Here is a 1153433-nt window from a genome sequence, read left to right as displayed (position 1 = left end):
AAGCCAAATGTCCCAAACATTATGGTGCCCTGAAATGAAGGGACTGTGTATAAAAAGTGCTGTCATTTCTACATGGTCAATCCAAAATATATGTGTGGTGATACACCACTAGCCTACTGCAGGGGACAACCTGTGTACCTGCAGGAAGAGCACTGGAGGACAAGGCAACACCTGGCCGGCTGTCAATCACCCTCCGGGATATAAGCTACATCTGGCCTATCGATGTCAGTCTCAGAGCCAGCACAGCTACTCTCACAGCCAGCTCTGTGGAAGTTTGTGGGGAATAAAGCCTATTGAACAGATTTTATGTTTTGTGTCTGCTTTTCTGCTTGATAGCGCATCACAGTATGAAAATAATCTTGAATAAAATCTGGAATGTACACTTTAATTATATATGAATTTTTGGATTATATATTTAAAACTGTGGAGCACAGGGGCAAATTAAAGAAAAAAGTGTCTCTGTCCGAAACATTATGGAGGGCGCTGTAGATTGAAATATAGGAGTGGGGTTCTGAGTGACATCAAATGACTTTCAACTCAATGGTGTCCACCAAGAGACAAACTATTATCCTACACAATGGAAGGAAGCTGCTACAGATAGATCTTTGGTTTCATTGCTCGCTGTAATATAGAGGTAGGTATATACAACTAAACATTTTGAAAAAATGGAATATTGCTTACTTCTAGAACTTGATTATGGATCAAGACATGAACAATGATATCTACAGAGTTGTCTTGTATTATAAGTAGATATGGGGCACTTGGCACAAGTATTCACACATTTTATATGCAGGCTGAGCAGAATGATGTTGAATCCAGAGTCAATGTACACATCTTGTATTTAGATTACCGTCTTCTAAATCAGTGGTTTTCACACTTCCCCGCAAACTTACATTCCACTTTAAGCAATCCCTATGCCATAAATGCTCTGTGATTAGTAAGGGATTGCTCGAGTGGAAAGGGAAGGTTGATCACTGCTCTCGACCTAATTGTTACTGAAATATTTTACTTGAGAAAAATTGTCATTGGCCCATTTTGTTTAGAGTTATGAAACCGTTCACATAACGAGTCAATTAGGTACGATTAAAATAGTGGTTTTAAACTTTTTCTTTCCACTCACGTACCACCTTAAGCAATCCTTTACTAATCACAGAGCACCTATGGCATAGGGATTGCTTAAGGTGGAATGTGAGTTTGGGGGGCAGTTTGAAAACCACTGATCTAAATGATTTTTTACTTCAAAATAATTTGAGATAATTATGGCAAGAACCAAGTTAGCTGTTCTGGACAAATGTGAATGTATAGTCACAGTGTGGAGACAAAATTGATAAAGTTTCACTTTAATTAAGATTATGCTTGGAAATGTGAATTGTTCAGAAGTGACATCATCTGCTACGGCAGTGCTACTGAGTCAAGAGACATCCACATGGTACGAGGGTGAACTAGTAACTGACTTTATTGTCTGAATTCCTCGTGCTGCACACAGGGAAACACCCACTTACAGTGACGTGTGCGCTGGCTTTTGGAAGTGGCGTCAGCACTCCCTAACCAGTGGTGCACCACCCAGAAGCGGTGAAATTTCCTGGGCAACACCTGTCATTTACCATGGACTTCTCCTCTGGAGTGAATTGGGACCTGTGCCATTTTGAGTCGGACGACTGGGATGGCAATTCGGCCCATCTAACTATGTGGTCGCTTGGACTGCTGCACCCACCACCAACCCCCCCCCCACCCAGAATTGCTGCCGCCCTCTGAGTAGGTTATCATACAGTTTTTGGGCGGGAGGCTTCTATGTCTGACCTGGGGGTCTGGGACAGGCTGGCCTGAGTCCAGATGCACTGCCTTGAGGCGATCGATCGTGAACCTGTCCTGTTGCCCGCCAATGTCCAGTGTAAAAACGCCACCATCCCACTGCAACACCTTGAATGGGCATTCGTAGGGATACTGTAGGGGCATTCCTTGCTGTCCTCTCTGCACGAAAACAGTCGGTGGACTGTAGGCCCGTGGGAATATGGCAGGGTGGAGAGCCGTGTCGGAAAGGTGGCAGGGCTTCTGTTTACCCGTTTGCAGAGTGCATAGGTGAATGGTTTGTGGTCTGTGTAGGTGACGAAAACCCTTCCTTCTAACATGCACCAGAAGTGTTGTATTGCCAGGTACAGGGCCAACAGATCGCAGTCGAATGCCCGATATTTGAGCTCTGTTGTCTGGAGATGTTTGCTGAAGAAGGCCAGGGGGCGCCATTGCTCATTGACCCATTGCTCCAACACTGCACCCACTACTCTGTCTGACGCATCAGTTGGAAGGGTCAGGGAGGAGGTTGAGTCTGGGTGGGTCAGGGATGTGGTTTGGCAGTGGTTTGGATCCCTCTCAGGTGATACAGTGTCCCAGGAAATCGATTGTCTCTAGGCCGAACTGGCACTTGGCTAGGATCACCTTGAATCTGAACTGCTGCAACCTGTCAAAAGGGCGAGTCAGGTGCATCCTGTGTGTGTTGGTATCGGGACTGGCGATAAGGATGTCTTCCAGGTAGACGAAGATGAAGTCGAGGTCACTTCCGACCTCATCCTTAAGCCGCTGAAACGTTTGGGTTGCATTTATTAGTCTGAACAGCATCCAAAGGAACTTGAAAAGGCCGTAGGGTGTGATGAAGGCTGTTTCCAGGATCTCATAGGAACATAGGAAGTAGGAACAGGGGTAGGCCAAAAATGGCCCATCGAGCCTGCTCCGCCATTCAATAAGATCATGGCTGATCTAATTTATGACCTAACTCCACCCACCTGCCTTCTCCCCATATCCCCTAATTCCTCTATCATGTAAAAATTTATCTAACCGAATTTTAAATGTGTTTAATGAAGCAGCCTCAACCACTTCCTTGGTTAGAGAATTCCAAACATTCATTACTCTCTGGGAAAATCTATTTTTCCTCATTTCTGTCCTAACTCTACTCCCCCGAATCTTGAGACTGTGTCCTCTCGTTTTAGTTTCCCCGGCCAGCTCAAAAAACCTTCCTACATCTATCCTATCCATACCCTTCATAATCCTATATGTTTCTATAAGATCTCCTCTCATTCTTCTGAACTCGAGCAAGTACAATCCTAGACGATTTAATCTTTCATCATAAATCAACCCCTTCATCCCAGGGATCAACCTAGTAAACCTCCTCTGGACCATCTCCAAAGCCAGTATATCCTTCCTCAAATATGGAGACCAGAACTGGACACAGTACTCCAGGTGTGGTCTCACCAGTACTTTATACAGTTGCAACATTACCTCCCTACTCTTGAATTCAATTCCTCTAGTGATGAAAGCCAACATTCCATTTGCCTTCTTAATAACCTGCTTCACCTGCAACCTAACCTTTTGCGATTCATGCACAAGCACTCCCAAGTCCCTCTGCACAACAGCATGCTGTAGTTTTTCACCCTTTAAATAATATTCAGCTCTTTTATTTTTCTTGCCAAAGTGGATAACCTCACACTTACTAACATTGTATTCCATCTGCCACAACTTTGCCCACTCATCCAGCTTAACTATATCCCTCTGCAGACTCTCCACATCCTCATTTCAATTTGGTGTCATCCGCAAACTTGGCTACACCACATTTTGTACCCTCCTCCAAGTCATCAATGTAAATGATGAACAGTTGTGGGCCTAGCACCGACCCCTGTGGCACCCCACTTACCACTCTCTGCCAACCTGAAAAACTCCCACTTATTCCGACTCTCTGCCTCCTGTCAGACAACCAATTTTCAATCCAGGCCGATATACTTCCCCGAACTCCACTTTCCTGTAACTTACTGATAAGTCTCTTGTGCGGCACCTTATCAAACGCTTTCTGGAAATTCAAATATACAACATCAACCTGTTCCCCTCTATCCACTGCACCCATTATATCCTCAAAGAATCCTAACAAGTTTATCAAACAAGATCTTCCCTTTCTAAAACCATGCTGCGTCTGCCTGATTTAACCCTTACGTTCCAAAGGTTTCACTATTTCATCTTTAATGACGGCTTCAAGCATTTTTCCAACTACAGACGTCAAGCTAATTGGCCGATAATTTCCAGTCTTCTGCCTACATCCCTTCTTAAAAAGTGGCGTGACATTTGCTGTCTTCCAGTCTGCCGGGACCTGCCCAGAATCCAAGGAATTTTGGTATATGACCACCAAAGCATCAACTATAACTTCTGCCATTTCCTTCAGAACCCTTAGATGCATATCATCAGGACCAGGTGATTTGTCTGGCTTTAGTCCCATTAGTTTCTCCATCACTACTTCCTTTGTAACAACTATTTTATCAAGGCTCTCCCCAACATTCACATCCTTAATTCCGCACTTGGGTATGCAGGACGTGTCTTTCACTGTGAAGACTGACACAAAATAGTTGTTCAATGCCTCGGCCATTTCCTCATTTTTTGCTACCAGTTTTCCTTTCTCATCCTCCAAGGGTCCTCTGGACACCCTCTTTTGTTTTATATATTTATAAAATTGTTTGCTTTTTGTTGTTATATTTTGTGCCAATTTACTTTCATAATCCTTTCTCCCATTTCTTATTACCCACTTTGTAACCTCTTGTTGTCTCTTAAAGTTTTCCCAATCTTCCAGCTTCCCACTGCTTTTTGCAGCTTTGTACACCTGCGCCTTCAATTTTATACTCTCCTTTATTTCCTTTGTTAACCACGGTTGATTTTTCCTTCCCTTGCTGCCCTTTTTCCTGACCGGAATATATTTTTGTTGAGCAGTACAAAATATTTCTTTGAAAATCTTCCACTGTTCCTCAACTGTTTCATCAATTAGCCTGTGCAGCCAGTCCACTCTGCCCAATTCCTCCCTCATCCTATGGTAGTCACCCCTGTTTAAGCATAATATATTAGTTTTAAATCTAACTATTTCCTCTTCCATCTGAATGAGAAATTCAATCATACTATGATCGCTATTTCCCAGATGGTCTCTGACTATTACATCATTTACTTGCTGGGATGCACCGGAATCTGGTGGTACCCCTTGACGAGGTCCACCTTGGAAAAGATCCGGCAACCCTGGAGCCTCATGGTGAAGTCATGGATGTGTGGGATAGGGTACCTATCTGGGACTGTAGCTTCATTTACTCGCCTGTAGTCGCCGCACGGGTGCCAGTCACTGGAGCTCTTCTGTACCATATACAGTGGGGAGGCCCAGGGGCTGTTTGAACTGCAGATGATCCCCAGCTCCTCCATGGCTGCAAACTCTGTCTTGGCTTGGTGGAGTTTGTCTTGTGGTAGGCGCCATGCCCGTGTGTACACTGGAGGCCTGGTGGTCTCGATGTAGTGCTCCATGCCATGTGGTGGTCTGGCATCGTGGAAATTGGGCGCCAGTAGGGCCGGGTACATGGCCAGTATGCAGACATACTCATTTCGGTCCAAAGCGTGGATTCCTAATGGCAGAATAGAGCTTTTCCACAGAGTAAGTGGGTATGAATGGAATGTGGTAGTGACCACCAAATGGCATCTGGTCACATCATGTACCTGAAGGAAATCTGCTCTGAATAAGGCCTGTCCCAAAGCCACGATTGTGCACTTCCACTGGAAAACTGTGTCCACAGCGTGGATTGTGACCAGACAGGTGCTGTGATTCAGAATGGAAGAGCTATTGGCTGCTTGTAGAGCGAGGCCCTTTGAGTTGTGTTTGGTCTCGAAATACATCGGTGGCCAAGGCTTATCTCTGCACCTGTGTTGACGAGGAAGTCCCTCTTTGTCCACTTGTCCCTGAGGTAGAGTAGCGAGTAGGCCTCTATGAGCACCAACTGCCAAAGCCACTATTGATGGCTGGCCTGCCCGTTTCTCATCACTGTGTTTGGTTTGACATTGGGGTAGGAGCATACGGGGTGGGGGAGTTGTTGTGCACCGCTGGGCGTTTTGGCCCCATCTGCAGTGGTAGAAGCAGTATTTGCTCTGTTTGTCTGGGCGCTCGTTGCGCTGTGGTTGGGCCGCAGCTGAGTTCCATGGAATCGAGGAGGAAAGACTGGAATTGCTCGTATTTATGGTCCGTGGGAGGATTTTCCCCTAAGGAGCTTACTTTGGCTGTAGTGGCGGCATCTAGGTTGCTGACGACGTGCCAGAATTTGGTCTTTTCTGAGACAATACCTCTACTGTGAAACTGTGACTTAGCCAATTTCAGCCAATTCCTGGGCTGGTTTGCCCAGAAGGGTGGCAAATACATGCCCACCACATTGGTCTCTGCTGTTGTGACTGTAGCAGTCTTAATAATGCATCCTGCATTCTGTCATGTTCAGAGTCACACTGTAGCATCTGTTACGGCAGCGCTACGGAATCAAGAGATGGTCACATGGTGCTAGGGTGACTAGTAACTGGCTTTATTGTTTGAATTCCTTGTGCTGTGTGCAGGGAAGCACCCGCTTCCGGTGATGTTTACGCTGGCTTCCGGAAGTGATGTCAGCACATCGCGGCGTCACTCCCTGACTGGTGGTGTGCCACCTGTAAGCGGTGATGTCCCTTAGGCAACATGTGCCGTTAACTGTGTGCGGTGATTCAGCCCATCTAACTGCGCAGTCACTTGGCCCGCTACAATCATATTATTATGGTGTATATTGCATATTTGATTCAAAATTATTCTTTGTTTTCTTTCTAATTCTCTGTCTGTCAGAATCCAATTCTTCAACTCACACATATGAAATTTGATGACATAAATCATACAAGATTATTCTGTGAGGGTAAATTATATTTATGTTGCCCTATGGAGTGATAATTCACACAAGTGACAAAAAAATGATCACACATGAGTGAACGATTACTTGACAGTTGTCAGCAATACACACACCACTCTTAAATGCCTTTAGAGGTTTCACTGAATTTATCTATAGAACAAATACAAAATCTAACTGGAGGTAGTCTGTTTGGGCTGTTTGTTCTCTTCAAACCAACGACCATTGTATAATTCATTCATGCCTGGAGATCTAATGGGCATTTTTTTTTCCATGGTAGGAAACAGATACTAGAAATTCAACCATTTAGGATCTGTTCTTTGTGCTCCAGGTAATCATCTAGTGTTAAAGATTAAAATAGAAAACTATATGATTCCTGGAAATCCATTATAAGCTGTCAGTCTGAGTCTTAACATTATGAAGGTTGCTTGTTTATTTTCTCTATCAAAAGCTGATATTTTCCATTTCTATTTCATGTTATAAAATGAAGCTGAACAATATTCAATGCAGAAATATATATTATTTAATTTTTATAGGCAATGACAGATTTGCCCTAAAATCTTTTGATGTATTTTTATAATTATTTATATGACATTCGATTTTTGTTAATATTGGGTATGAGTTACAAGCCCAGAGGACCCCAAAACCCAGCAGAAATAGATATTCACCAAGACAAATGGTTACTTAAACAAAAGTTGCTTTTAATTATCTTTAAACATGAAAACAGGATCAAACTTTCTTATTACTATTAACTTAAATAACCTAACTTAACCCCCTTCTAATTCTAAGCACATATATATGTAATGTATATGTAAGTTCTGAAAACTTCTTTGATTCACAGTCCAATCTCACTTCTCATTCCTCCAAGTTTACTGGTCGCAGGCAATTCTTATACTGTGCACAGAATTTAAAGTTCACCAGGCTTTGGTGCTTGAAAGGTAAATGGTTACCGCTCCGGAAGGTTCTTCTCGGTTTTTAGAGAGAGATTTGTTGTACGCTGGACACCCACAACTGATTCCTTGTAACCAGCCACTTCAGTGTTTTGCCGAAGACACTTTCTCCATCAGGGTTTTCCAGATGATAACCTCTTTCTTTCAGGTCACCACTGAGTTCCTTTTTTTTCTCTTATTTCAAGTGAAACATTTTGCAGCCAGTCCTCTCCTCTTGTATGAACCACAAGGGGTTTGACCAGGCTGAACTAAGCAGTCACAACCCATCTTCCAAATGGGGTTTCCACAACCTTTCCAGCTTGTCCTGTTCCAGTACCATCTGCTGCTGCTGACTGTAAAACTGCAGAACTGAATTCCCCCCCTCTCTCCCCCCCTCTCTCTCTCTCTCTCTCACAGAGAGAAAGCCTGTTTTTATTTCTCTGCTTGCAAAACTACATGACCCTCTTAGAACAGCAAGTTTCCCTCCATACAGCCTGCAACTCCAACGTTCATCTGTTGCCTTTTTGTAAGCAACAATCCATTAGTGAAGTCTCTTAGGCATTCTCCAAAACTTTTGCAAAGGATCTTGGAGCCAGCCGGTCTAACATGAGCAGAGCTCCAGTATTTTAAATAAGATCTGTTTTAATGTGTTTGTATGTGACCTACACTAAAAAAAACCTGCCCCAATTTATCTCCCAAAAACATATCTATAATCTGTCACAGTATGTAATGCAGATACTAATAAAGAAGCTTGCTGAGATTTCCTTCATTAAGTTTAATCAAATAAATATTTTTCAGGTTTCTTAATAAGCATAGAACTTGACCCAGTTGTTACACCTGCATACTTACAGAAATTTCTTTTATTTAGTCTTGTTTCTTAATTAGACCAAGCTTTTAAATTTTTAAACACAAGTTCCTTGCTCAGGGACTGAAACAGGTTCACAATGCTAAATAACAAGATCCTGATCTGACGTGCTGAAAGAGTAGGTCTATAGACAGAGATAGGGTAGAGTCCAAATCCCACTCTGAAGGTTGTGAAATTAATAGTCCTGAAAATCTGATGTTTTGTGTACTGGTATCAGGTGGAAAAACAAACTAACTTGGAAATGCCTTTCAGAAGTGGCTGTGAATGAAGAGTGGATGTGGGTATGGGTGGGGGTGAGTCATTTCCTTGGTATGGCCTATTGCTGACCTTTGCCCCATAATGTGTAGCTGAACAAATGACAGGAAATCTAAGAATTCTTGATCAACATTCGCACTGATTTACCAAGAACAATATAAAATTATTTTTTGAGGTACTGCAGAGTGAATATAGGGACTTTGGCAGAAGGTTAAAGAACAATGACCTCGAGCATCACAGTCTCAGGATAAATGTGTATGATAAATGTGGGAGGATGGGTCAGGTGCATGTGTGGTGCAGGAGGGAGGGGTCCAAATTCTTGGATTATTGGGATTGATTCTGGGGCAGTTGTAACAAAGTCCAGTTACATCTAATCTGGAATGAGATCAATATCCTTGCAGGGAGGTTTGCTCACATTGATTTAAAAGTATTTACATTAAATGGATTATTAAGTATGATTTAAATTAATCTGCAGTGGGGGGAGCAGGTGTGGAAATTGACCTGAATGTAGAGGATAAATTGAGCAAATTCCAGCAGGTAGACTGGACAGAGGCAAGTTAGGGAGCATGGTGGAGCTGATGGGCTCAAATTGGATATTTTGTGATGCAAGAAGCCTCATGGGGAAGTCAGATGAGCATGGATTGGCATTTTGGAATTATGATGCTATTGCAAATATGAAAACATGGTTGAGTGAAAGGCAGGTTTCTCAGGCATTGCAGAGGGGATGCAAAAGAGGAGGTTTAGTTTCCTTCTGATTAGGGAGAGCCTCACAGCAGGCCAGGAGGATATCCTGGAGGAATTGTCCACTGACCCCTTATGGATAGAATTCAGGATTAAGAGGAGGGTGATCACTTAGCTGGGGTTATACTATACATATCCATTAGTAGGGTGGATTGAAAGGAACATATCCAAGCAAATTGCAGAAAGCACATAAAGGAATTAGTTGGGAATCCTAAACAAGGGAAACTATAAGCGGATGAAGGAGGAGATGGCTAGGGTAGACTGGGAACGCAAGCTATATGGAGGGACGGTTGATGAACAGTGGAAGACTTTCAAAGTGATTTTCATGGTGCTCAACAAAAGTATATTCCAGTTAAAAGCAAGTACAGGAAGGCTGGGGACAGCCAGCCTTGAAGGAAATAAAGGAAGGCATCAGGCTAAAAGCTTGTGCATGGAAGGTTGCCAAGAGCAGTGGGAAACTAGAAGATTGTGAAAACTTTAAAAGCAACATCTGCAGCTGGGAAAATGCTTGGAACTATTATGAAAAAATAAATAGTGAGCCATCTGGAGCAAAATGGATTCATCAGGCAGACCCAGCATGGATTCAGCAAAGGTAGGACCTGTTTGACAAATTTACTGAAGTTCTTTGAGGATATTATGAGCATGGTAGATTATGAGGGTGCTGAAGGATTTCCAGAGGGCATTCAATAGTGTGCTGTATAAAAGACTTATACGTGAGATAAGGATGCAGAGAGTTGGGAGTGATGCATTAACATTGGTTAACTAATAGAAAGCAGAGAAGTGGGATACAGGGGTGTTTTTCTGGTTGGCAATCAGTGGTGAGCAGAGTGCCGCAGGGGTTGGTAATATGCCTGCAATTGTCCACAATATACATAAATGATCTGAAAAGGGGTGGGTGGGGGGGGGGGGGGGAAGAGTCACTAAATTGAGTTGAAAAGCAAATTGTGCAGAGGATACAGAGAGTTTGCAGAGAGATATAGATAGGTTAAGGTATTGCAGATGGAAATCAATTTTGGTAAATGTAATGTTATCTATTTGTAAGGAAAATGGAAGATCAGATTAGTATTTCAATGGCAAGCGATTGCAATGTACTGCCATGCAGAAGGACTTGGAAGTGCTTGTGCATGAATTGCAAAAGGTTAGTTTGCAGGTGCTGCAGGCTATCAAGAGGGCAAATGGAATGTTGGCTTTCTTTGGGAGAGGGATTGAATTTGGGAGCAAGGATGTCATGCTGCAACTGTACAAAATTCTGGTGAGGCTGCATCTGGAGTACTGCATGCAGTTCTGGTCTCCTTACTTGAGGAAGGATGTACTGGCTCTGGAGGCAATCCAGAGGTGGTTCACCAAGTGGATTCCAGAGATGAGGGCATTAGCCTCTGAGGAAAGATTGAGTCATCTGGGATCGTACTCACTGGAAATAGAATGAGAGGGGATCTGAGAAAAATGTATAAAATTATGAAAGGCATAGATAAGATTGAGGTTGGTAAGTTCTTTCCATTAGTGGGGGAGACTAGAACTAGGGGACCTAGTGTCAGGATTCAGGGTAGTAGGATAGGGATAGAGATGAGGAGGAACTGCTTTTTCCAGAAGGTGGTGAATCTATGAAATTTGGTGCCTATTGAAGCAGTGGCGGCTACCTCAGTAAATATATTTAAGATGAGGTTGGATAGATAGTAGGGGAATTAAAGGATATGGAGGAAAGGCAGGTAAGTGGAGATGAGCCTATCATCAGATTAACCATGATAACATTGAATGCCAGAGCAGGCTCAACTAACATATTTCTTATGTTCTTATGGTATTTTAACTTTCCAAATATTAACTGAGATCGCCTTAGTGCCAGGGGCTTAGATGGGGTGGAAATGTAGAGTCAAAGATATATTTTTTTAGATAATATTTACATAGTATTAGCAGAGATGGGACCAGACTGGACTTTATCTTATTAAGTGAAACTGCAGGTGGTGAAAGTACCAATATGGTAACCCTTTAGAAACCGTGACCATAGTTCTGTAACTTTCAAGGTAGCACTGAATGCAGTAAACAACGTTGGAGGAAGTGCATGTGAAATTCTGTGTCACCTGGAAGGGCTGTTGAGGATGGAGGTGATGGGCAATTGTAAGGGCAAGTGTCACACTTCCTTGTTACAGCAGGAAGTACTGGGGTTTGGAGCAGGGTGTGGTGTTGAAGGTACAGATAGATGGGGTAGAGTGAACAGGAGAGAGAGATCCCCATGAAAAACAGGAAGGGGTGGGAAGGGGAAGTTGTGGCTAATGGTGGGATGAAGTTAAAGCTGGTGGAAGTGTTGAAGAATGATGTGCTGGTTATGGTGGGGTTAAAGGTAAGGATCAAGATGGGATGAGAGCAGAAGTGTGGGAAATGGAAGAGATTCAGGCGAGGGCTTCATCAACTGTTGGGGGAGGGCTTTGTTTTCTGAAGAAGGAGTATGTCTTAGATTTCTTGAGCTTCTTCTCAAGAAAATATGAAGTGGAGAAGCTGAGAGAAAGGGATGTGAGCTGTGGGAGCCAATGGGTGTGTAATAAATATTTTGTCTCCTATGATAGTGATAGAGAGATTCAGATAGGGGAGAGTGGTGTTGGAAATGGTCCAAGTAAATTTGAGGATAGGGTGTAAGTTAGTGGGCAAAGTTGATAAAATTGGCGAGTTATACACAGGTATAGGAGGCAGCATCAATGCATTTGTCAATGTGGTGGACTGCGCTGGGTAGGTCACATCTCCAGAATGGAGGACCATCGCCTTCCCAAGATCGTGTTATATGGCGAGCTCTCCACTGGCCACCGTGACAGAGGTGCACCAAAGAAGAGGTAACAAGGACTACCTAAAGAAATCTCTTGGTGCCTGCCCCATTGACCACCGCCAGTGGGCTGATCTCGCCTCCAACCGTGCATCTTGGCGCCTCACAGTTCGGCGGGCAGCAACCTCCTTTGAAGAAGACCGCAGAGCCCACCTCACTGACAAAAGGCAAAGGAGGAAAAACCCAACACCCAACCCCAACCAACCAATTTTCCCCTGCAACCGCTGCAACCGTGTCTGCCTGTCCCGCATCGGACTTGTCAGCCACAAACGAGCCTGCAGCTGACGTGGACTTTTACCCCCTCCATAAATCTTCGTCCGCGAAGCCAAGCCAAAGAAAGAAAAGAAAAGAATGAGAAAGAGTTGGGAAGTGGAGCCACAGCATGTTTGGAATAGGAACTGCCTGGTACTGGTACCCATGGCTATACTTTTGATTTTATACAAGAAAAAAAAGAGAAGTTGTTAAGTGAAAGAACAAGTTCTGTAAGGCGAGAATATAAGAGATGGAATGATATCGCAACTTCATAAAACACGAATGAGGCTGCACTTGAGTATTGTGTGTAGTTTTGGTCTGAAGGATATAATTGCACTGGAGGGAATGCAAAAATGATTCACCAGGTTGTTGATGGAGACATTGAATAAGCTGGGCTTGTACCCCCTGGAGTAAAGGAGATTGAGGAGTAACCCAATAGGGTAGATCACACATGTCAAACTCAGGCCTGCGGGCCAAATTTGGCCCGTGATATAATTATATTTGGCCCGCAAGATTATATCAAATATGTATTAAAGCTGGCCCGCTGGCCGCCGCGCCAGTATAGTGTATGCACAGCTAATACTACAAATCCCAGAATGCTTTGCAAATGCATTGGTGCCGGATTGTTGTTCCTCAAACTCAGGTTGAACTTCGTTCAAACAGTATGGGAAATCAAGACACTGAGTGGATTGGAGAATGAAGGTGACAGAGAACAGGAAAGCTCAGGATCAGTCTGAAGACTGAACAGTAACATGCAGAGTATCATGGAATCTGTGTTGTGTTTTATAATAATAAATGAGATTAAACTGTAAATACAAAATATATTGTACAAAATTGGAACAATTGGAACAAAATTGTTAGTTCACTTGGAAGGAGTCCCAGGTTGATGAAAAGGGAAGAGATGAGAGGGCAGGAGGGGCATCTTCTATAATTGCACGGGAAGGAGACGTGTAAATGGGAATGAATATTGGCAGAGAGGAGGAGTGGATTACAGCATTGTTGAGGTAACTGTCCCTTCAAAACACTAAAAGGGGAGAGCCTGAAGTGTCTGCTGGTGGAAATGTCTGGAGTTGGTGGATGACCTGCTGAATGTGGAATTTGGTGAGGTAGCAGGTGAAGGCAAAGGGAAACCTATGCTTATAAGCAGAGGAAGGATGGTGGGGATGGGGGAGAGAGGAAAACGTGGGAAATGAATTCAAGTTCCCTGACATATATGACAGAGTTGAAACCATAATTAAGGAAAAGAAAATAACAGAAGCAATGTTGTGGAAGACTGTGCTGTCATTACGGGTTTGGTTGTATTTGGATTTGGTTGAAGAATAGAATGAACTCCTTTGAAGGGAAGCAGGCTAGGAGGAAGTGCAGTGAAACACAAAAGTCTGCAGGCACTGTAATTATTGTAAAAACAGACAGAAATGCTGGAGGAACTTGGTTGATCTCACAAGGTCCATCAGAGGTAAAGATGTACCAATGTTTCAGGGTTGAGCCCTTCTGAGGTAACTGTTGGAGTCTGCGAGCTTATTGGTCACCAGTATATCCCTTGGAGGTAACAAAGTCTTGAAATGGATGGGAGGAATAGTCCATGTGAAAATGATGGGCATGGTGAGGAAACCTGTGAATTCTGAATGAGAGCAGCATCTCCCAAACCTTTACCAAGAAGAACAATGGGCAGCAGGTGCAGAAGTTCCCATCCAAACTGACATGGAAAACACATGTAGCCCATTCATTAAGCTGTCTCTAAATCCAGGATATCTCTCCACATTCAGGACGGTGGGAATACCTTCACCAGAAGAAAGGTAGTGATTCAAGAAGATGACTCATTCACACTTTCTCAAGGCCAATTAGGGATGAACAATAAAGAGAATTTGCTGTGGAATGTCGATCCTGAATATATATATATATATATATATATATATACATACATTTTTTCTTTGGTTTGGCTTCGCGGACGAAGATTTATGGAGGGGTAAATGTCCACGTCAGCTGTAGGCTTGTTTGTGGCTGACAAGTCCGATGCGGGACAGGCAGACACGGTTGCAGTGGTTGCAGGGGAAAATTGGTTGGTTGGGGTTGGGTGTTGGGTTTTTCCTCCTTTGTCTTTTGTCAGTGAGGTGGGCTCTGCAGTCTTCTTCAAAGATGGTTGCTGCCCGCCGAACTGTGAGGCGCCAAGATGCACGGTTTGAGGCGATATCGGCCCACTAGCGGTAGTCAATGTGGCAGGCACCAAGAGATTTCTTTAGGTAGTCCTTCTACCTCTTCTTTGGTGCACCTCTGTCACAGTGTCCAGTGGAGAGCTCGCCATATAACATGATCTTGGGAAGGCGATGGTCCTCCATTCTGGAGACGTGACCTACCCAGCGCAGTGGGATCTTCAGCAGCGTGGATTCGATGCTGTCGGCCTCTGCCATCTCGAGTACTTCAATGTTAGGGATGAAGTCGCTCCAATGAATGTTGAGGATGGAGCGGAGACAACGCTGGTGGAAGCGTTCTAGGAGCCATAGGTGATGCCGGTAGAGAAGCCATGATTCGGAGCCGAACAGGAGTGTGGGTATGACAACGGCTCTGTATACGCTAATCTTTGTGAGGTTTTTCAGTTGGTTATTTTTCCAGACTCTTTTGTGTAGTCTTCCAAAGGTGCTATTTGCCTTGGCGAGTCTGTTGTCTATCTCGTTGTCGATCCTTGCATCTGATGAAATGGTGCAGCCGAGATAGGTAAACTGGTTGACCGTTTTGAGTTTTGTGTGCCTGATGGAGATGTGGGGGGCTGGTAGTCATGGTGGGGAGCTGGCTGATGGAGGACATCAGTTTTCTTCAGGCTGACTTCCAGGCCAAACATTTTGGCAGTTTCCGCAAAACAGGATGTCAAGCGCTGAATGGGCAACTAAAGCGGCATCGACTGCAAAATGTAGTTCATACATACATACACACATATATACATACATACATATAAGAGAAAGTGCACGAATTTTCACAATTTTGAATATGTGGAAAATACAAACTCAACTTTTGTTTAATGAGTGAGAATTCTCTATAGCTAAGTCGTCTTTAGAGAGAAAAACAGGTTTAATTTTGCAATTAGAATTTTTAATTTCAGATTTTCAACATCTGTGTGCTTTTATTTTTTGATTACTATTTAACTCATTGCCATTTCTATTCAAGGTTTGCCCATCTTGAATAAGATCTCCCTTCTCCAACATATTTCCCTCTGTCTCTTTTACATTGCTGGAAGAATTAATGTCCTGAAATGTCAATACCGTTTTTCTCTCTCAGTAGATGCTGCTGAGTAACCGCAACAGTTCCTTTTTTGTTGGTGTAATGTGCCGAGAACTACCTGTCATCTTTAAATCATAAGTTTTTCCAATTACAATTGGATAATTTTGGATGTTGGAGTTAAACGTTTACAAAATAATTAATTAGAGGAATGAAAAGGAACAAAACAAATTTCTGAATTGAATTTGAAATGTTATGATATGTATGGTATATTGTTAGTTTTAAAACATACTTGTCAGCTAAATTACACATTATTATTAAATGGTACAGGTGATAAAAGATAGTAATTATGAATAATGTATGAAAATATTTTACAACGGCAGAAAAATGCAATTTAATAATAGAACCAAATAACCTTTGACTCAAAGTAATCTCACTAATGCATGACAAAATCTATCAATCCTTGGACAATGCAACTCATTTGGAAAATCATTTAACAAATAAATGCTTTACTGACAGCTAAAAGAGATGACCTTCAGTGAATTTGACATGTGTTCTGTAACTATTGATTGTATCGCCATAAAACTTCCACTTAAATTCCATTTGCTTAAGTGAGTGAAAAAGTGAAGCCGATCATTTTAGACATCGGGTGTATGAAAATATCTTGTGGAAAATAATTCAATAATGACTCAATTAATGGAAGTTCCAAAATTGCTCATTTAAAATATCTTAAGTTAATAATGCTGGATGCAACTTTAAAGCCAGGAACAGAAGCTGTTCTCTCTGTAATAAAAACAATAAATGTAGCATAAAGAGGGCCCTAAACTGCTTGAGAGAAACAGAGAAATACAATGCCAGTGTAAGAGAGAGAATGGCATTTGCAGAAAAACTCACAATCTGGTGTTCTCAGGAAATATAGCATAAGGTGGTTTTGATGTCATCCTGAATTTCAAGAAGGAAGTTCTATAAATTTAGCTGTATTATCCAAACTTGAAATATGTTTCTGGTTTAATAAAAAAAGTCTTAAATATATGATTTTTATCTCATACCATTTATTTTTTTTCTAGTAGAGGTCCTATGAATTTGCAGAAAGATTTCACAGAATCATAGAGGCTCCACTTAAATGTCATGGTTAGCAGTAACTGTTAGCACAGTGGTTCTCAACCTTTTTCTTTCTGCTCACATTCACTTTAAGTACTCCATATGCATCAGTGCCATAAGGCAGGGATTGCTTAAGCAATTAAGTAAGGAATTGCTTAAGGTGGGATGTGAGTGGGAAGGGAAGGTTGAGAATTACTGCTCTAGATTCAATTGTTACTGAAATATTTTGCTTGAGAAAAATTGTCATTGACTCATTTTCTTTGGAGTTATGAAACTGTGCACATAACGAGTCAATTAGGTACAATTAAAACAGAGGGTTTTTTTCAAACTTTTTCTTTCCACCCAGATACCATCTTAAGCAATCCCTTACTAATCACAGAGCACCTATGCCCTAAGGAATACTTAAAGTGGTATGTGAGTGGAAAGAAAAAGATTGAGAGTTAGCACAATGATATTACAGCACTCATGAGCCGGATGAGAATCCGGCGCTGTCTGTAAGGAGTTTGTTCTTCCCATGCCTAGGTGGGTTTCCTCTGGGTGCTTCAGTTTCCTTCCAACCTTCAAATCATGTGGGGGTTGTAGGTTAAATGGGTGTATTTGAGTGGCCCGGGATCATAGGACTGAAGGGCCTTTTTACCATGCAGTGTGTCTAAATTTAACAAGGTAAATCAACAAGTTCACTCCACTATTCTACAAATGATTTCTTTTCAAATAACTACCCAGCTTGATTCTGAGTACTAACATTGAAACTATCACCACTGCTACCCCTCACAATGCATTCCAGTTCGAAACCACTGTTGTGTGTCTAAAAAAAAGTTTTACCCTCTGGTTATTTTGTCAATCACTTTCATTTCCCACTTCTCGATCTCCCTGCCAATGGGAACAGTTTCTCTCTACCTTCCCTATGCCCTTCATGATTTTCAATACCTCTGTCAGATCTACTTTCATTGTCTTCTCTTCCAAGGAGAATAAACACAGTCTATCAATTTAGTGAAAGTCCCTCTTTCTTGGAATCCTATGAATGAACATTTGTGTACCCTCACTAAAGCATTTATATCTGGCAGCTCAAACTGGATACAGCAGTCGAGACTGAAACAGTGTTTAAAGAAGGATCGTAGCAGGTTGTGTGCGAGCTCAGTGAAGAGACTGAGACCACAGACTGTGAGCTCGAGTATCACAACTGCTTTAGTTGAATTCTGCGCTGCAGCCTTTAACATGAGGTGGATGATATTTGTGATGTGCTGAGCAGTGTTGTGCTGGGACCGAAAAACCTGTACTGTCTGCCTGGTCATCAACAGGCGGCTTTTTTATGCAGGTGTCACAGAATCTTCCATCATGGGGGTGGCTGGCTACCCCCTGGATCACGAGAACTTGCCATGGGGGAGTAAATGGTTGTCCCGCCAGATCACGGGCTTCTTCTCTCAAGGAAGGGTTGCTGGTCATTCCTGGGTTGAGTGGTCTTTCTGGGGAGAGGTGGGTGAAACATGGGGAATGTTCCCTCCGGTCAGAGCTGCTGAGATGAAAACCTCCCAAAGTTTGAACAGGCAGGCTTTAAATATCTGTGCTGCCGGCTGCAGACAACTTGCTGATAAGTGACCACTTCCGCTTAATGGAGTGCGGGGTGCTGTAGCATTCTGAAAAACTGAGGCGAAAATGCTATGCTGTGTCGAGCAAAAATACGCAGCCTTTTAATGTCTGTAGACAGTTTAAAATGTTGCTGATAAGAGTTCCCCTGACCTTTCAACTCATTGGCCAGACTTGTTGCGCAGTTCATGAGGCACACAAGACAGCAGCTTGGCCTACTCTGAGTCACCGAAATTAGTGAGTCGGTTGTAAAACAGTCTTTCAAACTTCCAAACAGTTATCTTCTACGACGCCCCTTACTGTTCGTTCAGTCGACCATGGAGGGAGAAGCGACTGGCTTCCTGATAATTTATTTGCTGATCTGTGATGAGACTGATTGATTTACAGTCATTCATAGCTACGGTTGACTGGAGCAGTGTGAAAGTAGGTTCAGCTGGGTTAGGTGGTCCGTCATTTGTTCCTGGCTCATTGGAGCGTTACTGCAAGCAAGCTGCCTGTTTCTGCAAGTGATTTGAGCTTGGGCTTGCAGAGTGTCCATTGAGTGTGTCCGTTATTTATTGCTGGCTCGTTGGTGCATTGCTGGAGCAAATTAATTTGAGCTTGGCCGTTGAGCATGTCCATTATTTATGGCTGCCTCATTGGCACATTGCCATTGAGTGTGTTTATTGTAGTGTCTAGCTACTGGCTAGACCCGTCGGGGTCACCAATGTGGCAGATGATATTTATGCTCATATGCTATCATGTTGAAATAACGAGACCACACCTGAAGTTGTCAGCCAACAAAGAAAAAAGCATTTATTACAGTGTTATCAGGCTTAATATAGACACACAATATGTCATCTGGCGTCATGACATCTGAAGTGCTAATGACCTCATGATGTAGCTATGTTGAGTAGGCCAGGGCTTCTCAGTAGACCTAAGGGTGTTGTTGAGTCACTATGCCTCATGGCTATAGTGGCTAGTTGCCAGTAGATAGGTGGCTGTTGTGTTTAGCTGTCACAAGATGGGAGCTGTTAGCACTGGTCTGTCCACTGCCTCCAAGTGTACCACTACAAGCATACAACGTAAAAAGAAGTGGCCCCTGTGGAAAACCACCAGTAACTGGTAGCCACAGACCCATTCTCTGTTTCCTGCCAATCAGCCAAGGCTCTACCCATGCAAGTAACTTTCCTGTAATTGCACGGACTCTCATTTTGTGAAGCAGCCTCATGTGTAGCTCCTTGTCAAAGGCCTTTTGAAAGCCCAAATATCCTTTATTTTGTCTAGCCTGTCTGTGATTTCCTAAAAAATTGCAGTCAATTTGTCTTTGGCTAATTTTGTTATGCACCTCCAGGTACTCCACAACCTCCACTTTGACACTTGACTCTAACAACATTTCAAACCTCAATGTTAGGCTAACAGATCTAATTTTTCAATTAACAATGAACAAATCTAAATTTCCTTTCTGCTGCCTCCCCCCTTTTTAAATAGTGGAGTGACTATACAATTTTCTAATCCCCTGGAATCATGCCAGAATCTATTGATTATTACTAGTGCCTCCACAATCTCTTTAGCTATTTCTTTCAGAACCCGAGGGTGTATTCCATCTGGTTCGGGAGACTTATCTACCCATAGACCTTTCAGCTTCCCAAGCACTTTCTCTCTGGTGATCATGACTGGACTCACCTCTTTTCCTTGACACCCTTGGAAGTTTGGAATACTGCCTATGTCTTCCACGGCGAAGACTCATTTCGTTCCTCTACATTTCCTTGTCTCCATTATAATTTCTCCAGCATCATTTTCTATCAGTACTATATCTAATCTTGCCTCTTTTTTACACCTAATATACCTAAAAAAGCTTTTAATTAAAAAAAAAATTATACATACAGCACAGTAACAGACCATTTCGGACCATGAGTCCATGCCACCCAATTTACACCTAATTAACCTACAACCCTTCCAGTACATTTTGAATGTTTTAATATCTTTTTTATTTTATTTGCTAGCCTTCTTTCAAAGTTCTTCTTTTCCTTCATAGTGACCTTCTTAGTTGCCTTTTGTATGCTTTTAAATGCTTCCCATTATTTTTGATTCCATGTATGCCCTTTATTTAGTCTTTACTTTGGCCTTGACAGCCACGGTTGTGTCATTTTTTTCATTCAAATATATTTTTTCTTTTTTGGAATCTTCCTGTCTTGCACTTTCCTTATTTCCCACAGAAACTCCATCCATTGCTACTCTGCCATCCTCCCTGCTAGTGTGCCTTTCCAATCAACTGATTCCTGTTCCTCTCTCATACCTCTGCAGCCCCTTCATTCCATTGGCACCTCTGATTTTGTTTTCTCCCTTCTCAAACTGCAGGGTGAATTCATCATATTATGATCACTCCCTCCAAAGGGTTCCCTTACCTTCAGCTCCTTTATTGACTCTTACTCAATCCACAATTGCCATTTCCCTGGTAGGCTCAGTCACAAGCTGTTCTAAGAAGCCATCTTGTGGGCCTTCTTCAAATTCTTGCCCTTGAGATCAAGTCCCAAGCTGGTCTTTCCCAATCTACCTGCATGTTAAAAACTCCCTTTTCTGCTACAACACCACCCTTCTGACACACCTTTTCCATTTGCTGTTGTAATTTGTTATCCACATCCTGGCTAGTGTTTGGAGGTCTCTTTACTCCTGCCATTTCTTAACTCAACCCACCATGATTCTGTATCTTGTGATCCTATGTCACCTCTCTCTATTTATTTAATGTTGCTCCTTATCAACAGAACCATTCCCTCTGTATATCCTTTCGAAACTCTGTGTATCCTTGGACATTCAACTCCCAATGACATCCATCCTTCAGCCATGACTTGGTGAAAGCTGTAAAATCATACTTGCCAATCTGTAGCTGCACGACAAAGTCGTTGACTTTATTTCTTAAGCTGCGTGCATTTAAATACAAAACCTTAAGCCCTGCATTTGTCATTTCTTTTGACTCTGTGTCCCTGTTCCATTGCAACTCCTCCCATTGGCTGCAATTTCCTCCTTTCTGCCTGTCCTTCCACACAACCTCCCAGCTGTCTCTACTTGTGCACCAATCACCTCTTCCTCTGTGTGGGTCCCTTAGCCAATGAGACCCTCACTGGTCTGCTGCAGTAGTCAGTGTCCTATAGACCCATCTCCTATGCTTCTCCTTCTCAACAGAGGGGCGTGCTCCTTGTTTCTGGTGCCCTACACCGGTCTGTCGCTTTCCTGGACTCTGCCACCCTTTGTGGCCACTGCCGAGCACATGTGCCACCATCTTGACCACAGACTTCTGTGTTTGCAGGATTTTTCTTAAAAATGCCGTCAGCTCCTTTATCAGGCTGTTTAAAGCCTCTGTGGAACCGTTAACATCGCTGAACCCTTCAGTGCAGAATTATGTCCCTACTCTCCTGGGTGTGGACCAGTGGCAGCACTGCCATTACACCAGTTTATATTCAAACTTCAATTTATCTGCCTCAGTTTCTGCTGTTGAAAACCATGCCACTTGCTTAATGTATCAGTATCATTTTTCCACTTCATACTTCTTTCTATTCTGACGACAAGGCCACCTGTCCTTGGATGAATAACAGACTTTGAACTGAGGGAAAAAAAACAAGTTGGCAGATGCTGGATTCCTGATGAAGGAGTTTTGTCCTGAAAATCAGATTGCCTAATGCTTTCCATGGATGCTGCCTGACCCACTGAGTTCCTCCGGCACTTTGTGTGTTACTCCAGAAACTGAATTGCAGTCTCTATTCCATTAATGAACCCAGAGAATAGTTGGGACATCAATACTGATCCCTGTGGCCCATTGAAGAAACTGAAAATCCTAATGGTTTATTTTTCTGTCACTGTCATTATGTATAACATGTTTGCATATATATTTCAATGATGAGGAAGTCGTAAATTCACACTTGTGTTCCATTCAAAACCTTTGGGTGTTGAGGATACTTGATCACTGTATGTTGTAAGGGTTCGTGTGGGTCCCACAGGTTAAGAACCAGACGAAAGTCAAGATACAAAGTGCAAGTTTATTTTGGGGACGCAAATGGGGCAACAGGGTTGAAATGCTAAATGAAGCTAAATCCACACGCAATAGGCAAGGGGTAAATATACACTTCGGATAATGAGGGAGAGCCCAACAAACTGGGGAAATTACTTAAGTAAGCATACAGTCAACAGTCAGGATCAAAGTGATACTATGTGCCCCCACCCCTTGACCAGTACGGACATGGCTTTAGCTACCTAACCTCGAGACTCACCCCAACCAAATGTGAAAGGTGCTACTTGCATGCCACGAGGGGTCAAAAGAGGCACAACAAAGGGCACATGGTCTTTTATAGTTCCACAGCAGGTACTGGGAGGCCAATTGCTCGAGGCAGGCTGGGCCTCATTGGCTGCTGTGGCCAATGGCTCGAAGGCAAGTGCAGGGGCTCAGCAGGGGTCAGCTTAGGTGATTCATCTGGGTGATTAATAAGGTGAAGATCAGGTCTGGGTCTGGGTGGGCTGCCTGGACTCCAGCACCTGGTGATTTAGATGGGCCAATCGCGAGGGTTACCTTGATGGCTGGGGGTGAGTTTGACCTTGATTGGCATGTGATGCCAAAGAGAGAACAGGAAAGACAGAAATGAAATAAGTAAGATCCTGGCTCTGTCCCAAAGTAATGGGGATATCAGTCAGAAGCAAGATCGAGAGGGGATTGAGAAGGTACCTGTGACTTCAACCAGAGCACGATGCATCTCTGGACTGTGCTGAAAAATTGCTATAATAATGCAAATATTATTGAATAAACTGTAATAATCTCCAGAGGAGATTATTTTGATCAAGTGCCACAAATCTGACAGATTCATTGACATCTGTCATTTTCAACATATGGTCATAACTTTGCTCTGTTCTCCAACTTCTAAGCTTCCCAAAATGAAGTGTTCTTTATTTCAACTCTATGAACTGCAACTTTAGCTCCTAAATTACTGTTCAATGAGTATTTTCAAATTTATTTAACTTTGTCTTTTATCATAAAAACTTCAACATCATTATTCCCCAGATGCTCTCCCACTGGAAAGAACACCATGTTCTGCTTGTTCTTCTTCATTCCCTGGATACAAAACTACAAGTATCCTCATGAGATGTTGAACATGCTGGGACAGAACTTCCATTTTGGGTGGAGCTTCTTGGGGAGAATGTGGCATTCCCTGGTGTAGAGCGGTGAGAATGTGGTGCCTTACCCCGTGCTTCATTTCAGTGAAGGAAAACTCTGGCACCAAGATCGAAGAGAACTCCGCCAGGATACGCGTGAATGCATTGTCGGACAAAGTAATGGAGTCAAGGTGGGGGGCAGGTAACGTGCCTTCCCCCGGGAGTGTGGTTTGAAAAGTCTTGGTGTGCACCAATCGCTGCCCTTTAAGGTCCTCCAGCAGGCAGTGGGCTTGCAGGAAGTCTGTTCCCAGGAGCAGTTGCGCCCCTGCTGCATTCACGAATATTCACGTGTACTGGTTGCTGCTGAAGTGGAGAGAGATGGTGATGGTGCCGAACGTTGATATGGTGGTGCTGTTAGTTGTCCTCCATGCCAGACCCGGCTTGCTGTTCCGAGTGTCATAGGCCGAGGGGGAAAGGACATTTATTTCAGCACCAGTGTCAATGAAGAAGTGGCTTCTGGACAGAGAGTCCCACATATGGAGGAGGCTGTCACGTTGGCCAACCACCACCGCCATTAACGACAGTTGGCCATGGCATTTCCCTGAAACATGCAGGGTGGGCGACATCGACAGACCCCTGCACCTCATCGTTGGTGATAATAACAGTACTGTTGGGTAGGAGATCCACTTGTCTCTCCCCTTGCTTTGGCCTTGCTGCCAGTTGTGTGTGGGGTCTAGCGATCTGCTCCACCGAGGCGCAATTTTCCATCTTTCCTCTCCAGAGCATGTCCGCCCGGGCTGTGACTTTCCTGGGGTCACTGAAGTCCTCATCGGCAAGCGAGAGTCGGATATTCTTGGGCAGCTGCTCCAAAAAAATCTGCTCGAGGAGCAGGCAATGCCTGCATCCCTCAGCAAGGGCAAGCATCTCGTTCATGAGGTCAGATGCGGCCCTGTCCGTAAGAGCCCGAAGGTGCAGGTTAATAGTTCCTTGAGAGCATCGTATTTGCTTTGCTCCGGAGGCTGCCACAGAAAGATGATGACCCTCGCTATGGTGTCCTGGTCAAGCGGGCTCACCATATAGTAGTAACGTGTGTCATCAGAGGCGATCTCTTGGAGGTGGAATTGGGCCTCAGCCTGTTTGAACCACACGTGTGGCTGAGACATCCAGAACTTTGGCAGCTTCAACGAAACACCAAGAAGTCAAAGACTGGTTTATTGAACTGGCAGCTCTGCTTATATTCTCTCTCCACTGCTGATGACAGGAGTGACGACACGGCAGCCCCGGCCTCAGATTGGTTGGTGTTCCTGTCGTTGCTCAGTCTCCTGCCATGCAGGTTGTCATCTGAGATGACTACGAAGGGTCTGCGCGGTTGCCGCGTTAGTCAGCCATCTTGTGTAGTGGGTCGCGTCCTAGTTAGCAGACCGCTACAACTATATATGTTGGAAGAATATAGAGCTCATATTTACAAAGGGTGGGTGTGAATATTTAAATGAATTCCCTTTCTCCTTAAGGTCTCAGTTTATTAAAAGAAATCTTAAAGTAACTGGCTGTAATGCGCGTCGAAAGAACCAAAGACTTGTTGATCCAAACCAAGGCTTTTATTAACTTAAAGACTGGAGCATATCACAAGTAGGTCGACCAGTCCAGAATGACCTGGTCTGGCTAGGAGCAATCCTTTAAGACCTGCCAGTAGGTGTGGCTACACTCTCAGCCAATCACAGTCATCCTACACTACAATCTGTACATATACACATTGGTGATAGAATCTGTACTATCACATTCACCCCTTCTTTGAGAACCAACCCCAGGGTGAATGGAGGTTAGGGGCTGTACCGGTCAGGGGGTCTGACCATCCGGCGTGACTGCTGTGGCGACGGGATTGGGGTCACTGGAGTCGTGTCACCGTAGGCCTGTAGGGTGCGGCCACTGCTTCGCTAAATACCCCAATGCCGTTGTCGACAATCTGGCCTGAGCTGGTGGGGTGTTGCTGGTCCCTCTGTTCAAGCACATGACCTGGGGGAGATGGAATAGGGGGAGGTTGGGTTAAAGGCACTGCTGCACCTGATCCGGCTTGGGCTAGGTCCCTTACCGAGACTGTGTCCTCCCGTCCGTCTGGATACTCAATGTAGGCATAATGCAGGTTTGCATGGAGCAGAGTCGGACAACCAAGGGGTCGTTCTTAGAGTACCAGACGTGGCATCGTAAAAGGACTGGACCGGGAACCGTGAGCCATGCCAGTATGGTTGTACCCGACTCAGATCTCCTTGGGAAAGAGAACATCCTTTCATGGGTGGTGGCATTGGTCGCGGTGCATAGGAGGGAGCAGATGGAGTGTACTGACAAAAGGGAAAGGAGGAAAAACCCAACACCCAACCCCAACCAACCAATTTTCCCCTGCAACCGCTGCAACCGTGTCTGCCTGTCCCGCATCGGACTTGTCAGCCACAAACGAGCCTGCAGCTGACGTGGACATTTACCCCCTCCATAAATCTTCGTCCGCGAAGCCAAGCCAAAGAATAGCTAGTGGTCCTGCTTGAAGCAATACCATGCTCCAGAAGGTACTGCCGCAGCTCTGCGCTCATAAACGAGGACCCCCTGTCACTGTGGATGTAACTGGGGTACCCGAAGATGGCGAAGATGCTGTGCAGGGCCTCTATAACTGAGGAGGCAGTCATGTCAAAGTAGGGCAAAGCGAACGGGAAGCGGGAGTACTCGTCGATGGCCGTAAGGATGTACGTGTTATGGTTGGTCGACGGTAGGGGCCCCTTGAAGTCTACGTTGAGACGCTCAAAGAGGCGGGTGGCTTTGATGATGTGGGTGTTCTCTGGATGGAAGAAGTGGGGCTTGCACTCAGTGCACACTGGGCAGGCCCAGGTCATGGAGTGAATCTCCTCGACTGTGTAGGGCAGGTTGCGAGATTTGACAAAGTGCGCGAACCTAGTGACCCCTGGATGACAAAGCTCCTCGTGGAGTTTCTGTAGCCTGTCCAGTTGCATGTTGGCGCAAGTCCCCCTGGAGAGCGCATCTGGCGGGTCGTTCAGTTTACCTGGCCGATACAGTATGTCATAATTAAAGCTGGAGAGCTCGATTCTCCACCTGGCGATTTTGTCATTCTTGATCTTACCTCGCTGGGAATTGCTAAACATGAAGGAGACCACGCATTGGTCGGTCAGCAGGGTAAAGCGCCTGCCAGTGAGGTAGAGTCTCCAATGACGTACTGCCTCGACTATGGCCTGGGCCTCCTTCTCGACAGAGGAGTGTCAGCTCTCGGGACCCTGGAGGGTTCTGAAGAAGGCTACCAGCTGGCTGGCCTGGTTCAAAGTGTCTGGGTTGAAAGTGTCTGATTTGATGCGGTCGAAGGCCACTTTGGCTTCGGTTGACAGGGGGAAGGAGGTGGTCTTGATGAGTGGCTGTGCCTTGTCAGCATAGTGTGGAACACATTGGGCATAGTAAGAGAAAAAATACAGGCAGCGTTTGAGTGCCTTCTGGGTGTTGGGGGGGGCGGGGGCAAGTCCATGAGGGGACGCATGCGGTCAGGGTCCGGCATGACCACCCCGTTCTCCACCACACAGCCCAGAGTTGCAAGCCGAGTGTTCCGGAAGACACACTTGTCAAAATTGTAGGTCAAGTGCAGCCAAGTTGCAGTCTGAAAACATTTCTCAAGGTTGGTATCATGATCCTCTGTGTCATGGCCGCAGATGGTGACATTGTCCAGATACGGGAAAGTAGCAGTCAACCCATTCTGGTCCACCACCCGGTTCATTTCCCGTTGGAAGACCGCGACACCATATGTGACCCCAAAGGGTACCCTGAGGAATTGATACGGCCACCCATTTGCCTCGAGGGCCGTGAAAGGTCGGTCTTCTCGGCGGATCGGGAGCTGATGATAGGCCGAACATAAGTCAATGGTGGAAAATACATGGTATTGGGCGATCTGATTCACCACATCCGTGATCCGTGGAAGGGGGTACACATCCAGGACCATGAAGCGGTTGATTGTCTGGCTGTAGTCAACCACCATCCGCGGCTTCTATCCATTTGTAACAACTACTATCTGGGCCCTCCATGGACTCGAGCTAGGTTCGATAATGCCCTCATCCAGCAGTCTGCGCACCTCATTTGTGATAAATTTCCTGTGTTCAGAACTATATTGCTGGCTTTTGGTGGCCACAGGCTTCCAGCCAGGGGTGAGATTTGCGAAAAGTGCTGGAAGAGCAACTCGGAGGGTAGAGATACTACAGGTGAGGCCCCGGGGTGCATGGGCGTGTGGCTCGGGCTGCCGCTGGCAGGAGGTTTCCGGGGTGGAGTGGTTATAGACAGAGAGCGGACCGTGAGGGCCCCCAAAGTGCAGGGAAACGGTTTGAAATTGGCACCGAAAATCCAGTCCCAGCAGAGCAGGGGCGCACAATTGGGGAAGGACTAATAGTTTGAAGTCTGTGAACGTGATGCCCTGGACTTTCAGGGTCGCCACGCAGTACCCCTTTACCCCAGTAGAGAGCGATCTGGTCGCCAATGAAATTCTCTGTGTAGTGGGGAGAATAGCTAGTCTGCAACGGTGGGCCAGGTCTGGGCGAATAAAACTGTCAGTTGACCCAGAGTCAAATAAGCAATTGGTATAGTGTCCATGCACTTTAATCAGTTCCATTGCTTTTGTGAGAGGTTGGGGGAAGTCCTGGTCGAGGGTTATTGATGCAGAGACTTGTAATGTAGACAGTGGATTCCTGCGTGATGACGTCATGCAAAGAGTGGGGGCTGAAAACAGTGTCGGGGAGATGGTGTTGCTGCCTGAAGCCAAAGTTAAGTGTTGGGGGTCGCTGCTTGTTGTCGGTGGTGGGGCGGTCAGCGGTGGCGGGTCCCCAGACGTCATCGTCGGCGGGTACCTGGTCATCAGCGTCGGCGTGTCCCTGGTCGTCAGCGGTGGGTCTCTAGTCAGCAGCGATGTGTCGCTGGTCGGCGGTGGCGGCAGGTCCCCAGTCAGCGGTGGCGGGTCTCTGGTCAGTGGCAGCAGATCCCTGGTCGGCGGCAGCTGCAGGCGTTGAGGTCAGGGCTGGGGCCTGGTCAGACGTTAGGATGAACGTCATTGCGGCGAGGGTGGGTTGTATCTCGGTGTCTGCCCCGTGACATCAGGTGCTGCCGCATGGTGGAGTCCTCGCTCTCATTGGATGAGGGCTCTGAGGAAGAAGTGTTTGAAATGGAGAGTGGCCATTTGGCTTCACACGAGGCATTGTGACGGTGGCCATTTTGGAGCGACAGACTGCAGCAAAGTGGTAGTTTTTAAGGCACTTCTGGCACCTGGCTTTTCTCGCCGGGCACTGGGACTCATACCGAGCACAGACCCTGTTCACTGGTCGTTTGTAGAGCCCTTTCAGCACCTTCATAGCTGCGGCATAAGTGGTCGCGTCCTGGACACTCTGGTAGACTTTCGAGGACACCATAGTCATCAATATTAGTAGTCGATGGCTGTCCTCTATCACGGCAGGAACAGAGAGCTGTAAGTATGTTTCAAAGCACCTCACTCAATGCTTAAAGTCATTCAAGGCTGTAGCTGACTGTGGGTCGATGTCGAGGTGTTCTAGTCGTAGCATACGCTCTATCCCTTCAAAATTTATTTTTAATTAATAAAATTGTGATGCGCGTCGAAAGAACCAAAGACTTGTTGATCCAAACCAAGGCTTTTATTAACTTAAAGACTGGAGCATATCACAAGTAGGTTGACCAGTCCAGAATGACCTGGTCTGGCTAGGAGCAATCCTTTAAGACATGCCAGTAGGTGTGGCCACACTCTCAGCCAATCACAGTCATCCTACACTCTTTTTTCTTCTTTGGCTTGGCTTCGCGGACGAAGATTTATGGAGGGGGTAAAAAGTCCACGTCAGCTGCAGGCTCGTTTGTGGCTGACAAGTCCGATGCGGGACAGGCAGACACGATTGCAGCGGTTGCAGGGGAAAATTGGTTGGTTGGGGTTGGGTGTTGGGTTTTTCCTCCTTTGCCTTTTGTCAGTGAGGTAGGCTCTGCGGTCTTCTTCAAAGGAGGTTGCTGCCCGCCAAACTGTGAGGCGCCAAGATGCACGGTTTGAGGCGTTATCAGCCCACTGGCGGTGGTCAATGTGGCAGGCACCAAGAGATTTCTTTAGGCAGTCCTTGTACCTTTTCTTTGGTGCACCTCTGTCACGGTGGCCAGTGGAGAGCTCGCCATATAACACGATCTTGGGAAGGCGATGGTCCTCCATTCTGGAGACGTGACCCATCCAGCGCAGCTGGATCTTCAGCAGCGTGGACTCGATGCTGTCGACCTCTGCCATCTCGAGTACTTCGACGTTAGGGATGTAAGCGCTCCAATGGATGTTGAGGATGGAGCGGAGACAACGCTGGTGGAAGCGTTCTAGGAGCCGTAGGTGGTGCCGGTAGAGGACCCATGATTCGGAGCCGAACAGGAGTGTGGGTATGACAACGGCTCTGTATACGCTTATCTTTGTGAGGTTTTTCAGTTGGTTGTTTTTCCAGACTCTTTTGTGTAGTCTTCCAAAGGCGCTATTTGCCTTGGCGAGTCTGTTGTCTATCTCATTGTCGATCCTTGCATCTGATGAAATGGTGCAGCCGAGATAGGTAAACTGGTTGACCGTTTTGAATTTTGTGTGCCCGATGGAGATGTGGGGGGGGCTGGTAATCATGGTGGGGAGCTGGATGATGGAGGACCTCAGTTTTCTTCAGGCTGACTTCCAGGCCAAACATTTTGGCAGTTTCTGCAAAGCAGGACGTCAAGCGCTGAAGAGCTGGCTCTGAATGGGCAACTAAAGCGGCATCGTCTGCAAAGAGTAGTTCACGGACAAGTTTCTCTTGTGTCTTGGTGTGAGCTTGCAGGCGCCTCAGATTGAAGAGACTGCCATCCGTGCGGTACCGGATGTAAACAGCGTCTTCATTGTTGGGGTCTTTCATGGCTTGGTTCAGCATCATGCTGAAGAAGATTGAAAAGAGGGTTGGTGCGAGAACACAGCCTTGCACACATTGGTGATAGAATCTGTACTATCACACAGGTGCTCCTGTTGAGGGTCTCCTCCTCATTTTCTTCTTATTTTAGCAAGAGGATAGAAGGGGAGGGGGTGGTATGTGGGGACGGGGGGGGGGTTCTTTATTCTTTTTATATATGCCACATGTATTTGATTTGTATTATTATTAATTGTGAGATTTCTTTGTGGTTTTAAGTTTATAAATAATTTTTTAAAACAATCGGTGGTCAATCCTCAGGACCACAAGTGGCAGAATGGATCACTGGGGACTCCCTCCTCCCACCCGCCCCAAATATCGATGTGATCTACCGGATCATTGTCAAAAACGTCGAGGCCCCCTTCCACCTGCCATCAGCATCTTCCAGCTATTCCTGTCAGGAAAGAGGTCCAGGAATATCGAGCCGGTACCACCAGGCTCAGAAACAGCTTCTTCCTGTGAGCAGTGAGAATGTTGAATGATTGGTGAATGACTCATACAAATACTCCATGACTCTACTATTTATTCAACAGTGTTTATTTATTTTTCTGTAGGTTCTGCACATGTATCATTTGTCTGTCTATGGGCAGGTCTGGTTGTGTGTTTGCATGTGTTTGCCCCAAGAAAGCAGTTTTATCGTGTCGTACTTGTGCAATCAAATGAGAATAAATTTGAACTTGTACTTTGGAGCGGGTGCAGAGGGGATTTTTTGCATTGGAGAATGAAGCAAAGTTGACTGAGTCAAGGCTTTTCTCTTTTCCCCTCAAAATTAACTTTATTCACTAATTATTTATAAAGAGGAAAACCGTTCCAAGTCTTTTCACATCCTCGTGTTGCATCCATATATTCCCTTCACTGCACATTGCTGCATACAGTCTCTGCTTAGCATCATGACCACCACTTTGACACCTTGGGGTTACTCCCCACCCCCCCATGGTTGGAGGTGTTCCCCTTGGTCTCAGCCCCTCAATGCCCGCTAATGGGAGGATTATGGTCCTTCCCCACAGCGCCCTTGTGTAGGCTGCGCCAAGCCTCAGTGCATCCCTCAGCATGTACTCCTGCAGCCTGGAATGTGCCATTTGGCAGCGTTCCCTCACCGACATCTCTGCATGCTGAAAGACTAGCAGGTTTAACGTAGAACACTACAGCACAGTACAAGCCCTTCAGCCCTCGATGTTGTGCCGACCTAGGTATTCCTACCAAAATTTTAAAAAACCTAAACCCTTCCTCCCTCATAACTCTCCATTCTTCTTTCATCCATGTGACCAAGAGCCCTTTAAATGCCCCTAATTTTTAGCCTTCACCACCACCCCTGGCATGGCATTCCTAGCATCTACAACTCTGTGTGTAAAAAAACCCCCAAAAAACCCTGATATCGTCCCTAAATGTTCTTCCCTTCACTTTGGACAGATGTCTTCTAGTGTTTGCTACTCCCATCTGGGTTTCAGGCAGACCGAAGGTCATCTTTAACCGAGTTGCTGGATGCTCTGCTCAGGGGACCAACACGCAGTATCCCACCAAGTCTTAGACTCTCTGTGTCAGCGGGAATTCCGTGCTCAGCACTGCCTGATGGCCTTGTGCTCAAAAGTGTTCATCTATGAAAACGTTTCCACAAAGGTGATCTGGCCAAATCCAGCTGAGGAACATTGCACGGCACCAGGGCCAGGCCAATCCTTAACAACACCTGAGACAGGTAGAACCTCAGCACATAGTGGCACTTGGTGCCCTTGTACTTTGGTTGCATGCATGGCCATACACGATGAGGGCCATTCTGGTTACATCCTTGCCCCCATTGTATGGTGACGTACATGGGCCTCCTCCAGACTTTATCCATTCTGGACCCCCACATGAATAGGAATACTGCTCTGGGAACTGCCAGGGTGGAGGTGTTGGGTATGCGTCACACCTGTGTCACATGTAGCAGTACCGAGAGCACCTTGTACCTGGTGACCAAGTTCTCCTCCGTTACTGAGAGGGAGAGCCATTCCCACAGACCCAATTTCTGGTGGACCTTCGCAATCCGCTCTGACCAATTCTTGTTGCACACCCCGGCCCAACCAAGACAGTTCCCCCAACACCTTCAGGTGGTAGAGCTAACTGTGAAGAGGACAGCAGACTGATTTACCAAAGTGCATTGCCCTGCTTTTGTTGCGGTTTACCCTGGTGCCCGATGCAGACTCAAATTAGTCGCAGAAGCTGATCAGCCTGTGGACTGATCGTGCGTCTGAACAGACGGTGACCATGTACAGGGAGGCCTTGACCTGAGTGCCTCCGCTGCCTGGCAATGTCTCTCCTCTTCTGCCCTCGTCTTTCCTGATGGATTCAACATAGGACTCCATGCAAACACACAAATAAGGCTGGAGAGATCAGGCAACCCAGCCTAACTCTAGACTTGAAGGGGAAGCTACTCGTTTCCCACCCATTGATTTGGACTGTGCTACGGATGTCCGTATAGGGCAGTTTAATCCAATTCTGGGTTCCCTCCCCAAAATCCATTTAGGAGAGCATGTCCATCACGTACGTGTGCGAAATCCAGTCAAAAGTCTTCTCCCTGGACAAATCTGACCAGGCAGGTGTTCACCCTCCTGTCCTGCACAAAGGAGATGGTATCCCTGAGCAGCAAGAGGATGTCAGAGACTTTCCTGCTCAAACCGTGTAGGTTTGGTCTGGGTGGATCATCTGCCCCAAAGTAGACTTGACCCGATTGGCAAATAGCTTGGACAGGATTTTGTACTTAGCTTTTAATAATGATATGGGTCTCCAATTCCTGATACCCTCCTTATCCCCTGTTTAAAGACAAGGGTGATGATGCCCCTTCTCATGGTCTGACATGCTTCCTGCCAGGAGCATAGCATTGTATACTTCCTGGCCCATTCACTTCCAGAGTTGTGTACAATTCAGCCAGTCTCCCAGAGCTGGGGGTCTCTGTGCTGCTCTGCCTCACAGAGCTGGAGGCCTCTGTGCTGCTCCCTGTCTCCAGGAGCTGGGGGTCTCTCTACTGTTCTCCATCTCCCAGAGCTGGGGGTCTCTGCACTGTTCCCTATCTCCTGGAGCTGGGAATCTCTACTGCTCCCGGTCTGCTGGAGCTGGGGCTTTGTTCTCCACCAGCCCCCCACAAGAAAACTAAGATCCTTAGATGAAGGGCAGAGGCACAGAGAGATCAGGGAGAACATGGGTAATTACAACAGAGTGGGGTCCATCCATGAGCTTAATAACAGTAAGGAACCCCCAAGAGGAAGGAGGATGCAGGGCATTTGATGTGCACCAGCAGGATGTTGTTGAGAGAGCAGATTTCCCTCTGACTCAAGGGAGAAGGCACTGGTCAATCCATCGGTTTAGGTGGGGCAGGGGCCAAAATTAGAGTGGGTGCAGGTCATTGAGGATAGACATGGCAGCTGTCTGGATCTGGCATGGGGATACTGAGACCTGGTAGAGGAGGGTAAGGAGGAGGCAGTTGTGTTCTGACGAAGGAGTACTGAGGGCTACATGGGTGGGACTTTGAGGCAAGGGACCCCTAATTGTCTGCAGGGATGGGATGGGTAAAAAGACCCGCAGATATCCAGCACAGAGCATCATTGTCCCACTGCCATCAAGAAGGAGATATGGAGGAACAAAATCAAAATGACAGACAGGGAAATAGCTTCTTCCCACAGGGCGTGAGATTGACAAGGCAAAGTGAGTTGGATGGACCATAAGAATGAAAAGGTTGAGATAGATATGGACTGATTGCAATAAGTTCATCCAGCAGAAGGGCCTGTTTCTGTGTTGCCTATCTGGACCAGTCTTTGAGTTTGAGCTTTAAAATACAAAATCACTTTTTATTTACAGACAACAGTACAGAATGAAACGAGAAAAGATGTCTGTCCAGCAGTGACCATCGAAGACACTTCCTGAAACGGAAGCAATAAACCAGATGGAGGTTCTGGCCGGAATGAGGCCCGGCTTCATCTGGAAGAAGGAGAGGTGAGGCAGGAGAACTACAGGGTAAGGGGTGGGGAGGTGAGGGGAAAGGGATGCCTTCCTCCATTCCTCTCCCTTTCCCCTCCCTGAATTCCCCTCCCCCTTCCCAACCCCCTTCCCCTCCCCAACCCCAAACACAAACCCAAACCCCAATCCCTAACCCTATCACCTACCCATACCCACTACCACGACCCCCTTCCCCAAACCCTAACCCTACTCACATTCCCCTAACCCTCACCCTAACCCTGACCCCTACCCATACTCCCTAACACTACCCCCTTCCCCTAACCCTACCCCCTACTCCTAACCTCCTTCCCCTAACCCTAACCCTATCCCCTACTCCTACTTCCTTCCCCTAAACCTAACACTAATCCTAACTCTAACCCTATCCACTTTCCCCTAACACTAACCATAACCCTACCTCCAACCCCTACCCCCATTCCCCTAACCTGAACCCTAACTCTAACCCGAACCTGGGGAAAAAATTCAAAAGAACCACTTTTCAACGTAATGGTAAAAGGAATAAGAGTGTTGTAAAAGCCAGCCTGAAGGCTTTGTATCTCAACGTAAGGAGCATTCATAATAAGGTGGATGTATTGAATGAGCAGAGAGCTATGAATGAATATGGTCTAGTTGGGATCACAGAGACATGAGTCTGGGACCTCAACATCCAGGGATATTCGATATTCAAGAGGGATAGACAAAAAAGAAAAAGAAGTGGGGTAGCATTGTTGGTTAGAGAGGAGGTAAATGCAATAAAGAGGAAGGACATTAGCTTGGAGGGTGGGGAATCGATATGGGTAAAGTTGCAAAACACGAAGGGGCAGAAGATGCTCATGGGTGTTGTGTACAGGCCACCTAACAGTAGCAGTGAGGTTAGGGATGGCATTAAACAGGAAATTGGAAATGCATAAAGCAAATGGGCAGCAGTTAGAATAGGTGTCTTTATCAACATGTACATTGGGTGAACCAAATTGGTAAGGGTGATAAGGAAGAGGTTTTCTTCAAATGTATGCAGGATTGTTTTCTAAACCAGCATGTCGAGGAACCAACGAGGGAACAGGCCACTCTAGATTGGGGATTAAGTAATGGGGAAGGGTTAGTTAGAAACTTTGTGTGAAGCTGCTTGGGCAAGAGTGACCACAATATGGTGGAATTCTTTATTAAGATGGAGAGTGACAGAGTTAATTCAAATACAAAGGTTCTGAACTTAAAGAAGGGTAACTTTGATGATAGGAAACATGAATTGGCTAAGATAGATTGGCAAATGGTACTTAAAGGACTAATGGTGGAAATGCAATGGCAATCATTTAAAGATAGATTGGATGAAATAAACAATTGTACATTCCTGTTCGGAAAAAAAGAATAAATCAAGGAAGGTTGTGCATCTGTGGCTAACAAGGCAGATCTGGGAGAGGATAAAATCAAAAGAAGCAGCATATAAACTAGCTGGAAAAAACAGTATTCCTGAGGACTGGGAGAAATTCATGGTTCAGCAGAGGAGGGCAAAAGATTAATTAGGAAAGGGAAAAGTGGTTATGAGTGAAAGCTGGCAGGGAACATAAAAAATTACTGTAAAAGCTTTTATAGATATGTAAAGAGGAAGAGGTTTTGGTCCAATACATGGCAGATGCAATATAATGTGGAGAAATGGGAGGTTATCCATTTTGGAGGCAAGAACAGAAGAGAATGGTGCCCGATTAGGAAAAGGAGATTCAACAAGACCTGGGTGCCGCTGTGCACCAGTCATTGAAAATTGGGCATTCAGGTAGAGCAGGTAGTGAGGAAATGGAATGGTATGTGGGGATTCATAGCAAGAGGATTCGAATACAGGAGCAGAGAGGTTCTACTGCAGCCGTACAGGGCCTTGGTGAGGCCACATCTGGAGTATTTTGTACAGTTTTGGTCTCCGTATCTGAGGAAAGACATCCTTGCCATAGAGAGAGTGGAAAGAAGGTTCACTAGATTGATACCAGGGATGGCATGACTTGCATATGAATTGACTAGGCTTATACTCGCTAGAATTGAGAAGATTGGAGGGGAGGGGGAAATCTATAGAAACATATAAAATTCTTAAGGGTTTGGACAGGCTGGATGCAGGAAGGTTGTTCCTTTTTTTTAAATTTTTTATTTTTCACACCATAAATCACATTAGCCATGATACACACTTTTTCCTTTTCACACATATACAGTGACATTTTCTACCCCCACCTCCCTCCTCCCAACCCACCCCCCCCCACCCCCCCCTCCCATCCATTTAAGGTATACAATCTAGGATACATTAAACCAGTCAGACAATGTTGTCACTCAACAAAAATACACCAGAAATTCTACTGAGTCCATTCTTTTCTTTCCTTCTCCTTCCATCAACTTAGGTAATGATTGTCCCCGGTAGGTTTTCGCTATTGTATTTAATGTAAGGCTCCCATATTTGTTTGAATATTTCAATATTATTTCTTAAACTATATGTTATTTTTTCTAATGGAATACATTTATTCATTTCTATATACCATTGTTGTATTTTCAAATTATCTTCCAATTTCCAGGTTGACATAATACATTTTTTTGCTACGGCTAGAGCTATCTTAACAAATCTTTTTTGTGCATCCTCCAAATCAATTCCAAATTCTTTGTTTTTTATGTTACTTAGGAGAAAGATCTCTGGATTCTTTGGTATATTGTTTTCTGTTATTTTATTTAATATCTGATTGAGATCTTCCCAAAATTTTTCTACTTTCTCACATGTCCAGATTGCATGAATTGTTGTTCCCATTTCTTTTTTCATAGAAAACATCTATCAGATACTGTTGGGTCCCATTTATTTAACTTTTGAGGTGTAATGTATAGTCTGTGTATCCAGTTATATTGTATCATACGTAGCCTCGTATTTATTGTATTTCTCATCGTTCCAGAACATAATTTCTCCCATGTTTCCTTTTTTATCTTTATATTTAAATCTTGTTCCCATTTTTGTTTAGTTTTACCATTTGTTTCCTCAATCTCCTTTTCTTGCAGTTTAATATACATATTTGTTATAAATCTTTTGATTATCATTGTATCTGTAATCACATATTCAAGGTTACTTGCCTCTGGCAAACTCAAACTGCTTCCTAATTTATCCTTCAAGTAGGATCTCAATTGGTAATATGCCAGCGCTGTATCTTGAGTTATATTGTACTTATCTTTCATTTGTTCAAAGGATAAGAATCTATTTCCTGAAAAACAATTTTTTTATTCTTTTAATCCCTTTTTTTTCCCATTCTCTAAGGGAAAGGTTATCTATTGTAAAAGGGAGTAACTTGTTTTGCGTCAATATTAGTTTTGGTAATTGATAATTTGTTTTATTTCTTTCTACATGAATCTTCTTCCAAATATTGAGGAGATGATGTAATACTGGAGAACTTCTATGTTGTACCAATTTTTCATCCCATTTATATAATATGTGTTCAGGTATCTTTTCCCCTATTTTATCTAATTCTAATCTCGTCCAGTCTGGTTTTTCCCTTGTTTGATAAAAATCTGATAGGTATCTTAATTGTGCGGCTCTATAATAATTTTTAAAGTTTGGCAGTTGTAAGCCTCCTTGTTTATACCATTCTGTTAATTTATCTAGTGCTATCCTCGGTTTCCCCCCTCTCCATAAAAATTTCCTTATTATTTTCTTCAACTCCTTGAAGAATTTTTCTGTCAGTTGTATTGGTAATGCCTGGAATAAGTATAATATCCTTGGAAAAATGTTCATTTTAATACAGTTTATCCTTCCTATTAGTGTTAGTGGCAAATCTTTCCAATGCTCTAAACCGTCCTGTAATTTTTTCATTAGTGGATAATAATTGAGTTTATATAGTTGGCCGAGATTTTTGTTTATTTGTACACCTAGGTATCTTATTGCCTGCATTTGCCATCTAAATGGAGATTCCTTCTTAAATTTTGAGAAATCCGCATTATTCATAGGCATTGCTTCACTTTTATTTACGTTTATCTTGTAACCCGACACTTCTCCATATTCCTTCAATTTCTTATATAATTCTTTTATTGATAGTTCTGGTTCTGTTAAATACACTATAACATCATGCGCAAATAGACTGATTTTATATTCCTTGTCTTTTATTTTTATTCCTTTTATATTATTATCTATTCTTATCAATTCTGCTAGTGGTTCTATAGCTAACGCAAACAATAAAGGTGATAGTGGGCATCCCTGCCGCGTTGACCTGCTTAAGTTAAATTGCTTTGATACATGTCCATTTACTGAAACTTTCGCTAACGGTCCCTTATATAATGCTTTAATCCAATTAATATACTTCTCCGATAAATTGAATTTTTGCAATACTTTGAACAAATAATTCCATTCTACTCTGTCAAAGGCCTTCTCTGCGTCTAAAGCAACTGCTACTGTAGGTGCTTTATTTCCTTCTACTGCATGAATTAAGTTAATAAATTTACAAATATTCTCTGTTGTGCGTCTTTTTTTGATAAATCCAGTTTGGTCTAAATTTACCATTTTCGGTACATGCTCTGCTAATATGTTTGCTAATAGTTTAGCTAATATCTTATAATCTGTGTTTAGTAAAGATATTGGTCTATATGACGCTGGTGAGAGTGGATCTTTCCCTTGCTTTAGTATTACTGTAATTATTGCTGTTTTACATGAATCTGGTAAGCTTTGTGTTTCATCAATCTGGTTGATTACATCCAGGAGGGGCGGAATTAATAAGTCTTTAAATGTTTTGTAGAATTCTATTGGGAATCCATCCTCTCCTGGTGTCTTATTATTTGGTAATTTTTTTATTATCTCTTGTATTTCTACTATTCCAAATGGTTCTGTTAATTTATTTTGTTCCTCTATTTGTAGTTTTGGTAGTTCAATTTTAGTCAGAAATTCATCTATTTTCCCTTCTTTCCCTTCGTTTTCAGTTCGGTATAATTGTTCATAGAATTCTCTAAAGTTTTCCTTAATTTCTTTTGGATTATATGTAATTTGTTTGTCTTTTTTCCTTGATGCCAATACCATTTTCTTAGCTTGTTCTGTCTTAAGCTGCCATGCTAGGATTTTGTGCGTTTTTTCACCCAGTTCATAATATTTCTGTTTTGTCTTCATTATATTCTTCTCCACCTTATATGTTTGTAGTGTTTCATATTTTATTTTTTTATCCACCAATTCTCTTCTTTTAGTTATATCTTCCTTCATTGCTAATTTTTTTTCTATATTTACTATTTCCCTTTCCAACTGCTCTGTTTCCTGATTATAGTCCTTCTTCATCTTGGTTACATAACTTATTATTTGCCCTCTAATGAATGCTTTCATTGCATCCCATAGTATAAACTTATCTTCCGCTGATTCCGTATTTATTTCAAAATACATTTTTATTTGTTTTTCAATAAATTCTCTAAAATCCTGCCTTTTAAGTAACATGGGGTTTAATCTCCATCTATACATTCTTGGAGGGATGTCCTCTTCCTCTAGCTTTACTGTCAATATTAAGGGTGAATGGTCCGATAGTATTCTAGCTTTATATTCTGTTTTTCTTACTCTAGCTGATACTAGCTCATACTAGCTGATAACAAAAATAGGTCTATTCTTGAATATGTTTTATGTCTAGCTGAGTAATATGAATATTCCTTTTCTTTTGGGTGTTGTTTCCTCCATATATCCAAAAGTTTCATTTCTTCCATTGATTTAATTATAAATTTGGTTACTTTGTTCTTTCTGTTAATTTTTTTCCCAGTTTTATCCATATTTGAATCCAAATTCAGGTTGAAATCCCCTCCTATTAATATGTTCCCTTGCGTATTTGCTACCTTCAAAAAGATATCTTGCATAAACTTTTGATCTTCTTCGTTAGGTGAATATACATTGAGTAGATTCCAAAACTCCGAATATATCTGACATTTTATCATTACATATCTCCCTGCTGGATCTATTATTTCCTCTTCTATTTTAAATGGCACATTTTTACTAATTAATATAGCCACTCCTCTTGCTTTTGAATTATACGATGCTGCTGTTACATGTCCTACCCAATCTCTCTTTAATTTCTTGTGCTCCAATTCAGTTAAGTGTGTTTCTTGCACAATGCTATATCAATTTTTTTTTCAGTAAATTTAGCAGTTTCTTCCTTTTAATTTGGTTATGTATTCCATTAATATTTAAAGTCATATAGTTCAACGTAGCCATTTTATACTTTGTTTATCTTCCCTTTCCGTTTTTCCATCATTACCTTTCCTCCTTTTCCATTTCTGTTTTCTTATTTTAAACCCTTTATAAGACAACATTCCTAAAACATCAAACATTTTCCTTATTCTCCTATTTAAAACTTCTTTAGCCCCAATCTCCCCTTCCCCTCCTGAGTTGTCCTTTATCCCTTGTCGGACAACCACATCTCCCCTCTCCATTTGGGTTTGCGAATTCACTCGCATGCGTCATTTCCTTCCCTTATTAATTCTTGTCTATACTATCTATATTTTCCTCTAAATACGGATACATTCACGTATGCACATTATACATCTACACACTTATACCTCTTTACCCACATACATATAAATTGTGGTCATTTTTACTCTCATTACACGTCTTCATCCCTCAGTCTATTTTGTAATTGTTCTGCAAATTTTCGTGCTTCTTCTGGATCCGAGAATAGTCTGTTTTGTTGTCCTGGAATAAATATTTTCAATACCGCTGGATGCTTTAGTATAAATTTATACCCTTTCTTCCATAAAATCGCCTTTGCTGTATTGAACTCCTTTCTCTTCCATAGGAGTTCAAAACTTATATCTGGATAAATGAAGATTTTTTGCCCTTTGTACTCCAGTGGCTTGTTGCCCTCTCTTACTTTTTCCATTGTCTTCTCCACTACCTTTTCTCTTGTAGTATATCTTAAGAATTTTACTAAAATAGATCTTGGTTTTTGTTGTGGTTGTGGTTTAAAGGCCAATGCTCTTTGTGCCCTTTCTATTTCCATTTCTTGCTGTAGTTCTGGACATCCTAGGATCCTAGGGATCCAATCTTTTATATACTCTCTCATATTCTTGCCTTCTTCATCTTCCTTAAGGCCCACTATCTTTATGTTATTTCTTCTGTTATAATTTTCCATTATATCTATTTTCTGAGCTAACAGTTCATGTGTCTCTATAACTTTTTTATTAGATTCCTCTAATTTCTTTTTTAAGTCCTCTACCTCCATTTCTACTGCTACTTCCCGCTCTTCCATCTTGTCCATTTTCTTTCCCATTTCTGTTAAGGTCATATCTATTTTATTCATTTTCTCTTCTGTGTTGTTTATTCTTCTTCTTAAATCATTAAATTCCTGTGTTTGCCATTCTTTAAATGACTCCATGTATTCTTTAATAAGAGAAAGTATATCCTTTATCTTGCCTTTCCCTTCTTCTTCTATTTCACTGTACTCTTCCTCTTCCTCTTCTTCTTCCTCTGGGTTGGCCATCTGTTGTTTCTTTGTTGCCCTTTTCTTCTCTTCTTTCTTGTTTTCATTGTCTTCTGTGTTCTCTTCTTGCTGCAGGTGTTCTGCAGCTGTCGTTGCCGGCTGTGGAGATTGACTCCCCAGCTGGTCACCCCTCCCGTCGGTGTGTTTTTTTCATGTGCATCGTGCATGCGCGACTCCTCGCGCATGCGCGGTTGCGCACTTTTACTTGGCTCAACGAGCCATTTTTGTAGTCCACTTTCTACCGACCTGAGGGAGCGGGTTTCTCTCTCCACCGCGGGCCTCTTCGAACAGGTAAGGCCTTCTCCTTCTTCCTCCGTTGTCTTCTCTTCCTCTCTTCTTACCGTTGCTTTCGATTTTTCTTTTTTTGTCGCCATCTTCTTTCCACCTTTATACTCACTTTTCTTTAACTTTTATTTCTGTGCCTTTGTGTTTTTCTTTGTTTTTTTTAACTTTTCTGGAGAGGGCTGGAGTTCACCGTCCGGCCACTACTCCATCACGTGGCTCCCCAGGAAGGTTGTTCCTGATGTTGGGTAAAACTAGAAGCAGGGGTCACAGTTTAAGGATAAGGGTGAAATCGTTTAGGACTGAGATGAGAAAAAGAATGTTCTCTCAGAGAGGGGTGAATCTGTGAAATTCTTTGCCACAGTAGGTAGTTGAAGCTGGTTCCTTATCTATATTTAAGAGGGATTTAGATTTGGCCCTTGTGGTTAAGGAGATCAAGGGGTTTGGGCAGAAGGCAGATACTGAGTAGATGATCAACCATGATCAAAATTAATGGTGTCAGATTGAAGGGCCAAATTATCTATTCCTGCAACTATTTTCTATGTTTCTAACCCTAAGCCTAACCGAATCCCTAACCTTACCCCTACCCCCTAACATTCCCCTACCCCTACCCTCTTTTACTTACCCCCTTCCCCTATCCCCTTCCTCTACCCCACCTTCCCCTAGGTTGGGGGAGGGAAGGGAAAGGGGAGGGGGAAGGGGAGGGGTGGGGGAAGGGGAGGGGTGGGGGAGGGTAAGGGGGAGAGGTTGGGGAGCAAGGGAAGGGGAGGGGAAGGGAAGGGGAGGGGAAGGAAAGGGGTTCAGGCCATCACAAAGGTTGTCCTTCCCATGTTCAGCTGGAATGCAAGGTGCTTGTGGACACCCGGCTCATCTCCGAGGTGGCTCCTTCGGGAAGAGAATCATGAGTGATGGAGGAGCCGTCTCCAGGGCTGATCACGGTGACTTTGGAGCATCCCAACTCTTTCCCCCATCACCCCTCACTCCCTACCCCCACACTCTGGCCTTTCCCGTTCCACTGCTTTACATCAGGGAGTGCATTTGTGAGGCACCCACGATCTAACTCTGCAGGGGACAGAGCACCCTGTCCCCATCAGGCAACACCCTGGCTCACCACTTCATGGCAGCAAGATGCTGGACAAATCACGGACCAGTCAAGTCCCTTTAGCTGACCCATATTTGAGGTGTAGTCTGTAGCTCTAAAGATGAGCTCTGGCGTTCGATAATTCTGGGAACAGATAAATGCTGCATTAGGTTCACCTTTGATGAGCTGCATACACTCACATTAAGGTATCTTCACCTGCAACACTGCCTCAAACATCTTGGTAATTTTAAACCCTCATTGTGCTTCACACCTGAACTGGCCTTGTTGTTTGGGCCCAAGGTAAAAGGAGGGATCAGGCTTCCTTGCTCTAGATTTTATTTTTGGGGTGCAGATCAGACCCCATCACATCTACCCAAACCGGAGCTACTTGCTTTAGGGCTCAGAACACAACAACACAGGGATAGGTCCTTCTTTGCACACGTTTAAACAGGAGAAGACTTTGTTGTCTGGAGCATCAGCGAAGGAGAGGAGAGGACGAGGTTGATGAAACAGTTGAGTAACAGTGGAAGATTTTCAAAGAAATATTTTGTAATGCTCAACAAAAATATATTCCGGTCAGGAAAAAGGGCAGTAAGGGAGAAAAAAATCAACCGTGGTTAACAAAGGAAATAAAGGAGAGTATAAAATTGAAGGCGCAGGTGTACAAAGCTGCAAAGAGCAGTGGGAAACTGGAAGATTGGGAAAACTTTAAGAGACCACAAGGGGTTACAAAGTGGGTAATAAGAAATGGGAAAAAGGATTATGAAAGTAAATTGGCACAAAATATAAAACCAGAAAGCAAAAAATTTTATAAATTTATAAAACGGAAGAGGGTGGCCAGAGTTAACATAGGACCCTTGGAGGATGAGAAAGGAAAATTGGTAGCAAAAAATGAGGAAATGGCCAACGCATTAAACAAATATTTTGTGTCAGTCTTCACGGTGGAAGACACGTCCAGCGTGCCCAAGTGCGGAGTTAAGGATGCGATGTTGGGGAGGGCCTTGATAAAATAGTTGTTACAAAGGAAGTAGTAATGGAGAAACTAATGGGACTAAAGCCAGACAAATCACCTGGTCCTGATGATATGCATCCAAGGGTTCTGAAGGAAATGGCAGAAATTATAGTTGATGCATTGGTGGTCATATACCAAAATTCCTTGGATTCTGGGCAGGTCCCAGCAGACTGGAAGACAGCAAATATCACACCACTTTTTAAGAAGGGATGTAGGCGGAAGACTGGAAATTATCGGCCAATTAGCTTGACGTCTGTAGTTGGAAAAATGCTTGAAGCCGTCATTAAAGATGAAATAGTGAAACTTTTGGAACGTAAGGGTTCAATCAGGCAGACGCAGCATGGTTTTAGAAAAGGAAGATCTTGTTTTACAAACTTGTTAGGATTCTTTGAAGATATAATGGGTGCGGTGGATAGAGGGGAACAGGTTGATGTTGTATATTTGGATTTCCAGAAAGCGTTTGATAAGGTGCCGCACAAGAGACTTATCAGTAAGTTACAGGAAAGTGGAGTTCGGGGGAAGTATATTGGCCTGGATTGAAAATTGGTTGTCTGACAGGAGGCAGAGAGTCAGGATAAATGGGAGTTTTTCAGGTTGGCAGAGAGTGGTAAGTGGGGTGCTGCAGGGGTCAGTGTTAGGCCCACAACTGTTCATCATTTACATTGATGACTTGGAGGAGGGGACTAAATGTGGTGCAGCCAAGTTTGCGGATGACACCAAATTGAGTGGAAGAGCAAATTGTAATGAAGATGTGGAGAGTCTGCAGAGGGATATAGTTAAGCTGGATGAGTGGGCAAAGGTCTGGCAGATGGAGTACAATGTTAGTAAGTGTGAGGTTATCCACTTTGGCAAGAAAAATAAAAGAGCTGAATATTATTTAAAGGGTGAAAAACTACAGCATGCTGTTGTGCCGAGGGACTTGGGAGTGCTTGTGCATGAATCGCAAAAAGTTAGGTTGCAGGTGCAGCAGGTTATTAAGAAGGCAAATGGAATGTTGGCCTTCATTGCTAGAGGAATTGAATTCAGGAGTAGGGAGGTAATGTTGCAACTGTATAAGGTACTGATGAGACCGCACCTGGAGTGTTGTGTGCAGTTCTGGTCTCCATATTTGAGGAAGGTGGAGACAGTCCAGAGGAGGTTTACTAGGTTGATCCCTGGGATGAAGGGGTTGACTTATGATGAAAGATTAAATCGTCTAGGATTGTATTCGCTCGAGTTCAGAAGAAGTAGAGGAGATCTTATAGAAACATATAGGATTATGAAGGGTATGGATAGGATAGATGTAGGAAGGTTTTTTTGAGCTGGCCGGGGAAACTAAAACGAGAGGACACAGTCTCAAGATTCGGGGGAGTAGATTTAGGACAGAGATGAGGCAAAATAGTTTTTCCCAGAGAGTAGTGAATGTTTGGAATTCTCTAACCAGGGAAGTGGTTGAGGCTGCTTCATTAAACATATTTAAAATTCGGTTAGATAAATTTTTACATGATAGAGGAATGAGGGGATATGTGAGAAGGAAGGTAGGTGGAGTTGGGTCATAAGAGGTATTACTGAACTATGCTCACTACCAGCTTAGTAACTTTCCAAGCTGTATACTTCAAGTTATTCAGGGAGTAAGTACGAGTAGAGAGAATAATATAAGGAGCAAGATGAATTGTTGCTTTTTAAATTGTAGTTGTACTTACTTTCTACTTGCATCAAAGAAATTGATTTGCCATTAGGCATCTCTGCATTTTGTAAATTATTTAAATCATAGTAATATTACTGCCATATAAAATCATGTTTCTTGTTGGAAATAAATCATTTTTTATGTTATGATGTGAGCACATCATTTCTGTCACTCATCTCAAGCAAGTGAACAGCTTGTAATTGCTACAGCCTATTGCAATTTAAACATTGAACTACTTTGTTAACATTCCAAACAGATTTCAAAGTTATTCTTTAGAAATTCAATAAAGTTTTACCATGATCTTAAAAGATTATAACAAATATTCTGCAAGTGTGAAGTAAAACAAACCATCTCTGTAGTTATAAATATTGCAATCAGTTGGCTTATGTGGTAAATAAGTGCTTATTTTTTGTGCAAATAAAATTTGTTATGTATGCATTTCTTCAAAGATGCAGCATATATCCAAATTGAAGGTTAATCTTTCTTTTCTTTTCCATACAATAGCCAGTGAGTGAGTGGCTCAGTGTAGGGGCGGAACTTTGAGGCTTTGGCTCAAGAGACTTCAGAGAGCAGAGGCTGAGGAAGAGCTTACTTCCAGTGAGGTAAGACAAGGTGAGGTAGTTTAATCCTTTAATTAAATTAAGAGTAAGTAATGGAGTCAGCTAGGGCAGTGGATTGCTCCATTTATGGGATGTGGGAAATCTGGGAGAGCATAATTGTCCCTGATGACTACATATAAGGTGCATCCAGCTGCAATTCCTGACAAACCGAGTTAGGGAACTGGAGCTGGAGCTGGATAACTCCAGATCATTTGGGAGGCAGAGGTAGAGATAAAGAGGAATTTCAGGGAGACAGTCACCCCCAAAAGTCAAGAGGCAGGTAGCTGGCAGGTAGCTGGGTGACTGTCAGGAGAGAGCAGAGCACCCTGTGGCTGTTCCCATCATTTTGGATACTGTTGGTGGGGATGACCTACCAGGGACAAGTTGTAGTGGTCATGTCTCTGGCACCAAGACTGGTCCCTCAACCCAGAAGGGAAGGAGGGAGAAGAAAAGAGTAGTAGTGATAGGGATTCAGTAGTTATGGGGACAAATAAAAGGTTCTGTGGGAGAGATCGAAGATTCTGGATGGTCTGTTGCCTCCCTGGTGCCAAGGTCTGTGATATCTCGGATCGAGTTCTCAGTATTCTCAGGAGGGAGGATGTGCAGCCAGATGAGGAGGTCCTGCAAAGAGAGTTTAGGGAGTTAGGTGCAAAGTTGAAGGACAGGAGTGCTACCTGTGCCACATGCTAGTGACGCTAGAAAGAGGAAGTTAATGCAGCTAAGTACGTGGCTAATGAGATGGTGCAGGAGTGAAGGGTTCATGTTTCTGGACAATTGGGCTCAGTTCCAGGGAAGGTGGGATCTGTTCCAACAGGACAATTTACACCTGAACTGGAGGAGGAGTAACATCCTTGCGGGTAGATTTGCTAGTGCTGCTCAGGGGATTTAAACTAGATTGGCAGGGGGGTGGAACCAGAGTGTTAGAGCAGATAGTGAGGTGGAGGAGGATAAAGGTCATGCCAGGACTCCATATATAGACAGAAATCAAAGATTTGTATGTGATAGAAATGTTCTCAGGTATATTTATTTCAACTCAAGGAGTATTATCGGAAAGGCAGACAAGCTTAGGGCATGAGTGGGCACATGGGGGTACAACATTATTAAAGTAAAGGTTTTGCTATTGCATTATTGCTATTAATGAGACTTGGTTGCAGGAGGGGCAGGACTGGCAGCTTAATGTTCTGGGTTCTGTTGTTTCAAATGTGATAGAAGTGGAGGGTTGAAAGGGGGAAGAATGGAATTGCTAGTCAGGGAAAATATCACAGTTGTGCTTAGACAAGACAGCCCAGAGGGCTCATCTACAGAGGTCATATGGGTGGAGCTGAGGAATGGGAAAGGTGTGACCACATCGATAGGTTTATATTATAGACTGCCCAATAGTCAGAGATTGGTGGAGCAAATCTGTAGAGAGATAGCAGCCTGATGTAAGAAACAGAAAATTGTGATAGTAGGAGATTTTAACTTTCCACATATTGACTGGGACTCCCATACTGTAAAAATGCCTTGGAGTTTGTCAAATGTGTTGAAGAAGGTTTTCTAAATTAACATATAGAGGTACCAACGAGAGAGGATGCAATACTTGATCTCCTTTTAGGGAACCAGACAGGCCAGGTGACAGAATTATATACAGGTGAGCATTTTGGGTCCAGTGATCATAATGTCATTAGTTTCAAGTTAATTATGGATAAAGATAGTTCTGGTCCTCGAGTTGAGATTCTAAATTGGAAAAAGGACAATTTTGTCCAAATGAGCAAGGATCGAGGAAGGATGGAATTGGAATCAGTTGTTTTCTGAGGATGTGTTCAAAGGCGAAATTTTGAGAGTGCAGAGTTTTCATGTTCCTGTCGGGATTAAAGGCAAAGTTAACCTTAGTTTTCAAGGGATATTGGCGATCTGGTTAAGAAGAAGAGAGAGGTGTATAGCAGGTATAGGCAATAGGGAGCAAATGAGGCACTAGAAGTGTATAGAAAATATAAGAAAATACTTATGAAGGAAATCAGGAAGGCAAAAAGAAGACATGAGGTTGTTTTGGCAGATAATGCAAAGGTAAACCCAAAGAGTTTCTACAAGAATGTTAAGAGTAAAAGGATAGTAAGGGACAAAATTGATCCCCTAGAAGATCAGAACGATCATCTATGTGACATGGGGGTGATCTTATATAACCATATAACCATATAACCACTTACAGCACAGAACAGGCCAGTTCGGCCCTACTAGTCCATGCCGTAGCAAATCCCCACCCTCCTAGTCCCACTGACCAGCACCCGGTCCATACCCCTCTAGTCCTCTCCTATCCATGTAACGATGCAGACTTTCCTTAAATGTAACCAATGATCCCGCCTCGACCACGTCTGCTGGAAGCTCATTCCACATCCCCACCACCCTCTGCGTAAAGAAATTTCCCCTCATGTTCCCCTTGTAATTTTCCCCCTTCAATCTTAAACCATGTCCTCTAGTTTGAATCTCCCCCTTTCTTAATTGAAAAAGCCTATCCACATTTACTCTGTCTGTCCCTTTTAAAATCTTAAACACCTCTATCAAGTCCCCTCTCAATCTTCTATGCTCCAGAGAAAAAAGCCCCAGTCTGCACAACCTTTCCCTGTAACTCAGACCCTGAAGTCCTGTCAACATTCTCGTGAACCTTCTCTGCACTCTCTCTCTTTTGTTTATATCTTTCCTATAATTTGGTGACCAAAACTGTACACACTACTCCAAATTTGGCCTCACCAATGCCTTGTACAATTTCATCATAACCTCCCTACTCTTGAATTCAATACTCCGATTTATGAAGGCTAACATTCCAAATGCCTTCTTCACCACACCATCTACCTGAGTATCAGCCTTGAGGGTACTATTTACCATAACTCCTAAATCCCTTTGTTGCTCTGCACTCCTCAATTGTCTACCATTCAATGTATATGACCTATTTAAATTTGCCTTTCCAAAATGTAGCACCTCACATTTATCTGTATTAAATTCCATCAGCCATTTCTCAGCCCACACCTCCAGCCTTCCTAAATCACCTTTTAATCTACGGTAATCTACCTCACTGTCCACAACACCACCAATCTTTGTGTCATCCGCAAACTTGTTTATCCAATTCTCCACCCCTACATCCAGATCGTTAATATATATAACAAATAATAGTGGACCCAGGACCGAACCCTGAGGAACTCCACTAGTCACCGGCCTCCAATTGGACAAACAATTTTCTACCACTACTCTCTGACACCTCCCATCCAACCACTGCTGAATCCATTTCACTACCTCTTTATTTATACCTAATGCCTCCACCTTTTTTCCTAACCTCCTGTGGGGAACTTTGTCAAAAGCTTCACTAAAGTCCAAATAGACAACATCCACAGCTTTCCCTTCATCAACCTTTTTTGTAACCCCCTTGAAGAACTCAATCAGGTTTGTCAAGCATGATCTACCCCTGACAAAACCATGCTGATTACTCCCTATCAATCCCTGTACCTCCAAAAATTTGTAAATAGCATCCCTCAGAACACTTTCCATCAACTTGCCCACCACAGACGTCAGATTTACAGGCCTATAATTCCCAGGTTTGCATTTGGACCCTTTCTTAAACAGAGGAACCACATGCGCCACCCTCCAATCCTTTGGCACCACCCCCATGGCCAATGACATCCTAAATATCTCTGTTAATGGCCCCACTAACTGTCCACTAGCCTCCCTGAGTGTCCTAGGGAATATTTTGTCTGGTCCGGGAGATTTATCCACCTTTATCTTTTTTAATACAGCCATCACTACCTCCTCGGTTATCCTTATATGCTTCATGACCTCCCCACTATTTTTCTTTACTTCAACTGGTTCAACATTTTTTTCCCTAGTGAATACCGAGGCAAAGAAATCATTCAAAATTTCCCCCATTTCTTCAGACTTCTCACTCAGCCTACCCTCGCTATCTACAAGGGGTCCAATTTTATCTCTCACTAATCTTTTACTTTTAATGTACTTATAGAAACCCTTTGGATTTATTTTTACTTTGTCAGCCAAAGCCTCTTCATGCCTTTTTTTGGCCTAATTTCTTTCTTAAGATTCCTTCTACACTCCTTGTAGTCCTTCTTCAACTTCTCAGCTCCCTGCTCTTTATACCTTTATATCTTAAACAGTTTTATTTTGCATCAGCAGTTACTCAAGAAACTGGCATAGTGTACAGGTGCCTAACCTTTTATCTGGAAATACTGTTATTCGGATTTCGGAATCATTTTAAAATGGCGGTCCCTTTAAGCAAATGTTAAATGAATTTAGATAAATAAAGGCTATAATATCATTAGCATAGTTTTTTTTAATTTTAAAGTAAAATTTCAAAATAAAACTAGCCCAGTCATTGGAGACAAATGCAGTAAACACATGTTACAGCTCAAACATTGCATCAGAATGAACTCTTTTTAAAGACTTCTTCCAGTTTCGTCTGTTTAATTAAAAGAGGTTTCTGTCTAGGCCAGGGGTGTCAAACTCAAATTCACAGAGGGCCAAAATTAAAAACTTGGACTAAGTCATGGGCAAAACTAAATATTTATTGAAAATTTTCAACAACATCTGCATGTTTTCTCTTATTTCAACATATGTACTTTTAAACTTTTTCTGATTAAAATAAATGTTTAATAATAGTTTTGGTTAAACTCTTTCCAGAAGAAGCATTAACAAATGAGAAATAAAATATTCAAAAAATAATATTTTTCTATAGCCTTTAAGCTCCTTTTAAATGTATTTTTTTTCACAAGCCAACAATTCAAAAAAATAATAACTTGCTTCAATGAAAATCCAATCTTTCAACTATGAACAGTCCAAAGTTAACCAAAGAAAATATTAATCCAAGCTTAGCTTGCTACACTGTGATTTACTCTGATGCACCTGGGTCTAAAGCAGATACTTGGCATCTCTTCTTAGATGCAAATTCATCAAACACTGGGGTCAGAGTTTGCCTCCCACCTGTCTTGAAAGGTCCTGTTTTCTGTCTTTCGTTTGGCCATTTTTCGTAAGGGGTTTATGACATGTGAGTTGGGCGACAGGTCGCAGGTGCTAATGAAAGTAAAGAGAGGAGGTGGGGGCGATTAGCGGGCTGACGGGCCGGCGCCAACACATTTGCAAAGCATTCTGGGATTTGTAGTATTAGCTGTGCATGCGCTACACTGGCGCGGCGGCCAGCGGGCCAGCTCTAATACATATTTGATATGATCTTGCGGGCCAAATATAATTATATCACGGGCCAAATTTGGCCCGCGGGCCTGAGTTTGACATGTGTGGTCTAGGCAGTCTTTCTTTAGTTGAATAAACAGCCATAATCTCATGCTCATTGATAAATGAACATTGTTCCATCCCACAAATAAATGATCACATATTTTAACTATATCATCAAAGGGCATTTTTCACCTGTGCTTACAATGTCTTCGTCCTCATCACTACTCTCCTCATGCTTATCGGTATGTAACGCCATTTCAGCAATTACCCCATTTTTTTTCATCTGTGGTGCTTAATGTCTTTTTAGGAAGGTAACGCCAGTAGAGAGCTGTCTCATCTGCATTGTTAATTTGCTCTGGGCTAAGGTTTTAATCTTGCATCATTTCAGCAAATGATGTTCAGCTGCATCATTATCTACAGAAGCTTTTTCATCACAGATTTTAAGATATTTAATACCATGAGGCTTCTTAACATTTTGGAGTCAACTATGTGAATATTCATACTCACCCTCAAGGTTTAGTTCTTTGTGGAATTTTTGAGCTTGTTGCAAGCAGACCAGCCAGTGGCGTGCGTTCACTTCTTTGTTGTTGCACCAGCTACGTTTTTTGCCCTATGCAAAGTTTTCCTTTTATTCATCGGTCTGTGGTCATCACTCTCTTTGTAAAACTTCAACAACTGTTCTTTCTGTTTCCTCAAATCATAGATGGTGGACGATCCCACACCATAATCTTCTATTAGACAACGCACAAAAATGCCACTATCAAGCTTCTGCAATAACTCCACCTTCTGCTTGATTGATAATGAAAGACGTTTCCTTTTCCGCATCTTACTGCTACCCATAGGGGACTCTGCGGCTCGCTTTGCCATGTTCATAACCTTCACAGAGGTTTCCAACAGGTAGTGTCGACTGGGAGGGCATGAGGCGATGACGCTCAACAGACAGGGGCTCTTATAAAGTAACGATTGCATTAATCAGTGATGATGCCAAACAGGGAGTTGCTCTTATAAAGTGATAATCTCACTAATTAGTGCCAAATTCTATCTTTAATGAGCAGATGTTATCTACCGAAAAAAGTTCCTTTTTTTGAAGGATACCAGTTTTCGGAATTCCATATAAAAGGTTACTTACCTGTATAGGAAAGCGGTGTCATGGAACATATAGAAATTAAAGAGGAGGAGGTGCTTCCTGCCTTACAGTAAATAAAGGTAGATAAATCCCCCAAGACTGACATGATATTGCCTTGGGCCTTGAGAGTCCTTGGAGGGTCTTATAAGTAAGAATGACGAGTCAGCATACAGAGATGAGGTGCAGTCACTAACAGACTGGTGCAGAGCTAACAACCTGTATCTGAACATTAAAAAAACAAAAGAGATGGTTGTCGACTTCAAGAGGGCCTGGGAGATAATGCTCCGCTGACCATTGTCGGTTCAGCCATTGAGCTTGTCAAGAGTATCAAGTTCCTTGGAGAGCACTTGGTGGAGAATCTCACCTGGTCCCTTAACACAGCTCCATAGCCAGGAAAGCCTAGCAATGCCTCTACTTCCTGCAAAAGCTGAGGAAAGTTCATCTCCCACCCTCCATCCTCATTACATTCTACAGAGGATGTATTGAAAGCATCCTGTGCAACTGCATCACCACCTGGTTTGGAAGCTGGACTGCAAGATGTGCAGAGGACAGTGAAGTCAGCGGAAATGATTATTGGAGGCTCTCTTCCTACCATGAAGGACATCTACAACTCTTGATGTAGATGAAAGGCAATAAATGTTGTGAAGGACTCCACACACCCCTCATGTAAACTGTTCTCCCTTTGCCATCTGGTAAGAAGTACTGTAGCACTCAGGATCTAATGTCCAGATTGGGCACCAGCTTTTTTCCCCCAAAGCCATCAGGCTCCTGGATTCCTAGAACATATGGGGAAAGTGTACCATGGACCTTTATTGTATTTGTCTTAATATTTTATTATTTTATTCTGTTTAACTTCTATTCTAACATATTTATATGAATATGCTCCATGGTCCTTGAGATGCACTATCTCATCTTTACTGTGCAAACATGGTATGTGCTATAAATAAAGGTGATGACTTCACTTGACTTGAGAGACTAGTGTAGAAATTGTAGGGGCCCTAGCAGATATATTTAAAATGTCCTTAGCCATGGGTGAGGTGCCAAAGGATTGGAAGATAGCTCATGTTGTTCTGTTGTTTAAAAAAGGCTCCAAAAGTAAACCAGGAAATTACAGGCCAGTGAGCCTGATGTCAGTAGTGGGTAAATAATTGGAGGGCATTCTGAGAGATCATATATACAAGTATTTGACAGCCAAGGGCTGATAAAGGATAGTCAGCATGGATTTGTGCATGGCAGGTCGTGTTTAACGAATCTTATAGAGCTTTTCAAGGAGGTAACCAAGAAGGTAGATGAAGGAAGGACTGTGGATGTTGTCTACATGGACTTTAGTAAGCCCTTTGACAAGGTCCCACATGGGAGGTTAGTTCAGAAGGTTCAGACACTTAGTTAACCAATTCCTACCGTCAGCCTGGTGTCTGGCAAGACCAAGGAAATCACCTGGGACACGGAGTCAGTAATGATTTTCAAGCATGCTAAGGATGGCCTTGTAAATGCCAACCTCCTGGTACACCAGCAGGTGGATGTGCCCACAGCCCTCATGGCTGATGCCTCCAACTCAGTAGTTGGCAGTGTGCTGGAATAACTAATTGAGGGCCAGTGGAAACCATTCACGTTCTTCAGCCGGCACCTGAGACCCCTGGAGCTGAAATACAGTGGCTTCTACAGGGAGCTGCTAGCTCTCTACCTCATCATCCAGCACTTTCAGTATTTCTTGGAAGGTTGGGAGTTCACGGACTTCTCAGACCACAAACCCCACTTTTGCATTCCTCAAGGTGTTAGATCTGTGGTTGGCATGGCAGCAACGCACATCTTGGAGTATACCACCACCATCAAACACTTTTCCGGGAAAAACAACATCGTGGCTGATGCACTGTCTCACACCTCCATTCACTCGATGCATTCCCTGTCCCCAGGGTTGGACTATGCGTCACCCACTGAGGCACAGCAGCTGGATGAAGAAATGCTGGCCTACTGCACTGCAGTCTCGGGCCTGAAAATTGAGGACATCCCATTGGCCCAACAGGCAGCAAGCTCCTCTGTGACATGTCAACCAAGGCTCAAACTATAATTGTGGGCCACAATACCCAGACGCTGGAGCTCACGAACAGATTTTGAAACATGTTGAACAATATCAGATACATTAGTGGATACATCGGGTACATATGAACAACATTCAGAACCGACAATAGCACACGTGCCACCCTGTTTTGCTAAAAGAAAATCCAGGGCCATATGATTCTGTAAAGCCACTGTCCTGACAGCAGAGAGCTCGTGATTTAGGTCATTAAGGCCCTGACTGACAGACGAAAGGGCGAAGGATGTCTCATTGGAATAGAACTCATCAGATCACATAATTTGTGAACCTCTTGGGAAATACGAATAATGCCATAACCTGGGATCAAGGCGCCAAAGAAAATCTCGGCATCTGAGAGGGCACGTCTATGCCGAAGAACAGGGGACATACGCATAAGCGAGGGATGATCCTGTAGACGGGAAATACGATGCAGGTAGGGGACGGTGTATGCCAAATAACAGCAACCACCCCAGGTAAGGGGTAACCATGCAAAGCCACGAGACCCACAAACCCAATAGGTCCCGTTCATAGGGTGCTTGGAAATAAAAGGGGAATATGCCAGACAGTCACTGTATCCCAATGTATCAGCAGGCTTATCAATAAAATAGGGGGGTGTGATATTATAATGTGGGGTAGAAATATGCCATTCTTGAAAAATACCCAAAATTTCAGACTAAAGAACCGGGCCTCCTCAGGCACAGGTTTATTAACATCAATGTGAACCCTGCCTTTGGAGGGATCAAAATATTTCCAGGAAGCAACCTCCTTTCAGGTGAAAGGAATGGGGATCATGAGAATGCCTGTACCGGTATGCAAAGGGCCTATTGCACAAATCCAACAATCAGATATATTCAATTGGTGAGCATACGCATAGGAAACATGGAGAAAGGAATTGTCGGACAAATCTGAAGGAATATTAGATGGTGAACTAGACAACCAACCCTCCACAGAACCGGAATCCTCCCACCACTTAGCGACAGGCGGTGCAGAGTTATTACAAGACAAAAAGCGGGTACAAAAATGACCATCACAGAAGTAGGGATCGACTCCTTCAGTTGGTCCATCCACAAACAGAATAAAGGAACCATGACCAGGAATAACATATTTATATAAGCTGCACTTGAGGCGAGTGACCGAGGACCTCATTGGTGTAATGCATCGGGCCGTGTCCCTCACGGGCAACTCCCTTGGAATGTCCTCGACATTACAAATCCAATTGCTGGCACCAAAGCAGCTGTTAAGCCAGATCAGCAGGAGCACAAGACAGAGGATCTGGAACAAAGAAGCCTGACATATGTCACTCACGATGCCGTAAGCGTTCGCTATTTAAACAAACTAAATCATCCTGTCCCTCAATAGCAACCCACCCAGTGTTACCCTGGGCAGGTGTCACTATTTCCCCTTTTACAGGAGGGCCACTACCTGATGGTGCCACCCATACCTTTTGTCCGCCATTCTCTGGCTCGGGAATGGGGGGCAATGACTGTTTTTCCTCTGGAATAGGCTGTAGTTCAGAAGCGTAAAGAAGTCGGTGGAAAGGTGTATGTTCCTTCAAAGGGTGACGATTCAAATTGTCAACTGCCTGATGCCTTCAGGGTCCCCAGTGGTGTTTCATAACATTTAATGATAATGACAATGTGGTTCTTGTGGATTTGCAATTATTTTTGTTTTTACTTTATATTAACCATGCAACTTAATAATTTAAAAAGGAGCCCCAAAGATCCAAACATTTTAAATTTAAAACACTTGTTGAATATCTAATTTTCTCCGAAGTTAAATGTGACATCAAATTATATAACCATTGACAATGAGTGAGTGGGCAGCATCTTTCCATCTGATCAAAACAACACGCCTTGCAATGAGGGGAAAAGTCTAATATATGACGTTGAAGTGCAAACAATTTTACTACCTTCTGATCAACCATGCCAAACAAGGCTATTAAAGGATCTGATGTTAGGTTTACATTAATCATTATTGATAATCTTCCCAGTATTTAACAAGGGTCAAAAAAGACCAGAGAATATGAATTAATGAACCGTCCTCATTCTTGCAGCTGTCATAATAAGACCTAATGTTAGGATAAATATGAGCTAATTTAACTTTTAACATGTAAGCTCTATGCACAGCTTTAAATTGTAGTAATGAGTGATGGACACATAGAAATGATGTATTAACCAATTTAAAAATAGAATTACAAGAATCTTCAGAAATTGAAATATGGATATCATGTTTTCATCTTTTTAATTTTATCCAATGAAACTTGCCTTGATTTCAGCAAAGGATCGTATACAAAAGATATTAACCTTTTCTGAGATGGTTGTAGATTGTAAATGGTCTCGATCAAATTCATAACAGCAACTTGAAAATGGCTTAATAGTTGAGAATGGAGAAAGTCCCTAATCTCTAAATACCTAAAAAAAATGAGAATTTGGTACATTAAATTTAGCAGAGAGTTACTCAAATGTAGCAAGATTATTATTGATAAATCATAAAAACATCTAATACCTAATCTGGACCATTCCTGAAAAGCAAAGTCCATCAAAGGTTGAAAAAAGTAATTTGATATAATAGGACTAAAAAGAAGACACCTTTGGAGTCCAAAATGTTTTCTAAACTGTAAACAAATCCTAATCATGTGTTTGACCACCAGATTATCAATCTTTTTACCAATAGGAAAAGGCAAAAAAAACTCCAAGTATTGAAACAATAGAAAATTTCTGAGTAGAATTCAACTCCAAATTAACCCAAGCTGAGCCTCCTGCTTTATTATCATAATATAACCAAAGTATAATGTAACAAATATTAACAGCCTAATAATAGAATCTAGGGTTAGGTAGAGCCAAACCTCCATTCTTTTTGAGATATTGGAGATAAATTTTATTTAAATGAGGACATTTATTTTTCAACTATATGATGATATAATAGAATCAAGTGAGTAAAAAAAATTTAGGCCAAAGGGTGGTAGTGGGAGAGGCCAAAGGGTGGTAGTTGGGAGAGGCCAAAGGGTGGTAGTGGATAATTGTCTGTCAGGTTGGAGGCCGGTGACCAGTGGTGTGCCTCAAGGATCTGTATTGGGCCCATTGTTGTTCGTTATATACATTAATGATCTAGATGATGGGGTGGTGAATTGGATTAGTAAATATGCAGACGATACTAAGATAGGTGGAATAGTGGATAATGAAGAAGGTTTTCAAGGATTGCAGAGGGATTTGGGCTGCTTAGAAAAGTGGGCTGAAAAATGGCAGATGGAATTTAATGCTGATAAGTGTGAGGTGCTTCATTTTGGTAAGAAGAATCAGAATAGGACATACGTGGTAAATGGGAGAGCATTGAGGAATACAGAAGAGCAGAAAGATTTAGGAGTAACGGTACATCGTTCCCTGAAGGTAGAAACTCACGTGAATAGGGTGGTGAAGAAGGCTTTTAGTATGCTGGCCTTTATCAATCATTGCATGGAATATAGGAGTTGGGAGGTAATGTTGAGATTGTATAACTCTAAATTGGCCTAATTTGGAGTTCTGTGTGCAGTTCTGGTCACCTAATTATAGGAAGGATATAAACAGAGTGGAGAGAGTGCAGAGAGGTTTACCAGAATGTTGCCTGGGTTTAAGCATCTGGAGTATGGGGAGAGATTGGACAGATTGGGTCTTTATTCTTTGGAGCGTAGAAGGTTGAGAGGGGATTTGATAGAAGTATTTAAGATTATGAAAGGGATAGACAGAATGGATGTGGATAGACTATTTCCGTTAAGAGGAGGAAAGATTAAAACAAGAGGACATGAGTTAAGAATTAAGGGGCAGAGGTTTAGAGGTAACATGAGGGGGAACTTCTTTACTCAGAGAGTGGTAGCCGTGTGGAATGATCTTCCGGGAGAAATAGTGGCGGCGGAGTCAATTGTATTATTTAAGAAAAGGTTGGACAGGTATATGGATGAGAAGAAGATGGAGGGTTATGGGCATTGTGCAGGGAGGTGGGACTAGAAAGGGGTGTTTGGTTCGGTGCGGACTAGAAGGGCCTAATGGCCTGTTTCCGTGCTGTAATAATTGTTAAATTGGAATAGCTTGAAAAATATATAAAAATATTCATCTTAATAACATTAATTTGTCAAATTAAGGACTTTGAAAGAGGAGACCACTGAGATAAAGATTTATTCACCTGATTTAACTAAGCTAAACAATTTTCCTCAAACAAATGTTTGTGATCCTTTGTAAGTGTTACACCAAGGTATGTAAATTGGCTTTTAGCAATCTTAAAAGGAAAAACACTGTGTAGAGTCAACAAGAGATATCACTCTTTTGTAAATTTAATTTTTATACTGAAAATTGACCAAATTAATATAGCAGGAATTGAAGAGGTCGGATCAGATACAAAATGCAAAAGTTCATCAGCATAGAGAGAAACTTTATGGATTGATCCTCCCCTAAAATTAAAAAAAAATCCTGAGATTTTCTAAGGGAAATAGATAAAGGTTCTAAAGACAAATTAAACAAGGGACTGAGAATAACTATAGTAACTGGAGATAACTATAGTAACTTAATCCATGAAATAAATTTGGGACTAAAATGAAACCTTTCTGATAATTTGTTGCCTATATCAGTGATCTGAAATAACGTGGGAAATTGGATTAGCAAGTTTGCTGATTACATTAAGATTGAGGACATTGTGGACAGTAAAGCTTTCATAGTTTGCAAAGGGATCTGGACCAACTGGAAAAATGGGCCAGAAAATAGTAGATGGAATTTAATGCAGACAAGTGTGAGGTGTTGCATTTTGGAAGGACAAACCAAAGTAGGACATGGTTAGGCACTGAGGAGTGTGGAGGAACAAAGGGATCTGGGAATACAGATACATAATTCCCTGAAAGTGGTGTCACAGGTAAAGAAAGCATTTGGCATCTTGGCCTTCAGAAATCAAAGTAATGAGTTATGGTGAGGTTGTATAAACATTGATGAGGACAAATTTGGAGTATTGTGTGCATTTCTGGTTGCCAAACTACAGGAAGGGTATCAGTAAGATTGAGAGAGTGCAGAGAAGATTTGCTAGGATGTTGCTGGGTCTTCAGGATTTGAGTTATAGGGAAAGATTAAACAGGTTAGGACTTTATTCCTTGGAGCGTAGAAGAATGAGGGGAGATTTAATTGAGGTTTATAAAATTATAAGGGGTATAGAGTAAATCCAAATAGGCTATTTCCACTTAAATTAGGAGAGATAAATACAAGAGGACATGGCTTTAGGGTGAAAGGGGAAAGGTTTAGGGGGAACGTCTTCACTCAGAGAGTGATCATAATGCCATCAGCTTCAATGTCATTATGGAAAGAGAGAAGTCAGGGCCAAGGGTTGAGGTTTTTGATTGGGGAAAAGCTAGATTTGAGGAGATGCGAAAGGACTTGCAGGGTGTGCATTGGGACAATTTGTTTTATGGGCAGGAGGTAGTAGAGAGATGGAAGTCTTTTAAAGATCAGATTTTGAGAGTGCAAAAGCTTTATGTTCCTGTTAGGTTAAAAGGAGGGGCAAAAGGTTTGAGAGAGCTGTGGTTTTCAAGGAATATTGGAAACTTGGTTCGAAGAAAAAGGGAGGTGTACATTAGATATAAGAAGCATGGAGTTAAGGAGATGTTTGAAAGATACATTGAATGTAAGAGGAATCTTAAGAGAGGAATTAGGAAAGCTAAAAGAAGGTACGAGGAAACTATGGCAAGCAGGGTGAAAACTAATCCAAAAGAGTTCTACAAATATGTTAATGGTAAAAGGAAAGCTAGAGACAAAATTGGTCCCTTAGAAAATCAGAGTGGAAAACTGTGTGTGGAGCCTAGAGAAATGGGGGAGATATTGAACAGTTTCTTTTCTTCGGTATTCACTAAGGAGAAGGATATTGGGAGATGTGAGATAAAAAAAGCAAATTGGGTAAATATGGGGAATATAGAGATTACAAAAGATGTAGTTTTAGGGATTTTGAAGAATATAAAGGTGGATAAGTCTCCGGGACCAGACGGGATCTTCCCCAGGACATTGAGAGAAGTGAAGGAGGAAATAGCAGAGGCTCTGGCGGTAATTTTCCAAATGTCATTAGATATGGGGATAGTGCCGGAGGATTGGCGCATAGCGCATGTGGTTCCGTTATTTAAAAAGGGTTCAAGGAGGAAGCCTGGCAACTATCGGCCTATAAGTTTGACGTCTGTGGTAGGTAAATTAATGGAGAAAATTCTTAGAGATAGTACTTATAAACATCTGGATAGACAGGGTCTGATCAGGAGCACTCAACATGGATTTGTGGTAGGAAGGTCATGTTTGATCAATCTGATTGAAATTTTTGAAGAGGTGACTGGGAATGTGGATGAGGGTAGCGCAGTGGATGTTGTCTATATGGACTTCAGTAAGGACTTCGATAAGGTACCACATGGAAGGTTAGTTAGGAAGGTGCAGTCTTTAGGTATAAATTTTGAGATAGTCAAATGGATTGAACATTGGCTGAAAGGGAGAGGCCAGAGTGTGGTAGTGGATAATTGTCTGTCAGGTTGGAGGCCGGTGACCAGTGGTGTGCCTCAAGGATCTGTATTGGGCCCATTGTTGTTCGTTATATACATTAATGATCTAGATGATGGGGTGGCGAATTGGATTAGTAAATATGCAGACGATACTAAGATAGGTGGAATAGTGTGGATAATGAAGAAGGTTTTCAAGGATTGCAGAGGGATTTGGGCTGCTTAGAAAAGTGGGCTGAAAAATGGCAGATGGAATTTAATGCTGATAAGTGTGAGGTGCTTCATTTTGGTAAGAAGAATCAGAACAGGACATACGTGGTAAATGGGAGAGCATTGATGAATACAGAAGAGCAGAAAGATTTAGGAGTAACGGTACATCGTTCCCTGAAGGTAGAAACTCATGTGAATAGGGTGGTGAAGAAGGCTTTTAGTGTGCTGGCCTTTATCAATCATTGCATGGAATATAAGAGTTGGGAGGTGATGTTGAGATTGTATAAGACGTTGGTGCGGCCTAATTTGGAGTTCTGTGTGCAGTTCTGGTCGCCTAATTATAGGAAGGATATAAACAGAGTGGAGAGAGTGCAGAGAAGGTTTACCAGAATGTTACCTGGGTTTAAGCATCTAGAGTATGGGGAGAGATTGGACAGATTAGGTCTTTATTCTTTGGAGCGTAGAAGGTTGAGAGGGGATTTGATAGAAGTATTTAAGATTATGAAAGGGATAGACAGAGTGGATGTGGATAGACTATTTCCGTTAAGAGGAGGAAAGATTAAAACAAGAGGACACGAGTTAAGAATTAAGGGGCAGAGGTTTAGAGGTAACATGGGTTTAGAGGTAACATGAGGGGGAACTTCTTTACTCAGAGAGTGGTAGCCATGTGGAATGAGCTTCAGGGAGAAATAGTGGCGGCGGAGTCAATTGTATTATTTAAGAAAAGGTTGGACAGGTATATGGATGAGAAGAAGATGGAGGGTTATGGGCATTGTGCAGGGAGGTGGGACTAGAGAGGGGTGTTTGGTTCGGTGCAGACTAGAAGGGCCTAATAGCCTGTTTCCCTGCTGTAATTGTTATATGTTATGTGGTGGGAGTCTGGAACGAGCTGCCATCTGATGTGGTAAATGTGGGATAATGTTAGGTCTTAGTTTTTAAAACTCTTAGGTTTTAAGAATAAATTGAATAGATACTTGGATGGGAAAGGGAGAAAGGTTATGGAATGGGTGCAGGTCAGTGGGACAAGTGGAATGATGTTTCAGCACAGACTAGAAGGGCCAAAATAGCTTGTTTTCTGTGCTGTAGTGTTCTATGGTTCTATCTACTTTATATCTTTTTTTTTAACAAAGTACCTGTTTGGCTGCAGCAAGTAAGAATTTTAGAATGGTGCCTGGAATGTCATGCCAAGGATAGTGTTGAAAGCAGACATAGTACTGTGTTCGGACAGTCATCGGGGTCCTTTGGACCCATTCCTATGTTCCATGTCTGTAATTGGATGATTTGAATCTATGATGTTGATGATCAGATGATTTTGCTTTCTCCAGGCCTCTGCGTTCGTGTTTCTCTTTTCAATTCTCAAAGAATCATAGAGTTATACAACACAGGAACAAGCCCTTCATTCCAGCTTGTCCATACCAACTAAATTCAAGTTCAAATTTATCATTACAGGTACAATTGAATTGTATAAGTACAAATAGATAAAACGGCATTCTTTGGTCCTCAGTGTAAAAACATGCAAACACATATAGACAGAGCACACATATTTACAAGTGATTTAAATGCAGTACATACATAATAATAAATAAATTTTGTTAAATAATAGTAATCTCAGAGGGATTTTATGAACAGTATGAGCAGTTCATCATTCATTCAGCAGTCTCACTGCCCATGGGAAGAAGCTGTTACTGAGCCTGGTGGTTCTGGGTTTGATACTTCTGTATCTCTTTCCCAGTGTGAGCAGCTGGAAGATGCTATGTGCAGTCCTTAATGATTTGGAAAGCCCTCTTCAGACAACGATCTCAGTAGATAATGTCGATGTGATGGCGGGGGGGTGGGGGGGGTGGGGGAGGAGGGTGTGGGAGACCCCAGTGATCCTCTTTGCTGCTCCTATGGCTCTGTGGATTGACCTCCAAGCTAATGCTTTACAGCAACTCTACCACACTGCGATGCAGTGTTCCTGTAGAATATTGTCACGATGATGGCTGGTAGCCTTGCCCACTTCAGTCTTCTCAAGAAGCATAGTTGCTGTTGTGCCTTCTTGACAAGTGAGGAGATGTTGTGTGTCCAGGATAGGTCATTACTTAAGTGGATTGCAAGGAAATTGGTGCTCTCAACTCTTTCCAATACAGAGTTATTGATGTGTCATGGAGGGTGGTCATCCCAATTCCTCCTGAAATCTATAATCATCTCTTTTGTTTTATCTACACTGAGACTCAAGATGTTATTCTCTCACATAATAAGATTTTACATCTCTTTTCATTGTTGCTGATGAGGCAAACTATTGTCTTGTCATCTGCAAAAATGATGACTCCATTGAAGCTGGATCTGGGTTGCAGTCGTGGGTCAGTAGCAGGAACAATAGCGGGCTGAGTACACAGCTTTGAGGTGCGCCAGTGCTCAACATGATGGTGTTCGACGTTCTGCTTCTGACCCGTCGGACTTTGGACTTTCTGTTAGGAGGTCCAGAATCCAGTTACACAGCGGTGTGTTGAGTCCTAGTGAGGGCAGCTTCTCCACCAGTCTCTGGGAAATGATTGTATTAAATGCCTTGTTGAAGTCAATGAACAGCAGCCTGGCGTATGAGGCAGGTGGATCAGGACAGAGTGGAGGGACAAGGCTATAGCATCATCAATGGAACAGATCCATCTGTAGGCAAATTGAAAGGGTTTCAGTGACTCTCGGAGGTGTGCTTTGATGCGTTCCACCACCAGATCACCAGATGCTCAAAGCATTTCAAAACAATAAATTTTTATTAATAACTATTAATAATATAAAATCTTAACTTTAAACTTAACCCCACTATGCTTGTGTGTATGTGTGTGTGTGTGTGTGTGAGGGGGGGGGGGGGTGGTGGGAGCAGGTCCCAAACCATTACAGTTTAGGCACAATTGTGAAAAGTCAGTCTTTAAATTTCAGTCTCAGAAATCTTTTGTGTTGAATCTTGGAATCTTCACTGTTGTTTTCAAAACTCATGAATTCTTGTAGAGTTGTTTTCAGAAAATTGTTTCTTCATACAAATGATTTCCTTCTCTTGCATAGAAATTAAAGAACTTGTTTTACACGTTGATTTTACACCCAGGTAAGGGTTACATGAAGTGGCCATTTAAAAATGTATATGATAGAACTGCCCTCTTTTGACAAAAAGACAGTGAAATGGCTCTTTCTCTTTGAAACCACTGATTATGTGTACCTCCCATGACAAGAAGAATATAGGATAACATTACCTCTCTCCCTGAAGGCTACTGCATTTCTGACTTCAATTGATGACTGGCACAATATTAAAGATGCCTTCTTGGAGCAGTAATCACATGACATGACATCACTCCTGGTTCTGCTTGAAGTCTCATTTCTTCTAAAAGTATGAGTTGATGGTTCTGATTTATCTGCTCATGTCACAAGCAGATGGCTTTGTGTGTACATAGATCATTGAAGCAAAAGCCAGCTTGTTTGAACAGATGCCATCTCTCAGCAAACTCCATTGTCTTGAGTTTCTATGAAAAATCACTTCTGACTTTATTGCTCTGTTTACCAGATGCTTCGCCTCCAAAAGACCTGCCACCTACCATCTCAAAGTGTTATGTGTGTCTTTTCCTGTATCCAGTCCACAAAGTCCCTTTAATAAAAATATATATTATTTTAATTAAAGATTAATAATAGCACAATTCAGTCACAGTTTCCCTCATGATGGCTAAAAACGCATGGAGATGATGGTCTGCTGCAGTGACATGTTGAAGATGCCTATAAGAACCTCTGTCAGATGGTCTGTGCAGTACTTCAGTACCTGACCAGATACAATATTTAGTCCCTCTGCCTTGTGTGGGTTCACCATGGATAGGGTTCTCCTCACCTTGGCTGCAGTTATATGGGGGCTTGTTCATCAGGTATACACGGAGCTTTCTTTGGCGTCAGCCTGTTCTTCTCATCAAATCGAATTGAAGATGTTCTATCTGAACAAGTCCTATCTGCCTTCATTTGGCCCATATCACTCCCAACTTTTCTTATCTATCCATCCTATTTAATCTGCCAATCCTCAGTTAATTTCTCTTTATTCATCTTCCATTTTTATTTTTACTTCCATTGCACATGATTTAGAACTTGATATTTTTATTTTAGCTTCACAATCAACACCTGACACCAGAATAAGCAATAGTTATTAAATCGAGACATCAACTACATAAATTCTCACGTTGATATTTTTCACATTGCAGACTCAACAATGAAAGTCACCTGGAAGACTATAAATTAGACCTTCAGCCATCTCCACTTATACAGATATACTTTCCAATATTTCAGGGAACTTACTTAAAGAGTACAGCACCATTACAGTAACTTAAAAGGTATAGCAAATGCTGAAGTGTGATCAGAGCACTTTGGACACTCAAGAGAGAAAGTGGGAAGAGTGGCAGAGAGAAGATGAGGTTTATGAAGTGTGGAGCTAAAGGTATGTTTGAGGAGAATGGTTGCTGCAGATATATCGAATCTACAAAATGGATAATCATAGGCTCTAACATCTGTGATCTCGGAACTGCAGATATAAGTGAATTGGAAGAGAAGTTTTCTTCCCCCCCAACCACCCTTCCCCCAAGGAAAGAATGAAATGAAGTTGGAATGGGGGAAGGCAATGGGCCAGGATGTGGAAGACTAATAATGCAAGGAAATAATTTGGGTGATATGGAATGTATCAGTCACTTAAAAATAAAAATTTAAGATGAATGGAGAGAGACTAATTGAGGACTGGTAGTCACCCTCATGGTGACTGACACATGATAGGTCAAGGGAGCACCAGTGAACATTGTTGGGGGTCATTAAGGGAGGACAGTTAAATGAGAGTGAAATATCAAGATGGAGATTGAAATAACTAAGACTGAGAAGCTACTCAGTGCAGAGGAGAGAGGAAGAAACCTGTGAAAATATTTGAGAGTGAATTTTGGACCAAACCTCTCCAAGCTTAATATGCTGTTGATAATCATCACCCATGGTCCCTGCATGGCCACATTTCACCTGGATCAGAAGTACTATATGAAATTATTTTTCTTATGCCTTTTTATAATTTGTTCATGCATTTTCTTGTTTTTTCCTTTTCATTTGTATTCTGCAGGATTTGCATTGGCATTCCTTTTCATTCATTTGCTATTGACTTCAGAGATACATTTACTGAGCTTGAAATCATTGGATTTAGGAAGATAATTATCCTGTGGGCCCACTGTGCACGATATCCTTTTAAAAGAACATTCTCACCAGGTTGTTCTTTTTTTCCCAATTGCTCCCTTATATCACTGAAATGTCACCCATATTATGTCTATGCATTGGGATCTTGTTTATTTTTTGTTATATATGATGTAATTGTACCTTTAAGGACTGTGCATACCATGTGCACAGTGGCCCAGCTAATAGGACTGCTGTCTCACAGGCTACAATAACCTAGGTTCAATGCTAATCTCCGGTGCTATCTGTGTGGAGTTTGCACATTCACTCTGTGATCACATGTAGTCTAGATTTCTCCCACACCCAAAACCATACAGGTGTGAGGTTAATTGGCTACTGCAGCCTTCAAAACTGCACAGACATCAGTCCAAACCATTATCAACCTGGGCTCCAGATCCAAACCGCTGACAGGATCGGGAAGTGTTTGGCGCCCTCAGCACCATCTACCACCCTGGTTCCAATACCTGGTACCCCTTCAGCCTGTCTCAAGCCAGCAGTTCACTGCCTAGGGTGATTCTGTTGACTGCAATCACAGACCTGTGTGTGTTCTCACCTTGAGTCATCATCAGCCTGCCACCTGTGTGCTCTTTAGCCGCAGAGCCCCTCACTATCCCTCCGCTGTGGTCACTGGCTCCTTCCTCTGCTTCTCCTTTTCAAACAGGTGTCCTCCTTATTTTCTGATGCCCTATGCCTAGACTATGGGCCTCCAAAGTGGTTGATATCAACCCCCAGGAGTTGATAGGACCATCCAGAGGGTTGTTAAATGTCAGGGGGTCGATAACACCGGGGAGATCGATAACACGCAGGGACAAAATAGTGCCTCCACCACCTTCCCCTTGGCTTACCTGCCATGAACCTTTGTGCATCACTGACATGCTTTCCCCTCATCACGCATGCACCAGTCAGCTGCGCATAGCCTGCAGACCCTGGGACACTGCATTTAAAAGGTAAGTGTCCTTTCTGCCTCTTAATTTGTCCTCCATTTGGGGGTGTAGGCCTTAAAGCCAGACATCTGGCTACCCTACCCACTGCCCCCCACTTCCAGCCCTCCCATCCAACCCCCACCCCCACCTGTCCAGCCCTGCACCCACACACCAGGATTCCATGACTAGGAGTCAATGAAGGACTGAAGGGGTCAACGGCCTAAAAGGTTTGGAGAAATTTGGCCTAGACTTTTTAAGACCATTAAGACATAGGAGCCAAAATAGGGTTGAATCTGACCTGCCATTCAGTCTATTTTCCTACTCAGCCCCACTGCCCAGCCTTGTCCCCATAACCTTTAATGCCATGGCTAAACATATCAATCTCTGCCTTAAATACACCCAATGACCTGACCTCCACAACCACCTGTGGCAACAAATTCCACAGATTTATCACGTTCTGGCTGAAGAAATTCCTAAGCCTCTCTGTTCTAAGCGGACGCTTTTAATCTTGAAGATGTGCCCTCTTGTTCTAGACTCTTCCACCATGGGAAACAATCTTTCCACATCTACTTTGCCATGCCTTTCAACATTTGAAATGTTGAAAATGAGATCCTCTCATTCTCTTAAATTCCAACGAATATAGGCCAAGAGCTGTCAAACACTCCTTGTATTACAATGGTTTATGTTAATCTTTAATTTAATGCTAAATTACATTTCTTTTATAAAAATGTCTTAGTAAAGTAAATTATAGAATTAAAATATTATATCTGTATTCTTAGTAAGTTAGCTGTGGGTTGGTACAGGGTCACACACAGGTCACAACACATTTATAGAAAACCATTGTTTTCAGAGAAGAGTGTTCATTCTTGGAGTCAACGTGTCTTGGATAGACAGAGCTAATGGATTTCAAGTAGGTCTTAAATATTCAAGAACTGCTGAGGAAGCCATCTGTTTTTAATAAAAGACACTTAAGCCTCTTGAACAGAGATGAGGTCAGATACAGAATGGTTTTGAAAAAAGAACAGAAGTCTGGTGGAAATAATTCCAAGAATTGGGACTCACCTCGGTGATGATGTAGTGTCACATGATTTGGAGAAATATATTATTGAATTCAGACATTTTGAGTCCATCTTGGAGTTTACCGAAGTCAAAATCCTGTGATTTACAGGGGTTTAAACCTTGTGAAAGACAGGGTTGAGCCACAGTAACCAGAATTGGTGCTGTTTGTTGTGTGTTACTCCTAGAAGAAGGGGAACACAGAATCCGTGGTTTTTGAATTAATGAAGACCACTTTGCTGTCTCTTTGGAAAAGGGAACAGAATTCTACTGGGTCTATTTTTGGACACTTTGTCTGGGTTGTGACTTCATCATGGAAGAAGATAACCACATTTGTTTAACCCTTGTCTAGGTCTGTGAATTCATTGTGGAATAAAATTGCCACATTTGCTGTCTTTGAGAAGAGAGCAGATTTTTCGTGTAGAAAACATAACTGTGAGTTCAAAGAGGCCTAAAGATATAATGTTTAAAAGTACTTTATAATTATTTCTGAACTGAGATTTTAAGACCTTCAATCAAGACTAAAATAATCCTGAACTTTTAAAGACTGACTTTTCAGAATGGGATTTTAAATTATCACACACACAAACATTTGCATTTTACATTTGTGTATAGTGCAGTTAAGTAAGAAATGTTATGTTATTAATAGTTCTGCTTCCCTGGAGTCTGCAACCCCTCAAGGCCACTGCTGATCACTGGTGCTGCCATTCCTTGGGCCCTGCCCCTGTAGGGGCAGGATTTTAAAATAAACTACCGCCATCTTCTTTAACAGGCTGTTTAAAGCCTGTACAGAGCCGTCAGCAGTTGGACTGGGTGAGAGGACCCTGTGGGGGAGCGCAGTCTCCAGCAGCATCGCCTTTTTTTTCTAAATTTGTATTCTTGTCCTTGTTTCAATATTAGGAGTTCTACAATTGGTCTCACCATCTCTGGCAATAACAAAATAATAATTATAGGAAAATCTTTCTCCAAATCTCTATCACAATATTGCCTGTTGAAGGTGAGGATCAACTTTTGTTTTATAAAGACCTAATTTTAAAGTGGCCAACTATTCTGCCATTATTCGTGTACTCTGTCTTTGGGTTCAATCCTCCAAAGTATATCACTTCATATTCTTCAGGATTGACCTCCATCTGCCACTTCTCTGCATCCTCTCTACGTCCTGTTGAAGTCCAGGAAAACCCCCTACACTCTCCACAACAACTCCAGTCATTAGACTTAGGACCAGCCTCAGGCCATTTGGCCCATTGAGTCTGCTCCACCATTCAAATCACAGCTAATATATTTTTCCTCTCAACCCCATTCTGCTGCCTTCTCCTCATACACATTTGATGCCCTTACTAATCAGGAACCTATTGACTTCTGCTATAATATGCCTAAGGACTTAGCCTCTGCAGTGGCCTCTGGTCCTAGACTTTTCCACTTTATGTCATCTGAAAACTTACTAATTTACTCCTCCACTTCCTTATCCAAGGCATTTATAAAGAACACAAGGAGCAGTAGTCCCAGAACAGATCCTGTAAAACAAGACGAGGTACCAGCCTCCAGGCACAATATTCTCCATCCTCTGCCTTCTGTGGGCCAGACAATGCCTAATCCACACAGTCAAGTTTCCTTGGTCCTATGCCTTATGATTTTCTAATTGAACCTACCATGGGTACTTTGTCAAACACCTTACTAAAATCCATATTCACCACATCATCTGCTCTTCCTTCGTTAATCTGTTTTGTTGCCCCCTCAAAAAGATCATTTAGGTTTGTGAGGCCCCTCATAAAGCCATGCTGACTACCTCTAATAAGACTGTGTGTCTCCATTGCTTGTGAATCCTATTCCGAAGAATCCTCTCCAATAATTTGCCTACCACTGTTGTAAGACTCAATTGCCAGGATTCTCCCTATGAACTTTCTTGAACAATGGTATATTTGGGGAGTCACGTGATGGAGTAGTGGCCAGTCAGGGAATTCCAGCTCTCTCCCGAAAAGTTAAAAAATAACACACAAAGCACATTAGGTACAAGATTAAAATTTATAATCTAGTAAAATTAAAGGTGTTAGGAATTAAAGTACCTTTAAAGAAATTGCTCGAGACAAAAATTGAGAACAAAGAACATTTATTACTACAACAATGCAAAGTTGGGTGCTTCCCCTTACCCTGGGAATACACACACATACTGGGGCTCACCCAACTTTTATACAGTCAATTTCAGTATCAGAATGCCCTCCCCCTTACATTCTTCTGCCCCCTGGATGGGTTTGGCATAGGTAATTCTTCCTGCCTACGTGCAGTTTCAGTACACTTGGAGGACCAGGGGGTATCCTGTGGGTGTCCCATCATGTCATTGTCCTTATTCACACCTTCCTGATTCTCTGGGCTACAGTCTCTTGATATGCAGAGTTGACTCATTCTATCTAGGGTTGGCTAATTTCATATGTATAAATCTGTGTATGGTTAGCTAATTAGAAATGTATGACTTGGTACTTCTGTCCAGGGCTAGGAGACCCTTATCTGATCCAGACTACCTCAACTTCCTACATTCTATTGTACCTTACCATTCCTTATCTTAGTCCTATGGTCTTGTCACAAAGGATAGAAGATTCTTATGTTAATCGTGCTGACTCTGCTTTCCTGCATCCTAAGCCCCAAACTTATCCTGTTTGAACTGGTTTCAGCCATTTTACTGATGAACTTTAGTTTCTTCCATGTTCATAATTTTAGGTCAATTTTCCCATCTCTCACAATCCTCACTTTTCTTTTAGATCAGTAATACTGATCTTTCACCATGATCAGTGTTACTGATCTTTGGTTACTAGTGTCAGTGTGACTGATCCCCCCCCCCCCCCTCCTCACTTTTCTTTTAGATCAGTAACACTGATCTTTCAAGTGTAAGGTGTAGTTTTACCCAGCTGGTCAATAACCGAATTGTAATGTCTGTGTAAAGTCTTTAGGTAGGGGAGCACCATGAAGGTCAGGGGAGTGAGTCCAGCTGCTTATTAGGGTTTGGAGTATCAGGCTCCAGTTCTCAGTAAAAAGTCTAGTCCATCCCATACGTTGAAATATTGAAGCAGTGTCTTTGAAGCACACGACCTTTGTAAGTGTTGTCCCGACGAAGTCTGTGAGAAGCGCTGCCTTCAGCAGCGAACGAGTAGCAGTCTATGAGAAGCGCTGCCTTCAGCAGCGAACGAGTCGCAGTCTATGAGAAGCGCTGCCTTCAGCAGCGAACGAGTCGCAGTCTATGAGAAGCGCTGCCTTCAGCAGCGAACGAGTAGCAGTAGTCAGGCGGTTCCGTTTGATTGTGGCTAGTATCTGATGTCCTCTTCAGCCCCGAACCCTAGGGCCACCGATCTCCGAAGGCTGTTTGGAGCCTGATATTAAAGTGTCAAGCAGCTCACGTTGTTGGAAACTGGTGCTCCCTTTCATGGGGTGATGAAAAGAGACCAAGCTGGGGGGGGATTGTTTCTTGTGATTTAACTGTGTGTTGCAGCTTGTCTGCTAACATTAGCATATGTGTCAACTCTCTCTCTCTCTGCTACATGTACAATCCTGACTACCATTCTGTCTGTCTTTGTCCCACCATGTCCTTTGTGAGGATTTTGACACCCTGCACTCTACTTCGCTCCTTTCCACGTTATATAACCACCAGATGAGCAGCAGCTCCCTGAAAACAGGTGTTCCCCTTCAGGGATGATCAGAGAGAGAGAGCCAGGTGGGGGATTATGTGTCTCGTGGTTGTGTGAAGTGTCTGTTTGTTTTGCGGTTAGCTTGTTAGTTTCCCCCTTTGTGTGAAATGTACATTGTTTGTTTTGCGGTTAGTCTGTGTACACAGGTGCCTCACTGTGTGACTGCCTATCCCCACTGTGTTTCCCTGATCCGTATTCTAAATACCTTGCCTCTATGCCCTCTCTAGCCTGTAAAACAGTACAATCTGTAACCTCTGCTACCCCTTCTCCAGAAGTACTTAAAACATCGAGAGTACTCCACTAAAGCTGTTTAATTCCCCTGGTCCGTATTGGGATCCCTTATATCCCATTATGACTATACATTAAATCTATGCCATGTCTACATTCTAAAGGAGCTGAATTGTAACCTCTGCTGCCCCTATTCCAGGGGGCTTAAAACATTAACGAACAATATTCCAAAGAAATTAGTAAGCTCATTAAAATACAATAAGAACTGAATAAAACACAAAAAATGTAAAGCTCATTGAAAACAGCAATAAAATACACAAAACTGAATAAACCACGATAAATGTAAAGCTCATTGAAAACAGCAATAAAATACACAAAACTGAATAAACCACAAAAAATGTAAAGCTCATTGAAAACTGCAATAAAATGCAAGAAGAACTGAATAAAACCACAATAAATGTCAAACTCATTGGAAACTGCAATAAAATACAATAAGAGCTGAATAAAACACAATAAATGTAAAGCTCATTGAAAACTGCAATAAAATGCAAGAAGAACTGAATAAAACCACAATAAATGTAAAGCTCATTGAAAACTGCAATAAAATGCAAGAAGAACTGAATAAAACCACAATAAATGTAAAGCTCATTGAAAACTGCAATAAAATGCAAGAAGAACTGAATAAAACCACAATAAATGTAAAGCTTATTGAAAACAGCAATAAAATACACAAAACTGAATAAACCATTAAAAAAAACGAATAAAATTGTAACATTATGGCACTTTGTCATTAATTCTTTGAATGTGGGTCCAGCCTTTCTCTCTTGTTCTTACTGCGGTGTCTGTAATTAAAAGTACACAGAAGGGACCATCCCAGGCAGGTTTTAGTTGATCCTCTTGCCATGCTTTTACATAGAACCAATCACTAGATTTTAATAAAATGAATAACAATCTGACTTTCCTTTGTGTTAGTGTAAAAATTGTAAAATGAAACACAAACCATATTTGCATGGGTTTTGAATATGTTAGACCTTATTAAAATGCAGTTGGAGCTGCTTGTCTGTATGGGGCACAACCCTCCAATTTGTTAGAGTGAGTACATAACAGACATTGCAGCACAAGAGCCCCTGCAAGAGAACTTGAAACATATTCAACCTTTAGTTCTGCCTTAAGTAAAATGCCTTGTGCCACAGCTCACAGGAGCTGGCCTTATTTAAAACAGTCTGTAAAACAGGCACCAAAAAAAAGTTAAAAGATGTTCTTCTGAGGATTGCACACACAATAATTTAAGTACAGGCTAGTTTCTATTATATTCCACTTAAAAGTTCTGCTGCATGAATCCTGGAGCTTGTGGAGTCATTATTGAATCAAGAAATATTGGTACCATGCCAATCTCATTCTAACATGCCAATTTCTCCAGTCCTTAAGTCAAGATGTACTGAATAGCATCTGGTACAAGATCTGTGAGTTCTTAATGATATTATTATTCTTATGCACCCAATTGTTCTGAACTATGCCACCAATTTAAATCATATTCCACCTATTGCAGTACTCACACAGCACCATAGACCAGTTCGCAGGTTTATTTCTCCATTAAGCTGAATCCAGTTGCGCAGGGTTTACCTCCGTGATTATTTACAATGTAACTTCCGCACTACCGGATTTAAATATAAACCTGATGAATGGGGGAAAGTTATCATGAATTAAATAACAGCGGCAATACAGAGAAATTGTGCTGAGGCATTAATTTCACTCCAGAGGAAAATGCACCAGAGAAATGAATGATTAAACTTATAGGAATCCCCATAGGAATCCCCAGAGGTATCTTTATTCTCCAGAGGTGGGTGATCTTTAAACTCACGGACCTTGACTGCTGAATGTGTAGAAGAAATGTATTAAATGTGTTGATAGGGCTCCATACCTCTAACTGCAAGACAAGAGCCTGAAGCCTCAATTTCAAGTGCCACAGTGTACTTAAAGGGACATGCACACTCCCCCTTCAACTGGCTGATCCAGCCACTTTACACATCAGATCCTTTCTTTATCTCACATACACTTAAAGTTAAGATGTATAGAACTCACCCTATTTGCGCAAACATTTCTCCCTGCAAATGTTATAACATCACTATTCTCAGGTAGTCCCTGTGCAAAATCACTTTTAAATACAATTTATTTCATAAATTGGAATTAACTGGTAGTTAAATTTGCTAATTCTACAGTATTGAAAAACGATCATTTATGACATTTAATTTTTAGCATGAATTTTAATCAATATTGGTCAGTGACTGAAGTGGGAAGTCGTGATTTATGAAATTATCTCTGGTCTCTACTCTCCCACTCCCTGCACTTCTCCCAACATTCAGGAGCTGGCACACAGTCCCTGCCTTTTTTTTTTTTCATGTTACTCATCTACTATTCCTTTAACTGCTTGCATCAAAATGTTAGCCTTTGCTTTCTGCTTATCCTCAGATGTCTGGACAAATGCTTTTTGTGTGATCTGTAGAAGCTGGGTTATTCCCTGCTCATGCCAATTTTCTGTCTTTTGTAATTTTCTCTTAATGTCTGGGGCTGAGTTGGTAACAAAACCTGTTAGTACCAATTGTTCCCCTGCTGGGGATTCTATGTCGAGACCCCCATATTGTATATATATTTGGTCCCAAAAATTGGTCTAACTGTTCGGCACATCCCTGGGGATCTTCTATCAGGGAGGTCAGCTCTTTCTTAAAGTTACACACTTCAGTACTGGTCAGGGGCACATTTACGAAACCGAGACCCTCTCTCATGGGAACTTCCCGCAGTGGTCTCATCCAATTGGTTTCTGGCTTATTAGGTCTGGGTTCCTGCTCCCTGGGAAATGAATCAAAGGGTTCTGCCCTTTCTTCCTGAAGAGTCTCACGCTGTTCTGAATTAAAGTTACCTCTCTCTCCTGCCAACAGAGGTGGTAATCGAGTGCTTTGTGAGCAAGTTATCATACCACTCCTGCTCTCTTCTCTCTTCTCTAGTGGTGGGGGAGGTGGGGAAGGTGCAGAAGGGTAGGCAATAGGAGGGGAAGGAAAGATAGGAGCCGGCATAGGAGGAACATAGGGTGGAGGGAGGGAATGTAACACATCCCAACCCTGTGATTCAGGGACAAGAGGTTCCTCCTCTCTCTTATCCCTGGATTCTTTCTCATTCAAAACCAGCTGTTCAATGGATCCCTTGAGCCAGCAGGCTGCATATTCCCTGCTCTCAACATTGTCTGGCTGGTTTTGATAGAGCCATAAGTTCAAACTTCACACATCCATTCATTCTCGGATCCGAATTTTGGCCAGTACACGGAGCTCCCTTTAACCGGGTATCCCACCCATTCATTACAACAATACCTGACCGTCGTCAGTTTGTCTTTACCGCGGGTCTTTCCTGTGCCCCACTCAGATAACATCATCCCAAGCGGGCTGTACGTAGCTATCTGGTGGTCACGTCCTGTGTCAGGACTCTCATCTCTACTGCCCGCTATTCCCATACTTAGGAACAAGTAAAATACTCTTACCGAGTTCTGGCAGTACTGCTCTAGCGCGCGTCCTTCCGCCGTTTGTTCTCAATGCCTCTTCTCGGATATCACTCGCTTCTTCCACTGACCAGCCACCCGTCGCCCGTGAGTCCAGCTGAATCAGCCGGGGTGCACCTACTCTCGTCGTCGGGGTACTCTGTCAGTGGAGGGAGTGTGATCCCGGACGAGCCCCCATTTGTTAGGAATTAAAGTACCTTTAAAGAAATTGCTCGAGACAAAAATTGAGAACAAAGAACATTTATTACTACAACAATGCAAAGTTGGGTGCTTCCCCTTACCCTGGGAATACACACACATACTGGGGCTCACCCAACTTTTATACAGTCAATTTCAGTATCAGAATGCCCTCCCCCTTACATTCTTCTGCCCCCTGGATGGGTTTGGCATAGGTAATTCTTCCTGCCTACGTGCAGTTTCAGTACACTTGGAGGACCAGGGGGTATCCTGTGGGTGTCCCATCATGTCATTGTCCTTATTCACACCTTCCTGATTCTCTGGGCTACAGTCTCTTGATATGCAGAGTTGACTCATTCTATCTAGGGTTGGCTAATTTCATATGTATAAATCTGTGTATGGTTAGCTAATTAGAAATGTATGACTTGGTACTTCTGTCCAGGGCTAGGAGACCCTTATCTGATCCAGACTACCTCAACTTCCTACATTCTATTGTACCTTACCATTCCTTATCTTAGTCCTATGGTCTTGTCACAAAGGATAGAAGATTCTTATGTTAATCGTGCTGACTCTGCTTTCCTGCATCCTAAGCCCCAAACTTATCCTGTTTGAACTGGTTTCAGCCATTTTACTGATGAACTTTAGTTTCTTCCATGTTCATAATTTTAGGTCAATTTTCCCATCTCTCACAAAGGTGAGAAGAAAATGGCAGCGAAGAGAGAAAAGTCGATAACAACGGGAAGAAAAGAGGAAGAAAGAATGTCGGAAGAAGAAGGTGAAGGCCTTACCTGACCGAAGAGGCCTGCCGCAGAGAGAGAAGCCCACTCCCGCAGGTCAGTGGAAGTCCCGGGCTCGGGACTACATAAATGGTTCGCAGAGCAGAGTAAAAGTGCACAACTGAGCATGAAAAAAAACCCACTGACGGGAGGGGGGAACAGCTGCGGAGTCGATCCTCACAGCTGAGAGAGACACCTGCAGCACAGCAGCAGGTGCAGAACACATACAATAACGACAACAAGAAAGAAGAGGGTATAAAGAAAACAAGGAAACAACAGATGGCCAATCCAGAGGAAGAAGAAGAAGAAGAACAGAAAGAAGTGGAAGAAGAAGAGAAAGGCAAGACAATGGATGTATCTTTTTTTAAAGAATATATGGAATCAGTGAAAGAATGGCAATTACAAGAATTTAATGAGATAAAAAGAATTAAGAATGCAGAAGAAAAAATGAATAAAATGGAAATGGCCATGTCAGAGATAGGAAAAAGAGTGGAAAATATGGAAGAACAAGAAACAATTGTAGAAATGGAAGTAGAGGAATTAAAAGAGAAATTAGAAGAATCTAATAAAAAAGTTAAAGAGGCACATGAGCTGTTAGCTCAGAAGATAGATATAATAGAAAACTATAATAGAAGAAATAATATAAAGATAGTGGGCCTTAAGGAAGATGAAGAAGGCAAGAATATGAGAGAATTTATAGAAGATTGGATCCCCAGGGTCCTAGGAAGACCAGAATTACAGGAAGAAATGGAAATAGAGAGGGCACATAGAACTTTAGCCCCAAAACCACAACCGCAGCAAAAACCAAGATCCATTTTAGTAAAATTCTTAAGATATACAACAAGAGAAAATATATTGGAGAAAGCAATGAAGAAAGTAAGAGAAGACAAAAAGCCACTGGAATATAAAGGTCAAAAAATTTTTTTCTATCCAGACATAAGTTTTGAACTCCTGAAGAAGAGGAAGGAGTTCAATACAGCAAAAACGATCTTATGGAAAAAAGGATATAAATTTATGTTAAAGTACCCAGCGGTACTTAAAATAGTTATTCCAGGGCAACAAAACAGACTATTCTCGGATCCAGAGGAAGCAAGGAAATTTGCAGAACAACTACAAAACAAGCAGAGAGATGAAGACATGTAATGAGAGTAAAAATGACCACGAACTATATGTATGTGTGTAAAGGGGCATATGTGTGTATGCCTATAGTGTGTATACATGAATGTATCCATATTTAGAGGAAAATATATAGAGTATAGACAAGAATTAATAAGGGAGGGAAAGGGAATAGAGGGAATAAGGAGGGAATTAAAAGAGTGACCTTTGTTACATATGAAAATTGAAATCTTTTCTGGGGGGGGCTGGGTGGGGAGGAGTTACGGTCACTACAAAATCAGTTGACGTTTGCGAGTGAATTCGCAAATCCAAATGGAGAGGGGAGATGTGGTTGCCTGACAAGGGATAAAGGGCAACTCAGGAGTGGGAGGGGAGAATGGGGTTAAAGAAGTTTTAAATAGGAGAAAAAGGAAAATGTTTGATGTTTTATAAATGTTGTCTTATAAAGTGTTCAAAACAAGAAAGCAGAAATGGATAAGAAGGAAAGGTGATGATGGAGAAACGGAAAGGGAAGATAAACAAAGTATGAAATGGCTACGCTGAATTATATGACTTTAATATTAACGGAATACATAACCAAATTAAAAGGAAGAAACTGCTAAATTTAGGGAAAAAAGAAAAAATTGATATAGCATTTGTGCAAGAAACACATTTAACTGAATTGGAGCAAAAGAAATTAAAGAGAGATTGGGTAGGACACGTAACAGCAGCGTCGTATAATTCAAAAGCAAGAGGAGTGGCTATATTAATTAGTAAAAATGTCCCAATTAAAATAGAAGAGGAAATAACAGATCCAGCAGGGAGATATGTAATGATAAAATGTCAGATATATTCGGAGTTTTGGAATCTACTCAATGTATATTCACCTAACGAAGAAGATCAAAAGTTTATGCAAGATTTTTTTTTGAAGATAGCAGATACGCAAGGGAACATATTAATAGGAGGGGATTTCAACCTGAATTTGGATTCAAATATAGACAAAACTGGGAAAAAAATTAACAGAAAGAACAAAGTAACCAAATTTATAATTAAATCGATGGAAGAAATGCAACTTTTGGATATATGGAGGAAACAACACCCAAATGAAAAGGAATATTCATATTACTCGGGTAGACATAAAACATACTCAAGAATAGACCTATTTTTGTTATCAGCTTGTATGCAAGATAGAGTAAGAAAAACAGAATATAAAGCTAGAATATTATCGGACCATTCACCCTTGATATTGACAAAAGAGTTAGAGGACATCCCTCCAAGAATGTATAGATGGAGATTAAACTCCATGCTACTTAAAAGGCAGGATTTTAGAGAATTCATTGAAAGACAAATTAAAATGTACTTTGAAATAAATACGGAATCAGTGAAAGATAAGTTTATACTATGGGATGCAATGAAAGCGTTCATTAGAGGGCAAATAATAAATTATGTAACCAAGATGAAGAAGGACTATAATCAGGAAACAGAGCAGTTGGAAAGGGAAATAGTAAATATAGAAAAAGAATTAGCAATGAAGGAAGATACAACTAAAAGAAGAGAATTGGCAGATAAAAAAATAAAATATGAAACACTACAAACATATAAGGTGGAGAAGAACATAATGAAGACAAAACAGAAATATTATGAATTAGGGGGAAAAAACGCACAAAATTCTAGCATGGCAGCTTAAGACAGAACAAGCTAAGAAAATGGTATTGGCATCAAGGAAAAAAGACAAACAAATCACATATAATCCAACGGAGATCAAGGAAAACTTTAGAGAATTCTATGAACAATTATACCAAACTGAAAACGAAGGGAAAGAAGGGAAAATAGATGAATTTTTAACTAAAATTGAACTACCAAAATTACAAATAGAGGAACAAAATAAATTAACAGAACCATTTGAAATAGTAGAAATACAAGAGATAATAAAAAAATTACCAAATAATAAAACACCAGGAGAGGATGGATCCCCAATAGAATTCTATAAAACATTTAAAGATTTATTAATTCCTCCCCTCCTGGAAGTAATCAACCAGATTGATAAAACACAAAGCTTACCAGATTCATGTAAAACAGCAATAATTACAGTAATACTAAAGCAAGGGAAAGATCCATTCGCACCAGCGTCATATAGACCAATATCATTACTTAACACAGATTATAAGGTAATAGCTAAACTATTAGCAAACAGATTAGGAGAGTATGTACCTAAAATGGTAAATCTAGATCAAACTGGATTTATTAAAAAAAGACGCACAACAGACAATATTTGTAAATTTATTAACTTAATTCATGCAGTAGAAGGGAGTAAAGCGCCAACAGTAGCAGTTGCTTGAGACGCAGAGAAGGCCTTTGACAGAGTAGAATGGAATTATTTGTTCAAAGTATTGCAAAAATTCAGTTTATCAGAGGAGTATATTAATTGGATTAAAGCATTATATAAGGGGCCATTGGCGAAAGTGACAGTAAATGGATATATATCAAAGCAATTTAACTTAAGCAGGTCAACACGGCAGGGATGCCCACTATCACCCTTATTGTTCGCGTTAGCTATAGAACCACTAGCAGAATTGATAAGAACAGAAAATAATATAAAAGGGATAAAAATAAAAGACAAGGAATATAAAATCAGTTTATTTGCGGATGATGTTAACAGAACCAGAACTATCAATAAAAGAATTATATAAGAAATTGAAGGAATATGGAGAAGTGTCAGGTTACAAGATTAACGTAAATAAAAGTGAAGCAATGCCAATGAATAATGCGGATTTCTCAAAATTTAAGAAGGAATCACCATTCAGATGGCAAATGCAAGCAATAAGATACCTAGGCATACAAATAAATAAAAATCTCGGCCATCTATATAAACTCAATTATTATCCACTAATGAAAAAATTACAGGACGATTTAGAGCATTGGAAAGATTTACCATTAACACTAATAGGAAGGATAAACTGTATTAAAATGAACATTTTCCCAAGGATATTATACCTATTTCAGGCATTGCCAATACACTTGACAGAGAAATTCTTCAAGGAGTTAAAGAAAATAATAAGGAAATTTTTATGGAAAGGGGGGAAACCGAGGATAGCACTAGATAAATTAACAGAATGGTATAAACAAGGAGGCTTACAACTGCCAAACTTTAAAAATTATTATAGAGCCGCACAATTAAGATACCTATCATATTTTTATCAAACAAGGGAAAAGCCAGATTGGACGAGATTAGAATTAGATAAAATAGGGGAAAAGATACCTGAACACATATTATATAAATGGGATGAAAAATTGGTACAATGTAAGAGTTCTCCAGTATTACATCATCTACTCAATATTTGGAAAAAGATTCATGTAGAAAGGAATAAAACAAATTACCAATTACCAAAACTAATATTGACGCAAAATAAGTTACTCCCTTTTACAATAGATAACCTTTCCTTTAGAGAATGGGAGAAAAAAGGGATCAAAAGAATAGAAAATTGTTTTTCAGGAAATAGATTATTATCCTTTGAACAAATGAAAGATAAATACAATATAACTCAAGATACAGTGCTGGCATATTACCAATTGAGATCCTACTTGAAGGACAAATTAGGAAGCAGTCTGAGGTTACCAGAGGGAAGTAACTTTGAATATGTGATTACAGATACAATGATAATCAAAAGATTTATAACAAATATATATATTAAACTGCAAGAAAAGGAGAATGAGGAAACAAATGGTAAAACTAAACAAAAATGGGAACAAGATTTAAATATAAAGATAAAAAAGGAAACATGGGAGAAATTATGTTCTGGAACGATGAGAAATACAATAAATACGAGGTTACATATGATACAATATAACTGGATACACAGGCTATACATTATACCTCAAAAGTTAAATAAATGGGTCCCAATAGTATCTGATAGATGTTTTCGATGTAAAAAAGAAATAGGAACAACAATTCATGCAATCTGGACATGTGAGAAAGTAGAAAAATTTTGGGAAGATCTAAACCAAATATTAAATAAAATTACAGAAAACAATATACCAAAAAATCCAGAGATCTTCCTTCTAAGTAACATAAAAAACAAAGAATTTGGAATTGATTTGGATGGTGCACAAAAAAGATTTGTTAAGATAGCTCTAGCCGTAGCAAAAAAATGTATTATGTTAACCTGGAAATTGGAAGATAATTTGAAAATACAACAATGGTATATAGAAATGAATAAATGTATTCCATTAGAAAAAATAACATATAGTTTAAGAAATAATATTGAAATATTTGAACAAATATGGGAGCCTTACATGAAACACAATAGAGAAAACCTACCGGGGACATTCACTACCTAAATTAACGAAAGGAGAAGGAAATGAAAAGAATTGACTCAATGGAATTTCTTGTTTATTTTTATTGAATGACAACATTGTTTGACTGGTTTAATGTATCTTAGATTTTGTACTTTAAATGGATGGGGGGGGGGGAGGTAGGGAGGGTGGGATGGGAGGAAGGAGATGGGGGGAGAAAATGACACTGTATATATTTGAAAAGGAAAATGTATGTATCATGGTCAATGTGGTTTATGGTGTGAAAAATAAAAAATTTAAAAAAAACAATGGTATATTTCCCATCCTCCAATCCTCTGGTACTAACCCTGTGGGCAGGAATGAAACAAAGACTATCACAACACCCCAGCAGTTGGGGGCAGCATAATTAGTGTAGTGGTTAGCGCAATGCTGTTACAGCGCCAGCGATCAAGATCTGTGTTCAAATCCCGCACTGTCTGTAAGGTGTGTGTATGGTCTCTCCAATTCTGCATGGGTATTTTTTTACGGGGGCTCTGGTTTCCTCTCACCCTTCAAAACATAACAGAGATTTTAGGTTAATTGGGTATTATTGGGTGGCACGGGCCAAAAGGGCCTGTTGCTGTGCTGTATGTCTAAATTTAATTTTTTTAAAACTTAGGAGGACGGCAGAATAAAGGGATCTGAAAATACAGATACATAATTCCCTGAAAGTTACATCACAGGTAGATAGGGTTGTAAAGAGAGCTTTTGGCATATTGACCTTTATAAATTGAAGAAATTAGTATAGGAATTGGGATGTATAATAAAGTTGTATAAGACATTAGTGAGCCAAATTTGGACTATTGTGTGCAGTTTTGGTCTCTGAACTACAGGAAAGATTTCAATAAGATAGCAAGAGTGCAGAAAACTTTTACGAGGATTTTGCTGGGAATTCAGGAACTATGTTGCAGGGAAAGGTTAAACAGGTTAGGACTTTATTCCCTCAAACGTTTGAATGGAAATTTGATGGAGATATATAAAATTATGACGGGTATAGATAGAGGAAATGCAAGTAGGCTTTTTCCACTGAGGTTAGGTGAGTTATAAACCACAGGACATGGTTAGGGGCAATGTTTACCAGAAAAGTAAGGCAGAATATCCTCATACAGAGAGTTGGGGGATTGTGAAACAAGCTACCAAATTAAGTGGTGAATACATGTTCAATTTTCACAAGAAACATTTGGACAGGTACATAGATGAGGGGGTATGAAGGGCTTTGGACTGGGTACAGGTCAATGGGACAAGGCAGAAAAATAGTTTGGCACAGACGAGAAGGCCCAATTAGCCTTTTTCTGTGCTGTAATATTGTATGGTTTTATTAGTCTATGCCATATTACTAAAAATTAATCATCAAAGACCAAGAACAGCTGTGCATCAGACTGTATAATTTAGCTGTGGTGCTTAATTTCCTATGGTTTCCCAACCTCTCAAATTGAATTGATGTCATGGACTATTACTTGACCAGTTAAGTGACTGTTAAACCACTTGATAAGTACCAAAGGATCATTATTATAGATAACTCTAATTGGTCATCTTTTTGATGACAAGCCTATTGATCAAACTCACCCAATGGAAAATGGTAGTAATTAGCATTAAAATGCTGTTAAAAGTAAAAGAAAATTACTAAATTAACATCATAGTTTCAAAAAGCAAAAATCAACCCTCTTGATCCTTTTCAACCTTTCTGCAAATGAAACATACCTTTTATGTTATGGATAATGGTCCTATCCAAAAGGATGAACAAGCATGACACAGAAAATGCCTTCAATATGTCATCTTTGGGCATGAAATAGTTTCACAATTTATGTTTCAATAGTGAACAGAATGTAAGAAGAAAAGGAGATAGGAGTAATGAATGAAGACAACTGCTTCTATTTGCTTTTGTAATAGGGAGGATTGTTAAAGATGATAAGAGCTTCCCATTCTTCTGTAAACAATTAATTTTATTTTTTATTCAATTGTTAATTTAGAGATACATCACAGATACAGACCTTTCCGGCCCATAAGCCCGCATTGCCCAAATACACCTATGTGATCTATTAACCTTCTTACCCTGTGTGCCTTTGGGATTAATGAGAACGCATTTAATATTTCAATAATATCTGAAGAAAATTTTTGTTCAACAACTTTTGAATTGGCTTTGGTCTTTTTCCCATTTGAAACCATCAAAGTAAAATTAAGTAACTGAAGTAGCCAGACCAAATGGTACCTTAAAGGCTCAGGTTCGAAATGCCAGTTATGTATCTTTAACTCCTATGGATGCTGTGAGACCTACTGAGATCCTCCAGCATTTCTGCATTTTGACTAAAATCACAGCTTCTGTAGTTTTTTGTGTTTCAGAACAAATGGCTAACTGAACAAAATCACTACTGCCAAACTAAATTTGGTTTGATAGTTACTTAAGATACAACACAATATATCTGATTTCGAAACTCTGTTATGTCATGAACATGAATCCCTAAAAGCAAGCTTCAATGACTTACAGCTTATAGAATAGGTGACCCAGGAAACACGAACATCTGTGAACTAAGGCTAATTTTATCTGGCTGCCCAGTTAACAAGGATGAGATCATCATAGCTGCCAAAGATTTTGCCTTTTATAATTCCTGACCTAGGTGCATAAATACTCAATTTATGATTGCAAGGGTCAAACATAAATTTATAGAAGGTAAAATAAATGAACCTACATATATTCTCAGTAACTTGTTTAATGAGTCTGCCAATAAGTACAAGTAGCTTCTATCTCGCAATGAGGCCCCTCTCTCTCCTCCAGAGGTACTTCTGTTCTTCCTCTTCCCTCATTTTCTGACCCCATTCCCACCAACTTCACCTCTCTCCATTATACCACTATTGTCACCTTCTCTATTAGATTCCACTACTGGTAGCCTTTATCTCTACATCTGTCCCTCCAGCTATCTCCTGATCCATATTGCTCGACTCATCTTCCTCCACCTGACTTCACCCTCCCTTTTCTCCTTTATCTGGTACCTGACAATCGACTACCTCTGCCTTCTCATCTATTTGTCATCCTTCACCCCTTCCTGGTTCACCAGTTGTCTACTGCCACTTCCCACCCTCATTATTCTGACTCTTTGACTTGTTCAACCTGAAACATTAACAATTCATTTTTTCATACAGGTCTGCTCAACCTGCTCAGTTCATCCAGCTAATTGTTTTTTTTTGCTCCAGATTCCAGCATCTGGTATCTGTCATGTGCCACAGTTTTAACAAATTGGCTCGAAATGTCAGGTTTTTAAAAAGCTGTTAAATGTCTCAACAGCTTTGATATAAGTCTACTCACAACCATGAGGTGTCCCAGGATCAAGGCTGCTGTACTGAACTAGGCTACTGTAATGCGTGTCGAAAGAACCAAAGACTTGTTGATCCAAACTAAGTCTTTTATTAACTAAAAGACTGGAGCATATCACAAGTAGGTTGACCAGTCCAGAATGACCTGGTCTGGCTAGGAACAATCCTTTAAGACCTGCCAGTAGGTGTGGCTACACTCTCAGTCAATCACAGTCATCCTACACTACCCTCTGTACATATGTACATAGACACATTGGTGATAGAAACTGTACTATCACAGCTACGTAACTGTTGATAGCTCAACAACTATTGTGGGTCCATCTAATCCAAATGAAAGTCACCCAAAGAGTCCTTCTAAGTGAAGCAACACTTTACTTGTGAATCTGCAGGAATCATCTACTGCATCCGGTGCTCCCATTTGGCCTTCTCTAGATTGGAAAGACTGGACACAGACTGAGCACCTTCGCTTTGTCCTTAACAAGGACAGGAAACTCCCAATGGCCAACCATTTCAATTCTGTGCCCCACTCCTGCGCTGACATGTCTGACGTGGCCTCATATTGTCAAACTAAGGCCACCCTTAAATTGGAGGAACAACACCTAATATTCCGTCTGGGCACTCTCCAACCAGATGGCATTAACATCAACTTCTCCGAATTTTGATTGCCTACTCACCATTCTCCCTCTCTTCTCTGTCCCTCTGTCTTCTTTTCTCCACTCCTTTCCCTCTCCTTTCACAGAGCTAACCCACCTTCCCCTGCTTGCTGGTGTGCCTTCCCTCCCTTATCCACCTCTTACCTCCCTACCTGCGGAACTGTTCTCTTCCCCCTCCCCCTCCCCTCCACTATTTTGTTCAGGCCCTGGCTGCATTTTGTTCTTAGCTTGATAAAGGGCTCAAACCCAAACTGTTAGTTATATATCATTATCTTTGCTTTATAAAGTACACTGTTTGACCTGCTGAGTTTGTCCAGCATTGTCTGTAGACTTTTGTGTTTTATTGTAAAAGGTAGAGATTGAAGTGAAGTATACCAAACTTCTGCATTTTTCTTTGTCTTTGGCTTGGCTTCGCGGACGAAGATTTATGGAGGGGGTAAAAAGTCCACGTCAGCTGCAGGCTCGTTTGTGGCTGACCAGTCCGATGCGGGACAGGCAGACACGATTGCAGCGGTTGCAAGGGAAAATTGGTTGGTTGGGGTTGGGTGTTGGGTTTTTCCTCCTTTGCCTTTTGTCAGTGAGGTGGGCTCTGCGGTCTTCTTCAAAGGAGGCTGCTGCCCGCCAAACTGTGAGGCGCCAAGATGCACGGTTTGAGGCGTTATCAGCCCACTGGCGGTGGTCAATGTGGCAGGCACCAAGAGATTTCTTTAGGCAGTCCTTGTACCTTTTCTTTGGTGCACCTCTGTCACGGTGGCCAGTGGAGAGCTCGCCATATAATACGATCTTGGGAAGGCGATGGTCCTCCATTCTGGAGACGTGACCCATCCAGCGCAGCTGGATCTTCAGCAGCGTGGACTCGATGCTGTCGACCTCTGCCATCTCGAGTACCTCGACGTTAGGGGTGTGAGCGCTCCAATGGATGTTGAGGATGGAGCGGAGACAACGCTGGTGGAAGCGTTCTAGGAGCCGTAGGTGGTACTGGTAGAGGACCCATGATTCGGAGCCGAACAGGAGTGTGGGTATGACAACGGCTCTGTATACGCTTATCTTTGTGAGGTTTTTCAGTTGGTTGTTTTTCCAGACTCTTTTGTGTAGTCTTCCAAAGGCGCTATTTGCCTTGGCGAGTCTGTTGTCTATCTCATTGTCGATCCTTGCATCTGATGAAATGGTGCAGCCGAGATAGGTAAACTGGTTGACCGTTTTGAGTTTTGTGTGCCCGATGGAGATGTGGGGGGGCTGGTAGTCATGGTGGGGAGCTGGCTGATGGAGGACCTCAGTTTTCTTCAGGCTAACTTCCAGGCCAAACATTTTGGCAGTTTCCGCAAAGCAGGACGTCAAGCGCTGAAGAGCTGGCTCTGAATGGGCAACTAAAGCGGCATCATCTGCAAAGAGTAGTTCACGGACAAGTTTCTCTTGTGTCTTGGTGTGAGCTTGCAGGCGCCTCAGATTGAAGAGACTGCCATCCGTGCGGTACCGGATGTAAACAGCGTCTTCATTGTTGGGGTCTTTCATGGCTTGGTTCAGCATCATGCTGAAGAAGATTGAAAAGAGGGTTGGTGCGAGAACACAGCCTTGCTTCACGCCATTGTTAATGGAGAAGGGTTCAGAGAGCTCATTGCTGTATCTGACCCGACCTTGTTGGTTTTCGTGCAGTTGGATAATCATGTTGAGGAACTTTGGGGGACATCCGATGCGCTCTAGTATTTGCCAAAGCCCTTTCCTGCTCACGGTGTCGAAGGCTTTGGTGAGGTCAACAAAGGTGATGTAGAGTCCTTTGTTTTGTTCTCTGCACTTTTCTTGGAGCTGTCTGAGGGCAAAGACCATGTCAGTGGTTCCTCTGTTTGCGCGAAAGCCGCACTGTGATTCTGGGAGAATATTCTCAGCGACACTAGGTATTATTTTATTTAGTAGAATCCTAGCGAAGATTTTGCCTGCAATGGAGAGCAACGTGATTCCCCTGTAGTTTGAGCAGTCTGATTTCTCGCCTTTGTTTTTGTACAGGGTGATGATGGTGGCATCACGAAGATCCTGAGGCAGTTTACCTTGGTCCCAACAAAGCTTGAAAAACTCATGCAGTTTGGCATGCAGAGTTTTGCCGCCAGCCTTCTTAGCCATATGGAATAGGTGATGGGTAATTGTGATGCGCACATCTTAAACTGAGTCAATCATTTATGGTGTCAAGATGGGCCCTTGAGTATTTAGAAGATTTTACACTATTTTGAAAGAAGAATTTAAAGACTAAAGTTCTTGATTTTTAAAAAAAATCACAGTTAAAAAATTTAGAAGCAAAAGATACTTGGCAAGCGAACATTTAACCTCAAGTAAAATATGTAGATGGAATTTTAATATGGAAAATTGAGGTTTGCTTGCAGGAAAGAGGAATAAAAGAATCTGCACTTTGCATATAAATGTCCAATCTAAAATAAAGTACTAGAGTATGTACGTATACACAGGTGGAGTGATGATTGGCTGGAGAAGTTTTCACCAACCTAAAAGACAAAACCAGTGGATATGTCTAAATTATTTATATTTTATTTATTTTCATATTTTAAGCCCTCTAGCTCTTGGAGAAGTAATGCATACTTCATCAATGCTCATTTTGGAAATAATAACCAAATCTAATATTCCTTGGAGGGTGAGTTTTAGATCATTATTTCTGTTGACATGTTGCAGCTGTTAGAGAGTTTCTTCTCGGTGCAGCTTCAATTTTTTTTCTACTGGAGAAGTCTTGAGCGGGAATGGGAAAGCATGCCCTGTTTGAGTTGTGATCTAACTCCAGTTGACAGGCAGGTTTCAGGCAAATCTCTGGGGCTGTAGCCTCTTGAGTGGCTTTACCACTCCAGAACTCAATTAAGGCAGAGTTTTACGCTCCACAGCCAAGCTACAGACTTTTTTTTAATGCAAAACCCTATCACATGGAAAAGTAAATAAGTCATGGCGATGGATATGGTTCATCATCTAGTATTCATTACAATACATATGTTAGGAAAATGGAAGCCAAAATGAACCTTTGCTCTTCATTTGTACCTTTCCATTGCTGTAAATGCAAAACAAAAGACAGAAAAGTTTGCCCATTTGCTCTTCATATTCATAGCCATTCAGTTCTATAAGTAACCATGCATTTTTGAAGGAGGAAATGTTAATTAGCTAATATAAATGGCATCTAATTAACATCTGCTGTACATTAGCATGTGCTTTGTGATATAAAGTCTTGGCTGGTGACATCTGCTTTAATAATGCAATGCACAGCTTCCTAAGGGGGATAGGGCTTGATTTGACACTGAATATGGTGCACTTGAAATTCTCTCCCCTTAGGAACACTGACTAACTGATAAGTGCCATGAGCCAGAGTGGGGACTGATTCTGTCACATCAGGCTCAGACAAAAGGCATAATGGGGAATCTTCTCAACTCTCTATGAAGTAATGTGAGCTGACATTCTTGACATTAGACAGTGCATCAGTTGCGGAATGCTGCAAAGTTCACCCTTTTACCAGAAGGATGATTTTGAAGGACTGAATAAACACAAAAGGAATTTATGAATTTTTTTTATTTTGCAACTTTAAGTATCATCAGAATGTTGATTCAAAAATAAGCTAATTTCCTGGTAAACTATGTTAAGTAGCCTGGAAAATAGGGTCTTTTCAACAAAGCCTGTACAATTGAGTTTATCACCTCAGTTGGATGAATTCGAGTCCATCTGAAAACCATTGAGAAAAGTATGCAGCAGGCTCCAGCTTGGTAGAATGAGGTATGACTGGCATCCGTGCCATTGAGTTTGCAAAAAAATATGGTGATCCAGGTCAAGCCTCAATAATTTTTGTGTTGGAAAATTAAGGTAATAATGAAAAAGATAATGAGTTTATTGTCATACGATGCACATATGCACCCATAATTTTTACTTGCCACAGCCAAACAAGTATTTTATAAATGAAAACTATTCCAATAGTAAATACTAAATTACAGAATGGAAGTAGATAATAAATATAAAAGATAGATAGATAATAAATATTCACAACTTAGTTTGCATGGACAAGTTGGGCTGAAGGGCTATTTTTGTGCTGTAAAACTTTCTGACTCAAAGTTCTTTTAAAATGAGTACAGCAAAGGGCTTTGATCAAGTTTGATCAATTCTAAGAGAAAATCAATTTTGCTGAAATGTATTGAACCAATGTGTGGCCAAACACTGCTCTAACTCCATGTTTACAGATGACATCACTGTCATTGGGTGGATCTCAATGATGATGTGACAGTGTACAAGAAAAGGTAGAGAGTCTAGTGGCATGGCATCAAGGTAACAACCTCTTCCTCAATGTCAGCAAAATTAATGAGCCAGTCATTTACTTCAGGAAATGGAGAGGAACACATACCACAGCATGGATCAACAATTGCTGAGGTGGAGATGGTGAAGAACTTCAAATTTTTTAGAATACATTTCACCAACAACCTGTTCCGGTGTAACCATGTTGATGTAACGACCAAGAAAGTGCATTGATGAGTCTAATTTCTCAGAGGTCTGAAGAAATTCAGCATTTCCCTAAGGTTTCTTACCAGCTTTTACAGAAAGCATCCTGTCCAGATGCATTACACCTTGGTATGGGAACTGCTCTTTCCAAGACCATAAGAAACTGCAGAAGAAACCTGAAGCTCAGGCATCACGCAAACCAATTTCCCCTCCATCAACTCCATCTATGCTTCCTGCTATTGTGGGAAAGTCGCCAACTTATTAAAGGACCCATCAACCCTAGTCATACTCTCTTCTCCTCCTTTCTGTTGGACAGAAGATACATGTACTTGAAAACACGAACTTCCAGATTCAAAGACAGATTCTTCCCTGCTTTATCGGCAATCCTTAAATGGATTGCACACAGGCAAAAGATACCATTCAGTATATTTTTGTTATTTTTCTAAACCCTGCACTATATGACTGACTGGAATTACTTCCTATACTGTTGTCTTATATATTTGTTTGTTTATTATTTTTGTACTACCTGTTTTGTACTGCTGGTGGGTTGATTTGCCCAATCAGCACACAAAACAATTTTTTTTACTGTATCTTGGCACACATGACAATATAATTCAATTCAAATTCAAGTTCAATCATATTAGTTCAGTTTTCTTGCAATATACACAACTGGGAAGGAGGCAGAAGATTTATATATTTTTTTAAAAATTTAGACTTACAGCATGGTAACAGACCCTTCTGGCCACAGGCCTGTGCCCCCAAATAACCCAATCAACCTACAACCCCAGTAAATTTTGAAGGGTGGAAGGAAACCAGAGCGCTCGGAGGAGACCCACACACATACTGGGAGAACATACAAACTCCTTACAGACAGTGTTGGATTTGAACCCGGGTCACTGGTGCTGTAATAGTGTTGCTACGCTAACTGTGCCGCCCTACTATAAGATACTAATCTGGTGAAAAAAAATATTTTGAAGGGATGATATTTGAAATTTGGAGAGTAAATCCTACGGTTTTCCTTGAATTCTTCTTGGCCATTACTTCCCCAAAGCAACATGCATGAGATCAAGAGCTGAACATGCAGGAGGTATTGGGGCACAATTTGTTAGTATTACAATTACCACTTCACCTCAAATTGCTCATCAGATGATCTAACAAGATATACATGGACTATTGTGGAACTATTCTTTCCATCTTTAATTGAATAAACACTTCTGTTTTATTTGCATGTTAGAGACCCCATAATCATTTCTGGCTATTGGCATATGTGGCAGTAACTGAACAGAAAGTGAAAAATTGGTTACAGAAAGCCCCCTGGTTATGACAGGATACCTTTGCTGGGGATTGTTTTGTAAGTTGTACATGGACAAAAACAGCGAATGGGAGAAGATCACAGAAACAGTTATAATAGGCATCGAAAGAGTGGTTGCCAGCAGGCCTCACTGACTCTAAATGAGGGTATCTGCTTGCACCCCCATTGTTACAGCTCAGCGGAGAGAGGGGAGGGCAGGTGGTGTGGTGGATGGGGAGAGAAGGCAATCATTCCCGGCCATCAAACCAGCTTTCCAAATTTAATTTGTATGTACAGGGTGTCCATAACTTGCATTGCACAAGGAAAACAAATGTCTATCTGTGAGACATTTTTAGGTGGATTTATGAAAACTTTTAGAACAGATTATTGGAATCCCATTTCCTCAAAACCCAGAATTGTTTTTACTGGGATAAGACCAAAATTGAAATGATCTAAATATCGTTGAATTTGTTAAAATTGCATTGGCTGTGACCAGAAAGTGTATTGCAGATATTTCGAAGTCTGATTCCCATCTAGGTAGGGGATACTGGAATGCAGAAATGCATAGCTGTGTTCCCCTTGAGAAAATTACTTACAATCTAAGAAATAAGTATGACACATTTCTGAAAAAATGGAGAACACATTTGCAGATCTTAGGTATAAATCTTTAGTTGAGTTTCTTCCAGTCCTCAGGTCCACCTTAACATTCTCCAAAAAAGACTAGTTAAATAACGAATTGAAATCCATGAAGTGAACGGCGCTTTCCAGCAACCTTTCTTATTTTCTTTCTTTTTTTCTTCTCACACACTTTTTTTGGCATCTTTTAGGTGGGGGAGGGGGGGTTGGAGGGGTTGAGTTACAACCATCATGCAGCAGAAATTTGTCTATTTATGCATTCATATTTTAATGATCTATTTGACTACATGTATGGTCTAAAATTTGTTAAATAAAATAATTTTAAAAATATCTGTCTGAGACAAACCTCTTTTACCCAAAACATGTATAGAATGCAAGTTGAAAAAGAAGAGACCACAGAACCAATCGATTCACTTAACAAAAAACAAAAATCAGATCATTGCTGAATCAATACCAATGCTCTGATTTTACCCTTCTGACCTTATAAAGTCCTGGTGCACACATCCAGAACATTGATTTTAGAACCTTTTATTACATTCTCCCAGCCCTTCTGCCTACAAATTCAATCTCCCGCTGCTACAGTTATCACTAAATCCAAACTCTGCTTAAAAGGCATTTAGATCTGTATTCATGGTACAGCAACTACTGGGAATATAAACCACTCCATTATCTTTGACTGAAATTTGACTGTTTTTACATAATTGACATAACTCATAATACCATTTTTTCAATTTCTTCCCCGTATGATGATGTTCTTCAAAGCATTTTTATCTTTTGAGGTTCATCGAACATAGATCATTACAGCACAGTACTCCATAATGTTGTGCTGACCTATAAATACCTACCGCCAAAAATACTAAACCCTCCCTACCTCATAACCCTCTGTTTTCCTTTCATCCATGTGTCTGTTTAAAAGTCTCTTAAATGCCTCTAGTGTTCCAACCTCCATCATTACCCCTGGCAGCCACTGTGTAAAAAAACTTACCTCTGATGTCTCCTCTAAACTTTCCTCCCTTCACTTTGAACAGATGTCCTGTGTTGTTTGCTTCTCCCACACTGGGAAAAAGGTCCTGGCTGTCTACCTTATCTATGCCTCTTATAATCTTGCAGACCTCTATTATGTCACCTCTCATCCTATTTTGTTCCAGAGAAAAGCCCTAGCTCTGCTAACCTTGCCTCTTAAGACATATTTTCCAATCCAGGCAACATTCTGTAAATCTGCAATGAGGTGCCCAGAACTGAAAACAATATTCCAAGTGTAGCCTCACCATGACCTGATGACTCCTGAACTCAATCCTCTGACTAATGAAGCCCAATACATCATAGGCCTTCTTAACTATCCTGTCAACCTGTGCGGCAACCTTAAGAGATGTGTAGATTTGGACCCAAAGGTCCCTCTGTTCCTCCACAATGTCATCCGACCATTAACCACGTTCTATGTCTTCAAGTTTGATCTTCCAAAATGCATCGCCTCACACTTTCAGACTGAACTCCGTCTGCCAATTTTCCATCCAATTCTGCATTCTGTCTGTATCCTGTAACCTACAACAACCTTCAACACTCTCCACAACACCTCCAATCTTTGTATCTTCTAGAAACTTACTGACTCATCCCTTCACTTCTTCATTCAGGTCATTTAAAAAATAACAAAGAGCAGGGGTCCCAGAACAGAGCTCTGCAGAACTCCACTAGTTATTGACCTCCAGACAGAGTACTTCCTGTCCACGATTACTCTCTACTTTCTATAGGCAAGCAAATTCTGAATCCACACAGCCATGGATCCCCAGTCTCGTGATTTTCTGAATGAGTTCCCCATGGGGGACCTTGTCAAATGTCTTACTAAAATCCATATTGACCAAATCAACCACCCTACCTTCATCAATTTCTTTTGTTACCTACTCAAAAAAATCAATTAGGCTTGTGAGACATGACTATCCCCTGAGAAGACTATTCCTGAGAAGACTGTACTTCTCTAAATGCTTGTAAATTCTGTTCTTAAAAATAATTTCCAATGGTTTGCCCATTGCTGATTTAAGACACACTGGTCTATAATTCCCAGGATTCTCCCTGTTACGTTTTTTTTAAAACATGGGGACCACATTTGCCATTCTCAATCCTCCGATACCTCTTCTGTGGTCAGGAGGATGCAAAGATCATTGCCAATGCCCAGCATCTGTTCCCTCCCTTTCCATAGCAACCTGGGGTATATCACATCTGGTCCAGGGGATTTATCAACCTTAATGTTTCAACATAAGCTTGTTCCATTCTGACCTCACTTCAACCTAGGTTCTTTTTTTCTGGTGACTACTGAAGCAAAGTATTAATTTAGAACCTTCCCAATTTCCGCCACCTCCAGGCACACATTGCCTTCTTTATCCTTAAGTGACCCTATCTTCGCTCTCATCATCTTTCTTTTCTTCATGTATGCATTGAGACCCTTTGGGTTTTCCTTGACCTTACTTGCCAAGGCCTTTTCTAGCTCTCCCACAGTCCTTTCTTACATCCCTACCTGGCTACCAGATAATTCTCATGAGCCTTTCTTCACCACTTCTATGTTCATTTTTTGTGAAGCATTGTACTTTTTTGTTCCTTCCTCCTTGGATCTTTCTTTCTCTTGGTCTCTGTTTGTATGCCTGCAATTGGATTTCTTTTACAGACCATGGCAGCCCAACGTTAAAAGAAATGGCTGTACCTTCTGTGGTGCGCTGTCAATCAGAAGCAAACACACAAAACCAAAAGACTGGACAACAAACTTTATTCGACATGAACTTCCACAGAGTCAGTTGTGAGGAGAGCTGCTGTAAACTCTGAGAGTGTCTTCAAAGGGCTGGCTCAGGTTTATATCCCAGAGGGCGATTGACACCCGACCGGGTGGGGCTTGGTCTATTCAGGTCGGCTGATTGACAGCTGGCCAGGTGTTGTCTTGTCCCCGTGCTCTTCTGCAGGTACAGAGGTTTCCCCCTGCAGTAGGCCAGTGGTGTACCACCACATTCACCCCCTTCTCTAAAATTGTCCCGGGGGGAGTTGCAGTTAAGAGCCCCAAAACATATATACAGTATTTACAGATTGAGATAGTCCGGCGGCCGTCGGAGTCTCTGAGACCATCACAGGACAGGCTCCTCGTCACTGGTCGGTGAGGGTGTGCAGGGGCTGGGGGCAGGGGCTGGAGTGGCTAGCATAGTGCAGCACAGAGGAGTGGCCAGGGGGGCTGGGGTTAAGGTGTGTGTGTCACATTGGATGGGCAGGGGGATGGGTTCGTCCCCCATGGTTATAGTATGTCCTTGGTGCCCAAGGAGGTCTTGAGTGCCCCATAGCTGTACAGGGTCGGGGATGTGTGTCAGGTTGGAGGGGTCCTGGGCTGGAGGATGCTGTGGTGGGTGCTCCTGCTAGTGCCAGGTTCCTGGTTGAGATGGTGTCCTCCCTCCCGCTACCAAATCTAATATAGGCATAGTTGTGGTTTGTGTGTAGGAGGAATACCTGCTCGACCAGGGGTTCGGCCTTGTGTGCCCGCACATGTCTACGCAGGAGCACTAGTCCCAGGGATGCGAGCTATGCTGGGAGAGACGTTCCCGTCGCCAATCTCCTGAGGAATGAAAACAGGTGTTCGTGAGGGGTCTCGATGGTAGCCGTGCACAGGAGTGACCGAATGGCATGGAGCGCCTTGGGAAGGGTGTCCTGCCAGTATTCCACGGACCACCCTTTTGACTTAAGGGCCAGGAGAACTGCCTTCCAGATCTCCCCGTTTTCACGTTCCACTTGCCCATTACCTCTTGGGTTGTAATTAGTCGTGCGACTAGTTGTAATGCCCCTTGCTGTCAGGTACTAGCGTAGTTCCTCAGTCATGAAGCTAGAACCCCCAGTTGCTGTGGATAAATGCGGGGTAGCCAAACATGGTGAAGATCTGTGTCAGTGCCCTGATGACGGTGGACGTGGAGGTGTCTGGGCAAAGGATAGCAAAAGGGAAGCGGGAGTACTCGTCTATGACTGTGAGGAAATAGATGTTCCAATTTGTGGAAGGCAAGGGCCCCTTGAAGTCCATGCTGAGGCCCACGAAGGGTGAGTGGCCTTCATGACATGAGCCTGGAGTGGGTGGATAAAGCGAGGTTTTCATTCTGTGCAGACCTGGCATTGCCTTGGTCATGGTCCTGACGCCCCTGATGGTGTACAGGAGATTCCGGGACTTGATAAAATGGTATAAGCAGGTGACGCCCTGCAGGTGGCATTGGAAATCTAAGCCCAGGAGGACTGGGGCGCAGAGTTTGGGCATGACCAGGAGCCTGCAGTGCCCAAGGATATTGATAGTCTGGTCCTTGGCTGCGAAGGCAATAGAGAAGGTGATGGGGTGGATTTTTAACTTTAGTGAGTGGGCCACACTCGGGTGAATGAAACTCTCGGTGCTGCCACTGTCGATTAGGCACTTTTTTACCTGCCCATTGATTTTTACATCCATCATGGAGCGTCCAAGGTACCTGGTGAAAACCAGATTTGTTGGGGGTTTATACATGGTTTCCAGGGTGTTCATCACCTCCAAGTACTCAGTGCAGTCCTTGAGGGCCTGGAAGGCTCAGGGACTCAACTTCGAGTGGAGCAAGGTGAGCTTTTTCCTGTCAGAGTCTAGGAAGTTGGCATGTGCCTCGATGATTGCTTCAATCGTGTGCCTCCAGATTTCTAAGTGTGCTTGCGCTTCCGGGTGGCGTGGGTCAACTTCGAGGCTCCCGGTGCTTAGGAGCTTCTCCATAGCAGCTTAAAATTTTAAGTGGAATAAATTGTGGTGCTCTGTCATAGAGAAAGCAGACACAAGACTTCAAGACTGATCAACAGGTTTTAATTCCATTTAAAGTCTCTGCTGCAGTTAGCTCTGCTGGCTCCATGTGACTGACCTTGAGGGGCCGGATGTGGCTTATATCCTGGTGGATGAATGGCAGCCACTCGGGTAGGGTTTGATCCATTCAGGTTGGCTGATTGACAGCTGGCTAGGTGTTGTCTTGTCCTTCAGTGCTCTTCCTGCAGGTACACAGGTCACCCCCTGCAGTAGGCTAGTGGTGCATCACCACAGATACTGAGGCAAAAATGATGGTATGTCTGCATCTAAGATTTAAAGAAAGGAAAAGTTTTGCATTGGATAATACTGTTGAAATAGCTTATCAGAAAACTGTACAATACATATATGAAGATGCAATGTGTACTTGATGAGAAAATGAATTGTAAGATAAGTGTGAGATGATTTCTGATGCTTTTAAAAACAGTAAGTGCAAGTGGCCTTTTACTTGCTCTAAAGAATAATTTTGTAGCCATTTGCTCTCCCTTAATTTAATGAGGAATGGCTACTTAAAGAAGTAAACATCAAGAAGAGGAAAGGTTTGTTCAAGGAGTCTTTACCTGGATTAGCATTATTTTTCAACAAAGCTAAATGGATTACGAGGCAACCATTTCTGGACAGAAGAAAACTGTTGTGATGCTGTCATACTAACTCTGCAGAACCGCCAGTGAAGCTGATGTTAATTTTAGTTCCTAAGAAAGTTGGCTTGTAACTGAGGCGACATATTTTCCTTTGGTTATAATGAGCTTTGTGTGGTGTTAATGCAGGAGTAGGAATTTGAATTGCTTAGAACACATCCTACTATTGGAATAAAATATGAGCAGCTGAAAGAATTCAACAGGTCAGCCAGAGGTAAAGGCCCAGTCAACCTTTTGGTTGGAGATCCTGGTGACAGTATCTGCAGATATCCTCCAACAGAGTGATTTTTGCTTTCGATTTCAGAATCTACTTCACCAATGAACTTATAAACCCCATGCGTCTTTGGAGGTGGGAGGAAATTGGAACACCTGGAGGAAACCCACAGACAGTACCAGGTTTTAACCCTCGTCCTGCCATTGTAATTGCATTGCACACACTGCTGTTAACCATGCTTGTGTCTACAGTTAGAATAATTTCCTGCAAAGTTTCCATCAATTCTTCTCAGTTTCTCTGTCCTAATCTATACTTTCCTGCTGTTGCTCCATGCCTAACACCCGTTTTTATCAGGTATTTCATCCTATTGTTGCTTTTAGCTTCCTGTTTATATGAACCAAGACACTTTCTTCAGACCGCCACAGCTTATATTTCATGAGGGTGACACGGTTAGCATGCCAGCTAGCGTGATGCTGTAACACCGGCAGCGTCCGGAGTTCAAATGACAGCGCTGTTTATAAGGAGTTGTTCGTTCTCCCCGTGCCTGTGTGGGTTTCTTCTGGGTGCTCCGGTTTCCTCCCACTGTTCAAAATGAACTGCGGTTGTCAATTGGGAAGCATGGGCTCATAGGCTGAAAGGGCCTGTTACAGTGATGCATGCCTAAATTTAAATATAAAATCTGGCCCCAGGTATGAAGACAATCTGTCAAATCGCCAATTGCATGTTTTGTGACAATGATCCTTCTGAGCACCTCAACTTCCTCAGCCTCTCTGTCTCTCATTATGATTGACCTCTGTAACATCCTCCACCATCTCTTCTCCCAGGGAAATGTCTGTTCCAGGTTCCACACCAGCCATGAAACTCAGCATATCTAAAGCAAATGGTTCTTCTGCCTGTATGTACAAGGTTAACTTTAGACTATACATAAAAGGCTCAAACTGTATGATCCTGTATGCGGCAGGGCTTCTGGTTATCAAATACCAATCCAAAAGAATCCCCTCCCAAAGTTTTTTTTATGTTGCTATTTCCTACCTTGTGAATAACAATTTAAACATATTATCTTATAATGCATTCAGTAAACTCTCTTAATTCTTGTACTGCTTGGATGGTTATTCAATACATTCTTTTTTTCTTTGGCTTGGCTTCGTGGACGAAGATTTATGGAGGGGTAATGTCCACGTCAGCTGCAGGCTCGTTTGTGGCTGACAAGTCCGATGCGGGACAGGCAGACACGGTTGCAGCGGTTGCAAGGGAAAATTGGTTGGTTGGGGTTGGGTGTTGGGTTTTTCCTCCTTTGTCTTTTGTCAGTGAGGTATGCTCTGCGGTCTTCTTCAAAGGAGGTTGCTGCCTGCCGAACTGTGAGGCACCAAGATGCACGGTTTGAGGCGATATCAGCCTATTGGCGGTGGTCAATGTGGCAGGCACCAAGAGATTTCTTTAGGCAGTCCTTGTACTTTTTCTTTGGTGCACCTCTGTCTCGGTGGCCAGTGGAGAGCTTGCCATATAACACGATCTTGGGAAGGCGATGGTCCTCCATTCTGGAGACGTGACCTACCCAGCGCAGTTGGATCTTCAGCAGCGTGGATTCGATGCTGTCGGCCTCTGCCATCTCGAGTACTTCGATGTTGGAGATGAAGTCGCTCCAATGAATGTTGAGGATGGAGCGGAGACAACGCTGGTGGAAGCGTTCTAGGAGCTGTAGGTGATGCCGGTAGAGGACCCATGATTCGGAGCCGAACAGGAGTGTGGGTATGACAACGGCTCTGTATACGCTAATCTTTGTGAGGTTTTTCAGTTGGTTGTTTTTCCAGACTCTTTTATGTAGTCAATATCTTATTTCACGAATGGTGCTAAAGAACACATTGATGGTTTCAGAGCTTCTCTTGGTTTATTGAAATTTGCTCCAATTGATAAAATATTTAATCAAATTAACTCAAGTTCTCTACTCTCAATTCTGATAATGTCCTTTTTCTTCAAAATTAAGTTCCAAGTTCAAATATATTGCCAGAGCACATATATGACATCACATACAACTCTGAGACTCTTTTTCCTGCAGGCCAGCCAGAATTTCTACTTATTGATAACTATAAATTGTACTCAAGAAAGGAGATAAGTATAAAAAAAAGAGAAATGCAAACAGTGAAAGAAATATAATAGTCTGGCTACGTAATACAGAAAAAAATACTCAGTAATAAATAATGTGCAACGTATGTCCTCAAAAGAGTCTCTGATTGAGTGTTGTTTAGGAGTCTGATAATGGAGGGGTAGCAACTGTGGCTGGATCTGGTGGTACAAGTCCTGTGGCACCTCTACCTCTTTTCTGATGGCAGCACAGAAAACAGAGCATATCCTGGGTGGTGTGGATCCTCGCTTTTTGCTGTTCTCCGATGGTAGTGTTCCAAATAGATTTTCTTGATGGTGGGGAGAGTTTTGCCTGTGATGTACTGCACTGTTTCCATTACATTTTGCAGGGCTTTCTGCTCAGAAGTATCGGTGCCTCCATATCAGGCTATGATGCAGCCAGTCAGCACACTTTCCACTATATATCCATAGAAGTTTGCCAGGGTTTCCAATATCATAGCAAACCTCCTGAGTTAATTATATTGCAATTTAAAGCCACAATCCCATAATTTACAAAATACTCTATATATGACTGCAATATTAAATACAATGTAAAATTCAACCTCCTATTTTGGCCAAAATATCTAGCATTTTCCATATATTGTGTGTATTTCCGCCGCCCTCCCATCTGAGTTCCTGATTCCCTGGCCGCCCTCCCATCCGAGCTCCCGAAGCCTCAAACAATGCAGGTACTTACCTCAGTCAAAAGTAGTATTCATGTAATAGTTAACCCCCCTAAATTTTACCCTAAAAACTGGTCCACAAAATCTATATGGTAGCCAAAGCATCAAAGCTCTAGTGAACCAAGTAAGTTCTCAACTAATTTATATCAATGCTGAGGATGAATACATTACACAAATGTATTATTGCTTTGTGTTTTAGGCAAGGTGTGATAGTGCAGAATCTGCAATATTTCCCCACGGGTTCTATCATATTTTGATTCCTGAAGGCTCTGCAATATCTTGACAGATGAAAGAAGGCATGACAAATTCAGCCAGTAATGTACTTAGAAGTGGTGTGGAGAAGTGCACAAGTAGCAAACAATGGTGGGCAGAGATCCAGAAGTTGGACCACATTTTGGTTCTTGGGTCACCATCATCAAAGCCCTGGGCTCTCCGAAAGCTTTCTGCTGTGACTGTACTGATTTTCCAGACTTATTTTGACCAGGGATTCCTTAATCATCTAAAGGAATGTTTAATGATCTCAAGATTTTTTCAAAAAACTTTGAAATAGAATCTGTTCAATGTCTGCAACTATGTGGAGAATAGGATCCACCTTCAGTCATAAAGAAGTGCACTCAGAACACCTGTCAGAAATACGCATTCACCAAAGGTGAAAGTGGATTTGCTATTTTTAATATTAAGTTGTCATATTAAGGCTAAGTGCAATGGTAAAAGTTTAACTGCTGCAGAGATCCATCTTCCCCATTCTTTAAATTATGACGTGGATTTTAAATGGAATATTAGATAGAAAGCTTGCCTGAAAAACCTTCTGTGATCTTTTGATGAAACCAGGTTATACAAAGGAGATGCAGTGGATGTTGTATATTTGGATTTTCAAAAGGTCTTCGACAAGATTACACACTTGAGACTGTTTAACACAACACATTGATGTGACTTACTGGAGTCATTGTTTTTTTTAAATTTTTTTATTTTTCACACTATAAACCACATTGATCAAGATACATACATTTTCCTTTTCAAATATATAGTGTCGTTTTCTACCCCCCCCTTCTTCCCCTCCCACCCTCCCTACCTCCCCTCCCATTCATTTAAAGTTCAGAATCTAAGATACATTAAACCCGTCAAACAATGTTGTCACTCAATAAAAATAAACAAGAAATTCCACTGAGTCAGTTCTTTTCATTATCTTCTCCTTCTATCATTTTAGGTGGTAGATGTCCACGGTAGGTTTTCTCTATTATGTTTCATGTATGGCTCCCATATTTGTTCAAATATTGTAATGTTATTTCTTAAATTTTATGTTATTTTTTCTAATGGAATACAATGGAGTCATTGTTTGAAGAGGGCTTGCAAAACCATGGAGGTCCCCCATCACCCTGCATGCAGCATCTTCCAGCTACTTCCGTTTGGAGGGGGGGAGGAAAGATGCAGAAGAATCAGAGCCAGAACCAACAAGCTGAGAAAGAGCTTCTTCCCACTGGCAGTGAAACTGCCGAATGATTGTTAAAACAACTCTCCGTGACTCTACTATTTATTAATAATATTTAAACCAGTGCGGACTCGAAAGGCCAACATGCCCTGTTTCCACTCCGTAAATGGTTATATGGTTATAAGATGAGAACACATAGAATTACAGGAAAAATACTAATGCAGGTAGAGCATTGGGTGATAGGCAGAAAACGGAGTGGGAGAGTATTCTGGTTACCAGAGGTGTTCCGCAAAGGTCAGAGTTGGGACCACTTCTTTTTACATTGCATATTAATGATTTGGACGGCAGAATCAATGGTGCTGTGGCTAGCGGGGCAGGTCATAAGTGGGAATCAGAGAGGCTGCAGATAGACTTAGATAGATTAGTAGAATGGGCAAAGAAGTGGTGAATGAAATTCAGTGTTGGAAAGTGTCCAGTTATGCACTTTGGTAGAAAGAATAAAAGGGCTGACTATTATTTGGATAGGGAGAAAATTCAAAATTTGGAGGTGCAAAGAGGCTTGGGAGTTCTTATGCGGGATACCCTAAAGGTTAACCTCCAGGTTGAGTTGGTGTTGAAGAAGGCGAATGCAAATCCTCCACATTCATATCTGGAGGAATCAGATGTAAGAGCAAGGATATGATGTTGAAGCTTTATAAGACACTGGTGAGGAGTGCAGGGTACAGTTTTAGGCTTATTATTTAAGAAAATATGTGCTTCATTGGAGAGGGTTCAGAGAAGATTCACAAGAATCATTCCTGGAATTAAGGGTTTAGCATATGATGAATGTTTGTTGGCTCTTGGACAGTATTGGAGTTCTGAAGAACAAATTTGGTGGGGGGGAGGGGGGGGTGGTTCTTCATAAGGGCATTTTGATGTTGAAAGGCCTGAACAGAGTAGATGTGGTAAAGTTGTTCCTCATGGTAGGAGAGTCCAGGACAAGAGGGCAGAACTTCAGGATTGAAGGACACCCTTGTAAAACAGATATGCGCAGGAATTTCTTTAGCAGAGGGTAGTGAATCTGTGGAATTTGTTGCCACAGGCGGTTGAAGGCACCAGGTCATTGGGTGTATTTAAGGCAGAGATTGATAGTTATCTGAATAGTCATGGTATCAGAGGTTATAAGGAGAAGTCAAGAGAGCGGGAATGTGGGAGAATTGATCTGCTCGGCAGAGTGGTCTCGATGGGCCAAATGGCCTACATATCCTCCTATATCTTATGGACTAATCATGTCATATGATAATCTGTGTATTAAATCTCTTGGTAATTCATCAGGTCATCTGGGTTTTTTTGTATTCAATTTTGTCCTCTGGTTTGAAATAAATCCTTGTACCACTGAGACCCTTGGATATGTGGTGTGAGGGTTCTTAGAGAGGTGCTTGGATTTCACTTGCAAAGCTCCTTCCCTTTTCTCAGTGACAAAACATCTCATCATGACCTGCATCTGTCCCAAGTACAATGTTTTTGGCAAACTGTTTCCTCATCTTTGCGAGTAAGTGTTTGTTTAGTTTATGACTTATTAAAAGGTGAGAAATGACAGCAAAGGCAGTACTAAAGAGTAGATTTCTTTGTGATGTTCAGTTCATCAGATGGGAATTCTGTGTATCGGTCACAGTCAGTTCCCTTGAAGTTTGCAGCCTTTTCACAAGTTGGAACGAGAACCTCTTTGACCTTGTTGTGGGCACTATAGAAGACCTCGCTTTCAATTGTGAATATTTTTGCAGAGCCACTGTAATTGTTTATTCTTTGTTGTTCAACTATGTCCAGGGCAGTAGCCAATGTTTATGTAAAGGACTAGAATTTGACAACTCAGTTTAATTTTCCAAAGCCATCAAATGGAATTGACATTTCAAATTGGATCCAGAGTCCTTTATGTTCATGATGTTGTAAAGGTTGAATTTCAATTTGGCATGATGAATTTTTTTTAAACTCTCAATTGGACTTTTGTACTGCAAGGGTAGGGTCAGTTTTGCAATCAGAACAAATTTTAAGCCTAAGGCAATGTAAACTGTAGTTCACAAAAGTGTTGGAGGAAGTCAGCAAGTCACACAGCATCCATAGGAAGTCAAAGGTAGCAAAGTTCCAGCGTAATGTTTTAATCATTGGAGCCCAATGGCCAACGGCCGATATTTTACAAAGTATTGACCAAGAATGTACAAATAATTTAACGTGTGTAATACATCAAATAAAATCTATTTATTTATATTAATATTTGTCTCATTTGTGTATTGTTGACTGTTATGAATTGTTTTGTGCCTGTGTGTTTTGCTCTGAGGGCTGGAGAACACTGTTTATTTGGGTTGCACTTGTGCATCAGATGATAATAAACTTGAACTTGAAAGTAGTTAATTTTTCCTGGGATTTGTTTAATGAGTTTCTTCCTTCTGTGATAGTACAGGATACTATCACCAATGTATATATTTACATATAGTACTTGTGATTGGCTGAGAGCTGTAGCCACGCCTACTGGCAGGTCATAAAGGGCTGCTCCTAACCAGACCCAGGTCAGTCTGGACTGGTCGACCTCGATGTACTACGCTCCAGTCTTTTGTTAATAAAAGCCTTGGTTTGAATCAACAAGTTTTTGAGTCATTCGACACGCTACACCTACATTCTGAGTTATGAAAATTGGAACTCAGAAGTTGATGCAAGTAAAGCCCACCATGAGGTTATAAACAGCTCAAGCTTTGCCTTTGTGCTTTGAAGCACCTTGGTCTTCTTATTTTATTCATTGTTATTGACCATATTATTTTTTGACCAAACCATGCTTTATAGGCTTAACAACCAAACACCTTTTTTTTTCCCTTACAGTTAATATATTGTTTACCTGTAATATTTATCAATTTTCCTTTCTGTGCATGAAAACATGCATGTTTTTCAATGTAGATTATGTATTAAAATATGTTGTTTACACATTAAAGAATGGAATAGCTTATTATCGGAGCAAGGAGCTTCAGGCTGCACACACCCAAACAGGCAGAGAGAGCTGTGAATTTACTGACAATTACACTGTTGAAGAGTCTTTCCACAAATGCTGCCTGGCCTGTATTAGAGAGGTCAGTCAAACGTCAGTTGTAGGCATACCCAGAATTTGATAGTTCAACACTTTTTAAACTCTTGGCTCCAGGAGAGGAATTTTGTTAGAAGTGTTGAAAGTGGTAAATGACAATATAGTCCATCAATGTGCTAGAGGCATTGGATTATATTATTTCTGCTGCCATTAACTGCTCTCTCCTTCACCTGTCCCATCTCTGACTCTTGCCTTTCTGTATCTCTCCATCCCTATCTCAGAAGATTGGCCAGTAACAATCACCCATTATAAACCTACTGATACAGCTATCTCTACCATGTCTATTTCCTCCGTCTTGGGCTTGATTCCATTCTCTAACTTCCTTGTTAGTCATTACATTTGTTTTGATGATGAGACTTCCCACACATGGCTTTTTTGGTTTCTGCACCATGGTTCTCATTCAACTATAGTTCACAGAGATGTGATCACATCTCATCTATTTCCCGTATCTCTATTTTCATACAATTTTTCCTAGAAAGAGATGTTCCTGCTACCTTACAAGATTATGCATTCAATCCTCATAATTTTCATGACCTCTGTGATTCCACACCAGACATAATTTCCCTTCATAACTCCTTGGTCCACTCTTCCATCACCACCACCAACAATTCCCAAGCAACTGCAGGAGATACAATATCTGTCCTTTCATTTCCACCAGACAGAAACCCAAGCTCCTCCATTTGTATTTTTACCATGATAGTGTAGTGCATTTTGTGTTCACTCTGTGGTCTTCTTTGCATTGGAAATTTTATGACTACTTTGCAGAGAACCTGTGTTCAGTTAACCTTAATTTTCCATCTCATTCCTGCTTCCACCTGTTCATGGGTTATTGCACTGCTGTAATAATGCTCAATGTAAACTTGAGGAACAGCATCTGATCTTTCACCCAGGCACATTCCAACCTTCTCAGTTCATTTTTAAATTCTCCAACCAAGATATCAGACATGACCTTTGGGTTAACATTTATTCCAGAAATTGGTTCAGTTTTTCTCTCCCCACTAGTACAGTCTGACCATTTGGGCCAGAATTATGCAACTTTTAGATTTAGTTTGTATTCTCCCTTGCCCATTGTCCTCATTTCATAGCTTTTGTTTATTTTCTTTCATTTTTCTGTCTAACTCTTCCCCCCACCACCCCACCCCCAACCATTAATTAATTTTGTAAATCTGTGGAATTGCTCCCCATTGAAGCAGTGGCAACTACTTCAGTAAATATATTTCAGACAAAGTTGGTTAGATTTCTATATAGTAAAGTAATTAAGGTATATGGGTAGGTGGAGGTGAGCCTATCATCAGATCAGCCATGATCTCATTGAATGGCGAAGCAGGCTTGATGGGCAGATAGCCTACTCCTGGTTCATATTTCTTATGTTCTTATTATTCCTATAACTTATCCCCATTGGTAACCCTGGCCTCACTCTATCACAAATATATATTCCTTCTGTTATTTGTTCCTCCACACCTCCCATGCAACTTAAAAATAACTTATTTTCTCTATTTTCTAATTCTGGTGGAGAGTCTTTCCCCAAATACTGCCTGACCTGCATTTTCTGTTTTTATTCAAGATTATAAAGGTATAGGTTTTGCTGATTTTAGTGAGATCTGATCTTCTTGAGTTGTTTGAGCTGCAGGCAAGTGTAAAGTATTCCATCACACTCCTGACTTGACCTAGTCAATGAGGTAAAGAGCCTGGAATGTTAGGAGGTGAGTCATTTACTAAAAAGGAAAAGGACAATGGATTGAAATGCTAAATTATGTGGTATAAATTTCAGTGTTGCTAATTATTTTTTTAATGCACTTCTACACCACAAAACAAAAACTTTTAAAGCTCCTGATAGCATGCAGAAAAGCAAGCTAATTAGGTCAGCCATTTAAATCTCATTGCTATAAATGTATATGACCCAGGGTGTACAATAATTAGTCACTATGACTGCTGGTACCTTCAAAATAAAGTGAAAATATGGCTCCTAGATACAAACTGAGTTCATAATTAATTGTTTCTCAAGTGGAAACAGCTCTGCAATAAATTGTAAAAGCTGGTATTCCAAATTCTATTTAACTTGTTTATGTTGCAGGGCATATTTGGAGCACCATCAATAATAATGAAACAACTCTTCCATCACTTATCTATACCATGAGCAAATCTAGAAATATGGAATAAAAACATATTTTTAGAGTCACGTGTTCATGCTCCATAAAACTGCTTCCAAAGAGTGAGATGGGCTATTTTATTTGTTAATATACAAAAATGTTAAGAGCAATGCAGATTGACAAACTTTAGGTTGGGAGATCAGACTTTTGATCAATATTCAAGATGTAGACCATATAATTTGATAAAAATGTCATTGCTCTTATATTCAAATCCTCTTGCAATATAAAAACATACCATTCTTGCTTAATTGCATATTGTGGCGACTCCACCACACAACAGTCTACGGCAGATCTGACTGTAAGAGCTCCGGGTGCAAGGCAAGTCCCCAGCTTGGCAGCTGACATCATAAAGGTCCCGGGAGACACAAGTGTCATTGGGTTCTGAGGGATTTAAGCGCACAAAAAAGTTCTATTAAAGTCAGTTGGTTCAACTCACTTTCGACTCTGCATGTTCTTTCGCTCACCGCATGCGTTGTGCAACTACACTGGTGACCCCGATGGTCCAAATGCCATTTAGATTCAACGATAACCAACCCGTCCATGCAGAATGCAGTTTCACTGAAAATGCCAACTTTCTGGACCTTGCAACTGCAGATCTGGTCTGAACAGGCTGAAGCCCAATTCCAGGTCAGTCAAATCATCTCAGATGCCACAAAGTACTACTATGTGGATGGTTCACTCAACCAGGAAACAGCAGGCCACATCATCAACTTCCTACACCAGCCACCAGTTGTGGACAGGTATGAAACAATCAAGGTGCTCTTGATCCGTACATTTGGCCTCTCCTGATGTGAGTGTCCAGCACGATTGCTCCACGTGGATAGCTCAGGTGACCACACGCCATTGGCCTTAATGAACGAGAGGCTAGCACGAGCAGATGGCCATTAGCCTTGTTTACTGTTTGAACAAGTCTTTCTCGAGCAGATGCCAGAAGATATCTGTTGATGCTAATTTCAGAGACCCATGCAAAGTAGCGGCCTGTGCAGATATCCTGTGTCACACCAAGCAGCATAGCAGGGCCTCCATTGACCAAGTTGCTGCATCATGCCCTAAAGCCCAGGCCTTCCCCCATGCCACCAACAAAACCAGTGACGACCGCAGCAAGGAGTGACCTCAGTTCAGACCGTTTTAACCATCAAAAATGGGGTTCAGGAGCCCAATATTGCCACTCACACTGTTCTTTTCCGGGAAATGCCAGGGCCGGACGTCACTAATGGCTACACTGCCTGGCCACCATGATAGCCTCCTTTACTTATGGGACTGACACTGTGGACGAAAGTTCCTCATAGACTAGGGGCAGAGATTAGTGTCTTTTGCCACCACCGCACCACCCCCAAGCCACGACACCAGTGCAGAGAATTCAGGAACGGTGCTCACTGCTACCAACCACAGTAACATTTGCATATAAGGCTCGCAAACCATCCTACTACAGTTGGTTCCAGCCATTTCACCTGGTCATTTACGCTGGCAGCAGTGTCACAGCTTTCATTGGGTGTCTCCTAGTGGAACTCAAGGAACGGTGCTTAGTGAATGCCAAGACCTTTCAGACATTCTTGCTTGGCAAAGCCAAGTTACTGGCCCCACACCTGGACTCTATGGACTCAGGCAATGAATTTGCTAGAGTACTAGTGAAGTTCCTGATCATGCTGCAGTTCTCCACAGACACACCCAAACATGGTGTACAGCACCACATTCCCACTCAAGGACCATCACTACACTCCCGGGCATGTAGGCTCCATCCTGACAAACTCCACATCGTCAAGAAGTTGAGAAGAATGGAAGGGATGGGGATCATCTGGCGCTCTCCACTGCATATGCTGCCCAAGTCAGCTGGAGGATGGAGGCCATGCAGTGACTACAGCAGGCTCAATGATGCCACCACAGCCAACCGCTTCCTAGTGCCCCACATTCAGGACTTTATGACCAATTTGCATAGGGCACGCATCTTTTTCAAAGTTGACCTGGTTTGCTGATGTTCCCAAGATGGCCTCATCATCCCATTAGGTCCATTCAAGTTCCTGCGGATGGCTCTCGGACTCAAGAACGTGGCACAAACATTCCAGCGGCTCATGGACTTGGTGGGGCGCGGTTTGGATTTTGTCTTCATCTACTTAGATGATATTCTGATCGCCAGCCACTCACACCAAGAGAATTTGACACACCTGCACCAATTCTGCTGCCGCCTCAGTGAATGCGGCCTGGCCATCAACCCTGTGAAGTGCCAGTTGGGGCTGTCAGCCATTGTTTCCTTGGGCACCGCATCAACCGGCATTGAGCAGTTCCCTTGTCAGTGAAAGTTGAGTGCATACGCCAGTTTGCCAGGCCCGGTACAGTCAAAAGCCTACAGGGGTTCATGGGCACGATCAACTTTTACCATCAATTCCTATTGTCAAAGGCCTGACCCTTGTTCGGCCTGGTGTCCAGCAAGGCCAAGGAAATCACCTTCCACCTTGAGTCAGCAGCGGCTTTCGAGCAGGCCAAGGACATCCTTGCAATCCTTGCCACCCTCCTGGTACACCCGTGAATGGATGTGAACACACCCTTCACAGTTGACGCTTCCAACTCAGTAGACGGTGGCGTGCTGCAACAACTAATTGAAGGGCAGTGGAGACCACTCGCATTCTTCAGCTGACACCTGTAACCCCCGAAGCTGAAATACAGTGCCTTCTACAGGGAGCTGCTAACCATTTATCTTGCTAACCTGCACTTATGGTATTTCTTGGAAAGTTGGGAGTTCACAGTCTTTACGGACCACAAACCCCTCACCTTTGCATTCGCCGAAGTGTTGGATCCATGGTCTGCACGGCAGCAATGTCACCTGTCATACAACACGGAGTATAACACCACCATTAAACACATCTCTGGGGAAAACAATGTCATGGCTGACACACTGTTTCGCACCTCCATCCACTCGATGCACTCCCTGTTCCCAGGGTTGGACTACATGGTGCTAACCGAGGCACAGCAGCTCTGGCCTACCACACCGCAGTCTTGGGCCTGCAACTTGAGGACATCCCCATTAGCCCAACAGGGAGCAAGCTCCACTGTGGTGTGTCCACGGCCAACCCCGGCCCATCGTTACAGCTGCTTGGAGGTGTTGCATTTTCAAGGCACTACATGGTTTGGACCACATGTCCACTTGGGCAACCATCCAACTGGTGGTGGATAGGTTTGCTTGGCACGGCCTACACAAGCAGGTCAAGCACTGGGCAAGAATATGAATACACTGACAGACCTCCAAAGTCCAAACGCACTTGAAGATCCCCCTTCAACCCTTCAAGCCAACACACAGGAAGTTTGAGCATGTCCATGTAGTTGTCATTGGTCCGCTGCGAGTCTCCGGGGGGGGGGGAGAGAGGGGAGGTGCAAGGTACCTGTTCACCATGGTCGACAGGTTTACCAGGTGGCCAGAAGGTTTTCTGCTCACTGACACGTTCATGGAGTCCTGTGCCAGAGTCCTCACTGCAAGATGATTTGCATGTTTTGGCCTATCTGCCAACATCACCTCAGATGAGGGGTGGGGGAGGTGGGGGTCACAGTTCACGTCCAATCTATGGTCGGTGCTGGCACAACCACTTGGGACCCAAGTGCACAACCACTTGGGACCCAGGTGCACCACACCATGGCCTACCATCCACAGTCCAATAGCCTGGTAGAGTGTTTCCACCTGCACTTGAAGTCGGCCTTGATGGCCCACCTCCGAGGCCTGGATTGGGTAGACGAGCTCCTGTGGGTGCTTCTTGGAATCTGCATAGCTCCCAAAAAAGACTTAACTTTGTCTTCGGTATAAGGCACCTCACTGAAAATTCCAGGAGAGTTTGTGCCAGCAGCCCAAGACACAGAGGAGACACCCGCGGCAGTGCTCCCAAGACTCTGAGAAAAGGTAGGAACTCTGGCTTTATTAAACACAGAAGATTTGCGGATCATATAGTTAAATTTATGTTTATTAAATGTAGCTAAGAAAGAAAAAAATTCCAGCAGTAGTGGTGGCTTTAGATGCAGAAAAAGCATTTGATAGATGAGAATGGGACTTTTTATTTAAAGTATTGAAGTGGAACGAATTCCAAATTATTTTATAAATTGGATAAGACTTTGTATAATCATCCAAAAGCTAAGGTAGTCACGAATAGGCAAATATCTAAACCTTTTCCATTAGAAAGGTCATCTAGGGGGCGTGGCAAGATGGCGTAGGGAACAGACGTGCCTTCCAGACCTCTCCTGACTCTGATTTATTGTTTTGTCTTTAAGTGCCCATTAAAGTTCTTTTAAAAGTTTATAAATAATAAGAGGTGCTGGATGAGTGCCTAATGGTTTATATGCAAAAAAAAAGGTAAAAGAAAACATCAACAGACTGTTAAAAAACTACATTTTCCGAAATTATCTGAGCCTACTTGTTTACAAGAAGCCAGGACTTAACCTAGAATGGATCCAGAAGAAGATGTACAGAATTCGGCATTGAAACTCCGTTTTAAACCGGTAAGGCTCTCTGAAGGTCGCACTCAGCAGTTTTCAGAACAAAGAGCTGGCTGGGTGCCAGTATTTCACACAATGGCCACTGTGAGTGCTGTTACTGAGACTTTGACAGTTGAATCAGCTGGGGCGCCACCAGCTGGAGTGTTAAAGAGCTGTCATTCGACTGCTACAGTGGTGGCGCTGCAAAATGCATCTTCAATTACAACGGTTTTTCCAGACATCGATTCAGTGAAGATGATTAAAGAGATTTGGCTTAAAGATAACCCTGATCTTCAGTCTCCTGGCATTGCTGGGGGGACTTTGAGAGGGATTTTTATACAAAGTCAAACTGCTAGAAAAGATACTAAATTAAGGGAAGAGACAGAAGATCCCGTGGTCTCTAAGGAACAGCAAGACCCCATTATGCCTGAATCTACTTCTGTTGAAATGTTTGTTAAGGATCTTGAAGATAAGATATATTCTGTATTGAGTCACTTAGCTAATTTTGTGAACCCATTTATTTCCAAGATTAATGCGATGGCGGAAGCCATTAATGGAGCTTTTAAGCTTGAAACCATTGAAAGATTTGAAATGTGTGATCAAGGTTTAGTCGATGTACAGGATCAACTGCAAGATGAAAATAGAATAATTGAAACATTGCAGATCCAAAATAAAAATTTAGCAAAAAGAATCAATCTAGACGGAACAACGTGAAAATTGTTGGTTTGCCAGAAGGCATAGAAGGACCAGATCCAAGAAAATTTTTTACAGAATGGATTCCACGAGTGTTAGGACAGGATAAATTCCCTGAAGGTTTAATACTGGAACGTGCTCATAGAGTTTTAAGAAGAAAATCTTTTTCAGGACAGAATCCAAGATCTGTTTTGATCCGTTGTTTAAACTATTGTGACAGAGAGGCAATTTTACATATGGCTATTAGAAATGCCCAGCAAAATAGATCTCCTTTGATGGTTCAGAATAATACTGTTTTCTTCTATTAAGATTTGAGTCAAGAAATTATGTTTCAACGACGCGAATTTAATTCTGTGAAAGAACAGTTGTGGAAAAAAAGACATAAGGCAATATTCAGGTATTCTGCGGTACTGAAGATTTTTCAGGATGGAAATCAGCCAAAGTTCTTTGACAATCCTAAAGAGGTTATGGACTTTGCTCAGTCTCTACCAATCATGAAGTTTCAGGAACGATGTAGTCCTTTAAGGTCTCCAAAGAGAGTAGAGATGTAAGGTGGGATCCAGATGTTTAAAAGAAATGGAAGCAATGGTGACCGAAGTGGTAACGTTGATTTAAAAAAATTAATCTTTTATCTTTTTTTTAAGAAGAGTTTAAATAGTTTAAATAATAATGATAGTTTAATGAAATGGGAGTTGGGAGAGGGAACTGGGTGGGCACTAGTTTCCAGAAGTCATCAGCTACCTGTGAGTTACCTCACACCCAATATTTTGGGGGAGTTACCGCTTTGGGCGGTTTAAACAGGAGGAGGTAGTCATGACCTCCGACCTGTTTTTTTTTCTTTTTAATTTTTGGGTTAAGAAGTGAAGGTTTTTTTAAAATTATTTTTTTTAAATAAATAATTTTTTTAACTCTTTTTGTTTTCTGATTGTAATTGAGAGGGAATTAGGAGGGTCTTTTTTCTCTCCTTTTTTTTTCTCTTTTTTTTGGGGGGGGTTTTTCTCTTTTTTCTCTCTTTTTTTAAGAGGATGATGTCACAGAAGATAATAAGTCAAAAATTGAGGATGTTGAATTAGATGAAGAGGAAGATGAGGGGAAAGGTGATAAGAAGAAAAAGAAGAAAATTAAGTACAAATACATTGAGGGAGAAGAGTTTAATAAAATTAAGTTAATTTCGATAGAGAATATTGAAGATGATATAAATGAAGAATATGGAGAATTTTATAAGAGTTTGAACTTTTTTTTCTTTTTTTATATAAGGGGAGGGGAAGGGAATAAAAAGTTTATCTGATTGTTTTTCTAAGGGATGTTTTTGTTCTCTCAATGAATTATAAAGGAAACTTGGTATTAATGGAAATTCTGTATTTATGTATTATTAATTATGATTTTTTGTATAACAGATATGTGGTTGATATATGATTTTAATATTTAAACTTAGTTTTAAAGTTGATTTCATTTGTTAAATACGTGTATTATGTCTGATTTAAATATATGTTTAAGGGTATTATTTTAGTATTGATTTTTTTTGTTGTTAGTAATTTTTTTTGTTGTTAAATTTTATCCTTTTTTTTGTAAGTGGGGTTTTTTCTATTTTATTTACCACATTGTTAATTAATTCTTCACTATTTTGGGGAGGGGAGGGTTGGACTAATTTTAAATTAGACGATTAATGTTGTTATAATTATTGGGGGGGGGTAATTTGTGTAGTTTAATGATGTAGTATTCTAATTTTTATTATCTTATTTTTTATTATTTCTTTAAATGTAATTTTTATTTTATTCATGTCATAAAATTTTAAATAAAGTTTAAAAAAAAAAGAAAGGTCATCTAGACAAGGATGTCCATTATCACCATTTTTATTTGCATTGGCTATAGAACCATTGGCAGAAGTGTAAGAAGAGATAATGAAATTAAGGGTTTTATGATAGAAGATAGAGAACATAAAATTAGCTTGTTTGCAGATGATGTTATACTATATCTTACAGAAACAGAAATATCATTGAAGAAAATAAATGTACAATTGGCACAATATGGTTTGATATCAGGTTATAAAATTAATGTAGGAAAGAGTAAAATGATGCCTATGAATGATGGAGACTATACATTAAGTAAGCAGATGTTGAATTTTAAGTGGCAAAAGGAAGAAATTCAATATTTAGGAATTAATATTGATAGAATTTTAAATAATTTATTTAAATTGAATTATCTACCATTACAAAAAAAGAATGAAGATTTAATGAGATGGAAAGATTTACCAAAAACTTAAATAGGAAGGGTAAATTGTATAAAGATGAATATTTTTCTGAGATTGCAATATTTATTTCAATCATTACCCATTCCTATACCAACAAAGGTTTTTTCAAGAATTAAATAAAGGTGTAAGAAAATTTATTTGGCGTGATAAAATGCCAAGGATAGTTTTATTCAACATATGGAATGGAATGTATATACAAAGAGGAATTAAGAATTACCAAATAGCTAAGCAAAACCCACTTATTCTTTTTATTTTAAATAATCTTTGATATCTGGCTCAATAATGGGATAAAGAGGATAAAAGATTGTTTCTTAGGTTCTTTTTTCTGGACTTTTGAACAAATGAAAGAGAAATACAATATCCCAAATAAAATTATTTTTTCATACCATCAGCTCAAATCATATTTAAAAAAGAAATCAGGTGCGTAGTTTAGACTTCCAGAACAGACCCCATGTGAGTACTTAATAAATCATACATTTATTGAGAAATTTATTACTAATATGTATGTACAATTACAAGACACAATGTAGAAAAAGGAACTATTTAAGTCAAAAAAAATGGGAAAAAGATTTAAATTTACAAATTCATGATGAGGCCTGGTCAAGATTGTGCCAGGAGAATATAACTAATACAATTACTGTTATGCTTGAGGCCCCCCATTATAAATAAATGACAGCCACACTGTCAGGGCAGACTAACTCAATTCTTTATTAATTATATACTACAAGCATTACTATGAAGCGTTCAGCACAATTCAGTTCCCCACGTCATCATGTTCACGTAAAGGTTATTACGTAATACACGTAATGTTCACTTAATGTTAGATATAAAATGGTATAATATAATTTTTTGCACCAATTATTTTTTTTCTTTGGCTTGGCTTCGCGGACGAAGATTTATGAAGGGGTGAATGTCCACGTCAGCTGCAGGCTCGTTTGTGGCTGACAAGTCCAATGCGGGACAGGCAGACACGGTTGCAGCGGTTGCAGGGGAAAATTTGTTGGTTGGGGTTGGGTGTTGGGTTTTTCCTCCTTTGTCTTTTGTCAGTGAGATGGGCTCTGCGGTCTTCTTCAAAGGAGGTTGCTGCCCGCCGAACTGTGAGGCGCCAAGATGCACGGTTTGAGGCGATATCAGCCCACTGGCGGTGGTCAATGTGGCAGACACCAAGAGATTTCTTTAGGCAGTCCTTGTACCTCTTCTTTGGTGCGCTCTGACATGCTGGCCAGTGGAGAGCTCGCCATATAACACGATCTTGGGAAGGCGATGGTCCTCCATTCTGGAGACGTGACCTACCCAGCGCAGTTGGATCTTCAACAGCGTGGATTCGATGCTGTCGGCCTCTGCCATCTCGAGTACTTCGATGTTAGGGATGAAGTCGCTCCAATGAATGTTGAGGATGGAGCGGAGACAACGCTGGTGGAAGCATTCTAGGAGCCGTAGGTGATGCCAGTAGAGGACCCATGATTTGGAGCCGAACAGGAGTGTGGGTATGACAACGGCTCTGTATACGCTTATCTTTGTGAGGTTTTTCAGTTGGTTGTTTTTCCAGACTCTTTTGTGTAGTCTTCCAAAGGCGCTATTTGCCTTGGCGAGTCTGTTGTCTATCTCGTTGTCGATCCTTGCATCTGATGAAATGGTGCAGCCGAGATAGGTAAACTGGTTGACCGTTTTGAGTTTTGTGTGCCCGATGGAGATGTGGGGGGCTGGTAGTCATGATGAGGAGCTGGCTGATGGAGGACCTCAGTTTTCTTCAGGCTGACTTCCAGGCCAAACATTTTGGCAGTTTCCGCAAAACAGGACGTCAAGCAATGAAGAGCTGGCTCTCAATGGGCAACTAAAGCGGCATCGTCTGCAAAGAGTAGTTCATGGACGAGTTTCTCTTGTGTCTTGGTGTGAGCTTGCAGGCGCCTCAGATTGAAGAGACTGCCATCCGTGCGGTACCGGATGTAAACAGTGTCTTCATTGTTGAGGTCTTTCATGGCTTGGTTCAGCATCATGCTGAAGAAGATTGAAAAGAGGGTTGGTGCGAGAACGCAGCCTTGCTTCACGCCATTGTTAATGGAGAAGGGTTCAGAGAGCTCATTGCTGTATCTGACCCGACCTTGTTGGTTTTCGTGCAGTTGGATAACCACGTTGAGGAACTTTGGGGGGCATCCGAGGCGCTCTAGTATTTTCCAAAGCCCTTTCCTGCTCACAGTGTCGAAGGTTTTGGTGAGGTCAACAAAGGTGATGTAGAGTCCTTTGTTTTGTTCTCTGCACTTTTCTTGGAGCTGTCTGAGGGCAAAGACCATGTCAGTAGTTCCTCCGTTTGCGCGAAAGCCGCACTGTGACTCTGGGAGAACATTCTCGGTGACACTAGGTATTATTCTATTTAGGAGAATCCTAGCGAAGATATTATACTATTATATTATATAGACTTAATTCAACTTGTTCTGACAAATGTTTTAGATGTAACAAAGAAACAGGAACTTTATTACATGCAGTTTCGTCTTGTGAAAAAGTGGGCAAATTTGGGAAAAATGAGAATATATTATTGGGACAAATTATGAAGATACAGATACCAAAATATCCCAGAATATATTTGCTTGGTGATTTATATGACATTGATACTAAATTGAAGTTAGACAAATATCAATGAAAATATTTGAGTATAGCAAAAGTGGTGGCATGGAAATCAGATAATTTTATAAGGTTGGATAAATGGTGTACGGAAATTCAAAATTGTATACCATTGGAAAAGATTACTTATAATTTAAGGAATCAACCTGAGAATTTTTATATGATTTGGAAACCATAAGTGGATTTCATCAGTAAGAGTCCATCCACATCATCCATAACATCCATTCCTTCCAATTAATATGTACAGGATAGAATAATATGTTAGGAATATATGAATAGTGAATGACAATAAATTCAGGTGTTTTCTCTTTTTTCTCTCTTTTTTTTTTCTTTGGGAAGGGGAGGGAGGGGATAAAAAGAAAAAAATATATATATCATTTTGTATCATTTTTATTATATTATTTTGTTAAATGATGAAGAATTTATATATATGTATTGATGCAAATAAAAAATAAAATTAAAAAACCAGTGGCTGGAAGAGAGATGGCAGAGAGTCATAATGTTTGTCAGGCTGGAGGCCAATAACAATGGTGGCCTCAGGGATCTGTATTGGGTCCCTTACTGTTTGTCATTTGCATTAATGATCTGGATGATGGGGTGGTAAATTAGATTAGTAAATATGCGGATAATACTAAAATAGGTGGAATTGTGGATAATAAAGTAGGCTTTCAAAGATTGCAAAAAGATTTGGACTGCTTGGAAGAGTGGGCTGAAAGATGGCAGATGGAGTTTAATGCTGAGAAATGTGAAATGCTTCATTTTGGAAAGAATAATCAACTGGTTGGTTGCCAGTTGTTAGTGGTGTTCGTTGTGCATGTCAATGATTTAATTTATGGAATGAATGGTTTTGTGGCCAGCTTTGGAGATAATATGAAGATAGGTGGAGGAGCAGGTAGTATTGAGGAAACAAGGAGGCTGCAGAACGACAGACAGCTTAGGAGAATGGGCAGAGAACTAGCAAATGAAATACAATGTTGGAAAGTGTATCGTCTTGCACTTTGGTGGGAGAAATAAATGGGCAGACTATCCAATCACCACATTGTTGTCCAGATTGTGGATCTAGATGACAAACTACGCTGGTCCCAGCACCGATCCCTGCAGCACACCACTAATCACAGGCCTCCAGTCTGAGAAGTAATTGTCCACAGCCACTCCCTGGCTTCTCCCACACAGCCAATGTCTTTGAATATTTTAATATGAGATTTCACATCCAAAGTACAGAGTACCTATAGATAGATGTTAAAATTCTCAAAGATACACTACACTTAAAATCACCAATGCCTAAAGAGGGCGCACAAAATCAGTGAACCGGTGTGGACTCGAAAGGCCAACATGGCCTGTTTCCGCTCCATAAATGGTTATATGGTTAAAACAGGACATACATAGCAAATTGGAGGGCATTGAAGAATGCAATGGAGCAGAAAGATCTAGGAATAATGGTTCATCGTTCCCTGAAGGTAGAATCTCATGTGGATAGGGTGGTGATGAAGGCTTTTAGTATGCAGGCCTTTATAAATCAAAACATAGAATACAGGTGTTGGGAGGTGCTGTTGTGACTGTTCAAAGCATTGGTGAGGTCAAATTTGGAATACTGTGTACAGTTCTGGTCACTGAATTATAGGAAGGATACAACAAGGTATAGAGAGAGTGCAGAGAAGATTTATGAAAATGTTACCTGGATTTCAGAATCTAGATTACAAAGAATGATTGAGCAGATTGGGTCTTTATTCTTCAGGGCGTAGAAGGTTGAGGAGGGATTTGATAGAGTTATTTAAGATTATGAGGGGGATAGATAGATTTGATGTGGATAGGCTTTTTCCTTTGAGGGTAGGAGAGATTGAAACAAGAGGTCATGAGTTAAGAGTTAAGGGGCAAACATTTAGAAGTAACATGAGTGGGAACTTCTTCACTCAGAGAGTGGTGGCTGTATGGAATAAGCTTACGGGAGAAGTAGTGGCAGCAGGGTCCATTTTGTCATTTAAAGGAAAAATTGGATAGGTATATGGATGGGAGTGTAATGGAGGGTTATGGGCAAGGTTTAGATAGTTGGGACTAGAGGAGAGTACTTGGTTCAGTACAGACTGGAAGGGCCAAGATAGCCTGTTTCTTTGCTATAATTGTTATATGGTTAATACAGTTTTTAATCTGGGCTCCCAAGTCCTCCACAATCGCCTCCACCAAGGCCCGGATACTCTCACCCGAGAGTCTCTCTTCTCTCTCTGACACCTTCACCCATCCCGACAAGAGACCTATCCTCCCACCATTCTCCTCCTCTGCCTTGCCATTGCTTCCCTATTGCTGCTCACCAACTTCTCAATTGCCTCCTCCTCAACATCTCCCACCATCTTCTTCTGTCACCACCACCTCTTCTCTTCCACTGTCCACAGGCATCTGCCTGGGCTGCAGGTCAGGCCGCTCTCCTGACCCCGCCTGCGAACCAGCTCCTGCCTGCTACCACCAGCTCTTGTTCTCCCACATCTTTACTGGCTTGCCTGACCCCACCCCCTCCGCTACTGCTGCCTCCTCCCGACTTTGCTCTCCACTGTTACTTTCCACCCAACTCAATACAGGACGGCCCTCCTTAGAAGTTGAGTTGCCCCGCTGACCTCCTCGCCACGTGGACCCAACATCTTGGGGCTGCTTCAGGACTACACCTTTCATTGAGGCCTTCCTGTCCTTCTTCCCCATCCTTCTTTCTTTGCTGGATTCCCTCTGAGCTTGTTTCTATGTTTTTCTTTAGACTTCTGCGGAGCTCTGGAATTTTACTCCTGCTCGCTGTCCATCATGAAGTGACCTCCCCAATTTAGGAAGATTTTGGGAAAACATTTTTCAATCTTTATCAATGATTTTTAAGATCAAAATAGAACTATGCCCTTTAAATGCCTTGTTTGTTTTTTTCTCATGAACTGGATATATTTGTGTCTGCGTCTCAAGAGAAAGTTTGAGCTTTTAGCACATTGGGTTGAAGCAGGGACGTTATTTACATTTAAGGAAAGACTGGATAATTACATGGAGGGGAGAGGATTGGAGGGTGGGTATTTGTTCCAGCATGGACTAGTAGGGCCAAACTGGCCTGTTCTGTGCTGTATATGGTAGTGATAGCCAAACGAGCAATTTTAATGAAATGGAAAGATGAATCTTCACCAACTCATGCACAGTGGTTACATGATGTAATGTCCTATTAAAGCTTGGATAAAATTAGATACAATACTTCAAAATATGTGGGACCCAGTCATGGAATACTATTATGATTGGCAGATTTAAGTCATTGGATGCTCTGGTGATTCTCTGTCTAGTTTCTGAAGACTGCTATTCGATTCATATCTTCAAGTATCTCCAAAGTTTAAGCAATCTTTGCATGGTTTGAGCAGATGTGTGGTCATGATGAACAAGGGTCTGATTGGAAGGGTGGCCATGTCATTTCTAATTTGACCTTTATAAGGAACGTGGATTTTGCAGGCTGAGCTAATATTTAATTGCCCATCCCTAATTGCCCTTGGGAACCTGCAGAAGAGAACTAACCGATCATGTACCACCTCCCTGCTTCTGCAGGAGAGCAATCTGCTCACTCTCTGCTCAAGAACAAAATGTTCCTGACCTGCGACATCCCTTTGATCTTGGAGGACTGCCATCGAAGGCAGCAACGCACTCATGAATGACATCACATTGCCCAATGCGATCAGTGAGCTCATCCGGAATAAGCATGATTGATTTAATTTCTTGGCCACTTTGTTTGGTAGAAAGGTACAAGTTGAAAAAGATATTAAATGTTAAAAAAATCATGACATTTACAATTTCTAAACACTGCAAAAGCTAAACTCACTGGTTAAGTCCAAACTTTCTTTAAAACCTCTTTCATCAGCAAGATTTCATGTATATTTATGTGAAATAAAACAATGTGACCTAAATGTGATTTATTTTATTTGGCAGCTCAACGAAGTGCCTGCGCACAGCAGCAACCCATTAAACTGGTGAATAGATTGAAAGTGCTTGTTTTCTGGGAGGAAAAAAGTCTCAGGTTAAAATGCATTAAGACTTGGTGCCAGTTCATAGGAATGAAAATGCCTCAGATACTTCGTAATATTTAAATTATTGGCAGAATGGGTATGGCGAGGATAGAGTGTACCAAGGATCAGAATCTCAAGGGTCTTTAATTCAATTACCTATTCATAGAAAGAGTAGAAGCAAATAATGCTACAAGCAAAACCCAATTTTTCAGTTAACTTGGAATATATATTTAGATGATAATCTAGGTAGAAGTTTTGGACACGTTCTTGAACGAGTCTTCTGTATGAATGTCTCCTGATATCTTCAGTAGCAATCAGACTTGTTTGCTGGAAGACTGGGAAAGAAAAGTTGAGATACAGCAAAGGGCTTTGAGAACTGAAACAATGGGAAGAATTAAAGGGAGGGGGTGGGTTGTATGGGGAAGGGGGGGTAGAGGTGAAATATGAGGCAGAGCTCATGTTTTCCCTCTGTTGCCTGACCTCATTATGTTGCATTTTACATTACACTATTCCATGGGAAATTGTTCCCTTGTTATCCTTTGAACTTGATTATTCTGAATGTATAAATTAAGATAAATGAATGTTAATAGGCTTTATAATTTAATAGCAGAGATGCTCTCAGTGACGTCAGATGTTAGTCCGTGAGCAGTCCTATGACATCTCATGCTACGTTGCTTATGACTTGATGTCCTCAAACACTTTTACAACAAACTAGATTGCTAACCAAATTATTTGACATGAAATCTTTGGATTTCAAGAAAGAAAACAATCACCCTAAAAATTCAGTTTAGACGCAAAAGAAATTTTTCAGATTAAAACTAATTAGATTTCGACAGAGACAAAGCACATAGCACAGAAACAGGACTATCCAAGTGTGTACCCTACTGAATCTATATTATCACAAATTCTCCCCACATTCCCATCAACTTCTGTCAGTTCTGGCGGGGGGGGGGGGGGGGATTTATTGTGGCCAACAAAACTACCAACCCACACATCTTTGGAATGTGGGTGGAATTGGGCGGCATGGACTCGTGGCGCAAAATGGCCTGTAACCGTGCTGTATGTCTAAATTTAAAATTTGAAACTGGAATACTTTGGGCTAATCCACGGGATCACAAGGAGAACATGCAAACTTCATACAGACAGCGCCAGAGGTAAAGGCTGAACCTAGACCATTAAAGCTGTCAGGCATAAGGTCCACTATCTGTGTAACTGTGCCACCCGATTTCTCCGATATCCAACTCTTTTAACATTTAAATTTCAGAAGGAAATTAATTTCTCTTTTGTGCTGTGAATTTACTGATGCTGTGTTTCTACCTTAAATGTTGGACATTCCTTTGCCATTGTAGATACTGCCTGACTTGCTCCAGCAGGTAATTTTTTGCTCAAGATTCCAGCAGCTGCAGTCTCTTGTTTCTCAGTGGCACAGACTATTACAGTTTCCTCATCTACAAAATAATCAAAAATCCTGCTGAGTTATCACAGCCAAGTGGTCATATTTCAGATGCAAGGTCAATGCATAATTTAACTGCAAATCTTTTTAAAACATTCAACACAACCGCTCTGAGCAAAAGTCATGAAATATATGTATTGTGGAAAAGTTATGCTGTCATTTTTCCATCCATAGAATGAGAACAATTGTAGCCAGATCCCTCACCCTTAGTGAGGTAGACCACTTTGTAAAGCCCAATGATTGAACTGCCGTCCCCTAATCCATACCCAAGCCATAGGATCTGACTGAAAGTTCAAAGTTATCAGCCCAATGACATCACAGGACCACTGTCCGTCTGACACCAATGTAAAAAAATGTTGGGAAATATACTTTAAAATTAAAAATATTAATTTGATGAGGAATTATTTAGATGAAGATGTGACCACAAACAATGTTTTAGAATATTTCATAAATTATTTCCTTAAAAATAGCATTACCTTTATATCAGAGAAAATTTGCTAGAAATCAAAGATCAGCTAACGTTCAATTACCAGAAGATTAATATTTACCTCCAAAAGTACTTATCTAGTTTCTCATGGTTTCTCTGCTCTAATAAATCCCTATTTCTTTACAAACATTGTTCAAACAGCTGCTAAGATTCAGTTACATGGCTAAATACCCCAAGAAAAAGGATAAACTGTCTGCATTGCCCTGGCATCCAATCTATTTTTGAGCTGGTGAGAAGGCACAGTGGGGTCCTCAAAAGTAAAATGCTTCAGTGTCCCCATTGGTGCACATGAATAATGTTATCCTTCACTTTAATGGACATTAGAAGTAATTTTCCCAATTATTTTTTTTCTCCTCTTCAATTCTAACTGCAGCGGGATCAACAGTGATGCTTTGTGTTCAGTTAAATGTGCCTAATTAAATGAACCTATTAGTTCTATCAAGTACACACACAAAAAAAAAACTCAGACAGGACCAGCCTGAAGAATGAGCTGTCATTTAGCTCACTTCACACTTTGGACATGACCTAGGTTTTTAAAAGGTTGGAATCTTCTCATTCCAGTTTTATTTCTAAATATATAAAAATCCCAGCTGGAATGTTTGTTGCCAAACAATTTTTTTTCCATTCAATTAAAAATTGAATTATATTCCAAAAGGCAGTATGAAAAGTGGTAAGAGATTTATGAGAACAGGACTGAGAGTAACTATCACTGCTTGTATGTGAAGACCATAATGAACCTTGATGGCACTGCAAAGCGGTTCCCTTTATCCAAGAAGCATTTGAGATGCACTTACATGACAGAGATTATTGCGGCAGGAGCAACTGCAGAGTGTCCAGAGACTGAACCCTCCAGTATTAACACCATCCCTGTGGATCCTACTGAGTTGATCTTCAAAATGTCAGCATCTCATTAGTTCTATCTAAAATAGGTAAAGAATACAATATGTACACAGAGCTTCCATATCTTTGGTCTCTGAAGGCTTCAGATCTTTCAAAACTTTCAAGCCAACTCACACATAATTCATTTTTCATGTACAGCAGAGGAATTCACAGGAGCCACCAAAGGAATCATTGCCTGAATCTGCTGTAGGCAGTGCAGTCAAATAAAATAGCACTTGAAAACCATAGGAGATTAAATTGGTAATGATACATTCTCAAAAGGAATGTGATAAAAGACTAACAATTTTAAGAGAATATGTCTAACCTTTGTACATAACCGAGAGTAATATTTGCAATCCTGCCTTTATAAAGCACAATGTGCAACTGCTTTAAGGCGGCATATTTAAACATTGCACCATGTTCCTTAAGAGGCTTGAGAGGGAAAGCTTTGACACAAAAGAGCTGAGCTTTGCTTGTCAGTTTTCCAAATTATAAAGAATAGCCAAATTTAAAAAAATCTCTGGAATGGTTTCTTTTTCAACATCAAGGCTCCTTTATTGTCATGTATACAAATGTACAAAATTATTGGGTTTTGTTTGCCCAAAAAGGTGCTGAGACCAAGAAGAAAGAGAAGTAAAAGAGAGTCCCTTCAGAAACATTGAATGTTCATGGATCCTGCCACCTTTTCCTATGTCATCACATTCCCAAAAACTCTGTGGCCTCTCCTTTGTTGCAGCAGTGAAGACGAGCTCCAGCATCCAGGTCACTCTCCTTGGCAGCTGGTTCTGAACCAAAGCTATTTATGTTCATGCCCCTTCAGGAGTCTTGCTCTCTATTGGCCCCCTCACAAATCTTAGTCCCAATACCCTGGTTCCCATGGCCATTCTCTGGCAGCCCACAGACTGGTGTAAGGCCTTTGGCCAGCGAGCCCTGCAACACTGCACTTGCTGTGTTCTCCTTCTCTGCAGTGGGGGTGGTTGATATCCCGCTCTGGTGTCCTGCACCGCTCTGCTGCTTCCACCAACCCTTGTGAACTGGGCTGTGATACATATCTTGATAAACGGGTCAGGCCTGAAACATTGGTTATATTATCTTTGTTTTCTATGGACACTGCATCACCTGCTGAATATCTCCAGCACTTTTGTATATTAAACTAAAATCACAGCCACTGCAGACCTCCTTGTTTAACTGCCAAACATGGATGCCACCAGTATGGACGTGAACCTCCGCAGTTCTCAGATGTACAGAAAATTACCATCATCCATGTTCTTCAGGAGGTTTAAATGTGTTTGGAGCTGTAGGGGGCAAGAATGGGCGGTAAGGGCCTGCAGAGGAGCACAGGAAGATGCGTCTCCACTCCTTCTGGGCTCGGATCAGCAGAAGTGTTGCTGTTACCCCAGCCGTAGCAGTGCTGCTATTTCTAGTTTTGTTCTTCTATGAGCCACAGGTTTCTAATTGGGACATTGACTTCAACAATCAAACGCATTCATTGTCTATCTGATGTTCTGATTTTGTTTTAATTTAAATTCCACTGCTATTCCTTTCAAACTGGAACAGTAGTGATCCAAAATAGGTCTTAATTGAGATGGTACTTACAATGGCTATTACATTGTTCCTTCACCAAGACACAAGAGAAACTTGTCCGTGAACTACTCTTTGCAGATGATGCCGCTTTAGTTGCCCATTCAGAGCCAGCTCTTCAGCGCTTGACGTCCTGCTTTGCGGAAACTGCCAAAATGTTTGGCCTGGAAGTCAGCCTGAAGAAAACTGAGGTCCTCCATCAGCCAGCTCCCCACCATGACTACCAGCCCCCCCACATCTCCATCGGGCACACAAAACTCAAAACGGTCAACCAGTTTACCTATCTCGGCTGCACCATTTCATCAGATGCAAGGATCGACAATGAGATAGACAACAGACTCGCCAAGGCAAATAGCGCCTTTGGAAGACTACACAAAAGAGTCTGGAAAAACAACCAACTGAAAAACCTCACAAAGATAAGCGTATACAGAGCCGTTGTCATACCCACACTCCTGTTCGGCTCCGAATCATGGGTCCTCTACCGGCACCACCTACGGCTCCTAGAACGCTTCCACCAGCGTTGTCTCCGCTCCATCCTCAACATCCATTGGAGCGCTCACACCCCTAACGTCGAGGTACTCGAGATGGCAGAGGTCGACAGCATCGAGTCCACGCTGCTGAAGATCCAGCTGCGCTGGATGGGTCACGTCTCCAGAATGGAGGACCATCGCCTTCCCAAGATCGTATTATATGGCGAGCTCTCCACTGGCCACCGTGACAGAGGTGCACCAAAGAAAAGGTACAAGGACTGCCTAAAGAAATCTCTTGGTGCCTGCCACATTGACCACCGCCAGTGGGCTGATAACGCCTCAAACCGTGCATCTTGGCGCCTCACAGTTTGGCGGGCAGCAGCCTCCTTTGAAGAAGACCGCAGAGCCCACCTCACTGACAAAAGGCAAAGGAGGAAAAACCCAACACCCAACCCCAACCAACCAATTTTCCCTTGCAACCGCTGCAATCGTGTCTGCCTGTCCCGCATCGGACTGGTCAGCCACAAACGAGCCTGCAGCTGACGTGGACTTTTTACCCCCTCCATAAATCTTCGTCCGCGAAGCCAAGCCAAAGAAAAAAAAAAAAAGAAGACTTACAATGGCTATTACATTGTTCCTTTCTCCAACTGGTTGGTATAACTGAAATCATGATATCTTTCTCTTCAAATTCCCTCCCTTTTTTTTAAGCACCAACATCTTTATAGGAAACACTATATCTGCAGAAAAGACTTCTCAAGTACCATAGAATTCCCCAGCATAGAAACAGGCTCTTTGCCCAACTTATGCTTGTTGAACAAGGAGTGTTCCAGAGTTTGCCTACATTTGGCCCATTTCCCTCTATATCTTTCCTGTCCAAATGATTTTTAAATATTATAATTGTACCCAGCTCCACAATTTCTTCTGATAGCTCATTCCAAATAGCAACTACTCTCTGGAAAACTTGCCCATCAGGCCAACTTTAAATCATTCCCCTCTCATCTTAATCCCATGACCTCCAGTTTTAGACTCTACTACACTTAGAAAAAGAACATCCACCTGATCTATATCATGTCTTTCATTTAAAATGTTGATTCAGATGTTCAATGGTGGTATTTTTCATAATTTTGATGCAAGTATAACAAATCACAAGTAGAAAATCACATTTTTTTCTTCTTGTAACTGAGTCTCTTGTAGAAAGTGAGGGCATTGGTCCTGTGAACCTCTGGGTGGGTGGATCTGCATACCCCACAGGAGTTTGCTGATGACCCCATTGAACTTCATAGGTCTGAATTCCACAGGCCTCAGGCAAAGAGCTTACAACTGACAGAATTAACAGGAGTAAAACAAGAAAAACTGCAGACTCCATGATTGAAGTAAAAACACAATGCTGAAGAAACTCAGCGGGTTAAACAGTGTTCTTTATGTAGCAAAGAGAAAGCCTTTCAACAAGGTATGAAAAAATGTTGGGAGGCGCCCAAACAAAATGTTAGGTGGGTGGGGCAGGGGGAGGAGTATAGTCCCAAAGGCAGGAGGTAATAGACGGATGAGAGAGGGAGGGCACAGCAGCAAGCAGGGGGAGGAGGGATGGCTTTGTGAATGGAGAGGAAAGGAAATGGAGAGCTGGATGAAAGCGAACAAAGGGAAAGGGAAGGGAGGGAGAATGGAGAGAAGGCCAGCAGAAATGAGAGAAGTTGATATTAATGCCATACGGGTTGGAGAGTGCCCAGATGGAAAATCAAGTGTTGTTCCTCCAATTTATGGGTGGTCTTGGTAGGATAGTGCACGAGGCCATGGACAGACGTGAGCATGGGAGTGGGGCTCGGAAATGAAGTGGTAGGCCACTGGGAGATCCATCCCTAACACTGATGGGGAGAGAGCAAAGGTGCTCAGCGAAGTATGAACAGTTTAAATGAGGTGAAGAGTGAGCAGGCACATAATTGAAAGCTGCATCAACAGTATCATTTTAAAACCTCAATTGTCCACGCTGCTGAAGATCCAGCTGCGCTGGGTGGGTCACGTCTCCAGAATGGAGGACCATCGCCTTCCCAAGATCGTGTTATATGGCGAGCTCTCCACTGGCCACCGTGACAGAGGTGCACCAAAGAAGAGGTACAAGGACTGCCTAAAGAAATCTCTTGGTGCCTGCCACATTGACCACCGCCAGTGGGCTGATATCGCCTCAAACCGTGCATCTTGGTGCCTCACAGTTCGGCGGGCAGCAACCTCCTTTGAAGAAGACCGCGGCGCCCACCTCACTGACAAAAGACAAAGGAGGAAAAACCCAACACCCAACCCCAACCAACCAATTTTCCCCTGCAACCGCTGCAACCTTGTCTGCCTGTCCCGCATCGACTTGTCAGCCACAATCGAGCCTGCAGCTAACGTGGACTTTTACCCCCTCCGTAAATCTTTGTCCGCGAAGCCAAGCCAAAGTAAGTAAGTAAATGAATGCAAACAAAGTAAATGCAAAATCAATAGTGTATGGGCAAGAGGTAGAATTATTAAGTCTAATAAAGAACTGAAAAAGAGATATTCAACAATATTTCTCACAAATATTTACAAAAGGAGGTCAACAATTTTAGCAATTTTCAGTGCAGGTTCATGGCTGGGCATTTCAGGGCAAAAAAAGACAACAGTGAATTCGTAGCTATCTCCAGGTCAACTGATACCACCACAAGTGTACTAAAAGCAACAGAACTACCTTATTTTTCAGGTGGCAGTGACTCAGTGAAGGAAGCAAAGATGAATTATGTTACCTCTTGGAATTATACCTGAAAGCAAAGATAACACCACATTGCTAGTGGCAGCAAAAGCAAGACACAGGCTTTTCTGGACTGTGATTGAAGACTTAGCAAGGATTAGTCAGTACCAAGTTCAGACTGTGTTAGCCAGATCTCTAATGTCTTGTTCAATATTCTGGCAGGCCTTTTAGGACCAATGTTAGCTTACAGTAACAACAATAGGGAAGTGTGATGTGGATATTTATAAGATTACCATTAGTTTATAACAAACTAATGCCAATAAGAATTTGTAAAAGTTGCATTACCCATTGCAAGAAATTGTACAGCAGTGACATGGAAGTCGGGTTCTCATTTAAGTTTGGAAAGATGACATGTGGAAATTCTTAGGAGTATACCTCTTGAGAAGATTGCATATAACTTAATAAATAAATATAATACATTTTTGAAAATTTGGTGCCCATATTTACATATTGTAGGTCTAAATTTATCAATAGATTTCCCTCAACCTCGAGAAATCTCATTAACTCCTTAGAATAAATGAACAAGTAAAATTGAAATAGATTAGAATTGAGTGAAAGGCCACCAGGTCTGCTTTTTTACTAAATGTACTCTTTTTCTTTCTTTTTTTTCTATCCTTATTGGGGTTATTATTTGGGGGAGGGGGAGGGGGTTGATGGGGTTTTTATTCTGTTTTGGAGGGTTTATAAAACCATCATATATAATGGATTTGATATGATTAAATGATGATTATATTTTGTATTGTGACATGAATACATGCATGTATGGAAAATGTAATTTAAAAAAAAATTAATGCCAAATGTTTGGAAAGTAATGTATTCTTGTTAGTACAGTTCCTTCTGTTGGCTCTTCTGCCAGCTGCAGTTGTTCGATTTTTCAATTCCACAAGGGCATTTTGAATGTCATCCCTCTGCAAAAAAGATTGCAAATTCTAAGAGCTCCTCAATTAGCCAGAATCTGCAACTAGCTAAAACCCCTTCAAGGTAAACAAAAATTCAATGATCACAACAGCATCATGTGTTCTTATTTGAAATCAAGCAATGATTCACATAAAAAAGCATTTTAAAAGCTTCCCTGGGATAAGGATTAGAAGCAGAAAGTGGTGTTAGTCAGGGAAAAAGGGCACTAAATAGAGTCAGGGTGGCAATAACATCACTTAAACCTGATTTTAGTTTGTTCACAGAGCTCAAAGAATGTCAAATGAGGAAGATGACACTGAGAATGACTGACAATACACTCAACTTTAGGATTTTAAACCATTGCTATTAAAAGATCTCAGCAAAATATGCATGATAACATCTCTGAGCATATTTCCTTTTTTTTTAAGCACCCTGGGCACCATCAAAGCCTTCATCTTCTTTACCTAATACTCATACAGATAGATCTTCACAAAATACTACAGTGAATAAGGCTCTGGGGTGGCATTTTCCATTGTGTTTGCTGTGTCCCCTCACATACATAACTGTTGCTCACCACTTTGCACTCTCCTCAATTGTTAATCTTCATCTTGCTTACACTGGAATACACGAAAGTGCTGGAGAAAATCAGCAGGTCACTCAGCATCTATAGGAAATAATGAGCAACCATCATTTCAGGCCTGAACATTTGTCAAGGTATGAGCAAAACGCAGGCAGGTGTCTGAATAAAAAGATTGGGGGAGGAGTTGAGGAGAGTTCTTCTCTTCCTATCGATAATGTATGGCCTGTTGAGTTTTTCCAGCACTTTTGTGTATTCCACTACAAGTGTCTGCAGATTTTCCTTGTTAAAATCTTACACTACTGTCTTGTGGATGAAAATCATGCATAATTTGAAGCTACCTTGCTATGCTTGAAAAATATACTGTATCTATTCTCATCTATAAATTGAAGGTTACAGAAAATCAAACCTTACCCAGATCATTATCTGAAAAGGAAATCTTCATTCTCATTGTTATATAAATTAAAAATGGACCCATTATTGAGACATGCCTGGAATAATGACTAATTTATTAACATGAGATTACCATATACTTTTCTGTATTTATTTTCTCTATGTGGTGTAGATTTATACATTTACCCCTGCTTTCCCTTTTAATCACATCTCAATTAGACACACCAGGCCTCATAATATCTCTTTACATGAGATTGTCCAAAATTAGCTCAAATGTTAAAAAAGTCAGATTATTCATCGGTTCTACCTGTATGAATTACTTCGTCTCAGTGGTACTAATAGCCTGGCCCAGAAACCTTCTGAGGTTCCATTTGCTAATGGGTTTCTATTCATAGTCTTTTCTGACTCTGGCATTTTGAGTAAGCAAGGGTTTAATAGAGTTGTTTTTACTGGGAAACTATATCAGAGAAATGCATTTAGGATGAAAGGTTACTCCAAATTTGATTTAAAAAATGAATATATAATTATTTGTCATGTTTTCTTCCTCTTTTTCTATGTAAAAGTACTTTGTCTTCACTGAGCAATTGCTAATTCAAGCAGGAATAAATTGAGGATTAACATAAGCAACTGGAGCAGAATGGCCATACAGATTTCAGATTTGTTGTCAAGAGTACATCCATGACATCACATACAACCCTGAGATTCTTTTTTTTACTGTGGGTGAGGCAGAATTACCACTTATTGGTAGTGCAAAAAGACTGTACACTGCATATATATGTTCTTCTTTGGCTTGGCTTCGCGGACGAAGATTTATGGAGGGGGTAAATGTCCACGTCAGCTGCAGGCTCGTTTGTGGCTGACAAGTCCGATGTGGGACAGGCAGACACAGTTGCAGCGGTTGCAAGGGAAAATTGGTTGGTTGGGGTTGGGTGTTGGGTTTTCCCTCCTTTGCCTTTTGTCAGTGAGGTGGGCTCTGCGGTCTTCTTCAAAGGAGGTTGCTGCCCGCCAAACTGTGAGGTGCCAAGATGCACGGTTTGAGGCGATATAAGCCCACTGGCGGTGGTCAATGTGGCAGGCACCAAGAGATTTTCTTTGGTGCACCTCTGTCACAGTGGCCAGTGGAGAGCTCGCCATATAACACGATCTTGGGAAGGCGATGGTCCTCCATTCTGGAGACGTGACCACCCAGCGCAGCTGGATCTTCAGCAGCGTGGACTCGATGCTGTTGACCTCTGCCATCTCGAGTACTTCGACGTTAGGGATGAAAGCGCTCCAATGAATGTTGAGGATGGAGCGGAGACAACGCTGGTGGAAGCGTTCTAGGAGCCGTAGGTGATGCCGGTAGAGGACCCATGATTCGGAGCCGAACAGGAGTGTGGGTATGACAACGGCTCTGTATACGCTTATCTTTGTGAGGTTTTTCAGTTGGTTGTTTTTCCAGACTCTTTTGTGTAGTCTTCCAAAGGCGCTATTTGCCTTGGCGAGTCTGTTGTCTATCTCGTTGTCGATCCTTGCATCTGATGAAATGGTGCAGCCGAGATAGGTAAACTGGTTGACCGTTTTGAGTTTTGGGTGCCCGATGGAGTTGTGGGGGGGCTGGTAGTCATGGTGGGGAGCTGGCTGATAGAGGACCTCAGTTTTCTTCAGGCTGACTTCCAGGCCAAACATTTTGGCAGTTTCCGCAAAACAGGACGTCAAGCGCAGAAGAGCTGGCTCTGAATGGGCAACTAAAGCGGCATCGTCTGCAAAGAGTAGTTCACGGACAAGTTTCTCTTGTGTCTTGGTGTGAGCTTGCAGGCGCCTCAGATTGAAGAGACTGCCATCCGTGCGGTACCGGGTGTAAACAGCGTCTTCATTGTTGAGGTCTTCCATGGCTTGTTTCAGCATCATGCTGAAGAAGATTGAAAAGAGGGTTGGTGCGAGAACACAGCCTTGCTTCACGCCATTGTTAATGGAGAAGGGTTCAGAGAGCTCATTGCTGTATCTGACCCGACCTTGTTGGTTTTCGTGCAGTTGGATAATCATGTTGAGGAACTTTGGGGGGCATCCGATGCGCTCTAGTATTTGCCAAAGCCCTTTCCTGCTCACGGTGTCGAAGGCTTTGGTGAGGTCAACAAAGGTGATATAGAGTCCTTTGTTTTGTTATCTGCACTTTTCTTGGAGCTGTCTGAGGGCAAAGACCATGTCAGTAGTTCCTCTGTTTGCGCGAAAGCCGCACTGTGATTCTGGGAGAATATTCTCGGCGACACTAGGTATTATTCTATTTAGTAGAATCCTAGCGAAGATTTTGCCTGCAATGGAGAGCAGCGTGATTCCCCTGTAGTTTGAGCAGTCTGATTTCTCGCCTTTGTTTTTGTACAGGGTGATGATGGTGGCATCACGAAGGTCCTGAGGCAGTTTTCCTTGGTCCCAACAAAGCTTGAAAAACTCATGCAGTTTGACATGCAGAGTTTTGCCGCCAGCCTTCCAGACCTCTTGGGGGGATATTCCCCCAGCATATATCTGTATATATACATATAATATGTAAACAAATAAAGAACAGTAAACAGATAAAGAATGTAAACAAACTGATTGTGCAATACAGAGAGAATACAAAAAATCAATGAAGTGCACAAGAATCCTTAAATGAGTCCCTGACTGAGTTTGTTGCTGAGGAGTCTGATGGTGGAGGGGTAGCAGCTGTTCCTGAACCTGGTGGGGCAAGTCTTGTGCCACATATACCTCTTCCCTGAAGGCAGCAGCGAGAACAGTGCCTGTGCTGGGTGGTGTGGATCCTTGATGATTGTTGCTGCTCTCTGACAGAATAGTCCCCTGAAGTTGTTCTCAATGGTGCGAAGGTTTTTGCCCGTGATGTTCTGGGGTGTGTCCATACCTTTTGGAGAATTTTATGCTCAGGGACATTGGTGTCCCCATACCAGACTGTGATGCAGTCAGTCAGCACATTTTCCATCACACATCTGTAGAAATTTCCCAGGATTTCTGGTGTCATACCAAACCTCCACAAACTCCTGAGGAAGTAGAGGCACTGACGTGCTTTCTTCATGATGCCATTAGTGTGCTGAGTCCAGGAAAGATCCTCTGAGATAGTGACTCCCAACAACTTAAAATTTGCTCACCCTCTCCACCTCTGATCCCCTAATTATCACTCCCTCTGGCTTTCCTTTCCTGAAGTCAACAATCAGCTCCTTAGTTTTTGGCGACATTGAGTGTGAGATTGTTGTTGGTGCAGCATTCAGCCAAGTTTTCAATTTCCCTCCTGTATACTGAATCACCACCTTGCTTTATACAGCCCACTACCATGGTATTGTCGGCAAATTCGTAGATTATGTTATTGTTGTACCGAGCCACACATTCATAGGTGTAAAGTGAGAAGAGCAGGGGGTTAAGAATACAGCCCTGTGGTGCTCTGGTACTGATGGAGTCAAGTCAAGTTTATTGTCATCTGATTGTACTAGTACAACCCGAAGAAACAACATTCAGTGCAAAAACATCCAAACATACAACCAGACATAACATACATATAGACAAATAATATGTGTCCAGGACAAGTATTATATCTATAAAAATAAATAATAAATATTACTTGATACAAATGAGAGTGAGTCTCAGATGGTCAGTGTGAGCAGTTCCTTTGGTCATTCAGCTTTCTCACTGCCCGTGGGAAGAAGATGTTCCTCAGCCTGGTGATGCTGGCTCTGATCCTCCTGTATCTCTTCCCCAACAGGAGCAGCTGAAATATGCTGTGTGCAGGGTAGAAATTGTTCTTAAATAATTTTACATGCCCTCTTGAGACAACAATCCTGGTAGATCACATCTATGGGGGGGGGGGGGGGGTAGATTCCAGTGATCCTCTCTGCCACTCTTATGGTCCTGTGGATTGACCTCCAATCCATTTCTCTGCAGCAAACATACCACACTGTGATCTAGCTGACCAGGACGCTCTTGATAGAGCTCCTATAGAAGGATGACATAATTGTGGCCAATAGCCTTGCCCGCTTCAGGAAGTTCAGTCGCTGTTGTGCCTTCCTGACAAGTGAGGAGACGTTGAGTATACACGACAGGTCACTAGTTAAGTGAACTCTAAGGAACTTGGTACTCTCCACTCTCTCTCCTACAGAGTTCTTGATGTGTAGTGGAGGGTGGGGATTGGAGAGGAAATATTCTTACCAATCCTCACTGATTGTGGTCTGGAGGTGAGGAAATCCATGATCCAATTACACAGTAGGCTGTTGAGTCCTAGTACTTGGAGTTTGCTCATTGGTTTTGAGGGGATGGTGAAGTTAATGCTGGACTGTGTCGATAAAGAGCATCCTGATGAATGCATCTTTACTGTCCAAGTGTTCCAAGGCTTTGTGAGATGGCATCCACTGTACTACCTGTTGCTACAATAGATGAACTGGAATGCATCTATGTCACTGCTCAGAAGGAACTGGTCTGCTTCTACACCAGCCTTCAAAACACTTCATCACTGTTGATGCAAGTGCTACTGGTCGATAGTCATTAAGGCAGGTAACTACACTGCCTTGATGATTGATGCCTGTTTGAAACAGGTGGGTAACATGCCCTGCTGGAGTGAGATATTGAAGATATCTGTCAATGCATTGGTAAGTTGGTCAGCACAGATTCTTATTACTTGGTCAGGTATTCCATCTGGCCCAGATACTTTCCTCAGATTCACTCTCCAGAAGACAGCAGCCCATCATCCTCAGATATGGACAGGTTGGGATCATCAGGGGGCGTGGGGGTGCAGAGGGGTGGTTCTTTGCTGTTACTGTCATCAAGTCACGAGTAGAAGACACTGAGTTCATATGGGAATGAAGCTTTGCCATTTGCTACTTCACCGGATTTGGTTTTGTAGCAGGTTAAGACATTTAGGCCCTGCCACTGCGGTTGCGTGTCCTTTGTTGTTTCCATTTTCATCCGGAATCTCCACTATCTCCAGGAGATAAATTTTCGTAGATCACCCCCGCTCCTGCTGTACTGATTTGGATCTCCAGACTTAAATGATCTGGCTCTGAGCAGTTTACAGGGCTTCTGGTTGGGGAAAACCCTGAATGATTTGGTGGGGACACACTCATCCACAGCTGTTTTCATAACCTCTGTGACAGCCCCTTGAGCTAACTTCATTATTAATTAAGATCAGGGATGATCTGAATTTTGGCCTCATTTTTGAAAGTAAATTATTATGGCCGGTAAAATGTCCTGGTAAGAAAGTTGTAAGATAATCAGTACCTATAGGTTAAATCAGCAATGCTAGTGAGGTGACTGTACTGGTATGAAATTCAAGGTCATTTCACCCTTCAACATTTCTACATTACCTCCATCCTCCGCCATTTCTGCCACCTACTATATAACCCCACCACTAAACACATCTTCCTTCTCCTCTCCTGTCTGCCTTCTTCAAGGATCACTCCCTCTATGACTCCCTCATCCACTCCTCCTTTCCTACCAATCATCCTCAGCACCTACCCCTGTGCGCACCACTATTCAGGGCCCCAAACAGTTCTTCCAAGTGAAGCAATATTTTATTTGTGAATCTGCATGGGTCATCTACTGCATCTGGTTCTCCCAATGTGGCCTCCACATTAACATTGCCTTCTCCGATTTCCATTAGCTCCCCCCCCCCACCCCCCCCACCACCCCACTCCATCTATCCCTAGGTCTCTTTTCTTCTGTGTCAGTCTCCCTCTCTCTTCTTCTTCCCTCTGCCTTTCCCCAGTTCTGCATTCTCAGACCCAACCCCCCCCCTCCTCTGATCAATTCTCACTTTTCCTCTCACCTGTCCCCTTCTCTATATCCAATTAACACCTTTTGACTGTGGGTCTTTACTTCTTTCCTTCTCCCCAGCCTTTTAATTCATTCAGCTGCCTGCTTTTTACTCATACCTTGAGGAAGGCCTCAGGCCTAAACATTGGTTATATGGTTGCTGTGAAACCTGCTGAGTTTCTCCAACATTTTTGTGTTTTTACTCTACATTTTTGCTCTGTTTTCTTGACTCTTGTTCTTAATTCTATCTCATCCAGCTAACTGAGATAGGAAATTCCAAAGATTTATAATTCTGAGTGGAAATTCTTCTTCTCATCCAAGTCTTGGCAGCTGACAACTTATCCGAAGAGACAATTCCTTTCTTCTAAATTTTACCACCAGGAGAAATATTCCCAGAGCACCTGGCCTGTCTATTACCTTCAGAATCTGATGTTTTTCATGTTTCCTTATATCCTTATAACATAGAAGGATCTTTTGGATTTTCTGTGCCAGAGAGTTGTGTGTGTGTGTGGGGGGGGGGGGGGGGGGGGGTGGTTAGATATGTTCAAGGTAGATATGAAATTTTTTTTGACAAATCAATGTATTGAGGTGATAGGGAATGAGCACGGAAGAAGAGTTGAGGAAACATTGATTATCCATGATCATATTGAATGATGAGGTAGGCTACCAAGTCCATGGCCCTCTCTTGTTCCTATTTTCTTGTTTTTGTGTATTCATAACACAGTGAAGACTTAATTTGCATGTTCCAAGGTTATGAACATCATCATATAAAATGCAAATTATTTAAAATGCTAATTTTTATTATAAAGCTAATACAATGATAATATTATTATGCTATATAATTCTATTTTATATCTGGTGTCATGCAAATCTCCTTATACTCATGTACAAATTAACTAGTGTCACGTTATTATCTTTATATCCATGTACAAAATAACAAATTATTTTAAAATAATGGTTTAGAACAATGGTTAAATTGATCTGCAAGTCATCTCTCAGTGGTAATTGCAAGACACAGTTCCCATGACAGGATGGTTAAGGCAAAGTTGAAGTCACAGCACCACCCTCAGCATGCTGGAAGATGGTGCAGTTTTCTATCAAAGGAGAGGGCAGCAGTTACAACAGTATTGTTCCTGCCACTGAAAAGGTAAGGTAAACATATCTATTCTATGGTGAAACAGGACCTCAAGGGTAGTAATTTCTTAATTACTCCAGGTGACATGCTATTAAGGGTAGGATTAGGAGGACAGGGTAAATGAATGCTGAGGAGATGCAGGTGGAAGGGTTACAGATTTCTGGGCAGAGGTGATCTGTATAAGAGGGAGAATTTGCATTTGAACTGGTGGGGGACTGGTGGAGAGATTTACTAGTGGGTAGGGTTTAAAAATTAGTCTGGAATGAGTTGGGATCTAAAGCAGTGGTTTAACACATGAAAAGGTTGAGGAAAAATCAGAGTTAACATGAGAAAGTTCAGTGGTCAGGACTGGTATGAGTATAAAAGGGAACTGATGGACTAAACTGTGTTTATTTAATTGCAAGAGGCCTGATAGGTAAGACAGATGAACTCAGGGCATGGATAGGTATGTGTGACTGGCATATCATAGATATTACAGAAACATATCTGAAGGATAGGCAAGTCAGACAGCTCAATGTACCAGGATACTGATGCTTCAGGTACAATAGAGTTGGGGGTAGGAGAGGAGGGGAGGTTGTATTTTTGATAAGGGAAAACATCATGGGTTACTTAGATATGATATACCAATGAGAATACATGCATGAAATTGAAGATTTAAAAGGTGCTTCATATTGTTGAAATTTTACTTTCAACTCTCCTCCCCACCGCTTCCAACAAACATTGGGATTTAAGAGCAAATATGCATGAAGATTGCAGATAGCTGAAAGAATAATAGGGATTTCAACTTCCCTCAAATCAATGGGGTTTGCTGTAGTGTTAAGGGCTTAGAGTGAATTTGTTATATGTATCTAATAAAGTTTTCTTAAACACTATATGGAATTCCATGCGAGAGAGGGGCAACATGACTTCCTATTGAGAAATAGGACTGGACATATTGTATGCCTGACCTGTTAGCAAGTGAGCATTCTGGGACTAGTGACTATAATTCTATTAGCTCTAAAATATCATGGATAGGTGTGGGTCTGGTCCAGAAGTTAAAGTCCTAAATTGGTGCAAAACTAATTTTGATGGCTTTAGAAAGAAATTGCAAAAGTTGATTGGGAGAAGCTGTTTGCAGGTAATGGGGCATCTGGCTAGTGGGTGGCTTTTAAATGTGAGATAAAAGTTCAAGACACCATATTCCTTTAGGGAGTGAAGTATAAGGCTGGAAGGAGTAGGGAACCATGAATGAGTCAAGGTATGTCAAGTTTATTGTCATTGGATTGCACAAGTGCAACCCGACAAAACAGCATTCTCCTGTCCTCAGTGCAAAACACACACACGACCAGACATAAATCACATACAGACAAACAAGACATATGCACAATTATTCAAATATATAAATTAATAAATAAATTTTGTTTCATGAATATGAGTCTCAGATGCTTAGTGTGAGCAGTTCATCCTTCTCACTGCTTGTGGGAAGAAACTGTTCCTCAGCCTAGTGATATTCCTGTATATCTTTCCCAATGAGATGGAGAGCAGCTCAAAGATGCTGTGTGCAGGATGGAAGGGGTCCTCAATGATTTTGCAATGAAAAGGGATATTGAGGCTCTGGACAAGAAAAAGAGAACAGATATCAGGTTGGGTAGCTTGGATCGAGAATCCCTTGAGGAGTTTAGGGGATGTAGGAGTACACTCAAAGGAGAAATCAAATAAGGGAGAATCCAAAGAAATTCTGCAAGGGCAAAATGGCAGAGACAATAATGGACTTTAACGTGATTGTCAATGTGTGGAGACACAGGATATAGGCGAGGTCCTAAATGAATATTTCTCATCTGTATTTACTGTAGAGAAAGTCTTTGTTGACTAGTGAATTTGGCAAATGATGATGCCTTGAAAAGAGACCATATAACAAAAGAAGAGGTAGTGGAGGTTTTAAAATGCATAAAGGTAGATAAACCCCTGGGGCCAAACCAAGTGTGGCCTTGAACATTGTGGAAAACCATGGAAGAAATTTCAGGGGTCTTTGGAGGAATATTTGTATCATCATTAGCCATGGATTTGGTGCTGGGAGATTTGGTGGGTAGCTAACTTGCATTTATTTGAGAAAGACTACCTGGGAACTACAGACTGGTGAGTTACTATCAGATGAAGGTTAGTTAAAATGGGCAGAATTCTGAGGGACAGGATCTACATATATTTCTAATGGCAAGGACTGATTAGGAATAATCAGCAAGGTTTTGTGAATAGAGACCAAGAACAAAGATAAGGGTAGTGGACTTCACATTTACTTAAGCAAGGCCTTTGACAAGGTACTGTACTGTTGGCAGGTCTGGAAGGTTAGATCATTTGAGATCCAGAGTGAGCTTGATTATAGGAGTTTGAGGGCGGTAGCAAAGTGTTGTTTGATTGGAGGCCTGTGACCAATAGTATGGTGCAGGGATTGATGATGGGTCCACTGTTGATCATCACTCATACTAACAATTTGGATGGATATGTAGGTAGCATGTTTAATGAGTTTGTGGAGGACACTACAATTGGTGGTATCATGGTCAGTAAATGTTACTAAGACTGCAACAGGTTCTTGATCAACTGGACAAGTGGGCTGAGTAATGGCAGAGATTAATTCAGATATCTCAGGAAGTGTTGTAGAACAGATGTACAAGTTCTTAGTTCTCTGAAAGTGACAACTCAGGTTGACAGGTGAAGAAGATGTTTATTACATTTGCCTTCATCATTCAGAGAACAGGAGTTAGGATCTAATGCTAGAGCTGCACAAGACATTATAAGACTACATTTGAAAGTAGAGTCTGGACAACTGTTATAGGAAGGACATCACCAAGGTGGAAAGAGTACAAGAAAGAACCAGAACTATAGGGTTTGAGTTACAAGGAGCAGCTTGATAGAACCATAAAGTCGAATGATATTAGGATTTTTTAGATCCATAAAACACTACAGAAAAGAAACAGACTCTTCAGCCCTTCTAGACTGTGTCAAACTATTATTCTGCCTAGTCCCACTGATCTGCACCTGGATCATATACTTCCATATCTCTCCTATCCATAAACCTGTTCAAAATTTTCTTAAATGTCAAAATTGAGCCTGCATTCACCAAATCAGCTGGCAACTCATTCCACACACCCATCACTCTCTGTGTGAAGAAGTTCCCCTTCAAGTTCCTTTTGAATTTGAATTATGTTTCTATATTTCCAGATCTCTCCAGTCTATCAAATTCCTCAGTGTCCTACTGTTTATTGTGTATGTCCTGTCTTGGTTTGTCTTCCAAAATGCAACACCTTACACTTGTCTGCATTAAATTCCATCTGCCATTTTGCAGCCCATTTTTCCAGCTGGTTCAGATTCCTCTGCAAGCATTGAAATCCTTCTTTGCTGTCCACTACACCTCCAATCTATGGCAAGGACATTTTTTTCCCTGGAGTGGATGACACTGAAGGGTGACCTTAGATAGGTGTACAAAATCATGCATGACATTAATAGTTATGGTATTTTTCCCAGAGTAGGGGAATCTAAAACAAAAAGGCATGGGCTTAAAGGGGAAAGATTGAAAATGGATCTGAGGGGTGACCTTTTCCACACAGAGGGTGATGTATCATGGAACTAACCACCAGAAGAATGATAAAGGCAAGTATAATTATCACATTTAAAAGACATTTGGACAAGAAAGCTGATAGTATAGTCGCGTTAGTCGTGCAACGAGCAAAACACCATGTAGAGTTGAAGATGAGTGAAACCAACTGCTTTACTGATTCGAAAGCCACATGCCTAAGTGCCCTCTCCCTGAGACCTGCAGGGCAAAACTGATGTCAGCACTCGGAGCTCTTACAGATGGATCTGCCGTGCTTGCGTCCACGATTCCATGAGCCGGTTCACCTGTTGCATGGGGAGCCACCACATGATCCTCCCCCAGAACCGGTGTTAGGAGGCATGGAACCCATGGCCCACACCTACTTAGTCCGTTTGGGTGGCTGACCTTGTCGACGTGGGGGTGGCACAGTCTCAGGGTATTCCAGGTCGAAGTGCACTGGCTTGAGGTGATCAATGGTGAAGGGTTTCTCATGGCCACTCATGTCAAGGACGCATCTGATACCATTCCAATGCACCACCTTGTAAGAGCCCTTGTACTGTCACTGCAGTGGAGTCCGATGCATTTCCCTGCAAACAAAAGGAGGCGTTGGGCCATGGCACGAGGTTGGGACAGGGTCTAGTGTTCCTACCATCTCTCAGAGACTTGTGAACACTGCCACAGGTTTCTCCTCTGTGTCATGAGGGGAACTGTATATCAACTCTGCAGAAGACGTGGCTAAATCTTCTTTGGGAGCTGTGCGGATGCCAAGAAGCACCCACGGGAACTCATTCACCCAATCCAGGTCTTGGAGGCACGCCATCAGTGCCGACCAGGTGCCAGTGGAAATGTTCTATCAGGCCATTGGACTGCAGATGGTAGGTCATGGTGTGTAGCACCTGGGTCCGAAGTAGCTGTGCCAGCGCCGACTATAGGCTGGACATAAACTGTGACCACACCCCACCCCCCCATCTGACGTGATGTTGGCAGGCATTTCCCAGAAAAGAACAGGTGGGCGGCAATATTGGGTTCCTGAACCCCACTTTTGGTGGTAGCAGCACCAACGATCTGAACTGGGGTTACTCCCTGCTGTGGGCATCGTCGGCTTCATTGGTGTGTGGGAAAGGCCTGGGCCTTAGGGCATGATGCAGCAACTTGGTCGATGGAGGCCCCGCTATGCTGCTTGGTATGCCACAGGATATCCACACAGGCCGCTACTTTGCGTGGGTCACTGAAATCGTTGTTAGCGATGAGGAGGCAGATATCTTCTGGCATCTGCTCAAGAAATACTTGTTCGAACAGTAAACATGGCTAATGGCCATCTGCTAGCGCCAGCATCTTGTTCACTAAGGCCGATGGCACGCAGTCGTCAAGGCCGTCCATGTGCAGCAACCGAGCTGCGCATTCGCAGCAAGAGATGCCAAAAGTACGGATCAGGAATGCCTTGGCTGTCTTGTCCCTGTCCGCAAATAGTGGCTGGTGTAGGAAGTGAACCGACCATATAGAAGTACTTTGTGGCATCCGAGATGATTTGCCTGACCTAGAATTGGACTTCGGCCTGTTCTAACCAGACTTGTGGCTGCGAGGTCCAGAATGTCGAAAGTTTCAATGAAATTGTACTCTGCATGCTTGGGTCGGTCATCATTGGGTCCATGCCATTTGGACCGTCGGGGTCACGCTAGTCGTTCAACGAGCAAAAGACCACGCAGAGTCAAAGGTGAGTTGAACCAACTGCTTTAATGATTCAAAAGCCGTGCGCTTAAGTACCCTCTTCCAGCAATCCCTGCAACTTGCAGGGTGGTACTGACGTCAGCCAGCAGGCTATGAGCTTGCCCTGCACTCGGAGCTCTTACAGTCAGATCTGCCGCGGACTTGCCCGCGACTCCATGAGCTGGTTTGCCTGTTGCGTGAGCAAGCCGCCACAATCGTGAAGGCTCGGAGGGATATATGGGCAAATGTGTTAGCTAAGATGGGAAACTTGGTCAGCTTGGAAGAATCATGCTGAAAAGTCTGTTTCAGTGCTGTATAACCTTATGGCCCTAACAGATAAAAGACTCATAATCTGTCAAATATCAAGCTAAAAGACCATGGGAAAAAGTCAGACAGTTTTGCATTTGGACTTGCAGAATTTCATCTACTTTTGAGAGAAAAAAGTCTCAAGGTATTTTAGCTGTGCAGATCTAAATTTATTTCCAAGTTTTGGTTCATGAATTCATACCTCCTCAAAATAAACATGGAAAGTAAATGACCATGATCATCGATAACAGGAAAGGAAGAGTCTGCAGATGCTGGAATCTGTAGTGATAAACCATCTGTGGAGGAGTTCAGTAGGCCAAGGAGCATCAGTAGTTGGGGAAAAAGTAATTGTTGATGCTTTGAGTCAAAAGCTTTCAGGACAGCATTGCACTATTACAGCGCCAGCAACCCAGCTTTTAATCTGCCACTGTTAAGAATTTGTCTTTCTTTGGCTTGGCTTCGCGGACGAAGATTTATGGAGGGGGTAAAAGTCCACGTCAGCTGCAGGCTCATTTGTGGCTGACAAGTCCGATGCGGGACAGGCAGACATGGATGCAGGGGAAAATTGGTTGGTTGGGGTTGGGTGTTGGGTTTTTCCTCCTTTGCCTTTTGTCAGTGAGGTGGGCTCTGCGGTCTACTTCAAAGGAGGTTGCTGCCCGCCAAACTGTGAGGCGCCAAGATGCACGGTTTGAGGCGATATCAGCCCACTGGCGGTGGTCAATGTGGCAGGCACCAAGAGATTTCTTTAGGCAGTCCTTGTACCTTTTCTTTGGTTCACCTCTGTCACGGTGGCCAGTGGAGAGCTCGCCATATAACACGATCTTGTACATTCCCCCTAAGTCCATGTGGATTTCTTCTGGGTGCTCTGATTTCCTCCTATGTTACAAAGACATACATCTTTGGTTAATTGGTCTCATGGTTGTATTATTTAGGTGGCATGGTGCCGTGGGCCAAAGGGCCTGTTACTGTGCTGCATTTCTAAATTCAATTAAAATTAAATTTACCAGGTTCAGACCTGAGTGCCTCATTTCACAGTTAAAACAATGACCCCCTGGTTTTGGACACCTCAGCAAAGGAAAACATTATCGCTGCATCTACCCTGTATGGATTTGTGAAAATTTTGGATGTTTCTACATGAACATCTTTCATTGTTTTAAATTCAAGATGGTACCTCTTCCCATAAATTATATTCCTGCCAACCTGGTCAAGCTTCATGCATTCCCTTTTGTGGTGCATGGGAACCAAGGAGCCTTGGCTGCTTTAAAATTGGCTTGCCTACAGAAGGCAGAGGCTGTTAGAACATGAAATGTATTCTGCCTGGAGGTCGGTGACTAGTGGTATTCTGCAGGGATCTATTTTGGGGGCCTGGCTCTGTGGTTTTTATGAATGATTTGGATGAAGGAGTAGAGAGGTGGGTAAGTTTGAAGATGACAAGAAATTTGGAGGTGTTATGGATAGTGGAGAAGATTGTTGTAGGTTACAACAGGATATAGATAGGATACAGAGTTGGGCAGAGAAGTGACAGATGGAGTTCAATATGATTAAATGTGAAGTGATGCACTTTGGAAGGTCGAACTTGAAGGCAGAGTATGTGGTTAGTGGCAGGATTCTTAACAGTGTGGAGGAACAGAGGGATCTTGGCGTCCAAGTCCACAGATCCTTCAAAGTTGCTGCATAAGTTGATAGAGTGGTTAAGAAGGCATATCCTGGCCTTCAATAGTAACAGGATTTAGTTTGAGCTACAGCTCTATAAAACTCTGGTTAGACCACACTTGGTGTATTGCATTCAGTTCTGGTTGCCTCATTACAGGAATGATGTTGATACTTGCAAGAGGGTAATTTACCAGGATGTTGCCTGGATTGGAGAATATGTCTTATGAAGCAAGGTTGACCAAGCTAGGGCTTTTTTCTCTTTGGAGCTATTGTGACAGAGTATACAGCTATGTTTTTGGGAGATAAATTGGGAAAGGTTTGTTAGAATAGGTGACATACAAACACTTTAAAACAGATCTTATTTGAAATACCGGAGCTCTGCTAATGCTAGGCATATCGGCGCCTCACAGCTTTTCCGAGAGCTTTGAAGAGTGCTCAAGAGACTTCACTAATGGATTGTTGTTTACAAAAGGCAACAGATGAAAGAGCTTGTTGGAGGCACATATTGTCTGGAGGAGAGTCTGCTGTTGTAAGACGGTTATGTGGTTTTGCAAGCAGAGAGGGTCAAACAGGCTTTCTCTCAGGGAGCGAGACACACACACACACATACACACACACATACATATACACACACACACACACACACACACACACACACACACACACACACACAGAGATCACTTGCACAGTGTTACAGCCAGCAGAAGTAGAAGGAACTCTGTGGTGACCTGAAAGAAAGAGGTTATCATCTGGAGAACCCTGACGAGGCAAGTTTCTGCGACAAGACAGAGAAGTAAGCGGCTGATGGAAGTAAAAGGAGCAACAAATCTCTCTTTGAAAACTGACAAGAACCTTCTTGAGTGGTAACCATTTACCTTTCAAGCCCCACAGCCTGGTGAACGTTATCAATGATCGATTCTGTGCCCCGTATAAGAATTACCTGCAACCAGTGAACTTGGAGGAATGAGAAGTGAGATCGGACCGTGAGTCAAAGAACTTTTCTGCGCACTTGCACACATATTACATACCTGCGCTTTTAGAATTAGTAAGTTAAAAGTGATAAGTTGAAGTGTGATCCTGTTTCCATGTTTAAAGATAATTAAAAGCAACTTTTGTTGAAGTAACCACTTGTCTTGGTGAGTATCTACTGGGGTCAAACTGCTGAGTTTCTCCAGTATTGTGTTTTTACTTCAGCCAAGGTACCTGCGGACTTTCACGTATTAATTCCTAATAGTGAGAGTGCAACAGGCCTAATTTCCCATGACTATTGCCAGCCAGACACCATTTAACGAGCAGCCTGGCACGTCCCGCTTCTTCCCCCCCACCCCCTCCTCCTCCTCCTATTTTAAATCAGGCGTCTACCTGTAGGGGGGATTTCCCCCCCCCCCTGACGAAGGGCTCAGGCCTGAAACGTTGGCTTTGCTTTATTTCCTCCGGATGCTTGGTGACCTGCTGAGTTTCTCCAGCACCGGCGGCTGCTTCACTCGAGGGGAACTGCCAGACTCCACCAGATCCCAGGAGGACATCTTTCGACACCAAAGAACCATATTACAATTAGCCGCAATGGACGGGCAAATGTTTAAATCATTCACTAAAATTATGATTTTTTATTTGCATTGGAAAATAGTTTTTCAACGTCTTTAAAGAAAATCATCGCACATACTCGCCCCGCCCACCCGGCCGGCCGCATTTCGTTTGGCGCCGTGACCTTTGGCCATCACGTGACCGTCCTTGGCCCTATCCAACATGGCAGCGCTCGTCCGTTCAGCGCGCTCCGTGAAGCGGTTGCCGCTTTCACGCCTCTTTCGCCCCGCTCCTTCGCCGGGTGTCCGGCAGGAGGGCTGCGGCACCGCGGCTCGCCGTGCCGGCTGCGCGGGGGCCAGGTGAGTCGGGGTCCGGGCGAGCGAGGAGTTTGGGTGGCCGAGGCCGGCTGCGGCACCAGCTTCGGTCGGTGGGGTCTGTCCACGCGTTTGCCGTTTTATCGTTTACTTGACGCGAAATCCGAGTTGGATGTTCGGACTCTTTCATGGATTTAAACCTTTTTCATTTTTATTTCGTTACGTAACTTGGCCCTGGAGCCCGATTCAGTTCTGCTCCGTGATGCCTCATCTGACAACTGTGACCTTGAGGACCAGGGAACTCTATCCATGTTCTGTTCAAGTGAAGGAGGGTGTGGAAAACAGATGAAAAATGTGGTTATGGGCTCTGTCAGCCGTGGACCAGCAAGAGGAGAAACATGGTTTTAATGGATGCTTTTTTAAAAAAAAGGGCGTTGGGCCACTTTTAATGTTGTATGTTAATGATTTGGATTGTGGAAGACAGGCAGTCCCTGGGTTACAAATGCCCTGTGAGCTCTGACCACAATAAAGTGGCTAATGCAACAAGTGCAAATGGATTCAACAGGCCATGTGAGCATTTCACCCATATGCACTCAAGGACTTGCTTCCCTTTGACCTGATGGAGCACAAGGGTCCAGACTGAGCCGGCTCCTTTCCCTGCCTGCTGTTTATTTTAGTGCAAAAGAGCAAGTAGGAGCACTCTCACGTGCGCTGGCTTCACGGTCCTCAATCGTGAATGAAATCCCTGCAACTGGCTGGAAAGAGTGCTGACAGACAAAAGGGAAACAACCTGTTGCATCCAATCATTTGAAAGTCACTCCAGAAGAGCCCAACAGCCGCACACACAAGTCCCGCCCAAGCCTCGCTGGTCCTTCACATGCAGTGCACCCCAGCATGCCCTTCAAGCTGCCCCCATGCTAGATGTGGAGGCACCTGAGCTTGTGTCAGAGGCTGTGGGTTCATTCAGCTTTCAAGATCAAAGCACAGAAAGCAGAACTGTCATTTCCATGCTCAGGTAGAGAGTGCGTTGTTTCTTTTCCCTGAAATGCCTTTCCTCTGGGATGGCTCTCTGAGTCCTTGGTAAGTGCTAAACAACAACTGGAGGCTTGTGTGCAGCTCCAGTCAATTCCCTCTAGGCAGAACATGTGGCACTGGAGACAGTCAGAGCAGATTCACCTTGCGTTGCCTCGGCTGCAGAATTGTCATTTTGTGAGAAGACTGAGTTTGTTTGCCTTGAAGGCTGGGGTGGGGAATGTATTGGAGGTGGAGTGTCTGGATAGAAGTCTACAACATAATGAGGAGAATGAATAGGATAGTTAGTACATTTACTAACACAATAATTTGACTAACTGACACTAAATAAGAACTGTATGTATCTGTTTTGAATTGCCTACAAATATGACTTAATGACCGACTTAGGAACAGGTCTTATTTGTAACCCGTGGACTGCCTGTAAATGGCTATGTGGCTAAGTTTGCAGATGATACAAAGGTAGTAATGAGAAAACAGAGTGTCTACGGAGAGAGATTAGGTGAATGGGCAAAAAATGGCAAATGTTGGAAATTGTATTGTCATGCACTTTTGTAGGAGGAATAAAAGGGCAGCCTATTATTTGAATGTGGAAAAAAATTCAAAATTCAGAGGTGCAAAGGGACTTGGGAGTCCTCCTGTAGGATACCCTAAAAGTTAACCTACAGGTTGAGTTGTGGAAGAAGCCGAATGCAATGTTGGCATTCATATCTGGAGGAATAGGATGTAACAGCAGGGATGTGATGTTAAGGTGCTAGTGGGGCCTCTCTTGGGAGTATGGGGTACAGTTTTGGGCTCATTTAAGGGAAGATGTGCCAGTCTTGGAGAGGGTTCAGAGAAGAGTCACAAGAATGATTCCTGGAATGAAGAGGTCAGCATTAGAGGAAAGTTTCTCAGCTCTTCTGTACTCCTTGGAGTTCAGAATGAGTGGGGGTAACCTCAGAAGCATTTTGAATGTTGAAAGATCGGGATAGAGTACATGTGGGAAAGTTGTTTCCCATGGTAGAGGAGGCAAGGACAAAAGGGCACAACTTTAGGATTGAAAGGTGCCCATTTAAAACAGATGCCATAAATTTTTTGGCCAAAGAGTGGTGAACTTCAGAAATTTGCTACCACAGGTGACTGTGTGGAGGCCAAGTTGTAGGGTGTATTTAAGGCAGAGATGATTGTCAGGATATCAGAGATTATGGCGAGAAGGCAGTGGGGTGGGGATGAGTGGGAGAATGCATCAGCTCATGATGGAAGGGTGGCATGGACTTGATGAGTTGAATGGCTTACTTCTGCACTGATAGGTTATGGTCTTGTTTGTCAATATGTTCGTCTTTATTTTATTTTTTTATGTAGACATTCAGCACGGTAACACCTCCTTCAGACCCACAAGCCCTGTGCTGCCTTAAACACCCCAATTAACCTATAATCTCTTTACATTTTGAAGGGTAGGAAAAAACCAGAGCACATGGAGGAAACCCACGTAGACATGAAGAGAACATTAAGATTCTTTAAAGACAATACCCGAGTTAAACCCAGGTCACTGGTGCTGTAATAGCTATGCACTAACTGCTACGTCACCTGTTATTTTCGACAAATCGATCCGTAAAGGGATGTGAGAGTTCTGGAGGGAGCGGTTTCCCTCGGAATTGACGAAGGGAAGGAAAGAAGATGTGTTTGATTGGGGGATGCTGTTTTAGGTGCTGAAAATTGTGGAGGATAAATAATATGTTGAATGTGGAGGGTGGTAGGTCAGGACAAGGTGAATCCTGTCCTTGTTGTGTCTTTGGGAGTAGGAAATAGAGATGTGGTGAGGGATACCCTCATCCAATCATCCCTTCACTGGAATTGTTCGATACCGAGCACTGTGACTGGAAGGAATGCTACACCTGTGCCTGCACCTCCTCCCTCAGCACTATTGGAGGCCCCAAACAGTCCTTCCTTGTGAAGCAACACTTGTGAATCTGCAGGGGACATTTTACTGCATCAGATACATCTGATGTGGCCTCTTGTACATCCAGGAGAATGGATGATCATTTTGTTACCACCTCCACTCTATCCACTGAAACAGCAAGGACGTGCCAGTGGCTAACCATTTCAATTCTATGTACCTTGTATTCCATCTTGCAGTCTACAACCTGATGGCATTAACATCGGATTCTTTATTTTTGTGTCTCTCCTTTCCTCCAGTTCCCCACTCACTTTCCTGCTCCCTTAGCCCTCTCCCTCTATTACTTCTGATTTTTTTCTCTTCCCTCTTGTCTGCATCCACCTGTGATCTCTTATCTGTTAGCCAGTGCACCACCCCAGCCCCTTTCAACGCCTCCCATTGATGTGTCTGCTGTGTTTTTTCTTAAACATTGCAATAATACCTGCCTAAACCATCACCTCTAGCAGCTTGTTTCAGACACTCTCCGCCTCTTTGCAAAAAAAAAGTTACCCCTCTGATTCCTACTCTCCACTCTCACCTAAACTCCATGTCCTCTGGTTAATGATTCCTACTCCAGGCAAAAGACTGATCTATTCCTCTCATGATTACTGAAAATATCTGTTCTCAGGCAGCACAGAAGATTGAGTGAGTGCATCATTAGTGTGAGAAAACTTGGTACTTGCTAGTCGAATCTCTTGTGATATTTCCCAATCAATGCCCAACACAGGAGCTTATTGGCTCAAGATTTTACACCAGCCATTCTCAATGGGGGCCTAACTTGCAGTGCCCTCCATAATGTTTGGGGCAAAGACACATTTTTCCTTTGTGCCCCTGTACTCCAAATTTTAAATTTATAATCAAACAATTCACAAGCAATTACAGAGCTTATTCCAGATTTTATTCAAGGTTATTTGTATACAATCTGGTTTGACCATGAGAAATTACAACTCTTTTTATACATGGTTCCCCCATTTCAGGACACTATACTGTTTGGGATATTTGGCTTCACGTGTTTGTGATTACTCAGGTTTGTTTAATTGCTTCATTGGTGCAGGTATAAGAGAGCAGGGCTTGCTTCTAAGCTTTGATTATCTTTGGAGTATGTAGTTGCCATTTTTAAACATGTGGACCAAAGTTGTTCCAATGAAAGTCAAAGAACCTATTGAGGCTGAAAAATTAGAATAAAACAGTAAGAGAAAATGCCCCAAAATCAGCTGTTTGGAACATCTTTAAGAAGAATGAGTGTACTGGTAAGTTCAGTACTTGCAAAGGGACTGGTAGGCCAAGGAAAACCTCCACTGTTGATGACAGAAGACTTCTCATCATAATGAGGAAAAATCCCCAAAAGCCTGGCAATCAGATCAGAAAAACTCTTCAGATGTTTTGGATGTGCCACAGGTACTGGGGCACTTATTTTCATTGATATAACTGCTGATAACAGTAGCAAAACAATTGTTTTATTATTAGAGAGAGAATGAGAGAGATAGGTATAAGAACAAGAAAAATATACTGTACAGGTACAAAGTAATTACAATGCATCTTAGAATAAAAATGAACATCACAACTAATGATAAAAAGAAAGAAATCAATATTATATCTCTTGTTCCTGCAGAAAAAAAATCAAGAAAAAAAGACTCTAACTTTCTTACACTAAATCTATAACCCCTAAACTAAAAAGAAAAAGCAGCTGGGGTGCCTTAAACCACCAAAAGGGTAACAATACATTGATGAATTGGCTTATATGTAAATAAATAAGTTCAGGAAGAGATTATAAAAAAATTTGTATGTTATACCAAAATAGTTAACCACTGTATCATTCATTAAATATTAAAAGTGTGCCACATTTTATTAAACTTCAGTTTTCAAAATATTACATCTAATCTTCTCGAGGTTCAAGCATGATAAGGTTTGGGTCATCCATTGTGCATAACTGGGAGGGATAGAGATCTTCTAGCCATTAATCTGGCAAACCGACTCTGTTAATCGACTGTTCTCTATCATCACACTGAATAAAGCTGTAATGGGATGATGTTGAATAATAACCAGGAAAATAGTGGTCTAATGCTGGACAGGACCAAGACATATGAAATAAGGAAGAAACCCCCATTACAACATCTGACATTAGAAAAAGTCTTATCTAATTTATCTTTGGATAAATGTGCCTTCTGTACTCTCTTGAAATGATGTGCACAAATGGCAGGGGAATGGACCAATTTTAAATACTTGGTCCATATATCCTTGGAAAGATTAGATTGTAAGTCGCTCTCCAAGGGGGGCCCATGAATTTTGAGCAGAGTTCTAAGGGGAGCATTGCCAAAAAAAAAGGTTCAGAACGGTTGGTTTACACTTGCACTGGATGGATTTATTGTCATGAACAAGTCATGAAATTCGGTTTTTTGTGGCAGCGTCATAGTCCAAACATTCATATTATAACCATCTTGCAACATAACTATAAAAAAAAATGAAATATTAATAACAATAAGAGTGCATGAAAAGTAAGGCAGTGTCTTTGGTCCATTGATTATTCAGGAATCTGATGGCAGCGGGGAAGAAGCTATCCTTGTGCCGCTGAGTGCTCGTCTTTAGTACCTTTTCCCCGATGGTAGCAGAGTGAGGAGGGCGTGGCCCGGGTGGTGGGGGTCTTTGAGGATGGCAGCTGGTTTTTTTTTTAAGACATTGCCTCATGTAGATGTCCTTGATGGATTGGTCTGGTGCCTGTGATGTACCAGGGCAAGTTAACAATCCTCTGGAGTTTATTCTGGTCCTGAGAGTTGGCGCCCCTATACCAGGCAGTGATGCATCCAGCCAGAATGCTCTCCACGGTACACCCGAGTCTTTGGTAACATACTGAACCTCTTCAGACACCTCACTAAGTATCATTATTGTGTAGTTTTTGAGCTTAATCTAAGGCCACACTGATTAACTCTTGGAAATGACTGCTATTACTTGCCTTTGATTTTGTTCCATTTACCTGTGAATTTAGTCAAAACAGCAGGGTTTTTAAAAAATGTTTTATTTTTGATTTTCAAAAACTTATAAATCCAAATAAACAATAAATAGATGGGATTAGAATAAGTTGTAATCGACACAGATTTGTAAAAACTGTTGGTGAGTTCAATTTTGAAAACTATAAATAAAATATTCAACAAAAAACATTTTTTCTCCAACAGTAGTGTATATCATAATAAGTCTATTTTATCCCCTACCCCTCTCCCCTCCCTCCCATACCCTAATAAAAAAAAATTATATATATTAAACAAATACCAAGAACAAAATATCATTAAACTCAAAAACATTTAAGGGAACTTAAAAAGAACCCCAAGAAACCTAAAATAAAAGGATAAGGAACAAAATACAAGACCATGTTGCCCGTGCCACGGTGCACTTCATTGATCTCAAGCATTCCACTACTGGCATGGTTGTTGTCTTCATTTTATCTAAAAGGGGTATAATTACATCTAGAAGACGCATGGGTTTCCCATAAACGATTCCAATATTTAGTTAGGTTGTGGCTAATCTAATCTTGATCTCACCTTAACTTTCCTCCCTGTTCCTTGACTTTATGTCGTCACCTTTATTTATCGTTCATACCATGCTCGCGCGGTAAAGACGAGATAGCATTTCTCCAGGACCATGGAGCATATTTACGTAAATATAAGTTAGAATAGAAGTTAAACACATTGAAATATTAAGATGTATATAGTAAAAGTCCATGGTACACTATCCACATGTATTCTGGGAATTCAGGAACCTGACAGTTTGGAGGGAAAAAATTAGCCCGATCTGGACGTAAGGGCCAGAGTGCTACGGTACCTCCTACCAGATAGCAGAAGGGAGAACAATTTACACGAGGGGTGTGTGGAGTCCTTTACGATGTTTATTGCCTTTCGCTTGCATCGAGTGTTGTAGATGTCCTTCATGGTAGGAAGAGAGCTGCCAGTGATCTTTTCTGCTGACTTTACTATCCTCTGCAGAGTCTTGCGGTCCAAGGTGGTGCTGCTTCCAAACCAAGCAGTGATGCAGTTGCAAGGATGCTGTCAATGCATCCTCTGTAGAATGTAGTGAGGATGGAGGGTGAGAGATGAACTTTCTTCAGTCCTTCTAAGTGAAACGACAGTTGTGTCTCCACAGGAGTCATCTATTGTATCCAGTGCTCCTGTTGTGACCATCTTACATCAGAGAGACTGGACCCAGACTGGGAAATCATTTCGCTCTGTCCGCATCAGTGACAGGGATCTCTCAATGGCTAGCCATTTCAATTCTGCGCCCTACTCTTGTGCTGACATTCCTGTCCATGATCTCATGTTCTGTCAAACCAAGACCACCCATAAATTGGAGGAGCAACACCTAATTTTCTGTCTTGGCACTCTCCAGCCAGGTGGCATGAATGCTGACTTCTCCGGTTTCTGCTAGCATACTCCCCATTCTTCCTTTCTTCTCCATCCCTCTGTCTTCTTTACTCCAGCTCTCACCACCTTCACACTCCATTCACAGAGCCATTCCCCCTCCTCTTGTTTGCTGGTGTGCCCTCCCTCCCTTATCCACTGATGACCTTCTGCCTGTGGAACTGTGCTCCTCTGCCTCCCCTCCCAATTTAATCAATATTCTGCTTTTTATCTCCCTTCTAAATGGATTCTTTATAGCTGAGAATATATCATTTTCAATCGTGGTTATATATTTGAATGCAACCAATTAAAACTTTTTTTTAAAAACATTTCTAGAGCTCTTTTCACAAATGTTCGTTTGTGTGGAGTTGTCACGGAACAAAGGACGCTTGCCAAAGATGAAGGAAATATTGCTGTTCGAGCTAAGCAGGCCACACAATTTGACTGGGCCTTGAACAGGCTTGATTCTTCCGTTCGGAGAACAGGTCGCATCACGAAAACCTTGCTGTTTAAAATTTTTCATGACATCTGTCGAACAGGTCTGGCTTTTTTCAGAACGCATTTGTGATATTTTAAAAACTGGAAATTAATTCCTAAAAATGTATGCTGAGTTTCACAGTCTTCTCTGGTTATTACTGATACACAATTCAAAATAATTTAAATTGATAAAAACTTTTGTTTCACTTTCTTTCTTGCATTTGGTAAGATTAACAGAGTTATCCAACAGATCATGATTTACTGTTTCTTTCCTTTGAGCTTAAGCTGACAAGGGGATCTTCATATTTTGATCTGTTCCACATGGCTAAAGCAGCTTCAGAGTTGTTTTTATTTAAGCCATTCATTGATTTGTTTTTTAGTTTAATTTTGATTGCAGCCTTTTGATGACACTGCAAGTGTGATTTAAAAAAAAAAAAAAAAAAAAAAATTAAGACCAGTTTGGGGTTGGGAGTGGGGTGGGGGAGAGGGGGGAAGGGCTGAAATATTATGTTCTTGATATGTAAAAAAAAAGAAATAAACATTAGAATGGCTGTGGGATGGCAGCCTAATTATGCAGTTTAATTAACATAACATATAACAACAATTACAGCATGAAAACAGGCCATTAGGCCCTTCTAGTCCGCACCGAACCAAACACCCCTTTCTAGTCCCACCTCCCTGCACATCTTCCATCTTCTTCATCTCCCTCCATCTTCTTCTCATCCATATACCTGTCCAACCTTTTCTTAAATAATACAATTGACTCCGCCGCCACTATTTCTCCCGGAAGCTCATTCCACACGGCTACCACTCTCTGAGTAAAGAAGTTCCCCCTCATGTTACCTCTAAACCTCTGCCCCTTAATTCTTAACTCATGTCCTCTTGTTTTAATCTTTCCTCCTCTTAACGGAAATAGTCTATCCACATCCACTCTGTCTATCCCTTTCATAATCTTAAATACTTCTATCAAATCCCCTCTCAACCTTCTACGCTCCAAAGAATAAAGACCTAATCTGTCCAATCTCTCCCTATACTCTAGATGCTTAAACCCAGGTAACATTCTGGTAAACCTTCTCTGCACTCTCTCCACTCTGTTTATATCCTTCCTATAATTAGGCGACCAGAACTGAACATAGAACTCCAAATTAGGTTGCACCAACATCTTATACAATCTCAACATCACCTCCCAACTCCTATATTCCATGCAATGATTGATAAAGGCCAGCATACTAAAAGCCTTCTTCACCACCCTATTCACGTGAGTTTCTACCTTCAGGGAACAATGTACCGTTACTCCTAAATCTTTCTGCTCTTCTGTATTCATCAATGCTCTCCCATTTACCACGTATGTCCTATTCTGATTCTTCTTACCAAAATGAAGCACCTCACACTTATCAGCATTAAATTCCATCTGCCATTTTTCAGCCCACTTTTCTAAGCAGCCCAAGTCCCTCTGCAATCCTTGAAAACCTTCTTCATTATCCACTATTCCACCTATCTTAGTATCGTCTGCATATTTACTAATCCAATTCACCACCCCATCATCTAGATCATTAATGTAAATAACGAACAACAATGGGCCCAATACAAATCCTTGAGGCACACCACTGGTCACTGGCCTCCAACCTGACAGACAATTATACACTACCACTCTCTGGCCTCTCCCTTTCAGCCAATGTTCAATCCATTTGACTATCTCAAAATTTATACCTAAAGACTGCACCTTCCTAATTAATCTTCCATGTGGTACCTTATCGAAGGCCTTACTGAAGTCCATATAGACAACATCTACTGCGCTACCCTCATCCACATTCCTAGTCACCTCTTCAAAAAATTCAATTAGATTGGTCAAACATGACTTTCCTCCCACAAATCCATGTTGAGTGCTCCTGATCAGACCCTGTCTATCCAGATGTTTATAAGTACTATCTCTATGAATTTTCTCCATTAATTTACCTACCACAGACGTCAAACTTACAGGCCGATAGTTGCCAGGCTTCCTCCTTGAACCCTTTTTAAATAACGGAACCACATGCGCAATGTGCCAATCCTCCGGCACTATCCCCATATCTAATGACATTTGGAAAATTACCGCCAGAGCCTCTGCTATTTCCTCCTTCACTTCTCTCGATGTCCTGGGGAAGATCCCGTCTGGTCCCGGAGACTTATCCACCTTTATATTCTTCAAAAGCCCTAAAACTACACCTTTTGTAATCTCTATATTCCCCATATTTACCCAATTTGCTTTTTTTATCTCACATCTCCCAATATCCTTCTCCTTAGTGAATACAGAAGAAAAGAAACTGTTCAATATCTCCCCCATTTCTCTAGGCTCTACACACAGTTTTCCGCTCTGATTTTCTAAGGGACCAATTTTGTCTCTAGCTTTCCTTTTACCATTAACATATTTGTAGAACTCTTTTGGATTAGTTTTCACCCTGCTTGCCATAGTTTCCTCGTACCTTCTTTTAGCTTTCCTAATTCCTCTCAAGATTCCTCTTACATTCAATGTATCTTTCAAACATCTCCTTAACTCCATGCTTCTTATATCTAATGTACGCCTCCCTTTTTCTTCGAACCAAGTTTCCAATATTCCTTGAAAACCACGGCTCTCTCAAACCTTTTGCCCCTCCTTTTAAGCTAGCAGGAACATAAAGCTTTTGCACTCTCAAAATCTGATCTTTAAAAGACTTCCATCTCTCTACTACATCCTGCCCATAAAACAAATTGTCCCAATGCACACCCTGCAAGTCCTTTCGCATCTCCTCAAATCTAGCTTTTCCCCAATCAAAAACCTCAACCCTTGGCCCTGACTTCTCTCTTTCCATAATGACATTGAAGCTGATGGCATTATGATCACTGGACCCGAAGTGCTCGCCAACACTAACCTCCGTCACTTGACCCATCCCATTTGCCAACAGTAGATCTAACACTGCTCCTTCTCTGGTCGGCACCTCTACATATTGTTGTAAAAAACTATCTTGCACACAATTCACAAACTCTAACCCATCCAGTCCTTTCACAGAATGTGTTTCCCAATCTATATGTGGAAAATTAAAATCTCCCATAATTACAACCCTGTGCTTATCACAAATATCTACTATCTCCCTACAGATTTGCTTGCCATTTGATCTCAAGTCTTCATTAAAACTTTGCTGAATACAATTTTATTCCAGTGTACATTGCCATCTGAAATGGAATATTAAATTAGTTATTAATCAATGTGAATTTGTGATGTTGTACTTTAAAAATAAACTTCCATTTTCTAACTGGAGTTGCTTTATTTCACCATATTGAGTTGAATGCAGTTAATAAAATTTCTTTCTCATATCTTGTACAAAAATATATATCAAATTTTCTTTGAAATAGCCATGTAACAAAAAGATAAATTTCTGAATTTATTCTTGAATAAATGATAAGAAATATATCAGGAATCTTCCAAGTGACCTAACGTGCAACTTAATTAAAATCGGACACCTGTGAAAGGAGTAACTGAAAAAATGTGACTGATCTCAATTTTGAGGACTTTTTTTTAGAAATATGATCTTGGGTTATTTTTCCAGATGAAAAGAATATTATTCTTTTACATGTTGTTCCATGCTTGACTTTTCTACTTGTTTCTTGCCCTATAATATGTTTTTCTAATCATTTTGTTCAATTTTTTTTTGAAAATAAAAACAGGCTTTCCTAGTGGCAACCAAGCCTTGCTCCTGCTGCGTAGCTGTGGCTCCTTGCTTCCAGAAGTGCCCTTGCTAGAAAGGACAGAATTGGCTCACAGAATCTGGGACAAGCTAAAAGAGCTAGGTATGGACATGCATAATCTTTCTATACTACATGGAAGAGTCAGTGATGTTAATTCTTCTTGTCTGCTTACTGCAGCAATGTCAATTTCTGCAAATGAGAGCAATGTAAAAATGTATCATCATATTTTCCTTTTTGAATTGAAAGATATACATTGCACATGACTTTAGCTGTTCATAAACTGTATGGACTGAAGAATTAGTAGCTGGAATCTATTGAGCTTGCTCTATCATTTCGCAAGATCATGTTCATATCTCTACCTTGTCCTCCTAGCTTTTCAGTTACTTGTACCTTCATTCTGGTGCTATTCATAAATCTGTTAGTTTGATTATACTTGATGTCTGAGTATCCTTAGCACTCGGAAGTTGTGAATTTTAATGATTTAGAATCCATCCTCTGGTGTGAAACAATGGATAGTTTGCTCTGAGTTGTGATTCTGATAGTTAACCCACAGGAGGAAGATTGATGCACAAATTGCTGAAATCTTATATGACTATTTCCACTAAGGATAGAACAAAACCAAGAAAGAGAATAATAACCATATAACAGTTTATGGCACGGAATCAGGCCATCTCAGCCCTACAAGTCCACGCTGGTTCACTCAAACAACTCCGCTAGCCCCCCCCCCTGCCTATTCTCCACCCATAACCCTCTAACCCCCTCTTATTCATATATATATCCAGCCTCCTCTTAAATAAAAGAATGGACTCTGGCTCAACTATTTCCTCCGGAAGATTATTCCATTTAGTCACCACTCTCTGAGTGAAGAAGCATTCTCCAATGTTTCTCCTAAAATTTCCCCCCCTTTACCCTCAACTTGTGCCCTCTTGTTTCAACTTCCCCTGCTCTCAGGGGAAAGAGTCTACTTGCATCAAGTCTATCTATTCCCTTCATAATTTTAACCACCTCTATCAAATCCCCTCTCAACTGTCTACGTTCCAATTAATAAAATCCTAACCTCTTCACTCTTTCTCTGTGCTCTAGGTATTTTAAGCCAGGCAACGACCTTGTAAATCTTCTCTGCACCCTCTCCACCTTAACTATATCCTTCCTATAATTTGGAAGACCAGAACTGAACACAATACTCCAAACCTGGCTTCACCAACGCCTTAAACAGTCGCAGAATCACTTACCAGCTCCTATACTCTATGCTATGATTTATGAAGGCTAACATACCAAATGCCTTCTTAACCACCATGTCAACATGGGAATCCACCTTCAAGGAACCCTGCACCATAACTCCAAGATCTCTTTGTTCTTGTGTATTCCCCAATGTCCTCCCGTTTACTACATATGTCTTATTTTGATTATTTTTACCGAAATGAAGCACCTCACACTTCTCTACATTAAATTCCATCTGCCATCTTTCAGCCCAACTCTCCAGACAAACCAAATCCTTCTGTAATCCCTGAAAACTTTCCGCACTATTCACCACTCCCCCTATTTTCATATCGTCTGTGTATATACTTACCCATTTAACCACTCCATCATCCAAATCATTAATATAAATTATGAACAACAGGGGACCTAGCACTGATCCTTGAGGTACTCTGCTCATCACAGGCTTCCGTCCTGACAGACATTTGTCCACCATGACCCTCTACTGTTTCTCTATTAATCCCTAGTGACTGAACTTTCCTTACTAACCTTTCATGTGGAACCTTATCAAAAGCTTTGCTAAAATCCAGTTAGACTACATCAACTACCCTACCTTCATCCACCTTTCTTGTCACTTCTTCAAAAAACTCAACAAGGTTCGTCACAAACCCATGCTGGGTGCTGCTGATCAATCCTTGCTTATCTAGATATTTATACACACTATCTCTAAGAATACCCTCCATAAATTTCCCGACCACCGAAGTCAAGCTTGTAGGCCTATAATTACTTGGCCAACACCTCGTGCCTTTTTTAAACGGAACTACATTAGCAATCTTCCAATCCTGCGGCACCACCCTCTCCTCCAGTGATCGTTGAAAAATCACTGTCAGTGCTTCTGCTATTTGCTCCTTGACCTCCCTTGACGTCCTGGGGAAAATCCCATCAGGACCAGGAGGCTTATCCATTTTTACTGACCCTAGAAGCTCCAAAATCCTCTTTGCTAATCCCTATCTTTTCCATAACTAAGGCATTCGCCTCACTTATCTAACATAGTCCAATGTCCTTTTCCCTCGTGAACAGAGGAGAAAAAAAATCGTTTAATATCTCTCTCATCTGATACGGTTCCTTGCACAGTTCACCGCTCTCATTTTCCAGCAGTCCTATTCTATCCTTAACCCTCCTTTTAGTATTCATATATCTGTAAAAACCCTTAGGATTCACTTTTACCTTATCAGCTATTGACACCTCATACCTTCTTTTTGCCTTTCTAATTTCCTTCTTCAGGTTTTTTCTGCAATCTATGTAATAATCATACATCTTATCCATTTTTTGCTTCTTAAATTTAGTAAATGTGCCCCTCTTATCCTGAACCAACTTCCTTATTTTTCCAGAAAACCACAGTTCCCTTAGGCTTTTGGCCTTGCCTTTTGATCTGACTGGCACGTAAAGATCCTGTACTCTCAATATCTCTTCTTTAAATACCCTCCAAATCTCCTCTACATCCTTTCCAGAAAAAAAATCAGCCCATATAATTTTCTGGAAATCACTTCTTATTTCTTCAAATCTAGCCTTCCCCCACTCAAAGACCTTCAACCTCGGACCTGACCTATCCCTTTCCATATTTAAGTTAAAGCTAATGGACCCATGATCACTGGATCCAAAGTTCTCACCAACGCACACCCGTCAACTGCCCTATTCCGTTCCCTAACAATTGTGCCTCTAGTAGGCACTTTAACATACTACTGTAAAAAGCAATCCTGAACATATTGCACAAAGACTAAGCCATCCTGTCCTCTCACTGTTTGAGCTTTCCAATCAATGTTAGGAAAATTGAAATCCCCAACTCTCACAACCCTATTTCTACTACACATCTCAGCTATTTCCCTGCACATTTGCTCTTCCAGTTCCCTATTCTCTTTTGGCAGCCTATAATATACCCCTATATTTGTAGTCTCACCTTTCTTATTTTTTAGTTCAACCCATAGAGCCTCACGCAATGAGTCCTCCAGTCTATCTTGCCTCAGCACTGCTGTAATATCTTCCCTGACAAGCAATGCCACACCTCCCCCTCGTGCAGTGCATTTGGTGCAGACAAAATATTGAAGCCTTGGTGCTTGGCATTTCTATTTTTAAAACATGATACATAGTTAAGAATTCAGCAAAAGAATGGCATTGATTTTGTAAAGCTATGTTTGCTGTTTTCACACCGATTCCTGCAACATTTGAGACTGCTCCTGTTGTGGATATACCTTTCATGGCATCTTTGTCATGTGTATGTTGGTGAAGTAATATCTTGCTCTTTAATCAGAGTGAAGAATTCTCATTATCAGCAAATATAATTGTCTTTTTAATTCATTATAATTGCTTCTTTAATATATGTATAAGGAGAGGAAAAGAATAATGATTTTGAGAGAGAACAGGACATTTTTATTCAAAGTATTAAGGAATCCACTTCTGAAGGACTGGAACCAACAAACTAGCAATGGAAATGAAGATTAGTTTGGTCTAACAAGACGTTTGTGCCAAAAATAATTTGCCTGTGAATGCATTGTCCCTACTTTTCGATGGCACGGTCAAAGATGTGGCCTCTTCGTGCAATTAAATGGATTTTCTAAGAGAAGCAAGATCAGGTAATTGAGCCTGCTTTGTCATATCTGATCTTGCTTTTCAGTACCACCTGAACTGCATCAACCTCAATTCAAAAGATCTATCAATACCTGTCGTGAACATATTGAGGGTCTAACTCCCTAGAACACTGTTGGGTAGAGAAAAGCAAACTCACTATTTTCTGAGAAAATTATTTTCAGCTGTTTTCAAAGGGAATACCTTATTTTGAGATTTCCATCTCTGCTTCAGGACATGCAGGCTGTGAGAAAACATCAAATGATTTTACTTTGTCAAACCCCAAATATGCACTTTGTACATTTCAATGAAATTTTGAATATTTTATTTTTTTCATTTTCATGAATACATTCATATAATCTTTAAACTTTTATGCTCATCAAATATATTAAATATCTGCAAAATTCCCCCCTCTTCCTCTCCCCACCATGAATACAAAAATATAGCTTCACGTATGCTATCATTTTTTCATTATTTTTCAAGGATATAACATTGTTACATACTCGAAGGGTCAAAGCTATATCTACGTTCAACTTTTTCATACAGCTTAATACTTTTGTTTTATTGGATTATGAATTCCATTAATATTAATTTTAATAAAATACTATTTTCCTGCCATTTAGGTACCAATATTAAATCCTCTGTCCATCCTATGTGCCTCTCCCATTCCTCTCACTCCCACTATATTAATAACATATGTTACATTATCCTTAATTGATTCAGGTTTAAAAAAAGAAAAAGAAAAGATAGAAGGAAAATCTAAGAAAAAAAGAACCCCCTCGAGGCGAGTGATGTTATTCCCCACTAACTCACTCAATATACCATACTCTGTTGTATTCTTATCATCAATTCTGATTCTTTAATAGATCTCTTAAAAATTCATATCAATCACCTCTAGGTTAAACCCTCCACCCCATTTGAACTCTCTCAAAACTTATTTGTTTTTTTTTCCAGTTACAGCAAAACATCTTCTGTAATACAAATCATTCAAGTATCAACAACTGCCTGTCTTTCTCTCTCAGGCAATGAATTGGCATACACCTTTGCCTTATTAGGCTCAGTAAAGAATCTATTTCTCCCATCTGGGACAAAGGCCTTTAATACAGCTGGATACCTCAAGACAAAGGCATAGCCTTTCTTCCACAAACATTTTTAACTAGATTAAACTCTTTCCTCTTTCTATCTTTCCAAGTATAGGGAGATAGTTAAGTCTGTATAAATTTTGTAAGTTACTATTGTGACAGATTATGTTGTGTTTGTATGGTATATAGAAATGTTTTGGGGAGATAAATTGGGGTAGATTTTTTAATTTAGGCCACATACAAACTCTTTAAACCAGTTCTTATTTAAAATACTGGAACTCTGCTTATGCTAGACAGGCTGGCGCCAAGAGCCTTTGCAAAAGCTTTGGAGTGTGCCCAAGAGACTTCACTAATGGATTGTTGTTTACAAAAAGACAACAGATGAAAGAACCTGTAGGAGCTGCAGGCTTTCTGGAGTGGAACTTGCTGTTCTAAGAGGGTCATGTGCTTTTGCAAGCAGAGAGAGTAAAACAGGCTTTCTGTGTGTGTGTGTGTGTGTGTGTGTGTGTGTGTGTGTGAGAGAGAGAGAGTAAGGGAATTCAGTTCTGCAGTTTTACAGTTCAGCAGCAGCTGGGACTGGGACAGGACAAGCTGGCAAGCTTGTGAAAAAAACCCCATGTGGAAGATAGATTGAGAGTGCTTAGTTCAGCCTGGTCAAAGCCCTTGTGGCTCATGCAAGAGGAGAGGACTGGCTGTCTAATGTTTCACTTGAAATAAGAGAAACAAAAAGGAACTCTGTAATGACCTGAAAGAAAGGTTATCATTTGGAGAATCCTGATGGGTCATTTCTTCGGCAAGATATTGAAGTGGATGATTATAAAGAATCAGTTGTGGGTGTCCAGCGAACAACAAATCTCTCTCTGAAAACTGACAAGAACCTTCATGAGCGGTAACCATTTACCTTTCAAGCACCAAAACCTGATGAACTTCATAAATGTTAAATTCTGTGCACAGCATAAGAATTGCCTGCAACCAGTGAACTTGGAGGAATGAGAAGTGAGACTGGACTGTGAATCAAAGAACTTTTCTAAACTAACACACACATTACTTGCTCGTGCGCTTAGAATTAGAATGGGGTTAAGTTAGGTTAGTTAAGATAATAGTGATAAGTTGAAGTGTGATTCTGTTTTACATGTTTAAAGATAATTAAAAGCAACTTTTGTTTAACCATTTATCTTGGTGAATATCTATCGCTGCTGGGTTTTGGGGGTCTTTGGGCTCGTAACACTATTTAACATTATTCCTTTAATTTGTTTCAATTTCCATTTGAACCGACTTACTTTTTTTGTATTTTTCATAATCAAAATTTGTTAATGGCATAATTTTACTTTTTTTTTTCAAATTAATTTTGTAACCAGAGACTCTAGTGTGGTCTGTAGTTTGGTCAAAGACTCATCAGGGTCTGATAAATAAAACAGCACATCTTCTGCAAACAAATTGATTTTATGCTCTTCTTGGCCAGCCATTTATGTCCAGATCCTTCCTTATAGTCTCATCTAATGGTTCAATCGCCAAAACGAAGAAACCTGGTGACGATGATCACCCCTGTCTACTGGATCTTCTCAAAGGAAACATCATCAACATCTGACCATTAGTTATAATTTTTAGTTCTAAAAGGCATCTGAACAAATGCCTTCTCTGCATTCAAAGATACAGTTATACTCAGATTCACTTTAGACTTGTACAGATTATTCAGTATAATTCATCTGGCTAAGTTGTTTGCAGAGTGTATTTTTTTGACGAAGCCTACCTGATCTGGATAGATAAATATTGACCTACTCTATTAGGTTAGGCATAGATTATCAAGGTGGTGTGTGCGTCCCACCAGTACCACGTGGGAATATTTTGGTGGGGCTTGACGAATATTTCAGTGGGGCATAGGAACATTTTGTGAAATAATTAAAAAGTTGGTTTGAAAAAATAAACTCATTATATTGGTGTGAAGGATGTGACTTGGTAACACAATCAGTACAACATAATTGTGGTAACTTCCAAGTAAAATCACTTTGTTCTTTTTATTTTCATACGTTTTTGCTCTTCCAATGTTTCCGTTAGCCCCTTTCACACTTGCAAGTGATCCCAGGAATTAATTGCCAATCAGCCTTTAACGTGTCTCGAGTGAAAGCAAAATCAGCTCAATGCCAGTATCAGATGATGTCATCTCACACTGGGGATTGACGGCCTTGACCCCAGTACAATCCTTGGCTTCTGCAGATGACAGCGTTGCAATCAGGCATGTGTGAAATGGGCAATTGCATTGTGGGATTGAAATGACCCAAGTTTTTGCATGAGTGCAGGAGCATGAAGTAAGAAAATATTAAAATGAAGGTATAAACTTTGCCGTGGGAAAGTTGCAGCGGGGGTAGAGAAGCAATAGCAAACAATGTTTAAAAAGTGGTAGCACTAAAGCGTACAATTTATAAAGACCATGGGGGGGAAAGCAATGGCGGACCTGATTTCCCACTGTGCATGCAACCATGCATGCAGCCCTTTCTCTGCCGCAGGGAATTCTCGGAGGGCAGATCCGCCATGGCTTTTTCCCATGGTATTTATAAATGGTACGTGATAGTGCTACCAACTTTCCCACGCTGTTTAAAAATTGTCCACTATTGCTATTTATTGCTAGCACTTTCCCACGATCTCTTATAAAGGTTTATTCAGGTCGGCACAACAATGGGCTGAAGGGCTCATACTGTGCTGTACATAAAGCTTAATTATGTTATAATTAGGCATGATTAATTTTGTTCAAATATAAGATCATAATGTATCGATCAGGATTTAGGGCAGGTCCATCATTGCTCGATTCGTCATGACGTCACCAGTAGAAGGTAGAAACCCCGGGGATGGCTCCTTGCAAGTGTGAAAGTGTTCAGTCCCAGTTAGGAATGGTCAAGGGTGAAAAGCCAAACCTTGCAAGTGTGAAAGCATTCAGTCCCAGTTAGGAGTGGTCAAGGGTAAAAAGCCAAACCTTGCAAGTGTGAAAGCATTCAGTCCCAGTTAGGAGTGGTCAAGGGTGAAAAGCCAAAACTTGCAAGTGTGAAAGCATTCAGTCCCAGTTAGGAGTGGTCAAGGGTAAAAAGCCAATTCTTGCAAGTGTGAAAGCATTCAGTCCCAGTTAGGAATGGTCAAGGGTGAAAAGCCAAAACTTGCAAGTGTGAAAGCGTTCAGTCCCAGTTAGGAGTGGTCAAGGGTAAAAAGCCAAACCTTGCAAGCGTGAAAGCGTTCAATGTCAGTTAGGAATGGTCAAGGTTGAAAAGCCAAAGCTCCATTCCTACCCAGAACACTGAACAGCCAAATTAGTGGGATGTAAGTGTGAAAGAGGTTTGTTGTTTCTCCTATTTTAACTGTTGTTATCCTTGGTTAACATTATAATTATATTTTTTCTGACTGGTCTTATTATCATCAATTCTGAATTATCTCATTGGCGATGAGGATTCCAAATTATCTCAACAATCTTGTCTCCGTCCATACCCCTTTACATTTTCAGTTCAGTAGTGAGTGAGAACTGTATCTATCTTTGTGCACTAGCATATTGATGGGTGGGGGGGGGGGGGCTCAGGAGCTAGCCTGAGGGGGATGCCAAAAGCCAAAAAAAAATAGGGACCCCAGAAAGTAAAGCACAAGGCTAGTGCAGTTTTGATGCACACTCTGCAAGAAAAATTATCAGAAACCGTGCTAGTATTTTTTAAATGTTTTTTTTTTAGGGTTTGTATTCTTCCTTTGATTTGATCATTACTTTTATTACATTTTTCAATTTGAAGGCATCATAAAATATTGATTAATCTGCTCCAGGGAGCTCGCACTGTTGTATTAATCTGTTTCAGAGACCTTGCACTGTTGTATTAATCTGTTTCAGGGACCTTGCACTGTTGTATTAATCTGTTTCAGGGACCTTGCACTGTTGTATTAATCTGTTTCAGGGAGCTCGCACTGTGGTATTAATCTGTTTCAGGGAGCTCGCAATGTGGTATTAATCTGTTTCAGGGAGCTCGCAATGTGGTATTAATCTGTTTCAGGGAGCTTGCACTGTGGTATTGATCTGTTTCAGGGAGCTCGCACTGTTGTATTAATCTGTTTCAGGGACCTCGCACTGTGGTATTAATCTGTTTCAGGGACCTCGCACTGTGGTATTAATCTGTTTCAGGGAGCTTGCACTGTGGTATTAATCTGTTTCAGGGAGCTTGCACTGTGGTATTAATCTGTTTCAGGGAGCTTGCACTGTGGTATTAATCTGTTTCAGGGAGCTTGCACTGTGGTATTAATCTGTTTCAGGGAGCTTGCACTGTGGTATTAATCTGTTTCAGGGAGCTTGCACTGTGGTATTAATCTGTTTCAGGGACAGATTGAAAGGAAGGACATTGAAACAGGTGAGGTAGAGTCTGTTTGGATTGAATTAAGAAATTGCAAGGGCAAGAGGAATATAATGGGGGTCATTTACAGGCCTCCGAAAAGTAGCTCAGATATCGGTAGTAGTATAAATCAGGAATTAAGAGTGGCATGTCAAAGTGGTAGCAATACGGTAGTTATGGGGGACTTCAACATGAAGGTGGACTGGGATAATCAGACGGGGGCAGGAACACAAGAGAGCGAGTTTATAGAATGTCTACGAGATACTTTCTTGGAACAGCTAGTGGAGGAACCTACCAGGGGGAAGTCGATTCTGGACTGAGTGCTGTGCAGCGACGCAGACTTAATAAGTGACCTTGATGTAGGGGAGCCATTAGGGAATAGTGACCATGGTATGGTTACTTTTAAGCTGCAATTAGAAAGGGAAATGGAAAGGAAGTCGGAAGCATCTGTACTTCAGTTAAATAAAGGGAATTTTACAGCTATGAGGGAGGAGCTATCCAAAATAAAATGGGAAGATACACTAGCTGGGAGGACAACTAGGGAAAAATGGCAGGTTTTTATGGACATTTTTTCACAGGATTCAGGACAAATTTATTCCAAAGTGGAGGAAAGGCTCTAGGAGATGCAAATGGCAGCCCTGGCTAACTAAGGAAATCAAGTGCATTATCAAGTCCAAAGGGAGTAATTAATTATAAGATAGCGAAGCGGAGTGGGAAATTAGAGGATTGGGAAACCTTCAAAGAACATCAGAGGATAACTAAGAAAGCCATAAGAGACGGGAAAATGAAGTATGAGAGGAAATTAGCAGATAATATTGCGGAGGATAGAAAAAGCTTTTTTAAGTATGTGAAGAGGAAGAAATTGGTTCGGTCTAAAATTGGCCCTTTGAAAATGGGCAAGGGTGAAATTATTACCGGAAACAAGGAGATGGCAGAGGAATTTAACAAATACTTTGCAACTGTCTTCACCAAGGAGGATATAGGTTATAGTCAGTTAGGGGGTAGTGGTCATGCGGTACCAAGAGACTTGGGGAACTTTACTGGGGAGGTAGGGGATCTAATGGATATCCGGATCCAGAAGCAGGAGGTTATGAGTAAATTGTTGGGACTGAGGGCTGATAAATCCCCAGGGCCTGATGGGCTGCATCCTAGGGTGCTTAAAGAGGTGGCTATGGAAATTGTGGAGGCACTGGTCGACATTTTCCAAAGTTCCATAGATTCCGGGGAGGTCCCTGAGGATTGGAGAGTGGCTGATGTGGTGCCGCTTTTTAAGAAAGGAGGGAGGGAGAAAACGGGAAATTATAGATCGGTTAGCCTGACATCAGTGGTGGGGAAGATATTGGAGTCCATCATAAAAGGAGAAATAGCAGAACACTTAGTCAGTAATAATAGTATAAGGGCTAGTCAGCATGGATTCCTTAAGGGTAAGTCATGCTTGACTAACCTTCTGGAATTTTTTGAGGATGTGACAAAGAGGGTGGACTCGGGAGAGCCAGTGGATGTGGTGTATTTGGACTTCCAGAAGGCCTTTGATAAGGTACCGCACGGGAGCCTAGTGGGCAAGATCAGGGAGCATGGTATTGGAGGTAAGGTGCTGACATGGATAGGAAATTGGTTAAGAGATAGGAAACAAAGGGTTGGAGTGAATGGGTCTTTTTCAGAATGGCAGGATGTGATGAGTGGAGTGCCTCAGGGATCGGTGTTGGATCCTCAGTTGTTTGTAGTTTATGTTGATGATTTGGATGAGGGGATTGTGAATAACATGAGCAAATTTGCAGATGACACTAAACTGGGTGGCGGTGTGGGGTGTGAGGAGGATGTAAGGAAAATGCAGAGGGACTTGGACAGGCTGGAGGAGTGGGCGGCTAAATGGAAGATGAATTTCAATGTGAACAAATGTGAGGTTATTCATTTTGGGGGAAGTAATAGGAAAGCTGAGTATTATTTAAATGGAGACAAGCTAGGGAGTGGGGAAGTGCAAATGGATCTGGGTGTACTTGTTCACCGGTCACTGAAGGCTAGCATGCAGGTTCAGAAAGCTGTGAAGAAGGCAAATGGAATGTTGGCTTTCATAAAGAGGGGATTGGAGTATAGGAACAGAGACGCCCTTCTGCAGTTATACAGGGCCCTGGTGAGACCCCACCTGGAGTATTGCGTCCAGTTCTGGTCTCCAAACTTGAGGAAGGATATACTAGCTATAGAGGGTGTGCAGCGCAGATTTACAAGGTTAGTTCCAGGGATGGCAGGGTTGTCGTATGCAGCAAGGCTAGAAAAACTGGACTTGTATCCATTGGAGTTTAGAAGGATGAGGGGGGACATGATTGAGGTATATAAAATCATCAGGGGGATAGACAAGGTGAAGTCTGATTACTTGTTCCCAATGATGGGGGAGACGAGGACTAGAGGGCATAGTTTAAGAATACAGGGTAGGCCCTTTAGGACGGAGATGAGAAAGCATTTTTTTTACCCAGAGAAGTGTGAATCTGTGGAATGCTCTGCCACAGAGGGTGGTAGAGGCGGATTCGCTGACTATGTTCAAAAGAGAGTTAGATAAGACTCTTGTGGGTAACGGAGTTAAGGGTTATGGGGATAAGGCTGGAAAGGGGTACTGATGGTAATGATCAGCCATGATCTAAAATGGCGGTGCTGGCCTGACGGGCCAAATAGCCTACTCCAGCTCCTATTGTCTATTGTCTATTGCACTGTGGTATTAATCTGTTTCAGGGAGCTCGCACTGTGGTATTAATCTGTTTCAGGGAGCTTGCACTGTGGTATTAATCTGTTTCAGGGAGCTCGCACTGTTGTATATTCAAAATGAGCAGACCAAGCAAGCAAAATGTTTTTCAATATTCAGTGGAGTTCTTGGTTTATACCTGTTGTACACGATGAACGTGCACCTTTTTGCCTATTTTGCCAACAGATTTTGACAAATTAATCAATGAAAACAGGCCATATTGAACCACATTTAAAGATAAAGCATCCTAACCATGTGAATTCGAGATTGGAATATTTTAAATCACTGAAAGAGAAGTTTGAAAATAGATTAAAAATCACTTTGTTATTTGCTGTGCAAACTGCAGCTCTAAATCATACTCTTGAAGCTAGCTATGAAATTTCTCTGCTGATACCAAAACATGGGAAGAATCTTACAATTGGGGAGGAATTGTTGGCAATACGTCCAAATATCAGCCTCAGACTGCAACAGACAGGTTCTGCTAAAAGAGACCCAAGATCGATTCAAGTGGTGGAACCAGTGTTACTACTGCATCCACAAAGCTCCATGGGTGCAGGGAGTAGTCCTGGAAAAAAACTCAACCCATACTCATATCACATCCTAGTGGGGGACATGATATGGAAAAGACACATCAACATCTAAGACCAGTGGACGACACTATGACACCTGAAGCCAGAAAGGACAGTGTGCTCCGTGAGGGACCGACCCGCCTACCAGTAGAAGCATCTCCTCTACATGTCAATGGGCACAGAGAAGGGCCGAGACCACTGATTGAGGAGATGCCATCAAGAAGGGCACCTGAAACCAGAGACCAGGTGAGCAGCCCGCTGGACCTTCGTACCCCAACTCCAAAAAAACTGCCAAGATCATCATCTCCACCACCCAGTTATATCCTGACCGATGAACTGGAACAGATCATGCCTATACAACAACAAAGTGCCCTGACCAATAATATTCCTCTCTGTAGATCCAAACGAACGACACACTCACCTGAACATTTCAAAGATCATGTATGCTGGGTGGGGGAGGGGGAGGAGTGTTGGATATGACACCATTATGTGAATATGATTATGTGGGGAACTGATTTATATTGAACGTTTTGTAGTAATTGTTGTAGTATGTAATTAGTAAAGCACTGAGTTAGTCTGCACTGATGTTGTGGCTGTCTCAGAGTCGGGGGGGGGGGGGCCTCAAACATAACAATCCCCTTTATATTCCTTGTATATCTCTCCAACTCCTTTTGAGATTTACAGAATTTTCAAGGTCCCTTTGACACGTCGATCCTCAACACCTCTGGGTATAGCATAATGCATTTTATGTTCCATATTTGCAGTTTTCGCTTGACACCATCAAATTCCTTTCTTTGCTGAACCAAGTTTGCACTTTTCCACTTTCCAACTCGACTGGGCCATTATTTTCCCCGGCATATTCAATTGCTGCTCTTAGTGTCGCCTCCCAATCCTGATAACTCAAAAATCCTGCCAGGACCGCTTGTGGTCTTTGATCATTTGGTTTTCTGGGGTCAAGGGTCCAGTGGGCTCTCTCAATAATCAAGTTTTCTTTGAATCTTCCTGTTTCTAACACTCAAACAACCCCACCAGTTGATTCCCTTCAGTTCCTTCTTTTAGCCTGATGATACGGACATTATTCCTTCTGGTGAAATTCCCCATATGATCGATTTTATCCAGCAGCATTTGTTCATCCAGTTGCATTTCCATACCGTTGCATTTTCTTTCATGGCCTTCAGTTTTTCCTGAGCTATTGTCAGTTCATTTTTGACCTGGTCCACTTGAGTCGTCAGGTTTCAAGCGCCATCACCACCTCTTTCAGCACATTTTCTACCTTAAAAAATCGTCCACTTAAATTCTCCATTGTTTCCAGGAACTTTTACAGATTGGATGTTGACCCCCTGTTTGTCTGATTCTGCTCCGACATCATGGCAGCACTTTCTTCACTCCTCCCTTGTGGATTTTCTGGGTCTTATTTTTCTTACTTGTAATTTCTGTTTTCAGCACATAAAATCTTTAATCTGATAACTTTGAATCATCTTTTTAATCAATCTTCCCTGAGATCGCTTCTAACCCACAGCTGGCCAAATCCTTCACACGGCTATGCCCCTTTTTCTTAGCTCTTCAAAGTATAGGACCACTCTGTTTAATCTCTTTCAGAGGATAATTCTGCCATGACATCCCAGGTAATGCCAAATTTCTCCGGAAAGTCCAGAGGTCTGTTTGTGGAGGAGCAGGGCAACCTGGGGCTAACTGCTTGCAGATTTAAACATTTAACTGTGCCAATTTAGACTCAGGAAGTTGCTGTCCTTTTTTAATCCATGATGAGCGGTTAGCCTCGCTATTAATCTGCACAAAATATAGGCTGTGCAAATGTTAGACATAGTGCATTTTTGTTTGAGTTTGGCCAGTCAAAATTACAGTCTTCCAGATTTAATCTATTTTGCAATAGCTAAACATCGTTGTGACAAATTCTATTTTCTATTGTCACAAGTCTGTTCATTATCTCACAAATGTGAAATATTGATGTTGTGAATTTATCCTGTTTTACGGTGTATGGGCATGTAAGCTAAAAGATTCCTTCCCTTTCTTTTGTGTGACTCTATCTAAAATGGCAGTTGCTCCAGGCAAGTTACTATATTCATAAACAGTTCTGAAAAAATATAAAAAATCTAGATGGCAGATAGATTATATAATTCGTTTCTATTGCTGTATAGCCATAGAAATGTACTTTATAACCATCCATGTTGTTTCCTTGATTTAAATTGAATGAATAGTGGGTAATTTATTGAGTTATTTTATCTTTTATTGAGCTCTGCTGCCAATTCTGAAATATAAAATTCTGAAACTAAATCATGTATTACAGTTACTTTTATTACAGAATTTCTGAACCTGTTAATGTCATTACTGTTTAACACTGGCTTAATTTGCATACGATCTCATGGCTAGCAATGTGAATATATTTAAATTGGGAGTTGAAAGTCTAAAGTAGGAGGGTGGGGAGCTTTAAAAACATTATTTTGTTGTCAATAGAAGTTTGCCAACAATATCTAAATATGCATCATTGATTTTCTAACATTTGTTTGGGGAATGCTTGCAGTGTGATACCTTTTAACCTTCAGGTTTATAGGATCTTAGCAGACATTACTTTCCAGAGAACCTATGCATGTTGGGAACTTATAAATAAAGGTTAAATTTAACCACCTTTATTGCCAGATTTAAGGTTGAGAATTGGAATTCTTTGAGGATAATTTGTGAATTGATTTACAGTTCTCTCTCAGAGTATAACCAGTTGAACTTAAAAACTAATAATCTTTGAAGCAGAGAGAAAATAATGAACTCAATTAATCATCAATTTTTATTGTAATTCATGGTCATTGAGGTGACTAAATGTTCGTGCAGAAAATCAGAAAATTAAATGTTTTATTTTAATTATACTAGTCAAGTGAAAAAAATATTGCATTCTTGGTATATCACCCTCTATTCTAAAAGAGCATTAACTTTTTTTTCCCATCAAGTAATTTTAGTGAAGAAACTTTGAATTAATAGATGGAAGGAAGCCCATTTGGAACTGAGTTAATTTAGTACGTGTATATTGTGGAAAACCTTTTCAGCTGAAAGGTGATGGATTGTCAGTAAACCATTTTGGGCTAAATTTGGTCCTGTGTTCCAAAGATGAAAGTTTTACATGGTAAATGGTGGAGGTATGATTATCTTCAGTAATTAAGGATCTAAGTATGCTATTTTCTTATCAATTGTCTCTGATACCCAGGTGCTGTTTATGATGTGAGTCATTACAATGCACTGTTGAAAGTCTACCTTCAAAATGAACACAAATTTTCACCAACTGATTTTCTGGCAAAAATGGAATCTGCAAATGTGCAACCTAACAGAGTAAGTTAAGAGTACCATTTACTATGGCTTCAAAATCAATGTCTCTCATTTGCAATTTCTGGTTTGATTAAAATTGTAATATTTTCTGATTTTTCAAAGTATGTGAGATGTGCATTTTATTTGGTTTCTGGAGCCTAGAAGGGGTTACACCTCCCAGTACTCCAATGCAACCCCAACTTTCCCAAAATATCATATGCACATATAATAATAAACTTATTGCTGTTATTTAATGGGTATATTTTAGTTTTTGGAATGAAATTATATTTACTTCTTAAATGCAATATCGGATTTAGTGATCAAAGTGTGTGTGTGTGTTATATACCAGAATTTTAAAGTTAATGAAGGAGAAAGGTGGTAAAAGTAGATGATAGTCGAAGAAGTTTACATGGGGGACACTCTCAAGTGTATATATTTCAACGCAAGGAGCGTTGTAGAAAGGTGGATGAGTTTAGAACATGGATTGACACATGGGAATATGATTTTGTAGCCATCAGTGAAACTTGGTTGCAGGAGGGGCATGATTGGCAGCTAAATATTCCAGGATTCCATTGTTTTAAGTGTGATAGAACGGGGGGATAAAAGGTGCGGGAGTCACATTGCTTGTTTAGAGAAAACATTATAGCAATGCAATGACAGGATAGATTGGATGGCTCATCCAGTGAGGCTATTGGGTGAAACTGAGGAATGGGAAAGGCATGAAAACACTAATGGGAGTGTACTATAGACCACCTAATGGGCTGACAGAATTAGAGGACCAAATTTGTAAGGAGATAGATATATATGTGTAATAAACATAAGGTGGTGGTTATGGGAGATTTTAACTTTTTCACACATTGACTGGGACGCCCATACTATAAAAGGGCTGGATGGGTTAGAGTTTGCAAATGTGTTCAGGAAAGTCTTCTAAATCAATACAGAGAAGAACCAATGGGAGAGGGGGCAGTTTTGGATCTCCTCTTAAGGAACGAGATAGGTCAGGTGACAGGGAAACACTTTGGGTCTAGTGATCATAATACTATCAGAGCCTAAGGTTGAGATTCTTGATTGGAATAAGGCAAATTTCAAGGAGATGCAAAAGGATTTAGAGGGTGTGGATTGGGATAATTTATTTTCAGGGAAGGATGTAACAGATAAATGGACATTTTGGGAGTTCAGAGTTGGTATGTCCCCATGAGGATTAAAGGAAAGGTTAAAAAATATAGAAAGCCTTGGTTTTCAAAGGATATTGGGAATTTGGTTCAGAGGAAGAGGAATGTGTACAACAGATAAAGACAGGGAATAGATGAGGTGCTTGAGGAATATAAGGAGAGTAAAAAAAAAAACAAGAAAGAAATTAGAAAGGCTAAAAGGAGATATGTGGATCCTTTGGCAGGCAAGGTAAAAATAAATCCAAAGGGTTTCTACAGATGCATTAAAAGTAGAATAGTGAGGAATAAAATTGGGCCCCTTGAGGATCAGAAGGGTAGGCTATGTGAGAAGTCAGATGGGGGAAATTTTAAATGATTTTTTTTCTATTCAGTATTCATTAAGGAAAGGTATATTGAGCCAAGTGAAGTAAGGAAATCTGGTCGTGAGATCATCTTTAATATACAGATTAATGAGAAGGTAGTATTGGCTATTTTAAAGAGAATAAAGGTGGATAAATCTCCAGGTCCTGACAAGATATTCTCAAGGACCCTGAGGGAGGTTAGTGTGAAAATAGTGGTGATTCCGACAGAAATATTTAAAATGTCACTGGCCACGGAGATTGGAGAATAGCTCATGTTGTTCCACTGTTTAAAAAAGGCTCCAAAAGTAAGCCAGGTAATTATAGGCCTGTGAGTCTAACGTCGGTGATGGGTAAATTAATGGAAAGTGTTCTTAGAGATGGTATGTACAATTATTTGGAAAGATAGGGATTGATTAGGAGTAGTTAACACTGATTTGTACATGGTAGATCATGTTTAACAAATCTTGTAGATTTTTCGAGGAGGTTACTAAGAAGGTTGACAAGGGGATGGCTGTGGATGTTGTCTATATGGACTTTTGTAAGGTGTTTGACAAGGTTCTGCATAAGAGGTTAATTAAGAAGGTTCCAGCATTAGGTATTAATGCTGAAGATAGTGAAATAGATTCGACAATGGTTGGATGGGAGATGCCAGAGTGTAGTGGTGGAAAATTGTTTGTCAAATTGGAGGCCGGTAACTAGTGGAGTGCCTCAGGGATTGGTACTGGGTCCATTGTTGTTTGTCATGTATATTAATGATATATGCAGATGATATGAAGATTTCTGGTGTTGTGGACAGTGAAGGTTATCAAAGCATGCAGTGGAATATAGGACAGTTAGAAGAATGGGTTGAAAGATGGCAGATGGAGTTTAATACTGATAAATGTGAGGTGCTACATTTTGATAGGACTAATCAGCAAAGGTCATAAATGTTAAATGGTAGATAATTGAGGAGTCCACGAGAACAAAGGGATTTAGGAATTTTGATACATAATTGCCTGAAAGTTGAGTCATATGTAGTGAAGGAAGCTTTTGTTATGTTGGCCTTCATAAATCAGAGTATTGAATACAGGAGTTGGGATGTCATGCTGAAGTTGTACAAATCATTGGTGAGACCAAATTTGGAATATTGTGTTCAGTTTTTCAGAAATGATATAGAGAGAGTGCAGAGGAGATTTACAAGAAGGTTGCCTGGGTTTCAGGATTTGAGTTACAGGGAAAGGTTGAGCAGGCTGGGTCATTGTTCCCTGGAGCATAGAAGATTGATGTATTTGATAGAGGTATTTAAAATTATGAGAGGAACAGATAGAGAGAGTCAATGTGGTCTGGCTTTTTCTATTGAGAGTGAGGGAGATTCAAACAAGAGGACATAGATTGAGATTGAAGGGGGAAAAGTTTAGAGGAAACATGAGGGGAATTTTTTCCACTCAGAGTGTGGTGAGAGTGTGGAATGGGCTTCCAGCCGCAGTGGTAGATGTGGGTTCGATTTTAATACTTAAGGAAAAGTTAGATAGGTATATGGACGAGAGAGATGTGGAGGGTTATGGGCCAGGTGCGAGTCAATGGGACTAGGTCGGAGAAGGTGTTTGGCATGAACTTGAAGGGCTGAACTGGCCTTTTTCTGTGCTGTAATTGTTACCCTTCTCCCTTCCTTATGTAGGTTACCTTCCAAAGATTGATAACAGCATATTGTAATGATGGAGATATTGAGGGTGCAAGGTAAGGTTTTTAAAATTGTTCTTAATTTGCAACCTAACAGAGTAAGTTAATTTGTGTGGTTGAAGAATGCTAAGAATATTTTCTCTTATTTCCATAATGAACCAAAGTTTTAGGTGTAAGTTCAATATTTTCATTATGAGAAGGCAAGCCACCAAACAAACTTTTTTTTGCCTATTAATAAGTTCTCAGATGTTGACAAGCCTATTTATTGCAGAATACGAGATACATTAGTACTTGGAGAATATCTATACATTGCTTCATCTGATAATAGTACTGTGGATATTTTGATGGGAATTTGTGCCACGTGGTTTCAAAGTAAATTTTCTCCTCACAAATGATACCTCCAAATTTGCTATGTATTCTTGGTTTTTTAAGCCCACTTTAATGTTGTGAAATAAAAATATGCTGCTTTTCATGCAAAGTTGTCTGGAATTCAGGTTGAAATGGTTGCAAATGTTGAGGAAATCTTAAATATACAGTGTTTTAACTCTTCTTAAACTTTAAATGCTAAACTTTAAATGCTAACTGAAATTTTGATTGTAAAATTCTAAGACTTTACACTTTTGATAATTCTGTCCAAAATCAAAGAATTCCAAATATAGTTTTGGCTTTGAGGTTTCATGTTCAAGTTAGATATGTCAGAATAGATTTGAAGTTTGTTTATTTGAAGTAAATTATCAATGTTCAACAAAACAATCTTGCTAACTATAGGCATATGGTTAGAAATTCTGGGATTCAACAACTTTAAAATAAAATAGGTAATATACTTTAGGATGTTAAATACTATACATTTAGCATTAGTAAATGGCAGGAATCTTGGAAGTGTGGACAGGCAGAGGGACCTTGGGGTATAATTTAATAGATCTCAGAAAGTGGTTTCATGGGTGTACAGAGTAATGAAAAGATATTTGAAATGCTGTTTCATTGGCCAAGATGATGAGTATAAGAGTTAAGATGTCATTTGCAGCTGTACAAAATATTTGTCAGAATGCACATAGAGGTTTGTGTACAATTCTGGTCTCCACACTAGAAGAAAGATGTGGTAGTATGAGAAGAGTCCAGAGATTCACCAGGATATTATTTGGAATGGAGGGCTTTCCTTATAAGGAGAGATTGGATGGGCTGCATTTATACTCACCAGAATGTTAGAGGTTGAGAGATATTCTTGTTATAAAAATTTAAGGTTTGTAGATAGGGGCTTCTTGCTAGGGTGTAGGTGTCTCAAATTAAAGTGTTTAGGTTTAAGATGAGGGGGAGAAAATTAAAAGAAGTCAGAGGCCAACTTTTTCCCACAGAGGGTGATGGTTATCTGGAATGACACAATGACAAAAATGACACAATTTAAAGGGCATTTGGCAAATACAGATAGGAAAGGAGTAGAGGAATATAGGCAGTGTGGCCAAATGGGATTAACATGGATGGGCATCATGGTTTGTATGGGGAAGATGGGGCAGAGGGTCTGGTTCTGTGCTGCTCCATAACTTAGTAAAAATATAGTTGCCTTTATATGAACATTCAAATTAGTATATAAATTTGCACTTACTCTGACCATTAAGAGGAAACAAAAAAATTAATTTACTGCCTTTGAAGTTCTATGGTTGACACAAAGCTCTTCACATTCAGAAATTTGAGTTGGTTGTGAGGGAAAGGTAACTAAAGACAGCAATAATGGACGTAATGATAAGTTAATACTTTTACATATTCATTTAGGTATTTATGTAATGTGCCTGGCAAAGGGGAGAAATCACAAGTTCTTATTTGAATAGCACTGTGGGCCCTTAATGTCCCATGAATGAACCATCAGGGTTGCAGTTTAATCTTTTACCAATGCAAACAATACTTGGGGTTTTTTTAAAAATAATGGATTTTGTCGTCACCCCGGTGCTGGAACTTTCAAGGTTAAATGTTTCATATTTAAGTTCCAACCATTCTGAAAACTCAATGGAAATATATTGGTTCATGGTGTATTACAACATTGAGTCTATAAAACAAACATTGTATTTCGTCAGGCATGTTGAAGAGCATGAGAAAAGAGAACTGTTCTCATGTCAGGGCACGTGGTCCAGTATTTATTGTTAATAGGTAATTGTAGAATTGTGTTAAGTGTGGCTGCTCAAGAAGTCATCCACTTAATGACTCCACCGTTCAATTAGGAAGGTAAAGACTGCAGGGAAGCTATTTTGAAAATTTAGAATGAATGGGGAAGTATTTTGGATGTGTTTTCAAGTTTAAATATAATGGTGCAACAGAAGTATCTTTGAAAGCATTAGACCATATCAACTGATTTTCTCACCAGTAGTTACTGGTGTTATTTTCAGGACTCTATCTGAATTGTTTTGGATTGGTGGAGGAGATTGTTGACAGCTGAGTCAATGCTTTTTGGACTGCCAGTCAATGAAGCCAATGCTTTGCCACTGAGGTGAAGTCTCCGAGCCTTTAAGTTGATGGGTAAACGCCACCATCTTATGAATTGCTCACCTGAGATTTTTTGATGTGATTGAATGGGTAGAGGCCTGATCCTGAATGAGAATCTGCCCTACTCAGGGTCTCTGGCTCAGTTTGGGACCCTTAAAGGGTGAGAAAGCAATGAAATTAATTTGTTTAATGTAACTAATAAAATTTTTGTTCATTGAGGCAGAGCAATTTTGGGCAATCTTTTAAATGAAGGTAGAGTTGGCACAAATATTTTGAAACATTTTTTAAACTTAGTTTTATTTTTTTATGCATTCATCCAGATGATTGATTTAAAAACCCTGTAGATATTTCTGAGCCAAGTCCTCATTTGGAATGGGGGGGGGGGGGGGGGTCACTTCATATCTGAAAAAAAATTAGAGCTGAGAAATTACTCCAAGGGTTTCTACATCAATCAGCTGTGAAATAAAAGGGCAAAATAAAAATGCAAAAGGGCTTGTCCTGTTAGCCCCATCCATGTATCAATGAATGATGAGAAGTGTGGAGTTTGCTGCACATCTCCAATCAGGTCTTCAGGATGGATGTCACATGGCACACTTTGTGGCCACACTTTTGGTAAGTGACAGGTGAACATGAAGTTGGATGACTCACCCCTTTGTTTTCAACAATGTTATTTTGAAATGAGTACTAGTAATCTTACTATATTTGTCGAATGGCTTATTTTTTTTATTTTAATTTTCGGGATATTTAGGGGACTAGAAAGAGCAGTAATTGTGACTCATAGTTGATTGATAGGAAGAAATTTAAGATGCTTGACTCATGTTGCATCTATCTTCCTTATAATCGCCTGGATAGATTAGAATGTCATTGTTTATGACTTGTTCAAAAAGGGTCTGTACCAAAGTTGATTTGAGTGTTTCAAGGTTTATTAAATCTTATATAGGTTACTACATTATTACAACATTGTTATACGATTAAATGATGCTTAAAACAATACTTAAAACGGTCCATAAAAGTTTTTGGTCTATTTCGAGTACCTCCATCTTCACAGAACAAAGGAAAATCAAAACTGACTCTTTTATCTCAAAAGCGGAGAGAGATACAGACAGACAGACCCTGGCTAAGAATATGTTTCTATGGAGACACTCAAAGAATGTAAACAATGTTTACACAGACTTCTTGCAGAAGCTGCATTTTAACTCTTGCAGCTCAAATGTTCTCTGTATACAAATATGGAGATGTAATTAATTATTAATTCATTCTTTTTTTAGTAAGGTTCTCGGTTTCATGAAGGATAAGGATCTCCCGATTACAGAGGCAGTGTTCAATTCCTTGGTGACGGGGCATGCACGGGCTGGGTAGGTAAAATGGAGTAATTAAGACTTGCGAGTTATATCGCTTTAAAAAGTATTCTTGTATCAATATTAATGTTCTAAAATGTTGGAACTGTGTGTAGATCTTGTCAATGTTTTCCTGTCCAAAACTGATAGTTATGAGACTAATAATCCATAAGCTTTATTTCAGAGTTTACCATGGTTCTTTAAAAAGTTTGTATAAGAAACCATGGAATCGTAATGGAGCATCAAAGGTTTTACTTTTTGTTGACAGTCAAATATTGATCCACTGTTTTTCTTGGGAAAGGTAGCTGTCTTTACTCGGCCTATATTTGACTCCAGTCAGATTGCTACTTTGCTGAACTGCCATCGTGAGTGGTCCAGAAGGCCATTTAGTTGGACAACCGTGCCTGCCTGTCCCGCGTCGGACTTGTCAGTCACCAACGAGCCTGCAGCAGACGTGGACATACCCCTCCATAAATCTTCGTCTGCCAAGCCAAAGGGAAAGAGAAAAGAGAGGGTGTTCAATATAACTCAGAGTTGCCTCCTATGGGAAATCAGGATGAGCTTGATTTTGTGGCTTTACCCACTTCTAAGAATGGGAAAAAAATCCTTTATTATTCCATGTAAATTGATACTTGTCATGTTACAGTTCCATCCTCCTTCAACTGGACATTTCCATTAAGGATGCAGACACTTCTGCTGTTCTTCCGATCATTAACTGATTTCTTTTATTTAATGAACATCAATTGTGCTGTGACCATCTTTAGCAAAAAAAATATTTGAAGCAAAAATGTTGAATTACTGTGGCTGTGAATACAATGGTTATCCTTGGTCTTGTTGAAGCTTTTTGCTGCGCCATTATCCCAAATTTCTTTTTTCATTTTGCTCTATCAGGTTGCCCTTGTGAATTTTTCCTTTGAAGTTGCCAGATGTATAGAGTATATCTCTACAAAGGCTTCTTTTCTTTGACGCATTATCATCTTTGAATGCTGTTTAAGAAATTAAACCAAGTTAGCATGGGACAAATTGGAGAATGATGTGTGAAAGATGGAATTAACAGAGAAAATGTAGAATAGGGATAAATGGGTAATTTTTTAATTGATTTGCAGAGTGAATGATTTGGACAGGAGGATCAAGTATAACACACACAAATTTGCTGTTGATACAAAACTTAGTGGCAGTGTGGATTCTGAGGAGGATAGAAGTTTTGGGGTGGGCAGAGGGGGAAAATCTGGTTAAATGACTGGACAAGAACATATATGGAATAAAATTAATCATAAAAAGGTTTTTTTATAAGTAGCAAAAGGTTAAAAGGTGTTGGAATTCTGAGGGAACTGTATGTTCTTATAATTTGCTCAAAGCTAACTTGCAGTATCTGAAAGTAGTGAGATCGCTAATGGTATGTTGGCATCATTGCAGAGTATTTGAGTACAAGAGTAATAATGATTCATAGAGCAGTGCAGCACAGGAACATACACTTTGGCCCATGTTGACTGTATTGACCGTGATGGAATATAATTTAAACTACATATCTACCTGCACGTAGTCCCTCCATTTTATTTCTCCCCATTGTAGTGCTCCAGTGTTTATGTGGTTGGAGTGAATATTTAAAATTATTTGAAGGACTGTAAATGGAACTGAATGCTGTGCAGACGGGAAATGTCCATTTCCTGCCCTCTCCTATCAGAGAGCTACTATCTCCACCCCCCCCCCCCCCCACCACTCTCCACAATCATCTCAGCTTTTTTCTCTTCTACCCTCCCACCTGTTGGCTTCAGTTCCTAATTTTTATCTAATATTTTATTCTTTATTTATTTTAATTATTTTTTATATATTTTCCTCTTTTTTTGTTTTGTTCCTGGTTGCTTGAGGATGCCAGTTGCTTGAATTCTGGATACCTGGGTTTTACTATAGTGAGTGCAGTCCTTTAAATTGTCTGGATTGGATTTCTGCTTGTACAGATATTTGAACGTGTTTTCACTTATTGGATAGAAGATGATGTAGCTGTACTGGAACATCTTATCTGGAAGCACACCTATTCTGAAGCATTCATAAAAACATAGAACATTACAGCACAGAAATGGCCTTCAGCCCTTTTAGTCTGTGCCAAACAATTTTTTTTGCCTAGTCCCACTGACCTGCACCCAGTCCATCACCCTCCATACCTCTCCCATCAATGTACCTGTTCAAATTTCTTTTAAATATTAAAATTGAGCCCACATTCACCACTTCAGCTGGAAGCTTGTTCCACACCCCCACCACTCTCTGTGTGAAGAAGATCCACCTCGTGTTCCGTCTAAACTTTTCCCCTTCTTTTGGATTAACCTTTCCCTGTAACTCAGTCCCTGAAGTCCTGGCAACATCCTAGTAAATCTTTTCTGCACTCTTTCTATCTTATTGATATCTTTCCTGTTGTTAGGTGACCAAAACTACACAATACTCTAAATTTGGCCTCACCAATACAACTATATCCCAACTCCTATACTCAGTACTTTGATTTATTAAGGCCAATATGTCAAAAGCTCTTTTTACAACCCTATCCACCTGTGACACCACTTTCAGGGAATTATGTATCTGTATTCCCAGATCCTTCTGTTCTACTGTACTCTTCAGTGCTCTACCATTTACTGTGTATGTCCTTACTTGGTTTGACTTCCAAAATGCAACACCTCACACTTGGCTGAAAAATGGCAGATGAAACTTAATGCAGACATTTTCCAGATTGTCCAGATGCCTCTGCAAACTTTGAAAACCTTTTTCGCTTTCCACAACACCCCAATCTTAGTGCCATCTGCAAACTTGCTGATCCAATTTACAACATTATCATCCAGATCATTGATACAGATGACAAACAACAATGTCCCCAGCATTAATCCCTGAGGCACCCCACTAGTCATAGGCCTCCAGTCTGAGAAGCAGTCATCCATCTGGCTTCTCCCATCCAGCAATTGTCAAATCCAGTTCACTACTTCACCATGAATACCTAGCGACTGAACCTTCCTGACTAACCTCCCATGCAGGACCTTATCAAAGGGTTTACTAAAATCTAGACAGACAACATCCATAGCCTTTCCTTCGTCAACTTTCTTGGTAACTGCCTCAAAACTCTACAAAGCCATGTTGACTATTCCTAATCAGATTCAAATAATTGTATATTTGATCTCTTAGAACACCTTTCAATAATTTACCTACCTCTGAAGTCAGGCTCACTGGCCTATAATTTTCAGGGTTACTTTTGGAACAATCCTCTGGCACCTCATCCGTGGCTAAGGACATTTAAAATATTTATGCCAAAGCCCTTGCAGTTTCTACACTAGACTCCCTCAAGATTTGAGGGAATATCTTGTCAGGCCCTGGGGAATTTATCCATCCTTATTTGCTTTAAGATAGCAAGCACCTCCTCTTTAATCTGTATAGATTCACTGCTTATTTTCCTTACTTCCCTTGACTCTGTGCCCTCTTTTCTGAGTGAAATACTGATGATTTTAAAAAAACATTTCAGACCTCTCCCAGCTTTTCTGGCTCCATACAAAGCCGAACAGTCTGATCTTCAAAGGGACCAATTTTGCTCTTAATATTCCTGTAGAAACACTTGGGATTTTCCTTCATATTGTCTGCCAAAGCAATGACTTGTCTTTTTTTGCCTTCCTGATTTCTTCCCGCATCGGACTTGTCAGCCACAATCGAGCCTGCAGCTGACGTGGACTTTTACCCCCTCCATAAATCTTCGTCCGCGAAGCCAAGCCAAAAGAAAGAAGAAAGAAAGAAAAGAGTTCTTCCTTGAGATTTTTGAATTTTTTATACTCCTCAAGTACTTCATTTTCTCCATGTTGCCTATACCTGTTATACACCTCTGTCTTCTTCCAAACCAGATCCCTAATATCACTTGGAAACCAAGATTCCCTATATAAACTCTGTACTCTCAAAATTTCACCTTTGAAGGTCCTCCACAATCTCACACATCCTTGCCTGAAACAAAATAACCCGAATCCACTCATTCTAAATCCTTTCTCATTTTCTCAAATTAGTCTTTTTCCAATTTAGAATCTTGACCGAGGCCCAGACCCATCCTTCTCCATAATTAACTTGAAACTAATGGCATTGTGATTATTTGTTCAGGTGCCTTGCTGTTTGTCATTGGCGATCATGTCTCTCCATCTGTCATGATCTTTGACCCTCCAAATTGTAGTTGTTGCCTCCCCTGTTCTCCTTCAGTGAAGGCTCCATCTTTGAACTGAGACCATAGTTGATGTTGAGTTCTTGATTGAGTTCATGAAGTGGTTTCCCGTAGCCGCCTTCAGTTGCAGTATCCATACTGGATGGGTAATCCTGGCCATTGATCAGCAGAATCATTTGCCCAGCATTTTTTAGTTTTACAGCCATAAATTCCAATTTGTCAAACCTGCTTGTAAAAACCATCGACCATCTGCAATCCTTGGCTTCGCATGTCCCTGATTGGGAAGCTAAATAAGTGCTACACTTTGCCCAAGGGGAACCTGTAGGCAATTGTGCAGCACCGACATCAAAATTATGATCACTGGACAAAATATTCCCCAACACATACTTCTATCACCTGTCCTGTCTCATTCCCTAATAGATCCAATATTGCATTCTCTCTAATTGGTACCTTTATACAGGTATACCTCATTTTACAAATACTCGCCTTTTGAAAATTTGCTTTTATTAATAAACTTGTGTTGGTTTTTACGAAAGGATTTGAATGGTTTTTTTTCTTTTTTAAAAATTGCCTTCAATAGTAGTGAATAGTGGTTTAAACAACCAGCGATCGGGCCATTTAAACTTTGCGGGTTTCACAAACAGCAGACGCTCAGTACACTTAAACATTGCGGGTGATTTAAAGGGACAGCGCATGGACCATATAAACACCATGGGAACTACCAGCAGCAGAAATGAGGGCCAGGTAAAGAAGGTCCAACCACGTGGACGCAGAGCTACAGATCAAACTGAGACACCAGGCCCTGAGGCTTCAGCTCCCTACCATCCTCCTAGCCAATATACAATCCTTGGAGAACAAACTTTTTTTAAAATTTTTTTTTTCACACCATAAATCACATTAGCCATGATATACACTATTTCTTTTTCACACATATACAGTGTCTTTTTCTCCCCCCCCCCTCCTCCCAAGCCACCCCCCCACCCCCCCCTCTCATCCATTTTAGGTATACAATCTAGGTTGCATTAAGCCAGTCAGACAATGTTGTCATTCAACAAAAATACACCAGAAATTCTACTGAGTCCATTCTTTTCTTTCCTTCTCCTTCCATCAACTTAGGTAATGTTTGTCCCCGGTAGGTTTTCGCTATTGTATTTAATGTAAGGCTCCTATACTTGTTCGAATATTTCAATATTATTTCTTAACCTATATGTTATTTTTTCTAATGGAATACATTTATTCATTTAAATTTAGTAGTTTCTTCCTTTTAATTTGGTTATGTATTCCATTAATATTTAAAGTCATATAGTTCAGCGTAGCCCTTTTATATTTTGTTTATCTTCTCGTTCCGTTTTTCCATCATTACCTTTCCTCCTTTTCCATTTCTGTTTTCTTATTTTCAACTCTTTATAAGACAACATTCCTACAACATCCAACATTTTCCTTATTCTCCTATTTCTATCTTATTTATCCCCAATCTCCCCTTCCCCTCCTGAGTTGTCCTTTATCCCTTGTCGGACAACCACATCTCCCCTCTCCATTTGGATTTGCGAATCCACTCGCAAGCGTCAACTGATTTTGCAGTGACCGCTATTTCCCCTCACCCCGCCCCCCCCCAGAAAAGATTTCACTTTTCATATGTCACAAAGGTCACTCTTTTAGTTCCCTCCTTATTCTCTCTATTCCATTACCTTCCCTTATTAATTCTTGTCTATACTATCTATATTTTCCTCTAAGTACAGATACATTCACGTATGCACATTGTCTCTATTCACTCTTATACCTCTTTACCCGCATACATATCAATCGTGATCATTTTTACTCTCATTACCCGTCTTCATCCCTCAGTCTATTTTTGTCTTTACCCACATACATATCAATCGTGATCATTTTAACTCTCATTACCCGTCTTCCTCCCTCAGTCTATTTTTGTAATTGTTCTGCAAATTTTCGTGCTTCTTCTGGATCCGAGAATAGTCTGTTTTGTTGTCCTGGAATAACTATTTTCAATACCGCTGGATGCTTTAGTATAAATTTATACCCTTTCTTCCATAAAATCGCCTTTGCTGTATTGAACTCTTTTCTCTTCTTTAGGAGTTCAAAACTTATATCTGGATAAATGAAGATTTTTTGCCCTTTATACTCCAGTGGTTTGTTGCCCTCTCTTACTTTTTCCATTGTCTTCTCCAGTACCTTTTCTCTTGTAGTATATCTTAGGAATTTTACTACAATAGATCTTGGTTTTTGTTGTGGTTGTGGTTTAGAGGCCAATACTCTATGTGCCCTTTCTATTTCCATTTCTTGCTGTAGTTCTGGACATCCTAGGGTCTTAGGGATCCACTCTTTTATAAACTCCCTCATATTCTTGCCTTCTTCATCTTCCTTAAGGCCCACTATCTTTATGTTATTTCTTCTGTTATAATTTTCCATTGTATCTATTTTTTGAGCTAGTAGTTCTTGTGTCTCTTTAGTTTTTTTATTAGATTCCTCCAATTTCTTTTTTAAGTCTTCTACCTCCATTTCTGCTGCTACTGCCCGCTCTTCCATCTTGTCCATTTTCTTTCCCATTTCTGTTAAGGTCATCTCTATTTTATTCATTTTCTCTTCTGTGTTGTTTATTCTTTTTCTTAAATCCTTAAATTCCTGTGTTTGCCATTCTTTAAATGACTCCATGTATCCTTTAATAGGAGAAAGTATATCCTTTATCTTGCCTTTCTTTTCTTCTATTTCACTGTACTCTTCCTCTTCTTCTTCCTCTGGGTTGGCCATCTGTTGTTTCTTTGGTGCCCTTTCCTTCTCTTCTTTCTTGTTTCTATTGTCTTCTGTGGTCTCTTCTTGCTGCAGGTGTTCTGCAGCTGTCGTTGCCGGCTGTGGAGATCGACTCCCCAGCTGGTCCCCCCTCCCGTCGGTGTGTTTTTTTCATTCGCATCGCGCATGCGCGATTCCTCGCGCATGCGCGGTTGCGCACTTTTACTCGGCTCAGCGAGCCATTTTTGTAGTCCATTATTTACCGACCTGAGGGAGCGGGTTTCTCTCTCCGCAGCGGGCCTCTTCGGACAGGTAAGGCCTTCACCTTTTTCCTCCTTTGTCTTCTCTTCCTCTCTTCTTACCGTTGCTTCCGATTTTTCTTTTTTTGTCGCCATCTTCTTTCCACCTATATACTCACTTTTCTGTAACTTTTATTTCTGTGCCTTTGTGTTTTCCTTTGTTTTTCCCGACTTTTCTGGAGAGGGCTGGAGTTCACCGTCCGGCCACTACTCCATCACGTGACTCCTCCCCTTGGAGAACAAACTTGATGAACTCCAAGCCAAACTTTAACATCAGAGAGTGCTGTGTGATGTGCTTTACAGAAGCATGGCTAAACACGGACATTCCAGACATGGCACTACACCCTCCATCTCACTGACTGTACACCAATGTCTGCAAAACTAGGAGAGGTGGCATTTGTTTCATATTGTGGTGCACAGACATGAGAGTTGTCCCAGTCCTGCTCCCTGACTTCTACCTGCCAAGAGAGTTCACCACCATCATTTTGATTACAGTGTACTTTCTGCCCCAGGCTAATGTCAGGCTGGCACCGGAGGGACTGAGCTCTGTTATTAACAGCCATGAAACAGCACATCCTGATGCCTTCCCATTCATTGTACGGGACTTCAATCAGGCCATCGTGAGGAAGTCGCTGACAAATTACCACCAACACATCACATGCAAGACCAGGGGAACTAACACACTCGACCACTGCTACACCACCATGAAAAACGCATACCAAGCCATACAGTGACCGCACTTTGGCAAGTCTGATCATCTGGCTGTACTTCTACTCCTGGCGTACAAGCAGAGACTGAGAACCACAGCAACTGTGGCGAAGACGGCAAAAGGGAGGCAGAGCAGCATCTTCAAGACTGTTTTGCACTGAACATATTTAATGACTCATCCATAGATGATGAATATGACCCTTTGTCTGGATTTTCTCTGGGGACTTGATTTCCTCCCTCCATTCAAAAATGTACTGGGGGTGTAGGTTAACGGGATGTAAATTGGGCAGCACAGACTCATGGGCTGAAATGGCCTGTAACCATGTATGAATCAAATTAGCATTGGATTATCTTAAATATTAACTCTAGTCACAAATACAAGAGCAATAGGAGTGATAGTGGAGATTTAAGGAGGTCAAAATGGCAAGTACTTTTTCCAGGATTTAGTTGCAAAAGCTTTATTTGCAGGAGAACGAAGTAGTTGAGGAAAGGCCCATTCATGGAGTTTCTACCTTGAGTTTACTTGTTAAATTATCCACAACTACTTAACACTGATTCATTGGCATAACTTTGTCTTTGTATTCAATCATGGTTTTTATTCTGTATCAATATAGCTGGTGGCCCTCTTGCTTTTGAAAAGGAAAGTTAAAAGTTCAAACTGCATAAGCTGAAAATTTTGGCTATTGTCCCAACATAGTGTTGAAGGCCTTGTGTTTTTGAATTAAGGTAATTGAGCTGTTGCAGTAATGTAATTAGATGTTGAAATTCCAATGTTATAATTTTTGTTTTGTTCACTACTTCCTCTCACATTCAGAGTAAAGCAATTAAAATGAATTCAATTCTGAATAGTGGAGTCGGTGTGCCCATTAGGTAACATTAAGTTGCACAAAAGCATTCAGAATAATTTTTCTATTTGGAGCACAATCAGGTTTTGAGAGATGAGATGGAGAAAGTCGACATGAAACAAACTTTCTTTTGCTTGGTTTTATGGTTGATGCCCTGATTCTTCATCAAATACTTCGAGAGTATTTCTGATTTAATGTACTTTTGGAACTTCAGCCATTTGATATTGTCATTGCTAAATCTAAACCTAAACCGAATAGGTAAATAACCATGGTGAATCAAATGATTCAGTGGGTGGAGTTGTATAGAACAATACAGCACAGTACAGGCCCTTTGGCCCTTGATGTTGTGCCAACCATATATTGCCTGCCAAAAAAAAGTTCTAAACCCTCCCTGCCCCATAACCCTCTATTTTTCTTTCATCCATGTGTCTGTCTCAGAGTCTCTTAAATGCCCCCAATGTTTCAGCTTTCACCACCATCCTTGGCAAGGCATTCCAGGCACCCACAACTCTTTTATATATATTAAAAAAAATCTTTACCCCTGATGTTTCCCCTAACTTCCCTCCCTTAACTTGGCTTATCTATCCCTCCACTCTATGCTTATCCATCCCTTATCTATGCCTCTCATAATCTTGTTTCCCAATCCAGGCAACTTCCTGGACTCCATAGCTTCCACATCCTTCCTATAATGAGGTGACCAGAACTGAAGACAATATTTTAAGTGTGGTCTTACCAAAGATTTGTAGAGTTGTAACATGATCTCTTTTACTCCTGAATTCAATCCCCCATTAATGAATCCCAGCTTCCCATAGGCCTTCTTAATTATCCTATCATCCTGTGCAGAGACCTTGAGGAATTCATGGATTTGCACCCCAAGGTTCAATCACACTCTTGAGTAACCAATGATTACACCCCTGTACTTAGACCTGGTTTGTCCTTCCAAAATGCATCACCTCTCACTTATCCGGATTGAAATCCATCTGCCACTTTTTTGTCCAATTCTGCATCCTGTCTATATTAACTTGTAACCTTCAACAATCTTAAGCTCCATCCACAACTCCTCCAACCTTCATGTCATCCACAAACATACTAACCCATCCTTCCACCTCTTCATCCAGGTCATTTATAAAAATCACAAGCAGGGGTTGCCGACCTCCAGGCAAAATACTTTTCTTCCACTACTACTCTCTGCTTTCTTCCCACAAGCCAAATTTTTATCCATACACCCAGTTTTACACTAATCCCGTGATTCATGACTTTCTGGATGAGTCTCTCATCCAGAATGCTTTGCTAAAATCCATGTAGACCACATCTATCCCCTACCCTCGTTAATTTCTTTACATGCCTCAAAAAAATCAATTAGATACGTGAGACATGACCTTCCCTTAACAAAGCCATGCTGACTATCTCTGTACTTCTCCAAATGCTCATTGATCCTATCCTTAAGAATCCTCTCCATTAGTTTAGTCACCACTGATGCAAAACTCAGTGGTCTATTTTCTACCTATATGGCTTTGTGGTTTAATTGACAAACTTCTATTTCAGTGACATGGAAAGTGCAGAGGGAATTCTAAATGTGATGAGAGGAGCAGGGATTGAGCCTGGCCCAGATACTTCTGTTGCCCTACTGAACGCATATGCTGAAAAGGGAGATATTGAAAATCTGAAGCAGGTACAAATATCAGCAGCTATTGTTTAGAGTCAAACATAATTTCATTTATACAGAATGAGATGTATAGTTTTTAATGAAGAGGAGCAGTCAGGTGAAAAAAACAGAATGTCAGTTAATGCATATTTCAAGAAAATCATGACTGAAGCATCAAATTAGAACCAGAAAGCATATTCCATACTCATTAATAATTTGCCTTAATTTCAGACATTGTGATGTTGAAACCTTTTTTTTGCTTTTCAATAAATAATGTGACAAAAAAGTTGGGCATTGGATTTTGGGAGATCTGACATGATCGGCCTACACAGTGAATGGTTGGGATCTGGGGAGGGTTGTAGAGCAGAGAGTTGGAGAAGTAGAGGTACATAGTAAAAAGCCTTTTGGCACATTGGCCTTCAGTTGGAGTATTGTATAGAAGATGGGAAGACATGCTGCCGTAATATAAGACATTGTTGAAGCCCCATTTGTGTTGAGTTTTGGTCACCATGCTTCAGGAAAGATATCAAACTGGAGAGGATGCAGAGAAGATTACGAGGACTTGGAACCCTTTGAGCTGTAGCGAGAGATTGAGCAGGCTAGGACTTTATTCCATGGAGTGCAGGAGGATGACGGGTGATTTAACAGGGGTATCCAAAATCATGAGAGGAATTAGATTGGGTGAGCAATTGTTTGCCCAGAGTAGGCAAATGGTAACTAGAGGACATGGGTTTAAAGTGATGGGGGAAAGGTTTAACACAAACCTTAGGGTTAATTTGCACAGAAGATAGTAAGTGTAGCCTGCTCCAGGAGGTGGTTGAGGCAGGTGTACTGCAAAATTTAAGAAAAAAAATTAGATGGATGCATGGATAGGATAGGTTTAGAGGAGTATGAGTCAAACAGGCATGTGGCCTAGTGTGGGCAGGATATTTTGGTTGGCATGGCAAGATGGCCTAAAGGGCCTTTTTCCATACTGTATGACTCTCTGACTTTATAATTATAAGGAAACTAGAATTGGGAGGCTTACAACTTCCTCATTCTCAGGATTACTATAAAGCGGCACAACTGAAATTTATTAATGCAATGTTTGATGCGACGAAATCCCATGCTTGGGCTAAAATAGAACTGGATAAGATTGGTGAAAAGTCTATGATGGAATTTATTTATAAATGGAATTCAAAATTATTAACTGGAATAGACCCACCAATTCTAAAACATCTAATTGAATTATGGAATAAAATTGATTATCAGATAGGAAGAAAGGTTAAGATTTCAATGAGTTGGACATCCTTGAATCAATGATTAAGTCAGTTCAGAGTCTGAAATATTAACACGTTTGAATTAAACGTGATTTTTGCCAGTTGGCTTGAGAATTGGTGCAGATTTTTATTGTATGGCACTTACAATTGTACAACCATCAGCCAAAACATATTGCACTAAGTTTATTCTTTAGTCTTGATTATGTTGCCTTGTATTGTAAAGAACAGAAAAAAAGAAATTAGTTCAAATTTACAAATGCAAATCTTCTGTCTTTATTTCCAAAAGCTTCCTTAAATTCATGGCATAATGTGTACAAGCTGCAGATAATGACTTTGTTTTTCTCCAAGATTAGCTTTTGTCTGATTTTAACCTCTCAGATGTTGTACCTTGTAGCTACCCGATGAGAAATTGGCAGGTCTTCATAAAAAATCTGATTATGGAAAATTGTGAAAAAAGAAATCAAAAGGTGTTGAAGGGGCACACATCTCTTTTAGCACCGCCTTAAGATATTTGCGTGATTTGAATCTAAAGCCTATTTGTATGTGTTTAATAAATCCTTTGTTGATAGACACTGGAGAAAGCTGAAAAGACAGATGCCAGCCTGATGGACAGAGACTTGATGCAAATTATCTTCAGCCTGGCCAAGTCTGGCTATCCACAATATGTTCAGGATATCGTGGAACGGATGAGACATGACAGGGGATATGTACCAGGCAAGTTTCATACTAAGTTGCATATTTGTGATGTTCAGTTTTAAAACCTCAATTTTTTTCTTAGTTTAATGTATTAAATTGGTAGTTAATGTTAATACTCAAATTTAAGAGCCAAAACACATTTTCTTTCCATTTTCTTGCTATTTTTCGTGCATGAATCCTGGAGAGTCATGTAAAATTTATCTGGATTTGGTCTAAATGTAGATATTGAACTAAACAGTCTTGCTTTTAAGACTTCATTGGTAAATCTACAGCTTTTTGCAGTTTTAAGTACTCAAAGGAATCATATTTTGCCAAGTTATTCAAAATGTTTGTAGAGAAATGCCAAGGAAAAGTGCAGAAGGCCAAAATTCACAAAATATTGGTCAGCATCCAAAAGAAGAGTTATGTGACTGTATTTATGTTTTTTTTTTAATGAAAGGGAAAACTTTTTTGGCATCTTAGTATTATAATCTTAAAAGCGCTTGAACAATTTATAACAATGTAAATACTAGATTGATGTATAGATTTTGAAAAGCTTAATTTACTGATAATGCAAATTCTTCAAAAATGTCTGATTCTAACTTCATCAGCTATTCTGAAGCTGAAAAATGATAAATTATCGATGTAATCTTTCTAGTCTCCGGCATGGTTCTGGGGAATTGGAAGGTTGTGAATCTGGTTCCGCTGTACAAGAAAGGTGGGAAGGAGAAAAAAGGAAACTATAGACCTACAAGTCTGACGTTGGGAAGATATTAGAGTCTATCCTCAAGGATGAAGTTATGTAATACCTGGATATGCTTGACAGGATAGGTCCTAGTCAGCATGGTTTTTTGTTAAAGGGTAGATCATGTTTGACTAACCTATTAGAGTTTTTTGAAGAAATCTCAGGTAGGATAGACAAAAGGGAGGTTGTGGATGTTATTTACTTGGATTTTCAAAAGGCTTTCGATAAAGTGCCGCATGCTAGGCTGATAAATAAAATGAAGGCCCATGGATTTACAGGGATGCTATTGGATTGGATAGAAAATTGCCTGAGAGGCAGAAAGGTTGAAATTAAGAGATCCCGTTCAGAATGGCTGCCTGTAACAAGTGGTGTTCAGCAGGGGTCGGTCTTGGGACCGCTGCTGTTTACAATTTATATTAATGATTTGAATTGCGGTCTAAATAGGTTTGTGGCCAAATTTGCAGATTACACCAAGACAGGTGGTGGAGCAGGAACTGTTGAAGATACCGTAAAATTGCAGAGGGATCTAGACAGATTGGGAGACTGGGCAACTATACGGCAGATGAAGTACAATGTTGAGAAGTATTTGGTTCTACATTTTGGCAGTGGAAATAAACAGGCGGAGTACTATCCAAATGGGGAACAAATTCAATCCTCGGAGGTGCAAAGAGACCTGGGCATCCTTGTGCTGAGTAATCTAAAAGTAAATGCCTAGGTAGGATCAGTAGTGAAGAAGGCAAATGCTATGCTAGCATTCATTTTGAGAGATATAGTATTTAAGAGTAGAGAGGTGTTAATGAGACTCTATGGGGCACTGGTGAGACCCCATCTAGAGTACTGTGTACAGTTTTAGGCCCCCTATCTTAAAAAAGATGGGATGTTGTTGGAAAGGATGCAGAGGAGATTTACCAGGATGATTCCTGGAATGCAGGGGCTGGAGTATGGGGAACGTTTGGCAGCTCTTGGGTTGTTGGAGTATAGTAGAGTGATGGGGATCTCATAGAGATATTTCAAATATTGAAAGGTTTTGACAGAGTGAATGTGGATGTTTCACGATGGGCAAGTCGAGGACAAGGTGGGGGGGGGGGGTCATAGTCTTAAAATTAGAAGTTATTTAATCAAAACAGAAAGAAGGAAAAACTTCCGTAGTCAGAGGGTTGTGGATTTGTGGAACTCACTGCTGCACAAAACAGTGGAGGCCAGATCACTGGGAGTATTTAAACAGGAAATGGATAGGTATCTCATTAGTAGAGGTATCAAGGGATATGGTGAAAAGGCTGGTTATCAAGGGATATGGGGAAAAGGCTGGTTATCAAGGGATATGGGGAAAAGGCTGGTTATCAAGGGATATGGTGAAAAGGCTGGTTATCAAGGGATATGGGGAAAAGGCTGGTTATCAAGGGATATGGGGAAAAGGCTGGTTATCAAGGGATATGGGGAAAAGGCTGGTTATCAAGGGATATGGGGAAAAGGCTGGTTATCAAGGGATATGGGGAAAAGGCTGGTTATCAAGGGATATGGGGAAAAGGCTGGTTATCAAGGGATATGGGGAAAAGGCTGGTTATCAAGGGATATGGGGAAAAGGCTGGTTATCAAGGGATATGGGGAAGAGGCTGGTTATCAAGGGATATGGGGAAGAGGCTGGTTATCAAGGGATATGGGGAAGAGGCTGGTTATCAAGGGATATGGGGAAGAGGCTGGTTATCAAGGGATATGGGGAAGAGGCTGGTTATCAAGGGATATGGGGAAGAGGCTGGTTATCAAGGGATATGGGGAAGAGGCTGGTTATCAAGGGATATGGGGAAGAGGCTGGTTATCAAGGGATATGGGGAAGAGGCTGGTTATCAAGGGATATGGGGAAGAGGCTGGTTATCAAGGGATATGGGGAAGAGGCTGGTTATCAAGGGATATGGGGAAGAGGCTGGTTATCAAGGGATATGGGGAAGAGGCTGGTTATCAAGGGATATGGGGAAGAGGCTGGTTATCAAGGGATATGGGGAAGAGGCTGGTTATCAAGGGATATGGGGAAGAGGCTGGTTATCAAGGGATATGGGGAAGAGGCTGGTTATCAAGGGATATGGGGAAGAGGCTGGTTATCAAGGGATATGGGGAAGAGGCTGGTTATCAAGGGATATGGGGAAGAGGCTGGTTATCAAGGGATATGGGGAAGAGGCTGGTTATCAAGGGATATGGGGAAGAGGCTGGTTATCAAGGGATATGGGGAAGAGGCTGGTTATCAAGGGATATGGGGAAGAGGCTGGTTATCAAGGGATATGGGGAAGAGGCTGGTTATCAAGGGATATGGGGAAGAGGCTGGTTATCAAGGGATATGGGGAAGAGGCTGGTTATCAAGGGATATGGGGAAGAGGCTGGTTATCAAGGGATATGGGGAAGAGGCTGGTTATCAAGGGATATGGGGAAGAGGCTGGTTATCAAGGGATATGGGGAAGAGGCTGGTTATCAAGGGATATGGGGAAGAGGCTGGTTATCAAGGGATATGGGGAAGAGGCTGGTTATCAAGGGATATGGGGAAGAGGCTGGTTATCAAGGGATATGGGGAAGAGGCTGGTTATCAAGGGATATGGGGAAAAGGCGGCTGGTTATCAAGAGAAATGGCGGCTGGTTATCAAGGGAAAAGGCGGGTTATCAAGGGAAAAGGCGGGTTATCAAGGGAAAAGGCGGGTTATCAAGGGAAAAGGCGGGTTATCAAGGGAAAAGGCGGGTTATCAAGGGAAAAGGCGGGTTATCAAGGGAAAAGGCGGGTTATCAAGGGAAAAGGCGGGTTATCAAGGGAAAAGGCGGGTTATCAAGGGAAAAGGCGGGTTATCAAGGGAAAAGGCGGGTTATCAAGGGAAAAGGCGGGTTATCAAGGAAAAAGGCGGGTTATCAAGGGAAAAGGCGGGTTATCAAGGGAAAAGGCGGGTTATCAAGGGAAAAGGCGGGTTATCAAGGGAAAAGGCGGGTTATCAAGGGAAAAGGCGGGTTATCAAGGGAAAAGGCGGGTTATCAACGGAAAAGGCGGGTTATCAAGGCGGGTTATCAAGGCGGGTTATCAAGGCGGGTTATCAAGGCGGGTTATCAAGGCGGGTTATCAAGGCGGGTTATCAAGGCGGGTTATCAAGGCGGGTTATCAAGGCGGGTTATCAAGGCGGGTTATCAAGGCGGGTTATCAAGGCGGGTTATCAAGGCGGGTTATCAAGGCGGGTTATCAAGGCGGGTTATCAAGGCGGGTTATCAAGGCGGGTTATCAAGGCGGGTTATCAAGGCGGGTTATCAAGGCGGGTTATCAAGGCGGGTTATCAAGGCGGGTTATCAAGGCGGGTTATCAAGGCGGGTTATCAAGGCGGGTTATCAAGGCGGGTTATCAAGGCGGGTTATCAAGGCGGGTTATCAAGGCTGGTTATCAAGGGACATGGGGAAAAGGTTGGTAATTGGAACTAGGAGTAAGTTTAGTTTAGCTTAGTGCATAGTCACAGAACAGATCCGATGGGCAGTGGCCTGCTTCTGTTCCTTTATCTTGTGATCTTTTATCATAACATTTAGAATTAAGAGACAATTCAGCAGGAACTTTCTTTTTCAATAAACAATGAAGCCTGATGAAAGACTCCAGGTCAGTCAGCATGAACAGAAATAGTCAGTAAATATTTTGGATTGGGACCCTTTCTTGACCCTAGTTTGCTCCATATTCCAGCATTTGCAGTTCTTGGGTTTCTCTGATGTTTTTGTCCCGTAGCTTATGCCCATATGAAAATGGAAAAAATGCAATCCATGTGAAATTTTTGAAAAAACTGAAATTTTAACAAAATATTTTGGATATTTGTTATACATTTTTGTTTTTTAATAATAATTTGAGGGGACCCAAAATTCTTTTTTTTTTCAGGGCTGGTTTCAATTCAAAAGCTAATAATAAGTAGAAGTAATCTTCCTTTTGAAAAGACATATGGTTGACATCACCAGCAGCTTGGAAAATTTTGGGCATTGACGTAGTCAGTGATTACTAAGATGAATCTTAGCGGTCAAATGGAGAAAAAAAGTTCTAAAGTTGAAATTTATTGTCATTACATGGCAACACATAAAACCCAGAGATTCTTATTCCCTGGAGCCAGATAGAACCAGTAACTGCACTCAAGAAGAAATAAATATACACAAAAGAAAGACATTTAAACAAACTGCAAATACAGAAAATAAATATTCAGTATTCAATAGTGAGCAAAGTAAGAGTCCTTAAATGAGTCTCTAAGTGAGTCTGTTCAGGAGTCTGATTGTTGAGGGGTAGCAGCTATTCCGGAACCTGGAGGTATGTATCTTGTGGCACCCACACTTCTATGACAGCAGCGAGAAGAGAGCATGTCTTGGATGGTGTGAATCCTTTATGATTAATGGTGGGGAGAGTTTTTCCTGTGATATACTGGGTTGTATCTACTACCTTTTGCAGGGTTTTCTGCTCCGAAGTATTGGTGCCCCCATACTAGGCCATGATTCAGCCAGTCAGTACGCTTTCCACTACAAGGTTTCGGATGACAAACCAAACCTCAGCAAACTCCTGAGGAAGTGGAGGCGCTGACGTGCTTTTTTTCTGTGACGGCATTATATGATGGGTCCAGGAAAGATGCTCCGAGAGAGTAAATCACAGGAATTTAAATTTACTGCCCCTCTCCAACTCTGATTTTCCCAATGATCACTGGATCATACATCTTTTGAAACATCACAAGAGAAAGTAAAATGTACAACTGAATTTTATGATAGAATGGGGATACAGTGAAACTTGTGATATATGATGTACTCAGGTCATATTGGTTCTGGATTCTGCATATCAATCCCACAGCATTTTCTAAGATGTTACCCAGTATGATTCATTTTCTGCTATAAAGGGAGTTTAGGAGCTGGGGTGTGTAAGGTAAAACATCATGAGATGGGAATGTGTAAGGAGTTACCCTGTACAGGGCTGTAACAAGATGTGAATGCATCCTTGTACTTACAAGATAAGAGAGACATTGATGGATTGAGAGGCAGGAAGCTAGCAGGGAAAGGATAGCAACAGTTTTAGTCATTGGACAAGTAATGATATGATGATGTTCTAAGCATGTATCCAAGGGTATAAAAAATCACCATTTTGCTGATAACGGCAGAATGCATTCTCCGACTAACATTGTTAGTCGCAAGTGTTACAATCCGGTAATAAAGAACAAAGAACCCTGATTTCGACTCAGTCTGGTGTTTGTCTCACTCATTCATGAACAAAGCAGACCTAACAGGTGTCAATGAATTGAAAGTGAGTTCACTGAATATTATTTGGTGAGGGAGATGCCCAAACATCAAAATTTCAGAATATTTGGACAGTCAATTCTCAGAGTTTTACTGAGTAAATTAAAGGTTGCGTGTTTTGGGTAAGATAATTTACTCACAAGGTTGTCATTTTTGAGTAGGTTTGCTAGATGTCAATACTTTCCACAAGCAATTATTAATAGGTCTTGCACAATAAATAACAGTAAAATTTTCATCTTTAAGCTAATGGTTAAATATTCACTGAGGGACTTGTGTTATAGGGTAGTTGGACAAGTAGGAAGCACAAGAAATGGGGAAACATAATATTTCATCTTGACAACCTTGGTCAGAACTGGGAGAGGAGGAAAACCAACCTGCCAGGAATTTCCTATAATTCTCTTTTTTATTATGCTTTTTTTGTGTTCTTTTTAAATGCCTAATTAACTTATCAACCAGTGGTTTATTATCATAATATCTCTGGTCTCATCCTGTGGGGTATATTCCCTTCATCCCATTTATCCTTGTCCTGACCCCTCTTCATCTAAAAGCTAATTTATTTTCCCTTTTTTGCAATTCTTATCAAGGACAATTGGACTGGAAAGTTTATTCTGTTTCGTTTTCCACAGATGCTGCCTGATCTGCTGAGTATTTCCAATATTTTCTATTTTTGGAACAGATTTCCAATTTGAGAAGTTTGTTAATTTTGACAGGAGTCTGAAGTTCATACAAATCCATGAGCCTGCTTTTCCTTTCAGTAAGATTATGGTTGATGTCTTTGGTTTAACATTAATTTTCTTCCCTAATGCCCAGAAAGTTGAATTCCCTGCAGACAGTTCCCTCTCTGTCTTCTTAAACTTATTTTTGTACGTGCTCATTGTTACAGATGCAATGAACCTGTGCTTGAGCCTGATTACACAAGGTTTGGAAGAAACAGCTTTCCAAGTGTTGAAAAACTTTCCCAATTTTCAGTCTGAAAATCAAAATGGGGACATATTAGATTTTGGCAACTTCTTCATTCGGCACTGTGTAAACCTAGAAAAGGTAAAAGACTAATTTAGTGATATTCCTGTATTTATTGTCTCGTATGTATTTTGAATATTGGTACAGGTACACGATCTTTTATCTGGACTACTAAAATCTGGAAAGCTCCAAAATCTGGTAAGTGGGGAGAGAGGAGCCCAGCACTTGGGGGAGGCCGCCGAGGGACTGGTGCTTGGGGGAAGCGGCTGGGCAGCCGATGCTTGGGGGAGACGGCCGGGCAGCCGGTGCTTGGGGGAGACGGCCGGGCAGCCGGTGCTTGGGGGAGACGGCCGGGCAGCCGGTGCTTGGGGGAGACGGCCGGGCAGCCGGTGCTTGGGGGAGACGGCCGGGCAGCCGGTGCTTGGGGGAGACGGCCGGGCAGCCGGTGCTTGGGGGAGACGGCCGGGCAGCCGGTGCTTGGGGGAGACGGCCGGGCAGCCGGTGCTTGGGGGAGACGGCCGGGCAGCCGGTGCTTGGGGGAGACGGCCGGGCAGCCGGTGCTTGGGGGAGACGGCCGGGCAGCCGGTGCTTGGGGGAGACGGCCGGGCAGCCGGTGCTTGGGGGAGACGGCCGGGCAGCCGGTGCTTGGGGGAGACGGCCGGGCAGCCGGTGCTTGGGGGAGACGGCCGGGCAGCCGGTGCTTGGGGGAGACGGCCGGGCAGCCGGTGCTTGGGGGAGACGGCCGGGCAGCCGGTGCTTGGGGGAGACGGCCGGGCAAGCGGTGCTTGGGAGAGACGGCCGGGCAGCCGGTGCTTGGGGGAGGCATCAGAGGGGCTGGCGCTTGGGGCAGACGGCCGGGCAGCCGGTGCTTGGGGGAGACGGCCGGGCAGCCGGTGCTTGGGGGAGACGGCCGGGCAGCCGGTGCTTGGGGGAGACGGCCGGGCAGCCGGTGCTTGGGGGAGACGGCCGGGCAGCCGGTGCTTGGGGGAGACGGCCGGGCAGCCGGTGCTTGGGGGAGACGGCCGGGCAGCCGGAGCTTGGGGGAGGCGTCCGAGGGGCTGGCGCTTGGGGGATGCGTCCGAGGGGCCGGCGCTTGGGGGAGGCATCCTAGGGCCCGGCGCTTGGGGGAGGCGTCCTAGGGCCCGGCGCTTGGGGGAGGCGTCCTAGGGGCCCGGCGCTTGGGGGAGGCGTCCTAGGGGCCCGGCGCTTGGGGGGGCGTCCGAGGGACCGGCGCTTGGGTGAGGCGTCCGAGGGGCCGGCGCTGGGGGGAGGCGTCCGAGGGGCCGGCGCTCGGGGGAGGCGTCCGAGGGGCCGGCGCTCGGGGGAGGCGTCCGAGGGGCCGGCGCTCGGGGGAGGCGTCCGAGGGGCCGGCGCTCGGGGGAGGCTTCCGAGGGGCCGGCGCTCGGGGGAGGCGTCCGAGGGGCCGGCGCTCGGGGGAGGCGTCCGAGGGGCCGGCGCTCGGGGGAGGCGTCCGAGGGGGAGGCGTCCGAGGGGCCGGCGCTCGGGGGAGGCGTCCGAGGGGCCGGCGCTCGGGGGAGGCGTCCGAGGGGCCGGCGCTCGGGGGAGGCGTCCGAGGGGCCGGCGCTCGGGGGGGGCGTCCGAGGGGCCGGCGCTCGGGGGGGCGTCCGAGGGACCGGCGCTTGGGTGAGGCGTCCGAGGGGCCGGCGCTGGGGGGAGGCGTCCGAGCGGCCGGCGCTCGGGGGAGGCGTCCGAGGGGCCGGCGCTTGGGGGGGACGTCCGAGGGGCCGGCGCTTGGGTGAGGCGGCCAGGCGACTGGAAGGGGGTCGGGGTGGATACAGCAGCACAATTCAGGTGGGCTTTCCAAAATCCAAAAATCGAAACACACTTTCCCCCAAGGGTTCCAGATAAAGGATCGTGTACCTGTAATAGTAAACAAGACATAAACATTTACTTGAGTCAATGGGTGTTGTCAGACTACAGTATATTTTAATTAATTATCTTCAAATTTTCGCATTGTGATAATTTTTGTCATTATTTCAATGAAAAGGATTCTATTCGATTCTAGGATTGCTCTGCTGTTTTCTTTACTTGTAACAGTACAGCACTGGAAATGGTGTTTTGGCTCCTATTATATCATAGAGTACCTGAGGATCAATTTTTCATTGCTTATCCTTGTTTATACAGGTAGTCCTCAACTTCGACCTAAGCAAGTTACATCCACCAGCACATACGACCAAAATTATTTTTTAAAATCTTTGTTAAAACAATTGTATAAGTACATATTTTGTATTAAAAGTACTGTACACAGTGGTCCCCATTACCTGTGGCAGCCTGAGGTCCTGTTCCCCAACTTACGACCCACCCCCGGTTTACAACCAATCCTTCAGTCCCCAAGCAGTCGTAAGCCGTGGACTACCTATGACATTATTCCCTGAGTGCAGATTTGTGGGTCTAGGAAAAAAAATTGTTCAGCACATATGAAAAGGGACACAAGAGCCTGTTTCTGTTCTGTAATATTTTATAGTTCAATAATGTTTTGTGACTTTCCAATTGTATGCTGATAATGTGGAATTTAATTTATCCATCGCACATTGGATTCCATTTGTCTTGAATTAGGCATGCAGTCTCATGATCTCTTCATTTTTGAGTACTGGATAATTCAAAGGCAACTAAGCTTACCCTAAACTTGGCCATTGAGATTTTGTCCCTCAAATCCTTGCTTGGTTGCCTGTTCTAGCTAACTTGAACAAGAGGAACACTTTGGAGTTCTGGAACTCAACCATATCTTTTGAATGAAGGACATTGGTCTGAAAAAGTTGATCATTGTTTTCCTTCCACTGATGCTGCTCAACCCACTGCATTTCTCTTGAATATTGCATTTGGCTTCCAGTTCCAGCAATTGGGGCACTGTGTCTCTCCATACCTTTGGAATATGTGCATGAAATACGTTCACTTGGTATCTCTGTCACTATCTTTAAAAGCATCCACAAAATATTGCTTTACAGACCATATAACCATATAACCACTTACAGCACAGAACAGGCCAGTTCGGCCCTACTAGTCCAGGCCGTAGCAAATCCCCACCCTCCTAGTCCCACTGACCAGCACCCGGTGCATAACCCTCTAGTCCCCTCCTATCCATGTAACGATCCAGTCTTTCCTTAAATGTAACCAATGATACCGCCTCGACCACGTCTGCCGGAAGCTCATTCCACATCCCCACCACCCTCTGCGGAAAGAAATTTCCCCTCATGTTCCCCTTATAATTTTCCCTCTTCAATCTTAAACCATGTCCTCTAGTTTGAATCTCCCCCTTTCTTAATTGAAAAAGCCTATCCACATTTAATCTGTCTGTCCTTTTTAAAATCTTAAACACCTCTATCAAGTCCCCTCTCAATCTTCTACGCTCCAGAGAAAAAAGCTCCAGTCTGCACAACCTTTCCCTGTAACTCAGACCCTGAAATCCTGTCAACATTCTCGTGAACCTTCTCTGCACTCTTCTCTATTTTGTTTATATCTTTCCTATAATTTGGTGACCAAAACTGTACACAGTACTCCAAATTTGGCTTCACCTATGCCTTGTACAATTTCATCATAATCTCCCTACTCTTGAATTCAATACTCCGTTTTATGAAGGCCAACATTCCAAATGCCTTCTTCACCACACCATCTACCTGAGTATCAACCTTGAGGGTACTATTTACCATAACTCCTAAATCCCTTTGTTGCTCTGCACTCCTCAATTGTCTACCATTCAATGTCTATGACCTATTTAAATTTGCCTTTCCAAAATGTAGCACCTCATATTTATCTGTATTAAATTCCATCAGCAAATTATTAAATATTACAAACCATTGGAAAGTTTGGTTATTTGTCCTGTAAGAAGAGTTTTTGTACATTTTCTTTCATTTAAAAACTAAATCAATTTAAATGATTAGAAATTGAAAATGTAAAACATGAAATAATTTACCTCTTTATTGATGCACCTGCTGTGTTTCTTGTAACAAAACCATTCTGTTTCTTGTATGGATAATTTCCTTTGTGAAGGTAGTGATTTTTACTTTTTCCCTTTATATTCCAGCCCTTGGACAAGCTACAATATTTCTGCGAGGGACTAAAGGAGGCCAACCTGCATTCATCTCCTATTCAGTTTGCTCTTTATTGTGCTTTGGATGCCAAAAAAGCTGGTAATCTAACATATATTTATGTATGTATGTCTATTCTTCATGCAAATCAATATGGAGCATTCTAGAATTGTCCAAGGAAGTTCAGTAGGGGTAACGTTTGATGCTGAATGTCATGACCACATTGAATTTAACCTTTAAGGTCATATGAAGTTCAAAAAAAAATTTGGGGGAGGAGTCACGTGATGGAGTATTGGTCGGTTGGGAAAACCAGCCCTCTCCTGGAAAACAGGAAAAAAGTTAGAAAAAGACAAAGCACAACAATAATAAAATATAAGAAATAGAAGATAAAGTTACAGAGAAGAGAAAGAGGATGGCATCCAAGAAGGAGAAAATAAAAACAACTGGAATAAAAGAAGTAGAAAAATCACCAAAGAACAGGGCCTTACCTGCACGAAGGAACAGGACACTGTGGTGGCAAAGAACGCCCGATCCCTGAGGTCAGTGCCTGCTGGTGGACTTCAAAAATGGCTCTTGGAGGCAAACAAAAGTGTGCAACCAATGGAAATAAGGGAAAAAGAGGACACCGGTGGGAAGGGTGTTCAGCAGAGGAGTGGGCAGCCGCAGCGCGAACAGCTGAGGGATGTCCGACACCAGGGCACTCAGCTGGAGGACGAGAAAGGCAGCAGAGGAGGGAGCGACGTGGGAGAGAGACGGAAAGATGACTGGCAAGAAGAGCAACGGCAGGAGGCACAACAGAGGAGTAGCCCAAGAGGGGAAGCCCCGCAACGAGAGGCCCCGCAACGAGAGGCCCCGCAACGAGAGGCCCCGCAACGAGAGGCCCCGCAACGAGAGGCCCCGCAACGAGAGGCCCCGCAACGAGAGGCCCCGCAACGAGAGGCCCCGCAACGAGAGGCCCCGCAACGAGAGGCCCCGCAACGAGAGGCCCCGCAACGAGAGGCCCCGCAACGAGAGGCCCCGCAACGAGAGGCCCCGCAACGAGAGGCCCCGCAACGAGAGGCCCCGCAACGAGAGGCCCCGCAACGAGAGGCCCCGCAACGAGAGGCCCCGCAACGAGAGGCCCCGCAACGAGAGGCCCCGCAACGAGAGGCCCCGCAACGAGAGGCCCCGCAACGAGAGGCCCCGCAACGAGAGGCCCCGCAACGAGAGGCCCCGCAACGAGAGGCCCCGCAACGAGAGGCCCCGCAACGAGAGGCCCCGCAACGAGAGGCCCCGCAACGAGAGGCCCCGCAACGAGAGGCCCCGCAACGAGAGGCCCCGCAACGAGAGGCCCCGCAACGAGAGGCCCCGCAACGAGAGGCCCCGCAACGAGAGGCCCCGCAACGAGAGGCCCCGCAACGAGAGGCCCCGCAACGAGAGGCCCCGCAACGAGAGGCCCCGCAACGAGAGGCCCCGCAACGAGAGGCCCCGCAACGAGAGGCCCCGCAACGAGAGGCCCCGCAACGAGAGGCCCCGCAACGAGAGGCCCCGCAACGAGAGGCCCCGCAACGAGAGGCCCCGCAACGAGAGGCCCCGCAACGAGAGGCCCCGCAACGAGAGGCCCCGCAACGAGAGGCCCCGCAACGAGAGGCCCCGCAACGAGAGGCCCCGCAACGAGAGGCCCCGCAACGAGAGGCCCCGCAACGAGAGGCCCCGCAACGAGAGGCCCCGCAACGAGAGGCCCCGCAACGAGAGGCCCCGCAACGAGAGGCCCCGCAACGAGAGGCCCCGCAACGAGAGGCCCCGCAACGAGAGGCCCCGCAACGAGAGGCCCCGCAACGAGAGGCCCCGCAACGAGAGGCCCCGCAACGAGAGGCCCCGCAACGAGAGGCCCCGCAACGAGAGGCCCCGCAACGAGAGGCCCCGCAACGAGAGGCCCCGCAACGAGAGGCCCCGCAACGAGAGGCCCCGCAACGAGAGGCCCCGCAACGAGAGGCCCCGCAACGAGAGGCCCCGCAACGAGAGGCCCCGCAACGAGAGGCCCCGCAACGAGAGGCCCCGCAACGAGAGGCCCCGCAACGAGAGGCCCCGCAACGAGAGGCCCCGCAACGAGAGGCCCCGCAACGAGAGGCCCCGCAACGAGAGGCCCCGCAACGAGAGGCCCCGCAACGAGAGGCCCCGCAACGAGAGGCCCCGCAACGAGAGGCCCCGCAACGAGAGGCCCCGCAACGAGAGGCCCCGCAACGAGAGGCCCCGCAACGAGAGGCCCCGCAACGAGAGGCCCCGCAACGAGAGGCCCCGCAACGAGAGGCCCCGCAACGAGAGGCCCCGCAACGAGAGGCCCCGCAACGAGAGGCCCCGCAACGAGAGGCCCCGCAACGAGAGGCCCCGCAACGAGAGGCCCCGCAACGAGAGGCCCCGCAACGAGAGGCCCCGCAACGAGAGGCCCCGCAACGAGAGGCCCCGCAACGAGAGGCCCCGCAACGAGAGGCCCCGCAACGAGAGGCCCCGCAACGAGAGGCCCCGCAACGAGAGGCCCCGCAACGAGAGGCCCCGCAACGAGAGGCCCCGCAACGAGAGGCCCCGCAACGAGAGGCCCCGCAACGAGAGGCCCCGCAACGAGAGGCCCCGCAACGAGAGGCCCCGCAACGAGAGGCCCCGCAACGAGAGGCCCCGCAACGAGAGGCCCCGCAACGAGAGGCCCCGCAACGAGAGGCCCCGCAACGAGAGGCCCCGCAACGAGAGGCCCCGCAACGAGAGGCCCCGCAACGAGAGGCCCCGCAACGAGAGGCCCCGCAACGAGAGGCCCCGCAACGAGAGGCCCCGCAACGAGAGGCCCCGCAACGAGAGGCCCCGCAACGAGAGGCCCCGCAACGAGAGGCCCCGCAACGAGAGGCCCCGCAACGAGAGGCCCCGCAACGAGAGGCCCCGCAACGAGAGGCCCCGCAACGAGAGGCCCCGCAACGAGAGGCCCCGCAACGAGAGGCCCCGCAACGAGAGGCCCCGCAACGAGAGGCCCCGCAACGAGAGGCCCCGCAACGAGAGGCCCCGCAACGAGAGGCCCCGCAACGAGAGGCCCCGCAACGAGAGGCCCCGCAACGAGAGGCCCCGCAACGAGAGGCCCCGCAACGAGAGGCCCCGCAACGAGAGGCCCCGCAACGAGAGGCCCCGCAACGAGAGGCCCCGCAACGAGAGGCCCCGCAACGAGAGGCCCCGCAACGAGAGGCCCCGCAACGAGAGGCCCCGCAACGAGAGGCCCCGCAACGAGAGGCCCCGCAACGAGAGGCCCCGCAACGAGAGGCCCCGCAACGAGAGGCCCCGCAACGAGAGGCCCCGCAACGAGAGGCCCCGCAACGAGAGGCCCCGCAACGAGAGGCCCCGCAACGAGAGGCCCCGCAACGAGAGGCCCCGCAACGAGAGGCCCCGCAACGAGAGGCCCCGCAACGAGAGGCCCCGCAACGAGAGGCCCCGCAACGAGAGGCCCCGCAACGAGAGGCCCCGCAACGAGAGGCCCCGCAACGAGAGGCCCCGCAACGAGAGGCCCCGCAACGAGAGGCCCCGCAACGAGAGGCCCCGCAACGAGAGGCCCCGCAACGAGAGGCCCCGCAACGAGAGGCCCCGCAACGAGAGGCCCCGCAACGAGAGGCCCCGCAACGAGAGGCCCCGCAACGAGAGGCCCCGCAACGAGAGGCCCCGCAACGAGAGGCCCCGCAACGAGAGGCCCCGCAACGAGAGGCCCCGCAACGAGAGGCCCCGCAACGAGAGGCCCCGCAACGAGAGGCCCCGCAACGAGAGGCCCCGCAACGAGAGGCCCCGCAACGAGAGGCCCCGCAACGAGAGGCCCCGCAACGAGAGGCCCCGCAACGAGAGGCCCCGCAACGAGAGGCCCCGCAACGAGAGGCCCCGCAACGAGAGGCCCCGCAACGAGAGGCCCCGCAACGAGAGGCCCCGCAACGAGAGGCCCCGCAACGAGAGGCCCCGCAACGAGAGGCCCCGCAACGAGAGGCCCCGCAACGAGAGGCCCCGCAACGAGAGGCCCCGCAACGAGAGGCCCCGCAACGAGAGGCAAGCAGATCCACAGGAAAAACAAAAGTGACACAGATACAAAGAGAAGAAGAAGACACAAACACAGGTACAGACACAGAAGAGGAAGAAGAAGACTAAGATCTTCACAGAGAAATAGAAGGTAAAACTGATGGACAAAGAGAAACAAGGAAAAACTGATGGATAGAATATAGATAGTTTTTGTTAGAAGAACAAATTAGTTCATTAAAATAATGGTTATCATTAGAATTTAGTGCAATTAAAAGGAAAATGAAAAGAACAGAAGATAAAATGCGAATGTTAGAACTGGTAATGAGAGAAATAGGGAAAAGAGTAGAGAATGTGGAAGAGCGGGAAACAGCTGTAGAAATGGAAGTAAATGACGAGAAAAATTGGAAGAAAGTAACAAAAAATGTAAAGAGACGCAAGAGTTGTTATCTCAGAAAAATAATATGTTTGAAAATTTTAGTAGATGAAACAACATTAAAAATAGTGGGCCTGAAGGAGGGTGAAGAAAGCACAGACATGAAGGAATTTATAAAAGGATGGATCCCGAAGATCTTAGGAATGACAGAAATACAGGAAGAAATGGAAATAGAAAGGGCACACAGAGCACTAGCTCCAAAACCACAGGTACATAAAAAACCAAGATCCATCTTAGTAAAATTTTTGAGATATATGACAAGAGAAAACATACTGGAACGGGCAAGGAATAAAGTTAAAACATAGAAACATAGAAGATAGGAGCAGGAGAAGGTCATTCGACCCTTCGAGCCTGCTCCGCCATTCAACGAGATCATGGCTGATCTTAAAGTTCAGTACCCCATTAGAGAAGATAATAAATCATTGGAATACAAGGGTCAAAAAATATTTTTTTACCCAGACATAAGTTTTGAAATCTTAAAGAGGAGAATCGATTTTATGGGGAAAAAGGTTACAAATTCATGTTAAGTCATTCAGCCGTGCTTAAAATATTTATACCCGGGGAGCAAAACAGGCTGTTCTTGGATCCAGAGGAAGCGCTAGAATTTGCAAAACGTTTGCAGGACAGAAGAAGAGATGAAGAGGTAATAAGAATGAAGAACGCTGATAAAGTATATATATATAAAGATGTAAAAACAATGTATATGTAAAGAACTAAAGAGGGAAAATAGAAGGGAAGGAAGTAAGGGTGGAAAAAAAAGACAAATATATGTGTTTTTTAAAAAAAGTGTTTTCTGGGGGGAAAGGGAAGAACCGTCACTGCAAAATCACTTGACACTGCAAGTAAGAACGCAATCCAAATGAAAAGGGGAGTTGTGGTTGCCCGACAAGGGATAAGGGGCAACTCAGAGAGGGAAGGAACTTTTGCGGTTAAGATATTAGTGGGTGTGGGAACCGCGGGGGTACTTTGTCTTAAATATGTTGTCGTACATTAAGTTTAATAAGAGAAAACTAAGAGATGGAGGTGGTAAAGAGGTGGAAAAGAAATATAAGCAAGATTTAAGATGGCCATGTTGAACTATATGACTATAAACATTAATGGAATACATAACCAAATCAAAAGGAAGAGGCTACTAAATTTATTGATGAAGGAAGAAATAGATATAGCATTTGTGCAGGAAACACATCTAACTGAAGCGGAACATAACAAATTAAAGAGAGACTGGGTAGGACATGCAGCGGCAGCATCTTATAATTCACAAGCTAGAGTTGTAGCCATACTATTTAACAAAAATGTACCAATTAAAATAGAGGAGGAAATATTAGATCCGGCAGGGAGGTATGTAATGATAAAATGTCAGATATACTCAGAATTTTGGAATTTGCTCAATATATATGTGCCTAACGAGGAGGATCAAAAGTTTTATGCAGGATATTTTTTTGAAGATTGCAGACACACAAGGAAATGTATTGATAGGAGGAGATTTTAACTTTAATTTGGACCCAATGTTGGATAAAACTGGACAAAAGACAAGTAATAAGAATAAAGTAGCCAAATTTATGGTTAAATCAATGCAGGAAATGAAACTTATGGAGGATGCAACATCCAAGAGAGAAGGAATATTCATATTATTCGAGTAGACATAAAACTTACTCAAGAATTGATATGTTTTTATTATCAGCCCATATGCAAGGTTAAGTTAGGAAAACTGAGTATAAAGCTAGACTACTATCAGATCATTCACCCCTATTAGCAATAGAACTGGAGGACATCCCACCAAGAACATATAGATGGAGGTTAAACTCCATGCTACTTAAACGGCAGGAATTTATGGAGTTTATTGAACACCAAATTAAAACATATTTTGAAATAAACACAGGATCAGTGAAAGATAAATTTATATTATGGAACGCAATGAAAGCCTTAATTAGAGGGCAGATAATAAGTTATGTGACTAAGATGAAAAAGGAATACAATCGGGAAACAGGGCAGTTGGAAAGGGAGATAGTAAGTACAGAAAAAGAATTAGTAAAAAGATATAACGAAAAGGAAAGAATTGGCAGACAAAAAAAAATACGAAACGTTACAAACGTATAACCATATAACCACTTACAGCACAGAACAGGCCAGTTCGGCCCTACTAGTCCAGGCCATAGCAAATCCCCACCCTCCTAGTCCCACTGACCAGCACCCGGTGCATACCCCTCTAGTCCCCTCCTATCCATGTAACGATCCAGTCTTTCCTTAAATGTAACCAATGATCCCGCCTCGACCACGTCTGCCGGAAGCTCATTCCACATCCCCACCACCCTCTACGTAAAGAAATTTCGCCTCATGTTCCCCTTATAATTTTCCCCCTTCAATCTTAAACCATGTCCTCTAGTTTGAATCTCCCCCTTTCTTAATTGAAAAAACCTATCCATATTTACTCTGTCTGTTCCTTTTAAAATCTTAAACACCTCTATCAAGTCCCCTCTCAATCTTCTACACTCCAGAGAAAAAAGCCCCAGTCTGCACAACCTTTCCCTGTAACTCAGACCCTGAAATCCTGTCAACATTCTCATGAACCTTCTCTGCACTCTCTCTATTTTGTTTATATCTTTCCTATAATTTGGTGACCAAAACTGTACACAGTACTCCAAATTTGGCATCACCAATGCCTTGTACAATTTCATCATAATCTCCCTACTCTTGAATTCAATACTCCGATTTATGAAGGCCGACATCCAAATGCCTTCTTCACCACACCATCTACCTGAGTATCAGCCTTGAGGGTACTATTTACCATAACTCCTAAATCCCTTTGTTGCTCTGCACTCCTCAATTGTCTACCATTCAATGTATATTACCTATTTAAATTTGCCTTTCCAAAATGTAGCACCTCACATTTATCTGTATTAAATTCCATCAGCCATTTCTCAGCCCACACCTCCAGCCTTCCTAAATCACCTTTTAATCTACGGTAATCTACCTCACTGTCCACAACACCACCAATCTTTGTGTCATCCGCAAACTTGCTTATCCAATTCTCCACTCCTACATCCAGATCGTTAATATATATAACAAATAAAAGTGGTCCCAGGACCGAACCCTGGGGAACTCCACTATTCACCGGCCTCCAATTGGACAAACAATTTTCTACCACTACTCTCTGACACCTCCCATTCAACCACTGCTGAATCCATTTCACTACCTCTTTATTTATACCTAATGCCGCCACCTTTTTTCCTAACCTCCTGTGGGGAACTTTGTCAAAAGCTTTACTAAAGTCCAAATAGACAACATCCACAGCTTTCCCTTCATCAACCTTTTTTGTAACCCCCTCGAAGAACTCAATCAGGTTTGTCAAGCATGATCTACCCCTGACAAAACCATGCTGATTACTCCCTATCAATCCTTGTACCTCCAAAAATTTGTAAATAGCATCCCTCAGAACACTTTCCATCAACTTGCCCACCACAGACGTCAGACTTACAGGCCTATAATTCCCAGGATTGCATTTGGACACTTTCTTAAACAGAGGAACCACATGCGCCACCCTCCAATCCTTTGGCACCAGCCCCGTGGCCAGTGACATCCTAAATATCTCTGTTAATGGACCCACTAACTGTCCACTAGCATCCCTGAGTGTCCTAGGGAATATTTTGTCCGGTCCGGGAGATTTATCCACCTTTATCTTTTTTAACACAGCCATCACTACCTCCTCAGTTATCCTTATATGCTTCATGACCTCCCCACTATTTTTCTTTACTTCAACTGGTTCAACATTTTTTTCCCTAGTGAATACCGAGGCAAAGAAATCATTCAAAATTTCCCCCATTTCCTCAGACTTCTCACTCAGCCTACCCTCGCTATCTACAAGGGGTCCAATTTTATCTCTCACTAATCTTTTACTTTTAATGTACTTATAGAAACTTATATAAGGTGGAGAAGAACATAATGAAAACAAAGCAAAAGTATTACGAACTGGGAGAAAAAAGCACAAAATATTAGCCTGGCAACTTGAAACAGAAGCTAAAAGAACGGTATTGGCATCAAGGAAAAAGGACAAACAAATTACATGTAACCCAACAGAGATTAATGAAAACATCAAGGAATTTTATGAACAATTATACCAAACTAAGAACGAGGGAAAAGATGACAAAATAGAGGAATTTTTAGCTAAAATTGAATTGCCGAAATTGCAAGAGGAACAAAACAAACTAATAAAACCATTTGAAATAGAGGAAGTACAAGATATATTAAAAAAGGTGCCGAACAATAAAACACTAGGAGGGGATGGATTTCCAATAGAATTTTATAAAATATTTAGAGTTTAATTCCTCCTCTCCTGGAAGTAATGAACCAGGTAGAAGAAACACAAAACTTGCCAAATTCATGTAAGTCAGCAATAATTACAGTAATACCAAAGATGGGGAAGGATCCATTAACAGCAGCATGATATAGACCAATATCTCTACTTAACATAGATTATAAGATAATAGTGAAATTATTAGCAAACAGATTGGCCGATTGTGTACCAAAAATAGTAAAACAAGATCAAACTGGATTTATTAAGAAAAGACGAACAGCGGACAATGTCTGTAAACTTATTAATCTAATCTACGCAGTTCAAGGAAATAAGAAACCAACAGTGGCTGTTGATCCAGGTGCAGAAAAAGCCTTTGACAGAGTAGAGTGGAACTACTTATTTAAAGTATTACAGAAGTTCAGTCTACCGAAAAATATATTAATTGGATTAAAGCATTGTATAATGGACCGTTGGCGAAAGAAGCAGTAAATGGATATGTATCAAATCAATTTGTTAAATAGGTCAACTAGACGGATGTCCACTATCCTCCTCATTGTTCGCCTTAGCAATAGAACCTTTGGTAGAACTGATAAGAATAGAAAATAAAAGGGTTAAAAATAAAGGATGGGTATAAAATTAGCTTATTTGCAGGCTACATTATAGTATACTTGACAGAACCAGAGATATCATTAAAAGAACTACATAAGAAATTGAAGGAATATCGAGAAATATCGGGGTACAAGATCAACGCAAATAAAAGGGAAATGATGCCAACGAGTAACGCAGATTATACAGAATTTGAAAAAGAATCACCATTTAAATGGCAAGCACAAGCAATCTGATACTTAGGGATCAGGTTAGATAATAATTTAAGCCACTTGTACAAACTAAATTATTAGCCGCTGATAAATAAATTGCAGGAAGACAGAACATTGGAAAGAACTGCCGTTAATGTTGATGGGGAGGGTGAACTGCATTAAAATGAACGTGTTCCCAAGGATAGAATACTTATTTCAAACGTTACCAATTCCCTTAACAGAATTTTTTTTAATGAACTAAAGAGAGCAATAAAGAAATTCTTGTGGAAAGGGAAGAAATCAAGGGTAGGGGTAGATAAATTAACAGAGAGGTATAATCAAGGTGGTTTGCAGTTACCAAATTTTAGAAATAATTATAGATCTGCCCAATTAAGATATTTATCAGATTTTTACCAGACAAGGGAAAAACCAGACTGGACTAAGATAGAACTAGATAAAATAGGTGAGAAGGTACCGGAACATATACTTTATAAGTGGGAGGATAAATTGGTGCAATATAACCAGTATTGCATCATTTACTTAATACATGGAAGAAGATCCACTTAGAAAGAAAAAAAACGAATTACCAAATACCAAAATTATTATTGTTGCAAAATCTGCTAATTCCTTTTACAATAGATAACCTTTCCTTTAGAGAATGGGAGAGAAAAGGAATCAAAAGAATAGAAAATTGTTTTTTGGGAAGTAATTTATTAACATTTGAACAGTTGAAGTACAAATATGGAATAACTCATGGTACAATGTTTGCATATCATCAGTTGAAAGCTTACTTAAAGGATAAATTGGGAAACAACTTGAGATTACCTGAAGGAAGCATCTTTGAATATGTGATTTCAGACAAAATGATAATTAAAAGATTTATGACCAACATGTACATTAAGCTGCAAGATAAGGAGAATGATGAAATAAACTATAAACCTAAGCTGAAGTGGGAAAAGGATTTAAACATAAAGATTAAAAATGAAGTATGGGAAATGTTATGTTCTGGAACTATGAAGAATACAATAAATACCAGGTTACGTATGATGCAGTGTAATTGGTTACGTAGGGTATATATTACTCTTCAAAAATTAAAAAAAATGGGACTCAACATTATCAGATGTTTTCTCTGTGGGAAGGAAATGGGAACAACATTACATGCAACTTGGACATGTGTGAAGGTGAATATGTTTTGGGAAGAACTAAATCAGATACTAAATAAAATAAAAAATAGCATACCAAAAAAAACAGTGTTATTTCTTTTAAATAACATAAGAAGTAAAGAATTAGGCCTTAAATTGGACAAAGCACAAAAAAAATTCATTATGATAGCCTTAGCAGTAGCAAAAAAATGTATAATGTCAACTTGGAAAATGGAAGAGAGCATGAGTATACAGCAATGGTACATGGAAATGAATAAATGTATTCCATTGGAAAAAATAACAATTTAAAAATAAAGACACAATGTTAGAACAAATTTGGGAACCATACTTGGAACATATCAGAGAGAGCATGCCTAGGACCTCCATCCCCTAAAATGAGAATGATAAGAAGACAAACCGAAGAGATTCAGTGTATAATAAATAGATGACACATTTTCCTTGTTTATTTTCCTTTGTGTGAAGATGTTGTTTTCTGGTTTTATTGTATATGTTGATTGGTTTTGGGGGGGGGGTGGGAAGAGGGGAGGGAGGGAAAGGGGGAAAAAAAGGGAGAAAAGGTCACTAAATTTAATGAGAAATGTTTACATATTTTGGTTGACATGATTCAGTGTGAAAAATTTTTAAAAAATTAAAATTTTTAAAAAAATTTGAATTTGCACAGTGTCACCTCAATTAGTTACAGTTCTGTGCATCAATATACATTCAGAATAAAAACAAGTGGCCAAACCCAGTTCAATATGTGCCCAAAAAAACTGGTAATAATGCATAAAGCTTTAAATTTTGGTGTCTTTTAGCATTGAAATTCTAACATAGCCTTTTCTCATAATATTGAATAGTTTAAAATGATGTACACCTCCTAGGATGAGTTTTTATTTTTGACCTGTAAATTAAGAACATGCTTACCTTGAGCCTGCAGGGGGAAGTTTTTCCTGCATAATTTATGAATGACCGGAACTACTTTTGTGTTGCCTGAGTAAGGAAATACGTTACATAGCGTGGTGTTATTTAAGGTTTTCCCATGATCATAATCGTTACAACCAATTGTAATTTCACATTGGAATAATAATCATTCCAGTTATGCACTTAGAGGTTTGGATCAACCAACAAAAATTTAAGCATCTTCTGTTAAGAGATTGTCATTTAATAAATTATAGTAGGTCCTGAAATGCTGATATTTATGCACAGCATTGCGTTTAACCTATCTAAGGAATAATCATCTGCAACAGATTATTTGTCTTCTGAATATGTTAATTGTCAGTTGATCCATTTTAAACCCAGATTTAGAGATTCACTGTAATGTAAACTTGGAAATTCATATTGAAACAATTCACTTCTCATGATTCAAAATTCAGGGGATGGCAAAAGGGAAATGTTTAGTTTTGCAGTCATCCAATATGTTGAATGATTTTTTTTTTTCTGTATTTTTTCTTTGAAAAAATACACAACATTCAACACAGTTAAATCGATCATAAACTAGCTTCACTTATTTTCTTGAAAGTAAAATTGGAATTAATAAATAGCAAGTCATCCACAGGTTTCAATTGACACAAATAATAGTGGGTGCAACATCATGGTCCTAAATGTCTTGAAAAGATGGCATTATTTCATTCTGGTATACGGTCATAGTTATGACTAAAGTGTTTCCTTTTTTACATTCTAGCAATGTCTGTTGAGCTCATGAAGATCATGCAGAAGGAAGGACTACCTGTTAGACCCCATTACTTTTGGCCTCTTCTGGCATACCATCAGAAAGAAAAGAACATGCACGGTTTGTGTTGTTGAAACCCTTTTAATTTGTTGAATATTTACAATAAGGTTAGAAAGTCTTGATGTATGCTTCTTGAATGGTAATTGGCTTAGGCAGGTCAGATAAAGAGTCAGCAGGAATGGAGGTAAATGGGACTGAGGCTGTGAAAATTACATGGGTTTGCAGCAATAATTGACGAGGTTACCAGCAGTGTCTTAAAATCCAATTTAAGATTCTAAACCCATTCCATACACTAAATATCTAATTTATATATACGTTTTAAATGAACATTAATTATACAAGGAACATAAATATTATTAATTTTCTGAATGCTTTTGTGTATTGCATGTTTTTGTACAGAAAGTCGACTTTTGCCTCCTTCACAAGGTAGACTAAATTGTGCACTATGCTTATGGGAATGAATCTTGTATTTTACGCAATGCTTTCCCCTTAAGTGTATCATATAAATACATTTTACAGCTTTTCTTCAATGCATATTGACATTATACCATTGTGCACCAATTCAAGGGTGTGCTCTTTTGATTGGTATTTATTAAATAACTAATTAGGCATGAGCAAACAAAGAGAATCTGGTGAGTCTCAGCAAGTCAGGGAGCATCCATGGAGAGAAACGAACGGTCAATTTATCAGGTTAGGACGCTTTATTGAGACTAAGGTTGGAAGGCAAGATGGTAAGCATAAAAGGGGGAGTAGAGAGATGCTGAGGAGAGGTTTTTGAGAGATAACAAGTACTGGAATTGGCTATGAAGATGGAAATGGGTAAAGTACAGATTGAAGAAGTAGAACTGATTTGGTGAGAGTGTTTAAATGCCTCAAACTTGAGTCAACTTGTGGAGCAGGAAGGAGGCCATGTGTACATGAGTGCAGGAAGTGACAGTAAGATTCATGGACACTCACTGTCTCTGAAGGGACTTTCTTCTGCTTCTCATTCTTATTCTAATCGTGGTGCTGGCTTGGTGGCCTTTACAGGCAAAAAAAAGGAAAATAAGTTAACCTTTAGAGTATAACCATATAGCAGTTAATGGCATGGAAACAGGCCATCTTGGCCCTTCAAGTCCCTTTGCACTTATGAATTTTGAATTTTTTCCCATCAAATAATATGCCCTTTTTTTTCCTATCACCAAAATGCATGACCATACATTTTCCAACATTGTATTTAATTTGCTACTACTTTGCACATTCTCCTAATCTAAATCTCTCTTCAGCCTCTGTTTCGTCCTCTATGCCTGACCCTCTACCTCTCTCTGTATCATCTGCAAATGTAGCCACAAAGCCATTTGTTCCACAATTCAAATCATTAACATCTTCTGGCTATCCATTCCTAAGGATGATGATTGTTTCTTTCAGTCAGTTTGTGGGATTTAATACGAGGATACCCCACTCCTCAGAAAGGAACAACGTGTGCATGAATGGTTTTAAATGAGACGGTGTTGCACAGGTCCAGACCCACCCTCTCGACATCCCCTCCCAGATCCAGTAGCATGGTGAGTCCCAAGATGGCTGGGGGAAGTTCTTTTGCAGTGAGTGGCCAGACCAAGCTGCGATGCAAGAGATGCCCTTTCTGTGCTTCACGGCATGTGTTTGCTAGATGGCCGTTGACCCCACCAGAGGGTTCGTCCATCCTTTGACAGGACTGTTTTTCATTCTGCAGGATGTTTGGGCATCCTTCACACCAGGCAAGACTGGTGGGGTACTGGTTTAGTTGCCGACCATGTAACAGGGTTACATGGTACCAGAAGCACTCCCAACGAGTGACATTAACATGCAAGGTAAAAAGAAGTGACCCCAACACGGACCCTTGCAGAACACCACTGGTAATCAGTGGCCAAGCAGAATAGGATCCCTTTATTCTCACTCTGTTTCCTGCTGATCAGCCAAACCTCTACACATGCTAGTATCTTTCCTGTAATTCCATGGACTTTTCATTTTGTGAAGCAGCCTCATGTGCGGCACCTTGTCAAAGACCTTTTGGAAATTCAAATATATAACATTCATTGCATCTCCTTTGTCTCGCCTGGTTGTGTTTTGCCCAAAAAATTGCACTACATTTGTCAGGAAAGATCTTCCCTAAAGGAAAGCATGCTGACTCCAAAACGTCATCCTTGACAATAGACTCCCACAACTTCCCAACCTCTGATGTTAGGCTAACAGGTTTAGATTTAAATTTCGGGTGCCTCCCTCTTTAAATAGCAGAGTGACCTTTGCAATTTTCCAGTCCTCTGGAACCATGCCAGAATCTATTGATTCTTGGCAGATCATTACCATTGCTTGGACAATTTCTATAGCTTTTCTTTCAAAACCCCAGAGTGCATCATATCTAGTCTGGGAGACTTGTCTACCCTTAGAATAACCCGAGAGTGCATCACATCTAGTCTGGGAGACTTGTCTACCCTTAGAATATTCAGCTTCCCCAGCTCCTCCTCTCTGGTGATCATGACTACAGTCGCATCTCTTCCTTGAAAGTCTGGTAAATGGCTAATGATGAAAAAAAAAATGTTGATGGGATTATCCAAGGACTCAAAAAAAGTCAGGGGGTTGATAAACTCCTGGGAGGGGGGGGTGTCAATTAAACTTTTGGAGTCGAAAGAATTGTGGAGCCCGAGGTCCCTGCTCCTGCCCAGAAGCCCAAGGTGAATTTTTCAATGCGATGGCACTACACCCAATTTTGAGAATGAAGTTACTGATCCTGAAGACTTGGACCCAGCTCCATTTGGCATCTTCCTGGCCAGAAGCTAAAGGTTTTTTTTTACTGTTATTGTAATCACTTGCTTGCTTAATTTACAGATTTTTTACTTGCCAATTTGGGTGTTGTAACAAAGTTTGGGTTGTTGCTGGGAGGGCTAGACACCATATATATGGTATGCAGTTTCCTTCACTAATGCATACTTAATTATTATTATTTTGTTGTACATACCTGGGAGTCTGAGGGATCAAGTATTCTCTCGATGGTCTCAAACGTTTGGGGACCCCAGCCTTAGGTTAAATTAATGTAATTTCAACAGCTGCCAGCTTGAGACTTGATTTCAAAGCTTCTGAATCATTAGTCCAGGTGTTTTGATGACTTATGCAATTAATAATCTCACTTTATGAGTAGTTTTATTTATTTGTTTTTTTAGCAATTAAAGTAGACCCATTTTTTGAGGTGTATTTTTGGAAACATTTCAAGGATTTTGCTTATTGGTGTAAAGATTAGAGTTGTCTCTGGTCAACTGGAGTTCACTGCCTGAAAGATTAGTGGATATGCAAATCTTTATTAGTTGGCTACAAATCAAGAACTGGGAAATGGGAATAACCCAAATGAATATTTTTGTCTGCTATTGTAATAGCCGGGCATGTGAATTTTCCACATTTCCACAGATTTCCGTGTTTTTAAAATCCACCTCCGCATTTTATCAGTGCCCTCCCAGCCCATTCTGACCCCATCTGTTTGTTCTGAGTCTTTAATGGCAGGATCTTTCTCTGCCAACTTTGGTTCCCATGTTTCCTGCCATATAGCAGCGGTGGTGCATCCCCGTGCCCTCCCCCTTGTTTCTGATGTTATGCGATGCCATGCATTTATGCCACTGGCACACCCTTGTGTTTTTACCTATATCTCAAAAACCACGTGTGAAGAAACGATTGGGAAAAACTGCTTTTAAGGTTAGCTGAAGAAAAACCCCGAGTAATAGATGAACATCGTGGAAAGAAATGGTTACGGATTGGGTAGGGCTCTGTCTGGTGATTGAGGACAGGTTGGGCAGGGGCAATGCCTGAAGATTTGGTGCAGGGTAGTAGTTATTACTTGGGATTGGATGCAAGTTGGGCAATGGCACTGCTTGGCATGCTAGGTGCTGGTTATGGGCAAGTACTGCTTGTGGTCAGGAGAACCAGACACTCTGGTTTGAGCATAGGTCAAGCAGGTACTGCCTGGTGATCTGGAAGGGTCTTGGAGTCTAAGTACAGATGGTAATGTCTGTCTGATATACTGTGCTCACTGAGAAAACAATGATTTTGTTTAAAATGACTAGTTTTTTTAATGGCTTGAAACTGGTAATTTTGTGTGTACATTTACAAAACTTTCCAAATGGGGGGTGCACTGCTCCCCAAACCTTCCGCAAGGGCCACTGTGCCTCCTTGACACCCACTGTATGCCTCACGAAAGCGCTCAGTTCTTTTCCTTTTCGTTGACTTTACTCACATCCCTGAATGGCTGAATGACACATTTTGTGTCAAGAGTTATGGGGAATAATCCTAATGTTTTCACTGATGTAAACAAGTAAAAAATGTTGCCATAGATGGTTAATAATTTCTATTGGCGGGAAGATCAAGAGTTTCAAAAGAATTTTAGTACATCCAGAGGCTGTGAAGAACATTGATGGAAATAGTCTCTATTGAAATGAAGTGCTACATTTCCAAAATGAAAGTACGTGTAATATTGCAGTTGATCACCTAAAAATTTAATATTAACCATGTGCACAAGAAAACTAATTTATTTTGTAAGTCGGAGTTTCTTGTGAAACTAACATTTTTTGTCAAAAGCAGAGTTGTTTTTAAATGTCACGTTTGTCTCTCAAATTTTGTCTCAAGTTTAATGAAATTTGACTTTATTTTTGTTTCCCAAAATTTCAGGTTTATTCTGAGTCTTTAAAGCTCTTAGGTAAATATTATGAAGTGTATGGCATGTCTCAGCGTATACCCTATGCATCAGGCAAAGAAAACATGAAAGCTTGTTGCTTCCAGCTCTTTGTTATTTAATTTATCTGTCATTTCTTTCCAATAACTGCTTTTCATTACAGTTAGTTGAAGGCACATCTAGTCCAATGCTTGTCAAAATTATAAAGTGTAAAAAAGAGAAGCAGCACTTTGCCTCAAACATTTGCGATATCTTTAAAACACACACAAAAGATTAAATGGAGGATAAATTACTAAATGTCAAAAAATTGTTGGTATTTGGTACTTTTTATTTATCAAACGTTCAACCAGAATTCTTTCATAAGTTTAATTTTTTGGGATGAGCAAGATTGGAATTGCCTATAATTGCTGGAAATTTGTCAGTCAAATTAAACAGCTAGAGATATGAATGTTGAATGTTTTCTTCAGCCTGACATGTAGAATCCGTATTTAGCAATAAAAAGTACTTACAGCATTTAAATGTCAAATATTGTAGCTTTCTGTGACTTGTTGCTTTGAATGGACGTGTCACTGATTTTATCACATTGTGACGATGTTCTGACTTAATTGTTAAGGTTGCAAATTAAGTTTGATTTATTGTAATCCTAATCAGCTGTGTTTTGATAAGATGGGATTAGTATCATATGAATTAATGAATTGCTTGTCTCTCTGTATTTATTCCGAGAGGATATATTTGAGCTTTAGGCTAACTACACAGGAAATGTGAAGCAGTTGGTCATAGGATTGTTCGTTGAAAATTGGCAGTTTGTTTTAAATATGCCCTTGATAGTTTTGTGGGATCTTAGTAAAGATTGAATTGATTAACAGTTAATTTTGAAATGCATGAGTTGCAGTTTTTGAATGCCTAATTTCGGAAGTGTTGAACTTTGTTTCATCTGTTGGCAGGTTATCTGCCAACTACTCAATTTGAGAAACTTGGGAAGAATAAAAAATAGGAATAATAATTTTATTTCAAGTCTAAACCATTGCACATTTCTAAAAACAAAATTTTAAGTTGACAGAGTAGTCCATGTAAGCACATTTCATTATTTAGAGCTAGTGACACAAATATATTTTGAGTTAACTGGATGTTGTACCAATACAGTATTTTGTTTAGATGAGGAATCATCTTTTGTTGCCACAATAAGACTTTTCCCTGCTTGTAAGTTTCCAGATTCAGAAGTCCAATGTTTGCACATGCATTTGTTCCAATGAGAAGCAAAACTGATTTCCTCTCTTCCAACTTTTATTAATTGTTTTCATTAGTCCTGTGTGCTTTTGATGTCATTCATTACAATACTGTGGTGACCCACTTACCAGTAAGCGAATTGGCTCCCAAAATGGCGGACGTGCTGTGGGAAACATGGGAAATTGACCTGCGTCTAATGCAGGTTTTTATCTGTGCTCATGACATCACTTCCTGTCCATGTGACAGAAGCATACAAGCCTGGAGGTGTCAGTCTTGCACTAGACTCCACAGCGTGTACATTGATTTTCCCCATGTATATATCAACTCGACAATGTGTACAGCAATTCCACAATGTATACATTGACGTCTATAGTAGCTCAGTATAGAATACTTCGAGACAGAATAATAGTTACTCAATTTAGTGATTTTTTTTGTGTGTGTGTGTGTGTGTGTGTGTGTGTGTGTGTGTGTGTGTATATTTTCTGTCTTGGCAAAATCAAGTGGTTGATGTTTGTGAAAATAGAAGCTGGTCATTACCCAGGTATAGATAGTATTGCATACACTTTGTATCTACTCTATGTATGCATTGCAGAAATTTCAGTGGCAGTGCTAGATTAGTTGTATATTTTGAATCGGAGTCAGATAACTAGTTGAGGTTGCATTAACATGGGTATTAAATTGGCTGATTAATTGCCACAGAGTGGGCTATTTGATCCAGGGATAAGAGATAAAATCCTATAAATCTGGAATAAAATCACAATTGTTGTCCTTGAAACTGTCTGATTGTATTGTACAGGTATCCTCAGGAAGGAAGTGTTCTAACCTTACCCTTTCTGTGACACCAGATCCATCAATGTGATTGACTCTTAACAGCCTCAGAAAATAAACTAGCTAGAGATAAATCCTGTGAAAGAATTTTTAATAATTAAATCCTGGATATTGACTGAATAAATGGCAGTTTGAGAACTCTCAGTAATAAGGAGCCTAAATTCTAAATACTGGCAAAGAAACAATTAGTTTATAATATTTTTGGTTGTAGTTTCAATAATAGGTTGGCTTGCAAGGTTGTAACTCAAATTAAAATTCTTTATACTGAAATGAGGCTGCGATATAAATAAAGCAATCACTAGAATAATAACTAACAGTGGTACAGAATGTTCAGTTCCCATACCCTCTCCCTAATTTTATGTTTAGTATAGTTAGAGTTTTTATAATCCATGTCCATTTACATAAATTCATCCAAATTGACATGTTTTTTATAGCTGTAAAATGATTAAAAGAAGTGTGTGATATTATTAAGAAATGTTGATTGGCATGGTAAAAACACATGATCAGCTCATTGTTATTGTACCCAGATACCAAGTCATACTCTTGGAAATTAGAGAAAATGAATGTCAGTGAAATTATAGCCCTGGAAAATTGCTGTGAAATTATTAATATTGGCTTCTCAAGTTGTATCTCAGAATGCATGAAATAGTATTAATGCATTTATCCCGAAAGGTAAGAGTTGATGCTTGGGTTTGAATGAAGGGTTTTCAGTTGCAAGACATTTGTCTACAAGCCTTGCCAGTGATCTTTTCCATCATACTGATTTGTTCATGTTTGTCATTCTGCTGTAGTAATAATTTGTATGCATTATGGAGCTGTCTGATTTTATTTTTTTTTCCCACTATTCAGGTTGCATTTAAATTGATTTTTTTAACTGGCATTTGTTTTGAAGAATCTTTGGGTTTGTGGAAAAGTCACCTTTAAAAGAAATTTACTCATTTATTTATTGCTTATTGTGCAATGTCTTTATTGTTCTAAGGGTTATTACAAAAAAGGGTTGCTGAATTTTTGTTTTGCTAATGAGCAGTAATTTTTCATTGAAAAGCTCTTGACATTTGATAAATCACTGAGACTGGAGAATCCGAGTAGCGTTGAGTGAAAGATAAGCCTAGCTATCAAAAGATTCTTTGCATTATTGAAACATCGTTCTTCAGAAATGGTTTGTCTTGAAATCAAAAGATGCTGCCTCATTTTCTAAAGTTATGATTGAGCTTAATGTAAAACACCTATGATAGACCAGAGAGTCAATGAAAGAATATCTGTCCACTTATCTTTGGCCATAGAGCTTTTCTAGTAACAACATGAATTTATTTTATTTGCACTAGTTGGTAAAATTTCCCTTTTTTTTTAACAAAAAGCCACTTGGCATAGTAGAGTATTTTTGAAAATTTTAATGTGAAGGATATGCGAGGATTGAATCCAAGTCCTTTTCAACTAAAAGTTTTTCAAAAACACTCAAGTAAAACCTAGAATCTTAAAAGTCATGTTTCTACTATCTTTTATAAGTGTCTGATTGAAGTCTTTGTTTTCATTTTAAGGCCAGTTTGACAAATATGTACCCCACCTCACTGACAAAAGGCAAAGGAGGAAAAACCCAACACCCAACCCCAACCAACCAATTTTCCCCTGCAACCGCTGCAACCGTGTCTGCCTGTCCCGCATCGGACTTGTCAGCCACAAACGAGCCTGCAGCTGACGTGGACATTTACCCCCTCCATAAATCTTCGTCCGCGAAGCCAAGCCAAAGAACCTCTATGGTGCAAAGATGTTCTCAACAAAATGTTTGCTCAACTTATTTTTTTCTCTTCCAGTTCATTTCTGCCACCCCTTACATGCTCATACACCCCATTGAATTAAAAAAAAATCAAAATGTGTACATGTAAAAGGAATATGAAGTTGTTCCAGGGCAAAAAATAAAGAAAAAAGTGGTGTGACTCTAATTTGGAGTGACTTAGTCCCACATATAAATTTGTGCTCAAAGGGAAATCACTTTGGATTATCAACACTGTAGCACACCGCATAAAATATTGAAGACTACTTTACTTTCTAAAGGTGTCACTCCGGGCTAGAAGAGCTTTGAGCAAATTTTAAATTTACAAACAACTGACTGTGGTAGCTGATGAGCTGTGAACAGCATATGCTGTCTTACTTTGAAGATGTTGCATCGGCTGACAAGTCATTTCTTAATAACCATATTGTTGCATTTGCTGCTGATGTGATTGAAGAGGAAGGAGAACATTATTGCAATGCTCTGAGTGAGCTGCAAAGTTCTGTTTGTTGAGTTCATCTTTCAAGTTAAATTGAAAGTAGCATGTGAATCCAAAAGACTGTTTTAATTGTTCTGTTTTTATTTTTCCCATTGAAACTATTTTCCTTTTATTGTCATGAATAATGGACTGTTAGAGGCGAGGTATGCATGGGTGGTGGTGGGGTTCATAGTCTAAGCCAGAGATGGAGCTTGTAATTTTAATAATATACAGTATATGTCAGATTATCCGAAGTGGTCAGGACCGGAAGTGTATCAGTTAACTGCATTTTCCGGATATCTAAGAAATGCTGAGTTCCTCCAGTTTAAGCAGCAAAATACTTGTATTGGCAGTCGCCGATTCCCAACATCTCCCCAATGCCGTCGCTGAACCTGCCTGAGCGCCCCGCTGCGATCCCTGACACCTCCCCACTGCCATCGCCGAACCTGCCCAGGAACCCGAGGTCCCCGCTCTGATTCCAGCCCAGTAGCATCAGCATAATACTTGTATCAGTGGTTAAAACAACATCAAAGAATAAGGGAAGGTTTTTCAAGCATGAAATAAAGTTTAATTCTTAGCATAAAACAATGTGATCCCTGATTACAAAAATAAGATAAATACAGCAACATTAAAAATGGTACTAATTGCACATCAGAGTCCCACTTGAGCACAGCAGGTTTTCAAATAAAGGATTCTACTTATTTTCAACTTGGTGATGTCTTGCCAGCAGCAAAAAATTTTTTTGTGGATAACGGATTTGGTAAATGTTTTTCGGATAATCGTAAACATACTATATTAATAAACATAAAGGCTTTTGCCAGGCAGGGATAGGGAGACACTTTGGGACAATCAACCCAGCTGAGAGCAGCATCGACTGGCTCTTCATCCTGAGCGCTGCCATTTTATTCAAAAACAACTTTATTGAAACTATATTCAAACAGGTGCTGTGGTTGGGCCACAACTAGGGCACTCCACTGGCTGAACATTTGGTCCCAAAGTGTTGTGTGTTGCTTCTGAGAACATTTACTTTTGCAATTTTAAACATTTATTTAAAATGTTATTTATTCTTATTCTATTTATTTACTTCCTCTTTTTTTGCCGATTGAGTTTTTGGTTGATTGTGCCAGATAAAGGGGAATTGACAGAAATAGCATTTCCAGAATGGATCTTCTCAAGATCAGAATTAGAGGGCTTTTGCTGTATGTAGCATCTAAATCTCCCAGGGTTATAATCTGTAATAAATGTCGAGAAGCATGCTATGAAGAAACCGGTCATTCTGGATTTACTTTCCCTCATCTTTTCAGTGGTGTCTTTGCAGCTGTGGTCTTGATTTGATATTTGTACACTATTTGCTACTTGCATGTCCTGAAAGAATACTTGTTTACTTTCTCAAGATCAGAATTAGAGGGCTTTTGCTGTATGTAGCATCTAAATCTCCCAGGGTTATAATCTGTAATAAATGTCGAGAAGCATGCTATGAAGAAACCGGTCATTCTGGATTTACTTTCCCTCATCTTTTCAGTGGTGTCTTTGCAGCTGTGGTCTTGATTTGATATTTGTACACTATTTGCTACTTGCATGTCCTGAAAGAATACTTGTTTACTTCCTTTCAAAGTAAAAACCAAATCCTCTAAATTATCCCCAAAATTAAGAGATTATTGTTCTGCGTGTCAGTTTCTGACTTTGTGATTCTCTGACAAGATTGTGCATTTGAAATAGGTCCTGGAAATAAATTTAGATTCATTAATTTTGTCACATGCAGCGAGATTTCTTTTGTTTCCCATTCAGAGGCTCGCGAAGTGTTGCCAAGTTTCAATAAGGAGGGAGGAAACTAAAAGAATGGAGAGAAAGTACTTACAAAAAAGCAAGTGGTTGAGAATCACACCATATCCATATTTGCGTTGTTCCCTAATGTCCAGTGGTGTTGGGCTTGCAGACGCTGAACTCAACCATCCTTGTTCAACTGCCTGCTCTCCAACAAGCCTTGATGCCTGGTCCCAATTCCTCAAAGCCTTCAGTGCCTGCAAGGAGGCCTTCTCTCACATCTCAAATGTAATAAATAAAAATAGCACTTCAAAGCTTGTAAATAGTTCACTTCAATTTGTTCTCTTGATCTATCATATTAACTTGTTATTTTGAATGCTGATCCATGATCATTGACTTAAAGTGCCAGACAAAAACAAAATACTAGAAACTCGGGAGGTTAAGCAGCGTCAATTTGAACTCAAGACCTTTCTGAAAAAACATTAACACTGAATCTCTTTCTGCCTAAGTTCTTTTAGTATTTGTTTTTATTTCAGATTTTTTGACATGCAATTAATAACAGGCCCTTCTGGCCCATGAGCTCGTACCGGTTAAATACCCCAATTGACTTAGAACCCTTGTATGTTTTGAAATGTGGGAGGAAATGGGAGCATCCAGAGGAATATATTGCATCTCATTTCTGAGTCAAACATGAAAGTCTATTGATGCTGTGTTTATAGTTAAAAACACACAGAAATGCTGGAGGAACTCAGCTGATCTTTCGTCTCCTATGGACGCTGAAAGATCAGATGAGTTCCTCCAGTATTTCTGTGTGTGTTTTACTCATCTCATTTCTGAGAAGAGTTGTGACATCTACCAAGTACCTTGGTTATATCTTACTACTTTTAAATTTAATTTTAATTTAAAGATTCAGCCTTCACAACAGGCGCTTCCATCCCACAAGCCTGTGCCACCTAAATACAGCCATGTGACCAATTAACCTACAAACCCCTTGTGTCTTTGGATTGTGGGAGGTCACTGGAGTACTCGGAGAAAAACCTACATGATGGGAACGTAAAAGCTCCTTGCAGACAGCAATGGATCCATACCAGGGTCGCTAGTGCAGTAATTACGTGGTGCTTACCACTACGCTGACCATGTCGCCCTCAGACATTATCACCAATAGTAACCTATTGTGTATTGCAAAAATTCTACTGTGATTTTTGCTTGTATTACATAAGTGCTTATTTCTAAAGTTATAATGCCCTGTGGTTGAAATAAGTGCTATATAATCTGAAACCTCAGATTTATAGGTCCTCTCCAGTTGGTTACAGCCTTTGAACCTAATTAGTTTACATTGGCACGTTAATCCAAGTGCTAACACGGTTTTCATGAGGCATTTCAAGGTGGGCAAATCACAAAAATTTTCCACTTTATAAATATTTCCACCATTACTTAAAGATTGTTGTAAATCTTTTTTTTTCTTTTTTTTCTTTGGCTTGGCTTCGCGGACGAAGATTTATGGAGGGGGTAAAAGTCCACGTCAGCTGCAGGCTCGTTTGTGGCTGACAAGTCCGATGCGGGACAGGCAGACACGGTTGCAGCGGCTGCAGGGGAAAATTGGTTGTTTGGGGTTGGGTGTTGGGTTTTTCCTCCTTTGCCTTTTGTCAGTGAGGTGGGCTCTGCGGTCTTCTTCAAAGGAGGTTGCTGCCCGCCAAACTGTGAGGCGCCAAGATGCACGGTTTGAGGCGATATCAGCCCACTGGCGGTGGTCAATGGGGCAGGCACCAAGAGATTTCTTTAGGCAGTCCTTGTACCTTTTCTTTGGTGCACCTCTGTCACGATGGCCAGTGGAGAGCTCGCCATATAAATATAGTACTAAAAAAACACAAGTCTCAGTGTTGCTGATGCAAATTAAAATATTAAATGAATAACTATATTTAAACTCCACTGGTGTATTGGACACAAGTCTTTCTAAGTTTCATCATCATTGAGAGATCAAAGGAAGAAGTGTATTTAATGGGAGGTTAGCAATGACATACAGTGCAGGCATTTAATTAACTGTGTGTTTTAATTTACAGGGACAATAGAAGTACTGAAAGCCATGCAGAATCTTGGCATCGAGCCTGATGTGGAGACCTATGCAAATTATGTCCAATCAGCATTTGACAACACGCAACAAGCTCGTGTCCAGCTTGAGGTTTGCATCAGTCATCCCTCTGTATCGATAACTTTTGTTTATGTGGAACGTTTGCAGGACTAAAAATCCATATTGTATTCTGTATATGTCAGTCTTTGCATGTTAAAAATGTCACCTCAAAATCAGAGGTCATCTACATTCCAAGTATAAAATAGAAATTGTAACAGCGAAGTCTCAGCACTCACCTGTGGGGTCCATCTGCCCAGTCCGACTGCCATCGCCTCTGTACAGGGTTTAAACGACCTGTTAAAGGAGCCATGGTTGTTTATTTCAAAATATGCTTTTAAAATTTAAATCTTTACTGGGTCATTTGCTTTTAAAATGTTGTGAATTAGTATATTAAATGTGCCAAGCAATATCACTCCACTGGTCAGCATTAAGTGCCAGACATGGGGTAGTCTTACACAAGCTCAAAACCTACATTTTAGATGGAAATTTGTGGGATTATCTTATACATGAATCGGCATATATGGTACGACGCCATTGATGATATTCTGTAGGTCGTGTTCAATTTCCAATATTTAAAGAGATCAGCAGAATCGTTGCAGGAATAGAAGATTAGTGAAATAAGTAGAGGACCTACTTACCTTCATGAAATTAAAGTTAAATCTATGGGTGTAGAACTGTATACATGTAATGAGGTTACCCTGGTGTTGCTTTGTTCATTGCTTTTAATTGCAATAATGAAGGCATGTACTTTCCAGACAGTACCTCAGTTTTAAATGAATCAACCCTTTTTCTATATATTTCTTTCTGTGATCAGTTATTAATTAGTACATTGCTTTGAATGATGCATCACCCTCTTCTGGTTTGAGCTACCTTCAGCTTTAGCTTGTTCTAAATGGTCATCAACCTACTAAATTAATTACTGCTGAGGGTTAAATGCCCCAGCTTTCCTATTAATTTTGTGTTTTAACTTCATTCCCAGTTTCTAGCTAATTTATTTTAGCACTTTATCACTAATTTTTTTAAAATCTGTTCACATTGTAATTATTACATTTAAGAGACATTTAGATAGACTTCTATATAGGCAAGCATAGCAGCATACAAACATAATGTGAGCAAATAGAATTAGTGTAGATGGGCAAAATCACCATGGATATAGTAGCTCGAATAGTCTGTCGCTGTAACACTCTGACTCTATTAACTGTTATTAGGTTTCAAATTTTAGTTTACAAAAAAAAACTCTTCTTAATGATACAGAAAGTATAAAAAATTCTTTATTTAATTTAATAGCAAATTGGTATGTTAAATCCTATGAAATGAACCTTTTAATTATGCGGTATAAATTGAATTAACCGACTAAGTCTATTAATATTATAAATATATAGTTACACTGTATTGTTTGGACTTTTTAGGAAAATGGATGTCTGGTCAACACAGTTGGATACTGCACCTCTGAACTCAGAACAGAAGCTCTTAATGGACAGATGGAGAACGTTTATTCCATGTGTAAGTGTTGTAATGTCTGGTAGACAGATTTTTTTATTTCTCCAAATACTATTTGGGAATGGTAAATAATGTGTTATACAAGATGGCCTTTTTTAATTAAAAAAAAAATTCAGGAAGACAGAAATTTTCCTGGAATTATTCCTTTTTTAAAAATATTTCTGTACTTCTGATATGAGTGTTTCAGGAGTGCAGGAGCAGGTTTGAGGAAGCTCTAACTGAGAATTTTGAAACTTGATGTCAAATGTAGTAGTACTGCAGTAGTAGTTTTTTTTATATAGCACATTTAACACGACGCACATTGATCCAAAGCACTGAACGTACAATTAGGAATAAGTTGGTTACTATCTAAACGATGGCGGGCAGCCAAAATACAGCCATCTTTTTATATACTCTCCAACTTAGAACATAAATTATTTAAACCCTAACCTGTTCCTCCCGATCACAGCAATGAACAACTTCCCAATTTCAGATGAACAACAGTGCTATAAACACCACACTTCAAAAAACAAGCAGTGAATACAAATAAGCCCGGTTGCAATTTCGTTTGGATGTTACAAAAAGTCCAACCGCAGCCATCTTAAGGTTGATTTACTGGCGTTGGCAGGACTCAAATGTTACCGTCTGCCAGCTTCAAAGTGGAATACCAACCAAGTCATAGTTTCTCGAAGCGGCAGAGCAACAGTTTACCTCCAAACCCCCCTCTTCCCCCCCCCCCCGAAACTCAAATGAATATTTAATCTGAATCTATAATTAAACTCGTAGAAATATCTGGAAAAAAAGTATAACAAAATAGAATAGGAGCAAGCAGAGGCGCTGGTATTCATCAAGATCATGGCTAATTTTTTACCTCCACTCCATTTTCCAGCTATGTTTTGTTTTAATTCCCTTCAAATATCGATTCTGTTATGAATGAACATTGCTGCCCTGGTTCACCGCTAGAACAAATACATATTCCTCATCCATCAGTTCACCTCCTGAACAAATATATATTCCTCATCCAACAGTTCACCTGAGCGAATACATGTTCCTCTCCCAGCAGGTCACCATCTGAACAAATACATGTTCCTCTCCCAGCAGGTCACCACCTGAACGAATACATGTTCCTCATCCATCAGTTCACCGCTAGAACAAATACATATTCCTCATCCATCAGTTCACCTCCTGAACAAATATATATTCCTCATCCAACAGTTCACCTGAGCGAATACATGTTCCTCTCCCAGCAGGTCACCATCTGAACAAATACATGTTCCTCTCCCAGCAGGTCACCACCTGAACGAATACATGTTCCTCATCCATCAGTTCACCTCCTGAACAAATATATATTCCTCATCCAACAGTTCACCTGAGCGAATACATGTTCCTCTCCCAGCAGGTCACCATCTGAACAAATACATGTTCCTCTCCCAGCAGGTCACCATCTGAACGAATACATGTTCCTCACCCAGCGTCCATAGGAGAATAAGATATATTGCCTACGTTTCAGGCCTGAGCCATTCTTCGAGGAATAAGTTCACTTTGCCCTTTATTGTAAAACTGTGCCCCAGTCCCTTGACTCGTCAGCTGGGGAAACATTTTCCTGCATCCAGATTATCTAGCCCTTCTAGAGTTTTGTTAATAGATTGCAGTTATATCACAGGTATGTAGAACATGTATGAGGAAACTGTTGTGTTATTGCAAAATTTATTTAAAATAATCTATAAGGCTGAAGATTGTGGAAATTGACACATGACACAAAGATTGGAAGCGTAGTGGACAGCAGAAAAGGCTTTCAAAGCTTGCAGATAAATCTGGACCAGCTAGAAACATGACCTGCAAATTGAGAGATGAAATTTAATGAAGATAAGTATGAGGTGTATTTTGGAAGGGCAAACCAAGAAAGGACAGGGTAAATGGTATGGCACTGAGGAGTGGGGTAAAACAAAGCGACCTGGGAGTACAGAAACATAATTTCTGAAAATGATGTCACAAGTAAATAGGGTTGTGAAGAGAGCTTTTGGCACATTGGCCTTCATAAATTACAGTATTGAGTTTGGGAGTTGGGATGTTACAGTGAAATTGCTGAAGACATTGGTGAGGCCAAATTTGGAGTATTGTGTGCAGTTTTGGTCATCTAGCTTCAGAGAAGCTATCAATAAAATTGAAAGAGTGCAGAGAATATTTACGAAGGTGTTGCCAGAGTTGAGGAACTGAGTTACATGCAATGGTTAAGCAAGTTGGGACTTTTTCCCTGGAGTGTAGAAGAATGAGGGGAAATTTAATTGAGGTATACAAAATTATGATGGGTGTAGATTGAGTAAAGCCAAATATACTTTTTCCACTGAGGTTAGGTGAGATAAAAACCAGAGGACATGGGTTAATGGTGAAAGGGAAGAATTTGGGGGGAAAAATGGGGAAATTTCTTAACATAGAGTGGCGGGAGTATGAAACCTGTTGCCAGCTGAAGAGGTGAATGTGAGCTCAATTTTAATGTTTAAGAAAAATTTGTACAGGTACGTGGGTGCATAATGGAGTGATGTGATCCGGAAGCAGGTCAGTGGGACTAGATAGAATAATAGTTTGGCCAGACTACAAAGGCTGAAGGGGCTGTTTTCTGTGCTGTAATGTTCTGAGGTTCCATTTATATTGTACCAGAAGATATTAAAATGCTGTTCAATTTTTGCTAAGTCTTGCAATGACATGTTAAAAAGTGGTCATTGGCAGGAATATGAAGTTAGTACCATAGTAAAAAAAAAAAAGCCAACAAATATTTTTCTGGAATATCTCTTGCTCCTACTATGGTATAAAAATAATTTGGGTTCAACATCGGATCTTTCTCAACTTACTATTTGTATTTCTCTCTTGACAGTGTCCTCACCGCAAAACCCTGCAGTGGATTTGAGTGATTTCAGGGGAAGTCTTATTTTTGGCTTTAAGAGGCAAGTTGATTGTGTGTTGAAAAAGAAAAAAAATAATAGTTCAGTTCATTCTGTGTTGGAATTTATTTGATTGAATAGGTTACATACAAGTTGACTGGCTCCTCACATTAGTAATGAAATATTTTACCAATTACTGCATAATTTGTTCTTTTAGCAGAAAAATAGTTTTGTTTTTATTGAAGTTCCATCTGTGGCTAAATCAACACTGACTGGTGAAATTGTGTTTTAACATATTTACTCAGCAATTACAGGGCCATGCTCCAATGAAGCACAAATGTTATTCTTACATTTAATATTGTTTGGTCAATCATTCAAATATTTGAAATGAATGCAAATGTTTGTAACTTGCAGCATAGCCATGTACCAACTCATTTAGTTTGATTTTCTTTATTTGAAATGTGTCTATTACCAATTATAAATTTGGGATTACGGCCGCATTTTTGTGTTTGATGGAATTGTTGCAGTATTGCTATGCTGCGAAACTGGTATCTAAACCATGTTAGATGACTGTGACAAAGTTTAGTTCTAGTTTAATTGAATGACAAATTGATTTGTTGATAATCTACTTAAAGATTCCAACATCTGGGCCAATATTACTGGTAAAGGAGGTTTGGTGGACTGGATGATGTCACCAAGAAGAGATGCAAGAGGGACTTTGGGCCCTTCCAAGATATTATCTTCCAAGATAATAATTGTAGTTGATCAGAGAAATGGACAGCTGGGCCCACTAAGTTTGACAGCGATATTGGGCAAAAAACAAAGTACTTGGACATGTTAAAGACTGCAGTGAGGTCAAAGAACAATGATGCAATATAGCTCAGTTAGCAGAGCGTTTAGCATCAGCAGCCTGGATTCTAATCTGGCACTATCTGTAAGGAGATTGCACTTTCTTCCTTGAGTTCCTACTGGATGCTCCAGTTTACTCCCACACTCCAAAGATGAACAGCACTTGTAGGTTAATTAGTCACATGGATTTATTTGGGCTCAAGGGCCGAATGGGCCTATTATTCTAGATCTCCAAAAGGAAAATAATTTGCAAAGAAAATAATTGTGGCCTTCAGTGTGGGTATGATTTTTGATTAACTAAAACTGTTTTCTGATAGATGGGCAACCAAGCATATTTTATTGTTTCATACTAGTTATGAGACGAATGAAAATAGTAAAGTGCGTCATTTTGAGGAAATGTATGTTTCATGGGATTACAGAGGAAGGCGGTCCTCCTTGCTCATTCAGACTATATTTTTCACCTAATATAACACTTTGATCATACTTTCTCGTCATTACCCACTTGAACTATTATCCATGTGATAGTCCTCATCTACTCTCATCCCAGCTCACAGTGTAAAGTCCCCATTCAACGGTAGGATCCGAAAAGGATTTTATTTATGATTCAGTGATAACACCCATCTAGAATCGTAGCTTGAAATCATGGTGTTTTGAAGAAACTGTTTGCTTTTTTAAACTTTTAAATAAATCTGTATCTTTTTTGTAAAAACTGTTTTTCAAAGGGACATTCATAGATTCTTTATGTTCTACTGCCCTCTGCAGGACAAAAGATGTTGATATTCTTGCCAAGGTAAGTGGTGATTTAATAATTAAACCAGAGGTATAAGTCTAAACATTATTTTAATTATGTAAGAATATTGAGAGGCATCTTGTGTGTGTGTGTGCAATTTTTTTGCTTTCTAATAGTAAAGCAGAGAAATTCACTGCTTTGCAAAATTGTGCTATTTTTAACCCCCTGGCAAAATTGTTTATTATGTTAAACCTAATATATTGAAGATTACATCAAGTATTACATCATTTTGAAATTTATGATTGTCAGTGTTAGGACGGTTGTGTTTTGTAACAGCATGACACCTCTGAACTTGGAAGAAGTCGTTTTATAATCATGTATTTTTCCTAAAGCAAGATGCAATTGCGCAGACCTCTTTCTGTCCATAATTTTACAGATGAAGTGCTACAATGTGTTGTTTATTGATACCTTTATAAAAATATACCTTGTTATTTAAAGAATACAATTTCAAATACTGTCTGCTTTTGCATTCCACTATCACCTACAATATATGATTATTTTGTTGTTCCAGATAACAGAATTGTTGTACAAAGATGAGCGTTACAGCCAGAATTCTTCAGGACATAGTGGTAGTGTTCCAATTTATTTGATTGTAACTTACCCAAAAATCTGTACTATCTAATGAAGGGTTTGAAAGATTGCAGGAGTAACACTGATTGCTTTTGCTTTTTTGTTGGAAGTGAAAATTTTGGCATGTTTTTGAAAAACCTTTTGCAATATCTTTATTCTTTGAGGGCATTTTTAATTCATAGTAAGTCTCAATGTGTATATATGTAGCCTCATCATTTAAAAAAAATTACATGAGAAATATTGCAGAGAGAAAAAAATGTTTATGCCAGATATTGACATTACACATAGGATCATGAGGGTTTATGTATTCCTACCCCTGCCCCCCATCCCCACCAAGCTTCTAAGTGATGATTTTTGGACTGAGTTGACTGTATCATGTGCCCCCGAGTAATGAGGTCCACAAGCCTCATTGCCCATTTCAGACATTTAAATCTGAGTTCCTGCTTAAGCAATGATTTGTAATGAGTTCATCTGGAATTTCAATTTTTCTTGCAGAAACCATTGGTTATTTTCTTTATAACTTGATTGACAGCATGAGTGACACTGAGGTTCAGGCCAAGGAGGAGGATTTAAGACAATACTTCCATCAGCTGAACAAGAGGGTACACTCTTTTATTCCAGCTGCATGCTCTGTCTGACATGTATCTATTTTACTTAAGAAAATACTATTTTGAGCACCTCAGATCCTTAATGACATAGCTAAAGTTGAAGTAAATTAAATATACTTCCAATTATACAAGTTATAGACACTACTTTAAGTAGTACTTTTTTTCCTTTTAGGATGTTGTAATCCCTGCAAGTATCTACAGAGGAATTCGAAATTTGCTGGATAGCTACCGTGTTCCTGAGTTAATTAAGGTAGTTTTTTTTCTTGTTTAAGCAAATTTTTCTTTCCAGTAATTATTTATCAAATGGTTTTAAGTACTGCCTTGAATGTAATGTATGTCAGTGTGAAGGAGATAGTACCTCCATGGGAAAATGTACCAGAGGACTGAAAACATCACTGACCATACAGGTTAGGTTGACCATTCCTTTTTTTTTGGTCAATTTTATTTTCAATTTGCATCAAACTTAAACATATATTTCTTCATTTTGAACACTACATTACAATAGAAGTGATGCAAAATGATACATAATTTTGTTTTTATCCCCCTCCCCAAAAAGAAAGAAAGCACCAAAGAAAAAGTGTATTTTTTTAAAGATTACTTAAACCAATACATTATAACATATCCAAATACGTAAATCTTACATTTTAAATCAATTCTAAATGTTATATTTTCAATATATCTAATATTAATCATATATCTATTAAGAATCTCATCTCTCTTTCATCATCCAATTTAAATTCTGTATTAAATCAGATTTTTAAGTAAAATAAAACATATTGATTAAATTGATAACATATATTTAATAATAATAGAACTCCCTCGATGCCACAAAGAAATATAGCACCACCCCCCTCCATAATACAAGATGTGACTCACTTCCATAAACGAGCCCTTAAACAGCAGCTGACGGACTCCAGCACCTTTCACCTCCCAAATATTACATCAGAACAAAGTCGCTAATTTACTAGTCCATTGCCCCATTCCAAATAGTTTCTTTTCATTTACTCAGCCTATTAAAAGGCAAAGTTTCCACCAAATCTGATGCCTGTTTATAATCCATAAAAAAAATATTTTTGCCATCTGGTAATACAATCTTCATCGTTGCTGGATAACATAATAAAAACTTACATCCCTTTTCCCAAAAACTTCTCTTGATTTAATTAAACTGTTTCCTCTTAACCAACAGCTGTGTAGTAATATCGGGATAAAAGAACATTTTTGAACCATGATATTCAAGTGGACTTTTCTTTTATTCTTACTTTTTTTTTGCTGCTAAGGTTAGAATCTTTTCCTTGTCTCAGTATTTTGAACACTTAATTACTTTAGAGCGAGGTTTCTCATTTGATTACAGTCGCTGTCTGAGGGCTCTAAGTGCTTTTTCAGTTTCAGTTGGACCTTCAAATTGATTCACCCCCAGAACCTTAGGTATCCATCCTTGGAGAAATTGAATCATGTCATGCTTTTCTTCTCCTTCCTCCAAGCCACAATCTTAATGTTGTTTCTCCTACTAAAATGTTCCATCTTATCAACTTTTTCCAAATTTATCTTCATCTCAACAATTTCTTCCTTAACTTTAGACTTCAAATTTTTCAGTTTCTTCTTTATACGTTTACTCTTTTCATAAACATTCATAATGTTCTGATATTCCTCATTCTGTTGTACTTTCATCCTATTTGTTGATAACTGCTCGTATTTTTATTCATATCATTAACCTCAGATCTTAAATAATCTATTTCTTTCCACATCATTTTGATGTAATCCCACATTTCTCATACCATCTGTTGGAATTTACCATCAGAGTTCTCTATCCTTTTTTATAGCCTTAGTTTATATTTAACTTGTTTAACATCTTCATAGACTGAAGTAGCCTCTCCAAATCTTGTCTGTCCTTGTTCCACAACACTTGCTAATTCACCACTGAAATCATTCATCTCACTCGAACTCGACATTCTGACCTCGCTTAAAGAATCTGTTTTCCTTGGCCCAACGCCATCTTCGACAGCCGGAAGGCTGGTCACACTCGCTGCTACTCCCTGTAACTCAACTCTCTGATGGGCCTTAGTTGTCACTCCAGATCCAGGATTTCTCTGCATCAGAGGCCTCTCTTCATGTCCAGGAACCGCACCTTTATCCGCTCCAGCAACAACAACTCCTTTCTTCAAAGGCATTTTAAAAAGCAAATGGACTATCCTTATCTTCCTTCGTATTTTAATCTCTGTTTACTTTAGCTAAATAATCATTTTTCTTCTATTTTCCAGGAATTTTAGCATCCCACATCCTATGTCCTTCGCATCACATGGACCCCCCCCCCTCCCCCCACCTGCCCAGGTTGACCATTCCTTGATCATTTGCTTAGGTACCTGTTAAAATGTTGGAGTCCATACAATTTGTCTTGACATCTTTGGCCCAAGGAAAATAAAAGTTATTAGAGATTCCTGACTACCATTTGCTGAACTGTAAATGCAGATTATTTGCATGGAGTAATCAGGTTTCTGATACCTCCTGTGCTGAATAATAACTTGTGTACAATTGCTTTTTAAACTCTCCTTTAAAGAAAGTGCAGCCAAAAAGCGACGCCATCTTCGAAAGGAAGCAGGAAATTGATAATAGAAGGGATAATGGGAAGGAATATTCACTTTCTACATCTTGTTCACTTTGTCATTGCCTGTGCTATCAGGCAGAGTTGGTTTCTGCAATTTTTAGTCCTGTTGAGAAAATTGAGGTTTATGTACTTGACGTGGGTCTATCCCTGAAAAGCACTTTGCTGATATAAATAATGTAAAAGTGTCCTTTTGTACACAGAACAAATCTGGCCTAGTACACTGACACTTACATTTCAGTTCAACCCAACCTGACAGCCGAAAGTTATTAACCCATCTGAACTAATGCCTATGTCTCCATACATTTATAAAATGTTTGTGTGGAAGATCAGCCTTGTAATTAGGGCTGACAAAGTCACATCTCTATTCTTTGATGAGGGATAAAAGAATCTTCCAACTCCCCCCCCCCCCCCCACTCACGATAATGCGCTTACTTTGCATTAAATAGCATTTTGACCAGGTCTGAGTATGCCAATATCACATAAGCAAGTAGTCCACTCACTTTGACTATGGTTGGTGATTCATGGTGGTCGTTTGGTTCTTCACCAGAATGCATTCAGATTTGACTTTCCAGATTAGCGAACAGACGCCTTGTTCGTGTTTTCTACTGTGTCCTTAGAAAGGAAGGGCTCAGAAAATGAAATAAGACTGAAAAGTTTGTTAATTTAATTAAGAGGTGACTTGCATCAATCTTGATTAGTACAGCTTTTGGGAGTAGGGCCAAGTGGAGTTGAGGTTGAACAAAAAAATGAGCAATTAGAATAATTCAGTGGGTAAGGCAGCATCCATGGATAGAAATGGTCAGTCAACATTTGATCTAGATTAAAAAGAATTCTGTTGATATTGTGATTCCATTAGCATTCTATTGGAGATAATATATTTGCACATTTCAGAAAAAAAATGTCTGATAATTTGAAACTAAATTTTGGGATGTATTTATAAAAATGTTGCACTGCTTTCTATTCTCACAACAGAAACTGAATTAAAGTAACAACTACACATTTTATAAATCTCAAAATTGTTCTATTTCAGGATGTTATTATATTGGTGGATGAGCAGGATAAGCTGACCAATGCTGACCTCCCAAAAGTGAGTTGTAACTTTAGCATGTATTAATTATAGTGATGAATTGTATTGAGATTGGAAATGGTGAAAAAGAATTCAATAGTTACCTATTAATGATCAGTTTTATTCATTTTATCAAAAATTATATACTTCTGAGGGAAAACAGGACACTGGTTCTTTCAAATCTTATTTATCTAAATTAAACTTACCTGTTTTAGGGGAGGATGAGGTTAAAGAATTGGAAGCTTCATTTACGGATTTTGAGATTAAAGAGGCTATACAAGAGATGCCAAATGGAAAGTCGCCAGGAGATGATGGATTTTCTGTTGAATTTTATAAAGTATTCTATGAAGATTTATCCTCTGTATTTGGAGATGTGTTGCAGCAAGTAAAAGAGGAGCAGTTGTTACCGGAATCTTGTTCAAGTGCTATAATTACTGCGATTCCTAAGAAAGATAGGGATCCATTGAAAGTATCTTTGTATAGACCTATTTCTTTATTAAATGTAGATTATAAAATTATAGCTAAGGTGTTAGCGAATAGATTTGCCAAATATTTACCTCAGTTGATACATTTTGATTAAGCAGGTTTTATTAAAAATAGAAATGCATCTGATAATATTCTTAGATTGATAACATTAGTCAATGCATTTAGACAGCAACCAACCATCCAATGGTGGTTGCGCTGGATGCAGAAAAAGTCTTTGATAGGGTCAAATGGAATTTTTTGTTTAAGGTGTTAGAGAAGTTTAATTTTGGCCCTTATTTTATAGGCTGGGTTAAGGCCTTATATACAAACCCAACTGCTCGGGTGGTGACACATGGTCAAATTTCTTTACTATTTAACTTAACGCATTCGACTCGACAAGGTTGTCCATTGTCACCAGCCTTATTTGCATTGGCTATTGAACCTTTAGCTCAGACAATAAGACAGAATGTTAAGATTAAAGGAATGAAAATTGTGGAGGATGAATACAAGATTAATTTATTTGCGGACGATGTTCTGGTATATTTGACAGAACCGGAACAGTCTTTGAAATATTTACAAGATTGTTTGTTAAAATTTGGAGAGTTATCTGGATATAAAGTAAATTGGGATAAGAGTGAAATATTGCCAGTTGGGGATGGAGATTATTCAGAATATAAAAGTATTGAAAAGAGATTGGAAATTGAACTTTAAAAAGATGCTCTGTTGAAGATCAGTCAGCTCTAATTAGCTCATACCTGACTGTCCAAGTACGCTACCTTGGAAAGCCACTGAGTGACTTATTCATGCCCGGACTTTGATGCAGTATTTTTTGGTTTGTATTCAGTTAAATTTTAATTTCTATTTTTGAATGCAATTTCATAATCCTTCACCTCTTCCTGCCAACTTGGCTGAAACTTGTCAAATTGATTGCCCAGGTGAAAGTTAATCACATTTAACATTTCATTTCTTGGCTAGAAAATTGAAAATACACTGATGTTTTTAGAGAGTGCAGGTTATCACTTTGGATGCTTTCTGTAAATAGTTTCAAATGTTTTTTTTCTTGTAAGCTAGCTGATGGATGCCTTTACTTTGTGAAAATGTGAATAAATTGCATAAAGACAAAGAGCAAAGTACAAATGTGAGAGTAGTACAGGGGTGATGCATTTTCTCTTAAAAATTGTATAAATTCATAATTCAGATAATTTAATCTGTAATGTTTCAAAGGGCTCTATTTTTCCATTCTTGGAGAATCTAATGTGCATGATTTTGGTTTGTCAGGGGGCTGAAGCTAAAATTGTTGCCTTGGAAACAAAATTGGCAGAGCTAAAAATGGAGAACCAATCTATTGGAGACACATTGAAACAATTGATCCTATTGCTTTGTGGGATGGAGGTAATGTAAGCAATTTTTAATCTAATGCAAAATGAAAACAATATGCAAAAATCTATCTTTAATGAATAGTCAGATCTCAGAAAATAATTAAAACAAAATTTTGAATGTCAAAAACTTGCAAACAATGAAAGCTACATAGGATTTTAGAAACCAATTATCAGACAATATTTTGTAGCTTTCAATAATTGCAGCATTTTGTCAAATGTTTATGGTTTGTTGGATATTCACAGTGCAAAAGAGCAATTTCAGTTTTTGGTTGATCTGAGAAATACTCTTGTGTTTTACTTTAGGCTCTTTGGATGATTTCATTTTCTCTTCCAACCCTTCCCAAATCAGGATGAAATTGTGTGTGAGAGAAAATAAGTTACAAGAAAATGGGCTTATTTGGGATTGCTCTGAGAACCAGCATTAACTTTGTGATCGAGAGTGGTTTTTGATCGTTCTCTCCAAACTTTTTATTAAATTTACATGCTTGATTTTGGGTATGTTGATTTCTTGAATGCTGCTGTCCTCCACTCTCCTCCCTTGTGCTAAAATTTCATATCAGTATATTTAATTGTTAGTCTTGATTCACTCATATACATAATTTATTCATTCTATTTGAATCAATAAATTTGTTTCTTATTACAATAAAACCTCTGGTATCTTAATACCTATCAGGATTGATAAATGTATTTCTGGTTGCTTGAGACTTACTCTTACAATTCCTAACTAATATCTGCATTAAGATTTTTTTCTTTGGCTTGGCTTCGCGGATGAAGATTTATGGAGGGGGTAAATGTCCACGTCAGCTGCAGGCTCGTTTGTGGCTGACAAGTCCGATGCGGGTCAGGCAGACACGGTTGCAGCGGTTGCAGGGGAAAATTGGTGGGTTGGGGTTGGGTGTTGGGTTTTTCCTCCTTTGTCTTTTGTCAGTGAGGTGGGCTCTGCGGTCTTCTTCAAAGGAGGTTGCTGCCCGCCGAACTGTGAGGCACCAAGATGCACGGTTTGAGGCGATATCAGCCCACTGGCGGTGGTCAATGTGGCAGGCACCAAGAGATTTCTTTAGGCATTAAGATAAAAATCGTTTAAATGATAAAAATACTATACCGAACATAACACTGAATGTACTTCAGTCACATGAATATATGAAGCTTAAAAGATTTTACTTTATTTAACCGTTACTAGATCTGCAGGTCGCTCCCTCCCCCTCCACCTCCACGGAGCCTCCTGAAAGATGAACAATAACATTATAGATAATTAATTCACCACCCCCCCCCCCTCAAAGTTTACAGATAAAGCCTCTGACCAGGTGACTCTTACTAAGCAGAGACAGGGAGACACTTTAAGAGGGTCACCCCCCTACAGCGAGCAGCATCAACCAACTTTTCATCTGAGGCAGCGCCATTGCTGCTTCACACAACTTTATTCAAACAGCTGCTATGAACAAATTACGACCAAGGCTCTCTGCTGGCTGAATATTTGCTCTCACCTGCACCAAAGGTTTACGTTACTTAGAGAACATTTACTTTTACAATTTTAAATGCATACTTTTATCCTTATTTTAATTTTTTAAATATATTTTCCTTTTTTTTTTGCCAGTGCTTGAATTCCAAATACCAGGGAGTTTTACTGGACATCAACCCAAGCACTCTCATTCGGATTCCTTTGGTTTTGCAACTTGTCCTTTATTTTTATCATTTTTGACAACATTATTTAATCCACAGGTTTAACAGATTAGAAACTTATAAATAGGACTTTTTGCTCATTGACGAGGCAAATGGCTTTGACCAGTCAACACTAATTTTAAGTAACTATGTAAAATCTAATTTGTGCATGTATCCTTGAAGACCTGAAATGATCTTAAGCCTCTTTTACAAATCTGGTGAACAGTTAAATGTGCAGCGATAATCTTTCAAATGACTTTGTGTTGTGATAAATTTAGCTGCTCTCTACTTTCTGATTAATTAATGGTTTTGTTCAATATCCAGCACCTCTGTCATTTATCCTAGCTTTTCTATGAGTGTCCATTGTAGTTTTTCAAGAATTTTCAATTTTTTAGCATGTTTAATTTACAAAATATTTTTATTCAGACACAATGCATTTGGCTTTTTTCTGCTTGTGAATAATTTTAAACATTCATTTATTATTCAAAGTATGAACAAGTGCTCTCTCAAATCCTATTTAGAAAGACAAATTAAATTCTTGTTCTAAATGAATCAAAAAAAATTTCTATCTTAAAATGTCAAACACACAAGTCTGCAGATGCTATGATTGTAGTGAAAACACAGAAATGCTGGAGGAACTCGGCAGGTCTCGTAGCGTCCTTAGGAGGTAAAGAGATAGAAGTGATGTTTTTAGCCTGAGCTGCTCTTCAAGGGGTGAGTAGGCAGCTGAATTAAAAGACTGGGGAGAAGCTCAGATGAAAGGACTAAAGGTGATAATTGGACATGGATAAGATAAGATGGAATGATGAGAATTGATGGCAGAAGGGGTAGATCTCTGAATGTAATAAAATAGAAATGTAATATTACATGAAATTTCCTTTAGTCTACCATAACACGCACAACAATTTGTGATTAGCATTTACTGGTGGCTCTTACCATCAGAGAAAGAGAAGCAAAAGAGAGTACCTTTCCTTTCACACCCCCCCCACCACCAAGTCGCCGAGTGTCCATGGATTCACCTCTGCTGCTGCACAGGACTCCAATTCAATTCTCTGACATGATGAGGAAGACTTCAGTGCCCAGACCCCTTAAGGAGTCCTTCTTGCCCTTTGTATCCTCTCAAATCCCGGATACAAATCCTGGTTCTCGCGAGCCAGTTGCCTGCGTGCGTTTCTTGCCTGCAAGTCACCAACAGCTTGCTGCCAGTGTGTGTCTGTAAGCCGCAGAGCCCTTCGCTGGTCAGCCATTGGGGTAACATTCCCTGGGCCAATCTCCACTGCTCATCCTTCTCAAGAGGGATGTTCTCCTCATTACTCATGCCCTGCTCCAGTCCATTGCCATGTGCCGCCATCTTGGGTCCAGACCCAGTGGTTGTAGGATTTTAAATCTAACACCGTCTGCTCCTTTAACAGGCCGTTTAAAAACCTGCATGGAACTGTCAGCATTAGAGCTGAGCAGTAAGACCACATGAAGAAATGTTGTGTCTCCTCACCCCACTCTCCCCAGATCTGCAGCAATGCTACAATAACAGAAGCTCTGCCTTTTGGAGGGTACCCACCAATCGGATGGCACTTCAGTTTCAACCCTGCTTCCTGTCAATCAACCAATGCTCTGCCCATGTTAGTATGTTTCCTTTTGTTTCCCTGTCCTCCGACCTCAACTTAATTGACAGCTTTCTTTTCATGCACTATCCCATTACAGCCTAATTATTTTGTAAGCACTCAGTATCTGATTAATCAATGGTTCTGGTGGCTCAAAATTTTTTTTAATGTTACCAGGCAGTGATTTTCATAGAACAATGCAAGCATGGTAACCTCACAAATTCTAGAACATGAAACCTCACATTATTCACAGGTGATCCTATAATTTGAGTATAATTACCGTCAATTACCTATTGATCTTAGTTGACTGTAATATCTTTCAAAATGTGTTTACTGAGCATCAAAAATAACTTCTACACATCATACTGATGTACATCGTGCTCCTATTTTCATTTTTCTAACAGAAAAACCAACACCAATATTCACATACACCCTCAGTTAATTTCCTGTAATCTCTTTTAAGATTCAAACATCTATCATAGAAATTGCTGATAATTTCAAGAGGGAAAGCTTGTGACTAGCTGGGGTTTCTCCAAACTTCAATTTTAATTTATTTTACATTTTTCCTATCTGTGTTTCATTTTAACTTCATATTTTAAAATTTAGACGTATAGCACGGTAAAAAGGCCCTTTCAACCCACAAGCTCATGCCTCCCAATTACTCTGGATTGACCTACACCCCCAGTAAGTTTTGAAGAATGGGAGGAAACAGGAGCCCGTGCAGATGTGGGGGGAACGTACAAATTCCTTACAGACAGCACAGCATTCCTGTCCCGATCTCTGACGCTGTAATACCATTGCGCTAATCACTACTCTACCCATACCACCCTATCTACCTACAAGTTCAAAACATTTCTCTAGAAAGTGGCTTCATCTAACCAAGGTTTTAGTGTTCTTTAACCCCACCCATGACATCTCTGGCCATGAGTGAGCTAGCATTAATTCTGTTCTTGTGCTGTTGAGAGTTGGATGTCACCACAGTTGACAGTTGATTTTTAAGATTCATGTCCTAATACAGATGCTGAAACTGTAGATGCTTGTGTGCAGGCTTGTGGTATAATGTTGAGAATTTTCCAGAGATGTTCGTGGAAACTGTTCCAGACTTTTAATATGATGTTCTTAAGCACCCCAAATTCTACATCCACATACAAGGATAAGAATGGCAACTGGTGTTAGAGCAAATTTAAACTCATTGTCATTGATTTACCACAGCAAAGCAATTTAATTTTTATAACCCCGTTGCTGGTTTTGCATTTTTCAAATTTTTTTGATGACAGTTGAAGAGGGGTAACATCTTTTTGTTCCATAATCTGTAACTGAAATAGTTGTATTAGTGGAAATGAAGGTGGATAGAAGTCAAATGCAGTCCGAAAATGTATTCTATTATGGACTTCATGGAAATAAATTAAATGTTGTTATTTCTTGCATTACTTTTGAGCCGCACAATTGTTGAAATATTTTGACTTTTTTAATTACAAGATATTTTACAGCATTAATCCAAATCTGACTTATCTTTAGCCTGTATCCAATTAAAGCAATAGACCTGCTTGTGAATCAGCAGATGATTGCTGCCTGAAAAACTAACACCTGCTGGAGGATGAACGGTGCAGAAACAAACTGTTCTGCCTGAGTAACTTGGCATCATGTTGATAGAAATGTGTAGTCATTGTATTACCCTTTTGTTGAAAAGTGTAAGTGTCTGTTTTCAAGGAGTTTTAACTGCTGCTTTTTGGCATTTTTTTACATCAGATGCACTCTGTATCGGGTGGTTCTCATTTTAAATACTTCAGATCGCTCACAGAGCTCAAAATTATTTTCAAACACTTTTGTTTGGAATAAATCCTGCTTTTGTTCGGCATATTAATTTCTCAGAATTAAAATCTTAATACGTGCCCTCCAAATACTCGTTTTTAAAAAAAAAAAGCAGAATAAATGTATTTCAGGAGAATTTCAGTCTTCATGAGGAAAGTATAGCTGAAGATGATGTAATCACAGTTGAAAAATAAACCATTTCCAGACCTTCGTCTTTTTATGATCTTTTGGTCTTATTTCCATCTTCACAATTCTCATCTCATTTGGACACTGTTGCTTGTGCTCACACATTGTTGATTTGTATTTTGTAACCTGCTTGGACGTGCTAGAACGCTGGGAAAGACCGTGAGGGAGGAATGTGGAGTAATTAGCAGCAAATCATTGCGAGCATATTACTTTTGCAGGTTGAACCCTCTGTCCTCCTTGCCCACATCGTATCATTCATGGTTATCAGTGATTGTTGCCAGGATGCTCCAAAGGACTAAGTGTGGAGGACTTAATCAAGATCATATTTTGTTCCTATTAAACAAGACTTTCACATTCAGGTTATGAAGCAGTTTCAGCTCCAGGATCCCCAATTCCAAACCCAAGAATCTTGAAAGCGGTTATAGTTTCCCATTGCTGCTCTGGCTAAAATATATTTCAATGCAGAAATGCTCCCCTGCTATATTTAAATAATACATATGAATGGGTGTATTCTGGTTCTTTGGTTCAGGGTAGATTTTTTCTTCACCTTCCTTTTCTCTGAAGTCACCATCTTGTACTTTGCTGAGTAACGTCTGATGATGATTGCTTGGAGTTGTGTGGATGACTGTCTGCATTTAATTTTTCTTTAAACCCCGCTCCCTCTCTGTGAAAGATCTATGAATTTTGATGGCGAGTATTGCCTGGATTATCATAAATTGCATCTCTGAGATTTGTATATATTTGTTATGGTCACATCTCTCAATATACAGTGAACATCTATCTCCCTTCTGCACGCTACTTAAAGGCAAGCAAAGAGTTGATCTGTTTGCCACCATTTTGGGGGGGGGAAAAGGAGAAAATGAAAGGAAAAAAAAAGTCACTCCAGAGTTGAATTAAATTTTCCCATGATTGTGTTTATAACTGAATGAAGGCATCGATAATAGAAATTAATCTCTGTCCAAAATTAATTTGGAATGATATTTTCTTTTTCTCTCTCCGTACTACACATAAGCTGAAGTGGGAAGAAGTGATGAAAATATAATCAACTTAGAATTGCTTTCAATCTTAAAAAATGTGTTGATGCAAGTTATCAATAGTTGTTTCATTGTTGTACTTTACATTCTCTGGCTCTCCATTTCTTCTCAATAATAATTATTATCATTTGTTTTGCCAGCAACATTTTAGTTGTAAAGATGTGCAAGCACACCTTTTGTAATCATTGAATGTACTGAATAGAAAGTAAAACTGCAGCAACAACTGCATGGGAAAAAGTCTCAGCTTTGTATTTATATAGATCTCTTCAGCAGAGTTTTTTTCCCCCTTCTCTCTTTAGAATATGCAGAAAGCTCTTGAAGTCAAAGCTCAGTATGAATCGGACATGGCTATCGGTGGCTATGCTGCACTAATAAATGTTTGCTGTCGGCACGATAATGCAGAAGAGGCACTGAACCTGAAACAAGAAGTGTAAGTACATTTAGTGCTGAAATATGTCAAATTAATTTCTGCTGATATTCAGACCTTCTTACATTAAACAAGTAGTAATATTTCAACCACCTTCATAAAATCTTAATCAGATCAGAGGCTGTAGTTAAATTAAAAGTGAGAGGTGCTATACATTGATTCTTATATATTGTGAAGTTAGACATTTCATTACTAGAATATATAGAATTACTAAATATAATTGCTTGCATAAAAACTAATTTGTTTTATTTCTGAAATTTAAGGGACCGTAAAGATTCCTCAGCTAGTCTTGATACAAATAAGTACTTGGCACTTGTGAGAGTTCTAGCCAAGCATGGTAAAATAGAAGGTAAGCTATCTGCTTCTGGTGAAGGAGGAAGTCTGAGTAAGAATTTACTTCTTAAAAATAGTCACACTGATTCATTTAGCATTTCTGAAAAATAATGAGAGTTTAATTTTAGTACTGTATGTCATGTCTTTGGTGGATATATGAAAACACCATATTATTTCCACATAACAGCATCCACAATTGCTGAACATATTGGCCATTACAGTAGGTACACTGATTTGGCAAATTTGGATTTACATTTTGCCCACCATTACATTTTTTTTCTTAACATAGCCATGCTGTTTAAGTTTGAACAATATGACGTGGTCATCTACTCCAGTTACGCTAATGGGTTTTATTTTTGACTTTGGCAAAGTGTATTGAACTGAAAACAGCGTTACGCAACAATTGAAAGCTGGTTTAATCTGTTCTTTGCTAATGTTCTTGTGGCTTTGAAAATTATATTGCAGCATATTGAGAGATTTACTCTGTTGGAATAACTGTCTAAAACCATGATGCTCGGTTTCATGGAAATAAGTGTTCTAAGAGGAGTCCTAATTTGCAAAGATTATCAAACCTTGGTTTTTAAATGTAGTCTTTTAGAAAGCTTTCCTTCACTAAGACTGGATAATTAGTATCGGCTCTGCAAACAGACTGTATCGGTATCAAGCCATTAGTCTAGATGTAAATACAGTGTAAACACATCTTAATTATTTGGCCTCGTGACAAACCATCTGCTAGAGAAACAATAGTGTGATTTAGCAGATGTTATCATTGAAGGGATAAAAGCATCCATTTAGTGAGATTGTGCAGCTACAGGGCAGGCTGTGCAGGGTTATACAGTACAGAGTGGGCACACAGATACTGCCTGTAATTTGTAGTCATAGTGGTGGAGAAATGATAAAATCATGCCATTGTGGTGCATAATTGTAGTCTCAGATAGATACACAAGTAATAATTAAATTGAAATCTGAATTATACTTCAGATTTGCATTCTCGTTCGTTAAAATGCCTTATTTTGAAGAAGAGGCCTTGTTTTCTCTTGAATAAATTTTAACTGGAGATTGTTTTACTATTTTGCTTGTAGATGCTATTTTAATCTTAAAAGAGATGAAAGAGAAAAAAATTGTTCTACGAGACACAACTAGCACTTCATTCTTCCACATCCTGAATGTTGCAGCCTTGAGGGGAGAAGCAGATACTGTGAAACGGTTGCATGAATCCATTGTAAATTTGGGGTTAGCCAAACCCATTGCTAATCTCTGTTCACCACTGATTACAGTCCACCTTGATCAGTAAGTTGAAGATATCAACATTACTTAGTAGTTTAAAAAAAATGAAATGTTCTGCTGATCAAAGGACTACCCTTGACACTTTCATTTTAGTCTCGTATTTTATAAGAAGGGTTTAATTGTCATTATGAAATAAAGTATTTTTTTCTTAGCTGTGAATTAAGAATTGAAATATCTGAGAAAAAATTGTGTCCAATAAAATCATTTGGTATATTTCTTCCAAGATGTTTTGAGAGAAACTATAAGCCTTGCTTCACAATTGCAGTGTTTCAAGAATTAACATGAACTATGCATCACTGCAAATACTGGTTAGACTCAAGTTTGAGAAAACCCTTTTTAAATGCCTTCATATTTTTGGTAAAAATGCAAAGATAATTAATTCAATGTTAGACTCAATGTTAGACTCAATGTTAGACTCAATGTTAGACTCAATGTTAGACTCAATGTTAGACTCAATGTTAGACTCAATGTTAGACTCAATGTTAGACTCAATGTTAGACTCAATGTTAGACTCAATGTTAGACTCAATGTTAGACTCAATGTTAGACTCAATGTTAGACTCAATGTTTGACTCAATGTTTGACTCAATGTTTGACTCAATGTTTGACTCAATGTTTGACTCAATGTTTGACTCAATGTTTGACTCAATGTTTGACTCAATGTTTGACTCAATGTTTGACTCAATGTTTGACTCAATGTTTGACTCAATGTTTGACTCAATGTTTGACTCAATGTTTGACTCAATGTTTGACTCAATGTTTGACTCAATGTTTGACTCAATGTTTGACTCAATGTTTGACTCAATGTTTGACTCAATGTTTGACTCAATGTTTGACTCAATGTTTGACTCAATGTTTGACTCAATGTTTGACTCAATGTTTGACTCAATGTTTGACTCAAGTTTGAGAAAACCCTTTTTAAATGCCTTCATATTTATGGTAAAAATGCAAAGATAATTAATTCAATGTTGGTGCTATTGCACTCTGAATTTTTAATGCTTATCTGCAGCATGACACGAAACCAAAGCCATCCAATTACTTTGCATGCTTACCAATGATACACAATTCTCCCCTTTGCCTCTTCTATTCTTTCTGCATCAGCCTTGTTGAAAAATATTACAGAAACATTGAAAATTAGGAGCAGGTGTAGGTTATACGGCCCTTTGAGCGGGTTATGTTGTTTTCTCGGAGCTAATCCTTTGTCTCAATACCATTTGATTACTCTCTCCTCAGATCACTTGATTGCTTTATGTCCAGGTATCTAATTATCCGTTCCTGAAATGTGTTCAGATATTTGGCTTCTGCTGCCTTGTAAAGTACACAATTCTCCAGCTTCACCGCCCTCTAAGTGAAGAGATTTCTCATCTGTGTGAAATGTCTTGCCCCATATATTGAGAGTGACGCCTGCTTCTAATTCCCCACCCCACCCCCACACCCACCTCCAAACAGGAAAACATTCTCACCCCCAACATCAAACTGTCAGAATGATGTATTTCTCAGTTTGATCTCCCTTCTTCTAAACTTGGTGAATAGAAGTTGATCATCATCTGATAGCCCTGCCATTCTCTGAATTGGCTTGATGAGCTTTTGTTGCACTTCCTCCTTTGCAAGCACATTCCTTCCTGGATAAGGAAAACAAAATTGCATGTAGTATTGAAGGTGCAGTCTCATCAAGGCTCAATTTAAATGTGTTAAGACATATTTGCTCCTGTACCATGACATTTGTCTTAACTGCTTGCTGCATCTTTGCATTTGCTGTGGTGATTGTTGGGCAGTGACATTCAGATCCCTTTGTATGTCAATATGTTTTTCACAAATACTATTCTGCATTTGTCTTTTTTTCCAACAATTTATTATTCCCAATCCCATGTACCTTAATTTTGTACATTTTCCGCTTCAATGGGACTTTATCAAATACCTTGTGAAAATCCAAATCTATGACATCCACTTTTCCCTAACTCGACAACTGAGATTCTCAAATAACTCCAATAGATGAAAGATTATTCCCTTTTTGTCAATCTATTGAAACTGCTCAATTATATTTGTAGCTATTTTCTAGGTGTTCTGATATTACATCATTGTAGATTGCAGCATTTCCAAAAAGTGCGATCAGCCTGTTGTGCTCTTTTTTAAAGATTGGGGTGGCATTTTCCACATAAATCAGCAGAAACTATTTCTATAATCCATAGACTTTTGGAAGATTTGGGAAACCCAAATCACATCTTTGCGTTTTTACTTCTAGGATGAGTTGTAATGTCTTCAATCTGAGTAGTGGAAAGACTAAAGCCATAATTTTCAGACCAACATAAACTCCATCACTGCCTTGGATTCAGTCAGGCTATCTTCTTTGCTAGCTCGAATCCTAAATCTTCCTTCCTCTGTTTCTTGTGCCCTTTTTTCCATTGTGAGCTCTCATACCCTGTCCTCATCCTTGAATTTGTGGAACTGCATTGGTTTCTGGTTGCCAAATCTTGAATGTTTAGGATAAATAAATATTCTCGTAACTTCCTTCAGTCTGCCTGAATTCAACATTCCACTGACACTGCAATCCTCTCATTGGGCAGCTTCCAATATTTAGGCTTCCCTTGTCAAACTTATTTCCTGATGAATTTTCTTTGACCAAGATTCTCGCTGCCTTCATTTGATTAAGCAATTACGTTTATCTGAGTTTCAGTTTGGCAAGTAAACTTCTGAAATGTGTAATGAAGGGCTCCTGTGGTCGTCCAATTATTTTTTTAAAATTTGTAGATTGCTATTAAATATTTTTTAATTTCAGTTGGTTTGTTCAAAATTTTTATACTGGAGCAGTGAATGCAAACCAAAAGAACTGCAGAACCCAGAAATTTGAAGGGAAATTAAAAAATGACAGAAACTCAGCAAGTCAGGTGACATCAATGGCTGGAGAAAATGTTAGCGTTTCAGCTGGAGGACAAAATTCCGATGAAGATGCTGAACGCTTCCAACTGTTAACTTGTATGTTAATGAACGGTCTTTTAACCACAAACTATGTGAATGTGTTCAAATAGCACGCAGCATTCCTGTAAGAAGGATACAATTTCATTGTAATTTTAATGTTACAGATTTGGTTATGTAAATTTTTAATGATTTGGTGTAATAATTATGTATCATTACACCAAGTAGTTCTAAAAAATTTTTGGATTTTGTCGTGATTAATCATAAAATTGTGGCATCAGTAATTGTAGAAATTATTATTTTAGATTTCCCTTCATTTTATTTTTACTTGTCTGAGGATTCACAACTTTACAGTTTTAGAGCAAACTAACTTGTATGTTGCTTAGTCTAGCAGGACGGAGCAGGAAAATTTGCATATACAATTGAAATGACATGGTTGTTGAACCATTCTGCATTAATGACAGTATCCACTGACACTAATTCTGTTTCTTTGCATGGGCTAGATTTGATAACTCCTTAAAGATGGCTTCTTTCATGTGGTCGTCAACCTTTTGACTTTTATCTAACTTGCACAGATATGTTCTCTTAATTTTTGGAGGGCTCTAGAGATTAAGTTTCTGTGGTTAAGTGGACTCTGTGATAGCATATGAAACAATTACTTGGACAGTGCATTTTCACATGACAGCATTCTAATTCACTGATTGTTGCCAAAGGCAGCAGGATGTGGCAATGCATACTGATGCCATAAAGACAGATCCAATATGCGCATTTTTCCAAAATTCTAAAATAAAACAACTCCTTTAATCAATAGAACAAGTGTTCCAAATCTCAAGTTTTTTAGTTTTATTTCATTTCTGCCTTTCCTTTAAGGTAATGACTCATGGGGATGCATTAATTTCTTTTCATTCTACATAACTCAGGATTCTTATGCAGGGCAACATGAGGCGCAATTCCCACAAAGCCTGCTCAGTTGTGTATTGGAATTCATTGGATAGCAATCAGTCATGGAACACCAAATTATTTATATTCTGAATTATGGTCCCATCCAAGATGAGTGCTAACTTGGAATGTACCAAGCACATTTCTGGACGTTTTGTCCAATTCTACAACAGGCAACACGTGACAACATTTTTATCAGGAAATTAAATTGCATTTTGGAGTGAATAGAGCATGCATTTTGAGAGTCCTGGCTTGGAGTAGCTGGGAACAATTGTGGGATTTGGTCAAAAGCAGGTGTTACCTAAATTGGAGATTTGAGATGCATTGCTGGGTAGTATAGAGGAAATGCTCAGGATTACTTCTCACCTCTCTGTTCTAGGAGTGCCTCATAGATACAAAGTGCAGAGGTGTTCCATTCTTTAGCTCAGGCATTCTTTTCCTTAATTAGCTCTTCAGATTGTCAAGCTTGTCAGCTCAGTACTTCAGGAGCATGATTGAAGTGTCAATTCAGAATGTAAACAATTGAGCTTGCTCTGTCTGTTCTATGAGGTATACGGAGTAAAATTATCATGCCATTCAAAGTATTGTTTTGAGAATGGGGCTTTATATTTAAGTAGTTGCTTAATGAAATATTTTGATGGGGGAGGGGAGGGGAACAAGAAAATGCATAGGTAAGAGTAAAAGGACACCAGCTTCTCCCAAATGAACACAACTAATTAAGAACGAAGCATTATTGTAAACAGCTTCTGATATTTTTTGACTGACAGATAGACAATGGATTAATAGCACAGTCATCGTCTTCACTATCCACTGCATATTTTGACCAGAGCTACTCATTTGTAAGAACCAAGTATTTGAAACTAAAAATACTTGATCCTTTAAGGTTTTATTTATCCTATTGAAACAACACAGAAATGAAAGTTTGTTATTGGAAATGTGTTCATTCCCTTCCCCCTATATCAAACTGTGTTTTAATGATAGTGAGGACTTCAGGGTAGCTTGCTTTATTTTTTAAACTCATTTTATTTTGCAATTAGGATTTTAGCATCATCAGCGATGAAGGACAAAAGTCGTTCATTTGCTTTGCGGAGACAGGACACTGATAAGGTGATTTTTCGTCAAGGATCATTGGGTTGTAATTAAGTTGCATTCATGGCTATTGCATTTTGAAGGATGATTGGTAAATGACAGGCTTCATGTCGTGCTTGGCATGGACAGCGCTAGCAATTTTTTTTTCTGTCCCTGTCAGAAAATCCTGTTGAGGCTGATAATGTAAATGCAGCATATTATTCCGAACAAAAGAGCAGGGAAATGAGCTATCTTGTCTAGTCATTCAGTTGTTTAACAGTGACTTCCAGTTAGACTTAATTGGTTGGAAAGCACTTGACATGTGAAGTTACAGCTATTTCGAAAGCGTGTTTGAGTAAATTTTAAAGTAAGTGACAGCTAAATTGTACCTAGGGAAATTATAAAGCCTTCAACACAGTTAATTTTTTGAGGATTAGTTGTAATTGCAACTCCAGTCTCCTTGAAGATTCCTCATTATGTCTAATGAACAGAGAAACATTTAGCTCAGTAAAGAGCCAGTCCTTTAAAATGTATGATTGTGCAAAGCTGATTGTACCATGTAGAATTGATTTCCCTGTACACTAACATCTGATTTAGATTTGTAGATTGGAATTTGTTACACAAGTATTTCTTTTTGCTTCTAATTTCTTCCTCTTCCACCATCCCCCATTATATTTTGCTCCTTTCACTGGGGTTTTCGGCTTCAAAAGACAAGCTTTTCAATCAGTAAAACTGTCATGAATTGCCACTTAACTGAAGCTTTTAACGTAACATTACTACATGGCAATTAAAATCAACAGTCGACAGTGTTTCCTTACATTATATAAAAATGAACTGTCTCTTGCTCTTCCATTGTAAAGTTCTTCATCGCTGAATAAGTGGGGCTAAGCAGTTGAATAGCAGCTGTATGCTTTTCATGGCAGTGCTGTATTGTTTGTCTCGTTTGTTGCTTTTATTTAGTTGCACCATCTATTCACAGATAAAAATTAACCTGTAATTTTGTCTTCATAAAAAATGACAAAAATTTGAATGTCTCAGTACGGTTCCACTCATTGTACTGTAAACATGGCTTGAGAAGGGTATAAGGTACATATCTATCATGTGAAGTCCCAATTACACAGAAGAAAAACAGTGTTCGATTGTAATGATCCCAATTTAGTTCATTTTTGTACTTGAGACATATTTTTTGCCATTTTTAGTGTGTTGCTTTAACAAGCATTTAATGACAGCAAAAGCTGTCACTAGCAGGATACCTAGTGTTGCATGGGAAATAAAACACAGTTGTTGACTAATGGAAGAATACTCAATGCCATCTGAGTAAACTGAATGCAGCATTTAGCAAGTTGGCTGTAGTAAATGGTTTTGCCCTTCGACTGGTGGCTATTGTTTGGAGTCTTGCTTGTTCTTCCTCAGCAGACTTGTCTGCACATGGAATGCCTGGTAGCATCAGCACTGAGGTGGGCTTGGCATTGTTTCTCATTTTCCTGCTGCCTGCTCCTTGTTTGTCTGGAAGTATCAACTGATGTTCCTCTGCTGTCTCCTGCTTTCTCCTTTGTCAAACTCTACGGGCTTTGCCAATGTTGCTTGGCATTTTTGGGCCCATATTGGACTGGGTTTGGCCACTTGATTTTTTTTTCCTGAATATACATTGATGCAAAGCACTGTAACTAATTGAGGTGTCCCTGGTGCAAATTCAAAACTTTTTTTTGAACTTTTGAACTTCATCTGACCTTCAATGTGGTCATGACATTCAGCATCCAATGTTACTCCTACTGAACCTCCTTGGACATTTCTAGAGTGTTCCATATTGATTTGCATGGTGAAGAGACAAACAGACATCCATGCACAAATATATATTAGATGATTATTCATTTCTCAAAAGCCAAGTGGGTAGGATGTTGAACCCTTAAATTATTATTTTTTTTTTGCACAAATTTATGATTTGTTAGAAATATTCAGCAGTGGAATTCTTCCCCCAGAATGCTTTATGGTCAATATAAACTGCCTTTGAGTACTGGCTGACAGGGTTGTTGAACATAACAGCTGCGTAAGTAATTGCTTCACTCTTTTCAACATTCAATTTGAGAGATTAGACCAAAAGTATAATAAATAAGCTATTTACAAATAAATATCAAACTGGCAGTGTGATACTTGTTAGAAAAAGCAAACTACAAATGGCACAGTTAGGAACTTCAGCTGAGGAGGATAATATGGAATCAGGGTCTGTAAAAGCTTGATTGGAAGTTGTCCTGAAGTAATTTGCTTTAAAAAAAAAAAGATGAGCACTGTGGCTTAAAGCCTTCTGAACAAGTGCTTATCGTGAGTGGATAAAGCATATATTTCAATGTATGCAGTTTAAAACATTTAATCAAATGGAATTGGTGACACGATTAGGACAAGTATTTTAAGATGCTACTTTTACTGGTTGTGCAATATAATTTTGTTAAAAGGCAATGAACCAGAAAGTGATGATGGAACTGATTATGCTCATCTGATAAGTAATAAAACAATTCTAGGTTGACCTGAAAATTTGGATCTGGGCTGCATGTAAAATATTTTGCATATTTATTAAAATGCAGAAAGAATGCATTTATTTCTCTAAAACATTTTGACGCCCTTTTATCTGATTATTAGTTATTAAAATAGTTTGTACCTTGTAAAAGCACCACTAAATTAATTTTGACAACCACCTTCAAGTTGACACCTTCAGTTCAACATTATTCATCTCAGCATTGGGAATAACCTAACTTTTGTTCAAAACTGTGTAAATTTCATTGTTTTGTTGCTGATTTCCTTTTACTTGTCCTCAGTTTATTGTTAAGGTGACTGAAATATCACACAACTTTGCTGATAGGCATATTCCTGTTCTAAAATGTAAAACCTGCATCCTTTCTCATGCAAAGACCATCTTGTTCTGTTTGGGTAATAATGGCATACAACTCTTTTAAAGGATGCTTTTGGTTCATTCATTCCAAATCCCTACTTTTGGTATTGGATCCTCAATCAAAACATAGACATCTTTGAATTTTCTAGACCTACCTGCTCATTTCTATCTTTTTTCCTGGCTTTATCTCCCAGTTTGCCAATTGTAACTCTTGCTCCCATGTTTACCCTGGCCCTACACCATTTAGCAATATAACCTCCTGCAGATTCATTTACAGCTGACGTCCACAGGAATTTCTTCTCTTGGAATGTGTAAACTGAAATTCTGCACGTTGCAGAGTTGTGGAGTCAAGACTAGTCATAGATGTGATATAGAGGAACTGGATAAGTTTTTGAAAGTGGGGAATTGAAGACAACATTGAATTGATTCAGAAGAAGAATTGAGGGGTAGCAACCATGATGGCGGGACAGGCTTAAGGTACCAGATGGCCTACTCATGCTCCTAATGTTCTCATCTCCTCGCACCTTTTGATTCTAGTCTTTTGCACATGCTTTGATGGCAGAGGTCATGTCAGGAGGAAGGTGGGGGAAAACACCTCCCTGCCTTTGACCTACTGTGACATTTACAATGACCATGGCTGATTTACATTCTGCCTCAACTCCTCTGTGCCAGATTCTTCTTGCCTCAGTCCCCCAGTCTTTCAAAAATGCATCTACCTCCACTTTAGATACTTTTAATGAAATAGCTTCTATTGCTGTCTGAGTCTGTTAAAAGACCATTTTTCTAAATGACCCTCAATGTTGAAACTATTCCTTCATTCAACATTAGTCTACTGCTAAAAGCAAGTTGATGTCTACCCTGTTGTGCTCCCATGGGCTCATGTGTTTCAATAACATTACTCTTCACTTTTCACTGATGATGTATTTTGCTAGAACATTCAATATCCACTGATAATCAAGAGATTTTGCAGTCATATGATAAAGTTCACAAAGCCATTTACAGAGTGCAGCTTTACATTTAAATTAAATTGTGATCTGTGTGGAAGAAAAAAAATCACAATTTGTGTTGCACTTACTTAGGATCTTATTGCAAATGTAAGAATTGCACTTGCCGATTCACTTATTGATTTTGCTTCACTGAGGATGATTTTAGCATAGAGAATGGCAGTGAGAGATGAGAGTAAATTTTGAAGTAATACATTGTAATTTGAAGTTTGAAAGGAGTTTGGAAAAGCTTGCATATTTAAATCTCTTTAATCTCTTTAGGAGTTTACTTTTTAAAAATTCTAAATGTTTATGTAAATTTCCTGTTTGTCTCAGGACAAGATTTACCTGATGATCAGTTTTGTTCTGATTTTATGCATCCACCTAGTCTGGTCTGCCATCATGACTTTATTTTAAACACTTGCAATGTTTTTGGAGGTTATGCCCAGCAAAATTTCCTTGTATATTGTCTCTTGATCCAGACAGGTTCATTGATGTAAAGCGGCTACTTCGGTCAAAATCAGTGTAATGAGATATTGCTAACTACAAAATCATATTGGTTATACCATGGGAGGAGACTATTCAATTCATTGTGTATCAGCTGTACTGTGCTCCTGCATGTGATAATCCAGCTATTCTTGTTGCCCTTTCTGCTCTTTCTATCCCTGCAACTTGCTTCCTTTCAGATACAATCCATGTAATTGATTTATATTGCTCAGTTCCTAAATGTTCCTGCAATCATGTTGGGTTTCTTCTTTAAAGAAAAGGTTCAGGATAAATAGATGTGCTGATTTAATAATACTTTCTAATGCTAAAATGAGACAACACAGTTGGCGTAGAGGTTAGCTCAATGCCTTTACAGCACCAGCGATTGGGACTGGACATGGACTCGAAACCCACGCGGTCTGCAGGGAGTTTGTACGTTCTCCCTGTGTCGGCATGGGTTTTCTCTGGGGGCTCTGGTTTCCTCCCACTGTTTAAAACGTAAGGTTAAATGAGGATAAATTGGGCAGCGCGGACTCGTGTGCCAAAATGGCCCGATACTGTGCTGTATGTCTAAATTTTAAAAAAAAGAAACAGGAGAATTACCCTTTAAGTTTATTGTTGTTTTCTCTTGGTATTAAAAGTGAGATTATGTTTGTAAATGGGCAGTGTAATATTTGTGAATGCACAACAGAGGACCAGTTTCTTGAGGAACAATTTGCTTCTTAGCAAGCTATCTTAGTCGGCTCATTAAGATAAAGTTCTGTAACCATTTTGATTATTTCCTTCTGTCTGAGGCTTTCTTGATTCTGTTTCAGGGGGAATATACCTGCAGCACTCGATGCAATTATCGATTGTCAAAAGAGATTCAACCAGATGCCGAGGCTCCATGATGTTTTGTGCAAGTTGGTTGAGCAGGGAGACACGGACCTTTTGCAAAAAGGTGACAATGACAATGTTAAAGCACACCTGCAAATGATTTTCTGTTTCCACCAGATCCTCTTCCTTGATTTAGAATTTTTATTAAAAACAAGTCTGTAAAATATTCACTGAGGTAAACTAGACATTGATGGGTCAGATGATTTGATTTTCTATCAATGGATTATATTTGGAATATACTTTAAATGACAGAGAATAATATTCTGAAACATGTAATTACCATAAGTATGTTTATCCCATTGGTAGGCAGTTTCTATATAGTCTAACTTGGATGCTGTGGAATTGTGTTTAATTTTTTAAGGAATGAAACAATACAGGAACTTGGATAAATGCATTTTAGAAGTTTGGGTAATACAAGTGCTTCAAGTGTACATTTATAGTAATTTTATTGGAAAATGGTACAATTGCATATAGCTGGTAAATTATCAGAAGATTTGCTTTCTCTAATATTTTGCAGTATTTTGAAATACAGTGACTGTTAAGCTGGGAAAAGAGTTTAATATTTCAGGTGAAGACTAATGTCATTTATGTTTGCAATTATACCATTAACTAATTATGCTAGGATTTCAGTGAGAGATTCAATCTACATTTAAGTGTCTAAGATTCATTTGAGGGACACCTAAGCAGGTTGGGAAAGGAGTATATAAAACAATAGAAGTTGAGAATTAATCCATACATTGTTCACTCCAATATAAAGCTTTAAAGCTGGGAGTAAATTAGACTTTTTTCCTGAAAAATGCAGCTGAGAGTGGTATTTGTATTTCTGGACAAGTAGATGAATTGTCGTGCTTTTCCATTTCTATGCCACCTTGTGTTTTGATTGCAAGCATTTAATCTCAGGAAATTCTCATAAAATTGTATTGAGGGATGAAGTGGTAACTGGACCTGATAAGGAAGTAAGGATGATGAATCAAAAATAATTAGGCTTGTGAACACAAATGCTATTGCTCAATTCCTGAAATTTACCTTCAAGCCGCTTTTACCCCTATCCAAATACATGCATTATTGTTTCCTATATATATGTAAATTATTTATTTACACTATCCTCAAAAATAAGTAGAATCATGAATTTTTATGGAAAGAAATCTAATCTTGGTGATATTTTTGAAGCGCAAAATGTAGTTTTAATTTTCAGAATGATTACATTGTTCAAATTTTCATGTTCAATGCAGCTATGGATTTTGTGAACCAAGAGCGAGGTGAAATGACAATGCTGTATGACCTCTTTTTCGCTTTTCTTCATACTGGGAAATACAAAGAGGCCAGAAAAATTATCGAGGTGGGAATTCATCCTATTATGCTGTTCACACAGCCATTTAAGTTGGAACAATGAGTGTCAATTAATATGCTGCATCTAAAATGAGTATTAGTCTAATTCTGACTGATGCAATTTAGTCCACAAATTGAATAATGTTAACCTTATTAGTGGTGATAAGTAGAATTTTTTTTTGATGTCTACATGGTGTTGTAAGAAGAATTATATCCATTGTTTCTGTTAGATGCTATTCAAATTTAAATATTTCTTTTCTAGCTCTGCTTGATTGAGTTGGTTTTTAACCAAATATATTATGTTTGCATATTAAACCTGCAATTGTGGAAAAATTAATTTAAACTACCAGTCCTGGGTGTATAAAGTTCTTAATCCCCTTTACTGATCAATTCTTTTGTTGTGCTCAAAAGCAGTGGAATTTAATTTACCACAGACAGAGGGTGAATCTGGTCAGATTTACTGCAGGGCATGTCTGGCAGCAAATAATCAGCCAGTCTGCTGCAGCATCATATTAAATTCAACTTTACTCTTCTGTAATTCCTTAAGCAGCTTATGATCATCCAAAGGTGACTGATCACTCAACTAAATTTTGCATACTGTTTCTGGTCTTGATTAAAATCTTTCATAACAATATAAAGGGATATGTTGAAGAAAATTTGTCTGCTTGTCCATCTTTTACATTTGCTTTTCTTGGGAGTGATGACATTTAATAGGCTTTATGATTTAATTGGGCATTTTAGGAACCTATTTTCTGAGTATTTTCATGTTTAATTTGTATCACGGAAGAAATCGATGAGATGTGGAGGTGTTGTCTTTTTTTTATAAAGACAGCGCTGGTAAGATTTTTCTGCCAAGAGAGGAACAGGTGTAGGTCATTTGGCCCCTTGAGAAGCTTGTTCCATTCAATTTGAATTCTGTTCTGTACCTCTGTTCTGTTTTTTTCCACCTTCATTCTATCTTTCTTGTTACCCTTACCTGGTAAAATTTAATCAATCTTTGTCTGGAAAATTAATTCAGAATTCATGGAGTTTGAAGGATAATTGTGGATTTGAACTGTTTCTTGTTTGGGAAATGGTAGTTTAACTTTGCAATAGGGCACATTAATTTCAAAACTGTGCCTCTTGTTTCAGAATTCCCTCAACAGAGAAAATTGTTTCTTTCTGTATCCTATTTGAATCCTTAATCTTTTTTAAATACCCGTATGGGAACTCTTACCATCCAGCATATATTTTGATTTCCCAAATCAAAGTTGCAGCTGCAGAGAACAGATTAAACTACATAAATGAAGCAGCAGCTACTGGTGACGGGAGAACCCTAAGGGAGGGTACAATTTAACTTTGGGTATTATTTTCATATTTTTTGCATCTTTGGCACTGATTTGCCAAATGCATGATACTAGTATCTATTTCCAAATCTGCAGATGTAATGTGTATTTGATAGTTTTCTAGAATGTATTTTTAAAAATTTACAATATAGGTTCTTAAATGAGCAAAATTAATTGGGTTTGAAGAAATGCTCAATTAAAAGGAAAATGGTGGAAAAACAGCAGCCAGGCCGCATCTGAGGAAAGAGAAAGTTAACATCGACTCTGCCACAACTGAAAAGAGATAAATTCGTTTACAGATAGTGCAGGGTAAGTGGGACATGGAATGTCTCTGATTGGTCATCCACTTGTTGGGATTTGGGAGGGGGGGGGTAGTTAGAGGAGAAATGTTGAGAAAAACACAAAAGAATAAAAAGTTGCAAAGTGCAGAGTTATAAAACATACAGAACAGGCCATGAAGTGGAAATGCTGGACCTATATCACAAAATGGAGGGCTTATTAGCAGAAATGGCCATTACTTAATAGACAGGGGGGAAAAAAGTCTGAAGTTGTATAACTTAAGATAAATCTGGAAAACTGCATTATATCCAGACTGAAGATACTTCCTCAAACATGAGCTGGGGGAGATTCATTATAACAGAGCTGGAGGCCACAGGCGTTTGATTTTTAGAAGTGATATGAATTTAAGTGACAGAAAGCAGGATCTGAGTTGTCTCAAAAGATTTGATGTGCTTGTTTTGTGTAGTGTAGAGGAGACTTTCAACACCAAATGCAGTGTAGCAGCTTTGATGGACCATAAAAATGGAACACCACAGCCTCCCATGGCAGATCTTTTATGAATAACTGAGGTAGATTAGAGAAGGCTCTTTCATATTGTGGTTATCACAGATGACTGTTCAAAAATATCCTAAAGTTAGCAAGCCACCTTATCATTCAAGTGGCTCAAGAAAAGACCATCTGGGCAACCCTGGACAAAATCAGCTTAAATTAGATTCTTGTATGATCTCCTGATTTAATGTGAAAGGTGCCAAGGAGTATCAAGCAGTGTGGTGATGGGCATTCCTGGTGCAAGGTTCAACCAATTCTGTGTGTCAGTGTTTTCACATCAAAACCAAACCTGTTATCTGTATCAGTCTCCATCACGATCACCAAGAAAAGACTTACCTATTTAAAAGTTAAGGTAATGTTATGGGCCCAGAGGACCCCAAAACCCAGCAGCAATAGAAATTCACCAAGGCAAATGGTTACTTAAACAAAAGTTGCTTTTAATTATCTTTAAACATGACAACTGGATCAAATTTTAACTTAACCTAACTTAACACCCTTCTAATTCGAAGCACAAGTGTATGTAATGTGTGTGTAAATTCAGAAAAGTTATTTGATTCACTGTCCATTCTCACTTCTCACTCCCCCAAGTTCACCGGTATCAGGCAATTCTTATACTGTGCTCAGAATTTAACATTTATGAAGTTAACCAGGCTTTGGTGCTTGAAAAGTAAATGGTTGCCGCTCAGGAAGGTTCTTGACAGTTTTCAGAGAGAGAGAGAGAGAGAGATGGGTTGCTCGTTGGACACAAACTGATTCCTTCCGATCAGTGTTAGGTCTGCTTTGTTCATGAATGAGTGAGACAAACACCAGACTGAGTCGAAATCAGGGTTCTTTGTTCTTTATTACCGGATTGTAACACTTGCGACTAACAAAGTTAGTCGGAGAATGCATTCTGCCGTTATCAGCAAAATGGTGATTTTTTATACCCTTGGATATGTGCTTAGAACATCATCATATCATTACTTGTCCAATGACTAAAACTGTTGCTATCCTTTCCCTGCTAGCTTCCTGCCTCTCAATCCATCAATGTCTCTCTTATCTTGTAAGTACAAGGATGCATTCACATCTTGTTACAGCCCTGTACATTCCCATCTCATGATGTTTTACCTAACAGGAGTACAAGGACACCTCCCCTTCTTGTTACTGCCCTGTACAGGGTAACTCCCTACACATTCCCATCTCATGATGTTTTACCTTACATCAGCCACATCAGTGTCTTGCCGAATAAACTTGCCCCAACAGGATTTTTCCAGATGATAACCTCTTTCTTTCATGTCACCACAGAGTTCCTTTTCTGTTTCCCTTATTTCAAGTGAAACATTAGGCATCCAGTCCACTCGTCTTGTATGGACCACAAGGGCTTTGATCAGGTTGAACTAAGAACTCACAACCCGTCTTCAAAATGAGGTTTTTCCACAAGATGAATAAAAAAAAATGAATATTCGGTCAATTGTACTTCTCAGAGAGTTGTTGAAATTATTCAAAACTATTATATAAAAAATCTCTAAAATTCTCAATACCTTTTCTGTGCCAAATCTTGCAAAGTTGGTTGGAAAAAAAAAAGTAATGAAATCCAAAATGCTTCCTGAACTGAACCCATACTCCTACAGTATCTGACAACTTGATTGTCAATTGACTTATCCAAAGAAAAAGGGAGTGAGGATGCAGAAACACTGGAATGGGAAATGTTTTAGCAAAGTTAAGCTCCATTGTAACCCATGATAGACAATTGACTCAGATATGAAAATATAACCAAAACATGAGATTAGGTATATTGACTGCCCAAGAATAAAACCTAAAGTAAGGTAGCACCATGCCTGGATTCTGTTTTGATTTTTAATGAGCTTTATTTAGACAAGGATACTTACCCTTCCTTCCAAATGTAGGATGATATAGCTGAATCAAGTGAGTCAAAAAACAATTTTGGAATAAAAATTGGTATAGATTGAAAGAGATTAAAAAAATTTAGGCAGAATGTTCATTTTAATAGTGTTAATACAGACATCCAAAGTTATAGATGGGAGATCAATGCGTGCAAGATTGTTTCACATGCTTAAGTTAAAAAAATTTTCTTTGAAAAGATATTTATGATTTGTAGTAACTATGATACCAAGATAAATTAATTGATTTCTCACAGTCTTAAAAGGAGAACGAGTATACACTGAAGCAGACGCATTCAAAGGAAGAAGTTCACTTTTATATAAATTTAAGATATAACTTGAAAACTGACTAAATGAAGAAAGTAGCGACATCATATGGGGAAAGGAGGTATCAGGGTCTGATATGTAAAGTAAAAGATCTGCATAGAGAGTTTATGGTCAATCCCCTTCCTCCAAATCCCAGAAATATCTTGACACTCCTGATATGCAATCGCTAATGTCTCTATAACCAAATTAAATAGTAGTGGACTTGAAAGGCATACTTGGCGGGTACCCCTTTGCAAATTGAAAGGCTGAAATAATTGAGAGTAATAATTGAAGTGGTATGGCACAAATACAGTAATTTTATCCATGTAATAAAACGTGGTCCAAAATGTAATTTTTCTAAGATCGTAAATAAATTCCCCCACTCCACCATATCAAGTTTTTCTCAGCATCTAGAGAAAGAACACATTCAGGGACTGCGCTAGAAAGTAAATATTAAAATATCTATTAAACGATTAATATTAAAATAAAAGTAATGGGTTTTTTATAAAATAGGACTGATCTTCTGAAACAATTGAAGGCAAAATGTTCTCCCATCTACAGGCCAGAACCTTGGCCAGAATTTCAGTATCTATGTTTAATAAAGAAATCAAGCACTCCACTGAATCTTTACCTTTCATTGGTATCATTGATACCGGTAATTTATCATGTTTAAATGAGTCAGATAATACAGAACCTAATGAGGAGCAAGCAATTAAGAGAATGATATATTTTTAAAAAAACCCACAAATCCTGGAGATTTTGCTGCTGGAATATAGGATTATCTAAACTCATTCTATCGACCAAGGATAATGCTGGAATATTTAAATGATCCAGAAAAAAATTCCATCGTATTATTATAATTTGTAAATTCAGAAGTATAGTGTCCAAAGTAGAATTTCCTAAAAGTATGATTTATCTAAGAACAATCTGTAGTTATACTGCCATTTTCCATTTGAATATTTGTAATTTGAAGCTTTACCTGGTTTATATCTCCATGAATATAAAACTAATATTTATTCATCAAAAGTTGATGTTAAATTGGATGTGTTTGTTGGTAGATGCTGGATAAGTGAATTTTCCTGTTGTTTGCAATTGCATGTTGTTGGCTGAAGTAACTGCAGGGGAGTTGAGAGGGGGTGGGGGTGCCAATTTTAAACTTTAATATTTTTTACTTATTTATTAGCCGTTACTTTTTTTATTTGCCAGTTGCTTTAATTCCGGATAACAGGGATTTTAATCTACAGTACTCAAGATTTAACAGCAGTTGCCATTAATGGATAAAGAAATAGTGGTTGAATGCGAGTTTATTGGAAGGAGGGATTGTTGTATCAATTAAAGTTATAATACTGGAACCATTTTTTTAATTCCAGTTATTCATGTTTTTATGACTTTTCTCTTCATAAGCCCCTCCTACGCTAGTGAAATGTGCAGATTATCTATTTAACTAATGGTACAGGCTAACATATAAACATTGATGATAAATATCTCTAGACATTTATTAAAGAAGAGCTAGAAACAGCACGGGCTCATTTTGGATGCAAATCATTTCAAGGTATGCTTTGGATAGTTTGGGAATTTCAAGCCTCTTTCACACTTGCAAGTGATCCCAGGAATTAACTGCCAATGAGCCTTTAAAGTGCCTAGTGTGAAAGCAAAATCAGCTTAACGCCGACTCAGATGACATCATCTTAGGCCAGGGATTGACGGCCTCGACCCCTAGTACGATCCCCGGAGTCTGCAGACGCGTTGCCATCAGGCAAATGTGAAATGGGCGATTGTATTGTGGGATTGAAATGACCCAAGTTTTTGTGTGAGTGCAAGAACGTAAAGGATAAAAAGATTAAAATGAAGGTATAAACTTTTCCGTGGGAAAGTTGCAAAGAGAGAGAGAAAGAGAGAGAAAATAGCAATAGCGGACAATTTTTAAACAGTGTGGAAAAAGTGGTAGTGCTATAAGTGCACAATTTATAAAGTCCGTGGGGAAAAAGCAATAGAGGACCTGACTTCCCAGAATGCCACGTGGCAGAGAAACCCTCTCCATGAATGCTCTGTGCATGCAACCCTTTCTCTGCCGCATGGCATTCTGGGAGGGAAGGTCCACCATCATTTTTTCACATGGTATTTATAAATTGCTACCAACTTTCCCACACTATATAAATTGTGTGCTCTAGCACTACAATCTTTCCCATAAATTGTATAAATTGTGTGCTAAAGTGTTACTACCTTTCCCACACAGTTTAAAATTTGTCCGCTATTGGTATTTATTGCTAGCACTTTCCCTTATAAAAGTTTATATAGGTTGGCACAAAAACATAAAGCTTAATTATGTTATAATTAGGCATGATTAATTATGTTGAAATATAAGATAGGATTTAGGGCAGGTCCACCATCGCTCGATGTATCATGACGTTCCCGGTAGAAGGTAGAATAGTCCTAACCCTGGGGATTTTCCCCTTGCAAGTGTGAAACCATTCAGTGTCTCAGGCATGTGAAAAGCCAAACCCCCATTCCTATCCCAGGACACTGAACACCCAATTTAGTGGGATGCAAGTGTAAAAGGGGCTCAAGACACTGGGTACCCCTACCATCTTTGGAAGAAATAGTTCATAGAGCTCCAGCTCTGTAGATTTCCTTGCCTCCTAACTCTGTTTTAGAAAATATTGAGAAGACCATTATCATCTTTGGTTTCCATCGTAAATTATCTTCCCACAACAGATGGAATATGAACTTTAAATGTCATATTTGATCTTGAGAGAAGTTTCTGACTACAAATTTCTATCATAATTAAAGCCACTGGCATCCACATCTGCTAAAATCTTCAACCATTTTCTTCCTCCCATACCTGGTTATTCATCTTTAATTCCCAGCTGGACTTCCATTCTCTACCATACAAAAATCAATCATACCATTTTCCAATGTCTGACTCTTCCCAATTCTCTTTCACCCTTTTCCCTGTGCTCCAGTCTGCTCCAGCCTTCCAACTCGTATCACAGCTTCTGCCATTCTGGATAGTACTTTTAATGGACAAGGTTTTAACTCTTGAATTCCTTTCAAATGTTAAAAGTCTTTGCCATTCCACATTTTATCTTGAAGATGCTCATTAACATCTCCTGTTTTGACTAAGCCTTTAGCCGCCTTTTCTGAATACTCATGTAGCTCAATGTCACCAAGTTGAGAATAATGTATCAAGGCAAAGGAGCAAGTCCGATCATTGGAAGTGGTTTTAAAACAAAAAAAAATCTTTCATAATGGAGTATGAAGGTCTATTATCTGGTATCTGTAATGTAAGAACTGTTAATGTCTTTCCTCAAGAAAGAAGTAAAACATAAATGTCTGCAGACATTGGTTAAGTTAAAACACAATGCTGAAGAAATTCAGCAGGTCAAACAGTGTAGTTTGTATCTTTATCTTTGCTATATATAACCAGTCTTTCAGGCTGGAGCCCTTCATCGAGGTATGATTGATGAATTGCTCAAATCGAAACATTGCTTATGTATCTATCTTTGCTATACTGTGACAGATTATAGATATGTTTTTGGGAGATCAATTGGGGAAGATTTTTTTTAGTGTAGGTTACATACAAACACTTTAAAACAGATCTCATTTAAAATACTGGAGCTCTGCTCAAGCCAGACAGGGTGGCTCCTGGCGATCCTTTGCAAAAACTTCGGGGAGTGCCCAAGAGACTTCACTAATGGATCTCTGTGCAACAGGTGAAAGAGATCAGAAAAGTAGTGTGGAGCCGCAGGCTGTCTAGAAGTGCAGCTTGCTGTTCTAAGAGGATCATGTGGTTTTTGCAAGCAGAGAGAGTTGAACAGCTTTTTCTCTGTGAGAGAGAGTGAGTTCAGTTCTGCAGTTTTACAGTCCGCAGCAGCAGCTGGGACTGGAACAGGACAAGCTGGAAAGCTTTTGGAAAAAACCTCATTTAGAAGATGGGATGTGAGTGCTTAGTTCAGCCTGGTCAAAGCCCTTGTGGTTCATGCAAAAGGAGAGGACTGGCTGCCTGGTGACCTGAAAGAAAGGTTATCATCTGGAGCAAGTTTCTTTGGCAAGACACTGAAGTGGCTGATTAAAAGTGATCAGGTTTTACCAGAAGTGTGTATTCAGACAGTTGAATTTAAAGAGCAGATGTTCCAAACCCGGTAAGGGTGTCATGGGTGTTTTCAAACCTTTTGTGTCAGAGGGCTTGGTTTCAGTAAAAGAGGGAGAATCACAGGTTCCAGTTAAAATTCTTAGAGATACTGGAGCTGCTCAGTCACTGTTGTTGGAAATTGTTTTAACTCTTGATCAAAAGACAGACACAGGGGAGATGACTTTGATTAAAGGTGTTGGAGGTGAGGTAGAGTCAATTTTTCGTCACAACATAAGTGCTGAATTCAGAATTAGTTAAAGGATCTGTTGTAGTAGGAGTAATTTCAAAGTTACCCATGCAGGGTGTCTCATATTTATTAGGGAATGATTTGGCAGTGGATAAAGTTGAGTCAGTTTTGAGATTAACAAATCAGCCAAGTAAGGATGATTTTAAGGAGGATTGTGAGATTAATCCAGCATGTGCTGCAACAAGGTCTTTATCTAAGAAAATGATGAGAACAGAGGAAGTTCCAGTTGATAGAGACTTGCCTGGTGCTTCTGAAATAGTTTTGAAAGAACTATTTGGGGAAGTTATGGATCATAAGATTATGAAAACAGAATCTTGTGATGGTAACCTAAAAGAAACCATAGTTCCTGTACACCTGTCTAACTCAGCAATTTTGGAAAATTTGGATGAAAATTTAGGCCATATTAAGTTACGAGAACAGATGTAGTTTTGAAATATACAAATTTGTTTCCTGATGTGCCAAAAAGGACATCAGTGATTTACCATGATGTGTGAGAGGCAAGTCCCATTAAACAACACCCATATAGAATAAACATTCAGAAGAGTTAAATCATGGATCTGGAGGTGGATTACATGTTGAAAAATGATATTATTAGACCTTCGAACTCAGATTGGAGTTCTCCTTGTGTTCTGGTACCTAAACCAGTTAGGTTCTGTACAGATTACAGGAAGGTTAATTCAGTAACTAAAACAGATGCTTATCCTATTTTGAGAATAGATGACTATATTGATAAAATTGGAAAGCTAAATTCCTTACTAAGTTGGATTTGTTGAAGGGTTACTGGTGTAATCCTCTTATTGAGAGAGGAAAGAATTATTTCAGCTTTTGTTACTCCATCCGGTTTATACGAGTATAAGGTGAAAAACACCCCTGCAATATTCCAAAAGATAATTAATTCGATAATCCAAGGGTTAACACATACAGATGCTTATATTGATGGCTTACTCACAAAAAGTGACACATGGGAAGAATAACTATGGGAATTGGACAAATTGTTTGCAAGATAATCCACAGCAAATTTAACTGAGCATTTCCCAATTGACTTTTTGCTAAATTCAACTGTAACGTACTTAGGTCATATAGTTATTCATGGAAAAGTTGCACCTATTCAAGCTCAAGGTGAATGCAATTTCTGAGTTTCCTATTTCCAATGGCAAGAAAGCAGTGAGAAGATTTTTAGGAATGGCAGGATATTATAAGAAATTTTGCTGAGGTTGCTCTTCCTTTAACCAATCTTTTGAAGAAAGGAGAGTAATTTCTGTGGACTATAATTTATCAGACAGCTTTGGAAAATTTAAAGGAGATGCTATGCTATTACCCTGTTTTAAAATCTCCTGATTTTTGACAGACTATTTTCTTTAGCAGTGGATGCCAGTGAGAGGCCAGCAGGTGCAGTTCTATTACAAAAACATAATGAAATTGATATCCAATTGCCTACTTTTTGAAAAAAATCAATGTTCATCAAAGGAACTTTTCCACTATTGAGAAGGAACTGTTGTCTATAATATTTGCTCCACAAAATTGCCATATATCTTGGTACCTCTCATGAACCAATTGTGATATTTACTGACCACAATCCTCTGGTGTTTTTGAATAAAATGTAGAATAAAAACAGAAGATTGTTAAACTGGAGTTTAATATTGCAAGAATATAATCTGCAAATTAATCATATCAAGGGGTACAAATAATGTTATGGCAGATTGTCAAGATGTTAAAATTGATCATGGATAGAAATATAGACTCTCAACATTTAGTTATATTGTTATAACATTGTTTTGTGTATTGTTATCACTTTAGTGATTTTTAAAATCAGTTTAGTTATAACTGAATTTTAACAAGAGTTAAAATCCCTTTGTAGGGGGAAAGTGTGACAGATTATAGATATGTTTTTGGGAGATATATTGGGGCAGGTTTTTTAGTGTAGGTCATATACAAATCCTTCAAAACAGATTTCATTTAAAATTCTGTCAAGCCGGACAGGAAACCCTTAGCAAAAACTTTGGGGAGTGCCCAAGAGACTCCACTAATGGATTGTTGTTTTGAAAAGCAACAAATGAAAGAGATCAGAGGTGAGTGTTTAGTTCAGCCTGGTCAAAGCCCTGGTGGTTTATTCAAGAGGAGTAGACTGGCTGCCTAATGTTTCTCTTGAAATAAGAGAAACAAAAAGGAACTCTGGTGACCTGAAAGAAAGAGTTTATTATCTGGAAAACCCTGATAGGGCAAGTTTCTTCAGCAAGACACTGAAGTGGCTGATTAAAAGGGGTCAGTTTATGTCTAGAAACAACATCTCTCTCTGAAAACCGTCAAGAACCATCCTGAGCAGTAACCATATACCTTTCAAGCACCAAAGCCTGGTGAATTTCATAAATGTTAAATTCTGTGCACAGTATAAGAATTGTCTGCAACCAGAGAACTTGGAGAAGTGAGATTGGACTGTGAAACAAATAACTTTTCTGAACTTACACACACGTGCGCTTAGAATTAGAAGGGGGTTAAGTTTGGTTAGTTAAGTCAATAGTGATAAGTGAAAGTGTGATTCTGTTTTCATGTTTAAAGATAATTAAAAGCAACTTTTGTTTAGGTAACTCTTTGTCTTGGTGTATATCTATTGCTGCTGGGTTTTGCGGTCCTCTGGGCTCGTAACAATACAAATTACACTGTTTAACCTGCTGAATTTCTCCAGCATTGTTTCCTCAAGTAACCCAGGTTTGTAGCCTATTTATTGTATCCTATTTATTGTAGTTAAACTGATACTGAATTGGCTATCAATACCATTGAAGGTGTATTGTTAGATGTTCCAAACAGAAAAGTTCAAAACCCATTCTGTCATCTGGAGAGTTTAAATTGAAATAATCATTTTTTTCACTTTGGGTGTGGAAAATAGGTGAATGCAATGATTGTCTTCTTCTTTGGCTTGGCTTCGCGGACGAAGATTTATGGAGGGGGTAAAAAGTCCACGTCAGCTGCAGGCTCGTTTGTGGCTGACCAGTCCGATGCGGGACAGGCAGACACGATTGCAGCGGTTGCAAGGGAAAATTGGTTGGTTGGGGTTGGGTGTTGGGTTTTTCCTCCTTTGCCTTTTGTCAGTGAGGTGGGCTCTGCGGTCTTCTTCAAAGGAGGCTGCTGCCCGCCAAACTGTGAGGCGCCAAGATGCACGGTTTGAGGCGTTATCAGCCCACTGGCGGTGGTCAATGTGGCAGGCACCAAGAGATTTCTTTAGGCAGTCCTTGTACCTTTTCTTTGGTGCACCTCTGTCACGGTGGCCAGTGGAGAGCTCGCCATATAATACGATCTTGGGAAGGCGATGGTCCTCCATTCTGGAGACGTGACCCATCCAGCGCAGCTGGATCTTCAGCAGCGTGGACTCGATGCTGTCGACCTCTGCCATCTCGAGTACCTCGACGTTAGGGGTGTGAGCGCTCCAATGGATGTTGAGGATGGAGCGGAGACAACGCTGGTGGAAGCGTTCTAGGAGCCGTAGGTGGTGCCGGTAGAGGACCCATGATTCGGAGCCGAACAGGAGTGTGGGTATGACAACGGCTCTGTATACGCTTATCTTTGTGAGGTTTTTCAGTTGGTTGTTTTTCCAGACTCTTTTGTGTAGTCTTCCAAAGGCGCTATTTGCCTTGGCGAGTCTGTTGTCTATCTCATTGTCGATCCTTGCATCTGATGAAATGGTGCAGCCGAGATAGGTAAACTGGTTGACCGTTTTGAGTTTTGTGTGCCCGATGGAGATGTGGGGGGGCTGGTAGTCATGGTGGGGAGCTGGCTGATGGAGGACCTCAGTTTTCTTCAGGCTGACTTCCAGGCCAAACATTTTGGCAGTTTCCGCAAAGCAGGACGTCAAGCGCTGAAGAGCTGGCTCTGAATGGGCAACTAAAGCGGCATCATCTGCAAAGAGTAGTTCACGGACAAGTTTCTCTTGTGTCTTGGTGTGAGCTTGCAGGCGCCTCAGATTGAAGAGACTGCAATGATTGTACAGTTTACTCAAATTGTAGATAGGATGAGCAAGGAGACGGATTTGAGTCCAGCAACACAACAGTCACAGAATGACTAAAACAAAAAGATGTTTCTGAGAAACGCAAGTTCAATTCTGCACTTAAATGCACAGAAGGGGCTTGTGCAATTCCAACAAATATCCATGCATGGATGTATCGTAAAATTACAGTTGATATTTAGGTGTATTTGTTTTTTTTTTTCAGCACTTACTTGCTTTTGAAAATTCCTAATCTTCACTATATCAATGTATATCTGAAACTTTGCAATATAACTGCACTTGAGCAAAAAAAATTGAACTTCACTTTAATAGATAAGAAAATAGATGTGAAAGACCTCAAGGAAAATAATCCAATTTAATGCAAATGACTACCATATTTGACGGCGTATAGGACCCCCCCTTTTTTCCCCTCAAAAAAAATTTGCCTGAAAAACTACCCCAGGTCCTAAACACAAAGGTGATATTTTGTTGCCACCAATTTGGACACCAAAATACAAAGCACTCAAACTACTCATCCAGCTTCAAGAAGCCCACAGAGATGCTGTGGCTGTCCAGGAAGTGGGTCCGCAGCTTTGCGGACCACCTTCACTTGAGTGTCCCATACTTCCTGGAACCACCGCTGCTGCTTACTTCCCCCGAGAGAAGGCTGACCATAGTGGCACCCACTAGCAGCGCATTGGCTGTGTTTGTAGTACATGCCAATGGTACAATCGATCACTTGCTTTGAAGGGTGCACTGGGCCTTGATGATCAGGCTCCGTGTTGAGTCTTTGTTCAATAAGCACAGCCCCTCAAGCAAATTGAATGAGGTGGGAAGCTGCTCATTCACTCCCCCCTCCCCCCCCCCTTCATTCAATTAATTTGCTCGGGGGACTATGCTCGATGAGCAGAGGCTCAGCATGGAGCCTGATTGAGGCCCAGTATTCCCCTCAAAGTAAGCAATCGATTGTCAGCTCCCCATGATGGTGGGCCCTGCCCATTGCCCTGGTGACTGGCTTCTCCCCCTCCCACCCTCACATGCTCGCAAGTCCCAGCATGCCTGTCAATCGGTATTTACATGTTGGGGGGTGGAGTGGCCTGAGCCTCAGCATGCAGCATGTTGCTGTTGTTACTTGTGTGCGACGTGGCTTCGACGCCTTGGCCATGCAAGGATGGAGGATTTTCATTGAGGTGAGTGAAGGCACACATATTATCTACAAGTGGCCTTGCAGGAGGAATTCGTTCACCAATTTACCAGGTTCCCGTGAATACACTAAAACAAATTTTTCCTAAAATTTCACACTAAAAATGGGAGGGTCTTATATGCCATTGGGTCCTATATGCTGTCAAATACGCTCATTTTATTTCAACAAGCTTTATGAAACTTTTTCTCTACAAGTTTCAGTTATGAATCTAATGGATTTTGAAATGGAAGATGGGAATAGATTGAGCGTGGCAATATGAAATGGAAGTGATTTGATCAAATTTAGGATGCGCTATTTCAATCCTGCATATGCAAGCTTGTGTAGAATGTCATACAACTTCCTCCTGTAAGTGGAATTTAAACAAGATTGTGAAATGGATGTTTTCAGTGGCCTTGGCTCTGCCACTGTTCTGTAGTTCATAAGATAACTTGTTAGTAAAGCACTTCTTAGTATTTGAGCAATAAGCTGTAAATGTGGAACATCCACTGAGGTTAGGAGATTTGGTTAAGCTGACCTAGATGTTCTTTTGAGGATTGAGACTTAGGGTAAGTGAAAACTGTTCTCGGTATCAGATGAAACTGAAGGATATCTGCATTTATTGCTTAGCTGACCTTGAAATGACAAGCACATCAATCAAGTCTAAACACAGGAGATTTAATGTATTACTACATGTTGTGGATTTGTGTATTGCTGAAGATCAGTGTCATTTGGATAGACAAAAATATTGGAAGCTGTAATCAAATGTACTAGGTGTATTTGTTCTTTACCTAAAGTCCAATTCTATTGAATATTTGGAAGTTTTTGATTAAATATTTACTTTCACGCTATGAATTTTTATGTAAACCAACTTTAAATGCTGCATTAAAATTGATAATTTCATCACCTCAAATTCTAAAGGGATTTCAACTTGTTAACAACTTTTGGATTATAACCAAATTGATTGAATTTAGACTCTTGAATGGTGTGTTTGTAAAAAATTTAAACAACTTTGGAAGCTTGGCACTATAATCTGATTGTGAATGTAGCATTTAAATTAATTTGAAGAACCACCTTAATCAACTTTGCTAAATATAATTTGTAAACCACAACTTGTCAAACAAAGTGACTTTCTAACATTTCAATTAAACAATATGCTAATAATATTCTTCAATTAAATACCTTGGCTCTGCGTAGGATAAATTCAACAGTAAAATGTTGGATTTTTATAACTCCTTGGGCAGCCAAACTTCAGCTCATATGTGTGTGCTTTTAAAGTAGCAATGATTCCATAGAACATTATTTTTCAAGAAGAAAAAGAAGAAGATTCCATAGAACATTATTCAACAGAAACAGGCCCCTTCGGTCCTTCCAGTCTGTGCCAAACCATTATTTTTTTGCCCAGTCCCTAGCCCTCCATACCTTTCCCATCCATGTACCTATCCAAATTTCTCTTAAATTTTGAAATTGAGCCCTCATTCACCACTTCAGATGGCAGCTTGTTTCACACTCCCAATGCTCCCCATGTGAAGAAGTTTCCCCTGATGTTCCCCTTAACTTTTCCCCTTTCACTCTTAATCCACATCCTCTTATTTGTATCTCACCTACCCTCAGTGGAAAAGCCATTCTACATTTACTCTGTCTATTCCCCTTATAATCTTAAATACCTCTATCAAATCTCCCCTCATTCTATGCTCCAGGGAATAAAGTCCTAACCTGTTCAATCTTTCTCTGTAACTCAGTTCCTGAAGTCCGGGCAACATCCTAGTAAATCTTACTTGCATTCTTTCTATCTTATTGATATCTTTCCTGTAGTTAGGTGACCAAAACTGCACACAATATTCCAAATTTGGCCTCCCCAATGTCTTATACAACTTTACCATAGCTTCCCAATTCCTATACTCAGTACTTCGATGCATGAAGGCCAATATGCTAAAACCTCTTTACAACCCTATTGACATGTGACACTACTTTCAGGGAATTATGTATCTGTATTCCCAACTTATCAGTGCTATACCATTTACTGTGTATGTCCTTCTTTGGTTTGTCCTTCCAAAATGCAACACCTCACACTCGTTTGCATTACATTCCACCTGTGCTATTTTTCAGCCCAAGTTTCCAGCTGGTGCAGATCCCTCTGCAAGCTTTGAAAACCTCCTTCGCTGTCCACAATGCCTCCAATCTTAGTGTCTTCTGCAAACTTGGTAATCCAATTTACCATATTATCATCCAGATCATTGATATAGATGACAATAGTCCATTACCGATCCCTGAGGCACACCACTAGTCACAGGCCTTGATTCATCCACCATGACTCTCTGGCTTCTCCTATCCAGCCATTGTTGAATCTAGTTCACTATTTCACCATGAATACTTAGCGTCTGAACCTTCTTGACTAACCTCACATGTGGGACATTGTCAAAGGCCTTATTAAAGTCCATTCAGACAAAATCCACAGTCTTTGTCAACTTTCCTCAAAACGACCTACCATGCTCACTAGTCTATAATTTTCATGATTACTTTTGGAGCCTTTTTTAAACTAATTGTTTACCTTGTCATCAGTTTCCCTTGGTAATTCTTTGCTTAAGAATGTGATAATTTCATACAAAGAAATATATTTCATAATAATATAGAAGTACCCCATTTTCTTCCCTTTTAAAATAATTCTCTTTCCTGCAGACACCTGGCCTGAGATCCCGCCCAGGGAGACTTCAGTGGTTTGCAGATAAGTGTATAGCCTCAAATCAGGTAGGTCAGCTGTGTGATTTCCTTTCATCAAATTTCAGACAAAAGTTATAGCATGGAAACTTGGGGGCATTGAAATGTGCATTTTAATGCATATGTAACCATCCAAATTGTAAAGGTATATTATGATCCCTTTCAAAAAGACCCTTTTTTTCTATGTGAGAACATTTACAAAATATCATTTATTATGAAATATACTGGCTAGTATAATTTGCAAAATATTTTAATTTTTGTATTTAGGTTGAAACACTTGAAAACATGGTGGAAATGACCCAGAAACTATTTGAATGTGACAGAGATCAAATGTACTACTATCTTATGAAGCTTTTCAGTAAGTAGACATCTTCTACATTGTCACTAATCCTGAATCTTTTTTCCACAAATCTTAAAGATCGGCAGAGTATCATTTCTGATTATGGTTGACCTAATTCCTTAGAGTAGATGGGGCTGGCTGCGGCATTAGAGCGCTCCGTTAGAATAGCCAAAAAATAATTAGAATGTACTTTTTGACAACTGACACTTGGATCATTCCACTATAACATTTATTTTATCCCTCCTTAAATGAAGGGGGTTAGCTAGAAGAAGAGAATTGGCAGATGATTGTTTCTGAGCTTTAACTGACCTTGTTATCATCAATTTAATGAATACTGAAATCAGAATGGCTTGTTTCCTCTTAAAAATAAATGCAATCATAATCTGGAAAATATTTTACTTAAGGGCCATTTGATTTTGCATGCAATCTTATTCTTGCAGAGCCCTAGTTAATTCTGTGTATTTTTCAGAGAAGATAGGTTGGTGCTGGTAAACAATTTAGCAATTTCTGGGGCTGATTTATCGTTCTGTCCAATTTCAACCTAGATTGTAATTTGATGTTGGTGCTCAAAATTGGTGAAAGAATCATCTGTTCCCTGGATATATAATGTGATCGCAAGATCCAAAGTGCAACTGAAAAGCGTGTCACGGATTGAACAGAACCTCCAAGATTACATTTCATAAGCACATCTTTATACCGATTACATTGTGCATACTTAGAGGATGGTGGGCTCTTCCACTTCATTGAATTGTTTTGCCATTCGGTTCATGCTTTCACTTATCAGCATATCCAGCTAGCCCTCTATTGTCTATGGAAAATAGAAAAATACCTAGGTAGATTCTGGAATAGATCCTGCAGATTGGAGCATATATATGATCCCACTGTTTAAGAAAGAAGGAATATAGGCAGTCCCTGGGTTAAAAACATCCAATTTGTGAACAACTCATACTTATGAACCCTCAAGCCGGATGAAAGTAGAATGCTGTCAACTTCCGGTTTGAGCGTGGTTAAGTCAGCTTCGTGAGAGAATACGCTGTACGATATTCTCACGTAATGCTGCCATTGTCCAGCATCGCAAGAGAGTAGCATACTGCATATTGCACAGATTGAAAATTGAAAAGTATGGTTTCAAACATTGCACCTATGTACTCTTACTTCACCTGGTTTACAAGTGACTTGTGAACCAACAGTTTGGTAACTCTTTACTGACTCCTTGGGTTAAAGGCAGCTAGAAATGAACAGATGCTTCTTTGCAGCTGATTCCACCTCCTCCAAGTTTCATATGGCAAAAATCCTAATACACCTGTACTGTATATTTGTACTGTACCAAATCTTCCAGGGGATTTAAGGCCATTTATTATGAGAAAATTAAAAGCTCTGTACAAACCTGCCTTAATGTCTACTTCAAGAAATCGACTCCAGTATTAAATTCTTCCTCCCGCCCCCGCCCCCCCCCCCCCCCCCACCACCCCTTCAGCGGCAGAATCAAACACTGTCTCTTTACACCAGGTCCATCCTCTTCAACAGTAGTCATCTCTCCATCATTGACAAACTGACGCTAAATAAGGATCGTATGACGTATGTACTTGTTCTGACTTAAATACTAATTCGAGTTAAAGACAGACCTAGGTAACGGAACTTGTTATTTAACCTGGGGCTGCCAGTACAGAAAGACAGGAACTGCTGACATGTTCATCTAATCTTAGTGAAATTAAGCTCCATTCATTTAATATATGCTTTCTGTGGCCCAACTAACAGCATGTGAAAGTACGTTACCTCGTATGTGTTCTATAAAACCAAGATCTCATTTGCTTACTATCCAGGCATTCATTCTCAGAATCGCCTTTAAAAACTTTTTTTTACATTAATTTAAACTGAATAATTTAACATTCCTCCAATTTGGGCATCAGTAGCATATTTCTCAGTCACTTGCTGTAGCGAGTATTGTGAGAAGATTTCAACTTTGTTCCTTTTGTTAAGTGAACTGGATAAGGAATCAAAAATACTTGAAGCCCCATATGGAACACAAGTTAACCCATCTTTTTGATCCAAGAAAGTACTTGGTCATAACCTTTTGTTCAGTTGTATTTCTTAATTGCTCATGTTCTGTATTGCTTAACCAATGCAGTCCCACTAATTATAACATTTTGCTTTCAAGTTGAGATGCCGCATAAAGATGACATGATGAAAACTTAGAAACAAAATGTACTCCACAGCCTCCTTATTTTAAATTTGAAAGGAAATAATTTTGTGATCTTTGACTGTAAGGACAATTATGCTTTAATTTATATTTCCTGAAAAATCATTTATTCTGCTTTTAATCTATTTTTCAATTAATTTTTTGAGTGTTTTTAAACTGACGATTAAACTTTGTGATAGTTGGGAGACTCCCAAACTAATATAGTCCTACCCTGTCATTCCTAAAGGAAGACTCCAAATGTAATCCTTGGTGCTTGGCATCAGTTCATTGCTGAGCAAAAATGGTGAATTATGGATTAAATCATAGCTTCAAAAGCAGATGTACTTATTTCTTTAAGTTCCTTTGAGAATATGCCAAAGTGCTTTACGGTTAGTGAAGTGCTTTTGAAGAGTAATCACTGTTGTGATGTCGGATAATTCACGATCACTTAACTTGGATCAAACAGCAGTGCAATAATGAACAGGCAGGAGGCACAAATTCTTGAACGTTTTGCCGTTTTGTTTTTGTTGTTTGCTGTTAAAGGAAGTTTATCAGAAATCCGATGGCTGAGTATGCAATCAGGTACTTGCTGCAGAGTTCTTGTAGGATGCCAGTTTGATCCCACCCTCTGTGTTCATGCCACTCTGAAGAACCGAAAAAAAAACAGGAGATGCACGTGTTTTAGTTTCAAGATTTAGAGCAGCAGTCATCCAAAACTGCCCCTTAAGAAAACACTTTTACCCTTAGTTTGATCCAATTAATTACTATAGAAGCAGAAATATAATGTATCATTAGGAGTGTGGCACAGTTGCCCATAGCGGTTAGTGCAATACCTTTACAGCACCAGCGATCAGGACTGGGGTTCGAATCCCGCTCTGTCTGTAAGGACTTTGTATATTCTCCCGTGTCTGTGTGGATTTTGCCCAAAGACTTGGGTTTCCTTCCAATGTTCTTAAATGTACTGGGGGGGTGTAGGTTAATTGGGTGTAAATTGAGCAGGCACAGGCTTGTGGGCCGAAATGCACTGTTACCATGCTATATGTCTAAATTTAATTTTTTTTAAATATTGAATTTAGTGGTTCTTGCAAAGTATGAAATTTTTTTCATCGTGTTTGCCTATAAGCTGCTTTTTAATACATGATGTCATCCTGGACTGATTTGAGGTTGGCGAAATAAATTATTTCTCTCAAACATTTAGAAATGCATCTCATGGGAAGAGCTTTCCTTTTTGCTTTTCCCACATGACCACTTACTCAGCAGAGATCTGAAATGATCTTTTATTGCTACTTTAAACAGAGGAAAATAATGACTGGAAGAAAGCTGATGCAACATGGACCAAAATGCAGGAGGAAAACATCATCCCCCGAGAGCGAACACTCCGAATACTTGCTGAAATTCTCAGGGGCAATGGTCAAGAAATTCCATTTGAAGTTCCTGAGGTAACCATTTTAAACTCATAATTTTATTTTTAAATGTTAATGAAAGTTTTTTTTAAAAACCATTATTGCTGATATCAGTTGAAGCAACAATGATTTCAAACCGTCATCTTGAACTACAATTGGAATTTAACTGTAGATCGATCAGAGATAGATGAATCAGAGAATTTGCAACCCGCTTAGGGCTAGAACAAGGGCATTTAAGGCCAGGGATCAAGAAGTCCAGGTACGACCTGCAGAGGGCCATCTTCGAAGCCAAATGGCAATTCTGTAGGAAACTAGAGACCGATACAAGCCAGCTATGGCAGGGAGTGCAGGCCAGTACAGCCTACAAAGCGAAGGCAAACACTATAAATGACTGCAGTGCTTCACTACCCAACGAGCTGAACACTGCCTTTGCCCCCTTTGAGAAGAAGAACTAAACAATGCCTATTAGAATCCCTGAAGAGACTGAGGACCCTGTGATATCTGTCTCTGAGTGCGAAATCAGAATATCATTCAAGAGGGTGAACCCTCGCAAGTCATCAGGCTCTGATGGTATACCTGGCAGGGTACTGAAAATTTGTGCCAACCAACGAGCTGAGTGACATTTTCAACCTCTCATTGTGACAGTTAGAGATTTCCACCAGCTTCAAAAGGGCATCAATCATTCCGGTACCCAAGAAGAGTAGCATGGGCTGCCTCAACGACTACTGCCCAGTAGCAACTTCTACTGTGATGAAATGCTGTGAGAGGCTGATCATGGCCAAAATTAACACATACCTAAGTAAAGATCTGGACCCTTTGCAATTTGTCTATCATGACAATCTCTCCACAGCTCTGGATCACCTCGAAAACACCAATTCATACATATGGCTGATCTTCATCGACTACAGCTTGGCCTTCAATATCATTATTCCCTCAGTGCTAGTCAAAAAGCTATAAATTCTAGACCTCTGTACGCCACTCTGCAACTGGATCCTTGACTTTCTCTTTGGAAGACCACAGTCAGTACGAATTGGAAACAATGTCTCCTCCTCACAAATCATCAACACAGGTACACCCCAAGAAGGCGTGCTTAGCATGCTCCACTCATTATACACCCATGACTGTGTGGCCAGGCACAATTCCAATGCCCTCTACAAGTTTGCCAATGACACCACAGTTATTGGCAGAATCACAAACGGCAATGAGGAAGTGTACAGGAGGGAGATAGATCAGCTCATTGGATGGTGTAACGACAGCAACCTTGTACTCAATGTCAGCAAATCCAAGGAGATTGTGGATTTCAGGTGGAATTCAAAACTTTAGCTACAATTTTATAATCAAAATTTAGTAACGATAGGTAGAAGCCAGGGGAACATGGCCCAGTTCCCATCAAGGGCTCAGTAGTGGAGTGGGTCAAGAACTTCAAATTCCTGGATGTCAGCATCTCTGAGGATCTGTCCTGGAGCCTCCACGTTGATCCAATCACAAAGAAGGCTCACCAGCAGCTCTACTTTGTGAGGTGTTTGAGGCAGTTCGTTATGTCACTGAAGACTCTTGTAAACTTCTACAGATGTACCGTGGAGAGCATTCTGGCTGGTTGCATCACTGCCTGGTATGGAGGTGTCAACTCTCAGGATAAGAATTAACTCAGCTTGTGACATCACAGACACCAGACTTCACTCCTTCGAGGACATCTACATGAGGCGGTGTCTTAAAAAAGCAGCCTCTATCTTCAAAGACCCCCCACCACCAACCAAGCCTTCTTCACTCTTGATACCATTGGGGAAAGGTACAGGAACCTAAAGACGAGCACTCAATGGCACAAGGTCAAGCTTCTTCCCCGCTGCCATCAGCTTCCTGAATAATCAATGAACCAAAGACACTGCCTTACTTTTCATGCAGTATTATTGTTATTATTTTATTTTTTATAGTAATGTTGTAAAATGGTTATAATATGAATGTTTGCACCGTGATGCTGCCACAAAACACTGAATTTTAATCAAAAATAAAATATTATTTTGAGTAGCCGTTTGCTTTTACTTCATGACAATAAATTCTGATTCTGAACTCATAGTTCCATTCCCTACTATACTAATAGTTTTAGAATTTATATTTTATGATAACTGACCAATCAAATCCTTTTACCTATATTTTGCTTCCTATTTCCCCACCAGTTACTTAGTCAATATGACATTACACTTTTCCATCAATACTCTACATATTAGCAGACAATATTGATAGGTGAATGTTGGAAAACCCAGGATCTGAAGCCAAAGAAACCTTCAAAATAAAACTAAAATCCAACCAACTTGATAACTAGTAGAATGATATTGTGTATCTACAAATACTATAGACCTCAAGTTACGATGACTGGGAGGCGAATAGCTCAGTATTAGAAATACAGGTACTCCCCGACTTGCGACCTTTGCAACTTGGTCTATCTGCTCATACAACTGAAATTTTTTAAAAAACTATAAAATTTACACGGATGATGTTGTATTTGACAAACTATAACAGTGATACAGCGGACTTGCATTGTTAGTCGGCGTCCCAAAGTCTGTAGGCTGAGTGCGGCCATGTTGGTTCCTGTCTGGGTGCGCAAGTCTTTGGCACGTGTGCGAGTTTTCGGTTGGCACATGCACATGGGGTTTGTGTATTGGAGTTCGGTTGGTGCATGTGCAAGAGTTAAGGATGCGAATGCAATATCGCTAAGGCTCTTGGCCCATGATGTCTCTTGCCAAACATGATGCCAAATAAAACTAAATTTCTTCCTCCAGTACATGATCCATGTCCTTCCAGTGAATGGGTGAAGGGCTCAATTTATTTAATGCATTCTCTTTTTCTATCATTATCTTAGTTTAAGATTTTGTACATTTTAATCAAAAATAAAATATTATTTTGAGTAGCCGTTTGCTTTTACTTTTTAACAACATGAGTCTGAAAGCTTTTTTCATAAGAAATATTTGTGGTGTGACACTTGTATTTTTAATTTCTGTTTATTCTTGTCATTCTGTTGCTCTTTAGTTCGGCTTGGTTATTTTAACTTCTGTAAAATTATGTTTTCTATTAGCATTCTTTGCATTCAGTCTTGGTTAATTAAATGCTTGTTTGAGCTTGTTTCCTGCATTTTCACAACATCCTTTCTGTGTAAGACAGGTAATAAAGTAATCTGTTGCCTGTTTATTGTGTTCCCAATCTTTTAAAGTAAATGGACAATTTTAATATGTCAGTTTTAAATAATCCTTGCTGATGTTAATGGAAAGAATCTATAAGGTTTCATAATGAATGAGAAATCAACTACCTTGAAGGATGAGTTAATTTTGCAAACTTAGAAATTATCGACCTATTTGTTTACTGATTATGACACTGTTTGCCTCATGTCGAGAGAATTGGTGGAAGGAAAATGGAATTGTTAATTAGACATTGATTTCTGACAGCTGTTGCAGTAACGGTTAGGATTTAACTGTTAGGCAGTGCAGCTTGGACAGCTCTACTGCAGTGCCAGAGATCCGGGTTGAATTCAGCATTGTCTGTAAGGAGTTTGTATGTTCTCCCCATGACCTGCGTGGATTTCCTCCAGGTGCTTCGGTTCCTTCCCACACTCCAAAAATGTTCGGGGCTTGTAGGTTAATTGGTGTATTAGGGTTGCACGGGCCCATAGGCCAGAAAGACTTATTACTGCACAGTAACTCTTTTATAAAAAAAAAATACTAACTCATTTGGTTAATACTGCATTACCATCGGACATTTATTCATTTGTACTTGGTTTGAGCTGTTTCACTCTGAAGCCTTGGGCTCCAGTCATTTCCCCAGGTGGAAGGGAAGCTACGGTGAAAGTCATTCTTATCTGGTTCACAAACACTGTAACGGCACTGATTTACCACAGCTTAAAAAAAAGAATACATTCACTCATTTCCTTCAGCACTCCATGAAGTTGACTTTCATTTATTATTCACTAGACACAACTCTCCAAACACTACCTAGCTAAACTCCTCAAACCTTCTCTTTGGCTTACTGCCACATGGGTGATCCTGACATTCTCTTCCTCTTGCATCTGAGATTTATCACCCGTATACTGACGCTTAACACCCCCCCGCATGTGCGTTACTACTTTTGTGTGTTGCGTTGCTTGTGTCACCTCTGGGTGGCTGGCACTCCTCCGACAAAGGTAAGTACATGACCGCAACACCAACCAGTCTCTGAACATTAGAGTTGACTTACCTATAGATTAAAAATGTATGTGCTAAGATATTTAAGAGGTCACCTACCAAATAAAAGGAACAAAAATGAATGACTCATGTTTATCTTGATCATGACTGATGGTTTTTTGTATTTAATAAAACAATTTGTTGTTCCACAGACTTGGTATGAGGATGCTGTAGCATCTAGTTCATCTTCTAGTCAAAATACACCTGCTTTGCCTGGCGATTCTGCCAGTGACTATCAACGCAGACTGCTCATACTTTGCAAGAAATATAATATTCAAGGTACTTTTTGTCATGTTTTTAATATCCACTTTAAAATTGTTAAAATATGCACTGAAGCAGTGATTTAAAAAAAATTAAGGCTGTAACTCATGATATAAAAACATACGAAATTGCAGTTGTAATGAAGACATGGTGATTCTGTAATGTGATGTTAATTGAGTGATTGGGTGAAAACATGGCAAATTAAGTTTAGTGTGGGGAAATGTGAGGTGATCCATTTTAGTACAAGTAGTCAAAAGGTGGATTATTATCCAAATGATTCTGATTCCAAGCGATCAAGGTGATGTAGTTCATGGATAACAAAATCTTGACCCAACATGTAAGCTGCAATTCCAGTCACCCCCATTGCAGGAAGGATGAAAAGATTCTGAAAATAGATGGGTTTGCTTGGATAGAGGCTATAAGGTATAAGAAAAACTTGGATTGTTTTTATCTGCGACATTATAGGCTGAGGGGAGACCTGATAGAAGTTTTTAAAATTATGAGAGTCATAGATCGAGTAGACAGTCAGAATCTTTTCTCCAAGATAAATTTGCCAAATAATAGAGTGAAGGGAGTTTGAGGGAGATCTGTGAGACATAGGGCAGATGTTTTGCATAGAGAGTGGTAGGTGGGAACAGTTGTGCTCGAGAAGCTCTAGATAGGCACACGAATGTGCAAGGAATGGAGGGATGTGGATCATGTGCAGGCAGAAGAGATTTGTTTTAATCTGACCTCATGTTCAACACAGGCATCATGAGCCCAAGGGGCTATCCCTGTACTGTAATATTCTACGGTCTGATCAATTAAGAAGGCAAACGATGTTTTGTCCTTTATTGCAAAAGGATTATAATTTCAGAAAAGGAATGATGTTACAGTTGTACAGGATGTTGGTGAGTCCACAACTGGCATACTTACCTAAAAAAGATTCAATAACATTGGAGGAGTCCAAAAGAGATTCACCAGGCTAACTTAAGGGATAGTGCCTTTCCGAAGGCTACAAAATAGTTGAGTCTGTTTTTCTTGGAGTTGGGAATAGGCTTGATCTTATTCAAACATTTGAGGATTTGAAGGTGGTTTGACATGGTAGATATTGAGATGTTTTTAGTTATTCAATAGTCAAGGAGCATAGCTACAAAATAGCCAACATTTGAAACTGAGGTACATTGAAATTTCTTCTTTCAAGAAGTAATGAATGTCTAGAATTCACTGCCCCTAAAGGTTTTGGAGGCAGAACAATATTTAAGGTGGAGCGAGATAAATACTTGAAAGAGCTAGGAATTTAATATTATGGCAAACTGATGCAAAAGAGGAGTTGAGGTCTACATATGCCATGACAGGTGTGAGGGGCCTGGCAACCTTTTGTGATCCCTGACTATAAGTGGGAATACTAAAACATTTAAAATTAGCTGAATTGTTTGAACATAGCACAGTACAGGCCCTTCATCCCACAATGCTGTGCTGACCTTTAGACCCTGCCTCCCACATCACCCTTCACTTTAAATTCCTCTTGAATTTCACCAATGTACCTGCCTCCACTGACCCAGGTCATGCATTCCACACACCAAGCTCTCTCTGGGTAAAAAACCTCCCTTTAATATCTCCCTTGAACTTCCCACCCATTACCTTAAAGCCATGCCCTCTTGTATTGAGCAGTGGTGCCCTCAGAAGGAAGGTGCTGCTATAAGGAATAAGAATAAAGGGTATAAAAGTAGTAAGGTAGAAGGGCTAAAGTGCATGTATTTGAATGCAAGAAGCATCAGAAATATGGTGAGACTCTCAAAGTCTCTCTGTTCCTCAATATCTTATATACCTCTATCATGTCTCATCCTTTTTTATCTCCCAAGAATAAAACCCTAGCTCCTTTAATTTCTTCTCATAATACATACAATCTAAACCATGTAGCATCCTGGTGAATCTCCTCTGCACCTTTTCCAATGCTTTCATGTCTTTCCTATAATGAGGTGACCAGAATTGGACACAGTACTCCAAGAGTGGTCTAACCAGAGTTTTGTAGAGCTGCCTCATTACCTCACGGCTCTTCAACTCAAACCTTTAATTTATGAAAGCTAACACCCCATAAGCTTCCTTAACTATCCTGTCTACCTGTGAGGCAACTTTCAGGGATATGTGGACGTAGACCCCCAGATCCTCTACTCTCCAACGCTACCAAGAATCCTGCCATTAACTTTGTACTCTATCTTGGGATTTGTCCTTCCAAAATGTACCACCTCACACTTCTCTGTATTGAATTCCATCTGTCACTTCTCAGCCCAGCTCTACATCCTATCAATGTCTCTCTGCAATCTTCTGCAATCCTCTACACTATCCACAACACCACCGACCTTTGTGCTGTCTGCAAACTTGCCAACCCACCCTCTACCCCCTCATCCAAGTCGTTAATAAATATCAAGAAAAGCAGAGGTCCCAGAACCAATCCTTGAGGGTCTCCACTAGATACAACCCTCCAATCCGAATGTACTCACTCCATCACAACCCTCTGCTTTCTACAGGGAAACCAATTCTGAATCCACATGGCCATCTACTGTCCCCTTCTTGCTCTCCTCAACCTCCTCTTAAACTCCTTTCTTGCTATGTGATATTCCTCAAGTGACCTATCTGATCCTTGCGGCCTAAACCTCATGTATGCAGCCTTTTTCCACCTGACTAGATTTTACACCTCTGTTATTAACCTTGGTTCCTTCACCTAGGTCAGAGAGTGGTGGTCACTGTTCCCCAAATGCTCATCAACTGAGAGATCTGTGACCCTGACCCAGTCCATTACCTAATACTAGATCTAATATGGCATTCCCCTTCGTCAGCCTGTCAACGAACTGTGACAGGAATCCGTCCTGGACACACTTAACAAACTCTGCCCCTTTGGAACTAAGCAGATGCCAGTCAATGTTAGGGAAGTTGAAGTCACCCATGATAACAACCCTGTTATTTTTGCATCTTTCTGAAATGTGCCTCCCAATTTGCTCCTTATTATCCATACTGCTACCTTGGGGCCTGTAGAATACTTCCAGTGGAGTAACTTTTCCCTTCCTGATCTTAACTTCCACCCACACTGACTCAATAGAGGATCTTCCTACATTACCCATCCTTTCTGCACCTGTAATAGCATCCCTGACCAGTAATGCCTCCCCTTCACCACTGCCCTTCACCACTGCCCCCTTCCCCCCATCCCTTAAAAAAAAACTGAAATCCAAGAATATTCAGCATTCATTCATGCTCTGGTGACAGTAAAATCTCTGTGATGGCCACTACATCATAGTTCCATGTTTGTATTGAAGCTCTCAGTCCATATTCCTGATGCTTCTTGCATTCAAATACATGCACTTTAGCCCTTCTACCTTACTACTTTTATAACCTTTATTCTGCTTCTCCTTCCTCAAAGTCTCGCTATATGATAGATCTGGCTTTACTCCATGCACTTCTTCCACTGACCTATCGCTCCAGGTCCCATCCCCTCTTGACTTGATACTAAGCTTTTTAGATCCAGCAAAGTACTGACTTGAAGGTTTGTAGTGATTAGGAGAACAAACTGGTTGAGCCTTCAGAAAGGAAATAGCAGTGAAGGCAAGTTGTAGATTATCCTGAACATTTGACAGTTGGATCATTTACTTGCATCACTCGATGCTGGCACCTGGGAAGACTATTTTTGAGACAGAAATAATTTTTATATTCTGTAAGTGCGAAATAAAAATGCTGGGGAAAAGCTCAGCTTGGCTAGGTTCTGCAAAGTGGGAAGTCCTATTTCAGTTCAACTTTCTGAACAGATATTAATATTTTAGGTCAGCCTCTGACATGTTGACACTTTCTTTCTCTTCGGATGCCCCTGAGTTTCTAGCATTTAACATCTTTTATTCTTTTCTGGTGGTCAGGATTCCTCTATTTAAAAAAAATAAATGAACTTAACTACGAATGAGGCCATAACTGCAATGCTATTATGGTTTTATAATTGAGCTTGGTCATTTAGACTATTTAACTGGTTGATCAAATAACAATTCACATGCCACTTGTCACTGTTGTAAAATTCAAACATTAATTAAAAGTTGTTGGAATCGTATTTCATTGCAACTTTCAAAAGTAGTCTGCATTAAATGTGATCTGCTGGGATGTGGGATTGAATTAGACAATACAATAAACACTGATTAATTTTTAAAAGTAATAAATTTTTCTGATCTTCGTAGTATTTATATATTAGTCACCTTCGATGTAGACTCTTTATTTCTAATGACTGAAGAAGCCCAAGAGATTTCTCTTGTTGTTGGAAAGTTATTTTTTTTTAATGGGGGGTTTGTTAGCAAAAACCTATTTTTGTTTCATTTCAATTTTAAGAGAATTGTTTTCATTTTGTTAGAAGCCCGTCAAGTATTTCAGGAAGCTGAAAATAAGGGTCTACTATTTAGCTCGGCTGCTTATTCAAGCTTCATAAAGACTCTTCTAAGTCACGGGTTACTGGAGGAAGCCATGGATGTCAAAAGCAAGTAAGTTTAAAATTGAGTTTGGTCAGGATTGGGAAGAAGGCAAGTTGAAAAAAAATTGTTTGTGTGACTCCTGGTGATTAGTGATCTAATAGCTCAACTTTTTAATTGTGGCAAAAGATTTAATATAGTGAAACGTAAATCCTTTATTGTCTGCATTATACTGTCTAATGTACAAATTGTTGATTTAAGACTGACAGATGGAAAAGGAGAAATCACAACTGAGCAATCGGGGCTTAGGCAGGAATTAAGAGGATTGGCCTCAAGCGTAAGAAAATCCAGAGACTGGTGCTGTATTATTTGAACCGTGGAGGCTGAAATTGACTAAAGGATAGTTTAACCTTGTACTGTGTAAAATATTTTCTTGGGATTATACACTGTAATTCTCACATGACCCTGATTCCGAACAGATCTCAAAATTCTTGAGGCCAGGAAATGTGCTTGTAGTGAAGGAGTACCTTTAGGTTCAGAGCACCAACATAATTGTTCAACCTCAGCTCAAATGAGTCTCTGAAAAATGGTGTAATCTCATCCACTGAGAGGTTGTAGAGTATGGATTATGCAGGTTTTTGTACATGGATTGATGCTTTCTGGCTTGTAAAGATAATGTCTTTTTGTCATTAAAAGTTTTTAATTTCTCTCGGTTTGACAGAAAGCTTGTGGCATATTTAATGTAGGTAAGCTTTGGTCCTGAAAGAGTTTTTATATTAGAGTTATATTTCCAGAAAATTACCTCTTCACCAATTACCTTCCGGAAGATAAGCTGAGGATCAATGAAAGGGGGGGCGGGGAAGAGCTGGAAATGCACAGTTCTCTATATGCAAATTTAAAGGGCACTATAATGTAAGGTTTTTAATTTACTTTAATTTTATTTAAGGACGGTAGAGGCCGATTCTGGCCGTTGAACCCTGTGCTATCCATTTACACCAAATTAACCCACAACCTCATATGTTTTGGAGGGTGGGAGGAAGCCACCACATCCGCAGATCATAGGGAGAACGTACAAACTCCTTACAGACAGCATTGGATTTGAACCCATGTAGCTGGCACTCCAATAGCATTATGCTAACAATGCCTACTTTGAAAGAGAAGTCAGAGAAGAAGAGAAGGTGAATGTATTCGAAACGTGGATAACGTGGCAGTTGAAGTATGACGTACATTTGAGTGTGTAAGGGATACTGGAATGTGAGGAGTCAAGCAAGTGCTCATTAGAAATGAAGTATTATGGGTTAAATCAGGAAGGGTTATAAAAGTATAATAAAATAAGGATCTTCAAAACAGGATAGCAAGTAGATAGCTTTAGCAAGTCTTGGGGATTGATTAATGAGTAAAGAACAAAGACATGATATTTCCTGGCTAACAAGTTTGCAGGAAGGCACATAAACTGATAAGAAGTTAGAATCCACGTGGGCAGAATTACCTAATGCTAAACCAATCCAGGAGGCAGAAGAATGTTAGGGGGAAGGTATCTCTGTACTGAAATGAAATGTATAAAAGTTGGGTCAGCCCCAGTATCTGTGTGTATTCCCAGGGTAAGGGGAAGCACCCAACTTTGCATTGTTGTAATAGTATAATAAAAGTTCTTTGTTCTCAATTTTTGTCTTGAGCAAATTCTGTGAAGGTACTTCTGTTTCTCACAAGTGTATTACTTAAGAGTGCACGTAAATTTGAACAATGTGAGAAAATACAAAACAATGGATTTGAAAGGTTTAAAACAAATGAAATATTTTATCTGTGCCTAGAGAAAGACCAACTCCTCTACATGCAGAGCCATAAAATGTAAAGTTATCACTCAAACTGAGAGTTAAGAAGAAATAACTTTGCATGAGTTTATTTGAGCTTGGGATGTTATGCTATGCATTGGCTAGAAACTATTGTCTCTTTTAAAATAAAGTTGCTTGAATGTTGAAGCCAGTAATACAGGCTTTATAGATCAGAGTTACTGCATGGAAACAGGCTCTCTGGCTGAGTCTGCATCATCTATCAGCTATCCATGATTTTCCTCTCGTTCTTATCAATTCCCCCAGATTCGACAACTCACATACTTGGGAAACTCACACTTGGGAAATTTATAGAGGCCAGTTAATCTGCCAATTTGCATGTCTTAGGGAGAAAACCAGAGTGCCAGAGGATACCTACAGAATCATAGGGAGACCATGCAGACAGCTCCTGAGGTCAGAATTGAAACTGGGTCTCTGGCACTGCAAAGCAGCACATCCTAAATTAAAAGCTGATTGATTTAAAGCGGATGTAATAGATTTGTTTGGCTGAATTTGCCATGTCTTTTATTATGAATTTTGATTATTTTAAGGCTGTAATTTTTTTTAGCCAATAACCAAATTTCAATTCATTGGAAATATCAATTTGGAATGATGGGAATTGTTGCTTTTAAGTGATTACTCAGACATATAAAAGAAATGGTGGCACTGCCAGAGCTACTCTAATGGCAGCTCTAACACTGATATGGATCTGGGAGAGCAGGCAGCAGAGACAGTGCTGCTCTGCAGGGTCCAGCTGCCCGGTCCTAATGCCAACAGATCCATACAGGCTTTAAATGGCCTATTAAAGAAGCTGATGGTGTTTGTGCCCAAGATGGCAGCGTCTGCTGGCAGTGACCACAAGGGGTTGCAGACTCCAGGGGATCAGCGCAGGGCACCAGAAATGGGGAGAGCATTCTCTGTTGAGAAGGAGAAGCAGAGGAGACCACTCTACAGAGCAATGATCATGGTAGTGGACCAACAAGGGGCTCAGAATCTGAAGGACCCATACAGGCTGCAGACAGGCAGTCAGTGTCTTGCAGTCAAGGGACTTAAAGAATTGGGATTTGTGAGTGTGCTGAGGGCACTGAAGGCTTCCTGATCATGTCGGAGGTTTGGATCTGGAGCTCGTATTGCCAATAAATTGATTGGGTCTGTGCAGTTACAGAGGCTGCGTGACTACTGGAGGCAAATCCACGGACACTGTGTTTCTGAAAAGACCTTTTTTTGCCATCAATACTGATGACAACTCTGTTATTTACGGCAGGCAGAAATAAATTTTGTGTAATATTACAATTTCTATGTTGTATGATAATAAAAGAATCTTGAATTATATTTGTAGTTTGAGCATGTACATTAATTGTCTGAGGAACAAAATCTTGAGTGTTTTGAAATGGGCTAGCAAGCCTTTTAGTTGTACTAAAGTGCTGGGACAAATTACAGTCATAAAATTAGATGAGCTATTCAGTATTCAGACGTTGCAAGGATACACGCGGTGAGGTTGACCCATAAAGTCCTTCTAACTTGACTTTCAGTAATTGCTCTTAGTTTGTGGGACATCTCTCCCAATTTAATCTTTTTGCCAAACTTAAATGAAACTTGATCTTTCATCAGTTGGTTTGTCATGGTTGTGTATGTCCATCGCAACACTAGTAAAAGTGAGTCACAAAAGAATGTAAATGGATGAATGGGTCATTTAGGTGCCTCACACCTGCTCCACTATCTGACACTACCACATCTCATCTTTTATCTCAGTGGTACTTTCCGGCATTGTGTCTATAGCCCTCGATTCCTGTTATAAGTAAAAATCCATCAATCTCATACATGATGATGTTCAGTCACAGTTTCACTATATTTCTTTGGAGTAGAGAATTTCACTGATCCCCTCACCTCCCCCGTCCCCACTTAAATGAAGTAATTTCTTCTCATCTTCTTGCCTTTGTGGAAGTGAAGTTCCTTTGCATTTTCCATCATGTGGAAAAGGATTGGTTCACAATAGATTAAATAAATTCCAACAAAAGCAAAACATGGGAATGATTGGGCATCTGTGGAGCCAAAAAGTTACAGGTTTGGACCCTCCATCAGGACAGAGGGATCAGGACAAATTTGAGCAGATCGAAGGAAGATGCGATAGGGGTTGGTAGATGATAGGCGAAACCACTACCCCAGTAGGTTCAGTCGAGAGCTGGTGAAAGTCTCATGGGAGTTAAGCCCACTGGCTCGGAAGGTGTTCTCCAGAGTCCTAGTTTTTTTAGAGGGGCATTTTCGGTTGATTGACCATCAGTCCATCAGTTTTTGTCTGTATGAATGAGCCTGTGATCAGAGAAATTAACCAGTCACGTTTTTTCTAATCTTATCTGAAGATTGTTTTACATTTTCCTTAATTATGATTTAATATTTCATTGATCTGAATTGGAGGAGTTACTTCGATATGGAGTATTTTATGTTTGCATGTTTCTAATTGTATTTGTAGATAGAATACAGCATGGAAAAAGATGTTTCTGTTCATGATTTGAAAGTACATTGAAAGCATAACAATCTTTTTTCCAAGTTATTTTTAAACATATTTTAACCTTTCTATCTTAAATAATGACCTCATATTATAAGCAATGTGAACTATTTAATCATATGTAGACATGTCACAAAATGCTTCAGCTAATTTGCTTTCAGACAATACCAACCGCTACATGAGAAAGCAGAGAAGTTGCACAAACAAACTGGTGGGGGGGGGGGGGGAAATGTCCAGTTGATTGTTTTTGGTGAATTGATTCCAGAGGGCATGGTGGTTAGTATGGAACACATTGTTGAACTCTTCAGTGTACACTTGTTCGTATGGACAAGTAGATCAGGTCTTGGTTAAGCACCTTACCTAAAAGATCATCTCTTTCATCTTTGTTAGTTCCCTTTTGTATTGCATTAACTTTTAATGCTGAGCCTGCAACTTTTTGCCTAAAGTACTATCCAATAGGCAAAGCTTCCTGTGTTGTGTTTCAGGGGGACTTGGATATTTTGTTAACTTTTTCAGCTGTGAAATATAAAGCGATTTTTTTTTTTGGTGATATTCTAGTGGTTGGAAGATTTTAAATGTATGTTAGTGTATTAAGGTGCTAAATTTTATGGCAAGAGAGCTGATACAATAACTCGAATAATTATTTAATGTCAGATGCCACTTATGCAGCACATTGTGTTGCCTGGTTTTAAAGCATTGTTTGTGGTCTTGTGATATGTCAGCTCTGGAATGAAGTACATTATTGACAGTGTTTTAGATGCAATTTATTACTTATTGCCAGTAGTAGATGTTGTATGTGGATAGATTTCACAGCAAGGCATGATTCTGTCGCAGCAGCCATCCATGGATGCCTGTCAATCCATCTTTCTACTCCGCCCTCCCAATAAAAAAAATTACCTGCATTCTGAAACTCTGATCTGTGACTTTTTCATTGTCTAATATCTCTCTGTTTGAAAGATAATATTCTGGCATCTAGACCACTTGCCTAAGCATTACTCTCTCCCTGCTGCCTAGGATACCACTTATGGCAGCTGTCAGAACCAAAAAAAAGCAAGGGGAAGAAAAATCACTTTTTCAGTATTTGACATTCTAACATAAAAGCTGTCTACAGGTCGACATTTGTGGCAACATTTCTAACATTGGAATGGTAGTTTTTGTAATTTCACCTCCGTCTCAACCATTTATTATCATATCAGAAGCATGTCAGTAATTCCTTTCTAAATGTCTGCTTCTTTAGAGTTGAGACCCACATCAAGGGCTTTACACTGAACGACGCTGCCAACAGCCTACTCATCATAACGCAAGTTAGGCGGGATAATCTGAAAGGTATGTCACACATTATGACCTTTACATCATGTTAATGCCTCTGCAGATTTTCATGTAACGCCTTTCGTATGCTGTGATAAAGGAGTCCATTTAGCAAATTACCTGCTTATCAAGAGTCTTTTGTAATAGCTGAGAGACATAAATTACTATATATGCATCTATAATACAACTGAAGCTGAATATGAATGTACTTGTCATTTGGCCACTTAGTCCAGTTTCCATTCCATTTAACAGAGAATGGTTTTGTCTTAGCTAAACCAGTAGGCTGCAGGCAATAGACTTACGGAGGTGGGGTGGTGGGGGAGAAATCAAAATATAAGCTTTCAAGAATGTTATTGCTGGATGAATGAACAAATTCACCTTTAAATAATTACAAAATCTAAGGCAACCTTGCGGCAAAGCAATATTAATAAAATGTTGAAAACATTTGAGTTTTAATATAATTATAGCAGATAGAAAGCATGATGTTTAATTGCTCTCAAATGCATTTATTTCCAATTAAATTCCCCTGGTGTCTATGTGTGTACAATGCTACATTCGGTAATAGTTGAACATATAAAGCATGCAAGCAAATGTTTGTTCAAGTTTAACTTCATGCCAATGGTTTCATTTTTATTTATAATTGTGCATTTTAAACATTATGCAGGAATGATTTTTCAATAGTTTTATATTTTATTAATCCATTAAATATTATTTAACTCTAAATCTGCAAAGCCACTTTCAAACTTTCTTTCTGAAAGAAAAGGTGAATCCAAAGGTATAAAAATGGGAGGGAGAGATACACAGATCTACCTATATATTGGATTAATTGAGAAACCATTTTTATGTGTTCATCGCAAATAAAGTATATTTACAATATTTGGTTATGTTTCTATTACCTTAGTCCTATGAATCCTTTTCATTGATTTTATTTAAATATTACCTTCTAGATGGTGTGGCAGCTCTGAAGGAGATGTTGCAAGCTAATCAGCTGCCCAGCCAGATTTCTGTTGCAAGACTAATTCAAGCTTTGGGTTTGAAGGGAGATGTGGAACAAATTCAATCTGTGGAGCAGTTGCTGGGAGATCTACCAGAATCGATTAATTTATCCAGGATGTTATTTATCAATAATTACATCCTGGCTCACATAAAGAAGTAAGTAAACATTTGTCAAAAATTGCATTGAGATATATTATGAATATAAAATATTAATTCCATTAATTTCAAAATTGACTTTCAGTCAATTCCAATGATATAATTTGTTAAAAACAAAGTTTGTTCTGCTCATTTTAGATGTTTGCTTCTCTTTTGATAAACAAAAATTTATCTACACAATCAAGAACTTGGAATCCAGAAAAAAATACTTGTACACAATTTTTCATTAATATGAATTACTTTGGATAATACAACACCTCATGCTTTATTTTGTTATTTTTCGTCATTCTATCTTTCTTTCTCCTATCTTTACTGGTTTCCTGGAAATAATAAAAATCATTATCTTCTGTACGTTCAGAGTTGTAACGGTTGTATGATGACTGATCATGGTTACATTTGTGTTTAATTTGAAATATAAAGTGTTTTAAAAAAAGTGGTTATGCACATATTCATCTAAAGTCATTTCTTTTGAGCTCCCATTTTATTTTATCAGTCTTCTCAACCATATTAAAAATGTTTGATATAAACCAGTAAATAGTGTTTTTTTTTAATTAGCAATGATTTTAATTCATGAGATACTGAACAGTGCCAAACAATTTGAACCATTTATTTCCTCTCACAGAGAAGGGCTCTGAACCTTTGCAAAATGGTTTTCCAGGACAGTTCCAAACAAATTTGCAAGCTATTTATAAATGAAGTTCAAGTGGAATATAAATTGTATTCTATGGCTTTTTGCCACATAAATCATACTAATAAATGATGCAAAAAAATAGTGTGTATCTGCATACATTTTAAATGCATATTTTGTAGCTAAATCTTTCCCAATACAGTAGCACATTGAGTATGGTTTACATTTCCCTGATGCAAGACAGTTTGTAAATTAGGAAGTTACAGGTATGATCTTGCATGTGCTATGTTGCTGCAATGGGGTTCAGAGAAATGGGGAAACAGTACAAGGGTTTTGATTTTTTTTGAATTTGGAAAAGATGTCAATGTGCCATGAGCTATTTTTTCTGCATTTTGATTCAGGTGTTTGAGAATAACAAGTATTTATGCCCAGCTGCCCTTCCGACAAGCCCAGATTACCTCCATTTCTTTTACATTTTTAGTTCTGGCATGGACTGGATCGAGGATATTGTAACAATATAGATGAGGCTATTTGTCACTAATTTCAGAATGGATCTTTTGGAAAAAATATCGACTTTTGCATTCATTTGGGAAAATAAGTGGTGTCTGGGAAAATGTGTTATAAATATTTCATTGAATGATCAAGAATATTGGACATTTTCAGTTTGCATTATTTAGAATCTGTTCCTTTGGTGCAAAAAATTCAGTTCACTTTGTAAATTGCCTGAACAGATAGCCATGACGATAGTCTTTGTCATTTAATAGAATTTTTTTTAAAGTGCACATCATGGTGATTTAGACTTTTCAAGGTCATAAGTTCGTTACCGTAATGCATCTGATTACTGTTGATTGTGTCCATTCATCTGTGAATTCTTTTCTACTTTCATAATTTCTGCTTCATTGCAGTAACAGCTGCATAGAAAGAACTCATTTTGTAATATTTATGGGGAAAAAATGAAACTATTTTTTCTGCTTTGTTTCGTGTCCTGATGCTTTTAAAATTCAGCTAGGATATAATGACAATGTTTGCTATTCTTTCAGTGGGAATGTTGATGCAGCCGTGCAATATATTGAGCCCATGTACATTCCAGAAGAAAATTCTCAACAGCAACCGACAAGCATCTCCTACGTGTTCCGTAAGGTTTTGGAAGAAAAATGTGAAGAGGCAATAGATAAATGTAAGGTTACCTGGCTATACTTGCTGCCTGATGTGTGTCAGCTAAAGCATGAGCATGTTTTATGTACAAGCATGAGCGATACCAATATTGAACCAAATGCCTTTTGGCATTTGATATTTCCCTTTACCTTTTGTGAGTTGTCAGGCACCAATTAATTCTTAATTCACAATCTGATTTTGGGATGGCTGTTGCCTGGCCTGCCTGAGAGAGTTGCAATATTGCAGACTGAGGTATATGCTCACTGGTAATGCTCATGCCAGAGCGACTTTGGAATGTAAAGCATTGGCAAAACAGCATCTGATGCGATGAAAACATCTTCAATAGTCAACTCTCTATTGTGCAACTTTTATGCAAATTAAGCATATTTCAGCAACTTAACTGATCTGTTCGACCAAACCCTTGCCTTTATATTTGACGTCGATTAAAATCATTGCTCTTTTTCACCATGGCCATTCCCCAGAGCTGCCCTCAACTCTTGTTTTGAGAAGGCATGTAAAGATTTTAATAGCCGAGTTAGAGTATTGGTTTATCCCTTCAAGGTTCGATCAGAGTGAATCGCTCCACAATTATTCTCCACTGCAGACATATCTAAACCACTGTCTCCACTACTCAATAAGAATTACTTTGTTTGTAACCATCTGGTTTGTTGCCTCTCCTATTTTCCCTCCTTTTCCTCATACCAGGTAAACCTGATGTTTCAGCCAGCCTAGAGGCTTGCTTTTTTTTCCCCAATTGTTCCCCCTCCAAGCTACATCTCATCTCATCTGTCAGCTTGCTTTCCTCCCCCCCCCCCCCCACCCCTTTATTTAGGCTCTACCCTTGCTGTTCATGATGAAGGTTAATGAATTGCCTTCTGTGAATGCTGCCTGAACTGTTGAGTTCCTCCAGGATTTTGTGTGTTCCACAAATATTTTTAATTTGCTTCTCTATATCGGCTTTTATGGTTTAAACTTGGATGGTCACAAAAGTATGTAGTATCTTTGGAAAAATAGCCCTGCTCCAGTGAAAATGATCATCAACAGAATTTTTGAGAGTTTTTTTTAGGCATTATGTACGTATCTAATAAAAATAGAGCAGTCTGGTTGGTTAGCAGTTGGAACCCAAACAAATAATAACATGAACCCTTTTAATAAATAATTAGTTTGGCCAATGAGAAAGAACTTTGGATTTTTTTTAGTTAACTAACATGTGTTACATTTTAGGGAAAAAAAATAAATATCAACTTTAAAATTGAAAGCTTCATTCTGTCCTTGTTCTGTTGCACTCCCACCATAAATTGTACATTTCAGCAGACTTGAATAGAGCAGCATTTCACCAAGCAGATTCATGTGGGTCTTTCACCTATGCACTTTTCCCTTCTACCATCCAGTAACCTTTGCATTGCTGAAAACCCAATTAAATGCAACAAGAAGTTACAATAGACTGTAAAGTGAATTCTTGTGTTACATTTTTCAAATATAATTGGAAAAATACATCACATTTTCTTTTGTCTTCTAGTGAGTGCCATGGCTGAACGATTAGCTAACCAGTTTGCAGTGTACACACCAGTGACAGACCTCTTTCTACAGTATATAAATAATGACAGAACAGAGGATGCCAAATTTCTTTTACAGGTATGCATCAAGAATTGTGTATTGGTATTGCTTTCATGTTTCATATTTTTAAAAGAATTTAAAAGGCATTTGTCATCTTGTATTTTTAATACAGTATCTATTTAAACAGTTGGAGTTGCTCTCCAGCCCTGAGAAGTTGCACATTTAACTTGATTCCAATTTGAGCAGCATTTTCAACTATGGTTCCTTAGTGTCCTGTTCAGCATCTTATCACTTAATGAAGCACATTTATTCCTCAGAGTATCAAGAGAGATAAAATGGGTGAATATTATAAAACTTAAACATTTTTATGTCATAAAGAATTAATTTATTTTTCCTTTAAAGAAAAATTAAAGCAGTCCCATCAACTATGATCATCGCTGTCAACTGTAATCCACAGGAATTTGATGAATATTCTTAACTACATGAAAATAGCTCTAAAACACTTGAAGCTCAAGCTATATTGGGCAAAGCAGCTGGTTGAATGACATGTAAGAAATGGGTGTTGGTCACATGATGCCTCAAACTGCTGTGCCATTTGACGTGATCAACTTCAAACCCACCTTCCACCCTGATTTGTAATTCTCTTTGGTCCCCAAAATCTTATCTTTTTTTTCCCCCACTCTAAATCTTAATTCCCTTTACACCAATGCACCATGGTGTATTGTGCTCTATTTACAAAATGCACTGCCGCAACTCAATGAACCCTTCTGGAAAGCATCATGCAACCCTTTTCCCCTTAGCACCCGTAAGGACAGAGTAGGAAAACAAACACAAGGAACTTCATTAGCCTCTCCAAGTTTCCTTTCAGATGTAAAATATCTTGCCTGTATATGTATCAATCAACCATCATGGTTGCCCAGCAGATAAGGTACATCCTACCTGACCTCACTGCTGGTATTGTCAACCATTTCTCTGTCAGCTAAAATTGATAACCTATTACCACCTTCTTCTGTTAGATAATGAGCAAAGACATTAAATGTTGACCTTACCAGCAGTGTTTGCATGTTGAGAATTAATTTTTTTTAAAAAGGTGTGTTCTGTTATTATAGAACAGAACAAATTTTAAATATTGTGAAGGAATATTAATACTTTGATTGCATGGAAAATAGTTATTTATATTCTTTAAGTGCCATCCAGTTGGATAAAAGCAACTACCATAAGTAACGAGATGTGTTCCTCCTCGTGAAATGAAGATCAGATTTTTGTTTTATGCTTTCACTTTCCTTACAGCTTTATTGTTCTTGAAATAAGTATCATGGAACTTGTATTTTTATTTTAAAAGATGCAAAATTTATAATATTTTTTGCAATGCTTGCCCCTAGAAGTGAAGCCTGTGTTTGAGGCAGGTGCATTCTTCCAATTTTTCTGACATAATCTGACATAAACTTGATTGGGTGGGTAGCCGTCACTGCTCATATTCCACTTATTCTGTGAAGATTTAGTGTTGCATTTTATTTTTATCAGTCATGTTCTGTCTGTAATTTTCCAACAACTCACAAATGCATAAATTCATAGGTTGCTGTTACTACATGTTCTGAGTTTGCTGTAAATGACAGGGTGATAATCTTCAGAGAATGAGACAACAGCGTTGAGGCTTTCTGATGGTTTATGATGTAAAACAGCAAATGTTGAGCAGTCTAAGGGGAATAAAAGCTGCCATTGACAGTGTATACACATGCACTGACAACAAGTCTATTCCCAGCAGGTGGCAGCCAAACAATCAGTGATCTTGCAGATTGCTGGGTTCATGGGAACTCACGCTGTCAGCCTGTGCACACTCTTCTCTCTGACAATAAACAAGGCAGCTTTTACTGGAGTGCAATTAGGTTAATAAATGCAAAAAAAAAAGCCAACTAAACAGTACTTTGCATAGCCCACCATCAATTCAGAAAATATAGTTGAACATTTAGACTATTTAACTTGGTTATCTCTTCTATAAATTCTAAAATAAAACACAATAGCAGAGGATAAATTTTAACCAGATTATTTGTTAGAGGAAAAAAATTTGACCTATGTAGAATATAACAACTTTTCATGGTAGAGTTTGACACAACTGTCATTTCCATCAATCAACTTTCCCATCTACCCATGCCCATGACAATACAGTAGAAGTACTAAAACCTGCATTGGTCGGGGATTGGGTCGGTCTGGATTTTCCAGATTCTTAAGCAGTACTTTTGAAATTCATATTTAAGGAGGAATAAAGAAGAGATGAAGAGGTAAATTTTGATAGTTTATTAACAAAGCATTTTTCATATAAATAAAAGTACCCGAAAAAACTTATTTGTTCGTTTCCGCATCTGTAGCATTTACGTATGCACGCACTCAAAATCCCGCAAAATTTAAAAAGTGTGAGCGTTTTCAAAAAGTCCAGATTTTAGGACTTTGACTCTACTTAGATGCTATTGCCTTGTAAAGGTAAAAATTCTAAGAAAGCTCTTTTTGAGTTTTATGACAAATTCAAGCAGCTGTGCATAATGTTAAATTGTATATTTTCTCCATTGATAGTGGTTAGTATTTGTCAAGTTGTGTCCTGTGGATAGTAACACTACACCTTTACGAAACAATGTTGGGCTCAAACGTCTATTAACTGAACAAAGATCATAAGGGACAAAATCCCAACCAAATTCTTATGAACTGGGATGTCATTGTAAGTCTCTTGTCTCTTTGGGAGTCGAGAAGTCCAGATGTGAGGAGTTTTTTGGAACCTCCTTGAATTATTAGACTGATAGCTTCGATCCAGGAGTCTGTTTTCAGAGCCTGATTTTGAGCAAGCAACAACAAAGTGGATGTAATTGGTGCTTTGGTGCAGGAGATACAAGCCTGACAGAGGGTTCACGTGCCCAGCCAGTGTATTTTGCTGAGACGCCGTAGCTGGTATCTCATCAGTACTTCCAGGTATCTGCTTTCCCCAGTGAACAGGAGGGTAAGGGAAAAATCAATGGAATTCAATTTTTTTTTTGTCAGGTTTGATGTCTTGCCTGACTTTCAAACATACTTTTCCTCAATTGGACTGGCACACTGAAGGCACTGGCAAATCTTTTCCTGCATTCTTTGAGAGATGCCTGCTGGGATATGGAAGGTGATCTTCTATTTCCAAGTCTCATTGAAGACCTTTGTTGTCATGGGGCAGTTTTTCATCAGAGAGCCAGGTGGCTATGGGATCTTAGTGCAAGATTCATGAATGCTTCATTGACGGAGTCGATGATAACTTGATGCTCAGCATTCCAGAATGAAGCATGCACGTGGTTTACTTACCACACTTCAATGGGTGAAGTTGGTGTACCTTGTTACTGACATGGGCTGACAATTTGTGCTGTTTCTCCACTTAAGTGAAAACTAATTGTGATCTAATCTGGTCACAAACATAAATGGACTAGAATACAGCAAGTTTTTTTTTCCAGAAGTATTTTAGCAGAATAGGGGAATTTTACTCTGCATTGACCTTGAAATATTTAGCTTTATATTGAAATTAAATAAATGTATTAAATTGTTATATAATATTCTCCCCCGTAATTCTCAATGCATCTACAGAGTGAATAAAGCAATCTCATGTAACATGTAATGTTACATGTTCTATATCATTACATGGCAATAAAGGAATTTTGCAATGTATTTAAATAATAAATATTTTGGTTATTTTGTATGAACAGTCAAACTCTTGCTCTCAATAAATTTGAATTAGTGGTAAATAATATCTTTGGTTGGGGGGGGGGTTGATATTTTTTTCAGAGATGCCCTGCAATTACAGAACAGAGAAGGAGTTTGGTTTCATTCATAACTAGGACTGCACAGCAAGCTGGGCAGGTATGTGCACTGAAGATTCAAACTGCTGATTTGTTTTGTGTACTGTGTCCGGGGGCTGGGGGGGGTAAGCACTTGTTCCTTTTAATAAGAATCTTCCTATTCACTTTGAATCTTGTGATGTTTATTAGCAAAGACCTTGAGTCTGCCTGAAGTCTGCTATTAGTAAAACAAGCGACATGCATTATTATCTGTTCAAAGATGAATGTGTGGTCATCTTTTTTTTAACCTCAATAAGAAAGCTGCTCCTTGTCAACAGCAGCCCCACTCCTGCCCTAACCATGCTCCTCTGAATGTAAGGTTGTAAACATCATCCATGTGGAGGGAGGGATGGGGAAAACCCACTATTCCTCCCCAGGACATTATTTTTAAAGTTATTTGAAGCATGATCAATTTTGATCCATTTGAAATTTTCAGCTGAATGAACTGGTGTCTAAAATATCTCTGCTAACAGAGAGGATGATAGAGCAAATAATGGCAACAAGTACACTGCTGCATAGCAGCTCTTGAGATTCGGTTTTGATCCTGACTTTGGTAGCTGCTTGTGTGGAGTTTGCCCTGTGCCCTATGCGCAATTGGGTTTCCTCCAACATTTCAAAGACATTGGTCTCTGTAAAATGTCCTCCATGCAGGTGGGTGGCAGGTGAATTGGGTGGAATGAATAGAGTACGAGAGCAAATAGGTTGGAGGGAGATATGTAGATGTATTGAACCAGAGGGTGTTCTGGGAACTGACCTAATTCTTAATGGCTTAAATGTCCTTCTGATGTGGAAGGAATCACAGCAAAAACCGTATTCAAATTATTTCCTTTCAGGAGTCCCCTCTGTTTCTGTTCAGTCTGTTTGAATGGCTTCATTCTGAAAAATGTTGGGATTCATGCCATACTTTTGACAGCTTCAGGATGTCTGAAAATGTGTTCCATTGTAAATTGTGTGGGTTTTTACTTCCTCAGGCTCACAAAATCCTTGGGCTCCTTGATCTGATCCAAGATTTTCCAGAAAAAGAACTTGCATATGCGTACCTAATGAAATGTCACGGTAAACTATGTAACATCAAGCTTATCCTAAAGCAACCTAGTTTATTGGGGCAATAATTGCATGGGTTTGGCTACAGTTGTAAGGCTATTCAAATGTCTGTTTTTCTTTAGCATTAGATAATAATGTGGATTCTGCAAAGGCTTTGTATGAAAAGGTAAAAGAAGAGAGAATAGAACCAGATGACCTGTTTCTGAAGCGGCTTGCCATGCTTTTGAAAAGTGCAGGGGAACCTGTCACCTTCACTGAGCCGCCTGTGAGTATTGCTTTGTCTAATTGTTTCAGCCACTGATGTGTTACCCGGCAGGGTATATCTAGGATAAAGTGATCACTATGAATGGAAAGCACTCTACAAGGTAACTCGTGTTGGGAACTGTTTTTGATTTAGGACATCAGTCAAGAGTAGGATTCAGCTACTTTGTATAGGTTCTACCAACATCTGATGTTTAATTTTCAGTATTACTACAGGTGAATGAAAAATCTAAACAATGTGGCTACACAGCCTGGCTTACCATAGATGAATGAGTAGAATATAGGTCCCATACAATGAATTTCATTTTTAATGTTGGAGGAATGTGCTCCATGGAAACTTCATGACAGCCCTTAGAAAGCAACATTTTTATGCTGCTCCTTGTTTCCCCACCCCCACCCCCAGGGAAAGTGAAAGTTAAAAATGGAGAAACTAAATTCAAAGAGCGACAGATGAACGTGCAAGTCTCTTTATATCCCAACCATAGAAAATTATACTAACCTATTATCACTTAATACTGCATTATTGAATCCCTACTCATCCCAATAGAGTTGAAACTTTTAATATTACCTCTGGAGCTTGAGTTTTAATCCAGTCATAAATAAGGCAACACAGACAAGTAAAAACATGGGTATGAAAATTATAAAAACCTCAATTTTTCTAAACTAAGGTCAACACAGTTAGCATAGTTGTAAGCGGAGCACGTGCAGCACCAGTGAGTGACCTGGGCTCGAAATCAGTACTGCCTCTAAGGAGTTTTGATTTACCTCTGGATGCCCCGGTTTCCTCTCGGCCTTGGGGTTTGTAGGTTAATTGGTGTATTTGGGTGGCACAGGCTCGTGGGCCAGAATGGCCTGTTACCCTGCTGTATCTCTAAATTGAAAATGAAAATTGTGAAGGCTGCGCCTACTTTTCTCGGCCGGCTGGTCCTTTGGGAAGTCCGCGCCTGTTTCCCTGGACTGATCTTTCTCCGCTGAAAGTGACAATTCACTGCCTGAGCTTCGGTGACAATTCTTCACTTCCTTGCTCCTTTAGCAAGCTCACTCCTGCCTCAAAGGTACTCTAGAGCAAACTAATTCTGTTGTTCTACAGCCTCTTGTTTTGACTCCAAGCCACTGAATGTTGCTGCAGGTACCATATATACAGTTGAGATGCAAGTCAGTCATTATCTAATTAATTTCCTTGGTCAGTGTAAGGTGATGAACGGTCTGCCCTGATCCTAATGTGTGCATGCTGTTTTGGTCCGATATTTTGATTGCCCACCAGCAATAGTCTGGTTTGATGTACAAGAATAAACAATGAAACCTTCACTGCTATAAGATGCCCAACATGAGAAGATAGAATTGTGAGATTTCCCTTGATTGAGCTGCAGGCATTTGAGAGATTTCTCATTACTGTATGGAAGGAATTTGTTGACAGGAGAGTCACCCCATTAGACTGCAGCAAAATCTGAATCCGAATTTCAAAAGAGAAAGTTTCAAATGCAAGAAGTGAACATGGAAAGCAAGTGTTTATTTCCTCTGTTTTCACCATTTACCTCAGTCATTTTCAAAGGGAGCTGCAAAACTGTATTCATTCAGCTGGCACTGAATTATAGTCAGGCTTAATTCCATCACTGTTGAAAGGGTCAGCAAGAACTCCAGACATGTTGGAGTTGAGTCATATTTTGCCTTTCGGAACATAATGTTATTCAGGGAATTGTCCGCTGAACTGAAAGTTATCTGCTCAGACCATGCATTAAACGGTGTCAGTGATGGCTGGCCTATTAAAGATTCTTGCCTCTAAGAGGGTGTGAGTTTAAGTCCACTCCACAGGCTCTAACCTGACACCCTCGTGCAGGGGCAATGCTGACATTGTTTGTCAGAGGAGGTTTAAAACAAAATTTGCTCTGCCCCATCAGATGGCCTCAAAAGATTTAATGGAGCTCTCTCAGAACAGAGAGTTATCCTTGTCTTCTGATCAGTCTATTTATCCCTTAATTAAGATCATCATACTGTGGGATCTTGCTGTATGTTGTGTCTCCTACAGCATAATGATTGCACTTCAGAAGTACAACATTTTGTGTAAGCACAGCGCAAAGGGATGTGGGCCTAATGTAATTAAATGGGATTAATGTTGATAGGTATTATGGCTGACTTAGTCCACACCAGAAGGACATAGTAGACTTCATATAATTTTCTTTTCTTTGTTGAAATAGGAGAGTTTTAAATTTTATGCAGAAAAGCTGAAACGAGAAAAAGCAGCGGAATCGTCTGATGAAAGCTGAGATGAAGATGGAAATTATCAGACACTTTTATACTGTTGAGGAACCAAAATGATTATGTGTATTTCTGAAATGTGGTGACTTTAACTATATGTTTCACTGTACAGGATATTTAATGTGACAAATAAAAATTTGGATGAGCCAAGCCTATCTCTTATGCAATCCATTCTTTTTCTTTCTCGGTGTTTATAATTGCTGCCATTTTATTCATTAGGTTATAATTTCTGCTTCAGCAATTTATGAAAACATTGAAATGACTGTAATTCCCATGTTGGCTATGGTTCAGTAATAGAACTTGAGACATTTCATCCAGGCTAGCGTCAGTGCAGTACTGAGGGTATGCTGTATTGTCACAAAGCAGGTGCTTGTGAGTCTCGTTGTGCATTGAAAAGAGCTCAGTCGTTCTGGAGTCTTGCTGCTTGTGGTTTTCTTCCTCCTGCTTGACTGAGTTCATCATTTCCATAAATGACAAGGTGGCACATCTACAGTGATCTAGGTTCAATCCTGATCTCGAATGGAGTTTGTATGTCCTCCCTGTGACCATCTGGGCTTCCAGTATATGCCCACTGAGTGCAAAAGCTTCCTCCTTCAGAAGTGAAGGATCAAACTAAAAATGAGGTTTTTTTTTCCTAAATGTTCTCTATTACAATGTTGTTACCTCATTATGTCATGCACTGGGTAATTGGTGAAAGTTTCAAGTTTAAAAAAAAAATATATATATAGACTGATTCCAGTGATGATTCTGCTTCACTCTTGTGGGTAACCATGGTAACATTGTGAAACTCTGGCAATCGCCAGTTGGCATGTTGGCAACAGCTACATCACCCTCGTTTGTGTGGCCAAGGCAGGGAAATTCTAATCGAAGCTCGGCTATCCTGTTTTTGTTTCTTCCGGCTTACAAAATTGAGGCTCTGAGAACTTTGCTCAATTATGTTCAGATAGAAGAATCTAGAAAATGAGAATAGAACCAAAAGAGATGGGTTTAAAGAGGGGGAAAAGAAGGAGATCTGAGGGGCAGGTTTTTCTACTTACAGATGTCTTGCTTTCATCATTTGGGGGATTTAATTGTTGAAATTATACAAGACATTGGTGAGTTCACACTTGGAATATTGTGTGCAGGTTTGGCTCCCTAATTTTAGGAAGGGTTTTATAAAGTTGAAAAGGTTCATAATCTGGTCGGGATTGGAGAAGTTGAAAAAGTAGGCCTGGATTCCTAAGAGTGTAGGAGGGGTTCTTATTGATGTCTATGAAGTTATGAAGGGGATAGATAAGGTGAAAAGTGAGTTTCCCAGATTAGAAGAATCTAACATAGGGCATAAATTTGGTGAGGAAGTGGGATTAGAAGAGACACCAGTCGACAGTTCATCACTCATGGTAATTGGCATGTGTAATGAGCTGCCAAACAAAGGGGTAGAGGCAGTTATGTTCCTTTAAGAAACACTTGGATAAGTTCATCGATGGGAGAGGTATGGGCCTAATGCGGCCAAGTGTGACTTAAGCAGGAAGGCAAATTGTTTGACTTGGACAAGTTGGGTTTTTCTGTGCTGAATTGCCCTGACTCTAATATCTGGAATGAGCTGCAAGAGGAAATACTGTATTTTCATTCAAATAACGTGCACATAACGCGCAGAACATCATAAATTGTGTGAAAATATTTTCGTATAATGTGCACATACATATACCGCCCAGTTATAGTATTCTAAATTCCGACTGACCAAAGCAATTTGTATTTAAATGGAACATGAGATAAAACGCATACCAGTATCTGTCACATTTCATCTTCTGTAATTGACACCCAATCAACTTCTCCCAGAGTTGTCAATTTCCCATTATATAGATGATATCCTGCTGCAACACATTAGGTGCTTTCAAGCTGCCTTGCAAAATGGGTTTAACTAGGCACTTTGCCTGGTTAGCACCCCACTCATGAGGCAGCTTGAAAGGATCCGACCCGGTCAGCATGCTCCGAAATCAAGCGGGTCCTTGTCCTACCTCGGAGGTAGTCAAGGAACCCAGTTAAACTTACCTAGGTCTCGTCCACCAGCGGCTTGAAAATGCAAATGGCTGACCTGATTTTTCCGGTGATGTCAGCACTTGCATGCGTGCACCACCAGGCAGCTTGTTGGCACCATGTTCAAATTTAGAGAAGGAACTCAGCAGTGCAGGCCAGGAAAGGGGATATTACAGTGTGGTTTAAACGTGCTTCCCAGGAAGAGTAAGGTTAAAATCTTTTACTTCATTTTATCCAGTGATGCGTCACTCACTGTGTCATTGCTGGAGCGGGATCCTCCACGGTGGCGATTTAATAGGGCGATTTCCCCCTGCAGGTTAAAAGGTGCTGGGAGCACCTTCAACCCATTAAACGCACCTGAGTCCCAAGAGGGCGACCCAGGTGCGGCAGTTTAAAAACACCTACTAATAAGCTTTGGAGAGGATTTAATTAAATAGATTGAAGACCGACTTCAGAGTTAAGCAGGATTTTAATTCTCATATTGTCTCAAATCAGTGGCGCTTGATGTAAATCTCACTCCTCTGGGATGGATCTGGGCAATTAACATTGATAAGGTGCAATGCCCTATCCAGATGTCCTGTTTATAGGAATAGAATGGCATTCAGTACAAAGAGATATTACCAATATCAAAATTTCCCATGCATGCTATAAATTGTGCACGTTCTTTCATTGCCGCTATTACATTCCCACACTCACTATAAATTACCGGCACATCTTTCCCATGGCTACTACAAATTGTGTGCGTTCTTTCAATGCAGGTATAAATTTCCCACGCTCGCTCTAACTTCTCATGCCTGCTATATATTGTGCGTGTTCTTTCAACGTGTAAAAAATATTCTTGTATAGCACACAAATACATAATGCATAGGGGGTGCCTCATTTATAAAATATGGACATAACATGCACATTTAATATGACAGTAGAGACAGATTTTGACAGTTGCTGCAAAGAGGGATGTAGGCTGAATGCAGGCAAATGGGTCAGCGTAGCTGGCCATCACAGTCAGCATAGCTGAGATGTTAAACCAGTTTCTCTGCCTCAATAGCCAATCTCTTGAGATATTTCTTATGGTTTTAGAGACACCAGTGAGAGGAAACAAACCTGATATCTAAAGTGATCTTCCTTGTATCAAGACCCTTAAGAATGTCATCGTTTTAATGAGATCAGCTCCCTTTCTAAAAACTCTGGACTTTTTTCCTGACCCTGTGCATTTGCCCTTCCGTACCAGACAGTGCTACAACCAGTAAGAATGCTCTCCCCGGTACACCTGTAGAAATCTTTTAGTCTGGTGACATACAAAATCTCAAATTCCTCACCAAGTATATCCTGCTGTTGAGAAGTTCATCCAATATTCTTCAGAAAATGTTTTTAAAAATGAACCAAGTTTCATAGAAATAATTAAAAAAAACAACAGTTCCACTCAATTTGCATAATTTTATCCCTCCTCTGAAAAGTATTATCAGGATACTACAAGGTGACAGAGCTACATAGTCCAATGCTGATTAGCTATTCTTTTTGAATTTTTAAAATGTAATTTCTCCACAATACCTTTTGTACTTGATTGTTTAATCTTTTATTTCATTTTTAATGTATGAACTGAATTTAGAAGCTGACATTTTTCATTTGGACATGTAGCAATTAAATTATGAAACTTCAAACTGTTAAAGAGCACCTTATTCATCATCAGAATTATAACTGAAAACAAATGTATTGTGCTGGGAGGGACAGGGAAGAGAACAGTTCTTAACATGTTTTCATTGAACAAAAAAGATCTTGTAGCGGCAGCTACACTGCTACTGAAAGAACGCACAACCAGATGGGTTGAGCTCAGTGAGCAGAACTGATTGATTGCTGGCTGCTGGGCTGGACTTATACTCCCAGCCCGGACCTGGCTGAGAACTGCGCTGGGGGGTGCTGACGTCACCTGGGTGTCACATGGTCCCCCAGCGCGGGCTTCTGAGCCCTGTGCTGTGAAGAAGGGGAAACCCCCCCTGACGGCGCCATTTTGGCCGGCTGCCCCGCCGCGTGGATTACTAGTGGGGCCAATTCGCCTGCCTAGTGATGTGCCACCACACAGCCCCCCCCACCCCAAAACCGGCACAGTAAACTTCCCGCCTGCCGCTGATGTGCAGCGTCAACGTAGACCCTGAACGCTGGACAACCTTGTACAACCTTGGAGGATTTAAACCATGCTTTTTGCTTCAGCTTTAAACCATGTTTTTTTACTTTTGCAGCCTCTGCTTCTGCAAGGCTGAGAACCTGCTTGTTAGACATAAGCTAAATTCCTCCATGGGGCCCAGAGATGCAGTTATCTGACAAAAGGACATCTATGTACCAAGAACATTTAATCTTCCTGCTTGTTTTGGTCACAGACTGTCAGAGGCCTAGCCTTGACGCAATGTTTTGGTCACGGACTGTCAGAGGCCTAGCCTTAATGCAAAATAAACCATTGTATTCAAAGTGATAAGCTGAAAGTTGTGTTATTCGATAGAAGCTTAGGCATGCTAGCTTGCTAGCTTATCTTTCTTGCTGTGCTGGGAATAGGTGCTTGGGTAAGCAGTTTTTGGGTAATATAAGCCATGGTCCCGCTGCTGAAGTTTGAGACTCTCCGAGAGGTGGCAACATCTCTTAGCAAGAAGAACTTCTAGAGTCCAGCCAACATCCCGGTCGGGGGAGGTGGAGAAGCTGCTACCGGCGCCCCGACAACCTACTACAAGTGTGCAGTCGTTGCCCCGCTTCGGCAGTTGGGACCAGTCCAGGCATTGATAAGTATAATTGGGAAGGACTTGCATATTGTAGTTTGATATCAGCTTTAGAATTTGTAATAAAGATTTGTATAAACTGAACTGCTCAAGGTGTGTGTGTCTATTTTCTTTCGGTAGCTCTGTGACCAATCTAAAACGAACAAAGTGAGAGGTACAAGTTTACCCAGGACAGGCCCCTCTTAAGGTCTCTGCAGAGGTGCCGCAGGTGGGCCCTGCCAAATAAAAATGTACTCCGCAGAAAGCAGCTCACTTGGGACGTAAGATGGCCATGTGCCATGACTGGACAGCGGTGGGTTGCGAAGGTGTCCAAACGGACACGGAGTTGGGGAAGCAGCTCATGCGGTGACCTCTGGGGATTGTGAGGCATGATGATGAACTCACCAGGAAGTGCTAGCAGTGCGCCAAGGACCAGCTCAGTTGATGACGCCTGCAGATCCTCCTTGGGCGTGGAGCGGATGCCCAGGAGCACCCAAGGCAGTTCGTCCACCCAGTCGGGACCAGTGAGGCGGGCCATAAGTGCCAACCTAAGGGGACAGTGCAGCCTGCGGGTGATAGGCCGTGGTGCGGTGTAGCTTGATCCCCAACCTGTTGGCGAGCTGTGCCCAGAGCGCAGAGGTGAACTGGGCACCCCGATTGCTGGTGAGGTGATTCAGAACGCCGAACCGGGTAACCCAACTGTGCAACAGCGCTCGGAAGCAGGAGTCCGTGGAGGCATCCGGCATTGGGATTGCCTCGGGCCAATGAGTGGTGTGGTCCACCACCGTGAATAGGTAATGGTTGTCCCGGGAAACAGGTAAAGGCCAGACTATGTCCACGTGAATGTGGCTGAACTATTCCCAGACGTGCTCGAACTCTTGCACAGATGCCCTGGTGTGCATGTGTATCTTGGACATTTGGCAATGGGTGCATGTTCTGGCCCAGCCCACGATCTGCTTCCACAGCCCATGCCGGATGAACCGCTCTACCACCATTGGACCATGGACCCGATGGACGTGTGCGAAAGGTTGTGAATGTGATGGAAGACTTGCCTATGCCACTGTTGGGGAATCCCTGGCTGCGGGGTGCCCATGGAGATATCACACAGGACGGTACTTCCGCCACTCGGAGTCAGGAGGTCTCGGAATTGCAGGCCCGTGATGGCAGTCCTGAAGGCCTGCGTCTCATCGGACTTCTGGTCCCGGGTGAGCTGGTCAAAGTCTAGGCTGGGCGTCAGTGTGCAGATGGCCGGTCGCAAGAGTGCATCAGCGACCACATTGTCCTTCCCTGCCTTGTGCCGAATGTCGGTGGTAAACTCCAACACAATGGAGAGGTGACGGTGCTGGCGAGCCGATCAGGGGTCCTTCACCATCGCGAGTGCCTGGGTGAGGGCTTTGTGGTCAGTGAAGATGGTAAAAGTCCTCCCCACCAAGAAATAGCGGAAATGTTGCACCGCCACTGGAGCAGCCCAATAACTCACGGTCAAAAGCGTTATACTTGCACTCTGGTGGGCAGCGAAGCCGGCTGAAGAATGCCAGCGGCTTCCATTGTCCGCTCACCTGCTGCTCCAGGACGGCACCGATGGCTGTGGCAGAGGCATCGATGGAGAGCGCCATATGCAGGTCGGAGTGCAGGTGGGCGAGCATGGTAGCCTTCGCGGGGGTGTCCTTGGTGTCCTCGAATGCACTGCAGGCTTCTGGGGTCCAGGTGAGCATTTTGTGCTTGGATACAATGAAGGCGAATAGCAGCTGCATGATGTACGCAGCTCCTGGGATGAAACAGTTGTAGAAGTTGACCATACCTGTGAACTCCTGCAGCCCCTTGACATTGTCGGGATGTGGGAACTCCTTGATAGCGGCGACCTTCGTAGCAGTGGGCGTGGCTACCTCGGCCGTGATGGTATGGCCCAGGAACTGCATGGACTCTTTCCCAAACTGGCACTTGGCTGGGTTGATGGTGAGGCTGAAGTTGGTCAGCCGGGAGAAGAGTGTACGCAGGTGGGCCTTGTGTTGCACCCAATCCCTGCTGGCAACGAGGATATCGTCTAAGTAAATAAAGATGAAATCCAGGTCCCTGCCCATTGAATCCATGAGGCGCTGGAAAGTCTGAGCGGCATTCTTGAGCCGAACAGCATGCAAAGGAATTTGAACAGGCCGAAGGTGTGCACCGGGATTTGGTGATAGCTGCGCATCAGGTCAACCTTGGAGAAAACCCTCACACCATGCAGGTTGGCTGTAAAGTCCAGGATGTGAGGGATGGGGTAATGGTCAGGAACTGTCGCCTCGTTGAGCTGTCGATAGTCTCCACAGGCATGCCAGCCACGGGAGTCTTTTGGGATCAGGTGGAGCAGCAAGGCCCATAGGCTGTCGGACTGCCGAATGATCCCTAGTTCCAACAGATGTGAAAACTCCTCCTTCGCCACCTGGAGCTTGTCAGACAGGAGCCGGCGTGCCTTGGCGTGAACCAGTGGGCCCTGGGTGGGGATGTGGTGGAACACCCCATGCCACAGTGAGGCAGTGGAGAACTGTGGCTTGAGGAGGGTCGGAAACTCATCCAGGATTCACTGGAGCTCGTCTCTGGGCATGCTGATTGTGGCCATCTGCGACTGTTCTGTGTGGGAGGCATTGAGGCGAATGGCCTGGAAAGTACGGGCGTCCATCAGGCACCTACCCCGAATGTCCACCAGAAACCCGTGGGCGAGGAGGAAGTCGGCATCCAGGATGGTGGTCGGAAGGGACGAGACAGTGAACCTCCATGAGAACTTTTGTCAGCCGATCTGGAAGTGGACTGTCTTGTCTCCATATGTCCGGATCTCTGTTACGTTGCCAGACGGAGGGGAGGTCCTCGAGGTTAGTTCCTGAACTCGCTGGCCATGGCCGGGATGACGCTGATCTGGGCCCCAGTGTCGACAAGGGACCGCCAGCCACTGACTGAGTCCCACAGATAGAGGAGGCTAGCCGCTGCAGCCATTAACACTGGCCGGCCTGCTCATTTCCTTGGAACGAGCAGAGCTGACGACACTTCCAAGCCTTGGCTCCCCAGCATGGTGGTAGAAGCAGAGGCTTGGAGCAGATGCCGTGCCCCTGGTTATGCTCTTGGTGGCCCCTGCAGGACTGTTGGACTGCCGAGCCCTCTGGGAATCGCTCAAGCTATAGCTCTTCGGCCTTCTGAGCAACCTTCCTCAGGTTGGTAAAGCTCTCTTGGGCCAGTAACGGCCAGATGTCCTCAGGCAGATGGTCGAGGAAAATGCGCTCAAAGAGTGGGCAGTTATTGTGATCACCCATGAGCGTGAGTATCTCGTCCATCATCTCCATCGGGGACCTGTCCCCAGGGCGTCATGCTGACGCCTGGACAGTCCGAGGGATCCGGTAAGCACTCGCTTAATGGTCTTGTATTTGTCTTCAGCGGGTGGGTGCTGAACGAGGTGCAGCATGCGTTTGGTGGTGGCCTGGTCCAGGGTGGTGATCACATGGTAGAATTTAGTCGTGTCAGATAAAATCTGGCGGAAGTGAAACTGAGCCTCCGCATGGCCAAACCAGGTCTCAGGTCTCCGGCTCCTGAACCCAGAATTCAGGCAGCTTGACGGCTATAGTACTGATCCCAGGTTCGCTCTTGATGGATTCAAAGACGTTTGAACCAGTCGGGGTCACCGATTGTAGCGACAGCTACCCTGCTCCTGAAAGAACACACGACCAGACGGGTTGAGCTCAGTGAGCAGAACTGATTTATTGCAGGCTGCTGGGCTGGACCTGGCTGAGAACTGCGCTGGGGGGGTGCTGACGTCACCCGGGTGTCACATGGTCCCACAGCGCGGGCTTCTGAGCCCTGTGCTGAGAAGAAGGGGAAACCACTGATGGTGCCATTTTGGCCGGCTGCCCCACCACGTTGATTATAAGTGGAGCCGGTTCATCTGCCTAGTGGTGTGCCGCCACAATTTCTTGATTTTCATCAAATATAATGAAATTCCTAAAGAAATCAGAGGAGCAAAAGTTACAATGCTTATAAATTTGATTTTGCCTTCATTATTTATTGTGCCATGAAATGATGTGGCTGATCCAGTCAAGCTACCTGGACATTTACAGGATGAATATAAAATAGTCCAGCAAGCCTCTGTCTGGGAAAGAAACTCACTTGAAGGAAAGGATCATATTTTCCAAATATGCGTTGATATCTTTGTCCAGGGCATAATTTACTCAGATTGGAACATCTTTAGGATTTTTGATCACCAGAATTTATAGTTAATCAATTTACAATTGATCAATTATGGGGCGGTTGGTGTAGCAGTTAGTGCAACGCCTTTACAGCCCCAGCGATCGGGACTTGAATCCCACAATGTCTGCAAGGAGTTTGTACGTTTTCCCCATGTCTGCATGGGCTTTCCCCGGGGGCTCCAGTTTCTTCCCACCATTCGAAACATATCGGGAGTGTGGTTAATTGGGGGTAAATTGGGTGGCAAGGCCTGTTACTGTGGGATCTTAAGTCAAGACAGCAGTTCTGGCACAAAAGCTGTGGTCTACCGGGCAGGAGGCATGCCTGCTCTCTGCTTCTCTAACTTGGACTACCTAAAAAGATTCCAATGACGTTGTCTCTGCAAAATCCCTTAAAAGCCACTAAAAGGATAAGTTGATGTTAGTGACCTGTTCCAGCCCAGCAATGAGCTCCATATTCTCTAGTTATACTGGCCATATATGCTTGACACCAGGCACCCAACGCAGAAGTGCCTGAGTTTTGTCTTGGGAGAAGATGAGCAACAGATAAAATTCAAAATGTGCTCAAGGTTTCCTTCAAAATATGCAAAATCTTCATTGACCTCTTCCTCATGACTGTTCAAAGTAAATTTGTCCTCAACTGATTTTGAAGGTTTCTGGTTTCATTCAGCTGAACAGCTTTGGTGCAGGATGACAAAGCCTTCTCCAATTCATTTGTCATTTCTGACCTACATCTTCAATTTCACTGCTGTCTGCAAATCTGTGTAAATTAGAAACAATTATGGGCCCAGTATAACTCTTGAACTATCAATTAATATTCCTCTCAAAGCAAAAGTTGTATGAAATACCAAGCTCTCTGGCAGCAGACAGAGAAGTCACGTTAACCTTTCATCAGAATCTGAAATGTTAACTGTTTCGCTTCCCACAGATGATGCCTGATATGGTGGGCATTTCCAACATTTTTTGTTTTTACTTCAATGTTCCTCCCAATACCTTTCCAAACAAACACATCGATAATGAAAGTTTGGCTTGTGGCCTCAATTTCCAGTCAAATCAGTAACATGTATAGAGGGCTCACGAGTCACATTAAAGTCAAGAAAGATTGGCTGAAGAAATCCAGATTTCCCACATTGATCTTGCAGAATTCCTGAACAAAAAATGAAAAATGGGTGTTCTTGCTTCCAATGTTTTAGAACTTTGTATAGCACTACAAGTTGATACTATTTTGTATGCCTCGTTCTTAGACTAATCAGGATATAGAGAACCTTTGGAATAAAAGGAAAATCTTAAAAGCCACACACCATCCTGACGTGGAAAAGTGTCCTTTAACATTACTCAATCAAAATCCTGGTGTTAAAAACGCACAAAGCTGGAGAAACTCAACGGTAAAAATACATAACCGACCTTTCGATCCTGGGATTCCCTTGCTCACAGCCTTGTGGGCATAACCACACCTCAAGAACTGCGACAGGGCAAGAAGGGAGCTCAACTCCTACTTTCTCAAGGATAATTTGGGTTGGTCAATTAAATGTCTGCCTCAGTCACAAAATCCACACCACTAAAATAGAGCTGAGACTCACCCAGTGGTATACAAATTGCCCTCCTAAGTCTTCTGTGATTCGTAAGGGATTGCTTAAGGTCGTATGTGAGTGGAGAGGAAAGGTTGAGAATCACTGCTCCAGATCCGATTGTTACTGAAATATTTTGCTTGAGAAAAGTTGTCATTGGCCCATTTCCTTTGGAGTTATGAAACCGTGCACATAATGAGTCAATTAGGTACATATCTTTCATTGGACAAATATATAAACTTTAATCCTGGCATATCCTGAAGGGTTACTGAGTACAAAATATAAAGGTACAGTATACCTTGGTAAATGAAATTTGTAGTTCAATTTAAGTGGTATCCCAAAACAGTAGACTGGGTCGAAAATATCAAATCTATTTTGATTTTGTTGAATTTCAGGTTTAAAGTTTCATGTGGTGACATACACCAATTCATGTATGTTTTCCAATGTGTTTGTGCAAATCTGGGTACATTAAGATTTCCTTGAAGAAAGACTCAGGCCTGAAACATTGGCACTATATGGATGCTGAAAAGTTTCTTCAGCATTTAGTGTGTTTTTACTACAATCACAGCATCTGTAGACTTTCATGTTTCATGCACTGAGATTTTTAGACAATCCTGTTCTGCCATCTACTGATGATTTAGTAGATGGCAGCTGAACTTTCTTTTCACCAGCCAGATTCTTGGGAAAGAGTTAACATGCATTGAGTTTAAGTAATCTTCAATTCAAATATCAACTTGCTGGGATTAATTTGTGATTTTACAAGGGATTTATACAAGGGGTTAGTGTGGAATGTGGAAGAAGGCAGGGTCAATTGCAATGCTCCACACATTAAATCATTGGGTAGATTACAGGGAACATGAAGCTTGGAATGTCTGATATGGAAATGATTTGATAAAATCCTGAGCCCTAACCTTCACTTTTGTTGCTTTTTTTTAGAAAAGAATAAATGAAGTGATAAACATCTTACTGTAAGATAAAAAACTGTGAAATAGTGAAAATCAAATAACATTTTGAGACATTTATTCTGCAATACACAGAATGACATGCAAACTATCTTTAATTCAACAGAGAATGTGTACATCCGATGCTAAAGTGTTCCACTGCAGTTGAGAACTTAAAAATAAAAAGTAATGAAATCGTGCAATCTAATATTATCCTTATTGGATCCAAATTTGTTGTCAGAAAGTTCACGTTCAAGTTTATTACATTCCGATTGTGCAAGTACAACCCAATGAAATAGCATTCTCTGGTCCTCGGTGCAAAGCACACAACCAGACATAACACACTTACAGACAAATAGTCCATACACAAGACAAATGTACATATATAAAATAAATAAATACTGTTTAGTAAATATTTGAGTCTCGGATGGTTAGCGTGAGCAGTTCCTTTTGTTGTTTAGCATTCTCATTACCTTTGAGAAGAAATTGTTTCTCAGCCTGGTGGTGCTGGTACTGATTGCCATTAGTCTCTTTCCCGATGGGAACAGCTGGAAGATGGTGTGTGCAGGGTGGAAGGGATCCTCAACGGTTTTGCATACCCTCTTCAAACAATTCCATTAGATCACATCAATTGGAGGAAAGGGAGACACCAGTGATCCTTTCTGGCACACTTGTGGTCCTGTGGATTGACCTCCAATCCAATTCTCCACAGCCATCAAACCTAAATACCAAAATATTTCAGTAACAATCGGATCTGGAGCAGTGATTCTCAACCTTCCCTCTCCACTCACATATGACCTTAAGTAATCCCTTACTAATCACAGAGGACTTAGGAGGGCAGTTTGAAAACCACTGGGGGAGTCTCAGCTCTATTTTATGGGGTTTCAAGTAAGTTTGTGAAGTGGTGTGGATTTTGCAACTGAGGCAGACATTTAATTGCCCAACCCAAATTATCCTTGTGATGCAATCGGCCAAGAAGCTCTCAACAGAGAGGTTGGTAGTCTTTTCAGGAAGTGCAGTCACTGTTGTACCCTTCTAACAAATGAGAAGATGTTGTGTGTCTACTTGTTAAGTGGACTCCAATCCACGGTGCTCTATACTCTCTCCAGTACAGAGTTAATGTTGTGTAGTGGAGGGTGGTCGTTCCAGGTCCTCCTGAAGTCCACAATTGTTTCATTTGTCTTGTCCATGTTGAAACTCAGCTTGTTATTCTCACACCATATCACAAAATTTCTCACCCTTTCTCTGTGGTGCAACTCATCGTTGTTGCTGATGAGGCCGACGACTGTTGTGTCACCTGCAAATTTGATGACACTGTTGGAGCTGGATCTGGTGATGCAGTCATGGGTCAGAGAGTGAACAGGAGTGGGCTGAGAACACAGCCCTGAGATGAGTCATTGCTCAGTGTGATGGTGCTCGACATTCTGCTATCAACCCTGACAAACTATGGTCTCCCATATTAAAATAGAAAGATCATAATAGATGGGGGACAAATTCAATTAGTTTTCAGAGAACGTACAACTATAGAAAAGTACCCCACATCCCCCTGGCATGTCACAAAGCGATAGCCGGTTATCACTATGAGCTCAGGTCTTATGCAAAGTAGTCCTCATTGAAACTTATAGGAAGAGAAGCTTTAATTCACATCAGAATGTCATGATTCCATTGCAGAATTTCTTCAAGTTGGCAAACTTTATGGATCAAAAGGGAATCATGATTTAATTGATTTTGTCTGTGTGTATTCAGGAAGTGGCCAGGACCCCTACTCTCCTTGCCTGTCACCCATCCCTTTGACACTACCTGCATTGAGAATACATAGCAAGTCAGATGCTGGGTGGGTGGTGCATCTTGTGACCCATCAAAACATGTCCACCATCTCCAAGGAACAAGTTAGGAGAACACTAATCAGGAACAGCTTTGACACCATAAAGGGATTGTCTGTCCTATTGCAAAGTTACTATTTTGCATGAGGATAACTGAATATAATCCTGTACTTACTGTTTTTTTTATTCAATTCGTATACTACTTGTAGTTTTTTGTTTTACAAAGTTACAAAGCAAGGCTTTTGCTGCACATGATATTGTACAATATATATGACAATTAACTCATTAGGAGTATGATAGAGACTCATTCACTTTCATAGCTGAGTTCAGCTCCAACAATACTCAAGATGCTTGAATGGCAACTACTTATTTCTCCTAAACCAGTGGTTCTCAACCTTTTTTTTCCCACTCACATACTATTTTAAGTAATTCCTATGCTCTGTGATTAGTAAGGGATTTCTTAAGATGATATCCGGGTAGAAAGAAAAAGGTTGAGAACCACTGTTTTAATCGTACCTAATTGACTTGTTATGTGCATGGTTTCTTAACTCCAAAGGAAATGGACCAATGACAATTTTCCTCAAGCAAAGTATTTCAGTAACAATTGGGTCAAGAGCAGTGATTCTCAACCTTCGCATACCACCTAAGCAATCCCACAGAGCACCAATGGCACGAGGATTACTTAAAGTGGTATGTGAGTGGAAAGAAAAATGTTGAGAACTACTGATCTAAACATTTGTAACCTCCACCAATAGTATATTAAATATATTGAATTCACTTTTATAAACTATTCATAAAACACCCAACATCATTTTATCTGATTTTAAGAATATGCTTTATTTAATTCCTGGCACAACATAATAAATCATATCAAAATCACTTCACAGAGTTATTAATTGGCTTCCCATTGATAGTGGTGTTCCACAGGGGTTGGTGTTGGGGTTGTTTCATTTTATGTTGTATATTAATGATTTGGATTATGGAATGAATGTCTTCATGTAATGGATATGTGTTAACATTAATATTTAGGTTAATGTTACACTATATTTCTTATAAATATTACTGGTCTAATTTAAGAAAGGATGTTAAGATATTTTGTAAGACATGTCACACTTGTCAAGTTATGGGAAAACCTAATCAAGGTCCCACAGTGGCACCTTTAAAACCTATTCTTGTTTTTGGAGAAATTTTTTTTAAAGTAATTGTGGATTGTGTTGGTTCAATGCCCAAAACAAAAGCTGGAAATGAATATCTGTTGACTATGATATGTGCAGTTTTGAAGTTTCCTGAAGCAATCCCACTCAGAAACATTAAAGCAAAAACTGGGGCTCTAGTAAAACTTTTCACTTCATTTGGTTTGCCTAAAGAAATACAGTCAGATCAGGGAAGGAATTTTATGTCAGGTGTATTTCAACAGTTAGTTTATAAATTGGGAGCTAAACAAATTACATCACCTGCATATCACCCAGAATCTCAGGGAGCTCTGGAGAGGTTCCATTCAACTTTAAAAACTATGAGGAAGATTTATTGTCAAGAACATGATAAGAATTGGGATGAAGGTGTTTGTTTACTTTTGTTTGCAGTAAGGGAATTGGTACAAGAATCATTAGGATATCAGTCCTTTTGAATTAATATCTGGACATGAGGCTGGGGACCTTTAATGTTGCTAAAAGAACAGTGGGTTTATGAGGATGCACGTTTGAATTTGTTAGATTATGTTTCAAAGTTCAAAGATCATTTACAAAAGGTCTGTAAGGTAGCTAAGGAGAATTTTTAAATGGCTCAAGGTGATGTGAAGGTTTGGTACCACAGGAAATCTCGTGAGAGAAACTTTAAACCAGGGGATAAAGTGTTAATTCTGTTCTCAACAATCTCTTATCATCTTATAGCAAGTTTTTGAGGGTCTTATGAGATAGAATCGAAGGTAAATGAAGTCAGTTACGAGGTCAAAACATCTGATGGGTGTGAACATGCTGAAACTTTATTTTAAGAATTTGGATGTTAGCCAGAAGAAACCTATACAAGAGGTATTAGTTATTGACAAAGATGTCGGTGAAAAGTAACAACCAACTCGGGATGTCTCCGACAACCACACAGGGACCAACAGGACACCGACCTAACAAGGTAAGTATAATCTTTACACATTTCTGGCCCTTTTGGCCCCGACACATTGGTTACAGGGTTACACATACAGGTCACAGTACATTTACAGAGAACCATTGTAATCAGAGAGAAGAGAGTTCATTCTCGGAGTCGGCAAGTCTGGAAACTGGAGCCATAATGGAACAGAAGTCTTCTTAATTGAAACTCAAGTGCCAGGTGTGGTTCTTAAAAGTGTTACAGAGTTCTGTGTTGTGCATTGGCCTATGTGTTGTGTGGTTTTGTGTTGGAAAGTAGGAGTTTGTCTTTAAGAGCCAAGGTGAAGGTGGACTGCTGAGAGAGTGGGAAATGGACTGGGTATGTGCAGAAGATGATCTAGAAATTTCTGGACTTGAAAGACAAACCACCACTGGGTGTGGCTGTGGAGTGGAAGGAGGCCCAAAACATGAGTCATTGTCTGGGAGGCAGTTTAGAAGGTTGGGTATTTTAAAAGGGAGGAATATTCCAAAGGCAGCCAGAAGGATTTGGACCAAGCCATTGTTCATCTCTCTGCAAGCAACACAAGAAGACCACTTCAAATTTTGTGCTCTCTCTCTCTCAAAGATCTTTTGGCTTCAGATGACCGAACAAACTGAATTTTGTTTACGATCTTTACTTCGATTGAAATCGAAATTTTGTGAAGTCTTATGTGTTTTGTGTCTAAGTTTTTTTTCTGTGGGCTGGTTGGAAATATAACTTAGACTTTGATTACATATGTTATATTTAGGCTGGGGAATTTATTAGTTTTACACTGTTATAGAAATTTGTATATTAACTAGAGGGCATTATTATAAAAGGGGGGATTTTGAATGAAAGTTGAAGGTGAATTTTTGTAAATAAAGTAATTGTTCATCTTTACCCCTGTGTGATATGCCTTCTTTGTGGTTGCTGGTTTGATCTTGTAACAAAAACAATTAAGCCTCTTGAACAGAGATGAGACTAAAAGTTCTGCAGAAATGGGACTGACTTCGATGATGATGTTATGTCACATGATTTTAGAAATATATTATCAAATTCAGGTATTTTTGGATCAGTTTACACACAGGAGTTGGAACCTTATGAAAGATAGGGTTGAATTACAGTAACTAGAATAGGTGCTGTTATGTGTATAAGTAGATTTCAAAAGCAAAGCCTACTTCTGACAGTCTCTTTAGGATAAAGAGGGCAGTTTCATCATTTGGGAACACAGATTCCAAAATCTTCATTCAAAAGAAGAAGGTTTGACCTCCAGGAAAGACAGGACTTGCATTATCCTATTCACAGGAGACACATTTGTGGCTCAGGAGATGGTCATCAGTTTGAAGAATTTCTGACAAGCAATTCTTTGAAAGAATTTGAGTTTAAAAAGGACTGAAGATATGATGTTTAAAAGAGGTTTATAATTATTTATGAACTAAAAATTTGAGACCTTTAGGCAAGTCTAAAATGATGCTGAAGTTTGGTTTTTCAGACACATATATTTACATTTGCGCATAGTGGGATTAAATTTAGAGTTAAGTATAGCAATAAATAAGAAATGTTATTAATAGTTTAATAAAAAACTATTATTTTGAATTTACCATTGGTTAATTTTCCATTACTGTTCCTTTGTTAGTACTAACAAAGTCCCTTTAGTCCTTAACAAAATAAAAAGGGTTGTTAGATCATAATACTTTGTGGCTAAGTTTGCAGATAATACAAATGTAGGTCGAGGAGCAGGTAGTTTAGAGGAAACATGGAGGCTTCAGAGGACTTAGACAGATTAGGAGAATTTCCAGAGAAGTGGCAAATAAAATATAATGTCAGAAACTACGTCTTGCACTTAGGTAGAAAAACTAAATGAGAAGACTATTTTTTTAAATACTCACCTAGGCAAAGGGACCTGGGAGTCCTCGTGCAGGAAATCCTGAAAGTAAACTTGCATGTTGAGACAGGGGTGAAAAAGGCAAATCCAATGCTGGCATCAATTCCAGGAGGAATAGAATGTAAGAGCAGGGATGTGATGTTGAGGCTTTATAAGACACTGGAGTATGGTGAATAGTTTTGGGCTCCTCATTTAATTAAGGATATGCTGACATTGGAGAGGGTACCAAGCAGGTTCTCCAGGATGATTCCAGGAATGAAAGGGTTATTATACAAAGAGCATTTGACAGCTCATAGAAGATACAACAATATAGCACAGTACAGACCCTCCAGCCCTTGATGTTGTGCCGATCCGTACATTCCCTGTCAAAAAATTGTACTAAACCCTTCCTACCCCATAACCCTCTATTTTTCTTTCATCCATGTCCCTTAAATATCCCCAATGTTTCAGCTTCCACCATCATCCCTGGCAAGGTATTCCAGGCACCCACAAATTTCAGTGCATATAAAAAATACTTACCCCTGATGTCTCCCCTAAACTTTCTTCCCTTAACTTTGTACATATATGTCCTCTGGTGTTTGCTGGTCATGCCCTGGGAAACAGATGCTGGCTGTCCACCCTACCTATGCCTCTCATAACCTTGTAGACTTCATCCTTCTACGCTCCAAAGTGAAAAGTCCCAGCTCTGCTAACCTTGCCTCATAAGATTTGTTTCCCAATCGAGGCAACATCCTAGTAAATCACCTCTGCACCCTCTCCATAGCTTCCACATCCTTCCTATAGTGAAGTGACCAGAACTGAACGCAATACTCTAAGTGTTGTCTTACCAAAGATTTGTGGAGTTGTAACGTGACCCCTCTACTCTGGGCCTATATTCGTTGGAATTTAAGGAAATAAGGAGGGATCTCATTAAAACATTTTGCATGTTAAAAAAAGTGTGGACAGTGTAGATGTTGAAAGGTTGTTTCCCATGGTGGGAGAGTCATGGAAAATTGGGCACAAGTTCAGAATTAAAGGGCTCCCGCTTAGATCAGAGATGCGGACGAATTTCTTCAGCCAGGCGTAAATCTGTGGAATTTGTTGCAACAGCTGGTTGTGGAGGACAGGTCATTGGGTGTATTTAAGGCAGAAATTGATAGGTTTTTGATAAGCCAGGACATCAAAGGATGGGCAGTGGGGTTGTGTGGGAAAATGGATCAACTCATGATTGAATGGCAGGGCAATCTTGATGGGGGCTGAATAGCCTATTTCTGCTCCCATATAGTCATTAACAGACATGACATTAGGCCACAAGGTTTATTCAAGGGCAGCTGATCAAATGTGTGGACATGAATGTCAGGGAGTTGGAGATGTTTAAGAGGGATTCCTTTTCTTGAAAAAAAAAACGTAATCATGCAATTCAGGGCAAGTTTCTAATTTGACCCTAAAGATAACTGATAAGTTTGGAAATAATTTTTCCAAGAATGTTTTAAACTTGGGAAAGTCCAAAACATATACATCAATAAAGCCTCAAAAATTTTACATTTATCACATAATGAATCAATATCAGAATAAAAGTGAGATGGTTTAAGTTTTGAAATGTGTGCTCTGTGCACCACTTTGAGCTACAATATACTTCGTCGTGCACCGAAGGAGGATTAATTAATCAAATGTAAAACTGTATCTCGGAGGGAATAGTATCGACTTCATCTCAGAAGTGAAATTTTAGCTTTTACCTCATCTATAGCCAGACAGGCAATTTAGATGTAATGGGAAGACAGTATTCCACCTACCCATACCCAATGGTTACAGGAGTTCATGTCTTTTCTACGTTTAGAAAAAAAATTAGACCTAATGTAAGGATTTAAAAGTTCTCCTTTACAGGACATGGGGCCCGTTCATGGAGTATTACCATAATTTAAAGAATGGGGGTGTTTACATGCTCCTGAACATCGTCATTCATTTCCTATGTATATTAGATATGCGAGTTAACCTTGTTTGGGGGTGGGGTCTTTTTTATTTTTTGTTTACTTTTTAATATTTTCATACAATAGGTTTGATTGGGAAGTGTGGACATCATTTGTATTATGTATGATCACGTTTTTATTTGCAAGGTACAATCTGTCTATTATTATAATCCATATTATGTTTTGGATTTATATGTGTATTTTTTTATTAAACTCAAAAATATTTTAAAAAGGAAGAAGAGGGCCTTGGTGGGGGAAGACAGGGCTATCAAAAAAAGAGAGAATTCTTTCTGCAAGGATCAAACACAACATTTGAGGCAGGAAAATGACTGTGGGATTGGTGGCTACATGTGATGAGAGGGACAGAGAGGAGAACTCAGAGGAATTTGAAAATAAAGGTGGAGGTTTTAAGACTGAGTTGTTGATTAAATAGAGTCACATGAGGCCATTGAATGCCGGAATGATGGGTGGATCTGAGGTCACAGACAGTCGAGACTTTTGATCACATTTATGCAGTAAAGGGAGATAAATCAAATGAGGAGTGCATAGATAAGGGCTTAGCACCAGAAATAGAGGAGTTGAGCAGTTACGTTAATGGAAAATCCAGTCTGAATAGAGAATAATCATGCTTGTCCATGTAAAGACCATAAGACACAGAAGCAGAAATAGGCTATTCAGCCCATCAAGTCTGCCCTGCCATTTTATCATGAGCCGATCCATTTTCCCACTCAGCCCCATTGCCCAACCTTCTCCCCATAACCACTGATTCCCTGGCTAATCAAGAACATAGAACACTACTGCATACTACTGCCCTTCTCCCCTTGATGTTGTGCTGACTTGTATTTTGGTTAAACCCTCCTACCCTTTATCCTTCTTTTTCTTCCATCTCTTAAATGCCCCTAATGTTTCAGCCTCCACCACCATCCCTGGCAAGGCATTCCAGGGACCCACAACTCTCTGCATTTTAAAAAAAAAAATACCCCTGATATCTCCCCTAAACTTTCCTCCCTTCACTTTGTACATATATCCTCTGGTGTTTGATATTCCTGCCCTGGGAAACAGGTGCTGGCTGCCCACCCTTTCTAAGCCTATCATGATCTCTACTAAGTCTCCTCTTGTCTTCTACGCTCCAAAGAGAAAAGTCCCAGCTCAGCTAACCTTGCCTCATAAAACTTATTTTTCAATCCAGGTAACATCCTGATACATTTCCTTTACAGTCTCTCCATAGCTTCCACATCCTTCCTATAATGAGGTGACCAGAACTGAAAGCAATACTCAAGCGTGGTCTCACCAGAAATTTGTAGAGTTGCAACATGGCCTCTCTACTCCTGAACTCAATCCTTCTATTAATGAAGCCCAGCATTCCATAGAACATTCTTAACTATCAACTTGTGTGGCATCCTTGAGGGATGTATGGATTTGGATCCCAGGTCCCTCTGTTCATTCACACTCTTAAGTAACCAACCATTAACCCTGTACTCAGCCTTCAGGTTTGATCTTCTAAAATGCATCACCTCATACTTATCTGGATTGAACTCCATCTGCCACTTTTCTGCCCAACTCTGCATCCTGTCTATATAGTGTTGTAACCTTGAACAACTTTCAGCTCTATTCACAACACCTCCAACCATCATATTATCTGCAAACTTATTGACCCATCCTTCTGCCTCTTCATCCAGATCATTTATAAAAATCATGGGGGGTGAAGGAAGAAGAAGTGTAATTCCATCTTCCCCCAGTTGGACTAACAAATACCCAAATTAGAGAATTTTAAAATTTTCTGAAAATCTATTCTGAGGTTGTCTGAATGTTACAAGACTACAATGGCTGCCAATACAAAGAAGTCGAAAGCACAGATTCAGAAGAAACTTCCTTTCAAGAATACTGAAGAATTGAGGCCTACTTACCAAGTGGAATCCATGGAATCGACTGGTCAGTTACCCAAGCACCAACGCACTCCAGCCCGCCAGATGGTGCCGGGCTTCTGATTTTTTTCATCCTATCTTGATCAGCGTGCTCGCAATGTTAGGCCTGGTGTTCAACACCGCTGCGGAACTTGGTGGCGCGGCGGCCCAAGGCAGCATGTCGGAAGACACGCATGCGCGGGCCCCGGCGCTGCCAGGCATGCACAGTGTGTCCGGGTCCGCGATCTTCTCAAGAGGGTTTGGGCCGTCAGTGAAGATGGTCAGCAACGGGTTGAACATGTCGGAACTGGGTCTGTAGACATACAAGCCAGGAGTAAAGTGAGTAAATCATCAGTGGAATTGAAAGAACAGCAAGGGAAAGCCTCTCTGCAAACTGAAGGTATTGAAGAAGAATCATCGACGACTGTTGAAGTGAGAGAAGGTCGGCCTCAAGGAGAGACAAGTGAAACTACTTTTGATTCACAATTCTTGAATCTATAGCTCATCAAATGGGTAATCTGTCAACACAAATGTCTATTCAGATTGACCAAGGTTTTATGAACATGACTGAAAAAATGAATAATATTTGTGAGGATGTTTCTTCTGTTAAGAAAGATATTTCTGTTGTTAAAGCTGATGTCAATAGATGTTTGAATATGGTGGATACAGTTCAAGATAATTTTAAGAAAATGGAAGGTGCCTTTCAAGACTGTAGGGAACAAGTGGATCGGAATAAAGAAAAAATAGAAAAAGTGGAAGATTCTTGTGTTGGATGGGAAATTCAGAAGAAAGATTTACCGAAGAAGATAGACTCTTTGGAAAATCAAAGTCGTCGGAATAATGTCAAAATAGTGGGAATTCTGGAAGGAATCGAGAGTTTGGGTCCAATAAAAAATTTAAAAAGTGGATCGCTGAAGCATTGGGACTGGAATTTTTTTCCGGAAGGTTTGGAGGGCACATAGAGCTTTGAGAAGTATACCATATCGGGGCCAACTTCCATGAGCTGTTTTGATTCATTGTTTACGGTTAAGACAGGGAAACCATCTTGTGAGTTGCGGTTCAAAATGCACGTAGGTATCAGTCTCCATTGATGGTGCAAGGTAATATGGTTTTCTTCTACCTGGACTTAAGTCAAGAAATTATTAAAAGGCGTAAAGAATTTAATTCTGCTAAAGAGGTGCTTTGGAGGAAGGGTTACAAATTTTCTTTTAGATACCCTGCAGTTTTGAAGATCTTTTATGGCAATTTCCAATCTCAGTTTTTTGAGAGTGATCACGATGCTTTAATTTTAGCTAATTCTTTGCCAGACAGGGCTCCTGAAAGGCACTCTTCACCTAAGAGGAAGACATCCGATAAGAAGAATGGAAATGGGAATGGAAAGGCAAATATGTCAAAGAGTTTGATTGATATTGATGATCCGGACAGAACAAGCTTTGGGACTGAATTGGGGTTGTGAACTGATTTAGACTCATAATTTTGTAAGTCCGGTTGTGGGAGATGGATGACGCTGAAGCTTTTGGAAATGGTGGTGAGGGGGGGGGGATTTTATTTCTTTCCACACCCAGTTAAGCAGGGCGTTACTACCTTTGTAGTTTTTAGTTGTATCTAAAAACCCCTTTTTTTTAATTTGTGTAATCTTTATTTTGTTTATTAAGGGGGGGGGGTTAGTGTTGATTAATTTAGGGGTTATTTGGCAAGGGGAGCTTCATTTTATTTTATTGAGGAGAGGGGTTTTTATGGACTGAGTGAATAGAGGGTTTTTTTTAATTGTTAAAATAATATCTAGTTTGAATTTTGCAACATTTAATGTTCAAGGCTTAAACAACCCGATTAAGCGTAAATGTGTTTTAGTTTATATAAAAAAAGATGAAAGTGGATATTGCTTCTTTTTCAGGAAACTTATTTAACCAAAAAAAAACATTTAAAACTGAAGAGAGACTGGGTTGGTCGGTTGTGTAATTTCATCTTTTAATTCGAAAGCACGAGGGGTGGCGATTTTGATTCATAAGAAAATACCATTTGAACTTGAATCCTCGGTGGAAACATCTGGTCGAATCTTAATGATTAATTGTAAATTGTTTGCCAAGTCATGGTCTTTGTTAAATGTGTATGTGCCTAATGTTGACGATGAACAATTTATGTCTGAGGGTTTTTAACTCTGAATTATTGGATAAATCTCTGAAAACTTTGAAAAAATCAAAAGCAGCAGTCCAATTGGTTTCTTTGATGAAAGATTTAAATTTAATTGAGGTTTGGAGAAAGTTAAATCCTACTGAGAAAGATTTTTCATTTTATTCTTCGCATCATGATTCATTTTCAAGGATTGATTTATTTTTGCCATCAGCACATTTGCAACCTCGTTTTACTCATGCTGAATATAAGAATAGAATAGTTTCTGACCATTCATTGTTATTTATTTCTTGTGTTAGGCTGGAAGTTACTCAATCAACTTTTCGGTGGTGGTTTAATGCAGTGTGAAGTTGGTCGGCAATGGGTTGAATATGTCGGAACTGGGTCTGTAGGCATACAGACCAGGAGTAAAGTGAGTAAATCATCGGTGGAACTGAAAGAACAGCAAGGGAAAGCCTCTATGCAAACTGAAGGTATTGAAGAAGAATCATCGACTACCATTGAAGTAAGAGAAGGTAGGCCTCAAGGAGAGACAAGTGAAACTACTTTTAATGCTGTTTTCACAATTCTTGAATCTATAGCTCATCAAATGGGTAATCTGTTGAGAGAATTGGTTGACAGATAGGTAGCAAAGAGTGGGAATAAACGGATACTTTTCGGAATGGCAGTCAGTTGCTAGTGGGGTACCACAAGGCTCAGTGCTGGGACCCCAGTTATTTACGATATATATTAATGATTTAGATGAGGAAATAGAAAACAGCACTTCCAAGTTTGCAGACGACATGAAGCTGGGTGGGATTGTGAGCTGTGTAGAGGCTGTTAAGAGTGTACAGGGTGACTTGGACAGATTGGGTGAGTGGGCAAATGCATGGCAGATGCAATACAATGTGGATAAGTGTGTGGTTATCCACTTTGGAGGAAAGAATGGGAGGGCTGAGTACTATCTTAATGATATCCAATTAGGAAAAGGGGAGATGCAAAGAGACCTGGGTGTCGCTGTGCATCAGTCATTAAAAGTGGGCAGGCAGGTGCAGCAAGCAGTAAAAAAGGTGAATGGTATGTTGGTGTTCATCTGAAGAGGATTCGAGTACAGGAGCAGAGAGGTATTGATGCAGTTGTATAGGGCCTTGGTGAGACATCATTGCCATGGAGAGAATGCAGAAAAGGTTTGCCAGATTGATACCAGGGATGGCAGGACTTGCATATGAAGAAAGGCTAGAACAACTGGCCTTGTAGCGCTGGAGTTTAGACGATTAAGAGGAGATTTAATAGAAACATTCAAAATTCTTAAGGGATTTGATGGCTAGATGCAGGAAGATTGTTCCCAATGTTGAGCAAGTCTAGAACCAGGGGTCACAGTTTAAGGATAAAGGGAAAGTCCTTTAGGACTGAGATGGGGAAGAATTTTTTCACTCGGAGGGTGGTGAATTTATGGAATTCTCTGAGCCAGTTCCAGACCTATATTTAAGAGAGAGTTAGATTTAGTACTTGTGACTACGGGGAATCAGGAGATATGGAGAGAGAGCTGGAACAGGATATTGAGTGGATGATCAGCCATGATCATAATGAATGGCGGTGTAGGCTTGAAGGGCCAAATGGCCTACTCCTACACCTATTTTCTATGCTTCTATGTTTCCATTAAAAAAAACAGAATTTGTAAAATTTAGTAAGGATCAAATTGTTTCTTTTCTTAATTTGAATAGGAACACAATTCAGAGTAATGTTACTATATGGGATGCTTTGAAGGCATTTTTATGTGGTCAAATTATTAGTTATGCATCAAAAGAAAAGAAGAAATTTTTGGCGGAGAGTCAGTTGTTGGAAAAACAGATAGCTGATTTGAAAAAAGAATTTCAGAGAAATTGTATGGAGGATAATAAAGCAGTTTTAACTAAATTGAAGTTACAATATAATACATTACAAACATATCAGTATGAACATTTGATTCAAAGATCTAAGCAACGTTATTATGAGTTAGGGGATAGAGCTCATAAAGTTTTAGCGTGGCAATTGAAAATAAAACAAGCATCAAGAACTCTTAACACTGTGAGGAAAGATAACTCAGTCTCAGGAAGATGGCCACGGGCATCAGGTCAATGGCAATAAGCCTGGCAGAGTGGTGGAAAAGAAAAAGAAAAGGAGAAATGCAGTAGTTATTGGGGATTCCATTGTCAGGGGTACAGACAGGAGGTTCTGTGAGCCGGATAAGTATACCTGCTGCCTCCCTGGTGAAAGGGTATGAGATATCACAAATCGGGTCCAAAATATTCCTAGAGGAGAGGGAGTGCAGCCTGATGGGTACAAACAACATTGACAAGAAAAGGAAGGAGGTAATGAAAAGGGATTACAGTGAGCTGGGACGAAAGCTGAAAGACAGGAACGCTAGGGTGGTGATCGCGGGATTACTACCTGTTCCAACTGCAAGTGATAAAAAGAATGTAAGGATAAGAAAAATGAATGTGTGGCTGAGGTGCTGGTGCTTCTTGCATCATTGGGATCTCTTCTGGGGAAGGCATGATCTTTACAAGAGGGACGGGTTGCACCTAAATCCAAAAGGTGTCAACATTTTGGCAAGTATGTTTGGTACAGCAGTGGGGCAAGGTTTAAACTAATTTGGCAGGGGTATGGGAACCAGAGTGATAGGGAATAGGGTAGGGAAGATAAAGTAATGGCCAGGAAAAGTAAAATAGGAAAAGTAATGTTGGGAGGAGAAAGTAAAAAATCAGATGGTGCAGTGAGTTTTCGGGTCAATGATAGTCTTAAGAAAATTACAAAGAAAAATAGTGGGCAGAAAAATCAAAAGAAAAGGTTACAGAAGTCACTAGATATTAAAAGGACAAAGAGCATAAGGGCATGTTAAGGAACCCACAAGAGAAAATGTTCTCCTGGATCTAGTGTTGTGCAATGAGATAGGTAGAGTAAATGATGTAATAGTCAGAGACCATCTGGGAAATAGCGATCATAGTATGATTGAATTTCTCATTCAGATGGAAGGGGAAATAGTTAGATCTGAAACTAATATATTATGCTTAAACAGGGGTGACTACCATAGGATGAGGGAGGAATTGGGCAGAGTGGACTGGGAGCACAGGCTAATTAATGAAGCACTTGAGGAACAGTGGAAGATTTTCAAAGAAATATTTTGTAATGCTCAACAAAAATATATTCCGGTCAGGTAAAAGGGCAGCAAGGGAGGAAAAAATCAACCGTGGTTAACAAAGGAAATAAAGGAGAGTATAAAATTGAAGGTGCAGGTGTACAAAGCTGCGAAGAGCAGTGGGAAACTGGAAGATTGGGATAACTTTAAGAGACAACAAGGGGTTACAAAGCGGGTAATAAGAAACGGGAGAAAGGATTATGAAAGTAAATTGGCACAAAATATAAAAACAGAAAGCAAAAAATTTTATAAATATATAAAATGGAAGAGGGTGGCCAGGGTTAACATAGGTCCCTTGGAGGATGAAAACGAAAAACTGGAGGCAAAAAATGAGGAAATGGCCGAGGCATTGAACAACTATTTTGTGTCAGTCTTCATGGTGGAAGACACGTCCAGCATGCCCAAGTGCGGAGTTAAGGATGCGAATGTTGGGGAGGGTCTTGATAAAATAGTTGTTACAAAGGAAATAGTGATGGAGAAACTAATGGGACTAAAGCCAGACAAATCACCTGGTCCTGATGATATGCATCCAAGGGTTCTGAAGGAAATGGCAGAAGTTATAGTTGATGCATTGGTGGTCATATACCAAAATTCCTTGGATTCTGGGCAGGTCCCGGCAGACTGGAAGACAGCAAATGTCACGCCACTTTTTAAGAAGGGATGTAGGCAGAAGACTGGAAATTATCGGCCAATTAGCTTGATGTCTGTAGTTGAAAAAATGCTTGAAGCCGTCATTAAAGATGAAATAGTGAAACTTTTGGAACTTAAGGGTTAAATCAGGCAGACGCAGCATGGTTTTAGAAAGGGAAGATCTTGTTTGACAAACTTGTTAGGATTCTTTGAGGATATAATGGGTGCGGTGGATAGAGGGGAACAGGTTGATGTTGTATATTTGGATTTCCAGAAAGCATTTGATAAGGTGCCGCACAAGAGACTTCTCAGTAAGTTACAGGAAAGTGGAGTCCAGGGAAGTATATTGGCCTGGATTGAAAATTGGTTGTCTGACAGGAGGGAGAGAATCGGGATAAATGGGAGTTTTTCAGGTTGACAGAGAGTGGTAAGTGGGGTGCCACAGGGGTCGGTGTTAGGCCCATAACTGTTCATCATTTACAATGATGACTTGGAGGAGGGGACAAAATGTGGTGCAGCCAAGTTTGTGAATGACACCAAATTGAGTGGAAGAGCAAATTGTAATGAGGATGTGGAGAGTCTGCAGAGGGATATAGTTAAGCTGGATGAATGGGCAAAGGTCTGGCATTTGGAGTGCAATGTTAGTAAGTGTGAGGTTATCCACTTTGGCAAGAAAAATAAAAGAGCTGAATATTATTTAAAGGGTGACTTGGGAGTGCTTGTGCATGAATCACAAAAAGTTAGGTTGCAGGTGCTGCAGGTTATTAAGAAGGCAAATGGAATGTTGGCCATCGTTAGAGGAATTTAATTCAGGAGTAGGGAGGTAATGTTGCAACTGTATAAGGTACTGGTGAGACCACACCTGGAGTACTGTGTCCAGTTCTGGTCTCCATATTTGAGGAAGGATATACTGGCTTTGGAGACGGTCCAGAGGAGGTTTACTAGGTTGATCCCTGGGATGAAGGGGTTGACTTATGATGAAAGATTAAATCATCTAGGATTGTATTCGCTCGAGTTCAGAAGAATGAGAGGAGATCTTATAGAAACATATAGGATTATGAAAGGTATGGATAGGATAGATGTAGGAAGGTTTTTTGAGCTGGCCGGGGAAACGAAAATGAGAGGTCACAGTCTCAAGTTTCGGGGGAGTAGATTTAGGACAGAGATGAGGAAAAATAGTTTTTCCCAGAGAGTAGTGAATATTTGGAATTCTCTAACCAGGGAAGTGGTTGAGGCTGCTTCATTAAACATATTTATAATTCAGTTAGATAAATTTTTACATGATAGAGGAATTCGGGGATATGGGGAGAAGGCAGGTAGGTGGAGTTGGGTCAGAAATTAGATCAGCCATGATCTTATTGAATGGCGGAGCAGGCTCGATGGGCCATTTTTGGCCTACTCCTGTTCCTACTTCCTATGTTCCTATGTTCCTAATGACCAATTTTTATCATTTTACCAGAAATTATATACTTCTGAGGGAGTTTGAGATGATGGTTCTATTGACTCTTTTTTGTCAGATTTAAATTTGCCAATATTAGGGGAAGATAACGTGAGGAAATTGGATTCTCCTTTTACTGATTTAGAGATGAAGAATGTTATTTAACAATTGCCGAATGGGAAGTTTCCAGGAGATGATGGGTTTACTGTTGAATTTTATAAAGTTTTTTATGATGATTTGTCTTCTCTATTTATGTTCTTCAGCAGGTGACATAGGAACAAGCTTTACCAGATTTGTATTTGAGTGCAATAATAATGGTTATACCCAAAACAAAACAGAGACCCTTTGAATGTAGCTTCATATCAATCAATTTCTTTATTGAATGTTGTCTATAAAAAGCAAAATTATTGGCAAATAGACTTGCTTAGTATTTACCTCAATTGGTACATGTCGATCAGGCTGGTTTTATTAAAAATAGATATGCCTCTGATAAGATTCTTCGAGTGATTTCACTGATCAGTGCATCATGTCAGCAACTACCAATGGTAGTTGCTCTTGATGCTGAAAAAGCTTTTGATCAGGTCGAATGGAATTTTTTTTTTAAAGTCTTGGAGAAATACAAGTTTGGACCCTTTTTTATTGGTTGGGTAAAGGCACTATATAATAATCCAGTTGCTAGGGTGGCGACAAATGGTCAAACCTCTTCGTTATTTAAATTATCATGTTCAACTCGTCAAGGTTGTCCCTTGTCGCCAGCTCTATTTGCGTTGGTTATCGAACTGTTAGCTCAAGCCATAAGGCAGAATGAGAATATTAGAGGTATAAGAATAGCAGATGATGAATATAAGATTAATTTATTTGCTGGTGATGTTTTGATATATTTAACTAATCCGGAACAATCTTTAATTTATTTGCAAGAATGTTTAGAACAATATGGTATACTGTCAGGATATAAGGTGAATTGGGATAAAAATGAATTATTACCAATTTCTGATGCAAATTATGATCAGTGTAGACAAATAACTAAATTTAGTAGGACTAACAAAGTCAAGTATTTGGGTATAATGACTGATGTAAATATTCAATCATTGTATAATTTAAATTATGTACCGTTAATGAGAAAGATTAAGGCTGATTTAATTAAGTGGAAGGATTTACCTTTGTCATTAATAGGTTGAGTAAATTGTATTAAGATGAACTTTTTTCTGCAAATTCAATTTCTTTTTCAGTCGATTCCTTGTTTACTTTCGAAATCTTTTTTCCAGTATTTAAATAAAATAGTACAAGAATTTTTATGGAAGGGAAAACTAGCTAGAGTAGCGATACATAAATTGATTTGGAAATATGTCTTGGGAGGTTTACAATTACCTAATTTTCAAAATTATTATGAAGCAGCTCAATTAAGATTTATTAATCATATGTTGAGATCCTGTATTTATATAGAGAAAATAACATACAACTTGCATGATAATTATGACTTTTTTATTAAGATGTGGTCGCCTTATTTGAAATGTATGAGTTTAGTAATATCTTAAATTGTTGTATGTGTTTCTTTTATGATGTTTTTTGTATGCTTCCCTTGTGGAGTTTGCTGAGGGTGGGTGGAGGGGGGTGGGTTAGTTGTAGTTTTTCATTTTTATATTATGGCTTTGTATTTTTCTTGAAAATTTTAAATAAAGTTTTTTTTAAATTATAAAAATCACCAAGAGCATGGGTCCCAGAACAGATCTTTGGGGTACTCCACTAGTCACCTACCTCCAGGCAGGATACTTCCTTCCAATACTTCTCTCTGCTTTGTTCCTGCAAGCCATTTTTTTATCCACACAGCCAAGATTCCAATTATCCCATGCCTCATGACTTTCTGAACGAGTCTCTCAAGGGAGACCTTGTCAAATGCCTTGCTAAAATCCATATAGACCACATCTAATGCCTACATTCATTATTTTTTTTGTTACCCCTCAAAAAACTCAATTACGCTCTGTAGAGCTCATCGAAAGAATCAAAGACTTGTTGATCCAAACCAAAAGACAGGAGCTCTTCACAGGTGGCCGACCAGTCCGGAATGATCTGACCTGGCTAGGGACACAACCCTTTAAGGCCCAGACAGTAGGCGTGGCTAAGCTCTCAGCCAATCGCTGTAAGCACAGTCTAGATACTGTAACTATATACACTATATACATTGGTGATAGATCTGTACTATCACATTCATCCCTTCTTGGAGAACTGACCCTGGAAAAAAAAATGAGGGAGAGAATGAAAGGAAGGGGTAGGTTAAGGACTGTAGCGGTCAGGGGGTCTGACCATCTGGCATGACCGCTGTGGTGCCGGGATTGGGGTCGCTGGAGTGGTGTCGCCAGCGGGCTCGTTGGGTGCGACCGCTACTTTGCTCAATTCCCCAGTCGTGTTGTTGGCAGGGTGGCCCGGGTCGTTGGGGTGATGTTGGTCATTTTGTTGCAGCACGGGGCCTGGGGAATAAAGAGTTGGGGAAGGTTGGGTTGGGGGGTTTGCTGGGTCTACCGCGTCCTGAGCTAGGTCCTGCACCGAAACAGTGTCCTCCCGCCCGTCTGGGAACTCAACGTAGGCGTAATGCGGGTTCGCGTGGAGTAGAGTCACTCGGTCGACCAAGGGGTCGTTCTTTGAGTGCCGGACGTGGCGTCGCAAAAGGATGGGGCCAGGGACGGTGAGCCATGCCAGTACAGTGGTTCCTGATTCGGATTTCCTCGGGGAAAGGAACATCCTTTCGTGGTGGTGGCATTTGTTGCGGTACATAGGAGGGAGCGGATGGAGTGTAAGGCATTGTGAGAACCTCCTGCCAGTGAGAGGTGGGGAGACCTTTAGACCGGAGAGCCAATGTAACCGCTCTCCATATGGTGGCATTCTCCCTCTCGACCTGGCCGTTACCGTGTGGGTTATAGCTCTTGGTCCTGCTTGAAGCGATACCACACTCCAGAAGGTACTGTTGCAGCTCTGCGCTCATGAATGAGGACCCCCTATCACTGTGGATGGAATTGGGGTACCCGAAAATGGCAAAAATACTGTGAAGGGCCCGTATCACTGAGGTGGCAGTGGTGTCTGGGCAGGGCACAGCGAAGGGGAAGCGGGAGTACTCGTCGATGGCCGTAAAGATGTAATTATTACGGTTGGTCGACGGTAGGGGCCCCTTAAAGTCTACGCTAAGATGCTCAAAGGGGCGGGTGGCTTTGATAACGTGGGAGTTATCCAGACGTAAGAAGTGGGGCTTGTAGTTGCTCCCGGTTGGCAGTGGGTAGGTTGTCGGTCGCGGTGGTCAGGCCCCGGCGGTCGTCAGCGATGGACGCTAGGGTGAGTACCTGGTTGGCCGCAGCAGGTCCCCAGTCGGTAGTGGTGGCCGCATCGGCGGCAGTGTAGGCAGCGGCAGATGGAGAGCGGGCAGCAGCAGCAGTAGCGTTGGCTGCGGGGGTGGCTGTGGTGGTGGCAGCAGCAACGGTTGCCACAGTCGGGTCCGAGGCCGGGTCAGTGTTCCGCACGGGGGCGAGAAGCGGGCCAACACCATGGTTGTGAGGGTGGGCTGCCCCTTCCAGGTTCGACGACTCCGTGATGTCAGGCATTGCCGTGCAGGGGAGCCCTCGCTCTCATTGGACGAGAGCTCTGGGGAAGAAGAGTTTGAATAGGATAGTGGCGATTGGGCTTCACACGAGGCACTGTGTTTGCCGGCGGCCATTTTAGACCTACAGACTGCAGCAAAGTGGCCGTTTTTAAGGCACTTCTGGCACCTGGCTTTTCTTGCTGGGCACTGGGACCTGCTGTGCTTGTCCCTCCCGCAGAAATAACATCTTTGGTTCGCAGGGGGCAGTGTAGCAGCAGCCGACAGGCTGTCAGTATCTTGGGGGGTGGTAGGGTAGAAGGACACTCTACTCACATCAGAACGTGGGGTCCAGTCCCTAGAGAACTTGTTGGATTTTAAGGCTGCATCCTCCATTGTGATTGCAATCCGGGCCACGTCCTCTAGTTTTTCTACCCCTTGCTCGAGCAAGCGCAGCCTCACTTCATTCGATCAGAGCCTGGTCACATAGGCATCCTGGACGAGATCGTTTGTGATCTCGGCAGCAGTTTTGTCAACACAGTTACACTTGCCCAACGCCTTTAATACTTGTAAATATGCCCTGCTGGACTCGCCGGGCTGTTGTTTCCTCAACGCAAGCACGAGCCGGGCATGAACTCTGTTCACCGGTTGATCATATACTTCTTTCAGTACCTTTATGGCTGCGGTGTAAGTGGTCTCATCCTGGATGTTCTCGTAGACTCTCAAGGACACCATAGACAGCAATGCTGTTAGACGCTGGTTATCCTCCTCTACCTGAATGAATCTCAGGAAGTTTTCAAAGTTCAGCAGCCAGAACTTAAAGGCTTTGAAAGCTGTAGCTGACTGTGGGTCGATATCAAGTTTTTCTGGCCGAGTTAAACGCTCCATCCCTTTCAAAAAAAATTCTTTTTTCTTTTTGCTAATAAAATTGTAGAGCTCGTCGAAAGAATCAAAGACTTGTTGATCCAAACCAAGGCTTTTATTAGCAAAAGACAGGAGCTCTTCACAGGTGGCCGACCATATACACTATATACACTATATACATTGGTGATAGATCTGTACTATCACAGGCTCATGAAGTACAACCTTCTCTTCATTAAGCAATGCTGACTATCCTTGCGTAGACTGTACTTCTCCAAATGCTCATAAATCCTAACCTTCAGAGACCTCTCCAATATTTTGCACATCACTGACGTTACACTCACTGGTCCATAATTCCCAGAATTTTCCCTGTTACCTTTTTTTAAACAAGAGGATTACATTTGCCATTTTCCAATCCTCTGGCAGCTCCTGTCGCCAAATAGGGCTCAAAGCTCATCACTACTGCCCCAGCTATCTCTTCCCTCACTTTCCACAGCAATCTGGGCTATATCGCGTCCAGCCCCGGGGACTTATCAATCTTGATGTTTTTAAAAAGATCCAAACTTCCTCTTCCTTAATCTCCACAAAAGCCTGTTCTATTCTGACCTCACCCTGATCAAGGTCCTTTTCTCTTGTGAATACTTATTCCAGGCACATGTTGCCTCATTTATCCTTTAGCATATGCATAGAACACCTTGGGCTTCTCCTTAATCCTACATGCCAAGGTCTTCTCATGCCCCCTTCGAGCTCTTCTGTCTTTTCTTAAGATCCTTCCTGGCAACCATATACTTCTCATGACCCCTTTCTATTTCCTGCTTTCTTCTTCCAGTGGGATAAACCTATCCTGAATCTAGCACGTGGTTCCTAAACTTCCTCCATATTAGATCTGTGCTTTCACCTTTAAACATCTGTTTCGAATTTACTCTCACAAGTTGCTGCCTCATCCCTTTATAATTAGCCCTTCCCCCATTTAAACATTTTCCAATTTTGTCTGCTATTATTCTTATCCATCGCTATACTGAAGGTCAGGGAGATGTGATCACTCTCACAAAAATGCTCCCATACTGAGAGGTCCACTACCTGGCCAGGTTCATTACCCAGAATTAGGTCCAGTGTGGCCTCTCCTCTCATCAGCTGGTCCACACACTGGGTCAGGAATCTTTCTTGAACACACTTGACAAATTCAGTTGCATCTATCCCTCTTGCAGTAAAGAGCTTCCAGTCAATATTAGGGAAGTTGAAATCACCCATAACTACATCCCTGCATTTTCTGGTCCATCCCAAAATCTGCCTGTTTATTTTCTCCTCAGTGTCCCAAGGGTGATTTGGGGGCCTATAAACCACTCCCAGCACAGTGATTGCTCCCGTCCTATTTCTGACTTCTACCCACACCGTCTCAATAGACACTCCCTCTGCAGCGATCTCCCTTTCTATAGCCATGATAGTATCCCTGACCAGTAATGCTTCTTCTCCCTCTGTCCATGCCTTTCAACATTTGAAATGTTTCAATGAAATTCCCCCCTCGTTCTCCTATATTCCAACAAGTACAGGTCAAGAGCTGTCAAACAGTCCTCATTTGACAACCCTTTCATTCCTGGAATCATCCTTGTAAACCTCCTTTGAACCCTCTCTGAAGTCAGGACATTCTTTCTTTAATGAGGACCCCAGAACTGCTCATTATACTCCAAGTGAGGTCTCACCACTGTCTTATAAAGCCTCAATATTACATCGCTGCTCTTGTATTCTATTTCTCTTAAAAATGAATGCTAGCTTTGTATTTACCTTCTTCACTGTTGACTCACCCTACAAGTTTACCTTCAGGTTACCCTGCATGAGGACTCTCAGATCTCCATGTATTTTCAATTTTCTCCTCAGATAGAAAATAGTCAGCTCGTTCATTTTTTTCTATCAAGGTGCATGACTGTACATTTTCCAACATTGTATTTCATTTTCCACTTCTCTGTCCATTCTCCTAATTCAGGGATGGGCAACCTTTTTTTTTTAAAACTCACATTCCCTATGCCATCAGTGCTCTGTGATTTGTAAGGGATTGCTTAATTAAGGTGGTATGTGAGTGGGAAGGGAAGGTTGAGAATTGCTGCTCTAGACCCAATTGTTACTGAAATATTTTGCTTGAGAAAAATTATTGGCCCATTTCCTTTGGAGTTATGAAACCATCCACATAACGAGTCAATTAGGGACGATTAAAACGTGGTTTCAAACTTTTTCTTTCTACTCACATACCTTTTGAAATAATCCTTTAATCACAGAGCACTACTGGCTTAGGGAATACTTAAAGTGGAATCTGAGTTATAAAAAAAGGTTGCCCACCCCTGTCCTAATCTGTCTAACTTCTTCTGCACCCTCCCTGTATCCTCAACACTACCTGCTCCTTCACCTACCTTTGCATCATCTACAAACTTGGCCACAAACCCATTCATTCCATAATCTAAATCATTAATATACAAAATAAAAAGAAGTGGTCCAAACACTGGCCCCTGTGGAATACCACTAGCAAATGGTAGCCAATCAGAATATGATCCCTGTATTCTGACTCTCTGCTTCCTGCCAATCAGCCAATAATCTACTCACACTAGTATGTTTCCTGCTATGCCATGGGCATAGCCTCATGTCTAACACCTTGTCAAAGGCCATCTGAAAATCCAAACACATAACATCTACTGCATCTCCTTTATCAAGCTGGCTTGTCCCTTCTTCAAAGAATTCCAATAGGTTTTTCGAGCAAGATTTTCCCTTAAGGAACCCATGCTGGCTTTGACCAATCAGGTCACGTGCCTCCATGAACTCCATAATTTAATTCTTGACAATCAACTCCAACATCTTTCCAACCACTCACGTCAGACTAACCAGACTACAAATTCCCCTCTTCTTCCTTCCAGTGGGGTGATATCTGAAATTTTCAAGTCCTCTGGGACCACACCAGAATTTATTGATTCCTGAAAGATCATTACCAATTCCTTTTCATTCTCTATAGCTACTTCTTTCAGAACCCTTTCCTGATACTTTTTGATATCTGGTACATTGCTGATGTCTTCCACTGTGAAAACTGATGCAAAAGACGTATTTAATTGCTCTGCCATTTCATTGTCTCCCATTATTATTTCTCCAGTGTCATTTTCTAATGGTCCTATATCTACTCTTAATTGTCTTTTACTCTTTATATACTTGAAGATGCTTTTGTATCCTCTTTGATATTATTTGCTAGCCTACTTTCATACTTTATCTTTTCTATTTTTATGGGTTTATTTAAGTTTCTTTCTGCAAATTTTTAAAAACTTCCCAATCCTCAACCTTCCCACTAACTTTTGCTTCCTTGTATGCTTCTCTTTTTGGTTTTACGTTCTCGTCAGCTACAGTTGTGACATTTTCCCATTTGAATATTTCCTCCTTTTTGGTACGTATCTATCCAGCACTTTCCTCATTTCTGGCAGAGACTCCAGCCATTGCTGCTCTGCTGTCTTTCCTACTAGTGCCCCCTTCCAATCAACTTTGGCGAGTTCCTCTCTCATGCCAGTGTAATCCTCTTTATTCCACTGAAGTACTGACTCATCTGACTTGTTTCTCCTTGTTAAATCTCAAATTGAACTCAGTCGTATTGTGATCACTGCCCCCTATCAGTTCCTTTACTCAAAACTTTCTTATCATTTCTGGTGCATTATTCAATACCCAATCCAGTGCAGTCGATCTCTCAGAGGGCTCATCAACAAGCTGCTCTAAAAAACCATCTTGTAGGCTTTCTATAAATTCTGTCTTGAGATCCAGTCCCAACCTGGTTTTCCCAATCTACATGCATTTTAAAATCCCCCATGACTACCATAACATTTGCCTTCTGACACCTCTTTTCTATTTGCTGTTGTAATTTGTTGTCCACATCCCAGCTACTGTTTGAAGGTCTATCTTTAACTGCCAACAGTGTCTTTTTACCCTTGTCATTTCTTAACTCAACCCTCAAATTCTTTTGATCCCTTCACTTCTTTTTCATGATTCAATATTGTTCCTTTTTTTAATATTTTATTTTTGATTTTCAGACTCATATAAATCCAATTAAACAACACATTTTTTTTCAACAATAGTGTATATCATACAGTCTATTTTATCCCCTACCCCCCTCCTCTCCCTCCCGTACCCTAATACAGTGAAACCTCATTAGAACACAATTCATTAATCCGTAGAATCTCTTATACTGTAGGTGTCTGTGGACCCCAAACTTTACAAAAAGGTTGATTAAAATTCAGAATACCAATTTTAAAGGATGTGCTTGCTTTCATTTGAAATTGTTAGTTCTAGACAGTAGATCCTTTGAAAACTGGTAAATTTGGGTTTGATTATCCGTGGGCACTCTGACATACATGCATCTGTTCCACGACTTAGCTGTAATGCGGTATGAAATCTTGGACCCCAACTACCGTGTTCTAACGAGGTTTTACTGTATAATAGAAAAAAATGTTATATAAACTGAACAAACAGAAGGAACAAAATATTGTTAAAGCTAAAAACCCTTAAGGGAACAAGAAAACCCCAAAAGTAACCTAAAAGTAAAAGGAACAAAATGCAAGAGCACGTCGCCTGCACCACAATCCACTTCACTGATCTCAAGCATTCCACTAGTGGCACAGTTGTTGTATTCACTTTATCTAAAATGGGTCTAATTACATCTGCAGATAGGGTTGCCCCACCCTAATGAATGTGCTATATTTTTTCCTCAAATTGTACGTGATTCTCTCCAGTGGAATACAACTCTGCATTTCCTTATTCCATCGTGTAATATTTAGTTGGGAATCAGACTTCCACATGACCACTATACATTTGCTGGCTACCAACAAGGCAACCTTCCCAAACTGAATTTGGTATCTGGCAGTTTAAAACTCATGTCCATAATGTTTACTAGAAGGTACAATTCTGGATCCTGTGGATAATCCACCTTTTTAATTTTTGTCAGAATGTTCCCCCCAGAAGGATCTCACCTTTGTGCACAGCCAGGTTGAATGGATAAAGATTCCAGTCTCGACACCACACCTAAAGCACATTTTCAAGATTTCTGATTTAGATTCATGTAATTTTTGTGGTGTGAGGTACAATTGATGCAGGAAATTGAATTGCACCAACCTGTACCTGGCATTAATAACTGCTGTCATGCTGTCCAGACACAGGTCTGACCAGCACCGCTCATGGATTGTTGTGCCCGAGTCCGACTCCCACCTTTCCCTCGACCTGTGTAAGTCCAACTTCGGGCCCTCACTTTGGAATAGGAGATACATTGTAGAGATAGATTCAGTATTATTCCTTACCAACAGAGCCATGCCACCCTCTCTGCATTCCTGCCTATCCTTTTGATACACTGTGTATCCTTGGACATACAAGGTTATCCACTTTATTTCTTACGCTGCATGGATATAAATACAAAACCTATGGCCCTTTATTTGTTACTTTTGACTCTGTGTCCCTGTTGCATTACAACTCATCCTACTAGATGCAAATTTGTCCTATCTGTCCATCCTTCCACACACACTCCCTACCAGCTGTCCCTATTTCTGAGCCAACTGCCTTTTCTCTTTGGTTCACATACCACCTGTAAATTTTGTTTAAACCCCACCCACCAACAGCATTAGCGAAGCTCCCTGCCAGGATAATGGTTCCTTGTGAGTTCAACTGCAACCTGTCCCACTTGTACAGGTCAGCCCTTCCCCAGAAAAGGTAACAATGATCCAAAAAATTGAAACTCTGTCTCCTACACCATCTCTTCAGCTACACATTTATCTGCACTAACTTTCTGTTTTGACCTTCCCTTGCTCGTGACATCGGAAGTAATCAACCTCGGATTACTCTTTCCTAACTCTTTCCTAACTCCCTTAACTTACTTTGCAGGACCTCTACCCCGCTCCTGCCTCCATCTTTGGTACCAATATGTATCACGACCACTGGCTGATCACCCTTCCTCTTAAGAATATTCTGTACCTGCTCAGAGGTATCCTGGACTTCAACACTATCCTGGAGTCTTTTCTGTGGCCTCAAAATCTCCTATTGAATCCCCTATCGAGTCCCCTATGATTATCGCTCAACCTGACTTCTCCCTACCCTTCTGAGGCTCAGAACCAACCACAGTGCTATTGGTCTTGCTGCTGCCTGGCCCAGATAGGCCATCACCTTCAGCTGTATCCAAAGGGGTATGGCCACAGGGGTGCCCCGCACTGCCTGGCTGTTCTCTTTCCTTCTCCTGACTGTCATCCATCTACCTTTCTCCTGCATCCTAGAAGTAATTACATCACTGTAACTCCTGTCTATCACCACCTCAGCCTCCCAAATGATCTTGAGTTCATCCAACTCTAATTCCTTAACATGGTCTTTAAGGAGCTGCAGTTGGATGCACCTCCCAGATGAAGTCATCAGGGATGCTGCTGGCTTCCCTGACTATCCATATACTGCAAGAGGACCATATCCCTACCCTGGCTGCCATTCTCCCTGTCTATGAAAGAGGAAAGAGTACGGAAAACCTGTTTTTTTTTTTGTTGCCTCAACTCTTACAGCTTCACCTCACTCTCTGTTCACCAAAGCCTCAAATTCCTGCTCCTACACTAGGCCACACACACACAAACACACTGGCCACTCTGCGTGACCTTAGTTAAAACACAGAAATGCTGGAGGAACTCAGCAAGTCTCACAGAGTCCATAGGAGTTTAAGATATATTATCGAAGTTTCAGGCCTTGAAGAAAGGCTCAGGCTCCAAATGTCAGTAATATATATTTACCTCCTGTGGATGCTGCGAAGTCTACTGAGTTCGTCCAGCATTTCAGTGTTTTTGCTAGTCACAGCTTCTGCAGACTTCAGTGTTTCGCTCTGCTTGACCTTTAACTGGCTACAACTTATTATCCAATGGAGAAATTTAAACAGGCACCTCTCTCTCCTACTGCTTTTTAAACTCTTCTCCTCTTGTTCACAGTCCTGCTCTCACAGTCCCCAACAAGGCCCATGGATCGCTTCTTTTTAAACTCTTCTCCCTGTCCTGAGTTTAGCTCTCTGTGAATCGATTGGTTGGCTGTTAATGTTGTCAGCAATGTTCCTCGACAGGATTTACAAGCTAAGTATGGTTCTTCGACATAGACATTTGACAGTCGGCAAATCCATGAAAATCTATTTTACATATTTTTTTCTCTCTGATTGTGTACATGACAAAGTCATTTCTAAAAAGAGAGCGTGCTCCAGCTTCCTCCCACAACTGAAGATTTTCACGTTGGTAGGTTTATTGTCATTATCAGTTACCACTAGAAAATAAGGGAATTGGTAGAAAATGAGGGTGAATAAAGTGGAGTTCGAGTAGGCTCAGTGTAAATACCATAGGTGCTTGATAGTGTCTTGATAGTGTGTGTATATATATATATATATAGATATATATATATCTATATATATATATATATACTCTATACATTTAAAAGAATCTAATTCTTCAAGAGAGGATGGAAGACACTTAAAATATGTTGTCCATGTCTAAGTATTTATTGCTTTAAAGAAATTAATATCTTCCATTTTTTTAATCAACTTCTGTATGTACATGTTTCCCAACAGTTCGGAAATCTGTAATACACATGTATTCCAATATATACAATCTTTAATTAATCATGTAAAAATTATTCTTTTTCAAATACCGATATTATTTATTTTCACTTCTGAGATCCAATAAAAAAGTTTTACTGATATTTGCAAGCTTTCAGCATACAAGGGACATAAAAATGATGAGAGATGAATGAAGAGTGATGATGGAGTTCAGTAAGCAATCTTGGTACAAATAGCAATGTGGCCTGAACCATCATTTAGGTTTAGATTTGATGGATGTAATTTATAAAGATTTTTTTCTCAGTCTCTTGGAAACCACTTCCAAGAGGAGTATTTTTCTAATAATCAAAAGAAAGGGTATGACTGAAGGTTAAGCTATGTCATAAAGGAAACTATGCAAGTTCTCTTTGGATATGACATTTATTGTTGTTTCATCTTTAATAATTTAAGAGTTGTTGGTGGATTGTGCTGTGGGGCGATGATGGACTGTGGGGCAATGATGGGCTGTGGGGTGATGGTTTGTGCTGTGGGGTGATGATGGACTGTGGGGTAATGGGTTGTGGGGCAATGATGGAGTGTGGGGTGATGGTTTGTGCTGTGGGGCGATGATGGGCTGTGGGGTGATGATGGGCTGTGGGGTGATGGGCTGAGGGGCAATGATGGGCTGTGGGGTGATGATGGACAGTGGGGCGATGATGGGCTGTGGGGCAATGATGGGCTGTGGGGCAATGATGGGCTGTGGGGTGATGGTTTGTGCTGTGGGGCAATGACGGACTGTGGGGTGATGATGGACTGTGGGGTAATGGGCTGTGGGGCGATGATGGACTGTGGGGTGATGGTTTGTGCTGTGGGGCGAAGATGGACTGTGGGGCAATGATGGGCTGTGGGGTAATGATGGGCTGTGGGGTAATGAGCTGAGGGGCGATGATGGACTGTGGGGCGATGATGGACTGTGGGGTGATGGTTTGTGCTGTGGGGTGATGATGGACTGTGGGGTAATGGGCTGAGGGGCGATGATGGGCTGTGGGGTAATGAGCTGAGGGGCGATGATGGGCTGTGGGGCGATGATGGACTGTGGGGTGATGGTTTGTGCTGTGGGGTGATGATGGACTGTGGGGCAATGATGGGCTGTGGGGTAATGGGCTGAAGAACGATGATGGGCTGTGGGGCGATGATGGACTGTGGGGTGATGGTTTGTGCTGTGAGGTGATGATAGACTGTGGGGCAATGATGGACTGTGGGGTGATGGTTTGTGCTGTGGGGCGATGATGGACTGTGGGGCAATGATGGGCTTTGGGGTGATGGGCTGTGGGGCGATGATAGACTGTGGGGCGATGATGGACTGTGGGGTAATGATGGACTGTGGGGTGATGATGGACTGTGGGGCAATGATGGACTGTGGGGTGATGATGGACTGTGGGGCAATGATGGACTGTGGGGCGATGATGGACTGTGGGGTAATGAGCTGAGGGGCGATGATGGGCTGCGGGGCGATGATGGACTGTAGGGTGATGATGGACTGTGGGGTGATGATGGACTGTGGGGTGATGGTTTGTGCTGTGGGGCGATGATGGACTGTGGGGCGATGATGGACTGTGGGGCAATGATGGACTGTGGGGTGATGATGGACTGTGGTGTGATGGTTAGTGCTGTGGGGTGATGATGGGCTGTGGGCGATGATGGACTGTGGGGTGCTGTGGGGCGATGATGGGCTGTGGGGCAATGATGGACTGTGGGGCGATGGTTTGTGCTGTGGGGCGATGATGGGCTGTGGGCCGATGATGGACTGTGGGGCGATGATGGACTGTGGGGCGATGATGGACTGTGGGGCGATGATGGCCTGTGGGGAAATGATGGGCCGTGGGGTGATGATGGGCCATGGGGTGATGGTTTGTGCTGTCGGGCGATGATGGACTGTGGAGCGATGATGGACTGTGGGGCGATGATGGACTGTGGGGCAATGATGGACTGTGGGGTGATGATGGACTGTGGTGTGATGGTTTGTGCTGTGGGGCGATGATGGGCTGTGGGGCGATGATGGGCTGTGGGGCAATGATGGACTGTGGGGTGATGATGGACTGTGGTGTGATGGTTTGTGCTGTGGGGCGATGATGGGCTGTGGGGCGATGATGGACTGTGGGGCGATGATGGGTTGTGGGTTGATGGTTTGTGCTGTAGGGTGATGATGGGCTGTGGGGCGATGATGGACTGTGGGGCGATGATGGGCTGTGGCGCGATGATGGACTGTGGGGCGATGATGGACTGTGGGGCGATGATGGCCTGCGGGGCGATGATGGGCCGTGGGGTGATGATGGGCCGTGGGGTGATGGTTTGTGCTGTGGGTCAATGATGGGCTGTGGGGCGATGATGGACTGTGGGGCGATGATGGACTGTGGGGCGATGATGGACTGTGGGGCGATGATGGACTGTGGGGCGATGATGGGCTGTGGGGCGATGATGGGCTGTGGGGCGATGATGGACTGTGGTGCGATGATGGGTTGTGGGTTGATGGTTTGTGCTGTGGGGTGATGATGGGCTGTGGGGCGATGATGGACTGTTGGGCGATGATGGCCTGTGGGGCGATGATGGGCCGTGGGGTGATGATGGTCCGTGGGGTGATGGTTTGTGCTGTGGGGCGATGATGGACTGTGGGGCGATGATGGACTGTGGGCCGATGATGGACTGTGGGGCGATGATGGACTGTGGGGTGATGGTTTGTGGTGTGGGGCGATGATGGGCTGTGGGGCAATGATGGACTGTGGGGCGATGATGGCCTGTGGGGCGATGATAGGCCGTGGGGTGATGATGGGCCGTGGGGTGATGGTTTGTGTTGTCGGGCGATGATGGACTGTGGGGCGATGGTTTGTGCTGTGGGGCGATGATGGGCTGTGGGCCGATGATGGACTGTGGGGCGATGATGGACTGTGGGGCGATGATGGACTGTGGGGCGATGATGGCCTGTGGGGAAATGATGGGCCGTGGGGTGATGATGGGCCATGGGGTGATGGTTTGTGCTGTCGGGCGATGATGGACTGTGGGGCGATGATGGACTGTGGGGCGATGATGGACTGTGGTATGATGATGGGCTGTGGGGCGATGATGGACTGTGGGGCGATGATGGACTGTGGGGCAATGATGGGCTGTGGGGTGATGGTTTGTGCTGTGGGGCGATGATGGACTGTGGGGTAATGGGTTGTGGGGCGATGATGGAGTGTGGGGTGATGGTTTGTGCTGTGGGGCGATGATGGGCTGTGGGGTGATGATGGGCTGTGGGGTGATGGGCTGATGGGCGTTGATGGGCTGTGGGGTGATGATGGACTGTGGGGCGATGATGGACTGTTGGGCGATGATGGCCTGTGGGGCGATGATGGGCCGTGGGGTGATGATGGTCCGTGGGGTGATGGTTTGTGCTGTTGGGCGATGATGGACTGTGGGGCGATGATGGGGTGTGGGGCGATGATGGGCTGTGGGGCAATGATGGGCTGTGGGGTGATGGTTTGTGCTGTGGGGCGATGATGGACTGTGGGGTGTTGATGGACTGTGGGGTAATGGGCTGTGGGGCATTGATGGACTATGGGGTGATGGTTTGTGCTGTGGGGCGAAGATGGGCTGTGGGGGCGATGATGGACTGTGGGGCAATGATGGACTGTGGGGTGATGATGGACTGTGGTGTGATGGTTTGTGCTGTGGGGTGATGATGGGCTGTGGGGCGATGATGGACTGTGGGGCGATGATGGACTGTGGGGCGATGATGGGCCATGGGGTGATGATGGGCTGTGGGGTGATGGTTTGTGCTGTGGGGTGATGATGGACTGTGGGGCGATGATGGACTGTGGGGCAATGATGGACTGTGGGGCAATGATGGACTGTGGGGCAATGATGGACTGTGGGGTGATGGTTTGTGCTGTCGGGCGATGATGGACTGTGGGGTGATGATTTGTTCTGTGGGGCAATGATGGGCTGTGGGGCGATGATGGACAGTGGGGCGATGATGGGCTGTGGGGCGATGATGGACTGTGGGGTGATGATGGCCTGTGGGGCGATGATAGGCCGTGGGGTGATGATGGGCCATGGGGTGATGGTTTGTGTTGTCGGGCGATGATGGACTGTGGGGCAATGATGGACTGTGGGGCGATGATGGACTGTGGGGTAATGAGCTGAGGGGCGATGATGGGCTGTGGGGCGATGATGGACTGTAGGGTGATGATGGACTGTGGGGTGATGATGGACTGTGGGGTGATGGTTTGTGCTGTGGGGCGATGATGGACTGTGGGACGATGATGGACTGTGGGGCAATGATGGACTGTGGGGTGATGATGGACTGTGGTGTGATGGTTAGTGCTGTGGGGTGATGATGGGCTGTGGGGCGATGATGGACTGTGGGGTGCTGTGGGGCGATGATGGGCTGTGGGCAATGATGGACTGTGGGGCGATGATGGGCTGTGGCGCGATGATGGACTGTGGGGCGATGATGGCCTGTGGGGCGATGATGGGCCGTGGGGTGATGATGGGCCGTGGGGTGATGGTTTGTGCTGTCGGGCGATGATGGACTGTGGGGTGATGGTTTGTGCTGTGGGGCGATGATGGGCTGTGGGGCGATGATGGACTGTGGGGCGATGATGGACTGTGGGGCGATGATGGCCTGTGGGGCAATGATGGGTCGTGGGGTGAATGGGCCATGGGGTGATGGTTTGTGCTGTCGGGCGATGATGGACTGTGGGGCGATGATGGACTGTGGGGCGATGATGGACTGTAGGGCGATCATGGACTGTGCGGCAATGACGGACTGTGGGGTGATGATGGACTGTGGTGTGATGGTTTGTGCTGTGGGGTGATGATGGGCTGTGGGGCGATGATGGACTGTGGGGCGATGATGGCCTGTGGGGCGATGATGGACTGTGGGGCGATGATGGACTGTGGTATGATGATGGGCTGTGGGGCGATGATGGACTGTGGGGCGATGATGGACTGTGGGGCAATGATGGGCTGTGGGGTGATGGTTTGTGCTGTGGGGCGATGATGGACTGTGGGGTAATGGGTTGTGGGGCGATGATGGAGTGTGGGGTGATGGTTTGTGCTGTGGGGCGATGATGGGCTGTGGGGTGATGATGGGCTGTGGGGTGATGGGCTGATGGGCGATGATGGCCTGTGGGGCGATGATGGGCCGTGGGGTGATGATGGTCCGTGGGGTGATGGTTTGTGCTGTTGGGCGATGATGGACTGTGGGGCGATGATGGGGTGTGGGGCGATGATGGGCTGTGGGGCAATGATGGGCTGTGGGGTGATGGTTTGTGCTGTGGGGCGATGATGGACTGTGGGGTGTTGATGGACTGTGGGGTAATGGGCTGTGGGGCATTGATGGACTATGGGGTGATGGTTTGTGCTGTGGGGCGAAGATGGGCTGTGGGGGCGATGATGGACTGTGGGGCAATGATGGACTGTGGGGTGATGATGGACTGTGGTGTGATGGTTTGTGCTGTGGGGTGATGATGGGCTGTGGGGCGATGATGGACTGTGGGGCGATGATGGACTGTGGGGCGATGATGGGCCATGGGGTGATGATGGGCTGTGGGGTGATGGTTTGTGCTGTGGGGTGATGATGGACTGTGGGGCGATGATGGACTGTGGGGCAATGATGGACTGTGGGGCAATGATGGACTGTGGGGCAATGATGGACTGTGGGGTGATGGTTTGTGCTGTCGGGCGATGATGGACTGTGGGGTGATGATTTGTTCTGTGGGGCAATGATGGGCTGTGGGGCGATGATGGACAGTGGGGCGATGATGGGCTGTGGGGCGATGATGGACTGTGGGGTGATGATGGCCTGTGGGGCGATGATAGGCCGTGGGGTGATGATGGGCCATGGGGTGATGGTTTGTGTTGTCGGGCGATGATGGACTGTGGGGCAATGATGGACTGTGGGGCGATGATGGACTGTGGGGTAATGAGCTGAGGGGCGATGATGGGCTGTGGGGCGATGATGGACTGTAGGGTGATGATGGACTGTGGGGTGATGATGGACTGTGGGGTGATGGTTTGTGCTGTGGGGCGATGATGGACTGTGGGACGATGATGGACTGTGGGGCAATGATGGACTGTGGGGTGATGATGGACTGTGGTGTGATGGTTAGTGCTGTGGGGTGATGATGGGCTGTGGGGCGATGATGGACTGTGGGGTGCTGTGGGGCGATGATGGGCTGTGGGCAATGATGGACTGTGGGGCGATGATGGGCTGTGGCGCGATGATGGACTGTGGGGCGATGATGGCCTGTGGGGCGATGATGGGCCGTGGGGTGATGATGGGCCGTGGGGTGATGGTTTGTGCTGTCGGGCGATGATGGACTGTGGGGTGATGGTTTGTGCTGTGGGGCGATGATGGGCTGTGGGGCGATGATGGACTGTGGGGCGATGATGGACTGTGGGGCGATGATGGCCTGTGGGGCAATGATGGGCCGTGGGGTGAATGGGCCATGGGGTGATGGTTTGTGCTGTCGGGCGATGATGGACTGTGGGGCGATGATGGACTGTGGGGCGATGATGGACTGTAGGGCGATCATGGACTGTGCGGCAATGACGGACTGTGGGGTGATGATGGACTGAGGTGTGATGGTTTGTGCTGTGGGGTGATGATGGGCTGTGGGGCGATGATGGACTGTGGGGCGATGATGGCCTGTGGGGCGATGATGGCCTGTGGGGTGATGATGGGCCGTGGGGTGATGGTTTGTGCTGTCGGGCGATGATGGACTGTGGGGTGATGGTTTGTGCTGTGGGGCGATGATGGGCTGTGGGGCGATGATGGACTGTGGGGCGATGATGGGTTGTGGGTTGATGGTTTGTGCTGTGGGGTGATGATGGGCTGTGGGGCGATGATGGACTGTGGGGCGATGATGGGCTGTGGCGCGATGATGGACAGTGGGGCGATGATTGCCTGTGGTGCGATGATGGGCCGTGGGGTGATGTGGGCCGTCGGGTGATGGTTTGTGCTGTCGGGCGATGATGGACTGTGGGGTGATGGTTTGTGCTGTGGGTCAATGATGGGCTGTGGGGCGATGATGGACTGTGGGGCGATGATGGACTGTGGGGCGATGATGGACTGTGGGGCTATGATGGACTGTGGGGTGATGATGAGCTGTGGGGCGATGATGGACTGTGGGGCGATGATGGCCTGTGGGGCGATGATGGGCCGTGGGGTGATGATGGTCCGTAGGGTGATGGTTTGTGCTGTGGGGCGATGATGGACTGTGGGGCGATGATGGACTGTGGGGCGATGATGGGCTGTGGGGCGATGATGGACTGTGGTGCGCTGATGGGTTGTGGGGTGATGATGGGCTGTGGGGCGATGATGGGCTGTGGGGAGATGATGGGCTGTGGGGTGATGATGGGCTGTGGCGCGATGATGGACTGTGGGGCGATGATGGACTGTGGGGCGATGATGGCCTGCGGGGCGATGATGGGCCGTGGGGTGATGATGGGCCGTGGGGTGATGGTTTGTGCTGTGGGTCAATGATGGGCTGTGGGGCGATGATGGACTGTGGGGCGATGATGGACTGTGGGGCGATGATGGACTGTGGGGCGATGATGGACTGTGGGGCGATGATGGGCTGTGGGGCGATGATGGGCTGTGGGGCGATGATGGACTGTGGTGCGATGATGGGTTGTGGGTTGATGGTTTGTGCTGTGGGGTGATGATGGGCTGTGGGGCGATGATGGACTGTTGGGCGATGATGGCCTGTGGGGCGATGATGGGCCGTGGGGTGATGATGGTCCGTGGGGTGATGGTTTGTGCTGTGGGGCGATGATGGACTGTGGGGCGATGATGGACTGTGGGCCGATGATGGACTGTGGGGCGATGATGGACTGTGGGGTGATGGTTTGTGGTGTGGGGCGATGATGGGCTGTGGGGCAATGATGGACTGTGGGGCGATGATGGCCTGTGGGGCGATGATAGGCCGTGGGGTGATGATGGGCCGTGGGGTGATGGTTTGTGTTGTCGGGCGATGATGGACTGTGGGGCGATGGTTTGTGCTGTGGGGCGATGATGGGCTGTGGGCCGATGATGGACTGTGGGGCGATGATGGACTGTGGGGCGATGATGGACTGTGGGGCGATGATGGCCTGTGGGGAAATGATGGGCCGTGGGGTGATGATGGGCCATGGGGTGATGGTTTGTGCTGTCGGGCGATGATGGACTGTGGGGCGATGATGGACTGTGGGGCGATGATGGACTGTGGTATGATGATGGGCTGTGGGGCGATGATGGACTGTGGGGCGATGATGGACTGTGGGGCAATGATGGGCTGTGGGGTGATGGTTTGTGCTGTGGGGCGATGATGGACTGTGGGGTAATGGGTTGTGGGGCGATGATGGAGTGTGGGGTGATGGTTTGTGCTGTGGGGCGATGATGGGCTGTGGGGTGATGATGGGCTGTGGGGTGATGGGCTGATGGGCGTTGATGGGCTGTGGGGTGATGATGGACTGTGGGGCGATGATGGACTGTTGGGCGATGATGGCCTGTGGGGCGATGATGGGCCGTGGGGTGATGATGGTCCGTGGGGTGATGGTTTGTGCTGTTGGGCGATGATGGACTGTGGGGCGATGATGGGGTGTGGGGCGATGATGGGCTGTGGGGCAATGATGGGCTGTGGGGTGATGGTTTGTGCTGTGGGGCGATGATGGACTGTGGGGTGTTGATGGACTGTGGGGTAATGGGCTGTGGGGCATTGATGGACTATGGGGTGATGGTTTGTGCTGTGGGGCGAAGATGGGCTGTGGGGGCGATGATGGACTGTGGGGCAATGATGGACTGTGGGGTGATGATGGACTGTGGTGTGATGGTTTGTGCTGTGGGGTGATGATGGGCTGTGGGGCGATGATGGACTGTGGGGCGATGATGGACTGTGGGGCGATGATGGGCCATGGGGTGATGATGGGCTGTGGGGTGATGGTTTGTGCTGTGGGGTGATGATGGACTGTGGGGCGATGATGGACTGTGGGGCAATGATGGACTGTGGGGCAATGATGGACTGTGGGGCAATGATGGACTGTGGGGTGATGGTTTGTGCTGTCGGGCGATGATGGACTGTGGGGTGATGATTTGTTCTGTGGGGCAATGATGGGCTGTGGGGCGATGATGGACAGTGGGGCGATGATGGGCTGTGGGGCGATGATGGACTGTGGGGTGATGATGGCCTGTGGGGCGATGATAGGCCGTGGGGTGATGATGGGCCATGGGGTGATGGTTTGTGTTGTCGGGCGATGATGGACTGTGGGGCAATGATGGACTGTGGGGCGATGATGGACTGTGGGGTAATGAGCTGAGGGGCGATGATGGGCTGTGGGGCGATGATGGACTGTAGGGTGATGATGGACTGTGGGGTGATGATGGACTGTGGGGTGATGGTTTGTGCTGTGGGGCGATGATGGACTGTGGGACGATGATGGACTGTGGGGCAATGATGGACTGTGGGGTGATGATGGACTGTGGTGTGATGGTTAGTGCTGTGGGGTGATGATGGGCTGTGGGGCGATGATGGACTGTGGGGTGCTGTGGGGCGATGATGGGCTGTGGGCAATGATGGACTGTGGGGCGATGATGGGCTGTGGCGCGATGATGGACTGTGGGGCGATGATGGCCTGTGGGGCGATGATGGGCCGTGGGGTGATGATGGGCCGTGGGGTGATGGTTTGTGCTGTCGGGCGATGATGGACTGTGGGGTGATGGTTTGTGCTGTGGGGCGATGATGGGCTGTGGGGCGATGATGGACTGTGGGGCGATGATGGACTGTGGGGCGATGATGGCCTGTGGGGCAATGATGGGCCGTGGGGTGAATGGGCCATGGGGTGATGGTTTGTGCTGTCGGGCGATGATGGACTGTGGGGCGATGATGGACTGTGGGGCGATGATGGACTGTAGGGCGATCATGGACTGTGCGGCAATGACGGACTGTGGGGTGATGATGGACTGTGGTGTGATGGTTTGTGCTGTGGGGTGATGATGGGCTGTGGGGCGATGATGGACTGTGGGGCGATGATGGCCTGTGGGGCGATGATGGCCTGTGGGGTGATGATGGGCCGTGGGGTGATGGTTTGTGCTGTCGGGCGATGATGGACTGTGGGGTGATGGTTTGTGCTGTGGGGCGATGATGGGCTGTGGGGCGATGATGGACTGTGGGGCGATGATGGGTTGTGGGTTGATGGTTTGTGCTGTGGGGTGATGATGGGCTGTGGGGCGATGATGGACTGTGGGGCGATGATGGGCTGTGGCGCGATGATGGACAGTGGGGCGATGATTGCCTGTGGTGCGATGATGGGCCGTGGGGTGATGTGGGCCGTCGGGTGATGGTTTGTGCTGTCGGGCGATGATGGACTGTGGGGTGATGGTTTGTGCTGTGGGTCAATGATGGGCTGTGGGGCGATGATGGACTGTGGGGCGATGATGGACTGTGGGGCGATGATGGACTGTGGGGCTATGATGGACTGTGGGGTGATGATGAGCTGTGGGGCGATGATGGACTGTGGGGCGATGATGGCCTGTGGGGCGATGATGGGCCGTGGGGTGATGATGGTCCGTAGGGTGATGGTTTGTGCTGTGGGGCGATGATGGACTGTGGGGCGATGATGGACTGTGGGGCGATGATGGACTGTGGGGCGATGTAGGACTGTGGGGTGATGGTTTGTGCTGTGGGCGATGATGGGCTGTGGGGCAATGATGGACTGTGGGGCGATGATGGCCTGTGGGGCGATGATGGGCCGTGGGGTGATGATGGGCCATGAGGTGATGGTTTGTGTTGTCGGGCGATGATGGACTGTGGGGTGATGGTTTGTGCTGTGGGTCGATGATGGACTGTGGGGTGATGATGGGCTGTGGGGCGATGATGGACTGTGGCGCGATGATGGCCTGTGGGGCGATGATGGGCCGTGGGGTGATGATGGGCCGTGGGGTGATGGTTTGTGCTGTCGGGCGATGATGGACTGTGGGGCGATAATGGACTGTGGGGCGATGATGGACTGTGGGGCGATGATGGACTGTGGTATGATGATGGGCTGTGGGGCGATGATGGACTGTGGTGCGCTGATGGGTTGTGGGGTGATGATGGGCTGTGGGGCGATGATGGGCTGTGGGGAGATGATGGGCTGTGGGGTGATGGTTTGTGCTGTGGGGTGATGATGGACTGTGGGGTAATGGGCTGAGGGGCGATGATGGGCTGTGGGGTAATGAGCTGACTGGCGATGATGGGCTGTGGGGCGATGATGGACTGTGGGGTGATGGTTTGTGCTCTGTGGTGATGATAGACTGTGGGGCCATGATGGGCTGTGGGGTAATGGGCTGAGGAGCGATGATGGGCTGTGGGGCGATGATGGACTGTGGGGTGTTGGTTTGTGCTGTGAGGTGATGATGGACTGTGGTGCAATGATGGACTGTGGGGTGATGGTTTGTGCTGTGGGGCGATGATGGACTGTGGGGCAATGATGGGCTGTGGGGTAATGGGTTGTGTGGCGATGATGGACTATGGGTTGATGGTTTGTGCTGTGGGGCAATGATGGGCTGTGGGACGATGATGGGCTGTGGGGTGATGGGCTGTGGGCCGATGATGGACTGTGGGGCAATGATGGGCTGTGGGGTGATGGGCTGAGGGGCGATGATGGGCTGTGGGGTGATGGGCTGTTGGGCGATGATGGACTGTGGGGCGATGATGGACTGTGGGGTAATGAGCTGAATGGCGATGATGGGCTGTGGGGTGATGATGGACTGTAGGGTGATGATGGACTGTAGGGTGATGATGGACTGTGGGGTGATGATGGACTGTGGGGTGATGGCTTGTGCTGTGGGGCGATGATGGACTGTGGGGCGATGATGGACTGTGGTGCAATGATGGACTGTGGGGTGATGATGGACTGTGGTGTGATGGTTTGTGCTGTGGGGTGATGATGGGCTGTGGGGCGATGATGGACTGTGGGACGATGATGGCCTGTGGGGCGATGATGGCCTGTGGGGCGATGATGGGCCGTGGGGTGATGATAGGCCGTGGGGTGATGGTTTGTGCTGTGGGGCAATGATGGACTGTGGGGTGTTGATGGACTGTGGGGTAATGGGCTGTGGGGCGTTGATGGACTATGGGGTGATGGTTTGTGCTGTGGGGCGAAGATGGACTGTGGGGTGATGATGGACTGTGGAGCGATGATGGACTGTGGGGAAATGATGGACTGTGGGGTAATGGTTTGTGCTGTGGGGCGATGATGGGCTGTGGGGCAAGGATGGACTGTGGGGCGATGATGGGCTGTGGGGTGATGATGGACTGTGGGGCGATGATGGACTGTGGGGCGATGATGGGGTGTGGGGCGATGATGGGCTGTGGGGCAATGATGGGCTGTGGGGTGATGGTTTGTGCTGTGGGGCGATGATGGACTGTGGGGTGTTGATGGACTGTGGGGTAATGGGCTGTGGGGCATTGATGGACTATGGGGTGATGGTTTGTGCTGTGGGGCGAAGATGGGCTGTGGGGGCGATGATGGACTGTGGGGCAATGATGGACTGTGGGGTGATGATGGACTGTGGTGTGATGGTTTGTGCTGTGGGGTGATGATGGGCTGTGGGGCGATGATGGACTGTGGGGCGATGATGGCCTGTGGGGCGATGATGGGCCATGGGGTGATGATGGGCTGTGGGGTGATGGTTTGTGCTGTGGGGTGATGATGGACTGTGGGGCGATGATGGACTGTGGGGCAATGATGGACTGTGGGGCAATGATGGACTGTGGGGCAATGATGGACTGTGGGGTGATGGTTTGTGCTGTCGGGCGATGATGGACTGTGGGGTGATGATTTGTTCTGTGGGGCAATGATGGGCAGTGGGGCGATGATGGACAGTGGGGCGATGATGGGCTGTGGGGCAATGATGGACTGTGGGGTGATGATGGCCTGTGGGGCGATGATAGGCCGTGGGGTGATGATGGGCCATGGGGTGATGGTTTGTGTTGTCGGGCGATGATGGACTGTGGGGTGATGATGGACTGTGGGGTGATGATGGACTGTGGGGTGATGGTTTGTGCTGTGGGGCGTTGATGGACTGTGGGGCGATGATGGACTGTGGTTCAATGATGGACTGTGGTGCAATGATGGACTGTGGGGTGATGATGGACTGTGGTGTGATGGTTTGTGCTGTGGGGTGATGATGGGCTGTGGGGCGATGATGGACTGTGGGACGATGATGGCCTGTGAGGCGATGATGGCCTGTGGGGCGATGATGGGCCGTGGGGTGATGATAGGCCGTGGGGTGATGGTTTGTGCTGTGGGGCGATGATGGACTGTGCTGCGATGATGGACTGTGGGGCAATGATGGACTGTGGGGTAATGGTTTGTGCTGTGGGGCGATGATGGGCTGTGGGGCAAGGATGGACTGTGGGGCGATGATGGGCGATGATGGACTGTGGGGCGATGATGGGCTGCGGGGCGATGATGGGCTGTGGGGCAATGATGGGCTGTGGGGTGATGGTTTGTGCTGTGGGGCGATGATGGACTGTGGGGTGTTGATGGACTGTGGGGTAATGGGCTGTGGGGCGTTTATGGACTATGGGGTGATGATTTGTGCTGTGGGGCGAAGATGGGCTGTGGGGGCGATGATGGACTGTGGGGCAATGATGGACTGTGGGGTGATGATGGACTGTGGTGTGATGGTTTGTGCTGTGGGGTGATGGTTTGTGCTGTGGGGTGATGATGGACTGTGGGGCGATGATGGACTGTGGGGCAATGATGGGCCATGGGGTGATGATGGACTGTGGGGTGATGGTTTGTGCTGTCGAGCGATGATGGACTGTGGGGTGATGATTTGTTCTGTGGGGCGATGATGGGCTGTGGGGCGAAGATGGACTGTGGGGCGATGATGGGCTGTGGGGCGATGATGGACTGTGGGGTGATGATGGCCTGTGGGGCGATGATGGGCCGTGGGGTGATGATGGGCAATGGGGTGATGGTTTGTGTTGTCGGGCGATGATGGACTGTGTGGTGATGATGGACTGTGGGGTGATGATGGGCTGTGGGGCGATGATGGACTGTGGGGCGATGATGGCCTGTGGGGCGATGATGGACTGTGGGGTGATGATGGACTGTGGTGTGATGGTTTGTGCTGTGGGGTGATGGTTTGTGCTGTGGGGTGATGATGGACTGTGGGGCGATGATGGACTGTGGGGCAATGATGGACTGTGGGGCAATGATGGACTGTGGGGTGATGGTTTGTGCTGTCGGGCGATGATGGACTGTGGGGTGATGATTTGTTCTGTGGGGCGATGATGGGCTGTGGGGCGAAGATGGACTGTGGGGCGATGATGGGCTGTGGGGCGATGATGGACTGTGGGGTGATGATGGCCTGTGGGGCGATGATGGGCCGTGGGGTGATGATGGGCCATGGGGTGATGATGGGCTGTGGGGCAATGGTGGACTGTGGGGCGATGATGGCCTGTGGGGCGATGATGGGCCGTGGGGTGATGATGGGCCGTGGGGTGATGGCTTGTGCTGTCGGGCGATGATGGACTGTGGGGCGATGATGGACTGTGGGGCGATGATGGACTGTGGGGCGATGAATGACTGTGGTATGATGATGGGCTGTGGGGCGATGATGGACTGTGGTGCGATGATGGGTTGTGGGGCGATGATGGGCTGTAGGGCGATGATGGGCTGTGGGGCGATGATGGGCTGTGGGGTAATGGGCTGAGGGGTAATAGGCTGAGGGGCGATGATGGGCTGTGGGGTAATGAGCTGAGGGGCGATGATGGGCTGTGGGGCGATGATGGACTGTGGGGTGATGGTTTGTGCTGTGGGGCGATGATGGACTGTGGGGCAATGATGGGCTGTGGGGTAATGGGCTGAGGAGCGATGATGGGCTGTGGGGCGATGATGGACTGTGGGGTGATGGTTTGTGCTGTGAGGTGATGATGGACTGTGGTGCAATGATGGACTGTGGGGTGATGGTTTGTGCTGTGGGGCGATGATGGACTGTGGGGCAATGATGGGCTGTGGGCCGATGATGGACTGTGGGGCAATGATGGGCTGTGGGGTGATGGGCTGAGGGGCGATGATGGACTGTGGGGTGATGGTTTGTGTTGTGGGGCAATGATGGGCTGTGGGCCGATGATGGACTGTGGGGCAATGATGGGCTGTGGGGTGATGGGCTGAGGGGCGATGATGGGCTGTGGGGTGATGGGCTGTTGGGCGATGATGGACTGTGGGGCGATGATGGACTGTGGGGTAATGATGGACTGTGGGGTGATGATGGACTGTGGGGCAATGATGGACTGTGGGGTGATGATGGACTGTGGGGCAATGATGGACTGTGGGGCGACGATGGGCTGTGGGGCGATGATGGACTGTGGGGTAATGAGCTGAGGGGCGATGATGGGCTGTGGGGCGATGATGGACTGTTGGGTGATGATGGACTGTGGGGTGATGATGGACTATGGGGTGATGGTTTGTGCTGTGGGGCGATGATGGACTGTGGGACGTTGATGGACTGTGGGGCAATGATGGACTGTGGTGTGATGGTTTGTGCTGTGGGGTGATGATGGGCTGTGGGGCGATGATGGACTGTGGGGCGATGATGGCCTGTGGGGCGATGATGGGCCGTGGGGTGATGATAGGCCGTGGGGTGTTGGTTTGTGCTGTGGGGCGATGATGGACTGCGGAGCGATGATGGACTGTGGGGCAATGATGGACTGTGGGGTAATGGTTTGTGCTGTGGGGCGATGATGGGCTGTGGGGCAATGATGGACTGTGGGGCGATGATGGGCTGTGGGGCGATGATGGACTGTGGGGCGATGATGGGCTGTGGGGCGATGATGGGCTGTGGGGCGAAGATGGGCTGTGGGGTGATGATGGGCTGTGGGGCGATGATGAACTGTGGGGCGATGATGGCCTGTGGGGCGATGATGGGCCATGGGGTGATGATGGGCTGTGGGGTGATGGTTTGTGCTGTGGGGTGATGATGGACTGTGGGGCGATGATGGACTGTGGGGCAATGATGGACTGTGGGGCGATGATGGGCCGTGGGGTGATGATGGGCCATGGGGTGATGATGGGCTGTGGGGCAATGATGGACTGTGGGGCGATGATGGCCTGTGGGGCGATGATGGGCCGTGGGGTGATGATGGGCCGTGGGGTGATGGCTTGTGCTGTCGGGCGATGATGGACTGTGGGGCGATTATGGACTGTGGGGCGATGATGGACTGTGGGGTGATGAATGACTGTGGTATGATGATGGGCTGTGGGGCGATGATGGACTGTGGTGTGATGATGGGTTGTGGGGCGATGATGGGCTGTAGGGCGATGATGGGCTGTGGGGCGATGATGGGCTGTGGGGTAATGGGCTGAGGGGTAATAGGCTGAGGGGCGATGATGGGCTGTGGGGTAATGAGCTGAGGGGCGATGATGGGCTGTGGGGCGATGATGGACTGTGGGGTGATGGTTTGTGCTGTGGGGCGATGATGGACTGTGGGGCAATGATGGGCTGTGGGGTAATGGGCTGAGGAGCGATGATGGGCTGTGGGGCGATGATGGACTGTGGGGTGATGGTTTGTGCTGTGAGGTGATGATGGACTGTGGTGCAATGATGGACTGTGGGGTGATGGTTTGTGCTGTGGGGCGATGATGGACTGTGGGGCAATGATGGGCTGTGGGGTAATGGGCTGTGTGGCGATGATGGACTGTGGGGTGATGGTTTGTGTTGTGGGGCAATGATGGGCTGTGGGCCGATGATGGACTGTGGGGCAATGATGGGCTGTGGGGTGATGGGCTGAGGGGCGATGATGGACTGTGGGGTGATGGTTTGTGTTGTGGGGCAATGATGGGCTGTGGGCCGATGATGGACTGTGGGGCAATGATGGGCTGTGGGGTGATGGGCTGAGGGGCGATGATGGGCTGTGGGGTGATGGGCTGCTGGGCGATGATGGACTGTGGGGCGATGATGGACTGTGGGGTAATGATGGACTGTGGGGTGATGATGGACTGTGGGGCAATGATGGACTGTGGGGTGATGATGGACTGTGGGGCAATGATGGACTGTGGGGCGACGATGGGCTGTGGGGCGACGATGGACTGTGGGGTAATGAGCTGAGGGGCGATGATGGGCTGTGGGGCGATGATGGACTGTTGGGTGATGATGGACTGTGGGGTGATGATGGACTGTGGGGCGATGATGGACTGTGGGGCGACGATGGCCTGTGGGGCGATGATGGGCCGTGGGGCGATGATGGCCTGTGGGGCGATGATGGGCCATGGGGTGATGATGGGCTGTGGGGTGATGGTTTGTGCTGTGGGGTGATGATGGACTGTGGGGCGATGATGGACTGTGGGGCAATGATGGACTGTGGGGTAATGGTTTGTGCTGTGGGGCGATGATGGGCTGTGAGGCAATGATGGACTGTGGGGCGATGATGGGCTGTGGGGCGATGATGGACTGTGGGGCGATCATGGGCTGTGGTGCGATGATGGGCTGTGGGGCGAAGATGGGCTGTGGGGTGATGATGGGCTGTGGGGCGATGATGAACTGTGGGGCGATGATGGCCTGTGGGGCGATGATGGGCCATGGGGTGATGATGGGCTGTGGGGTGATGGTTTGTGCTGTGGGGTGATGATGGACTGTGGGGCGATGATGGACTGTGGGGCAATGATGGACTGTGGGGTGATGGTTTGTGATGTCGGGCGATGATGGACTGTGGGGTGATGATTTGTTCTGTGGGGCGATGATGGGCTGTGGGGCGATGATGGACTGTGGGGCGATGATGGGCTGTGGGGCGATGATGGCCTGTGGGGCGATGATGGCCTGTGGGGCGATGATGGGCCGTGGGGTGATGATGGGCCATGGGTTGATGGTTTGTGCTGTCGGGCGATGATGGACTGTGGGGCGATGATGGACTGTGTGGTGATAATGGACTGTGTGGTGATGATGGGCTGTGGGGCGATGATGGACTGTGGGGCTATGATGGGCTGTGGGGCGATGATGACTGTGGTGCGATGATGGGTTGTGGGGCGATGAAGGGCTGTGGGGCGATGATGGGCTGTGGGGCGATGATGGGCTGTGGGGCGATGATGGGCTGTGGGGCGATGATGGATTGTGGGGCAATGATGGACTGTGGGGCGATGATGGGCTGTGGGGTGATGATGGGATGTGGGGCGCTGATGGACTGTGGTGCGATGATGGGTTGTGGGGTGATGGTTTGTGCTGTGGGGTGATGATGGGCTGTGGGGCAATGATGGACTGTGGGGCGATGATCGACTGTGGGGCAATGATGGACTGTGGGGCGACGATGGGCTGTGGGGCGATGATGGACTGTGGGGTAATGAGCTGAGGGGCGATGATGGGCTGTGGGGCGATGATGGACTGTAGGGTGATGATGGACTGTGGGGTGATGATGGACTGTGGGGTGATGGTTTGTGCTGTGGGGCGATGATGGACTGTGGGGTGATGATGGACTGTGGGGCAATGATGGACTGTGGGGTGATGATGGACTGTGGTGTGATGGTTTGTGCTGTGGGGTGATGATGGGCTGTGGGGCGATGATGGACTGTGGGGTGATGATGGACTGTGGGGTGATGGTTTGTGCTGTGGGGCGATGATGGACTGTGGAGTGATGATAGACTGTGGGGAAATGATGGACTGTGGGGTGATGATGGACTGTGGTGTGATGGTTTGTGCTGTGGGGTGATGATGGGCTGTGGGGCGATGATGGACTGTGGGGCGATGATGGCCTGTGGGGCGATGATGGGCTGTGGGGCGATGATGGGCTGTGGGGCAATGATGGACTGTGGGGTAATGAGCTGAGGGGCGATGATGGACTGTGGGGTGATGATGGACTGTGGGGCAATGATGGGCTGTGGGGTAATGGGCTGTGGGTCAATGATGGGCTGTGGGGTGATGGGCTGTGGGGTGATGATGGGCGATGGAATGCCCAGCTGTGACTGCAGTTCCTCACATCAGTTTTTGGAATTTACCTGCAGCCAACAGAGCAGTTTTATGTCATACAAATGAGTTGTTCATCAATTAAAATCACATTTTCCCCTGAGTATAATAAATATGGTACATGCACGAGATGATTGTGACATTTCACCTTCCCATTTCATACAGTTGTTGAATGGTTACTTTCTGGAAATGTGCAAAGATAGGAAGGTATAAGCTGCCCTCCAGGTAACTGGCTTGTAAACAGGTGCTCTTCCTATGTTAGACATGGAAAAAAAAAATTTAAAAACCAAATATGTTTATACCATAGAGTTAAACAGTTATATCAAAATTCTGCTGTGACATTATATTACAAATATCACATACATTAAAGTATTGTGTATCACTGTTTAATTGAGACACACAATCCAATGTATCCTCTGTCCTCTCTTTCCGTCTTCCCCAAGGTTTCTAGTAGGGCATCATTATTTAATTAAAGGTATGATTTTAATCTGCTCTTCATTTCCCAGCTTGCAGCCACCTAGCTTTTATGGCCAGAGATTTGAATCTAGGCTTTGGTACCGGTGGAAAGTAACTCCTGTTCACCAGTAAAACTGGAAGGATGTTTATCGACACTTGCAGAATGAGGTTCAATAACATCATGATGAATTTGTTGGGCTTTTAACAGTGACCTAAGCAAGGAAGCAGTTCAAATTTCATGCCAAGTAAAAGACTCAAATGCAGTTCATGATACTCTCCTTCCAGGGCTAAGATAAAGGGAAGATACTTCTTGAAGCTGCAGAGGTTTAGCCCACCCTCCACCTCTTCCTTTTCACTCACTTCAAGCCACTTGGAGGTTGGTGGCTGATCAGGTGTTGCTCAATGTCCTGCAGGCTGGCACTTGGCTCTGCCCAATCCCATGCACTGAACAAAGGGATGCAAAGAAAGCTGGGAGTTGAGATAGCCGAATGCAGCTTTCTTCTGCAACAGGGAAGCATCTAATTCAGCTAGTCAGTCACCATTCTTGCGTTTCTAATTAAATGCAGCTTGTTGGTTGACAACAGTGTCAGTTACTGCATCTGAGTCTGTATAAATGTACTGAAAGGGTCACTGGATTTCAATGTAGAGCAGGGCAATTCAAAATAATTACTGTAACATTCCAGATGATCGTCAGATACTTATTGCACAATTTGAAGCAATGGTGAAAGCTAGTACAGCACCTTCATTTATGCCATCTTCAACTCTCCACAGAACTGTGGCTGGAGATAGGGAATCGCCATATTTTGAGTGTACAGAGTGTGAAAGAACTGCGCTATCTGTATTTTACCAATCCTGATTTGATTTCTGCTTGACAAACCTCAATGAAACATAGTAGAGTGCCAGGAATCCAATACATATGGCTATTAGGATGATGTAGCACATATACAGTGGTTGTGAATCCATATCCATAGATTCAATTATCTATAAAATGAAATCAAATAGGGAGAACAAGCTGTTAGCTATCAGCCAGTCATCTTATTGGCTTTCTTTGGTTACACTGTCATACCTGTCTAACGCAAAATCATACATATATCTTTCTCAGTCATTGGTCATATCTGTGGAAATCTTGAATCCCTCATAGTAAAGTCAGGTTAACATTTACATCGTACTTTTATGGAACTTAAGCCATCCTTTATTTAAAAATTGTATACGTTTCCCCTTACATTGATCTTTTTTAACTCCATATAATGGGAAGCAATCTTCACAAGTTTTAAAAAGCAAAACATTATTTAAAATATGCATTAATTTGTAAAAACTTCTTTTTGTGAAAATGGAGTAAGGACATTCACATTCTAACATCTTCTTTAATTCTTTGAGGGATTTTCTCACTATCTTACTGACTAACCTGGATTTTATCAAATCTATAATTGTAACTCAATTAATATTTGTTAAAATTTTACATTTTTTTCACTGTATGCATTTATATGAAAAACATAAGCATTCTTAAGGTACTGTAGTGTGCATTGGCAGTGTCAAGTACCACAGCTTTTATATTTCCTTACTGGTCTGAGTGCATTTCCTTCAGATGCTTCTGTGTTTTAGTTGCAGCTATTGTCCATCTATTTACTCTGTTGCCTTTCACAATTTGGCATACCTTTCCCTATTGGTGTGATTTAAAAATGTTAATGTTGCTGCTTCAGTCCCAAAGTCAGAATGATTTCTGAAGATCAGCATTCATTAAATGCTGAGGATTCCGGATTATGAAACGTTGATTTCCTTTTACTTCCTATGGATGTTGCACTAAAGCATATGCAGATTTTCTTGTTTAACTGCATTAAACATATCACCAATTCTATTCAGTGCAAGTTCTTTACATCCTTATTCAATATTTGATGTAACCAACTGTCATTTCACGAGGCCCTTTAATTCAATGTCCTTCTCATCAAATATTGAGAAATTTACAATATTACATTCCACATTATAATTGGCAAAATTTTGCTAATCTTAGAGAAACTTCAGCGTAACCCATACTTACGGTTGTGCCTTTGATTGGAATGGTAAGATTTCCGAAGGTAATAGGGTAAATTTGTTCTGTGAATTGAACCCAGATAAGACCTTGAAAGCCCCATCGAAGGAAGGATACTTTGGAACACAAAGAAGCAACTGTGATCAAGTACAAAGGGAAAAGGTTAGTTTACAGATTTAGTCACTTTCTTCATTTCCGCAGCACACACACCCAATCTCTGCCTCCAACACTCTGCACCCACAAAATATAATGATTCCACCCCCCCTCCCCACAGGATTTAATTCAATTTTGATTTTATGTCTCTTTGAGACACACAACAGATAAAAGATCAAGACAAATTTTATTCAAATGTTGTCCTTGAAATATATTTGAACTTGTGGGAGTTTGGATTCAATTCAGATTTAGTATCAGGTATTTAAGAGCAAATGGTCAGATTGATATTTCTGATAACTGGTGTCTCACAAGCAACCACGGAATAAAAGTCATGCAATACAAAAACATACGCATTAGCCTGTTAGCCTGTCATCAAGTACCATCCATACTAGTCCCATTTATCAATACTTGGGCTTTAGCCTTACCAATTCAAATGCTCCACTAGATATGTCCAGACCATAATATTCCCTAGGGCTCTACATTCATTATGTACATTCTACTTGTATTAGTTCTATATTTATCACGATTAAATTCCATCTGTTTTAACAAGTGATTCATATCATTGTTGCCTAAAACTGTCCTCCTCATATCAACACCAGCAACAATTTTTTGCACCATCTGGGAATTTACTAATTACTTATTGTTCGATTCCTATTCAAACCATTATCACAAAACAGCGAGGGTCCTGGCACTGATCTCTGTCATACACCATTGCTCACAGCTTTCAATTAGAACCTACCCTGTACCATTACTCTCTTCCTCCTATTGCCAAGCCAATTTTGGATCCACTTTTCCATCTCTAACATTTGTGTACCAATTTTCTGTGTTGAATCTTGTCAATGCACATCCATCATTGCCTTAATTAATAAAAGTTACTTTTTTAAAAAAAATCACTCATACTCATCAAGTTTCAATATTCTGCTACCAGGTTGAAGTAAGAGGCGAGAGACCATCCAGGTAACATAGACTTGGAACAAAGAAAACAACTCAATAAAATATATGCTTCATGTTTGCTGATGTAATCATCTTACTTTGTACAAAAATGATCCTGATATAATGATGCTTTTTTATATATTCCTCCCATTCCATCTGCTTTCATCCTTTCAGCACATTTTTCCTTTGACTGATAATGTGTTTGTAGCCTGTTTCTGGTGCTTGACTTCCACATGATAGACACACTCTAAATAATTTAAATGCTGGATTTGTTAGAACCAATTTAATTTTGATTATTCGACATTTGGGCATATTGTCTATGCACATTGAATCCATTCAGAATTTTTGAAGGCCTACATCAGCTCTTCCAACAATCTTTTCTCTTTTTAAGAAAAATTCCCTAACTGTTCCATATATTCCCATTACTTAGAATCTTTTTGTTCTGACACTGTGAAGACAAAAGAGACTGCAGATGTTGGATATAGAACAAAAACAACATTGAAAGGACTCAATGGGTGAAGCGACATCTGTGTATGCTATTATGAAGGCAAGAATGTCATTGTGCCTTCATGGATGCCATTTGACTGCTGAGTTTTTCAGTCTTCTATTTTTGTTCCACATGCCAGCATCTCCATTCTCTTTTGTCCCCAATTTTAGCTCTTTCTCTTTGGCTCCCAACACTCTTCAAGTGATGTTGTGTAAGCTGAAAGGAACAAGTCTAGAAGTTTATATGATAATAAATACATTTATTATCATGTCTACTGAAGTACAGTGAAAAAGACTTGTTTGTGTCTTTGGCTTGGCTTCGCGGACGAATATTTATGGAGGGGGTAAAAAGTCCACGTCAGCTGCATGCTCGTTTGTGGCTGACAAGTCCGATGCGGGACAGGCAGACACGATTGCAGCGGTAAATTGGTTGGTTGGGGTTGGGTGTTGGGTTTTTCCTCCTTTGCCTTTTGTCAGTGAGGTGGGCTCTGCGGTCTTCTTCAAAGGAGGTTGCTGCCCGCCAAACTGTGAGGCGCCAAGATGCACGGTTTGAGGCGTTATCAGCCCACTGGCGGTGGTCAATGTGGCAGGCACCAAGAGATTTCTTTAGGCAGTCCTTGTACCTTTTCTTTGGTGCACCTCTGTCACGGTGGCCAGTGGAGAGCTCGCCATATAACACGATCTTGGGAAGGCGATGGTCCTCCATTCTGGAGACGTGACCCATCCAGCGCAGCTGGATCTTCAGCAGCGTGGACTCGATGCTGTCGACCTCTGCCATCTCGAGTACTTCGACGTTAGGGATGTAAGCGCTCCAATGGATGTTGAGGATGGAGCGGAGACAACGCTGGTGGAAGCGTTCTAGGAGCCGTAGGTGGTGCCGGTAGAGGACCCATGATTCGGAGCCGAACAGGAGTGTGGGTATGACAACGGCTCTGTATACGCTTATCTTTGTGAGGTTTTTCAGTTGGTTGTTTTTCCAGACTCTTTTGTGTAGTCTTCCAAAGGCGCTATTTGCCTTGGCGAGTCTGTTGTCTATCTCATTGTCGATCCTTGCATCTGATGAAATGGTGCAGCTGAGATAGGTAAACTGGTTGACCGTTTTGAGTTTTGTGTGCCCGATGGAGATGTGGGGGGGCTGGTAGTCATGGTGGGGAGCTGGCTGATGGAGGACCTCAGTTTTCTTCAGGCTGACTTCCAGGCCAAACATTTTGGCAGTTTCCGCAAAGCAGGACGTCAAGCGCTGAAGAGCTGGCTCTGAATGGGCAACTAAAGCGGCATCGTCTGCAAAGAGTAGTTCACGGACACACGGACAAGGCTGTGTACGGCCCCTCACCCCAAGTCCAAAGCCCGCTGCGCAGCTCAGACGGCAAAGTCCTCCTCAGCGACAAGATCTCCATCCTCAACCGATGGTCAGAACACTTCCAATCTCTTTTCAGTGCCAACCGCTCAGTCCAAGATTCCGCCCTGCTCCAGCTCCCTCAACAGCCCCTAAGGCTAGAGCTGGATAAGGTTCCCACCCTGGATGAGACATATAAGGCAATCGAACAACTGAAAAGTGGCAAAGCAGCAGGTATGGATGGAATCCCCCCAGAAGTCTGGAAGGCTGGCGGCAAAACTCTGCATGCCAAACTGCATGAATTTTTCAAGCTTTGTTGGGACCAAGGTAAACTGCCTCAGGATCTTCGTGATGCCACCATCATCACCCTGTACAAAAACAAAGGCGAGAAATCAGACTGCTCAAACTACAGGGGAATCACGTTGCTCTCCATTGCAGGCAAAATCTTCGCTAGGATTCTACTAAATAGAATAATACCTAGTGTCGCCGAGAATATTCTCCCAGAATCACAGTGCGGCTTTTGCGCAAACAGAGGAACTACTGACATGGTCTTTGCCCTCAGACAGCTCCAAGAAAAGTGCAGAGAACAAAACAAAGGACTCTACATCACCTTTGTTGACCTCACCAAAGCCTTCGACACCGTGAGCAGGAAAGGGCTTTGGCAAATACTAGAGCGCATCGGATGTCCCCCAAAGTTCCTCAACATGATTATCCAACTGCACGAAAACCAACAAGGTCGGGTCAGATACAGCAATGAGCTCTCTGAACCCTTCTCCATTAACAATGGCGTGAAGCAAGGCTGTATTCTCGCACCAACCCTCTTTTCAATCTTCTTCAGCATGATGCTGAACCAAGCCATGAAAGACCCCAACAATGAAGACGCTGTTTACATCCGGTACCGCACGGATGGCAGTCTCTTCAATCTGAGGCGCCTGCAAGCTCACACCAAGACACAAGAGAAACTTGTCCGTGAACTACTCTTTGCAGACTTTTTTGTGTACAGCAGAATAAAACACAGTCCAGGGAGCAGAGGGTCAGTTTGAATGGAGTGAGGGTAACACGATTTAATTACATCTCACCTTCTAACTACTGCCCTTGAATCCCAATTCTGAATTCAACAATTTCTGATGAAGTCTTTCCAAATTAGCTTGTTCTTTTGAAATGTAATTTACCTATAATGCTAATTCAGATTCCACTGTCCTCACAGATGCTTCCTGCTGGGTATTTCCTGCATTTAAAAAAATTTCAGATTGGGCAGCACGGTTGGCATAGCCTTTACAGCGCCAGCAATTGGGAACGGGGTTCAAATCCTGCATTGTCTGTAAGGAGTTTGTACATTCTCTGTGTGTCTGAGTGAGTTTTCCCTGGGGAAAACCAGGGGTGTAGGTTAATTGGGTGTAAATTAGGTGGCCCAGACTCATGGGCTGAAATGACCTGTTAAGATGTGGTATGTCTAAATTTTTTTTAAAAATTTCTAGCATCTGATGTGTTCTATATCTCACAGTTCATTAAATGTTGCTCTTTCTCATGTTCTATATATGCATTTTCTTCAGATATATCAGCCACACCTAAAAAGCCTTAAGCTAATTCTAATTCTGACCATTGAGATGAAGCATAATCTGTTTCTTTCTTCACAGATGTTCCGTGACCTGCTTAGTAATTCCAGTATTTTCTCCATTTATTTCCTAGTTCTGGCATCTGCAGTTTTCCATTTAATACAACGTTAGTGCTTTTGATTTGTTCACCTGTTGTCCCAGATTCAATAGTTCTTCTACCTCATTTAATTTTTTACTTGCTAAGACAGGTGACTTTTATTATAATTTGCTACTTAAATTGATTGCAAGTTTTTAAATGCCTTCTTGCATTAGGATAAGCTCTACCTCAGTACTGTTATCATCTTTCAATTGGATCTCAAGTTATTTGTTTCCAAAATCCATATCATTAATGTAGGTTTAGAATCCATTCAAAGTATTTGTCATATCTTCTATCTTTAAATACTGTTACATCTCTTTTACTATAGACTCTTGTATTTTCCTTTCACTGACAAAAGATAACTAATTTATGGTCCCCAGGATTAGTTCCACCACTACAAAGGTGGCAAGTCTGCCCCCGTCCTCCTACATTCTTCCAGTCACACCCAACATAAATTTGAAGAATTGTACCCCATCTTCCATCTAGCAGGTTGCAGATTTTGGGATTCAATACTGAATTCAGCAATTTCTAGGGACCAACTTCTCTTGTATGCCCAAGAAGCAGCCAAATCTGATGCAGGATCTTCTACGGGCAAACATCAACTTAATTATTTTCTTAATGGTTGCTGAGTACTTTTGTTTCAGATTTCCAGCAACTTCTATGTTCTGTACTGCATTACAGCATTAATGTTATTGATTTTCTTTCTAACTGTATGGTGTTTTTGATCAACCTTGGTCTTCATCCTGTTCTGCCTTATCTTCCAGCATCTTCTCATTTTGTTATCTCCCTTATTTTTTAAAAAAAAGGGAAAAAGTGTCTCCGACATTAACTTTTCCTTCTGTGGAATGTCTGAATATAAATCTAACTTGCATCATTTTTGAGTGACTACCAGTTGTCAGTTCAAAACCAACCAATCTTCACGTATCCATTTCTGTTTATAATAAATCAAATTGTTGAATTCTGTATTTCTGAGTTATCTCTCATTTTATTGCAATTCCCGACAGTATCACCCTGAACTTCAAATGGAAAATGCTCTTTATGTAGCTGATATCTGATGGCATAGTGAATGTAAGATTGACAGGTTTATCAAATGATAAATTATGTTGATTTTGGGAAATAACATTTTATATTACATATCTAAAATATGATTGAAGTTTTCTTCTCTTTGTGAAAAGAAATCTACGGCACAAAATGAATTTTATCTTCGTAAATGTCATCTTGCAGCTTCCTGAAATTGTGAGAAATGAGAAAAGATGTTTGGTTCAGTGCAAAGTAGTCATTACAGACAAGCGTTCAATCATTTTCAAGATTAGGACTGATAGGATATAGTTTTATTGCAACTCTGCACCAAATCTGATCTGTTGACCTCCTCATCATTCTAAATAAAAGGATAAAAATATTTCCAGAATTTTCTCCTGAAAAAAGTTACAAAGCTTGTATAAAAAATTTATTTTAACAAAATGAAACAATGAAATCATTTGTCATATTTTTGTGTTAAATAAATTTGAAATAAAAATACAAAATGTACAACTACCCAATCAGTTGCGGAACAGAAAATAATATTAATACAGATAAGCAAAATAGAAACATGCACGAAGGCCAACTTAACCAACTAAGATGACTATCTACTGTATGCTAATCCCATTTTCCTGTGTTCGGCACATATAACTTTTCCAATTCATGTAGCTTTCAAGTACTTTTTTTAATGGTACCTCCCTCTATCATTTTCTCTGGTACATCATTCTACATATCCATTACCCTCTGTGTCAAAATTTCTCCCTTTATTCTCTTCCCTCTCAATTTAAATCTATACCATTTAGTTTTAGACTTCCCTATCTGAGGAAAAAGACTGTGATTATCTACCCTACCGATGCCATTCATAATTTTCTAAACCTCTATTATGTTACTCCTCAGCCTCCTTTGCTCTGAGCCAAGCAGTTTCAGGTTATCTAAACTGAAAGCTTCCAATGCAAGCAACATCATTTCAGCAATCTCTCTAAATTGTAACAGGCCATGCCGCCCAATTACATCCAATTGACCTACAAACCCCAGTTCATTTTGAAGGGTGGGATTCCCTGGGGAAACCCATGCAGACTTGGGGAGAATGTACAAACTCCTTACAGACAACGTGGGATTTGAATTTTGGTCCCGATCACTGGCGCTGTAGCCACAACGCTGACCATGCTGCCACTTACAAGAACGCCAGGCAATATTCCAAGTGTGATGTAACAAACATTTTGTGCAGCTGTAACACAAAGTCCTAACTTTCGTACTCAGTGCCTTGTCCAACGAATGCAAGCATGGCATACATCGCCTTCTGTCATGTTACTAATTTCAGGGAAATATCTACTTATACCCCTAGATCTCAGTTCATTAACACTACACAGGACCTTGCTATTGGCCTGGTTTACCTTGCCAAAAAGCATTACTTTGCACTTGTTCATTAAATTCCATCTGCTGTTCCTTTATCTACTTTCCCCAGTTGAACTAGATTCTGTTGCAACCTTAGATAACTTCCTTCATTGCTCACTACGCCATTATTTTTTGTTATCTGCAAACTACATTCTCATAAAAATAGTTCATATATATGACAAACAACAGTACAGCTAGCACCAATCCCTGTGGCACACTCTGGTCACAAGATTCCAATCTGAAAAATAACTCTCAACTATAACCCTCTGACTCCTACCAACAAGCCAATTCTGTATCCATTGGTTAGCACTCCCTGAATCCCATATGTTCTAACCTATCAGAAGACCAGCCGACCATGAAGGACCTTGTCAAAGGCCTACCTCAAGCCCATGTGTACAAAGTCTATCACCTTGCCCTCATCAGTCGTCTTGGTCACCTCCTCGTAAATTCTCAATCCAATTGTGAGACACAAAGCCATGCTGACTATCCCTACTTAGTCTTTGCTTGTTCCAATGCAGGTAGATCCTGTCTCCAGTAATTTTCCCACTATTGATGTTAGGCTCACTGGCCTGTAGCTCCCTGGTTTGCCCTTGCAGAAGTCACAACATCAGCTACCTCCAGGCTTTTGGTGCCACACCTGTGGTGACTGACGATACAAATATGCCTGCCAGGGCTGGAGCAATTTCTTCCTGAACTTTGCACGATATATTAGAATACAGACCCTGGGAATTTAGCCTTATTCATGCACTTAAGGCTGCCAGGATCTTGTCTTTTATAACATAGATCTGTTTCAAGATATCACTATTTTCTTCTCTGAATTCCATCTTCATGGAATACTCATTGAAGACTTTGCATATGGCTCCACAGATAGATGACCACATTGATATTTAAGAGGACCTATTCTCTCCCGAGTTATCATTTACTCTTAATATACAAATAGAATCTCTTAGAAGTGCCAATAAAATTAAATAAAATGTAATTTTGACAGCTACCTATGACAGAGACAAGGAGCTGTAAATTCCAAAGCCAAACTCTTACCAAAGAGGTAAAACAAACCTTGTTTATAAAAACTGACCAATGAAATACAATTGATATATGTGGTAGAAAGGGATTATTCAAAGTCAAAAATGTATCTTACAGGTAATTATATATTAACATTTTTTAATTTAGGCATGCTGAATTTCCACAACTCCGTGCCACCCAATTTACAACCAATTAACCAACACCACCAGAACACTTTGAATGGTGGGAGGAAACCAGAGCCCCCCCCCCAGGGAAATCCCATGCAGACACAGGGAGAACATGCAAACTCCTTACAGACAGCGTGGGATTGAAACCCCTGTCCCGATCGCTGGCGCTGTAAAGACATTACGCTAACTGCTAAGCCCACCATGCCGCCCAGATTAGTCATCCAGGATACTGCCTCCTATTAGGGTTAGATAGTTCTAATGGTTAACAGGTCCATCAGAAATCTGACTGGATTTAAAAAGCTCACCTGTCCACATATTTTTTATACTGATGACAAAACCTCCTGTTAAGTAGAAAATTGTGAAGAAAATGTTTCCGACTAAAAAAGATAACTGCAGGGTGGGTAGTAGTGCTGAGACCCACAAGGCCATTACTCTGCTACAATAAACCCCCAGCCACACCAGCAGAAAGTTCAGCACAAAAGGGCTGGCCTCAGGTCTGAGAGCTGCTATCCAGTAGATAGGCACACCATAGATGACCACAAAAGCACAGTGTTCTGGCAGTTCTCCCAGAAGCTGCAGAATAAAAGAAAACAAGAATTGGTTACAAACTGAAACTAAAAATTCAATAATAAAAGCAGAAAATCATAGAAACGCTCAGAATGTCAGACCCTTTCTCAGGGAAAAAGCATTCTGCAGAGGACTCCCCAATTCTCTTTTCTGCTGATACTGCCTGATCTTTGTGTTTCTAATATTTTCTGGGGTTTTTTTAAATTACAGTATTTCAGATGTACAGCAGTTTTACAACTTCCATTTACAAATTAAACAGTCCCAGACTGTTATGGCTTGCTGCAGCCATAAAGAAGGATGACTGTTTGAGGTTGCAGAACTCGACTTCCCTCTGTAAAAGTACAAAAAAAACTGAGTTTACTATGTAAATGTTAAAGGGAGCACCAGAAACGTCCTTGCGGCTTTGTGGAGTAGTGTGTGGCATAATGGTAAATTTGGTGCAGAGGGAATAGATCCTCCAAACAGAAAACCAGGATAATTATTCATGACTCCCTTACCCTTTAGAACCCATCTGGTAGATTTAATATACTGCACGTGATTCCACCCTGCCGTCACCACCACCACATGTAAAACCATTCATATTGTTTTCTTTTCTTTTCACAATTTCCATAATTAGGCATTTATATTCAATTCTCTTGTACTTCTGATTCAGTTAGAAAGTGAGGATTAAATTACCTTTGCAAAAAAATAGGAAGTGACAGAATACATCCCATCCTCCAACTCGTGGTAAAGCATTGCCCTTTCTGAATGACCTAGAAAAAGGGAATATCAGTTATGTCCAGTTCAGAAGTAATGAACAATGCAAGTGGTCTCACAGTCCAGTATTTATAGTTTTTGTTAGTGTCTATTGACCTAATACCTAATGAAAGATCAAAGAATTGCATTATAATAGGATCTTTCATAACCACGGTTCATGTACTTTTGAAGTGTAGACGCTCTGTAACGTTTGCCAATAAAAGAGGAAATTTACACACAGAAAGATCCTCTGAATTACCAATGGATAATAACCAAAGAATCTGTTTTAGAGACATTAAATATTGAGCAAGGCGAAGATCCTTAAATTATGACAGTGTCCACATTTCAAAGTAAGTGTTCTTTTTTCCCTGTTGCTAATATATTAGTTGTTAATATATTCCAAATTTATATGAACTATCTGCTTCTTTCAGCTAGCTAATAGGAGTTCAATGTGAGTAATTCTCTCTCTTTCTGCCTCTCCCCCCACCTCTCTCTCGGAAAGTATCGGGCAAGGTTATTTTGAATATTTCTCAAGGAGCTCCAGTTATTCCATAATAATATCTTGTTGTTTCACACTATGAGAGCGTGGAGAATGACACACTCCAAAGCCTTGGAAAACGAGACCGGTTTATTGCTCTGGCCATCGGTTTTATATAGGTCCCAGGGGCTGGTGTCAGGGCCCTACATCATCGGAGCGCCGGCCTGGGTTTGCCCAACATTCCTGCCAGAGTTCCCCATCTTCCTGCTGTACGGAGATCACCTGGGACAACAGCAAGTGTCAACCCTAAGTCCGTGCGATCACCATGTACGTCGCCCATTTTGTGGGCTGGTCCACGTCTCTGAGCGTGGGCTGTACAATCTCATCATCTGCTCATTAATTTTATTTTCAGTTAGACTTTTTCAGGTGTTGCTAAATCCCAGAGTAGTTCCTACAACAGTATAAAGAATGACAGCAATGTACTGTTTCTCATTCTTTAGAAAGTGATGGATTCTTTTATAGGATATTAAAATTTTTTTAATAGTCTCTGAGGATCCAAATGTAACAGGAGGCTGGCTAACCCTGTTTTGAAGGCCTACACAATGCTGCTCTGAATTGGCCCTTGTGCCAGAACAGACTGTTGCTGCACTCCACAAACTCACGAGGACACTTCTAGTGCTCTTTTTTAACATTTTCCCAGAATTACTCCCTTGAAAGTAGGAAATCAGTGATGTAGAAGATTGTAGAACATGCATATAATCTCTGTGGAAACTTTGATTCTTTATATCCTTGCCTAGTGTCACAGAAGCAACCTGCATACATTTCCTTTTGAAGGAATTCAGTTCAGCAAACAAAATCAAAAAACTCTGGACAATGAAGATTTTTGGCTGCTGTAGAGCTTGTCGAAAGAACCAAAGACTTGTTGATCCAAACCAAGGCTTTTATTAGCAAAAGACCGGAGCTCTTCACAGGTGGCCGACCAGTCCGGAATGATCCGACCTGGCTAGGGACACAACCCTTTAAGGCCCAGGTAATAGGTGTGGCTTAGCTCTCAGCCAATCGCTGTAAGCACAGTCTAGATACAGTAACTATATACACTATATACATTGGTGATAGATCTGTACTATCACAACTGCTGATTACAAAAATCACCTTAAAGTTTTCCTATGTTTAGAAACTTTAGATATAACATATTTTGTGATTTTTCTGTTATAGTTTGTCTACTAGTATATTGCCTACAAAGCAAGCTGTTTTGGTCAGTCCAAGTAAGCCTGGGCCTGCACTCAGTGCAGGTACTATGCAAATGTTGTCTCAGGCCTGGGGATGCTTAGTCAGGATAGCTCATAGATAAAGATTGATTAGTTTGAACACATGTTGATGCATGTTATTCAGGAAATAGCATAGTGAGTGTACTTAATAGCAGCATTTATTGTCTTCAGTACAGCAGAAATGTCTCAACAACATCACAACCGCTGCGATATAGTTGAGGCCCGTATACATTTAAGAAAAAGTGGTATCAGGGCAATTGGAATCCATCAATGCTGGCCACTGTGAGAAGCAGAGGTGCACCTCTGCTTCTCACACCACTGTCCTGAGAGCTATCACATACTGAGTACAAATGAAAATCAGCAATAAAACATTTTTAAGTCAGTGGAAATAACACGATACGTTAGCCTCATTATGTGATCAAACATGATAAAGTCAATAAAAAGATCATTTAATGTTTCTCCAACTACCGAGGTGATACAGCAAATCTGAAGTTATCTTTGTGTTCAGCTTGAGGTTGACTATCATAATCCCCAAAAAATTTTTCAGAAAGCAAACCTTTTGAAAAGAAAATTGTTGTCCAGTGAAATCAATGCTTATGTTCTTTCCTGTGGGATTGCTATGAGTAAATTACAAAATACAGGTATCCCCCACTTTTCGTAAGTTCACTTTACACCACTTCACTTTTATGAAAGAAATCTGGAGGATTTTTGCTTTTACAAAAAAAGGTACCCCGAGCAGTAGAAGTGGCGCCGCTAAGCTCCTTCCTCAGCACCAAGCTGCCATAGCTTTGAACAGTAAATGACCCTCTTCCACCTTCTCCTACACCCCAATCTCCAGTACTTCCCATCACCCCAACTTCCAACGACTCAGTCCAAGATACCATCATCACCGCGACCACCTCTCAGCCTTCCAGTGTGCTAGATTCTGGTAAGTGAAACTGCACTGTACATACATTATTTCTACTTTATATAGGCTGTGTATTTGTATCATTCCTGCTTTTACTATATGTTAGTATTATTTTAGGTTTTATGTGTTATTTGGTATGATTTGGCAGGTTAATTTTTCTGGATCTGGGTACACGCTAAAAATTTTCCCATATAAATTAATGGTTATTGCTTCTTTGTGGCTCTAATAGTTCAGTGATTAGAGCACTGGTCCTTTAAACCAGGGGTTGTAAGTTTGTTCCTAGATTGGGCATAATTTCAGTGAGGGGCGCTGGACAAAGTGGTGATTCTGTCTTCCTTACGGTAGACAAAGTTAAAGGATTTCTTGTATGTTCCATTTTAAATGTAATATTACATGACAAAATGAAACCTTTGCTTTATGCCATTTTAGCTTACGAGAGGTTTAATAGGAATGCTCTACTTTTGGATAGCAGGAGATACTTCTATGCCATTTCACAATGGCAAAAATGTTACTTCTCACTGTTCACAATTTGACTTCTGTCTCATATGTATGATCTGACTGCTTCAGATTTTGCTCTGTTGGGAAACGGCAGTCAGTTTACAGCACCCTTACAGGGGAGGAAGCAAAAATGTAGTCAGATGGAGGGTCTGAAATTTGTATATTTCAATGCAAGGAGTATTAGGAGCAAAGAAGATTAACTTGGATCATGGATCAATACATGGAATTATGATATTGTGGCCATTATAGATACATGGCTAATGCAAGGACAGGATCAACTGATAAAGATACTGGGGTTTAGATGTTTTAAAAGGGATAGGATAGGAGGTAAGAGGGTGGGGGGCAGTAGCTTTACTGGTCAGGGATAATATCACAGCTGCAGAAAGGGAGAACGCTGTAGAGGGAATGTCTACTAAATCGGCATGTGTGGGTCAGAAATAGGAAGGAAGCAATCGCTGTATTGGAGTAGTCTGTCGCCCCCAAATAGCCCTTGTTACACTGAGGAATAGATAAGTAGGCAGACTCCGGAATAGTGGAGAAATAACAGGGTTGTCCTAACACTGACTGGCACCTCCTTACTCCAAGAGGGATAGATGGGGCAGAATTTATTAAGTGTGTCCAAAAAGCATTCCTGACACAATATGTGGATGAGCAGACTAGATGAGAGGCCAGAATGGACAGTGACCACAACTCCCTGAGCTTTAGCATGGCTATGAACAAGGATAAAAGCAGACAAAGTGATAAAGTGTTTAATTGGGGAAGGGCCAATTAGGAATGGCTGAGGCAGGTATTAGGGAGAGTAGAATTAATATGGAGCGTGTTTAGGGACAACTTGTACGGGGTTCTGGATAGGTTTGTCCCACTGAGACAGGGAAAAGATGGTAGGAAAGGGGAACCATGGTTGACAAAACAGGTGAGGCAGCTGGTTAAGAGGAAGAAGGAAGCATATAATAGATTTAAGAAGCAAAATACAGGAAGGGACCATGAGTATTTGATGGCAGGCAGGAATTAACTTAAGAAAGGACAGAAATCTTGAAGGGGGCATGAGAAGACCTTGACAAGGAGGATTAAGAAAACCCTAAGCCATTTTCTGCATACATTATAAACAGAAGGATAATGAAAGTGAAGGTGGGACAGCTTAAGGATAAAGGAGGGAACGTGTGAAACCCAAACCCCGGCCTCCCAGTGCCAGTGTCGTACGCCAGGTCCTTCCTGTGGGGCCACGCAGCAAGAGCAGTGACGTGGGAAAGCCCGGTGGCCATCCTGCCACGTTTCCAAACCAGTGCCATCTTCAACCGACGAGGAGGGAGTGCGGCCATCTTCCTGGACCACGTGGTCTCCTCCATCTTGCCAGCATTCAAATTCCGTGCCATCTACAATGGTGGAAGAAGGAAGAGGGCAGCCATCTTGCCACACCTTGTGGCCCCGCCATCTTGCCTGCACGAGGATCCGAACAGGGGGAGCAACTCCAGCAAGGGGAACGACGGCATCTCCAGAGTCTTGGCAGCGATGGTGTTGGACCAGGAGATATCACAACAACTGAACAATTCCACAACAAAGGTGTGGGTTAACGGGCATAAACTGAAATTCTTAATGGACTCTGGTTCGACTGAGAGCTTCATAGTCACAGAGACAAAATCTCAATCTCAAAGTGTATCCCGCTAATTATGTATTTATTTAGCATTCCATATGCAGTTTGTAAATATTCCAGAACATTGTATGGTTCATTTATCTTTATAGGAGGGGGAATTCTGTAAGTTCAAACTGTACATACTTAAGTATTTACGTGCTCCAGTTTTGCTGGTCCCCTCCCTCCCATTTCGGTTCGGAATGGAAGTTTAAAAAATTCTGATGCCATTTGCTGTCTCTCCACACTGAATATAGATCCACCACCTTTGTTCCCGAATCTGAGCGCCAACTCCACACCAATTGCTACAAAAAGCAGATGCTACAGCGCAGAGGAACGGGCATTCATCAAGGCTGAGACACAACGACTACTTGATGAGAACATTATCGAGCACAGTACCAGCCCACGGAGAGCGCAGGTTGTTGTTATAAAAGGGGAAGAAAAGTCCAAGATAGTAATTGACTAGAGCCAAACTATTAATCGCATCACACTCCTGGGTGCATATCCCCTTCCTCGCATTTCAGACATGATGAACGAAATTGTGCAGTACAAGGTCTATTCGAACATCGACCTTAAAGCTGCTTACCACCAGTTGCTAATTTGTTCTGAGGACCATCCCTACACCACTTTTGAGGCTAATGGGAGACAATCAGTTCAGGAGGGTCCCATTTGGTATCATGAATGGGGTCTCAATCTTCCAGAGACAGATGGATTTAAGTTGAAGCCCTCCTTCCTATTCCTAGACAACGTTACCATTTGTGGCCACACTCTGGAGGACCATGACTCCAACCTCCAGAACTTTCTCCACACAGCTAAAGCCCGGAACATCACTTACAGCACCAGTAATTGCATGTTCAAGGCTAGATGCCTAGCCATCTTGGGCTACGTGGTGGAGAATTACATCATTGGCCGTGACCTCGACAGGATGCGCCCCCTGTTGGAATTCCTGGTCCCGAAGACCATGACGGCTTTGTGGAGGTGCCTGGGTTTCTTCTCATATTATGCCCAATGGGTCTCTCAATATGCTGACAAGGTCCATTCCCTCCTTAAAACCACTTCTTTTCCACTGAGAGCCAAAGCACAAAAGGCACATTGTAAAGGCCACCATGCATGTGGTGGATGAAAATGTACCTTTCCAGGTGAAAAGCAACACTTCAGACATAGCCCTGGCTGCGACCCTTAATCAGGCGGGTAGGCCGGTTGCATTTTCTTTTCAGGACCCTACAATGCCACAAGCTTCGGTATCCATCAATGGAGAAAGAGGCACAAGCCATTGTAGAGGCCATCAGCCACTGTAGGCACTATCTGGTGGGTAGGAAATTCACCCTCCTCATGGACTAGCAATTGGTGGCTTTCATGTTCAACAACACAAAACAAGGCAAAATTAAAAATGACAAAATTGCTAGGTGGAGGATCAAACTCTCCACCTACAACTACGACATAGTCATTCCCTCAATGAGGCTCCAGATGTCCTGTCCAGAGGAAGCTTTGCCTCTGCACACACGGATCAGTTGTGGTCACTGCACAATGAACTCTGCCACCCAGGCATCACTCGCATGGCTCATTTTGTAAAGGCATGTAATTTACCCTATTCAATTGAGGATGTCAGGGAAATGACCAGGTCATGCCAGGTCTATCCAGAGTGCAAGCTTCACTTCTACCATCCCAGAAAGGCACACCTGAAAAAGGCATCCAGGCCCTTCGAATGGCTCAGTGTCAATTTCAAGGGTCATCTCCCCTCCACGAACAGAAATGTGTACTTTCTCACTGTCATTGATGACTACTCTCATTTCCCATTCACCATTCCCTGCCTAGGCCATCCATCACTAGGGCCCTAGACTCTATTTTTGCTCTGTTCGGGTATCCCGGCTACATCAATAGCGACTGGGGCTCATCATTTATGAGCAAAGAGCTACGTCAGTTTCTGCTGGTGAGAGGCAGTGCATCCAGGTTGAGAAAGAGAGTGCTATGGTTTGGAAGGCTGTAAAATTGGCCCTCTGGTCCAAAGGGCTTCCAGACTCATGCTGGCAGGATGTCCTACCAATGGCACTCCATTAAGTCACTACTTTGCACTGCAACTCCTCACAAGCTGATGTTTTCTTTCAAGAGAGAGTCAACATCAGGGACAACCCTCCCGGCTTAGCTTACAGCACCAAGACCAGTGTTGCTCCGAAAGCACATGAGGAGGAGCAAATCCATCTCTGTGGTCGAGAAGGTGCACCTACTCCATGCCAACCTCACTTATGCCTACAAGGCATACCTGGATGGTGGGGAGGACACTGATTCGATCAGGAACCTGGTACCCTCCGGAACTGAGAGTCCACCACCTCAAGGGGGCCAGGCCTCTGATCTACTCAGGATTTCCGGAGAAATGCCAAGGGACTCAAGTGAGCTGTCGCAGGAACTGGCTCCAGTCATCGCTCAACCAGAGCCAGATCACCCACATCCCGAGACCCCGAACCACAGGAGAGTCAGAAAGCCCAGGGCTAGCCAACACTGCGGTGCTCTGCCCACATTTCTAGGCCTCCTGACACGTTGAACTTGTAAATATTGTAAAAAAAAATTTTTGACTATCTGATGAGGGGTGAATGTAGCGAACTGGGAATTCACTACTGATGCGATGCTCGAAGGATTGACTCCTCCCCTCGCATATCCCCATATCAACCCTAGACCCCCGTCAAAACCTCAGTTCAGTCCACAGACCATGTGTTCCATTCTTATTGAATACTCTCTTTGGTCTTGAGTGCCACAGGGTTGATGATGATCTTGGCCATGGGAGATGCTGAAGGATTGGAGAATGGCAAATATGGTCCCTTGTTTAAAAAAAGTTAACAGGGAGAATCTTGGAAATTATAAACCAGCGAATCTTATGTCTATTGGACAGGATTTATGAGTATTTGGAGAAGTCGTCTTCTCAAGGCTAGTCAGCTTGGCTTTGTGAAAGGAAGATCCTAATTGCGTTTTTTTGAGGAAGTAACAAAAGAAATCGATGAAGGCAGATGTGGTCTATGTGGATTTTAATAAGACATAATGACAGGGGGCAAAGGAGGAAAAACCCAACACCCAACCCCAACCCACCAATTTTCCCCTGCAACCGTGTCTGCCTGTCCCGCATCGGACTTGTCAGCCACCAACGAGCCCGCAGCTGACGTGGACATTTACCCCCTCCATAAATCTTCGTCCGCGAAGCCAAGCCAAAGAAGAAGAAGAAGAAGAATGATGAGGTCCTGCATGGGAAACCCATTCACAAAGTCATGAGGCATGGGATCCAAGGAACCTTTTCTGTGTTGATTCAGAATGGGCTTGCCTGTAGAAAGTAGAGAGCAGAAAGTATTGTGCCCAGAGGACAGTGACTAGTTGAGTTCAGCAGGCATCTGTTCTGGAACCCCTGCTCTTTGTGATTTTTATTAATGACCTGGATGAACAAGTAGAGGGATGGATCTGTAAATCTGCAGATGATATGAAGGTTGAAGGTGTTGTGGATAGTGCTCTAAGCTTGTTGTAGATTATATAGACAGGATGCAGGGTCGGGTGAAAAGTAGCAGATGGAGTTCAATCCAGATAAGTGTGAGGTGATGCATTTTGGAAGTTCAAACTTGAAGGCAGAGTACATTGTTAATGGTAGTATACTTAACAGTGTAGAAAAATAGAGGGATCTTGTGGTCCAAAAACATAGATCTCTAAATGTTGCTGCGCAGATTGATAGGATAACTAAAAAGGCCTGTGGTATACTGGGCTTCATTAGTCAAGGGATTGTTCAGAAGTCATGAAGTAAAGTTGCAGTTCTATAAAACCCTGGGGAGACCCACTTAGAATATTGGGTTCAGTTCTGGTCACCTCCTTGCAGAAAGGATGTGGAAGCTATGGAGAGGGTGCAGGGGAGATTTACCAGGATGTTGCCTGGATTGGAAAGTATGTCTTATGAGGCAAGGTTTGTAGACCTAGGGCTTTTCTCTTTGGAGTGAAGAAGGAGGAGAGGTGATTTAATAGAAGTCTACAAGATTTTGAAAGACATAGATAAGACATACAGCCAGCACCTTTTCCCCCCAAGAAAGGAATAGCAAATACCAGAGGACATGTGTACAAACTACACAGAGAGTTGTTGGTGCCTAGAATGCATTGACGTGGGTGGTGATGGAGGCTGGAACAATAGAGGGATTTAAGAGAGTCTTAGACAAGCAGATGGATGAAAGGAAAATAGAGGGTTACGAGGCAGGGATAGCTTCCTTTTTTTTGGTAGGTACACATACACACACACATCAGCACAACATTGTGGGCTGAAGGGCCTACATTATGGTATGCTGTAATGTTTTATGCTCTATTATGTGATCTGTCTGTTTGAGTCAAATTTTTACATATTTAGCCTGGGTTCAGAGTTTAATTATTTCTTGGTAGAAAGTATGAAAAAGGAAAGGTATTTGTAAATTTTCAACTTGAGAACTTTTTTTTAAAAAGATTGAAATATCAACAGATAATTTCACTTGCTTGTTATGTGGGATTGACTGTAGACAAGTCCAAATGATCTTTTCAAAATTCTATGTTCAATAGCAATGAAAATAAAATCTTTTATTAAAACAGGAACTTACATTTAGCAATAACATCCAAAACAACTGCAAATGGTGTCAGAGCTCCAATCATGTACAACAACGCCACTGTGTCCTGGATGGATAACTTTTTGCCACCTTCATTGTAGTATAAATACCCAATCAGTAAAGACATCAAAAGTGCCTCAAGTCCATGAACTGATAAAGTAGGCAAATCTCTGAAGTCATTAGAAATCTGTCGACTACCACAAAACAAAAATTAGTTTAAAAAGCAGAAAGCTTGCATTTTTGCGATAATTAATTAAAATAAACAGTTTTAAATTGCAATTGAACTCTTACTTCAATAAGACAGAAAACTGTCTGAAGCTCCCAGCGAGCCTGTCCATTGTTTCTGATTTCATGTGAATAATTTCCTCTGGAATCTGGGAGTCTCTGGAAGAATTTTAAAATGGGGGTTGATAAATGAACATAAACAATATTTTTGAAGCACCTGGTTTCTGAAGTTGCATTTAATATTTCCGAGTTTTATAAATATGAAATTATGAGCGTTTACAAACTGGGGTTGACATGAATTAATTTCATTTGCCCAATAGGAAATTATTATACATATTAATAAATATTTTATGAACCAGATAGCAGTAAAAATAAGAAATAACATTTTCAGAAGATAAGCTATATTTAGTTTTTTTTTATTAGAAAGATTAAAGCTTGGAATTTGACAAACTCTAAAAATAAATCAATAGATTTAGCAGTCACATACAAAATGTATTTACTATTTCAGTTACACAACCCAAAAAAAAGCAAACTAATTTTTCTTTCCCATTTCTCTTTCCTTCAATTCATTACACTGTTGTCATTTTAAAGACTTTTCTCATGGAAATTTTCCTCCTTAATCTCCATCTTTACCCTCCATAACCTCTACCTTCACTCTCCTTCAGACTCTATGCAGTTTATCATTGTTCTCCTACTTGTGCCCTGTGCCTGTCATTCTTTCATTTGCTTTTTTAGATAGACTTTTGTCTTTTTTTTTAAGGTAGACCTTGTGTGACTTTACTGGTCTGAAGAATACCCGATATCTCGGCATTGGTCGTTAGCACACAAATGACCAAAACGCCAAATCTCCATTTATTTACGGGAGTTTAGACAGCATACTAGAAGTGCGGTAAGTAAAGGGGCGGGACTTGCAATGCCACTGCGGCGATGTCCTATTCAGTTGCCCATCGTTCACAGAATGCCTGCAGTTCACTTTAGAAAGGGTCTATCAGAATGGGAATGACACCCTCATTCCTGTTCCGAGCTTTTTACACAGCATGCATTCCGGGAAAATAGAAATAATTTCCTGGAATGCAGCGGCTGTGTAAAAATACATAATTGTAAGTTGGCATCTTCCAAATGGGCTTTCACACTGTGGTGGTACACCACCGGCCTACTGCAGGGGGCAACCTCTGTACCTGCAAGAGAGTATGGGGGACAGGACAACACCTGGCTGGCTGTCAATCAGCCGACCTGAATGGATCAAGCCCCACCTGGTCGGGTGTCAATCACCCTCCAGGATATAATCCTGAGCCGGCCCTCCGAAGACTCAGAGTTTACAGCAGAACAGCTCTGCGGACGTCTTTGCCGATTAAAGCCTGTTGTACAGTCTTTACCTTGTGTTTGTCTGATTCTGTCTAACAGCGCACCACAAACACCTTATTGTTTTCACTACTGCACATATTCATGACCTTTCCAAGAGTGCTTATTTCTGCAGGATATGAGAATCTCTGGTCTCTCTCTCTCTCTCTCTCTCTATCTGAAACACAAAAGTCTGCAGAAGCTGTGATTGTAGTAAAAACACACGAAACTGCTGGAGGAACGCAGTTGGTTTTTTCAGCATCCATAAAAAGCGGAGATAAATTGCTTTGGTTTCTGTCCTGAGCCTTTCTTCAAGGAATAAGCAGAATGAGCCTGAAGCAGGAAATCTCAGAATTCAAATAATGCTGGAGAGACACAACAATTTATCATGTCTGCATGAAATGAGACAGAGCTGGGGGAAGGCAACGGGAGAAGAAATAGTGGGGGAGGGGATTTAACGAAAGCCAGAGAAGTCAACATTATTGCCATCCAGTTGGAGGCCGCCCAGTTGGAAGATGAGGTTTTGTTCTGTCAATTTGCAGGTGGTCTCAGTCTGGCAGTGCATGAGACCATGGACAGATATGTCGGCAATGGAATGGGATGGTGAATTGAAATGGATGACCACCAGGAGATCCAGGCTATTGCGGGAACAGAGCCAGTGCTCAACAAAGCAACTTCTCTCTAGTTGCTGTTCATCTAATGCAATGAAAAAAAAGCAACAGTGCAGATTGTACAATTGAAATGTGAAAGATTAAAGAAGATTAATTTCAGAACAAATTGTATTAAAAGGGAAGAGCAGGTCGAGAGTTAAATATTAGTGAAGTTAGCGAATAAATTAAGAATAAAAAGAATGTGAAAATTCAAGAAAGGATGATAAAAAAATGGAAAGCAAAATAAGAAAAACAAATACATGAAAAGTTGAGATAGAAGCAAAAAGATAAGTAGAATTAATTGGGGGTAATTAGAAAGATTATTTTGTGAAAGGCTAATTCATGCCATCTTAAATTCACAGCTGGACATTTTAGTCACATTCTCAAGAGATCCAATTTTGCTACATCTGGAGAAGAATGTACGGAAAAGAGGGACATTCAGATCATCCTTTCTGTGTTGGTTAAAGGGTGGAACAGTGGTGTAACGGATAGTTCTGTTACTGCACACTTTCAATGATCTGCATTTGATATTGCCCTCTATCCTTCAGCATTCAAAGACTTACTGACTGGTAGGTTTCGTGACCTGCTGAAATTGCACTGAGTGTAGATCAGTTGTAGAAAAACCGCAAAATGGAGGATTTGATGGACATTTTGGAGAGAACAAATTAAAGGGAAATAAGTGAGGGGATGTGATTGTTTTGACAGCTTGCAAAGATTTGATGGACTAAATGTCTTCTTTCCAGGTCATTAAAAAAAATCTGGTAAAAGAAGACACCCAACCTAATCCCACCTTCAGATTCTCAGGTCATAGCTTTGCAGGCCGTGACATTTGAAGTGCTCTACAAGGATTATTTTCTTTTTAATATTTCAGACAATTAAAAACCATTTGGTTTTGAATTTTATTTTATATAAGGAGACAAAATTCTATTGTTGGCAGTAGATTGTGGCACAGTGCTAAAGCTTCATCTCACCACATTACCTTTTAGTGCTGTTCGTACTTGGAGAAGTATTCCACATGTAATCATCTGTGTCTTTGACTTTTTCCCGAAATATGGCAGCAAATCTGTTGGCTTTATCCTGTGTCAGCTGCTCCTGTTCCTTGGAGCGCCAGTCAATGCTGGTGAGGTCAACTGCAGGAGGCAGCATAATAAATTTGAGAGTACCTCCTGACAGTTCATAACAATATCAGCAGATAAGAGCACAATTTAAAAAGTAGCAAAACAAATTACTTTTGATTACATTGGCCCAAATTTTGAGACAAAAGTAATGGTCAGCCTATCAGCATTAACTGTTATTAAGAGATCATTCAAACAAGAGCTCCTGGCAACTGTACAGATTTAAGTGCAGAATCAAGGTGTTTCTCAGGGCTGTCCAGCTCTTCAGGAATTAAAATAGTGCATTTTCTTTCTATCTCTTTCTTTCAAATAATTCCACTTCCTTTCCCACTGCCTCTTACTAGGAGCATGTGATTGAACATTAACATTCCAATTTATGAAGAAAGGGGAACAGTAAATGCTCAACAGATTACATAGTACTTGAGGAGAGTAAATGTCTCAGGTTGATGACTTCTAATTGAAGCACGAAAAGTTCGAAAGCAGAGTGGCCATGCAAAGGACTTAGTCAGGTGTGTTAGTCAGACTGGCCAGTTCAACACACAGACTGATTAAAATTATTGAATTCAATGTCGATTACTAATGATTGTAATGTGCCTGATAGGAAAATGAGATTTTATTCCTGGAATTTGTGCTTCATTGGAACAGTGCAAGAGGCCAAAGACAAAGAAATCAGAAAGGAAGTGGGGTGGACAATTACAATGGCAAATTGGAAGTTGAGGTTTATCCTGATGCACTGCACAGACAAGTCTTGTAAAGACGCCCGGTTTTCGGTTTCACCAGTGCAGAGCAGGACATGTCGTTAGCATTGAAAGTAAAATACATGTGCAGAGGTACAACTTAACCAATATTTCACCTGGATGGAGTGTTTGAATCCCTGGATGGTGGACAGGGAAGAGGTTAAATGGGAGATGTTGCATTTTCTATGGTTGCATGGGAAGATGACATGAGAAAAGTTGGTCTTGGTATAGACAGAGTGAATAATCCTTTGGAATGCTGAAGAGGAAGTGTAAGATGTGTCTGATGGTGCAATCACTTTAAAGTTAGAGGAAATTAGGAAGGATAATTTATAGAAAGTGAAGGTTGATGGGTGGTGTGGGGGGGGGGGGGTGAAAGAAGTCTAAGAAATAGACATACAATTGTGAATGGTCAAAATCTGTAGAGTATTTCCAGCACTTGCAGGATTTTGTTCTCCATCTTAAATTCTCTGGTTCAGTCTCGAACCCAGGCAGGATTTTTAAATCTGAGTCATTAAGACCGAGGACTAGAACTTAAATTCAGGAAACCTGAGGTTTAATAAGATATATTGCTGCTTTCTATGTCCCAGTAGATCCCAAATCATGCACTCCATTGAATTTCCATTTAATGTCATTTCCAGGGTAAAACCCAATTTTAAGTTTCTGAAGAAGTCAGGTTTACATGTATTGTCAGAGTACATACATGATATCAGATACAACCCAAGATTTTTTTTCTTGTGGGCGAGGCAGAATTATCACTCATTGGTAATGCAAAAACAAAAACTGTACACAACATGCACACTTAAACAAATAAAGAAATGTAAATAGATAAAGAAATGTAAATAAACTGACCATGCAATACAGAGAGAATTTTAAAAAATCAATAAAGAGTAAAAGTACGAATCCTTAAATGAGTCCCTGATTGAGTTTATTGCTGCCATGTCTGATCGTGGAGGGATTGCCGCTGATCCTGAACCTGATGGTGCAAGTCTTTGGCACCTATACCTCTTACCTGAAGGTAGGAGCTAGAACAGAGCGTGTGCTGAGTGATGTGGATATTTGATGATTGCTTCTGCTCTCCGATGACAGCGTTCTTTGTAGATGTTCTCAATGGTTTTGCCTGTGATGTCAAGGACTGTATCCACTACCTTTTGGAGGGCTTTACAGTCAGGGGTATTGGTGTCCCCATACCAGTCTGTGACAGAGCCGGTCAGCACATTTTCCATCACATATCTGTAGAAAATTTCCAGGTTTTCTGTTGTCATCCCAAACCTTTGCAAACTCCGGAGGAAGGAGGTGCTGACATGCTTTCTTCAGTATGCCATTAGTGTGTTTAGTCCAGGAAAGATCCTCTGAGATCTCACCTTCTCCACCTCTGAAATCATATCAATGGATTGAACACCTCTGGTTTTCCTTTCCTAAAGTCAACAATCATCTCCTTGGTTTTGGTGATATTGAGTGCAAAGTTGTTGGTGCACCAGCCAAGTTTTCATTCTCTATGCTGTGTGTTGACTCAACGCCTTTCTTTATACAACCCTCTACTGTGGTATCTCATTGGCAAATTTGTAGATGGTGTCGTTGTCGTCCCGAGCAACACAGACAGAGGTGTAAAGCGAGTAGAACCGGGGGCTAAGTGTGCAGCCCTGTGGTGCTCTGGTACTGAAGGAGATTGTGGAGGAGATGTTCTTACCAATCCTCACTGTTTGTGGTCTAGTCGTGAGGAAATCAAGGGTCCAATTGCACAGTGGGGTGTTAACTCCCAGGTCTTGGAGATTGCTGATCGGTTTTGAGGGGATGATGGTGTTAAATGTCGAACTGTAGTCGATAGAGAGCAACCTGATGAATGCATCTTTCCTGTCCAGTTGTTCCAGGGCTGCCGTAGACCTTTTGCTACAATAGGCGATTTGGAATGGATCCATGTTACCGCTCAGACAGAAGCTGATCTTCTTCAACATCTGAAATCGCTATAATTACATTTCCATAAATATATTAAAAATAAATTGGTGCAATTGCGGAGGAGCTAGTGGAGTTGTTCAAGTGAACCGGTATGGATTTGAAGGGCCGATGTAGCCTGTTTCCGTGCTGTAAATGGTTATATGGTTATAAAATCAGCCTTTCAAAACACTTCATCACTGTTGATGCAAGTGCTACTAGTCAATTGTCATTAAGGCAGGTTACCACGCCTGAAACAGGTGGCTTTCACGCCTTGCCTGAGTGAGATGTTGAAGATATTTGTGAATACATTGGTAAGTTGGTCAGCACAGATTCAAACTGTGACCAAGCTGTTATTTATCTCTCAACCAGCATCACCAAAACAGATTACTGCTCGTTATAATTTTGTTCTTGTGGGTGGGTGGGTGGGAGGGGGCCACTGTGACATTTGGTTTCTACATTTCCTCCATTGGACAAGTGGTTACATTTCAAAAATTACTTAATTAACTACACTGCATTTAATGCTGGAAGTGATGTGAAAAGTACGAGAAAAATCAATCCATCAAGTCTCAAGAACAATGAGATAACAAGGATCATGGTGGAAAGTTTTGAATAAAGACTGACAGATTGAAAAATGAATATCTTTGAGAATTAACAACTGACTCTTGTTGTGTGGTGCTACCCCTATGTATATTGTATGTATGGCTGGCCTGCCCCAAACCTGTGACTCCTCCATCCCAGATATCCCCATAAAAGCTGTTACACCCAAACCCCTCCCTCAGTACCTGCCTTGGAACCGGGCCAGCAACGTGTAAGATGTGCTGAAATCTAAAATTGATTAAAGCCTACTAATCACAGATCCTTGTCTAATGTGGTTCATTGGTAGCACAATTTAATCACCTTTAAGTTTTGGGCCATGGACAAGGTAATGCGGGTGGATAAACTCGACACCAACCATAAGGATCAGGAGGTCTCGGTCAAATTTGACCTGTGGGTGCACTGCCTCAATATATTTATGCAGCGCAACAATGTGCGAAGCAAAGAAAACAAACGGGATCTATTCTTCGCTCAGGTCGGCCACCGGGTCTTCAAACAATAAGAGACTGTTCTACTTACACTCCTGCAATGGACTTCCTGCAGAAACAGTACCAGGCCACGATGAACATCACTAAGTTGGGTAGCGGGGCAGGCTGTGTTGGGGATGCTAGGAGGGCACAGAGCGATTTGGGCAAGTTAGGCGAGTGAGCCAAGACGTCGCAGATGCAATATAATGTGGATAAATGCGAGGTTATCCATTTTGGAGGGAAGAACAGGAAAGAGGACTATTATCTAAATGGTATCTGTTTAGGAAAAGGAGAGATGCAGAGAAACTTGGGTGTGGCTGTGCATCAGTCATTGAAAGTGGGCATGCAGGTGCAACAGGTGGTGAGGAAGGCAAATGGTATGTTGGCATTCATAGCGAGAGGATTTGAGTACAGGAGTAGGGAGATCCTGCTGCAGCTGTACCGGGCCTTGGTGAGACCACACCTGGAGTACTGAGGGCAGTTTTGGTCACCTTATCTGAGGAAGGACATCCTCGCCATGGAGGGGGTGCAGAGAAGATTTACTAGTCTGATACCAGGGATGGAAGGACTTGCATATGAAGAAAAGTTGGATAGACTAGGCTATTCTCTGAAATTTAGAAGATTGAGGGGTGGGAGGATCTTATAGAAACATATAAAATTCTTAATGGTTTAGACAGACAAGATGCAGGAAGGTTGTTTCCAATGCTGGGAAAAGCCAGAACCAGGGGTCACAGTTTAAGGATAAGGGGGAAGTTTTTTAGGACTGAGATGAGGAAAAATTTCTTCTCTCAGAGTGGTGGATCTGTGGAATGCTTTGCCACAGGAAGTAGTTGAGGCCTGTTCCTTGTCAATATTTAAGAGTATGTTAGATTTGACCCTTGTGGCTAAGGTGATCAAGGGGTATGGGGAGAAGGCAGGAACCGGCTACTGATCAGCCATGATCATATTGAATGGCAGTATAGGCTTCAAGGGCCTAATGGCCTTCTCCTGCACCTACTTTTCTATCTTTCTAACTATGCCCAATTTCTCTTGGGTAGTCATAAACAAGCACCCAGTGAGCCCGTTGATGAATACATATGGGCGCAGTGGGAGCTGGGGCGAGCCTGCAACTGCCGAGAAGTCTTGGCAACTGTCCACCTCAAAGGCCTGATACCCGACGCATTTGTGGCTGGATTCAGGTCTGATTACATCAGACAGAGACTGCTTGAAAAGGGAGATTGGAGCTTGAGGAGGTCGTGGAATTGGGAAATCGCTCGAGACAGTGCAATGAAATGCCAAAGCGCTCTCCTCGGGCAATGTGTTTGCCATGTGTGGAACGCGGGCACTGCCATCTTGGGATGTAGGGTCCCATGTCACCACCGCCGCCATCGAGCACACAAAGTGCTAGTAGGTAAAGAATCCCATACACCTTTTAAGGGCTTTTGCTGAGTTTTGGGGTGGTAACTTTTTAAAGGGGTCATTCTTTCCGGGTCGGGGCAGATTTCGTCCTTGCGGACAATGTAGCCCAGAATGGGTAGCTATGTCGCGTTGAACACATATTTGCCCTTATTAAATGTAAGGTTGAGTTCTTTAGCTATTGCTAAAAATTTCTTTAAGTTGTTGTCGTGCTCAGCCTGTGTTTTCCCACAGATAGTGGCATTATCCAGATAGGGAAACGTACCCTGTAACTCGTATGTCCTAACAATCTCATCCATTTCCCTCTGAAACACAGACACACCATTAGTGACCCAAAAGGTACCCTTTTAAACTGGTATAACCACCCCCATCAGCCTCAAAAGCCATATAGGGCCGTTCTCTCTTCTTAATGGGGATTTGGTCATAAGCTGCATCGATAGTGGAGTACACTTTGTATTATGCTATCTGATTAATCATTGATGCGTGGCAGGGGGTAGGCATCCAGGTCTGTGTACCGTTGATTGTCTGGCTGTAGTCAATAGCCAGTTGTCTCTTAGTGTGATTTTTCACAACTACCACTTGGGCCACCACGGACTCTTACTAGGTTCAATTACTCCCTCTTTAAGCAGTCTCTGGGTCTCAGCCTTGATAAGCTCACGATCCTCTTTGCCGTAAGAATGGCAATCAGCTGATACTCAGGGGATAAATCACTGAAAAGGGAAGGAGCTTTGATCTTTAATGCGGACAGACCACAGTAACTAGCACGGGGAATGGTAAGTGTGGGTAGTGGCCCACCGAAATTTAACACTACACTGTTCATCTGAGATTGAATATCTAACCCCAGTAACACAGGGGTGCAGAGCTCTGCCATTACATAAAGCCACACATCAGCAAGGCAATGTCCCTGCAAATTTAAAGCAACTTTATACTTGTCCTGTACAGTTTTTGAAGTTCACTACAAGCCATCGATATCTTTCGGTTCGCTGGATATCTCTGCAAATTTAAGACTTTGGCAACTCTCTCATGGATGTAGCTGTCAGTACTCCCCGAGTCTATTAGACAATCAAGAGACTCACCATTCACCTCCCCCTTCATAGTCGACTGTTCCAGTCCGTAACATCCCCCAAGCTTTGGGGACAATTGATCTATCACAGGGTTCTCACCTCGCCATCACTTGAAGTCTATTCAGCCTGCTCGTCTGAAGATTCCCCCTTTTCACCATTGTCTTCCATTCCTGCAGCTCCAGGATGAATTTTCTTGGTGCTTCTCTTCTTCCTATCAGTGGGAGTACTTTTCGCCTTACACGCTTTAGCAAAGTGGCCGAGTTTCCCACAATAGCTGCAGGTAGCAAATCGAGCCAGGCACTTCTGTCTGGGGTGCCAGCTCTTATCACGGAAGTAGCATTTTTCAGGAGTTCACCCTTTTCTTTCCTTTGGGGTTCCAGCACTCCTGGATGTTTCCTTTTCGGTTTCTAGCATTTCACTGGACCGCATGGCTAGAGTGACTGCCCAGTCGTAGGTCAAAGGCTCAGTCTCCAGCAGCCTCTGTTAGATGTAACTGGAGTCAATCCCGTTAACAAAAGCATCCAGTTTCAAGGCATTGCGGTGTTGTTGCACATTGACTGCCCTGACATCACATTCGTTTGCCAGCGAGTCAAGGGCTAGTGCATAGGCAGCATCACTTTCCCCGGGTTTCTGGTATCTAGTCAGCAACTGGTGTCGATCAAGCACCACATTCCGTGGCGCTGCCTAGTAAGCAGACAAACGTTCCCGGGCTATAGCCAGAGTGGTAGCTCCTTGCGTTACGGCAAAAGGAACCTCACCCAGCAGAGAGTTCAGGAGGCCCCACGTTGTTTCAAGCCATGTAGTAATTGAAACAAGCAATCCAGTGGTTGAAAATTTCTCTGGCCCTCGGGGCAGACTGGTCGATTATCAGCCGCTCTGGCTTGAGTGCTGCATCCATCTCTGCTAATAAAATTGAAGTGCCAGTTGATGAAGTAGACAAAGACGATGTGGTCAAACAATAATCATGGCTTTTATTAGCAGAAACTCATGGTACAATAATGAAAGACAATAGGTGCATACACAGTTATATCCAAGAGGAGTGTCCTTAACAGTACAGATAATGCACAGCCAATGTTGGTATAGCAAGGCTCGCCAGAGGGGAGACAGGCAGCTTGGCAGACATTCACCACAGCCCGATTTCTCTTGGGCAGTCGTAAACAAGCATCCAGTGATGAATACATATGGGCGCGGTGGGAGCTGGGGTGAGCCTGCAACTGCCGAGAATTCTCGGCAACTGTCCACCTCAAAGACCTGATACCCATCACGTTTGTGGCTGGATTCAGGTCTGATTACATCAGACAGAGACTGCTTCAAAAGGGCGATCGGAGCCTGAGGAGATCACGGAATTGGGAAATCGCTCGAGACAATGCAATGGAATGCCAAAGCGCTCTCCTCGGGCAATGTGGTCACCACGTGTGGAATGCAGGCGCTGCCATCTTGGGATGCAGGGTCCCATGTCACCCCCGCCGCCAGTGAGCACACAAAGTGCTACTTTTGCAGACACGGGAAACATCCCCAGATGAGTTGCCCGGCCTAAAATGTGATGTGCTCTACCTGCAGGAAGAAGGGTCACTATATGAAGGTATGTAGGTCCAAACCTTCCACCAGCAGCACCGCATGTGGCCGCCAGCCCCCACCATCTTGGACCACACCACTTCCAGCTCCATCGTCAGCGTCACTTCCAGTCACAGAAAGCAGCAAGCCAGGGCAGTACCACTTCCGGCAGTGAAGGACAGCAATGCGTGCATGACATGAGGGCTGCCATCTTAGTGGGAACCCCCAAACCAATACAGCAGCGACTGGGACAGCAACCAGATGCTGGCCTCCATCATCCTTGATCTAGACAGCCCATATCAACTGGCCAAGGCCATGATGACTATCAAGGTAAATGGCCACACAATGATCTGCTTTATCGATACAGGAAGCACAGAGCTTCATCCACCCAGGTACTGTACAACGCTACAGGGTAACTGTGGCACAATGCAAAATCTCCTTGGCCTCTAAATCTCATTTGGCCGAGATCAGCGGCTCCTGCAGCGTGATGTTGACTGTGCAGGGCATGGAGTAAAAGAACTTTAAACTCCTGATCATGCCCAACCTCTGCACACCAATCATAATGGTACTGGACTTCCAGTGCCAGCTGCAGTGTGTCCAGATGCAGTTCGGCAGCCCACACCCTCCCCTCGTGGCCTGCAACACCAAACTCTTAAGCCACCCACCTCCTCTGAACATGACCTACAAGCCTCTCTGTGGTCCCACCACAGCCCCTGTTGGAGAACCTCACCCCCGATTACAAACCTGTCGCCCCCAAGAGCAAGTGATACAGCCATGGGGACAGGGCCTTCATCAAAGCGAAAATGGCTTCTGGCAGAGGAGATCATAGAGCCTAGCACCATTCACTGGAGAACCCAAGTGGTGGTTGTAAAGGGCAGTGAGAAATGCCACATGGTCATCAATTATAGTTAGACCATGAATTGCCTCACCCAGCTGGATGCCTACCCATTTTCCCGCATCGCCAACATGGTAAATGAGATCGCCCAGAACCAGATCTTCTCAACCATTGATCTCACCAGCCTACCATCAACTGTCCATCCATCCAGAGGACAACCCATGCGCTGCCTTCGAGGTGGACGTCTTCCTCCGCGTCCCTTTTGGAGGCACCAGTGGGGTCTCTGTCTTCCAGAGGAAAATGGAATGCAAAGTCAACAACTATGGACTCAAGGCCACATTTCTCTACCTGGACAATGTGATTATAGTTCTGTGGCCATGACCAGCAGGATCATGACGCCAACCTCCACAAGTTTCTCCAGGAGACCAAAAGCCTCAATGTGACCTATAATCAAAAGAAGTGCATCTTTAGCACTTCATGGCTGGCCATCTTGGGCTGTGTGGTGGAGAAAGGCGTCACTGGGCCAGACTCAGACTGCATGCGCCCCCTGTTGGAACTCCCATTGCTTCGAGGCCCTGAACAAGTGCTTGGGCTTCTTTCCTTATTATGCCCAATGGGTCCCGAATTGCGTGGACAAAGCCTATCCCCTGGTGAAATCAGCCACATTTCCTCTGCTGGCTGAAGCGCAAATGATGTTCACACCTTTCAAGGGTGATGTCGCCAAGGCGGCAATGCATGCTGTGGATGAATACATCCCCTTCAAGGTGGGGAGTGATGCATCTGACTTTGCCCTGGCTGCCACGCTCATCCAGGCAGGTAGGCCCATGGCATTCTTTTCCAGAACCCTCCAGGGCCATGAACCTCAACTCTCAGCTGTTAAAAAAGAGGCCCTACCTGGCCGGAAAATAATCAAGAACGACACAAATCCTGAAGTGGGGAATTGAGCTATCCACCTGCAACTACGAGATCTTGTATCAGCTTGGGAAGCTCAACGAGCCTCCTGATGCCCTATCCTGGGGGTCATGCACCAATGCACAGTTGGCCTGCCTCCAAGCACTTCACATCAACCTCTGCCACCCTGGCATCACCAGGCTCTACCACTTTGTCAGAGCCCATAACCTCCCCTACTCTGTTGAAGAGATCAGGAAGTTGACTTGGAACTGCCCGGTCTGTGCCGAATATAAACCCCAGATCTACTGGCTGGACAAAACACACCTCATCAAAGCCACCTGCCCCTTCAAGCAGCTGAGTATGGACTTTAAAGGGACCCCTCCCATCCACAATCAGCAATGTGTATTTCCTCAACATCATAGATGAGTACTCCCATTTCCAATTTTCCACCCCGTGCTCAGACATGACCATGGCCACCATCATAAAGGCACTGCATGGCATCTGCACTCTGTTTGGATACCCCTGCTACATTCATAATGACCAGGGATTCTCATTCATGAGCAAGGAGCTGCACCAGTACCTGTTGGCCAAGGGCATAGCCATGAGCAGGACCACGGGCTATAACCCCCCCCACAGGGAAATGGACAGGTAAAAAGGGAGAACACCACCGTCTGGAGGGCAGTCCTCCTAGCCCTAAAATTGAAGGGCTTGCTCACCTCCCAGTGGCAAGATGTCCTCCCTGAGGCAATGCACACTACAAGGTCCATCCTCTGCACTGCTATGAATGCCACACCACACGAAAGGCTCTTTTCCTTCCCCAGGAAGTCTGCATTGGGAACAACATTGCCATCCTGGCTGACAAGCCCTGGGCCTATACTGCTCCGGAGGCATGTCAGGCACTACAAGACTGACCCTCTGGCCAAGAAGGTCCACCTCCTCCAGGCCAACCCCCAATATCCCTATATGGTGTAGCAGGATGGGTGACAGGACACAGTCTCCATCCGGGACCTGGCGCATGCAGGGGACCCTGCGACCAACCAGCCCACACCACCTCTTGGTAACCCTGACCAGCCAGTTCCACCATTGGTGCCTGATTCTGACCAACTGGCCCCGTCATTGGCACCTGACCCTGCACCATAAACTGACCCCAACAATCCCACTGTACCAATTCCCCACCCACCAGAGGCATCGCCTGTCACACAAGACACCACCTGGGAACCAGCAGCTGTGCCACAGCAGACCCTGCAATGGTCACAGCAACAGACGAGACCACCAAACAGGTTAAATTTGTAATGAACATTGTACCATATCACCCTCGCTTGACTTAGTTTTAAAAGGTGTGAATGTGATGCTATCACAATGTATATTGTATTTATGTGCTTATGTGCTCGCCCGCCCATAAACCTATGACTCCTCCCTCCCGGATATCCCCATAAAGGCTGTTATGCCTAAACCCCTCCCTCAGTATCTGCCTTGGAACATGCAAGATGTGCTGACATCTAAAGGTGATTAAAGCCTATTAATCACAGATCCTTGTCTGATGTGGTTGGTTGGTAGCACATATTGGTTCAAAGTTTAAGGGAAAATTAAAAAGGAGAAGATATACTGTACATGCACGATGGGCAAAAGCTAGTTAAAGTTAGTCAGCATGGTTTTCTAAATGAGAAGTCTCAGAAAGACTTTTTTTATTAAGATGCGTCCAAGAAAGTTGATGAAGGCAGAGCTGCAAATGCTGTATATGGAATTTCAACAAGGCATTCAATGAGGTTCTGCACATTTGGCTGCTCTGGGAGGTTAGGTCACATGAGATTCAAGGTGAGATAGCAGATTGGATATAAAACAGAGTGTGATGGAGGAATGTTGTTCCTCAGATTTCAATGCTGAGCCCACTGTTGTTTGTCATCTATAATCAATGATTAAGCATGCTTCCAGATGACACTAATGTGTCTGGTATTGTCAATAGTGTGAAGACAGTCGTCAAAGACTGCAGCAGGATCTTGATTGGTTGTGTAGGTAGGCAGAGGAACGTTGATGGATTTTAATGCAGAGAAATGTGAGATTTTGCATTTTGGGAGTTCCAACTTGGGTAGGACATACACAGTGAAATGAAAGGGATCTGGGGAGTATTGTAGAAAGGAGGGATCTAGGAGTACAGGCACATAAATCCTTGAAAGTGGCATCACAGGTAGACAGGGTGGTCATAAGACACGGCTCTCAGCCCATTGAGTCTGTCCTATCATTCAATCACAATCTGATCCATTTTCCCACAGCCCCAGTGCCCGATCTTCTCCCCTTAACCTTTGAACCCCTGGCTAATCAAGAACCTATCAATCTCTGCCTTAAATACACCCAATGACCTGGCCTCTGCAACTGCCTGTGCCAACAAATTTCACAAATTCACAACCCTCTGGCTGAAGAAATTCCAATACATCTCTACACTAAGAGGACACCCTTTAATCCTGAAGTTGTGCCCTCTTCTCCTAGACTCTCCCACCATGGGAAACAATCTTTCTCTCTGTCGACGACTTTCAACATTCAAAATGTTTCAATGAAATCCCCTGTCATTCTCATAAATTCCAATGAATACAGGCCACAAGAACTGTCAAAACACTGCCCACATGATGAGCCTTTCATTTCCTGAATAATCTTGGTGAATCTCCTTTGCACTTTCACCAACGATAAGCACATTCCTTTCTTAAATGAGGAGCTCAAACCTACTCACAATACTCCAAGTGAGGTCTCACCAGTGCTTTAAAGATTCTCAACATCTCTGCTCCTGTATTCTATTCCTCTTGAAATTTGCCTTCTTCAAATGACAGCATGCATGATCACCTTCAGGCTATCCTGCATGAGGACTGCCAGGTCCCCTTTGCATCTGGGTATTTTCAATTTTCTCTCAATTAAAAAAAAAAGTCTGCTCGTTTATATTTTCTACCAAAGTACATGACCTTACGCTTTCCAACATATTTCATTTGGCAATTCTCTGATCTTTCTCCCAATCTGTCCAAGTCCTTCTGAAGCCTCTGGCTTCCTCTACACTACCTGTTCCTCCACCTACATTTGTATCATCTGCAAACTTGGCCACAAAGCCATTCATTTCACAATCCAAATCATTAATATAAAACATAAACAGTTGCAGCCCCAACACTGACCCCCGTGGAATACTACTAGCAATTGTCAGCCAATCAGAATGTGATCCTCGTATTTCCAACTCTCTGCTTCCTGCTAATCAGCTAATTATCTACCTATGTTAGTATGTTTCCAGACATACCATGGACTTTTAACTTGTTCTTGAGGCACCTTGTCAAATACCTTCTGAAAATGCAAATACAAACATCCACTGCATCTCCCTTATCCAGCCTGGTCCTCAACTCTTCAAAAATTCCAATAGGTTTGTCAGGCAAGATTTTCCCTTTAGGAAACCATGGCCTATTCTGTCATGTGTCTCCAAGTACTCCCTAACCTCATCTTTACTATCGACTCCAAACTCTTCCCACCCACTCACATCAGGCTAACTTGTCTACAATTTCCTTTCTGCAGTCTCCTCCCCTTCTTGAATAGTGGGGTGATATTTGTGATTTTCCAATATTTGGGGACCACACGAGAATCTATCGATTCCTGAAAGATCATTACCAGTGACTCAACAATCTCTACTGCTACTTCTCCCAGGACCAGAGGTTGCAATATGGTTTGGGAGGCTTATCCACCCTTGGACCATTCAGCTTTCTAAGCACCTTCTCCATTGAAATAGGAACTGTACTCACTTCCTTCCCTAAACCCTTCAACATCTGGTATGCTGCTAGTGTCTTTCAGAGTGAAGACTGATGCAAAATACTAATTAGTTCCTCTGCCATCTCCTTGTCTCCCATTATTATTTCTCCAGTGTCAAAAAGGCTTTCAGAACACTGGCCTTCATCAGTCAGAGTGTGGAAGTTGGGAGGTCATGTTGCATTTGGAGAAGAAATTGGGAAGGCCCTATTTGGAGTATTGTGATCAGTTTTGATCATCACATTGTAGAAAAGATGTTGTCAAGCTGGAGAAGGTGCATAGATTATTTATAAGAGTGTTGCCAGGACTTGGGAGGGCTGAGCAGGCTAGGGTTTTATTAATTGGAGCGTAGGGGGATGAGGCTAAAACAAAATACTGAAGAAACTCAACAGGGCAAACAGTGAACTTTATACAGCAAAGATAAAGATATGTATCTGATGTTTTTGGGTTGAGCCCTTCATCAAGGTATGGAAAAATGTCGACAGGCAGGAAGTTGAGGGGTCATATAAAATCATGAAAGGATTAACATAACATTTACAGCACGGAAACAGGCCATTAGGCCCTTCTAGTCCGCACCGAACCAAACACCCCTCTCTAGTCCCACCTCCCTGCACAATGTCCATAACCCTCCATCTTCTTCTCATCCATATACCTGTCCAACCTTTTCTTAAATAATACAATTGACTCCGCCGCCACTATTTCTCCCGGAAGCTCATTCCACACGGCTACCACTCTCTGAATAAAGAAGTTCCCCCTCATGTTACCTCTAAACCTCTGCCCCTTAATTCTTAACTCATGTCCTCTTGTTTTAATCTTTCCTCCTCTTAACGGAAATAGTCTATCCACATCCACTCTGTCTATCCCTTTCATAATCTTAAATACTTCTATCAAATCCCCTCTCAACCTTCTACGCTCCAAAGAATAAAGACCTAATCTGTCCAATCTCTCCCTATACTCTAGATGCTTAAACCCAGGTAACATTCTGGTAAACCTTCTCTGCACTCTCTCCACTCTGTTTATATCCTTCCTATAATTAGGCGACCAGAACTGCACACAGAACTCCAAATTAGGCCGCACCAACGTCTTATACAATCTCAACATCACCTCCCAACTCCTATATTCCATGCAATGATTGATAAAGGCCAGCATACTAAAAGCCTTCTTCACCACCCTATTCACGTGAGTTTCTACCTTCAGGGAACGATGTACCGTTACTCCTAAATCTTTCTGCTCTTCTGTATTCATCAATGCTCTCCCATTTACCATGTATGTCCTGTTCTGATTCTTCTTACCAAAATGAAGCACCTCACACTTATCAGCATTAAATTCCATCTGCCATTTTTCAGCCCACTTTTCTAAGCAGCCCAAATCCCTCTGCAATCCTTGAAAACCTTCTTCATTATCCACTATTCCACCTATCTTAGTATCGTCTGCATATTTACTAATCCAATTCACCACCCCATCATCTAGATCATTAATGTATATAACGAACAACAATGGGCCCAATACAGATCCTTGAGGCACACCACTGGTCACCGGCCTCCAACCTGACAGACAATTATCCACTACCACTCTCTGGCCTCTCCCTTTCAGCCAATGTTCAATCCATTTGACTATCTCAAAATTTATACCTAAAGACTGCACCTTCTTAACTAACCTTCCATGTGGTACCTTATCGAAGGCCTTACTGAAGTCCATATAGACAACATCCACTGCGCTACCCTCATCCACATTCCTAGATCAGGTAATCACAGAGTCTTTTTCATAGAGCAGGTGAATCAGTAACCAGTGGACATAGGTTTAAGGTGGGGAGGGCAGATTTAACAGGAATGTGAGGGGTAACTTTTAAAAAAAAAAAAAGATAGTAAGAATATGGAAGGAACTGCTGGAGGAGGTGGTTGAAGCAGATTCTATTGCCACATTTAAGAAAAAAATTTGGATGGATGCATGGATAGTCTAGGCCGAGAGGAATATGGGCCAAATACAGACAGGTGGGACATGTGGGTGGGATATTTTGCTCAGGGTAAGTTGTGCTGAAGAGCCTGGCTTCACGTTATACGACTTGGTGACTACAGTAATTTCAATCTAAAGCCTGGTAATTACATGGAGCCACTCCCAATATACTATTTTACTTACCGTAAAAATCACAAGGATTGCAGTACTTTGGACATGGATATCCCATGGAGGTAAAATAGGGAATCATATCCCTAGCTGGTCCACAGTATGTTGTTAATCCTGAAGAAAGGAGAACGACCAGATCGAATAAATGGAATATGTCCGACCGCGGCTGGTGGATTGACATTAGGATCAATCGATTTCCTCTGGCAAGTCTTGAGAGAGTCATCACCAAATTGTGAGCTGTAAAACTGTCTAGTCCAGATGTGGGCTCATCTAATATTAAAATACCTAGAACAAAAAATATTAAGCTTATAAAACCAAGTAAGAATATCAAATAGTGAGTTTCTGTTCAGCTATTAATTTCACTGGAGTTTGTATGCTTTTACGTACAATTCATCCCATTTAAATGATGCAAAAGTTAAATAGTGTAGATGCTGAACTTTTAAAATTTGAACATTAAAGTATAGAAATACACGGCACATCAGGTAGCCTCTCTGGGGAGAGCAACAACATTAGCATTTCGAATTATGTAATATGAAATGGAGTAAAGGGAAGAAGTTTTGAGCAGTAGATTGTCAGGAAATAAGGAGAAAACTAATGGGAAATAAGAACAGAAAATGATGGGGTTCCATCTGTGGAGAGAAACAGAGCTCACTTATAGTTTTCTTTTTTTATTTTAGATTTCCAGCATCTGCAGCTTTGTTTTTCATTTTCAAGGACAAAAATTAGGAAATTTTGATCGAAGAATTTAAAAACAAAAGTGTCAAAGAGGGTAAATGTTGGTCTCATGGAGATGTAAATGGGCAAAGCAGAATCATTACCAACAACTTTTGTCAAAAATAACGTAGGCCACAATTATGATGTGACTCCTTTTGAATATTTTATTTATTAATTTTAAACCACAATATGAGTTACATTACAAATTCAAAAATTGTATAGAAAAAAAATTATGTGACATATATATAAAAAGAAAAAAAGAAAACACCCTCTAACTAACCCCTCCAGACCCCTCCCACCTCCCTCCCCTCCCCTACCAAAACTCTTGTGGAAAAAAAAAGAAATAGAGAAAAAAAAAGAATTGGGAAAAAAATAAAGAAAAGAAACAGAGAATACCAAAAGGATTGCAGCGGCAGCCGGGGGGGGGGGGGGGGGGGGTGGCTTCACATTTGAATCATCCCTGTAATGCTGGCCGACCATGACTCCTGCGGGCCCGCAATGAGATGGCGCTGGACTCACTCCACCTCAGGGACAAAGTCCGTGGGCTGAGAAATGTGTCGGGAATGTTATGATGTCACTTCCGGGTTCGAAATGGCCGAGCCAGAAGTGACTTAAAAAGTGGTCTAAAGAGATATTAAAATGATTACAACATGCTTCAGTGTTTTCCTTTGCAGCTCTGCCTTAAAAAGCACCACATTGTTGACCCCAACAGTTCAGACGTCTCTGAACCCAATACAATAGCCGACGAACCAACGCTAAGCGTGGTTACCATTAAGCTGCCAGCGTTCTGGCCACACAGACCATGTGTGTGGTTCATTCAGGTGGAGGCACAATTCAACCTCCACAATATCACCAGCGAAGCTACAAAATTTTGGCACGTTGGCCACTAAAGTTGAACTTTTCCTAACCAATCCTCTGGCAGAAGGTCAGTATGAGGCTTTCAAGGCCCACCTCCTACAAAATTTCACCATGACCGAGTTAGAAGGAGGCACGTGTCTCCTACATCTAGATGAACTTGAGGACAGGTCCCCCTCCGAGCTAATGGCCAAAATGCTCGCGCTAGCCGAAGGACACTTCAACTGCCTAATGTTCAAGGCCACATTCTTAGAATGCTTCCCCCGTGATGTCACATTTTTCCTGTCCAACACAGACTTTTCTGACCCCTCAGGCTGTGACAAACAAAGTGGACAGACTATTCAGAGTTCACAAAAATTATGTCGCAACAGTTCATTTCAACAACCACCACAACCCCGAGTTAGGCAGGAGGGTCCGAAGGTAAGCAGCAGGATGGGTAGTGCTTTTACCACAGGAGGTGGGGTTGGAATGCCCGCAGATGTGTCCCACCAATAACTTACTTAAACGACACCCAGGGAAACGGCACCGCCAGCCACCAGTCTCTGGACTAAGGTTTTTTAATCTGATACAGGAGCCGAACAAGTTCAGATTAAGCAGTCCAACCTACTCGCAGCAAATGGAACACCTCTACCCAGCTATGGCACCAGGTCAGTCCATTTGCAACTAATAGGGATTTCGCTATCGAGACCGTAAGCCAACCAAACCTGGGAGTGTATTTCCTGAGGGCCAGTAACCTACTCTTTGATGTGAAGGGTGACAGTTAGTCCATTCATCCACTTTCCACATACCCACTCTGACCTGGTACATGGCTAGCCCTGCGTGTACAGACCCTATCGACGGACAAGTTTGCAAAGGTCCTGAGTTTCCCCGAGACCCTTACATCGGATTTTCATTTGAAAACCCCGCCGCACAATGTCCAACATTATGTGATGACTGAAGGACCGCCCATTCACACCTGACCGTTTACAACAAGCCTAAGATTAATTTAAAACGATGGAAGAACTGGGCAATGTCAGGCACTCTGACAGCCTCTGGTTGTCTTCCCTACATATGGCCCCAAAAGCAAGCGGGAGTTGGCGACCATGTGGAGACTACCGAAGACTGAACAGTGCAATGGTACCAAATCACTACCCAATACCATACATTCAGGATTTCACCGCAAATCTGCACGGGAAACAGTTCTTTTCCAAAGTGGACCTTGTGAAAAGTTACTACCATCAAATCCCTGTACACCCAGATGATGTGCCCAAGATAGCCATTATAACCTCATTCGGGCTGTTTGAATTTCTGAGAATGTGGTTTGGGTTGCAAAACTTGGCACAAACTTTTCAACGTTTAATGGATGCAGTTTCCAGAGACCTCCTTTTCATTTTTGTCTACTTGGATGATATCCTGGTATCACGAGAGGATGAGCATGTCCAGTACACAACTACATTTCACCACGTCCTATCACCCGCAAGCCAACGGGCTAGTAGCGCGTTTTCATCAGAACCTGAAGCAGGCTCTGTGAGCTTATCTCATGGCCTGCAGTGGTTGGATGCACTTCCCTGGGTGATGCTGGGAATACGGACCGCTCCAAAAGAGGACTTGCAGGCTTTGTCAGCTGAGTTGGTTTATGGCATGCCCCTGTTAGTTCCAGCTGACATTCCAACCCCACCCGATGGTGACGATTCCACAGCACTGGAAGAACTCCAAGACTTGCGCCACCGTCTGGGGGCACTGGCCCCAGACCCAGCCACAAGACATAGCTCACCACCCATGCACGTCCCGGCAGATCTTGAGTCGGTGCATTTTGTATTTGTCTGCCGCCCTATACGGGACACAACTACAGCATCCCTACATTGGACCATACAAAATGCTAAAAAACGGGTCCACCCTGCTGTTGGACATTGGGGACAAACATGAGCTGTGTACAAGGGACTGGCCCAAACCCACCCATGCAGAGACTGCTAAGCCACCAGTGCCATTTCCATCGCCGAGTTGCCATGGTCGCACCCCAAAACAGCTGAAGACTCAGACTGTCCTATCAGGACACAATTCTGGGGGGGGCAGGGTGGGGGTGAGGATTCACATCTAAATTATCCCTGTAATGTCAGCTGACCACGAGTCCTGTGGACCTGTGCTGAGATGGCACTGGATCCCCTCCACCTCGGGGATAAAGCATTTATGTCTTATAACCTTAATATTATCCAAAAAAAAATAACATTGGATGTAACTTTAGGGAATTTCCAAGTAGAATACAAATAAGTTCTAATCTCAGATCTAAATCTGAAATAGCTGAATGTAATTTATTTAATTTTTGTGGAGTCAAATATAATTGATATATAAAATTATATTGGACTAACCTCTATCTTAAATTTACAATTTTAGTCATACTATTCCTACACAATTCCATCCATTCTTTTTCATTTATTGGTGTACTTAAATCTACTTCCCATCTTAATCTCGATTTATGTAACCCAATTTTAGGGACTTTCCTTTGAAGTAAATTATACATTACAGAAATAAATTTAGTTACATTTCTATTACAAATCAGTACTTCCAATTCACTTTGACTAGGTAATATCAAGCTCTGACCTATTTTACAAAACAAGAAAAGTTTAACCTGATAATAACAAAATAAAGTATTATTAGGTACGTTAAATTTATCTTTCATTCAAACTTTATAAATTTCTCATTCTCAAAAGAATCCTCAATCTTCTTAATATTTCTCTGTCTGCAAATCTTCAAAAATTAATTATCAATTGAAAATGGAATGTTTATTTTGACAAAGAGGCATTTTTTGAAATATTAAACCTTTCATACCAATTTTATTAGTATCAGTACTATTCCACAATTCAACCAGATGTTTCAAAATAGGTGATTCCCTATTTCCCACTAACAATTTAGAATTCCACTTATAGATAAAATCCTTTAAATCCATTTCTCTTATCTTACTGAGATCTATACCAACCCAGGCAGGAATTTTATCTAAACTAAACAATACATTTATAAATCTTGATTGAGCTCCTTTAAAATAATTCTTAAAGTAAGGGAGTTGCAAAACCCCCAATTCAAATTCCCAAGTCAATTTTTCCATAGAAACCCTCGACATTTTATCTTTCCACAAAAACTTCCTAACAGCCACATTTAAATCCTAAAATTTTTTTAGAGGAATTGGAATAGGCATTGACTGAAATAAATATTGAATTCTAGCAAAAATATTCATTTTAACTCAATTTACCCTGCCAACTAACATAATAGGTAGGGTATTCCACTTCTTTAAATCTTCAACAATTTTATTAAAAAGCAAATAATTTAATTTAAATACATTGTTTAAATTATTATCAATTTGAATACCTAAATATTTAATGCCAGCATCGGTCCACCTAAATTTAGTAATCGTTTTACAATTAGTATAATCACCCTTATCTAAAGGCATAATTTCACTTTTCTCTCAATTAATTTTATATCCAGAGATTTCCAAATATTATTCCAACCTACCATGTACATGGGACAAAGAATTTATAGGATCAGTCAAATAAACCAAAACATCAGCACCAAATAAATTAATTTCAAATTCTTGATTATCCTTTATTCATTTAATCTTAGAATCTTGTCCAATAAGCTCAGCTAAAGGTTCAATAGCTAAAATAAACAAAGCTGGTGATAAGGGAAATCTTGACGACTCAACCTAGATTATTGATTAGTAATTATTTTGCTAAAGGATTTTTTATATAAGGTTTTAACCCAATTTATAAATTTGAAACAAAACCAAATTTCTCCAACACTTTAAACAAAAAAATTCCATTCTAATCTATCAAAAGGTTTTTCTGCATCTAAAGATACCGCTACACTCAAAATACCTCTTTTTTGAACTAAATGAATTAAGCTAATTAACCTCGCAATATTATCAAATTTTTAACAAATCCTGTTTGATCCATATGAAATAAATTAGATAAGTACATAGTTAATCTATTTGCTAAATGTTTGCAACAATTTTATAATTCACATTTAATAAAGACATTGGGCAATAAGAAGCCGGGTTCAACAAAGCTTTATCTTTTTTTGGTATAACTGGATATATTGCAGTTGAAAATGATTCCAGTAATGAATGTGATTCCACCACTTGTTTTAATATCTCCCTATAAGGAGGAATTAGGAGATCCTTAAACTTCTTATAAAACTCTGATGGAAAACCATCTCCCAGCAACTTACCATTTGATAATGAACTAAACACTTCACTAACTTCTCTTGCAGTAAAAGGAGCATCAAAATGTATTTGATCATGATATGTCAAACTAGACAAATTTATCTGAAATAAAAAATTATCAATCTTAACTTCATCTCTAGTAGACTCCAATTTATATAAATCAGAATAAAATTCCTAACATCATTAATTATTCTAGATGCTTGCTCTGTTTTTAACTACCAAGCTAAAACTTTGAGCTCTCTCTCCTAATTCATATCTTTGCTTTGTTCTCTCCACTAATTTTTCTGTTCTATAGGTCTGAATTGTATTCTAATAGTTTTTTTCTTTAATAATTCCTTTCTTTTCTGATTTGAAACCTTTTTCTGTAATTCCTTTTCCTACTCTTCTATTTCCCTTTCTAATTGATCCACCTTTCATATAATCTTTTAAAATTTTTGATGTAAAACTTATTATCTGCCCTCTCAAATATACTTTTAAATGCATCCCAAACCACAAATTTATTAACAATGGAATTAGAATTTATTTCTAAAAATTCCTGTATTTGCTTCCTAATAAAAATCACAAAATTCTGTCTTTTTTTTAAACATTGTAGAATTAAATTGCCGACTATAAACCACATCCTCCTTTTTCATCAACAAATATGTCATAAAAAGTGGCAAATGGTCAGATAAAATTCTAGCCTTATAATTCACTTTCATAAATGTTTCTTGCAATTGTGCCAAAATTAAAAATAAATCTATCCTCGAATAAGAATCACGACTATATGAATAAAAAAAGTCCCTTTCTTTAGGATTTCATCTACGTCAAATATCTATCAAATTCAAGTCTCTCGTTATATTTAAAGTTCCTTTTGCTGCTTCAGCTCAAATTACCAATTTGGTCATTTTATCCAAAACTGGATCTAGACAACAATTAAAATCCCCTCCTACCAATACTTTTTCATGTGCCTCAGCTAAAAACATACAAGTATATTTAATAAATCCTTCATCTATATTTGGAGCATAAAATACTCAAAAGTTTAAATTCTCAGAATACATTTGGCAATGTACTAAAACAAATCTTCCCCCAGGATCAATAGTCACTATTTGATTTTGAACAGGTAATTTTTTTTTTTAAAACAAAATTGCCACACCTCTTGCTTTAGAGTTAAAAGTTGAAGCTACCACTTTTGATATTCCTTATCTGTCAGATCAGTGTCTTGTAGAAAAAAAAGCATTTTTTTTTTCAAGTAAGCCAATACCATCTTCCTCTTAATCAAATTATTAAGCCCATTAATATTAAAACTTACAAAATTTTATGTTTTACTATTTACCATCACACTAAATTCGAAGTTCCAAACCCGCCCCCCCCCCCCCACCTCGCTTCCTGGATGTCCCACATCTCAAAGCTATTAACCACATTTGGCATCTCCGTCAAAAGAAACCAGAAGAAAGTGAAATAAGAAGAAAAGTTAAAAAAGAATCCCCCAAAAAAAGCTCTGTCAAAAAAGACAAGTACTAGGTCCCTCTATCGTTTGGGTAGTGGCTCTCACCACTAAGTAGCACATAGCTAGGGAAGGAGAATGAAACATCCCCTGCACCCCCCCCCCCACCACCACCGAGAGAAATTTCATATTAATTCCAAAGATCCACATTTCACCTTCAGGCTGCTGCTTCAAGATCTCAATGAACTTTATCATAATCATTAAGTTCAATGACTTCCTGCTGTATTAACTCCTCCTCTCTTGACTGCATCTTCTCAATTTGTTGAATATCTGCAGTTAACAAATCAATCTGTTGGGCCCATTTATAATTTGGAAGAGAATTAGCAAATTCTAAAGCTTGCATATCATCAGTGAAAATTTTTGCCTGATTATTTTCTAAAAACCCTTTGAGTACCGCAGGGTGAGGAAAAGAAAATTTATATCCCTTTTTTCCAAAGCACTGGTTTTATAGGATTAATTTCCTTTCTTCTTTTCACAACTTCCATACTCAGATCTGTGTAGAAAAATACCTGATCAGCCACTATCAAAGGACTTTGAAATTGACGGGCCTTCTGAACTCCCCCCCCCCGGCCCCTCCAAACACAACTTGTGGTTGCTCTACCCTTCGGGACCCACCGATGCCCCTGTTTGAGAACATCACCCCTGACTGCAAGCCACCAAGAGCAGGTGATACAGCCTCAGGGAAAGAGACTTCATCAAAGCAGAAGGCAAAGGAGATCATAGAATCCAGCACCAGTCCCTGGAGGGCACAGGTGGTGGCTGTTAAGAGTGGAGCCATCGACTACAGCTAGACCATAAACCGTTTCACCCAGCTGGACATCTGCCCACTCCTCCACATTGTCAACATGGTAAAAAAGATCACCCAGTACTGGATCTTCTCAACCAATGACCTCAAGTCACCCTACCACCAACTACTGATTTGTCTGGAGGACAGCCCGTACACTGCCTTTGAGGCAGACGGCTGCCTCTACCACTTCCCCCGAGTCTCTTTCGGGGTCACCTACAAGGTCTCGGTCTTACAGAGGGAGATGGACTGAAAAATGGATGTCTACTCAATGCCACATTTCCTTACCTGGACAATGTGATCATCTGCAGCCATGATCAGCAGGAATCATGATGTTAATCTGGAGAAATTTCTCCAGATGACCAAATGCTTCAACCTCATTTATAACCAAAAGAAGTGCATCTTTAGCACTTCAGAGCTGGCCATCCTGGACTGTGAGGTGGACAATGGCAACATTGGGCCAGACCCTGACTGCATGCACCCATGTTGGAACTCCCATTGCCCCATACTCTCAATAAGTGCTTGGGCTTCTTTTCGTATTATGCCCATAGGGTCCCGAATTACACAGGCAAAACCTGCCTCCTGGTAAAATCAACCACCTTTCCCATCGGCAGAAGCCCAAGCAGCGTTAACATACATCAAGGGTGACATCGCTAAGGTGGCGATGCACGCTGTGGATGAATCCATCCCTTTCCATGTGGAGAGTAAATCGTCTGCCTTCATCCTGGCTGCCATGTTCCACCAGGCAAGCAGGCCCATGGCATTCTTTTCCAGAACCCTCCAGGGCCCCAAGCTCCAGCACTCAGCCATCGAAAAGAAGGCCCAAGCCACAGTGGAATCTGTGCGCCACTGGAGGCACTACCTGGCTGGAAAACTGTTCAACCTGCTGATTGACCAACAAGCAGTCTCATTCATGTTCAATAACAAACAGTGGTGAAAAATTAAGAATGACATGATCCTGAGGTGGAGAATTGAGCTATTCACCTACAACTACGAGATCTTGCATCAGCCCAGGAAGCTCAACGAGCCTCCTGATGCCCTGTCCCAGGGGACATACATCAACCTGCAGTTGAACATTATTGAACAAATTGAACATTAACATCCCGTTCAATAGACCCATACTGTAAATCCATTTTCTCACTCATAGCTTGCAATTGATTCATCAATTGCCTACCTATACCATGCCCCTTAGGTTCCAGTGGCTTTACCTTCACAGTTTCCACCTCCTGTATTAATTGAGCCTGTTGCTATTCATTTTCTCCCTCCACTTCCACTTGCTTCACTTGGTCCTCTTCTTCCTTTTCAATATCACTCGTTGAGAAAAAAAAAAAATCGCTTCCAATTGTCTCCGACTCAAGAGGAGGCAGGTCCTGTGCTTCAAAACTAGCAAGACCTGATTTATTAGTTTCCCATTGAAGTTCTGGCCTATCTGTTCTGAGCAGGCGCAAACTTAGGTGCATGCGCATTTGTTCTTGTAACTTTTCTAATTCAATAGTCTTCTTCTGGATACTGGTGCCATCTTCTTCGGCTCCCCAGAGGAGTAGTGCCAGTGGCGCCGGGGTTATTTGCACTCGCGCAGCCATCCCTCTTGACACACGCAGAGGGAGAGATAATCCAGCTTGAGGTTCTGACAACAAGGTAGGCTCAATGTTTTCAAATCTTGCAACTTCTTTGAACACAACTTTTCTTGTTGCTTAAGGTTTTCCTTTCCTTGCAGCAATAATCAAAACTGTGCAGGCAGGTTTCCCGCCCTATTTGGCTATCAGAAATTTTTTAAGAAAACTTTTTTGTCCAGTTATTAATTAATTCTCCCAGGAAAGGTGTATTCTCACACTCTTCACTCACACCATCACGCCAAGCCCCAATTACAATGCGACATTGTTCAATTTAGCTCTGAGTCCAAAAGTCCGAAGTGCTTGTCCAAAAATGCCGAATGTTTGTCAAGTTCAGCTTAGATCAAACAAATTTGTAGCTCTATGAGAGAGGTAAAGAGGAGCAGAGAATTAAAGGGTTGCACAATCAGAACGTAGTCATGTCTGCAGACAGAACAAATATTCCACAAAACTGACATAAAATCCAGAGAAAAATGCATCTTGAGCAGCAAGTACATAGAATTATCGAGTGACACACCTAGGAAACAGACTCTTCAGCCCATCGATTCCATCTTGACCATTAACCACCTGTTTACTCCTATATTAATTCCACTTTTTATTTTCCCCACTTTCTTATGAACTTTTCCCATATTTTACTGTTCACTTACACACTAAAGGAAACTTGATTTTTGGATGTGAAAGAAACAAGAGCATCTGATGAAAAACAACGCAGTCACTGGGAGAAGGCAGAGGCTCTTTAAGTGGTCCCATTCTGCTTCCCTAAATGCAGAAACGTACTTAGCAAGTACAAGCAAGTTCCTGTTTGATTGCCCCCTCCCACTATGCCCCCCCCGCCCCCACCCATAGCACTTTGATGCAAGCACAGACGACACAGCATCTGCATTCTTAATTTTTTTCTTTCCATCATCCAGGGCCCTAGATGAATCAACAATTTTCTTGTCATTTCTTAAATTACCTCTAGTTGTGGGGGGTAGGTGGTTGGAAACAATGTGGCTTTTAACAAAGATTTATCCTCTGGTGTTTGACTAGATTGAGTGGATACTACAATCTCTGGTAAAAACTTGATGGAATGAATAGTTCTTATTATCTTATGGCTCCTTATACACAAACTCAAAAAAATTGTGCAAGCTTTCAGGAACATACAAAAGCTTGTTAACATCACAAAAACTGATAGATAAAATACACCTACTATTTTCTTTATTAATTTTCTTTTCAGATACCTGTCTAAGTTCAAGAATTGGTTTCCCCCCCCCCCCCCCCCCCCCAACCCAGCTTATCAGGCTCTTGAACCTCCTTGTGCTATCCTGACCCTAATTTAAACTGCTCCAAGACCATCAAAAGTTCTGTTTACACTTTTAACTGCAATTGAAAATATTTATTTCTCTGCCCTTTTATATTTACTAACTCTTTTCTGTCACACAGTAATTTTAATTTATACTATTGTTGTTGATGCATCTTACCTACTCGTGTTACTGCAGTAAGAAAGAATTTCACTGCATCTCTCCATTGTACTTGTGTTTTCTTTCTTTGGCTTGGCTTCGCGGACGAAGATTTATGGAGGGGGTAAAAAGTCCACGTCAGCTGCAGGCTCGTTTGTGGCTGACAAGTCCGATGCGGGACAGGCAGACACGATTGCAGCGGTTGCAGGGGAAAATTGGTTGGTTGGGGTTGGGTGTTGGGTTTTTCCTCCTTTGCCTTTTGTCAGTGAGGTGGGCTCTGCGGTCTTCTTCAAAGGAGGTTGCTGCCCGCCAAACTGTGAGGCGCCAAGATGCACGGTTTGAGGCGTTATCAGCCCACTGGCGGTGGTCAATGTGGCAGGCACCAAGAGATTTCTTTAGGCAGTCCTTGTACCTTTTCTTTGGTGCACCTCTGTCACGGTGGCCAGTGGAGAGCTCGCCATATAACACGATCTTGGGAAGGCGATGGTCCTCCATTCTGGAGACGTGACCCATCCAGCGCAGCTGGATCTTCAGCAGCGTGGACTCGATGCTGTCGACCTCTGCCATCTCGAGTACTTCGACGTTAGGGATGTAAGCGCTCCAATGGATGTTGAGGATGGAGCGGAGACAACGCTGGTGGAAGCGTTCTAGGAGCCGTAGGTGGTGCCGGTAGAGGACTCATGATTCGGAGCCGAACAGGAGTGTGGGTATGACAACGGCTCTGTATACGCTTATCTTTGTGAGGTTTTTCAGTTGGTTGTTTTTTCAGACTCTTTTGTGTAGTCTTCCAAAGGCACTATTTGCCTTGGCGAGTCTGTTGTCTATCTCATTGTCGATCCTTGCAACTGATGAAATGGTGCAGCCAAGATAGGTAAACTGGTTGACCGTTTTGAGTATACTTGTGTATATGACAATAAACACACATAAATGCTTTTAGCACAATTTTAACTTAATTACTATCCCTGGCAATGATTTTCTATCCATTTTTCCCATTTAGATGCAAAGCATCCACTAAATCTTCTTACTAAATGTTTTCATTTCTTAATTCTGTTTCTACTTTTCAAAATGCTTTTGATTTTTCACGGCTTAGTTTCTCAGTTAATCCAATCTGCAGTATTATAGAAATTGATTGATTTAGTTTAGATGGTTGATAAAGAGCATTCTTAAAGAATAGCTGTGGAATGTAGATGACCAATGACACCACAGGTGTTGGCAGAATCACAAATGGCAATGAGGAAGCGTACAGGAGGGAGATAGATCAGCTCGTTGAATGGTTTAACGACAACAACCTTGCCCTCAATGTCAGCAAAACTAAGATTATTGTGGATTTAAGGAGGAAGTCAGGGGAATATGATCCAGTCCTCATCAAGCGCTCAGTAGTGGAGAGGGTCAAGAACTTCAAATTCCTGAGAGTCATCATCTCCGAGGATCTGTCCTGGAGCCTCCACGTTGATGCAATCACAAAGAAGACTTGCCAGCAGCTATACTTGAAGAGTTTGAAGAGATTCGGAATGTCACTGAAGACTCTCGTAAACTTCTACAGGTCTCGTGGAGAGCATTCTGGCTGGCTGCATCTCTGCCTGGTATGGAAGCGCCAACTCTCAGGACAAGTATAAATACCACTGGGTTGTTAACTCGGCCTGCGACGTCACAGGCGCCACACATCACTCCATTCAGGACATCTACCTGAAGCAGTGTCTTAAAAAAGCAGCCTCTATCCTCAAAGACTCCCACCACCCAGGCCATCCCCTCTTCATTCTGCTACCATCAGGAAAAAGGTTCAGGAGCCTATAGACGAGCACTAATCAAACACAAGGACAACTTCTTTCCTGCTGCCATCAGATTCCTGAATCAACCAAAGACACTGCCTTACTTTTCATGCACTATTTTTTTTTTAATGGTAATGTTGTAAGATGGTTCTAATATGAATGTTTACACTGTGACGCTGCCGCAAAACACTGAATTTCATGACTTGTTCATGACAATAAATTCTGATCCTGATTCTTCTGAAATTTCAGGAGACCCTGACCTAATAAGACACAGGGGTAAAATTATAATCATAATCCAAAGTTTGTTACAGTGCATCACCATCTATGTAGCAGGCAATTAAAAGAAAGAAAATAACTGAAAGTGAATATATATATTTTGGTTAGGTGCTGAAGAAAGCAGAAGTGTTATGAGGAATTTGGGTAGTGTGATAGTACAGATTCTATCACCAATGTGTATATGTATAGATTATACCTAAAAGGGGAGGCAGGCCTCTTCAGCCCGGCTAAGCAACCTGCATAGGAGAAGGTGACTCCGATATAAAACCTACGACCCAAGGACCTCGCTGCCACGTCCCACGAACCATGGGTGTAAAGGGTGGGACCAGTACTGCACACACTGCGCACCACCTAAAAGCTCCTTTGTGCAGGCCCGAGGACAGGTCCATGTCCTCCCCCTCAAAAGATGCACACAAACTCAAGCTAGCATGTTGGAACATCAGAACCATGCTAGACAAGGCTGACAGCCACCGACCTGAATGTCGGTCTGCCCTCATCGCACATGAACTCCTCAGACTCGACATAGACATAGCCGCTCTCAGCGAAGTCCGCCTTGCAGATGTAGGCAGCCTCCAAGAACACGGCGCAGGATACACACTCTACTGGTCTGGCAAGCCTCAGGCTTAACGATGCCTATCTGGTGTTGGCTTCATGGTTAAGAACTCCATTGCCTCCAAACTTGAAAACCTCCCGACAGGCCACTCTGACCGGATCATGTCCATGCGACTCCCCCTTCAAAACAAGTGACGCATCACCCTCATCAGTGTCTATGCTCCAACCCTTCATGCGGAACCAGCAGAAAAGGACAAGTTCTACACTGATCTGCGCAACCTCATCTAACGCACCCCTACAGCCGACAAGGTTGTCATCCTTGGCGACTTCAATGCTCGCGTCGGCAAAGACTCAGAAACCTGGCCAGGAATCCTTGGCAAGCATGGTGTCGGCAAGTGCAATGACAACGGGCGCCTCCTGTTGGAACTCTGCGCAGAACAGCAGCTTGTCATTACTAACACCCTTTTCCAGCAGAGAGACAGCCTGAAGACTACCTGGATGCATCCCCGATCCAAACACTGGCACCTCCTGGACGATGTTCTGGTGTGAGGAAGAGACAAATGAGTTGTGCTCCACACCAGGGTCATCCCCAGCGCGGAATGCCACACTGACCACCGGCCTGTTTGCTGCAAGCTCAGCCTTCACTTCAAGCCAAAGTTCAAGAACAGTGGAGCCCACAGAAAGAGGTTCAATGTTGGAAACTTGCAGTAATCATAGTGAGAGGAAACTTCCAGGCAAACCTCCAAGCAAAGCTCGAGGATGCAAACTGCCTCATGGACACGTCTCCTGAAACCCTCTGGGATCAGCTGAAAACGCCCATACTGCAATCCACTGAAGAGGTACTGAGCTTCTCCTCCAGGAAAAACAAGGACTGGTTTGACGAAAACAACCAGGAAATCCAGGAGCTGCTGGCAAAGAAGCGATCTGTCCACCAGACTCACCTTGCAAAGCCTTCAGGGGTTTTTATGAGACACTAAAGGCTGTGTACGGCCCCTCACCCCAAGTCCAAAGCCCTCTGCGCAGCTCAGATGGCAAAGTCCTCCTCAGAGACAAGATCTCCATCCTCAATCGATGGTCAGAACACTTCCAATCCCTTTTCAGTGCCAACCGCTCAGTCCAAGAATCCGCCCTGCTCCAGCTCCCTCAACAACCCCTGAGTCTGGAGCTGGATGAGGTCCTTACCCGGGAAGAGACATATAAGGCAAATGAACAACTGAAAAGTGGCAAAGCAGCAGGTATGAATGGAATTCCCCCAGAGGTCTGGAAGGCTGGCGGCAAAGTTCTGCATACCAAACTGCATGAGTTTTTCATGCTCTGCTGGGACCAAGGAAAGCTGCCTCAGGACCTTCGTGTTGCCATCATCATCACCCTGTACAAAAACAAAGGCGAGAAATCAGACTGCTCAAACTACAGGGGAATCACGCTGCTCTCCATTGCAGGCAAAATCTTCGCTAGGATTCTCCTAAATAGATTAATACATAGTGTCGCCAAAAATGTCCTCCCAGAATCACAGTGTGGCTTTCGCGCAAACAGAGGAACTACTGACATGGTCTTTGCCCTCAGACAGCTCCAAGAAAAGTGCAGAGAACAAAACAAAGGACTCTACATCACCTTTGTTGACCTCACCAAAGCCTTCGACACTATGAGCAGGAAAGGGCTTTGGAAAATACTAGAGCGCCTCGGATGCCACCCCCACCCCCCCCAAGTTCCTCAACATGGTTATCCAACTGCACGAAAACCAACAAGGTCGGGTCAGATACAGCAATGAGCTCTCCGAATCCTTCTCCATTGACAACGGCGTGAAGCAAGGCTGTGTCCTCGCACCAACCCTCTTTACTATCTTCTTCAGCATGATGCTGAAACAAGCCATGAAAGACCTCTCCATTGGGCACACAGAACTCAAAATGGTCAACCAGTTTACCTACTTCGGCTGCACCATTTCATCTGATGCAAGGATCGACAAAGAGATAGACAACAGACTCGTCAAGGCAAATAGCACCTTTGGAAGACTACACAAAAGAGTCTGGAAAAACAACCACCTGAAGAAACACACAAAGATCAGCGTTGTCATACCCACGCTCCTCTTTGGCTCCGAATCATGGGTCCTCTACCGGCATCACCTACGGCTCCTAGAACGCTTCCATCAGCGCTGTCTCCATTCCATCCTCACCATTCATTGGAGTGACTTCATCACCAACATCGAAGTACTCGAGCTGGTAGAGTCCGCAAGCATCGAATCCATGCTGCTGAATTTCCAACTGCGTTGGGTGGGTCACGTCTCCAGAATGGAGGACTATCGCCTTCCCAAGATCGTGTTCTATGGCGAGCTCTCCACTGGCCACCGAGATGGAAGTGCAGCAAAGAAGAGGTACAAGAACTGCTTAAAGAAATCTCTTGGTGCCTGCCACATTGACCACCGCCAGTGGGCTGATATCGCCTCCAACTGTGCATCTTGGCGCCTCACAGTTCGGCGGGCAGCAACCTCCTTTGAAGAAGACCGCAGAGCCCACCTCACTGACAAAAGACAAAGGAGGAAAAACCCAACACCAACCAACCAATTTTCCCTTGCAACCACGCCTGCCTGTCCCGCATCGGACTTGTCAGTCACCAACGAGCCTGCAGCAGATGTGGACATACCCCTCCATAAATCTTCGTCCGCGAAGCCAAGCCAAAGAAAAAAAAGATAGTGTAGGATGACTGTGATTGGCTGAGAGTGTAGTCATGCCTACTGGCAGGTCTTAAAGGATCGCTCCTAGCCAGACCAGGTCATCCTGGACTGGTCAACCTACATGTGATACGCTCCAGTCTTCTAGTTAATAAAAGCCTTGGTTTGGATCAACAAGCCTTTGATTCTTTTGACGTGCTCCATAGGTAGAAAATAGTTTATACTAAAATTACTGCCACTGTACTGAGCCAAATTGAATAAAGCAGCAAAGGAAGTGGATGTGAAGCATGACTATTATACTTCTGTAGCTGGTGAGAAGTAGAAATGGGGAAAAATCGAGAGGCCTTAAAAGTTAAAAATTACACTACAAGACCAAGGTGTTAAATGCGCATGGAGTGCATCTCTGAAGGCAAACAATGTGGAATCTCTTTTTTTGAAGTCAGTGATGGGTAAGGAAACAGAAAAAGCATCCACAGGAATACGTTTTGGAGAAGGGAAATCACTGATAGAATGAAGGTCAGGCCAGAACCTCCAATCTTCAATTAGGCTTGATTTACATGAGCAGATGCTTTAACTCTCTAGAGAACAATGAGAAAAGGGAGAAATGCAAACTAACAAATGAAAAATAACTTTGAAGCCCAGGGAATTGTCAACTGATGTCACCGACACAAATTGTAACTGCTGCTTTAACAGGAATCCTGGAAGAAAATAACCAAAGACAAGATTAAAGATGGGCATTATAATGGAGGGAGATCATTCATAAAATTTATCGGAGTTCTTGGTGAAAATGGTGCACCCTGTTTTCAAAGGATGTAACCTCATGCATATCAGTGACCGGTCTATAGCACATCAAATCATGGAATAGAAGACAAGCTTTTATATGTCAGAATTTGGCTAAACCTGAATGAATACGAGGTATTACGGATGAGAAAATGAAAAGATTTAGTCACATAACTGCTTCTATTAATGAGCATTTCCAACATTCAAAATTTAAGCTAGTTGGCAGCAATACCTTCAGGTACCAATCCTAACACTTTCAGAGTAAATGGTCATTAATGAGGAGATAAAGAGGTGATTAATACAAAAATAAGTGCTTGAGAAACTGAGTAGGTCCTGCAGTGATTACAAGAAGCAAAAATATAGAACCAACATTTTGGACAAGAGCCCTTTGTCAAGGTATGAGCAAAAAAGCAGACAGAGGTGTGAATAAAAAGGCAAAGGGAGGAAGGAAAAAGGGGCAGGGAGAGAAGCACAGGCCAACACCAGCAGGAGAGCAAAGGTCAGGCGACTGCAGAGCTGGTGGAAAAGTGGTTACCAGGATTCCACAGAAGCTGTACTCCAATGCTTACTCGACGTCGCTCTCCTCCAGAGACTCCTCGAGTTAAGTAATTCCCAACTTTTGTGTTTGCACATTGTCTCAGTCGGAGTTCTGCTATAACATCCTCTATCTGAAAAATGCAAGACACAAGCTTACACGTTATCTGTTGCTCTATTGTTATTTTGCTTTATTTCTGTCTGATGTTAATTTAATCACAAAGTAAAAATGATTATACATAAAACTCTGACAAAATTTTTTCAGAAATCCTAATGGTTCAGTATTTAGCTCGGGTACAGACTTGCTGCTTCTTTTTTACTGGCACCTAAACCTCTCTTAAGTCACTGATGTCCACATTCCTAAATTCCCTCTAAACTCAGGGGTGCCTCAGTCCTCATGCTCCTTTAAACTCACAGATGACTTGGTTCCTCAGCTCCCTTTAAGTTCATGGGCACTCCAATTCTTTATATTCACCAGGTTCTCGGTTTCCTACTTCGCCTTTAAACCTGCTGGGTTTTTTTGAAATTTATTATACTTCTGTTAATATCTACATGAAAATGAATTAAACATTTGTTTGAGTACTAATTGAAATAATGTCTGGATTAACAGTTTTATGTGTCAGAAAACATCAGTTTTCTACATTTAATTTTTTTTTAAAATTGCTTAATGTTCTTCATTTTCATATTCACAGAATGCGCTCCCCTTTGGGGAATGTGGTAAGAAATCATGTCTAGCAAGACAAAATGCAGAACAGAGGAGACAGAACAGAGAATTACATTTTGCAGTGCACTCTGCCAAAGTGCCATTAATCCAGTTCAATGAACCTTACCCTTTTGTTCCTCTGTTCTTCTGAGAAGTCTCTTGGAAGACGCAATTTTGCCACAAATGCCAATGTTTCCCTTACAGTGAGAAAGGGGAGCAATCGGTCATCCTGTCGCACATGTGCAATACACTTTTTTACCAGCTGCCTGTTGACTGGTGCTCCGTTGATCAATATTTTTCCGGATTTTATTCTCCCTCCTTCATCTCTACAGGTGATTATGTCCAGTAAAGATGTCTTCCCACATCCTGTTGATTCATAAAGAGGCATAGACACATAGATCCATATTCCAGATTCTTTTATTGTCATGTAATAATACAGAAAATGTAATATTACATGAAATTTTCTCTTGCCTGCAAAAAGTCGCCATTAGTATTGTCTGGCACCCTTTAAAGTAAAAGAATATCCATCCACCAATTACAAAAAAAAACTACTGCCATCTAATTTATTTTAAAGATCCATTTAATTACATTTCCAAATCTTACACCATACTAGTACAAGTTTTCTGCAACGATAACAATGGATGTTAATAACAATGGAAGTCTGAGATTACTGCTTTAAAGTTTCACAAATTGGGAGGTGGTCTCATTAACAAGAGAGCTGTCGCATTATTCCCTCTTACAGAGATCCCACTAAATTTGCGTGTCAACAACCAGTGTTTAAAGTCAGGTCGGGTCGGATTAGAGTGTTCACACTGAACCAAGAAAAGCCATTTCAAGGTGACCTTTTACAATAGGGATCCGACATCCTGGTGCAAAAGGAGGTGGGACCTGAAACATTATAGTGTCGGCATCCTGGGAAGGCAGGGAAGCATTTTACACTGGAGGTGATGTGAAATGCATCAGCTCTGATACTACCTACCTTGGAGGGCAAGTACTGGCATGAAAATGACCCCCATCCTAGTTTTGTCACATTTACACAGGAAAGCGAAGTGGTTAAAAGCCAGTTAATTACTGTCTTTCAAGGGCAGTGTAAAATTTTAATGCCTATTATTTTCATTTTCCATCAGTGGCTGCACTATTTCTAAATTACTGTCCAATATTATGCCAAAGGTTTTCTAGAGCTTGAGCTGAAGTTACTAAATTTCTTAACCAAGTTAACTCGGTTGATAATTTGGATAAACATCAGCAGAGTATTCGAGTGATTAGCCAAACCAACTGTGCCCCATTAAACACACTCCATGGTTGCATCAGTGTACTGTGCTCCATATCCAAAATCCATTCCATTCCAGAATGAGTTTCCAACCAGCAGCTTCTTTCACTGGAGCAAAAATGCAGATTTCCAAAAGCAAACAAAAGTAATAAACGCTAGAAGTACCTCACAGGTCAACCAATGTTTGTGGGTCAAGAAATATAATCGATGTTTTCAGTTACTAACACTGCATTAACATTGGGAAAAATGAGGAGTCAACTTGCAGAGAGGGGGAAGATACCGAGAATAGATTGTGATAGAATGCAGACCAAAGGTGACAAAGTAAGTATTACATTGAAAATTAGCAATTGGAATCAGAGGGAAAAAGTAACTACAAATTGAAACAGAAAGCTGGAGGCTTTAAATAAAAGAGTAGGGAAGGCAGGAGCAAATTTCAAGTTCTTGGTGCCACATTAATGGATACAGAAAAAATATTATTTGCTGTTTACCTGCACAAAGGGGGTAAACAATGATTTGGATTTTTGTCAGGTTGCTTTAGTGCTGTAGAAAATGTATACAGTAAAACACAGATAATTTGGCATTGCCAGGACTTGTGTGGCATCAGATTGGCAGGTTTTCCAGATCACTGGATATTACTTCTGTTGATACCTGAACACTTATTTTAACTCATTTGAAAAAAAAATGTTTTGCAATATGATAATGTTTTCCAATGAATCAGGTAAATTGAAAAGGGAGTTCAGGAACCAGAGAGCAAGAATGTTACAAGGAGCACAGGAACCAGGAAAGTCTGGTGAATGGAAAGGGAGTGCAGGAATCAGGTGTGTTTGAGGAAGTGTGGGAACAGGGACTCCCTGATTTTTACTGGAAAGGGAAAGTGGGACACCAGGACCCAGTATGTGAAAGGATTTGTGGAAACTGGGATGCGGTGATTTGAAAGAGATTGTAACAAAAACCAAAAAGCATCAGGGTTTCTGAATGGCTGGATAGTGGATTATTGAAAATTTTCTGCATACATGGATACTAGATGACAAAAAAAAATGCTTCATTGGATAAATTATGACTGCACATTAGATAGCACTGCAGTGCAGTTGATTAGAGTTGACCTGGATCCAATCTAGAACTCTGCTGCTCTCTGTGCACATTCTCTTTATCACTGCTCAAGTTTCCTCTGGGTACTCCAGCTTCGCTTGCACCCCAAAGACGTGGATTGATAGGTTAACTGGTCACTGTAAGCTGCTCTGTGTATGTGGGCAAGTGATAGAATCTGGGGCTGCTAATGGGAATGTTTGAAGAATTAAGTGGGGGGAAATGGGATTGTTTTGTGAACTGTCTCCGTGCTCTTCCTCATCCAAAATTCAACACGTCCAAAACACGAATGAATAAGCACATTGATAATCACACAATCAGAAAACATGCAACAACAAAAAATCTTAATTTGCATGACTCTTACCAGAACTCCCTATAATTGCCAACATCTGTCCGCTTCTGACCACAAGATTTAGATTTTTTATTGCTATTATTTGTCCATCTGAACTTGAGTTCCATTCCCATGGCATTTGTAATTCTGACAATTTTTCAAACCAGTGGATCTGTGCTGCAGAATTAACCTGCATTTGGTAGCCAAAATAGCATTATTAAATTACTCCTTTAAAATCATGATTTCCATATAGCACGTGTATTTAAAAGCACATCACTTTCCAGACAATGATCATACAGTGTAAAACTTGAGTCAGGCTGATAAGGAATGTCCTAGATATTTTTTTCCCCCAATTTAGCAGATTTTGGGTATAAAAATGGTGGGTTATTACCTTTTCCTTCTCTGTGCCTTGATAAAGAAGGAGAAAAGAGACACGACATTTTCTTCTGATGTCATTTTTGTTGCAAAATTTACATATTTGATATTGGATCAGACAGGATTAGATTTGACTAAACATCCTTTTATTCAAAAAAGGATTCATTGGCTAGTTTCATGCATTATTTTTAAAGAAAATATTTTATTTGATTTTCCATTATTAAACCAGAACACATGATTGACTGTTCAGAGCATATCTATGTTTTCAAACAATCTACTTATATATGATGTTTCTTCCTCCCCCATTCCCACGCCTCCCACTCCGAGAGAGAAGGAAAAGTAGAGAAACCAAGAGAAAGAAAAAGAGAAGAGGGTTCATGAATCATTAATAGGGGACCTATTGGAGGCATCCAATATTCCCCTTGCTGTTTCAGAGAAATATCCTCTGGAGCTTGTCAAAAATTAAAGAAAGAAATGGTGGCGCTGCTGGAGTGGCTGTAATGGCAGTGCTGTCGTTGGAGCAGACCCGGGACGCAGGGAGCGGAGTAAATTCTTGAAGGGTACCACCACTCATTCCTACTGCGGCTTTATTTAAAATCCTGTGTCCGAGGGGTCTGGGCCCAAGTTGGAGGCGCCCCTGTTCAGTAGTGGCCACGAGGGGTTGCAGACTCCAGGGGAGCAGCAGTCTGGCCCTGGGCACCAGTAACAGGGAGAACACCCCCAATTGATAAGGAGAAGCAAAGGAGATGACCAGATGATGGCAGACTATTGAGGAGCTCTGTGGCTGAAGGGCATATAGGCAGCAAGCGGTTGGTGATTTGTGGGTGATGAGCCCACACAGGTTGCGGGTTGCTGGCTACGAGGTCAAAGGACTCATACCAGGCAATGGCTGCTGGAGACTGACTCGTGAGAACCAGGAATCGGAAGAGGGATTCATTCGAGACAGTGCTGAGGGCAAGAATAGCTCCCAAAGGGCATTGGGTGCTTCCTCATAGTGTTGGAGGTTTGGATCTAGAACTCAGGTTGCCAATGGATTAAACTGAACTGAACTTCCAGAGGCCATGGAAGCGTTGGAGGCGAATGCCGGTGGATGCACGGACACTCAGTGACTCTAAAGGGGTCTCTCTTTTGCTTCTCTTTGACTGCAAGGGACACCGTGGAATGCTAACGGTGAATCTTTGTTTGCTTATGGCAAACAACAAGGAATTTTGTGTAATATTGCATTTTTGTCTTACATGGCAATAAATAGTATCTGATCTGATCCATGAAGAACAGGCACCTGTGCTAGGTAATGACAATGTGGTTTCTTCAGAAGAGAAAAAAGGTCTTGTGTTTCAATTTTACATATATTTACAAGCAAAAAAATACAAGTTTTTTGTAACGATTTTAGAGATTGTGATTTAGGATGTATCTTGAATATTGATATGACATGGGTCATGAAATTCTATATCAAAATAGACTAAAGCTAACACCACCCCCACCCTCACCCCACCATGGCAAAATCTGAATAAAAACATGCAGTTATAGCTCTGATTTGTTTTCATGTTCTAATAATTATGGTGTTAATCCAAAGTGATATCAAATAACAAAACTTCTTACAAAATACTTAAGAGATCATCAAGATGGAAAGTGCAAAATTATTGGTAGGCTTGAAAAATTGTTCCTGTACTGTAAAATTCTGTTCTCCTGAAATCCTTCAGGTCTTGAGGACTCTGTATGCAGTTTTACAATTGATGGCAGGGAAAATATCACAGATCAATGCAAGATAGAGTGCTTTCATGTTCTGTAATGTTGCCAAATTCCTTGAAATTAATCCAATGTCACTACTCAATAATAGTCTTATTATATAGCCTTTTATTTTTAGGCTTCAAAATACTGGACACTTCCTTGTGCATTTTACCATAAGAGAGACCCCTGTGGAGGGGTTGAATGTCATCACTGTATCCAAGATGCTAATCCTCACAGATGGAAATAGTTTCCGTAATACTACCTCCTTCCTTGCTTATCTGAAAATGTGAGCGTCTACTTTTCCCTATTTAAGAGGGCCTCTACATTTTTGATTTGACAAAAACAAAATGCTGGGTTACAATTACAAAGGAAAACCATTAAAAAAATCAATCTGTTAATTTATGTCATGCTAATCTATGAAAAACCTTTAAATAAAGCAATACAAATATACATTGAATAGGTGAAGACGGGTGGACAGGCAGATGGAACCAGATGGAGGGGTCCGAAATCAGAATTAATCCAGTTGTAAAATGCTAACAGGCAACTAAATTAGTTTAATGGAAAAAGCAAAGCAGCACTGGTGTCTACAGAACAAAGCTTGACAAATCAATGCCTATTTATGAAGAGGTATTCCCCAATTATTGTGAAGCCAAGAGGAAGTAAAATAAATTTGAAGTGAACACTTGAATTTATAGAATGCCTTTTAATGACAAAATCTCCCAACTTCTTTAGTACCAATGAAATATTTTTGAGGTTTTAATGGCTATGCTAATTTAGCAAGAAGTTTACAGGAACGCACTGTTGCCGAAAGAATCCGAGGGATGATTCAACAGACAGGTTCAGGCTTACTTTTTTTCCCTTGGTCTTTCAAATCTCTCACTCAAGATTCCCTTGTCACTCTATTCCAACATAACATAATAACACTTCTTCCCATGTAAATCCAGAGTTCCTGAATGCTGAACCTCTTCTCCATTTTCATTAATAACATACAACAAAGCCTTTAAAAACAAGTCAACTTTTCCCATTTTTTTCTCTCTCTCTGTGAGATGAACCCATCGGTGGGATCTGAAAAGAAAAATGCTGTCCAGGCTCAGCAGATGAGGCAGCAACAAGATAGAGCAAGGAGTGGGGGGGGGGGGGGGGTGCAGAGGGAGACAACTGCCTGGAATCTGAGGGATCAGGAAAGCGGCCAGCAGATTAAAGGCACATTCAGACAGAAACCTCCAGATTCAAGGGCAGTTGTCTTTCTTCGCGTTATCCCCTTTCAGTCGAGTTGGGGAGCACTTCCAACACACACTCTGCAAGTGAAAGGTCAGTGGCCCGACATTTTACATCCATTCCTCTCGCCACAGACCCCGGTTGACCAAGCCTCTTTTTAAACCCATGTCCCAGCCGTGTTTAATTTGAGCATATTCCACATACAGCACCTTCCAATAAACGAGGAAGAGGACTGAGAAAGGGGGGAGGGGGCGGGGGAGGGGGCGGGGGAGGGGGGGCGGGGGCGGGGGGGGGGGCGGGGGGGGGGGGCGGGGGGGGGGGGGCGGGCGGGCGGGGGGGGGGGGCGGGGGGGGGGGGGCGGGCGGGCGGGGGGAGGGGGCGGGCGGGGGGAGGGGGCGGGCGGGGGGAGGGGGCGGGCGGGGGGAGGGGGCGGGCGGGGGGAGGGAGGGGGCGGGCGGGGGGAGGGGGCGGGCGGAGGCAGGAGGGGAGGGGGCTTCTGAACACTGGTTTAGAACTCGGCAGCGATCTCTTGCCACATTCAGTTCATCCCCCATGAACCACGACCATTCAAGTCCCGGGGGGGGGGGGGGGGCTTGGTGGTCTCGCAACACCATCACGACGCAGACAGAAAACTCTGTCCAGTGGCTCTTTCACCAGAGTCTTGGCACAGAAATACTTTGAAGACCAAGACCGCGCCGCTGCACTTGTTGCAAGGAACCCGCCTGCTCCAAGCAAGAGCTGCCACTCGCCTCATAACTCAGGTCCCGGATTTGGATGATGTTGGGCCGGCCGCTGTAGGTGAAATACAGGCTGCTTTCTTCCTCGAGCGCGCAGAACATCCGATCGTGGAGGTGACCCGTCTAATTAAAAAAAATACAACCAAACGCAGGACAGAGATTAAGAGGCGCCCAAGTTGGTTCCGTCAGCGTGAGATGTGCACATCAGAGCGGGGGTGCGGGGAGATGGGAGCTCACTCACTCCGGACTGCCTTGTCTCCATGCTGTCGTCTCGGCGGCGTCGGGGACGCTTGGATTAAAAACCCAGCGAACTTTACCCCCACGGACAGGCAAATGAATCATTAATCCGAGGCGATGCGCTGACGGGACGGGACGGGCGGGCAACGAGTGCGTCCGAACGGGCGGAGCCCGAGCCTCACCTGAACCGGGGCGAGGGCGGCGGAATCACTTGTCCGCATGGGCGAGGTTGACACGTTTTGCTCGTCATTCACCTCTCTATTTTGTTTCGGATATGAGTTGCCTGGGAGGAAGGTTCCGTCCCGGGGACGGGACGAGCGGCTCCCTCCCGACGGCCTGTCCGGGCGCGAATGACACGGTCTGTGCAAGTCATCTCAGCTACACGGTCAGGTAAACCCTCTCCTCAACTCCGCTCCTAATGTCAAGACACCACTTCAAGGGGCAAGGGCATTTTCAAAGAAAACACCCCGCGGATTAAAATGATGGCGCGCACGGTTCATTCAGGCGGCCCCTGCGTTCTCCAAGCGCGACAAATTCCCAGCAGGGTGGATGAAGTGAGGAAGGTCCGGTCTATTTTCTGTTCAACCGAGCGAACGGCGTGGATAACATTTGCATTAACTCTTTCTCTGCAGGCGCTGTCCGACCTGTTGAAAATCCAGTTGAGAAACTTGCAAACTCAATTGACTTGTTTTGAGATTGAGAAATATTAAAATGGACCAGTGTCGAAGCCTGGTATCAAATATAGTCAACACTCTTCAGGTTGAGTTCAAATATGCTCGGTCTTGATTTGACTTCACATATGTTTGGTCTTGATTTGACTTCACATCTGCTCGGTCTTGATTTGACTTCACATATGCTCGGTCTTGATTTGACTTCACATATGCTCGGTCTTGATTTGACTTAACATATGCTCGGTGTTGATTTGACTTCACATATGCTCGGTCTTCATTTGACTTCACATATGCTCGGACTTTATTTGACTTCACATCTGCTCGGTCTTGATTTGACTTCACATATGCTCGGTCTTGATTTGACTTCACATATGCTCGGTCTTGATTTGACTTCACATATGCTCGGTCTTGATTTGACTTCACATCTGCTCGGTCTTGATTTGACTTCACATATGCTCGGACTTCATTTGACTTCACATATGCTCGGTCTTGATTTGACTTCACATATGCTCGGTCTTGATTTGACTTCACATCTGCTCGGTCTTGATTTGACTTCACATCTGCTCGGTCTTCATTTGACTTCACATATGCTCGGACTTTATTTGACTTCACATCTGCTCGGTCTTGATTTGACTTCACATCTGCTCGGTCTTGATTTGACTTCACATATGCTCGGTCTTGATTTGACTTCACATCTGCTCGGTCTTGATTTGACTTCACATATGCTCGGTCTTGATTTGACTTCACATCTGCTCGGTCTTGATTTGACTTCACATCTGCTCGGTCTTGATTTGACTTCACATCTGCTCGGTCTTGATTTGACTTCACATATGCTCGGTCTTGATTTGACTTCACATATGCTCGGTCTTGATTTGACCAGGACTGGGTTTTTTCCCCCCCTCCCTCTTGGTCCTGTGCCAGCCATTACAAGTGATAACCTATTTATATTATCCTGCAGGGCATTAGAGTCGATAACCGAATGATATTTATCAGGACCACATGCAGTACTGTACATTTCCTCTATTTCGGAAGTCCTGGTGGTTCGGAATCGAGCTCGCTCATGCGCTCCCTCTCCAACTCACCAGGGCCTCCGTTCCCCTGATCACTTTGTCTCCCTGAGGCTCCGGATTTTTTTTTTCACTAGTTTCTGATTTGCAGCACTCCCTTCTAACTCACTTCATCCCCAGCTCCCAGTCTCCATTTCATTCGGGTACCAATGGACACTCCGCGATCCTGGTTCCTGAGCTCTCTTTTAATTCACCTGCAATTCGCTGTGCTCCCTGTTTTACTCCCCGTCCTCCTTCAAAATATTCCTCATTGATGCATTGGAGGATGTTGATTATTGTTCAAAGGTGAAGATTTACTTGTAGGTAAATACACAGGCTTGATCAAAGAGTTAAAAGTAAACTGTCTTCCATAAACTATAACAAAACCCCTGTGATCTGGAATTCAAGCAAATAGACACCTCAAGCAACTGACAAAAAAAAAGAGGATAATAAATAGGTTAAAAAAAATCCAGAATTTCAAATTGGCACACCTCACCATTAGTTCACCAATCACACAACATGCAATCTTGAAGCCGTCATTAAAGATGAAATAGTGAAACTTTTGGAATGTAAGAGTTCAATCAGGCAGACGCAGCATGGTTTTAGAAAGGGAAGATCTTGTTTGACAAACTTGTTAGGATTCTGTGAGGATATAATGGGTGCATTGGATAGAGGGGAACAGGTTGATGTTGTATATTTGGGTTTCCAGAAAGCGTTTGATAAGGTGCCACACAAGAGACCTATCAGTAGGTTACAGCAAAGTGGAGTCCGGGGAAGTATATTGGCCTGGTTTGAAAATTGGTCATCTGACAGGAGGCAGAGAGTCGGGATAAATGAGAGTTTTTCAGGTTGGCGGAGAGTGGTAAGTGGGGTGCCGCAGGGGTCGGTGTTAGGCCCACAACTGTTCATCATTTACATTGATGACTTGGAGGAGGGGACAAAATGTGGTGTAGCCAAGTTTGCGGATGACACCAAATTGAGTGGAAGAGCAAATTGTAATGAAGATGTGGAGAGTCTGCAGAGGGATGAGTGGGCAAAGGTCTACCAGATGGAGTACAATGTTAGTAAGTGTGAGGTTATCCACCTTGGCTAGAAAAATAAAAGAGCTGAATATTATTTAAAGGGTGAAAAACTACAGCATGCTGTTGTGCAGAGGGACTTGGGAATGCTTGTGCATGAATCGCAAAAAGTTAGGTTGCAGGTGCAGCAGGTTATTAAGAAGGCAACTGGAATGTTGGCCTTCATCGCTAGAGGAATTGAATTCAGGAGTAGGGAGGTAAGGTTGCAACTGTATAAGGTACTGGTGAGACCACACCTGGAGTACTGTGTCCAGTTCTGGTCTCCATATTTGAGGAAGGATATACTGGCTTTGGAGACGGTCCAGAGGAGGTTTACTAGGTTGATCCCTGGGATGAAGGGGTTGACTTATGGTGAAAGATTAAATCGTCTAGGATTGTATTCGCTCGAGTTCAGAAGAATGAGAGGAGATCTTATAGAAACATATAGGATTATGAAGGGTATGGATAGGATAGATGTAGGAAGGTTTTTTGAGCTGGCCGGGGAAACTAAAACCAGAGGACACGGTCTCAAGATTCAGGGGAGTAGATTTAGGACAGAGATGAGGAAAAATAGTTTTTCCCAGAGAGTAGTGAATGTTTAGAATTCTCTAACCAGGGAAGTGGTTGAGGCTGCTTCATTAAACACATTTAAAATTCGATTAGATACATTTTTACATGATAGAGGAATTAGGGGGTATAGGGAGAAGGCAGGTCATAAATTAGATCAGCCATGATCATATTGAATGGCGGAGCAGGCTCGATGGGCCATTTTTGGCCTACTCCTGTTCCTACTTCCTATGTTTCTATGTTCCTAATCTCAAGCAACCGGAAAATTCACTTACACGGCATCTACCATTCCCCATGGGTGCCAGATGCTAGGTGTTTTATCGTATTAAGTTGGCACAAACAGGTTATCAATCTGTAAGCAATCAGACTACTGTCCAAAAGCCACTTAGTTTGGAAGTTGCACCACTATTAACATTAACAACCCTACTTGATGGATGTAAAGTGTCATAAGATTCAAATACAGACTCTTTGGACCCAACAAGCCCACACCAACATCAAGCACTTATTTATACTCATACTATTTTATTCTCCCCACACTTCCGTCCATCAACTTTTCCCCAGATTCTATGACTCATTAGTACTCTTAGGGCAATTTACAGTGGTCAATTAACCTATGAACCAGTACAATTTTGGGAGGATGGGGAAACACCAGGAGGAACCCCAAGTGGTAAATGGAAGATCGTGCAAATTTCACGCAAACTTCCACAGAGGTCAGGATTAAACTTGGATTTTTGACCCTGTGCAAGTGTGGAGTAGAAAATTGTGCATTTAGAAACTCATGATTTAGTGTTTGTTTGACTGCTTTTGAGCCTTTTCTTTAATGTATTCTTGCAGCGAGAGAATTGGGCCTTGGTGGGACATACAGTTGTACCTTAAAAAATGGACAAGGCATATCCTCAAAGATGTCTCATTTTATGTGGAAAGTGGACAACTTATGGGAATTTTAGGAAATTCTGGTAATTAATCTATCTTGATTTTTTAAAGTTGTAATTTTGTAACTCTTGTTCTAAAATATTTGCATTTTATTTCAGCTTGCCTCATATTTTACCCATTCTCTTTAGTCTATTAATTCAAATCAAGCCTGGTTAATGTCAGTGCCATTCTATTAGTCGATTTATTTATTTTTTTTGCAAATGGAAAGTACTTCAGTGATCAACCTCATTACATGGTTTAACCTATCTCTAAGGAATTCCTTGGTTCTGTTGCCAGAACTGGTGACAGAATCATGAATGCAAACAATACTTCATGACATAAACATGTTACACTGCACAATCGCAATGCTACATAAAAATGTTATAATTGGCAATAGGCAAATAAATTAAACTAAATTGTCTGCACTTCTGAAAATTATCACAATTTTGAATGCAGTTTGGCATATTTTTATTTCTGTTTTGTTGAGCCTAGAGCATGCTACTCTTGATGGAAAATTAACATAAAATTCATAAAGGATTTAATTATTTTATTTTGGTATATAAATGGGTTTTTTTTTTGTCAAACACATTTTGACTGTACTGTATTTTAGGGTCTGGAAAGACTACTTTGTTAGATGCAATTGCCGGAAGATTGCATGGGAGAGGAAACCTAGTTGGTGATGTATATATGAATGGTTGCAAAGTTAAAAAGGAAGATTTTCACACCTGCTTTTCGTATGTCTTACAGGTAATGATAGTGGAATAAATATTTTAAACCTTTTCCTGCAACTGTGTGCATTTAGCTGTAATATTTTCATGTACAAGATTATCTCTTTGTGTGAGGAAGGAATAAAGTGCTTGTTTTGAAAGGAGGAATTGGAAGTTGGTTCCTGGAGCCAGAAACAAGCCTGTGAGGAATATACAATGTACTTGTATTCTTTCCAGAAAAAAATGAGGTGCTTTCTTTGAAACCTAGCACACATTGCATTTTTAGAAGAGGTGTTGAGAGACCATCAGAGAATTTAGAATTTAAACTAGTAGTTTTAGGATAAGTGACCAGCCATTTTGGAGAGAGGGATGTGAACCTTTGAAATTGCCTATTCAAGAGAGTGACGGGCAATCAGTTTCTGAATAAATCAATATATATTTTGGGCAATAGGAAAATTAAGGAATATAGTAACATAAAGGGAAAGTAAAACTTCAGCCAGAATCGACTGGATTGGTGGAGTAGCATCGTGCCATTTCTTCTCTCTCTCTCCCCCAGTGCAGAAAGATAAAAACCAAGTCCACTGGTAATTAATTTAACTCTCTGTTCTTGGTTAAGATTGGCATACAGTGTAGGGAAACTTAATTTTAGGATTTTATTTGTGTTTTGTTTTTGTGCTCAACATCTCAAACCACTGTTGTTACCTGCTCCAAGCCCAAATAGATCATGACCGCAAACAGTTTGATAAACTGTGGCCAAGATTAAACATATTAAATGATAAATGTTAAGAAAGTTCGAATTACTTTGTAGTAATGCAAGCTTATTTTTTCTTGGAATGATAGAGATGGCAGATACTTGTTCTGATATGTTAAAGTGAATGGGACGTGGCTTCAATTTCTCTGATTACTCTTTAATTGTTTAATTTTCCCAAGAACCCATTTGTTTCATCAACATTGTTCTGATAGACTAATTTATCACTGGATATTTTTTTACTTCTGAACAGTCAGTTCAGAGGTAGTGATATTAAGGTATTGAAAGGTTGGTCCAATAATCTGAAGTCCTAGTTAACAACACATTTGAAAAGTATTCATGAATGAGACTCTGCATAGTTTGATAATCAATCATAGAATCTGGCTGTCTGTAGAGAATTCAGGAAAAAGATGGGATGTTTCATCTGGCATTTGTGACCGTGTTGAAGATAACATCAATTGTTGTCATTGCAACATGTTATCTGATGGCACATAATTGAATATCTGATGAGGATTGGCCATAATGAGATTTTGTAGTTGTAGAGTCCACTGATCACCATAGTCCAGCCCTATTAATATTGTCCAAACTCATGTAGCACCATTGCAATTGGCAAGTTGCTGCAAAAAGGGGCCTCATTTCAGTGAGGGGAACTTCATGTATGTTACATTCTAAATGTCGATAATGGAACCTTCACCTTTATTTTAAACCGATGAACTCTACCTTGATCTTCTTCCTTGCTCTCTCTCTCTCTCTCAAACTGCCTCACGCACCAACTCCAAGAGTTACTGTCTTCAAGGAAATGTGGAACAATTTATGACAAACAGTTGATCAAATTCACTAAAAAAAAAAGTATATTTTTGTAGTTTAGTCACTTTGTGATGAGATTCCAAGGTGAACTCACTCCATGTGTTTGTTTGTTTTTTAGAGCAATAATTTACTCAGCTACCTTACAGTGGAGGAAACACTGACCTACACAGCTTTACTCACACTTTGTGGAAATACTAATACCATTAAAGAAAAGGTACAATTATTTTCAAATTAGAGTTAACTTAATAACTTATGAAATGATGCTGTCAGATAAGCAGATGTTAAATGAGTCTCATGAAGACCTTATGAGTGCAGTGCTCCAGTGTTTTTCAGATCCTACCAAGCATGCATACACAACAAAAACTGGTGTCGCCATTGACATATTTGAGTATCTCATAAAAAGTTTTCAGAGCAAAATTATTGAAGGAAATGGATATGTCATTCTGATAGAAAACCATTGAAGATAAGGGTTGAAAACATAGGAGAGCAAAGTTAATGTACAAGGTACTGATGAGGCCTCACCTGGAGTAGTGTGTGCAGTTCTGGTCTCCATACTTGAGGAGGGATATTACTGGCCTTGGAGGCAGTCCAGAGAAGGTTCACCAGGTTGATCCCAGAGATGAGGGGTTTGACCTATAAGGAGAGACTAAATCGCTTGGGATTATACTCACCTGAATTCAGAAGAATGAGAGGAGATCTTATAGAAACATAAAATTATGAAAGGGATCGATAAGATGGAGGTAGGAAAATTGTTTTCACTGGTAGGTGAGACCAGAACTAGGGGTCACAGTCTCAAGATCTAGAGGAGTAGATTTAAGATGGAGATGAGAAAAAACTTTTTTTCCCCAGAGAGTAATCAATCTGTGGAATTCACTGCCCAGGGAAGCAGTTGAGGCTACTTATTTAAGGTTCAGTTAGATAGATTCTTACATAAAAAAGGAATTGAGGGATATGTGGAAAAGGCAGGTAGGTGGAGTTGAGTCAATTATCATATCAGCCATGATCTTATTGAATGACGGAGCAGGCTCGATGGGCTGGATGGCCTACACTTGCTTCTTGTTCTTGTGTTCAAATAAGTTTAATTTTTATTCCATTTTTCTTAGCCTCCAGTTATTCTGAGAGGGACTTGAACCACACCTTCTGAATAAAAGACAAGAGCACTAACATTTGACATCAACTTTACAAACTAAATAACCATCTTTGCACATTTGCTCTCTGACAGTCTGTAGGAACTGCTGCAGATTTTAATCCTATCTTGCAATGCTTTTTTTTTTTAAGTATTGTATTCATTTTTGCAAGATCACTTGGCTTAGTTCTCTCAGGTTTTGTGCTTTTCACACATTGCTGTAATGCACAGCAAAGATGTTGGAGTGGCAAGGTTCATAGGTTAGAGAAACACTGAAAATTTCATTGCAAATCCAGTGAACGATCTCAACTGGAGATATTCACTGTCTTCCATAGACAGTGTATTTCTAGAATTTTCTGTTATTTTATGAAGAAAAATGTAATTAATTATTTTTGTGCTGTTATGAGTTATTATTATGGTTATGGATAAATATGTCTTTAAAAGAGATAGATTGTGGGGGGGGGGTTTAGTTCACTTCACAAACAGAGTAACACTTCATAAAAGACATACCATTTAAAATGCAAGAGCTTGCTGAAGCTAGACGTTGAGGCTCCGAGTGTCTTTGCAGAGGCAATGGAACTGCTTTGGAAAGAACTTCAAAAGGAGGTGCAAATGGGCAATAAAGTCCAGGCTGAAATATACTGATAAGATATTTCAAAGATTGGGCTTGGAAAAAGGAGAGAGAGAGGAAAAAACAAACAGGATTCTTCTCTCAGAGAAAGAAAAGTGAGTTTTGCAGTAGCAGTTGAGGCTGCAAAATAGCAAGCTAGTGGACTTGTTGAAAAACCACATTTTGAAGACAGGTTGTGAGTTCTGAGTTCACCCTGTTCAAAACCCTTGTAGACCTTTACAAGAGGAAATGGCTGGCTAGAGTGTTTCTCCTGAAATAAAGGAAACAAGAGGAACTCTGTGGTGACCTGGAAGAAGAGGTTATCATTTGGAAAAATCCATGATGGGACAAGTTTCTTCAGCAAGACACTGAAGTGACTGATTGGAGGAAATCAGTTTGTGTATGTCCAATGAGCAACTAATTTCTCTTTGAAACTAGCAAAAACCTTCTTGAGCATAACTTTAAGCACCAGAGCCTGGTGAAGATTCATAAATATTAAATTCTGTGTACAGTATAAGAATTGCCTGATATAGGTGAACTTGGAGAAGAGAGAAGTGTATGATTGGACAGTGAAGCAAAGAACTTTCCTGAACAAATACACGTTACATACACGTGCACTTAGAATTAGAAGGGTTTAAGTTAGATTAATTAAGTTAATAGTCATAAGTTAAAGTTTGATCCTGTTTTTATATTTAAAGAAAATAAAAAGCAACTTTTGTTTAAGTGACCATTGTCTTGGTGAATTTCTGTTGCTGCTAGGTGTTGGGGTCCTCTGGGCTTGTAACAGTATATTGTTGTCTACAGGTGCAGTCTGTAATGCTAGAACTTGGTCTAAGTCATGTGGCTGGTCATGTGATTGGAGGCCGTGTGTTTCAAGGAATTTCAGGTGGTGAAAGACGCCGGGTCTCAATAGCAGCACAACTTCTCCAAGATCCCAGTAAGACTGGTTATAAATAACATTTCAATTCACTTTTACCTAGGTGCAGTTTCTTTTTTATCAGCATAGATATTTTTTAAAACCATCTATGTTCAGAAGTGCATAACAATTTGCATTTGTATGTCTTATTGAAAAGTGGTGACAAGTTGCAGAGGAATTAATGAATGGAAAAAATATAAGAAAATTTTTGTGGGGCAGATAGGCAAAAGCTATCAGAGTGCTGTTTTCAAGATATAGTGTTTTAATCAGTGTTTTAAATTCAAATTCAATGGAAGGAAGGATAAAATTGTCAAAGCATACAATAGCTGGCCACAAATGTTTAAGAATTTAATTTTATGTTTAAGTATGATTAATATTTGTTTATTTGACTAACACTTTATTTGATGTTTAATTATACAGTTGGAACTTAAATATGCATCATTTGGATATTTTGCATAATATACAAGTTTCTTTGAAGGTTGGAATGCAATTATTTAAAGTTCATGTATCTTGGCGGGTGGGGGGGGGGGTGGGCGGGGAAGCCAATCATCCTGCACTATAACTATTGAAAAGACTATTACAGGATGCTAGGAAATTTAGGTTTTCCTCACAAAATATATGTCTTACGATCTATGTCCATCTGTTTTTAATCAGAAGTCGTTTTACTTGATGAACCAACTACAGGTCTGGATAGTATGACGTCCACCCACATTATTAGTTTACTTTCAGAACTGGCTCACAAAAATCGAATAATCATCCTGACAATTCATCAGCCTAGATCAGAGCTCTTCAAGGTGAGCATGCTGGCAATACAGTTGATTGGAGTTTGCTTAATTTGAAAGGTGAATGGATTAATATGATTTCAGTGAAAATATGATAATTAGCCCAATTAACTTGGCTAAGGCTCTGAAATAATTGAATTGGCATCTGCTTGAGAAACAATGTGCTTTTTGGAGAAAAATCCTAAACCTTCTGCTAAAAAGAAAAGATTAATCTGAATGGAAAATGGACATAAGAAATCAAAAGGAAAATACATAACTGTTGCAAGTTGTAAGAAGGCATACGCAATGCACAACTCCTTTATTGGGATCCAATAAATAATGATGAACTATTGCTGTGGAAGGATTCTTCCATTGTCTGAACTTGTATCTATTTAATGGGATTTGGTTTAGTTACAGTATGTGTAGACTGTTGACCTGTTTCATTTTTGCATATTTCTTAAGATGTTTGACACAATTGGCATAATGAGCTGTGGTGAGATGGTATTTTGTGGTGGAACTGAAGAAATTGTAGAATTTTTCAGCATTTGTGGCTACCAGTGTCCTGAATACTGCAACCCATTTGACTTGTATGGTATGTACTATTTCTTGTATGTCTTATGCAGTAAAGGGGAATAAAAATATGAACACTGTGAAATGCAAGTCAAAAGTGCAACAGGCTAGACCTAATAGTAGGTATAATAGCATCCAGAAATGATATGCAAAAATTAATTTTCCACAAGAAATCTAGCTTTCTCCACTTTTACATTTTTTTTGTTTCAAATATTGTTTAGAAAGTGTGGAAAGACTCAAAATTTTTGTTTTGTTTCACACTTAAGAAAGGAAACTATTGCAAGGTGCATCAGAGCTTTGTATTTGGACATTGAACCTAATGAAATAATAAGAGAGAGTATAAAGGAAGGTTAAAGGGATGATTGAAGATGAGCTTTAAAAAAAGTTGTGGGTAGCAAGGAGACAGAGGGGTTTAAGGAAAGAATTTCAGAATGTTTATTTGTAAAACTGAGATAGGAAAGGCATAGAGAGACACATGGTTAATAGTTGGCTTCAATGAGTTGGATCAAAGGGCTGTTTCTGGGAGATACAATTCTGATGCTATAACAGGACTCTGTATATATGAAGACACAACTGCAAATCATAAAAGGAGGGAGCACCTTTGATGGAAGCTAATAGAAAGTGCTTCAACTTTGTTTTTAGCACTCACGTGCTTTTTTAAAAAAAAAATTGTTTGCATCATTACAGGAAAAAAATAGTAAAACATTAATCAAATATCCAAAGGCAATGATACAAAAAAAACTTTTCTGTATTTTCTCCCCATCTCCCCCCACCAAAAAGTAAGAAAAGGAAAGAAAAGAAAGAAACACCTATGATTTAATTAACAATAATATTAGCATAGACAATCATTAATTGTTATTAAAAAGTAATACAGTGTAATAAAGAGTAGATAAGATAGAAGAGGTGAACATAAAATTATCCATAAAATCCATATATGGTTTCCAAATACAATAAAAATTTTCAACTCAAATCCTTAAACTATACATAATTTTTTCCAAAGGAATACAATTTCACATCTCATTATACCATCTGGTTAATAACACTTCTCCATCATCTTTCTGTGATATCGCTATACATTTTTTTGCAATACTTTAAAAAAATTTTCTTGGTATTTGTCCAATTTCAATTTTGTATCCTTTTCATAAAAATCTCCAAGTAAAAATATTTTTTGATCCTTTGGTATCTTTACCTTAATAATTTGCCCTAATAATTAACTCAGTTCATTCCAAAACCTTTCCACTTTTTCACTAAACCACACCGAAAGCAAAAAAGTCCCTATTTCTTTCGCACATTGAAAACACTTATTTGAATAATCAGGATTAAGTCCATTTAACTTATGTGGAGTATAAAACAATTGATGAAGTAAATTATATTGAACCATTTGATATCTAACATTTACTGTATTCATAACATAATTTTGACCAAATCTCCTCCTGAATTTGTATAAACTTTTCTCCCATCGGATTTTTGATTTATATAAATCTTTTTTCTTTACAGTCTCTTGTAATTTTATTTGCATATTAGTAATAAATTTCTTAACAACAAATGTATCTTCAAATTGACTTTGTTTAGGGAGTCTCAAATCTGCTCCCAGTCTCTTTTTCAATTACATTTTTAATTGAAAATATGCAAAAATTGTATTATTATGTATATTGCATTTATCTTTTAATTGATCAAAAGTTAAGAAAAAAGATCCCAAAAAACAATCTTTTATTCTCGATATACCTTTGCTATACCTTTGCTACACCAATGATCAAATAAAAAAATCATTCAAAGTAAAAGGAAGAAGTGCATTTTGTTTTAACAAAATTTTTGGTAATTGATAATTTTTAATTCCTCTCTCAATATGAATTCTATTCCATATGTTTAAAATATGTTTCAATACAGAATTTTTTTTTAGTTCCTTTAAACAAGTCACTATTCCAGTTATACAAAATTAACTCTGGAATAGTTTCACCAATATTATTCATTTCTATTTGTATCCAAGCTGGTTTTTCACCCCATTGATAATGGGAGTGCAAAAACCTCAATTGAGATGCTTTAAAATAATTCTTAAGATTTGGTAAGCTTAGTTAAATTTCCACATTAATTTTTCTAAACCAATTCTTGACATCTTACCTTTCCAAAGAAATTCATGTATTATTTAATTCAAGTTTTGAAAGAAAAGTTCTGGTACCTGAATGGGCAATGATTGAAACAAATATTGTATTCTTGGAAAATATTCACTTTAATACAATTCACTTGTCCTATTAACTTTATTGGTAAATCTTTCCATCTTTTTAAATCCTCTTCCAATTTTTATAACAATGGCAAATAATTTAGTTTAAACAAATTATTTATTTCTACTAATTTTAATTCCTAAGTATTTAATTGCTTCATTTTTCCATTTAAATTTTGTCAATCTTTTACATTGAGAGTAATCCATATCCACCAAAGGCATGACTTCACTTTTATCAATGTTCACTTTATAACCCGATACCAACTCATACTTTTTAAATCTCTCGTTCAACTTATTTAAAGATATTTCTGATCTCGTTAAATATACTATAACATCATCAGCAAATAAACTAATTTTATGTTCTTTATTATCTACTTCAAATCCTTTAATTTCATTATCAATTCTAATTACTTCTGCTAATGGTTCAATCACTAATGCAAACAAAAATGGACAACCTTGTCAAGAAGACCTTCAAGCATAAAGGGATGTGAGATTTGCTTATTCATAATCATTTTTGCTTTTGGTTGATCATACAGTGCCTTTATCCAGTTTATAAAAGTATTTGGAATTCCAAAACCATTAAGTGTCTCAAATAAAAAAATCCATTTCAATCGATCAAATGCTTTCTCTCCAAGCTACCACAGGAATCTTCCTATTTTGTGCTATTTTCACCAAACTTAAAAATTTAACTATGTTGTCTGCTGCATTTCTATTTTTAATAAAACCAGTTTGATCTAAATTTATTAATTTTGGCAAAAATACAGCTAGCTAACAATTTTGATACAATTTTATAGTCTGTATTCAATAATGATATAGGTCTATGAAGGCTGTAAACAATCTTTCCTTTTTTTGGAATTACAGTTATTAATGCTGTTTTAAAAGATTCAGGTAAATCATAAACCTCTTACATTTGACCTAATATCTCCATCAATACTGGTATTAATAGCTCCTTAAACTGTTTATAAAATTCTGGTGGGAAACTGTCTTCACCTGGCACCATATTATTCTGTAGAGACATTAAAGTCTCATAAACTTCTTTTTCTGAAAAATCCTCAGACAATCTTATCTTTTCATCCTCCTTTAACACTGGTAATTTAATTTGTCTCAAATAATCTCTTATTTTATTATCATCTCTCTTAGACTCTGAAAGATAAAGTTAAAGCCTAAAAGTCTTTAAAATTATCACTTATTTCCTGCATTTTATAAGTTATCTGTCCTGATAATTTCTTAGTTGCAATTATTGTTCTAAAAATCTGTTCTGTGTTTAATTGCCATGCTAAACCTTAATGGGCCCTTTCACCCAATTCATAATATTTTTGTCATGTTCTCATTATATCTCTCTGCACTCTAGAAGTTTGCATAGCATTAAGTCTTAACTTCTACAACTCTAACAATTTTCTCTTCTCATTTTTATGCGCTTGAATTTCCTTCTCCAATTTCATTATTTCTTTATCTAATTGAGTTACCTCTTTCATACATTCTTTATTTTTGAAGTATAACTTATTATTTGATCTCTCAAATATGCCTTCATTGAATCCCATAATACAAACTTATCCGCAACTGAATCCTTATTAGCATCTAGAAATTACAAAATTCCCTTTTCTTCCACAAAATAATATTTAACCTACCTTTTGTTTTTCCATTAAAGGTGAATGATCTGACAGAACCTGCGCTTGATATTCCACTCTTTGTACTCTATAATGAAGTTGTGCAGAAATTAAAAACGTATCTATGCGCGAATATTTTTTCTCCATAGATCCACTAAATCCATCTTTCATCAAATCTGTTTCTGTATTTGCTATCTTATTTTTCATCATTCTATCTCCCGATCTATCTAATTTAAGGTCTAAAGCAAAATTAAAAACCCCCTCCCAATATAACTTTTCCCTTGGCATTTGATAAATTCATAAAGACATCTTGCATAAATTTGCCATCGTCTACATTTGGTAGAGCTATTGAAGTAATACAAAAAGCACACACTAGAGTAGTCAACTGAAGACTGATTTATTCAGGGTTTGCAGGCTTCTTTTATATACTGCATGTCCCGGGCTCCATGGGACAAGGTGGGACATCACAATGAGATTGCTCCCAATCCCAGGACCAGCAGGTTTAAATTTAGCCTTGTAAGTGTCCCGCGCCTTCCGGCGGGTGACTCAATAGTTCAACGTGACATTCCTCGGCACTCAGTATCTCTCTTGTGCAGTCCATTAGGTGAGTATGCAGCGTCTGTAAAATGGTTCTGCACACCTGCGCTGTGTGCCCATTCAGCCCGCTACATGGCCACTACATCATCCCTCCCCCCCATAGAATTGTCACTGGAAATTAAAACACCAGTTGTGTGTGCCTTTGGAAGATGCCCACGCCATCTGGGCTTGGGTCATTGAATGAGTGCAGTGGGATCCACATGGGCAGGCTTAAGTTTGTCTACACTGAACAGCTGCAAATGTCCCCCAGTGTCCAAAATAAACACAAATCCATCCCTCTTAATCACGTGAAAAAGACCCTCATGTGGTCCTTGTAACGACACTCCTGGGAGCTGTCTGCGACAAAAAGAAAATCAGTGTCCATGAGCTGTGGGGCACATGTTGTTTAGGGATTCCATGCCAGCTTGTAGGAGCAGGTTTCCTGCTAATGATACCGCGTCGAAGTTGGTGAAGGACGTCCAGGTCAGAGTTGGTTGCAAAATGAATGTCCCCTAGAACTGTAAACCATAAACCATCTCTGCGCCAATGTAGACAAATCTTCGTTTGGGGCTGTGCGAACTCCCAGTAGAACCCATGGCAGCTCATCGACCCAATTGGGACTGGTGAGTCAGTTCTTAAGCGCTGACTTTAGTTGCCGGTGGAAACGTTCCACAAGGACATTGCACTGTGGATGGTATGTCGTAGTGTGGTGCAGGTGTGTCCCACAAAAGCATGCAAAGGCAGACCATAATGTAGAGGTGAATTGTGCTCCACGGTCTGAAGTTATGTGCGTTGGGATACCAAATCTAGCGATCCAATTGATGATTAATGCCCTAGCACATCTTTCAGTGTCACTGGATGGCAATGGTATGGCCTCCGGCCAGTGCATTGAACGGTCCACCACTGTTAAAATATATCTCATGTTTTGAGATACTGGCAAAGGCTCGACCAGGTCCACATGCACATGTTTGAGCCTCCTGTGTACCACTAAAGAGGTGCCTTGGTGTGCCGCTGAATGTTGACAGACTAGCAGGAGGTGCATGTATGTGCCCAGTGAGCGACGACTTTTCTTAGTCTATGCCATATGTATTTATTTGACATGAGCTTGACTGACATTCTGATGGATGGATGAGACAAGTCATGTATCTGGTCGAAAAGGCGCCGCCTCCATGATGCCGGAATCAATGGTCTAGGGTAGCCCAAAGACACATCACAAAGAAGGGTTGGGCTGACCTGTTGTATGTCCTGGTTAGAAATGGCCGTACTGTATGCCTGGACATCGGGGTCTATGGCCTGTGCACTGGCCAATTCAGGAATGTTGATTCCACACTGAATAGGATATACAGTAGATCTGAACAGCATATCTGTGACGAGATTGTCTTTCCCTGAAACATGGTGCTCATCCATTGTGAATTCTGAAACGTACGATAAATGACGCTGCTGTTTTGCCGACCATGGATCCATTGTTTTGCTGATGGCAAAAATGAGTGGCTTTTGATCCGTCTAGTGCCGAAGCTTGGAATGGTAGTTCCATTTGCCGCTCGAAGAACCAGGTGTTGTTGTTTATGCGTTCTTTCAAAATAAGTAGGCAGGAGTAGACTGCCCTCAGCACCTGTGTTTATAAGAAACTTGCGCTTACCCACGTCATCTTGAAGATATAATAGGCCAGTATTTGCGCCAGCTGTTTCCTGCCTTTTTCCTGTAATAGGTACACGGCTGGACACATTTATGGGGCATTGTTTCCCCAACGGTGATGGTAAAAGCACCAATCTCGACGCACATCAGCACGTTCCTCCTTCTTTGATTGAACTACAGATGCAGGAGGCTCATAGGATGTGGGAGATGTATCTGCTGTCAAAACAAGCTGTATTTGAGCAGACTTTTGTGTAGGAGTATGATAGAGCCTGTCAGCCTCCCGTGCTATGTCATGGGGATGGCGGAAATCCATGCTAGCAATGTGTATGACGACACGAGCTGGGAGCTTTGATAGGAATAGGGTTTCAAAGAGCAGGCAATGAAAATGACCATCCGCCAATGCAACCATTTCATTCATTAGGTCCAATAGATTCCTTTCACTCAGGCTTTCCATATTCAAAAGCCGCATGGTACGCTCATGTCTTGTCATTTCCAGCATATCAAGGAGAAACTGGTGGAACCTGGTTTTCCGCCGGGGGATTGGCAATAAATTTGCTTACTCCAAGGCACCTACAACATGCCAGAACCTTGAGTCCTCCACCATTATGCCCCGAAGACGAAACTGGATTTCAGCCTGAATAAGCCAAACCCGAAGTTGATGGGTCCAGAAAGGAGGCAAGTGAAGACCAACTGCATTAACTGCCTCCGTGGTGGCAGCTGTAGCTGCAACCATTATGACTATAGACTTGGATTTCTGCTGAATCTTGCAGTCAGGGTCACCAATTGTGGCAGCGGCTACAGATATAATACAAAAAACACACGCCAGACTAGTCAACTGAATACTGATTTATTCAGGGTTTACATGCTTCTTTTATTTGCTCCACGGGACAAGGTGGGACGTCACTATGAGATTGCTGCCGATCCACGGGACCGGCAGGTTTAAATTTAGCTTTAAATGTCTCACGCCTTCCGGTGGGAGACTCAATAGCTCAACATGCCGTTCTTTGGCACTCGGTGTCTCTCACGTGCGGTCCACTAGGTGAGTATGCAGCGTCTGTATAATGGTTCTGCATGCCCATAGAACCACGCCGGCAACAGTTCGCGTTGCCGTGCTGTGTGCCCGCTTGGCCCACTACATGGCTGCTACAGCATATACATTCATTAAGGTTCAATGTTCCAAATAAATCTGGCAATTCATCATAGCATATCTCTCTGCTACATTTATATTAATATCCAATTTTTGAACTGATAAATTTTTATTAATTAATATTGCTGTACCTCTTGCCTTAGATTATTAAAAGATTATTCTATTACTGTTCCTACCCAATCTTTTTTTAATTTTTGATGTTCTTTTCCCATCAAATGTCTTTCCTGTTTAAAAAAAAAAGCAATGTCTGTTTTAATTTTTTTCATATAAACTAATAATTTTTTCCACTTTATTTTATTCTGAATCCCATTAATATAAAATTCAATTTATCAGCCATCTAAACTCTCATAAAATCCAGTAATTGTCCAATTTTCCATCTCCTGCTTTCAAAATACTATCCAAATATTTCATAATATAATTATTAAATTTAGGTGTATTAAAGAGAAACAAAAAGGAAACAAAGAAAAGAACAGAAAACCTACCCCCACCCCCCCACAAAGGTGTATGTCTTTATACCCCTGATCTATAGGAGTTGTGATCGAAAACCTCATCTGGCCGCTAGATTCCATGGAGGCCAGACTCATACTCTCATCTAACTCCCCCAAAATTATACTATCTCTTATGCCTCAAATCTACTTAAATTTACAATGATCAATTCATTTTTTTTACACAGATCTATCGGGTAAAAACTGTCTTCTCTAATATTCTCTCTCCTCCTAAAACTTATATAATTTAATTACACATCTCCAACTGCAATCTTTCCACTTCCTCTCTCTCCCTTCATATATCTCCTAGTTCTTGACTCATTTTATTAGGCAACGAATCTGCAAACACTTTCGCTTCATTGGGTTCCATTAAAAAATCTATTTTTACCCTCAGGAACAAAATCTTTTAACACTGCTGGTGTTAAAACATAAGTGTAACCTTTTTTTGATAGCACATTTTTAACAGCATTAAATTCTTTTCTTTTTTTCAACAAATCAAAACTTATATCAGGGTAAAAAAAAATGTTATTATCATTATAAATCAATGGCGATTGTCTCTCCTTCGCTGGCTTCACAGCCAGCTCCAAGATCTTCTCCATATCGAAGCAACTTGACCAGAATCGAACGTGGCTTCTGATCTGACTGTGGTTTAGGTCGTAATGCTCAATGAGCTCTTTCAATCTCAATATCTCCTTAAAATTCAGTTTCCCCCAAAGTTTGCGGAATCCAACGTTGTAAAAATCTCTTCATATCTTTTCCTTCATCGCTTTCCTTAAGTTCAACAATTTTTATATTATTTCTTTTACTAAAATTTTCTAACCTATCAATTTTTTTGTGTTAATTGTTCTTTAGTTGCAGCCACCTCAGCTTGAATCTTCTTCATTTACTCTTTAACATGCTGAATTTCAATTTCATTACCTTTAATTTTAGCATCCATCACTTTTGTTCGATTTGAGACAACATTCTCTCCACCTTCTTTGTTGAACCCTTATTTTCAATTATACCCTCATTACACTTTTTAACTTCCACTGTTGACTGTAACAAAGTTTGCTGGAAATAATCCATATACATCTTCATTTCAGTTGTAGATATATGACTCCTTTATTTACTCTTGTTTTTTGGCCAAAACTCTCTGTTCAATGTACATTCCTCCTTCTTCCTGCTCCTCTTCTTTATCATCACTGGAGCTGGAGGCTTCTTGAGCCTTTTTTAAAAATTGCCTCCGCTTTTTTGTGCTCTGCGTATACGCGATGTCACTTCTTCACCCGTGGCAGTCGGCCATTGTCGGGGGAGACCCTGTACAGCAATGTCCAAGGTCTCCCCAGCTCCAGGTCTGTCAGCATGGGCACTTGCCTTCTGGTGAGCTCCAGGATCCTTCTTCGAGGTAGTTCTTGAAAAGTAACAGTCAGTTTATCTTTCTTAGGATGCATTATTTATTATTCTGAAGGTCTTCCGATAGCTTCCTCTTCTATTTTCTTCAGTTCAGGCTTCTTAACTCTTTTTTAGCTCTTTTAAAAACTTTTTCAGAGAGAGCAGAGAATTCAAGTCTAGCCCCATGTCATCATGTGGCCCGCCCCCAGCACTCACGTCCTTGACCCCACCATTTTTCAGAATGGAAATATCCTTGGTACTACTTTCTCCTTTTGGCTGTTTAATTGTACACCACTGCCATTATTCATGATTAAGCGTGATAAGACTGCAAGACCTCATTGTGATCTGCAGGTTGTGAGATCAGTTAGCTCTGAATGTTGCATGTTTTTGCCGTTTAGATTGCACATCATCTTTCGTTGCAACTGGTCTAGGATGGCACCTCCTCATCGTATTGGTTTATCTGGTGCTGTACCTGACATGTCCAGTTTTCTGCTGCCAGATCTGTTCTGGATCAAGCCCAATGAGCAAAATTGTAGTGATGCATATGGTGGAGAGTGTTTGCATTTTAAAGACTTTGTCTCCGTCATTGCTGTGTGGTACTCACTTTTACCAGTGCTATCATGTATTTGCCACATGTAGATTTGTGAGGATAAGACCATAAGACATAGGAGCAGAAATAGCCTATTCAGCCCATTGTGTTTGCTCTACTAATCCATCATGACCTGATCCATTTTCCCACTCAGCCCCACTGTCTGACCTTCTCCCCATAATCTTTCATGGCCTGGCTAATGAAGAACCTATTAATCTCTGTCTTAAATGCACCCAATGACTTGGCCTCCACAACCACCTATGGCAAAAAAATTCCACAGATTTGCCATCCTCTGTTCTAAGCAGAAACCTTCAATCATGAAGTTGACCCTTCTTGTCCTAGACTCTCTCCCACCATGGAAAGTAACCTTTCTACATCTACTCTGTCCATGCATTTCAACATTCAAAATGTTTCAATGAGATCCCCCCCACCCCCCATTCTCTTAAATTCCAACAAGTACAGGCCTAGAGCTTTCCTCAGATTCCCAGAATCGTCCCTGGTTTGAATCCTGCTCCCAATCGCTGACACTGTTACAGTATTGTGCTAACCGCTACACTAACTGTGCAGTCCCTTGTGTGGCAAGACCTCTCACAACATACAAGAAATGTCCGTCCAAGCACTTGATTAGCCAAGGCAAATGGGATTAATACAGTCAATGCGGAAGGCTTGTTTCTGTACTGTACTCAATGACCATGCGAACATACTTAAGATTAGTTTGACAAAACTGAACTGTCCATTTCCACAATTGCTAACTTGTTGCTGTTAAATCTTCCAGTGGACCTGACATCTGTTGACACCAGAAACAAGGAGCGAGAAATTGAGACATACAGCAGAGTCCAAGAAATTTCATTATCCTATCGAAATTCAAGAATATTTAACAATGCTCTGGCAAATATTAATGCAGCAAAGACAACAAAACAGTCAACATCCATTCCTTTCAAGAACACAGCTTCTCCAAGCACAATTTTTAAACTTTGGATACTGATCAGGTAAAACAACTACAAAAGCCTTGTGCACTAAATATTGATTATGACAACGTTTACAATTTATTTTAAAATGGATAAGATAATGAGATTGATTTCTCGAGATTTCAGTGCGATTCAGAAAGGTTGCTGGTATCCCAATCCTTAGCAATTCTAGTGTATGGCTGATGAGTGCTATGGACTAGAAAGAAGGATGTACAGCCATCTTCAGCTGAAAGTGTAGAGTGTATAATCCATCTTAACTTCTTGCAGAGGTCCCCCATCACAGAAATCGGTCTCCTCCAGTTCAAGTCATTGTACCTGATACCAAGAAATGGCTGGGAGTATTAAATATTGCAAAGGCTAAGAATCAAGACTACATCCAACTTGTAACATTCTAGTCTTCCACTTCAGGATGATCCATATGTGATGATCCAGTATAGTTATAAGACTGACGCATTCCTCATAATTACCTTGTTATATCAGAAGAATTTGGACTGCTGAGAAGAGTGGGCTGAAGGGTGGCAGATGGAGTTTAATGTAGATAAGTGTGAAGTGCTTCATTTGGGAAGAATAATCAAAACAGGATGTATGTGGTGAAGGGGAGGGCACTGAGGAATGCAGAGGAGCAGAGAGATCTTAGTGTATCTGTTCATCATTCTTTGAAAGTGGATGCTCATGTAGATAGGGTGGTAAAGAAGGCTTTTGGTATGCTGGCCTTTATAAATCAAAGCATAGAATATAGGAGCTGGGAGGTGATGTTGAGACTGTTCGAGGTATTGCTGAGACCAAATTTGGAATACTATGTGCAGTTCTGGTCCCAAAATTATAGGAAGGATATCAATAAGGTAGAGAAGATTTACTAAAATGTTGTCTGGATTGCAGTATCTAGAATACAAAGAAAGATTGAGTAGACTGGGTCTTTATTCATTGGAGCGTAGAAGGTTGAGGGGGGATTTGATAGAGGCATTTAAAATTATGAGGGGGATAGATAGAGTAGATGTGAATAGGCTCTTCCCCTTGAGGGTAGATGAGATTTGAACAAGGGGTCACAAGTTAAGTATTAGGGGGCAAAAGTTTAGAGGTAGCATGAGAGGAAGCTTCTTCACTCAGAAAGTAGTGGCTGAGTGGAATGACCTTCCAGAAGAGGTGGCTGCAGCAGGGTCAGTTTTGTCATTTAAGAGAAGCTTTGATAAGTGCATAGATGTGAGGGGATTGGAGGGTTATGGTCAGGGAGCGGGTAGTTTGGACTAGAGGAGATCACTTAGATCAGTGTGGACTAAAGGGGCTGAGATGGCCTGTTTCTGTACTCTAATTGTTATATGGCTATATATGTCCACAAAAAGCAAGAAAAATCCAATCTGGAAAATTATCATCCAATGAGTCCACTCTCGATCTTTGGCATAGAAATGGAATGTGTTGCAGATACAGTTGTCAAGTGGCACTTTCCAAAACCCTGCTCAATGATGTCCAGTTTGGCTTTTGCCACGACCATTTTACTCAACACATTCTCACAAACTTGGAATAAACATGGACAAAATGGGGTGAGAGTAACTCCTCTCCATTTTGACATCAAAGAATGTAGCACAATGCTTAATGAGGTTTGAATTTTGTTTTAAGATGGTGGTTTATGTGACTAATATGATGATAGATGTGAAGTTAGTTGATATTTGGTGAAGGTTTATCTCTATAGAGAAAGTTTTTTTTTCATCTTTTTTTTCATGCTACAATTTTTTTTCTAAGAATTGATTATTGTTTAAGAATTTTTGATAGATAATGTTACTAACTTTACTAATTTTTTATATTAAGTTTGAGTTAAATCTATCTTAACTCCGTTTGTTAAATATATGCATTTAAGTTTGATTTAAATATGTTTTTTAAGTCTGATATCTTAGTATTAACTACTTTTTTTTGTTAGTATTTTAATCGGTTATGTTTTTGTCTTTTTTTTGTAAGTGGGTTTTTTTTTCTCACATATTATTAATTTTATTAATTCTTCACTCTTTATTTTGGGAGGGAAAGGGGGGGTTGGACTAATTTGAGTTGGGTTATTGATGTGTAATAATTATTGGGGAGCGTATAGTTTATTTAGATTACCGATATTGTATTGTAATTTTATTATTTTATTCTTAATTTTTTTTAATGTAATCCTATATGTTATTCATGTTATAAAATCTTAAATAAAGTTTAAAAAAAAGAATAGCGCTGATATGCCTAATGAAAGTGATCTAGGGGAAATCACTCCATTGGTTGGAGCCATACCTCGCACAGACGAAAATAGTTGATGTTGAAGGTCAGTCAACTCTGGATCAGGACATTATTGCAGGAGGTCATTTCAGTTACTTCATCAATGGTCTTTCTTTTATCAGAAGATCAGATTAGAGGATGTTTGCTCTTGATTGCACAATGTTTAATTCCATTAACGAATTAACCACAAACATAATGCATACAGAAAATCTCAGCAGCCCAGGCAGAACGTTTGTGCTGTTAACTGCCAGTCAGTGAGAATATTCAGCAAGAATGAGTCAAATCTTCTGACATTCAATGACTTAACCTCAGCTGGGTTCTTTAACATCAAGATATGGGTCACTATTAACTTAAAAAATCAGCTAGACCATGGACCAGCTAGTGTGGCTACCACACTAGGTCAAAAGTTGAATACCCAGCAGTTTGTGATTCAGCGCATCATCTACAATCCACAGATTGGGAGATTGGTCCCCGATTAACCACTCTAAACATTCACCTGCTCCATTAGCTGCAGAAGGTACAATATGCACTGAAGGTACTTGCCTGAGATACTCCCACAGTACCTACCAAGCCCAGAAGAATAAGGGACATGGAAACATCACCTCATGCATGTTCTTTTTCATGTTGCACACCATGCTGATTTGGAAATGTATCACTGTTCTTTCTTCAGCACTGGCTCCCAATGCTGAAACACTCTAGGGTTTGTAATAGGGATATCTTCACCAAAAGGATTGCAGCTTCACCACCACCTTTCTGAGGGCAATTACGGTTTGCAACAAATGCCGGTCTTACTAGCTATTCCCAGATTCCAAAAAGTGAATAAATAAGAAAAAAATGAATAAAAATAACATTTCTGGTTCATGCCTTTTTCATCAATACTGTCCCAGAGGAGAAATATATGCTGTTAAAGCAATGCAGGTGTATAAATTAAAAGAGGCAAATAGAAATATATCATTAGGAATAGCAGAACTTTTTCAAAGTGGGGATTCTTAGTGAAAATTCAAAATTTGTAGGAAATGAAGTAGTTCCTTTTAAAGTAGCAGATACAGTCAAACCCCTGGTATCAGGTACCTATGCCAGATAAGTGAATTTTCCATATTTTTAAATCTTATTTATTTTTCACAATTTTTTTGCTGGTGCCTTGAGGCTGCCAGTCACTTGAATTCAGGATAATGGGAGTTTTACTGTATTTGACTTGGTGGGGGGGGGGGGGGGGGAAATAAAAGTACAGCTCAGATAGAAAGTAACAATTAAAGGTGCAATTTCCCCTCTTGATTTTACATACCCGTCTATCACCAGCTTCCTGCGTGATAGATATGTGAGCTCCGGGCATAGTTTACAGCATAGTGCGTAAGCGCACACGTTTCTGAGACCAGCTCGTGAACACTTCATGGCTCCTCCAGAAAGAGCCATGCTAAGGTAATATCACCTCATCTTGCGAATGGTCTGCCTAACACATTTGTGGTGGAAGTGTGCCTTGCATCGTCTGCATGCTACACAAGTGTGCGCGGGTTGTGAATCCGAGAAATTAGAGCCACTAGGTAGGTTGACAGTGGCCAGTCCTTTTTACTTAGAGCCACTGATTGATTTGCAGTTGGCTGCTGAAACACTGCGGGCACTGCAATACGGTGATTAATGAAAATAATGTGGCTGGCGTGGGCCATTCTGTGGTCAACAGCTGGGTGTTGAGGTAACAGCAGTTTTGCTGAATGGTAGTGCATGCAGTTAATGGGACCTTGCACCATGAGGAAATTAACAAACCTGTGTGCTCTGTCAATGCTGCAGACACATTTGGAATCTCTCAATGCAATCTATACCAGCCACTGAGGTTGGAATTGTGGCTGCATCTGCTTTTAGATTTCAGTCTGAGCCATTATGGTGAGGAAAAGTCATTTATTAATTCAAGAAGGGGAATATATTCCTGAGGTAATACACATGGTGATTCTGGGGTGGGGGGTGGGGGGTGGGGGGGATTCTCTTATGCTTCTCTTTCTCTGATTGTAAGAGGCACCCATAAATTTTTGCTGACGGCGAATTTGTTTGCCTTATGGGGGACTAAAGGCAATTTCATGTAATATTACACTATTTTATTACATGACAATAAAGGAATCTTGTAATGCAGATGCCTTTGGAAATCATTGCTTCACTCTTCTGGCAGCAAGCACATTTTTTTTGCATTTTTGTTTTTGATAAACTTAAAAAAAGGGAAAGAAAAGATTTATTTCCTCTCACTTTCAATTACAGGCGAGTTGTAAGGAATTTATCGAGAAACAAGATTGGGATATTAATGCGACTCTTTCAAAATTTGCTTTATGGAATCTTTGTTGTGTTCTTCTTGATGAAGCTGAAGAGTGATGCTTCAAAAGGTGCAGTACAAGACCGAATTGGAATCATCTACCAAAGCATGGGTGCCTCACCCTACACTGGAATGCTGAACGCCGTTGCTTTATGTACGTCATTGATCATGGTTTGGTTCGTAGCTTTTGTAAGATGTCCATTTGGGTGAAGTGAGTATACGCGTGATAAATATAAGTTTTGCCTTCAAAATATTTACCACCATGAACTCCAGGTTGAACATCAACTTTTCAATACTTAATAAACAAATTGAGGCAAAGAAAGCTAAATACTCTTGTTGAGGAAAATCTGAAAAAAAGACAGGAGATGCTTAAAATACTTTGATCAATAATCTTTCACCAAATCCAGCAGCCCAATCCGAAATGTGCACTCTTCTTCAGCCAACTTAATTTGAATGTAACATTTTGAAGTAGAAATGTCCCCCTCTGCCTTTCACACCTTGTCTTCAAAATATTGCTCTGAGTATTGGGCTGAGTAGATTTCAGAAAGCTCATGACAGAATTTTAAAAAAACATGTATTATCAGGTTGTGTTTATTACCACAATATTCCAGCATGTTTCAAGAGTTAAAATTCTGTAATTTAGCATTTATAGGTATCACTGTTGTGCTTCTTTTCATGATGTGTTTTTTTTCTAAAGACCCTTCATTGCGTTCAATCAGTGACCAGGAGAGCACAGATGGTATTTATCAGAAGTGGTTGATGTTGCTGGCCTACATCATTCACATTCTTCCATTCAGTGTCATCAGTGTGGCTATTTACAGCTTTTTTGTTTACTGGTAAGAATGGTTTCACCTTTCAGAGATTTTAGCAATGTGTGTGTCTGGAAGAAATATAAATTATGTTTTTAAGCTGATTAAATAATTCTAAGAGAGAGTTTTTAAATTCCCAAATTTCTTCTGTGTAATTTATTGAGAATGGAGTTGTAGAAAACAATGTTTGAACAGGCAGTTAATGAGACCATCTTAGATTTATAGAATTGATTCTTAATGTTATTTTACCCATCTGCTTTCTTTCCTTTTAAAATATTTTTATTTTGATATTTTACAATAGAAACAATTGAACAATACAATTATACAATGCGCTACAAGATTCGAGAAAGGAAAAAAATGTAAACATACAATATTCTCATAATAAGGAAATCCAGTACACATTCATAATGATAAAATAAGATTTCACCACCAAAAAAAAGCCCAAAAAGAAAAATTTCAAAACGCCTCCCTCTAAGCAAGGTTGAAAGTTGTCATGTATGAATCAAGAGACATGATCTTGGAGAGGGACAACTCAGCGCCAAAATTCCAGAACAACCTTAAATCCTATGATTATGATAATAGTCTATAAATGGGCCTCAGGTCTTTTGGAATTTAACATTTGAATCCTTTGTAGCATATCTAATTTTTTTCTAGAGTTAAACAAGCCATAATATCTCTTGTGCGTGTGTAGGTGAAGTATTATCATTCCATTTCATCAAAATTACACGTCTGACTAATGATGCAAGAGATAAAATTTGGCTGTTAACTGAAGTCAATAATACATCAATATCTTGAGGCAATCCAAAGAGAGCAATTAAAGGGCAAGGTTCCAATTTAAACTTAAGAATTGCCGATAGTGTTTGAAAAACATCTTTCCAAAATTCTAAATAGGGTCAGGTTCAGAACATGTGAACTAAAGAAGCATCACCTATTTTACATTTGTCACATAGAGGATTTATGTCTGAATAGAAGTGAGACAATTTAACTTTAGACATACCACTTTAAATTACAGTAAACAACGCCATGAACAAAAGGAAGTAGTGTTAGTCAAATTATTTAAAATGGAGTCCCAAACCTCATCAGACAATGAAAAATTTCATCTGCTTTCTTGACACACAAGACAATTGATAGAGGATAATCCTTTTAAGATGGCAAGGCATTTGGTCGAAGGATGGCACAGTTATTGCAGTGCCTGTGACCTAGGTTTGAATCCGGTGTTGTCTGTAAGGTATTTATACGTTCTTGTGTCTGCATGGGTTTCCTCTAGGACCTGTGGCTTCCTCCCAACATCCAAAACGTATGGGGTGGCAGGTTAATTTGGATGTAATTGGGTGATATGTTTAAATGGCCAGAATCTGCTTCTACTGTGCTGTAAGCACAACAACAAAAAAATATATTACAAAACTACAAATGTAAAGAATTTTGATCATTCTGACGGTATTAGCTGGCCACTGGTCAAGAAGTAAAACGGTCTTGTAAAAGGATTCCAACTTGAAATATTGACCTTTCTTTTTTTCTCCCATTGATGCTGTTTGACCCAACTGAGTTCCTGCGGCTCATTGGTTTTTTTTTGCCTTGTTGTCTGAGCTACCGAGTACATTAAACACAGTAGACAAAAAAATTGTAATTAAACTGTGAATTGTGAGAGAAAATCAGGATCCAAGAGCCTGCAGATGCTGCTGAATTTGAAACAAAAAACAAACAAACTGCTGAACGAACTCAGCAGGTCAGGCAGCATCTGGGGCGGGGGGGAGAGAGGAATTGTTGATATTTCTGGTTGAAACCCTGCATTAGGGGTGAGAGTGAAGAGGGGAGGTAGCTAGTTAAAAAAAGAGAGGAAGGGGTGAGTTGGGGGCCGGAAGGGGAGAGGTAGAATGAGAAGAGATTGAGGGATGACGGGTGGAATTGGGAGACAGTGGATGATGGGGGTGGGGGAGTGCACATAGAGAAACAAGGCAAATGGGGCATGATGAGGGAAGGTGAAGGTGAAGACAGCTGGTGGAGGCTGGTAAGTGGGAACAAAAGGCTACCAATTATGGAATCTCATAAAGGTGAAAAAGGGATTAATTAGGGGAGAGGCAAAAATGCAGATGGAACAAGGCGGCAGAGGGGACCCAGAGAGTCATAAGTAGATGGGTTGAGGAGGAGGGGAAAGTAGATGATGGGAGTTTGGAGGGTGGAGAGGGGAAAGGAATATAAATGGGAGGAGTAATGGATCAGAAAGTGGCAAGGTGATGGACGAATACAGGTTAACAGAAATTGGAAAGTTCAATGGTGATACCATTCTATCAAGTAGAATACGAGCTCCTCCAATTTGTTCTTGACCTCACCTTAGCAATGGACTGGTCATTGTGGGAATGGAAAGGGGAATTGAAATGACATACAACTTATTTCACCTCCTCCAACCTCATCTACTGCATTCAGTGCTTCTTGTGAGGCCTCCTCTACATTAGTGAGACGAACTAGTGCAAACTGGACTTTTCTCTGTTCTAATTGCTTTCCCAAAGTCCCAGTTGCATACCATTTTAACTCCCATTTCCATTTCTCACACCAACCCCTGCCCATCTTCTACTTTCCCCATGGTGCCAGGTGAAGCTCATACCAATTAGGGTAACAACACCTCGTGTTCTGCCTGGGTAGCCTACAACATCAAGTAACCTATAACCCCTGTGTTTTCTCCATCCCTTCTCTCATTTCGATCCATCTCTTTCTCTCACTTTTTAACCCCTTTCCTATTCCTCCAACCCCCATCACCAATTTTTATTTCCTGTCCTCTCCTGGTTGTCCACCCATTGAATCTCTTCTCCCATCTAGTTCCAACTTGCCCTTCATGTCTTTCTTCACAGTTCCCTTTACCACCTTCCTTTCATATCAGATTCCAGCATTGCTCACTGGTAGCCTTGTGTTCTTGCTCATAGCTGTCTCCATCTTTACCTCCCCTACCTGGCTCCACCTGACTTTTATTTTTTAATTTGCCTGCTTTTCCCTATCACCACTCTCTCACCAGGCTCCATGTGCCTGTCACCTTTTATTTCCTCGGTTCACCAATCACTCTTTGTTTGGCCTGTCTCGCCCCTCCCTTCTCCCTTATATATCTTCTTTACTTATTTTACCATTTTGTTAAAAAAAAAAATCTCCTGAAAGTAGAGATTCCATTTCCATCAAATTTTAGATTGGAAGAAATTTCTGCAAAATATTCATAGAGTCACAGTCATACATGATGCAGAGGAACTCTATTAGATCCTTGATAGTGGCCATGCAAGAGATTTGGGTGGTAAAGAAGGTGCATGGTATGCTTGTCTTCATTGGGCAGAGCATTGAATATAAAAGTAAGGAAGTCATTAAACAGCTATATAAAACTTCGGTTAAGTCACACTTGGAATATTGTGCACAATTTTGGTCGTCCCAATACAAAAAGGATATGGATGCTTTGGAAAGGGTTCAGAAGAGATTTACCAAGGTGTTGCCTGAATTTGAGGGTATAAGCTATGGGCCGAGGTTGAAGTGTGATCTAATGGATATTTATGAAATTCTGCAAGACATTGACAGGGCTGATGGTCAGAATCTATTTCACAAGTTAAACATGTCACATACTGGAAGACTTGATTTAAGATTAGGTGAGACGTTTCTTACAAAGAGAACAGTTGGGGTCTGGAATGATTTGTCAGGAGTAGAGCAGTGAAAATAGAAACAATAATGACATGAACATAGAACATTACAGCGCAGCCCTTTGGCTGTTGTGCCGACCCATATAAACTTACTCACAAACTAAACCTTCCCTCCCTCACACCTATAAGCCTCTAATTTTTTTAATCCATGTGCCTGGCTAAGAATCCTTTAAGTTTCCCAATGAAATCCAAAACCTGCTGAGAGCCAGATCACAGGATTTGAGTCCAGAGATCCAGATCACTACAGAAGGAGCAGGTATGACCTACGAAAAGGCATCCCCCAGGTGAAGTGGAGCTTACAGATGAAAATGGAATTAACGAAGGATACCCGAAAAGTATGGCATGGCCTAAATGACAAAACGTGCTACAAAACCAAACCAAATCTAGTGCAGGAGACAGCAAACTTCAATCCCAGATGAACTCAATGCTTTCTAAGCCCAATGCGACTTTAAGAACAAGGAAGAACCACCACTGTGCACTCCTATGTCCCCTGATGATCCTCTCTGTATCTGAGGACAATGTCTGGACTTCCTTCAGGAGAGTGAATCCATGGAAAACATCCGGTCTGGACAGAGTACTCGTCCGAGTACAGTATTAAAAATCTGTGCTGACCAACTTGCCAATGTATTCACGGATATCTTCAACATCTCATTCCGACAAGGTGTGGCACCCACGTGTTTCAAACAGGCCTCAATCATACTGGTACCCAAGAAGAGTGTGGCTACCTGCCTAAAGGACCATCAACCACTGGCACTCACATCTTCAATAATGAAGGGTTTTGAAAGGCTGGTGATGAAGTAGATCAACTCCTGTCTGAGCAGCAACATGGATCTGTTCCAATTTGCTTATCATAGTTACAGGTCTATGGCAGATGCAATCTCTCTGGCTCTACACAAAACTCTGGAACCCCTGGACAGCATCGATGCTTACATGAGGATGCTTTTTCTCAACTATAGCTCGGCTTTCAACATCATGATTCCCCTTAAAATTGATTACCAAACTTCAAGTCCTGGGCCTCAATACCCAACTGTGCAATTGGATCTTGGATTTCCTCACTTCCAGACCACAATCAGGGAGAAATGGTAAGACCATCTTTCTCTGAAACCTTCATCAGTTCTGGAGCACCGCAGGGGTGTGTGCTTAGCCCCCTGTTTTATGGCTATATGACTCGGTACAGCAACAACACCATTTACAAATTTAAAAAGGGATGATGAATCAGAATACAGGAGGGAGACTGAAAACAGCTGAATGGTGCACCAACAACAATCTTGTACTCAATGTCACCAAAACCAAGGAGCTAATTGTTTAATTCAGGAAGGCAAAACCAGAAGCATACATCTAGTGATCATTGGGGTATCAGAGGTGGAGAGGGTGAACAAATTTAAGTTCTTGTGAGTCACTATCTCAGAGGATCTTTCCTGGACCCAACACACTAATGGCATTGTGAAGAAAGCACGTTCGGCACTTTAATCTCCTCAGGAGTTTGTGAAGGTATGCTATGACATTGGAATCCCAGGCAAATTTCTACAGATGTGTGGTGGAAAATTAGCTGACCGGCTGCATTATGGTCTAGTATGGGGACACCCATACCCCTGAGTGTAAAGCCCTGCAAAAGATAATGGACACAGCCCAGGAACATCACAGCCAAAACCCTGCCCACCTTCAAGAACATCTACAGGGATCACTGCCATCTGAGAGCAGCAGCAATCATCAAGGATCCACACCACCCAGCACACACACTGTTCTCACTGTTACCATCAGGAAAGAGACATAGGTGCCACGAGGCATAGGTGCCACAAGGCAAACATCACCAGGTTCATGAACAGCTGCCACCCACTACCATCAGAATCCTTAACTCAATTGGAGACTCATTTAAGGACTCTTACTTTTGTACTTCATTTATTATTTTCTCTCTGTATTGCACAGTTTGTTTGCATTTCTTTGTTTGCATATGTACCTATCTTCTGGAGTACAGTTTTTTGCTCTTCCAATAAGTGGTAATTCTTCATGGCCTGCAGGAAAAAGAATCTTAGGGCTGCAAATGATGTCATGAAAGTATTCTGACAGTAAATCTTAAATTTGCACCAGTCACCACCACCACCACCACCTCTGGAAATGAATTCCAGTCACCCACTGCTCTCTGTGTGTTTAAAAAAAAAAACCCTGATGTCTCCCCTAAACTTTCCTCCCTTCGCCGTGTATAAATGTCCTCTGGTAGTTGCTGGTCTTGTCTCAGGCAAAAGGTTCTGGCTGTCCACCCTTTCTATGGCTTGCATTATCTTGTAGACCTCTATTAAGTCACCTCTCATCTACTTCATCCCAAAGAGAAAATCCCTAGCTCTGTTAACCTTATCTCTTAAGACATGTTCTCCAATCCAGGCATCATCCTGGTAAATCTCTTCTGTCCCCTCTCCATAGCTTCCACATTCTTTCTGTAATGAGGCTATCAGAGATTTATAGAGCTGCAACATTACCTCATGACTCCTGAACTCAATCCCCCAATCAATCAAGGCCAGTATACCACAAGCCTTCTTAACTATCCCATCAACCTCCATGGAAAATTTTAGAGATCTATGGATTTGGACCCCAAGTACTTCTTCCACATTGTTAAGAAGCCTGCCATTAACTGCATGCTGGATCTTCAAGTTTGACCCTCCAAAATGCATCACTTCACGCTTATCTGGTAAGAGGTTTCTTAATAGATGTAACTATGCAGGGAATGGAGGGATATGCATCAAGCACAAACAATGGAAATTTTAAAACAAAATTAAATCTTCAATTTTCCGAGGACCTGTTAAGAGACAGCTCAGTGCATGCTGTGCTGTAATGTGGGAAGTGCTGTAATGTGGGAAATGCAGCGGCCAATTTACTTGCTGCAAATTGCCACAAAGAGCAATTAACGATGACCAGAATTTGTTTGGTGATTTTTGCTTGAAAAGTATTGGCCAGGACACTGGGAATAAGTTCAGAGCTCTTCTTCAATATAGTATCAGAAGAATTTTTACTTTGACCTAAGAAAATGGAGCCCTGGTTCAATATCCCTTCTGAAAGATGGCTTCTGCAAATGAGTTTCCTCAGTATTTCACCAAAATTGGCAACAAAAACCTTTCTGATCTAGTTCTCGGAGAAGGAGTCTTACCTATAAATTTTAGACTCAAAAGCAAAATTGCTACTAACGGAGGCATTGCTGACAAACTGGCCAAAATGGAAATCAGAATGGATTCGCAGACAAAATTATTGTGAAATGGAATTCCTTCCTCTATATTCATTTTTTTAAGCAATAATTAAGTCATAATTTAAACACTTTGCTTGGGAGTCTTCAGGAATATCAGAAGCATCAGGTATACCTAGCGTGAAGATGGGTACCAGCAGTTCACTCTGTTCTCGAATCACTTCTGATGCCCCTTGGAACAGACATTGATTTTGAAATAGGACCCCAGTGTATGATGCACTCTGTGGGCACTGCATGTGATTCCGATGCAGTACGAGTTAAAAATTATGTTGCTTTTTTAGGAGATACTTTCTAATGGATCTACTGAAACTGATTTTCATGTACAGTACTTTTCTAATTATCCAAAAACCATTCTACCGAAATTCAGATACCCAAAATATATTTTGGCTGAGACAAGTTGAAAAAAGTTGATTTTCTTTTATGCCCATCATGGTCAAGTGGGGCTACAGGGAAACAGTTTTACAAGGGAGACATTTGCCCACAGGTTACACATTGAAGGGAAGGATAGCACTGATTATTTATTTATAAATTGCCATGTGATGCCATGCAACTTTGTGATAAATTGCATTGTGTCATTCTCTGAATTTGAATTCGATACTCTCTTCCCACCACCTAAACCACTGTCTCTCCCCGCTTGCCCGCCCGAGCCGCGCTCTATCCCAACACCCCTGAGCTACTCCCTCTGCTGGAGGAATTTGCGTGTACATGCAATCTCTTACCATTTCCAGGTGAGGTGGGACCTCAGACTCCTGGGCAGGTTTGGCGACAGTGGTGGCGAGGTGTCGGGGATTTGGCAACACAAGTATTCCGCTGATGACACTCAGCTGCTTAAAGAAATTTCTCGATTATCAAAAAAAAATCCATATAACCGATATAGGTCAGGTCTCAAGCATTTCAGATAATCAAAAACTTTCTGTACTCAAAAGCAATATTTTCCTTGAATCAATGGATTTATTTTTAAAATATTCCTTATTTTAAGAATAAATACAACTTAATTAGCACAGTTGAAACTAATTTAAAAATTAGTGTGTTTGCCTTATTCAGAGCACTGTTGAAACTATGGGAATTAACTTTGATTTTCAGAATTGTCTGTTCTTACCCATAACTTCTCCTAAACTTAATTTCCTTATACAAATACTTTGGCAAAATGATGGAGGTTTTGGTTATTTTATTTGCGTAAATGTTTGCAGTAAAAGAAGTAAGTTGCGCTTGAATTATTTTAATTGGCTTGCTTTGTTTTTCAGGACCTTGGGGATGTTTCCATTGTGGGAACGGTTTGGATGTTTCTTTGCGGTACTGATAGTACCACATGTAGTTGGTGAACTTCTGACGCTGATCTTACTTGGTGTGGTTCAGAATCCAAATATAGTTAATAGTGCAGTGGCATTAATTAATGTAGCAGGAGTTCTTGTAGGATCAGGTTTCCTAAGGTGAGAAGCTTAGAAGCATTGAGACTTACATTAAAATAATACTGTACATATTGTTCCATTATGATTTGGAGTTTTAGTCAAGATCATTCCCATCCAATGGGATCCTATGTGTGTCCTACCTGATTACAAAATTGAATTGTTATCCTTGAGATAATTAATTGGGAGTATAAGGAAGGTAAATGTAATAAATAGTTTCTAACCTGTGCGAATGGAATAGTAGTGCATTGATCACAGACTGACTATTGGCATGTTATCAGAGAGAGGAGCACAAGCATTTTCCTACTTCAGGTTTTCAGTGCAGGTGACCCCCCCCCCCCCCACCCCACCATTATTCCTTGAAAAATGTCCATGTAACTATGTTCCATAATGCAAACTGCATCTATACGTGTGACAAGAAACACAAGTTTTGTGTTGTGTTACTTTTTCCCACATAAAATCCTTGAGAGCAAATTTTATTGCATATCTCATTTATTTATGGATTCTGTAACAGTGAATTTCAGTTATGGGAACTGCTGCAACGTGACCATCACCTTAAGGCAGTGTGCAAGCTGTAGCACACATTATGAGATTTCAATGGCCATTCATGAGAAAAGGCCTAGGTTGTTATCATTTGAATTTCTGAATTTTAGAGGTACTGCCTTGTGAATGGACGTGTACCTGATGCCTCATTTACCTTCTGAGGTAAAAGGAACCTGCAGTCCAATTCTAAGAAATATATGAGCTTTCTTCTGTGCACTAACCAATTCTGATCACCTAATCAGCATTACCAAACTCAGGTTTTCTGATTTATCTTATTACTTGTTTTGAGCAGTAGTTACAAACTCCAATATATCTCACTGGGATGTACCATTTAGTGGTAAATAAATACAAATCTATATGACATATTGTTAAATGAATTATATACTGTACAGTTGATGGGAATTAAATACGCTGATGGAAAATTAAATAAATGTCATGTCCATCACATGATGCCCATGCTTTCAGACTCCTACTAATATGTCGTCTGTGATTAAACTGCTGTATAACTTGCATGCAATGCAATGAATAAACTAAGATTTCTGGTTATTGTCTTGTTCTTGCTCTTAACTGGAGTAGAAATTAAAATATTTCAAGGATGCTTAGTGATAACCAGGAGGAAATCCCTCAACTATTTTTTTTAAATTTCCTCAGACTTGTGAATATTCTTCAGTACTTGATTTGTTGTGGGGTGCTTTTAAATGAGGACCTGGTATTATTTCATAGAAAATTTGTTCAATCTTTCTCATTGAGTGCCCTTGTTAGAAAATGTAGTGGTAGAATTTGGGTAAGATAAATAAACAATTTGCATACAAATAAATTTGATCTTCATACATGAATGATGGGAACTTGATGAATAGCTAAATGATTTGAGAAATGTTTTATGTACAACAGGAGAGGATGGATCAAATTGAAAGTGGAGAGCTAAATTCCCATACCGCATGTCTATCATGCACTGCCAAACTGAGGCTGCCTGTAAGTTGGAGGAACGGCACCTGATATTCTGTCTGGGCACTCACCAACCAGACTGCATTAACATCAACTTCTCCAATTTCCATTAGACCCAACATTGAGTCTCTCTTTCCCTATCTCCCTCCAGCTCCCCACTCACTCCCTTCCTTTTCCATTCAGAGCTCCCCCCTCCTCCTATCACTTCTCAACACTTTTTTTCTCTTCCAACCTTCCACCTATGACCTCTTACCTGTTGGCCTGTACTCCTCCGCCTGCCACTTCCTCCCTCCTCCTCTTCCAACTTTTTATTCAGACACCTGCCTGCTTTTTGCTCATATCTTGGCAAAGGGCTCAGGCCTGAAACGTTGGTTATCCTTTACATCCTATAGATCCTGTGTGACCTGCTGAGATTCTCCAGCACTTTTGTGTATTGTGCCATAACCGCAGCATCTGCAGGCTTTCCTGGTAAAACTGTTGCTCATTTTGTGCTGTGTAAGACAATACAGAATAGCACAGTTAGGGCAATGGTTATCACAATTCTATAGAAGTGTCAGTGGCCTGGGTTTGAATCTGGTGCTATCCTGTAAGGAGTCTGTTCGTTCTCCCCATGACCTGTGTGGGGTTTCTCAGGATGCTCCTTTTTCTTCCTCACCTCCAAAATGAGGATTGGATGTAATTGAACTGCATTGATTTCATGGGCTGGAACAGTTTCAGATCTAATACTGACTTGCTTTGATTCCATAATCTTAGGAGCGCAGAAGAAATGCCGAAACTATTTAACTGGCTGAGTTACCTGACATTTCAGAAATATGGAGTGGAAATCCTGATGGTTAATGAATTTTATGGTTTAAACTTTACATGTGAGAATGGTGAGTGTTTACTTTGAAATGCTATGAAATTAAGCTCTTTGTTTGATTAGCAAATTTACTTGAACATTCAAGATCAACATAAGGAGCTTCATAAATTTTGCAATTATTGCATAATCACAGGCATATTTCATGACAGCTTTAAGTCCTTATGATTTAATAATACATTATATTATCAGGCAAGCATGGAATTTATCAGGTCTTACAAGTAATAAAATGACTTTAAAAAGTGATAGGTAAAATCAAAACAAATCCATTTTAAAAATTATTTTTACCCCAAAAAGTGCAGTTTTGTTTGATTCAAAATTATTCCAGTTGGTTATAGGTGCATATTAAATTTTCATCAGCTGCGTCCAAATGATTTGTACTTGAATAGAAATTCAATACAAGACTTGAGTGACAACAAATATTCTGTGCAGCAAAATCTGCAGGTGATATGAGCTAGCTGAGTCGGGGTAGCAGGGATCTGAGGCACTTTGATGATCTGAGGATGTGCTGATGGAAGAATTTATTGAGGTTTCATCTTCTGGTCTTTGCATTGAATTCCAGACTAAATCAGTATTTTTAAATCCAAACTCCTCCGCCATTGCTTAATTTAAAAAAATTTCTGTGTATCTCATTGTCTCATGTAAAGGATTACCGCAGTCTTGTAGCAACCTTTCACTTCTTGCTTCTTATCGGTTTGGAGTTGATTTCTCTGACACGTAGTACAGTGAACGCACTTTGCCCTTTGCTTTTTAAATCTTGAACCTTGTCATTTGCCTTTTATTCTAGTTTATTAATTAGGGCCCAGCCTAAAGCAACAAGTTGTCTTTAATCTTTATAGATGCTTGCTAATCTGATTTGTACTTCGCTGTGTTTTGTAAACTTGCTTTCAAATGTGTTTTTGCAGAAGTGAAAGTGACCGTCCAGCCTATTAACTTGGAATGCTTTGGTTTTGAATCTATATGAGCACATTATTGGCCCTTATTATCTGCTCTCTGATCACTGTCAGCTTTTATTCAAGTGAATAATGTTCTGAAATGGAAGGTTGAAAAGTCCAGAAATGTGCTTCTCATGTATTGGAGATTTTCCATCCATTTCCCAGAGATCTTCCAATAACATTTTCCACATCCATACATCCTTATAGTTCTTGTAGTAACAGCTTTTGATCTTTCTCCTGGAATATGAATTGTATTTTATTTGTAATTGTGCTTTTAGAGTGTTTTGTATTTTTAAGCACAGCTGTACAAGCATAAAAATCTAAAGAATGGTTAGAAAAAATCTTCAATCATAAATCTAACTATAACAAGGGTAATTTCTAATGCCCATTCATTCATATTAAGTATGACTATTTCATGATCTTGGCCTTTACTAACATAATTCCACTCAAATGAAATAATCTAAGGTCATTAAACCCTGGGTTTTGTATCATCAAATTTGAGCAATTCGTGTCTTATCAGACCAAAGATATGATCTACTATTTATAGTTGCAAGCAGAGCAATAGAATGTATAAATTACAATTCTAATGAATAGCATTATGTAAGTGACTTACAAGGATGTGACTAATTGTTTGATATTTGTACCCTGCAGGTGCACTGTCATCTAACACCACAAGTGCCACTTGCTGGGTCTCCCAAGGGATTCAGTACCTCGATGCTATATATCCAGGGGCACCTTCCAGATTTGTATTTGACTTTCTGATGCTATACGCTTTCTTGCCTGCTCTCGTTATCCTCGGCATTATTAGTTTTAAGATTCGAGATGTAGTATTGCAGCGGTAATGCGAACAATGCGCAGGAATTTCTAATGCCTGCCCTTCTTAAAGGAAGTGAGGAAACAATGTTCAAATTTGAACTAGTCTTTCCATGTGATCAATTTCCTCCTTCTTTACACCCTACCTGGTGGATAGTTCTGTAGATTTGTTGCCCTTTTATGCTTCTTCCATATTAAGAGCGAGAGCTTTTACATCACTAGCGCCAGAATCTAGCCAAGTCCAATCCACTTCTCAATTGTACACTGGATGGGAGGCAAAGATAAAGCAAGAATCCTGACTGATCAATAAATGCTCTCAGGAGAAGTCAAGGTACATTTTTGCAACCAGGTAAAATCTAGTAACTCAGATATTGGATTACCTGACATGGATGAATTGTCCTTATTCTGAGGAGAACGAAAGCTATTTTACATTCATCTGATCCTCATCTGCAGACATAAATGAAAAGAAAGTCAGGGTGAACTTCAAGAGTGTAGAATAAATATTTGGCTGAATGCTTATTCATGGAGAAATTGTGAGGTCCAAATAGATTGCCTGGAGAGACATTTACTCATGCAGAATCACATTTACATTGATTGTAGTTGATCTACATCCTACCTCTACATTTCAACATGTGCTTGATTTAATAAAAAGATTGTTCCATATTGCTTAGTGTTTCAGTTAATCTATATTCAAACAAGAAAATCAAAAATAGACCATGCCTGACCTTCTGACTGCATTTTGATATTACAAACTATTTTTGACATTTAAAAAAAATTGAAAAAATATTTCCTTATGATTAAATAATGAAATAAAGGTACAATTTGGCCATTCTTTTTAACAAAGATTTATCATTTTCAAATCCAAATGGAAATTTGAGTTGTAGAATAATATTGTACATATGTGCCAAAATTCTTATTTGCTGTAGCCAGATAGACACTTGTAAAGAAAAACTACAATAGTAAGCTCACTGGAGTAAATAAAGAATTAAATACACAGAATAGATATTAATAATCACATAAATGTGACTTGCAATAGTGAAAACAGCTCTTTTGTGATGTCTGAGCAGTCTATGGTTACTGAATCAAGGAGAGGTTCAGAAGTTGGATACTGTTAGAAATAAACTGTCCTTGAACCTCACTGGTTTTCAGGCTTCTGTATTTTCTGCCTGAAGGTAGCAGTAAGAAGAGGTTGTGACTGGGGTGTTGGGAGTCCCTTGTGTGGTTGGCTGCCTTCTTGACATAGATGTCTGTAATGGATAAGAGGTCAGAGTCTCTACTTTACTACCTTGTGTTCCTGGGCAGTTGAATTCCCTAACCAGGTTGTGATGCATCCATCCAGCAATGTTTCCTCTAATTTTTAGTAGTCAATGTGTGCAAAAATCTTATGTTGTGCAATTTTTTTTCCTGTGACTAAAGTATGTGCACACTGATTGCTTGATCAAATGTAAACTCAAAATTATTTCAAGATAATTTTGGCACTGCCTATCTCTCATGGCTAATAAAACTGTTGGCATGTTTTAATATAATACAAGTATAATTGCATTCTTCGAAGTAAAGTATTTAGTTAGATTTTATTCTATATTTTGAACTACTCTGTTCAGTTTGTTGTTCCATTAAATAAAACATCAATGAGTGTTTCTTATTTTTATGTGATGCAGTATCTAAATTAATAACAATAATACCCATCAATTCACAGGTTATTATTATTAAAGTTGTTGGAAATGGTTAAATCAAAATTCCTTCAATTACAAAGCTAGTTGAAAAACTACCCAGATACTTTATTTGAAAATGTTCACACATAGTACTGTGATGGAATATTTGGAAATGTTTTTGGGAGATAAATTGGTAAAATTAGAGTAGGTTACATACAAACATACTTTAAAACAGATCTCATTTGAAATACTGAAGAATTCATATTCAGTGTCTTTACAGAAACTATGAAGAATGCTTTGCATATTTCACAAGTAGGTGCTAATTGAAATGATGTCATGAAATTGTGAAAAATGGTTGAAAGTGATTAAACTCGCACCATTCTGTGAAAAGTGATGGAATGTGAAGTATGTAGATAAAAGCTTGAGAGTAGACAGTACTGGCTAGTGGGCCCCTTCTTATCAGGAGCACCAAGGATGCAAGGATCTGGTTCAGGCTGGTACAATGACCCAAGTTAGTTTATAGCTAGTACTGCACTTGCTTAATAGAGACATGAATATTAACATAGACTAATGAACTAATTAACATAACATGCGATGTATGAAGAAGGAGGAACTGAGTGATACTTGGATTGATGGAAGGGAGAAGAAGAATATTGTAATGTGCTAAGATGCTGATTGGAAGAAGGTAAATGAAGGTGGGGTGATATTGAGCCTGGGACTGTACAAAAGAGTGATGATTCTGAACCTCCGGTGTGTCTCCAGACCAGGGACATCTGACTCTGCAGACTCGAAATAAAGCTGAACTAGTTCTCCAAGACTTTGTTTCCAGAGTAGTGATTGTGAACACTTTATATTTCACAAAATGAATGGACTGGAGTCTTTTTTGCAAGGCTTCTGACCTCTCTGCAAAGTGCTCACTCAGAGGTCATTGAGAGGTTTGTTTACCTAAAACAACAGATGGGAGCTGAAGACTAACTCCTATTGTTTGCTGGAGAAGGAGAGGGTTTTGCAAGTGAGAGAAAGAAGGACATCTGGCTGGCAGTTGGAATCTCAGATGGAGAGAGAGACACAGCTGAAAAAAGCAGGAGAAGCTTGTTGGAATTGAAACAGAAGCTCCAGAGTGGTGGATGGCTGGAAGTGCTATCTGTCTGATATTTCTCTTGGAATAAGGATCAGAAAGGAACTCTGTGATAGCCTGAAAGAAAGAGGTTATCATCTGGAGAACCCTGCAGGGGCAAGTTTCATCAGCAAGACATTGAGGTGACTAATGGTGGTACCTCAGTTGTGGAAATCCTGGAACAACACATCTCTCTCTGCAAACCTACAAGAACCTTCCTGAGTGGTAAACATATACCTTTTGAGCACCAAAGCCTGGTGAACTTTATACATGCTAAATTCTGTGCACAGTATAAGAATTGCCTGAAACCAAAGAACTTGGAAGAATGAGAAGTGAGATTGAACTGTGAACCAAAGAACTTTCCTAAATTTACACACACATTACATACACGTGCGCTTAGAATTAGAAGGGGGTTTCGTTAGGTTAGTTAAGTCAATAGAGTTAAGTTAAAGTTTCCTTCTGTTTCGTGTTTAAAGATAATTAAAAACAACTTTGTTTAAGTAACCATTTGTGGTGAATGTCTTGCTGCTAGGTTTTGGGTCCTTTGGGCTCATAACAGTAGTTTATGTATTATATATGATGGATTATATCATATTTTATAATGTATATAGTTATGTTTTTGAAGGAGATAGATTGTGGGGGTTAGAGTGTAGGTCACAAACAAACACAAACACTTCACAAAACATATATAATTTAAAATGTAAGAGCTCTGCTCAAACCAGACACTCTGGGCCCAGGGCCTTTGTAAAGAGAATAGAAACTGCTTTGCTGAAGGTTTTCACTAGGAGGTATAAACAGAAGAACCCGAGCTCAAGAATCTTCAAGGCAAGTCAAATAGATTGTTGTTTTGGGAGCAACAGATTAATGGGTTCAAGTTTGGGTCCGGTGCCACAATCTGAATGCAGTTTGCTGTTCTAAGAAGGCCATGAGGTTTTTGCAAGAAGAGAGAGTGAGAGGAGACCAAACAGGTTTTCTCTAAGAGAGAGAGATCTGGTTTTGGCACCATAGCAAACCGGCAGCTTGTTTAAAACCCCATTTTGAAGATGGGTTGTGAGTTCTGAGTTCAGCCTATTGAAATAACCCATGAGGTCCATGCAAGAGGAAATGGCTGGCTAGAGTGTTTCACCTGAAATAAGGAAAACTAAAAGGAACTCTGTTGTAACCTGCAGAAGAAGAGATTATCATTTGGAAAACCCTGATGGGGCAAATTTCTTTGGCAAGGCACTGAAGTAGCTGATTGAAAGGAATCAGTTTGTGTGTGTCCAACAAGCAACAAATCTTTCTCTGAAACTGACAAGAACCTTCCTGAGCAGTAACCAGAGCTTGGTGAAAATTCATGAATGTTAAGTTCTGTGCACAGTATAAAAATTGCCTGATACCAGTGAACTTGGAGGAGTGAGAAGTGATATTGGACTGTAAATCAAAGAACTTTTCTGAACTTATACACATTACCTACAAGTGTGGTTAGAATGAGAAGCGTGTTAAATTGGATTAAAAACAAAGTACAGGTTTTAAATTGGAGCACCTCGCCATTAGTTTGCCATTCATGCCACACGCAATCAAGCAACCTGAAATTTACATATCTGGCATCTACCAATCCCCATAGGTGCCAGATACCAGGGTTTTACTGTATCAATTTCCTTTAGTTATTCCATCTGTTTTTAGATATTATAGAATACACAATTAAGACTACAACATAGAGGATCAGTATCATTTACATTCAAAATTTTCTGACCGATCTTCATTAATACAGAGTTAATTGGAGGTTACTGGACAGTCTGTGCATCCCTAAGCCCCATTTCATCAGGGCCTCATGTAGTGAACTACAGGTATATCTATTTACAAACTATACCTGATGTTAATGCAGCACAGAAACTAGCCCTTGATCCAACCTCTCCTCGCTAATCGAGTTGTCTACCCAAGCTTGCTCTATTTGCTGGTGTTCCATCTTCTTGCAATACTTTTATAATACAATGATTTTACAACCCATCTTGGAGCTTTATCTAGAATGATCTTTGTTGCTCATTTCTAACCCTCTTTGGTGTATTAATATCACTTTGCTGGGCATGTACAAAATATGCACAGAACCATGCCTCATCCAATCTCACCAGTTTGTGACAGAAGATTGAATGACCTTATTATGATGCAATAGAGCTTAAAAAAAGCAAATGGCACCATTTGCCTCACTTTTTTTCCAAAATATATTTATTGAGCATCAAAACTACTTTGTTTACATTACACAGATGTATGTTGTGCCTTTTTTTTTATATACTGAAAAACCAACACACATAGACATGAATATTCACATACAGACCCCCACTCTCCGACCATCTTGGCACCTTTGCTGACAGTATCATTGGTATTATTGATTATACTAGTGCATACATTGCATAGTGAGACATTTACTCCATTAAGGGCTTGTGATTCAGAGAAATGCACAAATGGTTGCCATTTATGAAAAAGAATTCTAGCAGACCCTCTTAAATGTGTATTTGATTTTCTCTAGTTTAATAAAGAAGCTGATGTCCTTAATCCATTGTGTAATAGAGGAACCCCCTATCAGACTTCCTGTGCAATAAGATTAGACGCTTGGCTAATAGAGACATAAACACTCCAGAACCTCTTGTCTTTTGGGGCATTGATCAACACAAGACTTGTGTGGCATGGGGAGATATTCCACCTCTTGCATTTGTCCTTTTTCTGGATGAATGGCTGACAATTTGGATTAAGAAAACTGAACCCTATGCAGTACCTTAAACTGAGCAAGTCCCAACTGAGTGCAGGAGGTGGTAGAGCAAATTCTTTCAATAGCCTCTTCCCACAGTTTCTCCACAATTTCCATTTCTAATTCTTGCTCCCATTCAATCTTTATTTTGGAAAGTGAATGTCTTTTGATTGGCAGAATAGAGCTCTAATTTTTTTTGAAATTGCCCCTCTCGCTCCTGGATTATCTGATACTAGAACTTCTCAGGATTGTTTGACAGATAACTTAGGGAAGTTTTGGAAAGACATTGAAATAAAATGTTGAATCCGAAAGTAGCAAGTGTGTTGCAGGTAACACTCTGATTCACAAACTCTCCTGGCCAGGTTAACGTAATGCTATACACGAGCTCTGCCACTAAACATCCAAGATCTGCCTTAAGAGCAGTACACAGTCCATGGAGAACCATGCACCAACATTCACACCTCGTAGATGCATCACCATCTGCTGTTAATGCTGCCCTCAATTGTTGAAGGAAATGCTCACAAGGCCATTGGCCTGCGGATGGTAGGCCTTAATGTGAATATGGGTAGTGCCCAGAAGATCAGTGAAAGGTCAGAACAACATCGACTTGAACTGAGACCTTCGATCCATTGTAATAGTGACCGGAAAATTGAAAGATGGAATCCAACAATCCACGAAAGCCCTAGCAACCATCTCTGTAGAGATGTCAGTGATAGGAATGGCCTCCTGCCAGCTGGTAGGCTGGTTTTTACACGTGAGCAGGTAAGTATATCCCTGCGATAGCAGAAGTGGGCCTACCAAGTCCAGGTGCAAGTGCTGGAAACAGGAATTCGGAACAACAAAATCTTCCAGTTTGGATTTCATGTGTCTGGAGACTAGAGCAGTGGTTTGCAAACTTTTTTTCCCACTCTTATACCACCTTAAGTATTCCCTATGCCATAGATGCTCTGTGATTAGTAAGGGATTACTTAAGGTGGTATGTGCATGGAAAGAAAAAGTTTGAAAACTACCATTTTAATTGTACCTAATTGTCTCATTATGTGGATGGTTTCATAACTCCAAAGGAAATGGGCTAACGTCAATTTTTCTCAAGTAAAACATTTCAGTAAAAATTGCGTTTGGAGCAGTGATTCTTAACATTTTTGCCCCACTCACATGCCACCTTAAGTAATCTCTTACTAATCATAGAGCACCTACAGCATAGGGATTACTTAAGGTGGTATGTGAGTGGAAAGATAATGTTTGAAAATCTCTGCTTTAGAGCATTGACATGGCAAGGAGGTCCTTGCCCATAATCCAACATTTCATTTAACGTGAGGCCAGGTAAAATATTCTGTAACTAGTTTGATTGATGCTCTTCTACCAGGATGTGATAGATTGTGAGGAGACTCAAAAATCTCCCACCTCATAGCCACCAGCACAAAAGGACTTAGCCTTCCTGTGGAAAAATCACAGACTAACTTTTCACCTGATTCATCAAGGTTCACATCTTGAAAATGGAGACCAGAATTGATCCGGTGATACCGGATTGATCGGTGTGCTGTGCACAAGCCATGGTGGTGAAATTGATGACAGTAGTTGCTAAATACTCCATCCACATCGAGGTCTTGACCACATTTGATACCTTTTGTTTGCCATACAATAAAAAAGGAGTACTAACTGATGGTGAGAATAAGTGATTATTATTTAAGGAATCCTGAACTGATGCAGTTTTCCACTTAAAATGATGTCTCCTCTGGTACCAAATTTTTTTTTATCACATTGAGCACCACTGGATTGTCAGTGTTGTAAAAGGTTTTATGGGAAATGAATACATCATGGCAGCTAAAGATGACGATTTCCAAAACAACTCCTCCAGTTTACTCCAGGAGAGCTTAGGGAGTGAACCCAGTAACAAAGCTGATGCATGTGTAGTAAATATTTATGTGTACTGATGCTCAGTTGTAAAATTGGAAATGGGGAAGAGCGAGTTCTCCACTAACCTTATCGTTTTTCAATAATATTTTATGTTCCAAATAAAGAAGGAAATTATTTTATCCAGAGAAGTGAATAAATATTTTGAAAAAAAAAGGAATAGTTTGAAACAAATAAAGAAATGTTTGCAATATATTCATTTTAACTACATTTATTCAGCTCATTAGTGTCAAGGTCAAATTGGTCTATCTCTGAAAATCTGATTTCACCTGGTCAATGAGAAAAGTAAAGTTTTTTGAAAATATGCATGTGATATTTACACCTAGCTATTTAAAACCTGATTGACTGAACTGAAAAGGCAAGTCAACTTGATTAAGTTGCAGAGCTGCTGCACTGATTCACTCTTTTGAATTCAAATTATAGCCTGAAAAGGAGCTGAACTCCTCCAAAATGGATAAAATAGAAGGAATACCTCTCTTTAGATCTGTTACAAACAGAGCAAGTCTTCTGCGTATAGTGAAACTCTCTTTTCCAGTCTATTTCGAACAATCCTTTTAAAGGTATGGGAAGACTGTTAATTTATAATGGTTCAATTGCAATGGCAAAAATAAGAGGAGATAGGGGACCTTCTATTGGGTACCACTCTCCAATGCAAAATTATGGGAGTGAATATTATTTATGTGAACAGACGATTGAGGTGCAGTGTGTAAAAGACAAATCCAAGAGACAAACTCGTAAACAAATCCAAATTTATTTAATACTGCAAAAATATACTTCTAATCTACCTCATTAAAGGTTTTTTTGGCATCTTGCAAAATTACAACTACTGGAGATTTTGTTGAGTGTTTAGAACAGATAATGCTGAATAGTGTATGGATGTTAAAGGAGAAGTGACGCTGTTTTATAGAACAGTTCTGCTCTTTGGTTATGATCTTTGGTAATATTTTCTAATCAAGACCCTCACTTTTAAAAAAAAAATCTTATTCCTCCACTTCCTTGCGTCATAGTGGAGGAACTATAGAAAACTATCTGCTCACAGTCATCTGTTGCCCCAAAGAAACTGATAAGATTTCTTCTAACCTCTGCTCATTTCCTGAGTTTGTACATATTCTTCATTTGCTTTCTGACAGAACTACAGCTAAACAAAAAACTTTTAAGTCCTGATGCAGGCGTATGACATGAAACATTGACTATCCTTTTGCTTCCACAGAAGTGATACAACCCACTTTGTTCCTCCAGCAGTTTGTTTTCTGCATATGACATAAAATGTTATTTGAAATAACTAAAGCAATAAATATTAAAAAATGACATTCTACTTAATCTAATAACTTCTGTATTCTGTACCTTACACAACCTAAACATTTAAACATTACTTCTGATCTCTCTCTCTCTCTCTCTCAGGTGTACAAATAACATTCATCCATTAACTCTTGATGACAGAACTCACCTTGCAATCACTCAGAAATCTGTACTGATGACTTGTGGAGAATGGTCTCCCCAATAGCAGATTAACTACCACCCGGCCCCTTGAGATGAGCTTTAGTAAGGCCCCCCTGACCTTGGCCCCCTGCCCCATGGCCTCCAACCTACATTGAACAGAATAAAGTGAAATTGTTCGATGCTCTCACACATTCTAAATGTATCCACCAGGTATATGGACCATTGTTGTATTTTTAAGCTTGCTTCCGTTTTCCAAGTTATTATTATGCACCTTTTTGCTGCTGTGAGTGCCATCATAATGAATCTTTTTTGAACCCTGTCTAATTTTAGACCTAATTTTTTATATTTTATGTTGTTTAACAGGAAGATTTTTTGGGTCTTTTGGTGTTCTATTTTTTGTAATTCTATTTAATATTAGGTTTAAATCCTCCCAAAAAGTTTTCACTTTTGTACATGTCCAAATTGAGTGTATTGTTGTTCCAATTTCTTGTTTACAATGGAAGCATCTGTCTGATATTGTTGGATTCCATTCTTTTAACTTTTACATTTAGTCTATGTAGCCAATTGTATTGTATCATACGAAACTGAGTATTTATTGTATTACTCACAGTCCCTGAACATAGTTCCTTCCATGTTTCATTCTTTATTCGTATATTTAAATCTTTTTCCCAACCTTGTTTGGGTTTATTTATTGCTTCATCATTTTCCTTGTATTGCAATTTGCTCGACATGTTTGTAATAATTTTTTTCACTATCCCAGTGTTCTGTAATTAAGTTTCATAGCAGCTCCTCTCAGGTCATCTTAGACTAGTTCCCAACTTTTCTTTTAAATAACTTTTCAACTGATAGTGAAAATATTGTACCATGTGATATTCCATATTTATTTTTTAACTGTTCAAATGTCAATAAATCATTTCCCAAAAAGTAATCTTTTATTCTTTTAATTCCTTTTCTTGCTCATTCCTTTAAAAAATAAATTGTCTATTGTAAAAGGAATGGGTTTTGCGTTAGTAACATTTTTGGTATTTGATAATTTATTTATAATTTATTATCTTCCGCTCCAGATGTATTCTCTTCCCTATTTTTAGCATATGATGTAGTATTGGTAGATTGTTATGTTGCTTCAGTTTCTCATCCCATTTATAAAGTAAATGTTCAGGGACCTTTTCTCCTGATTTATATAATTCTACCTTGGACCAAGCCGATTTTTATCCTGTCTGATAAAAATCTGATAGATATCTTAACTATGCTGCCTGTAATAGTTTTTGAAATTTGGTAGCTGCAATCCTCCCTGTTTATACACCCATGCTAATATTACCAAAGCCACTCTTGATTTTTTTACCCTTCCATAAAAACTTTCTTATTGATTTATTTAATTTCATAAAAAATCCCCTGTCAAGGGAATCGGTAGCGTTTGGAACAGATATTGTAGCCGTGGAAATACATTCACCTTGATGCAGTTTACTCTCCGTATTAGAGTTAGTGAGAAATCTTTCCATTTCTCTAAGTCTTCCTGTATTTTATTAGCAGTTGGTAATTTAATTTATACAAATGATTTAAATTACCATCTATCCTGATACCTAGGTAACATATGGCCTGTGGGTGCCATTTAAAAGGGGATTCCCTTTTACATTTTGTATAATTGACTTTGTTCATTGGCATCTCTTCACTTTTATCCATATTAACCTTGTATCCTGATCTCTTTTAATTATGTATATAACCTTTTTATTGATTTATCTGGGTCCATTAAACATACTATAAGATCATCTGCAAATAAGCTAATTTTAAATTCTTCCTTTTTTACTTTTATTCCCTTTATTGTAGGTTATATTCTTATCAGCTCTGCCAATAGTTCTATAGCAAAAGCAAACAGGTAAGATGATAATGGGCATCCCTGTCATGTTGACCTACTCAATTTAAAGTGGTCTGAAACATATCCATTTATCACCATTTTTGCCGAAGAACCATTATACAGTGCTCTGTGGCGTGCTGTTAGAAAGAATCAGACACACACAAGGTAAAGACTGAACAACAGGCTTATAGCCTGGAGAGTGATTGACACCCGACTGGGTGGGGCTTGATCCTGTCAGGCTGACTGATTGGCAGCCGGCCAGGTGTCCTGTCCCCTTACACTCCTGTAGGTACAGAGGTTGCCCCCTTCAGTAGGCTGGTGGTGTACCACCACATTCACCCCTTCTTTAAAATTGTGTCGGGGGCGGGGGGGGGGCAGCAACAAGAAATTGCACCCACTATGTACATACAATATTTACAGGTTGAGATAATTCGGTGGCCGCTGGGGTCTCTGTGACCGTCGTAGGGCTGGCTCCTGGTCACTGGTCAGAGGGGAAGTGGGGGAGCTGGTGGCAGGGGTGTGTGTGGCTGGTGTGGTGCTGTGCGGAGGGGAGGCCAGGGGGGCCGGGGTCGACATATGCAGTCGTATTGGATGGGTGGGGGGGGGGCGGGTTCATCTCCTAAGGCTGAAGTGGGCCCCTGGTGATCAAGGAGGCCCTGCGTGCCCCATAGTTGCCTGGGGATGGGGATGTATGCCCAGTCAGTGTCGTCCTGGGTTGGAGGGTGGCATAGTGTGGTGGTTGCTCCTGCTGGTGCCAGGTCCCTGGATGAGACAGTGTCCTCCCTGCCACTGCTGAACCTAACGTAGGCGTAGTTGTGGTTTACATGAAGGAGGAAAACCTGTTCCACCAGGGCTTTGGCCTTGTGTGTCCTTACATGCTTACGCAGAAGCACCGGTCCTGGGACGTGAGCCATGCTGGAAGTGACATTCCAGTCGCTGACCTTCTGGGGAATGAGAACAGGCATTCGTGGAGGGGTCTCGTTGATAGGCGTGCACAGCAGTGACTGAATCGCATGGAGCACCTCGAGCAGGGCATCCTGCCAGAATTTAATGGCCCACCCTTTTGACCTGAGTGCCAGGAGGACTGCCTTCCAGACCACCCCATTCTCACATTCCACTTGCCCTTTGCCTCTTGGGTTATAGCTTGTCATGCGACTGGTCGTGATGCCCCTCGCCGCCAGGTACTGGCGCAGCTCGTCGCTCACGAAACTAGACCCCCGGTCGCTGTGGATGAAGGCGGGGTAGCTAAATATGATAAAAGTCTGCCCCAAGGCCCTGATGATGGTGGCCGTGGAGGTGTCCGGATAAGGGATGGCGAAAGGGAAGCGTGAGTACTCGTCCACTACCGTGAGGAAGTAGACGTTTCGCTTCATGGAAGGCAGGGGCCCTTTGATGTCCACGCCGAGACGCTCGAAAGGCTGAGTAGCCTTTACAACATGGGCCTGGGGGGGGGGGGGCTGTTTACACTCCGCACAGACCCAACAGGCCTCGGTCATGTCCCTGACGTCCTTGATGGTGTACGGCAGATTTCGGGACTTAACAAAATGGTACAACCGGGTGACACCCGAATGGCAGAGGGACTCAAGCAATGCCTGCAACCTGTCGTCATGCATAGATGCGCAAGTGCGAGACAGTACATCAGGGGAGTCGTTAAACTTCCCGGGCGGTACTGGAAGTCGTAGCTGTAGGTTGCCAGCTTGACTCTCCAGCGCAGGATCTTGTTGTTCTTTATCTTGCTCTTGTGGGTAGTGTTAGACATGAATGCCACGGTCCGCTGGTCCATGAGGAGCATGAATCTCCTGCCAGCCAGATAGTGACGCCAGTGGTGGACCGCTTCTACAATCGCCTGGGCCTCCTTTTCAATGGCGGAGTGCCCTAGCTTGGAGCTTTGGAGGGTCCTGGAGAAGAAGGCGATGGGGCGCTCCCCTTTGGTTGAGGGTAGCAGCGAAGGCCACCTCGGAGGCATCGCTCTCCACCTGGAAGGAGGTGTCCTCATCCACAGCCTGCATCGTGGCATCCACGATGTCTTGCCTGACGCGGGTGAAGGCTGCCTGTGCCTCAGGTGGGAGGAAAAAAGTTGTGGCTTGGGTCAGTGGGTGGATTTGTCCAAGAAGTGAGAGACCCACTGCGAGTAATACAAGAACAGGCCCAGGCACCTGCAGAGGGGCTTTAGCGAAGGGGCGAGGGGTAACTCCATTAATAGGTGCATCCTTTCCGGATCTGGGCCGACGATTCCATGGGCCATGATGTACCCAGGATGGCGAGGCGGGTGGTGCTGAACACACATTTCTCCTTGTTGTAAGTGAGGTTCAGCTCCGCGGCCGTCTGGAGGAATTTTTCTAGGTTAGCTTCGTGGTCCTGCTGGTCACGGCTGCAGATAGTGACGTTATCCAGATATGGGAGCGTTGACTTCAGCTTGTGTCAGTCTACCATGTGATCCATCTCCTGTTGGAAGACGGAAATCCCGTTTGTGACCCCAAAAGGAACCCGGTGGAACTGGTACAGGCGCCCATCCGCCTCAAAGGTGGTGTAGGGCTTGTCCTTCGGGTGGATAGGGATTTGATGATACGCCAACTTCAGGTAAATCGTGGAGAAAACCCGGTAATAGGGAATCTCATTGACCATGTCGGCGATCTTCAGCATGGGTTAGGCATCTAGCTGGGTGTACCGATTTAATGGTCTGGCTGTAATCCACGACCATCCTCAGCTTACTTGCCCCTTTGACCACCAGGACATGGGCTCTCCAAGGGCTGTTACTGGGCTCTATAACGCCTTCCGCCAGGAGTCGCCGCACCTCCGCCTTGATGAAGTCCCTGTCTGCAGCACAATAGCACCTACTTCTGGTGATGATCGGCTTGCAGCCTAGCGCAAGATGTGGAAAGAGCGCTGGTGGGGTGATGTGCGGTGTGGAGAGGCCGCAGGTTGGCCGGGGCTGGTAGGTTAGCCGGGGCTGGTAGGTTAGCGTGCTGTGTAATGTGAGTGGAGGTTGGGGCCCCCTGAAGGCAAGGGTGACACTCTGCAGGTGGCACTGGAAATCTAGGCCCAGGAGGGGTGGTGTGCAGAGTTTGGGCATGACTAGGAGCCTGAATCCTGTGTAAGTCTCCCCTCCCACCGTTATATCGATCGAGCAGCGCCCGAGGGTACCAACAGTCTTATCTTTGGTGGCGAAGACGATCTAGCAGATGGTGGGGTGTACCTTTAACCTTAGGGAGAGGGTCATGCTTGGGTGAATGAAGCTCTTGGTGCTGCCACTGTCCAACAGGCAATTTGTTACCTGCCCGTTGACTCGCACATCCATCATCAAGTGCTCCAGATCGTGGGGAATGTCCGTGGTCAGCGTGGTGGCAACCAGGGAGATGTCACTCTCCGGAGGGAGAGTGGGGGGGGCTTGTACAAGCGTAGATAGGGTGGCCTGGTCATCGCCCATGTTGAGCACATTGCCGTCGGTTGCTGGGTGTGGCAGCTGATGACACCCGGAGGTGTGGGGAGCATCGGTAGAGCGGCCTGGTCATCTCTCGTGTTGGGCGCTGCCTGGCCCAAGATGGCGGCGACACATGGGGAGCCGCTGCATGGCTGGCATCCTTCCCCAGCCGTGTCCACTACGCTGAGGGAAGTGACATCATCACGGCTGGCTGCAGTGCTATCATTATGTCAGCCGGAAGTGACGCCACACCGTGAGCCAGAAGTGACGTCACTGTAGTTTTCAGCGAGGGCTGGTGCAGATGCTCGGGGCACATGCATCTTGGCAGGGCTGGATATTATGTGGTTGAAGTCGGGGAAAGCAGCAGTCGTCGCGGGGACAATGGCGCCACCCAGCACATGCACATGGGGTGGGGGGTCCATGGGGGTAGGTAGGGAGGTCATAGAGGGCCGCTGAGCTGCTGGTAGGTATAGAGAGGCACACTTTTGCAAAGTCGCCTTTCTTGCCGCATCGGGAACAATACTGGTTCCTAGCTGGGCAGTTTTGGCGCGATCATTGATCTGACCCACACCAGGACCCACAGTACTTACAGGGGCGCTGAGCGCCTGCCACAGCAATGTTCTCCTCCCCAGCTCAGCCTGGGGCTGCAGCTGCAGTGTGAGAGGGCCATGAGGGAGCCTGGGGGAACCCAGAATCAAAGGCTTTGATGTGCAGGGCTGCTGCTTCCAGGATTTGGACCACTTCCACAGTCCTGGTTAGGACATAGATGTTGTCTTCCAGCAGCTTCTGCAGGATTGCCCTCGTGCATAACCCTCGGACGAAGGCATCCCAGATCAGCCTCTTAACCTCCTCTACACCTACCCTGGGTTCAGCCAGACATGTTCGGGCCAACTCTCACAAATGTCCCAGGTAAGACTCAGCTGTCTCCCTGGGTTGCTGGGCTTGGGTGTTGAAGAGGTACTTTGCACAGACCACATTCATGGGGGGCTTGTACAAGTTCTCAAGAGTGTCCATTGCACTCTTATACGAGGAGCAGCCTTTGGTTACCTGGAAGGCGCGGGGACCCAGCTTTGACCGGAGTAGGACCAACCTCTTCCGATTGGAGTCCAGGATGTCGCCCTCATGTGCCTTGATGATTGCCTCGACAGCGTGCTGCCAGATCTCGAAGCGTGTCTGTGCTTCCGGGTGGCGTGGGTTGACCTTGAGGCTCCCTGCACTCAGGAGGTTTTCTATGGCAGCCGTGGGAAAATTTTGTGGATTAAATTGTGATGCGCCGATAGACAGAATCAGACACACACAAGGTAAAGACTGAACAACAGGCTTATATCCCGGAGGATGATTGACACCTGACTGGGTGAGGCTTGATCCATTCAGGCTGACTGATTGGCAGCCGGCCAGGTGTTGTCCTGTCCCCTTACACTCCTGCAGGTACAGAGGTTCCCCCTGCAGTAGGCCAGTGGTGTACCACCATATGCTCTAATCGAATTAATTTTTTCCGGTAATTTGAATATCTGTAGTACTTTAAACACGTAATTCCATTCCACCCTATCAAAAGCTTTCTCTGCATCAAGAGCTACTGCCACAGTTGGTGTTTTATTTATTTGTGCTGTATGGATTAAATTAATAAATTTAGACATTATCTGCTGCTCTTCTATTTTTAACAAATCCTGTCTTATCGGGTGCCACTAATTTCGGTACACAGTCTGTTAATCTATTCACTAGTAATTTTTCTATTAATTTATAATCTGTATTTAGTAAAGATATTGGTCTATATGAAGCCAGGGACAACAGGTCTTTTTCTGTTTATTGAATTACTGTAATTATTGCCATTTTACTCAAGTCAGGTAAATTCTGGGTCTCTTCCACTTGTTTTATTACCTCTTCTTTTTTAAACTTTATTAAAAATTTTATGACATGAATAAAATAAAAATTACATTTAAAGAAATAATAAAAAATAAGATAATAAAAATTAGAATACTACATCATTAAACTACACAAATTAACCCCCCCAATAATTATAACACAACATTAATCATCTAATTTAAAATTAGTCCAACCCTCCCCCCACAAAATAAAGAGTGAAGAATTAATTAACAATGTTGTAAATAAATATAAAAAACCCCACTTACAAAAAAAGGATAAAACTTAACAACAACAAAAATTACTAACAACAAAAAAAATCAATACTAAAATAATACCCTGAAACAGATATTTAAATAAAACATAATACATGTATTTAACAAATGAAATCCACTTTAAAACTAAGTTCAAATATTAAAATCATATATCAACCACATATCTGTTATACAAAAAATCATAATTAATAATACATAAATACAGAATTTCCATTAATACCAAGTTTCCTTTATAATTCATCGAGAGAACAAAAACATCCCCTTATATAAAAAAAGAAAAAAAAAGAAAAAAAAAGTTCAAACTCTTATAAAATTCTCCATATTCTTCATTTATAACATCTTCAAAATTCTCTTTCGAAATTAACTTAATTTTATTAAACTCTTTTCCCTCAATGTATTTGTACTTAATTTTCTTCTTTTTCTTCTTATCACCTTTCCCCTCATCTTCCTCTTCATCTAATTCAACATCCTCAATTTTTGACTTATTATCTTCTGTGACATCATCCTCTTAAAAAAGAAAGAAAAAAGAGAACCCCCCCAAAAAAAGAGAAAAAAAGGAGAGAAAAAAACCTCCTAATTCCCTCTCAATTACAATCAGAAAACAAAAAGAGTTAAAAAAAATTATTTATTAAAAAAAAATAATTTAAAAAAACCCTTCACTTCTTTATCCAAAAATTAAAAAGAAAAAAAAACCAAGTCGGAGGTCACAACTACCTCCTCCTGTTTAAACCACCCAAAGCGGTAACTCCCCCAAAATATTGGGTGTGAGATAACTCACAGGTAGCTGATGACTTCTGGAAACTAGTGCCCACCCAGTTCCCTCTCCCAACTCCCATTTCATTAAACTATCATCATTATTTAAACTATTTAAGCTCTTCTCAAAAAAAAAGATAAAAGATTTATTTTTTTAAATCAACGTTACCACTTCGGTCACCATTGCTTCCATTCCTTTTAAAAATCTGGATCCCACCTTACATCTCTACTCTCTTTGGAGACCTTGAAGGACTACATCATTCCTGAAACTGCATGATTGGTAGAGACTGAGGAAAGTCCATAACTTCTTTAGGATTGTCAAAGAACTTTGGCTAATTTCCATCCTAAAAAATCTTCAGTACTGCAGAATACCTGAATGTTGCCTTATGTCTTTTTTTCTACAACCGTTCTTTCACAGAATTAAATTCGCGTCATTGAAACATAATTTCTTGACTCAAATCTTGATAGAAGAAAACAGGATTATTCTGAACCATCAAAGGAGATCTATTTTGCTGGGCATTTCTAATAGTCATATGTAAAATTGCCTCTCTGTCACAATAGTTTAAACAACGGATCAAAACAGATCTTGGATTCTGTCCTGAAAAAGATTTTCTTCTTAAAACTCTATAAGCACGTTCCAGTATTAAACCTTCAGGGAATTTATCCTGTCCTAACACTCGTGGAATCCATTCAGTAAAAAATTTTCTTGGATCTGGTCCTTCTATACCTTCTGACAAACCAACAATTTTCACGTTGTTCCGTCTAGATTGATTCTCCAAATAATCAAACTTTTTTGCTAAATTTTTATTTTGGATCTGCAATGTTTCAATTATTCTATTTTCATCTTGCAGTTGATCTGTGCATCGACTAAACCTTGATCACACATTTCAAATCTTTCAATGGTTTCAAGCTTAAAAGCTCCATTAATGACTTCCGCCATCGCATTAATCTTGGAAATAAACAGGTTCACAAAATTAGCTAAGTGACTCGATACAGAATATATCTTATCTTCAATATCTTAACAGACATTTCAACAGAAGTAGATTCAGGCATAATGGGGTCTTGCTGTTCCTTAGAGACCATGGGATCTTCTGTTCCTTCCCTTAATTTAGTATCTTTTCTAGCAGTTTGACTTCGTATAAAAATCCCTCTCAAAGTCCCCCCAGCAATGCCAGGAGACTGAAGATCAGAGTTATCTTTAAGCCAAATCTCTTTAATCATCTTCACTGAATCGTTGTCTGGAAAAACCGTTGTAATTCAAGATGCATTTTGTAGCGCCACCACTGTAGCAGTCGAATGACAGCTCTTTAACTCTCCAGCTGGTGGCGCCCCAGCTGATTCAACTGTCAAAGTCTGAGTAACAGCACTCACAGTGGCCGTTGTGTGAAATACTGGCACCTGTCCAGCTCTTTGGTCTGAAAGCTGTTGAATGCGACCTTCAAAGAGCCTCACTGGCTTAAAACGGAGTTTCAATGCCGAACTCTGTACGTCTTCCTCTGGATCCATTCTACGCTGAGTCCTGGCTTCTTGTAAACAAGTAGGCTCAGACAATTTCGGAAAATGTAGTTTTTTTAACAGTCTGTTGATATTTTCTTTTACCTTTTGTTTTGCATATAAACCATTAGGCACTAATCCAACACCTCTTATTATTTATAAACTTTTAAAGGAACTTTAATGGGCACTTAAAGACAAAACAATAAATCAGAGTCAGGAGAGGTCTGGAGGGCACATCTGTTCCCTACGCCATCTTGCCACGCCCCCCGTTTTATTACCTCTAAGAGGGGAAGAATACCTCATAAAACTCTGCAGGAAATCCATCTTAACCTAGCGCTTTATTATTTGGTAATGTCATTAGTGTATTATGCATTTCTGTACTTGTCAGGGGCTTTAGTATTTTATTTTGATCTTCCAATTGTAATTGGGGTAATTCAATGTTTGACAAAAACTCATCTAATTTATCATTCTTCTCTAGTTTTTCAGTTTGTTACAATTGCTTATAAATTTTTTTAAAATTTCCATTAATCTCTGATGAGTTTATATGAGATCTGTTTATCTTCCTTCCTTGTTGCTATGATAGTTCTTGTTTGTTGTTTTTAGTTGCCAAACCAATATTTTGTGGGTTTTCTCTCCTAATTCATATCTTTGCTTTGTTTTCATAATGCTTTTCTCCATTAATTTTTCTCTGTCAATTCTCTTTTTCTTACATCTTCCCTTCTCATTAGATCTTTCTCTATAGTTAACTATCTCTTTTTCCAACTGTTCTATTTCCTGATCCTGTTCTTTTTTAATCTTGGTTATATAACTAATTATTTGTCCCCTAATAAAGGCCTTCATTGCATCCCATAATATAAATTTGTCTGTTACAGAATTTACATTTGTCTCAAAATATATTTCAGTTTGTTGTTCTATGTATGGGGTTTAGGCTCCTTCCATATATTTTCCATGGAATATCCTCTAAAGAAGTTGTCAATAACAAGGATAAATGGTCTGATAAAAGGCTTGCCTTATATTTGGTCTTTCGAACTCTCCCTTGAATCTGTGCTGACAACAAGAACTTACCAGTATGTTTTATGTCTGCTTGAATAATATGGATCACCACTTTCTTTTGGATGTTGTTTTCTCAAAATATCAATTATCTTCATATCATGCATGGAGTTCAATGTAAATTTAACAGCTTTATATTTTATAGTAGTCTTCCTGGTTTTATCTATTGATGGGTCAAGGTTAAAATTAAAGTCTCGCCCGAGTAAAATGTGTCCCTGTGTGTCTGCTATCTTAAAAAAAATGTCCTGCATAAATTCCTGGTGCATAGATGTTCAACAAGTTCCAGATTCTGAATACATCTTGCACATCATCATTACGTATCTACCCGCTGAGTCTGTGATTACTTTCTTTATCTTAATTGGCAGATTCTTATTAACTAATATAGCAACTCCCCTGGCTTTTGAGTTGTATAATGATGCCACTACGTGACCTACCCAGTCACTCTTCAGTTTGCGATGTGTTTCTTATATAAATGCTGTCTATTTTCTCCTTTTTAAGTTGTGTCAGTAACTTTTTTCTCTTAATTTGATTGTGAATCCCATTAACATTAATAGATATATATTTCAATGTATTCATCTTAACCATCCATTTTCACCTTTCTCCCACCTCTTCAATCCCTTCATCTCCCTTCTTCTAAAATCACTCTTTAGATTCTTCTTACTCTTTACTATATGTGACAATACAACTAGTAGGAAAATAACAAAAACTACAAGAAAATGAAAGAATAATATTAAAGAAAACATATTACATCCCCCTTTACTGAGTTGCCCTTGCCACCTTGCAAGACAACCACAACATGGATTGCGGTGCATACCACAAATGTCAACAGATTTCGCAATGGGCAGATCCTTCCCACTCCCCAGCCCTCCCCCAGAGAAATCATTATATATTATTCTTAAAAATATAACAAAGCCTTTTTTTAAACCTCTTTTTACTTCAATGTCTGCAATCAAACTATTAACATTCTAACTTATTTATACACATTATCTTATCAGTCCTTTTATTATTTTTTTTACTCCTCTTCTTGTTGCTTATTTGGTAATCGGTCTGAAAAACAACAAGCTTCTGGATCTGAAAACAGTCTATTTTGTTCACTAAGGATGTATATTTTCAAGACTGCTGGATGCCGTAACACAAAGTTATAAACTTTTTTCTATAGTATGGTTTTTGTTAAATTAAACTCCTTTCGCTTCTTCAAACGTTCGAAGCTCATATCTGGATTAAAAAAATTTTTTCCCATTGTACTCCAATGGTTCCTTATTTTCTTTCACTCTTTTCAATGCCAGTTCCAATATTTTCTCTCTTGTTGTATATCGTAGTAGTTTTATTAGTATGGAACACAGTTTCTGCTCTGGTTGCAGCTTTGGCGCCAATGCTCTGTGGGATCTTTCAATTTTTACTTGGAGTTCTTCTACTCCCAAGATCTGTGGGATCCATTTTTTAATAAATCCTTTTATATCTGCCCCTTCTTCAACTTCTTTCAGGCCTAATATTTCTCTAAAATGTCAATTCTTTGGGCCAATAAGTCATGTGTCTTCTTAATCTCCTTATTTCTATTTTCCAATTTTTCTCTTATCTCATTCACCTCCATTTCCACAGCTATCACTCTGTCTTCCACTTCATCACTTTGCTTTCTCATTTCTGCCATAGCATCCTCCATTCTTTGTATTTTTACATCTGTCGCTTGTATGGTTTTTTTAATAGAACTGAATTCAGCCATTATGGTTTCCATTAGAATCTTTATTTGACTGTCAAAGTATTCATTATCTACCATCTGCATCTATTTTTTTACCTTGTATTTTTTATTGTATGTCTCTCTTCCTTTTTACATTTTATTCCCCCTCCCACCCAAAAGTAAGAAACACCTACTATTTAATATACAATATTAACATAGACCATCATTAATTGTTATTAAAAATTACTAATTAAAAGGAGAGGATAAGATTGAAGAGGTGGATGGAAAATTATTGTTTCCAAATACTATAAATTTTTCAACTCAATTCCTTAAACTATATGTAATTTTTTTCCCCAAAGGAATACAATTTCACATCTCATTAAACCATCTACTTAATAACACTTCTCTACTATTGCATTACTTAAAAAAAATTTCTTGTTATTTGTCCAATTTGAATTTTATATCCTTTTCATAAATATCTCCAAGTAAAAATATCATTGAATCCTTTGGTATCTTTATCTTCATAATTTGCTCTAATAATAAACTCAGTTAATTCCAAAACCTTTCCACTTTTTCACAAAACCACACTGAATGCAAAAAAGTCCCTATTTCTTTTGCACATCGAAAACACTTATTTGAATAATTAGGATCAAGTCCATTTAACTTATGTGGAGTATAATGCTATTGATGAATAAAATTATATTGAACCATTTGATATCTAACATTTACTGTATTTGTAACACTTTCATAACATAATTTTGACCAAATCTCCTCCTGAATCTTTCTCCCATCAGATTTTTGATTTATATAAAACTTTTTTCTTTACAGTCTCTTGTAATTTTATATGCATATTAGTAATAAATTTCTTAACAACAAATGTATCTTATTATATCTTCAAATTGACTTTGTTTAGGGAGTCTCAAATCTGCTCCCTGTCTCTTTTTCAAATACATTTTTAATTGATAATATGCAAAAATTGTATTATTAATTGATAAAAAGTTAAGAAAAAAGATGCTACGAAACAATCTTTTATTCTCTGTATATCTTTACTATACCAATGATCAAATAAAGAATTATTCAAAGTAAATGGAAGAAGTGGATTTTGTTTTAACAACATTTTTGGTAATTGATAAATTTTAATTCCTCTCTCAATATGAATTCTATTCCATATGTTTCAATGCGGAAAAATCTTTAGTTCCTTTAAACGACTCATGATTCCATTTATAGAAAATTAATTCTGGAATAGTTTCACCAATATTATTCATTTCTATTTGAATCCAAGTTGGATAACAGGAGTGCAAAAACTTCAATTGAGATGCTTTGAAATAATTCTTAAAATTTGGTATTCTTAGTCCACCCTGATCAAATATCCACATTAATTTTTCTAAACTAATTCTTGACACCTTAACTTTCCAAAGCAATTCACATATTATTTTATTCAAGTTTTGAATGAAAGAAAAAATCTGGTACTTGAATGGGCAATTATTGAAACAAATATTGTATTCTTAGAAAAATATTCATTTTAATACAATTCACTTGTACTATTAATGTTATTGGTAAATCTTTCCATCTTTCCAAATCCTCTTCCAGTTTTTTTTAAAACAATGATAAATAATTTAGTTTAAACAAATTACTTATATTTCTACTAATTTTAATTCCTAAGTATTTAATTGCTTCATTTTGCCATTTAAATTTTGTCAATCTTTTACATTGAGAGTAATCCATATTAAAGGCATTAATTAACTTTGATCAACATTCACTTTATAACCCGATATTAACCCATACTTTTTTAATCTCTCATTCAACTTATTTTAAAAAAAATTTCTGGTCTTGTTAAATATACTATAACATCATCAGCAAATAAACTAATTTTATATTCTTTATTATCTACTTCAAATACTTTAATATCATTATCAGTTCTAATTACTTCTGCCAATGGTTCAATCACTAATGCAAACAAAAAGGGTGATAATGGACAACCTTGTCTCGAAGACCTTTCAAGCAAAAAGGGTTGTGAGATTTGTTTATTCGTAATCACTTTTGCTTTTGGTTGATCATACAATGCTTTTGGAATTCCAAAACAAAACTTTAATTGTTACCTGCTGCTTTTCTATTTTTAATAAAACCAATTTGATCAAAATTTATTAATTTTGGCAAAAATTAAACCAGCCTATTAGCTAACAATTTTGATACAATTTTATAGTCTGTATTCAATAATGATATAGGTCTATATGAAGAAGGTTGTAAACATAAACAACCTTTCATTTTTTTGGAATTACAGTTATTAATGATGTTTTAAAAGATTCAGGTAGATCACAAACCTCTTTCATTTGACCTAATGCCTCCATCAATACAGGTATTAATAGCTCCTTAAACCCTTCATAAAATTCTAGTGGGAAACTGTCTTCATCTGGTGCCATACTATTCTCTAGAGACATTAGAATCTCATAAATTTCTTTTTCTGAAAAATTCTCAGACAGTCTTACCTTTTTGTCCTCCTTTAACACCGGTAATTTGTCTACAATAATCTCTTACTTTATTATCATCTCATTTAGACTCTGAATGTTAAAGTTTAGCATAAGACTTTAAAATGATTATTTATTTCCTGCATTTGTAAGTTATCTGTCCTGATAATTTCTTAGTTGCAATTATTGTTCTAGAAATCTATTCAGCTTTTAATTGCCATGCTAAAACTTTATGGGCTCTTTCACCCAATTTGTAATATTTTTGTTGTCTTCTCATTATATCTCTCTCTACTCTAGAAGTCTGTACGGCATTAAGTCTAAATTTCTTCAACTCTAACAATTTTCTCTTCTCATTTTTATGTACTTGAATTTCCTTCAATTTCATTATTTATTTATCTACTTGAGTTCATTCTTTCATATATTCTTTCTTTATTTTTGGTATAACTTATTATTTGACCTCTCACATAAACCTTTATTGAATCCCAGAATACAAACTTACTCGCAACTGAATCCTTATTAGTATCTAAAAAAAGTTATCTGTTGCCTCATAAAAACACAAAATTCCCTTTTCTTCGAGAAAATAGTATTTAACCTCCATCTATAACCTACCTTTTGTTCTTCTTCCAATGAAATAGACAAAATTAAAGGTGAATGATCTGATAAAACCGGACTTGATATTTCATTCTTTGTACTCTATTTTGAAGTTGTGCAGAAATTAAAAACTTATCTATCTGTGAAAATGGGTGGATTTTTCTCCATAGATCCACTAAATCCATATCTTTCATCAAATCTGTTACCATTTTTGCTACCTTATTTTTCATCATTCTATCTCCCGATCTATCTAATTTAGGGTCTAAAGCAAAATTAAAATCCCCTCCCAATATAACTTTTCCCTTGGCATTTGATAAATTCATAAAGACATCTTGCTTAAATTTGCCATCATCTACATTTGGTGCATATACATTCATTAAGATCCATTGTTCTGAATAAATCTGACAATTCACATAACATATCTCCCTGCTACATCTATATTAATATCCAATATTTTAACTGGTAAATTTTTATTAATTAATATTGCTGTACCTCTATCCTTGGAATTAAAAGATGATGCGATTACTGTTCATACCCAATCTCTTTTTAATTTTTGATGTTCTTTTTCCTTTGAATGTCTTTCCTGTAAAAAAAGCTATGTTTTAATATTTTTCATATAAACTAATAATATTTTCAGCTTTATTTGATTCTGAATCCCATTAATATTAATACTAATTAAATTCAATTTATCAACCATCTAAACTTTCATAAAATTCAATAACCATCCATCTTTCCATCTCCACTCCTCCTACATACAATTATTAAATTTAGGTGTATTAAAGAGAAAAAAAGGAAACAAAGAAAAGAACAGAAACCCTAACCGCCCCCCCCCCCCACAAATTGCATCTGTATACCCCTGATCTATAGGAGATGTGATCAAAAACAACACCTGCCCACTAGATTCTGTGGAGGCCAGGCACATACTCTCACCTAACTCATATTCTCACCTAATTCCCCTGAAATTTTACTCTCTCTTATGTCTGAAATCTACTCAAATTTACAATGATCAATTCATTTTTTACACAGATCAATTCTCTCTCCTCCTAAAAGTTTTATCATTTTATTATACTTCCCCAACTGCAATCTTTCCACTTCCTCTCTCTCTTCAAATATCTCCCAGTTCTCATCTCATTTTCTCAGGCAACGAATCTGCAAACATTTTTGTTTCATTGGATTCAGTAAAAAAATCTATTTTTACCCTCAGGAACAAAAACTTTTAACACTGCTTCTAAAGTGTTAAATTCTTAAGACAAAAGTGTAACCTTTTTTCGATAGTACATTTTTAACAGCATTAAATTCTTTTCTTTTTTTAAACAAATCAAAACTTATATCAGGGTAAAAGAAAATCTTGTTATCATTATAAATCAATGGCGATTGTTTCTCCTTCACTGGCTTCGCAGCCAGTTCCAAAATCTTCTTCCTCACTTCATATTGAAGCAACTTGACCAGAATTGAACATGTCTTCTTATCTGGCTGTGACTTAGAGCTCAATGAGCTCGTTCCATCACAATATTGGATAGAAAGCGTTCTTAGACATAGTATATGGAGGGACAGGGTCTGATCAGGGACACTCAACACGGATTGGTGCGTGGAAGGTCGTGTTTGACCAATCTTGTTGAATTTTTTGAAGAGGTGACTAGGAATGTTGATGAGGGTGGAGCAGTGGATGTTGTCTATATGGACTTCAGAAAGGCCTTCGATAAGGTTCCACATGGGAGGTTAGTTAGAAAGGCTAAGTCCTTGGGTATTAATTTGGAGATAGTCAAATGGATTCAACAGTGGCTGGAAGGAGGGTGCCAGAGAGTAGTAGTAGATAATTGTTTGTCAGGATGGAGGCCAGTGACAAGCGGTGTACCTCAGGGTTCGGTATTGGGACCATTGCTGTTTGTCATATATATTAATGATCTGGAGGATGGGGCGGTAAATTGGATTAGTAAATATGCAGATGATACAAAAATAGGGGGAATTGTGGATGATGAAGAGGATTTTCAAAGATTGCAGAGGGATTTAAACTGCTTAGAGGAGTGGGCAGAAAGATGGTAGACAGAGTTTAATGCTGATAAGTGTGAGGTGCTTCATTTTGGAAAGAATAATCAAAGCAAGACATATGTGGTAAATGGGAGGGCATTGAAGAATGCAGTGGAGCAGAAAAATCTAGGAATAACGGTGCATTGTTCCATGAAGTTAGGAGCGCATGTGGATAGGGTGGTGAAGAAGGCCTTTAGTATGCTTGTCTATATAAATCAGTGCATAGAATATAGGAGTTGGGAAGTAATGATGAAACTGTACAAGGCATTGGTGAGGCCAAATTTAGAGTACTGTGTGGAGTTTTGGTCACCGATTTATAGGAAGGATATTAACAAGATAGAGAGAGATAGCAGAGAAGATTTACATAAATGTGGCTTGGGTTTCAGCATCTGGAATACAAGGAAAGATTGAGCAAATTAGGGCTTTATTCCTTGGAACATAGAAGGCTGGGAGGGGATTTGATAGAGGTGTTTAAGATAATGAGCGGGATAGAGTTGATGTGGAAAGGCTTTTCCCATTGAGAGTAGGAGAAATGGATACAAGAGGTCATAGGTTGAGAGTTGACGGGCAAAGGTTTAGGAGTAACATGAGGGGGAACTTCTTTACTCAGAGAGTGGTTACTGTGTGGAATGGGCTTCCGGGAAAGGTGGTGGAGGCAGGGTCAATTTTGTCATTTAAGAAAGAGTTGGATAAGAGGGGATGGAGGGATATGGGCAGAGTGCTGGAAAGTGGGATTAACATAACATAACATAACAATTTACAGCACGGAAACAGGCCATTAGGCCCTTCTAGTCCGCACCGAACCAAACACCCCTCTCTAGTCCCACCTCCCTGCACAATGCCCATAACCCTCCATCTTCTTCTCATCCATATAACTGTCCAACCTTTTCTTAAATAATACAATTGACTCCGCCGCCACTATTTCTCCCGGAAGCTCATTCCACACGTCTACCACTCTCTGAGTAAAGAAGTTTCCCCTCATGTTACCTCTAAACCTCTGCCCCTTAATTCTTAACTCATGTCCTCTTGTTTTAATCTTTCCTCCTCTTAACGGAAATAGTCTATCCACATCCACTCTGTCTATCCCTTTCATAATCTTAAATACTTCTATCAAATCCCCTCTCAACCTTCTACGCTCCAAAGAATAAAGACCTAATCTGTCCAATCTCTCCCTATACTCTAGATGCTTAAACCCAGGTAACATTCTGGTAAACCTTCTCTGCACTCTCTCCACTCTGTTTATATCCTTCCTATAATTAGGCGACCAGAACTGCACATAGAACTCCAAATTAGGCCGCACCAACGTCGTATATAGTCTCAAAATCACCTCCCAACTCCTATATTCCATGCAATGATTGATAAAGGCCAGCATACTAAAAGCCTTCTTCACCACCCTATTCACGTGAGTTTCTACCTTCAGGGAACGATGTACCGTTACTCCTAAATCTTTCTGCTCTTCTGTATTCATCAATGCTCTCCCATTTACCACGTATGTCCTGTTCTGATTCTTCTTACCAAAATGAAGCACCTCACACTTATCAGCATTAAATTCCATCTGCCATTTTTCAGCCCACTTTTCTAAGCAGCCCAAATCCCTCTTCAATCCTTGAAAACCTTCTTCATTATCCACTATTCCACCTATCTTAGTATCGTCTGCATATTTACTAATCCAATTTACCACCCCATCATCTAGATCATTAATGTATATAACGAACAACAATGGGCCCAATACAGATACTTGAGGCACACCACTGGTCACCGGCCTCCAACCTGACAGACAATTATCCACTACCACTCTCTGGCCTCTCCCTTTCAGCCAATGTTCAATCCATTTGACTATCTCAAAATTTATACCTAAAGACTGCACCTTCCTAACTAACCTTCCATGTGGTACCTTATCGAAGGCCTTACTGAAGTCCATATAGACAACATCCACTGCGCTACCCTCATCCACATTCCTAGTCACCTCTTCAAAAAATTCAATCAGATTGGTCAAACATGACCTTCCTCCCACAAATCCATGTTGAGTGCTCTTGATCAGACCCTGTCTATCCAGATGTTTATAAGTACTATCTCTAAGAATTTTCTCCATTAATTTACCTACCACAGACGTCAAACTTACAGGCCGATAGTTGCCAGGCTTCCTCCTTGAACCCTTTTTAAATAACGGAACCACATGCGCAATGCGCCAATCCTCCGGCACTATCCCCATATCTAATGACATTTGGAAAATTACTGCCAGAGCCTCTGCTATTTCCCTTCTTAGAGGAGGGTAATTGGATCAGTGTGGACTAGAAGGGCCAAATTGGCCTATTTCTGTGCTGTAATTGTTATATGGTTTTATCTCCTTGAAATTCAGTTACCCCCAAAATTTGCGGAATCCAACGTTGTAAAAATCTCTTTGTCGCCTTCCTTAAGTCCAACAATTTTTATATTATTTCTTTTACTAAAATTTTCTAACCTATCAATTTTTTTGTGTTAATTGTTCTTTAGTTGCGGCCGCCTCAGCTTGAATCTTCTTCATTTGCTCTTTAACATGCCGAATTTTGATTTCATTACCTTTAATTTTTGCATCCATCATTTTTGTTTGATTTGAGACAACATTCTCTCCACCTTCTTTGTCGAACCCTTATTTTCAATTATTCCCTCATTACACTTTTTAACTTCCACTGTTAACTGTAACAAAGTTTGCTGGAAATAATCCATATACGTCTTCATTTCAGTTGTAGATATATAAGACTCCTTTTTCTCCTGTTTTTTGGCCCAAACTCTCTGTTCAATGTACATTCCTCCTTCTTCCTGCTCCTCTTCTTCATCACTGGAGCTGGAGGTTTCTTGAGTCTTTTTTTAAAAATTGGCTCCTTTTTTTTGTGCTCTGCGTATGCGCGACTCCTAATGATGTTGACATTTCCACATTTATATGCGCAGTGTCATTTCTTCACCCGTGGCAGTTGGCCATTGTCAGGGGAGACCCTGTACACCAATCCCCAGCCTTCCTGAGAGCTCCAGGTTCCTTCTTCGAGATAGGCCTCTCTTCTTTATCAGCTTGTTTTTCTTGTTTAAACTCTTCGGTTTATCTTTCTTAGGAGGCATTGTTAATTGTTCTGAAGGTCTTCCGATAGCTTCCTCTTCTATTTTCTTGCAATCAATTCAGGCTTCTTAACTCTTATTAAAAACTTTATCGGAGAGAGCAGAGAATTCAAGTCTAGCCCCCGTTTTCCTCTTGCTCCATTTCTTGGCTCCACGTTGATCTCATTCTATCGTTATCTTTTCCGCAGCTTCTCCCTATTACAAAGTCAGCGTCTTGCTGTCAGCATCCATTCCCTTCAATGTCCTCTTTAGTATACGTACTGCGCAATCGTGACTCCTCATGCGCGCTGGCATTTCTTTTTCAGGCTCCGCAAACCAACTTTCCAGACCGCCCTAGGGAAATTCACCACCAAGCTACCTGATCACCGGCTTCACAGCTTGGGCCATCCTCTTTGTGAGAGCTCCCTGTTCACGGATTCCGGTAAGGCCTTCCTCTTTTTTTTCTGGTGATTTCTTCACCTCTGCTTGCCACTGTAGTCTTTCCCTTCTTTGGTGCCATCCTCAGGTTCTTCTTACACTTTTTAGCTTCAACTTTTTTATGTTTTACTTTTCTGCCTTGTTTTTCTACCTTTTTTTTCAACTTTCTCTGTGGAGGCCCGGTGTTCCCTAACTAGCCACTATTCCATCACACGACCACTTCCTCCGTGCAGCCTGAAGCACTGCTTCATATAATAAATGAATAAATTGTTTTTTTGCATATTTTATTATATTTCCGTATATGAATTAATATCCAAATTCAGAAAATAACAATTATATATTTCAAATCAATTGTAAATGCTACATACTATGCCCCAATGAATTCCACAAACCTCCTTCCCCCATATAATAACCCCCAAGGAAGAAAAAGCAAAAGGAAGAAAAAAAAAGACAGAAATAAAAATGCAGAAAAGTTAAGAAAAAAGAAAAACAAACTTGGTTACAAAAATATCATCAGAATTCACACAACTTTGCCTTCTCAATGTCATCATTTATTTATCCCAAGGAGTTAGCAAGGTTTCATGAGGTTCTGGGAAAGTCCTTTATAAATTAATACCTACAATTTGGGCATATTAATTCCTTAGATTGTATATAATTTTCTCAACAGGTATACAACTATGTATTTCCACATGCCATCTTTTCTTTCCTTAATGGGAATCTGATTTCCATGTCACTGCTATACATTTTTATTGCAACTACTAACACAATTTTTACAAATTCCTTTTGGAAAATATTCACCAAAATATTACCTAATAAGAAAAAAATATTTGATCTTGTGGAAATTTAACTCCCGTAACTTGTTCTAGAAATTTTTCTATTTCTATCTAAGTGAATGAATTGTTGTAGCCTGTTAGCACCAAAATGACTAGCACCAAACTTCATTAAATTAAACAAAACTTTACTGTATAGAAGCCGTCTGCTAACCCCGAATAATTTGAAAAGTCTGTTAGTTACAAAAGGATAAATAAAATCAATTCTAAAAAAAAGTCTTGATACAAAATAACACAGAAGGGAGTGTGATGGGTTATATCATACATTACATATAAATATGTTTTTAAAAGGGATAGATTGTGGGGGTTTAGACAGTAGGTCGCTTCACAAACAGACATTAAATGAGATCTCTTTTGTGAAGTGTTAAAATGCAAAAGCTTTGCTCAAGCTGGACATTCAGGCACCTGTACCTTTGCCAAGATAATGAAATTGCTTTGCTAAGGAATTTCAAAAGCAGGTGCAAATGGGAGAGTCTGGGTTCGAGGCTGATAAGATCTTTCAAAGATAGGGTCTGGAGCCTTGGGGGTCATGCGGCTTTGCAAGCAGAGAGAGAGAGAGAGAGAGAGAGAGAGAGAGAGAGAGAAACGTGAAATTCTTTGGCGAGAAAGAGAGAGAGAGAATTCAGTTCTGCAGTGGCTTTTGAGTCTGCAATATGACAAGCTTGGTTGAAAACCCCATTTTGAAGATGGGTTGTGAGTTCTGAGTTCATCCTGTTGAAAAACCTTTGAGGTCCTTACAAAATAAAATGGCTGGCTAGAGTGTTTCACCTGAAATAAGGGAAACATGAGGAACTCTGTGGTGATTTGCCCCATGATGGGGAAAGTTTCTTCAGCAAGACACTGAAGTGACTGTGGAAGTAAATCAGCTTGTGTGTGTCCAATGAGCAATGAATTTCTCTCTCTGAAATCAACAAGAACCTTCCTGAGCGGTAACCATTTAACTTTAAGCACCAGAGTCTGGTGGAGATTCATAAAATATTGAATTTTGTGCACAGTATAAGAATTGCCTGATACCAGTGAACTTGGAGAAGTGAGATTGGACTGTGAATCAAATAACTTTCCTGAACATATACACATTACATACACATGCGTTTAGAATTAGAAGGGGGCTAAGTTAATAATAATATGTTAAAGTTTTATCTTATTTTTATGTTTCTTTCTCTTTGGCTTGGCTTCACGGACGAAGATATATGTCCATGTCAGCTGCAGGCTCGTTTGTGGCTGACGAGTCCGATGCGGGACAGGCAGACACGGTTGCATCGGTTGCAAGGGAAAATTGGTTTGTTGGGGTTGGTTGTTGGGTTTTTCCTCCTTTGCCTTTTGACAGTGAGCTGGGCTCTGCGGTCTTCTTCAAAGGTGGTTGCTGCCCGCCGAACTGTGAAGCGCCAAGATGCACGGTTTGAGGCGATATCAGCCCACTGGTGGTGGTCAATGTGGCAGGCACCAAGAGATTTCTTTAGGCAGTCCTTGTACCTCTTCTTTAGTGCACCTCTGTCTCGGTGACCAGTGGAGAGCTCGCCATATAGCACGATCTTGGGAAGGCGATGGTCCTCCATTCTGGAGACGTGACGTACCCAGCACAGTTTGATCTTCAGCAGCGTGGATTTGATGCTGTCGGCCTCTGCCATCTTGAGCACTTCGATGTTGGAGATGAAGTCGCTCCAATAAATGTTGAGGATGGAGAGGAGACAATGCTGGTGGAAGCGTTCTAGGAACCGTAGGTGATACCGGTAAAGGACCCATGATTCGGAGCCGAACAGGAGTGTGGGTATGTTTAAAGATAATTAAAACAACTTTTGTGTAAGTAACCATTTGTCTTGGTGAATTTTTATTGCTGCTGGGTTTTGGGGTCCTCTGGGCCCGTAACAGGAAAGCCTTTTTTAAAAAAAGTAAACCTCAGCTCCACAGATATATAATAACAGTTACAAGTTTTTACCTCCTGTGGATGCTGCGAGACATGCTGAGTTCCTCCAGCATTTCTACATTTTTACTTTGCAAAAGAAGCGCGGTGCCCCTCCATCTCCCCCTCAGGGTGCCCAGCGTGCTGGTGCGAGGGAGCATGATTGGCAGTTTTCGATGCCGAATCTTAAGGGGAGATGGGACACCTGCTGGCAATTGGCCTGGAGGCAAGTAGAAGTCGAGCATTGGTGGAACATGGGGAGCGGGGATGAGTGAGTGGGTGCTGTGCGTGATGATGTCATCATGGGAGATCGCATGATTTAGTTGCAGTTCGTGTATTCGTTTTAAGGCGGGTAAGATGGAACAGTTTCTGCACTGTTTTGCATTGTGGGTAAAAAAAAACTGACCTCTCTTGCTGTGCCCCATGTTAAGAATTCTGCTTATCAGCACTGAACCCCTGTGACGGTTATGATGGGCCCCCTTACCTTCTGGGCCCCTAGACTTCAGCCTACTCAGTCTAATGGTTAATCTGCCACTGGCTCACCCGTCTTTTTTCCACCCAGCCTTGAAATTACCCCTGTGATAATATGATGGACACATTCTTCCCTTTTGTTTGTGCCATCTCTACATTGTATAGTGAATAGGAATGTTTGATGTCAAACCATTTGGATTTTTTTCCTGATGTTCACATTTGTAAATGCTAGCTGAGGATAGAATGGAATAACAGGATAGCTCAAAAATTCTGCATCATCTCCAATAAATTTCAAAACTTAACAGGATTTATTTGGTTGTGAAACAGACAAGTAGGTACGTTACATCTTGTTCTAGTACAAATTTAGTTTTCATCCTTTCTACTGAGTTGAGTTAAAAAATATAACAAATATATACTATGTACAGAATTCATTATTTCATACAAAATTCTTTATTAGACACTATATATTGAATGGGAAAGCAAAAGTTAACTCACTGAAATAGAACTGAAATGTGCAATACATTAATATGAAAAAAAATCATAATGCAACTTTGATGCCTTTTGTAGATAAATGCTAAAAGGTTAATTTTGAATTACAAGTTATTAACTTTTGAAATTAAAAACACACTACTTATGTTCCAATCATCTCCCATATGTGTCGAATTCCATTTCTTTCCATAATTTGGAAGAATTTCTTTTATATTGCTGAAGTTCCTGAAAGGATAAAGAGATAAAACAAAAATAGAAAATTTTAGTTGCAGGCTCATCAAAGACCAATGTTTATACAGGTTGAGTACCCCTTATCCAAAATGCTTGGGACCAGATGTTTTTTGGTTTTTGTTTTTTTTTCCAGATTTTGGAGCAATGTAACTAGCAGCACTATAGCCTCAGTAGAATACCCGTACTAGTGGTTAAACAGCAATAACAAACAGCAGCAGGCTTTTTGAGCACCGACATGATGCTACAAGTGGAAAAGTTACAGAAAATAATGTTTAGTACTTACCAAAAAAGAAACACTTGATCTCTGCTTACAAAATAAGACCACTTCCCCAATGCGGCCACCGGAACCCAACTCCTCCCCACCGCTACCGCTGGTCCCCAACTAGGATCCCTGTTCCTGCCCAGGAGCCTGAGGTCCACTCCTGCCCAGGAGCCCAAGGCAATGGCACCACACCCGATGTTGAGAATGGAGTCGCTGTTGCCACCTTGGGCTGCAGTCAATGCTGAAGACTTGGACCCAACTTTGTTTAGCATTCTCCCATCCAGAAGCAAAGATTTTAGTTTTTTAAAACTGTTATTGCAATCAAACTGATGCTAACAAGTCAGGTGTTGAATTTTTTTCCCACTTGTGACATCACGATGGCATTAAAAAAAAATTGATTTTTGCATCTTTGGATAAGGGGTACTTGACCTGTTCTTTGGCTTGGCTTCACGGACGAAGATATATGTCCATGTCAGCTGCAGGCTCGTTTGTGGCTGACGAGTCCGATGCGGGACAGGCAGACACGGTTGCATCGGTTGCAAGGGAAAATTGGTTTGTTGGGGTTGGTTGTTGGGTTTTTCCTCCTTTGCCTTTTGACAGTGAGCTGGGCTCTGCGGTCTTCTTCAAAGGTGGTTGCTGCCCGCCGAACTGTGAAGCGCCAAGATGCACGGTTTGAGGCGATATCAGCCCACTGGTGGTGGTCAATGTGGCAGGCACCAAGAGATTTCTTTAGGCAGTCCTTGTACCTCTTCTTTAGTGCACCTCTGTCTCGGTGACCAGTGGAGAGCTCGCCATATAGCACGATCTTGGGAAGGCGATGGTCCTCCATTCTGGAGACGTGACGTACCCAGCACAGTTTGATCTTCAGCAGCGTGGATTTGATGCTGTCGGCCTCTGCCATCTTGAGCACTTCGATGTTGGAGATGAAGTCGCTCCAATAAATGTTGAGGATGGAGAGGAGACAATGCTGGTGGAAGCGTTCTAGGAACCGTAGGTGATACCGGTAAAGGACCCATGATTCGGAGCCGAACAGGAGTGTGGGTATGTTTAAAGATAATTAAAACAACTTTTGTGTAAGTAACCATTTGTCTTGGTGAATTTTTATTGCTGCTGGGTTTTGGGGTCCTCTGGGCCCGTAACAGGAAAGCCTTTTTTAAAAAAAGTAAACCTCAGCTCCACAGATATATAATAACAGTTACAAGTTTTTACCTCCTGTGGATGCTGCGAGACATGCTGAGTTCCTCCAGCATTTCTACATTTTTACTTTGCAAAAGAAGCGCGGTGCCCCTCCATCTCCCCCTCAGGGTGCCCAGCGTGCTGGTGCGAGGGAGCATGATTGGCAGTTTTCGATGCCGAATCTTAAGGGGAGATGGGACACCTGCTGGCAATTGGCCTGGAGGCAAGTAGAAGTCGAGCATTGGTGGAACATGGGGAGCGGGGATGAGTGAGTGGGTGCTGTGCGTGATGATGTCATCATGGGAGATCGCATGATTTAGTTGCAGTTCGTGTATTCGTTTTAAGGCGGGTAAGATGGAACAGTTTCTGCACTGTTTTGCATTGTGGGTAAAAAAAAACTGACCTCTCTTGCTGTGCCCCATGTTAAGAATTCTGCTTATCAGCACTGAACCCCTGTGACGGTTATGATGGGCCCCCTTACCTTCTGGGCCCCTAGGCTTCAGCCTACTCAGTCTAATGGTTAATCTGCCACTGGCTCACCCGTCTTTTTTCCACCCAGCCTTGAAATTACCCCTGTGATAATATGATGGACACATTCTTCCCTTTTGTTTGTGCCATCTCTACATTGTATAGTGAATAGGAATGTTTGATGTCAAACCATTTGGATTTTTTTCCTGATGTTCACATTTGTAAATGCTAGCTGAGGATAGAATGGAATAACAGGATAGCTCAAAAATTCTGCATCATCTCCAATAAATTTCAAAACTTAACAGGATTTATTTGGTTGTGAAACAGACAAGTAGGTACGTTACATCTTGTTCTAGTACAAATTTAGTTTTCATCCTTTCTACTGAGTTGAGTTAAAAAATATAACAAATATATACTATGTACAGAATTCATTATTTCATACAAAATTCTTTATTAGACACTATATATTGAATGGGAAAGCAAAAGTTAACTCACTGAAATAGAACTGAAATGTGCAATACATTAATATGAAAAAAAATCATAATGCAACTTTGATGCCTTTTGTAGATAAATGCTAAAAGGTTAATTTTGAATTACAAGTTATTAACTTTTGAAATTAAAAACACACTACTTATGTTCCAATCATCTCCCATATGTGTCGAATTCCATTTCTTTCCATAATTTGGAAGAATTTCTTTTATATTGCTGAAGTTCCTGAAAGGATAAAGAGAAAAAACAAAAATAGAAAATTTTAGTTGCAGGCTCATCAAAGACCAATGTTTATACAGGTTGAGTACCCCTTATCCAAAATGCTTGGGACCAGATGTTTTTTGGTTTTTGTTTTTTTTTCCAGATTTTGGAGCAATGTAACTAGCAGCACTATAGCCTCAGTAGAATACCCGTACTAGTGGTTAAACAGCAATAACAAACAGCAGCAGGCTTTTTGAGCACCGACATGATGCTACAAGTGGAAAAGTTACAGAAAATAATGTTTAGTACTTACCAAAAAAGAAACACTTGATCTCTGCTTACAAAATAAGACCACTTCCCCAATGCGGCCACCGGAACCCAACTCCTCCCCACCGCTACCGCTGGTCCCCAACTAGGATCCCTGTTCCTGCCCAGGAGCCTGAGGTCCACTCCTGCCCAGGAGCCCAAGGCAATGGCACCACACCCGATGTTGAGAATGGAGTCGCTGTTGCCACCTTGGGCTGCAGTCAATGCTGAAGACTTGGACCCAACTTTGTTTAGCATTCTCCCATCCAGAAGCAAAGATTTTAGTTTTTTAAAACTGTTATTGCAATCAAACTGATGCTAACAAGTCAGGTGTTGAATTTTTTTCCCACTTGTGACATCACGATGGCATTAAAAAAAAATTGATTTTTGCATCTTTGGATAAGGGGTACTTGACCTGTTCTTTGGCTTGGCTTCGCGGACGAAGATTTATGGAGGGGTAATGTCCACGTCAGCTGCAGGCTCGTTTGCGGCTGTCAAGTCCGATGTGGGACAGGCAGACACGGTTGCAGCGGTTGCAAGGGAATTTAAATAATCCAGTAATTCTCAAAAAATATAGTTATTACTTATAAACCATAAGCAAGTATACAGTAAATTAATGTTTTAATCAACCAGGCAGATGGTTGAATTACTTGGCCAAGAAACCTAACTTTTAAAATTTACAGTTTTAATTTAATTAACTTTTAAGGGGTTTGAGGCAGCACTTGACACATTCTACTCACTAGTGTAAAGAATGAGGGTTTTCCAATAATTCTGGGACTCAGTATTATTTACCCAGATATCAAGCAGAAATAGATACTCTTCAGGTCAATTAAGACATAAGGTTTGCTTAAAAAATGGTCTGGTAACTCCAAGAAAATATTTTATATCATAAACTTAAATCAATGCTTATAAAATATTTAAATGTTTTGAAAACATGACTTCCCAAGGTCTCGTCTTCACCTTTGGACTCTGCACTTATAATGCTCGAGCTTATCTATTAATAACTGACAATCTGAAATTGGCATTTAGTATAGTTGCATTTCGACCTGTCAGACTTAAAATCACAATTGCATGATTATAGATTTTACAGGTAAGAATGAAGAAACAGTTTCTATATGCTACATTGGTAAAGAGCTTCGCTCTGAAGAAATTCTTAAAAATTGATCTTCCATCAAGGCTAAATCTTGTTTTACCAGCATACCTTAAACTACCCAAAAATCAAATGCTTTGATATGGAAGGCTCCAAGGAGTTAATTTACTTACTAATGTCTGCTATGGAAACAGAAAATTGCAATTTCTGCTCGCTACTTTTTAAGATTTATATCTTGGATTGGAATTTTGGTGAATCTGGTTTTAAAATGTGATTCTTGTAGATTTAAGGTATATTTAAATGTACAAAAATGTCATGAGTACAAGGAAAAGATTTCTTAGCAATAATTTGAAAGGTTACTAATGGTTATGAGGAAGATTTATTATACCTATTTATAACACCCAATTAAGATAATTATTTTCCTTATCTTATAAGTTAAACGTCACAGGTAAGCAGAGGAGAAACAAATATATTCATGTAGAGGGCAAGAATAGTTTGGATAAAATAAAAAGAGTTTAAAAATAATTATTTTTCCATAAAATTGTACAACTGAATTGCTAACCTGGAAACAGCACAAGATGAACATTTGCCCAAATACATCTATAGATACTTGTTGTTTATTTTGTGTGAGTGTCTTAGATTAGCATTGGCAGAGATCACAAAATGTACCATTAAGAATATTATGGAAAACATTTATTAAATACTAACTACAACAAATATACCAAATATTAACCAATTTAATATTTTCATGTAAAGCTTCAATATATTCACAAGGAGAAACCAAATAAAACTGAAATGAACTGAAGTAACCAAGGACAATTATAGATAGTAATCTCTAAGGAAAGTCATAAATTCTGGGTCAAGGTTATCTTACAAAATATGACTCAGCTGTTGAGTTTCCAGTAATAACCTGGTTAGCTGGCTCCAAAGTTAATTTGATTATTGATCTTTAGTATTGAATGACCCCTGATTTGGAACAATGTACCACATGAACAGCTGTACAAAATTTTGAAACCTTAAAAAAATTATGTAAGTAGTTTTTGTGATTTAACAAACACATTCTGATGTGATAAATAGAGAAACTATGGAAGGAATCACCATTTCAACGTCTTCAGGGTTTTTAGTAATAACTGTTACAGGATAAGTTAGAATAGTTATGGATAATATGTCTTTAAAAGAGATAGATTGTGGGGGGGGGGTGTTAGTGTAGGTAATACTTCACAAACAGAATAACACTTCACAAAAGACATCTCATTTAAAATGCAAGAGCTTTGCTTAAGTGAGACATTGTGTCACCAGTGACTTTGCAGAGACAATGGAACTGCTTTGGAAAGGACTTCAAAAGGAGGTGCAAATGGAACATAATGTTGATCATATCTAAGATCTTTCGACTATTGGGTTTGGAGCCCTGGAAGAAGTCATGTGGTTTCTACAGTAGAAGGAGAATAAACAAACAGGTGATTTCTCTTTTGGAGAGAGAGAAGTCAATTCTACAGTAGCAGTTGAGGCTGCAAAATGGCAAGCTGACAGGCTTGTTGAAAACCCCTTTTTGAAGATGGGTTGTGAGTTCTGAATTCAGCCTGTTCAAAACCCCTGTAGTCCTTACAAAAGGAAATGGCTGGCTAGAGTGTTTCTCCTGAAAAAAGGGAAACAAGAGGAACTCTGTGGTGACCTGGAAGAAAAGGATATTATTTGGAAAACCCATGATGGGGCAATTTTCTTCGGCAAGACAAAGAAATAACTGATTGGAGAAAATTAGTTTCTATGTGTCCAATGAGCAACAAATCTCTCTTTGAAAGACAATAACCTTCCTGAGCAGTAACCACTTAACTTTAAGCACCAGAGCCTGGTGAAGATTCATAAATGTTAAATTTTGCGCACAGAATAAGAATTGCCTGATACAGGTGAACTTGGAGAAGTGAAAAGTGAAATGAAACAGAGAACTTTCCTGAACATATACATATTACATACACGTGCACTTAGAATTAGAAGGGGGTTAAGTTAGGTTAAGTTAATAACAATAATAAGATTGATCCTGTTATTATATTTATAAAAAATTAAAAGCAACTTTTGTTTAAGTAACCATTGTCTTGGTGAATTTCTATTGCTGCTGGGTTTTGGAGTTCTCTGGGCTTGTAACATAACTGATATAAAGTTCAAAATCTTGGCTAATATAATTGAAATTTAACTTAGGCAAATTTCAAAGTATGAAGAATAAATTATCCAATGTAAACTGTGGCAACTGTTAGGTAAACATTGACAAACAGTGAGTTGAATTCAAAGCACAAAATCAATTTACAACCCTAAAAAGATCCAGTCTGAAACAGTGCATTGTCAATAAAACAAGGTAAATATCAAACAAAAAGGTAAGAAAGACTAGAAACCCAATGGAATGGAATAAATAAGAGAATGTTATCATGACTGATAGGCTTGAATTAAAAGGACAGACTGGGACTTTTCTCCCTCAAGCACAGAAGGCAAAGGGGTGATTTTATAAAGGTTTATAAAATCATGAATGTCACAGATAAGTTTTTTGTCCAGGCGAGGGGAAGCTTAAACTAGAGGGCATAGATTTAAGGTGAACAGGGAAAGGTTTTAAAATGAACCTGAGGGGCACCTTCTTCACAAAAGAGTAGTGGGTATAGAGACCAAACTGCCAGAGGAGGTGGTAGAAGCAAAGACAATGGTGACAATTTAGACAGTCAAGGTTTAGAGGGATATGGGCTGAATGTTGGCAAATGGAACAAGCTTGGTCTGCTTGGACAAATTGTTTCTGTGCTGTAAAATTCTATGACTATTGCACCTGCAACAAAGGAACACTTTCTCAGTACTGCTCACTGTGGATAGAAAGCCTTGATTTTTGTGCACAATTCTATGGTGTGGTATTTAAACCTACCACAGTGCTATTAACTGAGCCATCACTGACACAATTTTGACACAGAAATGGATTAAAAATATGAATGATAAACAAATGAAATTTGTCTAATTGAAACTCCATGTGTTACCTGGTCCTTTTGTGACCTCATAACATCCACTTCAAGTTCAGCATACTGTGGGCATTTGGCTGGATCCAAAATATCTTTGAATTCTTTAGTATCCTGTAAATGGAAAATGATCATGTCAAAACGGAATAGCCACAAATCCATGAAAATTCAGTGTTTAAAACCTTGCTTGTTAAATTCATTATCTACAAGCAAATTCCATGCTTCGAATTATCCCTAATATTTCAAGCTGGAATCAATGTGGTTTATGCAAATGATGCATGATCAATTACGCAAAGACTGAAGTTACTGGAGGACCTCAGTTTTCTTCAGGCTGACTTCCAGGCCAAACACTTTGGCCTGGAAGTCAGCCTGAAGAAAACTGAGGTCCTCCATCAGCCAGCTCCCCACCATGACTACCAGCCCCCCCACATCTCCATCGGGCACACAAAACTCAGAACGGTCAACCAGTTTACCTATCTCGGCTGCACCATATCATCAGATTCAAGGATCGACAATGAGATAGACCACAGACTCGCCAAGGCAAATAGCGCCTTTGGAAGACTACACAAAAGAGTCTGGAAAAACAACCAACTGAAAAACCTCACAAAGATAAGCGTATACAGAGCCGTTGTCATACCCACACTCCTGTTCGGCTCTGAATCATGGGTCCTCTACCGGCATCACCTACGGCTCCTAGAACGCTTCCACCAGCGTTGTCTCCGCTCCATCCTCAACATCCATTGGAGCGCTTTCATCCCTAACGTCGAAGTACTCGAGATGGCAGAGGTCGACAGTATCGAGTCCACGCTGCTGAAGATCCAGCTGCGCTGGGTGGGTCACGTCTCCAGAATGGAGGACCATCGCCTTCCCAAGATCGTGTTATATGGCGAGATCTCCACTGGCCACCGTGACAGAGGTGCACCAAAGAAAAGGTACAAGGACTGCCTAAAGAAATCTCTTGGTGCCTGCCACATTGACCACCGCCAGTGGGCTGATATCGCCTCAAACCGTGCATCTTGGCGCCTCACAGTTTGGCGGGCAGCAACCTCCTTTGAAGAAGACCGCAGAGCCCACCTCACTGACAAAAGGCAAAGGAGGAAAAACCCAACACCCAACCCCAACCAACCATTTTTCCCCTGCAGCCGCTGCAATCGTGTCTGCCTGTCCCGCATCGGACTTGTCAGCCACAAACGAGCCTGCAGCTGACGTGGACTTTTACCCCCTCCATAAATCTTCGTCCGCGAAGCCAAGCCAAAGAAAAAGAAGTTACTGGAACTGAAAGCTTTTATTAGCAAGAGATGGACAGCATTCCTTGTGTTGCTGGCTCACCCTGACCCTGACTCGAACTGGGGGCAGGCTTGTGGCAGGACAGTCTTTATGGGGGATAAAGGGAAGGAGTCACGAGCCAGCCAATGAGAGCAGGGTCAAACATAAAAGGTCATGTCATTTACATATACTATAGTGGTTTCACCACATTCACCCCTCTTTTTAAAAAGAAATCCTGGGGAGGGATGTGTTGTGATTAGGTGACCTCATAAGTTTAGTCTGTCTGGCGGCCTCCTTTGGCGTTGTGACCAGTATGTCCCTGTATGGGGGTCTGTTGTGGTTTCCGTCGGTTCTGGCTGCTCCATCTCGGTTAGCCCAGCTGGGATTCTTGGTTAAGCCGTAGGGGTGGGAGCTTGTGTGTAGGCTGCTGGATTGTCCAGGGCGGTGGGGGTAGGGAACTGAGGCCCTGGAGAGCTGGGTGGAGGGCATACCTGCCAGCTGGTTGGGGGGGTCCAGATGCTCCTGCATGTGCCAGGTCCCGGATGGATACTGTGTCCTTGTGTCCTTCCGGGAATGCCATGTAGGCGTACTGTGGGTTAGCGTGGAGCAGCTGGACCCTCTCAACCAGCTGGCAGGTATGCCCTCCACCCAGCTCTCCAGGGCCTCAGTTCCCTACCCCCACCGCCCTGGACAATCCAGAGGGTCGGACTTATGGGTCCTCACGTGTTTGAGAAGTAGGACTGGCCCAGGGAATGTCAGCCAAGTGCGTAAGGTAGTTCCTGATGCCGATCTCCTGGGGAATGTAAAGAGTCTCTTGTGAGGTGTCTGGTTGCTGACTGTACAAAGAAGTGACTGGTTAGCGAGGAGGGCTTCTTGGAGGACTTCTTGCCAGTGGGGAATAGGGAGGCCTTTGGACTTTAGGGCTAGTAGTATTGCCTCCCGCTCCACCTGGACATTCCCTTTGGGGTTATAGCTGGTGGTCCCGCATGAGGCAATGCCCTTGGACAGCAAATATTGATGCAGCGCATCACTCATGAAGAATTAAACCCTATCACCGTGGACGTATCTGAAAATGGTGAACATGTTGTTCAGAGCTGCGGTCATGTCCGGGCAGGGGAAGGCAAAGGGGAAGCACGAATACTCATCGATGATTTTGATGACATCAAGGAGGAAAAATATTCTATTAAGTTGGATGTGGCAAAGTTTTTTATGGAGACTTTCAATCCCAGTTTTTTAGTGATGATGCTGAAGTTCTTACATTTGCTAATTCTCTACCCGATAATAAACAGGTGGAAAGTCAAGAAAGGTTTCTTCAACAGACTGTCCTAGTTCCGAAAAGGAAGACTGGAAGGAGAGAGAAGGAATCTCAGCAATTGATTAATATTGATGATGATTAAGTTAATAGAGATTTGGAGGAAGCATATCATAGTAATAGTGGTAGAAAATTGTTTGTCCAATTGGAGGCTGGTGACTAGTGGAGTTCCTCAGGGATCGGTCCTGGGTCCACTATTGTTTGTTATATATATTAATGATCTGGAAGTAGGGGTGGAGAATTGGATAAGCAAGTTTGCAGATGAGACAAAGATTGGTGGTGTTGTGGGCTGAGAAATGGCTGATGGAATTTAATACAGATAAGTGTGAGGTGTTACATTTTGGAAAGGCAAATCTAAAGAGGTCATATGCATTAAATGGTAGGCTATTGAGATGTGCAGAGCAACAAAGAGATTTAGGAGTGATGGTAAATAGTACCCTCAAGGCTGATACTCAGGTAGATGGTGTGGTGAAGAAGGCATTTGGAATGTTGGCCTTCATAAATCGGAGTATTGAATTCAAGAGTAGGGAGGTTATGATGAAATTGTACAAGGCATTGGTGAGGCCAAATTTGGAGTACTGTGTACAGTTTCGGTCACCAAATTATAGGAAAGATATAAACAAAATAGAGAGAGTGCAGAGAAGGTTCACGAGAATGTTGACAGGATTTCAAGGTTTGAATTACAGGGAAAGGTTGTGCAGACTAGGGCTTTTTTCTCTGGAGCGTAGAAGATTGAGGGGGGACTTGAAAGGGACAGATAGAGTAAATGTGGATAGGCTTTTTCAATTAAGAGTGGAGGAGATTCAAACTAGAGGGCATGGTTTAAGATTGAAGGGGGAAAATTATAAGGGGAACATAAGGGGAAATTTCTTTATGCAAAGGGTGGTAGGGATGTGGAATGAGCTTCCAGCAGATGTAGTTAAGGCGGGATCATAGCTTACATTTAAGGAAAGACTGGATAGTTACATGGAGAGGAGAGGAAATGTTTTGTAATGATGGCTAATTTAAATTTTGCTACTTTTAATGTTAAAGGGCTTAATAATCCGATTAAGAGAAAAAGAGTGTTGGCGTACATTAAAAAATTGAAAGTGATGTTGCTTTTTTCAAGAGACACATTTGACTGAGAAGGAACATCAGAAAGTAAGAAGAGATTGGGTTGGACAAGTTATAGCGTATTCATTTAATTTGAAAGAAAGAGGAGTAGCTATTTTGATTAATAAAAAGTTACCTTTTAAATTGGAATCAGTTATTGAGTCAGTTGGTAGACTTTTAATTATTAATTGTAAACATTTTTCTGAGTGTTGGACTTTAATGAATACTTATGCTCCTAATATAGATGATGAGGAATTTATGTTGGATTCTTTTCTTAATTTAAATCAAGCATATGAAAAAATTATGGTAGGAGGCTATTTCAATTACTCTTTGGGTCCATTATTAGATAAATCTCCAAAATCTGTACTTAGGACTAAAATGGCTAATGAAAGATATGAATTTAGTAGATATATGGAGAAGGTTAAATCCTAAAGAGAAAGATTTTTTATTTTATTCATTTTGACATGATTCTTATTCTAGAATAGATTTATTTTTAGTATCAGCACAATTACAAGGCTGGGTATTGAAGGCTGAATGAGTAGGATTTGGTCCGATCATTCTTTGTTATTAATAATCTGTACTGGTTCAGAGAGAATTGATAATGTTTATTATTGGAGATTTAATTCTTTGTTGTTGAAAAATGTTGAATTTTATAATTTTATAAGGGATCAAATACAGCTTTTTAAAAAAAATAAATATGGATTCAGTTGATATTAAATTTGTTTTAGGGATGCTTTAAAAGCTTATTTGAGGGGACAAATTATTAGTTATACTGCTAAAATTAAGAAACAACATGTATCTAAAGAAAGTAGATTGGAGGAGGAGATAAGAGATTTTAGAAAAGGATTTACAGTGAAATTCTACGGAAATTAAGAAAGTACGTTTAGTTAATATGAAGTTATGATATAACTCATAACAAACTTATAAATTTGAGAAATTATTACAGAGAACCAGATAAAGGTATTATGGATTAGGGGAAAGAACTCATAAAGTATTAGCTTGGCAGTTAAAAATGGAACAAGTTTCTAGAACAATAAATGCTGTTAGATATGATTCAATGATTACATATAAATCTGAGGAAATTAATGATGTTTTGAAAATTTTATTAAAACTTGTATACATAACATAACATAACATAACATAACAATTTACAGCATGGAAACAGGCCATTAGGCCCTTCTAGTCCGCACCGAACCAAACACCCCTCTCTAGTCCCACCTCCCTGCACAATGCCAATAACCCTCCATCTTCTTCTCATCCAATACTTCTGAAGTATTGGAAGATGAGGCTAAAATTAATAATTTAAAAAAATCTGATTTTAGATACACCTTTTTTGAGGAATAAGGATATTAGGGATTTGGATGCTTCTTTTACTGCTAAAGAAGTAATAGATGCACTTCAATCTATGCCTAGTGGGAAGTCCCCAGGGGATGATGGTCTTACTTATGAATTTTATAAAGTATTTCAGAATTTATTAATCCCTTTATTGATGGATATATTGAAGCCAGCGACAGAGGTTAATTCTTTTCCAGATTCTTTTTCTAAAGCAATTATCATAGTTATTCTTAAGAAATATAGGGACCCATTGAAAGCAGTGTCTTATAGACCTATTTCTTTATTATAAAATTGTGGCAAAGATTCTGGCTAATAGGTTAGCTAAATATTTACCAGATTTAATTAATTTGGATCAGGCATGTTTTATTAAAAAGTTATTCGGCAGATAATATTGTGAAGTTGATTTCTTTAATTAATGTTTCTTGGCATGAATCTAACCTACTAATGGTTATTTTGTTGGATGCAGAAAAGGCCTAGAGTGGATTTTCTTTTAATTTAAAGTTTTGGAGAAATTTAAATTTGGCCCCTTTTTTTATTGGTTGGATTAAGGCTTTATATAGAAGCCCTACTGCTAGAGTCATGACAAATGGACAGTTATCTTCACCTTTTATGTTGACAAGATTGACGAGGCAAGGCTGCCCTTTGTCACCAGCTCTATTTGCATTACTTATTGAACCTTTGGCTCAGGTGATTAGACAAGATAGGTATTAAGGTGAAATCTGATTAATTTAAAATTAATTTGTTTGCAGGTGATGTTTTGATATATTTAACAGAACCTCAGAATTCTTTGAGGAACTTGCATGATATTGAAACAGAATGGTGAGGTATCAGGTTATAAAATTAATTCGAAAAAGAGTGAGATTATGCCTTTATCTGATATGGATTATTATTTGTGTAGGCATATTGTGAAATTTAAATGATCAGATCAGATAAAGTATTTTGGTATTAAGGTAGATTGCAATTATAGTCAGTTATATGAATTGAATTATTTGCCTTTATTGACTAAAATTAAACATGATTTGAATTGATGGAAAGATTTACAAATTACATTAATAGGATGAGTTAATTGTATTAAAATGAATATTTTTCCTCAAATTCAATATTTTTTTCTGTCTATTCCTTGTAAGATTCCTCAAAGATTTTTAAGGATTTAAATGCTTTGGTGAGGAAATTTCTATGGAAAGTTAAAATGGTAAGGGTATCATTACAAAAATTAACTTGGAAATGTGAATTAGGAGGCTTGCAACTTCCTAATTTAAAAAAATTATTATGAATCATCATAATTGAAATGTATTAATAGGATGTTTGAAGTAGATAAACCTTTGATATGGACTAATATTGAACTATCTCAGATTGGCGAGAAGAAGATGGATCAATTTATTTATAGATGGAATCTTAAATAATTTAGAAATTAAAATGTACCTGTTTTGAAACACAATGGATTTATGGTATTAAAAAATGAAGTCATAGGTACTCAAGGCAAGATTTCAGGTACACTTAATAATCAACTTCTTTACACTTAATAATCAACTATAGAAGTTATGGGATCAAAAGGATATTAAACTGGTGCAAGATTGTTATGAAGCAGGATATTTTATTTCTTTTCAAAGAATGAAAGAGAAATATGATACATCTTCAAATACTCTTTTTCTTACCATCAAATCATCGCCTTATTAATTTTAGACAAACTCTATGGTTACCTTGACTAAGTTTGAAATTTTACTTACTGAGGGTGGTAAGTAGGGATTTATATCTGAATAAAATGCTTAAGTCGAATATTCATAAATCTAGATTGAAATGAAAGAAAGATTTAGGTATATGTATTTCTCAGGATGATTGGATGAATTTATGTAAGGATAGTATGACTAAAATTGTAAATGTAAGTTATCAATTGGTTCATTATGATTTTATTCATCAATTATATTTAACTCTGGAAAAATTAAGAAAATATAATTTTATTTCTTCAGATTTATGTTTTAAATGTCATACACTCTTTTCTACACTCTACTTGGTCATGTGAGACAGTGAAACCTTTTTGGAATAAACCTAAGGAATTTCTAGAAGTTATTTTGAAAGTGAAATTTTCATTAGATCCTTTAGTATTTTTGTTGGGTAATATTAAGTGGATTAGTTTAGAATTAAAATTAAATAATTTCAAATCATTTTTTAGAGATTGGCTTTAGCTGTGGCCAGAAAAGGTCTTAGATTTCATTGGAAAAGGTAACATATAATTTATGTGATAATTATTTCTTTTATCATAAAACTCGGAGCCCGTATTTGGATTATGTGGGGTTGAATTATTAAATCCCCTTTCCGCATGTTAGTGGTGTTGCTCCAAACCATGGTAATTAATTGATGAATTTTGATGTTATATGATCTCCTCTTTCTTTTTTAGGGGTAGATTAGAGGGGGATGGGTTGGGGTTGGATTAGGGAAGGGGGTGGGGGGCTGTAGGGGATTAGCTTTTTAAAAAAAGTATGTATTTTGTGCCTTTTCTAAGTTTTATTCATTAATTGTATGTTTAACATATGCATTATGATTTAATAATTTTTTTTTAAAAAGATGATGTTGATGAAGTTCGTGGAGGGTAAGGGTCCTTTGAAGTCCATACTCAGACGTTCAAAGGGGTGAGTGGCCTTGATCAGGTGTGACTGGTCAGGCTGGTGGAAGCGCGGTGTGCACTCCGCGCAGACCCGACAATTTTTAGTCAATGTCCTGAAGTCCTTGATGGAGTAAGGGAGATTATGGGCCTTGATGAAGTGAAAATAAAACGCGTGATCCAGGGGTAGCAGAGCCTGCAAACGGTCCATCTGTGCACTGCACACGTCCCCCAAGACAGGGAGTCAGGGGGCTCGTTGAGCTTTCCGGGTTGGTACAGTATGTCATAATTGTAAATGAAGAGCTCAATTCTCCACCTCAGGATTTTGTAGTTTTTTTATTTTACCCTGCTGCTGGTTGTTGACGTGAAGGCGACTGCCATACTGCTTTGACAATAGTCTGGGCCTCTTTCTTGATGGAGAATGCTGGATGTCGGGGCTCTGGAGGGTGCGTGAAAAATATGCCACAGGACTGCTTGTCTGGTTAAGTGTGGCAGCCAGGGCAAAGTCCGATGCATCACTCTCCATCTGGAATGGAAAGGACTCTTCCATTGCGTGCATCGTGGCCTTTGCAATGACGGCTTTGATCTGGTTGAATGCCTCGCTAGCTTCTGCCGACGGGAAAAGCCGTGGTCCTGATGAGGGGGATGGGCCTTTTCAACATAGCTGGGGACCCACTAGACGTAATAGGAGAAAGACCCCATGCACCTTTTCAGCGCCTTGAAGCAGTGGGGGGGGGGGGATGGGGGAGGGGGGAAGTTCTAACAGTGGGTGTATGCAGTCAGGCTCGGGGCTGGTGACTCCATTCTTGGCAATGCAACCTAGTATACCCAGATGACTTGTACTAAAGACACACATTCCTATGTTATATGTCATGTTGAGGTGCTTTGTGGTGTGGGAGGAATTTTTGGAGGTTCTCATCATTGTCACAGATTGTAATATTGTTGAGGTATGGGAAAGTGGCTCATAGCCCATGCTCATCCACCATCCAATCCATCTCCCTTTGAAAGACAGACATCCCAATCGTGACCCCAAAAGGGACTCTCAGCAAGTGGTACAGTCAATCGTCTGCCTTGAAGGCAGCATTCTGCCAATCCTCAGGGCGGAAGGAGGGCTGGTGATAAGCAGACTTAGGTCTATGGTTGAGAATACCCTGTATTGAGAGATCTGGTTCACCGTGACGGATATGCAGGGGAGGGGGTATGTGTCTAGCTGGGTAAACCTGTTGATGGTCTGGGAGTAGTCTATGACCATCTGGTGTTTCTCCCCACTCTTCACTACCATGACCTGGGCTCTCCAGAGGCTCGTACTCTATCACCCCCTTGGCAAGGAGGAATTTCACCTTGGACTGTTTCCGGCACTATACTGCCAACTTTTAGTGGCGACAGGCTTACAGTCTGGGGTGAGGTTAGCAAACTGGGTGGGGGGGGGGGGGGGCGATCCAAAACGTGGAGAGGCCGCATATTGGCTGCTGTGATTGAGTTTGCGGCTGTTCGGTGGTCCCGTGGGATTGGGGCTGCTGGTTGGCCACGTGGTGAGGGAGGGGCTGGTGGTTCATAAACTGTTACAGAGTGAGGGGAGAGTGGGGCCTATCATACCCCATGGTGACGCTCTTTAAGTTGCACTGAAAGTCTAACCCCAGTAGGACGGGTGCGCAGAGCTGTGGCAGTACTAGGAGATTAACGTCATGGTATACCGTGCCTTGGATAGTCAATGTCACAGTACAACTGCTGGAACTTTTGCAGATTTGGATTTGGAAGCTAGAGAGATGATGTGTCTCTCGGGCTGCACCCCAAGGGAATAGTGCTATGCAGTATTCAGGTGAATGAAGCTCACCGTGCTTCCACTGTTGAATAGGCAAGCAGCAGAGCAGCCGTTTACCTGGATGTCCATCATGGCCCTGGAGAGTTGGTGTGGTCTCCGTTAATCCAGGGTTACCGATGCCAGCATCAGCTCGTCATCTGAGGAGTTCAGTTGGCTGCAGCTGCTGACGGTCTGGTAAGATGGCGGCTCCCATGACACGCACATAGCCCTGTAATCGTTCACCAGAAGGGAAGAGGGAGAAGACGGAAGTGACATCATCGCAACTGTTGAGCTCGGTGGCGTGCGGGCATTCCAGGTCCCCAGAAGTGAAGGCAGAAATGACTGCATCAAAGATGGCGGTCCCTGTTTGCATGCAGTGCTGCTGGGTTTGGGGGTTTGCTTCGACTTACAGACTTTCGCTGTCCCTTTTTCCTGCAGTTGGCACAGACGGCATCCTTGGCAGAGCAGTGTTTCCTTGGATGCTTGCCCTGCCCGCAGAAATAGCACTTTGGGTAGACGCTGACGACTACGGAGGTCAGTTCAGGACGGAAAGGGGTTTGCGATTCCACCTCCCAAGATGGCAGCACCTGTGTCCCCCACGAGGTGGTCATATGTTCGCTGGAGAACGATTCTGCATTGTAGATGGCCACTTCCAGAGTGTTTACCAGTTCGATTGTTTGAGGTAGGCTCAGTCTTTCCTGCTCGAGTAGCCTCTGCCTCACATAATAGGAGTGGATGCCTGGTACACAGGCGTCTCTGATCAGCAGCAGGGTGTGTTGTTGTGCACTCACAGCCTGGCAGTTGCAATCCCTTGCAAGCTCCTGCAGGGCCCTGACAAAGTCATTGAAAGTTTCTCCAGGTCGCGGCCTGCACGAGTGGAGTATGTGCCATGCGTACACTCATTCACCTGCACCTTGTACTGGTCTTTCAGGGTGTCCATGGTGTCTCTGTATGTCTGGCAATCCTGGACCATCCAGTGGACTCGGTGCCCTATGTACGAAAATACCAGATGGAGCTTGCCTTTGTCATCCTGGATCGCAGCTGCAGAGGCTGCAAGGAATCTTTCGAGGTAGTGGCACCAGTGTGCAAATTTGACACTGCTTCGGGTTTTCTCGGGTCAATTTCTAGGCGGTCCAGCTTCAAATATTTGTCCATGTTCCGAAGGAAACAAAATCTTGCTAATAAAATTGATGCACGATTAATTACACAAAGACTGAAGTTATTGGAACCGACGGCTTTTATTAGCAAGAGATGGACAGCATTCCTTGTGTTGCTGGCTCACCCTGACCCGGACTCAAACTGGGAACGGGCTTGCAGCAATGACAGCCTTTATGGGGGATAAAGGGGAGGAGTCACAAGCCGGTCAGTGAGAGCAGGGTCAAACATAAAAGGTCAAGTAATTTACATATACAATAGTGGTTTCACCACGGTAGAAATTTACAGGTTTGAATTTAAATAACAGAAAAATATCAGAGGTTCATTATGGCATGGGAGGGAGCAATCACCTCAACACATCCTTGCTATCTATAGAACGATCCAGTCAGAAATGTCCTTACTTAATCCCTATAGCTCTTGAAATGCATTTCTGTTTGAAATTATTTATCATCTCTGCTTTCACCATTCATGAGCAGCAAGTTAATTATCACTTCCTGAATAGAAACCCTATTTTGCACACTCCCTTATCCAACTCCTGAATACTTGCGTAAAATTTCTGATTAATGATGATTCAGATAAGATGGAAGGGGACTTATTCAAAGCCAATACCTTCACTTTTGTAGTATGTTTGTAACTGTGAATGCAAGTTCTAAAGTAGCAACTAAAATAATTTCATAGAGAACATTCCATGGTATGTTATGATACTTCAGCAAGGTTGAAGGACAACAATTTGGGTGGCATGGTTGGCATAGCAGTTAGCGCAACACCTTTGCAGGTCCAGTGATTGGGACTGGACTTGGGTTCGAATCCCATGTAGTCTGTAAGGAGTCTGCATGTTCTTCCCCCTATCTGCTTGGGCTTCCCCCAGAAGCTCCAGTTTCCTCCCACTGTTTGAAATGTACCAGGGATGTAGGTTAATTCAGTATAAATTGGATTGCATGGACTCGTGGGCTGAAATGGCCTGTTACCGTGCTGTATGTCTAAATTTAAAAAAATCCTCCTTAATTATTGGGTAATTGGTCCTCAGGCTTTGCAAAGTAATTAAAAATCTGTACAGCTGTATTCATGTTTGTAACCAAAGGTCCACTTTAACATTACTTGACATTTAAAATAAAAACAGAAAATGCAAAAAAAACACACAGCAGATCAGGTAGCATCCAGGGACAGAGAAACAAAGTTTATATTTTCAGGATTACAAATTTGCCAGAGTGTGGAAAGGAGAAAAAAACAAGTTAGAATTTACATATCAGAGGAGATTGGGAGGGATAGATAAAAAAAAGGGTCCAATAGAGTGAAACCAAATGGCTTAACACAGAGTTCTAACTACCATATTTTGTGCTGCTCAAAGCAGATCAGGATATGTCTATGGAGAAAATCTTATCCAGCATTACGACAGGCAGAAATGTCTGGTTCTTAAAATTGGACAATTTAACATTGGCTGCAGTGTGCATAGATGAGAGTTGCTCAAACTTGTAATGGGGTTCTTGGAACAGTGAGGAGATCACAGTCAGGGTAGGAATGGAGAATCAAAGCAGCAAAGATCAGGATTACTCCAGTCACTTGAAATGCAGGAGCTTTGCAAAAAGATTATCCAATTAGCATTTGGTTTCCCTAATGTAGAGAAGATCCTTTAGTGAACATTGAACTAAATTAGAAGCATCATCCTTCACCTCAAAATTGATTGGGTCCCTGAATGGTCTGAAGAGTTGAAAAGAGCTGCAACTCTAGTGGTTGTTTGTGAAAGTGCTACAAGATGAGAAATGGCTGTTGTAGACTGAGAAATGGATCAAGGAAGATCTGACATGGATATTATGTTGAATGTAGAGTCAGGTGAGAAGGCAAACTCTGATTTTGCTCTTTGGAGGAAGAGGAATGAGAACAGATGTGCAGGAAAGAGCTGAGTGGTCATGACCTCTGTCTATTATGAATATAGAACATTACAGCACAATACAGGGCATTCAACCCATAATGTTGTGCTGACCCACATATACCTATCAAATAAAAGATTAAACCCTCTCTACCTCAAAACTCTATTTTTCTTTCATCCATGTGAGTGTCTAAGAGTCTCTTAAATGCCCCTATTGTTCCAGCCTCAACCACCATCCTTGGCATTGCATAATGGGCAATTCTTTGTGTAAAAAGGTTACCTCTGATATTCCCCTAAACCTTCCTCCCTTCACTTTCTCTGGTGTTTGCTACTCCCACCCTGGAAAAAAGGTGTTGACTGTCTATCTTATCTATGCCTCTCAAAATCTTGTAGACCTTTATTAGGTCACCTCTCAGCCATTTTTGCTCCAAAGAAAAAAGTCTTAGCTCTGCTAACCTTGCCTCATAAGACATATTTTCCAATCCAGGCAACATCCTAGTAAATCTCCTCTGCAACTATTCCATAGTTTCCACATCTTTCCTGCAATGAAGTGACCAGTACAGAACACAATAGTCTAAGTGTGGTCTCACCAGAGATTTATTGAACTGAAGATCACGCAAAGAATATCAGAATCACTCCAAAGTTTAGCAAAAAGATTACTCAAGCTGCATTTGGTTTCTTCAATGTAGAGAAGATCCTATTGTGAACATTGAATGCAGTATACTACATTGGAAGAATCACTTCTTCACCTCGATTGTTTTGTTTAGGCCCTGAATGGCCCGAAGAAATGAAAGAACAGATGCTGCAGATCCTGTGATTGCTTGTGAAAGTGCTATAAGACAAGAAATGGCTGATGGAGCAGAAGAATCGATCAAGGGAGATCTGACTTGTGGACTTTATGTTGAATGCAGAATTTGGTGAGAAGGCAAACTTGCTCTATATAAGAATGGAAATGAGAGCAGAGGTGCAGGAAAGAGATGAGTGGTCATGGGCTCTGTCTTCCATGGTAGAGGGGAAATAATGATTCAGGAAAAAGGCATTTCTGAGACAGCTATGTGGAAGGCCACATTATTGGAGGAAATGTGACAGAGATTGATTAATTTATCAATGAATTGGAGTCCTTACAGAAAACAAGGTAGGAGGTAATCAGGATAGATGAGGGAGTTGTTTATGACCAGCCTATCCCCTGAAATGGAGGCAGAAAATTCCAGAAAAGGGAAAGAAAGGTCAGAGATGGACAGTGTGATGCCAGGAGCAGGATAGAAATTGTCATAAAAATATTGAAACAAGATCACAAAATATAGGAGCAGAAGTAGGCCCATTGAGTCAGCTCTGCCATTCTAAACCTACTCCTCCCTGCTTTCTCCCCATAATGCCCTGACTAATCTCTGTCAATCTCTGTCTTAAACATACCCAACGACCTTTCTTCCACAGCCTCCTGTGGCAACAAGTTCCACAAACTCACGACCCTCTGACAAAATAATTTTTTTTCACATCTCTGTTTAAAATTGACACCCGTTTATCTGAAATTATGCCCTCTTGTCCTATAATCCTCTAAGATAGGAAACATCCTTGCCACATCTACTCTGTCCAGGCCTTTCAGCATTTGAAATGGCTCAATGCAGTCGCCATGCATCCTTCTGTACTCCGGTGAGTACCGTCCAAGAGCTGAAAATCATTCCTCATAAACAGTACTAACCCTTTCATTGCTGGTATTATTCTAGAAAATCTCTGAATCCTCTCCAATGCCAGAACATCTTTTCTCAAATACGGCACCCAAATCTATACCCAGTACTCCAAGTGAGATCTCACCAGTGCTTTATGAGTCTTAACATTACATCCCTGCTCTTGTATGCTATCCCTCTAGAAATGAATTTCTAGCCATGTATGACATTACACTCGCCTTCTTCACCACCAACTCAGCTCGGTTCTGTACATACACAGCAGTCATCAATGAAAAATATGAGGGTGTGGGCTGAGTAGGAGAGAAACACAGACTGTTTGACAAATCCAATAAAAAGATAAGTTTAGCTTAGGTTCATGCAAGTGCCCATAGCTACAACATTGATCTGTAGAAAGTGAGTGGAGTTGAAGGAGAAGTTGATCAACAAGAGGACAAGATGAACAAGGATGAATTAGCATTTTGTTCAGGTCTAATCATGAAACAGAATGACTGGCAGTATTTTGAAGACAGTTAATTAATATTAACTAGTTTCACTGAATCTCATCCACATTAGTTATTGGAGCAGACTTAAGACCAGAGTGGCTTTACTGCTGACTCATCAGTAGGCCTGGACCTGTCACGTCTTTCAATGCCCCCCTCCCTCCAATACCCTGTATCCCAATGACCTGCACTCTAACCTCTGCCTGGTTTTTACTATCTTCTCTGATCTTCCCCTCTTGGAATGCTCTGTCCTCAATAGAGGCCTCACATTTGTACCCCTTCACTCATACTTCAATGAGTTGGACACATGCCACAATACCAAACATTTTTCTTCTCAGTTTTTATGCCTACTTCTTCCACCAGGATTCTCTACCTACAGCTGAAGAGCCTTTCTCCTGCCTTAAGCCTTTTTCCTCCACTTGGTCACTGTTCTGATCTTCTGTCTGCTCTGGATCATTATATTTCCAACTGCTGCCAAGACATCAACCATCTCAACTTCACCAGTTGCATAGAACATTACAGCACAGAAATGGGCCCCTTTGACCCTTCTAATCTGTGCTGAACCATTTTTTTGCCTAGTCCTACTGATCTGCACCCAGTCATAGCTCTCTATACTTTCCCATCTATGTACCTGTACTTTCCCATCCATGTACCTGTCCAAATTCTTGTTAAAATGTTAAAATTGAGCCTGCATTCACCACCCCAGATGTCAGTTCATTCCACACTCCCACCACTCTTTGTGTGAATAAGTTTCCCCTCACATCCCCCCTAAACCTTTCCCCTTTCACTCTTAACCTATATTCTTTGGTTTGTATCTCACCTACCCTCAGTGAAAAAAGCCTATCTACAATTTATTCTGTCTATCCCCTTCATAATTTTAAATACCTCTATCAAATCTCCGCTCATTCTTCTACACTCCAGGGAATAAAGTCCTATCCTGTTTAACCTTACCCCGTAACTCAGTTCCTGAAGTATGGGCAACAGCCAAGTAAATCTTTTCTGCACTCTTTATATCTTATTGATATCTTTCCTGTAACTAGGTGACCAAAACTGCACACAATACTCCAAATTTGGCCTCATCATAACATGCCAGCTCTTTTACTCAATACTTTGATTTATGAAGGCCAATATGCCAAAATCTCTTTACAACCCTGTCCACCTGTGAGAGGAAGATAAATTCAGAAATTGATAAGATGGAAAATTTTAGTCGGAGACAGATTAAGATTGTTGGCTTGAAGGAAGGAGAAGAAAAGCATGACATGAGTTAGTTTCTCCAAAGATGGATACCTAAGGTTCTGGGGGGGTTAAATCAATTTGAAGGTCCAATTGAAATTGAAAAAGCACATAGAACCCTCAGACCACGATTACAACCAAATGAGAAATCTCACTTTATAGTAATTAAGTGCTCAAAATATTGAGACGAGAACGATTTTAACTTTAGCAACAGAAAAAGTAAGAATAAAGAAAAGTCCACATGAATATCATGGTTCAAAGGTTTTCTTTTATCTGGATATTACTACACAGCTGTTAGCTAAGAGGTGACAAATTAACAAAGTCAAGAGAAGTCTTTGGGAAATGGAATACAAGTTTACATTATGTTATCCAGCAACAATGAAGTTTGTATTTCCGGATGGCAAAACATTTCTTTTTATGGATCACAAACATGCATTAGATTTTGTGCAAACTGCCTTTTAATAGGCCGAATAAATTTGAAGGAATTATTTAGAATGAGACAATGGACTAGTAAATCAGAGACTCTGTTCTGATGTAATGCCTGGGAGCTGAAGGGTGCCGGAATCCATCGGCTGCTGATCATTGGCTCGTTTGTGGCAATGAGCCACATCCTGCATGACAGAGAAGGATGGTGCTATATTCTTTAGTGCTAATGGGGGGCGGTGGCGGGGGGGGGAAGAGTCCTACTATATCTATGAATGGAGTTATATTGATTCTAATGATGCTATATTTTACTTTAGAGAATTGATTCAACATGGGATTTAAATTGGATGATGGAAAAGATATGATATTCTTAATGGATATATGATTAATTAGGATTAATATTAGATATATTGGAATTTAATATTTAGAATTGATTTAAAAGATAAGATTTACGTGTTTGGATATGCTATATTGTGTTGATTTATGTAATCTTCTAATTTAAAAAAAAATACATTCCTTTTTATCTTTCTTTTCATTTGGGGGGGGGGGGGGTTTAGGTCTTTTATTTTTTCCTGAAGGTTTTTTTTGGGGGGAAGCTTATTTTCTTTTTTTTTTCTTTCTATTTACTTTTTCAATTTGTAAAAGCTATGTATAACAAATTGTGAATGAAGTACATGTTATGTAATTGATTGTATGGCCTCTTAACAGTTTTTTTGCATCAGTATTTACTCAGGAAACTGGCATCATGTATAAAGAAGGAAGGGAAACAAGTAGCGTTGTCATGGAACATATAGAGATTAAATAGGAGGAGGTGCTTGCTGCCTTACAGCGAATAAAGAGAGATAAATCCCCTGGACCTGACATGATATTCCCTCAGACATTAAGGGAGACTAGTGTAAAAATTTCAAGGGCCCTGGAAGAAATATTTAAAATGTCTTTAGACACAGGTGAGGTGCTGGAAGATTGGAAGGTAGCTCATGTTGTTCCATTGTTTAAAAAAGGCTCCAAAACTAAACCAGGAAATTACATGCTGGTGAGCTTGATATCAGTAGTAGGTAAATTATTGGAGGGTGTTCTGAGAGATTGGATATACAGGTATTTGGACAGCCAAGGGCTGATTAAGGATAGTCAGCATGGGTTGTTGGATGGTAGGATGTATTTATCGAATCTTGTGGAGCTTTTCGAGGAGGTTAGCAAGATAGAAGATGAATGAAAGGCTGTGAATGTTGTCTACATAAACTTTAGTAAGGCCTTTGACAAGGTCTCACAAGGGAGGATGGTTCAGATACTAGGTATCCATGGAGAAGTTGTAAACTAGATTCGAAATTGGCTGAATGGAGAAGACAGAGAGTGGTAGTAGATGATTGCTTCTCAGACTGGAAACCTGTGTTGAGTGGTGTACCTCAGGGTTGGTTCTGGAACCATTGCTTTTTGTTGTTAATATCAATGATCTGGATGATAATGTGGTAAATTGGATCAGCAAGTTTGCTGATGACACTAAGATTGGAGGCATTGTGGACAGGGAGGAAGGCTTTTAAAGCTTGCAGAGGAATCTGGACCAACTGGAAAAATGGGACAGAAAATGGCAGATGTAATTTAATGCAGACAAGCATAAGGAGCAGTATTTTGGAAGAACAAACCAAAGAAGGACATACACTGTAAATGGTAGGGCACTGAGGAGTGTGGAAGAACAAAGCGATCTGGGAATACAGATACATAATTCCCTGAAAGTGGCATCACAGGTAGACAGGTTGTAAAGAAAGCTTTTGGCATCTTGGCCTTCATAAATGAAAGTATTGAGTACAGGAGTTGGGATGTTATGGAGAGGTTGTATAAGTCATTGGAGGAGGCCAAATTTAGAATATTGTGTGCAGTTCTGGTTGCCTAACTAGAGGAAAGAGTCCAGAGAAGAATTATTAGAATGTTGCCAGGTTGTCAGGAGTTGAGTTATAGGGAAATAATAAACAGGTTAGGACTTTATTCCTTGGAGCGTAGAAGAATGAGGAGCACTTGAAAGAGGTTTACAACATTATGAGGAGGATCGGCAGAGTAAATACAAATAAGCTCTTTCCACTTAGATTAGAAGAGATAAATATGAGAGGATTTGGCTTGAGGGTGAAAGGGGAAAGGTTTAGGGGGAACTTCATCACTAAAGTGTGGAACGAACTGCCATCTGACATGGTAAATACGGGCTCACTCTTAAGTTTTAAGAATAAATTGGATAGATATATGGATGGGATTGGTCCAGAAGAATTGGGTACAGGTCAGTGGGACTAATTAAATGATATTTCGGCACAGACTAGAAGGGTTGAATGGCCTTTTTTCTGTGCTGTAGTGTTCTATGGTTTGATCTTTTTCCTCCTCCACTCTGCTATCTGCTCTGGTACACTGGTTTAAACCCACTGGAGCAGCACTAGCAAACCTTCCCACAAGGATATTACCCAGTTCAGATGCAAAGTGTCTCATCAGAACAGGTCCCACCTTCCCTGGAAAAGAGCTCAATGATCCAGAAACCCTCCCTCCTGCACCATGTCTTTAGCCATGTGCTAAGCTGCATTATCCTTCTATTTATAACCTTACTAGCATGTGGCATGGATAGCAATCTTGAGATCACAACCCGAGAGGTCCTGACCTTCAACATAGCACCTAACCTTGAAGTTTTCTTGTATGACCTCCTCACATTTCCTGCCCACGTCACTGGTCCATATATGGACTACGACATCTACTGCTCACCTTCTCTCCTGAGAATACCGTGAACTTTATCTGAGATATCTTGGTCCCTGAATCAGGGAGACAATATGCCATCTGAGATATTCTCTCTCTTCCATAGAACCTCTTAGCTGCTGCCCTAACTATGGAATCCCCTATTATTCCAGCTCGCCTCTTCTACTCCCTTCACTTCTTAGCCACAGGACCAGACTCCATGCCAGAGACCTAATTGCCCTGGTTTGTGCCTAATAGGTCGTAACCCCAACAATATCCAGAATGGTATTCTTGTTATTGAGTGAAAGGCCACATGGCATCATTTATTCTAATTTCACCCCCTTCGAATGATTTGCCTTCCATACTCTCCCTCCAAACCCAACCTCACTATCAAACCTGCAGACAAGGGTAGTGCAGTTGTGGTCAGACGCACTAACCTTTACATTGCCGTGGCCAGACGACAGTTCTCAGACACTTCTTACTTACTCCTTGATCAGGACCCAGCCAAAATTCATCAAGCCAACATCTCATGCACCACCACAGTCTTCATCACTTCCAGTCCTCTCCTTCCCACAACCTCTAATCTCATTGTTTCCTAACCCCATACTGCCAGGTTCTACTTCCTACGCAGATCCACAAATGTAATTGTTCTGGTAGTCTCAGTATTTCTACATGCTCCTGCCCCACCTTTATGGTATCAACTTACCTGAATGCCATTTTGTCCCCCTGGTCCAGTCCCGCCTCACCTACATTCACGATACTTCACATGCCCTCCATTTCTTCAACAACTTCAAGTTCCTTGAACTCTCAAAATACCTCCATCCCCCATACTGAAGGCCTCAAAGCCCTTTGATTCTTTCTGAACAACAGACCCAAGCAGTCCCACTCCACCACCACCCTCCTCTGCCTGACAGAAATTGTTCTCACCCTCAAGAACATCCTTTAACTCTTCCCACTTTCTCCAATTAAAAGGAGTAGCTCTGGATACTTGTATGGTGCCTGCCTTTTTGTTGGCTTGTAAAATAATCTATGCTACAAGCCTAAACTAGCAAGGCTGTTCAATCTTCCTCCACGACATTGACGATTTCATTAGTACTGTCTCATCAACTTTATCCACTTTGCTGTTAATTTTCACCCCAACCTCATACTCACTAGATGAATCTCTGGCAACACTCTCCCCTTTCTTGATCTCTCTGTCTCTATCTCAAAGACAAACTTACTATAGTATTATGAGATTCCGTTTTAGTAAAAATCGGATTATCAAGGTAAGGGATAGTATAGACAGGAGGGACTGATTGGTCACAGTTAATATTTCACACAAGCATCATCATGAGTCATAGCCAAGTGACAATTCGATACATTGCAAGAACTGAGGGAAGGCTTGCCACAGTCTGTTCCAGATTCGATACCTTTGCAAAGACATTGTGATTTTGCAAAGTGAGAACCATTCTGACTGTTAAAAAGAAGACAGCTTTTTGAAGCAACTCTTGTGGCCAGCCAAATCGGGTCCAAAATATTCTGAGAGGAGAGGGAGAGCAGCCTGATGTCTTGGTACATGTGGGTACAAACGACATTGACAAGAAAAGGGAGGAGGTAATGAAAAGGGATTACAGTGAGATGGGACGAAAGCTAGGGTGGTGATCTCGGGATTACTACCTGTTCCAAATGCAAGTGATGAAAAGAATGTAAGGATAAGGAAAATGAACGTGTGGCTGAGGTGCTGGTGTACAAGGCAAAGGTTTGGCTTCTTGCATCATTGGGATCTCTTTTGGGGAAGGCATGATCTTTACAAGAGGGATGGGTTGCACCTAAATCCAAAAGATGTCAACATTTTGGCAAGTATGTTTGGTACAGCACTGGGGTTTAAACTAATTTGGCAGGGGTATGGGAACCAGAGTGATAGGGAAAAGGGTAGGGAAGATAAAGTAATGGCCAGGAAAAGTAAAATAGGAAAAGTAATGTTGGGAGGAGAAAGTAAAAAATCAGATGGTGCAGTGAGTTTTCGGGTCAATGATAGTCTTAAGAAAATTACAAAGAAAAATAGTGGGCAGAAAAATCAAAAGAAAAGGTTACAGAAGTCACTAGATATTAAAAGGACATAAAGCATAAGGGTACTTTATCTGAATTCCCCCAGTGTTAGAAATAAGGTTAATGAACTTGAGGCGCAAATCGGTAGCCATGCCTATGATTTGGTAGCCATCACGGAAACATGGCTACAAGGTGACCCTAAATGGGAATTAAACTTTCAAGGGTATGAGGTGGTGCAAAGAGATAGACAGGATGGTAAGGGAGGTGGAGTTGCACTCTTAATCAAAGATGAGCTCCAGGCAGTAGTGAGGAATGATATAAGATCTAAAGAACATAATGTTGAGTCCATTTGGGTAGAGATAAAGAATAATAAAGGGAAAAAATTATTGGTGGGTGATATCTATCGCCCACCAAATAACAATAGTTTAGTGGCACAGGAAATAAATAGAGAGATAAGTGAGGCATGTAATAATGATACGGCAGTAGTCATGGGGAATTTTAACTTCCACATAGATTGGGAAAATCAAGTTGGTCGTGGGAGTCTAGAAGAGGACTTCCTTCATAGAATGCATCCGCAATAGCCTTCTTGAGCAGCATGTTAAGGAACCCATAAGAGAAAATGCTCTCCTGGATCTAGTGTTGTGCAATGAGATAAGTAGAGTAAATGATGTAATAGTCAGAGACCATCTGGGAAATAGCGATCATAGTATGATTGAATTTCTCATTCAGATGGAAGGGGAAATAGTTAGATCTGAAACTAATATATTATGCTTAAACAGGGGTGACTACCATAGGATGAGGGAGGAATTGGGCAGAGTGGACTGAGAGCACAGCCTAATTGATGAAACAGTTGAGGAACAGTGGAAGATTTTCAAAGAAATATTTTGTAATGCTCAACAAAAATATATTCCGGTCAGGTAAAAGGGCAGCAAGAGAGGGAAAAATCAACCGTGGTTAACAAAGGAAATAAAGGAGAGTATAAAATTGAAGGCGCAGGTGTACTAAGCTGCAAAGAGCAGTAGGAAACTGGAAGATTGGGAAAACTTTAAGAGACAACAAGGGGTTCCAAAGCAGGTAATAAGAAATGGGAAAAAGGATTATGAAAGTAAATTGGCACAAAATATAAAAACAGAAAGCAAAAAATTTTATAAATATATAAAACAGAAGAGGGTGGCCAGAGTTAACATAGGACCCTTGGAGGATGAGAAAGGAAAACTGGTAGCATAAAATGAGGAAATGGCCGAGGCATTGAACAAATATTTTGTGTCAGTCTTCACGGTGGAAGACACGTCCAGCATGCCCAAGAGTGGAGTTAAGGATTGATAAAATAGTTGTTACAAAGGAAGTAGTGATGGAGAAACGAATGGGACTAAAGCCAGACAAATCACCTGGTCCTGATGATTATGCATCCAAGGGTTCTGAAGGAAATGGCAGAAGTTATAGTTGATGCATTGGTGGTCATATACCAAAATTCCTTGGATTCTGGGCAGGTCCCGGCAGACTGGAAGACAGCAAATGTCACGCCACTTTTTAAGAAGGGATGTAGGCAGAAGACTGGAAATTATCGGCCAATTAGCTTGACGTCTGTAGTTGGAAAAATGCTTGAAGCCGTCATTAAAGATGAAATAGTGAAACTTTTGGAACGTAAGGGTTCAATCAGGCAGACGCAGCATGGTTTTAGAAAGGGAAGATATTGTTTGACAAACTTGTTAGGATTCTTTGAGGATATAATGGGTGCGGTGGATAGAGGGGAACAGGTTGATGTTGTATATTTGGATTTCCAGAAAGCATTTGATAAGGTGCCGCACAAGAGACTTATCAGTAAGTTACAGGAAAGTGGAGTCCGAGGAAGTCTATTGGCCTGGATTGAAAATTGGTTGTCTGACAGGAGGCAGAGAGTCAGGATAAATGGGAGTTTTTCAGGTTGGCAGAGAGTGGTAAGTGGGGTGCCGCAGGGGTCGGTGTTAGGCCCACAACTGTTCATCATTTACATTGATGACTTGGAGAAGGGGACAAAATGTGGTGTAGCCCAGTTTGCGGATGACACCAAATTGAGTGGAAGAGCAAATTGTAATGAGGATGTGGAGAGTCTGCAGAGGGATATAGTTAAGCTGGATGAGAGGGCAAAGGTCTGGCAGATGGAGTACAATGTTAGTAAGTGTGAGGTTATCCACTTTGGCAAGAAAAATAAAAGAGCTGAATATTATTTAAAGGGTGAAAAACTACAGCATGCTGTTGTGCAGAGGGACTTGGGAGTGCTTGTGCATGAATCGCAAAAAGTTAGGTTGCAGGTGCAGCAGGTTATTAAGAAGGCAAATGGAATGTTGGCCTTCATCACTAGAGGAATTGAATTCAGGAGTAGGGAGGTAATGTTGCAACTGTATAAGGTACTGGTGAGACCGCACCTTGAGTACTGCGTCCAGTTCTGGTCTCCATATTTGAGGAAGGATATACTGGCTTTGGAGACGGTCCAGAGGAGGTTTACTAGGTTGATCCCTGGGATGAAGGGGTTGACTTATGATGAAAGATTAAATCGTCTAGGATTGTATTCGCTCGAGTTCAGAAGAATGAGAGGAGATCTTATAGAAACATATATGATTATGAAGGGTATGGATAGGATAGATGTAGGAAGGTTTTTTGAGCTGGCCGGGGAAACTAAAATGAGAGGACTCAGTCTCAAGATTCGGGGAAGTAGATTTAGGACAGAGATGAGGAAAATTAGTTTTTCCCAGAGAGTAGTGAATGTTTGGAATTCTCTAACCAGGGAAGTGCTTGAGGCTGCCTCATTAAACATATTTTGAATTTGGTTAGATAAATTTTTACATGATAGAGGAATTAGGGGATATGGGGAGAAGGCAGGTAGGTGGAGTTAGGTCATAAATTAGATCAGCCATGATCGTATTGAACGGCGGAGCAGGCTCGATGGGCCATTTTTGGCCTACTCCTGTTCCTACTTCCTATGTTCCTATGTTCCTATTTTTGTGGAATTCAGAGCAAAGCAAGCTCTGTGAATGACTGGGTCTTTTTGGTGGATTGACCTGTACCAGGAGGGTCTTTTTGCGAAGCAAAGTGCTTCATTTTGATTGTGATTAACAGTGAAGGTCACTTGGAGAGACTAGCAGTGGATGGACATTTCTTCAAAAGCAATGCAAGGAGAATTCATGAGTCTGTAACAGCCACAACTCCAGTCTTCCCATCACTTCAACATTAATTCTAGGCATCAATTTCAAAGGCCTATGCTTCAACATTGAATTTAAGACTGAACTTTGAAGAAACTTTCTAGAATTTGGCCTGGACTATAATGGTTTGGGTATATCACACGCACACACATGTACTAGACACCTGCACTAGATTTAATGTTAAGGATAGTTTAAGAGTTAGAAATAAAATGAATGTTTTAAAACACTGTCTGGTTCATTGTCTATTGCTGCTCGTTACGCGTGGTTCGTAACAAAATTGTGGGTTTGTCCGGGATTTTACCACATTTGGAATTAATTGAAACTTAACCATATTGGAAGCTTATATTGTACATGTTACAGAAGGCAGAACAGAATTTGGAGCTTTGTAATCAATAAAAATTTGTTTGGGTGGTTAAATTCTTTTTTGCAAGCTAATTCAGAGGCTAGGTGTGTGTGTAAAAGCAGCAATGGATATTTAATGATTTTTGGAGTCACCATCTACTGCAGAATTGCAGAAGGCAAAGAAAAAGGATGATTTGGTGAATATTGCTCAACAGTTGGGACTTGCTGATTGAAAATGATCCCTGAGAAAGGAGGAGATAAAGGAAATTATAGTAAAGAAATATTTAGAAGAGGAAATGTTTGAAGTGGCGGAGTTAGAGAAATTTCTTGAGAGTAAATCCATTAAGCAGCAGCTGGTGTTGGAAAGGATTGTGTTTAAAAAATGGAGTTCAAGGAAAAAGAAAGGCAAAGACAGTTTGAGTTAAAAAATGGAGTTAGAGGATGCAGAGGGGCAAAGGTGATAATGAGGCAAAGGAAAGAAGAATGCAAATGGAGTTGGAGGAAAAATAGGGACAAAGGATGTTTGAGGCAGAGCAGAGACAAAGCAGAGTTCTACCTTCTAGTCCAATTGAGAAGTTTATAGCCAATAGAGAGGTGGTTAGTTCCTTCATTTGTTGAAAGTAAATTGGTAAATACTTTAAACATTTTGAAAAGGTAGCTGAAAGTTTAAAATGGCCACAAGATCAATGGTCCCTCATGTGACAAAGTGTAATTAAAGGGAAAGCACAGCCCTTAGTACAGAATAAGTTGTTAGTTATGAGATAGTAAAGAAAGTCATGTTTAAAGCTTACAAATTGGTTCTTGAAGCTTACAGACAAAAATTCAGGACTTTGAGGAGATCAATTAATCAATCTTATATGGATTTAGCCCAGGGAAAAGCTGTATGCTTTGACCGATGGTGCATATCAAAAGAAATAAAGAGTGATTACAACAGATTAAGAGAACTAATGTTAGTTGAAGAAATCAAAAAATGTATTCATAATGATATAAAAATCATACTTAGATGAAAGAGAAGTAGGAACTTGGCAAGAATCTGCTAAATTAGCCAATGAGTATGCACTGACCAAAAAGGTTAATTTTATACTCAATAAAGCCTTTCAAAAGGTTAATGTGGTTCATCCAAGTAAATTTGAAAATAACTCAGGAAATAAAGTGAGAACTAAAGACAAAGGGAAACAGGAAAAGGGAAAAACCTTCAGGTCCTCTTTGTCATTATTGTAGAAAACATGGTCATGTGATGGCAAATTGTTATAAGGTGAAGAAAATCAAAGAGGCAGCACCAGATGCCCGTATTCAAAAAGGTGGAAACAAAGAAAGTTTCAGATCTCCTGACATTAGGGATGAGTTTAAATATTTTGTGTCAAAGGGTTTAGTTTTGGTAAAGGAAGGGGCACCACAATGCCAGTGAACATACTTTGAGATACTGAGGAGCCCAGTCACTTGTGTTGAGCAGTGTCTTGGAGTTTGTGGTGATAAGACTTCCACAGGCAAAATAAATTTTATCCAAGATTTGAGAGGTGAAACAGAGCTGGAATCTTTGCATAGGATATTATTGAAGTCAGAAATAATTAATGGCATTGTTATTATCAGGATTCAAGAGAGTTTACCGATAGATAGAGTTACATTGACTTTGGGGAATGAATTGGGAGAAGGTCGAGTAGGTCCTGTGGTGAAATTGACAGAAGCCAGTTATTGATGAGGTAAAGACAGATTTTGAAATGACTTAGGCAAAAACTTGATAAGAAAGATAAAATTAGTGATAAGGCAGAACAGTATTTAGATTGTGTGGATTTGTCAGAAACTTTTCTTGTACACTGGGATATTGATGTTGAACCTGAAAGTAAGGATTTTCTTCATCACAAAAGGAATTGCTAGGAAATCAGAAAATAGATATGGATCTTGCAGAGGTGAGAAATAAGGTTTTTATCTGAGGAGGGATTATCTTAAAGATGTAATGCTTATGAGAAAGTGGAGACCAAGGAATACATCTGATAATGAAGAAATGAGTGGTGGACTAGCCTCGCCAAACGAACCCAGCTCAGCGCGGACATTGGCGACTTCAGGGGTTTCTACGAGGCTCTAAAGGCTGTGTACGGCCCCTCACCCCAAGTCCAAAGCCCGCTGCGCAGCTCAGATGGCAAAGTCCTCCTCAGCGACAAGATCTCCATCCTCAACCGATGGTCAGAACACTTCCAATCTCTTTTCAGTGCCAACCGCTCAGTCCAAGATTCCACCCTGCTCCAGCTCCCTCAACAGCCCCTAAGGCTAGAGCTGGATGAGGCCCTCACCCAGGATGAGACATATAAGGCAATCGAACAACTGAAAAGTGGCAAAGCAGCAGGTATGGATGGAATCCCCCCAGAGGTCTGGAAGGCTGGCGGCAAAACTCTGCATGCCAAACTGCATGAGTTTTTCAAGCTTTGTTGGGACCAAGGAAAACTACCTCAGGACCTTTGTGATGCCACCATCATCACCCTGTACAAAAACAAAGGTGAGAAATCAGATTGCTCAAACTACAGGGGAATCACGCTGCTCTCCATTGCAGGCAAAATCTTCGCTAGGATTCTACTAAATAGAATAATACCTAGTGTCGCCAAGAATATTCTCCCAGAATCACAGTGCGGCTTTCGCGCAAACAGAGGAACCACTGACATGGTCTTTGCCCTCAGACAGCTCCAAGAAAAGTGCAGAGAACAAAACAAAGGACTCTACATCACCTTTGTTGACCTCACAAAAGCCTTCGACACCGTGAGCAGGAAAGGGCTTTGGCAAATACTAGAGCGCATCGGATGTCCCCCAAAGTTCCTCAACATGATTATCCAACTGCACGAAAACCAACAAGGTCGGGTCAGACACAGCAATGAGCTCTCTGAACCCTTCTCCATTAACAATGGCGTGAAGCAAGGCTGTGTTCTCGCACCAACCCTCTTTTCAATCTTCTTCAGCATGATGCTGAACCAAGCCATGAAAGACCCCAACAATGAAGACGCTGTTTACATCCGGTACCGCACGGATGGCAGTCTCTTCAATCTGAGGCGCCTGCAAGCTCACACCAAGACACAAGAGAAACTTGTCCGTGAACTACTCTTTGCAGACGATGCTGCTTTAGTTGCCCATTCAGAGCCAGCTCTTCAGCGCTTGACGTCCTGCTTTGCGGACACTGCCAAAATGTTTGGCCTGGAAGTCAGCCTGAAGAAAACTGAGGTCCTCCATCAGCCAGCTCCCCACCATGACTACCAGCCCCCCCACATCTCCATCGGGCACACAAAACTCAAAACGGTCAACCAGTTTACCTATCTCGGCTGCACCATATCATCAGATGCAAGGATCGACAATGAGATAGACAACAGACTCGCCAAGGCAAATAGCGCCTTTGGAAGACTACACAAAAGAGTCTGGAAAAACAACCAACTGAAAAACCTCACAAAGATAAGCGTATACAGAGCCGTTGTCATACCCACACTCCTGTTCGGCTCCGAATCATGGGTCCTCTACCGGCACCACCTACGGCTCCTAGAACGCTTCCACCAGCGTTGTCTTCGCTCCATCCTCAACATCCATTGGAGCGCTTTCATCCCTAACGTCGAAGTACTCGAGATGGCAGAGGTCGACAGCATCGAGTCCACGCTGCTGAAGCTGCGCTGGGTGGGTCACGTCTCCAGAATGGAGGACCATCGTCTTCCCAAGATCGTGTTATATGGCGAGCTCTCCACTGGCCACCGTGACAAAGGTGCACCAAAGAAAAGGTACAAGGACTGCCTAAAGAAATCTCTTGGTGCCTGCCACATTGACTACCGCCAGTGGGCTGATATCGCCTCAAACCGTGCATCTTGGCGCCTCACAGTTTGGCGGGCAGCAACCTCCTTTGAAGAAGACCGCAGAGCCCACCTCACTGACAAAAGGCAAAGGAGGGAAAACCCAACACCCAACCCCTACCAACCATTTTTCCCCTGCAGGTGCTGCAACCGTGTCTGCCTGTCCCGCATCGGACTTGTCAGCCACAAACGAGCCTGCAGCTGACGTGGACTTTTAACCCCTCCATAAATCTTCGTCTGCGAAGCCAAGCCAAAGAAAGAAGAAAGCATATAGGAATTGAATTTTGAACTTGGCCCATAGCACATCCATGGGTGGTCTTTTTGGAGTAAAGACTGTAGATAAACTGTGGCCTAGTTTAAGGAATGATGTTGTGACTTTTTGCAGGATGTGTCACATTTGTCAGGTTGTGGGTAAACCTAATCAGGGACCGCCAAAGGCACCATTATAACCGATACCTGTTTGTGGATAACCCTTTTCTCGAGTTATTGTGGATTGTGTTGGTCCGTTTCCTAAGACAAAAGCTGGTAATTAGTACTTGTTAACTGTTATGTGTGCAGCTTCCAGGTTTTCAGAAGCTATTCCACTTAGGAACATAAAAGCTAAATCCATAACAAAAGTTTTGGTTAAATGTTTTACATTAGCGGGATTGCCTAAGGAAATTCAATTGGATCAAGGAAGTCATTTTATGTCAGGACTTTTCCAACAAATTATTTATAAATTGGGAGTTAAACTAATTACATCATCTGAATATCATCCTGAAACTCAAGGAGCCTTGGAGCGATTTCATTCGACACTCAAGAGTATGATGAGGACCTATTGCTGTGATAATGAGAAGGATCAGGATGAGGGTGTCCATTTGCTTCTGTTTGCAGTAATAGAGTCTGTACAGGAATCATTAAGCTTCTGTCCTTTTGAGCTGGTATTTGGACATCAAATTAGAGGACCTTCAATGTTGTTGAAGAACAATGGGTTAACGAGAATGTGCAGTAAAATTTATGTTTGTAAGTTCAAAGACTAGTTGCAGAAAGTTTGGGAATTGGCTCGAGAATTTGTAGATGGCTCCAAGAAAGATGTAAACCTGTTATGATAGGAAAGTTAGAGTGAAGAATTTTAAGAAGTGAGATAAAATGTTAATTCTTTTCAGAACAAACTCTGATCCACTTAAGGCTAGATTTTCAGGACCTGTATGAAATAAAACCAAAGATTAATGAAGTCGATTAACTGGTTAAAACACCTGATAGGAGACGCAAAACACAAAATTGTCATGCAAATACGTTGAAGCCGAATTTTGAGAATTCAGGTGTTAGTAAAGAACAACCAAGATTAAGGAATCTATGGATCATGACACAGTACAAACTGACTCTTGTGAGAGTCACTTTAAACAAAACATTGCTCCAGTTCGGCTGTCTAATTCAACCATTTTGCAGAATGCGGATGATAAGTTAGATAATCTCTAGCCCCTGGAAAAAGAGCAATTGAAGCGACTACTTTTAAAATTTATTTCCAGATGTGCCTCAAAGAATGTCAGTGATTTGTCACAATGTGGATGTAGGAGAAGCAAGTCCCATAAAACAACACCCCTATCGAATAAACATTGAAAAGAGTAAAATAATGGATCAGGAGGTGGAATACATATTGGAAAATGACATTATTGGGCCTTGGAACTCAAATTGTACTTCTCCTTGTGCTCTGGTTCCTAAAACAGATGGAACTGTAAGATTCTGTACTGATTACAGAAAGGTTAATGCAGTAACCAAAACAGATGCCAAAATTGGTGATTGATTTGACAAAATTGGAAAGCAAAATTTATTTCTAAGGTGGATCTGCTGGAAAGTTACTGGTGCATGCCACTAACCGAAAGAGGAAGGGATATTTCCACATTTGTTACACCATAAGGCTTGTACAAATATAATGTGCTACATTTTGGCATGAAAAATGCCCCAGCGACATTCCAAAGGATGATAAATTCTGTAATTGTTTAAAACATACATATGCTTATATTGATAACTTGGTCACAAAAAGTGACACATGGGAAGAACATCTGATGAAATTGGAGAAATTGTTTGCAAGATTATCCAAAGCAAATTTAACTGTCAATTTAGCTAAAAGTGAATTTGGACATGCTACTGTGACATACTTAGGACATGTAATTGGTCAGGGCAAAGTTGCACCTCTTCAAGTGAAAGTGTAAGCGATTTCTGAAGTCCCTATTCCCAATGGCAAGAAGGCAGTGAGAAGGTTTTTAGGAATGGCTGGATATTATAGGATGTTTTGCAAGATTTTGCAGAAATTGCCCTTCCTTTAACCAATCTTTCGAAGAAGGGGGAGAAATTTGTGTGAACAAAATCTTGTAAGGGAGTTTTAGAAAATTTAACGGAGATATTGTGGCAGAACCTTGTCTTATAATCTCCTGATTTGGACAAACCATTTTCTTTAGCTGTTGATGTGAGTGAAAAGGCTGAGGAAGCAGTGTTATTCCAAAATGATGATTGTGATGGTGTTGATCATTCAATGTCTTATTTTTCCAAGAAATTCAATGAGTGTCAAAAAAATTATTCTTCCATAGAGAAAGAACTATTGTCCCTTGTACTGGCTTTGCAGAACTTGATGTTTATATCTGGACTACTCATGGACCAATTATTGTGTCTACTGACCATAATCTTTGGTGTTCTTAAGTAAGATGAAAGGCAAAAATCAAAGATTGTTAAACTGGAGTTAAAGGCAAAGATAATGTAATTGCTGATTGCCTTTCCAGATATTTCGTTGGCAATGTTTCACAGCAAAATGAAATGTATTAGTTGTATACGCTTCTAAAAGAATGTTATTTGTTTGTATTATATGATTTAGAAATAATGAAGGTATTATTCTCCCAGAATCACAGTGCGGCTTTCGCGCAAACAGAGGAACCACTGACATGGTCTTTGCCGTCAGACAGCTCCAAGAAAAGTGCAGAGAACAAAACAAAGGACTCTATATCACCTTTGTTGACCTCACCAAAGCCTTCGACACCGTGAGCAGAAAAGGGCTTTGGCAAATACTAGAGCGCATCGGATGCCCCCCAAAGTTCCTCAACATGATTATCCAACTGCACGAAAACCAACAAGGTCGGGTCAGATACAGCAATGAGCTCTCTGAACCCTTCTCCATTAACAATGGCGTGAAGCAAGGCTGTGTTCTCGCACCAACCCTCTTTTCAATCTTCTTCAGCATGATGCTGAACCAAGCCATGAAAGACCCCAACAATGAAGACGCTGTTTACATCCGGTACCGCACGGATGGCAGTCTCTTCAATCTGAGGCGCCTGCAAGCTCACACCAAGACACAAGAGAAACTTGTCCGTGAACTACTCTTTGCAGACGATGCCGCTTTAGTTGCCCATTCAGAGCCAGCTCTTCAGCGCTTGACGTCCTGCTTTGCGGACACTGCCAAAATGTTTGGCCTGGAAGTCAGCCTGAAGAAAACTGAGGTCCTCCATCAGCCAGCTCCCCACCATGACTACCAGCCCCCCCACATCTCCATCGGGCACACAAAACTCAAAACGGTCAACCAGTTTACCTATCTCGGCTGCACCATTTCATCAGATGCAAGGATCGACAATGAGTTAGACAACAGACTCGCCAAGGCAAATAGCGCCTTTGGAAGACTACACAAAAGAGTCTGGAAAAACAACCAACTGAAAAACCTCACAAAGATAAGCGTATACAGAGCCATTGTCATACCCACACTCCTGTTCAGATCCGAATCATGGGTCCTCTACCGGCACCACCTACGGCTCCTAGAACGCTTCCACCAGCGTTGTCTCCGCTCCATCCTCAACATCCATTGGAGCGCTTTCATCCCTAACGTCGAAGTACTCGAGATGGCAGAGGTCGACAGCATCGAGTCCATGCTGCTGAAGATCCAGCTGCGCTGGATGGGTCACGTCTCCAGAATGGAGGACCATTGCCTTCCCAAGATCGTGTTATATGGCGAGCTCTCCACTGACCACCGTGACAGAGGTGCACCAAAGAAAAGGTACAAGGACTGCCTAAAGAAATCTCTTGGTGCCTGCCACATTGACCACCGCCAGTGGGCTGATAACGCCTCAAACCGTGCATCTTGGCGCCTCACAGTTTGGCGGGCAGCAACCTCCTTTGAAGAAGACCGCAGAGCCCACCTCACTGACAAAAGGCAAAGGAGGAAAAACCCAACACCCAACCCCAACCAACCAATTTTCCCTTGCAACCGCTGCAATCGTGTCTGCCTGTCCCGCATCGGACTTGTCAGCCACAAACGAGCCTGCAGCTGACGTGGACTTTTTACCCCCTCCATAAATCTTCGTCCGCGAAGCCAAGCCAAAGAAGAAGAGATCATAGTTAAAAATTTTCTTTGTTGAGGGGAGGTATTACGAGCTCCTGTTTTAGTAAAATAACTATAGTTAAGACTATATTTTAAGAGTTAGAAATAAAATTAATATTTTAAAATTTAAATACTGTCTGGTTCATCATCTATTGCTGCTCGTTACACATGGTTCGTAACAACAGACATTTTCAACAAACCCACCAACTCCAACAGCTACCTCGACTACAACTCTTCACTCTGTGCCTGTTAGGGTTCCAATCCTTTCTCTCAATTTCACAGTCTCCATCTCATCTGTTCCGAGGATTAAGTCTTCCAATTCAGATCATTTGAAGTGACCTCCTTCTTCAAAAAAATGTGGCTTACCCTTGACAACCTTCAATTCATCTCATCTATTTCCTGTACATCTGTCCTGATCCCTCCTGCCCTAGAAGCAACAAGGTCAGGATTCCCCTCGTCTTCACCTATCACCTCACCAGCCTCTGCATGGAACACATTTCCAAAATTTCCACAACCTATACCATGATCCCACTACTAGACACTCTTGCCTTCCTCAGGAACCACTCCCTCCATAACTCTCTCATCCGTTCATCCATTCGTACTAATTGCCCCCCTTAGTACCTACTTCTATGATTGCAGGAAATGTTACACCTGTCCTCACCACCATTCATGGTCCCAAAAAGTGCTTCCAAGTGAAGCAACTCTTCAGTTGTGAATTTGCAGGGGTTATCTACTGCATCTGGTGCTCCCATTGTGGCCTCCCCTACATTTGAGAGCTTGGATGCACACTGGGTGATCGGTTCATTAAGTACCTACACTCTGTCTGGTGTAATACCAGGGACCTCCCAGTACCCAACCATTTAAATTCCTTGCCCATTCCCATAATGACAGGTCATGCATGGTTCCAAACTGAGGCCACACGCAAATTGGAGGAACAGCACATAATATTCCATCTTCGCACTCTCCAACCAGAGGGCATTATCATAAACTTCTCCAGTTTCTATTAAGCCCGTCCCCCGCTTCTCTCTCTCTCCAACCCTATCCCTTTCCTCCAACTCCCAACTCCCTTCCCTCTCCATTCAGAGAGCTATCCCCTCAGCTTATCATTTCTCAGCTCTTTTCTCTCTGCTTGTGCACCTCCCCTTATTCCTTTTTCCCTCCTTCCACCTTTTTATTTTGGGCTCAGGGCTGAAACGTTGGTTATATATGTCTGCTTCCAATGGATGCTTCATGACCTGCTGAGACTCTCCAGGACTTTTGTATATTAAACTACAATCAGTGTCTGCAGACTTTCTTATTAACTCCTTTGTTGGGAGCTCAGCAGGTTCTCCAATGACAGCTGAATGGAGCAACTAATTTGTGAGGAGTGGACTGGATAATCTGGCCGTTAAGTATCATACCCTTCGTGCTTTAACTCTATCCAAGAAGATTGCCCTTCCACCATCATATTCTCTTTCCAAATCTGCAATGTCTTCACTACCTGTACTGCAAATCTACTTCCTTTTTTTTTAAACTCACCATATTTTCTGAACATTTTGTATGTAATTCCCAATCCTCACCAGTTTTGAGTCGTGTTTTGATAATGCCACAATGTCATCCACTCAAAGTAACTGATCTTATTCACATTGATTTGTGTTTAAATACATGAAACATTATGTTACAAAGATATGGCAATGTTACCTCACATGGGAATAACCTCTCATATACTTTCTTCCACAAATCAATTGGATTTCGTGCATTTATTTTGCCCAAGTCAACTTCACCAGCAGGTGGAGATCCTGTGTATATACAAAAAAAAACAGTAGATTTTGAAGGCTCCTAAGAATTTGCTGTGGTACCCAAATGCAAATTTACCAACTTAAGATGATAATATAACCTTCTTACACTTGATGGACCTAAAACTCACCCAAGACTAAATGACAAAAAATGTACTGCAAACAGTGTTACAAAGGAAACTGGTCCACCTTTTAAAAGGTGCACATGTAGCTTCCTTTTCATATATTCAAGAGTTAAATCCCATGATATATTTTAGGAAATACCATGCAAGTGTTTGCAAGTTTTATATTCAGGGGCCTTAATAACCGTCACACAAACATTCTTTTGCTGATTTACTCCAGAAAAACAGGATTGATTGTAAAATTGCTTTCTGATTCTGGAGCACTATAGAATTGAATTAGGAGGAAGGCTATCAATTTTAATAAGCACTTAATGAATCTATCAAATTATAAAAATGCTTTTCTGAGAGGAAACTCATTCTCTAGTGCAGTTCATGTTATTAGAATAAGCAATCGAATAGGTAAATTGTTCCTGACAACTTGAAAGACAGGACAACTTTTTACATCTGATTTCCTCCTCTTGTGACAAGATGGACTGCAGGTAAAAGTCAAGAGAAGAAAACAGCCTGAGCACTGGTCGCCGTGTCGTGACAAACCCATAAAATCCTGATATATGTCTTATACTTTTGTTGTGAGTGTTTTGAATGTTGTGTGTAACTGGTTAGTTAAATATGGGGGTTGGGGAGGGAGGGAGATGAAGAGCTTGAAATCTGCATAAGATGGATAATTGTAAATTGTAGTCAATGCTGATACTGTTAACATTGACACTGATAATGTGGACAACTGAGTTTAAGTTTGGAAAATGATAAATAAAATATTAAAAGATAAAGATGGACTGCAGGAAGTTAACTCTGAATCGCAATCATCCTATAATTACTGACATCACCAAATGGAATTTGTTGCTTATACTACTGCAAGTTACTCTGTAGTAGAACAGATTTCTATTGTTTACTTACCAATCTGACTTAATGAATCCATCCCAGCTGGGACAAACAGTGGTTTGTTGTACTCTGTAGATACTGTTTTGCTATCAAATAAAAAACAAATATGAGATTTTGAGATATAGCATTTTTATTTTAAAACTTCCATGTGTATTCCATTGCTTTATGAAAATAACAACTCTTGTTGGAGGTTACCTCTTTTGGATCTTTGTTCTTCTTAGGATGAAAGATTAAGAGCAGTTACAATGGAAGGTCCAGGCTGAACCAAGTCAAAGTCAGTGTTTTGCGTGAATTTTCAAGAAATGTATGGCATCTTATTTTACTGCACAATGTAGACTTGGCTACTGGAAGTAAAATACAAAATGTTGCTCACCTCCTATCAGAGCCAAATGCCAAACTGTTCAGGACAGAGCGCAACTTAGATGCCGTAGTTTCTGATTTATTGCTGAAAAACTAATCAGAAATGGTACAATATTTATGGGATTTTGCCTAAAAATTCCTCTTTGAATTTATTATTGAAACATTTACTGTAAACACCATGAGGAAAATAAGATTATAATACAAAGGAGGAGAAATTTACTATTTAGCCCATCGAGTCAGCCCTGCCATTTAATCATGAGCTGATCCACTTTGCCACTCACCCCACCATCTGGCCTTCTCCCTATAGCCTTTGATGCCCTGGCTAATCACGGAACTATCAATCTCAGCCTTAAATGCACCCAATGATTTGGCTTCCACAACCATCTGTGGCCACAAATTCCACAGATTTACCACTCTCTGGCTAAATAAAATTCCTCCACATCTCTGTTCTAAGTGGACACCCTTGTGCCCTCTTTAACTATCCCACCATGGGAAATAACCTTTCTACATTTACTTTTTTCATGCTTTTCAACATTCAAAATGTTTCAATGAGATCCCCCTCATTCTCCTAAATTCCAATGAGTACAGGCCAAGAGCTTAAACAAGGAGCCCAAACTGCTCATAATTGTCCAAGTGATTTCTCAACAGTGCCTGCTAATATCTTCCACAGTGAAGACTGATGCAAAATATTCATTTAATTCCTCTGCCATTTCCTTGTCTTCCATGATTATTTCTCCAGTGTCATTTTCTAATGGACCTATATTTTACTCTCACCTTTCTTTTACTCTTTATATACTTGAAGAAGCTTTTTTTTAAACCTTCTTTCATACTGAAAAATTTAAAAAAACTTTACAATCCTCTATCTGACCACTAACTTTTGTTTTCTTGTAGGCCTCTCTTAATTTTTCATTGGCTTTGACTTCCCTCGTCAGCCACAGTTTAACAACAACAAGGGAAGGCTTTTTAACCATTAAAATAATGCTTAATTCACCAAACAAAAGCTGGCCACTGCTGATCACTGATACCTCCCCATTGAGGACCCCGCTGCTGCTGGCAGCCCAAGGTCCCTGATCTGTTAAGCTCTGAAAAATTTTTGGATAAATGAGGATTTCAGAGAATCTGATTTTGGATAATCAGAGCTGTACTGTATTTTCTCTTTTTTGGTACATATTTATCCTGCACCTTCCTCATTTCTTCCAGAAACTCCATCCATTTCTGCTCTGCCATCTTCCTTACTAGTGATCCTTTGTAATTTACTTTGGCCAGTTGCTTTCTCATTCCATGGAAATTCCCATTTCTCCACTGAAATACTGACACATCTCACTTTAATTTCTCTTGGTTAAATCTCAAACTGAAGACAATCATATTGTGATAACTGGCCCCTCATGGTTCCTTTACTCTAAACTCTCTCATCACTTCTGGTGCATTACACAATACCCAATCCAGTGCAAGCAATCCCCAAGTGGGTTCATCAACAAGCTGCTCTAAAAGGCATTCTTGTAGACTTTCTATGAATTCTTTCTCTTGATATCCAGTCCAAACCTAGTTTTCCCAATCTACTTGCATGTAAAAATCCCCCGTGACTACCATAACATTGCCCTTCTGATACGTCTGTCAAAAGTGTCTTTTACCCTTGCCATTTCTTAACTCAACCCACAATAATCCTATATCTTCTGATCCTATGTCACTTTCTAATGATTTAATGTTGTTCCTTTCCAATAGAGCCAAACCACCCCCTCTGCTTACCTGTCTATCCTTTCGATACACTGTATTTGAAATTAAGCTCCCAATGACATCCATCCTTTGGCCATGACTCCACGATGGCCACAACATCATACCTGACAACCTGTCGCTGTACTACAAGGTCAACCACTATTTCTTATGATCCGTGCATTTAAATACAAAACCTTTAGTCTTTTTACATATGATTCTGTGTCCCTGTTGCATGGCATTGCATCCCCATGGTCAGCAGATCTTTGAAAAATGCAATTTATTTTCAAATTTAGACATATGGCATGGTAACAGGCCATTTCGCTCACGAGCCCATGCTGCCCAATTTCCATTCAATTAACCCCCTACTCCTATGTTTTGAATGGTGGGAGACATGACAAGAATGTACAAACTCCTTAGTCCAGGATTCAAAACACGGTTGCAATCGCTGGCACTGTAAAGGCATTGCACTAACCACTACGCCAACTGTGCGGCCAAGCTAACTTCTGAATTCAAGACCTGTTATTCAAATCTGTTATTAGAAGAGTGCAGAGATTACATTTAACTCTAACCTCCACAAATAATCATAAACAGTTCAAATTACTGGTAAAACTGACAAAATGCATCACATGCTGACAACTGGCTGGTTGATTATTGATTGATGATAATGAACTTATTGTCATATATACTGAATAAAGTACATATGCACTAAGAGTATTACCTGTTGAAGTCAAACAAGTACAGGCATGCACTCCTTAATGTCCATTATATGTTCTGTGAAATCGGCAATATTTGACGTGAACACTATTATATACTCGGCTAAGCTATATAGGATACTGTAGTGTACTGTACAGTATCCTATTTAAGTATTTGTAAGTAAGGATCAGTGTGGGGACTGACATGAGGCTGTGGGGAGAGAGCGGGACAGTGGGATCAGTGTGGGGACTGACATGGGGCTGTGAGGAGAGAGCAGAGCAGTGGGATCAGTGTGGGGAATGATACAGGGCTGTGGGGGGAGAGAGAGGGGCAGTCGGATCACTTTGGGTATTGTGACAGAGTATTTAGAGGTGGTTTGGGAGGAATTGCTAGAGCAGCTTGCACATACACATTTTAAAACAGAATACTTGCAGGACTTTTGCAGAATGCTAATTTGCAGAAGGCAACAAAGTATCGACAGCAGCTTGGCCGGGAAAGCATGTGATCTTTGCAGGCGGGGAGAAGAGTTTTGTTCTCAAAGAGGGAGGGTGTGAAACACAGAGGAGAGGCACAGAAATCAGTTTCTGAAGGACAAGCTGGCAAACTTTGGAAGGCTACCTGGTCAACAGAGAAGACTGGTGGTCTGAAAGGTGACCTGAAAGAAAGAGGATCATCTGGAGAACCCTGAAGGGGGTTCTGTGCACAGAACAAAAATTACCTGAAACCCGTGAGATTGGACTGTAATTCAAAGAACTTTTCTAATATTAAATATACTTTACACACACCTGCGCTTAGCATTAAAGGGGGGAATAAGTAGTTAGTAGGTTAAGTAATAAGTTAAAGTTTAATTCTGTTTTCTTGTTCAAATATAATTAAAAACTACTTTTGTTTAAGTAACCCTGTGTTGTAGTGCATATCTATTGCTGCTGGGTTTTGGGGTCCTCTGGACTCCGTAACAGTATACAGTATACAAATTCCAATAGCTAGTAATCGCTTTTTGTAAACTGCTGTGCACTTGCTCATGGTTACTGAATAATTATGGGACCACAGTCAGATGTTTCCTGAATGGACGTTAAGCAGTACACACCTGTACTTATAAAGAAAAAACTATAATTGTAAACTAATTGAATTAAATTTAAAAAGACAGTAAATACATAGGGTAGAAATATAACAAAGGGTTTCTGACTGATTTGCGTTACTTATGAAAGTGGAAATGAAAGCATAGGACAATATCTATGATGGTCTTGTTCTTTAATTATGAAGTTATCCTAGGCATAAATAATTCAGGATTTACTATGATCTCCTATTTTTCTATCTACCAGTCATATCAGACAATAACTTTCTTTAACTCTGTCAATATTCATATGCAAGATTGATGATAGCCAGCTCTCTCTCATGACTGTCTTGTCTTGGTCCCCATTAGCAATCATTTTTCCTACTCACCAATTTCAGTATGCTCCTGGATTGTCTGAAATTGAACCAGATAATTCTCAACCAGAGCAACATTTTAACCCCACATTTAAATTTGGACCTCATATCAATGCTACTAAGATCTTTTTCCACATCCATAATACAAGCAGACTTCACCCTTGGTGCATTCCATTTCCTGCAGAAACATCAATCCATGTCTCAATTACATTTAGATGGGTGATCTATTCTAATGAACTCCCTTGTTATACCCTTCAAATACGAACTGCACAGATTTTAATTTGTATGGACCCACCCCCCCTGAATTTTACAATGCCTTCGGTCTTGATTTTCAAATTCTCATCCTTCCTTTCAAACATTCAAACTTTTGTGCCTTGCCCTTCTCTTTTCCTTTTTGTTATTTCCTCTAGACCACCATTTGGAATCTTGCTCATCCCTGTTTTTATTGGATACCCATTTAAATCTACCCATCTAATCCAGCTTCTGATCACCCAACCTAATAGATTCAGTTATATTGAAAAGCCTATCATACTCATACTGACCATCACTTGTTGGCATCAATTTGATCTTGTCTCCTCTCACATCCCATTCAACTCCTGTGTCCCCAATTCTTCTGCTCCACTCACCACTCAAACCAGGAACAAATTACAATAGCTGATTAGGTTCCCACCAGTGAATCTTTGGCATGTGAGAGAAAGCACACATGGTCATGGAAAATCATGCAAATTCCACACAGATAAATCCCAAGGGTAGGATTGAATCTGGGTCTCCTGAACGGCATTGCAGCAGCATTATTCTTCTATACCACTTGGCCACTAATATGTCCTCATACAAGTTGCTATATTTTATTTTAAGTAATGGTCCTGTAAAGCATTTTCTTTGTTATGATAAGTTCTAGACAAATTGTTGTACTAAAAGTGAAACTGCATACATTAATATTAAAAACATACCAATAATGAAGCTCCATAGTAATGAGCAACAAAACGCAGTGTCTTGCAAATTACTTTTCTTTTTTCAGATTCAAAATTCTATGGAAAGATTAACAAGTTATCAAATCACCAGAGCAAATGCTTTCACAATTGAAACATTTTAAATTGAAATGACAATGTAATCAGCCTAGTTGAGGTTTATCACCTTGCTCTTTGAGGGAGATGGTATAACCTCCAGGCCACAAACTGGTCTACTCACAATATATACACACACATACATACATAAATGGGACACAAAATTAGTATCAGGGAAAATGGATAGCCCCATATTAAAACACATAATTCAAATATGGCAAAAGATAAACCAGATCATTAGGCTTAAAGTGGGATTGTCCCCTCAAATGCTCCTAACCCAGAATAAATTACTTGCTATGACCATAGGTATCAAGATCCTGGACACCTGGTCCTAAAACGGAATAAGGTATATCGAGGACGGTTATGAGAGAAGGGGCAGCCCATGTCATTCGAGCAATTAAAAAATAAATTTGATTTCTTCTATCTTCAATTAAGATTTTTTTGAGGGATAATTTAGGCCCGTTTATGGTCCTGCCAGTATGTAGTGACATGGAGGCTAATTTGAAAGAGGATCACACATAAATTCATCTCTGCTATGTATCTCGTGTTCCAAAATGAGGGCCTGAAACTGAGCTTTCATAAATCGAGGCAAAGATGGGAGTCAGACTTAGGAACAACAATTCATGAACAGTACTGGTCCTACTTATGTCGGGACAGCATGACAGTCGTCATTAATGCCAGATATAGGCTGGTGCAGTACAATTTCCGGCATCAGCTGTATTTTACACCGCAAAAATTACACAAAGTAAAATTAGAAATCTCAGAATTGTGTTTTAGATGCAGCATAGAGACAGGAACCTTTGTAGATTCAACCTGGCTATCCACCAAGATGAGACCCTTTTGGGTAGATCTAGGGGATATTTTGGGGAAGAAAAATCACAGGGGTAGACTTTCCGGAGGACTCAGAGCTGATCCTGCTGGGGAATATTGTGGACAAGAGTTTGAGATTGTCCATATATCAAATTCAGTTTGTAAAAGTTGCCTTGGCTGTGGCCAGGAAATGAATAGCAGTTACCTGGAAGTCTGACTCCTAGATGAACACCACACGTTGGGGAAAGGAGATGCAGAGGTGTGTCCTCCTGGAGAAAATCACCTACAATCTGAGGAGGAGGTATGATACATATGTTGAAGTGTGGCAACCATACTTGCAGAACATTGGAACGCAGGTATGATTGCACCACCCCCCCCCCCCCCACTTCTTTTCTTTAAAAGGAACGATGGATGGTAAGTTCACACCAGTCCCGGAATGCCAGAAGTGAAGAAAAACTCTGAGACCCGGTTTTTGTAGGGTCTCTTTTTGTTTTGCTTTTTTTTCTATGTACTTTAGGTTGCTTAGGAATCTTCTTGGCTTATGCTATCTTTGGATTATTTCTGTGATCTGTTTATAACCATCGTTATTCTGTTGTTTTATTTTTCTTTTGTAACTAGTATGTGTTTGTTGATTTCTTGTTTTGGGGTGGGGGTGGGAAAAAAAACTTGATATAATATACTCTGTAAAAGGGGACTAAAGTTTTCTGGTGTTGTTTGAAATGCAAAATCTTTAAAATCAAAAATAAAATATTCAAAAATAAGTCACAATATAATCTTCACTGTACCTGAAAAATATCATACTTGCTTCCAATTATAACTAGAGGAAGAGGAAAAGGATCAACAAGTTCCCAATCCTGTTGGAATATCGAAGAAGAATACTTTTGAATTTATGGAATACTCACATTGTTTTAAAAATAAGCAAAAAATTTCCATGCATGTCCAACAGTCTGAATTCCAAATTTAATTTGCCAAAACCAAGTTAATTAAAGCTGAGCAAATGATACCTTCCAAAATAGGTTAATTGGGTATTAATTGGGCGGCAAGGACTCGTGGGGCAAAATGGCCTGTTACTGTGCTGTATGTCTAAATTTTTTAAAATTTAAAATAAAATGACAACAAAAGAACATTTTGTAACTTTTTGAACGAATAGCTTAGAGAAAGACAGATAGATATAGAGATTAAATTGATTCTCGTTTATTTCATTGTAACAAAATCTAAACCAAAACATTACAAATTAACACAGAGATTTTTAAGACAGACGGAATAAAAGTAATGTTTATACCAGTGGTTCTCAACCTTTTTCTTTCCAGTCACATATCACTTTAAGTATTCCCTACGCCATAGGTGCTCTGTGATTAGTAAGGGATTGCTTAATGTGATATGTGGGGGAAAGAAAAAGTTTGAAAACCACTGTTTTAATCGTACCTAATTGACCCATTATGTGCACAGTTTCATAACTCCAAAGAAATGGGCCAATGACAATTTTTCTCAAGCAAAATATTTCAATAACAATTGGGTCGAGAGCAAGGATTCTCAATCTTCCATTTCCACCCACATACAACCTTAAGCAATCCCTTACTAATCACAGAGCACCAATGGCATAGGGATTACTTAAAGTGGTATGTGAGTGGTTAAAAAAAAGGTTGAGAACCACTGATCTAAATATTTTTAACCTCCACCAACAGTATATTAAATATATTGAATTAACTTTTATAAACTATTCATAAAACACTACTCAACATAATTGTATCTGATTTTAAGAATATGCTTTACTTAATTCCTGGCACAACATAATAAATCATCCCAAAATCACAGGGTCATTAATTGCCTGCTGGTGGTGTTCCAGAAATATGCTTTAGGTGTGGGGTGAAGGTTGGGACCTTTGTCTACTCCACCTGGCTGTGTACAAGGGGGAGATTCTTCTGGGAAGACCTGCGGGGCACTCTGAAAAAAATTACGAAGGTGAATTTTCCACAGGATCTGGAGTTCTACCTTTTAGGGGAAATTGGGGAAGTACAGTTCAGACTGTCCAAACACCAAATTCCTTTTGTGAAGATCGCCCTGGAGCCAGGAAGTGTATAGTAGTTATGTGGAAGTTTAGCCCAGCTAAATATTGCACAATGGAATAGGGAAATAGTATTGTATTCCCCTGGAGAAAATCACCTACAATTTACGGAAGAGATATGACACATTTGTTGAAGTGTGGCAACCGTATCTGAGGCACATAGGTGCACAGATATTATTTACATCCCCTCCCTCTCCGAATAAGAGAAAATAAACAATCTGTCCCAAACGTTGAAGGATTAAAAGTATGAAACAGGGAATGTGGTGCAGATGATGTGTTTTTGCCTCTACCTGTTTTTATTTAACACCCGAGGTCCACTAGCCTTAAGGAGGATCAAGGTCTTTGTCAGTATTTAGGTGGTTTTTGTATTTTTATATTTTGGTATTTGAATAATTTAAAGGATAGGGAGGGGAAGGTGTAAGGAGGGGAAAATAAAGACTCTGCAAAGCATATTACGTGGAAAGAGAATGTAATATTTTGTTTATTAGATTTACACGAGTCTTTGGAAAATCAAAAGTTCAAAAAAAAAAATGGTTGCTGCAGGCAACATAATATCATGTTAATAAACACAAAGCAAATCTTGAAGACTCTGAGTTAATTTCCACAACACCCTCCATAACAAATATACCAAATTTGGATACTGTTGGGGATGACCTACCAGACAAAGCTCACATTGAGACTGGCCCTAGACAGGAAGGAGGAAGAAAAGGAGAGCAGCAGTGATAGAGGAGCAAACAATAGATTCTATGGACACAAAAGAGACACATGAATAGTTTGTGGCTTCCCAGGCACTGGGCCAGGACGTCTTGGATTGGGTCCAATGAATCTCCTGAAAAGGGAGGGCGAGCAGCCAGAAAGTGTGGTACAGGAGTAAAAAAACAAAAGTCTGCAGACACTGTGATTGAAGTAAAAATACAACGCTGGAAAAACTCAGCAGGTCAGACAGTGCAATTTATAGAGCAAAGATAAAGATACATAACAAAGTTGTGGTGCATATTGGTCTCAATCACATAGGTAGGATAAAGGATGAGATTTTGAGGAGAGAATACAGAGAGCCAGGTAGGAAGCTGAAAGACATGAACTCAAGGGTAGTAATCTCAGGATTGCTGCCCATGCCATGCACTATTGAAGGTAAGAATAGATTGATATGAAAAATGAAGGCATGGTGCAGGGGGCAGGATTTCAGGTTTCTGGATTATTGGGTTCTCTTCTGGGGAATGTATAATCTGTAGCAAAAGGACAGGTTACACTTGAACTGGAAAAGAACTAATATCCTGGCAGAGGGTATAAGCTAGTTTGGCAAGGGAGTGGGAACCAGAATGATATGGCAGAGTATATAATATATGGCGAAAAAATTGAAGCAATGTAAAGTGAGATTGTGTGGAAGGACAGGAAGTGGAGAGAGCATAAATGTAGTCGGTTTTAAGGACTGAAATATGTGGGGGGGTGTGGCAAGATGGCGTAGGGAGCGGACATGCCTTCCCGGTCTCCCCCAGGCAGTTATATAAATACCCATTTTAAGAATATTTCTTTTTTGTTAAAAGTCTTTGTTTTGTTTATCAATTGTTTTTAGTTTAAAATGGCAACAAAGATTAAGGAAAATAGAGTTCAAATACAGAACAAAACTACACTCTCCGACTTTGGAAGAAACACGGCCTACTTGTCCAGACAGAACCACGGAGTCAAGGCTGGAATCTTCTTAAGAACGGAGCTCATTAATTGGACTGTCAGATAAGCTGGCCTTGGACACCCCTCTGAAAGATGGTGATGAATATTGATTTGAAATGTTTTATGAAGATAAATTGCAGTAATTGGCATTGGTTGCCCGTGAGTTTTAAAAATCCAGATAACATTAAAGTTTATTAGTGATTTTTTTTGGATGGAATATCGGAAGGATGAACTTATTATCTATAAATACAGAACAAAATTACATTCTTTGACTTTGGAAGAAACTTGACCTATTTTGCCCAGACAGAGCCGGAGTTGGTGCTGGAATTTTCTCAAGAACAGAACTTATTAAAGTTGATTTCGGACTCCTTTTTGAAAGATGGCGGCGAATGTTGATTTGAAATATTTGAAATATTTTCTGAAGATAAACATATATATGGAACTCCTTGACCTGCAATAAGGTTTATCAGTGATTTTTTTTGGATGGAATATTGGAAGAGTGAATTTATTATCTGTGAGTATGCATACATTGCAAACAGATTTTAATAGTTTTGAAAAGGATTGTTTTTAAACTAAACAACAAGATCAGTTTAATATTGAGAAAATTGGAAAAAACGGAAACTTTATTAAATTTGGAAACTCAGTAGAAAGAAACTATGAATAAGATTGATGATTTATAAAATTAAAGTCGAAGGAGCAATGTCCAAGAAGAGTTAAAAAAATTTTCTTGAAAATAAACAATAATTTCAACTTAACATTGAGAAGATTGACAAAGTGGAAAATTTGATATTAAATTGGGAAACATAGAAGAAAGAACTTATGAATAACATTGATGCTTTAGAAGATCAAGACCGAAGGAATTATGTTCAAGAAAATTTTAAAAGATTTGAAAAAACTTTTTTTGAAAGTAAGCTACAAATTCAACTTGAGACTGAGAAGAATGGAAGATTCGGTCTTGAACTGGGATGTTCAGAGGTGTTTTAATTCAGTGGATGAAATTCAGGAAGACTTGAAAAAAATTTTTAAAAAAAGCTTTTATTGATTGTAAACAATGTTTAACTCAGTGTTGGGAGGGTGGAAAGGGTGCAAAATTTAATATCAAGTTTGGATTTTCAAAAAAAAGAGTTTTTGAATAAGATTGGTTAAATTGATGGACCGGGGTTTTATGGATATAAGAAATGATGATTTTTCGGTTTATACGTGTATTTTCTCTGCCTGGGGGGGGGGGGAGGGGGTGGTACTTCTGCTCCCGAAAGTCATATGCCACTTGTGGTTTATACCACACCCATTTGGGCTTTTGGGTATTAACCACCACAAGGTGGTTTCCTAAGGGGTTAGGGGAGGTGGGGGGGGGGGTGAAAATTTGAAAATTATTTAGTATCTATTATGTAATATTATACTAAGTCAATTTGAAATGAATGTATGGAGATACTATAAATAAATTTTAAAAAAAAGGATTGAAATATGTTTACTTCAATGTAAGAAACATTAGGAATAAGGGTGAAGAACTTAAGAGTACGGATCAGTATGTGGAATTATGATGTTGCCATTACAGAGACTGGAAGAGTAGCATTACTAATCAGGGATAGTATCGATATGTAGAAAGAGAGGACAATTTTACTTACACACGGTAACAGCCCTTTTGGCCCATGAGCCTGTGCCGCCCAAATACACCAGTTAACCAATGAGGAGGGACTATCTATTGAGACATGGTAGGAGGATGTCAGAAACAGGAAGGAAGCAATCACTCTATTGGGAGAGGTCTATAGGCCCCCAAATAGCCTTTGGGACACTGAGGAGCAGATAAGTAGGCAGATTTTGAATGGGCTGTTGTTATGGGAGACTTCAACTTCCCAGATATTAACTGGCACTTCCTTATTGCAAGAGGGATAGTTGGGGAAGAATTTGTCAAGTGTGTCCAAGAAGAATTGCTAACACAGCATATGACAAGCCAACTAGAGGAAAGGACATACTGGGTCTAGTATTGGGTATAGAATCTGGTCAGGTAATAGACCTCTTGGTGAGGAAGCATTTTGGTGACAGCAATCACAAATCTCTGACCTTTAGCATAGCTATGGACAAGGATAGGAATAGACAAAACAGTAACTGGGGAAGAGATAATTATGATGGGAATAGGCAGAGATTGGGAGAGATAATTGGTAACAGATGTTCGGGGGGGGGGAAGAAATACTGAAGTAAATGTGGAGGATGTTTAGGAAACAATTGTGCGGGTTTCTGGATAGGTTTGTCCCACTGAGACAGGGAAAAGATGGTAAAATAAGGGAAATGTCAAAAGAAATTGATGAAAGTAGGGCAGAAGATGCAGTGCATATGTAGATTTTAGTGAGGTGTTTGACAAGGTCTCGCTTGGTTGACTAATTCAGAAAGCATTTGGCATGGGATTCATTGTTCCTTGGCTGTGTGGATTCTGAATCAACTTGCCTGCAGAAAGCAGAGGGTAGTAGTAGGTGGAATGCATTCTACCTGGAGGACACTGACTAGTGGAGTTCTGCAGCAGTCCGTTCTGGGACCCCTGTTCTTTTGTGATTTTTATAAATGATCTGGACAATGAAGTGGAAGGTCAGTATGCTTGCAGATGACACAGAGGTTAGAGATGTTGTGGATAGTGTTGAAGGCTGTTTTAGGTTACAACAGAATATAGACAGGATGCAGAGTTGGGCAGAAGTGGCAGATGGTGTTCAATCCAGATAAGTGTAAAGTGATACACTTTTGAAGGTCAAACGGTGTGGAAGAACATGGGGACCTTCGGATCCAAATCCATTGATCTCTCAAGGTCGCTGTGCAGGTTGATAGGGTAGTTCAGAAGTTTTAGAACATGAGGTAATGTTGCAGCTATATAAAACTCTGGTTAGACCACATTTGGAATATTGTGTTTAGTTCTGGTTAACATTATAACAGAGGATAAGGAAGCTTTGGAGAGGGTGCAGATGAGATATATGAGGATGCTGTCTGGATTGGAGAGTGTGTCCTATGAGGAAAGGTTACCATAGCTAAGAATAAGGATGAGAGGTGACTTAATAGTCTGCAATATTATGAGGCATAAATAGAGTGGAGTAAAACATGAAAGTCTGCAGTGTGATTGTAGTAAAAACACAGAAATGCTGGAGGAACTCAACAGGTCTCGCAACATTCTCTTGCCATCATGTCTGTCCATGATTTCATGCTCTGCTAAAATGAGACCACTCGCAAATTGGAGGATCAATAATGGACATCCAATCATTATACACCTTCATCCCCCTTACCAAATGTCTCAGACATCAGACATCAGACCCATCAGTCTCCTTCCACCATCACCCTCCTCTGCCTGACAGAACTTATCCTTACCCTCAATAATTTCTACTTTGATTCATTCTATTTTCTCCATCAAAGGGAAAGCCATGGGTACCCACACAGACATCAGCTATGTTTTTGTTGGTTATGAGGAGCAGTCCATGCATAAACCTAAACAGGCAAGGATCCTCAACTCTTCCTCCACTACATTGACAACTATTTTGGTACTGTCTCATGCCCCCATGATGAGCTCATCGACTTTATTCACTTTGCTGTCAACTTCCATCCAGTCTTCAAATTCACTTGGTCCATCTCTAGCAACTCTTTCTCTTTCCTATATCTCTCAGTCTCCATCTCACGAGACAAACACTCAACAGACATCTTCTACAAAACCACCAACTTCCACAACAACCTTGACTACACCTCTTCACCTGTCCCCTGTAACGATTCCATTCCTTTCTCGCAATTCCTCCATCTCCATCGCAACTGCTCCCAGGACGAGGTTTTCCATGCCAGATCATCAGAGACATCTCCTTCTTCAAACAACATGGCTTCTCCTCTACCACCATCATCCTCAATTACTCTCTTTCTGCCGTGGCCCCCTCCTCCCCCCACCCCCACAACCAGGACAGGATTTCCCTCATTCTCAGCTACTACCCCACCAGTCTCCACATCCAACATAACATCCTGCAGTGTTTCCGACACTACTACATCCCAACACCAGACACATCTTCCCTTCTCCTTCTTTCATTGATTTCTGCATGAACTACTCGTTCTGTGATTCCCTCATCCCTTCCCACCAATCGCCCCCTTGGCAACTACTTCTGTGAACGCAGGTGGTGCTCTACTTTCCCCCACACATTCTCCCTCACCACCATTTAGGGCCCTAAAAAATTATTCTAAGTGAAGCAACACTTCACATGTCAATCAACAGGGGTAATCTACTGCATCCAGTGCTCCCATTGTGGTCTTCTCTACATTGGAGAGACTGGACAGGCTTGAAGATCACTATGTTGAGCACTTTGGCTCTGTCTGCCACAATAGCATGGATCTCCCAGTTGGCAACTTATTTCAATTCCCCATCTCATTCTCTTGCTGACATATCTGTCCAGGGTCTCATGCATTGGCAGACTGAGACCACTCATAAATTGGAGGAATACCACCTCATATTCCGTCTGGGTACCCTCCAACTGGATGGCAGTAACATTAACTTATCCCGTTTCCCCCCATCTTTTCTTTGTTTCCTTTCTTCTAGCTCTGTTTCTCTTTCTCTCTCTTCCCTTTTCCCCTTTCACAGAGCAAAAAACTACCCTCCTCCCCTATTCATTCTCACCTTTCCTCTTATCATATCTAATTAACGCCTTTTGACAGTTGGTCTGTACTCGTTCCCCTCCCATTTTTCCCCTTTCACAAGCTTTTTAATATTGGTCCCTTGTCTGTGTTTTGCTTATACTTTGAGGAAGGGCTTAGGCCCAAAATTTCAGTTATTTATCTTGACCTCCTATGGACTCTGCAAGACCTGCTGAGTTCCTCAGGCATTTCTGTCTTTTTAATAAACAGGGTGGAGAGCTAGCAGCTTTTTCCCAGGGTGACAGTAGTAAACACCAAAGGATATCTGAATAAGGTGAGGAGAAGAAAGGGACAGGGGTATGGTTTTTCCACCCCCCCCCCCCCCCACACACACATAGAGGTAAGTGGGTGCCTGGTCTGCATTGTCAGGTAGTGGAGGCTGGTTTAATAAAGCCATTTAAAAGAATCAGACAGACACATGGATGCAAGAAAAATAGAGAGTTATGGGTGTGAGGTTGGGAAGGTTTAGTTTGTTGAGTAGATTAGCACAACATCGTGGGCCAAAGAGCCTGAAGACAAAAATATAGGAAAAAAAGGGTAAACTGAAAAAAAAAAGATATACCATATATTTTGCTCTTGAAACACGCAAAAAGCACTAAAAAAAAGGGTTGTCTTATATGCCAGATATAAAAACGAGACCTTAAATTCTCAAAAGAACTGCTTGACATATATTCGGCGAATAAGACGACCCTGAAGTACCTCCTTCCTGAGTTGCCCACTCCTGCCCAGGAACCGGTGCCCCCCAAACAGACATGTAGCTGTGGTTCCTGCACCGAGCACACTTGGGCAGCAAGGCGACTTCTTTGATGCAGAGGGCACCACACCCAATGTTGAAAATGAGTCGCCGTTGCCAACTCCGGCTGTAGCCGATACTGAAGACTTGGACTTCAGCACCGTTTGGCCTTCCTGGCCAGAAGCAAAGGTTTTTTTTAAACTGGCATTGTAATCTCTTGCTTGCTTAATTTACAGATTTGTCACTTGGCAATTGGGGTCTGGTAACAAAGTTTGGGTTGTTGCTGGGAGGCCCAGACACCAGTCCCTGGCAGAAAACTGACGGGTCGTTTTATACACCCGATATATGATAAAACCATGAAATTCAGGCTGAAAATTGGGACCCATCTTATCTGAAGGTCGACTTATATGCCGAAATTTATGGTAGTTACAGTCATATTTGAAATTATATAATCTTAATATTATCCTTTTTAAATTTAATTTCAAAATATAATTCCCACGCTGAGGTTATTCAATAATAGAACGTAGTGTTTTAAGAGTAGGGCTTCATTAATTACACCATTCACAATAATTTAAGTTGACTGTAAGATTGGGGATAAGCAAAAAAAGTACATTTATATTCTAAAAATAAAAATGCCAGAATATCAGCAGCGAATTTTGAGTATTCCTACATCCACATACAGTATATTTTGTAATGGATTATCTATAATTAACGTCATTTTTGAATCGGGCACAATTGTTGACAGAGAGGGACAGAGAGAGAATAGGAAGCATATTTAAACAGAAGTAACTCCAAATTTTGACAGCATAGTGATTTTATTAAAATTTAAGAAAAAACTATGTTTTTTGGAATTCAACTTTTAAATTATTGAATTTTTAGTTTAAGATTAAGGATCATCAGAGCAGGTCAGATTTTTATAGGAAATACTATACATCAGGAGTTTCTTCACCAGAGAAAGCAAATAATGTGGACATTTCTCCATGGGAGGACTGGTGCTAAGAGATATGAAAGAGGCATTTATTAAAAAAATTAAGATTTTCAAAGCAGTGCCCCTGAAATACAATCACCCAAAGTACAGCGTGTTGGGAGATTACTGTCATTTATACAAGAACAATTTAAAGATGTACCAAAATTCTTACTTACTGGAGTCACACAGGTATGCAAGATACACCAGCTACACAAGTCATAGACTATGGAACAGACCCTTGGCTCAACTTGCCCATGCTGACCAAAATATCCCAATCCACCTGTCTGTATTTGGCCAATATCCCTCTAAACCCATACTATCCATGTATTCATCAAATTTTTAAAATAAATGTTGCATTAATACCTGCCTTAACCACCTCCTTTGACAGCCCATTTCATACCCTAACCACCCTTTGGGTAAAAAAGGTACCCCCTTCAAGTTACAGATTATACTACCATGGATAAAAGACTCTCTGTGTTCATCTGATCTATTCCTCTCGTGATTTTGTATACCTCATTAGGGGGAGAGTTGAGCAGGCTAGGCCTTTATTCCTTGGAGCATAGGAGGATGAGGGACAATATAATCATCCTTCATCCTTCTGCACTTCAAGGAATAAAGCCCAGGCCTGCCAAATCTCTCCCAAAAGCTCAGAAACCCAAGTCCCAGCAACATCCTTGTAAATCTTCACTGCATTGTCCTCAGATCAACATCTTTCTCATAACATAATGACCAAAACTGAAATAATACTCGAAATGGAGCCTCAGCAATGTCTTGTAAAACTGCAATATGACTTCACAACTTCTATACTCAAAATTCTGACTGTTGAAGGACAATGTGCAAAAAGCCTTTTTGACCATCCTATCTACCTGTGACACATCTTTCAAGGTACTGTTACAAGCCCAGAAGACCCATAAACCCAGCAGCAAACCAAAAAAATTGGTTACTTAAACAAAAGTTGCCTTTAATTATCTTTAAACATGAAAACAGAATCACACTTTAAATGATCACTATTGACTTAACTAACCTAACTTAATCCCCTTCTAATTCTAAGGGCACGTGTACGTAATGTGTGTGTAAGTTCAGAAAAGTTATTTGGTTCACTGTCCAATCTCACTTCGCATTCCTCCAAGTTCACTGGTTGCAGGCAATTCTTATACTCTGCATAGAATTTAACATTTATAAAGTTCACCAGGCGTTGGTGCTTGAAAGGTAAATGGTTACTGCTCAGGAAGGTTCTTGTCAGTTTAGAGAGAGAGAGAGATTTGTTGTTCCAGGACCTCTACAACTAATTCCTTTTTAATCAGCCACTTCAGTGTCTTGCTAACGAAACTTGCCTCATCAGGGTTTTCCAGTTGATAACCTCTTTCTTTCAGGTTACCACAGAGTGCCTTTTTGTTTCTCTTATTCCAAGTGAAACATTAGACAGCTAGTCCTCTATTCTTGCATGAACCACAAAGGCTTTGACCAGGGTGAATTAAGAACTCACAAACTGTCTTCCAAATGGGGCTTTCCACAAGCTTGCCCGCTTGTCCTGTTCCAGTCCCAGCTGCTGTTGCTGGCTGTAACATTGTAGAACTGATGTGTGTGTGTGTGTGTGTGTGTGTGTGTGTGTGTGTGTGTGTGTGTGTGTGTGTGTGTGTGTGTGTGTGTGTGTGTGTGTGTGTGTGTGTCTGTCTGTCTCTCTCTCTCTCTCACACACACAGAAAGCCTGTTTGATTCTTTGACTCTCTCTGCTTGCCAAACCACATACCCTCTTAGAACAGCTCCAGACAATCTGCAGCTCCAACAAGCTCTTTCATCTGTTGCCTTTTTGTAAACAACAATCCATTAGTGAAGTCTCTTGGGCACTCTCCAAAGCTCTTGCAAAGACTGTTGGCCATGACATGTCTAGCTTGGGGCAGAGCCCCAGTATTTTAAATAAGATCTGTTTTAAAGTGTTTGTATGTAACCTACTCTTACAAATCTTTCCCAATTTATCTCCCAAACACACATCTATATACTCTGTCACAGTACTATGTACCTGCACTCCTAGATCCCACTACTCTACAACATACCCCAGATCTCTATCATTTACTGTGTAGATTCTACCCTTGTTAAACCCAAAATGGAACATTTTCTCCATATTAAATTCCCTCAACCATTCCTCTGCCCACCTGTCCAAATAGTATTGTTACCACAATATGCCACAGCAGAAATAGATGATAAACACAAAAGGAAGATAAATAAATATTCACAATTGCTGTTCAGGTAAGAAAAAAAGTGTGCTGTTTCAACAGTGCAGATCTTTTGGTTGTAAATAGAGCAGATCCTTTAGTAGTCCTGGAGGAGTTTATACTTAGGGTAGTATGGGAAGTTTCATGAGGCTGACAGCTGTTAGATTAAAACTGTTCTTGAATCTGGAGGTGCTGAACTTCTGTAACTTCTGCCTAAAGGTAGCAGAAGAGATTTTGACCAGGGTGATGGAGATCTTGAAGATGTTTTCCACTTTCTTGAGGCAGCACCTCTTATATATGTTTTCAATGGATGGGACAACATTTAATATATTAGCAAAAATTTGTGTAGGTGACAGAATGCAACATGGTAATTAATAAACAGGCTATTTTCAAATTGACAGACTCTAATGAACTCTAACCTCAGGAATTCTTTGCAAATTTTTAGACTTGCATAGAAAGATGTGAAATGAAATTTAATTGGATTGATTCATGCACTTAAGATACTATGAGGATAAAGTTGGTAATTAGTTGATGAAAGGACAAGGCATTTATTTCAGAAAGTTTAGGAAATTAGCATTTCTTTATATGAACAATCAGGAGCCATGGGCCCAAAGCAGAAATTAATCCTTAGTCATTAGGAATTGAAATTACTTTTGTTTTTGAAAACTCTACTTAAAGGCAGTAGATTCTCAGTCTTGAAGTACATTCAAATCACAGGCAGAAGTTGATTGATTCTGGTATACAGGTTTTATTTTTACATATATTTCCAAGTCAATTTTATCTTCAAGATGGAAAATGCACACACAAGAAAAAGCACATGTACAGGGGGAGGAGTCCAGATCAACAAAAGGTGTTAATTCAATATGATAAGGGGAGAGGTAGAATTGATTATGTGAAAGGAGACAGAAAAATGGGAGTGACGGAAGGTGACGGGGGGAAGAAGTGTGGTGGTGACGGGTTTAAACGAAAGCCAGAGAAGACTATATTGATGCCATCTGGTTGGAGGGTGTCAAGTCAGAATATGAGGTGTTTTATTCTAGTTTTTTCAGCCTCATAATGACTCATTCGACTTTCCTTGGCACAACTCTAGTCCTTATATTGAAAAATGGCAACTGCAGACTCCAAAGGTGATCAAAAGCTAAGAAGCAAGCCTAGCTCTCTTATACCTGCACCAAATAAGCAATTAAACATGTCTGAGTTCTCACAAACACCTGTGAAACCAAATGTCCCAAACATTGTGATGTCCTGAAATGAGAGGATTGTGTATTAAAAGTGCTGTAATTTCTACAAGGTTCATCTAAAATATGTACAAATAACCTTGAATACAATCTGGAATGTGCACTTTTATTAAATGTGATTTGTTTGATTACAAATTTAAAATTGTGCAGCACAGGGGCAAATAAATGGAAAGAAAAGATACTTTATCCCAATCATTATGGAGGGCACTGCACCTCCACAGTAATGTATAGCATCAAAAGCACAAGGCAGAAAAGAAAGAACAATTACTGAAAGTGTAGAGATAGGGGAACTCATTCTGCCCATGAGTGAAACATGAAAATGTGCAGACACACTGAAATGCTGGAGGAACTTAGCCAGTCTTTCAGCATCCATAGGAAACAAAGATGTAATGCTGATGTTTCAGGCCTGAGACCTTCTTCAAGGAATAAGAAGAATGAACAAAAAACAGGAAATCTCAGAATACACACAGTGCTGGCTATGGGAGGAGTCCAGACCAACAAAAGGTGTTAATTCAATATGATAAGGGGAGAGGTGAGAATTGATTATGTGAAAGGAGACAGAAAAAAGGGAGTGAAACAGCTGGGGGAAGGTGACGGGGGAAGAACTGTGGTGGTGGCGGGTTTATAACGAAAGCCAGAGAAGACTATATTGATGCCATCTGGTTGGAGGGTGTCAAGTCAGAATATGAGGTGTTGCTCTTCCAATTTGTGAATGGTCTCAGTCTGGCAGTGCACAAGACTATGGATAGACACGTCAACAAGGGAATGGGTTAGAGAACTGAAATGGGAGATCCATGCTATGGCGATGGACAGAGCCAAAGTGCTCAACAAAGCAGATTCACAAGTGAAATGTTGCTTCACTTGGATAGATTGTTTGGGGCCCTGAATGATGGTGAGGGAGGAAGTGGAGCATCTCCTGTGGTCACAGGAGTATCAAGGGGATGATTGGAGAGGATGGAGATGTGGACAAGCGATTCACGGAGGGAGCAGTCCCTGCAGAAGGCAAAGAGGGGAATATGTGTCTAGTGGTGGGATCACGAAGAAGGTAGCAGAAATGGTGGAAGAGGATGCATTGGATGCGGAGGCTGGTGGGAATGATAAGTGAGGACATGAGAAATCCTGTCGATGCATATGGAGACGGAAGGGGGCAGGGCAGATATGTAGGTAATGAAGGATATGTGGGTGAGGGCCGAGTTGATGGTGGTGGAGGGAAAGTCATGTTGTTTGAAGAAGGGGGACAACATCTCTGATGATCTGGCATGGAAGCCCTTTACAGGGGAAAGAGTGTGAAGAGGTGTAGTCTAGGTAGCTGTGGGTGTGTAAAAAAAATGTCTGTCAAGAGTTTGTCTCCCAAAATGGAGATAGAGAGATCGAAGAAAGGGAGAGTGTTGCTAGAGATAGACCAAATACGCTTGAGGTCAGGGTGGAAGTTTGCAGCAAATTGGATGAAGTCAATAAACTCATAATGGGTGCATGAGGCCACAACAAAGTAGTTGTCGATGTAGCAGAGGACGACGCGTTGAGGGGGCTTGCCTGTGAGGGCTTCTAGCATGAACTGCTCCACATAGCTAACGAAAAGGCAGGCACAGCTGGGGTTCATGCCGGTACCCATGGCTATTCCTTTGACCTGGAGAAAATGGGATGAGTCAAAGCAGAAATTATTGAGAGTGAGGACAGGTTCTGCCAGTTGGATGAGTGTGGTGGTGGAGGACTGATTGGGTCTATTGTCCAGAAATAAATGAAGGGCTTTGAGGCCTTCGGTTTGGGGGATGGAGGTATATAGGGATTTGAGGCAGTCAAGTTCAGGGAACTGACTAGAAGTAGTTGAAATGATGGAGGGCATGTGAAGTGTCCCAGATGTAGGTGGGGAGGGACTGGACTGGGGGGTGGACAAAAAGAGTTGAGGTAAGCGGAGACCAATTCGATGAGACAGGAGAATATGGACACGATGGGTCTGCCAAGACAATTGGGTTTGTGGATCTTTGGAGGTAGAAACAGGTGGTGCGGGGTTGGGAAACAATCAGGTTAGAGTCCATGCCAGGGAGGTAACCAGAAATGAGGAGATCAGAAATGGTGCATGATACAGTGATTTGATGAGGTCCTATTGGAAGGGTAAGTAAGAAGAGGTGTCTGAGAGTTTTTGTCTGGCTTCAGCCAGATAGAGGTCAGTTTGGTGGGGTCCTGTTGGAGGGGAAAGAAAGGGGAGGTGTATGAAAGTTGTCAACTGGCTTCAGCCAGTTCTGCCATACACAGGATTAAATGTATGTAATACACTAGATTGTTTGTAGAGGTGTTCATGACCCAGGAAGACCTGTTTTAGGAGGAATGCTGGGACACAAGGATTATTCCGGTAGAAAGAACTTATGCATTACCAAGTTGTCTGAATGGGCTGCAACTGTTCACTGATCACAGAACAGTATTGCAGAGGAAAAGGACCTTTGACCCACAATATCTGCACCAACATGATGCCAATCTAAATTAATTCCATTTACCTACACATGATTTACATCCCTCTATTCCCTGCCTGGTTATTCGCCTGCATAAATGCCTCTTAAAGATTGGCATTTTGTCTGTGTCTACCATTTCCCTGTTAGGTACTAGGTACCTATCACACCCTGTGTAAAATAAAAGTTTCTGTCATCTTAAATCTATGCCCTTTAGTATTTGAAATTTCCACCATGGGAAAAAGACTCCATCTCAAAATGTCCAAGACCTCTCACAATGTTATACACTTTTATCAGGTTTTCCATCAGGTTCTGATATTCTGGATATGTCCAATCTCCCCTTGTTCTCCAATCAAGACAACATCATAGTGAACCTCTACTGTGCTCTCAAAGACTTCACACCCTTTCTAAGTATGGTGAGTAGAATTACACACAATGTTGTAAATGTGGCCTCCCTAAAATTTTATATGGCTGCTGCAACACTACTTGTCAACTTTTATAGTTAGTGTTCAGACTTGTGAAGACAAGGATGCCATATGCCTTCTTTACCTTTAAGTTTAGACATAGAGCATGGTAACAGGCGTTTTCAGCCCACAAGTCCATGCTGCCCAATCTACACCCCATTAACCTCCCCTTTTGAACGGTGGGAGGAAACCGGAGCCCTCGGAGAAAAACCCACGCAGACACGTGGAGAATGTACAAACTCCTTACAGACAGCATGGGATTTGAACCCAGTCCAGTCTCGATCGCTGGTGCCGTAAAGGAGTTGTGCTAACCGTCAACCGTGTCTCTCTTTTCACTTGGACTGCCACTTTCACAGACCAATGGACTTGCACCCCAAGATTCCTCAATACATCAATGTTCCCAAGGGTCTTTCCCTTTTCCCTCTTGCATTTGACTTCATCTTACATGTCTCCAGATAAAACTCCATCTGCCATTTCTTCTCAAATTTGCAACTGATTAATATCCTACTGTATCCTTTTACAATCTTTCTCATTATCCATAACTTTATTATTTTTGAATCACTTGCAAATGTATTAATCAGACCATGTGTATTTTCATCCAAATCACTAATACACTATCCAAATAACAGAGGTCCTGGAATGGATCCTTGTAGAACACCACTGGTCACAGACTTCCAATCAAAAACATACCTGCTATGGTCTTTGTCCAAGCCAATTTTGGACTGAGTTTATTCACATGTGAATTAATGTTCAGGAGCAGGCTGGCATTAAACAAAATCGAGAGAGCGCAATTTCTAATCATTTAAATTGATATAGTTTTTAAATGAAAGAAAATGTACAAAAACTCTTCTTACAGGACAAATAACCAAACTTTCCAATGGTTTGTAATATTTAATAATTTGCTGATGAAAAGTGAGGTGCTACATTTTGGAAAGGCAAATCTAAAGAGGTCCATATACATTGAATGGTAGACAATTGAGGAGTGCAGAGCAACAAAGAGATTTAGGAGTTACGGTAAATAGTACCTTCAAGGCTGATACTCAGGTAGATGGTGTGGTGAAGAAGGCATTTGGAATGTTGGCCTTCATAAATCGGAGTATTGAATCCAAGAGTAGGGAGGTTATGATGAAATTGTTCAAAGCATTGGTGAGGCCAAATTTGGAGTACTGTGTACAGTTTTGGTCACCAAATTATAGGAAAAATATAAACAAAATAGAGAGAGTGCAGAGAAGGTTCATGAGAATGTTGACAGGATTTCAGGGTCTGAGTTACAGGGAAAGGTTGTGCAGACTGGGGCTTTTTTCTCTGGAGCGTAGAAGACTGAGAGGGGACTTGATAGAGGTGTTTAAGATTTTAAAAGGGACAGACAGAGTAAGTGTGGATAGGCTTTTTCAATTAAGAGTGGGGGAGATTCAAACTAGAGGTTTAAGATTGAAGGGGGAAAATTATAAGGGGAATATGAGTGGAAATTTCTTTACGCAGAGGGTGGTGGGGATGTGGAATGAGCTGCCGGCAGACGTGGTAGAGGCGGGATCATGGGTTACATTTAAGGAAAGACTGGATCGTTACATGGAGAGGAGGGTCTAGAGGGGTATGGACCGGGTGCTGGTCAGTGGGACTAGGAGGGTGGGGATTTTCTACAGCATGGACTAGTAGGGCCGAACTGGCCTGTTCTGTGCTGTAAGTGGTTATATGGTTAAATGCTTTACTAAAGTCCATGTAGACAACATCCACTGCCTTGTCAATATTAATCACCATCATCACTTCCTCAAAAGACAAAATCAAATTTGTGAAACAGCATCTTCCTTGCATACAACATGCTGATTATAAACAGGATCTCTCTTGCACGAAGCTTTGTGAACTATAATATATATACTATATATAGTTTACTATATATAGTAAACTACTGTTTACTATCCGAGCCCACTTCTGTTCACTTCATTTTTTTTTTAAAAACGTGTCCACATTGACAATTTCAACTGCACGAACATTAAGCATAATATATTTTTGCTCTCCAACCAGCTGTGATGCAGTAGCACTCTGCATCCACTTTTCCAGTCTATCAACTTATACTATAGACAAACTCTACTTTTTATTAATAACTTTCCAAAACATTATTTTAAATAAAATCATTTGTATTTTATAAAAATTGGGAACGAGGTGAAGAGGATAGAAACTAATCTTAAAATGACGACTGACTTGCATTTCTGCAACATTTATTCTATATTTGCTAAAGCTGAGACCATATCTTCTTTAACTTTACTTCTTGACATTGCAATACAGGAGGTTTTCTGAAGTTATACTCACCGGGTGATTTTTTTGCAACGTTTTCCAAGTCCTTTGCTTGATCTCATTTACATTAATGGAATCATTTTTACCTAGTTCATTTATGGTTTTGTTTATATGGTCCTTTGTCACACTCAGTAGCTTCTCCATGCTTGGCCACAAGTCATTGGGTAAGGAAAGATCCAAAACCAAAACAACAGAAAGGGTCCTAGTAAGAATGAAACAATGTATGTCGTCATTTGCTTTCAATGGAGTTTAATCAGATCAGGCATGATAATGTAAAATGGCCTGAACTTCAATTTCTTTCATGCATAAGCGGAGGGTGATCAGCCAGTGGTCATGGTACATCTTGGTACCAAAGACATTGGCAGGAATGGAGTAGAGGCCCTGCAAAGTAAGCTTAGGAGTTAGGGAAGAGGCTGAAGAGTAGGACTTCCAAGGTGGCAATCTTTTGATTACCGCTACTCCTGGAGCCACAAGCTGGGGAAGGTCAGAACAGGAAGATAGTGAGGCTGAAGAGGTGCAGGGGGCATGGTTTCAAGTTCTTGATCATTGGAACCTTCTCTGGGGGAGGAGTCACATGTACTAGTGGGATGGATTGCACCTGAACTCCAGGGGAAAATCAATATCTTGGCAGGGATATTTGCTAATGCTCTTAGTGGGAGATTTCAAGAGGGATCAGAAGCAGATTGGAAGGAGTGATTATTAGGGAGGATGGCAGAGCAGCAATGGATAGAGATTCAGCAAGAAATGGGGAAGGTGCAGGATAAATACATACCAAAAGGAAATAAATATTCAAATGAAAAAAGGTCACCACTGTGGGTGACAAGGGAAGTCAATGTGAAAGTAAAAGAGGAAGCAAGGAAGCAAAAATTAGTGGAAAAATAGAGGATTATGGTTTTTAAAAAACTTACCAAAGGTAACTAAAACATTCATGAGGAAAAAGATGAATTATTAAAGAATGCTAGCAAATAATATTTAAAAAGATACAAAAAGCTTCTTCAAATATATAAAGAATAAAAGAGAGGTAAGAGTAGATATAGGACCACTGGAAAATGATGCTGGAAGAATAACAATAGGAGACAGGAAGATGGCAGAGGAACTAAATGAGTATTTTGCATCAATCTTCACTGTGGAAGACACTTGCAGCATGCCAGATGTCAAAGGGTATCTGGGAAGATAAGTGAGGGCAGTTACTATTTCAAGGGAGATGGTGCTTAAAAAGTTGAATGGATTGCACCATTGGGTCCTGAAAGAAATAGCAATAGAGATTGTGGAGGCTTTGGTAATAATCTTTCAGGAATCAATAGATTCTGGCATGGTTCAGGACTGTAAAATCACAAATATCGCCCATTAATTAAGAAGGGGCAACAGAAAGGAAATTATAGACCAGTTGCCTGATGTCAATGGTTGGGGAAATGTTGGAGCCACTTGTAAAAGATGAGGTTATTGAGTACTTGGAGACATATGACAAGAAAAGCCATTTGGATTCTGGAATGAATGGCTTTGTGGCCAAGTTTTCAGACTATAAGGAGGTAGGTGGAGGAGCAGGTAGTGCAGAGAAAACACAAAGGCTGTAGAAACACTTAGATAGATTATGAGAATGAGCAGAGAAGTGGCAAATAAAATTTTAGTCCCTTTTACATAGAACCCTCAAGCCAGCTTTCCTCTGGGTTTTATACACTTTACTTACCTGCATGAACGCAGAAAAGGTAGATTGACAGGTCCATTTCGCTCCTTGTTTCTTCCGCTAAGGGACCTAGTGTCAGAAGTGGAGCGAAGTCGCACCGCCTCCTGCATAAACTGACGAGCACTGAAACCAGTTTGAAAGGGAGATGGCTGATGACGTCGCAATGACGTCCTCAGCCTGCAACGGAAGCACGCGTATTTTAAAATTAACCATCTGCGAATTTCCCAGTACGTATGTTCTACATCACAGCAGAGGGTGGTGCTGCTGTGCATCACGTCCCATCCCTCTTGCCCTGGGAAGCCAGCTCATCTCGTAAAAGGACTCAGCGATCTACTTTCAGTGTGAACAGTGAATCCATCTTTCCAATTCCCCTTTTACATAGATCTTGAGTTGGGAATAAGGTGGCTTCTCTATGTAAAAACCCCTATATAATGTCATAAAGTTCATGCACTTAGGTAGAAAAAGTAAACAAGCTGAATATTTTTTAAATCTGAAGAAAATTTAAAATGCCCAGATGTAAAGGGACCTAGGAGTGCTCGTAATAGCCTGAAGGTAAACGTGGAGGTTGAGACTGTGGTGAAGAAGGCAAATGCAATGCTTAATTTAAAGAGGAATATGATGTGATTCTGAGGATCAATGAGGCACTGGTGAGACCTCACTGGGAGTATTGTGAACAGTTTTGGGCTCTTCATTTAAGAATAGATCTGCTGACATTGGAGAGGGTTCAAAGGAGTTTCACTAAGTTGATTCCAGGAATGAAAGGGTTATAATACAAGGAATGTTTGACATCTCTTGGCCTGTATTTGACGGAATTTTGGAAAATGATGGGGGAATCTCACTGAAGCATTTTGATTGCTGAAAGGCATGGACAGAGTAGATGTTGAAAGGTTGTTTCTCATGGCAGGAGAGTCTAGGATGAGGGCACAAATTCTGGATTAAAGGCCGTCTGCTTAAAACAGAGACGCTTAGGTATTTCTTTAGCCAGAGGGTGGAAAATCTGTGGGATTTGTTGCCATAGGCAGGTCTGGAGGCTAGGTCATTGGGTATATTTAAGGCAGAGATTGATAGGTTCTTGTTTCACCAGGGCATCAATGGTTAAGGGGTGAAGGCTGGACAGTGGGGGGTGAGTGGGAAAATGAATCAGCTCATGATTGAATAGTGGGGCAGACTCCAAGGGCTGAATAGCCTACTTCTGTTTCTATGTCTTAATGTCTAAAATGAAATGCTCAGCATCCATTTCAGCAATTACACTATCAAATTCTCGAGACAATTAACAAATTGCACAATTTCTTTAATCAACATATCTACTCGTAAATCACAGATAAATTGTGAAAGACACTTGTATAGATCAGATGTTTCTTCAAAAAAAAAAGATAACTAGTATGCCCAAGATCTGTAGGATCTTGTCAATATTTTGAGGAATTCTGGTTTGCCAGTATTTGTAGTTCTGTAAATGTTACAAATCAATCATCAGTGCACATTTATTCATTCATGCAATTCTTTCTTCTTTCTTTGGCTTGGCTTCGCAGATGAAGATTTATGGAGGGGTATGTCCACGTCTGCTGCAGGCTCGTTGGTGACTGACAAGTCCGATGCGGGACAGGCAGGCACGGTTGCAGCGGTTGCAAAGGAAAATTGGTTGGTTGGGGTAGAGTGTTGGGTTTTTCCTCCTTTGTCTTTTGTCAGTGAGGTGGCCTCTGCGGTCTTCTTCAAAGGAGGTTGCAGCCCGCCGAACTGTGAGGCGCCAAGATGCACGGTTGGAGGCGAGATCAACCCACTGGCGGTGGTCAATGTGGCAGGCACCAAGAGATTTCTTTAGGCAGTCCTTGTACCTCTTCTTTGGTGCACCTCTGTCTCAGTGGCCAGTGGAGAGCTTGCCATAGAATACGATCTTGGGAAGGCGATGGTCCTCCATTCTGGAGACGTGACCCACCCAGTGCAGTTGGGTCTTCAGCAGTGTTAATAGCTATGTAACTATGCATAATGCAGCATTTAATTTAAAATTCTGTTTATAATAATAAAATTACAACAAATACTGTAAATTGTGCAACAAACACAAATAATAATAAAACAAAAAAATTCAGTGGACAACCAGGGGGACATAATAACCATAGTTCAAACTTCTTCATTGTGGACTGTTCTCAGCATGGGTCTCTAGAATTTGTGTGTGGTATGAAGCAGTTGTCAGGTATTTCACCATGATTCAATAAAACAAAAGACAAACACAAAAGCATGCAACAGATAGTAATACAAACCTTATGTTGTCGACTGTAATTGGAATCTGGGCAAGGTCAGACAATGAGGTTCCACCACCTAGTTCCCAAAAGTGGGCAATGTCCTTTGGCTGCAAAACAGAGTTCAGCACATAAATCATTGAAATACATATAAACAAACTTGCATTGCAGCAGTTACATACAGGAAAGAATTTAAATTTAGACATGGGTGTTGAATTTTAGCAACTCAAATAAGGACAGAACATGGTAGGGTCGTGAGGAGTGCCGAGGAATTGGGAGATATAAGGTATGAGCATTCAGGTAGTCAGGCAGCATTTAGCATGTACTTCATTGAGTACAGGAGTAGGAGCATCATATTATGGGTGTCCCAGACATTTGGAATATTGTGTGCAGCTCTAGTTGCCTTTCAATGGAAATGATGTAATGAGACTGGAGAGTGCAAAAATAAAGGATATTACTGGTAATGCAGGGTTTGAGTTATAAGGAGAGGGTAGATAAGTTGAACTTTTTTCCCTTGTCCATAAGCGGAGGAGGGGTGATCTCGTATGCTAAATTGTGAGGGGCATAATTGAGGTAAATAGTCACATTCTCTTCACTCTCCCTTAATCTAGGTGAGAGTGGGTAAGATTTAAAAAGGATCAATCTTTTCACACAGAGGATGGTGTACATATAGAGCAAGCAACCAGATGAAGTTCTAAAGGTAAATCAATTATGATATTCAAAAGATATTTGGACAAGTATGTGATTAGAAAGGGGTTAGAGGGATATAGGCCAGGTGCAGGCAAAGTAACTCAGATAAGTAACAGGGTGGCAGGTGTTGATATGTTAATGACTATTGACTGCAGAAGATTCTTTAACAGAAACACAGAGGCTACATTGCAATGCAAACCACTAGTTAGCTATCAAAAGGATGGCCAGATTACAGTTTGCCAAGAAATTATTTAAAAGAGCCTGTAGAACTCTGGAAAAAGGTCTTGTGGACAAATGAGGCCAAGAGTGATAGCAAGAGCAAAGTGTAGAGGTGTAAAGGAACTGCCCAAGATCCCAAGCACACCACCTTTGCCATGGTTTGCATTTAGGAGTGTAGCCTCTATATTTCTATTCATGAGGTTTTCTGTGGACAGTCATCATTGACATATCCACAACTACTTCGGAAGAGGGTTTCTGATCTGTCGGACATACATGTGGGGATTTTTCTTCATTATGATGAGAATTCTTCTGTCATCAACAGTGGAGATCTTCCTTGGAAAACCAGTTCCTTTACAATATGAGCTTGCTAGTATACTCTTTCTTCTTAATGATGTACCAAACAATTAATTTTGGTAATCCTAAAGTTTGGGTGATGTCTCTTCCTGATTTATTCACGTTTTTCAGCCACACAATGGCTTATTTGACTTTCATTGGCACAACTCTGGTCCTCAAGTTGAAAAATGTACTGTTCAATTTTGCATAATATAAATATCATTAAAAATATTTTAAAAATAAAAAAAAGACTACTACAGATTCGAAAGGTGATCAAAAGCTTAGAAGCAGGCCTGGCTCTCTTATTCCTACACCAATGAAGTAATTAAACAAACACCTGTGAAGCCAAATGTCCAATCATTATGGTGCCCTGAAATTAGCGAACAATGTATAAAAAGTGCTGTAATTTCTACATGGTCAAACTAAAATGTATACAAATAACCTTGAATAAAATCTGGAATGTGCACTTTAATTACCAGTACATGTGAATTGTTTGATAACCAATTTAAAACTGTGGAGCTCAGGGACAAATAAAGGAAAAAAGTGTCTGTTCCAAACATTATGGAGGGCACTGTATAAACATATCATTTAATTCATTCTACATAACTTTATATTTTGTCTTGGACCAGTTAAGAACATTTCATATGTGTAGAATTTTAATACAATCTCATTAAGTTTTGTCATATTGATCTTATTTCAGAGAAGATTGGTGGTATCCCCAAGAATGTGCTCACAATCAAAACATACACATTAATTTGTTACCTGCCCATACTGTTATGAGGTATATTATATATTAATAAATCTTTAAAAGAGATAGATTGTGGGGATTTAGTGTGTAGGTCACCACAGAATAACACTTCACATCTCATTTAAAATGCAAGAGCTTGTCTGAAGCCAGTCATACAGGCACCAGTGGCTTTGGAAAAGACAATGAGACTGTTTAGGAAGAAATTCTTAAAAAATAGATGCAAATAAACAGTCCAGGATTAGAGTGCTGATAAAGATCTTTCAAGGATTGGGTTAAGTCTTGCAAGAGGTTCTGGTTTTTCCAAGCAGAGAGAGAGGAAAAGACCAAACAGGATTTCTCCTTGGGAGAGAGAGGGAGAGTTCAGCAGCAGTAGGTGGGACTGGAACATGACAAGCCTGTTGAGACTCCATTTTGAAGATGAGTTCTGAGTTCAGCCTGTTGAAAACCCTTGTAGTCCTTACAAGAGGAAATAGCTGGCTAGAGTGTTACTCCTGAAATAGGGGAAAAAAGAGGAACTCTGTGGTGACCTGGAAGAAGAGGCTATCATTTGGAAAACCTATCATGGGGCAAGTTTCTTTGGCAAGACACTGAAGTATTGACTGTGGGAAATCAGTTTGTGTGTGTCCAATGAGCAACAAATCTCTCTCTGAAACCAACTAGAACCTTCCTGAGCGGTAACCATTTATCTTTTCACTAGAGCCTTATAAAAATTTATAAATATTAAATTCTGTGCAAAGTATAAGAATTGCCTGATACCAGTGAACTTGGAGAAGTGAGAAGTGAGATTGGACTGTGAATCAAAGAACTTCCCTGGTTATGAGCTCAGAGGATCCCAAAACCCAGTAGCAATAGATATTCAACAAGACAAATGGTTACTTAAACAGAAATTGCTTTTAATTACCTTTAAACATGAAAACAGGATCAAACTTTATCTTATCATTATTAATTAACCTAACTTAACCCCCTTCTAATTCTAAGCACACATGTATGTAATGTGTGTGTAAGTTCAGAAGAGTTCTTTAATTCACAGTCCAATCTTGGGGGGATCTTGGGCAGTTCCTTTACACCTCTACACTTTGCACTTGCTATCACTCTTGGTCTCATTTATCCACAAGACCTTTTTCCAGAATTCTACAGGCTCTTTTAAATAATTTCTTGGCAAACTGTAATCTGGCCATTCCTCCAAGTTCACTGGTTGCAGGCAATTCTTATACTGTGCACAGAATTTTAACATTTATGAAGTTCACCAGGCTTTGGTGCTTGAAAGGTAAATGGTTGCTGCTCAGAAAGATTCTTGTTGGTTTTCAGAGAGAGATTTGTTGTTCCTGTACACAAACTGATCCCTTTTAATCAGCCACATCAATGTCTTGCTGAAGAAACTTGCCACATCAGGGTTTTCCAGATGATAACCTCTTTCTTTCAGGTCATCACAGAGTTCCTTTTTTTTCTCATTTCATTTTTTTTTATTTCAAGAGAAACATTATGCAGCCAGCCTCTCCTCTTGTATGAACCACAAGGGCTTTGACCAGGCTGAACTAAGCACTCACAACCCGTCTTCCAAACGGGGTTTTTCCACAAGCTTTCCAACTTGTCCTGTTCCAGTCCCATCTGTGGCTGCTGACTGTAAAACTGCAGAACTGATCTCTCTCTCTCTCTCACACACAGAGAAAAACCTGTATGATTCACTCTCTGCTTGCAAAATAACATGACCCTCTTAGAGCAGCAAGCAGCACTCCCAGTCAGGCTGTGGCTCCGAGCCTACTCCTCTTTCATCTGTTGGTTTTCAAAACAACAATCCATTAGTGAAGTCTCTTGGGCACTCTCCAAAGTTTTTGCAAAGGCTCTTGGAGCTGGTCTGTCCAGCTTGAGCAGAGCTCCAATATTCAAATATTGCTCTAAAATTTATTTCATCAATATATTATTGCACAACAGGAAATTTAGTATTCCATTACAATCTCTACTCTGATTTATACAATCCTAATTTTACCTCTAGTTTATTCTTCATTAGCTAACTAATTAGGAGGTTTCTACATAGCATAATTTCTGCCCAAAATTTCTTCCTGGAATGTTTTCTCGCTTTGGATTAATTTGATTTGAACCAATCTTATCAGTGCTTACAGTATTGTGTCCTCGTGCTCTTCTTCCAAAAGTATACTCCAAAGCTAATGTGGGCTTTGAAACTTCATCCCTGCCAAAAAAAAAGTTAATTACATATATAAATTCATACTTACTAAGTAATTGCAAATTTCCATTTATTTAAATGGACTTGAATTTGGCAACAAAAATATAGATGAAGTAATCCCAGGTGTAATATATTAAACCATTGAGTTAATATAGGTCATTTAAATTCACTCAGCTTTCTAGATTCTAGTAAGACCACTTGCCAACACATACCTGTCAAGAAATCGGAGTATAATTGTAGTTTTCCCCTATAAAACAAGATACAAGTGACAATTATATTACTTTGTATATGTAAGCATATACTTCTGCAATAAATTAATAATACCCATGAACAATTTGGTTATATTAAGAGCAATTTATTTCTCAAAATTAGCACATAGAGCAAGAGTGCAATTATTTGGAAAAACAAATTTTGAAAATTGACACTTTTGACTCATCCTCCAGTTCCAAGGAAGGATTCTTTACCTAAAGTGGTAATGTATTTGTTTTACTTTCCACAAATTAGCTGAGTTCTTCCAGCATTTCTATTTTTGTTTCTTAATTATTATTTGGTAAGTATAAATCTTTAATAAATCCAATTCCTTGCATTAACTCAGCAATCTTCACTGACGCTGCTCTAAACTGAGCACCAGGAGATTCAATGAAATTCCATGACAATTAACTTGAACTTAACTTCGTATCACTGTAATATTTAAGCTGTTAAATAATTCACTATTTTAATAAATTACTTCAATTAATTAAAACAATATTTGTATTTATTTGACCCTTTTCCAAAAGTCTCCAATCATCATTGCTCACAGCTCATTGTGCCTCATGCAGAAACAGAGGGAGTGATTCTGGTATGAATCTGAGATCTGCACAGCTAGTAAAGGATAACACATTCACAAGACTAGCCCAAGGGAAAATAGAGAGATAAAGGGCCTCATTGCGCATATTTCAGCTCACTAATTCAGGTTGTTTTTTTTTCTCTCCCTCTCTATTGATGCTGCCTGATTTAATAAGTAATTTTAGCAACAGGGTTTTCTTGAATTCAGATTTCTAGCATCCATTATAATATCCAATGTTATTATTTTAAGCAATTTTTCATTTTTATTGTTCTGAACTAGCATTTGGATGATTGTAAACATAGGTGCTACTCATTTTAATCCATTGATTTTTCACTATATTCTTGTACAAGTGGAGGGAAAGTTTTCATGGTGCAGAAGAAGCATGTGGCAAACATCATTCTTTAGGTTTTAAAGTATTTCCAAGCAACTTACCCCACTTTTACTTCCCAAGAAAAATACAGATCTTTCCTTGATTTCCAAATCTTCACTTTCTTTGTCCTCATTCATTTTAGAAACTTGAGCCACAGCTATGTCCCATAGAGTGTCACTGTCAGTGAGAAGCAATGCCCACACACAAATATAACCAAGTAAATATAACAAAATCTTATTTTATTTTTAAATTATAAATGATTTAAAAATGTCACTTCAATCAATAAGACAATCTGCTCAAGCTTATAATTGCCAGCAATGATATTTTGTTTGGTTTTCGTGCTGAAAAACTATTATGCAACTCATTTGTATTTTTCAGCTTTTTTTTATATATATCTACAGCAAAACAAGGAACCTTTTGTTTAAAGTATTTAATTCTATATTTGATTCCGTCTAAGGAATATTGGCTCATTGGGTTAATATCACAGTGCTATTGCTGATAGGAACTATCCACAAATCCATTGACACACGTTCAAATCTGTCCCCCAGTGACACTTTTGTGTAGTTTACACATTCTATCTATAAACGCATGGATTTCCCCAAGGTGCTCCCATTTCCTCCCCATTCAGAAACTACTGCAAGATGAGGTGATTGGTAAGAGTTAATGAATATGAGTGAAATAGTTGATTATAATAGTTAATGGGGCAATGGAATAGACAGGTCTAATGAGTGTTGACAGAGTTGTTAGGCTGATCAGTCTCTCCCCATGTCATAATAACACAAGAAAACAGATGCAAAAGTGGGCCATAAAGCCCTTCAAACCTGCCTGCAATCTAAGATGATCATGTCTGATCTATGCTCGCCTCAACGACTCTTCTGTGTCATTTTTTTCATTCCTTGATCTATCAAATATTAATTCACCGCCACTTCAAATAATTCTAAAGATCCAGCTTCCAACACCCTCATTTTTAAATCTTAGGATTTTATATGTTAAAACTCCAAGGAGTACAGTGCTAAATTACTTTGTAAGGCACCCTCTCATCTCAAGAAGTTGCCTGATGAATCTCTTTAGTACTGCCTCCATGTTACTATAATGCTTCATTGAAGGTAAGGGCACCAAAACTACACAATATTCCCAGTGATGCCTCTCCAACTCCTTGTATAACTTCAATTAAACTTCCCTTTTTAAAAAAAACCTTCAACCCTTCTGCAATGAATGCCAAAATTCCTTTTGCCTTCTTAACAACTTGCTAGATCTGCCTGATGGCTTTTTGTATTCCTGCAGCAAAAACACCGAGATTCCTCTGTACTTCATTCAATCGTAGTCTCTCTCCATTTACATAATAACCTGCTTTTCATTTCTCTTGCTGAAGAGCATAACTTCACACTTGCCCACATTAAAAACTCCATTTACCTGTATCTTTCCAACTCAATCTATCTAGATTTGGTTAAATAATTATAGTAACCTTATTGAGACATGCTCTTCCTCCAATTCTCATAAATTTGGAAACTTTACTCCAGGTCATTAATGTAAATAATAAACAATTGCAGGCCAAGAACTGACCCCTGTCATACTCAGTTACCTCCTTCCAGTCTGAACAAGTCCCATTTATTCCAATCCAGTTTTTAATTAGACAATTTTTGATCCACACTAACACAATTCCTCCAATATCATGGCCTTTTAATTAATACAATAGCCTCCTGCCTATGTGGTGTTTTGTAAGTTTAAATACAACACATTCACAAGCTCCCTGCCTATCAATTCTTGCTGTTACATCCACAAAAAAATTGAGTAATTTGTTAACGATTATAAAAACATATTGACCAGGTTTAATTATATTCAACTTTGCTCAATAAGCAGCCATTCCCTCTTTGTTAACTTCAGACATAGTACCATTAAAAGTCATTAAACTAAGTGGTCTGTAGTTCCTTATCTTTCTACTCTTTTGAATAAGTGGATTACATTGGCTGTTTTTCAACCTTCTGGTACTTTTTTTAAAGAGTCAGTGGGTTATGAAAATTTTCAATTGTGAGTCCACTATCTCTGTAGCCACTTGCTTAAAAATCCTGGTATGCAATTCATTGGTTTCTTGCAATTTGTCCACCTTCTGCCCAGAGTTTCTCCAACACTTAATCCCTTGTAAAAGGGATATTTGTAAGTTCTACCATGTTATTTGATGGGCTGATACCTCAAGGATATCAACGGATGCAAAAATAAGCACAGCATATCTGCTATTACTTTGCTTGCTGTTATTAACTCAGCAGTCTCATTCTCTTGTGGCCCCACATTTACCTTGGCTACCCACTTCCTACTTGTTTATCAACAGAAATATTTACTGTTTGTATGATACTGTGGCGGCTCACCACGAGGCAGGCGAACCGGCCCCGCTTGTAAGCCATGCGGCGGGGCAGCCGGCCAAAATGGCGCCGTCGGGGGTTTCCCTTCCTTCCAGCACGGGGCTCAGAAACCTGCGCTGGGGGACCACATGACGCCCAGGTGATATCAGTGCCCTCCAGTGCGGTTCTCAGCCAGGTCCGGGCTGGGAGTATAAGTGCAGCCCAGCAACCTATAATAAACCAGTCTGCTCACTGAGCTCAACCAGTCTGGTTGTGTGTGTGTTATTGCAGGAGCAGTGTAGCTGCTGCTACAATTGGTGACCCCGACTGGTTCAAACATCTTTGAATCCATCATGAGCGAGTCTAGGATTAGTGCTATAGCTGTAAAACTGCCTGAATTCTGGGTTCAGGATCCAGAGATCTGGTTCGGCCACGCCAGACACGTGCTGCACCTTGTTCAGCATCCACCCACCGAGGACAAGTACGAGACCATCAAGCGAGTGCTTACCGGGTCCCTCGGACTATCCAGACACAAGTGTGCCGCTCGGGTGCTGCACCTCGACGCCCTGGGGGACAGGTCTCCGATGGAACTGATGGACGAGATGCTCGCGCTCATGGGTGAGCACACCAACTGCCCACTTTTCGAGTGCATCTTCCTCGAACATATGCCTGGGGACATCTGCCTCCTGCTGGTTCAGGAAAGCTTCATTGACCTGAGGAAAGTCGCCCAGAAGGTCCAAGAGCTATGGCTCGCACGATTCTCGGAAGGCTGTGGTCCACAGGTCACGAGCACAACCACGCCAAGCCCGCCCCTAGCGCTGCGGTAGAGCACCCAGCCCCTGCAGGGCCCCCCAAGAGTATAACCAAGGCCACAGGATCTGCTTCAGGCCTCTGCTTCTACCACCAGCGCTGGGGAGCCAAGGCTCGGAAGTGTCGTCAGCCCTGCTTGTTCCAGGGAAACAACCAGGCTGGCCAAGGACACAGCCTTCTCTACCTGCGGGACTCAGTCAGCGGCCGGCGGTTCCTCATTTACACTGGAGCCCAGATCAGCGTCATCCTGGCCATGGCCATCGAATCCAGGAACCGACCTCGTGGACCTCCACTCTGTGCTGCCAACGCAACGGCAATCTGGAGACAAGACAGTCCACTTCCAGATCCGCCAACGGAATTTTGCGTGGACGTTCACCGTCTCGTCCCTCCCGACTGCCATCCTGGGTGCAGACTTCCTCCTCGCACACGGGTGGACATTCGAGGTAGGGGCCTGGGGGCGCCCGTACCTTCCAGGCCATTCGCCTCGACGCCTCCTGCTCAGAGCATCCGCAGATGGCCACGTTCAGCAAGCCCAGAGACGAGTTCCAGCAGATCCTGGATGAGTTCCCGACACTCCTCAAGCCACAGTTCTCTGCTGCCTTGCCGTGCCACGGGGTGTTCCACCATATCCCCACCCAGGGCCCCCCGGTTCACGCCAAGGCATGCTAGCTCCCGCCTGACAAGCTCCAGGTAGTGAAGGAGGAGTTTTCACACCTGTTGGAGCTGAGGATCATTTGGCGGTCTGACAGCCTGTGGGCCTCGGCGCTCCACCTGGTTCCCGAAAGCCTTCAGCAGCTGGTGTTCCTGAGGAGACCATCGAGGCAACCATTCCTGACCGTTACCCCGTCCCTCACATCCAGGACTTTATGGCCAACCTGCATGGTCCAAGGTTCTTCTCCAAGGTTGACCTGGTGTGCAGATATCACCAGATCCCGGAGCACCCTGAGGATGTACCCAAGATGGCCATCATCACCCACTTTGGCTTGTTCGAATTCCTGCACATGCCGTTCAGGCTCAAGAACGCTACTCAGACCTTCCAACGCCTCATGGACTCTGTGGGCAGGGATTTGGATTTCGTCTTTATTTATTTGGATGACATCCTCATCGCCAGCAAGGACCGGGCGCAACACAAGGCCCACCTACGTGCCCTTTACTCTTGGCTGACCGACTTCAGCCTGACCATCAACCCGGCCAAGTGCAAGTTTGAGAAAGAGTCCATGCAGTTCCTGGGCCATACCATCACGGCGAAAGGAGTCACACCCGCCACTGCGAAGGTCGCCGCTATCAGGGAGTTCCCACACCCAGACAGCCTCAAGGGGTTGCAGGAGTTCGTGGGTATGGTCAACTTTTACATCTGCTTCATCCCGGGAGCTGCGCGCATCATGCACCCGCTGTTCACCCTTATCGCACCCAAGCACAAGACGCTCGCTTGGAACCCAGAAGCCTGCACCACATTCGATGCCACCAAGAACGCCCTGACGAAGGCCGCCATGCTCACCCACCCGCACACAAACCTGCCTATGGCACTCTCTGTCGATGCCTCTGCCACAGCCATCGGTGCCGTCCTGGAACAGCAGGTGAATGGACAATGGAAGCCGCTGGCATTCTTCAGCTGCCTGCTTCGCCCGCCGGAACGCAAGTATAGTGCATTCGACCGCGAGTTACTGGGCATGTACCTGGCAATGCGGCATTTCTGCTATTTTTTGGAGGGGAGGACTTCTACCATTTTTACAGACCACAAACCCCTCACCCAGGCGCTTGCAATGGCAAAGAATCCCTGGTCAGCCCGCCAGCAGCATCACCTCCCTTTTAATCAGCCATTTCAGTGTCTTGCTGAAGAAACTTGCCCCATCAGTGTTTTCCAAATGATAACCTCTTTCTTTCAGGTCACCAGAGTTCCTTTCTGTTTCTCTTATTTCAAGAGAAACATTAGGTAGTCAGTCCTCTCCTCTTGTATGAACCACAGGGGCTTTGAACAGGCTGAGCTAAGCACTCACAACCTGTCTTCCAAATGGGGTTTTTTTCCACAAGCTTGCCAAATTGTCCTGTTCCAATCCGAGCTGCTGCTACTGACTGGAAAACTGCAGAACTGAATTCTCTATCTCTGAGAAAAAGCCTGTTTTACTCTCTCTGCTTCCAAAACCACACAAGCCTCTTTGAACAGCAAGTTCCACTCAAGACAGCCTGCAGCTCCAATGAGTTCTTTCATCTGTTGCCTTTTTGTAAAATATTTGGTTTGGACTTACAGACTTTTGCAAGTTGTCCCTTTTCCCCCGCAGTTGGAGCAAATGACATCCCTGGCAGGGCAGCGTTTCCTCGGGTATTTAGCCTGCCCACAGAAATAGCACTTCGGGTGGTAAGTTCAGAGTGGGAGGAGGCTTGCGATCCCTCCTCGTAAGTTGGCAGCCACCTTGTTCCCCATGAGGCAGCCACGTGTTCAATGGAGAACGATTTGATGCTTTGGAAGCTACCTCGAGAGTGCTCACTAGTTCGATGGTTTGAGGTAGGCTCAATTGTCTCTGTTTGAGTAGACTCTGCCTCAGTTAGTCAGAGCAGACGCCTGTTACACAGGCATCTCTGATCGGCAGCTGTGAGTACTGTTCTGCACTCACAGCTTGGGGGCTGCAGTTGTTTGCGAGCTTCTGCAGAGCTCTGACAAAGTCGTTGAAGGTTTCCCCTGTTGCTGTCTGCATGAGTGGAGTACATGCCACGCATAGACTTCGTTCACCTGAACTTTATACCATTGTGGCTCTTTACGTCTATTAGTCCCGGACAATCTGGTAGACCTGGTGCCCTATGTAAGAGTATAGCAGATGGAGCTTGTCCTCGTTGTCCCAGATAGCTGCAGAGGCTGTGAGGAACTTTTGGAAGCAGCGGCGCCACAAAATGAACCTGTCGGTTGCCTCGGGTCGATTTCTAGGTGATCCAACCTCATGTACTTGTCCATATTCTCAAAAAATTCATGTAAATAAAATTGATGCACAATCAATTACACAAAGACTGAAGTTGCTGAAACTGAAGGCTTTCATTTACAAGAGTTGGACAGCATCCCCGTATTGATCGCTCACATTGACCCTCACTCGAACTGGGAGCAGGCTTGTGACATGTCACTCTTTATGGGGAAGAAAGGGAGAGGAATCATGAGCTGGCCAGTGAGAGCAGGGTCAACCAGGCAAGATTATGACATTTACATATGGCATGCAAATATATATAATAGTGGCTTCACCACATACACAAACCATTGCACCCTTGTACTGTTAAGACAACTTCTCCCTCAAGCCATTATATTTGTCCTTATTTAAGTTAAAAACACTGGTTATGACCCATAGTGCTCATTCTCAAGCTGCATTTTGGAATTGTATGATTACTACCCCTTTATCTACAAGAGCCTTGATCCACTTTTCCTCATTACACACCAAATTTAAAATAGTCTGTTCCTGGTAGGCTCAGAAACATAATGGTCTAAAAGCAATCCTTGATCTATTATACAAATTCTTCTTCTAGGGAGGGGAAAGGAACAATAATATTTTTTTAGTGAGTCCACATTTATGGATACAAACCATGCCTTTGCATAAAGTGTAGACTCCTGTTCGGCTCCGAATCATGGGTCCTCTACCGGCACCACCTACGGCTCCTAGAACGCTTCCACCAGCGTTGTCTCCGCTCCATCCTCAACATCCATTGGAGCGCTTTCATCCCTAACGTCGAAGTACTCGAGATGGCAGAGGTCGACAGCATCGAGTCCACGCTGCTGAAGATCCAGCTGCGCTGGATGGGTCACGTCTCCAGAATGGAGGACCATCGCCTTCCCAAGATCGTGTTATATGGCGAGCTCTCCACTGGCCACCGTGACAGAGGTGCACCAAAGAAAAGGTACAAGGACTGCCTAAAGAAATCTCTTGGTGCCTGCCACATTGACCACCGCCAGTGGGCTGATAACGCCTCAAACCGTGCATCTTGGCGCCTCACAGTTTGGCGGGCAGCAACCTCCTTTGAAGAAGACCGCAGAGCCCACCTCACTGACAAAAGGCAAAGGAGGAAAAACCCAACACCCAACCCCAACCAACCAATTTTCCCCTGCAACCGCTGCAATCGTGTCTGCCTGTCCCGCATCGGACTTGTCAGCCACAAACGAGCCTGCAGCTGACGTGGACTTTTTACCCCCTCCATAAATTTTCATCCGCGAAGCCAAGCCAAAGAAGAAAGACTACTCAGCTTTACAAACAATATTCAATACAAGCAAAATCACTAACATGGTCTAATTTGCAGATGTTTAATGGGATGTTTGCAAATGAACATTACCTGCACTACAAATTAACTCAATTGTTGTGTCATGACTTAACAGTTAATAAACACAAGTGAGGAAGCCTAATAGCGTGAATGTGGCTGAGATTATCTGATCTCGGAATTTAAGCAGGCTCAGGCTTGGTTAGTACTTGGAAGGGACATTGCCAAGGAACACCAGGTACTGTACGTTTTACAAAGTGACGACTCTGTCCATCTTACAGTGGACAAAAGTTCAAGAATTTCATACATGTTACATTCTAAATGTAGTATTATGAAACAGTAATGGAATCTTTACCCCTTTAGTTTTCTTTTACTTCTCATGCAACTAAGTCATTTGGCCTATGCTGTCTCTCAGACCTCAACTTCAGTAATTTCTCTAACCCCTGATTCACCTACTGCAAAGATGATTAACAGTCAACATATTTTTGGGGGATTTGAAGGAAACATGTGCATCTGGCAGAACCCATGCGATCACAGGGAGACCATGACCATGGTTGGAGCTGTGCAGCTACCGAACATTATGCGACAAACAGAAGAATACTTGTACTGGTTATTAGGCATTAAAATATGATTGAGAGAAACAAAGAGGGAGGTGAGCTGGAAGCATTTTCACACGATTTCTCTCCCCACCAGTCCCAAAAGGATTCCTGAACATGAGTTTCCCGACAACCAACAGGGTTATGTGTTTCAGGCAGGACCTGAGATTACACTTTAAAGTGACTTTATTGCCTGTGAAAGAATTTAGAAAGTGTATGAGCATAGAAAGGCGCCATATGAATGCAGGTCAAACAAAGGCTTGCTGGAGGAGTCAGGCAGCATCCATGGGTCGGAGTGTTGCGGGCCCAGAGAGTTCCTCCAGCAATTCTCTGTTTGTTCATGATCTGCAGTTTCTCTATACAAATGCGGGCCTTTATTCCGTTGGTCCGTTCACGGCCAAGGTCATGCACGACAGGCTCTAACTGGGGCGGTGTGAAGCCCCCTCCCCTGGGCCTGACTCCTCGCCGTGACCGTACGACCTCGTGCCCCGAGCTGCTTGACAACAACGTTAAGCAATCACCTCGACCGAGGCATCCTGCCCGCTGAAACAGTCGCTCGCTCCACTCCCGATCTCCGGCGCCTCGACCTGCCTAGGCCCGCTGCCATGGAAACTGCCAATGGAGTGGCGTCGACACGTCACATGCAACCTTCGCGAGGGCCTCTGGGAAGTGTAGTACATTCCAGCCAATAGTGGGAAGGGTCAGTGATTGTTTTGACACACCAGAACAAAACATGAAAATACAAAAATGTGCATGTAATATTGAAATGAAAACAAACACAAAATACTGGAAACACTGAGATGGTCTGTGGAAAGAGAAAAACAATTAATGTTTCAAGTGAAAGACCATTGGACAGGTTCAGGTTCTTCCATCTGAAATACAATTTCCATCAACTTCCGACACCAGGCATATCTTCCTTTTCAACTTTCAAAAATCCCTGGTCTGCTTTTCCAATTCCACCATTGCTTGAGTTCCCTCCCCCCACCCAGCTTTATCCCAAACAGCTGCTCTTTGAGCTAGCCATCCATTTCTTTCAATTAATTCCATTCAGTGCATTTGCAAAACCAAACGTAGACTGAGCGACCACTTCACAAACCACCTTTATTCTGTCCACAGGGGTGACTGAGCTTCCTGTTGTATCTGTCAGTTTAATTCTCTATCTCACTTCCCCTCTGTTACAGTATGTGTGGTCACATGGATTATTGGAATGAGGTTGAAAGCCAGCTTGAAGAACAGCAACTCATCATCCACGGGTTTGGTGAAACAAAATAGAATTCAACAATTTCAAACAATTTTCTGTTTGCATCAGATCTGGCCAATGTTCACCTATCATAGTAACTCCATTTTATTCTCTCTCCATAGACGTTGCCAGATACTTCCCGTATTTTCTTTCAGTTTCACATGTCAACAACAGCTCTCAACTGCATTCCACAGCTTTAACATTTAAACTTTTTGTATTTTGCTCTTTCCCTCATCCCCTTTCTCCTACATTAATCTTTAAACAGTTGGTTCATCTCATCTACCCTGGTATTACTCAGTCCTATCCATTCCTCCCCAGCCCTCCAGCACTTAAAACATATATTTTCAGTATTTCTATATTCTGATGTAGAATATTCAGCCCGAAATATTAACTGTCCCCTTTCCATCGAGATTGTCTTACTTGCTGAGTGTCTCCCACATTTTCTGTTTTTATTTAAGATAGCCAGACTCTATATATTTTGATTGCCTGACATCACTCTATCCTGGAAATGTATCCTGTCAAAAACTATATCTTTATTATCAAGATTTTAAAACTAATAAATTAAAAGTTTAAAAATCTTGAAAATTAAGAACTTTCTGGACAACACTTGAGAATTTCTAACTCATAACAGATGAGTGATGACCATATTCTCAAGATGAATTTTCAAAACTCAGATGAAGAACATCTGGCAATTTCATGCAATATTCTATGCATTAGAAGAATAAAAAGCTGCAATATCTTCAGCACACTCTTCCTGGATTGTCCTGAAATCTCCAAGGGTTAATGATTATTCTGCTGGATACAACAGTAAGCAATACAATAGAAATTTAATGAAGGTATTATTTTAGAACAGAGAACAATACAGCACAGTACAGGCCCTTAGGCTCTTGATGTTGTGCTGACCCATGTATTCCTTAAAAAAAACATACTAAACCCTCCCTACCCCATAGCACTCTATTTTACTTTCATCTAGGTGTCTAAGAGCCTCTTAAATACTCCCAATGTTACAGCCTCCACGGCCATCCCTGACAAGGCATTCCAGGCACCCACAAGTCTCTGCAAAAAACTTTTCCCCTGAAGTCTCCCCGAAACTTTTTTCCCTTAATTTTGTACATATGTCATCTGGTGTTTTCTGATCCAGCCCTGGGAAATAGCTGCTGGCTGCCCACCCTATCTATGCCTCTCATAATATTGTAGATCTCTATCAAGTCTCCACTTATCCTTCTGTGCTCCAAAGGCAAATCTTGCCTCATAAGACTTGTTTCCCAATGCAGGCGATGTCCTGGTAAATCTTCTCTGCACCCTCTCCACAGTTTCCACATTCTTCCTATAATGAGATGAACTGAACACAATACACTTAGTGTGGTCTTACTAGAGATTTATAGATTTGCCACTTGTCCTCTCTACTCCTGAACTTAATCTCCCTACTAATGAAGGCAAGCATCCTATAAGCCTTCTTGATTATCCTATCAATGTGTGTGGCGACCTTGAGGGATGTATAGATTTGAAACCCAAGGTCCCTCTGTTCAACCATACTCTTAAGTAACCGACCATTAACCTTGTACTCAGCCTTCTGGTTTATCCTTCTAAATGGCAAAATGATTAATACAAATAGCTTTGTATTAATCATAAAAAAAATTGGATATGGGAATATAGAATGTTTCATTGAATACACAGCTAAGAGTTTCCACTCCTTACTCCATGCAGGTATGTGCATAGGTATTTAAATTTTGCCATTTATAAGGGGAAACTTTAAAGAAATATCTATAATTTAGAAATTACATGACACATACCCTCAACATGCCAGATACTATTAGTGGGATACTGATAGGGAGCTGTTCCCCTAACAAGGGTATAGAGCTGAAGTAGTTACAAAGGTAAGGTGGGATAAGACAATGTGAGGTTTAAAACAAAAATTTTAAAAGCAATGTGTTATCTGAAAGCACATATTGATGTGTGAATGGAATTTGATGTGAGTTACAACACAAATATTAGAGACAAATGGGAGATTGCAGATGCTGGAATCTGAAATCTGATGGAGGAACTGAGCAGTATTAGTGGGAGGAAAAGAATAATTGATGTTTTGAGCTGAAACTTCATTGAATCCTTTATAGAGCATTAGTACCTTGAATGACCTCAAATGCTAAGAGGGGTTTAAGAGTAGCCAGAATTATTTGAGAAAATCTGAATCTAGTGGTACCAAGAGCACTGAGAAGATTTCTTTGCTAAACATAAACCGAGGGAGTGGTGGAGTCTGGGGGATGGAGAGAAAGGAAAATGGAAATGTACAAATATGAGGCCAGAAAGAGAAATCAAATGCTGAAAGAATGGGGCAAAATGTAGTTCTGATGCTGATAATTTCACCATATGGCCATTTCATACATTCAGATTTGGCATGCTTGATATTTAACCCAAATACTAGAATGAGTTGCTAATTAATTTAGTGCAGCTTTACAGAATAAAAGGCTCGATTAAACTTTTATTTACTTTCACACAACTTTTTAAATGAACATAATTGGAACATTTGGTTAAGATGGTTGGTGATGAGACCAGTCATGGAGTGCGAAACTACAACTCCCATCATCCTCCGAGGGAACTTGTGACGTAGGCGTGTTTTACATGCTTGGTTGCAGTTCCTTCTTTGGTGGTTGAGATTGCAATGGCTTCCAGGGTATCATTTTCACAGTACAAATTGGAGGCGGAAATAGAAAAATGTAGGGGAGAATGTCAGTGGGACAAAATCCAAAATCTTGTGAAGCAACGTTCTCCAAAAGCTTCAGAGAATGGTCTGTCCTGCTTAATTTTCATACCTTCACTCGGTGTAACTGTGCGTTTTGTGTTTGGAGCAGTTTATTGACCTTTGGCCTTTAAATGCCATTTATCATTCCTGAATGTACGTTTCGCGAATGAAAGTTCGCAGTAGTGCAAAAATGCTTTTAGATAATGTGTGGTGGGAATGGTGTTTGGCACAGAGTTTGCCTGTTGGTCTGCAGAAACTTCAAGGTGTTCTGATCCCATATTTGAGCTTTCCCATTTAACTTTACTGTGTTTCTGTCCACTGAAGAGCTCCAATGTGGCACCTCTTTTGAATATTTTTCAATTATTTGCTCCTCCTCACGTTACTCTTGTCCTTTCAGGAAGCAAAACTTTATTGTTGAGTTATGATGTATGGACATTTGTGGATGGTCCATGGTGCAACAAGTGGCAAAGAAAATGAGAGGGTGGAGGATGGTGTACGAGTCACAGAGTCTGCTTTGTCCTTGATGTGTTGGCATGTAGTCATTCAGGTGAACAGAGATTTAAATTTAGATAGGTCCTTTCGGTCCTCGAGCTTGTGCTGCCTTAAGTACACCCAATAGACCTACAACTCCTGGTATGTTTTGAAGGGTGGGGGGGAACCCAGGCAGACACGGGGAGAACGTACAAACTCCTTACAGACTACCGCGGGATTCAAACCCCAGTCCTGATTGTTGGTGCTGTTGGTGCTAACTGTGCCGCCCTTTTGAGACTCAAGTTTGAGATACTCAGACTTGATCTTATACCCAATATATTAATGTAGTTGGCAGTTCTTTGTTGACCATCTTTAAAGGAAAACAAATTTTGTATACATAACAAGGTTCAAGATTTCTTTATTCTAAATCTAGATGATAAGATTTTCTTTTGGAGACACAAAAGACTGCAGATGCATAGAACAAAATTCTGGAGGAATTCAAGGGGTCAGGCTGCATCCATGGAGGAAAACGGACTGTCGACATTTTGGATCGAAACCCTGCTTCATAACTGAGGATTTAATCCGGTTGGATTTGGTGACTTCTGTGGGGAAAATGTTATTTCCCGATTTATGTTCTGTGCTTGAATATTATTTAGGCCTTGCCACTTGAAGATGTGGGCTGGTTTATTTTCTGTTCTCTAATGCTTGCGTGCAAAATCTTCATATGATTATCAGTGAACACCTCTGGTTCTGAATTTATGACTGAATAAAGGACTTTGAAGCCATTGATGATAGTGCCTAGGGATTGGAGTGCTGTCCTGAGGTGATTTAATTGATTTCCAATACATATTAATAATATGAAAGTAGTTACATAAATTTCATCGAGATGTTGGAGGTTATTCAGCTATCAAGCATGTACTAGTCCCCTGAGCATTCCCATTCTATTATTTCCCTGTAAACCCATTCTGTTTCATACACCCAATAATTGACTCTTTTACGACCCATGGTCAACTGGGAGTAATTAGTCTACCAACCAGCACCTCTTTGGGATTTCAAAGGAAAGTAGGGGAACCCATTTGGACAAAGGGAGCATGCAAACTCAACACAGAGAGTGCCTGAGGTCGGGTTAGGACCCGAGTTGCTGAATCCGTCATGCAGCAGCACTAATTGCTGCGCCGTTGTGCTTTTGTGCCTGTGGAAGTTTTTCTCCTTAATTCTTACTGATTTCAGCTTTATTAAGATGTCACTTTAGTTTACTGCAACCATGAAGTCAATGATGTTTACTCTCACTGCGACTGGAAACCTCTTTTGTACATGTTTGCAATAAGTTGATTGAAATGGTTAGGTTTGCGGATGTCATGCATGCACTTTCCTGCTATAGTGCTTTAACTTCACCGTGATTGTAATGTGAGGGATGCTGGAATTGACTGTGAAACCATTTAATGGATAATCTAAAGTAAAACATGAAAATCTGTTGAAGTAAAAACATAATGCTGGAGAAATTCAGCAGGTCAAGCAGTGCCCTTTATATTAGCAAAGGTAAAAATGCATAACTGATGTTTCAGGCTTGAGCCCTTCATCAAAGAATGAAAAAATGTTGGCAGGTGCCCAAACAAAAGAGTGTGGGGGGGAGTGGTTGGTGTGGTTGCAAAGGCAGGAGGTGACCCTTACTAGTTAGAATGAGGAGTCAGCATACAGAAATGATGTGCAGTCGCTAACGGACTGTTCCAGCAACTTGTATCTGAACATTAATAAAACAAAAGAGATGGTTGTTGACTTCAGGAGGCCCTGGGAGGACTACATTCCGCTGACCATTCTCGGCTCGACCATTGAGGTCATCAAGAGTATCAAATTCCTTGGAGTGCACTGGAGGAGAATCTCACCTGGTCCCTTAACAGCAACTCTATAGTCAAGAAAACCCAACAGTGCCTCTACTTCCTGCCAAGGATGAGGAAAGTTCATCTCCCACCCTCCATCCTTACTACATTCTACAGAGGATATATTGAGAGTATCCTGTGCAACTGCATCGCCACCTGGTTTGGAAGCTTTACCATCTCAGACTGCAAGACCCTGCAGAGGATAGTGAAGTCAGTGGAAAATATCATTGGGGGCTCGCTTTCTTTCATGAAGGACATCTACAACATTCGATGCAGGCAAAAGACCATAAACATCGTGAAGGACTCCACACATCCCTCTGCCATCTGGTAGGAGATACTGTAGAATTCAGGCCCTAATGTCCGGATTGGGCAACAGTTTTTCCACCACAAGCCATCAGGCTCCTGAATTCCCAGAACATATGTGGACAGTGTACTATGGACTTTTACTGTATACTGTTACGGAGTCCAGAGGACCCCAAAACCAGCAGCAATAGATATTCATCACAACACAAAGGGGTACTTAAACAAAAGTAGTTCTTAATTATATTTGAACAAGAAAACAGAATTAAACTTTAACTTATTACTATCAACTTACTTAATCCCCCCCCCAATACTAAGCGCAGGTATGTGTAATGTGTATATAAGCTTAGAAAAGTTCTTTGGATCACAGTTCTCTCTCTCTCTCTCTCTCTCTCTCTCTCTCTCTCTCTCTCTCTCTCGATCACGTGCTCTCCCATGCAAGCCGTATGCTGCAACTTTGTTGCTCTTTTTACAAAAAGCACTCTGCAAATATTCTGTGTTTTAAAATGTTTGTGTGCAATCTGCTCTAACAATTCCTCCCAAACCAACTCTAAATGCTCTGTCACAATATATTTTAACTTAAAAATATATGTAAATATGTTTTGTGGTCCTGGAGAAATGCTATTTCATCTTTACCGTACGAGCATGGTATGAATGATAAATAAAGGTGACAACTGAGGTGATAGGTGGAGAAGGGAGGGAGGGGACATCAGCGATCAAGGGGAGGACTGATGGCTAAGTGAATAGTGGGGGGAGGGAGAAGAACTGGAAAGGACTGATGCTGTGCATCTAGTGCTCCTTTTGTGGCCTTCTCTACATCGGAGCGATTGTGCGCAGATTGGGAGATCGCTTTGCTGAACATATTCGCTTCATCCACACCAGTGACCTCGCAGTAGCCAACCATTTCAGTTCTGTGTCAAACTCCCATACTCACATGTCTATGCATGGCCTTATGTACTGTCTCAGCAAGACCACCTTCAAACTGGAGGAACAACACCATATTTTTTTTTCCATCTTGGCACTCTCCAGCCAGATGGCATTAACATCTACTTTTCCAGTTTCTGCTAACCTGCTTTCCTCTTCCCTCTTCCCCTTTCCAGTTCTCCTCCCTCCCTTCACCCATGCAGACACGGGGAGAAAGTATTAACTTCTTACAGACACCATGGAATTTGAGCCCCGGTCTGGTCCTAATCGCTGGCACTATAAAGGCTTTGTACCAACTGCCATGCTAATGGTGCTGTTCTAAATATTTTTGCACTACAAATTAGTGGTAATTCTGCTGCGCGCACAGGGTAAAAAAGAATCTTGGTTGTATCTGATGTCATTTTATGCACTCTGAAATGCACTTGCCTGGCCTTAATTTTTAATCTTATCTCGAAGAAGAAAGAAAAACAGTGGCTGGAGCTGCTGGTAAGGACTTTGGAGAGGGGAGACCCAGTGCTACTCCGACGGTCCTAATGCTGTCAGCTCTGTACAGGAGCCGATGGTGTTTGAAAGTAAACTGCGAGGTTTGAGCCCAAGATGGCCAAGAGAGGTTGCAGTCTCCAGAAAGGAGTGGACTGACACAGGGCACCAGAAAAGGGGAGAATGCCCCCTGTTAAGAAAGAGAGAGAGAGAGACACCCTACAGGATGGTGACCACTGTAGAGGATAGGTGATGGGCTCAGTGGCTGTGGGTCCCACATAAACTGAAGGTGACATGTGGTTGGTGGACCCACATGGGGTGTGAACTATTGGCAACTTGCAGTTAGGGGACATGCACAGGTTTCTGGCTGCTGGGAACCAGATATTGGAGCTGAGATTCGAGAGGATGATGAGCCAAAGATGGGCTCCTGAAGGACCTCGGGTGCTGAAGGCTTCCTTATCATGTTGAAGGTTTGGATCTGGAGTTTGGGTTTTTGATGAAACGAACAGGAGTCTGTGTGGCTGCAGAAGTGGGAGAGCTGGAGGCAAATCCATGGGCACTCAGTGACTTTGATGGGACTCCCTTGATCTTCTTGTGCTGTAAGGGGCACTGGGCAATACTAATGGCAACTCTTTCTCTGCCTTACAGCAGGCAAAAGTTAAGGTATATCATTTATGTTATGATAAATGTAGCCTTGAACATTGGTTATGTATCTTGACCTCTTAATGGATGCTGTGTGACCTACTGAGTTCTTGGAGCATTTTTGTGTATTTTTTTTAGTGTAATCACAGTGTCTGCATACTGTCATGTTTCGCTGGCCTTAATCCTGGCATTTTTAAAAATTAAATATTAAGTGTACAGTATAATTGGCAAGATCAAAAATTTTTTTCCATTCTGCTTTGCTCTTCAACAGATTAACTGGCAAAGCTATTGCAGGGCATTTTTTTGTAGGAGTCAAAAACATTATTATTACCATGTGCAAACATTGTGCAGCTGGAGGAACTCAGAGGGTCAGGCAGCGTCCCTGGGTTACAATGGCTAGTCAACATTTTGGGTTGGGACACTTTATCAAGATACACCTCATTTAAGGGGTGGAAAAAGCTTTTAACTTTCCTGAAGGTGCTGCAATTTAAATGGATAAATAAGCATACTAACTAGACAGCAACTCAGCTCTGTTTATATAGCTCTTTTTAAATTTAGCAATTTTTTTGGATGCAATTTGCATAGGATGCTTTTCAACCAGTTGAGTTTTTACACTTAAATAATTTGTAATCAAGAATTTTTTTGATTTAATGAAATAGTTCCTTCTTCTTAATTCATATGATTTATCCTTCTGTTTCCATACTAGTGTTGCTTCATCAAAATTATTGGACAATTCACATTTGATTTCCAGTAATAATATTATGAGGATTAGATCCTGAGTCGAACAAAATACAGCTATATTTGGGACTAACAAGTATTTGTGAAGAAGGAACATAGTCCAAAACAAAATAATTAATAACTTGGACCAGTAGGCACTGGTATTCTGGTGCAACTGTTGTCCTGTCAATGTGGTTTTTGCAGTCCACAACAGAAGAGATGCTGTTACAGAAGGAAAATTAGTTAACTCGTTTCTTTTTTTTGATGGCACAAACTTTAGCTTTCATGTGTTAGTGTTGGAGATATGGGGGCACATGAGTGATAGTCAAGGTGTCTGTATGATATTAAGTTTTGTGCATATTTTTGGAGTTGCACACATCTAGGGAAACAGAGTATTCTATTCTGGAATACTCTCCTTTTATGCCCCATAGGTACAAAGAAGATTTTCTGGTATCAGGTTGTGAGGCACTTTTGCAGGATGTTTGGTTTCTGTTCTGCTCTAAAATTACTCCAGGTCTACTTGAGGTAAAAATTTTTAAGATTTCCATCCCTCCACTCCACACCCCCCCCCACCCTTGTACCAATGCACAAATGGATATAACAAAAAAATTGATATGAGATTGTTTTTAAACTTTGTCTCAATTTATCATATTTAACTTATATGCACACGAAATGATTGATACCATATAGAAGTTAACCCCCTATTTTTGGCCCAAAAATCTATTATTTTCCAAATATTGAGTGTAAAATTGACCCCCCCCCCCCCCATTTTTGGCCTAGGCTGCTTGCTCCCTGGAGCTCATGACACCCCAACTGCCGTCTCTCGGCTCGGCCGCTGGAGTTCCTGAAGCCTTGACCGCACTCTCTTGCCTAGGCTACGGCCGCCTGCCTATCCAAGCTCTTGACATCTTAAATCTGGACTTAGCACTCGGTCCCGGCCACCCACCTACCCATCCGAGCTTCTAATGCCGCTAATGACACAGGTATGAACTGCGGTCAAAAGTAGCGTGCGTGTAATAATTGACCCTCTAAATTTTACCCTAAAAATTGGGCCACTGAATTTGACTATTACACACACACACACATATATATGGTATGTCCAAATTGTATCAGTTTTACTTTTACCTATTTTAATAGCTTCCTTGAGGTCTATGTCCTACTTTGGCTTCCATCTGCTCCCCTTATCCTTCCCATCACCCACATTTAATAAATTTGCACTTAACTACCAAGTACTTGCTCTTAAATTGACTCCAAGCTTTTTCAAAAAACTTTTGATATCATTATCGCTGAGGCTCAGTGCCACTTTTTAATTCATCCACACTTCTATGGAATATCATGGGATATTTTTCCCATATCAAAAGCATTTATAATTATTTGTTGTAGAGAAAGAATAAATGGATTGGAAGTAATTCTTGGCTCTGAAATGTAATTTAACCTCTGTGAATGCTTGTTCCAGTGTTCTAATGGTAAACTATTTTGTTAATTTATTTACAAATGGTGAATTGAAGATGATTTTGGGAATCTGCTGCTTGCTGAAGTTCTCTTGGAAAAGTGCCTCAAGGAAAATACAGTCAAGCTGAAAAATTGCACTCCATTAGTGGAAAAGGATGAATCCAAACTGAGAGCAGCCAAAGACCACTTGAGCAGTATTTTAAACAGAGGCACACTGCAAGTGAGTACAAAGTATGAATTTGCTACAAGTTGTCAGTTTAAGGGTTGCTTTCCTACTGTGTTAAGAGATGAGTTGAAATCACATCAAGGGAGTTTGTGGTGCTTCAGTATATTGCTAAATGCCAAAAACTGGAAGTAATGTTACAGTGAAACTGATAATCCAGTATCCTTTTGGTGGCTAATAGCTATAGTTTTGATTCTGACTTGTTCATTATTTTGCAATGTGAGTAAATTTGGCAGCCAGATCTGGGGTTGATGATGGGATCACTGATAGTTAGGAACATGGATAGGTTTGAGACCAGTTGAAGCAAACAGTCTGAAACCTACAAACTGAATTGGTTTTAGAATAAAGGAAGTGCTTTGAGGCTGGTCTGTTATGCACTGTGAACTTGATCTGAACTTAATCCACATTGTTGCCTGATTCCCCAATTCCCCTATAGAGCAAAAGTAACACCAGGTGTGAAAAGTGCCTTGCTGGAGGACATCAATGTTATCTGATATAGGGATGAGTAAGGGAGGGAAGACGTGAGAGTTGTGTTACAGATGTCTAAACAGAGCTTTATACAGCTTCTTGAGCTTTTCGTTATTTCAGGGCATTGTACCTCACAATATGTTGATACTGGACAGGATGGGGTACACTTTCACCAAATTGAAAGAAGTAAAATGTGAACGCAAGTTGCATGGATTTAGTTTTTATTAGAGAAACTAGGCCAATGGAAAAATTGAAATTAGAGCAATGCTTTACAGGGCCACCATCAGAAAGTATTTCTTCAACATATGTTTTGGAAATTTAGAGCTCTTTCCAATCCACATGGGTAAGTATACAAAAAAAATTATACAAATGAAAGTAACAGATTATTGTTCAGCAAGTGATTTAAGAGTAAAATCCAGGTCTAAAGTGATCTAATTAATTGACAAAATTAGCATAAGGGACTCATCTCTGCCTCTTCCATTTTTTGAAATGTTGATGATGGTGTATTATTTGCTTCCAAGGTTTGTTGATATTTTTGCATCATTTGTAACCGAGGAGTCTGGTTGCACAGTGGCAGAATTCTACTCTGGATTCCTAGATAATTATTTTAATGTAGTTGGAAAATTGTAACAGTTTAAGATCAATAATGCCATGTATGCTTGTATAATAGTCGATTCCATGTAAAAGTTGACCACTCCCCCATTTTGGCCCTGATTTTTCTGCCCATCAGAGCCTCGGCTAACCACCCACTGGAGCTCCCGATGCCTCGCTTTGGCCCCCCATCTATCCAAGTTCCAAAAGTTCTGAACGCGGTCCTACCACCCAGTTTTAGCCATCCAAGCTCCCAATGCCTTGACGCAGGTACTTACTGTGGTCAATTGTAGTATCCATGTAATAGTTGAACCCTCCCCAATTTGACCTGAAAAATTGGACCCAAAACTCATCTATTACTATACAAGTATCAGCTTGTATTTTATTCTGCTCCTGACTTTCTTTTGGTTGGATGCAGAGAGGTATTATTGTTAAAATGCTATTTATACATAAAACTATCCCTGTTGAAAATGCACTGCCAGTAAAAAGTTACTGTACAATACATTATAATCTTATAGAACAGAAAAAAATGATTGAGAACTAAACAGATATTATGAACTAGGGAACGAGCACATAAACTCAGTGTGGCAACTGAAAACAGAACAAGAATCAAAAGTTATTATTGCAGCTAGCAATGAGACAGATCATATAGCCTATAAACCTCAGGATATAAATAATCATTTTAAGCAATTTTATATGAAACTATATAAATCAGAGTTTACGCAAAATGACAATAAAATTGATCAATTTTTAACTTAAATAAATTTGCCTAAATTAGGTATAGGAGAACAGAAAATATTAGGAACATCTTTTACAGTTGAAGAGGTTGGAAGAGTTATAGCTTCTTTACAAAATAATAAATCTCCTGGTGAAGATGTATTTACATCCGAATTTTATAAAGAATTTTAATATGTGCTGATTCCTGTATTTATGAAAGTTTTAATACAACTGGAATAAACTGGAAATCTACTTGATTCTTTTAAGATAGCAATATAATGGTAATTTTAAAAAAAAGGTAAAGATTCATTTATGCCATCGTCTTATAGACTGATTATATTTATTGAATGTGGATTACAAGATAGTGGCTAAATTATTGGCAAATAGGTTGGAAATTTTTTTAACCAAAATTAATTAACAAGGACCAATCAGGATTTATTTAAAAAATGAAAATCGGTGGACAATGTAACTAAGTTGATTAATTTAATTCACCTAGCTCAAAAGAAAGAAAATCTAGATGTAGAAAAGGCATTTGACAGTGTAGAATGGGATTTTCTTTTTAAGACACTTGCTAAATTTGGTTTAGGACAAACATTTATAAATTGGATAAAAGCATTATATATTGAACCAAGAGCAAGAGATTATGTTAAATCAACAAGACTAGGTTGGCCATTATCACCAGCTCTTTTTGTATTAGTAATTGAACCATTAGCTGAACTAATTAGAACAGATTTAGATATTGAGGGTATTAAAATAGGGGCTAAGGAACATAAAATTAGTTTATTTGCAGATGATTTAATTATTTATTTGATAGATCCAGAAAATTCATTAGAAAAATTTCATATGATAATTGTGAAATAAGTGTGAGGTGTTACATTTTGGAAAGGCAAATCTAAATAGGTCATATGCATTAAATGGTAGGCTATTGAGATGTGCAGAGCAACAAAGGGATTGAGGAGTGATGGTAAATAGTACCCTCAAGGCTGATACTCAGGTAGATGGTGTGGTGAAGAAGGCATTTGGAATGTTGGCCTTCATAAATCGGAGTATTGAATTCAAGAGTAGGGAGGTTATGATGAAATTGTACAAGGCATTGGTGAGGCCAAATTTGGAGTACTGTGTACAGTTTTGGTTACCAAATTGTAGGAAAAATATAAACAAAATAGAAAAAGTGCAGAGAAGGTTCACGAGAATGTTGACAGGATTTCAAGGTTTGAGTTCCAGGGAAAGGTTGTGCAGACTAGGGCTTTTTTCTCTGGAGCGTAGAAGATTGAGGGGGGACTTGATAGAGGTGTTTAAGATTTTAAAAGGGACAGACAGAGTAAATGTGGATTGAAGGGGGAAAATTATAAGGGGAACAAGAGGGGAAATTTCTTTACGCAAAGGGTGGTAGGGATGTGGAATGAGCTTCCGGCAGATGTGGTTGAGGCGAGATCATTGGTTACATTTAAGGATAGACTGGATAGTTACATGAAGAGGAGAGAACTGGAGGGGTATGGACCGGGTGCTGGTCAGTGGACGAGGAGAGTGGGGATTTGTTATGGCATGGACTAGTAGGGCGGAACTGGCCTGTTCTGTGCTGTAAGTGGTTATATGGTTATATCGTTATATGCAATTAGAACAATATGGAGCAGTCTCAGGATATAAAGTTAATTGGGACAAAAGTTAAATTATGCTACTCACTTTTGGTGACTATACCCAATGTGGGCAAAATACAAGAATTAAATGGCCTGAACATAGAATAAAATATTTTGGAATTAGAATTGACAACCAGTTGAAGAATCTTTTTAAAATGAATTATGAGCCATTGTTTAAGAAAATTGAAGAAGGTTTTTTTAAAAAAATGGGTTGATATACCAATTACATTAATTGGATGAGTAAATTGTATTAAAATGAAGATTTTCCCATGGTTGCAATATTTATTTCAATCTTTGCCCATTGATATTCCTGAAAAGTTTAAAGATCTAAATAAAATTATAATGAATTTTTTGTAGAAAGGCAAGGTGTTGAGGATTTCTATGGAAAAATTAACTTGGAGATTTGAATTGGGAAGTCGACAACTTCCAAATTTTGAGTATTATTATAAAGCAGCCCAACTACTATTTCTTTCTTTTTTTGAGGAAGGAGAAAAAGTGACTTGGGTTAATATAGAAATGAATAAAATAGGTGAAAAAGAATTTGAAGAATTCCTATATAAATGGAATAAGTTATTATTAACTGGAGAAACAGACACACCTATATTAAAAACATTTGATTAGAATGTGGCATAAAGTACATTTATTGATGGGAGTTAAAGTGTATGGATTAATGAGAATACCTCTGGTGCAAAATAAATTGATCCCATTTTCGTTGAATAATATAAATTTTATTAACTGGTCAAAAAAAAGGAATAAAATTTATTAAAGAGTTATCAAGGCAGATATTTTATGACATTTGATCAATTGAAAACTAAATATTGAATACAAAATAATACAATATTCAGATATTATCAATTAAAGGCTTATCTACGAGAAAAATTAACTACATCCTATTTATTATTAGAAAACTATGAAATACGAACTTTTTTTATTTGGATTTTATATTGTTCCTATCAGATGTGAGGGGAGTAAAGAAGAAGGATTTTCATAAATCTAAACAATTTTTATCTTTTGCTTTTCCCTTTCTCTTAATGTATCTGTGGAAGTCCATGGGATCTTCCCTACATTGTCTGCTAGAGTCACTTCATGGCTACTTTTTGCACTCCTGATTACTTTTTTTTAATGTTTTCTTGCCTTTCTTGTATTCTTCAAGGACCTCATTTGTTCCTTGGTGCTTATACCTGCTTTGCAACTCCTTCTTCTTAACCAGGGCCTCAATATCTCTCAAAAGCCACGGTTCTGTGTACCTGTTAGCCCTGCTTTTAATGCTGACAGAAACATACAAACTCTGTACTCTCAAAATTTCACTTTTTGAAGCCTCCCATTTACCAAGCACATCTTTGCCAGAAAAGTTAGAATATATTGTTGACCTCAGCCAACCAGATATAGATGGACTGGATATTGTGTAAATGAGAACATAGAGGAATTTGGTTTGCAGATGGTCTTGAGGATGAAGAGAAAGCAGATTTAAGTTGTAACAATTTACTTCTTTCATAACTTAGAGTCTTTGTTTTACAAAATGTTCTTGAGATGAGCGCCAACAGATTCGTTTTCCATTTTCAGCATGACCTAATGGCTGAAGCTATTCTTGCCTTAGCAAAGTTGCATTTTGTGGAGGGATCATATCGTGATGCACTCAGCATGTATGCCCGTGTAGGCATCGACGATCTTTGCATCGATGATGAACCACTTTACAAGAAAAGGCTTTTGGCAGAGGCCTATGTTATTAAAGGTAACTACAATTAAACATTTATCTTGCTGTCTAATTCATTTTAATGACAACTTTATTACATTAAAAAAAATAAAAACAGGAATCTGCAATTACAAATTTTTAAAGATGTAAGCAGATTTGAGAAATCTATGGAAATATGTTTATGCTGTCAAGTTGTTGATGGGTATTATAATGTGCAAGCATAACTAGAAAGATGATACTTGATTTCAAGACATTTTTCCTGATGAGTTTGCATTATAAATGATGACTTTGCATGAATTTGTTCACTAAAATTATTTCTTATTTTCTCCTCTCTTCTTCATATTGGAATTGAATTCCAAATCTGCAATGTATAGTAATGATAGAGGAATATTAACCTAAAACCATTCCAAATTGCATTTTCCAGTAACAATAGGCATTTGGGATAAGAACCTTGGGCATCTTCTCCTGATCCTTGTGCTTGTCTAAGAATGTAAAACAAAGTGCAGAAATCTTATTGATGTGTTAACTGGGATTAACCCACTCAATAAAGTTCAGACTGCTGGGTCAGTAGGGCTGAGGTATGGGGAAGGCACCATTTAACCAGCACCAACATACCATCACTAGATATTCTCTATGGATACAGCAATAGTAATCAACTAATGGAATAGATGCAAAGATGAGTGATTTTTTAAAATAGAATTTTGGGTTATTTTAAGATAACAAATTAGATGCATTGTCCTTGTAAAGATTACCTGTATCATGGTTCAATGGATGCGTGTACTTTGGAGTCTCTACAGTATATTCTTCGATGGAAATTTAGCTTTGCACAGATTATAGTTTGCAGTTAATTATGATCTTTTCTCAATTTAATATTAATATAATTCATAATTCTAGTAATTATTTAAGATGTTTATTATTTAGCAATCACTCATTTAAGCAAAACAGTTTATGAAAAGAATATAGATGAAATGTCTCGCTTTATAATATGGATATATTATGCTAAGAAATTGTAATTTGGCATGAAAGAAATAATGTTGAACAGTACATGTACTAAAATGTTCATACTGGTGTATAAATTGTGTAATTGTTGCAATCATGATACCATATTAAATCAAAATGAATATCTTTCACTTCTTGAAGTTATCTTTGACTGTTGGTGCAGTTCTGTTGAATTTTCTGTAGTCCACATTGGAGAAATTTTCATTTTACTCTATTGCAAACTGCTCTGAAACAAGGCAGTTGGCTTTATTTTAGGTTTTCATTTTGTATTTGGATCCATGCTGATCACTGTTCTTTCTCAGCCAGTATAAAGTAGGATTCAATTTTTAAAGTTTAAGATTCTGTAAATTGAAGTTTTAGGATATTTGTTCCAGTTTCCTCCACTATTCAAAATGTAAAGGATTGTAGGTAAATTGGGTATTTGCTTGGCAAGGGCTTGTGGACTGGAAGGGCCTGTTACCATGCTGTATGTTTGTCTAAATCCTTCCATGATCTCAAAGGAGTATGGAAATGAGAATTCTATTTTGTTCTTAGATTGGAAGGAAAAATAGAGCATTACAGTGTTAAACCCCACTGTGAAATGAATGATATGATTAATTTGTTTATAGATCACAGCTAAAAGATATCAACTATTTTTGAGAAAACTCTGACAATAGTGTATTGCTTCACAATCTTGATGTCACATTTAAGAATACATTTTATTGGTGTTATCACTGTTCTTCTGGGAGTCATGGAATAAAAATGCAAGAAGCTTTTCACATTGATCTTGAGTTTAGTGTAATTTTGCCTAGATTGATTAATATTGTATAAAGGTGGTTGTTTTATTGAAAGCTCTGTGTGAATGACAATTTATTCATTCATAAGCACAAGATCCACATCTCTGTTGAAAAAGACATCCTGTTTTATTTATGTTACAATAGAAGTTTCATTTATCAACTTTTTATTGAAAGCCAGTTCTCAAGAAGCATTCATCAAGAACCTATGTGGAAATCTATTGCCAAATAATATAAATAATAGGATGCTATGTCCATGGTGGTATTCTTTCAAAGGTAACTTTATGAACAGCTGTAATTCTCACACTGTGCAAGAGAGTGAAGGTTGTTGAAATAGTGGCAGGAAATGAAGGAAGATACTGAAATTTGCTTGTGAAGATATTTTACTGGTGATCAGATCACAAGCAGAAATGCATCAAGCGGGAAAATTGCCAAAGCTGATGGCTGCCATGTTATTGTGTTGTATAAAAGCATGCAATTGTATGGGTTCATTGTATATGGGTTCATCTAGCTTGTGATCCATTTTCTATAGTGGAAACATACAAAAGTCTGCAGATGCTGGAATCTGAAGCTAAACACAATCTGATGGAGGAACTCAACTTTATTCCATATCAATGGAATTTTAAAAAAATTCAGGCCCCCTCTCATCTGTACCTCTTCTGTTCTCCCACCCTTTCCCCCTTTCTACCTCCCCACACTGGTTCCATTTGGTCTCTCTTTAAACTATTACTGTCACCTTCTCTTCTTATCAGATTTCAGCAGTGGTAGCATTTGCCTTCCAATCACCCACTCCACCTTCTAGGACTCATCTTGCTCCATCTGACCCCTTTTGTGTTTCTTGCCTCTCTCTCTCTCTCTCTCTCTCTCTCTCTCTCTCTCTCTTTACCCTTCTCCACATTTTCAATCCCGATAAAGGTTTCCAGATGGAAATGTTGATCATTCTTTCTCTCTCATTGATGTTGCTCCACCCACTAAGTTTCTCCAGTATATCATGCTTATTTTCTGCAGTGGGATTTGTACTGCAGGTTAGAGTGATGTCAGGCATTGGAGAAACATGTAGGTTATTTGTAGGGTTAATATCTTAAAAGTGATATTATCAAGAAATAATTCAAACTTTTCTACTGAAATGAGAAAGCTGAGCTGTTTTAATTGGCAATGGGTGATGTTACTTGTGGAAATAGTCCTGATAAAAATAATTAGATTAACCAAGAAATCCTTTATAAAGAAGTTCTAAATAAACTTCATTATCCAGAATCCTAAGCATAGATAATTGTTGTGGCAATAATACAATGAAAACCCCATATTCACCACCAATGAAGATTGTGGTTTCTGGATATATGAATTTTCTAGTTGCCTGAGACTCACTCTTGGAGTGCCTATCTAATACACCTTCATTAAGAATAAACAGTTTAAAATTTAAAAAAAAATACAGTGCAAAATGTAAAGTAATTTGAAAGCAATCAGTATTGTAGTCCTTAATTATTTAAAGTTCACTTGTATTTCGGCATACAAGTCAAGTCATTAAACCCAAAAAAACTCAAAATATGGGGATTGACATATATGCCAGATACACTTTTGAGACCTTAAATTTAGCTGAAAATCCAATCTGTGCTGATCTACCTTATAAGTCGACCCCTGAAAAACCGATTCGGCATATAAGTTGACCCTTGAAAAACCAAATAAAAAAACTACAACTTTGACAGATTTTCATTGAGATTTTTATTGAAAACAACAACAATTAGCACCCTTCAAAATTGCTATCATTGTCTGAAAGTAATACATTTAGAACCCTTCAAAATCACTCTCGTTATCATCGTCTGAAGCAAAGATGGCGGCAAACACATCCATCGTCTCACTGTTTAAACAGTCATCATATGGATCCCAGTCCGTCTCTTATGAGGCGGTTTCAGATTCATCATCGGTGTCCCTCAATATATCCTCTTCCGTGCCATCAATTGCACAAGAGAATCCGCACTATTTAAATGATTTTATCACAGTCTGTACTTTAACTTTGACCCATGTCTTGAGCACAAAGTTACACAGCATATCAAATAATACAGCATGCATTTCCCCGCCTTTTGTAAATGACCTTTCTACACTTGACGTCCATGTATTCCATTCCTCATGAGGCCTTTGAATGGCTTGTTCTAGTAGACATTAAGAGGTTGCAATATAGAGGTCAAACCAACCGGGAGAACCGCCATGTAAGTATTATGTCGTGCTAATCTACTTTTAGTGTTCTCAGTTAAGTGGCTACAAAACATATCCCAGACCAGAAAACTCCGTTCTTTGCGTAAGCTGCCTGTTCCACACATTATCTATCCATAGTTTTACACTATTTTCATCCATCCATCCTTTTTCATGAAAATGTACAAAAATACCTACAGGGATCATTTTTGGTTTTTGATTTGAAGGTTACTATGGGTCTTAACTTTGTCCCATTGTCCATGCACAGTAACACCACGGTAAATCTGGTTCTTTCGTGGCCTGTACTTCTGGACTGCACAGTTTTAACACCTTTCCATTCCACTGGTCTATTGCCTATCATGTCGAAATTCATGGGGGTTTCATCCATACTTCTGATATTTGCCAATGCAAACTGATGTTTCTGCCGGCTATGTATAATAAACTGGTGAACATGTAACTTTATGATCATAATCCTTTGGTAATTTTTATGGAATTTTTGTTTTTTGGCTTAATACCAGATTTTTCCTTTTCATCAAACGATTGCACGAGCCGACTGTAGCCTGAAAATCATCACTGAGGCCTGGGTGCGACTTGGCCCACTGCAGTGCAAATGTTCTTATTTTCTTTCTGGTGACGATGTAGCAATCTTACCTCTGTTCACGTACCCATTCTGCAATGTGATTTTCCAACTCTGGCCAACAAGGGATTGCTTTTCTCAAAGAACATTGCATTTTTGGTATTTTTCTTAAAGTCTCTTCTTTCTTCCTTCAATCTCTTACCAACTTCTTATGCACATCAAATGTTCTTGCAGCAGTACAGTTGTTTTTCTTGGCCTTTTCTATCACTTTCAACTTAAAGCTCACTTCATATTTTCGACGCGTGCTGCGTTGTGCCAGATGGATCATCCATGATAGCAATCCCAGCAGATCAATCTGCACTATCTTTGGGGGCTGACCTGTGTGCAGGTCAATGGGGCACCTTAAGCAGCCAGAAAAATGGGTCAACTTATTTGCCGGATATACCATAAAACACTTAAAATGAGGCAGAAAAAGGGGACATGGACCAAAATATACAGTAATTGGTGTTACGTACACAATTTAAATTTAAATTAGATTTCCAGTCACTGGTGCTGTAACAGCATTGCGCTAACTGTGCCACCATCATAATTAACCCCCCTCCCCCAAGTTTACAGATAATGTCTTACTAACATATGTAATATTATACTGTAATATACTGTGCTAATAAAGATAAAGGCTTACAAGGCAGGGATAGGGACACCTTGAGAGAGTCGCCCTAGCAGCGAGTGGTATCAGTGGCTCTTTGTCCTGGATGACACCATTTTATTCAAAAACAACTTTATTGAAACTTTATTCAAGCATCTGCTGCGGGTGGGGCACGAACGGGGCGCTCTGCTGGCTGAATCTTTGCTCCCATCTTCATCAAAGGGTTGTACGTTGCTTCAGAGAACTTTTACAATTTTAAACATATTTAAATTCTTATTTATTTAAATTTTTAAAATTTGTTTATTTCATTTTTGTTTCTTTGCTGGTTGCTTGAATGTGGATACTGGAGAATTTACTGTATATCTATTAAGTGGTTGTTATAAAAGATTTGCTGCTAATTTGTTGAGCAAGAACCAAAACAGCTTGAGTTAAATCTGAGTACAGGCATGGTCTGGGTTGGTTGAATGTTCTCTTTCTCAGCTGTACATTTCACATCGGATTGGTTAGATGGAAGGGTGGAAGTGTTTGGTGTAGACTTCATCGGGATCCATTTCTGTGTTTATTACTTTCTATTTTTATGACCCAAATAGGAAATTTGTTTTTCCAGGTCAGTTGATAACTAAAGGATGACAACTTTACTCTAATAACCCAAAAGAACATAGTTTACACAGCAGCATTATTAGTAACAAAAAGTGGAGTTTTTAATAGAGAATTGAATAAAAAATTTGAAAAGAACTTTTTTTTTCAAGATTCATGACTTGAGATTCTTTTATTGTCATGAAATAACACAGAAGGTAGACAAAAGTTCACCATCAGCAGAAATTGCCTGGCGGCATGGACAGTCAGAGAAAGAGAAGCGAAAGAGTTCTCCAGAGTCACTGAGTGTCCATGGATTTTCCTTCAGTGCTCCCGCAGCTTCTGCAGCCGCACAGCCTTCAATTCAAATTATTGGCCACTTGAACTCCAGATCCAAACCTCTGACATGATCAGGAAGCCCTCAGCATCCTTGGTACCCTCTTGCATCCCGGTTCTGATACCTGGTACCCCTTTCAATATTTGTGGGCAAGAGTCTTGTATAATGGGTCAAATGAAGTCCCTCTGTGGTCTAAAACTAGAATCCACATCAAGCAACACCAGTCTTGGGGGCGTGACAAGATGGCTTAAGGATCAGACGTGCCTTCCAGTCCTCTCCTGACTCTATCTTATTGTTTTGTCTAGAAATGCCTGTTAAAATTCTTTAAAAGTTTAGATAATTTCAGTGCTGTTAATTTAACTTATGATGGTACAATTGGTGGAAAAGAGCAAAAAAAAACGACAACAGATCATCAAAAAACTACATTTTCCCAAAGTTCAAGTTTTGGAGCCTACCTACAGGAAAGACACCGGGACTCAGCGTGAAATGGATCCCAGGAGAGAGGTACAGTGTTCGGATGTAGAGCTCTATGTTACATCGGTAGAGCCCCCTAAAGAGGGCGCCAAACAGCCTTTAGAACAAAGAGTTACTCAAAGGCATTTGTCAACTGTAGAGGTGGAGCTGCAAACTGCATCTCTTGAGATAGAAGAACCTATACAACTTGATGTACTGGGAGAACTTAATACATTATGGACTGGGGAAAACCCCGGCCAGTGTCCTCCAGTCATTGCTGGAGAGGCTGTGGCTGGGGTTTCCACACGCAGTCATACTACAAGGAAGGCAACCAGAATGAAGGAAGGAGCAGAAGATCCTTTGGTTATACAGAAGAAGCAGGAATCTGTTGAGCCAAAATCTCTTCCAATTGAAAAGATTTTTGTGAATCTTGAATCTAAATTATCTTATACAATGCAGGGATTATCCAAGATTATGACTGAACTTGGTACTAGGTTTAATACTCTGGTGAAAATACATTCTCAACAGATGGCTGAGTTTGGAGCTTTTAAGCTTGAAGTGAGAGATAAATTTAATTCGTGTGAAGAAGATATAGACGAAATACGGGATCAAGTTTTTGATGTGACCAAAATGGTCGAAGACTTACAAACTCAAAATAAAAATTTGGTGAAAAAGATTGATTATTTGGAAAACCAATCCAGACGGAACAATATAAAGATTATTGGTTTGCCGGAAGGTATGGAGGGACCAGACCCAAGAAAATTTTTTACTGAATGGATTCTGCAGGTGCTGGGTCAAGAACATTTCCCGGAAGGTATAATACTGGAACGTGCTCACAGAGCAGACCTATTTCAGGTCAAAGTCCAAGACCTGTTTTGGTTCGTTGCTTGAATTATTGCGACAGAGAAATAATTTTACAAGTGGCTATTAGAAATGCACAACAGAGAAAATCACCCTTGATGATTCAAAATAATCGAGTTTTCTTCTATGCGGATTTGAGTCAAGAAGTTATGTTCCAGCGACGGGAATTCAATCCTGCTAAAGAGTTGTTGTGGAAGAAAGGTTACAAGGCAACCTTTAGATATCTAGCTGTTTTGAAGGTTTTTCAAGATGGTTGCCAACCAAAGTTCTTTGAGTAATTGGCAGCTCTTGAGCAAATGCTATAGCTTCCTTTGGAGAATCAGTTTCAACAGAGACATAGTCCGCCGCGATCTCTAGGGAGACGAGAGATGGAAGAAAAGAGCCGTGCTCCAAGAAGGAATGGTTGTAATGGTGACTCGGCAGTTGGAGCTGATTAAAAGAAGAGTTGTCCTTTTTTTTTTCTAATGTTTCTTTTTTAAAAAAAGGGATATTAAATAATGATGATGTTAATTTAAGATGAAGTGAGAGCTGGGGGAGAGAACTGGATAGGCACTATTTCCTGAAAGTCATCTGCTATGTGTGAGTTATCTCACACGCATTTTTTTTTGGGAGTTACCGCATTGCATGGTTTAGACGGGAGGGGGTATTTTTAACCTCCTACCCGTTTTTTTTCCTTTTTTTTTGTATTATTAGATTAAAGAGTGAAGGGGTTTTTTTTGTTTAAATATATTAAAAAAAAAGCATAATAAAGTATTTGATTGTTTAAAAAAAACTAAAAATTGATGTGGTTTTTTTTGTAAAATTTATTCAGTAGATAAAGAATATCTGAAATTTAAATGTGAATGGGATGGATAAGTTTTTAATATTTTTTTAACTTTAAGGTGAAAGGAGTGGTAATTCTGGTGTATATTATTTTGCTATTTTAGTTATAGAACAAAGGGAATAATGGTGAAAGTTATAAATTGAATTGTACAATTCTTAATGAGGCTTGAATTTTGTTTGTGGTTTATGCTCCATTTGTTGAAGATATAGATTTCGTTGTAGATGTGTTTTTATTATTTGGATATCTGAATTTTAACGTAATGATTGGGGATATTTAAATGTGGTATTGGAGCTTTTATTGGATAACTATTCAAGATTAAAAGGGAAAAATGGTGGAAGAGTACTAAAATTGAATTGTACAATGCTTAATGAGGTTTGAATTTTGTTTTAAGATGGTGGTTTATGTGACTAATATGATGATAGATGTGAAGTTGGTTGATATTTGGTGAAGGTTTATCTCTATAGAGAAAGTTTTTTTTCATCTTTTTTTTCATGCTACAATTTTTTTTTAAGAATTGATTATTGTTTAAGAATTTTTGATAGATAATGTTACTAACTTTACTAATTCTTTATATTAAGTTTGAGTTAAATATATGTTTAATCTTAACTCCATTTTTTAAATATATGCATTTAAGTTTGATTTAAATATGTTTTTTAAAGTCTTATATAGTATTAATTACTTTTCTTTTTGTTAGTATTTTAATCGGTTATGTTTTTTTTCTCACATATTATTAACTTTATTAATTCTTCACTCTTTATTTTGGGGGGAAAGGGGGGGGTTAGACTAATTTGAGTTGGGTTATTAATGTGTAATAATTATTGGGGAGGGTATAGTTTATTTAGATTACTGATACTGTATTGTAATTTTATTATTTTATTCTTATTTTTTTTAATGTATTCCTATATGTTATTCATGTTATAAAATCTTAAATAAAGTTTAAAAAAAAAAGCAACACCAGTCTTTTGAAGAACATACCATAAAGACAAAGTCTTTTGCATTACACATACTATTGCTTTTAAGTTCCCATTTCATTGGTTGATATATGTATCCATTGTTATATTTTAAGCTCTTTAATATCTAGTTAATTAAAATGATTTTAAATTTAATCCCAAATCCCAAAATATAATTATCTTAAATTGTACCAAATTTTATTCAGATGTATGTAGTACTTTTCTATTGAACTTATGACCGTTTTACAAGTTACGTTTGGGTCTGTGCTCCTTGACCCTCCTCCATCTGACCCCAAGTGCCTTTGATTTACATTCTCTACTTGAAGAGCTAAAATGCAGCTTTGAATGCATTCAAACGTTAATAAACCAGGTTAATGTTATGTTGAAGTGGGCAAATGTTACGAGAAACAAAGTTAAATATGTTCATTCATTCAATTCAGATGAAAGAGGCTTTTGATCTATTTATATAATGCAAAGCTTAAAAATATAGCAAAAGTTACCCTTTCCTCTGATTCAGATGATCATGAAGTTTTAAAATTTGGTTTGAGAGGTGGAAGGGGAGGGGTGGAGATAAGGAAAGGTGTTGATCACATTTAATGCTGAGGGATTTTTGAGGGGCCAGTGGCTCACTCCTATTCTCTTCTGTTAGTGTATTTTTATGTTCTTGGATACTTTTACATGAAATCTATTACAGATCTGACATGTGTAAAGAAGAATGGTTATAACATCTTGGCTTGTACACTTAATCAGATGTACATTGCTGTAATGCGAGTTATAATTTATTCCCAGTTGATAATGAAGGATATTTTGATGCGTAACTGTAGTATTGGTTGATTTTTGTATTGTGAAGAATTACAATTAATTGAAAATTTATTTTATTTATAAGTTCGTAAATTGAAATTTTTTATTCTTTATCTTAAACTATCTAAACTCAATCCTTGAATAAGGAAAGATAAAATATTATTTTTGTCATATCTAACAGCGTTTTGCCCCTTCCACTGATTTGTATTATTAAGAATGTAAAAGTCTCATTCCTTAGTCTTGCTCTGTGTCTAAACGAAATTTAAGAGCTTTCAAATGATTGGAGAACACATGCTGTCTTAAAGTTCTATTTCTGGCACCTTGGGTTGTTTCTTTGTTGTTTAATTCTGCATGTAATCCCTATCAACCATTGCTTTTAAACAGCAGGCTTGCACTATTGATTTATGGAAGAGAATTTTACATTTTTTTTTTTTGCTGAAACAATCTACATTATTCTTGGAAACAAGAGTATTCTTTGCATTCCTGTTGCAAATGTTGCTTAATCTTGCTGTCTGTCCACTGCTCTCTCCCCTTTTTACAGCATGAACAACCTGTTTCGCCATTGAAAGCACAGCGATGAGGCAGTCGTTAAACGGTATGTACACTTCACACTTCAGTGCCTGTGCTGAGAACACACTGCGTAAATTGCTTGCTTTGCTAAGAATGTTCATTAATTGGCACTTTGGTTGAATATAATGGAATATGTTCACATTCCCTGAAATTAAATTTCTCATCTTCTGGAAGTATGTGCTGAAAATTTCAGACCTGCCTCTTGGGTTTTAACGACTCTAGTTTCTTACCTCTTTATATTTGGTGTTCAGTTAACATTCTAAAGTTCAGATGGCTCAATCAAAAACTATCTTGTTCTATCCCAAAATTCTGAGCATTAGCAATTATCAATAACAGGTAATTTATTAACTGTCATTTGTTAATAAACAACATTAAGAGGCTAATGATTTGCAAAAAGAAAGTAAATGTTTGAATGACAAAGTAGGCCAGATAGCATTTGTAATGAGATTAAAACAGACCGATCCTTTTTAAAATTCTTTGCCATGAGGGGGTGCTATAGCTCTTTGCTGAAACAGCCAGCAATATACAATGAAGTCCATGTCAGAGATGAATAAAATCAAAATCTTATCCTTCAATTGTGATATTTGTGCATTATTGCCTAATGTTACTTATTTGGATGATTTTTTTTCCCACCAAAGTTTTACTTCAACCTGGTTTAAAATGTATTGTTACCATCTAGAATTTTTCTTAGAAGCCAATACTCAAATATGTGCGTGGATTTTTCAATAGTCATAATACAGCACTTGTAGGAGCTGGGTTACCCAACTGAAATTCAGTGAAACTGAAATTTTGTCTGGACTCCTAATGAGTCGACATGAAAGGACTTTGTTCGACACTCTAATTTGCAGAGAGTGATTTGAACATGAGTCAACAAATGAGTCATCTGTGTTTCATAAATGGACCACTTTGCAGAGGAAACTTTTTTAGCTACTGAGGAAATGTAGTTGGTAGAATGGATAAACGAGGTCCCCACTGTCTCCTTCTACTATGTAGCGAAATCACAGTGAAGGGAATGGGTATGGCAGAATCATTAGGGAAAGAAGACTCTATTTTGGCACTGTGAAAAGGTCTGGAATAAGTGGGAGACCCTTTAGGGTTGCAGATGGAAAGTCATTTTCTGTATTTTCTAGTGCTGGGGTTATTGGAAATAATCAACAAGAAAATAAGGAAAATAATTAGTCGGTTAGGCATCAGTTTTGAAATTAGTTCAGCAGCAGAGCAGGCAATTGCTGACAAGTTCACGTGGATTGGTAGCCCAAGATTTGGACCAATGTAATGAAAGTTTGAGTTATCAAATGGGCCACCAGGGGGAGATGCAAGATTAAATTTGAGTCTTGAAGGATGTAATATTATAAAACAGGAAGCATTAGTTTTAATTTTAATAGTCTTATTATTTCGTGAGGAACTATCCTCCATAAACACTGTGCTTCCTTGTGAAATTAAAGAAATGATATTGATTTCCAGCTTTAGATGGGCAATAGCATTACCACAGGATGTCAATACATAGTAAAAATTTTGCAAGTTATAACCCATAAAATACCACAATAAAAATGGATAACAAAGGCAACAAAAAGCTTTGCTGGCACTCTGAAGTCAAGATAAACACTCTATAGATGCACAAAAAGGTCTGAATTTTTTTAAAATTAGGTGTCCACGTAAAGGGTAGATTAATAGCCCTTGAGCAATGGATTTTGCATTGAAATCCAGCGAGAGGCAAATTGTTGTAGCATTTAATACATTAAGGGTCCTATAAACGGTGGGGTACATTTCTGAAGAATAATTATTACTCCAAGGCAACTTTCCAGGCATAGAAAACTTAATTTTACAAGGTTGCAGTTACCTTCTTTCAGAAATTAATTTACATGGCATATTTGAAAAGCAATATTTTTTTAATCACCCACTCACTGCTTTCTCTTCCTGTGTTGCCTTGTGTATTCATCTTAGTACTGCTTTGTGTGTGTGTGTGTGTGTGTGTGTGTGTGTGTGTGTGTGTGTGTGTGTGTGTGTGTGTGTGTGTGTGTGTGTGTGTGTGTGTGTGTGTGTGCTTCCTTCTCCTCCCCATCCAGTGTGGGTGTGCTCCCTTCTCCTCCCCATCCAGTGTGGGTGTGCTCCCTTCTCCTCCCCATCCAGTGTGGGTGTGCTCCCTTCTCCTCCCCATCCAGTGTGGGTGTGCTCCCTTCTCCTCCCCATCCAGTGTGGGTGTGCTCCCTTCTCCCTCCCCCATCCAGTGTGTGTGTGCTCCCTTCTCCCCATCCAGTGTGTGTGTGCTCCTTTCTCCCCATCCAGTATGGGTGCGCTCCCTTCTCCCCATCCAATGTGGGTGCGCTCCCTTCTCCCCCCCCATCCAGTGTGTGTGCGCTCCCTTCTCCCTTCCCATCCAGTGTGGGTGCGCTCCCTTCTCCTTCCCCATCCAGTGTGGGTGTGCTCCCTTCTCCCCCCCATCCACTGTGTGTGTGTGTGCTCCCTTCTCCTCCCCGTGTGTGTGTGTGGGTGTGTGTGTGCATCCTTCTCCCTCCCCCCCCATGTGTGTGTTTGCGCACATCTCAACCTCAACTTCCTGTTGATGATTTAAACCTTCATTGTACTTTGTGCTATGTGGGTCCTGGGTCACCCTTTATGTATCACTTCCTCAAAAGGATTAATAGATTCTCACTCTCCCGTTGGGGGTTGGTTAGTTCACATAGACTACCGTTTTCCTGCAGAGAGTAGTGCTCCAGATTGGATAACAATAAGTCTCTGTTCAAAAGCTGGCAAAACCCTCTGAGCTGATGTCAATTAAGTCAATGGTGAACATTTTTCCTTTATTACTCACTACAGTCTCTGGGCCAACAAAACCCATGCGACCTACTTTAGTGACAAGGTGTATTCAGCAGATTATCATGTTGGTTATTTTCTCCCTGGATCTGTAGTGAGCAGGATGTGATTTATGAGACCTATGTGGTTCACGTTTGGCTCCCAGAAATTTATGATAAAGTTGCTTTAGATCCCAACTTTGGCAAGCATATACTGGAGGCTATGATGTTACTTACCATAAATCTCAGGAGGTACATATTGGAGGAATATGCTAACCAACTTAGTATATGCAAATTTGAGGGGCATGTCTTCCAGCACATGTGGTGCTCTTGCCGCAGCAGATTTATCATAAAATGCACACTGTGTCCATGATTCAATGACATTAAACCTGTATTCAGCGATTATCATGAATATACTGTACATTGTATTTGTGGTCTCTTTGCAGAATATTTCTATGGAATGTAGGAACTGTGTATTACAGGCTATGCTTATTAATTAATAGATTTGAGTGTTAGCAATCCTGCATTAATTTTGTGGGTGACAGTGATACATGAAGAAATGTTAAGATACATGAAGAAATGTTGAGCAGAGTGGGAAGCAGATTTTGCATCCACTATTCTAGTGGAAAACTGCTGTTCCTAACCTGCAAGACTTTACTCACACACGAGAGTGCACAACTTGAATTTTGCCATGAAATAAATCAGTTATCCTTTTGGATCAGAAGTCATTCTTCTGCATAAGAATTACCATGTATACTCATGTAATTGTCAATACTGTGTAATAACATCCACCTCTTTATTTTGGCTGAAAAATTGGATGTTTTAGTATGACCCATGCAAAAGTTGACCCCCCTCCCCTCTATTTTTGGCCCTGACTGCCTGCCCATCAGAGCTCCTGATGCCCTGACAGTGGATCCTTGCCCTGGTCATCCACCCATTGGAGCTCCCAATGCTTTGGCTGCCCGCCTACCAGTGAGCCCAATGCCCCAGCCTCCTGCCCATCCAAGTTCCTGACTGCGGATCCTTGCTCCAGCCACCTGCAAATCTAAAATCCTGACATCCTGGCTGCCCGCCCATCCAAGCTCCCAAAGCCCTGACTGCATCCTGGCCGTCTGAACACCCGATGCCTCGCACAACACGTACCACCTGAGGTCAAAACTTTGGCCCGTGTAAACGTTGACCTCTTTTTTTTGGCCCAAAAAAGTGGTCCAAAAATTTGATGATTACATGAGTATTTACAGTAAAGGAGAAATGGCTAAACTCAATAAGATTATGACCGATTAGCCAACAGACATAAATTTCTGGGTGCTATGAAGGAAGTGACAAGACAACTAAATATTGTTTCATGGATTATTCCTCATGTTGAACATCCATAATCTGATTAACAATTTGTTAAGTAGAATAATACGGAAGTGGTGAAATTTTAGGAACATATAATACAAACTAATTACTGGTAATCATTTTCCAATTTTCAACAGATGTTTCAATTAGTTGGAGATTAGCACGTGATTTGACTCTAGCAACAGTTGGCTATGATTTAAAATATATATTCAATGTTTTTCTAAAAAATTTAATGCAATGAAATGTGAGGCTGAAAGCTAGTAAATTTGTTGACCTCTGCTCTAAAGCTTCTTTGTAGCCTCTTTGTTATGTAGGCCAGAGCTGGACATAATAATGCTGCTAAGTATGTGTTCAGTGTTTCACTTGATATTGTTCAAATAGTATAGCATAAGGCCACATTTATCATCTTTCTTGAACACAACTAATGACTAAACTTCGATGATTATAATCTCTATTTTCAATCTCACAACTTGAATATATAACATTGCACCAAAATAGATAGGCATAAATCATCCCTGAACCATTGCTCAACCCACTCCTTTTTTTTTTTTTGAAACTTTATTTAAAGATTTTATTACATGAATAAAACAAAGAAATTACATTTAAAGAAAAATTTAAAAAAAGTAAAAAAAAGTAATTATTGCAACACAATATTAATAACCTAACTTAAGTCAATCTAACCCCCCCCCCATATATACGGCCACTAAAAAAAACTATATATATAAAAAAAAACCCACCCTTCCCTCCCAAAATAGTGAAGAATTAATAAAGTTAGTAATATTGTATATAAAAAAACTCACAAACAAAAGAAAATAACAAGTAAAAATATTAATAAAAAAAGTTATCAAATCTAAAATATCACTCATAAAACGTATTTAAATCAAACTTAATTGCAAGTACTTAACAAATGGAGTCCACTTCAGCTTATAAAAAGACATCTTATCTTGAATTGAAAAAGATATCTTTTCCATAATTAAACAAGACTTCATCTCTAAATACCACCTATCTAAGGTTAATATATTTCTATCGTTCCAAGTAAGCGCTATACATTTCTTAGCCACTACTAAGGCTAAATAGATAAAAGAAATCTGATAATCATTTAAGCCTAAATCAATTAATGATTGCATATTCCCTAATAAAAATATATCAGGATCTAATACAACATAGATATTATATAAACTATTAAATATAGATTGAATACCTTTCCAAAACTGTTGCAATCGATCACAAAACCAAACTGTATGTAAAAAAAAGTATTAGCCGTCTGATCACAACGAAAACAACAATCTACCTTACTAAGACCAAACTTTTTAAATTTCTCTGGTGTTAAATATAATTGATGTATGAAATTATAATTAATCATCGCTAATCTAGCATTAATCAATTTCCGAATACTATTCTGACAAATTTCCATCCAAGCTTCTTCAGCTATTGTAGAACCTAAATCTTTTTCCCATTTCAACTTATCTTTATCCCAATCTGTCTTGTTTTTATTTTCTTGTAAAATACAATACAAATCAGATATATACCCCTTTTTTGGTATGGAAAGTACATATTTCTCAAAACTAGTTTCAGGCAATAAAATCATATGTCGGCCACATACCTGTTTTACAAATGATCTTAACTGATAATATACAAATACAGAATTTCCACTAATACCAAATTTCCTTTGTAATTCCTCAAAAGAACAAAAACATCCTTCAAAAAAACAAACCCACTCCTGTAAACACTACTGAACTAGCTCCAACAGTGTCATCAAGTTTGCAGACAACATAACAGTAGTTGGCCTCATCAGCAACACAAATGGATTGCACTAAGGAGAAGAGGTGGAAAATCTTGTGACATTGTGTGAGAGTAACAAGCTAAGTCTCATTGTGGACAAGATGAAGGAGATGATCATGGATTCAGAAACACCAGGAACAACCACCCTCCATCATCATCTCTGTAGTAGAGAAAGTGGAGAGCACCACGTTCCCTGCAGTTCACTATTGTGGACACTCAACATCTCACTTGTCAGGAAGACCCAGCAGTGACTGAACTTCCTGAGAAGACTAAAGCAGGCAAGGCTACCGGCCACCATTATGTCAACCTTCTACAGGAGCTCTATTGTGAGTGTTCTGGCCAGTTGCAACACACAGTGTGACATAGTTGCTGCAGAGAAATGGATTGGCGGTCAATCCACAGGACCATATGAGTGGCAGAGAGGATCACAGGAGTCTTCCTCTCCCCCACAGACGTGATCTACTGGGATTGTTTCCTGAAGAGGGTGTGCAAAATCATTGAGGACCCTTTCTACCCTGCTCACAGTATCTTTCAGCTGCTCCCATCAGGAAAGAAATACAGGAATATCACAGCCAGCACCACCAGGCTGAGAAGCAGCTTCTTCCCTCTGGCAGTGAGAATGCTTAATAACTAAAGGAACTGCTCACATTGACAATCTGAGACTCTCATATGTACAAAACAATATTTATTTATTTGTATAGCTGAAATACTCATCCTGCGTACTGTATGTATTATTTGTCTGTGCGTTATGTCTTGTGTGTCTGCATGTTTTTCACTGAGGACTGGAGACAGCTGTTTCGTTGGGTTGTAACTTGTGCAATCAGATGACAATAAACTTGATTTAGACGAGACCTTGGATGTGTTTCAGGTTTTTTTTTGGTGCTAGCATACAGAATACAAAATGTAATTTTACTATTTGGTGTGGTGGAATTGGATTCAAGTCTTTTGCCTCCCTGGTATCCGATACCTACAGGGATCACAGATGCAGTAACTGCGAATTTTCTGGTTGACTGAAACACACTCTTTTAATGCAAATGTATTAGTTAGGCAATATGAATAAACAGTTTAAAAGACAAAATACAGTGCAAAATATAAAATTTAAATTCAAACCTGGTCACTGGCACTGTAACAGCATTTTGCTAACTTTTCTCTTTTTCAATATTTTTATAAAGTTTTTATATAATAATACATATACAAAAAAGTTATGCATAACACTGATATAGCTATAACAAAGTAACCAAACAATTTTTTTAAACCTCATGCAACTTTATTGATTCAGGGATATATTGAAAAAAAAATGAAGAGTGGGAGAAAAATTAAAAATAAGATTAAATTTAATCCAAACCGTTGTATTGTGACAGAGTATATAGAGGTGTTTGGGAGATAAATTGGGAGGTTTGCTAGAGCGGGTCGCACACAAATACTTTAAAACACAGAATTTTTGCAGGAGCTTTTGCAAGAGACTTATGTATGATGGAGTGCTATTTGCAAAAGGCAACAATGTAGCAACATACAGCAGCAGCTTTGTCTGAAAAGCAGTTTGCTCTCTGGAAGAACATGTGATCTTTGCAAACAGGGGCAGAACAGCTTTGCTCTCAAAGTGGGAAGGAGTGAGAGAGAGGAGAGACAGACTTTGGTTCCAGAGGGACAAGCTGGCAAGCTTTGGAAAACTGCCTGGTCAAAGGAGAGGACTGGCTGTCTGGTGTTTTCTTTGGAATAGGAGAAACAGAAAGGAGCTATGTGGTGACCTGAAAGAAAGAGGTTATCACCTAGAGAACCCTGAAGGGGGCAAGTTTTGTCAGTAAGACACTGATCAACAAGGAATCAGTTGTGGGTGTCCTGGAACAAGGAAAACTCTCTGAAAGCCAACAAGAACCTTCCTGAGTGGTAACCATCTACCGATTAAGCACCAAAGCTTGGTGAACTGTATTAATGTTAACTTCTGTGCACAGTACAAGAATTGCCTGTAACCAGTAAGATTGGACTGTGAACCAAAAAACTTTTCTAAACTTGTATAGATATTACACACACGTGCGCTTAGAATTAGAGGGGAGTTAAATAGATTAAGAAAGTCAATAGAGATAAGTTAAAGTTTGATTCTGTTTTCATGTTCAAAGATAATCAAAAGCAACTTTTGTTTAAGTAACTGTTTGTGTTTGTATCTATTGCTGCTGGGTTTTGGGTCCTCTGGACTTGAAACAGTATGGCAATATAAAGAAAAATTACTCTACTATTAAAAATAAGAAATGCAAATCCACTGGAAAGACAAATTACATAATTATTATTCTCATTAAAGATTATGAAAATAATTCAAAAAGGAGCCCCAAAGATTAGAAAAATATAAATTTAAATCACTTGTCGAACATCTTATTTTCTCCAAAGTTAAGTATGACATCATATCAAGAAACCATTGATTATAAATGGACAGGATAGCATTTTTCCATCTTATTAAAATTACTCATCTTACAATAAGAGAAGCAAAGGCTAATTGACATGAAGACAATTTCGCTGCCTTCTGTTTACCGTCCCAAACAAGGCTATTAATGGATCTGGTGTTAAGTTTGCATTAATGATTATTAATAAAGGACGGAAAACCTCTTCCCAATATTTGACTAGGGTCAGACAAGACAGAACATATGAATTAGTGAACCATCCTCATTCGTACATCTGTCACAGAGAGAGCTGATATTAGGATAAATATGAGCTAATTTAACTTTTGACATTAAAGCTCTATGCACAAATTTAAATTGTAGCAGTGAGTGATGGGCACATAGAGATGATGCATTAATCAATTTAAAATGGAATTCCAAAAATCTTCAGAAATTGAAATATGGAGAACTTGTTCCCATGTTTTTTTAATTTTGTCTAATGGGGTTTGCCTTGATTTCAACAAAGCATCATATACAACAGATATTAACCTTTTCTGAGATGGTTGTAGATTGTAAATTGTTTCTAACAATTTCACATCAGGAGCCTGGGAAAGGTTTGATAGCAATCACCCCTCCTTTTTAAACAAAGTCCAGTGGGGTAGTCTGTTTAGTGTTTATTGCAGTTTCAAAGTCCCTTACAGATTCAGCCTGTTCAGTGGTCTTGTCTGTCGCTAAGACCCTTGCAGGGTCTGGTGTGGTTCCTGGGCAGTGTCTTGTGCAACAGGCAGTTCTTCTGGTGGCTGAGGGGGGTTGGTACTGTGGTGTTGTTTGGGTCAGTTGGAGTTTGGGGTGTGAATTCAGGTGGTGATAGTGGGGTTGGTTGGTTGGGGTCACCGGGGAAAGGGGTGGCCAGTTGGTCGAGGGGGTTTCCTGCGTGTGTCAGGTCCCGGATGGAGACAGTGTCCGGTCCCGGATGGAGACAGTGTCCTGTCGATCATCCTAACACTTCACACAGGTGTATTGGGGGTTGGTGTAGAGGAGGTGGACCTTCTCGACCAGGGGGTCAGTTTTGTAGTGTCTGATGTGCCTTTGAAGCGGCACAGGCCCAGGGTTCGTCAACCAGGGCGGTAATGTGGTTCCGGATGCTGATTTCCTGGGGAAGTAACCTGGTGGGCGTCTTGCAATTGGAAGGTGGGAAGTCCTTTCCATTTAAGGGCTAAGAGAATCGCCCTCCAAACGGTGGCATTTTCCCTCTCTTCCTGCCCATTCCTCCGAGGGTTATAGCCTGTTGTCCTGCTTGTGGCTATGCCCTTGGCCAACAGGTACTGGCGCAGTTCCTCACTCATAAAGGAGGACTCCCGGTTGCTATGAATATAGCAGGGGTACCTGAACAGAGCAAAGATGCTGCGTAGTACTTTTATGACCGTGGCTGCAGTACTATCCAGGCAGGGATGGAGAAGTGGGAGTATTAGTCCATGATGTTTAGAAGGTATACATTCCTGTTGGTGGACAGGAGAGTTCCCTTAAAGTCCATGCTTAGCGGCTCAAAGGGGCAGGTGGATTTGACAAGGTGGGTTTTGTCTGGCCAATAGAATTGGGGTTTGTACTTGGCGCAGACTGGGCAGTTGCATGTCAACTCCCTGATGTCTTCAACTGAGTAGGGGAGGTTGTGGGCTCTAACAAAGTGGTAGAGGCTGGTAACTCTGGGTTGGCAGAGGTTATCGTGGACAACTTGGAGATGATCCAGCTGTGCATTGCCACATGTTCCCCGTGACAGTGCATCGGGAGAGTTGTTGAGCTTCCCGTGCTGGTTCAAGATCTCATAGTTGTAGGTGGATATCTCCATTCTCCACCTCAGGATTGTGCCATTCTTAATTTTTCCCCGCATAAAAGCGACTGCACGTTGGTCAGTCAGCAGGGTGAATAGTTTTCTGGCTAGGTTGTACCTCCAGTGGCGCACAGCTTCCACTGTGGCTTGGGCCTTTTTCTTGTGGGTCAGCCAAACTCAAGTGACTCACTCTGGTCGCTATCCAAGCGCAATATTTCTTCTGCAAGTAAAAGGAACATGATTTCAAAGCCTGCTGCTAGTTCACAGTCACTTCAAATCCTGCAGGCAGTTTCACAGAAACTCCAAATCCTGCAGGGCCCTATCAAATCTGTTCCCTTAAAGGGATAGCCCCACACAAATAAAATCAACCAAAAAATGGGAGCATGTAACACCTGGGAATTAATGGACTCTTGTGTATATTTTTTTGAATATTTTATTTATGATTTTCCAGGCTTGAACTCAAACAGTTGTCAACATTGTCATTGCCAGTCATTACAAATCAGTACTGGCTACAGCTTATGCATATCTATTCTATATACATTCCTCTGCTGAGTCCAAGTTTATCTCCTCCCATCCCACCAATTCCCTTGACACATAAAATTTAACGCTAAACAAACCTTAGGACTTTAGAAGCACTTACAACAAAGGAGTAAATCATATCAGGGAGTTGTGGGTCTGACAGCATGGCAGCCCGGGTTCAGGCCAGTTTGTTTTCCTGGCTGGAATGGGACGGACCCTCACACCTCCCCCCTCTTCTTCCCCCCCAAGGTTGAAGAGGAAGCAGGGAAGACAGGGTAATGAGGTGCAGCAGTCTTCTTTACAACTGCGCTCTTAAGGAGTTTAAGTATGGTTGCCAAACTTTTTGGAATGTAACATACCTTCCCCTTAAATTATGTCATTTTCTCCAGGAGAACATAGGCGTGCATTTCCTTGCTCCACTGCACAATACTCAGATAAGAGTCGGACTTCCAGGAAACTGCTATGCACTTCCTGGCCTCTGCCAATGTGATCATTACAAATTGGATGTGGCATTTGGCCAGCTTCTTTTAAGTCTTATGTCCATTATATTACCCAACAGGAACAGCTATGAGTCCTGTGGGAATTCCTGCCTACTTGATCTTGTCAGTGGGAAAGCTGAAATTTGCCCGTTAATCACCACTTTTGCCTCGGTGCATGTTATAGCAATCTTATCCAATTTATAAAAGTCAGCTTACCTTTTCCAGTACTTTAAATAAAAAATTCCACTCTAATCTATTGAATTGCTATTCTGTATTGAGGGCCACAGCAAAACCTCTCTCATTTCTAGTTTGCCAAATGTAATATACTTAATAGTCTACCAAAGTCATCCACTGCCTGTCTTTTTTGCATGCAGCCCACCTGATCTTTGAGCTTCCCGTGCTGTTTCAAGATCTCATAGTTGTAGGTGGATATCTCCATTCTCCACCTCAGGATTGTGCCATTCTTAATTTTTCCCCGCATAAAAACGACTGCACGTTGGTCAGTCAGCAGGGTGAATAGTTTTCTGGCTAGGTTGTACCTCCAGTGGCGCACAGCTTCCACTATGGCTTGGGCCTTTTTCTTGTGGGTCAGCCAAACTCAAGTGACTCACTCTGGTGCTATCCAAGCGCAATATTTCTTCTGCAAGTAAAAGGAACATGACTTCAAAGCCTGCTGCTAGTTCACAGTCACTTCAAATCCTGCGGGCAGTTTCACAGAAACTCCAAATCCTGCAGTGCCCTATCAAATCTGTTCCCTTAAACGGATATCCCTTTTTTCCCCAATCTATTTGCCAGGGCTTTGGCTATTATAGTCTGTAGCGGGCAGAGTGACCACGTAACACAGTGGGCCAAACTGCCGCGTGCGCCACTGGCTGAATGGCCGTGCATGCTGTGGGCTTAATCACTGCTCACGCAGCTGGCCGAATCACAGTGCACTAGGGAGCTAGGTACTCGCCTACGAGATGGCGTGGAGCTCCTGTCATCTTCACTTTAAGCCATGCGCCCTTTGGGAATGTCATAGGCATGTGATGTAAAAGAAGAGGCAAGTTTGAATAAACAGTCTTTATTGACTAACCACTGTCTGGTGAATTGATTAAGTAGCACTAATGGAGTTGATGCTACATTTGGTGATCCCGACTGCAAGATTCAGCTGAAGCTTGAATCCACAGTAAACATGATGCAACAACAGCAGCTGCTGCTGCCATAGCTGCAGTTAATGGAGTGAGCATTCACCTGTCCCCTTTCTGGGCTCACCTGTCCCCTTTCTGGGCTCACCAGCCTCAAGTGTGGCTCAACCAGGTTGAGACCCAGTTCTGCATGACTCGCTCTTCATGCTGTGAATGGAAATTCCATCGCCAGCTTTGGCATGTGACATGTCATGATTAAGATTGGGGAGGTAGCATTCCATTAGGATTTCATTTTGGCTTCCGATGCACAGCCAATCTTGGGTGCAGATTTCCTCTGGGCTCACAACCTGCTAGTTGAAGTTAACTGAAAGAAGCTGTCAACGTCACTTCTTTCAAAACGTACCCTCTAACAAGCAGCAAACGACGAGTCTCCCAATTTGGGGTGTATGTTTCACGCACTGACACCTATGCCATCCTGCTCAATGAATTTCCTGGTGTGCTCTCTCCTAAATTCAATTCCTTGACAGCGGCCCATAGTGTGGCCCATTACATTGACACCTCCTTCATACCACTTTTGTTTTCGCTATTTTCTTTGTGACTTATCTAAAACAGGATCCATACAGAAATTAAAATCTTCCCCCAATTAGAATGTTCTCCCTCCCCTCTGCCAATGTCAGGAAAATATCCTGCATAAATTTTTCATCATCTATATTGGGGGCGTATACATTTAATAAGGTCCAGGATTCCGAGTATATTTGACAGTGCAGTATTATAAATTTACCTGTTTTGTCTGCGGTCACACCCTGCTCTATCAACGGAACCCTTTTACCTAACAGAATTGCTACCCCCCCCTCCCCTTTTGCCTTTGTATCAAATGAGGAGGGTAATACTTAGCCCATCCATCCACTTTTTAACTTTTGATGCTCTAGTTCTTTTAGGTGAGTTTCTTGAAGTGTGCTCCCATTTTCTTAACATGTGCCAAGACACCTTTTCTGCTGACTCACCCATTTAAACCATTAAGACGAACAAACTTTATGCTCTTAACCATTGCCTCAGGGATTGTTAGAGCTGTATTTCCTCTGTACATCTACCGCTCTAGGTCCCCCCAACCAACCCTTTGCCTTCGGCCGTCTACTCCTGACTGCCATACCTTTGGGGGTGGGGGTGGGGGGGGGGAAGACGAGGACTCAAATAATTAACCAAGGAGAAATAAAAATACAAACAAAAACTATGATAAAACAGTTAATCAACCCCAAACAGATCCCCCATCCAAATTCTCATCCCACCTTACACCCCCTCCCCCCCCCCCCCCGCTGATTATGTCCTCTAACTCATCACCGTCCCCCTCATTATAACTATCTGTGCATTTGGCACTCCTTTTACCCTTCACCCATTTCTCTTGGACTCCCAGAATGTTTTCTCTTATCACTTCATTTCTATTTACCATAAGCTCAATAAGTATACTTATTCATGCCAAAATACTTTACAGTTCACAGCAGGTATTTACATTGTCATGGGTCAACCCCATTTTGGCTTTTACTTTTCTTTATTTCCCCCCCCCCCCCCCCCACCAAGGATAGGCAAATCCTTGGCATATTGCCATGCCTTTCCTGGGTCTATTAAAAACTTTCTCCCCCCCACCCTCCCCGGCAGTACAATTTTCAGAGTGTCCGGGTATCTCAGCATGCACTCTTATCCTTTCTGCTTTATCTGCCTTTTGGCTGGCTCAGGCTCCTTCCTGGACTTCAGGAGGGCTGCACTGATGTCAGGGTAGAAGAAAACCTTGTACCCCTCTATTTCCATCGGGAATCCCCTCCTTGTGTTCAGCTGCAGTTGCTCCCAATATTTTCTCTTTGTCCTGGTAGCACAATAGCTTCACCAGATCAGAACATGGCTTCTGCCTGGGACCTGGCTTCAGGGGGAGGGACCCATGTGCCCTCTCTATTTCCACCTCTTCCTCTAGTATATCTTTACCCAATACTTTGGGGGTCCAACTTTTAAAAAAGCTCACAGGGTTCTCCCCCCCCCCCCCCACCCACCGTGTCCTCTTTTAACCCCACTATTTTTATTATTTCTCCTACTCAAATTTTCAAGAGCATCTCATTTTCCCCATGTACGCTCTCTTTCCTTCATCAATGTGTCCAGTTTATCTTCCGTACTGTGTATCTTGTCTTCACTTGCCCCCATTCTTTCCTCTACCTCTGATATTTTCCCCATTAGGCCTGAGAGGGCACCCTGCATTCTATCTAGTTTCCCCCCATGTCCAGGGCTCTTATGTCCACTGTCTGGAACATTTAGTCCTCCATGAGGCCCAATGCATTCATCACGCCCCACAGGGAGGACTCTGAACCCTCCTGCTTGTTTTGCCTCACTAGTGGTTTTTTCCTGGGTCTTGTGGCCTTGTGAAGTTTTCTTCCACTGCCCTAGTTGCTGCCTGTATCACCATTGCTACCCTCGCCCTTGTTGCTCTCGCTGGTAGGGCTTGCCGACTCACCCGACCCGACACTGGATCCACCGCTGGGATGTTGCATTATCCAACCTGATGCCAGCTACGCCCGAACCATCGCCGGTCCTTCCTGACTTCTTTACCACCCGGCTTGGCTCCTTTCCTGCGCTCCCTGGCCTCTCCGCCCTGTGATCACCCCACATTCATTGTCATCAACGTGAAGGCGCCCAATCTGGGGCTCTCGTTGTGTGAGGGGGGGCTCCTGAAACACTCCCTCTCCCCAAGGCACTCCACAGGGCTCTCAGCTGCCGTCTGCCGGTCTGGGGGTGGCGTCTCCTCCTAGGTCCCGTTTCTCTTGCTGGGTGGGCTGTTCAATTTGAGTGTCGACTTCTTTGGCAGGCTTTGAGATAGCCCCACCAATTTCCCCACCATGAGGCACCTCGAGCTGAGCCACCAGCTTCACTGCTGTTTCCTTGGTGTTCTTATTTGTGAGTTGATTATTTTTTGACATTATTCTGCTCCAAACGTCTTCTCACGCCACTTGCAGGTATTTTTGGCTATTCTTCAGAACTTTTTTCACAGTTTATTTTATAATTCTGGGAGTTCCAGGATTCTACCTCCTCCTACTCTCCCCACATCACGTGACCTTTGACGCTTGTGTATTCCATTAAATCCAACACCACCACCTTCTTAATGCTGATCTGGTCCAGATTATCCACATACCCCTCCTTGAATTCACTTCTCTGTGGAGAATACAAATGAGAAATGTTTATTAAGGACCTCTCCTGGTTCCACACGAAGATCACCCAAAATACTGGTGCAGAGTTCAGGAGTAACATCGTGATTTGGGTGCAATAGAACTTCTGGGTTATGGACCCAGGCAGTACAGAATGGGCCCTTCATCCCAACTTGTCCATGCTGAACAATTTGACATTCTGGAATTTGATCCATATCATCTAGACTCTTCCTATTCATACACCTGTACAATTTTCTTGAATGCTGTTACATTACCCACTTCTACATTTTCCGCTGGCAACTCATTTCGATATTATCCATCCTCTGAGTTTACTCTCGGGTCCCTCTTAAATCTTTCCCCTCTCACCTTAATTACAGAATCATCAACCCTAGTAAAAAGACTGAGCATTCATTTTATCCAAGCCCCCTCATGATTTTATCTGCCTCCCACTAGGATACTCAGCCTCTCTGCTTCATTAGAATGAAGAGCCAACCTATCAATTCACTTCAACTCCAAGCTTTCAAGTCCTGTTGACATCCAAGTGAATCTCTTTTGCACCCATTCCAAAGTAACATCTTTCCTGGTGGCTGGATGACCAGAACTGCACACAGTGCTCCAAATGTGGCTGCACCAATGGCTTGTGGGGCACTGTCATGATGTCCTAACTTCTGTATTAAATACCCTGCCCAAAGAAAGGAAGTGCCACCAAGCACAGTCTTTATCACCCTGCCCGCCTCAGCCAGCACTCTTGGGAACTAGGCATCCACAATCTTCAATCTCTTTCTTTAATAGCACTCTCCAGAGCTCTACCATTACTGTCCAAGTCTCATCCTGATTTGACTGACCAATGTTTAATGCTTTACACTTGTCAGACTTGAATTCTCTTTATCATTCATTGGTGCACCTCCCCAAGTGAGCCTGATCCTGTTGTAAACCTTGATTTCCTGCCTCGCTGTCTCTTACATCACCAAATTTTACATCATATGTAAATGCACTAATCGTGAAAACTATATTATCATGCACATTTTTAATGTAGATAATTATCTTGTGTAAAATGTCAAAGCAGAAACCATGCAACATGCAGCTGCTTATGAGAAAGCAGGTCATGTTATTCCTGTGATAAAATGTGCATCAGCCAACATTATGGTTTCGATTACATTTAGACATACAGCACGATACAAGGCCATTTCAGCCCACAAGTCCAAGCTGCCCGATTTACATCCATTGACCTACACTCTGGTACGTTTTGAACAGTGGGAGGAAACCAGACCCCCTGGAGAAAACCCAGGCAGTTATGGGGAGAACATGCAAACTCCTTATGTCAGTGTGGGATTAGAACTCTGGTCCCAATTGCTTGTGCTGTAAAGGCATTGTGCTGATCGCTACCCCAACCATGCCGCTTGCTTTATCATCATTTGAGAAACTGCAGAGTTCATGGGAACTTTTCACTTTCTTTGTGTGTTGAGCAGTTTTCTTTTTGTTAATTAATTTCTCATTCTTTTGATGGCTTTTTTCCCTCTTGACGTAATTAGGATAAACTTCACTTAAATATTAGTTTTACTGGAACTCCATAATATGATAAATTATTTGAATAGCATTCCAGGTCAGCGATGTAATTTTCCACTGGAGCGCAAAAATCCATGTAGATTTCTGTGAGCTTGTGCAAAGTGCCACTAATTGCAGAATGCAAGCACTTGAAGGGTTTTGTCCTGAAATGTCAAAAGTTCCTTTCCCTGCCCACCCCACCCCCCGGCCCCCACTGATGCTGCACGGCCCACTGAGTATCTCCAAGCAGTTTGATTTTGCTTCTGGTTGCAGCATCTGCTGTCTTTTTTGTCTCTATTGGTTAATGCACCTGCCACTGTTCATTTATATTCAAACCTTTGATTATAAATGAACAGTGGCAGGTTCCTGTGCTTTAATCAAATGATTGACAAACCTGTTGTGATAGGTATAAAGCTCTACAGCACAGAGGTAGACCATTCAGCCCATATGTCCATGTTGACCAAGCTCGTCTAATTTGTCTGCAATTGACCGATATCCCTCAAAACTTTTCTGTCTCATGACTTGAATGTAACAATTGTTTATACTTGCACCACTTCCTCTGGGAACTTGTTCTATATACCTATCTCCCTCTTTGTGAAGAAGATTTCACTCACCTAAACTCAGATAAAGGCTCTATTTTCCTTATCTATTGTTTTCTTGGTTGTATGAAGCATTATTAGCTCCCCCCCCAAACAAAGCCTCATGTAATCCTGGAAAAAAAGTCTCAGCTGTCTAGTGTACCAGTCCTTTTATGCATTTCTTCCAGCTTAATATCTTTCCTAGCTGGATGACCAAATCTGCACAATACTCCAGTTGTTTTCTCAGAAATATCTTGTACAATTCCAACATTACCTCCCTGCTCCTGTGATGAAGGCAAGCAGACTGAAGTTGAAAAATCACATTTTGAAATGAAGGGCAATTGTTGTTTATACCTGGAAGCATTTCCCATAATCAATGTGCTATGTTTGCAGCCAAATTTAATGTTCCAGTTTGAAAATGTTATCAGAGTCATCTGATCATTCCAGTTGATGGTTTCTAAAGAGAGATGGGGATTGTCAACAGTTCTGTTTTTAAACTGTGCCATCTATGGCTTTGAAGAATAGTTCTCCATTTCTGGTAGCTCTTTCAGAGAGCTTCTCTTAAAACTGAACTGTGATTGCTCTCCATTCAATAAATAAGTGGTCTGATATCCCTCTTCTTCAATGAATCCCATTGAACGTAATGTTCTGCATTTTCTAGAGTAAGCCAAGTTTATGTGATTGTAAAGTAAGTTTTCCCATGATTTTTGCAAGATTAATTGCATTCTGTTTAAAGAGTGAATGCTTCACAACATGGACAGTCAGAACTCTTAGACACAACAGATATTGATCCAGTGCACTGAAAATCTGAAACCTAGATTTTAAAATACCAAGTGAAATTTGCCATTTTAAAAAAAAAACTTGCTGTTTCACACAGGCTGAATTTATTTAAGAAAATCAATGCAATTTTCATTGTTTGTTGTTAAGTTCATTGAAGTAGCAAAAACAATCTTTGTTGAAGCTGATCCTTTTATCACAACTTGGGAAAAAACAAACCTGCTGAAACATGATTCTGAAATTATTTGATTCATAAAGTATGTTATTGCAATAGTGATTAATAAAAGTCAGATTCCAATGTCTGTCGACCAGTGCATGGATATATTCAATTACATTGGAATCAGATGTGTCTTTGCTGTTGATGTTTAAGTGCCTACTAAGAATGAAGCTGAATTAGGCGTCTTTGTGGAGGTGAGAAGTATGAAGAAGTAATTTAATGAAGCAGTATTGTACTTGTGTTTGGAAATGAAGTTCATTTTTTTAATTATCATGTTATACAATGGCATTTCTTGGGAAGATGTACAGATTAATCATGAATAAAAAGTTATTTTTGCATTATTGGGTACTTTTTCTATATTGGGAATTGTGCTTGTCACGAAACCCTCTTGAAATACAATAGCTCTTAAGAGCATCTGTCCCATCAAGCCTGCTTTGCCAGTTAATAAGATCATAGTTGATCTGGCCCTAAATCCATTGGCCTGCCTTGACTCCATAACCCTTACAATACAAACATCTATTAAAAAAGAGATAATTGAATCAAGTGAATTTAAAAAAAAAAGGGTTTTGGGAACAAATACAGGTACAGCTTGAAATATATGTGGGAAATTAGGTAGGATATTCATCTTAATGATATTAATGCATTCAATTAAGGACATTGAGAGAGGAGAACTTTGAGCAAAGGACTTCTTGACATGGTTCATTAAGGTGAGAAGGTTCTCCTTAAACAAATTATTGAACTTCTTAGTAACAGTAACACCTAAATAATTAAACTGATTTTTAGTAATTTTAAAAGGAACACTAAGGTCTGGTGAGTTGGAAGAGTTCAAAACAAACATCTCTCTTTTCTTGAGATTTGATTTATATCCAAAGAATTGACCAAATTGACAAAGGAGGAATAAAATAGCTGGAATGAACAATCAGAGTCAGATATGTATAATAAAATGTTATCCGCATAAAGCAAGAGCTTATGAGCATTTTCACCTTCTATAATTCCAAAGATATAATTGGATTGCTGAAAGGCCACTGCTAATATTTTAATGCCAGATTAAATAATAATGGTCTTAAAGGGCAGACTTGTCTAGTTCTATGGTGAAAGTTAAATGATTTGGATTGGTAAAAATAGAAGCAAAGGAGATAAATATATTAATTGAATCCAATTAATAAATTTAGAACCAAAGTTAAATTTCTCTATTATATTAAATAAATAATTCCATTCCACTCTATCAAAGGCTTTCTCAGCATCCAATTAAATAATACATTTAGAAGAGAAGATCTTTTCTCAAGTAAGGAGACCAAGTCTGACCTCACCACTACCCTGGGTACAGTTGCAGCAGAACCTCCCTGGTTTTAAATTCAATCCCTCTTGCCTTTCTGATTACCTGGAAGACAAATCAACATTTTGAAATTCATGCTCAAGCATTCCCAAGCCCCTCTATGCAATAGCATGCTGCAATCTTTCACCATTTAAATAATCATCTGATCTATTACTTTCCTTCCACAGTAGACGATCTCACATTTACAAGTATTTACAAATACTCCATCTGGCAGGTCTTTTGCTACTCACTTAAACTACAGGTACAATAACCCATATCCAAAACTCTTGGGACCAAACATTTTTTTTTTGATTTTTGGAACAATGAACCAAGCAGAATAGAACCATCAGTAGAATATTTGTATCAGGGGTTAAACAACAACAACAAACATCGGCAGGCTTTTTGAGCACCGACATGATGCCACAAGTAGAGAATTCACATGAGATAATGTTTAGTACTTACCAACAAAAAACTTGATCTCTGCTTACAAAAGAAGATAAATGCAGCACCATACACTATAAATTCTCCCTGATGGTTTTTTTCAAATGTTTCCTCCAGTGTCATTTGCCTCATTAACAATGGTTTTTGTCTTTTGCTTCTGGCTACAGTGCCCATCTACAATCCCCACTCCAGCCGGGAACCCAAGGTGACTTATTTGATGCGGATGGCACCGCACCCAATATTGAGAATGGAGTCGCCATCGCCGATTCCAGTTGCAGCCAATGCTGTAGACTTGGACCCACCTCTGTTTGGCATCTTCCCAGCCAGAAGCAAAGATTTTTATTTTTTTTTTAACTGTTATTTTTGAGTCAAACTGTTGGCTACAGAGCGCCAATAAATGGGCAAGTCAGGTGTTGGATTTTTTCCACTTCAAAAAAAAGAGTTCGGATTTTGGATTTTTTTGGTTATTGGAATTTTGGATATGGGGTACTCGACCTGTATTTGTATATCTCTCTGGAGGCTCTGTCATGAATATCTATTGTAATCATTTAAAGGCTTAGCACTAACCCCTGTGGCATTCTTCTCATCATTGATTGCCAACCAGAGAAACACCTATTTATCCTAAAATTAAAAGTGGCAACACTAGTATAAATATAGTTTTTCATTTATAGTCAGCTTTCTTCAATCTTTTCTCTGGGTCTTTGCTCCGACTGAGATAGGATTCCAGACACGCCAGCTTTCCTCCTGTATCTTGTACAAAAACATTTCATGTGTGAGACTGGGAAATGTATGTTGGCTGTTCAGACATTGTATTCTCTTATCATATCCTTGCTCTGAATCATTTTCCACTGAAGTTACTGAACTCTTAGGAGCGGCAACAATTTTGAACCAAAAGGAAACAGTTTAGACTTATAGAGTTCTTATTAATGTATAAGTTATTTAAAACCTTCAGTTGACTAGCTGAATATGAAATCCAATTTTGCTGACTAAGATATGTCATTAACATAGCTGAAGTAAAACTGAGACATAGTAATTGGAAAATGCTGGAAAAAAACAACCAACTTTTGGTAAGAGAAACAGAGTAAATGTTTCTGGTCAAAAGCACTCCATCAACCTGTAAAATTAACTCTGATTTTCTTCTCATAGGTTTTTTTTGAGTGTTTCCAGCATTTTCTCTTTATTTTTCAGATTTCCAAGTACTTTTTTACTGCTATTGGTGATTACTTTTCCTTAACATTACTCTCTGATGTATAGTTTTTAAACTATATAGTGCAACCACTGGATAATGGACTCCACATTTTATGTAATTGAACTTACACTTTATTTAATTTTTAAAAATGTGATTTTTAAAATAGACATACAGCATGGTAACAGGCCCTTTCGGCCCATGAGCCCATGCTGCCCAATTACACCTGATTGGCCTACAACCCTGGTACATATTTGAAGGGTCGGAGGAAACCAGGGCACCTGAAGGAAACCCACGTAGAAACAAGGAGAACATACAAACTCCTTACGGACAGCGTGGGATTCCAACCCCTGTCCCGGTCACTGGCGCTGTAACAGCATTGCGCAAACCACTACGCTAACCTTGCTTCAATGTTGATCTCAATATTTAAGCATTTTGTACTCCCACCTAATTTTTGTCATCCATGGGTCACACATTAAAAAAATGTGAAATCTTCAGCCAGAGAAATCTATTAATAGACTATTTAATTCCTCAGGATTGTCTCTTGAATATCAGGCTTCATCTGTTACCTCAAGGGTTCGTTTGTTTGAACGAGAGGAGGAAACAATGTCCTGCTTTGAGAAAGCTGGTGATATTGCTCTGGTCTATTTACAAGAAGGCGAGCGGGTAAGGAAAATATTTTTTGATTTTCTTTTTGGTGCTAGTGAAATGTGTAAGTAAGTGAGGACAAGAAAAAAAAACAAGAGACTAAGCGACTGGGGAGTCAACAGCTTGCAATTTTTCATCCATTTGGATTTGGGTTTGAATTCAGCTTAAGGCTGGTGATCTGCATGTTTCAGTAAGTCACACATCATCCATGGAAAGGAAAAGATAGTAGTGCTTTAGGGTCTGAGCACTTCACAAGACTCTCACCCCAGGTTCAAGAAAGCTATTACCCCTCCACCATGGGACTCCTCAACAACAAACACAGACTCATTTAAGGACTCTTGTTTTTGCACTTCATTGATTTTTTTTCCCCCTCTTTCTGTATGGCAGTTTGTTTACATTTATTTTCTTTGTTTACAGGTATATGTATCTTCTTGAGTACAGTTTTTTTGCACTACCAATAAGTGGCCCATAGGAAAAAGATTCCCAGGGTTGTATGTGATATCATGCATATAGTCTGACAATGAACCTGACCATTGAACTTTGAAAATTGGGCAGATGGGGGAAGAGACTGGGAAGCGGACTATCGGAAATTGGAGAAATCATTGTTGATGTCATTTGATAGGAGAATGCCAAGGTGAAATGTAATGTGTTATTCCTCCAATTTATTAGTGGCCATAACCTGGCAATGCACGAGGCCACAGACAGACATCTCCAATTGGCAGTGAATTTTGGAATTGAAGTGGTTTGTCACTGGGTGGTCGTTGCTGTTGCAGTGGACCAACACCTTGTATTGTTTTGCAAAAGAAAATAGGAATCGGTAGACAAGTTAACCTCACTGGTATGGGATGTGCTGGAACCTATTATTAAGGAAGCAAAAAGAAAGGTGTTGAGTTAAATAATAAGGCTAGCTATTTGAAATTGTAGCTAGTAATTAAGGACAAACCAGTTGATTTTTTTTTTGGACTTTCAGAAGGCCTTTGACATGGTGCCAGATGAGATTTGTAAGCAAAATTAAATTGCAAGGATTGACTCAGCTAGTTGAGTGGTGTCACTCCAACAACCTTGCACTCAATGTTAGCAAAATCAAGGAGATGATTATAGGTTACAAATGTATTGGTCTGACGTCGATAGTTGGAAAGTTATTGGAGTCGATCCTCAAGGTGCATGACAGCATGTTTTCATGAAGGGACAAAACTGCCTGATTAACCTATTGGAATATTTTGAAGTAAGGGAGAGGCTGTAGATGTTGTGCATTTGGATTTTCAAAGGGCTTTTGATAAGGTTCCACATAAGAGGCTGCTTAATAAGACGAGAACCCATGGAATTGCAGGAAAGATATTAGATTGGGTGAAGCATTAACTGTTAGGCAGGAAGTAAAGGATGGGAATAAAGGAATCCTGTTCTGGTTGGTTGCTGGCTACTAGTAGTGTTCTGCAGGGGTCGATGTTGGGGCTGCTTCATTTTACAATGTATATGATTTAGATTATGGATTAAATGGTTTTGTGGCTAAGTTTACAGATGGCACCAAGATAGGTGGAGGAGCAGGAAGTGTTGAAGAAACCGAAAGGTTGCGGGGAGACTTGGACAGTTTAGAAGAATGGGAAAAGAAATGGCACATATATCCATATAACCTTTAACAATTACAGTACGGAAACAGACCATCTCGACCCCTCTAGACTGCACCGATTTAAGAGATCTCCACTAGTTCCACCTACCCGCTCCCTGTCCATAACCCTCCAATCCTCTCCTATTCTGCACTCATCCAACCTTCCCTTAAATTACAAAATTGACTCTGTGGCAACCACCTCTTCTGGAATCATTCCACTCAGCCACCACTTTCTGAGTGAAGAAGTTTCCCCTCATATTACTTCTAAACTTTTGCTGCCTAATCCTTAACTTATGACCCCTTGTTCGAATCTTACCTACCCTCAAGAGGAAGAGCCTATTCACATCTTCTCTGTCTATCTCCTTCATAATTTTAAATGCCTCTATCAAATCCCCCCTCAACCTTCTACGCTCCAATGGATAAAGACCCAGTCTACTCAATCTTTCTTTGTATTCTAGATACTGCAATCCAGGTAACATTTTAGTAAATCTCCTCTGCACCTTCTCCACCTTATTGATATCCTTCCTATAATTTGGAGACCAGAACTGCACACAATATTCCAAACTTTGCCTCACCAATGCCTTCAACAGTTTCAATATCACCTCCCAGCTCCTATATTCTGTGCTTTGATTTATAAAGGCCAGCATACCAAAAGCCTTCTTTACTACCCTATCTCCATGAGAATCCATTTTCAAACAATGATGAACCATTATTCCAAGATCCTTCTGTTCCTCTGCATTCCTCAATGCCCTCCCCTTCACTGCATATGTTCTGTTTTGATTATTTTCCCCAAAATGAAGCACCTCACACTTATTGATATTAAACTTCATCTGCCATCTTTCAGCCCACTCATTTAAGCAGTCCAAATTCTTCTGCAGTCCCCGAAAACCATCTCCTGGGTGTCAACATTCCCGAGGATATGTCCTTGTGCCTCCACGTCAATGCAATCACAAGGAAAGCTCGCTAGCAACTATACTTTGTGAGGAATTTGAGGAGATTTGGTATGTCACCTAAGTCTCTCGAAAACTACAGGTGAACTATGGAGAACCTTCTGGCTGGTTGCATCACTATTTGGTACAGAGGTTCCAATGCTCAGGTCAAGAAAAAACTTCAGTCAAAGGGTTGTTAACTCGGCCTGCGACATGACAGGCCCCAGTATTCACCCCATCGAGGACATCTATAAGAGGCAGTGTCTTAAGAAAGCAGCTTCTATCCTCAAGGACACCACCATCCATGTCATGCCCTCTTCACTCTGCTACTTTCAGGGAAAATGGTACAGAAGCCTGAAGATGAGCACTCAGCAATACCTACTTTTAATTTGACATTTTCTTGCACTATTTTTATTTATTTTTTAAAGTGGTTTATATGAATGTTTACACTGAAATGCTGCCACAAAACAGCAAATTTCGTGACATGTTCAGGAGAATAAATTCTGATTCTGATATTTCTTAGCCAGGAGGCCTTGTGAGCATAGCAATAGGTGAATAGGAATGATATACTTGGGACTTCGTATTAGCTTGTTAGTAGTGTAGATTTTCACCATCCCCCTTACCTCGATTCTATGCCCTCCCCCCAAAGTCTTGCTCAAGAAAAATGCTAGGATGCCATAAACAGAGTAACCCCACAGTTGCCAGGTGTGGGTGTTACTGTTTCTTGGAACTTGAGCCGTCAATCAACTAATCTAATCTCGTGTGTGAGATGGCTCACGAGAGTTCCCTCGAGACCAAGGCCATTGTAAATACTATAAATAGTTTTCTAATTGCAAATAAAAGGGTTTGTTCTTTGGATTTGGGAAAACACTGGTATCTGTCATTTCTGGGTCTAACAAGGTGGAAGCTTGTATTCCATATAAAGCGTGCACAGCACAAATATTTGGCACATTTACAGCATTTTGGCAACAAGGTAACAATGTCAGTCACAATGGAACAGCTACAGGCTGTGCTCAAGCAGTGGCAGAAGAAATTTGAAGAAGTACAAATGAGGCTAATTGACCAGTTGGTATACAAAATGTCCTTTGGGACTCCAGCCATTGTAGAAGATGAGCCTGAAATTAATTCAAATTTGGCAGATGAACTTTATCACTAAGTTCTCATTTGACCCAGAGTCAAGCACATTTGAAACTTGGTTTAAAAAGTATGGCTAAAATTACATGGAGTTTAATGAAGGAATTGAATGAAATAAATATTTGGCGTAGGTTAAATCCTAAAGAGAGAGATTATTTTTTATTCCCATAGACATGATTTTTATTTAAGAATAGATTTTTTTCTAATTTCTTCAGTTACAGGGAAGAATATAAATCAAGAATTTTATCAGAACTTTCTCCACTTTTAATGGTTTGTACAATGCCTGATAAAGAACCTTCACCATATAGATACTATGTTGTTAAAAAGAATGAACTTTTGTGTTTTATAAGAAAATAATTTCAATATTTTTTGGATATAAATTCTAATTCAGTAGAGAATAAATTTGTTATATGGGAAGCACTTAAAGCTTATTTAAAGGAACAGATTATTAGTTATTCAGCTGCAATTAAGAAAGATTTAAGAGATTAATCAGTTAGTACAAGATATAGGAGAATTGGAAAAAGAGTTGCAAAAGAACTTTTCTGAAGAAAAGACAATTAATAAACAAAAAACTTTCATTTAATACTATTCAGACATATAGAACTGAAAGATTAATTCAAAAAACAAAACTGAAATATTATGAATTGGGAGAGAGGGCCCACAAAGTTTTGGCCTGGCAATTAAAAGCAGAACAGACATCCAGAACAATTAATGCAGTTAAAAAATATTCTGAAACGATTATATATAAACCACAAGAAATAAATGATTCTTTTAAAGAATTTAATTCTCAATTATATCAGAATCTCAATTATATCAAGTTGAAAATAAGATAAAGAAATTTTTATTTCAAATAGATTTATCTAGCTTGAATGCTCAAAAGCAAAAAGATATGAATTCTCCTTTTACAGCGAAGGAGGTAATTGTAGTAATGAGTTCATTACAAAATAGTAAGTCACCGGGGGAATATGGGTTTCCTATAGAGTTTTATAAAAAAATTAAGGATTTTTTGAAACCTCCATTCTTTCCCGGTTTCTTTTTTAACAGCAATTATTACAGTAATACTCAAGAAATACAGAGATTTATTGAAACCAGCTTCATATAGACCAATTTTATTATTAAATGATGATTATAAAATGTTAGCTAGAGTATTAGCAAATAGATTGATAAAATATCTGCTGAAGTTAATACATATGGATCAAACTGAATTTATTAAAAATAGAAAATCTGTAGATAATGTGGCAGAGTTGATTAGCTGAATACATTTAGTTCAAAAAGGGGTGATTTGAGTGTTGCTGTGCCTTGAGATGCAGAAAAAGCATTTGATAGATTAGAATGGGATTTTCTTTTTAAAGTCTTAGAGAAATTTGGATTAGGGTCAACATTTATTGATTGGATTAAAATAAGGTACAAGAACCCTACTGGGAAAGTAGTGAATAATGATCAAATTTCAACAACTTTTCAATTGACTAGATCAAGTAGACAACGGTCACCTGCTTTATTTTTACCCACTGTCACCTGCTTTATTTCTTTTAGCAATTGAACCCTTTGCTGAATTAATAAGTTAGAATTTTAAAATAAAGTTTACAGGTACACAATCCTTTATCTGGACATCTAAAATCCGGAAAGCTCCAAAAAACAGCATTTATTTTCTGTTGCTGGTACAGCAGAGAGAGAGAGAGAGAGAGAGATGGCAGCGCAATTCGGATGGGTGGGGGGGAGGAGAAAGAGAGATGACAGTGCGACGGGTGGGCGGGGGAAGAGACGGCAGCATGACTCGGGTAGGCAGGGGAGGAGAGAGAGAGACGGCAGTGCAACTCAGGTGGGCGAGGGGGGAGAGAGACGGCAGCGCAACTCGGGTAGGCAAGGGGGGTGGGAGAAATGGCATCATGACTCAGATGGGCGAAGGGGAGGGAGATGCCAGCACGACTGGAAGGGGGTGGATAAGGCAGGACAATTTGGGTGGGTTTAAATCTGGGGCAGCTGGCTTTTATTTTGAAATCCGGAAAAATCCGAAATTCGGACACACTGTCCCCCAAGGGTTCTGGATAAAGGGTCGTGTATCTGTATTAAATTGAATCATGATGAACATAAAGTAAATTTGTTTGTGGATGATATTTTGATTTATTTAACAGATCTGTTTAATTCGTTGCACCAAATTAAATTTAGATTAAAAGAATATGGAGAAGTATCTGGTTATAAAATTAACTGGGGAGAAAAGTGAAATTATACCTTTAGTAAAATGGGATTATACAAATTGTAAGAAGGTAATTGATTTTAAGTGACCAGATATGGAAATTAAATATTTAGGTATTTGGATGAAATCTAAATTAGAAAGTTATATTAAATTAATTCTTATTAACAAAAATAATAAAGGAAGATGGCATATGTTACCTATTACTTTAATAGGATAAATTGTGTAAAGATGAATATTTTTCCTAGAATACCTTTTTCAATAGATTGCTATTCCAATTCCTCAAAATTAAAAAAAAATAATTAAATGCTTGTGTCAGGAGTTTCTTTGGATAAATTAACTTGGAATTATGTTTCAGGAGGTTTGCAGCTCCCTAATTTTATGAATTATTATAAAGCTGTCCAGTTGCATTTTGTTAATGTAATGTATGATTTAAATAAAATTCCAGCTTGTGTATGTATAGAATTTTGTAAAATAGGGGAACCAAACCTACCAGATTTTATTTATAAATGGAATATAAAGTTGTTAACAATGAATAGAGAGATTTCTATATTGAAGCATTTAATTGAGCTTTGGAATAAAATGTATTTGAAAATTTATTTAATTTCACATATGCTTTAAAAAGTTATACATACATTTCTTATTAAAAAGTAATAAGGTTGATAAAGAAATTGGGGGAGGAAGATTATTGTCTGGAAAACACCATTATTTCAGAATAGATTGATTCTGTTCTGTGGGAAATAAATTTTTTAAGATTTGGCAGTGTCATGAAATTATGAAGATAGAAGGTGTTTTTGAAGCAGATAAATTTATTTCTTTTAATAGAATGAAGAAGTTCAAAATACCTGAAAATACTAGATTTTTGTTATTATCATGAATTTTTAGGTGAAAGTTATGGCCAAGAGCTGTTATTACAAGTAGAGACAGAATTAGAAATATAAAGAAATTTATTTCAATGATCTATAGGTTAATGCAAAAGAAAGCCCAAAAAATAGGGCTTCATAATTCAAGACAAAGATGGGAAGTAGATTTGAATAAACAAATGGATGAACAAGATTCATTTGGGATATGTAGAGAAAATATGAAAAGTACAATAAATGTGAGATTATAAAATGGTGCAATATAATGCTATTCATCAGTTATATTTAATACCACATAAAAAAAATTTTTAATTGAATCAAATTTTCGGATTTATATTTTAGATGGGGACAGGAAATTGGTACATTTTTGCATTCTATTTGGCAGTGTCCCAAAGTTGAACCTTTTTGGTTAGAAATAGGTAAATTATTGGAATTAATAATGGGGATTAAATTCCCACAAGATCCAATGTTATTTTTATTGAGCGATATTAAGAATAGTGAACCAAAGTTAAAACTGAATATGTATCAGAAGAAGTTTGTTCAAATTGCTTCAGCAATAGCAAGAAACTTGGAAGTCTGATTATGGATTTGAGTATAAAAAGATGGCATGCAGAAGTTCAGAGTTGTATACCACTTGAGAAAAATTACTTAGGTAGAGGGGGGGAAAGGGATGGTATATGGGAGGGCTTTCATATTTTTCTTTTTTAATATACCACGTGTATTTGTATTGTTTGAAATAATCTTTAATTATTGTTTTATTGTGTGGTTTTAAAATAATAAATAAAATTATTGAAAAAAGTAGTAAGATTTATTTGCAGTTGACTCTGCCAAGTTCAATGATACATGGAAAATTAGGCTGCTGTTCTGGAAATTAGGCACTCGAGAACATGAGTGCCACACAAATCTCATTCTGCCAAACTTCCCCGTGAACTCAGCTTCAGGAAAACACTTAATATGTTGGTCGAGATATTTGGTGAGCAAATATCACTGTTCAACATTCGGTATCAGTGCCTCAAAATGTCTGAGAGAAACGGAAGATTTTGTGACATACACAAGCATGGTGAATCAACAGTGTGAGGGTTTTAAATTCCCTGTGCTGTCTGAAGACCAGTCTAGTCTTTGAGGCAGGAATGCACTTGCACCAAGATGCCAACTTCAGAACGCATTTGCTAACAAAGATTGAGCAGGAGTCCGATATGACTCTTGAAATATTAACAGCCAAATGCCAACGTTTAACTAATCTGAAACACGACAGCAGAATGGTGGAAGTGGCACATCCATCTTCAAGTGTTTGTGTCCAGACAGTTGTCAGCAGACCCCACTAGATAAAACAAAAGTGTGACCAGCCCAGCCAAACTGCCCAACGCCTGTTGGAATTGCAGTGAATGTTCGTACAGATGTCAATGCTGCAGTAAATACAAGCACCTTGGGCATAAAGCAGAATGTTATAGAGCTGCAAGGTGGAAAACACCTGATAAGTTTGCTTCAGCCTCAAAAATAAAACCTATCTCAAAGATTTTCAAGGTGCTGGTGCCAAATGCAGGAACTATGTGAAAGTGCACATTAACGGCACCATAGTGAGGCTTCAAATTGATACAGGGTCTGACATTACCCAAATATCAAACAAAACATGGAAACTGATTGGTCAGCCAGAGGTGACTTTAACCAGAAACATGGCACAGAACACTACTGGGGGAATATGGAGTTGTTGGGTTCAGTTCACTGTTCCATCAGCTTAAACGGCACAGAAGAAATTTGAGATTGTTATTTGGTAAAATGTCCTAACCTCAATCTCATGGGTCTCGACTGGATCAAAAGGTTGAACCTTCTGGACTGGCCACTCAACAATATTTGCCACAAGGTGCAAGTGGCACATATTGGAAAATACCCCACAAACGTTGCTGGTATAGCTAAAGCAACAACCTGCAATGTCTTCTGCTAAATGTGAAACTGATATTCAAGCCAAAACAACCTGTCCCATACGCAGCATTCCAAGAAGTGGAGCAAAAATTGGAATGGCTGCTACATGAAGGAGTAATTGAACAGGTCAACTACTCATCATGGGATGCACCTATCATGGTGGTGAAAAAATTGATTGGCTCCATACGTCTGTGTCCTGATTTCTCAACTGGTCTGAATACACCAACCCATCAATACCCACTGCCATTGCCTAATGACCTCTTTGCTAAGCTGAATGCTGGCATAAGCTTTGTGAAGATCGATCTAGCAGAAGCTTAACTACAGGTGGAGGTTGATGACGAATCCAAGGAATTGCTAACTATCAACACACATAGTGGACTGTTCAGATACACAAGTCTACCATTTGGAGAAAAGACTGTTCCAGGTATCTTTCAACAGATCATAGACACAATGTTGAACGATATTCCGGGAGTTGCAGTGTACCTAGATGACATCCTGTTAATGAGAGAGCATGCTCAAGAATTGTTTTATCGTCTTGATTGCATTTTGTCCTGCGCCAAAGACTACAGTTTTCGGGTATGTCCAGAAAAATGCACTTTTCATGAAGTCAGTGAAATATCTTGGTTTTGTCGTTGATGAACATGGTCGATGGCCAGATCCTCAAAACCCTGACTCTATCAAGTGCATGCCTGCACCCACAGATGTGGGCATGTTCATTCCTGTCACTACAGTTCACTTCTGCTGAGATGCATAAACTCTGTGGTCCACTCAACAAGCTCCTTACCATGGAAATGAAAATGGACGTCAAAATCTCAAGAGTTGTTCAATTGAATTAAGTCAATGCTAAACTTGAACTTTCTTTTGGCGCACTATGATCCAACCTTGGAGATTGGCACAGCTTCAGATGTACCACAGTCTGGGGTGGGTGCAGTCATTTCTCACATATTCCCAAATGGGGATCAAAAGGCATGCTCTTTTGCAGCAGAATGCACTATGGACAAATTGAAAAGGAAGCTCATGCAATCATTTTTGTGGTGAAGAAATTCCATAAAATGCTCTATGGATGGCAATTCACTCTTCTGACAGATCACAATCCTCTCCTTGCAGTATTTGCTTCAAAGAAGGGAATTCCAATTTGCACAGCAAACCGTTTGCAACCATGCTACTTGGTTATGACTTTAAAATTAAATACCTTCCAACTACAAACATCAGGCAAACTGATGCATTGTCACAACTCATTAACAAGCAGGAAAAAGAGCTGGAGGATGTTCTTGTCTCAGAACTCTCTGTAGAGGCTGAAGTCAAAGATGTTATTAATTTACTGCAGAAAGAGACAGACAAGCAATGAGCAAAGATGACTTCCTACAAGAGATAATGCGTTATCATCATTCAGGATGGCCAAAAACTTACCCATGAATGGAAATCCAGCCATTTTTCAAAAGATGAGAATCAATGGCAGTCACTAATGGCTGTCCTTTGTTTGCAGAAAGGATCGTGATACCCAAAGCTCTGTAATTTATAATCCTCAAACAGTTTCACATTGGACTCCCCGGAACGAATCGAAGTAAAGCACTTGTAAGAAGCTATGTTTATTGGCTTCTGATGGATGACTAGATTGAACAAGTAAATGGTCATGTATCTGATGTGCCTTCACTGTGAAATTCCCTGTTAAGACGAATCTACATTCCTGGCCTCAACTAAGCGATCCATGGAATAGTCTTCACATTGACAATGCAGGACCAATTAATGGGGAGTACTATCTAATTGTAGTGGACGCATACTCCAAATGGCCTGAGATCGTCACAGTAGCCCGACCAACTGCATCAGCTACAATCATGGAACTCGTTCATATTCAATTGCTTTGGTGCTCCTGTAATATTAGTTTCAGACAATGGGACACAATTCACTGCAGCCCGCTTCAATTTTTTTTTTAACAAGCAATACGGCATCACACATATTCGTTCACCTCCAAATCATCCTCAGTCCAATGGTCTACAGAACGTTTGTGGATAAGTTCAAAGGAGCTCTAAACAAAGACAAGGGGGACAGACCAGTGTAGGAGATCCTGCAGACATTTTTGTTAAATTACAGGATCACTCCAAACCCACGAACTCAAGGTACCACTTCACCTGCTGAAAACCTCTTTGGTAGGAAAATACGAGTGCCATATGATGTCATCTTTCCACAAAGACCAGAATCTGAACCAAAGGATTATGATATGTAACAAGAATAAAATCTCCGACATGGATCCAAAGAAAGCACTTTTCACGTTGGTCAACGTGTGTTGGTGCAGAAATGCAGAGATAATTCAGTTGTAAGGCAGCTGGGGAGAATCCTAAGAAAAACTGGAGATATTCACTACCATATACAAGTTGGACCAGACGTGCCAACCAGTTGCGACCAACAGAATGCAACCTCATTGAAACAACACCTGCGCAACTCAGCCTGGATGCCCTGTTGGACACATTTGAACTTTAGAAACCATTGAATCACCAATCACGCCCATCACACAGATATAAACCTATACCCTTCTACATCACTGGAACCTGTAAGGAAGCCTCAAAGTGTTCGGAGACCAGTGAAGCTCTTCCAAGTGGATCTCAGACTCCATTCATATGAGTATCCAGCTCAAAGGGGGAGGTGCTAGGATGCCAGAAGTGAGTGTTACTGGTTCTTGGGACTTGAGCCATCGATCAGCTAATCCGGTCATGTGTGTGAGATGGCTTGCAAGAGTTCCCTTGGGACCAAGGGCATTGTAAATAGTATAAAAAGTTCTCTAATTGTAAATAAAAAGATTCGTTCTTTGAATTTTTGGAAAACACTGGTGTCTGTCATTTCTCTCTGGGTCTAATGAGTTGGAAGCTTGTATTACACACAATGCATGGACAGCGCAAACATTCGGCTCCTTTACAACAAAATATTATGTTAATTTGCTGAAGATGAAACTGCAATCCACCACTGCTGAAAAATATTATGTAGTTTTACAATTCTTTTTATGTTAATTGCATGTTTTATACTTGTTTACTGAAGGCCATGATCAGCAGTCAGTCTCGAGCCATCAAGGGGATTGTTCCAATTCAAGAGATGGAGCTTACCTACTTTCTTGAAGCTGCGTTACAATGTGCTTATCTGGCCTATTTCAAAAAAAGGTAAGCAACGTAGAAAATTATTGATGGTCTCCCACCTTCTTTTAACAAGTCGTATCTATTGTTCAGTCTATTCCTGTGGAGCCATTCTTACAACTTTTTCAGAAAAATAAAACTGAACAAATGCACTTTCAAACATTCGGCCTGCTTTGAGCAAGAACACATGAATAACACTATGAAATATGAAAGCATAAGTCATTGCCTCATAATTTCCTGCCAAAATATGGAAGTGGCTCATGAAACAGCAATTTAATTTGTGGGCAGATGCAGGCTTCAGTGCAGAAAATGATATGACTATCTAGAACTGAATATTAACTACTGTGTGTAATAATAAATACTGTATACGATATCATTCTTTCAATTTTTAATTGCTCTAGGTTTTTTCATGCCTGTTCTTAATCTTTCAACACTACCTGATTTAACATTATATGAATTAATTTATGTCATCCATAATTAATACATTTTTCAACATAATTATGTAATTGAATTTACAATTTATATAATTATTCTTTTGGATTAATCAATATAATTGTTGATTGGTCACGTAGTTCCTCATGGCAAAGTTATCCGTTGCTTGGCCGTATACCTTTGTAGGTGGTAGGGAAAGTTATGGAGGGCATTCTTAGCAATGGTGTGTTTGACCATCTAGATAAGCAGGGATTGATCAGGAGCACCCAGCATGGGTTTGTGAAGGGGAACCTTGTTTAGTTTTTCGAAGGAGTGACAAGAAAAGTGGATGAAGATAGGGCAGTTGATGTAGTCTATCTGGATTTTAGCAAAGCTTTTGATAAGGTTCCACATGAAAGGTTAGTAAGGAAGGTTCAGTTACTAGCGATTAATAGAGAAATAGTAAGATGGTTGGAGGAGAAGACAGCAGAGGGTCATGGTGGACAACTGTCTGTCAGGATGGAAGCCTGTGATGAGCGGAAAGGATCGGTGCTAGGTCCCCCGTTGTTCATAATTTATATTAATGATTTGGATGTTGAGGTGGTTAACTGAGTAAGTAAATACGCAGACGATACGAAAATAGGGGGAGTGGTGGATAGCAAGAAAGGTTTTCAGGGATTATAGAGGGATTTGGTTTGTCTGGAGAGTTGGGTTGAAAGATGGCAGATGGAATTTAATGTAGAGAAGTGTGAGGTGCTTCATTTCGGTAAAAGTAATCAAAATAAAACATATGTAATAAAGGGGAGGACATTGGGGAATGCACAAGTACAAAGAAATCTTGGAGTTATTGTGCAGGGTTCCTTGAAGGTGAATTCTCATGTTGACAGAGTGGTTAAGAAGGCATTTGGTATGCTGGCCTTCATAAATCATAGCATAGAGTATAGGAGCTGGGAAGTGATGTTGAGACTGTTTAAAGCATTGGTGAGGCCAAGTTTGGAGTATTGTGTTCAGTTCTGGTCTCCAAATTATAGGAAGGATATAGATAAGGTGGAGAGGGTTTAGAGAAGATTTGCAAGAATGTTGCCTGGCTTAAAATACCTAGAGTACAGAGAAAGATTGAAGAGCTTAGAACTTTATTCCTTGGAACATAGAAGGTTGAGATGGGATTTGATAGAGGTGTTTAAAATTATGAAGGGAATAGATAGACTAGATGCAAGTAGACTCTTCCCCCTGAGAGCAGGGGAGGTTGAAACAAGAGGATACAAGTTGAGGGTAAAGGGGCAAAATTTTAAGAGAAACATTGGAAGATGCTTCTTCACTCAGAGAGTGGTGGCTGAATGGAATAAACGTCCGGAGGAAATAATTGAGGCAGAGTCATTTCTTTCATTTAAGAGGAGGCTGGATATATACATGGATAGGAGGGGTTTGGAGGGTTATGGGCGGAGAATAGGCGGGGGATCTAGCGGAGTTGTTTGAGTAAACTGGCGTGGACTTGTAGGGCCGAGATGGCCTGTTTCCATGCCATAAACTGTTATATGGTTATATAAAAGTAAGTCTGATCAGTCTGCATAGGCTTTCTCAGGAGATGATGGTCCAGTATGTTATCCCTTTGCAGTCCATACAGGATTCAAAGATACAAACAATAAAATCTGTGAAGGCATATTCATAATTTCCTCCAACAAAGGAGAGTGGAAGGTAACAATTGTAAAATGTAAAATCAGTAGAAGTAGATTTAATGTCGATGCTCTAAACAATATAGGAACAAAAGATTACAGGGTTAAACAGGGAGAATGGGGGGGGGGGGTGGTGTAAGGCACTTGTTAGACATCTTTTTAAGAGGGTTTGAATTGTTCTATAATTCTATTTCTCATTTTTGAAATAAGACTTTAATGTACAGGGGCTTTATTGCTGGAGATGCTTTCATTTCAAGTATTACATCCATCCTGTGAGTAATAACTGCAATGAAGCTTTTGAAATAGTCAGCTAATTAGTACATTTCAGGGACATTTCATTTTGGTGTCAAAGATTTTGCAGATAACTCTGGAAGCACAAGGTAGCATTGATGTGCATATCCGTACATTTTGGATTTATTGCATTGCTCAGAAGTGGTGGTTGATCAAACTGAGGTGAGGGGTTGGATTTACTTTGTACATAGCCCCTCAGCGGAGGGTATACTGTAGGACTATTTATTTGAATGGGTTTGTCTATTCTGATCGGTCCTTGTGTTTTAATAAAGTTACACAAATGTTTCTGTAGCCTTTCATGTGTTGCTCCAGTTTAACAGTACCTGCAATCATTCTTGTTTGCCTTAAATGTTTCTAATTGCATTTTAACTTTTAACATAATGCATTTAACTGCTTGTAAAACATTTCATCATCAGAGATTTGGAAACATTGAAGACCTTGGTACCTGCTGCCTAAGGGATGGTCATTTCTTGCAGACCATTTTGATTTTGTTGCGATAGTGATGTTGGACCCAAAATATGAGTGCAGTCACTGAATGGGTATAGAAAGTATGCACGTTTGGTCACCTCTTACGTAATATCAGTAACTGGTCAATTGTCAATACTGACCATTTCAAAGTGATTGGTTTCTACAGATAGTCATGGTATATGGTGGCCAAAGCATTCTTGGATCTAATTGTTGTTTCCTGTTCCTGAAATATTAATATAATATGGGTGTCTATAAAAGTTGATCAGGGAACTTGAATTCATTTTGAATGGGTCAGTATTCTAGTGCAATAAGAGTTTTATGTGAATGTATTCAGAGGTAAAACTGAAAGTTATATGAAGGTATATGTAGTGAAGGAATTCTTACATTCCACCTCCAAGATACCAAAGTGTTTGCTCTCCCAAACTTATTGAAAGACATGAAAGGAATAATCTTCCGGAGGAAATAGTTGAGGCAGAGTCATTTCTTTCATTTAAGAGGAGGCTTTCATTTAGGCATTGTCTAAAAAAAATTCAGTGTCCCAATGTCCCAAAGTTATTCTGACCAAATAAATTGCTTCTGAAGTATATGTGCTGTTGTAATGTAAGCAAACAATGCTAATGTCAGAAACATAAGAGACTTCAGATGCTGGAATCTGGAGCAAAAAACAGACCTTCTGGAGGATCTCAGCAGGTCGAGCAGCATCAGTGGGAGAAAAGGAACTCTTGTCCTTTTATCAAGACAATGCCTTAAATCATTTTAGTGACTTTATTTTTGGTTTTTCTCTTAGAGACATAGTCAAGGGGGTAAAACGAATTCGAGAAATGTTAAGAGCGGTGGAGACAAGAGCCACGCAGAATTTGAGAATGGTATGGTTACAAGACTTTTCATAAGTTTTTTAAAAATTGTCAATTCAAGTTATAAACAATGTTGAGTAGATAGTGTAATAAAAAAGAAAAATAAGTCTCATGCATAAAGCAGTGACACTGAATTAATTTAGAACTTGCATTTTATTCTTAAAGAAATTGCCAGGAAAAAGAATTGTCATTAAGTATAAGACTTGCTGAAGAAATATTTCTTATTTGAAGAAATTTCTTTCTTAATTGGCTGGTATTAATAAGATGTTTGACCAGTTTTGTCATAACGATTAAACTAACATAATGTTTTTGTTCATTATCAGTCAAGCCAGGTTGGGAACCATCAACTGCATTCAGAAAGAAACAACAGTTTTTCTAAAAGCCTCAGCATTTGTAGTTCATTTAAAGAAGATTAATTAAAAGGGAAGGAATGGAAAAAACATGCTTCTCAGTCAATAAACCTGGGAAATAAACCTGATGTAGGTGACAATATAGTTGAGATGAGTGGGCTATCCAGTATACATATGTGCGCTAGGCAGAAAAAGTTGCTGGAAATGAATGTTATAGCTTTGCAGCTTTCAGAAAACTGAAGAGATTAAATTCCTAGTATTCTGGGTATCTCATCACGACATTAGACAACGTGGCACAGCTGAATTATTATATTTGGGAGAAAATATATCACTTTGTAGCTTTCAACCATTCTTCACTGCAGTTCCCTTTAGTTTTATTAGGTTATATTAGATTCTGACCATTGTATTTATCAGGTGGGATTCCTCACGAAAATAGAATTTCATAGAACATTACTGGATAATACAGGCTCTTTGGTCCTCAAAAATGTTGTGATATTTCTACCAAAAACGTACTAAACCCTTCCTACCTCATAACCCTCTATTTTTCTTTCATCCATGTGCTTGTCTAAGAGTCTCTTAACTGCCCCTTGTATTTCAGCCTCCACTCCCATCCCTGGCAAGGCATTCCAGGCACCCTCAGCTCTCTGTTGTCTCCCTTAAACTTTCCTCCCTTCATTTTGTACAGAAGTCTCCTGGTGTTTGTTATTCCTGCCCTGGGGAAAAGGCACTGGTTGACCACCTTATCTATGCCTCTCAGAATCTTGTACACCCCCTGCTATTAAGTTTCCTCTCATCCTTCTGTGCTCCAAAGATAGAAATCCCAGCTCTGCTAACCTTGTCTCATTTTCCAATCTAGGCAAAATCCTGCAAAATCTCCTCTGCACCCTTAACATCACTTCCACATCCTTCCTATAATGAGGGGTTCAGAACTGAACACAATACTCTAAATGTGGTCTCACCAGAGATTTGTTGAGTTGCAACATGACCTCTCGTCTCTTGAACTCAATCACCTTAGTAATTGATCCCAGCATCCCATAGGCCTTCTTAACTATACTATCAACCTGCAAGGCAACTTTAAGAGATGCATGGATTAGAACCCAAGGTACCTCTGTTCCTTCACACTGTTTTACCCACTTGACCCAACTCTGCATGTTATTTATATCCTTTTGAAACTTATGATAACCTTCAACACTATTCACCTCTATCCAACCTTAGTAACATCTGCAAACTTACTGACCCATCCTTCCTCTTCTTCATCTAGCTCATTTATAAAAATCACAAAGAGCAGGGGTCCCAGAATAGATCTTTGTGGAACTCCACTAGTCACTGAAATCCAGACAGATTACTTTCTGTCCATTACTACTCTCTGCTTGAAACATGCAAGCCAATTTTTAATCCACACAGCTAAAGCTCCATGGATCCTATGCCTCATGTCTTTCTGAATGAGTCTCTCATGGGAGACCTTGACAAATACCTTACAAAAATCCATACAGACCACATCAACCACCCGACCTTCATCACTTTCTTTTGTTATCTCTTCAAAAAATTCAATTGAGCTCATGAGACATGACCTTCCCTTCAGAAATCCATGCTGATTATCTTTGAGTAGAATAATCATGGATCCTCTCCTTTGGAATCCTTTCCCATAATGGAGCTAGTACTGGGTAATAAACCTGGTCAGGTGGTGGACCACTCTGTGGGGAGCATTTTGGTGAGAGTGACCACAACTCCCTGAACTTTAGCACAGCTATGGACAAAGATAAAATCACACAAAATGGGAAAGTGTTTAATTAGAGAAAGGGCTAATGAGGCAGCAACTAGCAAGAGTAAACTAAAAACAGATGTTCAAGAGAGAAAGCACAGAACTAATGGGGAAGAAGTTTAGGGACTACTTGAGCTGGGTTCAGGATAGGTTCCATTGGGACATGGAAAGGAAGGACATGGAGAGGAGACTTAATAGCAGGGGCTGTACAAGATTCTGAGAGGCATAGATAAGGTGGTCAACCAGTGCCTTTTCCCCAGGGCAGGAATAACAAACACCAGGAGACTTCTGTACAAAGTGAAGGGAGGAAAGTTTAAGGGAGACATCAGAGATAAGTGTTTTACACAGAGAGCTGAGGGTGCCTGGAATGCCTTGCCAGGGATGGGAGTGGAGGCTGAAATACAAGGGGCAGTTAAGAGACTCTTAGACAATCCTTTGCACACCACTGACGTAAGATTCACAGGTCTATAATTCCCAGGATCCTCCCTATTACCTCTTTTAAACAAGGGCACCACATTTGCCATTCATCAATCCTCTGGCACCTCCCCTGTGGCCCAGGAGAACTCAAAGATCATAGCAATCCCCCAAATGTCTCTTCACTCCTTTCCCACAGCAACCTGGGGAATATCACATCTGGCCCCGGGGACTTGTCAATCTTCATGTTTATAAGAATATCCAACACTTACTCTTCCTTAATCTCAACATCGTCCAGCACACAAGCCTGTTCTATTCAGATCTCACCCTGATCAAGGTCCTTTTCTCTTATGAATACTGAAACAAAGTATTAATTTAGGACCTCGTTATCTTCCTCTGTCTCCGGGCACATGATGTCTCCTTTACCCTTAAGCAACCCAAACTTCATTCTAGTCATCCTTCTGTTGTCACTTATGGAGAGTGTGCCTTGGGGTTCTACTTAATCCTACTTTCCAAGGCCTTCTCATGCCTATTTTGAACTCTCTTAATTTCCTCCCTGGCTACCATGTAACTCGCATGATCCCTTCCTATTTCCTAATCTAATATATGCTTAATTCTTCCTTTTAAAAGGCAGCCTCACTTATTTTGTCAACCACAGTTCCCTTTTCCTTCCTTCCTTTCCATGTCCCAATGGAACCTATCCTGAACCCTGCTCAAGTAGTCCCTAAACTTCTTCCCCATTAGTTCTGTGCTTTCTCTCTTGAACATCTGTTTTTAGTTTACTCTTGCTAGTTGCTGCCTCATTAGCCCTTTCTCTAATTAAACACTTTCCCATTTTGTGTGATTTTATCTTTGTCCATAGCTGTGCCAAAGTTCAGGGAGTTGTGGTCACTCTCACCAAAATGCTCCCCCACAGAGTGGTCTACCACCTGACCAGGTTTATTACCCAGTACTAGCTCCATTATGGGCCCTACTCTCATCAGCTAGTCCCCATTAATGTCAAGAATCCTTCTTGGACACACCTGACAAGTTCAGCCCCATCTATCCCTCTTGCAGTCAGGAGTTGCCAGCCAACATTATGGAAGTTTAAGTCTCCCTTGACAACAATCCTGTCATTTCTGCATCATTCCAAAATATGCTGACTTATCTGTTCCTTAGTGTCCTGGGAGCTATTTGGGGACCTATCGACTACTAGAACAGAAATTGCTCCCTCCTATATCTAACTTATGCACACAGATTTAGTAGACACATCCTCTATAGTGTCCTCCCTTTCCAAACCCATGATAGTTATATAACTCCCCCCTCTCCCTTGCTTACCTCCCATCCTATTCTTTTTAAAACACCTAAACCCTGGTCCCTGCATCAGCCAATCCTGCCCTTCCACCAGCCACATCTCTGAAAAGGCCACAACATCGTAATTCCACATACTGATCCATGCTCTAAGTTTATTTCCTTTATTCCTAATATGCCTAGTATTGCAATAGACATATTTCAAACCTTTTAATTGACTACATTTATGTTTCCTCCCCTGCCTGTCCTTCCTCACAAACTCGAAACATATTGCATCATGCTTTTGACCTTCTGCCCTATTCTCTGCACTCACTTTCTGGTTCCCATCCCCCTGCCAAATTAGTTTAAACCCTCCCCAACTGCTCTAGCAAACCTACCCACCAGGATATTGGTACCTTTCCAGTTCAGGTGCAGCTCATCCTTTTGGTACAGGTCAGACCTTCCTCAGAAGAGATTCCAATGATCCACAAATCTGACTCCCTGCCCCCTGCACCAACTCTTCAGCCATGCATTCATCTGCTACAACTTCCTATTCCTACCCTCACTGGCGCGTGGCACAGGCAGCGATCCCAAGATTACCACCCTTGAGGTCCTGCTTTTCAACTTCTTTCCTAGCTCCCTATATTCTCTCTTCCGGACCTGATCACTACTCCTATCTATGTCATTGATCCCCATGTGGACCATGACATCTGGCTGCTCACCCTCCTGCCTGGGAATGCTGTGGGCTCAATCCGAGTTGTGCTGATCCTGACCTCCTGGAGGCCATATACCATCTGGGAGCCTTGATCATATTCACAGAACCTCCTATCTGTTCACTCAACTAATGAATCACCAATGCTCTCCTCTTTTACCCACTTCCCTTCTGAGCCAAAGGGCCAGAGATGTGACCACCTCGACGTCCCTGATAGATTGTTTTCCCCCAGCAGTATTCAAAATGTGTATTTATTCTTGATGGGAATGGCCACAGAGGTGTATCCTATAGCATCCATTCTGTACTGTAATCTGAGTATCATAGAGCTATTTTGCTTTGAAGGGTGGGTCAACCATTATTTGTGTTCAGAGATACTATCCAGGATATATACACTTCTGAACTAACTTCTGTGGGGTTGTTCCCTGAGAAACAAAATAATTGAATGAATTATTATTGATCTTTTATTTGATTCTAGAATTATTTTTGTGATTCATATTTTGCGAGTCAAAAAGGATGAGAAAACAAAGAATAATGGATTATTTGTTTGATGCATTAATATAATTCTTTACTCCTATTCTTATGGCAATAAGACCATAAGATATAGGAGCAGAAGGAGGCCATTTGGGGCATCAAATAAGCTCCACCATTCCATCGTGAGATGATCTATTCTCCCTCTCGCCGGCCTTCTCCCTATAACCTTTGATACCTTGACTATTCAGATACCCCTCACTCTGTACCTTAAATGCACCTAACGACATGGTCTCCACGGACATCCGTGGTCGGCTTTGTTAATGATCTTCCAGGATCCAATAGATTCCGATATGGTCATGGAGGACTGGAAAACCCCACTATTCAAGAAGGGAGGGAGGAAATTATAAACTGGTTAACCTGACGTCAGTGGCTGGGAAGTTTGTCAAGGATGAGGTACTTGGAGGCACATGGCAAGATAGGCCAAAGTCAGCATGGTTTCCTGAAGGCAAACCTATTGGAATTCTTTGAAGAAGTGACAGCAGGCTGGATAAAGGAGAAGCAGTGGATGTTGTGAATTTGGATTTTCAGAAGACCTTTGATAAGGTGCCACACATGAGGTACTTAAGAGTCCATGCTAACAGGAAAAAAACTAGCATGAGTAGAACATTGGCTGATTGGCAGGAAGCAGAGAGTCAGAACAGGGATCATATTCTGGTTGGCTGCCATTTCCTAGTGGTGATCCACAGAGGTGGTTGTTGGGCCCACTTCTTTTTGTGTTGTATATTAATGATTAGGATTATGGAATGAATGGCTTTGTGGCCGAATTTGCAGATGATATGAAGGGAGGTGGAGGAGCAGGTAGTGTTGAGGAAATGGAGAAGCTGCAGAAGGATTAGGAGAATGGGCAGAGAAGTGGCAAGTGAAATGCAATGTTGCACATTGATATAAAAAATAAATGAGCAGACTATTTTTTTAAATGGGCAGAAAATTGAAAATACCCAGATGCAAAGGGACTTGGGAGTCCTTGTGCAAGATGGCCTGAAGGTAAGCTTGCATATTGAGTTGGTGGTGAGGAATTCAAATGCAATGCTGGCATTCATTACAAAGGGAATAGAATTTAAGAGCAGGGATGTGATATTGAGGCTTTGTGAGGCACTTGTGAAACCTCTCTTGGAGTATTATGAGCAGTTTTGGATCCTAATTTTAAAAATTCTCATTGAAACATTTTGAATATTGAAAGCTATGGACAGAGTAGATGTAGAAAGGTTATTTCCCATGGTGGAACTGTCTAAGACAAGAGGGGACAACTTCAGGATCGAAAGTTGTCCGTTTAAAACACATGTGGAGGAATTTATTCAGCCAGAGGATGGTAAATCTGTGAAATTTGTTGTAACAGGTGGTTGTGAAGGCCAGGTCATTGAGTGGATTTACGGCAGAGACTGATATGTTCTTGATTAGCCAGGACATCAAAGGTTATGGGGAGAAGGCTGGGCAGTGGGCCTAAGTAGGAAAATAGATCAACTCATGATTAAATGGTGGGGCAGATGTCCTTGTTGCTAAATAAATTTTTATGCATCTCTGTTTTAAAAGGGCACTCTTCAATTCTGAAGTTGTGCCCTCTTGTCCTAGACTTCCCTACCATGGGAAACAACTTTGTCACATCTACTCTGTCCATGACTTTCAACATTTGAAATGCTTAGTCCTCCTCATTCTTCAGAACTCCAAGGAGTAAAGTTGAAGACGTTCATTCAACCATTCTTTAGAGCAATTGTAATTGATGCATTCATTTTATATTGAGTTTTTTTGAATGACTTAGTTTTTCAAGCACTTGTTTTTTTTTAAAACTGGTTTATTACCTTCTCTCATAGACAATAGCTAAGCAACTGGCAGAGGTGCTGTTACGCAGCCTTTGTGAAGGCAGCTACTGGAATCCATTTTGTGACCCACCTCCTGATTTCAGTAATGAGGAAAGTGGAGCTTCTTTCTGTGTAGACTATACACTAACTACTGGTCCTCAGCTCTACCAAGGAGACAGGTGTGTGATAAGCACTTTATTCATTTTTTTATAAAACAGTACTCTAGACAAAATGTTTCAGATTAAGGTTTTTTTTTCATTAACAATAGGTTGGATCAAACTGAAGTAAATTTCCCTTGAACACTCTCATAAATTACCCCTACATTAAAAAAAGCTGCAACATTATCACAAAATCTAGACTTTGTACACACTGTATAGATAGGAATGAGTAGAGCATCTAATTTCTGTTTGGAAGTTGTGAAATAAATGGCAAGCAATTAACATTAATGCTTCCAATGTTTTGCTGTTTCTATATTTATTTCCACTTCTTGCTATAATTTAGTGGATTTCCTGCTGGAATGGAGAGGATAATTGTGTTGCAATGAATACTGTACCTGCAATGGAATGGAAGATGTGTTGTTGAGCAAAGGATAAGATTTTCAATGTAATTAAGAAGCTGTACAAGAAAGCTACAACCTAAGATGCTGGTCTTTACTGATTGAACTGATTCCAATCAGGATAGAACTACTGTAATTTCAATAAAATCACCACTCACTCTGTAAACTTCTACTCTTAGCAAGTTCTAAAGATAATCAATGAATGTTAATTGTAACGGAGCCAAACCTTCAAAGTGCATGCTGAAGTTTCCTTCAAATCAATTATTCACTTTTGATTTTCTATGTGATACCATAAAGGAAAATTGTGACAAAAATAGAACAGCAGACTGAGCTGTATTTGAAAATGTAAAGATCAGTTGATTGGTTGTCATCCAAAAAGTTTTAACAATCCTCTTATCAAACCAGCCTCAAAGTAGCTAATATATTTCCATGCATCATTTTGTCAATGCAAATTTTCAGCAAGTGCAATCTGCAGAAAAAATCTTATTTATACTTTTTATATTGGAATTGTACTGAAGTCAGTAATTTTGAAGGTTATTTTGAAGGTCTATACAGGTGTTGTATTCTGATTATTATGTAAAAAACCCCAAAAATCTTCTTATCTGATATATAAATATCTCCAGTTTTCAGAATTACTCACAAAAGCAGCAGATATTTCATTTAATTTTGGTTCAGTCTCAGACACTGGGCAGGGTACAGTAACCTCTGTCTCCTTGTAAGTGAGATCAGCAATCACTGCAATGATCAAAACTGGACCCATTCTCTCTACATAGCAGTTCTGCACGACACATTTCATTTATGCACTCAGTCTGTGAGTGCTTGCATCATTTAATCATCACCAATTGTGTGGCAAACAAATAAGAGCCCAAGTGTAAAGGTGATTCATAGCATTATCATTGAAAGGTACAGAATAATGATGTGTAATGCATATCTTGAGACACTAGCCTTGTTTCAACAATAAAAGGACGTAATCAAGCAAAGTGAACTTGAACTCATTTAGTGTAGTTTTCTTCTCAGCCTGTTCTGCCCGGGAGATATTATTGAAGAAGCACTCCTACTCCTCCTAATCAGCGAATCAATGGTAAGCATGTCGATAACGGGACCAGAAATTCCAACCTTTTGTTGTGAAGCACTATTTTTTTATACATTTGGTCTGGAGCTTATCAACAAAATTATGAAGAGAAGCTCAGCTGCATTATAAAAGAGGAGTCTTTTTTTAAAACAAATATAAATGCCTGCAGCTACAAAATCAGTTTCTCTTGGAATAAATTGTACAAGGTCTTTACAAACTCATTGTTACTTTCTCTCAAATTAGTTTCATTGTTGTTTTCAATGTATTCAACACAATTACTTGCTTCACTAAAAAGCTTCTACTTGGATGGTAATTGGGACAAGGGAAAAGATTTGACCTTTACTAGTGAAGCTTGAAACCTCATGATTTGACCAGTCAATGGGTTTGCATCGAAAGAATAGACACTCTTTAGATATTGGAACATATTGGGCAGAATAATATTCTAGAAACTGAATTCTGTAGCAAGCAGTTTTTTTTAAAGGTTCTCCATTAAAATTGTAGTTTGGATTCTCTGTTGATGTTTTATTTTTTTTTTTTTTTTTTTTTTTTTTTAATTTTTTATTTTTCACACCATAAATCACAATAGCCATGATATACACTTTTTCTTTTCCACACATTTACAGTGACTTTTTCTCCCTCCCCCCTCCCTCCTCCCAAGCCACCCCCCCATCCCTCCCCCCTCTCATCCATTTTAGTTATACAATCTAGGTTGCATTAATTCAGTTAGACAATGTTGTCATTCAACAAAAATACACCAGAAATTCTACTGAGTCCATTTTTTTCTTCTCTTCTCCTTCCATCAACTTAGGTAATGTTTGTTCCCGGTAGGTTTTCGCTATTGTATTTAATGTAAGGCTCCCATACTTGTTCGAATATTTCAATATTATTTCTTAAACTATATGTTATTTTTTCTAATGGAATACATTTATTCATTTCTATATACCATTGTTGTATTTTCAAATTATCTTCCAATTTCCAGGTTGACATAATACATTTTTTTGCTACAGCTAGGGCTATCTTAACAAATCTTTTTTGTGCATCCTCCAAGTCAATTCCAAATTCTTTATTTTTTATGTTACTTAGGAGAAAGATCTCTGGATTCTTTGGTATATTGTTTTCTGTTATTTTATTTAATATCTGATTGAGATCATCCCAAAATTTTTCTACTCTCTCACATGTCCAGATTGCATGAATTGTTGTTCCCCTTTCTTTTTTACATCGAAAACATCTATCAGATACTGTTGGGTCCCATTTATTTAACTTTTGCGGTGTAATGTATAGTCTGTGTAACCAATTATATTGTATCATACGCAGCCTCGTATTTATTGTATTTCTCATCGTTCCAGAGCATAACTTCTCCCATGTTTCCTTTTTTATCTTTATATTTAAATCTTGTTCCCATTTTTGTTTAGTTTTACCATTTGTTTCCTCATTTTCCTTTTCTTGCAGTTTAATATACATATTTTTTATAAATCTTTTGATTAACATTGTATCTGTAATCACATATTCAAGGTTACTTCCCTCTGGTAAACTCAAGTTGCTTCCTAATTTATCTTTCAAGTAGGATCTCAGTTGGTAATATGCCAGCGCTGTATCTCCCGTTATATTGTACTTATCTCTCATTTGTTCAAAGGATAAGAATCTACTTCCTGAAAAACAATTTTCTATTCTTTTAATCCCTTTTTTTTCCCATTTTCTAAAGGCAAGGTTGTCTATTGTAAAAGGGAGTAGCTTATTTTGCGTCAATATTAGTTTTGGTATTTGGTAATTTATTTTATTTCTTTCTACATGTATCTTCTTCCATATATTGAGGAGATGGTGTAATACTGGAGAAGTTCTATGTTGTACCAATTTTTCGTCCCATTTATATAATATGTGTTCAGGTATCTTTTCCCCTATTTTATCTAATTCTAGTCTCGTCCAGTCTGGTTTTTCCCTTGTTTGATAAAAATCTGATAGGTACCTTAATTGTGCGGCTCTATAATAATTTTTGAAGTTTGGCAATTGTAAGCCTCCTTGTTTATACCATTCTGTTAATTTGTCTAGTGCTATCCTCGGTTTCCCCCCTCTCCATAAAAATCTCCTTATTATTTTCTTTAACTCTTTGAAGAATTTTTCTGTCAGTTGTATTGGCAATGCCTGAAATAAGTATAGTATCCTTGGAAAAATGTTCATTTTAATACAGTTTATCCTTCCTATCAGTGTTAGTGGTAGCTCTTTCCAATGCTCTAAATCGTCCTGTAGTTTTTTCATTAGTGGATTGTAATTGAGTTTATATAATTGGCCTAGATTTTTGTTTATTTGCACACCTAGGTATCTTATTGCCTGCGTTTGCCATCTGAATGGGGATTCCTCCTTAAATTTTGAGAAATCCGCGTTATTCATAGGCATTGCTTCACTTTTATTTACGTTTATCTTGTATCCCGACACTTCTCCATATTCCTTCAATTTCTTATATAGTTCTTTTATTGATAGTTCTGGTTCTGTTAAGTACACTATCACATCATCCGCAAACAGACTGATTTTATATTCCCTGTCTTTTATTTTTATTCCTTTTATATTATTATCTCTTCTTATCGATTCTGCTAGTGGTTCTATAGCTAGCGCAAACAATAATGGTGATAGTGGGCATCCCTGCCGCGTTGACCTGCTTAAGTTAAATTGCTTTGATACATGTCCATTTACTGTCACTTTCGCTAACGGTCCCTTATATAATGCTTTAATCCAATTAATATACTTCTCCGGTAAACTGAATTTTTGCAATACTTTGAACAAGTAATTCCATTCTACTCTGTCGAAGGCCTTCTCTGCGTCTAAAGCAACTGCTACTGCCGGTGCTTTATTTCCTTCTACTGCATGAATTAAGTTAATAAATTTACAAATATTGTCTGTTGTGCGTCTTTTTTTGATAAATCCAGTTTGGTCTAAATTTACCATTTTCGGTACCTGTTCTGCTAATCTGTTCGCTAATAGTTTAGCTATTATCTTATAATCTGTGTTTAGCAAAGATATTGGTCTATATGACGCTGGTGAGAGTGGATCTTTCCCTTGTTTTAGTATCACTGTAATTATTGCTGTTTTACATGAATCTGGTAAGTTTTGTGTCTCATCAATCTGGTTGATTACATCCAGGAGGGGCGGTATTATTAGGTCTTTAAATGTTTTGTAGAATTCTATTGGGAGTCCATCCTCTCCTGGTGTCTTATTATTTGGTAAATTTTTTATTATCTCTTGTATTTCTACTGTTCCAAATGGTTCTGTTAATTTATTTTGTTCCTCTATTTGTAGTTTTGGTAGTTCAATTTTAGTCAAAAATTCATCTATTTTCCCTTCTTTCCCTTCGTTTTCGGTTCGGTATAATTGTTCATAGAATTCTCTGAAGTTTTCCTTAATTTCTTTTGGATTATATGTAATTTGTTTGTCTTTTTTCCTTGTTGCCAATACCGTTTTCTTAGTTTGCTCTGTCTTAAGCTGCCATGCTAGGATTTTGTGTGTTTTTTCCCCTAGTTCATAATATTTCTGTTTTGTCTTCATTATATTCTTCTCCACCTTATATGTTTGTAATGTTTCATATTTTATTTTTTTATCCGCCAATTCTCTTCTTTTGGTTGTATCTTCCTTTATTGCTAATTTTTTTTCTATGTTTATTATTTCCCTTTCCAACTGCTCTGTTTCCTGATTATAGTCCTTCTTCATCTTGGTTGCATAACTTATTATTTGCCCTCTAATGAATGCTTTCATTGCGTCCCATAGTATAAACTTATCTTCCACTGATTCCGTATTTACTTCAAAGTACATTTTTAATTGTTTTTCAATAAATTCTCTAAAATCCTGTCTTTTAAGTAGCATGGGGTTTAATCTCCATCTATACATTCTTGGAGGGATGTCTTCTAGCTCTATTGCCAATAACAGGGGTGAGTGGTCCGATAATAGTCTAGCTTTATATTCCGTTTTCCTAACTCTCCCTTGTATGTGGGCTGATAACAGGAATAGGTCTATCCTTGAGTATGTTTTATGTCTAGTCGAGTAGTATGAGTATTCCTTTTCTTTTGGGTTTTGTTTCCTCCATATGTCCACAAGTTTCATTTCTTGCATTGATTTAATTATAAATTTGGTTACTTTGTTCTTCCTGTTAATTTTTTTCCCCGTTTTATCCATATTTGGATCCAAATTCAGATTGAAATCCCCTCCTATTAGTATGTTCCCTTGCGTATTAGCTACCTTCAAAAAGATATCTTGCATAAACTTTTGATCTTCTTCGTTAGGTGAATATATATTAAGTAGATTCCAAAGCTCTGAATATATCTGACATTTTATCATAACATATCTCCCTGCTGGATCTATTATTTCCTCTTCTATTTTAAATGGCACATTTTTGCTAATTAATATAGCCACTCCTCTTGCTTTTGAATTATACGATGCTGCTGTTACATGTCCTACCCAATCTCTCTTTAATTTCTTGTGCTCCAATTCAGTTAAATGTGTTTCTTGGACTAATGCTATATCTATTTTTTCCTTTTTCAGTAAATTTAGTAGTTTCTTCCTTTTAATTTGGTTATGTATTCCATTAATATTTAGAGTCATATAGTTCAGCGTAGCCATTTTATATTTTGTTTATCTTCTCTTTCCGTTTTTCCATCATTACCTTTCCTCCTTTTCCATTTCTGTTTTCTTATTTTCAACTCTTTACCAGACAACATTCCTACAACATCCAACATTTTCCTTATTCTCCTATTTCTATCTTCTTTATCCCCAATCTCCCCTTCCCCTCCTGAGTTGCCCTTTATCCCTTGTCGGACAACCACATCTCCCCTCTCCATTTGGATTTGCGAATCCACTCGCAAGCGTCAACTGATTTTGCAGTGACCGCTCTTTTCCCCCCACCCAGCCCCCCCCAGAAAAGATTTCGTTTTTTATATGTCACAAAGGTCACTCTTTTAGTTCCCTCCTTATTCTCTCTATTCCATTACCTTCCCTTATTAATTCTTGTCTATACTTTCTATGTTTTCCTCTAATTACAGATACTTTCACATATGCCCGTTGTCTCTATTCACTCTTATACCTCTTTACCCGCATACATATCAATCGTGGTCATTTTTACCCTCCTTACCCGTCTTCATCCCTCAGTCTATTTTTGTCTTTACCCACATACATATCAATCGTGATAATTTTTGCTCTCATTACCCGTCTTCATCCCTCAGTCTATTTTTGTAATTGTTCTGCAAATTTTCGTGCTTCTTCTGGATCCGAGAATAGTCTGTTTTGTTGTCCTGGAATAAATATTTTCAATACCGCAGGATGCTTCAGTGTAAATTTATATCCTTTCTTCCATAAAATCGCTTTTGCTGCATTGAACTCTTTTCTCTTCTTTAGGAGTTCAAAGCTTATATCTGGATAAATGAAGATTTTTTGCCCTTTATACTCCAGTGGTTTGTTGCCCTCTCTTACTTTTTCCATTGTCTTCTCCAGCACCTTTTCTCTTGTAGTATATCTTAGGAATTTTACTACAATAGATCTTGGTTTTTGTTGTGGTTGTGGTTTAGGGGCCAATGCTCTATGTGCCCTTTCTATTTCCATTTCTTGCTGTAGTTCTGGACATCCTAGGGCCTTAGGGATCCATTCTTTTATAAACTCCCTCATATTCTTGCCTTCTACATCTTCCTTAAGGCCCACTATCTTTATGTTATTTCTTCTGTTATAATTTTCCATTATATCTATTTTTTGGGCTAGTAATTCTTGTGTCTCTTTAGTTTTTTTATTAGATTCCTCCAATTTCTTTTTTAAGTCTTCTACCTCCATTTCTGCTGCTATTGCCCGTTCTTCCATCTTGTCCATTTTTTTCCCCATTTCTGTTAAGGTCATATCCATTTTATTTATTTTCTTTTCTGTGTTGTTTATTCTTCTTCTTAAATCATTGAATTCCTGTGTTTGCCATTCTTTAAATGACTCCATGTATCCTCTAACAAGAGCAAGTACCTCCTTTACCTTGCCTATCTTTTCTTCTTCTATTTCCCTGTACTCTTCCTCTTCCTCTTCTTCTTCCTCTAGGTTGACCATCTGTTGTTTCTTTGCTGCCCTTTCCTCCTCTTCTTTCTTGTTTCCATTGTCTTCTGTGGTGTCTTCTTGCTGCAGGTGTTCTGCAGCTGTCGTTGCCGGCTGTGGAGATCGACTCCCCAGCTGGTCCCCCCTCCCGTCGGTGTGTTTTTTTGTATGCGCATCGCGCATGCGCGAGGAGTCGCGCATGCGCGGTTGCGCACTTTTACTCGGCTCTGTGAGCCATTGTTGTAGTTCTCTTTCTACCGACCTGAGGTAGTGGGGTCTTCTCTCCGCAGCGGGCCTCTTCGGACAGGTAAGGCCTTCACCTTTTTCCTCCGTTGTCTTCTCTTCCTCTCTTCTTTCCGTTGATTTTGATTTTTCTCCTTTTGTCTCCATCTTCTTTCCACCTTTATATTCACTTTTCTTTAACTTGTATTTCTGTGCCTTTGTATTTTCTCTCGTTTTTCCCGACTTTTCTGGAGAGGGCTGGAGTTCACCGTCCGGCCACTACTCCATCACGTGACTCCCCCTGTTGATGTTTTATTGATGAGTGCACAGACTTCTGTTGTGAAGACAAGAAATACAGCATGTAAAAAAAATGGACATGGAAATTGTAGTCAGATGTAATAAGTATACTGAGATGTAAAATATGGAAAGTCTAGACATGTTGAAATCATGTGCAGTAGAAATGTACACAAGGAGTCAGGAGAGAGCTTCAGAAGTGCACATTCGGCAAGAGAAAATAAACAATAATTATTAAAAGATTGAATTTTTGGTTTTACAATCAGAATAGTAAAGTTCAAATTCATATATGCTAAGGCATATATGGCCAAATATTAAAAGGATACTGAAAAATGGCTTTACCATGGAGGCTATTGAACAGGAGCTCTGAGAATGCTGTGCGAGCTTCCTTCAGGAGAGTGAATCCAAGGAAACTATCCTGTCCAATTGGAGTGCCTGGCCAAGTACTTTAAATCTATTCTAACCAACTTGCCATATATTCACGGATATCTTCTACATCTCACTCTGGCAGGGCATGGTACCCACCTGTTTCAAACAGGCCTCAATCATACTTGTGCCCAAGAAGAGTGAAGTAGCTTGCCGAAATGACCAATGATAAAGTGTTTTACTTTGTGTATTGCATTATTTGTTTACATTTCTTTATTTATTTACATTTGTCTTTTTTATATATGTATCTTTTCTTGAGTTCAGTTTTTGCACTAATAAAAAGAAGTTCTGTTTGGCCCACAGGAGAAAAGAATCTCAGGATTGTATGTGATGTTAAGAATGTACTCTGACAATAATTCTGAACTTTGATATCATTTGATTGTAATTTTCTTCCTCTCACATGGCAAAGAGAAGGATTAGCAGCCAAAAGAATATGGAGTAAAGTTATAGAATACATTATCACATTAAATGGGAGGCATGCAGTCTTCCTAGTTTGCTGATGATATGACTGTGGTGGGCCTTGTTAGTAAGAATGAGGAGTCAGCATACGGAGATGAGGTGCAGTCACTATCGGACTGGTGCAGAGGCAACAACCTGTATCTGAACGTTAATAAAACAAAAGAGATGGATGTCAACTTCAGGAGGCCCTGGGAGGACCACGCTCCGCTGATCATTGACGGCTCGACCACTGAGGTCATCAAGAGTATCAAGTTCCTTGGAGTACACTTGGCAGAAAATCTCACCTGGTCCCTTAACACCAGCTCCGTAGCCTAGAAAGCCCAGCTAACCCTAACCTTAACCCTCTACTTCCTGCCAAGGCTGAGGAAAGTTCATCTCCCACCCTCCATCCTCACTACATTCTACAGAGGATGTATTGAGAACATCAACACATGATTGCCTGTTTTGGAAGCTGTAGCACCTCGGACCGCAGGTCCTGCAGAGGATAGTGAAGTCAGTGGAAAAGATAATGGGAGCTCTTTTCCTACCATGAAGGACATCTATAACACTCGATGCAGGTGAAAGGCAATAAACATTGTGAAGGAATCCACACTCCCCTCATGTAAACTGTTCTCCCTTCTGCCATCTGGTAGGAGGTACTGTAGCACTCAGGCCCTTATGTCCAGATTGGGCAATGGTTTTTTTTTTCTCCAAACCATCAGGCTCCTGAATTCCCAGAAAATATGTAGATAGTGTACCGTGGACATTTACTGTATATGTCTTACTATTTTAATATTTAAATGTATTTAACTTCTAAATTATATTTATGTAAATATGCTCCATCATCCTGGAGAAACGCTATCTTGTCTTTACTGTGCGAGCATGTTATGAACGATAAAGGTGACTTGAATTGAAATACCTTACTTTTATTTCTATCTTATTCCTATGCTTATCATTTAAGAATAAATTAATTTTGAGGAACAGGCCAAGTTGATCAAGTATTCCTCTTTCAAATAAACTTTTACCACTATTTTCTTTAATCAGCATCTGGGGGAAAACCAGTATTTATTGTCCTTAAGAAGGTGATAAGCTATCATCTTGTAACATTGATGAAGGTTCTTCATACTGTGCAGGTTTGGAATCAAATTATGATGTAGGGCTACAATTAAATATTTCCAAATCAGGATCCATGATTTGCTGTATTTCACATTTCCTAATAACATAAAAGGGGTATTTTTGGCCAGTAAGTCCATGCTGGCCCTCAGAACAATTGAATTTCCCCCAAATTTTCCTGCAATTTATTCCTTCTCGGAGGGGAATTTGCCAGAGATGGTGTTCATGTGTGGCATGGTTAGCGTAGCGGTTACAATGCTGTTACAGTGCTAGCAACATGGGTTCGAATCTGGCACTCTCTATAAGGAGTTTGTACATTCTCCCCATGTCTGCCTGGCTTTCCACTGGATGCTCCAGTTTCCTCCCACCCTTCAAAACGTATGGGGATTGTAGGTTAATTGGGTGGAATTGGGCGACATGGGCTCATGGGCAGAAATGGCCTGTAACCTTGCAGTATGCCTGTATGTATGTAATTTTCCTTGGTCCTCCTTGGTGAGAGGTTGTAGGTTTGGGAGCCACTGTCAGTATTGCCTTGAATGATTATTGTGTATTTTATAGATGGTTCATGTTGTGTCAGCTGTGCATTGATGGTGGAGGCTATGAATGTTTAGGGTGGTTCATGAGTACCAATCAAATGGGTTGCTTTGCTTTGGATGGTGTTGAGATCTTTAAGAGCTATTGGAGCTGGATGAGTACAGGCAAATAAAGATGATTTCATGTAGATGGAATGACTTTGATATGTCTGGAGACTATCTGGTTTATCAACATTTCAGGGTTACAGGTGTGTCAGGAAAGATGGCAGCTGAACATCCCAGGGTACAGGTGCACCAGAAAAGACAGAGGTGGGTATAAAAGGAGGATGTTCTGGAGAATGTCACAGCAATGGTCAGAGATGACATTACAGATGGGTGGGTTAGTGGAGCTGAGGAACAAGAAAGACATGATCATCTTGTTGGGAGTGTACTACAAGCCCCCAAATAGTCCTTGGGAATTAGAGGAGAAAATAGGCCAGGAGATTTCTCCAAGTCAAATAGAGTTGTCCTTGCAGGAAATTTTAATTTTACAAATATTGATTCGAAAAATCTTGGTGTGAAAGGATTAAATGGAGTAGATTGTGTCAAATATATTCAGGAAAGGTTCCTCTGAAATTGTGTAAAGGAGAGGGCCACACTTGATCTAGTCTTGGGAAATTGAGAAGGACAAGTTGATGTAGTATTCATGGATGAGCCTTTGGGGAACATTGCTCAGTTAGGTTTAAGATATTTATGGAGAGAGACCGGGCAGGACCTCAAGTTAATATTCAGAATTGGGGCAAGGCTGACTTTGATGGTATAAGACGAAAAACAGGTCAAGTTAATTAGAACAGGTTGTTTGAAGGAAGAGGGACATTTGGAAAAATTGATGTTTTTAAAAATGCGTCAATGAGAATCCAGGACCTGCATGTTCCTTTGGAGTGAGGAGTTGGACATGTCAGCATAGGAATCTTGGATGACAAGGAACATTCAGGCTCTGATCTAGAGCAAGAAGGGGGCATGGGGCAAGTATAAACAGCTGGGGCAAGTGTACACCTGGATGAGTTTTGGGAACTGAGGAGCAAGCCAATAAAGGAAATCAGGAGGGCAAGAGAGGACAGGATCTCGCTCTGGCAGATAAATTAATAACTCCAAGACTGGGGAACTTGGGACAGTCAATGGTAGTGTTTTGAGAACAGTCAATATTACAGTTGAGGAGGTACTGATGGGTCTGATGTGTTTGAAGGTAGACAAATCTCCTGTGCCTATCAGATGTACAGATGTATCCAAGGACACTGGGATGTGAGAGAGGAAATATCAGGTACCCTTGCTGAGATTTGTGAGTCATCATTCAATACAGGTGAGATTGGAAGGTGGCAAGTGTTGTACCTTTATTCAAGAAGGGATTCAGGGAAAAGCCTGGGAACTACAGACTAGTGAGACTAACATCAGTGATTGGTAAGTTACAAGAAAGTATTCTGAGGGAGGTGTACATGCAGATGGTTGGATTATAGATTGTTAACTTGGTTTTGGAAGTGGGAGGTCATGTCTCACAAATCTGATGGAGATTTTTGAAGATGTGACCAAGAAGGTTGATGAGAACAAGCTGTGAACGTTGTATGTTTGGATTTCAGCAAGGAATTTAATAAGGATCTGCACTCTAGCCTGCTCTTGAAGTTCATATTGCATGGGATTCAAGACATGAACAGAGATTTGATAGAAAATTAGCTTCATGGAAGAAAGCAGAGGTAGATGGTACAGGTTGTTTTTTCAGAATGAAGGTCGATGACTAGAGGTGTTGCACAGAATTTGGGGCTGGGCCCATTACTGTTTGCCATCTCTCAATGATTTTGATGTAAATGCATATGGCACGATTAGCAAATTTGTGGATGACTTTAAGGTGTCTGGCATTGTAGATATTGAAGACAGTTCCTGAAGATTGAAGCAGGATCTTGATCAGGTGGATAGGTGGGGAGAGGAATGGTTGATAGAATTTAGTCCAGAGAAATTTGAGGTGTTGCTTTTTATATGGATAGAGCCTACAAAATGAATATGAGTGTTATTCATTATGTAAGTTGAGAGGTCATATTTCAGTTGTATATCACTTTGATGAAGCCCAGTTATGGAGTATTGTGTTCAGTTTTGGTTATTGTGCTGCAGGAGAAGTGTTGTCAAGCTGGAGATGATGCAGAGGAGATTTACGAGGATGCTGGATGGACTTGGGGGTCTGGGCTATTGAGAGAGGTTGAGCAGGCTCGGGCTTTATTCCTTGGAGAGCAGGAGGATCACTGGTGATCTCATAGAGGTATACAAAATCATGAGGGATAGAGTGGATGAACGCAGCATCTTTTGCCCAAAGTATGGAAATCGGTAACCAGAAGACATTGATTTACAGTGAGGGGAGAGCTTTAACAAGAACCTGACTTTTCAGCTTTTCCACAGAAGGTGGTGAGTGTATGGAACAGGCTGCCAGAGAAGGTCAGAAACATGGATAGGATAGGTTTGGACAAATATGGGGCAAATGTCGGCAGTGTGTATAGGACTTTTGTTTTTGCCATGGGCAAGTTGGTCCAGATGACTTATTTCCAATTTGTCAGTCTCTATGATTCTGATTTGCTGTTATTGTATCTGTGGATTTGGACAGGTGTATCTGTGGCTGGTCCAGGTGAATTTTGGTAAATGGTAATGCCAAATTGTTAGAACCATAGCACAACAGAACAGCACAGAAACAGGCCCTAGTCTATGCCAAATTATTATGCTGCCTAGGCCCATGGGCCTGCACTCATCCAAAGCCCTCCATACCCCTCTCATCAATGTATGTGTCCAAATTCTTCTTAAATGTTAATATTAACCCCACATTTAGCACTTCAATTGGCAGCTTGTAGCACACTCTGTTAGAAGAGGTTCACAAGATCACAAGAAAAAGAAACAGAAGCAGGCCATTTGGCCCATCGAGTCTGCTCAGTGAAACCTCCATGAGCTAAATTGTTCTCACATCTAGTTTCAAGTTCCAGCCTTGTCCCTATATCTCTTGATACCCTGACTAATTAGATACCTTTCAATTTTCTCTTTAAATTACCGCAAAGATCCTGCCTTAACAGCTGCATGTGGCAATGAACTCCACATATCTACTACCCCTTGGTTAAAGAAATTTCTCCTCATCTCTGTTGTAAATTGGTACTTTTTAATTCTAAGACTGTGCCCTCTAGTCCTGGACTCACTCATCCTGGGAAACATCTTATTTACATCCACTCTGTCCAATCCATTCTTTATTCAAAATGTTTCTACGAGATCCCCTCTCATTCTTCTGTATTCAAATGAATAGAGTTGAAGAACTGCTTAGTGCTCCTCATATGTTATCATTCTTATTCCTGGAATCACTCTGGTAAACCTCCTCTGTACCTTCTCCAACCTTGCTATATCTTTTCTAAGATGTAGGGCCCAAAACTGCACACAATACTCCAAATTTGGCCTCACCATTGTCTAATACAACATTACTATAACATCCCAACTCTTATATGCAATACTTTGATTTTTGAAGGTCAATATCCCAAAAGCTCTTTACATCCCCATCTAACTGTGACACCACTTTGAGGGAATTATGTATCTGCATTCCCAGATCCATCTGTTCTACCAAACTCGTCAGTCCCCCAACATTTACCATGTATGTCCTTTCTTGGTTCATCCTTCCAAAATGTAACACCTCACATTTGTCTGCATTAAATTCCATCTGCCATTTTTCAGCACATTTTCCAGCTGGTTCAGATCCCTCTGCAAACTTTGAAAGCAGCTGTCCACCACGCCTCCAATCTTGTGCCATTTGCAAACTTGCTGATCAAGTTTACCACATTATCATCCAAATCATTGATATAGATGACAAGCAACAATGGTCCCAGCACTGATCCCTGAGGCACACCACTAGTCACAGGTCTCCAATCTAAGAAGCAATCATCCACTACCACTTTCTGGGTTTTCTCATGTAGCCAAATGCCAAATCTAATTTACTACCTCACTGTGAATACTGAGCGTCTCAACTTTCCTGACTGACCTCCTTCAGCCTTTTCTTCATCAACTTTCCTGGTGATATCCTTGAAAAACTCTTATAAGATTGGTTAAACACGACCTAACGTGCGCAAAGCTATGTTGACTATCTCTAATCAGTCCTTGGCTAACCAAATAATTATAAAACTGATATTGTAGAATACCTTCCAATAATTTACTTACTACTGACATCAGGCTCACCATCCTCTAATTTCCAGGGTTACTTTTGGAGCCTTTTTTAAACAATCAAACAAGATGAGCTAGCCTCCAAACACCACACCCGTGCCTGTTATTTTAAATATTTCTGCTAGAGCCCCTGCAATTTCTACACTAGCCTCCCTCAAGGTTGGAGGGAAATCTGTCAGGCCCTGGGATTTATCCACTCTTATTTGCTTTAAGACAACAAGCACCTCCTCCTCTTTAATCTGTATATGTGTGGCAGCCCGCCATGTGGTGATCGAGCTGGCACTTTGGGCGATGAGAGCAACCAAAGACCAGCAGCCTGCACTGGGCCCAACAAGCGAACTGGTGGGTGAATGGCAAGGGCAGCTTAAAGGCCAGCGACCCCAAAATGGCGCTGGCCTTGCTGGACAGCCAACAGACAGGGACAGCGCGCGGGGAAGAAGGGCATTGTTGTGCAGAGAAGTACCCGCGTGTGGGAAACGCACTTTTGTTATGCATGGTGTTATGTCAGCTCAGGGGGGCCATGGCGGGAACAATGCAAGTCGGGCCTGAGCTCTAATAAAACACAGAACTTAACCTGACTACAATATGTGTGTCTTTTGAGTAGTGTGCAGCTACAATTGGTGACGCCGACGATTTAGACAGCATCTAAACCCAGCAATGAGCGAACAGGCAGCAGACAACATGGTTGATCTCAAGCTGCCGACCTTCTGGACGAATCAACCACGCGTGTAGTTTGACCAGGCTGAGGCACAGTTCCAGGTCTGGCAGATAACAACAGATTCCACCTGGTACTACCACGGGGTGAGCTTTCTGGACCAGGACACAGCAGGCTGGGTGGACAACTTCATTCAGGAGCCACCATCGGAAGGTGCATAACTGCCTTCAAGGACTTGCTGATCGAGACCTTCGGGCTCTCACGGTGTGAGAGAGGGGCACGTCTGCTCCACCTGTCAGCCCTCATGAACGAGATGCTGGCCCTCCTGGGAAAACACAAGCCTTGCATCATGTTGCAGCAGGTATTCCTTGAGGAACTGCCCAAGGACATCTAACTGCTCCTGGCTGACATGGATTTCAGTGAGCCCCCGGAAAGTCACAGCATGAGCAGACATTCTGTGGAAACGGAAGAGAGAGTGCTCAGTGTTTGTGGGGCTCATCACTAAACGCTGCAGCCAGACCCGTGGAGAGCTGCCGAGAGAACAGCAGCACCCCAGAGGAAGTGATCCAGACGACCTGTTGCGTTTCTACCTCAAGAGATGGGGCTCTGGAGCCCACTGGTGCAGGCTGACATGCACATTTCAGGGAAACACCGGGGCCATTCGTCGCTAATGAGCACAACGGCTGGCCACCAAGACAGCCTCCTGTACATTTGGGACTGGCAGGCCAGATGACACTTCGTTGACACAGGAGAAGAGGTCAGCGTCCTGCCCCATCAGGACAAGATAATAAGAACAGGCAGTCGGCCCTGACGCTGAGGGCTGCCAACAACAGCACAATTCAGATCTATGGTACCCGCCAGGCCCAACTGCAGTTGGGAGGCAGTCTCTTTTCTTGGGCGTTCACGCTGGCAGCAGTGGAATAGCTGCACTTCAAGTGAGACTTCCTGTGTGCCCAGAGCCTGCTAGGGAAGGAGATTAGTCCACGCCAAGACTTTTCAAACCTTCCCCCTCAAAGACACCAGGCTTCCAGCACTCCACCTGGACTCTGTACTGAAATTGGACTGGCCGAGTTCTCTGCAATGCTCACCCCACAATTCACCATGCTGATGACCCAACGCGGAGTACAGCACCACATTCTGACCCAGGGCCCTCCACTCCATGCAAGGGCAAGACACTTTCCTTCAGAGAAGCTCCCCTGCATATGGTACCCAAAGCAACTGGGGGCTGCAGACCATGCGGCAACTACCACTGGCTCAATGAGGCCACAACACCGGATTTGTACCCCGTGCTGCATATCCAGGATTTTGCGGCTTACCCGGACGGGGCAACAATCTTCTCCAAGATGATATCCCTAAGACCACCATCATCACCCCGTTTGGCTTCTTCGAATTGCTTTGGATGCTGTTTGGGCTAAAGAATGCTGTACAGACATTCCAGCAACTCATGGACGCAGTGGGTCGAGATCTGCACCTTAGTGTACCTGGATGACATCCTGGTGGTGAGCATGAACCAACAGGACCATATTGCGCACCTCTGCAACCTCTGAACCTGACTGAGCGAGTTCGGCCTGACAGTCAAGCGAGCCAAATGCCAGGAGGCCATCGACTTCCTGGGCAACAGGATAACCAGGGAAGGAGCCAGACTGTTACCCAGTAAAGCGGAGGCCATCCAGATGTCCCCCAAACCCAACATGACCAAGGGAGTACAGGAGTTCGTGGGGTGATCAATTTTTATCACAAGTTCATTTCCTCAGCTGTCTGGATCAAGTGGCAACTTGTTCGCCCAGATGACAGGCAAGGCAAAGGACATCACCTAAGATGAGGAGTCAGCGGAAGCCTTCGCAAAGGACAAGGAAGCCCTGGTGGACGCCGCTCTCCTGGCACATCCCAGGTCAGACGCTCAAACGGCCCTGATGGTGGATGCATCAGGAACGGCGATTGGCGGAGTTCTGGAGCAGCAGATCAAATGAAGTTGGCAGCTGCTGGCTTTCTTCAGCAAACATCTGCCGCCTCCAGAACTGAAGTACAGTGTTTTTGACAGAGAGCCACTGGCATTGTACTTGGCCATCTGCCACTTCATGTACTTCCTAGAGGGCAGGTCCTTCATGGCTTTCACAGACCACAAGCCCCTGACTTTTGCCTTGACTAAGATCTCGGACCACTGATCAGCCCGCGAGCAACAACACCTGTCTTATATCTCGGATGAGGCCACAACTCCGGATTGGCACCTTTCCGGCAAGGACAACGTAGTGGCCGACACACTATCCAGGCAAAGTATCAATGTGCTATCAAGGCGAATGGACTTTGTGGCACTGGTGAAGGCGCAGCAGAAAGATGAGGAGATGCCCCAATACAGGACTGCCACTTTGGGACTACAGCTCCAGGCATCCCAGTCGGCACAGGTAAAACCACCCTCCTGTGTTATGTGCCCACCGATCAGGTCAGACCCATCATCCCAGTGGCTTGGAGATGACAGGTTTTTGACTCCATCCACACACTGGCTTACCCATCCATCAGGACTACTGTTCGGCTGGTGGCCAACCAACACACGTGACATGGATTGTGGAAACAGATCAGTGGGTGAGCGAAGGCGTGCACACAGTGCCAAACAACCAAGGTAGAGCAGCACACCAAGACCTCACCTCAGCACTTTGAGCTTGCAGAACGAAGGTTCAACCACGTCCATTTGGACATAGTAGGACACTTGCCAGGATCCCAGTATTTCCATTATCTGTTCATGATGGTCGACTGCTTCACCAGGTGGCCAGAAGGAGTCCCGCTTGCAGACACGTCCACAACTTCGTGCGCCAGGGCCCTCATCTCTACCTGGGTGGCATTTTGAGTTACCATTCCACATCACATCCAACAGCAGGACCCAGTTCACCTCCAGTCTGTGGTCTGACCTCGCCAGTCTGTGGCGTGCCCAGCTGCAACATGCAACAGCGTACCACTCACATTCCATTGGGTTGGTGGAGTGCTTCCACAGACACCTCAAAACCGCATTATGACCAGACTCTAAGGACCCACCTGGGTAGATGAGCTACCATGGGTGCTGTTGGGTATCCGCACAGCAGCCAAGGAGGACCTCAACACCTCTTCGGAGCTCCACTGGTGGTCCCAGGCTGACAGTAGGATGACTCTGTAGCATTTGTGACAGAGTATATAGATATGTTTTTGGGAGATAAATTGGGAAAAGTTTGTTAAAGTGGGTTACATACAAATACTTTCAAACAGATCTTATTTGAAATACTGGAGCTCTGTCCAATGCTAGACATATCAGGGCGTCAAAGCTTTTGCAAGAGTTTTGAAGAGTGTTCAAGAGAATTCACTAATGGATTGTTGTTTACAAAAGGTAACAGATGAAAGATCTTGCTGGAGCCATAGATTGTCTGGAAGAGAATTTGTTGTTCCAGGAGGGTCATGTGGTTTTGCAAGCAGAGAGAGTCAAATAGGCTTTCTCTCACAGAGAAAGATAGATAGATAGAGAGAGAGAGAGAGAGAGAGAGAGAGAGAGAGAGAGAGAGAGAGACAGAGAGAGAAATCACTTGTACAGTGTTACAGCCAGCAGACAGCAGCTGAGACTGGAACAGACAAGCTGGCAAGCTTATGGAAGACGGCCTGGTCAAAGCCTTTGTGGTTCATGCAAGAGGAGAGGATTGGCGGTCTAATGTTTCACTTGGAATAAGCGAAACAGAAAAGAACTCTGTAATGACTTGAAAAAAGATGATAACCCTGAAGGGGCAAGTTTTATCAGCAAGACACTGAAGTGGCTGATTAAAAAAAGAACAACAAATCTCTATCTGAAAACGGCAAGAACCTTCCTGAGCGGTAACCATTTACCTTTTAAGCACCAAAGCCTGGTGAACTTTATAAATGTTAAATTCTGTACACAGTATAAGAATTTCCTCCAACCGGTGAACTTGGAGGAATGAGAAGTGAGATTGGACTGTGAACCAAAGAACTTTTCTGAACTTATACACACATTACCTATATGTGCGCTGAGAATTAGAAGTGGTTAAGTAAGTCAATAGAGGTAAGTTAAAGTTTGATTCTGCTTTCATGTTTAAAGATAATTAAAAGCAACTTTTGTTCAAGTAACCATTTGTCTCAGTGAATAGCTATTGCTGCTGGGCTTTGGGGTCCTCTGGGCTCGTAACATGTTCTTCAGCAGGCTAAGGGAAAGAGTCAACAACCTGGCCCCGATTCCACTTTCCAGGGATGGACACACGAGGACCCAAAGACCTACAGGACTGTGAGTATGTTTTCATTCGCAGTGGTCCACATCATCCACTGATTCAGAAGCCAAACGAGGGTCCATTCCGGGTCACCTTCAACAACAGGGCCACGTTTGAGCTGGAGGTCAGAGGCATGACAGAGGTCTTCACCACAGATAGGCTGAAGCCAGCACACCTGGACCCGGTGCGCATGGTCAAAACACTAGTACCATGCCAAAGAGGCAGGCCATCGAAAGCTGCAGAGACTCTGCTCCAGAGGGCAATATCAAGGGCAATACCACCGGTTCTTGGGGGGGGGAGGGGGGTTCATGTGGTGGCCTGCCGCCATGATGATTGAGCCAGCGTTCCGGGTGGCAAGCTCAACCAAAGGCCAGCAGCTTACAGGCCAGCATCCCCAAAATGACACTGGCCTTGCTGTACAGCCAACAGACGGACAGCATGCGGGGAAGAAGGACATTATTATGCAGAAGAGTACCCGCATGCAAGTAACTGCTTTTGTTATGCATGTTGTGATGTCAGCCAAGAGGGGCCACGGCAGGAACAGTGCAAGTATAAATGTTGGGCCTGAGCCCTAATAAAACTCAGAGCTTAACCTGACTACACTACATGTTTTGTCTTCTTTCAAGTAGCATGTGGCTACGTATCTTCCATCACTTCACTGCTTGTTTTCCTTACTTCCGTAGACTCTGTGCCAGTTTTCTGAGTGAATATTGATGCAAAAAAACCATTTAAGATCTCCCCATCTCTTTTGGCTCTATACATAGCCAACCATCTGATCTTAAGGAGGACTAATTTTGTACCTTGCTGTCCTTTTGCTCCTAATCTAGCTGCAGAAACCCTTAGGAATTTTCTTCACATTGTCTGCCAAAGCAGCCTCATGTCATCTTTTAGCCTTCTTGATTTATTTCTTGAATTTTTTCTTGCATTTTTTTATTCTCCTCAAGTACTTCATTTGCTTCGTGTTGCCTATTACCTGGTGTATGCTTCTCTCTCCTTCTGAATCAGATCCCCAATATCCCTCGGATACCATGTTTCCCTATGCATGTTAACTTTGCCTTTGATCCTGACAGGAACATATAAACTCTCTATTCTTAAAATTTTGAAGGTCTTCTATTTACCTAGCACATCCTTGCCAGAAAACAACTTATCCCAATCCACATTTTCTAGATCCTTTCTCATTTTCTCAAAATTGGCCTTTCTCCAATTTAGAATCTCAACCCGAGAGCCATAATTTACTTGAAACTACTGGCATTATAATCACTGGACCCAAAATGTTCCCCTACACATATTCTTGTGGACTTTAGGAGGACCAGGAATGATCGCCCTCCACTACACATCAACAACTCTGTAGCAGAAAGCATAGAGAACACCGAGTTCCTTGGACTTCACGTAACTAGTGACCTATCATGGACACTTAACATCTCCTCACTTGTCAAGAAGGCATAACAGCGACTGCACTTACTGAGAAAACTGAAATGGGCAAGGCGACTGGCCACCATTATTGTCAACCTGCTATAGAAGCTCTTTCAAGAGCATTCTGCCAGCTGCATGACAGTGGGGTACAGTTGCTACAGAGAAATGGATCAGAGATCAATCCACAGGACCAGAAGAGTGGCAGAGAGGATCACTGGAGTTTCCCTCCCCCATTGACATGATTTACTGGAATCGTTATCTGAAGACGGCGCACAAAGTCATTGAGGACCCATTCCACCCTTCACACACATCTTTATCTACTCCCGTCAGCACCACCAGGCTGAGGAACAGCTTCTTCCCACAGGCAGTGAGAATGCTGAATGACCAAAGGAACTGTTCACACTAACCATCTGAGACTCTCATCAGTACCAAACAATATTTATCTATTTATTTTTATAGATATAATACTTGTCCTGCAGACTTATTTGTCTGTATGTGTGTTATATCTGGTTGTCTACGTTTTTGCACTGAAGATCAGAGAACACTGTTTCGTCGGGTTGTACGTGTGCAATCAGATGACAATAAACTTGACTTTACCACCTGTCCAGTGCAAAGTTTAAAATGTCCAACTATGACAGCTTCGTGTTTCCTGCAGCTGTCTGCTATTTCTCTATAGATTTGCTCCTCCAGTTCTCACTGACTATTGGACAGTATATATATTATACAATCCCATGAGCGTGGTCATACCTTTTTCATTCCTCAGCTCCACCCATATAACCTCAGTAGATGAGCACTCTGGTCTGTCCTGTCTGAGCACAGCTATGATATTTTCCCTGACAAGTAATGCCACTCCTCCCCCTTTCATTTCCCACACCCCTGCTCTAATGCATCTGAAACAATAAAAGCCCAGAACATTGAGCACCTCCTGCAACCAAGTTTCACTAATGGCCACAATGTGCTAATCCATGGTCTAAGCTTGTCTGCCTTTCCTACAATACTTCTTGCATTGTTGATCGACTTAGCAATCGTATGCCATTGAATGTCACGGTTAGGTGGTTAGATTTTCTCTTGGCGAAGCTAGTCGCTGTGTGGATCCTTTGTGGGACATGCTTAGACTTTAATGCTGCAGAAAGTGAAAGTGAAATGTAACAGAAATTTCAGAAAATAAATCATATATTTAAAAAGGCGGGCAATTAATATGAAAGAAAATCCATTAGAACAAAAGAACAAAAAAAAGAAATTAATTCGGCCTCTAGGATGCTTTTGGTTCCTGATGAGAATTTTGCAGCTGTCTTCATGAAATATAAGATTCATGATACAGATGTTTGCAGATGAAATGCAGTCTGTGTAATTGGCAATGAGGAAGAATATGTTAAATTCCATAAAGATAAAGATGGCCTGGTTAACTGGACAAAAAAGTGGCAAGTGGAATTTTTTTTCTAAGTAATGGGTGACATAACTGGCTCAGTGAATGACAATAAATATTGGGGATCTAGAGGAGGAGTGTTATCAAATATATGCTAGTTGAAAGTTGCTTTCCTTTATCAACTGAGACACATTATGAGAGATACAATTTCATAAATTTACAGTTGGAATGCAGTGTGAATATTCTGTGTACTTCTGTCAGCAATTTATAGGAAATGTTATATGTGACTGTACTGGTGAGGGTACAGAAGATGCTTGTAAGATATTAACTGTGATGAAATCCTCAGTGATATAGGTTTTCTTTTGTGGAACATAAGTCAGCTGAAGGAGACCTAAATGATATAATAAATAGTAAGTATTTATTCACTCAGCAGATGAGTTTAAAAATAGGGTCTAGGGTTAAAGTAATTGGTTAGAGTACTGCACTAAGAAGATCCATGGTAGTAAGGGGGGGAGGGTGGTTGAGCACTGCCACTGATAGAAATTTAAAAGATCAAGAAGTTTATTGCAATCAAGGACAAAACACAGTCCTTGATTTGTACTTCCCTAAACTGTCATTCTCTTCACCATCACTGCATTGGGTCTCAACCAAATTCACTTCCAGCAGGTGCATGACATTTGCAGGTTAGCCTACAGGCCGCATATCATTCCAACTTGAAAATATTATTGCAAAGTTCAGGACCTTTAATGCAGAAGTCGTGTAGATGGTGGGACGGCTTTTGTCTGGTGAGTCAATTCCACAGAATTGCAGTAAGAGTTTGGACCATAGTTAAAACAATTTGAGTTTTAATCTCTCCATGGTTGCTGAGGAATTTAAATTTAGGTCTTGGAATAACCATTGGTATTAACAGGAAAAATATAGTATCCATAATAATAATTGTGTAACTCTGGTTCTCAACCTTTTTCTTTCCACTCACATACCACTTTAAGTAATCCCTATGCCATCGATGGTCTGTGATTAGTAAGGGATTGCTTAAGGTGGTATACGAGTAGGAATCATTGCTCTAGACCCAATTGTTATTGAAATATTTTGCTTCAGGAAAATTGTCACTGGCCCATTTCCTTTGGAGTTATGAAACTGTGCACATTACGAGTTAATTAGGTACAATTAAAACAGTGGTTTTCAACCTTTTTCTTTCCACCCACATACCACCTTAAGCAATCCCTCACTAATCACAGAGCACCTATGGCATAGGGAACTTCTAAATGGGTACAAAAAATGTTTAGTGTCCTTTAAGGAAGGGAATCTGGCTTACCCAACCTCTCTTGCTTTTGTGTAACTCCAAAACAATTTGGCTCTCCAATTCAGGGACAATTAATAATAAACATTTGGAGAAAAAACACCTAATATTCCATCTGGGCAGCTCCAACCCTTTGAAATTAACATTGACTTCTCTGTTTTTTGTTAGAAATCCATCCCACCATCTTCCCCATGACTTCTTTCCTCTCTCTCTCTCTCCCTCTTCCCTTTTCCCTCTGTTTTCTTTCACTGAGCAAAAATCAATTCTCACTTTTCCTCTCTTCTATTCTTTTATCATACTAATAACCATCTTTTATCTGTTGGTCTGTACTCCTCCCTCTCCCATTCTCCCCCCCACCCCCGCCACCGCCCCCCAGCCTTTAATTCAGATGCCTGTCTCTTTTTTTGCTCATACTTTGAGGAAGAGCTCAGGCCCGAAACATCAGTTATGCATATTTACCTCCTATGGATGCTGTAAGACTTTGAGATCTTCCAGCAACTTTGTTTTGACTTAATTAGCAAATGCTGGCCGCTTCCATCAGTGACTTTATTTTAAACCTGATCGGTGCTAGTTTATTTAGAATTGCTGATGCTCTGGTCAGGATTTCTTATCTGGAAAAAATCAATTATAATTGATCTAAACAGAAGAAAGGATCTTTTCAATCTTGGTGACTGTCTCTAAGTATTAGCTGTTGATGTCTTTTGGGTAATATATTGATTAAATAAAATTGCAGCTGATGCAAAATGTCATGGTTGTTTACAAAATTTCTGCCAATAAACACAATGTTGTCAGTCACTGAATTAATACAGATAATTTAATGACGTAATGATGTGGATCAGTGAGAATTGTAGAATCATAATTGAATAATATTGAATAATAATTGTAGAATTATTCTTTCTATCCATGCTGCACAAAAATTGGACTATTTCTGCTTTTCTCTTTTCTCTGTCAGTAATCTTGTAAATACAGCTGTTTAAATGTTTATCTCTTTAAATTTAATGAGGATCTTTTGCCTCAACCAGTGAGTTCCAGGATCCAATTAATTCTGATTGAAAATGTTTTTTTCTGGAATATAGAACATTACAGCACAGTACAGGCCCTTTGGCCCATTATGTTGTGCTGATCTATACAAACTTACTTGACAATTTAATCCTTACCTACCTCACACCCATAATCCTCTATTTTTCTAACATCCATGTACCTATGTACATGTATAAGTCCCTATTGTGCCAGACTCGACCATCACCCCTGGCAATGCATTCCAGGCACCCACCACTTTGTGTTTTTTTTTAAAAACTTTGTTGTTTCCCATAAACTTTCTTCCACACTTGTTAAACCGATGTTCTCTGGCATTTGCTATTGTCACCCTGGGGAAATGGTGCTGTCTTTCCATCCTATCTATACTATCTATGCCTCTCATCATCTTGTATTTCTGTCAGGTCATCCCTTAGCCTCTGTCAATCCAAAGAGAAAACTTCTAGCTCTGTCAACCTTGCTTCATTGGATATGTTCATTAATTCCATGCTGTAAAACTCAATCTTTCTAGGTAGTGGTAATCGCCTGAATATTATTGGGGTTTGATTCGAGAGGGATAATATTCCTGAAAGTAGTTTGACTTTGTCAGATTCAAAATGGTCATTCTCCTCATTATGCGGTGTAATTTCTTAGTCCATGATACAGTTTGGAAGCAGGCCCTTTTAGAATGATACTAACAGACGACTTGGCAATTATGAGTTAGAATTTAGGAGAGATATCAAAGTAACTGAACAAAAATGCTCGAGGAACTCAGCAGGTCTTGCATCCATAGGATGTAAAGATATTTAACCAATGTTTCAGGCCTGAGCCCTTCTTCAAGGTACAGTCAGTTTACCTGTTGTGATGAAAGAAGAATTACTCATTTGGATTTGTACCCAAGTTGCAGGTAAAGAGATGACATTGCATTCCTCTGCCAGACACAGGAGTACTTCTGGGTGAGGCTGACCATTATACACAGCAAAGATGATCCCATGTTGTCAATACGTTTATCACTGGAAAGAAATGGGCAGCATAATACTGTAACTGACAGAGACACTGCCTCATAGCATCAGAAACCCTGGTTTGATTCTGATCTCTTGTCTCTGTGAACTTGTAATGTTCTCCTTGTGAATATGAAGGATTTATCAAAGTGCTCCGGTTTGTAAATGGAAACTTTTTAAATGGCTACTGTAAATTATCCCTAATGTGGGAAGAAGAGTGATTTAATCTTGTGGGGGGAGGGGGTTGTGGGGCTTATTAGAATTGAGAATATGGTTTCTGATTCCTTATAGAACTAGGATTGATCTTGGTCTTCTGGATAGATAATACATTTTGAAAGAGATTTTGCTGTGCTGTGATATTACAAAATATGGTGTTTGTTATGCTGTTGTAGTATCTGAAATGACCTCTTCTGTGCTGCTGGTCTGAATCTGCCACACAACAGAAGAATGATCCTTGTCTCTTGTCTCACTTTCCCTTTAGCACCTGCCAATCAACTGCTTCTCCCTCCTCATCTGCCCATCATCCTTCACCCCTCCCTTCCTGGTTCACCAATCACAACTGGTCCCTGTTAGGATATCTCCCCTCAGCACACTCAGCCTTAATGAAGGGTTCTAATATTAATTCTTCTTTTCCCCCAGCAGATTTTTATTTTCCCAACCGATTCCAACATCTGCAGTCTCTTGTCTCACAAGAACTATCCTTGTGATGGCCACTCCTAACAATTTAATTGTGGTTACATGCATTTGCGATATATAAAATCGTAACATTTCTCAGCTAGTTTCAGCAATCTTGTGGCCACTCCTTTTTGACTACATCATTGTATTACCACTACTTGGGTGTCTGCCCTGCTTATGGTCAGTGATAGCAATGGAGGAATGATATTTTTAAATACGATTCTCATGATGTAACTCAGTTGATCTATGAGGCATTAAAGTTCAAAGTTCAAACATTGTCAGAGTACGTCATTGGCATCACATGCAACCCCAAAATTCTACTTTTCCTGTGGGCCAGGCAGAATTTCTACTTGTTGGTAGCTGTAAACTGTACTCAAGAAAAAGAGATATGTATACAAAAGAGAAATGTAAACAAACTGTGGAGTACATTAAAAAAAATTCAATAATAAATAATGTGCAAAGTAAGAATTCTTCAATGAGTCTCTGATTGAGACTGTTGTTTTGGAGTCTGATGGTGGAGGGGTTGCAACTGTTCATAAACCTGGAGGTACAAGTCGTGTGACACCTATACCTATTGCCTGATAACAGCAACAAAAACAGAGCATGTCCTGGGTAATATAGATCCATGTTGATTGCGGTTGCTCTCTCTCGGTAATGTTCTATGTGGATTTTCTTGATGGTGGCGAGAGTTTTGCCTGTGATGTACTGGGCTGTATCAGCTATCTTTTTCAGGCTTTTTGCTCAGAGGTAGTGGTACCCCTATACCAAGCTGTGATGCTGCTGGTCATCATGCTTTCCACTACACCTCTGTTAAGGTTTAAGATATCATACCAAACTTCCACAAGCTCCTTGGGAAGTAGAGGCACTGAAGTTCATTCTTCTTGATGTCATTAGTATGTCAAGTCCAGGAAAGGTCCTTAGAGATAATGACTCCAAAGAATTTAAATTTGTTAACCCGCTCCACTTCTGATTCCCCATTGATCACTGGAATCTACATCTCTGGCTTTACTTTCCTAAAGTCTACAATCAGCTTCTTCATCACTTCTAATTTAGAGAAAACTCCCTGGGATTGTATGAGGAGGACTTTCCTTCATGAGTAAGTGTGCCCTTGTTGTGTTTGGGTCAGGTGCAAGGCTTGCTATTGTGATGAAATATTTGGGAATGTTTTGGGGAGATAAATTGTTAAAATTAGAGTCGGTTGCAAACATACACTTTAAAACAGATCTTATTTGAAATACTGAAGAATTCATATTCAGTGACTTTACAGAAACTATGGAGAATGCTATGCACATTTCACAAGTAGATGCTAATTGAAATGATGTCATGAAATGAATGGACTATTGTTTTGGTAGAACAACCAGAGCCAGGTTGTCTGTTTTGGACCTTTTTGCAAGGCTTTTGACCTCTCTGCAAAGTGCTCACTCAGAGGTAATTGAGAGGTTATTGTTTACCTAAAACAACAGATGGAGCAGAAGACTAACTCCTATTGTTTGGTGGAGAAGGTCAGGGGTTTTGCAAGTGAGAGAGAGAAGGACATGCTGCTGGCAGTTTGAATCTCAGATAGAGAGAGAGAGACAGATAGAGAGACAAATGGAAGTCTTTGACTGTGTGTGACACAGAAAACTGTAACAAGCCAGAAGAAGCTTGTTGGAACTGAAACAGAAGCTCTAGAGTGGCGGATGCCTGTAAGTGCTATCTGTCTGATGTTTCTCTTGGAATAAGCGAATCAGAAAGTAACTCTGATGGCCTGAAAGAAAGAGGTTATCATTTGGAGAACCCTGATGGGCCAAGTTTCATCAGCAAGACATTGAGGTACAATTGTGGTACCTCAATTGTGGAAATCCTGGAGCAACACATATCTCTCTCTGCAAACCTACAAGAACCTTCCTGAGCGGTAAACATTTATACTTGTTAAATTCTGTGCACAGTATAAGAATTGCCTGCAACCAGTGAACTTGGAGAAATGAGAAGTGAGATTGAACAGTGAACCAAAGAACTTTTCTTAAATTTACACACACATTACATACATGTGCGCTTAGAATTAGAAGAGGGTTAAGTTAGGTTAGTTAAGTTAATAGTGATAAGTTAAAGTTTGATTCTGTTTTCATGTTTAAAGATAATTAAAAACAATTTTTGTTTAAGTAACTATTTGACATGTTGAATATCTATTGCTGCTGGGTTTTGGGGTCCTTTTGGCTTGTAACACTATAAAGTAATGTTGAATTTATTATGTTTTATCATAGAGCTTTGGCAGAATAGAGTGATTTGCAAAACAATTTTAGAAGGCAGTTGAGAGTCAACCACATTGCTGAATATCTTTCATCACTTGTTGGCCCGACAGGCAGATTTCCTTCCATAAAAGACATCATTGATATCAGCTGGGTTCTTATATAGCAATCCAATATTTTCATTGGAACATTTACTGATTTGTTTTTAATTTCTGCTTATTGGCAAACTGCATCTAATTGTCTCAGCTGCCATGGTAAGATTTCAACAATTATCTTTCTACTTTTAGTTTAACCCTTTAGAAGAGGGTTGCATGGTTGGCATAGCAGTTAGCTCAACGTCTTTACAGCATTAATGATTGGGTCAGGGGTTCGAATCCTGCGCTGTCTTAAGGAGTTTGTACATTCTCCCCATGTCTATGTGGGTTTTCCCCGGGGTTCCGGTTTCCTCCCACTTTTCAAAACATACCCAAGGTGTAGGTTAATTGGGTGTAAATTGGGCAGCACGGACTCATGGCCCAAAATGGCCTGTTATCGTGCTGTATGTTTAAGTTTAAAATTACGAGAATTAAACTCACTGTTCCTAATGTCTTCAATACACATCAACAAAACTAGTCCAAAAAAAGGCTGAATTTACGTTTGCTTTTATTTTCCCTACTCGCTGATTAGATTGAAAAATCTCAATATAGGTTCATGATACCAATTGTTTCATTAAACAAGATCATTTGGACTGAATCAAGTTGCTGAACCAGCCTCAAAAATTGGTTTCAGCCAATTCATAATTTAACATTTAAACAAGAAAATCTGCACATACCATGGTCAAATGCAATGCACAAAAGTGCTGGGGAATCATGATTCTTGTTCCAGTTTTAATAATACCCTTCAGTTTAGGTCTTGATCTTTTTCAAAGAAAAAATACCACAGGCAACTTTTATTTTAAGAAAATGTAGATATTTCTTTTTAAACATTTTTGCAAACAGGCAAACAGAGATGCTGTAATAAGCCGGGCATCTGACCAGAAGAAAGATCGCTGCATCAGCTTCCAGATTGCTTCTACGCTATACGACCTATTGAGCATTACTTTGAGTAGAAGGGGACAGTATGAAATGCTCTCAGAAGTAAGTATTTAAATTTTTTTAATATATGCGCGATGATGCAGCAGCAGGCTCAGATCAACTTTTTAATCACATTGGGTATGAAGTAAATCACAAAATTCTGTAGACACCGTGATTGAAGTAAAAACACAAAATGTTGAAGTTCAGCAGGTCAAACAGTCCTTTATGAAGCAAAGGGAAAGATATATAACCAACGTCTTGGGCTTGAGTCCTTCATTGAAGTATAAGAAAATGCCGGCAAGCAACCAAAAAAAAAGTAGGAGGGGTGGTGGGAAAGGCAGGAGATGATAGGTGGAGAGAGGAGACAGCAGCAATGAGTGGAGTGGAGGATGGTAGAGCTGTGTGGGGGAAAGAACTGGAAAGACAGTAAAGAGGAGAGGGGAAAGAAAAGGCAAGCAGATTTAATGGAAAGTAGTAAAGTCAGTGTTCATGCCATGTGGCTGGAGGGTGTACAGCCAGAAAATAAGGAGGTGTTCTTCCTATCTGCATGTGGTCAGGGTGGGACAGTACATGAGGCCATGGACAGATGTGAGTGCGGGAGTGTGGCCTGAAATTGAAATAGTTGGCTTGTGGGAGGTCGCTGAGGTTGCGAATGGAGTGGAGTTGCTGAGCGAAGCGATCTCCCAATCTGCAAATTGTCTTCGATGTAGAGAATGACTGGTGTGAGGTTTTTATTGAAAATGTATTTTCAGTAATAATGATTAAGGATAGGGTAAGGGATTTGGACAGAATACAATGTTTGTGAGTAGAACAAAATTAAAAGTTTAGATTGGAGAAGTAACTCTATTTGGTATCTTTAGGTTCTCTTTCTCCCATACACACACACACACACACACACACACACACACACACACACACACACACACACACACACACACACACACACACTCACTCTCTTAGTCCATTGTTAACTGCTGTTTCACAAAACAGGGTGCTTCTAGCTTGAATATAAACGTCACCTGTTTTGAATGATATTCTTCCATACAGAGCCTTGTCATAATTTCTGGTAAGGCATGTTGGCTTTGTGGTAATATTATTGGACTAGCAGTCAAAGTTGTCGATCACTGATCTCCAGAGAGTGCATTTCATCAGTGCTTTGTAAACATGATGTCATGACTCAATATTCTATGCCCTTACCTATGAAGACAAGCATGCCATATGCTTTTTTTTTTTCCCCCACTGCATTACTCTTTCAGGGAACTATAGATTTGAACCCCAAGTTTCTTCTGTTCATTAACTTTCCTGAGCTCACTAACATCCCTGAGCTCTATGCCTATTTCACTTTCTAAAATGAATAAAAAGGTTGGGGGGGGGGTGTTTCCATGGCCTCATCTACTGTTAAATCAAGACCACCCACAAATTTGAGCAACAACAGTGGCATCTGGCCTCACCAATATTGAAGTCAGTACACCAGACCACAACTGCGTCTTGTCTGTGAGTTTGACAGTGAAGTTGAAGTTATTGTGGAGTGAATGGAGAACAGTGAGTATGGGAGGGCCAAGGATGAGTGAGGTGGAGAAGTTCATGCACTTAATGTTTCATTGGCATTTGGAGATGAAAAGGTTGAGAGTAGGAAACTTGGTGGAGATGTTGTCAAGGAGGAGAAAGGATGTGGAGATGCGAAGCTGCAAAAAGATACTTATTCAGTGAGAATAGGGTGAAGAACAAATGTCTGCAGATTCTGTGATTGTTGTTAAAAGCATAAAAATGCTGGAGGATCTCAACAGGTCTCACAGCGCCAAAGAGGTAAAGAGGTGGCATAGTTAGCGTACCAGTTAGTGCAATTCCTTTACAGTGCGCTGTCTGTAAGGAATTTGTATGTTCTCCCCGTGTCTTCATGGGCTTTCCCCGGGAGCTCTGGTTTCCTCCCATTTTTTGAAACGTACTGGGAGTGTAGGTTAATTGGGCATAAATTGGGGAGCACAGACTCATGGACTGAAATGGCTTGTTACGTGCTCCATGTCTAAATTTTGTTATGTAATAGACCAGTAGCAATAGAAATTTACCAGACAATGGTATCCAAAAACAATAATTGTTATTAATAACATAATAACGTAACACTTCTCACTTAACTCTAAAGTTAAATCTAACTAAACCCCATTATGAGCAAATATACGTGCGTGTGTCAAAATCCAAAACCATTACAATTTAGGCCTAATTCTGAAGAGATTATTTTAAACTTCAGCAGTTTATTTTGAAACTCATATTCTTTAAATTCTTGCTCAAAAGTAATTATGGAGTAGCTGCGAGATATCAAACTCTTGTAGAGTTGTTTTCAGAGAATTGTTCCTTCATATGAATGATTTACCTCTCTTGCATGGAGGTTTCAGAACTTGTGTTTTCTTCCTGATGATTTCACATCATGAGTCCGATGAAGTAACCATTATAATGGCTATGATCCAGAAACAAGAATGATCTTGGTTTCTTTACCTCGAATTGGGTCATTCACAAGTGGCTATTTAAAATGCCACTGCAGCACTGCTCTCTCTCTTGACCAAGAGAAGCAGCAAAGTGGCCATCCTTTCTGGAGCCACTATCAGTCTGTATTACACCATTTCTGACTGTAGATGTTTTTGGTTCAGTAGTATTAACAATGCCTCTTGAAGTGGCGTAATCACCTGACGTGACTGGCTTCTGTTTGAAATTTATCTTTTCCAAAAGTCTGAGTTAATATGGTTCCAAGTTGTCTGCTGACCACAAGCAAAAGCCTGCTTTGTTTAAACAGATGCCATCTGAGTTTCCATTCTAACAACATAGGTAAGCAACAAAAGAGTCTTTTAGTTAATTAGATATCCTCCTTCAGCAACCCCATTGTCCGAGATATTTTAATGAACAAACACTTCTAGTTGTTTACCAGACTTTGCAACTCTAAAAATGGCTTCTCTCTGAGTGTAATTGTGTGTCTGTAAATGTGATCCTGTCCACTCATGAAGCCTTTACTAAGAAATATATAAGTAAAGATTAATAATAAATTCCATCACAATTTAAACATTTAAATTGAAATGTATAAGCAATGTTTTGAGCCTCAGCCCTTCATTAAGATATCAAGTTCAGCAACAGATTTATGAAACAACATAAAGGCTTTGTGTGACTGTTGGGCATTTTTTTAATAAATTAGTGGAACTACAATAATAATCATGAAATAAGCCAAGTGCCATAGTTATATTGCCATTCCATAAATTATTCCACATGTGGAAGTGTGCATTTCAATGGTAGTGTTGTGTAGTCAAGAACGAATTGAATCTTCTTCAGCTTACTATAAATATTCTTACAGCTGATATAATATTCAGGACTCATAGACATTATGAAAAATGTGTTCCTGTGTAGACGAAGTATTAATAGTAAATTTTGCTAGATTTGATTAATAGTTTGTGAATGTTCTTCTCAGTCATCTACAATATTAGATCATAAGACATCAGAGCAACCTATTCAGCCTATCGAGTCTGCCCTGCCATTTAGTCAGGACCTGATCCATTTTCCTACTCAGCCCCATTGTCTGGCCTTCTCCCCATAACCTTTGATGCCCTGGCTAATCAAGAACCTATCAATCTCTGCCTTAAATATACCCAAAAACTTGGCCTCCACAACTGTCTGTGGCAAGAAATTCCACAGATTTATCACTCTGGCAAAATAAATTCCTCCTCATCTCTGTTCTAAGTGGACTCCTTTCAATCCTGAACTTGTGCTTTCTTGTCTTATACTCTCCCACCATAGGAAACAACTTTTCTACATCTACTCTGTCCATGCTTTTGAATGCTAATATTATTATTAGTATAATTTCCATTACCATCCAAATGATTATCCTTTGGAATAGATTTACTTTGATTAGAGAAAATATGTAACTTAATATCTCAACTTGTTATGTGTGTAGAATATTTACAGTGACAAATGCAACTCCATAAGCCTTGGCCATGAAGTTAAACAGATCCCCAATAAACTTACGAAATCTTAGAATTATTGTGTCCAGAGTTGAAAAAAGAATCTTAATTCGATTACCCAATAACTGTTCTGCATTTCCTGGCCACTGCTAAAGCGAGCTTAATGAATTTTAATTGATATTTTAACAACCTCATTTTAGGTCTTTCGCCTCTAAATTCCCCAGTAAAAATAATTCTGGTGCCTGAGGGTATTGAATTATAGAAACTTTTTTCCAGGAAATTACCCAAATCTTCTTAGAAAGGCCTCACTTCAGGGCATGGCCAGATTGAAAGCAAGAAAGTACCTATTTCTTGACCACATCAAAAACATTAGTCTGGTATTTCTGATTTCAATTTATGTAATTTTTGTGGAGTAATGTATAGCTGATGCAAGAAGTTTATTGCACAAGCTGATAACTTGCATTAATCGTGTTAATCATGCTTTCCGCACCAGCAAAATGGATCAATTTCTATGTCCAAATCTGATTCCCACCTTTGACTTGTTTAGGGGTTCCTGCCTTTGTAAGGAATATATTTTTGAAATAAATTTTTCTGTGCTCCCCTTTTGAACCAGTCTCTATTTCGCTCCACTAGTGCTGGACCCAATTTGTCCCTTAAATAAGATATTACCATATTACCTGAAGATAGCAGAAAAAAGATGTTTTTAAAACTCCACATTTATTCCTAATTTTCTCCAATGTCATAAATTCTCGCTGCTCATAACAATCCTTAATACACTTGACCCCTCTCTGGGACCAGGATTTTATTATCATTCATTAATGGACTTAACATATTTTGAGCCAGGGTTATTTTAGGTGAAAGAACCCACCACCCCCCCACCCCCACGCACACACTGTACCCAATTTGACTATTAAAATACTTTAATAGTAGGGCTTCTTTATGGCTAGATGATAATTTAGAATTCCATTTATATATATCAGGTTTTCTGCTATCCTCTCACCAACCTTATACAACTCCAATTTTTACCCATGGAGACTTATCTCCTCCTTCAAAGAGGGAGGTGAAAAACTTCAATTGGGTTGCCCAAAAATATTTTTTGAAATCATCCCAATTCTGAATTCCAAGTTAATTTATCTACAGAGACACAGAAATTTCCTGATGCATTTATTAAAGGTTTGAAAGAATCTCTGAGGTATAGGCACAGGCAAATTTAAGAAAAAATATTGTATTCTAGGCAGCACATTCATTTTAATACAGTTGACCCTTCCAACCAAAGTTATTGGAAGGGTCACCCATTTATTAACTTCATTCTCAATTTTCCAAAGCAAGGGAAGATAATTCAACTTGTATAAATTATGCAGGTTGTTATCTACCTTAATACCTAAATATTTAATCCCATTAAGCATCCACTTAAATTGAGAATTTCTCTTAATTTGTTCATAATTCCCACCCATAAGTGGCATAGCTTCACTCTTGTCCCAATTGACTTCATAACCTGATATATTCCCAAGATCTTCCAATTTGGATTGCAATTTTAGTAATGAGTTAACTGGTTCTGTCAGATATATTAGAACTCATCAGCAAATAAATTGATTTTATGTTCTTCCTGATTGATCCTGAAGCATTTCTGTCTAAATCTAGATGGATGGATTCTGCTAATGGTTCAATAGCCAGGAGGAAATGAGCTGGAGATAGTGGCCAACCTTGTCTCTACTAGATCTGGACAGTGGGAATGGTGATGAAAATTTGACTATTAGTTATTGCTTTAGCTTTAGGCTCAGAGCTCTAACCCAGTTAATAAATGTTTGTCCCCGTCCAAATTTTTCCATCTCTTTGAATAAAAAGTCCCATTCCAGTCATCAAAGGCTTTCTCCGCATCTAGAGCCATGGCAACATTCAAGTCATCTCTTGTTTGCGCCAGATGTATAATACTGAGCAATCTGCATACATTGTCTGCCGATTATCTCCCCTGCACAAAGCCAGTTTGATTAATTTAGGCAAATAAGTTGCCAATCTATTTGCCAAGGTTTTGGCAATAATCTTATCGTCTGTGTTCAAAAGCGATATAGGCCTGTAAAATGACAAATTTCAATAGATATCTATCTTTTTTGGGAATCACTCAGCTCCAAAGACAGTGTTAAATTTAAAATAATATATTTTTATTATTAATTACCAATAATATAACACCTTATCTAACAACCCCCAACTATGTGCAAATATATATATGTGTGTGAGTGAGAGAGAGAGAGAGAGAGAGTGTGTGTGTGTATATATATGTATGTGTATGTATATATATATATATATATATATATAAATACCCCAAGCCATTACAGCTTAGGCTCAATTCTGGAACATCAGTTCGAAATTCAGTCTCATAAATCAAGTGTTGACATGAAGACTCTTAAATTGATCAAACAAGTAATCATGGAGTAAGTGGGAGAGATCGGGGTGATAGACTGATAGACTTTTGTAAAGTCACAAAATCCTTGTCAAGATACTTCCAAAGAAATGTCTTTTTCAAACGAGTGGCAATCAAAACTCCCCTTTTCTTTGTGTAGGGAACATGAAGCGAATGATTTGTGGGTCAGCTGAAATTACCCTTACAATGGTCATTCCTCTGCTTCTAGAACCCCTTCGTGGGTCATCCAAAATGGCTGTCACAATGGTCACGATCCAAATGCAGTATTTCTCTGCTTCCTTTAATGGGTCAGTTGTTCAAAGTAACCTTCCCTTTTGGTCACTAATCCCCCTTCCAAAGTAACTATTTCTTTGGCCACAGTGGGGTATATTCATTCTCCTTACAGAGAGAAATCAGATGAGGCCACTTCAGCACAGTATCCCTTCAAAAGTACTGCTTCCTTAAAATGTTCCCTGATCAAACTGTATATTGTTTCCTTAACATGCTGGTCACATGGTCTCTGCACCTGTGTTCCTGGCACACTTCCTCTCTCTTCAGAATAGTGAATTTGAGTACACCCTGTCCCCAGCCTGTCAGTGCACAATCAATCTCCAAAGCTTGCAGTTGATTTGTTCTCTTAAAGTGACAGTCCCACTGAAATGAAAATGAACTGGGAGGCACTTTATGCCTCTACAAATAAAATCCAAAATTTTCCTTATTGATGCTTCAAACTATACTTGCATTTGAGAGAGAAAGATAAATCCACACAACTGATGCCTCAGTTGTCAAAGTCAAGATAGTATCCAAGATTTTTAAAAATGTGTTCATGGGATATAGATGTTGTTGGAAGTGGCAGCATTCATTATATTTCTAAATTCAGCAGTACTACCATTTTTGTGGGTTGAGTTTCATATAGGGCCAGGGATAAAGAAGGATGAACCAGGTGAGATTTTAACTACAATATAATAGCTTCATTGTTACCATTACTGAGCTAGCATTTCTAAATTCAGATTCATTTGATTGAATTAATGTTAAACAGGGGTCTATTCTTACTGCTAATTAAGTTTTAAAAAAAAAACTATGCCCACCTCTTAACTCTACATTGAGCCAATAATGAGCTCCTGGAAGAATTTGACAGTCCGAGCAGCATCCAAGGATAGAAATGGTCAGTCAACATTTTTGGATCAGGATAAAGGGTCATGACCCTTAGCACTGAGTGACCATTGCTCTCCATTGATGCTACCTGACTCGCTGAGTTTCTCCAGCAGTTAATTGTTTGCTCAAGATTTGGTGTTTCCTTTTTTTTGTATTTGCCATTGACAACTGAATAGGAGATTATTTGAGACAGTCCAAGTTACATTTCAAACATAGAACTCTGTTTCTTGTAACTTCATCGCTAGACTACTACACTTGATATTAGCATGCTTGGGCTAACCAATGGAAAATCAGCATAAACTTGCTCTCCAAATCACTGTATGGTGATACCTTCAAGAAAGGGTGACAACAGGTTTTTGTTGCCCTATAGATGAAAAGGCTAACAACTGAACAGTCGGTGAGGTATAGAATGTTGCAGCACCCTTCAGCCTTGTGCAAGGAAAGCCAACAGAATTGATGACTTTATTGGAAAATTGAGGAAGATTGCTTTGGCGAGGAATACATTGTTTAAAATACATTTAAATATATGTATATCATTGCTGGGCTTCATGCTAGTATATAACAACATAGTAAGTAATGCTCAGCAGTCTCATTTCTTAATTGTACATTCTCGCCATGTCTGCTTGGGTTTCCATTGGACACTACGGTTTCCTCCCACCGTTCAAAATGTACTGGGAGTAGTAGGTCCATTGGGTGTAATTGGGTGGCATGGGCTCATGGGCCGAAATGGCTGTTATTGTGTGTAGTGAACTGGAATTCACTGTCTATGTGTAGAGTAGACGGCCGACCCCTCCTCTTGGCTCTGCCCCCAGTCAGTCCTGATGTAAACCCTGTTTTCCTGCCTTACCCCAGATTCACCTGAGGACCTCTGTAAATACTGGCTGTTAGTTATAAGTTAATAAAAGTGTATTTGTGCACGTTACAAGACTCCAAGTACTATTGATCACGTTACAATTTTATTAACTTACTTTTGAAGACAGGATGGAAGCCCTGTTGAAAGCAGGCATGTTCCAGGTCGACCCTCTGTCCCCAGAGGAATTCACCTACTGGTTGGAGTGCTTCCAGTCCTATACAACGGCACCCAAGAAGTCTTCCACTCCGATGGCCTCCAGAGATCGTCCCTCCTCTCTCGAGTCGGCCCCAAGAGATACACGGTCATCAGGAACTGTGCGACATACGAGACAGCCATCGAAGTCCTTAAGGCCCACTACATGAGGCTCCAGAATTATGTACTGGTGAGACACCGACTCTAACAATGACCGTATGAATTGCTGGACGACTATGTTCTGGAACTATGGATCCTGACAAGAAAGTGCCACTACGAGGTGGTCTCAGCCCACTTGAGGGAGGAAGAACAAGTTTGAGATACTCTTGTGGCTGGAGTGAGTTTGAGGTACATGAGGTAGTGACTGTTGGAGTTGGGGAAGAAAGACCTTGCCAGTACCCTCGACCTTGTGAAATCCCTCCAACAGGCCCAACTGGGAATGGCCACCTCACTAACAAAAGCAACATCTTCTCGGAAAGCCAACCCTATGGAGCACAGCTGTACCATGAACCGACTACCATGGCCACACGTGACTGAGAGTGCAACTTCTGTGGACAAGCCAAAAACCTCCACGCCAGATGCCCTACGAGAGACTGTGTGTTCTGGGTGCGGTAAGAGGAGACACTGGCGAAGGTCTGTCGGACAAAGGGGAACCCCAGAGAGGCTACCGGGTATGCGGCCCCCGAACAGTTGTACACACTGTGCCCAAACCCAGAGACGTAGACCGCCGCACCTCAATGCTGCTCGTCACTGCCATCTTGCTGAGCCTCGTGGTGAGAACCGCTACCAGAAATGGTGGGCATCTTGCCACTCCTCATGGTTGATGCCACCTCTCCGGCCTTCGGATCAAGACGATAGCAGCAGAGGGAGCAATGCAGCCTCTGAACCGCTGGCACCAATCATACTCAACAAAGCAAATCCCCACCAGCTGAGTAACTCGACGATGGAGATGAGGGTAAATGGACATCTGATGAACTGTTTAATAGACACTGGCTCAATGGAGTGCTTTATAAACTCTACGACCACTTGGCAGCACAAATTAAAGGTCTACTTCATGGACTACCATATCTATCTAGTGTCTCAATTGTTTTCGGTGACTATTCAGGGGGTAAAAGGGGGTAATTTTGTCAGTTCCGACTGTATGTATTGTTGGGCCTTGACTTCCTGTGTCACCTTAAAAGCATTACCAGGGAGTAGTCAGGCCCACTTCCCCCAGTCACACTGAGGAACAGAAGGTCCCAAAACCCAGACACTACACGAGGTCCACCGCCTCTTAAAATTCATCAAGCATTGCTGGCTAAAGCCCAGGTGGCTTTTAACTACATCAGGGCGACATCGCAAAAGCTACCATGTATTAGGTGGACAAAACTGTATCATTCCAGGTGGAGAGCGATGCCTCTGATCTAGCTCTGGCCACGATCCTTAACCAGGTTGGCAGGCCGATAGCTTTCTTTTCCTGCACTCTATAAAGCCATGAACCTTGAAACCCGTCTGTGGAAAAAGAGATTCAGGCCATTGTGGAGGCCATCAGGCACGAGAGGCATTGGCAGGAAATTCACTCCGCTCACTGATCAGCAACCTGTAGCATTCATGTTTAATAATACGAATAGGGGTAAAATAAAGAATGATAAGATTGGGAGGTGGAGGATCGAACCAAAGAAAGCAAGTGAAGGAGGAGGCAGAAGAACAATATCAACAGGCTCATTTACAGGACGAAACTGTGCAGCTAAAGGTACCTGAAGTTAAGGAGCAAGGTATAAGCAGGAAAATGATGAACCAGTTTCAAACAATGAGCCAGAAAATGAATTTACAATATGCGTCTTTTAGGCGTGATGTTCATACTCAAAGGAAAAATGAAAATAATTGAGGAAATGAAGAGATATTTCAGTGGTCGATGAAGTTAAAACGCAAGTCAAAAAGTTGTGGAAAATTGACCAGAATATCATGATGAAGTGGATCAATGTAAAGATGTGGTCATTAAGTTGGAAGATTCATTTATGGCCTGGAGAGTCAAGAAGAAAGAACTTTTACAAAAATTGAAACGTTAGAGAATCATAGTTGAAATAACATGAAGATTATTTAAAGGGTGAAAAACTATAGCATGCTGTTGTGCAGAGGGACTTGGGAGTGCTTGTGCATGAATCGCAAAAAGTTAGCTTGTAGGTGCAGCAGGTTATTAAGAAGGCAAATGAAATGTTGGCCTTCATCGCTAGAGGAATTGAATTCAGGAGTAGGGAGATAATGTTGCAACTGTATAAGGTACTGGTGAGACCGCACCGGGAGTACTGTGTCCAGTTCTGGTCTCCATATTTGAGGAAGGATATACTGGCTTTGGAGATGGTCCAGAGGAGGTTTTCTAGGTTGATCCCTGGGATGAAGGGGTTGATTTATGATGAAAGATTAAATCATCTAGGATTGTATTCGCTTGAGTTCAGAAGAATGAGAGGAGATCTTATAGAAACATATAGGATTATGAAGGGTATGGATAGGATAGATGTAGGAAGGTTTTTTGAGCTGGCTGAGGAAACTAAAACGAGAGAACACAGTCTCAAGATTCATGGAACTAGATTTAGGACAGAGATTATGAAAAATAGTTTTTCCCAGAGAGTAGTGAATGTTTGGAATTCTCTAACCAGGGAAGTGGTTGAGGCTGCTTCATTAAACATATTTAAAATTCGGTTAGATAAATTTTTACATGATAGAGGAATTAGGGGATATGGGGAGAAGGCAGGTGGGTGGAGTTAGGTCATAAATTAGATCAGCCATGATCGTATTGAATGGCGGAGCAGGCTCGATGGGCCATTTTTGGCCTACTCCTGTTCCTACTTCCTATGTTCCTATTTTGAAGATCCCAATTCAGTGCAATTTTTTTTGAAAATGGATCCCGGAGATTTTGTGACCTGAGAATTTCCTGAATAGACTTGAATTAGAGCACATAAGATGCTTAGAAAGAAACCATTGCTGGGTCAATCACTGCGCTCAGTTTTGATTAGATGTCTTCCTTACCAAGATAAGGAGACTATTTTGAGAGTAGCAGTTCGGAAAAGCTTGTCAATTTCTAGGTGCTTTGATAGTGGCTGATAAAGAAGTATTTTTTTATGCAGACCTCCATGTGAATGTGGTGAAAAGAGGAAAATAATTTAATTCTGCAATATCTGTGCTTTTGAAAAAGGGATACAAGTTTTTGTCACTGCAATACTTTGTGTTGTTTGGAAATAATCAGGCAAAATTCTTTCATGATGAAATGGAAGCTTTAGAATTTGAAAATTCTCTTCCATATAATAAAATGGATCAACAAGTTGATTTATTAACAGCAGATATTCCACAAATAGAGAAGATGCAAATATCAGATAAGAAGTTACAGCAAGAAATTGCTTGCTTTGATAATGATAACCAAGTTAAAAGAGTGCTCGAAGCATCTGCCTTTACTTGAAGATGATAATGGCTATTTGGAAATTGTATGGTTTTTTTTCTCTCTAGGAGAGGCGGGTTTTTTTCCTTCTCCTTCCCTAGCTGTGTGCCACCTAGTGGCGAGAGTCACTTCCCGCATGATTGAGGGTGGTAGTACTGGTCTTTTTTTTAAAGTACTTTTTTCTATTTCTTAACTTTCCTTCCTTTTTCTTGATGGAGATGCGCCAGGTGCAGCTAATGATTTTGCAATGTGGGAGGCAGAGGGGAGTTATGAATTATTTGAATTTAGTATAACTTTGAATTTTTTTTAACTTATAATGTTAATGGGCTTAATACTTTTTTTTTACTTTGGCTTGGCTTCGCGGACGAAGATTTATGGAGGGGGTAAAAGTCCACGTCAGCTGCAGGCTCGTTTGTGGCTGACAAGTCCGTTGCGGGACAGGGAGACACGGTTGCAGCGGCTGCAGGGGAAAATTGGTTGGTTGGGGTTGGGTGTTGGGTTTTTCCTCCTTTGCCTTTTGTCAGTGAGGTGGGCTCTGCGGTCTTCTTCAAAGGAGGTTGCTGCCCGCCAAACTGTGAGGCGCCAAGATGCACGGTTTGAGGCGTTATCAGCCCACTGGCGGTGGTCAATGTGGCAGGCACCAAGAGATTTCTTTAGGCAGTCCTTGTACCTTTTCTTTGGTGCACCTCTGTCACGGTGGCCAGTGGAGAGCTTGCCATATAACACGATCTTGGGAAGGCGAAGGTCCTCCATTCTGGAGACGCGACCCACCCAGCGCAGCTGGATCTTCAGCAGCGTGGACTCGATGCTGTTGACCTCTGCCATCTCGAGTAGTTCGACGTTAGGGATGAAAGCGCTCCAATGGATGTTGAGGATGGAGCGTAGACAACGCTGGTGGAAGCGTTCTAGGAGCCGTAGGTGATGCCGGTAGAGGACCCATGATTCGGAGCCGAACAGGAGTGTGGGTATGACAACGGCTCTGTTTACGCTTATCTTTGTGAGGTTTTTCAGTTGGTTGTTTTTCCAGACTCTTTTGTGTATTCTTCCAAAGGCGCTATTTGCCTTGGCGAGTCTGTTGTCTATCTCATTGTCGATCCTTGCATCTGATGAAATGGTGCAGCCGAGATAGGTAAACTGGTTGACTGTTTTGAGTTTTGTGTGCCCGATGGAGATATGGGGGGGCTGGTAGTCATGGTGGGGAGCTGGCTGATGGAGGACCTCAGTTTTCTTCAGGCTGACTTCCAGGCCAAACATTTTGGCAGTTTCCGCAAAGCAGGACGTCAAGCGCTGAAGAGCTGGCTCTGAATGGGCAACTAAAGCGGCATCGTCTGCAAAGAGTAGTTCACGGACAAGTTTCTCTTGTGTCTTGGTGTGAGCTTGCAGGCGCCTCAGATTGAAGAGACTGCCATCCGTGCGGTACCGGATGTAAACACCGTCTTCATTGTTGAGGTCTTTCATGGCTTGTTTCAGCATCATGCTGAAGAAGATAGTAAAGAGGGTTGGTGCGAGAACACAGCCTTGCTTCACGCCATTGTTAATGGAGAAGGGTTCAGAGAGCTCATTGCTGTATCTGACCCGACCTTGTTGGTTTTCGTGCAGTTGAATAATCATGTTGAGGAACTTTGGGGGACATCCGATGTGCTCTAGTATTTGCCAAAGCCCTTTCCTGCTCACGTTGTCGAAGGCTTTGGTGAGGTCAACAAAGGTGATGTAGAGTTCTTTGTTTTGTTCTCTGCACTTTTCTTGGAGCTGTCTGAGGGCAAAGACCATGTCAGTAGTTCCTCTGTTTGCGCGAAAGCCGCACTGTGATTCTGGGAGAATATTCTCGGCGACACTAGGTATTATTCTATTTAGTAGAATCCTAGCGAAGATTTTGCCTGCAATGGAGAGCAACGTGATTCCCCTGTAGTTTGAGCAGTCTGATTTCTCGCCTTTGTTTTTGTACAGGGTGATGATGGTGGCATCACGAAGATCCTGAGGCAGTTTTCCTTGGTCCCAACAAAGCTTGAAAAACTCATGCAGTTTGGCATGCAGGGTTTTTGCCGCCAGCCTTCCAGACCTCTGGGGGGATTCCATCCATACCTGCTGCTTTGCCACTTTTCAGTTGTTCGATTGCCTTATATGTCTCATCCAGGGTGAGAACCTCATCCAGCTCTAGCCTTAGGGGCTGTTGAGGGAGCTGGAGCAGGGCGGAATCTTGGACTGAGCGGTTGGCACAATTAAAAGAAAGAGGGTGCTATTTTATTTGAAAAAAAATTGGAGTTAATATTGCTTTTCTACAGGAAACTCATTTATCTGAGAAGGAACATCAAAATTGAAAAGAGATTGGGTTGGATAAGTGGTAATTCAACTTTTAACTCTAGAGCGAGAGGTGTGCAAATTATTTTAAGAAAACGTTACCAGTTAAAATTCCTAACATGATTATTGATTCTGTGGGAAGATTTGTTTTAGTATATTGTCAAATTTATTCTGAGAATTGGACTTCGATGAATATTTATGCAACAAATATAGATTATAAAGGATTCATTAGAGATACTTTTATGTATTTACCTGAGGCATATGAAAAAATAATGGTAGGAGGGGATTTTAATTGTTGTCTCGATCCAATTTTGGATAAAATGATGAAATCAGTTACTCAAGCTAAAGCAGCAAAGGCAATTTTGAATGTAATGAAAGATTTGAATTTAATAGATATTTAGAGGAGATTAAATCCTAAAGAAAGGGACTATTCTTTTTATTTTCATGGGCATGATTCTTATTCTAGGATAGATTTATTTTTAGTTTTGCAAGGAAATGTTATGGAAGTGGATTATAAGGCTAGAATTTTATCTGATCATTCTCTTTTAATGACATTTGTTTTTTGAAAAGGAACAAAAGGTTAATAAATGGTGATTAAATGGACATTGTTGAAATGGACATTTTTCTGTGATTTTATAAGAAAATATTCAGGAATATTTAGAATTAAACTTTAATTCCGTTGTTGACAGATTTATTGTGTGGGACGCATTAAAGGCATATTTTAGAAGACATAAGTTTTACATCGAAAATTTAAAAAGACTATATGAAAGATGTTGATCAGTTAGAAAGGGAAATATTAGATTTTGAAAAGGAACTACAGAAGAAGGCTACAGATGAGAAAAGAAAGGAATTAATAAAGAAAAAGTTTCATTTTAATATGATTCAGACATATAGAACTGAAAAATTAAAAGAAAGAACAAAGCAAAGATATTACGAATTAGGAGAAAGAGCTCATAAAGTTTTAGCTTGGCAGTTAAAAACAGAGAAAAAGTCTAGAATAATTAATGCTGTTAGGAAAAGTTCAAAGACAATTACTTATAATTTTAGAGAAATTAATGATTTATCTGAAGTTTTTATTCTGACTTGTATAAATCAGAATTTATCCGATATGAAGCTAAGATTGATAAATTTTTATCTCAAATAAATTTGTCTAGTTTGAGATATCAAGATCGGAGAAATTCAGATGCTCCTTTTACAATAAGAGAAGTTAATGAAGTGCTTAGATCATTACCAAATGGTAAATCACCATTTATGGAGGTGTTAATACAAGTGATAGAATTCCATTCTTTATCGGAATCTTTTTCAACTGCGATAATTACTGTTATACCAAAGAAAGAATCCTGCATCTTATCAACCAATATTTTTATTAACTGTGGATTTAGCAAATAGATTAAATATTTACTTAACTTAATTCATATGGATCAAACAGGATTTTTAAAAAAAATATATTTTGCTGATAACATTTCAAGATCTTGGACGGAGCAGTTCTTGTACCACACAGTAATGCACCCCAATAAAATACTTTCAGCAGTTTCCTTGTAGAATTTGTTGCTGGTTGCTGGGAGATATGCCCAATTTTCTTAGGCTTCTGAAAAAATGGAGATATTGATGCACTCTCTAAGCCGTGATATCGACTTGAGTGGACCAGGACAAGTCAGTTTTTTTTGTGAATAAAATAAGCATCTTGCGTTCTTATTTTAACTGGTTTCGATACACAGCCTAGCTGTCAGTATCTTGGCTTGGGGGAAATCTGCACACAATAGAAAATCATGTGTTGGAAAACCATGTTGAGATGTGTCATCTGTTCTTGATTTGCCTCATCTGGCAGCGACATCTGCAGATTTAGGTGAGGACTAATGATGATCATGGGCATAAATCTTGACAATTTGTTTCATGTTCTGAAAAAAAAAGATGCTGAGGATATTTTTATGGTTTAGACTTGTTAATACTGTTTTAGCCTAGCTCCAATTCTGCAGTTGTCATGTCCTCATCTAGCTTTTAAAATGAAAGTTCAAGAAAGTGGCCAGCAGATGGCATAATTATAAAATGAAACAATGAGCGAGTCTTGTGCTGTTGAAGTACCCAAATCTTTATCTGAGTAGCACATACTGTGTGAACAGTGTTCTGAGGTGTGATAGGCAATAGAAGTGGAATTCCTGATGTTTTATCTGATTTGTTTCATCTATCAAGCATAAATATCATGCTGAAATATTTCTTTCCTCAGTGTTTAGAACGAGCAATGAAGTTTGCGTTTGATGAATTCCACCTGTGGTATCAGTTGGCACTTTCACTGGTAGCTAGTGGGAAGGTAAGATCTCTGTAGTTGCATAATAGCTGCCATGCATTCTTGTCTTCATATTGATGATACTTTAAATTGTATAAATGTAAATTTTTTTCAATGTTGTTTCAGAAGGATTTTTGTTATCTTGGTGTCTACCCTGCATGTACATCTAAAGTTGAAGAATTTTTAAATTAACCTTTACAATACTTTTTTCCCGTTCACTGTCTCTCATTCTCATGTTAACACACGCAGTTTGCACATTGGCAGTGAATTGGAAATATTCAGGATTACCATAAAAAAACTCTTGAGGAATCACTTTCTTCAGACCTATTTAATTCTCCAAAACTGACTTTAAATGCCAAAGGCTTTAACTTCCAATGCTGTACTCTATATCAAAGTGATTTATGTATCCAAGTATCATTGTACATTTGGTGTCTGATTTAATAAATAAAACAATTGAGAGTTACCTATTGTCTGTAGTGAGTATTATACCTTCTGCATGTTTATTGGTGTACATTCATATCAACACAACTTTTCTTCTTTTAACCATAGCATGCTTTGAAATGACTCAAGGTTGTATTAATAAATGAAGTTTTCTTTTTGTGTTTACAGCATGTATTACCAGTATATTTTGTTGTATGTTTACTGTTATTATAGTACAAGCCTCCATAATGTGGTGTCAGTTATCGTTATATATGATAATTTTTTTTGTTTGGTATACTGTAGTTCTAAATATATATTAACTGCAGCACCACTTGGATGAGAATGTGTGACTTAGTGATCAACTGCCAAACAAAACTAATGATGAAATGCCATATATTACAGTCTTGTGTTTCTCTAATCATGAATTAAAATAGGTTAAAGATGACCAAGTACCCCATCCTAGGCAATAAATTGAATCAGACCATCAAAATAAGCAGATCAGCCAACATCTGATTTGTTGATGACAGTTTGAAGTTGATCTTTCATCAGAATTAGGAAATGTTAGGAAACAAACATGTTTGCAGAGAAAGAGAAAAGGGAAGAAAACAGAAAGAATGTCTGTAATAGGTAGGGAGTGAATTACACAAATACTGATGCTGACTGAGAGGACAGTGATGGCTTGTTGATTACTGCTGAATTGTCTTGATACAAATAGAAGGAAACTGAAAGAGGGAATATGAATGGAACCTTGAGCCAAAGACTATTTTTGCTGAAAAAATGAAAGGAATGCAGGTCAGAAATTATGTGTAAAGAGAGAAAAATGTCACAAACTGGAAAGGCAGGATATCTGAAATTATTGAATTCAATATGAAGTTTTGAGGTTTGATATGCATATATAGGAAAATGAGATATTGTTCCTTTAATTTTCATTAAGCTTTATTTAAACAGTGTAGGTTGTCAAATATTAAGAGTAGGATGGAAAATTAAACTAAAATGTAACTGGAAGCAGAAGAACACCCTTGAGAGGAGAATGGTGGTGTTCAGTGAGGCAGTCACTGATTCACCATGAAGGAATCTCTGGATCCCTGAATGGAAGAAAAGGAAGACAGTAATAGGGTGAGCTTGCATGTCCTGTGAAAGGTTGCGTGAGATGGCAGTGAGAATTAGTGTAAATGGAAAAATGAATCTAGGGTGTTAATGAGGGTCGAGGAGATTTTGGCGCCCACAGTTTGGCGCTGGAAGTTTTGTCTTGCCGCCCCACTTAATGTCTGCTGGCCGACTCTGACCCACAATTCTGCCTGAAACATTGGCGTTACAGCACTGCCTGAACCCCTGGCATTGCAAATATTCCCTCCTTCCCTCACCCCAGGAAACCGGTCTGCCGTGTCATTCATACAGCTCTTCATAGGAAATTGCGATTAAAATTATCAAAAGTAAAACTCACAGTTAACTGAACAGATCAGTCTATTGTCACAGCCTTCAGTACAAGTGATAGGGTGCAGCCTTCAGAACAAGTGATAGGGTGTTTATTAATAAGAAAGTTGCATACACATACATATAATAAATATCCTGCAATATATTATTGATGACAATTACCGTTAGATCTGCCGCTGCCATTGCCACCAAGGGAGCAGTTTCCTCAGGTGAGGGAGTTTCTGAAATGCCATGGGTTAGGAAATACTGCAACTCCTGGGCTTGCTGGGCCAATGCCAAACTGCAGGTGTCAAAATGTCCAAAGGGCTACAAAAGTCTTCTTTTTGCCAAAATGTCCAGCGCCAAACTGCAGGCGCCAACGTCCAATTCCGGTTAATAATGTAACAGTACCTTTTGAGTATTGAAAGGAGAGGGGAAGATGAGTTTTCTGGTGGTAGAACTTAGAGAGGATAAATATGTTACTGGTGGGATGGATGCTGAGGAGAAGCCTATCTTTGATCTGTGTGGGAGGAGAGTAAAAAAATCAGGACATACAAGAGTCATGGTTGAAGACAAAAGAAACTGTAAGTGCTCGAATCTGGACCAAAAAACAGAATGCTGGAAAAACTGAGCTTATTGAGTGTCACCTGTGGAAGCAAAAGATGTTCTTCAACATTTTGGGTCGAGACTCTGCATCAGGATTGAGAGAGAAGAGGAATGATTGCCAGTAAATTACAATGAAAGGGAGGTGGGGGAGAGTCGAGTTGGTGATGAGAGAAAACCGGAAGTGGAGAGGATGATTGGCAGATAGAAGCAGGTGGGGGTAGGAATGAACAAAGAGAGAGAAGAACTTGGGAACAGGTGTGTTATTTTCCTGAAAGTAGAAAATTCAATGTTAGTAGTACTGGGTTGCAAGCTACTCAAGCAGAACATGAGATGTTATTGGGAAGGCTGAGGACAAGCAGGTCATTGTGGGAGTGAAAAGTGAGAATGCAATGGGAGGCTCAATGTCCTTTGCAGACAGAGCACAGGCCCTGCACAAAATGATCACCTAGAATAGAGGAGGCCACCATATCATAACCACTAAATATTACTCGGGGTGGAGGTGTTAGCTGAACCTCAGTTTAGGTCCCTGGATGATGGTGAAGAAAGAGAGGAGTTGCATTTTTTTCGGTTGCAGGAAAAAATTCCAGGGGGAAGTAAGGGGTGGGTGGCAGCTGACCAGGGAGTCACAAAGGGAGTGCGGGGTGAAAGGAAGGATGTGACTGGGGTTTACATTGAAGCACGTGGAAATGGTGATAGATAATGAGTTGGATGCGGGTGGAGGCTGGAGGGATGAAAGATGAGGACCAATGGAACGCTCTCACTATTTTGTATGGGGAGAGGAGGGACGGGGTTGACATTGAGGCTGATCAACTGTTCACTCCATCTCTTCAATTCCTTAGATTCTTCAGCATTGAGAAATATAGTCTTAGAATTAGAAGGTACCCATTTAAAATAGAGATGAAGAGAAATTTCTTTGACCAGAGGGTCGTGGATTTGTGGAATTTGTTGCCACATACAGCTGTAGAGACCTGATCATTGGGGGAATTTAAGGAGGAGATTGATAGGTATCTAATTAGTCTGGCTATCAAGGAATATGGGGAAAAGGTCGGAATTTGGAACTAGATGGAGAACAGTTTAGCTCAGGGTTGAGTAGTGGAGCAGACTCAATGGGCTGAATGGCCTAATTCTGTTTCTTTATCTTGTGATCTACATCCTCCCTGATTATATTTAATGCTTTGATCATCACTGCCTTCTGGAACATATAATGCCACAGGTTTAAGGTTCAAAGTTCCTTTTATTAACATAATATATTAAAAATACAACATGCGTGATATACTTCAACTTTTGCATGCCAGACACAGAGTTGCCATTAGTGTCATCCGACATCCCTAACAGTGAGAGAGAATGAGAAGCAAACGAGAGTCCCTTAACAGGCAATGAGTGTACATGGATTCACCTACCTCCATGGCTCATTGCGGCCTCTGCAGGCACACAGTCTGCTGCCGGATTCATTGGCAAGCTGAGCTCCACATCCAAACTTCCGACACAATTGGATAGCCTTCAGTGCCCGAGGGCCTTTGGGAGCCTGAGGCTATTAGAAGCTGTAAAAATAGGGGAAGAAATGCTTCCTACTCTTGCTTCCAAATAACATATCCTGCATCTTGTGGCAGAGACCCTGGTTCTGGCATTTCTGGGTATTGAGGATATCCTTTCTGAATTTGGAGTATCTATTAGAATTTTATGGCTTTCTATGAGATCACCTTATTTCTGAACTTCAGGATATGTATGTCTTATCATTCCAAACTTCCTTCATCTATCCATCCAAGGTCTGTTGGCCTTGATCTTAAATTAATGAAAGCTCATCTAGCTTTTCTGCAATTAATTGCAAAATAACATGTATGATTTTTAAAAATGTCCTTTTACTTGCTGAACAATTTGAAAAATATCTCTCTCTCTTTCTTTAAATGTAAAGATGGGTAATTTTCCTTCAAGTTCTATTTTAAATATAATTTAATGCCACACACTTACTTTGTTGAGCCAAACATTTTACTTGATTTACTATAATTATTAAACCAAATGAACATTTTACAAATGTGGTTTGGAAAAATTTGTTGCTGTTTTTAATGAATCAAATTATAAATTAACAAAACGTAAATACTATGATTACAACAATAATACTGTCTGCATTGTTATTTGATCTGTAAATGTAAACATTAAAATCTTTCAATGGCTTTCCTATGATATTAAATGACTGCTAAGCCTACTATAATATAGGAAGGAGAAGTGCTGAGCTCTAGGATAGCAGTTTATCTGCAATCTTTTTCAATATTTTTATTCACATTGAAATTTCACTTCCCAAAATACAGAGTACATATGGATATGTTAAAATTCAAAAGGATACATTACATTTAAATCATATCATTTCATCCAAGGTACTCTATATTTTAATCAAACAGATTATATTGTATTGATATTATATTTTTTATATAATTTTTTTTATTTAATACTTCACCATGAACCACGATATATTATTTAATGAAAAAGGAAAATCTAAACCCGCTACCAAGAAAGAAGTTGTTTGGCCAAAAAAAGAATAAAAGAAAGGCAGAATTCCGATTTGAATGTAAATTTTCAAACACTGTGGGGACCCTTTTTGAATTACTTTTATAATCTTTGATTTGAGATGAAAATAGAAATGTTGACTAATGAGATAATTTATCACACTGTGAAGAATGCAATCTGCAATCTTAAAGCAATGAAAATAAATAAGAGAGATTAGTTATTGATTGTCGGACATCTTTTGTGATATGAATTAATGTGTCACAGAAGTCATGTCAGTCATTTTTAAAGATGTCACAGGTTTTTTTTGCTTTAGCTTTTTAGTTTTGGATTGAATTATGGAATCGTTTTGGTGTCATTCAAAATCATTTCCTCATGATTTAAGACTGACAATGTCAAATGGTAGGAATACAAGAATGCTAAGGGGACGTACAGAATTTATAATGATGATTCGGGGAATAGAAAAGGCAAGAGAAAGTAAAGGAAAAGAGAAGGAGCATGTTATTCTGAAAAATTGAGGAAGGGAGAGGAAAGGGAGAGTTGGTGAGTACGATAGAAGGAGGGATTGCTTAAAAGAGAGAGAAACAGTAAGAATTAGAAAAGTGGCTGGATAACTCACCAGTACACTGTCCAGCCTCAATTACAAGCAACATGTATGTGAGCGAGCAAATGGAAAAAGTATATTAAATACCTCTTTCTTTGGCTTGGCTTCGCGGACGAAGATTTATGGAGGGGGTAAAAAAGTCCACGTCAGCTGCAGGCTCGTTTGTGGCTGACAAGTCCGATGCGGGACAGGCAGACACGATTGCAGCGGTTGCAGGGGAAAATTGGTTGGTTGGGGTTGGGTGTTGGGTTTTTCCTCCTTTGCCTTTTGTCAGTGAGGTGAGCTCTGCGGTCTTCTTCAAAGGAGGTTGCTGCCCGCCAAACTGTGAGGCGCCAAGATGCACGGTTTGAGGCATTATCAGCCCACTGGCGGTGGTCAATGTGGAAGGCACCAAGAGATTTCTTTAGGCAGTCCTTGTACCTTTTCTTTGGTGCACCTCTGTCACGGTGGCCATTGGAGAGCTCGCCATATAACACGATCTTGGGAAGGCGATGGTCCTCCATTCTGGAGACGTGACCCATCCAGCGCAGCTGGATCTTCAGCACCGTGGACTCGATGCTGTCGACCTCTGCCATCTCGAGTACTTCGACGTTAGGGATGTAAGCGCTCCAATGGATGTTGAGGATGGAGCGGAGACAACGCTGGTGGAAGCGTTCTAGGAGCCGTAGGTGGTGCCGGTAGAGGACCCATGATTCGGAGCCGAACAGGAGTGTGGGTATGACAACGGCTCTGTATACGCTTATCTTTGTGAGGTTTTTCAGTTGGTTGTTTTTCCAGACTCTTTTGTGTAGTCTTCCAAAGGCGCTATTTGCCTTGGCGAGTCTGTTGTCTATCTCATTGTCGATCCTTGCATCTGATGAAATGGTGCAGCCGAGATAGGTAAACTGGTTGACCGTTTTGAGTTTTGTGTGCCCGATGGAGATGTGGGGGGGCTGGTAGTCATGGTGGGGAGCTGGCTGATGGAGGACCTCAGTTTTCTTCAGGCTGACTTCCAGGCCAAACATTTTGGCAGTTTCCGCAAAGCAGGACGTCAAGCGCTGAAGAGCTGGCTCTGAATGGGCAACTAAAGCGGCATCGTCTGCAAAGAGTAGTTCACGGACAAGTTTCTCTTGTGTCTTGGTGTGAGCTTGCAGGCGCCTCAGTGCCAACCGCTCAGTCCAAGATTCCGCCCTGCTCCAGCTCCCTCAACAGCCCCTAAGGCTAGAGCTGGATGAGGTTCCCACCCTGGATGAGACATATAAGGCAATCGAACAACTGAAAAGTGGCAAAGCAGCAGGTATGGATGGAATCCCCCCAGAAGTCTGGAAGGCTGGCGGCAAAACTCTGCATGCCAAACTGCATGAGTTTTTCAAGCTTTGTTGGGACCAAGGAAAACTGCCTCAGGATCTTCGTGATGCCACCATCATCACCCTGTACAAAAACAAAGGCGAGAAATCAGACTGCTCAAACTACAGGAGAATCACGTTGCTCTCCATTGCAGGCAAAATCTAAATAGAATAATACCTAGTGTCGCCGAGAATATTCTCCCAGAATCACAGTGCGGCTTTCGCGCAAACAGAGGAACCACTGACATGGTCTTTGCCCTCAGACAGCTCCAAGAAAAGTGCAGAGAACAAAACAAAGGACTCTACATCACCTTTGTTGACCTCACCAAAGCCTTCGACACCGTGAGTAGGAAAGGGCTTTGGCAAATACTAGAGCGCATCGGATGTCCCCCAAAGTTCCTCAACATGATTATCCAACTGCACGAAAACCAACAAGGTCGGGTCAGATACAGCAATGAGCTCTCTGAACCCTTCTCCATTAACAATGGCTGTGTTCTCGCACCAACCCTCTTTTCAATCTTATTCAGCATGATGCTGAACCAAGCCATGAAAGACCCCAACAATGAAGACGCTGTTTACATCCGGTACCGCACGGATGGCAGTCTCTTCAATTAAATACCTATTATCCTGGTAAAAGCGAGTACAGTTGAGGAGAAAGCTAGATGTAATAGATGACCCAGATGCAGAAGCATTGTACTATAATTACTTATTCCAAAGATGTATCAACAATGTTGAACCATGTGCTTCATCTATTGCGTGCTGAAATGCAACTAAAACATCAGAAAGTTCTTGCTCAGTTCTGCTGCAGGGTATCAATTTGCACCTTTTGGTTCTACAGGTGCTGGTTGACTGAATTCAACCAGAATTCTGGGTTTTTTTTTGCTCCAGATTTCAGCACCCACATGCGGTCTCTTTTGTTTTCAAAGTTGATATTGTCTGGTTAATGTTAATGACAGGATCCACTCTGACAGGATCAGAGTGATCTGGGGTCTAGGTCTTGCTCCTTGAAAATGGCCATGCAGGTAAATAGGATGGTAAAAAAAGGCATATGGTATGTTTGCATTCACTAATAGGGGCAAGTAATGCTGCAGCTATATAAATCTTTGACTAGGTCACAATTGGAGTATTGTGAGCAATCCAGGTTTGCATTACAAGAAAGATGTGGAGGTGTACAGAAGAGATTTAACAGAATGCTGCCTGGATTAGAGGGTATGAGCTGTGAGGAGAAGATAGACAAACTTGGGATATTATTCTTTGGAGCATTGGAGGCTGAGGGAAGATCTGATGGAAGTTCATAAAATTGCTAGAGGGATAAATGGGATAGGCCAGGATTGGCCAGACCGTGCTTTGTGAGCCAAAAGTGGTTCTTTGTCATATAGTGTGTGTCATATATGTTGCCTGGATCAGGAATTGTATGAGCTGCTGCTCAAAATGATAGTTTTAGCGGGTGTAGCTTGCGATCGTGAATGTTGTGGCTCTCAAACACCTGGCTCTCAAACCTGTTAAGCAGGTTTGGCTACCCCTGGGATAGGGTTGGACATTTAAAGGAAGATAAAAATTTCACATTGAAGAGGGCATCCATTTAAAATGAGGTTGGGCAATTTTAAAATATGTGTGTGGAGCAAACTTTTTTTACACAGAGTTATAGGTTTTTTTTAATGGGCTGCCAGGTGCAATGATGGACACAAATATGACAGTAGCATTAAAGAGATTTCTACATGTACATAAATATTTAAAGAATAGAGGCATATTTATCATGTGCAAGCCGCAGGGTTTTAGTTGAATTTGGGCAGACATCTTGGTCCCAAAGGCTTATTCCTATGTTGTATGTTCCTATGTTCAAGTGAACATGAGTCCTAAAATAACTTTATCCAACATTAGCAATCAGCCAAGGGAATGAATTAAAATGTTTCCTGAATTGTGACCTAATATTTTCTTGACTTAGAACCATAGAATATTACAGTTGAGAAACAGGTCCCGCTGTCCTTCTTGTCTGTACTGATCCATTTTTATGCCTAGTCCCACTGTCCTGCACCCTGTCCATAGCCCTCTATACCTCTCCCATCCATGTACCTGTCCAAATTCTTCTCAAATATTAATATCAAGCCTGCATTCATCACTTCAGCTGGCAGCTTGTTCCATAGTCCCACCATTCTCTGTCTGAAGAAGTTTGCCCTTATGTTCCCCAGTTACGGGCCCAGAGGACCCCAAAACCTAGCAGCAATAGAAATTCACTGAGACAAATAGTTACTTAAATAAAAGTCATTTTTAATTTTCTTTAAACATAAAAACAGGATCAAACTTTAACATTACTATTAATTTGATTTAACCTAACTTAACCCCCTTCTAATTCAAAGCACACTTGTTTGTAATGTGTATATAAGTTCAGAAAAGTTCTTTGATTCACAGTCCAATCTCACTCTCCAAATTTACCAGTATCAGGCAATTCTTATACTGTGCACAGAATTTATGAATTTTCACCACGTTCTGGAGCTTAAAGGTAATTGGTTACCACTTAGGAAGGTTCTTGTTGGTTTCAGAGAGAGATTTTTTGCTCGTTGGATACACACAAACTGATTCCCTCCGATCAGCCACTTCAGTGTCTTGCTGAATAAACTTGCCCCATCAGGGTTTTCCAAATGATAACCTCTTCTTTTGCAGGTCACCACAGAGTTCCTTTGGTTTCCCTTATTTCAGGTGAAACATTATAGCTAGCTATTTCCTCTTGTATAGACCACATGGGTTGTTCCAATGGGCTGAACTTAGAACTCACAACCCGTCTTCAAAATGGGGTTTTAAACAAGCTGCCAGCTTGCCATGCTGCAGAAACTAGTTTTCTCTCTCTCTCTTCAAGAAATCCTGTTTGGCCTCCCCTCTCTCTCTGCTTGCGAAACCCAGAACCTCTTGCAGGGTTCCCAATCTTTGAAAAGATCTTTATCAGCACTTGAGCCCTTTTAAGTTCTCTCCCAAAGCTGTTTTTATTGTCTTTGCAAAGGCACTCAGAGCCTGGACTGTCTGACTTGAGCAAAGCTCTGGCATTTTAAATAAGATCTGTTTTGTGAAGTGTTTGTGACCTACACTACTCCCACAATGTCTCCTTCAAAAACATATCTATATACATTATAAAATATAATATAATCCGTCATACCCCTAAAATTTCCCCTTTCATCCTTAACTTATGTCCACTGGTTTGTATCTCAGCTATTTTCAGTGGAAAAAGCCTACCTGCATTTACTCCATCTTTCCCCCTCATAATTTTAAATGCCTCAATCAAATGTCCCTTCATTCATCTCCACTCCAGAAAATAAAGTCCTAACTTGTTTAGCCTTTCCATGTAACTCATTTCCTGAAGTCCGGGCAACATCCTAATAAATCTTTTCTGCCCTCTTTCAACCTTACTGATATCTTACCTTTAGTCAGGTGACCAAAACTGCAAACAATACTCCAAATTTGGTCTTGTGCATCTTTACCATAACATTCCAACTCCTTTACTCAATACTTTGATTTATGAAGGCCAATATGCCAGAAGCTCTTTTTACAACCTTCTCTACATGTGACACCACTTTGAGGGAATTCTGTATCTGCAATCGCAGATACCTCTGTTCTACTGCATTCCTCAATACCCTTCTTCTTAAGGTGTATGTCCTTTCTTGGTTTGTCCTTCAAAAATGCAACACCTCACACTTGTCTGCAATAAATTCCATATGCCACTTTTCAGCCCATTTTTCCAGCTTTTCCAGATCCCACTGCAAGCTTTGAAAACCTTCTTCGCTGTCAACAACTCCACCAATCTTAGTGACATCTACAAATTTCCTGATCCCATTTGCCACATCATCATGAAGATCATTGATATCTGGTAGATGAAAAATAACAATGGCCCCAGCATTGATCCCTGAGGCACACCACTAGTTACAGGCCTCCTGTCTGAGAAACAATCATCCACCACCCTCTCTGGCTTCTCCCATCCAGCCATTGTTGAATCCAGTTTACAACCTTCCCACGAATATTGACTACTTGAACCTTCCTGACAAACCTCCCATGTGGGACTTTATTAAGGTCTCACTAGAGTCCATGTAAACAACATTCATAGCCTTTTCTTCATCAACTTTCCTGGTAACCTCCTCGAAAAACTTACCAGATTGGTTAAATACGGCCTACCATGCATAAAGCCATGTTGGCTATCCTTAATCAGTCTCTGGCTATCCAATAATTGTATGTCCGATCTCTTAGAACACCTTCCAATAATTTACCTAATACTGATGTCAGGCTCACCAGCCTATAATTTGCAGAGTTACTTTTGGACCTTTTTTTAAACAATGGAACAACATTCCAATCCTCTGGCATCACACCCGTGGCAAAGCACATTTTAAATATTTCTTCTGTCATATTCTTCTGTCACCTGTTCTGTCTTGTTCCTTAATAGGAGATCCAGTATTGCACTCTCTATTTGGTGCCTCTATATATTGATTGAGAAAACTTTCCTCTACACATTTGACAAATTAGTCCTTTTATAGTATGGAGTCCCAGTCAATGTGTGGAAAATTTATATCTCCGACTATCACAACCTTGTGTTTCCTGCAGCTGTCTGCTATCTCTCTACAGCTTTGCTCCTCCAATTCTCATTGACTATTTGGAGGTCTATAAAACAACCCCTTGAGCGTGGTCATACCTTTCCTATTCCTCAGGTCCACCCATATAGCTTCAGTAGACAAGCCCTCGGATCTGCCTTGACTGAATATAGCTGTGATATTTTCCCTGATGAGGAATGCCACTCCTTTCCCTTTCATTGCCTCCGGCCTATCATGTCTGAAACAATGGAAGCCCAGAACATTGAGCTGTCAGTCCAGCCCCTCCTGGAACCAAGTTTCACTAATGACCACAGTGTCATAATTCCACGTGGCAATCTATGCTCTAAGACAGCTCACCTGCCTTACCTACATTTCCACCACCTACAACCCTTTGACTTCTAGGTTTACAAGCAATTTTCTTGCCACCAAATTATTGATATTAGCTGCAATGCAAGTTAGGGTTCATGTTGAGTCTTTTCAGTAATTGTGGAATATTTGTTGTTGCACAAAAATGATCAATAGGTAAAAAAATAAGGATCAGAAATCTTGCATCATTTTGAACAATGATCAATGCTGATTGTAGAATTTGAAGATAATAAATATATTGTTTTGGTGCCTGCAGTTTGAAAGAACTATCTGCTTAACATTGTTCAAATGTTTGATACCCAAACTTGCATCAGTTTTACTTTTTCAAATATTTATCTACTCTTTTAAAATCTTATAAATATTGTTCTCACTCAGTAGGTTTACTGGTTTGTGAATTATGATTTCAATCAACATATAATTTTACTGCTACTTAAAGATACTGGTTGTAGGAGTTAGGTAAGGATGCATAGAGCAGTCCTGTGACACCCCTTCCACTGTGACTTTCAACACTCATTTATATTTTCTCTATAAATTATGTATATATATTCTCTTTTTAATTCATTTAAGTATACCAGTATACTATTGATTTTGTAGTTTTTTTTACACAAAATACCTGTTCAGCTTCAGAAATTAAGTACAGAGAACATGAAAATAAATGCATCATTACTTGAACTGGAATTGCCTCACTTATGAAGAGATACGACCACAGAGAGTCTTTGAGCAAAAATAGAGAAAAAACAGCAGAGAACCTTTGTGGAAAAGGTTAAATTTGTATTGGTCTTGATGAAGGATTCCAATCAAAAATGTTGACCATTCTTTATCTATGACTATTGACCTCCAAAAACATACAGGGTTTGCAGGTTAATTGGTGTATTTGGGTGGCCATGGGCTCTTTAACTGATGCTGCTCAAGCCACTGAATTCCTCCAGCTAATTGGTTTTTGCCCCAGATTCAAACATCCACAATCTTTCACGTGACTCAACTTTGCAGCTCTGTTGTACAGGAATATATTCCAACTCACTGCTCTAAAGAGAACTACAGAGGTAAAAGGACCACTGCACCTCGTCAAGTTGCCATCAGTTATTCAAGCTGAACTGGATAAGGAATATTTCTTTCTTTTCTCTTTTTGGCCATAAAGAATTATTTTGAAGGCTAATATTTATGCATTAATTCCATGTCAATCAAACGTTCTAGGAATAGAAAGAACATCTTTACTCGAAATGAGTATTTTCATTTTGGATGTCCTCATTACCTCTTTTTAAAAGGAGTCAGCTTTATAACAAATTATAATTAAATGTTAACAGCTGCTCATTTCTATCTGTCACTGCTCCTTAACTCTTTTTTGGAATATTTAACGAGAGAGTGCTGCTGTGTTGACTTTGTGAACCTGGCTTAAAGCAATCTGTTCTATTTCCTCACCAAACCAGTAACACCTACAATTCAAATAAGTCACTGCAGGAGGATAAGTCATAGTAATTTAGTGTGGAGTTCAACTGATCAGATGATGCCATTAGGAATAATTATGCAATTCCCACATTTCCATGGGGTTAATGCGAATCTCAAAACAATTTTGCTAAGTAATTGGTACATCCCTGCAGAATTACAGTGTAATATACTGATTATTTTATTTCAAGTTGTCACCTTTATTTGTCATTCATACCATAACTGCTAATGCAAAAATGCACACTAAGGATGAGATAGCATTTCTCCAGGACCACGGAGCAAATTTACATAAATAAGACTTCATTATTAAAACACAATACAATAAAAATCCATGATATACTAGTGCACGTATGTTTTAGGAATTGAGGAGCCAAATAGCTTGAGGAGAAAAAACTTTTGCACAATATGGACATGTGGACCCAAACGCTATGGTACCACCTTCCAGATGGCAGAAAGGAGAAAATTTACAAGAGGGGTGTGAAAAGTCCTTCACAATGTTATTTGCCTTCCAAGTGCATCATGTGTTGTAGATGTCCATCATGGTAGGAAGAGAAGGTTCTGTAAATTTCCTACTGAGCTTACAGGCAAAGTTTAGAAAATTGAACAGCAGAATGTCAACCATCATTTTAATTTCTTACATTCCATTAGAGACACTAACTCATTGTTCTGGTTGAATATAATGCTGAACAGAGTAAGGAAGAGCACTAGTCTCTAGCTCACCTGTTTTGTCTTCATCAACTACAATTTGGCATTTAACACCATCATCCCTTTAAAATTGATCAGCAAACTGCAAGACTTGGGATTCAACATTCCACTGTGCAATTGGATCCTGGATTTACTCACCTCCAGACAAAAATCAGTGAGGATTGGAAGGAGTATCTCATCCACAATCTCCATCAGTGCCGGAGGACCACAGGGCTGCTGTTCTTAGCTCCCTGCTCTACTCAATTTACATCTATGACTGTGTGGCTCGGTATGATAGCAACACCATCTGCAAATTCACTGATGATACCATGCTAGAAGGTTGTATAAAAAAGAGGTGGTGAGACAGCATACAGGAGGGAGATTGAAAACTTCACTGAATGGTGCACTCGATATCACCAAAACTAAGGAACTGATTGTTGACTTCAGGAAGGGAAAACCAGGGGTATACAGTCCAGTGATCATTGAGGGGGATCAGAGGTGGAGAGGGTGAGCAAATTTAAGTTCTTGGGAGTCACCATCTCGGAGGATCTTTCCTGGACCCAACACACTAATGGCATCGTGAAGAAAGCACGCCAGTGCCTCTACTTCCTTAGGAGTTTGCAGAGGTTTGGTGTGACACAGAAACCCTGGCAAATTTTTACATATGTGTGGTAGAAAGTGTGCTGATCGGCTGCATCATGGTCTGGTGTAGAAACACCAATACCCCTGAGCGTAAAGCTCTACAAAAGGTAGTAGACACAGCCCAGGACATCACAGGCAAAATCCTTCTCACCATCGAGAACAGCTACAGGCCATGCTGCCATCAGAAAGCAGCAGCAATCATCAAGGATCCACACCACCCAGCATATGCTCTGTTCTCGCTCCTATCAGGAAAGAGGTGTAGGTGCCACAGACTCACACCACCAGGTTTAGGAACAGCAACATCCCTCCACTATCAGACTCCTCAACAATAAACTCAATCAGGGACTCGTTTAAGGACTCGTGGTTTTGAATTTTATTGTTTTTTTTCTCTGTATTGCAACTTTTATTTATTTGTTTGTGTGCATTGTGTACAGTATTTTTTTGCATTACCAAGAAGTGGTAATTCTGCCTCTCATACCGGAAAAGTATTCTCAGGGTTGTGTGTGATGTCGTGTATATACTCTGACAATAAATCCGAAATCAGTACTGGCCCATAAAATGAGGAAGATAACTTATTTGATTAAGGAAATTAAAACAGTCCAGGGATCTTATGCATCATTGTATAATCAGTTGAGGATAGGATTAGACTTGGCTGTGACATGTCTATTCACACTTCCCCTTCCTACCTCTGACGCATAATGTACAATTATGTGTAGTCATTTACTACAGCTCAGCATTCAGCACCATCATATTAGCAAGACTTGTGATCAAACTAAGGGATCCTGAACTCTGTTCAGCCCTCTGCAACTGGATCCTCGACGACTTCTTCAGCAGGCCCCAATCCATGTGGATCAGCAATATAGTATCCTTCTCACTAACCATCAACTTGGTTACTTCAAGGCTGCAGGCTTGGTCCTCTGCTGTATTGAGGATGCTGCTGAGGATGAGACTGATGCCATTTAAGATCGGTGATGCGTATCTCTACAGGAAGTCTAGGTATCACCTATGGAAGACCATCTCAGCTGAAAGAGGCAATTCCGAGGGAAGCTAGGAACAGAGTTGGATACTCAACAGCTATGGCAGGGATTGCAGACCATTTCATCCAAAGAGATGAGACTGAACATCATAAATGGCTGAGATGCTACACTACCCAATGAGGTAAAAACCTTTTTATGCTTACTTTGAAAAGGAGAACACAACAGTACTGATGAATATTCCTGCAGAAGCTGATCACCATGTGATATCTGTCCCAGAGGACAACATCAGAACTTTATTCAAGATGGCATACCTGGCAGGGTACCAAAAATTTTGCCATCCAACTAGCCAGAGTATTCACGGAAATTTTAAATCTCTCACTGCTGCAGTCACAAGTTCCCACCTGCTTCAAAAGGGCATCAATCATATCGGTGCCTAAGAAGAGCAGAGTGAGGTACCTTGATGGCTGTTGCCAAGAAGTCCTCATACCTACTGCTATGAAAGGCTTTGAAAGGTTGGTCATGGCTGGAATTAACTCGTATCTAAGTAAAGATCTGGACCCATACTGTCACAATCGCTCCACAGCAGATGCCACATCACTGGGTCTCCACTCAGCCCTAGATCACATGGACATCAGCAATACTTCGTGAGGAGTTTAAGGAGGTTTGGTATGTCATCAAAGACATGAAACTTTCTACAGGTGTACTGTGGACAGCATTCTGTCTGGTTGTTTCACTACCTGGAATGGAAGTGCCAAAGCACAAGGCAGGAAAAGATTGCAGAAAGTTATGAACTGGCCTAGCGCCATCATAGGTATCACTCTTTACTCCATTGAGGACATTTAAAAGAGACATGTTTTAATAAAGCAGCCTCTATCCTCACCAGCCAATCATGCCCTCTTCACACTTTTAACATCACAAAGGAGGTACAGGTGCCTGAAGTGGCATCCAGTGGCACAAGGACAGCTTCTTCTTTTCTGCCATCATATTTCTGAATGGACAATGAAGCTCAGACACAATAGAACCATAGAACAGTACAGCACAGAAACAGGCCCCTTTGACCCTTCTAGTCTATGCCAAACCATTTTATTTTGCCCAGACCCATTGACCTGCACCCAACCCATAGTGCTCCATTCCTTTCCCATCCATGTACCTGTCCAAATTCTTCTGAAATGTTAAAAATTGAGCCTTCGTCCACCAGCTCAACTGGCGGCTCATTCCATACTCCCACCACTCTCTGTGTGAAGAAGTTCCCCCTCATGTTCCCTCAAAACTTTTCCTCTTTCTCTCTTAACCCATGTCCTCTGGTTTGTATCTCACCTACCCTCAGTGGAGAAAGAAAGGTAAAGAAAAGAGAACTAAGGAAATGGTCTCTACCTTGCTGAGGCTAGATGACAGCTCTCAGACACCTAATGGTTTCCCCTTGAACAGGACCCTACCAAAAATCAAGTCACCATCTCACGCATCCTTTAACCTCATCACTTCCAGTCATCTCCCTCCCACAATATCTCACGTCATTATTTCTCAACCCTGCGCTACCTGGGTCTATCTCCTACACAAGATCCACAAACCCAATTGTCCTGGTAGACCCATTGTTTCCACAGTCTCCTGTCCTATTGTATTGGTATCATCCTTCTTGACTCTATTTTGTTCCCTGGTCCCTCCCTACCTACATCCACAATATCATCTGCTGTCCATCCCATTGCTAAGATCAGGAGGAATGGGTTAGGATTTAAATAATTAATGTTCTAAGTTGGATAGTCTATGTAAAAAGATGCCACACCAGTGTATTTTGACTGTCTGTCATTGTTTAGATAGTAACCAATTCCTAATTGTATGTTCAGAGCTTTGGATCAACGTGTCTTGTGTTAAATGTGCTAGATATATAAAGTACTGCTATTACTTCAACAACTTCCAGTTTCCTGATCTCGGCCACCTCATTTTCACCATGGACATCCAATCTCAATACATCTCCATCTCCACACCGAAAGTCTGTTACGAGCCCAAAGGACCCCAAAACCCAGTATCCCTAAGAATTTTAACTGGAACCTGTGATTCTCCCTCTTTTATTGAAACAAAACCATCTGAAACAAAAGGTTTGAAAACATCCATGGCACCCTTATCAGATTTATAACATCTACTCTGCCTTAATTCAACTGTTTGAATACATTCTTCTGGTAAAACCTTCTTTTCTCTTTTGTTTTTCAATATTAGACAATTTGCAATAACATGACCAGGTTTTTTACAAAAATGACATGGAAATCCAGAAGTTCTGTCCTTTCCATCCTTCTCTCCAGACTTCATTTCAGGCTTGCTATCCTGCTCCATATTAATCCTCTGAACAGGGTTATTACTCTTCTCCACATTAATTTTCTGAAAATGCCTACCACTTTGAGATGTACTTTTATGCATTAATGTAAATTGGTCTTTCAATTTAGCTGCATGTTGCCACGTAGCCACATCTCTCTCATCCAGGTATAATTTAATCTCCTTTGGGACACACCTTTTAATTTCCTCAATTAACATCAATTCTCTCAATCCGTCAAAATCATTATTTATTCCTCTTGAGGCGCACCAATGGTCAAACCATATAGATTTCTTCAAAGCAAAATCCATATAAGATTGATTCCATGTTCTTATCAAACTCCTAAATTTTTGTCTATACGCTTCTGTAACCAACTCATAAGCTTTCAATACAGCTTGCTTAACGATATCATAATTTGCCACTTGCTGTGCAGTCAAGCAAGAAGATGCAATTTGTGCTTTTCCCTTCAATACACTTTGGATCATTAAAGTCCACTTCTCTTTTTGCCATTTTGAGCTCTCAAAAAGCTGAAAATAGGTATCTATATCTCCCTCATCAAAAGGAGGTACTAGATTTACCTCTCTTCTTGGCAAAAACCTCTCCCCAGGCGTTACAGCTTCAGCTTTCTTACTTTCCTCCCTATCAATTTTCATCCTTTCTAACTCTAACTCATGCATCCTCTGTTTTTCAGCTTCCTCTCTTTGATTTTTAGCTTCCTCTCTTTGCCTCTTCTCTTTGCCTTTCAGATTCTCCTCTTTGTCTTTCAGCTTGGTTTGCCTCATACTGTCTGTTTCTCAGCCTCTTCTATCCTCAATTTCTCCAATTCCAATTGCAATTCACCAGATCTATCCTCTGGAAAATCTTCTAAGTCTTTCTGAACAAATTCCTCTCACCTATATAATATTCCACTATAATCCTCTGAATTTGCACTTTCCTCATCCAAAGTTTAACTTCAGTCAGTTCCATCAGTTCCTCTTTTTTCTTGCTCTTCAGCTCTGCCAGTGATGGTTCTGACAAAAACTTATCAACATCCATTGCTGCTGTTTTTCACACTCAAGTTTTAAATTAGCTTCGAAGAAAAACAATTGACTAATCACCCACAAAACTCGTGTTCAATCGACTGGACATTCCCCCATAAAATGTTATGAGCCCAAAGGACGCCAAAACCCAGCAGCAATAGATATTCACCAAGACAAATAGTTACTTAAACAAAAGTTGTTTTTAATTATTTTTAAACATGAAAACAGAATCAAACTTTAACTCATCTCTATACTTAACTAACCCAAATTAACCCCCTTCTAATTCTAAGCACACGTGTATGATGTATAATTTAAGAAAAGTTCTTTGGTTCACATTTCAATCTCACTTCTCCTTCTTTCAAGTTCTCTGGATGCAGGCAATTCTTATACTGTACACAGAATTTAACATGTATAAAGTTCACCAGGCTTTGGTGCTCGAAGATTCTTGTCGGGTTTGCAGAGAGAGATTTGTTCTTCCAGGATTTCCACAACTGAGGTACCACCATTAGTCACCTCAAAGACTCGCTGATGAAATTTGTCCCATCAAGGTTTTCCAGATGGTAACCTCTTTCTTCAGGCTACACCACAGAGTTACTTTCTGTTCCACTTATTCCAAGAGAAACATCAGACGGATAGCACTTCCAGCCATTCACTGCTCTGGAACTTTCTGTTTCCAACCAGCTCTTCCTGGCTTTCTGTTCATCTCCTTTCAGTGTCAGACACACAGCTAAGAGGGCTTGTCTTCTCTCCCTCTCTCTCTCTCTCTCTCTCTCTCCATCTGAGACTGCCAGAAAACCCATGTGACTCTCTCACTTGCAAAAAAAACCCACCTTCTTCAGCAAACTACAGGAGTTCTCCCCCTTGGTCAAGCTATTGTCTTAGATAAACAAAACCCAGGAGTGACCTTTCTGTGGGCACACTGTAAGTACTTTTTAACAGCCAGTTTGTAGCCTCCAAGAAATGGTCTATTCATTTCATGATGTCATTTCAATTAGCACCTACTTGTGAAATGTGCATAGTCTTTCAAATAAGATCTGTTTTAAAATGTGTGTATGTATGTCACCTACTCTAAATCTTACAAATTTTCCCAAATATTTATTCTCTTTACAGGTCTCAAAGCCATTTTTTTCTTTCTCAACAACAGATCCAACCAGTTCCCCTGAACCATCACCCTCCTCTGCCTGGAAGAACTTGTTTTTCCCTTAGTAACTTCTCCTTTAACTTTTCCCACATTCACACGGGTAACCTTGGGTCCCATTTATGCCGCCTTTTTGATGGCTATTTGGGGCAATCCATGCTACAAGATAGCTGAACTCTTCCTCTACTTCTTTGACGACTACATTGGTGCTGTCTCATGCGCCCATGAAGAGCAGGTCAACTTTATCCATTTTGCTGCTAACTTGCGCCCCAATCTTAAATTCACTTGGTCTATCTCTAGCAACACTCTCTCCTCTCTCAATCTCTTTGTCTCTACAAACTCTCTATAGATATTTCCTACAAACCCACTAACTCTCACAGTTACCTTGACTGCACCTTTTCATACCCTGCCTACTGTAAGGATTCAAATCCTTTCTCTCAATTCTTCCATTTCCATCACATCTGCTCCCAGGATAAGGTCTCCCATTCCAGAACATACGTGATGTCATCCTCCTCCAAAAAAGTGGCTTTATCTCTACTGCCGTCAATCAGCCCCTTACCCATATTTCTGTTTTTCACACATCTGCCCTGCCCCTCTGTCCCCAGATGCATTTCCCATCGTCCTACCGGCTCTGCATCTAACATGTTTACCTCTGCAATTTCAGCCACCTGCAATGTGACGTCATCATCACCACCAGACACATCTTCCCATCTCCGCTTTGTGCAAGGACACAAATTGTCCCCTTGATACCTACCCCTGTAACCTCAGGAAGTGCTGCACTTGCAACCACACCACACCCTTCATATTATTTGGGCCTGTGGCGGCTCAGTCTCTCGTGGCAAACCGGCCCCATTTGTACCGCCGCGTGGCAGGGCAACCATGAGAAGAGGGCGCCGTCAGGGATCCTCCTTACCCCGTGGTTCCATCCCAGCACGCGCCTCAGGCAGCCATTGTGACATCACCGCTCACATGGTGGCCGAGCTCACGCTGTCCTTAAAGGGGCGCGCGCGGGATTTGAATAAAACAGTTGTTGAGAGCATCCAAGGTGGTGGGTGTGAGTTTCTTTGCTGTAGCTCCCGCTACAGGCCCCCAAAAAGTCCTTCCATGTTAAACGACACTTCACTTGTAAGTATCCAGGATTCATCTACTTCATCTGGTACTCCTGTTGTGGCCTCCTCTTCTTTGGAGAAATGATACAGACTGGGAGATTGCTTCATTGAGCATCTTCACTCTGTTTGCTGGAATAACGGAGACCTCCTAATGGTCAATCATTTCAATTCCACACCCCATTCCCATGTCGATGTGTCTGTCCATTGTTCATTGCCAAACCGAGACCACCCACAAATTGGAGGAACAGCATCTAAAATTCCATCAGGGAATCGTCCAATAAGAATAGACAGTGAATATGTTAGTATCGACTTCTCCAGTTTCTGTTGGACCCCTCCCATCAATCTCTTTCTCCCTATCCCTCTGTCTCCTTTCTTCAACTCCCCACCCCTTCCCTTTCCAGTTGGGGAGCTGCTCCTTTCTAATGTCATCTCTGGTTTTTTTTTAAATCTCTTCTGCTCACCCAACCACATCCACCTATGTTGGCCTATGCTCCTTCCCCTGCTCTTCCTTCCCTCCGCCCCCCATCTTTTTAGTTAAGTGCCTGCCTGCCTGCTTTTTGAGGATGAGATTACAGAATACCTGGAGGTCCCCGAAAAGATAGGCCCAAGGCAGCATTGTTTCCTTAAACAAAATTCAGGACTGACAAACCTACTGCAATTTTTTGGAGAGATCACGAGTAGGATAGACAGGGGAGATGCAGTGGATGTTGTGTATTTGGACTTTCAAAGGCCTTCCACAAGGTGCCGCACACAAGGCTGGTAAACAAGATGAGAGGCCATGGGATTACAGAAAGGATACTAGCATGGGTAGAGCAATGGCTGATCGGCAGGAGAGCAGGAATAAAGGGATGCAATTCTGGTTGGCTATTGGTTACCAGAAGTGTTTGCAGGGGTCAGTGTTTGAGCTACTTGTTATGTTGTATATAAATTATTTGGATTACGGAATAGATAGCTTTGTGTCTAAATTTGCAGATGATACCCAAATAGGTGATATGGAAGGTGGTGCAAACTGCAGAGAGACTTGAATAGATGTGGAGAATGGGCAAAGAGGTGGCAGATGAAATACAGTGTTAGAAAGTGTATGGTCATTCACTTGGTAGAAGAAATAGGTGGGAAGACTATTATTTAGATGTGGAGATCATTCAAAATTTGGAGGTGCAAAGGGACTTGGGAGTGTTCGTGTAGGATATCCTAAAGGTTAACCTCCAGGTTGAGTTGGTGGTGAAGAAGGCGAATGCATTGTTGGATTTAATTTGTAGAGGGATAGGGATGCAAGAAGCAGGGATGTAATATTGAGACTTTATAAAGCACTGGTGAGATCTCACATGGAGTACTGTGTACAGTTTTGGGTGCCATATTTGAGAAAAGATATGCTGGCATTGGAGAGGGTTCAGAGGAGGTTTACTAGAATGATACCAGCAAGGAAAGGGTTAGAGTTATACAGTCAAGATAATGTGAACTATTTTGTAAATGTGTAAGAATACACCCTTCTCACTCTGGTAACTGTAGTCCACCACTGTGGGGGGTATGTATATGTATATGGGAGTGTGTGAACAGTTTCCTGAGATGGTGGAAGGCATCAGTAAGCAAAGTCTCTTTTGTTATTTGAATCTTGCTTCTCTATGTTATTCAATAAGCCTCCCAAGTAACATGGTGGCAGTGGTATAAGAGAACAAGAATAAAGCCACACAGTTGATTGTAAGTCCCTGAAAGAAGGGGAAGAAGAGAAAAAACATTACTGATAAAGAACGGCTGGATCAACAGCAGTTCACCCAGTGATGGACTGGGAGGCAGAAGACATTGTTGAATCCTTAAAAAGTTTTAGCAGATGTTCAATTTAGCATTTAAAAACTATTTTAAAAATGCAACAGCTGAGGAAAAGGTCAGTTATACATTTCTCTGGACAGGAGAACGAGGCCTTGACTTATTTAATAGCTGGGAGCTTACAGAAATGGAGAAAATGATCTAGAGTAGATATTAACAGTTTGCTTCTCACCTTGAACCTAGGTCTAATCATAGAATTAAATGCTATGAATTTGAAGACTTAATGCAAGAGACTGATGAAACTGTTGATAACTTCCTCACTAGACTAAAAATTGATGCTGCAAAATTCAGATTTAAGGACATAGATTAGGTTGATCAACTAATAGGGGGGAGTGCCCATCCCGAAGTGCAAAAGTCTCTTATAGGGAAGGATAGCTTAAAGCTGGCTGAAGTGATGGACACAGTCAGAGCCTTCGAAGCCACGAGGATGCAAATGAAATCTTTATCTATGCAGACACTCCCACAGCAAAGAGAAGGAAAGGTTGATGCTATAAAGAACACAATCAGAGAAAAGCAAGCCCCCAAGGCCTTCAGGAAGTGCGGCAGGCAACACCCCTTTGATGACCGAAACAAATGCCCCCCATATGGTTCAGAATATCGTGCTTGTGGTAAAGCAAACCACTGGGCAAAGATGTGGAAGTCTGGTATGAAGAAAACAGTAATACCAGTGAAGAAAAAAAGACAAGAAGAAGATCTACCACATAAAAGGAAACAACAATGAGGACTCCAACACCTGGATACAGGACATAGAATCCATGCACCTTCATGAGATGTCAGGTGAGTTGAAAGAAGGAAACAAGTTGCACACAAGAATCCAAATACAGAGGACAATCCAGAAAAAGCCTGCGATATTTAACCTAAAGGTGAAGCTGGATACTGGATCGCAAACCAACGTCCTTCTACTCAGACTCTACTGCCAGATGTTCCCAGAGAACATAATAACATATCCAATAGATGGTGCATTGGAAAAAGCAGATGTCACATTAAAGGCCTGTGGTGGACCCATGATCAAGCAGCTAGGTCAATGGCTGCCATAAGGGAAAGAATATCCTCTGTACATTCTACATGGAAGATGCGGATGGACCAGCAATTCTAGGTCTGGATAGCTGTTGGGTGTTGCTGTTGATCTCTGTCAATTATGAGATCCAGATGAAGAAGATATCCAAAATGATTAACAGAAACACACAATAAAAAGAGGAAATGATTTCCACAGAAGTACCTGCCAGGCCATGGCACACAGTGGAAGCAGACTTGTTCACCGAGAATCAAGAGTGTTACTACTCTTAAGTTTCCATTCGTCAAAAGGGTGAAAGACCTGAGAGCTTCAACTATCACCTCAGAAATGAGAGTGCTCTTTGCTGAACAATGAATATCTGATCAAGTAATATGTGACGATGCAATGCAGTTCACATCATAAGAATTCAGAAAGCTGGCTGCAGAGTATGGGTTTGTTATCACGACATCATCCCCATGCTACCCCAAAGGTCATGGGTTCATTGAAAGACAAGTGCAAACTGTGAAACACACACTAGTTAAGTGTCACGAACCTAGCTCTTCTATCATTATGAGGAACACCTTTAAGAGCTGACATGAAGTCCCCGGCAGAACTTCTAAATAGCAGGGAATATAAAACAACTCTGCCAAGCAAAACACACTCTCCAGAAGACCAGGAGGAAGCTAGAAGACTGGCTGACATGAAAGAAGGAGGATGCCAGCATTATAATAAACATGCACAAACATTGCCAGAGCTCTTCAGAGGGCAGCATGTGCATATTCAAGAGACCAATGTTGAAAACATGGACCCCAGGAAAGGTCATCAGAGAAGCTGAGACACCAAGATCATACATTGTTGAGACAGACTCTGGCAATCAGCTGAGGAGGAACGGAATTCACATCCGGCTGATAAAAGATGCGATGAAGCAGAATGCTTTAATACCAGCAAAGCCTGCAATACCAATATCAAGTGAGGTATCAAGTGCAGAGACCACAACCACTAATACCGAAACATCAACGCAGCAGTTGTCAGGTTAAGCACATCAAGCTACATCACCTACACGTGGACCAGCTACACCGAGCCCAACGGTCACAGCAAATCCACGAGATGGCGAAGCAACATCTGCCGCCAGTGCAATATTGATAAGAACTATTTTAAAATAGTTGCGTAAATAAACTAGTGTACAAGTTCAGTTACTTAAAGAATTTTTCTTTATCTTGAGAAGGAGGGATGTTATATAGTCAGGATAATGTGAATTATTTTATAACCACATACAAATACACCCTTCTCACTTTGTAATTGTAGTGCACCACTGTGGAGCGTATATATAAATATATGTATATAGGAATGTGTGAAGTTTCCTGGGATGGTGGAAAGCATCAGTAAGTAAAGTCTCTTTTGTTATTTGAATCTTGAATCTCTAAGTTATTCAAGAAGACTCCCAAGTAACACAGAGACATAACAATTAGTATATGAGGAATGATGGCTGGCTCTTGGACTGTACTTGTTGGAGTACAGAAGGATAAGGGGGGAATTCATAAAGGGATTTTGAATGCTGAAAGGCCTGGATAGAGTTGATGTGATGAGGATGCTTTCCATTGTGGAGATTTCTAGGACAAGAGGGCATAATTTCAGGATAAAAGGGTGTCAATTTAATACAGAGATGCAGAAAAATTTCTTTAGTCAGAGGGTCATGAGTTTGTGGAACTTGGTGTCATAGTCAGCTGTGGTGGTAAGGTCATTGGGTGTATTTAAGGCAGAGATTGGCATGTATTTGATTAGTCAGGGCATCAAGGGTTATGGGGAGAAAACAGGGGAGTGGAGATGAGTGGGTGGAAGGATCAGCTCATGATAACAATGGCAGAGCAGACTTGATGGGCCAATGGGTCTACTTTTGCTCCTATATCTCATGATCTTTTGACCTTGACAATGACCCGAGAAGTTGCTTATGTATCTTTCCTTTCTCTGGACGTTGCGTGACCTGCTGAGTTTCTTCAGCAATTTTGTGTATAGAACAAGAAAAAGGATGCTTCTAATCTTAGAACAACTAACGTGTTACTTTTATTTTCTTTCCAGATTCAGTATTATTAGATTATTACTAATGTGCATTTTGAAAAATGTTGCTCTCATGGTGATTAATGATATTGAGATTTAGAATTTGGGTTAATTTGAACAGATTTGTTAATGTTCCTTATTGAATAATGTCAGACTAAATTCTGGAAGTTATCAAATTATAATTTTTAGTTGATTATTTTGTTTAATTTTCAGTTTACGTGGGCTGTGCCTGCTCTCCGAGAGTGTGTAAAACTGCGTCCTGAAGATCCAAGCATACCACTGATGGCTGCCAAAGTCTGCATTGGATCTCTACAGTGGGTAGGTGTATCCTTCCTCTAATCCTTTTATATTCTGCAGATCAATAGTTAGAGATGGGAAACTAATTTGTGTTCCAGTGAAGGAACCATTTCCAGTATTTTTCTTCATACAAAATTCTATAATGTGTACAGGAATGATTATTAAACCATTAGACCAGAATTTATAGGAGCAGAATAGACCATTTGGCCCATCAATACTGCTCCACCATCCCCCACACAGCCCCACTCCCCTGCCTTCTCCCCATAGCCTTTGATATCCTGACTATTCAGATGCCTATCAATCTCTGCCTTAAATACACCCAATGACCTGGCCTCCCCAGATGTCTGTGGTAGCAAATTCCAGAAGTTTACCACTCTCTGGCTAAAGAAATTCCTCCACATGTCTGTTTTAAATGGGCGCCCTTCACTTCTGAATTTGCCTTGTCCTTGACTACCATGGGAAACAACTTCACTACATCTACTCTGTCCAGGCCTTTCAATATTCATATTGGCATGAATGAGGTCCGCCGCATTCATTAGTAAATCAACGTCTTCCAGTATTTATTGTCAGAGTTTAACTATGTGTGTTCATCAATTATTCAATGTCAATTCTTCCAACTTTCAGCTCCACCCAATCTCACTGAACTCAACCCAAAGTCTTTTTATATGTTAGACATTCACCATGGTAACAGGCCCCTCTGGTCGACGAACCTATATCACCCAATTAACCTACAACCCCATAGGGTAGGAGGAAACTAGAGAACCCAGAGGAAACCTTTGCAGACATGGGGAGAACATACAAATTCCTTACTGATCCCGGGTTGCTGGCACTGTAATAGCGTTGCATGAACCTTTCTGTATTAATTGTTTTCAAATCTGACAGTAAACACAATTTGTATGTTCATCCAACACTTGCCTCATCCTGACCCTGGCCATCCAGTGGTGTCTTAACCTGTCAACCCCATGGCACTGTGGCAGGACTTTGACTTAAAGTCAAGACTGTGCTGGATTCAGTCTCAATTCTGTCCTGGATTATCTGGTTTCAACCATACATAACAAAACATAACAATTACAGCATGGAAACAGGCCATTAGGCCCTTCTAGTCCGCACCGAACCAAACACCCCTTTCTAGTCCCACCTCCCTGCACAATGCCCATAACCCTCCATCTTCTTCTCATCCATATACCTGTCCAACCTTTTCTTAAATAATACAATTGACTCTGCCGCCACTATTTCTCCCGGAAGATCATTCCACACGGCTACCACTCTCTGAGTAAAGAAGTTCCCCCTCATGTTACCTCTAAACCTCTGCCCCTTAATTCTTAACTCATGTCCTCTTGTTTTAATCTTTCCTCCTCTTAACGGAAATAGTCTATCCACATCCACTCTGTCTATCCCTTTCATAATCTTAAATACTTCTATCAAATCCCCTCTCAACCTTCTACGCTCCAAAGAATAAAGACCTAATCTGTCCAATCTCTCCCTATACTCTAGATGCTTAAACCCAGGTAACATTCTGGTAAACCTTCTCTGCACTCTCTCCACTCTGTTTATATCCTTCCTATAATTAGGCGACCAGAACTGCACACAGAACTCCAAATTAGGCTGCACCAACGTCTTATACAATCTTAACATCACCTCCCAACTCCTATATTCCATGCAATGATTGATAAAGGCCAGCATACTAAAAGCCTTCTTCACCACCCTATTCACGTGAGTTTCTACCTTCAGGGAACGATGTACCGTCACTCCTAAATCTTTCTGCTCTTCTGTATTCCTCAATGCTCTCCCATTTACCACGTATGTCCTATTCTGATTCTTCTTACCAAAATGAAGCACCTCACACTTATCAGCATTAAATTCCATCTGCCATTTTTCAGCCCACTTTTCTAAGCAGCCCAAATCCCTCTGCAATCCTTGAAAACCTTCTTCATTATCCACTATTCCACCTATCTTAGTATCGTCTGCATATTTACTAATCCAATTCACCACCCCATCATCTAGATCATTAATGTATATAACGAACAACAATGGGCCCAATACAGATACTTGAGGCACACCACTGGTCACCGACCTCCAACCTGACAGACAATTATCCACTACCACTCTCTGGCCTCTCCCTTTCAGCCAATGTTCAATCCATTTGACTATCTTAAAATTTATACCTAAAGACTGCACCTTCCTAACTAACCTTCCATGTGGTACCTTATCGAAGGCCTTACTGAAGTCCATATAGACAACATCCACTGCGCTACCCTCATCCACATTCCTAGTCACCTCTTCAAAAAATTCAATCAGATTGGTCAAACATGACCTTCCTCCCACAAATCCATGTTGAGTGCTCCTGATCAGACCCTGTCTATCCAGATGTTTATAAGTACTATCTCTAAGAATTTTCTCCATTAATTTACCTACCACAGACGTCAAACTTACAGGCTGATAGTTGCCAGGCTTCCTCCTTGAACCCTTTTTAAATAACGGAACCACATGCGCAATGCACCAATCCTCCGGCACTATCCCCATATCTAATGACATTTGGAAAACACCATAAGATTAATTTATATTCTTCTCCTAGTTCATGTTCGTCATCATCCTGCATCACCGGATCTGCCCCTTACGTCAGTCAGTCCTTGATGCAGGGTTTTGACCCAAAATGTTGACTTGCTTCTGTGGCCTCCATAGATGCTGCTTGACCTGCTAAGTTCTTCCAGTATTCTGTTTGTTGTTGCCAATTAGACTCTGTCTGGATCTTCCCTCTACCTGTTGTATTCATTATCTGACACATTTCTCATCCCTGAAACATTCACTGGGCCTCCAGGCAATTAGGTGGCCTACATTAATACTTTTTTAGGCGCTTGGTGTTAAGTTGTCATTTTGATAAAGAAATTTTCAGGAGAGCCGATTATGCTAAATTCCTAAAACTCCTCACAGCTAATTTAGTCTACTTACTTCAGTATTGATAAAATGCTGAAGAGGTGTGGTAACTGTGTTGTGTGCAGGCTGCCTTGAACTCTTTATTTTAATTGGAACATTTAAATTTGGCAACTTAAATACGGTGGATATCATGAAACTAAACTAGCTCTTTATGTTTGTGATGTGTTATAATTACACTGAAATATTAGTGAGTGAGTCATTGGTTTCAGTTTCTTGTGCCTCAACAATTGCCTTTGAGGCCCTCAAAGTGGTTCTGTGACTTGCGTGAACATTTGCAGAAAATGAAACAGTTGGCAAGGCAATTTTGTTTGTCAGAAGTAGGCGCAACATCTTTGTCATCAACATGAATCACTGATGAAATCTGAGGTAATTTCCTCTGGGTGATTGTGCGATTCTGCATGTTTGATTTTTTTTTCCTTTTTCAAGTTGTCAAAATCTAATTTAGCAGGTGGCAAGTGATTGTTGTCTCACTTCACTATCTTTGCCCAGTCCATTTTCTCCCAGTTGGTGAGTGATGAGAGTTTCTATTTCCTTCAGAAGACAGCATGACTGGGAGAATGAGCAGGAATATGAAGAAGTAGACAAGCTGCTAGAAGAGAGAGAAGGATCCAATGCAGGAAGCCTGGGGTGTTGAGGGATAGTTCCCCCACCAGAATTTCATTGATGGATAATGTGCCATCAGTAAAGATGTATTCTCTAAAATATGCCCCCTGTTACAACCACAACCATGCCTGTAGCTTTATAATAGGCCCAGGTCATGACCTGTGGTTGTCAGGGTGACAGCATTGATACAATTTTATGCATCTCTTTCTCAAGGCTGAAAATAGAGATGTCTGTGACATCTTACTGTTTTTCATTCACTTTTGCTAAAAGGTGTCTGTCCACTATGTTTTGTCAACACGTGATAGAGCGCCAGGGAGAGATGATACCTAGTTTTGTAGGTTGAAGCTTCTTGTGTAACATGCCTTGTATATCCCTTTGCAGATGGCATGGTTTGCCTGAATGGTAGCGCATCCACCAACCGAAAGGTCTCACTGACAAAATATCTATTTGTGCTGATAAATAGGTGTGTAATATTTGCATGTTCTGTGAATCTCATTCTCAATTTTGGTCACACTTCCCTCATCATACTTGGCTGAAAAAGCAAAGTGCATATTGGCTCTTTAAGGGATGCCTCGAGGATATCTGTTGTTTTGAAATTGAATAGTTTTTTGGGGTTGAAGATAAATTTCAGAGACCATTTCCAAATATAAAGTTAATGTTATGGAGGTTCCTCAAACCTGCACTCTTTCAAAAGGCTGTGCCTGTCAGTGATAGACAATGCATGCTATGCCAAGCATTTGATGTTTGAAGGTTTGCAGATCAAGAGAAGTTTAAAATGATTACTGCATTGATGTTCTGTAGAAGGAGGAGAAATTGGGAAGACATCAAGGCAAAGAACAGAATGGAGATTCTTTGAATGTTGGAGAGATAGGAAGATAATGAATTAATAAACAGAAATTCTAGAATTAGATCAAGGGTCCTTTCATTTAGAGAATACAACTTCTATGAAGTCTGTTTAAAAATTGCACAAACTTGAGAGATTGTGAAATATCTGTCAAAACTATCATAAATTTGACTTGTTCATTTTGTTTATTGCAACTTTATTACTAATGTTGGCAATTCTATGGTCTCCAGCCAGCAAACAGATTAGCTACAAGCACTAAAGAGAGAAATGGACCACAGACAGTTAAAAATTTGGCAAATTCTCTTTATTTCCCTGCCGGCAGGCAATGCGAGGGGTTCAGCTGAATGTACAGTCAGCATTTCATCTATTTTAATCACATAGTGTTCAGAGAGACTAAAATGAGTATATCAGCAATGCTGCAGAGGGGGCAGTCCATGTCAGGAAGGTTAATTATTACTGACAGGATCTGCATTGGCTTCTGCATACACGAATGAAGTTTCTGTGGAATAATCAAGCAATGCCTGCAATATCGTGTCTTTTCCTGATACCTTCAAGGGGAAATACCACTTTCATATCCTTTGTCAGCACTTCCAAATATGAAAGGTGTTAAAATCTTTTAGTGGGTCAAGAAAAGTGGTAGTAGAAGTGGATAATGACTCTATGATCAATTATCCTTATTCCAAAGGGTAGCAGGGAACAAAACAGATATTTTGTAAATGTGATTAGTTGTCTGATATCACGCTTGATAAATAGTTGCAAAGATGTCATAGTTTAGTTTCTGCTTCTTCAAGCCCCTATCCTTCATTTAATCCTTACCTTGTGTTAATTTAGAACATTTGGAATCTAGAAGGACATTAATAATATGTCCACTCAGTCCCACAATTCAGGTGGAAAGTTGATGCTCAATGGTCTCCACTGATTTTCAGTTAAGTTGGAGTGCAGTGAATATGAGTATGTGTGCATTGCAAAGCTGAGAATTTGGCTTCAGGGCAATCTTTGCATAACAGTTAAAATATACATTTGCTATTCACTGGAAGTAATCTTTTTGGTCTGGGTATCAGTGTTAATGTTTGCAGTGCTTGAATTTTTTTTAAAAATCAGCATTTCTCCTCACAGTACTGAATAATGCTAGAGTGGGGCTCCATGGGCAAATCTCACAGAGACACACTTTGTACATCAGTCTCTGTCAATAACCTGTCAGGATGATTACTGTGCTAGTGTGCACCCGAAACTGATCCTGACTTTGCCTGCCATCTACTTGTGCACTTTCCACTAGCCACTTGACAACATTCAGAAACTGATTGACATGCTTTTCTTTCTGTTCTACTTCTCCCTTCTCCATTAACAATGGCGTGAAGCAAGGCTGCGTTCTCGCACCAACCCTCTTTTCAATCTTCTTCAGCATGATGCTGAAACAAGCCACGAAAGACCTCAAAAATGAAGACGCTGTTTACATCCGGTACCGCACGGATGGCAGTCTCTTCATTCTGAGGCGCCTGCAAGCTCACACCCAAGACACAAGAGCAACTTGTCCGTGAACTACTCTTTGCAGACGATGCCGCTTTAGTTGCCCATTCAGAGCCAGCTCTTCATTGCTTGACGTCCTGTTTTGCAGAAACTGCCAAAATGTTTGGCCTGGAAGTCAGCCTGAAGAAAACTGAGGTCCTCCATCAGCCAGCTCCCCACCATGACTACCAGCCCCCCCACATCTCCATCGGGCACACAAAACTCAAAACGGTCAACCAGTTTACCTATCTCGGCTGCACCATTTCATCGGATGCAAGGGTCGACAACGAGACAGACAACAGATTCGCCAAGGCAAATAGCGCCTTTGGAAGACTACACAAAAGAGTCTGGAAAAACCACCAACTGAAAAACCTCACAAGGATTAGCGTATACAGAGCCGTTGTCATACCCAGACTCCTGTTCGGCTCTGAATCATGGGTCCTCTACTGGCATCGCCTGCGGCTCCTAGAACGCTTCCACCAGCGTTGTCTCCGCTCCATCCTCAAAATTCATTGGAGCGACTTCATCCCTAACATCGAAGTACTCGAGATGGCAGAGGCCGACAGCATCGAATTCACACTGCTGAAGATCCAACTGCGCTGGGTAGGTCACGTCTCCAGAACGGAGGACCATCGCCTTCCCAAGATTGTGTTACATGGCAAGCTCTCCACTGGCCACCGTGACAGAGGTGCATCAAAGAAGAGGTACAAGGACTGCCTAAAGAAATCTCTTGGTGCCTGCCACATTGACCACTGCCAGTGGGCTGATATTGCCTCAAACCGTGCATCTTGGCGCCTCACAGTTCGGCGGGCAGCAACCTCCTTTGACAAAGACCGCAGAGCCCACCTCACTGACAAAAGACAAAGGAGGAAAAACGCAACACCCAACTCCAACCAACCAATTTTCCCTTGCAACCGCTGCAACCGTGTCTGCCTGTCCCGCATCGGACTTGTCAGCCACAAACAAGCCTGCAGCTGACGTGGAAATTACCCCTCCATAAATCTTCGTCCGCGAAGCCAAGCCAAAGAAGAAGGAAAAGACTATTTGTGACATGTAGTCCTTCCATCATGTAGAATACCAGTGTCAACCATGGCTATGTTGACTATAGAGCTCTTGTCAGGGTTAAACCTGAGGATAAATATTAGGTAGAGAGGACAATGCAGTACTGAAGAAAGCACCATCTTTTGGATGAGATCAATATCAGATGAACATGGGAGAGGGGAAGCATTTCTCAGTGTTCAATAAGATTACAGTATGTGATTCTCCCATTACTAATCTGATTGCAATGTCAGTTCTGCATTCCCAACTTTCATCACCTTCTTACAAAGAATTAGGCAGTAAGGATCTTTTTCACACGGTAAAAATGTCACATGTGAGAGGATAAATGTCTAAAGTGGGGAAAGTGGAGGAATTTAAAGGAGATGTGCAGGGAAAGTTTTTTTTAAACACTAAGAGTGGTAGGTATTCGAAATGGCTGCCATGGGTGGTGAGGGAAGCAAATACGATAGCAGCATTTCTTCTTTTCTTTTTCTTTTCTTTGGCTTGGCTTCGCGGACGAAGATTTATTTAAGAGGCTTCCAAATACACACATGGGTATGCAGTGAATTGAGGGATACAGGGCCCTCTATAATGTTTGGGACAAAAACACTTTTTTTCCTTTATTTGCCCCTGTGCTCCACAGTTTTAAATTTGTCATCAAACAATTCATATGTAATTAAAGTGCACATTCCAGATTTTATTCAAGGTTATTTGTATACATTTTGATTTTACCATGTAGAAATGACAGCACTTCTTATATATAATCTCTTCATTTCTGGGCACCATAACGATGGAGACATTTGACTTCACAGGTGTTTGTGAGTACTCAGGTATGCTTAATTGCTTCATTGTTGCAGCTAAGAGAGCTAGGCTTGCTTCTAAGCTTTGGATCACCTTTGACGTCGGTGGTTGCCATTTTTCAACCTGAGGACCAGAGTTATCCCAGTGCAAGCCAAAGAAGCCATTATGAGGCTACAAAATAAGAATAAAACAGTAAGAGATGTTGCCCACACCTTATGATTACCAACTGTTTGGAACATCATTAAGAAGAAAGAGTGTTCTGGTGAGCTGAATAATCGCAAAAGGATTGGTATTCCAAGGAAGACTCCACTGCTGATGACAGAAACATTTTTATCAAATGAAGGAAAAACCCCGAACGTATGTCTGACAGATCACAAACATACTTCAGAAAGCAGGTGCAGATATGCAAATGACTACTGTCTGCAGAAGACTTCGTGAACAGAAACACAGAGCCTACACTGTAAGATGCAAACCACAGAAAGGATGGCCAGATTACCATTTGCCAAGTATTTAAAAGAGCCTGCAGAATTCTGAGAAAGGGTCTTGTGGACAGATGAGACCTGTATCAGAGTGATGGCAAGAGCAAAGTGTGGAGGTGTAAAGGAACTGCCAAAGATCCAAAGTATACCACCTTTGCCATGGTTTGCATCTTGCATTGTAGCCTCTGTATTTCAGTTCATGAAGCCTTCTGCGGACAGTCGTCATTGACATATCCACACCTGCCTCCTGTTAGGTCTGCTTTGTTCGAGAATGAGTGAGTCAGACACCAGACTGAGTCGAAATCAAGGTTCTTTATTACCGGATTGTAACACTTGCAACTAACAGTGTTAGTTGGAGAAGGCGCATTCTCCCGATATCAGCAAGTGGTGTTTTTTTTTATACCTCAGGACACGCACTTAGTAAATTATCATACCATTACATTGCCCAATGAATAAGCTGTTGCTACCCTTCTCTGTTAGTCTGCTGCACATCATCTTGTTATTGCCACACTTATCTTGAGCATACAAGGTCACACCTGCATCCTGTTACTCCTTAGTACTGGGTGACTCCTTCTCCGGTCCCAAGTCATGATGTTTTTACCTTACACTCCCGAATAGTGTCTCTCATCTGTTGGTAATACATTTGGGGAATTTTCTTCATTATGTTGAGATTTCTTTTGTCATCAGCGGTGGAGGTCTTCCTTGGAATACCAGTCCCTCTGTGATTACTGAGCTCACCAGTACGCTCTTTCTTCATAATGCTGTTCCAAACGGTAGATTCTAGTAATCCTACGGTTTGGGTGATGTTGGGTACTGTTTTATTCTTGTTTTTCAGCCTAATAATGGCTTCTTTGACTTTCATTGGCACAACTTCGGTCTTCACATTGAAAAATGGCAACTAAAGAGACCAAAGGTGAACAAAAGTTTAGAAGCAAGCCTATCAATTAAACAAACCTGAGTAATCACAAACAACTGTGAAGCCAAATATCTCAAACATGATGGTGCCCTGATATGAGTGGACTATGCATAAAAAGTGCTGGCATTTCTACATGATCAAACCAAAATGTATTCAAAAATCTTGAATAAAATCTAGAATGCGCACTTTAATTGCATGTGAATTGTTTGATGACAAATTTAAAGCTGTGGAGCACGGGGCAAATAAAGGAAAAAAGTGTCTTTGTCCCAAACATTATGGAGAGCCCTGTATGACTCAGCCGAGCTTTAATTCAATTTGGACATCATGTTCGGCATAGACATCATGAGTCAAAGGGCTTATTTCTGTGCAGTATTATTCTATGTATTTATCTACTTATGTCTTTAAAAACATCCAATGACTCTGCATAGAGGAAGAGAATTCAAAAGACATTCAATCCACTGAGAGAATATTTTGCCTCTTTTCTGTCTTTAATGGACAATCCAAATCCTACTATTCTTATTCTTGGATGTCAAAGATCTTGTGGAAATAATTCAAAGATGAGCAGTGTCCTGGTTAGTATTTATCCTTCAGTCAACGATATTTTTTAGAAGATAGGTATGTTAGAACCACAGTTGGCGTAGCAATTAGTGCAAAGCTGTAACCGCGCCAGGGATTGAGACTGGGGTTTGAATCCCACGCTGTCTGTAAGAACTTTGTATGTTCTCCCCATGTCTGCGTGGGTTTTCTCTGGGTACTCTGGTTTTCTCCCACTGTTCGAAATGTACCAGGGTTTGTTGGTCAATTGAGTGTAATTAGATGGCAGGAGCTTGTGGGCTAAAAGGACTGTTATGGTGGTGTATGTTTAAACTTTTAAAAAAAATTAAATTTAAAATTTAGCATAGAACATTGCAGTGCAGAAAAAAGGCTCTTCAGCTCATCTAGTCCGTTATTCTGCCTCGTTCCCATGGTCCTGCATCCAGATCATCCCCCTCCCATTCATATATCTATCAAAATTTCTCTTAGATGTCAAAAATGAGCCTGCATTCACCACTTCATCTGGCAGCCTGTTCCACACCCTTCACCCCTCTCTGAGTGAGGAAGTACTTCCTAATGTTCCCTTTAAACATTTTACCATTCACCCTTCTTTCGTGACCTGTAGTTCAGATTTATAGTCAGATTACAAACATGACACCACATACAACTCTGAAATTCTTTTGCCTGTAGGCCAGGCAGAAATTTTACTGAACGGTTGTACTCAAGAAAATATATGTATGCAAAAGAGAGATATGTAAACAAAGAATCTGTCATGCAGAAAATAAATATTCAACAATACATAATGTTCAAAATAAGTGTCCTTAAACTAATCTTTCATTGAGTTTGTTGTTAGGAGTCTGATAGTGGAGGGGTAAAAACTGTTCCTGAACCTGGTGGTATGAGTCTTGTAGCTCCTATTACCTTTCTCCTGAGGGTAGAAGTGAGAATAGAGCACGTCCTGGGTGGTGTGGATCCTTGTTGATTGGTGCTGTTCACTAACGGCATTGTTCCATGTATATTTTCTTGATGGTGGGGAGAGTTTTGCCTGTAATGTACTGTGCTGAGTCCACTACCTTTTGCAAGGCTTTTCACTCTGAGGTATTAGTGCCCCCATACTGTGATGCAGATGGTCAGCACACTTTCCACTATACATCTATAGAAGTTTGCCATGGTTTCGATGTCATACCAAGCCTCTGCAAACTTGTGAGAAAGTAGAGGCACTGACGTGCTTTCTTCATGATGATATTTATGTTCTTGTCTCACTTAAACTCCAATAGAAAAACCCTGGTTGCATTTACCATCATAATTTTGTATACCTTCATCAAGTCTCCCCTCATTCTTTGAAGCTCCAGAGAATAAAGTCCTTACCTGTTTAACTTTCTCCTGTAATATATTTCTCAAGTCCTGGCAACTCCCTAGTAAACCTTTTCTTCCTTACAGTTATCTTTCCAATAATTAAGTTACCAAAACTGCATACAATACTCCAAATCTGGCCTCACCAATGTCTTGTACAACTTCATCTAGCATCCCAACTACTATTCTGAATACTTTAATTTATAAATGCCAATCCTATCTACCTGTTATGCCAATTTCAGGGAACTGTGTCTCTGTATTCTCAGATCCCTCTGTTCTTCAGTACCCTATCATTTATCATGTATGTCATACCTTGGTTCGTCCTTCTGAAGTGCAACACCTCACACTTGCCTGGAATAACTTCCCTCTGCCGTTTTGGAGCCCATTTTTCCAGCTGCTTCAGACCCTGCTGCAAGCTTTGAAAGCTTTCCTCGTTCTCCACGACACCTCCAGTTTTTTTGTCACCTGCAAACTTGCTGATACAATTTACTATATTATCATCCAGATCATTGGGCAGAAATGACAAACACTGATCCCTGAGGCACAGCATTAGTCACAACACTCCTGTTAGATAGGCAATCATCTACTACCACTATCTTGAAGGTGGATTCTCATGTTGACCGAATGTTTAAGAAGGCATTTGGTATGCTGGCCTTCATAAATCATAGCATAGAGTATAGGAGCTGGGAAGTGATGTTGCGACTGTTTAAGGCATTGGTGAGGCCAAGTTTGGAGTATTGTGTTCAGTTCTGGTCTCCAAATTATAGGAAGGATATAGATAAGGTGGAAAGGGTGCAGAGAAGATTTACCAGTATGTTGCCTGGCTTAAAATACCTAGAGTACAGAGAAAGATTGAAAAGGTTAGAACTTTATTCATTGGAACGTAGAAGGTTGAGAGGGGATTTGATAGAGGTGTTTAAAATTATGAAAGGAGTAGATAGACTAGATGCAAGTAGACTCTTCCCCCTGAGAGCAGGGGAGGTTGAAACAAGTTGAGGGTAAAGGGGCAAAATTTTAGGAGAAACATTGGAGGAGGCTTCTTCACTCAGAGAGTGGTGGCTGAATGGAATAATCTTCTGGAGGAAATAGTTGAGGCAGAGTCAATTCTTTCATTTAAGAGGAGGTTGGATATATACATGGATAAGAGGGGGTTAGAGGGTTATGGGCGGAGAATAGGCAGGGGGAGCTAGCAGAGTTGTTTGAATAAACAGGCTTGGACTTGTAGGGCCGAGATGGCCTGTTTCCATGCCATAAACTGTTGTATGGTTATATAACAGACATGTTAGGCAGTACAGTCAGGCAGTAGGACTCCGAGAAGGAGCAGATGCTACCTCCACTCCCTACTCTCCAAGGTCCATGCGAGAGGCAGCACTGTTCTTAAAGCAACTCCACCATTTGTTTTCTGCCATTTGCGACCTTATCAAAGGACTTACTAAAGACCATGTAGACAATATCCACACTTGCCTACATCAACTTTTAACATGGAAAAACTATAAGATTAGTTAAACCCAACCTACCAAGCAGAAAGCCATGTTGCCTCTTTAATCATTCCCTGTCTATACAAATATTTGTATATCCGATCTCTTAGAATACCTTCAAATAACTTACCCGCTACTGACAGCAGGCTCACTAACCCATAATTTTTCAGTTGGTACTTTATTGCACAACAATTGGGTGCTTATTCATAGGGATGAAACTTCAAAGATAATGGGTTATAAAGTTCTTAAGGGCCTTCAGTCAGTGGAAGGTACTAGATACAAGTCTCTTTCTATTAATCCTAGTCTTCATCATCTTTGCCCATATTGGTGAAATGAGGTAGTTTGTGATGTCAATTAATTCAGCAAAGTCAAGGAATTGAACATGCAGTCTCCTGCTTTCAGCATATAAATTGTCTACGACAAAAAATCAAGTTTTGATTTAGGGGCCAAATTCTCATCTTGATTGAGCTATCAACTTCCACACTATTGCCAGAAGGAGTTAATTTTCCTTGCTGTGGAACATTCCAGATCTGTGACATTGGAGAGCATCTGTCTTTAAAAATGATCAGTGCTGACACCGCATGTGATCTGACTGAAGCAGCAAGTTTTACATAGATGAGTTTGTTTTGTTTGAGTTAAGTGAGCCAATTAAGATTCTAAATTCGTAGCTGTGGTTTAAGGCCAAGAAATATCCAGAGGAGTTTGTTTATCACTGAAATCATGGAGTTTCCTTTCCTTCTAATTTGCAGTCATAAGATAATATCTGGATCTATCGAATAGAATTTGTTCCTCTAGTTCATAACAGACCCAGAAGCGCAATTATTTTCAGATATAAAAGATTAGAATCTCAATTTGTGCCTCTGTGATGAACGGGAAAGTGGCTGAGGAATGTATCAGTTATTGAAATGAATTATAATGATGTTACACAGGGTACCTGAACATTGTGGGCTTTCCAATTGGCAGCGTTGAAATGATAGTAGTTAGTGTTGAGATGAAATAAAAACAAAAAGTGCTAGAAAGACTCGGGATGTCAGGCAGCATCTGTGCAAAACAGTGAACCTTTTCAGATTGATGATCTTTCATCATAATTGGGGTCAATTGGAAATCAAACCTATTTGATGCAGGGGAGTGGGGTAATTAGAGAAGACAAAGGGTTTGCTGGTTATTGGGGGGGGGGTGCGGTGGGAGAGACTAAAAAGAACTGAATGTTGCAAGTGGTGGTAGTGCTGGCTGAGAGAGGGTGGTGAAAGGAGGAAGGATTAAATGAGGAAAAATAATATGGAATGTGCTTTTAGTAATTTTAAAACAGGCAATGAGCGAAGAAGTGCCTGGTTATGCTATATCATTATGATGTTAGAAAACATGTTGGGTGGTGGGGACAAGGGGAGTCCTTTCTAGATCTGGTTGGGCATTGAGGAGATGCAAGCAGAGTTATTGGAAACAGCAATTGTGGCTGCAAGCTCTGTCACCAATGTGGAGTGGAAAACAGTTCATCTAAGAACCACAGTGTCAACATTAGTACAGACAGAGCCAGAGTAAATAGGAGAAAGGAATGAAGTCCTCACAGAAAAGCAAAGTAGGAGTAGATGTGGTTAAAATAGCTGTGGGAGTCTGGCAATGTGATTTCTGAGTGTTAAAATGAAGAGTGTTGATAGAAAGTGTACATTAAATAGATTTTCAAACTCATCTGGTTCATTTTTTTTTCATGTGGGTTGTGTTTTAGCCACTTTTATCCTGAATAGAAGCAGTTTCCCCTTAAACTTTTCTGCTTTGTTCCCAACGGGTAACTAACTGGTCCATCTTGTTGAATTATAAATAAACACCTTATTTGAGAACTTTTGATGGAATAGATGCAGTAAATTACCCGAAGTACATTTTTAATAAAGCCAGAGATGGTAATAAAGGCTGAAAGAATGATTGCTAAACTGCAGCACTGACTTCACAGATAGAATTTCTCATGATATTGTCAATGAGCTCAACCTGTCCTGAATTTTGCTCAGAGCAATGCAAATGTGCAGAATAATTGTTGGTTTTCTTTCCCACTGTTTTTAATGCTTAGAAATATTGATTTCCTTACGATAAAAAATCTGCCAGGTATTTATCAATAGGACATGTTCCAATGAAGATCAGGGAGTAAAGCTGAATATCTGGAACTCAAATAAATTGATCGAATGCAGCAAGTGCATAGCAAATTGTTAACATGTAAAAAGAAAAAAAAAAGATTGGTTAATCTTTCAGGCAAGACTTATCATCAACAAAGTCAAGAAATCTTTCTACTAGAATTAATAGTAAATCAAAAGAAGTGGGTTGGATTTGGGGAAAGAGGAAATGTAATAGCAATAATTAGTATTTTAACCCTACTTCACCATCCTTTGGTTTGAATTTCAAGTCATTCAACATGTTTGTTATTCCTCCAAGTTAACACCCATCAAGCCACTCAATGTACCTGAAATTTAACCTATCTTGTACTTTTAACACCTGATGTGCATTTCTAGGGTTTACTTTGTATATTTGCAGCATCTGCTTTTCACAATTTAAGATGCTGTTCTTGAGACACAATGCAATAACATTCACACTGGAGTAGGTTCACGCTCGGAGTGAATGTATTGAAGAGCACCCTCATCAATGCAATGCTGCATTGTGCATTATCCTCCCATGAGTATTTGCTTTGACTGCATTGTAAGTGAAACAAAATACATGAAGAAAAATACTTGAAATATACTAGTGATATACTACTATATATCACATTAGTCTAGTTTCATCTCATGCCATAATGTGATTTGAGACATTCCACACAGACTATTCTATTTTATCTGGAAATTATTTTTTTGGCCATTTAATTTGAGGGAGGTGGGGGAAGGAATGTTTCGATTGGGGGCAAATCACTCTGTGGTTGAATACCCCACCATTTTGGTGAGGATTAACTTCCATGGTAAGGGATTAAAATGGAGCAATCACAATCGGAAAAAGAAGTTGAGTATTCTGATAAATTCATTATGTTGCACAATTTGTATGCTCATCACAAGAAGATTCTTAAATACAATTTTAAAATATATTAAGAATGTCAATGTTTCAATCCTTCTTTAGATATAGGGAAATTCATTTTTAAATATCTTTGGCATCCGCTTTGAAACTAAAGGTTGCTATAGAAACGAGGTCTGTAGCTTCCCTGATTAACATGTAACCAGGGATAAGATGTTAACGTTCGTCCCTATGTTATGCAAGCAAAAGGGACTATTAAGATTTAAAGAAAAAAGGATTTTTGACTTTAAACCTGGTCCTGTTTTAAATATTAAGCTGATTGATGTACAATTTAACAAGATGGGAGCAGTCAATCAAAACTGTTTTGTCATGTCATAGTTGACCCATGACATCATTCTCACCAGGTGTAATCTGGGATTGAAAAAGAGTGCTATTTGAATTAGTAATGATAACAAATGAAACTATTCATTTTGTGTTCAGATTTCCAATCATTTTCTGTTGATTCACTGTCCTGTAAATGTTGCTGTTGCAGAACTGCTACTAATTGCAACTGGGAATTTTAATCTTTTATCCAAATAGAATTATATTTGAGTTTTTTTTCACTTTGAATTCATTAGATTTTAATCTGGTTGTATTTGTATAGTATCTTTAACATTGTAAAATATTCCAAGGCTGCCAAGATTTGACACTAACATGAGGCGTCTGTGGACATGTTGACCAAAAAGCCATTCAAAGTAATAGATCGTAAGGAGAGTTTTAAAGAAAAAAGGCAGCAATATTAAAGAAAATAATTTTGGCCCTGAGGCTCTTGGCACTTGGAAGTGCAGCCATAAATGAAGCTGGTAACAATGAGAATGTAGGATAAGTTTGATAGCAGAGAGATAGCAGGAGTGGAAAAGATAGGGAGGTGCAAAACCGTAGAGCTATTTGCATTGATATGTTTTGGTTAATTTCTGTTATTATTCATGCAAACTGGAACATTTTTATCTGCCCGTTATAAAAGTTAGCCCTCAGAAATGAACAGACTCCTTGATGATGATGAAAAGTTAGGCATATAATAACAAAGAATTATTTTGGTTCTTTGGTAGATCCATTTATTGTTTTTTATTTTCTAGCAATTTTTTTTACCATTTTAGCCTTGAAAACTCAGTGCCATCAGCCTTGTCAGTGTTTGGCCTAAGACGAGCGAACAGGCTTGCGATCAGTTGTCGGGGGGGTGTGGCAAAATGGTGTAGAGGGCAGGCGTGCGATCTCACTCCTCTTCAGCCAGTTTTTTAAGCACCCATCTTTAAAGTTTATCGAAGTGAATAAAAGTTGTATCTTTATTTTTGGGAACATTAGTGGGTCACAATGGCAATTAATGTTTAAAAAAATGAAAGCTCAATTACAGAAGAAATTATCTTTTAAAAGTGCTGAAGAATTGAGGCCTACCTGTTCAGATGAAGCCATGGAATTGTCGTTTGGAACCTCCAAGGCACAGAAAACTCCAGCCAGGGTGAGTATTACACCGGCGCCGACCTTGTCTCCACAAGATGGCGCTGGCATGTTGACAAGCTTGGCTGGAGTTGATTCGCGCGTTCGCCCTGGCTGAGAGAAGGGCCCTTGAGCCCGGGCTGCCATTGGGTGAGCCAGGGATGCGCAGAATGGCATTGGAAGCTGCCTCTGCGTGGGTCCTGGCCTTGCCGGGCATGCGAGGTGCCTCAAGGGTCCATGAATTACTGGACAGCGTGTGGGCTGTGGGGGGGCCCGAGCAGCGGTGTCCCGACCATGTGCAGACCCACAGCCGCACTGGGAAGGGCCCGTCAATGTTGGAAGAAGAAGAAGACTTACCTTTAACGAGCAGTTCACAGGAACAATTGGAGGTGGAATCTAGAGAAGGTAGGCCTCAAGATGTGGAACTGGAACCTGGAATGGAGTCTGTTTGTACAGTTTTGGAAGGGATTACCTATCATATGGACAATATGTCTAAACAAATGACTCAAGGATTTTTGGATGTGACAACTAAAATATCTAATATGTCTGAAGATATATCTACACTTAAGAGGGATGTCAGTAAATGTATTAAATCAGTGGATACAGTGCAAGAAATTTTTTAATTGAAACAGCTTTTTCTGAATGTAAAATTCAAGTTGTACGTAATAAGGAAAAAATAGAGAAAGTGGAAGATTCGTTTGTGGATTGGGGAATCCAGAAGAAAGACTTACTGAAAAAAATTGATTCATTGGAAAATCAAAGTCAGAGAAACAATGTGAAAATTGTGGGTTTTCCAGAAGACATTGAAGGATCTCATCCAATAAAATTTTTCAAGAGTTGTATTCCCGAGATGTTGGGCAAAGAGTTTTTTTTGGGAGGTTTAGTATTGGAGAGGGCACATAGAGCACTATGAAAGAAACCATTACCGGGACAATCGGTGCCTGAACTATCAAGACAGAGAAATGATATTATGGTTGGCAGTACAGAAGGCAAGACAAAGTCTTTTTTTACGTAGATTTGAGTCAAGAAATTATTAGGCAACGACGGGAATTTAATTCGGCTAAAGAAGTACTGTGGCAGAAGGGTTATTAATTTGCTTTTCGATATCCTGCTGGGTTAAAAGTCTTTTATGGTAACTTTCAATCTCAATTTTTTGAGAATGATCATGATGCATTATTTTTTGCTAATTCATTACCGGATTTACGAGGACATGGAAGAGTTTTGCCATCGTCGCCCAAAAAGAGGGCAAATGGAAATGGGCAGAATGGGAAGAATGTGAAAAATGGAAAGAAAGAGGTTTTAATACAAAGTCTTATTGACATTGAAGATCTGGAACAATCATTGGGAATGGAGTCATTGGGTTGAATATATTTACAGTATTGAATTGTATTAATGTGAATGATGTATTTCTGGCTAGGAGTGGTGGATAGCATTGAAATCTTTGATAGTCATCTGCCACTAGTGGGGTTTACCACACCCATTTTTTTAGGGCGTTACTAGCTCTGGGTAGTGCATTTTTCTATATATATTTTCTTTTTAAAAAAATATTTAGGGGAGAGAGAATGGTTTTAATTTACTAGAAGGGGAGTGATATTTTGTAGTAAGTGATTATATTGTTAGTTGTAAGGATGTCTAATTTGAGATTTGCAACTTTTAATGTTCAGGGGTTAAATAATACGATTAAGCGAAAGCGAGTTTTGGCTTATATCAAGAAAATGAAAATTGATATTGCCTTTTTACAAGAAACATATTTGACTGAAAAAGAACATTTGAAATTGAAGAGAGATTGGGTTGGGCATGTGTTTTTTTTCATTTAATTCTAAAGCAAGGGGTGTAGCAAATCTAATTCATAAGAATTTGTCTTTTGAGTTGCAAACTGTGGAAGGGAATGCTGGAAGGGTTTTAAAGGTGAATTGTAAAGGTTTTACTGAATCTTGGATTTGCTTAATGTTTATGCACCTAACGTGGGCGATGAGTGTTTTATTTCGGATGCTTTTTTGTTATTAAATCAAGCTAATGAAAATATTTTAGTTGGGGGAGATTTTAATTGTGTCTTGGATCCTTTGTTGGATAGATCCCCAAAAAGTATAAAGAAATCAAAGATGATGGTACAAATTGGGCCTTGATGAAGGATTTAAATTTGGTGGATATTTGGAGAAGGGTTAATCCTATAGAGAAGGATTTTTCTTTTTATTCGTCTCGACATGATTCATTTTCTAGAATAGATTTTTTTTTAGTATCGGCACATTTACAAGGAAGGGTATCACAGGCAGGATATAAAAGCAGGGTTATATCAGATCATTCTTTATTATTTTTTCTTATGTAAGTTCAGAAGTGGTATGTTCATCTTATAGATAGAGATTTAACACAATGTTGTTGAAAAAAACCAGAGTTTGTTATTTTTGTTAAAGAACAGATTACTTTTTTTGTCTGAAAATGTTAATTCAGTAAAAAGTCATTTTGTGTTATGGGATGCATTAAAAGCTTATTTAAGAGGACAGATTATTAGTTGTACCACTAAAGTTAATAAGCAGCATATGGCAGAAAGTTTTGAATTAGAAAAGCAAATTGATGAATTGGAGAAGGAATTTCAGAAGGAAATGACAGAAGATAAAAGAGTGGCTTTGACTAAATTGAAATTGCAGACTTATCAATTTGAATGTTTAATTAATTGATTTAAGCAGCGTTATTATGAGTTGGGTGAGAAGGAACATGGCAGTTAAAGAAGGAACAGGTTTCACGGATTATTAATGATGTAAAAAAGAATTCAACAGTTACCTATAAACCTCATTCATTTATAAAAAATTACATACTTCTGAGGGGAAACAGGATATTGGTTCTATTGATTCTTATTTATCTAAGTTAACATTATCAGCATTAGAAGAGGAGAATTTTATGGATCTGGAAGCTCCATTTACAGAATTAGAGATTAAGGCGGCTATGTTGGAAATGCCCAATGGGAAGTCACCAGGCGATGATGGGTTTTTGGTGGAATTTTATAAAACTTTTTATGAAGATTTATCTTCGGTGTTTGGGGAGGTATCACAACAAGTAATTGAAAAGTATGAGTTACCAAAATCTTGCTCTAGTGCTTTAATTACTGTAATCCCAAAAAAAGATAGAGACCCGTTGAAAATATCTTCGTATAGACCTATTTCTTTATTGAATGTTGATTATAAAATAATAGCAAAAAAAAACATGCTGCTTGGTCTTGTGTGCATGTACAACCATTCTGGGATGAAATTAAGTTAATTTTTGAAAAATTATATAATTTTATCATTAGATCCATCTTTTTTTTAATGGGTTATATGATTCCTTTAAGGGGATTAGGGTTGGATAAATTTCAAATTGCATTTATATATTTAGCATTGTCTGTAGCTTGAAAATGTGTAGCAAGTAAATGGAAAGATAATATAGTGATTAATATAATGCGATGGCATAATGAATTGAAAGCTTGTATTGTTATGGAACAAAATTACATATAATCTACATGACAATTATTCTTTTTTTTGTTAATAAGTGTTTTTCCATATTTGGAATATATGTATTTAGATATATTTTGATTTATTATATACTTTTAGTTTCTGTTTATATATTTTTAGCTCTCCTTAAGAGAGTTGGCTGATGGGGTGGGAGGGGGGGTGGGGACTTGATTCCCCCCCACCCCCCCATCATCTATTTATTTTAAAATATATACTCATATCAAATTTTCTTTATGGAATGTATTTTGTATTACTATTAATGATTCTTCAAATTATAAATAAAGTTTTTTAAAAAAGGCAGTTAGTTGTCCACAAAAGCAGCGGTTACAGATAGCTGCCAAAGGGAATTCAAATAAACTGGCTTTGAACTAGTCATGGGTTCTTATAAACAGCACACAGCAGTTGCCAGCTGAAGGCCATCTGTTTCTATTGTATGTTACTTAATAGCTTGGTGACACATGTCATTTGATTCTACCATTTAGCTGATTGTTTTCTCATTTACTTTAGCATTTAGGTAATCAACTCTATTGCCTTCTTTGACTTTTTGCTGATATATTTCAGTTAGTGCCAGAAGTATTGTAGCTAACTTCCCAGTGACAAACCCATTTTTTGCCATCTCTTTGAAAGGAATCTTTTTAAGTTAGGTAACCAATACAAGAGAAGTTGTAAGCTGTGGATGGAAAAGTATTTTTTTTTTATTCACTTGCAGGATGTGGGTATAGCTGACAATATCTTGAGAAGAACACACTGAAAAAGAGCGGTGATTTGCCACATGCAGGCTGTCTACTGATGGTTTTTCCACAATTCTCAGAGGTAGAGAGTTGCAGCAGTTATTAAATAAACAACAATTACAATTTTAATTAAGTTTAGTGTGCATATTGAAGATGGTGGGGGTCCCAGTGACCCTTTTTTGTGAATTTGGAAGGTACTGTCAAATAGACCTGGTATTGATGCCTCTTTTAAATGATGCATATAACAACCTGCAGGCAATATAAAGGGTGCCAAATAAGCACGCTGGTTTGGTTTGGTTGGTGTGGAGCTGCGGAAATATTGTTGGACGAGTGCAGGAGTGGCCAACCTTTTAATTTGTAATTTAGACATACAGGATGATAACAGGGCATTTCGTTCCATGCGTCTGTGCCACCCAATTAACCTACATCCCCAGTTTGTACTTGTGGGCCAAAATGGCCTGTTACCATGCTGTGTGTCTAAATTAAAAAAAAATAAAATTAAAAGGATGGTCATCCCTGGACAGCTGAAAGTATTCAATCAGACCCTTGACATGTGCCTTTTTAATGGTGGAAAGACATTTTAGATGTAAGAGGCGAATGATTTGTGACAGGACACCCATTTTTTAATCTGACTTTATGCCTTGTTTGAGATGATTATTGTTTGGTCTGATGGCTACTTGTCATATTCCAACCCAAGCCTGTATCTTTTTGACATGCAAATACAGAATAATTGAGGATGTAAGGAACTGTGAATTAAAAATTGTGCAACCTTTAAATATCCCACATATGACCTTAAATCATTCACGAAGCATATAAAAATAGGTTGTCCTGAATCTCTGAACTCCAGTAATGACATCCTGAGGTTAAGATCATTAACTTCCATTAACCACAACACATACTTTTACATCTGTTTCTTGTCATTGGAGAGATTTTTGTCATAGCACTTAAATTAACCAACTTTACTACAAGATGAAGACTTTGGTTTTTATAAACTTTTACCCACTTAAGTAAAATTTGTTCACGTCCACATTGTGCCTCAATACAGGTAAAACATCCTGAAAGAGTGTTAACTTCTTAGCATTGGTTAAAATGAGTAAAATATCACTTGTTTTTGTCCTGTGATAAGTATTTTCTGTTACAGCTAGAAGAAGGAGAACAGTTTTGCATCATTGTAACTACCATGGGGGAAAAAGCTGGAGAATTTCTTGCCAAAGGCTATCTGGGCTTAGGCCTGGTTTACAGTCTCCAAGCAACAGATGGTAGGTTGGGTGTTTATCTTTGACTATTCTGTAATATTGAATATTTATGTTCACTAACACACTTTTCCAAGTTCACTATGGTTTTTTGCTTTATGAATGGTTTTGTGGAAAGGTTATCAATCTGAAATAGAATCATATGGCACATGACTGTGTGGGCAGGCTCAATTCCAATGCTATTTACAAATGACACAACAGTTTTTTTTTAAATATTTTATTTTTGATTTTCTAGGACATACAAATCCAAAGCAACTTTCTCAACAATGATCTATTACATTACATTCAGAGTTCATTCCCCCGCCCACCCCTTTCCATTCCCTCTTATAACCTAATACTACAAGAAAGTATTACACCAAAGCCTTCGACACCGTGAGCTGGAAAGGGCTTTGGCAAATACTAGAGCGCATCGGATGCCCCCCAAAGTTCCTCAACATGATTATCCAACTGCACGAAAACCAACAAGGTCGGGTCAGATACAGCAATGAGCTCTCTGAACCCTTCTCCATTAACAATGGCGTGAAGCAAGGCTGTGTTCTCGCACCAACCCTCTTTTCAATCTTCTTCAGCATGATGCTGAACCAAGCCATGAAAGACTTCAACAATGAAGACGGTGTTTACATCCGGTACCACACGGATGGCAGTCTCTTCAATCTGAGGCGCCTGCAAGCTCACACCAAGACACAAGAGAAACCTGTCCATGAACTACTCTTTGCAGATGATGCCGCTTTAGTTGCCCATTCAGAGCCAGCTCTTCAGCGCTTGACGTCCTGTTTTGAGGAAACTGCCAAAATGTTTGGCCTGGAAGTCAGCCTGAAGAAAACTGAGGTCCTCCATCAGCCAGCTCCCCACCATGACTACCAGCCCCCCCACACCTCCATCGGGCACACAAAACTCAAAACGGTCAACCAGTTTACCTATCTCGGCTGCACCATTTCATCAGGTGCAAGGATCGACAATGAGATAGACAACAGACTCGCCAAGGCAAATAGCGCCTTTGGAAGACTACACAAAAGAGTCTGGAAAAACAACCAACTGAAAAACCTCACAAAGATAAGCGTATACAGAGCCGTTGTCATACCCACACTCCTGTTCGGCTCCGAATCATGGGTCCTCTACCGGCATCACCTACGGCTCCTAGAACGCTTCCACCAGCGTTGTCTCTGCTCCATCCTCAACATCCATTGGAGCACTTTCATCCCTAACGTCGAAGTACTCGAGATGTCAGAGGTCGACAGCATCGAGTCCACGGTGCTGAAGATCCAGCTGCGCTGGGTGGGTCACGTCTCCAGAATGGAGGACCATCGCCTTCCCAAGATCGTGTTATATGGCGAGCTCTCCACTGGCCACCATGACAGAGGTGCACCAAAGAAAAGGTACAATGACTGCCTAAAGAAATCTCTTGGTGCCTGCCACATTGACCACCGCCAGTGGGCTGATAATGCCTCAAACCGTGCATCTTGGCGCCTCACAGTTTGGCGGGCAGCAACCTCCTTTGAAGAAGACTGCAGAGCCCACCTCACTGACAAAAGGCAAAGGAGGAAAAACCCAACACCCAACCCCAACCAACCAATTTTCCCCTGCAACCGCTGCAACCGTGTCTGCCTGTCCCGCATCGGACTTGTCAGCCACAAACGAGCCTGCAGCTGATGTGGACTTTTACCCCCTCCATAAATCTTCGTCAGCAAAGCCAAGCCAAAGAGATATTTGAGTTGACTATTCATTAAGTTCCTATATTTTTCTTCTGACCCTATATTTGATAATCTTTTTCCAATTGGGCTAATTTGTTAATCCCTTTTCCTATGGTCCTTTTTAATACCTTTAATATATCCAATTATCTGGCCCCTTAAATAAGCCTTTAATGTGTTCCATAATAGGAAACTATTGGAAGTAGAGTGACAGTTCGTCTCACAGATCAAATCTATCTGAGTTCTAATAAAGTTACAAAATTCCAGTTTACCCTATAGCACCGAGTTAAAGCATCATCTATATGCTGTGGCCTGCTTATCTGGCATTTTAATAGATAGAGTTAAAGGAGAATGGTCAGGCAGTAACCGAGCTGTGTATTCGGTCTCCACTATCCTGCCCTCCAACTGCCAAAATACCAAAAATAAATCAATTTTGGTGTAGGAATCATGTTGTCTCAAGTAAAAGGTGTAATCCCTCTTCTCTTGGATTCTGCCTTCTCTAGTCGTCTATGAAATTTAGCTCTTTCATAAAGGCTGACTTGTCCATGACCATATCCAGACAAAAGTTAAAATCCCCACTGATCAAAACATTTTCACACCCCTCTGCTACCTTTAGAAATACATCTCGTATGAATTTTTCATCATTGAAATTCAGGGGATATATATTCAGGGCATGAGCATCCATGGTTCAGAGAATATTTGACAGTGGATCATCACAAATCTTCCAGCTGGGTCAGCGACCACACCCCGGACCACCACTGGAACAATTTTCCCTTTGAGGATAGTTACTCTCCTCACTCTGGAATTGAAGGAGGATGTCAACACCTGACCCACACACCCCCTTTTTAACTTTCCATCTTCTTGATTTGTGAGGTTGGCTTCCTGTAGAAAAGCTATATCTACCTGCAATTATTTTAGGTCTGCCAAGACTCTTTTTCTCTTTATCGTTCCATTTATCCCATTTACATTAAACTTATGAATTTAATTGTCTTATTCATTACCACAGGACCTCTACATTAATTTAATCCCCTTCCTTCTTTTCTCCTGATACTTATCTTCCATCCATCTTATCATTCATGGGCCTCTGACGCAAATGATTACGCTCCAAATAAAACCTAAACCAACTTTAAAAAAACCAGCAAATTAGATCAAGAGAAAAACCAGAACCACCCCCTAGTACTCCTCCCCTTCTCGTCTTCCTCCTCATCCTCATTTTTCCTTCCCTGCACCAATCCTACACATCTAGCGCCAACTCCCCCATTAATATGGAGTGTGGCTACTGCACCTATCTACCTCTTACTCTGTTTCTTCCCCTTCTCAGAGCTCCCCATATTCTTCCATATACTTGACATTTATGTTTCTAACAATACAACAATAAAACATTCCCCTCTATGTTCTTATCATTTGCAAAATATACAACCCATCAACTTGATTTCTTTCCCATTAATATTTACATTTAATCCCAAGAGGGTGGCAAGTTTTTAACATAATTCATTGCCTCTCTAGCATCCATGAAGAATTTTCTCTCCCCTCCTGGTCTTATTATAATCAAAATTCTCCCTTCGTAAGTGGTATGCTTTTACTTTTATCCCAATTAATCTTATACCTGGAGATCTCCCCATAGTCCTTCAGAATAGAGCACTGCTTGGGCAACAAGTTTGCAGATATATCAGAACATCATCGGCAAATAAATTAATTTTGTGCTCTTCCAAGCCTATCCTGAAGCCTTTAGTGTCTGGATTCCGGTGAATAACCTCAGCTAATGGCTCCATGGCTGGTACAAACAGAGCTGGTGAAAGCAGGCACCCTTGTCTATTTGATCTTGACATTGGGAGAGATTTGTCCATTGGTCACAACTTTAGCCTTTGGCGCATGGAAGAGCGCCCTTATCAAATTTATAAAAGTTGGCCCTAGCCCAAATTTTACCAGCACTTTGAATAAAAAGTTCCACTCCAATCTGTCAAATGCCTTTTCTGCATCCAGGGCCACAGCTAAGCCCTTCTCATTTTTGTTTTGTGCCAGGACAGTTTGCCATTGTTATCCATCACTTGACTTTTCTGTAGAAAATGTACTTGGTCCTTATTTATTAGGTTTGGCAAATGTTTCACCAATCTTTTTGCCAGGGCTTTGACCATTATCTTATACTCCGTGTGTAACAAAGAAATAGGTCTATAAGAAGATGGCATTAGTGGATACTTGTCTTCTTTAAGTATCGTCGTAATGATTGCTGTAGAAAAAGATTCTGGGAGGGTTTGAGTCTCCATTGCCTGGTCAATAAAGGTTTAAACTCTCTAAAGAACTCAGGTGGAAACCCATCCTCCCCTGGAGATGTGTGAGTTTTCAGTGACCTCTATGCTTTACCTATCTCTTTCTCTGTGAAGGGAAGATCTAACCATTCTTTTTCTTTCGGTTCTAAACTTGGCAATTCTAACTTAGAGAGGAACTCGCTGGTTTTATCAGAACTGCCCCCCCCCACCCCGTCAGTTCTGATTTATATAGATTTCTTGAATAATCTCTTTTGGTTTATATGAGATCCTACCATTCCCAGTTTGTACCGAATTGATCATCCTTGAGGCTTGTTCTGACCTCAGCTGCCAAGAAAGGACTTTGTGGGCTCTCTCTTCAAAATCATAGTATTTTTTTGTTTTGACCACTTAATGGCCTTTTCCATACTATACGCTTGTAACCCATTATACTTCAATTTCTTATTTGTCAGAGCCTTGCATTGATCCTCTCAACCTGATTTTTGGAAGACCTTTTCTAGGCAAGGAATGTCCTGTTCTAATTCATCTACCTCCCTCATGTATTCTTTTTTAACTGTTTTGTTGTATCCAATTATCTGACCTCTCAAATATGCCTTGAGAGCATCCCATACAAGAAATTTATCCTGAGTAGAGGCACATTTGGTCTTGCAGAACATGTCTATCTGCGCTCTTATAAAACTACTAAATTCCGGCTTCTTTAACAGCAATATATTAAGATGCAACCTGTATACCATATCCTGCTTGTCTTGCATTTCTATTATTAGTATTAGGGGTGAATGGTCTGAGGGGAGCACTCTGTGTACTCAGCCTCCATGATAATACCTCCTAAATGGGCTGAAGCCATGAGAAAAAACTATTCTAGTATAGGAGTCATGTTGTTTTGAATAGAAGGAGTAGTCTCCTCCCTGAGGTGCTTCCGCCTCCATGCATCTATCAGGTTCAGCTCCTTAATACAACCAATGGTAGCCCTTGCTGCTTTTTTTTTAGTTATTTTCTTAGTTGATTATTCTAAGACAGGGTCCAGTCAAAAGTTAAAGTCCCCCCCCTCAACCAAGATGTTATCTTTTCCCTCTGCCAATTTGAGGCAAGTATCTTGTATAAATTTATCATCGTCAAAATTGGGGGAATTAACATTTACTAAGTTCCAGGATTTTTAATATATCTGACAGTGTGCCATTACAAATTTTCCTCTTTTATCTATCGTCACATTCTGCACTCTTACCTATCAGAATTCCAACCCCCCTTGCTTTTGAGCCAAACACGGAGGCCCACCCATCCCCATTTTAGTTTTGGTATTCCTGCTCCTTTAAGCGTGTTTCTTGGAGAAAAGCCAGATCTTCCCCTATTTTTTAAATGTATGCTAAGACTTTTTTCCTCTTCACTGACCCGTTCAAACCATTAACACTAAAGCAAACATATTTTATGCTCTTAGCTATTGCCCCAGGGACTCCCAAACCGGTGCTAGTCCCATACCTTCACTGCCCCATGTTCGCCATCCATCCAACCTTCTTCTTTCAGCCATCTGCTCCCACCCGCCAGGGTCTGTGACAAACCCTGGAAATGTTAAACAAGAACAAAGACAACTGAATCAAAAAAGACGTCAAGAAAAATAAACAAGAAAAGAAAAAGGGGAATATCAACAATAACCCAACAGCGTTATCACAATCCCTGATCCCTTGCTGTATTCCCTTATGCTATCCCTCTTCTTCCTTCTCGGCTTCTCTCCTGCTGTTGCCATTTCTCTCCATTACTTGGCCCCTGTGATCCGCACCTCTCCTTTTTACCTTCCTCCCCAACCACCACCCCAGAGTTCTCCCAGATCCCTTTTCCATTCCCGTTTCACATCATCATTATTTTTTTCCTCTTGTTCAAAAGAAAAAAAAACAGTATTTACATATATTTGCGCTGATATTTAACACTTTACAGCAACTATTTACAATATCATGGATTAGTCGCCATGTTTACTCTTGCTTTTCTTTTTCTTTCCCCCCCGTGAAACTTTCAGGGTGCTGGGTACCTCAAGATGCATTCATACACTTTTTGCTTTACCAATCTTTTGACTGGCTCAAACTCTTTTCTTTGCTCTAAAAGTTCCACACTAATGTCAGGGTGGAAGAATGTCTTGTCCCCTTCTATTTCTATTTTCCTCCCCCTTTTTTCTTGTTCTGGTTGCCATTGCCCCCAAGACTTTCTTCCTATTCTGGTAGGGTATCAGCTTTACTAGGACTGAGCAAGGTTTCTGCCCAGGGCCTGGCTTTGGAAGGATTGATCAACTCGCCCTCTCCAACTGTACCTTTTCCTCCAATATATCTTTCCCCAGGACTTCAGGGATCCAGTTCTGGAAGAAGTCCTCTCAGCGTCTTGCCTCAGCCCCACAGCTTTGATATTATTCCTGCTGCTGTAATTCTCCAGGGCATCTAGCTTCCCCCTGACAGTCTCTCTTTCCCTTATCAGGGCATCTAACTCATCCTTCACCCTGCTTAACCTGTCTGCACTTGCCCGCCACTTTATCTTACACCTCTGTAACTCTCCTCGTTAAGCCTGTGAGGCTCCCTTGCATTTCATTTACTTTCTGAGCCATGTCCTGGGCTCTCTTTTCCACAGCTTGAAATACTCTGCTCTCCGTATGTCCCAGAGCCTCCAGCACGTCCCTCAGGGAGGGCTCCTCTCCTCCTCCTCCTTTTGTCTTGCCAACAGTTCTTTACTAGGTCTCATAGCATCCACCATTACTCCTTGCTGTCATCACTGATGCTCGTCATTTCCCTGGACCTGACTCTGGATCGCCCTGGGCTGATCACCTCACGATTTGGGTCCTCACCCTCACTTCGCAGCCTCTCGCTAGTTATAATGTAGGTGTCAAGTTCACCGCAAAAGCACCTGACCTGGTGCTCTCACTGCTGGAGGGGGGGGGTGGATCCCGGTCTCCCCCTTCCCCATGCCATTTCCCGGGGCTCATACAGCCTGTTCACTGGTCCAGGGTGGTATTGCCTCCTTGGTCTCTGCTGGACTGGGCAATGCTTTCATTCACAGGCCTCTAAGCAGGCCCACCCTTTTCTTCTCCATACGGCACCTCAATTTAGTCCCCTGACTTTGAGACTGAATCTTTGCCATTTTTCACTGTCATTTTGTTCTTTGTCATTTTCTTATTCCTGGTGTCTTCCCACACCACTAAGAATCGTTTTGGCTATTGTTGTTTTTCCTAGCTTTTTTGCTGGTTGATCTGCGTGCTCTGGGGTTCTGCCTCCTCTCACTCTTCTTGCATCACATGACCTCCCCTTTTTATGTGTCTTTTATTCTCTTTTCCTTGGATTGCCTTACAAGCCCCTCACCACCATTTTTTCCTCCCAATAGAACAATTTTTGACACAATCACAAACAGCAATGAGAAAATGTACAGGAAGGAGATAGATCAACTCGTTGAGTGTTGTCACACCAACAACCTTGCACTCAACATTAGCAAAACCAAGGAGATGATTGTGGACTCAGGAGGCAGACAGGGGAACACAATCCAGTCCTCATCAAGGGCTCATTAGTGGAGAGGGTCAAGAACTTCAAATTCCTACATGTCAACATCTCTGAGGATCTGTCTTGGAGCCTCCATGTCGATGCAATCATGAAGTAGGCTCGCGCGGCTATACTTTGTGAGGTGCTTGAGGAGATTTGGTATGTCACCGAAGACTCTCAAAAAGTTCTATAGGTGTACCATGGAGAGCATTCTGGCTGGTTGCATCATGGTCTGATATGGAGGTGCCAATGCTCAGGACAAGAATAAACTCCTGAGGCATCACGGACACCAGACTTCACTCAATTTATGACATCTACAAGAGGCAGTGTCTAAAGAAAGCAGCCTCTAACCTCAAGTACCCTCCACCACTCAGGCCATGCCCTCTTCACTCTGCTAATGTCGGGAAAAAGGTACAGGAGCCTAAAAATGAACACTCAACAGCACGAGTACAGTTTTTTTCCCTGCTGCCATCAGATTCCTGAATGATCAATTAACTGAAGACAGTGCCTTACTTTGACTTTTCGTGCACAGCTTTTATTTAGTGTTGTAAGGTGGTTTATATGAAGGTTTGCACTATGATGCTGTCACAAACAACGAATTTCATGACTTCATAACAATAAATTCTGATTCTGGGAAATTATCTTTGCAGCCTACCACATGCAAACCCACCTTTTTGCCCACATTAGGGCTGAATACATCTATGCTTTGCATAGTTAATTTTCTGTCTGTCTTAAATAATATAATTGCATTTGAATCCATCGCCATCTCTGGCAGCTCATTCCAGATATCAGCCACCATCAATGTAAAATGAAATAACTATTTATTCCTATCTCTGCCTCACATAATCTTGTATTCTTCTATTAGATTAATGGTTTTCAAACTTTTTCTTTCCACTCATATACCACCTTAAGTAATCCTTATGCCATATGTGCTCTGTGATTAGTAAGGGATTTCTTAAGGTGGTATGTGAGTAAAAAGAAAAGTTTGAGAACCACTGTTTTAATCATACCTAATTGACTCGTTATGTGCATGGTTTCTTAACTCCAAAGGAAATGGGGTTATTTTTCTCAAGCAAAATATTTCATTAGCAATTGGGTCTAGAGCAGTGGTCCTCATCCATCTTATCCCCCAATCACATACCACTTTAGAGCACCTATGTTATAGGGGTTACTTGAAGTGGTGTGTGAGTGGAAGGAAAAAGTTTGGAAACCACTGTATTAGATCACCCCTTAATCTCCTTTCCTCCAGAGAAAAATGCCTAGCATTATCCAATCTCAAAAAAACAGAATTAGAACTGATTTTTCTCAGAATTGATTCAGGTACCTTGCCATTCAGCGTGGACCATCATCTCTCCATCTGTCACGATCTCTGACCTGCCGAATTGTAGTTGTTGCCTTCCCTGTTCTCCTTCAGTGAAGGCTCCATCTTTGAGCTGAGACCCTAGTTGAAGTTGAGTTCATGATTATAGATGGGAAAAATACTGAAGTGGTTTCCTGTTGCCTCCTTCAGTTGCCACATCTATACTGGACAGGTAACCTTGGCCATTGATCAACAGATTCATCTGCCCAGCGTTTTTAGTTTTACAGCCATAAATTCCAATTTGTAGAATCTGTTTGTAAAAAAAAAAACCATCCACCATCTGCAATTCATGGCTTCACATGACCCTGATTGGGAGGTTAAACAGATTCTACACTTTGCCCAAGGCTGACCTGTAGGCTATTAGACAGAAGGAGTACCTTACACCTCTTTTTGCTGATCAGTTGCGCAGTACCGACATCAATTCTCATGATAGGTGAACCTAAAGCTCGAGGGTAAAAATTCAAGGTGAGTGTGGATAGATTTAATCCTTTGTCTTTCTATTTTCATATGCAGATCTGCAGTCTTCCTTTCCAATGATGTTACATTCCTCTCAGGAGATGATCTACATGTAACACAAGGGGAGAAATTTCATGTTTAATACTGCAGCTAAAAAAATTTTACTTGCTTCTGTATTTGAACAATGGTCTATGAATTTGGAACTTCCAGTTCAAATCGTAAATTGCTGCAAATTTATTGATTAAAATCTATTTTGCGCCAAGACTACACACTAGAAGTTCATCATGTGTTAAACTGTAACTTTGGATTTAATACAACATTGTCTGTAATCAATCAGGTGGTGCAGCAGTTACCATTGTTGTCTCACATTTCCTGAGACCCAGGTTCCATCCTGACTTTGAGTTCTGCTTCTGCGCTATTTGCACATACTCCCTGTAACCAGAAGGGTTTCCCCTAGGTGAGGCAAATCAGAAAATAGTGAGTTGATGGGCAAAAAAGTTGATGGGAAAATGGGATTAATGGGCTCCTTGGACTGAGGACTCCTGTCTCAACTACATAACTCTAAAGGAAACTTGCGCAAATTAGCTTCCAATTTCATGCAAAAATTCTACAATGAGAAAAATGCTCAGTGTCTAGCCAGTTTGTTTCCAATATCAAAACAAAGTTGCATGAAACACCCATTAGAAGAATATAAAAGAGATTGAAGATGTTGAAATCTGGAACTAATACTAACCACTTACCCTCCCTCTTATACTAGCAATCTGTCGTTTTCACTCAAGATTTAACATTCCTTTTATTTATTGTAATAATACAAAAAATTTAATATAATAAGAAACTGTCATAAGGCAAGCAAAGGGTCATCACTGGAGCCCTTACAGTAAGAGAAAGCAACAACAGAGAGTTCCTTTGGAGACACTGAGTGTCTGGATTTTCCTCCAGCACTCCTGCAGTCTTTTGCACAAACCCCTGCTCAGCTGGGCACCCGAGCACCAGATCCAAACCTCCTATATGATCAGGAGGCTTCCAGTGCCTGAATTCTTCAGAAGCCCTTCTTGATGTCAGCATCCTCTTGAATCCCAGTTCCAATAACTGGTTCCCATGAGGCAGTGTCCTGCAGCCTGAGTGGGTCCTTCGACCATGTCACTTGCAGCCTGTGTTGGGCACAGAATCCACTGTTGCAGGATTTTATTTAAAAACATCATCAGGTCCTTTAACAGGTCATTTAAAGCCTGTGTGGAGCCGTTGGCATAAGGACCAGGCGGTAAAGCCTTGTGGAGCAGCGCTATGTTCCTGTTTCCTTCTCTTCAGACCACATAGTTCTCTGTCCTGATGCATGGTTTAACTCAAAATGTTGATGTACACCTTTTGATTCCACAGATGCTGCTGGATGCATTCCAGCAGTCTCTTTTTCTTTGGTCTTCAGAAGAGCATGTAAAAGAACAGAAGAGCTAAGTTGTCAAATAATCAACCTGTTTTCGGTTTTCACATAGAAAATACAATTATTTACTACACTGCTTCTTTTATTTTACAGCAAAATAATAAATTTGTCTTTACAGTCATATATTTAGTTGGAATATGATATCATAAAAGAATAGGACATTGCCATATTAGAGTTTTTAAATTTTTTGAGTAATGTTGATTGACCTTTTGTAGTATCACTCCACAGCTACATTAAGGAGCACCCAAGATAACCTCCACATGAAAGCTTTGAAAGCTCTGAGAAGGTAAGACTGTACATTTGATTTTGCATTAGTTTAAACTAGGATTGAGAGATCAACTAATACATTATTGGTGTTTCATCGAACAAAGTGTACATTAATACTCAATATTAACAATTTATTCATATTATAACACTGCTAGAGACAACAGTGGGTGAACTGCAGGTGTAAAGCCAAGATATTTTGTTTTTGATCTTAAACTTTTGTTAAACTGTCTTAATCAAGATAAAAGTAGCTGGTTGGACTACATGAGCAAATAAAACACAGCAAAACTTATTTCCTAATGATTTATAGTTCCTACAAGAACCGCTGTGAAATTAGTTTATTATGGATATAATGCAACAACATGGCATTTGTTTCAGCATGAAGTATTATAGCTTTTCCATAAGTGCATGCTTGCATAGAATTTTGTCAACTCTTAGGTATTCTGAAAATAATAAATTGTGAGTGAAATATTTTTTGACATAATGCACATTAAATACTTATAAATGAATGTGGAGGACTTGAAAAGTTTGCAGATGATACAAAACTTGGCTGTATGGTTGATGGTGGGAAGGATGGGTTTAGGAGATCTAGATATTTGGGTAGAAAAATGAAAGCTGGAAATAATCCTAAGTCTGAGATTATGCATTTAGGAAAGGTTATCAGAGGGAAGGTTGAGTGGGAGGTTTATGTAGAGCAACAATGAAATCTTATCAACAGTTCCTTAAAAACACAGAAATGCTGGAAAAACTCAACAGGTCTCACAGCACCCACAAGAGGTAAAGATATATTCACGTTTTGAGTCTGAGCCCTTCTTCAAGGTATGCGAAGAAGCAGACAGTGCCTGAAAACTGAATGAAAGAAAGGGGAGGGGGAGGAGTACAGACCATCAGACAAAAGGTGTCCAGTCTCTCCAATGTAGAGGAAACCACAAGAGGAGCACCAGATGCAGTAGATGACCCCTACAGATTCACCCGTGAAGGGCTGCTTCACTGGGAAAGACTGTTTGGGGCACCTTTTGTTTGTTGGTCTGTACTGCACTTCCTGCCATTTCTTTTATTCCAGTACTGCCATAACTTGAAGAAGGGCTCAGGCCCATAACGTTGGTAATATATCTTTACCTCCTATGAATGCTACGAAACCTGCTGACTTCCTCCAGCAAGCCTGTGATTTTATTTCAATCACAGCGTCCGCAGATTTTTCTGTTTCACTCCCCTCATAGATCCTTAAACCTAGCAAGGGGAGGATGAGAAGTGATTAAGAAGGAATAACAGGCCTTTCCTTTTATCTGTAAAAGAGTAGAATGTAAGATCAAAGAGGTCATATTGGAAGTGCATTCATGATTTGTCAAAGAACATCTTGAACATACAGGAAACTTGTGACTGCACTGAAGAGGGTGCACAGGAGACTGAACTGGATAATTATAACTCCTGGAATGGCAGGAAGCTGCTTGAATGAATTTGATATGTGTGTTTTGTTAAAATGCTAGAAGTCCATGAATAATCTTGTTACCTGTTACTTGTTCTGATATTTACTTTAAGTTTGAGCTTTTGATTTTGTTTTTACCATCTGGTTATCTGCGAATTTTTAAATCCTAAGGAGCTTGGTGACTTTTTGAGAGCTGTCTGGATAGCATGCAAAAGCAAGCTTTTCACTTTTTACATGTGACAATAATCAAATAACAATTCAAGAGAGGACAATCTAGACACATTTCCTTGGAACAAAAATGTAGTGTTTCCTTGGCTAAAAAAAGTATAGGGCCTTCCATAATGTTTGAGACAAAGATAATTTTATCCTTTATTTGCCTCTGTGCTCCACAGTTTTAAATTTATAATCAAACAATTCACTTGCAATTAAAGTACACATTCTAGATTTTCAACACGAAGATCAAAGTTGTGCCAGTGAGTTAAAAGAAGTCTGAGAAAGAAAAGACATTGCCCAAACCTAAAGATTACCAAAATCAACTGTGTGGAACATCAATAAGAAAAAAAATGTACTGGTGAATTCAGTAATCACAAAGGGACTGGTATTCCAAGGAAGACGTCCACCGCTGATGACAGATAAATTCTGATCATATTGAAGGAAAATCTCCAAACGTATGTCAGACAGGTCAGAAATAATCTTCAGGAGGCAGGTTGGTTATGTCAATAACTGTTGGCAGCAGAAGAGTTCATGAAAATAACTGCAACATGTAAACCAGTAGTTAGCCACAGAAAGGATGGCCAGATTACCATTTGCCAAAATGTATTTAAAAAAAGCTGCAGAATTCTGGAAAAAGGTCTTTTGGGCAGATGAGACCAAGATTAAACTGAATCAGAGTGATGGCAAGAGCAAAGAGTGGAGGCGTAAAAGGAATCTTTTCCATGATTTGCATCTTGAACTGTATTTCTGTTTATGTAGTCTTCTGCGGACAGTAGTTATTGGCATATCCACACTTGCTTCCTGGTTTGTTTCTGATCTGTTGAACATACATTTGGGGATTTTTCTTCATTATGATGAGAATTCTTCTGTCATAAACAGTGGAGGTCTTCTTTGGAATACCAGCCCCTTTGCGATTATGGAGCTCACCAGTTCTCTCTTTCTTCTTAATGATATTCCAAACTGTTGTTTTTGGTAATCCTAAGGTTTGGGCAATGATCCTTACTGTTGTATTTTTGTTTTTCTTTGACTTTCATTGGCACAACTTCGGTCTTCATGCTGAAAAATGGTAACTACAGAGACCAAAGGTGAACAAAAGTTCAGAACCAAGCCTAGCACTCCTATACCTGCACCAATGAAGCAATTAAACCACACAGACACAAGGAGAATGTTCATATTCCTTACAGACTGCCCCAAATTCAAACAAAGGTCACTGGCATTGTAATAGCGTTGTGGACGGATGAGATGAAATGATTTTCACCCAAAGGTTGATGGTAGAGGTCTGGAACTCTCTTCATGAAGGATGGTAGAAGCAGTAATCATCAACATATAAATATGTTAGGATGTTCCCCAGATGAACAATGACCTGGAGGCCTCAAGATCAGTACTAGAAGTAAGGAAATAGACTAGAGGTAAAGACAGAAAATGCTGGAAAACTCAGCAGATATAATGCCATCTGTGAAAAGAAAAACCATTAATGCTTCATGTCTGGGATGCTTAGTTATAAGATGAACTTGAAACATTTTCTGTTTCCACAAATATTCTTTGACAAGACAAAAAACACCATTTTAAAATTTTATTTCAGATTTATAGTATCTGTGGTATTATTTTAAATTTTCTGAGTTGTTTTCAAATTGATGCAGACAACATGTTTGTAATGTTTCTATGTGAGTGGAGAATGAAATCGGAGGAAAACAACTCAGTCATTTTACAATTAATCAATATCGATACAGGTTTCTGTTAACATTTACCACATGCATTCTGCAGGTTTGCCTGATTTTGGAAACAGCGATCTCTAGTTTGACATAAAAAGAATCTTTTAAACTTCAATATTTATTTTACTATCCAAGTCCTTACCTGCTAGCATCCAATTATGTAAAGTTCATGGATAAGAACATTTTATCAGTAATTAGGGTGAAACACAAAAGTCTGCAGATACTGTGATTTTGGTGAAAACACAGAAATGCTGGAGAAACTCAGCAGGTCGTGCAACATCCATAGAAGGTAAAGATAAGTTACTGATGTTTCAGGCCTGAGCCCTTCTTCAAGACCTGCTGAGTCCCTCCAGCAAATCTGTTTATCAGTATCAGGAAAGTTTGAGTTTTTGCAAGCTGTTTATCATGATTAAAAGCCTGTGAGCAGAGAGACTGTGTAAGAGAATTTTGGGTTGATTTGTTTCTGCATAGATGGTTTGCCTGGAAATGATTCATGGCCCAACTGATTTTGGATGATGAAATTGAGTGCATAATGATTGTTTGGCAAATGATGCAATAACATGAAATGCTCTTGTTATTAGCAATCGTTTCACATTGTTGGTTGCTTTGTTTCCCTCAGTTTAGTATTCTTTTGTTGACATCAGTGGACTTCATAATTTTGACTGCATTTTCAAAGATAATGGGAAGATGACCATTCAAGGTGTGACAGATTATGCAGTGTTTGTATATATAGATATGTTTTTGGGAGATAAATTGGGGCAAGTTTTAGTGTAGGTCACATACAAACACTTTAAAACAGATCTTATTTAAAATACGGGAGCTCTGCTAATGCTAGACATATCGGCCCCAGATCCTTTGCAAAAGCTTTGGAAAGTGCCCAAGAGACTTCACTAATGGATTGTTGTTTACAAAAGGGCAAAAGATGAAAGAACTTGTCAGAGCTGCAGACTGTCTGGAGGGGAACTTACTGTTTTAGGAGGGACATGTGGTTTTGCAAGCAGAGAGAGTAAAATAGGCTTTCTTTCTCAGAGAGAGAGAGAGAGATTTGTTCTGCAGTTTTACAGTCAGCAGCAGCAACTGGGACTGGAACAGAACAAGCTGGCAAGCTTGTGGAAAACAAAAACCCATTTGGAAGATGGGTTGTGAGTGTGTAGTTCATTCTGGTCAAAGCCCTTGTGGTTCATTCACTTGAAATAAGAGAAACAAAACAAGAACTCTGTGGTGATCTGAAAGAAAGAGGTTATCATCTGGAGAACCCTGAGGGGGCAAGTTTCTTCAAAAAGACACTGGAATGGCTGATGGAAGTATATTAGTTGTGGATGTCCTGGAATAACAAATCTCTCTCTCTGAAAACTGACAAGAATCTTCCTGAACAGTAACTATTTACCTTTGAAGCACCAAAGCCTGGTGAACTTTATAAATGTTAAATTCTGTGCACAGTATAAAAATTGCCTGCAACCAGTGAACTTGGAGGAATGAGAAGTGAGATTGGACTGTGAATCAAAGAATTTTTCTGAACTTACACACACATTACATACACGTGCACTTAGAATTAGAAGGGGGTTAAGTTAGGTTAGTTAAGTCCATCGTGATAAGTTAAAGTGTGACTCTGTTTTCATGTTTAAAGATAATAAAAACAACCTTTGTTTAAGTAACCATTTGTCTTGGTGAATTTCTATTGCTGCTGGGTTTTGAGGGTCCTCTGGGCTCCTAACAAAGATCTTTACAGCAAAATTTTAATTTCCAGCAGTATCACTTGTATTTTTTTTAAAGTTGGTGTGTTGGCTGTGAATTCTTTTTTACTGTGTAGAGAGTTAGGTGTTTGTGGTCACTCCAAAGTGACATCCTTGAGATCAGGTTTTTTTTCTCTCTTTAATGAATGGTTTCAGCAGTATTGTTTTAAAGAAAGAAAGGCAGTTGAAAGAGAGTGAAAAACGAACAAAATGAGTGGAGGTAAAAGCTGGCTTCAGGAAACACAATTAGTACAACAAAACCTTTTTTTGAGATTCTGTTATTTTCAGGAAGTAGTATATATCCAGTTCTTCATCAGCATGTATTTGGGGATGGAGGGAGGGGCATGGCATTATTTTTTGTTGATGCTATTTTTGGTTTGTCTATATTTACATTTATGTGCCTTTGTTAAATGGAAATGAGTCAGACACACCATACTGACATTAACTCTAATATTTAGTTTTGGAGTTCTAAGGATGACCAATTTAAATTTAACATTAAGTACAAAATATAGGCAGCTAGGCTATACTTAAACAAAAGTTAAACATGTCACTGGGGTCATGTAAAAATATTATTAATGTAATTAAATAATCTTAAAATTGTTGCTATGTTACTGAGGTTTTTCAAATTCCAGGTTTTATTACATCATTAAATTAAACCAGAAGAAGTGAACATTTCATGTTGATTAATTGTTTTCCTCTTTGTATTTTTTTTATCGTATGGTTTTATTTATCATCATAATTTATCAAGGTTCTGTGTACCATCATTTCAGAGCCCACAGTTTGGATTCTGATGATCATCGGATTGCCCTATACCTTTCTTTACAGATGGCGATCAACAGGCAGGTTGGTACTCCAGTTATTATGGTACATGTTTGTGCAATTGTATACAATTCTTTGCTGCTAAGACAAAGTTTTAGTTCAAGCAATATTTTAAGCACTGAATCCTTGACCCAGAAAGCCCTTGGCATTCCTGTGTTTATGGAACTCCATATTAAATTATGTTGTTGTCTTTCAAGCAACTGATTGTTGCTGTTACTGGTCTTGCAACAGCAGCTGTAATATTTTCTGTTTTATATGCACAGAAGGATAGTGTTGGTCTCTCATGCTAGAACAGCCCTCTGCCAGTGAGGCCCACTCTGGCATATGTTAAGTTGCTTATCCTTGCCTGAGACACTTTCAGGGAACCAAGCCATGGAATCTTCATCAGTGGTTCTGATGCTTTGGGTGTCCCAGATAATCCACTGCCTTTCTCTGATTTGAGGAGAGGGGAATAGCCACATTGATCTTTGCCCAAAATAGCTACATCCAAAAACAGAAAATGCTGGGAGAGCTCAGCAGGTCAGGTAGCAACTGAGGAAAGAGAAAAAGGAAATGTTCATGTTTCAGGACTCGGTCCCTTTATCAGAACAAATCTCTTTTGTATGTGTTCCCTTTTTTTTACTGAAATTGGCTCTATTATTTGAAGTGGCAATTCCCACCACTTTGAGACTTTAAGAACTCCAGCTGTGATTGGGGGTGGAGAGTTGTGGTTTAAACCTGGTGCTCATTGCATGACTTAATAGATAATTTGCAGTTTCTGTGTAATTATGCATAAGAATATGAGAAATGGGAGCAAGAGTTGGCCAATGGACCTGCTGCACCATTCACCAAGATTCATCTGGGCATTGACTCAGTTCCTCCTATTTGCCTTTTCCCCTTAGCCCTCAATTCCCCTACTGTCTTAAATGTATGTAATGAGGCAACCTCTAGTAGAACACGCAAGTCTGCAGACACCATAAAAACACAATGCTGGATGTACTCAGCAGGTCAAGCAGTGTACTTTATAGAGGAAAGATAAAGATACATTACTAATATTTCGGGCTTGAGCCCTTCATCGTTATCTATGCTGATGGCCCAAAATTCCTGAAACTTTATGAACACAATGTATCATAGGTCATGCTATAAGAACATTGATTCCTGGATCGCCTGTAAAAAAAAAAACTTGCTTGTTTCCTGTTCAGCACCATTTTCTTTTCTTTGGCTTGGCTTCGCGGACGAAGATTTATGGAGGGGGTAAAAAGTCCACGTCAGCTGCAGGCTCGTTTGTGGCTGACAAGTCCGATGCGGGACAGGCAGACACGATTGCAGCGGTTGCAAGGGAAAATTGGTTGGTTGGGGTTGGGTGTTGGGTTTTTCCTCCTTTGCCTTTTGTCAGTGAGGTGGGCTCTGCGGTCTTCTTCAAAGGAGGTTGCTGCCCGCCAAACTGTGAGGCGCCAAGATGCACGGTTTGAGGCGTTATCAGCCCACTGGCGGTGGTCAATGTGGCAGGCACCAAGAGATTTCTTTAGGCAGTCCTTGTACCTTTTCTTTGGTGCACCTCTGTCACGGTGGCCAGTGGAGAGCTCGCCATAGAACACGATCTTGGGAAGGCGATGGTCCTCCATTCTGGAGACGTGACCCATCCAGCGCAGCTGGATCTTCAGCAGCGTGGACTCGATGCTGTCGACCTCTGCCATCTCGAGTACTTCGACGTTAGGGGTGTAAGCGCTCCAATGGATGTTGAGGATGGAGCGGAGACAACGCTGGTGGAAGCGTTCTAGGAGCCGTAGGTGGTGCCGGTAGAGGACCCATGATTCGGAGCCGAACAGGAGTGTGGGTATGACAACGGCTCTGTATACGCTTATCTTTGTGAGGTTTTTCAGTTGGTTGTTTTTCCAGACTCTTTTGTGTAGTCTTCCAAAGGCGCTATTTGCCTTGGCGAGTCTGTTGTCTATCTCATTGTCGATCATACACACATAAATTCCTAGACTCTATAATTTAAGCTGCATTTTTCTCAGGTCAAGTGAAATTGACAATCAAAGTACTTGGAAACAAAATTGTTTTCAATTAAATAAACCTGTTTGACAATATTAGAAATAAGCAGCCTCTATCCTCAAAGTCCCCCACCACCGAGGCCTTCACTTTATTACCATCGGGGAAAAGGTACAGGAGCCTAAAGATGAGCATTTAATGGCACAGGGACAGCTTCTTCCCCGCTGCCATCAGATTCCTGAATGATCAATGAACCAAAGGTATTGCATTACTTTTTGTGGAATGCTAGTGATATTATTTTGTAAGATGATTATAATATGAACGTTTTCTCTGTGACGCTGCTGCAAAACATTGAAGTTCATGGCTTGTTCATGACAATAAATCCTAATTCTGATTCTGAAATATCATTTGTAATGTATGGTCAGTGTTTTTTTTAATCGCGATTAAATTGAGTCTGGTGAATTTTGTCATCAGGATCACTAAAATAGGAGAGTTAAAACTGATTGGTGTGGAGTTCCATTGAAACATCATATTTAAGATTAAGTCTGATAGGAAGAAATAATTTATTTACTAAACTATCTGGTTATGAAAGAGAGTATGAAACTTGTCATTTCTATCTGGCCTGAAAATTATAGATACTGCCAGCTAGAAATTATTTAGTTCAATCTATCAGCAATGGTTAGAGAAAACACTTTATCATCCAAAATATCAGACCATGCGTTTTTGCACATGAACTTCAGTGGCAGCATATAATAGTGGAGTGTGTGGAAAAAAAAAAACCCAATTAAAATGTTCACTGTAAAATAATCTTGGGCCAAGATGCATGTTTCCAAAAGGAAGCTGGTATAACATTAACTGCAGCTTCTGGCAGATGCCGTAAATGGTAGTTGTTTGACAGTTTGTTCTGTTTTTGTAAGCTTCCAAAATTGTTAACTGAAAGAAGATACTGGGATGGAAATGTATAAACACATCTCTAACAAGGGTACAGTGCAATTGAAGATTTGGATAGCTAGGATTAAAGTCATTGTGCATATATTTGAGGATGCTTTAGCACATCACTATAATTTTTGGCACGTTTTTTATTCTGCCTAGCATGTTATTCCAAGAAAAATCCACCAAATTAATTTAGAGATACTGCACGATAACAGGCCCTTCTAGCCCAAATACTCCCATGAGACCAATTCACTTACAAACCCTGAGTGTCTCTGGAACATAAAAGGAAACCTGGAGGAAACCCATGGCGGGCATGGGTAGAATGTACAAATTCCTTATAGACAGCAGCAGATTTGAACCCGGGTCACAACACAAAAATAGACTTGTGCTAACCGCTACACTAAAGGTGCTTCCCTTAAATTATATCGACTGCTGTGGCAACATACAAAATATATCTGCAGTGAGATTTTCAGCTTCACAGGTGTCAAGTGTTCTTACTTGCTCAGAGAGCGGTCAGTTTTCCTAATTTCATTTCCCCATAAACCTATTTAAAGGATTAGCACTTGAATTGCTTTCCATGTCATAAATCAAAATCTCTGACCTATTGGCTTCTTTCACACTGGCACCTTATCCTAGTCATTAACAGCCAATATTCCAGTTAAAGGGTAATATGAACGCTGGCAAATTGGCACACAGGCGTCAAATCACCCCAGGGATGGGCTGTCCTGGTAGGGTGTATCATCCCCAGGATCATCTGATGACTCTGTGCCAATTTGCCCAGTATGAAAGGGACATAAGCTATCCAGGAAAAAAAGTAGAGACGCATTGATGATGTTTTTGCATGAGTGCATAAATGTGAAGGAAACAAATGATTACAAAGGTATAAACTTTATATTCAATTTACTAAATCCTGATCAATGTATTATGAGCATGTATTTAAACAAAGTTAATTATGCCTAATTATAACACAATTATAAAGGACCGTGGGGAAAAAGGTAGCAGCAATAAAACACATAAGTGCACAATTTATAAAGACCATGGGAAAGTCACAGCAGGGATGAAATACATGTGTGTACACACACACACACACACACACACACACACACACACACACACACACCACTGTCCCAAGCAATGAAATGGATATTTACAACAATCAAGGATAGATAGATATGTCTGTGAAAGAGAGAGAGATGGTGGACCTGCCCTTCCAGAATTCTGCGCAGCAGAGAAAGGGCTGTATTCACAGAGCACTCATGTAGGGGTTTCTCTGCTGCACAGAATTGTGGGAAGGCAGGTCCAGTGGAGGATATGTGACTGATGGTGAGTGTGAAAGGATGCAAAGAACCAGTTAACAGTGGTCCAATGTGAACAGCAAAAATTGCTTATTTAATCAGTTCATTGAACAGCCAATTTACTGGTTAGCCAGTGTGAAAAGGATATTGTAACTTCAAGAAAACCTCACATGTGCTTTGTTCATTTTACCAATTATGTCGGGTTTTTTGACATTGTAGCCTCAGCACCATTCTTGTCTAGTGGTGTTCACCACTGCAATAGATGGGTCACCAGAATTCCATAGTCAAGGAGAGAGACTGCCTCTTTTCCTTCAGACCAAAGGAGCAAACTTTTTTTTGAAAATTTTATTTAAAGATTTTAAAAAACATAAAATGTTAAAAAAATAACAACAATTAAAAAAACCCTTACCACCCTCTCCCCGCCCCAGTTCCCACCTAAACTATCCCATCCCACCCATCCCACTTCGGAGCTAAGAAAAATTTTTTCCAGTTATTTAATAGTATATGTTTGATGTCCCAACCCTTTACATATCATTTACTTAACATCCATATCCATATATTCTAAATATAAACTCCACATCTTAACAAAAAAAGGATAATTATTTTGCAAATTATAAGTTATTTTTTCCAAATACAAACACGATTGCAATTCACTATGCCATCTTTGTATATTCAATTCCACATCATTTTTCCACATAATAGCTATACATTTTCTTGCTGCAGCTAACCCTGATCGTATAAATGCTAATTGTGGTTTATCCTGTCATTAATGTATTCATGTAACCCAGTAAATACATCATCGGATCTAATTGCAGATCCATTTTTAATAAATCTTTCAAAAACTTTATAACTTTTTCCCAAAAATGTTTAACTTTTCCACATACCCAAACAGAATGCAAAAAAGTACCTGTCTTTTCCCATATAACCACTTACAGCACAGAACAGGCCAGTTCGGCCCTACTAGTCCATGCCGTAACAAATTCCCACCCTCCTCGTCCCACTGACCAGCATCCGGTCCATACCCCTCCAGTCCTCTCCTCTCCATGTAACTATCCAGTCTATCCTTAAATGTAACTAATGATCCCGCCTCAACCACGTCTGCCGGAAGCTCATTTCACATCCCTACCACCCTTTGCGTAAAGAAATTTCCCCTCATGTACCCTTTATAATTTTCCCCCTTCAATTTTAAACCATGCCCTCTAGTTTGAATCTCCCCCACTCTTAATTGAAAAAGCCTATCCACGTTTACTCTGTCTGTCCCTTTTAAAATCTTAAACACCTCTATCAAGTCCCCCCTCAATCTTCTACGCTCCAGAGAAAAAAGCTCTAGTCTGCACAACCTTTCCCTGTAACTCAAACCTTGAAATCCTGTCAACATTCTTGTGAACCTTCTCTGTACTCTCTCTATTTTGTTTATATCTTTCGTATAATTTGGTGACCAAAACTGTACATAGTACTCCAAATTTGGCCTCACCAATGCCTTGTACAATTTCATCATAACCTCCCTACTCTTGAATTCAATACTCCGATTTATGGCCAACATTCCAAATGCCTTCTTCACCACACCATCTACCTGAGTATCAGCCTTGAGGGTACTATTTACCATAACTCCTAAATCCCTTTGTTGCTCTGCACATCTCAATAGCCTACCATTTAATGCATATGACCTAATGCATATGACCCACATCTAAAACACAAATCTGATGAACTAAAGCCATATTTCTTCAACTTTTCTGGAGTTAAATACAATTGATGCATAAAATTATAATTAACCATATTATATCTCACATTAAGTAATTTCGTAACATTATCAACAAACATATTTGATCATTCTTCCCAAGACAAAGTAATAGCCAAGTCTTTCTCCCACTTATCCTTTGCTTTATATATATATCAATTTTGTCCATCTTTTCTTGCAATAACATATACATTTTCAAAATAAACCCCTTCTTTCCTTTATCAGCAATTACTATCTCAAATTTCGTTTGACCTGGTAACACCAGTTCTCGTCTAAAGTTTTCAAAAAATAAATGCTTGTTAATGTCTATCTAATCCTTTGGAAGCACTATCCTAGCCCCCTCCCATCACTTCAGTATCCAGTGATTGTTGGCAGCAAGAAGAATGATGTGTCTGTGTACCTTTGAAAGCAGGTGCATTGATTGTAAATGTTACATTCAACAACTGAGAACATTCAACACATCAGTTACAAATTTACCAACCCTCAATAACTTCTCCTTTGATGCATCCCACTTTCTACAAGTGAAAGGAGTAGTCATGGGTACTCGCAAGAGTCCCAGTGATGACTATCTATTGTTGGCTTTGTGGAGCAATCCATTCTGCAAGCTTACACAGGCAAGGCGCCTCAACTCCTCCTCTGCTACGTTGATGCTGTCATTGGGGCTGTGTCATACACCTGTGATGAGCCCGTTGTGACAGGTCCAGAGGACCCCAAAACCCAGCAGCAATAGAAATTCACCAAGACTACTTCACCAAGGTGAACCTACTAATTCACCAAGGTTACTTAAACAAAAGTTACTTTTAATTTTCTTATAATTAGTGTAGGTCACAAGCAAACACAAACACTTCATAACATAGATCTCATTTAAAATGCCAGTGCTCTGCTCAAGCCAGACAGTCCAGGCTCCCAGTGCCTTTATAAAGACAATGGAAATACTTCACAAGTAGGTGTTAATTGGACATGCTGTGGATTAATGGATTATTGTTTTGGAAAGCAACAGATGAACGGATTCAGAAGATTGGGTCCGGTACCATAGTCGGTCTAAATGCAGTTTGCTGTTCTAAGAGGGTCATATGCTTTTTCTGAAAGAGAAAGAGAAAGAGAGAATCTTAAGTTCTACAGTTCAACAGCAGCTGAGACTGGAACAAGACAAGCTGGCAGACTTGTGAAAAAATACTATTTTAAGGACAGGTTGTGAGTTCTTAGTTCAGCCTGTTCAAAGTCCTTGTGGTTCATACAAGAGGAAATGGCTGGCTGTATAATATTTCACCTGACACCTGAGATAAGGGAAACAGGAAAGCAACTCTGTGGTGACCTGAAAGAAAGAGGTTATATTCTGGAAAACTTTGATGGCCAAGTTTCTTTGGAAAGACACTGAAGTGGCTGATCAGAAGGAATCAGTTGTGTGTGTCCAATGAGCAACAAATCTCTCTCTGAAAACTAACAAGAACCTTCCTGAGCAGTAACCATTTACCTTTCAAGCATCAAAGCCTGGTGAAGATTCATAAATGTTAAATTCTGTGCACAGTATAAGAATTGCCTACAACCAGTGAACTTGGAGGAGTGAGAAGTGAGATTGGACTGTGAATCAAATAATTTTTCTGAACTTATACACATTACATATACATGCGCTTAGAATTAGAAAGAGTTTAAGTTAGGTTAAGTTACTAGTGATAAGTTAAAGATTGATACTGATAATTTGTTTTGCTCCTCTTCTTGCAATTTCAGTAGTTCAATTTTAGCTAGAAACTCATCTATTTTGTCTTCTTTCCCTTCGTTCTCAGTTCGATATAATTGCTCATAGAATTCCTTGAAGTTTTCATTGATCTCCGTGGGTTATATGTAATTTGTTTGTCCTTTTTCCTTGATGCCAATACCGTTCTTTTAGTTTGTTCTGTTTTTTTTTCACAAGTTTGCCAGGTTGTCATGTTCCAGTCTCAGCTGCTGCTGAACTGTAGAACTTAATATTTTCTCTCTCGCTCTCTCGCTCTCTCTCTCTCTCTCTCTCTCTCTCTCTCTCTCTCTCTCTCTCTCTCTCTCTCTCAGAGAAAAGCATATGACCCTCTTAGAACAGCAAACTGCATTCAGACCAACTATGGTACCGGACCCATTCTTCTGAGTCCGTTCATCTGTTGCTTTCCAAAATAATAATCCATTACTCCACAGCATGTCTAATTAACACCTACTTGTGAAGTCCTTCAGCAAAGCAATTTTCATTGTCTTTATAAAGGCACTGGGAGCCTGGACTGTCTGGCTTGAGCAGAGCACTGGCATTTTAAATGAGATCTGTGTTGTGAAGTGTTTGTGTTTGCTTGTGACCTACACTAAAAAAAACCCCACAATTTATCTCCTTTAAAACATATCTTTTTACAATATTTTTGGCTTGGCTTCGCGGACGAAGATTTATGGAGGGGTATGTCCACGTCTGCTGCAGGCTCGTTGGTGATTGACAAGTCCGATGTGGGACAGGCAGGCACGGTTGCAGCGGTTGCAAGGGAAAATTGGTTGGTTGGGGTTGGGTGTTGGGTTTTTGCTCCTTTGTCTTTTGTCAGTGAGGTGGGCTCTGCGGTCTTCTTCAAAGGAGGTTGCTGCCCGCCAAACTGTGAGGCGCCAAGATGCAAGGTTGGAGGCGATATCAGCCCACTGGCGGTGGTCAATGTGGCAGGCACCAAGAGATTTCTTTAAGCAGTCCTTGTACCTCTTCCTTGGTGCACCTCTGTCTCGGTGGCCAGTGGAGAGCTTGCCATAGAACACAATCTTGTGAAGGCGATGGTCCTCCATTCTGGAGACATGACCCACCCAGCGCAGTTGGGTCTTCAGCAGCATGGATTCGATGTTTGCGGACTCTGCCAGCTCGAGTACTTCGATGTTGCTGATGAAGTCATTCCAATGAATGTTGAGGATGGAGCGGAGACAGCGCTGATGGAAGTGTTCTAGGAGCCGTAGGTGATGCCGGTAGAGGACCCATGATTTGGAGCCGAACAGGAGCGTGGGTATGACAATGGCTCTGTACACGCTGATCTTTGTGTGTTTCTTCAGGTGGTTGTTTCTCCAGACTCTTTTGTGTAGTCTTCCAAAGGCGCTATTTGCCTTGGCGAGTCTGTTGTCTATCTCTTTGTCGATCCTTGCATCAGATGAAATGGTGCAGCCGAGGTAGGTAAACTGGTTGACCGTTTGGAGCTCAGTGTGCCCGATGGAGATGTGGGGGGGCTGGTGGTCATGGTGGGGAGCTGGCTGATGGAGGACCTCAGTTTTCTTCAGGCTGACTTCCAGGCCAAACATTTTGGCAGTTTCTGCAAAACAGGACGTCAAGCGCTGAAGAGCTGGCTCTGAATGGGCAACTAAAGCGGCATCGTCTGCAAAGAGTAGTTCACGGACAAGTTGCTCTTGTGTCTTGGTGTGAGCTTGCAGGCGCCTCAGATTGAAGAGACTGCCATCCGTGCGGTACCGGATGTAAAGACCGTCTTCATTTTTTAGGTCTTTATTGGCTTGTTTCAGCATCATGCTGAAGAAGATAGTAAAGAGGGTTGGTGCGAGGACGCAGCCTTGCTTCACGCCGTTGTCAATTAAGAAGGGTTCGGAGAGTTCATTGCTGTATCTGATCCGACCTTGTTGGTTTTCGTGCAGTTGGATAACCATGTTGAGGAACTTGGTGGAGGGGGGGGGGGGTAGGACATCCAAGGCACTCTAGTATTTGCCAAAGCCCTTTCCTGTTCACGGTGTCAAAGGCTTTGGTGAGGTCAACAAGGGTGATGTAGAGTCCTTTGTTTTGTTCTCTTCACTTTTCTTGGAGCTGTCTGAGGGCAAAGACCATGTCAGTAGTTCCTCTGTTTGCGCGAAAGCCACACTGTGATTCTGGGAGGACATTTTCGGCGACACTAGGTATTAGTCTATTAAGGAGAATCCTAGCGAAGATTTTGCCTACATAATCCAACACAATCAACTTTATATTCACTTTGCTGCTAACTTCCATCTTGACCTCAAATTCACTTGATCTATCTCCATCAACACTCTCCCCTTTCTTGAGCTGTCTCCATCTCAGCAAAGATTCCTATAGATATTTTTTACAAACCTACCTACTCCCATAACTACCTTGACTACACCTCTTCACAACCAGTCCCCTGCAAGGATTCTATTCCTTTTTCTCAATTCAGTCTCTGTCGTATCTGCTCCCAAGATGAAATCTTCCAATCCAAATCATTCGAGATGCCCTGCAGCTTCCAAAAACGTTGCTTCCCCACTTCTATCATCAACTCTACCTTTACCTGCATCTCCTCCATTTCCCACTCATCTGCCCTGGCCCCCTCTGCCCCTTGACACAACAGCAACAACAGGATTCCCCTTGTTCTCATCTACCACCCCACTAGCCTCCACATCCAACACATTATCCTCTGCAATTTCCATTACCTACAACATAATCCTACCACCAGACACACATTCCCTTTCTGCCTTCTGTTTGGAAAGCTCCTTCCTTGAATCTCTCATCCACTCATTCACCAATTGCCCCCTTGCCACCTTACCCTGTGGCCAGGTTAAGTGCCACAGTTATGCCTGCACCTCCCTTACCACCATTTAGTGCCCAAAATAGTCCTTCGAAGTTAAGCAACACTTCACTTGTGAATATGTGGGAGTCATCTAGTGCAACTGCTGCTCCTGTTATGGCCTTCTCTACATCAGAGAGACTTGTCACAAACTGAAAGATTGCTTCGCTGAGCACCTTCACTCTGTCTGCATCAATGACAGGGATCTCCCAGTGGCCAACCATTTTAATACAGTGCCCCATTCTTGTGCTAACATGTCTTCGTGGCCTTGTGTGCTCTCAAATCAAGGCCACTCATAAATTGGAGGAGCAGCACCTAATATTCTGTCTGGGCAATTCCAACTGGATGGCATTAACATCGACTCTTCTGGTTTCTGCTAGCCCACTCCCCATTCTCCCTCTCTTCTTTCCTCCATTCACAGAGCCATCCTGTTTGCTGGTGTGCCATCCCTTTCTTATCTGCCTATTACCTTCTGCCTGTGGGACTGTACTCCTCTTACCCCTACACCATTTTATTTGGACGCCTGCCTACATGTTGCTCATACCTTGATGAAGGGCTCAAGCCCGAAACGTCAGTTATACATCCTTATCTTTGCTCAATAAAATACATTGTTTGACCTGCTGAGTTTCTCCAGCAATATGTTTTTATTTTAATCCTTATCCAGTTTACCAGGTTATCCTGATTCCCTTGTAGTCTGGTCTTTTGCACCAGCAGGATTGTGTTAATTGGGGTATTTGATTGGCTATGTGGATCCTTGCTGCACAGGAAATAGGGTCACTGTATAAAGTTGATGATGTAGAGGGATTTAATTTTTTTTAAACTTTTTTCCCTCTTATTTTATGATAGACAACTTCTCACTGCAATAATTAGAAACATGAATCATTTGTAAACAACGCATACTTTCATACTTAAATTAATCAATGCAGTCAGGTTTTTGTGGCTTTGGACAACATTGTGCCAACACAAAACTGGTTTTGACAAATATAGCACATCAGGAATCCTTGAGCAGTTATCTCAGGATCATTACATGAGGATTAGCCAGGTCAAGTATTCTCAAATGGGAAATACTATTCCCAGCAAGAGTGTATTAATGTTTTTCATAGTCTAACCCCTCTCATCACCTGCTGCTGAATGTTTTACTTGGCATTGGGTACAGTGGGATTTACAAGTATGATCTGGCAAGTTGCCAGCTATCTGGAGACTGGCCTGATGGATACATAATTTAGAGTAGATCTTTTCTGATTGGGTACCTGATTTAGTAACTCTCTCAGATTCATTTCAATCTCAAATTAATTGAGGTAGGTCCTCTTGGGAACAGGATATGAAATATTTTTCTCACAGCTTGTGACAATATCTTATGAAAAGAGTTGTTTTCTTTTCAACACAATTTCCTCAATATTCTCTTTTCTTAGGATAATCACTTTATTGTTTTTAATGTCTTTCATACGTCCTCTTATTATGTTTCTCTTCATTTTCTGAAGAACTTTGATTTTCCTCTATTTTTCTCTAAACTCCAGTACTATTTATATCATTGGGATATTTTGGCAGTGATTCACAGATGATATCTCTTCTTTCAAAAATATTTCTCTACTGGATGCTACTTCTAAAAAAGGTACAGCTAATGATGCAGTTTGCATTTCTGATTAAGATTTAGTGAAGTTTGTTGAGAAGATAGCAGTGAGTTATGTATTAATTAAATCCACAGTATTGAACTATATATCTTGTTTTTCCTTTCTGCCCCTCCAAACAATTCTGCATATCCACACTGAATGCAAACTTGAAGCAGCTCATTATTTTTGAGTTAACTATAATACTAATGACTATTATCTTCAACGAATTAACAAATAGTAACTGTTTCAATGCACTTTCAGGTTCTGTCTGCTGTTAGGTCTGCTTTGTTCATGAATGAGTGAGACAAACACCAGACTGAGTCGAAATCAGGGTTCTTTGTTCTTTATTACCGGATTGTAACACTTGCGACTAACAATGTTAGTCGGAGAATGCATTCTGCCGTTATCAGCAAAATGGTGATTTTTTATACCCTTGGATACGTGCTTAGAACATCATCATATCATTACTTGTCCAATGACTAAAACTGTTGCTATCCTTTCCCTGCTAGCTTCCTGCCTCTCAATCCATCAATGTCTCTCTTATCTTGTAAGTACAAGGATGCATTCACATCTTGTTACAGCCCTGCACAGGGTAACTCCTTACACTGCTTTAGAGAATTTTTTGTGGCATCAAGCATATTCTGAATTCCCCTCTTGCCGATTGTTTTAAGATGCCTCTGTTGACAGCACTTCTTCCGCTTTGATTGGCTGAAGGAAATAGCATTTGGAAGAATGATTGTAAAATCAAATACAAGTGATTTCAGATTTCAGATTTATTGTCAGAGTACATTCATGACATCACAGAATTACCACTTATTGGTAGTGCAAAAAAAGCTGTACACAAGGTATACATGTAAACAAATGCACTGTAAATAGATGATGAATATAAACAAACTGCAATGCAAAGAGAATTTTAAAAAATCATTAAAGTGCATTTATCAATAGAGTCCTTAAGTGAGTCCCTGATTGAGTTTGTCGTTGAGGATTCTGATCATGGAGGGGTAGCAACTATTCCTGAACCTGGTGAGTCTTGTGACACCTATACCTCTTTCCTGATGGCAGCAGCGAGAACATAGCGTGTGCTGGGTGGTGTGGATCCTTGATAATTGCTGCTGCTCTCCGACAGCAGCATTCCATGTAGATGTTCTCGATTGTCAGGAGGGTTTTGCCTGTGATGTCCTGGGCTGTGTCCACTACCTTTTGTAGAGCTTTAAGTTCAGGGGCATTGGTGTCCCCATACCAGACCGTGATGCAGCTAGTCTGCACACTTTCCACCAGTGTTTCTGATGTCATACCAAACCTCTATAAACTCCTGAGGATGTTAAGGCACTGACATGTTTTATTCATGATGCCATTAGTGTGTTGGGTTCAGGAAAGATCCTCCGAGTTAGTGACTCCCAAAAACGTAAATTTGCTTACCCTGTCCACCTCTGATCCCCCAATGATCACTGGATTGTCTACCTCTGGTTTAACCTTCCTGAAGTCAACAATCAGCTCTTTAGTTTTGGTGACACTGAGTGCAAGATTGTTGCTGGTGCACCATTCAGCCAAATTTTCAATCTTCCTCCTATATGCTGTCTCATCACATTTCTTTGTTCAGCCCACCACTGTGGTTATTATCAGCAAATTTGTAGATGGTGGTGTAGTTGTACTGAGTCATACAGTCGTAGGTGTAACGTGAGTAGAGCAGTGGGCTAAGAATGCAGCCCTGAGTTCTCCAGTACTACTAATGGTGATTGTGGAGATGTTCTTACTAATCCTCACTGATTCTGGTCTGGAGGTGAAGAAATCCAGGATCCAATTGTACAATGGTAGGCAAATTGAATAACAAAATTAATTCTCATATTTTAAGGCAGGTCTTGATAATCCAGAAATTGGTAGACTTAATTGCTGCTTCAGTTACATTGATTTTTTTTCTTGTTTCTTTCATAGATCTCTGAAGCTATTGAAGTGTTACAAATAGCCCTTAAACTCAGGAATGATGACATACATTCACTCCATTTATTGGCACTTCTGTTTTCTGCTCAAAAACATTATCAACAATCTTTGGAGGTTATGAACCTGGCCATCAACGAATACCCTGAAAACTTCAGGTATTGTGAGAGCATTCTTATTGGTGGACTTTTTTTCATTATTTGTGATTGAATCTTTTTTTTTTACCCAATCATCTTTGGTACCTGGAAACCAATGGAAGGAGCTACTGTTGACTTAATCAGAATCAAAATTGGTTTCATTACAGAAAGTAATATTTTATATAACATAGTACAAGATGTGGCATATGATAAATATAGTAGGCTTGGGAGAAACAGATGGCTCCCTGGCACTATTGTATAATTGTTAATCGGCTGCCTGTTGGATAACAATTACAGGATGGCAGAAGGCAAACGAGATGCATTTGACTTTTTTTTTGTTTGGCAATTTGTGTACTCCTGTATTACTCCTGTGTTTCCTTGATTACATTGAACAAACATTCAAAATCCCAGAGGATGACCTTCCACCCTCCCTGCTGCCCTTCATTTATTGTAAAATTCCAGGTTTACTTTTTTATTCTGTTAATTATATATTTCTGATTTGCATCTGAAACATCTAACCAACTCCAAATTATTTTCTCACCACAATGCTCTTGGCACTTGCAATCTGACTTTAGTTCTAACATAGGCCTAACCATAGGTTAAAAATGGCAGCGCTGATGCTGGTGTGAACTTGGGAGAGCAGAAACTCAATGCTACTCTGAAGTGTTCAACCAGCTGGTTTCATACAGGCATTAAACAGCCTGTTAGAGGAGTTGGAGGTGCTTTTAAATTAAAATCCTACAACCACGAATCTGTGCCCAAGATGGCAGCACGTGTTCAGCAGAGGCCCTGAGGCATTACAGACTCCAGGGAAAAGTGCACCGGTGCAGGGCATCAGAAATGGGCAGAACACCACTCATTGGGAAGGAGATGCAGGGGGAGATGTCTCTACATGATGGTAACCATAGAAGAGGACCTGTGAGTGGCTCAGTGGCTGAGGAACCCTACAGGACAGTGAACATGGGAATGGACAAGTGATGGGGTCAGCAGTTAATGGACCCACACAGGCTCAGGGGAACCAGCAGGGCCAGATTAAGGCCAACTGATACCCTAAGCATAACCCCACAATGGTTCCCCCTCAACCCTTCCATTGTCTCATGTATCACTTTAAGTCATCCCTATGCTATTGGTGCTCTGTTATCAGTAAGGGATTGCTTAAGGTGGTATGAGAGTGGGAAGGGAAGGTTGTGAATCCCTGCTCTAGGCCCAATTGTTACTGAAATATTTTGCTTGAGAAAAATTGTCATTGGCCCATTTCCTTTGGAGTTATGAAGCCATGCACATAATGAGTCAAACATTTTCTTTCCACCCACATACCACCTTATGCAATCCGTTACTAATCACAGAACACCTATGGCATAGGGAATACTTAAAGTATGTAAGTGGAAAGAAAAAAGTTGAGAACCACTGGACTAGCTGACAAGGCTGAATGTGAAATAATGGATTAAAAATTCACTTTTCTTACAGACTAGACACCACAATTATATAAATTATAGCGTGCGTGCGTGCGTGCGTATGTAGATTTTTTTTCATTTATTGTGGAGACCCCATTTTTGTGAGGTGCTAGTGCAACTGCACCATGGTAAATCAGGCACTGGAAAAAAAAACTCTATGGTGCCCCCTTCCCTTGGTGCCCTAAGCATGTGCTTATTTTGCTTAATAGTTAATCCAGGCCTGGGAACCAGATATTGCAGGCAGGAATTGAGAGAATGCTGAGAACACGAAGGGCTCCCGAAGGGCCTTGGGTGCTGACCTCAGGTGCTGACCTCAGGTTGCCGATAAATCAAACAGGGGTCTGTGTGGCTGCGTGAGCATAGAGGCGAATCCACAGACACTCAGTGACTCTTGCTTCTCTTTCTCCTATTGTTAGGGACACCAGACCAATGACGACTCTTATCTATTCTTCACATAAACATAGAATATCTTGGGATTTTCCATAATCCTACTTGCCAAAGCTTTCTTCTACTCACTTCTAGCTCTCTTAAAAATAATTGTGGTGCTGTCGAAGCTACTGTAACGTTGGCTTTTGGTGACTTGAGGCTAGGAACCCATGCAGGCTGCTGGTGACTGCGGTCAATGGCCTTGCCCAGGCTGCGGACTGCTAGTCTGGCTTGTGACTGGCTGAATGGGTACCAGGTATGGGAGCCAGATTACGAGGATGCAAGGGTGCTGAAGGCTTCCTCATGATGTCGGAGATTTGGATCTGTGGCTCAGATTGTTGATGGTTTGGACTAGAGGCTGTGTGGCTGTGGAGGGTGCAGGAGCACTGGAGGAAAATCCATGGATACTTGGTGATTCTGGGGAGATTTTCCCCAGAATTTTCCCCATAAGAGGCACTGGTCAGTTTCTGCTGAAAGTGGATCTTTGTCTGCCTTATGGTAGATAAAGTAATTTTCATGTAATATTACATATTCTGTTTTATTACATGACGATAAAAGTATCTTGAATCTTAAAGTCCTTTCTTAATTTCTTGCTGGCTACCATATAAATCACATGATCACTTCCTGTCTTTGCTTCCTAAACCTCATGTATGCTTCCTTCTTCCTCTTAACTACCTATCTCCCCTCATAGATCAATAGGTTTTCCCTTACCTATCATCATTTCCCTGTTGAGGTTCCTCAACATCCTCCACATTACTTTTGTGCTTTTCCCCAAGAACATCTATTCCCAATTTACTCTCTCCATTTCTTGCCTAATCCCTTCACAATTAGCCCTTTCCCATTTAAAAACTTGACCATTTACTACTCATATCCTTGCCAGTGCAGTGCTAAAGGTCAGGGAGTTGTGGTCTCCATCATCAAAATACTCTCCACCAAAAGGTCTGACACCTGAGCAGGTCCACTACCCAGTCAGTACTAGATCCAGTATAGCCTCTCCTCTCGTTGGCTTGTCCACTTACAGTGTCAGAAATCCTTCTTGGACACACCTGATAAATTCTGCCCCATTTATCCCTCTTGCAAAAACGAGGTGCCATTCATATTTGGAAAGTCTCCCATAATATCAACCCTGTTATTTACGCACCTTTCCAAAATCTGCCTGCTTATCTGCTCCTCTGTGATCCGAAGGCTATTTGGGGGCCTATCGACTACTCCTAATACAGTGATTGTTCCCTTCCTATTTCTTACTTCCACCCATGCTGACTTAGTAGACAATCCCTCGACAATGTCCTTGCTTTCTGTGATAAAGTGAAACCTTTCAAATGAACTTTGGTGGTGGATGATGTGGGATAGGCCACATTTGATGCATTTTATGTAGATTCATTCTTCACTGGAAAGTGAAAATACATATTTAATCACTACTGAGACTCGTATGGCTTAGTATTTATGTAATGTTGATAACTAACGAAGCGATTCATTTTTGTCAAAAATACAGAAGATACTTTGGTCCAGATTTTTAGGTTTTGCCAGCAATTCCACATGGAAATGGCAAACTAAGTTGTAGTTTCCATATAAATGCATTCATTTAATACATTTAATTTTTTTTTACGTATGCCTTGCTTGTATCCTGCTGCCTGCCAATCAATATATACAGTTGATGGGAGGTTTGCTTGGGTAAAAACAACCATTTTGTTGTAAAGTATTTTATGCTATAATGTCTGAGCATTTTTTTAACCAGACACTTAAGTGAATTGTTAAGTTGTCAAAATAAACTATAGTGTAACAGAGCAGCAATGAGATCATATTCAGTTACTGCCATACAAGTTTTAACTTCATGATGATAATAAGTAATCCTTAATAAATTTAACAATGTTCTCTCTGTTGTCTGATACCAGCACCTGTCATCCTCAAATCCCTTGTTAACTCATTAAAAGATTCAAGATAGCTGAGTAATAGCTGACTGCACCTCTCTATGTCCTCAGAAAATATATGTGCCAGTTAGCACTCCATCCTAAATTTCACACTCAGTTGGCTACTTTTCAAAATAATGAAACGGGAGCACCTGCACCTCCGGAGGAGGGAAAGAGGCGATTGCGCGCGACTGAACTGGGGAACGCGCAATACGCAAGCAAATGCAGTCAGAGGATAATATTTATGTTTGGAGAAGCTGTGAGCTGAAGAATGAAATAATTGGACTTGAATTGTGCACTGCAGTGACAGATGGCAGGCTGCGGAGACAGGCTGTCAGCGTGACAAGAGAGAAAAACAATCCTTACATGATGTGGGCTACCTGCACCTATTAACCTGCTTGATCTACAAATACTGTTATACAAAAAGAAAACAGAGTGTTGGTGGTTTGTATTGAAAGAAATTCTATTTTAAAACACCTTGGTTTCACCTTCAAACTTAGAGCTTTGGAGCCTTTCCTGAGAAATGCAAGGAACAGTCTCAAATGGCAGGTTTCCTCTAACATATTTAGGTGAATGATTTGTTTTGCTGTTTCGTTTTACAATGATTATTAATTTGTTTTGTTTAAATTATCCAAATACTTGGTATAATGTTATTTCTGACCCTCCATGTTTACTGTGAAATTTCACAAAGTTAAGCCTTTGAGGTGCACCACATCACATGCAAGTTGCTGAATTCAAGATTTTTATCACCTCAATATTTTTTAGTATTTTGGAGGAGAAAAGCTTTGAATTGTTGCATAGGCTGGAAATATCTTGTGGTTCCATCACTTTAGACCCTGCTCTTCTCAAGCTCTGCAAGCAAGCTGCATCTGAGCTTATTATCAGTTGTTGATTCAGTCTGTGGTGGAGCTGCAGTCTGAGTGCAACTGCAGCTCAACAGCGAGATCAGCAGTGGCAGGGGCGACAATGGCATTGCAGCAGCCGTGGCGGACACTCGCCGATGCAGTTCCATTTCTACGCGGTTGTGTCACAAACTTTTTGCAGAATCTGATGGGTGATTCCCTCTTACCGTATTTGGGCTGCATGTGATCACAGGATTTCCCTTTGAGTCTGCCTTATCTGCAAGAACCGCCCCAGCCCCGGCCAGGCCAAATATTGATTTCAATGGTTTTTGCTTTTTTAGCTCTGACAGGTAGTAATTTTGAAAGTGATAGAATTTGAAGTTCACGTGGTTCGAAGTTTCCAGCTGCACTAATTTTATTCCACCAACTCATGTTGGACTGTAAGTGGCTCAGCCTCTTGTGGCTGACTTCCAGTGTGGTTGGGTGTTTTTCTGACCACAGTGCAGAACATGCCTTTGCTAGTATTGCTGAGGTGCAAAACCAGAGGGATGTTCCACTTGCCAACGTCAGTGTGAGGAACCAGAAAGGTCACCCTTCCTCTGAGTTCAGTCTGTCAAGTCTCTGAGCAGAGTGACCTGCTCTTTGTAATGATCACCATGCCTTGCAGAGCGACTTGCTGCTCAGTTCTCTCCGTCGCAGAATCACATGTAACACATTGCAGACAGCAGAATGTTTTATTCCGCATCGTTGGTTGTCTCAGCAATCCATAATTAGAGCTGAACTAACACGGCATTTAGGAGCTAAACTGACGTTTAAATGAAAAATGAGGTTTATAACAGCAGTGAAAAAAAATCTTGTTGGTCCACAAACACAATTCATCCATTAGTTATTTTCTATATTTTGTGGAGACGGATAAAAACCATGCCCTAAATCTTCTAAATTAAAATTGTGACGTTCATCTTGTTAATTATCAAAATACTGTAAAACATTGATGTGAGCAGAATAACTTTGTTAATTGCCACTGCACTGGCTTCTTCAGCTCTAACTTTATGGGAGGCTGCAATCAAACAGGCAGCAAGTCTTTGAGTGAAAACTGCTGCCAGCTGGATGGGCCTTTTTGGGGTGTGTCCTTAAAACTACCAATAAAGGAATGCCTTATGTGAATGAACTGAACTTGTAATATACTGCATAAGTGCATTTTGCAGGACCAACTCTGTAAAGATACTTGCCTCAGCAGAAAAACAATATGATCTCAGCAGTGTTTTTCAGACAGAATATGTTCATATGAAATGTTCCATTTAGCTTCTGGGAGCCGACTTTGCCATTTTATAAAATCAAAGCTGCCTTGATTGTAACCTCACTTCAGCTTTCCCATCTGTCTGCAGTAACCACTTCCACAAACTTTCTTATCAATAATTTATCTTATTTTAAATTTTTTTTAAATATAGACATTCAACAGGGAAACCGGCCCTTTTGGCCCATGATCTAATGCCATCCTGTTACAGAATGTTAGAATAGATATGGGTGAAATATGTCTTTAAAAGATATAGATTGTGGGAGTTAGTGTAGGTAATACTTCACAGAGTAACACTTCACAAAAGACATCTCATTTAAAATGCAAGAGCTTTGCTGAAGTGAGATTTTGTGTCACCATTGACTTTGCAGAGACAATGGAAACTGCTTTGGGAAAGAACTTCACAAGAAGGTGCAAATGGAACAAAGTGCAGACTCAGATACTGATAAGATCTTTCAAAGATTGGGTTTGGAGCCCTGTAAGAAGTCATATGCTTTATACAAGCAGAGAGAAGAAAAAACAAACAGGTGAATTCTCTTTTGGAAAAAGAGAGAGAGAGAAGTAAGTTCTACAGCAGCATTTGAGGCTGCAAAATAGTAAGCTGGCAGGCTTGTTGAAACAACCCATTTTAAAGACAGGTTGTGAGTTCAGACTGTTGCAAACCCTTGTAGTCCTTACAAGAGGAAATGGATGGCTACAGTGTTTCTCCTGAAAGACAGGAAACAAGAGGAACTCTGTGGTGACCTATAAGAATAGGTTATCATTTGGAAAACCCATGATGGGGCAAGTTTCTTCGGGAAGACACTGAAGTGACTGATTGGAGGGACTCAATTTGTGTGTGTCCAAGGAACAACAAATTTCTCTCTGAAACCAACAAGAACCTTCCTGAGTGGTAACCATTTAACTTTAAGCACCAGAGCCTGGTGGAAATTATAAACATTGAATTCTGTGCACAGTATGAGAATTGCCTGATACCAGTGAACTTGGAGAAGTGAAAAGTGAATGATTGGATTTTCCTGAACATATACACATTACATACAAGTGTGCTTAGAAGGGGGTTAAGTTAATAGTAATAAGTTAAAGATTGATCCTGTTATGTTTAAAGAAAATTAAAAGCAACTTTTGTTTAAGTAACCATTGTCTTGGTGAATTTCTATTGCTGCTGGGTTTTGGAGTCCTCTGGGCTTGTAACAAGTGGGGACTCATCTGTTTTGGATTGAAATATTTGGAGTTTTTGGATCTTTTTGAGCTTTTGTGATTTATTAGTTAATTGGTTTTTCCAAGCTAATTCAAAGCTTGTGTGTGTGGAAAAACAGCAGCAATGGATATTAGTACATTTTTGTTACATCCATCATCTGCGGAGCAGCAGAGAAAAAGTAAAGAGGAACTGATGGTCATTGCTAAGGATTTAAAGCTGGCTGAACTCATGTATTGGATGACTAAAATACAAATACAGAGGATTATAGTGAAATATTATACAGGTGAGGGAAAGTTTGTTGAGGAAGACTTAGACGATTTTCCGGAGGATAGATCTTTTGAATTGCAATTGAAATTGGAAAAATTGAGGGTGGAAGAAGAAAGAGAAATGGAGGGTGGTAGAAAAAAGAGAGAAATGGGAGTTTGAATTGCAGAAACAAAAATGAAGCAAAGGAAGTGAAAAACAAAGAGAGGAAGCTGAAAGACAATATGAGGCAGAGGATGGTGTAAAATGATGATAAAATACAAAAATGAGGCAGAAGAAATGAAAAGTAGAGAATATATGAGTTAAAGGTTCCCTTGTTTAAAAAAGGTTTGAGGAGCAAACTGAGCAATTATCGTCCTGTAAGTTTGATGTCTGTGGTAGGTAATTAATGGAAAGCGTTCTTAGAGAGTATATATAAGTATCTGGAGAGACAGGGTATAATCAGGAAATCTCAACATGGTGTGTGTGTGGAAGGTCATGTTTGACCAATCTTGTTGAATTTTTTGAAGAGGTGACTGGAAATGTTGATGAGGGTAGAGCAGTGGATGTTGTCTAAATGAACTTCAGGCCTTTGATAAGGTTCCACATGTAAGGTTAGTTAGGAAGGTTCAGGCTCTAGGTATTAACTTTGAGATAGTCAAATGGATTCAACGGTGGGTGGAAGCCTGTGACAAGTGGTGTGCCTCAGGGATCTTTATTGGGTCCATTGCTGTTTGTCATATGCATTAATGATCTGGATGATGGGGTGGTAAATTGGATTAGTAAATATGCAGCTAATATTAAAATAGGTAGAATTGTGGATAATGAAGAAGGTTTTCAAAGATTGCAGAAGAGTGGGCTGACAGATGGCAGATGGAGTTTAATGCTGAAAAGTGTGAAGTGCTTCATTTTGGTAGGAATTAACAAAACAAGACATATAGTAAATGGGAGGGCATTGAGGAATGCAGTGGAGCAGAAAGATATAGAAATAATGGTTCATCATTCCCTGAGGATAGAATATCATATGGATAGGGTAGTGAAGAAGGCTTTTAGTATGCTGCCCTTTATCAATCAATGTATAGAATACAAGAGTTGGGAAATGATGTTGAGACTGTTCAAGGCATTGATGAGGCCAAATTTAGAGTACTGTGTGCAGTTCTGGTCACCGAATTATAGGAAGGATATCAACAAGGTAGAGAGAGTGCAGAGAAGATTTACAATAATGTTACCTGGGTTTCAGCATCTAGATTAAAAAGAAAGATTGAGCAGATTAGGTCTTTATTCTTTGGAGTGTAGAAGGTTGAGGGGGCATTTGATAGAGGTATTTAAGATTATGAGGGGGATAGATGTAGTTGATGTGGATAGGCTTTTTTCATTGAGAGTAGGAGAGATTGAAACAAGAGGTCATGAGTTAAGAATTAATAGGCAAAGGTTTAGAAGGAACATGAGGGGGAACTTCTTTGCTCAGAGAGTGGTGGCTGTGTGGAATAAACCTGGGAGAAGTAGTGGCGTCAGTGTCCATTTTGTCATTTAATGAAAAATTGGATAGGTGTATGGATGGGAGAGGAATGGAGGGTTAAGGGCAGGGTGCAAGTAGGTGGGAATAGAGAAGAGCACTTAGTTCGGTGCAGACTGGAAGGGCCAAAATGGCCTGTTTCCATGCTGTGATTGTTATATGGTTATATATAGTTATATAGGTAGCTGAAAAACGGAGGTAGGAAGATGAAAGTCAAAGAACGATTTGAAAGAGACAGATGATTTGAATTAGAGAAGTTAAAAATTGAGATGGAGGGAGGTAAGAGAATTGAGGCTGTAACTCCTGGAGAGAGATTTTTGGCTAGTAGAGAGGTAAATCTAGATCGTCATTTCAATGAGAGAGATATAGATGCATATTTTCAGCTTTTTGTAAAGGTTGCTGAGAGCTCAATAAGGCCAAAAGAAAATGGCGTCTTTGCTCCAAAGTGCATTGAAATTGCATACTCTAGTTTGAATATAGAGCAAGTGGCAAGTTATGAGACTGTTAAACAAGCAGTATTGAAGCTTACATTGGTTCCAGAAGCATATAGACAAAAATTTAGGAGTTTGGTGAAAACATGGAATGAATCTTGTATAGATTTTGCTCTGGGAAAATCTGTTTGTTTCGACCATTGGTGCACTTCAAAAGGAATAAATAATGATTTCAACAGATTAAGAGAATAGATATTAATTGAAGAAATTAAAAGGTGTGTTCCCAATGAGATCAAAATATACCTGAATGAGAAAGACCTGGGGGCATGGCAACAAATGGCTAGGTTAGCAGATGAATATGCCTTGATCCTTACAAACAAATGTCAGTATAGTGAGCCTGTTCAAAAGGTTAATGTGGAGCAGATGAGTAAACCTGAAATTAAGTCTGGGGAGAATATTAAGAAAAAAGATGAAGGTAAGGTGGGAAAGAACAGAACTTCTGGATTTGTATGTTATTTTTGTAAGAAACCTGGTCATATTCTTGCAAATTGTTTAGTATTGAAAAATAGACAAGAAAAGGAGGTATTAACAGAAGTGTGTATTCAGACAGTTGAATTTAATGAGAACAGATGTTCCATACCTGGTAAGGATGTTATGGATGAGTTCAAACCTTTTGTGTCAGAGGACTTGGTTTCAGTAAAGGATGGAAATTCCCAGGTTCCAGTTAAAATTCTTAGGGATTCTAGGACTGCCCAATCACTGTTGTTGGAGAATGTTTTTAACTCTTGATCAAAAGACGGACACAGGAGAGATTACTTTAATTAGAGGTATTGGAGGTGATATAGAGTCAATATCTCTGCACAACCTAGTGTTGAATTCAGAATTAGTTGAAGGACCAGTTGTAGTAGGAGTTATTTCAAAGTTACCCATGCAAGGAGTCTCATTTTTATTAGGGAATGATTTAACAGGATAAAGTTGGGTCAGTTTTGAGATTAACAATTAAGCCTAGTAAAGATGAAGTTGAGGAAGATTGTGGGATATATCCTGCATGTGCTGTTACAATGTCTTTGTCTAAGAAAATGATGAAAGCAGAGGAAGATCCAGTTGATAGAGACTTGCCCAGTACTTCTGAAATAGTCCAGAAGAAGCAAGATAAATTTGAGAGTCTGGATTTGTCTTTGTCAAGGAAAGAGTTAATTGAGCAGCAAAAGCCAGATTCTAATCTTGCTGATGAGGGAGAAAACTATGAATGATGAGGAGATTAAGGAAATTCCCTGTGGATATTACTGGAATGGTGAGTTGTTAATGAGAAAATGGTGACCTCGTGATGTTCCTGCAAATGAAGAGTGGGGGGGTGGTGATTCATCAGGTGGTCATTCCTTGAATTTACCGGAATGAAATTATAAATTTCACCCATTGTACTGTGAAAAATTATAGATATGTTTTTGGGAGATAAATTGGGGAATGTTTTTTTTAGTGTAGGTCACATACAAACACTTTAAAACAGATTTAATTTAAAATACTGAACCTCTGCTCCTGCTAGACAGGCTGGTGCCAAGAGACTTTGCAAAAGCTTTGGAGAGTGCCCAAAATACATCACTAATTGATTGTTGTTTACAAAAAGGCAACAGATGAAAGAACGCATCAGAGCTGCAGGCTGGCTTGGAGTGGCACTTGCTGTTCTAAGAGGGTCATGTGGTTTTGCAAGCAGAGAGAGAAAAACAGGCTTTCTCTCAGAGTGAGAGAGACGAGAGATCAGTTCTGCAGTTTTACAGTCAGCAGCAGAAACTGGAACTAGAGCAGGACAAGCTAGCAAGCTTGTGGAAAAAACCCATTTGGAAGACGGTTTGTGAGTGCTTAGTTCAACCTGGTCAAAGCCCTTGTGGTTCATGCAAGAGGAGAGGACTGGCTGTCTAATATTTCACTTGAAATAAGAGAAACAAAAAGGAACTCTGTGGTGACCTGAAAGAAAGAGGTTATCATCTGGAGAACCCTGAAGGGGCAGGTTTCTTTGGCAAGATACTGAAGTGGCTGGTTACAAGGAATCAGTTGTGGGTGTCAAGTGTACAAAAGAATCTCTCTCTGAAAACTGACAAGAACCTTCCTGAGTGCCAACCATTTACCTTTCAAGTACCAAAGCCTGGTGAACTTTATAAATGTTAAATTCTGTGCACAGTGTAAGAATTGCCTGCAACCAGTAAACTTGGGGGAATGAGAAGTGAGCTTGGACTATGAATCAAATAACTTTTCTGAACTTACACACACATAACATACATGTGCACTTAGAATTAGGAAGGTGTTAAGTTAGGTTAGTTAAGTTAATAGTGATAAGTTAAAGAGTGATCCTGTTTTCGTGTGTAAAGATAATTAAAAGCAAGTTTTGTTTAAGTAACCATTTGTCTTGGTGAATATCTATTGCTGCTGGGTTTTGAGGTCCTCTAGGCTCGTAACATTTTATTTTTGGGTGGTCATCTTGGTGTAAAGTAAACCATGAATAAAATTTTGAAACAATTTTTCTGGCCTGGTTGGAGGATGTTGTAAATTGGTACCGGACATGTCACCTTTGTCAGGTTGTGGGGAACCCTAACCTGGGTCCTCTGGTAGCTCCCTTGCAACCTATTCCTGTTGTTGTGAAACCTTTCACTTGGGTTATTGTAGATGGTGTGGGTACCCTGCCAAAACAAAAGCTGGGAATCAGTACTTGTTAACAATTATGTGAACGGTGTCCTGATTTCCAGAAGCTATACCATTGAGGAATATTAAAGCAAATACAGTGGCAAAGGCTTTGGAAAAAAAAATTCATACTTTTTGGGTTACCTAAAGTGATCCAGAGTGATCAAGGAACTGACTTCGTGTCTGGATTGATTTATGAGTTAGGAATTAAACAGATCATTTCATCTGTATACCATCCTGAAGCTCAGGGAGCTTTGGAAAGATTTCATTCTACTCTTAAAAATATGATGAGGATTTATTGTCTGGAGAATGGGAAAGATCGGGATGAAGGTATTCATTTATTGTTATTTGCAGCAAGGGAGGCTGTGCAGGATTTATTAGGTTTCAGCCCTTTTGAAATTGTGTTTGGACATCAGGTTAGAGACCTTTAATGTTGATAAAAGAACAGTGGGTTAACGAGCATGTGCAGTTTGACTTGCTGGATTATGTTTCTAAATTTAAAAATAGGTTACAAAATGTGTGGACTTTGGCTCAAGAGAATTTGGAAATGGCTTAGGATAAAATGAAGTGATTATTTGACAGGAAAGCTCAAGTGAGGAAGTTTAAGACAGGAAATAAAGTGTTAATGTTGTTCCCAACACATGACAATCCTCTTAGAACGAAATCTTCTGGACCGTACGAAGTGAGATCAAAACTAAATGATGATAACTTTGTGATAAGCACTCCAGATTGTAGGAATAAAACTCAGGTTTGTTATAGTAATATGTTGAAACCTCATGAGGAAAAAGGTAGTGGAGAACAGTCTATCAGAGGTGTTGTTAAAAGTGTTGAGGAAATTATGGGTCATAAGATTATGGAAACAGAATCTTGTGAGGGTAACCTTAAAGAAACAGTCTAACTGAACAATTTTGGAAAATCTGAAGGAAAGGTTAGGCCATCTTAAATCACAAGAACAGAAGCAGTTGCATTTGAAATATGCAAATTTGTTTCCTGATGTACCCAAAATGGACATCAGTGATTTGTCATCATGTGAATGTGGGATAAGTCCAATAAAACAACACCCCTATAGAAGAGTAAAATCATGGATCAGGAGGTGGAATATGTGTTGAAAAATGATATTATTAGACCTTCAAACTCAGATTGGAGTTCTCCTTCTATTCTGGTACCTAAAACATTAGGAACTGTTAGGTTCTGTACAGATTACAGGAAGGTTAATTCATTAACTAAAACGGATGCTTATCCTATTCTGAGAATAGACGATTGTATTGATAAAATTAGGAAAGCTAAATTTCTTACTAAGTTGGATTTGTCGAAGGGTAACTGGTGTGTGCCACAAACAGAGAGAGGAAAGGTTATTTCTGCATTTGTGACACCATCTGGTTTATACAAATATAATATGCTACCTTTTGGCATTAAAAATGCCCCTGCCACATTCCAAAGGATGGTAAATTTGGGAATCCGAGGTTTGATACATATAGATGCTTATATTGATGACTCGGTCACAAAAGGTGACACATGGGAAGAACATCTGAGGGAATTGGACAATTTATTTGCAAGATTATCCAAAGCAAACTTAACTGTCAATTTAGCTAAAGGTGAATTTGGACATGCTACTGTGAAATACTTAGGACATGGCAAAGTTGCACATATTCAAGGTAAGGTGAAAGCAATTTCTGAATTTCCTATTCCCAATGGCAAGAAAGCAGTGAGAAACTTTTCATGAATGGCAGGATATTATAGGAAATTTTGCTGAGGTTGTTCTTCCTTTAACCAACATTTTGAAGAAGGGGAAGAAATTTGTGTAGACTAAAGTTTGTCAGAGACCTTTAGAAAATTTTGACAGACCATTTTCTGTAGCAATGGATGCCAGTGAGGGAGCAGCAGGTGCAGTTTTATTACAAAAACATAATGAAATTGACCATTGAGTTGCCATTTTTCAAAAAAATTCAATGTTCATCAAAGGAACTATTCCATTATTGAGGAGGAACTTTTGTCTATTATATTTGCTCTGCAGAATTTTGATGTGTATCTGGGTACCACTCATCAGCCAGTTGTGATATTTACTGAGCACAATCCTCTGGTGTTTTTGAATAAAATGAAGAATAAAAACGAAGATTGTTAAATTGGAGTTTAATATTACAAGAATATAATCTGCAAATTAATCATATCAAAGGTACAAATAATGTAATAGCAGATTGTTTGTCTAGATATTAAAAATGAACATATAAAATAGAAAGTTATGATTTGGATACATTGTTATGACATGTTATATGTTGTGTAATGTTATCACTGTAGTGATGGTAAAGCCAGTTTAACTCCAGAGTTAAAATTCCTTTGTAGGGGAGATTGTTACAGGATATGTTGGAATAGTTATGGGTAAAATATGTAAAAAGTCATTTGGTTTTTACAAGCAGAGAGGAAAAACAAACAGGTGATTTCTGTTTTGGAGAGAGAGAGAGAGAGAAGTCAGTTCTATAGTAGCAGTTGAGGCTGCAAAATAATAAGCTGGCAGAGTTGTTGAAAAAATCCATTTTAAAGACAGATTGTGAGTTCAGCCGGTTCTAAACCCTTGTAGTCCTTACAAGAGGAAATGGATGGCTACAGTGTTTCTTCTGAAAGATGGGAAACAAGAGGAACTCTGTGGTGACCTGGAAGAAGAGGTTATTATTTGGAAAACCCATGATGGGGCAAGTTTCTTTGGCAAGACACTGAAGTGACTGGAGGAAATCAGTTTGTGTGTGTCCAAGGAGCAACAAATTTCTCTCTGAAACCAACAAGAACCTTCCTGAGTGGTAACCATTTAACTTTAAGCAACAGAGCCTGGTGGAAATTATAAATATTGAATTCTGTGCACAGTATGAGAATTGTCTGATACCAGTAAACTTGGAGAAGTGAAAAGTGAATGATTGGACAGTGAAACAGAGAACTTTCCTGAACATATGCACATTACATACACGTGGACTTAGAATTAGAAGGGGGTTAAGTTAATAGTAATAAGTTAAAGAATGATCCTGTCACTATGTTTAAAGAAAATTAAAAGCAACTTTTGTTTAAGTAACCATTGTCTTGGTGAATTTCTGTTCCTGCTGGGTTTTGGAGACCTCTGGGCTCGTAACAATCCAAATACACTAATTAACCTACCAACCCCATATGTTTTTGAAGGGTGGGAGGAAATCCACACAGACATTGGGAGAATGTACAAGCTCCTTACACATAGCGCTGTATTTGAATCCGGGCCACTAACACTGTAACAGCGTTGCATTAAGCATTATGCTAACCATGTCTGCCTTAAAATTATTCAGACCTTACTTCTACTTGTATCTATCCTTAATAAGCCATCCTTATTTTTAAATAGTGACCCCTAGTTCTAGGTTCTACTACAAAAAGAAACTTTTTTACATTTTAAATTTAGACATGCACCACAATAACAAGCCCTTTCAGCCCATGAACCCATGCCACACAGTTACACCCAATTGACCTACAACTCCTGGTACATTTTGAACAATGGGATGAAACCAGAGCCCCCAGGGAAATCCCATGCGTGGGATTCGAACCCCTGTCCCAATTGCTGGCACTGTTACAGCGTTGCACTAACCGCTATGCTTACCGTGCTGTCCTTCTCTCCATATCTCTCCTGTCAAGACTCTTTGGAATCTTATATGCTTTAATTAAGTTACCTCTCACTCTTCTACACTCCATTAGTTACAAATACAGTCAATCCAATCCTTCCTAATCAGATAACCTAACCATTCCAGGTATACCCCGCTTTACAAATACTCGCTTTACTCAAATTTGCTTTTATGAAGAAACCTGTATTTGCTATTGGAAGGAAATTGAATGGATTTTAGCTTTTATTAAAGTAGCCTTCCTCACTTTACACCATTTCATCGTATGAAAGGTTTCATAGGAACGCTTTACTTTCGTAAAGTGGGGTATACCTGTATTGGTTTATCAAACCTCTCAACTACTCAAAGCATTAACAGCTTTCCTATATAAGGGGGTCATTCTTTATCATACTCTAATTGACCCAAATAACAGCAGTGTAATCTGTCCCACTTTTATTACAAGAAGCACTAATGTTCTGTTGGCTTTCTTCATTTTCCTATAACCAATATACTATCTATGTTTTGTCAAACATGGACGAGGTAATCCAACAGACTTTGTGGCTCAGAATTTTGCAATCTCTCACCGTTTGGAAACTTTAAAAATTTGTTTCTGCCAAATTGAACAATTTTATATTCTCCAAGCATTGACTCCATTCGCCAACTCTTTGTCCACTGTCTTAACCTATTTGAATCCCTTTAACTTCTTAAGGTCGTCTTCACAATTTTTTCTACTTATCTTTGAATTGCCAGCAAGTTGAGAAACCATGCCTTTGAATATTATCAAGTTGCCACTCTGCATTTACCTCCAATGCTCTAATAATCTTGGTTCACTCCAGATCCTGGGTGTTGTCTTTGTGGAGTTTGCATATTCTCCCTGTGATGGATGTATTTCCTTATGATGCCCTTGTTTCATCCTCATCCAAAAAAAAATGTGTGGATAAGTAGCTTAATTGGCAATGGTAAAGTGTCCCTAAAACAGTTGATTCTGGGGAAGTTGATGAGCATGCTAGGATGAATAAAATGGGTCTGGGTAGGATTTATATACATGGTTGGCATGGACTCAGTGATCTGGAAAACCTGTTTCCATGCTGTATCCAAATCATTTATATAAATTGTGAAAATATACATCCCTGTGACCCACCATTTGTCACTTGCCAACCAGAAAAAGACCATTTATGCCCATTTCCTATTCCCTGTTAGTCAGCAAATCTTCTGTCTACATCAAGGTTACCTCTTTCCTTCTAAGTTACTATTTTCGTCATATTTGACTTTGCATGTTTGGTTGAAACGTAATTATACTGGAGAGACTACCTAAAACCATAAAACTTGATTTTTAAAATTCTTTTACAGTCTTAAAAGGCAAAAATGATTCGGATATAGCACCAAGATAAGTGTCAAAATACAGAACGTGCTCATAGCGTTTAGACTTCTGGTTTTGTGGATAAGCAGAATGAAATAATGCAGAATCCATAGGTGTCACATTAAGGAAAGACAAAGAAAGAATTCTGAATACATGTTATTAGCACCAGGGGATCGATGAATTGGATACTGAGAGGTTGTTTCTTCTTAGTGGAAACTTCAAAACTAAGTGTTCAATGTCAAAAAAAGGGTTTTGTATTTAGAAATGAGATGAGTGGAGAAATGTTTGTACGAGAAATGTATGTAGCTGTACTTGAAATGTGAAATTCTGTACCTTTGTGTGCTCAAATTATTTAGCACATTCAGACTTGGATAAATGGATTTTTGAACACCAAAGCAATAATTGAATATGGTAATCAGGCATCAAAGTTAAACAAGACACAATATCTTTGATGGTCTTGTTAAATTGCAAGACAGACTTAAGAGACCTCTCATTTTTTTATGTTCTTTAAATTCAAGATAAAGATGGAAATATGCAGATGATTCCGAGAAATATACAAAGATAACATGCAGAAAGCATGAAATCTTCCAGGTTGCTGGAATGAGGGTAATGCACCATGTCATATCTGAAGAAAAATATATTTTTAATGCATCAAAATCCACTTCCTATATCTGTACATTTTTTTTAAATTCAACAAGATGCATTCTAGTAAATTAATTTGGATAAATAATTTGAGAATAGTTAAGAAGGAATAATATGCTAAATAATATCAATGTTAAACCAGAGGGTAAAAGATAAACATTGATGAAATATATTTTTTAAAAGACTTGATAAAGGATTCAGACCTGAAAAGTTGACTGACCATTTCTACCCACATTGTCAAGTGACCTATTGAGTTCCTCCAGCAAACCTTTGCAGAAGAATAAGTGAGGTGGGTATCTTTGAAATTAAGATAAATAGACTAGGAATATTCTTGTAAGAAGCTGAAGAATCAATAAATATCTTCTTTTTAGGTGGAAGTAGACTTCCAGTGACTTGATAAAGTGGAAAAAACCGACTGAGAACTGTAGCTTATGTTGATTGTGTTGGGTCAAAGATGGACTGTGACAGGGTGATTGAAATCAGTGAGATTTAAGAGGTATGATACAAGTGGGACTAACCATTACCAAAATATGCTCAGATGAAAAAGGAGATGTTATATGACTGACAGCCAGTCCATTGTTAAATGAAAGGAAATTAGTACTTTTATGGGTAAACAAAAAAGAGTGGAATTGTTAAGCAGTTCTAAAGTTTGGAAATAAGTGACAGGAAATAATCGTGGAGCATTATGGAATAGTCAAGATTATATTTAAACTAGAGACAAAAACTGACCTCCTAACATCCTTTGTATTTTACATTGCTGCCTTTATAAACCATTCTGTGTTTTGTGCAGTTTTAGTATTGAATTTAGCTGTAAATTACTAATGCGACGCAGAATTGTAGAGCTAAAGAGTATAGCTGCTGAGTAGTTTAAATGTTTAACACTAAATTCTAGTTAGGGGTGGGACGGTTAGCGAGCAGTTAGTGCCATTGATCCGGACTGGGATATGAATCCCCTGCTATCTGCAAGGCATTTGTACATTCTTCCTGTGTTTGCATTGGTTTTTTCCCGATGCTCCGATTTCCTCCCACTGTTCAAATTTTACCAGGATTGTAGATTAATTGGGTGTAATTTGGCAGCATAGGTTCATGAAATGACCTCTTACTATACTGAATGCCTAAATTTAATTTAAATTTAAAATCTTCAAATAAAATCATCAAGATCTATGGTGAATGGAATTGAGGATTTGATCAGTCATGATCTCACTGACTGTTGGAACATACTTTAGAGACCAAATTATCCTGCCCTTTTATCACTTTAGATTCTACTAAGGGCTTTGAGCCTCTCCCAAAAACCTTGGCCTCAGTACTTAAATGAAAATGTTTTGTCAGAATATGTGTATGGTCCTCAATGTTCTTAAAATGCCCACAAGGGTTGCAACTCCTGGGAATCAGCTCAGGGCACCAGAAGTGGGAGAACACGGCCTGCTAAGAATGAGAAAGCTAGAGACAACCCTACAGAGAAGATGACCATGGCAGTGGGCCAGCAAAGGGTTCAGCAGCTGAAGGATCTACGCAGGCTGTGGATTACTAGAGAGTGGAGGCTAAAACTCTCACACCAGGCTGCAGGCAGCTGGAGTCTTTCTCGTGGGAACTAGGATTCGGGACTAGGATTTGTGACGATGACAGTGGCAAGAAAAGCTCCCAAAGGGTTTACCAGTGGAGCAGACAGGAGGCTGTGTGCCTATGGAGGTTGCAGGAAGTGAATCCAGGGTGTCTCTTTGTGCCTTAATGTTAGTCAAACGTTGACGAATTCATTGTATTTGCATGACAATAAAGGAATCTTGAATCATTTTGTCAGATGCTAGAATACCTTCCTTTAGATTTGTGAAAGTAAATTTGCAAAATATTATTCAGCTGTAATTATAGTGAATGATTTTAAGCAAGGACTATGGATATAAAAGATTAAGAAGGACTGCATTTAGCTTCTACCTTGTTTGAATATTTAATTAAAAGCTAAGAGTCTATTTTTCATTTTTATTATGAGTTAATTAAGAATAAAATTAGAATTTCAAAAGATGTAGAAAACACAAACAAAATGTAAATGGTCCTAATGGTAACTCAGAAATTGAAAAAAACTTGCATATGTAAGCTAATACCAGGATAGACAGACAAAAGCCATCTCCCTTCCTCCAACTCCTCATGCCTTCTCTTCCTTCTCCAAACAGAGAACTATCTTTGGCCTTTGGTCCTCTCCTCCTGTCACCTCTCATTCTCCTTCTCTTCTCCCCTCCCACCTGTTTCCTCCCATTAGCTCTTTCCTGTTAGCCTTTTTTCACAACTCTACCCCCCAACTTTTTATTCAGATATCTGTATCTTGTGTAACATTCCTGCTGGAGGCCTGTAATGTGTAACATTCCTATGGATGCTGCATGATCTGCTGAGTTTCTCCAGCACTTTTGTGCCCTGTACAAGGCATCTTAACTCTTTCCAAGTTGAGTTAACTTAAAGAAGCAAGCACAAACCTTTGGAAGTGGAAGGGTAATAAAAAAAAATATCAACCTAGAAGAGTTAAACATGTTTGAGAAAGACAGGAAGTAAGAAGTAGCATAGAGGTGCAGAGCGTGCAAGATATATACAGTACAATTTCTGAGTTGGTACTATTTTAATGTAATGAATGGCAGGGCTGCCATTGTAATACTTGATATTGTTTTACTTCACCACCAGGTGACACTAATCACTATTACAGCAAATTTTATGTGAATGTTACGTCCTATCAGCTAGTTACAACAAATAGCTAAGAGACAAACCAATCCATTTTTTTTCTCCTCAGCGTTTTAATTGAGGAAAACACAATGTAAATGACTATATAACCTTTCTACAACTAGGGGACTTGAGTGCCAAATTTTGACTGCATGGCTGGATTTAAGTGGCCAATGGAAATGCTAAGTTTTTGAAAAACCATGGGCTACATAAAGTATGGCTCTGGTCAAAAATCTATTGAAGTCACATTTGGAGAGAGAGCGAAAACAAGTAGAAGAACCACCCCCCCCCCCCCCCCCTCACCACCATTAGGTAAAACTAGGAGCAGGAGTATATCCCATCAATCTGGTTCTCCTATTCCATAAGATTATTGTTAATCTGATCCAGGCCCCAGCTCCAAGTTCCTGCTTCTTCCTCTTTATGCTTGACTCCTACATATGTAAATAAACTTCCCATCTCTGAACTATATATACTCAGTGATTCAGCCTTTGCAGCTCTCCAGCTTTGAACTCCCAAAATTCACTTAAATGTCTCCTTATCTGTCTCAATGAGTTACCCCCTGCAATCCCTTGTTTGATTTTGATTTTATTTTCTTTTGCTTAGCCGGGCCCCATTCTTACTGATCTTCTCCACAGTAAAAATTGAGGAGAAATATTCATTTAAAATTTCACCCATCTTCCATAGTTCCACTGAAAGATAACCATGTGATCTTTAATGGGACCAATTCTTTCCTAAGCCACACTTTTTTAAAAACTCTTAAAATAACTATCGGGATTTTCCTTTATCCTGCCTGCTAATCCTATCTCATGTTCTCTTTTTGCCTTTCTGATTTTCTCTGTTCAGAAAATAAATGGCTTAATCGGGAATATAAAACTCTCTTTGAGTTAATGATGCCATCTTTAAATTAAACCAGAACACCCTAAAAAGTCACAATTATTAAGAGGGTAGATACTTTTTTTTATATTTTTTATTTTTCACACTATGAACCATATTGACCAAAATACACATAAACCTTTCCCTCTTGGATATACACAGTGTCATTTTCTCCCCTTTTCCCCCCCTCCCTTCCCTCCCTCCTTCCCACCCCCCTCCCCACCCACTAAACATTCAACATATACACTACATTCATCCCATTAAACAATGTCATCACACAATGAAAATACTTGAAGCAGACTGAAAAGCATCCTCTGGCACAAACCACAAGGGCAGCACCTGTATTTCCCAGATTGGTAGTTTTGTTTAAGCCTCGTGAATGATTGTTTTGCTTTTTGCTAGTTCAGGACAGCCTGAAAAGAGAAGGAAGCCCAAAGCCTAGTTCCAGCTGTGAGAAAAGTTCTTTTTCTCTCATTTGTATGTCAGCCTTTATACTTGATCCCAAACATTTCAGAATATGACCATTTTGTTAAATTTAGTGGTTCAATGTTCAATTTAATTCATTGACATAGATTGGCTCTTCATGCACCACTAAAGACAGAAATGTTTGTTAATTGTTATGGATTATGGGCAGTTTTATTTCAGACCAGGGACAGTGACTGGCTATGCAGTGAGAGAAAGGAGCGCATGCTGTGGAGAGTGTTGCTGGAGCAGTGAGCTGGGAGAGTGAACAGCTGTGTGGAGAATGAGTGCCACACACTGAAGCTGGTGGGCTTACTGAGAGTGCGCCCGTTGCTGTCCACCCCCCTCCTCCGATCAGGAGTGCTGAAATCGAATACAAAACGAGACTTCTATCAGACCACTCACCTCTTGATTTGACCATTGACCAAGTGACAGTTCACAGATGATGCTTTAATACTTTGCTGTTGAGAAGGCCGGATTTTTGTAATTTTATTCAGAATCAAATTAATATGTTTTGTGAGACTAACTCTGACTCAACTGTGGACAAATTTTTACTTTGGGACATGTTAAAGGCATATTTAAGGAGCCAAATTATTAGTTATGCCTCTAGGATTAAAAAAAGAATATACGAGGGAGATGGATGAATTGGAAAAGGACATCACAATTTTAGAAAAGGACCTTCAACAAAGAGGCTCTGTGGAAAAGCATAGAAGACTAATAAGTAAGAAGCTCAAGTACAATACAATAAATACATATAGAATGGAAAAAAAAATCTATGCCAAGGTACTAGAGCCCACAAGGTCGTCTCCTGGCAGTTGAAATCAGCAAGCCGCGAGAACGATAAATGCAATTCAGTCAAACATGGGCATGATCTCCTATAAACCAAAGAAGCTTTTAAACAATTTTATATGAACTTATATGAATCTCAATCAGTGGGGGATTTGAATAAAATAGACTTTCCTGTCACAATTGGACCTTCCAAATGTAAATCTAGAGGGACAGGGGGGTTTAAACACTCCCTTTAATCAAATTGAGATAGGGAATCTTTGCAAGTTAATAGGGCTGTTGCTGGGTTCAATGATGTTTTCTTTGAGCAGCCACTGTGTCTCAGCTCTAATAAATTCCTGATCCCCCACACTGTATAGCCTGCTCTTTGTAGCTATTGTTTTGGAATCAGGAGTCGGGTTCGGAAACAGTTGGGGGGTGGGGAATCAATATTTAGAGAGGAGAAACTGTATGTGGTGTCTGGCTTTTGGGACCTTCCGTTCTGCATCATGATTAGTGGTCAAGCTTTTAAGGTGACACAGGAAGTCCAGGCCCAGGAACACAAGAGCACACAAATCCTTCAGTACATACAATCGGAACTTACAACCCCCCCCACCCACCCACTTTATAGTTAGATGTATTATAACTGCAGCTCGCGAGCCACATGCGGCTCTTTGACATGTAATGTGCGGCTTGCGGGGAGGGTAAGTGTTGCCAACGGGGAGGGTTGGTGTCCCAGCGAGGAGGGTAGGTGTCCCAGCGGGGAGGGTAAGTGTCGGCAGCGGGGAGTGTAGATGTCCGCAGCAGGGAGGGTAGGTGTCGGCAGCAGGCAGGGTGGCTGTCGGCAGCAGGCAGGGTAGCTGTCAGCGGGTCACCAGCTGACTGTCAACAGCCTGCCTGCTGCTAGGCACCTGAAAGCTGCTAGCCTCTTTGCCTTGCTACTTTCACGTGTCTAGGGGGAACGTTTGGTGTGTAGACTTGATTAGAAATAATCTTTTGCCTAATTGCTCCCTTTGAAACAGGGCAGTGTATCAGCATTTTGCAAATGGATGATTTGCAAGACAAGGATTGGAAAATACTTTCTCCATCAAAACTGTACTGGGGTGGCCACCTCCGGCGCCGGCCGCCCCAGCCCCGTAGTCCCGTGCCGGCTGACCCAGTCCTGATGTCCTGCGCTGGGGTCTGTCAGGCAGCGGGGAGTTAGGTGGCCAGGCAGTGGGGAGGGGGGCTGTCAAGCATGGGGAGTTGGGTTGCCGGCTGATTGTCATCAGCCCGGCCTCTGCTAGGCACCTGAAAGCAGCTAGCCAGTTTCAGGCTGCTGCTTTCAGGTGCCTAAGGGGAGTGCTCGGAAGTGGAGAATATACCTTCCCGAGGTGGGTTGAGTAAGTACACCTCGGGGACGGGTTCTCCACTTTCAGGTGGCCTCCCAACAGCCACATTTGGGTATTTTAGGTGGCTTTACATTCGGGTATTATGGCCACCTGAAAGGGGCTAACGATAGTGTTAGTGGGTATGGCTTGCGATCGCGTGATTGCTACGGGTCTCAAACATCTGAGGTTTATGCTATGCGGCTCATATGTTAAGCAGATTTGGCCACCCCTGCAGTATAATATCCTTGGATCATCGCAGAGTGCGAATGCAAAGCTAGGAAAATACTATAGTCCGTCGGGTACACTCTTAAGTTGTACCGCAGAGCCATTGAAGAATTTATAAAGCTCGACATGGAGCCAGTGTCTACTAATCAATCAGTCAAATGTCTGTTTACCTTCACCTCCATCTTCAGATTATTCAATTGGTGAAGCATTGCCTGATCCCAGATGACTGATGCCAGTGCTCTGAAAACCCCATCACTCCCCATGCTGATGCCGACTTTCTCCTCTTGGCCCGCGGGCAGACAAGATGGCATCAACCACAAGGTGCGGCAAGATAGCCACCCTCCATCTTGATCTGATAACGGACTAGATGGCGCCGACCTTGAGGCACGGCATGATGGCCGCTGAGGCTTCACGCGATGCTTCACCTTTGGTGGCGGGTCCCGCAATGAGGCGCAGCAAGACGCTGGTGGCGAACAGCATGGAGAGGTAGAGGCCAGTCCTTCGGGTCTCGGGCACAGGTCAAGCAATGTATCGGGGGTTGCACAAGCGGTCATCCTCTTTGGGTTCCCTTTAGCCCAGCAGACCTTCATCCAGTGCATTTGCTTACTGCATTCTGTGCACACAGAGTCCTTCACGGGGCATTGGACACAGGGGTGCTGTGCCTGTCCACAGAAGTAGCATTCCCAGTCACACATGGCCACAGCATTCAGCACTGAGGCTGCAGGGATCACAGGTGCCCCAATGACCTGTTCCTCTGAAAGGGCACTGCTTTCGCCTGTGAGATCCTCAGCTCCTAGTTGGGCCTGCTTGAGCACTTTCACCAGCTGCAGGGTGCTGGCCAGGTTTTTCTTCCGCAAGTCTAGCAGTCACTGCCTCACGTACCACGACCTCACACCTGCCATAAGGGTGTCCCAGATTTTTTGTTCCTTTCTCACCTGGGCCATTGCCCCTTTGTAGTGGCATTTTCTGGTCAGGGCCCATAGTTCAAGAACATAGTCGTCCAGCAACTCACCCAGATGCTGCCGACTTTGAGAGCGTCATTGCCTCACCAACACGTTGTTCAGGGGCCTCATGTAGCGGGCCTTCAAGCCTTCTATGGCCAACTCATAGGTAGCACAGTCTCCTATGACAGGATATCCCTGGGGCCGACTTGAGAGAGAAGTGGCAATCTCTGGTGACCATCCGAGTTGAAGACGTCTTGTGGCCGTCAGGTAGGACTGGAAGCACTCCAGTCTGTAGGCAAATTCCTCCAGAGCCTCAAGGGACAGAGAATTGACCTGGAGCGTGCCTGGCTTTAACAGGGCTTCCATCCCATTTCAAAGTTAAGCTATTAAAATTGTAACATGACTGAATGCCCTCAGAGACCAGTGAGGAGTACAGACGCACTTTTAATAGCTTACAATTAATGGCCAGTAGACACAGTAATCCTCAGGTGAATCTGAGGTAAGGTGGGAAAACCTGGGTTAATATTGGATAAGTTAGGGTGGAGCCAGGGGAGGAGCCACCCATCTGAACAATACACAGACAGTGAATTCCAGTTCATTGCACACAGCATCTTTCCCATTGGGAAAGAGATACAGGAGTATCAGAACTTGTATCACCAGACTGAGGAACAATTTCTTCCCACGGGGCAGTGAGGATGCTGAACAACTAAATGAACTGCTCACACTCATCATCTGAGCCTCTACTATTTATTAAACAATATTTTGTCATGCATATGTGTTGCTTGTCTGTATGTCTGTTATGTCAGGTTGTGCATTGCATGTTTTGCACTGAGGACCATAGAACACTATTTTGTCAAGTTGTGCTTGTACAATTGGATGATAAATGAACTTGAAATGGTATCTCCCTGTATTGCACTGAGCAATATGATGAGGGTGCTACAGTCAAGGCTGTACATTGTACTCTGTAAAAGCCATCTAATCACTGGAGCTAAAATTCTGTAGAGATTGTTTTTTCTTAACTCCTTCTTCAAGACAAATTGATTCAAACTATTTAAGATGTTCCTGGCAATTATAATGTTTGACCTTCCTTGCCAGAACACTCTATAACAAAGGAGGTTGGAGTTTATCAGGCTAACTGTATTATATTGTTCATAATTATCATCATATCCTTCAAACTTTTGCTGTTCCAGCTGTTCATCACAGCCAGGTTGAGTATTGTTTGACAAAAATGATAAAACACTAACCCTTTGAGAATCTACTATTTATTAAACAATATTTATTAATTTTGATATGTGCATTTGTCTGCATATATATTGCTTGTCTGTATGTGTATATATTGTATGTTTGCAAGGAACAGAGAACACTATTTTGTCAGGTTGTATTTGTGCAATAGGTTGATAAATAAACTTGAATTGAACATGAATTGTAACAATTTCCTTTTATATACAATCAGTAATTTGTACCATGCATTATTGCTGCTTTACCAGGGTGTATGTGATCAAAGTGTGGAGCAACATATAAAAATGTTTTTAAAATGTTACAAGATAACCTGAGGACCTCTTCTCTATGTCCATGATGGTCATTGCAAAAAGAGGGAACATTCCTTTCACTCATACTGAACCTGAATATTTCTGTACTACAATCTTCCTTTTCTGTGTTCAGCAATTTATCTATGAAATCTGAGAGTGGTGTTATGTGTAGTGATGCCATTTTATTTACGACAGATGCAAATGCAAATTGCAGAGAATATATAAATGCTTGCTGATATTACTCTTGTTATAAGTTATATTATATATAAATATATCTTTAAAAGAGATAGACTATGGGGGGTCTAGTTTAGGCTACTTCAAAAACACAGTAACACTTCATAAAAGACATCTCATTTAAAATGCAAGAGCTTTGCTGAAGCTGGACATTCAGGCTTCGAGTGAGTTTGCAGAGTCAATGGAACTGCTTTGGAAAGAACTTCAAAAGGAGGTGCAAATTGGAACAGAATCCAGGCTAAAGTGCTGATAGGATCTTTCAAAGATTGGGTTTGGAGTTCTGTAAGAAATAATTTGGTTTTTAGCAAAGAGAGAAAAGAACAAACAGAGAGAAAGGGAGAGAAATGAGTTCTGCAGTAGCAGTTGAGGCTACAACATGGCAAGCTGGCAGGCTTGTTGAAAAACCCCATTTTGAAGACAGGTTGTGAGTTCTGAGTTCAGCCTGTTCCAAACCCTTGCAGTCCTTACAAGAGGAAATGGCTGGCTAGAGTGTTACTCCTGAAATAAGGGAAACAAGAGGAACTCTGTGGTGACCTGGAAGAAGAGGTTATCATTTGGAAAACCCATGATGGGTTCAAGTTTCTTCGGCAAAGCACTGAAGCAGCTGATCGGAGGAAATCAGTTTGTGTGTGTCCAAGGAGCAACAAATTTCTTTCTGAAACCAACAAGAACCTTCTTGAGTGGTAACCATTTAATTTTAAGCACCAGAGCCTGGTGGAAATTATAAATGTTAAATTCTGTACACAATGTGAGAATTGCTTGACACCAATGAACTTGGAGAAGTGAGAAGTGAATGATTGGACTGTGAAACAAAGAACTTTCCTGAACATATACACATTGCATACATGTGCACTTAGAATTAGAAGGGGGTTACATTAGGTTAAGTTAATAGTAATGAGTTAAAGTTTTATCCTGTTTTTATGTTTAAAGAAAATTAAAAGCAACTTTTGTTTTAAGTAACCATTGTCTTGGTGAATTTGTATTACTGCTGGCTTTTGGAGTCCTCTGGGCTCGTAACACTCAATGCAGAATTTAATGGAGGTTAGATTGAGCAGTTAAAATGATTTTTGAATTCCTGCAGTTCATTTTTTAAAAGCAAACACCTTAAATATGTATCTAGATACAAGTGACTATCAAGGGAAATGAGCATGTAACATTCTGTAATGTGGGAGAAGTGGCTTCGGCAAAGCTATATTTTTAGTCTTAGGTTACTGCATGCACAAGTTAGATTGTGCTTACTGAATCATGGCAGGTACAAATATTGGCTCTAAAATTAATTTCACAACTAGTTGGAGCATCCTGTGGATATTTAAGGGCAAGGTTGGCACCTTTTTGCTGTGTTAGTCAGAGCTTAAGCACTTAGTTGTTTTTCACTGTGGACAGGTGTTTGAGGGATCGGCTTTGGCTCATATTGAAAATGATCTTAGCTCCAGAGATTTCATTCTTTTGAGTTAGAGCCAGTTCTATTCGAATGCAGCCAATTCAGCAATCCTTCACTTGACAGCTGGGGCCAATGGGCAATACTCCAGTTGGCTTCATGGTTTGGATTTGCCCATCAGGGACAGATGGGTCAACCACAGGTGAATGTGCAAGCTATTGACAGCTCTTTAACTGATCCTCTACCATCCATTTAAAAATCTGATCTAGTCACATGTAATAAATTATAATATACAATATAGCTCTAATTATAATGCCAATCTTTTTTATCAATGCACTTATCAAATAAATTGCCAATTATTAATAATTTTTGTGAAATATTTGTGGAGTCAAAATGGGGTTCATTCCTTTATTGATGTTCACTTCTGTAATACACCGAAAAGTCTTCAACAGTAAACTATGTGTGAACCAAATCTGTCTGTGCACAGTGGATGGGCTTATTTTGAGAAAAGCAAATAACAGGAATTTTTTCACATTCTCTTTTCCAGTTTACTTTTCACTAAAGTCAGGCTTGAGGCAGTTCACAAAGGACCAGATGAAGCGCTTGAAACCTGCAAACAGATGTTAAATGTGTGGCAGACAACATACATTTCACAGTTCAGGTAGGCTATGCAACTTGGAAAGAAATGCACTGCTGCATTTGGACACAGAATCAATTTCAATAATTTTTATCTGATATGAAAGGGAAATGGCAACTTATGAAGATGTGCTTTTTTTTAGATATACAACACAGTAACAGGCCTTCCTAGCACACAATCCTCTGCCCCCCAAATGCACCAATTAACCTACAAGCCCCCAAAACCCCAGTTTTGAATGGTGGGAGGAAACTCATGCATACATGGGGAGCACATACAAACTCATTACAGACAGCGCCAGATTAGAACCTGAATCGCTGGTGCTACAATAATGTCACGATGTGGTGTGATACTATAATATAAATCAGCTATTTTCCTGCACCTTGAAATAGGTATCTAAATATCAAGCTTGATATCTATCTGCAGCTAGCGACAAAGAGACACAAATAATCAATATTTCAGGTCAATGGCCTTTTGAAAGATGAAGGGGTATAACACAGGATTCTGTTGACGCCGGTGGTTAAGTGAAAAAAACACACAAATGCTGGAGAAACTCAGCAGGTCAAACAGTGCCTTGATGCAGCAAAGGTCAAGATGCATCACCAACGTTTCGGGCTTGAGCCCTTCAATAAGGATTTGAAAGATGAATATCATTTGTGTGCAGCTGGTCAGAAAGATAATAATGTCACTGCATTCCTCTTTAGACTTTTTTTTGAACATTTTATTTTTGATTTTCAAAGACTCATAAATCCAAATAAACAATACATTTGTTTCCAACAATAGTGTACATCATACAGAGTCTATTTTTACCTTCTATCCCTCTCCCATCCCTCCCATACCTTAATACAAAAAAGAAAAGATTATATAAATTAAACAAATACAAAAAAACAAAATATCGTTAAAGTCAAAAACCTTTAAGGGAACTTAAGAACATCGCAAAGAAACTTAAAACAAAAGGATAAGGAACAAAATGCAAGAGCACGTCGCCTACGCCACAACCCACTTCACTGATCTCAAGCATTCCACTAGTGGCACAGTTATTGTACTTACTTAACCTAAAAGGGGTAGAATTACATCTACGCACCAATGTGTTGCAGATAGGGTTGCCTGACCCTAACGAATGTGCCATATTTCTTCCTCAAATTGTACATGATTTTCTCCAGGGGAATACAACTCTGCATTTCCATATTCCATTGTGTAATATTTAGTTGGGAGTCAGACTTCCACATGACCGCTATACGCTTCCTGGCTACCTCACAAACTGAATTCAGTATCTGGCAGTTTAAAACTCATGTCCATAATGTTTCCCAGAAGGTACAATTCTGGATCCTATGGAAAATCCACCATTGTAATTTTTTTCAGAATGTCTCCCAGGTCCTCCCAGAAGAATCTTTCCTTTGTACACAGCCAGGTTGAATGGATAAAGGTTCTAGTCTCCACACCAAACCTAAAGCACATTTCTGAGATTTCTGATTTAGATTTATGTAATTTTTGTGGTGTGAGGTACAGTTGAATCAGGAAATTGTATTGCACCATCCTGTACCTGATATGCTGGCATTAATAACGGCTGTCACGCTGTCCATACACAGGTCTGACCAGCACCGCCCATGGATTATTGTGCTCAAGTCCATCTCCAACCTTTCCCTCGACCCGTGTAAGCCCGGCTTCGGGCCCTCACTTTGGAATAGGAGATACTTTGTAGAGATAAACTTATGCATATTCCCCCTTTCAAATTAGAATCTTCATATCACTACATATGGGCAAGGCCATAGATGGTCCCAAATTATCCCTTAAGAAAGATCCTAGCTGAAGATAGCAGAAGAAAATTTTATTAGAGAAATCATATTTATTCTCCAGCTGCTCATAACAATCCTTGATGTACCTGATCCCCTACTGACACCAGGTCCAGGATCTTATTATCCAGAGTCATGGGTATTAATTTGTTCTGGGTCAAGGGAGTTCTAGGAGATATCCCTCACAATGATTTATGTTTTGCTATGTCTAAATTACATGTTTTAATATGGAGTTATCTGTTTTCCCTGATATCAGTTTGATGACCCAATTATATATTAACTCTCTTGCTATCTTTCTCTTACTGTGTGTAGTCCAATTTGTGCCCAGAAGGGGATTCCACTCCCTTAAACCTTGACTGGGCCACCCAAAATTATTTTTTTTAATTCAGCAATTTCAGACCTCCTAATTTATCCCAAGTCAACTTTTCCATGGAGGTTCTAGCCACTTTACCATTCCACAGGAACTTTCTGACACATCAATTGAGCACCTTAAAGAAGCCCTGGGGCAATGGAATGGGTAAGGACTGTAATAGATGTTATAGTCTTGGCATCACTTTGTCACTTTAGACTTTTAACCATATTGTGTTCCTTCTTTGAAAAATCTAAATTATCTTCATTGATTTGCATCAATCAGACAGGACACATTTCCTTAACTGTTGTGAATTTAATCAAAAAGCTGCAGAAAAGGTTACTACACAAATTAAGAATGCATGAGACAGGTAATTAACTAACCAAACAAAAATAGAGTCAGGATAAATGGATCATTTTTGGATTGGCAGTTAGTGACTAATATGGAGTATGTGTTGGGACCCCAATTTTTTTTACAATCAAAATTAATGACTTGCTTGAAGGGAATCAATGTACTGTTGCCTCATTTATAGATGATACAAAAATGACCGTGCAGTTTGTGAGGAGAAAACAGACAGGTATAATAAGATATATTTAGGTTAAGTGAGTGGACATGAAGACATGAAGTTGACAGATTATGAGAGAGCAGAAATGGAATGTTGTGGCTAAGATTGAATCAGCTGTGATCTCCTTGAATGCCAAAGCAGACTTGAGGGGTTGTTTTTCTATCTTCTGCTCCTACTTCTTAATTTCCAAAAATTATTTTTAAAAATCATGAAAGAAAATATATTTTGACACTGTCCTGTATTTGTTGTCTTTACATGGATTTCTGAATGAAAACTATTATATCAACGTGACCATCTTTATTTTCAATTAAGCAGCTATTTTACATTGATATGTGTTTATTATATTTGAACTTGTTGGAGAATTCGGCTTAATTTTAGCATCCAAAAATGTAAAAGAGACATCTTCATATGCACAGAATTATTCCATGCATATGGCACACATATGTATGCTATATAATTATTGCAAAATATTAAACTTCTAATCTCACTAGTTAATGATAAAGAATCAGTAATCTACAGATGGTTTATTCCTTCTCATGTTTACGGAGAAATGGATGTTCCATTCAAATCTCAATTGCCTCAATTGTCAAATAAAGTGGTGTAATTTAGTTTTTTAGGAAAGTCCAAACCATAATGGAATTTCAAAATGTAAACTTTATGTAGCAATTAAATAGTTACAGAGCAGGATTTGTAAAGATGATCAAACTGAACCAGGTTTCCCAAGCAGGATTGAACAGATGGCAGGCTGTCTCGATCTCTTGGTTTTTATGAGTAGGACTGTCAGGAATGTTCAGCTGGGTTCCACTTGGGTTCCTGATTCCTAATTTTTCACTGAGGTTTTGCATATCTGACAGTCTCTGCGCATTTATAATAATCTCAGTACATTTTATATTCCATATTATTAATTATGGCACATGGGCATAAGTTAAATGTAATTAAAGAACAAACAGCATTGCAGGTGCTAAAAGTACAAACATAATGCTAGAAAATATTCAGGAGAATTTGCGAAGAGAGAAAATGAAGTGACACTTCAGGTTAATGATGATTTTTTTATCAGGATTGAGGAAAGTTAGAAATCAACTATATTTAAGTTGAAGAGAAGAAATGGTGGAGAGAGCAACGGGAACCCAAAAGGCACAAACATTGTGGCACTGGCTTGGAGGGGGTGTGAGGATGTGGGGGTTAGGTGGGTATACAAATAGGAGATGAATGAAAATGGAAAAAGAAAAAGGAAAGGAAAAGAAATAAAACATTGCTGGAAATGTAAGCTGTGACTGGAAAAACAAGATACCGCGGGTGCAGGACGTTTGAAACGACAGCAAAGAATGATGGAACTGCTTTGGTCAGACACTATTGGTGCCGGCAGAAACATAGTTGATGTTGCAGATTGATGACTTTTCATCAGAACTTAGCAAGTTTGCTTCAAACTGGAAAGATTAGTTAGCTGAAGTTGTTGAGATTAATGTTATGTTCTGGGTGTTAGAGCGAGCTTGGTCAGAAAATGAGATCCTCAGACTTCATAGAGACTGTGACAAAAGTAAAAGATGGGATAGAGAATGAAAGTGAAAGGCAACTGAAAAGAAAGGATCACTCTTGCAGCTTAAACAGAATTTTCTGCAAAACATTCACCCAGTCAGCGTTTGGTTTCGACAATGTTGGAGAGGCCATCTTGTGTGAACCAAAACTAGTACACTAAAGTACAGTGAATTACTGCTTCGTCTGGAGGGAGCATTGGAATTGCAGGATAATGGGGAGGGAAAAGGTACAAAAAGCAGGTGCACCTTCTCCTGTGATGCAGTGAGAAAGGTGGAGGGGTGGGGGGGGTGCGAAATATGATGGAGATGCAAAAATGTACCAGAGCATTCTTGAAGAAAAAGTAACAGTCAGGGTGAAGAAATGTTGTTTGTGCTGATATTATGCTATAGATGTAGATGATAATAATGATGGGGTGGGGGGGGGGGAGTCTGATGAATGTAAAAGTTCGTGGTGGGGTGGGAGGAAGACAGGGAATACTCTTTTTCTGGACAGGAGGAAAGTAGGTGAGAGTGGAAATGCAGGAAATTGAATAGGTGTGATTGGGAACTCTCCAGTAGCAACTTTTGGATTTCCATCTGTGAAGAAGTAATGAAGAAATGAAGAACATGACTGGTTTCACCATTACTTTGACTTCAGTTTTTGTGCCAGTAAATTTTGACCCCTACACAGCCACGTTAGAAAATGTACAGTAGTTTAGTAGTCAAATAGTAGAATAGTTTCATCCCTAACGTCGAAGTACTCGAGATGGCAGAGGTCGACAGCATCGAGTCCACGCTGCTGAAGATCCAGCTGCGCTGGGTGGGTCACGTCTCCAGAATGGAGGACCATCGCCTTCCCAAGATCGTGTTATATGGCGAGCTCTCCACTGGCCACCGTGACAGAGGTGCACCAAAGAAAAGGTACAAGGACTGCCTAAAGAAATCTCTTGGTGCCTGCCACATTGACCACCGCCAGTGGGCTGATATCACCTCAAACCGTGCATCTTGGCGCCTCACAGTTTGGCGGGCAGCAACCTCCTTTGAAGAAGACCGCAGAGCCCACCTCACTGACAAAAGGCAAAGGAGGAAAAACCCAACACCCAACCCCAACCCACCAATTTTCCCCTGCAGCCGCTGCAACCGTGTCTGCCTGTCCCGCATCGGACTTGTCAGCCACAAACGAGCCTGCAGCTGATGTGGACATTTACCCCCTCCTTAAATCTTCGTCCGCGAAGCCAAGCCAAAGAAGAAGAGTAGAATAGTAAGAATTGGTAATTAAGCTATAAAATATGAAATGAGTTTGCTTCTTCTACAAAGGGCATTGATGAAGAAGGGGTTTAAAGTTATTCTAAATGTCAAGGTTACCTATTTTATCTTTATAAACAAAATTTCAATTTTGTAGGTATCATTTTTATATTAATATTTTGTGTCTGAAAGAAAGTCTCAAAAATTACTCCTGCTTGTCCAGAAAGGCCAGACAAATCTTAAAGCAAGAAGAGGAGGAAGTGTACAGTGAAACCTCGTTAGAACACGATTCGTTAATCCACGGAATCGCTTATAGGGCGGGTGTCTGTGGAGCCCAAACTTTGCAAATAAGTTGATTAAAATTCAGAATACCAATATTAAAAGAATGCACTTGCTTTCTTTCATTGAAATTGTTAGTTATAAGCCACTTTCAGGTGGAATTGTCAGGAGAATGCAGCTCCGGAGCCAGCTGCGGGTGTCTGTGAAGGAATGTTCAGATGGCAGCGCTGAAGGCGCTGAGTCAGGGCAGGGGCAGCCACCTGGCAGCTCCCCTCCCCACTGCTGACAGCCCTCCTGGCCCTGTAGTCCCGCGCCGGCTGCCCCAGCCTCGTAGTCCCACGCTGGCTGCTCCAGCCCTGACGTCCTGCGCTGTCGGCAGCGGGGAGGGTGGCTGTCGGCAACAGGGAGGGTGGCCGGCGGCGGCAGGGAGGGGGGGCTGTCAGGTAACGGGAAGGAGGTTTTACTGTAGTTAAAATCATATTGCCTGCACAGAATATAGTCCTTTTATTTTTCTTGTTCAAAATCTTCACTTTTTGCTTGTGAGCGAAAATATTGTGGAGCATTCATGTGACATGGATAAATGGAATATTTTTTTCCTGCCTGGATGGTTGTTACTTCAACATCACTCAAAGGACAGCAAAGTCCTTAATTGGTATATCAATGACAGCCTGAGCATATACTTCCACCATCCACTGCAGTATGTACCATTCACAAGATGCACTGCAGAAACCTCCTTGCCCCCGAGAAAGAAAGGGCATTGGAATTTTCAACACTTTCAAGATGGAATGCAAGTTATGCTGTTCTTTCATTTAACAGAACTCCAGATTTATTTTTGCAATGCAGAATTTGGATGGTTAACACCACTTTTTCAAGCCGAACTAGAAATGGGTAATAAATGATGACTTACATAGGGACACTAACAATTAATGAATGAAATAATTTAAAAAACAGGAATTAATGAAAGTAATTTTCAGCATTATATGGTAAAATCCCCAATACCTGGAATTCAAGCAACCAGCAGTCTCAAGCAGCAAAAAAAATTGCGGAAAATAAATACTGGTAGGTAACAAATACTAATTTTTTAATTGGCGCCAATCCATGCAACATGCAATCTCAAGGAGACAGCAAAATCCCTGGATACCGGGGATTTACTGTAAGTTTTTAACTACATAAACATCCTTTGTACACATTCATCATGTTGACTTTTTTTTTGGCAAACTCAGTTCTCAAATGAAGAAGGGCCAGTTAGGCATGTTACTACTGGATGTCATTGGGAATAATAAATGATTTTGGAAAAGGAAACTCTAGAAAATTTCCTGCAATGTCATCTCTCATTTTAATCTGTTCTCCTTATTTCAGTGACTGGGACAAAGAAAGCAGTTTAACTGAAGGGGCACAGATGGAAAAACGGAGCACTCTTCAGAACAGCGTAGGTGAAGGAATGTCAGCCGAGAAGCGAAGCACCATTCACCTTGCTTTACCTGACTTTCATGAGGGTGAATCGGGTAAGGAGGATTTGGAAATTATTTGACAGGTTTAACAGGATTATGACTTTCTCTGTTGAAAAATACTTAAAATTGCTCCATAAATATTTCAGCTATTTGCATATTTTAGGTAACAAAAACAGAATGGCTTTGCTTGAACTTTAAATGGTGAATGCAGTATTTTAGGCAGATTCCACAAAGTATTAGTAAATGCTGTACAGATTAGAACTCATGTGAGTTTTCATCTTTTACTTGAATCCCCCAATTCCTTGCACCAATTTTACAATTGGAACTTGATTAAGGCACAGAACCAATATTTTGGACTAAATGCAGCACCTCACACTGAGATACAGTTTCATTACCTCTGACAAGTCACCATAAATCACTTGAGGATTTCTTTGTTACGGGTGAAACTATGCAGTGAGCTTTGCAGGACTGTTAGTTCAACAAAGCTGTCTCAGTGATGCAGGATCCTGTCCTCATTCAACATCTATCCATACTTTCACTCCCCAGCAAAGGGCAGCAGAGAGAAAAGAGATTGACAATTACTTTTTCCCAAGTTTTCAGCAAGAATGAAATCACAAGCAATAAAATTATACATTTACAAAATGTATTATATAAAGCTAAAGGAAATGTTTGAAAGTACACCCCAAACATGCAGACTCTAAAATCAGAACAACGAACAATGTAGGGAGGACTACCAAGTTGCATGTAGTTCTGATCTGGAAATGTATTGCTGGCCTTTCATTATTGTTGGGTCTAACACTTGAACCCAGCAGTATTTCAGGAAGAGGACTGAAGTGGTTAAAAATACACTCATTACAGCCTTCTCAAATGCATTTAGGGACAGATAATAAAACTAGCTTTGTTACTGATACTTAGAACTTGAGAAAGATCATTGATGGGGTTCTTTCGAATATTATGAAATATGTTATATAAAAGAAACTTGTTGTTAGCTGTTAAAAATATTTTTGCAATCTGTCTGCTCATTGTCTCCATCCAGTGAAGGAGAGTTGTAAGTTTGAGAGAAGGAGTATTAAAAAGGTAATAGGGAGAATACTGGAAATTATAGACCAGTGAGCCTTGCTTCATTGGTGGGCCAACTATTGGAGAGGATTCTGAAGGACAGGATTTATGAGCATTTCGAGAAGTACAGTCTTCTCAGGAACAGACAGCATGACTTTGAGGAGAAGGCCTTGCTTCACAAGCCTAACTGAGTTTTTTGAGGAGGTACAAGAGAGATAGGGCAGTAGATGTGGTGTATATGAATATTAGTAAAGCATCTGGCAAGGTCCCACATGGGGGACTTGTTCAGAAAGTCATGAGGCACGGGATCCATCAAACCTTGGCGTGTGGATTGAGAATTAGCTTGCCTATAGAAAGCAGAGAGTAGTAGTGGACAAAAGTATTTTGCCTGGAGGGCACTAACTAATGGAATTCTGCAGGTATTTGTTCTGGGACCCCTGCTCAAAACCTGCAGTCTGAGGACCAGGTCCAAATCTCTGATTATGGTCAGGAAGCCTTCAATGCCTGATGCCCTTCAGGAGCTCTTCTTGCCCTCGCCATCCTCTTGAATCCCAGTTTCAATACCTGATTCTGACAAGCCAGTGTCCCTTTAACAACTTAAAGCCTGTATGAAGCTGTCAGAATATGAGCTAGGCAGTAGGACCCTTCGGAGCAGTGCTGTGTCTCCCGGGTCAACACCATCAGCAGAACTGCCCATTACCAGCAGCTCCATCAGTGCCACGATTTTTCAAAAAAATCAGGACTTAAACAGCATTTGCACTGAGTTGAACGAAAACAGTGGTAAAACAATTTCAATATACGTGTCAAGTTAGGTCTAGAACTTGGTGTCCACGTTGTTACAAGATCAAACCAGCAACCACAAAGAAGGCATATCACACGGGTAAAGATGAACAATTACTTTATTAACAAAAAATTCACCTTCAAACTTTAATTCAAAAATCCCCCCTTTTATAACAATGCCCACTGGTTACTGTGCAAATCTCTATAACAGTGTAAAACTAATAAATTCCCCAGCCTAAATATAACATACATAATCAAAGTCTAAGCTACACTTCCAACTAGCCCACAGAAAAACTTACACAAAACACACAAGTCTCACAAAACTTCGATCTCAACCGAAGCAAAGATCATAGACAAAATTCAGTTTGTTTGGTAAACTGAAGCCAAAAGATCTTTGCGAAAGAGAGAGAGAGCACAAAGTTTGAAGTTGTCTTGTGTTGCTTGCAGAGAGAGGAACCATTGGCTTGGTCCCGATCCTTCTGGCTGCCTTCGGAATGTTCATCCTTTTTGAAATCCCAACATTCTAAACTGTCCTCCAGACCATGACTCATGCTCTGGGCCTTCTTCCACTCCACAGCACCACCCAGTGGTGGTTTATCGTCCAACTCCAGAAAGTCTTTTCATTTTCTGCACATGCTCAGTCCATCTCCCACTCTCTCAGCAGTCCACCTTCACCTTGGCTCTCGAAGGCAAACTGTCACTTTTTAACATAAAACCACACAACACATAGGCCAATACACAACACAGAACTCTGTAACAACATATATCAGTAAAAAAAACTATTTGCAAATGCTCCTTCATAATGGATTATATTCTATGTACTCAGCTTTAGGACATAGCAGTAGAGTCAAAACAAAAATATCACAACAATGAACCAAGGGAACTCATTTTTTAAGATACCATAAATACTGTATGTGTATAATATATGTAATCATACATATTTGCTTGTGAAAGGGATTCTTCTATGATTCATGTGTTTCCTCTTTATAAATGGTTTGATTTGGAGTGATGAAAGTTAAAATTGTTAATTTCCTAGATGTTTTTAGGCTTAATCCGTCTGTGTGGAATTTGGCTAATCTCCAAATATTTGGAGGTACAGGGATTGATCGAGAGTAATCAGCATGGTTTTGTCAGGGGTAGATCATGCTTGATAAACCTGAGATTGAGTTTTTCGAGGGGGTTACAAAAAAGGTTGATGAAGGGAAAGCTGTGGATGTTGTCTATTTAGACTTTAGTAAAGCTTTTGACAAAGTTCCCCACAGGAGGTTAGGAAAAAAGGTGGAGGCATTAGGTATAAATAAGGAGGTAGTGAAATGGATTCAGCAATGGTTGGATGGGAGGTGTCAGAGAGTAGTGGTAGAAAATTGTCCAATTGGAGGCCGGTGACTAGTGGAGTTCCTCTGGGATCGGTCCTGGGTCCACTATTGTTTGTTATATATATTAACGATCTGGAAATAGGGGTGGAGAATAAGCAAGTTTGTGGATGATACAAAGATTGGTGGTGTTGTGGACAGTGAGGAAGATTACCGTAGATTAAAAGGTGATTTAGGAAGGCTGGAGGTGTGGGCTGAGAAATGGCTTATGGAATTTAATACAGGTAAGTGTGAGGTGTTACATTTTGGAAAGGCAAATCTAAATAGGTTATATGCATTAAATGGTATGCTATTGAGATGTGCAGAGCCACAAAGGGATTTAGGAGTTATGGTAAATAGTACCCTCAAGGCTGATACTCAGGTAGATACTCAGGTAGAATGTTGGCCTTCATAAATCGGAGTATTGAATTCAAGAGTAGGGAGGTTATGATGAAATTGTACAAGGCATTGGTGAGGCCAAATTTGGAGTACCATGTACAGTTTTGGTCACCAAATTATAGGAAAGATATAAACAAAATAGAGAGCGTGCAGAGAAGGTTCACGAGAATGTTGACAGGATTTCAAGGTTTGAGTTACAGGGAAAGGTTGTGCAGACTGGGGCTTTTTTCTCTGGAGCGTAGAAGATTGAAGGGGGACTTGATAGAGGTGTTTAAGATTTTAAAAGGGACAGACAGAGTAAATGTGGATAGGCTTTTTCAATTAAGAGTGGGGGAGATTCAAACTAGAGGGCATGGTTTAAGATTGAAGGGGGAAAATTATAAGGGGAACATGAGGGGAAATTTCTTTATGCAAAGGGTGGTAGGGATGTGGAATGAGCTTCCGGCAGACGTGGTTGAGGCGGGATCGTTGGTTAAGAAAAGACTGGATAGTGTAAGGTAAAAACATCATGAGATGGGACCGGAGAAGGAGTCACCCAGTACTAAGGAGTAACAGAATGCAGATGTGACCTTGTACACTCAAGATAAGCTTTGCACTAACAAGAATGATGTGCAGCAGACTAACAGAGAAGGATAGCAACAGTTTATTCTTTGGACAATGTAATGGTATGATAATTTACTAAGTACGTATCCTGAGGTATAAAAAAAGCACCACTTGCTGATAACGGCAGAATGCGCCTTCTCCAACTAACACTGTTAGTTGCAAGTGTTACAATCCGGCAATAAAGAACAAAGAACCTTGATTTCGACTCAGTCTGGTGTTTGACTCACTCATTCATGAACAAAGCAGACCTAACAATAGTTACATGGAGAGGAGAGGACTGGAGGGGTATGGACCGGGTGCTGGTCAGTGGGACTAGGAGGTTGTAGGGCCGAACTGGCCTGTTCTGTGCTGTAAGTGGTTATATGGTTATATGGTATTGTCTAATGGCAGGTGAGAGTAGAATTTGGGCTGCAAAAGTATTTTATATGACTTGAATTTTCATACTGGAGGTTGGGATGAGAGTCAAACTTGAAATAAGAGGTTCAGTGGATGGATGGTCAACAAGTCAATGTATGAATTTTGGAGAGGAAACCTAATTTTAAGGGTTTTATTCCCAATGACAATTGTGTTACAAAAATTAATCAGCAAAAATTTTGTGTTTGTCAAGTATTCTTCAAAGATTCCATCCTCCTTAAATAAGGAATCTAAACCATAACAACTGAAAAAGAAAAAAATATATAACTTATTTTATTTATTCTTCTGTATGCAAAATTAGAATGGTGACCATTTTTATCTATGCAAGGTTACATTTCAAATACTTCAACCTTTCATTGGCACCTTTTTATAGAAAAGATATTCAAAGCATGTGAAAGATGCTAAATAGTTTCATTAGGATAATAGAAGGGTAGAGGGCGTAGTGCTGATCTGTAGGATGGAGGAAATCAAATTGGAGTTTGGAAACAGGGAAGGTTAATATAGTAAATGAATCAATATACATTTTAAAAATGTCAATTGGAATTTCTAAAAAGTCATGACATTGCTAACATAAATTCAGAATAATTAAACCATAAAAGGGAGAGTTTGAATTATGCGAAAGATTAATGAAATATAATGTATGCTACAAGTTGCTCTTGCAACTAACTTGGTTTCTTCTGAAGCTAATGGTTCATTTTTAATATTTAATAATTTTTTTCAGTTTATTTTGAGGGGTTTACTCAATGTGTAATTGATGCCATTACTGAATGAGTGATTACTTGACTAAACAGAAGGCTAAGTTGTTTAGCCAGAGGGATAAGGTAAACTTTAGAGGGAAGACATGATTAAGTTGTACTATCACTTTGTTATTATTGAGATACAAGCCCTGAATGTAGTTCAGTGAACACAGTAAACATGATCTTAATCAAAAGATATTTGTCTGATCAGGACACTGAAGAAACATGGGCTTATGAGAAAGATGATCAAGAAATTCTTCAATATATATGAATATAATGTACATGAGAAATGTGTCAACTAGTGAAGGCAAAGAATCTGTGATGAGACAGGGTCCCTTGGAAGGATTCGTAAAGATGAGGGAAATACCTTTCCTAATTTCTCTCTCTCTGAAAATTATACCCATTTCATCCAATTATTTGCACTCATACTGGCAGAAAAAATAACCACCTAACATTAGAACAAAGCACGTGTTTAATTTTAGACTACAAATTAAGCCTTTAAATGGAAAAACTCAAGCAGAAATTGCCAAACTGTGCTTTAGGTTTGCAGCATGTGCCGTCAGTGGCAACTTCCCGAATGGAACTGACATCTGAGCTGTCGGCGCAAAGCACCAGTGTAAAGAATTCCCCCAAGCACTTGTCCATCATTCTGGAGCAGATTTGGCTGCAGGCTGGTAAGTAATTATTTCATTGATACACGACAAGCTAATAACATAACTTGCTATATATTAAAACTGTATTACCAATGTCACTATACTTTAGAAGTACCTCCTACATTGATTACAACATGCTTTGGGTCATCGTGTGGTGGTAAACTGGTCTATCGATGCCAATCTGCAATCTTTATTCCTCTGTGCATTCCAAATACAAAATCTAGCAATATATATTACTGGGTATAAATGCCATGCTATGTATACCTTGGTCTTATAACACCTAGTTAATATACAATGCCCTCCATAATGTTTGGGATAAAGACATTTTTTTTCTTTTGTTTACCCCTGTGCTCCACAGTTTTAAATTTTTAATCAAACAATTCACAGGTAATTAAAATAAACATTCCAGATATTATTAAAGGGTATTTATGTACATTTTGGTTTGGGAATGTAGAAATGACAGCACTTTTTATATGTAGTCCCCTCATTTCAGGACACCATAATCTTTGGGTCATTTGGCTTCACAGATGTTTGTGATTATTCAGATATGTTTAATTGCTTCATTGGTACAGGTATAAGAGAGCTTGGCTTCCTTATAAACTTTTAATCACTTTTGGTGTATGTAGTTGTCATTTTTTTCAATATGAGAACCAGAGTTGGGCCAATGTAAGTCAAAGAAATATAGAGGCTACACTGCAAGATGTAACTACTCGATAGCCACAGAAAGGATGGCCAGATTACAGTTTGCCAAAAAAGATTTAAAAGAGCCTGCAGAATTCTGGAAAAGGGTCTTGTGGACAGATAGGGTGGCACAGTTGGTGTAATGCGGTGTAAATTAGTGGCACAGACTCATAGGGCTGAATTGGCCTGTTCCAACAGTGCTGTTTGTCGAAATTTTTTAAAATGTAATTAGACCGAGAGTAACCTGTATCAGAGTGATGGCAAGAGCAAAATATGAAGGCATAAAGGAACTGCCCAAGATTCAAAGAATGCTACCTTTGCTGTGGTTTGCATCTTTATTTCTGTTCATGAAGTCCTCAGTGGACAGTAGTCATTGGCCACATCCACATCTTCCTCCTGAAGAGTGTTTCTGATCTGTCATATAAATGTTTGAAGATTTTTCTGCATGATGATGAGAATTCTTCTGTCATCAGTAGTGGAGGTTTTCCTTGGACAACCAGTCCCTTGATTACTGATCTCACCAGTATGCTCTTTCATCTTAATGATGTTCCAAACTGTCAATTTTGGTAATTTTAAGGTTTGGGCAATGACTCTTACTGTTTTATTCTTGTTTTTCAGCCTCAAAATGGCTTCTTTGACTTCCATTGGCACAAAAAAAATTAAAAACCTCTTATCCTAGTGTTGAAAAATGGTAACTACGGATTCCAAAGGGTGATCAAAAGCTAAGAGGCATACTCAGCTCTCTTATACCTGCACCAATGAAGCAGTTCAACATACCCGAGTACTCACAAACACTTGTGAAACCAAATGTCCCTAACGTTATGGTGCCCTGAAATGAGGGGACTATGTATAGTGGTGCAATTTCTACATGGTCAAGCCAAATTTATACAAATAACCATGAATAAAATCTGGAATTAACAGTTTCATTAAAAGTGAATTGATTTATTACAAATTTACAACTGTGGAGCACAGGGGTAAACAAAGGAAAAAAGTGTCTTGGTCTCAAATATTATGGAGGACCCTGTACGTTTCCACTGGCTGGGTTGTTTTGAACTATGGGGTCACAGTTTCAAAACAAGATCAGTGATGAGGTGATTTTTTTTTCAATCTGATTGAATTAATATTTGGAATTCTCCACCCAAGAGAGTGGAGACTCAGCTGTAAAATATAGTTATGACAGAGATGGATTTGGTTTTTAAACATCAAGGGAATCAAGTGATTTGGGATCATGGAAGAAAAGTGGTCCTGTGGTAAAATATCAGATGTGATATTATTGAATAGCATAGCAGGCACGTGGGCTGTATAATCTATCCTTGCTTCTGTTCGTGTTCTAAATTCAATGGTGCATAATAAAGGTCACACTGAAAACATCCCCCTGCATACAAATATTTAGAAGTTAAATTTGCATTCACAGTGAGGTGAGTAAACTTAAAGAATGAATTAAAGATGGTTTCTAGGTCAGTATGTCACAGAATCAACTGGGGAAGAGGTTATTTTAGATATAGTATTGTGCAATGAAATAGGGTTAATTAATAACCTTGTAGTAAAAGAGCCGCTGGCTAAGAGTGGTCACAATATAATGGATTTTTATATAGAGTTTGAGAGTGATTCAATTAGCTCTGAAACTAGAAACACAAATTAATACAGAGTGAAGTTCTGTGGGGTTACTGGGATAAAATAGATTTGGAAACTAGATATGAAGGTGAATAAATAATATTTTTTAAATGACCAGTAATTTTAAAGAGATCATGTGCAAACAGTATACATTCCCAAAATGTACAGAAAAGTGGTCATCCATAAACAATTAAAGAAAAAGGGATCTAGAAATATGGGCATGCAAAAAGGAAGAGATTAGCAAATATATAAACATTCCTCTTGGAAGAGATGGAAAAAAATAACTGGAAGTAAGAAAAAAAGTGGTGAAAACATTTTAAAATGTTTTGTTACTGCTGTCTGAGTGCCGTAACTTCAGGATATTGGGACCCTTTGTATATGAATGAAGTCAAGTCACCTTTATTTATTGTTTATAGCATACGCGCATGGTAAAGACGAGATAGCATTTCTCCAGGACCCCAGAGCATATTTACAGAAATATAAGTTAGACTACAATAAATACATTAAAATATTAAGGTGTATCAAAAAAAGGTCCATGATACACTATCCACATATGTTCTGTGAATTCAGGAGCCTAATGGCTTGGGGGGAAAATGTTGCCCAATCTGGATGTAAGGACTTGAGTGCTACAGTACCTCCTTTTCTTTGGCTTGGCTTCGCGGACGAAGATTTATGGAGGGGTATGTCCATGTCAGCTGCAGGCTCGTTGGTAACTGACAAGTCCGATGCGGGACAGGCAGACACGGTTGCAGCGGTTGCAAGGGAAAATTGGTTGGTTAAGGTTAGGTGTTGAGGTGTTGAGGTTGTACCTCTTCTTTGGTGCACCTCTGTCTCGGTGGCCAGTGGAGAGTTCGCCATAGAACACGATCTTGGGAAGGCGATGGACCTCCATTCTGGAGACGTGACCCACCCAGCGCAGTTGGGTCTTCAGCAGCATGGATTCGATGCTTGCGGACTCTGCCAGCTCGAGTACTTCGATGTTGCTGATGAAGTCATTCCAATGAATGTTGAGGATGGAGCGGAGACAGCGCTGATGGAAGCGTTCTAGGAGCCATAGGTGATGCCGGTAGAGGACCCATGATTTGGAGCCGAACAGGAGCGTGGATATGACAACGGCTCTGTACACGCTGATCTTTGTGTGTTTCTTCAGGTGGTTGTTTTTCCAGACTCTTTTGTGTAGTCTTCCAAAGGCACTATTTGCCTTGGCGAGTCTGATGTCTATCTCTTTGTCGATCCTTGCATCAGATGAAATGGTGCAGCCGAGGTAGGTAAACTGGTTGACCGTTTTGAATTCAGTGTGCCCGATGGAGATGTGGTGGGGATGGTGGTCATGGTGGGGAGCTGGCTGATGGAGGACCTCAGTTTTCTTCAGGCTGACTTCCATGCCAAATATTTTGGCAGTTTCCGCAAAACAGGACGTCATGCGCTGGAGAGTTGGCTCTGAATGGGCAACTAAAGCGGCATCATCTGCAAAGAGTAGTTCACGGACAAGTTGCTCTTGTGTCTTGGTGTGAGCTTGCAGGCAGCTCAGATTGAAGAGATTGTCATCCGTGCGGTACCGGATGTCATTGTTGAGGTCTTTATTGGCTTGTTTCAGCATCATGCTGAAGAAGATAGTAAAGAGGGTTGGTGCGAGGACGCAGCCTTGCTTCACGCCTTTGTCAATGGAGAAGGGTTCGGAGAGCTCATTGCTGTATCTGGCCCGACCTAATTGGTTTTCGTGCAGTTGGATAACTATGTTGAGGAACTTGGGGGGGCATCCGAGGCTCTCTAGTATTTGCCAATGGACAATACCTCCTACCGGATGGCAAAAAGGAGAACGATTTACCTCAGGGGTGTGTGGAGTCCTTCACAATGTTTATTGTCTTTTGCCTGCATCGAGTGTTGTAGATGTCCTTCATGGTAGGAAGAGAATTTCCCCAATGATCTTTTCCACTGATTTCACTATCCTCTGCAGGGCCTTACAGTCTGAGGTGGTGCAGCTTCCAAACCAGGCGGTGAAGCAGTTCCACAGGATGCTCATGTTGCATCCCTATAAAATGTAGTGTGGTAATTGGATGGGAGATTAACTTTCCTCAGCCTTCCCACGAAGTAGAGGCGCTGCTGGGCTTTCTTGGCTATGGAGCTGGTGTTAAGAGGCCAGTTGAGATTCTCCACCAAGTACATTCCAAAGAACCTGATACGCTTGATGACCTCAATGGTCGAGCCATCAATGGTAAGCGGACCGTGGTCCCTCGGGCCTGAAGTCAACAACCATCTCTTTTGTTTTATTAATATTCAGATACAGGTTATTGGCTCTGCACCAGTCCGTTAGCGACTGCACCTCGTCTCTGTATGCCATCTCCTCATTCTTACTTATAGGGCCCACTACAGTCATGTCATCAGTGAACTTGATGTGCACAGTCATGGGTCAGCAGAGTGAAGAGCAAGGGGCTCTTAGCTCAGTGTGATGGACTTGGAAGTGCTGTAACTGATTCAGACTGCTTGAGGTCTCCCTGATGGGAAGTCAAGAGTCCAATTCCAGTGGGAATTGTTTAGACCCAGTAGGCTCAGCATCCTTATCAGGTATGATTGTGTTGAATCCTGAACTGAAGTCAATGAACAGCATTAGAACATACAAGTCCTTATTATCCAGGTGAGTGAGGGCTAGGTGGAGGTGGTGACGATGGCATCATCCATAGAGCAGTTGGATCTATATGCAAACTGCAGGGGATCCAGTGATGGAGCTTGATGTGCCCCTTGACACCGCTGGGGGGCCCTGAAGTCGTCGGGCAACATGTGGGCTGCAGAGCGCAGGCTTCAAGATCTGGTGCTGAGGTCGGGGAGAAATCCCCGACGGTGCCTTTATGGCTGGCTGTCCCGCTGCGTGCATGATATGCGGGGCCGGTTTACCTGCCTAATGGCGTGCCGCCACACAGTCCCCCCAGAACCGGCACAAATGTCCTTTTTTGCCGGGCGGCCTCGCTTCTTCGGTTGAGCCGCAACCGCTAGCTTGTTGAGGTCGAGGTGTGCTGGCTTTAGTAAACAGTTCCCTCTTACCACCCATGTCCAGTGTGCAGGTGGATCCTGAACGCTGGATGACTCTGTATGGCCCTTCATATGGATTTTGAAGGGGTGCTGTGGAAGGGCCTCACCTGATAAAAACATACTCTGCGGAATACAGCTCGCTGGGGACGTAAGAGGCCAGTGTGCTGTATCTGGGTGGTGGTGGGGGTGTGAAGGAGTCCAACTGGGCCCGGAGGCGGGGAAGTAAACCGTGTGGTGACTGTGGCGAGTTGTGAGGTGCATTGATAAATTCACTGAGCAGGGCTAGCGGTGCACCATAGACCAGCTTTGCCGAGGATGCCTGCAGGTCTTCTTTGGGTGTCAAGCGGATGCCCAGGAGTACCCAAGGCAGCTCATCTACCCTGTCGGGGCCGGTGAGGCAAGCCATAAGTGCTGACTTAAGGTGGAGGTGCAATTGCTTGACCAGTCCATTGGCCTGTGGGTAATAGGCCATTGTGTGATGCAGCTCGATTCCCAGTCTGTTGGCGAGCTGTGCCCAGAGCGCGGAGGTGAACTGTGCGCCACAGTCGCTCATGAGGTGGGTCGGGACGCCGAACCAGGCAACCCAACTGGTCAAAAGTGCTCGGGCGCAGGAGTCCATGGAGGAATCTGGCATCGAGATATCCTCGGACGAACGAGTGGTGTGGTCTACCACCGTGAAAAGGTAACAGATACCTCGGGAAATGGGTAAGGGGCTGTATGGGTAAGCCACATGTATGTGGCTGAACTTTTCTCAGATGTGTTCAAAATCCTGCACGGGCGCTCTAGTGTGTCTGTGTACCTTGGAAAGCTGGCAATGGGTGCAAGTTCTGGCCCAGTCCGCAATCTGCTTCCAAACCTTGTGCATGACGAAACGTTCTGCCACCATACAAACCATGGACTGATGGAAGGGTGGGAAAGGTCATGGATTTGGTGGAAGACTTGCCTGGACCACTGCTGGGGAACCACTGGTCACGGGGTGCTCATGGAGACATCGCACAGGACGGTATCATCACCGAGAGGATTCGGGAGGTCCTGGAACCACAGGCCTGTGATGGCAGTCCTGAAGGCCTGTGTCTCCTCGTCAGACTTCTGATCCCGGGCAAACTGGTCATAGTCTAGGCCGGGTGTCAGCAAGCAAATGGCCGGTCGGGAGAGCTCGTCGGCAATCACATTGTCTTTCCCCGCCTTGTGCCGAATGTCGGTGGTGAACTCTGACACAAAAGACAGGTGATGCTGTTGGCAGGCTGACCAGGGATCTCTAGCCATAGCGAGCACCTGAGTGAGGGGTTTGTGGTTGGTAAAAATGATGAAAGGCCTCCCCTCCAAGAAATAGCAGAAATGACTCACCACCAGGTACATGCCCAGCAACTCACGATCAAAAGCGCTATACTTGCACTTTGGCGGATGAAGAAGTTGGCTAAAGAATGCCAGTGGTTTTCACTGTCTGTTAATCTGCTGCTCCAGATCGGCACCGACGGTGGTGGCAGAGGCATCGATGGAGAGCGCCATCTGAAGGTCGGTGCATGGGTGGATGAGCAGAGTAGCCTTCACGAAGGCAACTTTTGTGACTTCGAATGCCCTGTTGGCCTCTGGAGTCCAGGTGAGTGTCTTGTCCTTGGTCGCAATGAAGGTGAAGAGCGGTGGCATGATGCGTGCAGCACCTGGCATGATGCGTGCAGCACCTGGAATGAATCGGTTATAGAAGTTGACCATACCCACGAACTCTTGTTGCCCCTTGAGGTTGTCCGGGCGTGGAAACTCTCTGATTGCAGCGACCTTCATAGCAGCTGGTGTAGCTCCTTCAGCCGTGAAGGTATGGCCCAGGAACTCCATGGACTCATTCCCGAACTGGCATTGGGCCGGGTTGATCGTTAGGCCAAAGTCGGCCAGTCGGGAGAAGAGGGTGTCCAGATGAGACTTACATTGTGCCCGGTCTCTGCTGGCGACAAGAATGTCGTCCAGATAAATGAACACAAAATTCAAATCCACGCCCACCGTATCCATGAGGCGCTGGAAGGTCTGGATGGCGTTCTTGAGCCCGAATTGCATGCATAGAAATTGGAACAAGCCAAAGTGGGTGATGATGGCTGTTTTTGGGATGTCCTCAGGATTGATGATACCCGCACACCAAGTCGACCTTGGGGAACACCCTCGCGACATGCAGGTTGGCCATAAAGTCCTGAATGTGAGGGATGGGGTAACGGTCAGGTACTGTCGCATCATTAAGCCGTCAATAATCTCTGCAGGAGCACCAGCCAACGGGGGCTTTCAGGACCAGGTGGAGTGGCGAGGCCCAAGGACTGTCGGGGCGTCGAATGATCCCCAGTTCCTGCAGATGCGAGAACTCCTCTTTTGCTATCTGGAGCTTATCCGGCAGGAGCCGGCGGGACCTTGGGTGGGGATATAATGAAACACCCCATGTGTGTGGTGAGGCGGCGGAGAACTCTGGGCTTGAGGAGGGATGGGAACTCGTCCAGGATACGCTAAAACTCATCCTTGGGTGCGCTGATTGTCACCATCTGCGGCTTCTCTGTGCAGGAGGTGTTGAGGCGAATGGATTAGAAGGTACGGGCATCGACAAGTTCCCTACCTTGGGGTCGACCAGGAGTCCATGGACAAGGAGGAAGTTGACACCCAGAATGGAGGTTGGGAGGGACGAAATGGTGAACCTCCACGAGAACTTCCACTGGCCGATCTGGAAGTGGATGGTCTTGTTACCGTACGTTCAGATCTCTGTCAAATTGGCTGCATGGAGTGGAGGTCCTCGAGGCCGGTTCCGGTACTCGATAACTGTGGCCGAGATGATGCTTATCTGGGCCACGGTGTCAACGAGGAAGCGTCGGCCGCTAATTGCATCCCACAGGTAGAGAAGGCTGTGTTCTTGGCCAGCCGCCACAACCATTAACAGTGGCTGGCCTGCTCGTTTCCCTGGAATGAGCAGGGCTGATGACACTTCCGAGCCTTGGCTCCCCAGCACTGGTGGAAGAAGCAGAGGCCTGAAGTGGATGGCTCTTTGAGGCCCCTGCACTGGCTGAATGTTCCTCTGCAGCGCTAGAGGAAGGCTTGGCATGGTCATGGCCGGGACTCATAACTTGCTGGACTGCTGAGCCCTCCAGGAATCGTTCAAGCCATAGCTCCTGAGCCTTTTGAGCGACCTTCCTAGGATCATCGAAGCTCTCCTGGGACAGTAACGGCCGGACATCTTCGGGCATATGGTTGAGTGGGCATTTGGTGTGATCGCCCATGAGCGCGAGCATCTCATCCATCAACTCGATTGGAGTTCTCTCTCCCAAGGCGTCGAGGTGCAGCATCTGAGCAGCACGCTGGCACCTGGAGAGACCGAGGGAGCTGGTGAGCACCCGCTTGATGGTACCGTACTTTTCTTCTGCGGGTGGGTGCTGAACAAGGTCAGCACTCATTTGCCGGTGGCCTGGTCCAGGGCGGCGACCACATGATAAAACTTGGTCGTTCGTATCTGATGAAATCTGTCGGAGGTGAAACTGAGCCTCTTCATGGCTGAACCAGGTCTCAGGCTCCTAAACCCAAGTCGGGAAGCTTGATGGCTATAGCGTTGATCGAAGGGTTGTTCATATCAGGTTCAAAGACGTTTGAACTTGTCAGGGTCACCAATTGTAGCGGCGGCTACAGTGCTAATTGAAGGATCGCACAACTAGATGGGTTGAGTTCAGTGAGCAAAACTCGTTTATTGACGTCTGCCTGGCTGGTCTTATGCTCCCAGCCTGGACCTGGCTGAGAACCGCGCCGGGGGCCCTGACGTTTCCGGGGCGTCACGTGGGCCGCAGAGCGCAGGCTTCTGAGCCTGGTGCCAAGGTCGCCGCCATTTTAGCCGGCTGCCCCGCCGGGTGCGTGACATGTGGGGCTGATTCGCCTGCCTAATGGCGTATCGCCACATCATGTTCTAAACCATCAGACTCACTTTCAATAATTGTTAGGGAGAGGAACTGAATTTGTAACTGGGAATTGATGCTTGTAATGGAGACTGAAGAGAATAGGTCTGTTTACCTACCTAATTAAATACTATGTTGTGTAACAACATGATTAGAGGCCCAATGAATAAAAGGTCTGCAGCACCATAGCTAAGTTACAGGAAACAAAAAATAGTAATTTAAGAGGAATAAAGCTGAGAAGTGATTGCTCTCTAAATGAAGAGGTAAGGGGATTTGAAGTTGAAGGAAAGAAGGACAAAGAAAGAGAGAGAGAGAGACTTAGGAGGGGGATATAACAGAAACAAGAGAAGTTGATGTTAATGTCGTTTGGTTGGAGAGTGTCCAGATATGGAAGTAGTGAGAAGTTGTTGTGTGGAAATGCAGGAAAATGTTCAGTGAAATTCCCTAGCAGATGTAGACCGGTTGTGGAAAGGGCAGAGAGGTGGCCTTTATTGGTGAAATTTAATACTGAGAAACCTGAATTATTATAGTTTTAAAGAATGGATGGAAAGAGATAAGTGTGAAAAAGAAAAAGTGTGTATCATGGCTAATGTGATTTATGGTGTGAAAAATAAAAAATTTAAAAAATAAAAAAAAAGAAAGGCATTTAAAATGTAGACAGAAGAATTTTTTTTTAATGCAAGAATAGTGAGATCTGGGAATACAAGAAGTGGCATGGAATAGAAGAGCAAGGAAGTCATAATAAACTTTTATAAAACACAAGTTTGGCCACATATGGAGTATTGTGTTCAGTTTTGGGAGTCATTATTTAGGATAAAATGCAAAGGTGCAGAAGAGAGTAGTTTAATTATTCCAGGGATGACAAAAAATTTAGTTATGTGGATGGACTAGAGAAATTGGGAAGTTGTTCTTTAAATATACGCTTAATTTTCAAAGTTTTTAAAGAGGGGAGAACATTGAAGGATCATGAGTCTGATTCCTGGGATGGGGTAAGGGGAGGGAGTGGGATTGGCACAAGAAGAGATTGTGCAAAGTAATTCTGTATTCATAAGTATTTAAGTGTCTGCCAAATGTTGAACTTTAATGGGTGAAACAGTTTGGTAGCTAGGGGATTGTTGTCTGGCTGGAGAGCCTGGGACCGGGGAATCACAATTTCAGCTGGTAAACCACAAAATTCTGTGGACACCATGGTTGAAGTAAAAACACAAAATGCTGGAGAAATGCAGCAGCTCAAACATAGTTTGAAGAAGGGCTCAAGGCCGAAACGTTAGTTATGTATCACTGCCTTTGCTAAGTGCTGAGTTTCTCCAGCATTTTGTATTTTCACAATTTCAAATTGAATCACCCTTTTAGGATTGAAGTAGAAGGGAATTTCTTCAATCTTTCAAAGCTGTGTGAATCCTTGAAATTCCTTAAACATAGTACATAAGAACATAAGAAATAGGAGCATGAGTAGGTCATTCGGCCCATCGGGCCTTCTCCACCATTCAATAATGGCTGATCTGATCTGATCATTGACTCAACTCCATTTACTTGCCTTTTCTCCATATCCCTAAATTCCTCTCTTATGTAAAAATCTATCTAACTGAACGTTAAATATGTTTAATGAAGTAGCCTCAACTGCTTCCCTGGACAGAAAATTCCACAGATTCACTACTATCTGGGAAAAACAGTTTTACCTCATCTCCATCCTAAATGTACTCCCCTGAATCTTGAGGCTGTGTCCCCTAGTCCTAGTCTCACATAACTGAAAACAATTTTCCTGCCACTATCTTATCTATCCCTTTCATAATCAGTTTCTATAAGATCTCCTTTCATTCTTCTGAATTTGAGTGAGTATAAACCCAGGCAATTTAGTCTTTCCTCATAGGTCAACTCCCTCATCTCTGAGATCAACCTGGTGAACTTTCTCTGGACTGCTTCCAAGACCAGTATATCCTTCCTCAAATATAGAGACCAGAACTACACACAGTACTCCAGTTTCAGCCTCACCAGTACCTTGTATAGTTGCAGCATGACCTCCTTGTTGTGAATGCTCTGTTGTTGATTGGGTTAAGTTTTTACACATTTAGATTATTTTGGATCTGCAGAAAATATGGGAATTTGGAGTTGAAATGAAATTGAAATTGGTTTTATTAGCAAAGGAAGTTTGATGGACCAAATGGCATACTCAATTTAACTACCAATCCTCAATGTGCAGTGCTGAGATTAGACTGGAGGATCAGAATGAAAGTTACCTTCAATTGAACATTTTTTGATGAGAAGATAATTTCTTACAATTAAATATTAGACGATCCTTGCAAACATAACAATTCCTCTTCATTGTGTACATTCTTTGTCAGAAACATCAATTAACCCAACAACGCTTGCAGAGCCTCTTGAGTAAAATTAAAAATAGTATTAGAAACTGTAGACAATTCACAAATTATTTTCTAAATATTCAGTTTAAAAAAAATCAAAAGCAGGAGCCCAGACAAATATGCAAACGCAAAAATGTAAATCTGCAGAGAATTGCTCATTGACTTTTCAATATTTTCTTAACTTACTGCAGATTTTGTAATCCACTTCTAGCTGAAAAGATTGAAATTTCAAGTGAGCAGGTCCTCATCCAAAACGTCAGACTAATTTTATTGTTGTTTAAAGAGTTTCCAGGGCCCATTTTAAAACTGGAAAGTGCAATTTGAAATTAAATAATGTTACCCTGAAATCAATTCACTTGGAATTGTTGAATTGTCATGTGTACCAAAATACAGGGAAAACTTGGTTTTGTATTGTTATCCAAGAGTTTGGAGATGAGTTTGTTTGGAATTATGATGTTGAAGGTGGAACTCTAACATAAGTGTGCTTGCTATCCAGGTGTTCCATGGCTGAGTGTAAGGCCAGGTAGATAGTGTCCACCGTGGGCCTGTTGCACTGGTAAGCAAACTGTTGTGGATCAAGGCTGTTTGGAAGACTGGACTTAATGTGAGCCATGAATAGCCTGGAGCAATACTTCATTTTGATGGATCTCAGAGCCACAGGATGGTTGTCATTAAGGCCTGTTATCTAGTTTTTATTTAGTACTGAGATTATAGTGGTCATCTTAAAGCAGGTGAGAACTTCATATTGTAGAAGGTAGAATTTAAAGGTGTCCATGAGTACTCCCATCAGCTGGTCCATGCAGATTCTTAGGATATGACGAGGGACTCCATCCAGCTGGTCACTTTCTGCTGGTTCAATCTCAGGAAGGCTAATTTGAGGTCTGTGATGATAAATGTGAGACCAATGGCTGGTGGCATTATCTCACTGACCTCCTGATCAAAGTGAGGGAAGAATACAGTGAGGGATGTCTTGTTGCCTGTGATTCTATTCAGCTTTGCTCTGTAGCCTTTCATAATATGCATGCCTTGTTGCAATTGACTGGTCTTGCCTAGTATTGCTTCTTGGCATTACGGATGCCTTGTGAAGGTCGTACCTTGTATGGATCAGGGTTGCCCCTCTTGACTGGTATAGACCTGGAGTGCATTTCCCTAATTTTATGTTAAAATTATCAAAAATCCTCTTTTTGTGATTGATCTTGTGACAACTGATCGCATGATTTCTTATAAATGTATGATGTTAATGGTTTTATGTTAGAGACATTTGAATCATTTTTAAATGTGGAAATTGAATTCCACTCTTATTAGATGTGCGATCAAGTCCTGTATTTAGCCCAAATACTCAATTGAGAAACTAAAAAAAATCATGGAATTTAAACATCCTCCTAATTAAGAAGAAAATTCTAGTATTTTGCTTTCTAATTGCTGTGATTAATTGCAACTTATACTTTTCCCAATGGTACCTGCCTGCAGCATCTTTGAGATTATGGTCATTAGGAAATGAGGGATAGGTTTGCATGCCTAATGAGAAACCATAGTAAAGACTGACACAGAGATGAGAGCTCCAGGACAGTGGGGAACATGTATCTCCTGTGTCTCTAGCGATCAACACACATTCCACCTGACTCTTCTCCCAACTCTCACTTTCCAAGTGGCCCAGAGCATTATTAAGGCAGAGGATATGTCATCTCTGTGTGTTCACAAATATGAAAGTATGAAAATATAGAACTACAGTATAGGAACTAGCCCTATGGCCTATGAGGTCTGCACCAAACAGGACACCCAAATTAAACTAAAACTCTGCTGCATGAACATGATATACAATATGGCCTACATATAACCATATAACAATTGCAGCACTGAAATAGGCCAATTTGGCCCTCCTAGTCCACACTGATCCAAGTACCCTCCTCTAATCCCACTTACCAGCACTCTGCCCATATCCCTCCATCCCCCTCCCATCCATATACTTATCCAACTCTTTCTTAAATGACAAAATTGACCCTGCCTCCACCACCTTCTCCGGAAGCCTATTCCACACAGTAACCACTCTCTGAGTAAAGAAGTTCCCCCTCATGTTACTCCTAAACCTTTGCCCGTCAACTCTCTCAACCCATGACCTCCTACTCTCAATGGGAAAAGCCTTTCCACATCAACTCTATCTATCCCTCTCATTATCTTAAACACCTCTATCAAATCCCCTCTCAGCCTTCTACGTTCCAAGGAATAAAGACCTAATTTGCTCAGTCTTTCCTTGTATTCCAGATGCTGAAACCCAGGCAACATTTATGTAAATCTTCTCTGCACTCTCTCTATCTTGTTAATATCCTTCCTATAAATCGGTGACCAGAACTGCACACAGTACTCTAAATTTGGCCTCACCACTGCCTTGTACAGTTTCATCATTACTTCCCAACTCTTATATTCTATGCACTGATTTATATAGGCAAGCATACTAAAGGCCTTCTTCAGCACCCTATCCACATGCACTCCTACCTTTAGGGAACAAGGCACCGTTATTCCTAGATCTTTCTGCTCCACTGCATTCTTCAATGCCCTCCCATTTACCACATATGTCTTGCTTTGATTATTCTTTCCAAAATGAAGCACCTCATACTTATCAGCATTAAACTCCATCTACCATCTTTCTCCCCACTCCTCTAAGCAGTTTAAATCCCTCTGCAATCTTTCATTACTCTTCATCATCCACAATTCCTCCTATTTTAGTATCATCTGCATATTTACTAATCCAATGATCCTCCAGATCATTAATATATATGACAAACAGCAATGGTCCCAATACCGAACCCTGAGGTACACCACTTGTCACGGCCTCCATCCTGACAAACAATTATCTACTACTACTATCTGGCACCTTCTTTCCAGCCACTGTTGAATCCATTTGACTATCTCCAAATTAATACCCAAGGACTTAGCCTTCCTAACTAACCTCCCATGTGGAACCTTATCGAAGGCCTTACCGAAGTCCATATAGACAATATCCATTGCTCTACCCTCATCAACATTCCTAGTCACCTCTTCAAAAAATTCAACAAGATTGGTCAAACACGACCTTCCACGCACAAATCCGTGTTGAGTGTCCCTGATCAGACCCTGTCCCTCCATGTACTTGTATATACTATCTCTAAGAATGCTTTCCATCAATTTAGCTACCACAGACGTCAAACTTACAGGCTGATAATTGCTAGGCTTGCTCCTCGAACCCTTTTTAAACAAAGGAACCACATGTGCAACATGCCAATCCTCCAGCATTTATATGACATTTGAAAAATCACTGCCAGAGCCTCCACTATTTCCTCACTAACTTCTCTCAAGGTCCTGGGGAAAATCCTGTCAGGACCTGGAGACTTATCCACCTTTATATGTTTCAAAAGCTCCAGTACTACCTCTTTCTTAAACTCTATAGTCTCCATATAGACCCCCTTTGCTTCCTTTACCCTGCACAGTTCAATATCCTTCTCCTCAGTAAATACTGAGGAAAATAAATTGTTCAAGACCTCCCCCATCTCTTTTGGCTCCACACACATTTGTCCTTTCTGATTCTCTATTGGACCAATTTTATCTCTCACTTTCCTTTTGCTATTTACATATTTGTAGAAACCCTTTGGATTTATTTTCACCCTGCTTGTTATAGCCACCTCATACCTTCTTTTAGCTTTTCTAATTTCTTTCTTAAGTTTTTTTTACATTCAATATAGTACCCAAACATCTCCTTTTTTTCCCCTGTTTCTTATATTTATTGTAGTACTCCCTCTTTTTTCAAACCAAGTTTCCAATATCCCTTGAGTACCATGGCTCTCTCAAACTTTTGACCTGACCTTTCAACCTAACAGGTTTATAAAGATGTTGTACTCTTAAAATCTCTCCTTTAAAAGACCCTCCATTTCTCTATTACATTCTTCCCAGAAAACAAATTGTACCAATCCACCCCTTGTAAATCCTTTCGCATCTCCTCAAACCTAGATTTTCCCCACTTAAAAACCTCAACTCTGGGCCCAGACCTCTCCTTTTCCATAATTACCTTGAAGCTAGTGGTACTATGATCACTGGACCTGAAGTGCTCCCCCACACATACCTCTCACCTGAACCATCTCATTCCCCAACAGTAAATCCAACACAGCTCCCTCTCTAGTTGGTACCTCCACGTATTGATGTAAAAAGCTATCCTGCACACATTTTACAAACTCCAACCCATCCAGCCCTTTCTCGGAATGGGTTTCCCAATCAATATTCGGAAAATTAAAATCACCCACAATCACTGCCCTGTGCTTATTACAAATATCTGCTATCTCCCTACTAATTTGTTCCTCTAATTTGCGCTCTCCATTTGGTGGTCTATAATACACCCCTATAATTGTAACTTCCCCTTTCCCATTCCTCAGTTCCACTCAAATAGCCTTCCTGGATGAGCCTTCTATTCTATTGCACCTAAGCACCACTGTAATATTTTCTCTAACAAGTAGTGCAACCCCACCCCCTCTTTCCCCCCCTCCCCCCCACCGTTCTATCACACCTAAAGCAACTAAATCCATAATTATGTGTTTATCAAGAAGCTTCTTAAATATTACTATTGTAACTGCTTCTACCACTATCCCACAGCATGTTGCGAGTCTCTTATTTAGGAAACAATATTTATTTGTTTCTGCGTATTGTTTATCTGTATGTGTGTTATGTTTGTGTGTCTGCATATTTTACACCAAGGGCCGTAGAATGCGGTTTTGTCAGGTTATACTTGTGCAATCTTATGATCATAAACTTGACTTGTTCTAAGTCCTTACTGGTCTCTTTAAAAAAAAACTTGCTCCACAAATCTCCTTCAAACTCCCCACCCACCTCACATTCAACAGGACCCCACCCAAGAATATGAAGCCACCATCAGCAGTACTATTTCTTGCCTCATCACCTCTGGTCATCTCCCTCCCACAGCCTCCATTGTTTCCCATCCACACACTGCCTGTTTCTACCTCCTACCCAAGAAAGAAACTCTTCTAGTGTATAACAGTTTTACCCTGGAAGAACAGATTCTGACTGCCTACCCTGTCTATACTTCCTGTTATTTCTATTAGGTCTGCTCTTAGCCTCTAACACTGCTGAGAAAACAATTCGAGTTTGTCCAACTTCTCCCCATAATTCATACTCTCTAATCCAAGGAACATCCTGGTAAACGTCTTTTGTACCCTCTCCAAAACCTCCATATCATTTCTGGGGATATGAACTTACAGTACAGTACTTACAGTAATCTGTAAGTGTTGCCTAAGTAAACTTATAGTAAGATCCAGTCATGGTGTTTAAAACAGCACATTGTCTTGGTTGAAACATTTAATTCTCCTCTCCAGGCTGACAATTTGGAATTTGTTTCTCATTCAACTTCAAGTTAAAAACAAAAGATGGCAGGTTGTTTTATTACTCCAGTTTCTTTCAACAAAGCAATTATGGTTGTTGCACAAATTAATGGTATGAATGATGCTGAAAGAGCAATAGCCATGATAGAGTGAATCATGTCTGATGCAATTTCTTGATGCATGGCATTTCCACAGAAAATGGGCGCTGTAATATTAAAATGTGTGCAAAATGAATTTTCTCCTCTCAAAAGAAGGCTGTCATGCATTCCAATTTCTAGGCTGTTCCGTTTTTTTATACCCTGAAAAAGTCAATGTCCTGAGAATGCTACAAATCTCTGGTAAGACCACACTTTGTGGAGTATTGTATTCAGTTCTGGTCTCCTCATTATAAGAAGGATGTGGAAGCTATGGAGAGGGTGCAGAGGAGATTTACCAGGATGTTGCCTGGATTGGAAAAGAAATGTAATGAGCCAAGGTTAGTAGAGCTGGGACTTTTCTATTTGAAGCATAGAAGGATGAGAGGAGACTTGATAGGGGTCTCCAATATTATGAGAGGCATAGATAGGGTAGACAGCTAGCACCTGTTTCCCAGGGCAGAATTAACAAGCACCAGAGAACATGTGTACAAAGTGAAGTTTAGGGAAACATCAGGAGTGTTTTTTTAGGCAGAGAGTTGTATGTGCCTGGAATACCTTGCCAAGAATGGTGATGGAGGCTGAAACATTAAGGGCATTTAAGAGACTCTTAGACAGGCACATGGATGAAAGAAAAATAGAGGGTTACCATGTAAGGTGGGTTTAGTACTCTTTTTGTAAGGAATATATGGGTGGCACAACATTGAGGGTTGAAGGGCCAGTATTGTGCATAGTGTTCTATCTTCTAAGTGGGAAAAGAACAAGGGGAGCAAAAGGGCAAATGTTAACTTTGATTTTTTTTGGATCATTGACATTTACCTCTCTGTGTCAGGAGATGAAGGATTAAATTCCATTTCAATTTCCCATTGGTGATCATTTAACTTTTCTCCTTCACTGTGTTCCTCCCTATTGAAGCTGGATTAATTACCTCATCCACTAAAATGACTATCCTATCTCCAGATTTCCTGTATTCTCCAGAGACCCTGGCTGAATTCACTTTGGATAAAAATGTGATGAATGTTAATCAGTAAAACGTGTCAAAAGAGATATCTTGGGACTAAAGCATTTCAGATAACAAGTTCATTCTGTCCTAGCACATGGAATTTGAATCATGTTTGTTTGTGTCTTTTTTAATTAGCTGAACTTTTCATTGAACTACAAAGAACCAAAGAAGCCTCATTCTGCATCCAAGAGGCAGCCAGCCTTTTTCCTGCATCACATGATGTCATGTTTATGCGTGGGAGGTTGGCAGAAGTGAGTAGCAACTTGAATGCAGCCAAACATTTTTATGATGAAGCTCTTGCCACAAATCCAAAAAGTGCAAAGATCATGGAACACTTGGTGAGTTCTTGTTTTTTTAAATAAATTTGGACGGGTTTGCAAAAATTAAACCATTCATTTCAGCTGCACACAGATGTGCACACACCCTCCTGCTGTACACACCCTTTCCCAAAGTTTATATTTCATGTCAAGCTCAGATTCACTGGCAGAAACTATTAGCTCCTTGATAGCCAGGAACCCGTGAAAACACTTTCATTTGGGAAATTTCATCAGATCCTTCACCGATTTAATTTTTGCCCCAAATAAACTGACTGGATGAGAATTTGAAACAAAGCCCTCCCTTCTTTTATTTCCTTTGCTCCTGGCCTATTTTCTTCACTCCCTTCCCTCCCTGTGTGAATTCATTATCATTCACTCAACTGAGATTAGTAAACACAGTAGAGACTGAAATTGAATCTATGACCTTCTTGTTCTCTATAGTTTAGTACGTATTATGGCTGTTAGGCAGTAAAATGAATAAATCCTAATTTATTTTGTGCATAGGATGCTAATACCAATTAGGATATATATCCAATGTATTAATTTAGGTCAATGAAAATCAAATAACTCTCAGGATAGCAATTAACTCTCAAGTCACAAATTTCTCTAATTGAACAAATTAGATTTTAATAAGAGAGGTTAAATAATTCAGTAATTCATTGAAAAGTTTTTTGAATACTTTATTTTAAACTACAAAATAAGCAATTACAATATTTCAAATTCATTCCAAATACACATGGACTGTAAATAAAGGAGGGAAAAAAAAAGAAAAAACCCGACTACCCTACCCCTCACCCTCTAACCCCTACTACACAAAAGAAAAGAAAAGCAAAATGACCAGGTCTAGAGAACCACAACAGGAGAACATCTTCAATATCTTCAAATATGTGTGTGAGAGAGAGAGAGAGAGAGAGAGAAATCTATAAGAGAAAGGGAATGTGAGATTCATTTAAATATTAATACCCACACTTTCTAAATATGGGCTCCATATTTTCTAAAAAGTAATTTCTTAAATTATAAGTAATTTTTTCAAGTGGTATACAACTCCTAACTTCTGCACACCAATGATCCATTCTCAAATCAATATCTGACTTCCAAGTTATTGCGCTACATCTTCTAGCTATCGCTAAAGCAATTTGAACAAATTTAACTTGATAGATATTCAATTTCAAATTACATTTTACCCCTCTAATATCTCCCAATAAAAACAGCATTGGATCCTGTTGGAATTTTACCCCCATTCTAATAAATTACCTATTGCAAACAAAAAAGGTTTAACTGGAACACTGCCAAGTTGAATACAAGAATGTACCAAATTCTTGTCAACATCTAAAATATTAATCCAAATAAATATGATTAACTTTATGTAAATTTTGTGGTGACAAATATAATTGATGTATAAAATTATACTGAACCAACCTACATGTCACAGTTATTGTGCATTTCATACTTTCTCTACACATCTCAATCCACTTTTTTCATCTATTTGCTTATTTCATTCTACTTCCCATCTATGTCTTAATTTATAAACCCAACCTTCCAACCTTTATTTTGCAATAATTGAAATAAATATCTTTATATCTCCAGTACATAACACTGATTCTATCTCTGTTTCTACTGGTAATAATAAATCTTGACCAAAATTTTAATGAAAAAATATTTGATAATAACAAAATCGAGTATTTTCCTGTACTTTAAACTTTTCCTTCATTATACTAAAAGTAATAAATTTCCCAGCCTCAAAACAATCATTAATTTTCATAGCACCATGATTTTGCCAAATCTTTAAAAATTGATTTCCCATAGAAAATAGAATTAGTCTATTTTGAAATAAGGGTGTTCTTCTTGTCATTAAACTTCCTCCTCCAATATCTTTATCAACCTTATTCCAAAGCTCAATTAAATGTTTCAGTATGGGTGTTTCTCTATTCTTTATCAATAATCTTGCATTCCATTTATAAATAAATTAACAAGGATTTATTTCCCCTAGTTTATTAAGTTCTATATTCACCCATGCTGGAACATTATTTAAATCATATTTGCATTAAGAAATCTCAATTGGGCTACTTTATAATAATTAATAAAATTTAAACCTCCTAAATCATATTTCCATGTTAATTTCTCCAAAGAAACTCTTGCCATATTCCCTTCCCATAAAAATTTTCTACACATGCATTTAATTCCTTAAAAAACATTGAGGAATTACAATTGGAATTAATTGGAACATTCATCTTAACACAGTTTACTGTACCCATCAAAGCAATAGGTAATATATTCCATCTATCCAAATTTACTTTTTCCTTTAGTAAAGATAAATAATTTAATTGAAATAATTTTGTTAAATTCCATTAAGTAATAGCATAATTTCACTTTTATCCCAATTAATTTTGTAGCCTGATATTTCTCCATATTCTTTTATTCTAACTGTAAGTTGTTGCAAAGAATTTAATGGATCTGTTAAATAAATCAAAACATCATCTGCATATATATTTATGTTCTTCCTGATTCACCTTAATACCCACAATCCTTGAATCTCATCAGTTCAGCTAAAGGTTCTATGGCTAAAACAAGTAAAATTGGTGATAATGGATAGACTTGTTTACTTGACCTAGTTAATTCAAAAACTGTTGAAACCTCAACTTTTGTCACTACCTTTGCATTAGCTTTCATGTATAACATTTCAACCCAGTCTATTGATCCTAATTTACATTTCTCCAAAATTTTTAAAAGAAAATTCCATTCAAACCTATCAAATACCTTTTCAGCGTTCAAAGCCACAGCTACACATTGTTCTCCCCTCTTTTGAACTAAATGTATTAAGCTAATCAACCTTGCTACACTATTTTCAGATTTCTGATCCTTAACAAATTGAGCTTGATCCATATGTATTAGCTTTGATAAATACTTCGCCAATTTATTTCCTAACGTTTTAGATACTATCTGATAATCAACATTCAATAAAGATGTTGGTTTCAATAAATCTCTCTTTGGAATTACTGTAAAAATTATAGTTGAAAAGGATTCCAGTAGAAAATGTATCTTCATAGCTTGATTTAACACTTCCATAAATGGAGGTAATAACATATCCTTAAATTTCTTATAAAACTACAGGGAATCCATCTTTTCCTAGTGATTTATTATTCTGTCATGAATTACATCACTAACTTCCCTTACAGTAAACACTAAATTCAAATTTTTTGTCCCTGATCACTTAAACTAGGTAAAGCTCTTTGAAATAAAAAAAATTATTAATCTTATTTTCATCTTGTACTGATTCCATTTGATAAAGTTTGGAATAAAATTCCTTAAATACCAAATTTATTTTGTAATAAACCCCAATTTTTTTTTAAACTGCATTAATCATTTTGGATGTCTGTTCTGCTTTCAACTGCCATGCTAAAAATTTATGAGCCCTTTCTCCTAATTCATAACATCTCTGTTTTATTCTTTGAATTAACTTTTCAGTTCTACATGTTTGAATTGTATTGTATTGGAGTTTTTTATTAATTAATTGTTTTTTTTCTTCAGAAAAATTATTTTGTACCTCTTTTTCAATTTAGCTATATCTTGTTCTAATTGATCTATCTCTTTCATATATTCTTTTTTTAATCTTAGCCGAAGTAACTTACTTGTCCTCTTAAATACAATATTAATGCATCCTAAATAATATCTTTATTGTCTACCGAATTAAAATTCATTTATAAATATAATTGAATTTGTTCTCTCATAAACTCACAAAAATCTGATCTATTCAATAACACAGTATTAAACCTCGTAGTGAGTGTGCTAACTGAATGAAAGAACAAGGACAGCAGTCGGTGGACTCATTGGAACTCGAGCTTTATTTTGACATGAGTACTGCCACTTTTAAGGCATTCAAAGCTCCCGCTCCTGCATGCCGGAAACTACGTCATTGTGACATAAGCGTGCTACTGCGCGCATGTGGGCCTCGAGCTACTACTGGAAAAGAAAGCCGTGCGATGGCATCTTTGATGCAGCTGCGTCAATGGCGTACACGTAACACATGGAGTCAGTCCTCCTGGCCATCAAATATGTGAGTCGCCACACAACCCTTGCCCCCCCCACCCACCCCAGAACCGGCACTAGTGTATGCCTTGCTCAAAGTTTGTACAGTCTTTTGTTTAGGAGGTCTACCTCCTTGCCCTCAATGTTCAGAGTGAAAGTTGTCACTTTGTAAGGGTCCTCGTACAGTTGTTGGAGGGGTGAACGGTGCACGCCCCAACGGATGAACACAAACTCACAATTTTTTAAGTCTTTAGGGATGGAGGTGGGAGTTTGTCCACGGTAGATTGGTGGTGTGAGGTTACCTAGTTTTTCACGGAGTCGCTGTAGCCCTGCGGTGTTTTCTGGCTCCTGGTCACAGGTTATCAGCAGAAATTCACCATGGACTGTCTGGGGCATGCCGTAAACCGTTTCAGCTGATGACGCCTGTAGGTCTTCCTTTGGGGTCTTGGGTAAACTTGGGTAAACCTGTAGGTCTTGGGTAAACTTATACCTCTCATTTTGTTCATTTTAGATTGGTCACAGTGTTTGAGCTACCGAAAGAAAATAGACACACACACACACCGAGAGCAGTTCAGTTTATACAAGGCTCTATTACTAAATCAAAAGCTGAATTCACACTACAATGTGCAAGCCCTTCCCAATTATACTTATCAACGCCTGGACTGGTCCCAACTGCCAAAGCGAGGCGATGACTGCACACTTGTAGTAGGTTGTCGGGGCGCCGGTAGCAGCTTCTCTACCTCCCTCGACCGGGACGTTAGCTGGGCTCTTGAAGTTCTTCTTCTTGCTGAGAGATGTTGCCACCTCTTGGAGTCTCAAACTTCAGCGGTGGGACCATGGCTTATATTACCCAAAAGTTGTTTATTCAGATCTTATCTCTTTGAACAAATGATTTAATTATCTTCAAGGTCTCCTGACAGTCTGCGACCAACAAAAGAAAACTGCACTATGGGTCCTCATGGTGGAAGTTGGATAATGTCTACTGATTCATATGCATCCCTGGGCCTCATAGTGTAAATTAGATCATGTCTTCTGATTCAACTGCATCCTGGGCCCCATGGTGGAATTTAGGTGTGTCTACTAAATCATCCTGGGCCTCATGGTGTAAATTAGATTATGTCTGCTGATTCTAAAAAACAAGCAGGTTCTCAGCCTTGCAGAAGCAAAGACTGCAAAAGTAAGAAACACGGTTTAAATCTTCCATTACAGGGCTGTGTGGATTCTGAGAAGGACCCAGTGGAGCTCATCAACCCAGTTGGGGCTCGTCAGCTTGGCCATGAGCACTAACTTGAGGCCATTGGATTGGGGGTGGTAGATGGTGGTATGGTACGTGCCAAGGAAACTGGCTAATTCAGAATAAAGGGCAGAAGTGAACTGGGCTTCCTGGTCTGTGGTTATATGTGGTGGGATGCCAAAATGGGATTCTCATGTAGACAGTAGGACCCTGGCACAGGAGTCAGTATGGTTTCGGTGATTGGGACAGCCTCAGGCCACCTGATGAAGAGATCTATTATGGTAAGGAGGTACCGGTAGCTGCACAATACTGGCAGGGGCCCTATGATGTCGACGTGTATATTGGCGAACCTGCGGGTCGGCGTTTCAAACTGTTGGAGGGTGGCTTTGATGTGCCTGTGGACCTTGGCGGTTTGACACTGCGTGCCCATTAGTGAATGGTCAGCGGACCTGTTTCCGCACAAAACAAGACGAAACCATGCGGACTGTGGTTCTAATTGAGGGCTGTGAAACTGTGAACTGAGTCAAATGCCCTCTTTCTCCAAGGTGCTGGAACAACATGGTTGGGGTGGCCTGAGGACATGTCGCAGAGCAGTGTCCTGTCGTTTTGGCCAAGTGGTATGTCCTGCAGCTGTAAGCCAGTGATAGTGGTGTGGAAGCTGCGGGTCTTGGCATCCACCAGTTGGGCCTTTGCCAGCTCCAAGTAATCGACACCATGTGACAATGTCTGAAGTGTGGGCCTCGACAGGGCATCTGCCAATACATTGTCTCTCCCCAAGAGGTCTCGGATGGTCATTGTGAACTCAGGGATGTAGGAAAGATGACGCTGAAGTTGGGCTGACCAGGGCTCTGAAACTTTCAAAAACGCAAAAGTTAAAAGTTTATGGTCCGTAAAATCCGTGAATGGCCTCCCTTCCAGGAAGTATTGAAAATGTCGTATGGTGAGCTAGCAGCTCCCTGTTGAAAGCACTGTACTTCCGCTCTGGTGGTCGTGCGTATCTGCTGAAAAACACCAGAGGTCTCCAGTTGCCGTCCACGAGCTGCTCTAGCACTCCCCCAGTGGCAGTACTCGATGTGTCGACAGGGCGGTAGGGACATACGTTCATGGGTGTACGAGCATGGAGGCGTTGGCTAGAGACTCCTTAGTCTGTTGGAAAGCTGCTGCGGCTTCATCGTTCAATGCCAAGTCTTTCTTCGTTACAGCCGTCATGGTGAATAGTGGGAAAATAATGCTGGTGGCCGCTGGGATGAAACGGTTGTAAAAGTTAACCATCCCTACGGATTACTGCAGACCTTTTACCGTGGTAAGTTTGCTGAACTGGCGAATGGCCTCCACTTTGTTTGGTAGGGGTGTTGCTGTCCCCTGTGATCCCATGGCCCAGGAAGTCGATGGCCTCCAACCCAAACTGGCACTTGGCAGGGTTGATGGTGAGGCTAAACTTGCTGAGGTGGATGTAGAGCTGATATAAGTGGGAAATGTGCTCCAGGTGATCTCTGCTTGCGATGAAGATGTCATCCAAATAAATCAGTGGTTCTAAACCTTTTTCTTTCCACTCACATACCACCATAGGTGCTCTGTGATTAGAAAAGGATTGCTTAAGGTGGTATGTGGATGGAAATTAAAAAGTTTGCAAACCTCTGTTTTAATCGTACCTAATTGACTCATTTTGTGCATGGTTTCATAACTCCAAAGGAAATGGACTGATGACAGTTTTTCTCAAGCAAAATATTTCACTAACAATTGGATCATTGCAATGGTTCTCAGCTTTCCCTTCCCATTCATATACTACCTTAAACAATCCATTATAATCACTGAGCAGTGATAGCGTAGGGATTACTTAAAGTGGTGTGTGAATGGAAAGAAAAAGGTTGAGAACCACTGAGATAGATGAGCAGGAAAGTCCATGTCTCTGTAACTGTGTCCATGAGGCACTGGAACATTTGTGCCGCGTTCTTGACGCCGAACGGCATGTGCAGGAATTCGAAGAGGCCAAAAGGGGTAATTAAGGCCATCTTCTGGATGTTGTCGGGGTATATGGGGATCTAATGGTAACTACGTACCAGGTTGACCTTGGAGAAGATGTGTAGTTTGGCGGCAAAATCCTGGATGTGGGGAGCAGGGTAGCAGTCCGGACTGGTGACGTCGTTCAGGTGTATTTAGTTCCCACATGGACCCCAGCCACCGGTGGCCTTCGGGACCATGTGTAAAGGTGAGGCCCAGGAGCTATCAGATTTGAGTATGATGCTCTATTCCTCCATGAGCTTAAATTCTTCTTTCACCAGTTGCAGTTTATCTGGTGGCAACCGTCGGGCACGTACATGAAGGAATGGCCCCTGGGTGATTATATAGTGTTGCACCCCATACTTTGGCATGGTAGAGGTGAATTGTGGCCTGAGGATGGACAGGAACTCAGCCAGGATGCGGCTGGATTTGTCGTTGGGAGACACGACTGAGGCAAGTTGAGGGGCTGGCATTCCGGCCTCTCCACGATGGAATGTTTGGAAAGTCTCGGTGTGGACCAGACTTTTGGCTTTGAGGTCAACCAGCAGGCTCTGTGCCCTCAAGAAATCTTTTCCACTAATGCGAGTGTGAAAACCCAGTTGAATGGCTCGCTTCATAACCGAACAGCTACCCATCGCTTTCCAAAGGTCCTTATAGAACTGTTGTTTGCAGCTCGCAGGGTGGAACCGCTCTGTCTTGTACAGGTTTCGAGTGCCATTGGCAGAATGACGCTGATTTCTGTGCCTGTGTCAATGAGAAACCTGCGGCCCGAGATCTTATCGTAAATGTAAAGTAGACAGTCTAGTTGGCCAGCTGCCGAAGCCATCAGTGGCAGCTGGGTGTGGCGTTTCCCGGAAATGAACAGGGTTGTTGGCATTTGCAGGCGTCTGCTCCCCATCTTGGATGGTAGAAACACCATTTGCTGTCTTTTCCCTCGGTAGGTTTCTGGTGCCGTTGTTGGTCTCAGGACGAGCAAGGCTCGTCTCAGTCTGAGTTTTGGTCAGCTGACTGATGGCGACTCGTTTTCTAGTTTAGTGTGCCAGAGGATGTCTGCTTTGGCTGTGACTTTTCTGGGGTCGCTAAAATCTGCATCAACCAGCAGCAGGCTGAATATCGTCAGGCAGCTGCTCTAGAAAAACCTGTTCAAATGTGTCACCACACCTCCATCTATTTGGAGGTTTAATATCTATATTTCCTCAAGAATTAAACATGTTATTAAAATGGAGAATGATCAGATATTATCCTAGCTTTATATTCAACCTTACTAACTCTTCCCTGTAACTGTGCTGATGTTAAAAAGAAATCTATTCTCGAATAAGAGTATTTATTGAAAAGTTAATAGAGTTTACCATATCATTTAATGGATTGGAATGGAAGGAGGTCAAACCACAATTTTAATCGGGAGGGAGTGAGGATGATTTTTTTTTACATATGTGGCCACTTATGGAAGGCAGGTGTCCAGCCCAATCACTTGATTGATGGCTTATGGTCACAATCTCCTGAGCCCAACGAATCCTCTTAAAACTTCAGTTTCCTTTAACCATATATTTAACATAGTATTAAATGTTGATAAATTATCTTCCTTTGCTAGATCTGTTATTGGATTCTTTGGTTTTAAAACACTCTTGTCATTTTTTTTTCAGCTGTCTGATCTAAATCTCCTGCATTTACTCTTGCATTTATCTAGGGTTGCCATAACCAATGGACCTGACCTACTTTGATCAAAGTAGTGAACCCCTTACTAAACATTTCCTTCAATCTTCCTGATCTAAAGAATTCTGGTGTTATTCTGTTTCAATGGAAACATTTTTTCTTCATGTTCCTTAATTCAAACTGCATGTCAGAAAATCTAGGCACCACATTTGCTGGTGTCTGATATCCTCACAATTATAGAAAGCCCCCAAGTCCATATAATATTCCAGCCTTGATAAAATTTTTCTGCAAATCACCACTACATTTTAAATTTCATATTCTGCATAAATTGTCATAAAACCTGAATTGCAATTTTTAATGCGTGGGTTTTCCCTCCCATCGTTCAAAATGTACCAGGGGGTGTAGGTTAATTGGGAAGCATGGACTTGTGGGCCGTAATGGCTTGTTACCATGCTGTATGTCTAAAATTTAAAATTTAATAAGTTGTGAGCCCAAGTCTCTACATCCTGTGCCACAGCAGAGCAAAATGACCACCACAAGTTTCTCAACATCCGAAATTTGGGCTATGATTTACGACTTTATCCTGGAACTGCCTGGGAATTTTAACAGGATATTTTAGCAGACCTGTCTTTTTCAAATTGAATTTTTAAAATAAATTAAATTTAGACATACTGCACAGTAACAAGCCCTTTTGGCCCTCAAGTCCGTGCCACCTAATTACACCCAATTAACCTGCAACACCAGTACATTTTGAAGGGTAGGAGGAAACCAGAGTGCTCGGATGAAACCCATGCAGACACAGGGTTTGTACATGCAGTACAAACTCCTTACAGACAGTGCCAGATTGGAACCCCAATCACTGGCGCTGTAACAGTGTAGTGCTTAACTGCTACACTAACTGTGCCATCCTAGGCTTTTGTGCTGCCCAAGACCTTTTTTCAGCAACGTGAAGGATGTTTTTACTTACTGGCCCACTCTTGCACTTTTTCTCTTGGTGTCAGCTCTGTCATACTTCATTGTCAAGGGTTAGAGGTGGAGATCATTATTGGACACTCATTGAAGACAAACCTTCAAATAATTTCTAAAATTATAGGTTAAAATGTGCACACCATTGAACACAGCTGGCAGAGCAGTCAACTATATAGGCTGGAAAACTACTTGAAAGAAAAGACACAAAATCACAAGTCTGTCAGGGTCTGGGAAGAATTGGTAAGTTGAGGATATTTTTTATAGGACCCATCTTCTTGCATAAGAACTTTAAATTAATAATGTGCTTCAGCCTTTGAGTGACCTGGATATATATTTCTGGCTTGTTCTGATTTAAAATTTTATTACATCATGATTTGTGGTATTAAGATAAATCATATTGCTTCCCTCAAAGTAAATATTAGTACCTTGACTCATTTCCAGACATCAGAATCAGAATTTATTGTCATGAACAAGTCATGAAATGTGGTCTTTTGTGGAAGCATCACAATGTAAACATTCATATTATAATATTTTACAACATTACTATAAATAATTTAAAAAAATAGAAATAGTAATGGACAAAAAAAAGGCAGTATCTTTGTTTCAATTATTATTCAGGAATCTGATGGCAGCAGGGAAGAAGCTGTCCTTTTGCTCGTCTTTAGGCCACTATACATTTCTCCTGATGGTAGCAGAGTGAAGAGAGCGTGGCCTGGGTAGCGGGGGCTCCAGGACAGATTATCAAAGATGTTGACAGCCAGGAATTTGAAGTTCTTAACCTTCTCCTCTACTGACCCCTCGATGAGGACTGGGTAGTGTTCTCCTGACTGCTTTCTGAATTCCACAGTTATCTCCTTGGTTTTGCTAACATTGAGCACAAGGTTGTTGTCATTACACCATTCAACAAGCTGATTTATCTGACATGGATAGGAGTAGGAATGAGGACCTGAAGAGGGAATAAAGGGTGTTAGGAATGAAGTTAAAAGACAGGACCTCAGGGGTGGCAATCTCAGGGCTGCCAGTGAGAGGGTAGGAACAGAAAGTTGTGGGAGATGAATGCATGGCTGAAGAGTTGATGCAGGGGACAGGGAGTCACACTTCTGAATTAGTGGGATCTTTTCTGGGGAAGGTCTGATCTCTTTTAAAAAAAGGACGGGCTGCACCTAAACTGGAGGGGGACCAATATCCTGACAGACAGGTTTGTTAGAGCATTTGGGGTGAGTTTAAACTAGTTTGAAAGGGGGGGGGGGGGGGGTAAGAATCAGAATGTGAGGGCAGAGATTAGAGTAGAAAGACAAAAGCACCATGAATTGGTGAGGAAGGACAGCCAGGGGTCAAAACATAAAGGTAGCCAGTTAGAAGGTTTGGAATGTGTCAATTCCACGCTAGGAGTATTAGGAATAAAGGAGATGAACTTAGATCAGTATGTGGAACTATGATGTTGTGGCCATTACTGAAACTTGGCTGGAGGAAGGTCAAGATTGGCAGATGCAGGTACCTGGGTTGAGGTGTTTTAAAAAGAATAGAATGGGAGGTAGAAAAGGGGGGGAGTAGCATTACTGGTCAGGGATGGTATCTCAGCTATAGAAAGGGAGGGCGCTGCAGTTGGAGTGTCCACTGAGTCAGTATGGATGGAAGTCAGAAACAGGAAGGGAGCTATCACTGTGCTGGGAGTAGTCCATAAGCCTCCAAATAGCCCTCAGGACACTAAGGAGCAGATAAGCAGGCAGATTTTGGAATGGTGTGGGAAATACAGGGTTGTAGTTATGGGTGATTTCAACTTCCCTAATATTGATTGGCCCATTCTGCCTGCAAGAGGGATAGATGGGGCTGAATTTGTCAGGTGTGTACATGGATTCCTGACACAGTATGTGGACTGGCTGACTAGAGGAGAGGCCATACTGGATCTGGTACTGGGGAATGAACCTGGTCAGGTGGTGGAGCTCTCAGTGGGGCAGCATTTTGGTGAGAGTGACTATAACTCCCTTAGCTTCAACATAGTTATGGAAAAAGATATAAGCATTCAAATTGGGAAAGTATTTAACAGGATAATAATGAAGGGATAAGGCAGAAATTAGCAAGAATAAATTGGAAACAGATGTTTAAGGGTGAGTGCACAGAGGTAATGTGGAGGAAGTTTAGGGACCAATTGAGCAGGGTTCAAGAAAGGTTTGACCCATTGGGACAAGGAAAAGATAGGGAAAGGAAACTAGTCAAAAGGAAGAAGGAAGCATGTGTTAGATATAGGAAGCAGGAAACAGGAATGGCTTCTGGATAGCCAGGAAGGAGATTAAGAAAGGACTTAGGAGAGCTCGAAGGGGGCATGAGAAGGCCTTGGCATGTAGAATTAAGGAGAACTCCAGGGTGTTCTATGCGTATGTGAAGAAAAGGAAGATGACGGAAATGAAGGTGGGGCCGCTAAAGGATAAGGGAGGTAACATGTGGAAGCGGAGGAGGTTGTGGAGGTCCTAAATGAATACTTTGCATCAGTATTCACAAGATAAAAGGACCTTGATCATGGTGAGGTCAAAGTAGAACAGGTTTGTGTACTGGACAATGTGGAGATTAAGGAAGAGGAAGTATCGGGGCCAGAATCGATATATCCCAGGCTGCTCTGAGAAGTGAGAGAAGCTGGGGCAGTAGCCATGATCTTTGAATTCTCTTTAGCTGCAAGGGAGGTCCCAGAGGATTGGAGAATGGCAAATGAGGTCCCCTTGTTTAAAAAAGGTAATAGGGAGAATCCTGGGAATTATAGACCGGAGAGTGTTATGTCAGCAGTGTGTAAATTAATGGAGAGGATTCTTAAGGATAGGATCTATGAGCATTTGGAGAAGTACAGTCTACTTAAGGACAGTCAGCAAGGCTTCGTGAAGGGAAGGTCGTGCCTCACAAGTCTAATTGAATTTTTTGAACAAGTAACAAAAGAAGTTGATGAGGGAAGGGCGGTAGGTGTGGTCTACATGAATTTTGCAAGACATTTGACAAGGTCCCCCACGAGAGACGCATCCAAAAAGTCAAGAGACACTGGATCAGTGGAAAATTAGTTGTATGAATAAATAATAATTGGCTTGTTGGAAGAAAGCAGTGAGTAGTAGTGGAAGGAAAGTGTTCTGTCTAGATGTAGGTGACCCCTGCTCTTTGCGATTTTTTAAAAAATATTTTATTTATTATTTTAAATATAACAATCATACCAAATACAGATCATCAAGAGAACCTCTCCCTCCCCATCCCCTCTATATGAAAAGAACGAAGAATAAGAAACACAAAAAAAGCATCCCATTGCTGTGTGTACAGTAAAACTATGGAGACATGATAATACCACAGTGTTAAAATCTTTACAGAGGTCTACTGTCTATCCAGCAGCAAAAATAACCCTATATTGGTGCCAGTGAGGTACCTATGTGCTCTAAGTAAGGCTGCCAGATTTTTAGGAAGGTGTTATATGACCTTTTCAAGTGGATGCAGCTATTCATCTCTGAAGACCCATGAATAGATGGGAGTCAGACTTCCATGTTACTGCTGTACTTCCTGGCCCACATAAGGCAGTTTCAGTGATCTACCAACCGTGCTAAAATTCCCCAGAAGACAAAGCTCTGGGTCTACTGGGAAGGTGACTCCCATAATCTTGCTTGTGGTGTCACAAAGTCATTCCAGAAGGATTTCACCTTCGTGCAGAGCCAGGAAAACCATACCACATCTAAAACACTTGACTGATAATTCAGGTTTATATTGGTGTAATTTCTGTGGGGTGAGGTACAGTTGATGGAGAAAATTATAAAGGACCATTCTATACCTGGCATTGATAGTAGCCAACATACTTGTTCTTCGTGATTTTTATAAATGACCTGGATGAAGAGGCGGGTGGATGAGTCAATAAGTTTGCTGATGTCATGAAGGTTGGAAGCATTGTGGATGGAGATGAAGGTTGTTGAAGGTTACAAGAGGATATAAACAGGATGCAGAATTGGGTAGAAAAGTTGCAGATGGATTTCAATCGAGATAAGTGAGGTGAAGCATTTTGGAAAGACAAACCAGAAGGCTGAGTATGGGTCAATGGTCAGTTACTTAAAAGCATGGATGAAAAGAGGGACCTTGGGGCGCAAATCCATACATTCTTCAAGGTCTCTGATCAGGTTAATAGAATAGTTAAGAAGGCCTATGGGATGCTGGGCTTTATTAATAGGGGGATGGAATTCAGGAGTAGACAGGTCATGTTACAACTCTACAAATCTTTGATAAGACCACACTTAGAATTAAAAAAAGACCACAGAGAGTATTGTGCTCTGTTCTGGTCACCTCATTATAGGAAGAATGTGGAAGCTATGGAAAGATTGCAGAGAATTATGCCTGGATTGGGAAACAAGTTTTATGAGGCAAGGATAACAGACCTGGGACTTTTCACTTTGGAGCATAGAAGGATGAGAGGAGACATGATAGAGGTCTACAATATTATGAGAGGCATAGATAAGATGGACAGCCAGCACCTGTTTCCTAGAGCAGGGTCAGTAAACACATCTAAAACACTTGTCTAATAATTCAGGTTTATATTGGTGTAATTTCTATGGGGTGAGGTACAGTTGATGGAGAAAATTATAATGGACATATGTACAAAGTGAAGGGAGTGAAGTTTAGGGGAGACATTAGGGGTAGGTTTTTTGTACACGGAGCTGTGGATGCCTGGAATGCATTGCTGGGGATGGTGGTGGAAGCTGAAACATTGGGGGCATTTAAGAGTGTCTTAGACAGACATATAGATGAAAGAAAAATTGAGGATTATGGGATAGGGAGGGTTTAGTTTTTTTTAAGAAATGAATATGTGAGTCGGCACAACATCGAGGGCTGAAGGGCCTGTATTGTGCTGTATTGTTCTATGTTTTACCTCCCTCCTGTATTGTGATTCTGCCGACAACTGTGGTGTCATCAGCAAACTTGGAGATAGCATTGGAATTTTACCTGGGTGTATAATGAGTAGAGCAGTGGGTTAAGCACACATCCTTGGGGTGCGGTTGTATTGATAATCAGTGAGGAGGAGACATTCACAACATCACAAGGCAAAGGACAGAACCAGGCCACTAGGCCCATCAAGTCTGTTCCGTAAATCTACATTAAGTTACTCTACACTAGTTCCAATTTCCGGCCTTTTCCCCATATCCCTTGATGCCCTCACTAATGAGATAGTTGTCTATTTCTTGTTTAAATACTCCCAGTGATCTGGCCTCCACTGATGTATGCGGCAGCGAGTTCCACAGATCCATGACTCTCTGGCTAAAGTTCTTCCTAATCTCTGTTTTATATGGATAACCTCTAATTTTCAGACTATGACCCTTTGTCCTCGATTCACCCATCCATCCACCCTATCTAAACCTTTCAAAATACGAAATGCCTCTATGAGATCTCCTCTCATTCTCCTATACTCCAATGAATACAACCCAAGAGCTGCCAAACGCTCCTCGTACATCAGCCTTTGCATTCCTGGAATCATCCTACTAAATCTCCTCTGCACCCTCTCGAACAACATCACATTCTTTCTAAGATAGGGGGCCCAAAACTGCACACAGTACTCGAAATGAGGTCTCACCAGTGCCCCATAGAGTCTCATCAACACCTCTTTATTCTTGTACACTATTCCTCTTGAAATGAATACCAACATAGCATTTGTTTTCTTCACCACCAATTTCACCTGGTCATTAACTTTTAGGTTTCCTTGCACAAGGATACCCAGGTCCCTTTGCACATCTGAGGTCTGAATTTTCACCCCATCCAAATAGTATTCAATTGTTTCCAATTCGTACTGACTGTGGTCTTCCAAGGAGAAAGTCAAGGATCTAGTTGCAGAGGTGGGTACAGGGGCCTAGAGTTTGTAGCTTCTTGACCAGACTAAGGGAATAATGGCCGAGCTGTACTCAATGAAGACCAGCCATATGTATGAATTGCTGTTTTTGAGGTGATCCAGAGCTGAGTGAAGAGCCAGCAATATTGCATCTGCAGTGGAGCCATTGTGATGATAGGTGAATTGCAGTGTATCCCGATCCTTGCTTAGGTACATGTTAATTTTGGCCACAACCAGCCTCTCAAAGCATTTCATCACAGTATAAGTTAGTGCTACTGGGCGGTAGTCATTGAGGTAGCTCACACTACTCTTCTGGGGTACCAGGATGATTGATGCCCTTTTGAAACAGGTGGGAACCTCTGACTACAGTAATGAGAAATTGAAAATGTCCATGAACACTCTAGCTAGTCGGTTGGCACAGATTTTCAGTACCCTGACAGGAACGCCATCAGGTCCTGTTGCCTTGTGAGGCTTCATCCTCATGAATGATGTTGTGACATCACCTTCAGAGACAGATATCAGAGGGTCTTCCACCTTTTCAGGGATTCTAATAGGTTGTTGTTCTCAAAGTGGACATAGAAGGTGTTCAGATCATTGGGTAGTGAAGCATCACAGCCATCTTAGTGTTTGCCCTCGCTTTGTAGGCTGTAATGGCCTGCGTTCACTGCCATAGCTGGTGTGTATGTCTCTGTTTTTAGCTTCCTCCGGAATTGCCATTTCAAATTTATTCCGATTTAAGTCCTTTTGTCTGGAATTGCTTTGTCTGAAAACCTTGATATTTAGCTGTGTGATCATCAATAGGTAAAACTTGGAAAGAGACAGAGGAAAACTGCTGCTAATTTTCTGCTAATTGGAGACAGCAGCCACATTTCCCTGGTCCTGTCAAAATGTTGTTAAGTCGTTTTACTTGTCTAGCTCACTTCCATTTCATTATTGTCAATAAATTAGCTGATCTTTTAAGATTTTTTTAAAACTTTATTTAAAAGATAGCAAAAACATAAGATACAATATAGAAAAAAAATCAAAGAAGATTTTGCATTAACCCACCCCTACAGCCAACTCCCTTAAGGGGAGCAAAAAATATATATATATAAAAAATATTATAAATGTTAATTACATTTCAAAGTATATCTAAATGTATATATTTCAAATACGGAAACCACTTACTAACAAAAGAAAAATAATTATCATGTAAATTATAAGTAATTTTTTCCATAACAATACATGCTTTCAATTCATTATCCCAACGTGATATATTAATCTCAGTATCATCTTTCCAAGTACTAGCAACACATTTATACGCTACTGATAACACCAAACATACAAAAAAAATTGAATTTTATCCAATCCCATTCCCCTTAACAAATACAAATTTCCCAACAAAAAAAATCGTTGAATCTAACGGTAATATAAAAATATATAATTCCTCCAAAACTACTTTAATTCTTTGCCAAAATGATTGAACTTTAACACAAGTCCAAACAGCATGTAGAAAAGTTCCAATACATGAGCCACATCTAAACCAAGAATCCTAATTACTAAACCCATATTTTTGTTTAACTTTTCTGGGGTCAAGTATAATTGATGTAAAAAATTATAATTAACCATTCCATATCTTACATTAGTCAATTTAATTCATTGTCCTGACACATATTTGCCCAATCATTTTTGGGGAAAACAAATACTAAATCACTCTCCCATTTAAGTTTAGATTTCTCCCAATCTGCCTTATCCATACTATCTTGTAACAAATTATACATAAATGAAATATAACCATTTTTCAGTATAGAGGAAATCAAAGATTCAAATCTCGACAAAGTAGGTAAAATCATCTCTCTACCATAATTATCTTTTATCAAAGCTCTAAGTTGATAATATGCAAACAAAGAATTTTCAGGTATATCAAATCTTTCTCTCAGTTGATTAAAAGAAAGAAATTGCCCCTCTACAAAACAATCGTATTGTCTTTATACCTTTAGAATCCCAAATCTTTAAATGATTATTAAACATTGAGAAAGGAATAAGCTGATTGTTATACAATGGAGTTAAAATTGATAATTTATCTTTTGACCCTAGCACCCTCTTTTTTTTAATCCAAATCTTTAACAAATGTTTCAATATCGGCATATCATATTGCTGTAACAAAATCAAATTCCAACAAAATATAAATTCATGTATTTCAACCCGAGATATACACGTCATTTCCATTTTAGCCCAGCTGGGAGGCTGATCTAAATCCATCAATCTACTAATAAACTTCAACTGGTCCGCATCATAATAGTTTTGAAAATGTGGTAATTGTAGTCCGCCCAATATATACTTCCATGTAAGTCTATGCCACGCCACTCGAGCTAATTTACCTTTCCATAAAAACTCTCGCACTGCTTTATTCAAATATTGAAAAAAGCCCTAAGAATGTAAACAAGGTGGTGACTGAAATAAATATTGAATTTGAGGAAAAATATTCATTTTAATACAATTAACCCAACCAGTCAAAGTTAATGGAAGATCTTTCCACTTAATCAAATCTGCTTTAATCCGCCTTAATATAGGTACATAATTTAATTGATATAATGATTGATAATTCATATCCATAAACACACCTAAATATTTAATTTTACTTGTCCACCTTAATTTTATAATTGTTTTAAATTCAGAATAATCTCCCACTCCAACTGGTAAAATTTAACTTTTATCCCAATTAACTTTATATCCCGATAATTCTCCAAATTTCAGCAAACACTCTTGCAATTGTTTCAACATTGTTCGCAAATAAGTTAATTTTATATTCTTCATTCCTAACCTCTAATTTCTTCATTTTGCCTAATAGCCTGAGCTAACGGTTCAATAACCAATGCAAATAAGGATGGTAACAATGGGCCTGTTGAGTTGAACAAATCCATTTAAATGGTAAAGAAATCTGTCCATTTGTCACCACCCTAGCCATCGGGTTCGTATATAAAGCCTTAACCCAACCAATAAAAGAAGGGCCAAATTTAAATTTCTCTTAACACTTTAAATAAAAAATCCCACTCAACCCTATCAAAAGCTTTTTCTGTATCTAATGGAACCACCATAGGATGCTTAGGTTGCTTTCGATATGCATTGACCAAAGTAATTAATCGAAATATATTATCTGATGTATTTCTATTCTTAATAAAACCTGTTTGATCAATATGTACCAATTTAGGTAAATATTTAGCAAGTCTGTTACTTTCTAAAGTAATACTTTCGCTATAATTTTATAATCTACATTTAATAAAGAAATAGGTCTATATGAAGACACTTTTAATGGATCTCTATCTTTTTTGGGAATGACAGTTATTAAAGCACTTTAACATGATTCTGGTAATTTCTGATCTTCAGTAACTTGATTCAACACTTCTCCAAATACATTAGAGAGATCATCATAAAAAAAAAAATTATGAAATTCCACAGGGAATCCATCATCCCATGGGGACTTTTAGGCATTTCCTGAATAGCTTCCTTAATTTCAAAATCCATAAATGAAGATTCCAATTCCTGAACCTCATTTCCATCTAATACCGGTAACTTTAATTTCAATAAGTAAGAGTCAATGGAACCATTATCCTGTTTCCCCTCAGCAGTATATAATTTTAAATAAAATGTATAAAACTGGTCATTTATTTCCTGAGGTTTATAAGTGACTTTTGAATTCTTCTTAACAGCATTAATAATCCAAGATATCTGTTCAGCTTTCAATTGCCAAGCAAGTACCTTATGAGCTCTTTCCCCCAACTCATAATAACGTTGTTTAGATCAATTAATTAAGTGCTCAAACTGATAAGTTTGTAAAGTATTATAACGTAATTTCAACCTCGCTAATGCAACTTTTTTTATCTTCTGTTACATCTTTCTGAAAATCTTTCTCAAACTCAGCAATCTTATTTTCTAACTCTAAACTTTCTGCCATGTATTGTTTCTTAACTTTCGTAGAATAACTAATAATCTGTCCCCTCAAATAAGCTTTTAAAGCATCCCATATTACAAAATGACTATCCACAGACTTAACGTTCTCGGTCAAAAATAAAGAGATATGTTCTTTAACAAAAGTAACAAACTCTGGTTTTTTTCAATCTTCTTCTTTGGCTTGGCTTCGCGGACGAAGATTTATGGAGGGGTAAATGTCCACGTCAGCTGCAGGCTCATTTGTGGCTGACAAATCCAATGCGGGACAGGCAGACACGGTTGCAGGGGAAAATTGGTTGGTTGGTTGGGGTTGGGTATTGGGTTTTTCCTCCTTTGTCTTTTGTCAGTGAGGTGGGCTCTGCGGTCTTCTTCAAAGGAGGTTGCTGCCTGCCGAACTGTGAGGCGCCAAGATGCACGGTTTGAGGCGATATCAGCCCACTGGCGGTGGTCAATGTGGCAGGCACCAAGAGATTTCTTTAGGCAGTCCTTGTACCTCTTCTTTGGTGCACCTCTGACACGATGGCCAGTGGAGAGCTCGCCATATAACACGATCTTGGGGAGGCGATGGTCCTCCATTCTGGAGACGTGACCTACCCAGTGCAGTTGGATCTTCAACAGCATGGATTCGATGCTGTCGGCCTCTGCCATCTCGAGTACTTCGATGTTAGGGATGAAGTCGCTCCAATGAATGTTGAGGATGGAGCAATAACATTGCATTAAACCTCCATCTAAATGATGGACATACTACCTCCAAATTTTCACAAGAAAAAAGTAATAATGAATGATCTGATATAACTCTACTTTTATATTCAGCTCTTAATACTCTACCTTGTAAATGTGCTGATGCCAAAGATAAATCAATTCTAGAAAACAAATCATGTCGTGAAGAATAAAAAGAAAAATCTTTCTCTGTAGGATTAACTTTTTTCCAGATATCCACCAAATTTAAATCTTTTATTAACGCATTAATTTGTGTTGCCATCTTTGATTTCCTTATACTTTTTGGTTTTCTATCCAATAAAGGGTCCAAAACACAGTTAAAATCACCACCAGCTAAAACATTTTCATTATCTTGAGTTAACAATAGAAAAGCTTCTGAAATAAACCACTCATCATCTATATTAGGGGCATAAAGATTCAACAAAGTCCAAGATTCAGCAAATATTTTACAGTTCACTCTTAATACTCTGCCAGCATACCCCTCTGAAGATTCCAATTCAAAGGGTAATGTTTTATGAATCAATATCATTACTCCTCTTGCCTTAGAATTAAAAGAAGAAAAAACATGACCAACCCAATTTCTTTTCAATTTCAAATGTTCTTTTCCAGTCAAATGTGTTTCTTGTAAAAAAAAATATCAATTTTCACTTTTTTAATATAAGCCAATATTCTCTTTCTCTTAATTGGATTATTTAATCCCTGAACATTAAAAATTGCAAAATTCAATTTAGACATTTTTTTAACTAATATATATATATATATATATACACACACACACACTGTAAAATAATGCTTCCCTCTATAATTCTTCCCAAAAAAACCCTAAAAAAATTTAAAACAATAACAGAAAAATACAAACAAAAATACCCAAAGGTAGTAATACCCTAAAAGTCTGGGTGTGGTATACCCACTAGCAGCAGATGACTATCAAAGTTTTCAGTATCATCCCCCCCCCCCCCCTCCCCCAGCCAGATACATATTTATTATTTAATCAAACACAATAGAATATAGTCCATATATTCAGCCCAATGATGCCAAGCCCAACGACTCTCCAGATCTTCAACATCAAGAAGACTTTGTGTCAACTCCTCTTTCTTTCTATTCTTTCCATATTTTCCATTCTTTCCATTCCCTTGTCCATTTCCATTTCCATTTACCCTCCTCTTAGGAGACAACGGAGGAGAACACCCATTTCTTTGCAATCTGGCAAAGAATTAGCAAAACCCAAAGCAGCATGATCATTCTCAAAAAATTGATATTTAAAATTTCCATAAAAACCTACAAAATTGCAGGATAACGAAAAACAAACTTGTAGCCTTTTTGCCACAAAACATCTTTGGCCGTATTAAATTCTTGTCGTCTTCTAATAACTCTTAGCTCAAATCAGCATAAAAGAACACTCCGTTATTTTGAACCATTAATGGACACTGATTCAGCCATGCTTTCTGTACTGCCATACGTAAAATCATTTCTCTATCTTGATATTTTAAACAATGAACCAAGACTGCTCTCGGTGTTTGTCCTGGAAGTGGTTTTCTTCTCAGAGCTCTGTGAGCCCTATCCAGTTCCAAACCTTCAGGAAAAAGCTCTTTACCCAGCACCTCTGGGATCCAGTACTTAAAAATTTTTATAGGGTCAGCACCTTCAATGTCCTCTGGAAGACCAACTATTTTCACATTATTCCTTCGGCTTTGATTTTCCAACGAATCAATCTTCTTCATTAAATCTCTTTTTTGAATCTCCCAATCTACAAAAGAACCTTCCACTTTTTCCATTTTTTCTCTATTACATTCTACCTGATTTTGAGACTCAGAAAAGGCTGTTTCAATTTTCTTAAAATTATCTTGCACAGTATCAACTGATTTTATACATCTATTAATATCACTTTTAACTAGTTATTTCCTGTTTCACAGTTGACATTTCATCACACAAGGTATTCATTTTTATTTTCATCTCCATAAATCCTTGATTCACTTGAGTTGATATTTGTTTTTACATATTATGGATTTGAAAAGCAATCCCTTCCAAAACAGTAAACACTGAATCCATTCCAGATTCCACTTCCACTTTTTGAGATCCACCTCCTTTAACTGCAAGCTCCTCCTCCTGAACAAATTCCAATAAGGTAAGTTCCTCTTCTTCCTCAGTCATCATAGGTCCTTTGGCTGAACGGCTGCGAGTCTGGGCACCCAACACTAGCACCCCGACCTCTTTGGGATGCCGGAGTTCGGGCTCTCCCACAGCCCATACTTTATCCAGCAATTCTCAGACCCGGGGTGCCCCTCGCAGGACAGGCAAAGCCTTTAGATGCGCAAGAGCGTCCTCCAACGCTACCCTGCGCACCACTGGGCCGCCCAGCGAGGTCGCGGGTTCCCTTGTTGGCCGTGCCGCACGCGTGCACGACTTCACGTGAACGCGGGTTGGCAGCAACCAAGCTCACCAATGTGTTGGCGCTATCTTGCGGAGACAGGATCGGCGCCGGAGTCAAACTCGAACGGGCTGGAGTCCTCTGAGGCATGGAGACTCACAATGACGACTCCATGGATTCAGCTATGCAAGTAGGTCTCAATTCTTCCACACTTTTGTATGGTAATTTTTTCTGAAGTTGAGGTTTAAATTTTTTCACATTAGATGCCATCATAAATCACTGTTATTTAAGCAACTATAAATATTATGAATAAGCACTTTTATGCTTTTTAAAAACCGGGTATTTAGTGATCCAGCTGGGGAAAGGTGGAATACACGTCTTTCTTCTATGCCATCTTGCCACGCCCCCCCCCCCCCCCCGATGTTTTAAGTTCATAAGTTTGTAAAGATTCACATAGCATGAGTTAATACATGCCAATAGACTTGAATAAACAGGCCATAGATGGACTTAATATTTGAACTCTGTGAAGTAGCCTTCAAATAAATAATTTGATTTTTTTTGATCTACCTAATGATTGTTTTATAGTCTTTTGAAATGAGAGTATTTGGGAGCAACTTGGTGTATAGACTAAATTACATCACTGATCCAATGTGTAAATTGAATCAGAGAACACTATACCACAGAAACTGGCCCATTGGCGCATCTAGTCCATGTCAAACTATTCTGCCTAGCTGCATTGACCTACATCCGGACCATACCCCTCCCCTCCGCACCCTATCCAATCTTCTCTTAAATGTCAAAATCAAACCTGCATCCACCTCCATCACTGGCAGCTCTCCCACATTCTCACCACTCCCCCAAAAGCTTCCCTTAAATATTCTTGTTTTACCCAACCTTGGTGAAAAAAAAAGCCTGTTTGCATTTACCCTATCTATGTCCCTCAGAATTTTGTATTCCTCTATCAAATCGCTCCTCATTCTCCTTCACTCCAGGGAATAATGTTGTAACCTATAGACCAGTGGTTCTTATCCTTTTTCTTTCCACTCGCATAATCCCTTACTAACACAGCACCAATGGCGACAACCACTGTTATAGTCTGTTTCCCTATAACTCAGCTCTTCAAGTCCCAGCAATATCCTTGTAAATTTTCTGTGCACTCTTTCAATTTTATTGATATATTTTCTGTAAGTAGGTGACCAAAACTATACACAATACTCCAAATTTGTCCTCGCTAATGTCTTATACAACCTCTCCATAACAACTCAACTGCTGTGCTCAGTATTTTGATTTATGAAGGCCAATGAGCCAAAACAATCCTATCTGTCTGTGACACTACTTTCAAGGAATTAATGTATTTGTATTCCCAGATCCATCTGTTCTGCCGCACTCAGCAGTTCCCTACCATTTACCATGCAAGTCCCACAATGCAACTCACCACAGTTGTCAGTATTAAACTCCATCTGCCATTTTGCAGCCCATTTTTCCAGCTGCCCCAGATCCTGTTCCAAGCTATCTTATCCTTTCTTTCTGACCACAACATCCCCAATCTTAGGGTCATCTGCAAATTTGCTGATCCAATTGTACTGGCTATAACCACACCAGCAGTGCGAGTATAAGACAGCTTTAATAAACTAATATGTACACTAAGAGGTCTTGTCTCTCTGCAAGACGAACCTGGAAGGCTAGACTGTAGCTCTGGACTGCTTTATATGACCCCCGGTGACCTAGTGGTGTAATTACATATCACCACACCAATTTACAACATTATCATCCAGATAATTGATATAGATGGCAAACAAAAATGGATCCAGCACCAATCCCTGAGACGCACCACTAGTCACAGGCCTCCAGTGAGAGAGGCAATGCTCTACTACAGTGGTTTTCAAACTGCCGCCCCCTAATCTCACATTCCACGTTAAGTAATCCCTATGCCCTAAATGCTCTGTGATTATAAGGGATTGCTTAAGGTGGGATGTGAGTGGGAAGGGAAGGATGAAAATCACTGCTCCAGACCCAATTGTTACTGAAATATTTTGCTTGAGGAAAAATTGCCATTGGCCCATTTCCTATGGAGTTAGGAAACTGTGTACATAACGAGTGAATTAGGTACAATTAAAAACAGTGGTTTTCAAACTTTTTCTTTCCTCTCACATACTACTTTAGGCAATCTTTTTCTAATCACAGAGCACTTACGGCATAGGGAATGCTTAAGGTGGAATGTGAGTTTGAGGGCAGTTTGAAAACCACTGCTCTACTACCTCTTTCCAGCTTCTCCCAACATCTAATCCAATTTACTTCCTCACAATGAGTACCAAGTGACTGAACCTTCTTGACTAACCTCTCATGCAGGACCTTGACAAAGGTCCTATGAAGTCCATGTAGACAACATGAATGCTTTTCCTTCATCAACTTGTTCTGAGCTGTGCAGTAAAACTTTATAAATGTCTCAATTCATTCAAAATTTATTTTATTTTAAAAAACAAACTGAACTTTCATTGAACGAACACAAGGAACAGTGAAGCCATTGTCAAAACTATGCAGGTCAATGAAATCAGACGTGATTTTGCAATCAACATTTCCAGTGGCTTGACTTCCTGTTAAAAGTATTGATCAAATACATGTTAATTACTTTATTGCTTATTTGAGGTTAAAATGATGTCATGATGTTACTGTGCTGTAACATACAGAATGCAAGATACTTATATAATAGATATAGATAGATAGAACGAGAAAGATTTTTCATGAGCTCAAGTTTAAAATGTTATGATTCAACACGGAAGGAAGGAAAAAAGTCAATAAGTTTAAAGCTTACAGAATGTAGATCACCAGAAAATTGACTATCTTAAAACATTACTGCCTTGTGCAGATTTGTTTCTGTATTTCTTTCTAAAATGTAATTGACTGCATTTAGGGATATTATGCAGCCATGAAATTATGCTAAATTAAAAAAATCACAATGAAAATGTTGCATTTGAGAGCTGTCGATTGTGCGTGAAAATATTTTGGGAGGCAAAATACGAACTCCTGAGAAATAGTTCCAGAAGGAGGAAGGAGAGTGAAGTTGGATCTAAGTTGTAGTGAGAATGCTTAAAAAAGGGTAAATCCAGGGTGTATTTGGATAAAAGATGGGCATCAATTCTGTAGTCTGTGGAGTGCTGCCCGTATTCATGTGGATAAAATGAGAGGGAAGAGAAAAAAAACACAAAATGCTGGAGAAGCACAGCAGGTCAAACAGTGTCCTTTACAGAGCAAAGTGATTCCACATCATTATTAATTTATTTTTCTTCCAAAATCATAACCTTGATTAGGGGGAGGGGGATAGATTAGTTTTAGTCTTATAGGTGTTTTTTTTTAATCCTTATTATTTTAATTTAACAGTCCTATAATGGGTCTGACATGGTTACATTCATTATGTTTACTACTAGATGGAGTTATTACAAGTAACTATTAGTTGGTTTTTTTTCTCTCTCTCTCTTTGGTATGTATTTGCCTGTATACAATTGATTCAATATGTAATTGCCATTTCTTATGTTGTGCTTATTATGGTAAACTCAATAAAAATATACTGAAAAGAAAATAAAGGTAGAAATGCATAATCAACATTTTAGGCTTGATCCCTTCATCAAGGTTATGTATCTTTACCTTTGCTACATGAAGGACATTGTCTGACCTGTTGAGCTTCTCCAGCATTTAGTATTTTTTACTTCACCCAAGGTGTCTACAGATTTTCGTGATTTACTTTTAATTATGAGGAGAGTCTGGAAGCTAGCTGTTTTACTTATATTACCTAATATCTGATTAGCATTTTCCTTGGAGTGTATGAGGAGAATTAGAAAAGTTCTCAAGATATGTGAACACTTTTCAACTTCTAAACTGATGTGGTTATTTTTGTGCTACTGAGGAATTAAAATTTCACCAAAATAAACTCAAACTTCCCAGAGCAATTTACCAGAGATGTAATGTTTATTGAATTAATTGTCATATTCTCTGAAAATCAAATATTGCAACTATCTTTTATTCAAATATCCTGAGCTTATTTCTTTTTAATCTGTATGTTATCATTGTGTTGAGAGCTGCGAAATGGAATTCAACCTCCTTCCCACGGGCAGCGAGAATGCAGATTACCCAAAGGAACTGCTCACACTAACCATCCAAGACTCTCATATTCACGAAACAATATTTATTTATTTATTTGTATCTTTGAATATTTTCCCTGCATACATATTATTTGTGTGTGTGTGTGTGTGTGTGTGTGTGTGTGTGTGTGTGTGTGTGTGTGTGTGTTATGTCTCATGTGTCTGCATATTTTGCACTGAAAACACTTTTTTGTCAGATTGTACTTGGGCAATCAGATGACAAACTTGACTTGGCTGAAGCATAGATAGAGCACATTGATTGCTCTTTGGTTGTGAGCCATTCAACAAACATGATTATTTATCACAAACAGCGAAGGAGAGAGGCTTATTTAACAAAGTCTCAGTGCACAGCAGGTTACTGGGATTCATAAAATTCACAAAACTCAGTAGTCAAGTGAGTTAATCAGGAAAGTCTGCTGACGCGATGGTTCTTGTGCAATATACAAAAGTGGTGGGGAAGCTCAGCAGGTCACCCAGGGTCCACAGGAAGGAGAGGTATATAACCAATGTTTTTGGCCTGAGCCCTTCATCAAGGTATGAGCAGAAAATAGGCAGGTGCCTGAATAAAAAGGTTGGGGAAGGAGGGACTAAAGGGTAGGGAGAGGAGCATAGGTTAATAGGCAAGATATCAGAATCAGAATTTATAGTCATCAACACGTGTCATGAAATTTGTTGTTTTGAGGCAGCATTTTTGTACATTACTGGTTCAAAAATTACGATGTTACATTTTTTTAAAAATAAATTTGTGAAAGGAAGAGAAAAAGTGAGGTAATGTCTATGGTTCATTTTCTAATCAGAAATCTGATGGCAGAAGGGAATAAGTCATTTTTGTAACATTGGGCATTCATCTTCAGGGTTCTGTATCTCCTCCTTGATGGTAACAGTGAGAAGAGGGTATGGCCTAGGTGCTGAGGGTCCTTGATGATAGAGGCTACTTTCTTGAGACACTGCCTCTTGTAGATTTCCTTAATGGAGTGAGGACTGATGCCCAAGGCATTGGGTAAGTTCACAACTCTCTGTAGACTTTTCCTATACACACCAGACAGTGATGCATCCAGTCAGAATGGTCTCCACAGTATACCTGTAAAAATTTGCAAGAGTCTTTGGTGACATATCAGATCTCCTCAAACTCCAAATGAAGTATAGCTTGAAGTTCTTAACCATTTCCACTGCTGACACTTTGAAAATGACTGGTTTGTGATCTCCTGGTTTCCCCTTCCTGAAGTCCACAATCATTTCCTTAGTTTTGCTGATTTTGAGTGCAAGGTTGTTGTTGTGACATCACTCAACTAGTTGATCTATCTCACTCCTGTACACTTCTTCATCACTGTCTGCGATTCTGCCAATGACTGTGGTGTCATGAGCAAATTTTTTAGATGACATTTGAATTGTGCCTAGGCATGGGTGGAGAGGGAGTAGAGCAGTGGACTAAGCACTTATTCTTGAGGTGCATCTGTGTTGATTGTCAGTGAGGAGGAGACGTTCTTACCAATTCACATTGACTGTGGTCTTCCAATGAGGAAGTCATGGATCCAGTTGCAGATGGATATGCCGAAGCTTGAAGCTTGCTGACCAGTACTGAGAAGTTGTTGGTGTTGAAATCTGAGCTATAATCGATTAAAAAGTAGTCTGACATTGCTGTTTTCCAGGTGATCCAGGGCTGAGTGGAGAGCCAGTGAGAGTGCATCTGCTGTGGAGCGATTGTGAGGTTAGGTGAATTATTGTCATCGAGGAAGCTCACTCAACTCTTCTTGGGCACTGGGATGATTGATGCCCTTTTGAAGAAGATAGGAACCTCCAACTACAATAATGAGAGACTGAAAATGTCCACGAACACTCCACTTTCTTGATTGGCACAGATGTTCAGTACACTGCCAGGAACACCATCAGGGCCTGACACCCTGCGAGGGGTCACCCTCTTGAAAGATGTTCTGATGTTGGCATCAGAGATAGATATCACAGGGTTACCAGCTTCTGCAGTGATTCTCATTAGTACCATTGAATTCTCCTTTCCAAATTCTTGTATGATGTAATGAACTGCAAGCCCTGCCACAGCTAGCGAGTATCTGATTCTCTTTCTAGCTTCACTCGGAATTGCCTCTTTCCTGTTAAGATAGCCTCCTGTAGGTCATATCTGTATTTCTTGTAGAAATCTGGATCACCAGTCTTAAACGCCATTGGCCTAGCCCTCAGCAAGTTGCAAATCCTTTGAATTAGCCACGGATTTTAGTTGGTGTACTCACGGTATTTGTGGGTGGGCCCACACACATCCACACAAGTCCTGATGAAGTCAGTAACTACTGTGGCATATTAATTCAAGTTATTCATTCATTCATGTAGATGGGAGAGTAGAAGAGAAAAAAAGCTGAGGTGATAGGGGGAGAGGGTAGCTCTGAATAGAGAGGGTAGGGGTGGGAAACTGGAAAAAAAGAGATATAGTACGATAGGGAAAGAGAGAGGGAGATGGGGTGGGTGGGGTGGCTAACAGAAACTGGAGAAGTCAATGTTAATGGCATCTGTTTGGAGAGTGTCCAGACAGAAGATTGGGTGTGGTTCATCCACTTTGTGGGTGGGCTCAGTTTAGCAAACATGTCAGACATATGAATGGACTCAATAGGTAGTCAATTGATTGAACTTCAAGAAATTAATTGCGCTGTTGTGCCTTCATGCTGAATTAAGAGAGGGAAATTTCAATGCAAGGTGATACCAGACTGACCAAATGTTGGGCAAGTATAAATACCCAACACACGCAGTTGAGGTAGGTTTATTCCTGTATATTTGTGTTAGTAAAATTGCTTCTTTTTGATTCTACAATGTCACAGTTGATGGCATTGATTAGCATACTGGTAGCACAATTCTATTATAGCACCAGCCACCCAGATTTGCATTTGCTGGTGTTTATATGGAGTTTGTACCTTCTCCCCATGATTGCATGGGTTTCCTCCAGTTGCTCTGGTTTCCTCCTACATTCCAAAGATGTACAGGGTTAGTAGGTTAATTGGTATGTGGTGTATTGGGGCATCGTGGGCTCATGGATCGGAAGGTCCTGTTACAGTGTTCTATCAATAAATTAAAAATTATTGTCTTATACATTTTCTCTGGGTGCAAATTTGAAGGTATTGCATTTCAAAATCTGCATGGCTGAAATGGCATCAAGTCCCTTTTAACAAATTATTACTAAGTACCAGCTCTTCATTATTCCACTGCAACATCCTTTTGAAGCAGTTGGGAGGGGGTGTTAGTTTCTGAAGTTCAATCAACCATTAAAGAGTTGGCAGAATCTCAAGTTGATATGCTTATTTTTTTCATGTTCAGCAAAAGGTACCAAGGATGCCATAAATTGATATACAAATAACTTAAAATACCTGCTAGCATTTCCTTAGAGACTTCAGAGTATTGCAAAGCTAGCATTTATACTTTTCCAATTTGACCAGATGTTTGGCAGCAAAACAACTTGTGTGGATTTCATCAGCTAGAAAGAATACTCGTTATTTTGTGTTCGCTTACTGCTAAAGTGTGGAGACGTCCTCTCAAACACATGATAAGACTTTCAGGGAGACTTTGTCAATACCTCACCAACCAACACTCAACCAACACTTATTCTGTGAATACAGTCAAGACTTATCCTAATCACCCTGATATCTTCTAGGATTAAAAACATAGAAGATAGGAGCAGGTGTAGGTCCTTCGGCCCTTCGAGCCTGCTCCGCCATTCAATGAGATCATGGCTGATCTTAAAGTTCAGTACCCCGTCCCCGCCTTCTCTCCGTAACCCCTAATTTCCTTATACTGAAGAAATATATCTAATTCCCTCTTAAATATATTCAATGAACCTGCCTCTACTGCCCTCTGTGGCAATGAATTCCACAGATTCACCACCCTCTGGGTAAAGAAATTCCTCCTCATCTCGGTCCTAAACGGTTTGCCTATTATCCTCAAACCATGGCCCCGGGTTCTGGACTCCCCCACCATTGGAAGCATCTCTTCTGCATCCATTCTGTCCAGTCCTTCCAGAATTTTATATGTCTCTATGAGATCCCCTCTCAATTTTCTAAAATCCAGTGAGTACTATCCCAAATTGCTCAATCTTTCCTCATAAGTCATTCCTGCCATTCCAGGTATCAGCCTGGTGAATCGCCTTTGCACTCCCTCCATTGCAAGAACATCCTTCCTCAGATAAGGTGACCAAAACTGCACACAATACTCCAGATGTGGTCACATCAAGGCTCTGTACAGCTGCAGTAAGGTATCCTTATTCCTATACTCAAACCCTCTTGATATGAAGGCCAACATACCATTTACCTTTTTAACCGCCTGCTGTGCCTGCATGCTCGCCTTCAGTGACTGGTGCACAAGAACCCCTAGGTCTCTCTGTACTTCCCCATCTTCCAATCTATTGCCATTCAAATAGTAATCTGCCCTCCAGTTTGTATTACCAAAGTGGATAACCTCACATTTATCCACATTATAGTGCATTTGCCATGTATCTGCCCAGTCCCCCAATTTATCCAAATCACACTGGAGCTTCCTGACCCCCTCCTAGCTTAGTGTCATCTGCAAATTTGGAGATATTACATCCAATCCCCTCATCTAGATCATTAATGTAAATTGTAAACATCTGGGGTCCCAGTACAGATCCCTGTGGCACCCCACTGGTCACCGCCTGCCACTCAGAAAATGAGCCGTTTATCCCAAATCTCTGTCTTCTATCTGCCAGCCAGTTCTCAATCCACATTAATACCTTGCCCCCAATCCCTTGAGCCTTGATTTTGCATGCCAGTCGTTTATGTGGGACCTTATCAAAGGCCTTTGAAAGTCCAGGTACACCACATCTACTGGCTGTCCTCCATCTATTTTACCTATCACCATCTCGAAGAATTCCAATAGATTTTTCAAGCACGATTCACCTTTTGTAAATCCATGTTGACTCTGTTCGATCCCTTCTCTGCTAGTCATATGCTCCACTATTACACCCTTAATAATGCATTCCATCATTTTGCCCACTACTGATGTAAGGCTCACTGGCCTATAATTCCCCGCTTTTTTTCTACCCCCCTTTTTAAATAGTGGGTTAACATTAGCTACCCTCCAATCCATGGGTACTGATCATGAGTCTATCGAGTTCTGGAAAATAATTCTTAAAGCATCTGCTATCTGAATGTCCACTTCCTTAAGTACCCTAGGATGTAGATTGTCAGGCCCTTCAATCCCTTCAATTTCCCCAAGACCATGTCCTTAGAGATACTGATTTCTTTCAGCTCCTCCCTTGCATTAGTCTCTATGTTTCCCAACATCCTTGAGAGGTTATTTCTATCCTCTCTTGTGAAAACAGAACTAAAGTAAGAATTTAATTGATCTGCCATTTCCTTATTCCCCATTATATATTCCCCTGATTCTGACTGCAAGGGACCTACTCTGGATTTCACCCATCTTTTCCTCTTGACATATCTATAAAAGCTTTTGCAGTTGGTTTTTATATTTGCCACAAGCTTACTTTCGTAATTTATTTTTGCCCTCTTGATTAATCCCTTTGACCTCCTTTGCTGCATCTTGAACTGTTCCCAGTCTTCGAATTTGGTACTTTTTTAGGCCAATTGATATGCTCTCTCTTTGGACCTAATGCTGTCTCTAATTTCCCTTGTTATCCACGGTTGTGTCTCCTTTTTTGGTTTATTTTTCTGCCAAACCGGTATAAACGATTTCTGCAATTCTTCCATTAGATCTGTGAATGCTTTCCATTGTCTATCCACCGTCAACCCCCCCCCCCATAAACACCACCCAATCCAAGTTTTCCACTCTCCAAGACATTCATCCTCTCCTCAACCTGCACCAAATGCACTTTAGAATGCTTCAAATTAAACTGAAAAAAATCCAAATCTAAAACAACTTGTTAGAATGTACTTGGCATACTTTTCATTTGAATGACATTGGGTGTAAAAGCCATAAAAGTAACAACATGATTAGCATAACGGCTAGCGTAATGCTGTTACGGAGCCAGCTATTGAGACTGAGTTCCAAATCCCATGCTCTTCCCATGTCTGTGTGGGTTTCCTTCCCTATGGGCTCTGGTTTCCTCCCACCATTCGAAATGTACCCGGGGTTGTAGGTTAATTGGGTGCAATTGGGTGGCACGGCTCATGGGCTGAAATGGCCTGTTATATGTATGTCTAAAATTTAAAAATAACTTGGTTTACAGTCATGGAAAACATATGCTTACCTAAGTTGAGAATGACTTAGAGTTTAACAGCATAGGAACAAGTCCTTTTTCCTGTGCTATTGTGCCATGCACAATCTTTCTCCTCGATTATCTGTTCATTTACTTGTTAAATACATCCAACTTGTATCAATGTCAGATATTTAATTATTCCAGTGCCACTGATACTGCAGTTTGCAATCTATTGCAAATTCAGTGTGCTGACGGAGAGTGTGTATGGCATAAAATAGTGCACCTCAAGAATTTTAAGAAATGAAAAGTAAATGTCATGGATTTAGAAGAAGATAGAGTCATCCATAATCAACATTTTAACAAGTGCTTGAAAATAAAGGTTAATGCTTCAAAGGATATTATTCCTGGTTTTAGAACACAAAAACATAGTGAGATTTAAACAATTTCCGTTTGATCATTTTTCTGTGCACCAGGTGGCGGATGTTTAAGACACACACTCAATGCTCTCTGTTAAGGTTGGTGCTGTGTGTGGGGCATGTAATTTAATCTTTTTAATTGATGGTAGTCACATTGTAGAGAAGGCCTTTGGCAGAGGAAAAGCACTTTAATGCAGGGCAAGGCAGTATGTAAGCTTGAGTAACTGATCTGGTGTCTCTTTGCCAAAGGATTGGCAGCTTGTCATTTACAATTTGCATACAGAATAATATATGCAAGGTACACATTTAGTGTAGCCTTTGAAGCGTGAGCAACATTTTGTTTTTCAGAAACTTTGGTCAGCATCTTATACTCCAGGACTGCAGACACCACAGGAAAGACTGATTAAATACACCTTCATTGTGCTCCAGTAGTGGGCCTGGATACCAAGTGGGCTTTCTCCACTGCAATATCCTTCAAGAAAGGCACTGGTGCACAAAAATGCAGAATTTTTCTGGGACAGAAGACATTCTCTGCTACTGTTGTTTAATCTTTTAGGGATCATAACTTGTGCTTTTCAAGACCAGAAAGTATAATATTTTGTCTCAAAAGTTGTACCACAAGAGAAATCTTGAAGAGATTGATCTATTTATGATTTTCACTTCTACTTTTAAATTAAGAACAGAGCATTGAAATACCAAGATGGTTGGTCAATGCCTGGAAGTGAAATAATATGTTTATTTTTCAAGCAGTGACCCTTCAGGTCATACAATAAACCCCAATATTTTTCTTTTGGATGCTAACTGGTCAGCTCTGTTTTTCCTGTTTTTTTTTATCTGCACTTTCCACTGGGCTTGCTTTTATTAGCACAATAACCCCCGTAAGTCAAATGAATAATTAAATCAGCTAACTCAGGATAGCGGTTATCATCACATTTATAACATGCCATTTGTTCTCTTCACAAATACTCTAAACACTGGGAATGTGCTTTGTATTTAGTATCTGAAGAGAAGAACAATAGGTTTGCACTTTGGTCTCTTCATTAGTACAGTTCCATTGAGCCAAACGGAACGCGCAGAGTCGGATTCATTTGATTGTTCCCACTGTACTTATTCGCAACTGTGTTTGTTTGTACCTATTTTTGAAAAAACTCTGTTGTTTGTTTTCGTCATCATTGATGCTAAAAGTGGCCCGTGCATCTGGAAGAGGTTAGATTTCTTTGATTTCCACATGTTCTTTATTGAAAGAAGGAAATGGTGGTCTGGAGGTGCCCTCACCAGAAACTGTATGTCTAAACTGACACAGACACAGTTACAACCGTAGACAACAAATTGCTTGTAGAGCTCAGTGTTCAGTAGAAATGTTCAGTCAGCAGTTCTGTTCGGATCCAACATGTTGACTGCTCATGGGTGCTGACTGACCTTGCTGAGTTCCTCCAGCAATTCTTTGTCTACTCAAGATTCTTGAATCTGCAGCTTTTCTGTCTCTCTGTTCTACTCCACTGCAAATTCTCAAAGTGTGCCTGCTTGGAGGAAGTCCTTCTTTCTCTCTTCAAAGGAAGTTCTGTGAACCTCTCTCCTAATGTTTCATGTACTGCAATTCCTACTGATTTCCAACTCTAACACTATATTCTCATCAAGACTAACTATACTCTATCACCTCTGGGCCCCTCCCTCCTCAGCTGCTTTCCCCATTATATATGCAATTTGACCTCATCTGTCTTTTCTTGATGAAGGGTTCAGATCCAAAACATTGACTGACCATTTCTACCCATGGATGCTGCCTGACCTGCAATTCTAGCATCTGCAGCTGTTGTGTTTCTTATCAGTTGCAGCAGTGGGCAACTTTTATTTCCATGATTTTGAAGTTGCTAGCTTCGCCTATGATAAAGAATGCATTTACAGCACAATTAAACAATTGAATTAACTGATTCTGATTAGTTGGTTAAATGTGAATCATCGCAATTATAATTGCAGACCTCATCACCGAGACAAGAAATGCTAGGAATGTGCATTGTCATTCAGCACCTGAAAGAAATAGGTCTTGCTTTGGGTAGGTTCCTTCAATCAAAAGCTGCTAATACTGTTCATATTTCAAGCTGGGCATTTATTGCTTCTCCCTTTTTAAATCCATTATTGCTGTGCTGAAGTTGCACCAGTTTTATTCTTATCACACTGGAATTCCTCTATCTTCTTTGGCTTGGCTTTGCGGACGAAGATTTATGGAGGGGGTAAAAGTCCACGTCAGCTGCAGGCTCGTTTGTGGCCGACAAGTCCGATGCGGGACAGGCAGACACGGTTGCAGCGGCTGCAGGGGAAAATTGGTTGGTTGGGGTTGGGTGTTGGGTTTTTCCTCCTTTGTCTTTTGTCAGTGAGGTGGGCTTTTTGAGGGGGAGGATGTGGACCTGTCCTCGGGCCTGTGCAAAGGAGCTTTTAGGTGGAGTGCAGTGTGTGCAGTACTGGCCCCACCCTTTACACCCATGGTTTGTGTGCCGTGGCCAAGCAAGCTGGGACGTGGCAGCGAGGTCCTTGGGTCGTAGGTTTTATATCGGAGTGACCTTCTCCTATCCAGGTTGCTTAACCATGCTGACTAAAATGTCCCACCCACACTAGTCCAACCTGCCTGTTCTTGGCCCATATCCTTCTAAACCTATCTATTCCAAGTGTCCATTACTTTTTTTCTTAAACCTTGCAATAGTACTTACCTCTTCCATATGCCCATTCCACATACCCGTCACCCTCTGTAAATTCTTCTTTCTTTGGCTTGGCTTCGCGGACGAAGATTTATGGAGGGGGTAAAAAGTCCACGTCAGCTGCAGGCTCGTTTGTGGCTGACAAGTCCGATGTGGGACAGGCAGACACGGTTGCAGCGGTTGCAAGGGAAAATTGGTTGGTTGGGGTTGGGTGTTGGGTTTTCCCTCCTTTGCCTTTTGTCAGTGAGGTGGGCTCTGCGGTCTTCTTCAAAGGAGTGAATTCCTCTATCACTCAAAAGCAAACTTCCATAAGAAACAGGAAAAAGGTTTCTCGCTCTGAAGTGCTTATAATAAAATGTCAGGGTTCCTGGATTAGATTCTACCATGGATCCTGCTATAAAAATCTGTGTGATTGCTGGGGAAGAGATTTATTTGACCTCATTAAAGCTATGATCAAATAGCATGCCAATTTGTATCATCTAGGGTAAGTCGTTTTGATCATTTTTGGTGAACAATCCAAGTCCTCATGCTGCACATCAAAGTTTGAAATAAAATATTTTTTTTTAAATTGAAGGTATAATGTGGTATAAGATTAGAAATGGTTTTAATTTGGACTCTTAGAAAGAAGGGGAAACGTTGGACGTCTGACAGAGAAGAGCTTATAGAGAGTAGAGAATGGTGTATGTTTATTTGGAACAGCACTGTTCTTGTAAACCAGGGGTCGCGAGTTCATTCCTCGCTTGGGCCTCCTTTCTCTGAGGGGTGCAGGACAAAGTTGCGACTCACTTTTTTTCCTTGAGGGAGACAAAGTTAAAGAATTCTAAATGTACGTGACAATAATGGAACCTTTACAAAAGGTGAGTATTTATTGAAACACAAACAATCGCATTGATAACATAAGAAAGACAAAAGCAACAGTGAGAAGCTAAAGAGTCTCATCGGGTCAGGCAGCATCCATGGAGAGAAATAGTAAGTCAGTATTGACCAACCATTTCTCCCCCGTGGCCTGCTGCCTAATCTGCTGAGTCTTTCTGGCATCTCCGTGTTTGCCCAAGATTCCAGCATCTGTTGTTTTTGTGTTTCTTGGGAACGTGGTGAATCTGCTTGAGACCTTTTTCCTCAAAGTATTGAAAGCAGAATATCATTTTTGTCATCAAGCTAATAAAAGTCACTGCAGTCAGGAGAGAAGTGCAAAGAGAGATAGGTAAACTGGAGAAAGAGGATTGTAAAACACACTCCTGCATCTATAAAATTTCAGTCCGCATTGCCAACTGCCAATCTTCAAAGAACAAGCAAAAATTCAGCAGTGAACCTTGCAGCGTCCTTGAGAAATGCCTACCCTGGAGATGTTCTCCTCCTAATCTCTTCAAAGAACAAGCTTCTGTTTCATAACAGAATATATTTTTGATGCATGATAATAGTGTTTTTATTTCATCCAGCTGTAAGCTGCTACAGTCATGTTTAAATTAACTGCTACATTTGATTCATACTGTCCGCATCATTTCTTGACTCTGAAGCACTTTGCGACATGAGGCACACCATACATATCTTTCCTACACCACAAAAATGGAATTTATCCAACTGTTGTTTGTTTATTTCCTTACTACTCACTGATATTTAACTCCATGAGAGTGAGGAATGCCTCATTGTGGCTGCTCTCTACTTTTGAACTCAAATATTTGCTCATCTCTCTTATCAATGCAAAAGACCCAATTATATTCATTTGTGGAAAGAGAAACTAAATTGATGTTTCTGATCTTGCTAAATGTTTACCCAGTAAAAAATATCAGGTTATGATCATATTTTTCTTTATCACAACTTTGCTCTTTTTCTGAGATCTTCTTTGCAATTACTCATTTGTGAAAAGGGTGCAGATCATGTCCATCACTGAATGCACTTGTACTATTGGCCATTAGGAGTCACTAACGTTGCTATGATTATGGAGTAGCTTATCAACCAGGTGATCCTTGCCTGAAGAACATTATTGAATTAGTTTTATTGACCATGTGGTAATTTCATAATCAGTAGCTTTTTATTCATTCACAACTAACTACCCTCTGGCTTCTATGGTAAAGCCAATTATGAATCCAATCTACTAAGTGCTTCTCATGTGTCTTAATTTTTCTGAATCAACTTACCATGAGGGACCTTGTCAAAATGCCTTGCTTAAGAATAATCACTCAGTTTGAATTTTTTACCATCAAAAATACTTCATATTTTTGTGTTACTTTCAAAAATAATGCAGCACACGTGGTTTTCTATCTCGCCATTGTTACTGATCATGAAAGCTGGTTTCTATAATTTCCCCAAAGTGAGTTAGGAATATGTAACGGGCTGCTGAATGCACCATGCCTGAAGCGACGACCCGACACCGGGAGCCCACAGCCTACACAGCCGGGCGAGACAGGCTACAGTCTTCAAAGTCGGCGCTCGACTCAGCAGCATGCAGCTGCAGCACCCCACTCCATGGGATGGCAGCCAATCGGATGGAGCTAAGGAAACAGACACACCCGAGGATGAGAGGGTCTCACTGATTGGCCGCTCCCCAGGTCGCACTAAACGACCAATCCCAGGAAATGGATCGTAATGCCATCAGTTGGGGGGCATGATGACCTCAGAGCTGCCAACACAATAAATCAGTGTTGAATTCACTCCCATAGTGTGTGTCTCATCTTTGAGCATAACCTCTCCAGCAGTAGCAGCCGCTACAGTGGTGACCCCTGACTGGTCCAACCGTCATTGTGGACCTGAAGAATGAGCAACCAGCCTGCAATAATCGCAGTCTCGTTGAAGCTGCACAGCTTCTGGACATCACAGCCACGGGTGTGGTTCCAGCAAGCCGAGGCGCAGTTCGCGTACAGAACAACACCGCCAATGACACCTGCTTTGACTATGCGGTCGGCGCTCTTGAGCAGTACACATGGCAGCACACATTACCGACTTCCTCCAGAAACCTCTGGAACAAGTATCAGGCCATCAAGGAGCTACTGATCCAAGCTTTCAGCTTTCATGGCACAAGCGCACTGTCGTCTGTTACACATGGATGGTTTGGAGGCAGGGCCCCATCTGCCCCCATGAACGACATGCTTGCTTTGAATAATGGCCATACCCCCCCGTGCTCTATTTGAGAAAATTTTCCTGGAGAGGTTGCCCGAGGACGTAGCCGAAAGGACTTTGCGGACCCCAGAAAGGTAGCCACCAGAGCCAACCTGCTCTGGGCAACAAAAGGGACGTCTTCATTTCTTTAGACCACGTGGCCTCTTCTCGTCAACATCGGCCTACCAGGAAGCCGCTTGACAGGCTGCCCATCAACCTTCCTCCAAGCCTGAAAACCCTGGTGAGTTGTTTTATTTCTACCATCAGCGAGGGGCCTGCTGATGCCAGTCACCTTGCAGGTTCCCAGTAAACTCCAATGCTGGCCGTCATTAGTGGCTGTGGCAGCTGGCCTACATAACAGCCTTTTCCATGTCCGGGATACAGTGTGTGATAGTACAGATCTATCACCAATGTATATAGTGTATATAGTTACAGTATCTAGACTGTGCTTACAGCGATTGGCTGAGAGCTAAGCCATGCCTACTGCTTGGGCCTTAAAGGGTTGTGTCCCTAGCCAGATCGGATCATTCCGGACTGGTCGGCCACCTGTGAAGAGCTCCTGTATTTTGCTAATAAAAGCCTTGGTTTGGATCAATGTCTTTGATTCTTTCGATGAGCTCTACACAGTGTCAGGCCGACGCTTCCTGGTTGACACTGGGGCCGAGGTCAGCATCCTGCCTCCCCACCTCTGACGCACACCTCTGGAAGGCAGGGTGCAGGTTATGGACTGCCAATAACTTCAATATGGACTTAAGGCACCCGTACTATCCCCCTCCATTTCGGCAACCACCGCTTCCCGTGGCAATTTGTTTTACCAGACATCCACCAGCCTCTCCTCAGGGCAGTCATCCTCCTAATTGATGTCAAGGGCCACGGCTGGTACATGCAAAAACCATGCACTGGAAGGCACCAAACTGATCACTCCCCACCTACACTCAGTGGCAAGACCAAGCAATGAGTTTGCTAAGATTCTAGCCAAGTTCCCTTCCATTGCGATGCCGCACTTTAACTCCACTGAGCCTGAACACGGGATAAGGCATCACATCCTCATTAAAGGCCCCCCACTTCACGCCAGAGCACGCACCTCCCACCAGATAAACTCAACCTCGTCAAGGAGAAATTTGTTTTAAATGGAGGAACTCGGCATTGCCTGCTGCTCCAACAATTCCTGGGCCTCCCTCCTCCACATGGTCCTTAAGGCATCAGGGAGTCGGAGACCATGCAGGGACTACCGCCGGCCAAATGAAGCCACCACACCAGATAGATACCCCGTCCCCCATATTCAGGACTTTTCTGCAAACGTGCAGGGGGCACAGATATTTTCCTAAATCGACTTAATCTGTGGGTATGATCAGATCCCCGTCCACCCTGAGGATATTGCAAAAACTGCCATTATTAACACCATTTGGGCTGTTCTAATTCCTCAGAATGCCCTTCGGCCTAAAAAACACTGCACAGACCTTTCAAAGGCTTATGGATGCTGTGGCAGGGATTTAAAGTTTGTGTTCATCTGCCTCGATGACATTCTGATTGCAAGCTGTGACCATGTCGAACATACCATTCACATCAGTTGTGCCACAGGTTGAGTGAGTTTAGCCTGACAATTAATCCAGCAAAGTGCCAATTTGACAAAGACTCAATTGACTTTTTAGGTCACAGGATCGACTGCCACAGGGCTAAACCACTACCCGTCAAGGTAGAGGCCATTCAGGCATTTCCCAAGCCTTCAACAGTAAGGGGACAAGAGTTTGCCAGCATGGTGAATTTTTACTGCAGATTCCTGCCATTGTCAGCTCATATTATGAAACCTTTATTCTCCTTTATGACTGGTACGTAGAAGACGACTTCATGGAACCAAGAGGCATCTGATGCTTTCCAGGCAACAAAAGATGCCCTGGCTAACGCTGCCCTCCTGATAAATCCTAAAGCTGATGCTCCCACTGCTCTCATAGTGGACACTTCTGACACAAATATGGAACAGTGGGTGAGTGGACACTGGCAACCCCTTACATTTTTCAATAGACGTTTGCTGAACTGAATTATAGTGCATTTGATAGAGAACTCCTGGCATTGTACCTGGCAATCAGACATTTTAGATACTTCCATGAGGGGGCAGGTAGTTTCAAATTTTTACAGACCACAAGCCCCTCACCTTCGCCTTCACTAAGGTTTCCAACCCATGGTCAGCCAGGCAACAAAAGCATATTTCATATATTTCAGAATTTTCTACTGACATTCAGCATATTGTGGGAAAATCCAACGTGGTGGCCGACGACTTGTCATATCCCATATTACAGGCAGTACACACCTCTACATCTAGCATTGACTATAAGGTGCTAGCTGAAGCACAGGCAGCAGACAAGGATTGCGATTACTGGCCTCCAATTGGAGGACATACAGCTTGGCCCTGGGGAGCAGACCATCCTGTGCGACACATCTGTGGATAAACCTTGTCCCATCATTCCCACTACCTGGAGGAGGCGCATTTTCAAGGCCATACACAACCTGGCACACCCTGCCATCAAAACGACTGTCATAATCGTTGCTAGTCAATTCATCTGTCATGGCCTCTGCAAAGAGGTCAGCCAGTGGGCCAGGAATTGTACACAGTGCCAGTCCTCGAAAATCCATACCCACACTAAAGCCCTCCCCCCCCCACAGTCATTTCAACCACCACAACGCCATTTCAGCCACACCCACGACCCACGTGGATCTGGTGGGCCCCCTACCAATATCCAGAAGTGCAAGCTACTTACTGACCCCAGTAGACAGGTTGACCAGATGGCCGGAATCCATCCCTTTGCCAGAGACCTCTACGGAAACGTGCTCCAGGCCCCTCCTGCACAACTGGGTGGCTAGGTTTGAGGTTCCAGAGCATATAACCTCGGACAGGGGCTCCCAATTTACCTTCAGCCTCTGGTCTAATCTCACTAATGCCCTAGGTACTCAGCTCCACCATACCACAGCTTACCACCCTCAGGCCAATGGTTTGGTGGACCGATTCCATCATCACCTTAAAGCAGTTCTCATGGCCAGACTCAATGGCCCTAACTGGGTGGATGTGCTCCCATGGGTAATCCCGAGGATCTGGGCCATTGCTAAAGAGGACCTAGAGATTTCTGCAGCCAAAAGGGTGTACGGTGCACCATTAGTGATTCCAGGAGAATTCCTGGCTGCCAAAGGCACTGGGGATGATTTCCCTGAGGCCGCATTGTCCCGCCTGCAGGACCTCCTGGGCACGCTTGCCCCGACACAGCTAAACCAGCACAGCTCACGGACGACATTTGTACCTAAAGAACTTGAGACTTGTAAATATGTTTTTGTCAGATGCGGGGCACATAGAGCCCCCACACCAGCCACCCCCCCAACTACAGAGACCTTACGAAGGCCCATACAAAGTTAAATGACACAACGGGTCAACATGTCTTTTGGATATTTGGGGGAGAAACGAAACTTTCACCCTGGACCGGCTCAAGCTGGAATTCCTTGACTCTGACAACCTGATCTATGACCCACCCCCACGCTGAAGGGGCAGGCCTCCCAAGCACAAGGCCTTGCAGAGTACCGATTCGGGGGTGGGGGGGGGGATCATGTAGCGGGTGACTGAATGCGCCACGCCTGAAATGGCAACCCGACACCGGGAGCCCGTGGCCTACACAGCCAGCCAAGACGGGCTAGGCGCTTTGAAATTGGTGCTCGACTCAGCAGCACGTGGCTGCAGTGCCCCATTCTGATGAGCTGGCCAGTCGTAGACTATCAGGCGGAGCTAAGGAAACAGCCACACCTGGGGATGAGAGGGGCTCACTGATTGGCTGGTCCCTGGGTAGCATTACACAACCAATCCCAGGAAGCGGATTGTAGTGCCATCAGTCAGGTGGCATGATAGCTTCAGAGATGGTCTCCTGAGCTCTTTATAAGCAGATCTACTTGCACAATAAATCAGTGGTGAATTCATTCTCGTAGTGTGTGTCTCTTCTTTGAGCGTAACCTCTCCAGCAGTAGCAGCCACTACAGGCATGATATTTCTACTGCTGCTGATGGCCGTGAACGTATCTAGTTTTCAGCTGTTAGATCTGGCCTAAGACCGTCTCGCTTAACTTATTCATAATGCACACATCACGATATCCTTGGTATGTACATGGGACTTTGCCTTCTTCCCATTCTTTAATAGGGCAGAGGAGTCTGCCACAAGTAGATTGGTGAGGAGCAGTGAGTTTATCTCTCACATTGGGTCACTTGCTGCTTATTGCAGTACCAGTCCTTTGATTGATGGCTACTGTAATGTATACTTTCAGCTAAAATCGCAGCCTAACTGGCATGTCACTCTATTATCCTCTAACTGGCATGTCACTCTATTATCCTCTTTACTAACTTCTTTCTTCTCTTTCCCAATTCTGATGGCAGGTCTTCAATCAGAAACATCAACTTAGTTTCTCTTTCCACAGATGAATGATTTGCTAAATGTTTCTAGCATTTTCTGTTATTATTTCATATTTCCAGCATCTGCAAAGTATTTGATTATCACTATCTCTGAGGACAAGGGTAGCAGAAACATGGGAACCCTGCCACTTGTGGGAAGCCACACACTTCCTGACAGAAAGATAATGGTCTATCTTCATTGCTTCTGAATCAGAATTCTCAAGCGCCCACCTTTAGAATCCCCCATCACCTGGTCTGGAGTGGTTCTGTTGACTGCTAGCAATGCATGCTTTAATTTCAATTTAAGAACGATGAATTCTATGAAATTCGTACATTATTTCAGTAAGATATTTTCCATTTGCTCTCTTTGCTTTCTAGATCCTACTGCCTAATCATTGTTTACTCCAATCCAGCAAGCTAAATTACCTTGATAGCATAAGCTTTTTCAAGTCCACACTGTTTACTAATGTGTCTTACTTTTTACTTTAATTAAGTATAACTGGCAGTTAAAAAGCATGAAGGGTAAAATTGGAGTTAAATGTTAACATTGATAGAAGAATTAGTAAATTACATTTTTTAAACTATCTAAGAAATAACCATATTCACTTTCTCCCATTTCTATTCTTTTTGCCACTTTGGCATTTAAAATTTCTGTCATTTGTGCAGTGCACAGTTGTTGTACAGTTCATAACCAAGTTACTTTCATGACAGGCCACAGCTATTTTAGTATTAATAGTTCTTCAGCAATAATTTGGGAATCCAGTATCTGTGACCTGGCTGAGTTTCCAGGACTTAATGTACTCCCATGGAAACCTTGACCTCACAGTGGGTTATAGAATGCCAATGTAACAAAATCAGGACCCAGATCTTAAACAACATATTTAATCAAGTTATTTTATTGCAAAATTCTTCTCTCTATGAATCACTAGAGCATAAGAAGCCTGCACACTATCCTTTGACTAAACCAGGGTGATGGAATAAATCTCTCCTTTTTGCCAGCATCAAGATCTTCACTGTTCAAGTTTCCCATTATGTAATTTGACTTGTAATTCCCTCTACAAAAATAAATGGAGGAGATCTGTGAAAGGAGTTGGTATTTAGAAGTTAACATTTTACTAAGAGAGTAGTGGATGGAAAACGTTCTGCCTGGAAGTCAGTGACTAGTGCAGTTTTGCAGGGATCTGTTGTGGGACCCCCTGCTCTTTGTGATTTTTATAAATTACCTGGACAAAGAAGTAGAGGGATGGATCAGTAAGTTTTGTGGTTGGAGGAGTTGTGGATAGTGTTGAAAGTTGTCATAGGTTATAACAGGATATAGACAGGATGCAGGGTTGGGTGGAAAAGTGGCATACGGAGTTCTATCCGGATAAATGTGAGGTGATGCATTTTGTAAGGTCAAACTTGAAGGCAGAGTTTATTATCAATGGTAGGATACTTAACAGTGTGGAATAACAGAGAGACCTTGAAAGCAGAGGTGCTAGAAACGTGTTTCAGGTGTGGAGTGGAGTTAGGAACGTTTGTTCATGCAACCTGGTCCTGAGCAAAGGTGGATCCATTTTGGCAGGATTTGGCCAATATAACCTTTCCAGCAGACCCAACGTTGTATCTCCTGGGTAACCTCGTGGACATAAGCTATAAATTAAGCAAATTCCAAATTCAATTCATATTAAATGCTTTGTCTGTAGAAAAAAAATGCATAATGGTGACCTGGTAGTTTGATTCCCCTCTTCTTATGAGAAATTCATCACCATATTCCCATAGAAAACAATCACATACAATCTCAGAAACTGACACAGCATCTTTGTTAAAATATGGCAACCATATCTGATGTACAAGGGAGCAAAATGTAGCATAGATTAAAAAGCTCACACTTGACTGGAGGGAGCACATATGCTTTTATTAGCTTACAACACAGGTAGGGTTCATGAACAGGTTTCAGAGGGGTGCTGGGTTTAGGTGGGAAACCAGGGTTATATTCAGCTCCCAGAGGGAGGAACCGGGAGGTGGGACCAGTTGTTAGTACAGCACACTTCGAGTGAATCCCAGTTCACTACATTCACCCCTTCCTTCAGAATTAAGGGTCTATGGATGAAGAGAACCAAGCCAGTAACAAACATAGAAGAGAAATGTTTACAATACTATTTACAGATTCAGGCGGTCCGGGGGTCTGGAGATCCTGGTGGAGCGCCTTAGCGCTGGGGAGCCTTGGGCTTCCTGAGTCTCCTGGTCTGCCTGTGATGGAAGGGTAGTGGGCTGGGGTACTAACTGGACAAAAGAGGGGAGTTAACTCTCCTTCTGAACCGGATCCCCTGAGGCCCTGACCGGTGTTGGCAGAAAAAGCTTGGTAGCTCTTGGGGCACCTGAGGCAACGGATCCTCAGTTCCAGCAGGTGCCAGGTGCCTGATCGAGACGGTGTCCTCCCTGCCATCCAGGTACTCCACATAGGCATACGTGGGGTTGACATGGAGCAATTTCACCCTTTCCACCAGGGGATCAGTCTTGCTTCTCCTCATGTGCTTCTTGAGAAGGACCAGACCAGGACTAGTGAGCCAGGCTGGGAGTGTAGTCCCTGATGCCGACCTTCTTTCGAATGTAAACATGAGCTCATGAGAAGTAGCATCGGTCGCAGTGCAGAGTAGCGACCGAATTGAGTGGAGCACGATGGAGAGGACATCCTGCCAGCACGAGTCCAGAAAGCCTTTTTGCTTCAGTGCAAGCTTGGCAGCCTTCCAGATCGTGGCATTCTCTTTTTCAACCTTCCCGTTCCCTCAGGGGTTGTAACTAGGAGTCCAGCTGGACGCAATTCCCCACACCAGCAGGTACTGAGGCAGCTCATCGCTCATGAAGGCTGATCCCCGGTTGCTATGAATAGTGCCGGGATACCCAAACAGGGTGAAAATAGAGTCTAGGGCCTTCATAACAGAAGAGACGGATGTGTCTGGGCATGGAATGGTGAACAGGAAGCAGGAGTACTCATCGATGACTGAGAGAAAGTAGATGTTCCTGTTTGTGGAGTGGAGAGGTCCCTTAAAATCAATGCTGAGCCATTCGAAAGGCCTGAATAATTTAACCAGATGGACTTTTCGCGGGGCGAATAAAGTGCGGCTTGCACTCAGCGCAGACCTGGCATGACCTGGTAATTTTCCTGACGTCTTCTATTGAGTAGGGAAAGTTGCGGGACTTGACAAAATGAGCCATGTGGGCGACCCCTGGATGGCAAAGCTCATTGTGTAGGGTCTGCAGTTGATTGGTGTGTGCAGAGGCACAGCTTCCCCTGGACAAGGCATCCAGTAGGCAATGTCAGAATTGTAGGTGGAGAGTTCAATCCTCCACCTAACAATTTTGTCATACTTGATTTTTCCCCTCTTGGCATTGCTGAACATGAATGCGACAGAGCGCTGGTCCATGAGGAGTGTAAATATTCTATCAGCCAGGTAGTGCCTCCAGTGTCTTACAGCTTCTACAATGGTCTGGGCCTCCTTTTCCACAGACAGGTTCTGTAGCTCGTGGCCTTGAAGCGTCTGTGAGAAAAAGGCAACCCACCTGCCCCCCTGATTGAGATTAGCGGCCAGGGCTATATCTGAAGCTTCACTTGGAAAGATACATTTTCGTCTATCATGTGCATGGCGGCTTTCACAATGTAACTTCGGAGATAATTAAAAGCTGTCTGTGGTTCAGTCGAAAGGGAGAAAGTGATGGCCTTTAAGAGGGGACAAACCTTGTCGGCGTATTGAGGGACCCACTAGGCGTAATATGAGAAAAATCCCAGACATCTCCTCAAAGCCTTTGTGGTCGCAGGGAGGGGAAGCTCTAACAGGGGGCGCATCCTATCAGGATCAGGGCCAATGACGCCATTCTTCACTATGTAGCCAAGGATGGCCAGTCCTGTAGTCCTGAATACACACTTGTCAGAAATGTAAGTGAGATTCAGGGCTCTTGCCACATGGAGAAAGCTCTAGAGATTGGCATTATGGTCTTCCATAGTGTGGCCACAAATGGTGACATTGTCAAGGTAGGGGAAAGTAGCCTTCAACCCGTACTCATCCAACATCCTGTCCATCTGCCGCTGGAAACTAGATAACCCATTAGTAATACCGAAAGAGATCCTCTGGAACTGATAGAGTCGACCGTTAGCCTCAAATGCCGTATATGGGCAGTTCTCGGAATGGATTGGCAGCTGGTGATAAGCAGGTTTTAGGTCGATGGTCGAATTGACCCAATACTGCATGATATCGTTCATCATATCCAAAATGTGAGGGAGAGGCTATGCGTCCAGGAGTGTGTATCTGTTAATTGTTTGGCTGCAGTCAATCACTAACCTAGACTTGTTTCCCCCCTTTACTACCACCACTTGCGCTCTCCACGGACTGAAGCTGGGTTCGATTATCCCTTCCTCCAGCAGGCACTGTGTCTCTGTCTTTATAAACTCCTTGTCTACCGCGCTGTACCTCCTGCTCTTGGTGGCAATGGGCTTACAGTTGGAAGACAGGTTTGGGAAACAAGAGGTGGGGGTTGATGTTCAGCATGGAGAAGCTGCAAGTGGGTCCTGGTTTTGAGGGCCCTCCATTCCGAACTGTTACCAGGGAAGGGGACCAGAAAACTCCAAGGTCACGCTTTTAAGGTGACAAAGTAAGTCCAGACCCAACAATACTGGAGCACACAATTCATCTAAAATGTACATACAAAATTTTCAAAATTCCCCCTTCAAATGACAGATGAACTATATAATGTTTCTGTACATGCGCCAAATGGGACTGGGATGCTAGGAAGATTCGGTACTTGGACGGGTACATTTTTGTTATTTTTTACACAGTCCTTGAGTCTATGAAATTTTCCATGTAGCCTGTGTCAATCAGGCACTTGGTTGAATGTGTGTTTACTTTCACCATCACCATTGAGTTGTTGAGCTGGTGAGGTCTCTTCTGGACGAGGACCAACGATGCCAGGTTGCTGGAGACGCTGTGTTCTTCCCTGAAGTGGCCCCCTCGATCCTGTGTCAACCTGTACATGTACAATGGTGCCAACCTTGAGGCATGGCAAGATGGCCACCCTTCTTCCTCCTCTGACGATGATGGCGTCGAATTCAAAATCGGACCGCTGCAAGATGGTTGCTGTTTCCGTAGGTGGCGGGTTGCGCAGCAGGTGATCTCGGGCGAGTCTGGGGCGGACAGCTTGGGGCTGGAATTGGATCCGAGAGCAGTACAGGCCATGGACTTCCCTGGACCTCCCTTCACATGGCAGACCATTGCCCAATGTCCCTTCTTCCTGCAGCTGGAGTATGCCGAGTCTTTGGCCAGGCAGTGGGCAAGGGGTTGCTGTCCCTTGCCGCAGAAAACGCACGCTCGGTTTGGAAAGTGGCAGCTGTTAGTGCAGGGATGCTGTAGTGGGAGCTGCTGGACCTTGGAGGTGCTCACCCAAGATCACGAGTTCACTGGCCTTGAGGTCATAGTTCTTGAGACTGGCCTGTTTCAGTGATTTGGCCAGCTCGATGTGGCTAGCGAGGTCCTTCCTTCCCGACTCAAGCAGTCACTGCCTCATGTACCCCTGTGACCAGAGTGTCGTGGATCTATTCATCTTCTCGAACGCGGCCCAAAGTGGCCTCATACCTGCACTTTTTATCCAGCATCTGCAGATCAAACAGGTAATCGTCAATCGACTCTCTGAGCCATTGGCAGCGTAAGGCGAGCTGGTTCCTCGCTTTGACCTCATTTGGGGCCTTCACTGCCTCAACGGCAGCCTCATATGTCAGGCAGTCTCAGATAATTGTATACCCCTTCGTCCCTACCCTTGAGATGAGCACCGACCTCCAGAGCTCGTCTGTATGGAAGACGTCACGTTCAGGTAGGCCTGGAACTAGTCTAAGCCAATATGTGAACTCCTCAGCTGCGTTGGGGGACAAGGGTCTATTAACAGCATACTAGGCTTGAGTAACGCCTCCATCCGTGATTGTAAGCTAATAAAATTGTAGCATGGATAAAAGCTCACACTTGACTGGAGGGAGAACTAACACTTTTATTAGCTTACAACGCAGGTAGGGTTCATGAACAGGCTTCAGAGGGGTTCTGGTTTAGACAGGAAACCAGGGTTATGTACGGGCCCCAGGAGGAGGAGCCAGGAGGCGGGACCAGTCGTTAGTACTGTACACTTGTAATGAATATCAGGGTGAAGCCATACCCTGACAAAACTACCAACAGGTGGATTCATAAAAGAAATTATTTAAGGAGGTGGCTCCATGGCCTCCCTGGAAATTCATTGGAAGTGCCAACACCGCACACAGTGTTCTTTTTTTCTCTTTCTTTCTCATTTCCTTTATATCTCTTTTTCTTTAAGAGAGGAAGGGGGAAAAACATCCTATGTATGTAGATTGTTGGGGGATATCTGTACATCTTGAAGCAGTCTGTGATGTTGTTTCTTTGTTTACTGATGAAAAACAAAAAAAAAATTAAAAAAACAGAGGGGCCTTGGGGTCCAAATCCATAGATCTCTCAAAGATGCCGTTCAGGTTGACAGGGTAGTTAAGAAGGCTCATGGAATGCTGTCTTTCGTTAGTCAGGGGATTGAGCTCAGGAGTCATGAGGTAATGTTGTAGCTCCATAAATCTCCGGTGAGACCATAATTGGAATATTGTATTCATTTCTGGTCACCTTATTATAGGAAGGATGGGAAGCAATGGAGACGGTGCAAAGAGGATTTACCAGGATGTTGCCTGGAATGGAAAATATGTCTTATGAGGCAAGGTTAGCAGAGTTAGGGCTTTTCTCTCTGGAGTGAAGGATGAGAGGTAACTTAAAATAGGTCCACAAGATTATGAGAGACATAGATAAGGAAGACAGCCAGCACTTTTTTCCCCCAGGGTGGGAATAGCAAACACTAGAGGGCATCTGCACAAAGTGAAATGTCAGGGTAAGTTATTTTTACACAGAGAGTTGTGGGTGCCTGGAATGCCTTGCCTTGGTGGTGGTAGAGGCTGGAACAATAAAGGCATTTAAGAGACTTTTAGGCACATGGATGGAAGAAAAATAGAGGGTGATGAGTAAGGAGGGTTTAGTTTCTTTGGGGGGGGGTAGGTGTATATTCGTCGGAATAACATTATGGCTGAAGGGCCTATACTCTGTTCAAAGTAGAAAGGACCTTAAACTCTTGCAGAACTTTGCACTTGAGCTGAACATACACAACTGATTGGAATTTACAAAATAAATGTTATTTTCCTGACAACTGACATAATTCACCCATTTGTTTTGTTTCTCAGTTTAACCACTTGTTTTATTGTGTCAAAATTAATTTTCCAAATGTCATTCACTGAACTATGAAGTACACCTAACAGACTTTGAATCCTGCAAGGATAGATCAGGGAGCAAATTAAAAATTTGATGGGTTGCAAGGAAGAGTTTCTAAAGATAATAGGGAAGTGGAGAGGCCAAGGGTCCATGCTCCAGTAGAAGCTCAAAGGGATGAACAAAGGTGTGGAGGGAGACATGCAGAAATTGTTGAGTGGGATCGTGTTGGAAGAGATTATTAACATGGGTAGATCTTCAAGGGATTTAGGCATTGTTATATTTGAGAGATTGAGGGACAGAGTCAATGCACAATGGAACAGAGAGCTTAAGTGCAAGGTCAGGATAGTTTTGAAGGTGCTGCTTTATATTTGTTGGGGATGGAAGGATGTCCAGGTAATGTCAAAGTGTCTGAGTGTGGATGTAATAAAGATGCAAGTAGGGCCAAGATCATGTACAGTAGAAAGGAATCTTAGTTCATGGTTGAATAAACACTAAAATGTAAAATAGTCTTGTTCAAGCAACATTGGCCATTGAGTGCCATAGAATTTATCCTGGGGAATAAAAGTTAGTGGGTTCAATATTCCTTTGCTTAATTTGTTTGTGGAGCGTTGGCTGTCAGACAACTTAGTCTGACATTAAAGAGGCAGTGGATGGATTAAGATAAATTACTATTTTTGGTCTTAGCATTGTCCATTCATCCAATGGCAGTAAACAGCTGCAGATCAGGACTTTGAAGGAACAGTTTACATTTACTTGGATGACTGCAGCATCCAGGACAAAGTACCCCACTTGACTGGTGCCCAAAAATGGCTGTTGTTTGTATCCTGCCAAATGCACAACAGTTACATGCACAAACTAAGGCAGCTTATCTCTCATTCCAAAGTCAAAAGTAGAGAAGTTTTGCATTTTAACCTTGATTGTGCACTAGACCACTCATTAAAATTCAGCTTATGGTCTGTTCTTTTTTTCTTCCCTTTCCTTCCATTAATCTCCCTAGGGTTTATATTATTAAGCCTGTCAATCACAACAAAGTTGCTGTTGATACAGTGCTCCTGTGTTAAATAATATTCAGTAGAATTGGCAAAATATGTAGAGCTTTATGAAATAGGTTAACAATGTAAATCAATTAATTACTGGCCCTTCTGTGCACTTTGTGTTCAACTCTTGTTGTGCAGCAATATTCCCAACCCATTTTGAATATTTCTCAAATTCACCTCAAGAGTCCAGAGAGCAAAATTGCCGACATTAGATTCATGCAATGTTACAATTTAATGTGTCTCTGTATGTCTTCAATATCTGCATGTCTGTTGCTTCTTTTGTACTCTTGCAGTCCTGCAATGACAACAGTTATGATAACATTCAAACAGCAAGGATTGATGGGTGAAATTTTCTTAATCTTTCTCAATGCTGGCTCCAAACTCAATAAATGGGTGGGGTCATTATCATGAGAAAAGATGCTTAATCCTCAATACTCATTGAAAAATAAATTGTATTGTGATGGATTAATTTATTATGTGTGTGCACACGTTTGCTCGTGTATGGATGTGACTGATGATGTTGCAACTGCCCTGTAATGCCATTTCACTGAAGTGAAATACATAATTCAGTACACTTTGTGATCATTTAACAGTTTATCTCACCCCAAGACTTGTGCATTCAAACAGGCATGGAATAAATGTGTTGATGTGTTAAAGGAAATGGTTCATTTATCTTGGGCGCTCTCTCCTGGGATATTCTCCTTTTCACAGAACTGTGTTCATTTCAGACATGTTGAACATGCTGACATTTTGGTTGAAGACCTTTTTGGATGAAGGAGATGATCTGTACAAACCAGCAAAGGAAAATTTGATTGGTCTTATTAATGACGACCACTGATTTAAGTGTTGTATAAAATATAAATTAAGTACTAATAATTAACATGGTTTTACTTCACGTTCAGTTTTTGATGCAGCTGCAAGGTCAATGACAAAGAACCATTCATTTTAAACTCACTAGAGATCAGCCAATAATAGCAAGAAGATATGTTCTGATAAGATTCAAAATAGTATTGATCACAAGCCTCATTAGATTTGAAGGTATGAGATAACTGTTGAGTGCTTTGATATCTGGGTAGAAACTTCAGTACAAACCCCACATGACTGATGTGTTAACATAATAGAATCCTGGGTGAGAACAACCTGTTTGATATTTTTACATAACTGTTGTATTAAAGTATTGGAACCTCTGATTCTTACAAGATGAAAATGAAACAAGATTGTCAGCCAACTGAAATACAACATTTCTGTCCATTTATGTCTGCAAAGGTCAGAGATCATGCAGGCTCTATTGAGACCATATTTGGACATGAGTAAAGTTCTTTCTATGCACTAGGTTCCCAAAATTGCTTGATTTTACAGCTGTTTCCATAGGAATGTCTTGCATTGCCATGGCAATTTTTATATTGAGGTATATATTAAGCATAGAAAACGACCTATATATTCATGTAGTGTCAGAGATTTTGCTATTTAGAACCATAGAACATTACAGCACAGAAACGGCCCTTCAGCCCTTCTAGTCTGTGCTGACCTATTATTCTGCCTTGTCCCACTGACCTGCCCTTGGTCCATAGCCCTCCATACCCCTCCTATCCATGTACCTGTCCAAATTTTTCTTAAATGTTAAAGCCCGCATTTACTACTTCAACTGGCAGCTTGTCCAAACACTCCCACCACTCTCTGTGTCGAGAAGTTTTCCCTAAACTTTTCCCCTTTCACCCTTGACCCATGTACTCTGGTTTGTATCTTACTTATCTTCAGTGGTAAAAGCCTACCTACTCTATCTAGACCCTTCATAATTTAAATACCTTTATTAAATCTCCCTCATTCTTCTATGCTCCAGGGAATAAAGTCCTAACATCATTAACCTTTCCCTGTAACTCAGTTCCTGAAGTCCAGGCAAAATCCTAATAAATCTTCTATGCATTCTTTCAATTGATATCTTTCCTGTAGTTAGATGACCATAACTGCACACAATATTCCAAATCTGACCTTACCAATGTCTTCTACAGCTTTACCATAACATCGCAACCCCTATACTCAATACTTTGATTTGGGAAGGCCAAAATGCCAAAAGCTCTCTTTGCAACCCTATCTACATATGATGCCACTTACAGGGAATTATGTATCTGTATTCCCAGATCTCTCTTTTCTACCACACTTCTCAGTACCCTACCACTTACTGTGTACTCCTTGACTTGCGACTTACGTCCATTTGTACATACAACCAAAAGTTTTTTTTTAAATATAGAAAAAATATAAAATTTACTCTATTTATGTGGTACTTCACAAACTATAACAAGGATACAGGGCAAGTAAGAGTGAAAATGTGCGTGCCAACCTTGTTAGTCGGCGTCCTGGAGTACATTGGCTGGGTGTAGCCATTTTGATCCTGTGTACATGCAATAGTCTTCTGTTGGCGCATATGCGGTTGGTTCATGTATTAGAGTTCGGTTGGCGCATGCACGAGAGTGAAGGGTGCGAATTCAATATCATTAGGGCACTTAATTCTTGTGCATGAGCCAACCAAACTCCAATACACAAACCCACCGTGCACGTGCCAACTGAAGACTCATGCATGCGCACAGGAATAAAGATGGCCACGACCAGCCTATGGACCCTGGAATGCCAACTAACAAAGGACCAGAATGTGGAAAGATTCGCCAAGGTTGATCAACAAATTCAGGAAGCTTTAAGTTGTTATCTTCAAGTGTACGATGAAAAGAAGATATGATTAAAATATTTGCTTTATGACCAGTTCTCCATGCAAACAGGCAAAATTCTCACATGTCCATTTCGTGATGCAACTGATCCTTTGGTCCCAATTACGGTTGTAAGTCAGGGAGTACCTGTATGTCCTTTCTTAGTTTGTCCTTCCTATATGCAATACTTCACACTTGCCTGCATGAAAATGGCTGCCATTTTTCAGCCCATTTTTCCATTTAGTCCAGATCCTTCTGCAAGTTTTGAAAATCTTCCTCGCTGTCCACAATGCCTCCAATCTTTGTGTCATCTGAAAACTTGCTGATCCAATTTACTACATTATCATCCATTAAATTAGATGACAAACAACAAGGGTCCCAGCACTGATCCCTGAGGCCTCCAGTCTGAGAAGCAATTATTACTATCATACTCTGGCTTCTTCCATATAGCCAATGTCAATTCCAGTTTACTACCTCAGCATGAACACCAAGCCTCTGAACCTTCCTGACTAACCACTCATGGGACCTTGTTGAAGGCCTTACTGAAATCCATGTAGACAACATCTACGCCCTTTCCTTCATCAACTTTCCTGGTAACCTCCTCATAAAACACGACCTATCATGCGCAAAGCCAAGTTGACTATCCCTATTCAGTCCTTGGCTATCTAAATACTTGTATATCCAGTCTCTGAGAACACTTTCCAATAAAGTTGTTTCTATCATGTAGGAGATGAAATGGGTATTAATTTATTGCATCAGCCAACAGTGATGCATTGTAAATTAATGTTGCTGCTATAATTGGATAATACTCTGGAATTCTTGTTGGTGATTTGGATAAAGAATCCCACAATTCTGCAACTTATTAAAATGTTGCAGAAGCCTGAATCATTGGGTCAGGAAGAAAGCTCCCTGCCACTTGCATGGGTCATGCGTACAGTTGCACTCAAGTACTGGGTGGTGTTACAGATCATATTATTATGGTTATGGATAAATATATCTTTAAAAGAGATAGATTGTGGGGGGGGGGGGTTTCATGTAGGTCACTTCACAAACACAATAACACTTCACTAAAGACATTTAAAATGCAAGAGCTTTGCTGAAGCTGGACATTTAGGCTCCGAGTGGCTTTGCTGAGACAATGGAACTGCTTTGGAAAGAACTTCAAAAGGAGGTGCAAATTGGAACAGAGTCCAGGCTCAAGTGCTGCTAAGATCTTTCAGAGATTGGGTTTGGAGCCTTGGGAGAGGTTTTGGTTTTGCAGAGAGAGGAAAAAACAAAAAGGATTCTTCTCTGTGAGAGAGAAGTCAGTTCTGCAGTAGCAGTTGAGGCTGCAACATGGCAAGCTGGCAGATTTGTTGAAAAACCCCATTTTGAAGATAGGTTGTGAGTTCTGAGTTCAGCCTGTTCAAAACTCTTGTAGTCCTTACAAGAGGAAATGGCTGGCTCGAGGGTTTTCTCCTAAAATAAGGGAAAGAAGGAATTCTGTGGAAGAAGAGGTTATTATTTGGAAACATGATGGGCAAGACACTGAAGTGACTGATTGGAGGAAATCAGTTTGTTTGTGTCCATCAAGTAACAAATATCTCTCTGACACCAACAAAAACATTCCTGAGCGGTAACCATTTATCTTTAAGCACCAGAGTCTGGTGGAGATTCATAAATGTTGAATTTTGTGCACAGTATAAGAATTGCCTGATACCAGTGAACTTGGAGGAGTGAGAAGTGAATGATTGGACTGTGAGTAAAAGAACTTTCCTGAACTTACACATGCATTTACAATTAGAGTGGGGTTAAGTTAATAGTAATAAGTTAAAGTTTGATTTTGTTTTTATGTTTAAAGAAAACTAAAAGCAACTTTTGTTTAAGTAACCATTGTCTTAGTGAATTTGTATTGCTGCTGGGTTTTGGGGTCCTCTGGGCTCATAACAGTGTTTTGGTTGCATATACTGTGGGCAATAATGTTTATGTTTTCTCGCATCTCCTTTAAATTTCCCCTTATCTTAACTGCATGTCCTCTAATACGTGTCATTATCTACCCTGGGGTAAAAAAAGATTCTGACCATCTACCCTATCAGTGTATCATAGTGTTATTAAACTTTTATCACCCCTAACCCCTGACCCCTGACCCCTGACCCCTGACTCCAGTGTAAACAACTCAAATTTGTCCAACCTATCCCCAGAGTTTCTAATCTAAGTAGTACCCGTTCCAAAGCCTCCATATCCTCTCTGTAATTGAGCGATCAAAATTGTACACAATACTTCAAGTGCGAACAAATAAAGGTTTTGGCCCCTGCAACACATCTTCCTTAGTTTTATATTCAGAGCTCAATTACTTTCTTTACTACCCTATTCATTTGTGTGATCACTTTCAAGGATCTCTGTGCCTGAACCCAGAATCCCTCTGCACATCAAGATTTTATACTTGTCAGGATTTAACTCCATCTGCCACTTCTTGTCTATAATCTGTAATTGGTATATATCCTGTTGTTTTCTTTGATAACCCTCTACACTGTCCACAACTCCACCAATCTGTATGTCATCTGCAAATTTATTTATCTATTTACCTATTATTTGGATCCAAGTCACAAACAATACATCCCAACACTGAGCCCTGAGGAACACCGCAGGCTGTGAGCCTACAGCCAGAATAACACCCTTCCACCACTACTCTCCGTCTCCTATGGACCAGCTAATTCCAAATCCAAATGATCCCATTCATCTGTATCTTCTGGATCAGCCAACCATGAGGGTCTGTCAAATGCCTTACTAAAGTCCATGTAGAAACACTCATTGCCTCATCAACCACCTTCCTCACCACCTCAAAAAAAACCTCAAATTTGTAAGATGACCTGCCCACATGATGACTGGATTGTGTTTTTCCAAGTGTGCGTAAATCATATAACGTTGGCTACTCTCCAGTCCTCTGGGGTCTCATTTGTTTCTAATGAGGATACAAAGATCTTTCTCAAGGCACCTGTAATCTCCTACCTTTCCACTTTCAATCACCTGGGATATATCCTATCTGTCCCCAGAGACGTAGCCATCTTAAACCTCTTCAAAAACCCAATACCATATTTTCTTGATCTCAAAATGCTCTGACACATTAGCATTCTCCTCTTTCTGCTTCCATCACTCTCTTCCATGTTCCCGGTGAATACCAATGCAAAGCATTCTTTTGTACCTCGCTCACTTCCTCTGACACCAAGCATGAATTTCTTCATTTGTCCTTGAGTGGTCCCATCCTTTCCGCAGACATCCTCTTGTTTGTAATGTAAGGAATAAAATTCCTTCAGATGCCCCAGAACCCTACTTGCCAAGGATATTTCAAGACCTTTTTTGACCTTCTTAATCTCCTGCCTGAACTCTTTCCTGCAATATTTATTTTCCATAGTGTCCTAAATCTTACTACATGCTTCCTTTCTTTAATAAATGTGAACTGATTACACTGGACCACAAATGTTTTCAAAAGATTTGCTTCCTGGAAAAAAGGGAATTATGATAGACAACTTCAAGCTGCATGCAAAGATCAATTCAGATTTGCTGTATCACTTAGGAAGTTGGAGAAACGTTAAATTCACTTTTATTAATTTAGCATGTTTAATCGCATATTTGCGTTACTTCAACTAACCTAAAAATGTTTCGTCACTGATTTTCATTTGTACTCAGCATCTGATGCTTCTTGTGTCAGTTTCAAATAATAGTCAGCTAGCATTGATGGATTCCAGTTGCTTCGATACTGACTACGTGGTCATGGTCGCAATGGCCTGGTTAAACCTTTCATCATGGTTGTCACTGACTGCACCAGGATCAGCAGGGAACGTCCAAGTGTGAATGCAGAAAATTAATTTTCAATAACGTTGCACTTCATGGTTTTGTATTCTTGAAGTGGACTTAAATTATGACAGGAAATACTTTATATCTAAAACCTAAGCGATAACATTTTCACTCAGAGGGTAGACCATATTTGGAACAAGCAGGCAGTGGAAGCTAAAGAAACGTGTACAATTTATAGTGTTTAAAATATATTTGGACAGATATATGCTTAAGGGTTTAGAAGGATATGGACCAAATGCAGCTAAATGGGATTAGCACAGAGCACCAATTTAGGTGGCATGGACGAGTTCGGCCAAAGTGCTTGTTCCATACCTTCTAGCTCTTCTATGTTCTTCAATAAGTGCTGGAGAAGTTTGCATTCCAATGCAGGATTACAAATGTCAGAGCAGTCAATTACTGCCTAATACACCAGATATTTTTAGCATTCCCTTTAGTTTTAGATCTCACAACTGCTATCTTCTGCATCTCTTAGTTCCAACATGTTCTTTTGTGTGGCACGATCAATAACCACAAGCAGACACGAAGTGAGTGGCTTTAATATCCAGAAATATTTGGCATGTTTCTACATCTGCTGGCCCAGATCCAAGGCTAGTATGGAGGGAGGAGACTGGGCTATCAGCCTTTATTGGGAATCTACAGGGAGGAGTTACAGGGTTGAGGCAGGCCAGCCTGTGTAGTCTAGTGAGGTCACACCTGCACTACCGTGTTCCACCACATTCACCCCTCCTTTTTAGATAAAGTTTGGCAAGGTGAAGCAGGACAGTGTCTTCGTTACCGGTTGTGCAGTCTTTAATAGTTCGCAGATTCAGTCGGTCCAGTGGCTTTATCCACCTCGGCGATTGCTGCAGTACCGGTTGCATCGTTGGCTCCTGCAGGATGGTGACCTGTATGATGGACTGAATGTCTGAGAGTTGAACTGTGTCGGTTTGAACAGGTTCTGGGGGGTGTGGGGGTATTGGTGGCTCAGTTCATGATTGGAGGGGTGTTGGTCATTTGTCTGGATGTAGAAGGGGCCAGCTAGTCGCTGATAAGGACTTCTGTGTTCATCTCCTCTGCTGGGGCCCCTGCTCGAGCCAGGGCCAGGACGGACACTGTGTTCCACCCATCAGGATATTATATGTGGGCATACTGGAGGTTCACTTGCAAGAGGTGCACTTCCTTGACCAGTGGGTCTGCCTTGTGTGTCCTAATGTGTCTGCAGAGAAGCACCGGCCATGGGGTTGTCAGCAATGCCAGCAGTGTGTTCCCATCGCTGACCTCCTAGGGAAGAAGAACATTTTTTCATGAGGTGCCGTTAGTTTCAGTACAGAGTAGGGACCTGGTGGCGTGTGGCACCTCCAGAAGGACCTCTTGGAACTGGGAGACGAGCATCCCTTTTTACTTGAGGACTGAGGATTTCCCTCCAGATCATGCCATTTTCCCTTTCCACCTGCCCAGTCCTCCGGGGGTTGTAGCTTGTGGTTCTGTTTGTGGCAGGAAATATTGGAGCAACTCTTCACTCATGAATGAGGACCCCCAATCACCGTGAACGTAATTTGGGTCTCTGAACAAGGTGAGCGTGGTCATATTCAGGCAGGGAATGAGGAATTAGGAATCTGAGTACTCGTCCACAATATTCAGGAAGTACACATTCCATTTCATGGATGGAAGGAAGCCCTTGAAGTCCATTCTGAGATGTTCAAAGGGGCGAGTGGCCTTGATCAGCTGAGCTTTCTCTGGCTAGTAGAAACATAGCTTGCAATCCACACAAGACTGAACAATTACAGGCCAGCTCACTGATCTCCACAGAATATGGGAGGTTGTGGACCCTCACGAAGTGGTAGAGCCTGGTGACCCCAGGGTGGCAGAGGCTATCGCTGAGGGCCTGGAGGTGATCTACCTGCGCCCTGGCTCATTGAGCTTCCCAGGCCGGTACAAGATCTCATCATTGTAAGTGGCCACTTGAATTCTCCACCTCATGATCTTGTCATTTTTAATCTTTCCCCACTGCCTATTGTTAAATGAAAATGCAATGGTTTTCTGGTCCGTCAGCAGGGTGAATGGCCTGCCGGCCAAATAGTCCCTCCATTGTTGCCCAGCCTCCACTACAGCCAGTGCCTCCATCTTGTTAGCCGAGTGCCTGAGTTTAGGGCCCTGGAGGGTCCGGGAAAAGAATGCCACGGGACTGCTGTTTGGTTCAGTGTGGCGGTCAAGGTGAAGTCGGAGGAATCGTTCTCCACTTGGAAAGGGATGGATTCATCAACGTTCATCACTGCCTTGGCAACCTCATCCTTAATGTCCTCGAAGGCCTTACGAGCCTCTGCTGATGGGAGAAAAGTGGTGGTCTTCACTAGGGGGGTGGGCCTTGTCTGCATAATTTGGGATCCATTGAAATTAATATGAGAAGAACCCTTGGCACCTTTTCAAAGCCTTGAGGTTTTGGGGCAGTGGGAGTTCCAGAAGGGGACACATGTGCTCGGCGTGGAGGACAATGACGCCATGCTCCACCACGTACCCCAGCATTGCCAGATGCGAGGTGCAGAACATGCATTTTTTCTGGTTGTATGTTAAGTTCAGGGCTTTAGCGGTGGCCAGAATTTTCTGGAGGTTTGTGTCGAGTTCCTCCTCATTATGGCCATAGATGGCAACATTTTCCAAGTACGATACGTGCCTTTTAACTTATTGTCATCCACCATGTGATCCTTCTCCCAATAGAACACCGACACACCATTCGTGAGGCTGAATGGGACCCGCAGGAAATGGTAGAGGTGGTCATTGGCCTCGAACGCCATGTAAGGATGGTCCTCCAGGCGGATTGGGATTGATGGTGGAGAAGTCCCTGGTACTGGGCTATCTCTTTCACCATGTTGGCTATGCGGGGGAGGGAGTAGGCATCCAATAAAGTGAACTGGTTGATGGTCTGGCTATAATCTCCCCACTCTTAACCACTACCACCACTTGAGCCCTCCAGGGGCTGTTACTGGGCTCAATAATTCCCTCTGCTAGCAGTCGCCCCACTTCAGCCTTTATAAACTCCCTGTCCCCGAGGCTGTATTGCCTACTTTTAGTGGTGACTGGCTTGCAGTCCGGGATGAAGTTCTGGAACGGGGTGGGGAGGGACCTGGAGGATAGCCAGACCACAGGTCAGGTGCCATGGACAGCGTTCCTGCATCTGATTGGCTGCGTTCGGAGGGAAGAGTGGGCCCTCCATGAATTGGTTATTTCTGACCGTGAAGGTAGGACGGGGTTGGTCTAAATGTATCAGCACGTTCTTAAGCTGGCACTGGAAATGCAGCCTCAGTATACTTGGCATGCAGAGGTATCACGATCAGCTTAAAGTTTTTATACTTCGTGCCCCCACAATTAGGGTTATGGTGCAGCACCCGTGGATTTCCATAGAGTGGGATTTGAACGCTAGAGCTCCCTTACACTTTGCAGGCGACAGTCTAAGGGAATAGCATTGGACCATTCCTGGATATATAAAACTTTCATTGCTCCCCGTGTCAAAAAGGCAGCCCATGGTGCGACCATTTACCTCTATGTCCATCGTAGAGCATGTCAGTTGGTGTGGCCTGTTCTGGTCCAGCATGATGGAGGCCAGAGTTAGCTCATTGTCAGTGTCCCTGCTGCTGTAGTGTCGAGACGGCTGCCAGCAAGATGGTTGCTCTGGAGATCTCAAAGATGGCTTCCCCATGGATCACACACAGTGAAGTCTGGAAGAGGTGCTGAATGTGATGTCATCCCGTGTCATCTTCCTCTTGTTCCCACCATTCAGTTCTCGGCCACCGGAAGTGATACTGGAAATGGGTCAATCCAAGATGGTGATGCGGGTCATGGTCCGCAGTGCTGCTGGAGGAAGGTTTAGAACAGCATACCTTGGCATAGTGCTCCTTCCTGCTGTAGTTTGGATGTGCCAGACAGTACTTCCTTGGGTGCTTGGTCTGGTCCCAGTAGTTGAACCTTGTGCGCTCAGCAGTGGCAGTCAGGGTCCCCGAGTCTCAAGATGGCAGAACCTGTGCTCCCCACCTGGTGTCTGCGTGGCTCACAGTGTAAGCCTCAGCATTCTTCTGGGCTGCCTCCAGTGATCGAGCCATCAGGGTCTGATTGCCCTTCTCCAGGAGTCACTCACTGATGTGACTGGAATGGAAGCTGGCCTCTTGCCATCTCTTAATCACAGATTAATTCCTCTTAGTAAACCACTGCGGTAACACCCATGCACCCACAGGCTTGTCCCAGCTCCCTCATGGACCTCACAAAATCATTGACGAACTCACCAGGGGCCTGGTGTTGAGTGACCAGCTGGTAACGTGCATACATAGAGTTCACAGGAGCACCATATTGTTGCCGCAGCAGGGCCATTGTGCCCTCATGCTTTTTGCAGTCCCGTAAGCTTGGTGGTCCACCGATAAGAAGAGCAGATCATATTTGTCTTATGTCTGTGGAGATCTCGTGGCATCTCATGTAGGCCTTTAAGCAGTGCAGCCACATATCAAACTTAACGGAGGCCTCTGGATCCCTGGGGTTAGTCTCCATCTTCTTCACTCGGATCACCTTGTCCGTGGCAAGCACTCTGGATAAATTGTGGTGCCATCACATGGTGCTGGCCTGGATCCACGGCTGGTATGGAGGGAGGAGACTAAGGCTATCACCCTTTATTGGGAATCTACGGGGAGGAGTTACAGGGTCGGAGGCGGGCCAGTCACACCAGCACTACCGTGTTCCACCACATTTTGCTTCCTTTTTTGTCTCTTACTGCTTACACCAAAAGTAATGTTATCCAGGAACTTTGGCCTACACAGTTATTGCCTCTGTTCTCCCCTCTCTTGGCAACTTAAAGCATGCTTGTTTTCTCATTTTAACATGAAACATTGTCTCTATTTCTCTCTCTGCTGCTGTGGCCTGATCAGCTCAGTGTTTCTCACATTTTCTGGTTTTGTTTTGGATTTATAGCATCTATGATGTTTCTTTGTTTCATAGCACAGCATTTGGGTGATTCCTGTAGAGGGATAATCAATGGTACTTTCATTGTGGGGATGCTTTAATGCTAAGTGTTATCGCTCAAAGGCACAACACTTTCTTGAACAAACTTTCAGTCCCTGCTCCCATCTCTAGGTGAATTATGAATACAAGAGGCAGTAATAACTACAAGTAGGAGATGTTCTGCTAAGTATTCATGCACAATCCCAATCTGCACGTACTGCAATCTTCAGGATCAGTCTATTTTACATTCTGGTGTGGTGTTTTTATTCTTGGGTGAGAAACTATTCACCAGACCTATCAGCAGCCACATTGTTTACCTTCTTTGGCTTGGCTTCGCGGACGAAGATTTATGGAGGGGGTAAATGTCCACGTCAGCTGCAGGCTCGTTTGTGGCTGACAAGTCCGATGCGGGACAGGCAGACACGGTTGCAGCGGTTGCAGGGGAAAATTGGTGGGTTGGGGTTGGGTGTTGGGTTTTTCCTCCTTTGCCTTTTGTCAGTGAGGTGGGCTCTGCGGTCTTCTTCAAAGGAGGTTGCTACCCGCCAAACTGTGAGGCGCCAAGATGCACGGTTTGAGGCGATATCAGCCCACTGGCGGTGGTCTATGTGGCAGGCACCAAGAGATTTCTTTAGGCAGTCCTTGTACCTTTTCTTTGGTGCACCTCTGTCATGGTGGCCAGTGGAGAGCTCGCCATATAACACGATCTTGGGAAGGCGATGGTCCTCCATTCTGGAGACGTGACCCACCTAGCGCAGCTGGATCTTCAGCAGCGTGGACTCGATGCTGTTGACCTCTACCATCTCGAGTACTTCGACGTTAGGGATGAAAGCGCTCCAATGAATGTTGAGGATGGAGCGGAGACAACGCTGGTGGAAGCATTCTAGGAGCCGTAGGTGATGCCGGTAGAGGACCCATGATTCGGAGCCGAACAGGAGTGTGGGTATGACAACGGCTCTGTATACGCTTATCTTTGTGAGGTTTTTCAGTTGGTTGTTTTTCCAGACTCTTTTGTGTAGTCTTCCAAAGGCGCTATTTGCCTTGGCGAGTCTGTTGTCTAAGTACCCCCAAATTGGGGATCATTTGCAAAAGAAGGAAAATTATACAAATTAAGTCATTAAAATTCCATATGTCATTGGAAAATTGAGCAAGACTGAGAGACAAACCAACTCTGGTGCAGTGCAGCTGTTTACAGTTAATATGAAACTTTAACCTTCTTTTTCCTTTATTGAATCTCATATTCAGCTCTGTGCTTCCCGTTATTTCTGTCAGCTATATTTCACTTTAGGGAGAATAAACTGATTTAATTGGGATAGCGGAGTAAACAATAATGTTGGTGAAACTCAGCAATTCATGCAGCGTTCTTTATCTAGCGAAAATAAAGATGCATAACCAACATTTCGGGGCTGATCTCTTCCTCAGCTAAGATAAGGCAGCCGGCTGAACAAAATGGTTGGGGTGGGAGGGGGGAGGGCAAGGGAAGGAGTACAAGGTCATAGGTGGATAGGAATGGAAGGGTACACAAGAAAAAAAGTTGAGAAGTGATGGAGGGAGGATCATGTGTTTTTAAAGTACTAAAGTAATCTTTAACATTGATCAATATAGACAGCACAGATATTTACAGCTATCTTTCCCTAAATCTGAATCCTGTATTAATATTTTTCAGTTAACTCTGAAACATTATCTTATTTATTGAAAAAACTTTTCTTTCCTGATCCTAATTGGTCTGCTGCTTTTTTCCAGCTCCTTTTCTTCCAACTTTAGTTCTTATTTTCTTCATTTGGCTCTGTCACACTCATGCAACAAGAACTGGTTAAACGATATATTTTTATAAGCCTGTCAAATTGCATTTGTTTCTGTGAAATTCTGTGATTTACATTGAGAAATATGTTGCAATTGCTTTGTTCAGTGAATTCAACTGTTCAGGTAAGATCCTGCAGTTCTTAAAAGCCTCACTGTTTCCAGTATTCTAACCTTGGCCAGATTTTATTTATTGGGTATGATGCGCTGCTACTTGTGGTTTGAGTGGGGGATACATCTGGCCAGAATTTTGCATTCCTTCGCCTCCAAAGTTCATTTCACAACCTTGGCTGACCATCGAAATTGGCTGTGTGGGAATGTTGTGAGGTTTAGTCGATTCTCAATTCGGCAACCATTGCGATGATTTGCTTGTATTGCCTATCTTGAAAGTTTTTCTCATTTTGTTTTTGCTCCACAATAAACTTGTAGTTTAGGGCTAATATCAGATCACAATAACATTTTGAACCATTTCCTAATGAAGGAAGTATCATTACATTCTTAATCATTTTACGCCATTGTGAGCACTCTGGTCCGTTGTACTACTCCACACATCAAAGAGTGAAACAAATCAGGGGTTGGGGAGGCACATTTTTGAACCTTGATTAATGGGTAAACTTCTACTCTCGTGGATTTAGAAAGAGTATTCCTGTATATTTTATTTTCTTTGTCTCACTTGCTGTTTCTACCAATCATTGCTTTCTTAAATCTGTATTGAATAGGTACAAAACTACTTTTTTAAGTGAAAATGGTCTTCATGTTTATTCTTTTCCAGAACTGCAGTTTGTAATAAGTCAACTGTTTATGTTGTGAAAACTATATTCTGTTCTATTTCTTCAAAATTAAAATTTGAAATTTGCCCTCTATCACTAGACTGATTTTCAGAATCAGGATTTATTGTCCTGAACAAGTCATGAAATTCAGTGTTTTGCAGCAGCTTCTTAGTGTAAACGTTCATATTATAACCATCTTACGACATTACTACAAAAAAAGTAAAAATAATAATGCATGAAAAGTAAGGCAGTGTCTACGATTATTCAGGAATCTGATGGCAGCAGGGAAGAAGTGTCCTTGTGCCATTGCCATTGTCTATAGGCTCCTGTACCTTTTTCCCGATGGTAGTAGAGTGAAGAGGGCATGGCCCGGGTGGTGGGGGGTCTTTGAGGATAGAGGCTGCTTTTTAAGAAACTCCCTCATGTAGATGTCCTTGATGGAGTGAAGTCTGTGTTATGTCGCAGGCCGAGTTAACAGCCACTGGCATTTATTCTTGTCCTAGGATTTGGTGCCTCCGTACCAGGCAGTGATGCAACCAGCCAGAATGCTCTCCACAGTACACCTGTAGAAGTTTATGAGAGTCTTCCATGACATACCAAATTTCTTCAGACATCTCACAAAATATAGCCACTAGCAAGCCTTTTTTGTGATTGATCATATGGACAGATCCTCGGAGATGTTGATACCAGAACTTGAAGTTCTTGACCCTCTCCTCTACTGAGCCCTCGAAGGGGACTAGGTCATTTTTCCCTGACTTCCTCCTGAAGTCCACAATCATCTCCTTGGTTTTGCTGATGTTGTGCTCAAGGTTGTTGTTGTTACACCATTCAATGAGCTGATCTATCTCCCTCCTGTACGCTTCTTCATTGCCATTTGTGATTCTGCCAACAACTGTGGTGTCATCGGCAAACTTATAGATGGCATTGGAATTTTGCCTGTCCACACAGTCATGGGCATATAACGGGTAGAGCAGTTGAGAAAGTCCAGGATCCTGTTGCAGTGTGGTGTACAGAGGCCGAGAGTTTGTACCTTCTTGACCAGCACTGAGGGAATAATGGTATTGAAGGCCGAGCTGAAGTCGATGAAGAGCAGCCATATGTATGAATTGCTGTTTTCGAGGTGATCCAGTGCTGAATGGAGAGCCAGCGATAATGCATCTGCTGTGAAGTGATTGTGACGAGAGGCAAATTGCAGTGGGTCCAGATCTTTGCTGAAGTACTTGTTAATTCTGGCCATGACCAACCTCTCAAAGCATTTCATCACAGTAGAGGTTAGTGCTACTGGGCTTGTATGAAGTAAACTGAATACTTAAATTACCACATACAACATTTCAGGATTAGGGTTTTTTTGTTGTGTTCCCTTGGATCGCCTATCAGCAATAAAGGATACACTCAAGGGACATAAAATCAGTCTCTGGAAGTCACTGCTAAATACTGACCTGAAAGTTGTGACAGGAGGTGTGAAATGATAGGATTTTACCTCAACTTTAATGTTATTAATGTTTAATTAATAAATAACCCACACTAATCAGATTGTCTCTTAACTATTAGTTTAATGTTGGGGAAACAATTTCATGCTTCCAGTGTAAATTTAATTTTCTCACATTGTTCCAATTGAAGTAAAATCCTGCTGGAATTTGGCCTGCCTCAAAGCTGGCCTCTTGCCCAGATCAGATTAATCATCAGGATGAGTATTTGCTTAATTTCATTTGTGGCTCTGATTATGTGACTTTTAAACTTAGGCCATTTTTAAAGTGAACAAGCCACTATTAATCCCATTATAAAAGCTTATTTTTAAACATTTATTAAGAAACTGGCAGTCATATACCAATATAACTAATACAGAAAAGTATTTAATGCTTGGAATGCTGAAAGACAGTTCAAGCACTTTTTGTGGGTTGGATAGTGATTAAAATATTTCTATTTTATGATAAACCCACCTTCATCTTCATAAATTGAGTTACTATTCACTCCTAAATAAATAGGAATTTTTTAAATCAAAATTTTATAAAAATCACATTACACAAATTTTACACCTCATGTCTGATATGTCAATTATAACCATATAACCATATAACCACTTAAGCACAGAACAGGCCAGTTCGGCCCTACTAGTCCATGCCGTAACAAATCCCCACCCTCCTAGTCCCACTGACCAGCACCCGGTCCATACCCCTCCAGTCCTCTCCTATCCAGTCTTTCCTTAAATGTAACCAATGATCCCGCCTCGACTACATCTATCGGAAGCTCATTCCACATCCCTACCACCCTTTGCGTAAAGAAATTTCCCCTCATGTTCCCCTTATAATTTTCCCCCTTCAATCTTAAACCATGCCCTCTAGTTTGAATCTCCCCCACTCTTAATTGAAAAAGCCTATCCACATTTACTCTGTCTGTCTCTTTTAAAATCTTAAACACCTCTATCAAGTCCCCCCTCAATCTTCTACGCTCCAGAGAAAAAAGCCCCAGTCTGCACAACCTTTCCCTATAACTCAAACCTTGAAATTCTGTCAACATTCTCGTGAACCTTCTCTGCACTCTCTCTATTTTGTTTATATCTTTCCTATAATTTGGTGACCAAAACTGTACACAGTACTCCAAATTTGGCCTCACCAATGCCTTGTACAATTTCATCATAACCTCCCTACTCTTGAATTTAATACTCCGATTTATGAAGGCCAACATTCCAAATGCCTTCTTCACCACACCATCTACCTGAGTATCAGCCTTGAGGGTACTATTTACCATAACTCCTAAATCCCTTTGTTGCTCTGCAAATCTCAATAGCCTACCATTTAATGCATATGACCTCTTTAGATTTGCCTTTCCAAAATGTAACACCTCATACTTATCTGTATTAAATTCCATCAGCCATTTCTCAGCCCACACCTCCAGCCTTCCTAAATCACCTTTTAATCTACGGTAATCTTCCTCACGGTCCACATCACCAATCTTTGTATCATCTGCAAACTTGCTTATCCAATTCTCCACCCCTACTTCCAGATCGTTAATATATATAACAAACAATAGTGGACCGAGGACCGATCCCTGAGGAACTCCACTAATCACCAGCCTCCAATTGGACAAACAATTTTCTACCACTACTCTCTGACACCTCCCATCCAACCATTGCTGAATCCATTTCACTACCTCCTCATTTATACCTAATGCCTCCACCTTTTTTCCTAACCTCCTGTGGGGAACTTTGTCAAAAGCATTACTAAAGTCTAAATAGACAACATCCACAGCTTTCCCTTCATCAACCTTTTTTGTAACCCCCTCGAAAAACTCAGTCAGGTTTGTCAAGCATGATCTACCCCTGACAAAACCATGCTGATTACTCCCTAGCAATCCCTGTACCTCCAAATATTTGTAAATACCATCCCTCAGAACACTTTCCATCAACTTGCCCACCACAGACATCAGACTCACGGGCCTATAATTCCCAGGTTTACATTTAGACCCTTTCTTAAACAGCGGAACCACATGCGCCATCCTCCAATCCTTTGGCACTACCCCCGTGGCCAGTGACATCCTAAATATCTCTGTTAATGGCTCCACTATCTGTCCACTAGCCTCCCTGAGTGTCCTTGGGAATATTTTGTCCGGTCCCGGAGATTTATCCACCTTTATCTTTTTCAACACGGCCATCACTACCTCCTCGGTTATCCTTATATGCTTCATTACCTCCCCACTATTTTTCTTTACCTCAACTGGTTCAATATTTTTTTCCCTAGTGAATACCGAGGCAAAGAAATCATTTAAAATTTCCCCGATTTCCTCTGACTTCTCACTCAGCCTACCCTCACTATCTACAAGGGATCCAATTTTATCCCTCACTAATCTTTTACTTTTAATGTACTTATAGAAACCCTTTGGATTTATTTTTACTCTGTCTGCCAAAGCTTCTTTGTGCCTTTTTTTGGCCTTTCTAATTTCTTTCTTAAGATTCCTTCTACACTCCTTGTAGTCCTCCTTCAAATTGTCAGCTCCCTGTTCCTTATACCTCTTGTACACCTCCCTTTTTTTCCTAACCAAATTTCCAATATTCCTCGAAAAGCAAGCCTCTCTATGACTTCCAGCCTTTCCTTTGATCCTCACTGGGACATAACTACTCTGTACCCTCAAAATTTCTTTTTTGAATATCCTCCATTTTTCATTTACACCCTCACCTGAAAATATCCTGTCCCACTCAATACTCCCCAAATCCCTTCTTATTCCTTCGAAATTTGCTCTTCTCCAATCCAGAACCTGAACTTTAGGCCCCTCCTTACTCTTCCCTAAAACTACCTTAAAACTAACAGAATTATGATCACTAGACCCAATTGGATCTCCAACATTAATGTCTGATACCTGACCTAGCTCGTTCCCTAAAAGGAGATCCAGTATTACACTGTCCCGAGTCGGTTCTTCTACTAATTATACAAACGAGTTTGAACAAAAACTTGATAGGGTCAACATGCTTCTCAAAACAAGACAGTATTTTGGCACATTTTGCAACCTGAACTTTTTGTTGTATCCTAGTGAACCTTTTAGAAATGTTCTCCAGGTACCCCCGCATTGATAAATTGAATTAAAGGTAATCAAACAAGTATTGACCACAGACAGCTCCTCTGTGGGAGGATAAAATAGGTCAGACAACCCTATATCATGGATCCTGTCATGGTTGGGCATTTTGCGACAGAATATCAACTTTCCAAGCTGAATTAACCAGCAACTAATCTTACTAACCCTTACCAAAATACCTTGAATTTAATTGTAGAAATATACTTTTGCCAAATAAACAAGTTGGATGAAGGAGTGCAGCAATATTATTGTTACCTAATACCATCTTTAGAATATTAACAAGAAGTCATGAGTTAAGAGTTAAGGGAGAAATGTTTAGAAGTAACATGAGGGGGAATTTCTTTACTCAGAGAATGGTGGCTGTGTGGAATGAGCTTCCAGGAGAAATAGTGGCAGCAGGGTCAATTTTGTCATTTAAAGAAAGATTGGATAGGTCTATGGTTGGGAGGGTTATGGGTAGGGTACAAGTAGGTGGGACTAGAGGAGAGTACTTAGTCTGGTGTGAACTAGAGGGGAAAAATGGCCTGTTTCTGTGCTGTAATTGTTATATGGTTATATGGCAATTCTTTAACTTTGTCTACCATAAGGCAGACGGAGTCGCCATTTTGTCCAATGCCCCTCACAGAAACTTACAGAATCTGGAGTTCCTTGGCAGTCTCCTTCCAAGAACAGAACTGACCAGTTCTGAGTCTGCTTAGCTTCTGAGATCAGGCATATTCAGTCTGTTAGGTTTCAGGTTAGCAACATTTAAGTTAGGGGATATAAAAATGGTATGGATGTGAGGCAGAAATGACATTATGAATTAATGGGGAAAAGTAAAAGATAATATGAGGTCAACTTGAATCTGAAGAAAGCAAATCAGAATTTATTTTTGTATGTTGAGAAATGGCCAACAGGAGGAAGCAAAGAAGTTGGGGTGTTCAGGTAAACACATCCCTGAATCCATGTATGAAAAATAATTGTATTATTTGGAAAATGAAATGATTCCAGTTAAAAGGAAAGTGAAAATATTAACAAGAACTTGTACTATGAGAGATTCAACCTGAACTTGTATGATTCAATTAGGTTTGAAACCACAAGAAAAATTCTTTCTAAGTTTAAGTTATGCATTTAGACTCATTCCTAAACTATTTCAGAAATACACAAATGAATATATGTGGCTAAGAATATTGGATTGAATTCATCATGCAGTAGTTTGTGACTTTTTTTAAATAAGATAATTTATTTGTTCTTGATTTTTTAAATTTCTTGTGTGGGTGTTGCTGGCAAACCATTTATTGCCCAAGTCTGATTGGCTATGAGTCGGAGGGGAACTGGCTTCACAATAGCTGCAGTTTTTGTAGTGAAAGTCCACTACTGTCCTTTTGGGCAGCACATTCTGAGTTAGGATTCAACACTGTGATGACGTCACTCCTGTCGTCAGAAACAGAGCAATAAATCAATTTTTGACCTCGACGACTCTGTGTGTGTCATTCTTTCTCTGCTCTTCCATAGTGTGAACGCTACATTGGTGACCCCGGCAGGTCCAACCAGCAGTTGGACCCAAAGATGACAGACCAAGCAGCTCTCCACATGGTCTCACTAAAACTGCCAATGTTCTGGGCATCGCAGCCACTCGTGTGGTTCGAGCAGGCCGAGGGTCAGTTCCACCTTCGACAGATCAACGCCGACAACACCCGCTGCTACTGCATAGTGAGCTCTTGACCAGGACATGGCAACGAGGGTTGTCAATTTCCTAAGGCAACCTCTGGAGCAAGCCAAATACAGTGCCCTCAAAAAGCTATTAACCTGCACTTTCAGGCTATCATGGCATGAGCACTTGGACGGTTAGGGGGAACAGGGCCCCATCCGCCATCAAGAGTGAGGTGCTTGCACTCACCAAGGGGCACAGGCCTTGCTTGCTCTTTGAGCAGATCTTCCTGGAGCAGCAGCCCGAGGATATCCAACTCTTGCTCATTGACGAGGACTTCAGCGACCTGAGGAAAGTCGCAGCCTGGGAGGAGGTGCACTGAAGAGCAAAGAAAGAAAACCACACCTCGGTGGAACAGATCGGAAAGTCCCAACCCTAGCCAGCAACAAGCCCACAGCAGACAAAGAGGCAAGTGGACTCCCCTACCCAGCCATGTTGCTATTATCATCAATGATGGGGTGCGGGGACCTGTCAAAGCCGCCCACCCTGCGCGTTTCGAGGAAAGCACATGACCAGCTGTTGTTAATGGCTGTGGCGGTTGGCCATCGTGACAGCCTCCTTCACATGTAGGACTTTCTGTAGGGAAGGTGATTCCTTGTGGACACTTATGGGAAAATAAGTGTCCTTCCCCCCACAGCCTACAACACCTGGAATTTCAATCCAGGGCTGGCAATGAGGGCAGTTAACAACACCTCTACACAAACTTACTGCACCCGCACCGTGCCCCTACAATCTGCTGGTACTGATTTAAGTGGACTTTGACTGTCACTGCAAGGGCACAACCACTCCTGGGAGCTGATTTCCTGCGTGCCTACTGCCTGCTGGTAGACTTAAAAGGGCAGAATTTGGTGCACGCCAGAACTTTTCAGACGATGCCCCTGGTGGAAGTCAAACTACTGGCCTCCCACCTTGACTCCTACATGCTCTCTGACAATGCCTAGATACGCATCCTGGAGAAGTTCCTTGCAATTTGGGTGCCACAATCTCCTCCATGGAACCGAAGCATGGGGTGAGGCACTACATCCTCACCCAGGGCCCTCACTCCATGACAGGGAGCACTGCTTTCCCCTCAAAAAACATGTCCTCGCCAAAGAGGAACTTAACAAAATGGAGTTGGGGATAGTGCAGCAGTCGGACAGCCCCTGTGCTTCTCCCCCTGCACGTGAAGGCAGCAGGAGGGTGGAGGCCATGTGGTGATTTACTGATGCCTCAATGAGGCCACCACACTGGGCAAATACCCCGTGCCCCGTATAATGGACTTCACCGCCAACTTACAAGGGGGACGAGTGTTTTCAAAGGTCGATTTAATCAGGGGTTATCATCAAATTCCAGTGCACCCCAATGACATACCCAAAACCGCCATAATTACTCCCTTCAGCCTTTTTGAATTCATGAGGATGCCCTTCTGGCTTAAGAATGCTGCTCAACCTTCTCAGTGGCTGATGGACACCGTGGACCAAGACCTCCCATTCATGTTCATCTACTTAGACAATATCCTTATTGCCAGGTGCAACACTTCAGAGCACACGGCCCACCTCAGACAACTATTCACCCACCTGCAGGGGTTCACCAGTTCAGGAGGGACATGATTGACTTCCTGGGGGGTCTTATTGACAGGTATGGGGCGAAACCACTGCCCAAGAAGGTGGGGATCATTCATGGAGGCCATTTGGCATTTCACAAAACCTCACACTGTGAAAGGGCTGCAGGAATTTGCTGGTACCATTCATTCATTCTAGCAGCAGCTCAGATCATGTACCCCCTTTTCACGCTTATGGCGGGGAAAATAAAGACGTTGCCTAGGATGGGGAGGCCTGGAGGAATTCCATAAGGCTAAGGACGCTCTGACTAATCCCATCTTTCTGGTTCACCCCAGGCCAGAGGCGCTGACCACCCTCACAGTGGACACCTCCAGCACACCAGTCAGAGGAGTCTTCAGACTGTTAATCGATGGGCAATGGCAGCCTCTGGCTTTCTTTAGCAGGCCACCTTTGGCCACCTGAATTTAAATACAGTGCCTTTGACTGGGAGCTAATGGCGCTGTACCTGACGGTCAGGCACTTCCAATACTTTACAGAAACCAAACAATTCAAGGTCTGCACAGACCACAAACCACTGACTTTCTCCTTCCACCAAGTGTCTGACCTGTGGTCACCCAGGCAGCAGAGGTTCTTTTCCTACGTGTCCGAATTCACCACAGACGTCCAACACATTGCCAGAAAGAACAAGGTGGTGGCCGATGCACTTTCCCATCCTGCCATTGAATCCCAGGGCATAGATTATTCAGCCCTAGTGAGAACACAACATGATGACCATGAGATCCCGACGTACAGAATGGAGAATGCCATCATCACCACCAACAAGCAGACTCTCTTCTGTGATGTCTCACCAGCAAACCCCACCCCATCGTGCTGGCAGCATGGAGGCGGCAGGTTTTCGACTTAGTGCACAACTTGGCGCATCCAGCCATCAAAACCATGGTAAAAATAGTGGCCAGAAGCTTCATCTAGCATGGGCTCTGCAAACAGGTCAGTCAGTGGGTCAAGACCTGCATGCTCTTCCAGGCATCCAAGATGCAAACTCACACTCAAACACCAACCCAGACTTTTGAACCGGCATGGCATAGGTTCAGCCATGTCCACCTCAACATTGTGAGGCCACTACCAGCTTCTCATGGGACAAGGTACCTCCCCACCTGTGCCAGAGCACGAATCAACACCTGAGTGTCCAGGTTTGGAATCCCAGAACATATCACCTTCGACAGGGAAGCGCAGTTTACCTCAGGGCTCTGGGCGGCACTAGCCAAACTGTTGGGAACCCAACTCCACCTCACCACGGCATATCACCCACAGGCTAAAAAGTTGGTGGAGCGTTTCCACAGACACTTAAAAGCAGCCCTGATGGCCCAGCTCAAGGGGCCCATCTGGGCGGATGAACTGCCTTGGATCCTTCTGTGGATATGCACGGCGCTGAAGGAGGATTTTATTGCCTCTGCAGCAGAAATGGACTATGGCGCACCCTTGGTAATCCTGGGACAGTTCTTGGGTGCAGCCAAGGATCCAGGAACCCCCACAGTTGCATTGAAACAGCTGAGGGAAAGACTGGGTTCCCTAGCCCCTCCACAACTCCCACCACATGGCCAACTCAAATCTTTCATCCCCAAGGACTTGCACACCTGTGATTGTTTTTGTGCGAAGGAGAGCATACCGGGCACCCCTCCAATGACCATATGAGGGGCCATACAGAGTTGTCAGGCACAATGGGTCAACGTGTATATTGGACATTGTGGCCAAAGAGGAAACCTTCACCCTCGACTGCCTGAAACCAGCCCATGTAGACATTAGCCACCCAGTCGAGATTCAGCCCCTGCGAAGCAGAAATAGGCTGCCCAAAGTGTCAGCAGACACTCTAATTGTCAGTTTTGGTGCTGGGGGGGTGGTGTGATCATGTAGCAGCCCACTAATCGAGTCACCATCTAGCTCACAAAATGGCCGGCGAATGCGGCAATTGCAATGGCCCCACAGGGACCAACGGCCATCATCCTGCGTGACCTCCCGCATGGCGAGAAACAGTGAGCAACAGCGGGAACTCCAGCCAGTTGGAGCCCAGTGCTGTGATGATGTCATTCCTGTCGTCAGAGACAGGAAGTGAATATAAACAGAGCTGGCAGTGCAACTGTGTGTGTGTGTCGTTCTTACTCCACACTTCGCGCAGCGCACATGCCACAAACTCATAGGTCTTCCTGGGTCCTCTCGTTTTCTTTCACATTCCAAAAATGTGCAGGTTAGAAAATTAATTGGTAAATGTAAACTGCCCATATGATGTGGACAAGTAGTAGAAAGTATGGGGATTTGATAGAAATGTGGGGAAAATAAAATAAGATTTGTGTAAAAGTGTGGTAATGGTTGGCATTGACTCAATCGATCATGGGGCCTGTTTTCATAATCCTGATTCTAACCTTGTGGACATGGAAGATACTCTATAAATGCCTGTCCTGTCATTTCTAAATTAACCTTTGTGCACAGGCTGATAGGATAGTTAAGAAGGCTTATGAGATGCTGGGCTTCATTAATAGGGGATTGAGTTCAGGAGTAGAGAGATCATGTTGTAACTCTACAAATCTTTGGTGAGACCACACTTGGAATATTGTATTCAGTTCTGGTCACTTCATTACAGGAAAGATGTGGAAGGTATGGAGGAGATGCAGAGGAGATTTACTAGAATGCTGCCTGGATTAGAGAACATGTCTTATGAGCCAAGGTTATCAGAGCTAGGACCTTGCTCTTTGGTGCAAAGACGGATAAAAGGTGACTTACTAGAGGTCTTTAAGATTATGAAAGGCAGAGATAAGATAGACACCAAGGACCTTTTTCCCAGTGCAGGAGTAGCAAACTCCAGAGGATATGCATACAAAGTGAAGGAAGGAAATTTTAGGGGAGCCATGAGGATAAGTTTTTTTAACACAGAGAGGGTGGGTGCCTGGGATGCATTCCCAGGGGTGGAGGTGGAGGCTGGAACAATAGAGGCATTTAAGAGACTCTTGGACAATCACATAGATGAAATAAAATTGGAGAGTTATGAGCAAGGGAGGTTATGAAGTAGGGAAGGTATCGTTTTTTTTGTTATTTTAGTGTATGTAAAGGTCTGCACAACATCGTGGGATAAAGGGCCTGTACTGTGTTGTAATGTTCTATGTTCATGTCTATGATTGGGATAATCCCCTTCATCGTGCATTGATCTTTGGGTGTTGTTCCATTATAGGGAAGGACATTCTACAAAATGGGACGGAGTAGCTTGGCTGAGAAGGTTCTGAGAGATGCCATTCAGTGTCTGTCAACATCCCATGAGGCCTGGAACAGCTTGGGGGAGGTGCTACAAGACCAAGGGAAAAATGAAGAAGCTGCAGAATACTTTCTTATTGCCTTAGAGCTGGAAGCCAGCAGTCCCATCGTGCCGTTTACTGTCATCCCAAGAGGACTTTGAAATCAATCACGAGTCACCTTTCGTATATTTTTGCACATTTCACCCCAAAGATTTAATTTGCTTGCTTTTGGAGCCGTGTTCAGCTGCGAAGTATCAGGATATGTTTCTTTAGCCCTATTTTTCCCAAATGGAATTGTCCATGATTTACCAACATTTAATGTTCCCTAATCACCTAGCACCCCGAGCACACAACCCACCATTTAATACAATGGGCTGAGAGAGTATTAAACAAATCATGATACACTTTTTAGAATCAGCACTTTGCTCTAAACAGGATCTTGGATCGGGTGTGCACATAATTCTTTCACAGCAGCTGTAGTGGCATCTTTCCAGAATATTTTTGCTGTGGTGCATGAAGCAGCTGAGATAGTGACTGGCCTCAATCAAATGTTACTTTCAGCATTTTGCAAGGCATAGAAATCAGCATTATTTTCCCTAACCCTTTATTGGTGGTTAGGCAATGTTCATATCAGGGTCCTTTTTATTGGATGACACATTCACATTTCATACTCTTTCATGGCAAATAGCAGGTAGTTAATTCAGAGCAATCTCTTTTGAATTGCTTTATTCACAACCCTCAGGAAGTTTTCATAATTTAAAAATGATTTTTGAGGTACTATTTACCCACACTATTGAAGTAAGGTGTACTTTATTGAAATCTTGATATACAGCAATTTGGTATGATGATTATTTATACGTACATTACACATTATACATTTATTCATACACACATAAATATATACGTATACATACATATATATATAATAATATACACATATATACATGTTTTATTCATAAATAAATATATATTCACACACTTCTGACCAGAAACACACTTCTTTCTACTTAAGACTTTGAATAACAATGGAAAGATGTCATTGATTCTAAGATGACAAAAATGTTGGTGTCATCTGCAAACTTGCTAATCTTGCCATCTACAATCTCATCCTAATTATTAATATGACCAACAACAGGGAACTCAGCACTGATACCGGCATGTACCATTGGTGAAGATGGGCACAGCGTGCAAAATAAACCTCCCCTTATATCTCCTTATACCAAATCAATTTTATATCCAATTGGCCAGCTCATCATAGATCCCATGTGATCTCACCAGACTATGCTTAAAATGAGAGAAAAACCAATATAGGTAACCTGAAAAACAATGGGAGATAAAAGGGAATTATCTAAATGTTCAATATAAATAAGCCTACAACTGGCAAGTCATGCAACAAATACTTGGTCTACAGTGTAGGACCTTGTCAAAAGCCTGACCAAAGTCCACGTAGATAATGCCTACTGCCCTACCCTCAATGATCATCTTGTTCATCTCTTTGAAAAATTGTATTTGTGAAACACATTTGAGTCAATTGGGTGTAATTGACGAGCTCATGGGCTGAAAGGGCCTGTTACCATGCTATATGTCAAAATACATTTTTTAAAAGGTGTGCGGTCTACGCCAACTTAGTCCTTATCTTTCCAAATGCAAATAGACCTTTTGTGTCAACCTAATAGCAGATAATTCAATTTTATTTGAGGATTATAAAAGTAGCAAGATCAGAATCAGTCATTAATAAATCAATTTAGAATGTAGTCACATGATGAATACTTAAAGGTAAGGAGGTTGGTGTTAAACCTCTCCTGTAGCACTGCAGTATTGCTTCCAACAATGCATTCTCTCCATTCTGTTCCTCCCTCCCCTCCCCCACCTTTCCACTCCCCCTCCCCCACTCTGTGGTTTCTTTAATTTGGGATTTAATTTCTCCTGAGGGTCAAATGTGAGATAATATTGGGAATATGGAATCATCAAGCTTGATTAAGGAAAGTTTCTTGAGAAGGTAGCAAGGGGAGAGGAAATGGCCTTTTATCATTTTTGTGTAGAGTTTAGATACTTCTCACTTACTGTCAACTTTGAAACTGTTAAATCTGGAATCTTGAAAGATTCTAATTTCACTGAATTAAATTTGAGAACCTGGTCAGTGACCTGGATTTGAATCCGGGGCTGTCTCTAAGCAGTTTGATGTTCTCCCCGTGTCTGTGTGGGTTTCCTCCTGGTGCTCCGCATTCCTCCCACTGTTCAAAACATACGGGAGTTGTAGGTTAATTGGGATTGGGCAGCAGGAGCTTATATGCCAGAAGGGCCCTGTTACTATGCTTTATGTCTACATTTTTAAAAATTATGGAATGAATAGAGGTCTTTTGCTGTTGGTATTTTACCATAATTCATAAATCCTTATCTTAGTCATTGACAGGAATCTAATTTAGATCTCCAGATGGAAAACATACAAAGCTGCTTCAGTAATGTTGCTTGCATTTCCTCAAATATTCAGCAGGAACTCACTTCCTTGATAATATAGCGTACAATATTGTCCTTTAGTGACCAGAACATGTGATAACTGTATGTTGATTAGCTCATTTTAACAGTTGTAGAATTGCATATCTTTTTGCTGCTTGATTTTAAACAAAACTTCTAGAAATGCCCATGATTGTTTAAAAAATTGATTGCTTTAATCACATTGAAACTTGCAGTCATTTGCTGTCACTTGTGCAGACCTTTACATTGGATGCAAGTTACCCTTCCTTTCACTGGAAGAAAGTTCCTCCACCAGCTAATGGCCATTTAAAGTTCATCAGAGGTAAAGAGAGCAATTTATTTTTTTGTAATTGTAACATTTTACTGGGAGGTGGTATCAGTTTAGAGATCAATTGATGCTTTGAAATAGCATCCTTGCCGAGGCCCGTACAGTCTTTTGAATAGTGACACAATATTTACTTGGGTTTCAGTTTCACATTTCCCGCATGGGGTGTAAGTTGTCCGGAGTCTACAACAGAAACTTCGAAGGCAGCATTATTAATTCACACTGTGAACCACTCTTGAAGGTACTACTGGTTTGCCACATTATAAAAGTGTATTAGCCAAGATAAATTTATTTCTGACCACTTGTCCCACAAATCATTAATGCATATCATTCAAAAATCATTACTGTTAACATTCTGGGACTTACAAAATTGTACAATATTAGTGTCAAGTAAAAACTTATTTAGTATTGGTGTTATTCAGGGAATAAAAGTTGATCTTTAACATAATTTTCTCAAGACAGGGACTGATAATAAATAATTAAATGGGACCTGTTCCAAGGTATATATTTGAACAATGATGAGTATTTATTTTGCCGCATATAAGTGCACTCTAGCCAGCTGTAGCTAGGAAACAACCATATCAGATATGGCTTGATTACTTCAGATATTAATGTTGCAATCCCCTGAGTGCACTGAGTTACAGTAAATGTGACTCCCGAAACTAAATTCATCCAAAATTCATTTAATACTATGTTGAAATCACAGTCTGTTATGTGTAACTGTATCATGCCTAATAGCAAAATGAACTTTGTTGGTTTAGCGACACCTATTTGAGTTACTTAATGGTTTCAGGACATTGGTTTTTAGGTACTTCAGTGAGGGTAGGAATTAATTGGCTTATGATTCATATCTTCAGTAATCATTAATTTAGATGAATATTTACATGTTATATAGCGCACTGTATTTGATATTTTCAGGAAATTAATTAGTTGATCAGTCAGAATTTTGCCTCTGGCTTTTGTAGAACTTTTACTGAGTCGTGTCTTCATGAATGGGCCCAGTATCATGGGTCATCAGTGCCTCAGCACCTTATATCCAACAGTTGAATGCAAATGTTTGAACTTGACTGGATGATGATTCCCTCTATAGCAGGATACAAGCATGCAGATCCATTATTAGATCCAAACTACATTTCCAGAAGCAAGAAGGAGTTTTCCCATCTGTCTGCCATCCAGGCTTAGGAAATGTGATTGGGAGTACAAAAGCAGAATTGAAGGGTACATATCACATTGATTGACCCATTGCTAGTGTGCACTCACACCAGTAGAGACATTTCTCATGTACAGGTACTCCCCAACTTACAACCGTAAATTGGGTCAGAAGGATTGGTTGTATCTCCAAATTAGACGTTAGTTGGAATTTTGCCTGTCTTAGGGCAATCTTTTTAATCAAACTTTTTTTCATCGTAGATTGGACGTTAAGTTTTTTTTTCAATCAACCTTTGGGAATCATTCCACATTCTGGTCCATGCTGACCTTGTTAGTCAGGGTCCTAGGGTCCATAGGTTGGGCATGGCCATCATGATTCTGCACCCAGCCAAAGGACTTTGGGACGCTGACTAACAAGGTAAGTATGCACATTTTGGCTCTTACATGCTGTGTATCCCTATTATAGCGTCATCGTTGGTCAAATACAACATAATCCATGTAAATTTTATATTTGTTCTTTATATATTTTTAAATGTATGTGTGGATGGACGTAAGTTGCATAGGTTGCAAGTCAGAGAGTACCTGTATAAAGTTTTCAACTCAATCCAAGTTCCTGAACTTCGAGCAATCGGAATGCATTAAATTCCTGGATGCCTCTGACCAGATTTTTGTACTTGAATTCTTGAATTGGGATTCACATGGCTCAATGAGAATGATTGCTGTCATTGTAGTGGTTAACTGATGGTATACACTTGTGCACTGTTCATTCAAGGTGCAGCCATTGTGTAGTGATTAAATTATGAAATAAATTGCTCTGTGAATGACGCTTCAGTCTTGTTGTTGATTTGATACCTTCATCTGTTGATAATTTGAAGACTAATTCTTGGGGGATTGAAACTGAATTTCTTCAGTATTACTTTCTCTACCCTGCAAAACTGAATTGGGAATTACAATATCACTTCACTGACTGAAACTCTACTTAAGGATAGTTATAGAATTAAATCTTTGCTTCTTCATGCTAGTTGTAAGAGCCTGTTGATCTTGTGCCAAAGTTTAGAAAATAATTTGATCTTTGGATCTTCACCAACTCTAATATGAGTGCATGGGCAACATTAAGACCCTCCACTTCTGCTTTGTGTCACATGAGGGGAGGAGATGAAGTTGAGCGGTGCGCACAAAGTGCAAAACAACCGCTATTACAAAGAAGTCAAAGAGAAACATCAACAACCAGCTAAATCAACAACAAAATGTTGTTATGAAGATCTTGTTGGATCTTTTAAATCTTCCTTTGCAACTATACAGCCACTCTGTTTAATAAAATCAGTGGTACTAAGGTCGTTCTCTACCCTATATTTTTTGTGCTCTGTTATCTGCTGTGAGAATTGAACCCATGTCCATTATTGGTTACATGGGTGTGTATTTGGTTGAGATGGGCTCATGGGCCAGAAAGCCCTGTTACTGTGCTGTATCTCTAAATTGAAATTTGAACCATTCATCCTTTATACCCTTCCATTTGGTAGTCATGAATACCTATCGGTCAACAAAATGCTGGCCAAAACCTGCAGTAATTTGGGGATTTCTAATTTGTGTCTGCTTGTGTGAGAATCCTGGACTTGGTTAAACTTGTGTGAAAATCGCAGCAGTTGACCCATGAAACTACATGTGTTTCTCTGCAAAATCAAGCTCTTTATTATGTTAAACTGAGTTAAAGCCATTGAGCAACATTGTGGAAATTTTCCAAGCCAATTGAGATCTGTTAAATCAATGCAGATGGAGAACTGGATCTGGAATGTTTACAAAATAATGGCTCAGCCCTTGGCTTCTTGACCTACTTACAATCTAAGGTGCTGGAGGAAGTTCCGTATGTTTGCTTAAAAAAAGGTACTGTGAGCAATTCCCAAGCTGTAATTTCATCTTATGGTTTAGATGGCGGTTATAAATTGCTCAGGCCTTATGCTTGTGGTTTATGACATCATTTGACCTGTTGATTAGGTTACTGCCATGTAATCGTTCCCTGGTGTCTGTCTGCCTTGTAATACCTATTACATACTTCATCTCTCCAGAAAACAACCGACACTAAAGTGAATGCAACATTCAGATTTGCATTTATATACTATCTTGATGACTTACCTTGATGAAGGGCTCAAGCGTAAAATGTTTGTTATGTATCTTTATCTTTGCCTTATAAAAGTATATTGTTTGACTTGCTGAGTTTCTCCAGCATAGTGTCTTTACTTCAACAACATTGTCTGCAGACTTTTGTGTATTACTTCTTGCATTTATATAGGACAGCCAAACACTGGATTACCATTTGCACTTTTGAAGTTGCTATTATGTAGGAAATGTACAAGTTGATTTGTGCATAGCAAGCTCATGTAAACAGCAATGTGAGAAACATCAAGTAATCTCTTAAAGTGCTGTTGAGTGAAGGATAAATATTGGGCAAAACACTGCCATGGGATCTTTTAAATCTTCCTTTGCAACTATACAGGCACTCTGTTTAATAAAATCAGTAGTACTAAGGTCGTTCTCCACCCTATATTTTTTGTGCTCTGTTATCTGCTGTGAGATATTTTTTGTGCTCTGTTATCTGCTGTGAGAATTGGACCCATGTCCATTATTGGTCACATGGGTGTGTATTTGGTTGAGATGGGCTCATGGGCCAGAAAGGCCTGTTACTGTGCTGTATCTCTAAATTGAAATTTGAACCATTCATCTTTTGTACCCTTCCATTCAGTAGTCATGAATACCTATCGGTCATCCAGATATGTTGAAATGCTTCTGGGTATAAAGGTCACCCTGTAGACTATCTTCAGTTTTTCCCATCCACTAAGTTGCAGTCACCGAGAAAACACCTTGAACCTCAGTAGGACTGGGAAAAGCACATGAAGGACTGGCAAGCACAGAGCAATGCAAATGTCTTGTTGAACTTGGATGTTATATGACATGAGTTCAAATATAACATTGGTTTGGAATGCTTATTAAGTGATGGCTTTTTTTTTCAAACATAGAACATTACAGCACAGTACATGCCCTACGACCCACTATGTTGTGCAGACCTATATAAATCTACTCATAAAACTAAACCTTTCCTATCTCATTATGGAGAAGGATAGGTCTGGTCCTCGAGTTGAGGTTCTGAATTGGAGAAAGGCCAATTTTGAAGAAATGAGAAAGGATCTCGAAAAAATCTATTGGAACAAGTTATTTTCTGGCAAGGATGAATCCAACAGGTAGAAGACCTTCAAGGACAAAATTTTGAAAGTGCATGTTCCTAACAGGAATAAGGGCAAAGTTAACAGACAAAGGGAACCTTGGTTTTCAAGGGATATTGAAGAGCATGTGGTATAGGCAACAAGGAGCAAATGAGCTACTTGCAGAATATAGAAAATGTAAGAGAATACTTAAGGAAATTAGGAAGGCAAAAAGAAGACTTGAGGGTGCTTTGGCAGATAATGTGAAGGAGAATCCAAAGGGTTATTAAAAGTAGAAGGATAGTAAGGGACAAAATTGGACCGCTAGAAAATAAGAACGGTCAACTATGTTTGGGGCTTCGTGAAATGGGGGAAATCTTGAACAATTCTTTTTGCATCAGTATTTATGCAAGAAACTGGTATAATGAATAAAGATGGAAGGGAAACAAACAGAAATGTCATGGAACATATGGAGTTTAAGGAGAAGGAGGTGCTTGCTGCCTTGCAACGAATAAAGGTAGACAAATCCCCTAGACCAGATGTGATATTCCCCCACTCCTTGAGGGAGACAAGTGCTGAAATTGCAGGGCCCCTAGCAGATATATTCAAAATGTCCTTAGTCACAGGGGAGGTGGTGGAGAATTGGAGGGTGGCTCATATTGTCCCGCTGTTTAAGAAGGCCTCCAAAAGTAAACCAGGCAATTTAGGCCAGTGAGCCTAAAGTCAATAGTATGTAAATTATTTGAAGGAATTCTGAGAGGATATTTGGACTATCATCAGCTGACTAAGGAGAGTCAGCATGGATTTATGCGTGATAGGTTGTGTTTAACAAATCTTGTAGAGTTTTTTTGAGAAAGTTACCAAGAAGGTTGATGAGGGAAAGGCTGTGGATGTTGTCTATATGGATTTTAGTAAGGCCTTTAACAGAGTTCCACAAGAGAGATTGGTTCAGAAGGTTAGAACACTAGGTATACATAGAGAGGTTGCAAACTGGATTTGAAATTAGTTTGGTGGAAAAAAAACAGAGAGTGGTGGTAGATGGTTACTTCTTAGACTGGAGGAGTGTGTCAAGTTATGTGCCTCAGGGATCTGTCTTGGGACCATTACTGTTTGTTATCTATATAAATGGCCTAGATGATAGAGTGGTGAATTGGATCAGCAAATTTGATAGGAGACATAGTGGACTAAGAGGAAAATTTTCAAAACTTGCAGGGGGATCTGAACCAGCTGGGAAATTGGGCCAGTAAATGGCTGATGGCATTTAATGCAGATAAGTGAGAGGTGTTGCACTTTGGAAGAGCGAATCAGGGTAACAGCAGCAGGAAAAATATCAATAAGATTGAAAGAGTGCAAAGAAGGTTTACTAAGATGTTGCCGGTTCTTCAGGAATTGAGTTACTGGGAAAGATGAAACAGGTTAGACTACACTTGCAATGAAGAAGAATGAGGGGAGATGATAGAGGTTTATAAGATTATGAGGGGTATTGTGATTAGGATGTTTCCACAGATTGAGGTAGATATATACGAGAGGTCATAGCTTTAGGCTGAAAGGGGAAAGGTATAAGGGTAACATTAGGGGTAAGTTTTTCACTCAGTGAGTGGTAGGAGTGTGGAATGAGCTACTATCTGATGTAGGGAATGCAGATTCAATCTTGAGTTTTAAAAATAAATTGGATAAATACATGGATAGGATAGGTTTGGTTATGGAATAAGAGTTGCTCAGTGGGACTAGCTAGTTTTATTGGTCAGCACAGACCAGAAGGGTTGAATGGCCTGTAACTTTCTATGGTTCTAACCCTCTATTTTACTTTCATCCATGTGCCGATTTAAGAGCCTTTTAAATGTCCCTATTATACCACCATCTACAACCACCATTGTCAATGCATTCCAGGCACCCGCTATTCTCTGTGTAAAAAGAAACTTACCCCTGACTTCTCCCTAAACTTTCCTCCCCTCAATTTGTACAGATGCCACTTTGCACTGTGAATAAGCAGAATTTGTGATAGCAAATGAGAAAGGGAAATTAAATCATGGGACTCATTGTGAATGGGGTGGTGGGGAAGCAAGATTCAAGATTTCTTTACTGCCATGAGCACAATCTTTGTTTTTCTTTTTTTGCCCTGTAAAGACACACCAAGTCACTCTGCAGCACCACTATCAAGACAAGAAAGCAAAGCAAAAGAGAGTCCTTTCAGAGTCATTGGGTGTCTGTCAATGCTTCCATCTCCTGCATCCCTGTAACCCCACAGCCTCTTGTCCAGTTCAATGGTGATCACGAGCACAAGGTATCAAGCCCTGGTCACTGGCTCCAGTTACCCAAAGCAATGAAGCCATCAGCGCTCAAGCGCCTTTGGAAGCTCTGCACCAAGGGGTCCACTGCTGTGGTTCCCTACCTGTAGAGTTCTCTCCAAGGCTTCTCCTTCTTGGCAGGGGAAGTGTGTTCTGCTCTGGTTCTCTGTGCCAAGGATCTGTTTCTACAGAACACGTAACTCTTGAGCTCCAAGCTGGGAAAAGTTGACACCACCTCCTTGGGTCAGCGCCAGAGGCAGCGCTGCCATTAGAATGGTTTCATCTTGAGCATCTTGGCTCACTAATGCCAAATTCATTTAGATTTTTCTCAGGTTACACATACAGATAAAATCCTACCTAAATTATGCCTTTCCTTCCTCACCTGATATACATGAGGTTGTGCACCATGTTTACATCAGAAGACTTCTCCGGAGCAGTGCATCCAGCTGAATCGATGTTTCAGAATACTGAAGCTCTTCCCTATCTCACCTCAATTGGCACAATGGCTTGCAATCCATACATTCAGATATACTGGGTTCATCAACACAGTTGCCAGTTTGGCCACAGCGACTCAATTCCAGGTAGCTCAATGGTCTATTGTAGAATGAAGACATCAAAAGTGCTACCAGATTATTGGGCTTTGATGTCCATGATTCACCGCCTGAAATTCCTGTCAGTTCTAATATAGGGCAGAGTTGAAATGTGATACTGGGGAAAACAGTATCAGTGGCATAGTGTACCAGAAGAACTAGCAACTAGACCAAAAATAATTGCTGAATCAGTGAGAATCAATGCAGTTATCTCTCTTTGAAAGGAAAACTCAGTGTCCTTCCTTTTGCAACAGTTTGTGACAAACAATAGGATGTTATAAATGTTTCCCGCTAGACATTTTATTATCCTGTTCACTTTGAGAGCAACATAGTCCTTGCCCTAGTCTGAGTATAAAGTTTTTGGCAGATTTCAGTTACTGAAGCACACAGGCTTTCTACTTTGAGGATGGAGGGAGATGGGCAATCTTCAGCCCGCAAAGTGAAGAAAGAATATCAACTCATATATAGACTTTTGATGCCAGGATCTGACATCAAGTCGCTGTTGTGCACTGCTTGATATTCTGCATCTTTTCAGTGAATGCTTAAATCATGGTCACTAGCCTACTCTCTAATGCAATATTGAGTGTTATTTTCCATTTTGAAGCTCTTCTGACAATTGTAGCCCCAAAGCGACATTCTAGTTCTCTAGAATAGATAACAATCACTCTTAGGTGAGTAAGTGCTGTTATTACATCTCAGGACTCTGATCATAAATTTCTGTGAAATCCAAAGCTGTCAAACTATATCCTTTTCTCACATTCCGAAGCATGAAAAACAACCCTAGTGAAAGGCTGGCATCTGCATTACACATGGTATTTTTGCCTTTAAAAACACAGGAGGAGCTTGTCAACATTTCCTGTCCATAATGGAACTTTGAAAAATGCTGTCACTAATTAACCAAATCCCATCGACCTTCAATGTCTTCCTAAGAGAAGAAAATTGAAAGCAGTGATTATTTGCATTATCATTCTTGTAACAGTTACCAACACTTGCTGGTGTATGCCTGATGTGATAAATTCTACAAATATGCATGTACAAAACTCCCCATCCTACCTGATTGCATTACCACACACACCCAAGAATGCTAAAGTTAATTCTAAAAGAGGGTGACTCGCTTGTTCTTTAAATGTGCACAGGATAAAATGAATTAAAATGGTGAATTCCTTCACATTCCTGAATCAAATCTACTATGGAATTATCAGACGGCATGGAATTTTCCCACACTGGTTTATTCTGACTTCCATGACTATTTAATTAAAAAAACATGTTTATACTAATAAATATCTCTCATGTTTTTTCAAAAATTGTCTCAGAACCTGGCATTAATATTTATTACTCAGCAAATATTGGAATATTACACTGTATTACATTAGTGGTAAAGTAATGTAGTAAGATTCCTATTCACTTGGAAGAAAATGGCGACGCTGCCGCTGTTACAGAGTGGGGAGCAGAGTCACAGGACTCCTCTGCTGCCCAATTGTAATGCCAATGGCCTCGTGTAGGCCTGTTATAGGGGAGAATGCGCCCAAGATGGCGGTGCCCATGCATGGCAGTGGACCACGAGGGTTGGAGTCCCTGGGAGATTAGCAGACCAGTGCAGGGAACCAAAAGCTGGACATCCCCAATTGAGAAGGAGGAGCCTGGGAGATGACCCTACAGGGAAGGTGACCGTGGCAGTGGACCAGAGAGAGGTTCAGCAGTGAAAGGACCCACATCAAGATGTGGGCTGTTGGAGACTGGCTCCAGGATTCTGGAGGGGCCTTGGGTGCTGAAAGCTTCCTGTGTCTATCAGAGGTTCAGACCTGGGAATTCAGGTTTGCAAGAAGGTTGGGCGGTTATAGAAGCTGCAGTACTGGAGGTGAATCCATGGACGTTCGGTGCCTCTGAAGGGACCCTGTTTCTATTATTGTTAGAGGTGCTGGGTTATGATAGTGACAACTCGTTGTGCATCTTTACTGCAGGCAAAGTTGATTAATTTTGTGTATTTTTACATTTTGTGTATTAGTACATGATAAAAAAAAGGAATCCTGAATCTTATGGAAAAAAACATTAAAAAAACATATAGCTGGTTCAAGACAATATCTCGTTGTTAATGTAACACTGTCTTCCACTTGGAATCCCAGATAAATGGTCTAACCTGAAATGTTAATTATCCTTTACTTCTTTGCACTTTAACTGGCAGCCTACATTCTGTTCAGTTTTATTCATGTACCTACTTAGAAGCTCAATTACCTGTCGCTAGAAGGACATATGTATGCAGAGAATGCATAGGTAATGCAGAAAGAATAAAGTTTAGTGTCAAGCCTTCTCAGATCCAGTACAGGTCCATACTCACCTCTGAAATGTAACAAAGTAGGCACCAGGGTTACTCTCATTTGAAAATGTTCTTTTCAAGGAGAGAAGGCATCCTGGAGTGTTCGTAACTTTGAGGTTAAAATGAGGAAGGTTATTGCAACTCCTCTGGTAAAATCACACAAGTCTCCAGCACAGAAATAGTCCCTTCGGCCCTTCTAGTCTGTGCTGAACTATTATTCTGCTTTGGTTTGTCTTTCCAAAATGCAACACCTCACATCTGACTGCTTGAATTCCAACTGCCATTTTGCAGCCTATTTTTCCAGCTGTTTCAAATCCCTCTGCAAGCTTGGAAAGCCTTCCTTGCTGTCCAATCTGTGTGTCATCTGCAGAGTTTGTGCCTCCCTGCAGAGTTTTCATGCAAACTTCATTCTTAGGCGTAACCGATTTCATTTGCAAGAGGCTCAGAAAGTTGTAAAATTACTTGCAAGCTTTACAATGCAGAAGGTAAACAATGGGTTCATTTCCAAAAATGTGGCACAGAGAAATTTGATATGTATGTGTTGGCATTCATCTGATCACTTACATGCTTATATTTCCAGTGCTGAGCCATTTGCAGTATATATTCACAAGATCACAAGATATAGGAGCCCATTGGCCCATCGAGTCTGCTCCACCATTCTAATCATAAGCTGATCCATCCACCCACTCAGCCCTACTCCCCGGCCTTTTCCCCATAACCTTGATTAATCAAAAAAATACCTGTTAATCTCTGTCTTAAATATACCCAACGACCTGCAGCAACAAATTCTACAGATTCACGACCCTCTGACTAAGGAAATTTTTCAGCATCTCATTTTTAAATTAATGCTCTTTCATCCTGAAATAACACTCTCTTGTCCTGGAATCCTCTACCATGGGAAATATCTTTTGCACATCTACTCTGTCCAGGCCTTCCAGCATTCAAAATGCCTCTGTGAGGATCCCCCTCATCCTGCTGTACTCCAATGAGTGCAGTCCAAGCACCAACAATCATTCCTCATACACTAACCCTTTCCTTCCTGGTGTAATTCTAGTTAATCTTCTCTGAACCCTTTCCAATGCCAGCACATCTTTTGTCAAATACAGCACCTAAGACTGTACACAGTACTCCAAATGAGGTCTCACCAGTGCTTTAAGTCTCAACATTACATCCATGCCCTAGCATGTGATCCATCCAGAAATGAATGCCAACATTGAATTCACTATCTTCACCTGGAGGTCAACCTTTAAAGTTGGGGGGGGGGGGGTATTATCCTGCATGTGGACTATAAAGTCCCTTTGTACCTCTGAATTTTGAATTTTCTCCCCATCTAAATTATAGTCTGCCCCGTCTATTTCTTCTACTAAAGGGCATGACCGTACATTTTACAACATTGTATTTCACCTGCCACCTGTTTGCCCAGTTCTCCTAATCTATCCAAATTTCTCTGCAGCCTTTCGGTATCCTCAGCACCACCTCCCCTACCACCTGTTTTGGTATTATCTGCAAATTTAAACACCAAGCCATCTGTTCCATCATCCAAATCATTTATATTTCTTTCTTTCTTTGGCTTGGCTTCGCAGACGAAGATTTATGGAGGGGTATGTCCACGTCTGCTGCAGGCTCGTTGGTGACTGACAAGTCCAGTGCGGGACAGGCAGGCACGGTTGCAGTGGTTACAAGGGAAAATTGGTTGGTTGGGGTTGGGTGTTGGGTTTTTCCTCCTTTGTCTTTTGTCAGTGAGGTGGGTTCTGTGGCCTTCTTCAAAGGAGGTTGCTGCCCGCCAAACTGTGAGGCGCCAAGATGCACGGTTGGAGGCGATATCAGCCCACTGACGGTGGTCAATGGGGCAGGCACCAAGAGATTTCTTTAAGCAGTCCTTGTACCTCTTCTTTGGTGCACCTCTGTCTCGGTGGCCAGTGGAGAGCTCGCCATAGAACACGATCTTGGGAAGGCGATGGTCCTCCATTCTGGAGACGTGACCCACCTAGCACAGTTGGGTCTTCAGCAGCATGGATTCGATGCTTGCGGACTCTGCCAGCTCGAGTACTTCGATGTTGCTGATGAAGTCACTCCAATAAATGTTGAGGATGGAGCGGAGACAGCGCTGATGGAAGCGTTCTAGGAGCCGTAGGTGATGCCGGTAGAGGACCCATGATTCGGAGCTGAACAGGAGCGTGGGTATGACAACGGCTCTGTACACGCTGATCTTTGTGTGTTTCTTCAGGTGGTTGTTTTTCCAGACTCTTTTGTGTAGTCTTCCAAAAGCGCTATTTGCCTTGGCAAGTCTGTTGTCTATCTCATTGTCGATCCTTGCATCAGATGAAATGGTGCAGACGAGGTAGGTAAACTGGTTGACCATTTTGAGTTCTGTGTGCCCGATGGAGATGTGGGGGGACTGGTAGTCATGGTGGGGAGCTGGCTGATGGAGGACCTCAGTTTTCTTCAGGCTGACTTCCAGGCCAAACATTTTGGCAGTTTCTGCAAAACAGGACGTCATGCACTGGAGAGCTGGCTCTGAATGGGCAACTAAAGCGGCATCATCTGCAAAGAGTAGTTCATGGACTACTGTTGCTCTTGTGCCTTGGTGTTAGCTTTCAGGCGCCTCAGATTGAAGAGACTGCCATCCATGCGGTAACGGATGTAAACAGCATCTTCATTTATATACAACATATATATAAAATCATTTATATACAACATACTAGGATAGTGGAGGTGAGAAAAGGCTTGAAGAATTTCTGGTAAAATTACCACAAAAAAATAAAAAGAATTTGCTGATATAGGCTGCTGTGCCTGAAAATTTTTAAAATGACTCAGGCCTTCCCTTCATTCACACCACCACTTTGTGAGATACTCCTTGTAAAGGTTAAAACCTTGTATTTTTAACTCTTAGTTAATTTTGTGCCTGTCTCTTTAAGGTCTCTTATTGTTTGCAATGTTACCATAGTGACTATGATGTAATATGTCATAATATCCACCTAGACTAATGGCTTGCTTATTATTCAATGAGATGTAGAGGAGTGTGAGCACAAGAAATTTTTCTTTGAATTTTTTGTCTCTTTAAATACCATTAAGTATTTCTTTAAGCTAGTATCTCTACATAGCTTTTGTATCATTACACAGTAAATACTTTGTTATTCATCATTATGAAAGTCTTATGCGAAGCTATGCAAAATGTTTATTCATTTTATCAACAAATTAAAGCTACATAAAATAACAGCCACAGGATTTGACTTGTTGGATTAAAGAGATTGGAATTCAGAATATCATAAAGTTCATGCTTTTGGAAGATGATACTTTGAAATTAGGATATATTAGAATAAGGAAAGTATCGTCTATATTTTGATTAAAAGAAAATTTTAATTGTGAACTTTGAAAGAAAGGCTCCTAAAATTTGTCTAGACAAATTAACGACTTAATTTAAAGCAAGAGGCATCTACACTGTAATAATAGAACATTCCTGAAACCATCAGAAACTGTCTGTAAATTACGCAGTTTTAAATTGACACCTGTGAAGTTGAAAAGATAGGCCATAGCTTTGGTAGCAGAATTGGCAGGAAGCCCAGAATATGATCTTACAAACAGTAAACACAGATAAAAAAGCTTGCCATACAAAGACAATTCAGCCAAGCAGCAACTCTCTTAAAGGGACCACATAAGATACAAATTTGTTTACAGTTCCCAGGAACCAGGAGAAGCCAGGGGAAGCCAGGTTGCAGTGTGAAGTACCGAAGATGGATAAGAAGAAGTCTTGTTAGACTAAAGACCTCGAGCAAACAGCTCCTCGCAAAGAACTGTTTGATCATGAGTTGAGCCAGCGTAGTGAACTGACAATACTAGGAAGGAGGTTGGAACCAGAAGCCAAAGAAGAAATGGCTTCAACTATCAAGCAAGATGAGGACTCTGTCAAGACACTGCAGGCCTCATTAGCTGGCTTAAAGGTTAGTGGAACTGGTGCTGAACCAAGCAGAAAATAGAGACTCAATCAGCGGTATCTGAAAGTTCAGATGTGAATCCATATGATCGTATTTCTAAGGTTATGAGCTCAGGAAGATTTTCAAAGGCTTCTAGAGCAAGTACAGCTTTGCATGTTTCAAGCATATCAGCTATGCATGCTAAGGCACAAGCAGACTTGGCTACTGTCTGTGCACAACAATGGTGGTTGGAGAAAAGATGTGCTTTAGAGGATAGTGAGGTTCAAATTAAGAAACAGCAAGAACAAAATAGATTATTGAATAGAGAAAAGAAAAGAATAAAGCTTGAGGAACATTGTGCTATGAATGTGGCCAAAGTGAAAGCATTAGATCAGGCTTCTGCAAGATTTGTCACTCAAAGTGACATACCCCAAGGGCTAGCACCTAACCTTCCAGCAGAGCAATGGGTAACGCAGCCATTTGAAACAAATATACTCGAGCAAGGAGCCACGGGTGTTGCTCCTAGTGCTCGATTGACAATAACCAATCTGATGGAAGGAACTAGCAACATTCAATCTCTCCAGAGCGCACAATATAAGGATCTTCCCAAAAGGAGAGTATTTCAAAAAAGTTCAACCATGCAAGTTGATCATACTTAACAATGTGAGTTCATCATACTCAACCATTGATGTCTCTTCATATTGCTGGAGAACCAGTTACAAGTCAAGGATCTCCACCAATGCCATCACTTACAACTCAAAGTCATACATCTATGGCACCCATTCAAGATCTGTTTTCTCCAATCATCTTAAGACAATCAGTTGCAAGCCATTCTGGTCAAGACAATATAATATCACTCATAGCAAAACAAAATGAAATCTCTGCTACGTTAATGAAGCAATAAGGTTCATATGGTTTACCTGAGAAGGAAATTCCAGTTTTTAATGGAGATCTATTACAATAACTGACGTTCATGAAATCTTTTGAACATCACATTGAAAGTAAGACTAAAAATGCTAAAGATCATCTGTATTACCTGGAACAATACACTGGAGGACAGGTGAAGGAGTTAGTAAAAAGTTGTCAATATATGGATCCAGAACAAGGTTTTAAAAAGGCAAAAGAACGATTCCATCATCATTATGGCAATGAACATCAAATCGCAAGGGCCCATATAGACAAGATTCTTTCTTGGTCAACAATAAAATCAGAGGATGCAAAGGCTTTACAAGCATATGCACTTTTTCTGAGAGGATGCTTGAATGCAATGGGAAATAGTGTACATTTGCAAGAGCTGAATTTTCTTGCTAATTTGTCGACTATTAATTTGTCAAATTGCTTTAAAAGATTAAGGATTTATGGAGAACCATTGCTGCAGGCCTTAAGATTCTTCCCAGAAGGGAGACCACCTTTGAGGATGTTGTACTATTTTTGGAATGGTATGTGCATGTTAACACTGCACCAGTATTTGGAAATATTAAGGATACTTCAGTAGTTCCTAAAAATGTATTATAAGTCATTATCTCAACAGAGACCAAAGGGAATTACCTTTGTTACTGCTGTGTCAGATACAAGCACAGGAAAGAACAAGGAAACAAAGGAGAAGGAAGATCAGACAGTTCAGGAAAGTTGCTTGTATTGCAAAGATAAACATTTTTGAAAAATGTTCACAATTAGAGAAAAATTGTATGACGAGAACTTAACCTTTTTAAAGAAAAATGGATTATGTTTTGGCTGCTTGTGTAAAGGACACATCAGCAAAACTTGTAATAAGCGATTCAGTTGTGATATATGCAGTTTAAAGCATCCCAAGTTACTCAACGAAGTAAAGTTGAGAATGAAGTCAAACAATCTGAATCCAAGACTAAAGACACAGTCAAAGAGAATACTTCAGGTTTGGTTCAGACAAACAGTCTTGCTGGGGCCAGTGACAAAGCTCTCTCAATAATTCCTGTACAGGTTAAGGCTAAAAAAGGGAGCTTCATACTGAAGAGCTACGCATTTCTTGATCCAGGAAATGCCACATCATTTTGTACTGTTGAATTAATGAATAAACAATCTTCATGGAAAAATATCACAGATCTTATTGAAGACAATGAATGATAAAAAGAACATTGAAACTAATATTGTTTCAGGTTTACAAATTGCTGAATTAAATAGCAATGAATTTTACGATCTTCCAAGTATATACTCAGAAGACTATGCCTGTGAATAAGGAGAATATTCCATATCAGGATGATATCAGCCAGTGAGCTCATCTAAAAGATGTTTGTTTACCTAAGATTGATGCCAAGATCAAGATGTACAAAGCTCTCGAATCTCTAGAAGTATTAAGGGGTCAAAATGACAGACCTTATGCCGTGAGAACGTTGCTTGGATGGACAATTAATTGACCATGAGGAGGAAAAATGAATAATGATCGGGAGACATTGAACATGAATGTCAACAGAATTTCAGGTGTGAAACTTAATGTACAGTTTAAAATTGATTTTCCTGAATGTCTCAAAGATATTCAAAAACCTTCAAAGAAGGATAAGCAGTTTCAGGATTTAGTTTCAAATTCTGTTAAACATGTTGATGGTCATCACTATATAGCATTACCCTTGAAGAAAAGAAAAAATTATATGCCAGACAATAAAATAATTGCAGAACAGCGTATGCTGAATTTGAAGAGAAAATTCAAGAGAAATTCTTCCTTTCATTTGGAATACACAAATGTCATATTAGATCCAATCACTCAATTAATTTGCTATCATTCTTCATGGTTTCATTTGAAAAAGGCTGTACCATGGATTCTCGGGTTAAAAACTATGCTTTTAAATAATATCAAGAAAGAGAATCTGAAGACTTAAAAGAGCTGTTTCCTAACAGTTGATGAGTTGGTGAATGCTGAATGGAGATCGCTCGTTTTTGTCAGTAAAAAGCATTTGGTAACGAGATATCAAAATTGAAGAAGAATCTGAATGTTACAAAATCCTATTCTTGTAAATGATGTATTGAGAGTAGGAGGAAGATTGGAAAAAGAAATAATGCCAGAAGAAGTGAAATATCCAATTATATTAGCTATGGAAATTCATATTTCTGATTTGATCATTTGACATATACATGAGAAAACAGGTCATGGTGGTGGTAATCACGTTAGCAGAACTGTGTCAGAAATATTGGATACTTGGTGCTTCAACAATGATCAAATTGAGAGGGGGGGGGATGGGGGGGTGGCTTGGGAGGAGGGAGGGAGGAGGGAGAAAAAGTCACTGTAAATGTGTGGAAAAGAAAAAGTGTATATCATAGCTATTGTGATTTATGGTGTGAAAAATAAAAAAATTTAAAAAAAAAACAAAAAAACAATGATCAAATGAATTATATCAAAATGTGTTAATTGTCAACATGCAAATGCTAAACCTGCACAACAACAAATGGCAGATTGGCCACAGGACAGAGTTTCACCTGGTGAAGGATTAAAGAACATCTTTCATTATTACACGAATGACAAAAATGGTCTAAAGCTAAACACAATTTTGTATGTGAAGATATTGTAATTATTATGGACGATTCTTCATCAAGAAATTCTTGGTTGTTGGGGAAAATCGTGAATACAATTCCAGACAAGAGAGGTTTCGTTTGGCAAGTGCGGATTGAAACCAAGACTGGTTACTTAAATAGACCTATTACTAAAATCTGTCTTTTACAAGAAGCTGAAAGTTTTGATTTTTAATCTTATACTTACTATATTTACTTTGTGTATCTGTAGTAATAATTATTATATATTAGCCATTAATGTCTATTATAATAATATAAAGGTAAAACTTTGAGTTTTTTTTAACTCAGTTAATTTTGTGCCTGTCTTTTTAAGAGACTATTGTTTGTAGTGTTACCATAGTGACTATGAGGTAATATGTCATAATATCCATCCAGACTAATGACTTTCTTATTATTTAACAAAATATAGAGGAAGCGTAAGCACAAGAAATTTTTCTTTGAATTTTTTTGTCTATTTAAATACTGTCATGTATTTCTTTAAGCTAGTATCTCTACATAGCTTTTGTATCATTACACAGTAAATACTTTGTTATTCATCATTATGAATGTCTTAATGTGAAGCTATAACCATATAACAATGTACAGTACGGAAACAGGCCATATTGGCCCTTCTAGTCCGCACCGATTTATGTGAAACTCCACTACCCATTCCCTTGCCCATAACTTCCAACCCCCTCACATCCATGTACTCATCTAGTCTCCTCTTAAATGACAGAATTGACCCTGCCGCAACTACTTCTTCCAGTTGATCATTCCACTCAGCCACCATTCTCTGAGTGAAGAAGCATCCTCTTATATTACTCCTAAAACTTTGCCCCCTAACCCTTAACTTGTGACCCCTTGTTCCAATCTCTCCTACCCTCAGGGGAAAGAGCCTATTCACATCTACTTTATCTATTCCCTTCATAATTTTAAATACCTCTATCAAATCCCCTCTCAACCTTCTTACGCTCCAGTGAATAAAGTCCCAATCTACTCAATCTTTCTCCATATTCAGGATATTGCAATCCAGGGAACATTTTTGTAAACCTTCTTTACACCCTCTCTACCTTATTTATATCCTTCCTATAAATTGGAGACCAGAACTGCACCCAATATTCCAAACATGGCTTCACCCATGCCTTAAACAGTCTCATTATCACCTCCCAGCTCCTGTATTCTATGCTATGATTTATAAAGGCCAGCATAGCAAAAACCTTCTTCATCAGCCTATCTAAATGGGAATCCATCTTCAAGGAACACTGAACTATTATTCCAAGATCCCTCTGTTCCTCAACATTCCACAATGACCTCCCCTTCACTGCATATGTCCTATTTTGGTTATTCTTCCCAAAATGAAGCACTTGATACTTACCTACATTAAACTCCATCTGCCACCTTTCAGCCCACTTTTTAAAACAGTCCATATCCCTCTGTAGTCCATGAAAACCCTCTTCACTATCCAAAACTCCCCCTATTTTTGTATCAGCTGCATATTTACTCACCCAATTTACCACCCCTTCATCCAAATCATTAATATAAATGACAAACAACAAAGGACCCAACACTGATCCCTGAGGCACACCGCTCGTCACCGGCCTCTTTTCTGACAGACAGTTGTCCACCATAACTCTCTGGTACCTATCTTCCAGCCACTTCTGAACCCATCTGACTATCTGTATATTAATCCCTAGAGAACTAACCTTCTTCACTAACCTTCCTTTATAAAGCCTTACTAAAATCCAAATAGACCACATCAACTGCTCTACCTTCATCAACCTTTCTGGTCACCTCTTCAAAATATTCAACAAGATTCATCAAATTACGACTTTCCCCTCACAAACCAATGTTGGGTGTCCCTGATCAATCCCTGCCTTTCAAGATACTTATACATATTATCCCTACGAATTCCTTCCATTAGTTTCCCCACCACCGATGTCAAACTTACTGGGCTATAGTTGCTTGGCCTACATCTTGCACCCTTTTTAAACAGCGGAACCACATTTGCAACCCGCCAATCCCATGGCACCACACCCTCCTCCAGTGACTGTTGAAAAATCACTGTCAGAGCCTACACTATTTCCGCCCTGAGCTCCCTTAAGGTCCTGGGGAAAATCCCATCAGGACCAGGAGACTTATCTACCTTTATATACCCCAGAAGGTCTAAAATCCCCTCTTTACTAATCCATATCTTTTCCATAACTAACCCTTTTTCCTCACTTATCCTACAATTCAATATCTCTTTCCGTCGTGAACACCAATGAGAAGAATGTATTCAATATCTCCCCATCTCATATGGTTCCTCACACGTACCTCTGCTCTGATTTTCCAGTGGACCTATTCTATCCTTAACTTTCCTTTTACTAGTCACATATTTGTAAACACCCTATTTGCTATTGCCCACTCATACCTTCTTTTTGCCTTTCTAATTTTCCTCTTAAGCTCATTCTACAATCTATGTATCGTTCAAATATCTCATCAATCCCTTGCTTCTTTATTTAATGTAGGCCTCCCTCTTCTCCCGAACCAACTTCCTAATCTCTCTAGAAAACCATGGCTCCCTTGAACATTTGGCCTTGCCTTTTGTCCTGACAGGAACATAAAGATTTTGCACTCTCAAAATCTCACCTTTAAATGCTCTCCAATTCTCCTCTACATCCTATCAAGAAAAAAAATCATCCCAAACTACTACCTGCAAATTCCTTCTCATCTCTTCAAATCTGGCTTTCATCTTTGGACCAGATCTATCCCTTTCCATAATTAAGATGAAACTAATGGTGCTATGATCACTGGATCTGAAGTGTCCCCAAAGACATCTCTGATACCTGCCCTATTTCATTCCCCAACAGTGGATCTGACACTGCCCCCTCAACTCTGGTACCTCAACATATTGATGCAACAAGCAATCCTGCACACATTTTACAAGCTCTAAGCCATCCAGCGCACTCACTGACTGCATCTCCCAATCTATGTTAGGAAAATTAAAATCCCCAACTAACACCCACCCTGTGCTTACTGCATATCTCAGCTATTTCTCTACACATTTGCTCTTCTAGTTCCCCATTTGGTAGTCTATAATACACCCCTATAATTGTAACCTCACCTCTTTTATTTTTTAATTCCATCCACTCCGCCTCCCTTGATGAGCCCTCCAATTTATCCCTCCTCAGTACTTGTGTAATATCCTCCTTGACAAGTAATGCCACACCCCTCTCTTACCTCTCCAATTCTATCACACCTAAAGCAGCGAAATCCCAATATGTTTAACTGCCGGTCACAACCCTCCTTCAACCACGTCTCACTAATCGCCACCACATCATACTGCCAAATGTCTATCCACACCATCAGCTCATCCACCTTCCTTACAACACTCCTTGCATTGAAGTAAATGCATTGCAGAGACTTCCCACATCTTCCCCCCGCCATCCACACTATTATTTTTCACCATCCTCCCTTCCCTATCATAGCATCTATCCCTTTCCTCCTCAATCAACTGCCGTTCCACTCCCAAATTTTGTGAATAAGCCTTCTCCCTTCACTTACAATACCTCTCTCTGCTGTCTTCCCTTACATGGCCCCCCTTCCCCCAAACGTACTAGTTTAAAGCCCCCCTGGTAGCCCTAGCAAACGCCCCCGCCAGGAGACTGGTCCCTCTGGAATTCAGATGCAACCCGTCCTTACGGTACAGGTCCCACCTCCCCCAAAATAGCTCCCAGTGATCCAAGAACTTGAATCCCTGACTCCTACTCCACGCCTTTAGCCACGCATTCAGCCTCCACCTGATTCTATTTCTGCCCTCAATATCACGTGGCACAGGAAGTGATATAGATATTACTCCCTTTGTAGTCCTTCTTCTGAGCTCCCTATCTAACTCCCTATATTCATTCTTTAGGACTACTTTCTCCTTCCTCCCAATGTCGTTGGTACCAACGCATACCACGACCTCTGGTTCATTACACTCCCCCTTAAGGATTTCTTGGATACTCGTAGCTACATCCCGTTCCCTGGAACCAGAGAGACAAACCACCATCTGGTTTCCTCTATCGTATCTGCAAAAACTCCTGTCAGTCCTCTTGACCATCAAATCCCTTATAACTATTGCCCTCCTCTTCCATTCCCTACCCTTCTGGGCTGCGGAGGCTGACCCTGAGCCAGAGGCAGAGCCACCGCTGCCTTCCTTAGCCTGACTTCCCCCCCCCCCCCCATAGTACTCAAGGAGGAGTACCGATTGTTGAGGACTACAGGCTCAGGTGTTCTCTCCTTTCCTCCTCCTAACAGTAACCCAACTCTTCTCTTCCCATGGCCCTGGTGAGACCACCTGACTATAACTCTTGTCCATGAATGCCTCACTCTCCCTGACCAGAGCGAGGTCATCGAGCTGCAGCTCAAGTTCCCTAACACAGTCCCTGAGACGCTGCAGCTCAGCCCACCTAGTGCAGACATGGATGTCCGGGAGTTTAGAAGACTCCATGACTTCCCACATCTGACACTGTGAGCAGCAAACTGCCCTCACACTCATCCTGCCTCTTTCTTCACTCACCTTACATTAGAAAAATAAAAGATATTAAATTTAAATGTGACTGTTTTACCTCAGTCCTGTTATGCTCGTCCAAAGCAAAATGTTTATCCATTTTCATCAATGAATTAAAGCTACATAGAGTTGGATTTGTTGGATTAAAGAGATTGAAATTTGGAATATTGTAGCTCATGCTTTTGGAAGATGATACTTTGAAATTGGGATATATTAGAATAAGGAAAGTGTTGTCTATACTCCTGGCTGCTATCCATAAACCTAGCTGCCAAAAACAAATAAGTTGTTTTGCATTGCTCTGTCTCCCCCCAGTTCTCCCCAAACCTGCCTGCCCCATTACCTTCAAAACAGTGGCCAACATGTCCAATGGAATATTGATCGAGGGGTGACATGAAAGGCAATCCTAAGCTAATTTCAAATTTTATTTTTTTTAAATGACTTTGTAACATTGTGATCACGAAGAGACTGTCCATCCCCTGGGCTGGATATTCAGTTAGATTATAGTTCATATGCCTCTCAAATTAATTTTAGTCCCTTGTTCCACTTCCTTTGGCACACTGGCACAGGAAGTCTATCTCATATTTGAAATTTCTATTTGTCCCAATATCCACAGCCTTTTGGAAGGAACTGTTGCAGATTTCTGCATTCTGTGGCTTTAAAAAGTCCCCCTGATCAGCTCATCAACTTTACCACCAACTTTCACCCTGCCCTCCAATCACTTGGACCATTCTCCCCTTTTTCAATCTCTCTGTCTCCATCTCAGGAGATCAACAGGTATCTTTTATTAACCCAATAACTCCCTCAGTTACCTTGATGACACCTCTTCCTACCCTGTCTCCTTCAAGGATTCTATTGCTTTCTCTTAATTCCTCCATCTCCATTACATCTTCTCCCAGGATAAGGCCTTCTATTCCGGGATCTCTGAGATGTCCCCCTTCTTCAAAATCATGTCTTCCCCTCTACTGTCATTGACTCAGCCCTCACTCGCCTCTCCTCTATTTCCTGTATATCTTCCCTGGCCCCTTCCCTCCCAGACACAACAAGGACAGGATTCCCCTTGTCCTCACCATCACCCCACCAGCCTTTGCATCCAACATATCATTTTCCACAATTTCTAGAATCTACAATGGGATCCCACCACCAGACATATCTTTCCCTTCCTTCTCCTGTCTGCTTTCCATACTGATCACTCCCTCAGTGACTCACTCATCCTTTCCTACCAACCTACCACTGTGACTACATCAAATGCTCCCACTGTGCCCACACCTACTCGATCAACACCATTCAGGGCCTCAAATAGTCCTTCCAAATGAAGCAACACTTCATTTACTACGTCTAATGTTCCCAGTGCAGCCTCTTCTACATCGAGGAGACTGGATGCAGATTGGGAGAACACTTCATTGACCACCTTTGCACTGTCTGCTGCAACAACCACTTTAATTCCATACACCACTACTACACTGACCTGTTGCTCCATGGCCTCATGTACTGCCAGGTTGAGGTCACTCATGAATTGAAGGAACCACACCTTGGCAGTCTCCAACCAGATAGCACCAACATGGACTTTCCGGTAACCCTCTGTCTCCTGGTTCTTTCACTTTCCTTCATTCCTCTAATCCCTTCCTTGATCCCCACCCCTTCCCTTTTTTTATCCTATCTGGGAGCATCCATCTCAGCCTTCTGCCCCTTCCTCTATCATCTCTTAGTTCTTTTCTTTCTCCTCCCACCTGTATCCAAAACCTGATGACCTACTAGATTGAGCTCCTCCCTCCTAAACTCCCCTCCCCCCCACCCCATCACCAACATTCTGGTGTCTGCCTCATTTTCGTCACTCATGAAGGTTCAGGCCCAAAACATCGACGCCTTTTGCTTTTCATGGGTGCTGTGTGACTTACTAGTGTGTACCACATAAATAAAATTTTCAAAAAAAGAAATACTTTTTAAAGAATTTTACAAAAAAAACATACACAATATATTTATCTAAAACAACCCCCTACTACCCCCCCTCCCACCTAACCCACCCCCTACAACCCTCCCCCATTCTGAGATTTTTTTTAAAAACACAATAATACCAGGTTATAACAGGTGCCATCTTTTTACATCTTTCATCACAAATAAAACTTTTACTTAACATTTAAACCCATACATTCCAAATACAGACTCCACATTTTAACAAAAGAAGAGTAATTATTCCGCAATTTATATGTTATCTTTTCCAGGTAAATACATGATTGAATTTCATTGTGCCATCTTTGTATATTCAATTGAACATCATTTTTCCAAGTGACAGCTATACATTTTCTAGCTACTGCCAGCCCTAAACGTATAAATGCAATTTGAGGTTTCTCCAATCGTAAACCTGTCATTAGTATATTCATAGATCCCAATAAACATACCCATGGATTAACAAGTAGATCTATCTTGAATAAATCTCGGCAAAATTTGATAACTTTTTCCCAAAAGAGCCTAACTTTTGTAAATTCCCAATACTGAATGTAAAAAAGTACCTGTCTGCTCACATTGCCAAAAACACACATCTGACACACTAAATCCATATTTTTTCAATTTTTCAGGGCTTAAATATAACTGATGCAAAAATTTATAATTAACCCAACTATATCATACATTAATTAACTTTGTATTTCTTGACTTTGTTCCTGAATAGCCATGGTTACTCTGTTCCCCATTCCCCTTTAGAAGAAATATGTTGCCCATATGTGACCATTATCATTTTGCTGTGTCCAATCTGAAATGAGTAAAAGGAATAATTTATTTAGATTTAATCTAATGATTGAAAGGTCAAGTACCCCCCGTACCCAAAGTTATGAAAACCAAAATATTCAAAAGCCAAACTCTTTTTAGTGCCAACATGATGTTGCAGTGGAAAAAAATTCAACACCTGACTTATCCACGTGGGGCTCTGACGCTCTGTTGGCACCATTTTGATTACAACAACATTTTTAAAAATCCAAAATTTTTGCTTCTGGCCGGGAAGGTGCCAAATGGAGCTGGGTCCAAGTCTACAGCGTCGACTGTAGCCGGAGTCGGCGGCTCAATTCTCAACATCGGCCGCAGTGCCGTCCGTGTCAAATAAGTCGCTTCAGGTTCCCAGGCAGGAGCGGGGACCTTGGGCTCCCAGCAGGAGCGTTGACCATAGTCGGGAACCGGTGGTGGTGGTTCGGAGGTGTTGGGGACCGGCGGCAGAGATCAAGGTCTTTTTTGGTATGTATTTAACCGGGCACAGGGTGAGCAGTGGCGGCCTCGGCCCCGGTCTGGGCAGTATGGACCGACCTAAGAGGGGAGGCAGACCCCTCCAGCCCGGGTAAGAAACCTGCATAGGAGAAGGCCACTCTGATATAAAACCTACAACCCAAGGACATCGCTGCCACGTCCCAGCTTGCTTGGCCACGGCACACGAACCATGGGTGTAAAGGGTGGGGCCTGTACTGCGCACACTGCACTCCACCTAAAAGCTCCTTTGTGCAGGCCCGAGGACAGGTCAACGTCCTCCCCCTCCACGTCCTCCCCCTCAAAAGATGCTCACAAACTCAAGCTAGCATGCTGGAACATCAGAACCATGCTAGACAAGGCTGACAGCCACCGACCTGAACGTCGGTCTGCCCTCATTGCACATGAACTCCTCAGACTTGACATCGACATAGCCGCCCTCAGTGTAGTCCGCCTGGCAGATGTAGTCAGCCTCCAAGAACGCGGCGCGGGCTACACACTCTACTGGTCTGGCAAGCCTATGGATGAACGACGCTGATCTGGTGTAGGCTTCATGGTCAAGAACTTCATTGCCTCCAAACTCTAAAACCTCCCGACAGGCCACTCTGACCGGATGATGTCCATGCAACTCCCCCTTCAAAACAAGCGTCGCATCACCCTCATCAGTGTCTATGCTCCAACCCTCCAGGCGGAACCAGCAGAAAAGGACAAGTTCTACACTGACCTGCGCAACTTCATTCAACGCACCGCTATAGCCGACAAGGTTGTCATCCTTGGCGACTTTAACGTTCGCGTCTGCAAAGACTCAGAAACCTGGCCAGGAATCTTGGGCAAGCATGGTGTCGGCAAGTGCAACGACAATGGGCGCCTCCTGTTGGAGCTCTGCGAAGAACAGCGGCTTGTCATTACAAACACCCTTTTTCAGCAGAGGGACAGCCTGAAGACTACCTGGATGCATCCCCGATCCAAACAATGGCACCTCCAGGACTACGTCCTGGTGCGAGAAAGAGACAAACGAGATGTGCTCCACACCAGGGTCATGCCCAGCGCAGAATGCCACACTGACCACCGGCTGGTTCGCTGCAAGCTCAACCTTCACTTCAAGCCAAAGCCCAGGAACAGTAAAGCCCCCAGAAAGAGGTTCAATGTTGGAAACCTGCATTCAGACAAAGTGAGAGGAAACTTCCAGACAAACCTCAAAGCAAAGCTCGACGATGCAATCTGCCTCACGGACTCGTCACCTGAAACCCTCTGGGATCAGGTGAAGACTACCATACTGCAATCCACTGAAGAGGTACTGGGCTTCTCCTCCAGGAAAAACAAGGACTGGTTCGACGAAAACAGCCAGGAAATCCAGGAGCTGCTGGCAAAAAAGCGAGCTGCCCACCAGGCTCACCTTACAAAGCCGTCCTGTCCAGAGAAGAAACAAGCCTTCCGTCGCGCATGCAGCCATCTTCAGCGCAAACTCCGGGAGATCCAAAATGAGTGGTGGACTAGCCTCGCCAAGCAAACCCAGCTCAGCGCGGACATTGGCGACTTCAGGGGTTTCTACGAGGCTCTAAAGGCTGTGTACAGCCCCTCACCCCAAGTCCAAAGCCCGCTGCGCAGCTCAGACGGCAAAGTCCTCCTCAGCGACAAGATCTCCATCCTCAACCGATGGTCAGAACACTTCCAATCTCATTTCAGTGCCAACCGCTCAGTCCAAGATTCCGCCCTGCTCCAGCTCCCTCAACAGCCCCTAAGGCTAGAGCTGGATGAGGTCCTCACCCAGGATGAGACATATAAGGCAATTGAACAACTGAAAAGTGGCAAAGCAGCAGGTATGGATGGAATCCCCCCAGAGGTCTGGAAGGCTGGCGGCAAAACTCTGCATGTCAAACTGCATGAGTTTTTCAAACTTTGTTGGGACCAAGGAAAACTGCCTCAGGACCTTCGTGATGCCATCATCATTACCCTGTACAAAAACAAAGACGAGAAATCAGACTTCTCAAACTACAGGGGAATCATGCTGCTCTCCATTGCAGGCAAAATTTTCGCTAGGATTTTCCAAAATAGAATAATACCTAGTGTCGCCGAGAATATTCTCCCAGAATCACAGTGCGGCTTTCGCGCAAACAGAGGAACTACTGACATGGTGTTTGCCCTCAGACAGCTCCAAGAAAAGTGCAGAGAACAAAACAAAGGACTCTACATCACCTTTGTTGACCTCACCAAAGCCTTTGACACCGTGAACAGGAAAGGGCTTTGGCAAATACTAGAGCGCCTCGGATGCCCCCCAAAGTTCCTCAACATGGTTATCCAACTGCACGAAAACCAACAAGGTCGGGTCAGATACAGCAATGAGCTCTCTGAACCCTTCTCCATTAACAATGGCGTGAAGCAAGGCTGTGTTCTCCCACCAACCCTCTTTTGAATCTTCTTCAGCATGATGCTGAACCAAGCCATGAAAGACCTCAACAATGAAGATGCTGTTTACATCCGGTACCGCACGGATGGCAGTCTCTTCAATCTGAGGCGCCTGCAAGCTCACACCAAGACACAAGAGAAACTTGTCCATGAACTACTCTTTGTAGACGATGCCGCTTTAGTTGCCCATTCAGAGCTAGCTCTTCAGCGCTTGACGTCCTGTTTTGCGGAAACTGCCAAAATGTTTGGCCTGGAAGTCAGCCTGAAGAAAACTGAGGTCCTCCATCAGCCAGCTCCCCACCATGACTACCAGCCCCCCCACATCTCCATCGGGCATACAAAACTCAAAACGGTCAACAAGTTTACCTATCTTGGCTGCACCATTTCATCAGATGCAAGGATCGACAACGAGATAGACAACAGACTCGCCAAGGCAAATAGCGCCTTTGGAAGACTACACAAAAGAGTCTGGAAAAACAACCAATTGAAAAACCTCACAAAGATAAGCGTATACAGAGCCATTGTCATACCCACACTCCTGTTCGGCTCTGAATCATGGGTCCTCTACCGGCATCACCTACGGCTCTTAGAACGCTTCCACCAGCGTTGTCTCCGCTCCATCCTCAACATTCATTGGAGCGCCTTCATCCCTAACATTGAAGTACTCGAGATGGCAGAGGCAGACAGCATCGAGTCCACGCTGCTGAAGATCCAACTGCGCTGGGTGGGTCACATCTCCAGAATGGAGGACCATCGCCTTCCCAAGATCGTGTTATATGGCGGGCTCTCCACTGGCCACTGTGACAGAGGTGCACCAAAGAAGAGGTACAAGGACTGCCTAAAGAAATCTCTTGGTGCCTGCCACATTGACCACCGCCAGTGGGCTGATATCGCCTCAAACCGTGCATCTTGGCGCCTCACAGTTTGGCGGGCAGCAACCATCTTTGAAGAAGACCGCAGAGCCTACCTCACTGACAAAAGGCAAAGGAGGAAAAACCCAACACCCAACCCCAACCCACCAATTTTCCCCTGCAAACGCTGCAATCGTGTCTGCCTGTCCCGCATCGGACTTGTCAGCCACAAACGAGCCTGCAGCTGACGTGGACTTTTTACCCCCTCCATAAATCTTCGTCCGCGAAGCCAAGCCAAAGAAGAAACACTTAACATTATTTCTCGTGAATTTTCATGCCGTAGTTTGTTGTTGTTGTTTAACTGCTGATATAATTATTTTGCTGACGCTACTGTGCTGTTTTAGGGGTTTTGTATTTGGTTTTGTTTTGAAAACTGAAAAAAAACCCCAAAAACTAAACAACATCTGGTCCAAAGCGTTTCATATACAGGGTATTGTACTGTAATATGCTTCTTGGTAGAATCAGGATAATAATTGTTAATAAGAATACTTCTTTGCTAAGAACTGATCTGATCCGAATCAGATTCTGCAAATAATTTGGAGTCAGGGTCCTCATTAATGGAGCATTAACAAAACTCATGTTCTCCATCATAATATGCAGACCTGACCCGGCCCACCATTCCTGCCAACCTTTGGCTCATTTTAGAAAGTTTTCCCAACTTCTAATGTTAAACTGGAACATTTGACTATCGCCATGTCAAACCCTGTCAACATTCCCGCTGAACGGTGGTCGAAGTAAATTCAACGCTCAATTTTTACAGGAGCAAAAAAAATCTGCTGGAGGAACTGAGTGGGTTGAGGAGGCATCCATGAGAGGAAAGGGATGGTCAACATTTGAGATCAACCTGCTGCTCGACCTGCTAGGTTTCTCCACCAGGTTTTTTGCTCCAGATTCCAGCATCTGCAGTGTCTATCTTTTTAAAGGAATTTGACACATATGTAACAAGAAGAAAAGTTGGTTCTCTGGGGAAATCATTAGGAAAGTAAGTCTCATTAGAAAGCCCTCTCAAAGATCCAGTGTTGGCTCAGTGTGCTGAATCATCCGTTACCTGATTCTCCATTTGACCAGGCATGTGGAAGTTTTTACAATTAAACATGATGCACAGCTGAGGCAATAAAACAAAGGTTGCCAAACAGACCCACAAGATTGAATTTCTTTCATTTCATTCACTGATTACCATCTACATGCAGCAGAATCAACTCAGCATTAGTGGTTGGCTCCTGATGGGTTGCTTTGAAATATACTAATTATTTTTCTGGCAAATTATTTCACAAATTGCCAATAAAGCAGCTCCACAAGCTGACTCGTGGCTTTTGAGAACAGTGTCCTCTCACAGCGAGTTCTTGATTGGTCATCAATGCAACGTTTTCACTCAATTCATGAGAAGCAGAAATTTCACACAGTCCACAAAGTCCTTGGACTAAAGGAAAGATTTACATTGCTGCAGTTGTCCTCAAACGATCTCACACCACTTTACAGAAAACAGATGTTGAAATGTGCTCAATGTTGTAATGCAGGGACACTGGCAATCAATTCATAACCACCAGGTTGCCAGAAACAGATGTGCAATAAAGTCCAAATAAAATACTTGCAATTGTTCATTTCTATAAAAGGATAGACATCGAACAGGACACCAGGGTTAATTCCTTGCTTTTATTTAAAACAAAGCACTAAGATCTCAAATTTCCAACGAAGAGAGCATTGGCATCTCTGACAATGCAGCACTCCATCAGACACATACTTGTAGAGAAGATTCTGTTCAAATCTCTGAAGTGAGACCTATCCCCACAACCAGCTTACAAAAAAGGCTCAAAACACAGAAATGCTGGAGGAACTCAGCTGGTCTTGCAGCATCCATCAAAGGTAAAATTATTATCTCCAACATTTCAGGCCTGAGCCCTTCCCCGAGGTGTGAGTGAAAATTCCTACAGATGCAGTGAGACCGGCAGAGTTTCTCCAACCTTTCCGTGTTTTGACTACAATCACACCCACTACAGACTTGCATGTTTCACTTCAAACTCAAAAAACTCACAGGGATCAACCAACCACAAAAGAGTCTGAAAATGTTGCATTTACTCTCTCCACAGCAACAAAAACAAATGATAAAATGGTTACTGCTGAGAAACAGATATGACCGACAAAAACAGAAAGCATTATGAAGTTGATCAGAAAAAGAAAAAGTTGCTGACTGCAATAATGAGAAACAAGGTGTTTCAGAAAGTTATGATTTTGGTACATTAACTATTTGCTAATGCAATTTGGGTTCAAGTGGTTCAAACTAATTGAGGATTGGCACTTTTTATGACTTCTAGTTCAAGAGGCCCTATTATGATGAGAGCATAAATTATTAAAACATCTGAATCAGGACTAATTTGGAAATGCAATTAGGTGGATTGTTGTATGCTCAATGCCATAAAGACTAAAACACACTATAATGTGGTATGTAGTTGAAATTAAAGTTGAGATGTCAACGTGAACACAAATAACATTCTGAAACAAAGAACTCTCCACAAATCAAGATATTGGTCCTCAGAATGGACCTACTGCTTAAACCTTGGTAGAAATGAGAGACAAGAGACTACAGATGTTGCAGTTTGGAACATCAAGCAAATTGCTAGAGGAAATCAGCAGGTCAGGGAGCATCTGGGGAGCAGAAGGATGGACAATGTTTTGGGTTAAGATCCTGGATCAAAAGTGGTTAAAAAAAAGAGAACTTTTTAAAGATTTGAAGGAAATTCACATTTAAAAATGATGCTGGACTGGGAAATAAAAAACTCGTCAACTGCAAATTTGTGAGAACAGGCCATCAGAGACACTGTGCCTGACCAGTCTGAGAGACGGTTTGTGAATGTGGAAACAATACCCGCTTTCAGGTGGCCAGAATACCCCAACATAAAGCCACCTAAAATACCCGAATGCGGCTGTAGGGAGGCCACCTGAAAGTGGAGAACTCTGAACTGAGGGGTACTTACCCAACCCTCCTCAGGTAGGTATATTCTCCACTTCTGAGCGCTCCCCCTAGGCACCTAAAGGCGGGCAGGACTATGGCCACAGTCGACAGGAGCCGGCATTTGCTTCGCAGTGCCTCTCCCCGCTATGGACCTTTCAGGTGCCAGAACAGCACCTTCAGCACTGCCACCTGAATATCGATTTGCACATACCCACAGCCAGCTCCAGAGCCGCATTCTCCCAGCTATTCCACCCAAAAGCAGCTAATGTATTTAATGTCCCTCCTGACTAATGCATGAACTGATGAAACAGTTAAGAATCGGCAATGTTGCTGGGCCTGGTGTCACGTGTGGGTCAGATTTCCTTCCTGAAGGAGATTTGTAAACCGGATAACAATCTGGTAGTTTTATGATCACACTAGACAAAAATTTGGTTAGGCCGCACTTCAGAGTATTACGTGCAGTTCTGAATGGCCCATTTACAAAAGAAGATGTGGAGGCTTTGGAAAGGGTACAGAAGAAATTTACCTGGATATTGACTGGATTAGAGGATAAGAGCTACAAGGAGAGTTTGGACAAATTTTGGTTGTTTTCTCTGGAGTGTTTGATGCTGAGGGGAGACCTGATAGGATAAATAGTCAGAATCTTCGTTGATAGACATATGAATATGCAGTGAATTGAGTCATGTGCAAACAACAGTTTCATTTTAATTTGGTGCTGAAGGACCTGTTCTTGTGCCATTTCTGTTCCCAAGAGGAGGTCTTCCAGTCTAGATTATCTGAAATGTCTGCCTTCTTCTACAAACATGACTTCCCCTCCATCACCATCAGCTCAGCCCTTATCTGGATCTCCTCCATTTCCCATTCATCTTCCCTAGCTGCCTCTTCTGCTAGACATAACAAACACAGGATTCCCCTTGTCCTCACCTACCACCCAACCAACCTCCTCATACAACACATTAATCACCAAGCTGCACAATGACTAGAGTTACTGGAACTGTAGGCTTTTATTAGCAAGAGATGGACAGCATCCCTTGTGTTGCTGGCTCACCCTGACCTGGACTCGAACTGGGGGCAGGCTTGTGGCAGGACAGCCTTTATGGGGGATAAAGGGAAGGAGTCACAAGCCGGTCAGTGAGAGCAGGGTCAAACATAAAAGGTCATCTGATTTACATATACAATAGTGGTTTCACCACATTCACCCCTCTTTTAAAAAGAAGTCCTGGGGGGTGTGGTGCAGTCAGGTGCTCTCATAAGTTCATTCTGTCTGGCAGCCTCCTTTGGCGTGGTGACTGGTGTGCCCCTGTCCGGGGGTCTCCATCAGTTGTGGCTGCTCCTTATCGGTTGGCCCAGCCGGGGTGCTTGGTTGAGCTGGGTTGGGGGAGGGGATGGTTCCTGATGCCAATCTCCTGGGGAATGTAAAGAGTCTCTTGTGAGGTGTCTTGTTGGTGGCCGTACACAGGAGGGACCAGTGGAAGGCCTCTGGGAAGATCTCTTACCAATGGGGGACGGAGAGGTCCTTGGACTTTAAAGCCAGTAGAACTGCTTTTCAGACAGTGCCATTCTTCCGCTCCACCTTCCCTTTGGAGTTACATCTGGTGGTCCGGCTTGGACAGCAAATATTGATGCAGCTCGTTACTCATGAAGGACAAACCCCTATTGCTGTGGACATAGCAGGGGCATCCAAAAATAGTAAACAGGTTTTTCAGACCCTTTACGACGGTGGCTTCAGTCATATCCAGGCAGGGGATGGCAAAGGGGAACCACGAGTACTCAACAATGATGTGATTGAAGTGCACGTTTTGTTTCATGGAGGGTAGGGGTCCTTTGAAGTCCATATACAGACGTTCAAAGGGGCGGGTGGCCTCGATCAGGTGTGACCAGTCAGGCTGGTAGAAGCGCGGTTTGCACTCTGTGCAGTCTCGGCAATTTTTGGTCAGCGTCTTGGTCAATGGAGTAGGGGAGATTATGGGCCTTGATGAAGTGAAAAAAGGGGTGATCCCAGGGTGGCAGAGGCCGTTGTGCAGTGCCTGCAACCGGTCCATCTGCTTACTTGCACATGTCCCTCAAGACAGGGCATCAGGGGACTCGTTGAGCTTTCTGGCCCAGTTCAGTATGTCATAATTGTAGGTGGAGAGCTCAATTCTCCAGCCCAGGATTTTGTCATTTTTGATTTTACCCCGCTGCTGGTTGTTGAACATGAAGGCACTGCCCGTTGGTCATTCAGCAGGGTAAAATGCTTACCAGCGAGGTAATGCCTCCAATGCTGTACCGTTTTGATAATAGCCTGGTCCTCTTTCTCAATGGAGGAGTGCCAGATCTTGGGACCTTGGAGGTTGCGTGAGAAAAACCCCACTGGCATGACTGGCTGGTTAAGTGTTGTGGCGAGGGCAAATTCTGACACATCACTCTCCACCAGGAACAGGATGGATTCATCCACTGTGTGTATCATGGCCTTTGCGATGTCGGCTTTGATATGGTCTAATGCCTCACAGGCTTTTGTAAACAGGAGGAAAACAGTGGCCCTGATGAGGGGTGGGCCTTCTCCACATAGCTGGGAACCCACTGAGAGTAATAGGAGAAAGACCCCAGACACCTTTTCAGGGCCTTGAGGCAGTGGGGGTGGGAGTTCTAACAGGGGGCCGCATGCAGTCAGGGTCGGGGCTGATGACTCCATTCTCCACAATGCAGCCTTGAATAGCTAGGCAACGTGTGCTGAAGATACATTTCCCTGTGTTGTATGTCAGATTGAGGCGTTTCATGGTGTGGAGGGATTTTTTGAGATTCTTGTCATGGTCCTGCTGGTCATGGCCACAGATAGTGACATTGGGAAAGTGGCTCGCAACCTGTGTTCGTCCACCATCCGATCCATTTCCCTTTGTAAAACGAACTCCCCATTCAGAAAGTGGTACAGTCAACCATTCGCCTCAAAAGCAGTGTACTGTCGGTTCTCGGGGTGAATGGGGAGCTGGTGATAGGCAGACTTAAGATAATGGTCTAGAACACCCTGTATTGGGCAATCTGATTCACCATGTCGGAAATGTGGGATAGGGGGTATGCGTCAAGCCGGGTGAACCTGTTGATGGTCTAGGAGTAGTCTATGACCATCTGGTGTTTCTCCCCACTCTACACTACCATGACTCTGCTCTACCACCCCTTCGGCAAAGAGGCATCTCACCTCGGATATAATAAATTATTGTCTCTGCCACTATATCGCCGACTTTTAGTGGCAAAGGGCTACAGTCCAGGGTGAGGTTAGTGAATAAGTGGGGGGGTGGGGGGGAAATTCAGAGCATAGAGAGGCCACATATTGGCTGTGGTGATTGGGTTTAGGGCTGTTGGTTGGTCATGTGGTGAGGGAGGGGTGGACAGTCCACAAACTGTTCGTGACAGACCGTGAGGGGAGGGTGGAGCCTGTCATAATCCATGGTGATACTCTTTAAGTTACACTGGAAGTCTAACCCATTAAGATGGGTGCGCTGAGCTGTGGCAGTACTAGAAGCTTGACATCATGATAGTCGTGTACAACTGCCACGAACTTTGGCTGATTTGGATTGGGAGGCAAGGGAGACACCTTCCCTCTCGGGCACCACGAGGAAGTAGTGCTGGACAGTGTTTGGGTGAATGAAGCTCCTACTATCGAATAGGCAGGCAGTGGGGCAGCCGTTTACCTGGACATTCATCATGGCTCTGGAAAGTTGGTGTGATCTGCATTGATCCAGGGTTACCGATGCCAACGTCAGCTCATCATCTGAGGAATTACGTTGGCTGCCAATGGTCCAATAAGATGGCGGCCTTTATGGCATGCACATGGTCTGGTCATAGTTTGCTGGAAGAGAAGAGGGAGAAGATGGAAGTGACGTCATCGCAGTCTGTGACCTTGTCGCACATGCACGGGCATTCCAGGTCCCCAGAAGTGGCGATAGATGATGGTGGCCCCCATTTGCATGTGGCACTGCTGGGCTTGGGGGCTTGCTAAGACTTACAGACTTTTGTGAAGTGTCCCTTCTTCCGCAGTTGGAGCAGACGGCATCCTTGGCAGGGAAGCATTTCCTTGGATGCTTGCCCTGCCCACAGAAATAGCACTTCAGGTGGTTGCTAATAGCTGCAGAAGTCAGTTTGGGATGGAAGGGGGTTTGCGATTCCACCTCCCAAGATGGCAGCACCTGTGTCCCCCACGAGGAGGTCATATGTTCACTGGAGAACGATTCTGCATTGTGGATGGCCACTTCCAGAGTTTTTGCCAGTTCGATTGTTTGAGGTAGGCTCAGTCTTTCCTGCTCGAGTAGCCTCTGCCTCACATAATAGGAGTGGACGCCTGGTACACAGGCGTCTCTGATCAGCAGCAGGGTGTGTTGTTGTGCACTCACAGCCTGGCAGTTGCAATCCCTTGCAAGCTCCTGCAGGGCCCTGACAAAGTCATTGAAAGTTTCTCCAGGTCGCGGCCTGCACGAGTGGAGTATGTACCATGCGTACACTCATTCACCTGCACCTTGTACTGGTCTTTCAGGGTGTCCATGGTGTCTCTGTATGTCTGGCAATCCTGGACCATCCAGTGGACTCGGTGCCCTATGTACGAAAATACCAGATGGAGCTTGCCTTCATCATCCTGGATCGCAGCTGCAGAGGCTGCAAGGAATCTTTCGAGGCAGTGGCGCCAGTGTGCAAATTTGTCGCTGCTTCAGGTTCTCTCAGGTCGATTTCTAGGTGGTCCAGTTTCAAATATTTGTCCATGTTCCGAAGAAACAAAGTCTTGCTAATAAAATTGATGTATGATCAATTACACAAAGACTGAAGTTACTGGAACTGAAGGCTTTTATTAGCAAGAAAAGGACAGCATTCCTTGTGTTGCTGGCTCACACCGACCCGGACTCAAACTGAGGGCAGTATTGCGGCAGGACTGCCTTTATGGGGGATAAAGGGGAGGAGTCATGAGCCGGCCACTGAGAGCAGGGTCAAACATAAAAGTTCATGTCATTTACAGACACAATAGTGGTTTCACCACACACCATAATTTCCATCATCTACAACATGATCCCACCACCAGAACTATTTTCCCCTCTCCATGTTCCATAGGCACCACTCCCTCCATGACTCCCTCATCCACACATCCCTTCCCACCAATCGTCCCATTGGCACCTTTTCCTACAACTACAGGAAGTGCCACACCTGCGCCCACACCTCCACCCTCACCACCATTCGAGGCTGCAAAAAGTCCTTTCAAGTGAAGCAACACTTTACTTGCGTATCTGCAGGAGTTGCCTACTGCATCCGGTGCTCCTGCTGTGGCCTTCTCTACATTGGAGAAACTGGATGCAGACTGGGAGATCACTTCATTGAGCACCCCCGCTCTGTCCACACCAGTGACAGGGATCTCCCAGTGGCCGACCACTTCATTTCTATGCCCCACTCCCTTGCTGACATGGCCTCCTGTACTGTTTCACCAAGACCATCCGTAAATTGGAGGAGCAACATTTAATTTTTCATTTGGGCACTCTCCATTGATTTTTTTTCGGTTTCTTCTAGCCTAACTCTACATTATCCCTCCCTTCCCTTTCCCCTTTTCTTCTTTTCTCCAGCTCTGCACCCCCTTCTATCTCCATTCACAGAGGCATCCCTCCTCCTCCTGCTTGCTGGTGTGCCCTCCGCCCCCCTCCCTATCCACTTCCTGCCCGGGGACTGAGCTCCTCCCCCTAGCCCTCCCTCCCCACAATTTTGTTCGAGCACCTGCCTACATTTTTACCCTCCTTGGTGAAGGGCTCAAGTCCAAAATATTAGTTGTCTTTGCTCTATAAAGTACACTGTTTGAACTGCTGAGTTTCCCCAGCATTGTTTTTACTGCACTGTTCTATGTTGTATGCGTGATTATAGAGACCATTTTTTCTTAACTACCTGATTTAAGCTCCTCAGCTGCCATGGGAGGTTCAAACTTGTGTATCTGGGACAATGGTTGAGGACTCTGTCAGTAACCTGCTCCCTCTTCTCCTGTAATTGTAACAGTGCTTGCAGTTTCATATTTTTCCCTCATCACCAGCTCTGAATCACAAGATCGTGGGTTTAAACCCCACGCCAGGGATTTTAAGTACATCATACAGGCTAGCACTTCAGAGCGATACTGAGGGAAAGCTGCAGTTAGATATGATGCCTTTCACCCTGCCCTCCTCCTCGGGTCAATATAAATGATTCATGGTACTGTTTGATTAAAAGCAAAGATTTCACCTCATGCCCTGGTCAATATTTATTTTTCTGACAGTACCCAAAGTGGATAAACTGATTAATTATTTCATCACTGTTTGAAAAAGCTTCCTGTATACATTTTGGATTTTCTGAGGGCAGTTGAGTGCTTTGGAATGTCCAGAGGTTAAGGAATTATTGATTTTTTTCTTCTTTGGAACTATTTTTAACACTACACAATACAATGATTGGAGGCCTGACCTGAACTCTTGATAGGCATGGAGTGCTTTTTCCTAAACCAAAGGGAACATGAAGAGTGCTGAAGTCCAGAATCTAAGCTGTTGTTTATTTAAAGTCTTTAAGGCCATAAGAGCATAAGATATAGGAACAAAATTAGGCCATTCGATCTATTGAGTTCCTCTACCATTCCATCATGAGCTGATCAATTCTCCCACTCCCCTATCTTTGACCCATAACCTTTGATACAATAACTATACTTATCAATCTCTGCCTAAGCACATCCAATGACTTGGCCTTGACAGCCGCCTGTGGTAGCAAATTCCTGAGGTTTACCACTCCCTAAAGAAATTCCTCTGCATTTCTGTTTTAAATGGGCATCCTTCAATCCTGAGGTTGTACCCTTTTGTCCTAGACTACCCTACCTTGGGAAACAATTTTGCCACATCTACTCTGTCCAGGCCTTTCAACATTTGAAATGCTATTATGAGGTTCCCCCACCCCAACTCCAAGGAATACAGGCCAAGAGCTATTAAACGTTCCTCAAATGCTAATTCCTTCATTCCAGGAATTACTTTTGTGAGATTTCTCTGAACCCTCTCCAATGCCAGCACATCATTTCTTAAATAAAGAGCCCAAAACTGTACCCCATACTCTAATGCTTATAAAACCACAAATCACATCCCTGCTCTTATATCCTATTCCTTTAGATATGAATGCCAACATTGCTTTTGCCTTCTTCACCAACCTGGAGGTTAACCTTTAGGGTATCCTGCATGGTACCCTTTGAACTTAGGCTGCCCTTTTATTCCTTCTGCCAAAGGGTATGGTATACACTTTCCAACATTGTATTTCTATGCTACTTCTATGCCCATCTTCTAATCTATCTAAGTCTCTCTGCAGCCTCTCAGTTTCCTTATCACAACCTGCCTCTCCACCTCTCTAAAAGTATGTCTCCACACAGGGCTGTTAGCAGAGAGGAGAAAGAGTCATCAGGCTGAAAATCAACACACAGATTGTATTGTGTAGTGTATCCCATAATATAAAGATGTATGTGGGCAGCATGGTTGATATAGCCAAAGCATGATACCTTTACAGAGCTAATGATCGTCACCGGACACCCTTTCTTCTTAATGATGTTCTAAACCATTGATTTTGGTAATCCTGAGGACTCTTCCTGTTTTCTTGTTTTTCAACCTCATAATGGCTTCTTTGACTTTCATTGGCACAACTCTGGTCCTCATATTGAAAAATGGCAACTACGGAGTCCAAAGGTGATCAAAAGCTGAGAAGCAAGCCTAGTTCTCTTATACCTGCACCAATGAAGTAATTAAACATACCTGAGTACTCAAAAACACCTGTAAAGCCAAATGTTCCAAACATTATGGAGCCCTGTGGAATAGTACAAGATACTATCACCAATGTATATATTTGTATATATTTACATATATTAGTAGTGATTGGCTGAGAGCCATAGCCACGCCTACTGGCGGGTCATAAAGGGCTGCTCCTAACCAGACCCAGGTCAGTCTGGACTGGTCAACCTCGATGTAATACACTCCAGTCTTTTTGCTAATAAAAGCCTTGGTTTGAATCAACGTCTTTTTTTATATATATATATTTTTTTATTTTTCACACTGTGAACCATACAAACATTTCCCTCTTAAATATACACAGTGGCATTTTCTCCCCTTTTTCTCCCCTACCTTCCCTCCCCCTTCCCATCCCCCTCCAAAACCAATAAACATTCAACATATACAATACAATGAATCCATTAAACAATGTTATCACACAATGAAAAATAAAAAAGAAAAATGTGTCATCTACTTTTACAAACTGGATCAAGTCATTTTGTCTTCTTATCATTTTAAGCGATGGAGGTCCGAGGCAAGCCTTCTCTGTTATGTTCCATGTACGGTTCCCAAATTTGTTCAAATAATGTGACTTTATTTTTTAAATTATATTTTATTTTTTACAATGGAATACATTTATTCATTCTCAGGTTCTCTTCTGATTTCCAAGTTGACATTATACATTTTTTTGCTACAGCTAAGGCTATCATAATAAATCATTTTTGCACTTCATCCAGTTTGAGGCCTAATTCTTTACTTCTTATATTACTTAGAAGAAAGATCTCTGGATTTTTTGGTATGTTGTTTTTTTGTGATTTTATTTAATACCTGATTTAGATTTTCCCAAAACTTTTTCACTTTCTCACATGCCCAAATTGTATGTACTGTTGTTCCCGTTTTCTTCTTACAGCGAAAACATCTGTCTGATAATGTTGGATCCCATTTTTTTAACTTTTGGGGCGTGGTATATAACCTGTGTAACCAATTATATTATATCATGCGTAACCTTGTGTTTATTATATTCTTCATAGTTCCAGAACATAACTTTTCCCATGTTTCATTTTTTATATTTATGTTTAGATCTTTTTCCCACTTATGTTTGGGTTTATAGAATATTTCATCATTTTCCTTCTCTTGCAGCTTGATGTACATGTTTGTTATAAATCATTTAATTATCATTGTGTCTGTAATCACATGTTCAAAGCTGCTTCCTTCTGGTAATCTCAGTTTGCTTCCCAGTTTATCCTTTAAGTAGACTTTCAGTTGATGGTATGCAAACATTGTACCATGAGTTATTCCATATTTGTACTTCATTTGTTCAAATGTTAATAAATTATTTCCCAAAAAACAATTTTCTATTCTTTTAATTCCTTTTCTCTCCCATTCTCTAAAGGAAAGGTTATCTATTGTAAAAAGGACTAGCTGATTTTGCGTCAATAATAATTTTGGTATTTGGTAATTTGTTTTTTTTCCTTTCTAAGTGAATCTTGTTCCATATATTAAGTAAATAATGCAGTACTGGTGAGCTTTTATATCGTACCAGCTTTTCATCCCACTTATAAAGTATATGTTCCGGTACCTTCTCCCCTATTTTATCTAGCTCTATCTTAGTCTGATAAAAATCTGATAAATACCTTAATTGTGCTGCTCTAAGTTTGGTAACTGCAAACCACCTTGGTTGTATCTCTCTGTTAATTTATCTAATGCTATCCTCAGTTTTCCCCTCTTTCTATAAAAATTTCCTCATTATTCTCTTTAGTTCATTAAAAATTTTCTCTGTTAAGGGAATTGGTAACGATTGAAATAAGTATTGTATCCTTGGGAAGACATTCATTTTAATGCAATTTACCCTTCCTATCAACGTTAGTGGTAATTCTTTCCAATATTCTACATCTTCCTGCAATTTCTTTATTGGTGGCTAATAATTTAATTTGTACAAGTGGCTTAAATTATTATCTAACCTAATACCTAGGTATCAGATTGCTTGTATTTGCCATTTAAATGGTGATTCTTTTTTAAATTTTGTATAATCCGCATTACTCATTGGCATCACTTCATTTTTATTTGCGTTGATCTTGTACCCCGATATCCTGTACTTCCTCTATTTCAAATGGTTTTATCAGTTTGTTTTGTTCCTCTTCTTGCAATTTCGGCAGTTCAAATTTAGCTAAAAACTATTCTATTTTATCATCTTTCCCCTTGTTCTCAGTTTGGTATAATTGTTCATAAAATTCCTTAAATTTCTCATTAATCTCCATTGGATTATTTGTAATTTGTTTGTCCTTTTTCCTTGTTGCCAATACAGTTCTTTTAGCTTGTTCTGTTTTAAGTTGCCAGGCTAATATTTTGTCTGTTTTTTTTCCTAGTTCATAATACTTTTGCTTTATTTTCATTATGTTCTTCTCCACCTTATACGTTTGTAATGTTTCAGGTTTTTTTTGTCCGCCAATTCTCTTCTTTTTGTTTTATCATCCCTTTTTGCAAGTTCCTTTTCTGTACTTACTATCTCCCTTTCCAACTGCTCTATTTCACGATTGTAGTCTTTTTTCATCTTAGTTACATAACTTATTATCTGCCCTCTAATGAAGGCTTTCATTGCATCCCATAATATAAATTTGTCTTTCACTGATTCCGTATTTATTACAAAGTACATTTTAATTTGGCGTTCAATAAACTCTCTAAATTCCTGCCTTTTAAGTAGCATGGACTTTAACCTCCATCTATATGTTCTTGGTGGGATGTCCTCCAGTTCTATTGCTAATAACAGGGGTGAATGATCAGATGGTAATCTAGCTTTATATTCAGTTTTCTTAACTCTCCCTTGAACAACAAAAACATATCAATCCTTGAATATGTTTTATGCCTACTCGAATAATATGATTATTCCTTCTCCCTTCAGTGCTGCCTCCTCCATATATCCATAAGTTTCATTTCCTGCATTGATTTAACCATAAATTTGGCCACTTTATTCTTTTTGCTAGTCTTTTGTCCAGTTTTATCCAACATTGGATCCAAATTAAGGTTAAAGTCCCCTCCTATCAATATATTCCCTTGCGTATCTACAATCTTCAAAAAAATATCTTGCATAAACTTTTGATCCACTTCATTAGGTGCATATATATTGAGCAAATTCCAAAATTCTGAATATATCTGACACTTTATCATTATCTACCTCCCTGCTGGATCTATTATTACCTCCTCTATTTTGATTGGTACATTTTTATTGATTAATATAGCTACACCTCTGGCTTTTGAATTATATGATGCTGCCGCTACATGCCCTACCCAGTCTCTCTTTAATTTATTATGTTCCACTTCAGTTAGATGCGTTTCCTGCACAAATGCTATATCTATTTTTTCTTTTTTCAATAAATTTAATAGCCTCTTCTGTTTAATTTGGTTATGTATTCCATTAATATTTATAGTCATATAATTCAACATGGCCATCTCATACCCTGTTTACACCTCATTTCCGCTTCCTCACCACCACCTTCCCCCTTTTCCCCATTTTCATCTCTCAGTTTTCCCTTTTTAAACTCAATGTATGATAACACATTTAAAACATAAAATACTTCAACAACTCCCACATCTAATATTCCCTCAGCCCCAAATGTTCCCACCCCCTCACTGAGTTGCCCCTTATCCCTTGCCAGGCAACCACAATTTCCCTCTCCATTTGGATTGCGAACCCGCTCGCAAACGTCAACTGATTTCGCAGTGACGGTTATTCTCTCCCACCCAACCCCCCCAGAAAAGACTTTTTTTACACATATAACAAAGCTCACCCTCTTTTCCCCCCCCCACCCTTACTTCCTTTCTTCCCTTCTCTTTCCCTTCTTTAGTTCTTATATACACATTCTTACATCTTCATATGTATTTTATCACCTTTCTTCATTCTTGTTACATCTCTTCATCTCTTCTTCTGTCCTGCAGGCGTTCTGCAAATTCTCGTGCTTCCTCCAGATCCCTGCTCCCCAGGGATAAATATTTTAAGCACAGCTGGATGTCTTAACATAAATTTATAACCTTTTTTCCATAGGATCAATTTTGCTGTATTAAACTCCTTCCTCTTCTTTAAGAGTTCAAAACTTATGTCTGGGTAAAGCAATATTTTTTGACCCTTGTATTCCAATGGTTTATTGTCTTCCCTAATTTTATTCTTTGGCTGCTCCAGTGTATTTTCTCTTGTCGTATATCTCAAAAATTTTACTAAAACGGGTCTTGGTTTTTGATGTGTCTGTGGTTTCGGATCTAGTGTTCTGTGTGCCCTTTCTATTTCCATTCCTTCCTGTGCTTCTGGCATTCCCAGGACCTTTGCGATCCATTCTTTTATAAATTCCTTCATATCTGTGCCTTCTTCATCTTCCTTTAGGCCCACTATCTTTATGTTGTTTCGCCTACTATAATTTTCCATTATATCAATTTTCTGAACTAACAACTCTCGTGACTCTTTAACTTTTTTGTCACTTTCTTCTGATTTTCTTCTTAAGTCATTCACTTCTATTTCTACAGTCGTTTCTCGTTCTTCCACATTTTCTAATCTTTTCCCTATTTCTGTCATAACCAGCTCTATTCTATTCACTTTTTCTTCTGTACTTTTCATTTCACTAAATTCTAATGTCATCCATTCTTTTAATGCTCTTATTTGTTCTTGAAAAAAAAACTTTATCTATATTCTGTCCATCTGTTTTACCTTCTATTTCTCTGTGCAGATCTTGGTCTTCTTCTTCCTCTTCTTCTGTGTCTGCACCTGTGTTTGTGTCTTCTTCTTCTCTTCCTTGTATCTGTGTCTCTTCTGACTTTCCTGATGAGTTGCTTGCCTCACTTTGCTGGGCTTCTTCTTACTTGGCTTCTTGCTGTTGGTCCTCTTCTTCTGGGCTACTCATCTGTTGGGCCTCCTGCTGCTGATTTTCTTTCCTTTAACACCCTTTCCTGTCACTTTCCTCTTCTTCCAGCTGAGAGCCCTGGTGTCGGGCATCCCTCAGCTGGTCGCGTTGTGTTTGCCCGCTCCTCAGCTGAGCCCCTCCTGTTGGTGTTCTCCTTCTCCTTAGTGTGCGCATACGCAGTTGTGCACTTTTGTTTGGCTCAGAGAGTCATTTTTGCAGTTCAGCGATCGGAGGGTCGCGACTCTGCAGGGTCGTCACCAATCTTGGAGAACGGGCTCTCTTCTCCACGATGGCTCCCTGTTTCTTCATGAAGGTAAGGCCTTCTCCTTTCTCTTCCGGTGTCTTTTCTTCTTTTTTTCCCGTTGTTTTTACTTTTTCCTTCTTGGGTGCCATTTTCTTTCTTTTCTCTACAACTTTATCTTTTATTTGTTATGTTTTGTATTTCTTGAACCTTGTATTTTCTTCACTTTATTTCTTCTTTTCTGGAGAGGGCTGGTATTCCCCTACCGGCCACCACTCCATCACCTGACTCCTCAGTCAACAAGTCTTTGAGTCATTCAACGCGCTACACCCTGAAATGGGGGCTGTAATTTCTAAATGGTCAAACCAAAATGTATACAAATAACCTTGAACATAATCTGGAATGTACACCTTAATCTCATTTGAATTATCAGATTACAAATTTAATACTGTGGAACACTGTGGGAAATAAAGGAACAAATTGTATTTCATCCAAACATTATGGAGGAGACTTTGAAGCAGAATATCTAAAATAACCAAAAAAAAAAGAGTTTGCTCTAGAGTACTGCAAAATTTTCCAAATAATGCAATACTCAAATGACAGCTAAATATGTAGATGTCGGAACCAAAATTTAGCAAACCACTTAATTCATCCAAGATATAAAGTTGTAAATCATTCTGTAAAGGGTTAATCCTATAATTATTAAGAAGCTTGGTCCCGTGACATTGAAACCTTGCAGTTTGGAACAGAAAGGACAACAGAATAAAAGCTACAGCTCAGCTTTCCACCCAATTTCATTCCACAAATTAAACCTATTTGAATGAAAAATATTGGAAGTATATAATTAGAGATTTCTAAGGGTGTCATTATTTTTAAAATCCTATGTATAACCTGTGTATCTATTCAGTTAATTAATTTCCAAAAGAATAGGGAAGTAGGGGTGAGTTTAGATGGGATCTTAAAATGGCCATAGAGATTGTGACACTCAATTAACCTATGTCTGCTGATTAGAATGCAGGCTGATGTTATTCTCAGCTGGTTTATGCCCTTCTCTCATCCATGTCGACATAAGGGAGATTCCCCTATTCAACTCTTTAACTGTTTCAGTATCAAACAAGATATCGATCTATATTTGAGAAGTTTGTGACAGATAGGAAATTAATTTCAAGCCACTATCACCATTGATTTTGGTGATTAACTTGTTTAAAAGGTAAAACAAAAATCACAGTGATTACATCAGGCACAGCGTTTGTTTAATTTTCTTCCCAACAGAAGCCGTTAAACTACAAATCAGGAAACATTGATTCCCAGCAGTCTCACATCCACTTTGGCATTTCAGATTTGTAGTTAATAGGGTGAACTGAAATATGATCAGATCAGCTAATCTTTCCTTTGTCCTAATAAATCAGGTACAGTTGAGAACTTGAAATTGGAATTTGTGGTTTGTAACCAATCAGAACTCTGTCAACAACCAGGCGGTTTAAGAGCACTGCTAATTATGGCACTGTGACATAAGCATCAGGAACGTCCCTAGGATGTGGTCTGAGTCCACTGCTCAGAACCACAAATGACCTTGCCAAAACTGTGCAAGGAGGAAATAGATTTCTCCTAATTCCAACCTTTGAATCAAGGGATTGAATTTAGGACCAGGGATGCTGCAACTGGACAAGATACTGGTGAGGCCACATCTGGAGTACTGGATGCAGTACTGGTCTCCTTACTTGAGGAAGGACGTACTGGCTTTGGAGGCAGTGCAAAGGAGATCCACTAGGTTGATTCCAGACATGGTTGGGGGGGCGGGGTGGAGGGGTGTAGCCTATCAGAGAGATTGAGTCATCTGGGACTGTACTTGCTGGAATTTAGAAGAATGAGAGGTGATCTAATCGGTGATCTAATATGAAAGGCAAAGATAAGATAGAGGCAGGTAAGTTGTTTCCATTGTGGGGGTGACTAGAACTAGGGGATATTGCCTCAAAATTCAAGGAAGTAGATTTAGGACAGAGATGAGGAGGAATTGCTTTTCCCAGAGGGTGCTGAACCTACGGAATTCATGGAAATGGAAGTTACCTCAGTAAATATATTTAAGGCAAGGGTGTATAGATTTTTATATAGCAGGGGGAAATAACTGATATGGGGAAATAACTGATATGGGGAAAAGGCAGGTTGGTGGAGATGAGCTTATCATCAGATCTGCCATAATCTCATTGAATGGTGGAGAAGGCCTACTCCTGCACCTTTTTCATATGTTCTTACATTCTTATGTTGATGCTATGGGCTGCACAGTTAGCGAAATGAAATTACAGCACCAGAGGCCTGATTTCAAATCGGTGCTGTCTGTAAGGAGTTTGTACATTTTCTACTTAAATGATTGGGTTTCCTCCAGGTGCTCCCTTTTCCTCCCACCCTTCAAAAATTTACAGGATTGCAGGTCAATTAGTGTATTGGGGGGCATTGATTTGTTGGTTGGAAGGGCCTGTTACCAGGCCTCATATCTAAATTTAAGACACTTTCTTGCAAAGTATTGGAACAGAATCAGGATCAGAAAACAGGTAGAGATTCCAATAGCTTAAAATGAAAGGGTGATTCAGTAGGAAACCACAATTTGTCAAACTGAGGTCAGTCAGCTGTGGGAAATAAAAACAGAGGAACCTTATTTGGAATTTGTCACTGTCTCCACAGCTATCAGGCTAACCTTACATCCTGCATTATTCAACGTTGACTGCTTACCTTCCATGCCATAACATTTCCATGGCCGCAGTGGGTCAGGAACTATCATGTTCCGGGTGGCTTTCCATCTTCTGTGTTTGTATTTATTCTTACGAACTGCAATCCTATTCCCAACCCCAGATTAGGTGCGTTTATTTTTAATTCATAAACAGATATTGTGAAGGGAGAGCTTCTGGAAAGTATTTCTGTGCAGTATCACCGAAGATCGAGACACACAAACACCAGTGTCTTGAGCCACAGAGGTTTTAAAGAATCCTAAATTGGCATAGATTGAGATGTGCCTACTTTTCAGAAAACAGAATAAATAATACTGAGTTTATTGTCATGCACATTGTGCAAAGTATATTCGCCCCAAAATTTCCACTTATCGCAGCTGAACAAGGACTTATAAAGAAAAACTAATGGTAAACTAATTGAATTAAATTAAAGGAGACAATAAATACATAAGGTAGATAATAAATATTCACAGTAGTCCTAGTGCAATTTTTAAAAAGTGACTTTCAATATTGCAAACAGACCATTTGTTCTGATGTCAGAGTTTATGATTAGTAAACCAAGAGGAGGTTCAAGAGACTGATAGCTATTGGAAAGAAACTGTTCTTGAACCTAGAGGTGCTAGTTTTCAGACTTCTGTACCTCCTGCTGAAGGCAGCAGTGAGAAGTTGTGACCAGGGTGGTGGGGGTCCTTTATGATGTTGGCTGCAATGAATAGGAGGTCAGAGACGTTGTTGGGTTTGGTTATGCTTATTACTTTCTGCACAACCTGGAGGTGTACCAGGTATTGGAACTGAGATGCAAGGAGATGCCAAGGGCACTGAAGGGTTCCTGACCGTGTCAGAGGTTTGGATCTGGAGCTCAGGTTGCCAATGGTTCGGACTGGACTCTGTGAGGCTGCAGGGGCTGCAGAAACTCCTGAGGCAATTCTTCTGGCACTCAGTGACTCTGGGGGGACTCTCTTCTGCTTCTCTCTCTCTGACTGTAAGAGGCGCTTAGGCAATTCCTACTGGTGGTGAATCTGTCTGCCGTGCAGCAGGCAAAAAGAAATTTCATGTAATATGAGACTGTTTTATTACTCCTCTACCGGCATCACCTACGGCTCCTAGAACGCTTCCACCAGCGTTGTCTCTGCTCCATCCTCAACATCCATTGGAGCGCTTTCATCCCTAACGTCGAAGTACTCGAGATGGCAGAGGTCGACAGCATCGAGTCCACGCTGCTGAAGATCCAGCTGCGCTGGGTGGGTCACGTCTCCAGAATGGAGGACCATCGCCTTCCCAAGATCATGTTATATGGCGAGCTCTCCACTGGCCACCGTGACAGAGGTGCACCAAAGAAAAGGTACAAGGACTGCCTAAAGAAATCTCTTGGTGCCTGCCACATTGACCACCGCCAGTGGGCTGATATCGCCTCAAACCGTGCATCTTGGCGCCTCACAGTTTGGCGGGCAGCAACCTCCTTTGAAGAAGACCGCAGAGCCCACCTCACTGACAAAAGGCAAAGGAGGAAAAACCCAACACCCAACCCCAACCAACCAATTTTCCCCTGCAGCCGCTGCAACCGTGTCTGCCTGTCCCGCATCGGACTTGTCAGCCACAAACGAGCCTGCAGCTGACGTGGACTTTTACCCCCTCCATAAATCTTCGTCCGCGAAGCCAAGCCAAAGAAGGGAGAAGAAGAAGATTACTATGATAATAAATTGAATTTTGAATCTTGTATTCCTGGGCACTGGAAGTGCCAAACCAGATTGTAATGCAACCAGTCAGTATACTTTCCACAGTGCGCCTGTACAAGTTTAATAGAGTATCTGGCAACACGGCAAATCTGCGATTCCTTAGAAAGCCTTCTTCATGGTTGCCTTGATGTGCTGGCTCTAGGAAAGATTTTCTGAAACATGTGCTGCCAGATACTTGAACATTCTGACTCTCTACCTCCTTCCCATTGATATGGACAGATGTGTGGACCCTTGCCACTCCTTCCTAAAATCAACAGTTAGCTCCTAGTTGAGATGATAATGAGAGCAAGATTGTTGTTCTGGTGTCACCAAACCAGATTCCCAATCTCCATCCTGTATTCTGACTCATCATTTCCTGTAATTTGACCAACAATGATCAGCAAATTTGTAGTTTGCTTTGGGGCTGAACTTGGCTACGCAATCATGTTGCTGTGGTGGTGCTCATCCACATTGGTTAGGGTTTACTGATGAGAAAGTCGAGGATTGCAGAAGGATGGAGAGAGCCCCATGTCCTTCAGCTTGATCATGAGTTATACTGATATGATGGTGTTGAACATCCAGCAATGAGTAACAGCCTGATGTAGGTGTTCCTGTGGTTTAAGTGGTCTAACACAATGTAGATGGCCAGCTAGATGGTATCTACCATTGACCTGTGGTGATGATTAGTGAACTGAAGTGGGTCCATATCCTTCCTGAGATAGCAATTGATTCACTCCATAACTGTAGATGTCAGTCATTGAGGGATATCACCTTATTCTTCTTGGGTGCTATTTTGAAGCAGGTGAGGACCTCTGATCACTCTAACAAGAGGTTGAAAATATCTGAAAAAACTCTAGCCAGATAGTTCTCACAGGTTTTAAGGACCTGACCAGGTACACCATCTGGGCTAAACACTTTTTGTGGATTCACCTTCCTGAAGGTTATGCTCACCTCAGCCTTAGAAACCGAGAACATAGCAAGGGCTGAGGGGACTTGTGAGGGTTCCTGGATATTTTCTCTTTTTAAATGAGCATAGGAGGCTTTGAGGTCGTCTGGAAGGACTGTATCACAATTGATGATATGGCCTTGCTTTGCTTTATAGGATGTGATGCCTTAGCTGTCTGGTGTTTGTCTGAGACTCTATCTTGGTCTGGAATTGACTCTTCGTATTCGTGATGGCCTTCCAGAGGTTGAACCTGGACTTTCAGTGTACCCTGGATCTTCAGCTCCACACGCCACTCATCTGGTTTTCATCATTTTGCATACTTCCTGGTTCATGTTTTGGATACACCCAGATAGTTTTTGTAGGAATGCACTTGACACAGATTTCCTGAGAAGTAGGCCATTTTCAGATTGCCACCCTGAAAATGGTGTGTGCTACAGGGATCAAGCTGGGCCTTCAACTATTTACAATCTGCATTAACAACTTGGCTGAAGGACATGAGTATAGTGCAACCTCGTTTGATGGGTTAGCAAGTCAGGAGGAAGGGCACAAAGGGCACATAGTAGGTACAGAGAGTGGGCAAGAAGTTGGAGTATAACAAAATGAGCTTACCACTTTTGGAGAAAAAAAATTATAAAAGCAAATTATTATTTAAAAGGAGTGAGATTACAAAATGCTGTCATATAAAGATATTTGGACTCCAAGTAAAGTTAGCATGTAGGTGGAGCAAGGAAGCCTAATGCAAGGGACTTGATGCAAATTGGCAGAGTGCTGGAGAGACCTGACATTAAGGTCAAGTTCCATTTTATTGTCACATGTACTGAGGTAGAGTGGGAAAATTCATTTCAGGAACAGTCCAGCTAGCTAGCCCATAGCAATAAAAGGTCAGTACAGAGAACAGAGTCACAGAGAGAGATGAGCAATGGCAACATTATTAACAAGAGTGGGCTCTTTTCAGGGGTCAAATAATGGCTGAAATAAACTATCCCTGTTTCTCACACTCATGAATCTTCTACCTGACAGCTGGGGGTGAAAATAGCATGGCCAGGGTGGAATGAATCTTTTAATATGTTGGCTGCTTTTCTGAAACAGAGCGAACCATAATGACGTGGCTTTCTGAATTTCACGCCCTCTCATTTTCATTAGAAACCTTTTATGTGGAATCTTATTAAATGCTCTCTGGTAGTCCTTAAAATAAATACCCAGCCACTTTCTTGCTTTACCAAGCTTGTTGCCTTTGCCAAAAGTCCCACAGCTCAACTTCCTAACGCATCTTGTAAGAATATTTCCATCATTTGGCCAATGTCACTAAAGTTTTTAGCCTTTCCCAACTTCCAACTGAGTCAGTCATTCATGTGGTGACAAACAAGCGCAATAACTTTGTTTCTTCATAGTGATACCAGGAAGTAAAAATAGTTTCAATGTTTGGGAAGGGAAAGAGTCACAAAGAGGATATGCGGCTATTTCTGGTGTGACAATGCTCAAAGCAAAACACATTAGATCCAATTAGACCTAAGCTCTTGCTGCCAGAGAGAATGTCCTCAGATCCAGATCATTTGCAGATCCATCATTTCTGAAGTAGGCAAAGCTGTTAGAAATCCCAAGAGCTTCACTGCCATCCAAGGGCCACAGATCTAACTGAATATTTCCCCTTTCTGGAACTGGCCTGTGCACATGCAAAATTCCATCTGGCTCTGAAAAGGCAAATTGAGAACCAGAAGGCCCTACATTCCAAATTAGTGGAAGCAGAGAGTTGCCTTGGGATACACAGGAATATAAAAGGCAAAGGAGGAAAAACCCAACACCCAACCCCAACCAACCAATTTTCCCCTGCAGCCGCTGCAACCGTGTCTGCCTGTCCCGCATCGGACTTGTCAGCCACAAACGAGCCTGCAGCTGACGTGGACTTTTACCCCCTCCATAAATCTTCGTCCGCGAAGCCAAGCCAAAGAAGAAAAGAAGAATATATATATATATATATATGGGTATATATAAGGCAACTGGTGAAGCAGAGAAATCAGCCTAAGGAATGCACAGTTGTACGGTTATGAAGGTCACCTTGGAGGTTCAGACCAGGATCAGCACCAAGATCCCCTGGATAATATTTTAAGTATTCCCATTATTAACATGAGAACGAAGGAACCTTCACTTTAGTAAACACCGAAGGACCAAATAAACATTTTAAATTTAGACATCTAGCACAGTAACAGGCTCAATTAATCTATATGTTTTTGAAGGGTAGGAGAAAGTCAGAGCACCCAGAGGGAACTCATGCAGACGTGGGGAGAATGTAAATATTCCTCAAAGATAGCGCCATATATGAATCGGAGATGTGGGTGCTGTAACAGTGTTGCGCTAACCCCTACGCTTTGTACCACCGTCCTCATAATTCATGATGTGACCTCCTGGTTTTTTTAAAATTTGTTCCCAATGCCAATTTGGATCTGGGCTGAGAAGGCAGAGAGGTATATGTTACACCAGAATATACTTGTTCTGTGGAAATCTGAGACTCTTTTATGGTTTATTTGTTTTTAAGTCCTGTCCCCTCGGCATTTCCACTGAAAATGGAAATGCTGCTTTCTCAAAGTGAGGCAGTAATTATGAGGGTCATAAAACAACTTTGAACAATGGAAATTATGAGCTTTTAAACCTTGTCTAATTCAAACTTGACTGCAGAAATATTTGAATATCAATAAACCCAAGTCATTCTTCACTTATGTGAAGAACAGAAGGATGTCTGGAGTGAAGGTAGGGCCAATTAGAGAATAAGGTGGGAAGATGTGCCTGGAGGCTGTGGATGTGGGTGAATACTCCTCTTCAGTATTCACCAAGGAGAGGGACCTTGATGATGGTGAGGACAATATAAGTGGGGTAAATCTTCTAGAACATGTTGAAATTAGGAGAGAGAATGTGTTGGAACAGTTAAAAGGCATTAGTATAAGTCCCAAGAACCTGACAGAATATTTCTCGAGGTGAGGGAAGAGATTGCTGAGCCTCCGACTAGGATCCTCATGTCCTCATTATCCACGGGAATGGTACCGGAAAATTAGAGGGTAGGAAATGTTGTTTCCCCTTGTTCAAAAAAAGGTAGAAGAGCAAGTCCAGGTAATCATAGACCAGTGAGCCTTACTGTGGTGGGAAAGCTGTTGGAAAGGATTCTTAGAGTTAGGATCTATGGGCATTTAGAGAATCATGTTCTAATCAGGGCCAGGCAACATGGCTTTGTGAAAGGCAGATCATGTCTCACAAGCCTGATAGAGTTCTTTGAGGAGGTGACCTGATATATTGATCAGGGTACTGCTGTGGATGTGGTCTACATGGATTTTAGTAAGGCATTTGACAAGATTCCACATTGTAAGCTTATTCAAAAAGTCAGAAGGCATTGGATCCAGGGAAGCTTGGCCATGTAGATTCAGAATTGGCTTGCCTGTAAAAAGCAAAGGGTGTGGTGGAGGGAGTACATTTGGATTGGAGGGTTGTGTCTAGTGGAGTCCCCCAAGGATTGGTTCTGGGACCTCTGCTTTTCATGATTTTTATTAATGACTTAGATGAGGGGGTAGAAGGGTGGGTTGGCAAGTTTGCAGACAACTCAAAGGTTGGTGGTATTGTGGATAGTGTAGAGCACACATGTCAAACTCTGGCCCGCGGGCCAATATAATTATATTTGGCCCGCAAGATCATATTAAATATATATTAGAGTTGGCCCGCTGGCCGCCGCGCCAGTATAGTGCATGCACACTGAAGGTGAAAATGAAGATGCCGGAGGTGTGGAGGGATCTCAGAGTCCCGAATCCCGGGGATCGGAGCGCCACACTCAGCCCGCCCGGCTCCCGGACACACAGACGCGGCTGGAGTTGGGGACCATTCTTGCTGGGTCTGCGCTTCAGCGGCGAAGCCGGACCGAACGTCTCGTTGGTGATGCCTTCCCCCTCGCTCCGTGCGCGGCGGACCCTGCCTCCCGCTCCTTTTGTTGGAGATGAGCCTGGCGCCGTGAGATCGCAGTTTAATCCCTCTCCAACCATGGGAGGGGGGTGGGAGCAACGCGCTCTTCTCAGCCAATTCCTCCACCGCCCCGGACGCCGGCGTTTCAACGGGGGGTTCGGGTGCCTTCATCAGGCGACTGACCTGTTGGTCCAAGACAAGGGGAGAGCGTACAAACTCCACACTGACAGCACCTGAACTCGGGTGAACGTGGAGCTGCGACCCCACATTCCACATCAGGACTGTGTGTAAGATTGGGAGCAGTGAGACGGAAGCTTATTTTGTTCCTGTGATTTAAGCCTTTCTTGGGGTGGGGGGGGGGTCCTTCTCTGACCACTTGTCTAACAATTAACCTAATCAGGTGTGGAGTTACCACAATACAACAGTTCTCAACCTTTTTCTTTCCACTCGCATCCCTGTGCCATTGGTGCTTTGTGATTAGTAAGGGATTGCTTAAGGTGTCTGTGAGTGGAAAGAAAAAGTTTGAAGACCACTGCTTTAATCGTCCCTCATTGACTCGTCATGTGCACGGTTTCAGAACGCTAAAGGAAATGGGCCAATGACAATGACAATGAAGGAGTTTATCCAAAACTATTATTAAACATTTATTTTAATAAGAAAAAGTTTAACATTACAAATGTTGAAAGAAGAGAAAACATGCAGATGTTGTTGAAAATTTTCAATAAATATTTAGTTCGGCCCTCGACTTAGTCCAAGTTTTTAATTTTGGCCCTCCGTGAATTTGAGTTTGACAGCCCTGGTGTAGAGGATTGTAGAATATTGCAGAGCTGGGCTGAGAAGTGGAAGATGGAGTTCAATCCAGAGAAATGTGAGGTGGTACATTTTGGAAGGAAAATCTCCAAGAATACAAAGTTAATGGCAGGATTCTTGGTAGTGTGGAACAGCAGAGGGATCTGGGGGTCCATGTCTACAGATCCCTGAAAGTTGCCTCACAGGTAGACAGGGTAGTTAAGAAAGTTTATGAGTGTCAGCTTTCATAAGTCGAGGGATTTAAATGAAGAGCCATGAAGTAATGATGCAGCTCTACAAAACTCTGTTTAGACCACACTTGTGTCCAATTCTGATTGCCTCATGATAGGAAAGATGTGGAAGTGTTGGAATGGGTGCAGAGGAGATTCACCAGGATGCTACCTAGTTAGATTGTAAGTATTATGAGTAGCGAGAAGGAGGATGAGAGGAGATGTGATAGAAGTATACAAGCTATTAAGAGGAATAGATAGAGTGGACGGCCAGCGCCTCCTTCCCAGGGCACCACTGCTCAATACAAGAGGGCATGGCTTTAAGGTAATGTGTGGTAAGTTCAAGGGAGATATTAGAGGAATGTTTTTTACCCAGAGAGAGGTTGGTGCATACAATGCACTACCTGGGTCAGTGGTGGAGGCAAGTACATTGGTGAATTATGAAAGACTACTAGACAAGTATGTGGAGGAATTCAAAGTGGAGGGTTATGTAGGAGGCAGGGTCTAAAGGTCAGCACAACATTGTGGGCTGAAGGGCCTGTACTGAGCTACGTTCTAATAGAAGAATATTGTTGATATGAAAATAATGAGAACAGACTCGGCAGGGTCAAGCAGCATCTATGGAGAAAAATGGGCAGTCACTGTTTCAGAAAGCTCATCACATGACTGTTTACCCTGGTGTCCATCATGGATCTGGCGAGTTTGTGAGGGCTCCCCTGGTCTAGCGTGAGTGAAGCCAGTGTGAGTCGCTGTAGGGGTCCATAGATACAGTGGAATGTTCGAGTGTTTGGTTCCAAGATGGCGGCCCCTAAGGCCCGCACATAGCACTACTGGGTTTGGAGGACAATCCAGATTTACACACCTTAGCATAGTGTCCTTTCTTCCCACAGTTCAAACTGCATCTTCCACTAGGCAGCATTTTCTCAAGTCTTTGAGCAGGCCGCAGAAGAGGAACTTGGGGTGATCGCGGACTACAGTGGCTGTGGTCAGGTTGCTGATGGGATGCGGCAGTGTGCCACAGGCTTGAGGCCCTCCAACTTTCCAAGCCGGCGGCATCTGCAGTAATTACGAGGCGGCCGTGTTGTCAGCTGAGTACACATCCATATTTTTGGAGGGCCACCTCTAGCATGTCTGCTAGTTTGACCGCCTTCTGCAGATTGAGCTCACCTTGTTCCAACAGTCTTTGCCAGGTGTAGCTGGATTTTATGCCCGCGACATAGGCCCTCTGCGTTCACTGCGGTCGCAGGCCTGTTTAATGGCTCACAGGGCCTGATGGTACTTGAGGAGGGGTTAAAGGGCAGGTAGAGTCTGGGGGGGAGGTGAGTCAGGAAACATTGGCAGGTGGGTGGAAGTTAGAGACAGATGAGGAAAAAATAAAAATGGAAGATGGGGCCATGGGATGGGGGTTAAAGGAAGAGGCAGAGGGTGGAAGGTGGTAAGTTGAAATAAAAGTTCAACAAAAACGTCTGCAGATGCTGGGGCCGAGGAATGACGAAGGGTCCGGGACTGAAATGTTGGCCACCCTTTACTTCCTATGGATGGTGTTTTACCTGCTGAGTTTCCCCAAAATGTTTATGAATTGCAACTGGAGAAAAGAATCTGCAGATTATGGAATATGATCCATCAGGAAGGTAATAAATGGAACCAAATGAGGGATGGGTGAGAGGCAGATGGCTCCCTTTATCCACTTCTCTAGAAAACAAACAAAAAAAAAGATCATTAGACCATAAGACATAGGAATAGGAATTGGAACAAGGAGTCGCTGCTGGAGCCTCTGTAATTGCAGCACTGCCACGATGGTGGACCCACGGGGATCAAGGAACAGAGATACAACTGTCCCATGGGGTCCAACCACCCAGTCAGCTGCTGTCAGCTCCGCACAGGCTTTGAATGGCCCATTAAAGGAGGCGACAGTAGTTTTATTTAAAATCCCGCGGCCGCAGGGTCAGTACCCAAGATGCTGGTGCCTATGATTGGCAGCAGCCACGAGGGGTTCCAGACTCCAGGGGAGCGGAGGACTGCTGCAGGGCACCAGAAAACAGGGAGACTATGCCCTGTCTGAGAGGGAGAAGCAGAGGAGACGACCCACGGAACAGTGACCATGGCAGCAGACCAGTGAGGGAGTGGGCTGCTGGAGATTCAAGGCAAGGAACCCATGGAGGCTGCTGGAGACTGCTGTTGGGAGACTCGTCCTGGGCTACAGACTGCTGGAGACTGGCTCGAATCGGCTGGAGGGGTGCCAGGTATCTGAACCAGGATGCAAAGAGGTGCAGAAGGTGCTGAAGTGTTCCTGACTACATCAGAGGTTCAGATTTGGATGTCAGGTCACCAATGGTTTGGACTGGACTCTGTGGCTGCAGAGGCTGCGAAGGAGAATCTATGGACACAGGTGACTCTGGGGGGGGGGGCTCTCTTTTGCTTCTCTATCTCTGACTGTAAGAGGCACTTCCTGTTCAAACAAAACGAGGCATGTGTCAGGGATAGGCAACTGGAATCAAGCAAATCCCTTGAAAATTATGAGAGATGTAGGAGTACTTTCAAGAAGGTAACCAGGAGGGTAACAAGGGATAATAAGATATCACTGGCAGATAAGTTAAATAGGGAGAGAACAAGTCTCCTTAAAGATCTGTGTGGTTGTCTGTGTGGAGCCCCAGAAGATGGGCAAGATAGGAAATGTATACTTTGTGCCTGTATTTACTGTGGAAAGGATCATGGAAGCTCAGGAATTCAGGGGACATCCTGAAACATATCAACCGTGAGACATTTAATCCCCTAACTCTAATCAAGTGCATCCAAGGACATTGTGGGAAGCAACGCAAAAAATATCTGACAGCTTTCGGTATCTTCCTTAACTACAGGTGAGGTACTGGAGAGTGGCTTAATTTAAAGAGGGCTGCAAGAGACAAGCCAGGGAATTCCAGGCTGATGGGCCTTGCACCAGCATTGGGAATAGTTACTGAAGGTGATTCTGAGACAAGACCTATCTGCATTTGGAAAGGCAAGGCATTTCCCCGGTGTCACCTTATTTTTACCATATCAGATACACCCATATAACCATATAACCACTTACAGCACAGAACAGGCCAGTTCGGCCCTAATAGTCCATGCCGTAGCAAATCCCCACCCTCCTAGTCCCACTGACCAGCACCCGGTCCATACCCCTCTAGTCCCCTCCTATCCATGTAACGATCCAGTCTTTCCTTAAATGTAACCAATGATCCCGCCTCGACCACGTATGCCGGAAGCTCATTCCACATCCCCACCACCCTCTGCGTAAAGAAATTTCCCCTCATGTTCCCCTTATAATTTTCCCCCTTCAATCTTAAACCATGTCCTCTAGTTTGAATCTCCCCCTTTCTTAATTGAAAAAGCCTATCCACACTTACTCTGTCCCTTTTAAAATCTTAAACACCTCTATCAAGTCCCCTCTCAATCTTCTACGCTCCAGAGAAAAAAGCCCCAGTCTGCACAACCTTTCCCTGTAACTCAGACCCTGAAATCCTGTCAACATTCTCATGAACCTTCTCTGCACTCTCTCTATTTTGTTTATATCTTTCCTATAATTTGGTGACCAAAACTGTACACAGTACTCCAAATTTGGCCTCACCAATGCCTTGTACAATTTCATCATAACCTCCCTACTCTTGAATTCAATACTCCGATTTGTGAAGGCCAACATTCCAAATGCCTTCTTCACCACACCATCTACCTGAGTATCAGCCTTGAGGGTACTATTTACCATAACTCCTAAATCCCTTTGTTGCTCTGCACTCCTCAATTGTCTACCATTCAATGTATATGACCTATTTAAATTTGACTTTCCAAAAACCCTACCCTCCCCTCCCCTCCTTCTAATTTGACAAGCTCATTTTGCCTCCTTTCCAGTTCTGAACAATGATTTTGACCCAAAGGGTCTGTTTTTCTTCCCACAGAAGAGTTTTTTTTTTAATTTTAGGGAGTAACTTAGCAGAGCTCAGTTGTTCATTGCCTTGTATCAGAACTGGCCATTTCAGTTGTAAATTATCCAGCTGTGATATGAGATCCTTACTTTACATATAACCATATAACCATTTACGGAGCAGAAACAGGCCATGTTGGCCTTTTGAGTCCTCACTGATTTTGTGCACCCTCTTCAGGCATTGGTCCCGGTAGATCTTCATTCAATAACATGGTCCACAAGTTCTATTTGCTGTTTGTTAGCTCTGGCTGTCAGCTCAACAACACTGAGAATTATGCAAAGCTAAGATCTAAAGAGCGAATGCAAAAATACAAATTGATAAATCAATGAATATTTTAGAAAGACCATTATTATATAAGAAAAAGAAAACTTGACACATGTTATAATTGAAGCTTTCTGGAACCATGCAAGTGAATGTGGAGCCTCATTGATTGCTGTTTTTTCATTGGTGTCCCCAGTAAAACCATGAAATGCATTGCAGGCTTCTTGGAACACACAAATGTACTTGTCATTTAAATATGGAAGGCAAGCGCAGACACTCTTTTCCACTTCATTAATATGTCATGAGTTATTCATTGGAGCAGTCAATTCTAATTACATCAGTCATCACGAAATTGATCCCAGAGTTCTTCTCAGTTACCCACGTAAGTAAGGACCAGTTTGGTGTACTTTTAGAAAATGGATCTTGATGGAAAGCTTTTGACTAATTCAACGTTGTTATATTTAGACCTAATTGCTCATTTTAAAGAATTGACCTCACCAAGTTGTAAAGCATGATCTATATAAAATGTAATGACACTGAATCAAGCAGCTAATACCTTCACATTGGGCAATCAAGATAATAAAGTATCAAGTATATGTTGATAATCTTCCATCCGTGCCCATTTGAAATGTAACTCTGGAAAATGTGAAGTATGATTGATGACATTTACAGTTGAGTTGTTCATGAAGACAATGGATTGATACAGAACACTAACTCAACTAAAGGGTCCCTGTGATCTACTTTAGCACTGTTTATTTTGTTCAATAAAAGGACTTGGATAGATTTGTTGTATTCTCAATGAAAATTATAAAAAAACAAATATCCTTGTGCCCTGCTCTGAGCCATAGAACACTATGGCACAGAAAACAGGCCATTTGCCCTTCTAGTCTGTGCCAAAACATTATTCCACTAGTCCCATTGCATTGTTGTTTCTTTGATTAATACTCAGTTCTTGAGTGGATTGTATAAAATTTCAGTATATTTGCAAAACAAGCCTTAGTTTTTCCCCCCCTTCTGTGCGATTTTTTTTTAGTCAGAAAATCTGGAACATTTCTGAGAAGTTACTAAACCAACTCTTCAATTGCAGAATTGATTCTCAAATAGAGTCTTCAACTTTGAGCTTCCTGCTAAATGTAGTATCTCCTCAACTACCAGTCATAGAATTCCACAGCACGGAAAGAGGCACTTCGGTCCAATTGGTCAATGTTGACCGACATCACCCCATTTGCCTGCACTCATCCCGTTATCCTTCTGAACCTTCCCCTTCCATGTACCTGCCTAAATATCAGTTAAATAATTCACTACTTTCTCTGGCAGCTCATACCATATACCCGTGTGAAGAGAATACTGCTCAAGTCCCTTTAAATCTTTTCCTCTATGCCCTTTAGTTTTACATTCTACCATCTTGGGAGAAAGATCATGACTATTTACCTTTCCTATGCCCCCTATGGTTTTATGTAGCTCTATAAGATTTCCTCTTTCTCCTCCCTTAGCTTTCTACATCCAGGGAAATAGTCCCCGACTTTCCTTACAATTCAAACCTACCAACCCTCATAACATTCTGTGAATCTTTTCTGCCCCCTTTCCAGTTTAATGAAATCTTCCTTACAGTGAACAAATTTGTCTCCCAACAATGTAATCACTCAGCAATCTCCTTTCTTCTCACTCCATCTCTTGTTACGTTTTTTCCTACATTACGGTCATTCAGGTGTAATCCAATTGTGAAATGTTTCTAGGTTTTCCATTATTTTTTACCTGTGTCTCCACCTTTTAATAGCATGATGCGTGATTATTTCTCACCTTCCTTTCTCACAGAGTCAAGGATCATTTAAATTTGATAAGTCCGCCAAAAAAATATGTGATTAGAAACCAGCAAATTCCCCTCCGTCAGTCCCCCTCAAGCTGTTCCAAACTCTGCAGGAGAACAATTTGGAAAAAAAAAAGACATTTTAGCCTGATTTAGTTGTCAGCTTTAAGGTTATAAGTTCAAGGCTAATTCCTTGAACATATGGACTTCTGAAGGAATAGTCTATTGTTAGAGGTGTGATAGTATCTCTTTTCAAGTCAAATTTATTGTCATCTGATTGTACAAGTACAACCTGATGAAACAGCATTCTCTGGTCCTCGGTGCAAAACCTGCAGACACTTAACCAGACATGACACACATACAGACAAACAATACATAATACAGGGCAAGTATTTTATCTATACAAATAAATAGATAGATAAATAAATAGACAGATATAGTGTTGTATATATGAGAGTCTCAGACTGTTGGTATAAGCAGTTCATTTGGTGGTTCAACATTCTCACTGGAAATGTTGGCTCTGATACTCCTGTATCTCTTCCTTGACAGGAGCTACTGAAAGATGCTGTGTGCAGGGTGGAAGGGATCCTCAATGATTTTGTGAGCCCTCTTTCAATCATGTCAATGGGGTAAGAGAGACTCCAGTAATCCTCTCTGCCACTTATGGTCCTGTGGATTAACCTCCGATCCATTTCTCTGCAGCAACCATATCACAGTGTGATGCAGCCGATCAGGACACTCTCAAAAGAGCTCCTACAGAAGGCTGACATAATTGTGCCTTGCCCGCTTCAGTCTTCTCAGGAAGTGCACTTGTCTTCCTGACAAGTGAGAAGATGCTGAGTGTCTGCGATGGGTCACTAGTAAAATGAATGCCAAGGAACAAGGCTTTAGCATTATCTGGGGAATGGTTTCTTCCATAGGCAAATTGGAATGAGTCCAGGGTCTCTGAGAGGTGTGGTTTGACGCATTTCATCACCAGATGCTTGAAGCATTTCATAATGTTGTAGGTCAGTGCCACAGGGCGGTAGCCATTGAAGCCTGTTATTGTCGCCCTTTTGGGTACTGGGAAGACGGTGGCTGTCTTGAACTCTGCGGGAACGATGGACTGCTGCAGTGAGGTATTGAAGATGTCTGTGAAGACCTCATTTGGTCTGCATAGTTGTTCAGTACCTGACCAGGTATGTTGTCTAGTCCACTGCCTTGTGTTGGTTCACCTTTGATAGGGTTCTCCTCATCATGGCCGTGGCTATGCAGGTGGCCAGTTCATCAGTGGGATATTGAGCTTTCTTTGGAATCATCCTGTTCTTCTCATCAAACCGTGCATAGAAGGCATTTAGTCTGTCCAGAAGAGAGGTGTCATTGTCCTTAACTCGCAAGGTTGACTTGTGATCCGTTATAGTCTTAATGCCTTGCCACATGCACCTCATGATGTCAGTGTCACACAGGTGTCTGTGGATCTTCTGTGCATACCCCTGCTTTGCCTTTCATTGGATGGGAGAGTTCAGGCCTGGCTGATCTTAGTGTCATCTTACATCCTGTCCTGAAGGCAGCATCACAAACTTTGAAAAGGACCTGCATCTAACCTTGGTTTCTTATTAGTCCTGGTTGTAAAGCATTTGATCTTTTAATTGAGCAATCAAATATACATTTCCTCTGATACTTAAGCAAACTTCATCAGTTTCAGATTTAGATTTACATTCATGAATCTCACGCTGCTGAGATTCTTTTTCCTGCAGGCGTTGCAGAATTACCAGTGCAAAAAAACCCTGACTCAACATATACATGTAAACAAATAAAGAAATATAAACAAACTGACAGTGCAAGAGAGAGAGAGAGAGAGAGAGAGAGAGAAACATCAATAAAGAGCAAAAGAGTCTTCAGATGAGTTTGTTGCTGAGGAATCTGATGGTGGAGGGGTAGCTGGTGGTGGAGTCTTTTGGCACCCATACCTCTTTTCTGATGGTAGCAATGAAAACAGAGCACGTGCTGGATGGTGTGGCTCCTTGATGATTGCTGCTGCTCTCTGATGGCAGCTTTCCCTGTAGATTTTCTTGATGGTGGGAATGATGTTCCGGGGCTGTGTCCACTACCTTTTGTAGAGCTTTATGCTCAGGGGTATTAGTGCCCCCATACCAGACCGTGATGTAGCCGGTCAGCACACTTTCCACCACACACACACCTCTTTATACTGAAGTTCTTAGTGCAAACAGATTGACAGATCATTCAATTCATTTGCTATTTGTGTATACATGTTGGATCCTTCCTTTATTTAACAACAATGGTTACATTTCAAAAAAATAATTAATAGGTATTGAGTGCTTTGCAATGTCCTGGAGATATGATAAAGTATTAATTAAATTCAAGTTTTTTTTTCTCTCACTTGTCTGAATCAGAGGTGAATGCTCATTTCTCAGTAGTGTGATACTAATAGAGTATGTCTATATTCAAATAGAGATTAGCGTATACAGAGCCGTTATCATACCCACACTCCTGTTCGGCTCCGAATCATGGGTCCTCTACCGGCATCACCTACGGCTCCTAGCACGCTTCCACCAGCGTCGTCTCCGCTCCATCCTCAACATTCATTGGAGCGACTTCATCTCCAACTTTGAAGTACTCAAGATGGCAGAGGCCGACAGCATCGAAACCACGCTGCTGAAGATCTAACTGCGCTGGGTAGGTCACGTCTCCAGAATGGAGGACCTTCGCCTTCCCAAGATCGTGTTATATGGCGAGCTCTCCACTGGCCACCGAGACAGAGGTGCACCAAAGAAGAGGTACAAGGACTGCCTAAAGAAATCTCTTGGTGCTTGCCACATTGACCACCGTCAGTGGGCTGATATTGCCTCAAATCGTGCATCTTGGTGCCTCACAGTTTGGCAGGCAGCAACCTCCTTTGAAGAAGACCGCAGAGCCCACCTCACTGTCAAAAGACAAAGGAGGAAAAACCCAACACCCAACCCCAACCAACCAATTTTCCCCTGCAACCGCTGCAACCGTGTCTGCCTGTCCCGCATTGGACTTGTCAGCCACAAACGAGCCTGCAGCTGACGTGGACATTACCCCTCCATAAATCTTCGTCCGCGAAGCCAAGCCAAAGATGTCAGGTACTTACTTGGCCTTGCATTCAACAGACAGAAGATAATCCAGATGATTTTATAGTTAGTACTGAACAAAAGCAGACAAACTACATCTTTAAAAATAAAATCATGTACAGTCATTGGGATTTCAACTCGGTATTTGTTTTGTTATTTTTTATTGGAAAGCTCTGAGTAAAACAGAATACTCACTGTACTAACTGGTTCTAGCAAGACCTGGCCTCCTTGGCGGCTCAGTGGATTATTTGTCAGAAACTCCCCGTCAGATTTTAGATAAGAACAGTAGCAAAATTACATTTGACGTGTGAGGAATCATACCGTTCTTTACTGGTAAATTCTTCATATCACTACAAATGCCTTGTTTGACAATTTAAAAAAAAATATGTCCATTGAACAATTTGTTCGAGTTTATTCACAGAGAGGTAAATTTAACTGAAGCCTAATTTTCAAAATTGGTCTGTTGATTCAGAAGGAAACCTTTTGAACTTGTAAATTAGGATATGGGGCTCAGAACTGTTGGATCACAAAACCTTTGAATTGTTCAAAGCAAAGTGTGGAGTGAAGGTTAATTGTTGCCTTGAAGGTAGGAGGAGAGAGGAAACACAATACTCAGCTTCTGTCTTCTTTATTAATGTCCAGCAGCAAGGAACCCTGCCACCACTGGTCTATACGTGACTGTAGATCCACGCTCTGCACTCTGAAGTGCCTTGGCCAACCATTCCATTGACAGGTGATTAAAGAAGAACAATAAATGCTGCCTCTCCTGCATAGATTGTGAACATTCCAGGAGTTCACTAGTATCTTTCAAGAAGAGTAGATTAATCTCCAGGACACTACTCCAAGTGTAGCAATCAACAAAAATAATGAAGGTATTAGGCTTTTATTTATTTGAACACCCAACACCCAACACCCAACACCCAACCCCAACCAACCAATTTTCCCTTGCAACCGCTGCAACCGTGTCTGCCTGTCCCGCATCGGACTTGTCAGCCACAAACGAGCCTGCAGCTGACGTGGACATTATCCCTCCATAAATCTTCGTCCGCGAAGCCAAGCCAAAGAAGAATCATGAATGAGAGAATAAGCCATTTGGCTGATGGCCAATATAGGGGGATAATGTTTTGTGATTGTCACTCTTGCGTGCAATTAATACAAGAAGGTCGGGCAGAATGGTTGGAGAGGAGGTTCGATGCCAATGTCTCTGGGAGCATGTCCTGATTGAGTTGGCAAACCTGTTGGATTCTATTCTAACCCTCACTTCAGAGGAAGGGTGGAGTGAAGTCAGTTGCTGCCTTGAAAGAAGAAGGAGAAAGGAGAAAACACTGACACTGCCTGCAGGTATGTTGCTGATATAATTTCTGAAGAAAATTAGAAATTTTAATGAGGAGAATTCTTTGGAAATCCTAAATTCATTCACCAACTTCTACTGAAGCCAGACTGATCTTAACTAAAACTTCAACACAATTTTTACATTTGGCCTCAGCTCAGCTGTAGAAGGAACTTCAGATTGGCAGTTCTCAATTCCTCCCCTCTATCCTACCGTATATCCTGGCCACAATGTGGGAACTAACACATCCTCAGCAAGAACAACATGTTAAGCAGGGTAAGAGAAAATCAACAAAAGGTCAAACTGTATCTGTTTTAAACAACAAACGTTTAGCTTCAACTTACAATTATAATACACCAAGGGGTAAAGGAAGTATTTTTAGATGGGGTGGGAGCAGGGGTGTGCGCAAATCGAAAGCTTGAAAGGTTTTAAAGGGGAAAAAAAAAATAGAAGGATGGCTGGATCCAGGCTCTACACCACCCACAACTTGTCAATGGTGAGCAAACCATTGTGGGATATGCAATAAACCAGGCTAGAAGAACAGAAAATTCCATCAGCAATAATAGTCCAGTTTTTGTTGATATTAGCAAAGCTGGGGCTTTTCCCTTTGGTGTGAAGAAGGATGAAAGGTGACTTAATAGAGGTCTACAAGATTATGAAAATCATAGATCAGGGAGACAGCCAGCACCTTTATTCCCAGGGCAGGAGTAGCAAATACCAGAGGAAATGTGTGCAAAGTGAAGGGAGGCAAGTTTAGGGGACACATCAGGGGTAAGTTAGATTTTACATACATAGAGAGTTGTGGGATGCAAGGGGTGGTGGTGGAAGCTGGGAGAATAGGGGCATTTAAGAGACTAGCACATGGATGAAAGAAAAAATAAAGGGTTAAGTGGTTGGGAGGGTTTTGTTTTTTGGGGGAGATTGGTATATATTGTGGGCCAAAGGGTCTACACTGCTGTAATGTTCTATGTTCTATGATATAAAGGATTATGGTCATGAAGCAACAGAAAGGTCCATAGAAACAATGCAGCATTGGAACCAATGGTGTTAGAACCCAGAACAGTTCAATTTATTTCTACCCTTCCATCTAATTATCAACAAGTCACTGTTACCTCCAACCATATGCACATTCATTTTTGCTGATGTTGTGAGCAGACAATGTTCACGCACCCTCTCCCATCCTTAACGATATGACCTTCTCAAAGCATTCAACCAGTTAAGTCAAGGTTGGGTGACTCTTCACAAATGCATGCCACATCTGTTATCAGCTCACTTTTGTCCAATTACCCAGGCACTCTATTCTCAGTGATAGCCTCCCCACAACTGATATTAAACTCCGATTGTTGTTACCTGGTTTCTAATTCCTTTTACATAAATGATATTTGCAATTTTCAGATTCAAAGTCACAGTTACTATATTCTGTATTTCTGATCAAGGACTCAGTTACTATATGCAGTTTAAACAGTCAATTAAACTTTTGACTATTTCTTCCACATGGGACTAGAGTGGCCATAAATATGGGTGGGAATATTTACTGCACAGCAAGGTTGTGAAAGCAGAGGGAAAGAAAAAGTGCTGAGATGGAAATTGAGATCTTCTAACGCAAGTAGAGACAGAGATAGATGGGTAAAATAGGGAGGAATCCAGTGGGAAAGGCTGAAGAAAAAGGTTAAAAATGAAACAAGAGGGTTAGAATAGAGCAGGGCACCCTGCAGTCGGACAAGGAGCAGAAGGATATGTACAAACGCAAGGTATAATTTGGTTATTATTGTGGCACACTGGGAGAAACAGTCAAGAGTATTAATGCTGTAGTAAATCTTCCTTATGTGGCCCATAATTCCAGAGTGTTGCGAGATGATGTTTGATTTAAGTGGCTCTTAGCAATCAGGGATGAATGCTTTCGTCTGCATTTACAGCTTCCAAATAAGGTTCTTTGCACGGTTTCTGAATCTGCAGATGAAAATTGCAGAGCAATTCTCTAACCTGGTCGATTCCCACTTCTCAGTGTAGCAATGTGACATGGAGACATTTTATTTGTTCAACAAAGCAACATGGAAATAAGAATAGATTATTTAGTCCCTCAAACCTTCCCCCTCTGGTCACTTTAAAGGATGATTAAGAGGAAATTACATTGCTCTGGACCGAGAGTCACTTTGAGAAGGAAATCTGCATCTTTTCCCTCAGTTGTATCAGTATTCCACATATTTATAAAAAACCATATTTTCATGCAAAGGTCATTTTTAAAATAAAGTCCAGATTATTATGTTTACTGCTTGCCTGTGCTTTTTATTCTTGCATACAGGCAGGAACTGAAGAACAATGCACCAGTAAAGAGGTCTATCCAAAGCTGGTTTGGAGAGGCAGGAAAGAGGCTTCATCACTGCCTGTAGTCAATAAACTGGGCCACGTTGAAGGACTAGACTCCAGACCTGAATGAACATGACACAGTTGCTACTGTCTTCATCAGGAAATGTGCAGATATGTGTTTTTGTGCCAATCCTCAAGGTTATCCTTGTGAACAATGGAAGATTCTAGAAAAGAAGCAAGGCAATCTGTGTTTAGTCTCCTAATGTAGAGGATACCACATTGTGAACAACAGCAGAGCAGCATTAATATTTATTTTAGGTTTCCAGCATCTGCAGTTATTATTTTTCTTTTTGACCCGAACAATTCCTATTCACAAGGTGGTTAATGTTCACTTACCAGCCATCACGGACAACCTCCCAGGGTTAAGGATCAAGAAAAGCATCAAAGACAGTTGTAAAGTAACATAAGAGTTTGGAAAAACAAAATGCTAGCAACTATTATGAAAGCTCAAACATGCGATGCCTATTTTCTTTATACTCAACTCAATGAAAGTCAATCATGGATAATTTACAAAAAGGAAGGATTAAATATCAACTCCTTCAACATCTCTGTCATATGCTGAATACAAGCTGTGTGACAAATACTGAAATCCTGGAATACGTCCAACCGATCAGCATGCAAGCCATGCTGATCTAACATCACCTGTGATCACTGAACCATGTCAATGCAATGGGTCGTGGCTGAATCCATGAATATATTCTTCAACTTAGTAGTCCTCTGTCAAGCTTAAAAGTTGAGGAAGAGTTCAGAATTGACCATGATGCCCAAAAAGATTGAGGATGACTTGCGTAGGATCTGTGCATTCTAGGGCAACTAATGAGGCCATGTAGGTATTGCAGATGCTTCCACAAATAAGATCAGAGGAGGTGACTGATGAGAATGGGGATTTTGTGAGGTGGCCTGCTCCTTTTGCCACTTTCATTGGCTGGGCTTTCATTGCATGGTCTCAATACCATTCTGGATGTGCTCTCTCCAAACTGAGGGTTCATGGACCATGGGCTCCCAAAAGTCAGTGGGGATATAGCGATCTTTGAGCACACACACTTGCCTTTGTCTGTCTGGTCATCTGCAACCCACTCTTCCCAAATGTGGCTGGGAAGAAATGTGGATGAAAGAACACAGCAGGCAATTCACAAAGGAAATTTCCATCTAGCTGGGTAAATTATTTCATGAAGATTCGGCATCATAAAAAGTTGCACCAAATAATTTCTACAACCTTGTCAAAAATAATGGAGTTTGAAGACCAATAGTGTCAATTCCATTGTTTGCTGAGGCAAACAGAGACCCCATTTAATATTTACTTGGTTAATTACATAAGCATTGTTCTGACTTTGCATAAGTTGTCAGGCTGCCTGCATTGTTTCCTGCCCAGAGAAATTGGATTGAGACTCCATGTATCTTTTCACTTGGGAGATTAGCAATTAGGAAGATAGCCACTTGCAATTCTCATGGCAATTTAATCTCAGCATCAGACTCTAGAGATGATGCACCAACTCATCAAAGCATGGATAGATGCCTTTGGCCAAGAAAGCATAAGTCTGGGGTCTGGGCCCAAGATGGCAGCATCTATGATCAGCAGCAGATCTGGTGAAGAAGAGGACTGGCACAGAGCACCAGAAAATGGGGAGAACAGGAAGACGACATGACCTATGCCAGCGGACCAGTGAGTGGTTTGGCAGCTGAAGTACTCACAGGTGGCAGCCTATTGGCGACTCGAGGTGAGGAACCTACACATGATGTGGCTGCTGGCAACTGCAGTCAAAGGACTCACACCAGGCTGTGGACTGCTGGAGACTGGCTGAAGGGGTATCAGGTATCAGAACCATGATGCGAGAGGGTGCCAAGGGCGCTGAGAGGTTTCTGATTGTGTGGGAGGTTCGGATCTGGATCTTGAGTTGTTGATAGATTGGACTGAAGGCTGTGTGGCTACAAAGGACTGTGGAAGTGAATTCACGGACACTCAGTGACTATGAAGGGATTTTCTTTTGCTTTTCTTTCTCTGACTGTAAGGGATGCTGGGCAATTACTAGCAAATCATGTAATATTACAACTGTTTTATGAGATGACAATAAAGGAATCTTGAATTGTGTTTTTACTTCAATCACTCTGGATATATTGGAACCTAAGCATAGGTGTATCTAGGGTATGGCAGCCAGGGCACATGCCCTGGATGGCACTTGAAAGGGGGGGGGGGGGGTGCGCACTGTCCTCACCCTCCCAATATCAAACTCTCAAGCCCAACGCTGATCCTAGCCTTTTGCTTCGTGCTCGCTGCGCGCTAACCTGACCGCTGGTCCTGTCCCAGCTGCGGAGCTGCTCGAGTAAGCCCAACATCTAACTCCTGAGCCTGATGCAATGCTCAACCCCCTCGCTGATCCATGCCCTCTGCATGATGACTTTGTCACTTTATTTACTGTACTGGCGGGAAACCCCCTTTAGCTTGTATTAAACTATGAAAGAAGCTTCACGTCTCTGTGTACTTATGTATTTCTAAAACCGTGAATACATAACAGCCCTGGCCATCCATTGCCCCCTGCTCCCCCATATAACTCTTAACACCTGACCACCTCAGCCCCGCTAAATCAGAGTATCAAAGTAAATGGTTCTATTCGTAACTAGACCAGACCCACCTAAAGAATGGTTGCCGATGGTACTAATGAGATTTGTCATGGTCCCTACATACTTGAGACTTTCAAATATCTCTCATGATATAGTTTTTCAAATGTTTTAACAATGAACAAAGTCATTGACTGATTTTGAAACTGTGCCAAAACTTGTGCAATAGGTTTGACATTGCACTCAAGTTCCACCAGTGCCAGAACCAAGTACACAAGGCAAAACCTGCTAAAGCTGATTGCAAACATTCATAGTTAAGAACTGTAGAGACCTTCTAAAACAAATCCAACATCACCCATCAAAAGATGTACATTTCAACACAGCAGAGAAAATGCAAGCCAGCTAACTCTAAGGAGTTTCATAGTTGTAGAAGCAGGCTGCAATTTGTCAAAAATTAACATGGAATCATCCAACTGCTTCAATGAAAATATCTTACACTTTCTCTATTTGTAGCTAAGAAATTAATAAAAGGAATTCCCATTGCATTGATTAGTTGTCATATTTTTTATGAAAAATGTCTACCAAACTTCACTATTTAGATAACTTAGCTACTGGAACAAAGCAAGCCTGCCCGATATGTCAGCGAAATTATGGAGAGCAAGCCCCTCACCCCACCCCCACGAAAGCATAGAGTAAATCCTCCTTTCAGAATTTTGAACCTTTCATATCCACCCAAGAGATCCCCCAAGATTTAGACCATTTTTCCTCAATCCCCAGGATTTATCAGGTTGAAACTCCGAATGTCTTGACCTATTTTACTGAAACACAATCTTAGACTAACCTGCGCAATGCACAGAGTAGCCTCAGTCCGCTCATTTGTTTATCTTAAACATTGGTAGGGAAAAGTAGGATAAATTCTTCAAAATGCCCAGTAATTCTAGGTCTTGATGTGAACCCTGAGGTGATTTTTGCAGGGTTGACTGATGGCATTCTCATGTACATTTTCCACAGTTAACTTGGACACTTTTTTTTAAAAACAATCATCACCATGCTACCATAGGAGGTAGCTTCTTAAGATGGGTCGAGAGTGACATGGACGACGAAGGGTGTAAAGCATTCAAGTTGTATCATTTTGAGATGGGACTTTTGAAAGTCACTGACGCGTCACTCCACTTAAAAGAAGACAAACCACCCAGAACATTCACAACGACACCAGTGTCACCACATAATTGGAGAAGGCAGTATGATCAATATTCGTGTCCAAAAAAATCCATGCTAAAGTCTACATTTTATTGGTCTTCATCCATTTGCCATTACTAATAAAATTGGTTGCCTGAAATTAAAGATTACAGTGTTTATTTTTTTTCATTCTGAAGTGAAATAATCCTTAATGCCCATTCAGATTGTGGTGTTCAGTTGGATTGGCAGAAATATCAATTGATTTTGATATAATTTACACAACGTTTAAACGATGATGATGTTAAATGTAAAACAATTTACACTGTTAAATTGTTTTATGAAGTTAAAGCAATAAATCCAAATTCCATGCATATTTCTGGATCAAGTGCAAAGTTTTTAAACATAATCCAATGGACAGGTGTGAATATGTTAGCAAATGGAACATCTGTGAAGCTGGAAGCCTTCCTTTCATACATGGCGAAATACCGAGAGAAAAGTAATGCCGTCGATACACCTATTCAAATGACTCATTATGGTCGTCTGACACTTTCACATCTGGGCAGTAAACAATTTGTAGACAAAACACACCCAGCAAGAGCCGATGAACTTTGTGAGAACAGGAGGTGGCCCGTCAATTCTTCCATACCTTCCCTGATGTCCAGATTTACCTAGAACTTGACCATTGGAGCAATGGAATATCTTTACAGTGTTTAGCACAAAATTTACATCACAATTCACATCATGATGGGATTTTTCAACAGTCACTGGAAGAGGGTGTGGTGCTGCGGGATTGGCGGGTTGTAAACATGGTTCCATTGTTTAAAAAGGGCGCAAGGTGTAGGCCAAGCAATTATAGGTGAGTAAGTTTGACATCATTGGTGGGAAAACCAATGGAAGGAATTCTTAGGGATAATATATATAAATATGTGGAAAGGCAGGGTTTGATCAGGGACACCCAACATGGGCTTGTGAGGGGAAAGTTGTGTTGGATGAATCTTGTTAAATTTTTTGAAGAGGTGACCAGAAAGGTTGATGAAGGTAGAGCAGTTGATGTGATCTATTTGGATTTTAGTAAGGCTGTCGATAAGATTCCACATGAAAGGTTAGTGAGGAAGATTCAGTTTCTAAGGATTAATATACAGATAGTCAGATGGGTTCAATGGTGGCTGGAAGATAGGCACCAAAGAGTCATGGTGGACAACTGTCTGTCAGGATGGAGGCCAATGACGAGCGGTGTGCCTCAAGGATTGGTGTTGGGTCCTTTGTTGTTCATCATTTATATTAATGATTTGGATGATGGGGTTGCAAATTAGGTGAGTAAATATGCAGACGATACAATATGTGGATAGTGAGGAGGGTTTTCATGGACTACAGAAGGATTTGGACTGTTTGGAAAGGTGGCAGATGGAGTTTAATGTAGATAAGTGTGAGGTGCTTCAATTTTGGAGGAATAACCAAAATAGGACAGTGAAGGGGAGGGCATTGAGGAATGCAGAGGAACAGAGAGATCTTGGAATAACGGTTCAGCGTGCCTTGAAGGTGGAGTCCCATGTAGATAGGATGGTAAAGAAGGCTTTTGGTATGCTGGCCTTTATAAATCTTAACATAGAATATAGGAGCTGGGAGGTGATGTTGAGATTGTTTAAGACATTGGTGAGGCCAAGTTTGGAGTATTGTGTAGAGTTCTGGTCTCCAAATTATAGGAAGGATATAAATAAGGTTGAGAGGGTGCGAAGAAGGTTTACAAAAATGTTCCATGGATTGCAGTATCTTGAATACAGAGAAAGATTGAGTAGACTGGGACTTTATTCACTGGAGCATAAGAAGGTTGAGAGGGGATTTGAAAGAGGTATTTAAAATTATGAAGGGAATAGATAGAGTAGATGTGAATAGGCTCTTTCCCCTGAGGGTAGGGGAGATTTGAACAAGGGGTCATAAATTAAGGGTTAGGGGGCAAAACTTTAGGAGTAATATAAGAGGATGCTTCTTCACTCAGAGAGTGGTGGCTGAGTGGAATGATCTGCCAGAAGAAGTAGTTGCGGTGGTGTCATTCTGTCATTTAAGAGAAGTGCCTGCCACATTGACCACCGCCAGTGGGCTGATAACGCCTCAAACCGTGCATCTTGGCGCCTCACAGTTTGGCGGGCAGCAACCTCCTTTGAAGAAGACCGCAGAGCCCACCTCACTGACAAAAGGCAAAGGAGGAAAAACCCAACACCCAACCCCAACCAACTAATTTTCCCCTGCAACCGCTGCAATCGTGTCTGCCTGTCCCGCATCGGACTTGTCAGCCACAAACGAGCCTGCAGCTGACGTGGACTTTTTACCCCCTCCATAAATCTTCGTCCGCGAAGCCAAGCCAAAGAGATGAGTACATGGATGTGAGGGTTATGGGCAAGGGAGTGTGGAACTAGTGGAGTTTCACATAAATCGGTGTGGACTAGAAGGGCCAACATTGCCTGTTTCTGTATTGTAAATTGCTATATGGTTATAAGATCTGGAATTTCTGACCGAGCTTCAAATCCAGATCTTTTTCATTCACTCTGTTCAGTCTGTGAAAGAACAAGGCAAAAAATGCACACACACACACAGAAAAATAATGTGGGTGTGACCGTTCACATTTGAAATTATACTGGATTTGTTTTCTTGTGATACATCTTGTAGTGTGTTCTCATATGCGTTTATGATTAATGACGAGACGTAAAGTATTTAATGCAGGAGTTTTAGAATCTCAGTGAGACACCCAACTTTAAACTAACGCATGCACTGTAAAGATCTGGGAAAGATATTTAAAGTGCTTTGAAGTCACATTTCAACTGCCATTATCGCTGAGGTCAGCAAAGAAAATAGAGACCAAAGGAGATATTCCCAGGTACCACCTCCTAATATCAATGTTTCCTGGTGCCTTTAAACAACCTCCTCCTAATATCAAAATATTTGAAATAAATAAGTACAGAAATAACAAATGCAGAATTAATCGCAAAATTGCAAAATCTTCCAACTTTTCCTAAACTCAAAAGAATAGCAACATTCATTGAGAATACAAAAGCCAATAATGTGGATATTTTCTTGCCTTTACTGTTGCGTCGGCGAGGGATAGTTGTGGGGTGAAGGGTTGAAGTCAGTGTGCTATAGGCGCTTATTTCCCTAGTTACACCACTGAACCCAAAACATGAGCAGGGATGATAATCTGAATGTTATCACACTGTGACTTCTGTGTGTCCTTTGTTTGAACCGTGACAACTGCAAATGTATTTAATTGACTGCAAATTACTTTGAGACTTCCTGAAGTAATTACTGTTGCCATGTAAATATAAATCTTTTTCCTGGTGATGGGGTGGAAGACAGTCTTCAGGGATGACTTTTATAATCAAAATCCTAAACTTGGTATGCACACATGCATTCTTTCCCCGGAGTGGTATCGAATTTAGATCAGGTACATGATTATCACCACCCTGATGCTAACAAACAAACATCCATAATTAAACTAATCCAACACTTTGCATTCAGTCTCTTTTTGAGCTTCTTAAAAGGATAGAGAGCTTATTGACATCAACTAATGGATTGGTGGTGTGGAGCCAAAATTTAGTATCAACAAAGTCCATTTACTTAGATAATAAATTAAAAGGGAAACATGCTAGAACAAATGGAGACATAAGAGTCTATAGATGGTGGAATTTGGAGCAAAGAACACACTGCTGGAAGAACTCAAAAGGTCTAGGCAGTGAAAAGATTGATATTTCAGGTTGAGGTGAGTGTAGAGAGATGAGGAGGTGGAGATGAGGTAGGAGTCAGCAGGTGGAACCAGTTGAGGTAGGCATAGCAGGCAAGTGGGACAAGGTGGAAGGACAGGAGGGAGGAGGTAGAGACAGGGTGGAAGGTGATAAGTAAATCAGAATTGATAATGAACATGTCACAAATGTGTTGTTACACAGTGCAAATACTGCTATAATTTTTTTTTAATGAACAAATTAGTGCAAAAGAAGAGGAAGTGAGATAATGACTGTGGTTCATTGTCCATTCAGAAAACTGATGGCAAAGGAGAAGAATGTGTTTTTGTACTGTTGAGTGTTTGTCCTCAGGCTCCTTGACCTCCTTCTTGGGGATAGAGGTTGCTTTCTTTTGACATTGCCTCTAATTGATTCCCTCATTGAAATGAAGATTGGTGCCCGTGATGGCACTGGCATCACGTTTTCTTGTCCTGTGCATTGGCACCTCCATACCAGACAACGATGGAACCAGACAGAATGCTCTCCGTGGTGTATCTATGAAAATTTACAAGAGTCTTTGGTGATATACCAAATCTCCTCAAATTCCTTACAAAGTTTAGTCACAGGTGAACCTTTTTTGTGATTGCATCATTATGGGGGCCCTAGGATAAATCTTCAGAGATGTTGGCACCCAGGAATTTGATGTTCTAAACCCTTTCCACTGCTGACCCCTTGATGAGGACTGGCTTGTGTTCTCCTGATTTCCCACTCCTGAATCCATAATGAGTTGCTTCATTTTGCTAGCGTTGAGTGCGAGTTTGATGTTGTGGCACCACTCAACCAGCTGATTTATCTCACTTCTATACACTCTCTCATTGCCATCTGTGATCCTACCAACAACTGTGCTGCCATTGGCAAATTTGTAGATGGCATTTGAATTGAGTCTCACCACACAGTTGTGAGTCTAGAGTGAGTAGAGCAGTGGGCTAAGCACGCATCCTTGAGGTGCGCCTGTGTTGATTGTCATGACGAGGAGATTTTTCCGATTTGTGCTGACTGTGGTCTTCCGATGAGGAAGTCACGGATCAGTTACAGAGGGAAGTGCAGAGGCCAAGGTTTTGGAGCTTGCTAAACATTACTGAGTGGATGATTGTATTGAAAGCTAGCTGTAGTTGATGAAAACTACCCTGATGTACATGTTGCTGTCGTCTAAGTGATCCTGGACTGAGTGGAGAGCCAGTGAGATTGCATCTGCTGTGGGGTGATTGTGGAGACAGTTTCTGGATTTTATTGTGCAAGGAAGGTGATAGGTGGAGGGATGATGGGCAGATGGAACTAGGTGGGGGATGGAAAGAAACTGGGTAATTGGGAGGAGAAGGATTTGAAAGATAGAGGTGAGAGAACCCTGGATGGATCAGGGTGCAGGTTACCTGAAAACAGAATGTCCAATGTTCCTTTCATGGATGTAAACCAGTCAGGTGCAATAGGAGTTTCTGTTCTTGTAGTTCATGTTTGGCCTTCCCCTGGTAATGGAGAAGGCCAAGGAGATACAGGTTGGTGTTGGATTGGGAGGGGGCTTGAAATAGCATGAATCCCGGATAACTACTCCCAATAAAAGAAAAGTAATTGGAGGATGCTTGCACATAAACCACATGTTTAAACTGAATTTCAATCACACCCAACCACATGGTCAATGGTTTAACCGAATGATCTCTGCTCCAGAAAGCCACAGAGCCACACACTTTCAATTGGTTGCATTAAATGAGCAGGGCTTGTTTTTAGCTCTATAGGAACAAGAATAAAAGACGCAGGAAAAAGCTTTGTCCAGAACATAGTCTCAGCAGGAGGGTTTTTAAATGTAATTGCTTCGAAGCATTTATTTTCATGCTTGGAAATAACATTAATATTTTTAAAAATATTTTATTTATAAATTTTAAACCACAATAATAATTACATGACATTCAATTCAAAAATTATTTTGAAAAGTTATACAAATGGTATATAAACTGCACCCCCCCACCTTCCCACCACCCCTCCCCCCAAAACCCCTAGGAAGAAAATAGAAAAAGAAGGACCAAGGGTATAGAGCATTTATATCATCATCTAATATTGGACGGTACCAAGAAATGAAGTCTTCAGAGAGTCTATTAAAGATACAAATCCACATTTTGTAAATATGGGTGCCATATTTTCCAAAATACATATTTATTTCGTAAACTGCAAGTAATCTTCTGAAGTGGTATTCAGCTATGAAGTTCTGCCTGCCATCTTTCCATGTCTAAATCTTTATCTGACTTCCTGGATATTGGTATACATTTCCTAGGAACTGCTAAAGCAATTTGTACGAATTCAGTTTGAAACATAGTTAATTTTAATTTAGGTCTTATAATCTTAATATTACCCAATAAAAATAACATTGGATTCTGTGGGAGAAATAACATTCATTTAAATTTTTCATGAAGAACCCACCACATTTTGACAACTTTCACAATTCTTAATGGTTCTTTGCAGGAAGTTCAGGGTGTTCATTGTGATGCCACAATGAAGGTGTGTGGGCGTTTTCAGCATATTCTATAACCAGTTCAAACTACAGGGGAATCACGTTGCTCTCCATTGCAGGCAAAATCTTCGCTAGGATTCTACTAAATAGAATAATACCTAGTGTCGCTGAGGATATTCTCCCAGAATCACAGTGCGGCTTTCGCGCTAACAGAGGAACCACTGACATGGTCTTTGCCCTCAGACAGCTCCAAGAAAAGTGTAGAGAACAAAACAAAGGACTCTACATCACCTTTGTTGACCTCACCAAAGCCTTCGACACCGTGAGCAGGAAAGGGCTTTGGCAAATACTAGAGCGCATCGGATGTCCCCCAAAGTTCCTCAACATGATTATCCAACTGCACGAAAACCAACAAGGTCAGGTCAGATACAGCAATGAGCTCTCTGAACCCTTCTCCATTAACAATGGCGTGAAGCAAGGCTGTGTTCTCGCACCAACCCTCTTTTCAATCTTCTTCAGCATGATGCTGAACCAAGCCATGAAAGACCCCAACAATGAAGACGCTGTTTACATCCGGTACCGCACGGATGGCAGTCTCTTCAATCTGAGGCGCCTGCAAGCTCACACCAAGACACAAGAGAAACTTGTCCGTGAACTACTCTTTGCAGATGATGCCGCTTTAGTTGCCCATTCAGAGCCAGCTCTTCAGCGCTTGACGTCCTGCTTTGCGGAAACTGCCAAAATGTTTGGCCTGGAAGTCAGCCTGAAGAAAACTGAGGTCCTCCATCAGCCAGCTCCCCACCATGACTACCAGCCCCCCCACATCTCCATCGGGCACACAAAACTCAAAACGGTCAACCAGTTTACCTATCTCGGCTGCACCATTTCATCAGATGCAAGGATCGACAATGAGATAGACAACAGACTCGCCAAGGCAAATAGCGCCTTTGGAAGACTACACAAAAGAGTCTGGAAAAACAACCAACTGAAAAACCTCACAAAGATAAGCGTATACAGAGCCGTTGTCATACCCACACTCCTGTTCGGCTCCGAATCATGGGTCCTCTACCGGCACCACCTACGGCTCCTAGAACGCTTCCACCAGCGTTGTCTCCGCTCCATCCTCAACATCCATTGGAGCGCTCACACCCCTAACGTCGAGGTACTCGAGATGGCAGAGGTCGACAGCATCGAGTCCACGCTGCTGAAGATCCAGCTGCGCTGGATGGGTCACGTCTCCAGAATGGAGGACCATCGCCTTCCCAAGATCGTATTATATGGCGAGCTCTCCACTGGCCACCGTGACAGAGGTGCACCAAAGAAAAGGTACAAGGACTGCCTAAAGAAATCTCTTGGTGCCTGCCACATTGACCACCGCCAGTGGGCTGATAACGCCTCAAACCGTGCATCTTGGCGCCTCACAGTTTGGCGGGCAGCAGCCTCCTTTGAAGAAGACCGCAGAGCCCACCTCACTGACAAAAGGCAAAGGAGGAAAAACCCAACACCCAACCCCAACCAACCAATTTTCCCTTGCAACCGCTGCAATCGTGTCTGCCTGTCCCGCATCGGACTGGTCAGCCACAAACGAGCCTGCAGCTGACGTGGACTTTTTACCCCCTCCATAAATCTTCGTCCGCGAAGCCAAGCCAAAGAAGAAAGAAGATAACCAGTTACTGTGGTGCAGGACTTTGATCTCTAACATTTAACCCTTAGGCTGCCCTTCTGGTGAATTCTTGAAAAGTTTAATTGTAGGATTTCAATTCTGTGTGTTGTAAGGTATTCTTGATACCTGATGCAATGGCCACATTACCTGTATAGGGAGTAGCACCCTTGCTCCAATTATTGAAATGCCACGAAGGTGTCCCAGGAGAGCATACTGGTTGACTGATTCATGTTAACAGGAGATAAATGACCTCAATAATATAGCAACAAAAATGTTCTTCCTCAGTAATTCTACCCTAATCTCTGCACTCACATTGATTCCCACCCCCCTGCCAAACTAGTTTAAACTATGTGTTCTGAGTTGGTGATGAAGGACAGGCAGGGGACAAAACATAAATGTAGCCAGTTATGGGGGTTGAAATGTATTTCAGCACTAGGAGTATAAGGAATAAAGGGGATGAACTTGGAGCATGGATCAGTACATGGAACAACAATGATGTGGCCATTACAGAAACTTGGCTGGAGGATGGGCAAGATTGATTGCAAGAGGGATAGATGGGGCTGAATTTGTCAGATGTGTTCAAGAAGGATTGCTGTTACAGTATGTGAACTGACTGATGAGAGGAAAGGCCATACTAGATCTAGTTCTGGGTAATGATCCTGGTCAGGTGGAGGACCTCTCGGTGGGGGAGCATTTTGGTGAGAGTGACCACAACTCAATTAGCTTTACCATAGCTATGGAAAAGGATAAAAACAGACAAATTAGGACAGTACTTAACTGGGGAAGGGCTCATTACAAAGGGATGAGGCAGGAACTAGCGAGAGTAAATTGGAAACAAATGTTCAAGGGTGAAAGCACGGAAGTAATGTGGGGAAAGTTTAATGACAATTTGTATTGGGTTCAGGATAGGTTTGTCCCACAGGGACAAGGAAAAGATGGTAGGAAAAGGGAACTGTGACTGACAAAACAGGTGAGGCAAATAGTCAAGAGGAAGAAGGAAGGTAAATTATTGGAACAATTAAATTATTGGAACGATTAAATTATTGGAACGATTAATAGGAATTAAATTCCCACAGGAACCAATGTTATTTTTATTGAGTGATATTAAGAATATTGAACCCAATTTAAAATTGAATGTATATCAAAAGAAATTTGTTCAAATTGCTTTAGCAATAGCATGAAAATGTATTGCCACAACTTGGAAGTCTGATAGGGATCTGGGTATAGAAAGATGGCATGCTGAAGTTTGGAGTTGTATACCCCTTGAGAAAATTACTTATAATTTAAGAGACAAATATTATATATTTTGGTAGATAAGGAGCCCTTATTTACAATATATGGGTGTTAATATTTAATTGAAGCTCTGACATTCCCTTCTCCTTAAGGTTTTAGTATATTATTAGAAGGGTCTCTTGACCCTTTATTACTCTCTTTTTCTTTCTTCTTTTTGTAGGGGGATAGAGGGGATGAGGTTGTGGATATGGGGGGGGGGGGGGCAAGGGGAGTTCTTTTCTATATCATTTTTTTCTTTTATATACCACATGTATTTGTATTGTTTTGAATTATCTTTAATTATGTGTTTTATTGTGTTTCTAAACTAATAATTTTTTTTAAAAAGAGGAAGAAGGAAGCATATGTTAGATATAGAAAAGAGGAAGGGCTCGTGAGAAATATATGGTAGCCAGGAAGTACCTTAAGAAAGGACTTAGGAGAGCTCGAAGGGGCCGTAAGAAGGCCTTGGCAAGTATGATTAAGGAGAACTCCAAGACATTCTATCCATATGTGAAGAATAGAAGGATGACGAGAATGAAGGTGGGGCCACTAAAGGATAAAGGAGGCAAAATGTGTCTGGTTGCGGAGGTTGCTTCAGTATTCACAAAAGAAAAGGACTTTGATCAGGGTGAGGTCAGATTAGAATAGCCCTGTGTGCTAACCTTGCAAGAGGGGCTCCTGAAGAACCTCTGGTGTTGACAATGTGGAGATTAAGGAAGAGGAAGTGCTGGATCTTCTTAGAAACAATAAGATTGATAAGTCCCTGGGGCTGGATGCGATATACCCCAGGTTGCTGTGGAAAGTGAGAGAAGAGGTAGCTGGGGTAGTAGCGATGATCTTTGAGCCCTCTTTGGCTGCAGGGGAGGTGCTGGAGGATTGAAGAATGGCAAATGTAGTCCCCTTGTTTAAAAAAGGTAATAGGGAGAATCTGGGAAACTATAGACCAGTGAGTCTTATGTCAGTGGTATGTAAACTAGTAGAGAGGATTTTTAAGGACAGGATCTATGAGCATTTGGAGAAGTACAGTCTACTCAAGGATAGTCATTATGGCCTTGTGAAAGGAGGGTCATGCCTCATGAGATTAATTGAGTTTTTTGAGGAGGTAACAAAAGAAATTGATGAGGTTATGGCAGTAGATGTGATCCACAAGGATTTTAACAAGGTATTTGACAAGGTCCCCCACAAAAGATTCATCCAGAAAGTCAGGAGGCATGGAATCAGTGGAGCCTTGGCAGTGTGGATAAAAAATTGGCTTGCAGGAAGAATGCAGAGAGGAGTAGTGGAAGGAAAGTACTCTGCCTTGAGGTCAGGCACTAATGAAGTGCCACAAAGATCTGTTCTGGGACCCCTGCTCTTTGTGATTTTATAAATGACCTGGATGAAGCGGCGGAAGGATGGGTCAGTAAGTTTACGGAGACTCAAAGGTTGGAGGAGTTGTGGATAGAGCTGAAGGTTGTTGAAAGTTACAAGAGAATATAGACAGGATGCAGAGTTGGGCAGAAAAGTGGCAGATGGAGTTTAATCCAGATAAATGTGAGGTTTTAGCAGGCCCACAGTGCGGTATTGCGAACTGCCACCGTCAGTTCACAGACTTACCTGGCACATTGCGGGCTAGCAGTGCTGGGCACCAAAGTACAGTGATTGGATCAGATGAAGCCCCTGCCTAAAGGCGTGGGGCGCTAATGGCTCATAGCTTTAACCTGCTGGTCCTGTGGATCAGAAGCTGCTTACTAATGAGCTCATTAACAGGCAGGGAATAAAAGGTCTGTGTATGTCTACAATAAACCAGTTTTCAGTTGACTACCTTTGTGTGTGTTTGCCTTTATTTAGTAGCATCTACCATAGTAGCCACTACAAGGTGATGCATTTTGGAAGAACAAACCAGAAGGCTAAGTGCAAGGTTAATGGTCAGTTACTTAGGAATGTGGATGAACAGAGGGACCTTGGGGTTCAAATCCATATATCCCTCAAGGTTGATAGGATAGTTAAGGAAGCCTATGAGATGCTGGGCTTCATTAATAAGAGGATTGAGTTCAGGAGTAGAGAGATCATGTTGTAATTCTACAAATCTTTGGTGAGACCACACTTGGAATATTATGTTCAGTTCTGGTTGCCTCGTTATAGGAAGGATGTGGAAGTCATGGAGACGGTGCAGAGGAGATTTACCAGGATGTTGCATAGATTGGAAAACAATCTATAAGAATGAGATAAGGTTAGCAGAGCTGGGACTTTTCTCTTTGGAGTGTAGAAGGATGAGATTTAATAGAGATCAACAAAATTATGAGAGGCATCGACAGGGTGGACAGTCAGCACCTGTTTCCTAGGGCAGGAATGGCAAAAGCACTGTTTAGGGGAGATATCAGGGGTAAATTTAAAAAAAAACAGAGTTGTGGTTGCCTGGAATGCCTTACCTGGGATGGTGGTGGAGGGTGAAACATTAGGGGCATTTAAGAGACTCTTAGACAGGCACCAACCCTCTTTTCAGTCTTCTTCAGCATGATGCTGAACCAAGCCATGAAAGACCCCAACAATGAAGACGCTGTTTACATCCGGTACCGCACGGATGGCAGTCTCTTCAATCTGAGGCGCCTGCAAGCTCACACCAAGACACAAGAGAAACTTGTCCGTGAACTACTCTTTGCAGACGATGCCGCTTTAGTTGCCCATTCAGAGCCAGCTCTTCAGCGCTTGACATCCTGCTTTGCGGAAACTGCCAAAGTGTTTGGCCTGGAAGTCAGCCTGAAGAAAACTGAGGTCCTCCATCAGCCAGCTCCCCACCATGACTACCAGCCCCCCCACATCTCCATCGGGCACACAAAACTCAAAACGGTCAACCAGTTTACCTATCTCGGCTGCACCATTTCATCAGATGCAAGGATCGACAATGAGATAGACAACAGACTCGCCAAGGCAAATAGCGCCTTTGGAAGACTGCACAAAAGAGTCTGGAAAAACAACCAACTGAAAAACCTCACAAAGATAAGCGTATACAGAGCCGTTGTCATCCCCAACTCCTGTTCGGCTCCGAATCATGGGTCCTCTACCGGCATCACCTACGGCTCCTAGAACGCTTCCACCAGCGTTGTCTCCGCTCCATCTTCAACATCCATTGGAGCGCTTTCATCCCTAACGTCGAAGTACTTGAGAGGGCAGAGGTCGACAGCATCGAGTCCACGCTACTGAAGATCCAGCTGCGCTGGGTGGGTCACGTCTCCAGAATGGAGGACCATCGCCTTCCCAAGATCGTGTTATATGGCGAGCTCTCCACTGGCCACCGTGACAGAGGTGCACCAAAGAAAAGGTACAAGGACTGCCTAAAGAAATCTCTTGGTGCCTGCCACACTGCCAGTGGGCTGATATCGCCTCAAACCGTGCATCTTGGCGCCTCACAGTTTGGCGGGCAGCAACCTCCTTTGAAGAAGACCGCAGAGCCCACCTCACTGACAAAAGGCAAAGGAGGAAAAACCCAACACCCAACCCCAACCCACCAATTTTCCCCTGCAACCGCTGCAACCGTGTCTGCCTGTCCCGCATCGGACTTGTCAGCCACAAACGAGCCTGCAGCTGACGTGGACTTTTACCCCCTCCATAAATCTTTGTCCGCGAAGCCAAGCCAAAGAAGAGACAGGCATATGGATGGAAGAAAAATAGAGGGTTATGGGATAGGGTGGGTTTGTACATTTTTTAAGGGATATTTGGGTCACCACCACATCAAGGGCTGAAAGGCCTGAACTTTGTTCTATGTTCTATTGAGACTGTAGAGAGAAAAAAATCAATGGACACCTGCAAGGTTGACCATCCTTCCACCTCATATTTCATATCATCCACAGTTTAATTAAAGCAACTGAAGCAGAATTAATGTCTGTTTCTGTCATGCATCAAGAATATAAATGTTTGGGTGATTTAGTCAGATTCAAGATGTTTTCTACCCTGCTTAGTATCAAAGCAACAAAACCAGTTTAGATATCTTCTGTGCCAAAATGTCTCAGGAATGTTTTATAGCAGGGTGGGCAACCTTTTTTTAAAATCCCACATTCCACCTTATGTATTCCCTATGCCATAGGTGCTCTGTGATTAGTAAGGGATTACTTAAGGTGGTATGCGAGTGGAAAGAAAAAGTGAAAACCACTGTTTTAATCATACCTAATTGACTCGTTATGTGCATGGTCTCATAACTCCAAAGGAAATAGGCCAATGACAATTTTTCTCCAGCAAAATGTTTCAGTAACAATTGGGTCTAGAGCAGTGATTCTCAACTTTCCCTTCCCACCCATATACCACCTTAAGTAATCCTTTACCAATTACAGAGCACTTATGGCATAGGCGGCATGTGAGGTTTTTCTAAAAAAAGGTTCCCTACCCATTTTACAGAATCATGGAGTCACAAAGAGCCCTTCGGCCAAATTTGCCCTTAATGACCAACATGTCCCATCTGCCTGAATTTTGACCATATCCCTCTAAACCTATCCTATCCATGTGTCTGTCCAATTATCAAAACAAAATTTCTATAGCATCAAACTATAGAAAGAGATATTAAAGGATATCAACATGTTGGTGAATGTAGGGTTTAAGAAGGATCTTAAAGGAAGCTAGAACAATTAGGGCTTTGAGCCAAGGAATCCAAAGGTATCCAAAGGACTGCCAAAGACACTTATTGACTGAAAGGAGCAAAGATTTCTCCACTGGTTTAGCAGGCAGAAGGAGATTGCCGAGATTAGGAGTAGTGAAATCATATAATGATTTGAAAATAAGAACCAAATTATAAAATAAAAGCATTGCTGAACAAGGGATAACATAGGTCAGCAAACACAGGAACTTATGGGTAAAAGGGACTCGATGGTGCAGTGATGGCATATGTGTCAAAGCTCAGGTCCACAGGGGATGCCAGAGGTATTGATGCAAGGACAGATGGAGAAGACATGGTTAGAAACACCCTTCCCAGGAACCGAACCAACCATCCCACCAGGTGTTCAAAAGCAAAGAGCAGGCATCATCTGTAACATTGATAATGTCTCAAGGTGATAACCTGTCAGAAGCAAAACATAGATTCTGGGATACATCTTGTTAGTTGTTCGCAGAGCATAATATTCTATCATATATATGGTCTCTGTAAGAATGAAATTAAATTGCAATGAAATCTCATCTTTTAATACAGCATTCAAGATGGAAAGTATCATTCTTTCTTATGGAAATAATCTCTGCACATTGGTCCCAATATAAACCTTGCAGGTACCTTTGTACCAATTATTGCATTAGCACAAGAAATATGTCACAGAATTGCAAACAAACAAAATAAAAATGACACTGACAAGAACAGGAAAGTTACTGGTGTTAAGTCTCCTTATATTAGTTAATTTAAAAAAATTCTCATTAATTTTTCCTCCCAGAGTTGTCCATGCTTTACACAGAGTTTGGTTATTGAGGATTTTGCTTTAAGACCTGACATCAACATCTCATAAAATGATTGGAGGACAATGCTGCTCTGATCTGCTCTGTGACATATATTGAAGGTGCAGAATTTCATGTACATTTGGCAGCAACATGATGGTTTTACTAGCGATGGCACCTGCAAGCCACTTTGAGGGCAAAGTATTCGTGTCGGCGTTCTTTTGAACAATATTCTTTCTAATTTCCCCCTGAAATACTGCTGGGATAATCAAACCGAGACATGGGGAACAGAATGGCTAATGCCAGAACTCACCAATGGGCACCAAGACTTTGCTTGGATGTAGGTAAAAGGACCCCTTTTGGGCAGATACTGAACATAACATTACTCCCAACACACATTTCCCCCAAGATGACTGTGATGAGGAGAAGACAGTCACCCATCTCCTTGCAGATTCTAGATTTGCTGAGAAAGTCTGGAGAAGAATGCAAGCATTCTCGTCATGGTTCATCCCAAGCAGCTGCATGACAGCAGACTCTGATCTGTGGGCTGTGTCCAGCGCAGAGACAAACCTTAAGTGCTGGCGGGAGATCATAAATTCAGTGAAAGGTGATCGTTGGTTTTCCCTAAATGTGTTGGTCTTCCAGGACAGTGAGATGCCTGCAAAGGATGCTGTCAGCTGGTACATTTTAGACAGCAGGGATATGTACTAAGGAATGCACTAAAGGTGCAGGCAATCCAGACTCCATCGGGAAGCTCCACAGTCCAGGGTTCTTCTACTACTGGACATTGAGGGGTGAGTCTGGTGGGAATACTCCCCAAGTAATCGAAGGGTGAATCATGGACTCTATTATGTGCAATAGTAGTGCCAAGACTACAATGTACAGAACCTGTACCTCTTTACTGTTGGCCTGTGCTCCTCTCTTTTCCCCTTCCCCCTCCCCTACATTTTTATGCAGTTTTTTGTCTGTTCCCCCCCCCCCCCCATTTCTGATGAAGGGTTCAGGTGCAAAACAGACTGCCTTTTACTTCCTATGGATGCTGCATGACCTGCTGAGTTTCTCCTCAAACCCGGCATCTGCAGGTTTTCTTGTTTACCTCCTAGAATTACAAGAGACTGTAGATGCTGAAACATGGGGCACAAAACTATCTGCTGGAGGAGCACGATGGATCGAGCAGCATCAGTGAGGGAAAATGTTGATGTTTTGTTGGAACCTTTCATCAAATCTTGTTGGAAAGTTCCGATCCAAAATGTTGATAGTTTCCTTTTCTCACGCTGATCCTGCTCTTCCCACTCAGTTCCCCCAGCAGATTGCTTTTATTTACAGAACCTAAACAAGTGACTCCATTGAATGAGAGATATTCAGAACATAAAAGGCACACTGGCACTATGTTTTTCTTTGTAGATATATTTTTATTATGAATAAAGTTTATTTTGAAATAACAAAATACACCCAAGTATAAAACAGGACCAGAGTGTGAAACAAGCCAGTGCTCTCAGGGTTAACAAGTTCACAATGGTTAAGGCAGGATCTGGTGTCTAAAACATGGCCATACGGAACAAACGAGAATCTAAGAGTGGATCAAGAAAATCTGCAGATGCTGTGATTGTCATAAAAAGACAAAATTGCTGTAGTTACTCAGCAGGTCCCACAGTAACCATAAGAGGTAAAGATAAATAACCAATGGTTTGGGCATGAGGCTTTGGTCAAGGTACAATTTTGTTTATTTACTAAACCGAGGAAAAGTAGGGTGACGCACAGTCATGCAGAAAACGATCACAATAAGGCAAAATAATTCCAAAGCTTTTCTCATTCAACTGATAAAATACATGAAAAATAAAGCTGATATAATCACCCACAAAGTTCACTTATCCCACATCCACACAGAGCAGGAAGAACTAAATTCCTGCCTGGTTTCAGGACCCTGCCTCTTTTAACTTTTTAACTCATTAATGTTTGATGCTCGAGTACCACAGAACTCAAATCTTAAGGGATTTATTGACAAGTTGCTCCTTGACTTTGCTGTATTTTTTATTTGATATTACATTGAAGCCTTCGCTACCTGTATAGTTTTAGAAGTAAAGCAATACCATGTTCATAGAAAAACCACAGCTCTCCTTATTTCTAGGTCAAAATTCCTTCTCAAATAACTTGACTGGCAGTTAAACTCATTTGTTATTTGTGAATCTTATTGGGTGCACTTGTCAATTTATTTTGACTGTTTTAGAGTCTCTGGATTTAACAAAATAGTCACAGCAGGGGTTCAGCATTAGGATCCTTGTAAACTTTCAGAGGATTTGCACACTATTGCAAGCTGCAATTGAATATTTCATCCCTGAATAAAGTACACACATGGACAAATATGCAGAAAACAAAAAGCAAAACACTGCAGATGCTGGATTTCTGAAATTAAAGAAAACAAACTCCTTGATCTTTTCAGGTCAGGAAGTATCTGTGATAGAAAGTTATGTTTTGGGGCAGTGAACTTGGACAAGATGAAGAGGCAGTGCTACTGAACTGATAACCAGAGAGGCATTGAACGGCTTGGTACATTATAACAGCCTCAACTCTTAACATCACATTTTACAGAGAAATAAGTAGATCAATTTGACTTTGAAAATTCTGACCTGTTCTTGTTCTACCTTTTGGTGGCATGTGATTTAACTTTAATTATTTCAATAATAAAAACAAAAAAAAAAGAAAAAAAAATGCTGTTGAGATCATACAGCATCCTTGGAGAGAGAAAATGAATTTTAACTTCAGGTTGATAACCATTCACTGAAACTCCTAATGAAGGGTATTTGACTTGGACCATTAACTTAGTTCCCTGCTCGGGGAACCACTCCACACGATTTATCTTGCTGTTGTTCCTGCAGGATGTTTTGACTACTACCTGATGGGCTTGTCACCCAAGGTGCTTTCTGAAAGAACTTTTCCATGAAGGGTAGGGTGATTGGCAATGTCCAACTGACTGGAGGTTGGACAAGAGGGCACAACTGCAGGATTGAAGGAAGTCTGCTTGGAACAAAGATGCAGATGAATTTCTTTCCCCAGAGGGTGGGAAATCTGCAGAATTTGTTGCCACAGGCAGTTGTGAAGGCCAGGACATTGCGTGCATTTAACCAAGAGATTGATGGGTTCCAGATTAGCCAGGGCATCAAAGATTGTGGGGAGAAGGGTGGGCAGTGGGGCAGCATGGGAAAATGGATCAGCTCATGATTAAGTGGCAGGAAAGACTCAATGGGTTGAATAGTCTATTTCTGCTCCTCTGTCTTATGGTCAGCAAACTGTCCTCCTCCTGTGAAGCCACCAGAAGAAGAAATGCAAACTCATGTTATCCTGCTGTATGGAGTGAGCTGTGGATCAGAAGTTTACCTTGCAGGATTCTGAGGTGAAGAGCAAGGCTTGTCACTCTTCACCTCTCAAAGTTTCCTCCCTCACATCCACGCCCTCAACTGCAGAAGTGAAGTTGCTGCAAACCTATCTGGAGATGGCACAATTCCCTTCAACTCTTTTGCCTTGCTTTCTGTATGCCTTTGAGGATGATGGACCTCAACATTTTCACTGGTTGTTTCTCACGAGTTGACTTGGGAACTAAAGAGTAACCTTATGGTCTTTCTTTAAATTTAAATTTAGACAGACTGCATGGTAACAGACTATTTTAGCCCATGAGCCCATGCCATCCAATTACACCCAATTGACCTACATCCCCAGTACGTTTTTCAACAGTGGGAGGAAACCAGAGTCCCTGGGAAAAGCTCATGCAGACACGAGAACATACAAACTCCTTCTAGACAGCGTGGGATTCGAACTCCTGTCCTGACCATTGGAACTGTAAAGGCATTGTTCTAACCGCTACGCCAACCATGCTGCCTGTCTTGCAACCCTTGGGATCTATCTTCAGCTTCTCAGTATTCCCTTGGGTCGGGCTGCTTTTCCTTCAACTTTCTTGTCTCACTGGCTGCTTTCTGCTCCTCCTGCTGGTGACAGGAGGCTCGAAGGAGGTAGTGTCTGAAAAGAACATCAGTGGGTCTGACTCGAAGAGGACATCTATTCAGGATCACTCTGGGCCAATTGTTCCAGAGCAGGTGAATCCCACTGTGCACAGTTGCTGAAGACATCGCAAAACTTTGTATCTCCATCAGGAGTCTAGAGGTCTTAGGAGTCATTCATGCTCTAAAAAAAAACCCTGTGTCCATATTATGGATTGGAGATGCTTGACCTCAATAACTGTATCAATTTTCCCATCAGATCAGAATGAGTTTAGCTTTTGGAAAGCTTCCCGCTTGATTCAAAATTGATTTTAATTGTACTTTCGGTTCCCAATATAATGGATTACCTTCCAGCATTTAGTGCTTACTGTAAAACTTTTGCTTCCCTGAGCAAGGGATTACTTTTTAAATTCAGAGCCAGCTCTTCAGCGCTTGACGTCCTGCTTTGCGGAAACTGCCAAAATGTTTGGCCTGGAAGTCAGCCTGAAGAAAACTGAGGTCCTCCATCAGCCAGCTCCCCACCATGACTACCAGCCCCCCCACATCTCCATCGGGCACACAAAACTCAAAACGGTCAACCAGTTTACCTATCTCGGCTGCACCATTTCATCAGATGCAAGGATCGACAATGAGATAGACAACAGACTCGCCAAGGCAAATAGCGCCTTTGGAAGACTACACAAAAGAGTCTGGAAAAACAACCAACTGAAAAACCTCACAAAGATAAGCGTATACAGAGCCGTTGTCATACCCACACTCCTGTTCGGCTCCGAATCATGGGTCCTCTACCGGCACCACCTACGGCTCCTAGAACGCTTCCACCAGCGTTGTCTCCGCTCCATCCTCAACATCCATTGGAGCGCTTTCATCCCTAACGTCGAAGTACTCGAGATGGCAGTGGTCGACAGCATCGAGTCCACGCTGCTGAAGATCCAGCTGCGCTGGATGGGTCACGTCTCCAGAATGGAGGACCATCGCCTTCCCAAGATCGTGTTATATGGCGAGCTCTCCACTGGCCACCGTGACAGAGGTGCACCAAAGAAAAGGTACAAGGACTGCCTAAAGAAATCTCTTGGTGCCTGCCACATTGACCACCGCCAGTGGGCTGATAACGCCTCAAACCGTGCATCTTGGCGCCTCACAGTTTGGCGGGCAGCAACCTCCTTTGAAGAAGACCGCAGAGCTCACCTCACTGACAAAAGGCAAAGGAGGAAAAACCCAACACCCAACCCCAACCAACCAATTTTCCCCTGCAACCGCTGCAACCGTGTCTGCCTGTCCCGCATCGGACTTGTCAGCCACAAACGAGCCTGCAGCTGACGTGGACTTTTTACCCCCTCCATAAATCTTCGTCCGCGAAGCCAAGCCAAAGAGAATCACTGGAATTCAATGGCCTGTAATATGATCAATCACTGCTTATATTTCTGATGGTTCCTTCACAGACAGAGAGCACTGCCCAGTCTATGCGGTTGTTCTAGGTCTTGTTCAGTGCTGCTGAGCAATTACGACTTCAGGGAACTTGATTTCCTAACCCTAACCCTTTGCTTTGAAATATTGGATGACCCCTGGAGAGGACACTAGGTGTGGCTGCCAGGATCTCCCTTACTTTGTGCCAGGATGCTCCAATGCCCTTGCAGACATTCGCTATGCCAATAGCTCAGAAAACCCTGGTTTGATATCCTCGAGAGCCTGGGCCATGAGTCAATGCCCTAGATATGTAGAGAGGTCCTGCATCTGCTCCTGAGGCAATCACTGAGAGATTACTGAATTTCAGGAATAACAGCAGCTTGAGTACATATTAGGCACTAGGCATAGCCTTTATGTTGCAAACAGAACAATTGGTTGCCAGGCACTGTTGTCTAAACAAAGCTCTGAGTTGGTGTGTGTCAAAATGACTAAGCCACAGGAATTGACTGTAAAGAGACTAATGAATGCATGCTTCCTTATTACCACATTTTGCAAGGTCCTGTCTGCAAGCAGTGCCATTCTGAGTGCTGCCCTGCTCCAAATTTAGAAGCAAACTCATTCTTCTACATATCAAAATGAATTTCTCTGTATTAATTCTTTTTTTCTTTCTCTCTGTGGTGATATGTAATTACACCACTAGGTCACCAGGGTCATCCCGGTGACCTTGTATATAAAGCAGTCCAGAGCTACAGTCTAGCCTTCCAGGTTTGTCTTGCAGAGACACAAGACCTCTTACTCACTTTGGAAAATGTCCATTCTTACCTCATTTGCCACTGTTTCCAGATATTAATGTAATGTCTGAAATCAACTGCAATCAGTCGTATCCTCAGTCCACCACAATTTCCATTTGAGACAACTGCTGGAAATACCCAGCTGCCAATCACCAGTGGGAGTTTTAATTGCTAAATTCAAACAGGTTGGGGCGGTGGGGGAGAAGTGAGTTTCATTAATAACATGCAGAGTGACAATTGGCTCAATGCCCAGATATGCAACCAGTGAGCCCTCACTTTAACTTCTGGCCTATCAGGTTGGACAGAAAGGGAAAGTTCAACACAGTTCTGGCCTTCCTCGCTTCAAGTGCCAGGTTTCTTTATCATGGGAGATTGATATTTCTGTCCAAACACTGCAAAAATGACAAGGTGAACGGTGGGCAGGAACAGCAGTCTGCAAGGCAAGAGACTGCTGACAGGAGCAGTCTCCTGAGAGGGGGAGCAAGTGCCCAGGGTTAGTTGTCATTGGTCGTGAGCCAGCACCAGTGGCCTGGGTTCACATCTGGCACTCTCTGTAAGGAGTTTATATGTTGTAATTGTATAGATTGGTTCAGGCTGGCCTGCCCGCTGATGACACTCCTACCTGGACTCCTCCCCTGTGACCCAGGCCATAAAGGTCAGGCCACCTTTCCCTTCCCTGCACTTTCCTATATTGGATCCAGGTCAGCTCAAGTCTTTTCTGCAATAAAGCCTATCATTCCCCTCAAGTCTTTGCAATTCTCTGAGCAACTGATAGTACCCAACCATTTATTGCACAAAAATTTTAACGTCTCCGATAATGGAGAAGTTGCTGCGCCCCGATCAGCGAGAAGTGGATCCCCAAGTCCCGGGTGCATCGGAGCTCTTCGAACAGTGGGTTAACTGCTTTAACTACTTCCTGGAGGCCACTGCTGAAGTGATCAATTCGGATGAAAAAAGGCTAAAAGTCCTACAGGAAAGAGTTGGCCAGAGGGCTTTCCAGGGCAACCGAAGCTGCACGACCTACTCAGAGGCGATGCCTGAACTACGGGCGCTATACAAGCCCAAGATCAACGAGGTCTACTCCCGTAACCTCCTGGCATCTAGAAAACAGCAGCCTAGTGAGTTGGTTGAAGAGTTTGTTCGAGCCCTGATCACACTGGGAACCCCATGGTATCTATGCTGGGGGCCCAGTGCGTGGAAGACCTAGTCCGGAACGCTTGCGTGTTGGGGTTGAGGTCGGATTATATCCGACAACGTTTTCTCAAGGAGGATCAACTCCCACTGAAACGGTGATCCAACTGGGCAGACTCGCCCAGCGCCACGCAGAGTCGATCGCAGGCAGAAGCGGGCCATCCCAGTATGCGCCGCCATCCTGGGAGTCAGTGTCGGGGTGCAACTTCTGTGGGCAGGCAAGACACCCGCGACATCTCTGCCCCGCATAAGGAGCTACCTGCTTGGGCTGCGGAAAAAACAGCCACTATCAACGTGTCTGCAGGTCCAGAGCCCTGTCCCAGAGCAGCGTGGGGTGTATGGCCGAGGAGTTTCTGCTGCCGGCCGCGTGCGCAGTAAAGCGAACGCCATCTTACCTGCTCCCACCACCATCCTCTGCACAGCAGCAGCCCTCACCAGCGACATCACTTCTGCCCCTGATGACATCACTTCCGCCTTCTTCACCAGCATTGGCAGTGTGGTCAACATGGAGGCCGCCATCTTGGGCTTCGGGCCTCCTTACCATCAATGAAGATGATGGACCCATTCTGGCATCGATCATCTTGGACCAAGTCAGCTCTCACCCAATCACGAACTCCATGATGCAGATCAAGGTGAATGGACACAAATCGAACTGCCTCTTCGATAGTGGCAGTACTGAAAGTTTTATCCACCCCGAGGTGGCCCGTAGACTCTCGATCCCCATTTGGCCGATGACCGGGTCCATGTTGATGACGGCGAAAGACCAGCAGACTTGCATCTGAGGGTACTGTGTGGCATCTCTGATCGTGGGGGGGGGGGGGGGGGGAAAGTGTTATAAAGACTTTTTATTGTTGGTCATGCCCCAGCTCTGTGCGCCGATTCTCCTGGACCTCAACTTCCAGAGTCAGATCAGGAGTGTGACAATGGTGTTTGGGGGGCCCCAACCCCCACTCACCATTTATAACCCCTAGCTTACGGACCCCCCAAATCCAGCACCCAGCTTTCAGCACTGTCCTGCAGCCTCACCACCCTGCGGGTGGCCCCTCCATCACTATTTGCAAACCTCACCCCAGACTGTAAACCGATCGCCACCAAGAGTAGGCACTATAGCACTGAGGAAATGGCGTTTTTTCCGGGCCAAGGTTCAGTGGCTCTTGGTGGAGGGGATCAGAGCCCCTAGCTCCAGCCCCTGGAGGGTGCAGGTCCTTGTAATCGGAATAGTGGGCAAGCCCTGGATGGTGATTGACTATAGCCAAACCATCAACTGATTCATCCATTTGGATGCATACCCTCTACCCAGAATAGCTGACTTGGTCAATAAGGTCACACAATGCAGAGTCTTCTCGACCATTGACCTCAAGTCAGCTTATCATCAACTCCCCCTTCGCCTGAGCGACGGGCTCTACACAGGTTTTGAGGCCAATGGCAGACTTTTTCATCTCCTGCGGGTGCCTTTCGGTGTTACTAATGGTGTCTCTGCTTTTCAGAGGGTCATGGATAGGATGGTGGAGGAGCACAAGCTGATGGCAACGTTCCCATATCTCGACAATGTCACCATCTGCAGCCATGACCAACAGGACCATGACGTGAACCTCGCTAAGTTCTTGCGTACGGCCAAGTCTCTCAACTTGATGATCAATAAGGACAAGTGTGTGTTCAACACAGACCGTCTGGCCCTTCACGGTTGTGTCGTGGCACATGGTGTCATTGCCCCGGAACCCGACTGCATACGACCCCTTATGGAGCTCCCAGTTCCAAATATCCAAAAAGCACTAAAAATGTGCCTGGGGTTGTTTTCCTATTATGCAGAATGGGTGCCCAATTATGCCGTTAAAGCCCACCCCCTGATTGTCCATAACTTTCCCATTATCAGTGGAAGCCCAAGCTGCATTCTACAAGATCCGAGGAGACATCACAAAGGCCACGATACATGCCATGGATGAGTCCATTTCATTCCAGGTGGAGAGCGATGCCTCCAATTTTGCACTGGCCACCACTCTTAACCAGACAGGCAGGCCAGTAGTTTTTTTCTCCCACACCCTGTAAGGTCCTGAGGTAGTTCACTCCTCGGTCAAGAAGGAGGCCCAAGCGATCATTGAGGTGGTGCCTGGACGGTAAACGTTTTACCTTGCTGACAGACCAGAGGGTCGTGGCCTTCATGTTTAATACTAAACAGCAAGGTAAAATCAAGAATGACAAGATTCTTAGGTGGAAAATCGTGCTCTCCACCTATAATTACGACATCTTGTACTGACCAGGTAAACTCAATGATCCCCCAGACGCCCTATCCTGGGGAATGTGTGCCAACGCGCATCTTGTCCATTTCCAGACCCTCCACGACAGTTTGTGTCACCCTGGAGTCACGAGGTTGTACCACTTCGTCAAGACTCAGAACCTCCCGTGCTCCGTTGAGGACGTCCAGTCCATGACCAGATGCTGCCAAATCTGCGCAGAGTGTAAGCCACAGTTCTACTGACATGAGAAGGCACACCTCATTGTGGCCAAAAGGCCTTTTGAATGGCTTAGTGTTGATTACAAGGACCCCTTACCCACTACAAAAAGGAACGCCTACTTCTTGACGGTGGTGGATGAGTTCTCCAGGTTCCCCTTTGCTATTTCCCTCCCGGATATGACCTCAGTGATGGTAATCAAGGCGCTGCGCAGTACCTTCACCCTGTTGGGTACCCCGAGTACATCCACAGCGATCATGGGACCTTGTTCATGAGTGAGGAACTGTGACAGTACTTCCTGGCCACCAGCAGGACCACCAGCTATAACCCCAGGGGTAATGGCCAGGTGGAAAGGGAGAACGCCACCATCTGGAAGATGGTGTTCCTGGTCCTTAGGTCTAAAAACATGCCGGTGTCCTGCTGGCAGGACGTTTTGCCCAAAGTGCTTCACGCCATCCGATTGCTCCTGTGCACCGCGACTAACACCAACCCGCATGAACGTTTGTTTGCTTTCCCCAGGAGATCGGCAAATGGTGCTCCATTCCTCCTTGGTTGGCAACCCCGGGACCGGTCCTGCTATGGAGACACGCGAGGGCCATAAGACAGATCCACTGGTGGAAGCGGTACACCTCATACATGCCAACCCACAATACGCATTTCTGAGGTACCTCGATGGCCACAAGAACACTGTGCCTATACGGCGATGGCTGGGAATCCCGAAGTCGCACTGCTTGCCACAGCCCACCCCGCAGAACAGACCACCCCAAACTGAAGGCCGAGCCACCCTGCTCTCCTCTCCAGGAGTCACCAAATCCCCCTTCCTCCCAGGAGCCCCCAAGCATCACCCCGACCCAGACTGCTCCCTCCCCTGCCCCCCCCGGGACTGCTTCCCCTCCCAAACAGCAAAGCTCAGACACACCTGCCCTCGAGCGGTCCCACAGAAGAAGGAAGTCCCCGTTGCAGCTAAACCACTAGGAATTTTTTCTCTCTCTCTCTTCCCCTCTTGTTGTATAAAAGTGGGATGTTTCTGTTTAAAAAGAGGGAGTGAATGTAATGGTATGGATTATATATGCTAATTGGCTCAGGCTGGCCCGCCGCCTGATGACACTCTTACCTAGACTCCTCCCCTGGGACCCAGGCCATAAAGGTCGGGCCACCTTTCCCTTCCCTGCACTTCCCTAGTTTGGATCTGGGCCAGCTCAAGTCTTTTCTGCATTAAAGCCTATCATTCCCCTCAAGTCTTTGTCATTGCAATTATTGGGGCAACTGATAGTGCCCAACATATGTTTTCCCCATGATCTGGTTTCCTCCCACCCTTGAAAATGTACAGGGTTGTAGGTTAATTGGGTGTAAATTGGGTGACAGGGGTTTCAAAGTCTGGAATTGGCTTCCACCATGTTGAAAATAGAAATAATGAAATAATTGAACTGCTCCTTACTGTCCTAGCCATAAACAACTCTGGCACAAAAATACTTCTCTGCATTATTGATACACCACTTTATTTTCTCTTGCGCTAACTGTAACTGTAAATATTTATTATCAATTAATTTTGATATTTATCACCTCTTTTGTACTGGGGTAATGTAAGGTTTACTATTGGAGTTGAGATTGTTTTGATAGAAATACCTGCCTTGTCTGCAGGAAACAAGAATTTTGGTGTATATTGAACTTATGTGTTTGACAATAAACTTATAATTACCATAAGAAATGAGTGTATTTAGTGGATTGTTGAAGATGATTAAGGCCCCTTGAGTGACTATTTAGGCTTGTGCGTTATGTATTTGGATATCAAGAGATTTTAGTTTATAAGTTAATTCTTCATCCTTTTCTCATTTGAGAATTTGATGCATGATCTCTTTTTGTTGCCGTAGTTGGACAGCAGCACTGGAATGCTGGTGGGTTTGAGGTTTGCTGAAGGTTCACTGTTCTTTTATTGAAGACTGAAAGGAGGAATAAAATGTAACGAAGGTGAAGGGTGGCTCCCAGTTGCTGCCGATGATGAATTGAGCCACTCAAGGAAAGGGCTGACCAACCACTGCCTGATCACCCTAGTAGGGTGGTTTGGTGCAGGTTCTCTCTTTTGGTTCTGCGGAACCTTTATCCGATTCTTCTTTGACAGAAGCCTCGCCTCTAATTGCAGCTGTCCCTCCTGCGACTCCAACCTCTTTTATCTGGTGAAGGCTCACAGAGGATAAAGTGAAATGACGTACTTATGTGCACATTCACAGCTTTCCTGGCACCAGGTCCGACCAGATTCCCATGACTGCCAGCACTTAATCCCCATGAAGATTTCCTTCATGCTTTTATGTGGCCACTGTGGTTAACCACTGTATAAACCTACGACCCAAGGACCTCGCTGCCACGTCCCAGCTTGCTTGGCCATGGCACACGAACCTTGGGTGTAAAGGGTGGGGCTAGTACTGCGCACACTGCACTCCACCTAAAAGCTCCTTTGCGCAGGCCCGAGGACATGTCCACGTCCTCCCCCTCCACGTCCTCCCCCTCAAAACCGCAGAGCCCACCTCACTGACAAAAGACAAAGGAGGAAAAACCCAACACCCAACCCCAACCAACCAATTTTCCCTTGCAACTGCTGCAACTGTGTCTGCCTGTCCCGCATCGGACTTGTCAGCCACAAACGAGCCTGCAGCTGACGTGGACATTACCCCTCCATAAATCTTCATCCGCGAAGCCAAACCAAAGAGAGAGAAGAGATATGTTTGGATGTGCTGTGTGTATGTACTAGGATGCATCCCTTGCTGACTGTGCCTAAGACTCCTCCCACTGACCCCTGTATAAAGCTGATTCTGCCACAACCCCCTCCTCACTTCAGGGCAGTCGACTAGCATGGACAGACCGTAGTTAATAAAAGCCTAACACTTTCTCTACAAGTGTGTGTCTTTGAAGTTATTGATAGTGCATCAATTTTATTCACAACAGTTTTTCTGAAGCCAAAAAAGTTGGATGTTGACCCACAATCGCCTGGTGTATCCAACAGCTTCAAACTCTGGCTGCGTTGCTTCAAAACATTCCTGCAGGCCTCCTCGCTATCGTCTGATCAGAGGACAACAGATTGCAAGTGTTGTATTCCCTGATCGGGCCCCTGGTTTACTCGATGATCAGGGATGCCCACTCGTACTCAGCAGCTATGCGCATACTGAAAAGCCAGTACAGGAGGAAAGTAAATGAGGTCTATGATAGGCACCTCCTGGCTGCCCATAAACAGCGACCTGGGGAAATTGAGTGCCGAATACCTTTGGGTCCTCCAAGCTCTCGGACGGGCTGGCGACTGCAAGGCAGTGACGGCTGCGGTGAACCCAAAGGACCTGATCAGAGATGCCTATGTCATGGGCTTAAGATCCAGCTACATCCAGCAAAGACTGTTGGAAAAAGGAGAGCTCAATCTGCAGAAGGCAGTCGAGCTAACAGACACACTAGAGGTCGCCCTCCAAAACATGGATGCGTACTCAGCTGACAGTAGTTACTGCGGGTGCCGCCGTCTTGGAAAGTTGGAGGGCTATTGTTTTCTGGAAAATTATTTCCAATGCCTCCACAATATCCAAAGCCACCTCCCTCAGAACCTGTGGGTTCACCTCATATGGTCCAGGAGACTTATCTATCTTTAGTCCATTCATCTTACTAAGCACCATCTCTCTATTAATCCTGATTCTACTTAATTCTATTCCCTGAGACCTCCGACTATCAGGTATACTGCTATTGTCTTCCTCAGTGAAGACTGATGCAAAATACTCATTTAGTTCTTCTGTCATCTCTTTGTTACCCACTATAATTTCTCCAGCATCATTTTAAATTAGTCCTACATCTACCCGTGTCTCTCTTTCACTCTTTATATATTTTTTAAAAACTCTTAGTATCTTTTTGTATATTATTTTCCAACTTCCTTTCATAATTCTTAATTCACTTTTCTTTCCTAATGACCAACTCCTGTTTTAATAAGACTACTCTAATATTTCTAAAAAAAACATACCTTGAGGAAGAGCTCACGCCTGAAACATCAGAAATGTATCTATCTCCTATAGATGATGCAAAATTGCTTGAGTTCCTCCAGCATCTCTCTGTTTATATTGCAATCATAGCGCCTGCAGATTTTCATGTTTCTCTCACATTTCTATGGTTTTGCTTGACTGTGGCCTCAAATGAAGAATTTGGATTTCTATATAAAAAGGATTTTCAGTGAGGATATCAATTCTGGAAGCATAGGAGCTTTGTGCAGCCACCTTGTCATACCTGATCAAGATCTATTGCTGCATTGTTGGGATTCACCTTTGTAGTCCCTGATGATGACGATACTGGAACTTTTCTTCATTCTACATGGTCTTGTTCAAAAGTTAAACCTTTTTGGATTTCTGTTAGTAAATTTTTGCAACAGGTTACAGGTGTTGTTTTTCCGATGGATCCTAAATTATTTTTGATGGGGAATTTTGAAAATATAACTCCTAAATTACATTTATCAAATTCTCAATTGAAATTGAAATGTGTAACATTAGCTCTGGTGATGAAAAGAGAATGTATTGCTATTACTTGAAAATCAGATGTTTCATTACTCCATTAATTAAAATTTTGTGACTTGTTCATGACAATAAGTTTTGATTCTGCAGAGCAGGGACCCATGTTAAAATTGAACAAGACATTGGTGAGACCGCAATGAAGTTTTCATTGCAGATTTGGTCACCCAGCTACAGGAAAGATATCATTAAGCTAGAAAGGATGCAGAAAAGATTCACAAGAATGTTACTGGGTCTGATGGGCTTGAACCATAGAACACTACAGCACAAAAACAGGCTCCTTTGGTGCTCTAGTTTGTGCCAAACTTTTTTTTTTGCCTAGTCCCACTAACCTGCACCCAGTCCATAGTCCTCCATACCTCTCCCATCCACATATCTGTACAAATTCTTCTCAAATGTTAAAATTGAGCCCGCATTCACCATTTTAGCAAGAAGCTTATTCCACACTCCCACCACTCACTGTGTGAAGAAGTTCCCCCTCATGTTCCTCCTAAAATTTTCCCCTTTCACTCTTAACCCATGTCCTCTGGTTTATATCTCATCTACCCTCAGGGGAAAAGGCCATTCTACATTTACTCTATCTATCCTCCTCATAATTTTCAATACCTCTATCAAATCCTCTCATTCTTCTACGGTCCAAGGAATAAAGTCCTAACCTTTTTAACCTTTCCCTGTATCTCTGTTCCTGAAGCCCTGGCAGCATCCTAATAAATCTTCTCTGCACTCTTTCTATCTTATTGATAACTTTCCTGTAGTTAGGTGACCAAAACTGCACACAATAATCCAAATTTGGCCTCACCTATGTCTTATACAGTTTTTCCATAACATCCCATCTCCTGTATTCAATACTTTGATTTATGAAGGCCAAGATGCAAAAGCGCTCTTTAAAACCCTATTCATTTTCAGAGAATTTTATAACTGTATTTCCAGGTCCCTCTGTTCTACCAGACTCCTCAGTGCCATAACATTCACTGTATATGTCCTTCCAAAATGCAACACCTCCACTTGTCTGCATTATATTCCATCTGCCATTTTTCACCCCATTTTTCCAGCAGGTCCAGATTCTTCTGCAAGCTTTAAAAACCTTCTTCCCTCTCCACAACACCTCCAATCTTAGTGTCATCTGCAACCGTACTGATCCAATTTACCACATTATCATTCAGATCATTGATATAGATGACAGCACTGATCTCTGAGGCACACTACTAGTCACAGACGTCAAGTGTGAGAAGAAATCATCCACCACTACTCTCTGGCTTTTCCCATCCAGCCATTGTCGAATCCAGTTCACTTCTTCACCATGAACACCTAGCATCTGAACCTTCCTGACTAACATCTCATATGGGACCTTGTCAAAGGCCTTACTAAAGTCCATGTAGACAACATCTACAACCTTTCCATTGTCAACTTTCCGGTAACCTCCTCAAAAAACTCTACAAGATTAGTCAAATCTGACCTGGCATGCGCAAAGCCATGTTGACAATCCCTAAACAGTCCACAGCTATCCAAATAATTGTATATCCGATCTCTTCTAATACTTTCCAATAATTTACCTCCTACTGATGTCAGGCTCACCAGTCTATAATTTTGGACAGGCTGTGTCTTTATGCCTGAAGGGGTTAGGGCACTAAATGGGGGGTGGGGGAGGGGGGTTTATAAAATCATGAAGGGCATGGATAAGATAAATAGAGTGCTTTTCCCAGGTTTAGGGAATCGAAGCGATAAAAAGTAGAGACAATTGTTCAAAAGACAATCAGACAGGTACATGGATAGCAAAGGTTTGAAGGGATATGAGCTAAATGTAGGCAAATGCACTGGTTTAGTTGCTGTGGACAAGGGGGCTGAAGGGCCAGTTTCTCTGTGGTAGAACTCTATGACTCAACATGGATATATTCATCATAGATAACTGTAGAGGGAGTGTTCCAGGAGGAAATCTCTTGTGACAGGAAAGTGCACTCCTACCTCACTATTGCAAGCTCAGTGCACCACATTACAAACTCAATCTAATTTAGAACTGCTCTGCCCATAATCCATCATAATAGATACTCAATTCAAAGCCATGAAGGAAAGTAAAGGAACTGGTCATTGATTTCAGCAAATGAAGATGAACTCATGTCTCAGTACATATCAATGTTCTTAAGGTGGAGATAGGGGAGAGCTTCAACTACTTAGGAGTATCTATCACCAATGAAGATGAACTCATGTCTCAGTACATATCAATATTCTTAAGGTGGAGATAGGGGAGAGCTTCAACTACTTAGGAGTATCTATCACCAATAACCTGCCCTGGTCCAAACATGTTGATGTTATGACCAAGAAATTGCGCCAATCACCAGAAAGTATAAAGGGTGGTAAACGCAGTTCAGGCAATCTTGAAAAACAACTTCCTCTCTTTTGACTCCATCTATGCTTCTCACTGTTTAGGGAGAGCTTCCAAGATATTAAAGGACTCATCCCACCCCCTTCTGTTGTGCAGAAGATGCATGTGCTCCAGAGTTAGCATCGTGGTTAACGCAAAGCTCTAACAGTATCAGTGACCTGGGTTCGAATCCACCGCCATCTGTCAGGAGTTTGTACTTTTTTCCCATGTCTGCACGGGTTTCCTCCAGGTGCTCTGATTTCCTCCAACCCTTCAAAATGTATAGAGGTTATTTGTTAATTGGGTGGTACAGGTTCATGAGATGGAAAGGCCTGTTATCGTGCTGTATATCTAAATTTCAAATTTAAGACAGTTTCTTTCCTCCTGTTGGAGGACTCGAATGGATCTCACTGGAAGAGATGCCACCGAGCAGTCTTTTATAATTGTACTCTTCTCTCTTCCCCACCCTGTGGTTTTTTTTACTTTGCTCCATACCCTTCACTATGACTATTGAAACACCACTCTCTACACTAAGGTCTTTGTTTATTTGTTACTGCTTTATGAGATGGATTGTCTGGATAACACACAAAATTAAGCTTCTTACTGTGTTTTGATACACAGGACAATAAACAATTAGTTCTTTCATTTATTCACCTGATCCACCTCCAGTGTTTCCCTGTTTCTGGATGAGCTCTATGTAAGCTTTCTAACTTACACTGTACTGTACTGTACTGTTCTCTGTTCTGTATCCTTTCAGCTTTATGTTACAATACACATCTCAGAATTGTCTGCCCTGGTTCTCTATGCATCCTGAGCTCTTTCCTTTCCCTCTTTCGCAAGGCAACATATCCTGACATTTTAGACGTGCTTCAGAATGAACTCATTTCTCCAATTGCCTTTGATAATCAGCCTTTTAGACGGTAGTTGACAACTGTGCACAATTCTTTTTTTCTTTTTAGCTCAGATTTTTGGCACCTGCAATTTATTAATTTTTCCTGTAAATGTTAGTGTTTACTCTGGTGCACCTTAAACTCCAGCAGAAGCCTTCTCCAATGCAAATACCTGTTCCTGTAGCAGCCACAACTCCTGAAACAAGAGCTTTTGGGTTTATAAAGAATTAGTGTCATTAGTGTCAATTATTCAAAGGGGTATTTTATTTAAATGTATTTTGAAGTGGTCTGATTATTGATTCTGCATCACAAGGTAAGGCACTGAAAAACACTCTGTTCTGCAGACGCTCCCTTTATTTTGCTGATATGTACCATCTCCTATCCAAATGTTTATTTCTCTTGCAACTTGCCTCCTGGAAAACCTTTTCTGCAGCTATTTCCTTTTCTGTGAAACCCATTGTCCAGCCACAAGAATAAACAGGAAGACCAAGGGGTTTCAATTTATCTTTGAGTGTAACTTGGGTGAGCTATAATAGAAAAAAACCCACAGAAATGCTGGAGGAACTCAACAGATCTCAACAGGAGGTAAAGATATAGAACTGATGTTGCGAGCCTGAGCCCTTCTTCAAGGTATGAGTAAAAAGCAAACAGGCACCTAAATAAAAGTCTGAGGAGGAAACAATGGGCAGGGAGAGGAGTACAGACCAATAGACAAAAGGATATGGATGGGACGCAGAAGAAAGGAAAGATGAGAATTGACTGGGCCAGGGAGGTTGTTTGGGGCTCTGTGAATGCAGACTTTGGGGAAGGGAAATAGAAGGAAAAGGGAAGAGAGAGAGCTGGACAAAAGGGGACAGTAGGAAAGATGGGGGTGCTAACGAAAACTGGAGAAGTTGATGTTAATGCCATCTCATTGGAGGGTGCCCAAATGGAAGATGAGGAGTTGTTTCTCCAATTTGCGGGCGGCCTCAGTCTGACAGTGCATGAGACCATGGACAGACACGTTGGCAAGGGAATGGGGCAGTGAATTGAAATAGGAGGCCAATGGGAGATCCCTGCTATTGTGGTGGACAGAGCCTAGGTGCTTGACAAAGCCATCTCCCAGTCTGTCCCGTTTTTACAATGGAGAGGAGACCACAAAAGGAGTACCAGATGCAGCAGATAGCTCCTGCAGATTCACAAGTGGAGTGTTGCTTCAACCGGAAGGATTATTTGGGGCCCCGAATGTTGGTGATGGAGGAGATGTGGGTGCAAGAGAAGGACCTCCTGTGGTCAAGGGGGGGGGGGGGAAATTGTTGGGAAGGGAGGAGTAGTCAAGGGAGTCTTGGAAGGAACGATCCCTGAGGAAGGTGGAGCCGGGAGGAGCAGGGAAGATGTGTCTGGTGGTGGGATCATGTAGTTGGTGGCAGAAATGGCGGAGGAGGATGTTTTGGATGCGGAAGCTGGTGGGGTGGTAGGTGAGGACAAGGGGAATCCCACCTGCTGCTGGGTTGGTATAGATCAATTTGAAATAGAAATTGAAACTTAGGCTCAAAACAGAATAGGAAAGAACAAATGAAAGAAAAAAATAAAATTCAACAGCACATTTAATTATATGTTTTTTTGTTCTCATTTAATAGTTTTGTGTAGTTAATTTTTATTACTGATACCATAATTCAACTAAGAAGCTTTATTCCTATAATTTCACTCTTTGTTTCAGCATCATTTGATGTGATCTGAAAATGCATCAAATGATCCAGAAACAAATATTTGTCTGTATTTGATGACAGTCAATGGAGTAATATGTGTTTTCTTACAATAGGTCATTATATGCACAGATTCCTCTCTCTCTCTCTCTCTCTCACACACACACACACACACACACACACACACACACACACACACACACACACACACACACACACACACACACACACACACACACACACACACTCTCTCTCTCTCATATTTTTAGATGATGGAAAAAGAAAGATGTGGATGATGGAGCAATAATAATAATAAGCAATAATAAGTTCAGTCTGATTCTGGCCAGTTGTTCTTTCTGTTCTATTTTGCAGTTTATTTGATTTGATCAGAGTTCAGACCCAGTACAGTACAGACCCCAGAGCTCCAAACACTGAAAGCAAAATCAGTGTGCAGTTAGAGCAGTGGTGTTGCCATATTTGGAGGTTTTCAGGCTATGTAAGTTCCAGAAGCATTCAGGAACAGATCAGCATTCAGACAACATGTAATCAAACAACTGTAAGTTCTAGGAGCCTCAGACACATAAAAAATTGTCCTGGGCATTTTTATTCCTTGTATTGTCTTCAGAAATCATGATTTTCTTGAAGTTCAAGAAAACTACAAACAATTAAGGCAGTATTCCTGTCCATAGCATTGAGAAGTTTCCGTTACCCTGCCAGATAGATTAGGGTCAGCAAACTTAAATATAGTAGTTGGAGTTAAGATCATAGAGATGTGCAGTGCAGAGTCAGAACCTTTGGCCCACTGAGCCAACATCAACAATCAGCCATCCATTTATGCTTGCTTCATTCCTCTCTCTTTTTATTCTCCCTCTATTCAGAAGACTAATAGCTTGAATAGCTTGATCTTGGAAGCTAGGAAGATTCAGGCCTGGTCAGTACTTTGGAGGCGAGACTGCTTAGGAAAAGGTTCAGGAGAAGGTTCAGGCCTGGTCAGTACTTGGAGGCGAGATAGCTTGAATAGCTTGATCTTGGAAGCTAGGAAGATTCAGGCCTGGTCAGTACTTTGGAGGCGAGACTGCTTAGGAAAAGGTTCAGGAGAAGGTTCAGGCCTGGTCAGTACTTGGAGGCGAGATAGCTTGAATAGCTTGATCTTGGAAGCTAGGAAGGTTCAGGCCTGGTCAGTACTTTGGAGGCGAGACTGCTTAGGAACACCAGGTGCTGTAGGTTTCTCTGAGGGGTGCTGGACAAAGTGACGACTCCCTGTCTGCCTTACGATGGACAAAAGTTAAAGAGCTTCATGTATGTTACACTCTAAATGTAGTATTACCTTTGTTACAATCAACTATTCCAACTCCCCAACCTCCCCTCACTGCAGGATTCTACCATTCACACTATGCAATAGGGGGCAATTTACAGTGGCAAATTAACCTACCAAGTGATACATCTTTGGAAAATGGAAGGAAAGTAGAACAGGTAGAGTACAGAGAACATGCAAACTCCACACAGACAACATTCGAGGTTAGGATTGGACCCAGAGCTCTGGTACCATGATGTAGCACCTTCATGAGCTGTGCCACTATGCCACATTGAAGAGGGCATGTATCGGGCAGGTTCCATGGGGTGATAAGAATTGGTGCCAAAAAGCAATAAAGCTGTAGAAAAGTAATGAACTCGACTAATCCAGGAGCATTTCTGGAAAAAGAAACTAGTCAATATTTCAGGTCAAAGACCGTCAGCACTGAGATAGAGGTAAAACAAATTACAGTAATCTAAATACAGTAACTGAGCAACAGGTAATATCAGTAACGGGAAAATAAAAGGACTCCAAGTTAACCTTAAATATAAATTGGGTGAGCAATGATAGAAATGGTATTGCATAATGCAGCCGTGGAATGGTCATTTATGCTCCTTTGTCTGAATGATGTGTCACATATGTTCTAAAGCCTGCTTGATTGTATACTATAGGCATTTTTAAATTTGGCCAGTTAGCACCCCATTCACAGAGCAGTTTGAAAGGTCTGACACGGTTAGGCACATTGGAAATCAACTGGGTCCCTGCCCTATCTCAGAGGTAGTCAGGGAACCCATTAATACTTAACTAGGTCGTATCCTCCCGTGGCTTGAAAGTGAAATTAGTCGACCCAGTCACTGGTGTCACAGGGAATCCCTGACAGAAGGGGAGAGAAAGGTTGCTGGCGGAGCAGAGGGGTCTCCATGATCAGTGGACTGGAGGGAATGCTGCGATTGGAGGGCTGGGGGGATGCCACAATCAGCAGGCCAGAGGGATGCCGTGATCAGCAGGCCAGGGGCGATGCCTTGAATGGCTGTCTTGGGGGCAGAGGGGTCGGCTGCTGTGGGGGACGGAAGGGTTGGCTGCCATGGGGTGGGGGGAGGGGCGGGAGCGATTGTCAGCTGGTGAGGGGACAGGGGAGACTTACCGATAGTTTGCGTGATGTGTCATTCAATGCGTCATCATGGGGGCGGGATCCCCCTTAAATTGCTGGGTTGGCAATTTACTGGGTCAATCCTCCCCCAGATTGAAAGGTGCTAGGATCACCTTTGACCCATTTAACTCACCTGGGTCCCAGTAGGGCTACCCAGGTACGGCTATTTAAAAGCACCTTGTGTGGCAACCTGAGATGCACTGAGCAGGTCAAAACATTCTAAGGAACAAAAGGGAAAAGAATGACAAGGTAATGGTTTGGAATACCAGATAAGGCAGGAGCAGAATATTTCCCAGCCATATCTTTATCATCAAAATGAAATAGAACACCACAGTAGAGAAGCAGGCTCTTCAGCCCATCTAGTCTGTGCAGAACTATTTTTCTGCTGTCCGAATTACTTGCACCCAGACCATAGCCCTCCGTAACTCTCCCTATCCAAATTTTCCTCAAATGTTAAAATTAAGCCCAAACTCACCACTTCATCTGGCAACTCATTCCAGATTCTCACCAATCTCTGTGTGTAGAAGTTCCCCCTAATATTCCCTTTAAATAGTTCACATTTCATCCTTAACCCATGTCCTCTCGTTCTTCATATGTTGAAGAAGGGCTCAAGCCCAAAATGTTGGTTATGTATCTTTATCTTTGCTATATAAAAGGACACTGTTTGACCTCCTGAGTTGCTCGAGCAGTGTTCTTACTTCAACCATATCTGCAGACTTTAACGTTTTACTTCTTTTTGTTATAGTCTCACCCAACTTCAGTGGAAAATGACTGCTTGCATTTACCCCTATACATAACCCTCAAGCCTGCCTGCTTTTAACTCATACCTTGAGGAACAGCTCAGGCCCAAAACTTTGTTTAGATTTCTTTACCCCCTATGGATGTTGTGAAACTTAATGAGTTTCTCAAGTCCAACAGCCAGTTACTTTCCCGCCTCCACTACTATTCTCAGTTACTGTCAAAATAATCAATAGAGACATCAACGGTGTGGAAAAGTAGTGTACTCTGGATAATAATCTATTCTCTAAAATTCAATTTGGGTTTAGATTTCATTGCAGCTTGAATCTTAACACGTTCCACATGAATTGGGAGTGTTGCTTAAATAGGGCTGAAAGAATTATTCAGGATCCCCTACCATCCATCACACAGGATCTTTGACCTGATGTCACCAGGAAGGAGGTACAGGAGCATCAAAATCAGGACTGTCAGGCTGGGAAATCGTTCCTTCCCACAAACTATGAGATAGATCAGTGGTTTTCGAACTGCCCCCCTAAACTCACATTCCACCTTAAGTAATCCCTATGCTCTTTGATTAGTAAGGGATTGCTTAAGATGATATGTGAGGGGTAAGGAAAAGGTTCGAAAACCACTGAGAAATTATTGCTTAAGGTGGAATGTGAGTTTAGGGGGACAGTTTGAAAACCCCTGAGATAGATGAACAGTATCCTGTAACTGAGTTTCTTATAAATAAAATGAGTAAATTAATCCAAAATATATATTTTATATTATATATATTTATTTTATATTATATTTTATGTATATATGTGATTATTATGTTCTGTGTGAGAGAAGTATTGTATGTGTGTGTGTGTGTGTGTGTGTGTGTGTGTGTGTGTGTGTGTGTGTGTGTGTGTGTGTGTGTGTGTGTGTGTGTGTGTGTGTGTGTGTGTGTGTGTGTGTGCACTGTGGACCAGAGAAATGCTGTTTCGTCTGGTTGTGTCTGTCCAGTCGGATGATACTAAAATTGAACTTGAACAGGAGGCGAGGATGACTGTCTTGGCATCAAGGTAGCTCTTGATGGAATGAAACGATAGACTCCTCGATAAAGTGAAGGTGGTGGGAATCAGGAGGAAAGTTTTCGGTAGTGGTAATAATGCACGATCAAAAGTGTATATGATGGTGAGCGTTGGAGTCAGTCATTTATGCCAGAGTTCTCGAGGTGGGATCCAAGGTCCAGCTCTCGTCGCTTAAGGATGGCCTGTTTATGGCATTTATGCAATGCAATTACCAGATACATGGATTCAAATCCACTGCTGTCTACAAGGCAAATATACATACTACCTCTGTCCGCATGGGTTTCCTCTGGATGCTATGGTTTCCTGCCATGTTCCAAAAATGTATGTGCTTCAAAGGTCAATTGAGTGTATTTGGGGCAGCACAGGGCTCATGGGTCAGAAGGTCCTGTTGTTCTGCTGTATCTGTCAATTAACATTAAAAATCAGTTACTTCCTCCATTATATTGGTCAGATGAGAGGCTACTTACGATGATGGTGCTGTTCTGATATGGCCTCACATGATTTCTATGACTAAGATTATCAAACTAATGAGAGAGTTGGAAAGGTTCTTGGTTCTCCATCTTTGGGTTCAATGCACCCAAAGCAATTTCAATATCAGCTGAAAACAACAAAGATAGTTCCCTTCTCCTCACCAGGATTTCATCTTCAAGCTACAGCTTTATCCTTGTGCAATGTGGTAGCATTGTGTTGCTTTCCCACCCACATTTTCCTGAGGTAATCGATGGCTGGGTTCCACTCCAATTAAATGACAAAGAGAACAAAGGTAAAATTGATGGTTTGGAATACCAGTGACATCTTTGTGAACCTGTAGTCCTATCAGGCTAATAACATAATTATAATGGCTAGAGCACTCTTCTCCCCCCCGCCCCCACCCCCCACCACCTCCTTCGCCTCCCATCCATGCCAGATAATCTCCTAGGAAAAGTGCTGGAGTTGGGGCCACAAGGTTCACCAAAGATTGAAATTCTATCTTAAGAATGGCCACAAAATCTCCCAATGACACATATTAACTTAATTGTTACAAACAAATTAAGTTTAACTGTCAAACTAAAATGAAAATAAATGGAACTTATTTTTAGAATTGCTGTTTAACAGATATTGCTGAAAGCCAATGCAGAGTCAGGGAAGTGCCCACCTGATTGAGAAAGACTCTAGTTAGGACAATGCAAGGGCTAAACATGTCAGGAGGTTGTATAAATTGAGGGCCCAGGGTCTGCCAGCGGCCCATCTAATATAGCGAGGGGGGACTCTTGAAGCTTGATTCCCCTTCAACTCTGGGCCTTGGACAGTGCTTCTTCACCTGTTCTGCTTCATTGTGTGATGACTTATTCCTGTTCCCTTAAGTGATCTCCATCACAGGAGAGTCCGGCAACGTAGGCCTCCTCCAAATCCTATTCCGCAAGGAGGTTGGCACGTATGGAATAAAATTGTCGGCCTCGTTTCCTGGAGACCAGTAAAACGTCAAGGCAAATAGTTTTTCTTGTCTTTTTCTTCCTTCTGCAATGAGTATCAGCTTCATCTTTGTGCCAATGGGTCTGAACTGTGGAAAACCAAAGAAACAAACATTTGACTCTTTATTTCACATTCCCACTGGTTACTCGTTGCTCCAGAAAAATGGGGTGAAAGAGAGAGTAAAGGAGTGTGACAGTAAAGATGGAATAAAATGATGTGTGTGCATTTTGCTGATTTACCTTCCTCTTATTTGTGCTCTGCCAGGTGCTGCTTATAGGAAGAGAGCTGAAAATGGAATTTTAAATTTAAATTTAGGCCCGGTAACAGGCCCTTCCGGCCCAGGAGCCCAGGTCGCCCAATTAACCTCCTTCCCAGCATGTTTTTTTTGAAAGATGGGTGGAAACCGGAGGAAGCCAATTCAGACATGGGGAGAATATACAAACTCCTTACCGACAGCATGGGATTTGAACCATGGCTGCTGCACTGCAACAGTGTTGTACCATGCTAACAGCACCACCTGGAAGAATCTCTTGGGGAAGGGGGACAAAAGGGAATGGGATGTGAGGGTACAAACCAAAATCGTATTTCTCATATATTTTGCTATATATCTTGAGGCACTGTGGAAAGTAAACTTCTTTCATTTGAAGTTCTGCTGATGCCAGCATGCAGCATCTCAACATTTTAAATTAAACAGATGCAGCCTTTGGAAGATAAATTCATTCTTCCCATGGCAGCTGCCACAGTATTGCCAAGTGGAATATTAAAATCAGATCCACTCTTTACATTCTTTGGCACGGATTGTGGGGAGATAATCATCTAAACCGGGGACCAGTATTTTAAAGGACAATTAAAAACAAAACAGGCTGTAAATATGTGAAGAGCAGACAACCAGGGTCACAGAAAGACAAAAAATGCACATCGGGTGCCCATTTCTGCCCACAGTTGCTGCCTGACCCACTGAGTTCCCATAGCTTCTCATTGTTGCTTAATCTTGGTTACACATGGCAAATAGTATCACTCATATCGTGTGCCACTGTCTGCAACTGCTTCATCAAACAAAACAGATTTGTTCAACCAATTATTGATGTTGCTAAAGAAAAGCTGCTGTCATGGTATGTGCTCTTTGCCTTTAGTAATGGATATCTTTAACCAGTAGGAAAGTTGTCAACAATCTCTCTACTTACTGTTCAGAATGAATACAACTACTTTGGTCAATTTGTTCCACAGTGCCGCATTCAAATTTCTGTTGCAGGCTTGCCCACTAACCCATTTCCAGAAAGCACTGTTTTCATTTCAATGAAAACTAGTTGGGCAGAGGATCCGCTTGGAAAGATGATGAAAATAATGAGGTATTCTATCCTCATCCTGGATGTGCTCCTTTTTAATGACTGAATAGGAATACTGAATTGGCAATTATTCAAACCTGATTGGTCAAGCCCCTACCGGCTCATGCTGCCCAATTAAACCCAATTGGCATGCAACCCCGGTACATTGTGAAGGGTGGGAGGAAACCAAAACACCAGAAAGAAACCCACACAGAGATGGGGAGAACATACAAACTCCTTACAGATTTGAACCCCAGTCACTGGCGCTGTAACAGTGTTGCGCTAGCCACTAACTACGTTACAGTTCTCTCGCTCAGCTGTAGTCAGCAGGATACACTGTGGTATATCTGATCGTCTGTTTACCCAACGGTGATGTACATAATGAGCTGCCAAATGGCCATTCAGTTAGGTTTGTTTCATTTAATCTCTGGTAGCACTCCACGGATAATATCCACATCCTCCATAGCAGAGGGCCATACTTCAAAGAAATTCCTGACTGAGGCTGTGTGCCTACCAGTGCTTACTCTTCACACCCTGTTCTACAGTGTTGGTTCCTGGCTGATTCTAGTTCTGTCCACTTATCTTACCATCATGCCAAAGTGTCAGGCATGTTTTTATTAACTATCACTAATAAAAAAACTCCACTCCTGACATTTAATGGCATTACAATTGTTGAATTTCATCAATGCATCACTATAGACCAGAAACACAATTGGATTGGTAACAGGTATTGGGACTATAAGAGCTGATAGAGACCTGGTATCCTGCAGCAAGTGACTCACCACCTGATACCTTTCCACATCTACAGCGCACAAATGAGAGTGCAGTGGAATACTCTCAACTTCCTTGGATGAGTTCGGCATCAACCTCTCTCTAGAATCTTGGCACCACACGGACCAAGCAATTTGCCTGGCCAATTACCCCAAACATTAATTCCTTCCAACCTGAAATGGCTGCAGCGTGTACCATCTATAACATGCACAGCAACTACTCACCCAGGCTATTCTGACAGCAACCCCTAAGCCCATGACCTTTACCAGTCAGCAAGGGCAGAAGGTGCATTTGAAACCCATTACCTTTGATTCCCCTCCAAGACGGGCAACCATCTGACTTATAAATATATTTGCCAGTCTCTTATTGGGTCAAAACCCTGGTACTCTCTACCAAGAGAGTCATGGTGGATAACTGTCTGTCAGGATGGAGGCCAGTGACGAGCGATGTGCCTCAGGGATCAATGTTGGGTGCTTTATTGTTTATCATTTATATTAATGATTTGGATGATGGGGTGGTAAATTAGGTGAGTAAATATGCAGATGATACAAAAAAGGGGGAGTTGTGGATAATGAGGATGGTTTTTGGGAACTGCAGAAGGATTTGGACTGCTGAGAAGAGTGGGCGGGAAGGTGGCAGATGGAGTTTAATGTAAATAAGTGTGAGGTGCTTCATTTTGGGAAGAATAATCAAAATAAGATGTATGCAGTGAAGGGGAAGGCATTGAGGAATGCAGAGGAGCAGAGAGGTCTTGGAATTCTTTGAAGGTGGAGTCTCATGTAGATAGGGTGGTGAAGAAGGCTTTTGGTATGCTGGCCTTTATAAATCATAGCATAGATAGAATATAGGAGCTGGGGGAAGTGAGACTGTTCAAGGCATTGGTGAGGCCAAGTTTGGAAAATTGTATGCAGTTCTGGTCTCCAGATTATAGGAAGGATATCAATAAGGTAAAGAGGGTGCAGAGAAGATTTACTAAAATGTTGCCTGGATTGCAGTATCTCGAATACGATTGAGTAGACTGGGTCTTTATTCATTGGAACATAGAAAGTTGAGAGGGGATTTGATAGAAGTATATAAAATTATGAGGGGAATAGATAGAGTAGAAGTGAATAGGCTCTTCCCCTTGAGGGTAGGGGAGATTGAATTGAAGGGTCATAAGTTAAGGGTTAGGGGGAAAATCTTTAGAAGTAACATAAGAGGAAGCTTCTTCACTCAGAGAGTGGTGGCTGAGTGGAATGACCTTTCGGAAGAGGTACTGCCACTTCATTACATTTGCATGGCGAACTCGAAGTTTTTACAAGGAACAAAGAAACATCACAAAACCAAAACAAGTGAAATATAAGTAAAACTTTTAAAAAATTTTTTGAAAAGCATGAAAAAGAACCCTCCAAACACCACCTTGGCTGAAATGACGAGAATTAGAAAATATGTTCAAAAAGGAAGTGAATGGGAAGCCTGAGTTGACCAGCCCCAGCCAAATTCAGTGAGAAGGTCTCCTGCCTTCCTGTTACTGCATATGATCTTGGCATCGGAGGGAAGGCTGCAGGATGATGAAAACCACAGTTGATGAACCCTCTCAGTGCTTATTTTGTCAGTTGGCCATTCTAATGCCTGATTAATCTTCTTTGGCTTGGCTTCGCGGATGAAGATTTATGGAGGGGGTAAAAGTCCACGTCAGCTGCAGGCTCGTTTGTGGCTGACAAGTCCGATGCGGGACAGGCAGACACGGTTGCAGCGGTTGCAGGGGAAAATTGGTGGGTTGGGGTTGGGTGTTGGGTTTTTCCTCCTTTGCCTTTTGTCAGTGAGGTGGGCTCTGCGGTCTTCTTCAAAGGAGGTTGCTGCCCGCCAAACTGTGAGGCGACAGGATGCACGGTTTGAGGCGATATCAGCCCACTGGCGGTGGTCAATGTGGCAGGCACCAAGAGATTAATACATTTATGCAATCTGTAGTTGCTCAATTAATGATCCAGGCTCTAGGAGACCAATCAATGCCTTAACAGGTCAATTGTGAGTATGCATTAGTATTTAGTGGTTGCAATGAAATTCAAGTCTTTCCTGGGCAACCATAGAAAACATTGCACTTCTAATTCACTACGCTGGAAGCACATAGGAGCTAGCATTAACAGTGGAAGGAGCACAACGCCTCACACTTGACCCTCTTGCCTATCCCATCAGACACTTTCTGCCCCATCAGTGGAAGGCAGTGACTGAAAGCCAGTCACTTAGGGACTGCCTGAGAAGATCCAGAGCAGTATTAGCGCTTCTGCATAACCTGATGAAAAGCTGCATTGAGCATGGAACTGGGTCACCCTGTTCTCTAAATCCCTCCCAACAAAACTCCACGACTACCTACTCACCAGTAGTTTTAAAACCCACTCTGACACATTCGTCTCCAGAAAAAGCAAACCAGGGAGAATTAATTACATTGAAAAAAAATTACATCCACCATTTGTTATAAAAGTGGTCAAATGCTGATTTCCTTTTATTTTAATCTATCACACAATCACTTGAAATCGCCAAGCTGACCTTCAAATTTCACGCATTTCTGTGTGGTGATAATGCTTTGTGGAAAGTTTTCTGGCTGGCTGGAATATACTTAATGAGCAAAGAGAGAGGGATTTGTTTACACGTGCCCAGTGTTCTAATTCCCCACTGCCTCAGTCACATGGACAAATCAGTTGATCCTAGAATGCAAGAATTGTCAGTTGCCACATTGAATTAGTCACATACTGCATGATAAAAAAAACCTCACTGCTTTTAAATGCTACTGTAGGCTTTTGCATGCATTGTCCACAAAGCCAGCTCTCCCTTCATCAAAACAACTTTTAAATATTACGAGGCCTGGTTAAGCAAAAAAAGAAAAACAAGAACACTCCAAATTTTATTCCGACTTCCAAAACAAAGTCCCCAATTTAGGTGCAAGTGGGCCAGGACTGAGCAAGAAAACCAATACATTTATTCATTGTTTCTTTCAATTACGTAGCAGCCATAGTTTAATAGTGCAGAGAAAGTTAAAGACCCATTTACATTAAACTGTGCTTTTCTTTATAAAAGGTAGTCTGTGGCGGTACGCCATTAGGCAGGCGAACCAGCCCCGCTTGTCACGCACGCACGTGACGTCCCGGTGACATCGGGGGCCCCCAGCGCGGTTCTCAGCCAGGTCTGGGCTGGGTGTATAAGACCAGCAAGGCAGCCTCCGATAAATCAATTTTTGCTCACTGAACTCAACCCGTCTGATTGTGTGATCCTTCAGTTAGCAGTGTAGCCTCCGCTACAATTGGTAACCCCGACAGGTTCAAACGTCTTTGAACCCAACATGAACGACTCTTTGATCAACGCTATAGCTATCAAGCTTCTTGACTTCTGGGTTCAGGAGCCAGAGACCTGGTTCACCCATGCAGAGGCTCAGTTTCACCTCAGCCAGATTTCATTGGATTCGACCAAGTTTTACGATGTGGTCACCGCCCTGGACCAGGCCACCGCCAAACGAGTGCTGCACCTCGTTCAGCACCCACCCACGGAAGATAAGTATGGGACCATCAAGCGGGTGCTCACCGGCTCCCTCGGCCTCTCCAGGAGCCAGGTGCCACTTGGATGCTGCGCCTCAACGCCTTGGGGGACAGAACTCCAATCGAGTTGATGGACGAGATGCTCGCGCTCACGGGCGATCACACCAACTGCCTACACTTTGAGCCCATGGGCTCCTGGTTGACATTCAAGGTAGGCAACTGGTAGATGCCCGTACCTTCCAATTCGTTCACCTCAACGCGTCCTGCACAGAGCAGCTGCAGATGGCCACAATCAGCACGCCCAAGGATAAGTTTCAGTGTATCCTGGACGAGTTCCCATCCCTCCTCAAACCGCAGTTCACCGCCGCCTCACTACGCCACGGGGTGTTTCATTACATCCCCACCCAAGGCCTGCCAGTCCACACCAAGGCATGCCGGCTCCTGCTGGATAAGCTCCAGATAGCGAAGGAAGATTTTTAGCATCTGCAGGAGCTGGGGATCATTCGACCCTCTGAAAGTCCTTGGCTTCATCACTCCACCTTGTCCCGAAAGCCTCCGGCAGCTGGCGCGCCTGCGGAGATTATTGACTGCTTAACAACGCAACAGTAACTGACTGTTACCCGATCCCTCACATCCAGGATTTTACGGGCAACCTGCATGGCGTGAGGGTATTTTCCAAGGTCAATCTGGTGCGTGGGTATCACCAAATCCCAGTGTACCCCGAGGACATACCCAAAACGGCCATCATCACCCCCTAAGGCTTCTTCGAGTTCCTACGCATGCCGTTTGGGCCTCAAGAACACTGCCCAGACCTTCCAGCGCCTTATGGACACAGTGGGCAGGGATTTGAATTTCGTATTCATTTACCTGGATGACATCCTTGTTGCCAGCAGAGACAGGACACAACACAAATCTCACCTGCGCACACTCTTCTCCCGACTGGCCGACTTCGGCCTAATGATCAGTCCGACCAAATGCCAGTTTGGGAAAGAGTCCATGCAGTTCCTGGGCCATACTATCATGGCTGAAGGAGCCACACCCTGCCACTATGAAGGTCACTGCAATCAGGGAGTTTCCATGCCCTAACAACCTCAAGGGGCTACAGGAGTTCGCGGGTATGGTCAATTTCTATAACTGCTTCATTCCAGGCATTGCGCGCATCATGCAGCTGCTCTTCGCCCTCATCGCGACCAAAGTCAAGATACTCGCCTGGACTCCAGAGGCCAGCAGGGTATTCGAAACATGAAAGATGCCCTCACGAAGGCTACCCTGCTCGTCCACCCACGCACCGACCTGCATATTGCGCTCTCTGTCAATGCCTCTGCCACGGCCGTTGGCGCCGTCCTGGAGCAGCAGGTGAACGAATAGTGGAAACCACTGGCATTCTTTAACCGACTTCTTCATCCGCCAGAGCGCAAGTATAGTGCTTTCAATCGTGAGTTGCTGGGCATGTACCTGGTGGTGCGTCATTTCCGCTATTTCTTGGAGGGGAGGCCTTTCACCATTTTTACCAACCGCAAACCTATGGCAAGAGATCCCTGGTCGGCCAGTCGACTGCGTCACCTCTCCTTCGTGTCGGAGTTCACCACTGACATTCGGCACAAGGCGGGGAAAGACAACAGGGTCACCGATGCACTCTCACGACCGGCCATTTGCGCACTGACACCAGGAGTCCAACGAGGAGACGCAAGCCTTCAGGACTGCCATACAGACCTGCGGTTCCAGGACTTCCCAACTTCTCACAGTGAGGGCACCGTCCTGTGCGATGTCTCCATGGGCACCCCGCGACCAGTGGTTCCCCAGTGGTGGCGCAGGCAAGTCTTCCACCATATCCACGACCTTTCCCACCCTTCCATCAGGTCCACGGTCCGTATGGTGGCAGAACATTTCGTCTGGCACACCAGAGAGCCTGTACAAGATTTTGAACTCGCCTGGGAACGGTTCAGCTACATACATGTGGACATTGTAGGACCCTTACCCGTTTCTCAAGGTAACCATTACCTTTTCACAGTGGTAGACCGCACCACTCGTTGGCCCGAGGCGATCCCGATGCCAGATGTCTCCACGGACTCCTGCTCCCGAGCACTTTTGAATTGTTGGGTTGCCCGATTCGGTGTCCCAAACCACCTCACCAGTGATCAGGGTGCCCAGTTCACCTCTGCGTTCTGGGCACAGCTCGCCAACAGGCTGAGGATTGAGCTACATCACACCACAGCTTATCACCCACAGGCCAATGGCCTAGTCAAGAGATTGAACCGCCACCTTAAGTCGGCACTTATGGCCTGCCTCACCGGCCCCGACTGGGTGGACAAGCTGCCTTGGGTGCTCCTGGGCATCCGCTCGACACTCAAAGAAAACCTACAGCCGAGCTGGTCTACGGTGCACTGCTAACCCTACCCGGTGAGTTCATCAACGTACCTCACAACCCCCAGCAGTCACTGCATGGCCAACTTCCCCGCCTCCGGGCCCAGTTGGACTCCTTCACACCCCCACCGCTGCCCAGACATGGCACAAGGGGCTCTTACGTCTCCAGCGAGCTGTACTCCACAGAGTACGTTTTTATCAGGCGGGGCCCATCCACAGCACCTCCACAAAGACCAAACAAAGGGCTGTACAAAGTCATCCAGCGTTCAGGATCCACTTTCACACTGGACCTCAGTGGTAAAAGGGAACTGTTTATGGTGGACAGGTTAAAGCCAGCCTACCTCGACCCCACCGAACCAGTAGTTGTGGCCCAACGCAAGAAGCGAGGTTGCCTGGCAAAAAAGGACGTTGGTGCCAGTTTTGGGGGGGGGGGGGGGCGAACCGGCCCCACTTCTCACGCACACGGTGGGGGAGCCGACCAAAATGGCAATCAGAAGCCTGCTCTTGGGGACCCACGTGATGTCCCGGTCACGTCGGGGCCCCCAGCGCAGTTCTCAGCCAGGTCCGGGCTGGGAGTATAAGACCAGTCAGGCAGCCTGTAATAAATCAGTTTTTGCTCACTGAGCTCAACCCGTCTGGTTGCGCAATCCTTCAGTTAGCAGGGTAGCCGCCGCTACAAGCCCTAACTTAATCATTAACGTCATGGCTCTTCTCTACCCTGTTACATCACTTGGGTTTGCTTCTGCAGGAACTAATCCAGTCAGTGGCTTTTTCTGAGAGGTTTTGGTTTTACAAACTCTAGATGCAGCAAAACATTTAATTATACCTCCCATCTCTACTTGTCCACTTGCGTTTAAAAAGCATATTTTCCATTTTCATTTTAACGCATTATTAAACTCAGTCATGGGAATGGATACAAAAAGAACAAACAACAGATGAAAGCATCCAGAAGAAAGAAAAGAAGACATGGATCTAACATTCTACAGAAAGGAAAACAACCTGATTGTAGAATTTGTTCTTAGATGATTCCTTACATCCAACTAAATCCATTTGCAGAGCGTGTAGACGAATATACTTACAGCTCAAAGGGCTCGAAACAAGGTGTGTCCTCTTTATTCAGTGACTCCCCTCTACCTCTGGAATTTATATAAGCTGTTGCAGCCTAGCACATCTTTAAAGAAAGGATAGCATTTAAGTACCAAATATTATTATGATGTTGCACTAATATTTCTTGAATATTCCTTTGCAGAACTAAAATCTTTAATGAATCAGAAAGAAAGAGGAGAAAAAAGGAAAATAACAGCATAAAGAGAAACTAAATTTGCATCGCAGGTTTAAGGTAAGATGTATAAGGTTTAACATGAGGAAGGACATTTTCACTCCTTGAGTACACTGCCTGACTGGGTGGTGGAGACATGTACTCTCACAGCATTTAGGAAGTAAGATGAGTATTGAATTACCAAGGTATGGAAGGCTTTGCATCAGTGCAGGTTAAAGGGGATTAGTATGGATGAATATATCATGGTTTGATACGGCATGGTGGTTCCAAGGTCTGTTTTTGACCTCTATGGCTCTATGACTCGGAGTTGTTAGGGAGTATGTTGTATTACCGATGAAAGAATTTTAGTCACAATTCGTCCACAAATTTCTGAACTTTGTAGTACAGATAGGTGAGGAATTTAAGAAGACACTTGGAATACTTTGGATGAGGGGAGTCATGAAAGAATAGTTTAAAATATTAATGGAGTGTCAGATGGAGAGTGGCGTACAGCTCTGATCATTAGACAACCGGTGGGGGGGGGGGGGGTGGCGGGGGGGTGGGGGGGGGGTGGTGTGTGTACTGGAACTAGAGAGGGAGCAGAAGTTTACAAGAATTTTGCCAAGGGCAGGGAATTTCATTAAAGGCAGAAAATAAAAAGATTGAAAATATAAAAAAACATTTAATATAGAGTTAATAGGTTTATTGGTCACTTGGGCAGTGTGGGCTTGTGGGCTGGAAGGGCTTGTTACTGTACTGTGCCTTAAAAAAATATAAAGTCAACAGCAATTTTTTTAAAATTTAATGATATAGAACGATAACAGGCCCTTCCACACATGTGACCAATTAACCTACTAACTCCATACATCTTAGGAAAATGGGAGAAAACTTTAGCAGCTAAAACCACAAACCCTGGTCTCACAAATGGTCAGCATTCAGATATTAAGAAAATTAGAATATTAAAATTGGCTTATAGATATGCAACATGATAACTTGTCATTATTGTTTGTGTAATCCTATTTATATCTATTTATAATAGATATAAATGGATTCACAAATACGTTTCTCTGGAAGAATTGTTGTGAATCGGTTTAGGATCAACTATTATAAAAGGTGGAAGGTAAAAGTATCTAAGAATGTCAGGAAGGAAAATTATGCTGGCTGCAGCGGAAGTCAAAAAATCTGAATGCCAGAAATCCAGACCACCTGAGAATCCAGACTTGCTGAAAACTCTCAAAATTTTAAAATTTAGTGGGCTCTTGTGCGCGTGCATGCGGAAGATGCACAGCGGCAGCCATATATGGCATACGTATTTACAAAGCCATAATAATGGATCCTAAAGTAGATAAACTTCATGGCATGAAGAGAAAGAACACGTTGAAACTGAGTAACAAACTAGAAATAAGAAACTAGAACATGGCGTGAGAAATGCTGTAATACAATTACCAAGTTGTTGCAAGAAATGTATACCAATCAGTTTACCTTTATCAGTCTAGATTCAATTTAAGGGCAAATGTAATTTTTGTTTCTGGTATCAGCTGGAGCAAAATTAAATTGAGACTGCAACATGGACCTCAAAAGGCAGGTAACAATTAATGAGAGAAAATGATTACTTTTCATGGCTATAGGTAGAGCCACAAGGCTAAGCCACAAGATACATGTGCCACAAGACTTGTACCCCCATATTCAGGAACAGCTGCTACCCCTCCACCATCAGACTCTTAAACAACAAACTCGGACACTCATTTAAGAACTCCTATTTTTCTTTGTTTTTAAAAATTATTTAATTGTTCGCATTGTTACAGGAAAAAATGAACAAATATCCATAGCTAATTATACAAGAAAAGTACTTTTATATATTTTCTCTTACTTTCTTTATTTATTATTGAATATTTATTTTCTGCATTGTACAGGCAGTTTATTTAAATTTCTCTCTTTGTTTACATTTCCCTCTTTTGCATACATATTTTTTCTTGAATACATTTTTTTTCCCCCCTCTGATAAGTAGCGATTCTACCTGGCCCGCAGGAAAAAAGAATCTCAGGTTTGTATTTGTTGTCATGTATGTTCTCTGACAATAAATCTGAACTTTGACTTTGGCTCAACCTGCAACATAAACTAATAAGAAAGAAAGAACAAACAAACAGGAAATGGCAGAAGCAAACACCTACAACAGTCACAACTAGTACTTATGTAGTTTCTCGGCATAACATTCGAAGGCAACTCAGAGGAGCATTACCAATCAAAACCTGGCACTGACCAGTTTTTCAATAGGAACAGAAAGGAGGAGAAAAAGGCAGAGAGTCTTGAGAAAGGCTGACTGAGTGGCTGCCAATAGAGAAACAGCTAAATATGGGGAGGCACAAGGCTTTCAGAATTGAAATGCAGAGGGGGAGGGAGACTTGTAACATTCTCATTTCGTTGAAATTGAGTGACAAACTAGAATTAAGAAACTAGAAATGCTGTAATACAATTACCAAGTTATTGCAAGAAATGTATACCAATCAGTTTACCTTTATCAGTCTAGATTCAATTTAAGGGCAAATGTAATTTTTGTTTCTGGTATCAATTGGAGCAAAATTAAATTGAGACTGCAACATGGACCTCAAAAGGCAGGTAACAATTAATGGAGAGCTGGAAGGTGTGACAGAAATGTGAGTGATCAAAACGAGTATGAGATACGAAAGATTGCAGCTGATGGAATCTGCTACAAAATAAAATCTATTCAAGGAACTCAGTGGGTCAAGCAGCATCAGTGGGAAATAAGAACGGTTATTTGTGGGTTAGGATGAAGAGCAAAGATAGGAGATAATAGATATAAAGATGTTTCATGCACAACACATACACACCCACATACAGACAAATAGACTGGATGTATACAAAAGCACAGAGGTACAGACAAATGTTTTCAGAGCAAGTTACAGAGAAAGGAAAGAGAAATGCAGATAGTAAAAGTGACTGTTAAGTGCCACAATTATACGCATATCAATTCATATCAGAGTGGGACGAAAGACCTGTTGCTAAATCGTACAAGACAGCAAGGATGCATAAAGAAGAAGATGAAAAATAAAAGCAAATATAGATTTAATCTGACAAATTATATTTTACTAAAATTATTTCTTTCTGGTATTTTGCATTAACAAAGATTGACACATTTTGACATGATTCCATTTTCCTAATTAATAAAAAGTCCTGCATGCAAGAAAAAGAATAGTGAGCAGATTCTAGACATAAAAGTCTAAAATTCCAAATGGCAGCAAGATAGAAAGTCACAATGCAGGCAGAATGTTACAAGTCTCCCTCCCCTTCTGAAGTGATTGCTGCCTACATTCATATCATTCTAACCATGTGTCTGATTAAATGTAAAAAGCATAGCAGTGGCAACTGCATGTATTTATTCTGAGGCACTTTCCAGCTTTTTTCCCTGGTAAATAGCACCCACGGTTGACAGCAGACAAACATGGAAACTATAACTGTGATGTCACCACTGGCTCAGAAGGCCAATTACCCGGCTGGCATCAAGTGAGAAATGTAACCCTTTCAGAACTATTTCTCCTTCTGTGATGGAATAACAAATAAAATTGCTTCAGAATACTGGACAGCTGAAATTTGAGGAATTGAGGAATGTCTTGATAGGCTGAAGCTCTGTAGCTACCCAAGGGATATCTCAGGAATATCTCAGAAAAGGCCTTATATAGAATATGAAAGAAGTAAAACACGAAAGTCTGCAGGTACCGTGGGTGAAGTAAAAACATGACGCTGGAGAAATTCAGCAGGTCAAACAGTGTCCTTTATTCTTTTCTTTGGCTTGGCTTCGCGGACGAAGATTTATGGAGGGGGTAAAAGTCCACGTCAGCTGCAGGCTCGTTTGTGGCTGACAAGTCCGATGCGGGACAGGCAGACACGGTTGCAGCGGCTGCAGGGGAAAATTGGTTGGTTGGGGTTGGGTGTTGGGTTTTTCCTCCTTTGCCTTTTGTCAGTGAGGTGGGCTCTGCGGTCTTCTTCAAAAGAGGTTGCTGCCCGCCAAACTGTGAGGCGCCAAGATGCACGGTTGGAGGCGATCTCAGCCCACTGGCGGTGGTCAATGTGGCAGGCACCAAGAGATTTCTTTAGGCAGTCCTTGTACCTTTTCTTTGGTGCACCTCTGTCACGGTGGCCAGTGGAGAGCTCGCCATATAACACGAAGTTATAGAGCAAAGATAAAAATACATAATTAACGTTTTAGATGTGAGCCCTTCAAGGAATGAAAAAATGTAGGCAGGCACCCACTAGATGGGAAAATAACTCCAAAATGACTCCGCCAGATACACAAAGGCAACACAAAGCCAGGTGCCAGGAACTATTCCAGGAGGATAGTGAGGGTGAAGTAGAATTAATCGAGGGCAAAGATTTAATTTATGACTGAGAAATTAGGTGAAATTTTAAATTAGTACTTTGCATTGGTATCTACCAAGGAGATATGGGATAGTGAAGTCAGGGATGGAGGTCATGCTGACATTCTAAGGCATCTTGATATTAAGAAGAAGGAGGTACTATTCCTTTTGAAGAACATTAAGGTGGACGAGTCCCTAGGGTCTGATAGGATCTACCCCCAGTTATTGAAAGAGACAAGAGAGAAGATTGCTGGGGCCTTTACAAAAGTCTTTGTGTCCTCTTTCACCAGAGGACTGGGAACTGTTGGGGGGGCGGGGGGGCACGTGGAACAAAGAATGAGTGCCAACATCTCTGAAGATCTATCCTAGGGCCTTCATGTCGATGCAATCAGGAAGAAGACTCACCAGCAGCTATACTTTGTTAGGAGTTTGAGGAGATTTGTTATGTCACCAAAGACTCTTTCAAATTTCTACAGGTGAATCATGGAGAGCATCACTGTCTGGTATGGAGGTGCCAATGCACAGGACAGGAAGAAGCTACAGAGAGTTGTGAACTCAGCCAGCATCATCATGGACATTAGTCTTAACTCCATTAAGGACATTTACAAGAGGTGGTGTCTCAAGAAAGCAGCCTCTATCATCAAGGTTCCTCATCACTCAGGCCCTGCTCTCTTCTCACTGCTACTATCCAGATGAAGATACAGGAGACTGAAGAGTAAGGTGTTATCACAGCGCCAGTGACACATGTTTGAATCTGGAGCTATCTGTAAGCAGTTTGCATGTTCTCCTCATGACCTGGGTGGATTTTCCCTAGGTGTTTTGGTTTACTCCCACCCTCCCTGATAGGTTAATAGGATGTAAATGGGAGACACAGGTTTCAATGGCCAGAATCAGCTTCTGCTGTGTTGTAAATAAAAAAAAGTAAATTAATTGTCTTCAGCAAAGACCTTCCCTGGTTTGCTGGCTGACTGTGGTCATGCAATTAAGATCAGAAAAAAGCCTGGATTGGCCAAGAAATTGCACTTCCAAATGGATGATCCCCGATAGTTACTGCAGTCATTGTAGAATGACCGCTCCAACTGCCATCTGCAATTGAGACGGACTCGAGAGATCAGATGAGAGGGAGGGTCAGCAGCTGGATGACAAAATGACCCACCATAAAACAAACTGCTGAAGGAACTCAGCAGGTCAGGCAGCATCTGTGGGAGAAGAAGGATGGTCAATAATTTGACACAAGACCCTGCATCAGCATCTGAAACATCAACCTTCCTTCTGCCTGAAGACTCTGGCTGACAAGTTTGTTTGTTTTAGTTTTGCCCCAGAGTCCAGCATCTGCATTCACCCTTGTATGTCCGGATATGACAAGACTGAGTGGCCAGGTTGTTGAAGAATGGTCAATGATCAGGGGCTATAGATTAGTGAGAAGAGTTCAGAAGTGACGATCAAGTAAAAACACAATGCTAGAGAAATTCAGCAGGTCAACGGGATATTTTATATAATAAAGGAAAATTAAGCAATGTTTCGGGCTTGAGCAAAATGGAGACAGGATCCTGAATAAAATAATGATCAAGTAGCAGGTTTAGAAAATCAATAGACAATAGACAATAGGAGCTGGAGTAGGCCCTTCGGCCTGTCGAGCCAGCACTGCCATTTTACAGATCATGGCTGATCACTACCATCAGTACCCCTTTCCAGCCTTATCCCCATAACCCTTAACTCCTTTGCCCACTAGAGTCTTATCTAACTCTCTTTTGAACATAATCAGCGAATCTGCCTCTACCACCCTCTGTGGCAGAGCATTCCACAGATTCACACTTCTCTGGGTAAAAAAATGTTTCCTCATCTCCATCCTAAAGGGCCTACCCTGTATTCTTAAACTATGCCCTCTAGTCCTCGTCTCCCCCATCATTGGGAACAAGTAATCCGACTTCACCCTGTCTATCCCCCTGATGATTTTGTATACCTCAATCATGTCCCCCCTCATCCTTCTAAACTCCATCGGATACAAGTCCAGTTTTTCTAGCCTTTCAGCATATGTCAACCCCGCCATCCCTGGAACTAACCTTGTAAATCTGCGCTGCACACCCTCTATAGCTAGTATGTCCTTCCTCAAAATTGGAGACCAGAACTGGACGCAATACTCCAGGTGGGGTCTCACCAGGGCCCTGTACAACTGCAGAAGGGCGTCTCTGTTCCTATACTCCAATCCCCTCTTTATGAAAGCCAACATGCCATTTGCCTTCTTCACAGCTTTCTGAACCTGCATGCTAGTCTTCAGTGACCGGTGAACAAGTACTCCCAGATCCAATGGAAGAGTGGAACGTTGCAGGGGCTCAGAAGAATAGAGGGCCAGTGTGACAGAGTATATAGATATGTTTTTGGGAGATAAATTGAGAAAGGTTTGTTAGGTCACATACAATCACTTTAAAACAGATCTTATTTGAAATACTGGAGCTAGACATATCAGCTACACAGCTTTTTCAAGAGCTTTGAAGAGTGCTCAAGAGACTTCACTAATGGATTGTTGTTTACCAAAAGCAACAGATGAAAGAGCATGCTATGGCCACTGCTGCTGGGGCCACTGCTATCTGGAAGGAGAGCTTGCTGTTGTAAGAGGGTCATGTGGTTTTGCAAGTAGAGAGAGTCAAACAGGCTTTCTCTCAGGGAGAGAGAGATAGAGAGAGAGAGAGGGAGAGAGAGAGAGAGAGGGAGAGAGAGAAACATTCAGACACACAGAGATCACTTGGACAGTGTCACAGCCACCAGAAGTAGCTGGGACTGGAAAAGGACAAGCTGGCAAGCCCATTTGGAAGATGGCCAGGTCAAAGCCCTTGTGATTCATGCAAGAGGAGAGAACTAGCTGTCTAATGTTTCACTTGGAATAAGAGAAGTAAAAAGGTGACATAGAAGAAAGAGATTATCATCTGTGGAACCCTGAAGGGGCAAATTTCGTTATCAAGACATTGGAGTGGCTGATGGAAGTACATTAGCTGTGGATGTCCTGGAATAACAAATCTCTCTCTTTGAAAACTGACAAAAACCTTCCTGAGTGGTAATCATTTATCTTTCAAGCACCAAAGACTGGTGAACTTTATAAATATTAAATTCTGCGCACAGTATAAGAATTGCCGGCAACCAGTGAACTTGGAGGAATGAGAAGTGAGATTGGACTGTGAACCAAAGAACTTTTCTGAACTTACATACACATTACATACACGTTCGCTTTGAATTAGAAGGGGGTTAAGTTAGGTTAAGTAAGTCAATAGCGATAAGTTAAAGTTTGGTTCTATTTTCATGTTTAAAGATAATTAAAAGCAACTTTTGTTTAAGTAACCATTTGTCTTGGTGAATATCTATTGCTGCTGGGTTTTGGGGTCCTCTGGACTCAACATACCAGGAAATTGGGAGGAGCAGGACATCAGAGGGTGGGGGCTTGGGACTTTAGTGATATTGGAGGGTCAAGAATAGTTCCCAGTCCTTGAAGGTTCAGGAATGAGACCACTGGCTCAGGCATGGATGGCCAAGGGATCAAAAGCAGATAAAGAACATTTCTTACAATGGTGATCACTCACGGGACAACTCCGTCTGAATTCTTCCACAATGCTTTGAAATGAGGGTGCCGTGGTGAATGATATAATACTGTGCACAGCTAATGTGAAAATAAAATCCGGTCCACCAGGGTGCATCGTAACAAGAGGCATCTGGTTACATTTCCAGAGTAATTTGAAATGATTTGGGAATCATTATTGTTGGGAAGTCTCTTATTACTTGCAACTGGTTACTGTATCATTGCTACCCATGGGAGTTCACAGTGCATGAGCTGACTGCAGCAACTCCCACATTACAGCACTGACTAACACTTGAAAATAAATCATTGTAAAGCATTTTGGAAAGGCTTGAGGTCATGAAAGGTGATATATCAATGAAATTTTTATTTTCTTTGGAGAATGCACTAAGACCTTTACTATATGAAGTCAGGCTTAAATGTGCTGCAATTCTGTAAAGTTAATGAAATTGTACATCTTTGGAACAAAGACAGGAAAATTGAACTGGGTGGTAGACCAGCCATAACCAAACTGGGACCTAGAGGAACTGAATGACTTATGGCCCTTCTTCATCTCCTTACATTCTTGTACCTTTTGAGATGGAGCTATACCCCTTAAAATGCTGCCTAGTTAATAAGCAAGATTAAATGAGGTGAGCAGATTGCTTGTCACAGGTGTTCCCTTTGGAAGGGATTTGACTGTATTTTACTTTAATTGGTTATCAGAGTGTGCTGTACTTCACAGCCCATTGGAGAGGCCATGTTAAATAATAAGAAACCAAAGTCCAACACAATAATTGTCAGAATATACTTCAGTAAAGGTTCCTACAGATTTTAGATCCAATCAGCTGAAACGTTGGCATGCAGTCAAAGTTCCATTAATTTAATTAGGATACCAAGATTCTCCATATCAGTAAGATCTCAAACAAATGAAAATAATTCATGTATTATTCAGGATTTTTTTTTGTCCAACTTCAATTTTAATAGCCAAGGACAAATATCGAATGGTAATGGTAATGCAGTTTGTTGAAATTCCAACAATGGCTTTTATTTATATAACACCTTTAATGTGATGATCTGTCCCACGGTGAAACACAAAAGAATTATCAATTTATCCTGAGCCATGGAAATAGATATTTGGTTTGATCTAGATCGGGATGGCCAAATCGTGGCTCATGAGCCACATGGAACTTCTTGACATATTACGTGCGGCTTACAGAAATATGTTGGCTGAGGCAGGAACTATATGAGCTGGTGCTCACAATGGTGGTTTCAGTGCACGTGGCTTGCAATTGAAAATATTGGGTATGTATATCATGTATATGCATGTAGTAGTTGATACTGCATAATAGTTGAGTCCATGGGCTGCCCACCCATCCGAGCTCCCAACACCGCAATTGTGGACTTACCATCTTGCCCTGGCTGCCCAAACCCACCCCACACCCCCCATCTGAGCTCCTGATCCCCAAATGCGGACTTACCACCTGGTCCCACCCACTTGCCACCCCCCCCGCCCCCCATCCGAGCTCCCGACGCCTCGGACCACCAGGTACTTACTGTGGGCAAAAGTAGTATGCATGTAATAGTTGATCCCCTAAATATCACCCTAAAAATTGGTCCACAAAATTCAACTATTGGGTGCATAAATATTATTGAAACTAATGCAAATTAACAGTTTAAAAACAACATACATGAATAAATATTATTATGTACATGTATTTCTTGATATTTATATAATTTTGTTTGTAAAAACTGTGCATGTAAGAGTAAAATGCGCATGTAATATTTTTTGTCTTGTGGCTCTCAAACATCTGAAATTTATTGTATGTGGGTCTTACATTAAGCAAATTGGGCCACCCCGATAGATGATAGTTTAGAGAGAGAGAGAGAGATATGCAGGACCTGTTCAAAGGCCTTACTAAAATCCATGTAGACAACAGCTACAACCTCTCCTTCACCTCCTTCATCAATTTTCCTGGTAACTTCCTCGACGATCTCTTTCGACAATACCTACCACTCACAAAACCATGTTGATTATCCCTAATCATTCACTGTTTATCCAAATATTTGTATAACTGGCCTCTTTGAATAAGTTACCCACTACAGATGTCAGCCTGTATTTTCTTGGATTATTCTTAGAGCCTTTCTGAAACAATGGAACAATATTAGCTATCCTCCAATTCTCAGGCACCTCAACCATTGCTAAGGATATTGTAAATACCTTTGCGAGGCCTTCTGCAATTTCTGCACTAGACTCCCTTTCTCAGGGCAAAAAACATTGGTTACCCATTCTTCTACATGACCTGCTATGTTTCTCCAGATAGCAGCTGTGGCAATATGCCAGGTCATTTTCTATAAGTGCTTACACAAATGAGGAGGCTAAAGAGAAACCAAAAGGTTACAGGTCAAGAGACAATTGTAGCCAGGATACATCAATGTCTTCTAAAGAGTAGGCAGAGCCCGACAAGCAATTCAACATGTTCAACTCCGATCTTACATGAAGCCCAAATGCGCCCCATTAGAGATTACAAGATAACAGATTTAATGTTTCCCTTTTAATTGGCTAAAAGCTGGGAATATATTTCAATATTTGCCCGCTGACATCAGCTCAAAGACTGGAAATGAAATGAGGTAGCTCATTGGTTTTGTGACTTAATGTGCATTTTTACTGTAATTATACCTTGTTTGGAGAAGAATGTAACCTTGCAAAATTTTCAGGTTAACAAGCTACATTTATTTGAAAGGATGATACAATGAAAGCTTATTTTAAATTAATTCTCTGCAGTTAGTCATTTTGTTTTGCTTTTATTCCTATTTTTCTTTGGTGTCATGTGTACCTTTGAACTGCCTCTATTTCACAATCTGAATTCTAACTTGTCTCAGAGGCTTCACTCTTTTTAGCTGCTCCAACCCACCTTCTGCCCCCTTTCTCCTTCTCCCTTTCTCTCACACCTCTAGTAGATGTCTCCTGATCCACATTTCTCCCTTTCATCCAACTCTAACAGAGAGTGGGATTCCAGTCATGCAAACATCAGACGTAGAAACAAATCTATCACTTGTGATGTCCATGGGCCTGTGGCCCTTACTGTCACTTTGTTTAATGCAAACTGAATTCTTGCTCTGCTGGTCTATTGATTGTAAAGAGCTTTGAGTACCAATGTGGACATTTTGTAAACAGCATTTTCAAAAAAATGTATTTACTTTTTGTAAAATTACATTTAATTTATAGCTCCTGCTTGGGCAAGGTGGGTGTGTTAAAACTGAGAAATAATAATTGAAAGAATTCCTGTAAAATTGCCTGGAATATTTCCTACTTTTCTTAGGGGTGATAAAGCTTCTGTTTGTTCTTGAATAACATGGAAGGACAACCTTCATGTATTTTTGGTGTGTTCCTTGTCCAAGTCTCACTGAAGAAATTATTTTATTGCTTCTTCGACAGCATCTCCCATAACCACGACTTCTATCGTTAGCGAAGGGATGAATGAACAACCATTACCTGCAATTTCTGCTCCTAGTTGAGCACATTTTATTCTATTTCTTCATGGTTGCACAGTCTAAATCTTGGAACTCCCTGCCCTAAATTGATTGCATGCACAGTAATATTATAGTTAAATTGCTGAGCTGAAACATATGGTTACAAATCAGCTAGAAAATTTATATTCAAGTAATTAAATAAATCTGGAATTAAATCAACATCAACTATGGTGTCCATGAAGCTACGTGATTGTCCAACATTCTTTATGATTCAATAAATAGGGATATACTGTTTCTTTGCCTGGAAAGATGCTACTGTGGTCTTGGAACTGGATAGAGCTGTTCAATTGCTGGATAGACAAATAATATAAAAAAGGACATACTAGAAAGATTAGTGGTACTTTTAATGGTACTCATTCCTCTGACTGAAATTAGCAGCTCATATTTTCCTGCATTAGATTTTATCTGCCCATTCCTCCAGTATGTCTGCATTCTCTTGAATATAATTATAATCCTCATATCCATTCCCTGTGCTTCCAGGTTTAGTCAATCCTGCAATGTTGGAATTAACACTTTGTAGTGGTTAATGCAATACTACATGGGATTCCTCCAGGTTCTCCAGTTTCCTTCAAAACATACCGGGATTGTGGGATAATTGGGTGTAATTGTCAAAAGGGCCTGTTGCTGTTGTTACGAGCCCAGAAGACCCCAAAACCCAGCAGCAATAGATATTCACCAAGACAAATGGTTACTTAAACAAAAGTTGCTTTTAAACACTTTAACTTATCTCTATTGACTTAACTAACCTAACTTAACCCCCTTCTAATTCTAAGCACACGTGTAGCCATGTGTGTATAAGTTCAGAAAAGTTCTTTGATTCACTATCCAATCTCAGTTCTCATTCCTCCAAGTTCACTGGTTGCTGGCAATTCTTATACTGTGCACAGAATTTAACATTTATAAAGTTCACCAAGCTTTGGTGCTTGAAAGGTAAATGGTTACCGCTCAGGAAGGTTCTTGTTGGTTTGCAGAGATAGATTCATTGTGCACTGACACCCACAACTGATTCCTTTTTAAATCAGCCACTTCAGAGTCTTGCTGAAGAAACTTGCCCCATTAGGGTTCTCCAGATAATAACCTCTTTCTTTCAGGTCATCACAGAGTTCATTTTTGTTTCTCATATTTCAAGTGAAACATTAGACAGCCAGTCTTTTCCTCTTGCATGAACCACAAGGGCTTTGACCAGGCTGAACTAAGCACTCACAACTCATCTTCCAAATGGGGTTTTCCACAAGCTTTCCAGCTTATCCTGTTCCAGTCCAGTTGCTGTTGCTAACTGTAAAGCTGTAGAACTGATCTCTCTCTCTCTCTCTCTCAGAGAGAAAGCCTGTTTGACTCTCTCTGCTTGCCAAACCACATGACCCTCTTAGAACAGCTCCAGACAATCTGCAGCTCCGACAAGTTCTTTCATCTGCTGCCTTTTTGTAAACAACAATCCATTCGTGAAGTCTCTTGGGCACTCTCCAAAGCTTTTGTAAAGGCTGTTGGCCCCAACATGTCTAGCATGGGGCAGAGCTCATTATTTTAAATAAGATCTGTTTTGAAGTGTTTGTATATGACTTACACTAAAAAACCTCCCCCAATTTATCTCCCAAAAACATATCTATATTCTGTCACACTGTGCTGTATGTCAAAAAAAAATTAATTAAAAATTTAAATTGAAATAAATTTAAATTTACATTCAGGCCCAAGTTTTTGATGTGTTAAGAACAGCAGTGGTCTGTGTAATGAACATTGGGCTACTAAGGAAAATATTGGTGATAATCAGTCATAATCCTCCGGACATCTGTAGATATGGGGCTGGTGTCTGAGTTCTGAAGAAAGTAAAAAGTTACATCTTGGTGCCAAAAGGGTTAAAAATCCACACCCAGTGACAACAGGTCAATTTTATCTTGTTGATGGGGAAACATTTAGAAACGATAATCCATAACTGTAATGGTGTCCATAAAGCTCCTGGGAAAATCTCTGTGATTCACCAACATCCTTTGTCACTTGGACTAATGCAGATGAAATAAGGGAATGCAGCATAGATTTGTTAAAAACTAACAATGATCATTTTAAATGAGGGATCAGAGAGGGTCAATGTGAAAATGCTTTAATTGTGGTGCACTACATGTCTTCATAGTCATACAGCATAGAAACAGCCCTTTGGCTCACTGTTTTAAGATTCACCATCAAGTACCCATTCATATTAATATTACACTTAGGCTTGGAATCAAGAGGACATGAGGCACAATTAATAAAGCTGCTACCTCACAGCTCCAGTGACCTGGGTTCAATCCTGACCCATCTGTGTGGAAACTGCATATCTCCTTGTGATCATATACCATTTGCTCCCACATCCCAAAGGGTGTTGGCCTGGTTTTGCTCATATCTGACAAAGGGGCCAACTTAACTTTTACTTTATATGGATATTGGTGTGTGTCACTAGCTCATTTGTGTATTGAACACGACCCCAGCATCTGCAGACTTTCTTGTCTAAATTGTCTGCTGTAACTTGCTTTTAATGTTAGTGAGTGGTAGAATCTGTGAGAAGGAGGTGGGGAAAATAAAATAGGGTTTGTGTAAATCAGCACTTATTAGTTGACACAATCTGAGTGGACCAAACAACCTGTGTCTTTTCTACATGGATCTTTGGCTCTAAAAGGGTCTGTAACAATAGGGAGAGAAAACAGGAAGCAGAGTGATGGTGAAAGACTGACTGTATTGATGGGACTGGAGGACAATGTACGTCAGAAGTCATAGATAGGTACAAAACCACAGCTTTGCATTAGATATTGATGACTTGGATTGGAGTTTATAGGCACAATTTCCAAATGTGTTAATAAGACAAACATTGATCGTTCAGTGAACCATGAGCAGGTTAGTGATTGACTAAGAGGAAATAGACAGATGGGTGATCATGTACCAAATGAAATTTTAATCAGGAAAATACAAACCTTGACAAATGTCTCAGGCCTGAAATGTTGGTTATATATCTTTAAGTCCTATGGACACTGCGTGTTCTGTTCCTTCAACATTTCTGTGGTTTTACTACAATCCCTACATCTGCAGACTTTTGTGTTCCAATTATTACATTTCAGTGGGAAGAAGGAGCAGAGGCAATAACTGGAGAGTACAATTCTGAAAGGGGTACAGAAACAGAGAGGGCTGGGGGCATACACGCCTTGTTCATTGAGAGTACGAGAAAGTGTGAAAAATCAGATTCTGGGCTTTTTAGTCATGGAAGAGAATTCAAGAGCAAAGAAATCACAATGAGACTTATCGATAATAAAATGCTGCTTCAGTCACATCCAGAATATTGTGTCCATTTCCAGGCACTGAACTTTAGGAAATGTGTGAAGGGAGAGTGTGCCCAGGCAAGGTTTACTAGAATAATTCTGGGAATGAGAGAATTTAGCAAAGAGGAGAAGATGTGCATTCTCCTTCAAGCAGAGGAGGTAATGAGAGTATCCAATAGAGGCATTTGGAACCTTGAAGGGTATGGACTGATTCTAGAGAAACTGTTCTCAACAGTAGAGGAGTCAAAAGCCAGGTTGAGGATGATTGCCCCCAGGCATGAGCTGGATCGTTTGTACAGAGAGCTGGCACAGACTTGATGGATGGAATGGCCATTTTTGTATTACAGTATTATCTTCCTACGGTTCTAAGTATTCTCACTTGAAGGATTGCAGTGGCTGAATGAATTGTTTTCGCATCATCTTCTCAAGGACAATATATTCTTGCAATGCCCACACCGATTAGTGAATTGTAAGAAACTATTTGAGTGCATACATGACAGATGTTGTCAAACACCCAGATGTTTTCTCACATTTCTATTTTAATCAGTAACTAATTTTAATGATTTTTAAAATTGTTTCTAGTTTATGCTCAAGATAGAGTCAATTGCCACTTTTATATTTGCCTGAAACAGCAAATTATAGAAATGTATTCAAATTAAAAAAAATATTTGTATAAAGCACTACAAAGCAGTAACTCCCCACTTAACTGGGTGTGGACAGAAATAAATCCCCCCCACAGGTGGCAGATGACTTCGGAAAGCTTCAGTGACCTCCCTTCCCCCAATCAGACTCGTAAAATGTTAAGTCTAAATCAGCTCACAGCCCCATTGATTTTAATCCCAAAACTTGCTCCAGATCATCAATATACATAAAGCTCTTTGACAGATACCCATTCCCATTTCCATTCTTCTTCTCAGATATCTTCCTCTTAGGTGAAGAATGCATTTCAACAGCCCTATCAGGCAGAGAATTAGCATCACAGTCATTCTCAAAAAATTGAAAATTACCATAAAAATTTTTCAATACTGCAGGATATCGAAAAGAAAATTTATAACCCTTTCTCCAAAGAACCTCTTTAACAGAATTAAACTCTTTACGTCTTCTAATAATTTCTTGACTCAGATCTGGATAGAAAAAAACCTTATTTCCCTGTATCATCAACGGGGATTGATATCTACGTGCATTCTGGACTGCTACTCTCAAAATAGTTTCTCTATCTTGATATTTTAGACAGCGAATCAAAACAGCTCGTGGTGGTTGACCTGGATATGGTTTACTCCTTAAAAGCCTATGAGCCCTATCCAACTCCAAACCTTCTGGAAAAAACTCCAATCCCAATACCTCAGGAATCCATTAAAAAATTTTTTATTGGCTCTGAACCTTCAATTCCTTCAGGAATTCCCACTATTTTTAACGACTTTGATTCCAGCGAGTCTATTTTCTTCAATAAATCTTTCTTCTGAATCTCCCATCCAACGAAAGAATCTTCCACTTTCTCTATTTTCTATTTTATTACAAACTTGAAAGGCACCTTCCATTTTTTAAAATTATCTTGAACTGTGTCCGCCAAATTCAAACATTTATTGATATCCCCTTTAACAGCAAAAATGTCCTTTTTGAGAAGAAACTTCTTCAGAAATATTATTCATTTTTTAGTTATATTCATAAATCCATGTTCCATCTGAGTAGATATTTGCGTTGACATATTGCCCATTTGATGTGCCATTGATTCCAAAACGGTAAAAACAGCTTCAAAATTAGTGTCCTCTCCTTGAAGCCTACCTTGTTTCTCTTCAACAACAATCAACGATTCTTATTCCAATTCTTTTAATTCATCCTTCGATTTCACCTTGCTTCTGGACTGTTCAGAATGACGTTAACCCTCACCAACAGCCCAGACCTTATCCAGTAACTCCCAGGCCCATGACACACTGCACATGCCTGGCAACACAGAGGTCTGCACATGCACGTCTTCCAACGTGCTGCCCCGAACCTCCGTGCCACCGGGACTCACAGCAGCACTGCGCGTCGGGTCCATCATGGGCTCCAGCGACTCTACAGCGTGGCCGACATTGCGGGCGTGCTTATCAAGATATGAAGACTGGAGTCCTTTGTTACTTGGGTGGCTGTCCAGTCGACTTCAAAGATTCCATTTGGTAAGCAGGCCTCACTTCTTCTGAACTTTTAAAGTGAAGTTTTTTCTGAATCTGTGTCTTCGGTTTCTTTGTATTAGCTGCCATTACAGTCTTTAAACATTCAGATAAGTCCAAAACAAACTTTTAAAACTTTTCCAAGTATTTAAATTCAGGTATTTTTTAGTCCAACTGGGGGAATATGGAATTACACTTCTTCCTCCTTCAACATCAGGCCACGCCCCCCAGCAAATTATAGAAATGAAGCAATATAACTTAGAGACTTCCCAAGATCTAAAGAGCTGAAGTATGAGCCATCTCCTCACTCCTCCCCATCCTCCCCCTCATCCTCACCTTCTCATCTGTTCCCACTTCCTCACCCCCTCACCTTCTTACCTTTCTCTCCACCTTCTGATCCCTCCCCCACCTTCTCACCCCTCCCCACTGTCCAATCTCTCTTCTCACCTTTTCACCCACTGAATTCGCCTCTGATTGTCATATAGCTCTAGAATGTCTCTTTGAGAGGTCTACAGATAATAGCGGTGGAGTGAATTGGCCTGAAGACCACAAAAATTAAGAAGTCTGGTTAGTTGCCAATTAGAGGAAATAAGAAATGTTATTTCAAACCTAAAAAAACTCCAGCTTAGTCAGCATTCTTTCTTTTGTGGCTACCAGAGAAAACTATAGCACAGCAAACAGGCTATTCAGCCCTTCTAGTCTGTGCTGAAACATCATTCCTCTAGTCCCACTCACTTCTATAACCCTCCAGACCACTCCCATCCATGTACCTACCCAACTTATTCTTAAAACTTAAGAGTGAGCCCATATTTGCCACTTTGTGAAGAATTTTTTATTGTGATAAATCAAAAGTTTATCACATGGAAGTCACTGTTGGTTGATTGTTGGAAATGAATAGTTATTGGGCTATTCAGTATTAAAGAACTGTAGATGGTTTGCAGAATTATGAATATTTGATTTAAAAGAACAACAGGGAAACATAACGAGAAGTTAGAAAGAAAGAGGGACAGGCTCAAAGAGAAGGGAGATGGGCAAGGGAAGGAGAGATTGAGGCAGAGAGAAACAGGATGTGAGAGAGAAAAATATACAGGAGGAGAAGTGTACAGAGAATCACAGGGAAAAGAAAATAAAGAGAAAGGGATATATGTATGTGGAGAAAACAGAAAAAGATCAGCATATTGATGACAAGTCAAAATAGAGCCAAGAAAAGAATGTTTGAATTGTAATTCTAACTGAAAAGGTGATAAATGCAAAAATCAATTTATCAATCAGCAATGATGAAATCATACATTTTTTGGTGGGGCAGGTTAAGTAACGAATCTTGGGCCAGGCAGCAGGGGAAACTGAACTTTTTTTACATCTACCTGGGAGGGTCAATTCAGTCTCAGTTACTTCACCTGAATGACTGCATTTCTAAGATTCTCTTGATATTAGATCGTGTGTTTCATGGTGGGAAATGAGTTGGAAGCCAGCAACTGAGCAAAACCTGTCCTGTGCAATGACAGTCATAGTATGATACAGAAGCAGACAGAGAGATGAAGAGATAAGTGGAAGTAGTGAAGGGTCTGAGACTGCACAATTGTGGTCGATGGGGACCAATGATAGCACAAATGTTAGCAGAGATTGTACATGAATTTCAGATCGTGACACCTCCAGTTTAAATTCCATACAGAATATTTTGGAGGATCAAGAACCGAGAAAACGAGGGATCATTTCAATTGTGCTACCTGTGAGTATCCAATCTAACAGTTTCAGGACTAGTTAGTACAATAAAACCCCTGGAATCCGGAATTCAAGCATCCGGTAGCCTCAAGCAACCAGTAAAAAAAATTGAGGAAAATAAATATTAAAAATTAAAATAAATAAGACTAAAATAATAGGTAAAAAATATGAAAGTTTAAAATGGTAAAGGTAAATGTTCTCTGAAGTAGCACATATTCCTTTGGTGAAGATGGTAGCAAATATCAGCCAGCGGGGTGCCTTGGTCATTGCTTTGCTTAGTGCAGTTGTTTGAATAAAGTTGTGTTTGAATAAAATGGCATCACCCAGGATGAAGAGCTGGTTGATGCTGCTCACCATTGGGGTGACTCTTTTAAAGTGTCTCCTTCTCCATGCTTAGTTAGAGACACCCCGGTCAGAGGCTTTATCTGTAAACTTGCAGCGATGGTTGTGTTTTCAAAAATGTAACCGGAAATAAAGTAAAATTCTTTAGGGTTTATATATTCAAGCAAGTGAAGTTCATTGGTACAATATGGTATTTTTGTCTTTTAAACTGTTTATTGGACAAAGTAAGAGTAAGTCTCAAACAACCAGAAAATAAACATATCTAGCATCTACCAATCTCCCTAGATGCTGGATACCAGGGGTTTTTACTATATTTAGATGGGAGGCTACATGGGGGAAAAGGATTGATGCCTGTCTGAACAGCGAAGTGGTTAAAGAATCCAGCAAGAAGCACAAATCACATTGCACACACTAAAAACAAAGTGCTTGATTCCGAAAACTTTTGAAGTGCCATTTATAAATATATAAAGGAAACCCAGTCACCTCTCAGACGGTTAAAGCATGTTGTGATTTATTGGTTACAAGCTCGTGCTTCCTTCTGGAGTAAGATGTTTGCATGATGTCAGCCTATTTCAGTGCTGCCATGTGACTTTGTTTGGAACTTTGACTGCAAGACAAGCACAGCAGCAAGTAACCCTGATACCATTCCGCCACCCTATTAGCACTCCATCGTTCAAATAATATAAGATTTCATCTTCACAGCTACAAATAATCTCTTGGTGATAAATAACCAGAGAGATAGACTTACATATGCACCCTGCTTTCCCACAGTTAATTCCTGTTATGTCCAGGGTTGAAGCTGCTCAGAGTGCCACAGAGAGGACAGGTGAAGCTTGATCCCACAGTCATGTATGCAAAATGTGAACACTGCATCAAGTTGCCTCCTGGACGCTGTAATAGTTTGATCATAAGCCAGCCCGGCTGTCAGCAGTCAGGCAGAATTCCCTGGAATCAACAGTAAAATTATAACATTTGATTTGTGGATGGTGAGATACGGGGTCGGGGGATGGGGGACAGGGTAGGAGGCTGGATTACAATGTTTCAAGCATGGAATTATAAGATTCAAAAGGCAACAATACACTGAAGGTCGTTGGGGATGAGAGCAGTTGATATGGAATTGTTGTTTCCAAAGAATAAGTGGATAAGGGAGAGATCCATTAGGAGCAGATTTTGAGACCACAGAGTTTATTTTTTTAACTATTTAAATGCAAAATCAAAAATTCTATAACATATGGAGGGAAATTGTGAAAACAATTGAAAAGTGATTAAACAAAAAAAATTATATAATTAATATTGGGTGAATCAATTTGTATTAGATTGTGCAAGTATAACAATTGTGATGGAATCTTTGGGATGTTTTGGGGGATAAATTGGTAAAATTAGAGTAGATTACATACATGCACACACTTTAAACCAGATCTTATTTGAAATACTGAAGAAGTCATATTCAGTAACTTTACAGAAACTATGGAGAATGCTATGCACATTTCACAAGTAGGTGCTAATTTAAATTATGTCAAAAAAAGAATGGACTATTGTCTTGGAAGATTAACCAGAGCCAGGTTGTCTATTTTGAATCTTTTTGCAAGGCTTTTTACCTCTCTGCAAAGTGTTCACTCAGAGGTCATTGAGAGGTTATTGTTTATCTAAAACAACAGATTGGAGCAGAAGATTAACTCCTATTGTTTTCCGGAGAAGGTCGGGGTTTTGCAAGTGAGAGAGAGAAGGACATGCTGCCTGTAGTTTGAATCTCAGATAGAGAGAGAGAGAGAGAGAGAGAGAGAGAGATCTGTCTGATGTTTCACTTGGAATAAGTGAAACAGAAAGAAACTCTGTAGAAGCCTGAAAGAAAGAGGTTATAATTGAGAGATTCCTGATTGGGCAAGTTTCATCAGCAAGACATTGAAGTGACTAATGTGGTACCTCAGTTGTGGAAATCCTGGAATAACACATTTCTCTCTGCAAACCTACAAGAACCTTCCTGAGCAGTAAACATTTATCTTTTGAGCACCAAAGCCTGGTGAACTTTATTCATGTTAAATTCGGTGCACTGTATAAGAATTGCCTGCAGTCAATTAACTTGGAAGAATGAAAAGTGAGAGTGAACTGTGAACCAAAGAACTTTTTTAAAATTTACACACACATTACATAGACATGCACTTAGAATTAGAAGGGGCTTAAGTTAATAGTGATAAGTTAAAGTTTGATTCTGTTTTCATGTTGAAAGATAATTAAGAACAACATTTGTTTAAATAACTATTTGTCGTGTCGAATATCTATTACTGCTGGGTTTTGGGGGTCCTTATACTCGTAACACAATGGAAATTGCAGGTGTTTATTTATTTAACCTTTGGGGTTGAGTTAACACCAGCCCATACTTTGAATGAAAATTTTGAATTTGGCTTTAAGGATTCTTTATTATATTTAATTTTGAATGACTCCTTGCAGTCCAGAACTAACTTGTGAAACTCCTTCAGCCCCCTGGTATCTATTGTGAAAAAGACTCTCTTGTTATTCTTTCTCTCTTAAAGTAAGGGTGCCGAGCGACATTAATGGTTACTCTTTGTCTGCCTTACGGCAGGTGGAAAGCAATTTCATGAAATGTTACATTTTCTGGTCTATTACATGACAATAAATGAATCTAGAATCTAGAAAATGTTAAGGTATCTAAGGAAACCTTTCTCAATTTCCACGACCATGATCCTGGAAGAAAAGTGGAACAGTGTGGTGGAATAGGCTTGAGGAAAACCGCACTTGCAGATTTAGAACTTAGAAAAAATAAGAAATGAAAGAGAAATTAGTGGAGCTAGAGTTTGAGCAGGTTTCCAGTGAGCTGAATCCTATACTTTAAAACATCTCCTTACTAAGCGATTTGAACTGAGCAGGAGAGGTAAGGGAACAGGCAATCAGAGCAAACCACTCATGTGGTCATTCCATTCAATAACGTATACTATTTTGGATGCTGATGAGGAGGGACAAGCCACGACAATCAGGTCTCTGGCACAGAGTCTGATCCTGTGCCTAAGAAAGGAAGGGAGGAGAAGAGACAAGCTGTAGTGATAGGGGATTCTACAGTTAGGGGGACTGATAAGAGGTTCTGTGGAAGGGATCAAGAATCCTGAATAGTATGTTCCCTTCCTGGTGGCAGGGTCTGAGTTATCTCAGATCGAGTTCGCGGCATTCTCAGGAGGGAGAATGAGCAGCCAAATGTTGTGGTCCATGTAGGGGTCAATGACTTAGGATCCTGCAAGAGAGTTCAGGGAGTTAGGTGCTAGGTTGAAGGATAGGACCTTCGGAGTTGTGATCTCAGGGTTGCTACCCATGTCACATGCCAGTGAGGTTAGAAATAAGAAGATAATTCAGCTTAACGCTTGGCAAGAGACATGGTGCATGAGGGAGGGCTTCAGGTTTCTGCTTCATTGGGGTCTCTTCCAGGGAAGGTGGGGCATGTTTCAACAGGATGGTTTGCATCTGAATGGGAAGGGGACTAATATCCTTGTGGGAAGGTTTGCAAGTGCTACTCCAGTGGGTTTAAACTAGATTTTCAAGGGGATGGGAACCAGAGTGCCAGACCAGATAGAGGAGTAGAAGAGGGAAAAGAAGATGTGAAAATTGCATGCACCATTAGAAATCAATGGGTTGTACATGGTGGAAATGTTCTCAGGTACATCTATTTCAATGTAAGGAGCATTGCAGGAAAGGCAGACGAGCTTAGAGTTTGAATTGGCACGTGGAATTATGACATTGTGGCCATTAGCAAAAGTTGGTTATAGGAGGGGCAGTTCAATGTTCTGGGCTTCCGTTGCTTAAGGCATGAAAGAATGGAGTGGGGGTTGGGGGAGATGAAAGGGGGAGCAGTAGCATTGCTCATCAGGAAAAATATCACAGCTGTGCTTCAGCAGGACAGACCAAAGGGCTCATCTACTGAGGCCATATGGGTGGAGCTGAGGAACATGAAAGTTGTGACCTCACTCATGGAGTTGTATTATAGACCGCTCAATAGTCAATGTGAATTAAAGAAGTAAATCTGTAGAGAGACAGCAGACAGCATCAGGAAACATAAGGTTGTGATAGTAGGAGAACTGCACACATTGACAGGGACTGCCATACTGTAAAAGGGCTGGATGGCTTGGACTTTGTCAAATATGTTCAGGAAAGTTTTCTAAATCAATGTATAGGTACCAACTAGAGAGGGTTCCATACTGGATCACCTATTAGGGGATGAGTCAGGACAGGTGACAGATGTATGTGTAGAGAAACATTTTGGGTCCAGTGATCGTAATACCATTAATTTCATGTTAATTATGGAGAAGTATAGGTCTGGGTCTCAGGATGAGATTCTAAATTGGAGAAAGGTCAATTTTGAGAAAATGAGAAAGGATCTAGAATGCTTGGATTGGGATAAGGATGTGCAAGGTGAATAGAGGACCTTCAAAGTTGAAATGTTGAGAGTCAGAGTTTGTATTTCTCTGTTAGGATCAAAGGCAAGGTTAGAAGGCATAGGGAACCTTGGATTTTGAGGGATATTGGGGATCTGGTTCAGAAGAAGAGTGAGGTGTATAGCAGGTATAGGCAACATGGAGCAAATGAGGTACTTGAGGAGTATTAAAAATGCAAGAAAAACTCAAGAAAGAAATCAGGAAGGCTAAAAGGAGACATGAGGTTGCTTTGGCAGACAATGAGAAGGAAATTCCTAAGGGTTTCTACAGGTATATTAAGGGCAAAAGGATAGTAAAGGACAAAATTGGTCCCTTTAAAGATTAGAGTGGTTGGCTTTGTATGGAGCCAAAAGAAATGGGGGAGATATTAAATTATTTTAAAATCAGTATTCACTCAGAAAACTGGCACAGAGCCAAGGGAAGTAAGGAAAACAAGCAGTGAGGTCATGGAACCCATACAGATTAGGAGGAGGAAGTGCTTGCTTTCTTAAAGTAAATAAGGGTAGATAAAACCCCAGGGTCTGACAAGATATTCCCTCAGACCTTGAGGGAGGTCAGTGTAGAGATTGCAGGGGCTCTGGCAGAAATATTTTAAACATCTTTAGTCATTGATGTGGTGCCAGATGATTGGAGGGCAGGTCACTTTGTTTTGTTGATTTAAATTATAGGGTGAAGAACCAGACATCAGTAATACATAAATTATTGGCAGGTGTTCTAAGAGATCAGATATGCAAGTATTTGGATAGCCAAGGATAGTTAATGTGGCTCTATGCATTATAATTTCTGTTTAACCAAACTTACAGAGAATTTTGAGAAGGTTACGAGAAAGGTTGATAAGGAAAGGCTGTGGATGTTGTCCACACAGACTTTAGTAAGGCCTTTGATAAGATTCCACATGGGAGCTTAGTCAGGAAGGTTCAGACACTTGGTATTCATGATGTAGTAGTAAACTGGATTGGACAATGGCTGAACCAGAGAATGTTTTGGTGGATGATAATTCTTCTCAAATTGGAGGCCAGTGACTAGTGGTGAGCATCAGGGATCGGTGCTGGAACCATTGTTGTTTGTCATCTATATCATTGATCTGGATGATATTGCAGTAAATTGGATCAGCAAGTTTCCTGATTGGAGGCATTGTGGACAGAAAAGAAGGCTTTCAAAGTCTGCAGAGGGATCTGGACCAGCTGTAAAAATGGGCTAATAAAAGGCAGATGGAATTTAATGCAGACAAGTGTGAGGTGTTTAGAAGTACAAACCAGGAAAGCACATACATGATTGGTAGGGCACTGTATTGGGAAGGGTTGTGGCTGTCACATGACACCATTGCCACCTACCTAGCCAGAGAACACACCAACTGCCAATCAAGGTTTAGTTCCACCTGACCCATTAGTACACACCTTGCCATTGCATCCATGTAAATTACATGGATTGGACTCTCCAACCTGCCTGTATCTGGCCTTGGGCCATTGACTGTTGTAATTGAATTAACTCTCCTGGCACAAAGCCATTAGATCTCTGTAAACTATCTGGACCGGTCCCTCCATCCCTATAAAGTGCTCTTTGTTCTCTCTCTTTGCCAGCTTGGGACCACCCTGCTTCACTCCAGGCCTAGAAATGTGGAAGGTTCTGGAGAAACTGTTGGTAAGATGTGAACTGTTAAAAAAGAGTTGGGAGCATTTAATTAGTGTCCCTTGTAGCATAGAGCCGTCCCTGCACTGAGTCAAGGGGTGGTGGGGCAATGTAGTGATTTTTGCTTGATCATTGTATGTACCAGTTCATTGTATGTTTGTGTGTATATTTTGTTCCCACGCTATTTTCCCCACACTTGTTATTTATTGCTGTCTATTTCTTTCCTATGGCTTCTGTAAACTCTGTGTGTGTGTGGGTGTTGGTGTGTGTGGGTGTCTGTGTGTGTGCGTGTGGGTGTTGGTGTGTGGGGGTGTATGTGTGTGGGTGGGTGGGTGTGTGGATGTGTGTGTGTGTGTGTTGGAGGATGTATGTGTTTGTGTGTGGGTGGGTGTTGGTGTGTGCGTGTGTGTGTGTGTGGGTGTTGGTGTGTGTGTGGGTGTATGTGTGTGGGTGTGTGTATGTGCATGTATGTGTGTGGGGGTGTATGTGTGTGGGTGGGTGGGTGTGTGGATGTGTGTGTGTGTGGGAGGGTGTATGTGTTTGTGTGTGGGTGGGTGTTGGTGTGTGCGTGTGCAGATGTGTGGGTATGTGTGTGTGTGTGTGTGTGTGTGTGTGTGTGTGTGTGTGTGTGTGTGTGTGTGTGTTTGTGCTGAATCATCTACCATTTCCCTCACTTATCTTCTGTAAATAAAATCCTTCCCCATAAAGACTGTGTTCACAATCCTTGCCTTTGAGACCTACCAAACCTGTTTCCTCAGTCATAACAATTGGCGCAGTGAGCAGGATCTCCGGGGTCTTGGCTGGACACAGACATGGGGAAATGTTATAGAACAGGGGCAAAAAGGCCATTGCAGGCAGTGAGGAAAGGATTCCCAGATGGATAGACAAGAGGGAGGGATTTGAGCACTTGGCCAGCATGTTGACAAACCATGGTAAACCAGTGGACTGGTCTGAGCAATTAGACTCACATGGTGAGCAACTGGAGCACCATGATGTCTCCCTCCTTAAGAAGACAGGGTTCCCCAAGCCAAAGGAAGTCAAAGAGGTGCCTTTTGGCTGCTTGCATCCCTCCTGAGATGCCAAGTCAGGATTACTAACCAGATCCAGCATTTATGCAGCCAGAAGGACAGGGAGCTAGAAGAGCTCTGGCAGTGCTGCCGCACACTGCAGGAGGAAGTCCAGGCTGCCTAGACTCGAGCCAACAATCTTGAGGTTAGGGGGACTGAACTCACCTGCAGGCTAATGGTTGGCAGCTAGACTCGCAAAAAATCCAAGCCCTGGTCCAGTATGGTAACAAGCTGGAGGCGTGGTTGGGGGATGGGGATTATATAGTGATGAGGAGGGTTACCTGAGGAGCCTAGGTCCCACAACCACTCTTTCCCCTATGCATCCAAACCCCTGTGCACTTGACCCATCACCATGCGGAGAGGATGAGAAGGATGCGGATGACCAAGTCACAGGGAAGCATGCCTGTGATCACTCTGAGACCACAGAGACCCGGAATTTCTCCCAAGAGGAGCTGACTCAGCTGGGGGAATCGCTACTGCTAACAGCTGGGAGAGCACCTGGCCACATGGCTGCTCTGGCTGTGGGATGAGGGCCCTCCCCCCCAATTTGAGCCTCTCTATCAAGAGGTGAGCGCCCTGGGGAGCCTCTCTGACCAACAAAGCATCAACAATACCCTTTGGGCACCATAACCAGAGATCTAGGAAGGCACTACCCTGTGGGATTGGGTAGACCCCGGAGATCCTGCTCACTGAGCCAATTGTTGTGAGTGAGGATACAGGTTTGGTAGGTCTCAAAGGCAAGGATTGTGAACACAGTCTTTATGGGGAAGGATTTTATTTACAGAAGGTAAGTGAGGGAAATGGTAGCTGATTCAGCACACACACACACACACACACACACACACACACACACACACACACACACACACACACACACACACACACACACCTAGGTTATTAGAGAATGGGCACTGGTCAACAGCATCTACCAGGGAGACTGTGATCGTAACTTTTTAGAAAATACCCAGGTGACTGGTGCCCTAGCAGGATACCTGGTCACCACCTTGTGCCCCGATTTAAAGTCAGAGGTCCTGCCCCTCATGGCACCACCTAATGGGAAGACTATGCTGGATGCCATCACCCTCCTGGAAGGGCTAGAACCACCAAGGTCCGTAGGGCAGCAGTGAGGACTGGAAACACATTCCTTCCCTGCTTTACATGCAGGCAGCTGCACTTGGATCTGCTATGCACAGGGGTGGACCATGCCAACCTAGATGGGATCCCGACCTGTGCCATTTACACCCTGTGGAAAGAGCTTTGTGAGGGGAAAAAAGGCCAGTGGAAAACCTCCGACCATCCTGGGATAAAGCCTAGAGCCTGCTGTTGCCAACACTGACATGGTCTCTGCTCTCCCCCACTTCAAGCAGTCTCTCCTGCCCTCAAGGTTGAGCTCAAAGACCTGCTGAAACAGGAACTGTCCCATCTGCACCAGCAGGAACCCTCACCCATAGGGTGGCAGACCCCCACTACCTCCCCTATAGGATGAAGGCAGGCCCCCCCCCTCCACCCGAGGCCACATATACCTGTAACAGACTTAATAGTGGCTTTCCCTGAATGGATGCTACGGATCAATGTTTTAAGGGAACAGTCCCTTTATACTAACAGGGGCAAGTTTACATTCACGATTGCACGGGCTAGAATTGTAGATGGGATAGCCAAAGGGGAACCAGTTGTTGTCTCCCCTTCCCTCCAAGATTATCTGTAGCCCACAGTACAGACCCTGCTTCACTCCAGGCCTAGAAATGTGGAAGGTTGATGGATAAACTGTTGGTAAGACATGCACTGTTAAAAAGGTTGGGAGTGTTTAATTAGCGTCCCTTGTAGCAGAGAGCCGTGCCTGCACGGAGTCGAGGGGGTGGGGGGGGGGGGTGGAACATCATAGTGATCTTGTTCCCATGCTATTTTCCCCACGTTTGTTATTAATTGTCTGCTATTTCTTTCCCACGGCTACGTGTGTGTGTGTGTGTGTGTGTGTGTGTGTGTGTGTGTGTGTGTGTGTGCGTGTGTGTGTGTGTGTGTGTGTGTGTGTGTGAGCACACACGCATGTGTGGGTGAGTGTGGGTGCGTGGGTGTGCATACGTGCGTGTATGTGTGTGGGTGTGCGCCCGTGCGTGGGTGTGCATACGTGTGTGCATGTGTGTGTGTTTGTGCTGCATCAGTTAACCATTTCCCACACTTGCCTTCTGTAAATTAGGTCCTTCCCCATCAAAACTGTGTTCAGAGTCCTTGCCTTTGAGTGCTACCAAACCTGTTTCCTCACTTACAACAGGCACTGAGTAGTGTGGTAGAACATAGGGATATGGGAATACAGATACATAGTTACCTGATAGTGGCTTCACAATTACAAAGGGTTGTGAAGAGAGCTTTTGACATAAATCAAAGTATTCAGTATTGGAGTTAGGATGTTATGTAAAGGAGTTAGATAAAGCTGTTTAAGACATTGGTGAGGCCAAACTTGGAATTTTGTGTGCAGTTTTGGTCACATAACTACAGGAAAATTATCAATAAGATAGAAAGAATGCAGAGAAGATTTACTAGGATGTTGCCTGGACTTCAGAAACTGAGTTACAGGGAAAGGTTAAACAGGTTAGGACTTTATTCCCTGGAGTGTAGAAGAATGAGGGGAAATTTGATAGAGGTATTTAAAATTATGAGGGGGACAGACAGAGTAAATGAAGATAGACTTTTTCTTGACGAATATGATGACACGTATGATGTTAATCAAGTTTGAGCAAATGACATGGATTCTGACGATGAACTTCTTAATATAGTGTGAGATACAAACCAGAGGACATGGGTGAAAGGAGAAAATTTAGGAAGAATCTAATGGGGAACTTCTTCACTGGTGGGAATGTGGAATGAGCTTCAGATGAAGTGGTGAATGCAGCTCAATTTTGACACTAAGAATTTTGACAGATACATAGAGTGAAGAGGTATGGAGGACTATAGACTGGGTACTGGTCAGTGGGACGAGGTAGAAAAATGGTTTGGCATAGACTAGAAGGGCCAAAGAGGCCTGTTTCTATGCTGTAGTGTTCTATGGTTCTAATTCCTTGCTTTTCTATCTCTTTCAGTTAGCAATGGGAAGTCTGCCACTGGGCTTATAATTTCCCGATCAGCATGCCTGAAAAATTCAGGACAAATAATAAACTGCTGGAAAAATTGGGCAGGTTAGGCTGTGCAGGTGAAGGGATATGTCCACATTTCAGGTCAGACATCGCATCAGGGCAAATCTGTTGTCACAGTGGGAATCATTCTGGAATTATGGGTTATGGAATTATTTGGATATAGCAGGTATTAATTTAAACAAGAACCAGTCTTCAACATGACAAAACTTGTTCGCAATTTAAGTTCAATACATAAAACTGCTTGGGAAACTCATCAGGTCACACAGCATCCATAGGAAGTAAAAGGTAACCGACAGCAAGGCCTGTATTGCACTCGACTCCAGCGTCGACAGATTTCCTTGTTTAACTCCCAATTTAAGTTCGGCTGTTACTGTGAGACTACAGAAACCAATCAGTAGACATGGCAGATTTTGATTTTATACCATTCGAGCTATCTAGGGGAAGACAATAAATAATTGTGCATGTTAATTGACAATCCATCAAGCTGTCAGGATGAAATGAGAGAAAGCACTAAGTAGCCATCTATTATATTTAAGTGGCCATCTCCTGTATTATATTTTAAGTGGCCATCTCTTGAATCAAGGCCATTAAAACCAATCATCAAGTGTGGGACAATAGAGAAACACAAAGGTGTCGGGTGTTGGAATCCTGAGCAAACAATAAGCTACTGCAGGAACTCACACCTCTAGCTGCAAGAGATAGCTCTCCTTCCCACTTTAGACTCGATCCAAAAATGTTAACTGACCCTCTCTCCACTGCTGAGTTCCTCCGGCAGCTTTATTGTTTTCTCAAGATTCCAACATCTGCAGTTTTTGTATTTATCTATTTTGGGTGTCAGGTGCTTTGTGCTCTGATTGTAGTAAAAACACACAGAAATGCTGGAGGAATTCAGCCAGTCTCGCGGTGACCAAAGGAGATAAAGCTATATCAACGACCTTTTGAACCTGAGCCCTTCTTAATATATCTTTCCTTCCTGTGGATGGTGGGAGACCAGCTGAGTCCCTCCAACATTTCTTGTGTTTTTATTGTATAAAGGTGCTCCCCTACTTAGAATGGTCTGACTTACGATTTTTCAAAGTTACACTGGTTCGAATCTGTACTTTCAATTTCGAATTTCAATCTGTTCCCATGCTTGCGATATGCAGTATGCTTCCCTCTTGCATTCCCACCACTCTCACTATCCAGCAATTAACCTTATTTCAATGCTTCAAACATTCTCCATGCCCAGTGTGTTTTCAGCTGTGAACATTAATGTTTTGTTTCAGTGTGGAATAAAACTATTTCAAAATTTAATTGCAAAAATTGGTAGGTGCGGTGTTCTTTTTCAACTTACAATTTTCCGACTTACGATGGGTTTGCCGGAATGTGACCCCATCGTAAGTTGAGGAGCACCTGTAATCCTTTAAACCATACAATCATCCATTGTCTTGGTGTTTAAAAAGTTTAAAAATGTACTTTGTGATTGGAGATTCTACCATGGAGATCTCCAAGAGAAGGCCCCTTGTGATGAATAAAGACCTTTTATATGTACTCACTTCAGTGTCTCCAGTGACTTGGTTTCAGCCTCAACAGAACCCCTTTTGCCTCAACACATGCTGCTTGACTGAGCTCTTCCAATGGTTTCTTTTTTGCTCCAGATTCCAGCATCTGCAGGTGATCCATCTAATTGGAGATTAGACCATAGTTTACCTTTGTTTAAATTAAATCCTGAAGCTCTGCATCGGAACTGGAAATGAACTTTGTTTTTTTAATCATTTACAAGTTTGACTCCTTGCTGAGGAAATAATTATAAATGGGATTTGTATTATAAATCTGGATTGGTATTATAAATGTGAAATGTTTGGCCATTTATCTCTCAAGAGCCCTGATGTAACTCTCAGATTTCAAATAAAATATCCGGCCCAGAAGCCTCGATAAATGAATTGTGGACTTTTATTAAATGGTACAATGTGATCATCTGTGACACTGAATAATGTAGCACATTCAAGGGCCTGAAATATCCAGAGCACAAATGAGGACTCTGATTCATAGCCACAAAACGGAAATTCTGCCAGTTTTTAAGAAAACAAAATCAAGTGCAGTCATGGATCAGGATTCAGATAGGCCCTGGCACTCTCCAAGATGATTCCCTTCTAACCACAAGCTGGCTATGTTAGAATACAGCCATTCAAGACCAACGAGATAAATTTCTACCCAGAAGATAGTGATTCTTTGTTGTACAAGAGGGCTGTTGAAGCTCTGATATTTTCAAGGCAGAGTTTGACATAAAGAGAATCGAGGGACATGAGATCACTGCAGGAAAGTGGGGCTAAGGCAATGATGTTATTGAAAGGTGTAGTGGATGTAGGAGCTGAATGAGCTCTGCCTGCTTCGATATTTCTTGACATTGTATTCAGAGCATTTTTTTGGCAGTTTCCGCAAAGCCAAAATGTTTGGCCTGGAAGTCAGCCTGAAGAAAACTGAGGTCCTCCATCAGCCAGCTCCCCACCATGATTACCAGCCCCCCCACATCTCCATCGGGCACACAAAACTCAAAACGGTCAACCAGTTTACCTATCTCAGCTGCACCATTTCATCAGATGCAAGGATCGACAATGAGATAGACAACAGACTCGCCAAGGCAAATAGCGCCTTTGGAAGACTACACAAAAGAGTCTGGAAAAACAACCAACGGAAAAACCTCACAAAGATAAGCGTATACAGAGCCGTTGTCATACCCACACTCCTGTTCGGCTCCGAATCATGGGTCCTCTACCGGCACCACCTACGGCTCCTAGAACGCTTCCACCAGCGTTGTCTCCGCTCCATCCTCAACATCCATTGGAGCGCTTACATCCCTAACGTCGAAGTACTCGAGATGGCAGAGGTCGACAGCATCGAGTCCACGCTGCTGAAGATCCAGCTGCGCTGGATGGGTCACGTCTCCAGAATGGAGGACCATCGCCTTCCCAAGATCGTGTTATATGGCGAGCTCTCCACTGGCCACTGTGACAGAGGTGCACCAAAGAAAAGGTACAAGGACTGCCTAAAGAAATCTCTTGGTGCCTGCCACATTGACCACCGCCAGTGGGTTGATAACACCTCAAACCGTGCATCTTGGCGCCTCACAGTTTGGCAGGCAGCAACCTCCTTTGAAGAAGACCGCAGAGCCTACCTCACTGACAAAAGGCAAAGGAGGAAAAACCCAACACCCAACCCCAACCAACCAATTTTCCCCTGCAACCGCTGCAATCGTGTCTGCCTGTCCCGCATCGGACTTGTCAGCCACAAACGAGCCTGCAGCTGACGTGGACTTTTTACCCCCTCCATAAATCTTCATCCGCGAAGCCAAGCCAAAGAGATTCAGAGCATATTGTGTGTGTCCATCTTGGGTCAGACAGATACAGAGTCACGCTCAGCACTGTTCCAGTGTCAGTTTTGCAGCTCCATTTGGTTGGGTACCCTGTCTTCCTGACTAAAACTGGCATCTGTGAATCATTTCCAATTAGCTTGTTGCCCAACTGCAGCCTTGCAGCACTTCAAAATCAACCCAATCCCTGCCAATCACCATGGCAATGTAAGATTAACTATAATAGAAACAAACAAGCATTGCTTTGAAGGCATATCTTATTTGAAAAGTCTCTACACTTTCAGTGCAGAATCTTTCAATGGAACAACATCATTTTTTGGCTGTCTTGTGGGGATTAACAGTACAATCCAAGAATTAATTTTGCCTAAATCACAGTCCAACACATCACTAGTCTGAGAGAATGGGATCCCAGGGTTCTTTATTCTCACACTCCCTTGTCCAATTACAATTCAGTACACCTAGGTTACATTGAGGCTTGAGATGACATCACACATGATTGGCACATGAATACCAATTACGATACACCCAGGTGCTTTCGAACCTTCCCCGAGGTAAACCCCCATTCCTTATAAAGAGCTGCTGTAGTCGCCAGAAAAATAAATGCAAAAATTTGTTGTGACAGTAGATAAGAGTGATCTCATGAACCATATTCAGTCTAGCACAAACTCTGATTGACAGTGGTTAACAAGCAAAAGGAAGAGATAAAGAGGACCATAAGTCCTCTTAAAAGATTAAATCATCTAGGATTGTATTCGCTCGAGTTCAGAAGAATGAGAGGAGATCTTAGAGAAACATATAGGATCATGAAGGGTATAGATAGGATAGATGTAGGAAGGTTTTTTGAGCTGGCCGGGGAAACTAAAACGAGAGGACACAGTCTCAAGATTCGGGGGAGTAGATTTAGGACAGAGATGAGGAAAAATAGTTTTTCCCAGAGATTAGTGAATGTTTGGAATTCTCTAACCAGAGAAGTGGTTGAGGCTGCCTCATTAAACATATTTAAAATTCGGTTAGATAAATTTTTACATGATAGAGGAATTAGGGGATATGGGGAAAAGGCAGGTAGGTGGAGTTAGGTCATAAATTAGATCAGCCATGATCGTATTGAATGGTGGAGCAGGCTCGATGGGCCATTTTTGGCCTACTCCTGTTCCTTCTTCCTATGTTCCTATGTTCCTATGTTAAGTCAAAATCTGCTGTTGACAGTTTATTTTTTGTGATAATACAATTCAACAGAACTCATGAATAAACACTGATTCATTAGTTCTGACACTGGCCGTATAGCCTTATTTATATAATCTTGTTACATGTTCCAGTGTCTCATGGACACTTTTTGGATTTGCATAGTCATTTACAGTCTCAATGAAAATTCAGAGAACCGCAAAATCTTGACTGAGGCCATTTAGCTTTCCTTTCCTGTACTGGTTCACGGTAGCATCCAATATCGGAATCCTCTGCTTTCTCTTTTCCCACACAATTGCTCATTGCTGGCTAAGTCTGAGCAATGCCCATCTGGCATAATACACATTGGCTAGGCTGAGGTGTAACAATTATTTAACAAAATCTACGATTTAAAATGTCAAAAACAATTGACAATAACAAGTACTTTAAATGGTGTTTGTTTTTTTTCCAATATAGGAAGGTCAGTAGCAAAGATGGGCACAAACTGGACAATAGAGAAACAAAAGACATTGACCCAAAACATTGACTGATCAGGCAGCATCCATGCCTGATCCGTTGAGTCCCTCCAGCCTCTCTTTGAGCATGACTGAACATCCTGTTCCAGTAAATAATGGGATTATTGGCCAGGACAAGGAAAAGCTTCAAATCCGCAGCCTTGAATATTGTTATATCCATCTAAGAGGACAGACGGGTCCCCAGTTTAACATTTCACTGATGTTGAGGTATCAGGCCAAAGGCACCAGTTAGCAAGGGTAGAGGAGCCACACCAGGAACACAGTGAAAGGGAGTAGCAGGGCTCATTCTCTTCAGACTCAAGTACGTGCGCAGAGGGACTCCCACTTTATGTTCCAGCTTCTAATGCACAGCCTCACAGCCCACGATCTGTCCCCACCTCCTTTGCTCAACACAAATCCTCATCGTTCAGTTTTGAGTCTGTGTGACCAATGAGCTATAACTCACAGATTTGTTTGTGGTAAAATTACCCCCTTATTACCCTCACACTAAACTGTGAAGTTTTCCTGATGACCCAAGATCATACTTAAGTCAGTAGGTTCTGGTAATTTCTTCAGAATTATCAATTATTGGGCCACATGTTTAGCGCAATGCCATTACTGCAGCAGCGATCGGGACTGGGGTTCGAATCCCGCACTGTCTGTAAGGAGTTTGTACATTCTCCCTGTGTCTGCATGGGTTTTCCCCAGGGGCTTCAGTTTCCTCCCACTGTTCAAGATGTACCAGGAGAATGCTGGTTAATTGGGTGTAATTGGGCAACACAGATTCATGGACCAAAATGACCTGTTACTGTGCTGTATGTCTAAATTTTCAAAAGAATTACATTTAAAAATGACTCTGGGCAGGTCTAATGAACTCCAGGTTTGGCAGAAAAACATCCTTGCTTTTGTACACAGATTTTCTTTCTCCTTAATCTGCACTGAGGAACTTCAGGTAAGTTTACAGAAACCATTTTGTTCATATCAGCAACTAAATTGTTCAGCTTGATGGCTATTTTCTTCTCCTGGTCTATATAATGTTGGCATCATGCTTTCTGAGTTGGACACTTAATCCTGCAAGAATACATAAAGGAAACCAAAAAGGGCATTGTTTTGAAATGCTTTTGTTTGTATACTTGAACAAAATCTATTGAAAGATTGAACAGTTTTTATGGTTAATTAGTACAGTAATAGAAGTGGTGGGGAACAACGTTGGTCCAGCTTGCCATGTGTCTGATAGGTTCATATGTTCCTGGTCCTGGTGTTTTCTGTAGATATATAAAGAATGGATTAAGAAAATTAAAGCTTATTAGCCAGGATCACACCCTGCTGCATCGGTCCGAATGTAGTACATGAATGTAGTCATTTATGAGTTGGTCATGTACCAAATATCATACATAAATGAATGAATCCCTGCTCCAGTTATTTTAATAGCTTGCTATTACACCTCAGTGGCTCCTAATAAGAGGCACCCAGCTTACAGAAATTAGAACTGCACATTACATACTTTGCTGTGAAGATCTCTACTTTACAATCGTGAACAGTGTCATACTCATCATATATAACCATATAACAATTACAGTACGGAAACAAGCCATCTCGGCCCCTCTAGTCCGCACCGATTTAAGTGAACTCCACTTGTCCCACCTATCACTCCCTGGCCATAGCCCTCCAATCCCCTCACATCCATGCACTCATCCAACTTCTCTTAAATGACAAAATTGACCCTTCCAGAAGGTCATTCCTCTCAGCCACCACTCTCTGAGTGTAGAAGCTTTCTCTCATGTTACTTCTAAACTTTTTCCCCCTAACCCTTAACTTATGACCCCTCATTCCAAACTCACCTACCTTCAAGGGGAAGAGCCTATTCACATCTACTCTGTCTATCTCCCTCATAATTTTAAATACCTCTACCAAATCCCCCTTCATCTTAACATATTTTTAAAATTGCAAGATCTTTTACTTATTCTCAGTCCTGGAGGACAATACAGTAGCCATCTTCTGCTAGGCCTTTCTTATGGTGAGGTCTGACCTTCCTCCTGTGGGTTTCTTTGACCAGCGTTTGCATGTCCTTTGAGTAATTATAGGAACCTAGCTCATCACCCCTGCAGACTCTGCCTTCTCCTTAAGTGTGTGGTTGCTGTGTGGAGTGTAGAGTTAAGGGCTTAAGACAAAAGGAACTCATGAACATGATTAGGCTTGTTTGCGTACACTTTTAAAAAGTCCCTCTCCAGATAAAATATTTCAGATTATTACGTTTGCTCAACCATGGTGCCCAATACTCCAAAAAGAGAAAAAAATAAATTTTCCCCTTCTAGTCAAGCAGTTTCTAACTTTCTATTGCCCTGAGATTTATAATATAAATTGTTTTGAGAAACACAACCAAGTACCCAACCACTATAATACTATTCATAAACAATAGCCTATAACATAGAAATTTTAATCCGCCCAGTATACTTGAATCCTCTAGCTGCAGTGGTGGGATAACGGGACTGTTGCTAACTTTTCCTCTCTCTAATTCAAGAAGATTGAGACCTATTGTACAGCCATGTCCTTTGCTAGATCTCAGTTTACTCTAAGGATTGTGTATGGGACCTCTGGACATTTCAAACAGCCAGCGTTACCATTTTGTTTTTTAATTTTTAAATTTAGACATATAGCACAGTAACAGGCCATTTCAGCCCATGAGCCCGTACTGCCAAATTTACACCCCATTAACCTACATCCCCAGTATGCTTTGAACAGTGAAAGGAAGCTGGAGCCCCCGGGAAAACACACGCAGACACGGGAAGAACGTGCAAACTCCTTACAGACAGTGCAGGATTTGAACCCTAGTCTCGATCGCTGGCGGTGTAAAGGTGTTGCGCTAACTATTACACCAACCATGCCCCCAAGGATATTTCAATTAGTCAGCTTTAACACGATGATATCTTGGTCATTTTTAAAATATAATCTTTATTGTTGTGGAATTTCATTGGAAGGCTGGTCTTTCAAATGTTTAACTAAAGAAAGACTTGCATTTACATAGTACCTTTTGCAGTGAACTGGAATTCACTGTCTATGTATTTTCAGATGGCTGGGCCCTCCCCTGGCTCCACCCTCACCTACCCCAATATTAACCCTGGTTTTCCTGCCTTACCTCAGATTAACCTGAGAACTATTGTGGCTACTGGCCATTGATCGTAATCTATTAAAAGCGCGTTTGTACTCCTCACTTGTCTCTGAGTGCAATCAGTCACTTTACAATTTTAATAACTTAAGTTTGAAATGGGATGGAAGCCCTGCTGAAGCCAGGCATGCTCCAGGTCGACCCTCAGACCCCTGAAGCCCCGGAGGAATTCGCCTACTCGCTGGAGTGTTTCCAGTCCTACCTAATGGCCACACAAGATGTCTTCAGATCGGATGGTCACTGGAGACCAGCACTTCTCTCTCAAGTCGGCCCCCGGGGTATGCTGAAATCACAGACTGTGCTACCTACGAGTCAGCCATAGAAGGCTTGAAGGCCCGGTTCATGAGGCCCCAGAATGATGTGATGGTGAGGCACTGACTCTCTCAACGTCGCAGCATCTGGGTGAGTTGCTGGATGATTATGTTCTTGAACTGTGGCCCTTGACCAGAAAATGCCACTACAAAACAGCCATGGTCCAGGTGAGAGAGGAGGAACAAATCTGAGACACCCTCATGGCAGGAGTGAGGCAGCGACTAGTAGAGTTGGGTAAGAAAAACCTGGCCAGCACCCTGCAGCTGGTGAAAGCGCTCAAGCAGGCCCAACTGGGAGCTGATGACCTCATGGTCGAAAGCAGCACCCTTTCAGAGGAACAGGCCATTGGGATTCCTGTGAACCAGGCCCCCCCCACCCCCGTAGCCCCAGCGCCTACTGCTGTGGCCACGTGCGGCAGGGGTTGCTACTTCTGTGCACAGGCACAGCACCCCTGCACCCGATGCCCGCGAAGGATTCCGTGTGCACAGATTGCGTTAAGCAAGGGCACTGGGTGAAGGTCTACCAGGCTGAAGGGCACCCAAAGAGAGTAACCGCATGTGCAACCCCCAAATCATCGCTTGACCCGTACCTGAGTCCCAAAGGACCGGCCTCTGCCTCGCCATGCTGTTCACCGCCTCTGTTTTGCTGCGCCTCGTGGCGGGTCCCGCCACGAGAAGTGAAGCATCATGGGAAGCCATGGCAGCCATCTTGCCGTGCCTTGAGGTTGGCGCCACCTAGTCCATCATCGGATCGAGATGGAGGGTGACCATCTTGCCGTGCCTCGTGGTCAACACCATCTTGTCTGTCCGCGGGCCAAGAGGAGTCAGCATCAGCATGGGGAGTGACAGGGGTTTCCAGAGCACTGGCATTGGTCGCTCTGCATCGGGCAATACCTCACCAACTCAATGATGGAGGTGAGGGTAAATGGACATTTAACTGATTGATTAGTAGACACTGGCTCTGCGACAGCTCTACGGTACAACTTAAGGATGCACCCGACAGACTATCGTATTTTTCTAGCTTCACACTCACACTCTGCGACGATCCACGGGTATTGTTTAGTACATCTAACTGTAAAAGGGTGGGGGGAGGGGATTTTGTAAGTTCTGATTGTATATACTGAAGGATTTGTGTGCTCCAGTGTTGCTGGGCCTGGACCATGGAGTACTCTGGCCCACTCCCTCCAATCGTCATGCGGAATGGAAGGTCCCAGAAGCCAGACGCCACATGTGGTCTCTCCACCTTAAATATTAATTTCCTCCCCATTGTTTCCAAACCTAACTCCCGATTCCAAAACAACAGCTACAAAGAGCAGGCCATACAGTGCGGGGGATTGGGAATTTATCAAAGCCGAGACACAGCAACTGCTCAAAGAAGACATAATTGAACCCAACAACAGCCCACAGAGAGCCCAGGTAGTAGTCGTGAAAGGGGAAGAAAAGTCCAGGTAAGTGATTGACTACAGCTAAACAATTAATCATTTCACACTCCTGGATGCGTACCCCCTCCCTTGAATTTCAGACATAGTAAACGAAATTGCACAGTACTGGGTCTATTCGACCATCGATGTGATACCTGCATACTTTCAGTAACCAATCTGTTCTGAGGACCATCCCTACACAGCATTTGAGGCAGACGGGTGGCTCTATCAGTTCTGGAGGGTCCCTTTTGGTATGGCCAATGGGGTCTCAGTCTTCCAGAGACAGATGGACAAAATGGTTGACGAGTAAGGGTTGAAGGCCATCTTCCCTTATCTCGACAACATCACCATTTGTGGACACTCTCTGGAAAACCATGACGTGATGTGGTTTCTCCACACAGCCAAGGCCCTGAACCTCACATATAACTCCAGTAAGTGCATGTTCTGGACAAAACGTCTGGCGATCCTGTGCTATGTGGTGGAGAATGGTGTCATTGGCCCTGATCCCAATCAAATGCGCTCCCTGTTAGAACTTCCAATCCCACGGAGGTGACTGGGCTTCTTCTCCTACTACGCCCAGTGGGTCGCTCACTACGCAAGTATGGTCCGCCCCCTCTTAAAGTCCACCTCTTTCCCAGTGTTGGCCAAAGCCTAGGCAGCTTTCAACTACATCGCAAAGGCCACCATGTATGTGGTGGATGAGAATGCACCCTTCCAGGTGGAAAGCGATGCCTCTGAGGTAGCTCTGGCTGCTACTCTTAACTAGGCGGGCGGCCAGTTGTCTTTTTCTCCCACACCCTACAAGGTCACGAGCTTCAGAACCCATCTGTGGAGAAAGAGGCTCAAGCCATTGTAGAGGCCATCAGGCACTGGAGTCATTATCTGGTCGGCAGAAAATTTACACTGCTCACCAGCCAGCGATCGGTGGCATTTATGTTTAATAATGCAAAATGGGGAAAAATGAAGAATGATAAGATCGTTAGGTGGAGGATTGAACTTTCCACCTATAATTATGACATAGCATATAACCTAGGTACTCTCAATGAACCGCCAGGTGCCCTGTCAAGAGGAAGCTGGCGGTTGTGGTCACTGCATGATGAGCTTTGCCAACCAGGTATCACCCGCATGGCTCATTTCGTAAAGGCACACAACCTACTCCATTGAGGACATCAGGTCTGCGAAGAGTGCAAGCCACACTTCTACTGCCCAAACAAAGTGCACCTGATAAAGGCATTCCACTCCTTTAAACAACACAGCATCGATATCAAGGATCCCCTCCCTTCCACCAATGAAAACATGTATTTTATCAGCATTATCGATGAGTATTCACGTTTTCTGTTCACCATCCCCTGCCCAGACATGACCACCACCCTGGTCATCAGGACCCTGCACTTTATTTTTGCCCTGTTCAGGTATCCCAGCTATACCCATAATGACCGGGATTCATCATTTATGAGCAAAGAGTTCAGCCAGTACCTGCTCATAAGAGGCATTGTCTCAAGCAGGATGACTAACTACAATCCCCGGGGGAACAGACAAGTTGAAAAGGAGACCGCAACTGTATGGAAGGCCATGAAATTGGCTCTCTGGTCTAAAGGCCTTCCAGACTCACTGGCAAGAAGTCCTACCCATGGCGCTCCTCTCCATAAGGTCACTCTTCTGCACGACAACCAATGCAACTCCTCACAATCTTATGTTTACGTTCCAGAGGAAATCCACACCTAGGACTACTGTCTTGGCTTGGCTGATGACACCAGAGCCAGTCCTGCTGAGAAAGCACATGAGAAGGAGCAAGACAGGCCCCCTGATCGAGAGGGTACGCCTCCTACACGCCAACCCAATGAATGCCTACATGGCATACCCTGACAGCAGAGTGGACACCTTCTCGATCAGAGACCTGGCACCCGTTGGAACTGAGGGTCTGATGCCTCAAGTGTGCCAGGAACTATCGAGACCCCACTCAGGGTCCTGCTCGGGAAGTGGTCCAATCCACCCCACGACCTGAGCTGGAGCCTTCGAGACCCACTGATCCTGTACCACAGGGGGTCCAGTAAGTTCGGGAAGCCCAAAGTCCTCCAATACTGCGGCGCTCGACCAGAATTACCAGATGCCCTACAGAGTTAACATAAATATTTGTAAAGTATTAGTTTTTTTGAATGAATGGTGTCTGTTTTCCACCCATAGACTCAATTCTGAAGGAAGGGGTGAATGCAGTGAACTGAAATTCACTATCTGTACCGTTCAGATGGTTCACTCCATCTCTGGCTCCGCCCTCACCGACTCCAATATCAACCATGGTTTTCCCACCTTACCTCAGATTCACCTGAGGAGCATTGTGTCCACTGGCCATTAATTGTAAGCTATTAAAAGCGTGTTTCACTCCTCACTGGCCTCTCAGTGTATTCAGTTGTGTTACACCTTTCACATCCTTTCAGTACAGATCAAAGTGCTTTTTAGTTAAATAAGTTATTTTGATGCATATTTCTGCTGCAATGTAATAAGTTTGGCATTCAATTTTCACACAGCAAACACCCACCAACAGAAATGTGGAAGTAACTAGATTTTCATTTTCAGGATTGTACTTAAGAGATAAATGCCGGTCAAGACACTGGGAAAACTCTGACAATACCACGGTAGTGGGTTGTATAAAAAGGGGCGATGAGTCAGCCTACAGGAGGGAGATTGAATAACCTGGCTGAATGGTGCATCAAAAACAACCTTTCACTCAATGTCACCAAAACCAAGGAACTGATTATTGACTTCAGGAAGGGAAAAGCATAATCATCCCCTTCGCCAGTGAAGATGAACACTGGCCTTGTAGCTCTTCTGTCCTCACTGAACTTTTGTTCTGTTTTCCATGGAGCTTTAGGCACTGTGTGCCGGGGCAAGGACTTGGAGGCAAATGCTTGCCCAGGATAAATGCCTCCCTCTGGGTCCCACGCCACTGGACCTGGCAGAGTGTGAGGCACGACAGCCAGAGTGACGCGGGATTGCCCCGCAGTGGTCTGTTCCAAGTCCGTGCCTGCTGGCTGTTGTACTTACGGATCCTTCGCCCACCGAGTTTGTTGCTGTAGACCGCTAGGGAAACTGTTTCCCATGCTCTGTCACAGCTGCCAGCCCTTGCTGCCAGACTGACATGTGCTATTTGTCCATAGCTGGGGCCCTTTCCAGGTACTGATGGCTGGGTGAGCCAAGCCCGGGGATTTGAAGTCAGAGTTACCTTCTCCTAGCCTTTGCCTGAAGAGACAAAATCTGCAAAGTAGCAGGTGGTTTGAACCCACAGATCCACCCCCAGGAGGAGGGAGCTCCATCCATAACCAAATCCTGGTCTGACTTCTTTCTGCCCTCGTCCCGCTCCCCAACTCCGAGACACCCTCTTTCCAGCGGTCCGGACTGCAAGTGTGGCCACATGGTGCAATCCAGGAAGTGCAATCCAGGAGGAAGACATGCGAACAGTCATCAACAGCTGGCTCAGCGCTAGGCCCAAGATTAGGCCCGAAGCCTTGGGCTTGAGTAGTTCATTCAGCCTCTTCACCCGTCCGGCCCTCCTTTGATGCTGATGACACGCTCCCGGATCTGGCTCTGCAGCCCAATGTCCTTCAGCCAGTCCACCAGGTCGTAGATGGTGTAGATGATGGTGTGCACTACGGAGGTGGGGATGCCAAAAACCTCAGCGATCTTGGCATAGAGCTCCCGCACGTTGGAGAAGCCCTCGATGCGGCCGGTTGGGCTGCCGTGAGCCAGCTGCGTATGGAACACCAGCTTGGGCCGGGAGTGAGGCGGCAGCACAGGAAGCCCGGCCCCGAGGGCACTGTTCGACAAAGAAATATAAAATGTGAGTCTCTGGGAATGGCTATGAGCACGAACGCTTAATTCTCCCTCCCTCTTTCTCCTCCCCCCTCCCTACCTGGGTGTAAATTGGGCAGTAAGGGTTGGTGGGCTGAAGTGGTGTGCTGCACGTCTAAATTCACCTGTCACTCCAGTCTACTCCCTCCCTCCAAAATGTATGGCAGTGGTTCTCAAGGGAAAACCAGAGGTATACAATCCAGTAATAATTGGGGAAATCAGGTGGAGTGAGCAAATTTAAGTTCTTTGAAGTCACATTTTTGAAGAATCTTTCCTGGGCCCAGACTAATGACATCATGAAGAAAGCATGTCAGTACCTCTACTTCCTCAGGAGTTTTTAGAGGTTTGGCATGACATCGTAAACCCTGGCAAATTTTTACAGATGTGTGGTGGAAGGTGTGTTGATTTGCTGCATCTTGGTATGGGGACACCAATACCCCTGAGCATAAAGCCCTGCAAAAGGTAGTAGACACAGCCCAGAACATTACAGGCAAAACCCTCCCCACCATTGAAAACATCTACAGCGAACGCTGCTGTTGGAGAGCAGCAGCAATCATCAAGGACCCACATCATGTAGCACATGCTCTGTTCTTGCTGCTACCATCAGGAAAGAGGTGTAGGCGTCACAAAACCCACACCACCAGGTTCAGGAACAGCTGTTTCCCTTCCACCATCAGACTCCTCAATAACAAACTCGATAAGGTTTCTTACTTTTGCACTTCATTGATTTTTTTTCTCTCTGTTTTGCACGGTCAGTTTCTTCACATTTCTTTATTGTTTACTTGTGCAGTATGTTGAGTGCAATTTTTTTTGCACTACCAAAAAGTGGCAATTTTGCCTGACTGGCAAGGAAAAAAAAATCTCAGGGTTGTACGTGATGTCATCTATGTTCTCTGACAATAAATGTGAAATCTGAGATAGTGCTATAGATTCACTTGAAGGAGCAGATGGGACCTTGTTTTTATATTTCACATCTGACAGTGCCAATTCCCTCTGTGCTACACTGGAGTAGATTTTCTTGTTCAAGTGTCTTGACTGCAATGTCTGGGATACTCAGGTTCTGAATGCCTTCACAACTTCCCCTTGCCCACATAGACTATTTCCTGCTCCCATATTTATGCAGCCTTTTTGCTTTGCCAATTATTGTGCTTGGCTTACGGGCTGAAAAATTCATTGAAAATATCTGAAATGAAGAAATGCTGAGAAAAAAAAATTGTTGTCTTCTGCCTTAATGTGGATGCATTCGTTGAAGTGTTCCTGGCACCTTTTATGAGTTGGCAAGCAGCCAGCTCAGCTGAAAATTTAAGTTGGTCTGACCATGGAAAATTCAAATCATTCAGCTCCAGATCAGCCAGCAGTGGTTCATTACAGCCTAGCTTTCTCCTCTCATATTGGAAAAAAAGTATCAAAAGTGTTTGTACTTAGTGGCAATGCACATTGATATGACATACACTGCAGACTTCAGCCAACAATTTGCATGCTTCAGTAATCCGATTACACTTCCTTTTGAAGATGCCTTGTCATATTTTGAGCTCACTCTTCCAGATCAATATGTAAAGTAGTGTCTTGTTTATAAAAGCTTGGAGGCTATCGTTCTATAGCACACATGTGAAACTCAGGCCCGCGGGCCAAATTTGGCCCATGATATAATTATATTTGGCCCGCAAGATCATATCAAATATGTATTAGAGCTGGCCCGCTGGCCGCCGCACCAGTATAGCGCATGCACAGCTAATACGACAAATCCCAGAATGCTTTGCAAATGCGTTGGTGCCGGCCCGTCAGCCCGCTAATCGCCCCCACCTCCTCTCTTTACTTTCATTAGCACCTGCGACCTGTCGCCTAACTCACATGTAATAAACCCCTTACGAAAAATGGCCAAACGAAAGACAGAAAACAGGACCTTTCAAGACAGGTGGGAGACAGACTATATGTTCATCATTTTAAAAGACAAACCTGTTTGTCATTGAAGCAAATTGTTATTTTTTTGACTTGTTGGCTTGTGAAAAAAAATACATTTAAAAGGAGCTTAAAGGCTATAGAGAAATATTATTTTTTGAATATTTTATTTCTCATTTGTTAATGCTTCTTCTAATAGTTTAACCAAAACTATTATTAAACATTTATTTTAATAAGAAAAAGTTTAACATTACATATGTTGAAAGAAGAGAAAACGTGCAGATGTTGTTGAAAATTTTCAATAAATATTTAGTTTTGCCCACGACTTAGTCCAAGTTTTTAATTTTGGCCCTCTGTGAATTTGAGTTTGACACCCCTGTTCTATAGTCATACTGGTTCTAGGTGAAAACCCGAGGCATTTTTGACTGGAAGGAGGAACTCATGATCTGAGACAGTCTTTGATCCTTCACATTATGTTGGCTGGGTCTCCTGTCTGCAGGATAGAGGAAGGATAATCAGCAAATGATCCAACTAAATCACTATCAACAGGTTCTATCCTGCTGGGGTACAGTCTACAATTGTTAGCACCCTGTGTAATCATGTTGATGCAATCATTCTTTAAGAACAAGGCCAGACGGCCAACTTTTGGCAGCATTTAGCCAATGCTGTGCTGACCAGATGTCTAGGCAACCACATTACAAAGCAACACTGAGCTCAGGAATAATTCTCTCAGTTTGTACTTCTTTCATTAATCTTTAAATGGGATTGAATGTACAACATCTTTGCATTCATTTTCACAAGAAGCAAAATTGGTGTATTTTTAGTTATTTTGTTTAATTCGTATATCTTTAATCTCAAAAGTGTAGTTTGAGCTGAGGAATAATTGAAGCACCAATAATACAGTAGTGTAGTGGTTAGCGCAAGTTACAGTATCAGCAACTAGGGTTCGAATCCCACGCTATCTGTTTGTATGCTCTCCCCGTGTCTGCATGGGTTTCCTTCAACCCTTCAAAAATGTGTGGGAGTTGTAGGTTAATTGGGTGTAATTGGGCAGACCGGTCTCATGGGCTGGAAGGGCCTGTTACTGTGCTGAATGTCTCAACTTAATTTAAATTTAAAAGGAAAATCCAGCCTGATGAAGATTGAAAGCTAAATAATTAGTCAACATACTTGACAAACATCAGTTCCTCGCAATTGATTTTTTTAAAAAAATCATAAATAATGACACCAATGTTTTCACATTTTATTTCTCTATTTTACAGTCCAACATTTGGCAGATAAAGTTGCAAAATGAGAATGAGAAATAATTTATGTGTTATAATCCACTCTATACTTTCAATTAAATTTAATTTTGTATAGTACACTAAAATGACAGAAAAAGATTATGATATATGTCTAGTTTAGTTTTCCATGTTAAGTTTCCTGTGATTTCAAAAGGAGAAATGGGTTGCCTTCCACAAGGGACCATGAAGGGCAGTCAATGTGATATGTTCTATAGCAGATATTCATTTGCAGAGCAGGTGGTCTCAACGTCTCATTCCTGTGCAGGTTTGGTTAAACTTAACCTGCTGTCTCCAAGTTGAAAACCAAGGGGCGCTGCTTGTGGGGTTAATGATAAGATTGTGGTTATTTTTGCTGTGGTTGGAAAAGTCATTCAGTATGAACGACATGACTATTAAGTGCTGTTTCCCAGAATCTATGCGTATAATCCAATGAAACTAACAGCAATATGAATGGAGTAATATAAGGGATATGTGTACTCTGCAGGCATTACACTTTATACTGAGCTTAACTGGGGCAGAGTTCACTGTGTGCTGGAGTGGGGAGACATGAAGAGACAGCCACAATGTCCCTGTTCTGAAACAATGTTTGAAACAATTTCTGTGCTTTTTTTGAAGAGTTTTCCTGGACTAAACCAACTACAAAAATATTCAATGTAGTGAACATCAATAATTTCAGAGTTGGAACAAATATTTTTGATTTTTATTCATTTTTTTAAGGAACAGTTCCATTTGGCTATCCTATCAGATATAAGGAGTCTCATTGGACAACTGCTCTGACACCTCCCAATGTAAGTCTACTGATGGGAAATGAATAGGTGTACAATTGTGGTTCAAGCATACGGCTGTTATCTTGAACAAGGGCTTCTATAGTCTGCGACCCTAACTATTTTGAGGTTTTACTATGTCCTGACTTACTGCCTTGTTCATCAAATGCTAAACTCACAGTTTATTCCCAAAAGTAAAGTGGGCACAGAATATTAAGCAGAATCATTCCTAAACCTGCTGTGTAAAAACAGCCTGTGCTGGAAAATGGGATGGAATATTTGATAATCTACATGAGCAAGACAAGCCAAAGGACCTGTTTCTGTGCAATTTAATGACTTTGTACCTATCACTTCAATAGGGTAAACAAGACAGTAATTTGCCTTGATATGACAGCACCCCGCTAAATAAACAAATTTGAAGCTCTCCTCAAATGACCATTTGAAAATAACTAAGGATTTAGAAAAGTGACTTGTTAACCTGTGCATTCTTCTCAGTCAGGAATTTATTAAAAAAAACCTAGTGGAAGGCTTGCTTTTAGTCACAGAGATCAAAACCAAGGCCAACCAGAAATCGTGGTTGGATGCAGAGATCCAAGATCGTGATGCTGACTTCAGGGCAGGGTGTAGGATGGCACGAAGATCAGCCGGGGCTGAACTCTCCTGTGCAATTTGAAAGGCAAACCGTGGGTTCACACAGAAGATCTCTAGTCAGCTGTGCGACATCAGCCACGCGATGAGCATGTGGCAGGGGATCAAGGCCATAACAGACCATGAGAAAATCTTGCAAGTCCAAGGCTATGATGCCTCACTTCTGCACAGAGTGAACACCTGCTATGCGTGGTTCAACAAGAAAATCAGACTGACGCAAAATAATGAACAGGCCCCGTGCACAGCTGCGGCTGAGGTGAGGAGAACCTTACCCAAGGCAGTGGTACCAGACAACGTACCTGGTAGGGCACTGAAGGACTGCACAGACCAACTAACAGGGGTTCTCTCAGATACACTGGACACATTTCAGTTCGCCTCCAAATGGATCCATTCCACTGACTACTATAGCCTTGTCCCTCCAATCCATCCTGACCCACCTGGAGAACAATGTCTCATATCCCAGGCTGCTGTTCACTTACGTCAGCTCGGCATTTAATTTCATCATTTCCTAAAGGCTTGTAGAGAAGCTGTCCTTGCTGGGACTCAACTCCCCTCTCTGTAACTGGATTCTGGACTAAGGCCACAGTCTGTCCAGGTTGACAGGAGGAAGTTGAATACCTTCATGCTGAGCCCTGGTGCACCTCAAGGCTGTGTGTTCAGCCTGCTTCTGTTTACATTATTAACCAACAACTGTGACACTAGATCCAGCTCCAACAGTGTCATCAAGTTTGCAGATGACACAACAGTAGTCGGCCTCATCAGCAACAACGATGAGTCGCACAACAGAGAAGAGACAGAAAATCTTGTGAAATGATGCAAGAATAACAACCTGAGTCTCAATATGGACAAGACAAAGGAAATGATTGTGGGCTTTAGGAGGACCAGGGACGACCACTCTCCACTACACATTAATAGCTCAGTAGTAGAGAGACTAGAGAGCACCGCGTTCCTTGGACTTTACTTAAGAAGCGACCTACACTGTACACAAAACATCTCCTCACTTGTCAAGAAGGCACAATAGCGACTGCAATTCCTGAGAAGACTGGGGAAGGGGAGGATGGTGGGGGGGGGGTGGGGGATGAGGGGAGCCAATGCTATCAGCCACCAATTCATCAACTTTCTACAGGAGCTTTATCAAGAATGTCCTGGCTGGCTGCATCACCGAGTGATATGGTTGCTGGAGAGCATTGGGTTGGAGGTCAATCTACAGGACCATAAGAGCAGCAGAGAGGATCACTCGAGTCTCCAATCCCCCCCACTGATTGGATTTACCAGGACGGTTGTCTAAAGAGAGCTCGCAAGATCAGTGAGAACCCATTCCACCCCGCACACTGCCTCTTCCACCTATTCCTGTTGGGAAAGAGATGCAGGAGTATCAGCGCCAGCACCATCAGGCTGAGAAACAGCTCCTTCCTGCAGGCAGTGAGACTGCTGAACAACTGATTAACTGTTCATAGAAACCCTCCATGACACAACTATTTCTTTAACAATAATATTTATTGATTTTAATATATGAATATGTATCATTTGTCTGTTCATCTTGCCAGGTTGATAAATAAACTTGAACTTCTCAATTCCTTTGAACAGTTGGTGGCATTTGTCAAGGATGTTCTCTTTTTTCAAGCACCCTATAAAGAAACCTTTCCCCACGAGGGTACATTTCAGCCAGAGGTTTGTGGGTTTAAGTCCAATTCCTTTGAGCACATCATCTAAGCATACCATGGATTGCAGGCACATGGAAGCATTGCACTGTCAGACCTGTTATCCTTATTAGATAGCGTGTTTAATGAGAGCTCCGCCTGCATCAGATCCCATGACTGTTCTGCAGAGGAATGATGGTGGTTCTAAGCCCTCATGACATTTTCAGTATGTTTACATCAGCAAAATAAATGATTTGATTGCTCTTTGCTGAAGCCTGAAAATTGGATGCTGTATTCCCTATCTAACAGCCTATGCTTCAAAATATATTTAATTGGCCGCAAAATTCTTTATTATGCACTGAGATCTTAAAGGTTTCATATAAATACATATTTATTTTCACCTGAGCAAAGCAAGCAAGCAGAAATTGAAAAAAATATTCAGTACATAAAAAGAAGAGTACCTAGAACGATACAACACAGGACAGAGCATTCAGCCCATGGAGTCTGTGCCGATTATGATGTCAAATTAAACTAATCTCACCCCCGTGCACATGATCCATATCCCTCCATTATCTGCCTGTTCTTGTGCCTGTCTAAAATGCCCTTTAAATGTCACTCTCATATCTGCTTCCACCTTCACAGCATGTTCAAGGCCTAAGAAGAAACAGGTGAATAAAGGTGCAAGGGTTTTGTGTTCTTTGTAACCAGTATATTTTCTTCCTCGGTTTCATCCATACGTAACTTGGATTTTTATCTGAATCTGAAAGGTATTTTTTTAAAAGGGAAAATTTAGAGTGAAGAACTGGTTACAGTGGGCAACAGTCACCTGCTTGTGACTGAATGCATGCTTGAAGGCTTTCAGATTTTATCAAGCTGCACTGGAACAATGCAGATTGATGTCTTCTGGGTTAGTGAATCGTCTGAGCTTTTACATGACAAAAGGCTTACTTATTACATTAATAAATCTACTCAAATGTCAGGACTGACTTTCCTTCATGGAATAATGCTGCAAAATTAACCCTAACATCTCAGAAAGGTAAATTTCAAATAGTAAATGTAAGGATTGGAAGTGGGGAATTTCTGATATTCATTTTAGGTTGCACACTGGTGTTACTCTCCAAGGAATGAGGAAATTCTGTGCTGGGGGAGGATAATTGGCAAGAACATTACAGCTTATCAGCATCTTTGCCAGAAGTCCAGTGGGCATCTCATGGAGTAGTGGCTGTGATGATCACATTTGTTCTCAGGGTGCCAGGGAAACCAATGGATTCTCTGCCCACTTGCAGCAATATCGAGAGGACTGTGAGTAAACCATGCAATCATCTTAAACAGTAACAAAAAATCAACTGGGATTTGTGATCCACAGGCTGTTCTTATGGCCAGCAGAATCTGAAACTTAGTCACATTGGTGTTTGAACTCACAGGTTTAGAATTACAGATGTGCCAAACCTTGGACGCAGTCCGTACAGTGCTTGAAGCTATGTGGTTAGCCCCAGGACACTTAATGTTTGGCATGCAGTGAGGTCAGCGAGCTTTATGGCTGAAGGTGGCAGCTGTTAGGTAAGGCAGCAATTAACTCTCAGGCCACAGGGGAAGTTGATGTCTGAGGGATCGTGTATAGGACTCTAAGTTGAATAACTCATTCTGCACTTAAGGTGAACTCGTACTTCCAGCACACTGCCTTGACAAATATGACTGCTTCTCTGGCAGGAGATAGTGAGTGATTTCAGCTCCCAGGAGAAACTTGGATGTTAGCTATATTACTTCATTTCCAAGCCACTATTTTTGATTGACAGTCAGATACATAAATGTAAGACTGCCAAAAGCAAGTCTTCTCACTGAAGATCTCTCTTGGAATTTCCTCTGGGGGAGGGGAGTGAGAGGGGGTGGTGGATGCATCCACCTCATGGCTACATCTTAGTGAGATGTCGCCGTGAATCCAAAGAGTGATGATGAGGCTACAACATGATGACTTTGAATTGGTGTGCACACCAGGAAAACATACCGTGTTAGCTGATGCGTTATCCAGCGTGACAATGCAGAGTGAAGCACAGAAACAGATGTGAATCTCCACATGAACCTGATCATTGAATCTCTTCCCGTATCTGACATGAAATCCAAGCAGGTTGCAGCTGAAACAGAAAAGGACACAGTTCTACAGAAGATCATCAAGAATCTGAAGGAAGGATGGCTTAGAGTGAATGTCATCCATACTATAACATCAGAGCTGAACTGAGTGTTGAAAATGCGCTTCTTCTCAGACAGAGCAGAATTGTCCTTCACTGTGACTAGAGATGCTGAAAAGGGAATGAAAAAGTGCAGGAGAAGGGCCAGAGCTGCTGTTTATTGGCCAGGGATAAATGCTTACATTGACAGGATGGTTTCAAGCTGTGAGACCTGTTTGAAACAACATGCAAAGCAGACAAAGGAACCCATGATTGTACTGACTTAACAGCGGAACCACGGCAGAACGTTAGGACTATCGAATTATCCAGAGATTGTGCTGCTTCCTAGCATGCCTGCTGCTTGTGTGAGCAACTATATGAAATTGATCTTTGCAAGTCATGTAATTCCTCAAATTGTCTACAGTGTAGAGAATTCCAGAACTTTGCAAAGAGTATGATTTCTGATATGTGACTCCAAGTCCTTTGCATCCACAGTCAAATGGTAAAGCAGAGAAAGGAGTTCACATAGTTAAACAGTTACCCAAGAAAACACAAGACAGTGGCTCAGATCCATTTTTAGCTCTATTTAGCTACAGAGCTTCACCACTTGAACATGGCTTGTCACCTGCTGATCTTCTGATGGGACGTAGACTACGCACCACACTTCCCCGCTCTGCAGATCAAAACAAGAACAGAGATGTCAAAGATGGTGAATGCATCTGCAATGGAGAAAAAAAAAGCAAACTATGACAAGTCAGCCAGAAACTTAGGGCCACTGGCCAACATGACACAGTGAAACTCAAAGATTCCAACATTTGGGACAAAAAGGCTATTGTTCAGAAGGAAGTAAATCCAAGATCCTACTCTGTCAGCACAGAGGATGGACAAATACAGAGGAGGAATTGAAAGAGCCTGCTGAAAATGCAAAAGATACTGCAGGAACAGACAAATGCAGAGTATCCAACCTGCACAGCAACAGTGCTAGACAGTAGTGAACCAGCAGAGCCGGCACAAGCACTTGTGTTAAGAAGATCCACACAGGTTATCAAAGCACCTGATAGACTGAATCTCTAAAAGAAAAAGAACTCCACACTCAGAAAGTTTGTGCTGCTGGTGGTGTGTTTGTTTGTGTTGAACATTAGATTAAAATGAATACTGTATTAGTGCGTCAGGCTGTTAAACATCTCAAGGAAAGGAGATGTAATGATAGAGTGCTAGTGATAATCCTGACCACTAGAGAGAGTTGGAGATGAGTTGTTGGAGCTAGAGGTAGATTCAAAATGGATGCCTCCACAAGATTGTGAGTAATAAAGTATAGTTGTTATAAAATAACACAAGTTTCTTTATGACACTGACCAGTTACTAAACCTGAGTGGCCATTGCAACAAAGTGATTCAATTTCACAGCCATGTTACCTTTTGAGCCCTGATATACCATTAACATAATATAATTAGGCAGGACAATATTATGCTTAAAGTGAAACTTTTAACCTTTTCTAAACTAGGTTTCTAGATCTGAAAATGTCAAAAACTATCATTTGAATGCTTCACAGAACAAGTCAATTGGCCTTTCATGACCACATCAACCAAGATTGAGCCTTAAAGTCATTCCCACTTTCCAACTTGCATTCTATAGCCTCAGCATTTCAAATGTTGTTCCAGTTACATTTTAAATGTGACAAGAGTTTACGCCTCCATCACCTATTCAGACAGTGAGTTCCAGACCCGAGTCTGCTCTCAACTCCCCTGAAATGCCTCCACCAATAACCTTAAGTTATGAAGGGTGGAAGGTCATTGATGAAGCATTGACAATGGGACACATTCTAAGGAACTTTGCAGCAATGATTGAGCTGAGATAATTGATTCCCACCATTTTACAAAGGAAAGTGTTAAGGTATTACCCCCAACCTGTGTTTCCCAGTGATTTTTGATGGGTGGCACAGCTACAAAAGTGCCTTAAAGGATCTCAAAGCTCAACATCTTTGGAACATTGAATATATTAAAAAAGACAGCATATTATGATGCTATTGCGAGTGACAAAGATTTTGGTGGATATAAAGTGGCAAAATAAGCTGTGATATTAATTAATGGGAGCAAGAAAGAGGTCTACTCATATTAGAAATTTGATGATTTCCAAATCTATTCAGCACCTTCACTGGGTATTCTACCATTATTCATTCATTCATCTTGGCACCATCCTTTGGAAATCCTTGAGATCTCAACCCTGACATTTCCCTCACAGCCATTTAAAACCTCTTAAATATTTACTGATTGGTTTATTTGCAGTTCCACTTTTCCTTTGAACACTTGGTCCACATTTTGTTTTAAAGAAATGACTGTCAATGTGACAAGATTATTCGGGTGGGGGGGGCGGGGGTAGTGTCAGCAGGTCTGATAAGCTCTATATTGATGAAGGGTCTCAGAGCTGAAACAGTAACTCTTTTACTTTTTCTACAGACGCTGCCTGATTTACGGTGTTTCCGGCCTTTTCTGTCCTTATTTCAGATATCAACCACCTGCAGTATTTTTTTTAATTTTGATTCAGGGATTGGATCATTCTTGCCACCCTGTAATTTACCCAGTGTTCCACTAAAGCAGCCCATGTTTGAAATTTATCCAGCTGACAACCTCTGGGGAATTTTTTAATGGTTGTGTATACACTCTTCATCTCTTTAGTTGAAACAACAATTAAGAAAAATTTGGATAGGTACATGGGTGGGAGGACTATGGTCATTGGACTAGGCAGACTCAGCACAGACTAGATGGACTGAAAGATCTGTTTCTGAGCTGTCATGTTCTATGGTTCCATGGTTCGATGGAGTTAGCCGGCTGGATGTAGACAAAGCCCAAGAATTAAAATCACTTAGATTTCATTATGCTATGGATTACTTCTGCTGGAAACCTGATGACCTAAAGCCTATACCTCTATTATCCACAGTAATGTTTACATTTGTGAAATGACAAACACTATCCCCATGTTTACTGATGATCTATAAATTCTGTAGACTTACAACTCACTCATCTGTGAACTCTCAGACGGAGGTCTTTTGAGGCCCTGCTGATGAAATAAACCGCATTGGATGTAATCATCTGAGGAGCTAGGTATGTGAGACTCCTAGATCACTTCTGATCCTGCAGAGCATTTTGCTTTTTTAATGTTACTCCCTTGCAATCTGATCCTCATTGCCACATGTAAATATTTGCCTACTAGTGGAGGGGAGAGTGAAAACCAGGAAAATGGGACCAATCTCCAATATCGGCAGAGATACCAGAAACAGTTACCAGAAACTATATGTCACACAAGCAATTGGCAGTTTATCTGCAAAACTCCAAACACCCATTGGCTTCCTGCCATGTTCAGGAATGACAATTTTCTGCATAATTTTACATTTATTTAATAACAAAACAATTAGTTGTTTTTTTTTCTGAGCGAGGCGCCCTTTAATCATTAGTGGATGTTTTCGGCTTCTCCCAGTGATGTCATCACTGCGTTAATTAAATGACATCTAACGAACCATGTGCAGATGAGGTTCTGTTTGCGCTATTCACTGTCCTTTCATGAAGCAGCGGTCTGTGTACAAAACAAATTAATTACAAGAAGCTACAGACACTGTGGGCTCTTGGGTCCAGATTCAACAGAAGACATGGTTAGTTTAACTAATACATCTAGGGCAGTGGCATGTTAAACTAAGAGGGAGTATTTGTTCCTCACATTTAGCTGCAGCGGTTCAGAGGTGGCCGTGGGGCATGGATGAGGGCATTGCCGAGTCTTTGTGGGAACTGATGGTGCCTTTCTGAAGGTCCTTGTGGCTTGAAAACCCTGAAGGGCTACCCTTGTGTTATTATTTGTGATTTAATGTGCAACATAGAACATTATAGAACAGTACAGGCTCTTCAACCTATACAAATCTACTCAAAAAATTAAATATTCCCTACAACATAACCCTCTATTTTTCTTTCATCCATGTGCCTGTCCAAGAGTCTTTTAAATGTCCCTATTTTCCAGCCCCCACCACCACCCTGGCAACTTATTCCAGGCACAAACTACTCTCTGTTTAAAAAACTTACCTCTGGTGTCTCCCCAGGAGTTCCTTCCCTCAATTTGTACAGATGGCTTCTGATGTTTGCTACACCAACCCTGGGTAAAAGGTGCAGGTTATCTACCCTAACTATTCCTCTCATAATCTTGTGTACCTCTAATAAGTCACCTCTCATTTTTCTTCACTCTTCTAACCCTGCCTTGCCTCATAAGACATGTTTTCCAATCCAGGCAACATCCTGGTAAATCTCCTTTGCACCTTTTCCATAGTTTCCACATCCTTCCTGTAATGAAGCAACCAGAACTAAGCATAATGGTCTAAGTATGGTCTCACCAGAGATTTATATAGCTGCAACATTGCCTCTTGACTCCTTGATCTCGATCGCCCGACTAATGAAGGCCAGCATACCATAATCCTTCCTAACTAATCTATCAACCTACCTGGCAACCTTGAGAGATCTATGGATTTGGACCCCAAGTCCTTCTGTTCTTCCACACTGTTAAGAATCCTGCTGTTAACCATGTGCTCTGCCTTCAAGTTTAACCTTCCAAAATGCATCACTTCACATTTGTCCGGTTGAACTCCATTTTCCCCTTTTCTGCCCAACTCTGCATCCTGTCTATATCCTGTTGTAACCTATGATGCTATCCACCACGCCTTGAAACTTTGAGCCAACTGTTTGAGACAGTGTGCACCTCCTCCCAGGAGATTAGATAGATGATGCCTCAACCAACTGCTGCCAGTCAGGTTGCTCCACTGTTACTTCAACGTCCATTCCTGGGGCTTAGCAGAATGGCAGGCTCCTAATCACAAGGGACTATCCCTCTTGACCCAGCTTTCTGCACAATCGAACCATAACATGTGAAATCAAACCATATTACTATATAACAATAACAGCATAGAAACAAGTCAGTTCAGCTCTTCTAGTCCATGGTAAACACATTCTCCCATCTAGTCCCATTTACTTGCCCCCAGCCCAAAATCTTCCATACCTCTCTCGTCCATATACCTATTGCAGCGTGAATAAAAGTTCTCATGACTGGAGGGAGAACATACATTTTTATTAGCATATAACTGAGGGTAGGGTCTTACAGTGGTCTTCAGAAGGGTTCTGGGTTTAGGCGGGAAACCAGGGTTATATATGGGCAGATGGGTGCAGAGCCGGGAAGCAGAGCCAGCCATCAGCACAACACCCCACCAGTGAATCCCAGTCCACTGCACCTATCCAACTTTTCCTTAAATATTAAGATCAAGCCCACATCTACAACTTTGGCCAGAAGCTCATTCCACACTCCCACCATCCTCTGAATGAAGAAATTCCTCCTCATGTTTCCCCCTTCAATCTCAATCCATGTCCTCTTGTTTGAATCTCCCCCACTCTCAATGGAAAAAGCCTGTTCACATTGGCTCTATCTGTCCCCCCTCATAATTTTAAATACCTCTATCAAATCACCCCTCAATCTTCTACAGCTCAAACCTTGAAACCCAGGCAACATTCTTGTAAATCTTCTCTGCACTCTCTCTATTTTGTTGATATCCTTCCTATAATTCAGCAATCAAAACTGCACACAGTATTCTAAATTTGGCCTCACCAATGCCCTATACAAATTCATCATGACATCCCACCTTCCATCAGCTTCTTCATTACCTGCTGAACCTGTTTTATATACAAAACTCCCTTGTATTGTTTCTCTCAGAGAGTATTCAACCTGTAGAATTCTCTACCCAAGGGAGCGGTCAGTAGAGGCTACCTCAAGCTTCCTCCAGCCTTTCTCCATTAAAAAATTTAAATTATGATACTTCCTTGCAAAGTGAGGAACTTCACATTTTTCCACAACATTTGTCTACTTTTTGCCCACTCTTTTAACCTATCAATATTTCTTTGGCTTATACCTTGATGAAGTGTCAAGCCTGAAACGTTGCTTATGTATCTTTATCTTTGCTATATAAAGTACACTGTTTGACCTGCTGAGTTTCTCCAGCATCGTGTTTTTACTTCAATCACAGTGTCTGCCGACTTTGGTGTTTTTATAATATTTCTTTGTTAATGTTAAACTCTTCAAAGCTTGTCTTCCCACTATTATTGTAAGATTAACTCGATTGGTCTTTCAGGCAGAACGGCCCAAATGATTTCATTCTATGTGTGAGGTAGTTTATCTAAAATGTAAATGTGGGGTTTAATGTAAATAAGGATAGACAGGGAATACCAGCCTCTCTCATTGCTCTGAGATTCCACAAACTACTGTTGTATTTCCAAACATTTAAACAGTTAAGCACAGACTAGAGGAATTCTATTCCCATTGAATGGACTGTTCATGCGCTACAAAGTATAGTTTAAAAATCAGAATCATATAACTTAGAATGTGAGAGTTGGGTCATAGTTCTTCTGGCTTTGAGGCAGAAGATTCTATGTTCAAGTCTCAATCCAGTGACGTGAATAAAGAAAATGGACTGGTACTCCAGCAACGAAAAATAGCTACGTTTAGCTTTTTGGCTAAACTAAGGAATTTATAAAATTTCATAGCGCTATTTTAAAGTGTGAAGATTTTGCCCTTGGTGTTCTCGGCAAGAGTTATCCCTTGGTAAATATTTTAGATTATATAACACATTATATAGCTGTTAACTCATTGGTATTTGTGGGGACTTGGTTTCTGCAAATTGTTAGTGTTTCTTTTACATTACAGCATTGACCACATTTTAAAATCAGCAATCAATGCTGTAACATGTACTTTACTGACTGTAGAATATTTTGGAATAAATCCAATTCTTTCTACATGCAGAGGACCATGGGAATTTGTTTACTACAAAGGGCGTAGATACTGAGTCAATTGTTTATTTTAAATCTGAAATTGATAGTGTGGTAAACCACTGCCTGTATATTTATCTGTCAGGGCCACACCCATTGGCTGGCTGAACCTGTGGCTTCACCCACAGACTCCTGAATAAAGGTGGCTGTTCCACAACCCCCTCCCCAGCTCAGGACAGTCGACCAGCATGGATGTGCCTCCATTCTATTGTGAATAAAAGCATGTCAGTTTTGCATAACTTCCAGTCTTTTGGAGTTATTGATGGAGCATCAATTTTATTCACAATAAATTTTGACCATGGAGCAGGTCCTGAAGCCAGAGAAGCGGGAAATCGACGCTCAATCACCTGAGGCCTCCACCAACATCAAACTCCGGCTGCACTGCTTCGAGGTGTTCCTACAGGCATCATTGACCATTGTTCGGTCAGAGAACAATAAACTACAGGTACTACACTCCCGGGTCGGGCCCCTGGTGAACTCAATGATCAGGGACTCTGCGATGTATCCAGAGGCAAATGACATCTGAGAAAAGTAAATAAAGTCTACAAAAGACATCTGGTGACTCGAAAAAAGTGATCGGGTAATCGAGCGCTGAGTATCTCCATGCTTTGCGAACCTTTGGATGGGCCTGTGAATGCAAAGCCGTGACGGCTGTGGAGAACACAGAGGACCTGATTAGAGACACCTATGTCACAGGCATCTGGTTCAATTACATCTGTCAGAGCAAGGTGAGCTCAACTTGTGGAGAGCGGTCGAATTGGCAGGCACACTGGAGGTGGCTCTCCAAAATATGGAGGCCTACTCGGCTGCCAACTTGGGACGTCTTTCCCGTGATCTGACTGTGGCAGCTGTACTCTGCAAGCACTAAACGCCACCATCGCCATGTCCCGTCAGCAACTATATTCTGCTGTATTCTGTGAGCACCCGAAGTGATACTTCTGCGGCCTGGGCAAGGACCCGAGGAAATTCTGCCCAGCAAAAGATGCGGTTTGCTCCAGCTGCAGGAAGAAGGGGAACTACTCAAAGGTGCATACATCCAAACCACCCCTACCCAGCAGAGCTGCGTGAAGACCATGGGGGCTGCCATCTTGAATGCCACCATCCCTGGGAACCAGCAGCGCCATCTGCGAGTTGTGGGGGCTGCCATCTTGTGTACCATTTTCAAGATTCAGCAATGCTGCATGTGAGCTGTGGTGGCTGCTATCTTGGACGGTGCCATCTTCGGACTAAGCTTCATCAACAAGCAGTGACACTGGGCTCCATCACGTTGGACCAGGGCACTCCTCATCAACTCACCTGGTCAATGATGGACATTCAGATAAATAGTCACATGACAAGTTGCCTGTTGATAGTGGGAGCACGAAGAGCTTCATCCAACCCAACGCAGTACAACACTACTTCTTCGTGGTAAAGCCAATGAGCCAAAAGGTCTCCTTGCCTTCAAAGTCTTATACGACTGATGACTGTGGCTACTGCATAGTGACCCTGACCAAATGGGGTACGGACTACAACGACTTTAAACTCCTAGTGATGTCGCAGCTCTGCGCTGCCATGCTACTGGGACTGGACTTTCAATGTCACCTTAAAAACAGGACGATGGAGTATGACAGGTCCCATCTCCCCCATCATCTGTAACCAGCAGTTTTTAAACCATTCACTGTGCTCTAACAGCAATTACCCCTCAGCCTCACACCCCACCACCTTCAGTCAACATTCAAACCGCCCAAAGTGCATGACCTGCAGACTCTCCACCCTCAATATCACCCCTCAACTGCTGTTTGCCAAGCTCACCCCCAAATGTTAGCCCATTGCCACCAGGGCAGGACCTTTATCAGGGTGGAGGTGCAGCAGCTACTCAATGAGGGGATCAATGAACCCAGCACCAGCCCTTGGAGACCTACAAGTGGGGGTGGTGAAGAATTGGGAGAAAAGCTGAATGGTATCAACTACAGTCAGACCATTAATAAGTAGGCAAAGCTGGACGTGTCCCCCTGCCCTGAATACCCCACATGGTGAACCAAATCATGCAATATTGGGTATTCTCCTCCATTGACCTAAAGTTGGCATACATTCAGCTCCCCGTCCACCCAGATGGTCGCCTCTTTTATTTCATGAGGGTTCCCTTTGGCATCACCAAGGGGTCTCAGACTTCCAGTGGGAGATGGGCTGTATGGTAGACCAGTATGAGCTACAGGCAACATTTGTGTATCTGGACAATGTCACCATCTGTGGCCATGACCTTCAGGGCTATGACACCAACTTCCAAAAATTCACCAGATTCCTCAACCTCATGGTCTGTGAGCAGCTGCAAGGTGGTGACTCTCCAAGGTGGTGCTAGAGGTGGAGCAATACACTCCACCTCGCTGCATAAAGGTACATCCGCTGCAGGGGGCTGGCTAGGGGCGGGCTGATAATGTCGCAATGATGCCGTCAGCCTGCAACCCACCTCATTTCTCTCTTTCCTGCTCATTCACCCTCTCTCTCCATGACCCCCTCAGGGCAAGGGTGGCAGACGGGTGCGGTCAGGACAGGGGCGATTGGTGGGGCTGTCAGGGCAAGGGTGGCCAGCAGGAACCATCAGGGTAAGGGCAGCCAGCAGAGGCCATCAGGGCAGGATGGCTGGTGGGGGCCATCAGGAGCAGACAGAGTGGTGGAGGTATTGGGGGCGGCCAGGGGTGGGTTGTGACAGCCACTCTGGCCTCTGGCACCTCACCGAGCCACTTCAGCCTTTGGGGGTGCTGGTTGGCGCCAGCGGCTCAATACGTAGCAGAGCAATGGCCATCTTCCTGACCCATAATCTCCCACACAGCTGGAATGCAGAGTGGTTCCAGCTGTGTGGGGGGGGGGGGGGTTATGGATGGGGAAGACAGAATTACTCTGCTGTGTTTTTAGGATGGACAGCCTAACAGCAACAGTCGCTTCACCTTGTTATGGGCCCAGAGGACCCCAAAACCCAGCAGCAATAGATATTCACCAAAACAAATGGTTACTTAAACACAAGTTGCTTTTAGTTATCTTTAAACATGAAAACCGAATCACACTCTAACTTATCACTGTTAACTTAACTAATCTAACTTAACCCCCTTCTAATTCTAAGCGCACATGTAAATAAGGTGTGTGTAAGTTCAGAAAAGTTATTTGATTCACAATCCAATCTCACTTCTCATTCCTCCAAGTTCACTGGTTGCAGGCTAATTCTTCTACTGTGCACAAAATTTAACATTTATAAAGTTCACCAGTCTTTCGTTCTTGAAAGGTAAATGGTTACCACTCAGGAAGGTTCTTGTCGGTTTTCAGAGAGAGATTTGTTGTACGCTGACACCCACAACTGATTCCTTTTTTTTAATCAGCCACACCAGTGTCTTGCTGACTAAACTTGCCCCCCTCAGGGTTCTCCAGATGATAACCTCTTTCTTTCAGGTCACCACAGAGTTCCTTTTTGTTTCTCATATTTCAAGTGAAACATTAGACAGCCAGTCCTCTCCTCTTGCATGAACCACAAGGGCTTTGACCAGACTGAACTGAGCACTCACCACCCGTCTTCCAAATAGGGTCCTGTTCCAGTCCCAGCTACTGCTGCTGACTGTAAAACTGCAGAACTGAATACTGTCTCTCAATCGCTGAAAGAAAGCCTGTTTTACTCTCTCTGCTTGCAAAACTACATGACCCTCTTAGAAAAGCAAGTTCCCCTCCAGACAGTCTGTAGATCCGACAAGCTCTTTCATCTGTTGCCTTTTTGTAAACAACAATCCATTAGTGAAGTCTCTTGGGCACTCTCCAAAGTTTTTTGCAAAGGCTGTTGGCCCCAACATGTCTAGCATGAGCAGAGCTCCAGTATTTTAAATAAAATCTGTTTTAATGTGTTTGTATGTGACCTACACTAAAAAAACCTTGCCCTAATTTATCTCCTAAAAAGATATCTATATTCTGTCACAGACTAAAGCGGCTCCAAACGACGCACCAAGGTGCAGCTCCTTATAAAAGCAGTGCTGGAGCAGCATAAACAGATAAATTTAAATATTTTATTTGTGTTTGAAGCCAGTTTCGAAGCAGAGACCTGGCATAAAAACACCCCTTGACTGGAACTCCCATACTGTAAAAGGACTGGATAGCTTGGAGTTGTCAAATGTGTTCAAAAAAGTTTTCTATATCAATATATACAGGTACCAATGAAAGAAGATGCAATTTTTTTTTGAATATTTAAAAAAATTTTTTATGCCATATATGTAGTCAAATACAAAATTAAAAATATGAATATATAAGTAGACAAATTTATGCTGCATGATGGTTGTAAGTGGGAAGCAAAGATTGAGAATCACTACTCTCGACACAATTGTCGCTGAAACATTTTGCTTGAGAAAAATTACCATTGGCCCATTTCCTTTGGAGTTATGAAACTGTGCACATAACGAGTCAATTAGGTACAATTAAAACAGTGGTTTTCAACCTTTTTCTTTCCACCCACATATCACCTAAAGTAATCCTTACTAATCACAGAGCACCGATGGCATAGGGAATACTTAAAGTAGTATGTGAATGGAAAGACAAAGGTTGAGAACTTCTGATTTTTATGTTAAGATTGCTAAGATACTGGTTAGCATTGTAGGACGTGAGATGTCCTCCTCCTTCAGAAAACATGGCTTTCCTCTTCTGCCATTAACTCAGCCTTCACCTGAATATCCTATTTCCTGCACATCTGCCCTAGCCCCTTCCTCTCCAATATGCAGCAAGGATAGGATTCTTCTTGTCCTCGCCTACCACCCCAACAGCTTCTGCATCCAACATATTATCCTTCACAATTTCTGGCACCTACAATGGAATCCCACCACCAGTCATATCTTCCCCTCCCCTCTCTGGTTTCCACAGGGATTTCACCTTCTCGAACTCCCTCCACCAATCATCCCTCCCTTTTAATCACCCCCTTGGTGCCTACCCCCTGTGACCCCAAGAAATGCTACACTTGCCCTTACATCTCCTCCTTCGTCACTATTCAGGGCACAAAACAGTCCTACCAAGTGAAGCAGCATTTCATTTGTGTATCTGCAGGGGTCATCTACTGCATCGAGGGGACTGGATGCAGACTGGGCGATCTTTTCCTGAGCACCTTCGCTCTGTCTGCTGCAACAGAAAGGATTTCCCAGTCGCCAAGCACTTTAAATTCACACACCATTGCCACATCAACATGCCAGTCCACAGCCTCATGTACTCTCAAATTGAGACCATTCGCAAATTGAAGGAACAACACTTTAGGTTCTGTCTTGGTAATCCCCAACCAGATCTTAACATTGACCTCCAATTTCCATTAATCCCCTTCCATGATCTCTCTCTTTCCTTTAGTTCCCCACCCTCTTCCCTTCCTTCTATCAGAGAGCTACCCTTCATAGCCATCTCCCCATTACTTCTCAGCTTCTTTTCCTTCTACCCTCCCATCTGTATTCACATACATGATCTCTCTTTCCTTTAGTTCCCCACCCTCCCCTTCCTTCTATCAGAGAGCTACCCTTCATAGCCATCTCCCCATCACTTCTCAGCTTCTTTTCCTTCTACCCTCCCATCTGTATTCACATATTACCTTTTAGCCTGCATTCTCCCCTTCCCCTTCCTCTTACTTCTTCTTTCCTCCTCCCCCTCCCCCCACCTTTTTTACAAAGGCATCTACTTGTTTTTCCTAATTCCCAATGAAGGGATCAGGCCCGACAGGTTGGTTACCTTTTATTTCCCATGGATTCTGTGTGATCCTGTCGAGTTCCTCCAGCATTTTTGCGTATTTTATGGATAGGGTAGCAGTTAGCTCAATGCTATTACAGAGCCAGTAACCCAGGTTCGAATCCTGCGCTCTCTGAAGGAGTTTGTACATTCTTCTTGTGACCTGTTTGGGTGTCCCGGTTTCCCCCCACCTAATTGGGTGTAATTGGACGATATGGGTTTAAATGGCAGGAATGAACTTCTATCAAGCTGTATCAGAAAATATTATGTCTGAGTAAAATGTAGTTCAAAGGCGAGCTGTCTATCTTGTTATAATTCTAGCACTTGCTCTTTTGGTTTCAGTCTAATATATTTGTTTTATGATCACTCCCTCATATCTGTCTCTCATCGTTCTCACACATAAAGGTCCTTATCTCCATTTTATTGCTCGAACTATGGTCACTGCTGCTGTAATCGATCCAATCCCTGGGCTGCAAATATACAAGGGAGAATCAAGAGAATTCAGATGCTGAATTCTGAGGAAAGGGGAGATAGCCAGGATAAGACAGAGAGGGTGGGAAAGGTGAGGGAGGGGCTTGTGGAGGATCAATCAGTCACCTGCTCTTGTATCCTTATTGATGCTACTTGACCTGCTGAATTCATTCAACAGTCTGTCTTTTGGTGGAAATATACCATAATCTACACACCCTTGCACGTCATTGGATTCTCAAAGTGAAATCAAAACCCTTTACATGTCTCCTTGAGGGGGAACCAGATTGAATTAGAGAGTCGTAAAGTTATACAGAAACAAAACTTTTGGCCCAACTCATCCTCAGCTAATCACACTACCCTGCATTTGGCCCATAGTCTTCTAAACTTTGACCATCTGAGAGCTTGTTCCTTTGTCTTTTAAACATTACAATTAAGTACCAGTCCCTGGAATACAAAGCCAGAAGAGAAATAGAGCTATGGTTTGCTAGAAATCAAGTTTTCCCCTCAACTCTTTATCCTTTGAAATGGATAGGAGTGATCCTCACACCTTGCCTCTGACTGGTCAAGCCAAGAAAACATTCTCCAACTGTTTCCACTAGTCCTATCAAACTTGCAACTTTTCAAAATCTCTGAAATTAAATTATTCCTTAAGCCTATTACAATAACCTTGAAAGAGACCTCAGTTGTCGTGTCTGACACTCGTAGTCTTATCAATTTTATGCACACTTCGCCTGCTGCCACCCGCAACAATATTGTTTCCTTCTTCTTGCAAATGCCCACTTTGCACAATTCCAGATCCACTTTAGGTATATTCCTGACATTTATTATGATACAAAAAGAAGCTATTTAGCCCATCACCTCAATGCTGGCTCTCATGAGTCCCATTCCCCCTTTCTATATTTCTCTGCAAATGCATTTTCTCTTTTGTGTCCATTATTTACCCATAGATTCTTTTTTGCTTACCATCTACAATATGGAATGATTTCTAGTAACTAGTTAACCTTTGGTAGATGGGAGAAAAACAACATGTCCAGCAGAAGCCCACACAATCACAGAGAGAACATGCAAGTTCCACAATGACAAGTATCTTTGGTCAAGATTAAACCCAGATTCCTTAAACCAGTGGTTTTCAAACTGCCTCCTTAAACTCACATTCCACCTTAAGCAATCCCATTGCCATGCTCTGTGATTTGTATGGGATTGTTTGAGGTGAAATGTGAGTGGAGAGGGAAGGTTGAGAATCACTCCAATTGTTACTGAAATATTTTGCTTGAGAGAAATTGTCATTGGCCCATTTCCTTTGGAGTTATGAAACCGTGCACATAACGAGTCAATGAGGTAGGATAAAAACAGTGGTTTTCAAACCTTCTTCCTTCCACCCACATACCACCTTAAGCAATCCCTTACTAATCACAGAGCACTTATGGCCGGAATTGCTTAAGGTGAAAGGTGATTTTTGGGGGGCAGTTTGAGAACCACTGCCTTAAACTGTGAGGCAATGGCACCAACTGCTGCCCTTAACAACATTTGCTCTCAGGAACATTTGCACTTGTTTCATGGATGGGGAAAATTCCTGAGTCTGATCAGATTTCTGCAGATTGCTGACATGTTCATTGCCTGTCATCATCACTGAGACTTCTCAGAAACTCCTGTTCTTTATTACCTCACACTTCATTACTTCCTACATCTACCTCATGTTACAACATCCCGAACACATCGCTGGTGCAGTCTGATATTCATTTGGTTGTTGAAGAAAGGGAGAGAAATAGAGTCACCTACAAAACATCATTTATTGATGATGGTCAACTCTGAGCTGACAGAAGTTGCTGGTAAAATAGGTAACAAAAGTCATGCACTACATTGTGCATTCCTCATGTTCTTGCACAGGTAAAATTATTCCAAATTTGGTTTTACTGCCTTTAATGGAATTATATTTCAAAAGCAGAACAGTTGCACGGAATGAATTTCTGTCCTTTTCACTAATACTGATTGAAGGATAAACATAGACTGGGCACAGGGGATTGATCACATTATCCTCTTCAAGAGTGTCATGGGAATTATATATATAACTGAGAGAACACACTGAGCCTCAATTGGATATTCCATCTGAAACAGTGCAATGTTTCCTACGTACTGCATGGCAGAGTTAATTAGTGATTTTAATGCTGAAGTCATTGGAATAGACTTAAATCTGAAATCCAAGCACTCAGAATGCAACTACAGGGTCACAGTTCTCACTAAGTATGATGTTTTTATCAACTTCATATGTTTAATCCTATGTTTAGCTACTTTATATCAAGTCAGAGGTGAGGCAGTGGCTACTGTAAACATTCAATTCTGCTGCATCTTGCAGCATTCTGATGACAGGAAACCCATTGTACAAAAGTGATAAATGCCCTGAGAATCATTGTTCTGAAGCTGAATTTGAACTAGGTCAGTCCCTATGAATGAATGATGTAGAGTGATGTAGAAGTGTGATTTGCATTGAACATGCAAAAGCCTCATTCAGACTTAAAAATGATCATTTAAGTGAACAACTGAAGTGAGACACTACATGGTACTTACAGGAACAATGAATGGTTGGAAACCGCTTCATCGAAATGAGCCCTGGCAGGATGGTGCAAAAGCATTGGCTTTAGTGAACCTGCAAGAAATGTACAGTGTTTGGAATACATTGGAGAAGACACATGGCTATCATCCAGAAAAATAGATCCCAAAATAGAGCCCAAATTGTTCAGGAATATCAGTATAATTCCATCACTGGTAAATCACAAAAATCTGTAGACATCGTGGTTGAAGTAAAAACACAAAATGCCGGAGAATCTCAGCAGTGTCCTTTATGTCTTTTCTCCTTTGGTTTGGCTTCGCGGACGAAGATTTATGGAGGGATAATGTCCACGTCAGCTGCAGGCTCATTTGTGGCTGATAAGTCCGATGCGGGACAGGCAGACACGGTTGCAAGGGAAAATTGGTTGGTTGGGGTTGGGTGTTGGGGTTTTCCTCCTTTGTCTTTTGACAGTGAGGTGGGCTCTGCGGTCTTCTTCAAAGGAGATTGCTGCCCACCGAACTGTGAGGCGCCAAGATGCACGGTTTGAGGCAATATCAGCCCACTGGCGATGGTCAATGTGGCAGGCACCAAGAGCTTTCTTTAGGCAGTCCTTGTACCTCTTCTTTGGTGCACCTCTGTCTCGGTGGCCAGTGGAGAGCTCGCCACATAACACGATCTTGGGAAGGCGATGGTCCTCCATTCTAGAGACATGACCTACCCAGCGCAGTTGGATCTTCAGCAGCGTGGATTCGATGCTGTCGGCCTCTGCCATCTCGAGTACTTCGATGTTGGAGATGAAGTCGCTCCAATGAATGATGAGGATGGAGCGGAGACAACGTTGGTGGAAGCATTCTAGGAGCCGTAGGTGATGCCGGTAGAGGACCCATGATTTGGAGCCGAACAGGAGTGTGGGTATGACAACGGCTCTGTTTACTCTAATCTTTGTGAGGTTTTTCAGTTGGTTGTTTTTCCAGACTCTTCTGTGTAGTCTTCCAAAGGCACTATTTGCCTTGGCAAGTCTGTTGTCTATCTCGTTGCCGATCCTTGCATCATCATCATCATCACCCTGTACAAAGACAAAGGCGAGAAATCAGGCTGCTCAAACTACAGGGGAATCACGCAGCTCTCCATTGCAGGCAAAATCTTCACTAGGATTCTCCTTAATAGACTAATACCTAGTGTCGCCGAGAATGTTCTCCCAGAATCACAGTGTGGCTTTCGCGCAAACAGAGGAACTACTGACATGGTCTTTGCCCTCAGACAGCTCCAAGAAAAGTGCAGAGAACAAAACAAAGGACTCTACATCACCTTTGTTGACCTCACCAAAGCCTTCGACACCGTGAGCAGGAAAGGGCTTTGGCAAATACTAGAGCGCCTCGGATGCCCCCCAAAGTTCCTCAACATGGTTATCCAACTGCACGAAAACCAACAAGGTCGGGTCAGATACAGCAATGAGCTCTCTGAACCCTTCTCCATTGACAATGGCTTGAAGCGAAGCTGCGTTCTCGCACCAACCCTCTTTTCAATCTTCTTCAGCATGATGCTGAACCAAGCCATGAAAGACCTCAACAATGAAGACGCTGTTTACATCCGGTACCGCACGGATGGCAGTCTCTTCAATCTGAGGCGCCTGCAAGCTCACACCAAGACACAAGAGAAACTTGTCCGTGAACTACGATGCCAGCTCTTCAGCGCTTGACGTCCTGTTTTGCGGAAACTGCCAAAATGTTTGGCCTGGAAGTCAGCCTGAAGAAAACTGAGGTCCTCCATCAGCCAGCTCCCCACCATGACTATCAGCCCCCCACATCTCCATCGGGCACACAAAACTCAAAACGGTCAACCAGTTTACCTATCTCCAGTGCTGTACAGCCTTGCCAATAGCTTAGACCTCCTTCTCAACAGAGGTGTGTCAGATTTTGGGGCCCTGGTGGGTGCGGGAAAAGAAAATAACAGGTCTGCCTGCCTGATTAAGTGTGGTAGCCAGAGCAAAGTCGGATGTATCACTCTCCAACTGGAACGGGGTGGATTCATCTAAGGCGTGCATCATAGCCTTAGCAATGTCTGCCTTGATGCAGCTGAAGGCTGCACGGGCCTCTGGTGATGGGGAAAAGAGGTTGATTTAATGAGGGGGCGGGCCTTGTCCACATAGTTGGGGACCCATTAGACAGTGTAAGAGAAAAAGCCCAGGCACCATTTCAGGGCTTTAAGGCTATGGGGAAGGGGTGGTTCAAAAAGCGGGAGCATGTGGTCAGGGTCTGAGCCAATGACTCTGTTTCCAAGGATGGCAAGGCCAGTTGTGCGAAGTATGCATTTATCCTAGTGTACATGAGGTTAAGGAGTCTGGCCATCTGGAGGAAATTTTGGTGGTTGGTTTTATGATCCTGCAGGTCATGACGACAGATGTGACATTGTTCAGATATGGGTATGTGGGCTGCAGCTCATACTGGTTCACCATGTGGTGTATCTCCCACTGAAAGACTGAGACCCCTTGGTGACAACGAAGGGACCCTCAGGAAATTATAGCTGTGGCCATCTGGGTGAACGGGGAGCAGATGGTATGCCGACTTTAGGTCGATGGTGAAGAATACCTGATATAGCGTGATTTGGTTCACCATGCAGATATTCAGGGGAAGGGGTACATGTCCAGCTTTGTGTATCTATTAATGGTCTGATTGTAGTCAATAAGCATTCTGCTTTTCTCCCCATTCCTCACCACCACCACTTGTGCTCTCCAAGGCCTGGTGGTGGCTTCAATGATCCCCTCATTGAGTAGCCGCTGCACCTCCACCCTAATAAAGGCCCTGACTCTGGCACTGTACTGTCTACTTTTGGTTGCGACGGGTTAACAGTCAGGGGTGAGGTTGGCAAATAGCAGTAGAGGAGTGATATTGAGGGTGGAGAGTCTGCAGATCATGCGCACTGGGTGGTTATGTTGTTGGCTGGAGGCGGTGGGGCCTGAGGCTGAGGGGTAGTTGCCAGAAGTGCACAGTGGGTGATTTAAAAACTGCTCCTTACAATTAGTGAGTGGGGGATGGGGCCCATTGTACTCCATCTTCATGCTCTTAAGGTGACATTGGAAGTCCAGTCCCAATAGCACGGCAGCGCAGAGCTGCAACATTGCTAGGAGTTTGAAAGCTCTGTAGTCCATACCCTGCACAGTCAGGCTCACTATGCAGTAGATGTAGACATCAGCCATATAGGATTTTGAGGCCAAGGAGACCTTTTAGCTGTCTGGCCCTAACACGATGGAGTACCACTGCACCATATCAGGATGGATGAAGTTCTCCTTGTTCCCACTATCGAAAAGGCAACTCATCATGTGGCCATTTACCTAAATGTTCATCGTAAATCTGGCAAGTTGATGAGGAGTACTTTGGTCCAGGATGAGGGAGAACTGTGTTGGGTCGCTGCTTGTTGATGCAACAGAGCGTTTGTGTGTTTGGTCGGAAGATGGCAGCATCCAAGATGGTGGCTCCCACCGCTCGCACATGGCGCTGCTGGGTCTCAAAGATTGTGCCCAAGATGGTGACCCCACGACTTGCACACAGCGCTGCTGGTTCCCAGGAATGACGACATCCAAGATGGTGGCCCCCACAGCCTGTGCATGGCGCTGCTGGGTAGAGGTGGTTTTGATCTACACACCTTCGTATAGTGCCCCTTCTTCCCACAGCTGGAGCAAACTGGATCTTTCGCTGGGCAGCATCTCATCAGGTGCATGCCCAAGCCACAGAAGTTGCACTTCAATTGCTCACGGAATACAGCAGCTGGTTGGGTCACTGACAGGACATGGTGATGGTGGTGTTTGGCACTCATGGAGCACAGCTGCCATGGTCTGATCACTGGCTGGACATAACAATGGAAGCATGTCCCAAGTTGGCAGCACCTGGGCCAACCACGAGGTGGCCATGTAATCAGCTGAGTAGACCTCCATATTCTGGAGAGCCACCTTCAGTATGCCTGCCAATTCGACCACCCTCCGTAAGTTGAGCTCACCTTGCTCTAACAGTCTCCAGTGGATGCAATAGGCCTCTCTAATCAGGTTCTCCATCATGGCCTTGCATTCGCAGGCCCATCCAAGGGTTCACAGGGCCTGGAGGTACTTGCCGTTTGATTCCCCGGGTCGCTGTTTTTGGGTCACCAGGAAATATCTTGTGTACCTCATTTACCTTCCTCAGGACTGGCCTTTCAAGATATCCATCGCCTCTGGATATGACGTGGCATCCCTGATCATCACTCCCAACCCGGGAGTGCAGTACCTGTAGCTTATTGTTCTCTGACCAAACAGTGGTCGATGATGCTTGGAGGAAAACCTCGAAGCATCGAAGCTGGAGTTTGATGTTGGTAGAAGCCTCAGGCGATTGAGCGTCAATTTCCCACTTCTCCAGCTTCAGGATCTGGTCCATGGTCAAAATTTATTGTGAATAAAATTGATGCTCCATCAATAACTCCAAAAGACTGGAAATTATGTACAATAGAGTGGAGGCACTTCCATGTTGGGGAGGGGGCTGTGGAACAATCAGCTTTATTCAGGAGTCTGTGGGTTGAGCCACAGATACAGGTGGCCAATGGGTGTGCCCCAACAGATACAGGCAGTGGTTTACCATTTAAGAAGAATTTGGACAGATAAATGGATGGGAGAGGTATGGAGGGCTGTGGATTGGTGCAGGTCAGTGGGACTAGGCAAAAAAAACTGTCCTGCACAGACTAGAAGGGCTGAAGGAGCCTGTTTCTGTGCTGTAATGTTCTATGGACAAGTGCTGCAAAATAGTTGATTGTGGCATCTCATTATTTGCAGAATTACATCAGCGATTCACTAGAGAAATTAGTTTTTCATTTTAAATTAGCATATATTTTAATGGATTCTGTTGAATATTATTATAAAAATTGTTATAACTACATATTTAGCTTCTCTTATTAACAATGATTATCATATCAATCTGGTTCAGAGAAGGAAATCTGCCAGCCTTACCCAATGTGGCCATTTTGTGACTTGCGAGTTACAGAAATTTGGTTGACTCTGAAATAATGCAGCCCGTCACTCTTTCAGAAACAATTAAGTATGGGGAATAAACTTTGCTTCATTAGTGATGCATAAATCCAGAAAAATGAACATTAAAAACAATGGTATGAATGGGGGTGGGGTGGGGGTTGGTGTATTTAGCATACTGCCTAAGTAATGGGCATATACAGACCAACTTCTGTTTTTGGGAAGAAAAAAATTATATCATTCATTGAGATGACTTGTCAGACTTTCAGCTTCAGCCATTTACAGCAAATCAGCGAGGCATCTCTTCAAAGACAGTTGGTGGTGGAAACATATGGCCTAAGTATGTAGATGTTTATATTTAATAAAATCTTAAGATCCTTCCCACTGCAGCAATTCTGTAAAAATGAGATCCACTGATGTTGGTAAATCTCATTAGAATGAATGGGAATCTATGACTAAACTAGGAAATATAATCACTGAGTAATTATTCCATGTTACACGATGGAAACAAAAGCACTTATGTTCCATTGAGGGCAAGGCAAACACATTGTAGTTACTATTCAAAGAACAATTCAACAATTCAGCACTTTAGCCAAATGATCTTTTAAAAGATTTCTTACAAGTTTTTTCTGCCAAATTCTTTAAAGTGCAAAGATTCATAAACCCAACACCCAACCCCAACCAACCAATTTTCCCTTGCAACCGCTGCAATCGTGTCTGCCTGTCCCGCATCGGACTGGTCAGCCACAAACGAGCCTGCAGCTGACGTGGACTTTTTTTACCCCCTCCATAAATCTTCGTCCGCGAAGCCAAGCCAAAGAAAAAAGAAGTTCGTTAACACCACATGACTCTGTTTGGGACCCAGCAGTGCCGTCATTGTTTGTTGCAATTAAAAGTCGTGCATAAGGCTCATATATCCAAAGCTAAATTATCTTGTATTTATCCAGATATACATTCTTCTTGCCATACATGCCTCTCTTTTCTTTCTCTTTGTTTTGGATGTGACCCAGCCTCAAAAAATACTTGAGGAATGTTTTCCAAACCTTATCCTTAATCCCTAATTTAAATCTTGAACCCAACCCTCTGCTTGTCCTCTTTGGTACCATTGGAGAGGATGATGCTCATTTGACTCCAATTAAATGTTGGCTTCTGTCTCTTGCCTTTCTTTTGGCCAGACATGCGATATTACTAAAATGGAGGGATGTTGACCCGTCCACCCATGCTCAGTGGTTGAGGGATATTATGCCCTGGTTAAATCTAGAAAATATTCGCTATTCTGTTAGTAACTTAGACATGTTTCAAAATTTATGGGGACCTTTCTTGACTACTGTCAGAACCTCTAGTTTTATGATAAAACCTGTCTTCTAACACTTTATTATATTACTCTAGGTACAAGGTACACTTTAATTATTGAACTTCGGCTTGATAATGTGCTCAAGAGATGGGAGCACGCAGCGAGCAAAAGAACCCGATGATGCTTGCAACTCCCGGGACCTTTATGACATCAGCCGCCTGGCCGCAAAGCTTGCCCCGCACCTGGAGATCTCACAGTCGGATCTGCCATGGACTTGCCCCCGACTCCATGAGGCAGTTCGACTGCTGCGTTGGCGAGCCGCCACATGGCTCCCCCCCCAGAACTGGCATTAGGAGGTGTGGAGTCCACAGCCAACACCTCTTTAGTCCGTTTAGGTGGCCTACTTCGTTTATGTGGGGGTGACAGAGTCACAGGGTGTTTCAGGTCTAGGTTCACCAGCTTGAAGCAGTCAATGGTAAAGGTCTCCTCATGGCCATTCTGTTCTGATGCACCACCTTGTATAGCCGCTGGAGTGGAGTCCACTGCATCCTCCTGCAGCCGAAGATGTCGTCACAGATCCAGAGGTCCTTGGGAACAAAGGAAAGTGCTGGGTTATGGCTCAAGGTTGGGACAAGAGTTAGTGTTCCTACCTTCTCTCAGAGCCTTGTGAGTACTGCTGTTGGTACTTCCTCTGTGCCAAGGGCCTCTGGCACAAATTTGCCTGGAATCATCAGTGAGACGCCATATACCAACTCTACTGAAGATGTGGTTGTCTCCTTTGGGAGCTGTGCAGATGCCGAGAAGCACCAATGGGAGCTCGTCTACCCAGTCCATGCCTCAGAGGTGTACCATCAGGGCTGACTTCAGGTGCCAATGGACTGCAGAAGGTAGGCCGTGGTGTGGTGCAACTGGGTCCCAAGTAGCTGTCCCAGCGCCAACCATAGGTTGCACGTAAACTGCAACACTCCCCCCCCCTCCATCCGAGGTGATGTTGGTAGGCAGGCTGAAACATGCAACCCAGTTTGCAATGAGGACTCTGGTGCAGGATTTCGTGGACATGTCAGTGAATGGAATGGCTTCTGGCCACCTGGTGAATCTGTCGACCATGGTGAACAGGGACTCTGTCCCCTGGGAGACTGGCAGTGGACCGACAATGTCCACATGGACATGCTCAAACCTCCTATGTATTGGCTGGAAGGGTTGAAGGGGGGGGTCTTCACGTGTCTTTGGATTTTAGAGGTCCGGCAGTGTATGCATGTCCTAGCCCAGTGCCTGATCTACTTGCATAGGCTGTGCCAAGCAAATATATCTGCCACCAGTCAAATGGTTTCCTGAATGGACAAGTGGCCCAAACATGCAGTGCGTTGAAAATGTGACACTTCCAAGCAGCTAGAATGATGGGCCAGGTTTGGCTGGTGGACACATCACAGAGGAGCTTGCTGCCTGTAGGGCCGATGGGGATGTCCTCAAGTTGCAGGCCTGTGGTGCGGTAGGCTGGCATTTCTTCATCCAGCTGCTGTGCTTTGGTGAGCGCCGCTTAGTCCAACCCTGGGGATAGGGAATGCACCGAGTGGATGGAGGTGCGAGACAGTGTGTCAGCCACGACGTTGTTTTTCCTGGAGATGTGTTTGACGGTGGTCATATTCTCCAAGATGTATGACAGATGGATCTGACCACAGATCCGACACTAGCGAATACGAAGGTGAGGGGTTTGTGGTCTGTGAAGATTGTGAACTCCCAACTTTCCAAGAAATATTGAAAGTGCTGGATGGTGAGGTAGAAGGCTAGCAGTTCCCTGTCGAAGGTGCTCTATTTCTGCTCCGGAGGTCGCAGGTGCCGGCTGAAGAACATGAGTGGTTTCCACTGACCCTCAATTAGTTGTTCCAGCACGCCGCCGACTGCTGAGTTGGAAGAGTCAACCATGAGGGCTGTAGGCACATCCACCCGTGGGTGTACTAGGAGGGTGGTGTTTGCAAGGGCTCAAGAGGGGCATGATGCTAACTTCTGTCCCTGCGTCTAAGAGTAACTTTTGCCCAGAATGTTGGTCCCATAAGTAAAGGGGACTTCCATAATGGCCAGCCGCCAGAGCCTTAGTGACAGCCGGCCCTGACGTTTCCCAAAAAAGAGCAGGGTGGGCGGCAATGGTGGGCTCCTGATCCCCACTTTTGGTGGTAAAAACACCAATGGTCTGAACTGGGATCGCTCCCTGCTGTGGCTATCACCAGCTTCATTGGTAGTGTGGGGAAGGCCTGGGCCTGAGGGCATGGTCAATGGAGGCCCTGCCATGCTGCTTGGTGTGCCACAGGATATCTGCATGGGCCGCTACTTTGCCTGGGTCATTGAAATCGTCATCAGCAATGAGAAGGCAGTCAGATCTGCCGCAGACTTGCCCACGACTCCGTGAAATGCCACAAAATATAATATTCAGGATAAAATTGTAAGATATTCTGTTACCTTAAAGATGTACTCTATAAATTAGACAACTTTGTTGATTTCTTCATATTTGATGTATTTTACAGGTAAAATTTAATAAAAATATTTAGAATGAAAAAAAGTGCAATGTGAATTAGGCCTTCTTCCCTTCAATAAATTACCCATGGGACAACAATATGCTGCTCAGCAATGCCATTAAAGATCTATTACGTTAAATACTGTATGTCTCATCAGCTGGATTTGATTCAGATATTATTATGGTTGTACAAGAATGTTTTTCCTAAATGCACTTTGGTGCACATTATGAAGTCACAAGAGATTGCAGATGCTGGAATCTGGAACAAAAAACAAACTGTTGGAGGAACGCAGTGGTTTGTGCAGGCATCCATCTGTATCCATCTGTATCAGACTAGAGGGGTGAGAGCCAGGAAAAGAGGTAAGAGGGAGGAATAAAGCAGGGGCTAGCAGATGATAAGAGGAAGCAGGTGAGGAGGGAGGGTGATGGGAAGATGGTGCCAGGTGGGAGAGGAGTGAAGTAAGGAGACAGTAGCTGGTGGGTGTTGAATAAGGACAGATATGGAAAGAAAAAAGGGCCAGATGCAGCCAGGTGAAGGGGAGGGGATGTGAGATAGACAGAGGCTGGAAGATGACTGGTGGAGACAAGAGGCATCTTGTTTTCACCAATCTGATAAGAAAAGATAGTGATAAGTAAAACCAAATGAAGGAGGGATGATGGAATCATTTGAGGAGAATTAGAGAACCAGAGGATGTTATAAGTGATCAGCGTTGAAGCCAGGTGAAGAAGGGGAATGAAATTGGGAATGATTGGGGTGGTAGGGAGAGGCAGGGGGGTGGGGTGGGGTGGTGGAGGCAGAAGGAAACAGAAAGTGTGGATTACCTGAAGTTGAAAATTCAATGTTCATACCCAGTTAGAATACAAGGTCCTGCTCCATTTGCATTTGGCGATCACCAAGGCAGTAGAGGAAGCCAAGGACTGACAGGTCAATGTGGAAATGGGAAGGGGAATTGAGCATTACAGACAGAGAGTAGGTGTTATGCATAATGGTTCCCTAGTTTACACTTGGCTTTTCCAACGTAGCGGGCGCTGAAAGCAGTAGATGTGATTGGAGGAGATGCATGTGAACTTTTGTCTCACCTGGAAGGGAAGTTTGGGCAATTAGATGGTGGCGAGGGTGGAGATGTAAGGATGAGTGTTGTACTTATAAGGTCCAGGGAAAAGTTACTGGCTTTGTTCATGAAATAGACTCAATCAAGTGAAGGAGGCAAAAATGGCTTTGAGAAGGAATGCATCTTGAAAGATGGTAACAGAAAGGCAGGGTAGTATCATTGCTTTCAAAGAAAAAAAGTAGATCTGAGAGTGTTAAAAGTAACCAACATTTGATCTAACTAATATGACTTCTCTGCTTTAACTTCTTTAAGCATATTACCAATATACCCCTTATTGGAGGCTAAAGCCACACTTACTTGGCTGATGGCCTTTCAATGATCAGAGTTCTTAAGCTGTATGATTGCACAGAAAGGGTTGTCCTGTAAAAGTTCATTGATGGAGCTTTTCCAAATGAGAGGTTCTGAAGCATTTGCTATGATAATAATTTCTATGGTTTGTCTTTCTAAATGCACGATCAGTCATTTTCTCCAACATTTTGAGTAATGTTTCCTGTACTGTTTCTGTTTCGTTCTTAACTGTAGGTAGATTTATTTTAGACATTTTGTCTGATACAAATATTCTCAATAAATTCAATTAAACCAAAATAAACAAAAAAAAATTATATTCTTCAAATTGGGGGCAGGAGTTGAGAGGCAAACGATTTCTAAGCTCTATTTCTTCTGGCATGTATTCTATGGACTGGTAATGTTTAAAAGAGAGCAGCAAATTCTCAGATGGTCAAAGTTTAGAGGCCATGTACGGTTCCCAAATTTGTTCGAATACTGTGATGTTATTTCTTAAATTATATGTTATTTTTTCCAATGGAATACATTTATTCATTTCCATGTACCATTGCTGTATTCTCAGGCTATCTTCTAATTTCCAGGTTGACATAATACCGCCTAAAATGACAGAAGGAGAAGAAGACGAAATGAACTGACCCAGTGTGTAAAAGTAGATGACACAAATTTCTTGTTTATTTTAATTGAGTGATGACATTGTTTAATGGGTTTAATGTATCATATAGGTTGAACGTTGAGTGGGTGAGGAGGGGGAGGTGAAGGAGGGAGGGGGGAAAAGGGGAGAAAATGACACTCTATATTCAAGAGGGAAATGTTTGTGTGTATATTGGTTAGTTTGGTTCATAGTGTAAAAATTAAAACTTTTTTTTAAAAAGTTTAGAGGCCAAATGCAGGATAGTGTGATTAGCTGAGGAAGGCACCTTGCTTGGCAAGGATGAGTTGGGCCAAAAGTTTTGTTTCTGTATAAGTTTATGACTCTCTGATTCAATCTAGTTCCCCCTCAGGAAGACATGTAAAGGGTTTTGATTTCACTTTGAGGTTGCAATGATGTGGGGTTGTAGGTTAATTGGGCGCCACAGACTCGTGGGCCATAATGGCTTGTTACCGTGCTGGATGACTAAATGTTTAAAAAGATAATTAATTAATTTTTTAGAAATTAAAAAAAACATAAGCAAACAAAGTTATTCAACAATAGTTCTTACACTGGAATAATTTACTTAATGCACTTTGACACATGCAGAGCAATCTTGACTTGCTGTACTTTTCTGCCTCTGAACAGGACACAGAAGGCTCACAATCTCCACATAAACCAGTATGTTAATGAGGGAAAGATTCTAATCTACAATCTGACTCGCACATGAACAAAGTTCATTTTATGAATTTTCAGACTGAGAGGAAATAACTTTCTGCTTTATTTGGTATTACATGTGGTTGCCTTTATTTGTGCATTCTGTGACTGACTGTGGAAGATATCACAGAAAATCCACCAGTTATACAAACAATGTTCATAAAGTCAACCGGGTGACAAAAACAACATAGTCAGGCTTCTCACACATTAAATCAATAGCACAGTCCAAATCAATGGGTGGGGAACAAATAACTTCCCCATCAAGACTGGAGTTAGGCAGGGTTGCCCACTCTCTCCAGTCTTATTTGTGAGCTGCATAGAGCCCTTTGCTGTATCTATCAGGAGGGACGAGGGCATAAGACGAGTGACGTTGCCAGGCAGTGCAGGATCTCAGGTCAAGGTCCCCAGTTCATTGCTATCTTCTGTTCGAACACATAATCAGTCTGCAGATTGATCAGCATCTGCAGTCATTTTGAGTTTGCATCCGACTCCAGGATCATCCGGAAGAGAGAGGCAATGCTCTTTGGTAACTGGTCTGTCCAGTCTACCGTGCCATTCACAGTCAGATCTGACTACCTGAAGGCATTGGGATCTGGTTTGGAGGGCCTGAGGCATGCAACAAAAATTGGTCAGAGTGGATTGTGAGCGCGGTGCTCCCTCTCAATAACAGGGAAGAACCTGGTCATCAGGTCTGAGGTCTCTTGGTACTGCTCTCATGGCGCAGGTTTAGCCATCCCCAAACCTCTGCCCTGGCGGTCAGCAGAGCAGTCTTCTGGTTCATATGGGGATCCAAGATGGAAAGGGTCCAAAGGGTCACCATGTACAAGTCGTCAGACAATGAGGGAAAGAGTGTACACAACGTGGCCCTCATCCTGATGACCACCTTTGTGTATGGCTGCATCAGACTGTGTGTGGAATCAAAGAACGAGGGGACCAAGTACCACTATGAGCTAAGGTTCCACCTGTCCTATATGTTGTGGGGGGGATGGGCCTGGTCTCATTGCTGCGCAATTTTGCCCCACCACCAATCCTTCATGGAAAAGTTTTTCCAGACAAACATCTTTGACCACAAGGCATCAGCACAGAATGTCCACCGACACTGAGAAACAAGGACTTGATGGACATGGTGGGGTGGTTCCTGGAGAAGACCATCCAGATGATCTAATGGAATGCCTCATCGCCAGTGCTCACAAACAAGCACCAAGACTTGACCTGATTTGTGGTGAGAGGAGCCCTCCCAGTTAGATCCTTCCTGCTTAACTGGAACATCACCCACAATGCATGTTATCCCCCAAGATGATTGCACTGGAGTGGAGATGGTTTCCCACCACTTTGCAGAAAGCAGATTCGGTAAGAGTGTGTGGAGAAAGATGCAAGGTCTTTGTCATGGTTCATACCTAACAGTAGCATTTCAGAAGACTCTCTGATTTACAAGTTGTTCCCATGGATACACACAGAGTTTGACATGCAGAACTTCTGAAACACCATCAACTCGGTGAAAGAGTCATTTTGGTCTGCCCAAGACCTGTTGATCTTTGATCTTTCAACACATGGAGATGTCAGTGTGGCAATGCTGCCAACTGGCACATTCTAGGCTGCAGGAGTACATGTGGGGAGATGCACTGAGGCTTGGTGCAGCCAACATGTGGGCTTTGTGGGGAAGGACCACAGTCTAGAGGCCTTCCATTATTGAGCAATGGGGGGGGGGGGGGGTGTGAGATGGAGGGGAAGAGTAATAATGGGGGGGGGGGAGGCTAATAATAAGGTGCCTCAATGGTGGTAATAGAAATGTATGTAACAATGTACAGTGATAGAAATATATAAATATGAAACTAAGTTTTCCTCTGTAAATAATTTATGGTGAATAAAGACTATTTTTGGATAAATACAGTTTCTCACATGTAATTGCTTTATAACAAAGCTTCTTGCAAATTATACAGATTTTTAAAAAATGTTTTTTAAGAAGAAGGCCTTCAAAGGTGAAATTTTGAGGTTACAGAGTTTGTATGTTCCTGTGAGGATTAAAGCCAAAGTTAACAGGCATAAGGAACCTTGGTTTTCAAGGGATATTGGGTATCTGATTAAGAAGAAAGGTGTGTAGCAGGTATCGGCAACATGGAGCAAATGAGTTTCTTGAGGAGTATAAAAAATGCAGGAAAAATCTTAAGAGGGAAAAAAGGAGGGCTGGACAGGATTCTGTAGGATAGGATCTATGAGCATTTGGAGATGTACAGTCTACTCAAGGATAGTCAGCATGGCTTTGTGAAAAGAATGTTGTGCCTCATGAGCCTAATTGAGTTTTTGAGGAGGTAACAAAAGAAAGTGATGAGGGTAGGGCAGTAGATGTGGTCCACATGGATTTTAGACAAGGTCCCCCATGAAAGACTCATCCAGAAAGACATAAGATTAGTGGAACCTTGGCTCTGTGGATAAAAAATTGGCTTGCAGGAAGAAAGCAGAGAGTAGCAGTGAAAGGAAAGTATTCTTCCTGGAGGTCAGTGACTAGTGGAGTGCCGCAAGGATCTGTCTGGGACCCCCGCTCTTTGTGATTTTTATAAATGACCTGGATGAAGAGGCAGAAGGATAGGTCAGCAAGTTTGCAGATGACACGAAGGTTGGAGGATTTGTGGATGGAGCTGAAGGGTCCAAGTTGACAAGAGGATATAGACAGGATGCAGAGATGGGAAGAAAAGTGGCAGATGGAGTTCAATCCGGATAAGTGTGAGGTGATGCGTTTTGGAAGGACAAACCAGAAGGCCGAGTACAGGGTTAATGGTTGGTTACTTAAGAGTGTGGATGAACAGAGGGACCTTGGGGTCCATACATCCCTCAAAGTCGCCGCACAGGTTGACAGGATAGTTAAGAAGGTATATGGGATGCTGGGCTTCATTAATAGGAGAATTGAGTTCAGGAGTAGAGAGATCATGTTGCAACTCTGCAAATCTCTGGTAAGACCATACTGTATTGTGTTCAGTTCTAGTCACCTTATTATAGGAAGGTTTTTCAGTTGGTTGTTTTTCCAGACTCTTTTGTGTAGTCTTCCAAAGGCGCTATTTGCCTTGGCGAGTCTGTTGTCTATCTCATTGTCGATCCTTGCATCTGATGAAATGGTGCAGCCGAGATAGGTAAACTGGTTGACCGTTTTGAGTTTTGTGTGCCCGATGGAGATGTGGGGGGGCTGGTAGTCATGGTGGGGAGCTGGCTGATGGAGGACCTCAGTTTTCTTCAGGCTGTCTTCCAGGCCAAACATTTTGTCAGTTTCCGCAAAGCAGGACGTCAAGCGCTGAAGAGCTGGCTCTGTATGGGCAACTAAAGCGGCATCATCTGCAAAGAGTAGTTCACGGACAAGTTTCTCTTGTGTCTTGGTGTGAGCTTGCAGGCGCCTCAGATTGAAGAGACTGCCATCCGTGCGGTACCGGATGTAAACAGCGTCTTCATTGTTGGGGTCTTTCATGGCTTGGTTCAGCATCATGCTGAAGAAGATTGAAAAGAGGGTTGATGCGAGAACACAGCCTTGCTTCACGCCATTGTTAATGGAGAAGGGTTCAGAGAGCTCATTGCTGTATCTGACCCGACCTTGTTGGTTTTCGTGCAGTTGGATAATCATGTTGAGGAACTTTGGGGGACATCCGATGCGCTCTAGTATTTGCCAAAGCCCTTTCCTGCTCACGGTGTCGAAGGCTTTGGTGAGGTCAACAAAGGTGATGTGGAAGACTACACAAAAGAGTCTGGAAAAACAACCAACTGAAAAACCTCACAAAGATAAGCGTATACAGAGCCGTTGTCATACCCACACTCCTGTTCGGCTCCGAATCATGGGTCCTCTACCGGCACCACCTACGGCTCCTAGAACGCTTCCACCAGCGTTGTCTCCGCTCCATCCTCAACATCCATTGGAGCGCTTACACCCCTAACGTCGAAGTACTCGAGATGGCAGAGGTCGACAGCATCGAGTCCACGCTGCTGAAGATCCAGCTGCGCTGGATGGGTCACGTCTCCAGAATGGAGGACCATCGCCTCCCCAAGATCGTGTTATATGGCGAGCTCTCCACTGGCCACCGTGACAGAGGTGCACCAAAGAAAAGGTACAAGGACTGCCTAAAGAAATCTCTTGGTGCCTGCCACATTGACCACCGCCAGTGGGCTGATAACGCCTCAAACCGTGCATCTTGGCGCCTCACAGTTTGGCGGGCAGCAACCTCCTTTGAAGAAGACCGCAGAGCCCACCTCACTGACAAAAGGCAAAGGAGGAAAAACCCAACACCCAACCCCAACCAACCAATTTTCCCTTGCAACTGCTGCAATCGTGTCTGCCTGTCCCGCATCGGACTTGTCAGCCACAAACGAGCCTGCAGCTGACGTGGACTTTTTACCCCCTCCATAAATCTTCGTCCGCGAAGCCAAGCCAAAGAAGAAGAAGAAGAAGATTATAGAAAGGATGTGGAAACTATGGAGAGGGTGCTGAGGATATTTACTAGGATGTTACCTGGATTGGAAAACAAGTCTCATGAGGCAAGATTAGCAGAGGAGGGACTTTTCACTTTGGAGCATTGAAGGATGAGAGGAGACTTAACAGAGGTCTACAACATCATGAGAAACATGGACAGCCTGAACCTGTTTCCCAGAGCAGGAATAACAAACACCAAAGGACAAAGTGAAGGGAGGGAAGTTTAGGGGAGGCATCAGGGGTAGTTTTTAAAAAAAAACGCATAGAGTTGTAAATGCCTGGAATGCCTTGCCAGGGATGGTGGTGGAGGCCAAAACATTAGAGGCATTTAAGAGACTTTTAGACAAGCATTTGGATGGAGGAAAAGTGGAAGGTTACAGGTTAGAGGGTTTAGTCCATTTTTTAAGCAATATATGGATCACCACAACATTAAAAGCCGAAGGGCCTGTACTGTGCTGCAGTGTTCATGATCTTAAAAGAAGACATGAGGTTGCCTTGGTCGACATTGTGAAGGGAAATGATGAAGAATTCTCCAGGCATATTAAAAGGAAAAGGACAGTGAAGAAGAACATTGGTCCTCTTGAAGATCAGAGAGATCAGCTACGTATGGAGCCATAAGAGATGTGGGAGATCTTAAATGGGTTATTTGCATCTGTATATACTCAGCAAACTGGCACAGAGTCTAGGGAAGTGAAGCAAACAAGCAGTGATTTAAGAGGAGGAGTGCTTGATGACTTAAAGCAAATAAAGGTGAATAAATCCCCAGGTACTGACAAGGTATTCCCTCGGACCATGAGGAAGGCTAGTGCAGAAATTGTAGGGGCCCTGGCAGATATATTTAAAACATCCTTAGCTATAGGTTAGGTGACAGAGGTTTGGAAGGGAGCTCATATTGTTCTGTTGTTTAAAAAAGACTCCAAAAATAACCATAAATTATAGGCCAGTGAGCCTATAGTAGGGTAAGTTATTGGAAGGTGATCTAAGAGATCAGATATGCAAGTATTTGGATAGTCAGGGACTGATTATGGATAGTCAATATGGCTTTGTGAGTTTTTCGAAGTGGCCAATAAAGTTGATATAGGAAAGGCTGTGCATGTTGTCTATCTGGATTTCAGTAAGGCCTTTGATAAGGTTCCATGATAGGTTAGTCAGGAAGGTCCAGTGAGGTAGTAAACTGGATTTGACATTGACTTTATGCGAGAAGCCAGAGAGTGGTAGTGGATGATTACCTCTCATCAGGAGGCCTGTGACTAGTGGTGTGCTTCAAGGATCAGTGTTAGGTCCTTTGTTGTTTGTTATCTATTTTGATGATCTAGATGATAATGTGGTAAATGGGATGAGCAAAGTTGCAGAAGATAGGAAGGTTAGAGGAGTAGCGGACAGCAAGGATGGCTTTCAAAACTTGCAAAAGGATCTGGGCCAGCTGGAAAATTAAGCTGCAAAATGGCAGATGGAATTTAATGTAGACGAGAGTGAGGTGTTCCATTTTGGAAGGTTTACATACACTGTAAATGGCAGGGCACTGAGGAGTGTGGTAGAACACAGGGATTTGGGAACGCAGATAGATAATTCCCTGAAAGTGGCGACACAGGTACATAGGGTTGTAAAGAGAGCTTTTGACTCATTGGCCTTCATAAATCAAAATATTGATTTATGGTGTATAGGAGTTGGGATGTTATGATAAAGTTGTATAAGACATTGGAGAGGCCAAATTTGGGGTATTGTTTGCAAATTTGGTCACCTAACTACAGGAAAGATATCAATAAATTGAAAGAGTGCAGGGAAGAGTTATTAGAAAGCTGCCGGGACTTGATAAAACTGAGTTTCAGGGAATAATTAAAGAGGTTAGGACTTCATTTCCTGAAGCATGGAAGAAAAAGGGAAGATTTGATAATAGTATATAAAATTATGATGGGTACAATGTAAATGCAGAGGTTTTTCCCCATTGAGTTTAGGTGAGATGCAAACCAAAGGACGTGGGTTAAGGGTTCCTGTTAAATCTCACTCCTTCACCTTAAACCTAGTCCTCTAGTTACCTATTCCTCTCACAACTTTGTGCACCTCCATGAGATCACCCCTCATCCTTCTGCACACCAAGAAATGAAGCCCCAGCTTGCTCAACTGTCTCTATAGTTCAGGCCCCTGTGTCCTGGCAACATCCTCATAAAATACATTATTAAAGATGTGATCGCAAGTAATTTAGAAAATTAAAATATGTTCATACATAGTACAATTTATATAGGGCCACTCATTATTGATAAATCTAGTAGAACTCTTGAGAATTAAACAAATGGGGTATACAAGCAGAAATTCTCTGGTCATTTAAAAGGCACTCAATTGAATAGAGTTATATGAAACGTAGGCTCATAAGATTAGGGATGATATATTAACTTGTACACAGGAATGACTAAAGGACAGTGTAAACTAATTGAATTAAATTAAAGGAGACAATAAGTACACAAGATAGCAGTAATCTGAGTGCAACAAACTGACTTTCAATTGTGCAAGCAGTCCTTTGGTGCTGTTGGAGTGGTCTACAATTAGTGTACTAAGGATCAAGAGTCTGTAGCTGAAGGAAAGAAACTGTTCTTGAACCTAAAGGTGTTGGTTTTCTGTACCTTCTGCTTGTAGATGGACCAAGATACGTTTACTACCTTCTGCAGACATCTGCGTGCCAGGGCACCCCTGAATTTCCAAGCCAGGCTGTGATGCAACCAATCTGAATACTTTCCACTGTAGAAGTTTGACAGAATGCCAAGTCTGCTCAAATTCCTTAGAAAGTAGAGCCATTAGTGTGTCTTCTTCACAGTTTCCTTGATGTGCTTCCCCCAGGAAGGGACGTCTGAGACATGGAATCCTGGGAACTTGAAGGACCTGACTCTATCTGCCTTCCTCACAAGCAAACAGGAGCATGGTCCCTCGGACTCTCCTTCCTAATGTCATCAATTACTCTGGGCGATATTGAGAGCAAGGTTGTTGTACTGACATCACCCAACCAGATTCTTGATCTCCATCCTGCATTCTGATTCATCGTTCCCAGCAATTTAGCAAATTACAGTGGTGCCATCAGTGAATTTGCAGATTGTGTTGGAGCTACATTTTGCTATGCAGTCAAGGGTGTACAATAAATAGAGTAGGGCACTAAGCATGCAGCTTTGGGGGTGCTCGTGTTGATGATCAGTTAGGAAGTAGTGAGGCTGCTGACTGGTTGGGGCCTGCCAATGAGGTCCTCAAGGATCCAGTTGAGGAGCCCCAGGCCCTTCAGCTTAGTCATGAGTTTTGCTGGTATATGATGTTGAATGTCGAGCAGTAGTCAATGAACAACAGTCTGACGTAGATGTTTCTGTGGTCTAGGTAATCTAACGCAGAGTGGGGAGCCTTTGAGACAGCACCTGTCATGACGATAGGTGAACAGAAGTGGGTCCAGCTCCTTCCTGAGATAGGAGCTGGTGCACTCAATAACTAACCTTTTGAAACACTTCAACATGGTAGACATCAGAGCCACTGGCATCAGAATGATAGGTCCCCATTTGAAGCAGATGGAGATCTCTGAAGCAAGAGGGTGAAAATATCTGAAGAAAACTCCAGCCAGTTGATTCACATGGGTTTTAATAACCTAGCCAGGTACACCATATGGGCTGGACACTTTTCAAGGACTCACCCTCCTGCAGTTTCTGTTCACTTCGGTCTCAGAGACTGGGAGCACGGAATCACTGGGGACAGTGTGGACTTGAGGTTTCCTGGTTATTTTGTCTTTCAAAGTGAGCATCGTGCTCATCCAGAAGCATTGTGTTACAATTGATGATACTGCTTTGTTCACTTTATAGGATGTAATGGTGTGTAATCTCTACCACAGCTGTCTCACGTTCACCTGAAGCTACATCTTGGATAGGAATTGTCTTTTTTGCATTGGTGTTGGCCTTCCAGAAGTTGATTTCAGGCAAGGCAGAATTACCATTTAATGGCAGTGCAAAAAAACTGTACCAAATGTACATATGGAAACAAATAAAATGTAAACAAACTGACTGTGCAATGCAGAGATTTTAAAAAATCAATAAAAGTAGGGTCCCTGATTGAATTTGTTGTTGATGAATCTGATGATGGAGGGGTACCAGCTGTTTCTGAAATGAGTGGTAGGAGTCTTGTGGCACCTAATCCTCTTTCCTGATGGTAACAATGAGAATGGAGCACGAGCTGGGTGATGTGGATCCGTGAAGATTGCTACGACTCTCCGCTCCCTGCAGAGGTTCTTGATGGTGGGGAGAGTTTTGCTTACGGTGTCCTGGGCTGTGTCCACTACCTATGTAGGGCTTTATGCTCAGGGGTATTGATGTTCCCATACCAGACTGTGATCTCAAGCCTTGTATTCTTCTGAATCTCCAGTCCTAAATGCCTCACATCTGATCTTCAATAGTTTGCAGATGCCTTGGTTCATCCATGGTTTCTGATTTAGACACACTCAGATAGTTGGAACATTCAATTACACATTTCCTGATAGCACTGGACAACCAATTTTTTCCCCAAAATATTATCTTCCTAAAATTGTGGATTATGATTGACAACTTCAAGATGAACAGAAAGATAATTTCAGATTTACTGCATCATGTAGGAAGTGGGAGAAACATTAAATTAACTTTTATTGAATTTAGCATGTTGAATTGCATAATGATGTTGACACATTGTGTTAGTTCAACTGACCTAAAAGGTTTTGCTGCTGGTTTTCATTTGTACTCAGCATCTGATGCCTCTCATGTCAGTATCAAACAATAGTCGGCCAGCATTTCACCATATTTATTAATGACTGCACCAAAATCAGGAGGGAAGAAATCCAAACGCAAATGCAGAAAATGAATTTTCAACAACCCGCTGCACTTGGTGGCTTTGTTTGCTTGAAGCATTTTGTCAATCAGCTGGATGTAGTTTGATGCTCTGTAGTTGTCAAGAAAAATTTCAATATCTTTAAATGCCTTCCATGCATCCCCAGGCCTCAGACAATATTTCCATAGCACCTACACTGAGTGCATGCCCAGGCATCCCTGGACTGACCAAAACAACTTGCTTTGTGGGCAATATACTCCTAGACTTAGAATATTACAGGAAACCACAAACAGGAAATTTTTAAGGTGACTTCCGTGATCAGCAGCCCAAAATCCAAAAAGTACACACAAAGGTGTTCAGGAAGCAAAATCTTCATTGTCCAGTGTAGTTAATAACCATTGCAGCATATTCATTCAGGTCCACCACCACTTCTTAGAATGTTGCCCAGTTCACTCACTCCAGTCACAAAGCTGCTCTTCTGCCTCTCCAGACCATCTCGGTATATTCTTCGTTGTCAGTTCTATGCCTTTCAGTTTCTGTTTATATGCAGGAAGGAGGAATGAAGAATGGGGCGGCCAGCATCCTTGATGGTAGGGTAGCATTGGGCAAGAGTGCTTGAATCCTCAGGTGTTGCAGGAGGTATGCTGCTGGTAGTTTGAGAGTACCTTCTTTAAGCTGGCCTGATTGAAATCCCCTGCAATGACTGAGAAGGCATCAGGATACACTGTTTGTTGATCCAGAGGGATTGAGAGTAGGGAGAGATATACAAAGCTTCAAGAGAATATGGTGGACAAGCTGAGTAGACAAGAACAAGCCAAGTGCAATACAATGTGAGAAAATGTAAAATTATCTACTTTGGTACATGTCACTAGCATTTTGTAAGTGGTGCATGATTGGAACATATTGATATTCAACGAGACCTAGGCACAAATGTCAATAAACAAGTACAACAAATAGTTAGGGAGGAAATTGGTACCTTGGTTTTCATTTAGAGAGACTAAGTAATGAAGTAAAGATGTCCTCTCGAGGTATAAGACCTTGATGACGCTACTCTTTGAATTTTATATACAATCATGGTCTCCTTACTTGATAAAGAAAGAAAGCAGTGAGTTTTAGGTATAGTGGTTCAAGGCATACTGCGTTTGTTATGCATGAAGAGTGAGAGGAGATCTATTAAAAGTTCCAAAGTTCTTGGATACAGGTAGGATCTTCCCTTTGATTGAGTAGACTAGAAGGCATGTTACTGGGGGTGACTGTCTCAGAATGAGGGTTACATGATAGAGGAATTAGGGGATATGGGGAGAAGGCAGGTGGGTGGAGTTAGGTCATAAATTAGATCGGCCATGATCGTATTGAATGGCGGAGCAGGCTCGATGGGCCATTTTTGGCCTACTCCTGTTCCTACTTCCTATGTTCCTATGTTAGGCCATTTCTTCATAATGGAGGGTCATCAATCTTTGCAGTTCTCGGAGGGCTGAGGAGGATCAATCATTGAGTTCTTTTAAACAGTAATTTCTGGATATTAAGGGAACTGAGAGATTATGGGGGAATAGTGCAAATGATGGAAGATTTGCTATTTTAATAAATAACAGATTAGGCTCAAAAGGCCCACCACTTCAAATTCTAATCTTCATATTTCTTACACCAGCATTAAGCTGACTAAAGAATATATTCATCATTACATACATCAATAAAGTAAACCACATCACCTTTTGAGAGAGAGATTATCTAATTTTCTTTGTGGTAAGGCTTTTAAGGACTTTGAATGAAAGTGCATTCTTCCCCAGCTTAGTTAAGCCTGCTGGACTCTGACCAGTTTTGGTCAACCGTGCACCTGACTAGGATTCGGATATACTGGAGCTGCTCTTGCCTTGCCCTTCCTTTCTGATTCATACATATGTTTCATTGGATTTAGAAGTCCCTCTTGGGTTATAAAATTTTGTGGGCGTTTTTTCCAGGGAATGGCATCTCCTATAAGCAAATAGCAAGAGCTGAATTGAATTCCTCAATGCGAAAATTTATGTCAAAATATTTGAATTAGATTTTAAGCTATCCTTGCCAAAAATGTGAAATAAAAACAGCATGTGTCACAACTTCACCATGGGATATTCAGAGAATATACCAAGGACACTATTTATACTAACTTCATCTCTGAATACTTACTGTTAATATCCACATTAGTTATTGTGACCCCAATCTGCTCGGAAATCACCGTTTTAAAATATTTCACTCCACGTATGCTGTCAAATTTACTGCGCATTTTCAGTTTTTAAATGGCTACTGTTTAGAAATTTACAACATTTTTTTTTTAATGTATTTTTCAGTAAATGCAGCAAGACTTGAGCAATGAGCTTTCCAATGCCTTTTACACTTCCATTGACTTTTTTTTTGGCCAAAACCTTCCTTTAGTTGATTCCTGCTCTTCTGTTCAGGAATTACTTTGCTGTTGGAATGATCAATGAAAATAATTTGGTTACTGAATGTCTCGTATAACGTGGCATTACAATTTAGAAAATGCAGAATGCCCCATTGTAACACCTTTTTATTATGAATGTTTTTAATGTTATTGACATCTTTGTTTTGGTATTTTATTTTTTAATTTGTTGCTTTTTCTCTTCTATTTTTTTCCTGAAAGAGGGCTGGGAGTGGCTGCGTCCATGTTCATAACATTGATCCTATTTACATCCACTCACTAATTAGGGTTTCCTTAACCCAAGACTGAATCTTTACTGCCAATTTGGAAGCATTTTTTTGTTAATGTTTTTATTTGAATAGGGGAAGCGGATAGTCACTCAGGAGGACATTCAGATTAAAAGTAATCATCCATTTTTCTGTGCCAATGAGTGTACGACCTTTTGGTAGAAACGTCGATTCAAAATAATTTAAAGTGCAATTTAAATTTATTGATTCAAAATAATTTAAAGTGTAATTTAAATTTATTGATTCAAAATAATTTAACATGCCTGTGAACCAATTATGCATGCACTGCAACTTTATACATATAAAGTTTACATGTTACTTCTGCTAAATGATGAACCTCCTTGCCCAGACCAGCTCACCAGTCTTGGTTTTAAACAAGACTGCATATGCAGAGGTACTAGTTTCTCACACCTTAATGATCTGAGTGGATTTGATTATTAAAATACAAAGGATTTAAGAAAAACAAAATGTTTTGATGATAAGATTATTCCTTCTAGGAATCTTAAAAACCCACATTTCGGACCAAAATTAAGGATTTGATGCCAGAAGGGTTGCACAGGATTTCTGGTCTTAATCACTAAATGCAGTTGCATAATGGCTCTGTATTTCTAGAAACGACATGGCTAAGATCATTAAAATAGTCGGCTATATCAACATATCTGTTAACTGATATCAAGTGATATGGCTCACCGTTATAACTTCCAGTAGGAAAGGATGGAATTCATTGGCATCAATCATTTATCTGAGTAACTGAGGGCACAGAATACCAGAACAGGGAGGTCATGTGCTAACTTTATCAAACATTGGCCAGACTTCAGCTGGAGTTTAATGTGCAATGCTGGTGGGTAATTTGAGAGTGAGGGTATTGGGAGGTTCAGAGAAGATTCACCTGGAATGGAGCTTTTCAATTAGAGGAGACCTGGAACAGAGGTAACTGGGGGTATGATTGAAGAATACAAAATGAGGGCTATAGGAACACTAGTCTTATTCAATTTACTAAACTTTCAAATGTTAATGGATGTAAAGAACCCACTTTCCATATCTAAGCTCAAATACTTAGAAAGTAAGTATTTGTGGTATTAACTGACTGCTTTCAATTTGAAAGAAAAAAAAATCACTGCTACTGTGTTCTTTTGGCCAATTTTATGTCCATGCTGCTAGACTTTATTTCATGGTCTTCAATCTTGATGACAAGCTAATATTTGATCAAATGTCTTTGGAAGACTACATAGACCACATTTCTTTCATTGACTTAATAAAAGCTATTAAATTTGGCACCACCTTTTAACAGCTGGCTCCCTCTGATCAATTCACACTCAGCCTATTTCTAGTTTCTAGAATTAGTACTGCAACCATGCCCACTGCCTTTTAGCACCTGGCTTTCTCTGATCAATTGACACTCATCTTATTTCTAGAATTAAGATCTCAACTGCACCCACTGCCTTCATGGGCAGAGCAAGAGTACTTTAGCTAGAATGCTGGAGCTTTTTTTTTAAAAAAAAGTGGGCTTGCTAAGCCAGCATTTAATTACACATCCCTAATTGCCCTTGAGCTGCTGCCCTTATACCCAAGTGCATTAGCATGGGCAATGCTGAAGATTACATGGCCTTCAGTTAGGCCTCTGACAATGTCCCACATGGGAAACTGGTAAATTGGATCCAAAATTAGCTTGGTATCAAGGACCACATCAGTTTGTAATACATGTAAACAACTTGGATGTAGGATACATGGGAGCCAAAGATTTGACATTTCTTGGGAATTGATGATATTGCATAGGATAGGCTTGGGCTACATATCGGTTAGTAAAAGGAACTAAGAAAGGCAAATTGATCTTAATCCAAGTAAATTAAGTGATGCATTCTGGGCAGACTAATGAGGTGAGGACATACACCACAAATGATGGGGGCCAAAGCTTCTTGGTGGCATACAGGAGATACTGGCTTAAAAACATTGCATATGATTCTCTAGCTGAGGTATGACCAGTATTAGCATAAAATGGAAAAGTGATGGTGCTAGATGTAGGGGATAGAGCTTTCAGTTAAAGGGTACCTCTGCTTTCCCTGGAGCAAGGCAACTGGTGACATGATTGAGGAATACAAAACAAATTTATATTTAAGGTTTGTAACAAAATATCAGTACAGCCAGGCATAGAACAATATAGGATTTTAATGCAAAGGAAGACAAGCATCAAGGAACAATATGAGAGCAGAATAATGAAGCCAATTCAAGAGCTGATGGGTGAAATCACTCAGTGCACACTTTTACCCTTTGGTCATACAGAAGGGATTTGACCAGAGTGTGAGTCTTTCAGCATGTTTGATGCCTTAACCAAGCAGTAGGAGATAATAGATGGAATCTAGGAGGGAAGTTTTCATGCAATACACAAAAGTGCTGGAGAATCTCAGGTCAGAGCATCCATAAGTATAAAGGTAACTTTTACTTTTGGCATACAGCACAGTAACAGGCCATTTTGGCCCACGAGTATGTGCCACCCAATTACAGCTAATTAATCTACCCCCCTCTCCCCCATACATTGTAAATTATGGTAGGAAACCAGAGGCCCCAGGAAAACCCATACAGACATAAGAACATACAAACTCCTTACAGACAGAACAGGATTCAAAACCCAATTGCTGCTACAGTAAAGGTGTTGTGTTAATTGCTACAGCAACCATGCCACACCAAAGATCAGTTCTTCAGGACTCTGGAAGACAAGTTGATGTCTAAATGAAAAGGTGGGAGGAACACAGGCCAATAGTTGAGGTATTAGGTGAGAGGGCAGGAAAGAAAGCAGAGGTGATGGGGAAAGAGCAGGTTTTCAAATGCAAGAGGTGATGAGAAGCTAAATGAGAAAGGAGGGGGGGGATTAACATATTGGAGGTTAATATTAATGTCTTCTGAGTGAAGGCTGCTGACAACTTCAATTTGGTAGTTTGATGCCATGGAGCAACATTTCTGTGTGGAATTAAAACTGTTGGCCACAGGAAGGCCCTTGTTGTTGCAGTGATTAGAGCAGGGGTTCCCAACCTTTTTGTTCCACTGTACCCCTAAAAATTGGATAAAAACTGTGCAATCTGACTGCAGATTACACCACCATGTATTGTTCAGTAGTTGTTATTCTCTCAGACCCAATGTATCCCCTGAAAAGTGCAAATGTACCACTGGAGGTACATGTACCCCAGGTTGTGAACCCCTGGGTTTCGAGCAAAGGTGCTCAGTGACTTCCCAGCCTCCTGGTCTAGAGGCCCCATCAGATGCAGTAAATTATGTAGATTCACAAGAGGTACATGGTTATAGGTGAGAGATTGTAAACCTACTCCACAATTTAATGCTTTCCTAAGGTTAACATATCTTAAGTAGCCATTTGTTAATAATCAGAAATATGCAAGTGGCTAAATTAAAATGTGAAATTCTAAGTTTGAATAGAGGAAAATGCTGGGGGCTAGACAAGTTGATATATACTATTATAATTTGTTTTAATAAAGAAATCTCTGCTAATAATGTATTCCATGTATCCAGTAGCACCTGCAAGATTTATTGGAATTGTTTCATGGGTTAAAGTTGCACAGTTCGACCAGATGCAAATACTGACCCTTACATTTGCTAAGAGCTATCACTAAAATGTTAACAGATATTGATGTTTATTTACCAGACTTACAAAAGAGCAGACAGGACCCAGAATTCATTTAAATTTTAACTGAAATTTTAAGTCTGATATTGAGACTACTTGACATCAAAAGTCAGTGGTTCACCAGAATTCTTGTGCAAGGAAAAAAAAATTGATTTGGGCAGTGTACAACTCTAAACAATTTAATGGCTTTCAATTGCTCCACTAAATAGCCAAACATGCATTAACAATACTTCAAATCCAAAATCCATGAACTACATACAGAATTCAGACATGGTAAAATTGCTCACCTAGTCCAGACAACCCTCTTCAAGCAACCAAGAAATCTTAATTAGATTTGACAACAGCTGATCTTACAACTTTTCCACCATTGGGGAATATTCCTCTAAAATTTGAATACTATTTAAATTTTAGAAACTCAGCACAGCCACAGATCCTTCTGGCCCACAAGGACATACCCCACCAAAGAAACCAGTTAACTTATAACGCCCAGAAGTTTTAAGAGTGGGAGGACACTAGAGCACCCAGAGAACACAAAACTTCAGCATTGGATGGAAATCTGGGTTGCTAGTGTTTAATAGCATTGTGCTAACTGCCATCCAATGTTTTTAGTCCACTTTATTCCCAATTCAAAAAATGCTTGGTTGTGTAAGAAACTAGTCAGTTGACCAGCACAAAAATGTAATGCTTGTTAACATGTCTTACAGCAAAAATGCTCCACAATCGTACCAGCAGGAAAAATTAACCAGAGAGCCACAGTGGTATGCAATTAGAACACTGACTTGGGAACCAACTCCAAGCCCGGATACCACAATACTGAGGTCAAACATGGGTAAAGAAATTACTATCTGTACTTTATTTCAAACACTTGGAAGTGAAGATACAAATTGCCCTCTGCATGGTTAACCAGAGTACTTACCAAAACCTATTCAGACCCTTGAACCAGGAACACAACTAAGTATCAATTAAAAGCTTAACCTATATTGGATCAAAGCATCTAATCAGTAGTGAAATGCTGACATCGCAACATTTGAACAAGTATGGTGTGCAAGATTATGGCAAATCTTGCCAGTACAGAGTTTGGGATGACATCTTAGACCCCGCCCAGTTGCTTCCATCATTATGGCTTTCCTTCCAAAGGTTAAAAGCAGAAATTTCATTTGTAACTTTTAATGAGAAGACAATTATTCAACTTGGTCTGACATGACACCCAGTATTTGTCAAGCAACTAATTTACAATACATACAAGGGTTTTCAGTCCAGTGTGTCAGCTGAACTTTCCAGTCATCTCCCTGTAACCCATTCTCATGCCCAATTCTCAAGTTCATGCCTTGCCTATACTAATTGGCTCATACAAGTTATCCATAACTTTTTTTTTTATAAATGTAAGGGGGAAAAAATTAGACCCTATCCCAGGATGGTATCAAACTAGTATCATTAGTTGTGCAACAGCACTAATGTGGTGTAACAATGATCCTTTTCACTCATTTTCCACCACACTCAAGTTCCTAATCATTAACACCTGGGGATCATTAATCCAGAAACCAGACCTGTAAATAATGTAGCTAGCCAACAAAAGCTGGTTCTCTGCAGAAATTGACACCAACCAGCCAAAGTCAGAAAAGTCTAAGCTTACACCAGAATAAAGCAACCTACTTGACTTGCGTATCACCATGACCATTCACAAAATTGCAAGTTAGTACATTTACAAATTAATTTTTCTATTAAGAAAACTAATTAATTTCAACTTGTCAATTTAGATAAATACAAGCATCTTCAGGAGCACAGGACTGCTAAGCCAATAGTCTCAAATTAATTTGATGAAGTTGAATTGTTTTCTCAATAGTAGAGCTGCAACCCTATTTTGTGGAAAGGATCATTGACATTCCTATGCCATCCTTCCAACCCAAATTTGAATAGTTTAAATAAAAGTAGATCAAACTAAAATCAGCATTTTAGAATATTTTAAAAATCACTTGTGGAAAAGATTATAGCCCCTTTAAGCCATTGTTTTCCAATGTAAACTAAACTTCACCAACTCCCAGAATGGGAGCAGATTGATCAATAGGCAGCTATTAAAAACACCAAAAATGCTCAACTGATCAGTTTCATACACAAAGCAAACGGTAGTAGTCAGTAGAACTGGAATAATGAAAGATTTTCATACATAATTTGCATCAATTTCAGTTTTCCTTACCAATCAAAAAACAAATATACTGAACATTTGTTTCTGCACTATTGATTTCTAGATGCTAACAGATCAACATTGGACAGACTTATTGATGACTAAAACGAGCATACAATCAAATATTTAACAGCAAATTTACTCAAGACCAACACTAATCATGCAACAAATTCACTGTCACTCGGTTCAGAAATAAATGTCCATCACAAGGGTGTTATTTTGGGTAAATTGTAGTTTTATTGGAAAAAAATATACAACTTGGAATGGATTTCAGGCATTGTTTGTGCCAAAGCAGATTTCAGAGAGAACTCAATGGCTAAACAAAAATTTGAAAGCACAGTAAGAAAACATGAATGCTTCCTTGTATGGAACAGCAAATATAAAAAGAAATTTTTTAGTGTACGAGTACCTGGATGATACACCCGTTTTGCTATAGTGCAATGCTGAGAAATTTTAAGCTTTGTCCTCATTCCATGCAGAATAACTGCATTTTAACAGCAATGCATTACATGTCAGCCATTTCCTCATAGCAACATCCAGATGATCCCTCATTAAACCAAAGTCCTTGTGTAGCTTTGAATGTGTAGAAGAGCTTGGTTGCACTTCAAGATAAAGCCACATGCAACTGTTGTTTCACCAATAGTCTTCTCAAAATGCAAAGGAAAACAATGACAAGTTGATAAAGTAACGGACTAACTCTACCCACTATACATGCAAATGTTTTACAGTTAGGGCAGGAGAGAAACGTTACAGAAATTACAAACATAGGAAGGCAAATAAAACAATGTTCTTTTTTTACAAGAAAATTAAAAGTTTTCTGTACAAGTTCTTCACTTTGCGGTCATCATTTGTACGAACTCTGTAAAGGAAAGAGCAAATAATGTGAGTTTCTAAACAGCAACTTTTAACTGAATTACCACCTCACTCAGGTTTCAACCGGTCTCTTCAATTACAACTTAAAAAGCTATTAAAAATACAGACTTGGGATTTTAAGAAAAATAAATTTTAAATGCCGTCAAGTATTATTCAGAGCAAAATTAAGTTTACAAACTTTATGCAAATTAAAAAGCTCAGTCTGAATCACAAGTAGTCTCATCTTTTACAGTCATGCAATCCAATCTAGTTATTGGACAGCTGAACAAATCCAGTCTAGGAAAAACTTGATAACTTTTGTATAGCAGCATTAAATTTTAACATTTTCTCTGGAAAGCAATCTAGTTTTTCAACATTATGATCAATTTTACCAGACTAGAAACTAAATGTATACATTTCCACACAACTGAAAGTCTGACACAATTGAAATATAAAATGTAGTTAAAGCTTGACATATATGTTTGAATCCAACAGTTACACTTCTCATTATCATTTGCAACTACTGTACAAGCATCAAAAGCTTTGACTTCACCATTCTACAGTTAACTCCATGGCACAAGTCAATCATGTGATCAAGCTCCTAATGAAGCATTCCAGATACTAAATGATTTAGCAACTGGTTCTGTGAAATACCCTCAGTTAAATTTCTAGCTTACCAAGTCAACAATATCACGTTCCATAATTTGATACAAGAAAAATTCATTAGCTTCCAATTAGTGGATAGCATGCTAGTTAATTTTTCAATACTTTTGAAATTGATCCAAACCTGGATTTGTACACATTTAAATTGATGTGTCAATTGGCTTTCCAATTGATGTATTCTTAAGATACAGAAATAATCACAATTTGTACATTTCTTGATTTGAGGACATTTGGGAATGAATATGGATAGCTTCACATCCTTTGCTGAACCAGGGTACTTGGCAGTTTGATTTAAACAGTAACCTCCCACCTTTCAAAATTTACAGGGATTGTAGGTTAATTGGGTGGCTCAGGCTCATGGACCAGGGTTTATTACTGTGCTTACAAGTTAAATTTCAACAAATTGCTTAAATAAATTACAAGTTTCAAATGATTGCCCCCCACTTCAAGAGTCAAGATTTGCACACGAATTCTATCAGACTACAACATCAACTGAATGAAACAAGTCACTGCACACAACAGAGGCTGCAAACCCACCTTCATAGTTCACTTGACCATCACCATCAATATCTGCTTCTCTGATCATTTCATCAACTTCTTCATCTGTCAATTTTTCACCAAGGTTTGTCATTACATGACGAAGTTCTGCAGCACTGATATACCCATTACCATCCTGGAAACAAAGAGTAAGATTATTCTCCAAGCTCATGTTTAAGGCACAGAGCAAGTTACCATTGATTAATTACCGGGAATGGAATGAAAATATTAAGCAACATGCAAAATATAGTCAAATATAATGCCAACCAGCCTGCAGAGCACATTTAGTCAAAATCTTGGTTTCACTCAAGTCAAGCCTTTCATAATAACTAGTCAAATTTTGAATTTCTCTCTCAAGTGGCCAACCTCTCTCTCTGTGCCAACACTGCCCCCCAATCACATACTCTCCAGTCAAAAGCTAGAAGCTACCCATGTTTAAAGAACTTCAAACATTCTCCACTAATCAATTATTCCTTGTCCAACTCAAGCCTTCAAAAATGAAATTCACATCAAAATAACTAAACTGTTTCTTGTTTTGGTGCCTATGTCCACATTTTTTTTATATATATATATATATATATATATATATATATATACACACGCATTCAAAAGTTCTGAACTCCATGTAGTGCCATTTCCAAAGAACACTGCAATCTTCATCCCAACCACTTGACATACTGAATATTGAGCTTTACAGACCAGAACACAACTGTTTTACACAAAGAAATCTGTTCTAAAATGAAAAAGATCCCAAGTCATTGTTTCAGAACAAGGTTGCTCGATCAGATGCACACTATTTCCTTCAGGCAGAATTTTTGTCATTCTCTTATTGCCATACTTATTAGTCCATTCCAACAGAGACCATTGATGTGCATGTACTTGAAACATCAGGCTGTTAAAAACATCACAAAAACCACCAATATTTAAAGTCTTTAAAATTGAGGCCAAATCCAAAAAATGCAGATTCTAATCCGACTTGTAACCCAGGAATAGCAAAGACTAGGTTCAACTTTACAGCACAATTTAGATCAGCCAAATAATATCCAAATAATTTTAAAATTTGTTCATTACCTTATCAAAAACTCGGAATGCTTCTCTTATTTCTTCCTCACTATCTGTATCTTTCATTTTCCTTGCCATCATCGTCAGAAATTCTGGAAAGTCAATTGTTCCATTTCCTGCCCCACCCCAACAAAACATATATTAGTAAAACCAAATACTCAAATTAAAAATCAATTTTGAGTTTTCTTGCTCCTCTTGTTTACCATCAGCATCCACTTCATTAATCATATCCTGCAGTTCTGCTTCAGTTGGGTTCTGGCCTAGTGATCGCATAACTGTTCCAAGCTCCTTTGTTGTTATGGTACCATCCCCATCTTTGTCAAAGAGTGAAAAGGCCTCTTTGAATTCTACAATAGAGCAGAAAAATAGTCAATGTACAAAGATGGCCCAATAGGCATATTACACGTGATAAAGGAATCTTGCTTTGAAGTCAACTTTAATCCACATTTCAGGAAATACTTAATTTTACATCATTTCATGTCTGCCTTGTGTATCTATACACTAATTACTGGAATATCCCATAACCATGATTAAAGTTTTATAGATTTCCTTCTTGCCAATGAATAAGACTTTGCACTACTAGAACTGTTTAGGGTGTGCTAGAATATTGATGGTCAACAAGAGCACAACTAACAATGAAGTTAGGGTGCAGTTTTTTTGTATTATTTGGTGACACCACCCCTCAAACAAAAACACCAAATGCACAAGATGGGAAGACTAGGCAGAGGAGATCCATAATGCTAATGAAGGAGAGTCATATAGCAGTAATGATGCTATAAATATTTATCACTACAAAGGTACAAATGAATGTGAATGTTAATAGTCTGCATATTTTCCTGTGTACATATAGGATTGCAAACTTAACTCCTAGTGAACATATATTTTTATCGTAAATCAAAATTTTAAAATATAATATTAGATAAAAGCCTCCCAGAAAGTTTGGCCACATAGATTTGGCACAAGGAATGTCACATTCTTGTTATTTAATTTAGCCACTTAATAAAAGCCAAGGATACAAACAATTCCAAAATCAAGTATTCAAATGGACTGAAGTCAGTTCCTGGTTAAGAATTGACACATTAATTTGTGACAAGCTAACAAACTATAAAGAGCAATGAACAGCAACTAAAGTTTAAATACTTAATTGAAATCATCTACACTTAATTTACAAGACCTTAAAAAACACAATTTATGGGCCACGCATCCAAGACCAAATTCAGAGGCATGCCATTTCCCACAGATAGGGGAGCTTATTCACTTACCAGCAATCTGCTCCTCTGTTAGTTGATCAGCCTGAAAACAAACAATTAAAAATTACACACTTTTCTTACAAGATTACAGCACTGAGCAAAAGGCAATCTACAATTTCAGACAGAAGAATTGCAAAATGCACATCTCCAAAGGAAGTTTGCAAAACAGTATGTATTAAAGATTTTTTTTTAAAATTGCACTCCTCTTAAAGCTATCAAAAAGTCATTACAGCACATGCTATTTCCATTAGTCAACCTCAACACTTGCACCCTGACATTTCTTAAGTGGTGGTCATTGAGACCAACTCAACAGCTGGAACTGCCAAGACACAGGTTTCCAGAACTGAAGTTTCCAACACAAATTGACCCCTTACTAAAGTAAAATCCAGCCTATGATGGGTTTCATCATCGACATCACACAATTCAAAGTCTGCAGTTAAAAAAATTCAATTTAAAACCAATTTTTGATTTACACCAGTAAATAGTAGAAAAGCCACTGAAATGCAGAAAGTCACTGATGCAGGAGGGGGAGGGGGAGGGAGAGGGGAGGGGGGGAAGGAAGAGGGAAGCTCGAAATTGGAGATGCCATGGGAGCAAAAACAAGAGCCAAAATTCCATCTCACGCATCCTTATGCAACTCAAGAAATGTGAAGATGAAGGGAACTGGCCAAGTGAGGGATTGAACCCCACCCCCATCCCATGTGGTGCAAGAAATTTTCAAGTCCAAAAAAGTACTGAAGGCCTTTTTTTGGTAAAAGGCAGCGGATTGGAAAGAGTGGTGCGGATGGGGTCAAGGTGACGGGGGACGCGCCAGGCGCGGATGGGGTCCAGGTGACGCGCCAGGCGCGGATGGGGTCCAGGTGACGCGCCAGGCGCGGATGGGGTCCAGGTGACGCGCCAGGCGCGGATGGGGTCCAGGTGACGCGCCAGGCGCGGATGGGGTCCAGGTGACGGGGGACGCGCCAGGCGCGGATGGGGTCCAGGTGACGGGGGACGCGCCAGGCGCGGATGGGGACCAGGTGACGGGGGACGCGCCAGGCGCGGATGGGGACCAGGTGACGGGGACGCGCCTGGCGCGGATGGGGTCCAGGTGACGGACACGCGCCTGGCGCGGATGGGGTCCAGGTGACGGACACGCGCCTGGCGCGGATGGGGTCCAGGTGACGGACACGCGCCTGGCGCGGATGGGGTCCAGGTGACGGACACGCGCGGATGGGGTCCAGGTGACGGACACGCGCGGATGGGGTCCAGGTGACGGACACGCGCGGATGGGGTCCAGGTGACGGACACGCGCGGATGGGGTCCAGGTGACGGACACGCGCGGATGGGGTCCAGGTGACGGACACGCGCGGATGGGGTCCAGGTGACGGACACGCGCGGATGGGGTCCAGGTGACGGACACGCGCGGATGGGGTCCAGGTGACGGACACGCGCGGATGGGGTCCAGGTGACGGACACGCGCGGATGGGGTCCAGGTGACGGACACGCGCGGATGGGGTCCAGGTGACGGACACGCGCGGATGGGGTCCAGGTGACGGACACGCGCGGATGGGGTCCAGGTGACGGACACGCGCGGATGGGGTCCAGGTGACGGACACGCGCCTGGCGCGGATGGGGTCCAGGTGACGGACACGCGCCTGGCGCGGATGGGGTCCAGGTGACGGACACGCGCCTGGCGCGGATGGGGTCCAGGTGACGGACACGCGCCTGGCGCGGATGGGGTCCAGGTGACGGACACCCGTCTGGCGCGGATGGGGTCCAGGTGACGGAGACCCGTCTGGCGCGGCTGGGGTCCAGGTGACGGAGACCCGTCTGGCGCGGCTGGGGTCCAGGTGACGGAGACCCGTCTGGCGCGGCTGGGGTCCAGGTGACGGAGACCCGTCTGGCGCGGCTGGGGTCCAGGTGACGGAGACCCGTCTGGCGCGGATGGGGTCCAGGTGACGGAGACCCGTCTGGCGCGGCTGGGGTCCAGGTGACGGAGACCCGTCTGGCGCGGATGGGGTCCAGGTGACGGAGACCCGTCTGGCGCGGCTGGGGTCCAGGTGACGGAGACCCGTCTGGCGCGGATGGGGTCCAGGTGACGGAGACCCGTCTGGCGCGGATGGGGTCCAGGTGACGGAGACCCGTCTGGCGCGGCTGGGGTCCAGGTGACGGAGACCCGTCTGGCGCGGATGGGGTCCAGGTGACGGAGACCCGTCTGGCGCGGATGGGGTCCAGGTGACGGAGACCTGTCTGGTGCGGATGGGGTCCAGGTGACGGAGACGTGCTCTTCAGTCGCCTCTGCCCTCACTTCTGCATTGCACGCCTGCAGCCGGAAGTGCTGATCATTTAAAGCCAGCCGCTATCAGATTGCGGCCACCCTGCCCTGGATGGCCGCACAAACTGCTCAGACATCACCCCCCCCCCCATCCTGTCCGTGGTGGTGATGGTGGGGGGTGGGGGGGGCGGAGGGGGAGCGGCGACCTGACGTGACACGCCCCAGGCCAGCGCCGGGAGGCCGATGCTCGGCGGTTGCTCACCGGCGTTGGGTCGGGAGGGGCAACAAGAGAAAGGGGCAGGTTTCGGCGGCAAACGGGCCGCTGGGGATTTGGTGGCGCTCCCGGCCGCTCGCGCTCCCCCCCCCAACGCCGGCCGCTCGCGCTCCCCCCCCAACGCCGGCCGCTCGCGCTCCCCCCCCCCAACGCCGGCCGCTCGCGCTCCCCCCCCCAACGCCGGCCGCTCGCGCTCCCCCCCCCCAACGCCGGCCGCTCGCGCTCCCCCCCCCCCCAACGCCGGCCGCTCGCGCTCCCCCCCCCAACGCCGGCCGCTCGCGCTCCCCCCCCCAACGCCGGCCGCTCGCGCTCCCCCCCCAACGCCGGCCGCTCGCGCTCCCCCCCCCAACGCCGGCCGCTCGCGCTCCCCCCCCCCAACGCCGGCCGCTCGCGCTCCCCCCCCCAACGCCGGCCGCTCGCGCTCCCCCCCAATCTCCACTCCCGGCGAAGAACAAAAGTAGAGAAAATGCACGCCGCTCCATTGAGAACATCCCTGCGGGAAATGAAGGGGGGGGGGGTGGGGGGAGAAGAGAGGAAGAAGGGGAATAATAGGTGAGGTGAATGAAAACTCACCATTTTGCTGCGTTAAGTTATCACCGGTTGTTCACTGGCGCCTTAACTCCTCAGATGTTCTCCACCACTGACTATAAACACCCCGCTCGCCGCGACTGCTTAACTCCTCTCCGCTTCCGTATCCCTCCGCGTTGACCCGCCCACCACGCACCCCGCGCATCCGTCTCTCTCCCCCCTCCCCTCCGGTCCACGTCCCTGGCTGACTCCGCCGCCACTCTTGCCGAAGCAGCCCGAATACGTCCACCGCCGCGCGATTGTACACCCCCGCCTGAATGTCCGCTTCCGTTGGGTTTTTCTTTTGTTGCCGTCAGCCCAATAAAAGGGCCCACGTCGATGCCTCCCGTTCGCTCGGCGGAGAACTATTTTGCCGCTGCGGAAGCGGATGAAGCCCGCAGGGCGCTGGCGCGGTCGGAGCCTGGGTGCTTCTGCGGCCGCTGATTGGCTGGGCCGTACCTGCAATGCGTCAGTGCGGACGCTGCCCTGGCGTCGGCTCCTGCTTCGGTCCGTTATTCCGAGCTCGTCAGCCGGTGTGTTGCAGGAAGGAGGGGAGGGGGGTGGGTGGGTCACGGCGTGGTCTGGTTCGGCGCAGTGCAGCGCCTGGGGTGGTCAAAGCGACAAAGCCAAACAGGGACGGGGTGCTGATTTAACATGCACATTGCAGCATCAATACACGAACTCAGCGGTTGCCTGGTATAAGCTTCTGCTTTCCAGGGTGGGTGGGCTTGGGGGGTCTTCATAGCAATAATGTCCAGT

At 41.4% G+C, this 1153433-nt stretch overlaps 6 protein-coding genes and 3 long non-coding RNA genes across 24 annotated transcripts; 4 read left to right on the top strand and 5 right to left on the bottom strand.

The window, feature by feature from the left end:
- Positions 1-97889: 97889 nt before the first annotated feature.
- On the bottom strand, positions 97890-147883 carry LOC138760463 (uncharacterized). Of its 2 annotated transcripts, XR_011355625.1 has the most exons (6): positions 147534-147883; positions 147233-147396; positions 124972-125097; positions 123555-123685; positions 108451-108596; positions 97890-98140 (listed from the first exon to the last, which is right to left on the bottom strand). It is a non-coding gene; the product is annotated as an uncharacterized lncRNA (long non-coding RNA). The 2 variants fall into 2 exon arrangements; XR_011355624.1 differs by lacking the exon at positions 147534-147883 and having other exon boundaries at positions 147233-147526.
- Positions 147587-310294, top strand: lrpprc (leucine-rich pentatricopeptide repeat containing). Of its 2 annotated transcripts, XM_069931064.1 has the most exons (38): positions 147587-147753; positions 155377-155579; positions 159199-159321; positions 174984-175105; positions 178252-178310; positions 181994-182080; positions 192379-192505; positions 194307-194451; positions 201306-201463; positions 205425-205530; positions 217787-217894; positions 230632-230750; positions 232109-232202; positions 235051-235120; positions 236669-236696; positions 237208-237265; positions 237762-237868; positions 238047-238124; positions 241507-241563; positions 243286-243399; positions 249978-250108; positions 250369-250454; positions 251521-251728; positions 261813-261937; positions 263106-263212; positions 279756-279824; positions 280062-280152; positions 283610-283752; positions 288077-288203; positions 292549-292675; positions 298176-298264; positions 299194-299398; positions 301067-301203; positions 302701-302816; positions 306531-306605; positions 307555-307639; positions 307750-307892; positions 310084-310294. In XM_069931064.1, the coding sequence occupies exons 1-38, from the start codon at positions 147617-147619 to the stop codon at positions 310150-310152; spliced, it is 4233 nt and encodes a 1410-aa protein (XP_069787165.1). In that variant the 5' UTR covers positions 147587-147616; the 3' UTR covers positions 310153-310294. The 2 variants fall into 2 exon arrangements, with proteins under 2 accessions (XP_069787165.1, XP_069787166.1); XM_069931065.1 differs by lacking the exons at positions 147587-147753; positions 155377-155579; positions 159199-159321; ... (1 more) ...; positions 178252-178310; positions 181994-182080 and adding an exon at positions 190697-190714.
- Positions 310295-369498: 59204 nt separating this feature from the next.
- Positions 369499-435379, bottom strand: abcg8 (ATP-binding cassette, sub-family G (WHITE), member 8). 4 transcript variants are annotated; one of them, XM_069931057.1, is made up of 14 exons: positions 435136-435375; positions 434729-434839; positions 430692-430848; positions 428099-428337; positions 427270-427402; positions 409628-409897; positions 394119-394269; positions 391215-391307; positions 390918-391117; positions 381494-381570; positions 380557-380824; positions 372059-372186; positions 370901-371004; positions 369499-369820 (listed from the first exon to the last, which is right to left on the bottom strand). In XM_069931057.1, exons 1-14 carry the CDS (start codon positions 435172-435174, stop codon positions 369712-369714), a joined length of 2079 nt encoding a protein of 692 aa, XP_069787158.1. In that variant the 5' UTR covers positions 435175-435375; the 3' UTR covers positions 369499-369711. The 4 variants fall into 4 exon arrangements, with proteins under 4 accessions (XP_069787158.1, XP_069787159.1, XP_069787161.1 ...); XM_069931058.1 differs by lacking the exon at positions 435136-435375 and adding an exon at positions 434958-435063; XM_069931060.1 differs by lacking the exon at positions 409628-409897 and having other exon boundaries at positions 435136-435379.
- On the top strand, positions 434571-475338 carry abcg5 (ATP-binding cassette, sub-family G (WHITE), member 5). Of its 3 annotated transcripts, none has more exons than XM_069931062.1 (13): positions 434571-434773; positions 439130-439251; positions 439818-439954; positions 441588-441683; positions 444010-444142; positions 444776-444915; positions 445345-445474; positions 455856-456069; positions 460534-460739; positions 461283-461421; positions 469539-469724; positions 471942-472060; positions 473631-475338. In XM_069931062.1, the coding sequence occupies exons 1-13, from the start codon at positions 434754-434756 to the stop codon at positions 473819-473821; spliced, it is 1833 nt and encodes a 610-aa protein (XP_069787163.1). In that variant the 5' UTR covers positions 434571-434753; the 3' UTR covers positions 473822-475338. The 3 variants fall into 3 exon arrangements, with proteins under 3 accessions (XP_069787163.1, XP_069787164.1, XP_069787162.1); XM_069931061.1 differs by lacking the exon at positions 434571-434773 and adding an exon at positions 434947-435343; XM_069931063.1 differs by lacking the exons at positions 434571-434773; positions 469539-469724 and adding an exon at positions 434946-435343.
- On the bottom strand, positions 474173-508572 carry LOC138760461 (uncharacterized). Of its 2 annotated transcripts, none has more exons than XR_011355622.1 (3): positions 507441-508572; positions 498569-498659; positions 474173-474239 (listed from the first exon to the last, which is right to left on the bottom strand). It is a non-coding gene; the product is annotated as an uncharacterized lncRNA (long non-coding RNA). The 2 variants fall into 2 exon arrangements; XR_011355623.1 differs by having other exon boundaries at positions 507444-508572.
- A 1151-nt stretch (positions 508573-509723) lies between these two features.
- On the bottom strand, positions 509724-592595 carry dync2li1 (dynein, cytoplasmic 2, light intermediate chain 1). 2 transcript variants are annotated; one of them, XM_069931055.1, is made up of 13 exons: positions 592507-592595; positions 584079-584193; positions 583033-583067; positions 582757-582826; positions 578670-578758; positions 574746-574932; positions 556791-556859; positions 555082-555159; positions 550311-550390; positions 549953-550023; positions 548842-548939; positions 514530-514622; positions 509724-510152 (listed from the first exon to the last, which is right to left on the bottom strand). In XM_069931055.1, the coding sequence occupies exons 1-13, from the start codon at positions 592590-592592 to the stop codon at positions 510081-510083; spliced, it is 1143 nt and encodes a 380-aa protein (XP_069787156.1). In that variant the 5' UTR covers positions 592593-592595; the 3' UTR covers positions 509724-510080. The 2 variants fall into 2 exon arrangements, with proteins under 2 accessions (XP_069787156.1, XP_069787157.1); XM_069931056.1 differs by lacking the exon at positions 556791-556859.
- A 3267-nt stretch (positions 592596-595862) lies between these two features.
- Positions 595863-998545, top strand: LOC138760457 (tetratricopeptide repeat protein 7A-like). Of its 5 annotated transcripts, none has more exons than XM_069931051.1 (20): positions 595863-596011; positions 602885-603048; positions 608028-608196; positions 640724-640854; positions 652507-652625; positions 656229-656307; positions 663142-663308; positions 664703-664766; positions 692896-693033; positions 709441-709524; positions 735702-735806; positions 758081-758198; positions 769130-769187; positions 775020-775092; positions 789089-789249; positions 817847-817960; positions 825038-825183; positions 831016-831147; positions 849349-849551; positions 996413-998545. In XM_069931051.1, the coding sequence occupies exons 1-20, from the start codon at positions 595885-595887 to the stop codon at positions 996545-996547; spliced, it is 2487 nt and encodes an 828-aa protein (XP_069787152.1). In that variant the 5' UTR covers positions 595863-595884; the 3' UTR covers positions 996548-998545. The 5 variants fall into 5 exon arrangements, with proteins under 5 accessions (XP_069787152.1, XP_069787151.1, XP_069787153.1 ...); XM_069931050.1 differs by lacking the exon at positions 996413-998545 and adding an exon at positions 926575-931409; XM_069931052.1 differs by lacking the exon at positions 996413-998545 and adding an exon at positions 878047-878772.
- A 126431-nt stretch (positions 998546-1124976) lies between these two features.
- LOC138760456 (uncharacterized) lies at positions 1124977-1146193 on the top strand. Of its 2 annotated transcripts, none has more exons than XR_011355620.1 (4): positions 1124977-1125052; positions 1126671-1126728; positions 1143735-1143859; positions 1145277-1146193. It is a non-coding gene; the product is annotated as an uncharacterized lncRNA (long non-coding RNA). The 2 variants fall into 2 exon arrangements; XR_011355621.1 differs by having other exon boundaries at positions 1126671-1126738.
- Positions 1145427-1152802, bottom strand: calm2b (calmodulin 2b, (phosphorylase kinase, delta)). 2 transcript variants are annotated; one of them, XM_069931048.1, is made up of 6 exons: positions 1152681-1152802; positions 1149589-1149619; positions 1148530-1148673; positions 1148336-1148442; positions 1147265-1147400; positions 1145427-1146071 (listed from the first exon to the last, which is right to left on the bottom strand). In XM_069931048.1, exons 1-6 carry the CDS (start codon positions 1152681-1152683, stop codon positions 1146043-1146045), a joined length of 450 nt encoding a protein of 149 aa, XP_069787149.1. In that variant the 5' UTR covers positions 1152684-1152802; the 3' UTR covers positions 1145427-1146042. The 2 variants fall into 2 exon arrangements, with proteins under 2 accessions (XP_069787149.1, XP_069787150.1); XM_069931049.1 differs by lacking the exon at positions 1152681-1152802 and adding an exon at positions 1152096-1152120.
- Positions 1152803-1153433: the final 631 nt, after the last annotated feature.

This window comes from Narcine bancroftii, chromosome 4, assembly GCF_036971445.1.
Source record: "Narcine bancroftii isolate sNarBan1 chromosome 4, sNarBan1.hap1, whole genome shotgun sequence".
NCBI lineage: Eukaryota > Metazoa > Chordata > Chondrichthyes > Torpediniformes > Narcinidae > Narcine > Narcine bancroftii.
This window is presented reverse-complemented; position numbering and strand designations above follow the sequence as displayed.

What these genes read in the sequence shown, in the direction of transcription:
- calm2b (XM_069931048.1), bottom strand. An exon ending in TAATGAAGTGGATGCTGATG is followed by an intron (nt 1,148,443 to 1,148,529) that starts GTAAACAAGAGG and finishes GGGGTGGGGCAG; the next exon opens with GAAATGGAACAATTGACTTT. An exon ending in CATTCCGAGTTTTTGATAAG is followed by an intron (nt 1,147,401 to 1,148,335) that starts GTAATGAACAAA and finishes CTTTGTTTCCAG; the next exon opens with GATGGTAATGGGTATATCAG.
- abcg5 (XM_069931061.1), top strand. Translation starts at nt 435,228, where the DNA reads ATGAGTTGCCTGGGAGGAAGGTTCCGTCCCGGGGACGGGACGAGCGGC. An exon ending in CTAGATCAGAGCTCTTCAAG is followed by an intron (nt 444,916 to 445,344) that starts GTGAGCATGCTG and finishes ATATTTCTTAAG; the next exon opens with ATGTTTGACACAATTGGCAT. An exon ending in AAACTTTGGATACTGATCAG is followed by an intron (nt 456,070 to 460,533) that starts GTAAAACAACTA and finishes TTTCAATTACAG; the next exon opens with GCGAGTTGTAAGGAATTTAT.
- lrpprc (XM_069931064.1), top strand. Translation starts at nt 147,617, where the DNA reads ATGGCAGCGCTCGTCCGTTCAGCGCGCTCCGTGAAGCGGTTGCCGCTT. An exon ending in CTGAACCTGAAACAAGAAGT is followed by an intron (nt 250,109 to 250,368) that starts GTAAGTACATTT and finishes CTGAAATTTAAG; the next exon opens with GGACCGTAAAGATTCCTCAG. An exon ending in AGTGTATAGCCTCAAATCAG is followed by an intron (nt 279,825 to 280,061) that starts GTAGGTCAGCTG and finishes TTTTGTATTTAG; the next exon opens with GTTGAAACACTTGAAAACAT.
- abcg8 (XM_069931057.1), bottom strand. Translation starts at nt 435,174, where the DNA reads ATGCGGACAAGTGATTCCGCCGCCCTCGCCCCGGTTCAG. An exon ending in CTTCCTATTTTTTTGCAAAG is followed by an intron (nt 380,825 to 381,493) that starts GTAATTTAATCC and finishes TTTATTCTGCAG; the next exon opens with CTTCTGGGAGAACTGCCAGA. An exon ending in TATAAAAAATATGTGGACAG is followed by an intron (nt 372,187 to 380,556) that starts GTGAGCTTTTTA and finishes ACTTGATCACAG; the next exon opens with TTGCTTCTTTGTGTTCCAAA.
- LOC138760457 (XM_069931050.1), top strand. Translation starts at nt 595,885, where the DNA reads ATGGCTTCCAGGGTATCATTTTCACAGTACAAATTGGAGGCGGAAATA. An exon ending in TAAACAGAGGCACACTGCAA is followed by an intron (nt 603,049 to 608,027) that starts GTGAGTACAAAG and finishes TTCCATTTTCAG; the next exon opens with CATGACCTAATGGCTGAAGC. An exon ending in GCAGATTTGGCTGCAGGCTG is followed by an intron (nt 831,148 to 849,348) that starts GTAAGTAATTAT and finishes TTTTTTAATTAG; the next exon opens with CTGAACTTTTCATTGAACTA.
- dync2li1 (XM_069931055.1), bottom strand. Translation starts at nt 592,592, where the DNA reads ATGGCAGCGGGCCTAGGCAGGTCGAGGCGCCGGAGATCGGGAGTGGAG. An exon ending in GGCAGGATGCCTCGGTCGAG is followed by an intron (nt 584,194 to 592,506) that starts GTGATTGCTTAA and finishes TCTCACTGACAG; the next exon opens with TGACACTCTATGGGACATAG. An exon ending in GAGCACGAGGACACAATACT is followed by an intron (nt 578,759 to 582,756) that starts GTAAGCACTGAT and finishes TCTGTTTTGCAG; the next exon opens with CCAAAGGACATTGCCCACTT.